The sequence below is a fragment of the Pongo pygmaeus genome, chromosome 14 (assembly GCF_028885625.2).
Source record: "Pongo pygmaeus isolate AG05252 chromosome 14, NHGRI_mPonPyg2-v2.0_pri, whole genome shotgun sequence".
Lineage (NCBI taxonomy): Eukaryota > Metazoa > Chordata > Mammalia > Primates > Hominidae > Pongo > Pongo pygmaeus.
The window spans coordinates 33835934-34989366 of record NC_072387.2 but is presented as its reverse complement, the minus strand read 5'-3'; the positions used below and the strand labels follow the sequence as shown (position 1 = coordinate 34989366).

Sequence of the window (1153433 nt, the reverse complement as noted above, 5' to 3'; positions counted from 1 at the left end):
GTGCCTTTCTGCTATGGGTATTTTTCAGAAACTGGAACTATCAAAACTTTCCTCTTCTGATGAATTGGTATACTTACTTTCATAATATAAAGAACCCTATCCTTTTCCCTCTTTGCTTTGGTGGCCAGAGAGCTTAGAATTACTGTTTCTACTCAGGTGCATGGGCCTGTCCGGATCGGTGTAAGTCTAAGTTGCCTATCCAGGCCCTGCGGTTTACAGACATCAGTCAAGTGGGGGTGGGAGGGCGGGGGTAGGCGCCACAGTGCCTGGAGGCTGCACATCTCTGTCTTCCCTCCAGAGGGCAGCAGGCCCTCAGCTCCCACTATGGGGCCTTTGTAGAATCTTTGGATTGTTCAAGAAACACAGGAAGTCCAGATTTCTATGTAAAACCTCCCAAGTTTATATATTGGCAATAAATTCAAATGTTCAAATGTGTGTAAGACAAGTACCAGGCCAAATCAAATTGTCTTGGGGCTATTTTCTGCTTGAGGGCCAGTTTGTGACCTCTTTTTTTTTTCTTTTTTCTTTTCTCTCTTTTTTTTTTTCTTTTTTTGTGAGACAGAGTCACTCTGTCACCCGGGCTGGCATGATCTCGGCTCACTGCAACCTCTGTCTCCCAGGTTCAAGTGATTCTCGTGCCTCAGCCTCTCAAGTAGCTAGAACTACAGACACCCGCCACCACACCCAGCTAATATCTGTATTTTTAGTACAGATGGGGTTTCACCACGTTGGTCAGGCTGGTCTCGAACTCCTGACCTCAGGTGATCCGCCCATCTCGGCCCCCAAAGTGCTGGGATTACAGGAGTGAGCCACCGTGCCCGGCCTCCAGTTTGTGACCTCTTGATGGGTGTTTTTTGTTTTGATTTTTTAAAAAACATATGTTTTTTATATATATATACACATATATAATTTCATTTATTTTATTGCTTTGCTTTTTCCATTTGCTTTTGTTTTCATCGTTTTAATTTCATTTTGGGGGAGGAGTAGGGGATTGTGCTAGGGTATCTTCTCTTCACTCTCCCAGATCCATCTTGCAGCTTCCTCCACTTTGCTCTGTGTCCTGGGAACGATCAGGCTCTCTTGCTCTGTGACTTATGTGGAGAGGCCCTGCCAGCATCTGCAGGTGGGAAGGAAGTGAGGCTGGAATACAGATTCCCCAGCCCACTCCCTGCTGGGTAGGCTCAGGTCCTGGCTCAGGGCAGACAGCCTTGCCTCCAGCTGTCCTCTCCAAGCTCTGGAGTCTGCTCCTGGTCCTGGTCCTTCTAGGGCGGGTGAGCTGCGGAGCTGTGGCATCTTCATCCTCACCCTGTTGGTTTTCCTCAACCCTGCCTGGATCTTTGTGCATAGTCCCTTCATTAAGCTTCCCTCAATTATCTAACTTGAGGGTTTTGTTAGCTTCCTACCAGGGCCCATGGCTACTAAAAAATAAGTAATTTAGTGCAGAACATAGGAAAGTTGGAGGGTTGTTTATATGAACAAAACATAAATAATAGACTGGTCTCAGAGGATGTGTATTGGCCGTAAGGACGGGAAATCATAACTACATTAACAGGGAACATGCCTAGATTCCCATTCATTAGATCAAATCTGCTTCACATGACATGATTTTGAAACTTGACTTAAAGTAGCTCATGCCATTTTCATGTAAAACTGTGTTTATCCTGCAGGAAAAAACATGGGAAGTGTGCCCTAGAGGTGAAATGTGTGAGGAATGTCTCAGGAGCCTCACTTGCCTGTTCTCATGATTGCTTATTTTCTGTCTCCTTTGCTGGCTTCTCTTTGGCCTCTCGCTCATGGAATGCAGTCTGGATGTTTCTAGGCAGCACAGAGTAGAGGTTAAGATCAATTGCCTTTAAATTAAGTTAACATTCGTGCTGCTGTCTTGCCTCTTATCATGTCACATGTATAGCTGTGGAGAAGGAGGCGATTCCTTCTCTCTAAGTTTCAATGCCCTCAAAATGCAACCTCCCAGGGTGGCAGAAAGGATGAAAGAAGCAAATGTAAGGAAAACACTTATTGCTCCTGGCACATGGGGTGCCCAGTAACTGGCAGAGATTATTAACAAATCAAGCCCTGTTGCCCAGAAAGCTGTTAACCGTTAACAGTTTGTGCGTTAATGTGAACATCTGCCCATTTACAGTATGCAGTAAGCTTCATTTGGTGCAATGACCTTGAAGCAATGCATAATTCTAATTGTTCTCTGAATCATCAGAGAAAGATTGAGTTAAATTCAATCTAGTGTTCAATATATTCTTATTGCTTCCATGCTTAGAAAATTCCTCTCATATTATCCATCTCCAGTCCTTTGGCACTCCTCCCACATCACGTTTCTTGAAGATTGCAGATAGTGGTTCTGAGACGACATTTGCAAATCCCATTAGCAGTCTGCAATTACAATCCCTCTACGTCTGGAGACCAAAACTCATTTAAAGCAGCGTGTTGCTTCCTTCTATCTTTTCATTGATTTGGGGCTACAGTTCTCATTTTATGTGCCAGTTTCAGTGAGAAGCACATGCTCCCAATGTACTCTTAATTTGCCAGGATAACAAATTTCATCTTAAAATCAGTATGTCACTTGCTGGGACCAGAGGGCCAAACATGCTAAGTTGGAAAAAAGGAAGACCCAATAAAGCCAACACAGAGTAAAGGGAAAAAATAACGAAACCTCTCTTGGTAGCCGTTGCTAACTCTGTATCCAGTGTGAGACTTGATTCTCTCTTAAAACCTGGATCACACACCCTTCCTGCAAATATAAATAACTCTATCCCTTAGCCTCTTATTCAGTGGCAAGTTGGTACAATCACAAACTTGGATTATAGGCTGCCACTCTCTCATTACATGGTGCTTAGTTCCTTAACTGTGTGACTAATAAGGTCAGCAATATCTTAGCTGGCATTTGTTGAATATTTACTACATACCAGCACTTTGCAAAGATTATCATGCAATCCTCAAACAAACCTATGAGATGGAAGCTCTTGTTACTGTCACTTTACTGATGAGAGAGTTTGAGTGTGGCCTGGATGGAGCCCAGCGGTCCCAGCAGTATGTGATGAGCAAAGTCACCTCTGCATTGTCTCCCTGGAGAGACAGAGCATGGCCTGGAGAAGGGCTTCCACAGTCAAATCAGCACACTGCTGACCTGCAAGAAGCAATGTGTAGGCTCAAGGGAGGTGGTCCCTGATGGAAGGCGCCAAGATGCCAAGCCAGGTACAGCAGGACAGGAAGGGAGGGAACGAACGTAAGATGGTGGGGAGAGGGTGCTCCCACCTCCCTATAAGCACCATGTAACGAGAGAGTGGCAGCCTATAATCCAGGTTTGTGATTGTACCAACTTGCCACTGAATAAGAGGCTAAGGGATAGAGTTATTTATATTTGCAGGAAGGGTGTGTGATCCAGGTTTTAAGAGAGAATCAAGTCTCACACTGGATACAGAGTTAGCAATGTCTACCAAGAGAGGGTTCGATATTTTTTCCCTTTACTCCCTCGCCCTCTGGTGACCATGAGTCTACTCTCCATGAAGCATGAGTTCAATTGTTTCCATGTTTAGTTCCCACGTATGAGTGATGGTTAATGGGTGCAAAAATACAGTTAGAATGAATAAGATCTATATTTTATATCACAACAGCATGTCTATAGTTAACAATAATTTATTACATATCTAAAAATAACTAAAAGGCCCAGCACAGTGGCTCACGCCTATAATACAAACATTTTGGGAGGCCACGACGTGCAGATTGCTTGAGTCCAGGAGTTTGAGACCAGCCTGGGCAACATGATGAAACCCCATCGCTATAAAAATGCAAAAATTAGCCAGGCATGGTGGCGCATGTCTGTGGTTCCAGCTACTCAGGAGGCTAAGGTAGGAGGATCGTTTGAGCTCTGGAGGCAGAGGTTGCAGTGACTTGAGATTGTACCACTGCACTCCAGCCTAGGTGACAGAGTGAGATCTCATCTCAAAAAAAAAAAACCAAAAAGCAAAAACCCAATAAAAATAACTGAAAGAGTGGAATTGGATTGTCCTTACACAAAGAAATGATAAATGCATGAGGTGATGGACACCCCAAATGCCCTGTTGTGGTTATTATGCATCATATGCCTGTATCAGAACATCACATGGACCCTGTCAGTGTATACCCCTATTATGTACCCATAATAACTAAAAATTTTTTAAAAAAGAGTGCTCCAAGTAAGTGAGCCACATGCACAAAGGCCTGGAGATGGGAATGACACATCCAAGGAACTTCAAGAAGGCTGGCATGGCTGGATCTGAGTGAGTGAGTTAGGCCATGAGATCAGAGAAATTGGCAAGGCAAGGGCTGGTCTTTGCATGCTGTGGGCCTTGGTCAAGATTTCTGATTTTATTCTGAGTGTGATAGCAAGCCGTTAAGATTTTGAGATAAAGAGTTACATGGTAAGGTTGGTGTTTTAAAAAGGTGATTCCAGCTGCTGTGTGGAGATGTGTCTGCAAATGGGGGGGAAAGTGGGGAGGCAGTTGGAAGCACTATCATAGATAGGCGAGAGAGGATGGCGGCTTGGACCATGTGCCATTGTCTGAGTCAGAATCTAAGCTGAGAGTAGCGCAGGCAGAACCTGCTGATGGATGGTGATTTAATGGTTAGTATTGAGTGTCAACTTGATTGGATTGAAGGATGCAAAGTATTGTTCCTGGGTGTGTCTGTGAGGTGTTGCCAAAGGAGATAAACATTTGAGTCAGTGGACTGGGAGAAGCAGACCCACCCTCAATCTGCATTGGGACTATCTAATCAGCTGCCAGTGCAGCTAGAATGAAAGCAGGCAGAAGAGTGTGGAAGGACTAGACTGGCTGAGTCTTCCTGACTTCATCTTTCTCCTGTGCTGAATGCTTCCTGCCCTCGAACGTCGGACTCCAAGTTCTTCCGCTTTTGGACTCTTGGACTTACACCAGTGGTTTGTCAGGGACTCCCAGGCCTTCAGCCACAGACTGAAGGCTGCACTGTCAGCTTCTCTACTTTTTAGGTTTTGGGACTCAGACTGGCTTCCTTGCTCCTCAGCTTGCAGATGGCCTATTGTGGGACCTCACTTCGTGATCATGTGAGTCAATACTCCTTAATAACCCCCCCTTCATATATACACCTATCCTATTAGTCCTGTCCCTCTAGAGAACCCTAATACAGACAGGATATGAGAGATGAGGGAAGAAAGTGGTCAGAGGGATCCCAGGGCTTCGACTGGGCAACTTGGTGAATGAGGGTATTATGCACCAAGGTGGGGAGGAGCCGTTGTGGGGGCAACAGCAAGAGAGTTCTGTTTGGAACATGCGAAGTTTGCAGTGGCCATTAGTCACTCAAGTGGACCTGTGTGAATTTTACATGTCAACCTGGCTGGGTTATGGTGCCCAGATATTTGATCAAACACCAATCTGGATGTGGCTGTGAAGGTAATTGTTTAAAGATGAGATTAACATTTAAGTCAATAGATTTTGAGTAAATTAGATGGTCCTCTGTAAAGCGAATGGGCCTTATCCAATCAGATCAGTTGAAAGCCTTAAGAGAAAATGGCCGAGGTCTCCCATGGAAGAAGGAATTCTGCCACCAGTCTCCCTCCAGACTCCAGCAACATCACCTCTTTCCTGAGTCCGCAGGCTGCCGGTCTGCCCTTCAAATTTCAGATGTGCCAACCCCTATAATCACATGAACGAATTGCTTAGAATAAACCTCTACACACACACACACGGATGCGCACACACACATACACACACACAGACGCACACACACACATACATGCACACACACAATTAGTTCTGTTTCTCCGGAGAACCCTGATTAGTACAACATTCTAAAACCCAGAGACCAGAGGCTAGAGTTCGAAAATTTAGGAGTTATCACTGTATAGACTAGAGATAATTTAAAAATTTCCAGCATCCCTGTTTAAAAAAAGTAGAATCAAAAGACATCAATTTTAACATATTCTACTTAGCCTAAAATGTTATCACTTCAGCATGTAATTAATACAAAAACATTACTATTTTACATTATTTTCCCATATTAAGTTGTCACCGTTGGATGTGTTTTCACAGTGACAGCACATCTCAGTTGGACCAGCCTCATTTCAAGTGCTCAGTAGCCATGTGCGGCTGGCAGCTGCCATACTGGATAGCTCAGAGCTAGACGGTATTGAACCTCTGGGGCTGGGCAGGAGCACTTCTAATGCATGTGCAGGTAGAGCAGAGCAGAGAACAGAGCCAAGACTGAGCCTAAGGCTTTCAAATGTTTAGAGGTTAAGAAGAGAAGGAAGATCCAGCAAAAGAGCCTGAGACCAGTATCCAATGAAAAAAATGAGAGATGAGAGTGTGGAACCTGAAAGCCAAGAGAATAAACAGCACCAGTGGTCTATGAGATGCAGGTGAGAAGTGACCGTTGGATGTGGCTAGATAGAGGTCACTGGTGACCGTGACAAGAGCAATTCAATGGAATACTGAGTTGAAAAGCTGACGAAGAGAAGGGCAGATGAGAATGTGGAGAGCGAGAGTGCAGCCAGCTTCCTGGAAGAGAGGAGACTGGCGTGGAAGGGAGCGTAGAGTGGGGGCATGGCTGGAGGAAGGTGGGGACTAGGACATAGTGGGGTTTTTTTGTTTTTGTTTTTGTTTGAGACAGAGTCTCGTTCTCTCACCCAGGCTGGAGTGCAATGGCGCGATCTTGGCTCGCTCCAACCTCCACCTCCTGGGTTCAAGGGATTCTTCTGCCTCAGCCTCCTGAGTAGCTGGGACTACAGGCATGTGCCACCACACCCAGCTAGCTAATTTTTGTATTTTTAGTACAGACGGCGTTTCGCCATGTTGGCCAGGCTGGTCTCAAATTCCTGACCTCAAGTGATCCACCTGCCTTGGCCTCCAAAGTGCTGGGATTACAGGTGTGAGCTGTAATCCACAGCGCTCAGCAGGATGTAGTGTTTTAAACAAGAGGTCCTATTGCACTGTTGGAGAGGGATTCAGTACAGAAGGAGAAATGAATGGTGCAGGCAAGAGACAGTGATCAGGAGTGGGAAAAGAAGCCCCACTTAGGCTTAAGCTGGCATTGAGGCGGGATCCAGGACAGAGCGCTTGGGTACAAGTGCTGGTGTGTCCACGTGGTGCTGGGAGGATGGGGCAATGCTTTCTTGGGGAGTGAGCATTTGGAAAGGGAAGGGAGGGAAGAAAGATGTGATCCAATCTTCCAGAGAGTGGCAGAGAGAAGTGATTAGGTGAAATGGTTCTTGAACCTGGACACCTGTTAGAACTTCCTGGGGAGCTCTTACAATACACCAAAGCCTGGGCCCTACCACAGACCAATTGAAGCAGGATCTCTTAGGTTAGGTCTCAGGAACGAGTATTTTATAAAATCTCCCCATGTGATTCCAATGGCATCCAAGTTTAGCGAACTGTAGGGTGGCCAGCTGAGTCATATGAAATTGAACCTGATGCCGATGAAGCGTTTTCTATTGAAATTAACATAACAATCTCCAGGAGACAGAGCTTTGGACAAAAAGCCCTCCGGTCCAGATCAATTGAAAGAGAGGCCATCGTGGTCCATGGTGTTCAGATTTACAGAGACAATTATTTCCATCATGGGATGTATAGAATAGAGGCAAACACAGTGTCGTCATTGTAGCCATCTAAGGGTTACCATTCGCCCTGCTGGGAGGAACCCAAATCAGGAGAGGAAGGAATAAATTCAGAAGTAACATTCACACACTGTGCTTAAGAAACTCTACTAAAGGCTGTTCCTGGGAAGAGTGGGCTGTATATTAGCAAGAGCCTGAAAACCAAAGGGAAAGAGCTTGAGGAGTAGTTACCTGGTAGACTAGGTATTCCTCTATTCATTTGTTCACTCAACATTCGATGTATGTTTATTGAGCACTTACCTATTATGTGCCAGGGGGAAGTTTTTACGAAAAGCAAGAGTTGACAGCATGGAGCAGTCCCTGTGTGTGTCGGCTGCTCAGCAGTCACCACCAGAAGAAAATTGTCAGGGACCCTCCAAAGAAAAATGAGAAGGTATCGTGGGCGAAAACAGCAGAGATAGATAGAAGCTGCATCATCTTCATCCCGATCTGAAATGGAATCAAATCATCCTCAGAGATCTCAATCTGCCTACCCTTAAGGAAATGAGTGAGAATGGCCAGGAACCTATTCTCAGGGAGGCTCTGGCCTCTTCATTCCCCCACAGCGCCATGTCTACTGTGTGCCAGGCATGTGCTGGGATTGGAAACATGAAGCAGACATGGCCCACCTTTCAAGGAGCTTGCAGCTTAGTAGGAAGAGAGCCAGAGTGGAGTTGCATCTCAGACAGCAGTTAGGTGGATTCTCAAGTCAACATTAAGGAGAAAATCAAGTCTAACCAAAATTACCTTGGGAAAAAAGAATTCTCCAGGGAGATGGGAGGCTGGCATCTGAAATACAGCCTCTTGTAAACACAACGCAGCCAGTTTTCCTGCAGCATTGGGACAGATGGCCGTCTCTGTGGCTGAGCACCAGAGGAAGCAATCAGCTTGGCTTGCATTTCGAGGTCATGTTGTATGAAAAAGATGTATTGTCACTCTAAACACTGGTGTGCGAGATGCTCGCACCTCGGAGAGGCTCAGAACTGGATGCAAACGTTGGCAGATCCGCTCTTTGGGGCATATGCTTATTGTGGGGAAGGGCTGGCAGAACCACACACTTTATTTACATTGTTTTTCATTTAAAGTTTTCTTTGAGCACCTACAGTTGAATTCGCTTAAGCTAAATGTGGATGTAATAGGACCAATTGAGAAAAGGCAACTGGGAGGCCACTGGAAGTGTGACACCCTTGCCAGAGGAGGTGAGACTTAGGACGGGAAGATGCCACAGGCGCCCCTTTCTCCAAGGCTCTGAGCATTCCAGAGGGGCCAGCCACGGGGTCCAGTATTTGTGTGAATGCTGAAGCAAGAGGGAGAGCCCCACCTGACTTCTCTCCCATCCTCTGCAGAAGACCCCACCCCATGAGGACCCTCTAGTGGCCTTGCAAGGAGGGAGAGGCGGCAGGGTCCCTTCAGAAAAGGTCTCAGGGCCCTGCCTCTGCATCCTCTATATGGCCTCCTTCCCTGGAGACCTCACGGAAGACTTAGCCCTCGTTCTCTTCCTAAAGTCAAACCAGAGGCACTGCACGGAGGTCCGGGTGGACCCTCATCAGTTCTGTCCTGCGCCCTGGAAGGGGCTGGGCTGCCTGTGCGATTCACGGGGGCCTGTCATCACTGCTCCCTGCTTGTCTTCTGACCTTCCCCCTCTGACAAGCCTGTTCCCTCCCAGCCCATGCATGGAGTCGCCTGCTGGCCTGGCCAGCTTTGTCTGACTTTTTTGCTGAAGAAGGGGATCAAGCTAGATTCCAGCAGCCGGCTGGCTTCCCAGGTTGTGGCAGGCCTTGTCCACTTGGAGGACATCTTGCCTTGTTTGCCCACTGAGGCCCTTGTGTAGACGGACCCTTGCTTGGCTTTGTAGCTCCAAACAAGGATCTGAAGGTGGACTTCCGGGAACACATTCCTGCCCAGCTAAGGCGCCAGAGGTCCTGCAGGTGGAGGGAGACTCCTGGGATGGCCAAGGATGCTCACTGGTCCGTGAAGCTTGCTGAATAGTTATGACACTCTTGGGGCTTACTTCTCTATGCTAACCACCCTACAACACGTGCTCACAAAGAGAGAGAGGTTTTCTGCTTTATGGCTGCTCCAACCTCGTGTGGTCTCATGTCCCTTCCTGTTCTTGCAGGATCGCTGCACTGACCTCCGCATGAGAGGAGAGGGCAGAACGTGGCCCACCTCTCGTCCTAAGAAAGCAGGGGCCGTCCACGGCCTGCCCACTGTCCGATGACTCCAGGTGGCATAGACCCTTTCTTATGCTTGTTTGTATGTGATTTTCATGTTTTCGTGCCTGACAAGGGGAAGTGGTTAGTATACAAGTGGCACATCAACACCATTCTGGTAATTCTTTCTAAATGGAATTTTCCAACAATTTTTATTTCCAGAAGTCCCATGGATCCAAACAGACAAACAACAGAAGAGCAAAGGGAAATAAATGGTTATGAGTGTTCATCATAGAAGCACAAAGAGCAAAGCTCCTTGCAAAGTCCTTGAGGCCTCCTGCCTCAGACCTTCCCTGGCTCTCTGTCCCCAGGCATCATCAGCTGATGCAGAAGGGACTCTGCCTGTCTTGAGAGAGAGAGAAATCAGGATCAGGGCTCTGCCACCTTCTCTGCTAAGTCCACTAACCTCCTGCTACTCACTTCTTCTCTCTTTGGCCTGTGTCTCATGTTTCATTAAATTTTATTAAATGTCCTTTCTGGTTCCCATCACTTCTGGAAGCTTGCTTTTGTCTGGCCACCACCAGAACAAGCCAGGGAGGGAGGCACCTTGTTCCCACAGTGGCACCAGTTATCTGTTAAATGAATGAATTCAAGTGTGCTGCCTGCCCGGGTTAATAGTCATTGCCCTGGGGAGGAGCACCAGCACCTCGGTCCTCATAGATTGAGATTGTGGCCAAGAGGATGGAAGCTGTGTAAAGCGGAGCCAGAGCACAGTTGGCTGCAGCTAGAGATCCTTGTCCCTGGCCCTCACTCCCAGCCTGCACTCCCTCCCCATCCTTTCGCCCGGGACACACACATCTTGCCTGTCTCTTACAAGCCAGAGCTAAAACAGAAAGCAGATATTAACCCAGCTAAGAAACTAAAAGGAACAACAAGAAGTAAAGAGATTAAGACAAACAAAATGTAAGAAGGAGATATTAAAGGGTAGTAATTTGTTTTTATGAATAAATGTATTCAGGTAAGTAAAAATTAAGAAGTGGATGATAAAAGGGTGTCAGCTAAAAGGAATGAGGAAAATTTTAAAGATAGAAGACAAAACGTTAAGGGAAAAATTCTAGACAACAACAGGAAGGAAACTAAGGTGGTTAAAAATGGATCAAGTTGGAAACTAGAGGCCTCAGATCTTAAAGAATTAGAAAGCTAAGTAAAGTAAGCAACTTTCTACGTAAACTAATAAAATATTTTTGAACAGTGCAGAAAACGAAGGCTCTTAAAGCTATTAACCTGGGCAGGCAACACACGTGGAAGGTCACTGCAAATAAGATGCCGATACTTTACAAGGCAGCAGTGGGGGTTCCTGGAGTCTCCTCAGGCAGAGGTCACTGTGGTGAAGGGTCCCTAGCAGGCCTCATCAGGGCCCAGGTCGCCGACTGTCCACCTTGCCTCGTGCAGCCGGTCCCTGTTCTCTCTGTTCCTTCTGAAATGCTGGTGAGGTCTGAGGGCCCTGGTCTTTGAAAAGTGCTGCCTTTCCTGAGTCTGGCTCAAGCCTCAGAGCTCGTGAGACTCATGCTGGGAGTGAGAGCCCCTCCCCTCCCGTGGCACCCCCTGCTCCCTCCCACTGGGGCACAGGATGCGTGATCACACATGGGTTTCCGCACACTCCTCGTTTTGGGGCACACGCAAGGTAAAAGGCCCTTTTGGGCTCCAGAAAAGAGTAAGAGTGAAAAGACAGATGACAGAGGACAGAAATAACGTTTAGGTATGAATATTTCAAGCTACTTACAAAAGCTATCTCACTCAGTTGGCAATAGCAGTGTGTCCATTGTACAGGGGGAAACCCTGAGGCCTGTGACCCGTTTCCCAACCCCTTTAGCCGCCACAGTACCGTGCACTGTGCTGGTTTCAGCGCTTTCGCATCTGATTCTCAGTTCTTTCTGTTTTTCATTGAAGCCATATTTGTTTTCTCTTCAGCCTGCTGATTTCTGGCCCACCGTCAATTCTGACTGGTGCCCAGCTTCCCTCTTGATATGTGTGTGTTACACAGACTCTCTGTATCCCAAACAATAGAGCAATGAAATCTCCAGCATGAGATTTGAAGTGCTGCTTTCATTTTGTCCACTAAACAGTAAGAAAGCCACACAGGTTCCTCACAAAGACTTCCATGGCTTTCCCAGGAGAAGGGTCATCTCCGTAGATGTGACTGCATGATTGTGACATTAATAACAGCCCTTTCTATGAACAGGCACAAAGACACTAAGTCCCTAGTTCCCTGATGATTTTTCTTTTTCTTTTTTTTTTCACTTTGAACTTTTTAATATCTAAGAACTTTCTTTCTTTTTTATTTATTTATTTATTATTATTATACTTTAGGTTTTAGGGTACATGTGCGCAATGTGCAGGTTAGTTTTTTTTTTTTTTTTTTGAGCCAGAGTCTCGCTCTGTTGCCCAGGCTGGAGTGCAGTGGCGCCATCTCGGCTCACTGCAAGCTCCGCCTGCCAGGTTCACGCCATTCTCCTGCCTCAGCCTCCTGAGTAGCTGGGACTACAGGCGCCTGCAACCACGCCCGGCTAATTTTTTGTATTTTTGGTAGAGACGGGGTTTCACCGTGTTAGCCAAGACGGTCTCGATCTCCTGACCTCGTGATCTGCCCGCCTTGGCCTCCCAAAGTGCTGGGATTACAGGTGTGAGCCACCGCGCCCTGCCCCCTGATGATTTTTCAAGAGGCAAAGTACATACCTTACCAGCAGAGACGAGAGAAACCTCTAAGTCAATCCACGGGGCTACGTACATCTTCAGTGCCTTGGCAGATACTCGCAGCCTTCTAGACCTCGGCTCCTGCCCTGTGGAACCTGTCATTGGATCAGGTAGATCACACGAGGTGGCTGACCAGGCAGATGTCATTAACTGCCCAGTGGGTGCAGAGATGCCGAAGCAATGAGTCCAGAGGCAGATCAGGACTCACCTGTGACCACGGGCACAGGTGCCTGAACGCCTGCTCCTCACTCATAAACCAGAATTCATCATGACACCCACCTCTGAGGGGACGCGCACGTGTTCACGGGGCTCATCTATGTCAAGCATGACTGGTACATGGTATTCACCCAGTGAAGGAGGAGCGTGCAGAAACCCACGTGTGATCATCCATCCTGTGCCCCAGTGGGAGGGAGCAGAGGGTGTCAGGGGAGGGGAGAGGCTCTCACTCCCAGCATGGGTTTCACAAGCTTGGAGGCTTGAGCCAGACTCAGGAAAGGCAGCACTTTTCGAAGGCCCGGACCCTCAGACCTCACCAGCACGCCAGAAGGAGCAGAGAGAACATGGACCAGCTGCCCGAGGCAAGGTGGACAGCCAGGGACCTGGGCCCTGCCGAGGCCTGCTAGGGACCCTTCACCACAGTGACCTCAGCCTGAGGAGGCTCCAGGAACTCTTACTGCTGGCTTCTAAAGTATTGGCATCTTATTTGCAATGACCTCAGCCTTAAGAGTCTTCGTTTTCTGCACTATTTGAAAATATTTTATTAGTTTACATAGAAAGTTGCTGATTTTAGTTTTTCTAAGTAAAGCTAAGTGGGTTTCTAATGGGTTAAAAATGAGGGTGCAGACAGTGTAGACCAGTCAGGAGGGCTGGACTGAGGGTGCTGGACCCAGGAGAGGGGACAGGGCTGGAATTGTGGCTCTGCTTGATGGCAACAATGTGACCAATCTAATCTATGTAGCTCAGTAGTCCTCAAGCTGGGAGTGATTTTGTCCCCCAAGAGATATTTGACAATGTCTGGAGACATGTTTGTTCTCGCAAAGTGGGGAGGTGCGCGGCCGGCATCTACTGGGTGGGAGCTAGGGATGCCTGTCAGCACCCTGCAATGCCCAGGGTGGCCCTACAACCAAGAACTGTCAAGCCCCAATATCAGCAGTGTTGCGGTGAGGAGTGCTGCCCTGGATGAAGCTGTGGTTCTCTGGTGAACATATTAGCAGGTGGATGTTCCTGGACACTACTCCAGAGATGCTCAATTAGAATATTTGAGATAAGTTACCTCCTGCTCCCACCCTCCCCACCTGTATACATAGTACAGAGGTTCAGAAGCAGGCGGGCCCTGGACATGGCACTTAACAAACTGCTCTCCAAAGTGGAGGTTAACCACGGCACATATGTAACGATGGACAGGCTTTGCACGCTGAAGTTTTCCAAACCTTTCCAAGCACCTGACCACATCAAGTCCTAAAACAGTCCTTTAAGTTCAGCTTTATTCCCCTTTTATAAACAACGAGGCAGAAATACAGGGAGTTTCATGTGCTCATGGTAGCGATATCCACCAAGTGGCAGAATGAGGACTTGAATCCAGCACCCAGCTCAGTCCCTGGTTGGCAATAACAAATGTTTGTTGATTGGATGAATGATTGAATAAATAAATTCAAGCCCTCTGACTTCAAAATTCATTTTCTCTCCACTATTGCATGATACCTCTTTAACTATCTCATAAGGTGCTTAGAAGATGTAATGAAACTAAACTTGTATGAGTTATGATAAAAAAAAAAAATGAGCAAAGACTTGCTTTTTCCGTACAACTGACTTCGAAGTTGCTGAGACATTCAAATCCAGTAATGGAAAACTATTAGTCTATGAGCCTGAACTTTCAAAGAAAGGGAAGAATGACCTGTTGAGACTTGAGCTGATAATAGATGTTACTGAACAGCACAGTGTTCTCTATTTCCAACAATTGTTTATTTAGTGAAACTGCTTAGGCCATAAAGGGTTAAAAATCAAGGCTCATTAAAACAGTCCCAGGAACCAAGAATTTTCAAATACGCACTTTAGAAGTTTGCCCCCTGGTGGACAGAGGGGAAACTGCAAACAATGTCAGGGAAATGTGATGGTCTAAGTCAGGCAGCATTTCCCCTTCCTGTTTGTCTGAGGTTCTTCTCAGCAAACAAGGAAGCCACTCTGATGGTCTGGACTGTGTCCCCCAAAGCTTCATGTGTTGAAGCCCTAACCCCTAGTTCCTCAGAATGTGACTGTGTTTGCAGGTAAGGCCTTTGAAGTGGTGACTAAATTAAAATGAGGCTGTGAGGGTGGTTTGGCCCTGGTCCAATCTGACGGGTGTCTTTTTTTCTTTTTTTTTTTTTGAGATGGATTTCTGCTCTTTGTTGCCCAGGCTGGAGTGCAGGGGCACGATCTTGGCTCACTGCAACCTCCGCTTCCCGGGTTCAAGCAATTCTCCTGCCTCAGGCTGGAGGCAGTAGCTGGGACTACAGGCGCACGCCACCATGCCCAGCTAATTTTTGTATTTTTAGTATAGTTGGGGTTTCACTGTGTTGGCCAGGCTGGTCTCCAACTCCTCACCTCAAGTGATCCACCCGCCTAGGCCTCCCAAAGTGCTGGGATTACAGGCGTGAGCCACTGCACCTGGCCTGACTGATGTCTTTATAAGAAGAGATTAGGGCCGGGCACAGTGGCTCACACCTGTAATCCCAGAACTTTGGGAGGCCCAGATGGGTGGATCACTTGAGATCAGGAGTTGGAGACCAGCCTGGCCAACACAGTGAAACCCCGACTCTACTAAAAATACAAAAATTAGCGAGGCACGGTGGCATGCGCCTGTAATCCCAGCTACTTGGGAGCCTGAGGCAGGAGAATCACTGGAACCCAGGAGGCAGAGGTTGCAGTGAGCCAAGATCACACCACTGCACTCCAGCCTGAGCAATGGAGTTAGACTGTCTCAAAAAAAAAAAAAAAAAAATGATTACACGGAGACCCCAGGGGACTGTGCACAGGGAAAAGCCACGTGAGGACACTGCCAGAAGGCGGCCATCTGTGAGCCAAGGAGTGAGGCCTCAGAAGAGACCCACCCTGCAGTCTCCTTGATCTTGGACTTCCAGCCTCCAGCACTGGGAGACAATCGGTATCTGTTACTGAAGCCTCCCAGGCTGTGGCACTGTGTTATGGCAGCCCTAGTGGACTAATGTAGCCATCATTCAGGAACAAGTTTTCCCAGTGACAAGGAAGTTAAGCATTCAGTCCATTACCGAGCTTTAACTTTGTAAAAGTGAAAGCTTTAAACTTGTTAACTTTAAACTTGGGTCTAATTTATGAAGGGGCCTCTTTGTGGTTAATTGCAGTCTAATTCACATGAAACCCAAACTATGCATCCATGTGAAAAGGTCGGGGCCTCACCATGGAGCTTATTGGTAGCACATTGTTGATTCAAAATGAGCATTTTCTCACCTGTCTGTGCCCCTTTGGGTCCCTAGTAGGACTATGTCTCCATTTGCTGAAAATTTTAATTTGAAAAATTTGAGAACCATCATTTGTTTCTTATTGCAAAACTTATACACAAATATTGTAGAAAATGTAGACCAGGAAAAATAAGAAAATAAAATCGAATGAGTCCCTTGCAATCAGAGCTGATCCTGTTAACATTTGTTATTTCTCATCCACAGTGGGGTATTTTTTTTCTTTCTGTGAATATAGGTGAATAGTTTTGGTTCATTTACAAAAATGGGACCACCTTATACATATTGGTTTTAACTTTTTCTCACCAATAATCTGTCGTAAACAACTCTCCACATCATCAAATATTGTTCTACAGTATCATTTGTATGGCTTTTAATCTTTTATTGCAATAATATATCTTAATTTAATCTATAGATGGATATTTCATTCTTTTCTAATTATTATTATTATCATTGCTATTGTAAGAGACAATGTTATGATGAACAACTTGGTAGCCTTTGCTTATATCCATGATTATTTTCTTGGAATACTAAATTTTGATTTTTAAAATTTAACTTTTACCACTGGTAAATGAGGGAAAATCCCTATATTCCCAACCAATAAATGATCTAAACCAGACAGCAGGAACACAGTGATCATTGCTGACATCCGAAAATATTCACCTTTAGACCGAATTGTGAGGATGATGGCAATTCATGGAGGATGGCTGGGAAGTTAATCAGCAGGGAGGAATAAGGAAGAAAGCAGGGAGAACGTCCATGCCTTTCCATAGCTCGGCTGAAAATGAAGCTGCCAGAAAACAAGTAAGGAAATAAAAAGACAAGTAAAGAGAGCTAAGGAGTGGAGAATACGGTTGTTAAAAGGAGTGGAGTGAGAAGGCCGTGGTTTGAAGACCTGATATGACTGGCATGCAGAACGCTCCTGCTCCCCATAAGGCTGGCTGGCATGTCTATTGTCCACCGTGTGCTTTCGGGGGACTTGGAATATTTAGCTGGTTTGCCACCATTGCCCAGAGCCCCTGCCACTGATATGTGCGCAGGAAACAAGAAGTACAGCATTAGATTTGGCAAAGCATGAAAAGGAGGCAGAGCTGCTGAAGGAAGAAAATTCATCTAACACTTTACAAAGTAAAACAAATAAATTTGAGTGTTCTGTTTCACATCTCTGATCGCTTCATTCATATGGAAAATTCAAAATTATCTGCAATGGACATATATTCAGGGTGCCCAGTCTAGGCCATTTCTTTATGTACCACTTTGGCCAGAGAGGAGTGTGTGTGTGTGGATGTGCGTGTGTGGATGTGGGTCTGCGGGTGTGTGTGTGCGGGTGTGTGTGTGCATGTGCACTCCTGTGCTTTAATTAACTGTATTAGCTCTTAGAAGAGTGATGCTTATTGTGTCAGAACTGGGCCAAGACTTCTATAGTCACACAACTGACTAGAAAAAGTTTCTTAGGTATGCAAAGCAAGCACATTCTAGGAGAATGTTTCAAGCTACATGTCCCGGTACCTGCCTTGTTGGCCTGGTCCCAAGCCTCTTCTATGATGATGCCCCTCAGCACTTCCTTGCTATCCTCTGTGTCTATCTATGAACTCTTCTGGCTACTTGTGGTCAACTTTTGGCCCCTGACACTTCCCTCCCCGACTCTGAACACAAGCCTACAGCACCACTTGCTCATGGGAGCCTGTGTGGGTCCTGTTGTCCCTGGGGCCTGGCCCTACACTACTCTGGCATGGTAGACCGGCAGGCAGGTTTACAGTGTGGGAAACACAATCCTCGGAATGAGATTGGCCCTGAATCCAATTTTTTTTTTGAGACAGAGTCTCACTCTGTCACCAGGCTGGAATGCAGTGGCGCCATCTTGGCTCACTGCAACGTCTGACTCCCTGGTTCAAGTGATTCTCCTGCCTCAGCCTCCCAAGCAGCTGGGATTACAGGCACCCACCACCATGCCCAGCTAATTTTTGTATTTTTGGCAGAGATGGGGTTTCACCATGTTATCCAGGATGGTCTCGATCTCCTGACCTCGTGATCCGCCTGCCTCAGCCTCCCAAAGTATTGGGATTACAGGCGTGAGCCACCGCGCCAGGCCCTGAATCCAATTTTAAGAGATTGACATTGCTTTATAATCCAGCCATGGCATTCGGGATTTTGGACATCCAGGTGAGGAATGTAATGATGAGCACAGAGATGTTTCCTTGAAAGGAGGGACCCTTGCCTGAGAAGGAAAGCCTGTGGCTGCCTCTGACCCAGTTGGTCATCTCGGGACAGGTGCTATGGTCCCAGGGGGCTTTGTGGAGCAGGTCACCACCATCATCATCATCACAGAGGACTTTTGTGACATGAAGCTGAAGTCCACAGCTCAACGGGGACCTGTGATGAGATCTGGAGACCCATGAAGAGGGAAAAGCAAATTAAAGCCATGATGAGATACTAGTACACACTCACCAGGATGTCTAAATAAAAATCATGGACAACAAGTGCTGGCAAAGATGTGGAGCAATAGGAAGCCTCATAAATTGCTGATGGGAATGTATTAAAATGAATGGCAAAAAGAGCAATTACTTTTGCACCAACCTAGTAAGTTGATACAACCACTTTGGAAAACTTGTTGGCAGTGTTTATCTACAGCCGATTGTATGCATATTCTACAGCTTAGCAATTCCACTCCTAGGGGTACACCCATCTTAAGTGCATGCACTGTGCACCAAAAGACGTGCAAAATTGTTTGGAGATGCACAATTTGTAATTGTCCTATTTGCCCATCAAGATTTGAATAAGCCAATAAAAGGTGGGATATTCTCACAATGGAATACTATTCATCTATGGTTCTCAAAACTGTGGCATCAGCCAGCCTAGGCAACATGGTGAAACCTTGTCTCTACAAAGAATACAAAAATTAGCCTGGAGTGGTGGGTATGCACCAATAATCCCAGCTCCTCAGGAGGCTGAGGTGGGAGGATTGTTTGCATCTAGGAGGTCAAGACTGCAATGAATCATGATTGCGCCACTACACTCCAACCTGAGTGACAGAGCGAGATCCCGTCTTAAAAAATAAAGTGCAGGTCAGGCACAGTGGCTCATGCCTGTTATCCCAGACCTTTGGGAGGCTGAGGCGGGAGGATCACGAGGTCAGGAGATCAAGACCATTCTGGCTAACGCAGTGAAACCCCGTCTCTACTAAAAATACAAAAAAATTAGCCGGGAGTGGTGGCGGGTGCCTGTAGTCCCAGCTACTCGGGAGGCTGAGGCAGGAGAATGGCGTGAACCCAGGAGGCAGAGCTTGCAGTGAGCTGAGATTGCACCCCTGCCCTCCAGCCTGGTCGACAGAGCGAGACTCCGTCTCAAAATAAATAAATAAATAAATAAATAAATAAATAATAAAGTGTGGCATCAGTATCACAGGACAATCTGTTAGCATACTCTGGAATTTTATCTCAGACCTCCTGGGTCAGAAACTCTGGGGGTGGGGCCAGCAATCTTGTGTTTTAGCCAGCCCTCCAGGTGACTTTGGTGAGGGCTAAAGTTTGAGAACCTGCTATATAGCAACAAGACTGAAGAAACTACAACTCCAAGCAAAAATATGAATCTCAGCCATAATGTTGAGCAAAAGATGTCAGACGGAAAAGAGTGCATGTTGGAAGATTCCATTTATACAGAGCTCAAAAACAGGCAGAACTGTTTTGTGCTGCTGGAAGTCATTTATGGGTGAGGCCTGTGAAGCACCTAGAACAAAATATAAGGGGCTAGATGTGCTTGACCTTGAGAGGGGAGGCCTCCTTACACTGTGCACCCCAGGCTACTCATCCTTTCCTCACACTTGGTCAGAGTGGTGATTATTCTGGATGGTGTGGGCTAAAGACTTCACACCTTCTTGAAGGTGAGTGGTCCAGGGTAATCCGTGAGGGCATCCAGGCATTACTATTGTTCTGTGTCTCCATCTGGGTGCTGTGTGCACCAGGGTGTTCAGTTCCTAAATATTCTTCAACCTGTACACTTACGGCTGGTGCACTTTTCTATATATAAATATGGAATAATCTTTCAATAAAAGATTAACTACATATCCAATGGGAATGATGCCCTCATTTCAGGATGAATGGCCTTGGAGTCATTGCTTTCATGCCATCATGGGTCGTGCGTGTGTGTGTGTGTGTGTGTGTGTGTGTGTGTGTGTGAGTGAGAGTGTGTGAGAGTGTGTGAGTGTGTGTGAGAGTGTGTGAGTGTGTGAGAGTGTGTGTGAGTATGTGAGTGTGAGTGTGAGTGTGTGTGAGTGTGTGTGTGAGTGTGTGTGTGTGAGAGTGTGTCTGTGTGTTTTAATGGGCTTAGAAAATATAAAAAAAATTCAGGGTCAAATCCGGTAGATTATACATAAAAATTTTTTTTTTCTAAAAAAATGACATGAGGTTTCCGATGTAGCTTAAATGGACTCTAAAGGCCTTTGCCAAGAGAAGGGAGTTCCAAGTGTGCTCTGAGTGTGGGAAAAGCTTTGGAATGAGAGTATAACTTCCCAAGGGGCTTCTCTGAGGGGCCCCTCCCTGAAGCCTGTGATTTCTGGCACAGGCACTAACAGATCAGCCAGTGAAGTGTCCCCATCCCGTACCACCTGCATTCTCAGAAAGTGGTGGTTTCTGCTTGACTCCTTACCTCTATTTAACTTCATGCCTTGGTGAGCGCTATGGATGGCTTGTTTTACCTGGTCTTTGAATGCAAAGGGGAATTGTCTCCCCAGGCCGTGCTGCGAGCAGCTGGGCTGGAGTCAGTGACAACACACAGAGGAAGCCAGATCTCGGGAATCCAAAGCATTCTGTGCAGACTCTGAAGGAAACAGGAACAGCTAATTCTAGCAACTCCCGCCTGGATGTGGGGATGACTCTGATGGAGGAGAGGGCTGTTGGCCAGAACAAACCCCCGCTGACTCCTGACACTGACCCTGGAGCCAGGCAGTGGTCGATTTCTGAATAAAGTTGCCTCCGGAAGCAGAGTGACAAATGGCTCCCTAGCTCTGACTTTGGATAAAAAAGCATGAATGCCGCAGCAAAGCCCTGCAGCGTCCTGTGTGACCGAAGAGGGCTCAGCCCAGACTGCCCGCTGCCCTCCCTAGGTTCTAACCTACCCTGAGGACAGTCCCCGCTCCTGACCCCCCCCTGCAGACCCCGCTTCTGACCCTGCCAAGGTCAGCAGGGACGCGGTGACCAAGTGCTCCTGCACAGGAAATATAATGACCTAACCAGGCCTGGCAGAAGGACGGGTCAATGTGGTGAGCAGCCAATGGAGAATAGCTCTGTCTCTTTCAGCATTACTTCACTGTCTAAACTCCCCTGGAATTCTATTGGATACCTAAGTATTTCAGCAAATGTGCTATCCCACTCTTCCTCTAAAGTAAGCGCCTGCTGTCATTCAGTTCAGCATCCAGGTGCTTATGTGAGGAATCAGCCGTGGTTGCTTTGTCTGCCAGTCTGCCCAGCAGGGGCCACCTCCTTCCACCCCCGGAGGCTCAGCCTCACCCAAGCCCTGCCCCCTCCCTGGGGTGCGGCCACAGCCTCCCTTATTCCCATCCTTGCCCCCTTCTCATCCCATCTCTCCTCCAGGAGAAGCCAGAGCCTGGCAGACACAGCAGCGGGATCACGGCCTTCCTGAGCCCAGCCCTCCTGAGCCCAGCCCTCCTAAGCCCAGCCGTGCAGCTCCTGAGCCCTCTCCATTAACCATGGGTTTCTGATGCTTTGGCCTCTTGAGGCTCTGCTGACCCTAGAGAGGCTGCCTCTCCCCATTTAGCCAGGTCCTAGAGAGAGCAAATGACTGAATGCAAGCACCTTTCATATGCAAAGCAATTAAGCCAGAGCTCACACCCCACTACCCCACTATGCTCCTGGCCACTGTCCCCTCACCCTAATCACCCCAGGGCCAGGTACCAGACAAGTAGGGACTGTCCCATTCCCAGGGCCTGCGGAAATTACTCAGACCAGCCAATCCTAAATCTACTTACCCTGCTTTGCCTGTTCTTTCCCATGAAAATCACAATCAACGTTCCCGCCCATGTTTCCCTTCACTCCCTCGCCCCTGCTCCCCCGCCCCCACCCCTTGCTTCCCCAGGGCGCCCCTGCGGTGTGGAGCACTCCCAGATCACTTTTAAATGGCAGTCCGCTCCTGATCTGTTGGCCTTGCCATACCTGAATAATAATAAAACCTACATTCTAAAACATCCTCAGAGGGAAAGCCAAGGTCTTCATGTGGTCTGGGCTCTGCTGCCCACTCCCAGAGCCACTGGTCACATATGGTTATTGAGCATTTGAAATGTGGCTGGTCAAAACCGAGATGTGCTGTGAGTGTCAAATACACCCTGGGTTTTGAAGACTTAACACAAAAGAAAAAAGAATGCAAAAAAGCTCATCCATTAGTTTTTATTATCAACTACATGTTGAAATAATAATATTGTAGATATATTGAGCTAAGTAAAACACATTGTTTCCTTGTTTGGGTTTTTTTTAGTACCGCTACTAGAAAATTGAAAATGACTCATGTGGCTCCCATTCTATTTTTTTTTTTTTTTTTTCCCACAGAGTCTTGCTCTGTTGCCCAGGCTGGAGTACAATGGTGTGATTTTGGCTCACTGCAACCTCTGCCTCCTGGGTTAAAGCCATTCTTCTGCCTCAGCCTCCTGAGTAGCTTGGACTACAGGTGCCCACCACCCCACCCAGCTAATTTTTTGTATTTTAGTAAGGATGGAGTTTCACCATGTTGCCCAGGCTGATCTCGAACTCCTGAGCTCAAGCAGTCTGCCCACCTCAGCCTCCCAAAGTGCTGGGATTACCGGCGTGAGCCACCGCGCCCGACCTCCCATTCTTTTTCCATTGGACACTGCTGGTCTAAGCATCCTTCTCGATACACCGTGCTGCCTTTTTGTCTTCCTCTTCCCTTTGTCTCTCTCACTCCATCTGCCACACGCTGCCTCCTTACTGTGCCTTGCATGCCCAGGCAGCCCTCTGTCTCAGGACCTCTGCCTGTGCCGTTCTCTCCAGCTGGAGTGAGCCTCCGGATTCCTGCAAGGCTGGCTGCCTCCCTTCCCTCTTGTCTTCGCCCCACCGTCACCTCCTCAGCGAAGCCGGCCCTGGATTACCACTGTAAAGTGTCAACATCACCCAAATTCCTTGCTGTCTCCCTGCTTTATTCTTCGTGCTTAAGTGCATCTCTAGCTAATATTTGCTCATTTATCATATGACCACCAGCACGAAAGCTCACAAAGGCAGGGATTTTTGCCTCTTTTGTTCTCTGCTGTATCCCCTATGCCTAGAAAGAACAGTGCTTCACACAGCCACACTCAATAAATATTTGTTGAATGAATGAATGCAGAATACAGGCTTTTAGCCTCAGGGTGCTCATTTCGAGTGAGAGAAGTCGAATATATGTGACAGATAGAAACAGTGCCAGAGGCATGGGGAAGCAGGTGAGCAGCCTTCAGGGAGTCGAGAACTGGGCCAGTGGGGCAGGCCGGCTGTGCCAGAGAGGCCCTCAGACCCACTCTGACCTGCTGCAGTCAGCAGAGGTAGGAGGAGGGTATAGCAGCTGCAAAGGGGAGAAGAGAGCATTTTCATTTTCTTAAAGCTTCCCAGAAAGTTTGTGGGACTTGCTTACTGAAATCAACCCTTGGTACTGTGGCTTATTTTTATGAGTGGAATTTGACACAATGATGAAGAATTGGCCTGACTTGCAGGACAAGTGGCCCAGAGGTTTCCTGTAGTGTCTCAGACCCCGTCTCAGAATGATTGATTAAAATTTGCATTTTAACCAGATTCCTGACAAATCGTGTGCACATTTCATGCCAAATTGTAGTGTGTGCCATGAACAGATGAACAGAAAGACAAAATGTGCTATATGCATACAATGGAATATTATAGGAAATAATTCCTCTCCTCCTCCTCCTCCTCCTCATTTTCTTGTTCTTCTTCTTCCCCTTCTCCTTCTTTTTCTTCTTCTTCTTCCTTTTTTGTGTGTATGTGTGTGAGACAGGGCCTTACTTTGTCACCCAGGCTGGAGTGCAGTGGTGAGATCACGGCTCACTGCAATCTCAACCTCCCAGACTCAGGCGATCCTCCACCTTAGCCTCCTGAGTAGCTGGGAAGGAAATTCTGACACACACTAACCTTGAAGATACTGTGCTAAGTGAAATAACCAGATGCAAAAGGCAACTTTTGTTCAATTCCTCTTAGATGATGGAATTAAGTAGGCAAATCCATAGCAACAGAAAGTAGAATGACGGTTGTCAGGAGCTGGAGGGGTTAGGGAGAGTGGAGGATTGCTGTTTAATGGATTCAGAATTTTAGTCTGGGAGGATGAAAATAATTCTGTGGATGGATGGTGGTGAATGGTTGCACAATAGTGTGAATGTACTTAATGCCACTGAACTGAACACTTAAAAATGGGTAAGATAGGAAGATATATATGTGTGTGTATATACGTATATATATATATATATTTTTTTTTTTTTTGAGATGGAGTTTCAATCTTATTACTCAGGCTGGTGCAATCTCAGCTCACTGCAACCTCCACCTCCTAAGTTGAAGCGATTCTCGTGCCTCAGGCCCCCAAGTAGCTGAGTACAGGAATGTGCCATCATGCCCGGCTAATTTTGTATTTTTAGTAGAAACAGGGTTTCACCATGTTGGCCAGGCTGATCTTGAACTCCTGACCTCAGGTTATCGGCCCGCCTTGGCCTCCCAAAGTGCTGGGATTACAGGCATGAGCCACCGTGCCTAGCCATATTATGTATATTTTACCATGATAATGAAAAAAAGTGTGCTCACAAGTTTCCTGTGCTGCGGCCTGAGAATCTGCATTGCTGAACAGGTTTCTGAGTGGTGCTGATGCTACTGGTCCCAGGGCCACTGCGTAGCCGACTCAGGTCAGTACTTCCCACTTCACATCATCGGGACCCAGCATCAGGCCGTGTCTTCTGTCCCTCCAAGCTCAATCCTCTTGGTTAATACCAGCTTGGACAATAAACACCAGGAGCTCCTGTGCCCCACCCTCCACTGGGTGAGTGAGCTCTCTTCCTTAAAGGCCCCGTTGAGTTAACCTGACTTCAGCAGCACCTCCACCGGAGCATCCACACAGTGATTTCTCACCCGTATGCAAGGGACTATTCCCTGGGTGGAGGTTTGCAGAGCTTACGATATAGAATGCTCATACAGATCAATGAAGAATGAGAAATACCCTAATGGGAAAACGGCTAAGCATAGTAATAAAGAAGCGTTTAATAAAATAAGAAATACAGGCTGGACACAGTGACTTATGCCTGGAATCCCAGCACTTTGGGAGGCCAAGGTGGGAGAATCACTTGAAGCCAAGAGTTTGAGACCAGCCAGGCAACAAAAAGTAAAAAAAGAAAAGTTAAATAATTTTTTTACTCTACAAATGTAAAAAATTAGCCAGGCATGATGGCACATGCCTATAGTCCCAGCTACTCGGGAGGCTGAGGCAGGAGGATCACTTGATCCCAGGAGGTCAAGGCTGCAGTAAGCCGTGATTGTGCCAATGTACTTCAGCCTGGGCAACAGAGTGAGACCTTGTCTCAAGAAAATGAAAAAGAAAAAAGAAAAAGAAAAGAAAAGAAAGATGGCCAAGAAATGCCAAAAATGAAAACTCTAATTAGTAATCAAACATGGAAGAAAATAATAAGAATGTATTTTTTTTCATATAGTGGGTTGGAAAACAAAATAAAAAGAATTGCAACCAGTGCCAAATTCGGTGTGAAGGAAATGATGCCGATTCTCAGATTAGAGGGACCCTAGATCAGTACATTTGTGGAACAATTTGGTAATATGTATCAAGAGCCTTCAAAAGGTACATAGTCTTCATATAATTCCACTTCCAGCAGTTTGCTCCTAGGAAACAAGGGGCATGCGCACAAACATACATGCATGAGATTATTCACCGCAACGTTGCTTATGGTCGCAAAAATAATCCTAGCTTCCTAGCTAGTTGGTAAAATGTATTATATCTATGTCAAAAAATATTAAACAGCCATTTTAAATGATTCTGTGGATGATCATTCTGTCTTTACTTATTTGGAATAATGTTTAGCATGTTTGAGCTGAAAAAGCAGTTTAAAGAGCCATTTGTTGCCATCTTTATGTCCAGGAGTACCCAGTGTTTAGCCCCCACTTAAAAGTAAAAACATACAATATTTGGTGTTCTGTTCCTGGGTTAATTCTCTGAGGGTAATGTCCTCCAACTGCTTCCATGTTGCTGCATAGGACATGATTTGTTTCTTTTTTATGGCTGGGTAGTATTCCATGGTGTATGTGTACCACATTTTCTTTATCCAATCCACCGTTGATGGGCATCTATGTTGATTCCATGTCTTTGCTGTTGTACCGTGATGAACATGCACATACACGTGTCTTTTTGGTAGAACTATGTGTTTTCTTTTGGATATATACCTACTTTTAGGGGAGGGAAGGAGGGGAGCAAGGTTTCAAAAACTAACCGTTGGGTACTAAGCTGAGTACCTGGGTGATGGAACATTTATATCCCAAACCTCAGCCTCACATAATATACCCAGGTAACAAACTGGCACATGTACCCCCTGAATCTAAAATAAAAGTTCAAAAAAAATAGATAAAAATAAAATAAAATAAATAGAACCATTCATATATATATGAATTAAATTTGTTTGAAAAGGATAGATGACATACATTTTTACATAGGGAAAAGTCTAGAATCTACGTTACAGTGATTGTCTCTGGGTAGAAAGATTGGGAATTATTTTTATTCTATTTCTGTTTGTTGCCTATCCATATTACCTAATTTTTCTACAATGATTATGTATTACTAGAGTTTGGTTTCTTTAAAAAAATATCTCCCACACTGGCTCATGAAAAGAGCATGCAAAAGAAACCATAGTTACAAAGAGGAAAGGTGTTAACCAGGCTGAGCTCTTGTGTAACATGGGATCACTGCAGGTAAACCAAAAAGGCAATAATTGGACTGAATGTCAAGGGAAGAGCCATTCAGGGAAGCAGCAATCCCTTTGAAAGAAGTAGAGTCCCCGTGTTTACCAAGCTCCAGGCACCAAATGTGAGCAAGGACTCAGTAAATTTACAAACAGTGTAATGCTGTTGGCAGAAAGCTGGCTTCCCTTCTGCCATTCGCTGCTACCACTTCATGGATACTGGCCAGGCGGCAGCTGCGGGGCTCAGCACTGGACTGTGTTCTCTCATCCAACCCCAGTGATAACCCTGAGAGATGAAAATGCTGCCCTGTGGCATGGGCTGGCTAGTGGGTGCCCGAGCCTCTATTTGTTGTTGCTGTTTTAATCTTTTTAATTGACAAATAAAAAATTGTATATATTTATTGGGTACAACATGTTTTGAAATATGTATACATCGTGAAATGACTGAATAGAGCTAATGAACCTATGCATTATCTCATATGCATTTTAATTTTTTATTGTGAGAACACAAAATCTACTCTCAGCGATTCAATATATTGTTATTAGCTCTAGTCACCGTGCTGTACGAGAGGTCTCTTGAACTTATTCCTCCAAAGTTGAACTGAAACGTTGTATCCTTTGACCAACTTCTCTCCAGCCCTTGACCCACCGCCTCTGGTAACCACTGCTCTACTCTCTCATTTTATGAATTCCACTTTTTAAAATTCCACATATGAGTGAGATTATGTGGTATTTGTTTCTGTTCCTGGCTTATTTCTCTTAGCATGATGTCCTCCGGGTTCATCTATGTTGTCACAAGTGGCAGAATTTCCTTTTTTTTATAGACTATATAGCTGAGCGTCGTGGCTCACACCTGTAATCCCAGCACTTTGGGAGGCTGAGGCAGGTGGATCACTTGAGGTCAGGAGTTCGAGACCAGCCTGACCAACATGGTGAAACACCATCTCTACTAAAAATGCAAAATTAGCCGGGTGTGGTGGTGCACACCTGTAATCCCAGCTACTCAGGAGGCTGAGGCAGGAGAATTACTTGAACCCAGGAAGCAGAGGCTGCAGTGAGCTGGGATTGTGTCATTGCACTCCAGCCTGGGCAACAAGAGCAAAACTCTGTCTTAAAAAAAAAAAACAAAAAACCAAATAGTATTCCATTGTGTATATACACGACCCTTGTATTCCATTTGTATATACACAACCCTTTATTTATCCATGCATCTACAGATGGACACTTAGGTTGATTTCCTGTCACGGCTGTGGTGAATGCCGCTGCAATGAGCATGGAAGTGCATACAGCTTTCTGACAAACTGATTTTCGTTTGCTTTGGGTCTACTGTACACCCAGTAGAGGGACTGCTGGATCAGAAGCCTGGATTTGAATCTTGTCTTCCTGATTCCAAAGCGCTCCTCTCCCCAAGACCCTTCACTCCCTCTCCTACCTCCCTGTGTGAGCAGAGCCTCCTTGAATGAGGGAGGGGCACGTTCTCCTGGCAATAGGCCCACAACAGGACACCGTCTCTTCCAGACCCTTTGTCCCTTTGTCTTAGGGGCCATCCAAACAGGGACTTGTCCCTGTAAATCTTGTTTATTTTTGCAGCAATCCAAGGGATTTGGTTTTGACAGTACAGCCCCTGAATGTTCCCACAGCAACCTGGATGCATCCCAGCAATGTTGTGAGAGACTCACATTCCAGCTCGGGGTGAAGTTACGGTCACAAGGTGGACATCCATGGGTGGGAAGCCTAGCAGGCATGGGTCTCCTGCAGGGATCTGTGTGATCACCGTCTGCCCTGCCAGCCACATCGCCCTTCAGCCAGAAATAATGGGAACACCAGGAAGTAATCAAGAGCAGTATTGGTGTGTACTTTTTTAGTGGTGAGTTCAGAACATCCCAGGCCTCTGTGCAGGGCTGTGCAGGGGATACCCCTGATCTCCTGGGGGTGGTTTCATAGGCTGCAATGCGAAGGCCACTTCTGCAGTCTGCACTGATGTGGCCCTGACTCCCTCCAATCACTCTCTGCAGGAAAACTAGAATAATCTATTTGGGGCCCAAACAACACCCCATGGTATCCAGAACTCACTTTTTTTCAGTAACCTCAACAATGTAGAATACAAGTAAGAGCTAGATGGGAAGCAGAGAGACAGATTTTCTGTGTATGTGTGTGTGTGCTTTTTTTTTTTTTTGAAGTAACTTTGTGAGGTGATGAATGTGTTAATTAATTTGATTGTGGTAATTATTTGTCTATTTATTTTTATTTTTTTTGAGATGGAGTCTCACTCTGCTGCCCAAGCTGGCATACAGTGGCTCGATCTCGGCTCACTGCAACCTCCACCTCCCAGATTCAAGCAATTCTCCTGCCTTAGCCTCCCTTGTAGCTGAGATTACAGGGACCTGCCACCATGCCTGGCTAATTTTTTGTATTTTCTAGTGGAGACAGGGTTTCATCATGTTGGTCAGGCTGTTCTCAAACTCCTGACATCAAGTAATTTGCATGCCTTGGCCTCCCAAAGTGCTGGGATTACAGGCATTAACCATCATATTGGTTTTCCTGCATCATTCTAGTTTTCCTGCAGAGAGTGATTGGAGGGAGTCAGGGCCACATCAGTGCAGACTGCAGAAGTGGCCTTCGCATTGCAGCCTATGAAACCACCCCCAGGAGATCAGGGGTATCCCCTGCACAGCCCTGCACAGAGGCCTGGGATGTTCTGAACTCACTACTAAAAAATAATGCCAGCCGGTAATTATTTCTTGCTGTAGACACATATGAAATCATCATATTGTACACCTTAAAAACATACGGTTTTTATTTGCCAATTATATGTCAATGGAGCTGGAAAAAATAAAATACATTTTAAAGTTAAAATGAAAAAATTACTCACTGACAAGTGAATCAGGCTCTCAGAACAATTTGCTCTTCTCTAGTACACCCTCCAAGTCAGTTTGGTTACCTGGTGTGATAGTTAATTTTATGTGTCAACTTGACTGGGCCAGGGATGCACAGATATCTTGTGAAACATTATTTCTGTGTGTCTGTGAAAGAGTGTGTTTCTGGATGGGATTGGCAGTTGACTTGGTGGACTCAGTAGAGCAGATTGTCCTCTCCAATGTGGGTGGGTGTGTTAGCCTGTTCTCATGTTGCAAAAAAGACATACCCAAGACGGGGTAATTTATAAAGAAAAGAGATTTAATGGACTCACAGTTCCACATGGTTAAGGAGGCCTCACAATCATGGTGGAAGGCAAAGGAAGAGCAAAGGGACGTCTTACATGGCAGCAGGCAAGAGAGCATGTGCAGAGGAACTCCCATTTATAAAACCATCAGATCTCGTGAGACTTATTCACTGTCATGAGAATAGCACAGGAAAAACACACCCCCATGATTCAATCACCTCCCACCGGGTTCCTCCCACACCACATGGGAATTATGGAAGCTGCAATTCAAGATGAGATTTGGGTGAGGACACAGCCAAACCATATCAGTGGGCATCACCCAATCCATTGAGCGCCTGAGTCAAAGACAAGGTGAAGGAAGGAGGAAGTCACTCCTGCTTTTCTGCCTGACTGCCCGAGCTGGGACATCTCATCTCATCTTCTTTGCCCTCAAACTGGGGTTCACACCATTGGCTCCCCTGGTTCTCAGGCCTTTAGCTCAGACTGGATGACACCATAGCTTTCCTGGGTCTCCGGCTTGCAGATGGCAGATTGTGATCACATGAGCCAATCTCTCATAATAAATCTCTCTCTCACACATGTATCTCCTATTTGTTCTATTTCTCCAAAGAACCCTCACTAATGCATCTGCTTTCCCGGCCAATAGAAGGTGAGAAGATCCTGTGAGCAAAGTGGATGCCTCTCCAAGCCCCCTTCTATGGGGGCCTGTGCACTTGTCCCTTGTCCCCTTGCACCTTGGAATATTGGCTGTTAAACACTCAGAAGTGCCCCCTTCTCAGGAGAATTGACCTCAGCAGAACAAAATCCAATTTGCCCAAAGGATATAAGCAGCCCCATCCCCACCCCAGGGAAGTCCGCAGCCAGGGACTGACTGACACAGGCCACGAAAGCTCGGCTGCCTGGCCTCAAAGGGAGCCAACTCTGGATGCAATTCATGCTCCCCAGCTCCAGGTGCTGCCCGCCCCCCAGCTGAGATGCACCCTTGCTGAGGTTTCCTCTGCTTGGCCTTTCTCCGGAGAACATGACCTCAATCACTCATGGGCATCCAAATCCTCATCTCAGGCTCTGCTTCTAGGAAGCCTGAGCTGGAGCAGAGGGCTTGGAGGAGACATGTCCATGCATCATCATCAGAGTGCACCACCACCCACTGTTTCCATGTCAGCTGCTGAGTGATCCGGCCTGTCCTCACACTAGACAGCACATCCACCCAGAGGCCACCAGCCAGCTCCTCGTCTTGAGTTGGCCCACTGGTCTCCATCCCACGGACAGCAGCTGCGGTCAGCCACCCCACTTTCCCGTGGCTCCTGCTGCTTCCTGCTGTGCTCTCTCCAATGTGTTCTCTTCAAGTCCCCAGAGAAAGCACTTGGGACCACGTCACTGCCTGGCTCAAACTGCCCAGTGACCTCCACCCAATTTAGAATGCAGTCCTGCATGACTCACGGACGAGACCCAGCATGCCGGGCCCCTGCCGACCTCACCCCTCTCACCTCCCTGCTATCCTTCCCCTGCATCCCTCCTGGCAACCCCATACCCTCCCCACTGTGGGCATCCAGAACCATCCCAGAAGTGTCTTGAATATGTGCAGATCTCGGATACCCTGGGCATGCTGCCTGGAAAGCTCCCTGTCCATTCTTCAGGGTGTGCTTGGGCATCATTTCCCACTAAAAGCACCCTGGGTCTCTCTGTGTGCCTCCTGGTGGCTCATGTCCTCAGTCAAAACAAGTGCTTGTGTTCGTGGCATCCCCAAGCCCAAGAAGGCAAGAGTGTAAATGCTTCGTTCATGGCTGTATAATGGGTGCTCAGTAATAATGTGTATAATACATGAACTAACTGACAGCTCATGGCCTCATACCAAGTACTCAGAAAGCGTAGCCATCTGGGGCCACCTAGGGTAGGACAAAGAGCCCTGGCCATTTATTCCCATGACTCCTAAAAGGCGTGCTGCAGCAGTGTCCAGAACTGTCTATTCTCACACAGAAAAAGAGATACTAGCAGGTTCTCTGGGGAATCCAGATTTTAACTGGACATGTTCCAATTCCCTGTTGTGGTTGCTCTGGCCTTTTTAAACAAGCAGGTAGGCTGTACCTCAAGCTGATGGTTCCCTCTGTCTGGGACACACCTCCCAGGTACCTCCATGGCCTGGCCCCTCACTTCCCTGGCCTTTGAGATGACTCAGATGCCTCTCAGTGGGACCTTCCCAGACCATGTAATTTAACATCTCCACTCCCCTGTCCCTCACTCTCCAGCACCTGATCCCCTTCTCCGCTCTGTTCCCCTGCACAGCAGTTCTCCCCCTCCAACGCAGAAGTTATTTGACTTATTTATCTTGCTTGCTCTCTGTTTCCTGGTAGGGTATCCACTCCAGGGGCCAGGGTTTGTGTTTTCCATATTGTTCAGTGCTGTACCCCCAGTCAGCCCAGTGTCTGGTACACAGCAGGTACTCAATAACTATGTGTTGAATGAATGCATACAATGAAAGCAGTGACATCTAGCTGAGGACATATGGTCAGAGTCACGCAAATTTTCAGGCTAGATTCAGGAAGCATGCAGCCCGGAAGCAGAAGCAGGGAAGCTGTGTTGGGTAGGTGGCCTGATGATGGAGAGAGCTTCGTGAAAACAGAACCACCCAGTCCTGGTCTGCTCCGTTTGTCTTCTCTCTCAGTGAAAATGACCCTAAAACCAGAAGTGGAGCAAGACCTCAGTAATGGTATGAATTAGTTCTGACACGCTCATGGGGGAAAACAAGCCACGTTCTTCGGTCTTTCACAATCCCATCAAGCCCCCTTTTGCCCTTTCTTTGAGGGTTAGCAGGAAATCCAATCTCCATGATTTGGGAAAGGCCTCTTCCCCACAGCCGTCATTCTAGAGTCCCTGGAGGGTCGTGAATAGCAGTGCCCTGCAGGCCACTTTCGGTGTCTCCTTGTCTTGACCCAGGCCAGCCATGAGGCAGCCTGGGGCTCCCAAGGCAAACCTCTCACCCTCTTCCAGCCTTGGCCAGAGAGGCCGATCTTGAGTCCTGGATAACTGGAAGGTGTGGTTCAAGAAGGAGAAGGAAACAGGGAGCGGCCAGGGAGCTCTCCATCAGTTCAGACAGGCGGGTCCACGCAGGACCTCCTGTGCGGCCGAGAGGCTTGCTGGAGGCACAGGGGCATGGCAAGGGGGTCCATGAGAAATCCCAGGGAATGGTTTGAGGCAAAAGTACTGTGGATATTCAAAGGGAGAAGGAGCAGAGAAGAAGGATACCAAAAACCACAGAGCAAAAACCACAGAGCAATGAAAGTGACCTTGAGTCCTTACAAAAGTCCAGGTTAGATTAACCAAACCATGGTATATTATCAAATATTAATATGATGGTTCATGCATAAGGAAAGGAATGAGTGATTCCAGGAAGTTAACTTGTATTCAACTGACCTCACACCTCATTACATTTCTTGATAGACTAAAATGCAGCATAAAAGAGAGTACCTTAATTTTGGCAAGAAGATTTCAGTCTTCTAGATATTTGCCACTGTAGCCAAGTTGCGGAAATGTATCACATACGTCACAAACTTGCTGCACGCTGACTGTGTTTGGCTAGATGTTGGAATCACAAATATGAATAAAACATGGCTCTTGCCTTAGAGAACCTCAGCCTGGTGAGTGAGACAGCTATATAAAAAAGTTATGATACACTTTGATAATTGCTGCAATTGAGTCATTTAGAAAGTTCTATGTGGTGAGACAACCAGGTGACTTTGTAGCTTGTTGAAGAACATTAATTATTCAACATCAAGGTGGAAGAAAGTCTCTACTCACTCACCATGAAGTTTTATATCAGTTTCATGTTGTGCAAACCCTTTTCAAGACTTAGATGAAGGTATCAAAGTCATGTTGATCAAATTTGCCGATGATGTCAACTTGTGAGGATAGCTAATACATTGGCCATGCATCAATCAGGATGCAGGAAAAACTCTGAAACCTAGAAAAGCTATGTCAACATTAAAAGATAACATTTGTTAAGGAAAAGTGTAAAGTCATCACTTACATTCTGATATGATTTTTGGAGAAGTTCTGGAAAGGGTTCTAGAGGATTTAGATGTCTGCAAGTTCAACATAACCCAATCTTATGAAAGGACTGCTAAAACGTGAAGGAGCCACCTTAGGGCTGCTATAATAGTGTGATGGCCAGAACAAAGAAGGTATTTGTCCTGTGTTAGTCCCACTCTATTCTGCACTGATTAGACTATTTCTGGAGTCTTTACTAACTGAAAGCACTCCACCTGGGTGGCAAAAAGTCCAGAGACCACGAAAATGGTGAAGCAATTGAAGCCCCAACTATCGGGGGCTGTCTGGCTCCATCTGGCAGCACAGGAGAAGCATCAAATGAGATCTGTCCCTCTGCCAGTCCCTTGCTCCTCCCCAGAACTGAGAAGCCTGTGCTGATGACAGCCTTTGCCCCACAAATTTGTGGGTTTTGCCTGCTGAGGAGCCTGTGCTGATGACAGCCTTTGCCTCATAAACTAGATCTAGAAAGTTTTCATAACTCTGTGGTAATGGTCTCATGCCATACTCTGGCACTGTGTTCAGCAGCTCCCTTTCTTCCCTCTATAAGAAGGACTGGTTGGCTTCCTTTTGCTCAAGTCTCTTGGGTATTTCAAAATTTCCCTGATATCAACTGGTGCCTGATGCTGGCTTCTTGCCCCTCCCTTCCAGTCCCCCATCTCTGAGGATGCGGCTCTGTGCCTCCTTCATCAGTCACAACTGATGGAGTCCCTTGGACAAGTTGGCCATGCATCAGGAGTGCTCTGTTTCTGCACATCTGCCCTTTTCCATCTGCCCCAATCTCTGCTTCCCTTGGTTCTTGATGGCTACTGGACGAGATATGTCAGCTTTCATTTGATCTCTAAATGTCCATTTCCCTTCTGCCTCGTACTTGCTCCAGCCAGTGCCTCAACACATGTGAGCGTGCGTGAAATGTACATGCACACACATGCATGCACAAACACACTGATTCCCCTGCTCTGGGCTGTCCTCCTAACCTCTCAAATCCAGAGGGCTTGGATCTATTGTGCCAGTGCGTAAACCACGGCAGATGGGTAAACATTGCTTTGTGGCAATTTTCAGTGCAATAAGAGAAACAATTAATGTTAAGACTCCGTGGCTCAGGAACATTGTGGAAGGGCTTTCTATGCTTGTAGCGAGTTGGACCAGGACAGTGTCCCCAAATCTGGATGTTACATCAGCTTGTTTAAATGTAGATCCCAGGGCCCACTCCAGACCTTGTGATATGGTTTGGCTCAGTGTCCGCACCTTAATCTCATCTTGTAACTCTCTCATAATTTGTGGGAGGTACCTGGTGGGAGATGATTGAATCACGGGGGCAGGTCTTTTCCATGCTGTTCTCGTGATAGTGAATAAGTCTCATGAGATCTGATAGTTTTAAAAACAGGAGTTTCCTTGCACAAGCTCTCTCTCTTTGCCTCCCGCCATCCATGTAAGAAATGACTTGCTCCTCCTTGCCTTCCATTATGATTGTGAGGCCTCCCCAACCACGTGGAACTGTAAGTCCATTAAACCTCTTTCTTTCTTTTCTTTTCATTTTTTTTTTTTTTGAGATGGAATCTTGCTCTGTCACCCAGGCTGGAGTGCAGTGGTGGGATCTCAGCTCACTGCAAGCTCTGCCTACTGCGGGTTCATGCCATTCTCCCACCTCAGCCTCCCGAGTAGCTGGGACTACAGGCACCCACCACCACACCCAGCTAATTTTTTGTATTTTTAGTAGAGATGGGGTTTCACTGTGTTAGCCAGGATGGTCTCGATCTCCGTCTGACCTCGTGATCCACCCGCCTCGGCCTCCCAAAGTACTGGGATAAACCTCCTTCTTTTATAAATTGCCCAGTCTCAGATATATCTTTATCAGCAGCATGAAAACAGACTAATACACCTATTTATGTGAGAATTCAGAATGGAGGGTAGGAATTTATACGCTTAGCAAGGTTACCAGATTATCTGATTCAGTTGGTCCTGAGACTGGCATCTCAGATCCACTGTGAAGATCACATTTGTGCTTTTCATTATGATGAGTCTAAGAGGTCAAGAAACTGTTCGAAATATTACAGAGTTTAAAAGGCTAAGTTTCAAAGCTCCTCATTCCTCAACACCAAGTCAGGATCGCACTGTTCCTCAGATTCTGGGATGCAGTTGCTGCTAGGGACTACTTCCTGCTCCAGCTGGAAGGTCAATTGCACAAGCCAGTTCTTTCTAAAGCTGAGTTCCCAGAGCATTTCAGGGTGAATTCCCTGGGGGCACTGGCATGGTCTTGCCTTGTGACGCACCCTGGGCCATTGCCTGCCTCTGCAGATGCCTGGGAACAGCTGTGAGCATCTGTCTTCCTTTGTGACCTGGTGAGGTCCGAGGTGAACCCATGGTGTTAGGCTAGGAGCCAGCACATGACTAAAGGACTGTGACTGTGCAGGAGACTAGACTTAATTTCCTTTGGGAACTCAGCCTGTTCTGCTCTCTCTCAGTGTTTGGCCTCGGTTTTCTTCTCAGAAAAGGTTTTGAATTCCCATTATTGGGTACTTGAGATTAGCATCTCTCCATATTTATAGATGTAATATGTAAATATCTTACGTATTTAAAATTATAAATGTGTACATATATAATGTACATAAGTGTGTGTATACATATATTATCTGTCTACCCACCTGTCTGTCTATCTGCAATGCCTGACATTTATCTGGCAATTCCTAACCCTTCTATCATGAGTGTGCACTCTCTCTTTCAATATATCACGTTGACGCAAATGAAATGTTTCTCACATCCAAAAAGTGGCTAATAATAATTAGCATTAGCCATAGTCATAGTAGCGCAATTTTAGTTTCAAATGTTACATTTCATCTCATGCTACACTGATGAGATACAAATAAACGTACGCAAATAAACCAGAACACATTTTATTAGTGCTGGATTAAAAGGGACAGCCTTTTACTGAACGAGCCTAGAGCAGTTGCAGCAATAGCTGCAATAACCTACAAGTTGGGACACAAAGAGGACAGACAGAGGAGGAAGCATCCAAGAGCTTAGATGTCCCTGGAGCACTTTGCGGGAATGAATGTGCATTCAGAGGTCCGAAATACCACAGCAGCTGCTCAGAACCATTGATGTCCATGAAATCCCTCCACCATAAATCCAGGGCCTTGGGAGGATTTGTGCATGAGTTTGGAGGCCAAACAAGGATTTTCTAATATCAAAGGAACACACCAAGTGAGTCAGAGACTCTCTGGCATTTGTGAGAAAGCAAAAACACATGCAGGGTCCTGCCGGTCCACCATCTGCAGGACAGTGAACACCCTGCCAAGAGCTCTGTGGTCCCAGGGGCCTCCTTGTCAGCAGACAAGATTACATTCTCTTCTCTCCCTGCTTCCACCAAAGGTGTGGTGTGTCATGGGATGGATCAGTATGACGTTATGTCAAAGGCATCACTAATAGATGAGGGGTCAGAAGAGTAGAATCCCTGGCCCAGCTTGTCTTTGAGGCTCCTTGGCTGGCTTTGACAACCACTCCCTCAGCCCAGGGCAGTGCCTAGCCCCACACAGGGTATATCACCCTTACTCTTCAGGGAAATCAGGTTTATATTTGTCACCAGTTTTATCAGTCCTGCCTGTGAGTCACATTTCATATCAGATGGTTAACAGGATGAGCAATGAGAGTGTGGCACTTCTTATGGCACATTAAGTGGGGAGTGTCAGGGATGTGGGGAGATGGGTGTGGACTGGGCCAGCCATCCTGTTGCTGCCTTCGGCCACCCACACGGTGCAACAGGAAGATCCTCAGAAAAGTCCCTGCCCCTAAAATATCTTTCCCAACAGGGGACCGTGGTGCCTGAGTTCCCACTACTACTTACTTTTTTTTTCAATTAAATTACTCTGTAAAGCTGTGGATCAACTGGAAGGACTAAGGAATTCCATGAACAGTTGTCTAGTCCCAGTTCGTTTATAAGATTAGTTAAGCAGATCTAGCAGAGGCAGAGGACAATTCAACTTTGGGAGGAGGGAGTCCGGACCAGAGTGTGGCTTGCAGGGAAGGCTGGTGTCCACACAGAACAAGGGTACTGGCAACTAGCTGGGGGGCAGGGGAGTGTGGAATTGGTCAAAATAGTCTGCGGGTCTCCACAATAAATAATTTTCATAATGGGTGATGCCAAAGTCAACGCTACTTGAAGTTTCTATCTGTTAAAATGAGGTGAAGAAAATGCAAGCAGAATTGGTCCAAAAAGCAGCACAAAATCATCCTGAAAAACAACTTGTTCTCATCACCAGAAATCATTTGCTGATTGTTAGGCTCAGGATCTGGACAAAAGCATACCACAGATTTAATCTCTGCCTCCCCAGAGCTTGTCAATCTAAGAGAAACACAGAAGTAGGACACAGAGAGCAGGAAAAAACATCAAAATATGAATGGGCAGTGAGATATTTACAGCCAGTGTAACTCTGGAATGCACAGCTGCAATCCTCGGCGCAGCTGGGAAATGGAATCAGGAGCAGGTCCATCCATCAATCCATCCTTCATTCAGTCCACAGTGCTCACTGAGTGCCAGCCATGTGCCAAGCCCTGCACTGAGAATTTGAGGTGTGGGAAGATGAAAAACAAGATTCTTACTCTCAAGGAGGCTACCATCCAGAGGGAAGCTAAGGCGCGCACGTGCGCGCGCACACACACACACACACACTCACACATTGGAGAGGTAAGAGCACAGCTGTGGAGTCAGACAGGCTACCATCAGAATCCAATCTCAAGGTGCCACTCTGAGCCAACATTTCCTCTTCTGTTACAAGGGGTAATATTATGCACCTCGTTGGGTCATATAAACACTGAAGTTGCTAATAAAAAGTCCTAGTGCAATAATGGACCTAATAAATGTTCATTCCCCTCCTTTCTTGCACAGATGACTGTGATGCAAGGAAGCTGATGTGTCACAATACACATCAGCCTTCTGAGAGTTTAAAGAATGGAGGTGCAATTACTTACAGCGGAGCAGGGGCGGGGACTCAGGAAAGAGTTCACAGAAGAGGTGGCATTTGAACTTGGCTTTGAATATGAGCAAATCTGGATATGCAGAAACAGAAGACGTGGAGTGACAGGTAATGCTGGGAGGTGATGAGAGATCATGCCAGGCTAATGTGGAACTTCAAGTGTAAGCCAAGTGGTTTCAGCAGGAAGATGAGAACAGTCAAGCGATACTTTATAAATACACATCTTATAGCTGGTTTCTTGTCTATTGAAGAAGAATTCTGAGCAATTCTAGAGTCCAGAAAGTGTGACAATAGGTAATGATGGTATACACTATGGTGATGAAGATGGAACAAAAGGTAGCTGGGAGAGGCACCAAGCAGGATGTGTGGGTGAGAGTATAGAGAGTTCTTTGCTACGTGTAGCCTTAGTAACGGGAAGGATGGTGGCCCCCATAGACAGAAACAGGGAAAATACAGATGACAAAGATGATAATGAAGGTCATGCTGGCAGATTCTATTCTGGGTTACTCAGACTTCTGAGAAGAAATTGCCTGCAGGCAACTGAGAATCTAACTGGAGCTTAGAGGAGAGATCCCAGGCAGAAAGGCTCGTGAGTCATCAAGGTCAATGGAGAGATGAAGAAGAGAAGAGAGAGGGCTGAGGACAGAGCTCTGGGACATGGACATCATGGGGGTGGAGGAGGAAGTGGGAGAGGAGGGGACAAGGGAGCTGTAATGAGAGAACCAGGAAGGCTGGAGAATTCAGTGTTGTGAAAACAAAGAAGGAGGAGCTCCTGGCAGAAGGAAGAGGTGGCTTAGGGACCAACAGTGCAGACAGGTTAGAGAAAAGGAGAGGCAAGGGTGTAGTTTTGCAATTCAAGACTTACATTCTTATTCATTTTTGTCCATGAAAGATTTGTTTTTGCTTTGGGGTTTTGCATGGATTCTTTTTATAATAACAATGACAAGATGACTAATGACCTTAAAGAGGTAAAAACCAGATTGTAAATGTCTCAGGGGAGATTGCAAGGTTAGGAAGTATAAGCAATGATTGTAGATTGCTCTTAAAGAAGTTGCACAACAAAGAAGGGAAAGATAACTCAAGTAAGTGCTAAGCCAAGGGAAGGTTTCAGTCAGTGATGTGCTAGAAGCTTCCTACCTTTGGGAAAACTGATTATGAAATTTCCAGGAATTCTGTGAGCTACTTGTTAAACTAGCTTGAAATATTCCCATGATTGGAGTGTTTACACTACAGAAATTGGCAAATGCTACAAATCAGCCACCCCCCACCCCAACCTATGCCCAGCCAGTTGTTACACACTTACCAGCACACCACTGCTTCTAGGCTGGGTGAATGAATACCATGGACAGAGAGGGATTGAAAGGTGGATTAAGATAGAGGGATATGAGGTTGGGAGAGGGGAAGGGAAACAGTTCCAAGGTTTAGAAAGCCCCAGGTGTCACTGTGCCAGGTGGGGATACTCAGGTTGGGGAGCACCAGTGATTGTGAGGGCAGGATGTGGAAAGCATCATAGCATGTACTCGGGTGATGGAGTTATTAAACCTCCTAACCCACCTGAATCAATTGAACAATAACTCCACATCTTAGCAATAGAAAGAAATCAGGCCAGAACTAATGAAAGTTATGCTTGAAGAGAAATAAATTTTTAACCACTTTATTGATATATGATTGGCATACAAAAAGCTGTAGATATTCAATGTATACAACTTGCTGTGTTTGGAGATAATTATACACCATGAAACCATCAAACCTTCCTCACTATGGATACCATAAACATATCCCTCAACTCCAAAAGTTTCCTGCCATCCTCTTTGTTTTTCTTTTTTCAACTTTTTTGGTAAGAGCACCTAATATGAGATCTACCCTCTTAGAAAAATGTGAAGTATACAACACAGTATTGCTAATCATAGACCCTATAAAGTAGATCTCCATGTCTTATTTATTTTGCATAACTGAAACTTTTTATCCTTTGACCAACACCTCCCATTCCTCTCTCCTCCCAGTCCCTGACAACCACCATTTTACTCTCTGCTCCTATGTGTTTGTCGATTTAGATTCCACATATAAATGAGATCATGCAGTATTTGTCTTTCTATATCTGGCTTATTTCACTTAGCATCATGTCTTCCAGGCTCACCCATGTTGTCCTGAACAGCAGGCCTTTCTTTTTAAAGGCTAAATAATATGCCATTGTGTTTGTGAGTGTCTGTGTGTATATATATATACACCACATTTTCTTTATCCATGCATCTGTCAATGGACATTTACATTAATTCCATGTCTTGGCTATTGTGAATAGTGCTGCAATGAACATGGGAATGCAGATGGCTCTTCGACATTCTGATTTTATATCCTTTAGATATATACCCAGAAGTGGGACTACTAGATTGAATGGTAATCCTATTTTAAATTTTTTAAATTTTTAATTCTTGTGGGTGCATAGTAGATGTATATATTTATGGGGTATATGGGATATTTTGATACAGGCATGCAATACATAATAATCACATCAAGTTAATTGGGGAATCCATCACTTCAAGCATTTTTCCTTTCTTTGTTTTACAAATAATCCAATTATACTCTTTTGGTTATTTTAAAATGTAAACTAAATTATTGTTGACTCTAGTCATGCTGTTGTGCTATCAAAATACTAGATCTTATTCAAACTATGTGTTGTATCCATTAACCATCTCACTCCCCACCCCTTCCCTCCTCTACCCTTCCCACCCTCTGGTAACTATCATTCTACTCTCTATCTCCATGAGCTCAATTGTTTTAATTTTTGGCTCCCACAAATAAATGAGAACCTGCGAAGTTTGTCTTTCTGTGCCTGACTTCTTTCGTTTAATATCATGTCCTCCAGTTCCACCCATGTTGTTACAAATAACAGGATCTCATTCTTTTTATAGCTAAATAGTATTCCACTGTGTATATACCACATTTTCTTTATCCATTCGTCTGTTGATGGACACTTCAGTTGCTTCCAAATCTTGGCTATTGTGAATAGTGCAGCAATAAACATGGGAGCACAGATATCTCTTTGATACAGTGATTTCCTTTTTTGGGGGTATGCTCTTTCCTTTCTTTGGGGCATGTACTTAGCATATACTTCGAGATTGTTGGATCATATGGTAGTTCTATTTTTAGTTTTTGAGGAACCTCCAAACTGTTCTTCATAGTGGTTGTACCAATTTACATTCTCACTACAGTGTACAAGGGTTCTCTTTTTTCCACATCCTCACCAGCGTTTGTTGTTGCCTGGCTTTTGGATATAAGCCATTTCAAGTGGGGTAAGATGGTAACTCATTGTAGTTTTGATTTGCATTTCTCTCATGATCAATGATGTTGAGCACCTTTTCATGCCATTTGTATGTCTTCTTTTGGAAATGTTTATTCAAATCTTTTGCCCATTTTTTGATTGGATTATTAGACTTTTTCCTATAGAGTTGTTTGAGCTCCTTATATATTCTGATTATTAATCTCTTGTCAGATGGATAGTTTGCAAATATTTTCTCCCATTCTGTGGGTTGTTTCCTTTGCTGTTCAGAAGCTTTTTAACTTTATGCGATCTCATTTGTCCATTTTTGCTTTGGTTGCCTGTGCTTCCAGGGTATTATTCAAGAAATCTTTGCCTAGTCCAATGTCCTGGAAAGTTTTGCCAATGTTTCCTTGTAGTAGTTTCACAGTTTGAGATCTTAGATTTAAGTCTTTAATCCATTTTGGTTTAATTTTTGTTATGGTGAGAGATAGGGGTCTAGTTTCGTTCTTCTGCATATGGATATTCAGTTCTCACAGCACCATTTATTGAAGAGATTATTCCTTCTCTAATGCATGGTCTTAGCACCTTTGTCAAAAATGAGTACATTGTAGATCTATGGATTTATTTCTGGGTTCTCTATTTTGTTCCATTGGTCTACGTGTCTGTTTTTATGCCAGTACCATGCAGTTTTGGTTACAATACCTCTGAAGTATAATTTGAAGTAAAGTAATGTGATTTCTCCAGTTTTCTTCTTTTTTTTTTTTTTTTTTTCAGGATGGTCTTGGGTATTCTGGGTCTCTTGTGGTTCCATATACATTTTAGGATTATTTTTTCTATTTCTGTGAATCATGCCATTGGTATTTCAACAGAGACTGCATTGAACCTGTAGATTGCTTTCAGTAATACAGACATTTAAACAATATTGTTTCTTCCAATCCATCAACATGGAATATCTTTTGTGTCTTCTTTTGTGTCTTCTTCAATTTCTTGCATCAGTGTTTTATAGTTTTCACTTTAGAGACCTTTCATTCCTTTGGTTAAGTTAATTCTTATGTATTTTATTTTATTTTATTTGTGGCAATTTAAATGGGATTACTTTCTCGATTTCTTTTTCAGATTGTTCACTGTTGACATGTGAAAACGCTACTGATTTTTGTATGTTGATTTTGTATCCTGCAACTTTACTGAATGTGCTTATCAGTTCTAGTAGTTTTTTGGTGGAGTCTTTAGGTTTTCCCAAAGAGAAGATCATATAATCTGCAAACAAGGATAATTTGATTTCTTCCTTTTCAGTTTGGATGCCCTTTATATCTCTCTCTTGTTTGATTGTTCTAGCTAGGACTTCCAGTACTATGTTAAATAACAGGAGTGAAAGTGGGCATCCTTGTCTTTTTCCAGATGTTAGAGGAAAGGCATTCAGTTTTTCCCCATTTAGTTTGATGCTAGCTGTGTGTCTTTCATATATGACTTTTATTGTGTTGAGGTATGTTCCTTCTATACTTAGTTTTTCAAGAGTTTTTTTTTATCACGAAGGGATGTCGAATTTTATCAAATGCTTTTTCAGCATCAATTGAAATGATCTTATGGTTTTTGTCCTTCATTCTGTTAATATAATGTCTCACATTAATTGATTCGCATATGTTGAATCATCTATGTATCCCTGGGATAAATCCCATTTGGTCATGATGAATGATCTTTTTAATGTGTTGTTGAATTTGGTTTGCTAATATTTTGTTGAGGGTTTTTGCATAACTGTTCATCAGGAATAATGGCCTGTGGTTTTCTTTTTTTGATGTGTCTTGTCTGGTTTTGGTATCAGGGTAATATTGGCCTTGTAGAATGAATTTGGAAGTATTCCCTCCTCCTCTATTTCTCAGAATAGTTTGAGTAGGATTGGTATTAGTTCTTCTTTAAGTGTTTGGAAAAATTCATCAGTGAAGCCATCAAGTCCTGAGCTTTTCTTCACTGGGAGACTTTTTATTATGTCTTCAAATCTCATTACTTGTTATTGGTCTGTTTAGGTTTTGGATTCTTCATTGTTCAATCTTGGTAGGTTGTACATATCTAGAAATTTATCCATTTCTTCTAGGTTTTCCAATTCATTGACATAGTTGCTCATAGTAGCCTCTAATGCGCCTTTGAATTTCTGCAGTATTGGCTGTAATGTCTCCTTTTTTCATTTCTGATTATTTATCTCTTCTCCCTTTTCTTCATAGTTTGGCTAAAGGTTTGTCAATTTTGTTTATCTTTTAAAAAAACTAACTTTCATTTTGTTGATCTTGTGTATTGTTTTTCATTTCAATTTTATTAATTTCTGCTGAGATCTTTTAAAAAATGTTTTGTTTTGTTTTGTTTTTCAGATGGGGTCTCCCTATTTCACCCAGGTTGGAGTGCAGTGGCGCAATCTCAGCTCACTGCAACCTCCACCTCCCAGGTTCAAAGGATTCTCCTGCCTCAGCCTCCCGAGTAGCTGGGACTACAGGTGCATGTCACCACACCTGGCTAATTTTTTGTATTTTTAGTAGAGATGGGGTTTCACTGTGTTAGCCAGGATGGTCTTGATCTCCTGACCTCATGATCTGCCCACCTTGGCCTCCCAGAGTGCTGGGATTACAGGCATGAGCCACCGCGACCAGCCAAAAATGTGTTTTTTTCAACTTTTAATTTAGTTACAGGGGGTACAAATGCAGTTTTATTACATGGGTACATTGCACTCAGGCAGTATGCATAGTGCCCAATAGCTAGTTTTTTGACCCATGTCCCTCTCACCCTCTAGTAGTCCACCATGTCCATTGTTCCCATGTTTATGTTTGTGAGACTCAATGTTAAGCTGTCACTTATAAGTGAGAATATGCAGTATTTGGTTTTCTGCTCCTGCATTAATTTGCTTAGGATTATGCCCTCCAGCTCCATTCATATTGCTGGAAAACATAATTTAATTCATTTTTATGGCTGCATAGTATTCCATGGTATATATGTACCACATTTTCTTTATCCAGTCCACCACTGATGGGCACCTAGGCTTATTCTATGTCTTAGCTATTGTGAACAGCATAGGGACGAACATATGAGTGCATGTGTCATTTTGGTATAATGACCTATTTTCCTTTGTGCTCTGGTCTTTATTGTTTTTTTCTTCTACTAATTTTGCTTTTGTAGTCCTTTAAGATGTATCATTAGGTTGCTTATTTATTTTGTTTTACTTTTTTAGGTAGGCATTTATTACTGTAAACTTTTCTCTTTGTACTGCTTTCACTGTATCCCATAGATTTTGGTATGTTGTGTTTCCATTTTCCTTTGCTTCAAGAAATTTTTACTTTACTTTATTTTACTTTAAGTTCAAGGATACATGTGCAGAACGTGCAGGTTTGCTATGTAGGTATGCGTGTGCCATGGTGCTTCAGTGAATTTTTAACTTTTCTTCTTAATTTCTTCATTGACTCACTGGTCATTCAGGAGCATATTGTTTAATTTCCATGTTTGTATACTTTCCAAAATTCCTCCTCTTATTGATTTCTAGGTCTACCCATTGTTTTCAGAGAAGATACTTGATATAATTTCAAATTTTTAAGATTGTTGTATGGTCTATCCTTTAGAATAATCTATGTGCTGAGGAGAAGAATGTGTATTCTGCAGCTGCTGGATGAAATGTTCTGTAAATATCTATTAGGTCCATTTGGTATAGCAGATTTTTTTTTGATTTGTTGATTTTCTGTCTGGATAATTTCTCCAATGCTGAAAGTAGGCTGTTGAAGTCTCCAGTGATTATTGTATTTGGGTCTAGGTCTCTCTTTAGCTCTAAAACTATTTGCTTTATATATCTGAGTGCTTCAGTGTTGGGTGCATATATATTTACAATTGTTATATCCTCCTGCTTCAGTGTTGGGTGCATATATATTTACAATTGTTATATCCTCCTGCTGAATTTACCTATTTATCATCATATAGAAGGAATAAGTCCTTCTTTGTCTCTTTTTATTATTTTCATCTTGAAATCTATTTTGTCTGATGCAAGTATAGCTACTTCTACTTTTTTATTTTCCATTTGCATGAAATATCTTTTTCTGTCCCTTTATTTTCAGTCTATGTGTGTCTTTGTAGGGGAAGTTGTTTCTTGTAGGCAATAGATCAATGGGTCTTTTTAAAAAATCCATTCAGCCACTCACTCTCTGTCTTTTGTTTAGAGAATTTAGTCCATTTACATTCAATGTCATTATTGATAAGTAAGGACTTATTCCTGCTATTTTGTTATTTGTTTTCTGGTTGTTTTGTGGTCTTCTCTTCCTTTTTTCCTTCCTTCTTGTCTTCCTTTTAGTGAAGGTTATTTCCTCTGGTAGTGTGTTCTAATTTCTTGCTTTTTATTTTTTGTGTATCTGTTGTATGCTTTTAAATTTGAGGTTGCCATGAAGATTGCAAATAATAAAACCTGTTACTTTAAGTTAAGGAAGACTTAATGCTGGCTGCATAAACAAACAAATAAGCAAAGATAGAACTAATAAAAATGACACTTTAACTCACCCCTCTACTTTTTAACTTTTTGTTATTTCTATTTATATTTTATCATGCTACTTATGTCTTGAAAAGTTTTTGCAGTTATTATTTTTGAAAGGTTCATCTTTTCAACTATCTACTCAGGATATGAGTAGTTTACACACCACCATTACAGTGTTATAATATTTTGTATTTTTTTCTGTGTATTTACTATTATCATTGAGTTTTGAACCTTCAGACGATTTCTTATTGCTCATAAATGTTCTTTTCTTTTACATCGAAGAACTCCATTTAGCATTTCTTGTAGGACAAGCCTGGTGTTGATGAAATCGGTCAGCTTTAGTTTGTCTGGAAAAGTATTTATTTCTCCTTCATGTTTGAAGGATATTTTTGCTGGATATACTATTCTAGGATAAAAAAGTTTTATTCCTTCAGCACTTTAAATATGTCATGCTGCTCTGAGGCACTCCTGAGAAGTCTGCTTCAAGATGTATTGGAGCTCCTTTATATGTTTTTTGTTTAATCTTTATCTTTAATCTTCGGGATTTTGATTATTAAATGTCTTGAAGTAATATTATTTGAGTTAAATCTGCTTGGTGTTCTGTAACCCTTTTCTATTTGAATATCGATATCTTTCTCTAGGTTTGGGAAGTTCTCTGTTATTATCCCTTTGAATAAACTTGCTATCCCTATTTCTCTCTCTGCCTCCTCTTTAAGGCCAATAACTCTTAAATTTGCCCTTTTGAGGCTATTTTCTAGATCTTGTAGGCATGCTTCATTCTTTTTTATTCTTCATTCTTTTGTTGCCTCTGACCGTGTATTTTCAAATAGCCTGTCTTCAAGCTCTTCTGTTTGATCAATTCTGCTATTAAGAGACTCTGATGCATTCCTCAATATGTCATTTGCATTTATCAGCTCTAGAATTTCTGCTTGATTGTTTTAAATTATTTTAATCTCTTTGTTAACTTTATCTGATAGGATTCTGAATTCTTTCTCCATATTATCTTGGATTTTATTGACTTTTCTCAAAACAGCTATTTTGAAATTTCTGTCTGAAAGGTCCTGCATTGCACTCTCTTTGAGACTGATCACTGTGCCTCATTTAGTTCATTTGGTGACATCATGTGTTCCTGGATGGCCCTGATGCTTGTGGATGTTTGTCAGTGTCTGGGCTTTGAAGAGTTAGGTATTTATTGTAGTCTTTACAGTCTGGTCTTGTTTGAACCTGTCTTTCTTGGGAAGACTTTCCAAGTATTTGAAGGGACTTGGGTGTTTTGATATGTCTTTGGTCAATGCAGCTATGTCTGCATCAGGGGGCAACCTGAGCCCAATAATTCTGTGGCTCTTGCAGACTCACAGAGGCACCACATTGGTGGTCTTTGGTGAGATGTGTGAGAATTGTCTAGATTACCAGGCAGAGACTCTTGTTCTCTTCCCTTACTTTCTCTCAATTGGGTTCTCTGTCCCTGTACTGAGCTGCCTGGATCTGGGGGAGGGGTGACACAAGCATCTCTGTGGCCATCAGCAATGGGACTGCACTGAGTTAGACCTGAAGCCAGCACATTACTGGGTCTTGCCCAAGGCCCACAGTGATCACTTCCTGGCTACCACCTATGCTCACTCAAGGCCAAAGGGCTCTACAGTCAGTAGGTGGCAAGCTCAGCCAGGCTTGTGTCCTTTCCTTCAGGATGGCAAGCTCCTCCCAGCCCCAGATGGGTCTACAGATGATATTCAAGATCCAGGGCCTGCCTGGAGTCAGGAAACTTAGGAATCTACCTGCTGCTGTATTCTACTGTGGCTGAGCTAGCACCCAAGCTCCAAGATAAAGTTCTTCCTACTCTTTCTTCCCCTTTCCTCAAGCAGAGGATTCTCTCTCTATGGCCACCACTGCCCCAGGCCCACAGCAAGAACTGCCTGGCTACCACTGATGTTCACTCAAGGCCCAAGGGCCCTTCAGTCACTTTGTGGTGAATGTTGTCGTGCCTCGATCTCTCCTTTCAGGTCAGTGAGCTCCCCTCTAGCCTAGGGCAGATCCAGAATGGCCATCCGGGAGCCAAGGCCTAGAACTGGGGACCCTAGGAGCCTGCTTGGTGCTGTACCCCACTGTGGCCAAACTGGTACCCAAGCTGCAAGATAAAGTCCCCCTTATGCTTTCCTTTCCTTTCGTCAAACAGAAGGAGTGTCTCCCCATAGCCACCACAGCTAGGAATGTGCTGGGTCACACCTGAAGCCAACATGGCTCTGAATCTCACCCAAGGTCCATGGTGAATACTGCTTGGCTACCACTGCTGATTATTCAGGGCCTAAGGACCCTTTGGTCAGCAGATAATGAATCCTGACATGACTGGGTCCTTCCCTTCAAGCCAGCAGGTTCTCTTCTGACCCAGGGTGAGTCTAGAAATGTCCTGTAGGTATTACCTAGAATAGGGGCCTCGGGACTCTGCCCAGTGCCCTATTCTACTGTGGCTAAGTTGGCATCCAAGTTGCAAGACAAATCCTCCTTTACTCTCCCTTCTCCTCTCCTCAAGCAGAGGGAAAGAGTCTCTCCTGCAGCTGTGAGCTGCACTGCCTGGAACTGGGGGAGGGGTGATGTAAGCACTCTCTTGGCCAGCAGAGCTGGCGCCTCTCTAGGTCATATGAATCTCAAGTCCACTGGCTCTGAGCCCAGCACAGTACAAGGACTTGTCCAGGAGTTGCAGTCTTTGTGGCCTATTCTGCCTTTCAAGTTTATTTAGGACCACAGAGCACTTTAGTGCATGGTGATGGGGCTTGCTGAACTCATTTTCTGACTGCTGGGATGGACAATTCCTCTCTGGCTAGGACTGGTCTAAATGCTCCCTCCATGGACATCAGCTGGGTTCTGCCCAGTGTTGCTTTGCCCTGTGACTGGGCAGCACTGATTTCCAATGCAAAGCCCCGTAATAACTGTGCTGTCTGTCTCTCTCTCTCAAGAACACAAACTCTCTCTCTGCACCATCCAGCTGCTGCCAGGAAATAGAAGAAGGTTGGTGTAGGCAATTCAAGATTGTCTTTCCTACCCTCTTCAGTGTTGAAACCAGGTACTGTGATCACTCACCTGATTTCTGGTTCTCATGAAGGTGCTTTTTTGCATGGATAGTTGTTTAATTTGGTGTTCCTGTGCAGAGGGGATGATCACTGGAGGCTCCTAGTCCACCATCTTGGTCTGCCTTCACCTACAGACCTCTATTTTTAAGCTTTTGCGGAAGCTCCAAGTTAATTTCTATAGTGGCTGTACCAATTTACATTTCCACCAACAGTGTACAAGGATTCCCTTTTCTCTACATCCTCGCTACCTCTTGTTGTCCTTTGTTTTTTACATCATAGCCATCCTAATGTTTGTGGGTTGTTACCTTGTTGTGGTTTTAATTTGCATTTCCCTTATGATTAGTAATATCAAGCACCTTTTCATATACATATTGGCCATTCGTATGTCATCTTTGGACTTTTCTCCATTTTAAAATCAGGTTTCTTCCTGCTACTGAGTTTTAGGAGTTCCTTATATATTTGTGATATTAATTCCTTATCAGATATATGGTCTGTGAATATTTTCTGCCATTCTCTAGGTTGCCCTCTCATCTTGTTAACTGCTTCCTTTGTTGTGGAGATGCTTTTTAGTTTTAAGCCATCCCAGTTGTCTATTTTGGCTTATGTTGCCTTTATTTTTGACGTCATATCCAAGAAATCATTGTTCAGTTCAAAGTCTGCAAGAAGCTTTTTGCCCAAGTTTTCTTCTAAGAGGAGGAAAAGTGATTTTCAGTGTAGCTAGAAAACCAAACCTTCATTACAGTATGATATTTCTTTGGATTGTCATGCTTAATGCCTTAGAAATTTCATCACAGCCAATGTCAAGGCTTGGGGTGGTGACTCACGATATTACTAAACCCAGAAGAAAAGCTCAATCATCCAAAATGAAGACTGGACAAGAGGGCACATTAAGAGTGTGAGCAAATGAGACCCCTAAATGTAACACACTCTGTTTCCTAATGTGGGAGAAAATGAACAGTCCGGCTAGACATAGACACAAGCAACTGAATGGGAGGCTAAGATGTGAAGCTTGATTCTGGGGAGACTATAACTCTAAAACCATATTTAGAGCTTACTTTATCAAATAAGATATTTGAGATTTGCTCTTTCCTGATACTCCTATATTAGCCTTTCAGGCTTTTTATATAATTTTAAAAGGAGTTATAATAAAAGCTCATTTAATTCCAAATTAAACGCTTTATCCAAATTGTTGCTTTAATTAGAGTATCTGTGGAGGTACACACACACACAAGAAAAGAAAACACAAGGAAGGGTAGGAGAAAAAGAAAAAAGGAAAAGAGAGGAATGGACAGAGAGAAGGACAGCAGAGAATATGTTTGACTAACTCTGGGACCAGGATCCAGGTTTGATTTAGGAGCATTCTGTGATTACCCACTCAGGTCTTGCCATTGGACACAAAGGAATTTCACATATTTTCAGGGCTGCTCTAGGAGGGGGCTCCCAGCTGGTTCCTATACTTAAGATAGCAGTCCCTCAGCCTCCTTTGTAAATGTCAGAAATGTAAGACCTACTCCCAGATAAACATCTCAGGAAAGACATCTAAGGGCAGCTGAGGACACTTGCTGCCATTCCCTTTCCATCAATAGGGTCTTTGACTAACACACTTGACCCTCTGCTGCTGAGATTTCCAGCAGGAAATTCTTTGGAACTCTATATAATACCTAATCTTCCCCCAAAATAAAAACCTGCCTTTCTTTCCTTTAAGGATAAACAGTATCATCAATGAACAGGGGGAGAGATTACAGTCCCCAAAGCAAGACAGAGCCCAGGATCTTGGACTGAAGGTCAGAGAAGGGTTATCTTTTTTGATTGAAGGTTTCAATTAAGGAGATTTTCACTGCTATAGCTCCAAGAAAATTAACTTGGAAATGTGATATACCATGAAAAGAAACTCAAATGACATTAGAAAGAGAGAAGTAATCATCTCATCAGAAGCTATAATAATGAGAGGTAGGTAATGAGAATTTCTCAGTGTGTCCCAGGCACTGTCCCAAGGCAAGAGGTATGGAGAGTAACATAGTATCTGGTTGGCTTGGCACATTTACTGTGAACTAATAATTTGGTATTCTGGCTTATAAAGTGGTATGAATCGGATCACCAGAATTTGAAGAGATTGAGATTATAAGAGAATTTCTGAACCTTTTTAAAAAACAGCACAGCAATAAAAGTGATTGTTAAGCTATACTGAGACTTTACTGTGTGCTGGGCACTGTGGGAAGAGCTTTGTATACATGATCTCATTTCAACTTCAGAACAGCACTATTTACACCACCACCACCACCACCCCTATCTCCATTTTATAAATGAGGAACTTGAGGCTTAAAGAAGTTAAGCATCTTTAGCAATAGTAAGTGGCAGAGCAGGGATTTGAGTCCAGGGTTCATCTGGCTGCAAAACACACTCGTTTAATCACTGACTGAGACAGTGGAAGTGGCTGAGGCTTAAAAGAGCTGGATGCAGAGACATACAGTAGAAGAAAGAGAACTTCACAGACCAGGGTTTGAGCCCCCTTCAGCAAATGAGGTTCCATGTAGCTTGGGACAAGCCCTTATTTTTTCTGAGCCTTGGTTTCCTTGTATGTAAGGTAAGCATAACTAATAGTATCTAACTCAAAGGTTATTAAGAGGATTAAGCAAAACAGCACATGTAGGGTGCCTGCTCCTATGACGCTGGGTCCTCCCAGAAGTCCCCAGAGATTTGAAGTGAGGGCACTACTGCAAATACTCGGGATCGATCTGAAGGAAGGAGGATCTCTTCCTAAGTCCTTTCAAGAGAGTCTAATTTTTTTCCACAATCTTTTACTTCTCTTTTGCAGGTAAATCATCCCATTTAAGTATTTCTCCAATTTAATCTATAAATATGAATACGATGATCATCTTAGTTTCCTGTGGTATGTATAACAAAGTACCACAAACTTGGTGACTTTAAACAACACAAATTTACTGACTGTTGGTTCCGGAGGCCAGAAGTATTAACTCAGCTTCACTGGGCTGAGATCAATGTGTCAGCTGGGCCAAGCTCCCTCCAAGATTCTAGAGGAAAGTTGTGCCTTAAGTAGAAAGAGTATGCCTTGGCTTTTGGCCCCATTACTCCAACCTTGGCCTCTGTGATAACATTGTCTTCTCTTATTGTGTGTGTGTATCTAAGCTCCTTCCACCTCTCTCTTATAAGGACACTAGTAATGGCATTTAGGGACCACCCAGATAATTCAGGATAATCTCCTCATCCCAACAGCCTAAACTGTATCGCATCTGCAAAGACCTTTTTTTCCATGCAAAGTAACGTTTACAGGCTCTGGGGGTTAGGGCCTGACAGCTTTGGGGGCCATCATTCAGTCTGCTGCAGGGATATTATATACGCCCTGCTTCTCCTGGGATAAGAAGGTCGAGAATCTGAAATAGGCATCCACTTAAGTACTTATACAAAGCCCAGCAGTGTGCCAGGTGTTTGGGGTTACACAACAGAAACAAGGGATACAGCCCTTGTATTTGAAAGTTTGAATATGAGATGAAGACATAAAATAGCTCCAGAAAAATTCTGTAGCAATCTACAAATAAGGTGGTAGAAATTAAGTCCAGACTTAATTCAAAAGTGTAGAAGGGAATCAGTGCAAGAAAGAAAGACCATGATGTACAGTGGGAACAGTCAAAGAATGTTTAAAGGAGAAGACCAGTTTTTAGCTAAACTTAGAAGGATCAGATGTCAACTACTTAAGAAGAGTGGAAAGAATATTCCAATGAGAGAGATTAGCAATGACAGAAGTTGAGAAAGAAACAGAATTATCAGTTGTAGGACAATGAGCAGTGAAAGGGGAAACTGACCAGCTACTGTGGAGCTCATTCATAGAAAGCTTTGACCATGAAGGTAAATAATTTAGATTTTAATCAAAAGGCAACAGGGGCCGGGCGTGGTGGCTCACGCCTGTAATCGCAGCATTTTGGGAGGCTGAGGTGGATGGATCACTTGAGGCCAGGAGTTTGAGACCAGCTGACCAGCATGGTGAAACCCTCTCTCTACTAACAATACAAAAATTAGCCAGGTGTGGTGGTGCCCGCCTGTAATCCCAGCTACTCGGGAGGCTGAGGCAGGAGAATTGCCTGAACCCAGGAGGCAGAGACTGTAGTGAGCTGAGATTGTGCCATTGCACTACAGCTTGGGTGACAGAGCGAGACCATGTCTAAAAAGAAAAAAAAAAAGGCAACAGGGATCCATGGCAAGTGGTTGAGCAGAGGGCTGTTATATACCGCGCAGTAGAGAGATCAGAGTCAAGAAAGCCATTGGGAGACTTTTTGACACAATCCAAACCCAAATAAGGGTAGTAAAGACAGAAATAATGGAAAAGGTAGAATCTGAGAGACAATTTACAGGCAGTGACCGAATAAAAGATTAACAGAGCCAGAAGGATGATGGTGCAGCCAGGGAGGAAACGTAAGGAATGAGGCGATTCTCTCCAGGAAGAGCTAGTATTTTCCCCCTCCAGACACTCCTTTCACATTACCAGACTCTGGGAACTTTGGAAGTAACACAATGGCTACAATGCGTCCTGTGCCATCTCTGGGGCAGGCAGTTTATAGATTTTTTTTTCCAACTAAGAAATGTATCATTATGATCTTTGTGTAGATAACAAATTTGCTCTAAGTCATAAAACAACGAATTATAGAATAAAGATAGGAGTCCTAGGCTCTGTTTGACCCCAAAGTGTCTCTCCACTACTCATTCCCTTGTTTGTTCATTTGCTTGTTCCTTTATTTATTTATATATTCATTCATTCATGGTTCAACTAGTAATTGAGAACCTATAACTTTCTTGTCACTGTTCTAGGAGCTAGGCTATAATGCGAACAGGCTCAGTTCTTAACTTCAAGAGTTTACAGTCTAGTGAAGAGACAGGCAGGCAGTTCTACTGGGATAAGATCATTGCTTTAAAGAAAGTATGAGACAGCATAGTAGGAATGTAGCAGAAGGAGTCCCTAAGTAGGCCTGGGAGAGCCAAAAAGAGCTTAAGGAGGAAGAAACATTTGGCTTTGCCCGACACTTGAAAAATGAGTAGGAGTTAGCCAGACAGAAGTGGGGAAGATTCCTTCCAAAAAAAGAGATCGCATGTGCAGAAAGGTACAAAAGAGCCAGACATGTCTAGGGAAGTACGTTCATAGGAGATTGCTGAAGGGCAACCCTTGCGACAGTGGCAGGAGGGGGCCAGAGACAAGGGCCTGAGCATGGAGATCACTAAATGCGTATGAGGAGTGGACTCCTTCCCATAGGTCCTTTTGCTCTGAAGTTCTATTATCCTACAAGTAACTGATGTGCTCAACTCTTTATCTCAATTCAGTTGAATAAATGTCTATTCAGAGACCTATTGGAATAATGTTTGCTCTTTAAAGAAAGTCCGCAGGCAAAATCTTTGTCCTCCAACTAATCATAAGCAACTGCTAATTCCACCAAGTGGTAAATGTCCTAAGAAATTGCTCTTCAGCCTCCCAGGCAGGAGTCTTTTCCAGGCATGATCTGTGTATAGAGTCTCTGGTTCTTCCTCCTCCAAGGCATCAGCAAAACTCATCGCACTCTATTTGCATCTAAGACACCTAGGCCTCCACATTTAGTTGCCTGAGGCCAACAAACTCCACTTGTACCTCAGCCTTGCCATCGTAAGTTACCAGCCAAGATGTGGGCCTCACGGTATCCTCATGTCCCCAGACCATGCCATGCTTCCTTCTCCCATTTCCAAGAAGCAGCACCCTCCCTCCCTCCCAATCTGTACCTTGTTATAATCCAGATCAATTGTGCCATCATCTTTAAACTCTTTCACCTCCTACTCTTGCTGGAAACCTGGCCAAGCCCCAAGAACATCTCCCACCCTGTTTTTCAAGTGAGCACCCCATTTTCATTTATGCCTCAAACATCTTTGAACCCTCTGCTGCTGGCAGCTTACTTGCTCCCTGTTGCTTTTTTCAGACCATTACTCTGCTACTCCTTTGCACAAGCCTTTCCTTTGAAGTCCAGGCCACGCTCGTCATCCATATGACTGATGTCTTGTGACCTTCCTGTCTTCCCTTCCCCATTTACTGAGGACTTTGATACCTTGCTCACAATACTCCTTTTTTTTTTTTTGAATGGAGTCTCACTCTGTCGCCAGGCTGGAGTCCAGTGGTGCAATCTCGGCTCACTGCAACCTCCGCCTCCAGAGTTCAAGCGATTTTCCTGCCTCAGCCTCCCGAGTAGCTGGAACTACAGGCACGTGCCACCATGCCCAGCTAATTTTTGTATTTTTAGTAGAGATGGGGTTTCATCATGTTGGCCAGGATGGTCTCGATCTCTTGACCTCGTGATCCACCCACTTTGGCCTCCCAAAGTGCTGGGATTACAGGCATGAGCCACTGCACCCGGCCAATACTCCTCTTTACCCACATCATCTTGGGGACTTTAACATTTATGGGAAGACTCATGCACTATCCTGTCCTAGATACCATGACTTTCACTCTCCTTCACTTCACTCTCCCAGTCCCATGGCCATAGTTTAGATCTTGGCATTGCCTAGAACCTCTTCCCTTTTAAATCTTATACTTGAGCATCCTTCTCTTGACCACAACCTTATAGCAGCCTGCTCTGTCAATACATCAGCTCATCATGCACTCAGAGACCCCTCTGCCTCTGACCTCTGTCTCTCTCCCATCAGTTCTGTCACCATGGTTGTACCTTCTCTTCATCCAGCCCAGTTCCTCCTGGAGTTCCTCATTTTTCTCCATTGTGTTAATAAACCTGCAAGTGTCCTCATCACCTTACTGTTGTACCACATCCTCCTATTTCATCCAAACATTGGATCAATCCAGTGATCTATTTTCCTGGATGCCATACATAGGCAGCTCAATCCTGATCCAGAAAAGTCACAAAACCCTTCTAAACAGAGGACAGATAGATGGAGTCCAACCTTCAGTGCCCTTGTCAATTCACAAATTAGCTTCCTTTCCAATGCCTTGCAACAGTCATGCCAACTTTCACTTATTTCCTCATTGAGAAATTAGTCTTCAGCTGTGAACTCCCTCAGCTTCTACCTCCAAACCTTCAAAATTATCCACATCTGTACCTGCCCTCTGCTTCCTTCTGCCTTCCCAGAGGAAAAGGAGTCCTCTTCCTATTTCTACCCTTCCTGTCTCCTTCATGATGAAGACTTATTCACTGGGCTACTCTTGTAGAGTTTAAACTTATTCCACTCCACTGGCTTTTCCTCAACAACATATAAAATTTGTCAAGTCTCTTCAATATTTTAAAAACAAATACTTTGATCCCACATCTCTCCCTACCCACTCACTCCCTTTCTCTCTTTTTCACTTCACAGCCAAACTGCCTGCCCACTATCTCCACTCCCCACCAGCTCACTCATTCCTTGGCCTTCTGTCATCAGACTGCTGCTGCAACCTCATAGCAACCACTCTGGGACATAACACCAATGATCTTCCACTGGGCAATGCCAATGGACTCTTTCTTGTCATGTTTGACCTTCAGGTGGTATTTGACAGTGGTGACCATACCTTTCTCTAAAAGCTCCCTTGTTCCTTGGCTTCTCTGATAACACTGCACTCCCCTGGTTCATCTCTGCCTCTTTGACCAGGACTGTCACCTCAAAAATTTTTTAACTGATTTTTAATTGACACATAATAATTGTACATATTTATGGAGTACATAGTGATGTTTCAATACATACAATGTGTAGTGATCAATCAGGGTAATTAGGATATTCATCATCTCAAATATCTATCATGTATTTGTGTTGGGAACATTCAACATCCTCTCTTCTAGGTATTTGAAAATATATACTATATTATTGTGAACTATAGTCACCCTACAGACACTAGAACTTATTCCTCCTATCTAGCTATAATTTTGTATCCTCTAACAAATCTTTCCCATCCTTTCTTCCCTCAACCCATCCCAGACTCTAGATACTCTGCCTTACTCTACTTCCATGAGATCAACTTTTCTAGCTTCTACATATGAATGAGAACATGCAGTGTTTAACTTTCTGTTCCTGACATTTCACGTAACATAATGTCCTTCAGGCTCATCCATGTTACTGCAAATGACAAGATTTCAGTCTTTTTTATGGCTGAATAGTATCCCATTGTGTATACATGCCACAATTTCTTTATCTGTTCATCAGTTATCGAACACTTGGGTTGATTCTGTATCATGGCTAATGTGAATAGTGCTGTAATAAACATGGAGTGAAGATATCTCCTTGACATATTGACTTCCTTTTATGGATAAATGCCAAGTAGTAGGATTGCTGGATCACATGGCAGTTCTATTTGTAGTTTTTGGAGGAGCCTCCATTCTGTTCTACATAATGACTGTACTAGTTTACACTCTCACCAACAATTCCTCAGAATTCCCTTTTCTATGCATCCTCACCAACATTTGTTCTGTTACAGTCTTGCTCTGTCACCCAGGCTGGAGGGCAGTGGCAGGATCTTGTCACTGCAACCTCTGCCTCCCAGGTTCAAGTGATTCTAGTGCCTCAGCCTCCTGAGTAGCTGGGATTACAGGCGTGTGCCACCACACCAGGCTAATTTTTGTATTTTTAATAGAGACAAGGTTTCACAATGTTGGCCACTCAAACTCCTGGCCTAATGTGATTCATCCACCTCGGCCTCCCAAAATGTTGGGATTACAGGCATGAGCCACTGCACCTGGCCAGTGATAGCCATTCTAACTGGAGTGAGATGATATCCCATTGTGGTTTTGATTTGCATTTCCCTCATAATTAGTGATGTTGAGCATTTTTTTTCATCTATTTATTGGACATTTGTATGTCTTTTAAGAAATATCTGTTCACATCATTTGCCCATTTTTAAATTGATTTTTTTTTCTTCTTTGCTGTTGAAATGTTTGAATTCTTTGTGTATTCTGGATATTAATTCCCTGTTAATTGAATAGTTTCCAAATATTCTCCCCTATTATATAGGTTGTCTTTTTACTCTATTGTTTCCTTTGCTCCATAGAAGCTTTTTAGTTTGATATAATCCCATTTATTTATTTTTGCTTTGGTTGCCCGTGCTTTTGAGGTTGTATTCATAAAATCTTTTCCCAGACCAATGCCCTGAAGAATTTTCTGTATGTTTTCTTCTAGTAGTTTTATAGTTCTGGGTCTTAAATTTATGTCTTTAATCCTTTTTGAGTTAATTTTTTTATAGGATGAGAGATGGGGATCTAGTTTTATTTTTTTACATATGGATATCCAGTTTTACCAGCACCACTTATTGAAGAAACTGCCCTTTCCCTTTCCCTAGTGTGTGTTCTTGGCACCTTTGTCAAAAATCAATTGGCTGTAAAAGTGTGGATTTGTTTCTGAGCTTTCTATTTTGTTCCATAGGTCTATGTGTCTGTTTTTATGCCAGTACCATGCTGTTTTGGTTACTATAGCTTTGTAGTATATTTTGAAATTGGGTAGTGTGATGCCTCCAGCTTTGTTCTTTTTGCTCAGGATTGCTTTTGCTATTTGGGGTCTTTTGTGTTTCCATACAAATTTTAGGATAGTTTTCCTTTTTCTGTGAAGAATATCATTGGTATTTTGGTCAGGATTGCATTGTATCTGTAGATTACTTTGAGCAGTATGGTCATTTAAAAAATACTAATTTTTCTAGTCCATTAACATGGGATGTCTTTCCATTTTGTGTGTGTGACTTCTTTAATTTCTTTCATCAGTATTTTATAGTTTTCCTTGTAGAGATCTTTCATCTCCTTGGTTAAATTTATTCCTAAGTATTTGATTTTTTTGGTGACTATTGTAAATGAAAATGCTTTCTTGATTTCCTTTTCAGACTGATTGCTGTTGCATATAGAAATGCTGCTTGCTGTGCCTTGATTTTGTATCCTGCAACTTTATCAGTTCTAAGAGGTTTTTTTTTGTGTAGACTTTAGGTTTTTCTATGTATAATATCATAGCCTCTGCATACAGAGACAATTTGATTTCCTCCTTTCCAATTTGAATGTCCTTTATTGCTATTATTATTTTTTACTTGCCTAATTGCTCTGGCTAGGACTTCCAGTGCTATGCTGAATAAGAGTGGTGAGAATGAGCATCCTTGTCTTCTTCCAGTTTTTAGAGGAAAAGCCTTCAGCTTTTTCCCATTCAGTATGATGTTAGCTGTGGCTTTGGCATACATGGCCTTTATTGTGTTGAGGTACTTTTCTTCTATACTTAATTTATTGAGAATTTTTGTCATGAAGAGATGTTGACAGAGATGTCAGGACAGATTTTGAATTTTATCAAATGCATTCTCTGCATATATTGAAATGGTCATACAGTTTTTGTCCTTTATTCTGTTGTGTACCAATGAGTTTCATAATTTCACCTGTTTTCATTATGATAGTTATTACCTTTTTTGCTTCCAGATGTAGGTCTCCCTTAGGAATTTCTTGTAAGGCTGAACTCGGGTTCATAAATTCCTTCAGTTTTTGCTTGTCTGATAGAGCTTATTTCTTCTTCATTTAAGAAATAGCTTTGCTGAGTATAGTATTCTTGGTTGGCAGGTTTTTTTTGTTCAGTGGTTTGAATGTATCATTCCACTCTCTCCTGGCCTGGAAGGTTTCTGTTAAGAAATCTGCTGTTAGTCTAATGCAGATTCTCTTGTATGTGACTTGATGTTTTTCTTTTGCTGCTTTTAGAATTCTTTCTTTGTCTTCAGCTTTTGACAATTTGGTTATAATGTGCCTTGGAAAGGACCTGTTTGGGGTGAATATATTTGGGAGACCTTTGAGCTTCCTGAATCAGGATATTTCATCTCTTTTCAAAGATTTTAGAAGTGTTCAGCTATTATGGTATAAATTGATTTTTCTACACTGTTTCCCTACTCTCCTCCTTCTGGAACTCCCACAATGCAAATATTTATTCATGTAATGGTGTCCCATGAATCCCATGGGCTTTATTCTTTTTTTCCTTTCTTTCTCTATCCCTTTTTTCTCTCCCTGAGTTATTTCACAACACTTCTCTTCAAGTTTAGAAATGCTTTTTTTCTGTTTGGTCTACTCTTGTTGAAGCTCTCAATTGTATTTTTATTTTAGTCATTAAAGTCTTTAGCTCTAAGGGTTCCATTTTGTTTTGTTTTTAATATGTACCTCTTCATTAAATTTCTCATTTAAATTATAAATTGTTTCTCTGATTCACTGAATTGCCTATCAGTACTCCCTTGTATCTCACTGACTTTCCTTAAGATTATTATTTTGAAATGTTTTATGACATTTTGCCTATTTCCTTATGATTGTTGTCAATTATTGGAGAATCACTGTGTTCCTTTGGAAGTGTCATTTTGCCTTTATTTTTCATGTTTCATGTGTTCTTCTGCTGATTTCTATGCATTTGATGGAACAGTTGCCTCTTCAAATTTTATGGAGTAGGTTTCATAGGGAAAGACTTATTCCTATATATGGATCTTAGGGTGTTGTTTGGGTAGAGTGCATTGACTTTGGTTCTAGGTGGATGCAATAGTGTAATTTCCATGTAGTTTCTTCAGCTGTAATCCATGCTAGTGATGTTTGTGAGTATCTCAGTGGCCTAGACTACAAGAGTTTGGGGGCAGAGGTGGCAAAGCTTTACCAGGAGCGGGGTGGGCTCACTGGTCTGTTTCTTAGGCTGTGGTTCTGTGCATGCACATTGTGGGTTGAACAACTTGGGGTTTGGCTTGCTGGTTTGGGGGCTATGGTGATGTTACTCTGGCTAGGCGCACAAGTGTGCAGATGCTTAGCAGGCTCAGGGGCACGTCTGCCAGGGTGGCAGACATCACTGGGCTGTTTCTCTGACCAGGGGCAGAGCACAAGGCTGCTCAGTTGGCCTGGAGCCTATCTGCCAAGGATATGTTCACCAGGTGGTTTCTCAGGCCCCAGGCATGGGAACAGAGATGCTCAGCCAGTCTAGGGGCACATCCACCATGGGTGGGCCCACTAGGCTGTTTCTCAGGCTCTGGACACAGACATGCAACCACTTAGCCAACCTGTGAGCATATCAGCTCCTCAGTGACATGAAGGCCTCTCCTACTTGGCCAAAGGCATGTGGCAGTTTGGCTGGCTAAAGGGTGGAACTGTCCTGGATATGTCCACTAGACTGTTCCTCTGATTAGTAGTGTTGGTGATGGGAGTTGGTTTCCCTGCTGTACAGGACTAGAGTCACAGATAATCCTTGGCCTATGTTTCATGCAGCTTGGGTAGAAGCATTGCAGTCAGCCATGTGGTGGGCTTGGTGGGATGAAAAAGGAGCCCTAGGGCTCAGGAGGTACAGCAGCTACTGGCCTTAGAGTAGGCGCACTCCAGAAGTAGCTCTGGTATCAAGATAGTGCTGTGCTGTAGCAGCTTGGCTCTCAGTGGATGGGTGAGAGTTGGGAGTACACACCCTGTGCTCCTAATCTGGAGAAGTGCAGCTGCATGAATTCCTAGCAATTCCCCAAGCTGGGCTTAGGGCTTACAAGGGCTATAGGATTCTTCTGTAGTGAGGACTATAGGTGTTTGCGGTGACAATGGAGGCTGGTCGGGTTCTTCTGCTTACCTTTTCCCTGCAAGGCGAAATGCCTCCTGATTTTGGGCCAATCCAGGCAAAGGAGAAGAAGCAGTAGAGTCAGGGTGCCTCACTCCCTTTTCTACACTGCCCTTCGGGGCTTCCAAATGCCCATAGGCACCTCTCCACTCCCCTGCAGCACTCCACCACTCTCCCTTTGACACTCCAGTTGAATCTTAGTTGTTATTACCTTTGTCCTTTCTTGTTAGGGGTGAGCCCAAGGAACCTCTAGCTAGCCCTCTTGCTGACATCACTCCTCTTATTTCTCAGCTTCTTTTAAGGTTTCCCACTCTCTGCTTATCCCTTTCATAATACATGCCCTCCTTGCTACTCTGTGTGATTGCCTTGGGAAATCTCATGCATTCCTTGGCTTTGATGCTATCTATGCGTGGGTCACTTTGAACTACACATATAGTCTAGATCTCTCTTCTGAATTTTATTATTGAGTATTTTATCTCCTTTTAGATATTCCACTAGAATGGACCACAGAAAACTCAACATGCCTCCAACTGAACTCATGTTTCCCTCCCAAATGTGCTCTCCCTTTGCATTCTCGATCTTGACAAATGTCACCTCCAGCCACCCAGTCACCCATGCCAGAATCCAAGGAGTCATCTTAGACTCTTCATCATTCTCATGCAGCACCCTCAAGCCCTTCTGTCCAGATCTATTGTTTTAAAAGCTCTCAAAAGTCTCCCCTCTATATCACTCTACTCCAAATAACAAAATCATGGTTTATCTTATCTGAATGACTGCAATAGTCTTCTAACTGGTCTCCCAGCTTTCAGTCTAGCTAGCGCCACTCTTTAATCTGCCTTCCTTTTTGCTTCCAGGGTAATATTCATAAGATCCCCAATTGAATATATATATTACCACTTAATTTTTTAGTTTCTCTTTATCTACAAGATAACACCTTAACATCTTAGTACGTGGTACGCAATCCTTCAAACTCTGCCACCGTCCACATGTTCATCTCTTGACACACTCTTCCTGGAATCTTATGCTTCAACCAACCATTTGCATTTCCTGGAATATATTAAGCTATTTCGAGCTTGCAAGGCTTTGTTCTGCTCTTGCTGCCTAGAATCGCTTTTCTCTCCTTTGTTGATTAGCAAATAGCTACCTATCTTTTAAGACTTGGCACAAATACCACCTAGCCTGCTGTGCTGCCCCTAGTTAGAATCAACTTCTCTAACCTGTATACAGATCTCTGTCACAGCACTTGCAATGCTTTATTGCACTTTTTTGTTTTTGCAAGCACTTATGGGCAGAAGCCATGTCCGATTTCTCTTGATATTCCCGGCCCAGTGGCTGGCACACAAAAGCCTTCAATAACTTTTGTGTTTTCTTGAATTTTAATAATTTATACACATAATTCACCATTCTTGATTAAACAATTCAGTGAGTTTTGACAAATGCATATAGTTCTGTGCTATCACTACAGTCATGACAGAATATTTTCATCACCCCAAAGATTTCCCCCAGTTCCCTCTGCATTCAATCCCCTTCTCCCACCCCCTGGCCCTTGACAACTGCTGATCTGCTTTCTATTAGTGTAGTTTTGCCTTTTGCGAATTTCATGTAAATGAAATCAAATAGTATGCAGTCTTTGTGTCTGACTTCTTTCCTTTAGTATATTGTTTTGGCAGTACATTCATGCTGATGCACATATTGCTAGCCCATTACTTTTTCTTTGAGTTTTCTTTGAATATTCCATTGTATGGATATACCATACTATGTTTATAGGTTCACCAGTTGATTAACATTTAAGTTATTTCTACTTTTTGGCTGTTATGAAGAGAGCTAATAAGGAAGTTTTCAAGTGAGTCATAGTGGACATATGGTAAGAGTGGACTTTCTGGATCATATGGTATGTGTATGCTGAACTTTAGGAAAGTGGCCAAACTGCCCTACCAAGTTATCATAATACTTTTCATTCTGATCATCAATGCACGGGAGTTCCAGTCATTTCATATCCTTGCTACAGTCTTTTTAATCTTAGCTGTTCTAGTAGGTGTGCAGTGGTATCTAACATTAATGATGGCGAGCATCTTTTCATGTATTCATTTGCTATACATATATCTTTGTTGGTAAAGTATATGCTTAAATCTTTTGCCCATTTTTTTAAGTTGGAGCTTTTGTCTTCTTTTTATTTAGTTGTGTGCATTCTTCATATATTGTGGATACAAGTCCTTTGTCAGATACACGTTTTGGAAATAATTTCTCCCAGCCTATGTCTTGCTTTTTAATTTTTTTAGCACTGTTTTTGGAAGAACAGAAGTTTTAAATTTTGTTGAACTCTAATTTATCAATTCTTGCTTTTTGTGTCTTATTCAATAAATAATTGCTTAGGCCAAGGTCACTAGGATTTTTCTCCTATGTTTTCTTCTAGTAGTTTATGTATAAAACTACTGGAGTTCTTTCATTTATGTTTATGTTCCATTTCTGAAAAGACCGTCCTTTCTGCATTAAATTGCCTTGACAACCTTGTCAAAGATCAAATGGTCATATATATGTGAGTCTATTTTGGGATTCACTATTCTATTTCATTGAACTATATACCTATATTTACACTGATACTACACTGTCTTGAGCACTGTTGCTTCATAATCAGGTAATGTGAGTTTTTCAAGTTTGTGCAGCTTTTTCAGAACTGTTTTTACTATTTAAGGGTCTTTGCATTTTCATGCAAATTTTAGAATCAACTTGTCACTTTCTATAAAAAAAAAAGCTTGCTGGGATTTTGATTGGTATTAGTTTTGCTTGAAACTATACATTAATTTGGGTATAATAGACCTTACATTTGTTGAATTTGTGAACGTCTACATACAAGGTGTTTAAGCTCATTTATTTAAAGTTTATAGAGTAAATTCACAAACATTATCCTATTTGATCCACCTAACAACCCTGTAAGGTCAAAGGGAAATGCCAGCTTAATGTTGCAAATAAGAAAATGGAATCTTAAGAGACTTGACCTAGGTCAACAAGGCGTATGTGGTGGTGCCACTTGTCCTGGCTTTTTCATTTTACTTACATATATGTGATGCTTGCTCCTGAAAGTATTGATCTGGTGTATCTAAAATGCTGGCATGTAGGACTAAGCAGAGAAGACCTGGTGATGCAGCAAATCCAACCCTACACTCTCACTGTCTTTACTTGGGGAAAGAGGCATCTAGAGACTCAGTCACCCCTGCTGAATTCAGACCAGCTCTGGGATATCCTAGCTCGGTGGCTTGAATCTTCTTGGGCATCACCAGCAAGCAGCAAGCTTTAAAAATGCAGATGCTTAAGCCTTGCCCCCAAGATTTTGATTCAATTGTCTGGGGTATTAGTACGTATAAAAGCTCCCTGGAGACTGTATTATACAGCCAGGTTTGAAAACTGTGATTCTGAGGCTTCCAGTGGCAGGAAGAGCAGAGAGTAAGAAGAGAGATTTCTTAGAATTGGGCAAGGAGAGATCAGCCCCTGGGTCAGAGATCACTGACCTAACGGAGGGAAGGAAGATGAGAGAGCTGGATGCCAATTCCTTAACAGAATCAGAAGGAGATGCTAAAAATATCACAACTCGTCTCTGGGGACTGATCCCAATTCCTTTATAAATATGCTTACCCTGTAATAAGAAATTCAACTCTCAAAGAGTCAGATAAATTCATAATGGAAAGGATTAGAGATTATTTTGCCCAGTTCTCTTACTTCAAAGGTAAGAAAACTGAGGTCACAGGAGTTAACAACTGGGTCAGTATTATCAGTATGGGCAGAACCAATAGTGGAACATAGTGATCTTGGGTCCCCACAGGGGTTCTTTCCACCTTTCTGTCCCAGAGGCCATCCACAGACTTTCTTACTTTATGTGAACCCAACTGGGATGCAGGCTTGTGGGCCATTCAGGCCACAGGCTCCCAAGCCTTGCTGCATCAGAACCACCTGGGAGTTAAAAATATAGACTCGCGGGCCCACCAGAGACTCTAGATCTTTGAGGGGGAGACTAGGAATGATTCCAACCAATCATGTCTCTTCTCTCACTCCTGCTACCTGATCTCTGGTCTGTTTTGTTTAGTGTTTGCGAGCTGCAGCTCCAGAGAGGCCTGGCACCCGGGGCCTTGTCAGCTCCTAAGCTGGTGATTATCTACAAATTTTTGCTTATGAATATATCCAGGCCCCTATGCAGAATTGGAAGTAAACAATACTAGATTTATGCAAGCTAGATTTTTTCTTATTTCCACCAGATAAGATACAAACTTAAAAGAACAATCATTTTAAGGCCACAGAAAAGCAGATACCACCACAGAAAGAGCAGAACTGGCCACAGCTCCAGGGTATCTGCCCCAGTACTACGGTGAACAGGAGTGGTAAGAGTGGCCATCTTTGTCTTGTTCCGGTTCTCAAGATGAATGCTTCCAGCTTTTGCCCATTCAGTATGATGTTGGCTGTGGGTTTGTCAAAGCCAGCAACTTATTATTTTGAGGCTGTTATTATTTTGAGGTATGTTTCTTTCATGCCTACTTTGTTGAGGGCTTCTAACATAAAGGGATGTTGAATTTTATCAAAAGCCTTTTCTGCAACTATTGAGATAATAATTTGGGTTTTATTGTTAATTTTGTGTATGTGGTGAATCACATTTATTGATTTGCATATGTTAAACCAAACTGGCATCCCAGGAATAAAGCTTACTTTATCATAGTGAATTAACTTTTTGATTCACCGCTGGATTCATTTTGCTAGTATTTTGTTGAGAATTTCTGCATCTATATTCATCAGAGATATTGGTCTGAAGTTTTCTTTCTTGTGTCCCTACCAGGCTTTGGTATCAGAATGATGTTGGCTTCATAGAATGAGTTGAGGAGGACTCCCTCCTCCTTGATTTTTTGGAATCATTTCAGTAGGATTGGTACTAGCTTTTCTTTGTACATCTGGTAGAATTCAGCTGTGAATCCATCTGGTCCGGTGCTTTTTTTGGTTGGTATGCTTTTTATTGCTGAATTCAATTTCAGAACTCATTATTGGTCTGTTTAGAATTTTAATTTCTTCCTGGTTCAATCTTGGGAGACTGCTTGTTTCCAGGAATGTATCCATTTCTTCTAGGTTTTCTAGCTTGTGTGCATAGAGGTATTCATAATAATCCCTGAGGATTTATTTGTATTTCTGTGGGGTCTGTTTATTACTTTGAACCGTTTTTTGATAGAGTATTTAGGGCTTTCTAAATATAAGACAATGTTGCCTACAAACAGAGACTATTTAATATCTTAATTTCTGATTTGGGTACCTTTTGTTTCTTTCTCTTGCCTAATTGCTCTGGCTAGGACTTCCAGTACTATGTTACTAATGGTGAACAATTCTTTTAATGTGCTATTGAATTCAGTTTACCAGTATTTTGTTGAGGATTTTTGCATCTATATTCATCAGGGATATTGGCCTGTAATTTTCTTTTCTTGTCGTGTCCTTGTCTGGCTTTGGTATCAGGGTAATGCTGGCCTTGTAAAATAAGTTTGTCAGTTTTCTCTCCTCTTCAATTTCTTTGGAAGAGTTTGAAACAGATTGGTATTAGTTCCTCTTTAAATGTTTGGTAGAATTCAGCAGTGAAGCCATCAGGTCCTGGGCTTTTATTTTTTGGGAGACTTCTTACATTTGATTCAATCTTCTTGTTCATTATTGGCCTGTTCAGATTTTCTATTTCTTCATGGTTTAGTCTTGGTAGGTTGGATGTGTCTAGGAATTTATTCATTTCTTCTAGGTTATGCAATTTGTTGGCATGTAATTGTTCATAATAGTCTCTTATGGTCCTTTGTATTTCTGTGGTATCACATATAATGTCTCCTCTTCTATTTTTATTTTGAGACTTCTCTCTTTGTTTTTTAGTCTAGCTAAAGGTTTGTCAATATTTTTACCTTGTCAAAAAACAACTCTTACTTCCATTGATCTTTTCTACTGTTTTTCTAGTCTCTATTTCATTTATTTCTGCTGTTATCTTTATTTCCTTCCTTCTACTAACTCAAGGCTTAGTTTTTCTTTCCTTTTTTTTTTTTTTTTGGTTCCTTGAGGTATAACATTAGCTTGTTTATTTAGGACTTTTAGTCTCTTTTGATATAGGCATTTATTGCCGTAAACTTTCCTTTTACAACCACCTTTGCTGCATCCCATACGTTTTGGCATGTTGAGTTTACATTCTTGTTTGTCTCAAGATACTTTCAAATTTCAATTTTAATTTCTTATTTGACCCATTGATGGTTTAGGACCATGTTGTTTAATTTCCACATATTTGCAAATTTTCTAAAATTCCTCCTATTATTGATTTCTAGGTTAATACCATTGTGGCTGAAACAAAATATTTGATATGATTTTATTCTTCTTAAATTTGTTAAGGTTTGTTTTGTGGCCTAACATATTATCTATTCTGCAGAATGCTCCACGTGCTCTGGAGAGGAATATGTATTCTTCTTCTGTTGGATACAATGGTCTGTATATGTCTGTTAAGTCCATTCGGTCTAAAGTGTAGTTCGAGTCCAATGTTTCCTTATTGTTTTTCTGTCCAAATGATCTGTCCATTGTTGAAAGTGGGATATTAAATCACCTACTATATATTGCTGTCTATCTCCCTCTTCATATCTCTTAACATTTGCTTGATATATTTAGGTGCTCTGATATTTGATGCATATATATTTACAATTGTTATTATCTTTTTATTGAATTGATTCCTTTATCATTATATAATGACTTTCTTGGTCTTGTTTTACAGCTTTTGACTTCAAGTCTATTTTATCTGATACAAATATAGCTACCCCTGCTCTCTTTTGGTTTCCATTTGGATGGAATACATTTTTCCATTTTTTAATATTCAATCTATGTATGTCCTTAAAGGTTAAGTGAGTCTTTTATAGGAAGCACATAGTTGGATCTTTTTTAAAAATCCATTTGGCCACTCTATATCTTTTTATTAGAGAACTTAATCAATTTACATTCAAGATAATTATTGATAGGTAATGACTTACTACAGATAATTTGCCCTTTTTTCTAATTGTTTTGTAGATCTTTTGTTCCTTTCTTCCTCTCTTGCTGTCTTCTTTTGTGATTAGATGATTTTTTTTTCTAGTAGTATTCTTTGATACCTTACTCTTTATATTTTGGGTATCTACTATAGCTTTTTTGCTTTGTGGTTACCATAAGATTTACATAAAACATTTCATAGTTATTACAGGCTATTTTAAGCTGATAACAACTTTACTTTCATTGCATAAAATAATTCTACACTTTTACTCCACCTCCTTTACATTTTGTGTTTTTAATGTCACAATTTACATCTTTTTATATTGTGTATCCCTTAACAAATTATTGTAGCTATTTTATTTTTAATAGTTTTGTCTTTTAACCTAGATGCTAAAAAATATAAATGATTTATATACTACCATTACAGTACTAAGGTATTCTGAATGTGACTATGTGCCTCTTTTTCTTTTTCTTTTTCTTCCTTTTCTTTCTTCCTTAAAGATGGTGTCTCACTACGTTGTCCAGTCTGGTCTTGACCCCCTGGCTTGAAGCAATCCTTAGCCTCCTGAGTAGGTAGGACTACAGGTACATGCCACCATGCTCTGTGCTTAATTTTATCCATGAGTTTTATACTTTCATAGGTTTTTGTGTAACTAATTAGTGTCTTTTTTTCTCAGTTTGATTAGAGATTATTTTACCCAATTTTCTTACTTCAAAGGTAAGAAAACTGAAGTCACAGGTGTTGACAACTGGGTCGATATTATCAGTATGGGTAGAGCCAGGACTGGAACTCAGTGATCCTGGGGCCCCAGAGAAACTCTTTCTACCTTTCTGTCCCAGTGGCCATCCACATACTTTCTTACTTTACGTAAAAGCAACTGGGATTCAGGGGCTAATTTTCCGGCTTGTGGGACATTCAGGCCTGAGGATCCCAAGACTTGCTGCATCAGAATCACCCGGGAGTTAAAAATACAGACTCTTGGGCCCACCAGAGAGTCCAGATCTTTGGAGTGGAGACTAGGAATGATTCCAGCCATTCATGTCACTTCCTTCACTCCCTCTGCTACCTGATCTCTGGTCTATTTTGTTTCGTGTTTGCAAGCTGCAGCTCTGGAGAGGCCTGGTACTCTAATTCCTCCAGGAATCCCCACCCTCTTTCATCCACAGAGAAGTGGGTGGACCCTGTGGCCGCAAATGGACATTGCAGGACATGTCACAGTGAGTGGCAGAGATTAACATGGAACAAATCGGGAAGTGGTGTTGGAGCTAGGGAAGTGGAGGATGCTTGTGGCTGCCCTGTCACTCAGGGGATGGTGTGGGCCCTGGTCCTGCATCTGTAGAATCCCATTCAGGGAGTCTCAAAAGCTGAATCCAGCTACTCTGAGGCTTCCCAAACCCTCAGGTCAGCCTATTTCTTGAACCCTCCAGTGTTTAAGTATTAAATAGAGGGATAGCTTTAAATCAGAACATTTTCATTTTAGGAAAGGAATTATAACATGCCTTTGAATAAGGAGCTAGGTTATCATGCTTAAATTGTCATTAGGCTTGCAACACACACACTCTCCCCAACTTGCCCAACTCTCTCTCTCTCATTGCATCCCTGGAACCTAACATGATGTCTGGTGCATAGCAGGCCTCAGTGAACGAATGAAGTTTTAAGAGCTGTCCTATTAAATTGTAATCTTGCATCTGTGCCTGGAATTCTTTTTAGAGCTCTGGCCAACTCTTAGGGAAAGCGCCCCCTTAATCCACATAGCTGGGGTGCTGGCATCTCAGGACCTGATGGGCCAGGGTGGTCATCTCTCCTATGGAGACTCAATCAAGATATCTGTCTTCCTTGAGATATCTGGTGCTTCCATCTTGTTCACTGGCTGTACTTGTCCCTTAAATGAATCATCTAAGCCACTCATTAGGGAAACCAGTTCTTTATGAATCCAGGAGGAGCCTCAGGCTCTCTACCCTTGAGGGCTGGATTGCTGTGAACACCTGCACTCTCCTGGGTCTCTCTTCTCCAGGTCACATGTGCTGTGGGCACTGTCCCCTTGTGACTGTCTCCCGTGGCCAGGACAATGACAGCTGCCTGAGTCCCCCTTTGGAAGCGGTCTGAATACTTACTTGCCTGCCCATCTAATTTCCCAGGCAGGACTAAGCAAGTTCTTTAGCGAGCAGGCTGGCATGACACCAAACCCGTTCAGCACTTAAAACCATTTTCTCCCGAGCCACAGCTCAGTGGCAGCTCACCTGGCTGTGTGATTACCCTTTGGACGGCTGCTTCCTCCCTTCCCTGGGGCTGGTAAATAAATCAAGTGCTTCCTGGTGGACTAAGAAAGTGGGTTCTGTTTAAGGATAAGAGCATCATTTAGACATAATCAAGGATGCAGAAGAGACTTTGGCTTGGACTAAGACAAATCATTTCTAAACCAGTCATTGCTATCTCAATGTGGTAGAATCTCTTTCCACTACAGGACAAGGCTGGGATTGTGCAGCTCTTAAATAAATAAATGAGCTCAGAAATGAGCGTAAGAGGGCTTTGCAAACACAGAGTATTCTTGGAATGCACCACTGAGAAATAAATGTTACCTCTGTCTTGATGTAGAGTGGGAGACTTTCATAAACTCTTAGGAGCATGAAATAAACACAGAAGTTAAAAGATGAAAAAATATCACAAAAACAAAAAGGCATGTGAGTGCCTTTTTAATCATCTACTGATGATTAAAGTAATCTACTGATATGGTTTGATTTCCAAGTAGCATAAGATAAATATCAATTAAAATTTCATTAAAGAATATTTTTCTCCAGAAAAGAAGCACATTTGTAAATAATCTGTAAGCAGAGGAGGCAGTGGTGGATGAGGAATCTCATATCCAGCTTGCTGGTGCTTTTGTTGCAAACAGTCAAAAGTCAGTCAAAAATGGCTTAAAGGATAAAGACATTTACCTGCTTGTGTAACTTGAAAGTCCAGAGGTGAATCAGGCTTCCAGGGCATAGGTCCCTGTCAGGCCCCTGGCTTCTTGTGGTTTCTCTGCTCCTCCATCCTCCCTCCATCACCTTAATGGAACAAGGCAGCTTCATTCCCTCACTGTGGGGGTGAAGATGCACACTCTAGAGGCTGATGGGCCTGATTTGCATCCTGGCTCTGCTCAAAAGCTGTGCATCTTAGGCACAATGTGAACCTCTTAAGCACCGGGCTTCTCATCTGGAAAGTGGGAACAATCATAGAGTTGATGTCCTAGGATTGTTGTATTAAATGAGATGGTGAGATGGTGGCTGGTATGCAGTAGGCACTTCATAAGTGTAGGAGCTCATTCTTGGTCTTTGTGGAACTTACTGAATGGCACCCAGAGCTAGGCACCATGCTAGCTTCTGGAGATGAGAGTAATTGGAAAGACAGATGAGCAACCAGGCTGCTAGGACAGTGTGGTAGGTATCCTACCCCTGATATCCTTACTCCTACAACAGGGATTAGACTTTGGATATGTTAGATAGACACCTTATAGACAACAGAGATGTTCCTGGTGCTGTTGGGGGTGGGGGGAGATATAAGGCTGTTCCTGCCCCCAGGAGCTCCCAGAGTGTGGGTGGATATCAGCAGGAGAACGGGGATGTTGTGGCTCATGTGAGTCCCATCGCAGACCCCCTCAGAGGCTCAGGTTACCCACGCGGGTGGGGCCTGGGGCCCTAGGCGGACGCCAGCCTCAGCTCCAGAAGTTATCTGCCTGCTTCCATCTAGTGCTCCCCACTCCTCCTACTTCGTGAGGGAAAATCTGAGACCCAGAGAAGTGAAGCCATTTGCCAACTCTGTCCCAAGAGCCCAGCTCAGGCCAGAAAGCGGTTCCACGCTCCCTCCGCCAGGACACGACATTTCCCCAGACAAGGAGCTGATGGCCCAGTTTCAGTCTGACTCTAATCCACACATCATCATTTTTTCATTCAGTATCAAAAACCCTGAAAGAAACCATGGTACACAGGGAAGGCTGTCTGGCATCTTTTCAGGTTGGTTTGGGAGTTACTGGATGAGAGAGAGTGCCATGAACATCATGGTTCCGGGTGCACCTGCCCTTAAGAATTGTGGGCGGCGGGGGGAACAAGTGCAAAGGAAATAGCATTTGTGACATGAATCTTTCAAACTCCTTTTTCTTTTTAAAAATGCTTGACTTAGCACACATGAGCTTTTCTTTCCTGTAAAAATGAGTACTGAATGTGAGAGAGGAGCGGGACTGCAGGGCGGACTCAGCTCTGGTTAATGTCAGTGCAGGGCTATGGGCCCTGGCAGAGAACCGTCTGGCTGGCTTGGAGAGAAAGAAATGCCCTGGAAAGGAAAGCTGGGATGTTCTTTAAGGATAGGAATGTGTTGGGAGAAAGTCCTTTTAAGCCAGGGTATAAAGAAGTTGCTAGACCTCCCCATTGCATCAGCCTCAAAGGCAGCGAGCATTCTGATTTCCTTGGAACCAGTGCTATCATCTGCCAGCAAGAGCAGCAGCTGCCTTTGTGTCAAAAAAAAAAGAAAAGAAAAGAAAAAGAAAAAAAAAGAAACAAAGAAAAAGAAAAATGTCACTGAATTAAAGAAGGGAGTGAATATTTTTACTGTGTGGAAAGGATATTTTCAGCACATCTGGGCAAGATCTTAAACTCACCAACTGCTTCCTCTAAGATTCTCAAGCTTCCTAGGGATGTTTTATGGCATTTCTTCCAAGTTTTATCACTTTATTTCCAATTTGTATCCTTAGGGTCAGAACAAAAATGCTTTTCTGAATCATGGGAAATGATTCAAGCTGGGGACAATTTGATATTAACTGAGGACATGCAGGAGCCACAAAGAAACTTAGCACTTTCTCATAGATTCTAGAATGCAATAAAAAGTGGCAAATGGTTATTTTTTTCCCTAATTTAATAAAATGACAGAATAAGTTAAGATATTGAAGATCTGACACTCCATCAGGATTCTGAAGTACTGGGGAAATTGAATTACTCTTTCTAAATAATACAGAAGGGGAAAATGAAAGTATTAGAGTCACTATGCCTAAGAATAAATGGAGACAAGTTTAGTTTTATGAAGAAATTCAGTCCTTGAGATTTCTGGGTTTTTTCCCCCCACTTAACAGTCAATTCAACCAAAGGGAAAGGAACATTTCTTCCTAGATACTACAATGTGCCATTTAAATGGCTTTCCTGGTACGTGTGGCCTAGGAAACCCGCAATCTGTGTAGGCAAGGTGGTTGTGATAAAGATGACATTTGCCTTTGAAACATGCTGGTATGCCAAAAGAATCGGAGGCATAAATCTGAAAATGTGGAAAGAGAAATGAACATACTTACCTAGTTCAAACTTGTGTTAATGAATACCATGTTTTAATTCGTAATGTGTGTTTTCATAGCATAGAGAACTGGTAAATCCAATCTTCTAATATTTCATTCCCTGAATTAATTGCTACCTCTCAGGAAAAATACTTCCAAATATATTCAAGAGTGCTTATGGTATTACATCCTTTGCAAGAAAGTGACAGTAAAAATTACTATATATCCCTAAATACAAAGTAAATTTTTTTCTCTCATTATTATTATTCAAAATAGGGGAAATCACTGACAAGCAATATCTTATAAATGGACTGGTTATGAATAGATTACAAATTGGTTAGTTGAGGAAGACACAGTGATTTTAAAAAATAACGGTTATCAGTTTTAGCAAATAAAAACACAGGTTGCTTAGTTATTAAATTTCGGATAAACCACCTTTTTTTTTTAGTATAGGTATGTTCTGTGCAATATTTGGGACATACTTATACCAAAACATTTTTGTTGTTTATCTAAAATTCAAATTTAACCAGGCTCCCTGGATATTATCATGCAACCCTAGTCTAAACTAACCTTGAAATGCTAGTTTTGGATGAATATAGTGGTCACCTGATGGAACAGATGGTTTGAAAAAGAGAACAAGACATCGAACAGGTTTAGTATTTAGGAATTATTCTTGGGGGTGGAATACACTCAATTACAATTTGTTGGATGTATTGTGTTGGAAACAAGCCTTATTAAAATCACTTACAAGGCCGGGCGCGGTGGCTCATGCCTGTAATCCCAGCACTTTGGGAGGCCAAGGCGGGTGGATCACGAGGTCAGGAGTTCAAGATCAGCCTGGCCAAGATGGTGAAACCCCATCTCTACTAAAAATACAAAAAAAAATTAGCCAGGCATGGTGGCGGGCGCCTGTAATCCCAGCTACTCAGGAGGCTGAGGCAGAAAATTGCTCGAACCTGGGAGGCAGAGGTTGCAGTGAACCAAGATCGCGCCACTGCACTCCAGCCTGGGTGACAGAGCAAGACTCCATCTCAAAAAAAAAAAAAAAAAATTATTTACAAAGCCACACAGTAAATGTTTTGCATATGGTGACTGCCAAATGGAAAAAAAAAATGACACAACTAGCTGTTTCCTGAAACGTGAATGCACACTTGCTGCCTGGGTAAAATGTCCAGCAACATACATAGAAAGTCAAATAGTGCTGAAGCTCAAGCAACTTCGATGGCACAAAGATAATGTTTTAGATAACTCAGATTATAGCAATGACAAAATAAATTATTAAAGTTAAAGATGCATATGAGAATTTAAATAGAATCATTTCAGTGATTCAGCAAGAGTCGGAAAAGGCAATACTTTAAAATAATGTATTAGTTGATCTAGTGTGTAATTTTATATATTTGTAACTTACTTGAACACTGTAATGTAGATATTTAAGCATTCTGTCTCCAGCCCTTAAAGGAGATATATCTTTTTCTTCTTTCTTTTATCAATCTCCTCACTGGGAAAGCAAAGACTTACGTTATATACCAGACTGCTTAATGGTTTGAGCGTGTGTCCAAAAATATTCGGACAAAACATTGGGCAATTATGGACATCACGTTCATAAATTTCAGGACAATGCATTGATTGTCTTATCAGGATCAAACTCAGGTGTACCTCAATGCTAAGAAATCTGTGAGCCAGCTTCAAGTTTGCACCCATTTAACAAATTGTCACCAGCTGTAACTCCTACTGCCAGCCAAGAGGGAGTAATGGGACCTGATTTACCCTACCTCCTTAAACAATTAGAAAATTGGATAAAATATATTTAAAAATGGTTTTTCGGACACCAAACAAAAGGCAGCACAGTATTGTGATTCCTGAGAAGCAATGTGTGTTTTATTATTGCATGAGCTTACAACTTAAAAGCAGTTGGCAGGCTGCAGTGCAGAGAGGAAAATTCAAATAAAACCCAGCGGTCTTTGTGTGTTGAACAGATCAAAGCTAAGGTGGCTGGAATTTAAGAAAAGGTGTGTTGGGGAAGAGGGAGCTATGGCGGGGAAGTGGACATGGCTCTGGAAACACACAGCAGGTTCCGTCCAGCCTTTGAGTACTGATCTGTGTATGCGTGACAAGAAATTATCTGAGGTCAGAGAAAGAACCCTGAAAAAGAGTAGGCAGAACAATTCCTAGAGTTCAAACAAGGCTGAGAATAGTCCATGTTTCTACCTGTGAAGAGTTGTAGCTGGGGCATCTGCCAGAATTCTCAGAGGAATGTTTCTGTAGTAGTGGGGCTTCATTAGCCCTGGACTAAAAGTTATTCTGGACCTGACACATTATGCTTAAGAGCAAGCATCAAAAGGATACAGCTGACTCCAAGTGATTTAACAGCGTGCCATAACAAAATCCAGCACTAAACAAACATAACAAGATACAGCAACCAACACAGCAAAATTAATGATGCTCAGCATCCAATAAAAAATTACCAAGCTTACAAAGAAGAAAAATATGACTCCTAAATGGAAGAAAAATCAATCAATAAACCTGGATCCAAAAATAACAGAGATTATAGAAGTTGGAGATAAGGATGTTTGAAAAGCCATTGCTCCATATTCAGATACACCTTGGAGATATTGTGGGTTTAGTTCCAGACAACTGCAATAAAGCAAATAACACAATAAAGCCAGTCACATGAATTGCTTGGTTTCCCAATGCATATACAAGTTAGGCTTACAGGCCGAGGCAGGAGGATTGTTGGAGGCCAGGAGTCCTAGACCAGCCCAGGCAACATAGTGAGACCCCATCTCTAAGAAAAAAAAATTACCTGGGCATGGTGGCACATACCTGTAGTCCTAGATACTTAGGAGGCTGAGGTGAGAGGATTGCTTGAGCCCAGGAGTTCCAGGTTGCAGTGGGCTATGATCGCACCACTGCACTCCAGCCTGGGTAACACAGTGAGACCCCATCTCTAAAAAAAAGAAATTATGCTTACACTATACTGTAGTCTATTAAGTGTTTAATAGCATTATGCCTAAAAAAGCAATGTACCTACCTTAATTTAAAAAGACTTTATTGTTTAAAAAATGCTAACATTCATCTGAGTCTTCAGCAAGTCATAATCTTTTTGTTGGTGGAGAATCTTGCCTTGATGTTAATGGCTGCTGACTGATTGGGATGGTGGTTGCTGAAGATTGGGGTAGCTGAGGAAATTTCTTAAAATAAGACAGCAATGAAGTTCAACTCTTCCTGTCATGAAATATTTCTCTGTAGCATTCAATACTGTTTGATAATATTTTAACAAGATATCTGGGTGCGGTGGCTCACACCTGTAATTCCAGCACTTTGGGAGGCCAAGGTGGGTGGATCACTTGAGGTCAGGAGTTCGAGACCAGCCTGGCCAGCATGGTGAAACCCCATCTCTACTAAAAATACAAAAATTAGCTGGGCGTGGTGGCGGGTGCCTGTAATCCCAGCTACTTGGGAAGCTGAAGCAGAAGAATTGCTTGAACCCGGGAGGCGGAGGTTGCAGTGAGCCGAGATCACGCCACTGAACTCCAGCCTGGGTGACAGGGCGAGACTCCATCTCAAAAAAAAAAAAAATTAAAAATATTTTACCCATAGTAGAACTTCTTTCAAAATTAGACACAATCCTCTCAAACCCTGCTGCTGCATTATCAACTAAGTTTATATAATATTCTAAATACTTTGTCGTTATTTCAATAATGTTCACAGCATCTTTTTCAGGAGTAGGTTCCATGTCAAGAAACTGCTTCCTTTGCTCATTCATAAGAAGCAACTCCTCATCCATTAAAGTTTTATCATGAGATTGAAGCAATTCAGTCACATCTGCAGGGTCTACTTCTAATTCTAGTTCTCCTGCTGTTTCCACCACATCCACAGTGATTTCCTCCACTGAAGTCTTGAACCCCTCAAACTCCTTCATGAATGTTGGAATCAACTTCTTCCAAACTCCTGTTAATATTGATATTTTGACCTTCTCCTATGAATGACTAATGCTAATGACATCTTGAATGGTAAATCCTTTCCAGAAGGCTTTCAATTTATCTTTTCCAGATCCATCAAAGTAATCACTACCTATGGCACCTGCGGCCTTATGAAGTATGTTTCTTAAATAATAAGACTTGAAAGTCAAAGTTACTCCTTGATCTATGGGCCGCAGAATAAACGTTAAGTTAGCAGGCAGGGAAACAATATTCGTCTCCTGTATACCCCTATCAGGGTTGCTAGGTGACCAGGTGCATTGTCAATGAGCAGTAATATTTTGAAAGAAATCTTTTTTTTTCTGAGCAATAGGTCTCAATGGTAGGCTTAAAATATTCAGTGAGCCATGCTGAAAACACATGTGCTGTCATTGAGGCTTTGTTGTTCTATTTCCAGAGCACAGGCAGAGGAGATTTAGCAAAATTCTTAAGGACTATAGGATCTTAGGAATGGTCAATGAGCATTGGAGTCAACTTAAAGTCACCAGTGCATTAGCTCCCAGTGATAGCCTGTCTTTTGAAGCTTTCAGGCATTTGACTTCTCCATCAATGATCTTATCTAGACCTTCTGGATAACTCGCTGCAGCTTCTCAATCAGAACTTGCTGCTTGCACTGTTATGTTCTGAGGATGGCTTCTTTCCTTAAATTTCATAAACCCACCTCTGCTAGCTTCAAACTTTTCTTCTGTAGCTTCCTCACCTCTCTCAGCCTTCATAGAATTAAAGAGAGTTAGAGTCTTGCTCTGGATTAGACTTTGGCTTAGGGAATGCTGTGGCTGGTTTTATCTTCTATCCAGACCACTCAAACTTTCTCCGTATCAGCAATAAGGCAGCTGTTTTACTTTCTTATCATTTGTGTGTTCACTGGAGTGACAATTTTAATTTCCTTCAAGAGCTCTCCTTTGCATTCACAACTTGGCTAACTGTTTGGTGCAAGAGACCAAGTTGTCAGCCTATCGTGCCTTTTGATGTGCCTTCCTCAGTAAGCTTAATCATTTCTAGCTGTTGATTTAAAGTAAGAGATATGCAACTCTTCCTTTCACTCAGACACTTAGAGGCCATTGTAAAGTTATTAATTGGCCCAATTTCAAAATTGTCATATCAGAGAACAGGGAGAATAGGGAGGATAGGGAGAGAGACAAGGAAATGGCCAGCTGATGAAGCAGTCAGAACACACACAAAATTTATAGATTAAATTCATTTTTTGTTTGTTTGTTTGTTTGTTTGTTTTGAGACAGAGTCTTGCTCTGTCGCCCAGGCTGGGCCCCAAAACAATTACAATAGTAGCATCAAAGATCACTGATCACAAAGAACCATAACAGATATAATAATAATGAAGAGTGTGATGTATTATGAGAATTATCAATATGTGACACAAACTGAGCACATGCTGTTGGGAAAATGGCACTGATAGACTTGCTCCACACATGGTTGCCACAAACCTTCAATTTGTACAAAACGCAACACTGGCAAGGTGCAATAAAGCAAAGGGCAATAAACCAAAGTGTGCCTGTATTCAAGAAGGTGGAGGTAAGCACGAGCATGGGGAGAAGAGACAAGAGAGATAAAAAGAGGGAGAGGGAGATCCACAGGTAATTTGATGGCGTACAGTAGAAACTATCCGAAGTAAAACACACTGAAAAGAAATATTAAATAGAACAACAGTGAGTTGTGGGATAATATCAAGGGGTCTAAGGTACATGCAAGTGGAGTCCCACAAGAAGGAGGGGACAGAAGAACATTAGAAAAAATAACGGCCAGGTGCAGTGGCTCACGCCTGTAATCCCAGCACTTTGGGAGGCTGAGGCGGGTGGATCACCTGAGGTCGGGAATTCAAGACCAGCCTGGCCAACATGGCGAAACCCTGTCTCTACTAAAAATAGAAAAATTAGCCAGGCATGGTGGCGCACACCTGTAATCCCAGCTACTCAGGAGGCTGAGGCACAAGAATTGCTTGAACTCAGGAGGCAGAGGTTGCAATGAGTAGAAATTGTGGCCAGGAGGAGTGGCTCACGCCTGTAATCCCAGCACTTTGGGAGGCCGAGGCAGGCAGATCACGAGGTCAGGAGACGGAGACCATCCTGGCTAACACGGTGAAACACCATCTCTACTAAAAATACAAAAAAATTAGCTGGGCATGGTGGCGGGCGCCTGTAGTCCCAGCTACTTGGGAGGCTGAGGCAGGAGAATGGTGTGAACCTGGCCTGGGCGACAGAGCGAGACTCCGTCTCAAAAAAAAAAAAAAAAAAAAAGAAATCGTGCCACTGCACTCCAGCATGGGTGTTAAGAGTGAAACTCCATCTCCAAAACAACAACAACAACAACAAAAACAATAATAATAGTAATAATGATAATGGTCAAGGAGGAAGGATTGCTTGAGGCCAGGAGTTCGAGACCAGCCTGAGCAACATAGTGAGATCATGTCTCTATAAAATTAAAAAAGTTAGCCATGTGTGATAGCATGCACCTGTAGTCCCAGCTGTTTGGGAGAGTGAGGTGGGGGAATTGCTTGAGCCCAGGAGACTGAGGATGCAGTGAGCCATGATCCTGCCACTGTGCTCCAGCCTGGGTGATGGAGTCAGACCCTATTTTGAAAAAGACTTAAAAAAGAGAAATGTTAAAGGAAGTTCTTTGGACAAAAGAAAAATGAATATTAATCCTTTAGACCCCTTCATATTATCCCACAACTCACTGGTGTTCTGTTTATTTATTTTTAATGTTTATTTTCAGTGTGTTTTATAATTTCTTTCAACAATGTTTTATAGTTTTCTGTGTATAAGCCTTTCAATTCCTTGGTTAGATTTATTCTTAAGTATTTAATTCTTTTTTTTTTTGAGACAAAATCTCACTGTGTCGCCCAGGCTGGAGTGCAGTGGCACGATATCTACGCATTGCAATCTCCACCTCCTGAGTTCAAGCAATTCTCATGCCTCAGCCACCCAAGTAGCTGGGACTACAGGCACGCACCACCATACCCAGCTACCTTTTATATTTTTAGTAGAGATGGGGTTTCACCATGTTGGCCAGGCTAGTCTCCAACTCCTGGCCTCAGGTGATCCACCTGCCTCAGCCTCCCAAAGTGTTGGGATTATAGGCATGAGCCACCGCACCTGGCCCTATTTAATTCTTTTAGATGCTGATGAGATTCAACTTACTTTCCTAATTTTTTTTGGATTTTTCACTGCTGGTGTACAGAAATACAACTGATTTTTGTGTGTTGACTTTGTGAGGGCACGAGACTTTGCTGCATTTGTTTATTAGCCCTAATAGATTTCTTGCGGATTCTTTAGAATTTTCTATATACAACATCATGTCATTTGTGATTAGAGGTAGTTTCCTCTCTTCCTTTTCAATTTTTAAAATTTCTTTTTCTTGTCTATTAACTCTGACTAGAACTTCTAGCACAATGTTGAGTAGAAGTGGTGAAAGCAGGCACCCTTGTCTTGTTCTGATTTTAAGGGAAAGCTTTCAGTCTTTCACCCTTGAGTACAATATTGGATGTGTTTTTATCATGTTCAGGAATTTTATCACGTTGAGGAATTTTCCCTATAATACTAGTTTTCTGCGAGTTTTTTTTTTTAATTATGGAAAGGTATAGGATTTTGTCAAATGCCTTTTCTGCATCAATTGACTTGATCATGTGGTTTTTTCCCTTTTGTTATATTAATCTGATGTATTACATTGATAGTTTTATTTTGAGCCACCCTTAGGGTAAGGAGGCATGAATAGATGGAGCACACAGGATGTTTTGAAGGTCTGTTATTAGATGCGTAAATGTTTATAACTGCTATGTATCTTGTGGTATCAACGTTTATTAATATGTAATGTATGTATTTTTCTCTTATAATTTGTTAAAATGTGAAGTCTATTTTATCAGATATTAGTATAGCTACTCCAGCTCTCTTTTGATGGCTATTTGCATTACTGTCCTTTTCCATCCTTTTAACCTATTTGTGTCACTGGGTCTAAAGTTAGTGTCATAGACAACATATAGTTGGATTATATTTTAAAAATCCAGTCTGCCAATCCTTGTTTTTTGATTGGAGAATTTAATCCATTTGTGTTTAAAGTAATATAAGGAGGACTTCCTTCTGACATTTTGCTATTTGTTTTCTACATACCTTATGACTTTTAGCTACCTCATTTCCTGTAATACTGCCTTCTTAGGTGTTTAGTAAAAAATGATTTCTTGGACTGAAACTTTTATTCCCTTCTAATTTCCTTTTGTGTATACTCTATAGCTATTTTCTTTGTGGTCATCATGGGAATTGAATTTAACATCTTAGAGTTGTAACAATCTAATTAAGTTTATAAAAATTTAACTTTTAAGTTCACTGATTCTTCTGCTTGCTCAAATCTGTTTTTGAAACTTTCTAGTGCATATTTTATTTCAATTATCATACTTTTCAGCTTCAAGATTTCTTTTTGGTTCCCTTTTAAAATTTCTCTCTATTGATACTCTTATTTTGTTCATACATCATTTCTGCATATCTTTGTCTATGTCTTCCTTGAGTTCTTTGAATCCTTAAGACAGTTTCTGTTTTGTTTTGTTTTGGTTTGAGACGGAATCTCTCTCTGTGCCAGGCTGAAGTGCAGTGGTGTGATCTCAACTCACTGCAACCTCCTTCTCCTGGGTTCTAGTGATTCTCCTACCTCAGCCTCCCAAGTAGCTGGGACTACAGGTGTGCACCACCACGCCCAGCTAAAAGACAGTTGTTTTAAAGTCTTTGTCTAGTAAGTCTAATGTCTGAGCTTCATGTATATTTTGTGTCAACTTATTTTGTTCCTTTGAATGGGCCATAGTTTTCTATTTCTTTGTATGCTTCTTGTTTGTTTGTTCATTCTGAAAACTGGATGTTCGAATCTTATGACGTGGAAACTCTGGAAAACAGATTGTCCCTCTTACCCAGGGTTTGCTGTCTTTTGATTGTTGCATGGTGTATTTGTGCCAGGGATCAGCTTGAGGTGAAAGCTTAATGTCTTCTTATGTCTTTTCTGAGCCTGTGTCTTTCCCTAGGCATGCATACTGGCTTTCTAAATTTCCCCATATACATGCTTGTTTTCGAATGTCCAAAGACAGACAGACAAACAAACAAACAGGTATAGTCCCTTTAAATCTCCTGGAAGCTGCTTCAGCTGGGAGGAATTCATACAAAGACATCCAAACTCTTTACTTACTAATCAGTGATCAAACAGCAATCCCGTGAGAACACAGAACCCCACTATTTGAAGGACAAGGTCATTATTACCTGTCATGGCTCCAGCAAGATGTGCCAGAGATATGGGCTGCCATTCCCCAGCTGCCTGCCACCACACTGATAGCTGATATCAACTGAAATTTACCAGCTAAGCTGATCCCTGGAAGTTTCAAGTATTCAAATAAACTGAGTTCCAAAATGGTTACTTGAGACTGTTTCTGCCAGTACAATTGTTGTCCAGGTGGACAGATAGATTCCTGATAGCTTTCAATTCTGCCATCTTTCCGGCAGCACTACCCTGCAGACTGTATTATAACAAAGAGCAGGAGAGTTAATATAGCCTTGGGGTAAAAGAGAGGCTGTACTATTGTCCTTCCTATGTAAACATGTTTTTGATTTTCCTTATAGAAGGGAATAATGTGTTTGCCACATCAAAAGCCACATACAAAGTGCTAGGGGCTGTGTTGATCTGTTTTAGTAAAGATAACACATCTGGCACAGCAGCTGTAATTGGAGCTATTACTTGGTTCAGTTTACACTGTTTGCATTGGTCTACCATCCATTCTGGCCCTCTGACTTTCAAGCATGCCTCAGGTTGATAATTGGCTTACCTAGGCTTGTCATATTTTTTTTCAAGTCTTTTGAAGAAGTTAACAAAAGCCAGGCAACTCCATAGTCTTTTAAATATCATTGTTTTCATACTGCTCAAGCTTCCAGCATCTGTATCATGTTTCCCCTTCCACCTGTACCTCAACCCAAATGAACACAGGGAAAACTCTGTAACTGTGATCTCGCTTCCCACCAGCAACAAGTTCTTTATTGCTATTTTTGAGGACTCACTTCAATACAAATTTTCTTAGCCTGGATTCCACCCTCTAAGCAGAACATGAAATAAAGGATTGTATGCAGGTGGTTTACTTGCAAATGTGATCTTAGGGAGCGGTAGTATGAGATAAGGAAGAGAACAAGGAAGAAAGGAAACCAGCACAAGGATGCTTTATTCAGTTGGCCAGCCCAATGAACAATGGGTGCTCCATTCTGCCGGGACCTTCTGAAAACCCTTATGAAATGCATCTCTAAACAGTTCTGCTCCGGGAATCAAAGGAGGAAGCATCTGCCCACTGACTCCTTTAATCCATTGGTCAAGGGTAACCATATGGGCTTTATAGCTCCCTGTCATATCCTGATTGTGCATTCCTGGGTTCAAAGTTGATTCCTATGGACATTCCACACTGAATCATCAGAGAAGCTCTATGGCAGGAAGGGACATACTTGATGTGGGCCCAAAGCAAAGCACCTGCACAAACCTAGTGGAAGCCTGTGTAGGACTAGTCACTGTAGCAGTAGCTGAAGGAAAAGGGGCACTTGGAGGGGTACATGAGAGGAATCCAGTAGAACTTGGCACAGTGAAAACCTCTGATTAATGCTAAATCAGAGAAAATTGCTAGTTGTCTATTTTAGCATATTTTCTGCCAATTAAGAAACTCAACTGGCAAAACAATTACTGCATATTCGTCAAGCTGATTTTGGGGCCTACTGAATTAGCATCCATTTTAAAATCCATTAGAACTGTTGAAGTGTGCTTTTAACAGATATAGTCCGTAACAAGTAAAACACAAATTTATAAACTTTGTAGTATAAATGGAAAAACACATTTAAGAAATCACCTTACTTACTTGTCATATATAAGACAGCTCTTGTCATAAATGTCATAAATAAGACAGCTCTCTCTGGCAGCCTCCAAGCTTACTAATTTCATCTCTGACTGTTGCTGTCCAGGATACATTTTGCAATCTGGAAACTGTGGCCACTTTACCCAGTATGACCATCACAGCTTGTTACTTTCTCTGGGGCCTGGAAGCTGAGGACCTGGGTTCAAATCTGGATTTACCAGCAGCTGAGTTTGAGCAGGGAAAAGCCTCTCTGAACTTTATTTTCCTCATCTGAAAAATGGGGAAAATAATAACTGACTCAAAAAGTTTTTGTGGATAATAATATATGTAAAATGCTTGGCACAGTTACTTTGGGTTTATCTGAGATAAAGAAGTTAATTATGAAACTTTGAATAGTGATTTATAGTTTATTTTACAAAGTACCTTTCAGCATTTCTGTGACTCAGTGTGAAAGTCAGTTATGATCCTTATTATTGACAGATACTTGGAAAAGTTGAATGACTTGACTAAGGTCTTACAGTAAGTAACAGACAGGGCCAAGCCCTAGGATTCTGATTCCAAACCCAGTGTTCTTTCTGATGCTTCACACCAATCCCCACCTCCCCCAAGAAAACTTTCCCATCATGCTGTTCTCTTCCCAGAGACAGACAGTAAACAAATACCCAAACAAAAAAATACACAAGCATAAAAATGCTAGGTCGCGCATTGCTCCGAGGAAAAGTGAAGTAGGAAAAGCAGACACACTGGCTGAGGGAAGGGTGGGAAGGGAGGGTTCTCTGAGGAGGTGCCATTTGAGCAGAGCTAAATGAACTGAGCAAGCCAGACAGAATCCAGGGCGAGGGAATTCCGGGCAGAAGGCACAGCAAGCAAAAGCCTGGAGACAGGCATGCGCCTGACGTTTTGGAGGAAGAGCCAGGATGCGGTGGTAACTGGAGTGCAGTCATCGGGCAGGGGAGTGGTGGGAAACGCGAATGGGGAGAGCTGCCAAACTGGAATGTTTTAGGCAGTGCTGAGAAATTCCGACTTTATTCTAAGTGCGATGGAGACACTCTTAAGACATTTCTATGTTTTAAAAAAATTTTATCTCCTGAAATTCCTTTTTACTAGCTTTTTTTTTTTTTATGAAGACATTCTTCTAAAGGTTCATTAGTGTGTGTGGAAGACAGACTACAGAATGGCATGTGTAGGGAGGCAGGGAGGCCAGCTAGGAAGCTAGATCGTACTGAGGAAGGGTGCAGGCCAGGGAGCAGAGATTAGAAAATCTCTCCCACTTGGAAGTGGCTGGGCCAGCTGGTGAATTTGGTTCCATAGCTGAAGAAGGTGTGCAGGCTGTGGCTTCAAGCATCATGCCATCTTCAATGGCATGAGTCAAGCACCTGGAGCGTCCACAGGTTCTGGTGCCGCTGGTGAGTGGCCACCTCCCCCACATGCCGATAGACCCACAACGCAGGATACTCTCCTGCCTATTTATCTAACTCCTCTCTCACCCACGCCCTTGGAGCCACTCTCTTCTGGCACAGAGCTCCCCTTTGTTTCCACCAATACTCCACACCCATCACTGCAGCAGGTCTTTACATTGGTTGCTCTTGCGTGCAAAGCTCCTATGTGCAAATTTCATGTATTTCAAATATTTCATATTTCTGTTCGTATTTCTCATCTATGAGGTTGGTGCAAAAGTAACTGCGGTTTTGCCATTACTTTCAATGACAAAAACTGCAATTACTTTTGCACCAACTTAATATCACTTCTTTGGAAACTTCTGATTATGCTACTTAAAACGGGCCCTCAAAGACGTTGTCATTCAACTCACCTCATTTTTTACAAGGATTTTAATCAAAATGTGACATTATTGTTATTCTTATCTACTGCTTAACTGTGTATCATCTATCACTAAAATACACTCTGCATGTGTACAGGAAACGAGCCCTCGCTGTCCTCTGTTGCGGCCACAGCGCCCAGGGCAGTGCTCAGCATATTGTAGGTATGCAATAAATGGAATGAAAGAATGAATAACTTCAGTCCTTTCTAAGGCTAGGGAGTGTCCTGAAAACCTCCTATATCAATCATGGATAATGTCTGATCCCTGAAACCTCAACCTCTGGTGAATATAATGACCCAAATAATATACACAGAGCTCTCTCACCCTCATTTGATTTCCAGGTACCATTTGGATTCTCATGGCACGCCCACCCATTAGACAGGCCCTCTCTGTACTGATGATGGCATACATTAACTCACATACGGAATTCAATAAAGTGACCAAGCCAGAGCACGACACATCTTTCGGAAATTATGCCTCGATGCATGAAGTGGCCATCACTTTGTTCAGCCTCAGTAGGTATTTGTTACACAAATCTCTTGTCAATTAGAGGTTATAAGCTTGACCATAGCGTTTTTTACTCATCCTTTCACGTAGCCAAGGTATTACTAGCATGTCTTGCTGGGTGGGGTGGCTCATGCTTGTAATCCCAGCCCTTTGGAAGGCTGTGGCAGGTGTACTGCTTGATTCCAAGAGTTCGAGACCAGCCTGGGCAACACAGTGAGACCCCCATCTCTACAAAAAATAATTTTAAAAAAATCAGCTAGGCATGGTGGTTTGCACCTGTAGTCCTTGCTACTCAGGAACCTGAGGCAAGAGGATCACTCGAACCCAGAAGTTCGAGGTTACAGTAAACTACGATTGCACCATTGCAGTCCAGCCTGGGTGACGGAGCAAGACCCTGTCTCTTAATACTACTACTACTACTAACAATAATAAGCATGTCTTGTATTTTGATTGCCCTAAATTTTTATCAATGAGTCCTATTTTTGTACAATGTTAACTGTAATTATTTTATTCATAGTCTTTCAAAAAAAGTATATATTCTAACCCACTGCATGCATTTAGTTCTTTACAGCAAGTTAAAAAAGAGGGAGGCCTATGTGTTGTCATTTTCAAAGGGGGATGTATCTGGGTTTGAGAAACAAAATAGACCTCAAATATCTCTTTTTCTGCTGCAAAGACCAACTAATATTGAAATGCTCATTATTTAAGTCTGAGTAATTTTTGTGTTTCCCAAAGCTAATGAGAATCAGGAATTTGTTAAGCAATAAATCTGGATTATGGTTGGCATCATAATTTTCAAGATTTTTTGCTTTTTAGGGAAGGACACTGAAAATGGCCTCTGTGCTTGGAGGTGTGTGTGTGTGTGTGTGTGCGCGTGCGCGCATGCGTGCGTGCGTGCGTGTGTGTGACAGGGCCTCACTCTGTTGCCCAGGCTGGTGTGTGTGTGTGTGTGTGTGTGTGTGTGTGTGTGTGTGTGTGTGTTTGAGACAGGGCCTCACTCTGTTGCCCAGGCTGGTCTTGAACTCCTGGGCTCAAGTGATCCTCCCACCTCAGCTTCCCAAGGTGCTGGGATTACAGGCATGAGCCATGGTGCCTGGCCATTGGGAATTTTTTTTAAAGCTGAAAGACAAAAAAAGGTAGAAGAACATATATGTAGACAGAAATACAAACAATAGCACTGATAAATGCGGAGGAGGTCAGTATAAAGTAGGGGCTATTATCAGATTGCAAGTATTTTGGAAAATGTCAACATAACTAATTTCCATATTTAAAAAGTATTCTACCATCAATTGCTCCTGTTCTTGAACTTAGATGTGGAGATAAAACACTTTCTAGGCCAGGCATGGTGGCTTACGCCTGTAATCCCAGCACTTTGGGAGGCAGAGGCAGGTGGATCGTTTGAGGTCAGGAGTTTGAGACCAGCCTGGCCAACATGGTGAAACCCAGTCTCTACTAAAAATACAAAAATTAGCAGGGCATGGTGGTGTGCACCTGTAATACCAGCTACTCAGGAGGCTGAGGCAGGAGAACCGCTTGAGCCTGGGAGGTGGAGGTTGCAGTGAGCCGAGATCGTGCCCCTGCACTCCAGTCTGGGCAACAGAGTGAGACCCTGTCTCAACAAATAACAAAAAACAACAACAACAAAAACAAAAAACCCAACATTTAAAAAAAAATAAAGAGTTCTCTTTTGGTTGTATTCAGTTGGAGATACTATTTGACATCCAATAGAAAGTCATCCATTCATTCAGCACATACTGATGAGTGCTGCTGTAAGGCACTCTTCTTCTGGTCGCTGGGACTATTGCAAATAAATAATTCCATCCTGCAGTTTCTTTTCTAGTGGGAAAGAAAAACCAGTAAACAAGCAGACACCTCACCGATGCCCAGTGCTGTGCTGGAAAACCAAGCAGGTACAAGGGAGGGAGAATGCTGGGGTGGGAAGGCAGGCGGGCTGTGATTTTTTTATTTTTTGAGGCGGAGTCTCCCTCTGTCGCCAGGGCTGGAGTACAGTGGCACAATCTTGGCTCACTGCAACCTCCACCTCCCGGGTTCAAGCGATTCTCCTGTCTCAGCCTCCCGAGTAGCTGGGATTACAGGCATGTGCCACCATGCCTAGCTAATTTTTATATTTTTAGTAGAGACGGGGTTTCACCATGTCAGCCAGGCTGGTCTTGAACTCCTGACCTCAAGTGATCCACCCGCCTCAGCCTCCCAAATTGCTGGGATTACAGGCATGAACCACCATGCCTGGCATCAGGCTGTGATTTTTAAAGCGGAGAGGGAGAGCGTCTCTGAAGATGAGATTTGAGCAGATCCCAAAATGTCACCAAGAAGCTTGCTGGGGAGAGCACTGGAGGCAGATGCAGACAGCAGCAAGCATAAAGGCCTTAAGACCAAACGTGCTTGGCATGCTTGAGGGTCAGCAAGGAGAGTGGTGGAGTGGGAGTGCAGCCACTGGGAGGAGAGGGACAGAGGCTGGGACCAACCAGGGAAGGGAGGCCAGGACACTAAGGACTTCTGGGTACAGCAGGGGAGTGACGTGACTGAGGAGTGATGTGACCTCCATGCCCAAGGCTCACTCAGGATGCTGTGTGAAGACTAGAAGGGTGGAGGTTACTGGAACAGTCTTGGAAAGAAGGCTGTGCCTTGGTAGAGGGTGGTACAGTGCGGGTGGTGAGGACAGAGCGACTCAGGATATGTTTTCAAGGGACAGTTGGCAGGATTTGCATATGGAACAGATGTCCTGTGTGAGAGATGGTGCCAGGGCTGCTGCCTGGCCTGGACAGCCAGAAGGGGGGAGGGTGCCAACCCTCTGGGCTCAAGCGCTCCTTCTGCCTCCTCTAGCTGGTTGAGTCTGTAGGAGGCGGTGGCTGGAGGCTGGAGTCACCTTTCTGGACATGGAAAGATTCAGTCTAGATAATATGTAGGAATGAGTCAGACAGGACAGAGAGGTCTGGATTAGAAGTCTGGGAATTATCAGCCTATTAAAGTCACAAGCCTGGATGGCAGCACCCAGGGCACAAGTGTAGATCAAGAAGCCAGGTCTAAGATGGAACAGGACCCATGCTCTCAGGGAGCTTCCATTCCACTGGGAAGAAACAGAAAATCGGCAAACAGATGTCATCAGTCAGGTCTAAGTGTTATGTAGAAAAATAAAGCCAGGGGAGGGAATAGAAAATGCTGGCAGGCACGTGGATGTGGATGGTACTTATCACAGATGCAAGTAAACGCAGGAACCTGGCGCTCAGGGAGAAAGCTAGCTGGATGTACACTCAATGGTCACCTCCATGTTTAATGACAGGAGAGGAGATGGGGCAGGATCACTCAGGGAATGGGGATAGACAGAGAAACAAAAATCTGAGAACTGAGCCTTCAGGCTCTTGTACCGTTAGAGTGGAACAGTCCACTCTAGAATGGGTTTCGCTTTTGGAAATTCACATAGGAAACTCATGTCAGTAGAGTAGCCCTCCCTGAAGGGCAGAAAAATACTCCAGAGGATTCTCATATCCACTAAGCTTGAAAAACCTCAGCTTTAACGGCAGGGAGAAATATTAGAAAACAATGAGAATGGACGGGAAATAAGAAGGCACGGTAAGAGGTAAAATTTACAGAAATCAGCTCGGCGCTGTGGCTCATGCCTGTAATCCTAGCACTTTGGGAGGCCAAGGCAGGCAGATCACTTGAGGTCAGGCGTTCGAGACCAGTCTGGCCAACATGGTGAAACCCTGTCTCTACTAAAAATACAAAAATTAGCCAGGCATGCTGGCGGGCACCTGTAATCCCAGCTACTTGGGAGGCTGAGGCAGGAGAATCTCTCGAACCCGGGAGGCCGAGAATGCAGTGAGTGGATATCGCACCACTGCACTCCAGCCTGGTGACAGAGTGAGACCATCTCAAAAAAGAAAGAAAGAAAAAAAAAAAAACCCAGACCAAACTATGGAAGGCAGGGAGCTCCTGAGGGCTCAGGAGGGGAACTCATAACTAGATCCACACATCCTGAGAATGCGTTGGGGCAGGAGTACTTAAAATGGAAACATGAATTCAGCTCCTAGAAATTACCATTACTGTACTGTCACGCCTATAAGGACAGAGATTCCTCAGTTATTTTGTTTTAGAATGTTTTTATATCATTGAGTTGGGTTTTTAAGAAAAAAAGTATTTTTTCCTAATCTTCTGTATTTTCTGGAGGAGGAAAACGAATTATTAGGGATACAACAGTCAAATCCTTCTCAGTACAACACAGAATAAATTAGGAATTATTCCAGCGATTGAAGGCTCACCAATATCTTCCAATTAGATAGGTGTCTGTGTTTCATATCTTACATTATGGTACCGAGTGTAACAGGAAAAAGGATCCATATCTAAGACTCAAGTCAGTACTCCATTATGGAGACAGACACATAGATATTATTAATGAAAAGTGAAGAGATTTCTTCAGAGGCTACTTGTTAAGGCACATTTTAAAATTAAAACAAAAACCCTTTGTACATATAAAAAATTCAGCTGACTCCATGTTTTGATTTATGAAAAATAAATTTATTACATAACACCTTGTTTTTAACAATGTTCAATTATTTTTTATTCAGAATACTTGTGTCATTCATGTAAAATAGTTTGATACAGTACATTGTATGTTATAGGTTTTTTTTTCCTCAAAAATTCTAAGGCTCTCCTACTCCTTCTCCTTTGCTGAAGTAAGGGCACCCTAAACAACGTGCGAACAAGTTTTCAAAAGGAAAATTAACTGAACAAAATTTTAATAGCACTACACCAACCAGCTTTAAAATCAGGACGAAAATATTTGAATTGGATGCCGCACCTTTTTAAGGAAGTTATCATTCATGCTTTTTTCATCTTAAAGCATGCTCACAAATCAGCAACACCAACAGGAAAAATAAAACACTGTCTATGACAATCATTTTAGTTTGTTTGCTGAACCAAACAGGTTTATATCAATGACAACATATTTAATTACTATCAAATAGCAGCTTTAATACCAGTCAAGTCATAGATTGAAAATAAAAACAAACTTATAAGTTGGAAGTTAATCTTTGGGAGTTTTGAAACCTTTCTGGAAAAACTATGTGGCTTTTTGTACTTTCAAAAAAATCCAAGCAATATTCTTGGTCAGAAAACACTGATTAATGTAGAAAATCAATCAGCCCACTGATAAGACACTAAAAAGAAAGGTGTACCAAAATAATCTCATTTTGAGTCTTGGTTATTTCGTTAACATATACTGTATGTTTCAAGTACCAGTTAAACTTTGTGTCTGTGTGTGTACTATTGGTCAGATAATGTTGTTACACTGAAAAAATTCACCACATACAAAGACAAATGCTTGCCCCTAGCACATTCACAGCTTCAACTGCTACAGACTGTCACTGAAAAAAATGCATTGGTCAGTCTGAACCATGTCAAGTAAACTATGGAAGTAGCAAATCCACAACACAAACTGTGCTAGCACTATCTTTTCAAGTCTAACTCCAAAATAGGTACAACTTGGAAGCCACTACCCCAATCTGTGAAAAGTGGTGGAACTTGGCTACTGGACATTTTGAATATGTGGTTGTACAGTACATTCTCATGGCCCATACCAGGTTCCCGCGGAGAGCTGCACAGTCAGCCCTGCAGCATTCGCAACAGTGCATGGACAAGATTCCAATGCAGCTCAGTACCGATGTGTCTGATGTGAGTACTGTGGAGGCTGCTGGGAGGTAGCTGAGTATCCCATGCTGCTCTGCGGCTGTGATGTGCTTGGTCCAGGGTTGGGATAGGCAGCATGTGGATTGGAACGCTGGAAAGGAGATGAGGGAGAAGTGTGATTCAGGTGCTTCTAGGGGAAGCTCAATCCCAATATGTGACTGAAGTGTCATTATGTTTCAAGGAAGAAAGGATGTATAGGTTTTGTGCTATGTACTAACTTTCAAAGACAAAAACCCCAAATATTTTAACATCCTCTTCTCTTGAGGAAGGTCAGAAATATTGCTAGTAAATAATATTAAGCCTAGGCTTATTACCATGCTGTGCAAATACATTTTTTTCTACAGGAGTAACCCCTTTTTATGCTGTTTTGTATCTACTTGGTAAATTTGCTTGAGATGTTTACACAGAAACTTAATGATGTATACATAAAAAATTCAAAGCTTATTTACATGCTTTCTTCAGTAGAAAACTCGCCCCCACACACATGACTGAAGAATAAAAATGAGTATGATAGGAGAAGGTATCACAGAATCCATTTCTTTGGCATTAATACATTTTTATGCCCTTTAAACTATTTTTTTTTTTCTTTTGAGACAGGGTGTCACTCTATCACCCAGGCTGGAGTGTAATGGTATAATCATTGCTAGGATTATAGGCACGCACCTCCATGCTCAGCTAATTTTTAAAAATTTTTTTGAAGGAACAGAGTCTTGCTATGTTGCCCAGGTTGATTTCAAACTCCAGGCCTCAAGTGATCCTCCCCCTCAGCCTTCTAAACCACTGGGATTATGGGCATGAGCCACGGTGCCTGGCCCCTTTAAACTATTGAATCTTATTTTCTGCTACAAGTTTATATACAAAAGTAAAAATATAACCACAGACATATAAGAAGGATGGTATTCTCAATTCTAAAATGGCACAAAGAGAAAGAATGTGATGGTTTGGGGTTCTCTAATTTTGATCTGTTAGATTATTATTCCCATTCTCACACCTCTCTCTCATACTATTTGCTCCCAAGACAAACACTATAAAAGATTAACCAGAACTTATTACTTCTCTCTTTCAAAGCATATTTAATAAGACATATCATTCCAAATTCTGCCAATCCTAGCAAAGGTAACATTTTTAAAAAGAGTGGACACATGAAATGATAGTCACAAATACTATTTTAAAATTCATCTACAAAAAACCAACCACAACAATCACACCAACAAAGCAGCATGGCATCATTTTCTCAGTTCCAGAAGCGAAGGTCAGAGCACTGCTCTGCTTCCTTCTAAGGATGCCATCACCTTAGTGTGCAAACACATTCGTGGGCCAAGAGAGATGCACTCTACCCATCCGGAAAGGAAGAAAAAGATACTGGAACCAACAACTCCCAGAGCTGTCTGCCCTTGGTGTCCTTGTTTAGCTAACTGGAAGAGAATTACGACTCACACAACAGTGATTTCCATGGTGTGATGGGCTGGACTTCTCCCCTAACCAAAGGAAAGAGTTAATACCTAATTCTGAAAGTACAGTAATGAGCACTTGGGACCTTATCAGTTTAATAACATCTCTTTCTCTCTCTCTTTCTTTTTTTGTGTGTTAATAATTCTAATTGGTCAAATTTTCAGTATCCTTCCCACACTGAACTCTAGTGTAGTTGGGAATATGGTTAGAATAAGCAGAAGAGAAAAGGAGGTGGTATACAATTTTCAAAGAGGGTCTTTCCACAACATAACTGACAATGCCATGATAGGATCCCTAAGTAGGCAACATAACAGCCTTTGTGGTCAGATCAAAGTATGAGTCCTGCATCTACAGCTTGCTGGGGATCCATGTGAAAGTTATTTAACCTCTACAAGCCTCAGTTTCCTGAAATGGCTACAACACTTAACCTCCCAGAGTTATCTCATTTAATCCTTACTACAGCTTCACACTGATCATTATCCATAGTCTACAAATGGAAACTGAGAACATCTGAATCACTTACTCAAGGATACAGAGAAGTAAGTGACCAGACTGGGATCTGAAAGCCTATGTTCTTAATCACTGTGGAATATTGTTCCAAAACAATAGCTATCAAGCTCCTACCATAAGCTAGGTGTCAAGACACTTCATGTCTAATCTGACAACAGCTGCAAGTTAGGTTTTACTAGTTTCATTTCACAGATAAAAAAACACCAGGAGATATTATCCTACTTGTCCAAGGTCACACAGTTAATAAATGGCATAATTTGTATTTGATCATTCCAAGTCTGGTTCAAAAGTCTAAACCCTTGCTACCATACCACTGTAAGTACTTTTCCATGCCAGTAACATTTCATGTTAATGTATTTCCCTGGGTATACAGATGTCAGTATTTCTCAATTAAATCACATTTTCCCACGATCATAAACCCGTATGTAAACACTGACATGCAGTCAATACAAAATAAACTCGGAATACCTGATAGTCTGAGGTCATGATAAGTCCACCTGAGGTAGTGGTAGGAGGAACAACTCTCACTTTCTTCAACGGGGGTCCCTGTGTGTGACTGCTGTCTTGATTCCCTGGGTGGCCAGTTCCATTAGTGTGGTTATTGCCCTGCTGCTGCTGCTGGTTCTTCTCAATTGGTTAAACAGAAAAAGTTCAGCTCAGAGGGAGAACAAAATATACCCACAACGGAAAATGTTATGGAGGCATTCACGAAACAAGAAGCTGCTAACAGTACTTTAACACTTACTTTGTCTCCTTTGTCATCAGGTTCTTCTTCCGTTAAAAATTCTCGTTTTGGGTAAGGGATTTGACAACCGGCAAAAACGCTGATCATAAGAAAAAGAAAAACTATTTCTAGTATACTAATCAATATTCTAAATGCTTCATTTAGGAGATTCTCATCTTAATCTTTTAAGATGAACTTTGTCTCCATATTTGCAAATGTAAGCACCTTTCATGTAACTGTGACAAAATCAATCTTTTCGTTGTAACTAGTAACATTACAGCAGGCTACTTGAGGGCTTGAGCTGTATACAAATGATCAATAATCATCGAGTATGATTCAGCTTTCTTCTTTTATCCCAGCATTACTCTTCTATTAATACAGCCAAAATATAGATTCTAGCTGAAATATGTGTCACCATTCAAAGACAATTTTTGTTTTACCCTTCCTACTACATTTATTAACAAAACAAAAGATGGTATAGGGAACACATTTGGGAATATTTGTAATTTTGGAACATGAAATTGTAACTGCAGACAGTAAGGAGCTACAGCATGCATAACCAACCTGTCACTGAATAGCTGGATCACTGCTGAAACTAATGTGATCAGCATTTCATAAAGCAAGAGATGAACAGGAATGCCTCTTAACTGGAAAGCCCCTAAATGACACTTTAATCAGCAAAGCTCATTTTTGCTTGTCATAAAGGATTTCCTTGGGTTCCCATATAAGAGGAGGAGCAACTTAAGAGTTGACAACCAGAAGAAAGCATACTCCAAAAACTCCCTCATGCTGATGACTTAACTAGGCCACTTACTCTGATGTAGGAAGTGGGTCTTCTAAGAAATAGGGATCCTGCATAGCCTGTTCTGAGGTAATTCGCTTTATTGGGTCCATGGTAAGCAACTTCTGAAGCTGAAATCACAAATCATAAAAACATGACTGTATTGCTTCTCACAGTTATCTTTCAGCACATATGTGAAGAGGATATATATTTTTTGGTGAATAACATCACAATTTGGAAAATATTTATTCCCCCAAATTAACAACAAAACTCCTAGTTGTTAAATTTAATGTAGTAATTCACACTTTAGTCATTCCAGTTTCATAATCTCACTTGTTTTACTCTTGTTTATGTTCTCTGACTAAACAAATGATCCCCACCCCCATTATCTAAATTGCTTTATCCAATTTAGAACAGGACCAAAATTCGTGTATTTTCTATTCTTTTTCTATTAAGATAAAAAAGCTGTTGTTACACACATAATACACTAACACATGTAGCAATTCATATATAGATCCAAGTTAATCAAAACTGAATTTAAAAAAAAAGTCAATCTCCCCATTACACCAGGCACATTTCAAGAGCCAAATGTGGCTAGTGGCTATGCTACTGAACTGTGCAGATCATCACAGAAAGTGGTACTGTGCAGTGCTGTTCTAGTCTAAATAAAAATGGTGACACACAACTTATAAAGTACAGAGCTGTGTGATGAGTAGAGACTCTGAAAGTTGGCTGCTCCATTCAAATCCTGACTCAACATTTATCAGCTGCGTGACATTGGATAAGTTACCTTAATGTTTTTGTTACCTCATTTGTCAAATGGAGATTAAAAATGGTGACTATTATCACAGGTTGTTTTCAGGATTAAATGAGTTAATATATGAAGAGCAATTATAATGGTGCCTAGCATAAAGAAAGTACTATGTAAGTGCTTGCTATTATTGTTATTATTGCTATAAATGCCATGCTAATGTGAAGATTCAGTATTTTTTAGTTAAAACATAGTTCATTCAACTGGATTCTAACATGTGGTCTCTTAGTTTATACTCTGATCTAATGCAGTGGCTTTCAGACTTTAGGATGCATGAGAATCATCTGGAGAACTTCTTAAAACAGACTGCTGGGCCCTCCTCACAGAGTTTCTCATTGGTAGATGTGAGTAAGAGCCAAAAGCCTACATTTCCAACATGGCCCTACATGATACCATGCTGCTGGACTGAGACTGCACTTTGAAAACCAATGAACTAACAGACACATTAAGACTTAAAAGAGAGGCCAGGTGTGGTGGCTCACACCTGTAATCTCAGCACTTTGGGAGGCCAAGGTGGGTGGATCACCTGAGGTCAGGAGTTCGAGACCAGCCTGGTCAACATGGTGAAACCCCATCTCTACTAATAATACAAAAATTAGCTGGGTGTGGTGGCAGGCACCTGTAATCCCAGCTACTTGGGAGGCTGAGGCATGAGAATGGCTTGAACCTGGGAGGCAGAGGTTGCAGTGAGGCAAGATCACACCACTGCACTCTAGCCTGGTGACACAATGAAACTGTGTCTCCAACAAAAAAGACTTAAAGAGAGATGACAAATTTTACAGGATAAAAGGACACTTTTTTTTTTTTTTTTTTTGAGATAGAGTCTTGCTTTGTTGCCAGGCTAGAGTGCAGTGGCACGGTCTAGGCTCACTGCAACCTCCGCCTCCTGGGTTCAAGCGATTCTCCTGCCCCAACCTCCCGAGTAGCTGGGACTACAGGCATGCACCACCACACCCAGCTACTTTTTGTATTTTTAGGAGTTTCACCACATTGCCCAGGATGGTCTCAATCTCCTGACCTTGTGATCCACCCGCCTCCGCCTCCCAAAGTGCTGGGATTACAGGCGTGAGCTACCACACCAGGCCGACACAACATATTTTAAGATGCAAATAAAACGCTAGAATGGTGAGATTAAAATTTAATTTTAATGATTTGATATTTCAGAGAAAGCACAATTTTATTTTTAGGGTTGAAAGGAAAGGCCTGAATTTGCTATTGAAAATACCCAATAGTTTTAATGGAATTATAATAGGGCTTTCCTAAGGGACTACTCAAGATTACCTCCAATTAAGATGGGTCACCCTGGTAAAAACAAGCACATAAGCTACAAGGAAGGTATATCTCTAGAGTTTTAGTGGTGATGGTAGGCAGAGTCATCTTAGACTATAATGAATAGCAGGGAATCAAGGAGAAGAATAATTCCCCTAAGTCATGATTTCTAATCTTCTGCCACTATCATTATTTTATTAGAATCAGTAAGTCCATAATTTTGAAGGATCTAACTTAAACCTCTAATTTGGGTCCTACTATAAGTACATTATAATAAACCATTATCTAATACATTGTGTGGTAATATGACAGGTTAAGGATGACTTTTTAAATTGCTGTTAAGATATGAAATATATGATATAAAATGTGAACTGATACAATAGTAAGTAGAAAATACAGAAGGAGAAGCAGTAGAAAGAGAAGAAAAAGGAGAAACAAAAGAAGAACAGAAGAAATGTTTGCCAAATGGCCTGGTTGAAATAAAGGAAAGGTTAACCTCTTCAAGGTGAAAGAATTCCATTTAAGAACATAGGAATAAGGATTAAAAGAATTTTAAGCCAAGCAAAGTACAACCTGCTTCCCCAAACTCCCCTTCTATGTGTTATAAACCTTTTTCTAAAACAAAAAACATTTTTAATTATTATGCTGTAACAATGGAAATTTTATTGTAAACAAAGTTGGTAATGGCTCAATATAATTTCATCACAAATTACCTTGTTAGTGCATGGATTAAATTAGATTCTAGGTTAAATCATTTTTCCATTACACACTGATAAATATGGCATCTATCACATTCTTCAAGGAAAATCAAATAGCATATATAATTGCTGAAGGACTGTTAACATTTAAGGTTATAAGAGGTATTTTGGAAATTAAGAACTTTGTAAACAGTCTTTCAAAGAGCTGAAATACAAAACAATCTATTTATCAATGGTGAGAAGTATTTTCTTCTTGATACTTCTCTGACACTTTTAAAATCTTAAAGTAACAGACAAAAAACAATACATGTAATTTTATAAATGTTTTGACAGATTTGTTACCATCGCTATCTTTAGAAAATCTAATGTGACCAAACATTAGTCTGTCAAACCATGATATGAGTCTGGAAAAGCAAATATTTTATTGTCTTTATTGGTATGCACTAACAAGATCTCTGCATTTACCATGAAAGCACTCTGAGTGCTAGCTAAGTAACCATATAAATTGATCCAAAAAAGCCTCATTTGGGCTAGTCAATTAAGGAAAAAATGCATTTCATTAATACTGTTATCCAATGCTTACCAAGTGGAATGCTTTACTATCTGGTTTAACTTTATGTTTTTCCATATACTTGATAAGGCTGCAGTTGGTATACCTGAAAGAGAAATACTATGAAATAGCTATATTATACTTGAGGTTAATTGTACATTGGCTAAAGTCCTTCTGATGAGAATTATTTTGATCATAACTGATATAAAATATATATTGAATACACTATGAGCATAAAACGAGTAGAATTAAATCAGTTTTCTGTTTCATTCAATATCCATAATGGTTACTTTTGAAAGGATACCGACGATTAAATGTAAGACAATTTCATGAATAACAGACACTAAACAGCTTTTTTTTTTCACATGAATTATATTTTAACAATTATTTTAAATAACATCCAGGTCAAAAGTTTAATTCAGCCTTACCAATCAGTGTAAAATACTTTTGTCATAGGTATATAAACTAAACTCTCCCAATCCCTGGCTTTGCACTGTAAACAGGTGAAATATCCATTCTTCTCTGTTAAAACCTGCTTAAAATTACTGTAACCTAGATTGGTAAGCAAGTGGCTATTACCAAAGTTTATTTATTTAGATTCTTATTTATTCAGCTGTGATACTTCTCACTAATGTCTAGCTTCCAAAAAGTAGTCAATATGGAAAGACATGAATTTGTTTTATATCCAAATCAGCTGCTGATATTAGTCACTTTTGTATATAATCATTTAAGCATCTTAAGAAACAAAGACTGTCATCATGAAAAATATTTATTAGAGTAAATAAGTAAAATTATTTATTAGAGTAATCTTATATTGAGTATTTTATTATGTTGAATATTCAGTCTTACACTGAGTATTCTGGTAAAGCAAAAATCAACAAGGAGTCTCTTTTTTTCCAACTTACGTATTTCTTCTGAAATCTTTCATTAATGTTGAATGTTCAGGCATCTTTTTTATGTCTTCCCAATCTTTATCTGTGAAATACATTGATAAATTTTTATGTTGCCTAAGTTCCTATTCTCCAGAATTTTTAAAAAGGTTATTACCACGTTCATTACATTTCCTATCCGTTCAACCTCCACACAAAAAAGCTGTCTTCAAATAAATGTTCAGCAATAGCAAACATCTTGAAGTGTAAACATAATTCCTTATCCCTTATATAACTTTATATATCTGTTTATATTTTAAATTTTAAACTGCAAACTTTCTGTTTTACTATAAGCTGCCTCAATTTCTGTCACTAGAGAAGAATAAGTTATAAATATTTCTATTTCTCTTATTAAATGTCCTATTTCTATTAGTAAAACTGCTTATTTTCCCTTTTCTACCAAATTTCTTGGTTAAATCAGCAATCAATTTCTTCAATGAGAAATCTAAGATCTTCCCCTCAGTGGCTTTAAACTATACTTCTTTTTATGATACAGCCCCTCCTTTCACCTTGTTAAATATATTTCTTTACATAAGCAATCAATGGAAGAAGGAGTAATAACTATTTGCACAATAGGGTAGGATATAATTAGTATATTAATAAGTGGGCTGGTACCTTGGCTAGTCTGGTTAACATTACCCAAAACAACCCCAGCTCCTAAATACGTTAAGTACAAAACGTTTCAGCTACTTTTGCTGGCATCCGAGTTGCTCAAACAATACATGCTACATAATGTGTTCTCTCCATCACTGCCAATGGGTTTTCCTGAGAGTCTACTAGGTGCAAAGGACTGTCACAGGCAGCTTAACAGCACCTTTAGCTTTTTTTTTTTTTTGAGATGGAGTTTCGCTCTTGTTAACAGCCCAGGCCAGAGTGCAATGGTGCGATCTCAGCTCACCCCAACCTCTGCCTCCCAGGTTCAAGCGATTCCCCTGCTTCAGCCTCCAGAGTAGCTGGGATTACAGGCATGCGCCACCATGCCCAGCTAATTTTGTATTTTTAGTAGAGACGGGGTTTCTCCATGTTGTTCAGGCTGGTCTCAAACTTCCAACCTCAGGTGATCCGCCTACTGCGGCCTCGCAAAACCTTTAGCTTTTAAATGGCCTTCAGAGGCTTGCTTTTCTTTGAACTTACTTGTAAAAATATTTGGTAACTATCCTCCAAAGACATCACATATTGTAAACTAAACATACACTACACTCCTAAATGGAATTTTCTCCTTAACTATTTCCTTGCTCCAATTTCTCTGTTTTATCAATTTCTCAAGCTAGAAATTTTAAGATAATCTTTAGTTTTCCCTTGCTTATACACTTCCTATAAAACATTTCCATCTGCCCTTTTTTCTCTATCCTTATCATCACTCTTACTTTCTGTTTGCAGCACTGCTACAGCTGGTTTCTGACTTCAATTAGCTCTTTTTAACTGATTTTTACCTACCACCACCTTACTAAATCTTTCTAAAATGTAACATAAATCATGTCTCTAGTACTCAAGAACTTATGGATTCTCATTCTTTAGCTGTCAAATTTAACCTCTGCTGCCTGCTTTCCAAGCTTCCTTATAAACCACCCTAACCTCTGAACCACACATTTAGAGTCGCTGATAGATATCTTCACCACATCTACTTCCTCACAGAAGCTATGCCTTTCCCGTGGGCTCAGAAATGGTGGACACATTCAGAAGCAGAAAGAAAACAGAATTCTTTTGTCTCTACTCAAACCATACCTACTTTTTAAACATTCTACATATAGCAGTACAATGCAAACTCCAAGAGGGCAATAATCATGTCTGTTACATCATCAATAACTTTTTACTTAAGACAGTGCCTGGCACATGGCAGGTGCTCAATAAATATTTACTGAATAAATAAAATTCTCATCACAACAGAAGTCTTCTCCAAACTGGTGACCAATTTTGGAGAAAGGCAGTATCTGTGTAGTTATTCTGCATTTACTGATAATTAACACTCTTACAAGGGAATGTAGAATTAAAAGTCTCAGGTATTATCTCTATTAGTCTTGAGTTTATAGTGACCTGAGAAATACTCCTAATAAGAAACACTTGCTACTAAGTACTTGACTAGCCAAAATTTAGGTGTTTTAAACAAATTCTCATTATTCTGGACCTCTGAGCAGTTTTTGGTGATTACCGTTCTGTAGTATAACTAGGGATTGAGACACAGTTGGAGCGATCTAATACCAGGGATAGGATACATGTAAACCATCTCTCTGTTGCAAAACAGCAGGCTAACTCACCGTAGGGTACTATGACTCTCACCCACATTGTGACTGTTTTAAGAGAAGACTTAAATGCTATTATTCAATATAACGTGATTCTGTATAGTGCCCTAAATAAAATAAGGTTCAAAATTTATATTTGAATACCAAGTAGTGGCAGTATTATACGTGCTGCCAGAAAAAAATTCCTACTACTGAATTCATTTATAGTTTCTACTAGTAAGAGCTAAAGGTACCTTTTTAATACAGATATTGAAAATATTTTATCATTTCAAATACTAAACAACAAAACAAAAAAGTAAAATAAGATGAAACAAAAATACAGTCTTGAAATTCAGGAAACCCATAAATATTTTCATGCCAATAAGTAAACTCTACAAATTTTGCTGTTTCTACGGATCTTCGATAAATGCAAGTCAAAAAACAAAGACTCAAGTAAAAGTAGCTTCCATCAGCTAAAAATATATACCTCTCCAACAAAGACATCTAAGTTCAAACAACAGTTATTTAAAAACAAAAACAAAAATGAATAATGTGTACCTGCAGGAAATCCCATTACATTGAATATTCTGTCCAGCTGGTCATGGTGATAAGGATTACTAGTTTTGATGTCCTCTTGTCGACAGTGAAATATTGGTTCTGACGTTAGTAGTTCTGCAAATATACACCCTATAGCCCAAATATCTTTAAAACAAAAAGAAAAAAAAAAAAGAAAGAAAAATAGGCAAGGAAAAAAGAAAAAGAAAGGTGCAAAATAAAGTGGTTCTTTCCAAAAGAAAATGCAATTTTATTTTCTTGGGGAGTGTTTTTTTCTTTCTTGACCTAATAACTCATATTAATTCCTAAGCAATTATAACTACTAAATACCATGAAACATTATTATAAGTATATATTCCCATACCCTCCACCCCGATTTTTCATTCTGTATACCTCCATACCACCCAAATGGTTTCACTCTAAGCCCAGTTAAATGTACTGGCTGGATTTTGGTGAGTTTTCAATGTCCAGGTGATACCTTTTCTGTGAACTACAGTAAAGCTGCATATGGAGCATGGGAACTACAACCAAAGAAAACTAAACAAAAACAAACAGAAAACCCAAAGAGTATTTGAAATTGGGCACTCGCCTAACACAATCAGCGTAAATTTTTGTGATAAAATATTTTTTATTTTATTTACTTGCTAATTTGCAAGGTCTAATAATTACCCTCTCATGTTAGCACTAATCAGTAAGGTGGTATTCCACCAAGAGACAATGCCTGACCTCAAAACGCCTAAGAATTAACAGCATTTCTACTTTAACAAAGTTTTTCTTTCAAAGTGGTTCTTGATGCCATAAGCAGTATCAGATTTTGCAAATTTAAGTATTTAATACAAAGGACAGGAAACAAAAGCAAAATATTACTGTTAACACGGATTATAAATTCGGCCGGGTGTGGTGGCTCATGCCTGTAATCCCAGCACGTTGAGAGGCTGAGGCGGACGGATCACGAGGTCAGGAAATCAAGACCAGCCTGGCCAACATGGTTAAACCCCGTCTCTACTAAAAATACAAAAATTAGCTGGGCATGGCGGCACGTGGCTATAGTCCCAGCTACTTGGGAGGCTGAGGCAGGAGAATTGCTTGAACCCGGGAGGCAGAGGCTGCAGTGAGCCGAGATCACACCACTGCACTCTAGCCTGGGCGACAGAGCAAGACTCCGTCACAAAAAAAAAAAAAAGGGGTTATAAATTCAAATGAATTATTGACAAAAGCCAGGCAAATGGGTTTCTCTGTACACAACAAAGTAAATTCCTTTCATTCACAAGATACAGATTTACTCTCATTCATATTAAATTTGTATTCGAACTATTAGTAGAGGTAAGATCTATCTGCCAATTTAGAATTTAAAGCTGAAAATATTTCATTTCTACTCTTAACAAATCCTACACTAAGTACAATGGTGTGCATATAGCAGACCCTCAACACATGGTTTTTGACTGACCTAACCAATACCTGTGACAAATATAAATAACCAAAGGGAACAAATCAAAATTACTATTTTATCAAAGCTGATTGTTCAGATATGTTAATAACTGTCACTTAAACAGGAAATAAGAAAAAAACCTAAAATGAGAATTACTAAATTCTAAAACCGGAATAGAGATATTTAATTTAATTTAATCTAAAATTTCACACATTTACATTTCAAAGTAACAAGTTAATCATCTATTTACTTAAAGATTCACACTGACTGCAGCAAGTGATTTTAAAAAATGACACCGTATTTATGTATCAGAGAACCAAGCCTAGCCAATACCATCATGTGGAAAAGTCTCATCAAGAAACATAGGCCAACCTATTTTGTTTTTGTCATCAAAAGGTATACGGGAAAATTAATTATTTTGTGATTATTCTTTTTATATGGGTATACCCTATAAATCTAACCTTTGATAATCAATGGCCACTTAGGCAGCTAAGTAGGATCATAAAAAGGGATGATGGATGGCTTTGCATGTTTAAAATTCTACTTACAGCACACCCAATAAACACTGTAACAATTCATCTGGTTAGTTATTAAAAATTCCAAAGAAGAAAATAAAATACGTAAAGGAAAATGAAAGGTAAGTAGTTTAGCTATAATTAAAGCTATACTGCTCTTAGCTGAGCATACTGGCATATGCCTGTAGTCCCAGCTACTCAGGAGGCTGAGGCGGGAGGATCGCTTGAGCCCAGGAGTTTGAATCCAGCCTGGACAACATAGCAAGACCCCATTTCACAGAAAAAATGTATGCAAAGCTACACTGCTTTTTAAAGAAAAAGTCCAGTCAACAGGAAAAATAATTTATTGAACCTTGCTTAACTCCCTCCCATCTAGTAACTCTTCTGTCTTTATATCTGCTATTCTCTCTCACCTTTGTCAATTTTACCATTCTTCCTTTCTTCAAAATCCTGACCCATACATTAATCACTAACTCTGAGTCAGCTGATCAGGCTATTATTTCAGATAAATTTCTAATTCTTGTAAATAAGTTTCTTTTTCCTACCTTGTGTTTTTTTTTTTTTTTCAGATTGTGCCCAATTCATGGAAAGTCTCTTTAGTGTTCACCTGCCTGCCAAACTCCTTATAAAATGGCTTTCCAAATTAAAAACATATAAGTTTCATCTACTTCTCAAAATGTGTGATGCTCATAGGTAGCTACTGAGCTAACCAGGCAAAGGAAATAGTAGGAATTGGCATGCTATACAGACCAAATTGGGAGGAGAAAAGAATTTGCTCAATAATATTTGAATCAACAAGTGTAGTAATAGCAAGCTTCTTGTTTTGATAAAAGGGAAGAAATTCTCATTTTCTGTATTTTAATGTGTATTTCCCACTTAGCAGAACGTCTCATATTTAGTGGCCATTCAGCTATTTGAGGACAAACACCTGAGCTTAAAAGTCCATACTTTAGTAGGACTTTTAGGACTACTTTAGTGGCACTGAATTAGAGATTGATATCCCTTTTTTTAGCCTCTTCCCCAAAGTAAATCAGACAAACAAAAATAAAAAACAAAACACTCAAAAGTGAATGAAACTTTGTTCCTGGATTACAATGTTTACTAACCTATTATTTCCTCTCTTTGGTTTAGTGACTCAGCTTGCAGTTCTGCACAACAGAATAAACCACCACAGCACTACAATCTGTTTGTAGTAGAGGGGCACATGTGAGTTTGATGTGTTCTGATCAGATTTTTTTCCCTATGCTTTTGCTCCTTCTTAGTAGCTTCACTAACAGATGTAACCCCTTCACTAAATGGAATGTATTCAGCAAATTATTTGTATGTTCAACTAGAAAGGCTCTTCTATCACCTGCTCACAATTCAGCTATCAAACAGGGAAGTCAAAATGCTGAGGAAGTTCTTGGTAAGCAGCTTTAATGGTGGTGTGAGAAATCTGTTGAGCATTTTAATCTTTAGGCTACCTCTGTAGGAGACAGGAGGAATTGGGATTGTGTGGTAGAGGCTGGTATTAAGGAAAAGGTTCCATTTTGTAATTCCTTATTCTTATTTTTATTTTATTTTTACTTTTTATGAGACAGAGCCTAGCTCTGCCACCCAGGCTGAAGTGCAGTAGCGTGATCTCTGCTCACTGCAACCTCCGCCTCTCAGGTTCAAGCAATTCTCCTGCCTCAGCTTGCTGAGCAGCTGGGATTACAGGTGCCCGCCACCACGTCTGGCTAACTTTTGTATTTTTAGTAGAGACGGAGTTTCACCATGTTGGTGAGGGTGGTCTCGAACCCCTGACCTCAAGTGATCTGCCCACCTTGGCCTCCCAAAGTGCTAGGATTACAGGTGTGAGCCACCGTGCCTGACCTTATTTTTAGAAACTTAAATTGAAAGTGGTTTGTGTATATTATAAATTTTGAATCAATGTTTCAATAGAAGAAAGTGTTCCCCAACACTGATCTTGGGCAAGCAGGTATACACCAGATGAGGGTGTGGGCTGGAATCACCACTGCTGAGAAAATGGCATTGACCTTGGTTTCAATCCTTTGCACCCAAGTCAGTTCCCTCTGTAACTTCCCGGCCTCAGAGGGCAGCTGTTTTTATTTAAAAGCTTAAAACTTTTTGGCTGGGTGTCGTGGCTCACACCTGTAATCCCAGCACTTTGGGAGGCCAAGGCAGGCGGATCACTTGAGGTCAGGAGTTCGAGACTCACCTGGGCAACATGTCAAAACCCTGTCTCTACTAAAAATAAAAAAATTAGCTGGGTGTGGTGGCACAAGCCTGTAACCCCGGCTACTCGGGAGGCTGAAGCAGAATTGCCTGAATCTGGGAAGCGGAAGTTGCAGTGAGCCAAGATTGCACCACTGCACTCTAGCCTGGGTGACAGAGCGAGACTCTGTCTCTAAATAAATAAATAAAAGCACAGAACTTTTGAATTTAGGGAGATCGAAGAGACGACTCAGGCTAAATTCTCATTTTCAGAAACTGAGGCTAAAGCACTAAATGTGTAAACACACCCCAGAGTGATAGAACTAAGACTACAACTTGGGCTGGTAGTCTTTGTTATTTCTGTTGTTCAAAGATGACTAAATTATTGTATGCATATATTCATACTGTCTTCTCAACTGGACTGTAAATCTCTTCAGGGTAAGGCCCATCATTTGAATTCATATTTGGTCCTCCTAACATAGTAGTTACCCAATAAATGCTTATGTTGGTGAGGAGGAGGAGGGAGGAAAATATGAAGAACGGCCTCTCTCCCAAATCATACAGCCACTGGGACAAGAGAATCTAGCTTCCTAAGTGCTGGTAGTTTAGATTTGTGGCACACCCTCTGCATTAGAACTGCTAGACTGTAGAATATCCTAGTGAGTAAAAGGTTATATAAATCTTAATGCTTCCAATAAGACATAAGCTTCTCAGGAAAAATAATAAGATAATAAACAATGAGCCAGAGTCACAAGTTTCTGTGATAGTATATTTTTTACTCAATTTAAATAAATTCAAGTCGCAGGTGTTCAGTGAATAGGAAATAAGATTAGGCAATCACTTTCTTATTTGTATAGTTTGTTAATATGCTTTACCAAAAGTAACACTGCTTTTAAACGTTCATTTTCTGAGTGGAAGAAATCTCTGTGTATCATATTAGTTTATATATGTCCTTAAATGCATTTAGAGTACACTTGCAAAGAAGATACCCAAATATGTATTTAGGTAATAACATGTATTCCAAAATAGGACTAGAATAAATAATCCTTATTTTTCCTTTTAACTGACTTAAAAAACTAAATATTGTATTAATAATTTTATATTTATAGAAAAGTTACAAAGATAGTATAGAGAATTCCCATATCTAACTGACTTATTTTTCTGTGAAATAAAATGTGATCTTAGAGCATGTGTGAAGATTAATGAACATAAAGATTTTTGGAAATGACATATTGGATTCAAGATTAATATGGGGGAAAGATCACAAACATTGCTCCTTTTCCCTTCTTGAATCTACATTTAATTGACAGCAAAGTCATAAAAGTGTAAATGCACAGTAACAAGAACAGGAGGAGACTGTCAGAGACAAGATTCATGCAAGTATCCAACAAAGAAAACTGAGTTCTCACTACATACTATGTAGGCACTGGTTTACAATGGTGAACAGTGAGGTGAGGTCCACCTGTTTTAGTGGAGTTTAGATACCCTTTGAGTCAATGAAGACAATAAGGTAAAAGAAAGTGTGAAGGCAGAGGTAGGTAGGGTGCTATTTTAGACTATGTGATCCGAGAAGTTCTCTCTGAAGAGGTACTATTTTCACTAAGGTCTGAATGAAAAGAAGAAACCGGCCATGTGGAGACCTAGAAGATGGAAGGCAGACAAGACAGTTCAGAGAAGGTCTCAGGACACAGTGCTGTTGTTGAGTGGGAAGCAGACTTTTCCCCTACAATGCTGCAAAGATTTTTTTCTTGGGAATACCAGCTACAAAGTCTGTATTTGAACAGGAGGAGCTGATCCTCCTCCCTACTCGCTATCATCACCCTGGGGCTGCCAGGTACATACAGCATGGGCCAAAAGTTGGAGGACTCTTCCCTGAAGACTTTGGCTTCAGAGGAAAGACCTGCGCCTTCTGGCATTTAGAGGTTACCCCAGGCAATGGTGGCTCTCTGCTGGATCACCCTAAAGTTCTCACTCTATAAGTCCCATGATTTATACAAAGTTCTCAAGCAGTTTTAGTAACCTGATTTTTAAATACAAAGAGACACTCAAGGGTCACCAAACAGTTGAAGAATGCTTGATACATGGAAGGGAGAGATCAAAACATACAATGAAAAGAGTGACTATAAAGAAAACACAGATAATTATTCTGGGAATACTGCAAAATACAAACAAATCAGCAATGTTATCATTGTCTTCATAGATAGTAGGCTTTTCTTTCTATTAAAAAATACAAGATACTATGAAAAAGTAATCAGAGAACAAGAAGAGGTTTTTAGAAATGGATATGACAAAGGCAGAAAAACATGAGAAAAAAAGTAGTATAAAGGATTAATCCAAGAAATTTAACATCTGACGACACTGAGTTGAGGAAAGAGAGAAACAGAAAACATTGAGGAGGAAATCAAAGGACTACACAAGAGAATTTCCCACAGATACAAGATATGAACTTCAGATTGAGTGTGCCCACCAAGTGGTCAGCATATCACTGTGAAATACAAGGATCAGAAATCCTTTTTGTTTCCAGAAAGAAAAAACCCAGGTGATCTACCAATGACTGGGAACAAGACAGGCAGGAGACTTCATTAGCAATACGGACACTAGAAGGCAATGGAAGGGTGTCATCCAAGTTCTGAGAGAAAAATTCTTTTGTACCTAGAATTGTAAACCCTGGCAAGCTAGCAAGTATGATACCAACCAGCATTTTTCAGAAATACAAGAACTAGAAAATTTACCTCTAAGATACAGTTCCAAAGGAATTTACATGAGAACATACTGTAGCAAAATAAGAAATGAAATCATGAAATCCAGAAAGCAATAGATCTAACCCAGAGGAATAAAAAAGGGAAGAGGCAGGATGAAGTGGCAGAATATGCCTGGAGACCAACCAATCCAAAATAGAAAACCTCAGGATGCAGTTACCCAGTAAAGGAAAAGTGGGTTTAATACCATCCTGGAGGATACAGAACAAGTTAAGGAAACCATAAAGACACAAAATAAAGAAAAGAAGAAAGGTAAAGCACACAAAAAAACTACTTGATGATAATGCAATCAAAGAGAATGAAGCAGAATCAGGTTTGAGTAATGGACAAGCAGTGGTGAAAGGCCTAGCAGCTGAGCATTAAATTCACAACAATTCATAACTTAAGTATAAACAACTGTGGGAACCATGGTTTGCAAACAAAAAAATGTAAACACTGACAAAGTGATGATGATATTACTAATGCTGCTTATAGATTGAGAGGTTGGTAGGGGAAGAAGTGTAAGAGCACTAATTTCCTCATTCTTTATAATAGGGAGGTAACTGATATTATCAAAAACAGAAAAGTGGATTAAAATGTCCTAAAGTGCTAAATTGTTTTTCATAATGTCTTTCCTTTAATTTTAGGAGGCTCTTTTAGAAGTTAGTATTTCTTTTGGTAAAAGAAACATTTGTCTGAAGTTAAAGGACTTCAAAATTGTACTGTTTTATAAATTAAATATAAAATTTTAAATAGAATGCATAATACGATCCCATTTAATTACAAAGATTTTTGATATCTTTCTATGCAGAGAGAAGTATGTGGAATGATATACCCCTATTGCTACTGATAGTATTTCTAGGTAGTAGAATGTTGGGTTAGGCTTTGCTCTTACTTTTATTTTTTATTTATTTATATTTTTTGAGACAGGGTCTCCCCATCGCCTAGGCTGGAGTACAGTGGCGAGATCATGACTCATTGCAACCTTTGCCTACCAGGCTCAAGCGATCCTCCCAGCTCAGCCTCCTGAGTAGCTGGGACTACAGGTGCACACCACCATGCCTGGCTAATTTTTAAAAATTTTTGTAGACACAACGTCTCACTATTTTGCCCAGGCTGGTCTCAAACTACTGGACTCAAGTGATCCACCTGCCTCAGCCTCCCAAAGTGCTTGGTTTACAGGCATGAGCCATCACACCCAGTCTGCTCTTACTTTTATAATTTGCTATACTACTTAATTTAAAAATATATAGGAATATGTGTCTTTTAAAGAAACTTTTAAAAATTCATGGAATTTTAATTAGTTCTACTCACCAATAGCTTTGGTATAATGCCTTGCTCCAAGAAGTAGTTCAGGGGCTCGGTACCAGAATGTAACAACCACTGGATCCAAATCTGCTAAAGGCTTCAAAGGTGAATTAAATAATCGGGCAAAGCCCATGTCGGCTGTAAAATAAAAAATAAAAAAAAATCATGCTAAGTAAATGGTTTTTACAAATCTAACCAATTAGTCTAATTTAACATCTTATTCAGTAAGATGAAAAATGTGCTCAATTCTAGGGGAAGAAACCCACAAAACATCCATTTTAGAAGTCTACGTAAAGCAAGTTTGAAAGCTCCATTCTCTTCAAATTACTGTTACCCAGTTCTTCAATGGGGTTATAGTCAAGCTCTGCTGCCTGAGGTCAGGGGTGACCTTGCTTCTCTGGGCAGATTTTTCTTTCCATGTGTCACCCCACCGTTAGGGACAGGGTTGTTGAGCTGCATTTCCATTCTTAGTACTGGTCACAAGCACCAGGAAATGGGATCAGTTAGAGTAAGACTTTCCATTATTTCCATCAACAAGCCTGTTCACTGGTGTAATTAATCAGAAGCTGACTATGCAATATTTTAACACCATTATTTCCCCCATTACTTGGGTTGAATTTCACTAACTTAATTTTAAGGAATCACAGTATTTTTTTTAAAAGCTAGGTAAGACTTTAAAAGTCATCTAATTAAATCACCTCCTTCTCCAGATGAATATGGTTCAAGAAGTTAGGTGATTTGACAAAGGTACAAACTCATACCTCAGAGCTAGAACTGAGATTAGATACAGTTCGTCATGGCATTTAACACAGTTTAACATGTAGTGTAGTTATTCGGGCATGGCTGTTTATCCTGCTATACCATAATCTTTTAAAGGCAAAAATTGTGTCTCTTTCATATCTATGCCTAATAGTATCATGTACAGTTGTCATTACACACAGCTTTTGCCTAATACATGTTGAATGATCACTATTCATACCACCTATTCAAAAATTTCAAAATTCACCCACCATTTGATAAGTTTAATTCTATTTTCCTAATACACATTTTTTAATGAAGTAGGCCTTACTATAATCACCTTAATTACAAAGGTAAAAAAAAAAAAAACCCAAAAGTTGGCAAATAATTAAAACTATGAATAAGATTACTAAATACTGATTTACAGAACTAGTATTTCTTCTTAAATGTGAATGCTTTAAGACGTAGTGTTCCCCAAACCTGACATCACATATATTACATAGAAGTATAATTCCAAACTAGATTGTTTTAGTGTATTATATAAATTTTCCCTAAATTATACAGTAAAGAACACTTTTGTAATTACTGTTCAGCTGGCTCTTTTCTATTTTGCATGCTTTGAACTTACATTTGAATTTGATGCCGCGAAAATGGACTGGAGAGATTCCTTTAAAAGCACATGTAAAGACTGAACAGGCATTTTGGAGGGCACTAGGGTGAGTGCTGACAGGGTCTGCTTCTCAAGAAAAGCCAAACTTGGAGTACGTTAAGGCATATCAAATGTTCTCATAACTAAACATTTGCAAAGTTTTATCAAAAACAGAGTATTTTAAGAGTCTAATTAGAAGTGGAAAGTGAGATCTGGGGGGATTTATAAGGAAGAATATTAGAAGGATTAAGAACACACATGTGTTTCTTTGTTGGTGAAGTGATACAAATCAGCTGTTACTTCCAATTTATATTAAATCTTGTGATCAGAAGTTACTATTTGTTACAATCCTGATGTCTTTAAATTAATACAATTTAAACATTTCTTCTACAAATACACAAAACAAACTAAATATATGTGACAAACACAACTTGGAAATGACAATGAAAAAAAATCAGATTAAATAAATTTAGTTTTATCCTTACAGATTATCAGACCAGAAGTGGGTAAAATTTTGCTTTCTTTGATATGTAAGAAAATAGAGCTATCAGAAAATATGTACAGAATGCCCATTATTTTTTCCCATCAGGCAAAGGCCTACTACAAGACAGTCTTGTTAGAACTTAAGGTTCTGTACCTATCCAGCCTCATGGTTTTCCCTAGAGTTTGTATTAATAACTCCTAATCTAGACGAGGTCAACAGAAGCATATGTGCTCATCTAATCTGACTCAAGTGAACACGACTGATAGTAGAATTATTAGCATGCTGTATGTATGCCCTTGTGACTAAAGGTGAGGCTGGCCTCTAACAGAGATAGAAGCCCCTCACCTCTATAGGCTATTTTTAATGAAAGCAGAGGTTTCTGGGAAACTTGCACAGTTTCATAATTAGAATGCTTCAGTCTTTAGGAGTGTCTGACACCTTTCAAGAGTGTGAAACATTTTTCACTTTTATGCATACTCTTTAGAAATGGCTTCAATCACATGGAACTACATGAATATATGCATATTATAGCAAAAATTAGAAGTGATATAGCTGCCTGCAAAAGTTTTAAAAGAGTGCTACACTGTGACTTAGCAAAGATATAACATACCAATTTTTACTCTTCCTCGCTCAGGACCTTCACCCATAACTAAAATATTAGCAGGTTTCTGTGGAAACAAAATAGTGTTTTTTTCAGTAGACAGTAGTGGTTTCTTTTAAATAGACAATATGCCAATATAACACAAATCCACCTTTTAAAAAATCTCATTTATTCAAAAATTAAAACCAAATACAGGAAGTCACCAAAGAAACTGTGCATGTATATATGCAAAGCGGTATGCAAATTTCATGAAGGCCCAGATATGGCAGTGCTTTTCTCCACAGAAGGCTGAGGCTTTTCTTGGCCCTCTTATCAATCTGTTTTCACTACTGGCAAGCATCTCACAAAGTCATGTTGTGGTTCCTTCTCACTCTTTCAAGTATATAAAATGTCTTGCTCTGACTTTAAAGGAAAAATGAATTGAGAAAGATGATTTAATACCAAGTAGCAAATTAATTACAGGCAAGGAATCACCAGAAATCCTTTTTTGGAAATGACAAAGTATGCACCTACATTTAAATAAATGAATTATTGAGAAATTTAATAAAGTACTTTAGAAACAAGTTAGTAAAGTAATAGGAATTTTTCATGACAGGAACAGTTTTGAGGTTTTCAGTTTTAAGTGAAAAAGTAAGCTAAAATTTAAAGTAAGAGTTTACAAAGGTTTCAGTTTTTAAATCTTTAAAATATATACTGATTGTCATCTACAGTCTTTTATGGTGGTATCTACTACACTAATGAATAAAGGCTGCCCTTTCTTCAGGAAAGGGAAGGAGGAGCAGAAGGAGTAAGGAGGGGATGAGGGGAGAGAAATCAGAGAGGGGAAAAAGGCAATTGGTTTACTCCTTACTCACTCTACTATCCTGCTATCTACTTGATTTGACTTGAATTCTACCGGTCTGCTAAATAAAAGTGAAACTAGATTGAACACCTCTTCGGGTATTGACATAAATCACTTTAAAATCAAAGATTATAATGAAGTCTGTTTATAGTGGTAACCATTTCACAGGCTTTTCTAACCCTATATAGTGATGGTCCCTAAGCTATTACTGCCAACGTTTAATGTGTAGTATACTAGCCTATCACCTACCAAAGATAGTTATTCCCAGCCAAAAAAAAAGGTATTGCTGAAATGGCAGCACTGACATCTCAGAGGTTAAAAACTCCTACAATTTTTTAAGTTGAGTCCACTCGGCACCAGAGAGGTTAAATGACTTGCCCTAAATATAATCAGCAAGACTGGGTAGCAGCAGAGTCTACCCTGTCTTTGAATAGTCTGGGGCTCCCTTCCTAATTTATCATCCTGAAAGTAATTTTATGTAGCAATTTTTGGAATTAATATGTACTGCTGTAATAATAATAATACTGATGTTTTATTCACAAAAAACCCTCAGAACCTCTATCACTACCACACACACACACACACACACACACACACACACACACACACCACACACTTCTAACCACAACACTAACAGTATTCCCCGGGAGCTACACACAGGTGCTACCCAGGACAAATAAAATTGTTTTCATGCACCACGGTAATCAATCAAGACTGGTTAGTTTCTGTGGTCTCTTAGGGCCCGGCCTACTTCAGAGAGAAGCCAGATTTCTGAGATAGTGCAAAATGCTGAAGGCAGAGAAAGGCTTTCCAAATGGAATCAGGCAGCATTTCTATTTGCTAAAGGCTTACTCCCAATTCACAATGTGGGCTCAGGAAGAAACTTCCATGTTTATGCTAGAACTCTCCTCTCATGGTTCTTCAGAGCAGGACTCCCTAAACACCTGTTGAATATACTCCCTATTCTTTAACCCTATTTTGAATCTCTTCCCATCAAATTCATCTTCAGTTCTGCTGCCAGGGTCATTTTCATAAAAGACAAATCTGATTATGTTACTCTCTTATTAGAACCTTCCACATGGAAAATTATTACAAGAAGACTAGGTAAAAACAGCAGAACACAAAATGATATATAGACTGTGATTAGAACTAGGTTAAAAAAAAAGTTCCTGTGAATAAGGACTAGAAGAATAAAACTGTAGAGCAATAGAGGTATGAATGAACCTTTTCAAAAGGGTCTTTGCTTTCGCTATGTTTTATGACTGTTATCAAAATGTTATTTTGGTTGGGTGCAGTGGCTCATGCCTGTAATGCCAGTACTTTGGGAGGATGAGGCAGCAGGGCTGCCAGAGTCCAGGAGCTCAAGGCCAGCCTGGGCAACACAGTACGACCCCACCTCAACAAAAATTTTTTTTTTTTAATTAGCCAGGCGTGGTAACACACGCCTGTAGTTCCTGCTGAGGTGAGAGGATTGCTTGAGCCTGGGAGGTAGAGACTGCAGTGAGCCGTGATCATGCCACTGCACTCCAGCCTGGGCAACAGAGTGAGACCCTATCTCAAAAAAACAAAAACAAAAAAAAAGGCTGGGCACGGGGGCTCATGCCTGTAATCCTAGCACTTCAAGAAGCCAAGGTGGGCGGGTCACCTGAGGTCAGGGGTTCGAGACCAGCCTGGACAACATGACGAAACCCTATCTCTACTAAAAAATACAAAAATTAGCTGGGCGTGGTGGTGTGTGCCTGTAATCCCAGCTACTCGGGAGCCTGAGGCAGGAGAATCACTTGCACCTGGGAGGCGGAGATTGCAGTGACCTGAGATCAGGACATTGCACTCCAGCCTGTGTGACAGAGTGAGACTCAGTCTATAAAAAAAAAGAACACCTACTTCTACTTTAACTTTGATTGGTACTCCCCCACTCCTGCATAAGGTCCAGTCCTTGTGATGGAATGCAAAGCACCTGGCAGGCTGCTTCCCATCACCTGCAGCCCTGTCTTCCCCTGCTTCCCACTGCTCCTGCTGCATGCATGTTTTCATGTTTTTGCCATCCTTTGAATAGACTGCAACCTTTCACAACTATGTCATCACTATGCCATTTTCTGTCCCTAACCTTTCTTCTGCTCTAAAATTGGATTTTCCCCCTCTCCCTTAATGACAGAAGTAATACACAAACATTTTCTCAATTAAACAATTCGAACTATAAAGCTGCACACAGTTAAAAGTCCCTTTTACCACCCATCCCTCCTTTACCCTACCCCAAATCCCACTACCTTCTCCAGACGTACAAGTTGATTAGTTAGATTGCTGTGACTGATTTTTCTAACACCGGAGTGTTCAATCCTAAAAGATTCTCTCCATATCTGGCAAAAGCACAATGAATACATGCACATGTCTCTCCTCTGTCTATCAGAGATGGAGTGGAAAAGATCTCACTCTCACACCATCTTTTTTTCTCCTTCCCTCTTTTTAAACACATTTTCTTACTCATTCAGCAGCTAGGACACAGATCTGAAAAGCCCTGGAATGGATGGTATTGGCTTGGCACTTGATGAAGGGGAAAATCCCTCTCTTGCTTTTCATTTCAGGTTTCTTTTATTCTAGACTTACTGAACTGGTCAAGTTCTAAATCTAAGTTTGACCACTGGTGGGGGGATAAGTAGTATCTTTGTCAAGGTCCGACCTAGTATTAGAGTTTGGGGTCCAAGCTCCAGTTAATAATTAAAAAATTACTTTGCTAGGTAACTCACTACCTACTGCGCCATCTGAAGCAGATTCCACCTTACCAGAATCTCACTTGTATCCCAACACTCTCTCTTAAGTGAATTCAGATTCCGTTTGGGCATGCTATAGCCATAAACAAAAGAAAATGGTCTTAAGTGCTGTTGTAATAGCACTATTTAGAAATGACAGGTCCCTCCTCATGTTACTTTCCATTAACACTGCATATGCCCCAGGGAAAGATAGTATGATTTAGTAGACAAATCAAACTCTACATTTCTTCTTTTCTGAATGTAATCTAAGAGAATCTTAAGAGAAAAACACAGGAAAGGCCCTAATAATGACTACTCTTGTCACAGGTTCTGTTTTGTTGTTTAATCAGTATTAAGGAAGACTTCAAAAGACTTGATGAATAATTTTTCTTTTAGTACGTAATGCAATGTTGAAACAATATTCTACTTGCCCAAAAAACTAATTTCTTGATATATATTTCTTTCTTTTTCTTCCTCGTCTATCAGTAGCAGAATTTGGTAGCAGTTTTGAAGCTCTAGCGCCAAAACTTTACATGAAGTGATTAGAGGTAACTTTAGTAAATAATCTCTGATCTTTTATATGCTATCAAACACAATCACCTTAAAAGAACATACAGAACTTTGCTGGTGACATTCTGATGAGGCATATACTCCATTAAACTGTATTTGTTGCCATGGAGATCAGAAATCCTACATGATTTAAATTATAATATCATGGCAACATCTTCAAGTACAGCAAAGCCATAAACAGAAATGACAGATCATCCTTGATTGCCAGCTGAAAAAATGATATAAGTCAATGAGATACTACTGTTTGAAGCAATGGGTTCCCTTATCTAATTGTTGTTTTATTTCTCCCAGGCTTTTCTTCTTCTTTTTGCTGCTGCACTCCCAAAAAACTCATTGATATTTCCTAAAGCAGATGTTTGTATTGCAGGGACAACCATTCTGGCAGAAGCTTTCTGTTCTCCAGCATCTGTCATGCTGGAGAACAGTGCACCAATGATTTTGGCATACACCAAGGATAGCAAATTGGTTTCGTTTTAGGAGCCAACTCTGATGGAAAAATAAAGAATTCAAAAAGCTCTATCTTGAAAAAGACAAGAACTGGGTTGATGAAGAAAATGCAGCATTTATCAGAGCTATCTGACATATGAAGTGGAGGATGGTGTCACATCTGCCAGGTTAACGGCAATAACTTTATTCCAGGGGTGAAATGAAGTCTTCAGATATTTACTGATGTATCAAGGCAAATTGGAGATTTTGAGTCAACAGGAAAAGTTGATTCTTGATGGATCTCTCTATTAAAAGAAGACAATGATCCATAAGAAACTATATTGTCAGTGCTTTTCTCTGTCATTTGTCCAGAATTAAACTTCCACAAATGTGTAAATAACACAGCCTGGTGGTAAACTTTCTAGTTACTCTATGATTATTTTGTACAATACACACTGAAGGGACTGAGTGACACATATCTCACATTTCAAAAGTCCTATGAGATTCAAAAGCAGGCAGCAAAGTCTTAAATAGACACATACTCAGTAAGTTTCACAAACTGTTTTACTGAAATCTTCTAAAGAGTTAAGTGATAGAGATAAATCTGGAAATCCAGTGATGAAATCTTTATAATACAGTTTTTCATCTTTTTTTCAGGGGTATGAATTTTTTACCTCTAATACTAAAGTTTACTCCACTAGTACTGCTGAACACCTTTAAGCTCAAGGAGAAATTACCCACTTCTAGTAAAGTTGTTTCTTGCCTTCCTCTGTTTAAATTTGAAAAAAAGCATGGAATTCTTAACCAATTCTGTTTCCTGATAAAAACAACATGTATGTTACTTATAAACACCTAACTTCATTCTCTACAGTAAACAGTTCAAATACTATACATTCATTCTTATGTTCACTGAATTAAGAGGCACTGAGGATCAACAGAGACACAAACAAATAGTTCCTGCCCTCTAAGAGGTCATAGTCTAGACTAAATGGATGAGATAAATTCAGGAATGGGAGAGCTTCACAGATGTGGCTGCCTGGCATCTGAGGAACAGAGTGCCTCCAGGACTCACTGAGATCCTGCATGCAAAAGCCACAGAGCTGGGGCTGCACCCTCTGTTGGGGGATAAGGGGAGCACTCAGAATGTGCCACACACTGGCAGTACTCAAAAATCATAGGGATATTAACTAGTTTCTGACTTACCTAAGAAGTCCCCTTTCAGGGGGAATGAAAGTTATTTGACTGTCATCTTCAATGCAAATCAAAGTATTTTATAAAACAAGGACTAACTTCACAAGAGTAATAGTGCTAATAAAAGATGACATTTTCTTTTTATAATTCCCTCTTATTTTTCTCCAATCCATTCTACTAACCCTACCTTTTGCTTTCGTCTATTCCTATTAATACCAAGTTAAACTAAAATGGTCTTTCATCAATGGTCTATCATCAAACATATTTAAAATAATAAACATTGTTCAGATTAGCTTTAAATTAGTATCCTTAAAACCCGAGGGTTTTTTCTTTTTTTTCTGCAGATACTATGGGGTTTTCAGCTTTTAAATTACAAAATTCTTAAGCTGCCTATTTTAGGCAACTGAGGCATAGCACACTAGTTTAAGTGCTAAGAGATCAATATGGGATAGAACCTTCTATTTTCACTGACACAAAGATCATTTACTTCCTGTAGCAGAGCCTAGCACAGGCAATATTACTTCCTTAAAAATGCAACATGGATGTACAGTACAAAAACTGCATGGCAAGAGAAAACACTTTTCAATTGCTGGGCACAGATACAACTTACTTCTAATAAAGAATGTGTACACATATTAATATATGTGTATATATCTTTTAATAGATGGAAATGGATTTTTTCAAATCTGATTAATTGCATTTTTGCAAAGCTGTAAAATTTTATAACAGTTTAAACAAATTCTAATGAGTCAAGTAAGAAAGAAGAGATAACTAAGCTGAACACTAGAAGGCTGAATAACATCAAGGAGACCAAATGCATCTTAAAGGAGAAGTATCAAGGCACAGAGACAGTATCGAAACCTTTTAGCTTTCAAAATAGTTCCTTTCTTTCATTATTATTAATTTAACTCGATTTATTAAAAAGTGAACCTAGCTTATATTCAAATCTGAAAATCACCCTAATTCCAATTATTATTCTAAACGATGTTAATTTATAGATTTGGTGGTATAACAAAACTAACTTTGCTTTGTGTACTATCTTCCCAAGTATTACTTCCTTGACAAATCTAGATGTTTGTGTATTACTTTTACTAACTATACTGTATTCTTCTATTAATAGACACTTGGTTATGCCACTCCCACCCCCTACTTTTGGCAGTAACCCTAACGATGTTCCCATTGCCAGTGTAAAATTATGCTTCTCACCCATCCCCCAAAGCCCTGATACATGCACCATATAATTTCCTTGGGATAAAATCTCAAAAGTAGAATGATCAGATCAAATCATGCTAACAGATTTATTGTTCGAAAACTGGACTTTAAAAAACTTTTAAAATGTAATAATATCTCCTATAAATCATATTTTATCAGTTACAGACATCTTCATTCTGTTCTACAGCCATAAATGCTCCATTGTGTGCATATTTTATGCCATAGTTTACTCAGTGTCATATGCTTGCATGCTTAAGTGGTTTCCAGTATCTTGTAATTAAGAAACAATGCTGCAATGAACTAACTTTGTGCATATATGTTTACACTGTCATGGTATATTTTTAGGACAAATTCCTAAAAGCAGAATTTACTGTGTGGAAAGATATATGCATAGGTAGATTTGTTACGTATCATCAAATTTACTTCTCCAGGTGTTGAATCATTTTGCATTTCCATTTGCAATATAAAAGGGTGTCTGTATCTTAAGAGTGATAGGCCTATCTTTTGGTGAGCCTGGACAGTGAGCAGGCAGTGAAGCTGGGCAACATCCTCCTCTTCATCAACTCCAAAACACAGTACACCTTGGGTTTTCAAGAGATTTTCGTGTTTTGTTTTCTAAGCTTCAAAGGTAATACATGCTCAATGGATAAAATTCATAAAATGAAGAAAAGCACAATGAAAACAAAATCATCTATGATCTCTGAACTAACAATAATCACTTTAAATATTCTGGAGTAATCTTTTTGTTTTTTTTTCTCCTTATAAAATTTAAAAGGCATCAAACTAAATATATTGTTTGCATCCTTCCCATTTAGTATTATATCATTAAAATTTTTAATGTGGAAATTACTCTTCTAATAGAATCTTTACAAAATTACTTTTCTGATATGGATTTACCATAATTTATATAGCTCCTTTCCTATTAAACATTAAGGTTGTTCTTAGGTCCTTAAATTAAAAAAAATGCCTTGAAAAGATTTCTGCATGCACCTATCAAAAATTCCTAAAATTGCTGGGTAAAGAATATAAACATTTTTAAGGTTTTTTTATACGTATTAACAGATTTTGTGAATTCAACATTATCATTTATAGAAATAACACCAAGTATAATAAAATCAATCTGTAAAACCAAAAGCAATGTATATCTCATATCTACATCATATAATTTTATTAGCTTGATATATAATGTAACATATTTTAATTTGCACACCTTTCATTGGTAATCATATGTTATGACTTACTCTGTAGTTTTGTTTTATTGACAAGACTTTTATTAAGCTAACATATTCATGCTGATTCTCTATATTCTAGATAGTAAAGGTATATTAAATTATTTTTGCCATTTTCCTAATATATTGCTTTTCTCTTGCTATTAAATCTTATAATTACATTTCATATACTATAAGAGTGTTTCTACTAGAGCTTTTATATTCAGCCTATTTATCATATCTTTAGTGATATTTGTCAGTTCTTAAATAGGAATTTACCACCTGCTGTAGCTGGACTAAATATGCTAATTTTCTTATATACATTTAATATACTATGATCCACATGGGCTAGACAGTAGTTTAATATACAAGTAATAATAACAAAAATTTAATTAAAGCAAGAAAATTCTTCTCTCTACTTAATGACGATAATGAGCAAGGCCCTTTCTTTATTGTGAAATAGCTTCTGGATTCTTATAAGTTCTCATAACAGCATGAATCTATTCATGAATTTTTTTTTTGAGACGGAGTCTCGCTCTGTTGTCCAGGCTGGAGTGCAGTGGCGTGATCTCCAATCACTGCAAGCTCCGCCTCCTGGGTTCACACCATTCTCCTGCCTCAGCCTCTCGAGCATCTGGGACTACAGGTGCCCACCACCACGCCCAGCTAATTTTTTGTATTTTTTTTTTTTTTTTTTTTTAGTAGAGAAGGGGTTGTTTCACCGTGTTAGCCAGGATGGTCTCGATCTCCTGACCTCGTGATCCGCTCGCCTCAGCCTCCCAAAGTGCTGGGATTACAGGCGTGAGCCACCGTGCCTGTTCTATTCATAAAATTTTTTAACACTTCTGATACTTAATGAAACACACACTATCTCTTTTCCCCTCTAGAACATAACACATGCTTTTGTAGGAAAGTTAATTTTCAAATACAATTAAGAAAATACAATTAGCTACTCAAATTTAACTACTTTTTTGGATAAATATTTTTGTTGATATATTTACACTGTATTTTATTTCCACTATTTTATAGTCTGCTTTTGTCTGTAACACTGAAACATTATTTAAACTTACCAAAAAAAATTTTTTAATGACTACATAACAGTTCACCTTTACTATGTGTCATAATTCAATGAAACTATTCTCTAGTTGTTAGACATGTAAATATTTTATAATTTGTAATTAGTACCATTAATTCTGTGATGGCCCTTGCACCATTCTTTATAATATCTTTAAGAAGGTTTGTTAAAAGATTGTTATATCAAAAGGAATGAGTTTTTTTTTATTCTTGATAATTCTTGCTTTCTAGAAAGGCTGTAATTATGTCCAGCAGTTAGTGTTCCTTCATTCATACAACACAGCAAAGGCCAATTATCCATTAGGTACCATTCTTGGCATGTCATAGAGGGTAACAAAACAGACACTGTATCTATCACATAAGGAAGACGGACATTAGAAAATGCAAACAAATATATGTAAAAAAAACTACCAATTATGATTAGTACAATGAAAGAAAAAGAGAATTAGAATAATGGGGGCACTAGTGTGTACAGGATGGTGAGGGAAGGTCTCCCTGAGGTGACGTTTAAGGATTGAAGGATGAGAAGGAACTAGCCAGAGGAAAGGGTTACTTACATGTGTGGTACCTAAGCAGGTGTGGACAGAAGAACTTTTCAAACAGAAGTTAAAACAAGAAGGCTCTGAAGTGGTAAATACCTGGGTTTATTCAAGAAGGCATTTGTGGGTATGGCATAATTCACAGGGGTACACTGGCAGGAAATGTGGTTGCAAAGATAGGTGGGGGCCAGGCAGTGCAGGGTCTGTTGCAGAAAAAAATGCTCCTTTTATCTTTAAAAGGAAATTTCACTGAAGAGTTTTGAAGGAGGGAGTGATGGTTTGACAACAGCAACATGAATGTTAGTTATGTGCCAAGTCCTCTACACAGGTTAATTTTACAGATGAGATGACTAAGGCCCGAAAGGCCTCAGCTGAACTGAGACCTTACATTAGCAGTTCATACTGGCTCATCAGTAGCAGAGCTGGGGTTCAAATACAGGGAGTGTGGGTCCAGAATCCGCCCTCTTAACTACTGCATTATACTGTCAGTGCACTGTCAACAACTGAGCACTACCATTTAATAGGAGAAATGGCATCTCCTAAATTTCAATGTATAACTTTACTAATAAAATTGAACTTTTAAAAAATACATGTTTATACACACAAACTATGTACATGTACATTAAATTAACTATCTACATCATTTGTGGTCTGACTTTTGGTTAGTCTTGGTGTTTTTCTAAATGGCTTTTATGATCTATTATTATTTCTTTTTCTAATACATTCAAAAAGTTTTTCTGTTTTAATGTACCTTTCAAACAACTGGTTTAAAGCAATATGTTTCTGCCTATTTGTACAATTCCCCGTTATTTTAATATTGGGGTGTTTCAATTTGCAATGAATGTATACATTTCACTCAAGAGTCTCTACTTTCAAACTCTGTATTAAATAGCACAGTTTTCAACTTATGCTAACTAGAAAATAAAATTTTATTTTTAGTTTTCTATTATTGTGTTCTGAGAGATTAATGCAGACTTGTGTCTTTGTCAATACTTACCATGCATATCTTTATTTCTAGTACACACTGAACTTTCCTAGACACACACATTTTTGAGCGGTTATTTATTTGAAAAATATACTCTCTTACATATCCCTAAATGCCACGTAACCTATTAAATTACATTGCTGTAATCTATAATTTTTGCTCATTCTTTATTTTTAAAATTTTGTCATAATCTGATAGAAAATGTCAAGGTATGGCCAGGCACGGTAGCTCATGCTTGTAATCTCAGCACTTTGGGAGGCTGAGGCGGGCGGATCACTTGAGGTCAGGATTTCAAGACCAGCCTGACCAACATGGTGAAACCCCATCTCTACTAAAAATACAAAAAAATTAGCTGGGCATGGTGGTGCATGCCTGTAATCCCAGCTGCTCAAGAGGCTGAGGCAGGAGAATCACTTGAACCCGGGAGGCGGAGGTTGCGGTGAGCCAAGATCGCGCCATTGCACTCCAGCATGGGTGACAGGGGGAGACTCCGTCTCCAAAAAAAAAAAAAAAAAGTCAAGGTACACGTATTTCTATTTCCTTTTGTACAATTGGCAAACTGAATAGACCATTAGTTCTCTGCTGTATTTTCACTACTTTAATCCTTCTGCTATGTTTCAGTTTTTTGAAATAAACTATATCTGATACTATGACGATAACTTCTATATTCCAAGAGACACAGGAGACTTCAGACGGTAGTTCTCCAACCTTCTTCTCCCCCTAAATATTGAGGAATATGATGGACTTCTTCAGAATATGAGGAAATACAGTTAGGTGATTAAGAATAAAGCTGAAAAAATCAGGAATGCCATTAGCTATTAGTTATGTAATCTTAGCCTCCATTTCTTCATCTATAAAATGTTGTCAGACAGACTAAATGTGACTTATATGAAAGGCTTTAGCAAGATCCTTGATATATGAAAGTCCTAAATACATTATAATGATAATTAAGATGGAAGCTCACATTATAATCTGTTAACAATGATTCACTACCACAGTGACTCTTAAGTAAAAACTTCTGGGGCTGGGAGTTCAGGGGATGGGACTCATGCATGATTGGATAAGGCCCGCAAGAAGTTCATCTTGCAGAACTTTCGATACCACCCATGAGATGCCCCTAATTGCCTATGATCACTTTCTAGCTTCTAGTCTATGCCTAAAAAACTATCAGCAACATTTAAAAAAAAATTTAAACAAAAATAAACATTTCTTATAGAAAATCAAAACACAGAAAAGCATACAGAAAGTGAAATTTACCTGAAATCCTACCTCAAAAAGTTAGATCATTATAAACACTTTGTTGGACACAGTTCCAGATTTCTCTAAATCTGTATTTTTTACATGTAATATAAATATCTTATCAAGGCTCTTTTGATTTCCGTTTTTGGTTACTCAACAGTGAATAAATCTCTTGGCCTCTCTCTCTGTATACATATAGAAACTGGTTTAGCAGTTGGATAGCACTACTGCATTTGTCCTGTTTTAATCAATCCTGTATCGTGACTGTTTATTTCTGAGCCAGTGCTGTTTCAGAACACTGTTAAATAACAGTGATGCTAGAATATTGGAAGTATATAAAAGCTGCTGATTTGGGATATAAGATGAAACAGAGGATATATACTTTTGATGCTTGGAAGTTTCCTTTTCTTATTTTATTAAGAATTTCAACCAGAAATGAACACTAAGTTTCACCAGATATTGAATTTTGTGTTATATTTATGACTACTAAGATAATCATAGGGTTATCCACTCTGCACTATTAATAAGATGAATTTTGTTAAGAGGTTTCCAAATATGGAATTATCCGCACATTCTTAAAATGCACTTCACTGACTTAGACCTTAAGTTCACCCGTATCTTATTTGCTAATATTTTAAGACATATGCTTAAGTATTTACAGGTGATAATGGTTTAGGGTTGTAGGCATTATCTTTATCAGGTTCTAGGTCAGTGTTATGCTTTCTTCCTATAAAGTTATTAAGGAAATGTTCTTTCTTTTACACAACTCTAGAACAATTTATATAATGTAGGATTGTTTGAGGGTTTGAAGCAACAGTGAAACTATCTGCATTTTGTACATTTCTTAGAGGTAGTCCTGTGACAAATCTCTTTCTTCCATAGTTATTGATCTATTTATTGACCTTTTCTAGGGCCAGTTGTGGTAATTTGTACTTTATTTTAAAATGTTCACTTAATCCAGTGTTCTATAGAACATCTAAATGGCATAACAATTACTAAAGAAATTGAAATGATAGTCAAAAATCATCCAACCGGCCGAGCATGGTGGCTCATGCCTGTAATCCCAGCACTTTGGGAAGCCAAGCTGGGTGGATCAGGAGGTCAGGAGATCGAGACCATCCTTGCTAACATGGTGAAACCACCTATCTACTAAAAATACAAAAAAAAAAAAGAAAGAAAAATTAGCCGGGCGTGGTAGCAGGCACCTGTAGTCCCAGCTACTCGGGAGGCTGAGGTAGGAGAATGGTATGAACCCAGGAAGCAGAGCTTGCAGTGAGCGGAGATCGCGCTACTGCACTCCAGCCTGGGTGACAGAGCGAGACTCTGTCTCAAAAAAAAAAAAAAAAAAAAAAAATTCATCCAACCTCAGTTCAGTGCACCAGAATAAGAGCTTTACAGATGGACTTTTACTAACTTTTTTTTTTTGAGACAGGGTCTCACTCTGTCACCCAGGCTGGAGTGCAGTGGTGCAATCTTGGCTCACCACTTCAGCCTCCTGGGATCAACGATCCTCCAACTTCAGCCTCCTGAGTAGCTGAGACCACAGGCATGCATCACCATACCTGGCGAATTTTTGCATTTTTTTTGTAGAGATGGCATTTCACCATGTTGTCCAGGCTGGTCTTGAACTTCTGGGCTCAAGCAATCCTCCCAAGCAATCCTCCCACCTCAGCCTCCCAAAGTGCTGGGATTACAGGCATGAGCTGCCACCCCTGGCTGACTTTTACTAACTTTCAAGGAACAAATAATTCCTATATTATACAAACTATTCCAGAGACTAAAAGCGTCTTCTGAGGCTAATAAAATCATGATAACAAAACAGGATAAAGGTAATATACGAACAGAAGATTACTGACCAAACTTATTTGTGAAAATAGACAAAACAAAGTATTAGCAAGGGGAATCTACTAGTGAATGAAAAAAAAAAATCATGACAGTGTGTTGGTTCCACTGCAAGGAGGGTTCAACATTAAAAACAAAAGAAAACCATATAAATGTAATTTACCACATTAATGGATTAAAGGAAATAACCATATGATCATCCCAGAAGATGCAGAAAAAGCATTATTATTGATTTAGAAACAAACAACTTAACTAGGCATAGAAGGGAACATCTTTTACCTTTAACTAAAACCCCAAAGCAAATATCATATCTAATGGTGAAACTTAAGAATTCTCCTTAAAGACAGAAATAAGCCACTTCTATTATATTTGCCACTGTATTAGTGAATAAGTCCTAACCATTACTATATGACAAGAAGAAAATGCATTTCATGGATTCCAATTTTTACTTTTCTTTTTAAATCTTAGAATTTCTGAAAGCAAGATATGTCTCAACCTCCGTGGTGTGACAGTAAATTGGCAGCATGTTTTCTTTCTTAGTGGTATATAAAATAATGGTGCAGCTTTCATCACAGTAAAAAGACATTATACTGTATAATGTGTTTAGGAAAGATTTTGAATATATCAGTCTCCCAGGTGGGAAGCTATTGAGGAATTTTAAATAGGGGAATGACATGATGTGATTTAGTTTTTAGAGAGATCATTTTGTTTGTAGTTATTAGATCAAACAAACACAAGACAACAAGAGAGGAAGATCATTGGGGAGTTTCTGCAGTAATCCAAGTGGCCTGAACTAGAGTAGTGGTGACAGAAACGGTGAGAAGCAAGGCCATGAGGCTATTATTGGAGTCTGAGAAATTCGACTGTGTAAAATGTGGGGTTTAGCTAGGGGTAGGGTAAATAGCTATTAATGAAATGGACAAGGTGAACCTCTACAACTAGCAATCCCGATGACCATCTGGGCAATCCAAATCCATTTCCTGGCAGCAGAAAATTCTGAAATCTCCTTGTAAGATGGCAAATGATTTATTGGATTGATCCAGGGACACTGGGCTAATAAGTCCAGAATCCCTGCCAAATCTGCCCTTCCTTTCATGGATTCCTCTCTTTGAAAATAAGCACTACAGTTGACTCTTCTTTGAGAAAAAGATGTCAGGCAGATGATAAGGACCAATTGCCAATTGTGCTTTATTCAAATTTGAGTTCCAATAAGGTCTCACTACAGCTGGATCTGAGATGTTTTGAAGGAAGAGCTGACAAAAAAATCCACTTATTCATTCACTAAGTTATTTATGGGCATCCAATATGCACCGTGTAACATTCTGGATAGTGATGATATAGCAGTAAACAAAATGGATAAAGCTCTTAATCCTCATGTACTTACTTAATATTCACAGGGCAACTTGAAAAGTGAAATGTACTTAATGAACATTTATTATGTGCCAGTCTTCATATCAATCTCTACCCAAAGGAAAAAACATGGCCCCATTTTATAGCTGAGAAAAGTGACAGACAGGTTAATGCTTCCCATGGTAACATAATTAAGTGGTAGAACCAAGATTCAAACAAACCTCAGGTCCACTATAACAGGGGCTTAATTTTTCCTCTTTGGCCCATGATAAAAAACAAAAAAAAACAAAAAAAGACAAAAAAAACCACATTATTCAAGGATAGATAACCCAAGATTTTCTATCGCTCCCTACCATGTGCAACCCTTTCTTATTTTTCTTCTTAATTTCTCCTTTTGTTGTTCTTTATTTCGCTCTGCCTTTTATTTTTGGATCTCCCTTAGCCCCTCTTCAGCATCAAGGTTCAGACATTTGTTTTTGTTTTTTGTTTGTTTGTTTTTCAGATATTTGATTTTACCATCTAGTGTTAACCAGAAGGGGGAAAAAAAGAGAAGACCAATCAAGGAAGAGAGGGCCCAAACGATGAGTATTAGGAATTCCAAATTTCTGACTCTACCTTTTAAGGACTATAGCTGTGTAACAACAAGTTTACTCTAATAAGACAGAAAGCCATGATGGAAATGTTCGACCAGTGTCAGGAGGGCTGTCTGCCCCGGATATTACCAAGAATTACTATGGAAGCTAAGAGACTGGAATAGTCTGTTGCTGCTAAGATGCCTTCCAACTTTAAGGCCTATTAGTCTGTGAAATCAGGGAAAACAAAAAATGATCTTATTTCAAATGGTTCAAGATGTTTACATAAACAGATGTTTAATGAATTTTTAAAAATTAGCAGTCTATCTTCCCACCTTTTATGTTTTTATTAAATAGGTATCTTAAACTACACTGACCTGAATTACAAGCCTGTCTGTGATTTGAAAAGACTGGAAATTAGAATAGAAATTGATTTTAGAAATTCACACATCTATTTGAGAACAGAGAGGAATCTTCAGAATACATACCTACTTAGAGTATTATACTTTTAGTAAGATAAAAATCTGGAGGCAAGTTATAAAAATTAAATAATAAAAAATAGACATAGGTCACACAACAAAGTGATCACTATTAAAAGGGAAGGTAAAATCCAGTTGTATTGGGGGAGTAGGAGACTTTAATAAACGAACATTTCTTTCAATAGTTAATTCAATAATGGTCACTGATTTTACATCTAATTATATTGAGGAAACTTCTTATTTTATTACATCTTCAAAAAAAATCTTGTATTTTGATTCAAACAACATTTATAAAAATGTACACAAGATCTTGAACTTCTGGGTTGAACTGATTTTGAAATATGGCTCGCTGCTTGTGCTTGTTTCTGTAGGAAGACTTACTTTTGTTCTGTTATTTGACCATTTATCATTTACTTGTATCCAGTAAAGAGATATAGTCATCAAACTGAAAAAGATTTAATGAAAGCTTTATGTGGCCAATGGCACCAATAACTTAAAATAGGTTTAGATAATAGCTTTAGCTGAGATAAAAGAAAATCTTATCTAATATATTCCATCTTTAAAGATTCAGGTACTTTTGCAAATCTTCAGAAGTCTGGAAAATAACTCTAAAACCTGACTCTATTACTAGAAAGACTGCAATATTAATTTTTATGGTTTTTTCACAGTATAATTCAGAGTATTCTGAAACTCTCTTTGGAAAAAGAGTTTCTTGGTATTGTGATATGAGTATATCTGTTTTGCTAATGTGAAAGTCTAAAGGTCAAAAGAGAAAAACTGAGGGGTCACCATTAATATCGTATTAAATCAAGTAATAGCTTATATAAGATGCAGGCAGAGATATGAAAATTTCTTGTCTCCCTATCTGTCCCGGCTTTTGGAAACACATTGCTGTGGATGATAGTATATTTTGTTTATAAAAATGGGAGGAGTTATGTAAAATACATAATGATGTATTACATCAATTATGTTACGAATGGAGAAAAACTCAGATAACCCTCTACTTCAAGTCAACTTCCATGGTCACACAAAAACATCTTAAAGAAACTCCATTTAAAACAAAATCTTGATGAGATAATTTAGAATAACCATTCTTGATTGGTGAGATGTCTGACTAAGTAATATGCAAACCAAACGACACAATATTTTTATCAACTTGTAACCTACCCATATAAAAATATATGCTATTTGCAATTGTGACATTTAATAAAATGAAGTGGGCCACTTTTTTATTGATAAATAATAAAACAGTACATTGTGCATGCTCAGTATAAAAATTAAGCAAATGTGGCATGTACCCAAAAGCCAAATGGGTTGTTTATAATCAGTTTACAGAAGGAAAACTGCCCAGTTGGTCATTTAAGTAAGAATACTTTAGAATAATAAGCACAATAGTCATAATGTTAACTGAAATTAATGCAAATCTCATTTAAATTTACCTTAATCAGCTGTTACCAAACCCATGTTTTATCTGCAAGCCTAAATTTTATGGTTGCAATCTTATGCGTTTTATTAGCTACCCAATTAAACAAGTAAGTTACACTTAGAGCAAATCCTTGGAGTTCCCAACAAGCGAAGCAAATCTCAAGTCATGAGCAATAATTAAACCTGACAACTAAAAGCATTTTTCCTTCAAAAAGCTCTGTTTTAAACATGCTTAATAGGTTCCCAACTCTCATTTCAAGGAAGCTACTACAGCACAGATAAGGAAAAACAGTGAGAACAGAGGTCTAGAAATGCAGACTCCTCTCTTGCCCACTGTTTCATGACCACTGCTCTGCCCCTCTTTCAGCCTATGGGTAATTTCAGGGTCCTTTCCGCTTGCTTTTTCTTTTCTGAAGAATTTACTGATGCCTCTTTTTAGAAAGAAAGAAAGTGTATATATGGCTATTTTAAAAATAACAATCACCCTTTACCAACATAAAATATACTAAACCACAATGAATATTACATGTGAGCTTTAATAACACATTAAATGAGCATTTTCTTCAGTCTTATGATCCAGATTAAAACACTTTTTTCCCTCTGATTGTAACAATAAGGTATGTTAACTACAAACTATTCCAACAATTTGAAAGGCATAGAAGGAAGAAACTGAAACTTTCCTTAAATTCTACTCATTATATAATCCCTCCTAACCGCTATTCAAAATGATTTTATTACCAATGTCAAAAAGCTTGCATAAAACTTTAAGGTTCTATAATTTGGGCCTAAGCATTTTCTAGTGCAATGGCTTCCAAACCTTTTTCAACACAACCCACAGGAAAATTTAATATTACATGACATATTTAATATTACATGACAATAATGACAAATATACATAACTGAATCAAAAGTTTCATGAAACAGTAATCACCCTTAACATATATGATGCACTCTCATATTTATTCTAATTCATTAAAAACAACAACAAAAAAACTGATTGTGTTGTGTGATTTCCTGATTCGTTTATGGCTTATAATCTGCAATTTAAAAATCACTGAGCTAGAGGAAAAATCCTAAATTCGGTAGTCCAGCTTTGCTACAGTTCTCTGAATAACCATAATGAAGTCATTTAGCCTCTTTGCTTCTCAATTTTTCCACTTACTAGTAGTAGAGTTGAGCAGACAATAAGAAAATACACCTCAAACAAAAACAAAAATGTCATATAACCATGAGCAAACATTAGTATTGGTAAGTAAAACACATTAGGTGTTTTTTCACTTTGTCACTCAAATAAAAAGAATCAGACCCAAAATGCCTTAATAATTCATCATGCTATCAATACACAATAAGATGCCTTGATAAAGTGTGCCCTATGAAACTGAGTTTGAGTCAATGGCTCCCTCCAAGATTTTAATCTTATTTAACAGTTGCTAGGAAACCAACATATCCTTCACCAAGGACACATGAAGTCCCACTTAACGATTCCAAATTACCCAGTATAATTAAAATAAACTGCAGGACAGCACCACTATCAGATTTAAAAAGTAATAATAAATCAGGCTGGACAAGGTTGTTTGTGCCTGTAATCCCAGCACTTTGCGAGGCCAAGGCGGAAGAACTGCTTGAGCCCAAGATCCCAAGAGTTTGAGACCAGCCTGGGCAACACAGCAAGAGCTCGTCTCTACCAAAAACAAACAAACACACACAAAAAAGCTTATTTTTTTCAAAATAAGCTTTGAAGTGAGTAGCATACCTCTACTGAAACACTCCCCAAATCTAGAGATTTTCTAGAAAGTTTTACTATGACATTAAAAATCACTATTTTGAATTAGTTAAGAGCAGGAGTGGCCAACCGACAGATGGCTGCAATAGTTGAAATACTCCAAATTTCCTTTTTTTTTTTTTTTTTTTGAGATGGAGTCTTGCTCTGTCGCCCAGGCTGGAGTGCAGTGGTGCGATCTCGGCTCACTGCAAGCTCCACCTCCCAGGTTCACGCCATTCTCCTGCCTCAGCCTCCTGAGTAGCTGGGACTACAGGCTCCTATCACCGCACCTGGCTAATTTTTTGCATTTTTTTTTTAGCAGAGATGGGGTTTCACCATGTTAGCCAGGATGGTCTCGATCTCCTGACCTCGTGATCCACTCACCTCGGCCTCCCAAAGTGCTGGGATTACAGGCCTGAGAAATACTCCAAATTTCTATACAATCTTGTAATTGAACTTGAAAATTAAAAAATAAAAACTACAATGAAAAGTTATAGTATATCTCACTCAACATTATATGCCATTTAGTAAAACAGGACCACAATACACACTGTGTGCCTGCTAGTTCCAAGTTAACTACTACTATGACAGAACCACTAAGGTAACTATTAAAATGAAGTTTTGGATATCACATATTTTAAAACAAGGAAAACATTAATGACCACATGAAAATTTGATATAGACTGTGACGGTTGATTTCAGGTGTCAACTTGACTAAAGAATACCCAGATAGCTGGTAAAGCATTATTTCTGGGTATTTCGGTGAAGGTGTTTCCAGAAGAGACTGGCATTTGAAACAGCAGACTAAAGTGGAAAGATCCACCTTCAAGTAACGTACATAGATGGACACCATCTTATTAGGTGAGGGCCCAGATGGAACAAAAAGGCAGAGGAAAGGCAACTTCTCTTTCCTCTGGAGCTAGGATACCTTTCTTCTCCTCTCTTGGAAATCAGAACTCTCCATTCTCTGTCCTTTGGACTCCGGGACTTGTACAGCAGCTCCCCAGCTTCTGAAACCTTTGGCCTCTGACTGAGAGTTATGCCATCAGCTCCCTCGTTCTCAGGCCTCTGGATTTAGACTGAACCATGCTACCAGCTTCCCTGTTTCTTCAGCTGGCAGGTGGCATATCATGGGACTTCTCAGCCTCCATAATTGCATAAGCCAATTCCTCTAGCAAGTGCTCTGTCATCCATCTATCTATCTATCCATCCATCCATCCATCTATCATCTATCATCCACACATACATCTACCTATCTATCCTATTGACTCTGTTTCTCTGGAGAACTCTAATACATGTACTTTACAAAAATGAATGGCTACTAGGCCAGTCATATAACTACTACTCTACTTTCAATTAATTTTCTTAGAAAATACATCAAAACCAAGTCTTTAATACTTAGATGTTGATTTAAGTATAAATCATTCCTATGGTCTGATACAGCTTTATGAATACTTTCAACAAAAAGCATAAAACACAGATTCCTATGGTCTGATACAGCTTTATGAATACTTTCAACAAAAAGCATAAAACACAGCCAATAATAAGTGCATTAGAAAATTAATTTACAAAATGGCTGTGTGTGGTGGCTCAGGCCTGTAATCCCGGCACTTTGGAAGGCCAAGGCTGGACGATCTCTTGAGCCCAGGAATTCAAGACTAGCCTGGGCAACACACTGAGACCCTGTCTCAAAAAAAAAGAGAAGAAAAAAAAGACAGAAAGAAAATTACTTAAAAAATGAAAGCAGCCCCAAAATGAGCAACTATAAGCTAGAAATTAGAGATGATCTCCAACTTACAATGGCGTGACTTATAATTTTTTGGCTTTTAAGATGATGTGAGAGTAATATGCATTCAGTAAAAACTGTACTTCCAGTACGCATACAACCATTGTTTTTCATTTTGAGTGTAGTATTCAATAAATCATGAGATGCTCAACAAATTTATTATAAAATAGGCTTTGTGTTAGATAATTTTGCCCAACTGTAGGTTGACTGAAGTGTTCTGAGCATGTTTAAAACACACTAAACTAATCTCTGATGTTTGGTAGTTTAGGTGTATTAAATGCATTTTAGACTTACAATATTTTCAACTTATGAGGAGTTTATCAAGATGTAACCCCATTGTAAGTCAAGGAGCATTCATAAATATATTATGACAAGTAATAGACTGGTCAGTTAAATGCAATGTAAAAGTGAAATATAAGAGTTCCAAGTTCAGAACAGTTGGTATGTTTAGAAGAAGGTAGGCATTGCCATCTTATTTGCAATTAAAGAATTTACTCAGAAGGAACCTTAAGATGTTTTTGAATAAAGTGAGGGATGTATATCAACTATGATAGTAATGTTCCAACCTTAAGATTAAAGAAAAAATTTGAGAAAAATAAGTGACATAAAGAGAACATCAGAACACATAGGAAAAGGGTCAGCAAATAGGTTTCACTGAGTGAAACAAAAATATTGCGTATAAGAAGAGCAATAAAAGAGATCAGTAGGTCAATACCATTAGTTGAATGGTCTTTGAACTGACTAGTAAGAGCTGAGTTCTTCTAAGTAGTAAGAGGGAAGCAGCTGAAAGGATATAAAATGCAGACGGATGGGGGGAAACTTTTGTGCACCACTTCACTGCAGTAAATCATAGTAGAGATAAAAGGGTAGTAAAATGAAATGCAAAAGGATATGCATGTGTCTGTAGATATGCATAAGCATTAGGTAAAATCAGAAATAACCTTGGAAGCCACTTTGTTTCTGTTACAAGTAAGCTAGTTCATTCATTCAACAAACACGCAATATTGTATACACAAATTGTGTATTTTGGTAGGCATTGGGAGGCATACAAACACAGAGTAAGACACAGTCTTTGCCCTCAGGAGTTTATAATCAAATAGATTACCATATTACCAAAACTAGTAAGTGGCCCATGGGTGATTCAAAGTAGCTGTAATAGGATTTCAGATGTAAACATTCTCATTTTCAGCTAGGGTGACTAGAGAGAGTTTAATTTTGAGCTATGAAGATGAAGGGATGAGGGGATTCAAGCAGGCAGGGCAACCTCTGGGTCGGCTGGAAAATGAGCTTAAGGAGTAAGATAGGGAAAGAAAAGAAGATTGGAGCTGGACTACATATCAGTCTTCACTTAGATTCACAAATACCAGCATATTTGACAGTATGTTTCAATTTTCTTTTTGTAGAGACAGGGTCTCACTATATTGCCCAGGCTGGTCTCTAACTTCTGGCCTCAAACAATCCTCCTACCTTGGCCTCCTAAAGTGCTGGGATTACAGGCATAAGCCATCATGCTTTGCCTCAAATTTTTAATTTATCACAGAATTCTTCCCAGTAAAAGAAATATTAACTGACTTTGAAATTTATTTCACAAACGGAATGAGAAAAGCACTCCTTTTTTAAGTTTTATAAAAAATAGTTTGAAGTTCTACTGAAATCAGTTCTACTGAAAGAGGCCAGGCCGGGCGCAATGGCTTATGTCTGTAATCCCAGCACTTTGGGAGGTCGAGGTGGCCAGATCTCTTGAGGTCAGGAGTTCGAGACCAGCCTGGCCAACATGGCAAAACTCTGTCTCTACTAAAAATACAAAAATTGGCCGGATGTGGTGGTACACGCCTGTAATCCCAGCTACTTGGGAGGCTGAGGCAGGAGAATCACTTGAACCTAGGAGGCAGAGGTTCAAGTGAGCTGTGATCATGCCATTGCACTCAAGCCTGGGCAACAGAGTGAGACTCCATCTCAAAAAAAAGAAAAGAAAAAAAAAATGAGGACACATAGCTGCAGTTAGTGAAGTTGTCTAGATGCTCTCAAAACGGTCACAACACAGGCTTCAGTAGTGAAAAACCGCTCACGTCCTTGCCCATGTGTTTTAACTCTATCTAGAAAGGAGGACTACTTTTTCAGAAACAGTTCAGATACCATTGCCAAATCAAAACTGGGCTTCTACACAAACAGTATCAATACAACTTTGATGCATCATGTCTTGTTATTTGACTGGGCTAAGAAAAATCACCAAACTGAATCCAATCAGGCTAGCAGACTTCAAACTTTTCCTTATTATGAATCACTTAAACATATTTTCTCCCGATGTCTTTTATTGTGGTAAAATACACGTAACATAAAATTTATCAACCACTTTTAAGTGTACAGTTCAGTATTAAATGCACATTCATAATGCTGTGCAACTACCATACATCTCCAAACTCTTTTCATTCTGTAAAACTGAAACTCTGCATCCATTAAATTGTAACGTCCCGTAACTGCTCCTCCCCTCAGCCCTGGCAACCACCATTCTACTTTGTCTCTATGAATCTGACTACTCAGCTACCTCATGAAAGTGGAATCATATGGTACTTATCCTTTTCTGACCAGCTTATTTCACTTAGTATAATGTCCTCAAGGTTCATCCTTGTACATATGTCAGGATTTTCTTACCCAAAAGAAATTTTGTAATTTTTATTTTACAGACAGAGTCTTACTCTGTTGCCCAGGCTGGAGTGCAGTGGCAGAATCACAGCTCACTGCAGCCTCAAACTCCTGGACTCAAGTGAACCTCTCACCTCAGACTCCCAAGTAGCTGGGACCACAGGTGCATGCTACCACACCCAGCTAATTTTTGCTTTTGTGGATATGAGGTTTCACTATGTTGCCCAGGCTGAGAAGTTCCTTCCTTTTTAAGATTGAATAATTTTCCATTGTATGTACATACCCCATTTTGTTTACCCATTTATCCACTGATGGACACTTGGGTTGCTTCTACCTTTTGGCAAGCTACTGTGAATAATGCTGCTATGAACATGCATATACAAATACCTCTTTGAGACTCTGCTTTGAATTATTTTGGGTATATACCCAGAAGTGGAACTGCTAGATCATATGGTAATCTTATTTTTAATTTTTTTTAAAAACTGCCACAGTGTTTTCCACAGCAGCTGTATTATTTTACATTCCTGACAACGGTGTTAAAAAGTTAAATGTATCTTTACTTGTTTTCACAGTATTTCCCACTTAGTCCCCTCTTTATAATACGACATAAAAATTCTTAGAATGCCTTAACTCAATACTCCTATTTTGGTAACAGCAGGGAGAGAGGGGGAAGAGACAGGGCAAATAACTTACCTCACATTATTTTAACTTGTGCTTCTTGTTTATTCACTTGTATAGGATGACTTATTTATTTATTTATTTATTTTTTGAGACGGAGTCTTGCTCTGTCGCCCAGGCTGGAGTGCAGTGACGCGATCCCAGCTCACTGCAAGCTCCGCCTCCCAGGTTCACGCCATTCTCCTGCCTCAACCTCCCAACTAGCTGGGACTACAGGCGCCCGCCACCACGCCCAGCTAATTTTTTTGTATTTTTTTTAGTAGAGATAGGGTTTCACCATGTTAACCAGGATGGTCTCAATCTCCTGACCTCGTGATCTGCCCGCCTCCCAAAGTGCTGGGATTATAGGCGTGAGCCACCATCCCTAGCCGAGGATGAATAATTTGATGTGTAAACGTGGCTGGACCATAGTGCCCAGATGTTTGGTCAAACATTATTCTGAATGTTTCTGTGAATGTTTTGTTAGATGAGATTAACATTTAAATCAGTGGACTTTGAGTAAAACACATAAGGACTACCCTTCTTAACATGGATATGCCTCATCAAATCAGTTGAATGCCTTCATAGAACAAGACTGACCTCCCCTGAGCAAGAAGGAATTCTGCCAGCAGACTGTCTTTGGACTAGAGCTAAAACTTTTTCCTGGGTCTCCAGCCTGTAGCCTGCTCTGCAGATTTTGGATTTACCAAGCCTCCACAACTGCATATGCCAATTCCTTAAATAAATCACTCTCCATCTATGTATAAACACCTTGTTGGTTCTGCATCTCTGGAGAACCCTAAGCAGTATAGATGGTAATACCAGAACCAGGACTATAGTAGACTGGTAGTCAAACTATTTCCCCTTCCCAAGGAGAGAAGGAGAATAAACAAAGAAAGGGGAAGAGAGTCATCAAGGGAAGGGGCAAAGCTAACTTAACAGACATAACTTTGTTCTTATTTATCTCTAGTGGACACAGACAAATTAAGTGTATAAGCAACAACTTACATATACATATTTTAATGTTCTAAAACTAAAAAGTTTGATTTGGATCAATGAATTACTTCACAAAATAAATACTGCTTGTTTCTTTTCTGGTCCATATTTCTTAAAACACCCATACATTTACATTGATTACAACTCTCAGCCCAAAAAGATTTCCAGAATTAATAAATCTCTATTTTCCCACCAAGGATGACAGATTTCAGCTACTGATCTGCTTCTATGTGATGATTAATAGCAACCAAATAAATCGTTATTTATTAAATAGGACTGTTAATTTTAAAAGCTCAACTATACATATCAAAGAAATTCATAACTCTACCATCTCAAACCAGTATTTCTATTAATTAATAAAGCCAATTTTATTAAACAAAAACATCAATAACATTCCAGAGTATTATTAAAATGGTGTTTTTAGGGTGTCTGTGCCAATTATCTACCTTAATATGAAGTTTCTTGTGGCATGTCAGCCAACTGGTCCAATTCATAGCATTAGAAATCTATGAAGGGAGTTAAGGTCAGCATTATCTCATTTGATCTAAATCTGACTAAACAGGGGTAAAGAATATAATGAACTATTAATTTTTATTTGTTTTGATAGAGTAAATATTTCATATGCAAGTAACAACAAGTATTTGAGAAGAAAACGTTAAAAAAGTTATGCGATACAGCTTCTGAACAATGTTCTTGAGAGTTAATATCATATTACTACATACATTAGAATCACATGTAGCTATCGTTCAAACACTATAAACATTAAAACTTTAAAACTTTTTCAGTTGGCAGGAAGGTGTTCACATTTTAAAATGTACATATATGGTAAATGAGATTTTTCTTCAGAAATTGAAGAATTTGAAAGGTGGGCATCTGAACCAGTAGGATCTAGATTAGAGGCAAAGGCTATCATTTTCATGAAACAATGGTTCAGTGGACTTCTGTGTGCCTGAGATACACAGAAGGGTCAGACGTTTATAAAGAACACTAAGTCATGCACAGAAAATACAGGAAATCTCACTCAAATATGGAAATCAAAGAAGATAGCAGCAGACACTGCAGAACTTTTTGGATTAATAAACTTTAAATAATGGCAAGAGGGATGGAGGAGTAAGAGTGATTTGCCTCACTGTAGAGAAATATTTTATTACTGAAATTGTTCAGAATTGCCAGCATATAGTGACAATAAAAAGCAACTAACTTTTATTATGCTTTATTATTATTTTTAAATCATCTACAGACAATGCATCCCTTGTTGCCTATATTAGGGGGCACCAATCCTTCCACTCTCCACCACTTAGTATACCACTAACAGACAGAGCCTTCTGAAATGATCTGTTCTATACTACCCCTATGTCAAAGAGAATCTACTTAAGGCGCATTAGCAGGAAGAGCTTTACCATAAGAGAGAGAAAAGAAACTCGGTATCATGATTTTCACTACTATACTTAATACTACTCTAAGTGGCTTAAGTATATTTATATTATCACATGAAATTTAAATATTGGTTTTAAAAACCAGTCTGTATTTACCTAATATACATACGTATTTCAAGTGAAAAAAAAATTTACAAGAAAAAGAAAATGTAGAGCTATCTTAGCATAACTGACTCTATGGGGAAAAAAATGTCCTTTAGCCACAGTTTTTTCTTTTAGAGATCATAAAAAGGTCTGGTAGCTCAAAAGTAAAAATGTTTTTCCCTAACTTGACTCTACCCCAATGGCCAAAATTTATTTTCAGCTTCACAAAATGCCAAAGGATTTGTCTTATTTCTGTTATGTAAATCTATTTTTTGTTTTGTTTTATTTTTTAGAGATGGAGTTTCGCTCTGTTGCCCAGGCTGGAGTGAAGTGGCGCGATCTTGGCTCACTGCAACCTCCGCCTCCTGCGTTCAAGTAATTCTCTGCCTCAGCCTCCCAAGTAGCTGGGATTACAGGTGCCCACCAGCACACCCAGCTAATTTTTTGTATTTTTAGTAGAGACGGGGTTTCACCATCTTGGCCAGCCTGATCTTGAACTCCTGACCTCGTGATCCACCCGCCTTGGCCTCCCAAAGTGCTGGGATTATAGGCATGAGCCACTGTGCCCGGCCTGTAAGTCTATTTTTATAAGTGAAATATTCTAACTGTATTAAAAATAAAAGTTTGCATAAAGAAACAAGTTCAACCAAATTTCTGCTGTTACTGGTCCTAGTCTAAATGCTTTGTAGGTATGAGAACTGGAGATAAAGTAACTAACATTAAATGTACTACAAGGCAATTTCCTAAAGCTAGAAGCAAGAAGTATAAACTGTGCCACTGGAACAGCACATTGAAGGCCAGAGACTAAATCCACTAAACTTGTGAAGAACAACTTTGCGAGAGACCAGATGGGCTCCGCCTCATAGCCTACAGGATATTTCCTTTGTGTACAGGTGATTAGAGACAAAATAATCACTTTTAGCATTGTGTTTATATTTGTTTGAAATGAAGGTGCCTTTATAAACCTTATTATAGTTACTATCTTTACAAAGAAAAGAACTATAAAAGCAATGTAATTATGTAGTAAGAAAGGGCAATTTGAAGTTTAGGTAACTTAAATCCATGAAAATTTAATGAATAATAACATGCTACACCAGCAGTCCCCAACCTTTTTGGCATCAGGGACCAATTTCATGGAAGACAGTTTTTCCACGCAGCGGGGTGGGAGGGGACAGTTTCAGTATGAAGCTGTACCACCTCAGATCATAAGGCATTAGTTAGATTCTCGTAAGAAGCGTGCAGTCTAGATCCCCCGCATGTGCAGTTCACAATAGGGTTCTGGCTCCTATGAGAATCTAATGCTGCCACTGATCTGACAGGAGGCGGAGCTCAGGTGGTAATGCTCACCCACCGCTCACCTCCTGCTGTGTGGCCTGGTCCCTAGTGGGCCATGGACTGGTCTGTGGCCTGGGGGTTGGGGACCCCTGTGCAAGATGGGTGAAAAAAGGCATAAATTGACTTTGCAACGTAAAATAAAAAAGTCAGTTTCTTAAGTTTTTAAATTCTCAAAAGTTCAATGCACCTGAACACAGCAAGGCTTCTAATAATATACTTCAATTACGATTAATAAAGGCGATTGGCCAACAGACTGCTAATATAGAGGGGCTTAAAATATAAGCATATTGAATTAACATTTTCCTTTTCTAATATGTAAATTAGTATGCAGTAGGCTCCCAAAATTTTATTTTCAAGTTATTATAAATATATAAATTTCTACAGTTGGTCTTGTATCTAATAATCAATTTAAAGCAAGCCAATGCTTTATTTATGAACTTAAAAGGAAACAGAAGCTTAGGAAAACAAATGTGTCTTCTTTCACTTCGAAATAAATACCATCTAGTGTATGTCAGAGAAGCAGGATGCATTATATAAAAACACTACTAGGCCATGTTTTGAGAAGGTAGCATTCTCATTACCTCTATAAGGTTTGCAGGCCTACATATAGCACTGGTATCTACAGACAACTAGAAAAGTATCCAACTGTAATGCATCTTTCTAGTTTAAACCAATTACAGGTCAACTTACCAAATCTCTGTGCAACACCCAGTTAGCATGCAGGTAGTGAATACCATCTAGGATCTGATATAATAGTGACTTCACCATTCCCCGAGGTAACTGAACTGGCTTCTTGTTTGCTTTAGAAGCTCTGTGAAACTTGATTATATGCTGAAAGAAAGAAAAAAATATCACCAGAAGCTTAAAAAAAAGGAAAAGATAATTTGATGTATAATATTTTCCTAACAGAACAAGAAACACTCAGGGATTCCCACAGATATTGAAAATATAATTTCATACTCTGCTGAATAACATAAACAACTTTAAAATTCCCTAATAACTGGGGCTAACATTCCATTTCCTACGCATATGACGGCATTTCAGGAAATAAATTATCACAATAGGGAATTAGGAAATATTGTGCTTTTATTTTTAAAGCATAATTAAAAATCAATTACTTTCAGAGTATACTTGATTCCTGTTTATCTGGTAGATAAAATGAAAAAAAAAAAAGAACAAAATTCAAGAGATACTTCTGGCTGGTTGACATAGCATGGAATTAGAACCTATTTATGACAGGTTATAAAGAAAGCAAGTGGGGAGATGCTTCAATAAAATACACACAAGCACAAAGAAATGATATACCAGTTCACAATGGAAAAATGTAAAAATGGGAAAGATTCTAAGGAAAATAAAAACTGCCTTGTACCATCCGTCAAAGCTTTCTATGTATAATGTTGTTGAACATCCAGTAAAACAAAGCACAACTTTATACATAGAAAAATTACTTTATGAATAAATGTGCCTTACAAGTTTTTTCTTGAAAAGTTTCAAATGCTCTTGATAAGACTCACTTTCTTAATTAGATCACTCTTAAATTGCAGGAAAATCTATAACTCAGCTGCAGTCAACTATGCCTTGCACACCATTGTACATATCCCTGAACCTAATATTGCACAGAGCAGACCCTTGGCCAATATATGTAAGTAAATATTAAGCATGTTCTTGAAATCAGTAAACTTAATAAAGAGATATTTAACATTATAAGTTAACATTTTCACTTGCTATTTTCTTATGATATACAGAATATGACACAAGTAACGAATAACTAATGATTAATGAATAAACGAGCTTTACTCTCCAAGGTAAAAATATATAGCAAATATCTACAAGAAGGTAAAGTGTAGCCATTTGCACATATGTAGTATGACTAATCTAAATTAGCAGCATTAATCTACTTTAATTTTCTTCTCAGTCTTTTTTTCAAAGTATTTAATAGCAGGCAAACAAAACAGAGCTACAACAATTTAATAATATAGACTGTTTTGTCACCTGTCCTAAAATATGATGTGACAATCAAGTCTGTTCTCCTTAAGAAGAATATTCTTGGGCTGGGCATGGTGGCTCACGCCTGTAATCCCAGAACTTTGGGAGGCTGAGGCAGGTGGATCACGAGGTCAGGAGATCAAGACCATCCTGGCTAACACGGTGAAACCCCGTCTCTACTAAAAAATACAAAAAATTAGCCGAGAGTGGTGGCAGGCGCCTATAGTCCCAACTACTCGGGAGGCTGAGGCAGGAGAATGGAGTGAACCCGGGAGGCGGAGCTTGCAGTGAGTGGAGATCCTGCCACCGTACTCCAGCCTGGGCAACAGAGAGAGACTCCGTCTCAAAAACAAACAAACAAAAAAAAACAAGAAGAAGATTCTTTGGCTCTCTCCAAGCTTAATAAAAATAGGTAAAATAAATATAAATAAAAATAAAATAGGTTAATATTTTGAAAAAAAAAAAATTAAAACTCTGCCACAGTAAGAATCAAAGGAACAAATATGTAGAAGACGTAAGGTAATTAATTTTCTTTACATTCCAGGGCTACATAACAAATGCAAAGTATACATACCATGAAACCTCACCAACGCCTAAGTGATTTTTAAAAATAACTATTTTTATTGCGACTGCCTTGTTACCCTCTGCTGCCTAACCCCTACCAATTCACTTCAACATTCCAATTAAAATAGATAAAGGAGTGGGTTTTAGTAGGCTAAATTATCATTTGTTTTTTATGAAAATGAACATTAAAAATACTTATTTGGCTTAAATATTATTAAGATGATGATAAAGCTAATGAACTATTTATATACATTGTACAATATTACCCACAATAAAACTTGCTGAAGTATAATCATTGTACCTACATGTAAAATTAAATATTACAAACTAGCAGCTAGAAATCACATTGAGTGAAATATTATACTATCTTCTATGCTCTACTGTGGTTTGTCACAAATCTTGTTTATAAACCAGCCTGGAAAATGCCTTAAGTTTAAATTATATGACTTTATTTCTTATGAGGCTCAGCATAGTGAGTGTTCAATTTAATACTGGCCATGCTGATTTAACAGGGTTGATCTGATTAGATTTCTTTTAAAATAGAAGAACAGAAGAACCAAAGATTTAAAAAAAAAAAGAAGAAGAAGAAATTAATAACCAGCATGAACTTTGGAAAGAGTTTCATAAAAGAGAGAAAATTTCATGTATACATAATAAAAAGCATAGCCATGCTAATTTAGTAAATATAGATTAGTATGCAAATCAATACAATGTTTAAAGACATTACTAAATATCATTTAAAAAGCAGTTCACAGGAGTATAGTAATTCTTAATGAATTAACACAAGGTAATGTTAGAGGTTTGGTTTACTTGTTTCTTAAACTATAATCTGTATTAACAGATGTTCTTTACACAGATTGATAAGAATGTCAATTTTGTGAATATGTTTCAAAATTACTTTGGCTATCCTATTATAGATTTTATATCTATCTATCTATCTATCTATCTATCTATCTATCTATCTCAGAAAGTTTTATCTGCAAGGTAACGTTTCAGATTTTTAAAAAATATATAAATGTTATATTTAATAAAAGAGCAAATTTTATAGTTACCTTAGAGTTCCTCAAATACCAATTTAAAAAATAATCTGCTTAGTAAACTGCAAAATACTGAGGCTGGTGTTTGTATTTCAGCTACTTAGACAAGATAAACTTAAGTTCTTATTTTACAGTTATTTTTTTCAATATAGCATCATTTTCTGCAATGCATTAGATAAACTAATAAACTGGCTGGGCTCAGTGGCTCAGGCCTGTAATCTCAGCACTCTGGGAGGCCGAGGTGGGCAGATAACCTGACATCAGGAGTTAAGAGACCAGCCTGGCCAACATGGTGAAACCCTGTCTCTACTAAAAATACAAAAATTCGCCAGGCTGGAGTGCAACAGTGTGAACAGGACCCACTGCAGCCTCGACTTCCTGGCCTTCAGCCCCATGAACAGCTGGGACCACAGCATGTGCCACTGAGCCCAGCTAATTTTATTTTTTGCAGAGACAGGGTTTTGCCATGTGACCCAGGCTTGTCTCAAACCCTTTGGCTCAAGTGATCTTCCTGCCTTGGCCTCCCAAAGTGTTGGGACTACAGGTGTGACCCACTACACTTGGCCTAAAACTATTCTTATCATAGGTCAGAAAACAAAGAACTAAAAGTCACAAGAGATATTAAAATTTATTTTCACACCAATCTCATTTTGTAATAGAGCTCTCACCCACAAAAAATTCCTCCAATGCAAGATTATGCCCAATTCAAGTAAGTACAATACAGTCATGCATCACTTAATGAAGGGATACATTCTGAAAAATGTGTCGTTAGGCAATTTTGCAGTTGTGTAAACATCACAGAGTGTACTTACACAAACCTAGATGATAGACTCTACTACAAACCTAGGCTATATGTTATAGCCTCCTGCTCCTAGGCTACAAACCTGTACATGTTACTGTACTGAATAAGGAAGGCAATTGTGACACAATAGTAAATAAGTGTGTTATCTAAACATATGTAAACATAGAAAAGGTACAGTAACAATATGGTACTATAATCTTAGGAGACCACTATCATATATGCAGTCCCTAGTTGACAATAACATTATATAGCGCATGACTATACTGTATTGAACTACTGCCAATGAAAATAAGAATTAGGATATTAAATTCAATTGTGAATAGTTAATAATTAATAATAGCTTCCTACATTTGTATATTTATAGAACTTTTCAAATACAAGATTGTTCCTCAGAAAAACGTTGTTAAAAAAGGCAAGAAAGTATTACATTTTACAGATGGGGTAAACTACAGCTTCAAAGCCATTAAAAGACTTGCTTAATGCTATACGACAAATAATGGTAGAACTATTAGATCTCTCCAAAGATAGCATATTCATCCTCCTACATGAGGATACCACCTTCTCATTTTATATTCCCTTTATACAACGAAATAAAAGGAAATATGCTACTTTTCTATTTTAGAGCAAAATTTTATATATTAGTTACTTTTTATTTTATCAAAAAACTATATGAAGCAATATTGAATAGTTGTTGAGCACTCTTTAGATTCTATTGTTTTCTTTAGTATCTGTTAAAAGATCAAAGTGACAATATTGAAAAGTAATAATACAAAGTCAAATACTCTAGCCTTCGTAATGCCACCAACCACACTCTATGAGGTTACTTTTATTTTAAAAACGTAAGTCTCATAATAAGCAGAACACCTAACTGTTTTTAGTTATTCTTAACAATCCCTGACTGTTTGTTCATGTCTGCCAGTAATTCACCTTACCCAGAGGTCATGTTCAGCATAGTCAAACAGAAGCCACACCTTCCTATCAGCATGAGACAGAAACACCTTTTGAAGAGAAATGACGTTTGGATGCTTAAGCTCTCGAAGTAACTGCAAAACAAAGGAGATGCATTAACAATTTCTGTCACAAAAATAATGCTAAAAAACCCTACACCATTTGTAATTCAAAGGCAATACAAACCCACAGGTAATCAATCTTAAATATCTAATAAGCACCCACACAATTTTGAGACGGATACTTCAGTAACAAATGAGAAGATATCTGTGAGGAAAAGACATTGAACAGGTATATCTGAGTAAATCTATTTTGTTGTTGTTTGGTTGGTTACTTTAATTTTTTGATTGTGGTAAAATATATCTAACATAAAAATGACCATTTTAATCATTTTTAAGTGTACAATCATTCAGTGTACAATCATTCAGTGGCATCCTGTAAGTATATTCCCAATGTTCTGTGATCATCACCACTATCCATTTTAGAATTTTTTTTGTCATCCCAAACAGAAACTCTGAATCCATTAAACCAGTGGTTCCCAACCTTTTTGGCATCAGAAACCAGTTTTGAGGAAGACAAATTTTCCACAGATAATGGGGTGGAGGTGCAGGGCAGGGGCTGGGGGGAGGGACAGATGGTGGATGGTTTCAAGATGAAACCGTTTCACCTCAGATCATTCATTAGGCATTAGATTCTCATGAGGAGCACGCAACCTAGATCTTTCACATGCACAGTTCACAACAGTGTTCAAGCTCCTATGAGAATCTAATGCCGCTGCTTATCTGACAGGAGGCAGAGCTCAGGTGGTAATGCTCGCTTGTCTGTGACTCACTTCCTGCTGTACGGCCCAATTCCTAACGTACCGGTGCTGACGCAGGGACCCCTGCGTTACACAATAATCCCACCGCCTTTTTCCCCAAGGCCCTGATAACCTCTGCTCTACTATCTGTCCCTAAGAATCTTCCTAATCTAGATATTTTATGTAAGTGGAACCATACAATATGTATCCTTTCATGCCAGGCTTATTTCACTTAGCCTATTTCATTCTTTATGGATAAATACACTCCACTCTATGCATATTTATATATATATATAGATAGATAGATAGATAGATAGATAGATAGATATCACATTTTGTTTATCCATTCATCTGTTGATGTTCATGGGTTGTTTTCACCTCTGGTTATTGTGATTAATGCTGCTATGAACATTGGTATACACTATCTGATGAAACTCCCTGCTTTCAATGCTTTGAGCATAAACCTAAGAGTGGAAATCCTGGATCAAATGATTGCTCTGTGTTTAACTTTTTGAGAAACCACCAAACTTGCAGCTGTACCATTTTACATTCCCATCTGCAATGCATGAGGGTTCCAATTTCTTCATATCCTCACCAACACTGGTTATTTCCCCCTTTTTTCCATTAAAAATTAACATATATCCTAATGAGTATGAAGTGGTATCTCACTGTGGTTTTAGTTTGCATTTCCCTAGTCAATAATGGTGTTGAACATCTTTTCATGTGCTTACTGACCACTTGTAGATCGTCTTTGGAGAAATGTCTATTTAGTATGTCTTTTGACCATTTTTGAATCAGGTTGTTTTGCTGTTGCTGCTGAGTTGCAGGAGTTCTTCACATAGTCTAGATACTAATCCCTTATCAAATATATGATTTATAAAACTTTCCCCCATTCTGCAAGTTGTCTAGGCTTTGACATCACATAACAACTGAACTTGAAACAAATCTGTAGTTTGTAATCCTTTTTAGAAAATATCAAAGAATATTTGCAACATTAGAAGATGCAACATTCATTAACACCAATTATCATATGAAAATTAAGTTCTGCAACCCTGTGAGATACAGTACCTAATTTCAGGCATTTAAATTACATAATAAAGTTGATTAAAATTTTGTAACTTTTCATAAAATAACAAAGAACTTAGAGGGAAGCATCCAGGAGAGCATATTTTCATGAGTTTGTGCTTTCTCATCTCATAAAAGGATGTTATTTTATTTAAAATATTTTGTCTCCTTATCTTATGATAACCAAAGTGGCCTAACAATCCACCCAGTAAAAAAGCACCCCTAACCCTGCCAAGCAAAAACAAAAACTGCAACAACAAGAAAAAGCCTCTCACGAAGCCCGATACTAAGTCTTTATCAGTTAAAACAGGTTTCAACAGTGCCTTCCAAATGTGCTTCAAACACTGGACAGCCAGGTGAGAAAACCGAGATCTTAAAACTTGTAACTTCAGTGCCTTTTGTAAGAACACTGCCACAAAAATAAGAATCAATGTAAATGTAAAGTTAACACTATATTGGGGGCTTTGAAATAAACTTCAGCAAAGACTATAAATCAATTAAATATTCAGTCACATATTAAAGATTATTCTCTGGTGTGATAATTATTTTATTCAGAAGCAAGATTAAGTTCAGGTTATATTATTTCTGCTTTTAGAATATAATTTTCAAACTTATAAGACTTTAGCAATTATATACCAATCCTCAGAAACCTAAATGCTAATATCTAAAATTGACCATTCCCTAATTAATAAACAACACAAATAACCTGACAGGGTAAGTCTAGACTTTGTGGTAATCCTGGATCTCCCAGCTGGCTCAAAGAGCCAAAGCTTGTACTAAGGTAGTCTTAATTCTAGTTCAGTGTTTTTCTATTATCTCAAAATTGGAACACACTCCTAAGCTAGACAGCTATTTCAAATTCTTTCTAGTAATTGGCAGGGTGTAAATTATAAAAAACCAACAAATTCCAAAGCGTTGGCAAAAGAGCTCCACAATTATTAGAAACCTACATTTAAAGTTATTCTTAGTATCTCCTGAATTTTACCTCCAACGAAAGGTTTCATTTCACTCCTGTATTCAAAAAACTGCAGCAACAATTTGATTAAGCTCTTCTCCCAGATACCAAGTATGGTACTAGGCATGTGACATGTATTATCTAATTTAATCATGAATTAGCCCTATGAAATATTCATATAACCCCTATTTTACAAGCAAGAAAACAGGGGTTTAAGGGGGTTAAATAATTTGCTCAAGGTTACATTCCTAGGAAGTGGTAGAACCAGCAATTAATATATTAACTTTTAAAACACAAAGCCAGTACTTGTAACTACTATGGTCTAATACCAATACTTCCCAAGAGCTAACATCCTAGAGGAATGGATTATGTCTGGATTATGTGTCTTTACAATCCAGAGACATAAATGTCTTAAATATATACCAGGTGGCGAACTTGACAATGGCAGGCACTATGTATTCATTCTCATGGCTGCATGGCCAGCTCCTAGCATAATGCCTGGTACTGCAGAGGCCTTTATTAACTATTTGGTAAACACATGAATAAATGATTGTGTAAATTAACAAAATGCACAACTAAAGAAGGACACACAACCCACTCTGGCTTCTGATCTATGAACTAAGATCACTGCTTTCTTTATAAAACCAATCTACTGTGTTTTACTAAAATTTACTAAATTTTACTAAAAATATAAAAATTAGCAGCCAGGCACGGTGGCTCACGCCTGTAATCCCAACACTTTGGGAGGCCAAGGCAGGCGGATCATTGAGGTTCAGGAATTCAAGACCAGCCTGGCCAACATGGTGAAACCCCATCTCTACTAAAAATACAAAAAATTTGTTGGGCGTGGTGGCGCACACCTGTAATCCCAGCTACTTGGGAGGGTGAGGCAGGAGAATCGCTTGAGCCTGGGAGGTGGAGGTTGCAGTGAGCTGAGATCACACCAAGGCACTCTAGCCTGGGTGACAGAGTGAGGCTCCATCTCAATATAAAAAAACAAAAACCAATCTACTTCATTAAATACCAATTTAAAAAAATTCATCTAACTGATTAACCAGACAACAAATCTCTGAGAGTAAAGACTTCATTCTGAGTAAGTAACTACTGCCAGAGTAGTGAGTAACAGTGTTATGGACTGAACTGTGTTCCCCTAAAATTCCTATGCTGAAGCCCTAACCCCCAGTACCTTGGAATGTGACTGTACAGTCACATGCTACATGATGATGTCACAGTCTTAACATATATGATGTCACAGTCATAACAGACAGCATATATAAGATTATAATGGAGTTGAAAAACTCCTATCACCTAGTGACACACAACCTTCATAATATTGTAGCGCAACGTGCATTACTCCTGTATGTGGTGATGCTGGTATACATACATGTATCATGCTGCCAGTCTCGTACAAGTCTAGCAAATATCATTATATACAGCACACAATATTTGATGATAATAAATGCCTCTAATACTGGCTACGTTTTTATTACATTACGCTTTTTATCATTATTGTAGAGTGTACCCCTTCGACTTATTTTTTTTTTTTAAGTTAACTGTAAAACATCCTCAGGCAGGTCCTTCAGGAGGTAGTCTGAAAGGTACTGTTATCCTAGGAGAGGCAGCTCTATGTGAGTTATTGTCCCAAAGAATTTTTTTTTTTTGAGACAGTCTCATATTGCCCAGGCTGAAGTGCAGTGGCATGATCTTGGCTCACTGCAACCTCCATCTCCCAGATTCAAGCAATTCTCATGTCTTAGCCTCCACAGGCATGCACCACCACACCCAGCTAATTTTTGTATTTTTTTGGTAGAGACAAGGTTTCGCCATGTTGGCCAGGCTGGTCTCGAACTCCTGGCCTCCAGTGATCTATCTGTTCACCTTGGCCTCCCAAAAGTGTTGTGATTACAGGCATAAGCCACCATGCCTGGCCTCCCTGAAGATTTTCTAGTGGGATAAAATGTGGAGGTGGAAGACAGTGATATTCATGATCCTGACCCTGTGTAGGCCTAGGCTAATGTATATGTACCTTAGTTTACAAAAAGAAACATGCATTTGTATGTTCATTGCAGCACTATTCACAGTAGCATGGAATCAACCTAGATGCCCAGCAACAGTGGACTGGACAAAGAAAATGTGGTACACCATGGAATGCTATACAGCCATAAAAAATAATAAAATTATGTCTTTTGCAGCAACATAGATGCAGCTGGAGGCCATTACCCTAAATAAATTAACACAGGAACAGAAAACCAAATACCACATGTCCTCACTTAAAAGTAGGGGCTAAATACTGGATAAACATGGACATAAAGATAGCAACAATAGATACTGGGAACTACCAGAGGAGGGAGGGTGAGGTGGGGGGAAGGGGTGAAAAACTATTGGTAACTATGCTCTGTATCTGGGTTATGAGATCATTCACACACCAAACCTCAGTGACATGCAATTTACCCATGTAACAAACCTACACATGTGGCCCCTGAACCTAAAAGTTGAAAAAGTAAAAAAATAATTTTTAAAAATAGAAAAAAACTTATAGAATAAGAATACAAATATTTTTGTACAGGTGTACAATGTGTATTTTAGGTGTTATTACAATAGTAAAAAAAAGTTCATAATGTAAAAAAGTTACAGTAAACTAAGGTTAATTGAAGAAAGTAAAATACGTTTTATAAACTGAATGTAGCCTGAATGTAGCCTAAGTGTACAGTGCTTATAGTCTACAGTAGAGTACATTAATGTCCTAGGCCTTCACATTCACTCACTACTCACTGACACCCTGAGCAACGTTCAGACCTGCAAGCCCCATTCACGCTAACAGCCATATACATACAAGTGTACCATTTTTCATCTTTGTTTTGGGGGGACCTTGAACAAGAAAGAACTTGGGGTGAGTCCATAGACAAAAGGGAAAGCAAGTTTATTAAGAGAGTAAAGGAATAAAGAATGGCTACTCCATAGGCAGAACAGTCATTTTTTTAATCATTTATTCCGTATTTTTACTGTACCTTTTCTATGTTTATTCCACATATTTACCATACCTTTTCTATTTAATATGCTCACATATACAAATATTTAGCATTGTGTTACAGTTGTGTATAGTATCCAGTATAGCAACATGTTGTATAGGTTTGTAGCCTAGAAGGAATAGGCTACAAACAGCCTGGTGTGTTTAGGTTCTACCATCTGGGTTAGTGTAAGTACACTCTGCGATGGCAGAACAATGAAATCACCTAATAATGCATTTTTTCAGAGCATATCCCGCTAATTAAGTGATGCATGACTGTATTTGGAGATAAGGCCTTTTAAGAAGTAATTAGGTTAAAATGAGGTCTTTAGAGTGGGCCCTAATCTAATCTGACTGGCATCCTCCCAAGAAGAGATGATGAGGACATACAGAGACACACCAGGAGTGTCTCTGAAATTACCATCTGATGAGACAGGAAGAAGGAGGCTATCTGCAAGCCAAAGAAAGAGGCCTCAGAGGAAACTAACCCTGACAACATCTTGCTATTAGGCTTCTAGCCTCCACAACTATAAGAAAACAAACTTCTGCTGTTTAAGCCACCCAGCCTGTAGTATTTTGTTAGGGCAACTAAAGCAAATCAGTACAGTAAGTAACTATTACTACTAAATAAGTAAAACACCTTTGTTGGTGGTGGTGTTTTGTTGTTGTTGTTTTTAGGGAGACATATTAGGAGACAGACAGGTCACTTTGGGATTAAAAGAGAATGGCCACTGAGGATTGGTGATGGAACTGTCTCAGTGGACAATTACCTTGAAGTAAATATTTACATTGAAGAAACTCCAAAAGACCTGGGAGCTGTGCTGCACTTAGCAGGGCTAACATTTACTAAATGCCTACTACACGCCAGGCACTGTCCCATTTTACAAATGGGAAAACTGAAACACAAAGAAATCAAATAACTTGTTTTGGGTCCTACAAGCTAGTAAAGTGGCAGAGCCAGGGTAAGAGCCCAAGGAGTCTAGTGAGGTTGTTACCCCTCATGCATTCCTGTGTGTTTGACGCTATGATGCTGAGAGAGTATGCAGGCTTTCCTTGGTGACAAAAAGAACTTCAGCACTACATGACCCTATTCTGAGCCCAGAGCATGTAGATCCTAGTTTTTAATACTGTAGAAGTTATTTTTTGCCTTTTCGAAGATTTTCTGTTAAGATATTTTGAAAACGTCTGGGTGCGGTAGCTCCCACCTGTAATCCCAGCACTTTGGGAGGCTGAGGTGGGCGGATCACGAGGTCAAGAGACCATCCTGGCCAACATGGTGAAACTGTATCTCTACTAAAATTACAAAACTTAGCTGGGTATAGTGGCGTGTGCCTGTAGTCCCAGCTACTTGGGAGGGTGAGGCAGAAGAATCGCTTGAACCCAGGAGGCGGAGGTTGCAGTGAGCCGAGATTGCGCCACTGTACTCCAGCCTGGTGACAGAGCGAGACTTTGTCTCAAAAAAAAAAAAAAAATTGAAAAAAAAAAGTTTAAAGATACTCATATAATAGTTTCCATCACAGAAACCATCTATGTTTTCCCAATTCTGCTAAAAGAAAAAAAATCTTATTTTCTGAGTTCTAAGATTACTGTTCTGACTACATAATTCACTGTAAATTTAATTTATTCCAGCTGTTACATACAATATCACATTTAATTTGAACTTCTATAGTACAAACATATAAAAAATAAATTAATACTTCAAACTGTGTCTTCTCAATAAATATCATAATGGTGAGAAAATGGGCTTAAAAAGCCTAATATTCACAAAACTATAGTGCATTCTAACATTAAAATTTCATAATATAGCAAAGATAAAAAATAAATTCTAAATTTATAACATGAGTACGGTGATAGTTGACTTGAAATCACTGTAAAAAAAATAAGGAAAACAATTCCAAAATTATTTCAATATATTTAAACCTGTGAAACCTTTTTCAACCAAATTCTTGCAAATTGATAAAAACTGAGGTATGCTTTGGCTGGGCACGATGGCTCATACCTGTAATCCCAGAACTTTGGGAGGCCAAAGTGGGTGGATCACAAGGTTAGGAGTTTGAGACCAGCCTGACCAACATGGTGAAACCCCGTCTCTACTAAAAATATAAACATTAGCTGGGTGTGGTGGCGCGCACTTGTACTCCTAACTACTCAGAAGGCTGAGGCAGGAGAATCACTTGAACCAGGGAGGCAGAGATTGCAGTGAGCCGAGATCGTGCTATTGCACTCCAGCCTGGGCAACAGAGCAAGACTCTGTCACAAAAGAGAAAAAAACTGAGGTATGCTTAGGTTAAAGTAGAGGTGAGTAGAAAAGTAAAGTCCAGAGCTTTACCTCTGCTCCCCCATCACAACTATAAGGCAGCCTTGTGGAATACTGATGATTCACCCATGTGCAGTTTGAAAAATGTCTACACTAGGAATTACAGCTCACAGGAAATTTTGACAATGTATAAGACAAACCACTTACAAAAAAATGAAGATGAAGATATGCAACGCTCTTTGCTTTTAGAAGAAATTCTCAGAGTTCCTTCCTCCCTCCCTCCCTTCTACACGTACTTACAGAGCAAGGACTATACACCACACCTAGCACAAACTGGGGAAGAAACGCGTTACAGTCTAGAGGGTTGGCGGAACAGATAACAAAGTAAGTAACCAGGCACACAGATAAAAAGAACCCTCTCGTAATTACATTTGTAATGAGTGTTATATTAAAGAAACAAACTGGGTGTAATTATAGAGAGTTAATGGAGGTGAATGCTGGGGACACACAACTTCTTTGAGGAAGAATTAAGAAATGTAAAGGAGGAAGGCCTGATAAAACCTTGCCAGAAAACATGGGAATTATTTCATTCTTAACTTTTTGTTATACAAATTTCCAGACTAAATAAAAAAGAATATTAAAACAAACCCCTATGTATCATTAGCCACTCACAGCCAAACTTAATTTATTTATACTAATATCCACTCCTCCCAGCCAACCCTGGATTATGCTGAAGTAAATTCCAGTTATTGTATCATTTCACCTATAAATATTTCAGTATGTATCTCTAAAATACAAGGTCTCTTTTCTCTGATCCACAATGAAAATAAATTAGTAATCAGTAACAGTAAGTTATCTAGAAATACCTCACATGTTTAAAAATTAAGCAATATAATTCGAAATAACTCACAGATAAAAGGAAAAATTTCACAAAGAAAACTGAAAATATTTTGTACTAAATTAACAGAATAAGAAAAGAATTATATGGTTGCTTTTATCTATGCAGAAAAAAGCATTTGATAAAATTCAATATCATTTATGAAAAAAATTCTTAGAATCTAGGAATATAACTTCCTAAACTTGATTAATAGCACCTATGAAAAACACGCAGCTATCATTATACTGAACAGCGAAAGTGGAAACATTTTCCTCAAAGTTGGGAATAAATCAAAGATACCTGCTCTCACCACTATTCAACATTGTGTGAGATGGCCTAACCAGCTCGGTAAAGAAAAAAAAGAAACAAAAGCAGAAATATGGAAAAAAGTAACAGTATCCCTATTCATAAATGACATAATTATGTAGAAAAAATCCCAAGGAATCACCAAAAACGTACCAGTGAGTTCAGAAATGTCTCAGGATATATACTACACTATATATATATATATATTTTTTTAAGTAATTATATAAATAAATAAATAAATAAATAAATAAATAAAATGGAAAGTGTATCTTTCCGCTGGCTTGAAAGTCTCAATGCTATTATTCTTTGAATTGATCCAAATTATAATCTCAACAAGCTTTTAAAGAAAAAAACTAATTAGCTGATGTAAAAATTTGTATGATAATGCTAAAGAACCTAAAATACCCCAAACAATTCTGACAAAGAATAAAGCTGGTGGCCTTACACCATCTGGCTTCAAGTCTAGTAAGAAAGGTAGAGTAATCTATTGGTATACGGCTACACAGAGAGAACAATGGAATGAAATACAGTCCAAATGTATACTTTCTTTTTTTGCAAAGGTGCCAAAGGAATTCTGTGGCAAAGGATGTTTTCCAAAAATTATGCTACAACTGTACATTCACATGGGAGGGGGAATTCAAACTCTATATCATACCACAAACAAAAATTAATTGAGTATATCACAAACTAGAAATTAAAAAATTATAAAGCATTTAGAAGAAAATATTGGGAAATATTTTCACAATTAGTGGGTACAGATTTCTTCAGCCACATACAGAAAATAGCCATAAGAGGAAAAATTAGTAAGACTTCATAAAAATTAAACATTTCTGTTCATCTTAGATTGAAGAGCCATGATCAAGTACATTAAAAGTTGGCTTTCATACTTCTTTCTATATTTAAGCGCATTTATAGTTATCATGATATATGCAAAGATAATAGCTGTTTCTGAACTGAGTTTTGTTTTTTCTAATAAAAAACATTTTGTTAAAGACTAATAAACAAGAGAAAAGCATGTGAACAATAAGTACACAGCTCAATGAATTTTCACATATATAACCCGTGTAACTAGACCCAGAGCAAGATCAGAGAACATTACTAGCACCCTGAAGCTCTGTATCCCTCCAAGGGTAATCAGCATCCTGACTCCTAACACCACTGACCATAGTTCAATGGCTTTTAACTCTTTAAAACTGACAAGTATATACAGAATAGATGTTGAATAACTGACAGTTAACATACAGATACCTGGTCTCAAGATTGAAAAGTATTAAAAAAGTATCAATTAAATGAACTATATCTTTCAGCATGATCTACCTTTGGTTAACAATATCCTCCATCTCACCCCTATTCTTCCCTCATGAAGGTAATTCTTACATTCGTTCCCAAACCTGGAACTTTCCTTGATTTTCTACTTTAGTTTAGATGTACACCCTTCTCCATTCCCATATACTTCTATCACAGTGCTTGACATGCTAGTCTCAGATTTATGAGTCTTTTTTCTCAACATAGTGTAAATTATTTTTATCTACTTGAGTTGAGGACTCATTGGTATAGAATCTAGTAAACTTGCAAAATTGTTTAACATTTCCAGGTCATAATAGACTATTATGGGTAAATATAATAGAAGGGCTGAGAGGAACAAAAGCAAAGATTATAATATATATCCTAGAATATTCTGTGTAAAGCCAGAAAAGACACATTTGGACCCACAGTTTTATAATAGTAAAAACTGAAGAAAAATCTCAAAAAGTAATGCTCAGTTTAAATGTATGGATAACTATTAATGCATTAACCCAAAGACTACTTCCCTTTGGAATCAAAATGAGATTCTAATCACAATATGGAAAACTATGCTTCCAAAATAAAAGGGCATAAATGTTTACATATTCAGATGAACAGATACAAGCAATGAAAATCAAATAATACAACCTCATTTTAATTTGACATAACTAATGACATTAGTCTCATTCTATTAAAATAAAAATATTAATTTTCTATGGACTAGCATGCCACTTTTACTGCTCTCAATGAAATAACTGGACCCTCTACTATTAGTGACAGGTATTGGGAAAACACGTATTTATATAAATAACTGAAATTTACTTTACCCCAAATAAAGAGTTTATATAGACAGAACTACATGCCCCCTTTACTTCTCCTTAATAAATAATATTTTTCTACATATAGTTGATATAAAAAATATTCACTAACTTTCAGTTAATATGACAAATACAATACAGAGTCTTATATAGTTGGTACTCATAAGTCAGTTGATAATAATGATGATAAAAAGAACTTCACTTACTGCTATTTCTCTACATGCCGACATAGAGATCCCAGTTCCTTCTATTTGTTTTAAAGCATAGTCTTTATCATCCTTCCTGTAAAAACAAAGTTATTTTAATATATAGATAAATCTATATTTATGTGCATTTTTATAAAGTAAAATATAAATAAATATAAATCACATGTTTAATACACATTTGACATCATTCAATATAATCATACAATGTCGTACAAGGAAAAATTTTTTAGACAACCTAGTTCAGTCCCATTATTTGATGAGGGAAGTTAGCTTCAAAGGAATAAAAAGATTTTTCCATGGCTCCACAGTTACTTGTGGAAGACACAGATTGAGATATAGAGCTTCTGACTTCCAGTAACAGATTCCTTCTGCTCTAATATATGAACATAACACACACATATAAAATAAAACCTGCTTTCTAAAACCTATTCAGATATTAGTGGGTCAGAAAAGTTAAGAAATCAATGTGTCCCTAAGGCACAAAACGGTTATAATTTAAAACATGTTATAGTAATCATAATTTGATAATAAACAATTTAGGTCATCTCCAAAGACATTCACGAAACATGTGTTTACTGAACACTTACTACGTACCCAGAACTGTGCTAGGTACTGAGGATACAACAAGTTCCTTCTTTTAGAGAGTTTTCTCTGTCTATTGGCTTAAAAAGATAAGTAACGCACCATAATACAATATGATAAGTGCTATGACATGGCAAGTGCAACAGAAAAGGTTACTCAAAGGGGACTTGGCAGAGGACCCAAGCAAAGACTCCTCAGAGGCTGGGCGCGGTGGCTCAATCCTGTAATCCCAGCACTTTGGGAGGCCAAGGCAGGCGGATCACGAGGTCAGGAGATCGAGACCATCCTGGCTAACATGGCAAAACCCTGTCTCTACTAAAAATGCAAAAAAATTAGCCGGGTGTGGTGGCGGGTGCCTGTAGTCCCAGCTACTCGGGGGGCTGAGGCAGGAGAATGGCATGAACCAAGGAGGTGGAGCTTGCAGTGAGCCGAGATCATGCCACTGCACTCCAGCCTGGGTGACAGAGCGAGACTCTGCCTCAAAAAAAAAAAAAAGACTCCTCAGAGAAAATGCCATCTAGGCCTAAATGGCTGTTCTCAAACCTTTTGGTCCCAGAACCCCTTTATTCTCTTGAAAATTACTGTGGACCCTGACAAGCTTTGGTTTATTATATCTATCAATATTATACCCTATACAAATTTTAAAATGGGAACTTTTAAAACTGCAGAAGTTTATACCCACTAGCCACCAGAGCAACAGAATAGCATCATCACATGTTGGATCATCTCTGAAAGAAATCCACTAGGCACTCATTAGAATGAGAATGAAAAAGCAAATAATATCATAGTATTATTACAAAAATAGTGTTGACCTTACAGACCCTCTGAAAGGATCTCGTAGACACCCAGGGGTTCCAGGATCACACTCTGATCACTTGATTGTGTGTGTGTGTGTGTGTGTGTGTGTGTATGTGTATCAGTTAAGAGAGATGCAGTCACATTAGGCAAGAGAAAAAGCATTTGAGGGAGACTGGATACTGTATACAACTAGAGATGAGGCTGGGGATAAAATTAAGAACCACAACACAAAAGTCTTTTCATGCCAAGAACAACAAGAAGGGCTCCTTTAAAGGTTTGTTGTTGTTGTTGTTGTTATTAAGCAAGAGAATATCAATTATATTTTATCTGGAAAATGTATCTTTGGCTGCCTTGTGAATGCTTAGTGGGAGTAAATAAGGACAGGAGGCAGAGAGAACAGTTACAAGTAATTAGTATTAAAATTATTCAGTGAGAGATGATGATGGCTATTGCAGAATGGTGGTTACTATAGAGAACAGACAGATAAGAAGTAGGGTCCTTCATGATTGACTATTGTGGGTAAGGAAGAAGAAGTTAAAGACAATGATTTCTGGCACAGGCAACAAAGTAATGACAGCATTATTCACTGAAATTAAAAACCAGGTAGAGGAAAAGCTTTGAGGGAACAGGTAGGTGATAGCTCCTTTCTGTGTAGGCTGAGTTTTGGGGACCAGTGAGACATCTAAGTGGGCATAGCTGCTGGCAAGCAGAATAAACACTAAAGCTCAAGAGCAAGCTGAAGATACAGACTTACCAGAATCAGCATGACACAGTGATCGATGCCGCAAGAGTAGGTTCAATGAGAGCAAAGAGAAGGACTGTCAAGAAAAAGATTTTCAAAAAGGGCAGAATAGCAAATAGTATAAAAATCTGCAGAGAGGTCTAGTAAGGTAAGAGTTGAAAAGTATCTACTGAATTTAGCAATGATTAAGTCAACAATGGATAGTGGAGTAGGCAAAAATAGTTGCAGTGATGTGGTGGCAGGGTCTATATTGCAGAAGGCTGAGGGGTGAATGAGACATACGTAAACTAAGACAACATATGTAAGCAATTCTTTGAAGGCGAAAAATAAGGCAGGTGCTGGAGTAATATACAAGGTTAAAGAGTTATTATTTCTTAAGGTGGAAGAGACTTGAGTATGATAAGCACTGACAGAAAGGACCCAGAGAAAAAGAGCTAACAACATAGGAGAGGAGAAAAAAATCCAGAGAACAAGCTTTCAGGGTCTTTGCTCTCTGGCTTGAAGGAGAAACATCTATTCCATCGTAATAGGAAGAAACGACAGATAAAAGAACAAACACAGATGGAAAGAAGTTGGTGCAGAGGCAAAAAGCTGGGGGAGTTCCAATTTTGATATGTTCATTTTTTTTCTGAAAGTGGCAATGAGGTCATATACTAAAAGGAAGGGCAGAGGTGATAGCATTGGAGACTTCGGTGGCGAGATAGTTCAAGTGAGCAAATTAATAAGCCTTTATAAAATCAATTAATTTAAGTCAATTTAATACTTCATTATTTTAAATTATTACTAAAATGTAACGTTGATTTATCTTTGTTTTTACAACATATTTTATACCAAATCCTTACTTGGGAAAAGAAATCACAATTACAACATTATTTTTCTGGAAAAAAATTTGTTTTATAACAATCAGTTTTACAGCATATATCTAGTAAAGCACCATGGGTACTCATTATATGAAAAACACATTAAGAGGATCTGTACTTAATGTTCACTGTCTGAATGGTTTCTGAAAGAAAGAAGAAGTTAAGGACATAAAAATAAAACAAAATTGGAATCAGAATAGTCTATTAGACACTTTCATGGGCAGGGTTATTGATTTAACCAGATGGTCAACCCAAGGGTATAACACATTCTATTATATCTACTGTTTATGACAATTTCTTCTCTGTGAACTAAAAAAAATTCTAATATTCAATCAGTCTTCTCCCCTAGTCCAAGTAATTATATGTCTTTTATTTTATAAAAGTAGATTATTAGAAAGAAATGTGCAATGGAGAAAAATAATACCAAATAAATTATAAATGATATTTGATTATAAAAAAGGCAACCTCCTCTTGAAAATCACCTAATATAATTACAACATAATATAATAGTGCTATGTGGTTTACATGGCAAATTTATCTCTCCGTCCACACATTTTTTTAGTAAAAGATACGAAGGAGATGAAAAAGATTTGTTCACTAGTGTCAGTAATGATCCAAGGGAAGTAGTCAAATTAAATGAATGGTTACAATACAGACTGAGTATCCCTTATCTGAAATGCATGGGATGAGAGGTGTTTTGAAATTCTGATTTTTCAGGAGACTCTGGAATATTTGCCCACATATAATGAGATATCTTGGGGATGAGATCCAATTTAGACACAGGATTCATTTTATGTTTCATATACACCAAATACACATTGCCTGAAGGTAATTTTATATAATATTTAAAATAATTATGTGCATAAAACAAAGTCTGTGTACAACGAACCATCAAAAAGCAAAAGTGTCACTATCTCTGCCACTCCTGTGAACCATTTGTGGTTGTTTGGCATCACCATCATTCATGACTCTGAATTTATACGCTACTAATAACTAATTATTTTCTTACACTTAAGTACTTAATAGTAAAAAAATATGGCATATCGGCCGGGTGTGGTGGCTCACACCTGTAATCCCGGCACTTTGGGAGGCCAAGGCAGGCAGATCACCTGAGGTCTGGAGTTCAAGGCCAGCCTGGACAACACAGTGCAACCCCGTCTGTACTAAAAATACGAAAGTTAGCCAGGCATGGTAGCGGACACCTGCAATCCCAGCTACTCAGGAAGCTGAGGTAGAAGAATCGCTTGAACCCAGGAGGTAGAGGTTGCAGTGAGCCAGGATCGCACCACTGCACTCCAGCCTGGGGGATGAGAGCAAGACTCAGTCTCAAAAAAAAAAAAAAAGAAGGCATATAATGAATATTGTGAAAAAATGTGTTCAGGGTAGTCCTAAGCAGCACAGTAGCATCACCAGAATGCCTTTTCTCCCTTGAGGACGCAGAATCAACGGTGTGTTATGCACCTGAATTTGACTACGACCTGTCACATGAAATCAGATGTGGAATTTTCCACTTGTGGCATCAGGCCAGTGCTCAAAAAGTTTCAGACTGTGTAGCATTTTGGATTTCTGACTTTTGGATGAGAGGTGCTCAACCTGAATAGTGTTCTAAGCACTAGAGAAAGAGGAGACAACACAATGTATGTTCAAGGTTTGAAGCTGGATAAGAGAAGGCTTCAGAAAGTCTACTTAAACTAGATTCTGAAGACTTAAGAAATTTGATAAAAATACTTAACAAACTAGGCATAGAAGGAATATAGCTCAAAATAATACAGGTCATATATGACAAACCCACAGCTAACATATGAATGAGGAAAAGTTGAAAATCTTTCCTTCAAGAACTGGAAAAAGACAAGGATGCTCACTTTCACCACTCTTATTCAACACAGCACTGGAAGTCCTAGGTAGAGCGATCAGACAGGAGAAAGAAATAAGAGGCCTCAAAATTCAAAAGGAGTTAGTCAAACTGTCTCTCTTTGCTGATGATATGATTTTATATATATATTATATGGAGTCTTGCTCTGTTGCCCAGGCTGGAGTGCAGTGGCATGATCTCAGCTCACTGCAGCCTCCGCCTCCTGGGTTCAAGTGATTGACCTGCCTCAGCCTTCCGAGTAGCTGTGATTACAGGCATGCACCACCATGCCTGGCTAATTTTTGTATTTTTAGTAGAGACAGGGTTTCACTTGTTGGTCAGGCTGGTCTCAAACTCCTGACCTCAAGTGATCCGCCCACCTCAGCTTCCCAAATGATCTTGTATTAAAAAAAAACTAAAGACTCCACCAAAAACAACTCTTAGATTTGGCAAATAAATTCAGTAAAGTTGCAGGTTACAAAATCAACGTATAAAAGTCAGTATTGTTTCTATATATCAAAAATGATGCAACCAAGAAAGAAATCAAGAAGTCAATCTCACTTAAAAAGCTAGAACAAAATTAAAATACCCAGGAGTAAATCTAACTAGAGAGATGGAAATCTGTACGAGAAGGACTACAAAACACTGTTAAAAGAAATTAAAGATGACATAAACAAAAGGAAAAACATCCCAGGCCCATGGATCAGAAGAATCAATATTGTTAAAATGACCATACCACCCAAAGCAATCTACAGATTCAATACAATCCCAATCAAAATACCAATGTCATTCTTCAGGGAGTCAGAAAAAATAATCCTAAAATTTGTATGGAACCAAAAAACAGCCCCAATAGTCAAAAGCAATCCTGAACAAAAAGAACATAGCTGAAGGCATCACATTACCTGACTTCAAAACACATTACAAGGCTATAACCAAAACAGCATGGTATTGGTAGAAAAACAGATAAGTAACCCAACGGAGCAGAATGAAGAACTCAGCAATAAAGCTACGTATTTACAGCCAACTTATCTTTGACAGAGCTGACAAAAACTTGTATCAGGGAAAAGGACACCCTCTTTAATAAATGATGCTGGGAAAACTAGATAGCCACATGCAGAAGATCTAGGTAAAGAATTTATGACTAAGACCTCAAAAGCACAGGCAATAAAACCAAAAACAGACAATGAGACTTTATTACACAAAAAAGCTTCTGCACAGCAAAAGAAATAACATAGTGAAGAGACAACCTGTTGAATGGAAGAAAATATTTGCAAACTATTCATCTGAGGGGACTAATATCCAGAATATAAAAGGAACTCAAACAACCCAACAGGAGAAAACCAAATAATCCCATTAAAAAGTGGGCAAAGGACATGAACAGATATGTTTCAAAAGAAGACATACAAAGAGCCAACAGGTATATGAAAAAAATGCTCAATATCACTAATCATCAGAGAAATGCAAATCAAAACCACAATGAGATACTATCTTACCCCAGTGAGGATGGCATTCATTAAAAAGACAAAAGATAATGGATGTTGGTGTGGACACAGAGAAAAGGGAACTCCTCTTACACATGGTGGCTGGGAATGTAAACAAGTACAGCCACTATAGAAAACAGCATGGCAATTCCTCAAAAAGCTAAAAATCGAAATACCATTCAATCCAGCAATCCCACTACTGGGTATCCACTAAAACAAAAAGAAACGAATATATCAAAATGATACCTGCACTCACATACTTATGGCAGCACTATTCACAATAGCAAAGATAGACATAAACCTAAGTGCCCATCAACAGATGAATGGATAAAGAAAATGTGGTATATATACACTATAGAATACTATTCAACCACACACACACAAAGAAGGAAATCATGTCATTTGCAGCAACATGGACGAAACTGGAGGTCAACATGGTGGAAATAGCTTAAGCGAAATAAGCCAGATGCGAAAAGACAAATATTGCACATTCTCACTTAACCTGTGGGAGCTAAAAAAAAAAAATTTTGAACACGTGAAGGAAGAGTGGAAAAAATAGATAACAGAGACTGGGAAGGTAAGTGGGAGGTAAAAGGGTGAATGAAAAGTAGTTAAAGGGTATAAACATACAGTAAGACAAAAGGACTAAATTCAGCTGGGCGTGGTAACTCACGCCTGTAATCCCAGCACTTGGGGAGGGAAAGGCGGGCAGATCACTTGAGGTCAGGAGTTTGAGGCCAGCCTGGCCAACATGGTGAAACCCCGCCTCCACTAAAAACACAAAATTAGTCAGGCATGGTGGTGCACAGCTGTAGTCCCAGCTACTAGGGAGGCCGAAGCAGGAGGATCACTTGAACCCAGGAGACGGAGGTTGCAGTAAGCTGAGATTGTGCCACTGCACTCCAGCCTAGGCGACAGAGACTCTGTCTCGTATAAAAAATAAATAAATGGAATACATTCAACATTTGACAGCAGAGTGGGATGACTACAGTTAACAAAAAAGTACTGTAGGTGGATGATAGACATACAGAATTCCCTGATTTGATCACTATGTATTATATACATGTAACAAATGTTCTCATGTAACTCATAAATTTGGGCCGTACACACACAAAAAGCCTTAAGAAGTTTGTCAGGAAGAGAGGGAGGCCCTGGGGAAATAAATCAGTAGTTACATGAGACACCCCAGGAAGTGGAAACAGTATATACAAAACTACAGAAGCATGGAAAGGGTCTGCCATGCTCAGAGAATCGTAAAGACTAGCAGCATGTAGTTTAATATCACTAAACATGCCACAAAATAAACGGCTACCAGTGACAGCCCTGAGGACAGACGAGATTTTAGAAATAGGCAGCCAGGTGCAGTGACTCAGGCTTCTAATCCCAGCACTTCGGGAGGCCGAGGCGGGCAGATCACCTGAGGTCAGGAGTTTGAGACCAGCCTGCCCAACGTGGCAAAACCCCATCTGTACTAAAAATACAAAAAATTAGCCAGGCATGGTGGTGGGCGCCTGTAATCCCAGCTACTTGGGAGGCTGAGGCAGGAGAATTGCTTGAACCCAGGAGGCGGAAGTTGCAGTGAGCCAAGATCCTGCCACTGCACTCCAGCCTGGGCGACAAGTGCAAAATTCTGTCTCAAAAAACAAAACAAAACAAAACAACCCAGAAATAGGCAAGTTAAGATGGGGAATATTTTATACCACCTGTCTCAAAAGAGGTATGTACAGTGTCCAAAACAAGTTAAGAAGATAATATTATATTAAAAAAATAAAGCTGAGGGAAAATGTGTTGTGTGAGAAAACCAAAAATAAGAGGATGGGACCATGATGAAAATTCACCTTTAAGAGATGGGAGGAGTAAGATGAAAATATAAAATGGCCGCAAAGGGTTGGTTAAAAAACTGAGCAGTGTTTTGGTAAAAGAGAATATGGAGCACACAAATCAAACTACACTGCTTACTAAAACTCTACTTAAACTATGGTAAAGGGAATTTTTAAAAGACATAAGGACAATAAGGATAAAAATTGAGACTGAAGATAGCATAAAAATGTGGAAACTAGAAAGCAAATGGACAAAAAGTAGCTGATTAAGAGGATCCAAGAAAACAAAATCAGAAGTTGACAGTGAAGAAAGCCAAGAACCAATTAGACTTACATAGCAAAATCAGGCAATGGCAGAGAATTGAGACTATAAGATACTGCTAGAAGTAGAAATGGCTGAATGGAAGACAAAGTGGAGGAGATATCCTAGAACAGAATAGTAAGAGACAAAGTGAGAGAGGGGCAAAAGAAAAACAGGAAAATTGGAGGAGCAGTTCAAGTAATTCAAGCAAACTTCCAAATTGAAAGACATCATTTCCAAAACTGGAAGGGTCTACCAAATTCTCATCACAAATAAATGAAAATGGGCCTATCCCAAGATACAATATCTACATATTTCAGAAAAGTGGAGACAAACAGTACATTTTACATTTTACAAGCTTCCAGTGGGGATGGGTAACAAATCACTTAGAAAGGGATCAGTAATCAGGAAACCTTTGGTCCTCTCAAAGTGAGTTTTGCAAGCTAGAAGTTCTAGACTAGCCTGCATTGTATAAAATCATTATATACGGATTACATTATCAACAGATGTGGTTTAGGGTTTAAGCTCTGTATAGTAGTCTGTTATGGAGAATTAAATTTTCAGTTGCAAAGATAGGAAAATATTCTGGAATAGTCAACCAGATCAAGGAGCTTGCACCAGATTGTAAAGCAGTACACTACTCTTTTCATGGAAAAAGACATGCTTTAAGGAAAACAAAACAGCTGAAATAATCATAATCACTGTGTTTAGTTATATAGTAAGAACTGTGAATTACCTAAAGGCTAATGTGTAGGTCTAAGATTTAATTATTTTAAATATGTGATAATGTGTAAGATCATAAACAACTGCCATTGCATGCTGAGGTATGATGATTATTAACGGGGAAAAGTCAGTGAGAACGCTGGACTATGACATAAAATCTTAGGGGCTGTGCAAGATAATAACCAGTTTGGCCCGAATGCTTTAGAGATGTTAAATGAACAGCCTAAGTTGCTTTGGTGTGGTATCTTTGGTATTTTTAATGACCACAGTATTTCCAACTAGGGAAAGAAAGCAAAAGTTAAAAAAAAAAAAGATGGCTCTTAAATATATTTTCTTGGGCCTTAGCCATATTTTAAATCATTTTTAATAAAATTTCATTATTTAAAACAATTAAAGGTCCTAACAATTATTGTTCTTGCATTATTTTCTTTCTTTTTATTTTTGTTTGAGACAAAGTCTGGCTCTGTCACCCAGGCTGGAGTGCAGTGGCACAATCTCAGCTCACTGTAACCTCCACCTCCCGGGTTCAAGCGATTCTCCTGCCTCCGCCTCCCGAGTAGGTGGGACTACAGGCACCCACCACCACACCCAGCTAATTTTTGTATTTGTAGTAGAGACAGGGTTTAACCATGTTGTCCAGGCTGGTCTCGAACTCCTGACCTCAGGTGATCCACCTGCCTCGGCCTCCCAAAGTTCCAGGATTACAGGCATGAGCCACCGCACCTGGCTGTTCTTGCTTTATTTTCAAAAACTGCCTAGAACTATTTCTTACCTTGGATATCATGACTCAGGTTAACAACTGTATCATTTAAAACTCTTCTAGACTTAGGTCCCAAATTCAGAATAACAAAGCTAATAAAACGTATTTTACGCTTAAAACATCTTTAAATTTTCTGGAATGGCCAGGAGGTAACACAAAGATTTGCTCCTTTACCTTAAAAAAGGAAGGATAATAGAAATACTTAGATTTGGTCAACATTCCTACAATGTTATTTAATTCAAAATTATAAAAATTCTTATTGCTAAATTAATTTATTTGGTAAATCACAACAGAAATTTGGCCTCCCTAAATCAATTATATGCAAATAAAATATTAATGAATATATCTTCAATGGTTATGTACTTTAAATTGAAAAAAGGCAAACTCATGCTCATATACAAAAACTGGTACAATAACTACTTCAAATTGATTTTTGTTTCTAGATTTCAATATCCTTATTAATCATGGACAATCAAGGTACACTTGATGACAGAAACTAAAGGGCCATGTAGATTTGTCAAATTCCTCACTATTCATAATTACTATTCATAATTACACCTGCATAATTACTGACTGAATCTGTGTATTGTATGCCAATAGATGATCCAGTCTTTTCCATTCTATTAATTCTAGTTAAGATAATAACTTTCCAGGGCTGCTGAATCTTATCATTGATGGAAACAACTATCAGCTGTACATGGTCGTAGATTAGGTGTCTGGCTATTTTTGAAGCATCATTAGGCAAAGACTGCACTTGAACACACTCCAATGACTTTGCCAGATTCTGCTAACAACTAATGCAGCAGTAAAACACCTTGGCTCTGAATTATAGCATTGCAACAGATCCTCAAATTACTGAAGGTCTGTCCCAGCCAGAGACCTCAAACTAAAGATTCTTAAGAATCTTCCAGAAGAAGATGATCTTAGAGACAGATATAGCTTCTACCCAAGACTTCCGGATCAAGAGGAACGAAAGAGACAGCTTCTACTCAGGACCCATGGAACAAAGATCTAGATGGCCAGAACCATAAATTATCATGCTTTAATTTGTATGCTCTTATTTTGTGTCCAAGCTATTGTCTTTCCTTTGGTTTAAATTTCTGAATTGTTAACAGGCACTTGTTAACTCCAACAACGATACCTATAAGACCTTACCCATAATATTGCTTTGTGCATCCCTAGTCACTGTGTGTATGAGTCTATTGTCAGGCTACAATTTGCTCATGATTTAACTAAAATATGCAATCAAACCAATGGTTGAGATTGTAGCCACTTTCTTTTGGGTGCAACTCAGCTTACTCTAGTTCCTGGGCAATTACATTTAACTACTAAGCAACTCTTTAAATAGTAAACTAAAAATAGTAAACAGGACAGATACCCCTATGATGTCATACTTAGGAAAATTTCTGTCAACACCAAAACCATATTTAGGGACCATGACTCTTGGGTTAGAAGTAGAATACAAACTCTGTTAATAATCTCTCAGCATTTGTCAGTGTTAAATTACTCAAATGTGACCTCCAGAACCTTAAATGTGTACAGCCATTTTTCATTCAGATGACTCAACAGCTAACCTTAAAACAATAACAAAAGGTATACATAAAGAACTGACTTCAGTCCAACAACAGATGAGGTTGTCTTAATAATCTCCTATCTCCTAACAATGGTAAAGATCTGTATTTCATTGAACAATCATCTGAATACCCTGAATCTGGCCAAAAGGAGGGAATGAGAAAGTGAAATGAACCCCACTGATAATCATATTATTATTTCCCTAACAGATTGGTAGCATGGCCAGTACCAAGAGAACCCAGCCCTGCTTCACTCCTCCCAAACGGAATAATGAAGCACCTAATTCCCAAACTGACCTCACTTCATGACAATATCCAATCCAGATCTGTTCTACTTCCCCTAGTCTTTCCTTAGAATCATTCAGCCCAAGCCAAATCCCTATAAAGAACTTGCTCTTTTCTTACCGAGATACCTCACACTTCATCTGGCGTGAGCTCTCCCTTGCTAGAGCAGGCTAATAAGTTTTGGCTACAGGTGCACTCCTGGTGGCATTTATCATTTATCATGCCCAATAGTCTTACACAAGATTACAATGCATCAGAGCAAATTAAACAACACTTTCTTTTAAATGAAGTAAAACCTGAAAGAGCACATTCTAGCTAGTCATGCTACATTTTAAGGTCCCTTGCCATATTAACACATACTGCTTTTTTGATCATTCTGACAAATGAAATATACTAGGTAACTTTTTAGTTAATGATGTAAGTTTATTCAAAAGATTATTAGAACTATTAATTCTAGATTTGTGGGAATTTCCTGGCAATTTGGGGGAAGTTCCTGTGCTTGGCACTGTTATAATCTCTGAGATACGGCACTGAACAAGACAGATTCAACAGGAATTACTTTCAAGTTTCCTGGCAGCTCCAGATGCCAAGCTCCAAGAAGTTGCAAGGCTTCTTGTAAACCTAGCAATGAATACCTCTCCTCTGCATTATCTCATGAAATTCAAGCCAGGTTTATACTTCAAATTCATCTTTACCTTGTTTGGAGAAACAGCAGAGCTTAAAAAAATATTTGTCTTGGAGGCTGAAAGAAACACTTGGTCTTTTCCTGTCTGTTTCAGTTACAAAATTACAGTACATTATCAGAACTAGAATGTAGAGGTTTTCCATTAAATTACTTACCAATCAGTCTTTCTTAAATTATCTTCCCAAAGTCATTTGCCTTAATAACAACTCTATTAAGAAAAAAAAAATTAAACTTATTGGATCTTCAAGAATCATATTTTGACATTGATCATTTATAATCATTCTTTTCTCCTTAACACTCAGGCTAGAAGATATGGGCAACCCTAAAAACAGAAATTAATGTACATGAATACTTTTGCACTCAAATGGTTAGTATTTCCTGCTATTTCATAGATCTGCCTAATTTATTTCTACTTGGCCTGAAACATATTTTTCTTAAAAGTACTATTACATTCAGGCATGTGAATGCACCTGAACATTTCTGAAGTGTTCATGTTATACTCCAAGTGTTACTATAAATAAGTACTCAAGAGTGATGTGCTAATAAGACATCCTAAAAATGTCTTTGTCTCCTTAATCGACTTTCTAACATTTCTATCTTTTTAGTAACATAGCCACCAAATGAAAGTTACTTTCTACCCCATCAACAATACTAATTGTAAATATTTTATGAATGCTAGTTGTTGAAAAAATAAGATGAGATCTAAAATCATTACAACTCTGCCTCTCACATGGAGAGTCTTTATTGCACCATTAGCAACACAATGTTTGAGGTTATAAACAAATGCCTGAGTTTATAAACAAAAATATCTGACCACAAACTTTTCTATTTAAAGAAATTAATATACCTTCTCACTCTTGCACTCTATCAATTATTTCCAGGATCCTTTAACACTAATATTTAACATTACTTAATGGTTCTCATTTACATTGGTAAGGATATGGAGGAATGGTTACCATTCCACAGGCCTTGCTACTAAGAGTACAAACTGGTACAAACATGTTAGGGACCAGTCTGCCATAGTGATTAAGCACAGCACGTGTATTTCCTATGACAGCCAATGCCTCTGCTGATTATACACCACAGGAAAGGTTTCATATAGCTGTAAAAAGTACCATCTTTGCAGAGACAAGCACGGGAAATAGGTAACCTGTGGTATATGCACTTAAAGACACATTTAAAGAGAATACATGGTCAAAAGTCACTAACTGAATGTGCACATATGTGAGTAGAAAAATTTTATTTAAAGGAATGAGATTTACACTACAGAATTCTTTATATAAAAATTTAAAGCCACACTCAAAACTATATTTTCATGGACACAAGCATGGAAATAAAGATATCTGGGTTGGAAAGTGGGCTGGAAGAACATACACTGAACAAATGAGAATGAGGGCCTAATATAATGGGAGAAGACGACAGTGCTCTGGACTGAACTGTCTCCCCCCAAATTTCATTATGATGAAGCACTAACCCACAATGTGATGGTATTTGGATATGGGCCTTGGGGAGGTAATTAAGTTTAGATGAGTTCATGAAGGTGGGGTCTTCAAGATGAGATCAATGCCATTATAAGAAGAGAAACCAGAGAGCTTGCTTGTTCTCCCTCTCTCTCTCTCTCTCCAACATGTGAGGACACAATGAGAAGACAGCCAGGAAGAAAGGAAGCCAGGAAGATAGCCCTCACCAGGAATCTTGATCTTGGATTTTACAACTTCCAGAACTGGGAGAAGTTAAATGTGTGCTGTTTAAGCCACCCACTCTATGTGGATGTAGCCCAAACAGACTAAGACAGAGATGAAGGAATGAAAAATGAAGAACAAAGTAGGGCCTTGTACAGACTGACAATGATAATATGCCATGTATCGAGCAGTATTTTCAACTCGATTCTGTGTACCTATTGCCCAAAAAACAAACAAGAATCAACCATCCAGTTAAACGGAACTACCACTATCTAAATACAAAATTAGGGATTCCTAAAATTCTGCAGAAAAAAAATTATAGTGAGAGAAGAGCCAAATTTGGCAAATACCAAAGATATATAAAATTGACAAAATTTCAGTTGAATTACATAGATATTTGACAGTGTTAAACACAATAAAATTAACAAGACCTGATCAGACTTTCAGAAAAATCATGCAACAAGCAGTACACATGGGAAGGGATCAAGATTGGAGGGAAGAAGACTACTAAAGAACTGACTGTCAGTAACTTGAGTCAGATAAATATCAAAACTATAAATTTTGCTATTTTCAATATACAAATTAGCACGAGTGTAAACAGGAAGTGATAAACTCACCTTGGCTGCCTAATAGTAGTCCCAGATACAGGTAGAGTGTTTCTCATGAATTAAAAACTGGCAAGAAGAAACCTGCCCCTTTCTCCCTGTCTCCTCCCACTCACCACCCCATCCCCAATTACACATAAGATAGAAGTGGATTAAGGTCTCACTGTAATTAGGTAAATATGTAACATCCTACCAAAAGTGAAATAACCACACAGAGTGAGAAAACATCAGTATATGTCACAGTGGATGGGGGTGAATGAATGGGAGCATCAGCAGCCAGCGAATCTCACAAGGCAGGGTCATTTAGGGTCATCAAACTTAAGTCTTGTAGCAATGTTAATATTAACCTTTCCTATTTGAGAATTTCACACCATTCTTTAAAAAAAATTACTCTAATAAATTTATAAGCCCTAAGTTCTCCTAATTCTTGAACCAAATTCAGTGTTATTTGAGGGGAGGAAACCATGTCATTTCCCAATAGTTGGAAAAACACCATTGCCTCTAACTTTCCAGAACACCAAAAGGCCCATTTCTCTGCAAGCAAATATTCAATCAGTGGGACTTCCTGGCAGGAAGACCAGGAATACGATTTCTATAAGATGATGATAACATTTATCCCGAATTTTCTGTATGTCAAGATACTAGGCATTTAAGATACATGTTGAAGTCAGCATCACATGTGCTCTGCAATTATTTACATAAAATATCTATTTCACATGTCTCTAAGTATGTATAATAGGGTATTTATATATGGTCTTTCTATACATATATGTATGCACATGTAAATATATAAAAATAAATAGCATAAATGTGAACACATATATAATATATACATTTACATATCTGCATATAGACAGATAAAAAGCTACATAAAGATATACATGTATATATAGAAGAGAAAGAGAAAAGAGGAAGATGAGATAATTTCTTATTATACTTAGCTCACTGACTGCCCACAGTACTGTTTTTAACTTATAAGGCCATGAGAACAATTTTACAGGAGTTTCATAAAGAAAAAATATCATAGTTATATAGTTTACATAGCTTATTACACACATTGTCACTTTTTTTCCATTTTTTAATTGTGGTAAAATATGATTAACATAAAATTTACCTTCTTAACCATTTTTAAGTGTACAGTTCAAAGGTATTAAATACCTTTATCATGTGTACAACCATCACCACCATCCATCTCCAGAACACTTTTCACCTTGTGTAAAGAAACCATAACCACTACACACTAACTCCCCCTTCCCCATGCCCCTAGGTCCTAGCAACTATCATTCCACTTTCTGTCTCTATGATCTTAATTACTCTAAGTACTTCATGTAAGTGGAAATATACAGTATTTTTCTTTTTGTGACTGGCTTATTTCATTTAGGCAAAATGTCCTGATTCATCCAGCTTGTATCATACGTCAGAATTTCCTGCCTTTTTAAGGCTTACTAATGTTCCTTACACATTTGCTCATCAATTCATCCTTCAATGGGCACTTAGGATGCTTCCATGTTTTAGCTATTGTGAATAATACTACTATTATCATGCAGTATTTATATGTTTGCAATGATATATGCAAACAGGGATTTATATCCCTCTTTGAAGGCCTCCTTTGAATTCTTTTGGGTATATACCTGGAAGTGGAATCGCTGAATAATACAGTAATTTTATTTTTAAGACACTGCTGTGCTGTTTCCACAGTGGCTGTATTATTTAACATCGCCACCAACAGTGCACAAGAGTTCCAATTTCTCCACATTCTTGCCAACAACTGTCATTTTGCTTTTGTTTTTTATAGTAGCCATTCTAATGAGTGTGAGGTGTACCTCACTGTAGTTTCGATTTGTATTTTCCTAACAGGTAGTGGTGTTGAGTACCTTTGTATGTACTTCTTAGCCATTTGTATATCTTCTTTGGAGGAATGTTTATTCAAGTCCTTTGCCAATTTTTGAATCAAGTTGTTTTCTAGTTGTTGAGTTCCAGGAGCTCTCTATTTATTCTGGTTATTAATCCCTTATCAGATATGTGATTTGGAAATATTTTCTCCCATTCTGTTAGTTGCCTTTTTACTGTGTTGATACTGTCTTTTGATCCAAGAAAACTTAAAATTTTCATGAAGTTGAATTTGTCTATGTTTTTCTTTTATTGCCTGTGCCATATCCAAGAAATCAAAACTTTTGCCCTATGTTATCTTCTAAGAGTTTCATTTTTTTTTTTAATTTTTATTTTTAAGAGATGGGGTCTTGCTTTGTTGCCCAGGCTGGAAGGCAATGGCACAATCATAGCTCACTGCTGCACTGAATTCCTGTGCTCAAGTGATCCTCCCGACCCAGCCTCCTGAGTAGCTGGGACTACAGGTGTATACTACCACACAGAGCCTTTTTTTTTTTAATTTTTTTTGTAGAGACAAGGTCTCACCACCTTGCCCAGGCTGGTTTCAAACACCTGGGCTCAAGCAATCCTCCCTCCTCAGCCTCCCAAAGTGCTGGGATTACAAGCATGAGCCACTACACCTGGCTAGAGTTTTATTGTCTTAGGTTTCACATCTACATCTTTAACCCATTTTAAGGTAATTTTTGTATATGGTGTTAGGTAGGGCCCAACTTCACTCTTTTTATCAGTACCATTTGTTGAAAGGGCTGTCCTTTCCCCATTAAATGGCCTTAGCATCCTTATAAAAAAATCATTTGACCATATATCCAAGAGTTCATTTCTAGGCTCTCTATTCTACTCCATTGGTCTACATTTCCGACTTTATGCCAGTACCATATTATTTTGATTACTGTAGCTTTGTAATAAATTTTGAAATTGGGAAGTGTGAGTCCTATAGTTTTGTTCTCCTTTTTCAAGACTGTTGTGAATATGTGGAGTCCCCAGACATTCTATATGAATTTCAGGATGCGTTTTTTCTTTTTATGCAAAAAAAAAAAAAAAAAGCCATTTGGATTTTGATAGTTGTTGCACTGAATCTGCAATCACTTTGGGTCCTGTTGACATTTTAACCAAATTAAATCTTCCAATTCATGAACATAGGATATGTTTCCATCGATTTATGTCTTCAGTTTCTTTCAGTAATGTGTTACAGTTTTCACTGAACAAGACTTTTACCTCTTGGTTAATTCCTAAGTATTTTATTTTATTTATTTATTTATTTATTTTTATTTTTATTTTTTTTAAGTGGAGTTTCGCTTTTGTTGCCCAGGCTGGAGTGCAATGGCATGATCTCGGCTCACTGCAATCTCTGCCTCCCAAGTTCAAGCAATTCTCCTGCCTCAGCCTCCTGAGTAGCTGGAATTACAGGCGCCTGCCACCACGCCCAGCTGATTTTTTGTATTTTTAGTAGAGACAGGGTTTCACTATGTTGGCCAGGCTGGTCTCGAATTCCAGATCTCAGGTGATCCACCCACCTCGGCCTTCCAAAGTGCTGGGATTACAGGCATTAGCCACCACACCCAGCCTGTTTTATTCTTTTTGATGCTATTATAAATAGAATTTCTTCATAATCTTTTCACACTGTTTTCTGTTAGTGTACGGAAATGCAACTGATTTTTGTATACTCACTTTTATCCTGCTACTTTGCTCAATTCATTTATTACTTGTTTGTGTGTGTGTAATCTTTAAGGTTTTCTATATATAAGATTATATAATCTGCTTTTTAAATATTTTACTTGCTTAATTGCTCTGACTAGACCTTCCAGTACTATAATGCACAGAAGTGGTAAAAGCTGGCATCCTTGCCTTGCTCCTGGTACTAGAGGAAAAGTGCTCAGTCTTTCACCATTGAGTATAATGTTGACTGTGAGTTTTTCAGGTATAGCTCATATCATGTTGAGGTAGTTTCCTCTCATTTATAATTTGTTTCCATCTTTGTTTTTATGATGAAAAGGTGATGAATTTTGTCAGGATTTTTTCTGCGTCAATTGAGATGAACATGTCTTTTTCTCTTCATTCTGTTAATGTGGTATATTACAACAATTTATTTTCACATGTTGAATCACGCTTGCATTTCAGGAATAAAAGGTAATAATAAACATGGTAAATAAATAAAATAACTTGGTCATGGAATATAATCCCATTAATACGCTATTGAATTTGGGGTGCTAGTATTTTCTGAATAATTTTTGCACAAAGATCACAAGAGATATTGGTCTGTAGTTTTTCTTATAGTGTTTGTCTGGCTTTGGTACCGGGGTAACGCTGGCCTCATACAGAATGAGTTAGGAAGTGTTTCCTCCACTTCAATTTTTTTGAAAAGTTTTAGAGGGAGTGGTATCAGTTCTTAAATTGTTTGGTAGAATTAACCAGCAAAGCCATCAGGTCCTGGTCTTTTTTTTTTAAATCAAGAGCTTTTTGATTACTGATTCAATCTCCTCAGTTGTATGTCTAGTCAGATTTTCTATTTCTTCATGATTTAATCTTTGTAGGTTTTGTTTGTAGGAATTGGTCCAGTTCATCTAGGTTATCTGATTTATTGGCATACAACTATGTTCATAGTACTCTTATAAATAAAAGTACTACTTTTTGTTTCTGTAGAATCAGTAGTAATATCCCTACTTTCTTTTCTAATGTTATCAACTTAAGTCTGCTTTTTTTTTCTTAGTCCACCTAGCTAAAGGTTTGCCAATTTTATTATCTTTTCAAAGAACCAAACTCTTGGGTTTATTATTTTCGCTATATATTTTATTCTATTTTGTGTATCTCTGCCCCCTACTCTTTTATTTCCTTCCTTTTGCCAGCTTTGGGTTTAGTTTGTTCTTCTTTTTCTAGCTCCTTAGGTTGTTGGTTTAAGATCTTTCTTGTTTTTTAAGGTAGGTGTTTATAGCTATAAACTTCCCCCTTACTACTGCTTTTGCTGTGTCCCATAAGTTTTGGTATGTTATGTTTTCATTTTCATTTGTCTCTAGGTATTTTCTAATTTATCCTGTAATTTCTTCTTTGAACCAATAGAAGTTTAAAGAGTGTGTTGTTTAATTTCCACAATTTTGTGAATTGTCCAGTTTTACTTTTGTCTTTCATTTCTAACTTTACCCTATTGTGGCTGGAGAATACACTTTGTATGATATCTATCTTTAAAAATCTATTGAGACTCAATCTGTGGTCTAACATATTGCCTATCCTGGAAAATGTCCCATGTGTACTTGAGAAGAATGTGTACACTTTTGTTGGGTAGAATATTCTTAAATGTATCTGTTAGATCTAGTTAGTTTATTAAGTCCTCTGTTTCCTTACTTATCTTCTATCCATCAGTGAGAGGGGGTATAAGTCTCCAACTTCATTATCACAGAACTGTCTGTCTCTCCCTATCAGTTTTTTCCTTTCATGCATTTTGATGGTCTGTCATTAGGTACATAAATGTTTATCATTGTTTTATCTTCTTGTTGTTGTGAATTTTGTACTAATATATAATCTCCTTCTTTGTCTCTTGATTTAATTTGGGAAGATTTCAGGCATCAGTTCTTCAAATATGCTCTCTCTGCTTCTTCTCCTTCTGGAACTCCCACAATGCATATGTTGGTCCTCTTGATGGAGTCACACAGGCCGCTTAAACCTTGTTCACTTTTCTTCAACCCTTTCTCTTTCTGTTCCTCATACTTGATACCATTTCCATTGTCCTTTAGGGTTTTAGGTTTTCTATCTCTTAATTGACATTTCCATTTTGTTTCTAGATCTTTTTTGTTGTTTTTGGCTTGTTTTTACTTTCTCCACATCTTCCTTTAATTTTTTAAGCATGTTTAAGATAGCTATTGTTTAAAAGTCTTTATCTAGTTGACGTGCCATCAGGTCTTTTTCAAGGAATATGTGTTAATTTATTTATTTTTTGAATGGGCCACATTTTCCTGTTTCTTTGTATGTCTTGTGATTTTTGCTGAAAACTGGACATTTGGATCTAATAATGTAGTAACTCTAGAAATCAGATTCTTCTTCTTCCCTGGGGTTTGCCACTTTTTGTTATTGCATGTCTGTGTGTAGGTTTTTGCTAGAGACTGTCTTTGTACCAAGGATGAGCCTGAGGTGTAAACTTAGTCTTTTCAGGTCTTTTCTGAGCCTTTACCTTCCCCTGGGCAGGAGCAGTCACTAATACTTCCCATATATGCAGTTGTTTTTGAATATCCTAGACTTGAATGCCCTTTTCTAAAAAAGGATAGAGGTGGCAGCTTTTAAAATCTGCCAGAAGTGACTCTAGATGGAGGGAAAGGGGTTTGCAACAATGGGAGGAGGAACAATGATAACTACCCATCTCCTTGCCTATATCTCTCTTTCTACTGTTGTTGTTGAGACAGGGTCTCACTCTGTCACTCAGGGTGGAGTGCAGCGGTGCAATCACGGCTCACTGCAGCCTTGACCTCCTGGGCTCAGGTGATCCTCCCACCTCAGTCTCCCAAGTAGCTGGGACTACAGGTATGTGCAACCATGCCCAGCTAAGTTTCCACATTTTCTGTAGAGACAGGCTTTCGCCGTGTTGCCCAGGCTGATCTAGAACTCCTGAACTCAACTGACCCTCTAGCCCTGGCCTCCCAAAGTGCTGGGATTGCAGGCATGAGCCAACGTGCCTGGCTGCCTATACCTCTTTGATCAGAAGTAACAATCAGTGATCAGAGCACAGATTCCCAATATCTGGAGGAACTAATGTGCTAAGAGTGAAATTGACTGAAACTAACTGCAACTTACTTCCAAATCCTCCCCTGGAACTTACAAGCCTTCAACAGACTCCAGCGTTCCAAAATATATGTTACACAGGACAGATTCTGCCAGTGTAACTGGTTTTAGAGAGAAAGTTCCTGGTGCTTCCTACTCTGCCATCTTCCCAGAATCCTGATTGTCCTTAAAATGGCAATTTTTTTAGTAATAATGACCTCACAACAATATATTATTATTCCCATTTTATATGAGAAAACAGAGACTTAAAGAATTCAAAGTAACATGGCTAGAAAGCAAGCCTCAACTTCAAACCCAGGCAGTCAGATTCCAGAAAACATCCTCAACCACAATGCTAAATTGGTTCCACAGAGAGGAAAGAAATGTGACTATCAACTCTTTTACAAATTGCTATCATTTACAATTGTCTTAGGTAGCTTCATTATAGCCATAAATGGATAATGTAATGAAGGAACATCCCCTCCCCTAGCTACATGAGCTAATAGACTATTTTTGCTTATCATTAATACATGTGTATACACACACACACCACACACTCACACACACACTGATTCATCCTCCTCCCTGCTCTTGTCAGTGCTCATCTAACTGATCTGGCAATGAACAGAGACATAAGCTGTCAGAAGCCTTTCACTTAAAGCTGTTGTTATATATTCTACGAACAATACAAAGGATGACAGACCTTACAAAAGACTATCTAAAGTTTCAAGTTTTATTTGTATCATTCACTTATCTATGATCTTTATATAAAACTAAAAAAGTAGAGGTGAAAAATTTAAATTGTGTATAAAAACTATGATTTAACACATTATACACTTTGAGTGCTTTCAAGCCAAAAGAAAAAGCACAACGGACTATAGAAAAGCAGAGAAATATCAGTGATTATAAGACTTAGACTAATCCCAGAATGTAAAGGTAGTGGGAAAAATTAATTTCCAACTAGCTCATAAAAACACGCATAAATCAATTTAGATTCTCTACTGAAAAAAAAACAGACATTAATATCTCCTACATGTTTGATGAGCTTTGCTAGCAATATTAAATTGATTTTTTATACCTTTAAAGAGCTAAATACTTCTAAATGACAATTATTGTATAAAAGACCATACAGAAATAATCTGTATCACGTATTACTAATACAATATTTGTAATTAAGCACCTACAAAATTTGTCCTGTATAAACATCTGGAGAAAAGATCAATTGCCAGAAGACAGTTATCCGAATATATGAGTATATTTTTAAGACTACAAAGCAGGTAAAGCATGGACTACTACAATGCCAAATTTTCCCATATTACACACCTCTGGACTTGCAAGTCTAGCATGGTGACTCCATGGATAACTTTTGTCTTCATTCCTATTATTACAATCTCAAGATGAAAACATACATATACACCTAATTCTAAGAATGAAAGCACCTGCATGTCAACTCGGCCATTACATATCTGTTTGAATTTAAGTGATTCAGATATGAAACAGACCTATAAAGAACTACAAACATCAAAACTATTTAATCCCAGTAACCTAATTTTCCAAAATGTATTAGCCATAGCTACAGTTAACTCGTATTTTAATGTTTGATTTCTTTCTTCAAATTGAGCTAAAAGCAAAGAATTTAGATTGATGATGTTAACAGAAACTTAGCAATGTTCTTAGTAATTGTTATTTCTCAGAAGAGACCTGTTCTGAAAGTTATATGTAGGACAATTTAGACAAAATTATTTCGTAAGACTTATCACCAAAATGAAATCTGGGAAAAGAAAAAAAATTAAATAAAGTCAAAAATATCTTGTGAATAAGAGGTTAAAATGATGGCCATCCATTGCATGATAGAAAATTAACACCTGCAACAGCTCTCAGAGATCTTTTCCTCAGCCTTAAAACTCTGGATTAGCAAAGCAGTTGGAGTGAAAGTAACAGAAGAGTCCACAGGGATCTGCTTCCATGCTTAGAAATTCTAAACCTTTGTCCTATCTCCTGTCAATCCAGTCACCTGGTTGTTAGATCCTCAAAACTTGCCGAACTCTGTGGTTCACCATTTACCCAACCTGGACATCATTTTCTTTTTCTCCTTTATTCCATCTATCTATTCAGTTATCAAATCCCTGTTCTCCGACCTGTTGTCACCTCTTGTCCACATCATCTCCTTTCTGAGTTAAAGGAGTAGATATTTAACAGGCCTCCTTATCCCCAATTCCACCTTACTTCAATTCACTCACAACAATTACATCAAGCCACTCGCCTCAAATCAACAGCTTCATGACATCACTCAATCTCTCTGAAGTTCATTTACTCATCTGAAAAGTGATACTATTAACATACACTTTGGAGATTAAATATGGTAACACATGTAAATCTCCCAAGCATAGCTTGCTACTTACCAAATTCCCTGAAATGTGTAAAGGAGAATGGATTTTAGTCCTGTATCCCAATTAAACTACTAGACACTATTTACTGTCCCACCTGCACCTCAAACTTATGTCTAAAACCCAAACACATCTTCCCTACTACTCTATTTATGTTAATGATAGCCCCTATTTCACATTCAACTCCACATGAAAGTTAATAAACTTTTTATCCATTTCTTAAGAATTGGTCTGAGTCAAAAAAATTATCAATTCTTCATCTCTTTTCCATCTCGTTTTTGCCACCCTTCTTGAGATTATCACGTGTAGTAGGCCTCTTTTTCATTCTTAGTACTTAGCACATAGTACTAAGTACATATACACATCTATAATGTGCTAAGTACTATGACTAGTGATGGAGATACCAAGAAAAAAACTCTACCAAGCCCTTGCCTTTAAGGCAGTCACAATCTAAGTGAAGAGAATGAAATAAAAATAATAGAAGGTACAAATTCACGTTCCGGGTGAAACAATAACCAATCTGACCTGGAGTTAACTGGATGGAAGGTGAAAATAATGTGTCAAAAACAGCCAAGTAATTGATTTCAGGAGAAAATGAGCTTGATATAACAGTATTTACATAGAAATATCCAGTGAAGAAGTAGAGAAATGAAGACTAGAGACCAAGATGCAAATTGCAGACACAGGAATCCACTGTACATAAGTGACATCTGAAGCTATTAAACAAGGGAAATTTCTAAGGAAATTTATTAAATGTACACAGTGCTGAGTATCAATACAGTACTATGCTCACATTCTGATGTACAGTGCTGAGTATCAATACAGTACTATGCTCACATTCCAGAAACATAAAGAATCAAAACGAGATGAGCACAGAAGCAAGAGGGCACACAAGGAGGAGCAGACCTTAGAAAGGAGACACCCCTCTGTGCCCAGAATTGGTTCCTTCTGGTGGGTTCTTGATCTCGCTGACTTCAAGAACGAAGCCGCGGACCCTCGAGGTGAGTGTTACAGTTCTTAAAGATGGTGTGTCTAGAGTTTGTTCCTTCAGATGTTCAGATGTGTCTGGAGTTTCTTCCTTCCGGAGGGTTCGTGGTCTTGCTGACTTCAGGAGTGAAGCCGCAGACCTTTGCAGTGAGTGTTACAGCTCTTAAAGGTGGTGTGTCTGGAGTTGTTTGTTCCTCCTGGTGGGTTCATGGTCTCACTGACTTCAGGAATGAAGCCACAGACCCTCACAGTGAGTGTTACAGCTCATAAAGGTAATACAGACCCAAAGAGTGAGCAGCAGCAAGATTTATTGTGAAGAACGAAAGAACAAAGCTTCCACAGTGTGGAGAGGGACCCAAGGGGGTTGCCGCTGCTGGCTGGGGTGGGCAGCTTTTATTATTTGTCCCCACCCACATCCTACTGATTGGTCCATTTTACAGGGTGCTGATTGGTGCGTTTACAATCCTTTAGCTAGACACAGAGCGCTGATTGGTGCGTTTTCACAGAGTGCTGATTGGTGCATTTACAATCCCGTAGCTAGACACAGAGGGCTGATTGGTGCATTTTCACAGAGTGCTGATTGGTGCATTTACAATCCCGTAGCTAGACACAGACTGCTGATTGGTGCATTTACAATCCTTTAGCTAAACAGAAAAGTTCTCCAAGTCCCCCCTCCACCTAGGAAGTCCAGCTGGCTTCACCTCTCACCTTCACGAGGCAGTGACAAGTTATTTGTTGTTAAAGAGCTTAGCATCAGATGCTACTGGGTGGGTTAACCACCCAATATCCATTCTTCCTGATTCTTTACAGAATGCTGATTTTTGTCCAGGTTTATCTACTTTTACCTAATGTAACTATGTGCCACAAAAGACAATGGGTCAGACTGATCCAAAGATAATCTTACTTCTTTTGCCTGTGATTGGTTCAGAAACAGGCTATGAACCAATTCTGGCCAATGATAATGAGATAAAGACTACTGGGGAAGCTTTTATTACCATAAAAGAGAATGAGAGGGAGAGGAGGAGGGTGAGGAGGAGAGGGAGATGAAGTGGGAGGCTTACTTTCTCAGGAATCACATGGCCCTGCTGCCTGTGGTAACTATTTTGTATCCATGAGAAAGACTTGTTCACAGGATGAAGTTGATGCTAAGGATAACAGATACAGAGAGGAAAATAATCTGGAATCTTAGTGACATCAATGAGGTACTGCGGCTAAAGTAATGTAACTAGAAGTTGCCTGAAATCATGACTTAATGGTTTTGTGAGATATTAAAATCTCCTTATGGTTTAAATCACTCTGAGTCAGAATTTCCTATCATTTGCAGCCAAATGCATCCTAACAGACAAACAAGAATTTAATAAATATTTTTTATTTATTTGGGGAAGAGAAGGAAGAAAGAAAAGAGAAAGAAGTAGGGGAAGAGTAAGTGGAGAAGAACAAAAATATACGGTAAAGGAAAGAAAATGTGAGATCTTTCACAAGGTATGTTACAAAGAATTAAGGTGAAAAAAGGCAGGATGAGAAAAATCACTGCTAGGTAGCCCCATTTTTTTTTCAGTAAAATATACAGTGAGTCCATTTATTCAAACATTTTTAATGCACAGCTACCATTTTCAAGATTTTGTTATAGATGTTAAAAATCCACAGTCTATAAGACACCAGCTTCCTAAGGCAAAAAAAAAAAGAGATTGGTGCTTGCTTAAGTGGAACTGAAAATCAAGCTGAAAATGAAGCATACTGAACAGGACAAAATGATGAGAAGTGATGCTGTCGGTGGGTAGGGAGGAGGGCAAAGCACAAGTCATCCAGGATTTATGGGCATGTCAAAGATTTTTGAGTAATCATAAAATGCAATGCAAAGCCAATGGAGAGATTTGAACAAAGTAACTTTGAGACGACCACAACTAGCTGCTATGTGAAGAAAAAATTGAAACTGAGGGAAATACGATGTAGAGCAGAGGTCCATAACCCCCAGGGCCTCAGACCAATAAAGGTCCATGGCCTGTTAGGAACTGGGCTGCACAGCACGAGGTGAGCAGCAGGCAAGAGAAGCTTCACCTGTATTTATAGCCACTCCCTATAGCTCACATTACCACCTAAGCTCTGCCTCCTGTCAGATCAGCAGCGACATTAGATTCTCATAGGAGAACGAACCCTACTGTGAACTGCACGCGAGGGATCTAGGTTGCACACTCCTTATGAAACTCTAATGCCTAATGATCTGTCACCATCCCCCATCACTCCCAGATGGGACCATCTAGCTGCAGGAAAACAAGCTCAGGGCTAAGTCCACAATAACTGTAATGCACTTGAATCATCCAAAACCACCCCTCGCCCCCATCGGTCCATGGAAAAATTGTCTTCCACAAAACCAGTCCCTGGTGCCAAAATGGTTGGGGACCACAGACATAGAGGGAACAAGTTAAAAACTTACGGCTCACAAACACGGTACAATTTCATTCACATGAGGTAGTTATAGTAGTCAAATGCATACACAGAGAGCAGATGGTGGTGGCCAGAGGCCAAGGAGAGAAGAGAAAGGTGAGTTAGTAGTTACTGGGTAGATAGTTTCAGTTTTGCAGGATGAAGAAAGCTGGGGATAGACGGTGGTGATAGTTGCACAATGATGTGAATGTACTTAATGCCTCTAAACTATATATTAAAAAAGATGGTAAGGCTGGGCACAGTGGCTCATGCCTGTAATTCTAGCACTTTCGGAGGCCGAGGCAGGTGGAACACCTGAGGTCAGAAGTTCGAGACCAGCCTGGCCAACATGGTGAAACCCCATCTCTACTAAAAATACAAAAAATTAGCCAGACATGGTGGCGTGTGCCTGTAATCCCAGTTACCTGGGAGGCTGAGGGTACAGTGAGCCAAGATCACACCACCACACTCCAGCCTGGGCGACAGAGCGAGACTCCGTCTCAAAAATAAATCAATCAATAAATAAAATAAAAAATAAAAAGATGGTAAGATGGTAAATTTTACATTATGGTCTTGAACACAGAACAGATACCTGGGCTGGGATGTAAATGTGACAGTACTCAGCACATTAAGTGTATCTCGAGCCTAGAATTGGGGGATAACACCTAGGGAGAGAATGTAGGGAGAGAAAAAGAGGGTCTGGAATCCAGGCATCTTGTGATCCAGCTATGAGGAACTTTGGGGTAGAAGAAGGAATTCTCATAGAAGAATGAGAAGAAAAAGCCATACATATGAAATGAAAATCACTAAAGTATAATAATTCAAAAGCTAAAAGAAGAAAATATTTCAGGAGAAAATTGGTAAAATATAAAATGATGGCCAGGTGCAGTGGCTCATGCCTGTAAACCCAGCACTTTGGGAGGCCGAGGCAGGTGGATCACGAGGTCATGAGATCGAGACCATCCTGGCCAACACGGTGAAACCCCGTCTCTACTAAAAACATAAAAAATTAGCCGGACATGGTGGTGGGCGCCTGTAGTCCTAGCTACTCGGGAGGCTGAGGCAGGAGAATGGCGTGAACCCGGGAGGCGGAGCTTGCGGTGAGCTGAGATTGCGCCACTGCACTCCAGCCTGGGTGAAAGAGCGAGACTCCATCTCAAAAAAAAAAAAAAAAAAAAAATCTATATATATATATATATCTCTATATATATATAGATATAATGATGATGATAATGACAGGAGATGTTTATTAAATACTATGTTCCTAGCACTGTCATAAGTACAGGAAACTGCTGATTCATTTATTTCTCATAAGAATCCTATAAGAAAGCTTCTTTATTTGTCCCCACTTTATAGTTGAACAAGTTAAGGTCTAGAGAAGGTAAGTAACTTGTTCAAAGTCACACAGCTAGCAAACCAGGCAGCTTCCAGAACCTGAATTTGTAGCCATTATGTGATACTGTCTCTGTAAATGTTCAATGGGTTTATGGTGACATTAGCAAGTGCAGTTAAGTGGAATGAGGGAGGCAGAAGCCAAACTGGAGTGGGCTGAAGAGGAAATGGAAAGTGAGGAACTAGAAGCAGTATGAACAAACAACTCTTCTAAAAGATATGCCTGTAAGAAAAGGTGAAAGGGTGTTGACTTGAGAAGATTCAGTGCCCAGAAAAACTTCAGTTGTTAAACTTGTTACTAAAGGTAGAATAGCAAACTCAAATATCTACCAAGATCAGGAAGGTAATTTATATAATACTAACAGGGACCAAAACTTATGTACATTTGTAATATGCCAGTTACTTTTGAAAGCATATCTTATCTATTAACGTATGTAATGCTGATAACAGCCAAGTGGCCCATTTCGCAGATGAGAAAACTGATGTAAAGAGAGGTCTGGTATTTGGCCAAGGTCACAGAGCTAGATGGGATTTAAACCCGTCCCAAGTTCCCTCTATTAGAGAAAGGGTCAAAGATGCACATGTGATAAGAGGACTTTGGTGTCTACCTATACCTCCAACTATGGTTGGTACTGTCCAACACAGCATTCTGAGAAATGGAAATGTCCTATGTCTGCTCTGTCCAATATAGTAGTCACCAGCCTCATGGCAGTATGGAGCACCGGATATAAGGCTCGTGTGACTGAGGGACTGAACTTTACATCTTATTTCATTTTATTTAAACAGACATATGTAGTTAGTGGCTATTGCACTGCACAGCACAACTCTAGAAAATTGTTTACGAATGTACCAACTGTTTAAGGATAAGCCAGAAATAAAGATTTTAATGGGAAATCTAATTTTAAAATGCTGGTTTCTTTAAAAACAACAACAACAACTGCATATCTGCTTATCAAACAATCCAAACATCCATCAAGAGGAAAATAAGCTTACAAGTTACAATGGAATTGATAGCAATAAAATGAGTAAGGTACAGCTACATGTATCAACATGTATTTCACAAAAAACAATGCTATTAGTTAGCAAGCACTAACACTTTTTTTAAAGTTGCAGAATAAGCATTAGGTACCATTCTTATAAAGTTTAAACATGCACAGCAATACATGTCTTTTAGGGATACATACATCTATACATGGTATAGAAGTATAAAGGCATTCATACAAAATATAACACAAGCATGTTGGTTATTTCTAGGGTGAGAGATCTACACTGATCAGGGAAGGTGTATTAGTTTTCTACTGCTGCTATAACAAATGACCACAAACTTGTCTTAAAGAAACAGATTTATGTTCTTACGGATTTATGGGTAGGAAGCGCAGCATAGGTCTCACTGAGCTAAAATTATGGTACCAGCAGGACTGCATTCTTCTCTGGAGTCCCTAGGGGATAATCAATTGTCCTGCCTTTTCCAACTGTAAGGGTGGCCACCACACTTCTTTTGCTCATGAACCTCTTCTTCCATCTTCAAAGCAAGAAACAGTGGGTCAAGTTCTCACATAATATCACACTGACCTTGCTTCTGTTGTCATACCTCCTTCTCTGACTTTTCTATCTCCCTCTTCTACTTTTAGGCACTCTGGTGATTATGTAGAGCCAACCTACATAATCCAGAATAATCTTCCTCTTCTGAGATCAGCTGATTAGAAACCATAATTCCATCTGGAACTTTAATGTCCCCTTGCCACATTCAAAAACTTCAGGGATTAGAACATGGTTGGGGGTGGTGGGGTGTCTTATCTCCTCTACCACAGAAATGTATTTAAGGAGCTATAACTTTTCTAATGTTTTATTCTTCAAGTAGAGGATAAAGGTGCTCATTATGTTCTTAGTATGTCTTTCTATATGCCCCAAATGTTTAAAAGCTTTTAATATGAGTTTCTCTCCTAAGACAACTTTTCAAAACTTTCATAGAGTCCTAAAATTTCAGTAAGATCACTCAAGAATAATAAGGGAGGCTGAAGGCTGGACATTGTGGCTCAGCCTGTAATCCCAGCACTTTGGGAGGCCGAGGCAGGCAGATCACTTGAGGTCAGAAGTTCAAGACCAGCCTGGCCAACATGGTGAAACCCTGTCTCTACTAAAAATACAAAAATTAGCCAGGCGTGGTGGTGGGTGCCTGTAGTCCCAGCTACTCAGGAGGCTGAGGCAGGAGAATTGCTTGAACCCAGGAGGCGGAGGCTGCAGTGAGCCGAGATAATGCCACTGCACTCCAGCCTGGGTGACAGAATGAGACTCCATCTCAAGGAAGAAAAAAAAAAAAAAAAAAAAGAGCAATAAGGGGCAAAGGGAGGGAAGTAGGGAAGAATCAAAGCCTTGGCCTTGCTTCAATCTGAACAGATTCTCTTTTCATTGCCTTTTACAAAACATTTCTTTTAAAAAGAAAGAAAAAGGATTCATATTATTTTAAATAAATGAAAAAATAGAATATCACTAGCATTAGACTATAAGCAAAACTATAATTAAATAAAATTAATCTATATGCAACAAGAAGTAAATAACAAGCTAACTCAGAATTTAATGATCGTCAAAGAAATATGTTCATTCCCACAAAAGAGACTATTAAGAAGCTGAATGATGCTTCTGATAGCCTTGTAGGGCTCAGGAGATAAAAATTTACAGTCCAGAAACCACTAATGCCAGGGAAGATACAGGAAAGGATGCAAGGAAATGCCCATGGACTTTTGGTTGAGACCCTGAAGAGCAGTCCTCTAACAGTAATATGAACAAGAAGTATACTGACTCTGGTAAGGACTGCAGCTCAGCTTCAAATATCAAAGACTGAAAATAGACTAATGTAGTCCTAGACTGCTAACTCTTTCAGGCACCAAATAAAATTGCTCATTGTTAGAAGATACTATCTCCTAAGTATCAAGTTATTTTTCAAGAAAAATTCCAAATACAATATAAAAAAAAATAACCAGGCACATGAAGAGAGAAGACAACTAGCAAAACCCACAAGCAATAAAGAGACTCATAAGGGCTCCAAATAGAGGAGCAGTCTTTATTGCATATTATATATTTATTGCACAATATTCAATGTGATAAAGACTGAGAATTCTAACAGAGTACCTCAAGATAGAACACAGATTTTTGAGGAGAAAAAAAATTCCAAAACTGTAAAATATAGCAACTGTATTTAATAACACAACTGACAGGTTTAAAAGCAAATGCTGTACAGCAGAAGAAATGATTAATCAACTGGAAGAGATACTAGAGGAAAATATTTAAAATACTGGAATGACAAAATGATGAAAACCATGAAGCAGAGGATAAGAAACAATAAACAATACAGATAAGAAGGGCTAATATACATTTTGAATCCCATAAAGAGAGGAGAGGGAGACAAGAAAGAGGAAGGGGATATAAGCAATATTTAAAGAGACAGTGACTAAGAATTTTCTAAAACTAATGAAGTTGAATTACAGATTCAGAAGCATTATGAATGACAGCAGCATAAGAAAACCACACTTAGGTACTTCTTAGAAAAATTATTTTAAAAAACAAAGAGAAAATGTTAAAAGCAGCCAGGAGAAAAAGTACATTACCTGAAAAGAAAGTTTCAACTGATTGACAGTTGATTTATTAATAAAAACAACAGAAATCAGAAGGATAAGAAGAATATCTTTAAAATTCTGAAAGAAAACAATTGCTAACCTAGAATTCTACACCAAGAGAAATATCCTTCAAGATTAAAGGTGAAATAAAGACATTTTCAGACAAACTAAAATAGAATTTGTTGACAGTACCACACTAAACAAAACACTAAAGAACTAAAAAAACACTATTTTTTATTTAGAACACTATTTTTTATTTAGAACACTAAAAAAACTATTTTTTCTTCAGTCAGAAAAAATAATTCCAAAAAGGAAGCATGATAATGCAGGAAGAAATAAGAAACTGTAAAAGTGAAAGTAATTCTAAATGAAAACTGACTGTATACAACAATGATAATTATCTTGTAAGCTATAAGCATACAGAATTAAAATATAACCGTCAGGCCAAGCACAGTGGCTCACACCTGTAATCCTAGCAGTTTGGGAGGCTGAGGCAGGGGGATCATTGAGGCCAGAAGTTCAAGATTGGCCTGGGCTACATAGTGAGACCCTCATCTCTACAAAATAATAATAATTTAAAATTTTAAAATAAAAAATATTTTAAATTAGCTGGGTATGGTAGTGTGCACCTGTAGTCCCAGCTACTTGGGAGGCTGAGGCAGGAGAACCCCTTGAGCCCAGGATTTCGAGTTTACAGTGAACTCTGATCACACCACTGCATTCCAGCCTGGGCAAAAGAGGGAGACACTGTCACTAAAAATAATAATAAAATAAAATAAAACATAATTGTCATATCAAGTCAGGGCTGGGGGAGTAAATGGAGTTAAAGTTTGGAAAAAGGGTATATGCACCAATTAACATTAGTCACAGGTAAGTTTAAAAAAAATGCATGTTTTAATCTCTAGAAAAACCACTAAAGGAGTAGCAAGAATATAAAGCATCCAAATTAATAGGAGGAGGAAGATAGAATAATACACAATAATATAAAAAGTAGAAGACAAAACATAAAGCTGGAGAGATAAATAGAAAGCATGAAAGATTTAAATGAAATACTAGGTAAAATAAATATGTTTGTTAGGCTTGATTTTTAAAATTTAACTTACATATTGCATGCAAGAGATGAAAATAAAAGGATTTCTTTTTTTTCGAGACAGAGTCTCGCTCTGTTGCTCAGGCTGGAGTGTAGTGACACAATCTCGGCTCACTGCAACCTCTGCCTCCTGGGTTCAAGCAATTCACTGCCTCAGCCTCCTGAGTAGCTGGAATTACAGGCGCCTGCCACCACACCCGGCTAATTTTTTGTATTTTTAGTAGAGATGGGGTTTCACCATCGTGGCCAGGCTGGTCTTGAACTCCCAACCTCATGATCCACCCACCTCGGCCTCCCCAAAGTGCTGGGATTACAAGTGTGAGCCACCGAGCCCGGCCAATAAAATGATTTCAAAAGAGTTAAAGTAAAAGGAGGGGAAATGGTACACCATGGCAAACATCAAACCAACAGAAATCGAATGTAGCTGGGTTAATAACAGACAAAGTAATATTTAAGGCAAAAGGCATTACCGAATTGTGAAGTTTATAATGACAACATTTTAACTAAATTTGCCCTGATACCTATAAAAAAATTACTCAATAACTGCAGAGTACACATGCTTTTTAAACACACAAGACATTTATAAAAATTGGCCATATCCTGGATTATAAAAGCAAGTTTTAACAAATTTCATGGAACTGAAATCATAAATGTTTTCTATGTAAGATCATAAGTGTTCATGTATGTTCTCTGGCTGGTGAAAGTGAAATTAAGTTAAAAATCAGTAATAAGAAGGGAAATTAAGAAATGTATTTCTAGGCCAGGTGTGGTGGCTCACGCCACCTGAGGTCAGGAGTTCATGAACAGCCTGCCAACTTGGTGAAACCCCGTCTTTACTAAAAAATACAAAAATTAGCCAGGCATAGTGGCAGGCACCTATAATCCCAGCTACTTGGGAGACTGAGGCAGAAGAATTGCTTGAACCCAGGAGGCAGAGGTTGCAACGAACCGAGATCATGCCACTGCACTCCAGCCTGGGTGACAGAGCAAGACCTGTCTCAAAAAAAAAAGAAATATATTTATAGATAATCCAAGCACCAATAATAAAAGATATCAGAATGGAAATTAGAAAAAAATGTGGAAAAATGATAATGAAATTACTGCAAATAAAAATGTATGGAAAGCAACTAAAGCTATAGTTAGTAAAGAGAAAAAAATTAAACTAAAAGGAGATAAAAAAGAAAAAATGTAACAGCCAAAGATATACACGCACACATAAAACAGAAAGGAAACACAATATGCCTGCATACATAAAATAGAAAAGAAATATAAAATAAAAAGGACCAACAATTCCAAACACTGACTCATTAAAAATCCAACAAACCAGCCAGGCACAGTGGCTCATGCCAGTAATTCTAGCTACTCAAGAGGATCGCTTGAGCCAAGGAGTTCAAAGCCAGCCTGGGCAACACAGTAAGCAAGATCCCAGCTCTAAACAAAACAAAACTATAAACCTGATAAACTTCTGGATTAATCAAGGACTATGCAATTTAAAGTACCCATAAAACACCCCAATAGAATTTTAAGTTAACAGTTACAATATGTGCAGATGGACTTCAAACTTGTAACCTGGATTAGGGATGTCTCTTGGGGATACTCTCCCCCATCAATATCTCTCTCCTAAACTATAACAATGATCTGTCTTATTTCTTATCTCCAGACTTGTCCATCCAATCTACTCTCCATTCGAGCCAGAGAGACCTTTCTAAAAGACAAAGATAAGACAATCACACATGATGAAAGACAAAGCTGCAAAAAAGCAGCTACAGGAAAGGGTTAGAGTGACTGTAAAATACCAAGAACAGAAACTTAGTCCTCTGGGTCCCAATTTCCTTAGCTGCCCTATCTGTCCCATGAAAAGACTCTTCCAAAGGAATTGTGAATACTTTTAGAAACATATAACCCCAGGCTCCCAGATCCATATCAATTGGTTCATATATAGGAAACTCAAATGCAAAAAAAATGGAAAGACCCTATGGGTGAAACCTTGAATTTTATAAGAAACCAACGAGTTTTAGAAATACTATAGATGTTATAAGTTTTGGAAGAATTCACAATTTCTCTTTGGAAATCGACTGAAGTCCTTAATTCAGTTCATAAGCAAATAAAGAAGGCATCCATTGCAGAATTCTATTGGGGTGTTTTATGGGTACTTTAAATAGCATAGTCCTTGATTAATCCAGAAGTTTATCAGGTTTATTGTTTTGTTTTGTTTTTTTTAGAGCTGGGATCTTGCTTGCTGTGTTGGCCAGGCTCATTAACACCTGCAGACAGCATTCAGGAGATTCTGACACAGATGGGTCCACATTCCCGCCTCACTTTCTGTGAACCATTTTAAGTCAGAAATAGAGAATGTAACATGCAAGCAAAAACCAGAGTGGGAAATAGCCCCACAGACTGACTACCAACTTCTCACTGAACAAAAGCAGGATAAGACTCAGAATACAATGATGGAGTTACACATTTTAAAAACTAGGTGCCCACATTCCAGTCATTAATTACCAGAGCAAGGAGTCTCTTGATGAAGACACTCTTAAATACCATCATCAAGGAAGGGAATTGGAATAAAATTAGTTCTACTGTTACATAAGAAGGTAATCAAAGGTGACATTATGGGGAATGTCCCATCCTATCCTTAAACTCACAGGGAGAAATTTCTTTAAATATTAAAGGACAACCTTGCAGAATCTACATTGATACTAATGTTCTAACGTCAACTTTAAACTCTACCAATGTTACAGAACCTCTCCAATGGAGCCAACAAACTACTCAGATGATGGCATCTCTCATAATGCTCAGACATCCCCCACATACCACTCTTAAGTCTCGCCCTCAGGCCTCCAACAGAGGAACATTCTTTCTTCTTCTGTGATACCATACCAGGTAATTGGAACATTCTTTCTTTCTCTGTGATACCATACCAGGTAATTTAATAGGGAGGAATTAATTATTGTACAAAAGAAATTAGTTACCAGATTAAATTTTGCCTAACGGCCCTTTCCTTGAAATCCCCAAGTTCTCCCCTATTCAACAATGAGGCCATAGCTAATTTGGACATTGATTACTGGTGTTTCTTAATTTACATCAAGCCCACATTGAACATCTCTAGGAAGTTTGACTTTTTGTAGGCAAAAAAAAAAAAAAAAAGTCTACTGATAATGGCAGATTTATTGAAGCTGAACCCCATTCAAGGCTCAGATTGACTAACCCGAAGCAAACATCTACCCAAATTTGAACAATACTCTCTGGCTGCAGAAGTGAAAAGGACTAAAACCAACAGCTGAAGACCTAATACAGAAAGGACTCATTACCTCATATTTATCTTTGCAATACTCCTGTCTTCCTGATCAAAAACAAAAAACAAAATCACCACAATGGAAAGGATACAGCTTTGTTCAGGATCCCAGGGCTATAAATAGACTATTCATCTCTCTCCCCACCCCCACTTTCCTACAGTATCAAACTGAAATATTATTTTATCTTTACCATTTCTTGAAGCTACATATTTCACACTTGTAAACCTGTGTCTTAATTTAATGTCTTTTTAGAGCGGGATAATCAATACCTGTTTGCTTTGGAAAAATCAATAATACATCTGGACAGTTATGCCCTAGAGTTTACTGAGACACTTCTCCAATTTTTCAACAAGTCCTCAACTAGTACCTCAAGGATCTTAAATTTCCCTGTGTTTCTACTCTAATCTAATATCTGGATGACCTTTTGTTGGTCTGAAAAATAAGTAAGTTCCAAGACTGATTATATTTTTCTACTTTAACTCAGACAGGACATAGGCAAAGAGAAGTTATAGTCTTATTCAAGTATACAGTAATCCCCTGCCCAATCCATGGCTGGCTTTCTGCAGTATCAGTTACCTATCAGTCTGAAATATTAAATGGAAACTTCCAGAAATAAACAATTCATAAGTTTTAAATGGTGTGCCAGTCTGAGTTAGCATAAAATCTCATGCTCCCCACCTCCATCACCCCCCAGAATGTGACTCATCCCTTCGTCCAGCCCACCCATGCTGCATACTCTACTCACCCATTAGTCACTTAGTAGCTATCTTGGTTATCAGATTAAAAAAATATATTAATAGTTTATACGAAGTTCATGGTTTCAGGCATCCACTGGGGGTCTTGAAAGGTATCTCTCCTGGGGAGAGAGAGGTACTACCGCATTACCTAGTGCATGATTTATCCTAAGGAGGTATGGCTCTTACTCTGGGCAGATTACCCACCGTTCAAACCTTTCTGAGGTATGTAACAAAGAAAATCATGAAGATTCCTTTATCTCATTGACTCCTGAAGGTAGAAGGTCCCCATTTTTCTGTAATTATACAATTATTAAAGGATTTAACCAAGTTCAGCCCATGGCTCATTTTTGCACTGACCATGAGCTAAGAATAGTTTTTATATTTTTAAAGAATTGTTTTAAAAAATTAGTAACAGAGACTATACATGGCCCACCAAGCCTAAAACATTTACTATCTGGCCCTTTACAGAAAAGGGTTTGTTGACCCTTGCTACTCCTCTATTCCTTAAAAAGCAGGAAACTACTGTCAGTAAACTATGTCCTAAATAGACTTACCAGAAACTCCTCTAGAAAATTCAGATTCAATCTTGGTTGTTGATGGGTCATGTCTTCAGAAGAATAAGAAAATATGAGGCCAACTTTGATGGAACAGATCTCAACTCACACCTGGAATGAAACCCTATGCTAGAGGCAAGATATGCCAAGATGACTGAAATCACTGCATTCAGTAGAGCTTGCCAGTGAACTGTGTAGCTAGTGATGAAAGGTTAATACAGTCACATACTGCATATTAATGTTTCTGTCAACAAAGAACCACATATACAACAGTGGCATCACAACTGCCTACAAGATTCAGGACAGCACCATGTACACAGTACAGGTTCGTAGCCTAGGAGCACTAGGCTATACAATATAGCCCAGGTGTGTAGTAGGCTATCCCATCTAGGTTTATTTAAGTACACTACTCTATAATGTTTGCACAATGACAAAATCACCTAACAATGCATTTCTCAGGCTGTATCTCCATGGTTAACTCACAAGTAACTGTATATATAAAACTGAGAATGGATCAGTTTTAAGAGTAGTTATGATTTGGGGATGCTTTGAAAATAACGATGGTTCCTGACTTTAGCATTACTCCTTCCTAAGGAGGTAACAATTCTAAAGACATGCCCACAAAAAAAGAGAAATAACATAAACAATTAAGAATACGCCCTGACTGATCATTATGTCAGACAAGAAGCACCTTTACTAAGATCTTAGCCTTTACGGTAGTTCAAAAGGCCAAATCTTTTAAGAGGTTCAAAGAGAACGCCAACAACTGGCTCTAGCATTAGAAAAGCATATTGGATGAAATCCAGGGGCAAATTACCACAGTTAACCACTGGTGCTCTTAAGACAGGGTTTCTTGGTGGCATCAGAGATCCTGAATGGAACCTCGGAAATTTTTTGCATAAAACTGTATACCCTGGCAAGGACAAATTGGTCAGTCAAGGCTATTAACACTACTGGAAAAGCATCACTAAAATTGCCAAGGGTGCCATGGTCTATGTCTCCTTTCTCACCAGCATAATTTTTGACAGTAAAGGTGGAACACAGACAGGAGTAGAGACCTCAAGGTCTCTCTGAGTGCCACAAATGGTTTTCACACAACTAATCCCCTGCTGTGGGTTTTGACTATGTCCTGGTCATCATTTGCTTGTTCTTGCGTTAGACTTAAGCCTTTCCTTGTTGGAAATCTACAGCTCAAACATTAGGAAAAAACTGAATTTTGAGTGCTCAACCTGAGGAATTTCAACCTTTCTTTGAGGGGCATCCACTTTGCTAGAGGTGTTATTAAAGAGCTTTGCAAAGTCTTTCCACTTACTTGGAAGTTTCATGGTCCACATCACCTCAAGAAAGGTAGAAAGAACAAAGGGAATTCTGAGACTAACATGAACAAAGGTAGCGTCTCTTGAACTTCTGTGGCCTAAGATATTGCCACTGGCTTTAATAACAATGAGATCAATTTTTTCTGGGGCTCAACCATTCCCCAATAATTAGTTAGTACAGGCTTGCCCACATACCTAGAAATATTACCTCTGATTATAGACTCCACACTACTGTACGCAGACATGGCCATATGTGTACTGCCTGCCAAGAACTCATAATGTTATGGACCAAATATTTGTATCCCTGCAAAATTAATGTGCTGAAATCCTAAACTCCAATGTGATGGCACGAGGAGGAGATGGGGCTTTGGGGAAGTATTAGGTTGGTACCAATATAAAATCGCAGTTTTAATAATTAGTCATGAGGGTGGAGGAGGCTTTGATAGGGGCAATATCCCATTGCCCCTATAAAAGAGACTCCAGAGAGCTCTCCTGCCTCTTTCCACCAAGTGAGGATATAGCGAGAGGACAGCACCCTATAACCCTGAGGGAGACTCTCACCAGAACCCAATCATGCTGGCACCCTGATCTCTTTCAGCTTTCAAAAGTGTGAGAAATAATTTGTGTTGTTTATAAGCCACTCTATGATATTTTGTTTTAGCAGCCCAAACTAAGTAAGACACATGCAATATATCCAGTATTACTACCAACAGGTATAAGCAGTGTTTCCTTAACATCCTCCTAAATGACCCCTGTATGATCTGAAACCTGGAGACATGGCCTTTTGGAAAACATAAAGAAAGACAGTCCTTGAACTTGAGAGAAAGGAACTTATCAGGTACTGTTAATAACTAGTATGGCAGTAAAACTCCTTATACTCACGTCTCTCAATTTAAAAAAGCCTAAGTCAGCCTTGAATCACTGGAAGACTATCCCATTTAGAAATCTGAAGTTGACGATTCTCAGCAATCTTCTAAAAGCAGAAGGTCTTTGGAAGGAGGGAGCTTCAATCAAAGATCTCCAGACCAAGATCCACAGAACAAGGTTAGTGACTGTCATGCTTTAATCTGTATTATTCTGTTCTTTATTTTCCTAGCTATCTTCTTTCCTCTTTTGCTATTAAGGTTACCTTTTTAGTTATATTACTTTAAAGGCCCCTATTCTTAATATTGGCTTTTCCATTCCTTTTGTATGAGCCCAATGCCTGATTAAAATTTATTCATGATTTGACCAAAGCATACAATCAGAGTGACTGTTGGGTTTATAAATATTTTCCTTTGGGAGCCACCCTGCTTCCCTTGGTAATTGTTCCTTGTAACTAATCAATTTGCTTCCTGGGTAAATGACTTAACTGTTTAATAACTTTTTAAATGGCAACCCTAACTATAGGCCATCTATTGTGTCATTCAGAGGAAAGGAGGTTCTTATCTCCACTGAAACATTACTAATAGATGTTAGAAGAGGACTAGAGGTCCTAGTCCTTGGTTAGTCCTTTATTACTACAGGTTAGTCCTTTATTACTACAAGGACCTCTAGTCTTCCAGTCCTTAGAAGAGGACTTAATGTTGGGTCCTTTTAGTAATAAGAGGTCCTTTTAGTAATAAAAGGTGTGTATTTGGAGGCGGTCTCACTTTCATAGACCTAACAGTAAAGACAGACAAATTAAACCCCATGCTCTTGTGCTTTAGAGCTACCTAATGATACTGGCGCTACAAATTTGATTACCTGGCACTGGATCATTCTTGATAACCTTTTGATCCTCTCTGATATCCTTACCATTACTAAAAAGATTAGAGAAGCAAGCAAAATAATCATAAAATTAGGTGATATTGACAATAATGCTACATTTGTTTTTGTGAGCTCTTCAGATGGGATAGAATCAATTTTCATGGCTTAATTTTGGCATTCTTGGCTCCTGGCTAAAAAGTAGAGTGCAGACTCTAATCATAATTCTTTTTTTAGTATCCGTCTATGGTGCAGTGCTCAGGGGTGTAGCCGGAGTACTGAATGCTGCTGTACAGCCACTGCCCAGTCAAATGATACAACAAACGACCATGATACAAAAGGAGAACAATCTCTAATGCTTACAAAGATTGAAATGATCATCTCCACCTTCTCCCCACCCCCAGCCTGTTACCTGACCATTGAGACCTCATACAGTCATAAATAACTGGATTGATCACATTCTCAGATGTTAATGCTTGGGGAAAGGAGGCTGAGAACCAAAACCATTAACAATCACATACTATCTATATATACATGGTTTTACTCTTCGACTTAAAATGACTTTACTATTCCAGGAACTCCTGCCCAGGAAGATGAAGTTTTAAATAGTCTAGTTGGATTCAGGAACGTCTCCCAAATATATTTATCTGAAAAACAGACTACTCATTACCCCTGCCCAGGACAATAACTCATTCAACAAAGTTCTTCAAAGACTCTTCACTCTGCAAGACTCATTTAAAACCCTTGCTGATTGTCATTATCCAGCCATATTCCAATCAGGCCTTTGCAGTGAAAAGATCTGCATTAAACCAAACCCAAAAGCCTCATAAATATCCCTCTTTCGCCTTCCTCTCTGAGACACTACTAAGATTCTGTAAAGGCAGGAGACTCCCTTATTATAATAGGAAATAAACCAGGCTTTCTTTTATTAATAAGGTATTTTGGTCACAGGGAAGCCCAAGAGAAAAAATCTACACATACCAAAGTCTAAGGGATCCCAAAAAAAGAGCCTGTTCCCTACCTGATCTCCCTATAAGCAAAGATCTGCCAATACAGACAGACCATATGGCCAATGTTTTGGTACTTTACTCTTAAGTATTAATACATTTCCCAGAGTCACCATATTTAAGAAAAACCTTTAATAAGAAAAGACCAAAATAGCTTGGAAGAAACAGAGACAATGCACAAAGAAGAACATTAAAACACTATCATGGGCTGGGCGCGGTAGTTCACATCTGTAACCCCAGCACTTTGGGAGGCCGAGGGGCAGATCACGAGGTCAAGGGATCGAGATCATACTGGCCAACACGGTGAAACCCCATCTCTACTGAAAATACAAAAACTAGCTGGGCATGGTGGTGCACACATGTAGTCCCAGCTACTGAGAAGGCTGAGGCGGGGTAATCGCTTGAACCCGGGAGGTGGAGGTTGCAGTGAGCCAAGATCGTACCACAGCACTCCAGCCTGGTGACAGAGCAAGACTTCTCTCAAAAAACAAAACAAAACAAAAAAGAAACTATCATGAACAAAAAACCTCAATATACATTTTCTGAAAGACTTTCAAATGGCCAACAGACATACGAAAAAATGCTGAGCATCACTAATCATCAGGGAAACGCAAATTAATGCCACAATGAAATATCACTTCACATCTGTTAGAATGGCTAATACCAAAAAGACAAGTGTTCGTGCGGATGTGCAGCAAAGGGAACCCTTGCACACTGCTGAGAATAGAAATTAGCACAGCCATTTAAAAAACAGTATGGAGGTTTCTCAAAAAATTGAAAATAGAACTACCATATGATCCAACCATCCTACTACTGGCTATATAGGATATGAATTCAGTATGTTGAAGAGATACCTGCACTCCCATGTTCACTGCAGCATTATTCACAATAGCCAAGATACAGAATCACCTAAGTGTCCATCGACAGATGAATGGATAAAGAAAATATGGTGTGTAGAGCAGGGCACGGTGGCTCATGCCTATAATCCCAACTACTCAGGAGGCTGAGGTGGGAGACTGCTTGAGCGCAGGAGTCTGAGGCTGCAGTGAGCTATGATCCTGCCGCTGTATTCCAGCCTGGGCAACCAAGCAAGATCCTCACCTCTGAAGAAAAAAAAAAAAAGGTACAGAATATTATTTAGCCTTTAAAAAGAAGGAAATCTGGTCATTTGCAACAACATGGATGAAACCAGAGGGCATTATGTTGTTATGTGAAATAAGCCAGAAAGATAAATACCACATGATCTCACTTACATGTAGAATTTTAAAATGTGGAACTTATAAAAGTAGAGAGTAGAATGGTGGTTACCAGGGGCTGGAGGAGGAGGGGAGTGATTGGGGAGAGGTTTGCAAAAGTATACCAAATTTCAATTAAGCAGGAAAAATAAGGTCAAGATATCTATTATAGAACAAATGGACTACAGTAAACAATGTATACTTGAAAATGGCAGAGTAGATAAGTGTGAGTTAATGCTTATGGTTAATTAGCTCAACTTAGCTAGTCCATAATGTATACATATTTCAAAACATGTTGATACCATAAATATATACAATTTTTATCAATTAAAACTGTATATCACAAAAATTTGCTCCACATATTTCAAAACCATGTTGATACCATAAATATATACAATTTTTTTTTTTTGAGACAGAGTCTCACTCTGTTGCCCAGGCTGGAGTCAGTGATGCGATCTCGGCTCACTGCAACCTCTGCCTCCCAGGTTCAAGCAATTCTCCTGCCTCAGCCTCCCGAGTAGCTGAGACTACAGGTGCACACCGCCATGGCCGGCTAATTTTTTTCGTATTTTAGTAGAGATGGGGTTTCACTGTGTTGCCCAGGCTGGTCGTGAACTCCTGAGCTCAGGCAATCCGCCCGTCTTGGCCTCCCAAAGTGCTGGGATTACAGGCGTGAGCCACCATGCCCAGCCAATATACACAATTTTTATTTGTCAATTAAAACTATTATCACGAAGAGGTAAGCTATTGCATCCATGAAATATAAGTAAGGTTATGAAAAAGAATATTCAGATGACAAATTATATATACATATGAAAGCAGAAATAAAAATTAAATACAAGGGTTGAAAGACAAAATTGAAAACTAAGAATCTAGAGAAACAAAGAAAATACAAAAAGAGAAATTATCAAATAATAGCATTTCCTAAAATTGAAGGACAAGTACTTTCTAACTGAAAGCACCCAGTCCTACATCTCAGGACTGAGAATAATAAATGAAATAAAATCCACAAATGCACATAATCATAAAAGTTCAGAAAAATGGAAATTTAAAGTGAAAAAAATAAGAGTTCTTAAGCTTTCTAGAAGACAAACAAGTTATACACAGGGATCAGAAATCTGAATCACACTGGAGTTTTCAACAACACTGAAGTTATAAGAGAATATAACAATATATTCAAAATTCTGGGATTTTAAAAAGGATTTCCAACCTAGAATTCCATATCCAGCCAAAGTATCACTGCTAGTTTGCCCCAATATCCATTCTTCTCTTCTTCCTTTTAGTAACAAATCCCGCCTAGCTAGAGCTGAGCACATAACAACCTAACTAAATATTACATTTTCCTGCTTCCTGTGTGACTTTTAATGGGCTTAGCTATATGGCAAACTTGACCAATCAGATATGAGCAAAAGTGATGTAAGCAGGTTTTAGTTCATGCCCTTAAAACAAATCTGCAGACCCTCCACTCTCTCTCCCTTCTTATTAGTTGGAATAAGAATACTGGGTGATGGTAAGCCATCTTACAGCACAAAAATAAAGGTAAACCCTAAGGCAGTTCTTAACAAACAAATCAATCACTTCGATCCAGTAGGTCTGGGCTGGTCCTGAGATTCTGCATTTCTAATAAGCCCCCAAGTGATGCTGCTGCTCTTTCTGGGAATCGCACTCTGAGTAGTGAGTCCTGAGAGTAGAAAACAGTGTAAGAATAAGGTAGAAGGCACCTGCACCCCTGGATGACTGGAAAAAAATGTCTTCATTGTTTAAGCCACTGATATATACACACACACTTTATTTCCCAAGTTGACTTTTTAAATTTAAATACATGAAATAACTGTCTTTCCCTAAAACTTTTGAAATACTCCAATTTTCTCTCTGCTTTGTTTATATACATTCTATGAACATAATGTATGAATCTGATGTGTGAAATATAAAGTTAAGAATTAATATAAAATTGAATAGACATTTTTTTAAACACGCAAGGACTCAAAAAATGTGCCTTCCATTCACTCCCTTTCAAAAAACTACTCAGGGAAGTACGCCAGCAAAATAAGGGAGTAAAACCCAGAAAGATGATGGAGACCTAGGAATCAAACTCCAACACAAGACAGAGGTAATGGGAATATCCAGGATGAAGGTATACGGAAGTTCTAAGAGTTCCTATGAAGATGGGGAAAGAAAGTTTGCATATATGTGAGGATGGGGAAAACTACGTAACAGAACCAAATTATTCATATTCCATGATAGCAAATTGCAACAGATTACTCTAAATTTAAAAATAGGAGAAATTATACCATTATGCCGAAATTAGAGAGAAAAAATATCCAAGATATGAAAGTCCTTGCTTCTTGTAATCAAAAATCATGAGGTAGGGAGAATTGGGCCCAGAGTTGCTGTTTTTTGTTGTAAACTTTACAGTGCAATTCTACTTTTAAAAATCTGAACATATATTATTTTGATTTTTAAAAATTCTGAACAGTTGGCATTTTATTGTTCCTATTCAAATTCTCATTCATATGGCTCCCAATTTCAGAATTCTACCAAAAGACCGGCGTAACAACTCTTTCTATATGTACATACATACATCTGTGTATAGTCATGCATTGCTTAGCAATGGGGATATGTTCTGAGAAATGTATTACTAGACAATTTCACTGTTGTGCAAACATCACAGAGTGTACTTACACAAATCTAGACGGTATAGCCTACTATACACCTAGACTATATGATATAGCTCATTCCTAGGCTACAAACCTGTACAGCATGTTACTGAACACTATACACAACTGTAACACAGTATTTGTGTACCTAAACATGCACAATTTTTTTTTTTTTTTTGAGACGGAGGCTCACTCTGTCACCTAGGCTGGAGTGCAGTGGCACAGTCCTGGCTCACTGCAACCTCTGCCTCCTGGGTTCAACCAATCCTCCTGCCTCAACCTCCCGAATAGCTGGAACTACAAGCAGGCGCCACCATGCCCAGCTGATTTTTATATATATTTTTAGTAGAGACAGGGTTTCACCATGTTGGCCAGGCTGGTCTCGAACTCTTGACCTCGTGATCCACCTGCCTCGGCCCCCCAAAGTGCTGGGATTACAGGTGTGAGCCGCCGCATCTGGCCCAGAATTTGTTTTTGTTTGTTTGTTTTTTGCACACCCATGCTTTTGATTGCTAAATTTTGATTGCCTGATCATGACACTGAATAAATGTCTTCTTTAAAAAATGTTTTTTCTTTAGAAACCCAAATACCAATATAATGATGAAGTATCTCAACTCACTTCAGTGTCAACTAATCAGTGAAAAGAAAGCAAAAAGAGATTTAAAGTAACCTTCAAAAAATCTATTCATAGGAACCCAGGAGAAAAGGGGTGTGGGGTGTGGGGTTTGGCAGTGGTGTGTGTGTGAAGTATTCAGCAACCACACTCCAATTGCTCTTTTAATATATATCATAAGGTCTTCCTCCAGTCTGGGTGTGATGACCCTTTTCTTAGCTCCTATAGCATACAGAGCATACTATAATCAGGTGAGTTTTACTCTATTACAACCACATATCTGTTTTCCAATCCCCACTCTTTCGCTTGTTGAAAACTAAAATCTTTGAGTACTTAAATTCCTGGCATGACAGGCACTTTATAAATGCTTGATAAATTAATAATAAATGAAAGAAAATTAAGTGTATTTCTGAAAAGTGAATTAGCATGATTTTCGCAAATCAGAATTATAGCTTTTAAAACAACTTCAACACTTTTTAATACAGTTATACTCTATATTTCTTCTAGAAATAAATATACTCTATAGTTATTTCTAGAAGAATGCTCATGCTAAGAATTAGCAACTTCCTGGATCTAGTTTAATTTTGCTGTAAGAAATCACATTTAATACAACATTTGGACATTACCCATACATGATAAAGTCAAAGTTTATAATGTTATTTTTACATCAAATATTTGTGACTTCTGATCTAAATGCAAAAGAGTACTCAACAAAATCTAATCAGTTTTACAAAAAATGTTTGGTGCATTAAATCACGGTAGAAAGATCTTAGGTCAGAAATAAAACCAAAAAGAATTAGATGAATCCTTAAAAAATAATTAAAATTAAGAAGCAAATTTCAGCCGGGCATGGTGGCTCATGCCTGTAATCCCAGCACTTTGGGAGGCTGAGGCGGGCAGATCATGAGCTCAGGAGATCGAGACTATCCTGGCTAACACAGTGAAACCCCATCTCTACTAAAAATACAAAAAATTAGCTGGGCATGGTGGCAGATGCCTTTGGTCCCAGCTACTCAGGAGGCTGAGGCAGGAGAATGGCGTGAACCCGGAAGGCGGAGCTTGCAGTGAGCCGAGATCCCGCCACTGCACTCCAGCCTGGGCCACAGAGCGAGACTCAGTCTCAAAAAAACAAAAAAAGCAAATTTCAAGATTGCTAGATATAAGGTCTATGTACAAAAACCAACTGTATCCTTCAAATACTAGCAACAAACACATAGAAAATTAAAGTAACAATATAAATTTATAGTAGGATATAAAAACAAACATCAAATACCTACGTATAAATGTAATAAAAGATGTATAAGAACTCTACACTTAAAAACTACAGAAGCTGGCCAGGCGCAGTGGCTCATGCCTGTAATCCCAGCACTTTGGGAGGCCAAGGCAGGCAGTTCACGAGGTCAGGAGATTGAGACCATCCTGGCCAACATGGTGAAACTCCGTCTCTACTGAAAATACAAAAATTAGCTGGGCATGGTGGCATGCGCCTGTAGTCCCAGCTACTTGGAAGGCTGAGGCAGAAGAACTGCTTGAACCCGGGAGGCAGAGGTTGCAGTGAGCTGAGATCGCACCACTGCATTCCAGCCTGGCGACAGAGCAAGACTGTCTCAAAAAAAAAAAAAAAAAAAAAACTACAGAAGCTTAGTCTGGATGCAGCAGCTCACGCCTGTAAACCCAGCACTTTGGGAAGCTGAGATGGGAGGATCATCTGAGGTCAGGAATTCAAGACCATAGTGAAACCCCATCTCTACCTTAAGTACAAAATTAGCCAGGCACGTGCCTGTAGTCCCAGGAGGCTGAGGCAGAAGAATCAGATGAACCCAGGAGGCAGAGGTTGCAGTGAGCCGAGATGGCGCCACCGCACTCCAGCCTGGGTGAAAGAGTGAGACTGTCTAAAATCAACAAAAAAAACTTACAGAAGCTTGGAGAAATGAAAGTCCTAAATAAATGGGGTGTATACCATGTTCATGGGTTGGCAGGTTTCAGTATTGTAAAGATGTTAATTCTCCCCAAATTATCAATAGATTCAAAGCAACCCCAAACAAAATCCTAGTAGTGTGTTTCTGTGTGTGTTTGTGGGGGGGTGGGGTGGGGTAGAAATTCATAAGCAAATTCTAAAAAAAGAAAATAAGAAATAAATGACTAGGGTAATTTTAAATAACAAATTGGAAGATTTATATTTATTATGAATTAGAATTATTACAAGGCTATAGTAATTAAGACAAAATGTAAAATAAATCTTGACCCCTATCTAAAACAACATGCAAAAATCAATACCAAATGTACAGTAACTCTAAATGTAAAAAATTGTAGGTAACAATTGCCTAAATAATACAAAAAAACTCACTGCTCATAAAGTGATAAATTAAGTTGCACTAGGCCAGGCGCAGTGGCTCATGCCTGTAATCCCAGCACCTTAGGAGGCCGAGGCAGGCAGATCACGAGGTCAGGAATTCAAGATCAGCCTGGCCAGCATGGTGAAACCCTGTCTCTACTAAAAATACAAAAAATTAGCCGGGCCCCTGGTGGCATGTGCCTACAATGCCAGCTACTTGGGAGGCTGAGGCAGGAGAACTGCTTGAGCCGGAGAGGCGGAGGTTGCAGTGAGCCAAGATCGCGCCCCTGCACTCCAGCCTGGGCGATAGAGTGAGACTCCATCTAAAAAAAAAAAAAAGAAAAAATTAAGTTGCACTAAAATTAAGAACTTCTGCTCATTAAAAGACAACACTACAGGGGTAAAAACACAAGTCACAGGATAGTAGAAAATATCTGATACATATATGTGTGTAGATTTTTTCCAGAATATAGCACTTTATAGTCCTAAAATTGGGATTTCCTATCATTTTACATGTCATACAGTATTATTACTTTTGACTTCTTTCAATCATTTACTTTTTTTAGAATTCTTTGATCTATTTATTTATATTTTTACTTCAATAGCTTTGAGGGAACAGGTGGTGTTTGGTTGCATGGAAAAGTTCTTTAATGGCGATTTCTGAGATTCTGATGCACCCATCACCTGAGCAGTGTACACTGTACCCAATATGTAGTCTTTTATCCCTCGCCCCTCTCCCACCTTTCTCCTCCAAGTCCCCAAAAATCCATTATATCATTCTTATGCCTTCGCATCCTCATAGCTTAGCTCCCACTTATAAGTGAAAATATATGATGTTTGGTTTTCCATTCCTGAGCTACTGAACTTAGAAAAATGGTCTCCAACTCCATCCAGGTTGCTGCAAATGCCATTATTTCATTCCTTTTTATGGTTGAACAGTATTCCATGGTGTGTATATGTGTTGGAGGTTGCAGTGAGACGAGATCGCACAACTGCACTCCAGCCTGGGCGACAGAGCTGTATATATATATAGACACTACATTTTCTTTACCAACTTGTTTGTTGATGGGCATTTAGGCAGGCTCCATTTTTTTGCACCTGTGAAGTGTGCTGCTATAAATGTGTGTGCAAGTGTCTTTTTCAAATAATGACTTCTTTTCCTCTGAGTAGATACCCAGTACTGGGATTGCTGGATCAAATGGTAGTTCTATTTTAGTTCTTTAAGGAATCTCCATACTGTTTTCCATAGTGGTCTACTTTCCCACCAGCAGTGTAAAAGTGTTCCCTTTTTACCACATCTACACCAACATCTGTTGTTTTATGATTTTTTAAATTATGGCCATTCTTCCAGGAGCAAGGTGGTATCTCCTTATGGTTTTGATTTGCATTTCCCTGATAATTCGTGATATTGAGCATTTTTTCATGTCTGTTGGCCATTTGTATATTTTCTTTTGAGAATTGTCTATTCATGTCCCTTGCCCACTTTTTGATGGGATTGTTTTTTATCTTGCTGATTTGAGTTCCTTGTAGATTCTGGATATTAGTCCTTTGTCAGATGCACAGTTGAGAATATTGTTTTTCCCACTCTGTGGGTTGTCTGTTTACTCTGCTGATTATTTCTTTTACTGTGCAGAAGCTTTTTAGTTTAATAATCTACTTATCTTTGTTTTTGCTGCATTTGTTTTTGGATTCTTGGTCATGAAGTCCTCACCTGAGCCAATGTCCAGAAGGGTTTTTCCGATGTTATCTTCTAGAATTTTTATAATTTCAGGTCTTAGATTTAAGTCTTCACTCCATCTTGAGTTGATTTTTGTATAAGGTGAGAGATGAGGATCCAGTTTCATTCTTCTACATGTGGCTTGCCAATTATCCCAGCACCATTTGTTGAATGGGATGCCCTTTCCCCACTTAATGTTTTTGTTTGCTTTGTCAAAGATCAATTGGCTGTAGGTATTTGGCTTTATTTCTGGGTTCTCTCCTGTGTTCCATTGGTCTACATGCCTATTTTTATACCAGTACCATACTGTTTTGGTAACTATAGCCTTGTAGCATATAGTTTGAAGTAAGATAATGTGATGCCTCCAGATTTGTTCTTTTTGCTTAGTCTTGCTTTGGCTATGTGGGTTCTTTCTTGGTTCCATATGAACTTCAGGATTGTTTTTTCTAGTTCTGTGAGGAATAACAATGGTATTTTGATGGGAATTGCATTGAATCTGTAGATTGCTTTTGGCAGTATGGTCATTTTCACAATATTGATTCTACCCATCCAAGAGCTTGGCATGTGTTTCCATTTGTTTGAGTCATCTATGATTTCTTCCAGCAATGTTTTGCAGTTTTCCTTGTAGAGATCTTTCACCTCCTTGATTAGGTATATTCCTAAGTATTTTATTTATTTATTTATTTGTTTGTTTGTTTATTTATTCCAGCTGTTATAAAGGGGTTTTAGTGCTTGATTTGATTCTCAGCTTCGTTATTGCTGGTGTTTAGCAATGCTTCTGATTTGTGTACGCTGATTTTGTATCCTGAAACTTTACTAAATTCATTTATGAGATCAAGGAGCTTTCTGGGTCTTCAGGGTTTTCTAGGTGTATGATCATATCATTGGTGAACAGTGACAGTTTGACTTTGTCTTTACCAATGTGGATCCGCTTTATTTCCTTCTCTTGTCTGACTGCTCTGGCTGGGACTTCTAGTACAATGTTGAATGGAAGTGGTGAAAGTGAGCATCCTTGTCTTGTTCCAGTTCTCAGGGGAAATGTTTTCAACTTTTCCTCATTCAGTATAATGTTGGCTGTGGGTTTGTCATAGACGGCTTTTATTACTTTGAGGTATCTCCCTTCTATACCGATTTTGCTAAGGGTTTTAATCATATTGTTAAATGCTTTTTCTGCAACTATTGATACAATCATATGATTTTTGTTTTTAATTCTGTTTATGTGATGGATCACATTTATTGACTTACATGTGTTAAATCATCACTACATCCCTGTTATGAAACCCACTTGATCATGGTGGATTATCTTTTTGATAAGCTATTGAATTTGGTTAGCTAGTTTTTGTTTTGTTTTGTTTTTTGTTTTTTTTTTTTTGAGACGGAGTTTCGCTCTTGTTGTCCAGACTGGGGTGCAGTGGCATGATCTCAGCCCACTCGACCTCTCGGGTTCAAGCAATTCTCCTGCCTCAGCCACTTGAGTAGCTGGAATTACAGGCGTGTGCCTCCACGCCCGGCTAACTTTTGTATTTTTAGTAGAGACAGGGTTTCACCATGTTGGCCAGGCTGGTCTCAAACTCCTGATCTCAGGTGATCCACCCACGTCAGCCTTTCAAATTGCTGGGATTACAGGCATGAGCCACTGCACCTGGACTTTTTTTTTTTTTTTTGAGGATTTTTTCATTTATGTTCATCAGGGATATTGGTACATGGTTTTCTCTTCCTCCCTCCCCAATCTCCCTCCCCCACTCGCTGCCTCCTTCCTTCTTTCTTTCCTTCTTTTTGTTTTTGTTGTTGTTATTATATCCTTTCCTGATTTTGGTATTAGGGTGATACTGGCTTCAAAGACTTATTTGGGGAGGGTACCCTCCTTCTCTATTTAGTGGAATAGTTTTAGTAAGACTGATACCAGTTCTTCTCTGAATGTCTGATAGAATCCAGCTGTGAATCCATCTAGTCCTGGAATTTTTTTTGTTGGCAGTTTTTTCATTACTGTTTCAATCTTGCTACTTGTTACTGGTCTGTTCAGAGTTTCTATTTCTTCCAATTTAATCTAGTAGGGTAGTATATTTCCAGGAATTTATCCATCTCTAGATTTTCTAGTTTGTGCACATAAAGGTGTTCATAGTAAACTTGAATAATCTTTTATATTTCTGTGGTATCAGTTGTAGTATTTCCCATTTCATTTCTAATTGAGCTTATTTACATCTCTCTTCTTGGTTAATCTTACTAATGGTCTTTCAATGTTGTTTATCTTTTCAAATAAACAGCTTTTTCTTGCATTTATCTTTTGTTTTTGTTTATCTGTTTCAATTTCATTTAGTTCTGCTCTAATCTTTGTTATTTATTTTCTTCTGCTGGGTTTGGGTCTGGATTGTTCTTGTTTCTTTAGTTCCTTGAGGTGTAACCTTAGATTTTGTGCTCTTTCAGACTTTTTGATGAAGGCATTTAATGCTATGACCTTCCTTCTCAGCACCACATTTGCTATATTCCAGAGGTTTTGGTAAGCTGTGTCACATTACTGTTCAGTTGCAAGAATTTTTTAATTTCCACCTTGATTTCATTGTTAAGCCAAATATCATTCAGAAGCAGATTATTTAATTTCCATGTATTTGTATAGTTTTGATGGTTCCTTTTGGAGTTGATTTCCAATTTTATTCCACTGTGGTCTGAGAAGGTACTTGATATAATTTTGATTTTGTTACTTTTTTTTTTTTTTTTTTGAAATGGAGTCTTGCTCTGTCGCCAGGCTGCAGTGCAATGGCGCGATCTTGGCTTACTGCAACCTCCACCTCCAGGGTTCAAGTGATTCCCCTGCCTCAGCCTCCCGAGTAGCTGGGACTACAGGTGCACGCCACCACGCCCGGCTAATTTTTTGTATTTTAGTAGAGAAGCGGTTTCACCATATTGGCCAGGCTGGTCTCAAACTCCTGACCTTGTGATCTGCCCGCCTCAGCCTCCCAAAGTGCTGGGATTATAGGCATGAGCCACCGTGCCCGGCCTACTTTTTTTTTTTTTTTTTTGAGATGGAGCCTCATTCTGTCGCCCAGGCTGGGGTGCAGTGGCACGATCTTGGCTCACTGCAATCTCCACCTCCCAGGTTCAAGCAATTCTCCTCCCTCAGTCTCCAGAGTAGCTGGGACTACAGGCACGTGCCACCACACCCAGCTAATTTTTTTATTTTTAGTAGAGACGGAGTTTCACCGTGTTAGCCAGGAAGGTCTCAATCTCCTGACCTTGTGATCCGCCCGCCTCGGCCTCCCAAAGTGGTGGAATTACAGGCATGAGCCACCGTGCCCAGCCAATTTTGTTGCATTTATTGAGACCTGTTTCGTGACCTATCATATGGTCTATCTTAGAGAATGTTCCATGTGCTGACAAGAATGTATATTCTGCAGTTGTTGGGTAGAATATTCTGTAAATATCTGTTAAGTCCATTTGTTCTATAGTATAGATTAGTCCATTCTTTGTTGACTTTCTGTCTTGATGACCTGTGCTGTCAATGGAGTATTAGAATCCCCCACTATTATTGTGTTGCCATCTATCTCATTTCTTAAGTCTAGTAGTAATTGTTTTATAAATTTGGAACTCCAATGTTAGGTCCATATATATTTAGGACTGTGATATTTTCCTGCTGGATTCTTTTATTATTATATAATGTCTTTCTTTGTCTTTTTTAACTGTTGTTGCTTTAAAGTTTGTCTGATATAAGAATAGCCATTCCTGCTTGTTTTTGGCCTCCATTTGCATGAAATATCTTTTTCCACCCTTTTACCTTAAGTTTATGTGAGTCCTTACGTGTTAGGTGAGTCTCCTGAAGACAGCAGATACTTAGTTGGTGGATTTGTATCCATTCTGCCATTACATATATTTTAAGAGGAACATTTAGGCCATTTACATTCAATGTTGGTATTGAGATGTGAGGTACTGTTTTATTCATCATGCTAGTTGTTGCCTGAATACCTTTTTGCTTCCATTGTGTTATTGTTGTATAGGTCCTGCCAGATTTACGCTTTGAGAAGGTTCTATTTTGGTGTATTTCAAGGTTTTGCTTCAACATTTAGAACTCTTTTTAGCATTTCTTGTAGTGCTGGTGTGGTGATGGTGAATCCTCTCAGCATTTGTTTGTCTGAGAAAGATTTTATCTTTCCATTTATAAAGGTTAGTTTTGCTCAATACAAAATTCTTGGCTGGCAATTATTTTGTTTGAAGAGGCTAAAGATAGGATCCGAATCCCTTCTGGCTTGTAGGGGTTCTGCTGAGAAATCTGCTGTTAATCTGATAGGTTTTCCTTTATAGGTTACCTGATGCTTTTGCCTGATAGCTCTTAAGATTCTTTCCTTTGTTTTGCCTTTAGATAACCTGATAACTATGTGTGTGGGTGATGATCTTTTTGTGATGAATTTCCCAGGTGTTCCTTTAGCTTCTTGTATTTGGATACCTAGATCTCTTGTGAAGCCAGGGAAGTTTTCCTCAATTATTCCCTGAAATATGTTTTCCAAACTTTTATATTTCTCGTCTTCCTCAGGACCACCAATTACAGTTAGGTTTGGCCATTTAACATAATCCCAAACTTTGTGGAGGCTTTGTTCATTTTTTTAATTCTTTTTGCTCTGCCTTTGTCTGATTGGGTTAATTTGTAAGCCTTGTCTTTGAGCTCTGAAGTTCTTTCTTCTATTTGTTCTAGTGTATTCTGGGAATTCCAGTGCATTCTGCATTTCTCTAAGTGTGTTTTTCATTTCCAGAAGTTGTGATTCTTTTTTTCTTTATGATATTTATTTCTCTGGAATACAATATTTATTTATTCTCTGGAATAAATATTATCTCTATGATACTTACTTCTCTGGAGTAAATATCTTTTGGAGCATTTTTCATCCACATCTTGTATTTTTTTTTTTTAATTTCTTTAAGTTGGTTTTCACCTTTCCCTGGTATCTCCCTGAGTAGCTTAATAATCAACCTTCTGAGTTATTTATTTCACAATTCAGAGACTTCTTCTTGATTTGGACCCATTGCTGGAGAGCTAGGGTGGTCTTTTGGGGATGTTATAGAACCTTGTTTTATTACCCATTGCTGGGGAGCTAGTGTCTTTTGGGGATGTTATAGAACTTTGTTTTATTACCTTGTCATATTACCAGAATTACTTTTCTGATTCCTTCTCATTTGGGTAGACTATTTCAATGGAAAAATCTGGAACTCAAGGAATGTTGTTCAGATTCTTTTGTACCACGTTGGTGGTCCCTTGATGTGATGCACTCCCCCTTAGGGATGGGGCTTCCTGCAAGCCACACTGCAGTGACTGTTATTGCTCTACTGGGCGTAACCACCCAGTGGGGCTACCAGACTCTGAACTGGTACTTGCAAATGTCTGCATAGAGTCCTGTGATACAATCTGTCTTCAGGTCTCCCAGCTGTGGATACCAGCACCTGTTCTGGTGGAGACGGTAAGGGAGTGAAGTAGACTCTGTGAGAGTCCTTGGATGTAGATATGTTTAGTGTGCTGGCTTTCTCGGATGCTGGTTATGCTAGCAGTGTTGTCACATGGAGAGACTCAGGACCACTGGTTGGCCAGGATGTTGCAGGCAGTGGAATTAGCTATTGTTTTCTCCTACCTTGAAGCAGGGCTATTCTGTCATGAGTTGCTGTAATATCGTGAGTTGGTTGGCCTCCAGCCAGAAGATGGCAGTTTTGAGAGAGCACCAGAGTTTTCTGCCAGTCTCACAGAATTTGCAGCAGCCTGCTGCTTCTTTCAAAGGATCTGTGAATTCTTTCAGTTTTTCTAGTACACTCCCTGTGGTGGTTCCTGGAGCAAGAAGTCCACGGTGTGAGTCTCCACATGCTGTTCTGTCCATCCAAGTTAAGAGCTGCAGGTCAGCCCTGTCTCCTATCCACCATCTTGAACAATCATGCCAGAAGGAAAGAGGAATCAGGCATGACTACGTGGACAGAGAAGGAGGAAGAAAGCTGTGTATACATTTTATATTCAACAAGACAGGAAATCTCGCATATCAATAAGGAAAAGGTAGACAACACAGTAGAAAAACAGGCAAAACACTTGAACAGGTATTTCACAAAAGAAGACACTCAGTGTCCATTAATCATATGAAAAGATGCTGACATTCATTATTTTTCAGTGAAACAAAACTAAAACTACTTTGTGGTACCACTATATCACTGCAGTATCACTGGAATGGCTTTAATCATAGACAAGTTATACCAAGTTCCCAAGTTGAGTCACTATGAGCTATTTAGTGTTATGCAGCCCTGGGACCTGTCCAGTTGCCAGTGCCTCCATCTATGTATACCAAATCCTTATCCACTCAGTCTTCTGAATGAGACTAAGATCTTGACTCCAGAGGCAAATGGGTAAAATGTTTAATAAGGTTATAAAGTCACGCAAGGTTACTTTTCGTGCTATTTCAGTTACAGTATAGGTTTAAATGAATATTTGAAAGTTTATTTAAGTTTCTTAGCCACCATTTATAAAATAGCCCCTAAGTATTCTTGCTGAAAATTTTACACGTAATTATTTAACAAATTGTCATATACAGCCATGTGGAATTACAACATAGTCATTAAAAATCATGTTTTGAAAAATGTAATATTTTAAAATGTTTAAACCTAATAAGAAATTGGAGGATGTAAAATAAACATCTATATATCCTTCATCTATATTGTTAACATTTTACCACATCTTTACACACATTTTCTTCTGAACCACTTGAAAGTAATTTTTAGCACACGATCAATGTGGTGATGTCAGAAGAAAACAAAAGTAATTTCTAGACATCATGCCACTTCATTCTGAAATACCTCTTCTGAGAATAAGGACATTTTCCTATATAATCAAAATATCACTTATATAACACCCCCCAAAATAACATTTTCATAAACTCATCTGTTGTATAATTCACACTCAAATGTTACAAATTGTTCCAAAAATGTCTTTTGTATGAGTTTTTATTAAATCCAAATTTACTGAACTTAATTTTTATTAATCCACTGAATTTGGTTGGTAAGTCTCCTTAGTCTTTTTTTAATTGAATCCCTCCGCCACTACCACAAAGCTTTTCATGATACTTTCTTGAAGAGACTAGGCCAGTGGTCATTTAAAACAGCACAAATTCTAGATCTGTCTGATTATTCCATCATGATTAGGTTTAAATTAAATATTTTTGGTGGCACAACTACACTGGTGATTTTTTTTTTTCTTACTGCACCCCATGAAAGGCAAAAATAATGGGCTGTCCCACTGTTCATGATGCTAAGATTGATCATTTTGCTAAGCTGATGATTGCCAGACTCTGAATTACAAAGGTACATTTTCTCTTTTGCAATTAGTAAATAATTTGTGAGGTGATACTTTTAAACCAATGAATATTTAATTTCCCAACCAACAAATTTTCACCATCAATGATTTTTGCCTGAATCAATTTTTACACTGAGAGTTACAAAATGGTTTTTCTGATGCCATCATTCCTTCTACATTTTATCAACTGGCATTCTTCTGTAAAGAACCACCCCTGCCCTACCTTTTTTACTATCAAGATGGATTCATGGGTTCTTTATAGGACAAATTATAATACACAGCCCTCTTCAATATCTATGGGACACACTGGTTCCAGGACCTCCCAGCAGATACCAAAATGCACAGATGCTCAAGTCCCTTACATAAAATGACGTGGTATCTGCATGAAACCTACATACACCATCTCATATACTTTAAATCATCTTTCGATTACTTATGATACCCAATACAATGTAAATACTATGTAAATAATTGTTACATTGTTTAGGGGAAAATGAAAAGAAAAAAGTCTGTACCTGTTCAGTACAGACACAACTACAGAACACTTTCAATCTGTGGTTGGCTTAATCTGCATATATGGAACCCACAGATACACAGGGTCAACTGTATATTCTGTCTCATCTCCAAATTATCCCAAATCTGGCCAATAAAAACCTCTCCAAGTCAGTGTCTATTACTTTTGGAATAATTTAACATCTTTGAAGACAAAATGCCACTAGAGCACAAACAGAATTCAAGGCCTAAATAATTCAATCAGACAAACAATTTAAGACAATTCAGGAAGCTTGCTCCGCATAGCTTCCTGCTCTTGCAAGTTTTATCCCATCTCTCAGTTAATGGCACTGCCACTGTGGAGTCAATTATTCAAGCCAAAAAACAAAGACTAATTCTCAACACTGCCCTTTCCCTCACTACTAGATGGAAAGGGAAACGGTGGTCGGACGATTAGAGCACTATTACTTTCTAGCTCACGCCCTTCTATACTGTCTACATTTCTTCCATGACCATTTCATTTTTAAAGAGCATTACTTAAAAAATGTAAAATGAGTCTATGATTCATCAACTTTTAAAGGCAAAACAGCCATCTCCACATTTTAGCAAAATTTCTTGTACTTTTTCTGGATTTATAGCCCATTCAGGCCGATGTTCTCTAAGAAATAGCGGTTCCTGACACTTTATCATAAAATCTCAGAACTGGTAGGACCATACAAGTCACCCAATTCAAACATCAATCCACTACTGGAATTTCTTCCACGACAACTCCACCGAATTGTCATTTAGGACATGCTGAAACCATTTGTAGAAAGAACAAATTCCCCTTTTTCCATTCCATAATCTGGACTACTTTGTTACAAAGTTCCTCCCTATGTTTAGTGCCAAAGTCATTGGTCACAGTTCTGCACTTGGGGTCATAAAACAGTTGTGTCCCTATTCTACATAACAGTAAAGCAAATATTTGAACTAGTACCCATATGGGAGAATATGCTTACGCTGCCCCTTGATTTATACCTCAGAAGGCTTAAAATAGCTTAATTCCATTTAGTAACTAATTATGAATCTATCATTCGTAAATATACCTAAACTTTTAGAGAATTAATTACATTTTCAGTTTCAAAATAAAGTGCTTCTATCCAACTGTCTTATTTCAACACTGGGGGTAAAAATAAACAACAGTTCATCAGGCTGAGATTTAAAAACAAGTTCAACTTACCTATATGATCACAGTCTTCTATACTTCAAATTCATCCCTTTAACTTCCAAGTTGAAACACCCAAACCCTTTTAGTTTATATACTATGGTACCTTTCTCCTTGTCACTTTGTTTGCCTTTCTCCAAACCTGCTCTAGTTCTTATCTTCCTATAATGTAACAATTATCAAAAGTAAAAAGGTTCTATGACTTTGCACAATAGTAGGATTACATTTTTTACTTTGTTTTGAACCAGTATCCAATAAGTACAGTTTACTGAGCCAGGCTTGAATACCTAGCCAGAGCAATAACAGTGAGCCTCAATGAGCCTCAATATTTGAAATAAGTCATCTGGTCATTTGCAATCAACAAGTATTTATTAATACAATACTTACTATTTACCCTGTACTAGCAAATACAGGCAAGTCTCTTACAGCATGAGTTTTTATAACATCATCAATTGGGGGAAAACTCAGTACACTAAAGCATTATTACTACAACACCAACTGGAATTAGCACAACATAAATAGGAAAAATAATAGTTGCATCAAAGAATAGGTACACAGAGCTGCATTGTTTGTGTGTTCTTCTGAAGTAGAATTGTTTTGTTTACTCAAGCATTCTTTTACTCTTTTGTTTACCACTGGCAGTTGTGAACAGTTCTGCAAGTAAAACTGCATGGTCAAGGACAAATGTGATAGGAGAAGCTAAGAACCTTCTGAGAATGTGGATGGACTCAAGGATGAAGGATGGACTCAAGGATTTAGTCAGCATATTTATTATTTTTAGAGTAAAGCTACATAAATACTTATATTATGTCAGTCCTACAGAAACTCTCCAGTCCTCTTTCTCCAATGAAACTTCTGTTTTCGTAAGAGATTTTTCATAATAAGAGATTTGGCAGAAAAACAACCATGACACTACAGCAGAAACAACCATAAGTTGCTATCCGTAAACAGACATATTTAGGATAATCATCTACCACTAAGCATCTTAAATTCTTCTTAAAAAATATAAATCAGGATAATTGGGCACTGGAGAAATAGGTAATCACAAATGACTGAACAAGAGAGATTGATTAAATAAATATATTAAAGTACATGTAACTTATATGCCCTTATGATAGCTTGAAAACTTGTTTTGCATGCATTGTCTTATGTTACAAAAAGATCTCTGTGGGATGAATTCATTTTACAGATGAAAAATCAGAAGTGCTCAGAGACTGAATGAACTGCTCAAGCTCAAGAGCTCATAAATCACATATAAGATGTCAATCCCAAATCTAATAATATTAGGAAAACAAAAACAGAGCTTGTAAATCATGTATGTCAATCCCAAATCTAATAATATTAGGAAAACAAAATTTAGTAAGAACTCTTACTTACCTAACAGAGAAACACTAGAAATATTTCCATTTAAAAATCAAAAGACAAAAATATCTCCAACACTGCCAGTAAAAATGTAAAGTTATTAAAAAGTTATTTAAAAGTTACAGCCGGTTACTCACGCCTGTAATCCCAGCACTTTGGGAGGCCGAGGCGGGCAGATCACGAGGTCAAGAGATCGAGACCATCCTAGCCAACATGGTGAAACCCCATCTATACTAAAAATACAAAAATTAGCTGGCCGTAGTGGCGCGCACCTGTAGTCCCAGCTACTCGGGAGGCTGAGGCAGGAGAATTGCTTGAACCTGGGAGGCAGAGGTTGCAGTGAGCCAAGATTGTGCCACTGCACTCCAGCCTGGCGACAGAGTGAGACTGTCTCAAAAAAAAAAAGTTAGAGCCAATGCAATAACACTAAATTTTCCTCAAGTGGAAGTACTAGAAAAGAATAAAACTCTTAATATATAACATGAATATCTACCTGGAAAATCTAAGACAACAAGCTAAAAAATCAGCAATAAAAAATTTAAACTACCTTTATAAGAAATGCAGAAAGTTTATGATTATTTGAGATACATGGTGGGTTAATGAGGATTTATTGAACCGTCTCTACTTTGGAGTACATTTTTTAAATTCTGTAATAGTTAAAAAATATGCACAGGGTTACCAGATTTAGCAAATGAAATACAAGATGTCCAGATAAATCTGCATTTCAGATAAACAATGAAAAAATTTTAATATGTCACAAATATTACATGAGACGTACAGGTGCACAAACTTGTGCACAACACTACTTAAATGAAATAAAATACCTTGTAGTAGGCAATATGTAGGACCCATATGAAAAACACTACAAGGCTTTATTAAGGTTCTTAAGATAAAATCTGAATAAAAAACATAACCATATTGCTGAGTATGGACAGTAATTCATCTATCTATACATATAATACAATTCAACCCAAATCTCAAAATACTTTTTAGACCTTGAGTTGTTGATTTTAGAGCTTACCTGGAATAAATGGATAAGAAAAACTGTAATTTATTTTTCAAAGACTAACATCAAGGTTCCAGTCTTACCCCAGATATTGTAGATCTTTATTATAAAAGACGTAAAACAACAAGGGGAGTAACACAGGAATAGACAGATCAATGGACTAACACAGAAAGTCCAGAAATAAATTCCAAGTTGGGAACGTACGGCATTTCAAATCAATTGAGAAAGAATTATTCAACAGCATTAAAAGGAGTAGAAAAACTGAAGTTAGAACCCTACCTAACAAGTTTTAACAAATCATTTTAAGATTAAATAAAATTTTAACTGTAATTTTAAAACCTATAAAAACATTAGGTGAAAATGTAAGTAAAAGGCATATAATGGAGAAAACTCAGAAGCAATAAAAGACTGACACATTTGATTACACATTTAAGAAGTCATAGATATAAAAACAAAGAATTGGAAGTTCTTACAACATGAATAAAAAAATGAATATCCTAATAAACAAAGCACTTAACAAAAAGAAATTTTTAAGAAAACATAGGCCAGACGCGGTGGCTCACACCTGTAATCCCAGCATTTTGGGAGGCTGAGGCGGGCGGATCACAAGGTCAGGAGAATGAGATCATCCTGGCTAACATGGTGAAATCCCGTCTTTACTAAAAATAAAAAAAATTAGCCAGGCATGGTGGCGGGCGCCTGTAGTCCCAGCTACTCGGGAGGCTGAGGCAGGAGAATGGCGTGAACCCAAGAGGCAGAGCTTGCAGTGAGTGGAGATCGTGCCACTGCACTCCAGCCTGGGCGACAGAGCAAGACTCCATCTCAAAAAAAAAAAGAAAGAAAGAAAACGTAACAGAAAACACGCAAAATATGATTGGGTAATTCCCAAAAGAAATTAAATGATGAATAAATATGAAACTAAAAATTTAAATGTTAAACAAATGTAAATAAAACCAAAATTCCATAGGTTGCCTATCAAATTTGCAAAGATCAAAGAAAACAATAATAAAACTATTGATCAAGGAGGAGGCAAACATTACTCTTGTTCATTATGAAAGACATTACAAATTAGTTCAAACCTTCTAGGAGAAAATATGGCTTCATATATCAAAAACCTTAAAAATGGATCCAGCAAACCCACTTCTAAAAATCTTTCCTAAGGATAAAATAATGAGTGTCTACAAAGATGCAGCAACAAAATTTTAAATGTAATGAAAAAGTGAAACTATGCTAAATGTTTTTTAAAGTACAATCATATAACACAATAAATACAGACATTAAAACTTAACAGAAAGATTGAGAAAGATGATTAGTGACATGGAATATACACAGTCTATGCAGGTTTCAAAACTATGTGCACAATATAATCTAATTTTAAAACATGCCTTAAAAAAGTCTGTGTGGCCAAATTAGCGTACATTTTATTTTCTTCTTAGACTTTATTTGTATTTTCTACAATTGATAGTTATTCTGTAATTTAAAAGTATAAAACATTGTGTTTTTTTTTAAGTAACAGCTGACAATAAGGAGAAGAATAAAGGAAAACACCATACGTAGATGAACTCCGAAGACCTAGCTATTTAGTACAAAAGCCAATAGCACAATATATATATTTTTTAAAGCACCTGGAAATAACATATGATGGCTAATGTTTTACAATAATAAGTCTGAACTGCATAGAAAAAGCTAAACTGTGTTCCAAGTATATCATATATGTGTATGTATAATTTTTATTATATAATACCAAATAAATGACTTTCATCCACAGTGATTAAAATAAAGATTTAATGAATAAAAAGTGAATCAGCTACCCAGAAAACTTTAATTACCTGGAACTAGACATACATTTCTAACATATCCAACATTATAATCTATTAGAAAAGTGAAAAATAATACCAGATGTAGTGTTTAAACTTCATGAACTACAAAAAAGTCAAAACAATCTTGGAAAAGAAGAAAGTATACTTCCAAGTTTCAAAACTAACTACAAAGCTACAGCAATGAAGACAATGTAGTATCAGCTTAAGGACAGACATACTGAGAGACCAGAAAAATATCCTATATTTATGGCCAACTGATTTTTAACAAAGTATGCCCAAACAATTCAGAGGCTGAGATAACTGTATATCCATCACCAAAAGAAAGAAGTTCAACCCCTTAGAGACCTAAATCTAGGAGTTACAACTATAAAACTCTTAGGAAAAAACATAGAAGTTTTTGTGGCCTTGGGTTAAGCAATGTTTCTTTAATATATAATACCAAAATCACAGCCACAAAAGCAAAAATAGATACACTGGACTATACCAAAATTAAAAACTTTTGTGCTACAAACAATACCAACAAGAAAGTAAAAAGACAAGCCAAATACAGTCATGCACCATGTAATGATGTTTCACTTGAAGACGACAGCACATAGGTAGGTTGTCCCATAAGATTAAAATAGAGCTGAAAAATTCCTCTCACCTAGTGACATTGTAGCCATTGTAACTTCATAGTGCAATGCATTACAGGCATGTTTGTGGTGATGCTGGTGTAAAGAAACCTACTGCACTGCCCGTCATGTATAGCACATACAGTTATGTACAGTACATAATACTTGATAATAAATGACCATGTTACTGGTTTATGTATATGCTATACTATGGTTTTTATCATTAAGAGTGTACTTCTTTCTTCATCCCCAAAAGGTCAATAAAAAGTAAAGAGTGTACTCCCCTTTGACTTATTCTTTTTAAAATTAACTGTAAAACAGCCTCAGGCAGGTCCTTCAGGAGGTATTCCACATCAAGGCATTATCATCATAGGAGAGGACAGCTCCATGTGTGCACTACCCCTGCAGACCTTCCAGTGGGACAAGATGTGGAAGTGGAAGACAGTGATACTGATGATCCTGACCCTGTGTAGGCCTAGGCTAACATAACAAACTCGTTTAAAAAGCAAAAAATAGAAACTTTTTTTTCTTTTTCTTTAAAAAAAAAAAAAAAGAGTTTGGTCTTGAACTCCTGCCTCAAGCAATCCTCCCATCTCAGCCTCCTGAAGTGCTGGGATTACAGGTGTGAGCCACTACGCCCAGCCAAAAACTTTTAAAAATAGAAAAAAGCTTACAGAATAAAGATATAAAGAAAATGTTTTTATATACCTATACAATGTTTGTGTTTCAAGCTAAGTTATTATACAAGAATCAGAAAGTTTTAAAAAACTGAAAAGTTTAAAGTACTCAATTACAGGAGGCTAAGGTTAATTTATTATTGAAGAAAAAAATTTAAATAAATTTAGGGTAGCCTAACTGTACAGTGTTTATAAAGTCTACAGTGGTGTAATGTCCTAGGCCTTCACATGCACTTACCACTGACTCACCCAGAGCAACTTCTAGATGTGTAAGTTCCATTCATGGTAAGTACCCTATACAGGTATACCATTTTTTATGTCTCTCTCTTAAAAAAAAAAAAAAAAAAAAAGACAAGGTCTCACTCTGTCCCCCAGGCCCTCTACAGTGGCACAATTAGAGCTTACCACCGCCTCAAGCTCCTGGACTCAAGCAATCCTACTGTCTCGGTCTCCTGAGTAGCTGGGACTACAGGCAAATACCACCAAGCCCAGTTAATGTTTTAATTTTTTTGTAAAGATGGGGTATCAATTATACTGCCCAGGCTGGTCTCAAACTCCTGTGTCCTCAAGCAGTCCTCCCACCTCAGACTCCCAAAATGCTGGAATTGCAACCATGAGTCACTGTGCCCAGCTCATTTTTTACCTTTTATGCCATATTTTTACTATACCTTTTCTATATTAAAATGTGTTTAGATACACAAATACTAACCACTGTGTTACAAGTGCCTATAATAGTCAATACAATAACATACTGTACAGGTTTGTAGACTAAGCAATAGGCTACACCTTATAGCCTAGGTGTGTTGTAGGCTATACCATCTAGGTGTCTGAGTATGCTCTATGATGTTCACACAATCATAACGTTGCCTAATGCTGCATTTCTCAGAAAGTATCCCTGTCATTAAGCAACACACAACTATATTTGCAAATCATATATCTGATAAGGGTTCAGTATCCAGAATATACAAAGAACTCCTACAACTCACTACTAAAAAGACAACCTAATTTTAAACAGCAAAGCATTTGAATATATTTTCCCACAAAGATACATAAATGGTCAATAAGCACATAAAAAGATACTCAACATCATTAGTTATTAGGGAAATACAAATCAAAACCACAATAAGATACCATTTAATACCCTTAAGGATGCCTATTATCAAAAAGGCAGAAAACAAGTGTTGGCAAGAACGTGGAGAAATTGCAACCCTGGTGCACTGCTGGTGGGAACGCAAAATGGTGTAGCAGCTGTGGAAAACAGTTTGGAGGCTACTCAAAAAGTTAAACATGAGCCCGTAATTCCACTCTTGGTTATAATGAATACCTAGGAATTGAAAGCAGAGACTCAGACAGTTGTATACCCATGTTCATAACAGCATTATTCGTAACAACCAAAAAGTAGAAAGAACCCCAATATTCACCAGCCCATGAATGAACATAATGTGATACATGCTACAACATGGATGAACCTTGAAAACGTTTCATTAAGTGAAGGAAGTCAGTCACAAAAGAGCACATATTGTATGATTTCATCATTTATATGAAATGTCCAAAATAGGCAAATGCAGATACAGAAAGGAGATTCCTGGTTGCCTAGGACTGAGGATTAGAGGAAACAAGGAGTGATTGCTAATGGGTACAGCGTTTCTTTTAGAGGGACCAAAAATATTCTAAATTCAGATTGTGGTAATAGCTGCACAACCCTGTGAATATATTAAAAAGCACTAAACTGTATATGTGTGTGTGTGTGTGCGTGCGTGTGTGTATGTGTATATATATATGTGTGTGTGTATATATATATATATATATATATATATTTTTTTTTTTTTGAGACAAAGTTTCACTCTTGTTGCCCAGGCTGGAGTGTGATGGCGTGATCTTGGCTCACTGCAACCTCCACCTCCTGGGTTCAAATGATTCTCCTGCCTCAGCCTCTTGAGTAGCTGGGATTACAGGCACACGCCACCACACCCAGCTAATTTTTGTATTTTTAGTAGAGATAGGGTTTCACATGTTGGTCAGGATGGTCTCAAACTCCTGACCTCAGGTGATCTACCTGCCTCGGCCTCCCAAAGTGCTGGGATTACAAGAGTGAGCCAACACACCTAGCTAAACTGTATATTTTAAATAGGTGAATTGTATGGTATATGAATTATATCTCAATAAAGCCATATTAAAAAAACTTTATGAACTACAAATGTATATAACTTTTTGGAAGGTATTACTAATATTTTTCCATGAAGACAATTGAGATTTAATATCCCTACTTTGTAAACTGCAACTAAATCAAAATTACTTCTTAAACACTTAAACAACTATCAAGTTCTTCAGCTCTAAAAAATAAATAAATAAATAATAAGTAACTAGTAGCAAATGCTATCTTCCATTCCAAAACTTTTCAAGAATATAGTACAGAATTTTACTAAGAAAAAAACCTAATTGCTCTACATTCTGATTTGAAAACCATCAAGCACATTTTAAATTCAGTGAGTCCAGTTACTCAAAGTGCAACAGAAATACAGAAAAGACACTACATGATCAAAGTCAAAGCAAAATTTTTTTAAAGTGACATGTACTTAGTATTTTTTGCTTGCACTGAAATTTTCATGTACTTAGGAACATCAGACTGAATCACCTTTTAGAATAGAATGATCCCATAAAAAAAAAAAATCTAAAGAGAAATAGATCAAGTAAGAGAGGTATGTGCTACTTTGATCGATTTCCTTAAGTTTTTCACTTACTTCCGAATTTAGCTTATGCCACAAACTTAAAAGGGGATCTGCAGAGGTCAGCTAGTCTTGGCTAAAACACTGACAATACCGACTTTCAGCTCCAGGATATCTGGTTTAAATTCTCAAGCACAGCTGGACTCATTTGTACTAAAGTAGGTTTTTAGATAAAAAGATTAAAATATATGTGTATTTCAGCTTCCTATCTATAAGGAGTACTTTCCAAAGTCTATTAAGCAGTCATTGTATCCATACTATCAAGAATTATGTTTAGCAGTACTTAAAAGTTTCTTCAGAATTAACAAAATACATCAGAGCTGTCTTACAATCACCTGGCTGCTTACCTAATATGAATGAGTACTTCTGTTACACATGAAGTCAAGCAATTCTACTGGCAACAGAAAGGGCTCCAGCCTCTCATTCTATGGAGACAAGTCCATAAGTGAACGCAACTGAGAAAGGCAACAATAAACAATGTCAAAGCCAACATCAGTATGAAACAGAAAAAGCAAGCCAAAAAGTGGGGAGAAAGCAAAAAAATCAGGAGTAGGAATGTCAGTGCTGGGCAAGAAATGAGAGGATGACCAAGGCCAACCAACAAGAAATGCAAAGAGAGATGATCTAAGAAAGAGTAAGAGAACTACAGGTCAGTGCTAAACGAACTGTAGAATACTCAGGAGGAGGTAGAATGGAGGTAGAATACCAAGGGCATCAATCATTTGTCACAAATTGTAGCAACATTATCAAGTTGGAATAGAGAAATCTGATGAAAGTAAACATAAAATAAGATATAAAAATAATGAAATAACTGTAATTTTAAATACCTATATGGCTCTCAAGTTTTTTTTAGTCCCCACCAGTAATCTAAAATACACAGGATTAGCTAAGTGTGGTGGCATAGTCCTATAGCCTGTGCCTGTAGTCCTAGCTACTCAGGAGGCTGAGGCAGGAGGAACGCTTGAGCTCAGGAGTTCTAGACCAGCCTGGGCAACATGGCAAAACTACGTCTCTACAAAAAGTACAATAATTAGCCAGATGTGGTGACACATGCCTGTAATCCCAGCCATTCAGGAGGCTGAGGTGGGAGGATGGGTTAAGCCCAAGAGTTCAAGGCTGCAGTGAGCCATGACTGCACTACTGCACTCCAGCCTGGGTGACAGAACAAGACCTTGTCTCAAAATAAAATAACATACACAGGACGTGTGTGTGTGTGTGTGTGTGTGTGTGTGTGTGTGTGTGTGTGTGTGTGTGTGTGTGTGTGTGTTGGGGGTGTGTGTGTGTGTGTGTGTGTGTGTGTGTGTGTGTGTGTGTGTTGGGGGTGTGTGTGTGTGTGTGTGTGTGTGTGTGTGTGTGTGTGTGTGTGTGTGTGTGTGTGTTGGGGGATGGGGGAGCGAAACTTTCAAAAAAATAATGTCAACAATTCTGACTTTACAATGTATTTAACCCCATGATTCAAACCTGTCATTACTATATTTACTCACATTTCTTCTTTCCAAAAAGTTTTGTTTTTGGAGTTTTGATGTGACTGTAATTGGTGCAACATTTTTAGAGGACAAAGATTAGACCTCAAAAGAGTCTGGCCCAGGCCTGGGAAGAGATATTCCTAGGAAAGTGACCTGCTTGCAGTGATGTGCTAGGGTTGTTAGCAGTTACCTGTACTTGAGCATGGTGATCAGTTTCTAGAACCATTGAAAGAAGCCAGGAGGGATAAAACTCCCTGTGGATTTAGCAAAGGGAGCTTCTCTTGCTCGATGGAAACCTCACTTCCTGCCAGTGTATCATCCATGGCAAATGTCTCCATGGAGAACTTTGGGAGCCTGGGAAGTTCTACCTCCATCTGACAGCATGTTGTATACAAAGACAGATGAAAAGACATTCATTGCAGTTCTGTTTCAATGAAAACAACCTAAATGTCCTTGCATTGGACCAGTATATTATACACATAAAACAAAACGATGAACTGATAAAATGAATTGAGTTACAGGTGCTGATATAGATCTCCAAAACATATGAACTAAAAAAAGCAAACCACAGAATAACAAATATTTACATTTTTTTCCACAGGCATGCATTATCTGCTCAAAAAGAATAAAGTACTAAAGTAAATTTTAAAGTCTACCCATACATACATTTGCTTCTATATGCAGATACACAAGGAGCCACTGGTAATAATTATCCCTAAAAAGTGGGAGCTCAATCTGAGGCAAAAGGCGGACTTAGATTTTCCTGGGTACCCTCATGTACAATTTAAATGTTTTATCATGAGACTATATTAATTTCATAGTCCCATCTTATTTCATAATGAAATATAGCTGTTGAAAGTATATGACCTTTGACCTGAAATTCTACTTCAAGGACTTCATATGACATTGGAGAACTGCACGCATATTTACTGACATCCCTTGCAAACTGCAATGGCTGTAATTTGGAAATTACTTCAACATCTATCCCTAAAAAACTGGCTGACTATATATTTATTAATATATGCATACATACCATGTGATACTCAGCAATAATTAAAAATGGTGATTTAGAGCTACATTTACCAACATGGAAAGATGCATAATATTTTTGAATGAAAAAATGTAAGATCATAGATGTTATTAATGTATACATATACTCAGAGTCATCTGGAAAGACAAGGAAAATATTAATTGTCTCCTAATTGTAGAGTTAGGGTTTTAAGAATACATTTCTGGACTATTTGAATTCATCACAATGAAAAGTCATTATTTTTATAATCAGAAAAAGAAAAAGCTATTTTCTTTTTTAAAAAAAAATGAGAAATATCCTGAATAGCATGGAGTAAAAAATAAATAAATGGCATCTACAGGTTTCGCTTCGGTAACACAGCCAGCAGAGAACCAGGAATGGCAGTGAAGCTTTTCATTGCTTTGCTCTGAATAAGGCTAACCATCAAAGTACCAAAAACGCTGAATAAAACCTACAAAGTGTGTTATGACTTAAGCTTTGGTGTCCAAAAATCTTTAGCTGAAGTTTTATTTATTTTATTTAACCCAGACACTTCTTTATCTCCCTTGCCCTCTGAGCCACATGTGACACTTCCTATCTCTGACTCCTGGAAAGACTCTCTTCCTGGCGTTATTCTACCTACAAGGTCCTAGTATTCTCCAAGCTGCCCTGTACAGCCAGTAAGCTGTACACTCCACGGTTCCTGTTATACAATATGGCAGCCTTGGGTTTTCTCCTTTCTAGACTCAATTTTTGGCCTCCTAGGTAGACATCTCTTTCTTCGCACTTTATACAAGGCCACTGTCATGCTCTATACACTCTCCCTAGGCAATTTCATCACCACTCAAAGCTACTACTTTAAGTACTTTAAGTACATAGTCTAACTCTAGCCAGACTCCTCTCTTGAACATTAGATTTACATATCTGCCTAATGCACATTTCTTCTCAGATGTTTAACAGGTACCTGAAATTCAACATAATCAAAGCTCAATCATCATCTTCCACCTCAAGCTTGCTCCTGTTTCTGTTTTGGCTATGTGAATGGCAATATCCAGCTGCCCAAGCCAGAAACCTGGGCATCATCCTTGGTTCTCACTTGTTCATCTATCACATCCAATAAATCAACAAGTCCTATCAATTCTCTCTCCTCATCCCCTCTCTCACTTCCCTAATTCAAGTCACTAGCATCTCTCACCTGGATTACTACTACATTCTCCTAACCACAGCTTCCTATGGCCATTCTGATCGTGTTACCAAGCAATCTTTTTAAATGAGAAATCAGAACTTATTACTATCTGCTTAAAACCCTATGCATGGTTCCCACTGACTTCGGAAGAAAGTACAAAGTCCATGACTTGATTTACAACAATCTGCTTACTTCCTCAATTTGATTATTTATACCTCTCCCTCCACCCCTCCAAGATCTGGCACGGAAATTCTTTCAATTGTCTCACCGTACATACCATCTTTCCTTCATGTCTTTGCGCATGCTACTCAGTGGCAGCTGCAAAGGATAGCTTCCCCCCATAACACACAAGCTCCCAAAATTACCTCAAATAAACAATTTCAGTTGCAACTTGCTTACTACACATTATTGCACTGCCTCTTCATCTAGACAGCACCTTCTTCCTTATAAAGTAATTCTGGAGCCACGAGTGATATTACCTCTCTCACCTGCACTGTAACTCCTCAAGCCCCCACTCACTCTTATTTATTGCCCATTCACAATTTCTAATTATCTTTCAAGTCACAAGTGAAATATACTTGAGCTCCCCAAGGGCATATTAGGTACTTCCATGGCAACCTACAATTTTCCCTACTGCAGCCCTTATCCTACTATATTACAATTGTTTACCCGCCTGTGCCCCTCAAAAGTCTGTAAGTTCCCTAAAGAGTTATTAGACCATAGGCTGTTCACTGCTGAATCACCTACATCTGGCACAGAACCTAGCATAGTTGGTGGGAATGTAAACTAGTACAGCCACTATAGAAAACAGTATGAAGATTTCTCAAAAAACTAAAAATAGAATTACCATTCAATCCAGCAATCAAAGAGATACTGGGTATCTCTACCCAAAGGAAAAGAAATCAGTATATCAAAGGGATACCTACACTCACATGTTTATGGCAACACTATTTACAACAGCAAAGGTATGGCATCAATCTAAGTGTCCATCAGCAGATTAATGGATAAAGAAAATGTGGCATATATTCACAATGGAATATTATTCGGTCACAAAAAAGAAGGAAATCATATCATTTGCAGCAACGTGAATGGAACTTAAGGTCCTTATGTTAAGTGAAATAAGCCAGACACAAAAAGACAAATATCATATGTTCTCATTCATACATGGGAGCTACAAAAAAATGAATACATGGATGTAGACAGTGAAAAATAGATAAAGGGGACTAGAAAGGGTGAGTGGGGAGGGAGGAGAGGAGGAGAAGTGAGTTAAAGGGTGCAGATATAGATTAACATAATAGAAATAAATTCAGTGTTTGATAATAGAGTAGGAGTACTAAACAAAAATGCACTGCAGTCTGGCGATGAACTTCCTAAGTACCCTGACTTCACCACTATGCATATATACATCTAACAAAATTTCTCGTGTGCCCCATAAATTTGTACAAGTAAGAAACAATCATATAAGAGACATTCAGTAAATAGTTACCAAATAAATTATAAGCATACAAATTTACAAAAAGAACTGCAGCTACTGGGAGGGGTGATGTGCTAGTCCCACCTACTTGGGAGGCTAAGGTGGGAGGATCATTTGAGCCCAGGAATTCAAGGCTGAAGTGAGCCATGATCGCACCACAGCACTCCAGCCCAGGGAACATAGTGAGACCGTGTCTCAATAAAATTAATTAATTAATTAATTTTAAGAAAAAAAAGAACGACAGCTAAAGGGAAACCATAATGAAATGCCAAATATTTAAATAATTTTACACTTTAAAAAAATCAACATTAAGTCAGCATTAAAAAATAAATTACAAGTATGTCATGCTTTCTTTCTGTCTGACATTTTGTTGGAAATTAGGTATAAACTTAATTTTTGCAAAGAAAGTCACATAATAAAACATTAAGAGACTCATTTACTTAAAGGGAGTCTTGGCTGGGCGTGGTGGCTCACGCCTGTAATCCCAGCACTTTGGGAGGCCCAGTGGGCAGATCACGAGGTCAGGAGATCGAGACCATCCTGGCTAACACGGTGAAACCCTGTCTCTATTAAAAATACAAAAAAATTAGCCGAGTGTAGTGGCGGACACCTGTAGTCCCAGCTACTCGGGAGGCTGAGGCAGGAGAATGGCATGAACCCAGGAGACGGAGCTAGCAGTGAGCCGAGATCATGCCACTGCACTCCAGGCTGGGTGACAGAGCGAGATTCGTCTCAAAAAAAAAAAAAAAAAAAAAAAAAGGGAGTCTTTTAGCCAGGCGCGGTGGCTCACGCCTGTAATCCCAGCACTTTGGGAGGCCGAGGCAGGCGGATCACCTAAGGTCAGAAGTTTGTGGCCAGCCTGACCAACGTGGTGAAACCCCGTCTCTACTAAAAATACAAAATCTGCCGGGCTGGCGGCACATGCCTGTAATCTCAGCTACTCGGCAGGCTGAGGCAGGAGAATCTCTTGAACCAAGGAGGCGGAGGTTACAGTGAGCCAAGATCGTGCCATCGCACTCCAGCGTGGGCAACAAGAGCAAAACTCTGGCTCAAAAAAAAAAGGTAATACCTACTCCCGGCCGGGCGCAGTGGCTCATGCCTGTAATCCCAGCACTTTGGGAGGCCGAGGCAGGTGGATCACGAGGTCAGGAGATCGAGACCATCCTGACTAACACGGTGAAACCCCGTCTCTACTAAAAATATAAAAAATTAGCCGGGCGTGGTGGCGGGCGCCTGTAGTCCCAGCTACTCGGGAGGCTGAGGCAGGAGAATGGCATGAACCCGGGAGGCGGAGCTTGGAGTGGGCCAAGATCGTGCCACTGCACTCCAGCCTGGGCGACAGAGCGAGACTCCGTCTCAAAAAAAAAAAACAAAAAAACAAAAAAAACCTACTCCTTCTTTCCTCAAAAATATGACTTGTTTAATATAAATTACATTAGCACTACTTGACAAGTTTTCTTTTTATTCAATCCCGTTAGTTTTCTAAGCAACCTATAAATTCAAATGTCTAGAAACACCCAGAGTAGGCCCTTCATCATGATGTAAAAATTCCTCTCTGTAGGATGATTTGTTAGAATTCATGGACTTTAATAAAGTTACAGACTTTAAAGAACTTGTCTAGTGAGATGAGTAACTGAGTTACCTTGAATAGAAGTTAGTCTAAATAATTTTTTACTCATGTAACAAAAGGTAAATTTCAAATAAAACAATCATGCTATACAGACCAGTAATTTTAGGCAAAATTAAATGCCAACTGTGATTCAGAAACTAATTACGTTTTCCTTAATTTTAGAAATACAGATTTGATCCACATTTAAAAGGATTCATTTTCAAAGTATATTTCAAAAAAATATTATTTCTAGTGGCTCAATTTTCAAATACCTTGGCGTTCCATTTTAATTCAGCCAACTATCAAGCTTGCTCTTGCCTTTGGATTAATTTTGGTATTGTTCAGTGCCATTCTGGGTAAAAATATAGGAAAACCATCAAATTTTGCTTCTCCTGGTATTTTCACAGGTATTACTTTTCTACTCTTCCCGTAATATGCCTCAAGCTTTTAATGTTAGCAAGTTTAGAAAAAAGATTTTAAATATGATTTCAGATATACACACACACACATAAAAGTACAAAATACCTGTCAAAATTTGGCAATATGCCAAGAGCTGGGGAGAACACAATCATTGCCCTAGAGGAAATCTATAATTTTAACCCATAAACATTCACCTGAAAGACCCAAAGGACACATAAGCATTAACCACATATACACTGAAGTAGTTACGTAATATATCAGTGAATGACTATGTTTTGCAGGGTGATGGGTAAAGTGGGACTTATTGGAGTTGTATGTTAAGATACATAGTTAGGATTTTTTTTCTGAGGCTGTCAGTACATTTCAACTGAGAAAAAAAGATTTCCAGCACAAGGTGCTGCCTGAGGAAAAAAAAATTCCAGCACAAGGTGCTGCCTGAGAAAAAGGTCAGAGTGGTCTAAGTTGATGGAGGAGGAGCAGCTGTATGAATCTCTGTTTCAGAATTACTGCAGTAGATTATGGTGTGAGCACTGTCCTGGAATAAAATAGACTAGTCAGGTCTTGTACACAAAGGACAAAGAACTTGGTCCTAAACCAAAGTCAATGTAAAGTCACTCAAAATTGGTTCTCAGCTGCTTTGGATATGATCCGGAAATTCCACTCCCAGGTATATACTGAAAACATACGTCCACCTAACAAGTCACACATGAATGCTTATAGAAGCATTATTCATTTTAGCCAAAAAGTGGAAACAACCCAAATGCCCAACTGATGAACATATAAACAAAATGTGGTATATCTATACAATGCAATATGATCCAGCCATAGAAAGGTATGAAGTACTGATACATGTACTACATGGATGAACCTTGAAAACATTACATTAAATAAAGAAGCACAAACACAAAAGGCCACATGTTGAATTAGTCCATTTATATGAAATGTCCAGAACAGGCAAATCCACCGAGACAGAAAGTAGATTAGTGCTTGTCAATGGCTAGGGAGAGAGGGGAATGGGAGTGACTGCTTAATGGGTTTCTTTTTGGGGTCATGAAAATGTCCTAGGATTAGACAGTGATGGTGGTTGCACAGCCTTGTCCATCTACTAAAAACCACTATATTGATCACACACTTTTAAAAGGGTGAATTTTATGGTATGTGACTTATATCTCAATTTTTAAAAAGGAGTTCTCAGCATTTTTTCTGCTACAATACATCTGAAGAACATAACATAACTCCATCAGTAAAGGCAGCTTACTACAGCAAGGACTGGTTTTGGGACTTTGACAATAACTATATTAAAGAATATTCAGAATCATGACACCAAGAGTCTTTAAGTATTAAGGTCAAACAACAGGTAAAAGCCACCTTTTAGTGACAATATCAAGAGCTGCCTTGAGGTGACAAAAGATTGCTAAAGAGAAAAGATAATTTCTAAGTAACGTGACCAAGGCTATGTAATCTGGTGTGAAGGAAAAAATTCAAAGTGTTCTGAAGGAGGAAAGGATAGAAGGAGTTTTATTTTCTAGCAACAGCTAAGAACAGAAAAAGAGTCAAGAGACAATGAGGATTGGATTCAATAGTGAAAGGCACTACAAGAAAGATTAACACCAGTCACAGGAAATCAAATGTATTTATCAACACTGATTTGCCATACATAGTTCCCATCTAACAAATGAATCACACTTCAAATGTTTATAAATCAGAATTAGAACACATTTGCCCAGAGAATTAATTGTCCAAGTAGTTAAGTTTGCAAATGGCCTACAATAATTATAATTTTTCATTATTTCTGTTTTCCTAGCTGAAATTCAGCAAGCCAGAAGCCCTGTCCCTACCTTTCATCTTTCCACGCATCAGAGCCCCAACAAGAGACATTCCATTACTTCCTAAACTCTAAGTAGCAAAAGAACTTCTTTCCCCTTCCAATTTGTTACCATCCATCACCTCAGCAGCATACGAAATTCTGACTCCTTACTCCTCATGGAGGTGAAGCCAAAGCAGAATCATTTGCCAACCAGAGCCTCAGGCAAAACAGAGTTCTGCCATGGCAGTTTTACACATGAGAGAGTCTTAAATCAGACCCCTGGATTTCAGAGGCTGCTTTTCTTGAATGGCCAATGTTCTCATGATTGAAAACTGACACACACACAATTATGGTGTTCAGTGCAAATGCTGATAAATTTATCTCCACTGTTAAATAATGAGTACCTCACCATGTCCAATGGGCACAATGGAACATTTGTAGTACATATATATACTACTACACGTACAGCAAGAGCTCAAAAAATGCTGGCCAGGGGAAAAGAAAGGCATGGCAAGGAAAAATTAAAACACACAAAATTTGCTGGGGTCTGCAGAAAACATAATTTAAAAAAAAATCCCTTTGTCCTATTCCTGTTGTAATGTCTTTTCTGATGAGACCTTCCCTGTCTTCTATGATCCAAATCAAATACTGTAAACTTTGAAGCTTTTCCTAAAAACCTTAACCAGTTGGGGACTTCCTTCTCTGTGTTGCCATATACCTTGCATTAATTATTATAGTGCTTATCGAATTGCAACACTTACATGTTTGTTTCGCCAGTAGTTATCTCCTCAAATAATGGAATACTTCATTCGTCTTTGCATTCCCAATACCTTGGACAGTGCTTGGCACATAGAAGGGTCCAATAAATACTTGAATGAATGAGTAATTGACTTCTTCAAACGTTCAAAGACACAGTAAAAGTAATAACTCACATGAACAAATCCCAAATGAATTGATTTTCCAGTATTGCTACAAAAAAAATGAAATTTAAGCATGAAATCTCAACGTAGCCTAAACAGTGGATCTGAATGCACTGATATCTAAGGCAGGTACCTTCAACCACATGGAAATAAGTACACAGCAAATACAGTCATCCCTCAGTATCTACAAGGGGTGCAAATACAGTCATCCCTCAGTATCCACAAGGGGTGCGTTCCAGGACCGCCCCCCAAAATCCACAGATGCTCAAATTTCTAATATAAAATGGTATCCTATTTGCATATAACCTACGCATATCCTCCCACACACTTTAAGTCATCTCTAGATTACTTATAATACCTAATAAAATGTAAATGCTATGTAAACAGTTGTTATACTCTATTTTTTTAGGAAATAATGACAAGAAAAAAAATCTGTACATGCTCAGTAGAGATGCAACTATCCTTCCCCCCTACCCCCTCGAAAATTTTTGAACCACAGTTGCTTGAATCTACAGATGCAGGACCTGCAGATACAGGGGACTAATTGTCCCTTTCTGTCACATTTTTAGAAGGTTATAAGGAATACTCTTTATTGCATACATGACTATTCCAGTGATAGAAATTACATATTGTATTTGGCATTTCTGACATCTAAAGAAATATTTAAGTCAAAATGAACTTAGATATAGCATTCAGCCATATTCAGAAGGGGAAAAAGGTAATGGGATGCTCCAATGCAGGTTGAATCAGAAGAGTTCTTTTGTGCTGCCCACCAACTGAATGGTTCAAGGGAGTGGAAACAGGCACTAGCCCATAAATCCTCAATATCTTAAGAGATAAATGCAGAGGAATGGCAAGGTAGTGTAAGACATGTTGGGTTAAGTAACTGATAGGTCTTTGGGAGTTACCAAGCTTTTTGGCAGTTAACGAGAACCAACGTTAAAGCATGAGACTAAAAAATATGGAAATGCACCATCATCTAAAGTAAAATTTTTTAGTGGTTGTTTGCCTAATCTTGCAAAAAATATTACATTTTATGTTCATAATTTTTACTTCCTCAAATCATAATACTAGAAAAGACCCTAAAAATTATCTGCTGAAACCCCCCTACTAAGATCTATAAGGGCAAATGACTTGCCCAAGGTCATACTGCTATCAGAAGCATAGTCTGAATTCAAATTCAGGTTTCCAGGATCACTCATCTAGAGTTCTTTCCACTAGACGAAGTGCTTCCACATGGCTTTCATTAGAGTTTAGTCCTACACACACACACACACACACCCCTCTAGATACACAAGTATGTTTGTGTATATACGTACAGACACACCCATATAGCTACATAAACAGTTTTATAGCACTTGAAAAAACTAGGGTGCTTCAGTAATATACCCAGAAAGTACACCAGTTTATTGAAACAAATATTAATAGTTCTACAAGGTATTTATGTTTTTGAGTAACCCACTAGAAATCAAACTCCACAACTATTTTTTTACTTATTCAATATATTAATTATATGAAGCATAATGGTTAGATCTAAAGTTTACTCGTGGGTAAATTTGCTTAACCTTTCTAAGCCTCAGTTTCCTCAACTGGAAAACTGAAAAATAACAGAATTGACTTGATATACTTCTTGTGAGGATTAACTAGATGATGAATGTAAAGTGCTTTGCCCAGAACCTGAAACTTAATTACTCAGTAATTTAGCTATTATTGCCATTATCACTGCCTACTTACTAATCTCTGGGCTCTCAACAAATGTGCCCCAAAGAAAGTTGGCAGTATCTGTCTCTCTCTCTCTCACACACACACACACACACACACAAACACACACTCATTCCTCACTCATAATTCCTCACTCATAATTATCTATTCTTTGGAGCATAGATTATAACAGATTAAAAACCCTACTAAGAAAATTCCTTTTGTTTTTCTTTTTTGAAGAAAAACCTCTTATCTCAAATTGATATTTTAAATTATCCAAACATCCAGTGCAAATATTGAAGTCTAGAATTTAAAAACACAAATTGTTTTCTGTCTTCTAATGCTTTCTTACTCTTTAAAACAAAATTAGTTTGGTTGCCTAAATTCTGCAAAGAGGAGATACAATCAACTCAGAAAGAAAATGAACCCCCTGCTTCCCACTGAGTACCCTTTAAGTGTTCAGACACAAAGGACACTATCTCATTTATGGCGACACAAGTGAGAACAAATTAATCCCAAGATTTATTGTGCATTTCTCTAAACTCTATTATAATCTGAAATTAACACAGTTATAAAAGGTCCCTTTTCCCTACCATGCAATCATGCCTCAAGTAAGTCAAAGAAATGAATCTTTGAAGCTATTTTATTTCCTAAAACTTAATAATTTAAGCAGCTAACTTCTCTGGTCTAAATTATTTTACCAATTATTCATTCTCTATGCTCACTGGGCAACTGAAAGGATACAACGTTTACATACGTTCATTTCAATAGTCAAATATGTCTAAACCAAGCTTATTTGCGTTATTTCCTTTTATAGAAAATCTCAGGTTCTCCTTGAAGGTGTTACCGTCTGAGTTCCTAGAAAACAAATCTCAGCTGCAGAATATATAATGTAATTTGAAAGTAAATCAATACTAGAAACAAATTATTTGATCATCATCTTATTATGAAAGATTAAACAAGCACAAATTTTATTTCACCAGGACTAAAATGCATTAAATTACATTTCACTGACATAAGATCAAAAGAACCTCATAAATACTATGCGATATTTTACCAGAGTGAGGTTACAAAAAAGAAGTCAAACCGAAAAAATCCCTGTAATTTTAAAACTCTCTAAAACTATCTCTAAAAGATAGTAATTTAAAAACTCTCTTGACATTTGATCCATTAAAAATAGAAGTTCATCACATAAAGAGAATCATTAAAGACCGATGGAAAACAAACCCCAAGGATTACAAATAATAATTTCTTTTTTCCAAAATGCAATGTTACTTTTCAGCTGTCACAGATGACTAAGAATGCCCATACATTATACCTTCAACTATCTTTAAATTCAAAGATATTGAAATTATTCTTTCAAATTATTCTTAACGGCCTAAATTAAAACCTGACCATAGAGATATAAAATGTGCTTAAGTACCTCCTGCCAATAAACAGTATTAGTTTTCTAATAAAATGTACAACGTTAAAACAAATATGCATATTTTATTAGCTTAAATTGGTAATTTATGAAAACAGAACCGGCTTCTCTCACACAGATTAAAAATAATGCAAAGGCGCTAGAATTTTATATAACATGACAGTTTGGTCAAATGTACTGTAATGTCTAATCTCATGGGATTGGGGATTTTATGAATATGCCCAAAATTACATAATACTGGGGGAGGGGGAGATGGTTTAAAGCTTTTGAGAAATATTGTATGGTAAGTTAACAAACATAATTTTAAAAATATATGTCATTACAGAGTAAAACTTCAACAATAAGTCTAATTAGACAACAACAGAGTCAGCAGTATCTCCAGACGCTGATTTCTCCGTGTCACCAGACTATCCATTCCGCTAAAAAGTACTTTTAAATACGCGCGGCGGCCAGAATATCAAGTTTTCAAATCCAAATCCCTACCTTCTGCCGATCTGTTCCACTTTACTGCTGCATAAAAGCACTAAAATACACATTCCAAATTAATTAGAACTCCTATCTTCTTCGTAGAGTCCATTGTACATACTTTCAGAAAGATATTTCAGTAAATCTAAGAAAAATGTTCAATAAATATACACTTTCCAACATCCAGAATACTATTTATAAATATGCGCCCCCCTCCCCCACAGTAGGGAACTTCAGCTTTACGTATTTTTTTTTCGTGCTAATGTTGTCTGAACATACTCTCCTACCTAATTTGAAATTTTAAGTGATTAAACATCATACAGCAGGTGACTAAACTGGGATGTTCAAGTAAAGCTACTTCGTTTCTAATAAAATCCAAGGATTATATAATAAGCTTTGACTTTTCAATAATTTTCTATTCTGTCAAAGGCAACAGAGACAACACCCATTTTACAAGAAAACATGGAGTTAATAAAATATATTTCCCCCCTAACTAAGAATTGCCTTCTCTTTTGTCAATATTACAAGACATTCATCTACTGACAAAGAGAAAAAATGAACAATTCACTTGCCTGTTAAGAAACTAAATTGGAAGCATTACCAGTCATAGGTTTAATTAAGTTGTTACTAGGGAAGAATATTTAAAGCAAAGGGATTATTTAAAGTTCACTGCCAGCCGCTAAATTTGGGGGAAACCGCCTGAACAAGATAGTCCCTATGTCACTTGCCTTCTTCCCCACCACCCACCCTGCACCAAACCCCCATTGTTCTATGTAAAAATTCACAGCTAATAATATCTAAATAGCAATTGCAACATTTATGTTGCAGATGATCACTATGGGGAACTCTCTCCGGAACCACATTCACTCGCTGCCTTCCTTCCCTCAAATAAAATACAAATTTGATAAAAAATCGATCACAAACTGGTGGGGGAAAGGATCACAGCCTTCCTTCTAGACCGATGGATGACACTCCAGAGGCGGGTGAGGAAATCCCCAGAAGGTTACCATAATAAATCGACCAAGGAAAAAAAAAAATTTTAACCCGGCGTTTTAGAACGAATTTTTTCATAAATCAGCTTTGAAATCCTTGAAAAGTATACAGCCCACGGTGCAGAGGCTCATCTTGCCTCTTACCACCAGAGCAGAACACAGACGCGGCACGCAGGATTTCTTGTGGGTTTGGATCCTTCGTACACCACTTCCTCCCCAAACCTGGCTGGCGGAGCCAGAGGCCGGCGTCGAGGAAGTCAGAGCCCGGCACCCCGGCGGCCCGCTCTCCCTCCGGGCTACCTGCCTCGGCCTGCGGGAGCGCCGCCCAGCGCGGACACCGGCCCAGACACACACACTCACCCATCTTTCCTCTTGGCTTTGTAGACGTGACCATAAGTGCCTCGGCCAACTTTGCAGCCCTCGTATTCAAACAGGTCCTCGACCCGCTCCCGCTCGCTGCTCAGCTTCACTTTAAAGTCATAGTCCATTGTCACAGCCTCTGAGGCCGGAAAGCTGGGTCGGGGGGCCGGGGGGCAGGGGTGGGGACCAGGGAAGCACGGGCAGCCGCAGCCCCCGGGAACCCGCCCGCTCTACGCCCGCCGGCCGCAGCACCAGCCCGACTGATGCGGCAAGAGCAGGAGGAGGCCCCGCGAAAGCGCCGGGGACATCCAGGGGGACGGCGGGGCAGAGGCCGGCCGGGGGTGGAGGAACGGGGAGGATCCCCCGGCGAAGGAGAGCCGAGGGACGAGGGCTGGGGGTGGGGAGCGGTGTCTCTGCCCTTGTCCCCGCGGGCTCCCTGGGCGCCGGCTCCGCCGCTCTCTCCGGCCGCGCGTTCTGCTCCTGCGGCGGGAGCGGCGGGGCGGTCAGGCGGGCTCTCTTCCTCTCACACGCGCACTCACGCCTCACGCTCTCACACACACGCTCACACTCACTCACTCACTCACTCTCCCATACACTCAAACAGAAAGGCAGCGCCGCACAACAGCCGGTACCTCCTCAAAGAGAGGAGGAGGGAGGGCACTCGCGGAACACGGCCGCGGCTGTCGCAAAAACGTCGCGAAGCCTCGGGCTGCCTCCGGGCCACCCTTTAGCCCGCTCCCGCGGTGGCTGGCCGCCCCTGCTGGCGGTGGCACCCTGAGGACCGTGTGGAGGGAGCAGGGGAGCCACTGCCCAAAGCTGCCGCCAAATGCACCACGTGGAACCAGCCCCAGCGGTGGCCGGGCTCCAGACTACAATACCCAGAATGCACAGGCCGCCGCCGCTGCCGCCTCTTCTACGACTCCGCCCCACACGGTGGGAAAATGGGAGCGTTGCATGATGGGACTCGTAGTCTAGGGTGAAATTCGTTTCAATCACTTGGGGAAAATTTATTTTTATTTTTATTTTTATTTTTACAGCGATCTAACTAGAGTCTGATTTCAGCCACAAACTTGATCAAAGAGGTGCACGTGGGAAGGAGAGTAGTTTGCATTAGAAACACATTTTGTGCCACTCTGAATTCCAGATTTTAAAGGCCACTATCATCGATAAAAGCCGATATGATATTTGTAAACAGCTCGCGGGCCAGCAGTTGGGGTACTCTTGGTGTTCACAATCTGATAAGGGCTGCACAATGATGTCAACATACTGACATTACAAGCACCAATAAAAGTGAATCAATGACCAGTGTCCAAGCTACTCCTAAACATTGTTACTCTTGTGACAGATGACCATCCAAATCTTTCCTATCCAGTTACAGGAAGTATTGAGTACAGTACAGCCTTCTGCGATACTACCTATAAGAACGCCAGTTTCTAGCTATGATTACAGAAAGGATCTAAATCCATGGGAACTAGTTTGTTAATAATTTTAAGGTAGCAATATGTCCTGCTTCAGGAGTCCTGGTATCTTGATACTAATCTATCATTTTATCTTACCCCTCTTGTCTATTTTTAATTTTTGGTTTCCAATTGTTACCATTTCCACTAAAGCTCCCCACTTCCCAAAGGGAATATGAACTTTGCACTTTTAATGTGAACTTTTTAACACTTTTTTTCCACCTTTCCTGTGGTATTTATCAAATTCCGTTTCATCTTTTATTTCCTCTTCCTTGCTAGATCCTAAGTTGTTATAGGAAGTCATATTTGCATCTTCCGTAAAACCTAGTGTCATGCCTTGATAATGATGCACAGTAAACACTTGTTAAATTAATGAATGAATAAACATGTTTATCTCAAAAAGATCCATATACAAATGATGATGATGATGATATCATATTGTGAAAAAGCTTCCAAAGGGCTTTCTCTTATATAATTTTCCTTGGAGAAAATTAGTGACTTCACCACTGTGTAAAATTAAATTGTTTTTACCTAGCATACTATATAAGTATTTAGTATTTTAGTATACTGGGTTTGAATCCTGCATTATCATTTACTAATGTGTTCTTGGAGCCTAGAATTTTTTCTTTGCAAAGTGCAAAGCACAAAGCAAATGTAAGCTTTCATTAATGGCATATTATTGGTTTCCATTCAGTGATGAAAATTGGGTAACTCTCTAGCAGAACTGCTCATTTGCATCCTTAAAGAATTACATCATTTTCTGAATATGGATTTAAAAGATTCTTCCTTAGACAGTGTATTTTGTATTTTTTGAGGGATGTGTCTTTTGTGCATGTATTTACTCATGGATCTTGAGAAATCAAACTACCACACTGGAGGAAAAGTTGTGAAGAGGCATGGGACTCAACTTGCCCCTACACTGTATCGGGTCCCCCTTCCCCACCTCCTGTACAAATTATACACGCCATTCTGGAACACTGAAGGTCTCAGACCTTTTTTGTTTGTCTTTTTGTGTTTTTATTTTGAGACAGGGTCTGGCTATGTCACCCAGGCTGGAGTGCAGTGATGCGATGACGGCTTACTACAATCTTGAACTCCTGGGCTCAAGCAATTCTTCTCCCCAGCCTCCTGAGTAGCTGGGACTACAGGCGTGTGCCACTACACCCAGCTAATTTTTTTTTTTTTTTTTTTTTTTTTTTTGACAGACGGAGTCTCACTCTGTTGCCCAGGCTGATCTTTAACTCCTGGGTTCAAGTGATCCTCCCATCTCAACCTCCCAAAGTGTTGGGATTACAGGCATAAGCCACATACCTGGCCTCAGACTTTTAAAAATGTACTTTTGTACACTGTTTTGGCTGGCTTCACTCTGGGTGAAGGTGAACTCTCCCTGAAGGAACTGAGTGTCCTCGCTGTCAACTGAGTATCCTGAATGTCAATCCTGACTGTCAGTCTTTTCCTGGGGCAGGAAAAGAAGCTAACCTTGGACTAGCGAAGAGCAAGATCTGCTTTTCTCTCTGTAGCCAGGGTGAGAGTTAGAGGCCTAGACTCTAGGTTGGAGGAATATGGTGGTAGAAGGTAAGCTGACCCTGTAAAATGGTGTCACGATGGGGAGCTGAGAAAGAGATAGCCACTAACGGCCCCTTATAGGAGAGCATGGCTAATGCTAGGAACAGTAGCTTCTAATACTCAGTTTTAAGTGTCTCGTTTTGTATGTTCTTAAGGCTCTTAAGGGCTAAGATGCTTCCTCATACCATCTCTGACCTTTACAGTCCTACCCATCCCCCAAGTGCTTAATTTGGTCATGAAGACTTTCCTAATTCTTGAAACTAGATATGACCTTTCTTTATCATGAACCTCTACCCCAGCCCTGGCACCAATGCACTTTATTTGTAACTCATTATAGCTACCTTATATTTTAATCATTTATTTTATGTGATTAAAAAAATGCCCCTTAATAAATTTAATGACTGAGTTTCTGCCTTAATCATCTCTATATCCCCTACAGTGCCAAGCACATATTGTTTGCGTAATTATATTTCATTAGAATGTGTTTAATTGGATTGATTTCAATAAATGTTGAAATGGACGTTAATAATAATAAAGGTGGAGGACAGTCATTTTCAAACATTTAGTATCTTGCCTCAGTCTTGCCTCTAAAAAGGGCTTTTTATAGCTGCAAAAGTACTGAGTGCTTCATGATATATTAATGTAAAAGCCCAAGTGGGTCTTTTCATAGTTAATCACTGCAGTCTCTACAACTTTGAATTCCACTTTCTCACTCAGTATTAAGGCATGCTTTCAGTGGAAAGCATGTAACCTCTCATTCTACAGGTGGCACGTTCATCCCGCACATATTAACCATCTGCATGTGAGCACAGTGTTCGACACAAGGAAGAACAAGTTAGATTAATCAATCCAAGAGCCTTTTTGTAATATTTCATTTATTTCACTCTGTCTTTCTGGCCTGATTTTTTAAAAACTTTCAAATAAACTATAGATGCAAAAAGTTTCCTAACTCTGCAAGCATCCAGAATATAATTTAGACCTTAGAAATAACCAGAATATGAAAAATGCTTTCAAAAATATCTCACTCTTCTCCCCTTCACCATGTGGGTGTCATTTTGCCTTTGTGAACTCATTTCCTCCACACAACGGGAAACATGACCACCAATAGTTGCTGAATTTTACATCAGACAATGGCTTTCACTAGTGAAGAATTGACTGTTTCTCAATTCTGGTCCTAAAAATCCCAAGAAGAGCTCTGGTATGGCTGAGTCAGGCCCATCCTAGGCCAACTAAGTTTAGCCACAGGAACAGGACCATGCAAGAATATGAGAGCTCCTTAATTAGGGGGCATGAGGGAGATGGGGGTAGGGAGTTCACAGGAGGAAGAATGCCCTAAGTATTATAAAGGAAATAAAACAGGACAATGTGATAGAAAGTGAGACCAGGAGGAAATTCCTTTAGATTAGTAGATGGTCAAGGTTTCTCTAAGGAGACGATGCTTAAGCAGAGACCTGAAAGTTGAGAAACAAAATCTGCTGTGGATGAGGGAGCAGAGTAGTCCAGGCAGATTAAACAGACAGCAAGTGCAAAAGGCAAAGCTGGGAATGAAGGAACAGAAAGATGACAAGAATATAATGAGTAAGAGGGGAAATTGTGTGAGATGAAGACAGAGAGGTAGACAGGGACCAGATAATATATGGCCTTTTTGACCATAGTAAGGCGTTTGGGTTTTATTTTTAGGGCAACCTTTCAGAAGGTTATAAGGAGGGGAGTGACCAGATGTGATTTATGCTTTAAAAAGAATATCCTGGTGCTATGTGAAGGATTAATTGTAGGAGGCAAGATGGATGGATGGATGGATGGTGAGATAGATAGATAGATAGATAGATAGATAGATAGATAAATGGATGGATAGATGAGTGAATTGATGGATAGATAGAAGATAGAGGAATGGATGGATGGATGGATGGACAGATAGGTAGACTAGATAGATAGATAGATAGATAGATAGATAGATAGATAGATAGATAGATATAGATTAATAGTTAGATGAATGAATGGATAGATAGATGGGTGAATAGATGAATGAACAGATGGATAATGGATATATAGATGGGTGAATAGATGATGGATGAATGAATGGATGGATAGATAGATGGGTGGATGGATGGATGGATGAATGATAGATGGGTAAATGGATGGATGGATGAATGGATAGGGAGGGAGGGAGATAGATAGATTATAGATATATAGATAATAGATAGATAGATATGGAGACAGAGATTTATGGAACTTGCTGATCAGTTGGATGGGAAGTAAAGAAAAGGAAGTAATTAAGATGACTCCTGAGGATGTTGCCACTTACTGAGATGGGGAAGACTGAGAGTAACAAGTTTAGGTGAAAAAAGTAAGTTCCATTTTGGACATGCCAAACATGAGATGCCTCAGAAATCTAAGTGAACGTATCTGGTGGGCAGGTGGATGTGGGAGTCTGAAGCTCAAAGGAAAGAGCAGGGCTGGAGATAAGAATTTGGAAATCACCAACCGTAACAGTTGGTTAGATTGCCTACAAAGTAAATACGTTACAGTGAGAAAGAACAAGTCCCTGAGGACCTCCAACATTCAAGGGCTGAGTATAGGAGAGGAGGCCAGAGGGTTATGTGAAAATCAGGGAGTATGAAATCACAAAAGCCAAGGGAAGAACATGTTTTGAAAAGGAGGGATGGGCAATAGCACTGAATGCTGCCAAGAAGTCAAGCAAGATAAAGATCATGGTGTTAAACGTATCATAGTTTCTCAACCTGTTTTAAAATGGTTTCCCCGCTAAGGAGCATGTTTAGATTTTTTTTTCTGTCTACCCCCATGAAAAGTTAATTTTACAGATATAGTGTATCTGTTTGTGTACTATAGCACATTGGAGGACCACACACTATTTTAGTATCTTTTTTTTTTTTGAGCCCTTCAGAATCAGATTTTGCCCCTTAGTAAGTGATATTGTCCCACTGAGAATGCATGATTCATTGATACATAAATGATTTTGGACACTAACAACAGTAGTTGTGGCAGTGAAGCAGGGGTCGAAGCCAACCTGCATTGGATTGAAGAGTGAGTTTGAAGTAACGAAATGGAACCAGACATGTAGATCATTTATAGCAGAATGGTTGCAAGAAATGCCTCCGCAATCTGGCCTCTGCACTCAAACCTGCCCCTAACTAACAAGGCAAGCTGCTTTATTTGTGTCTCAGTTTCCTTCTTCATCTGTAAAAGTGGAATAATAGTAACTACCTCATAAGGTTGTTGGAAGAGTTAAGAGAGTTAATAGCAATATATGTAAAGTATTTAGAATTGTGCCTGGTATTAATACATGGTATATGTTCTAAGTTAGCAGTTATTCTTCAGAATGATGATATTAGCTGTACAATGGAAATGAAAGATAGTACCTGCTGTGTATAGTTCCTTATCAAAGAGGGGATTGTCACAGGAGGTGAACATGAAGTAGAAGGAAACATTAGTCAAGAGAGACTGGAGGTATTTCACTGCTGATTAAATGGAACCACTTGCAAGAAGATACTGAGAACAATAGTTCTGTATCTCTAAAATAGGGAGAGGGAATGGTCCCAGGGCATAGGTGAAAGCATTGCTCTTCATCAGGAAGAGACACATCTCTTCCATGGTTAACAAGCAGGAAGAAGAAAAGGATAGTAATCCTTATCACATATCCATTTCTGCCCTACAAACAACTCCCAAAGACAGTGACATAAAACAACAACAATTTGTTATTTCTCATGATTCAGTAGGTTGGCTGGACTCAGCCAAGTGTTTCTGCTGGTCTCATCTGACGTTACTCACGTGGCTGTAAGTAATTACTAGACTGGGGCTGGAGGGTCTAAGATGACCTCATATGCACGTCTGTGGCCTTGGTTCTGGCTCTCGGCTGGACCTCTCTCTGCACGTGGTTTTTCCTCATTCAGTAGTCAAGCTCAAACTTTCTTATCTGGTACTGACATGCTTTAAAATGGTAAAGATAAAAGCCATAAGGTCTCTTGAGTTCTGTGCTCTGGAACTCACATATCACTTCCACCACATCTTGGTTAAAGCAAGTCACAAGACCAGCCCAGATTCAAGGAATGGGCAAATAGACTTCACTTCTTGATAGTAAGAAGTGCAAAATATTGTGGCCATGTTTTTCTCTCTCTCCCAAACATGGATGCATATAAATCTGTAGATCTGGTAAATGTTGAAGCAGTTGCTTTTCAAATGGCTTTGGTTTTCCCTGTAAAGTAGAAGAAAAACTCACCTGCTGTGAAGCAGGGGAAGGAGTGGAAAGAGAGAAAGCAATGATTGCATATCTGAAAAGACCGCAGGTTTAAAATAGTGCTTGAGCAGAATGGGAGAGATAGCTGGCAGGATATCATCAGAGGACTTCTAGCCAATGTATGGGGCCCATTTGCAGGTGCAGCCATGCATTTATATCAATATCCATTTGACTTGTTGTGTGATTTTCATCACTAGTACTCAAACAGCTCAGGTGGAGGCTGGGCAAAGACAGATGTTGGATTCATCCAGGGTTGGGACCTTGCCAGCTGGATAAGATGAAAAGAAAATCGGGCGAGGGTTAGGATCATTGGCAGGAGAGTAGTTAAACTGACAGACAACCATGACATTGAAGTTGAGTAGGGAATGAAATGGGGACAGGATTTCCCCTTTTACCTTGTAATACTAGCTTGAAAATTTTTACCTTTTTGCAAGATAATTTAAAAAAAAACATAACCTCATTCCTTGCTTCCTTAAGATTGGTAGCAATACACTTTCATCAAATACATACTAAGACAGCTGAAGTAATAATGTGAGTGATAGGTTTAAAATGATTTCTCCTTTTCTTGACTAGTAGATTCCTATTACTTTGACTGTTAAGGGCATCCCTGACTGAAATCTCTCAAATTTGTTGTTGGTGAAGTCCATCCTCACATTCTGTAAGTATTAAGGAGAAGTTACCTCTTTAAAATGATATTTAGTACTGTAATTTTGTCCTTTTTTTCGCTAGTGGACACCTTTTTAAAAATAAGCATGTCACTTTATATTTTTCAGTTCAAAATAATATTTTGCTACACAAGAGTGTAGCAACTAATCTATAGGAACACAGTTTAGTTTTGTGTTCAGTTTTTCAAGGCTTAATATATTACTCTGACTTCTTGTTTCAGTATGTTTCACCCTCTATTTAGCTGGACTATGTTACTCAGGCCCAACTGCCAGGAAAGCCAAGTCTTTTCTGGCTGGTTCCGGCACAAACATGTATCTCTCCTGTGAGCCACATAGCTTTTTCGATCACACATAAACATGGCTAGGTCACCTCTGCAACCACCTGATATTTGATACCCAGGGCTATTTGTTTCCGCGCAACCCCATGCCCAGAACCTCTGGGACTCTTTCTCCCTTAGCAGCCTTTTCCCTGCCCCGCCTCCACCATCCAAGGTCAGGTTCCATCAGATATCATCCTTCTCGCCCTGAAAGCCTACATCCTGTTTAAATTTCTTAATGTTTTATTTACATCATTCCTCTGCTTAAAAATCTTTAAAGACCCTGCGTGATTTTCCATTGCCTGCAGCTTAATTTAAACTCCTTCAGCTAATATTTCAGTTCCCGTATTTACTTTAGCCTGGCTTATGAAAACACTTTAAGGCAGCTTACAATAGAAAGACTAGAATTAAATTAGTTAGCTCCACGTAGCTAAGTTCCCCACAATCTGAGCTCTTCTATATTTCCAGTATAGCTGCGGAACAGTTTCTCATAGGCTGCTTCCTATCCAATGAAACAGTGGTTCTCAACCTTTGGAGAACTCAGTGGTTGTCCATTGGAATTACTTAGGGAATCCCCCCAGCAATCTCTTTTCCCCCATTCTCAAAATTTTTTTTTTATTTTATTTATTTATTTATTTATTTTTTTGGAGACGGAGTCTCCCTCTGTCACCCAGGCTGGAGTGCAATGGCGCGATCTTGGTTCACTGCAAGCTCCGCCTCCCGGGTTCACGCCATTCTCCTGACTCAGCCTACCGAGTAGCTGGGGACTACAGGCGCCTGCCACCACGCCCGGCTAATTTTTTGTAATTTTTAGTAGAGACGGGGTTTCACCGCGTTAGCCAGAATGGTCTCGATTTCCTGACCTCGTGATCCACCCGCCTCAGCCTCCCAAAGTGCTGGGATTACAGGCGTGAGCCACCGTGCCCAGCCAGAACTTGTTCATCTTATAACTGAAAGTTTGTATCCTTTGACCAAGATCTCCCCATTTCCCTCACACCCCCAAACCCTGACAGCCACCATTGTACTCTGTTTCTATGAACTGGACTTTTTTAGATTATACATAAATATGAGATCATACTGTACTTGTCTTTTGATTCTTGGCTTATTTCCCTTAACATAATAGCCTCCAGTTCCATCCATGTTGTTGCAAATGGCAGAATTTCCTTCTTTTTCTTTCTTTTTTTTTTTTGAGACGGAGTTTCGCTCTTGTCGCCCAAGCTGGAGTGCAGTGGTGCGATCTTCTGCCTCCGGGGTTCAAGTGATTCTCCTGCCTCAGCCTCCCGAGTAGCTGGGATTACAGGTGCCCACCACCACACCCAGCTAATTTTTGCATTTTGGGTAGAGACAGAGTTTCACCATGTTGGCCAGGCTGGTCTCAAACTCCTGACCTCAGGTGATCTGCCTGCCTCAGCCTCCCAAAGTGCTGGGATTACAGGCATGAGCTACCACGCTCAGCCTTCCCTTCTTTTTCATAGCTGAATAATATTCCTCTGTGTGTGTGTGTGTGTATACGCACCACTTTTACATACACACATCACTTTTTCTTTATCTATTCATCCATTGATGGACATTTAGGTTATCTTCATTATCTTGGCTATTGTGAATAATCATGTAATAAACATGGAATACAGATATCTCTCTGAGATACCAATTTCATTTCCTTTGGGTATATGCCCAGAAATGGGATAGATGGATCATATGGTAGTTCTATTTTTAATTTTTTGAGGAACTGCCATAGTGTTTTCCATAATAGCTGTACCAAAATTTACATTCCCATCAACAGTGTTCAAGGATTCCTTTTTCTCTACACCCTTGACAACACTTGTCATCTCTTATCTTTTTGATAATAGCTATCCTAACAGGTGTGATGCAGTATCTGTTAGTGTGAGTTTGCCTTTCCCTGAGGATTAGTGATGTTGAGCATCTTTTCACATACCTGTTGGCCATTTGTATGTCTTCTTTAGGAAAATGTCTATTCAGGTCCTGTGCCCATCTTTTAATCCGATTGTTTTTGTTCTTTTGGGTTGTGTGAATTCCTCATATATTTTGGATATTAAGCACTTATCAGATATATGGTCTGCAAATATTTTCTTCCATTCTATAGGTTGCTTTTTCATTTTGTTGATTGTTTCCTTTGCTGGGCAAAAGCTTTTTGGTTTGATAAAATCCCATCTGTCTATTTTTGCCTTTGTTAACTGTGCTTTTGGGGCATAGCCAAAAAATTACTGACAAAACCAATGTCAAGGAGTTTTTTTTCCTAAATTTTCTTCTAGGAGTTTTATAATTTCAGTAGAAATGTTAGAATTAAATTAGTTAGCTCCATGTAGCTAAGGTTTCCACAATCTGAGCTCTTCTATATTTCCAATATAGCTGCTGAACAGTTTCTCATAGGCTGCTTCCTATCCAATGAAACAGTGGTTCTCAACCTTGGTTGTCCATTGGAATTACCTAGGGAATCCCCCCAGCAATTCCTTTTCCCCCATTCTTAAAATTTTAATATATTTAATTGACAAAGATTATAGATATTCAAGGTATGTAACATGATTATTTCATATATGTATACGTTGTATAACGATTATCATGGTCAAATTAATTAATGCATCCATCACCACCCATGGTGTACCTTAGATCCTCAGAACTTGATCATCTTTGTTTTGTTTTTTTGTTTTTTTTTGAGATGGAGTCTCGTTCTGTTGCCAAAACCAACATACAAAATCAACACACAAAAATTGGTTGTGTTTCTATACACTAACGATGAACTATCCAAAAAAGGCATCAAGAAAAACAATCCCAAATTACAATAACATCAAAAAGAATAAAATACTTAAGAATAAATTTAAGAAAGAAGATGAAAGAGCTATACACTAAAAACTATAAAGCACTGATGGAAGAAACTGAAGACACAAATAAATGGAAAGATATCCATGTCCATGGATTGGAAGAATTAATATCAGTAAAGGATCCCTACTACTCAAAGCAATCTATAGATTCAATGGAATCCCTATCAAAATTCCAATGGCATTTTTCACAGAAATATTTTTTATCCTAAAATTTATATGGAACCACAAAAAACGCCACATAGCCAAAGCAATCTTAGCAAAGAATAATAAAGCTAAAGGCATCAAAGTCTCTGATTTCTAACTATATTGCAAAGCTATGGTAATCAAAACAGTATGGTATTGGCATAAAACCATACACATAAGTCAATGAAACAGAATAGGAATCCCAGAAATAAGCTTACACATATATGGTCAACTAATCTTTGACAAGGGTGCCAAGAATACACAATGAAGAAAGAAAAATCTCTTTGATAAATGGTGTTGGGAAAACTGGATATCCACAGGCAAAAGAGTGAAGTTGGACTTGTGTTTTATACCACATACAAAAATTAACTTGAAATGGATTAGAGACTTATATATAAGATCTGAAAACAGCAATCCTGATGTAATTGAACTGGTTACAGGTGGGCACTGGGCATTGTAAAGGCTCTTGGTGACTTTAACATGAATTCAGAGCTGAGAAGCACTACTTTAGAAGTTTATTAATTCTCCCTATAGCATTCACTGCTTTCCCCATTAATACTACTCTTTTCTTCTTTGCTTGTCTAACCCCTACCCATTCTTTGAGATCCAACTCAAAGTGACCAAAAGGACAGGTCACAGATCTCAACTCAAAAGTGTCATATAGTGACCCAAACTCATAGATCCAACTCAAAGAGTACTATGGGATCTTTCTTTACCACCCAATGCCAATTCGTTCTCATAGCATATACCTTGTTCACATTTATTTGGCTCTTAGCATATACTTATTTTACTTTCCTGTGTTCTTCCTGACTCTTCAAAAGGATTTGAAGGTGTAGAAGGAAAGGGACTATATTTTACAACTTTTAAAAAATCTCTAGAACCTAACACAATGGCTTTCATACTATGTGCCATTTGTGTGTTTTGCGGGAGGTGATGATGGTAATGATGACGATGACGGTGATGATGATATAGCAGATGCCTGTTCAGTGCTGTGATCTAGCCTCTTAAATTTCCTTATTTCTCTCTCTCTTTTTTTTTTTTTTTTTTTTGAGACGGAGTCTCATTCTGTCTCCAGGCTGGAGTGCAGTGGCACAGTCTCTGCTCATTGCAACCTCCACCTCCGGGGTTCAAGCATTTCTCCTGCCTCAGCCTCCTAGGATTACAGGCATGTGCCACCAAGCCCAGCTAATTTTTGTGTTTTTAGTAGAGACAGGATTTCACCAAAGTTGGCCAGGATGGTCTTGATCTCTTGACCTCATGATCCACCCGCCTCAGCCTCCCAAAGTGCTGGGATTACAGGCATGAGCCACCACCCCTGGCCACATTTCCTTATTTCTTAACGGGGCTGCCCTGAGGCAACCGGAACAGACTCTACATTTTTTTTTGAGGCAGAGTCTCGCTCGGTGGCCCAGGCTGAAATGCAGTGGTGCCATCTCGGTTCACTGCAACCTCCGCTTCCTGGGTTCAATCGATTCTCATGACTCAGCCTCCTGAGTAGCTGGGACTACAGGCGTGCACCACCACACCTGGCTAATTTTTGTATTTTTGGTAGAGATGGGGTTTCACCATGTTTGCCAGGCTGGTTTCGAACTCCTGATCTCAAGTGATCCACCCACCTCGGCCTCCCAAAGTGCTGGGATTTCAGGCTTGAGCCACTGTGCCCAACCCGGACTCTACTTTTTACAGACAAAGTTGAAGTGTTTGGAAATTAAGCCACTCCCAGCTTAACTTAATAACTATGAGTACCCCAGCTCTCCTGGCCCCTGGTTGGGACACCACTGGGGTGACCTGCACTGTCTCCTGTGTCACCTCTGAGTTTGAGTCAGTTTAGATTATGCCTCATTTAGGCTCATTTCTTTCTCAGTTCCATTCCCCACTACCTTACTGGTTTTCCCGGGGAACACTTCCTAAATAAATCATTTTTACATAAATTATTGTTGAAGTTTCTGCCTATAGGGGGAGTGAGGGCAGGTAGCCAACCTAAGACAGATGATAGTAATATAATAAGAGTAATAGTAATAGTGGCTATTATTTATTGAATATTTTCTATGTGCAAGGCATTAACTAATTTAATCCTCAGAATTCAATAGGTACTACAGTTATCATTTTACACATGGGGAAACTGAGGCTTATAGAGGTTAAGTAATTTGCTGAAGGTCACGCAGATAATAAAAGAACAGCTGAAAAAAGGAAAAGGAAAAACAAGGACAGTAGAAGCTCAAATCAAATAAAAAATTAATAAATGTCAATCAAATGACCACTTCAATAAGCTTTATAAGTGGTTAGAAACTAAATCACCATGTGTACTTTTTTTTGACAAAATAATATTTGAGTTTCAATAAACAATTTACAAACTTTTGAAACACAACAGTTTGTAGTTTAGAAACTTCATTTCCAGTTTACCACCAGAAAATCTTCTTCTTCTTCTACTTTCCTCCTTCTTCCTCACTCCTCTCTTAATACTTTCTTAATAGTATGTACCCCTGATCCCAGGAAGTAAAACCTATATTTGGGCAATTAATAATTTAGATCTAGGCTGGGCATGGTGGCTCATGCCTGTAATCCCAGAACTTTGGGAGGCCGAGGCAGGCAGATCACTTGAGGTCAGGAGTTCGAGACCAGCCTGGCCAACATGGTGAAACCCTGTCTCTACTAAAAATACAAAAATTAGCCAGATGTGGTGGCACGTGCCTGTAATCCCAGCTACTCGGGAGGCTGAGGCAGGAGAATCACTTGAGCCCAGGAGGTGGAGGTTGCAGTGAGCCGAGATCGTGCCACTGCACTCCAGCCTGGGCAACAGAGCAAGACTCTGTCTCAAAACAAAATAAAACTTAGATCTAGTACATATTAAATGCGTATATTTAGGCTAGCCTGGAAACTACCATGCTTGCTTTGTCTCTAGAACAGGCATTCTAAATTACAAACAATGCATTTTGGAATGAATTTACAAAATGTACTATTTATAAACTGGGAATGTTTACATAATACCATTACTTTAATAACATTATAAACTCATACATCTTCTTAAATTTTATGTTTGAATTTTACAGTCGTCTGATCTACTCATATATATAGTGACCCAAAGGGAGGGGAAGAAAAGTAGATCAAAATATCTTTATCATTCAAATCATCTGTCTCCCTCTCAGAAACTTAGTAATGCAGCAGCTTTTCCATTTATAATTTGTGGGATCCTGTGCAAGATATATAACCTCACTTGACTTTAGTTTTCATATTTGTTAACTAGGAATAGTGCCAAGATTGTAGGATTGTTGTACAGGTTAGAGAGATTGTACTTAAAGGGTTCAGTGCAGGGCCTGGCATATAGTAGACATTCAGCAAATTGTATCTAATAATAATGATAATAATTCTTCCCTGGAAGAGTTTTGGCCAGTCTAGTCTAATGCCTTTGAAATCTGTGACTTCTCTTGAAATAAACAATAAGCATTAATAAAAAATGACACAGATGAATGCCAGTTACAAACTGAGCTTTCTGAACTATGCTTCATGCCTCGTTTTTTGTTCTTTTTCTCTTTATTCTCACACATGCCAAACTTGTGCCTCCAGCTTTATGTTCTTGCACCTATTCGCCCCATTCCCAGCCAGTTCGGTTGCGTCTCTTCCAGATATGTTATGTTTCATATTTAATTTTTTTTTTTAAGATAGGGTCTTGCTCTGTCACCAAGGCTGGAGTGTAGTGCCACAATCTCAGCTCACTGCAACCTCCACCTCCTGGGTTCAAGCGATTCTCCTGCCTCAGCCTCCCAAGTTGCTGGGACTACAGGCACACGCCACCATACCTGGCCAATTTTTGTATTTTTAGTAGAGACAGGGTTTCACCATGTTGGCCAGGGTGATCTCAAACTCCTGACATTATGTGATCCACTCGCCTTGGCCTTCCAAAGTGCTGGGATTACAGGCATGAGCCACCGCGCCCAGGGTTCTTTTTTTTTGTTTTTTGTTTTTTGTTTTTTTTTTGAGATGGAGACTCGCTGTGTCACCCAGGCTGGAGTGCAGTGGCACAGTCTTGGCTCACTGCAACTTCCACCTCTCGGGTTCAAGCGATTCTCCTGCCTCAGCCTCCCAAGTAGCTGGGATTACAGGCACGCGCCACCATACCTGGCTAATTTTTGTATTTTTAGTAGAGACAGGGTTTCACCATGTTGGCCAGGGTGGTCTCAAACTCCTGACCTCAAGTGATCCTCTGGCCTCGGCCTCCCAAAGTACTGGGATTACAGGTGTGAGCCACTGCGCCTGGCCTATCTTTCATATTTTAAAAGATGATTTAACAAGGCACATGTGCACTACTTGCACAGGAGGTATTCCTATTCCCACCTGCCCTCTGCTCCATGCCTACTTCATTAGATAGATGACTATCCCATGATACTTGCTGAGTTCCTTTTGTATACTGTGCCTCACTGGCTGTTATGCAATAGCTGGTATGCTGTCTGGAACATGATGGGCCCTTATAAATGTTTATTCTGTTTTCACTAACATTGACCTTCATACAAAATTGTACATCCCTGTTCTAATGTCTCTTTTAGTAAAATGGATATGCTTTAATCTTAAACTGTTTTGCCAGGGCTGTGTTTTATAAGTCTAAGCACAATTTGGTAACTTTTTTAAAGCGAAAATTTGTATTTTATTTACAGTGAAATAAACAACACAATATTGACTTTCTTCACTGAAAATAATAGCAATATTTTCTGCATTATTTCTAGGCAAACCACCAAATACTTATTTTTTGCAGATTTTTCAGGTTTTGCTTATAAATCAAGATGAGGGCTGGGCATGGTGGCTCATGACTATACTCCCAACACTTTGGGAGGCTGAGGCAGAAGGATTGCTTGGCCCCAGGAGTTTGAGATCATCCTGGGCAACATAATGAGAGCTCGTCTCTACAAAAAAAAAAAAATTATCCAGACATGGCAGCATATGCCTGTTATCTCAGCTACTTGGAAGGCTGTGGAGGGAGGGTCACTTGAGCCCACAAGGTCAAGGCTGCAGTAAGCCTTGATCATGCCACTGCGCTCCAGCCTGGGTAATAGACCAAGGCCCTATCTCTTAAAAAAAAAAAAAATCAAGACAAAGCTGTAGATATACTCATTGAAAAAGACAGAAGAAAACAGACACGTCAGTGAACATGCACCTGATAAAAAGCTTATGAAGATGTAGCCTCAACAAAGAAATGCAGACAGCCACAACCAAATGTGGAACAAAAATGGTGGGCTCTTCCATTCAAACTTTCACTGTAACTTGTTCCTTTAAGTTCATTTGGTAAAAACAAAATCTACACTGAAATTCTTGTTTGGCAAACTCACATGTTTCTCTGTCTGGTAGTTCCCTTTACTGTCCATTATGGATTTTTAGCTATACACTTAAAACTCCTACTAGTCACAGATCAATCATGAGCTTCATTGTAACATTTTATAAAATTTATTCCTTCCTCCCACACCTCTTCAACATTTATTTCTTGGAAGAATTGATAGCTCAATACTCGACAATTGGATCCATGGTGATAATAAATGTCACGTCTAAAATAACAATTAAAACAATTCAAGAATGTTACTAGCAGAGCTCATGTAGATTGAAACCTGGCAACTTCAGTGTCACTTTCTGGAAGAACAGATAGGTCCCCAAAACAGGAGAGTTCAAACAGGGCCCATTCAAATTGGTAGATTATCAACGGCTAAAGTATTCAATGGGAGGCCTATAGACAAAGATACTCAGTGATTAAGTGGCCTACATATACCTTACAGCTTTTCTTTCAAATATCAACTATAAGAGAAGCCCTATTTTTAAAGTCTCTTGGGTTTTTTAACTAGTTCCTGAATTATCTTTAGGAAGCTCTGACTTAGTTGTATAGAGTTGATATATGTGTTTACCATTAAATCCAGATCATGTTTTATATCAAAATTTATGTTATGCAAAGCCAAGTTACTCGATCTTTACTCAGTCAACGTGTTCATCAAATATACTTTGAAATGCTTTTGTCCATTTTTATAGCACTCATTCTCAACCTTTATCACAGGAAGAATACATGAGACCTTCATCGATGCATACACATCAATGCCTACACATCTGCCTGATGTCAGGCAGATTGAGGGCTTCATAAATGGTGATGGAAGCTTTATATCTTTTGCTCTGTGTTTCCATTGGACTCTGCAACAGTGAAGCTCAGCTGAGAGCATGTCGGGATCCAGTAAGTCACTTCTGTACATGGTGTTCCTCTGACATATTGAGTTTGAGTTATCCCATGACTGATGGTACCAGAGATATGCATTTAAGAGCTCTGAGGTGCTGTTCTGAGAATATATCTTTCAGCTCCTGAAGAACGTGTTGCACTGTTGGAGCACTTAGGGTTTCTTTACAGTAACTCTGAGGTTAGTTGAGATTCCAAGTTGCCTTGCTGAGCTCTGTGGAATTTCCCAGGGAGTTTCATTTGAATATCAAGTTTGGTTGCCAAATTTATGGCTTCCTCAAACCAAAACTCATGATGAACTTCAATATTTTCCATCACTTCATTGAGTGCATGCAGTACAGCTGTCAAGCTATTAGCTGCAAAGAAGAAATCAGAGGTTTGCCTCCAGAAATTTTCCCCAGATGCTCTTGCAAAAGATAGGACACTTTAAAGAACAACAATGATAACAGTGAAATCAAAATCTGCTGCTATACTACAGAGTACAAATGCTTGGCCAGCTATACAGTTATTCCGTCTAGTATTTGGGTCACTATTTACACCATCTAAAACAAGTGCTTACAGGAGGTCCACTACAATTCAAAAGCATCATGCCTGCCTGTCCACTGAGAATGGCAAATTTCCTTCAGTCCTATACCCTTTTCTTCACTGTTCTGAAAAAGAACAGAAATTACATTGCCAAATTCTAAAAGCAGTTGCAGCCAACAATGGAAAAAAGAACAAACTTCCTCAACTTTTCCTATAACAATTGTTATAGGAAAAGTTAGAGCATTTGTTCCTCAATTGCTCCCATAACAGGCACTGATTTTGCCAACCACATACTTAAGGCACAGGAAGAGCAGAGTATGTAGATAGCTTGAGGGGTTTTCTTCAAAAGTCTAGAAGCAAACAACTTCCATTTTAGAAGAAAATCCACCGGACAGAATGTAAATCTGGCCATAACAATATTTCATATTTAGTTCCCACTTCTAAGTTTCAGTGTGAAATTTTGCAGCCAAAATTTCTGCATCTGCCTCATAAGGTGGGAAGCTCACAGATTCCACTCCCAGGTGGAATTCATCAACAAACCTCACCAACACTGTAGGTGCTCTTCCCCAGCTATGTCAGTGATAATGGAAAAGAAGTGTGAGTCTCTCAAGTCCCTGAGGGTTTCTTCCCAAATGCAGCTCTCACAGATCTCTAGCAGCCTCTAGAATCTCAGACTCTAGCATCTGATTGGGTTGTATTTCAGAAAAAAAAAGTGCCCGTGGCTGTCGTCTCAAAACGGTTTCTCAAGACCTCTTCACCTTGGCCGGGCACGGTGGCTCACGCCTGTAATCCCAGCACTTTGGGAGGCTGAGGCGGGCGGATCATGAGGTCAGGAGATCGAGACCATCCTGGCTAACATGGTGAAACCCCGTCTCTACTAAAAATACAAAAACAAAATTAGCCGGGCGTGGTGGCGGGTGCCTGTAGTCCCAGCTACTCAGGAGGCTGAGGCAGGAGAATGGCGCAAACCCGGGAGGCGGAGCTTGCAGTGAGCCGAGATCGTGCCACTGCACTCCGGCCTGGGCAACAGAGCAAGACTCCGTCTCAAACAAAGAAACAAACAAACAAAATCCTCTTCACCAGAATTTATCTGTACTCCAGCAGTACTTCGATGTTACCGGGAGTAAAGAGACCTTCTGGCATTTCATCATCCTCACGTCTATCCAGAGGTATATTTTGTTTTTCCATCAAAATCAAAATTTCAAATAGAGATTTTAGGTGCTCTTTATTTTCTTTCTCTTTAGGGGTTAGAGGCAAAATGTCCACATCCTTCCCTTGGCTGGCTTCTTCTGCACTGGGGTTCTGAACACTGCTGTTGTTGGTTTCTTTATGTTTTCATTCCTGTTCAGAAGTTTCATCAACTTTTTTTCTGTTTCAGTGTTCTACTTTCATCTTTCCTCAATTCTTTTATTCATTTTCTGTGTCTACTATGTGGATTGTTCAAATGAGTGGTAAGATCAAATACTGGGCCAGGCACAGTGGCTCATGCCTGTAATCCCAGCACTTTGGGAGGCTGAGGCAGGCGGACCATGAGGTCAGGAGTTCCAGATCAGCCTGACCCTGTCTCTACTAAAAATACAAAAATTAGCTGGGCGTGGTGGCATGCTCCTGTAATCCAAGCTATTCAGGAGGCTGAGGCAGGAGAATCGCTTGAACCCGGGAGGTGGAGGTTGCAGTAAGCCAAGATCGTGCCACTGCATTCCAGCCTGAGTGACAGAGCAACACTCTGTCTCAAAAAAAAAGATCAAATATTGCTGGGATTGCATTATCTCAAAGATTTTCTATTAGGACTAGCTCTACAGATGGTAGAGGACTCAGAAGTGGTTGGCACGTAATTGAGAATGTGTATTTAATTAATTAGATGTTTTATCTAATAGGTCTGCTCTCCGACATTTCTCCACCTACTTTGTGCATCTGGATGGATCCTGTGGGAACCTGAAGAAGACCAAGTTGGACCATGTGCTTTTCCACATACAGGTGGGGACACCACAGAAGTTCTGCACTGTGGCCCCACACTGCCTTGGGAGGTAGCACGGCCAGCTCTGCAGGGCTTGTGCACCAACAAGAAGCTAAAACTAGTTTGGTAACTTTTTTTTTAAATAAATAGAGATGGGGTCTCACTATGTTGCCCAGGCTGGGCTTGAACTTCTGGGCTGAAGTAATCCTCTTGCCTCGGCCTCCCAAAGTACTGGGATTACAGCTGTGAGCCACTGCTCCTAGTCCTGGTTTGGTAACTTTTTTTTTTTTTTTTGAGACGGAGCTTCGTTCTTGTTGCCCAGGCTGGAGTGCAGTGGCGCAGTCTCGGCTCACTGCAACCTCTGCCTACTGAGTTCAAGCAGTTCTCCTGCCTCAGCTTCCCAAGTAGCTGGGATTACAGGCACCGACAACCACGCCTGGCTATGGCTATTTTTTTGTGTTTTTAGTAGAGACAGGGTTTCACCATGTTGGCCAGGCTGGTCTTGAACTCTTAGCCTCAGGTGATGCACCCACTTCGGCCTCCCAAAGTGCTGGGATTACAGGCGTGAGCCACCCTGCCCGGCTCCTAGTTTGGTAACTTTTGACCTCCATTTAATGTCCACAAGGCAGAGATAATTACTTTTGAAAGCTGAAAGCCAGGAAAGTTGAGGAGTGTCTGGGATCTTAACCTGAAGCTATTTGAGACCACAGGAGTGTTCTCTGTGGGTCATACTCCCAGGGATGTTTGTGATCACTAAAGTGAAAAATTAGCTCAGGTCAATTGTATTTATAAATATGACTTCATATTAAATGTCAGCTTACAACATCATGAGGGAAAAGTGCACTTATCTCTCTACCTTTTACAATAACTTACTCATTTATTCCGTATTTATTATCTGCCTACTAAAAATACTGAGGCAGGCCCTGGAAATATCTAGAGGAGTAAGACGAAAAATCTACCACCATGGACATCATTCATAGTCTTGTCCAGTGGTTCTCAATCTCAACTGCATATTAGAATAATCTGGGAGCTTTTTTTAGAAAAAATCACTGATGGCCGGGCACAGTGGCTTATGCCTGTAATCCCAGCACTTTGAGAGGCCGAGGTGGGTGGATCACCTGAGGTCAAGAGTTTGAGACCAGCCTGGGCAACATGATGAAACCCCATCTCTACTAAAAATACAAAAATTAACCGGGTATGGTGGCAGGCGCCTGTAATCCCAGCTACTTGGGAGGCTGAGGCAGGAGAAACACTTGAACCTGGGAGGTGGAGGTTGCAGTGAGCCAAGATCACACCACTGCACCCCAGCCTGGACAACAAGAGCAAAACCCCATTTCAAAAAATAAATAAAAATTTAAAAATCACTGATGCCCAGGCCCCATACCTGACCAATCAATTCTGCATGTTTTGGGAATCAGGCCCATGCATCAGTAGTTTTAACAGCTCCTTAGAGGATCCTAATATGTAGCCAACATTGAAAAACACTGGGCTAGTAAATATTAAAGAGTTTAGGGTAGGGCTGCAAATATAATATAATCACCTGGGAAGTTAAAAGTGTATATGTGTGTATGTATGTGTGGGTATATATGTATCCTTTCCTATCCCTCCCCTCACCCTAAGGCATACTGAGATCCTTAGAGAGGGGAGTACCGTATGTATTTTGGAAAATTCCTTTCCTTAAACAAGTAGAAAGTAGAAATGAAATTATAATACCATCTGATAAGTGAAAGACACAGGTTACTGCAGGTTACTGTAAGATCACATAGACAGAAAACCTAGCCAAGGCCAATGAGGTCAGTGAATCTTGTCCAAAAGGAGCTATAAGAGTGATGACTCCTAAAAGAGTTAGCCAGGCAAAGGGAAATAGGGTAGGTTTTTCCAAATAAAAGGCCTAAGCTCAGGCTAGTCTTTGGCAAATTCTTGTTCCGCTCTTTCCCCTTCCCTGTTCTTCCTCCCTCCCTACTGAAAGGTCTCTCCTGAAGAGTATTTCATCATAAATCACTGCCTCAGGCCCTGTTTCCAGATAGTCCCAACTAAGATAGTTGGTGCCAGAGGAGTTCCAGGAAGCAGGACGGACTTCTGGAGTTGGATCATCTACTAGACAATGGATCATTGGGACCTTGGTGGAGTATCATCAGTTCCCAGCCTACCTGCCCAGGCTGCCTTTCACCTGTGGTGGGCTGGAATATGATGCAGGTGAAAGGGAATGCAGTGGCTGGTGCTATGTCCCTGGCATTGTGGAGATATTGGAAAATAGTAATTGAAGGGACCGTAGAATTGGATGGCTGCTGCTGGTCACCGATTATGTGCTTACGAGAGGAAATGACAGGCTCAGGTCAGCTAATCATGAATGAAAAGTGCAGTGTGAGAGACAGAGGGCCTGCTAGACAGCATTGCAAGAGACTCTCGTCACCTGCAGCTGCAGGACAGCCCAATCTTTTTCTGTAACAAAGAACTACAGTGAAGGCTTAATGTTCAGTCAAAGCAGATCTCCTTCATTAAAGGCAGAGCCCTGCAAGGGTAGGGTGGGACTCTGAACTGTGGAATAAGGCTATATCTCATTGCTGGGTAGATAGATGCAGCATTTGACCCCCAGATTCCACCAAACCAATGTGCCTGCAGAAGTGATCCGCTCCCATTGCTAAAAGAGAATGCCCTCCTTTCCTTGCTATGCAGAAGTTTCAAATGAAACAGACCCTTATACGACAATGTTTTCCCTCCTTCCACCTTTCACTTTTGGACACCAGACCAAAACTGGGGTCACGCTTCATCATGACTCAATTGGGGTAACGCTTGCTGTGCTGAGTGGAAAGGGGCTACAAGCCAAAGTGTTACTGGACATGGATAATGTATACCAGCAAAACAGGGAGAATGTCTGGGAGGGGACTACGAGGTGCTGGACCAAGGGGCATTAGGGTATCAAGCAGGGGAAGGGAGAATTTGTACGGGATATGGGGCCCACAAGACAGGATTTAATTCCCTGGAAAGTTACCATCACAGAGAACATAAGGGTAAATAATAATGATAATAATAATAATAATTCCCTGGAAATTGCCTCAGGGATGGTTCTATTATGCTGCTGGATGACTCCTGGAAGCTTGGGGGAAAAGCGGCCTACATTAAATGAAGTGGAGAGGCCAGAACTGCCATGGCAGGCTGTGGAGGAAGAGGTCAAAAGGCTCAGGGAAGTGGGCATGCTGAAACAGATCTACCGTCTAACACCAGGAAGTCTACCAGTGATTACTTTCCTCGGGAGGTTCCGAGGAAACTAATGGAGGAAGAAACTCACTGGTGAAAGGGATACCGGCATCATTGCGAAGCTGCCCTCTGCAGCTGAGGCTGATGATAAGCGTTGCTGTTACAGAGCTAGACTTCCTGGTAGCAAAGGAGATTAGAGCGTTCCAGAATAGCAGAGGCCAGGTGACACCACTTAGCCATCAGAAGCACTTAACCATTAAAACCACTTAATTACTGTAATGGGCAGCCAGGTCAGGAGGTCAGGATGTCAGCCGGGGGACTGACCTTTGGGGACCTATGGAGAGGACTAATCGAATATAGTGTTCCTAGGAACAAGAAAGATGGGTAGGAGAATAGTGCAACAGAAAAAATAGTGCTAAAGGCATATAAATAGAAGATAACCTGCAATTAATAATAGGTTAGCAGAAGGCTGAGGTCAGGCACCCCAATGGAAAGTCATGATCTCTTGCCCAGTTTCCAGACCTGAGCCATTTCTCAGACTCAGAACCAATTGACTGAAAGAGAGGTTGCATTATTATGAGGAAAGACTGATTGAGAGTCAGGTGATAACTGAAGGTCTGGCCCAGGTCCATCTAAAACAGGTTTACTGAGTCTGTGGACTCCACCAGTGGTTATTTCTCTGGTTCCTTCATGGAGAATGGAAATACCTAGCACTCGGCAGGATCCTCACATTGGTTCCTTGAGCTGTGGAACTAGAGCTATTTTAGTAGGAACTTCAACAGTAGTCCTTGAAACAGACCCTCTCCCACCAAGAAGAGTATTGCAGGCCCAGAGAATGGCAGACATTAGTGTCATCCTCAAAGACTTCAAGAATGTAGAGATGGTGCTCTTTGTCATAAACCTATTTAATTAGCTAGTCTGACCTCAGAAACACTGGTTAGATCGCAGTGTACAACAGTGGACTACCAAGAACTTAGCCAAATATTGGCCCCATTGCAGCTGGTTTGTAAGATCTGGTATCTTTACTAGAACATATTACTACAGCCTTGGTTCATGTATGTATTAGGTTGGTGCAAAAGTAATTGCAGTTTTTGCCATTACTTGTAATTGCAGTTTTTGCCATTACTTGTAATTGCAGTTTTTGCCATTACTTTTACTTTTGCACTATCTCTAATCGCTATCCATCTGTAAATGTGTTCTTTTCTATATCCACCAGGAAGAAAGATCAGAAGCAGTTTTTATCCATGTGGTATGGACGTGATATTCATTTGCCAGGGCAATGTTAATTATCCTGCTTTCTGTCATATAATATAGTCCAAAGGGACTTGGACGACCTGGGCATCCTGCAGAACATCGCACTGGTCTCCAATATTTATGACACCGTGTTAATTAGATATTAGAAGCAAGAAATGGCAAGTACTCCATGTGCCTTGGTAAGAAATATGTTCTCCACATGCAGTCCCTGCTCCCCACTCTACTCACGCAGAACATGAACCTGGGCATCAGATCCCTGCACTTTCAGGGCAGCCTGAGTGGCGCCATCAGCACAAGCCTGCTGCCCTCCTCCCTCATGCAGGGCCAGATCTGAGCCACGTGTCCATGCAGCTGACGGCGCAGAGCAGGCTGCCCACAACCTCCATGAGCATCACAGGGCCCGGCTACAGCCACACAGGACCCACCTCGCAGGGCGTCCCCATGCAGGGGCAAGGCACCGTCGGCAACTATGTGTCTCGGACCAAAATCAACATGTAGTCCAACCCAGATAGCTCCTCTGCCTCCGCCCAACCCCAGGGAGCCTGGGCCTGCCTCCAAGACCCTTGAAACATGGGACTGCTGGACATGTGGCCCCCAGAGAGCTGCCCTCCTGCTAGGTGCTGATGGGGAGGGGAGGGTGAATCCCTGCTGGCCGCCTCCCTGAGAGCTTCCAGAGGGACGGACACCCATGGGTGCATAGCAACTCCTCCTGTCCCCCTGCTTTGAGGGGGGCTGGGCTGTTTCCCATGAGTCTCAGGGAAGGGCCCTAGGAGGGGGTCCTTGGCCCTGGGTCTGGACAGATAGCACTGGGCTCACAGAGGTGGGGTAGAGTCGTTCCCCAGGTAGGGTAAAACCTGGCCAGAGACACCACAGTGGAGAAGATGAGGGGCCACAAGCTCTGGGCCAGAGGCCTCAGCCTTTCCTCAGGGCAGCTGGACACTGAACCCAGCCGTGTACCGTGGTGGCCACGTGTGGTATTGGGCGCTTGAGAAGCAGCAGGTCCTTGTCACGTTTCATGAGTGTTGTAGACACGCGGACTTTAGAGGCTTAGTCCCAAAAAAGGGTGCAAAGTATCTCCTTAGTATTTCTTCATGATAATTGAATGTTAAAAATTTTTTTGGACATATTGACTCAAATAAAAAGAATGATTTAAAGGGGGGGAAAAAAGAAACATGTTCTCTACAAGGTAGAAGATAGAGGCTAACAAGATTCAGAGGCCTGCCTCATCAGTGAAGTTTTTAAAGATCCAGTGGTCTGGGGTACACTGGAACATCCCCTCCAAAGTACAAGACAAGTTCTTGTAGCCTGAATTCCTACCACCAAGAACAAAAGCAGAATACTTGGTAGGCCTCTGGGTTTTGGAGGCAGCATATTCACTGTACTTGGCAATATATTTATCAGGTGACTTGGAAAGCTGCTAGCTGTTAGTGAAGCCCAGGGTGATAAAGGGCTGTATAGTAGGTACATTCTTTGGTACAAGCAGACCTGACACTTGGACTCTGTGAGCCAGCAGATCCCATGGTACTAGAGGTGTCTGTTGTAAAGAAAGATGCCACGTGGTACTTCTGGCAAGCCCCAATAGGCGAGTCACAGCACAGACCCCAGGATCCTGGAGCAAGGCCATGCCATCTGCTGCAGAGAACTATACTCCATTTGAAAAACAGCTCTGTCATGATAACTGGGCCCTGGTAGAAACTGAGCATCTGACCATGGGACACTAAGTGACCATGAGACACAGAGTGATCATCAATTGGATTCTGTCAGACTCTGTGTTATAAGGTCAGCTGGGTGCAGCAGCAATCCCCTGTAAGGAATCCAGTAGGTCTGCAATTAGGTTCAAGCAAATCCAGAGAGCATGAGTGAGCTGCACAAATAGGTGGCTGAGATCCCCATGTCACCTGCTACTGTTGTACCAACGCCTCTCCCTAAACTCATAGCTATGGCCTCAGGGGACTTCCCCATGAACAGTTGACAACGAAAGAAAAAATTCAAGCTTGGATCTTGGATGGTCAGCTGGGTGTGGATGCAAGCTGGAAATACCTGCTGCAGGTATTTTGCTGCCCCACTCAGGGGTGGTTCTGAAAGAGATGAAAGGGAAAGCATCCCATTTGGCAGAGCTTCAAGCAGTGCATTTAGTCATCGACTTTGGACATAGAAGTATGTTGCCCATATACTAATGGACAATGACAAATGTTAGCTTCACTTGTTGGTCAACGGCCTGGAAGAAGGAAGATTGGGAAAGGCTGGAGAATAGGCAGGTAAATAGACTTATGGGAGGAGGCACATAGTGTAAGGACGCTTTAGTACATAATGCCCATTAGAAAGTTTCCACTGCAGAAGAGGCATCAACCAGCTGTGTAGACAGGATGTCTAGGCCAGCAGATATTAGGCAGCCTCTGTCTGTGCCCATCCCAGTTCTCGCACAAGGGGCCCATAGAGGGAGTAGCCATGGTAGCAGAGGCGGAGGCTATGCACGGGCCCAACAGCTTGGACTCTCTCCAAAGCTGATAAAACTACTTCTGCTATTGAATGTCTGACCTGTTTGCAGCAGAGACCAACACTGAGTGCTCAAGAATGCCAAACAGCTACCGGGTGGCAAGTTGATTACACTGGGTCCTTCCAGCCTGGAAAGAGTCCCATTTCATCATGACTGGGTTTGACATATATTCCCAGTACAGATTCGCTTTTCCTGCCTGCAGTGCTTCAGCCAGTACCACTACTGAAGGACTTACAGAATGTCAGACAGTCTGACACAGGATCTCACATAACACTGCCTCAGACCAAGGGTCTCCCTTTCCAGCAAGAAGATATAGTGTTGGGCACCTGACCAGAGGATCCACTGGTCATACCACATACCATACCACTTGGAAGCTATCAAATTGATAGAGTGGAGCAATGGCCTATTGAAGGCATAGCTGAAATTCCACCTTGGAAATAATCCCTTGTGAGGTTGGAGCGTTATCCTTCAGGATAATGCAAATATACTCCTTAAACCAGTGGCTGGTATATGGTGTTGTGGATAGAATACATGGTATTCTATCCACAGTAGATAGAATACATGGATCCAGTGATCAAGGGATAATCAGGTCCTATACTCAGAGGTGGGATGCTTTCATCATAGGACACAGTAAGAGTCCCACTAAACTGAAAGCTATGGCTGCTCTCTGATCACTGTGGGCTCTTAATGTTGGAAGACCTGCAAGCAAACCATCAGAATGAGGTGGAGGCTGCTGCTACATAATTAGACCAGAGAGGAATACATTGCATACTCAGGAGATTCAATGGGAGCATTTCTTGGTATTCCTGTGCCTAGTTGTAACTGTAAATGAATAAGTACGGCCACCATAGCCTGGTAAAAGCATGATAACCAGGGTCTGAAACCCCTCAGGGATGAGTGTCTGGTTCAAGCCATCAGTCAAACAACCTGCACCAGCAGAAGTGCTAGCTGAGGTGGAGGGGAATCTAGAAAGGGTAGTGCAGGAGGGAGATAATGAGTATCAGTTATGGCCTTGGAACCAGCTGCGGCAATAGGGGCTGTAGTTTGTCCCAATACCCTTGTCTTTTAAAAATTTCCCAGAAATTGGGATTAGAAACTGCTCAGATGGAGAAACTTAACATGAGAAGCAAAGGATCTCAGCAATACAAAGCATGGACCATAGTGAACGTTTTTTGTTTCCTGCCCAAATCCACTCTATAAGCTCATGCAGCTGTACTCCAGCTGCTGGGAGTGTTGGATAACAATTTCAGCTGCCTTATTCTCTAGAGAATTTCCCTTGGCTAAAACAGGAGCCACCTCACGCATGAGGTTCTGCTGCAATCCTCCCCCTGAAGATCTCACCCAATGAGGGACATGCATGTACGTACAAAGAGCTGGCCAACAAGGCCACTTGGTGGTGAATTTCATGGGATCAGTGGAGGCCCATTCTTGTTTCCTTGTCCTCCTGGCCAATCCTGCTTCCTCTATCCCCTTCTCCAGAGTGCACCATCCTAATAAAACACTTCAATAACAATCCTTGTCTCAGGCTTCATTTCTAGATAACCTGATCCAAGACCATCTCTGGCCTAATTAAGACCCTGGTTATCAGGGGTGTCCTTGAGGGTTGCTTTTATATGCAGAAAAGGACTATTGCGAAGTTTCTCTTGAGGAATGAAATACTGAGACATGCTACATGATGACCCTTGAAAACATTATGCTAAGTGAAAGAAACTAGACACAAAAAACCACATGACGTAGAATACCATTTGTTTGAAATGCTCAGAATAGGTAAATCCAGAGACAGAAAGTACATTAGTAATTGCCAGGGGCTGGGAATAGGGTGGAGTAGGAATGAGAGTAATTGTTAATAGGTATAGGGTTTCCTTTGGGGAGATGAACATGTTTTACAATTAGATTGTGGTGAATGCTGCGCAAGTCTGATTATACTAAAAACCACTGGATTATATACCTTAAATGGGCAAATTTTATGGTATATGAATTATATCTCAATAAGGCTGTTAAAAGAGCTATAAGGAAATAAAGAAAATATTCTTTAAAAAATCTTTGTCTTAAACAGTTAATATTCAACTTATTAGTTCCAAATTCAATGTCCTAGTTACAACTCAGGTTTTTACATTTGGTTTACAGCTCTTGTTATTCTAGTGGTAAGCATAGTAAATCTTTTTGTTTTTGTTTTTTTTTGAGACGGAGTCTCGCTCTGTTACCAGGCTGGAGTGCAGTGGCACGATATCAGCTCACTGCAACCTCCGCCTCCCAAGTTCAAGCGATTCTCCTGCCTCAGCCTCCCAAGTAGCTGGGACTACAGGTGTGCGCCACCACGCCCAGCTAGTTTTTGTATTTTTAGTAGAGATGGGGTTTCACCATGTTGGCCAGGATGGTCTCGATCTCTTGACCTCGTGATCTGCCTGCCTTGGCCTCCCAAAGTGCTGGGATTACAGGAGTGAGCCGCTGTGCCTGGTCAAGTATAGTAAATCTTAACAGTCATTTGGAATTAGCCCGTCACTAACTTTCAATCTCATTCATATACATATTTAATTATCTTCAAACCAACATTTTAAACTGTATTTATAAATCTAATATTTTATCTCATTCACAAGTACTTCAAATGTTAAATGTAATTCCTTCTTTAAATCTTATATAATAATTTTTAAACTAATAATAAAACAATATGGGGAGCCTATATTTCTCTTTGCTGCTCTGATGCCATCCATAAACTTAGTAAGATTTCAACTTAAACTTAAAACTTGAAATCGAGTGCTCCATTTTGTTTTAAATTGTAATTAAGGCTGTTGTTTTATGAAGCCAAAATCTTTTAAACATGACAAGTACATAATTTACCAGACATACAGAGAATCCTTTTAATGTTATGGTTTTAATTATTTTACACCTTTTTATTCCTAATTGTAAAAAGTCCAGGAGTTACATGAGGCATACACACTAAGAAGGCCAGGTACCAATCCAATAAACAGAAATTAATTAGACCAGAGACCTTGGCAGGTTCCGAAACCTGGAGTAAATATCCAGAATGATTCATCTGTCTGTTCCAGCTGCTGTATCTAAGCCCCTCTTTGTAGTCATTTTGTCTTGGACTACAAAAACTAAAGCAAGGTGTTGGATTCAAGTTACATACATTACCTGACTCTACTCACAAAAACCTGCAGCTTCCTACCTGGTAAATCACTTGATTGGATTTTTATTTAGACATTTTTATAATAGTTTTTTTTTTATTCTTAGGGTATATAATAGGAAATAGGAAAAATAGGAAGAGACACATATGTCTTTTCCACTCAACATGTAAAAAGTATTTGCACTTGGATTACTGCATTTGATTGCACTCTCCAAAATTCACAGATATTAAAAATGATTTCTACTTGTTATTTTCTATGATGTGTGTTCACAATAGCTGAAGTCGTTGTACTATGTGCATTAATCCCGTTTGCCAAAAGATTGCACTTTTCTCTGCTCATCTATGCAGTAGGCCGAGGAGAATGTTCTGCCAAGTGCTGTGCTAAGTTCTGGGATTACAAAAATGAATTAGACCATTTGATCACACTTAAGGAGTTCAGACTCTAGGTAGTAAAGACCTGAAAACAGAAAATCATTTTAAGTATTTGCTCAATGGCTCTTTTTCCATGGGAAAAGAGGGCAAGGACTTCATTCTATGAGGACATGACGGTCTGATTCACGGCTGTCATCACCAGCACCTAATACATAGTCACACTCAGTATTTGTTAAATACCTGAATACATGCTAAAATAGGGTTATATATAGAGGGAGTATGGGAGCCCCCAAAAGGGACATTTGCCTAGTTTTATGTGTAAATATGGGGCCGGAGGGTGAGGTAAGGGTGTTACTTCAGAGGTATCAGGAAAAATTCCTTAAAGATGAGAACTGAGCTGAGTTTTGGGAGACAGAGGAAATTAGGTAAAAGTGGAGTTGGGGGTTGCTTAGGAGTTCCCACATCTTGTGGCGGAACTTCAAGCAGTTTCGGAGTGCCAAGACATCAGCCTGTAAATGTAAGCAGCAGAAAGATCTGGAAGGGCTTTCTAGGCTGTTTTATATATTTCCATTTTAGTATCCACATCCATATGCTTATTTTAAACACTTGTCCATAGATCCTTACTACACTGGTAGCTCACTGATGCTAAGGACTGCATCTTGCTTGTTATCCAGGTGCCCAGCATAATAATGGGGATATGGTAGTTCCTCAAAAGTTAATGCAGAAATGAAAGAACAAACGGAAGAATGACAAGTAGCGGCATTGTGAGCACTCTCCAGTGATGAAGTCATCAGGATGGTAGGGATGTCAGGAAAGGGGACTATACCAGGTTAGACAGAGACCTACTCAGCATCTTAACTAATGGTGAGGTAAGTTTAGTAAGCCTCACATCTCAGAAATAAAATCAGAGAGGAATGTTGGGAGTTTCAAACTGCTTTCCTAGCGGGAAGGTGAAAAAACACAAAATAATAGTGGGGTGCGGTGCCTCATGCCTGTAATCCCGTTTTGCTGAGGTGAGAGGATTGCTTGAGGCCGAGTACGAAACCAGCCTGGGCAACATAGCGAGACCCCCGTCTCTATAAAAGAAAAAATGTGAAATTAGTGGCAAGCGCCTGTAGTTCCAGCTACTGGGATGAGGAGGGAGGATCGCTGGAGGCTGCAGTGAGCTACGATCGCTCCGCTGCACTCCAGCCTGGGCGACAGGATGAGACCTTGTCTCAGATAGATAGAGATAGACAGACTTCAGAATTCATTAGGGTTTGTAATTTCCAAGTTCCAACGCACAGCAAGGGAAAGTGCCTGGCTGGGTAGTATGTTACACCCGGAAGTAAAGAGACGCATACACCGTTGGGTGCACTTTATAGTCTGGCTGGCAAACAAGCGACACCGACGCGCAGAGTTAAGTGCTGGGACTTCCCAAGCCTGGAAAGCAGACTGTGTCTCTGCGACTAAGCGGCTGCCACGAGCGCTGAGCGGCCGGGCATTTGGCCTCGAGGAGGAGGCACTGTAAGGGCTGCGCAAGAGGGGCGGAACGCGGGACGCCAGACACCCTAGCTCCCGACGGACGCAGTTTTCAGTCGCACGGGCGAGCTCCGGGCCGGCTGCGGAGCGACTCCCCTCCCCCGAGTGGGCGGCGTGGCTGTCGGGAAAGAAGGACTGGGGCCTGCCGTTCCTCCTCCCGAGTATCCCTTCCAGCTGGACGACCCCACGCTGCAGCACGGGCTTCCGGCTTCTCTCCTCAGTGGCCAATTCGAGGGCACAGCGGGCTCCGGAGGCGCGGCGGCAAGCCTATCCCGCCTCCCAACCACAGCCTCCAGCACCCGAGAGAACGGCCGCCCACGGCACACGTTTTCCGGGCAGGAGGCGAAGGCCCAAGACCTAGAGAGGTGGGCTCGAGGGAAAGATCTGGGTCCCACCACTACTTCCTGGAGACGCCGGGGAAAGCAGGCCATCCTTCGAGCCACCCATCTCTTCTCCGATTGGTTAACTGCCCTCTTATTGCGCTTCTCTGGCTGGTGATTGGTTGGGATGCACCGTCTATCACCTGCTTCCTTGTGGATATCTAGGTCTCTAAGGGAAGCGTTACTTGAGGCTCGGTTGGGAAGAGGTTGGTTGGGCCGCTTGTGCCCACTTTGTTTATCGTAGTGGGGCTCGTCCCCCGGCGCGAGCTTCCGTCGCAACGGCCGGGAAAGAAACCAGTAGCGGGACGGAGGGCGGGGGTGGCAAGAAAGTCAAGGTTTAGAAGTAAGCCGGAGACGCCTAACCCTGATAACATCCGAATGGGAACGGGATAGGAAGGAAGGCCTTTGAGAGAGGAGGCGTAAACCCAGGAACAGTGACAGTGTAGGACGAAAGGCCTAAGTTTGTTGCGGAAGGTAGGGGCCTTGCGGGAGGTTTTCGTGACCTAATTGTATGGGGATCTAATTTTCTAGATGTGTCTAACAAAATCCACTGGAGAATTTGCTTTGGCTTTGCAGCAGAGTGGGGAGACTACCACCGGTTCCTGGCCTTTAAAGAGACAGTTTATTGAATTATTCAACTCTCTTTTATTGCTTCAGATGGGCAGCTCTCAAAAGAGGCACAAACAATTGAAGGATGGATACCATGACATATGTTAAAAGCGTGTTGAAAGGAAAATAAGGTATTCGCTTTGTTTTCATGGTGATTAATTGTATAAGAAAATTACCTTTAAGGAGAAGCTCTTAAGTTTTAAATAATATTAGGGTAACTTGATTTTATGATAGGCTTCAACTTGTAAAATTATTTATTACAAAAATCCTATTATTGCTGTACCTACGAAATATGCTCTTTGCTAATTATGGTCTTAATCTGAAGATAGAAATCTTGAGTTTTTAGTAGTGTTAATTCGTATTTGAGTGGATAATGTTACTAGGTCATTTGTTCAAAATGATAAAATAACCACAGTGAAAAAAATCCTTGAATTTGTAATTTAGTGTTACAGGTGAAATTGAATAGTTGCTTACTTCTACAGTGTTTTAGACTTGTAGGCTAATTTCACCTTATATTTAAAGCAGCTTGCTTATTAAACACCTAGTGTATTTCGAGAGGCAGAGTTGCACAGTTGCTTCACTGGTAGCCTAGCCATTTGAGCCTCCAGCCTCTACTGAGTCAGGTGCTGTATTACTCATACCCTTTAGTGACATGCCAGAAATTGTCGAGGAATAGTTTATTTCATGTGCAGAACACCCAGATTAGCTCTTAACAGCAAACCTGGTCCTACCCTGGAAAACTCTAATCAAGGATTGGGGATGAGATTTGGGCATCTGGATTTTTAAAAATATCCTTAAGTGAGTTTGAGAACCATTGCTTTAGTGTGACTTACTGAATAGATGTATTTAAGAAATTCTAAAATATTTATGAAACAAACATCTTTCTCTCTTGATTTCCTTGTAATTTAAAAGTGAGCTGCTCAGGAGTGACATTTAAATATAATCCAAAAATAGCGTTTTCTTAGGCAAAGTCAGGAAGTTTCACTGGCATTCTGAAACTCCTGGGACTAACCATTCCAGGCTTAAGGATGAGGCTTGTATGGGGAGATACAAAGTGCTCTGATGCACTTTCACAATCCTTGAGCCATACATGATGTCTTGTTTCCTGTTGGGTTTCAAAGTCTTCCTGGTAGGCTTTAATAAGAGACCACCTCCCAGTCTGTTCAGTAGATATTAATTAGGCTAAATGATTTTCACCTCAACAAAGTGCAGTGGGGGATAATATTACATTCATGAGCCTTATTTTGGAAAGAATACCTTGCTGAAAACAAATGTAAATTATATCATCCCAGTATCCCTTTGCTCATTAAGTGAAGAATGTGCATAATTCAAGCCTAAAATTTGTAATTAATGTGAAGTACCCAGATACTGAAACATAAATGAGGACTTCTGGATCAACTTTTCCAGATCGTCAACATGGTCAAAAATGAGATAATCACTATGGTATTCAGGCATGAGCATTGTGTGGTAAACCCAAATCCAGTCTGACTTAATGGCTTTAGGCAAAGAAGTAAGTGCTAATTGTGTTGTATTTCCTAGAAGCTGTTTTTCATTTTATATGTAAGGTTCTCATTGCAAGATTTGGCAAATACAGTATTTGGGTAGGGGACAACATTTAAAAATTAAGAAAAACTGCAAGTTAAAAATACAAAGCCAAATGTGGTCCATGACTTAACACCTTGAATGTTGTTTATATTGTTTGAACAGAAAGCCAGGAATCTCAGGATGAATCAGTCTAGATCGAGATCAGATGGTGGCAGTGAAGAAACCTTATCTCAAGACCATAATCATCATGAAAATGAGAGAAGATGGCAGCAAGAGCGTCTCCACAGAGAAGAGGCCTATTATCAGTTTATTAATGAACTCAATGATGAAGATTATCGGCTTATGAGAGACCATAATCTTTTAGGCACCCCTGGTAAGAGATGGGTAAAAAAGGAAACACCCTTTTTTCATAATTTGGAGGGAAGGATTTCAAGATAAGGAGAATTGGTATTTTTTTCCCTGCTTCTCTTTATGAAAATATAGTATATTGTTTTTGTGAGTTTAAGAACTTTTTAGTATAATAAAGTAGAAAATCACTGGCTTCTGTATTTTATAAGGTGAAAATAGGGGACATGGAGCATTATTATACAAATGCCAAACTAAGAAACAGGTTAATGTACATAATGGTGTTAAGTATTTACATATATGGTCCTATTTGTAATTTTTATACAAATAAAATATGACTTAAAACCCAATTTGAACTCATTTGGGGTATTATAATTTATTTATTCAGCTGAATTAATAGCTCCCCCCAAAGCCCAATGTGTTCCATAAAGTTTTTACAAATGAACTAATGGAAATTTGTATGTTTATATATTGTGTGTTTGTATATTGATGACCCATATAATGAAGTAATGGGGATAAAATTCAAGTAAATATTTGAAGTTTTCTCTATAAATGCTCCCTTAATTTCTTTTTAACTGACAAAAATCCACAGTTATAGCTTATAGATTCCTAAGTGTATCAACTGGCAGCACTTTACCAACTATTCAAATTAAATCTTATTTTAATACTTTTTAATAAAAGATTAATAAATGAAGCACAACCGAATTGATGCACATTTGTCCCAGTTGAGTATTTTTAACTGTCTTCAATTTACAGAACATATGAAAGTAATAAGACATTTGTCTTCTATAGGTTACTAAAGATTAGTCTTACCCTTCATGAGGTCTCATAAAACTTAATTCAGAATTCTTAAATGAGCAGTTTTTCATTGTTTTAGGAGAAATAACATCAGAAGAACTGCAACAGCGGTTAGATGGCGTCAAGGAACAACTAGCATCTCAGCCTGACTTCAGAGATGGAACGAATTACAGAGGTACTATGGAGTCCTTTCCATAAGGAACAGGCTTGATTGGAGCACTTGCAGAAATGAAATTCTTAGACCTTATATAGTATGTTTGTCTTCAATTTTTTCCAGTTTTAATGTGATACTCATTCAGATAATATGTATATGTGTGGTAAAGCAGTATGGTTAAGCAGTATAGGACAGAGGAATGAATGCAAAGATGTCTTAAACACACAGATTGCCTTCAGAGAGCTTTATGTAATAATATACAATTAAGTTAATTCCCAGCATGCTTCTTTTTAATCGTGGAATGTACACGTTACTTTTTCTAAAGTGACATTACTCAGCTTCTAAAAATTTATATACAGAACCGTGTAAGTTAGGAACCGTGTAAGTTAGGAAACCTGTTTTTGTTTCTTTGTTCTGTTTGATGGTTTACATATAAAAAGTTCTTATAAGGAAAGTACTGTAAAAGAACTTCAAACTAAATGAAGTACGTAGAGTTAAAAGGAAAAGCCACTTTTGTGTTCCTCTTAACCAGTTCTACTTCCCTCCTCAGAGGTATTTATTAATAGTTTCACATATTATATCAAAATCATTGTATTAGCTACCATGAAGTCTATAGAAAAACCCCAAAATGCAATGGCTCAATAAGCTAGAAGTTTCTTACATACATTAACAGTCCAGGGAAGGAAATCCTCTTGGAACCCACTCAGCTAACTGAATGGTTCTACAACTGTGCTGTTCAGTACAGTAGCTGCTAGCCACATGTGACTATTTAAATGGAAATTAATTAAAATTAAATAAAATTTAAAATTTAGCTCGTCATTCATACTAGCCACATTCAGGTGCTTAATAGTCACATTTGGCTAGTGGCTTCTGTATTGGACAGCACAAATACAGAACATACTCATTACTTCAGAAAGTTTTATGGGGCATCACTGCTCCAGGGTACCATTTGTATGGTCAAGGTAAGTCGCAACCATATCTAGGTTCTAGCTGGTAGGAAGGAGGTCCACGCACTAGCCTGAGAGTAGGATGTATCGCTTACTCTCCCATTCCATTCATGAGAACTTAGTCTCATGGCCATACCTAACTGCCAGGCTGTCCACGAGCCAATTTCCGATGCTTTTACAATGGAAGAAGAGTAGGGTAGCTTTGAGTAGGTACTTGGCAAACTCTTTCACATGCACCATCATCACTACACTTAATCAAATGTTAATCAAAGAAGGAAGTAGCGTTTAAAATAATTCATGTTCACCTGCCTTTTACTCATTCTTTTTCCAAACAAATGGGAAGTGGACATTAACACATTTTATTCTTTGTGTTTAGATATGTAAGTTGTACTATATAGATGCAATAATTAATACTGATCTTTTGAATATGTTTCAGTGGCAAATGTACTCATCAAATATAAAATAGCTCATCATCTCTGGAATATGGCTCAGTTGCTGTTTATTTTATTGGCATCAACAGCTGATTAATAGCTTCAACTTAAGCATTTAAAAAAGTCTTACGAGAGAGATTGCAGGAATGAAATGAAATCAGAATGATGTCATATAATAGCTATTTTATTTATTTATTTATTTATTTATTTATTGAGACGGAGTCCTGCTCTGTCACCTAGGCTGTGGTACAGTGGCACAATCTTGGCTCACTGCAACCTCTGCCTCCTGGGTTCAAGCAATTCTCCTGCCTCAGCCTCCTGAGTAGCTGGGATTACAGGCGCACGCCACCATGCCTGGCTAATTTCTTTATATTTTTAGTAGAAACGAGTTTTTACCATGTCGGTCAGGCTGGTCTCGAACTCCTGACTTCTTGATCCGCCTGCCTCAGCCTCCCAAAGTGCTGGGATTACAGATGTGAGCCACCGCGCCCGGCCTATAATAGCTATTTTTGAGTAGAACAAACTTTAAAGTTGAAGTTTGTGTAGTTAATGTGTTGATGCTTTTATTAAGTTTTGTACTTTATATAATCTCTACTGGTTATAAATGGAAAATTTAAGCTTGGCACAGTGGCAGTATCTTAGTCAAAGAAGTTTATGGGCAACACATTTATTTCTAAATTGATTAATTGAGCAATATTAATCGAAAGTCTGATTTATACTAGATACTGCTGTAGAGGCTGGAGATGTAGCAGTGACTAAAACTACAAAAATCTTTGTTTTCCTGGAGCTTACGTTCTAAATGAATAGAAAATGTATTTTATTATGTATAACAGCTAACATTTATGGGGTGGCTTTTTATGTGCCAGATATTATGCTAATTATGTTATATAGAGCATCTTATTTTATCCTCAGGATAACCCTGTGAGATTGATTTTATTATTATCTCCAGTTTATAGACAGGGATCAGCCATAGAGACCTTAAGTAACTTGCCTGGTTTCTCAGCTTCACACAAAGACAAGTACAGTAATGTGGTTTCAATGTTACATTCAGAAACTCGCATTTCTTGATGTGTGCATTTTTGGCAGCACCTGAGAAATAGGAAAAATTTCTAAGATCACAGAAAATACCTCGTTGCAAAAATGACTGAGTTGGCTTTTCCAGAAAGATTCCACAAATACAGGACAAATTTTACATAAAGTTTGTCTTTGTATTTTATTGATATTACATATTGATAAAGCAATTTAAATGTAAAATTTTGGTAGTGGATATGTTTCTCATTTGCCTTAGTATTTTGCTAGTAATGGGCAGATAGAAAGTAAGAATGAGGATTTCTCCATAGCGTTGCATAAATCGTATTTAAAGCTTTGTAACTATGTAAATAGTAATTTAATTTTTATAATATGCTTATAGTAGATATACTTTTTTTTTAGAAAGTTGTCTTTTTGCCATCTTTCATTAAAATCCAGATATTCTTTAATTTATTACAAACTTTGTTTTTCTTACAAGTTTTCAATAAAGCTGTAAGGTGTGTCTTAGGAATTGATCTTAAGTTGATTTGCTTTGCTTTCTAGACTCAGAAGTCCCTAGAGAAAGTTCACATGAAGATTCTCTTCTAGAATGGTTGAACACCTTTCGGCGCACAGGAAATGCAACTCGAAGTGGACAAAATGGGAACCAAACTTGGAGAGCTGTGAGTCGAACAAACCCGAACAGTGGAGAGTTTCGGTTTAGTTTGGAAATCCACGTAAATCATGAAAATAGAGGATTTGAAATTCATGGAGAAGATTATACAGACATTCCACTTTCAGATAGTAACAGAGATCATACTGCAAATAGGCAACAAAGGTCAACTAGTCCTGTGGCTAGGCGAACAAGAAGCCAAACCTCAGTGAATTTCAATGGTAGTAGTTCCAACATTCCAAGGACTAGGCTTGCTTCAAGGGGGCAAAATCCAGCTGAAGGATCTTTCTCAACATTGGGAAGGTTAAGAAATGGAATTGGGGGAGCAGCTGGCATTCCTCGAGCTAACGCTTCACGCACTAATTTCAGTAGTCACACAAACCAATCAGGTGGTAGTGAACTCAGGCAAAGGGAGGGGCAACGGTTTGGAGCAGCACATGTTTGGGAAAATGGGGCTAGAAGTAATGTTACAGTGAGGAATACAAACCAAAGATTAGAGCCAATAAGATTGCGATCTACTTTCAGTAGTCGAAGCCGTTCACCAATTCAGAGACAGAGTGGCACTGTTTATCATAATTCCCAAAGGGAAAGTAGACCAGTACAGCAAACCACTAGAAGATCTGTTAGGAGGAGAGGTAGAACTCGAGTCTTTTTAGAGCAAGATAGAGAACGAGAACGCAGAGGTACTGCATATACCCCATTCTCTAATTCAAGGCTTGTGTCAAGAATAACAGTAGAAGAAGGAGAAGAATCCAGCAGATCCTCAACTGCTGTACGACGACATCCAACAATCACACTGGACCTTCAAGTGAGAAGGATCCGTCCTGGAGAAAATAGAGATCGGGATAGTATTGCAAATAGAACTCGATCCAGAGTAGGGCTAGCAGAAAATACAGTCACTATTGAAAGCAATAGTGGGGGCTTTCGCCGAACCATTTCTCGTTTAGAGCGGTCAGGTATTCGAACCTATGTTAGTACCATAACAGTTCCTCTTCGTAGGATTTCTGAGAATGAGCTTGTTGAGCCATCATCAGTGGCTCTTCGGTCAATTTTAAGGCAGATCATGACTGGGTTTGGAGAACTGAGTTCTCTAATGGAGGCTGATTCTGAGTCAGAGCTTCAGAGAAATGGCCAGCATTTACCAGATATGCACTCAGAACTGAGTAACTTAGGTACAGTTAACAACAGGAGCCAGCACAGGGAAGGTTCCTCTCAAGACAGGCAGGCCCAAGGAGACAGCACTGAAATGCATGGTGAAAACGAGACCACCCAGCCTCATACTCGAAACAGTGACAATAGGGGTGGCAGGCAGTTGCGAGATTCAAACAATTTAGTTGAAACTGGAACACTACCTATTCTTCACCTTGCTCACTTTTTTTTGCTAAATGAAAGTGATGATGATGATCGAATACGTGGTTTAACCAAGGAGCAGATTGACAATCTTTCCACCCGGCACTATGAGCATAACAGTATTGATAGTGAACTAGGTAAAATCTGTAGTGTTTGTATCAGTGACTACGTAACTGGAAACAAGCTCAGGCAATTACCTTGCATGCATGAATTTCACATTCATTGTATTGACCGATGGCTCTCAGAGAATTGCACTTGTCCGATCTGTCGGCAGCCTGTTTTAGGGTCCAACATAGCAAACAATGGGTAAGGTGATGGGATCTACTCAAATACCGTTTTTTAGTAGAACTGAATGTTCAAGCATTGTTTTGCTGAGTTATTTGTGATTAGCTAACCAGGATGAAAAATAACAGATTATATATAGTTTGAACTATTTTTTGTGTGCTTTTTTAAACTTGTTAAAAAGAAATTTATATAAAATTTAAAATACAAATGTTAAATTATCCAGAAATACAGAATAGTTAATATTGCTAGAACCAAATAACCTCTAAAATGTTTTTATTTTGGTAATTTTGTCATGCTAAGCACTTTTGTATCTGCACAATTCAGTAGGTTAAGACTCAATCTTCTTTTTCTTAATAGTACAGCAGACTTTAGTTTCAAGTTTCATAGGCTTAGTACTTATATCTAGACATTTGTGTCTAAATAAGCTTTTCATTAACTTTTTTTTTTAAGGACAGTATCTTTTCATGAAAGAGTATTTGGCTGAATGTTTGCTATATATATGTTACTTGAAATGTTAAATTTAATATGCAGCATACCATAGGTGTATATATAGGTATATAATTTTAAGGTTAAAATATTCAGTCTACAAGTTTGGTTCTTATTTAAGCTTTTGGGCTAATACTGCATATGGCACAATGTTTAATATTGGCAAGATCATCTCAGAGAAAGGGGATTCAGATATAATTTTAAAGTAGAGATAATTTACTGAAGCGTCTCTGACAATCTAACTTATTAGACAGCAAGCAATATATAATACTGAAAAAGTATTCAGAAATGGAAAATTTAGATCATATAGGTTATTTAACTTGTGTTCAGCCTTTCTGTAACTTTTTTGAAAGTGCAAACAATTCTTTGGATTATTAAATAAGGTATACAGTATGCATGGTTTCTCAAATTTAGTTTTAAAATCTAAAAGTCTATAAAGAATCAGATGCATAGATAATATGTTAAGTTCACTTGGAGGCTAAAAATCTCCAATGAAAACAAAAGAAAAATCTTTAAGAGAATGTAGAGTTTATATAAACACAAAGTGCGCATTGAAGATCTGTTTCTACCAATAAACATTAAAACAAAGACTGTATGTGAACTATTTTTTTCTGTTGTTCCACTGTGGTTTATTCACCCCCCACTAATATTTCATACTAGATGCCAGGCAGTGTTATAGGATAGAGTATTTCCCAGACGACAGATAAAAGTCCCTGGCTTCATGGAAAAGACATATTTGCTCTTAGAAACTGAAAATCAATTGATTAAGTGAATTATTATTCTTACTTTCATATTTGTTTATTAATATATGACAGGGTTTTCTTGTGGTGATACTGCTTGGGCAAAATCACAAGAACAGTACTTAGGCCAGATTCTGTGAGATTTAGAAATATCTCCACATTTAATTTTCCTTTCTGACTGGTGACTGTGTTCAATTCATTAGGTTAGATGCATGCCCAGGAATGTTAAGGAGTGCATTTAACGCATGGAGTAAAAGGTTTTCATAAAAGTTGTGACTTTATTTGGAGTAAATTATTTATGTAGGTCAGTTTGAGGATCTAAGACTGGGAAGGTTGATTTCAATCAGATTTGAAGGCTTTTCATAGCAAACTAAGGACTTTTTATCTTACCTTATAGAGATGTTAGATGTCTCTTGATTGTAGTGGCATAGGGTAGGATCATTTTTCATGGCCCAGGAGGATGGGTCTACTACAGCATATAGAACACAATGGAATGGAGAGAGATGGGAAGCAAAGAAACCAATAAGAGAACTATTGTGATAAAAGACATCATTATTTTTATTACCAGTTGTCATCACTTATCTAACCTAGAATGGTGGCAATGAAACTGAAAGGAAAGAGAACGTTGTAAAAATATTGGTTTTTTAAAAAAGACGTTTGGTCTCTAGTTTAGTATGAAGAGGTGGAAGAGAGAATCACCTAGGTGGAGGAGGGAGAGCTAGCACAAATTAGTTACAAGGTATGCCAATTTAAACATCTTGAACATAGCTTAATTCACACATCTCACTTATTTTAGTGTTACAATTTGCCCCCAGTATGAGAGACTAAATCCAGCGTTTTTATTTTTATTTTTATTTTTATTTTTTTTTGAGACAGAGTCTCACTCTGTTGCCCAGGCTTGAGTGCAGTGGTGTGATCTCGGCTCATTGCAACCTCTGCCTCCCGGGTTCAAGCAATTCTCCTGCCTCAGCCTCTGGAGTAGCAGGGATTACAGACGTGCGCCACCATGCCCGGCGAATTTTTTGTATTTTTAGTAGAGACAGGGTTTCACCATGTTGGCCAGGCTGGTCTGGAACTCCTGACCTCCTGATCTGCCCACCTTGACCTCCCAAAGTGCTGGGATTATAGGCATGAGCCACCACGCCTGGTCCATTTATTTCTTATATGGGATATTCCTCAGGAAGTTCTACCTCCCTGGGCCTGATGCAAAAGGAAAATTAGGAGGAGGACAAAGGAAGGGGGGAATGAAAAAAGTAAGGATACAGAAAAAATAAAGGCATATTGATTGACTTAGTCCTTTGCAAGACATGATAATGTTACTAGCATGGAAAGAAATCCCATATAGGCATTTGAAAGAGAAGTAGATTGTGTTTTGTATGGAAAATTCCCTGAAGGCAGCAGTACAGCTTAATGAATTTTGTAAATTGATAACCCAGTTGGGAATAAAAAAGGATATTCTTTAATATTTTCATTCATTTCCCAATAAACAAGGCTGATGACAAATACAAAGGCCCACTAATCTATTTATAGCTTCTATTTCGCAATGATTATACCCTTTGTGATTCCAATATAGAGAAGAACAAATAGTTAGAAATTCTTCATTTGAATATTACGTTCCATGTCAGGTCCGTAGAGCTTGTTCTTTGTAGTGTGGCTGTCTGGCAAACTTCTATTTCTAGATTGCCAGCTTCCAGCCGCCCTCTCACATAGTTACATCCTTTTACCCTGTTTTCTCCTTTCCTAGGTTTTTTTAGTTTCAGCCAGCATTATGACCCTTACTTAATTATCACTCTTACGAGGTTATTTTCCTTTCAGTATTTAACATGAATTCATAATTTAAACCTCTGAAGCTCTCCTTTAAGTATTTTTGCTACCTAACTTAGTAATTGGCAGAGTTTGGGGAGTCAATCACATGGCTATTTGCCTCCAAACCTCCTGCTTTTCCTGCTATGCTGCATTCTGGAGAAGTAGAAATGCCTTGGGAAGTTTTCAGTCTAATTTAATTCCTCCTAAAGATATTTTTCTAATTTTACAACTTTGTTCTATCATATGTCTGATTACCCTAATTTCCATATGCAAATACATCCTTCTGTCTCATGAATGGAGGAGAAGGGTTGCCCCTAAAAGATATAATAGAATCTGTATTATAAAGATGAATTCAGGAAAGAGATGAATGAGGCATCTGAAGATGCTGCATTAAGGGACAGAGTTGACAAGCTCAGTCTGAGGCATTTTCATGTATATCACTCCCAGACAAGAACATCTAATGAACTTTTAATCTTCCTGAATCTCTCCATCGGAATAATCTGTGGCCAGGGGAGGAGAAACTAGAAACAGCACTTTACGTGAAAGCCAGGGTGTTAATTCCCTTTGCAGTAGTAGGTAGCTCACTTGGGGTCTCAGTCCTGTGCAACACTGGAAATCAGAGAGCTGGCGTATCTGTATTAGGAGATGATTTCCCAGGAAGCCAGATTCATTTATCGTTGAGAACATCATCCCACGTTTCAAAAGATGATGATGGCTGTCAGTGGTGATTTTTTCTTTAGTCTCTAGAGACAGATTGCGAGTTATTTTCAGTGAGTATGAGTGTGTTAGTCCCTGAATATATTTGCCCTTTTGATCATTGGAGATCCATAATTTCAGCAAGTTTTGTTTGAGTATTAAATCTCTGAAGACTCTGAGTTGGCCCCTATATATTTTTTATTCCTTTTTAAAAAGAACTTCACGTTTCTTCTGGAAAATAATGACTTTCAGACATATTTTTCCTCTATTGTGTTAATGTCTTATTTGAAGATGGAGTAATTGCTTGGCTGCCCAGTATATATATATATATATATATCAATCAATCACATCTTCTCACACATTTAATTGTAAAAATGCTCCTACTTAATCCTAATCCAGCCACCTTCTGTGCAATTCCAAATGTGCTCACCTTCTCCCCACTGGGTAACAATCCAAAATCACATACAGCTTCTGTACTGTGAAGTGACAGAATTTAGCCCTTCTGAGTTCAGGTTTTCTAGGTAGTGTCAATTCCTCCATTAGCTTGGATCTGATCAGGTTTGTGACTTCTCACCATTCTGCAGATTATGGCATAAATGATAAAAGTAGCTTCTCCTGCCTACCCGATACAGTGAAATGGAATAAAAATCAAACGAAAAACGGGGAAAGAAGTGCCATACATTGATTAGTGGTACAGATTATATAATAGCATATCTTGCTGAGCAAGCTTAGCAGGATGAATGATAGAAACAATGAGTCTCATGAGCATTCTCTTTGTTGCCTCACTTCTCTGGATGTAGAATAAATTGTTGGGGCCACCTTCAGAAAAGGCACCAAGGGAGGATTTCCTACTGGTGCTTGTGGTGGTGATGGCAGGCAGGTGTTTGAGGAGATGCTAGTGAATGGCTTTGATCTTAGCACTTCAATGTTGGGGCTTGGTTCAGGGTCTACCATAATGCTAGACAGTCACAGGTCTCTGTACAACAGGCTAGGGACTTTTTGACAATACACTTTCCTTAAACTGTAACTAGTTTCTTAACAATTTTATTTAGGATCTTGTATCCAATGCCAGAAATCTTGTACTGTTCTCAATTTGCTAAAGGAATAGACATGGTCCTCACAACCTTTAGGTCTTTGTTTGTTCTTTTTTAGCATTTTGTCAAGAGGATCTCTCTATGACTCTAACTCTTAGCCACATAGAGTTTGCCTCTGGAATAGTTAGGAGTCTTTCTTTAATCTTCCCTTGAATGTCACCCTTGTCCTTTCATTGCATTTCAGACCAGCGCATTTTACGATAGAAGGCATCTTCATTTTTATCTGTAGGATCGAGCAGCATGACCTTCTTTACTCCAACCAATTGGGATCAGATTATGTGGCCAGTCCATTGCAACCATGTAGCTTGGGAGGGGTCCACTTAGGTTTTATTCCCAGCACTGAATGACTAGGTGTTCCTGATAAATCTCTGTGTTGGGGGTCTCCAAGACCACCTCCAAATTTAGTGATTCACTAAAAGAACTCATAGGAATCTGCATATAGTTATGTTCACAGCCAAGATTTATTACAGGGAAAAGATATTAGCACAGTCAGCAGAGGAGAAAGGTGCATGGGACAAAGTCTAGAGAAATCCAGGTAAGCTTCCAAGAGTCCTGTTCCAGCAGTTACACAAGACACACTTACTTCCTCCAGCATCAAACTGTGGCTACGTGAGAGAAGTGTTGTCTACCAGAAAAGCTTGTGACAGACTCAGTGCCCAAAGTTTTACCGGGGGCTGGTCATGCAGGCACCCTCTGCCTAGCACATACCAAAATTCCAGACTCCCAGGAGGAAAGCAGGTGTTCAGTGTAAATCTATATTGTTTGCACAAACAGTTTAGGCACAGTGGTTCACCCTTCTCCGGGAATAGTGAGAATATTCCCCCAATCCAGTTCCTAGCTGCCAGCTAAGAGCCAACCTTGCAAACAGGCCTTTCTAGGGCCAGCCTGAGGCCTACCATATAAATTCTTTTCTGCACACACCTAAATCTTCCTCTCCATTCCAGCACATTCTCCTAAATTCTAGGACCACATTTGTGATTGCCTTAGTTAATGTCTGCTAGGTTGTCCCTTTGGAACCTCAAATTCAGCATATTTGGACTGGAAGTAATCATCTTCCCTACAATGGTTTCTCGTCATCTTTTTCCTAGCACAGCCAATGCGTCTACCATGCACCAGTTCAAGCCAGGCAGAAAAGTCTGCTCTGCATCCGTGTGGAGGCCAGGTGGGACTGCCTTAGCTGGCATGGGTCCAAGGGGCCAGAATGGGTAGCAGGAGTGCCCCATATTCATGGCACTGGTGTAGTCAAGGGTCAAGTATGAAACTGTGACCAAGACACTGATAAGCCTTATAGGTTGAGAACTCAGTTTAAATAGGATGTTGTCAGAACAGGAGGGCTTGGAGATGAAGCCAAAAGTTCAGACCAGCAGTTTCCCATATCTGAGCTGGCCGGCTGCTTTGATGTGGTGTGTGTTTGATGGCTAGTCAAGCGCTAAAGGGCTAAGAAGGGAACAAATAGGAACCCAGACTTCTTCCTCATTCCTCCTACCCAATGAATCAACCTGCATCCTTCGGAATACTTGTTATTTTCATTTTTATTGTCTTAGGGTTGTCACTATTTCTCACATAGATTCTTGCCATCATCTCTCAAGTAGTCTCATATTCTGTTTCCAATTATTCCAGTGTAATTTTTCTACAAGCCTCATTTCGACTTGTCACTCCTCAGCTGTCCCTGTTAATTTCCTACTGTTCTTAGAATAGCACACAAGATTCTTCATATTTTGGCCTCTGCCTATCTTTTCCAATCTCTTTTCCAGTCCCTCGCAGGGTGTCTCATCTTGCCTTTCATACTTTTTTTTTTTTTTTTGCCCATGCTGTTCTCTCTTCCTAAAGTGGCCTTTCCCCTCTTGCCTCTCTGGTTAATTCCTGCTTGTCCTTTAACTGTCACCTCGGGTGTCACTCCTGCAAGTCCTCATCTTGCCCTCCTCCTCTCCAGGGCCAACCTATCCATTAGGCTCTGTAGGCCCAATGCCTACTGAGGGTCTAGGATACTTTCAAGGTCCCATGAAAATGTTTTAATTTCTTTTAAAATCAGCCACATACCAAGAGAGAATATAATCCAACCTGGATTGTATTTATACCAACACAATTGTAAAATACAATTTTTATTTTTTATTTTTTTTTAAGGAGGAAGGGGCCCATGAAGGGAAAAATGTCGAGGGCCCATGAGAGTCATAGTGTGGACCTGCTCAGTTCCCCATCTATGTGCTGCTTCAAAGGACTGTGAACCCCTTGGTTATCCTCAGCACCTAGGATGATACCTGGTACATAGTAGTTCCCTCAATATATATTTAATAAGCAAATGCATGGAAGTTTCAGTATATAGTTAGATCCTGGCTTACAAATAGCTTCTACATTAAAACCTTTTTTGTAAGATTTTCTTTGAAACTCAGAACACATTTCCCATAGAAATAATATCAGATGTTTGTGGTTTGAGGCAAGAGAGGAAAGGCTCCCAGGCCAGTCCACGAAAATATATATAACCCATGTAACCCACAATGTTTCTGAAGTACTATTCAAGTGCAGCCAAAAGCAGAAAAATCCAATGGTCCTGAAAGTTAACAAACAGAACAAGAGTTCTTCAACAGTTCAAGTTTACCTTGAACCCAAGTGTTTGACACTCTGCGAAGCCTGCCTTTCTCAAATTTCAAATTCGACGGCCTGCTGCAGACACTGTCTGCTTAACCACAGTGGCTACACCAGGGTCCCAAACTCTGTCTCGTGCCACCCTGCCAGGCAGATGGTGGCTTGGGCTGTGTGCTCTTTGTCTTGTCTCTCACTGCATCCATCTACTTCCTCTGCTGGCTCCCCTCCCCCAGCCAGCAGGGATTGGGGGGTGGGGGGCGGCGGTGGGGAAGGGTCCCCCAGTCAAAGGGCTGGCTGGCAGGCTGTGGCTATTCTGACTGTGGGCAGAGCAAAGCAGGAGAGAAGCATGGTAGAGCAGGTTAACCCTTCACACTTTAATGCTGCATTAAGCTCAATGCTGAACTGTGTTCAGATTTTTAAAATATTTTTTGAGACAGGATTACTCCGTCTCTCAGGCTGGAGTGCAGTGGCACACGATCACAGCTCACTGCAGCCTCAACCTCCTGGGCTCAGGTGATCCTCTCACCTCACCTCCTGAGTAGCTGGGATTACAGGCATGTGCCACCACACTCAGCTAAATTTTGTATTTTTGTAGAGACAGGGTTTCAACATGTGACAGGCTGGTTTTGAACTCCTGGACTCAAGCGATCCTCCTGCCTTGGCCTCCGAAAGTGCTGGGATTACAGGCGTAAGCCACTGTGCCTGGCCTTTTTATTTTATTTCTTAACAAAGAGAAAGGATTTAGGTTTAATCTTAAAGAGGGTTTATCCTGTGTGGTTGATAGTAGAGTTGTTTGTGTCTTGGGAACTGATGTTAGTAAACGCCTTCCTATTCAATATATTACATGAAGCTCTTTAAACAGTTTGTTAGGTGAAAAGCAAGGTTTCACTATCTTGACCACAGAGTATGCTGAGAGAGGGACAATTACCACACCCACCTGAGGAAAATGGATATATATCCCATGGAAAGGCATTTTCTGAACTAGTCCAGTCCTATTGAGAAACAATGACCCCTTAACAGGATGAGGATTACAGCTTCAATGATTTTATAACATTGAGCCTCAACTCTCAGAATTTCTTAGGTAATCTGGAGAGCTTAAATAATTTATCCAAGGTCATGTGGCTGGTTAGAAACAAGGCAAAATAGTCTTGTATTTTTTAATGTCTTTATTAACCACAGACTTTTGTAAAGTTCTGACTCCATGTACTTACTGTCAGAAGATGTCTAGTTATTGGTGTTATAGGCTAATAACTGAAGCTCAATACAGAGAAATACCTCTTCTAACCTATTCAGGACAAAATGATGAGCCATGGTCTTATCTGGCTTGCTAGGACTTTGGGGAAGTTTGGGCCAATTTATCATGTTGCTCCAGGGACTCTGAGTGCACTTCCCAAGCCGCTTTGGAGGGCAGGCTTCAGCTCTGCAGCTTATGGTCTGCAGAGTATGGTCTCTGTTCACCTTGCAATAATTTTAATAGCATCTGTGAGAGTAGAGCAGGTTTCAGATCAGAGACAGTGGCAGAGTCAGTGAAGATGCCATGTCAGGCATTTCTCATTTTTAATTAGAATAAATACCTTCAATTAGAATTGAATACCTCTCAATTAGATGAATACCATGTCAGGGATTTCTCATTTTTAATTCGATGAATAGTCATATTTCTTAGGCCCTTCTTACATGGAAATAAACTAGGAACATTTAATGTGTTATATTTAGGTGATGAGTACAGACTCATAGAATCTCAGGCCTAGGAGAAGATGGACAATCTTCTAAATTTTTTTAGGGCTCTCGAGAACCTGCACTTAAAATTTCTCAGTTAATTGCCAAGCCTGCTTTTAAAGACCAAAGGAGTTATTGTTTCCCTTTTCTTTTTTCTTTTCCTTTCTTTTTTTTTTTTTTTTTTTTTGAGGTGGAGTCTCGCTGTGTTGCCCAGGCTAAATAAAGTGCAATGGTGCAATCTCAGCTCATTGCAATCTCCACCTCCCAGTTTCAAGAGATTCTCCTGTCTCAGCCTCTCGAGTAGCTGGGATTACAGGCGCCCGCCACCATGCCCGGCTAATTTTTTGTATTTTTAGTAAAGATGGGGTTTCACCATGTTGGTCAGTCTGGTCTCGAACTCCTGACCTCAGTTGATCCACCCGCCTCGGCCTTCCAAAGTGCCGGGATTACAGGCCTGAGCCATTGCGCCCGGCCTTATTTCTCTTTTCTACACACTCAATATTTTGTCAGTTTGGGTCTCCGAGAAGTGAACACCAAGACAGGATTATACATACAGGAAATTTATTGGGGAAACACTTGTTGACGATAAAGGCGGAGGGAGCGGGAGTAGGTGAGGAGAACCTCCAGGCTGCATTGTGGGTCTGACACCTTCCAGAGAAGAAAGGGAAGGAAGGAGGCTGGAGCAGGAAAAGCCTCAGACTGCATTGCAGTTTTTGTTTGTTTGTTTGTTTGAGACCAAGTCTCACTCTGTCGCCCAGGCTGGAGTGCAGTGGTGTGATCTGGGCTCACTGCAAGCTCCGCCTCCAGAGTTCACGCCATTCTCCTGCCTCAGTAGCTGGGACTACAGGCACTTGCCTCCATGCCCGGCTAATTTTTTTGTATTTTTAGTAGAGATGGGGTTTCACTATGTTAGCCAGGATGGTCTCGATCTCCTGACCTCGTGATCTGCCCGCCTGGGCCTCCCAAAGTGCTGGGATTACAGGCGTGAGCCACTGCGCCCAGCCTTCATTGTAGTTCTAAGAGAGCTCTCCAGGATCATAGAGGAGCCACCACTGGACAGAAATGGCCCAGTTCTAATACTGCTTTCATGCGTAGTCACTGCTAGGAGCAGCCTGGGGGAAGCATGGCCTGGGCCTGAGCATTGTGTCACAACCTAAAGGTGTGACAACTGGAGGCTCTCAGTCAGTCGTGCTTCTCACAGCAGGTTCTCTTAAGTGGTGCACCTCCATGACTACCACAAATATTTAACATCCTTAGCACATTTAGAAACAATCACAATTTGGTTCTGGCTTAGCCCGAATCCTCCTTTGCTCCCAAACCACCTGCAATCTATTATCTATTTCTTGACCCAATTGCCATCAGAGAAGCTAACACTGCTAGGGATCATATCTTAGTTTTCTCTTCTCCAGGTTAAATAACCCTTCTCCACTGCTCTCCTCTGAATCCTCTTAAGGTCTGCCAAGCCTCTTTGTCAAAGCAGAGAACCACAACCTGCACTCTGTATGAACAGGATGCTCTCAAGAGGTAATTTACAACAGTGATTAGGTACACAGACTCTGGTGACAGATGTCAGCTCATGGCCCAAATTGCCACATAATGGTTTGGAGGCCTTATGCAAGTACCTTAATTTTCTGGTCGTCTGTTTTTTCATTTGTAAAATATAAAAAACAATCACACTTACCTAGTGGGGTTAAGTAAGATAATACAGGTATACACTAAAAGTCCTTGGCATGTGGTAAGGGCTTCATAAACATCAGCATAAAATATTATTAACATTGTATCCAGTCTTGAGCTTAATTAATAAAAGGACCTTTGTTGCTGACTCATATCCAGTTTGTGGCCCATTTGCCTTTGCCTTGAGGTACTTTTGTTCATGGTTTGTTCACAGTAAGTAACTGCCCATGTGATATGGGTGTTTGTTTTTCCTTTCTAAATGTACCATACTATTTTTATTCTTGATCATTGACCCTCTGTCTGTCAGCTTTTCTGAATAGTCTGTTCTTCTGGGGATCAGTTAAAAGTTTTATTTTCATTTTGTTTTGTATTTTTTTAAATTTATTTTTAGTGATGCTGTGAAGCAAGAGATAAGAAGCTGCCTTGTGTCATTGCTAAAATATTTCCTCTCTGAGCTTTAACAGTTAATGCTTCTTCTGGATTCATAGTTGTTCTTAGGATTTCAGGAACCTGGCATAGCCACAAAACTTTTTGATCTTTGTTTAATGAATTCTTCAGTATTTTAAAGAGTAATGTGAATTTCTCAAATCATCTAATTATGATCTTAATTTGATCCTCTCCTATTGCCAATAATCTGAAAGGGAAGGGGAGGGTGTCAGCACCCCCTTGGAAATGCTAAGAATAATAACTGGCACATCATCTTAATTTTCTATCACATTTCATTTTATCTGAAGAGATTCCATGCTCATTGTCTCATCTGATATTCAAACCAACTCAAGAGTAGGTTGGTGAGAATTACTTGTGCTTATTTTGGAAGAAACAGAAATACAGAGAGATAGATCATTTGCCCAAGTCATCTGAGAGGCCACTGGCAGCACCTGAAACAGGCCTTGGTTCTCCAAGTTTACCACTGTTAGCTTCATTTTGGCCAGACTGCCAAGTATGGTAGGATAGGGCTCCGCTCTCAGAATAAGGGCCTAGTGGCACAAACCTCTCTTTCTTCCATTATCCTGGGGTCTAGAACCACATGCCTTCATAAGTAGCCTCTCTTTGTGGTCCCCGTAATGAATAAGGAGTTAGTCCTTGCAGCTTCCAAGCAGATCCACAGCTGGGACACTGAATATCGGTCAACTGGCTCTCAAAGGGTGAAACCAAACTTTTGGGTTGTAACATAATGGCATGTAATGGGCCTCGTTTAACCATAAGTTATTATTTTAGGAATCTGAGCCCATGTCTGCCTCTTAATTATGCTACTCCTAAGCAAAATCATTAATAATTTTATACTCCCAGGATCAGAGTCCCATATGCAGTTGTGTGCATTTAATCCATGCTCAGTTGTCTCAGGAATTGACAAGCAATTCTTTGCTTAAATAAGCCATTCCTCTAGATAGTGTCCTAATGTAGACTTGAATCAAACAAGTGCTTTATTGAGGCTGGCAGGAATCTTAAATTTGAGCTCTGCCATCTGCAAATGGAATATTCTCACCTTTCTTACCTCCTTCCTCCCCTCCCCCAACATCCCCCACCATTTATCTTCTGCCTCTGTTATTGTTGCTTGCTCAGCATCCTTTACTCCATTCATTTGAAAGAATTACCCCTCCTCCATTCCACCTGGTTTTTGTGGGGCTGCCAATCATCAAATCTGTTTCATAGTCTTCACTAGTGTACAAATGTAACCAAATTAGTTCAAACAGCTTCTGGCTCCCATGGGTCATGTGGTAAGTGTGTTGCTAACTTTACAAGAAATCACCAAACTGTTTTCCAAAATGGTTGGACCATTTTAGGTTCCTACTAGTGATGTATAAGACAGTTGGCTACATAATTTGCTGGACTCAGTGCAAAATAAAATGTGGGGCCCATTGTTAAAAAAATGGGAAATATAAAGCTTTTTTCTTCTGCAGTCTTGACTTGTCATGGTGTTTTTTATTTGCTATTCATGCTATTAATTATCAGCATGAATTTTACTGCTGTTTCATCTTTATGTTATGCAATGCCAGAGTCTCTGCTTTTAATTATTTGGGCATATACTCAGAAACAGAATTGCTGAATCATATGGTAATTCTATTTTTAATTTTTTGAAAAATAACATGATTACTTTTTACTTACTTTGAGTCTTGCCGAACTCCCATGCATTATGCCCATCAGAATTCATGCTCACAGGTCACTGCAAACACTATATCTGAATGGAGCAGCAAGAAACAGCACACATATTGTGAGTATCTCCTCTGCTCACACTATCCTCCATTGCCTTATTGGACTTTGCTTACAAAACACTAGTTCTAAGGTAAAATTATTAAGAATTTCAGGCCAGGCATGGTGGCTCACACCTGTAATCCCAGCACTTTGGGAGGCCAAGGCAGGTGGATCACTTGAGGTCAAGAGTTCAAGACCAGCCTGGCCAACATGGTGAAACCTGTCTCTACTAAAAATACAAAAAATTAGCCGGTGTGGTGGTGGGTACCTGTAATCCCAGCTACACGGGAGGCTGAGGCAGGAGAATTGCTTGAACCTGGGAGGTGAAGGTTGCAGTGAGCCTAGATTGCGCCATTGCACTCCAGACTGGACAACAAGAGCAAAACTCCGCCTCAAAAAAAAAAAAAAAAAGAAAAAAAAAGAATTTCAAACAGTGACAGCAGAGTATTAAACCAAGTGTGGGGCTCATCTGAGCATGGCACCTGTGAAGCCAAGCCTGGGATGAGAATTCCAATTGTTCTACATTCTCCCTAGCAATCAATATTGTCAGGCTTTTTGATTCTAGCTATTTGTATGGATATGAAATGGTATCTTGTTATGGTTTTAATTTGAATGTCCATAATGATTGATGATGTCAGGTATTGCCTTGGTCTGTTTAGGCTGCTATAACAGAATACCATAGACTGGATATCTTACAAACAACAAATATTTATTTCTCACAGTTCTGGAGGTCGGGAAGTGCAAGATTAAGGCACGGGCATATTTGGTGTCTGGTGAGGGCTTACTTTCTGGTTCATAGATGGTTGACTTCACAAGCTTCTGGCTTCTTCATAAGTGGCTTCTTCCACAGGGTGGAAGGGGTGAGAGCTCGCTGGGATCTCTTTTATAAGGGCACTAATCCCAAATTCATGGGGGCTCCACCTGCATGGCCTAATAAACCCCCAAAGGCCCCACTTCCTAATACTATCACATTATAGCTTAGGATTTCAACATATGAATTTTGGAGACACACAAACATTTAACCCATAAGAGTTATCTTTTTCTGTACTTATTTTTTAATGTATCTTCATCTGTCTCTCTCTCTATAGGTGTCCTTGCCCATTTTACCCCATTGGTTTATTGTATTACTATTGAGTTGCAAGAATTCTTTATGTATTAGTATTATTCATTTGCAATTTATATCTACAGACATATACAAATATATGTCTGTAGATATATGTTTTATCCTCTCAGTCTCTGAATTTTTATTTTCTTAATAGTATCTTTGAAGAAAAAATAGTTTTTAATCTTGATGAAGTCCAGATTATCAATGTTTTTCTTTTTTGGTCCATGCTTTTTGTGTGGTACCTAAGAATCTTTGGCTATCCCAAAAATCACAAAGACTTTCTTCAGTTTTTATTGTTGTTGTTGTTGTTGTTGTTGTTTTCATTTAGTTTTTTAGCTTTTACATTTATATCTATGATCCATTTTGAGATCATTTTTAGTGTGGCAAGAGGCAAGAATCCAGGTAAATTTTGTTTGTCTGCATATGGATATCCATTTGTACCAGCAGCATATGTTAAAAGACTATCCTCTTCACTGAATTTCTTCAGTGAAAATTAGTTGAACATATATGTGTGGGTCTATTTCTAGGCTCCCTAGTCTGTCCTATTGTCATTCTTATGTCATTCTACATAGAATTCTTATGTCATTCTACACTATTTTGACTGCCCTAGGTCCTTTGCATTTTCATATACATTTAAAACTCAGCTTGTTAATGTCTATGTAAAAGAACATTGGGATTTTGAGTGGGATTGCACTGAATCTATAGATCACTTTGGTGAACTGATATCTTAACAATATTGAATCTTCTAACCTATCAATATGGTATATATCTCCATTTATTTAGGTCTTTTTAAATTTCTCTAAGCAGTGATTTGTATTTTTAATTGTGTTTTGTACATCTTGTTAAATTTATGCCTAAGCATTTCAAGGTGTCTGAAGTTATTATAAATATTATTTTTTCACACTTTCAATTTCCAACCATTTATTATTCACATATACCTGTACAATTGATTTTTGTATTTTGAGCTTATATTCTCTGACCTTGCTGAATTTACTTATTTAATAGCTTTTAAAAGTATTTCTTATTATATTCTATGTACTGAATGTCATTTGCAAATCAAGATACTTTTGCTTTTTCCTTTTCAATATATATGCTTTTTTTTTTTTTTTTTTTTTTTTTACTTTTTAACACTATCTAGGACCTTCATTACAGGGTTAAGTAGAAGTGGTGAGAGTGCACATCATTGCCTTGTTTCTGCTGTTAGTGGAAAGCATTCAGTCTTTCACTATTAAGTATGTTAGTTCTAGGGTTTTCATAGATGCTGTGATGATTAGTTTATATGACAACTTGGCTGGGCCATAGTGCCCAGCTATTTGGTCAGATATTATTCTGGATGTTTCTGGGAAGGTGTTTTTTGGATGAGATTAGCATTTCAATCAGTGGATTTTGAGTAAAGCAGATTTCTTTCCATAATGTGGGCAGGCCTCATCCAAACAGTTGATGGTAGAACCAACACTGACCTCTTCTGAGCAAGAAGGAATTTTGCCAGCAGACTGCCCTTGAACTACAACTGTAATTCTTTCCTGGGTCTCTATCCTGCTGGCCTACACTGCAAATTTTGGCTATACCAAGCTTCACAATCATATGGGCCAATTCCTTAAAATGAATATTTCTCTCTCATATATATATATGTGTGTGTGTATATACACACACACATATACTTTCATACTACACACACACATATTCTCACATATATACATACATATTCTCACATATATACATATGTGTGTATGTATGTATATATACACACATCCACAAATTTTGATATTTTATATTTTTAGTTTTATTCAATTCAAAACATTTTCTAATTATCTTATGATTTCTTCTTTCACCTACAAATTATTTAGGATTTGTTTTACTTCCAAGATGTTACGGGGGCTTCCTGAAAACCTTATTGTTATTGATTTTGAATTCAATTCCCATATGATCAGAGAACAGACGGGGTTTCACCGTGTTAGCCAGGATGGTCTCAGTCTCCTGACCTTATGATCTGCCCACCTCAGCCTCCCAAAGTGCTGGGATTACAGGTGTGAGCCACTGCACCTGGCCTAATGTATTTTCAGAGATAAAGTTGGACATTAATTAAACAGGTGAAAACGGATCTTATTCAGTAACTATTGCAGTAGAGAAAAGAGCTGAGTGATTCCTACACAGATAACTGGGTGTTTTAAAAGACCCATGAGAGGAATAGGGAGGGAGAGCAAGTAGAGGGCTTGAGCAGTGTCAGGAAAGTGACAAAATTTCAAAAAGTGGGTACAAGGGTTGGCCAATGTAAATATGATTAGGCCATCTGTGTTTGTTTACTGCCATTTATAAAGTTAGACTTCTACCTTCCCACAGAGACTGAGAGATAGAGGTCCTATCCTTTCTAATGATTACATTTCAAAGGAATGGCTTTTAGGTCCTTGGGAAAGACAATCCTGAGTTGTAGGAGATACATGTATATCCCAAATGGGCAGAGAAAAGATTTGTAGTTCTAAGCTTTTTAAGGTAAATACTCTAGGAAAGGGAGGTCAGGGACCTTTCCCCAGGTGTTGGCTGGAACAAATGGTAAATTCTTTGGCAGCCTTGAGTTTTTCTAGGCAGGATCTCAAGAGGGTGCTGGATCATCCCAGGAGCATGGGGCCTTTGCCTGCCAGAAGTCATGTTAGAGTTTGGCCAAGTCTCTTAGTGCAGGGGTTTGGATGTAGTCATTCATGCTGAGAGTTTCTGCAGTTCTCAGCATCCTTATCACTCTTCCCCTGTCCCATTTCCCACTTCCCATATTTAACTTCCCATTTCAAACTTCTCACTTCATATATATAAAAACTTCAAAGCAATATAATTCTATTCTCCCATTCATCATTTGTGTTATCATATCTTTGATTTCTATACCTACATTATAGACTCACCTTATAATGCTAGTTTTTGTTTTCACAATCAGTTTTCATTTAAGGAAATTACAGGAAGAGGGATGCAGCCTTGTATATTAACCTACCTACTTAACATTTCTGGTGGCTTGCTTTCTTTTCTACAGATTTGCATCTCTATCTGGTATACTTTCCCTTCAGCTTCAAGGACAGTGTAGTGCAGAACTACTAGTGGCAGATTCTCCCAGCTTTTTGTTATCTGAAAATGTTTTATTTATTTATTTATTTATTTTTTGGAGACAGAGTCTCACTCTGTCACCCAGGCTAGAGGGCAGTGGCGCGGTCTCTGCTCACGGCAACCTCCGCCTCCCAGGTTCAAGTGATTCTCCTGCTTCAGCCTCCCAAGTAGTTGGGATTACTGGCTAATTTTTTGTATTTTTAGTAGAGACTGGGTTTCACCATGTTGGCCAGGCTGGTCAGAAACTCCCAACCTCAGATGATCCACCCACCTCGGCCTCCCAAAGTGCTGGGATTACAGGCATGAGCCACCACACCAGGCCTGAAAATGTTTTATTTCTTCCTCATTTTTGAAAGATTTTTTGTTGTTGTTGGATATAGCATTCTGGGTTGACAGTTTTTTTCCCTTTCAGTATTTTAATGATTTTATATTTTTGACTTCTGGCCTCCATTGTTTCTGATGAGAAGTAGTGTATGTGATAACTTTTTCCTCTTGTTGTTTATAAGAGATTTTATCTTCAGTTTTCTACAGCTTGACTGTGATGTCCCAAGCTATAGTTTCCTTTGAATGTATTTTGTTTGTGATTTAGAAAACTTTTGGGATCTGTAAGTTTTCATAGAATTTTAGGAAATTTTGGCCATTTTATCTTCAAGTGTTTTTTACACCTCAGTCTATTTGTTTTTCTTTTGGGTCTCCTACTATACGTATGTCAGTCTGTTTGAAATTTTTCCATTAGACCTTGGGTTTATCTCATTACGATGCTGATGAATAAATCATGTATAATGTCTGGTTGAAAATCAGGGTCAAATGAATAATAAGGTCATCTTGAGAGAAGTTACCAAAATATGCAGTCTTGTGTAAAATTGTATGTGTGTGTGTGTGTGTGTGGGTGTGTAAGAAGGGAGGTGTTGAGGCTTGTTTATCACCCCATGATGATATAGGGGTTAGGACCACTAGCTCTGGAGACAGATATACTTGTTTTGAATTATAACTGCCATTTACTAATTGTGTTATCTTAGGCAAGTTACTTAGCCTTTTGACTTCTTTCAGGATTTTTAATTTATCTTTGATTTTCTGTAGTTTGAAAATGATATGCCCAGGTGTAATTTGTTTGTGTTTGGCATTTATCCTGCTTGGTGTTCTCTGAGCTTCCAGGAGCTGTGGTTTGGTATCTGACATTAATTTGGGGATAATCCTAGTCTTTATTGTTTCAAATATTTCTTTTCTTTCCTTTCTCTTTTTCTTCTTCTGGAATTCCTATTATATGTGTGTTACACCTTCATAATTGTCTCATAGTCCTTGAATATTCTGGTTTTTTTTTGTCTTTGTCCTCTTTGCTTTTCAGCTTTGGTTTCTGTTAAGATACCCTAAAACTCAGAACTCTTTCCTTAGCTGTGTCCAGTCTACTAATAAGCCCACCAAAGGCAGCCTTGATTTGTGTTAGTATTTTTGATCTCTAGCATTTCATTTTGATTCTTAGGATTTCCATCCCTGCTTACATTGCCCATCTGTTCTTCCATGCTGTCTACTTTATCCATTAATCATAGTTGTTTTAAATCCCTAGACTGATGATATTTCTTCTAGTATTTCTGCTATATCTGGGTTTAAGCCAGCTCTGTCTTCAAATACTGTTTTTTGGCCATTGTGATGGTTAATACTGAGTGTCATTTTGATTGGATTGAAGGATGCAAAGTATTGATCCTAGGTGCGTCTGTGAGGGTATCGCCAAAGGAGATTAACATTTGAGTCCACGGGTTGGGAAAGGCAGACCCACCCTTAATCTGGGTGGGCACCTTCTAATCAGCTGCCAGCACAGCTAGACTGTAAAGCAGGGAGAAAAACGTGAAAAGACAAGACTGGCCTAGCTTCCCAGCCTACATCTTTCTCCGGTGCTGGACCCTTCCTGCCCTTGAACATCAGACTCCAGGTTCTTCAGTTTTGGGACTTGGACTGGCTCTCCTCGCTCCTCAGCTTGCAGATGGCCTATTATTGTGGGACCTTGTGATCATGTGAGTTAATACTTAATAAACTCATATATATATATATATATATATATATATATATATATATATAATATATATCTCCTGTTAGTTCTGTCCCTCTAGAGAACCCTAATACAGCCATTATATCTTCAAATATTTTAGTATGCCTTGCAATTTTTTCTTGATACCTGGACATGATGAACTTGGTAAAAAGGAACTGCTGTAAACAGGCCTTTAGTGATGTGATGATAAGGTATAGGGTGAGCTGAAGCATTACACTGTCCTATTATTAGGTATTAGTCTTTTAGTGAGCCTATGCCTCTGGACTGTAAACTTCACAAGTGTCCTTCAGTTTTTCTTCTCCTCCCCTTTAATGGGATAGAATGGCTACAGTGGACCTGAGTTGGATATTATCCTTGTATTTGTTAATCTTTCTTACCAGTCTCTTGCTTAAACCCTCAACTCTCTCGCCCCTCTCCTGCTTTTTCGTACTCACTTAGCTAAACCATAACCACTGGTAAAATTTAACTTGATGCTCACACTCTCTAGCACCTGAATATGGCTTGAGAAAAATACCCAGCTGTCTATATTGACTGTTCTCATCTATATCGACTAGTCTCATTTAAATTCATTATTACCAATCTCATGTGGAATCTTATTGCTTCCTAGCAGTAATATTGTATTTCCTTAGTGCACTTGTGCCCTGTCATTCTAGGTAACTATTTTATATCTTATTATTTAAAATTCCATTACTTTCTGTTCCATTCTTATTCTAGATAATAATCTACTCTCTATTTCACTTAGAAAATAGAAATAATTACACAAGAACATCTACAAGCTTGTGCTACTACATCTACCACTCACCCGCTTCTCTGCCCATGCATGCTCTTTTCTCACATATTGTCTGTGCTTCAAATTAAGATCAACCCTTCCATTTGTTCAATCAACCATTCTTCAACCATCCAGCAAAACTGCTTTGACAAATATCTACTGTCTCCTGCATCAACAGTTTTTATTCTTGTACTGGATCATTCCTTCAGTATGCAAGGGTATTTTAAAAACTCTCTCTTGATTTCACTTACCCTTCCAACTACCATACCCTCTCTCCACTTTCCTTCACTGCAAAATTCCTTGGAAGGAGTTGTTTACATTCCATATTTCCAACTTCTCTCTCCCCTAGGTCTTGCTAGAACACATTCCAGTCAGACTTTAGACCCCACCAGTCTACTTAAGTTTTTCTTATCAAAGTCACCAATGCCCACCAGGTTTCTAAATCCTTTGGCTAATTATCAGTCCTCATCTTAATTGACCTACCATCATGATTTCAGTTGATAACTCCCTCATCCTCTTTCTGTAGCTTCCAAGATACCAGTCTCCTGGCTTTCCTTCCATATTACTGACCTCTTCTCAATCTCCTGGCTCCTCATTTTTTTTTAACCTCTTAATGATGAATTTTTCCAGGCTCTGTTCTTGTACACTAACTGCCTTAATTATTTCATTAACTTTCATGGCTTTAGAAACCTTTTATAAGCTGATTCCTCCCAAAGTTATATCCACAGACATCTCCCCCAAATGTAAAACTTTTATATCCAACTGCTTACAGGTATCTTATCTTGGGTGTATAATAGGCACCCAAACTTAGTATGTCTGCCTGATCGCATAATCTTGACACAGCTCAAACTGGTTCCCCTAACCCAGTTTTCCCCATTTCAGTAAATGGTAAATCCATACCAGTCACTCAGGCCAAAAAGATGTCTTTTTATTAGTTATCTATTGCTGTGTAACAAATTACTGCAAACTTAGCAGCTTACAATATACCACGTTTATTATATTACAGTTTCTGTGGGTCAGGAGTCTGAGCATGTCTTAGCTGGGTTCTCTGTTTCAGGGTCTCTCTCATAAGGCTGAAAACAAGATATCAGCCAAGGCTGGGGTCTCATCTGAAGGCTCGACTGAGAAAGATCTACTTCAGAGCTCACCTGTTTTTGGCAAGATTCAGCTCCTTGAGGGCTGTTGGATTGAGGGCCTCTGTTCCTAGCTGGTTGTTGGCCAGCGGCCACCGTAAGTTCCTTGCCACATGGGCCTCTCCAAAATGGCAGCCTGTTTCATCAAAGCATGCAAACTAAGAAGGCAATAGAGTCTGCTAGTATGACAGATGTAACAATATCACATAATCTAATCATGAAAGTGACATCCCACCACCTTTGTAATATTCTTCTAATTAGAAGCAGGCCACTGGGTCCAGCCTACCCTCAAGGGAAGACTATTACACAAGGGCATGAATACCAGATGGCAGGGATAATTGGGGGACATCTTAGAGTCTCCAGCCACATCATCCTTGACTCCTCTTTTTCTTTTGCCTACACAACCAATCCATAAGCAAATTCTATTGGCTTTGCCTTCAATATATTCAGAAACAACTACTTCTAACCACCATCACTACTACCACTCTGTTCCTAGCCATTGTTCTCTTTCCACTGGATTATTGTGGTGGCCTCCTAACTGGTCTCCCTGCTTCTGCCTTTGCCCATTTTCAGTACAAAAATAAGAGCGATTCCATTAAAATGTAAATCATATAATGCAACTTCCTATCTTACTTGAAAAAGCCAAAATTCTTAAAATGATTATCAAGCTTCTACATGATCTCGTCCCTGGCTATCTCTCTGATCTTGTTCCCTATGATTGTTCCTCTGCTCACTTAACTTCAGCCATTTAGGCTAGATATTGCTCAAAAAACACACTCCCATTATAGGGCCCTTTATTACACATTACCTCTGCCTAGAAAATCCTCCCTCCATTACTGCATAGCCAACTTCTTCACCTCATTTAAGTCTTTACTCAAATGTCATCTTTATAGCAATGCTTTCCCTAAATAATCTGTATGAAATTGCAAACTCCTGTTCCCTACTTCTCTTCCCTGCTTTTATTCCTCCATAACACATATCACCAACTGTATTAGTCCATTTTTACACTTCTATAAATAACTACCTGAGACTGAGTGATTTATGAAGAGGTTTAATTGACTGAGTTCTGCATGGCTGGGGAGGCCTCAGGAAACTCACAATCATGGTGGAAGGTGACAGGCAGGCAAGCACCTTCTTCACAAGGCAGCAGGAGAAAGAGAGTGAGGAGAGAACTGCCAAGCACTTTTAAACCATCAGATCTTGTGAGAACTCATTCACTATCATGAAAACAGCATGAAGGAAACTGCCCCCATGATCCAATCATCTCCCACCAGGTCCCCTCCCTTGACATGTGGGGATTACAATTTGAGATGAGATTTGGGGACATAGAGCCAAACCATATCAAATAAATAAGCTAACTGCTTATTTATTAATTGACCGCCACTCTGCACTAGAATGTAGGCTCCACAGGAGAGGAGATTTTTCTGTGATTTTTCTATCCACAGTAACTTGAACAGGATAGTGACTTAATAACTATTTGTTGAATGAATGAATGCTTTTAGATATATTTAATCCACCTGGAATTAACTTTTATGAATGGTTGGAGATAAGAATGTGGCTTAGCCAATTTTTCCCTTCTAAACAGATGGCCAATTATCTCAACATTGTGTGTTGAACAATCTATTAAACCACTCCTGCCCCCCAACTTAAAATGTCTTTTTTTTTTTCTAAATGGAAAGGCTGTTCCATGGAATACCACCTATTTATTAGTGTTTAATGTTCTCATTTTATGGCATCCTTTAATGAGACTTGGCCTACTGAACACTGGAGCTGGATGATGATTCTGTATTCTCAGAACGAATTTATGGATCGTCACTCTGACATTTCATATGACTCAGCATCTTTGGATTTATAGATTTTTGTTTCATGCTAAATGACCAAAAGATCACAATGTTGATACTGATGATGATGAACCCATGAATCCATTGGCCATTGCATCCTTTGAGGAAGAGAGGTGGCAAACAATGATGAATTAAGTCACATTAACAGTAGTAAAACTTGTCTGGCTCATTAATCATTTTATTGCTGGAGCCTAGAATAGTACTCACATATCATAGGTGTTCAAATGTTCAATTGATGAATAGAACATCTGCTGTCTTGAAATATTTTAAAAATTTCATGTGGTGGGTGTGTTATGGGGATACAAGGTGAGGTTTTCTCCTGTGCTTAAGGTAAGAATTGTTATGTTTGTGAATTGTTGTAACTGAACAGAAGAATTTCCTCACATTTAGGATTGGCTAACATTCTCCTTGGCAGCTTCATGAATCAGCAACCTCCACATCAGTGGAAGTACTGAGTTAGGTAAGCATCTGTCAGAAGTCACATAGGAGAGATTCCAGCTTTGAGAAGTGAGTTGGAAGAGATAACTATGATAGGTAGAAAAACAATGCCCCCACCTCACCCTCTGAAGATGTTTACATCCTAATGTCTAGAATCTATAAATATGTTGCCCTATATGGAAAAAGATCTTGTAGATGTGATTAAATTAAAAACCTTAAAATAGGGAGATGATCCTGGATTATCAGGGCAGGCCCAATCTATTCACGTGTCCTCAGAGAAGCTTTCCCTGCTGAGTTGAGTCAGAGGAAAATGTGAAGAATGGTCAGAGATGCAACACTGCTGGCTTTGAAGATGGAGGAAGAGGGCCACAAACCACATTCGATCGGTTTCTAAAGGGTAGAAAGGGCAAGGAAAAGATTTACCTCTGCACCCTCCACTAAGGATCACAGTCCTGCCAACACCTTGATTTTAGCCCCATGAGACCTGTGTTGGATTTCTAATGCACAGAACTGTAAGAAAATTTATCTGTGTGTTTTAATCCATCAAATTTGTGGAAAATGAATACAGTGATCTTTAAGGCTATTTCCCATATTTTCCAGATCTAAGAATCCAAAATGCTAAACTGTCAGAGGAGTGATTGGATTAGAGTCAGGAACACAATTCCAACAGTAAGGGTTATTAAACACAGAAGTGGTTACAGCAAAATTGAGCAGACAGTGTAAATAAATAAACAAACATGGAAGTGGTTTATTAAGCGGACTGTGAAATCTCTATCTCCAAGGAGCTTAAAAATGAGAGTGGATGAATGCTACCTGCCTCAAACTCAGTCTCAAGTTTCATCACCCAATGTGCTGAGGATGAAGCTAAATCACTTTCTACCCCTCTGGATTCTGTAAAAGGAAGCCTGAAGCAAAAACAGGCAGAGTTTCCTTAAGATTGGGGCAAACTGCCTTTAAATGAGAATAGTTTCCCTTCTGAAAGTTTTAGGAGTTTTCCATTTCCTACTTGGCATGAAATATGAAATTTCGCATGCACACAGATATACATAAACAAAAAATGTAGCCATTGATAGGTTTATTCCAACTCACACTAAGCCTTTTATTTGATTTAGAGTAATTGACGCAAGGTGGCATATTTTCATCCAATGATCTGTTACAATAGGAAGCTTTTTTTTTTTTTGAGATGGAGTCTGGCTCTGTCGCCCAGGCTGCAGTGCAGTGGCATGACCTCGGCTCACTGCAACCTCCGCCTCCCAGGTTCAAGCGATTCTCCTGCCTTAGCCTCCCCAGTAGCTGGGACTACAGGTGCCCGCCACCACACCCAGCTAATTTTTGTATTTTAGTAGAGACATAGTTTCACCATGTCGGCCAGGCTGGTCTCGAACTCCTGACCTCAGGTGATCCACCTGCCTCGGCCTCCCAAAGTGCTGGGATTACAGGCGTGAGCCACTATACCTGGCTACTAGGAATATTTTGATTCTATCTTACATTTAAGAAAGCTCCCTCTTACTTCATGGGAGTGTAAGCCTTTGAGTCTACAATAATCAGTTTGCATACAACCTCTTCAGAAATCTGTTCTGGGCCGGGCACGGTGGCTCATGCTTGTAATCCCATCACTTTGGGAGGCCAAGGTGGGCAGATCACGAGGTCAAGAGATTGAGACCATCCTGGCCAACATGTTGAAACCTCATCTCTACTAAAAATACAAAGATTAACCTGGCGTGGTGGCAGGTGCCTGTAGTCCCAGCTACTTGGGAGGCTGAGGCAGGATAATTGCTTGAACTGAGGAGGCGGAGGTTGCAGTGAGCCAAGATCACGCTACTCCAGCCTGGCAACAGAGTGAGACTCCATCTCAAAAAAAAAAAAAAAAAAGAATTCTCTTTTGACTTGTCCAACTAAGTCCAGTCCCCCACTAAAAGGGAGAGAATAGCTGCAGCTTTCACCTAAACTCCCCTCAGTCTGCACTTCCATGTGTCACCTGCTTCTGGCTTACGCAGTGATTGGAATTTTTGGTTATATTTGTTTTGGAAAGTAAAATGTAAATTCAGCCAGACTGTTGATAATTCCAGTAGTTATTCAGCCAGCTGTGTTGGGAGGGCTCTCTCTGAAAGTGATCAGTAGCGTTTTGACTACAGCTTCACTGGTCTCAAGAGTCAGTTGCCCTTCCTCTGTGCCACAATTAAGTCCTTGTCTGTCTGTCACAAGTCGGGTGGAGGATGGGATAGAAGGGGAGGGATATTGTTATAATTGCCTCCCTTGCCACCATCAGCACTTCTCACCTGTCCTTGTGAACCACCAGTTTACACTTATAGAATCTAGTTTTGCATCGGCAATTGAGGTCACTTCGCCTTGGAGCCACTGCATCAATCTGAAAGTCTCCATGAGCCACAAGACAGTTGTGATGGTCTGGATGGCAGCCTGCAAATGAGCAGTTACACTCTCTAGAATTCCTAGACTATTAGGGCTGAAGGGACCTTGGATATTAACATAGGTTCAAGCCCATTTCATCCAGATGATGAAACTGATGCCCAGACACCTACAGAATCTTGTTTTAGATCACTTGCTGACTTCTAGTTCTATTTTTTGACACCTAGTGTCCAGTGTGCTTTACACTTCAGGCCACTGTGGTCTCAAATAGAGCTAGGAACCCGGTGTGGTGGCACACGCCTGTAGTCCCAGCTAGTTGGGAGGCTGAGGCAGCAGGACTGCTTGAGCCCAACAGTTCAAGGCTGCAGTGAGCTATGATTGCACCAATGCACTACATCCTGGGCAACAGATCGAGACTGTCTTAAAAAAAAAAAAAAAAAACCAAATCAAATAGAGCTGGGGCTAAACATTTAATAAACTCCAGCCTCTGGAGTCCAAGAGATCTGCGTTTGAATCCTGACTTTGCCACTGATTGGCAATAAGACCTTGGGTAAGTTACTTAGCCATTAACATACCCACCAAGTCACCGAATAGCTTCCAGAACTTGGCCTAATCCCTGGGGAGGGGACCGCAGGAAGAACTAGGGTAATTTTTCTTTTTAACCAGTTCACTAGATGGGGCCAGGGAAGGGTGGTCGTATGTAGCCCAGAGGAGTCAGAAATTCACCTGAAATCCAGAAAAGAGGCATTTTTCTTGCACACCAGAGCTCATGGGCTGACATTCTCACACTGGACATCCCTCTAAGCCTCCCGCTCCGCGATCCCCAAGGCCATCAGCCTTGCCTGACCTCCAAACCTTTCCCCCTTCTTGTGCCGGCTTAATTTTCCAGGGCTTTCCCCCTTTCTATTCGTCTCCTATCAGGTTCCCAGTCCGAAGGCTAGGATGCCCCACGTCGCAGCCAGGAGCAGAGGCGCCCAAGGTGGCGGTATAAGCCGTCTTCAGGCCTGTAGCCCCACTGATGGCAGAAAAAGGACGCGGGGACAGCCCCAGCCCCGGACCTCAGGCCAGGCAAGGCTCTAGAAAGGTCCCTGACGCTGGCCGGGCGCGGTGGCTCACCCCTGTAATCTCAGCACTTTGGGAGGCCGAGGCGGTGGATCACGAAGTCAGGAGATCGAGACCATCCTGGCTAACACGGTGAAACCCTGTCTCTAATAAAAATACACAAAATTATCCGGGCGTGGTGGCGGGCGCCTGTAGTCCCAGCTACTCGGGAGGCTGAGGCAGGAGAATGGCGTGAACCCGGGAGGCGGAGCTTTCAGTGAGCCGAGATCGCGCCACTGCAGTCCAGCCTGGGCGACAGACCGAGACTCCGTCTCAAAAAAAAAAAAAAAAAAAAAAGAAGAAAGAAAGGTCCCTGACGCTTCCCTGCCCTCCCCGGAGTCGGCGCTCTAGCGCCCCTGGGATCGACAGCATAGCGAACGAACGCGCTACCTGCGGCCGAAGGTATAGCGCCGCTGCGGGCCGGGTGAGAGCTGAGAAGACGACGGCGGTCGAGGAGGCCCAATCCCGAGGCTCGGCCCCGTCAGGGTCCGCGCTGGCGGTGTGCGCGTGTACGTGCGCTCGTGCACGTGCATGTGTGTGCGCGCGCCCTAACAGACCGGCTCCGAAGCGTCTCCGCTGACTGCCCGTCGGTGGCGCGCCTGGCTGCGGGGCCCACGTGCCACGCAGACGCCCCCCGGCGCGTTCCGCTCTTGCTCTGCGGCCCAACGAACGCGTTCCGGCCGCGGGACAGCCTTGCAGAGAAACGCGGTCTTACACACGCACTGGCCTCCCTGTCTGGGTTTTTACCTGCTCAAAGCTCCACGCGCCCTGGCGTCTCCAAACAGCACTCCAGATGTGTCAGATTTCCAGAAATGTTTTGATCGCTTGCTTTCACTTCTCTTTTTAGGATCTGTTTTTGAACTTTTCCTCTGCATTGTGTATATCATGACTCTGACACGTTTTAGGGCCGCGAGGCGGGTAATGAAGCTTTGACATGGGCGCCTTGGTGAATGACCTGAATTCTTACTCCCGAGTAAATCGTCTGACTGGCTTCCCTATCGCATTTTAGGGTTAAAACATGCATTTTGTGTTTGTTTAATATCTATGTTTATATGGACTGCAAGTTTCATAAGGGCACGGGGTGGGAGGGACTATGGCTCTTTTGCCTCTTACTGTATTTTCAGAACCTAGCAGAAGCTAGGACATAGTGTGTGTTCTCTAAATAGATATTGAATGTGAGGGAGGAAGGAACTTTCCAGAAGTGTGACCTTTGGTTTTGGAAAGGCACAAGGTTCGTAGTTAGGCGTAGAGAACACAAATTTAGAATCATGGCCTCTACACTTTTGTTGGCAATGCATTAATTTAAGTAACAACTTCTATTTGAGACAGAGTTTCGCTCTTTTTGCCTAGGCTGGAGTGCAATGGCGCGATCTCTGCTCACTGCAACCTCCGCCTCCCGGGTTCAACCGATTCTCCCGCCTCAGCCTCCCAAGTAGCTGTGATTACAGGCGCCTGCCACCACACCTGGCTAATTTTTTGTATTTTTAGTAGAGACAGGGTTTCACCATGTTGGCCAGGATGGTCTCGATCTCTTGACCTCGTGATCCTCCCACCTCAGCCTCCCAAAATGCTGGGATTACAGGCATGAGCCACTGTGCCCGGCCAAGTAACAACTTTTTTTTTAAAAAATGCACTTCAAATGTATATGTATATATATTTATTTATAAGTTATAAAAATGTAATGCATGCTCATATATATATTTCTGTATTATTACAAAGAACACACCAAATAGAAATTTTAAAAGCTAAAATAAAAGTAATACCTTGGTCGGGGATGATGGCTCATGCCTGTAACTCCAGCACTTTTGGAGGCCAAGGCGGTCAGGTAGCTTGAGCCCATTAGTTCGAGACCAGCGTGGGCAGCATAGTGAGATCCCATCTGTACAAAAAATAATTTAAAAAAATTAGCCGGGCATGGTGGTGTGTGCCTGTTGTTCCAGCTGCTTGGGAGGCTGAGGTGGGAGAATGGCTTGAGCCTGGGAAGTTGAGGCAGCAATGAACCGTGTTTGTGCCACTTCACTACAGCTTGGGTGGCAGAGTGAAATCCTGTCTCAATCAGTCAATCAATCAATCAATCAATAAAATGATAACAATACCTACAAGTTCTAAAATAATTTCCTGCAGCGCACTTTGGAGCCCACTAGGTAGACAGTTTGTAGGGAGAGGGCTGCCCTCTACTGGTGGAGGGCAGCTAAGGACATTTGCTTTGGATCGCCTGCCTTCTGCAGGAGTCCACAGATCTATCCTTTGTGGCCTACACAGTGTGTACGCTTAGCATTCAGTCTACGTTATTTTCACTCATAGAAAATGTAAGGTGAGGCATTGTTTAAAGCCAGAACAGCTTTAAAAGGCAGAGATACTTGTATTGTGCAGTCATTATGGACCAGGAAACGTTGAAACATCTGCAAGTAGAAGTGACTCAAAACTGAATGTTCGTCTCTGTAACATCACGGCCAATACTCAATAAAGGGGAAACGATTAGATAATCTGTTCTCATATGTCAAGTCTTACAAATCTTTTTACTTTGAAGACAACTAAATTATACTGTTGTAGTTCTGATAGCGGAATATGCCCTGCTGATTTTTAAACCTTAGAGCCTTTTAGAGCAAAAAGCATAAAACAGATTTTTATAAAACAACATGTCTTTTTCACTTGAGAGTTCAGTGCTCGAAAACTTTTAAAGTGCCTTTATGCAGAGGCTAAACTGAGGGAGACTGATTAAAATATAATTTGAGGAGGCCGGGTGCGGTGGCTCACGCCCGTAATCCCAGCCCTTTGGGAGGCCGAGACGGGTGGATCATGAGGTCAGGAGATTGAGACCATCCTGGCTAACAAGGTGAAACCCCGTCTCTGCTAAAAATACAAAACATTAGCCTGGCGTGGTGGCGGGCGCCTGTAGTCCCAGCCACTCGGGAGGCTGAGGCAGGAGAATGGCGTGAACACAGGAGACGGAGCTTGCAGTGAGCCGAGATCGCGTCACTGCACTCCAGCCTGGGTGACAGAGCGGGACTCTGTCTCAAAAAAAAAAAAAAAAAAATATATATATATATATACATTTTATTTATCTGCTGGTGGAGGGCAGCTCCACCAGTATGTATATACATAAATAATTATAAAAAATTATATATTATATAATATATAAATAATTATAAAAATATATATTTTATATATATAAAAAATATAAATAATTTGAGGAATATATTGTAGATTTTTTATGAATTTTCCAGCAAAGTAATCTATACTTTGTGTGAGAATATGAGTGAAAAGTATAGCACAGAATGCAGTCAACCATGAAATTGTTTGCTAAGCTGCGAATTGTATATATAAATAATTCAGTTGCTATTCTGTATTAGTCCAAAACTATTTTTTACTGCATGACTAACATTCCATTTTACCTTCTCAGTTTCACTTCTGCAAAAAGTAATATGTTTCAGAATCTGTTTAAGCTGCTCCTACCTTCAAGTTGCTCACGATCTACTATGGATATAAGTAGGGAGGCAAATGATCATAAGTGAATAAGAGTCCTGATCCCCCATCCTATCTCACAAATAAAACACCTACCAGCAAATACACACAGATGCCCAAAGTGTCTAGGCAGAGTGGGGAAAGGAAGGAAGGAAGAAAAAGTAGAACTGCTTTACATGTCTCATTGATTTCGAGCTCCTCACATTGGCGCTTCTAAATTGTGAGGCTTCCTTCACAATTTATTGTATTTCTCTGTAATGTCATGGTCAATACTCTATAAAGGGAAAACAATTAGTGAATCTGTTCTCGTGTGCCAAGTTTTACAAGTTTTTCCCATTTGAAAACAAACTGAATGATACTATTGTAGTTTTGCTGATTTTTAAGCCTTAAAGACTTTTAGAGCAAAAGCATATAACAGATTTCTATAGAACAGCATGTCTTTTTGACTTGAATAGTTCAGTGTTCAAACACATTTTAAAGTGCCTTTCAGTAGAGGCTAAACTGGGGGAGAGGCTATACTTGGCTCAAAAACAAATGTCAGGAAAGAAAATTATGCAGCAGCATAAAATCCAACCACAGTATCCAAAGGGTACAAATCTCCTAGAATTCTTACCTCAAAGCCCACCTGCTAACTCAATGTTCCCAGTCATTTGGCTACTCAAGGTCACCAAAGAAATTCTTTTTTCAAATCTGTTAATAGGTTCTGTGGGATACCAACTTGTGTATGGTAATCAGAATTTCTGAAAATAACAGATTTTTTTTTTTTTTTTCTTGAGACAGGGTCTTGCTCTGTTACCCAAACTGGCCTGCAGTGACACGATCATGGCTCATGGTGGCCTTGACCTCCCAGGCTCAAGCAATCCTCCTGCCTTAGCCTCCTGAGTAGCTGGGACTACTACTCATGTGGGACTACTACTACATGTGTGCCACCATGCCCAGCTAATTTTTTGTAGTGATGTGGTTTCTCTCTGTTGCTCAGGCTGGTCTCGAACTCCTGGGCTGAAGTGATCGGCCCACCTCTGTCTCCCAAAGTGCTGGGATTACAGGCGTAAGCCCGCGTGCCCAGCCACAGATTCTTTATTAATTACAAATGGAAAAATACCATTTACAATGAAGAAATTTGGAAAACACTTTTTTAATTAGATGATTAATTTATCATCAATAGAATGACACACTGATATTTTATATTTTATACCCCTGATGTGATTCATTGAGGAGGGCATTCTGTCCTATGTAACATTTTTGTCAAAAATGTTTAATCAAAATTTAATTTGAGGAAGCAAAGAGACAAACCTAAATAAGGGACATTCTTTAAATCAATGCGTCTGAACTCTTCAAAAATGTCTAGAAATAAGAATAAAAATAGACATGAGAATGATCGTGGAACACCACATTTCAATCCGTGCTATTTGCTTTATGTAATAATGTTTTATTGTAAGTGTGATAATTTGTTAATCATTAAAGTATTTTGTGTGTCCTCTCTCCACACCTGCTTAAAGCATTTTTGAAAACTTCTGGAGATACGTGTTTTCAATTAAATTATCAGAAGAGTTTTACAAAATAAGCCTTAAAAAAGGTCAATGTCATGAAGATTTTTTAAAAAATATGGAGGAACTATTTGTTCCAGATTAAAGAAGCCTAGCTCTTTGATCCTTGATTAGATCCTGGGTAAAGAAATAAAAACGACTCAAAAGATGTGATTGAGAATTGAAGAGAAATGACTTCAGCAAGATGGTGGATGAGGAGGCACCAGCTCTTGTCCTGCAAAAACAGCAATTTATCTACCAATGAAAATAGCTCTGAGAGTGCTCCAGAGTATAATTAAGAACCTGTAGCATCCCACTGGAGCACAAAAACTGAAGATGGTTGCATAGAAAAGCATTGGAGCATTTTATCTGCATCACTCTAACCCCCAGCATCACTCTAATCACTGCTTGATGCCAAGAGGAATCCCCTTGGTCTTGACCTTCTCCCCTCCTTCTGTGGACAGGGGTCCGAGATACAGAGACATACCTACCAATGGTATAGCTTGGTTTACTGACAGCTCTGTGAAACTGAATACAGACAGAGTCCACTGGGTTGACCATCTTTTGACTGAGACTGGGCATGGACATTTCCACCCAATGGGTTACACTATGTGCAGTGGTTATGGCTGTGCAGGCCACCCCTGACATCACATCTTGCTATATTTTCACAGTTTCACGGGCTGTTGCCAACGGCCTAGGCATTTGGTCAGGAGAATGGCAATTGAGTGACTAGATTCTTAAAGGACAAGGCAGACACCTGATTGGCCTGTGCCTGCCTATGGCATCCCAATCTTTGTGTTCCCAACCATTCTTTTTCCTTTCTCCCTTTAGAGTGCACATCCTGGGGGTGCTCTGCAGTTCAGGCCATTATAGTACCCCAGGCAGAGCCCCCTGACTCTAATCTGGAAGCCATGCTTTCCCTGGTGCTGCTTTTCCTGGGTGCACAGGGGTGGGGAATGGAACTAAGGAGTACCTGGATCTAGTCCGGTGCCTTGTCAAGTGCAGGATGTGACCCCCCTTCCTAGACTGGAAGGCTGATGTTGGAAGGTCTAGGTTAAGAAGCAGGGCAGCAGGAGCTGCAGAGGTAGTAGCCTCAGGACAAACAGACTGGGTTACAATACCTGGACAGCCAGCACCCCAAGTGATAGACAGGAACATCTCTGACTACAGGAAGTGCAGGAAGCAGGCAAGAGTTGGGGAAACTAGCCTCTCCCCTTCTGGTTCCTTTAGAATACCCAGTGGGCCCTGGACTGACAACACGTTGGTGAATATTGGCACGGCAGTGGCAGCAGGTGGTGATTGGAAGCTTTGCAGGATCTGCCACCCGGATATTTGGAGCATTTCCTCCCAAATGCCAATAGTCCATGTGTGGCCTATTGCCAATCTGATGGATGTCCCAATAGCCATCAATGGTTCTAATCGGGGAAAGACACCTTAAATGTGGGTTGTCTAGAATATGGACATAAAGTCAGAGACAGACTTTAAACATCAGCAATGGTATGGCAAGGTCCATAGATTCTGCAACTTTATCCTGCTACTTAACTCATGGCTAAACCAGTCACAGGCTGCGTACAATTGGATCAGAGACTTTTATATCAACTGCTCTCTTACCAGAGTGACATGTGGTTCCCTGGGTTGTATGTTCCTTTGAGGGGTCTACTGGGCTACAGAGTACCTGTCACCCTCAAATGGGGCCTGCTGTTTGGGAATTTTGGGTCCTCAACTGTTTGTGAAAGGTGATTCTCTAAACTGGAAAGGCCCCACACTCTTGACATGTTGCAGGGTTGCTTGAGATACCCTAGTAGGAAGACAGACAGCTGGTTCCACTCTGCTGACCATGTCCTGATACCCGGCATAGGTGTACATGCTCTGGAAAAAAAAAAATAGTACATGACTTGTCCTTGATTGTGGTAGAGATAGCTCACACTACAGCTGGAGCTATTTGGGGCCAACAGGGTCACTGAGCTCACTAGCCAAGATGGCGATGGATAACTGGATATAGCCCTTGATTATCTGGGGGCAGAACAGCATGGCATTTGGGTTACTGCCAATGGCTCCTGCTGTACCTGGATAAACACCTCAGGGTTATAGGGACACAAGCGGAAGAGGCCCAGAAGCAGGGTCGCTGGCTGCAGACAGTGGAGCCACCTGCGGATCCTTCTTTGATTCTTTAGCAACTTCTTGCCTGGACTGCTGGGATCCTGGGCTAGACTCTGCTTCAGGCCAACCTGGATGTCCTGCTTGTGGGAGTCGTCCTCCTGGGCCTAGTGAAGTGTATTCTGGTGAAAGTTCAATGATGTTGCACTGAGATCGTGTCAGTCAAGGTGCTACATCTATACTTCTATCTTAAGAGACAAACCTCTGCCTCCGGATCCAAGGAGGTCGCTGGGTGTGTGAGGTGGACTGGCTTTGCTAAGGGGGTACCTGGGTTGGGGGAATGCGTTGCAGGAGGACAGGACCCAGAATGGCCTTGGCAGACATAGCACTTCTCCTTCCCACTTACAGTTCTCATAAGAATAGAATGTGCTGCGAATGCAGAGCCGTGAGATAAGGAACTGTTCAGAATAGCCTGGGCTTTGTCCTTGACCCTCCCAGAACAGGAGGTCCTGCAATGCTTGTACTCAGTGATCCCAAATGCCCCTGGGATACAGAACCCAGAGCGGAGTGCTTTTGGGGTCTCTTAGCTACAGTGTGAAGTGAGGTACAGGCAGATGAGACTCCATTCACTCCATGCAGCTCTCCTGATCCTTGGGAGACTGGCTTGCCATGGATTCTAGGCTTCTGTTGATTCTTGCTGTCTATCTGTGGGTAATACATTTTCTTTGCCTGACTTGTTATGCAAATGTCTGTCTCGTTGACTAGATCTAAGAACGCAAATTGTAGAGGTACGACTGCTATGGCAGCTAGATCTGCTCTGAGCCCCTGCCAGAATCAAGAACGCTTACAAAACTCTGGCAACTGGGTTTGTGCAAAACCTCCTGCCAGACTAGGAACCTTAGCAGAAACTGGCAAGGTGTTTAGAGTCCCCCTCTGGGATTGGTAACTGGTGCACAGTGTTCTCCTCCTGGGAATTAACACCAGTGCACAGCATTTCTGCTTAACAACATACACAATGAAATATTATTTACTCTTAACAAAGAAAGTAAGCTTGTCCTTTGCGACAACATGGACGAACCTGGAGGACATTATACTAAGTGAAGTAAGTCAGACACAGAAAAACGAACACTGCATGATCTCACTTATATGTGGGATCTAAAATAGTCAAAACTCATAGAAGCAGAGAGGAGAATGCTGGCTACCAGGTGCTCAGGGGAGGGGAAAATGGGGAGATGTTGGTCAAGGGGTACAAAGTTTGTGTTATGCAAATGAATAAATTCTGGAGATCTAATATATGTCTGATGACTGTAGTTAACAATACTGTATTATATAGTTGAAATCTGCTGAGGATAGATCTTAAGCTTTCTCGCCACACACACACACACGCACACACGCACGGACCAGGCAGACACCTGTTCCGCCTAGGGGGAAGAAAAGAAAATGGTCTGAATGTTTTTGGGTGCCCACCCCGCCCCCCTGCCCACATTCACATGTTGAAATGCTAATCCCCCAGATGATGGTATTAGGAGGTGGGGCCTTTGGGAGGTGTTTAGGTCATGGGGATAGAGCCCTCATGAATGGGACTAAGTGCCCTTATAAAAGAGGCCCCAGAGAGACCCCTCTCCCATTTCACCACATGAGGACACAGTGAGAAGGCATCATCTCTGAACAAGAAAGTAAGCCCTCCCAAGACACTGACTCTGCTGGGATCTCAATGGGCTTCTTAGCCTTCAGAACTGTGAGAAACAAATTTCTGTTGCATATTAGCTACCCAATTAAGGGATCTTATTTAATTTTATTTTTTGAGGTGGAGTCTCTCTCTGTTGCCAGGCTAGTGCAGTGGTGTGATCTTGGCTCACTGCAACCTCTGCCTCCCAGGTTCAAGCGATTCTCCCACCTCAGCCTCCTGAGTAGCTGGGATTACAGGCACCCGCCACCACGCCTGGCTAATTTTTTTGTATTTTTAGTAGAGACAGGGTTTCACCATGTAGGCCAGGCTAGTCTCAAACTCCTGACCTCAAGCCATCTGTCTGCCTCTACTTCCCAAAGTGCTGGAATTACAGGTGTGAGCCATTGCACCCAGTCGACAGTAGTGTTTTCAAGCAGAGTGACACATCATATTTGTGTTTTGGAAAGAAATAACGTGGTGGAATAGGGCATAGCTACAGCTGGGAGGCTCTTGCAACAATGCAGCTAAGAAATGCAGGCTAGTGGCTTGCCATAGCCTTTTGGCAGGGGTGGTAGATAGGAAAATATTTAGGAGGAAATCATTTATCAATTGGATGTGGAGGGTAAGAGGGTAAGCTGAAGGGTGATACTTAGGTTTCTGGCTAGAGCAAGAGGCTAGGTTGCGAAGTCTTTTTTTGAGATACAGGAAATGTAAGGTGGAGGAGGTTTGGGTGAGTTGGGTTTTGGGCATATACTGTCAGGGCCACTCTCATGGTTATGGTTATCACCTGTGTGTTGAATTATAGATAGGCTCTCCCACTGAGTGCTTAACATTAGAAGAGAAAGGAACCAAGACAGAACTCTGACTGATGGGCAGTGACATGTTAGAGAAGGGCAGAGGAAGAGGATGCTGCCAGGAGGTAACGAGAGAGTCTATGAAGAATCCACTAGATCTGTTGACAACCAGGATATTGGTGACCTTGGCAAAGTGGTCTCCATGGAGTTGTGGCAGCCAGTTTCTACTGAGTTGAGGAGTGAATGGGAGTCGATGAAGTAGAGTCACTGATATAGACACTGCTTCCAGGAGGTTTGTCTTTCTCTCACTTTCCTAGGGCTGCCACAAACTGCTGGCTTAAACCATCAGCGATGTGTTCTTTCACAGGTCTAAAACTAGAAGTTCAAGATTAAGGTGTCAGAGGTTCATTCTCCCTCTGAGACTCTGGACAGAAACCTACCTTGCCTTTTCCTAGCTCTGGTGGTCCCTGCTGATCTTTCCTTCTTGGCTTGTAGACCCATCAGTCTAGTATCTGTTGCTGTCATCACTTGGCATTCTCCACTTTGTGTCTCTGTCTTCACGTGGCATGTTCTTTTGTTTGTTTGTTTGTTTGTTTTTTTGAGACCAAGTCTCACTCTGTCTCCCAGGCTGGAGTGCAATTGCGCCATCTCGGCTCACTGCAACCACTGCCTCCTGGGTTCAAGTGATTCTCGTGCCTCAGCCTCCCTAGTAGCTGGGATTACAGGCATGTGCCATCACACCTGGCTAATTTTTGTATTTTTAGTAGATTCAGGGGTTTCACCATGCTGCCCAGGCTGGTCTTGAACTCCTGACCTCAGGTGATCCACCTGCCTCGGCCTCCCAAAGTGCTGGGATGACAGGCGTGAGCCACCGTGCCCAGCCTGCATTTTCCTCTTCTTTTAAGGACACCATTCATATTAGATTAGGGCCAACCCTAAAGATCTCAAATTGAATACATTGGCAGAGACCCTATTTTCAAATAAAGTCACATTCACAGGTACTAGGGGTTAGGATGTCAACATATCTTTTTGAAGGACACAATTCAATCCCCCAAAAAGTCTTTAAAGGCGAGACTGGGGGCTGGGTGGACTGGCTCATGCCTGTAATCCAATGACTTTGGGATGCCAAGGTGGGAGGATTGCTTGAGCTCAGGAGTTCAAGGACACAGTGAGCTATGATTGTGCCATTGCCCTCCAGCCTGGGTGACAGAGCAAGACCCTGTCTCTGTCTCTAAAAAAAAAAGAGAAGAGACTGGTAAGAGTATGCTTAAAGCAAAAGGAAAAGTACAGTTAGAGAAGACTGAAGACAAATTCCCTGACATAACAATGGCCAGTTTTGACCAGGAAGGGCGAATTTCAGTTCAGAGAGTTTACCAGCCAACCCCTCTGTCCTCCTTCATTCCCCTTCATTAGTTCCCATCAGGCCTCACGCCTTAGACAACCACCATGGCCTATTTAGCAGATTTAACTCCTCTTAAGAGTTTTCTACAAGATTTACTTGTAAAGAGTTGATGTGGACAACTCGGTGTCCTGAGGTAGCACCAGAGCAAGTTCACTCCTGGCTTTCCCTGGAATGTGAGAGTGCTATGTTCCAATCTCCTCCACCCCCTGCTTGTTTTTTTGGTCAAATATACTAGACACTACATCTTAAGAACTATGAATTCCAAATAAATGTGAGTGTTCCAAATAAATTGCTTAGTGTTTGGGGAACTGCGATGGTAAGCAGGGCACCAAAGACAGGTAGGACAAGCTTTCCCTTAGGATGGGCAATCAGGTGAGCACTAAGGCTATCCTGCAGGTACCCACTAGGTCATCTGAGAGGAGACAAGGAGATGGTGAGTGTGCCTGGGGTCATGGGGGCTGGAGAGGAAAGCTTCCTACTCTTCGTGTCAGGTATCCTCTCAAAAATCACCTGAGGCTGGGTGCGGTGTCTCACACCTGTAATCCCAGCACTTTGGGAGCCTGAGGCAGGTGGATCACATGAGGCCAGGAGTTCGAGACCAGTCTGGCCAACATGGCCAAACCCCGTCTCTACTGAAAATACAAAAATTAGCCAGGCATGGTGGCATGCACCTGTAGTCCCAGCTACTCGGGGGGCTGAGGCAGGAGAATTGCTTGAACCTGGGAGGTGGAGGTTGCAGTGAGCTGAGATCACGCCATTGCACTCCAGCCTGGGTGACAGAGTGAGACTCTGTCTCAAGAAAATAAAAAGGCACCTGACGCCAATGGGGAGCATCTTGGTTAATAGTGAACTCCTCAAATGCTGAGGCATCAAGAGGCACCTGACTGTGTCCCCTTCCAAATTCATACAGTGAACCACTAACCCCCAGTGACTCTGGAAATAGGGCCTTTAAAGAGGTGATTAAGTTCAGCCGAGGCCGTTAGAGTGGGCCCCAATCCACTCTGACTGGTGAGTGAGTGAGTGTAGGGACGGCAAGCCTGGCAGCCTGTCCCAGAAGCACGGTGTGGAGGGGAGGGACAGCACGGAGCCCTCAACTGCCAGGATGTTACGAGGTGGGCTGGGGAGGTCCTCTCATTCCAGGGGCTGCAATCTGCGATTGGGACCGTTTGTGTTGAGTGGCAACATTCAGGATATTAGTCTTAAAAGACAGTTTTCTAGTCAAAAGTGGTCTCCTCAGCCTAAGGGGACGAGTAACTTTGTTTCAATATTTTGGGTTTTTTTTTTTTTTTTTGAGTCTCCGCCTCCCGGATTCAAGTGATTTTCCTGCCTCAGCCTCTGGGCCTCTGAGTAGCTGGGATTACAGGCACCTGCCACCACACCCAGCTAATTTTTTTTTTTTTTGTATTTTTAGTAGAGACGGGGTTGCACCATGTTGGCCAGGCTAGTCTCGAACTCCTGACCTCAAGTGATTCACCTGCTTTGGCCTCCCAAAGTGCTGGGATTACAGGTGTGAGCCACCGTGCCTGGCCCATTTCAGTTTGCTGTCCTTTTAAGTATTGCAGCTGCCCCACTACAGTTACAATAACTGAACTCCAGCATATTCTAAAAGTCCTGGCTTGCTTAGCCAGTCCTCCTCTTTCATTCCGGACTCTTGCCCTCGAAATCCTGTGAGACAGGCACTGAGAGGATGAAATCAGTGGCCTGAGCCCTAAATGGCCAGAGAAACAATAAATTGAGATAGAAAGTTCATATGTAATTTACCTGCTGCTTAAAAGTGTTCTAGCAGTTGGGACTGTCACTGTTTGGTGGATGCCAGTGAACCTATGTGATGTGTGTAAGTGTGTATATGAAATTCAACAAACACTCATATTTTCACCATTAAGAATAAACAACTTTTAACATTTTGTTATATTTGCTTTCAGGATTTTCTCTTTGCTTTTTCTTTTTTTTTTTTTTGAGACGGAGTCTCTCTCTGTCGCCAGGCTAGAGTACAGTGGCGCCATCCCAGCTCACTGCAACCTCTGACTCCCCGGTTCAAGTGATTGTCCTGCCTCAGCCTCCCGAGTAGCTAGGATTACAGGCATACGCCACCACATCCAGATAATTTTTGTGTTTTTAGTAGAGCCGGGGTTTCGCCATGTTGGCCAAGATGGTCTCGATCTCCTGACCTTGTTATCTGCCTGCCTCAGCCTCCCAAATGCTTTTTTTTTCCCCAAAGAAATAAATCACTGGAGATAAAGCAAAGCAAAAATCACCTTTATTATGTCCAGCTCCTTCCTTCTGCCCCCAGCCCCTGCAGCTACTAATATGAATGTGTTGTGCATGATTTTCATCCATTTTTTAGGCCTGAAATTGTATTTATATCTATATATCCATAAGCAAAATATGAAATTGTAGGATTTTTTAAACGTTTACAAAAATGACTCAATAGAGTACATATGTCTATCATTTTCACGTTACTCTTAGGTTTTTGAGATCTATTGATCTGTCTATCTATTTATTGATAGGCCCTCCTTTTAATGTCTCTACAATATTTCACTATATGATTTATGTGGGGTTTATTTAACTGTTTTTCTATTGATGAATATTTAGGTTTTCCCACTTCTTCACTGTTACAAGCACAGCTGAAATGCATATCTTTGTTCCTAACTTCTTGCATACATGTATGAGTTTTTTAAAGCCATAGCTTAAAGTGGACGTACTGAATTGTGGGGCATGTGCAGCCTAAACTTGCTCTCTCTACAATGGTTTTATCCGTTTATACTCTTATGTGTACTCTGCCAGTTTCTACCTCACCATGTTCTTGCCAATCTTTGGCATTGTCATTGTCTTTAATTTTTAGTTTGAGCTTCACTGAGTTTAATTTAATAAGAACTGCATGTTCTTGTATAATTATGACCCGCCTGGCTTTTTTCCTTCTCTAAATTAGCGATTCATATCTTTTGTTCATATATTTTGCTCATGTTTCTGGGTTTTTTTAGTAATTTCTAGGAGTTTTTTTACATAGTCTGGGTAGAAAACCTTTCTCCGTTTTCTACATTATATACAGTAAAGATACATTCTAGAAGTATGTGGCTTGCTTTTAGAATTTATCTTGCTGTTTTAATGCACAGAAGTTTTAATGAAGTCAGATTAATTAGTATTTTCCTTCATGGTTTGTGTTTTTTCACCATTTTTGAGGAAATCGTTCCTTTATCCTGATGTAAAGATGTCACCAATGTTTTCTTTTGAATTTTTAAAGTTTTGCTTTTCCTATTTAGACCTTTAGCCTATCTGGGATGTATTTTTGTGAGTAGTGGAAGATGGAGATCTGTATTTTTTCCATAGTGCTAACCAGCTATTCCAGCATCGGTTACAGAATGGTCCATTCTTTTCCCAATGACCTGCCATGGCACTCATCACTTACCAGGCTGTGTATGTAGATTATATATGTTCACTTTCCCTTGGTGTATTTTTCTGTCCCTAGTCACTGTTTAATTTTAATATTTTATAATATCAGTTATATATCTTATTGTGATAAAAGACATCATGTAAAATTTAACATTTTAATCATTTTTAAGTATACTATTTAGTGGCATTAAGTGTCATTCACAAAGTTATGCAACTATTACTTATCACCACTGTCTATTTCAAAAACCATTTCATCATCCCAAACAGAAACTTTGTACCCATTAAACAGTAACTCTTCTTTACCCCCTTCCCCTAGCCCCATAACTTCTATTATTCTACTTTTTCTGTCTCTATGAATTTGACTAGTCTAAGTACTTCACATAAGTGGAATCATATAAACATAAAATTTCTCCTTTTGTGTCTGGCTTATTTCACCAAGCATAACGTCTTGAAGTTTCATCCATGTTGTGGAATGTGTAGGAATTTCATTCCGTTTTAAGACTGAATCATATCTCGTTGTATTTTTGTACCACATTTCATCCATTCATCTGCTGATGGACATTCAGGTTGCTTCTAACTCTTGGCTATTGTGGATAATGCTGCTATGAACACTTGTGTGCAAGTACCTGTTTGAATCCCTGCTTTTAATTCTTTTGGCTATATACCTAGAAGTGAAATTGATGGATGACATGATAATTCTATGTTTAACTTTTTGAGGAATGACCATACTATTTTACACAGAAGCTGCACTATTTTACGTTCCCACCAATGCACAATGCTTTCAATTTCTCCATATCTTAATGAACACTTGCTATTTTCTGTTATTATTATTTTTATAATAGCCATCTTAATAGGTGTGAAGTATTATTTTACTGTGGTTTTGATTTGCACTTCCCTAATGACTACTGATGTTGAGGATCTTTTCATGTGCTCATTGACCATTTATTTGTATATATGCTTTTGAGAAATGTCTATTCAAGTCGTTTCCCCATTTTTGAATTGGATTGTTTGTTTAGCTGTAGGAGATTTTAATATATTATAGAAATTAAGCTCTTATCAGACACATAATTTGCAAATATTTTCTCCCATTCTGTTGTCTTTCCATTTTCTTGATAGAATCCTTGATGCACCAAAGTTTTTAATTTTGATGAAGTCCTGTGTATGTATTTTCTCTTTTGTTGCCTGTGCTTTTGGTGTCATATGCAAGAAATCATTGCCAAACCCAATGTCATGAAGATTTTCCCCTATGTCTTCAAATACTTTGATAGTCTTTGCTCTTAGGTTTAGGTCTTTGATTTGTTATGAGTTATTTTTTGTAGATGATGTAAGGCAAGAATCAAACTGCATTCTTTTGCATGTAAATATACAATTTTCCCACACTACTTACAAGTGTGGCTCCAATATTCCCTTTCTCCAGCCTTTGTAAGTGAATTCAGTTGGTTTGTGATTAAGAATCATACAATTTTTTATTATTTTAAAAATCTAATAACTTTACCAAGAAGTGTCTAGGGAGGTACTTAGTGTGTGAGCTAGGATATTAGCTTAGGTTTAGATCTTTCAACTGGGAACATTTGGTTACCAGCAACTTTCCCTCTGGGAGCAAGAGGTCAGCTGACTTCATGAGATAATTTTCAAGATCACACTAAGATGATCTGGGCTTTATTTATTTTCAGCAGCAGCTGCTTAGCTAACTGTTACCCATCTTTTGTTCCTCCACCCTCACACATGGATAGTTAGTAAAATGCATAAAGAGAAATAGCTGCACAAAACATAGAAATGATGGCAGGAAAATTCCTTCACCCAGGGATTTGAACATTTACGCTGATCTTGGACTATAGGACCATTAACGAGTCAGGGGAAATTCTTCGGTAACAAAGTGCTTTTGAATTCTTCACCTATTAAATCTGGATTTTGCTTTTGATTAAATTTTGGCTTGATAATAGTTAGTATCTTGACTCTTCAAAGCTTTTTTTTTTTTTTTTGGAAAATCCAGCATTTTAAGGTGTTTCAACAGGAAGTTTGATCCCAATCAGATGGCCCACCATTATCTAAAGCCTTATTTTTGTATTTAAGTAAATCACTTACTTAATGGACTCTGGTATAAACATACTCCCTTAGTGTTGAGGGCATACAGGGCAAATCCCTTCCCAGCCTGACCTCTATTTGTCATCAAAAACAAACAAAACTCACTTTAATCTTTTTGTAAAAAAAAAAAAAATCCCATTTGTTTTTAGGTTAGGGGATGTCAAAGTGTAAATTGCACTGGACGGAATGAAACAGGCAAGGAAGACTTTTTAAACAAAACTATTATAATAGGAGAGATTGTGAACTCAGCTTCACTGAAACAAAGGACTGGAGAGTTTTTAAGAGTCAGGTGGGCGTAGGGAGATTGTAGCCTATCTGTATTGGTTAATTGGCTTTACCAAAAGGAAAAGTAAACTCTCTCCTATCTTCATGACAGGAGGTAGTTTCAGAATTTGGAGTAAGGCATCCACTAAAGTCAGACTCCTACCCTCTCAAAGAAACTGAGATGGGGTGCTGTCTTCTTTGGTGATTACATTTATAAGAGATGCCCTAGTTCCTTCAGAAAGACATTTCCTGGGTCTTAAGGCTGGCAAGAGGCTCTTAAGAAGATTTATATATATTTCAAAGAAGATAGAGGAAAAATGTACGATTACAAGTTTTCTAAAGTAAATTTACTGTAGGACACAAAAAAAGGTAGGTCAGGGTTCTGTAGTCTGGAAAAAACCCATTTACAGTTTAGCCAAGCTGAGGGGACCTAAATGGCTGCCTTGGTCAGGGACCTCCTATCTGGTCAGGGAGCAAATGTTCTTCAGCCAAGACACTCTCAGGTGGATCTCCCCTTCCCCTGCTCCCCTTTTGTCTTTCCCTACTCCTTGCCCTTCTCCCTCCCATACACTCTCTCCTTTTTTTGAGCCCAGCCTGGCTCCTTTCTCATCCTAGTCCCCACGGCACCCTGAACCTGGATGCCCACCTAGAGTCTGTGGAGCAGGGAGGGGATGGGGTGCATGAGCTGGCAAGGAACCCTTTCTATGCAACCAGCCCTCATCACCTGGCCAGGGTGACAGATCCCTGAGGGAGCGGGTGGGCAGGAGAGGAGCTTGTGGCTGGGAGTGCAGCCTGTTCCCAGGGTACCCAACACAGCTGATATCTGTGAACGTGTCTTTCTGGGAGCTTTTTTGGTTTTGGTTTTGGTTTTCAGACAAGGACTCACTCTGTCACCCAGTCTGGAGTGCAGTGGCTTGATCATAGCTCATTGCAGCCTTGACTTCCCAGGCTCAAGCAATTCTCCCACCTCAGCCTTCCAAGTAGCTGGGACTACAGCTGTGCAGCCACCATGCTTGGCTAATTTTAAATTTTTTGTAGAGATGGGGTCTTGCTTTGTTGCCTAGGCCAGTCTCCAATCAAGCAATCCTCCTGCCTCAATTTCCTAAAGTGCTAGGATTATAGGCATGAGCCACCACGCCTGGCCAGAGTCTGCCTTTGTTTGCATTTCTGTGTAATGCTCTGTGCCTTCTTGCCGCAGGATCTACTCATTTGTCCTTGGGCATTCAGAAAGTGAAGGAGAGGATGAGCTGGCTATGAACTATGCAAGGCTTAAGAGAGCCAAAAGCCCACACCATTTACATAAACAACCCCTGTAAGAACATTTTCTGCAAAAACTTCATCAGATAAGAAAAGCATATGTAGTTGGGAGGAGAAAAGGAGGAAGAAGATGTGGTCCTACCCCTGCCCAAAAACGACACTTCATATGGACCAATTCTTGTGAATCAGGCTACAGTGGTTTTCTCAAGCCTTTGAGGAACTTTAAATTTTCATGTGCACCGTCAAGAATAGGATGTGTTTTTATCTCACGCAGAAGGGCCTGTCTGCCTAAGTGGCCTCTGCTCTCACTTATTCCTGTTCATAGCCATTACCATGCAGTCTGCTGAGATAGAGAACTCTCTTTAGCAACACCTATAAATATGAGGGAAAGTGCTTTCCTTCTCTTTTTCAAATGTTTATTTTAGGTTCATAGGTACATGAGCAGGTTTGTTGTATAGGGAAACTCTTGTCATGGGGATTCATTGTACAGATTATTTCATCACTTAAGTACGAAGTGTAGTACATATTATTTTTTTCTCTTCCTCTCCCTCCTCCCACCCTCCACCCTAAAGTAGGCCCCAGTGTCTCTTGTTTTCCTCTTTGTGTCCATGTGTTCTCATCATTTAGCTCCCACTTGTGGGTGAGAACATGTGGTATTTGTTTATCTGTTCCTGTGTTAGTTTGCTAAGGATAATGACCTTCAGTTCCATCCATGTTCCTGCAAAGGACATGATCTTATTCTTTTTTATGGCTGCACAGTATCCTGTGGTGTATATGTACATTTTCTTTATCCAGTCCACCAGTGATGGGCATTTAGGTGGATTCCATGTCTTCGCTATTATGAATAGTGCTGCAATGAGTGTATGTATGCATGTGTCTTTATGGTAGAACAATTTATATTCCTTTGGGTATATCCAGTAATGGGATTGCTGGGTCAAATAGTAGTTCTGGTTTTAGCTCTTTAAGGAATCAACATACTGCTTTCCACAATGGTTGAACCAATTTATACTCCAACCAACAATGTATAAGCATTCCTTTTTCTCTGCAACCTTGCCAACATCTGTTATTTTTTGACTTTTTAATAATAACCATTGTGACCGATTTAAGATGGTATCTCATTATGGTTTTGATTTGCATTTCTCTAATTATCAGTGATATTGAGTTTTTTCATATGCTTTTTAGCCACATGTATGCCCTCTTTCGAAAATTATCTATTCATGTCCTTTGACCACTTTTTAATGGGGTTGTTTGTTTTTTCTTGTAAATTTGTTTAAGTTCCTAATAGATGCTGGATATTAGACTTTTGTCAGATGCATAGCTTGCAAAAATTTCCTCCTATTCTGTAGGTTGTCTATTTACTCTTGATAGGTTCTTTTGCTGTGCAGAAACTCTCAAGTTTAATTAGATCCCATTCGTCAATTTTTGCTTTTGTTGCAATTGCTTTTGGCATCTTCGTCATGAAATCTTTGCCAGTTCCTATGTCCAGAATGGTATTGCCTAGTTTGTCTTCCAGGGTTTTTATAGTTTTGAGTTTTGCATGTAAGTCTTTAACCCATTGCATTAGTATGTTCTCACAATGCTAATAAAGACATACCTAAGACTGGGTAATTTATAAAGGAAAGAGGTTTAATTGACTTAAGTTCCACATGGCGTGGGAGGCCTTACAAGTGATAGTGATAGTGATGTTTTTGAGACACAGTCTCACTCACTCTGTCACCCAGGCTGGAGTGCAGTGGTGTGATCTCAGCTCACTGCAACCTCTGCCTCCTGGTTTCAAGTGGTTCTCATGCCTCAGCCTCCTGAGTAGCTGGGATTACAGGCACGCACCACCATGCCTGGCTACCTTTTGTATTTTTGGTAGAGATGGGGTTTCACCTTGGTGGCTAGGTTGGTCTCGAACTCCTGACCTCAAGAGATCCACCCACCTCAGCCTCCCAAAGTGTCATTGTAGAGATCTTTCACCTCCTGAGTCAGCTGTATTCCTAGGTATTTTATTCTTTTTGTGGCAATTGTGAATGAGACTGCATTCCTGATTTGCCTCTCGGCTTGGCTGTTGTTGGTGTATAGGAATGCTAGGGATTTTTGTATATTGATTTTGTATCCTGAAACTTTGCTGAAATTGTTCATCAGCTGAAGGAACTTTTGGGCTGAGACTATGGGGTTTTCAAGATATAGAATCACATTGTCTGCAAACAGGGATAGTATGACTTCCTCTCTTCCTCTGTGGATGCTCTTTATTTCTTTCTCTTGCCTGATTGCTCTAGCCAGGACTTCTGTATTAGTTCATTTTTACACTGCTGATAAAGACATACCAGAGACTGAGCAATTTACAAAAGAAAGAGGTTTATTGGACTTACAGTTCCATGTGGCTGGGGAGGCCCCACAATCATGGCAGAAGGTGAAAGGCACATCTCACATGGCAGCAGACAAGAGAAGAGAGCTTGTGCGGGGAAACTCCCCTTTATAAAACCATCAGATCTCATGAGACTTACTCACTATCACTAGAACAGCATAGGAAAGGCCTGCCCCTGTGATTCAATTACCTCTCACCAGGTCCCTCCCACAACATGTGGGAATTCAAGATGAGATTTTGGTGGGGACACAGCCAAACCATAACATTCCACTCCTGGTCCCTCCCAAATCTCATGTCCTCACATTTCAAAAACCCATCATGCCTTCCCAACAGTCCCCAAAAGTCCTAACTCATTTCAGCATTAACTCAAAAGTCCACAGTCCAAAGTCTCATCTGAGACAAGGCAAGTCCCTCCTGCCTATGAGCCAGTAAAATCAAAAGCAAGTAAGTTACTTCCTAGAAACAATGGGAGTATAGGCATTGGGTAAATACAGCCATTCCAAATGGGAGAAATAGGCCAAAACAAAGGGGCTACAGGCCCCATGCAAGTCCAAAATCCAGCAGGGCAGTCAAATCTCAAAGCTCCAAAATTGCTTCCTTTGACTCCATGTTTCACATACAGGTCAAGCTGATATAAGAGGCAGATTCCCATGGTCTTAGGCAGCTCTGCTCCAGTGGCTTTGCGGGGTGCAACCTCCCTCCCAGCTGCTTTCATGTGTTGGCATTGAGTGTCTGTGGCCTTTCCAGGTGCACAGTGCAAGCTGTCAGTGGATCTACTATTGTGGAGTCTGGAGGATGGCGGCCCCCTTCTCACAGCTCCACTAGGCAGTGCCCCAGTAGAGATTCTTTCCATGTGGTCTCCAACCCCACATTTCTCTTCTTTGCTGCCCTAGCAGAGGTTCTCCATGAGAGCCTCACCCCTGCAGCAAACTTCTGCCTAGACATCCAGGCATTTCCATACATTCTCTGAAATCTAGGTGGAGGTTCCCAAACCTCAATTCTTGACTTCTGTGCACTGGCAGGCTCAACACTATGTGGAAGCTGCCAAGGCTTGAAGTTTGCACCTTCTGAAGCCATGTCCCAAGTTCTATGTTGTCTCCTTTCAGCCATGGCTGGAGCAGCTGGGATGCCAGGCACCAAGTCCCTAGGCTGCACACAGCATGGGGACCCTGGACCTGGCTCACAAAACCACTTTTTCCTCCTAGGCCTCCAGGCTTATGATGGGAGGGGCAGCTGTGAAGACCTCTGACATGTCCTGGAGACATTTTCCCCATTGTCTTGGGGATTAACATTCGGCTCATTGTTACTTATGCAAATTTCTGCAGCTGGCTTGAATTTCTCCTCCGAAAATGGGATTTTCTTTTCTACTGCATCGTCAGGCTGCAATTTTTTTGAACTTTTACGCTCTGCTTCTGTTATAAAACTGAATGCCTTTAATAGCACCCAAAGTCATTCAGGAGCAGATTGTTTAAGCAAACATGAACTAAATAAACAGTAATACGTAGGAAAGCAAGATCTTATTCATGAGAGGCGGTAAAAGGAATGAAACAAATAGGTAAAGAAAAGCAAGCAGAACCAGATTCTTTAGAGACTTTAGATAGAGGAATTATCAGGTACACAAAATAAGAGTGGTTTCTATTGAACATGATAGTATAACATGTTTAAAGGAATAAAAGAGGATATTGAATATATGAATAAAGAAAAAAAGACTATTTTTAAAGACCTTAGTAGATTTGGAAAAGGAAAAAATAAGTCTTAGAAATCAAAATACAATACTATATTAAAAGGTCTCAGTGGATAGGGTTAAAAAAAGGGGACAATGGAGACACATGATCAAAGGCAGACTTAATATACTATAAAGTAGATATGAGAAAATACTCCTGACACAACATAGAAAGATGAAGAATTGGAAAATATAAAGAAGTGCTTCAGAAACACAAATTACAGGGTTGGTGGCTCTAGCCTACATCAAATCATATAGTTTCAAAGTGAGAGAATAAGACAGTTTTCAAAGAAATAATGGTCAAATTTTTTCCAGAACAAATGGAAAATGTGACTCTTAAAATTCAGGAACTGTAATAAGTCCCAGGGATGATAAATAAAAAGAAACCCATACTTAATTAGCTGATAGAACAAGTGAGGGCCCCACTGTCAACCTGTATATTCAATCTCCATTAGGCTTAATTTATCTTCTTTTTGATTAAAACACACAAATCGGATTTTTTATTTTTTCCAGTGAATTATTTAGGGTATCCTATTTTTGTGACAGCTACTATAGCTCTTTTCATACTACTTTTCCTAACCTGTAAAAGATATTTGAAACTCATTTTTCAGGAGATGAAACAGAGGCAGAAAAAAGCATATAATTTGCCCTTGGTTACCTGGCTGTTATGCGGCAGGGTCAGAATAAAACCTAAGCCTCTTTGATCTCAAAATCCATTTTCTTTCCATGTTAGTACCCAGAGCCTCTAGTTACAGATATTAGTAGATTCTTAAGTATAACAATAAATTTTAGGTACAATCAGTGAGATTTAGATGCAGGAGGGATCTCAGATAACCTAGAACAGAAGAAACATGAAGAAGCAGAGGTGTTGAGAGGTGAAGGAATGCAACCCAGGTTCCAGAGTTAGTGATGCGAATCCAGGTCCCTGGACAGAGTTAGTGTGTGCTCTTTCTTTTTAAAATTTATTTAAAGAATTTACCTATATCTTCATTCTTAGATGTAAATACTTACAGGTAGGGTATGTATAGCTTATACAGATATATATGAGAAGCTAGATTTAAAATTATCCATCCAATTTATTCTGAAGTATTGACAGATGAAATTACATGATGCATGAGATTTACTTCAAAATAATGCAGGAGTCTGGTGGGAAAGTGAGGAGTATGGACGAAACAAAACTGGCCACAAGTTGGTATTTGGTTTTTTTTTGTTGTTTTTTTTGTTTTTGTTTGAGACGGAGTCTCGCTCAGTTGTCCAGGCTGGAGCGCAGTGGTGCAATCTCGGCTCATTGCAAGCTCCACCTCCCAGGTTTGCGCCATTCTCCTGCCTCAACCTCTCGAGTAGCTGGGACTACAGGCACCCGCAACCGTGCCCGGCTAATTTTTTGTATTTTTAGTAGAGACGGGGTTTCACCGTGTTAGCCAGGATGGTCTTGATCTCCTGACCTCGTGATCCACCTGCCTCGGCCTCCCAAAGTGCTGGGATTACAGGCGTGAGCCACCGCGCCCGGCCACAAGTTGGTAATTGTTGAAACTCAGAGATAAGTGTGGGATTTCATTATCTAGTCTCTCCATCTTTGTATATATTTGAAAGTTTCCACAATAAAACAAATATTTAAGAATTAGTTGATCAATAAGTATTTCTTTCTGTTGGAATCAATGTGCTACAGAGATGTTATAAATAATACAGTCAGGTGTCAACCATAAACTGTCATGCTATCTTTGACAAGTCTTAAAATAGCTCTTCATTCTAAAAGTATATTAGCTAAATTGTATCATAACTTCAATGGTTTTTAATCCTATTTTGTTAATATCTCATACTAATGTTTGGTTTTGCCAAAATAGTAGAATTCTAAGACAAATTAAAAATAGTTGGGGCTTGCGGGCTTGGGAGAGAAGCAGATTTACTCATAGGAAATAGTATTCTTTTCCATTGAGGAAAAACATGCCTTAATGAATGTTTCATTTTGACAGTAGTTCTGCCCTGATACAGTGTTCTGTGTTCGGCCATGAGATGATCAGCCAGGTGCAGCAAAAGAGGAGACACAGGAGAGGCGCTGGGAGACAGAGTTTATTGTACTCACGGGTCTTACACAGAGGTCAGCACATGCCATACAGGCTCACAGGGGAAGTACCAGGTTTTCCTCAGAAGGCAGAAGACAGAAACAAAGGGAGAGTTTAGGCTATAGTCTTTGCTGCGATTTCCCCAGGAAAAGCAGGGCAAGGCACGGTGACCAGTTTAGGACTGGCTAGTTTGAATAATTCTGTGGGTTCTAAGCTATAGGGATGGTCTTTAGTGGCCTGGTACCTGGCTCTGGGATGATGAAGGCACCCCCTTCTGGGGTGCATAAGCCAGATAGAGGAGGTGTGACTCTTCATTGGTTAGATTTTGTATCAAAGGCATGCTCTGGCCTAGTCCTTAGCTGTCTCTAAGAATTGGCTAGCCCTAGAAAGGCAGTGTCTCCCCAGTCAGGAGAGTTTTTAAGATGTGCAAACATCATAATATACAGAAGATAAAAAATATAAATAATATATATAGCATAGACAGGTAATGTTTAGACAAAAGATTTAAATTGCTCAGTATATGAAAGTAATAGAAATCTGGGGGTTGACTTGGGTCAACTGACAACATGACATTGAATTCCCTGGAAGGTAATTGGAGGTGGTTTTGAGTGGAACAGAAAGGGAAAGAGAAGACAGAACGGGATTTTCTGCTAGGCAGGGCAAAGGGGGAAGAGTGCGTTGAGGTGAAACTGATAAAAACAGCTGAGGAATTCCAGGACACGCCTTTATAATTAAGTTCTAAAATTGCAGAGAAAACACAAACTGCTCAAACATAAAATGTGTTAGAACCAATAAGATAATTCAGTAAGTTAGTTAGGTATAAGGTCAACACAGAAAAATAGTTTTGTCGTATACTAACAACAACCAACAAGTAAACATAATAAAAATATTCTATTTGCAATAGCAACAAAAACCATGTAGTACCCTAGGGGAAAAAGCAATATGTGTAATATTTTCATAAATAAAACAAAAACATTTTACTGAAGGACACAAAGGGGACCTAAATAAATAAAGAGACTTCATATTCTTGAAAGGAAAAAGTCAACAACGTGAAGGTCAGCTTTACCCAAACCATTCATACAGTTCATAAAATTTTATTCAGAATCACAGTAGGACTTTTTATTATGCGAATTTTAACAGGTTGAAGGCAAAGTATATCTAGAAGATTAAATGAGCACATTTTTAAAAATATTATAAAAGAATACAGACTGGATTTGCTAATCCAGATATCAGAACACATCATAAAGATGCAGCAATTCAACTAGTATGGTATTGAGGCACAAATGGTCAAACAGGTCCGTAGGACAAAATGGAGAAAACACAAATAGATTCACTTTTATTATGAGATTTAAAATTAGTAAAACGACATTTCAAATCAGAGGGCTGAGGATAACTTTTTTTTCTTTTAATGGCCATCTGAATTTTTGTTTCCCCAAAATGCAAATGTTGAAGCCCTAACCCCCAGTACCTCACAATGTGGCTGTTTTTGGAGATAGGGTCTTCCAAGGGGTAATTAAGTTAAAGTGAGTCCATTAAAGTCAGCCCCAATCCATTCTGACTGGTGGCCTTATAAGAAGATCTGAGGACATCCAGAGAGACACCAGGAGCATGCATGCCCAGAAGGAAGGTCACATGAGGACAAAGCGAGAAGGAGGCCATTTTAAGTCCAGGAGAGAAGCCTCAGAAGGAATCGGCTCTGCCAACACCTTGATCTCAAATGTCCAGCCTCCACAAATGTAGGAAAACAGGTTTCAGTTGTTTAAGCCACCTACTCTGTAGTATTTTGTTAGGGCAACCCTAGCCATCTAATACATCATCCAACTGTCTCAGCACAATTTATAGAATAATATTAGGGTCCTACCTCACAGCATGTGCAAAATAGTGTTTACATGAATTGTCGACAAATGTTCAAAAAAAAAAAAAAAAAGAAGAAGATAGGCTGGATGCAGTGGCATAAGCCTGCAGTCCCAGCTACTTGGGAGGCTGAGGTGGGAGAATCTCTTGAGCCCAGGAGTTCAAGTCCAGCTGGGGCAACACAGTGAGACTCTATCTCTTAAATAAAAAAATAGGTAGTAGAAGAAAATAGAAAACTTTTAATAATCTTATAAAATTGTAAAATTATGATGATGCTATTATAAAAGCTAGTAGCCAAGTCAAAAGTAGTGAGGTTAAGTTAAAAAGTTTGACATTATAGTATGGAAAGTCCCTCAAAATCAACAGCTTCTAGGTTGGGTCTGTGTTTATCGAACTGCACATTTTTTATACTAAGTAGATTCTCTTTAATTGACATATTTAATATTATCACTTACTTTTTGTGCACAGCTCAATATATTTCAGGAAAAAAGAATTTAAGCCAATTTTTTTTTCTAGAGGGGCATTGTTTCTAAGATTCGTAGTTCAGACAAAAATTCTTAATTTTCAGTGAGTAGAAATGATCAATAGTTTATATCATAGAAATCATTTTGACAAGATTTTGTTTAAAATTTTAGCCTCTACAAATCTAAAAATATAAGAAATTGACTTCTTTAAGTATTCTTGTATGTTGAAGCATGGTTAGTAAAAACAATGTGTTTTGAGTCCTTAACTTTTCTTTAATGCTTTCTTCCTTTCATATACTCCTTATATTCGTTATTGTATTTGGATTTTCTGGATGTCATGAGTGTTGCTTTACCTAATTTTGGAGTTTGAGATGGAAAATTTGTTATTTCTGTTTTTAATTTATTCTCTTCAAATTTGAAGAATTCCCTAGGCAGGATATTTTTCAGATACTTAGCCTAAATGGAATGAATAATTTTAAAAACTCATAATGTTTATTATACTTAATACATTTTTTTTTTTTTTTGAGACAGAGTCTCTCACTGTCGCCCAGGCTGGAGTGCAGTGGCGTGATCTCTGCTCGCTGCAAGCTCCGCCTCCTGGGTTCACGCGATTCTCCTGCCTCAGCCTCCCGAGTAGCTGGGACTACAGGTGCCTGCCACCACGCCCGGTTAATTTTTTGTATTTTTTAGTAGAGACAGGGTTTCACCGTGTTATCCAGGATGGTCTCGATCTCCTGACCTTGTGACCCACCTCAGACTCCCAAAGTGCTGGGATTACAGGCATGAGCCACCGTACCCGGCAATAAATTTTTAATATTAACACTAAAAATACTGATACACCAAATAATCCTATAACTACTACAATTGATGAAATAATCTAATTTCTATCTTCTATGACATATTGCTATTTAAAATTTTGTGAACATTTTGGCTCAAAGGCAATATAATGTCCCTGAATTTTATGTAGCTAAAACTCGCAATGTTTATACTAAATACTAAACTGTTTTCATATTTACACATTTGAAAGTTCTTAGCAATTTTTTTGTTAAAATTTACAGCTTTCACAATAATTAATTATTGTAGTATTTATACTTCCATTAGCTTATCATGTTTTAGCATATAAAGAATACTAATATCTGAAAGCTAATATTCAAACATTAATAATAAATGTAAATAACAAACCCTGTTCATATTATTGACTTTGTTACATAAGGTTCCAGATCATAAATTATGCACAAGTTAGAGATGGTCGAAAAGAAGTTCAAATAGGAATTCAGCTATTGGGCCTTCAGAATAATGGGGAAAAAAACTTGAAACAAACAAAAAAGGCAAACACAAAAGTAATTATTGCCTAAAATTCTACTGTATAGAAATAACCACTTTAAGTATTTGTTAAAAATTCAATATACACACACACACCCACACACAGACATTCACCTACTGAGACATAGATATACAATTTTATGTAATGGGATTCTACTGCAAATATTGTTCTAAAACCTGTTTTTATCACTCAGCAATGTCATGTAAATCAATATAAATCTGCATAGTCATTTTCAGTGACTATATGATAGTCAATTGAATAATTATCATACTTTTCTTAACCATTTTTTACTAGTAGATATTTATAAATAGACCAACTTTCACAGATACCCTAACACTATGATAAATAGCTTTTTACATACATTTAAATTTACTTTATATTTATCTATCTTGTTATGGTAAATTCCTAGAAGTGTGAATGCTGACAATGATCTTCCAGGGGCTGGATGGGCAATTCAATCACCAAACATACACATATATACACACGTGCTGCTCATAGTTGATCATTCCTGAGGAATAGACATCTGACCCAAGGTGAGCCATCTGGATCCCCTCTCCTTGGAACTTGAAATTTGAACGCAGAGGCAGAGACCTCAAGTCATCAAAACTGCGTCATTATCTTATGGAGGTGTTGCAGAGAGAAAGTACTCTAATGTTTGCCGAGGTTACTGTAGCTTCCCTGGCTCCTCTCTCCTACCTTCCTGGAGTCCTGGAGTCTCTATCTATCCATCCATCCATTCATCTTTCATCTGTTCATCCATTTGTCTATCTATCCATCCATCTAGTCATCTATTTATCCATCCAACGACTTATTCTATCTATCTATCTATCTATCTTCTAGCTAGCTAGCCATCCATCTGTCCATCCATCCATCCATCCATCTCTTTCTCTCTTTATGCTATCTCTTATTCTGTGGGCAACTACAAGAAATTAACCAGAGTAAAGCTTCTAGACCAAGGGGCACACTCTGTTTATACTTTTACGCAAGTGTCAAATAATCTTCCAGAAAGATTATGCTGTCAGCTTGAGGATTCACATTTCTTCATGTCCTCACTGATGCTGGAATTGGTCAATCCTTTTAATCTTTGTCAACCTGCAAAGTGAAAAATCTCTGTTTGTTTTCACTTCTTTGATTATTACTGAGGTTGACTTGTTTCCTTTTTTTGCCCCTTTTAAAAATAATTACTTGTTTGTGCCTTAGTTCTATTTTCATACTGTGCTATATTTTATTAATAATTTTAAAAGACTTTTTGTATACTAGAGATAATAACACCTTTTTCACATGTGCTACAAATATTTTTTTCCCAGTTGTTATTCATGTTTCTTTCTTAACAGAAATTTTCTATTTTTTTAATGTAGTCAAATTACACTCATTGCCATTGTGTTCTCTGGTTTCTCTGCAAAGTTTAAAATGGAGTTCTCTAGTCCAAGATTATATAATAATTATCCACATTTTTTTGTAATATTTCTACAGTTTCATTAAAAAAATTTTTTTTAATTTATTGTTTATAACAGCTTTATTGGGATAAAATTTACATATCATTTAATTCGCCCATTTAAAGTGTACAGTTTGATGGTTTTTAGTATAGTCACAGTTGTGCAACCATCACCACAACCAATTTTAGAACATTTTTATTACCCCAACAAGAAACGCTATACCCATACCCATTAGCAGTCATTCTCCGTTTCCCCAGCACTGGAACTTCCCTCAACCCCCCAACCCTAGACAATCTTTTTTGTTTTAACTTTAAATCTTTCCTCTGGATGGAACTTATTTTGGTGTAAGGAATAAGGTAGAGAGCCAGCTTAATTTATTCTCTAATTGGTTGACTAGTCATTTCACCCCCAACTAATTTGTAATGCTTTCCCCATGTTATATAAACTCCCATCTGTTACTTTAGTGTAATTCAGTTTAGTTAATGAGGGTCTACTGATTTGTCTTTTCTTACACTGGAACTGTAGTACCTGGCAGTTCTGATTTCTTATTTTATCTAAGTTCCTAAAAAATGAGAGAATCCAATACTTTCTAAGTAGTTCTTATTCTATTTTTTTGTTTCAGTTTAGTTCCAGTTTTATTGCATTGTGGTCACAGAAACATAGATTGAGTTATTTCTGTTATTTGAAAATTTGTTTTTTAAAATTTGGTGGTTGTAAATTTTCCATGTTTGGAAGAATGTTTATTCTTCTCTATTAAGAGTACAGGTGGCCGGGCGCGGTGGCTCACGCCTGTAATCCCAGCACTTTGGGAGGTCGAGGCGGGCAGATCACGCGGTTAGGAGATCGAGACCATCCTGGCTAACACGGTGAAACCCCGTCTCTACTAAAAATACAAAAAAATTAGCCAGGCGTGATGGCGGACGCCTGTAGTCCCAGCTAGGCGGGAGGCTCAGGCAGGAGAATGGCGTGAACCCGGGAGGCGGAGCTTGCAGTGAGCCAAGATCATGCCACTGCACTCCAGCCTGGGCGACAGAGCGAGACTCCATCTCAAAAAAATAAAAATAAAAATAAAAAGAGTACAGGGTTTAATAACACACAATAATATGCACACACCTCTCTCAACAAATACATATGTGGTATTTTAACTGTAATACCCAAATTTTAAATATCCTTTTATTTGGGCAAAGACTGAGAGAATAATGTCAGTATTCTCCACCATTTTGTGTCTGTCAATTCCTTCTATTTCCTCCACTTTTAAACCTTATGTATCCAATGTATTAACTGATGCGTAACGGCTTATCGCACTTGTATCTTCATTTGTGGATAGTCCTTTTAATCTTCACAAGGTGATCCTCTTTTTCTCCCTAATATTTTTTAGTTTGAATTCAGTGTTGTCCAGTATTAATATTGAAAACTCTTACTACTTGATTTTATTTCTTTCTCTTTCTAATTTGCCTCCTCTACATTTGGATAGCCATTTATCTGGAACTATTCTGAGACATTTTGTAGGAATATTTCTTTTAAGTTAGGTTTTGTGTTTTGATCCATTCTATGTTTTCTGCCACTTTTATGCATTATATATAATGTATATTTGGCCACAGTTCTGTTATTATGTTTTCTCTCTCTTTTAAAAGTGGCTTTCATGCTGTTCTCTTTGTTTTCTGCAATCCAATGAGCAGAATTATCTAAGAGTAACCCAGGAAGCTCACTCTGGGTTGTCTAACCAGGACCTGTGGCTTGTTTAAGACTCCTTCTGCCCTGTCCGCCCCTTAAACTGAAAGAGCTGCACCCAAAGCCCACTCTTCAAGGTGCCTACGGCTGGGCAGCTGCCTTTTCCATACAACCCATGGAAACAGATGACGCCTGAGCCACGACTCTTGGGGCCTGGCTTTCTGTCTGTTCCCCTACTGACAAGGTTGTTCTCACCCTTTTCCTACCAGAATGGGAGCAACAGTTGGATGGGATCCCCTCAGACCCATTGCCCGTCCAGCAGCGGTGCAGGCTCTGGCTTGCCTTTCAGAGGCAGAATCAGGGACACAGGCCTTCCCTTGATGACTCTCATAATTTCCCCCAATAGAGCCTGTTTGCTCTCATACCTATACCTAACGCATGTGATGTTGTGGAATTCATCCTGAACCCTGTTCTATATTATTGCCCCATCCTCCACCCCACTTCACTGGGATAATTTGGGATGCATGCAGTTTTGATTTTAGTCTTTCTGATGTTTAAACCAGAAACTTGTTACACAAAGTAGAATTATTAGAAAAAAAGAAACATACCATGGGGGTTTTCTCTCTCTGTGACATGATCTAGTCATTTAGATGCAGACAGATTTAGGATTTTTTTGTTGTTTATTTTAGAGACAGAGCTTTGCTTTGCCACCCAGGCTGGGGTGCAGTGGCATGATCATAGCTTACTGCAGCCTTCAACTCCTGGCATCAAACAAACCTCCTGCCTCAGCCTCCCAGATTTAAAATATCTTTTAATAATAAAATAACTATACCTTAAATGCAAAAAAAAATAAAATAAAATAAAATAACTATGCAAGAGAGAGAAGGGAGAAGAATTGATGTCTCTTGTTACTTCTGAAACTATAAGACAGAGGTTGATTAGGAGTTTTTTTGTTTGTTTGTTTTTTTGTTTTTGTTTTTTTGTTTTTTTTTTAAGGCAGATTCTGGCTCTTTTGCCCAGGCTGGAGTGAAGTGGTGTGTTCTTGGCTCACTGCAACTTCTGCCTCCTGGGTTCAAGCGATTCTCCTGCCTCAGCCTCCTGAGTAGCTGGGATTACAGGTGTGCGCCACCACACCCGGCTAATTTTTTATTTTTAGTAGAGACGGGGTTTTGTCATGTTGGCCAGGCTGGTCTCAAGCTCCTGACCTCAAGTGATCCACCCACTTCAGCCTCCCAAAGTGCTAGGATTACAGGTGTGAGCCACCACGCCTGGCCGGGAGTTTTGTCATAAGTATTACAAGCTAATAGAAAATGTGGAATAAGCCTTGCTTATTGCCTTAACATATATGTACACCTAACTTATCATGTTTATTGATTATTATTTATATTGCTCTATCAGATAAGCAGGTATCTTTGTGTTTTCTCTGATGTATCTCAAGCACCTAGATAAATACCAGTATGTGGCAGCTACTCAATAAATATTTGCAGAGTGAATAAATGAACAAATGGTCTCAATCATTAGTGAAATAAAAGATGGTACTCTTTGTCATCTTCCCCTTTGGATGTGTTTAGATATCATGACTTTGATCTCTGGTTTTCCATGTTAACTCTACACATACTACTTAGTTCCTAAAATGGGGAAGACTATTCTTTTATTCTGAGATTGCTTTCAGAAAACAGTGAGTACTTTCAAAAAAAGACAAAACAGCTCTATAAAAGGACCAGTGTTTTATAACTATGTTTTATTTATAATCCACTTTTGATTTATAACTAACTTTTCTTGTTTTCTACTAGTTGTTTTAGAGTTCCGAATATCAATGGAAAATTGTACTTTTCACCTACAGCACAGCCAAGTACAGTGTGTGGTCATCTCTCCCTCGATTTTTGTACCTGCAGTTTACCAAAGCTGCCAATGCTTTCTTCTTGTTCATTACTATATTGCAGATAATGTTTTTGAACATTTTATTAGATTAGGATTCTTAAAGAGTTTAAGGAAACACTCGTAAGAATTTCATTTAGCTGAAATTAGAGTTTCAAATTAAATTCAATGTAGAGAATAAATTTAAATACTCTAAGAAGAGAATTCTTTTCTTACAATATTTAAGTCATTCAGTGAGACACTGAAATTCCATTTTGGGGCTGAAAAATACACGGATGCGCAATAGATGCTCTGGCCCGCAGTTCATCCTGATTGAGATCTTTAATGACATATTATTGGAGCAATTTCAGTCATTTATGGCACCTCCAAAATAGGATAATTTTACTATATTTTGAAATAAAAAATTTAAAGGAAGTCCAAACAGTAGTTTAAATAGCATCTTTTCAAAAAGAGTTAAATTCAAGGCTTTCCATAATCTGGTTTATTCCTGTTTGTTCAACCTTATTTCTGGTATGAACCCCGCAATTTAACCAGATACGTCTCCTCCCATTTATTCAATTTTCTTCCTATATCCTAAACCTAGAAGCCATTAATCTGTCTATATCCTGCCCATTCTTTTAAAATATCTGGACCGGGTGCGGTGGTTCATGCCTGAATCCCAGAACTTTGGGAGGCCGAGGTGGGTGGATCACGAGGTCAGGAGTTCAAGATCAGCCTCGCCAACACGGTGAAATCCCATCTCTACTAAAAATACAAAAATTAGCCAGATGTGGCGGTGCGTGCCTGTAATCTCAGCTACTCTGGAGGCTGAGGCAGGAAAATCACTTAAACCCAGAGAGGGGAGGTTATAGTGAGCCGAGATCACTCCATTGCACTCCAGCCTGGGCAACACAGCAAGACTCCATCTGGGAAAAAAATGCATAAAATAAAATAAAATAAAATATTTTACATCCTTAGTCTTTTCTTTTTTTTTTTTCTTGAGACGGAGTCTTGCCCTGTTTCCTGGGCTGGAGTGCAGTGGAGAGATCTTGGCTCACTGCAACCTCCGCCTCCTGGGTTCAAGCGATTCTCCTGCCTCAGCCTCCTAAGTAGCTGGGATTACAGGTATGTGCCACCACACCTGGCAAATTTTTGTATTTTTAGTAGAGACGGGGTTTTGCCATGTTAGTCAGGCTGGTCTCGAACTCCTGACCTCATGATCCCTCCGCCTCGGCCTCCCAAAGTGCTGGGATTACAGGCGTGTGCCACCGTGCCTGGCCACATCTTTAATCTTTTAAAAGCCCTAAACAATCCTCCTCCAAACTTCACCAAATGCTATAGTCCATGCTGACTTCTCCCTTCTCTAATGTCTATAACAATGATCTATGTTACATATTATAACTAGTTTTGTTTCTCCCAGAAAGCTTTAAAATCATTGAGAATAGAAACAATGTCTTAGAAGCTACTAAGCTTTGAGATAAGAGTTTGATAAACTTGTTGAACCGACCTTAAACGGGAGAATTCGATTCAGTAAACATGTGTAGAGGACACATAGCGTGTGTCAAAATCTGTTCATGGAATTAAACATTTAAGGATGAATGATTAGACATGCTGCCTGCCCCTGGAAAGCTCAGAATGTAACATACAAGATTTTATAAGACAGAGTATTTATAAAGTGCTGAAGGAACACAGCCTGCTTCCGGCTTGGGGGTGGGTGGTTTAGAAAGCTACTGAAAAGAGGTAACATTTAAGCCAAACATTACAGAAGGAGGAACGTAATCCCATGGACCAAGGAAGGCCTCTGGGCACAGCGCGCAGCGTGAGCAAACGCACGGAAACTGGAAACATTGGCCGCCTTTTTGGAAAGAACTAGGAACCAAGAGGACAGTGGGAAACGTAGAACTTTCACACTGAATCCTTTCATATATTTTGAATTGTGAAACGTGTTGAATGTGTTACATATTCAAAAATAAATAAGTTACAAATATAAAATATTAAATTTTTCTCTAGTATATGCAGTGTTCCAGAAACAGTAAAAATTTTGTTTGGGTAACATAGGATAGAGTGGAAAAGCAGCTCAAGGTGTTAGCCGAGGCCAGGTTATAAAGAGGTTGGTGTGTTACCCGCAGAAGGCTGGACTTCATCCTGGAGACAGTGAGAAGGCAGTGGCAGTCGTGAGCAGCTCACTGACATGAACAGCTCTGGTGCCTTGCGTGAGGAAAAGACAGGAAGGGGTCCACGGGTAGAGGGACCAGCTTGGAGCTGCACCACAGAGAAATGGAGAAGAGGGAGACATACAAGAGATGTTTCAAGGCAGTTCATTGAGTGCGTAAGCGATCCTAAAATTTCCCCCTTTTTTTATTCTAGTACTCAGATTTCCTTTAACATTGTTATAATAACTATTGGGAACTTTATTTCCCATTTTCTAAACAGTGGGTAGCCCTAGAACACTATCCACAACTAATTCGTACCTAGGACACATTATTCCCTTGGGCCTCCAAAAAATGTCTCCTCTGCCAAAAAAAAAAAAAAAAAAAAAAAAAAGAAAAAAGAAAAAAAGGAGAAAAGGTCCCGTTAAGATATCAGGATATCAGACCATCTGGGCCGGGCGCTGTGGCTCGTGCCTGTAATCCCAGCACTTTGGGAGGCTGAGGCAGGTGGATCACCTGAGGTCAGGAGTTCGAGACCAGCCTGGCCAACATGGAAAAACCCTGTCTCTACTAAAAATACAAAAATTAGCTGGGCGTGGTAGCGTGTGCCTGTAATCCCAGCTACTCAGGAAGCTGAGGCAGGAGAACCGCTTGAACCTGGGAGGTGGAGCTTCCAGTGAGCTGAGATAGCACCACTGCACTCCAGCCTGGGCAACAGAATGAAATTCTGTCTCAAAAAAAATAAAAAGATATCAGACCATCTGGATTTAACTGTTTTGAAAAGATGCTATTTCAGATTAAGATTTAGATTTTGAAATATCCTTTCAAGACGTAATAAAAGTATCCTACAAGGAAGACAACGTATGACTGAGGTGTTGTTAAGTGGTTGCACTGGTGATTTTTCTATCACGTGATAGTATCACACTCAAGGAATAGTTTTAATATGCTAAGACTTTCCTTCCCCTTTTTATTTAACATGTCTATTGTCTTCATGCCCTGAGCCATGTCACTAGTAGTGTGACTTTGAGTGTAATAATACTGTGATTTTGAGCAAAATATAACGAGAATTGATCATAAAATTAATAGTGTAACTCTGATTGTTTTGCAGTAAATTCCAGGTGTGTCCCCAACAGGAAAATGTACAACTCTCTTACCTTTGATGATTTTTCTTATGATTTCAGGCATCGAAGAGGTTATAGAAGATTAAGTAAGTTTACTGTTAAATAATGAAATGTTCTCAAAAGTACAGCCTTGTACATAAAGGTATTATTTGTTGATCTTTTTCTCAGGCAGTTTATTAAAGCTGGTGTAATTCCTTTAAGTCTATAGTTGTTGTGAAGAGTGAATTAAAGTTTTGAGGTTTTAAATTTTAAGTTATATACTCTGGCTTATATATCTGAGAGACTAACAGGACTTACTAGCTGTCATAAGAACTATGATAATATCTTTGGGGTTATAATCCAACTGTAGGTGAAAGTCTTAAGTGGCTGAAAGGGATGCGCACACAAATTGTGCTGCATCTTCATTTCACCTTTAGACTTGTCCCAGGTACAGGGAGATATTTAATCATGTTTTCTGTTTGCTCTGACCCTATCTGCTATGGCTTAGGTCACCCTGGTAGAGTCTCCTTCCTCCACACTCACAATCCTAATGATCATTTTGTAAAATCGCTAGCTATTGTTATTCGCAAGCTTCAACCCATCCTGTAAAGACATGACATCACTAAAATCAGTGTTGTCCTTTCGATTGGTTTATAATATGAAAGAATCATTAAAACTTGATCAGAAGCTTTAGGTTAAGTTGGGGCAAAATCCAGAATTACTCATTGTGCGTTTAACAAAATATGGTTAAACACAAGTAACATGTAATATGCTAACACTTCAAGTGTATAATACTTACTATGTACCAGACACACTATACTCTCTGTGTGTGTGTGTGTGTATATATATATATATATATACACACATATATATACACATATATATATTATATGTATATACATATATAGTATATGTATTTGCATATATACACTTATATATATATACTGATGTATCTATATAGTGATGTCGTATATAGATATGTATATATGTATATACATATATGTGTATATATGTATATACATATATATACAGACACACACTCTGTGTATACACATTATATATACACTGTGTATGTGTGTTTATGCTCATTTAAATTGAGGCACAGACAAGTTAATGGCTGATGAGGTTGCATTAGTGAGGATGTCAACCAAGGCCTGCTGGCTCCAGAGTCCACACGCTTCACCACTTTGCTCTACTCCCTCCCATAGGCCACATCTCAGTCAAGGGAGTCATGTAAGGGCAAAACGAAACGAAAATCAATTATAGCCAAAGAGGACTTTACAATTAGGTTGGCTGCCTCTATTCTTTTTTTCTTTCTTTTATTTTTTTAGACGGGGTCTCACCCTGTTGCCCAGGCTGGAGTGCAGTGGCACAATCTCGGCTCACTGCAAGCTCCGCCTCCCGGGTTCACGCCATTCTCCCGCCTCAGCCTCCCGAGTAGCTGGGACTACAGGAGCCCACCACCACGCCCAGCTAATTTTTTGTATTTTTAGTAGAGATGGGGTTTCACTGTGTTAGCCAGGATTGTCTCGATCTCCTGACCTCGTGATCTGCCTGCCTCGGCCTCCAAAAATGTTGGGATTACAGGTGTGAGCCACCGCACCTGGCCGGCTGCCTCTATTGCTTCTTAAACCTAGTACGTCTTGTATTACAAATTGAATTATTCAGATTGAACTTTTGATATAATGAATTTTTCCCCCATGACAGAAACCACATATGGCAGAAAAAATAGTTAAAAAACACAAAAGGTAAATGTGATGATTAATTTTGCATGTCAACTTGAGTGGGCCACAGGGTACTCAGATATTTGGTCATACATTATTCTAGGCATTTCTGTGAGGCTGTTTTTGGATGAGATTAACATTTAAATAGGTAGACTGAATAAAGAAGACTGTACTCCATAATGTGGGTGGGTTTCATCCAATCAATTACGGGCCTGAATAGATTAAAAAAAGCTGGCCATTCCCTGAGCAAGAGAGAATTCCTCCTGCATGCTGGCCTTCAAGTTGGGACACTGGCTTTTTCTTGCTTTTGAACTGTAACAGAAGCATTGGTTTTCCCTGGATCTGCTGGCCTTTGGACTGGAATTACATCATTAGCTTTCCTGAGTTTCCAGCTTGTCAACTCACCCTACAGATCTGGGGATTTGCCAGCTTCTGTAACCACATGGGCCAATTCCTTATAATATATATAAAATATATATTTATTATATATATTTTATATATTTACATACATGTCTCTCTCTCTCTCTCATATATATATATAAAGAGATTTATACTATTGTTTCTATTTCTCTGGAGAACACAGACTAGTACAGATTTTGGTACCAAGAGTGGTTCTACAGGAACAGAATTTTGAGAATGAGTTATTTTGACTGATTCTGGGGTTTCTGGAATGTGTTCCATAATATGATTATATTTTAAAATGCGAATGACTTTCTTCCCAGTAGGAAAGAGAGCACTGATAGTTCATGGTGTGATCTGGCAATAGAAATATGCAAATTACCACAATTAGATCATTGTAATCAATCACTTATAAGAAGCAAGGATCTGGGTACCTGTGTGGCATGGTTTGCCTCTGTGTCCCCACCCAAATCTCATCTCAAATTGTAATCCCCATGTGTCAAAGAAGGGACCTGGTAGGAGGTGATTGGATCATGGGGGCAGTTTCCCCCATGCTGTTCTCATGACAGTGAGTGAGTTCTCAGGAGAGCTAATGGTTTTAAAGTGTGGTGCTCTCTTGCTCATTCTCTTTCCTGCCCCCATGTGAAGAAGGTGCTTGCTTCCCCTTCGCCTTATGTCGTGGTTGTAAGTTTCCTGAGGCCTCCCCAGCCAAGTGGAACTGTGAGTCAATTAAACTTCCTTCCTTATAAATTGCCCAGTTTCAGGCGGTTCTTTACAGCAGTGTGAAAATGGGCTAATACACTGTATATCACTCTTAAACATTTTTGTGAAACTGATGAGTGTAATGAGGTTGACCTATTGTCCTAATGTCGCTGGACAAAGTGGAGAAAGAAGGGAAATAACTCAGGGATTTGAATGCCCAGCTAAAGTGCCACATAAATGACCTGAAATCTTTCTTGTGTGTCCTAAAGGAGACTCTTGTGTCCTGTAGCCACAGAGCTGAGATTGCTGAAAATAAGACCCAGAATCTTATCCTACAACTGGCTGAAGAATAACACAAATTGAACTCCCAGCTTCACAGGGAGTTCTACTCTAAAATGAGAACATGGATTGGGAAAGAATGAGATCCTAAAAGTTGGGATGAGGATGTGTGGGAAGACCCTGATGAAGCTGAGGACATTGACTCCTAAATTTTGATGGGTCTTCTTTGTCAGTGAAAGCAGCCTGTCTACCCTCCACCCCTACCTCGTAGAAGCAGCCTCTTCACACCCAGTGGTATAAGCCTGTCTTCTTCCATTAGTATCAGCTCCTCCACACACAGTGGTATCTGCCTTCCCACCTGAATCTGAAAATATTAACCTAACATTCCTGAAGGAACTTTAATAGCCTCCTCTGAGAGAGTTGCCTTGCAAGACAATGCTCATTCTCCTCATGAATCGTCCCCATCACCTGTCTTTGTTTTTAGACTTATAACCAGACTTAAGTCCCATCGGGACCCTAAAGGTAAAGTACAGTGTATACCAATGAGGGCATGCACTACACTTCAAAAGAAATACTTGAATTTTCTAATATGCACAGGCAGAAAGTTGGGGAACATGTGTGGGAATGGGTATTAAGAGTGTGGGGTAATGATGGGAGAAACATAAAGTTAGATCAGGCTGAATTGATTGATATGGGCCCTGTATTAGTCCATTCTCACATTGCTGTAAAGACATATCTGAGACTGGGTTATTTATGAAGAAAAGAGGTTTAATTAGCTCACAGTTTTGCAGGCTGTACAAGAAGCATGGCTGGTAAGACTTTAGGAAATTTACAATCATGGTGCATTTCAAACAACCAGATCTCATGAGAGCTCTATCATGAGAACAGCAAAGCGGATGTCTGCCCCCATGATTCAATCACCTACCATCAAATCTCTCCTCCAACACTGGGAATTACAATTTGAAATGAGATTTGGGTGGGGACACGGAGTCAAACCATATCAGGTCCATTAAGTAGACATTGTGGATTTAATTTTGCAGAATCTTGGGAGTTATAAAGCGTTCTAGCTACTGGGGTTGGTTGGCTGAAACATAGATGAAAAGGTGGTCCATAGAGAATGAGGTAGAAGCATCAGAGTTGCTTTGGTTTAATACAGAAGGAAGGATTCTAAGGCTTAGGGTGATTTGATGCTAGAGTGTATCTGTCATTTAAGATCTATTCACTCACCCTAGGATAGTCCAGAAAACATACCTTTCACCATGACCGTGAGAAATAAAATTGTGAGTAGCTCTGGCATCCTTAAAGAGTTCTGTGATCACTCTTCTCTGTAGGCCAGACCTTACAGTGGGAACTATGACCACTTAATTGGAAACCTAAATGCAATGGGAATAATTTGATCCCATGGCGGCCAGGGCCATGTGGCAGCACCCAACCACCAAAGGCAAGGTAGACATGGTTACCATAATGAACAGCAGTGTCAATGCAACAAATAGAATAGTCTGACTTCCAGAAACCTGTGTTGCTGAGTCCCCTTGAGAAAGGACCCAGTATACTGCCAAAAATTCATACTGTTAACTCTTCTCCCAGCCTTCCCCAAAGGAATGTATAGCCTTTTAATCAGAATAACTGTGCACTGGGGCAAAGGAAATAATGAGACATTCCTGGGGACTTTTGGACACTATCTCTGAATGGACCCTGATTCCAGAAGACCCAAAATGTCACTGTGGTCTACCAGTTAGAGTAGGGGTTTATAGAGGTCAGGTGATCAATGGAGTTTTTGTCTAGGTCTGTCTCACAGTTGGCCCACTGGGTCTCCAAACCCATCCTGTGGTTACTTCCCTAGTTCTGGAATACACAAGCAGCTGGAAAAATCCTCACATTGGTTCCCTGACCTGTAGAATGAGGTCCACTGTGGTGGGAAAGGCCAAGTGGAAGCCACTAGAACTGCTTCTACCTAGGAAAATAGTAAACCAAAAGCAATACTGCAATCCTGCAGTGATTTCAGAGATCAGTGCCCCATTTTATTAGTTTGTTCTCACACTGGTATAAAGACATACCTGAGGCTGGATAATCTATAAAGAAAAGAGTTTTAATTAGCTCATGGTTCTGCAAGCTGTGCAGGTTTCTGCTTCTGGCGAGACCTCAGGAAACTTACAATCATGGTGGAAGGTGAGGGGGAAGCCAGCATGTCTTACATGGCAGGAGTAGGAGGAAAAGAGAGAAGAAGGAAGGGGAGGTGCTATGCACTTTTAAACCAGCAGATCTCAGGAGAACTCTATCACAAGAACAGCAAGGGGGAAGTCCACCCCCATGATTCAGTCACCTCCCACCAGGCCCCTCCACCAACACTGGGAATTGCAATTCAACATGAGATTTGGGTGGGGACACAGAGCCAAACCAGATCACCCATCAAGGACTTGAAAGATGCAGAAATGGTGATTCCCACCACATTCCCATCACGTGAGTATAAGACAAATAGATCTTGGAGAATAACAGTGGCTTATCATAGCTTAACTAGGTGGCGACTCCAATTTCAGCTGTTGCACCAGATGTGATTTTATCACTTGAGCAAATTAACACTCCCTCGGTTTCCAGTATGCAGCTATTGATCTGGCAAATCCTTTTTTCTTCATTCCTGTTGATAAAAACCTGCAAAGCAGTTCACTTTTAACCGGCAAGGCCAGCAGTAACACTTTACTCTTCTACTTCAGGAGTATATCAACTCTATGTCACAATTTGGTTCACAGGAATCTTGATCAGCTTTTTCTGCCACTAAATATCACATTGATCAATGGTGTTGAAGACATTATGCTGACTGGACCCACCAAGCCATAAAATTGGGCATGCACAATAGCACTCCATTGCCAAATGGAAGTGGTATATACACAATTGGGCCAAGAAGGCCCTGAGGCACAAAGAAATTACATGAAGAAGTGGCCCAAATGCCCATGGTCCCCACTCTTGCTACACTGCCTTCTTGCTCTTTCTGTACTTGTGGCCTTATGGGAGATCCCTATGATCAGTTGACAGAGAAGAAGAGAAGACAGTTTACGGATAGTTCTGCACAATATGCAGACACTACCTGAATGTGGGCAGCTGCAGCACTACATCCCCTTTCTGGGGCATCCTTGAAGGACAATGATCATTGGAACTTATCCTAATAGGCAAAACTTTAAGGAGTGCACCTGGTTGTTTACATTACTTGGAAGGAGAAATGGTCACATGTGCAATTATATACTGACTCATGGACTATAGCCAATGTTTTGGCTGGATGGTTGGGGACTTGGAAGAAATATAATTGGAAAATTGGTGACAGAGAAATTTGGGGAAGAGGTATGTGGGTAGACCTCTCTGAAATAGTGAAAAAAAATGAAGATATTTCCATGTGAATGCTTACCAAGGGGTGACCTCAGCAAAGGAGAATTTTAATAATCAGGTAGATAGGATGACCCACTGTGTAGATATCAGTCTTCCTTTTTTTTTTCCCAGCCACCCCTATTGTTGCCCATTGAGCCCATAAACAAAGTGGCCATGGTGGCAGGGATGGAGGTTATGCATGGGTTCAGCAACAGGGACTTCCACTCTCCATGGTTGACATGGAGAGTGGAACATTGGCCCTCAGTGAGTGCCCAATCTGCCAGCAGCAGAGACCAGCACTGAGCCCCTGATATGATAGGATTCCTCACGGTGATCTGCAATCTACTTAGTGGCAGGTTGATTACATTAGACTGCTTCCATTATGGAAGGGGCAGCATTTTGTTCTTACTGGAATAGACATTCTGGACATGGCTTTGCCTTCTCTGTAAACAATGCTTCTGCCAAAACTACCATCTGTGGACTCACAGAATGCCTTATCCACTGTCGTAGTATTCCATACAACATTGATTCTAACCAAGGAACTTATTTCACGTGAATGAAGTGTGGCAATGGGCCCATGCTCATGGAATTCACTAGTCTTACCATGTTCACCACCACCCTGAAGGACCTGGCTTGATAGGATGGTAAAATAGGCTTTTGAAGACTCAGTTACAGCTCCAGATTGGTGGCAACACTTTACAGGGCTGGGACAAGGTCTTCAGGAAGCTGTACATTCTCTGAATCAGCGTCCAATATATGGTGCTGTTTCTCCCCTAGCCAGGATTCACAGGTCCATGAACCAAGTGGTGGAAATGAAAGTAGTACTAGTACCACTTGCTATTACCTGTAGTGAGTCACTAGCAAAAGTTTTGCTTCCTATTCCTACAACCTTATGCTCTGAGGTCTTAGTTTTGAAGAGAAGAATGCTTCCATCCGGAGGCATAACAATGATTCCACTACTGAATTGGGAGTTTAGGCTGCCATATGGCCACTTTGGGCTCCTCTTGCTTCTGAATCAACAGGTAAACAAGACAGTTACTTTGCTGGATGGGGTGATTGATCCTGACTACTAAGGGGAGGTTGGACTATTCCTTCACAGTGTAGGTAAGGAAAAGTCTAGAATACAGGCAATCCCTTAAGGCATCTCTTAGTATTACCATGACATACAATTAAGGTCAGTGTGAAAGTACTAAACCATAATTCAGGCAGAATTATTAATGTCCCAGATCCTTTAGGAATAAAGCTTTGGGTCAGTCTACCAGAAAGAGAACCACAACTAGTTGAAGGGCTTGCCGAAGGCAAAGCAAATACAGAATGGGTTATGGAAGAGGGTAGTTATAAATAGCAGCTATGACCACATGACAAGTTACAGAAATGAGGACTGTACCTGTCATGAGTATTTCCTCTTTACTTTGTTATGAATATGTTTGTGTGTGTGTGTGTGTGTGTGTGTGTATTGTTTTCTTCTTTCTTTTATTCCTTTATCATGTAACATAAGTTGTGTTGATTGTGATTTTAATTTTAATTTTAGATTCAGGGGCTACATATGCAGGTTTGTTATGAGTCTATATTGCATGATGCTGAGGCTTGGAGTTCTATTGATCCCATCACCCAGATAGTGAACACAGTACCCAGTTGGAATTTTTTCAGCACTTTCCCCCATCCTTCCCTCCCTCCTCTTGGAGTCCCCCATGTCCATCGTTCCCATCTTTATGTCTGTATGTATCCAAGATTTAGTTCTCACTTATAAGACAGAATATGTGATGTTAGGTTTTCTGTTTCTGCATTAATTTGCTTAGGATGATGGCCTCTAGCTGCATCCATGTTGCTGCAAAGGATATGATTTCATTCTTTTTATGGCTGCATAGTATTCCATGGTGTATATGTACCACATTTTCTTTATCCAGTCCACCATTGATGGACACCTAGGTTGACTCCATGTTTTTGCTATTGTGAATAGTGCTGTGACGAACATAAGAGTACATGTGTCTTTTTGGTAGAATGATTCATTTTTTGGGGGGTAGTAATGGAATTGCTGTGTTGAATGGTAGTTTTATTTTTAGTTCTTTGATAAATCTCCATAAATATTTCCACAGTGACTGAACAAGTTTGCATTCCCACCAACAGTGTATAAGTGTGTTTCCTTTTCTTTGCAGGCTCACCAACATCGGCTGTTTTTTGACTTTTTAATAATAGCCATTCTGACTGTTGTGAGATAATATCTTATTGTTGTTTTGATTTGTATTTCTCTGATCGTTAGTGATGTTGAGTATTTTTTATATGTTTGGTGGCTGCTTCTGTGTCTTCTTTTGAGAAGTGTCTGTTCATGTTCTTAGCCCACGTTTTAATGGGGTTATTTGGGTTACTTTCTTGTTGATTTATTTAAGTTCCTTATAGATTCTGGATATTGGTCCTTTGTCAGAAACATAATTTGTGAATATTTTATCCCATCATGAAGGTTGTCTGTTTACTCTTTTGATAGTTTCTTTTGCTGTGCAGAAGCTCTTTAGTTTAATTAGGTGCCATTTGTCAATTTTTGTTTTTGACCAAAGAATAAATTATTTGGTCATAAATTCTTTTCCAAGGCCAATGTCCAGAAAGGTATGTCCTAGGTTTTCTTTTAGAATTTTTATAGTTTCAGGTTTTTCATTTAAGTCTTTAATCTACCTTCAGTTAATTTTTGTATATGGTGAGAGATAGGAGTCCAATTTTATTCTTCTGCATATGGTTAGCCAGTTTTCCCAAAACCGCTTACCGAATAGAGAGTTCTTTCCCCATTGTTTGTTTTTGTTGACTTTGTCAACTATCAGTTGGTTGTCAATATGCTGCTTTATTTCTGGGTTCTCTATTATGTTCCATTGGTCTATGTGTCTCTTTTTGTACAAGTACCACACTGTTTTGGTTACTGTAGCCTTGTAGTACAGTTTGCAATTGGGTAATCTGTTGCCTCTGGCTTCATTTTTTTTTTTTTTTTTAGACTGAGTCTTGCTCTGTCACCCAGGCTGGAGTGCAGTGGCACAATCTCTGCTCACTGCAAACTCTGCCTCCCAGGTTCAAGTGATTCTCCTGCCTCAGCCTCCTGAGCAGCTGGGATTAAAGACACACACCACTATGCCCAGCTAATTTTTGTATTTTTAGTAGAGACGGGGTTTCACCATGTTGGCCAGGCTGGTCTTGAACTCCTGACCTTGTGATCCGCCCTCCTTGACTTTGTTCTTTTTGCTTAGGATTGCTTCGGCTATTGAGGCTCTTCTTTGGTTCCATATGAATTTTAGAATAGTTTTTTCTAATTCCGTGAAAAATGATGTTGGTATTTTGATAGAAATAGCATTGAATCTGTAGATCAATTTGGGTAGCATGGACATTTCAATGATGTTGATTCTTCCAATCCATGAGCATGAAATACTTTCCCATTTGTTTGTGTCAACTATGATTTCTTTCAGTAGTGTTTTCTAGTTCTGCTTGTAGAGATCTTTCACCTCCTTAGATGTATTTCTAGGTATTTTTGTGTGTGTGCAGCTATTGTAAATCAGATTGCATTCTTGATTTAGCTCTCAGTTTGAACATTATTGTTCTGTACAAATGCTGTTGATTTTCATACACTGATTCTGTATCCTGAAACTTTATCAAATTCATTTATCAGGTCTAGGAGCTTTTTGTTAGAGTCTTTAGGGTTTTCTAGGTATAGAATCATATCATCAATGATGAGAGATAATTTGACTTCCTTTTTTCCTATTTGTATGCCTTTTATTTCTTTGTCTTGCCTGATTGGTCTGGCTATGACTTCCAGTACTATGTTGAATAGGAGTGGTAAGACTAGGTATCCTTGTTTGTTCCAATTCCTAAAAGGAATGCCCATTCAGTAAGATGTTGGTTGTGGGTTTGTCATAGATGGTTCATATTATTTTGAGGTATGTTCCTTTGATTTCTAGTTTGTTGATGCTTTTATCATGAAGGGATGTTGGATTTTACTGAACACTTTTTCTGTGTCTATTGAGATGATCATATGATTTTTGTACCTAATTCTATTAACGTAGTGAATCACTACAAATTTGTGTATGTTGAACCAACCTGCATCTCCGGAATAAAACCCACTTGGTCATGGTAAATTAACTTTTTGATATGCTACTGGATTTGGTTAGTATTTGTTGAGGATGTTTGTGTCTATGATCAGAGATACTGGCTTGTAGTTTTCTTGTATTTTTGTGTCATTGCCAGATTTTGGTATTAGGATGATACTGGTTTCACAGACTGAGTTATGGAGGCATCACACCTCCTCAAAATTTTGAGATAGTTTCAATAAGATTGGTACCCACTCTTCTTTGTATGTTTGGTAGAATTCAGCTATGAATCCATCTGGTCCAGGGTTTTTTCGTTTGTTTGTTTGTCTGTTTTTGGTTGGTAGCTTTTTTTTTTTAAATCACTGATTCAATTTCAGACCTTGTTATTCGTCTGTTCAGGTCTTCAATTTCTTCCTGATTCAAATTGGGAGGTTGTGTGTTTCCAAGAATTTATTCATTTCCTCTATATTTTCTAGTTTGTGTGCATAGAGATGTTCATTGTAATCTCTGAGGATCTTTTGTATTTCTGTGGGATTGGTTGTAACATCATCTTTGTCATTGTGATTGTGTTTATTTGGATCTTCTCTCTTTCTTTGTTAATGTAGCTAGCAGTCTATTGATCTTGTTTATCCTTTCAAAAAAACAAGTTTTTATTTCATTGATTCTTTGTATGGTTTTTTTTTTTTGGGTCTCAATTTCATTCAGTCCTGCACTGATTTTGGTTATTTATTTTCTTCTGCTAGCATCAGGATTAGTTTGTTCTTTTTTTTTTTCTAGTTCCTTTAGGTGAGATGTTAGATAGCTAATATGAGATTTTTCCAACCTCTTGATAGAAGCATTGTGAAAGGAAAATAAATCTTCAGACGCCAAATCACTAACCTAAAGGGAAAAGTCAAGCTGGAAACTGCTTAGGGCAAACCTGCTGCCCATTCTACTCAGAGTAATCCTTCTGCTCACTGAGATACATGCATATCTGATTGCTTCTTTTGAAAAGGCTATTCAGAAACTCAAAAGAATTGTTGTGTCTTATCTACCTATGACTTGGAAACCCCGCCCCTCTTCTAGTTGTCCTGCCTTTCCAGATTGAACCAATGTACATTTTATATATTTTGATCATTGTCTCATGTCTCCCTAAAATGTATAAAACCAAGCTGTGCCCTGACCACCTTGGGCACATGTTTTCAGGACCTCCTCAGACTATGTCACAGGCGTGTCCTTAACTTTGGCAATATAAACTTTCTGAACTGACTGAGACCTGTCTCAGATATTTGGGGTTCACAGCATTTAGCACTACAAACTCCTCTTCATACTGCTTTTGCCACACCCCAGGAATTTTGGTATGTTGTGTCTCAGTTTTTATTTGTTTCAAAGAATGTTTTGATTTCTGTCTTAATTCTATTGTTTACCCAAAAGTTATTCAGGCACAAGTTTTTTAGTTACTATGCAGTTTTGTGGTTCTGAGAGTTCCTCTTGGTATTAATTGTTATTTTTCTCCCACTGTGGCCCAAGGATATTTCAATTTTTAAAATTTGTTGAGAATTTGCTCTATGGCTGAGAATGTGGTCAGCCTTAGAGTAGTATCTTGTGCAGATAAGAAGGATGTATAGTCTGTGGTTGTTGGGTGGAGTATTCTGCAGATGTCAATTAGGTCAAATTGGTCAAGTGTCAAATTTAAATCCAGAGTTTCTTTGTTAGTTTTCTGCCTCAATGATCTGTCTATCACTGTCAGTGAGGTATTGAAGTACCCACTATTTATGATGTGGCTATCTAAGTCTTTGCGTACATCTAGGAGTACTTATTTAATAAATATGGGTCCTCCAATGTTGGATGCATATATAGGTAGGAGAGTTAAGTCTTCTTGTTTAATTGAACCCTTTATTATTATGTAATGATGTTTTTTGTCTGTTTTTGTTTGTTTGTTTGTTTTTGAGACAGAGTCTTGCTGTGTCACCCAGGCTGGAGTCCAGTGGCACGATCTTGGCTCACTATCCCCTCTGCTTCCCAGGTTCAAGTGATTCTCCTGCCTCAGCCTCTCAAGTAGCTGGGACTACAGGCTCCCGCCACCACCCCGGGCTAATTTTGTACTTTTAGTAGAGACAGGGTTTCACTGTGTTGGCCATGCTGGGCTTGAACTCCTGACCTCATGATCCACCTGCCTCAGCCTCCCAAAGTGCTGGGATTAAAGGTATAAGCCACTGCGCCTGGGCTTGTCTTTTTTTTTTTTTTAACTGTTGTTAGTTTAAAGTCTGTTTAATCTACTACCAGAAGAGTAACTCCCAGCTGGGGTGATGGCTCACGCCTGTAATCCCAGCACTTTGGGAGGCCAAGGTGGGTGGATCACTTGAGCCTAGGAATTCAATACCAATCTGGGCAACATGGTGAAACCCCATCTCTAAAAAAGAAAAAAAAAAATTAGCTGGGCATGGTGGTGTGTGGCCTGTAGCCACAGCTACTCAGGAGCCTGAGGTGGGAGGATGGCTTGAGCCCAGGAGGCAGAGGTTGCAATGAGCTGAGATCATGACACTGGATTCCAGCCTGGGTGACAGAGCCAGACTCTGTCTCAAAAAACAAACAAAAAAACCCAAAAAAGAATAGTAACCCCTGCTACTCTTTTTTGTTTTCTGTTTGCATAATAAATCTTTCTCTATCCCTTTACTTTGAGCCTGTGGGTATTATTGCATGTGAGATTGGTCTCTTGAAGACAGCAGAAGGTTGGGGTTTGTTTTTTAATCCAACTTGCCACTCTCTGGTCTTTTATATAGGATGTTTAGACAATTTACATTCAATTTGTTCCATGACAGGAACAAAACATGTGAGGTTTTGTTCTTGTCATGATTTTGTTAGTCGGTTGACTCATAGTCTTGATTGTGTAGTTGCTTTGTAGGGTCTGTCAGTTGTGTACTTATGTGTGTTTCTATAGTAGCAGGTATCTTACTTTAATTTCCAAGTTTAGAACTCCCTTAAGCATTTCTTGTAAGGCTGGTCTGGTGGCAACAAATTCCCTTCTCTTAGCAATTGCTTATCTGGGGAGGATTTTATTTCCCTTTGTTTATGAAGGTTAGTTTGGCAGGATATAAAATTCTTGGTTGGAATTTCTTTTCTTTTTCTTTCTTTCTTTCTTTTTTTTTTTTTTGAGGCAGAGTTTCGCTCTGTTGCCCAGGCTGCAGTGCAGTGGTGCACTCTCAGCTCACTGCAAGCTCTGCCTCTTGGGTTCACACCATTCTCTTGCCTCAGCCTCCTGAGTAGCTGAGACTACAGGTGCCCACCACCACGTCCAGCTAATTCTTTGTATTTTAGTAGAGACAGGGTTTCACCATGTTAGCCAGGATGGTCTCGATCTCCTGACCTCGTGATCCACCCACCTCGGCCTCCCAAAGTGCTGGGATTACAAGCATGAGCTACCACGCCCAGTCAAGTTTTCTGGCAATTTTGAAGATTATATTTTCTAAGTGATTTTTTCTGCCCCCATTAAAACAACAAAGACATGCACACATGTGCACACACACACTTATCTAAATGCTTATTTGAGCTGGCATAAAAGTAAGAAAACCAGAGAGCCCCAGAAGGAACTGAAATCCTAGAAACCATGGAAGTTAATTCCATGCCAATGTAAGCCTTTTCCTGAGAGTTTCTGCCAAACCCTGAAGACCTTGAGCTTCCATTTTATTGAGCACAGGGGGTGCAGGAGACAGGGAATAAACCTCTGGGGACACTCCCATGAGATCTGGTAGGTGATCTTGAATAAAGCTGAGAACTACACCCTTAGTTCAGACGCAATAAAAAGTAAAGCCTGAGAAATGTGCTCGTCTTGACCACGGCACAGCATGGAGTGAAAACACAATCCCTGTGAGAATTTGGGCAGGCCTCACGCAGACTTGATCTCTGGATCCAACTTACCTGTGAGGTGAAAAAAATTTTAGCGGGTAATTTAATGTGATCATGGAGAATAAGGAGTAAACATTTAACCAATCAGAAGGAGATAAAACAAAAAAGGGAAAAAAAGAATTGTTCAATAGATAATGGATGACAATTTTTCAGGGTTGTTGAAAGAACATTCCTTGGATTCACTGGGTTTCCTGGACATGAGGCTTGGAGTAAAACATGGTCAGCCTCCGGGTCTGTGGGTTGCACTTCTGTGGATTCAACCAATTGTGGATGGAAAATATTCAGAACAATGATTTGAATCTCTGCTGTACATGTACAGACTGTTTTTCCTTGTCATTAACCAACACAGTATAGACAACTATTTATATAGCACTTATATTTTATTAGGTACTATAAGTAATTAAGAGATGATTAAAAAGTATACAAGAGGATGTGCATAGGTTATATGCAAATATTATGCCATTTAATATCAGGGGCTTGAACATCCATGGATTTTGATATCCCCAGGGAAGTCCTGGAACCCTAAGGATACCAAGAGATGGCTCTATTGGGAAACAGCACCATAGAAGTTGTGAGGGTGATCATCAGAACTGGACTTAAAGTATTTGAATTGTTTGGGATGAGGGTTAAAATACATACAGCTATAAACCTTAAATTTAGGATTGGTCTAAAACATTATTTTTAACACTGAAAAGATTAGACACAAAGCATCTAATTTTCAACCACTTCAAGTGAAGAAATGGAGAAACAGAAAAAAAAAAAAACCAAAGTATCCAAAAGAATTGTTAAAAAGAAGAGGAAAAAGACAAAACGAGGGAGAAGTAGAATGCACATAATCGGTAGAATAAATAAAAATATATCAATAATTACAATTAATAAAATGGATTTAAGAAGTCACAAAAAGATTTTAAGATTTTTTTTAATGCTGTTTACAAGAGATTTACCTAAAACATAAGGGCCCACAATGATTGAAATCAAAGGATGAAAAAGCATACACAGAAAATACTACAGAAAAGAAATACAGAAGAGTTGGTATCATTATGAGACAAAATAGACTTTGAGCCAAAAAGCATTAGTGGAGATAAAGAGTCATTACATAATGATAAAAGGTTTTTTTTTTTTTTTTTTTTTTTTTTTTGAGAAAAACATCAATTTTATGAAAAAACCCTCAAGGGAATAAAAAGAAAGATTACCCCTAAATTAATTTTGTGAGGCTTGTATAAATACACTTGACATAAAAAATCAACAGAGACAGAATAAGAAAGGAAATTTATAAGCCCATTTCCCTTTTCATATAGATAATAAAAATCTTAAACTAAATCTGACAATATAAAAAATGGTCATATATTGTGATCAAATGGGGTTCATTCCAGAAATGCAAGTTTGTCTTTGTAATAAAGAGTTCTGACTCTATTTGTTGATGACTGGCTGGTGACAGTTTCTAAGCCTTACCTACCCATCCTGTTCCCCTTCTGCCCTACCTCTGGGCAAGCTGAAAAGAAAGTCCAGGTGTCTTCTCCTTTGGCACCCGCAGGGGTTTGAAATCACGTAAACTCCTGCTTGAGTATGAGAACCCTCACCCTGGCCTCACTGCCTAACCAGCAAAAAAACCTAAACCAGTCTCCTTTCCTTGCTCTCCCAAGACATTTTTGGATCAGCTTCCCTTCTCTCCCAGAAAGCCTCATGACATAAATAATAAATCTTTCTACATCCTTTTGGCATGTTTGTGGCACCATCAGTCTTAATAGCTGAGCCAAATTTTGACCGGGAGGTCAACCCTGCTTCTGAAGGGTGACCACGACAGCTCTATTAGAAAGTCAAACAGTGCAATTTTTCACCTTTAATAGATTAAAGGTAAAAAAATATGATTATGTCAGTAGAGGCATTTCATAATATGCGACATCTATTTATAACAACAACAACAGAAAACTCTTAGGAAATTGTCAATCAAAGAAAACTGCTTTAACCTGTGTTAAATCAAGTTTAGCCGAAAACTGTCTCCTTACATATTTTCAGTTTGGCCTAAAGGTTTTTCTGTACATTGTGAACTGTAACAAGTGGAGGTGTAAACCGACCGCAGTCCACACCTGTGCCAATTACTGAGTTTTGGCCAGTCAAATGTAGCTAATTGTTGGAACTGTGTTCAAATAAAGCAAAAGCTGAGCTGACCCAGTCCAGCTGTTTCTATACCTCACTTCCATTTTCTGTACCTCACTTTCCTTTCTTTGGTTGTTCATAAATCTTCTACCACGTGGCTGCGCTGGAGTCTCTCTGAGTCTGCTGTGATTCTGGAGGCCATCCAATTCACGAATCGTTCATTGCTCAATTAAACTCCTTTCAATTAAATTCGGCTGAAGTTTTTGTTTTAACACCTGATTAAAGGAAAAAATAGCATATAAGCAATAGAAAATGAAATGAAATTCTCATTTGTGTAAAGTTAATATTCATTAATTATAGATTGTCTATATTAATCCCCATCCCCAAAATATTTATAAGTAATTGAAAAGTATTAACAAAAGAGATTAGCAAGTTTGTAGACATATTTTGCAAAGTCAGTTACATTTTATATGCCAACAGTTATGTATCAGTCAAAAAGTGAAATAAGGCCAGGTTCAGTGGCTCATGCCTGTAATCCCAGGTACTCAGGAGGCTGAGGTGGAAGGATTGCTTCAGCCCAAGAGTTCAAGATTACAGTGAGCTATGATCACCCTGGGGGACACAGTGAGACCCAGTCTCTAAAAAAATAAAAAGAAAAGAAAAGAAAAAAGTAAGATACATCTTAAAATAGCAACAAAAATTATAAAGGACTTAAGAGTAAACATATGCAAGGAAATATTTGCAAGTCCTTCATAAAGAATATAATAAAACTTTATTAAAAGACATCAAGGAAGGACTAAATATATGCAGAAATATACCATTTTCTTGGACAGGAAGAGTCAATATTATAAAGATGTCAATTTCCTTCAAATTGATCTTGAGGTTTATTGCAATTCCAACCGAAGTGTTAAACAGGTTTTGGTGGATATTGACAAGCTGATTGTAAAGTATTGTCCCATTTGTATCCGTGGGATTTTAATTTATGGAGGTGACTGAGTGGTGACACAGGGTGGTCAATGCTACTGAAAAAAGAATTTATAACAGTATTCTGAGAGAGAGGGCATGCCACACAGGGCCACAGGGAAAGCATCAGGTTTGGTCAGGAGGTAGAAGCAAGAAGGAGGGAAAAGCCTAGGCCAGAGCATTTATTGGGGTTTCCATAAAAAAAGCAAGGCAGGGCAGAGGAAACGGCTTAGGAATGGTCAGTTGGAATAATTCCGGTGAGCTCTGGGCTATGGCGGTGGTCTCTAGTTGCCTGGTCTCTGACTCTGGGATGATTTAGGGTAGGGAAATATTGGCTTGGTGTGTGAGAGTTGGAGAAATGGAGTGGTTGGCGGTTCAGTTTGCATATGAAGGGTGAGCCCCCATCAGAGCCCTTTGCTATCTTTAAGCATTGGCTAGCCCTGGGAAAGACAAGCTGTCTCTGGACAGCAAAGAATTTTAAGACGTCAAAACATATAAGATACAGAAAGTTAAAAAACATGGTTAATATAATCGTATTTGGAAGAACAAATAGCTAAGAATAATCAAGACACTTATGAAAAAGAATAATTTGAGGGTACCCATCTGACCAGACATGAAGTGATACTATTTAATTTACGGTGTTTTAAAAAGCACAATTTGGCACAAGATTAGAAAAGTGAGGCCAGTAGAAGACAGTGGAGAATCCAGAAACAGACCTGCCTTCTTTTACGCTAAATACGTATATTCTAGTATCATTTTCATTCCTTGTTATTTCTTTTACTACATATTTTTTAGTTATTTTCTTAGTGGTTGGCTTGGGGATTACTATTAATATCTTAATCTTAATTTATAATAATCTCATTTGAATTAATACCCATTTAATTTCTATAGTATATAAAAACTGCTCCAAAATAGCTTCACCCCCTTTTTCCCTCTTTTTGCTATTATTATCACAAATTACATCTTTATTCATCATCTGCCCATCAACACAGATTTATAATCATTGCCTTATGCATTTGGCTTCCAAATTAGAGAGGAGAAAACAAGGAGTTATAAAGAAAAAATACACATAACTGTCTTTTCCATTTACCTATAGAGTTGTCTTAATGAATATTCTTATTTTCTTCATGTGGATTCATATACAGTTTAGTAACCTTTCATTTCAGGCTGAAGAACCCTCTTTAGTATATATTGTAGGGCAAGTATATTAGTGACACTGTCTCTCAGTTTTTGTTTATTTGGGAATGTCATAACTACTCCCTCATTTTTGAAGGAGAGTTTTACAATTTTTTCCTTCCAGTACTTTGGATATGTCATCTCAGTGTCTTCTCTATGCCAAGGTTTCTGCTGAGAAATTAGCTGTTAATATTTTTTAGTGTACCTTAGATGTGATTAGTAGCTTCTTTCCTGCTTTCAAGATTCTCTTGGCTTTGCCTTTCAATAGTTTGATTACAATTTGTCTAGGTGTGCATTTCTTTGAGTATACACCACTTGGAGTCCTATTTTGTTGAGCTTCTTGGATGTGCAGATTAATGCTTTCCATCACGTTGGGGGAGCTTTTGGCCATTATTTCTTTTCTTTTTTTTTTTTTTTTTTTGAGACGGAGTCTCCCTCTGTCACCCAGGCTAGAGTGCAGTGGTGCAGTCTCAGCTCACTGCAAGCTCTGCCTCCCGGGTTCACGCCATTCTCCTGCTTCACCCTCCAGAGTAGCTGGGACTACAGGTGCCTGCCATCACGCCCCAAGTGTGCAGAGAAGCCCCAAGTGTAAAAATACAAAATACATTTTTTGTATTTTTAGTAGAGACAGGGTTTCACTGTGTTAGCCAGGATGGTCTCGATCTCCTGACCTCGTGATTCACCTGCCTCACTCGTGAATCACCTCGTGCCTCCCAAAGTGCTGGGATTACAGGCATGAGCCACCGCACCCAGCCTTGGCCATTATTTCTTTAAATGTTCTTCCTCATGTATCTTCTTCCTTTCCTCTAGGATTTTCATTATGCTTATGTTGGCATGCTTGATTGTGTCTCATAGGTCTCTAAGACTCTTCGTTTTCTTCATTTTTTATGCATGCTGTTTCACAGACTGGATCATTTCAATAGATCTGTCTCCAAGTTTGCTGAGTCTTTCTCCTGCCTGCTAAAATCTTCTCTTGAGCCTCTCTGGTGAACTTCTCATTTCAGTTTTTGGGCTTTTCAACCCCAGAGTTCCTATTTGGTTTCTTTTTTTTTTTTTTTTTAATAATTTCTATCTTTATTGATATTCTCAATTTAGTGAGACATATTCTTATGTATTATTTCCTTCAACATAATTCCTTCTAGCTCTTTGAAGACACTCAACACAACTGATAAAAAGTTCTGTCTAATAAGCCCAAAGTCTAGACTTTGAGACAATTTCTATTGATTGCTTTTTTCTCAGTGAATGGGAAAGATGCAAGATACTTACTTGTACCTTTTCATGTCTCATAATTTTTTTTTGTAGAAAAGTGAACATTTTAAGTAATATAATGGGCAATTCTGTAAATCACCTTTCTTCTCTTCAGGATTGGTTTTTGTTGCTGCTCATTCTAATTTTCTTTAAAAAAAGTTTTTCAGTTAGTCTATTGTTTACCCCAATTGCTATCCATCACCTCAGGCAGCTGCAATATTAATGCACTTTTCTGTAGACATTTTCAATAAATTTCACCCTCCTGCACCAGGAAAATGCTTTGAGCACTGGGTAAGATTTAGTGAGGTTAAATAAAAACAAGCTTTCAAGGGGAAGTCTTCTAGAGAACCATCAAATAGATCTAGTAATGATCTTTGGGAATGAAGATCTTTGAAGGAGCTCTAGCTCTGTTTAGCTCTCTCAGTACGGAGAATGTGAGTTGTTATTTTTCAAAGACAATGCTTTCTGAGCTAGAAAGCAGTGGATGGAAATAGAGCAAGTTAAAACATCACAAAGCTCACAGCTCTTACCAAGATTCAGCCATTTTTCTTGAATAAAAGCTCCCTGGGTTGCTTTAAGCGTTTGGTTCATTTTCAGAGTTTTGAAAAAGTTGATTCTGATGACTTTTGCCAGTTTTCTCATTGTGTTTTTTATAGAGGAAAGGGATTTTGGAGATCCTTTATCATATCACTGGCCTCCCCAGTGAGGCCATATTTTTGGTATTAGATTACATATTAGTCATTATTTGGGGGTATATGTCTCAACCAGTTGAATTAATACAGATTGTTTTACTTTAAACCTGATATTTCAGTGAATAAGATACAGCCAAAAGAGAGAAGTCAGACTTTAAGACCCAATAAACTTTAGTGAACGATTTGTGTTATTCTTTGTGACTTTTCCTCCAAAATTACTCATTTTCATAAATGTGTTATCATTTGACATGGAATAAAATCTGGCAAGGTAAATGTTAGTTAATTCAGTGCCTTGATCCCCTAACTGTTGAGGTTAAATGGAAGCAGAGAAGCCTCAAGTGTAGTTTTGTCTGCTCTATTCACACTTGTTCTGGAAGATGTACTCTCATTCTAAAGGCCATAGAGCTTGGGCCTTTGGAAATTATAATGGAACCATTTTAGAAAATAACATAATTTTAGATTTGACTATTCTGATCTATATGACATCTGTTCATCCTCAGCAGTTTCTCTTCTTGGGGTTAAAGAGTAATCACACAGAACTATAAGGGTAGATGCTTTTCTATTGAGCTGTTCTGCAAGATGAATTTTAGGCTGGTACGATCAGACTGTGAACATCTCCTGGTGAAGTGGTTGTTTGTAGTCCTTTTAATTTTGAGGAACAATTATTGATGTAGGTCACTGTATTAGTCTGTTTGCATTGCTGTAAAGAAATACCTGAGGCCAGGTAATTTATAAAGAAAAGAGGTTTATTTGGCTCATGATTCTCCAGACTGTACATAAAACATAGTGCCAGCAGCTGCTTCCGGTGAAGGCCTCTGGAAACATGATCACAGTGGAAGGCCAAGGGGAGCCAGCATATCACATGGTAAGAGAGGGAGCAAGAGAGCGAGGGAGGAGGTGCCAGGCTCTTTTAAACAACCAGATCTTGCTTGAAATTATAGAGTGAAAACTCACTTATCACTATGAGGACAGCACCACTATGAGGACATTCTTGAGGAATACATCCCAATGATGCAAACACTGCCTCCTAGGCCTACCACCAACACTGGTGGTCACAATCCTACGTGAGATTTGGAGGGGACAAAACATCCAAACCTTATGAGTCACATTTCATACTTACCATTATTGGGAAAATAATTTGATGAAGAGATAGTAATTCAATATCATTTGTTTTATTTTTCTAGTGAACCTCAGTTGATGTGTTATATAGCAACAGCTAATCTGGATAGAGAGACGGATCTAAAGATATGGCAGATAAAGACACCTTTTCTAATCCTAATTTTACATCTGGGCCCACAATGTCAAGTTTTGTCAGATGCCAGCTGTGTTTTCACAAAAAAATTATCTCAGCACTATTGAGTGGATGTAATTTATCCTCATCAGATATTAAAATGGTGCATTATTATTATTATTATAAAGGGAAGCTAGGTGACTGCTATTATTGGTATAAAAAGTATGTGCTATAAAATTCAGGTCATAAAGGATAACGAACGCTTATACATATTGTTTTGAAGCTGTTAGTTCTGATGTTAAAATTACTGCCATGGCTCAAGATCATGGCTAGATTGCAAGGGGTGGTTGCAAATGAATTCTAAGAGATCTTATATACTACTGCTTTTAAAACTACCATTTGAATTTCAGAAAAACTTATGATCATGAATGCAAGGAGATGGTTTTCCAATTAACTTTTTGTTAATGGGAAAAACATATTGCTCTTTAAGATAATTCATCCCCTGCCTTATTAGTTTTCTTAGTAAAAAAGCCTCTGATTTTACATTTGTCTATTCACATGTTTGTTTACCAATCTTTTTTTGTAAACTTTAACTTAATTAGAAATGGAAAAATGAGAACTTGTTAAAGTAATACATCATCTTTCTAAAAATAATATAAATAATACAGAAACATATGTAGTCTATTTAACCCTCTCCACTTCCAAATTTCACTTTTATTCCCAATGGTAATCATTTTAATAGTTTGGTGGTAACTTCAAGATTTTTTAAAATGCAATTACAGAGTTTGATTTCTGGGAAGATGGAGTAGATATAGTTTTCCCCATTTTTCCTGCTAAGAACAATGAACAACTTTGGGCATTATATAAAGAAAAAACCTGCGAAGACTCTGAAAGATTGGGAGAAGAAAGCAGACTGGGCTAGGGTTCTTGGAATCCATAGAACAACATGGTGGTGAGTTCCCTGAGTTTTCCATTTGTCTCATACATCTGGGGCTTCGACGGAAGAAGCCGGAAACCCAGAAAGATCAATGGACACTGAGAAAAAAACAAAAAATCAAAAAAACAAAAAACAAAAAACAACCCAACCAAAGCCTGTTCTCTCCAGTCAAAAGACCAGGAAAGGAGCAACTTAACAAGACAAAATCTTGACACCATAGTAAAAATGTGGCCTCACGCTCACCCATGCCAGCAAAGGTCGAGTAGGGAGCCTCGATTTCCAGACTGTAGTGAAGTACCCCAAATCCCCTATAAGGGTAGTGTCAGAGGAGGCCAGGTAGGAAGCCAGGACTTTCATTTCTGCCAGGCAATAATGAAGTCCTTCCCTCTTTTCATAGTGTCAGTGGAGACGATGTGGATGGCAGAAGGCATTCCAATTCCTTCATGCCAGGGCAGTATCAGCAAAGGTCTACGGGAGGGTCAGAACTCTTACCCTTGCCCAGCTGCAACAAGGAGCTCCTCCTTGGCTGTCAACAGAGGTCAAGTGTGCAACTTGTACTTTATCCCCCAACTTGCAGTAATGACTCAATACCTCCTTTCTCCTGTTGGAGATGTGTCAGAGAAAACCAGATAAAACAGAAAGTTTAAATGATATCCAGAGTCTCATAACCTAATAACCAAAATGTCTAGGTTTCAACTGAAAATCTTCATCATATATATCAGAAGCCAGGGAGATCTTAAACTGAATGAAAAAATACAATCAATTGATGCCAACATCAAGAAAACAGAAATCTTAGAATTATCTGAGAGATTTTAAAGCATCCATCATATGATTTCTTCAGGGAGTAATTACAAACATGCCTGAAACAAATGGAAAAATAAAATCTCAGCAAAGTAAACAGAAAATCCCAGCAAAGAAATAGAAAGTACAAGAAACATCCAGCTAGAAATTTTAGAAATTAAATATACAAAACTGAAATGTAAAAACCTCTAGGGATAGGCTTAACAGCAGAAAGGAAGGGACAGAAGAAAGAATAGTGGACTGAAAGACAAAACAATAGAAATTACCCAATTTGAACAGTAGAGAGGAAACAGACTGACAAACGTGATCAGGTTTCAAGGACCTTTGGGAACATAACCAAACAGCTAACCTTCATGTCACCAGAGTCCTGGAAGGAGAAGAGAGAGAATAGGCCAGAAAAATTTGGCTGAAAACTTCCCCAATTTGCCAAAAAACACAAACCGTAGATTCAACAAGCCGAGCCAACCAAAAAAGATAAATCCAAACAAATCCATACCAGCACATATAATAGTCAAACTTATGAAAATAAATTTCAGAAAATGTTGACAGCAGTGAGAGAAAAATGACACTTTACCTATAGGGGAAAGGTAATTTGAATAACAAAAATTTTCATAAAAACCCATCGATCTAGAGGTCTTTTATTTCAATACTTAAAAATCCACTGTCTTCCTGTATCTTGTATTCTGTGAAAAAGACTTTGGACAATTTTATTCTTATTCTCTTGAACATAATCTGCCTCTTCTCTGTCTGTAAAGCTGACATCATCTTATTTTATTGGAATAAGGCATTCTCTAGATCAGTGGTTTTCAAAGTCTGATCTCTGGCTCAGCAACAGCATCATCTTGTGGGAAATGTTAGAAATGCAAATTCTGGCACCCCCACCACAGAAACACCAAAGAAAAAAACCGTGTGTGTGGATCCCAGGAATCTATATTTTAACAAGACCTTTTGGTGAATCTGATGCCTGCAAAAAGTTTGGAACCACTGTTCTAAATCCTTGCTACTCAAAGTGTGATTGATAATTCAACATCATCAGCTACATACATAAATGTATCAAATATTATACGGTCATGGTGATTACACTTTCAAAAACAATACTTTCAGTACAGGTGATGAAAACTTAATATTTCTACCTCTTTTCTTTTTATTAAAGTTATTTGCAAAATGCTGGGATGGCAACATCTTCTAACAAGGTTTATGTTAAAGTGTGATGTGCACTATTTTATTATCTAGTGAGTGCAATACATTTTTAGATACTATCATAATCTTTTATTAATTACTAAAGACATGGAACTTTAAACATAGTACATTAAACTTCTATTTTTAGTTTTCTCTCTTTGGTTTTATTTTATAGGCTTTGCCGGAAACAGCCGAAGTGCTGCCAGAAAACCAGTTGTTAAGCCTATCTGGAAAAATAGACTGTGAAGCAAAAATGACGGTGAAGTTATTTCAATAGCTCTGCTGGAACCTTGAGCCTAAGAGGTAAAAGGTATTATCTTTCTCTTCACAAACAATTTTTTTTCTTTTATGGAACATAGAATATGACAGCATTTGTTTTGTCAACTGATTACATTTTAAAACATTGTACTTGTTCGTATGGTACTTGGCTTTGAAATACCCGGAAGCATCTATGGAATTGTAATTTATTGTAATGTAATAAGCATTTGTGTAATTAAAAAAAGGATTCTTAAATATGGCTGGAAAGTGTATGGCAGTTTCTTAATCAGTATACCTACCTGTAAATATCTGCGATCCTTGGAGTAAATCAGTGGGAAGAACAAGGTGTTGAAAGGTTTGATGACGATAGAGGAGTTTTTCTTGCTCCACACTTCCATGTTTTCCACTACAAGTTTCTTAGGAGCATCTTTTTTTTTTTTTTTTTTTTAGATGGAGTCTCTCTCTGTCCCCCAGGCTGGAGTGCAGTGGCACCATCTTGGCTCACTGCAATCTCCACCTCCCAGGTTCAACCAATTCTCCTTCCTCACCCTCCCTAGTAGCTGGGATTACAGGCTTCCACCAGCACGCCTGGCTAATTTTTGTATTTTTAGTAGAGACAGGGTTTCACCATGTTGGCCAGGCTGGTCTCGAACTCCTGACCTCAGATGATCTGCCCTCCTCGGCCTCCCAAAGTGCTAGGATTACAGGCATAAGCCACCACTCCCAGCCCATCTTTCACATAGCAAGTCAATCCAGTGCTGGAGGGGAGGAGGCCAAGAAAACATGGCCAACTGAGCTTGCTCTGAATTAACACATGTAATCCTTTCTATAGATTGCTAAATTGGCACACAGGTTTCTATTTGTCCACGTCATCTTCTCTGACAAATAAATTTTATAGTTACCCTAGGTATAAGAGATGTTTTTTTTCTCTAAAATTTTTGATTGACATTTGTTTGGAATGGTGAGAAATGGATACTAAAACAAAAAATTTTTCCATACTCTTTTAGGAATAGGTGCTTTTTATGAAAAAACATTTGTTGCTTTGTCATTTTCTCAAAAAATTGAACTTGACAATAGGAAATATATGTAAGGTAAAACCTGGGCTTTTTTACATTGTGAAAAGAGAAAATTTCTTTGGTACTTTATAAATGCTATTTTTATGTTTTTAGTCCTGTTCCAATTGGGCCTGATCAGGTCTTGTTTAGAGGTACACAGCTTAGAAATACTCAGTGGATCATTGGCATAGTTGTTTACACTGGATTTGAAACCAAACTCATGAAGGTAAAATTATCTGTGATGATAAATAGTACTGCTACTCGACTTTTCCTTCTGCTTTTATGAAGTGAGGGAGTTTAGTATATATCTCTTAAATTTAGAAGGCTAATTTCTGTTTATTACCCTGAAATTTTCAGAGAGGTTCGTATCTCATCTCTAGTTTTAGATATTTCTTCTGACTTTTAAAATGATTTCTTACCAGACATTTATTGCCTAAAACACAATTATCCTGTGTCTTCAGGGGCTAGGGGAAATTTTGTTTTCACTTAGGTTTTCCTTGTTTACATAAGTTGAGTACATTTTACATAGTCTGAAATGAATGATTTTTTGTCAACAATGTGTGTTGCTTTGCTTTCATTTATCAAAAAAGTTTTCATATGAATAATGCTTGTTTTACATTACATCTGCATTGATTGATTTTACTCTATATATGGCCACTAGTTATGGTTAAGACTTTTTTTTTTTTTTTTTGCCAAAATGACATTAGAAGTTCTACCCAACTTCGGCCGGTTGCAGTGGCTCACGCCTGTAATCCCAGCATTTTGGGAGGCCGAGGTGGGTGGATCACCTGAGGTCAGGAGATCAGACCACCCTGGCTAACACGGTGAAACCCCGTCTCTACTACAAATGCAAAAAAAAAAAAAAAAAAAAAAAATTAGCAGGGCATGGTGGCGGGCACCTGTAGTCCCAGCTACTCGGGAGGCTGAGGCAGGAGAGTGGTGTGGACCCGGGAAGTGGAGCTTGCTGTGAGTCGAGATTGCGCCACTGCACTCCAGCCTGGGCGACAGAGCGAGACTCCGTCTCAAAAAAAAAAGTTCTACCCAACTTCTCACTCACTCACATGTACCATTTCTCTCTGTTGCTATCTTTCTTTTGATCACCCCTCAGGACATCTTTTTTTGTGTGTGTTGTTTTTTGTTGTTGTTTTTTGTTTTTTCAGCTGAAGAGAATCTCAACTAAATCTTGTTTTGGACTAGGAATTTCCTGAATGTTTATTATTAATGAAAAGTAAATTGACAGCAAATCTACCCATTTTTCCATTTTCTAAATCGCATTTGGCTTTTGCTGTTCCTTCCACAGTTAGCACATAATGCAAGATGCTGTGCTGAGACCTTGGGGTACAGTGAGAAACAGGATGTTTCCTGCCCCCGAGGTATTTATAATGTATGGAGGAAGACAGTCAAAGTAATAGAATACTGACAGTAAATGAAGAGGGGAAAGTATAGGATGCCACGTGTCCACATTGGAGCCCCTTCCAACCTAACGCTGAGGCTTCCATGAGGAGGTAACACACAAACTGAAACCTTAAGGATGAGAACAGATGGAAATTAAAAGGAGTACGGAGGGAAGAATGAAGGGGAGCCTCATAGGAGAGCTCTAGGCCAAGAATATTGCCCATGTCCAAAGGCCATTTGGCAAGTGCAGCTCAGTGTGACTGCTGTGCAGAGGGCAGAAAGAGGCATGGAGTGGTGAGAGACTCGTCAAGGAAAGCTGGGCCCCGTGTGACTGAGGAACTGGGTGCATGCTCTTGCGGAACTATGGCCAGCTCAGGACCACACCACTTTGTATTTGCTTTGTATTTGTTTTGTCATCCCAAAGAGTTAGAATCCTCAGAGCTTCAAGAAATATACTGTGTTTTAGGCCAGACGTGGTGGCTGATGCCTGTAATTCCAACGCTCTGGGAGGCCGAGACCGGTGGATCACCTGAGGTCAGGAGTTCAAGACCAGCCTGGCCAACATGGCGAAACCCTGTCTCTACTCAAAATACAAAAAATTAGCCAGGCGTGGTGGCGGGCACCTGTAGTCCCAGCTACTCAGGAGGCTGAGGCAGGAGAATTGCTTGAACCCCAGAGGCGGAGGCTGCATTGAACTGAGATTGCACCACTGCACTCCAGCCTGGGTGACAGAGCAAGACTCTGTCTCAAAAAAAAAAAAAAAAAAATCATTATATGTATACATACATATACATGCTTCATTTCCCCAACGCTGCTTCAGGTCTCTTTGACTTCACACCTACTGTTATTTCCAGCTAGAATTAGAATACCCTCCTCATTCACTTCCCCTCATCTGCATGTAACAAACTTCTTCTTTCAACTTGGTTCATCTCCTTTTCTGAGGTCCCCTCTAGGCCCCTATTTTGTGCTGTCATCCCTGTGCTCAGTGCTCAGTGCCACTCTGGAATTCGTCATACTGTATTTCCGGATCCAGCTGACTTTCCCAAGCTTCATGCTAAGCTCCCTGAGGGCAAAGTTGGTATCTTCTTTGATCTTGAATCTCAAAGCTTCCCATACTCCCTGTTACATGGCTGGTGTGGAACTAATATACATTTAAAAATATTTCATACTTGTGTCCACTTCTAATCATAATTTTCATAGAGAAAATTCCAAAATTTTAAAATGCAATAGTGCAAACAAAGATGAATAAAGGCATTGCCTGAAGCTGTGAGGTGGTGTCTCTGATGTTTTTCCAGAGGTTCCAGCAGCTCTCATGTCATTTTGTTTGACATATTGGTGTTCATCATCTTTTTTTTTTTTTTTTTTTTTTGAGACAGAATCTCACTCTGTCACCCAGGCTGGAGTGCAGTGGCATGATCTTGGCTGGCTGCAACCTCCGCCTCCCGGGTTCAAGCAGTTCTCCTGCCTCAGCCTTCCCAGTAGCTGGGATTACAGGTGCTCGTTACCATCCCTGGCTAATTTTTGTATTTTTAGTAGAGACGGGGTTTCACCATGTTGGCCAGGCTGGTCTCTATCTCCTGACTGCAGGTGATTCACCCATCTCGGCCTCCTAAAGTGCTGGGATTACAGGTGTGAGCCACCATGCCTGGTCTATCATTTTGTACCAGAACCTCATCCCTATGCCGGTCACTATGGAAATTGTAAAATATATTCAGGCCCAGTTTATAAACTGAGTGAGTATTAAAATCAGAAAATTAAAAAAATTATCTCTTAAGGCATAGCTTTTGTGTTCCTTTTAAGAGTCAATGTAACCGTCCTCATGATGGAACTATTCTAAGCCAAGCATTGCTATCAGCATGGCTCAGCTCTGCTTGTCCTCTTTGTGTTCATCTTGAGGACACCATTTTTTAATATATTTGTTTTAACCGATAAGAAAGATTTAAGAGAGAGTGGTTTAGTGGTAAGTGTAGAGAGATAGTTAATCCATTAAAATTGAAAACAGTCAATAAAGAAGGGGAGGAGAGTCCAGAAGACTTACAAATCTTGGCAAGAATGACAGACACATAATCATTCCCGAATTACTTCACATTCAAGAAAAGATTTCTTAGGGGACAACTGGGTATTGACTGTCATAAATACTTAATAAGTTGGGACTGAACTCATTTTCTAGTGTGAACATGGGGTTGCAAAATCTAGTTATATTAAAAAATTATTTTTGGGCCAGGTGCGGTGGTTCATGGCTATAATCCCAGCACTTTGGGTGGCTGAGGCAGGTGGATTGCTTGAGCCCAGGAGTTGGAGACCAGCTTGGGCAACATGGTGAAACCTGGTCTCTAGTAAAAATACAAAAATTAGTCGGGTGTGGTGGCGCACTCCTGTAATCCCAGCTACTTGGGAGGCTGAGGCACAAGGATCACTTGAACCTGAGAGGCAGAGGTTTCAGTGAGCAAAGATGGCACCACTGCACTCCAACCAGGGCAACACAGTGAGACTCAGTCTCAAAAAAAATTTTTTTAAAAACTAAATTATTGGTAAATGTCACATATTAAAAATGTCCTCTCGATACATCATTGGATTGCCAACATTTGAAGAGGAATATTATTTTAACAGCCACAACATGAAGCAAGTGCTTTCAAATGCATTCTCTTTCCCAAGAGTGCTGTGAGATCTGTATTGTTGCTTCCATTTTATAGATGGAGTAGCTGAGGCACAGAGATATTAATTAACTTTCTTAAGGGCCACAGCTTGTCTGAGGCAGACCCAGGGCTTTGCAAGCCAAGTTTTTGAACTTCAGATCACGAACACATCAAAATTTATTTCTACGTGGCACTGCCTCTCCTGATTTGATTCTCCTAATATGTGAGAAACTAAAGATACATTCTATCTTTAATCCAAATATTCTACATTCTCCTTTGTGAAGTCTTTCTAAATGTCAGTCACATAGAGAGCTCAGTGGCAGCGTGAAAGACTTTTTCATTTCTTGCAGGATGAAGATATGCATTATAAAATCAATAATGTCTATGTCATGGCCAGAACATTCAATCTCAATGAAGAACTCGGGCAGGTGAGGCCTCCTTTAGGGACTGGACAATGTGATAGGAGCTTTAAAGAAGCCTCTAGGGAGAACTTGTGCAAATTAAAATGCCAAAGTCAGCCACAGAGTATAGCTTTAATGGACATACATGGAGCCAGGGGGGAATTTAAATCATACTTTGTTCAAAATATTGATAATGCTGCATCATGAGTAATACTGCATCATGGGCAATTGACAATACTGTATCATGGGTAATAATATTGCCTCATGGGGTAGCTGATAATACAGTGTTAGGTTCAAGCAGAACAGATCTAATATAGGTTATTATGTACTTATGAAAGAGTGGAAGAGCTGGAGGGGAAGATAGCGAAGGTTGTTTTCAGCTCTCAGGTCACAACGAGCTTTCAGAGTCAGGAACCTGCTGGCAGGAGCCCCCTTGCCCTGCCTCCCTGGGGCAGATGACCCACAGCAAGCATCCCAAGACTGCTAGAAATTTCAGAGGCTGCTACAAAGTTTTACATCTGCCAAACTCAACAGTCTGCTCACCACTGCCAGAAGAACAATAATAAAGCTTCTACTTTTTTACTGAACATTCTCTGAAAGGCAGAACCTGACTTGGAATCAGGCTGATGACAGATCAGGAGAAATGCACACCACCCCGGCCAGTCCCCGCAGGACAACAGACAGAGATGGGAGCAAAGTCAGGTTACCAATGGACAGTCAGCACAATAGCTTTGTTTAATTTCCCTTTTAAATTACAATCACAACTTTATAGGTGTAAATTACATTTTTTAAAACTCCCACACTTGTACAGTACCTAGAAAAAGAAAGACATTTAATTATTTTTTTCTAGCCACTTTTTGTTCTTAATATGTTTCATTGGATTGCAATTTTCTATTTTTCAATGAATTGGGGACAATATATAAATTGCGGTAAAAGGCAGAGTTTTGAGTTAAATTTCCTGGGTATGAATCCTGGCTTTACCATTCATCAGCAGTGTCATCTTGGGCCTCTCATGTAACTTCCCTGGTCTTGATCTCTAATCTCTAAAATGGGCATGACAATAGAATCTATGTCATGAGGTTGCTATGAGGATTGAATAAAATACTGTATATGCAAGGCATTCAACACAGTGTCTAGTGCATAGTACCAACTTAATTAATGCTAGTCATTATAACCAGTAATTGGTAGATATACTTTCTAATTTCTGGTTACCTTGTATAGCATCATTTGAATAATGAATTTTCAGTAAGTATTTATTTAAAAAGGATTTTGACTCCTGGAAATGTCTGTTCAGAGAATTACAACAGCAGCCTTTTGAACTTGGAGAACTAAAGATGAAGGAGGGTGGAATAATCAAATCTCCAGTACGCTTTTTTTTTTTGAAACAGGGGCTTACCCTGTCACCCAGGCTGGAGTGCAGCGGCACAATTTCAGCTCACTGCAACCTCAGCCTCCCAAGTTCAAATGATTCTCCTCTCTCAGCTTTCCAAGTAGCTGGGATTACAGGTGTGCACCACCACTCCCGGCTAATTTTTGTATTTTTAGTAGAGACAGGGTTTTGCCATGTTGGCAAGGCTGGTCTCGAACTCCTGACCTCAAATGATCCGCCCACCTTGGTCTCCCAAAGTGCTGGGATTACAGGCATGAGCTGCTGTGCCTGGCCCAAATCTCCAGTACTTTTTCTGCTCATAAAAATCTGATTATTTGCTAATCCTTTAGAAGTATGGTTTCTATTGACAGCTGGAAAAGGATCACTTCATTCATGCTGCCTAGTCAAGTGACCCTAGCCTCTTTAGGTAAGTGATTAAATATAATATTAATAAAAGTTACCTTTGAGATTCAAGCTTTGAAAATAAATTATATTGTTTATGTAGGTAAAACACAAAGATCAGAAATCAATGACATTTGAAACAGCAAGACGAAAGGAAGTTTAACATCCAGCATATATGAATAACTACAACCCTACAGAAAAAAAACCCAGTTCAAAAATCGGCAAAGGATTTGAGCAGACATTTTTTCAAAGAAGATATACAAATGTCCAAGGAGCACATGAAAAGCTTCTCAGCATCACTAATCATTAGGAAAATGCAAATCAGAATCACAATGAGCCATTACCTCATACCCATTAGGATGGCTATCTTTTTAAAGCAAAAAAAAAAAAAAAAAAAAATGGCGTAGCTGCTATGGAAAATAATATGGTGGTTCCTCAACAAATTAAATATAGAATTACCATATGATCCAGTAATTCCACATTTAGGCATATACACAAAAAAGCTAAAAGCAGAACCTCAAAGAGATCTTGTATATCAATGTTCATAAAATCATTATTTACAGTAGCAAAAAGGTAGAAAAATCTCTAATGACTATCAGTGGATGAATGGATAAATAAAGTGTGGTCTACCTACACAATGAAACATACCCAGTTTTAAAAAGGAGTGAAATTCTGATGGATGTTACAACAGAGATGAACCTTGAGGCCTTATGCTAGGTAAAATACGCCAGACACAAAAGGACAATTATTGTATGATTCCACCTATCTGAAATACCTGGAATTCTAATATTCGTAGAGACAGACAGTAGAATAGTGGTTTCCAGGATGGGGAAAAGAGGAGAACAGGAAGTGATTGTTCAATAGATATGGAGTTTCGCTTGGGATGATGAAAAGGTTCTGGAGATGATGGTGGTGATGACTGCACAACAATGTGAATGTACTTAATGACAAGTAAAAACGGTTAAAATGGTAAATATTATCTTATGTATATTTTACCAATAATAAAAATACTTTAACACTGTTTGTCTCTTGCAGTTATACGCTACTTTTGTCTAGTATTTTGATTTTAAAATCTTTTAACCCTGCCAATAAGACTACTATTGTCATCATTATTTTATGCAGCAGTGCTTATTTAGATTTATCCACATACTTATCAATGTCCTTGCTCACCTTTAATTCTCATAACTCAGAACTTTCATCTGAGTTTGCACATATGTCACCTAAATGAACTCCTGACCTCAATGATGACCTAAATGATGTGTTTAAAGTTTCCTTTAGGGAGGGGTTGGTGGACAAATCTCTCAAATTTCACATGTCTGAAAATGTCCTTACTTCTCCCTACTTGAAATATTGTTACTTTTTCCCAGAATCTTGAAACTATTCCATCATCTCATACCTTTGATGGTTTTGAGAAGCTACTCATCAGTCTAGCATTGATAGCTGGGCATGTGGTTGGTCTTTGCTTTCTGCTTTGAAATTTTTCTCTTTAGACCACTAGGGTTTCACTACTGCATAATTTTTTATTTATCCTATCCTGATTCACTGGGCTCCCAGAATATGAGGATCAATGACTTTCAGTAACTTTGGAAAACTCCGATCTATGTTTAAATATTGACTCATCTCCAGCCTCCATTTTCTTTCCCTTTGGATTTCCAGCTAGATGTATGTTGGCCCTTTTATCTCTGCCTTCTGGCCTCTTACCCTCCAGTCATATTTTCTATCTCATTATCTCTCTGCACTGAATAATTTCTTCCCATTTATCTTTCTGTTTTTTTTTTTTTTTGGAGACAGAGTCTCACTCTGTTGGCCAGGGTCAAGTGCGGTGTGGCATGATCTCGGCTCACTGCAACCTCCGCCTTCTGGGTTCAAGCAATTCTCCTGCCTCAGACTCCTAAAAAGCTGGGATTACAGGTGTGTGCTACCATGCCCAGCTAATGTTTGTATTTTTAGTACAGACAGGGTTTCACCATGTTGGCCAGCCTGGTCTCGAACTCCTGACCTCAAGTAATCCGCCCTCCTCAGCCATCCAAAGTGCTGGGATTACAGGCGTGAGCCACTGCGCCTGGCCTCTTTCTGCTTTCTAATTGTGTCTTCATTTGACTCTGTGGTTTAATCTTTCAGTGAAGTTTTAAGTTATACATATATATATAGTTTTGCTCTGTCACCCAGGCTGTAGTGCAGTCATGTGATCTCAGCTCACAGCAACCTCTGCCTCCTGAGTTCAAGTGATTCTCCTGGCTCAGCCTCCTGAGTAGCTAGGTGTGCACCACCAAACCCGGCTAATTTTTGTATTCTTTAGTAGAGATGGGGTTTCCCCATGTTGGCCGGGCTGGTCTCGAACTCCTGACCTCAAGTGATCCACCCACCCTAGGCCTCCCAAAGTGCTGGGATTACAGGAGTGAGCCACCATGCCAAGCAAGTTTTATGTTTTTCAACCATTATAATTTTAACTTTCTAGAAGTTTTATTTATTTTAAAAATATACAGTTTATTTTTATTTTCTTTTTCCTCATTCATGTTTTTAAACTGTTTTTAAAAACCACACAAAACCTATTTATTTCATATTCTCAGTCTATCCAAATTATTTGTGGATCTGATTCTTTTTCTCTTGTATCTGCTGGTTTTCACTTAGGGTGCCTTGTTTTAACTATGACCCCATGATCCTTGGAACTTTTTTTTGGTAGGAATTCTTGGAGGTCTGGGTTGAAGTTGCATCTCTGCAGAAAGATTTGCATTTACTTCTGCCAATCACTTGAGACTACATTAATTTAAATCCTCTACTTGAGATGGTTTGAATCCACGGGTCATGTGAATTTGGCCACAAGCTCCTGGAGAGGCCAGCTTGCATTGACATTCTCTAGAAAAATATATTTTTCTTCCATCCAGTCTCAGGGTTCAATCAGGCAAATGTGTGTGCCATCCCATTCTGCTGAGCAGTTTACTTCTCTTTAATGCTTGTTTTTAGGTGGTATCCGTCTTGTTCAGATTTATGGAGGGGTGTTCCATGACACTCTACCTGGGGCAGGCAGCCATGTACTTCTAGCCCCTGTGCAACCTTCAAGGGGCTGCACATCCTGTGCAACCTTCAAGATAAAAACCTTAGGATTCCAGGGCACTTTTTCTTAGAGCACTCTTAGAGCTCACCTTGATACTCACCTACTTTTCATGGTTTGAATTTGAATTTCCACCTACCTTCTACAGGTCTGAGTTTGACCTCGGAGGATTGCTTACTTCTGGAACAACTTTGGGATGTATTTTAAAATATGAGCTTTTTTTCTTTATCCTGCATTATGCTTGTTTTTGTCATAAGGGTGGTTCACATTGTTAGTTCATCATATTCCACAATATAGAAGACTCATTTGCCTTTTTCAATAGTAGATATTTTTTCACTTTCCCAGTATCAACTGTTTTTTTTTTCTTTTTTTTAAAGACAGGGTCTCATTCTGTCAGGCAAGCTCACTGCAGCCTCAACCTCCCCAGGCTCAAGCGATCCTCCCACTTCAGCCTCCCAAGCAGCTGGGACTACAGGCATACACCACCACACCTGTTTAATTTTTTTTTATTTCTAGTAGAGATGAGGTCTCCCTATGTTGCCCAGCCGGGTCTTGAACTCCTGAATTCTAGCAATCCTTCTGCCTTGGCGTGTATAAAGTCCCAGCTACTCAGGAGGCTGAGGCGTGAAGATCACGTGAGCCCGGGGGTCAAGGCTGCAGTGAGCTATGATTGTACCACTGCACTCCAACCTGGGTGACAGGGTGAGACTCTGTCAAAAAAAAAAAAAAAAGAAAAAAAGAAAAAGAGAAGAGTATGGCCTCCTAAAAAAAAGCGTAAATAATCAGGTGTTTGAGACCAGCTTGGCCAACATGGTGAAACTCTATCTCTATTAAAAATACAAAAGTTAGCTGGGTGTTGTGGCAGGCACTTGTAATCCCAGCTACTTGGGAGACTGAGGCAGGAGAATTGCTTGAACCAGGGAGGCGGGGCTTGCAGTGAGCCGAGATCAAGCCACTGAACTCCAGCCTGAAAGACAGAGGGAAAAAGAAAGAAAAAGGAGAAAGAACTTCATTTTGTTGTCCTGCCCTCTAAATTTGTTTTAAATTCATGTGGTTTATTGTCTTCATTTTTATTTTGTGTAGGTATAGTATCAATTTTCTAATAAAATGGGAACCCTCACTTGCAATATTATGACTTATAAGAAGTATACCATTGCAGGTGTAATTTACAGGAAAGTGTTTTTATTGCCATACTCTGTTAGAAATTCTCTTTTTGGGGCGGGGGGTGGAGTCTTGCTCTGTCACCCAGGCTGGAGTGCAGTGGCACAATCTTGGCTCACTGCAACATCTGCCTCCTGAGTTCAAGTGATTCTCCTGCCTCAGCCTCCTGAGTAGCTGGGACTACAGGCGCGTATCACCATGCCTGGCTAATTTTTTCTATTTTTAGTAGAGACAGGGCTTCACTGTGTTAGCCATGATGGTCTCGATCTCCGGACCTCATGATCTGCCTGCCTTGGCCTCCCAAAATGTTGGGATTACAGGCGTGAGCCACCGTGCCTGGCCAGAAACTCTCATTTTTTTCTTAAAATTAATTAGTTTTTACTTACTCTAAGACTTAACTAAATTTCTAAAGCTATAGCTGTATCTGAATGAGACTGAAATGTAAAGCTTAAAATGCAAACATAGTTATTTTAAAAATATGATTTACATCTGCTTTGATACACGTTAGAATTCCCAAGGAGTTTTATATGTAGAGTCTTGAAACAATTACATTTCCTCCCTCATTTCCCCTTAGAAGTTATTGAGGCAGAAGTCCTGTTCTTTTCTACTTTTCCCTTGCTCCCTTTTCCTGCAACCAACTTTTATCTGTACCAGAGTATTGACATATAATACCAGAGCTCTCTCTTGTTCAGATCTCAAATGGCAGTTTCCAGAAGCTCCTCTGGACAGACCTTCCCTGTGCGGTAGTCAGAAGCCTAGAATCTAACCATGAATTTATTGCTTTTGTAGTCACTCTGGCTCAAATTCCCTATAACTGTACAGTTCTCAACACAGGTTTAGGCATCTTCGGATGCCATTTTGCAGCTTTGAGGGCTGGGAGGATGTATCATTGGACAGAACTGTAGGTATTATTATAGTTCTGTAGACTCTTTGTGATCCTCCTAAGAACAGAAGATGGGCTGTGTGTGTATTTCAGATCCTTTTGAATATTGACTGGCACCACCGGGAACTTTTTGTTAATCTTTTCTATTTTTCCTCATAGTTAGACACCTTTTTCCATCCCAGCATCCTGTGAATTTAATGACCCCAAGTTATTGGAGAACTTTGAGAATGGCCATGTAAGCCTGTTTTTTCATTCTAAGTTGACACAGTGGTGCTATATAACTTTAAAATATCTATAAGGCTTCCTAAAAGGTATCATGTTCTGAACCCAGGAAGAGGGAGAGGGTTTTGAAATTTTTTGATGTTCATATAATAAGCAAGGGATTTTGTACTGATATTATGAGCTAAGCACTGAACTTATGGGTGTGAGTGAATGTAAACATTATACAATAACTTTTACTATGTAGCAGTCTCTGTTAAGATGTTTATATGCTTTTAAACTATTTGGTTCTATTGCATGCTACTAATATCTTCACTTATCTATTTTAAGACATTGATCTGCTTGATCTGAAATCTTGATCTTCTCAAAAACTGAAGTGACCTTTTAAAGCAAACATTTATATGTGTCCGTCCTTTGCTTAGAAACCTCCTGAGGACTGGCACCACACTTAACATAAAATCTGAACTCATCACCATGGGCTACTCACTAACCTCATTCTGTCATTGTTCCCCTTGCTCAAGATGCTAAAGTCACACTTGTCTGGAAGCTCCACAAACACAACAAGCTGTTTCCTGACTCGGGCCTTTGGACGTACTATTCCCTTTGTCAGCTATGTGCTGCTGTCACCGTCAGCTATACAGCTAACTAAACTTTTTGTTTCGATATTAATTTTAGATGTCATCTCCTCCAGCATTATTCCCTGACTATCTGTCTAAAATATGTCCTCTAGCCCCTGAGTTCCTTGACTAGGGTGATGGCAAACTTTGGGCTTCACCGTGGAGGACTACCTGCAGTGCTGTCGAGCTACCCTGCACAAGTCCCGACCTCTACATGTTGTGCTGGGAAATGAAGCCTGTGATTTGGACTCCATGGTGTCTGCTCTTGTCCTGCTTTTTACATGGCAAAGACAACTGAGGCAGAAAGAAGTCTGTGCCAGTTTTAAATATAGAACATTCTGAGCTACCTCTGCAAGATGGCATCATCTTCCTTCTTCAGAAGGTTCATATTCCAGAGACTATCTTGGATTTTTGGGATGAGATTTACCTCCACACATTGCACCAGGCTGGCTAACTCACCCTTATCCTTATCGACCATCATATCTTACCTAAGAACGTCATCATGGACTGTGTCAGCATGGACCTTAAAATTGAAAAGGCAACCCTTAAAGACAGCAAATATGTGGAGAAGCTAGAGGTCCTCTTCTCAGATCTACCCAAGAGAAATGATATCTTTGATTCCCTACAAAAGGCAAAGTTCAGTGTATCAGGACTGACCACTGAGCAGATGCTGAGAAAGGACTGGAAGACCATTTATAGACAAGGCATCAAGGTGGCCATTCGTGCAATCTATATGGATTTGGAGGCCTTACTGCCGAGGTCTGACCTCCTTGCAGATCCCCATGCTTTCTGCCAGGCTCGCAGCTGTGATGTCCTGATTGCCATGACTATCTTTTTCAACACTCACAACGAGCCAGTGTGGTGGTTGGCTATTTTGTCTCCACGTGGTGCTCCGAACAACAGTCTGTGGAGTCCTGGAATGGTCCCACTCTCCATCCCTGAAGCTGACTCCTGACCTAAGTACCTCTCTAACCTCCAAGCCCATCTTCAAGGCAACACCCAGGTCTCTTGAAAGAAACTTCTGCATCTGCTCCAGGAAGCCCTGTCAGCATATTTTGACTCCATGAAGATCCCTTTAGGACAGCCTGAGACAGTGGGTGTGTCCAGGGAGCAGGTGGACAAGGAATTGGACAGTGCAAGTAACTCCCTGATTCCTAGACTGAGTCAAGATGAGGAGGACCCTCTGCTGCCCCCCATGTCCATGAAAGGCCTGGTGGATGAGTGGTCTCTGGAACAGGGCTGCCTAAACTCTCCGCTGAGGCCGTCCTTGAGAAGTGCAGTGAGATCTCGCTGTCACAGTCTACCACTGCCTCCCTGTCCAAGAAATGACTGTTGGGAGGGGAAGGGGTAGTGGATGAGACTACCTGATCCACCTCAAATGCATGTTTTGAGATGTTTGGAGATTCAGCAATTCTGTCTTCATTGCTCCAGGATCTGGTATACTGTTCTTATAAAACTGAGAGGAGAAAAAAAAGCAGCTGGTTTAAGAATGGCTTTCCGGCCGGGCATGGTGGCTCATGCCTGTAATCCCAGCACTTAGGGAGGCCAAGGCTGGTGGATCACGAGGTCAGGAGATCAAAACCATCCTGGCTAACACGGTGAAACCCCGTCTCTACTAAAAATACAACAAAATTAGCTAGGTGTGGTGGCAGGTGCCTGTAGTCCCAGCTACTCGGGATGCTGAGGCAGGAGAATGGCATGAACCCAGGAGGCAGAGCTTGCAGTGAGCCAAGAACGCGCCACTGCACTCCAGCCTGGGCGACAGAGCGAGACTCCGTCTCAAAAAAAAAAAATGCCTTTCCACTTTTTTCCCTTAATCTCTACCAATCAGACACATTTTATTATTTAAATCTGCACTCACTTCTTTCAGTTTGTTTGCCAGGGGCACAATGTGATACACCCACAATCCCAGCAGAGTGGACAAAAAGAATGTAGACCCCAAAAGTGCCCTCAGCACAGATTGTGAACAGAACCAGTATCCGTCACGGAACCAAACATGCATTGGTCGTCTCCATGTATTCATTCATTCACTTATTCATTCAAGTATTGCAGATTTCCAGCTCTGCGACTCTTCCTGCAGCCCCCATTTAGGTGATGGTGTTTGACTGAGGGGTGGCTGAATTTCTATTCTGACCTTGTTGTCACTGTTTCAGGTCTTGTTTGGGAGCAGATTAGGGGCCATTATCTTCTGTCCTGATTAGGTGGCCTGGGTCTCTGTTTCTTTAGATCCCTGTGTCCAGAGCCACAGGAACCTTGAAGAAACCTTGATGACTACTGATTCTCGAGAATCAAGGAAGCACCCAGAAAGGCCTTAAGACCTCACAGGCACTCTTCCAAAAAGACAGCAGAAGTGGAATGAGATGCCTGGGTCCACCCCTGCCTTAGCAAGTCTACCCATTTCTTGTCCATTTTTTTTTCTCCTTGCTCATATTAAAAGGCAGCGTGGAATTCTAATACTGAAATAAACTGTGTCTTTTGGCAAGACCTTCTACTCTAGGTCTTATTTTTCCCATCTGTAAAACAGGGTTTGGACTAGATGTTCCCTGGTATTCTGTGATCTGCCTCTTGCTGCCATTCTTTCTCTCCTCTGCTTCTCTGTATTTTTCTTCTGTTTTCCCTGGGGGTGCTCAGGTTCACTTGATTGTCTGTATTTATGTGCGATTGCACCAAGAACTCAGCCTCACGTAGCATGGAAGGGGTATGGTTCATGGCGTGGTGACCCAGCAGAGATCTCCCTCCCGCTGACTTGCTCTGTGTGTGGAGAGTCTCCGCCTTTTTTTCAGAGCAACCCTTTCTCCCTTTTCCTACCTCACAGCTCTATTCCATGTAAGTTGCCAACAATTTCACTGAATGGTGGGGTATGTGATGGCTTTGGTATGACATATTTCAGTACGAAGGCGGACAGTCTGACTTCACTTTGAGAGTGTGATGTCTATAGCTATGTGGAAGGTAAAAATAGTGATGTGATGACTGAACCAAAGGACCTTATATTTTGTAACTTGGATATTTTACTTTGCATTTTGTTAAAGTATTAAATACTTTTTTCCTGTAAAAAAAAATAAGGCTGGGCACAGTGGCTCATGCCAGTAATCCCAGCACTTTGAGAGGCCGAGACAGGCAGATTACTTGAGGTCAGGAGTTCAAGACCACCCTGGCCAACATGGTAAAACCTAGTCTCTACTAAAAATGCAAAAATTAGCTGGACATGGTGGTGGGCACTTGCAATCTTAGCTACTTGGGAGGCTAAGGCAGGAGAATTGATTGAACATGGGAGGTGGAGGTTGTAGTGAGCCGAGATCACACTATTGCACTCCAGGCTGGGCAACAGAGCTAGACTCCATCTCAAAAATACAATACAATGCAATGCAATACAATACAATACAATACAATACAATACAATACAATACAATACAATACAATACAATATGCCCTTCTTTTCTCTATCACAGTCCCTATTTGTTTTCTCCAGTTTGGGGAGATTCTCTCTCTCCAGTGAGAATAAAGCTCCAAGAAGGCAGAGTCAGCTTGTTCCCTGAGGTCTCTCCAGCCTCCTATACCATCCTGGCCTCGGTAGCCACCCCACAAATACATTTTGAATGAATGATATGGTTTTTCGCTGGTGCCTGACTTTGTGTGTACCTGAGGTCAAAACACAGTTGGTACAAATTTTAGACCATTTATACCTCTTGTGTTATTGATGTTGAAAGACACTCACTAATTTTGTGCCTTTCTTTTTTTTATAGCCCACGAAAGACTATATAACAGAATTTCTTATCCTGTTATCTGTGTGCCACTCTGTTATTCCCAAGAGAGATGGAAATAATATAATTCACCAGGCTTCCTCCCCCAGGTAGATGTTAAGTGCGCATAGCTCTTTGTGCCTGGCTGGTGATGAGGCTTCAGAAGAGGTAGGTGCTATCACCGATCACCTTAATTGCTTCTGCCTTTCTCCTTCCCTGGAGTTCTTATAGCACTCATGGTTCACCCCCAAAGACTGCCATAAAGAGGCTGTGAGGGTGCTCAGAATTTGGGGCTCAGCAGTGTGTTTGGTTATCATCAGTAACAAAACAGAGGTAAAGTTAAGGCCTTGCAACATTTTATGGAGTTACTATGAATGGCTTTGAGAAGAAACAAGAGCATTATGAACAGTGAGGAAGTATTTCAGCCTCAGCCTGGTAAATTCATCTCAGCCCCACTGAAAGAGGCCCTCTTTAACCAAATTTCCTCTTTTGTGAACACAAGCTGGTCCCTAGATGGACAGATAAGTGCATTTGGATCAAAAAAAGCCAAGTTTAAAAAATGGACACAGTATTAGTGCTGGAGACTGGAAATCTGTTTTAAATTCAATTCAGTGTGATTATATTTGCTCAATTTTTACTAATACAAACTTTTTACTGACAATGAAGCAGCTTTAGTGAAAGGAGCAAAAAAACTTGGCTGTGTTTTCACTACCAGAACACCATACTCTGTCACCATAGATGCTGTGAGCAACGTCTGAATGCTTTTCAATGCATTACATTTACCTGCCTTTCCAGAGAGTTGCAAGGGTACAGTGGTTCAGAACAGGAGCCCTGGAGTCACAGTGTCTGGGGTTTTAACCTGGCTCCACACCTGCCCAGCCATCATTCTTGGGAACATTCCTTAACTTCTCTATATTTGCCCCAGTTTTATCATCAAGCACGTCATAGGGTCCTTGTGAGGATAAGACAAGTTAATCTATGTAAAAGTAATTGAAATTAGTGCCTGACACATAGAAGGTGCACAATTAAAGTAAGCTATTCCAAAGAGTTAGAATCCTCAGAGCTTCAAGAAATATACTGTGTTTTAGGCCGGGCGCGGTGGCTCATGCCTGTAATCACAACACTTCGGGAGGCAGAGGCGGGCAAATCAACTTAGGTCGGGAGTTCGAGACCAGCCTGGCCAACGCGGTGAAACCCTATCTCTGGTAAAAATACAAAAATTAGCTGGGTGTGGTGGCGGGTGCCTGTAGTCCCAGCTACTCGGGAGGCTGAGGCAGGAGAATCACTTAAATCTGGGAGGTGGAGGTTGCAGTGAGCTGAGATTGCACCACTGCACTCCAGCCTGGGCAACAAGAAAAAAGAAAGAAAGAAAGAAAGAAATATATATTCTATTTTTCCAGTGAAGAATTAATACGGTTCAAACTATTTTAGGTGAGTTCAGTTATTATGCTGACTATTTCCTTGTTCTGTCTTGATAACTTTTCACCACAAGCCTTTGATACTATGAGGAAAAAAGTTGAAGCAATGCAAACATGGTAGCCAACACATGGATTCTTTTCCTAGTAATAATGCAATGGTTAAGGATGTTACTAGACATTGAGTCTTTGGTAGAAGTGACTGATTAATTCATCTTTATATCCATAGTATCTGGCGTATGGATGACTCTCAAATTATTTAAAATCCTACAGTGCCCAGTGCCATATTAGAGTTGCTGGGAGCTGGCAGATTCAGATATAAATTGATCTTGCCTACAGGAAATTAAGAGGTTGGAAACGGAAAAAATTAGAAAAGAATGCATTGTTGCTGTAAAATTTTATATATAGCACGCCACCTCTTTCCATAGTTACCTCTTCATACTAAGCAGTAAGGATTTCATTTGATCTGTGCAATGTAACACAAAGATTGGTTTGTTCTCCCATTGCTGTGTGCTGATTGTCTCACTTACTGCATGTACCCCTGATACCTGAGAATATCTTTAAAATGTTTCTAATAGTGCTGATTTTAGGTTGGAAAGGGAGGTACTTCTGTCCTAAATCGGCACTGTCCAAATTAGCGCTGTCAGAATCATTTGTGCTCTCAATATTGCCCAGGTTGCAAACACTGCTCTTACCAGGGGAGGGAGCCATCATCCCATCAGACTTGCAAGAAAATTTATATTTTGAAAACGTGTATTTGGAGGACCATGTTGCAAGATGAATACTTTTTTCCTTAGGTAAGAATATGTTGTCTTATCTTCCTGTAGATGGGAGAAAAATACACTTTCGAAAACCTTTTTTTTTTTTTTCTTTTGAGACGGAGTCTCACTCTGTCGCCCATGTTGGAGTGTAGTGGTGTGGTTTTGGCTCACTGCAACCTCCGCCTCCTGGGATCAAGCGATTTTCCTGGCTCAGCCTCCCAAGTAGCTGGGATTACAGGCATGAGCCACCATGCCTGACTAATTTTTGTATTTTTAGTAGAGACAGGGTTTCTCCATGTTGCCCAGGCTTGTCTTGAACCCCTGACCTTGGGTGATCCACCCACCTCAGCCTCCCAAAGTGCTAGGATTACAGGTGTGAGCCACTGTGCCTGGCCCACTTTTGAAAATCATAATGTCCTGGACTTCTCTAGGTAGGCTACCTTTTTATAAAGTTCATGTATTCCTCAGGGCTGTTTCTGTGACGGTACAGATTGAGATTTGGGAACATAAATGAAAAGTGCAATGCAGAATCATGAAATTCTAGTTAGCCTCTACCTTGACATCTCAGCTTAGTTCTCACTTCTTCAGGCCTCCTGGGCCAAACTCCCTTTGATAAGTTCAGATGGGTCTCTCCTTTACAGTACTTGTCAAAGTCAGGGTGGTGATTCTGAATCTGTTATTACTTAATGACTGTCCCACAAACTAGACTGTAAGCTCCCGAGGGCATCCGTCACCTCCCACAAGGGCTGGTTTCCAGTAAGTGCTCAATAAATATTTGACAAAAGGATGGATGTTGGAAACTATTTTCACAGATAACCCAAAAACCATCTCTTTAAAACAGTGAATCAATTCATTTTATTCTTTGTAAAGGAAAGAGTGTCCACCTACATCCTCCTCTCTTCTCATACTTTAGTAGGCCTGTGCCTCTAGCAGCTGTGGCCTGACTCTCCCCAGAGCACGCCGGGAGGCTATTGATGGTGGTGTTATTTTTATCGGCCTTTCCTCAAGACTCATGCAGTCCTATCTCTGGAACCATCGGAACATTTCTAATGTTGAATCTGAAACTTTTGGAAAGGAAATGACAAACTAGATCATTCTTCCCAAAGCTAGATGGTTTTTTAAAAAATCATCTTTTCAAAGCCTTATTTCTTAATGACTTAAAAAAAAAAAAAAGCTTTTAAGGCCTGGGAAAATTTGTTACCAACATCCCCCATATCTAGGAAATCTTTTTCTAAAACCTTCGTTACAAGAAAATATACTTTAATGTTCATGTAGCTTTCCCCTTCCTTGGTTTTTGACTGTTACTACTAAATCAATCATTCTCCGTTATTAAAATGTGTGCTCATAACTAGGTGCCACTGAAAGAGCTACATTGCCTTGAGTAGTGTTCTAACAGCTTTGCAAGCACTTAAAGCAACTGCTGACCCTTTATCCCCCATTGGGAAGCACTCTCTAGCTTTGGTGTTCTTCAGTATGAAGACTGTACGCACTTGGACCATCCTTGGAGGAGAGGAGCTTTGGCTTGGACTCTCCTGAATGAGATGGGAGCAGATGAAGACTGTGCTTTAAGTAGGCATGGCTGAGGGGGCTCCCAGGGAGGCTGAAGATGCCTAGATATTTCTCCCATCTCTTTTGGCCAGTCTTGCTGGCACACTGCTTATGGACAGCCTGGCAGAGCTGCCATCTTGGTGACAGAATATGCTACGTTGTGGCTATTAATTGGGGCCAGTGGGCTAGATAAGGAAGGAGGAAGAAGGAGAGGACACATAAGCACAGATCCACTTGGAGAGGAAGGGTGCCAAGGGTAGAAAGAGAATGGGAGATTGAGTGAGGGACAAGCATTGTCTGTGGTCACCGTTGTGTTTCTGTTACTGACTAGCCTATGACTTTCCTAGTTGCTGAACCTCTCTGTGCATTGGTTTCTTGATGGGAACAATGCTCACACCTTTAATTCCAGCACTTTGGGAGGCCGAGGTGGGAGGATCACTTGAGCCCAGGAGTTCTAGACCAGCCTGGGAAACATAGCACTCTACAAAAAAATTAAAAATTAGCCAGGCACAGTGATGCATGCCTGTAGTCACAGCTACTCAGGAGGCTTAGGCAGGATGATCACTTGAGCCCAGGAGGTCGGGGCTGCAGTGAGCTATGGTATCACCACACTCCAGCCTGGGCAACAGAGTGAGACCCTATCTCTAAAAAAAGAAAAATAAAAAAGTAATACTAGAATAACAATGGTATTGACCTCAAGGATTATTGTGGAGATAAACAACAATACCTGGCACATTGTAAACACGTACATAGTACTCACTGTATTTATTATTACCATTATTTTAATTGGAGCACTGTTTTCTGATGCTTAAGTGTTTGAATTTTCCTCTTCCTACTAATGAAAGGAGCTGTTTTTTCTCTTCTTCAGGAATTATTTCTGTGAATCTCTTACTTCTTGAATGTTAAGCTTGAACATTCTTTTCTTAAGCAACCTTATTCCTGAGGAGAAATAAAATTCTTTTTGTTGAAAGAGCGTGCGGCCAGGAAAGAGCTCGTGGCTGAGAGCCAAATCAGTGCACTTACATGTGCAAAGCAGTCCTCTAAGGCAGACAGACCTTAGAGTTGGTTCATCCATTTGGTTTTCAATCACATTGAAAAATTTGTAGCTAGAGCACCATTTAAACGACCCTGTCAACATCACCGGGAAAATAAGTGGCAGAATCGGGATTTAGATCCAAGTCTATATGATTCCTAATTCCCTGATGCTTTCAACTAATCTGTGCTTCTAGAGGTGAAAGATAAGCCAGAGAATGCCAAAAATATATCTTCGTCCTCGTGGGGTAAAATGTAGTTTATGCCACTATAAATAGTTACGAGCACCTTCCACATGTCAGCCACTTTTCTAGAACTACAGTGGCCATGACCACTGCCTGTGTGCGGGGCTTATGGTCTAGTGGAGGGAGGCAGATACTAAACAGACAAGTAAACAGATAATTTCATGTCTTCTGGGAGCGGTGGCTCACACCTGTAATCCCAGTACTTTGGGAGGCTGAGGCGTGTGGATCACTTGAGGTCAGGAGTTCAAGATCAGCCTGACCAACATGATGAAACCCCATCGCTACAAAAAATACAAAAAATTAGCCAGGCATTGTGGTGTGTGCCTGTAATCCCAGCTACTCGGGAGGCTGAGGCAGGAGAATTGCCTGAACTCGGGAGGCAGAGGTTGCAGTGAACCAAGATCGCGCCGTTGCACTCCAGCCTGGGCGACAAGGGTGAAACTCCAACTCAAAAAACAAACAAATAACAACAACAAAAAACCAGATAATTTCAGGTCATGATGAGTTCTATAAAGAAAATTAAACAGTATAATCCAGCAGAGACAGGCTGTGGTGCTGTTGGTGGTGGAGATTTGCCTTTAGTTGGGTGGTCATAGAAGCCTTTCTGAGGAGGTGGGATTTGAGCAAGTAATTGAAGGATGGAAGGAGGCAGCCATGAGAAGATATGGAGGAAGATCATTCCAGCCAGAGGCAACAGCAAGAGCCAAGACCCTACGAGAGAATGGTCTTGGCACCAGTGCAGTAGAACCAGAACGAAGGGGCAGGGGCAGGCAGAGCAGGAGCTGGGCATGGTAGTGCTCATAGCAGGATATGCAGGGTCTTTGTAGTCTAGGGTAAGGAATTTGATATTTCCCCAAGCATGTCAAAAAAATCAATAGAGAGTTTTAAGCAGGGCAGTGTTCTCTGATTTGTGTTTTAAAGAGATCACCATTTTCTCAAACTCCGTCCTCAAGTGATGCTCTCCCCTCATCCTCCCAAAGTGCTGGGATTATTTATAGGTGTGAGCCACTGCTCTTGGCTTATATCACCACTTTGCGGGTGTATTTATTCCATTTTTACTTGCTGTACTGCTACCACATATTAAAGTAAAGAACATATTACCACATATTAAAGTAAAGAACAGAAGATCTTTTCATTCTTAAATTTGTAATATTTGTATTCATTTGCCAACTGGCCATTTAGGTGTAATCACGTAATTATCTACACTTTTTACTTCTAGTTTTCACTCCTTTAAGTCTTTGCTGATGCTTTTTCTAAAGAATGTTAGGAAAAAGGAGAAGGCATGGTATCTATTTAAGTCACTTTGTAGATTTACTTTCAAAGGAGAATGTTAAATTACTAAATTTAAGATTAGCAATTCTAATGCAGTTTAGAATTTAGTATATGTTTTATTTACCTGGGTACCTCTGTGTTCCACCATATTTGAAAGTTGTGTATAAAACTTTTCACTGGGAGAAGTTCTTGCTATTAAGGGAGACGTTCTTGCTATTGAAGAAGTTGTTCTTTTTACTAATCATTTCATAGCACATGTAAGTATTTACTTTGTATTAAGAACTGGCTAAGGAATGGAGGTTTGTATGAAGATGAATGCATTGCCCTGGCCCGGAGGAGCTCACAGTCTATTTGAAGTCATAGTTATCTGCAAAAGAAAAAAAAAAGTACTAGACAGATCTAAGCAGATGAGCATATTATGTTCTCGGTGAACATAGAAGAGGTTATTTCTGATTGAAGAGTTTTGGGAAGGCTTTGTGGAGAAGGTTGCATCTTTGTGGAAGGACAGGTAGGATTTTAAAAGGTAGACATGGGAGTTGGGAGCAGCACACATACCTTAGAAGAGGATAAGGAGGCAGTGATCACACAGAGGAGAACATAAGCTATTTGGGGAGTAGAGGATGTTCTGGTGTGATCAAATCTCTGATTGTGCAAGACATAGGGGTGTGGGATTTGAGGAGGAGCTAAGAAGTCGTGGGGATTTGAAGTTTATTTATAGGTGTCTCTTGAAATATCTCTATAGGACATACAGAGCCATCCGTGGTTGAGAGTAGGGAAGTCAAATGATGAGAAAGAAGTACTGTCTCGGGCAGTTTGCGTTGACAGAGTGTGGGATTAAGGTAGAGAGGAGAGATCTTCAAGCCTATTTGGACTGCTAAATCAGGAATAATAGGAATGAGCTTAAATTCCATCTATAGTAGTAACCAGAAGAAAAAAATCCAGAGGACTTTGAGGCAGAACTATACATTAAAAACTCTCTGGGATTTATCAAGCAAGCAGTTTATTTAACATCTTGGTACGGCAAAATAGAGACAGGAAGGCCTACTTGATAGAAATGTTGTGAGGACTTAAAAATACACAGAGGTCAGGGCAGCTTTCTTCTTTCCTCACTAGTTTTTTAAAGTGATTCTATTATGATATATGATGTATGATATATATTACATATATACATATATATGATAATCATATGTGTATAATGTGTATATGTGTATAATATATAATAATGTTGTTTATCTGCTGTTGCCATATGATTATTTATAATAATCATGTATTATATATACAATACTATAATATATATTATATATAGTTGTGCTAGTAAATTTCCATGGAAGAAAAGGATAGTAACTGAGAAATAGTAGTAATAGAAAGATGTGGAGATTTATAATAGAAGCCAAGTTAGGGGATGTGGTGAAGAAAAATAAGTGAAGAACAGCAATTAAAGAAACATGCTGGCTGGGCATGGTGGCTCATGCTGGTAATTCCAGCACTTTGGGAGGCTGAGGCGGGCAGATCACCTGAGGTAAGGAGTTTGAGACCAGCCTGGCCAACATGGTTTTGAGTGAGTTTCTTAATCCCGAGTTCTAATTTGATTGCACTGTGGTCTGAGAGACTGTTTGTTATGATTTCCATTCTTTTGCATTTGCTAAGGAGTGTTTTACTTCCAATTATGTGGTCAACTTTAGAATAAGTGCAATGTGGTGCTGAGAAGAATGTATATTCTGTTGACTTCGGGTGGAGAGTTCTGTAGATGTCTATTAGGTCCACTTGGTCCAGAGCTGAGCTCAAGTCCTAAATATCCTTATTAATTGTCTGTCTCATTGATCTGTCTAATATTGACAGTGGGGTGTTAAAGTCTCCAACTATTACTGTGTAGGAGTCTAAGTCTCTTTGTAGGTCTCTAAGAACTTGCTTTATGAATCTGGGTGCTCCTGTATTGGGTGCATATATGTTTAGGATAGTTAGCTCTTCTTGTTGAATTGATCCCTTTACCATTACGTAATGCTCTTCTTTGTCTCTTCTGATCTTTGTTGGTTTAAAGTCTGTTTTATCAGAGACTAGGATTGCAACCCCTGCTTTTTTTTTTGCTTTCCAGTTGCTTGGTAAATATTCCTCAATCCCTTTATTTTGAGCCTACTTGTGTCTTTGCATGTGAGATGGGTCTCCTGAATACAGCACACCGATGGGTCTTGACTCTATTCAATTTGCCAGTCTGTGTCTTTGTATTGGGACATTTAGCCCATTTACATTTAAGGTTAATATTACTATGTGTGAATTTGATCCTGTCGTTATGATCCTAGCTGGTTATTTTGCCCATTAGTTAATGCATTTCTTCGTAGTGTCGATGGTCGTTACAATTTGGTATGTTTTTGCAGTGGCTGGTACCGGTTTTTCCTTTCCATATTTAGTGCTTCCTTCAGGAGCTCTTGTAAGGCAGGCCTGGTGGTGACAAAATCTCTCAGCATTTGCTTGTCTGTAAAGGATTTTATTTCTCCTTCACTTATGAAGCTTAGTTTGGCTGGATAAGAAATTCTGGGTTAAAAATTCTTTTCTTTAAGAATGTTGAATATTGGCCCCTACGCTCTTCTGGCTTGTAGGGTTTCTGCAGAGAGATCCACTGTTAGTCTGATGGGCTTCCCTTTGTGGGTAACCTGACTTTTCTGGCTGCCCTTAACATTTTTTCCTTCATTTCAACCTTGGTGAATCTGATGATTATGTGTCTTGGGGTTGCTCTTCTCGAGGAGTATCTTTGTGGTGTTCTCTGTATTTCCTGAATTTGAATGTTGTCCTGTCTTGCTAGGTTGGGGAAGTTTTCCTGGATAATATCCTGAAGAATGTTTCCCAACTTGTTTCCCTTTTCCCCGTCACTCATCAGGTACACCAATCAAACATCGGTTTGGTCTTTTCACATAGTCCCATATTTATTGAAGGCTTTGTTCATTCCTTTTCACTCTTTTTTCTCTAATCTTGTCTTCATGCTTTATTTCATTAAGTTGATCTTTAGTCTCTGATATCCTTTCTTCCGCTTGATTGATGCGGCTATTGATACTTCTGTATGCTTCACGAAGTTCTTGTGCTGTGTTTTTCAGCTCCATCGGGTCATTTATGTTCTTCTGTAAATTGGTTATTCTAGTTATCAATTCCTCTAATCTTTTATCAAGGTTCTTAGCTTCCTTGCACTGGGTTAGAAGATGCTCCTTTAGCTCAGAAGAGTTTCTTATTACCCACCTTCTGAAGCCTACTTCTGTCAATTTGTCAAACTCATTCTCCAGCCAGTTTTGTTCCCTTGTTGGCGAGGAGTTGTGATCCTTTGGAGGAGAAGAGGCGTTCCGGTTTTTGGCATTTTCAGCCTTTTTTCACGGTTTTTCCTTATCTTCGTGGATTTATCTACCTTTGATCTTCTGTTGGTGACCTCCAGATGGAGTTTTTGCTTGGTCATCCTTTTTTTTGATATTGATAGTATTGCTTTCGGTGTGTTAGTTTTCCTTCTAACAGTCAGGCCACTCTTCTGCAGGTCTGTTGGAGTTTGCTGGGGGTCCACTCCAGACCTTGTTTGCCTGGGTGTCACCAGCAGAACAGCAAGGATTGCTGCCTCTTCCTTCCTCTGGAAGCTTTGTCCCAGAGGGATACCTGCCAGATGCCATCTGGAGCTCTCCTGTATGATTCCTGTCAATTCCTGCTGGGAGGTGTCTCTCCGTCAGGAGGCTTGTGGGTCAGGGACCCACTTGAGGAGTAGTCTGTCCCTTAGCAGAGCTTGAGCACTGTGCTGGGAGATCCACTGCTCTCTTCAGAGCCAGCAGGCAGGAATGTTTAAGTCTGCTGAAGCTGTGCCCATAGCTGCCCCTTCCCCAGGTGCTCTGTCCCAGGAAGATGGGAGTTTACCTATAAGCCCCTGACTGGGGCTACTGCCTTTCTTTCAGAGATGCCATGCCCAAAGAGGAGGAATCTAAAGAGGCAGTCTGGCTACTGTGGCTTTGTGGCACTGAGGTGGGCTCTGCCCAGTTTGAACTTCTGGAGGGCTTCATGTACACTCAAGCCTCAAGTAATGGTGGATGCCCCCCCACAACCAAGTTCAAATATTCCAGGTCAGTTTCAGACTGCTGTGCTGGCAGCAAGAATTTCAAGCCAGTGAATCTTAGCTTGCTGGGCTCCGTGGGGGTGGGATCCGCTGAGCTAGACCACTTGGCTCCCTGGCTTCAGCCCCCTTTCCAGGAGAGTGAACAGTTCCGTCTCGCTGGCATTCCAGGTGCCACTGGGGTATGAAAAAAAAATCCTGCAGCTAGCTCGGTGTCTACCCAAACAGCTGCCCAGTTTTGTGCTTGAAACCCAGGGCCCTGCTGGCATAGGCACCCAAGGGAATCTCTTGGTCTGTGGGTTGCAAAGACCATGGGAAAAGCATAGTATCTGGGCTGGAATGCACTGTTCCTCATGGCACGGTCCTTCAAGGCTTCCCTTGGCTACGGGAGGGAGTTCCCTGACCCCTTGCACTTCCCGGGTGAGACAATGCCCCATCCTGCTTCTGCTTGCCCTCTGTGGACTGCACCCACTGTCTATCCAGTCCCAGTGAGATGAGCCAGGTATCTCAGTTGGAAATGCAGAAATCAGCCACCGTCTGCATTGGTCTCCCTGGGAGCTGCAGACCAGAGTTGTTCCTGTTCGACCATCTTGCCCAGGAATATTTTTGTTTTGTTTTGAGATGGAGTCTTGTTCTGTCACCTATGCTGGAGTGCAGTGGTGCAATCTGGGCTCACTGCAACCTCTGCCCCCTAGATTCAAGTGATTCTCATGTCTCAGCCTCCCTAGTAGCTGGGATTACAGGCTTGTGCCACCACACCCAGCTAATTTTTGTATTTTTAGTAGAGACGGGGTTTCATCACGTTTGCCAGTCTGGTCTCGAACTCTTGACTTCAAGTGATCCACCTGCCACAGACTCCCAAAGTATTGGGATTACAGGTGTGAGCCACCACACCCAGCCTATCTTATTTTAAATATATGAACATTTTCCAAAATGTGAATACAGTTTTTCACTTTCACTTTGCAACTTGATTTTTTCCAATAAACTCCTTTGAGATGTGTTCCAATGAACTAAAGCCAGGCTGTGTTTGATTTATTCCCAGGGTGAAGAGAATAACTCCCCAATCAACTAAGTCACCCTCCAACAATGTCCTCATGAACAGCTCTCTTGGTCTAAATGTCCCACGTAAGTAATGCACTGTAAAGTGGCCCATGACATTGAAACCCTATCTATTCATGAGAAGAATCAGTAATTAAAAGGTCATTCTACTGGAGGATATCACACTACATGAAATAAGCAAGACACGAAAGGACAAATATGCATGATTCCATGTATGGGAGAAAGCTACGGTAGTCAAATTCACAGAGACAGAAAGTAGATGGGCAGTTGCCAGGGGTTGGGAGGAGAGAGGAATGGAGAGATTTGTCTGCAAGATGAAAAAATGAAAAGCACTCCAGAGATGGATGGTGGAGATGGTTTCACACAATGTGAATGTAGTTAATGCCACTGAACTGTACACTTAAAATAGTTAAGATGGAAAATGTTGTTATGTGTATCTTACACAAATATCAAAAATAAATGAAAACTACCTGAATTATTTTTTTTTATTTAAGTAAGGTAGTTCTCATAGAGAAGGAGAGCTCAATTAGATTTGAGAAATTTATGTACTTGTCCTAAAGTAAGTACAATTTGGAAGAAGGTCATTCCTGGTCTCTCATCCCTAAATCATAAAATTTTTAAATGTAAAATCCTGATGTTTTCAAGATTCTTTAACAGATTCCCAATACGCCATTTTAAAGGTAAAAGTGGTGTTTGACTCCAAATAATTTTTACCAAAAAAATTTACATGCACTTTTTTGGTATAGAGTTAATATAGCCCAGTTAGGCATGAAAACTTTTTAAGGTTATTTCATTTTCCCCATTCCCCCTCCTTTAATAAGCAATACATCCAAGAAGTGCCTCAATGGAAGGCACAGAGGCCCTGTGTGAGCTGAGTTAGGCAATATGAATGCTGAATGCTGTACTGGGAAAGAGAAAAGTCAAACAAAAAGGTAGTAACAATAAAGAAACACCTGGTATTTTTTGGAAATGAGACCTCCTTGCTCCCCTTCTTTTTTGTGACCAAGGTGTTCATTGAAAGCTGTAGAATTTTAAAATTCTAAGTTATCTTATTGTTGCTTTTTTTTTTTGTATTACTGATATTTAGGCCTCTTTGGATGGACCACTATGTCTCTCCTGCACACAAGCGGAAACACATACACACACTGCTCCTGCAGCCTGCCCTATGCCCACTACTTCACTTTTCCCAAATCCCTAGAGACATTTAGGAAGAAACAGCTGCATGGTAACAAAAGGTGAAAAATGAACCAGGACAGGAACACATCAGGTAGAGCACGAATCTTAGGGATTTAGGTTACATCTCTCCCATCCTCATTCCCAACTGTGACCTCGATTTCTACTTCCCTGAGAAAGTGGAACAAGAAATGACCTCCCCTGTGCTCTGACCACACCTCTCCTTCCAGCAATACGCACCCACACGCTCTGCCTTCCCACAGCTTTGCTGTTCACACCTGTGTAAAGCCCATCTTATTTGCACCATTGAATCCATCCACTCTTGCTTACTCAAGAACACCACTCCAGCAATTCTCTCCTATTACCTACATCATCCATTTTCCACTCTCTGCAGGATCATTCACATCAGCACACACAACAGGCTGTCCTAAAAAGTGGAACTTCCTCTTGACCACACATTACCCATTAGATTTCACTTCATGTCATTACACTCCCTTGCAGTAGGAGTTCTTGATAAAAGCATCTGTACCCATTGCCTCCAGTTCCTCTTCTCCCATCCTCTCTTAAATCCACTACATTCAGGCTTTCACTCTCACCATTCAACTGATGTCAGTCACCCATGACCTTCATGTTGCTAAAATCTACTGGTCCCTTCTTGCTCCTCATCCCAGTTGATCTACCAGCAGCAGGTGGCATTGTAGGTGGCTTCCTCCCCTTTGGGACATTTCTTTACCTGATTTCCAGGGTACCACATTCTGAGTATCCTTCTATCTCACAGGTCACTCTTCTAAAATTTTGGCTGACTTCCTCTTTTCTCCCCAATCTCTTAATATTTGAATGTCCCATGGGTCTGTTCAAATTTTTTTTCTTTTCTCTGTCTATACTTACTCCACTGATAATCTCATCTAGTCTCATGGTTTTAAATATCAACTCTATGTTGATAACTCCCAAATTTATATGTGCAGTCTGCCCACACTTCCCTCTTAAATCCCAAATTCAAACATCTAACTACCCATTCAGCATCCACATTTGGTTGTCTACTAGATATTTTAGACTTCACATATCCAAAACCAAACTCTAGGTTTCCCCTTCCACCAAGCCTGCACCATCCACAGTCTTGTCTGTCTCAGTTGATGACAACTTCATATTTCCAGTTCAGTTTGGCTCAGGCCAAAATCCTTGAGTCACACATTAGGCTACTGCATTGGTTCTGCCATTACATTGTATTCAGACCCTGACTGCTTCTTACTCACTTCACTGTGGTCTGAACCACCATCATCTCTGTCTGCACTACCACAACAGCCTCCTAACAAGTCTTCTTGCTTCCACCCGAGCTCCATGCAGCAGCCAAAGTAATCCATTTATAATACATCAGAGCAAGCAGATCAGTTTTTGGCTCAAAACTCTGCTATCCAGTGGCTATCCATCACATTCAAAGTAAAGCCAAAGTCCTTACAATGGCCAGCAAGGACTTGCTTGATCTGGGCTCCATCACCTCCCTGGTGTCATTTCCCACTCTTCTTGCTCTTCCCTCATTCCACTCCAGCCTCTGTGCTTTCCTCGTAACGTACCAGGAATGCTAGAGCCTTTGCACTGGATCTACCCTCTGCCTAGATTGCTCATCTCTCATATCTTGGTTTGGCTCACCTCTTCACTTCCTGGACATCTTTGCCCAAATATCACCTTCTCAGTGTAGCCCACCCTCACTGCTCTACACAACTCCCACCCTCTATCTCCAGTTTATGTTTTCTTTCCTTTGTAGCTCTTTATTATGCTGTTGGGTACTACATGATTAGCTTTTTATTATGCCCTTGCTTATTATCTGTCTTTATTGCTAGACTGTAAGCTCCATGACAGCATTTTTTGTTTTCTTCATTGATTTATTTCAAGCATATAGAAGAATGCCCAGTACATATTATGCGCTCAACAAAAAGTTTGTTGGATGAGTGAACTAATAATTAGTTAACACTCCATGCTGAATTATACATATGAAAAGATACCCATTCCTCCTTCCATCTCGCCAATGTAAACTATAAATATGGGCAAAATGGAATCGATACTTATTGAGGACATACTGTGAGCTTGGCCCACTGTTAAACCTTTGAGCTCCTTTATTGCACCAAATCTTTAGAGACACCATGTGGAGATAGTGAATAGATACTTGTTGAATGTAAGAATAACTGAATGGATCCCCATTTACAGAGAAGGAAATGGTGGCCTAGCAAGGTTAAGTCACTTGCCTTCGATTATATAGCTACTAACTGGTGGAGCCCAGACCGGAACTTCACTCTGCCTCGCTCCAAAGTGTTACATTGTTCAGTTCCAGAGCAGAGACATGGAAATCAGATAGATGGGCATCTCAGTTCTGCCGATTAACCAGCTGTGGGGCATTAGGCAAGTTAGTTATTATCTCTAAGCTCCAATGTCTCTACTCTTTCGGAATTTCCTGCTGTTGGCATCATTATAGGCAGTGTGAAGTGTAAAAGGCCATATGTATCTGGATTCAAATAGTGGAATAAGTGCTTTCTGCAAGAACCATACCATCCTAAAACCAATGTAATATGGAGAGTGTGAATGACCTCAGAATAGCATTGAATGGATATGAGAAATAGAAAAAATATATTTCAATTACTTTTTAAAAGTTACTCATTATGTAGGAAGAAATTATTTTCATGACTTACTATTTTTTAATATTATAATAGGAAACACTATTGGATGGTTAGACATTTTATTGAATCAAAGAGGTTCTAAGGTGTTTTTTCTCCTCACATTCTTCCTCATTTCTGGAGGGGAAGACCCTCAGCCAGTTTGTAGCTTTTTAGATCCTGTATGTGTTTCTGTTGTATACCACAATATTGACTTTAATTTGTAAAGCACTCGAAGCAATTCAGATAAGAAACAAAAGGGGAAAATTCTCTGTTAATTTCAGGATGCCGGTTCTTTCTCATATTCTTGGCTGTGGCTGAGTATTGAGGAAGCAGATTCGTTAGGAAGCCAGCCAGGGAAAAGTTCACAGTTGTTGGGTCCATGAGGGCTTCTTCCAGGCCCGCATCAGGACTCTATGTCTGTTAGGACTTCCTGAAAGATGAATGAAAGTGGGGAATGCAAAGAGCTGGAGGCTTCCTCTGAGCTCCCTGTTTGGATGCAAATGGCGGTTTAAGGTTCAGTAGGCAGAGCTGGGAGCAGGTCTGCATCCTCATCAGGTGCCATGGAGGTTGGTGGCCTGGATTTCTGTTCTCCCACTTAACTTCAACTCTCACTCTTCTTCCCTGGGAGACTGTGAAAACGAAAAACAGCTCAGGTTTCCAGATGATATATATTGCCTCTGAATAAACGTCAGAACCAGGTTTTGTGAGGCCAACACTTTATACAGTTGGGGGACCCTCTTTAGGAAAACAATACAAAACTATAAATGCAAAATTAGGTTCAAAAGCAAATATTTGTTTAGAATGAGAAAGAAATCATCATATTTCACTAATGTACAAAAGCTGATAAATTCCAAAACATCGCCCAGAGCCTTGGATGGGGTTATGCAGCGGAAACAATGAGCTCCGGAAAGCCCGCTGTGCGCATGTGTCTTGGTGCACAAGGAGAAGAAACATTCCCTCTAGGCCAAATCCGGCCATCCTGCTCCCTGCAGGTATTAGGTCAAGAATGAAAAGCAGGGAAATGGGCCTGGTAAAAAGAGAACTTTGTTTCTCCTTTGGGGAAGAGACTATGTAAAATGTGAACACATCTTCCATTAAGAGGGAGTGGGAATATTTTTTATCTGCTCATTTTTATAGTCCTAAATGTTTTTATGATTAGAACATTAAAAATAAAATAGAAAGGGGCTTGGCGGGTGGCTCATGCCTGTAGTCCCACCACTTTGAGAGGCCGAGGTGGGTGGATCACTTTAGGTCAGGAGTTCGAGACCAGCTTGACCAACATAGTGAAACCCCTTCTGTACTAAAAATATAAAAATTAGCCAGGTGTGGTGGTGGGTGCCTGTAATCCCAGCTACTTGGGAGGCTCAGGCAGAAGAATCACTTGAACCCAGGAGGCGGAGGTTGCAGTGAGCCCAGATTGCACCACTGCACTCCAGCCTGGGCAACAGAGCAACACTCTGTCTTAAAATAAAAAAGTAATTAATTAATTAATTAGTTAAATTAAATATAGAGACAGGCCTTTTCCCACTGTAATTGTTTGCATAGCTGACTTAGTGTGGGCCCCTCCTCACATGGGGAGCTCAGGGCACCTTCCTCATGGATTTCCCGCCACACCCAGGAACTGTGCTGTCACCTTTCCTCCAGGCAATCCCCTCTCCCCAAGGGCATTCCCTCCTTCTTCCTGCTGCCTCCGAACCACTGGTCATTCATCAATGGCTATTCCAAGAAACACCTGCGTGCTTTTATAAAACTCTAAAGTTCCACCTTGAGGTTCTAAATGAAATGTTCCTGAAGTGGGAAGGAAGGAGGAAAAGAAGGAAGAGAGAAGGGAGGAAATCCCAAAGAGTTGGGAAACACTGATACCAGCATCCATCCAGAGACTGTGACAACCGTGACCTAAAACAGTGGCTCTCCATGCACAGTCCTAGGCAGCAGCAAATGTGTTACCTGAAAGGGGTTCCAATCCATGCCCCAAGAGAGGGTTCTTGGCTCTCATGCAAGAAGGAATTAGAGGCGAATTCATAAAGTGAAAGCAAGTAAGGAATAAAGAATGACTACTCCATAGGCAGAGCAGCAGCTTGGGCTATCTTCTAGGATATCAACTAAGGATATCTTGCAGTTGTTTCTTGATTATATGCTAAACAAGGGGTGGATTATTCATGAGTTTTCTTGGAAAGGTGTGGGAAATTCCTGGAACTGAGGATTCCTCCCCTTTTAGACCATATAGGGCAACTTCCTGATGTTGCCATGGCATCTGTAAACTGTCCTGGTGCTGGTGGGAGTGTGTTGTAGCATGCTAGTGCATTATGATTTGTGTATAATGAGCAGTGAGGACAATCAGAGGCCACTTTCGTCACCATCTTGGTTTTAGTGGGTTTAGCAGCTTCTTTACTGCAACCTGTTTTATCAGCAAGGTCTTTATGACCTGTGTCCTGTGCCAACCTCCTATCTCATCCTGTGATTTAGAATGCCTAACCTCCTGGGAATGCAGCCCAGTAGGTCTCAGCCCTATTTTCCCAGCCCCTATTCAAGATATAGTCGCTCTGGTTAGAACACCTCTGACAGATGCATCACCTGGGAAGTTGTTAAAAATGCCAGTTGTTGTGCCCCCCTCCTCCTCACTAACTCAGAAACTCGAGCTGGGGCCCGGCCATCACCAGGTGAATTCCTGGTGCTCACTGAGAGGTGGGGAGTTGCTTGGGCAGGTTACTCCGAGTTTTTCTAAATCCTCAGGGGATTCTAATGTACAGAGAAGGTTGTAGACCACTCGGCCTTCGTTCCACACAAAAGCATTTCATTTAATTAATAATTTGGTAGATAACATGTGGATACAAGTTCCATGTATAATTTATTTTTCTTATTTCGAAGAGCGTAACTACTTACTAGTAAATCCATTGTCATTAATGAGCCAAGCTATAAACCTTAGATACATGTGGGTGGAAATAGTGTTTGTCTAGCTTGATGTGCTGTGTTTTAATCGGAATGTATTATTCGAGGGTGGCCACTCTATTGTTCAACCTATCAAGATCAAGAGTTAGAGAAGGACAGGAACACTTGCTAGCTCTCTGTAGTGAGTTACACTGAGTGCCTGAACTGCTTTCAGAAATAATTATAAGATTGCTCCTCCAGAGGACACCATGCTTATCAATGAATTGACACCTCTGGGAATGTCTTACTATCATTTAAACGTGTGTAAACCACTTTTTTTTTCTTTTTATTATACTTTAAGTTCTAGGGTACATGTGCACAACGTGCAGGTTTGTTACATATGTATACATGTGCCGTGTTGGTGTGCTGCACCTATTAACTCGTCATTTACATTGGGTATATCTCCTAACGCTTTCCCTCCACCCTCCTCCCACCCCACAACAGGCCCCAGTGTGTGATGTTCCCCTTCCTGTGTCCAAGTGTTCTCATTGTTCAATTCCTACCTATGAGTGAGAACATGCGGTGTTTGGTTTTTTGTCCTTGTGATAGTTTGCTGAGAATGATGGTTTCCAGCTTCATCCATGTCCCTACAAAAGACATGAACTCATCCTTTTTTATGGCTGCACAGTATCCATGGGGTATATGTGCCACATTTTCTTAATCCAGTCTATCATTGATGGACATTTGGGTTGGTTCCAAGTCTTTGCTATTGTGAATAGTGTCGCAATAAACATACGTGTGCATGTGCCTTTATAGCAGCATGATTTATAATCCTTTGGGTATATACCCAGTAATGGGATGGCTGGGTCAAGTGGTATTTCTAGTTCTAGATCCTTGAGGAATCGCCACACTGTCTTCCACAATGGTTGAACTAGTTTACAGACCCACCAACAGTGTAAAAGTGCTCCTATTTCTCCACATCCTCTCCAGCACCTGTTGTTTCCTGACTTTTTAATGATCGCCATTCTAACTGGTGTGAGATAGTATCTCATTGTGGTTTTGATTTGCATTTCTCTGATGGCCAGTGATGATGAACATTTTTTCATGTGTCTGTTGGCTGCATAAATGTCTTCTTTTGAGAAGTGTGTTCATATCCTTCACCCACTTTTTGATGGGGTTGTTTTTCTTGTAAATTTGTTTGAGTTCTTTGTAGATTCTGGATATTAGCCCTTTGTCAGATGAGTAGATTGCAAAAATTTTCTCCCAATTTGTAGGTTGCCTGTTCACTCTGATGGTAGTTTCTTTTGCTGTGCAGAAGCTCTTTAGTTTAATTAGATCCCATTTGTCAATTTTGGCTTTTGTTGCCATTGCTTTTGGTGTTTTAGACATGAAGTCCTTGCCCATGCCTATGTCCTGAATGGTATTGCCTAGGTGTTCTTCTAGGGTTTTTATGGTTTTAGATCTAACATGTAAGTCTTTAATCCATCTTGAATTAATTTTTGTATAAGGGTAAGGAAGAGATCCAGTTTCAGCTTTCTACATATGGCTAGCCAGTTTTCCCAGCACCAATTATTAAATAGGGAATCCTTTCCCCATTGCTTGTTATTGTCAGGTTTGTCAAAGATCAGATGGTTGTAGATGTGTGGTATTATTTCTGAGGGCTCTGTTCTGTTCCATTGGTCTATATCTCTGTTTTGACACCAGTACCATGCTGTTTTGGTTACTGTAGCCTTGTAGTATAGTTTGAAGTCAGGTAGCGTGCTGCCTCCAGCTTTGTTCTTTTGGCTTAGGATTGTCTTGGCAATGTGGGCTCTTTTTTGGTTCCATATGAACTTTAAAGTAGTTTTTTCCAATTCTGTGAAGAAAGTCATTGGTAGCTTGATGGGGATGGCATTGAATCTGTAAATTACCTTGGGCAGTATGGTCATTTTCATGATATGGATTCTTCCTATCCATGAGCATGGAATGTTCTTCCATTTGTTTGTGCCCTCTTTTATTTTGTTGAGCAGTGGTCTGCAGTTCTCCTTGAAGAGGTCCTTCACATCCCTTGTAAGTTGGATTCCTAGGTATTTTATTCTCTTTGAAGCAATTGTGAATGGGAGTTCACTCATGATTTGGCTCTCTGTTTGTCTGTTATTGGTGTATAAGAATGCTTGTGATTTTTGCACATTGATTTTATATCCTGAGACTTTGCTGAAGTTGCTTATCAGCTTAAGGAGATTTTGGGCTGAGACAATGGGGTTTTCTAAATATACAATCATGTCATCTGCAAACAGAGACAATTTGACTTCCCCTTTTCCTAATTGAATACCCTTTCTTTCTTTCTTCTGCCTAATTGCCCTGGCCAGAACTTCCAACACTATGTTGAATAGGAGTGGTGAGAGAGGGCATCCCTGTCTTGTGCCAGTTTTCAAAGGGAATGCTTCCAGTTTTTGCCCATTCAATATGATATTGGCTGTGGGTTTATCATAAATAGCTCCTATTATTTTGAGATATGTCCCATCAATACCTAATTTATTGAGCGTTTTTAGCATGAAGGGCTGTTGAATTTTGTCAAAGGCCTTTTCTGCATCTATTGAGATGATTATGTGGTTTTTGTCTTTGGTTCTGTTTATATGCTAGTTTATGTTTATTGATTTGCATATGTTGAACCAGCCTTGCATCCCAGGGATGAAGCCCACTTGATCATGGTGGATAAGCTTTCTGATGTGCTGCTGGATTCTGTTTGCCAGTATTTTATTGAGGATTTTTGCATCAATGTTCATCAAGGATATTGGTCTAAAATTCCCTTTTTTTTTGTTGTGTCTCTGCCCGGCTTTGGTATCAGGATGATGCCGGCCTCATAAAATGAATTAGGGAGAATTCCCTCTTTTTCTGTTGATTGGAATAGTTTCAGAAGGAATGGTACCAGCTCCTCCTTGTACCTCTGGTAGAATTTGGCTGTGAATCTGTCTGGTCCTGGACCTTTTTTGGTTGGTAGGCTATTAATTATTGCCTCAAATTCAGAGCCTGTTATTGGCCTATTCAGGGATTCAACTACTTCCTGGTTTAGTCTTGGGAGGGTGTCTGTGTCGAGGAATTTATCCGTTTCTTCTAGATTTTCTAGTTTATTTTTGCAGAGGTGTTTATAGTATTCTCTGATGGTAGTTTGTATTTCTGTGGGATCGGTGGTGTTATCCCCTTTATCATTTTTTATTATGTCAATTTGATTCTTCTCTCTTTTCTTCTTTATTAGTCTTGCTAGCATTCTATCAATTTTGTTGATCTTTTCAAAAAACCAGCTCCTGGATTCATTGGTTTTTTGAAGGGTTTTTTGCATCTCTATCTCCTTCAGTTCTTCTCTGATCTTAGTTATTTGTTGCCTTCTGCTAGCTTTTGAATGTGTTTGCTCTTGCTTCTCTAGTTCTTTTAATTGTGATGTTAGGGTGTCAATTTTAGATCTTTCCTGCTTTCTCTTGTGGGCATTTAGTGCTATAAATTTCCCTCTACACACTGCTTTAAATGTGTCCCAGAAATTCTGGTATGTTGTGTCTTTGTTCTCATTGGTTTCAAAGAACATCTTTATTTCTGCCTTCATTTCGTAATGTACCCAGTAGTCATTCAGGAGCAAGTTGTTCAGTTTCCATGTAGTTGAACGGTTTTGAGTGAGTTTTTAATCCTGAGTTCTAGTTTGATTGCACTGTGGTCTGAGAGAGAGTTTGTTATAATTTCTGTTTTTTACATTTGCTGAGGAGTGCTTTACTTCCAACTATGTGTTCAATTTTGGAGTAAGTGTGATGTGGTGCTGAGAAGAATGTATATTCTGTTGATTTGGGGTGGAGAGTTCTGCAGATGTCTATTAGGTTAGCTTGGTCCAGAGCTCAGTTCAATTCCTGGATATCCTTGTTGACTTTTTGTCTCGTTGATCTGTCTAATGTTGACAGTGGGGTGTTACAGTCTCCCATTATTATTGTGTGGGAGTCTAAGTCTCTTTGTAGGTCTCTAAAGACTTGCTTTATGAATCTGGGTGCTCCTGTATTGGGCGCATATATATTTAGGATAGTTAGCTCTTCTTGTTGAATTGATCCCTTTACCATTATGTAATGGCCTTCTTTGTCTCTTTTGATCTTTGTTGGTTTAAAGTCTGTTTTATCAGGGACTAGGATTGCAACCCCTGCCTTTTCTTGTTTTCCATTTGCTTGGTAGTTCTTCCATCCCTTTATTTTGAGCCTATGTGTGTCTCTGCATGTGAGATGGGTTTCCTGAATACAGCACACTGATGGGTCTTGACTCTTTATCCAATTTGCCAGTCCGTGTCTTTTAATTGGAGCATTTAGCCCATTTACATTTAAAGTTAATATTGTTATGTGTGAATTTGATCCTGTTATTATGATGTTAGCTGGTTATTTTGCTCGTTAGTTGATGCAGTTTCTTCCTAGCCTTGATGGTCTTTACAATTTGGCATGTTTTTGCATTGGTTGGTACCAGTTGTTCCTTTCCATGTGTAGTGCTTCCTTCAGGAGCTCTTTTAGGGCAGGCCTGGTGGTGACAAAATCTCTCAGCATTTGCTTGTCTGTAAAGGATTTTATTTCTCCTTCACTTATGAAGCTTAGTTTGGCTGGATATGAAATTCTGGGTTGAAAATTCTTTTCTTTAAGAATGCTAAATATTGGCCCCCACTGTCTGGCTTGTAGAGTTTCTGCAGAGAGATCAGCTATTAGTCTGATGGGCTTCCCTTTGTGGGAAACCCGACCTTTCTCTCTGGCTGCCCTTAACGTTTTTTCCTTCATTTCAACTTTGGTGAATCTGACAATTATGTGTCATGGAGTTGCTCTTCTCGAGGAGTATCTTTGTGGCATTCTCTGTATTTCCTGAATTTGAATGTTGGCCTGCCTTGCTAGGTTGGGGAAGTTCTGGATAATATCCCGCAGAGTGTTTTCCAACTTGGTTCCATTCTCCCCGTCACTTTCAGGTACACCAATCAGACGTAGATTTGGTCTTTTCACATAGTCCCATATTTCTTGGAGGCTTTGTTCATTTCTTTTTATTCTTTTTTCTCTAAACTTCTCTTCTCACTTCATTTCATTCATTTGCTCTTCAATCACTGAAACCCTTTCTTCCAGTTGATTGAATTGGTTATTGAAGATTGTGCATTCATCACGTAGTTCTCGTGCCATGGTTTTCAGCTCCATCAGGTCATTTAAGGACTTCTCTGCATTGGTTATTCTAGTTAGCCATTCTTTTAATCTTTTTTCAAGGTTTTTAGCTTCTTTGTGTTGGGTTCAAACTTCCTCCTTTAGCTCAGAGAAGTTTGATCATCTGAAGCCTTCTTCTCTCAACTCGTCAAAATCATTCTCCGTCCAGCTTTGTTCCGTTGCTGGTGAGGAGCTGTGTTCCTTTGTAGGGGGATAGGTGCTCTGATTTTTAGAATTTTCAGCTTTTCTGCTCTGTTTTTTCCCCATCTTTGTGGTTTTATCTACCTTTGGTCTTTGATGATGGTGACGTACAGATGGGGTTTTGGTGTGGATGTCCTTTCTGTTTGTTAGTTTTCCTTCTAACAGTCAAGACCTTCAGCTGCAGGTCTGTTGGAGTTTGCTGGAGGTCCATTCCAGATGCTGTTTGCTCAGGTATCAGCAGCGGAGGCTGCAGAACAGCGGATATTGCTGAACAGCAAATGTTCCTGCCTGATCGTTCCTCTGGAAGCTTTGTCTCAGAGGGGTACCCGGCCATGTGAGGTGTCAGTCTGCCCCTACTGGGAGGTGCCTCCAAGTTAGGCTACTCGGGGGTCAGGGACCCACTTGAGGAGGCAGTCCGCCTGTTCTCAGATCTCAAACTCTGTGCTGGGAGAACTACTACTATCTTCAAAGCTGTCAGACAGGGACATTTAAGTCTGCAGTGGTTTCTGCTGCCTTTTGTTCAGCTATGCCCTGTCCCCAGAGGTGGAGTCTACAGAGGCAGGCAAGCCTCCTTGAGCAGCAGTGGGCTCCACCCAGTTCGAGCTTCCTGGCCGCTTTGTTTACCTACTCAAGCCTCAGCAATGGCGGGCGCCCCTCCCCCAGCCTCGCTGCTGCCTTGCAGCTCGATCTCAGACTGCTGTGCTAGCAATGAGCAAGGCTCTGTGGGCATGGGACCCTCCGAGCCAGGTGTGGGACATAATCTCCTGGTGTGCCATTTACTAAGACCACTGGAAAAGTGCAGTATTAGGGTGGGAGTGACCCCATTTTTAGGTGCCATCTGTCAACCCTTCCCTTTGCTAGGAAAGGGAATTCCCTGACCCCTTGCGCTTCCTGGGTGAGGTGATGCCTCGCCCTGCTTTGGCTCACACTAGGTGGGCTGCACCCACTGTCCTGCCCCCACTGACTGATGAGCCCCAGTGAGATGAACCCGGTACCTCAGTTGGAAATGCATAAATCACTTGTCTTCTGCATCGCTCACGCTGGGAGCTGTAGACTGGAGCTGTTCCTACTTGGCCATCTTGGAACCACCTCTCCTTGTGTGTAAACCACTTTGAAAACCTATTTAAATCATCCAGGTTTTAAGACAGGAATGTTTCTAGCATGATGTATTCTTTACCAAATTTAATATTAATGTTATGTGTCATCCCCCATCAAATTTTCAGCTTCATAAATTACTTTTCTAGGTTCCAATTACAAGTGTTAGTTTCAAGATTCAGACATCTCCAGAGCTGCTCCTCTCCAATGGTGGTGAGGAAGGGAAGCCAGGGGCCCATGAGGCCACTGCTTGGCCACATAGACAGGAGCAGTTGCCTACTCGGTCTCAGCAAGAGTCCAAGATGGTCAACACAGCAAGACTGACCTAGCCCTGGCCAGGCTGCATCCTGTAGGACAGAAGTTTTCTGTGTAGGACATGATGTACCTTAGGATCCTTGGGAGAGCTTTTAAAAGTACACACCTCTTTGCAAGGCCGAGGTGGGCAGATCATGAGGTCAGGAGACCGAGACCATCCTGGCTAACACGGTGAAACCCCGTCTCTACTAAAAATACAAAAAAATTAGCCAGGCACTTGTAGTCCCACCTACTCGGGAAGCTGAGGCAGGAGAATGGCGTGAACCCGGGAGGCAGAGCTTATGGTGAGCCGAGATTGCACCACTGCACTCCAGCCTGGGCGACAGAGCAAGACTCCATCTCAAAAAAAAAAAAAAAAAAAAAAAAGCACACACCGACATCCAGCTCCCCACAAAGCAACTGTGGACCCAGAAATGGATATGCTTAAACGTATCCCTAAGTAATTCTAATATGGCCGGGTTTGCAGACCACTCCATCACCACTCCCTCATCATATCTGCCATTTTCCCTGCCCAAGTTGCTTGCCTGACTGATGTATCCAACATATTCTGTCCAGCTGGAGTCTCCATCTCTATCACCAGAATGTTCACTGGATTTTAGTGCTCCTAACGGATTTTCCTGTACTTTGCTCTTCCAGGTGGGTATGCATTTTCTCAAACAGAAGCATCTGTGGCCCCGCAGGAAGAACTAGGTCGTTCTTATGACACTAATAAAAATAAATGCAAGAAGAGTTGCTTTTCTTGATTTCACCTACAACTAAGATTCCGCTTACTGTAGTGTGTACTCATGTCCTTCACTGAGACTGGTAGAATGCTCTGGCACTCCCAAACACTCAAGATTCTTGGGTATAAATAATGGGGGACTCCGATTTGCTTTTTCTTTATTTTTCTTCGATGTTTTACCAAATGTGTTTCTTTTTCTTTGTCTGTAAAATGATTTGTTCATCAGCTCAGCCTGAAGTATAAAATTAAAAGTTTATGTTTTACCAAAATTTAAACTTTGGTACAAGTTGTTTTGGGAAAAATGATAAAAGATGTCATGTTGCATAATAAAGCTATCTTGCCTAATAGAAAAGAGGTCATGAAGAAAACTCACAAATTAAAGGCAAGAGGCGACATAGAAAACATTTTTCTAAGCAGGATGTTCTGTCACTTTGAATCACCTTTTGTTTGTATGAAATTCGTACCATATTCTTGATTTCAATGAACTCACGTAGTGAGTATCATCTCACGCCTCAAAGTCAGGTGTACAAGAATGAATATATCTCATTATTTTCTATAAATCAGTTTAATTTCCATTCTGATTTTCCCAACCAACAGGACTAGTAAGAAATTTGACCTCAATCATTCTTGCGGCTCTGCCTCAAGAAGTACCAACTTTCCAGGGTCTTACACAGTGCAAAGCATTGGAACACTTCATTCTTCTGTCATCTGCCCACACAGTCACCAGCAAGACACATGGTCCTTTTTGGTCTGGCAGCTCGATGAGGCTTCTGTGACAGGTGCGGGGAGCTGGAACCTTTGGGGAGGTTGGAAACCCCCATACCCATGTCTCCCATCCCCAGGAAAACCCCCATATGCCACTCCTGGAGCACATTGTCTTCTGGGGGCTTTCCCCAGGAACAAAGAGATGCCTTTCAACTCTCTCCTCTAGTCCAGGGACAAATCCCGTTTTTCAGACCCTATTCTATTTAGTGGGTTATTAGAAACAAAGACCAGAAATTCTTGAAGGCTACTTCTATTTTATGTCTTGGCAAAAATGACACCTCTGAGGAAATGAACCAAAAATCCTGATACCAGTTTGAAAGAAGATAAGGCAAAAAGGAAAATATTGGAAGTAAAATCCAATTAAATTTTCAAAAAGTTATCCATGAATGGATTATCAATATGTTGTATATCCACACAATGGAATATTAGTCAGCCATAAAAAGGATGGAAGTACTGATACATGCTCCAACATGATTAACCTTGAAAACATTATACTAATTTTTTTTTTGAGACATAGTCTCACTCTGTCACCCAGGCGGAGTGCAGTGGTGCGATCTCAACTCTCTGCAACTTCCACTTCCCAGGTTCAAGCGATTCTCCTGCCTCAGACTCCTGAGTAGCTGGGATTACAAGCACATGCCACCACACCCAGCTAATTTTTGCATTTTTAGTAGAGACAGGGTTTCACCATGTTGGCCAGGCTCATCTCGAACTCCTAGCACTAAAGCAAGAACTATTCCAGACTTTTAATCTTGTTTTAACAAAGCTTACCTTAAATCTTAAAAAACAGGCCTCTAAAGCATCAAGAGGCTACATAACTAATATAACTGCCTGCAAAAAAACAAAGAAAACAAAAAGTAATGGAAAACAAAATCGAGACACTTAAGAATTTAATAATCACAATGTCCAACATCCAGTCCAAAATGCTGTTCAGAACAGGAAAATATGATCTATAACCAGGATAAAAGTAAGTCAATGGAAACAGACCAAGAAATGACAGGGATGATGGAATTAGCATGTGAGAACTTTAAAACAGCTATTATAAACATGTTTAAGGTCTTAAGGGTAGTATGATAGGGAGAGAAATAGAAACAATAGTAAAAGAACCAAATAAAACTTCTGGAGCTTAATCATACAATACATAAGTGGAACACTTCACTGAATAAGCTTAGCAGTAGATTAAATTAGACACTGCAGAATGAAAAATAAAAAGAAGACATAGTAATGGAAACTATCCAAACTGAAGCACAAAGAGAAAGAAGGTTGAACAAAAAAATGAAGACAGCCTCAGTTACCTATGAGACAATATCAAGCAGTCTTACATGCATTATAAGTTGCTTTGGAGTTGTAAATAGAGAAAGGAACAGAAAAAGTGGCTGAATAAAAAAAGACAGAACATTTTCCAAACATCAAGATCCAAGAAGCACAACCAACTGAAAGCAGGCTAAACACACACACACACATACACAGGTGTGCACGCACACTCACACAAAGCACACACACCCTCAAAATACATCATAATCAATTGGCTGAATTTCAAGAATAAAAACAAAAATTCTGAAATCAGCTAAAAGTGAAAAACATGTTATAAAGTTATCAAAGGGAAACCAAATAGAGGACGACCTTGACTTCTCAGAAAAGCCAAAAGACAATTTGCTGAAAGAAAAATAATGGTCATCCTAAATTGTATAGCTAGTAAAAATGTTCTCCAGAGTGAAGGGGAAAGAAAAGGTATTTTCAGATGAACATAGAGATTTTATCATTAATGAATCTGAACTAAAAGAAATGGTGAAGGAAATTATTGAGGCAGAAGGAGCATAAGAGATGGATAATCTGATCTACACAAAGGAATAAAGAGCTCCAGAAATAGTAATTCTAGTACAAATATAAAATAATCTTATGTTCTCATTTGAATAAATATCTTATTTATATTTAAAGCAAAACAAAAATGTGTTGTGAAGTTTATAACATCTGGAAGTGAAAATATATATTAACAACAGCATGAAGGAAGGGAGGGAGAAAATGAAAGTATACCATCATACAGTCTTTACACTTTACATTATATGGTATATTATTTAAAAGTAAGCTTTTATAAATTAAAGATATACACTGTAAATCTTAGATCAACCACTAAAACCTTTCTGCCTAATAAACCTGTAGATGAGACAAAATGGAATACCACAAAATAATTAAAAAGAAGGCAGAAAAAGAGAAAAAGACAGAAAATGAACAAATTAAAAATAAATAGAAAGTTGGCCAAGGCACAGTGGCTCATGCCTGTAATCCCAGCACTTTGGGAGGCTGAGGCTGGCTAATCACTTGATGCCAGGAGTTCAAGACCAGCCTGGCCAATATGGTGAAACACTGTGCCTACTAAAAGTACAAAAAGTAGCTGAGCATGGTGAAGCACACCTATAATCTCAGCTACTGGGGAGGCTGAGGCAAGAGAATCACTTGAACCTGGGAGGCAGAGGTTGCAGGGAGCGAAAATCTCACCACTGTACTGCAGCATGAGTGACACAGAGAGAGGCTCTGTCTCAAAATATAAACACATAAATAGAAACCTGGTAGATTTAAACCCAGCTATACTGATAAGTACACTAAACGTAAATGGCTTAAATACTCAAAAGTCAGAGACAGACTGAAAAAAAGCAAGATACAAGTATGTGGTAGTGACAAGAAATAAACTTTAAATATAAATACATAAGATTTAAAAGTTTTAGTGAACTATTGCACAACCAAGTAAATATACTTAACACTACTGAAATGTACACTTAAATATGGCTAAATGGTAAATTTAATGCCATGTGATTTTTACCACATTAAAAATATTCAAATATGTAGATAATTTTTAAAGGATGGAAAAGCAGATAATTCACGAAAACACTAAAAGTGGGTTGCTTATATTAATATCAGAAAAAGTAGAGTTCAGGTCAACTAATATTACTGGAGATAGCAATATCAGAAAAAGTAGAGTTCAGGTTAACTAATATTACTAGAGATAACAAGGTACATTTCATAATGATAAAAGGACCATTTTAATCAATAATATATAACAATCCTAAGAGTATATGCACACAATTACAAGCCTTCAAAACACATAAAGTAAAAAATTATAGAACTTAAAGGGGAAACAGACAAATTCACAACTATAGTTGGAAGCTTCAAAATTCCTCTCTTAGTAATTGATAGAACAAGTAGAAAATCAGTAAGTGCATAGAGGATTTGAACAACAATAGTATTGACTAAGTTAATTGAATTAATATTTATTTATTTATTTTTTCCTGGTAAGTTTTGTAATTGTTTTTTTGAATTAGTATTTATAATGCATTACTTACACCAACAACAGGATACACATTTTTTTCAAGTGCATATGGAGTATTCATCAATGTAAAATATAGGTTTGATAAATTTAAAAGCTTGAAATCATATAGACTATATTCTCTGACCATAATAAAATTAAATTAACTACTACAATTTAAAGGCAACAAGCTGGCTCCAAAACCCCTAGATATTTGGAACTTAAAAAACACAAATATAATGAACTTATGACTTAAATAAAAAATAAAGAGAAAAAATACTTAATATTCTTAACTGAATGATAGTAAAAAGATAACATATCAAAATTTCATAGGATGCTGCAAGGTAGTGCTTAGAAGGAAATGTATAGCTTTAAATGTTATATTAGAAAAGAAGAAAAACTCAAAACAATGAACTAAGTTTTCTAGAAGAAGAAGAAGAGCAAATTAAATTTAAATTTAAAGTTAAATAAAAAATGGAACATTTAATTTAATTAAATAAAAATGGGAAACCAATTAAAAAAATAAATGAAACTAAAAAAATGATCCTTGAAAGCATCAATTAAATTGATAAGCCTCAACTAGATTGATTAATCAAGAAAAGAGATAAGACACTAATGATCAATATCAGGAATACAAAGGGGGACATCCACAGAGATATTACAAACTTTACAATGATAATAAAGGAATATTATGAGCAATATTATTCTGGTAAATTTGAAACATGGATGAAAAAGACAAATTCTGTGAGTGAAACATTACCAAAACTCACACATGAAAAAATTAAAAATCCAAATAGTCTTTTATCTATTAAAGAAAATGAATTTTTAGTTTGAAAACTTCCCTTAAAGAAAACTCCAGATCCAAATAGTTTTATTGATGAAATAGTTCAAATATTTTAGAGAGAAACAATATCAGTTTTATACAAACCCTTCCAAAAAATAGAAAGGAACACGTCCCAACTTATTTTATGAGGATAGTGTTTACCTGATACCAAAACCACACAAAGACATTGCAAGAAAATAAAACTATATACTAATATTCTTCATGATCATAAATACAAACATTCTTAATAAAATATTTACATGTTGAATTCAAAAATATATAAAAGGGATAACACATAATAACCAATTGTAATTCAATCCAGGAAGGAAAATTGGTTTAGCATTTGAAAATTTATCAATGTAATTGACCATTTTAAAAGAGTGAAGGAGAGAAACTATATAATCATCTCCAAAAATGCAGAAAAGGCATTTGACAAAATTCAACAACTATCAATGGCAAAAACTCTCAGCAAACAGGCAAAAGAAAGAAACTTCTGAAACTAATTAAGGGCATTGGCTGGGAGCAGTGGCTCACGCCTGTAATCCCAGCACTTTGGGAGGCCAAGGCAGGCAGATCACAAGGTCAGGAGGTGGAGACCATCCTGGCTAACATGGTGAAACCCCGTCTCTACTAAAAATACAAAAAATTAGCCAGGTGTGGTGGCATGCACCTGTAGCCCCAGCTACTCAGGAGGCTGTGGCAGGAGAATCACTTGAACCCGGGAGGTGGAGCTTGCACCACTGCACTCTAGCCTGACTCTAGTCTGGCTCGAAAGAGCGAGGTTCTGTCTCAAAAAAATAAAAAACTAATTAAGGGCATCTATAAAAATCCCACAGCTAACATTAAATACAGAAAAACAGAATTTTTTTCCCTTAAGATCAGCAACAAAACAAAAATGTCTGCTCTCACAACTTCTAACCAACATTGTTTTGAATGTTCTAGCAAGTACTGTAAGAGGAAAAAAAATACAGATTGAAGAGGAAATAAAACTTTTTATTTTCAGATAATTTTAGTTTATTGATAAACTCCTGAAGTGTCTTACAAAAAGCTACTAGACCAAAAAAAGAATGCAATATTGATATATGCCACAACATGGATTAACTTTGAAAATGTCAAGGTAAGTGAAAGAAGCCAGACAGAAAAACCCACATCTTTTATGATTCCACTTACATGAAATATCTGGAATAGGCAAATCCACAGAGACATAAGGTAGATTTGCGGTTGCTGGAGTCAGGAGGGGGAAGGGTTGGGGAATGATGAGGCGACACTGCTAACAGATTTAGGGTTTCTTTTAAAGATGATGAAAATGTCCTAAATTTAGAGAGTGCTGGTATTTACACAGTTCTAACCAATTAAAATGCATTGAAATGTATATTTTAGAAGTGTAAATTTTGTGACATGTGAATTACTTCTCATTAAAGCTGTTACATTTTTTAAAACCTACTAGAATTATTAAGTGAATTCAGAAAATCTGAAGCTATGAGATCCATATAAAAAATCAAATGCAAAAACGTTTGCATTTCTATGTCCTAGCAATTATTGGAAAATGAAATTTAATATAACATTTACAATAGTACAAAAAGATAGGAAGTAAAAATAAGTCTAAAATATATATGTATCTGCAAGATATGTGAACTAAAAAATAATAAACATTGTTCAAAAGAATTAGGAAGACTTAATAAATGGAGAGATATACCATGGATTGGAAGACTCATTATTGTTAAGATGTCAGTTCTCCACAATCCTAATCAACACAGTCTTAATTAAAATAATAAATAACAATACCATTTATAATACGATTTATACTTAGTGATAAATTTAACAGAATATTACCAAACACTGAACATTACAAAATATCGCTGAGAGAAATTAAGGATGATCTAAATAAATGAAGAGACATACCATGTTCATGAATTGGGTAATTCTGACTAAAAATTGATAAGATACTAGTTCTTTCCAAATTTATCTTCAGATTCAAAGTAATTCTAAATAATACCTTAGCAGGCTTTTTTGTTGGTAGAAGTTGATGGCTGGATCTAAAACTTATTGAGATATCAAAGACCAAGAATAGCCAAAATAATTCGGGGGGAAAAAAGGTTAAATTTGGAGAACATGTATTTTCTAATTCTAAGATTTATTATCAGGCCAGGTATAGTACTCAAGATAGTGTGTATGGTAAGACATGTATATTAATGGAATGGACTAGAGAGCATACATGTATACGGTCAATTGATATTTTACAAAAGATCTAAGGTAACTTAATTCAAGAAATGATCATCTTTTTTCAACAAACCATGCTGGAATAACTGAATAACCATGCTGGAATAATACATATATGTTTTTTAAATTGAACTTCAACGTCTACCTCACACCATATGAAAAATCAATTTGAAAGGGATGATAGGCCTAAAGGTAACAGCTGATGCTATAAAATTTCTAGGAGAAATTTTTAAGGAGGAAAGAAGGACCCATGATTATAATAATATTTGTACTTACCAAAGAAAATAAATTTTAGCTCATCAGAGATATTGGATTTGAAAAGAGACTAAAGGAAAGTAAAGAAATGAAACTGATGAGTAAGACTAAAGAAATTTTACCTCCTTTTCGCCCTATTCTAGAAAAGAGAGAGTTTGTTCCTTTGGTTGGTTTTAATGCTAAAATTTCAGTGCCAGTTAGGTTCAGCAAAGTGCTGATCGTTTAGGAAAATCTGCAGTAGTCTCACAGCAAAATTACAATAAATGTATTTATAGTCAACCACAAATCAAGGTGTATGTTTGTATCCATATTCTGGACCCATATATGAGGATATTTGCAGGAGAAAGCAAATTGTAACAAAGATCTTAAAAGCCAACATTTAAAATAACTTTAACATTGTGAATATTTTATTTCACTTGTGAATCTAACTCATTTGAAGAATGAGCCAAAATTCAATTCTTTTTGAAATGCTAAGCTATTTCCTGAACTTGATTCTGATCAAGATAAATCCATAAATCAGAATTTTTATACTCCTTATCACATTTCCTTTTTTCCTTTCTTATTTTCAGGGATTTATAGCCACCTGTTAGGGTGAGATCCAGTTCTCACTGTGATGGAATTCCACGAAGTCATTTGACTCAAAGATAATCTAGAAGCTGATTTTGTGCAGGTTTTTCCTCCACAGTATTTGACTGATTTAGTTTTCTTTTTTGACAGGGTTCTGTTTCCTATTTATTCAAAATAAAAACAAATTTCTGGGAGACCACAGATTAAGTTAAAATACAAGTTAAAAGTTAGGTAAAGGATTTATGACAGCTATGATGAACAATTAGAGAAAGCAATACCTCAGTAGATTTTTTTTAAAAGAAGGCAAAGAGAATAAACAATTTACAGATACAGGGGAATACAAGTGACCTTTAAAAATTAGAAAATTAACTTCACTTGTAATCAGTAGTAAAATTAGTGAAAAACACAGTGAGCCACTACATTTTGCCTTACTGGAAATGCTTGACAAATAAAGCCAGCATTTATGAGAGTATGGTAAACTAAACCCTCTCATTCTCTGTTGGGCAAAATGTCAAAGTGTGCCAAAAGTTTCATAAATATGCCTCCCTTTTACCTGAACACAGTTTGATTTTAGAAGTTTACTTTAAGCATATAATCAAAATTGAAGGTAAAGATCTAAGTACAAGAAGGTTCAGTTAAAAATACTTAAAGAAGCAAAAATTGGAGAAAGATCTGAATGTCCTATAGTAGGTCACTGGTTAAATATGTTATGTTATATACATCTTTTTAAATATCCAAAAGCCATTTAAAATCATGCTATAAAAGGATGTATCAGTGTGAGAAAATGTTCAGATTTTATAAAATGGGAGAAGAAAACAGGCTTCAAAATAGCATGTGTTGTATGATTCTGTGTATGTGGTACCCATGCACATCAGACAAGACCAGAATCCTGTGTCCTGAGATGTTAACAATGATTATCTTGGGATGATGAAAATTCAAGCAATTTTTTCTACTGTTCATATTTCCTACATGTTAAATATGATTTACCACATTGCTAAGTTGCTTGAGAATGGGCATTTCAATATTAGGTGTTTGTTCTGACCTGCAATTCCCTTTTGAAGTCCAATTTGAAACTTTTGCCAGCCACCAAAACATCTGTAGACTGTAGTATTTTTTGCTATTGAAAACTTTCTGCTATTGAAATATTCTGAGAGGCATAAATGATGCTTCCATTCTAGGACCTCAATGTAAATTGTCACAAGTTGATCTGAAGAATAGCCAAGAAAGAGTGCAGTGTACCCAGATGGGTTATTTTTAATTGAAAAAAAATTGTTTTTGGGAGTGGAGTATTTGCTGTCCACCCACCGTACATTGCATGACATCGTGTCAAATGGTATTTTAAGTAGTGGTCATTCTAAGAAACCCTCAACTATCATGTTCACCATCTTGACTTGTGTTATTTTTATATTAATAGCAGCTTTGTTTAATTGTCAGTCCAGGCTGGGCGCGGTGGCTCACGCTTGTAATCCCAGGACTTTGGGAGGCCGAGGTAGGTGGATCACGAGTTCAGGAGATCGAGACCATCCTGGCCAACATGGTGAAACCCTGTCTCTACTAAAAATACAAAAAATTAGCCAGGCATGGTGGTGGGCACCTGTAGTCCCAGCTACTCGGGAGGCTGAGGCAGGAGAATGGCGTGAACCCAGGAGGCGGAGATTGCAGTGAGCTGAGATCATGCCACTGCACTCCAGCCTGGGCGGCAGAGCGAGACTCTGTCTCAAAATAAATAAACAAACAAACAAACAAACAAATAAATAAATAAATAAAATAATTGTCAGTCCATTTTCTATTTCTGCAAATCACTTTTGAAAAATAGCTGATGATTTTAGTCAAAACATATTGAATAAAAGATCAGCAGTAAGCAGTTTCCAGTTATTTGAGTGTTTATAATTTGTCCATCACGGACAGCACACTTTACTGGATTTTCAAATTGAAAATAAGACGAATCACACCCCAACCAGTTTATGTCTCTAGAATAGAATCAGAAACTTACACCCAGAAAGGACCTTGAAAAGTCAACTCAATCCCTATTTTTGTTTGTTTGTTTGTTTGCCTTTAAGTAAAACAATACCCAAATCTTCTTAGAAAAATGAGTCCTTCCCCTTTTGTACATGTCGTTTATATTTAAAGAGTTGTAATATTTCTCATTAAAGACAAACAACTGGAATATAACCCCCACATGAAACCAGACAGAGAAGCCACCCCAGATGCCAGTTTTCCTGGTCCAGCCCTTCTGAACCTGTCCTGGACACAAGCAGCAGGGTCTGTGTGATGCCCAGCATCTGCGATTCCTCCCAAGGGGAAAGCCCCTCATACAGCAACTTCTGCTCACTGGAGGCCTGCACATCTGTGGCCTTGGCCATGAGTGTATTTTACTCTTGGACCTGAGAGTGTTGCAGGAACAAGGGGCTCTGCTGCATTTCCTTATCCTCGCTGCTCCCAGCTGTGATCCTCGGTGTTCCTATCTCCTCCAGCTGCTCAGATTCATTTCCTCCTCTGATATTCTATAAAAAGTGTTAGAACCCACAGCCAAAATACCATGGGAAATCCAGCCTTCTTCTGCACTTATTTTCAGGATTCTTAGATATTCTATTTCTCCTATTCATCTTGGCTCCAATTTCCTACCTTAATCAAATCATTGATTTCTTTTTCATTTCATCTTTCGCAGCTATTTTCTTTTCTCTATTCTCCCTCAACCTAAACTGGGAACACCACCTTTTTTTCTTTTTCTGAGACAAGGTCTTGATCTGTTGCCCAGCCTGGAGTGCAATGGTGTGATCACAGCTCACTGTAGCCTCCCAGGCTCAAGTGATCAATCCTCCCACCTCAGCCTCCTGAGTAGCTGGCACTACAAATGTGTGCCACTACACCCAGCTAATTTTTGTATTTTTTTTGTAGAGATAGGGTCTTGCTATGTTGCCCAGGCTGGTCTTGAACCCCTGGTCTCAATCGATCCTCCCACCTCAGCCTCCCAAATTGCTGGAATCACAGGCCAGAGTCACTGTGCCTGGCCCTTTTTGTCTTAGATTTCCTTAAACACCACTAACACAAAACCACTGTATTAATAGTAGTAGACTTCTACTGAATATTTGAAAGTAATGGGGAAGTAAGATGAAGGGGAATTATATTTGCACTAACAGTAGGATGACCACTTGTCCCAGTTTGCCTAGAACTGAGGGTATTCTTGAGATGCGGGACTTTCAGTGCTAAAACCAGGAAGGTTGTGGACAAACTGGGATGAGTTGGCCATCTTCACTAAAGGCGGCAGTTAGGGTTCAATTGCCCAAGACACAGGACTCAAAATGACAATGACCACAAATTTAGTTTATTGCAGGAAAGGAATACACTATAGCAACTGCATTAAAGTAAGGTTGTGCTTCATGGCCAAGGGCTGCCTCAAACTCCAGTGGTGCTCCCTCTGTAAGGGCTGCATAGACATACTTTCTCAGATCAGGAGCCACTGGCTGGTGCATGGAACACCTTAGAACCCAGGAGTCCAAAATGTAATCTCAGCTGTTTCCCACACCCCACTGGTCACATAGGCATCTTCTTGTTACTTAACCAAGCCCAATGGCAGAGCACTCTGGGGAGAGTCTCACTGAGACAAGGTTTGAACCATTTTTCTTGCTATTATCAATAAACAATCCTGACAGACTCATACAAAATTGTCAGACCCACTGTTACAAAGAAACACCAGGAGTTAGTATCTTTCATGCCTTGACCAGGGGTGAGGGCCCTGCAAGTACTTTAGTAAAACTACTCAAGTCAATTCCAGGTCAGCTGGACTCGACTTCACAGCCAATATTACATCCAGCAAACACAAGATATTTAAAATAGAGGCCAGGCACAGTGGCTCATGCCTGTAATCCTAGCACTTTTGGGAGGCTGAGGCAGAAGGATTGCTTGGGCTCAGGAGTTCAAGAAGAGCCTGGGCAACGTAGTGAAACCCCATCTCTACAAAAATTTAAAAAATTAGCCAGGAAGGGTGGTGTTCACCTGTAGTCCCAGCTACTGGGTAGGCTGAGGTAGGAGGATCTCTTGAGCCTGGGAGATCAAGGTTACAGTGAGCTGTGATTGCACCATTGCACTCCAGCCTGGACAACAAAGTGAGATCCTATCTCAAAATAAATAAGTAAATAAATAAAAATAAAATAGAATGGTACTTTTTTTTGTTATAAGTCCTTTGGCTTTTCCTGCCAACAGAAGCTTCCATTTAGCTCTCCGCCTGTGCTCCAGCCTTCTAACAGCAAACTCAGCCCACTTTCTCTCTCATGTCTTATTTCTAACCCAGCTTTCTATTTTCCTTAGGCCCCTTTCATGCTACTTCTCAGAATGCTGCACAAACTAAAAATTCTTCACATTTTATTTTGCAATTTCTTTTACTTCAAGTTTTTTAAAAACACCCCAATTTTTTCATCCTAGACATAGTTCTCAAGTTGGCTTCAGTTTTTTTCATCCTAGCCCTCATGACTCTCTTCTTCTTCTTTTTTTTTGCTTGACAGAGTTTCACTCCCGTAGCCCAGGCTGGAGTGCACTGGTGCGATCTCGGCTCGCTGCAACCTCCACCTTCTGAGTTCAAATGATTCTCCTGCCTCAGCCTCTTGAGTAGCTGGAATTGCAGGCATGCGCCACCACACCCAGCTAATTTTTTGTATTTTTAGTAGAGGTGGGGTTTCACCATGTTGGCCAGGTGGGTCTTGAACTCCTGACCTCAGGTGATCCACCCACTTCGGCCTCCCAAAGTGCTGGGCATGCCTCTCTTAATGACAGCTAATCTGAAGTTATCTGTTTAAGTGGGAAAACCACACTGTTAATCTGATCTTGGCCACAAGGCTCAATCATGCCATACAACCAAGACATCTCACCAAGCCATTACATCAAACCCTTTTAAATCCCATTTCTCACCACTTGAAGTTAGTATTTTCAGTCCTTTAAGACTTAGAATCTTTGGATTCTCTCTTCTCTTGTCTTTCTGCTTGCAAATCAGCCAATTCTCTCTGAGCTCTTCTTTTTCTTGCAATCACTTGCTAAATAGAGTCACTAACAATGGTATTCTAAATCCACTGGTCGTTGAGCAAGTGATGTTTGCAAAGTCATTGCGGGTGACACTTTCATCATATATGCGTAACATGGACCTTTATTTTTTTTATAGTCTGATATCAATTTTCTTGCTGCCCACCACTTGACCACTGAGCCAGTGCTACATGTGAGAGTTTGTGGTACTATGTGCAGCACTAATTTCTGAACTAATCAGAATTCGCTAACTGCTGAATCCAAAAACTTCCAAAAACCATAACATCGATTTTTACCCATACAGTCTAAAATACATGATCCTGGGTGGCTTTTCACCAAGTGGTTTCTCAAATATAGAGATGTCTTCTATACTGTGATGCCACCATCATCAACGCGATCATCTACACAGATGTTGATGTTGATCAACATCATCAGCCCAAGACTATTATGAAAGGGGTGATAGTGGAGATTGTGTATGGGAGATTTCTCATAGACTAGAGGTGAGAGTGCTGGGCATTGCATTTGACTGCATTCCACTGGCCAAAATTAATCACATGACATCACCTAAATGATCCGGGAGAGACAATCTTCGTGTGTGCCAAGGAAAAACTTAAGCAGTTTGGTGAACATACAACTTTGGCTTTTCTACAGAAAAGATCCAGATTGAACAGAAGGTCCTAATGTTCTGAAAATAATGTCTTAAAGAATGAAGAAGATGACCTACAGTAGGGAAACTTGGGAATACATTAAAGATGTGAAAAAGGCATAAATTTCATTCAGTTAGAAATGACAGGAAAACCCCCAAAACTGGAGTAGAAAATTATGTTCTGAATTAGCAGAAAATAAAAAGTTTAATAATATTCACAGTATGGAGAGAGACGGGGAAAAAGAGAGAGAGATGATACATTTGTTCCCAAAGTCTACTGTAGTTTGACTAAGGAAGACAAAAGCTCGATAAAATTGAACATAGGAAACTATAGACAAGACAATGTAATTTTCAGATACTAGTTTGCTCTGCAGGGAACACATATGATAAAAATCATATAAATATTCATTGATTATCAATGTGTGGATTCAACTCATGAGAAAGCACATGAGACTCATGATAAAAACATTGACAGCCTTGGAAACATAAAGATAAAGTTAATAGGAGAGGAGATACAGAAGGAGGAAAGTAAGTAAGAATTCATTTTATATAGCGAGGGGCAAGAGTAAAGTTGATGAAACAAAAATAGAGGTTTAAAAATAATTTAAAGTTAGGAAGGTAACAGAGAAAAGTTAAAAACAATACAATTATCAATATTGAGACAAGAAAGTGTGCTATGTGTGTGTGTCTGTGTGTTTTCGAAAGAATTACATAACTCAAGCAGGCAGAAGGGAATGCATTAGGAAAGATAAGCCCAAACTGTCCTTACTCTTGGGCAACTCCCTCTGAACTCTGTAATAAGGTGGAACCACTCATCCTAGAAATAGCACAATTTGTGACTGACATTGTGGTAAGTAGCTTCTAAGATGGCACCCAATGACCCTGCTTCCTGGGATTCGTACCCCTGTGTAATCTCATTCCCTGGGTGCAGGCTGCATCTAGCAACTTGCTCCTAATGAACAGAACAGGACCAAAGGGTTGGGATGTCACTTGTGAGAGGAAGTTATAAAATGACCCGGGATTCCATCTTGCCATCTTTCTGGCTCTCTCACTTGCCTGCTGTGATTAAGGGCAGATGCTATGTCATGAGTTACTGCATGAAAAAGATCACATGGCAAGAAATGGAGGGAGTCCCCCAGCCACCTGCCAGCAAGGAACTAAGGCCCTTAGACCAAGGGCTTGTGAGAAACTGAGTCCTGATGGCAACCACTTGAGTGAGCTTGGAGCCAGACCCTGCTCCCGCTGAGCCTGTGGATGGGACTGCAGCCCTGGCCAACTCCCACCTTGATCCCAGTCTGTGAGACACCCTGATTCAGAGGGCCCAGCTAGCACCCAGTTGGATTCCTACCCCAGAGAATCTGTGAGATAAGAAATGTTTGGAGCTTTTAAGTCTAATATTTGGAATAAATTGTTACACAGCAAAAGATCCTAATAAAAATAACAATCACTTGTAGACCTAAATTTTGATTTACTTTTCTCACACTTGTGACCGATGTCACACTCTTCCTCAGATCTGGGTGTGGTAGAGACTGTCATTGGTCTACCCTACATGCATTCTCCTCATCTGCCCTGTTGACACAGTCTGATGTAGTTAAAAGATACGTTTACCTATACCACCTTTTGCTGCATTTCGACGATGGTAGTAAATGTATCATGTCCTCCTCTCTTTCTCAGAAATGCTAAGTAAGTCTCTTCCAGATGGTATTTAAGGTCTTTCACAAACTGACCCCACCTTACTTTTCTAGGTAGGCTCACAGCTATTGTTCCATTGATCCTAAGGTAAGTAGTTTAATGTGGCAATCTCTACGTGCTTTTCCTAATTATGTAAATGAAAACTATAAGCACTGGGTGTAATTCAGGAGAAAAGGCAGTGCATATTATTTCATAGTATGGATATATTACAATTTATTAACCCAACCCCATGTCTTGGGCACTCAGCTTGTTTACAGTGAAGATCTTTATCAAAGCAATACTACTTTGAATACCCTGTAAGTACAACCTTGTATAATCCCAAACTGAAGTATCTTAATGATAAGATTGTTTTCTGCTGGGCGCCGTGGCTCAGGCCTATAATTCCAGCATTTTGAAAGGCTGAGGCAGGTGGATCACCTGAGGTCAGAAGTTCCAGACCAGCCTGGCCAACTCTAGCCTGTTGCCCAGGCTGGAGTGCAGTGGCAGGATCTCAGCTCACTGCAACATCTGCCTCCCAGGTTCAAACGATTCTTCTGTCTCAGCCTCCCGAGTAGCTAGGATTATAGGTGCACACTACCATGCCAGGCTAATTTTTGTATTTTTAGTAGAGATGGGGATTCACCATGTTGTTCAAGCCGGTCACAAATTCCTGATCTCAAATGATCCGCCCACCTCGGCCTCCCACAGTGCTGGGATTCCAGGCATGAGCCACTGCACCCAGCCAACAATAAATTTTAAAGCACCTAAATTTGAAGCTCAGGAAATTATTAATCAAATAAAATGAGGAAAAACAAACATTATTTAAAACATTATTTAATATATTCCATCAGTGTTGCAATGCTTATTTCATGACATACATGGTTTTATATATATATATATAAAAAAAACTGTATTGTAACACATTACATTACAGCATATTTAATATATTACTGTTTTTAACATATTACATTACAGTAATATATTTTTAATATATTTAATATTTAATATATTACTGTACATTTAATATATTTCTGTAACTAGCAAGCATTGTTGGTTCACTACCAACAATTCTTCTCTACTTGCTTGTTAACAGAAGGACTTGGTTCAGGTAGCCATACTTCTTCGCATTAGTCAACTCAAAGTAGGTCCCTTTTTTGGTTTAAGCCACTTATGATGGTTCTCTTTCTGCATCTGTGATTAGCTTAGAAGTGGGCATGTGACTTCATTCTGGCCAATGAGATTAGAGGGGAGTCCTGCAGAAAAGCTTGTAGGAGAGATTGTTTTCCTATGAAGAAGGAGATCAGGAGCGGTGGCCTTTTTCTGCTTTTGGATGTTTCTGTACCTAGATGCAAGACCTGGAACCGCTGTAGCAATCACGTGAGCACAAGAGGAGCCAGACTGGATGGAGGCAAGGCCAATGCTCAGGACGGTGAACAGAGCAATGGGAAAAACTGGGTCCCTGCAGTGATACCTTTGAGTGGCTGTCTCAATCAGCAATCGGGCCACCCGTAATAATAAGTTGCCTTATCATTTAAGCCACCTTAAGTCAGGGGCTTCTGTTCATTGCAGCTGAAGTCATCCCACTTTACGTAACATAAACTACTTTAAAAAGTACCAGATTACCATATTTGAAATACTAGCATTTATCATTTTCAAACCTTTAAAACTTTTGCCCTCATAAACCTAAAACATTAGAGCATGCAAAAAGCAAACATACAAACAGAAAACCACCTAAACTTTGAGGGAGAAGTAATTTCACCATCAATGTTAGGCAGTTCTTTAAGTCAGTTCATATTTTGGAAGATTACAGTTTGATCTACACTGGCGCTATAAAAAACAGCAGTGCGTTTTTACAATTTCTTTCTGGTTTTTGCCCAAGACCTAATTCTAATATGAACGCATAAGCCATTGGTAATACGAACCGGATAATACATATTTGCTGTAGGTCACATCACATGTTTAAACACTTCTGGAGCACTCCAGATCACGTGATAAATGGCTGTCAGCAGCAGAGTAGTTGCCTCTCTCAGAGAAAGGGGCAGGAGCTGGTAACACTTTCAAAAGGTGCCTAAGATGCATTTGAAATGCGTCCAGAGCATCATAAAATTGCATGACAAAAATAGAGAAGAAAAGCCTGGAAGAGAATACAGAACCCTCATGGGCCCACCATGCCAGTGTACCCAGCACAAGAATTATCTGCAGCTTAAGGAGAAGGTGTCCCATGCACTAGTGGCCATGATCATTATTGGCAGCTCCTCCAGTATGTGAGTTGTGTTTTCATATTAACAAAGACAACAAGAAACCTAACCAACATTATCACCACTCTATAAGTTCAGAGAAGAATAGCTTGGCAGTAGAGAAATATGCTTGGGAAATGCTGTGAAACGACGTATATGAAGTGAACCAAGCAGAAGCCGAGAAATGGCAGAGTACATTGAAAAGAGAGTCGCCCCTCATCACTGCTTAGTAAAATCCTTGTCTTATCGCAACACCATGCAGTGCAGCAGCCTCCTGGGGTCTGAGCATGTTGCAGCAGGAGCTTCCTTTCTACTGTTTCAGGTTTTGTCAAGTAAGAAAGACTGAGAAGCCTGTGCAACATCCACATGGAGATGTAAGGGGAGCAGCTGTGCGCACAGATGGAGAGCACGGAGAAGGGGCTGCAGGCAGAGCTCTCAGTCATTGGTCTATGGGAGGCTGCATGAGCTGGCTCAGGAGACAGCTGAGGGTAAGAAGAGAAGGAAACCAAGGCCTGAATCTCCAGCGGTCTTAGGATACTTGCTATTTGTATGATAACACAACCCCAATATTAACCCCCAAGTCTTCAGTTAATGTCTAAAACACACCACCACCTTAGCAGTGTTTGGGAAATCTGGGGAAAATGCCTGGGTTCTATTCTGGGGTCAGCACACACAGAATGACTCTAAGTGAAAAGGGAACTTCTGCAGGGTCACCAAGAGCAACTCACTGAAATCTCTAAAAGGGGCTGAGCTCCCAACAGGATGTGTGGGGAGTGGGAGAATGAGAGAGGGTTGAATTAATATATATATATATATATATATTTTTTTTGAGACAGAGTTTTTCTCTGTGGCCCAGGGTGGGTGCAGTGGCAAGATCTTGGCTCACTGCAGCCTCTGCCTCCCAGGTTCAAGTGATTCTCCAGCCTTCCAAGTAGCTGGGACTACAGGCGCCGGCCACCACACTTGGCAATTTTTGGGGGGTGTTCATCATGCTGGCCAAGCTGATCTTGAACTCCTGAGCTCAAGTGATCTGCCCACCTCAGCCTCCCAAAGTGCTGGGATTACAGGTGTGAGGTGAGCCACTGTGCCTGGCCAGTTAATGTGAATTAAATGTCAGCACATAGAGTGCCTTCAGCTGACACGTGGCTCACTTGAGCAATTTTCAGTCATGTCAGGTGTATGATATGATTCGTCAATACTTTAATCTGCATGTGTATTGTAATAAATATTTCCTGTGCAGTCACTCTGCCACACATTTTGCTGGGCCCTGGGGTGACAGCAGGAAACAAAAACCTGTTGCCTGAGCTCATATAGGTTACAGTCAGGTCAGGGAATAGATACATAATTTGTTTTAACAGAGTCTTGTCAATTCCCAGAAAAATTCCCTGTCCCCAGCCAGGAGGCTCCTTGAGAAAAGATTTCCTAACACAAAAACTAACCCAACTATAGACCACCCTAGGTAAATCATTTGGGAAAACTTCCTGCTCCAAAACTCCCTGCCAAAGTGTCTTTTCTGCTCAGGAAGACTTTTATTTTTTAAGACTCCCTCTTGGGATGGAACTTTCTAAAGGTAACGTGTCTGCAGTCTCTTGCCTACCTGCATTTCTCAAAGCTGTTTGCTCAGACTTTCTGTTTGCTCTGTGTTTGGTTTTCCCAAGAAAACCAAGGACAGTAGATGGAACCCATGGTCCGTCATTTTCCTCTCAATACAGGCCAGCCACCGGCCACATGCGGCTTCGGGTGTTTCCTCCACTCTGCTAACTTCTGCATGTGGTCCACTGCTGATCCCCAGCTTAGGCAGAACAAAATGCAATCTTCACTAGGAAATAAGCGATTACACACCAACTACAAGATCAGGCTTTTCCTGAATATGGCTTTTTACCCCTCACATCAGTATTTTTTTTAATTAATTAATCTCAGATGAGGTGTCACTATGTTGCCTAGGCTGTTTCAAACCCCAGGCTTAAGAAATATTCTGCCTCAGCCTCCTGCCTACTGAGTAGCTGGGACTCTAGGTGTGTGCACCGCCCCTGCCCAAGTCAGGATTTGTCAAGTTACCCTAAAGACGACATTTATGGAACTATGCCCAGAAAGACCAGCCACATCTAATACTTAGAAAAATAAAAACAAAAATTAAGATACCCCTGGATAAGTCACTTCTCAAGGATTTTACTTCTGCAGAACCAAGAAAGCCACCTGCCCCTAAAGCCTCTTGGAGTTTTCAAACCAAGGAATCGTCTCTTCTGTGCGGGTGGGAGCCAGGACCACTCCAGGTCCCAGAAAAGAGAACTCGCTATCTGGTTTTTGTTTGTTTGTTTGTTTTAAGGTCCAGGGTGGTCCTGAAATTTGTGTGAGGAGTCAGCCTTGATTTTTGGGAAGTCACCCGGTTGCAGTTCACGGCCACCCACGCTGGTAACTCTGGGTTTTTTAGGGTGGAGTGAGGCCTCGGGAAGCTCTTCAGCTGACTCAAAGGGAAACCAGCTTCTGGACGTAGCCAGGAGGAGTGTGCTGCCCTCTCCCGATGACACACCGTGTTCCTGGGTTCATTCGGTGGGTATAGCCGAAGATTGTTTTACCAGGCATAGTTCACATTCTTTTAATTCTTGGAAAAAAGTAAGGCGTGACTGTCATGTTCATCTGCTGCATCTCAAAAGGGCAGAGATACTGTGTTTTGAAAATATTATCCCTGGACCATGAAAGCATGAAGCACGGCAAGCTGTGGACTTAAACCTGCTTCCATTCTTCCCACTGCTTTGGGTTCACTTAAGTCAAATCAGGGATGTTAGTCAATAAAAAGTGTTTCTATTTCCTTTGAATACAATTGAATTATCTTGCAATTTTATTAGTAAGATAAGTTTTGTTAGCTGTTATGCCTTACGATGTTTTTGAGCAGCCACACAAATTGTGCACTGAAAAGCACTGCCTTTGTGATGATAATAAATCAGTATAGGAGAGAATGAACAGGTGGCTTTCTGATGGAAATACTTTTTATTTATTTGTTCTTATTTTTTTTAGATGGAGTTTCACTCTTCACCCAGGCTGAAGTGCGGTGGTGCAATCTCAGCTCACTGCAACCTCTGTCTCCTGGGTTCAAGAGAGTCTCCTGCCTCAGCCTCCTGAGTAGCTGGGACTATAGGCGTGCACCACCATGCCCGGCTAATTTTTGTATTTTTAGTAGAGATGAGGCTTCACTACGTTGACCAGGCTCATCTTGAACTCTTGACTTCAGATGATCTACCCACTTCAGCCTCTCAAAGTGCTAGGATTACAATCGTGAGCAACTGCGCCTGGCCCAGGAATACTTTTTCATTGAGGGGAAGAGGGAGTCAGTGGAGACTGACAATAAGGTACTCTTGAGGAAATATAGAAGGATGGGTAAATATCAGCTCATGAGAAATTGCTTCACAAAAATATCCAACCTACTGACAAATGAGTTGTGGAGTATTTCGTGATACAATAGTGGTCATTGTTCTGTGTCTGTTAGACCTTCTTGTGTCATTTACCTTGGTCACTTCAAATCCTATAAACAAACATTTACTGAGATCTCATGTGCAGCGGGCACGGTGCTGGGGATTGGTCTCAAGGCTAAGGAGGTGGAGGAGACTGGGCTTCCAAAGAACAGGTGAATAAATAGATTCATTGAGTTGTGGTGGTTCTATTTCCTCTTCCCACCAAAACCACATGCGGGAAACATATTTCCTGAAAGTCTGTAGTGTGGGTTTTAATTTTCTTCACGTTCTTAGATTTAAAAGAATTTTAAACATCAAATTTTAGCAGCTTCTGGCACAACTGGAAGAGCAAATACAGGTAACCCATTTTCTTCACTAGTTTGACCACATTATTTGATTGCTTCTCTAAAATGGGATTTCTTTTCTTTTCTTAATGGCCTCTTGTTTATTTACTGAGAGATGCTTGTTCTACTGTGTGTCTTACATCTAAACTAGATTGGAGCAACACTGAATTCCGGGTCTAGTCAGGTTCTTCTTCCTCCCACGGTCCAGTGGACACGAGGGCTTCCCGCCAAGTGCTCACCTCTGGTTTTCCTCCTGTCCTCACGGTTTTCCTCTTTGGCCATGGTCTCTACTCAGCACTGGTCTTCTCTTTCCCAAACGCTACTGCAGTGTATGCACACGCAGCCTGGGTCCCTGTCCTCTCAGTAATTATTTCAGAAGATCTCCCACGTTTATTCACGGGTAGCAGGCACCTCATCATGTCCTCGAGCTCCTCTTGGCATCCTTAATTAGCCCCATATTGCAGCCAGAGTAAATTCCATGCACACAGCTATCAGCAAACACCAGGCCTCTGCCTACCGCGCTTAAATATTTAAATTATTTTTATAATAATAAAAAAGGAGGAGAAAGTTTCATAAATAAGGATGATGAGTTAAAATTCACTGTGATGTAAACTGTTCTGGGTAAAGGAAAAATCGACAGGATTTTCTCTAAAATGATTGAAAAATCTTTGGATGCTGCAGGTCAGGCCAGTAGACAGCAGGGGGCATGAGAGACATTTCTCCCGTTCTCAGCCCAGTCCCCGAGCTCGTGAAGGCAGCGCACACTTGCTTCCAGTGTGATCCTTGCAGCTTTTCCACCCATGACATGTGTTTGTTTTTTTCAATTTTATGTATTTTTCTATCACAAACCTTGATTTTTTCCCCCTGCACTGTGTAAGAATCTATGCATTAGCCGATAATAAAACATTTGGGCCAAAAGACTAGTAGTTTTCTGTTCCACATAACTTGCTCCCAAAACAGTGGCCGAGCATCCTTCTACTTCAGAATATTAGGGTGCGTTGAAAAGGTGCTTCAGTAGCATTCAACATTTTAAAAACACATATAACATATAACATTTTTAACCTTTTTGACATTTTTTAAACACACATAACAACTTAAAACATTATTTCTGTTTTTTAAATAATATTGGAAATTTCAAAAGAAGTCTTTTGTTGATTTGTTTGTTCCATTTTGCAAATAGTCACTGATCTTTTAACAGTGAATTTTATCCTGCAGGAATTCTGGCCTATTTTGATTGGGGAAGTGTCAGCTGTGGTTTGGGAGGATGAGAGTTTATGATGTAACTAATTGGAGACAAATGAAAATATTCAGTTTGCTTCTCCTGTAGTCTCTGTCTTGTCTGTCTGCCCTCCATCCAACCTATCCAGGCCATCTGCAAACTCCCAATGGAGTTATCTTCTAGAGTTTGACCTTGGCAGACGATGTTAGCAACAGCTGAATGCTCTTCCCAGCTCCATTCTGCAGCTGCTCTCCAGGTGTGGCCTGCCAGTCGGGAGGACTTCTCAGTCCTTTGGATTTTCAGACTGGTCTGTCTTTGCAGAGTCCCCTCCTCCTGCTTTAAACCCACTCTCCCTCTTCTTCACCTAGCTTGGGAGTCTCCTCTTCAGGGGGGGTTTCTTCACTGCCCCCTCCTCTATGCCCAGGTTGAACAAGATTCACCAAAGCACTCACTACGTCTTATTTAATTCATTATTTATCACGTTTGTTTCCTTCCTATAGGTTAAGTATCTTCTTACTTTTATATTCTGTGTTAGTTTACCACCTAGTAAGTGCTCAATAAATGTTTGCAGAGTAAATAAAATTACGGCTAATTTGATCCAGCAATCCTACTTCTAAGCATATATACCCCGCAAAAAGCAATAAGTTTATCAGGATATCTGCACTCCCATGTTTATCGCAGTCCTATTCACCACAGCCAACATGTGGAACCAATGTAAGTATCCATCAATGAATGAATAGATAAAGAAAATGTGAGATATATACATAGTGGAATACTAGTCAGCCATAAAAAGAAGGAAATCATGTCATTTGCAGCAACATGAATGGAGCTGGAGGTCATTATGTGAAGTGAAATAAGCCAGGCACAGACAAATATTGCATGTTCTCACTCATATTGGGGAGCTAAAAACATTGATCTCATAGAGCTATGAAGTTAGAGTGATGGTTACCAGGGGCTGGGAAGGGTAGGGGGAGAGGAGGGATGAAGCGAAGTTGGTTAATGGGTTCAAATATACAGTTAGAGGAAATAAGGTCTAGTGTTTGTTAGTACAGTAGGATGACTATGTTTTAGTTAGTACAGTAGGATGACTATATATTAGTACAGTAGGATGCGTATTTCAAAATAGCTAGAAGAGAAGATTTGGAATGTTCTCAACACAAATAAATGATGAATAGGTTGGGTGTGGTGGCTCATGCCTGTAAATCCCAGCACTTTGGGAGGCTGAAGCGGGCAGATCATGAGGTCAGGAGTTCGAGACCAGCCCGGCCAACATGGTGAAACCCCATCTCTACTAAAAATACAAAAATTAGCTAGGCATGGTGGCAAGTGCCTGTAATCTCAGCTACTCGGGAGGCTGAAGTAGGAGAATTGCTTGAACCCGGGAGGCAGAGGTTGCAGTGAGCCCAGATCGCGCCACTGCACTCCAGCCTGGGCGACAGAGCATGACTCTGTCTCAAAAAACAAACAAAAAACAAAGAAATGATCAATGTTTGAGGTGATGGATACCCCAATTGCCCTGATTTGCTCTACACATTGTATGTATCAAAACATCACATGTACCCCATAACTATGTATATCAGGTATCAATAAAAAATACAAGTTATGGCAACATTAATGGGATGATCCATGGACAAACTTTTCTGCAGGTTTAGTGTCCTCAGGCAGTCAATGATTGGCAGGTTTTAACTGGATGTTTGAAACTCATTTTTATGGAGAACAATGAACTTGGAGGGCAAAAAAATCCAGATCTGAGGAATAATTTGAATCTGTCGTGTCTATTGTAAAAGGCACTTTTGATTTCCATGCCGTATTGCATAGAGTGTTCCCGAATGTAACCAGACAGTTCACCCAGGCAAGCGGTCAACAAGGAACGCACCTTCCCCAGAGTCTGCAGGGGCTGAATTTCATCTTCTTTTTCATCTAATTCCACAATCCCTTAAATCCCCAAAAGCTAAATTTCTTGATTCCAATTTCAGAAGGAGTTTTATTACAATTAATTAAATTTTAGGCTATTGGACCAAAAAATTCTAATATAGGAAGTAAAATAATATTGCATTTCCTCATACATTTCTTCGCCTGTGTGTGCCATTTCCCAATTTGGAGGAAAAGAATATTTTAAAACTGTTTTTTTTTTCCTGTACATAATACACAATCCCTTCCCCTCTCACACACTCTTTTTTGTCCAGGTTTAAAATAGCAACTCCAGCTGATGGTAGACACTCTTTGGGGATTTTAAGCAACTAATCCATTTCGCAGCTGGAGGCAAAGCACTTTGCTTGGAAATATTTTTCACATGACATACAAGGTACTTCAACCTCTTCAGAGCAGCCAGAGGATTCCACTGAAGGAGAGGGGAGGCTGCTGACCCGCCCCGGAAACCAGAGGAAAGTGAGGTGGTGGCAGGAGGCCACGGCCACGGGCAGGCCAAGGGCAATCACTAGCTACCCTCTCCTGACCTTTTTCTCCCACACACTTTCATTTTTAACAAACTGAGCTACAGAACAAGGAAATTCCAACTTCTGCAGGAACCTCTGGGAGCAGAGAACTAGGAAGGTAAGAGCTACCTGGTTCCACTTTTCTGGACTGAGAGTAAGACCCAAACTTAAAGCGTAGGAAGAAGGAAACCCTCCTTTGGAATGACACTGTTCTCTCGCCTGGTGATGCTCAGGCTTCAGCAGGATCAGAATCAGAGAGGGTGTGTTAGAGGCCGTGCATGGTGGCTCATGCCTATAATCCCAGCACTTTGAAAGGCAAAAGTGGGCAGATCACTTGAGCTCAGGGGTTCAAGACCAGCCTGGGAAACACGGCGATACCTCATCTCTACAAGAAATTCAAAAATTAGCTGGGCGTGGAGGTGTGCCCCTGTAGTCCTAGCTACTCAGGAGGCTGAGGCAGGAAGATCACCTGAGCCCAGGAGGTGGAGGCTGCAGTGAGCCGAGATCACATCACTGCACTCCATCTTGGGCAACAGAGAAAGACTGTGTCTCAAAAAAACAAAAAACAAAAATCTGTATGTTAGAGCCCAGATTGCTGAGCCTGACTCAGGTTCTGATTCCGCAGGCCAGAGTGAGGCTCGAGAATCTGCCTTTAACAAGTTCCCAGGTGATGCTGATGTTGCTGGTCCTAAAATGACCTTGGGTACCACTGATCTTATCTACCTGGTCCGTTTGCTTTCTATCACTGGCATGCTCACTCACAGGCTAGTTGGCTTCCTTTGTGCCAATCTTACAAACACACTGCTTGATTCCCCAACAACTTCCCCTCAAATGGCAGTTTAGTTCAATCTGAGGAGGGTGCACACTTAGACCCATGTGGTCACATTATTGCTCTAATTTTAGAGTAACTACGTCAGGAGAGTAACGGAAAGGACTGTATTGTAAAATCATAATTTTAAGACGCTGGGCATAGTGGCTCACGCCTGTAATCCCAGCACTTCGGAAGGCCAAGGGAGAATCGCTTGAGCCCAGGAGTTCCAGACCAACCTGGGCAACATAACAAGATTCTGTCTCTACAAAATAAATAAATAAACAAATAAATAAATAAATAAATATCAGCTGGGTGTGGTAGCTCACACCTGTAGTCCCAGCTACTTGGGAGGCTGAGGTGGGAAAAATCACTTGAATTTAGGAGTTCAAGGTTGCAGTGAGCCATGATTGTGCCACTGCACTCCACTCAGGGTGACAGAGCAAGTCTCTTGTCTCAAAAAAAAGAAAAAAGTAAGAGATTTTTCTTTAAGCTGCAAAATATATTTCACTGAAATGTGTTTCATCAATTCAATAAGCCTTTATTGAGTATCTGTGTGCCAGTATGTGATGGGATTATAATACTTCCTGCTATCAGACCCTTTTCCCAGAAAATCATCAAATTAATACTATTTTTTTGAGATGGAGTCTCACTCTGTTGCCCAGGCTGGAGTACAGTGGCATGATCTTGGCTCACTCCAACCTCTGCTTCCCAGGTTCAAGTGATTCTCCTGCCTCAGCCTCCTGGGTAGCTGGGCTTACAGGTGTAAGCCACCTCACCCAGCTGATTTTTGTATTTTTAGTAGAGTTGGGGTTTTATCATGTTGGCCACGCTGGTCTCAAACTCCTCACATCAGTGATCCACCCACTTTGGCCTCCCAAAGTGCTGGGATTACAGGCATGAGCCGCTGCGCCTGGCCCAAGTTATTTTTGATAGTGTACACAGGTATCAGTTTTCAAATGGAAGCAGCTTTCTTCATTTTCTACCCAGAATAAATCATCTATCGTGCCATAGAATGACTTCTCCATTCTTGCTGGAACTCATTCCTCATGTAGCTGGGGTTGTTTTGTTTGTTTGTTTAAAGATGCTCTGTCATCCAGGCTGAAGTGCATAGTGTGATCACAGCTTACTGCAACCTCAAACTCCTGGGCTCAAGTGATCCTCCCACCTTAGCCTCCTGAGTAGCTGGGACTACAAGTATGCAACACCCTGCCTGGCTAATTTTTAAATTTTCTGTAGAGACCAGGCCTCACTATGTTGCCCAGACTGATCTTGAACTCCTGGGTTCAAGTGATCCTCCCTTTTCAGCCTCTTAAAGTGCTGGGATTACAGGTGTGAGCTGCCTCAGAAGGATGTACCTTAGTGGTTAAGAACACAGCTCTGGAATGAGATAGACTAGAACTTGGGTCTGAGAAACCCTCATGAGCCTTGGTTGTACGTGTGCTTTTTAAAAATTATTTTTAAGTTGAAAATAACAATTATTACCTCTTAGAGATGCACCAAATCCATACTTTGGCTGAATTCTAAATGGCTAAGTGTAAAAGTTACTGAGGACAAAGCCAAATATTACCATCATAACATGGATTTCTGAAATAAAAGGATAAACCTGATATTCTTATTAAAATGTAATAATTGGCTGGGCATGGTGGCTCACACCTGTAATCCCAGCACTCTGAGAGGCCAAGACTGGTGGGCCACCTAAGGTCAGGAGTTCGAGACTAGCCTGACCAACACAGTAAAACCCAGTATCTACTAAAAATACAAAAATTAGCTGGGTGTGGTGTCGGGCACCTGTAATCCCAGCTACTTGGGAGGCTGAGGCAGAAGAATCACTTGAACCTGGAAGGCAGAGGTTGCAGTGAGCCAAGACCACGCCGTTGCACTCCAGCCTGGGCAACAAGAGTGAAATTCCATCTCAAAAAAAAAGTATTCATTAACTATATCATTATTTTTGTCATAACAATGCTATGTAACCAGTAACCATAAAACTTCAGTTGTATTTAACAATAAACATCTATTCTTCACCATTCTGTTGGTTAGTTAGGTGGTTCTACTGACCTGGGCCAGACCTGTAGGGTCTCAGCTGGGCTGACTCAGCTCCTGTGGCTGCAGCCACTTGCCAGGTGGGTGGAGGGCTGCCTACCACATGTCTCTGCTCCATGCGGTCTCTCATCTTCCAGTAGAGAACTGAGCTTGCTCTCATGGCATGAGAGGGTTCTAAGGGTGGGAATGGAAGCTTGAAAGGCCTCCTGAGAACTGAGTTCAGGATGGTCACTTCTGCTGCATTCTGTTAGGTAAAGTAAATCACAAAGCTGCCCAGATTCTAAGTGTGGGGAAATAGACTCCACTTCTCGGTGGGAGGGGCTCCAAAGTCACATTTCAAGAGTCTGAATATGTGCAGGGGTAGAGAATTCGAGCCATTCTTGCATTCAACCTGCCACATTAACATGTTTTTATTATTAAAGTTGTATCAGTTAAATGTTATAAGTTTGACATGATGGGGAAGATACAATAATTTCTCCACCGTCAGTAAGATTTCTTCTCTGTCAGCTGCCTACCAAACATATAAATAAAGCCCACTTTTACCTGTGATTGTTAGAGAAGCAAGATGTTTGAGTGGCTCATTTTAATATATTCAATGTTTCTCCCTTTAGTCTTTATTATATTTGAATCAAAGATGATGTATATCATACCTTGTTGTAGAATGACTGGGGAGTTTTTCCTCCTTGTGATTTTTTCTTTTTTGAGACAGAATCTCACGTTGTCACAGATGCTGGAGTGTGGTGGGGCAATCACAGCTCACTGAAGCCTCAACCTCCTGAACTCAAGTGATCCTCCTTCTTCAGCTCCCCTAGTAGCTACGACTACAGGCTCATACTACCACACCTAGCTACATTTTTTTTTTTGTAGAGACAGTGGACTTACTATGTTGCCCAGGCTGGTCTCGAACTCCTGGCTTCAAGTGATCCTCCTGTCTTGGCCTCCCAAAGTGCTGGGATTACAGGTGTGAGCCACCATGCCTAGCCTATTAATCTTTTTTATTCTGCCATGTATTATCATCTAAATTTCCATGTATGTTTGTGGACTCAAAAAAGAATATGTATCCTAAAACATGCATTCTTTTACATAAGATTAATGACTTTTGCACTCACCACAGTCTTGCAATAAGAAGTATGAATTCGGCTGGGCACGGTAGCTCACACCTGTAATCCCAGCACCTTGGGAAGCTCAGGTGGGTGGATCACGAAGTCAGGAGATGGAGACCATCCTGGCTAACACGGTGAAACCTCGTCTCCACTAAAAATACAAAAAAATTAGCTGGGCATGGTGGTGGGTGCCTGTGGTCCCAGCTACTCGGAAGGCTGAGGCAGGAGAATGGCATGAACCCAGGAAGTGGAGCTTGCAGTGAGCTGAGATCGCGCCACTGTACTCCAGCCTCGGCAACAGAGTGAGACTCCATCTCAAAAAAAAAAAAAAAAGTATGAATTCATACTTGGACTGATAGAATTCCAATCTCTAAACACTTAAAGGAGGTTTTTCACTCCAAGTTTCATGTAGAATGTTCACCTATAGTTAAAAGTGAACACTGTATTGTCCAGGTGCGGTGGCTCAAGCCTGTAATCACAGAACTTTGGGAGGCCGAGGCAGGTGGATCACCTGAGGTTGGGAGCTCAAGATCAGCCTGGCCAACATGGCGAAATCCCACCTCTGCTAAAAATACAAAAAAATCAGCCGGGCGTGGTGGTGGGCACCTGTAATTCCAGCTGCTTGGGAGGCTGAGGCAGGAGAATGGCTTGAACCCAGCAGGTGGAGGTTGCAGTGAGCTGAGATCATGCCAACGCACTCCAGCCTGGGTGACAGGGTGAAAATCTGTATCAAAATAATAATAATAATGAGAAGAAGAAGAAGTATGAATTCATACTTTGACTGACTGATAGAATTCTAGTCTCTAAACACTTACAGGAGGTTTTTCACTCCAGGTTTCATGTTGAATATTTATCTATATTTAAAAGTGAAAACTATTATAATATTAACAACAAATTAAAATATCACACCACCTTTGTATCACTGATGCTCTTATAATGATTAGATACAATGGTAACCTATGCAAGTAGATGACCATTTATCTGATGCAAGTTCAGGAGTGACATAAAGCAGGTTTCCAGAGAGGAAGCAAAGGCAGACAGCAAGATTTCAGCTGAACATGAGGCCAAAGCGGAGCTCTGCACGTCTCTGTGATCCCAAATGGCACTTAGAAGATGAAATGAGGCAATGTATGTAGAGAATATTGGGCACACAGTAGGTCTTTGATAAATGGCAGGTCTTCTTTTTCACTATTTTTCACTTTGGTCAGAATTAGTTATAATACTGCACTGTATTTTTTTTTCTTTTTTTGAGATGGAATCTCGCTCTGTTGCCCAGGCTGGAGTCCAGTGGCGCGATCTCCACTCACAGCAATCTCCACCTCCCACGTTCAAGTGACTCTCCTGCCTCAGCATCCCAAGTAGCTAGGATTACAGGCATAAGCCACTATACCCAGCTAATTTTTGTATTTTTAGTATAGATGGGGTTTCACCATGTTGGCCAGGCTGGTCTCAAACTCCTAAGCTCAAGAGCCCGCCTCCCAAAGCGCTGGGATTACAGGTGTGAGCCCCATGTCTGGCCCTGCATTGTATTTTAACCGTCAGTGAAACTTATCAGCAAAGCTTCTTGAGTCAAAGTATGGATGAAGTTAAGGACAGGAAATATCTATGCAAAAAGGATCCTAGTCCCTGGGAGATTTAAACTTGATGTTGTGTAGAAACCTGTCTCCATGCCTTGTTGCTTCAGTTATCCAAAACCTTCATGTTTCTCACTGTTGAGACAGTCACTACCATGGCATCATGACAATTATTTCACCTCTTTTAAGAGTATGTTGCAAATATTGTTAAACCCAGAAGAGGCCAAAGTATATGGAATCTATAGATAGGATCTGTAGAATCGTTTATGATGATTTTTAAAAACCAAAAAGATAACTGTTAATTTTGGATGTAAACTATATACTCATTCTAGCCCACTCCAGGTCTAGAATAATTAGAACTCTAAATAGATCATTTGTTTCCACAAATAGGTTCCATCTCAGGAGCAAATCAAAGAATGTGACTACATAGACGTATTTCTAGATACATTTCTAAATTTAATATTTGTGTGTCAGATTAGTTTAAATAGCATGGCTGCACATTTTTTTTTAAAAAGTGAATACATTAGTGGCTCGTTCTTAATTCACTCATTCAACAAGAAACTGTGTGGTCTGTGGATGATATGAAGATGAACTGAACTCAGTTCTTGCCTTCAAGGAACGTAGATCTCAGAGCTGGTGTCTTGGAGAAAAGTTACCTAAGATGTAAAGTAAAATCGCAATAATCAGACCACGGCTCCCTGTGCCTAACCCCGCCCCCACCTGCCCCCCAGTGTTCCCCCCACCCGCCCCCCAGTGTTCCCCCCACCTCTTTTTCCTCTGCCTGTGTCACCTGGCCATAAAACCCTGGCCTGCATACTCCTGATGTGGGCATCACAGATTGGCATTCCAGGTAAGCACAGGACATCATTTTCGCTTTGTAGTCATCTTCCTTCTGATCCCGTAAATTGCTTTTTTCTATGGAGGCAGTACATTTTCGTGGGTATAACATTCATGCATTTCTTTTGCTGAAATCTGTCTAATGCTCTGAAGGTTCTATGTTATGTAACTGATTGTAATGATTGGTGTATTCAATTTAAACATCTCAAGACCAACTTTTGGCCAGAAGATGGAGTGCAAGAGCCAAAGCCAGGAAATCTTAGGCCCGTTAAGGTGTTCATATATTTTTCTCTGAATGGAAAGACGTAGAATTGTATTCAGTTTAGCACTTAGGCCCAAAGTTCAGCCTCACAGTATGTGTGAAGTTAGCCAAGCTGCTAGCAGTGGGCTACCCAAATAGTATTTCACTAAGCATAGGATTTAGATTTAATAATTTGTTGAAAACAGGGAAAAATCAATGACCCATTCCAGAGAATGGTTTGGGTTCTGTCATACCAAACAATATAAAACTAGTAATGATGGTGCTTTTGTCTACAAGTCTATATGACAGATAGCCCCAAATCAGAAGGAGTCGGGTTAATTCAATTTTACGAGTCACCGTGTGGACATAAAATGGATCGCCCAGAATCTTAACAATCAGTGGTTCTTTCGTACTATTCTTAATTTTTGCAACTTTTTCTCTGTTTTGAAATTACTTGCAAATAAAAAGTAAAAACAAACAAAAAACAGAGTTTCTAATTCATTTTAGTCAATTAGACATAGCATGCTTTTATCAATCAGTAAAAACTAGAGCACTTAAACTGCCCTTAACCTACTTCTTAGTGGGGGGAAAAAACAATCAATGTTGAAGTTTGCCGAAATCAATAGCTCATGGTGAAATTAATTAAGGGAGTGTGAAAATTTGATACACATCAATGATCAGAATCCCAAGTTTTCTTTATTCTTGGAATCTTGGAATCTCCAGCGAGTTGGAGACAAAGCAACAATGTCAGAATATTTCCATAGGGAGGTAGTGTTTTCTTACCGTGACACACAAACGGGTGGAGAGGATCTGCTCTTGGATTTCTCTAGTCATCTTTTAGAAAGACTTCTAGCTTAGTGAGCTTGCTCCCTGCTCATGACTCAGACACCACAATGCTAGCTCACACTGGAGTTCAACAACTGGAGGACTGTGCTTCCTATATTTGGAAGGCTAAATCTATTCCAACACCCAGAACGTAAAGTAAACCAAGCTCCAATCTTCAGCTTCGCTTCTAAGACTACCAAACAGGACCCACCGTAATGAATAAAACAGTAGTGAGTGCTGTGCCGTGGGACTGGTTACCCATTTTTTATTACTTGGAGTTGGCTTAATCTTTCTCTTCCTATCAAATGACATATGGAGTATATTTTCTCAAAAATTAGGCTGAGTTTGGCAGTCAGGTACAGATTTTGTAGATTTATGAATGAGTTCAAAAGGAAGCGGTTTGCTTTTTGGTTTGGGGTGTTTTGTTTCTTTGTTTGTGTTTTGTTGTTTTTGACGTTTCTTAGCACCTATTATCCATTCTCTACCATGGGATAGTGAATATTCAAGTGCATCTGAAATAGTACAACAGACGTTGGAAGTCCAATATCAAGAGCAGAGTTTGCCTCTCCTGTGGTTTCAGCACTCGGTATCATGACCACTGCTTTCAATCCAGTTGGCAAGATTTCTCCAAGTGGGGAGAGATACGGATTTTACTGCGCTCCATAAATATGACCATTTATAGGCCCCAACATATTTATGTTCTCACTCATTCAGTGCTCACTTAAACTGTCCAATTTGCTTGACCTGGTCTATAAATGTAAATTGCCTACATCTGAAACTGAGTCCTGCTTTCCAGAGTGCAGAAGTCAGAACTGTTACTCCCACAGATCACTGGGTCTCCAGGCAGCAGCCCTGCGGCAAGTCACTCTCCACTCTTCCTTTCTTCACACTCTCAAAAGCACTAAAAATGCTTATTGTTCCAAAGCACTAATTGAAATACTATTGGAATCAGTTACCAGATACATTTAATAGAAATAACAATTTTGTCTTGTTTAAAAATATTTTTAGGCCGGGCACAGTGGCTCACGCCTGTAATCTCAGCACTTTGGGAGGCGGAGGCAAGTGGATCACCTGAGGTCAGGAGCTCGAGACTAGCCTGGCCAACACGGTGAAACCCCATCTCTACTAAAAATACAAAAATTAGCCAGGTGTGGTGGCACATGCCTGTAATCCCAGCTACTCAGGAGGCTGAGGCAGAATTGCTTGAATTTGGGAGGCAGAGGTTGCAGTGAGCCGAGACCTCACCACTGCACTCCAGCCTGGGTGACAGAGTGAGACTCTGTCTCAAATCATCATCATCATCATCATCTTTTTATTTGTTTGAGGAAGTCAGGAAGCTTGACCCATGTCAAAAGAACAAATATCAACCATGTTTGCTGTTTTCTTTATGACAAGCCTATAAATGTTTCACTGTATAGTAAGGTAGAAAGAAATCCCAGTAAGAAGTCTCCAGGATTTTAACTAGTGCTGACCCTGTCCACTGGCATAGAAATATCCTAGGACTCCCCCTCTCCTTCTAAAGCTAGAGGTGATTTCACGAGTCTTTAAGAAACAGAGGGGTTGGGAAATCTCCTGACCTCTCGAGTCATCTGCATGACTGCTTCTGCATCTACGCTGGTTGGAGAGTGTTCTTTAAATATCACTTTTCTGTAATTCAACTCCACTTCCTCTGGTCTGTCTTCTCTGTACCCAGGGCCCTCCTAAAATATTCCTTCAAGTTGTTGAAGATAGTTTTGGAGCAACTTCCCCCTTTACTTTCTTTGTGCATAATAATAATCATCTTAAACTTTTTTATACTTTCTGCTTTGCATTTTTCTGATATTTTCTTCTGGGCCTCATGTCTCCAAAATAAATTGTTCCACTTCCAGGAATAAAGTAACTAAAAATATGTACACCTAATAAAACCAAACCGCTGTGCACCAAAAAGGAAATTAGTAATAGAAGTTAAGAATGCCAGTGCTTTGTGGATTTTTTTCTGATAAGACATCGTATCTCATTTGTGTAACATTAGAAAACAGTTCATTGAAAACAAAAACTGGAAAAGGCTTTGTGTTAAAATACTTGGATAACTGTGCATAGGCTGGAAATTTCTTTTTAGGAAATTTTAGAAAAGCGGATGAAGTGAAACCTTTTTTTTTTTTTTACCTTACTTAATAATGTATTTATTAGATAAGACACTATAATGATGTCAAAAAATTTAGCACAATGCCTGGCACATACCAGATGCTCAACAAATAGTGGCTATTAGCTGATTGAACTTCACCTGTTCAAGTATATTTTCTAACGTAAAAACATTAAAAAACAAAAAAAAACCCTTCCTTCTAATTGAGTAATGAAGGTTAGTTAGTTGGAGACTCTCCAGATAACTATTATATTATATAAGAATTAACAATATGAAGCCAGAAGTGTACTGAATGCTGTAAAGCTGCAAAATGGTCTGAAATACTTAACAAGTCTTAAGGTGTAATTGGGACGATAACATTTTCAGAATATGGAATTTGTTAAACATTTTCCTGCCCTTTTGGATACTACACAATGCAGAACATTCTCTGTTTATTCTTTCATCGGAGACATTTTGAGGAAAGGCAGAGGTGGGGTACTATCCAAGGACTCTTTAAACAAACATGAAGTTTAATTCAATTGTTTCCTGAGAGGTTGACTTCTTCCAAAAGCCAAAGAAAATCTCTTACTAATCCAAAAGGTACAAAAATGAGGTTGAAGCCATAGAACGAGAGACGGCTTGGTTTGAAAAAGTTAACGTATTTGGACAGGGATAATTACGACCACTGTGAGGCTGTGCTGTGAAGGCCGTAATTCTGCTTCTGTTAAAATAAGCAGCACAATGATTCTTTTATCTTTTTATGTTTTTACCAGAAGGCTGCTAAGGCTGCTTTGATAAAGGGAGTTCCTATTTATACCAAATCTAAACACCCAGGATCAATGGGACTTTTTTCCCTATGACCTGATCATACAAAAACAATGATTTTAATAATGAGAAATCTCAAGGAAACTATAATCCAAAAATGCCTTCTGAATTATTTTAATTAAAAATGTGAAATTATATTCAAGCAATCTAGTTTTTCAGCCTGAATGTAAAACAATATAATTTCATACAAAACATTTCTCTACCTCCTTTTGCTCCATCCCACTCAGAAATGTTTCTCCACTGTGGGAATCCCTGAAAAGTGTCTCCAGGTGCTTCTCGAACTCATATTCCTGGTAAGCAGGAAGTGGGCACAGTTTCGTCGTCCCTCCTCTAGCTCTCAGCCATGCCTTCTATTCTGAGAGCAGAAGTCCGGGAGATACAGCTAGTGCCTGCTGAAGCCACTGGTACTGCCACTGTCCACCAATACTGAACATGAGGCAGCTACAACCAAAGGGAAGACCGCTAATGACAGCACATAGCTGCCACGTCCTACCGTCCATCTGTGGATAGCTTGCATTTTTCTTTCACATGGTAATGGAGAGGAAGCAGCTTGTTCCTTTTTTGCATCTTCTTTCATTGCAAAACTCTTATTTTAAGCCTCAAATCTGTGGGGGCAGGACCATGGGAGGCTATGTCCTAGTAATCACCTTCCCCTCTGAAACCACTGTCCAAGGATTTATTCCCAAGCATCAGTTATTTTTATTTATTTATTTTCGAGATGGAATCTAGCTCTGTCGCCCAGGCTGGAGTGCAGTGGCACAATTTCAGCTCACTGCAACATCTACCTCCTGGGTTCAGGTGATTCTCATCCCTCAGCCTCTCTAGTAGCTGGGATTACAGGTGTGCACCACACCTGGCTAGTTTTTGTATTTTTAGTAGAGACAGGGTTTCACCATATTGGCCAGGCTGGTTCCTGAGCTTAAGTGATCCCCCCACCTTGGCCTCCCAAAATGCTGGGATTACAGGCATGAGCCACTGGGTGTGACCAAGCATCAGTTATTTTTTTTTCCCCTAGTCTTATCAGATAGCCTATATCCGAGCTGCTGTACAGTACTTGGAATGTTTTTCACATTTAGGTAATTTCATTGATTTCAAATTCCTTGAAACTAATAAGTCAATACTGAGGATTTTTGTGCCTGGCATATAGTACATTCTTAATAAATATTTATTGAATGGATAAACTGAGCCTACTGTCTGTCCAGCACTCAGAGGACTCAGAGATAAGCAAGGGCTGGGTGTAGTGACTCACATCTGTGATCCCAGCACTTTGGGAGGTCAAGATGGGAGGACTGCTTGAGCCTAGGAGTTCAAGAGCAGCCTGGGCAACATAGCAAGACCCCATCCCCACAAAAATAAAAAATTAGCCAGGCATGGTAGCACACACCTGTAGACCCAGCTGAGGCTGAGGCAGGAGGATCTTTTGAGCCCAGAAGGTCGAGACTGCAGTGAACCGTAATTGCACCACTGCACTCCAGCCTGTGTGACAGTGAGATCTTGTCTCAAAACAAACAAACAAACAAACAACAACAGCAAAAAATAATGAGCAAGGTTTAGTTTCCGCCTTCAAGGAGTTGATCGTCTAGAAGAAGAGTCAAGGGAATAAAAGAAATCATAATTCCATAGAGACCAGAATAAAATGTTCAGGAGGAAATTGAACCTGGATATGTACAATATTCAAATCTTAGCAGCCAGTTGGCCTCACTCCATTCTCCAACCGCTGACAGTAAATCAGTGCAAATTTACTGTCTCCTATTCTAGACTGAGATCTAGTTTTCTCAAACTGTTTCTAGGGCATACGTAGCTCCTGTCACTTCAAGTCATCCCTGCATGATCCATAGATAGAGCTAAGGCCCAAGCTGCCTTACATTTGAGGACCATGGTGAAGGAACACCTCATGCTTGCATCTCATGGCATTCCTGATGTTAGCGGAGAGGAGAAAGGGGAGGGAGGGTCTATTGGTCAACTCGGGCTGCCATAATAAATGCCACAGACTGGCGCTTAAACAGCCGACGTTTATTTCTCACAGTTCTGGAGGCTGGAAGTTTAAGATCAAGTTGCCTGCAAGTTTAGGTTTCTCCTGAGACCTCTCTCATCGGCTTTCAGACAGCTGCCTTCTCACTGTGTGAGGCCACCACCTTTGCTCTGTGCCAGCACATGGCTGGTGTCTCTTCTTCTCATAAGGACACCAGTCCTTTTGGATTAGGACCCCACTGATTTAACGTTAATTACCTCTTTAGAGGCACTATTTCCTAGTAAAGTCACGTTGGGGATTAGGGGCTTTAACATGTGAATTTTGGGGAGATACAATTCAGTCCGTAACAAGGTTTGCAACATTTAGCTTAGGGAATTGGAATTATGCTCAGAAGTATCTGGCTGTGTTTCAGACTTCCTAAATGATTCTCTTTCTGGGCCATTCACTATTAAAAGAATAGATCCTCTCAAAATTGGTGCACCTGCTTCAGAACCTCCAAGTGACATCATGGGCAGATAACTACTTTCACAGCTGCAGACTTTTATTTATTTATTTGTTCTAGATTCTTTTTTATTATGGTAAAATACACACAACATGAAAATACCATTAGTGACATTTATTATACTTGTAATGTGTGCAACCATCACCACTGTCTGGTTCCAGAACATTTTCACCCCAAAAGGAAACCCTGTACCCATTAAGTAGTCACTTCCCCTTCTTCCTTCCTCCCAGCCCCCGACAGGCTCTGATCTACTTTGAAAGAAAAAATTTGTAGAGACAGGGTCTCACTATGTTACCCAGGCTAGTCTTAAATTCCTGGGCTGAAGCCATCCACCTGCCTCAACTCCTACAAAGTGTTAGGATGACAGGTGTGAGCCACCAGGCCCAACTCTGATCTACTTTCTGTCTCTCTGGATTTGCCTATTCTGGACATTTTATAAAAATGAGCTCATACAATATGTGCCTTCTGTGTCTGGTTTCTTTTACTTGCCCAGTGTTTTCAAAGTTCATCTGTGTTGTAGCATGTATTCATACTTCATTTCTTTTTATGTCCAAATAATATTCCAATTGTATGAATATAACACATGTTGTATATCCATTCATTAGTTAGCAGATATTTTAGTTGTTTCCACTCTTTGGCTGTTGTAAGCAGCGCTATGAACATTTACATGGAAGTTTTTGTATCTACATATGTTTTCATCTCTTTGGGGTTACCTAGGAGTGGACCTGCAGGATCATATGGTTATTCTATGTCTGACTTTTTGAGGAACTGCCAAGCTGTTTTGCACAGTGGCTGAACCATTCTACATTCCCATCAACGACAGCATTCAAGGGATCTGATTTCCCCACAACCTTACCAACATTATTTCCCATTATCATCATTACTATTATTGTCATCTTAGTGAAAGTCAAGTGGTATTTTGTGGTTTTGATTTGCATGTCTCTAACGTCTAATGATGTTGAAGGTGTTTTCATGTGCTTATTGGCCTTTTGTAGATCTTATTTGGAGAGATATTTATTCAAGCCAGTTTTTTGGTTGGGTTGTCTTTTTGTTCTGGGTTGTAAGAGTTCTCTTATATTCTGGATACTAGACTCTTTTCATATATACGATTTGCAAATCTTCGCACATTTTGCTTTTGTTTATGCCATTCTTTTAGATATGAAGGCATTAGTGAAATAAGCCCTCCATGAAACTCCATATCTCCAAAATGAAAATATATCCATAGTAAACATCAAAATCAAAATTAAAGAGGGTTCAGTAAAACAATGGAGTAAGGAGGGGGGATGAGAGAGAACTATGTCAAGAGCTTATAATGACAAACGAGAAGAAATATAATTGAAAATATGGAAATTACTTTTCTGGAAGTCAGTATGTCAATTACAAGAAAAATAAGGAGGGTGAAAAATTAAAAATTTTAAAGCAAGAACAATTTTTTTCATAAATTTATGAACATTTTTGAACATAAGTTTAGGTCATCAGATGACAAAATTAAAATAAATATAAATTAACATATTTGTTTGGGTTTTAACAAAAACACTCTAACTTAAAAGAACTTTTGGTAAACCAAATGCCAATTTTCAGTACTATTTCTATTTACGAGAGAAGAGGAGAAAAAAAAATGAATGAACCCAGTGAAAGCCATTCTCCCTAAACAGACTGCTGACGGGTGTGCGGATGGTAAGAACCTTCTGCTCTTGCTGAAACTTGCAGAAAAACACTGTAGATCTTGCAGCTTTTAGAACTGCCAGCCAAATGAAATATGATTACCTCCATTTGATTTGTATCAACTCCAGTTAGTAAAGTTGTAAGTAATCATTTCTTTAGTTATATGACTTGCTATTTGTACTAGTGAAGATATGTCAGAAGTTTGCTTTTAAATCAATTGGATTTTATTCATATATATATTTATACATATATGCACAGGCACATACTGAAAGGCAAAATAACTTGAAAATATACTTTTTCAGTTAGTGACTATAGAATTCAACTTTTTTAAAAAGGGGGCGGCACTCTTTCATATGTTTTTCAATATATTTTGGCAGACTGCCTAACATTTCGTTTTGATTATCATAAATTATGATTACTACTACTTATGTGTTGTAATTACTAGTTATAGCTTCTCAGAAGAAATGAGTGAAATAGTTTTGGTTGTCTGTTAAGACCAATGAGGGAATTTCTTTTTATTTCCTATGGAAGGAACAAGACTATTTTAATATCTCCCAGTGGCACCTCCCATGCAGAACCTCACTAAATACTTGGCAAGTTATTTTATAAAATTTCAGTTCAACATTCCAGATACACAAAGAAACGATAATACAAGAGAGACAAAGTGACATAGAGGATCTTTCAGCATTGAAGACAATCAACCACTACGTAAAGTAACTATGAAAGGGCCTCTCCTTAACTTTCAAGGAAGAAAAGAAACACAGTAATTTTTTTTAAAAAAAAGAAGACGAATTTTCTCAGAGCACCACACTTCTAAGTTCACCAATTATAGATTAAATTGTAGACTATTTGGCAAAAACATTGTGTTTTAAAGGTGGCACTATCCAGTCACCAAGTCAATTCCAATATGAAATGTTAAACAATTTTTTTTCTTCATAAATAAACTCTGACAAATTGTGGATGTTTTGGTGAGTAGGATAAGTGGATCCTGGAAGGAGGTTATGGCATAGGTACTGTCTGAAATAATACAATTCTAAATAGTACAATAAGTACAATTCTCTTGCATTAATTGTTTTTCCAAATGGCAAAATTGAAAGTATTCACCCTCTGAACACCACCCAAATCAACTTGTGCTGCCATAGGAGCATCTCATGATCTGTACAGGACTCCCGGTTAATTAATCCTGGGCTTTCTGTAGTGGAGGCTGTAGTGACCAGCAGTGTGGTGGAGGCTGTAGTGACCAGCAGTATGGTGGGTGGGCTTTGGAGTCAGGAAGAATTGGGTACAGTCCAGGCAAACCGACATTCTCTATCTTTAGGGATTGAGCAAGTATCCTCACCAGTAAAATGAGGATAGTAATACTGTCTTATTTATAGGGCTGATGTAAGGATTAAATGAAACCTTGCACATGAAATTCTTAGCATGGTGCTTGACACATAGTAAGCTCTCAATAAATGTTGGCTAATGGTATCTTCTAAGAAAATGACTCATTCTGAAAAACTCAGTCTTCCCTTGGCTTCTTCTGGTCTCTTTTTAAGTGTTATTCCTTTGATGATTTTTCTGACCTCCTTCCCCACCCTAACCTAGATTATGTGCTTAAATTGATGCTGCTCATTGTGGGTTAGAGCTTTGCTCATACTTGCATTCCCTTTGCTTATTCAGTTCTTTGTCTTTTTGTCTGATTTCTTTGTTTTACCCTGGAGACTTTAGGCCCTATTTGAAGGAAATGGCCATGCTGTCTGGCTTCTTGATGAGTCCCAGTACCCAGCACAGAACACAGTACACTGTAAGTGCATGGCGTGTATTTCTTGAATGAATGATTTCTTGGCATTGAAATTTTTTTTAGCTTACTAGCTTAAGAAATTTGGTGAATAGTGCATTTAAAATATATAATTTTGTGTAGCTAAAAACGATACACAACCAAAAACCTGCAAGAAAACAAAGTGCAATGCTTGGAGAGAGGTTTAGTGAAAAGAATAAGGTGTGTGTTGGGGAGCGGGGACATAGGGTAGGTTTTTTTTCTTGGATTTGACATTGTTGGGGCAAGTGGAAGAATAATCAACAATGTCTGAATCTTCACATTAACCAGGCATACACAAGCATCCAATGGCTGCTTGAACCTGAGTGTCTTTGCTGTAAATACTGCCTGTGTTCTGAAGTCATGAACTTGGAAGGGACCTTAGTGATCGTCACATCCTATGCTCCACTTTATAGATGAAGAAACTGAGACCAGAAAAACGCAGTGATTCTCTACTAGTAGGGCTGGGTCTAGAATTCAGGTCTGCTAACTCCCAGACGGTGTGGGAAGCGGCATTCGTTCCTTTAAAAATAAGCACTGCTGCTTTAATAACATCAGCACCTGTTGTTCCAGCTTCCGCAAGAGAGAAGCTATTAATTTCTCCTTCATCAAAGCTGAATTTCTGGTCTGTCTGAACCTTGTTTTCTTCCTGACTGCAGCTGTCTAAACCACTAAGGCCACATGTTGGACGGAGGCACTTTCCTACTGGAATCCGATAAATCACCACACCCAAACATAGAAAGAAAAAGGGACACAGATCATCCAGACCGTGGCCGAATGTGTGACATCTTTGCTGAACTCTCTCCGTTCCACCTTGTGGTGGAGGCCTCCAGTCCACCAGACACAGCCCTAGGCGTGTGAACCCTGCTACAAACATCGGTGCTCTTCCTGCACAGGGCCTGGGACCAACCGTGGCCAGGACATCAGCTGCTGGAAGCCGAGAGAGTTCATCTGAGTGGCGATTTTATGATCTGCAGAGTGGAAAGTAATCATAATTCCTTGAGAAGTTTGCAGAATCGAACCGAATGTTGAATGCCAAAGATCTTCACAAAGCAAGTTGAGTTTCTTCCATTATTATTGTTATTTGTGTTAGCGAGGCCTGGATTGCTTAGGTTGGGTTTCCTCCCGCGCCTATTCCAGCAGGCAGATCCCGCCCTTGGCCACACCTTTCTCCTTGCCCGGGGTAGGAAAGTGAGGGGCTGCCCGGGGCCCGCGGGCGTCCCTGGGGTGGGGGGGAGGGGGGAGGGAAAGTCGCGCAGCGCGCATGCGCGCCGGGGAGCCGCCGGCCTCTATAAGACCGCGGCTCAGCGCGGCAGCGAGTGGAGTCGGAGCTGGCCTGGCGCCGGGCGAAGCGAGTTTGCGGGCGGCTGCAGCGCTTGGCTTCTCCCGTAACCCGGAGGAACGAAGCTTCCGTGGGAGGCTTCCATCGGTGCGCACCTCCCGAGGGCGAAGCAGCGACCGGGAGAGGGAGAGCCGGCCGGAGGCTGCCGGGCTCCTGTAGGACTGCGCTGCAGCCGGGGAGGCGGAGAAGGGGAACCGGGGCGAGCCGCCCGCCTGGATCCGCGCCCAGCAGCAGCCGCGGCCGCCGCCCGCCGGGCAGGCTCCCGGGACAGCGGCTGGGGGCGCGCAGGACCCTCGCCTGCGTCCTGGGCGTTCCCGGGGTCAGGAGCGCTCCCTCCGCGACGTGCTGGGAGGATTGAGCGTCGGGGCTGCACCCCCGTGGGCTGTCCAGGCAGCCCGGCCGGAGCCATGCGGACCAAGTTCGGGGCAGAGGAGGCTGAGCGCGGCCGGCTGCGTCACTTGCTGCCCAGAGCCTTGAGTGCACTGCCCGCCTTCGCCCCTTCTACCCGCCCGAGAAGGGAATAAAGGAGGGGAGACGGGCCCCGATTCGCGCGCGGGACCCTGAGGCTTAAACCCTGCGGCAGAGCCCTGGCTCCAGGTCCGCGGCGGCGCGCCCAGCGGTCATCCGGCTCGAGTGAGCGTCCCTTCGGGGATGCTCAGGGAGGGTCCGGTTGCCGGTGAAGCCTCCAGGGGCTTCCGGACGACAGCCCCGGGGGCCTTCTGACTGTATCCCGAGATTTCCATCAGCGAGTGCAACTCGTAAGGCGGTCCCTAAGGGGACTGGGCCACCGGCTGAGGACGGGGATGGCTTAGGAGCTCCTGGACCTAGGGCCCGGCGTCGTCGCCTCCTGGGCGTCGCGGTACAGGGGAGTGGCCCGCGCGGAAAGCGCCGCGGGACAGTCAGTGACGAGGCCCGGGGGTCGCCGGGGCCACGACTTCTCGGAGACCGCCCTGCGCTCTCTGGAGACGCGCCGCCCGCGCCCAGGGTGGTGCCATGTGGGGCGGTCGCCGCTCGTCCGTCTCCTCCTCCCGGAACGCCGCTTCTTTCCTGCAGCTGCTGCTGGCCGCGCTGCTGGCGGCGGGGGCGAGGGCCAGCGGCGAGTACTGCCACGGCTGGCTGGACGCGCAGGGCGTCTGGCGCATCGGCTTCCAGTGTCCCGAGCGCTTCGACGGCGGCGACGCCACCATCTGCTGCGGCAGCTGCGCGTTGCGCTACTGCTGCTCCAGCGCCGAGGCGCGCCTGGACCAGGGTGGCTGCGATAACGACCGCCAGCAGGGCGCCGGCGAGCCTGGCCGGGCGGACAAAGACGGTCCCGACGGCTCGGCAGGTAGGGCGGCCTGTGCCCAGCGCGAAAGGGAGGACGGTTGGCGTTGCCTGGACTTCAGGGACCTGGGAGCTTGGACCGGGGAGATTCAGGAAAGGGCCTAGGACTAGGAGGCGGAGTCTGCCTTCTGGCTTATTATTTGGTCGATGTGGGTCCCTAATTCACCCCCACGGGCCTCAGTTTCTCCATCTGTCAGCCAAAGGGTGGCTTAGAGTTAATTTTCCGAACAAAATCACACTCCTAAGGCAGTGTGGGCCACAGGCAGCCCCCATATTTCTTCTGACCAGGGTCCTCCGGGCCCCTCTGGCGTCTCCTGTCTCCATAGGGCTTCATGTCTTAGGGGTACCCGAGGAGACGGCGAGGGTGCGCCCCCGCCCGTGAGGGCCTGGCAGGGGTGCTTCCCTGAAGACTCCCCGAAAGGAAGGCAGCTCCTCAGGGCTTTCCCGGGGCTGCTGCCCTGTGCCAGACGCGGATTCCCATCTTCTCCACGCGGCGGCCCCTCTCCCCTGCAGCGGCCCGCCTGTGGGGCTTCTGGACTGTTTTCCTTACCACGTCAGACTTAGTAGGTGTAACATCGGAGCAGTGCCCAGCCTTGCTCTTTGTGGCTTTGATTTTTTTTTTTCTTTCAAATTGCCAAAGCCAGAGTTGGAAAGTAAACCCGTGAAAGAATTTGGTAGGTTGCATTTCACTCTTCAGAAACCTTCCGGAATGCCTCCCTGGGGTGTCTACACCAGTCACTGCGTGTGTGTGTGTGTGTGTGTGTGTGTGTGTGTGTGTGTGTGTGTGTGTTATTTAGTTCGGGGGAGGGGAGGTGTAGAGGTAAAATGGCAAACGTGTCCCCGAAGGGGCGGCTCCTCCTTTTTGTGGGCCCGTTGTGTTTACCTGGGAGACTTTTCGCTAGCACCCTGAGCCTGGGTTCGGGCTGCCTGAGCTTTGGCACAGCGTGGTTTGTGTTTATAGAGCTGCCTCCCAGGACCTCGTGAGAGACAGCTCTTTTCAGTGCCGTTCCCTTTCGCAGTCAAGCATTTTATTAGCATGCTACTCCTATTGTTCTGCTGTCTTGAATTTGAAGAGAGCGTAATTCCAGAACCAGCGCAGTCTTAAAACGCAAGCTCAGTCTCGCAGACTGTGTGGCCATGGAAGAAAGCCCAGAGAAGCGAGCCAGACCCCGAACTGCTACAGTGAGATGTCTGCTAAATTGGGCTCATTAATGGTCTCCAAAAAGTTGGGATGGCTTTGGATTAGTCGGGACTTCTCAGGACGAGACTTCTCATGACGCCCTGTGTTGTGCGTGGATGTCTTCTTCATGCTACTTTTAAACGTTTTTTTCCTAAAAATTGTATTTCTTTCACTTCTCTTCTGCAGTGAAGGGCAACATGCCTAATTAAGCCTGCCGGCGGGCTTATAGTAACGTTACATTCCTTACCCCTGTGTAGTTATTTACATTTCCAATTAAAAATCCTGGAAAGAGAACAGTTATTTCTCCCCAAAACTCATTATGTGGACTGAGGCTGGTTTCAGCTAGTTTCTGCTATGATTGGGGTACATTTTTTTCCTGTTTTACTACTATTAATGTATTTTTTGATAACATATTTAGGGCTGGTGTCTTAATTTAGAGAATGAAATATTTATAACACGCCAAGGAAAAAGCCCTGCATCCACTTCTCCAGTGATCCATAGTTAGCCTGAAGTGATAGTGTAATTAGAACAGTTCTACTGCAGGGCACCAGCTGTGCTGCAGACACTGTAGCAAGTGTTTCTACCTGCTAAAGGGGCGCTATATATAGAACTTGCTCTGTTCAGCATTGAAACTCCAGGAAATCTTCCACAGTCAGCCTTTGGTTAAATACCTACAAAGTATTGTTTTACTTACACGGCATTATTTCTCCGTAAATCCACCTGGTATTATACTTTAAAAACACTGACTCCAGCAATACCAGAACAGTGAAAAGGAGCATAATTAGAAAGCCCGGCTGCTCTAATGGATGATGAAAGGGTATTCATAGAGCTGACCTCAAAGGCCTGGGCTCCTTCCTAAAATGCTGCCCCATCCGACTCTGGGCTGGCATTATGCTTTGCCAAGACCAGTAAGACCCAATCCGCCCCTGTGCTCGTGTATTTCCCAAAAATATAGTCAGGGGGATGGGGCAAGAACACATCAGAAAATGCAGGCTCTTGGTAACATAGGATAGAATTCCACAAAAGTGGCTCAGAGGCATTCTGCAGGCACCTCCCATCTGATTCTGTCCCTGTCAACCTGCGTCTAGTTTCTAAAGCCTTGTAGTGCCATCTCTATGGGTCCTAAAAGTTTTTTTAAGAAACTAATTTATTTATTTATTTATTTATTTGAGATGGAATCTCAGTCTGTTGCCCAGGCTGGAGTTCAGTGGCACAATCTCGGCTTACTGCAACTTCTGCCTCCTGGGTTCAAGCGATTCTCCTGCCTCAGCCTCCAGAGTAGCTGGGATTACAGGTGCGCGTCACCACACCCAGCTAAATTTTGTGGTTTTAGTAGAGAGGGCGTTTCACCATGTTGGCCAGGCTGGTCTTGAACTCCTGACCTCAGGTGATCCACCCACCTCGGCCTCCCAAAGTGCTGGGATTACAGGCGTGAGCCACCGTGCCCCGCCAGAAACTGATTTTAAAATGGAGTTTGCTAGTGGTTTTATCAAAAGGTTTTTATTTTTACTTTTTATGGTTTTCTATTTTAAAATCAGCTTCCCGGGTGAAGTGTGATGGCCGTTGCTTTATGCTCTGAGGGCTTTCCCTGTGCATTCTTGCCTTCTTGGCTTGCTGTGGGTGACTCGTCTTCCTGGAACACATGTCTTGTTGCTCCTGATGTTTGCTCTTGGACATTGTTTCAGGATGGCCCAATGCCTGGAATAACTTCCCTCCACCTCCACACAGACCCCGTCACCTGGACCCAATGCCACCGAAGGACCGTGGCTTTTGCTAGGGAAGAGTGAAGAAGGTCTTTTTTAAACCTCTCCTTAACCCTCTTGTGCCTTACAGATGCCTTTTGGAAATGGTAGTGACTTAGAGTCTGGCCTAAATTTTTGACTTAACTGCTTATGAAAAAAGAACTTGCTAAAGAATGGTAAAAAGAAATTTGCAAGGAACTTAAATCACTTTCTGGGGGAAAAAAGACTTTTAAATAAGTTAAAGTCATTATTACTATGAAGATCCTACAACAATATGATAGGGCAGACTTAAGTTTGGACCGTTTGATTATGGTAGGAAGTTTAGAACCATAACCGTCTTAACCTATTAAACCCATACTTCTGCTAAATCGGATATCTGGCTCAATCAGTCTTGCAGTTGATTAGTTGAACTAAATATTAACAGTTTGCTTCTAGGGGCTGACCTGCCATGCCTGTAGGGTCTTAGGACCTTTCTAAGCATGTGATACAGAATGGTGCATCTTATGGACTTCTAATATGTGAACAAATTAGCCCAGTGTAGGTCCTTCACCTGTGGGTATCAATGTTGCTCATTCATTCATTACCATTGCCAGTCGGCGATTGGTACTGTGTTCGTAGAGTAAATCATAACATTGTGTTTCTGTCCTTTGCTTCAGTGCCCATCTACGTGCCGTTCCTCATTGTTGGCTCAGTGTTTGTCGCCTTTATCATCTTGGGGTCCCTGGTGGCAGCCTGTTGCTGCAGATGTCTCCGGCCTAAGCAGGATCCCCAGCAGAGCCGAGCCCCAGGGGGTAACCGCTTGATGGAGACCATCCCGATGATCCCCAGTGCCAGCACCTCCCGGGGGTCGTCCTCACGCCAGTCCAGCACAGCTGCCAGTTCCAGCTCCAGCGCCAACTCAGGAGCCCGGGCGCCCCCAACAAGGTCACAGACCAACTGTTGCTTGCCGGAAGGGACCATGAACAACGTGTATGTCAACATGCCCACGAATTTCTCTGTGCTGAACTGTCAGCAGGCCACCCAGATTGTGCCACATCAAGGGCAGTATCTGCATCCCCCATACGTGGGGTACACGGTGCAGCATGACTCTGTGCCCATGACAGCTGTGCCACCTTTCATGGACGGCCTGCAGCCTGGCTACAGGCAGATTCAGTCCCCCTTCCCTCACACCAACAGTGAACAGAAGATGTACCCAGCGGTGACTGTATAACCGAGAGTCACTGGTGGGCTCCTTTACTGAAGGGAGACGAAGGCAGGGGTGGATTCTCGAGGTGGAAGTCCACACATGTCGGTGGTATTTGTGGCACGATTCCTTTGGATGGCTTCATTTGCCCCCAGACTGTATGAAAACATCTCCGAATTAGTGTTTCTGGATATGTTTCATCCAGGGTATCATTGATTTATGATGGAAAACCAGCCTCAGCTGGAGATGACTGTGATGTTGCTGATGGGTGTGTAACAAAATGCTTGAGTCCCAAGTGCCCTTGAGATATGGTTGGCGAAAGAATTTTATAAACTGATAAATTAAGGGTTTTTATTATGTTGTTATTATTATTTCTTTTTTGTTGTTGACTGCACAAGATCAAAATGCCTGTTATCTCCCTTTTACCTGGGCCTTTTTTTTTTTTTTAATCAGACGGAGTCTTGCTCTCTTGCCCAGGCTGGAGTGCAGTGGTGCGATCTCGGCTCACTGCAACTTCAGCCTCCTGGATTCAAGCAACACTCTTGCCTCAGCTTCCCAAGTGGCTGGGATTACAGGTGCCTGCCCCCACGGCTAATTTTTTGTAGTTTTTGTAGAGATGGGGTTTCACCATGTTGGCTAGGCTGGTCTCACACTCCTGACCTCAAGCAATCTGCCTGCCTCAGCCTCCCAAAGTGCTGGGATTACAGGTGTAAGCCACCGCGCCCAGCCTGAGCCTTTTTTTTTTTTTTTTTTTTTTTAATGTATCCAAGGTTAAGGGGAAGACACAAATAACAGGACTACTCTAAAAGGAAACCCGTTTGAACTCTGTGAGATCAGTCATCAGTCTCAGTATTCCACAGGCACACCTTAATTTCATTGTAAAAAGATATATATATTTTGTCTATTTTTGTGCTTTTGGGGGCCTATTTTGTGCTTTTTTACCTTATGTAGAGATCTTATTACAAAGTGATTTTCTACATTAAAAAGAGACTGAAATAAATTGTATAGTTACTTAACTAATGAAGACATTTCAGAACTCTCAGATGATTTTAATCTTGAAGTAGTAGGTGGTGTAGTCATAAAACCATTCATCCCCTTCTTGATTATATCTTAATTTTCTGGCTTTAAGGTGACATCTGAGAGGTAATGCATTCTTTTTTATATTGAAATCATAAACTATCACCCACTGCTTCTCTGAGTTACTTTTAATTTTGCCTTGTGGTTATGGTTTGGCATTTCCTTCTGTTTGGTTTTCAGATCCCCATGTCTATATAGTCCTGAGTGCAAGTAATTAATATTTCTGCCTAGATCTGATAAAACATTTTCTTGTTTTAGTTATAAAAAGAAATGTGTTACAAAGATACTTAGTATAGCTCCTCAGCCATAACCTGAGACTTGGGATGAAATTTAAACCAGATATGATTTACTTTGCAGATCATAAGGCTTTTTATACTCTTGTTATCAAAATGGTTTATTTTTCAGGCACTAGGGACTGTTAAGAGAAAAGCTTTTCAACGAAGTATTGCCTTTCTTCTCCCACACTGTTCTTGATTTCCTCTCTCTTCCAGGCCTCAACAGGCACTGTATTCGTTGCCAATGTTCCAGATTATCAAATTCAAGTGAATTTATTTGTGTGTTGTTTACTTATTAAAAAAAAAGATAACTTTAAGGATGTGCAAGATTTTGTAATTAAACAAATCATTGTATGGTATGGTCTTCTACACATTTATATCTATAGATACCTGTCGATCATCTTTCTACTCTGTTTCATGACTGAATAATGTAAAACCATTGTTGGCAACTGGTATCATCAAAGATACTCATTTTTTAATAACCAAAGGCAGGGGAAAATCATTTTACTTATTAAGAAATATTTTATGATGTGAATTCCTGGGGGAGTTGGGTTTCTTTTTTCATTTTCATCGTACTTGGTAATTTTTCAGATGGTCTAGTCAACCTGTTAATAAAATAAAATTTCTAAAAATTATGAATATTGCTTTCTAGAACCAAGCGCCTACTTTTCAAAGTAATCAATATCTGGGAAACTTACGTGAATGTTCTGTGAGTCAGTGAGTATTATTTTACAGGTTTCATGGGAAATGTTGACCACACAAAAGAAACAGTTCGTTTGGAATCATTATATTATGAGGCTAATGGGTGTTCCCTGTATTGTGTTTGATGGCGGATTCCTGCTTACCTCTGGAAGTGAAATTCCTAGAACTTTGGAATTGAAAGGGATCTCAGATGTCACCCAGCCTAAAGATTGGCAAGCTTTTTTTTCAGTAAAAATCCAGAGACTGGCTGGGCTCAGTGGCTCACCCCTGTAATGCCAGCACTAGGGAGGGCAAGGCGGGAGGATCGCTGGAGACCAGGAGTTCCAGACAAGCCTGGGCAACATAGTGAGACCCCATCTCTACACAAAAAGAAAAAATAAATAAAAATTGGCTGGGAGTGGTGGCGTACTTGGTAGTATCAGTGATTTGGGAGGCTGAGGCAGGAGGTTCACTTGCAAGCTCAGGAGTTTGAGGCTGCAGTGAGCTATGATTTCACTACTACATTCCAGCCTGGGTGACAGAGTGAAAACCTGTCTCAAAAAAATAAGAAAAAAAGATCCTAAGAGTAAATATTTTAGGTTTTGCCAGCCATATGGTATCTAGCAGCCATTCAGCTCTGCAGTAGCAGCACAAAAGCAGCCATAGATATACATAAACAAATGAGCAAGTCTATATGCTCATAAAACCTTTTTTTTTTTTGACGGAGTCTCGCTGTGTCACCCAGGCTGGAGTGCAGTGGTGCGATCTCGGCTCACTGCAAGCTCCACCTCCTGGGTTCACGCCGTTCTCCTGCCTCAGCCTCCCGAGTAGCTGGGACTACAGGCGCCCGCCACCACCACACCCGGCTAATTTTCTGTATTTTTAGTAGAGACGGGGTTTCACCATGTTAGCCAGGATGGTCTCGATCTCCTGACCTCGTGATCTGCCCGCCCGGCCTCCCAAAGTGCTGGGATTAGAGGCATGAGCCACCGCGCCCGGCCAAAACCTTCTTTACATGCACTGAAATTCAAATTTCACACGATTTTGACATGTCATTAAATAATCTTCAATTTTTTCCCCAAAACATTTCAAAATGTAAAAGCCATTGTAAGCTGTAGTGCTGTACAAAAGCAGGCAGTGAGCAGGATTTCCCCGGCAGGCTGTAGTTTGTCAGTCCCTCATCTAATCCTCCCTTCCCCTATGCAAGAGTCACCTCTGTGACATTTTTGGCACTCTTTTTTAAACAGAGGGATGGAAAATGCTTGCTCTTCTTAGCATCAGATTGTATAGTCCTTCTTTTTCTATGTGGTAATTAAATACCATGATTGAAGCAAAAAAAAATACACCTTAATGAATGAATTTTTCATTTAGTGAATGCTACTTGGTTTTCCAAAAGTATAACATTATTAGAAGCAACCTCAGATCTTTTCAGTTTTGGTAAGAGCTGGAAGAATTTAGCTGACAAAGCAAAAATGTTCCACTACCTGGTTTAAGGATACCTTCCTTGTCATGAAATACAAATCAGAACCTATAAAGGGTAATTTGCACCCTGTAGAAATATTCTAAATTCTGTCTTTTACAGTTAGAAAAATAGTTTGCTGCTATACATTTTCTGCTGTATCTAAACCTCTAGTGTTGGTTTATGATAGTTCTAGGGGATTCTATATCCCTGCTTATAGGACAGAGAATCAGACTCTGACTGGAAGGAAGAAGAAATTAGCTCGTTGTGTCTATGAAGAGCGTGAAAACTATGCGTCTGTCATTTCTGCTCCCACTGGAGAAGTTAAGATTTAGCAATAAGATCAACATCCAAAGTGGCAAAAATACCATTAAGACAAGTGTGTTTTGGTTTCTTGTATTTCCTTTGCAACACGCGCTTTTATGTAGCCTTCCATTTTTGATTACGTTCTCATAACCTTGACTAATGAAATATTTCATCTATTAAATTTACCCTGAGCTCATTCTTTTAAGATTGCGCAGTTTTATTTCCCGAGCTCTGTAACCCATATTTTCTCTTTGTTTTGTTATAAATGCTGATTTTTTTTTATTATACTTTAAGTTTTAGGATACATGTGCACAACGTGCAGGTTAGTTACACATGTATACATGTGACATGTTGGTGTGCTGCACCCATTAACTCGTCATTTAACATTGGGTATATCTCCTAATGCTATCCGTCCCTCCTCCCTCCACCCCACAACAGGCCCCGGTGTGTGATGTTCCTCTTCCTGTGTCCATGTGTTCTCATTGTTCAATTCCCACCTATGAGTAAGAACATGCGGTGTTTGGTTTTTTGTCCTTGCGACAGTTTGCTGAGAATGATGGTTTCCAGCTTCATCCATGTCCCTACGAAGGACATGAACTCATCCTTTTTTATGGCTCACTGTTCACCCAGGCTGGAGTGCAGTGGTACCACTACGGCTCACCACAGTCTTGAACTCCTGGGCTCTAGGGATCCTCCTGCCTTGGCCTCCCAAAATGACAAATGAGGATTTAAGTTCCTTTCAGAAGCCTTGCCTGAAGAAACCATGAAGGTTAGAACAAAGTTGGTGATGAAAGTCAGGGCAAATGTTTAGAAATGGACTGAATCCCAGAGAGAAAGTTTGAATGGTGCTAAAAGTTGAGATCGTAAAGAGTTTAGAATAACACATTCTCTTCTGTTTGGCCCTTACCTTGTAGTAGCAGTCAAGACTAGTCCTTTTTTCTCTCAGGGGCTTTGTCTCTGTTTCCTGCAAACTCACAGTGGTCTTTTGCTAAAAGTGCAAGTTCCCTACCATACATATTCTGAATGATTTTTTCAAGTGGGTCAGCAGTTGAAATTAATAAACGGCAAGCTTGCTTTTGGTTGCTTGAGCTTCCTAAATGCTTAAAGGGAGTAAGTTTGTTTCTTTTTAGTGGATTTCAGAATGGAGACTTCTCATTCACTTAGCCTGGCCTTCCCCCAGTCAACCAGAATGGTCTCATGAAAATACGCACTGTGCACTTCACCCATGTCTCGGGCTGACTTCCACTCATAGAAGTTGGGGGGAGCTCGTGGGAATCTGGGGAGAGAGGTGATGCTGGGCAGACAGAGAGACCAGACTGACCCTGTCAGTCGTCAGGATAGAAAATAAGCATCCCAGGCACTTGCCAGCCCTACTGGACTGAGGTACTGCTGAGTAAATAATGCATCAGCAGTAATGGCTCAATGAAATTTCTAGGATTTTAAAAAATGTGGTTACTTCCCATTTTGCTTATTTCTCTTGCCTCTTAAGAGAACAACCAAACCCTCTGAGGAAGCTGCATGATCTTACAGTGGCACTGCTCTCAAACAGCAATCTCAAGGCACGGGATGGGGAGTACCAAGGCTTTAAACTCACCAGAAAGTATGTCGACTCCCTGCGGCCCGCCAGAGAAGGGACGGGGAAGACCTGGGTCTGGGTCTGGGTCTGGGCCTGGCCACTAAGGAAGCCACACCTTTTGTGCTCAAGTTTTGTGCACCTTTTATGTTTAAAAGGTGGCAGCTGAAATATTGCAGTGAGGAATGAAGCATGCATACAAAAGAGAACACGCTTCCTCATCACTCAACCTTAATCCTCCTTTTATTCTACTTGCTTAGATGGTAGAGCTTTGAGGACATGTTTCTCTCTCTCTCTCTCTCTCACTCTCTCTGTCTGTCTGTCTCAGAGCTGGAGATCAGCTATTTTCATTCAGCCCATTCATTCAAAAATACCTATATCAAATATTTCTTTGCCTTCCGAAATGTTTTCTTAATTGAAAACACTAATGTTATTGTGATTCAAGTGCCTATCAGAGATTAAGGGAGAGATGACAAAGAATTAGAAATTACTAATTCTGGCTGGGTGTGGTGGCTCATGCCTGTACTCCCAGCACTTTGGGAGACCGAGGTGGGTGGATTACCTGAGGTCAGGAGTTCAAGACCAGCCTGGCCAACATGGTGAAACCCCAACTCTACTAAAAATACAAAAATTAGCTGGGCATGGTGGTGGGTACCTGTAATCCCAGCTACTCAGAAGGCTGAGGCAAGAGAATCGCTTGGACCTGGGCAGTGGAGGTTGCAGTGAGCCAAGATTCTGCCAGTGCACTCCAGCCTGGGCAACAGAACGAGACTCCGTCTCAAAAAAAAAAAAAAAAAGGAAATTACTCACTCTTCTCCTTGAAAATCACTGTAGTGTACTGGGCACTAATTTGCATTTTCTCTCCATTGCTCTCTCTTTTTTTTTCTGTATAGAATCATTTATCAGTGAAAAATGGAAAAATAAAACCCTAGGAAAACACTCAGTTACTCTTGTCAAAGATGTTATGTATTTTTGGATATCAACTATAACCCCGCGTCGCCATGACAGAATAACTTGGAGATAAAATTACAGCTTTGAATGGAGATTTGGCTGTGAGGGTCATTTTGCTTTTCTCAGTTAAATCTTCATAATATCTTCACCATTTATACTGAGAATTGAAGGACCTAGATGCAAATCAAGAACAGGAAGTTTAATGCTTTTTAAAAGCATTAAAAGAGTAAAAAAAAGTTGATAATGGCAGCCTTAAGACAAATTTTAAGCATGACAACTTGCATCTTAATTTTAACTATCTTGAAATGTGGGTCTTTCCATTTAGAAAAATCATAGGTTACACAATACATTATTTACTCAGCAAACTTCACAGCTGGAGAAGACTGATTGCCATCCATAACATGTGTATAAAATTGCCACGTGTGTATATACATGTGTACAGAAGGATCATAGGAAAATTTGAAACAGAAAGAACTTGTTATATGAGGCTATCTTATCCAAGACTCGGTTCTCAATTCTTGGCTGATTTTTAAAAGAGGAGTTTACAGTGCTCAGCTCTGCTTGTCTCAGCTGTAGTTGATTCTATCAAACCTCCTCTGGAATGGGATGGACCTGAATTAGAACCTAGTTCTACCACTTGTGCTGTGGCCTTTGGTGTGCACTTTATGTCTCTGAACCTTGGCGCATTCTCTGTAAAAGGGGATTGGTGTGGGGACAGAAGCATATAATATTGCGCCTTGCTAGTGGTATCCAATAGATTTTTGTAATAAGCATATAATTTAACTTCTTTCCAGACATTTTAAATCTTTCCAATATAGAAAAATATATACATTTATATTGACAAAATATGTCAAATAGATATAGATCCTTAGAACCAGTTTAAGATATTTTTCTTATTTTGGTTCCAGTAACAAATCAATAGTGTTTTGCCGAGGAAGGCCTAAATTTATTGTATTTTTAGATTGACTAAGCAACTTGTACAGAGTTGACTTTCTCTGTCCCTTGAGTCAATACTGTGCTTTGGAATGCCCTAAGTGATCTTGCCTTACTTCTCTGCACTGTTGCTTTATAGTCACAGGACATCTCATTCTTCTATCTCTGCTGGGCTTGGCTCCTCCCCGTGAGCCTTTCTAGCCTGTCTCTTGGCATCTCTCTGAACTGATCAAGGTTCAGTCAGGAATACAGACCAAATCATTTTATTTTACAATTATTTATTACTTATTTATTTATTTTGAGATAGGGTCTCACTGTCCCCCAGGCTGGAGTGTAGTGGCGCGATCATGGCTCACTGCAGCCTCGACCTCCTAGGCTCAAGCAATCCTCCTGCCTCAGTCTCCCAAGTAGCTACAGGGTCACCACCACACCAGGCTAATTTTTTTATTTTTTGTAGAGACAGAGTCTTTCTATGTTGCCCAGGCTGCTCTTGAACTCCTGGGCTCAAGCGATCAGCTGGCCTTGGCCTCTCAGAGTGCTGGGATTAGAGGCATGAACCACTGAGCCGGGCCTATTTTATTTTATTTTTTCTTCTTCTTATTTTTTTTGAGACTGAGTCTCGCTCTGCACTCTGGCTAGAGTGCAATGGCACAATCTCGGTTCACTGCAACCTCGGCCTCTGGAGTAGCTGGGATTACAGGCGCCCACCTCCACACCTGACTAATTTTTCTATTTTTAGTAGAGACGGGGTTTTGCCATGTTGGCCAGGCTGGTCTTGAACTCCTGACCTGAGGTGATCTGCCCACATTGACCTATTTTAATTTTCTACTGAATTCTTTATAACCTACACACGGTAAAGTACACAAATCTTAAATGTATAGATCAGTAAGCCATCACCCAGATCAGGAGACAGAAAAAATCCGGTTAATAGCCCCCTTCAAAGACAAATGCTCCTCTGATCTCCGTCTCCACGGATGAGCTCCGCCTGGCTTTGAACATCATATAAATGGAATCACACCGTAAGTACTCTTTGGTGTCTGGCTTGTTGTTGTTCCTTTCCATTGCTGTCTAGTATTCCATTCTGTGACTGGACCATAATTTTTACATCCACTCTACTATTGATTAACATTTAGGTTCTTTTCAGTTTTGTGCTGTTAGGAAGAATGCTGGCAGGAACAGTTAAAAACATTTAAACATCAGCCTGGGCGCAGTGGCTCACACCTCTAATCCCAGCACTTTGGGAGACCAAGGTGGATGGATCACCTGAGGTCAGAAGTTCAAGACCAGCCTGGCCAACATGGTGAAACCCCGTCTCTACTGAAAATACAAAAATTAGCTGGGCGTGGTGGCATGCACCTGTAATCCCAGCAACCTGGGAGGCTGAGACAGGAGAATTGCTTGAACCTGGGAGGCAGAGGTTGCAGTGAGCCAAGATCACACCACTGCACTCCAGCCTGGGCAAAAAGAGTGAAATTCCATCTCAAATAATAATAATATTAATAATAAAATAAAATAAAATCATAACATCAGCACTCAGTTCTCTCCGTGGACTCCCAGGGGTGGAGTTGGCTGTGTCACAGGATATATGTGTATTTGCTTGTGTAGATATGGCCACAGTCATACCAATTATTTTAACAGAGAAAATTTGTATGAGGAATTGGTTAAACAGATGTTGGAGAACTGAAATAGAAAGAGGCAATGCTGAGATGAACAGAAATAGTGAATGGCAGACGCTGTTACCACTCCTAGGGCTGAGGGCACAAAGGAAGAGGTTGAGGGTATTGGAATCTAAAAGCTTGAAGGAGAGGCCCTGCCATGCTTAGGGAGGGGCCTCTGGCAGCTGGTCCTGGTGCCCCACGGGGACAGAGTGAGGCTGGTTCTGACACTGCAGAGAAAACCCTGGAGACAGGTACCAGCTGCTGCCAGGGTGAAGGCCGAGACTACAGAAGACACTAGCAGGACAGAGGGAAAGCCAGCCCCTCTCTCTCCTTCAGGCTTGCAGTCTACCTCTACTGCCCCCTATTGACAGAGCCCAGCACACCAGCTTTGCGGAGTCTAGGCTCCTGCATGGCAGAGCCTTGTATGTAGCGAAGGATCCGGTTGGAAGTCAGTAACTGGCACACCTCAAGGAGAGACTATGCCTTGCGACATGAATAGTTCTTATGACATTCCTCATCTTTCTGATGTGTGTGTTGCAATTGTATTAATCTACTTATTATAAGCATTTATAAAGTCAGTGATACTTAAAATATTCATACATCTCACTTTAATGCAAAAATAAAAATTGGATACTCCATTAAAACTGAGTTTCATAGCATTCCCTTGGCAGTTGTATTGCTGAGGATTTTGCAGGCATCTTTTTCAGGGCCTGTTTGTAGATGGACATTCTTTTTTGTTTTTTGAGACAGGATCTCAACTTTGTTGCCTGGGCTTGAATGCAGTGGAATGAGCATGGCTCACTGAAGCTTTGAACTCCCGGGCTCAAGCGATCCTCCCACCTAAACCTCCTGAGTAGCTGGGACTGCAGGCTACTCAGTGGACTGCCACCACATCTAGCTAATTAATTTTTTTTTATTATTTTTGTAGAGACAGAGCTTCCCTATACTGCTCAGGCTGGTCTCAAATTCCTGGGCTTAAGTAATCCTTTGGCCTCAGCCTCCCAAAGTGCTGGGATTACAGGTGTGAGCTGCTGTGCCTAGTCTAGAAGTCACTCTGTTGAGCTGAAGCACAGGTGCTGGAGGACATGAGAGTTAGATTTAGGTCCCTATTTCACCTCTGACAAGTGTGTGACAATCAGGAGACCTCTCTGAGCTTCGGCTGGTTGAAATGGAACTCACAGTCACACATACTCACAGGGAAGCTGTATGGATTAAGTGAGACAACACAACAGTGCCTACCACCACAGCTTTCTCCTAACATGGTATTGCTTTTGTAGGCAAGAGCTCTGGTTTTAGGTAAGTGGTGGGGTTTCCTTGGTTAAATTTTAAACCATCTTTAAAACCTCACCTAGCCACATTCTAATTGGATCCTTTTTTTTTTTTTTTTTTTTTTTCAGATGGAGCATCGCTTTTGTTGCCTAGGCTGGAGTTCAATGGTATGATCTCAGCTCACTGCAACCTCCACCTCCTGGGTCCAAGTGATTCTCCTGCCTCAGCCTCCCAAGTAGCTGGGATTACAAGCATGCACCACCACATCCGGCTAATTTTGTATTTTTAGTAGAGACAGAGTTTTGCCATGTTGGCCAGGCTGGTCTTGAACTCCTGACCTCAAGCGATCCACCCACCTCGGCCTCCCAAAGTGCTGGGATTACAGGCATGAGCTACCACACCCAGCCTGGGTCCTTTTATAGTTCCTTTGTTTTCATGTTATCCCACAATCCTTAGAAATCAGGCGACAGGAACGAAAAGCAGTAGCAATGGGTAGAAGATAGTCCTGCTGTCTGCTCCTCTCACATACACTTGGTATAGTTAGTTCCTCTTTATTCCTCATTTCTGTAGCACTTGCTGTATTCCGATTTCATTCTGCCTGGCACCACACCTAAATGTGTACATGTCCCCTTAGATGGTGAGTTCCTGAATGTAGAAACCAATATTTCTTCATCTACAGAGGGCTCCTCAGCACCTAGTACAATGCCTGCACACAGTAAAACAGTCCTTGCTAGTACAATGCCTGCACACAGTAAGAGAGTCCTTGACTTATGATGATTTGACTTATTTTTCAACTTTGCAATGGTGTCAAAGTGATACATACTTAGTGGAAACTGCATTTCAAGAACCCATACGACCATTCTGTTTTTCATTTTCATATAGTAATCAATAAATTACATGAGATGTTTGACACTTTATTATAAAATAGGTTCTGTGCTAAATGGTTTTTCCAAATTTCAGGCTAATGTAAATGCTCTGAGCACATTTAAGGTGTTCCATAGGTTAGGTGTATTAAATGCATTTTCAATTTCCAACATTTTCAACTTGCTGTGGGTTTATCAGGATGTAGCCGCATCGTAACTTGAAAAGCATCTGCACATTCTAAATTAATATTTGTAGAGGTAAAAAAAATGTGTACATAAAGATTTTAAGTATTTCAAAAGGAAGTTAAGAGATAGCCTTAGGCTGAGACAATACCATATTTATTTAAACTAAGCATTATATGGACTATATAACTAGGGTTATATGGACTAGCTATGGGCTTTTCTTTGATTACAAAAATTTTAAAGTAGCCAGTGAGTTCACAATGCCTGAGATAGAATAGGAACATTAGTCTCTTTTCCTTTGTTCCAGGATCTTTTGTTTGGTGACTTTTGTGCAGATGATACTTGCTGCTTCTTTCTAGATTTTAGTTGCTGTTTAGCAACAAACATTTGGTCTAACAGAACCAAGTGAGGATGGCAAAGGTTCAAAATCACCAGAGCTATCCTAAAACAATTTCTTTCACTAGTAAATTGTAAAGCTAAGCATGACCCAGAGTGGATTTTTTCTAGCTTTTATTCTTAATGAATTTTCAATTTTTTGACCAGGGTAATATTTCTATATTAGTTTTAGTTTTAAGGAACTTTGTATCTAATGAAAGGCGCATTGGAACAGAAAGACTTCTTTTTGTCTAAGGATCAGTATTCATCCAGCAACCATTTATTGAAACATAAAAGAGGCCGGGTGCAGTGGCTCACGCCTGTAATCCCAACACTTTGGGAGGCCGAGGTGGATGGATCACCTGAGGTCAGGAGTTTGAGACCAGCCTGACCAATGTGGGGAAACCCTGTCTCTACTGAAAATACAAAAATTAGCTGGGTTGGTGGTGTGCACCTGTAATCCCAGCTGCAGGTGCTGAGCTGAGCAGCAAGTGGGAGGCTGAGACAGGAGAATTGCTTGAACCTGGGAGGCAGAGGTTGCAGTGAGCCGAGATCACTCCACCACACTCCAGCCTGGGCAAAAAGAGTGAAACTCCATCTCAAAAAAAAAAAAGAAAAAGAAAAAAGAAAGAAACATTAAAGAGCCTGAGTTGATTCAGTGACATTTTCACAATGTGGTTATTAAGAAGAACTGTGCTTGACAGATGGCCTTTGAGCCCGTATGCATCTTTATGATTAATAGAAAATGAATTGGCTATGTTGGTATGACCACAGTTCACCTTGCAGTACATGGCATATAGTGTTCAATGCCTGCTTGTGGCCTTGATTTGCCAGAGAGAGGAATTCAGAGTGAGAGGCTCTAGTTGGACATCACCCACAGGCTGCTCGGTTCCTGAAGTACACACATATTTCTGTTTGGCGGGCCTGCTGCAGGCACTGCCAGATCAGTAGCACAGAGTGTCTTTCATGAATTTAATGGGAGTGCAGGTCAGGTCTATGTTTTATTACATCTTACAGCTTATTGATTGGGAAACAGCTGTAAAACCTTGTCTTAATTCAATATTTACTGTAGCCATCATTGATAATGCATCAGTGGAACATTTGGTGGTTTAACTTTACAAGATCTTTTCACATGAATGAACTCATCCTAGAGGCAATCTTCTCCTTTTCCCTATTAGTCTCTCTGAATCCCCAGAGTTATCCTGTCTCCACACTGTCTTGGTGCCTTGAATGCACTTCACTTATCACATTTTGGTACAACAGAAATGACCACAGATTCTTTCAAACTCCTTCCATGGAGAAGTGGGAGTGCAAGCCCCTCCCCTTGAACCTGGGTGGGTACTGTGGCTCTGTACTAAAATAATTTCAAGAAAGGATGCTGAGCCTGTCTCCTGGTCCAGGCCTTGGAGCCTGGCAGCTTCTATTTCCTGGCTCCTGGGACACTCAGTCTTGGAGCCCTGAGCTGCTGCGTAAGAAGTCTGACTATTCTGAGGCTATCATAGTGGAGAAGCCACATGGGGAAGCCACAGGGAGAGGCCCTGAGATGCCAGAAAGAGATAGAGATGCCCAGACAGCCTACTTTGGTCTGCTCCAGCTGCTGTAACAGAGTTCTACAGACTGGGGACCTTAAATAGCAAGCATTTGTTTCTCACAGTTTTAAAGGCTGGAAGTCTGAGATCGGGGTGCCAGCGTGGTTGGGGTTTGGTGAGAACCCTCTTCCTGGTTTGTAGATGGCTGACTACTCTCTTCTTCTCGGGGCACTAATCCCATCACAACGGCATCACCCTCATGCCCTAATCACCTCCCAAAGGCCCCACCTCCTAATATCATCATCTTGAGGGTTAGGGTTTTAATATATGAATCTGGGTGGAGGGACAGAACATTCAGTTCACAGCACAGACCCAGCCATTTCAGTCATCCCAATTGAGCTCCCAAACCTCATGGATCAGAGATAGGTCATTCCTGATGCGCACTCTCCAAATTGTAGATTAGAAAAAAAAAAAAGATTTTGTAAAAATTGTGGTAACATATGCATAACAACATTTTAACCATTTTGAAGTGGACAGACAGTTCAGTACACTGAAGCACCTTCACAGCGCTGGGCAACCACCGCTGCCACCACCTCCAGCACTCTTTCAGCTTCCCAAACTGAAACTGTACCAGTTACACACAAACTTCCAATTCTCCCTTCCCCAAGCCCCATTCTACTTTCTGTCTCTATGAATTTGACTACTCTAGGCCTCTCATATAGGTGGAATCATATAATATTTCTTTTTGTGTCTTGTTTATTTCACTTAGCATAATGTCTTCAAGGTTCATCCAAGGTTTCTTCACACACTTGTTGTAGCAAGTGTCAGAATTTCATTCCTTTGAGAGGCTAATATTCCATTGTCTCTATAGACCACACTTTGTTTACCCATTCATGCATCGATGTGCATTTGGGTTGTTTTCATCTGGCTATTGTGAAGACTGCTGCTGTGTGTGGGCGTACAAATATCTCTTTAAGATCCTGGTTTTAATTCTTTTGGGTATATACCCAGAAGTGTGATTGCTGGATCATGTGATAATTTTATGTTTAATTTTGTTGGTTGGTTTTTTTTTTTTTTTTGAGATGGGGTCTCACCATGTTGTCCAGGCTGGTCTTGAACTCCCAGACTCGAGTGACCTTCCTGTCTCAGCCTCCTGAGTAGCTAGGACTACAGGTGCCTGCCATTATACTCAGCTATTCAATTTTTAAAAGAACCTGTTATTATTTTAAGCCACTAAGTGCTGAGGTGGTTTGTTGCCTAATAATAGATAACTTTTTGGCTGAATCCTGTATATTTATATGTCTGTCTCCCCTCCTGGGCTGAGGTCTTTGGGCACCTTATTTCTCTGTATCATTAGCATAGAGCAGAGTGCCTGGAATAGTTATGAAATGGCATAGTTATGGGAGGAGTGAATGGAGAGTCTCACTGAGAGGTGAAGCTAGCTGGACTTCCTGGGTCAAGTGGGGACTTGGAGAACTTTTCTGTCTTACAAGAGGATTGTAAAATGCACCAATCAGCACTCTGTAGCTAGCAAGAGAATTACAAAATGCACCAATCAGTGCTCTGTAAAATGCACCAATTAGCAGGATCCTACAAGTAGCCAATCACAGAGAGGATTGAAAAAAGGGCACTCTGATAGGACAGAAATGGAACATGGAAGGGGCCAATAAGGGAATAAAAGCTGGCTGCCCCAGCCAGCAGCAGCAACCCGCTCAGGTACCCTTCTACTCTGTGGAAGCTTTGTTCTTTTGTGCTTCACAATAAACCTTGCTACTGCACTCTCTTTTGGTCCATGCCATCTTTAAGGGCTGTAACACTCACCATGAAGGTCCGCAGCTTCATTCTTGAAGTCAGCGAGACCACGAACCCACTGGAAGGAACAAACTCCGGACACGTTACAACCTGGGGTGTTATTATAAAAACACTTTTCAGGCTGGTGCAGTGGCTCGAGCCTGTAATCCCAGCACTTTGGGAGGCCAAGGTGGGTGGATCACCTGAGGTCAGGAGTTCGAGACCAGCCTGGCCAATATGGCAAAACCCCGTTTCTAATAAAAATTAGCCAGGCGTAGTGGTCGGTGCCTGTAATCCCAGCTACTTGGGAGAATGAGGTAGGAAAATCACTTGAACCAGGGAGGTGGAGGTTGTAGTGAGCTGAGAGGGCATCATTGCACTCCAGCCAGGGCAACAACAGCAAAACTCCATCTCAAAAAAAAAACACTTTTCAATCTGAAGGGCAGTAAGCACTGACCAGTCATAATGACCAAGGATATCATGTTAGAAGTGGCCTAATTTCCCCACAGAACGAAGTTTATGGTTCCTTTGAACAAACATAGAAATTGATCCCCCAAGTCTTAACACCTGAGAAACTTATATTTGTCATATCTGAGTTCCTTTCTCAGGAAACTGACCATCAGTTCTCCCAGACAGGAGCAAGGAACTGAAATTTATCGGATCGCTGCATCTGGACAATGAGATGCCAGACCCCTCACTGTCGTGATTGCCTAAGACCACCTGTTAACCAGCTCCCCATCCTTACCGCTCCCTAATTCCTGTTTTCCCACACGTAGTTACATTTCCTCGTTGCTAATAAACCCCACATTTCAGTTATAGAGGAGATGGATTTGAGACTCATCTCCCATTCTCCTCGCTGCAGCCCTCCGTGGCAGTACTTGTCTCAGCGACTAGCTTCCTGTGTGGACAGCAACAGGACCTAGAGAAAGAGTATTGTATGGTAAGGAGGCCCCCATGGCCAGCATTACCTCTTGGTTGCTGGACTGTGGGAAGGTCTGGAGCTAGTGGTGGGTGCCCCAACTACTTAACTGACAAGAGAAATGGCTATTGATCAAACAGTAATAGTACCACTGCAGTGTGGATGCAGCAGGTCAGCCCTGTTTATATCACCTTGTGAGGAGGTAGGAAGGTAGCATCCCAGTCCTATAGGTGAGGAAAATGAAGTGCAGAGAAGTGAAATGATTTCTTCAATGTCATGAGGCTAATAACTGGGCAAATAAATACTTGAACACAAGCATTCCGATTCCAAGTCCTATGTTCATCTTGCTACACAAACCACACCATGTACTTGTGGTAAGAGGTCCTTGTGGGAAAGTTTATAATCTTCTTGGAGATATAAGGCTGACACATGTAAGATGCATAATAGAAAAAACTACAAGAGTGGGTGCCCAGATACTGCAGGTAAAGCTATCTGTCGGGAGAGAAGGGAGCACTGTTGTTTGAGAAGGGTTCATGGAGGAGGTTGATGAGAACAAAGCCTCCAAGGGTAGGAAAGATTTAAGCCATGAGGAGGAGAAGGAAGAGTCAGCAGCAGAGTTTAGGTGGGGAAGATAAGCTTGAGACATTAATAGACCCTGGGGTCTGGCTGAGGCAGAGGTTCTTTTTGGTGAGCAGAGAGATTGCCATTAGGTGGGAAAGAACAGAGGATGTACTATACTGCTCTCCCTCCCAGGCACTTATGTGTGTGGCCAACAGGTACAAGTCAAGTCAGAGTTTTAAGAGGTTCTTTTGAAAAGAAAAAGATGATGGCATTTGTTAAGACTAAACTATCCACTGGGAGCCACAGGATCTAGCCCTGTGCTTACATTACCACCTACACTGTAGGACATGATATCACATTACATTTTCCTTTACTGTCTGTCTCTCCCACTAGAATGTAAGCTCCATGAGGGCAGGGACTTTGGTGGTTGGCCACTACCTCTCCAGTGTCTGCAAGTCAGCTTGTATTCACAAGAGCAGCACGTAAGAGCAGGCAGAGGCCCCAAAGCTGAAGCTCCCTCAGATGGTGAGATTCCAGATCGCTAGCAAGTCTGGCCTCCCATGCTCTAACTGCAAGGCCCCGTGCTCCCCTGCCTCTGCCCACCAGTTGAGGCCTCTCCTTGGGAGCAGGAGCCTCAGCAATTTTAGAAGAAAGCCCCCTGGTTCTCAGACAAACATCCAGCTGGCTGTTCAGCTGGGACTGAAAGGGCCCAAAGCATTTTCCCTTTAGCACACACAGTTTCCAGAGAATGGGTTATCTCTTGTCTCCTAAAACAAGACTTGGGTTAAGCCCTCACATACCTTCTGTGGCACTGTCAGAGCTGCTTTGCCAAATTCTCAAAGTTAAAAGTGAATTTTTTTCTTTTGCATTTCTGTTGTTTACTTCATTTTTTCCCATAGAACTATTAGGTACGTATGCATGTGTGTACTCATGCACACAAATGCAAAAGCATCCTGTCTGTCTGAATAGTTTTCCCTCACTCACAAGGACAGGTGCTTCTGTGGAGCACCCCTTAGCTCTCCGCTCTGCATTACAGAGGGGTTTTTCATCATATAAATTGGGAAGTGGGATTGAATGAATACATTTTCCAGGTAAAGTATTAAATACATTGCTTGGAGGCAGTTTCTTGAATAAGGGCCTCCCAGTCTCATTCTCTGCAACCACATGCAATTTATATGTAATACTGAAACAAATTTAAGGGCTTTTCCTGCAGCCATCTTTGTAAGTAATTTGCAGGCAGCTCCTCTTAAGGACAGCTTTGTTTGTGGCTAGTGGGCTGTTCTCTTTCAGCTCCTAACAGCTAGTCATACCCTCCATTCAAAGCCACTTGGGAAGCAACAACGACAAGTAACAACCATCTGGCCTCCCAGCTACAGGGCAAGATGTGTTAGGTTGGCATAAGAGCCCCCCAACTTTTTTTTTTTGAGATGGAGTCTTGCTCTGTCACCCAGGCTGCAGTGCAGTGGTGAGATCTCAGCTCACTGCAACCTCCACCTCCCGGGTTCAAGCGATTCTTCTGCCTCAGCCTCCTGAGTAGCTAGGACTACAGGCATGTACCACCACACCAGGCTAATTTTTGTATTTTTAGTAGAGACAGGGTTTCACCATATTGGCCAGGCTGGTCTCGAACTCCTGACCTTGTGATCCACCTGCCTTGGCCTCCCAAAGTGCTGGGATTACAGGCATGAGCCACTGTGCCCTGCCAGGCGTAAGAGCTTTTAATCATACACCACAGTTTTAAAAGTTGGGGGAAGGTCGGGTGTGGTGGCTCATGCCTATAATCCCAGCAGTTTGGGAGGCTGAGGTGGGCGGATCATGAGGTCAGGAGTTCAAGACCAGCCTGGCCAACATGGTGAAACCCCGTCTCTACTAAATATGCAAAAATTAGCTGGGCACAGTGGTGGTGCCTGTAGTCCCAGCTACTCAGGAGGCTGAGGCAGGAGAATCGCTTGAACTCAAGAGGCAGAGGCTGCAGTGAGCAGAGATGGCGCCACTGCACTCCAGCCTGGGTGACAGAGTGAGACTCCTTCTCAACAACAACAACAACAAAAATTGGGGGGAAAATTAGGAAGGGTTTCTCAGCAATTTAGAATATTTCAAATCAAAACCCTTTTTTTTAGAGTAGAGGAGAGAGTACCAGTAGCATTAAATTTTGTCAACTATCTAGTAACAGTGATGTAGAAACTCCTGGGCAGACCATTCAAATCCAAGGTTCAGGCCAATGCTGTTGCTTTAGAGATCACCTGCGCACCCTTTCTTCAAATATCCATTGCTCTGGAATCTTAAGTCAACACAGTTCATTGTAGAGAGGGACAAACAGCTGAAGATGGAACTTTGAGACCAACCCTCAAGAATTTTAAATCATCTTATTTACGTGCATGGCCTACTTTTAATAAATGAAAGCTTAATGCTTTTGAGCTGGACTGGATGTGTTTGGTGCTTGTAGCTTTAGTAGGTGGAAGGGTTTTATTTTTGTCCCCCTCTGGTAATCAAGTCCCAGAGCCTCATCTATAGCCCCAGTTAACATTAACTGCTTGGCATTCCAACCAGCGCTGGAGAGTTCCCCCAAAAGACTCACGTGTGGGACAGAATGAGGTGGAAGATATCAGAGGCAGAGGAGCCCCACATCACCTGCCCTGTTGCTCTGCCATACACCCAGGGGTGTCTGATCTTCTGGCTTCCCTGGGCCACACTGGAAGAATTGTCGTGGGCTACACATCAAATACAGTAACACTGGCCAGGTGTGGTGGCTCGCGCCTGTAATCCCAGCATTTTGGGAGGCTGAGGTGGTTGGATTACTTGAGGCCAGGAGTTCAAGACCAGCCTGGCCAACATGGTGAAATCCTGTCTCTACTAAAATACAAAAAATTAGCCAGGTGTGGTGGCGGGCGCCTGTAATCCCAGCTACTCGGGAGGCTGAGGCAGGAGAATCACTTGAACCCGAGAGGCAGAGGTTGCAGTGAGCCAAGATCGTGCCACTGCACTCCAGCCTGGGCAACAAGGGTGAAACTCCGTGTCAAAAAAAAATTCATAATATTTTAACAAAGTTTATGAATTTGTGTTGGACTGCATTCAAAGCTGTCCTGGGCTGCAGGTTGGACAAGTTTGCTATACACTTTAACCCCTCACATTACATATGTCTCTTCCATAATAAACATTTTGAAAATAGTAGCAGAAGCTGAATGATTTTTCAAAGTATCCTGAGACTTTTCCGGAGGACATCATTATAAAGAACACTGCTTTAGGCAGAGAGGTTAGGTTCTGCACACTGTTTTCAGCTAATAAGTGCCTCTCAATGGTTCGAGTTTATTCTGCCGAGCATCAGTGAAGAATGACATTTCAAGAACACCATTGCAGCGGCAAAGGCAGATTTTGTAAATATATGAACAAGAAATGGCAAAGGTTGGAATTTAACACTTCGCTGTCGATTGTATTATATCATTTTTATTTTCTCACCATTGGGGAAGAAAAGACCTGGCCAAAATAGAGCAGGAGATGAAAGCCCTTCCCTGGTGAGCTCTAAACTGTAGAAGTGTCTGCCTGCAAGTGAGGCCTCCTGTGTCCTTGCCATGCCTGGGACACAGTCACTGAGGTCAGGACTGCCCTGGGCTGGTCAAATCCAGGTCTGATAGGAACTGGACCATCTGGGAGGAATCAAAGTCCACTATGGAAAATTGCAATAAATTCAGAGTGCAATTAAGAAGTCTTTTGGGATCCAGGCTCAAGCCTCTAGAGAGAACTGTGATCTAACAGGCTGTCTTTCATCCCCAGGTCACACCCTGCTGGGGAAGTAGAGAGCCACCCAAACAAAGCCAGGCAAGGGACCAACATCTGGGCCCCCCAGCTTCCTCCCACCTTACCCCAGATGTGAGGAAGCTGCCTTGGTTGAGGCATCACAGAGAACCTGGAGGCAATGGATGCTTACCTGAATGCAACTCCTTGTACCTAAAGAGAAAGGGCAGGAGTGTCTTTCCTCTTTTTAAAGTGACAATGTCATGATTTCCTGCTTCCCAATTGAATTTGAGCTGTCTCCTTCTCAGTTTGTAGCCAACTGAGACGAACTAGAGGGAGGGAAGTAATGGAGGAAGGAGGTCTTGTAAGCACCATTCTTTCCTTTGAATGACTGAATCCAAACTCAGTGTGGCCCCCGGACTCTCTTCTAGAAAAGGGGGCCTTGCCTCAGAGCAAGGAGCATGTGTTCATCTTCAACTCAGACTCTCCTGCACTCCTGCCAGTGAACACTGTTGCCTGGGCCTCGGCTCTCCAGGCAGTGTATGTGTCCTTGAGCCTGCACCTGCTGACAAACCCCTGTGTTGCAGGCCGCAGTCCCTGTGGCAGTAAATGCTTATTAGTGGAAAAGAAAATTCCAAAATAAAACACTCCAATCACTTACTTTAACAAAAGATTTATTTGAAACAGGTTTGCGCAGACATACACCAGTCAACAGGATTGATCAAAGCCACAAATCACTAAATTCTCCCAAAACTTCTAAAAATACAAGTAGATGCCCTTCATTTGTATTCACTCCAGGATGGAACCCAGTGCACTATAATGTGCTGCTGTAATTTAACAACCAGAGGACATTAATAGGACGTGAAAACGGTAACACTTCTGGAGGGAGGCAACAAAAAACCCCACACACCATAGAAGTGCTCACCACTCTGCTGGGAGCCAATTAAAGGTGCCCCCACAGCCCTGCTTCCCTCTGCATCACCAGATTAAAACCTCCTCATCGCAAACAATATTTAAGCAATCCAGGCACAGCTGTGACAGCAGACAGGAGAGCACATGGCTTTGCTCGCATGAGAAAGACACCACAAAGATGATGCATTTGAACGACAATTCAGTGACCGGCAGCCCCATCCTGCAGCTGGCCCTGCTGCAGCTGCCTGCATGGCCCTTGAGAGGGAGGCTCAGAGGGAAGCGGCATTGCACAGGCCTGAACTTGGCCATCTTGGGCAACAGGGGAGAGTGGGGCGGGAGGGGAGAGTAGGAGTTTCAATACTGACGTTGATTTTATCCATGAAAACCCAAAAGTATTTACTGTGCAGGGAAGGAGAGAAACTCCATGACAGGGCTGGTTTCCTTTTTCTTTTCTTTTTTTTTTTTTGTTGTTGTTGGTGTTTATTGATTCACCTATAAACCACATATCAGGCTATCTCTTAAGAATACAACAGACTCCAATCCCATTGGAAGTGAGTTCACAGCCTGCTCTCTGGGCTCTCTCCCTCTTTCCGGCCTTTTCTCTTTCACACGGAAGAGCTTACCTATAAAAGGCTCTTGATAAGCTCTCTTGACCCCCAAGTTTCCTGGGCAGGGTTATTTGGATAGTGCTATTACTCCAACTTTCTTCTTCCTCTTTCTGTCATAAATCAAAGCCACCTGACACTTTGCGCCTGACTTTTAAAACAAACAGGTCTCCTTTCTTTCTTCAGCCAGGTCACAAGAACTGCCTATGGGCTAATCTTGAGAGCATGTTTTTCTTGGTCTGAGGCCTAGGACAAAGAGCAGAGTGGATATCTCAAAGGCAACTAGAGCCCGAGATTGTCACTTGAAAATGCACCAGCCTGGGTGTAAAAAGAATCCCTCTTTTGTCTCTCCTCAGTCGGGAGAGCCGAGGTGTTCCTCAGAGGTTAACACTGGATTATACACGGGGTGCGGCGCAGGGGAGCTCGCCCTTCTTTTCTGCTCCCATTTGTTTGTAGCTTCTGCCCATTAAGATTTATGCAGGCTCAATGCCCTTTTCTCCTCACTCAGGGTTACATCCCAGATTCACAAATCACTCATAGCCAACAAATTAAGAGAGCTTTAAACAGAACATTAGTTACAGACTGGGCATTAAATGAAGATCAGGTAAGGTGAAGGGGAATGTACTGATGGACAACTTGGGATGCTGAGAAAAAAATAAATGAAGGGTACAACACATCGAGTGTGCTGGGCTGTTAACAACTTTCAAGAATACGTAATGATGTCATTATGGGGTCTTGGGCCCTCACCTCCGAAACCCCTCAAAAACCCTTCTAATAGTCCTTGTTGGCCTTCAGGATGGAAAAATGGCTAGAATGAGGTTAAATCTCCCCCAAGGCTATACTGAGACGGTTAACTGCCTTGAGCCAATGAAGAACCAACAACAAACCCAACTGATGTAGATTTTCTTTTTTTGAAGGGAGGGGGTTTTAACTGTCCCCATCGTTATTATATATGCCTGTATAAACATTTACATGAAGAAAGCATTTCTTGAGTGTAACAGGGGACGCCATGTTTTGACTCGACCTGATAAACTCATTTCTTTGCCAAGTTATTATTTCAGGCTCTGCTTAGCCACCATTTCCCTGTTCATATTTTTTTATGGATCCCAGGAGATGAAGACTACATTTCAAATGCTGAAGCTAAATCACTCCTTGAATTACTTTGAGACGATGACCCTGGGCAGTAACTCAAACCCTGGTTGAAAAGTGTGCAGTCCTTTCACACGTTCAAAACTAAAGACCACCTTATCCTATAGCAGCGTTTTGCAAACATTCAATTCAGCTATGGTCTAAGACATAAATCCCTTGGAACAGTAGTACCTGATAAAAATGCTTTGTGGTTCCAAATGACAAGATTAAAGGTCATTATTATAACAAATGGAAATTATAGACTATAACTTTCTTTTTAAAAAATTCAACCTTAAAGCCTGTAATATTTACATACATATGCATTATAAAGACATTAGTTACCTAGACTCACTTTCCCCCCCATTTTTCACTGCTTCTTGACAAGTTATTACTGATTTTCACAGCCAGCTCTCTATAGTGAGACAAACCTGAAGCCTTGTCAAGGGGAAGAAAATGTCAACAGAATTCTCAGCTGAGCATTCCCAAAGCCCAGGTTCACTTCTCAGGATATTCCTCTGCAAGTGTTAAAAGAAACAGCACTCCTTGCTCCAAAGCACGTTTTGTATGGTGTGCTGAACCGAAAGAGTTACCATGTTTTTGTTTTGTTGCATGTGTGTGTTGGGAGACGAGCGAACATAACCCTGGTCAAGAAGCCTGGAATATTCTGCATTGAGGCAGGACAGACACACCAGCTCCACGCCTAAATTATGACCGAGCCCGTTCTGATCAGCACAGAGTATTAATCCAGACTACTCTGCTCTCCTGATACATGTTTTCCACAGCTACCCTTGCTGGCATGTGTCAGTGTGCAGTGGAAACCCAGAACTAAGCCCAGAATATAACTGGTCTCTTCCTTTTGCACGGTCATCCAGGAGAAGAGAGACTCAACACAGGACTGGGCTGTCTGTATACAGCAGTAGACCAAGCGTTGGCCTGAGTGGATTCTGCCAGTTTAGCTCAATCCAGAGTCAGGCCCTGGAGTGCTAACCGAGCGTGACCTGCCAGCCCGTGAGTCAGTGAGTGTCTGGCGGAGTGACAAGCCCCATGTGGCATTTTTGCTGAGCTGACAGCCACAGTATGCAACCTAGTCCAGTCCACCCTGCCCCAGGGGAGGGGTTGTGTGTGACACTCTGACCTCAATTTAAAGATAGGACAAATGACACAGCCCCTGAGTTGGCCCTGGCTAAATATTATACATCACACGTAGTGACAGCTGCTCCGCCTAGAAACCCAATTTAGTCATTTGGCTGTAAGAATGCTCAACCACATGAGAGGATAGAAAGGCATCTCTTCTAATGTTTTCTTCTGTGTGCATCTGTCATCATTGCAAAGATTGTTTAGTCTACTTCTCAAGAGAATAGGAAAATACACCTGTATACTTAAATCCTAGAAAATATGAACTGTAATGTAAGAAATAAAAACAAAAACCCGAAACAAACACAAACACACACTTGAATTCATAATTCTGATTTGGAAGGCTTCAAGTTCAAGACAGAGCTAACTGTTTGACAAAGAATTGAATTTCTAATCCACTCTTTCCAAATAGGCTTAGTTCCCAAATGAAACAAAATATGAATAGTTAAGATGCCTAATGCACATTCAATTCCAGTTTTCGTTTCTCCTCTGTATTTTGGCCATCACCTTTCTGGGTGTGCAAAAAAACCATACACCTTGGTTTGTCGTATTACTCATAGGCACATTTTGTGTTATAGTTCCTGCATGACAGTCCTTCCGTCTTGCTGGGTACTCTAGTATTTAAAAATGTTCTATGCACCTTAGGGAGAAAGAAATGGCCCTTTTTGGAGCCTCACCTGTGAACTGCATTGTTCTGCTGCCCCTCAGGCCCTCTCTGCATCCTGGTCACCTCATAAGTGAGGATTAGTTTTCTTAGTCAACGCAAATCATATTTCAGATTATTTCCATGCCCAGTAAGTTGTAGATTTCTGACAAAAAAGGGTTAGGAAGCAAAATGCACTAATGTGTTATTTCCTAATTTAGCACAATCATCCCCATAGAGTTTACTCATCCTCTCACTCTAGAGCTAAGAGTGACAGGTGTGCTCCTTCGCTGTGCAGGCATGTTATAAATTCATTCATTTCCCCACAGTGAAAATCCAAAACATGCTCTGAACTCCCATTTTTCACCAGTAACAGTTGCCCAGAAGTATTTAGGCCATCCAAAAATCTGGTTTGGCAACAAGAGCAGAGAACAGGGCTCCAGGCAGTGTTAGTAAGGGCTCCAGGTGCTCACATTCATGCCTAAAGACATCTAGGTTCTGTTGAGATTTAGAGTGTGGGACTCTGCAGTTGGGAAAGTCAGTGATTCTGCTCTTCGCTTCCTTGTCTTAGATAATTCAGGATATGCCGTATTCTGATAGGTACCTGTGTCTAACACTGATGGGATACAGAAAGGAAACCATATCCGTATATTTTTTCAAAAGGTGTTTCCCTGAAATGTTTGGAATTCTTTTCAATTAAAACTCTGTGTGAAGGTCTTGTTTGAGCTCTCATACACACTGGGCTCATCATGACAATTGTCTGGGTCTCAGGGCTTATTTCAGAGTTTCTACTGCAGAGAACTGGTGGCGATTCCTCTGTGTCCTCCTCTCAGTGTCTCCGTGTCCTTCCTTCTCCTTCTGAGGACTTCTGTGGTCGTCTTGTTCTCCCCACTCAATGTCCTATACTCTTGCATCTGGGTTTACTCATCCTCTCACTCTAGAGCTAAGAGCGACAGGTGTGTTCCTTCGCTGTGCAGGCATGTTATAAATTCATTCATTTCCCCACAGTGAAAATCCAAAATGTGCTCTGAAACAAGCGTGGGTTCTAATGTAAGTGGATGCCAAAGGCCCAGCAGTCTGGATGTTGGGAAGGGAGTATTCAGAGCCTGACCACGGCTGGGAGTCCTGAAGGGGTTCTACCATCACTCTGACCTGTGGGGTGGCCCCATGTCAGACAGAGGCAGAGAGACGTGTAGAATATATGCAGAAAGGCTATGTTTCTTTTCTTTCTTTACAGAACGAAAAGGGCGGTGGAAGAAGGAATTTTTCGCATCTGTATCTGAGTCTGCAGTGGAACAAGGAAAGGCGCGGGTTTGGGTTGGCTGCCCACCAGCCACCGTGCACTGAGTGCTGTGGCCAGCCATGCAGCAGGTGTGGGGGTGAGGGGCGCCTGGACACGGCGGCGGGACTGGGCCAAGTGCACCTGGAGAGGGTGCGGAAGACTCTGCCAGGGCATCAGTTGGTTTGCCCTGCTGGAAATGTGGCTAAGAGGTTCAAATAAATGTTCTCAGGTTGACCACCCCGATATAGAAGTTTGTGATTTCACTGCAATCAAGAAGTTTATGCCAATTTTACAAACAAAACAGGAATCAAAGCAGGAGAGCAACCTGCCTACAGTGAAGTCTGCATGTGGCCCGTTGGACTTAATCTGTGAGTTAACCAAACAGGAAGCAAGTGTGTCCTGCTCCAATTACTCAGGATGGGCCTCTCACGCAACATAAAACTCCTTTCCCTTTCTCCCAGGACAACTAGTACTGATGTTTAAATATTGGTGAAACATAATGTTTTTAATTTCACACCTCACAGAGCACAGTTGAATGCTTCATAATGACGTAAACAAAAGTTAGGCTAAGCACTGCAGACGAGTTGGGAGGGCAAAGATAGCTTCCCCTGCGGTCTGCACTCCAGGTTTGCGAGGGAATATGTAACTAACAAACTGCTTGGCTAAGGCCACAGAAATGTGTTTCCTGGTGTTTTGGCTGCTGATGCCAGTCTTTTCTGACAAAGAGGTGTTAACACTGGGTGCAACAAACTGAATATCTTTCCTAAGATCAGTCAGGAAAATTCATGTCTTATTTCTTCCTGGATTTCTTTTTGGTGGTGTCATAAGCACGGATGACTTCTTCCTGACTAACAGCTCCGTGTTCTTCTTGAGAAAAAGCATACCCATCTGAAAGTGAAGCACACAAGAGAAACTGGTTAACAGGAGAATTGGGGGAGCACACTAGGTTTAAAATAAGCTGCTTTTTTTGGCAGCGTGCGGGTGAGTGCGACACCTGGCCTCCTTAGCCTTGGAGAGGTGGAGGCTTGAGATGAAGAAACCTGTGGTCACAGAGGGGCCGTGGCAGCCACGTGCAGGCTAACCGAGGTCCCATGGTTCTAGCTGCTGATGCTGGGATGGGAATGGCTCTGAGGGTAGGTTTCCTAAATCTAGGGGGCAGCGGCTGAGCTCAGTGTGGGAATCACACACAGTGGGGTCACTGGTCCCCGTCTCCACTTTCCCACTGCCAATTAAGAAAAACCACTCCTGTCTGCCTGATGCTGTAGGACAGCCAGCTAATTTATGAAGCTGTAAACATGCCAGGGAAAACACACACACAACACTAATAGTGCAAGCTGGCAAAATGCACGTGATGCCTGGAGCCTTCCTGTTTATTTATTTGAGACAGTCTTGCTCTGTCGCCTAGGCTGGAGTGCAGTGGCACGATCCTGGCTCACTGCAACTTCCGCCTCCAGGGTTCAAGCAATTCTCCTGCTTCAGCCTCTTGAGTAGCTAGGGCTACAGGCATGCGCCGCCACGCCCAGCTATTTTTTTTGGTATTTTTAGTAGAGACGGGGTTTCACCATGTTGGCCAGGCTGGTCTCGAACTCCTGACCTCAAGCAATCTGTCCACCTTGGCCTCCCAAAGTGCTGGGATTACAGGCATGAGCCACCACACCCAGCCCTGTTTTTAAATCAGACTGATCTGGACTGGTAATAAGCAATCAAAGTAGGGTTGTTTCCATGTAAATAAAGAAAAAGTTTACACAATAAAGTCAAAAGGAATTTAGTGATTGATTGGACCTGTGGCCACACGAAGACTGGTTCTTACACAATCAGTTCATATACTATTAATAAAATAACTAATAGCCAAGACTCATTAAATGCCATGTGTCTAAGACACTGTTTTATAAAATATAGCTCATTTAATCCTCCCAGAAACCCTATGAGATAGGGGATTATATTCCTCCCACTTCACAGACAGGAAAACTGAGGCACAGAGATTTTTGTGATCTGCCCAAGGTCACAGACCTCGTGAGTGGCAGAGCTGGGAAGCAAACCCAGGGTCCACACTCTAGAGCTGAGAAATAGCTTTAGTGTTCACAAGCCCAGAGTAGGGCTTTTCTTCCAACTGGCCCTTCCCACAGAAAGACATTTATAAGGCCCGCTCTCCATTGGCTAACCCTTCTGTGTCAGGGGTCTGGAAAAGTCCCACAGCTCAATTACACATTCTGGCCAAAAGACAACACAATAAAAAAACTTGACAATCTTGACTTCCATCCATGCATGCTTACAACTTATCAGGGGAGCTGTGAGTTCACTGTCATACTCTTTAAAAGGAGAAAAGAAGTCAAAAAGTGTGCCCATGAATCAGTTCCTGGACTGCCTGTTAATTTCCTGAGGCATCTGGCTTAAAAAGGAAATTTCTAGAGTATCGAGACATACAGTAATAAGATAGAAGAGTCCTCGTGGGATGGAGAAGAGGAGGAGACTTTAAAAGAAGACACTCAGGCTGTTTTCTTACTCTGTGCGTTCCCATAACTAAGAGTCCCGGTCCTGGGCTGGCTTCCCGGTTCTTCCAAACAGCATGCCTTCCGGCCACTGCCTGAGAATCCCAAAGGCTTAGGGGGGTTATCGGGGGAGGCAAGGGCTTGTCTGCAGAGGTGGCCTGAGAGTTAACTGAGGACATGGGCTGAGCAGCAGGGAGGAGGGCCCAGACCAGTGAGGCCACGGGAGGAAGAGACAGTGGGCGGGAGAGGTGATGCAAGCTGAGCCAGAATGGACAGGACAGGACAGGACAGGACAGGACAGGACAGAACAGAACAGACCAGAACAGAACAGAACAGACAGAACAGAACAGAACAGAAGAACAGAACAGAACAACAGAACAGAACAGAACAACAGAACAGAACAGAACAGAACAGAACAGAACAGAACAGAGAGGAGTCTTCCACAGGGGGCTTTTGTCTACTTGCTCACCTCCATTTCTAGCAAAACAAAACCTACAAACCAAAAATTCCCACCACGTGGTAGCCACAGTGAAGCAGCTCCCAGACCATTGTGAGCCCCAGATAGCTGGGTACAGGAGCAGGTGGGTGTCTGAGGCTGAAGGCAGCATCAGCCTGGAGGGGAGCTCCCTGGGGGGCAGACATGCTTATTCCAGCCTTGGGCCCACACCTAGTGCACTTGAACTTCCTGACCAGGTAGGTGGCTGTGCTCTGATTCTCAGGGCTTTAGAGTCTTCACATGATCTGCTTCCAAGCACTGAAGAGCAAATGCCACCACTCCTGTTCTCCTAAGAGCTTTTGGATTTTCACCAAGTTGCTTAATCAGAGATTAGCAGCAGGGACAAGGAAACCTCCGTTACCCAGCTTTGGAGGAGCTGCCCCAGCCTCCTGCCTCCCTCTGGCACCGTGTGGCACACACACTCTCATCCCAAATCCTGTACAAGCTGCTCTTTATGAAGCTTTTTTACTGCAGTCCAAGAGAACACGTCTTTCCTTGGGATGTTTCAAAGCAAAATCTAGCAAATAACACTGCCTCGTCTGCTCCAGTAACAAGGCTATGTACTGTGGTCAACTTGGACAATTTCCATTCTCCAGTTCTTTAACAAGGAACGTTTCTAGTACACATCTGAAGTCTTCCTGAGGGGACCTGGCAGAACAGCAGCTGCAATGGCAGGGTCGCCACTGGCTCCACAGCTGCTGCACCACCCCCGGGGGCTGCTCCTCAGTCCTACAGAAGTGGTTCTGAGTAAAGAACAGTCACCCCAAAGAATTGGACATACTCTTTATAAACTCTTCCGGTGGCAAGCTGAGGACTACTGAGCTCTCCACTCTGAAGATGTCTTTCTCCACTCGCTTGTTTTTATCTTAGATTCTGGTGGCCCCAAGTGGTTGCAGCATGGGGTCGGGGTGGTGGCCAGGAAACAAAGGGTGGTTCTAGTCCTTGCTTGCTGCTACTTGTCCATGTGACTTTGGGCTCTTTAAGCTCCCTGGATCTTGATGTACTTTTCTGTAAATTAAGTGGCCTGGACCAGGCAAGGCCTAAGTTCTCTCAACCTCCAGTCCTCTCTATGGGCTCCAGAACATGTTCATGGCCCGTCATACCCAGGCTGCAGGATCCTCTCCCTCTGTCAGTGCTAGTTCACACTGCACCAACACGGAGGCCTCTGCATCCACGCCAGAAAAGAAAGGGTTGGTGTCAACAGTCCATCCAAAAAGAACAATTAACTACCTATTATATCTCTTTTGGCCTGCTTTTTTCTCCTGGTTGGGGGGAACTCATGGAGACATAAAAATAAATTTGGGAGTGTCCTTTCGGGAAAGATATCTTAGCTTTTGGAATAGTCTACTCCCTGTTCAGATGGAAGGTGCAAAAGCTTTTTCTTTTATTTGTCTTGTTTTCCATAACACGCCTGTGTCTACTGGAAACCCAACTCCGGGGGTTTCTTCAGCTGATAACTCTGTCACTTCTTCTGTGTGCATTAGTGCTATGACCACAAGGACCTCCCATGGGATTGCAGCGGGATGATTCGGCCCCTCTGGGATGCGAAGGGTTTCGAGGTTTCCCTTTGAAGAGACAGGCAGAGAAGAGTTCCCTCTCCTGTTGTAAACCTCCCAGGGTAAGTAGAGCATCCCGAGGTCTGTGCTAAATGTCTCCCACCATCCTCCCTAGTTCCCATTGGCTGCACCTACCACCACATTTCCAGCATGTTGTATGCTAAGACTTTCTTAACCTTAACCGAGAATGAAAGTGGACTCTGCAACTCAAGAGTGAAAGAAGAACGGCCTGATAGGTTTATCTTGGGAGAGGGAGTCCTCCCAGATTCAGATAAAATTTCAGATTAAACATTTTCCTCTTAGAAACCAGGCCTGGAAGGAGTTAGAGCTGTCATGGGAGGAGTTTTACTGGAAAACCAGACACCATCACCCCTCAACCAGTTCTGCCTGCCCAGCCTCTGTCCCACCTGATGAAGATACAGACCTGCTCCCCAGCTCTGCCTAGTGAACCTTTAACTGTCATTTGCATCCAAACGGGGAGCTCAGAGGAAGCCTCCAGCTCTTTGCATCCCCTACTTTCACTCATGTTTCAGGAAGTCCTAACAGCCAGGAAAGTCCTGATGGGAGCCTGGAGGGAGCTCTCATGGACCCAACTAACTGCGAACTTTCCCTGGCTGGCTTTCTAAAGCATCTGCTTTCTAAATAGCCACTACCAGAATGGAGGACAGAATTGTGTGGGTGAAAGGAGGTGGGAGGATAGATGGATTTCTTAGTTGTTTTGTCTTCTCCGGGTAGAACATTTGGTGAAATCCATAAAATTATGTCATTTTTTTTCATTATTTTGGAATAAAACTCCCCTTAAGTAGCATTCCTTTGAATCTGCGCTCTGATAGCATCTTAATGAAAATAGCAGTTTCCTGTCTGGAAAGATTCCTAATAGCCATAGAAATGAGAAGACCATGGGGACAAAGAGGAAATCAGACTGTGTAGGAAATGCTGATTACAAATATTGTATGTTGGTGGCTCACAGGAACTAAAATACTACCAAGATTAGAGTTTTTCCTGCCAGTTTCCTGGACAGACCCAGGGGGAACATCAAAGGCTGAGACCTGCTATATGCCTGTCCTGCACCCCAGGACCAGCTCTGACCACCCGATGATCTTCTCTGGCTGTTAGTGACAGAAACGTCTTAAGTTATCCATCAGGTTCTGGTACTAATCACTGAGTGTTTAAAAAATGTGGTGTGATTTTAGAAGCCTTCTTATTTCTTATATTTATTCAGTAGATTTTTTTTTGGCCTTCAAAATATTGACTTAAGAAAAGCATTTAGTAGTTGTCTTAAGACATTTATGACTCTCCCATAAAAATTCTCATTCGGTCTTTGATCACAACATATATATCGTGTATATTCTGTCTATGGTTATTTTGAAACATTCATCAGAGAGGCAACACGGCTCAACAGAACAGACCCTGTAGAGTTCTGGGAACCTGTATGTGTTTCCTCTGTGTTTGGCATACAGAAGGTGCTTTACACATACTGTCATGAAGACTCACAGGACTGCGTAAGATGTATATCATTAAAATTCTTTTTTCTCCATAGGAGAAAATAAAAATTTAGAGAAATTAAGTTTCCCAAAATTATTCAGCTAATGGCAGAATAATAATACCCAACATTTATTGGACCCTATATTGCCTATACCGTTCTAGGCACTTTATCTTTATGATCTCATTTAATCCTCCTAATTGAAACCAACCCAATAGTCCCATAGACAGTTTTGTTTTTTTTTGTTTTTTTTAACACAGAAATGACCCTTCTGGTCTTAAAGCTTGACATTTATATTTGTTTTATCTGAGTTCCTTCCTTAGGTAGGGACCCACAGGCCTCTCAAAAAGTAGCAAATATCTGAAACTCACCCAATGATCTCATCCAGACAATGAGATGCTAAGCCTCTCATTCATCTTGATTGCTTCCTTACCCCTACTGATTCCTGTTTTTCTTACACATTGTTAACATTTCTTCCTTGCTATATAAACCCCTAATTTTAGTCAGTCAGGGATATGGATTTGAGACTAATCTGCCACCTCCTTGGCTATAGCACCAGATAAAGCCTTCTTCCTTGGCAATAATTGTTGTCTCAGTGATTGGCTTTCTGTGCAGCTGTGGGTGGCAGGACTTACACTGAATCTCTGGCATCCAGTAAGTTCTCATATTACCCAACTTTACAGATGCAGAAGCAGACATGAAGTAACATGCCCAAGGTCACAAAAAGCAGGGGAGCAGGGACAGGAACCCAGGCAGCCCATCTCCAGAGGGCTGCCCTACAGTTAGCACTCCTGTCCCATCAAACCTCTTGACTTGACCTCTCTTTTGGGCCAGAGTCTGAGGCTGCAATCCAGACCTCGTGGCATGCCACTGAGCAATGCTGGGCCAGCCACTTTCTGACTTGAGCCTCTGCTTTGTGTCCTTGGGGTGGCATTACCCACCTCCCGGGGCAGTGGAGCATTAAAGGACAGAAGCATGTCAGTCCCCTTCTTCCCATACGATATTCCACAAGGGAAAGTGAGGACGGGGGTAGATTACTGAAAAGCAATGATATTCTGTCTCCCTCCTTCTCTCTCCATTGAGAAAGTCTGCAAATAACTGTTGACAGGCAGAGCTCAACTGAACACAGATCCTTCACTGCCTGTACTGTGGGAACAATGATTCTTCACGTTCATAAATCTGTCTCTTTCTTTCTTTCTTTTTTTTTTTTTTGAGACCAAGTTTTGCTCTTGTTGCCCAGGCTGGAGTGCAATGGCATGATCTCAGCTCGCTGCAACCTCCGTTTCCTGGGTTCAAGTGATTCTCCTGCCTCAGCCTCCCAAGTAGCTGGGATTACAGGCATGCGCCACCACGCCCGGCTAATTTTGTATTTTTAGTAGAGACGGGGTTTCACCATGTTGGTCAGGCTGGTCTCCAACCCCTGACCTCAAGTGATCCACCCACCTCAGCCTCCGAAAGTGCTAGGATTACAGGTGTGAGCCACCGCATCCAGCCCAACTCATCTCTTTCTACCAGTCGTTTCCCTCTAAACTCCTCCGGAAGGGAAAGGGAGGCAGGGAGTAGGTATGGGAGGAAAAGCTGGCGTGGGCACGTGATGGGGGTGGAGAGGGAGCTGGGGAAGGCCGCAGGACCCAGAGAGGCAGGGCTGGGTTGGCCTTGGCCCTGGCCCTGGGGAAGGTGGCCTGGATCTGCCTCAGCTGGGATCTGATGACTGGATTGCTAAAAACAAGCCCATGAGCTCCCCCCTGAGCTCCAAAGTCGGGGGCAGGAAAGGGGATGTTTCACAGCCTCCCACTCTCCTCTGAAATCTGGAGGTGGGGGCGGGGGTGGCAGGGGGACGCCAGCCTTAGACGTGGGGCAGCCTTCCTGGTAGAAGCATGATGTTTTTCCCCAATGATGGTCATTGTTTCAATCAATATGGCAATACTACACAAAACACTTCATATTGCTATCTTTAGGGGCAACAGTTTAAAGGTCATACTGCTTCAACCTTAAAAAAGTCCTCTTGGGAGGCTGACGGAAGGATCATAACCACATCAGCATTTTAAGTTTACAGATTTTGTGGTCCCAGGGAATTACCTACACTCAAGCTGCACGTTCCTGGGGCCAAATACACATTTTGCAGTTCCACTTCCAAACGCACGCCCCGCCCCCACCCCCCGTCAGTACTCACCAGGCCCCCCATCAGCACCCGCTCCTCCAACTCCTCATCAACCCCCGCCCCCCACCGACACCCACTCCTCCATCAGCCCCCGCCCGCGGTACTCACGCGGGACGCCCTGCTGCAGGGAGCTGCCCCGGAACAGCGTCGGGGGCGTCTTCCGGCCCAGCCTCTTGATCAGGCGGTCGCGCTCGTTCAGCCTGCGGATAAAGCAAGCGTGTCAGTCTCGAGTCACCTGAACACTCGGGTTGCACAAGGAGACAGACAGAAGGGGGTGGGGTGAGGTGGGGGATCACCTCCCCACGTCGGGTAAGGCATGGTGCTTCACCAGCTGCCCGTGATTTCCAGCAGATGCCATCTGGGCGCCTCAATGCTGGCTCCCTGTTGTGGAAAACGCCGTTTCCAGTCCCTCCCTCAGCCAGCGCCTCCTCCTCGCTGAAGTGTGCATGTGCCTGGTCCATACCCGCGGGACCCTGGGCTTTTCAGGACACTTCTGCAAGAAGAGGACTGTTTCCGGGTAAACGTCTTGGCGCCTCACTCCTGCCTGCAGCCCCCTGCCTGAACAGGGTGAGAGCCCCGCGGAGGCCTCAGGACCCCAGCCACAGCCCAGCTTCGTTCTGCAGAACTTGATTATTTTGAACCCCAATGAAGATCAAGGCGAGTTTTCTTCTAAAACAGACGGCTAAGGAGCAGTCCCTGCCTTTCCTGAACTATTCCCTTCAAGGTTGCCACTGCTGTGAAGACGTGCGGAACTGTTCTGGAGCTTGGCTATTTCTATACCATTTTATTTTTTAAAAAAGATGGGGTCTCACTGTCGTCCAGACTGGAGTGCAGCGGCACAATCATAGCTCACTGCAGCCTCGAACTCCTGGGCTCAAGCAATTCTCCCACCTCAGCCTCATGAGTAGCTGGCACTCCAGGTGTGCGTCACCACACCTGGCTAATTTTAAACATTTTTTGTAGAGACAGGGCTTTGCTTTGCTGCCCAAGCTGGTCTCAAACTCCTGGTTTCAAGTGATCTTCCCGCCTCGGCCTCCCAAAGTGCTAGGATTACAGGCGTGAGCCACCATGCCCAGTCTGTTTATTTCTATAAACCCAAAGGGAGTGCTTGAAAACTGCCCAGGCAGGTCAAAGTGCTTTGATTTTTACTATCAGGCTCTCATTTCACTTGTCATTACGGGAGTTTGCCAGTGACCTAGAGGCATAATAGATTATGGGCTGAATGGTGTCCCCTCTAAATTCACATGTTGAAGTCCTTACCCCTAGTACCTCAGAATGGGACTGTATTTGGAAACAGGGCCTTTAAAGTGGTAATTAAGGTGAAATGAGGTCATCAGGGCGGGCCCTAATCCAGCATGGGTGCTATCCTAATAAGAAGAGGAGATGAGGACCCAGGCATGCACGGAGGGAAGACCACAGAGCACACAGCCACCTGTAAGCCACGGAGAGTGCTCACATGAGAAACCAATCTGTAGACAGCTCGAGTATGGACTTCCAGCCTCCAGACTGTGACAAACTCAATTTCTGCTGTTTAAGCCACACAGCCTATGGCATTTTATTGTGGCAGCCCAGGCAGACAAATACAGCCCCCATTGCGTTTGTGGGAACGTGAGGGGATACGGAGTTGTAGAAGAAGCTGCAGGTGCTTGAATCCCATGTACCCCGCCCCCGATCGATCAGTGAGCCTGGAGCCTGAGGAGGCCCCTCCCATGACTGCAGACCTGCCTAGCTCCCTCAGGGCCATCGAAAGAGGAGTGGGGCCCTGGCTCTTCTTCACAGTTCTTTGAGCTGAAGTTCATTTTGAATTTCCAGGAGAGGGCATTTCTGAGTGCTTTGGTTGAAATAACAATGTTTAATTCATTACCAATTAAGGGTGAGCCTCAGCTAGCTAAGCTTGGCAAAGCGTCTCATGGCTGAGGAAGACAAATACTTTCTCCATCCTTTCACACTGGTCCTCCCTCCCGTCTCCTCTTTCTTCCATGGGCCAAATTAATCTCACTGAGTCTGGCTGAGCAATTGCCCTGGAAGGCATGGATGTGCAGACACAGGAAGAGTGAGCCCGTGGCACCTGTCCCTCTGTGTAGCTGCCATCACCGACTGTCCGCAGCTCCCTGTGCTGCCTGGTTTCAGAATGTGGCAGGTATAAAGAAGGGCCTGTCCTCCCTGTCCAACACGTGCCCAGCACTGGCCACAACTCCTGCACAAAATAAAGGGCACTGTGTGCAGAGGGGGGCCCTCACCCTACCTGGCCCCAGGGTAGCCTCACCAGCCAGGCCCCACATGGGGGCATAATGGGCAACTGATACATTATTTTCTCAGAAGCTGGGGACCATGCAGGACTAGGCTCTGCCCCCATGCCCCTGGACCACAGGGACATGCCTCCTGAACCACCCTGGCCATCCCAGAAGCGCCTCCTCATGATGGGGCTTATGAGAATGTCACAGATCCTCAGAAATGGGAGGGATCATTGAAATTATACATGTTGGTCTCTCACCAGGCAGGTGAGAAAACAAACTCAGCTGTGTCAAATAACTTGACAAAGGTCAGATGGGGCTTCGCTGGCAGGGCTTCTGTGCTGGCAGATGCTGCCTAGATGCTGCCTAGAGTGGTGAATGCTTTTCTCTCTCTTCTTTTTCTATAATGAATTTTTTTTCTTTTTGTTTTTGAGACAGAGTCTTGTTCTGTTGCCCAGGCTGGAGTGCAGTGGCGCAATCTTGGTTCACTGCAGCCTCCGCCTACCAGGTTCAAGCGATTCTCCTGCCCCAGCCTCCTCAGTAGCTGGGATTATAGGCACTTGTCACCATGCCTGGCTAATTTTTGTATGTTTAGTAGAGATGGGGTTTTGCCATGTTGGCCAGACTGGTCTTGAACTCCTGACCTCAGGTGATCCGCCCACCTCAGCCTCCGAAAGTGCTGGGATTACAGGCATGAGCCACTGTGCTCAGCCTATAATGAAATATTATTTAAAAATGTGACTTCTTGCTTCAGAGGGACCCACTCTGTGCCACAGCCCTTCCTCCACACACTGTGAGGGGTCCACAGCCAAGGAGGTACACCCTCCCATGGCCCAGGCCTGCCATCCACCACCTCAGTTATTTGGGACCCTAGAAGTCCCTGCTCAATGACCACCCAGGCCTGCATCCAAGGCTAACTTGACTCCACCCTGAGCTCTATCCCCCTAAAAGTAGACCATATAGCCAATGTGCACACCCCAGGCCTGTGGAGGTGGCCAAGGGGTGCTTTTTGCATGGGGATGTGAACAGAACCTGGATGTATGGGCTGGGATGTTCACCACATCACACGTGCGCAGATGCCCTCAGTGCAGGGCAGAGCTGGGGTTCTGAAGCATAGAGAGGGTGTCCAGGGAGTGAGTTCTTTCCCACGCTGCCTTGCTCAGTCTAAGGCCTTCAAATAAGCCAGGAATCAGGAAGTGCACCAGGCTTTATGAAGGTGTCATCATGAAGGGACGGAATTCTTTGCTAGCTTGATTTATAACTTTCACATATTTATGCGTGGTTCAACGTCTCCATTAGTACTCTTATACCAAGTCCTGCAAATGTCAGGACCAGGCCTAACTATGATTACTTCAGATTTTAATAAAATAATAAAGTCTTAAATATAAATTCCTTATACTCCCCATTCTTCTCCCTTCCATAAAAAAGAAACAGCTTTCCAGTCTATATTTCATACTGTTGCTTCACAGATATGTATGGGTAATTAATATCCAATTATATTTAAAAATACGTATAAATGGTGTCATTTATTTTATGCTTCCTGTTTATCATGTTTTTTGCTTTTATTTTTTGGTTTAGAGGAATACTTTATTATTTATTTCAGTGGTCACCCTTACATTTCTAGCCTTCGTATTTGACAAGGTCAAAAGTTAGAAAATAATTTAACCCCCTTCTTGAATAATGCAAACACTTCAGAACACACAACTCTGATTTTCCCATCTCTTCTTGTCTTCAGCACTGAAGCCCACTCAGTTTGCCATTTGTTGCAGGGAATCTGTCTTTTCCTTCTGGTTGCTTTTACAATAATTCCCTTTGTCTTTGATGGGCTGTAGTTTCATGACAATATTTAGTATGACTGGTTATAGGTTTGTTTTTATGTCCTGTTCAGCTGCTCAGGTCTGCAAAGCTACAACAGCTTGAACGTTTGTGGATCTTCACTTACAGAAAACATTGAGATTCCTGCCTCCCCTCCATTCTCTATTTTACCTTCTCCTGGAGCTTCTATCTACAGTATCTCCATATTGATCTCATTCCATCTTCCACATCCCTCAATCTCTCCCATGTTTTTCATTCCCGTTCTCCTTTCAGCTTTATCTAAACTACTTTAAAATTTTCTAATATGTTTTAATTTAAATCACTGGACTTTTCATGTCTATATGTTTTATTTTTCTTCCAAATCCACCTGTTCTTACATACTACACTTCTCTTGCTTTTTGATATCTGTATCTTCTTTCATCACTATTTTATAGACTCTTTCAGACTTTCCTTGCAATTCCAGCTATTGGGAAGCTAATTTTCCTATCCTTAGTACAGAAGGACTCTCTCCTTCATTGTGGTTCATTTCCTGTGTGTGCTCTAGTTCTTCAGAATGAGTTTTCTTTTGCCTCTGCTAGGGCCCTATGGGTTACCTCAATTTGTATATTAATATATTAGTATGTAGCATTGGCAAGCCTGAATTGGACCTCTTATATAAGCATGGGCTTCCAGTTTCTAGTGGGTAATTCTTTCTTTCATCTATTTCCCTGGACACATAGTATGACTCATTGCTTCTCTGTCAATCTAAGGAGAAAAATTTTTCTAGTTTCTGTTTCACTAAAATGGCATCCGTACAAAATTTGCAACTTTATGCATAGGGTTCTGTTATATCTCACATGGGACTAAGCTGTTCTCTCCCTGCATTAACCCCTGAAACCTCTGCCTCTGAGCCCTTTGCATGGTCTGATACTCCCATGCAGCCTCCTTGGCTTCACCTCCTCTAACCCTGCTGGCTTTGATGCCTCTGTTTTTGGTATCTGGATTTACTTCTTGTTCTTTTGAGCTTAGTTACGTTTTGAGAGCCTGCCTTTGTTTATATTTCACCTAACATGTATGTGTGTTTGGAAGGATCTTTTCTGAGTTAGCTCAGTCCATCATATTGACTCCACCTGGTTTCTATAAATAATCTGTTATTTCACTGAACCAACTACTGGAAAACACCATGTCTACAGAACAAGATCACAGAACTATTCTTTGCAGAGTCTTGCTATCCTTAGGAACAACCTTTTCTGAAACTTTTAAAACAGCAAAGGATGTGACAAAGCTTTAGAGGTCATAAAACAGGAACCAGAGCTTATAAAAACACTCTACTGGAGGTCTAGGAAGCACTGATTTCTCCATGCACTCCAATGTTGAAATGTCAAGGAACATTGTTTTTCCAATTTACCCTTCTCTTCTTTGGAGGAAAGGAGACCATTGTGAATAGTTACAACTAAAATTTCTCATGAACAATAATGTTGGAAAAGCTCAAGATTGAAATGGGTAAGAAAGGATAACATTTACCATTTACAATATTATGTCATCTATATATGGTTTGGAAGCTATCTGTTCACAAAAACAAAGTAAAAAAGGTGAACAAAACACAACAAAATATTTACTTTGGTTAATTCTGAAATAATGAGAAGAAAAGAGGAGTACAGATTGGCACAGAAAAAACAATTTAGATCTATGTTTTCTTTTTTTTTTAAGAGAGAATCTCTTTAAAATACTAAATTCTAGCAAACTAAATTCAGTATATGAATACTAAATTAACAAAATACTAGCAAACTAAGTTTAGTATATTTAAAAAATTATATACTATGACCAAATGAGATTTATCCCTGGAATGCAAGGGTGGTTCAACATATAAAAATCAAGCAATGTAATATACCACATTAATAGAATGAAGGAAAAAATATCACATGATCATTTCAATTGATGCAGAAAAAGCACCTGACAAAATTCAGTACTCTTTCACGATATTTTTATTGTGGAAAATGCTAAAGATATAAGGGAAATTCCTTATCATGAAAAGAGCATTAATTTAAAAAAACCCAAAGCAAACATCATACTTAATGGTAAAAGACTGAAAGCCATCTTTCCATGTTCAGGAACAAGACAAGGATGCCAACTTTCAGCACTTCTATTCAACAAACTTACTGAAGTTCTAACCAAAGCAGTTTGGCAAGAAAAAGAAATAAAATACATCCAAATATGAAAGAAAGAAGTAAAACTATCTCTATTTGTACATGACATGATCTTATATGATGAAGAATATACACAAACACATACATTCAAATTATGGGAGTTAATTTACTGAGTTTATTAACTCAGTAAAGTTGCAGGATACCAGGTGAACCAATAAAAATCAGTAGTATACAAATATAATAGCAATGTACAATCCGATAAGAAAATTAAGAAAACAATCTAATTTATAATCAAAAGGAATAAAATACTCGGGAATAATTTTAACCAAAGAGGTGCCACACTTATACATAAAAAACTATGAAACACTGCTGAAAACATTAAAGATATCCCAAATAAATTGAAAAATACCCTGTGTTCACAGATTGAAAGATGTTACTGTTAAGATAGCAATACTAGTCAGTGTACTGTTAAGATAGCAATACTAGTCAGTGTTTTACAGATTCAGTGTAACTCCTATCAAAATCCCAATGGTTTTTTTTGTTTGTTTGTTTGCAAAGATAGAAAAGCTGATCTTAAGATTCACATGGAATTATAAGGGACCCAAAATAACCAAAATAATCTTGAAAAAAGAACAAAGTCATAGAACTCACACATACCTATTTCAAAACCTATTACTAAACTACAGTAATAAAAATAGCATGGTACTGACATAGACTTACAAATCAAGAGAATATAATTGAGAGTCCAGAAATAAACCCATACATCAATGGTTACTTAATTTTTGACAAGGATGTGAAGACCATTCAATAATGAAAGAATAATCTCTCCAGCAAATGGTGCTGGGACAACTGGATTTCTACATGCCAAACAATGGAATTGGGCCCTTCCCACCACATACAAAAATTAACTTAAAATGGATCAAAGATATAAATATATTTGAAACAAATGAAAATGGAAACACAGCATATCTAAACTTATGGGTTGCAGCAAAAGCAATCCTAAGAAGGGAACTTATAGAAATAAATGTCTATATCAAAAGAGAAGAAATAAACAGCCTAATGTTACACTTTGAGGAACTACAAAAGGAAGAACAAACTAAGCCTAAAGTTGGCAGAAGGAAGGAAACAAAAAAGATCAGAGCGGAAATAAATGAAACAGAGACTACAAAAACAATGGAAAAATATCAGTGAAACTAAAAGTTGTTTTTTTCCAAAGATAAAATCTACAAACTCCTAGCCAGACTGACTAGGAAAAAAAGGAGAGACTCAAATAAAGTGAGAATTGAAAGTTGAGACACTATAACAGATACCACAGAAATGTAAAGGGTCATTAGACATTACTACAAACAATCATATGGCAACAAATTGGATAATCTAGAAGAAATGATAAGTTCCTAGACACTTACAACCTATCACAACTGACCAATAACAAGGAAGGAGATTGGATCTCTAGTAAAAAATCTCCCATCAAAGAAAAGGCCAAGACCTGATGGCTGCTCTTCTGAATTCTACCAAACACTTAAAGAACTTAATACCAATTCTCAAACTTTTCCAAAATACTGAAGTGGAAGGGATACTTCCAAACCCATTTTACAAAGTCAGCATTACCCTGATACCAAAGCCAGACAAGGAATCACAAGAAAAAAAATTACAGGCTAATATCCCTGATGACTATATATACAAAAATCCTCAACAAAATATTAGCAAACTGAACTCAACAACACATTGAAAGAATCATTCACCATGGTCATATGAGATTTGTGCCTGGGATACAAGGATGGTTCAATATACACAAATATATAAACACACTACATTAACAAAATGAAATATAGAAAGCATATGATCATCTCAATAGATGCAGAAAAGCCATTCAACACCTCTTCATGATAAAACTCAACAGATTAGTTATAGAGGGAATATATCTCAACACAATAAAGGATATATGACAAACCCATAGCTAACATCATACTCAATGGTGAGAAGTTTAAAGCTTTTCCTCTAAAGTTAGAAACAAGACAAGGATGCCCACTCTTGCCAATTCTTTTCAACATAGAACTGAAAGTCCCAGCCAGAGCCATTAGGCAAGAGGGTAATAAAAGGTATCCTGATAGGAAAGAAAAAAGCAAAATTATCTCTGTTTGTTGGTACACATAATGTTATGTATAGAAAATCCTAAAGACTCCACCAAAAAACTGTTTAGAACTAATAAATTTAGTAAGGTTGCAGGATACAAGATCAACATACAGAAATGAGTAGTGTTTTTATATATTAATAATGAACTATCCAAAAATGAAATTAAGAAAGCAATTCCATTTACAAGCACAACAACAACACAAAATACTTAAGTGTAAATTTAATCAAGGGGTAAAAGACCTATATAGAGAAAACCACAAAACACTGATGAAATAATTGAAGAAAAATACAAGTAAATGGGATGCTATGCTCATGAACTGTAAAACAACACTATTGTTAAAATAGTCATACTACACAAAGTGATCTACAGATTCAATGCAATCCCTATCAAAATGGCAATGTCATTTTTCACAGAAAGAGAAAAAAAATTCTTAAGATTATATGGAACCACAAAAGATCCTCAATAGCCAAAACAATCTTGAGCACTAAGAAAAAGGCTGAAGGCATCACACTCTCTGTATTCAAAATATGTTATAAAGCTATTGCAAATAAAATGGCATGGTACTGGCATAAAAGCAGATGCATTGATCAATGGAGCAGGATAGAATGCCAGAAATAAACCCATGCATTTATGGTCAGCTGATTTTCAACAAAGGTGCTAATAACACACAATGAAGAAAAAGCAGCATCTTTAATAAATGGTGTTGGCAATGGTTCACATGCAGAAGAATGAAACTTGACCCTTATCTCACACCATATACAAAAACAACTCAAAATGAATTAAAGACTTATATATACGAGTTGAAACTAAAACTACTGGAGGAAGATAGGGGAAAGGTCTATGACGCTGGTCTGGACAGTAATTTTTTGAATATAACTCTGAAAGCACAGGCAGCAAAGGCAAAAATAGACAAATGGGGTGATATCAAACAATAGAGCTTCTGCACAGCAAAGGAAACAATCAACAGAGTGAAGAGACAACCTACAGAGTGAGAGAAAATATTTGCAAGCTGTACATCTGATAAGAGGTTAATATCCAAAATACACAAGGAACTCAAACAATATCAAGAAAGCATAACTCAATTAAAAAAAAAGAACAAAGGACCTGAACAGACATTTCCTAAAAGAAGATATACAAATGACCAACAGGTATATGAGGAATGCTCAAACAACTAACCATCAGAGAAAGGCCAATTAAAATCACAATGAGGTATTACCTCACATCTGTTAGAATGGCTATTATTAAAAAAAAAAAAGAAAGCTAACAAGTACTGGTGAGAATGGAGAGAAAAAGGAACCCCTGTACACTGTTGATGGGAATATAAATTAGTATAGCTACTATGGAAAACAGTGGAAGTTCCTCCAAAAAATTAAAAATAGAATTATCATATGATCCAGCAATCTCACTTCTGGGTATATAATCCAAAGGAGTGGAAATCAGTATGCTGAAGGGATATCTGCACTCCTCTGTTCACTCCAGCATTATTCATAATAGCTATGATAGGAAATCAACCTAGGTGTCCATCAATGAATGAGTGGATGAAGAAACTGTGGTATACATATACACACATATATATATACGTATATATGTGTATATATATACACACATATATATACATATATATACACACACACACACACACACACACAAACACAATGGAATACTATTCAGCCTTAAAAAGGACATCCTGTCATTTGCTATAACATGGATAAACCAAGAGGACACTATGCTAAATGAAATAAGCCGGGCACAGTAAGACAAGTGCTGCGTGATCTCATTTATATATGGAATCTTAAAAAGTTGAACTCATAGAAGTAGAAAGTACAATGATGGTTACCAGAGGCTGGGGTTGAGAGTGGAGGAGTGAGGGAATGGGGAGCTGTTGGTCAAAGGGTACAAAATTTCAATTAGACAAAAGGAGTAAGTTTTTTTTTTTTTTTTATACTTTAAGTTCTAGGGTACATATGCGCAGCCTGCATGTTTGTTACATATGTATACATGTGCCGTGTTGGTTTGCTGCACCCATTAACTTGTCATTTACATTAGGTATTTTTCCTAATGCTATCCCTCCCCCATCCCCCCACCCCACGACAGGCCCTGGTGTGTGATGTTCCCCGCCCTGTGTCCAAGTGTTCTCACTGTTCAGTTCCCACCTACGAGTGAGAACATGTGGTGTTTGGTTTTCTGTCCTTGCGATAGTTTGCTCAGAATGATGGTTTCCAGCTTCATCCATGTTGCTACAAAGGACATGAACTCATCAAAAGGAGTAAGTTTTAAGATCTATTGCACAACAGGGTAACTATAGTCAGTAATAATGTGTTATATACTTCAGAATAACTAAGAGTAAATTTCAAATGTCTCATCACAAAAAATGATAAGTTGGTGAGGTGATGACTATGTTAATTAGCTTGATTTAATCATTTCACACTGTATAGCTGTATCAAAACATAACTTTGTACCCCAGAGGCTTATAAATTACAATTTGTTAATTAATATTAATAAAAAGCATAAATAGAAGAGCTAGAACAATATAAATCTTAGAGGAAAATACAGGGGCAAATCTTTATGACCTTAGCTTTGGCAATGGCCAAATGCAAGTAACAAAATGCAAGTAACAAAATAAAAGACACATAAATGGGACTTCATGGAAATTAAAAACTTTTTTGCATCAAAGGTAATTATCACGGAAATGAAAAGATAACTACAAAATGGGAGAAAATATTTGCAAATCATATCTGATAAAGGTCTAGTATCCAGAATATATAAAGAACACCTACAACTCAAAAGCCAAAAAACAAACAACTTGATTAAAAAATGGGCAAAGGACTTCAATAGACCCTTATTCAAAGAAAATACACAATAGCCAAAAAGCACATGAAGATAATCAGTATCATTAATCATTAGGGAAATGCAAATCAAAACCACCATGAGACAGCACTTCACACATACTAGGATGGCTATTAAAAAAAACCCCAAAACCAAAATAACTCAGAAAATAAGTGTTGGAGAGGATATGGAGAAACCGGAACTCTTGCACATTACTTGGTGAGATGTAAAATGGTGCAGCCACTGTTCCTTGGTAAGTTAGACACAGAATTATCTCATCACCCACCAATTCCACTCCTAAGAATATACCCAAATGAATGGAAAATGGACTCAGACAGATACCAGTACAATATCCACAGCTGCGTTATTCACAAAAGCCAAAAGTAGAAACGACCCAAATGTCCACCAACTGACAAATGTGTAAGCAAATGTGGTCTACGCATACAATGGAGAATTATTCAGCCATATAAAGGAATATGGTACAGATACATACTTCAGGGATACATACTTCAGGGATACATACTTCAGGGATACATACTTCAGGGATAAAGACTGAAAATATTATGCTAAGTGAAAGAAGCCCAACCTCAAAGGCTGTGTATTACCTGATTATATGAAATGCCCAAAATAGGCAAATATGTAAAGACTGAAAACAGGCTCGTGTTTGCCAGGGGCTGTAGGGCAGGGAGGTGGGGGAAAGGAAGCGGGAAGGACTGCTTCACACATATGGGGTTCCCTTTTGGGGAGATGAAAATATTCTGGAACTAGATAGTGGTAATGGTTATACAACACTGTGAATCTACCAACTGCCATGTATGGCAAACTATAAAATAGTAAATGTTATGCTATGTGCATTTTATCACATTTTTTTGAGAAAGAAAATTGAATAAAAAAAAGGTGGATTGGGTCCCAAATCAAGGTCAATTCCCTCCTATCACATGAGCTGTTGGTAATGATGCCATTTTTACGGTTTATTTTTCCCATGGTGGGGGGATATTGGCATTAAAGTACTTAATTTTTTTTTTTTTTTTTTTTTTTGGCTCTGTACTGGCAGAAGCAGGTATGCTAGCTGGGAACTATTGCTATGAAAGGTGTTGTGTAGACATTACTTCACCCAGAGATATGTGCAGTCTTGGTGCCTCCCCAGTAATGATGGTGAAACCCAAGCTCATACAAGTCCTTACAAAAGGCTCTTTTTAGAAGCTGACAAATCCTAGAGAAGGTGTTATGCTCCTGCCTCGAAAAATGATCAGTCTCAGGAAGAAGTGGAGAGCTGAGTTATGATGGAGAAAAATAAACTCTTGTGTCCACATTTCTGTTAGAAAGCTATTCCTGCAAAAATCACACATGCATAACTGCCAAAGAGCGGGAGCGTGGAGTACACAGCAAATAACTCCAAATCTGAATTTTAGATCTTGTCAATAATTACAGCTGATCGGAATCACAGCTGACACTACAACAAAGCCAAAAACAAGTAGGTAATTTTAGAAACTTATTTTTAAATTAGCTGCTGGGCAGTCTGCAAAACACAGATGTGACAGGCCCTCAAGAAAAAAAGCTGGTCCCCAGTTCCCTGTCCTTCAGGGAAGGCCAAACATCTACCAATCCACCAGGCTGTTAACATTCTAACCTGTTTTACTAGAAAATGATATTTCATAGCCTCAATTGGCAACTTATTTTACTCATTATCATTAGGAAATGAAAACCTTTGGGGCTCAAGTGTATTCCAGACCTACCTAGGCCTTTGTTTTATCTAAAACTTTACCTTAGTTAAAGACACTTATGTAATGAAGGAAAATCACAACAATAAAACAAAAACAAAGTCAGTTTTCCAGACTAAAACTTCAATAAAAGTTATATTTATTTTATATACCACAGAACTAGGAGCCCTCCAGAAATTCCATTCTATTAGATGGTGGTAGATGATTCTCCTTCCCCCTTTCTGCCAATCCATATGCATCTTCTTTTTAAAAACATGACTTCTTGACCTCTCATTAATTCAGCATTTGTACCGCACCTACTGTGTGTGAGACCCAATGCTGGAAACAAAGTTATCCAAGACACAGCCTCTGCCCTCATGAACTCAAGAGTCCTCAAGGTGACCTCGCCGTGTGCAGACACTTATCATGCTATAAGGTGATGATGCCCTTACAGAGATTGTGCTAGGCTCAGGAGAGGTGACGTGGAGGAGTGAAGTACCTGGAGCAGGGCGGGGAGAGAATCAGCACTGAAGCTGGGTCCTGAACAATGGATGGCTCTTTGCTGACCATCCAGATGCAAACACAGGAGGAGGAAAAGGTTCAGCAGGAACAACAATGAATCCAGTTTCAGATGTGGGGCCTGTGAGCGCCTCTGAGGTGTTCAGAAGACAAGGGACCAGAGAGAGGTCAAAGCTGAGATGCAACTTTGGACTCAGCTTGTAGAAACCCATGGAGAGCTGGTAGACTGAGAAGCAGCACTGTGCCTAGTGATTCTTGGAAAACACCAGCACACCATCTGTGTGTTCAACTAGAGGGTTCATTCAGCCAGAACCAAGTCTTACACTTTTTGTACGTTTTTCACAGTACCTATCCTCGGCTGAAAACAGAGGACACGGTTCAATATGTAAAATTGCATTTGTGCTTTGTATTAACTGATTTGTGGTGCGACTCTCCTCTTATGTTGTGTCTCCACAACTCAATCCTTCACCATTTGTCTCTGTGTCTATCCATAATGCCCAGCATTGAGCTCAGGACACAGTAGGTTTTCCAATAGTGGCCAAGATAAATTCCTCTGTATTATTCTTTTAAAATGCCAGAATATGGACATTGTCCCTATTCTCTTCTAGAGAGAAAAGCTCACTCCAAACTCCAGAAGATAATGTGAGCAGTGTTTGTGGATTTATGGAGATGAAACATTGTAATTTTTTAAGAATTCAGGTTACATGGAACAGTTTGGGGGGACATTCTGGCTGAAGACACCATAGGGTTCAAGGTTAACTAACCCTAATACAAATTCCGTTCCAAAAATAAACAACAGATTCCTCCAGTCCTCCCTGGACCCAACTTTCCTCTAATAATAAAAATTGGGCACTGGAGAGAAGAGAGGCTTGCAGCAGCACAGTGCTTGATTTCCTCTGTCCCAGACAAGGTTTTCCTAGTGGAGGCAGGGGACGATTCTGGATGTCCACAGGCATGAATAAAGAAGCCTACCTAGCAAATGCCTTTTCTCTCTAGACAAAGGAACAGGAAAGGGGCAGCCTAGCAAGACAGAAAACTTTCAGGCCTGAATTACTCATCTGCAGCCAGATACCCCAGAGAAAAGGGTGGCCCCCTCCTACCCATGCCAGCAAAGACCTAGTGGTGCTCTTAGACTTCTTCCCTTAGGAGACTGTTACGAGGCTCTCCAACACCCTTATGGGGAGGTGACAAAGAAGACCAAGCCGGGAGCCTGGACTTTCATCCCTGCCAGCCAATAAGGCCCCCTCCCTCCTGGGGTGTCAGCAGAGATCACTTCGGATGACTAGACTTCCATCCCCAACCCAGTGAAATGTGAAGGCATCCTTTTCTCTTCTCACTGGGTGATGTCAGAAAAGGTCTTATGGAGGATCAGGACCCCTGCACCTGGAGAGCAGGAGCTCCCATCCCTACCCTGAAGACATAAACAGAGGCCATTAGTGAATCTGCATTACCTCTACCTGGCAGAAGCCAGGCTGCCTTGAAATCCAGAGTCCATAGCATAATAGCCAAAATGTCCAGGTTTCATTTGAAAATCACTTATTTTACCATAAACCAGGAAGATCTCAAACAGGGAGAAAAATAATGATCAATAGATGCTAACACCAAGATGTCAGAAACAGTGGAATTATCTGACAAAGATTTTAAAGTAGCCATGGTAAAAATGCTTCAATAAGTAATTATGAACACACTTAAAAGAAAAAAAGTAGAAAGCCACAGCAAAGAAATATAAGACTTAAAGAACAAATATGAAATTTCAGAACGGAAAAATATAACAACTGAAATAAAAACCTCAGTGGATGGGCTCAACAGCAGAATGCAGGGGACAGAGGAAATAGTTAGTGAACTGAAAAATAGAACAGTAGAAATTACCCAGTCTGAGTAATAGAGACAAAATAGACTATGAAAATTAACAGAGCCTCGGGAGCCTGTAAGAATATAATAGAAGATCTAACATTCATGTCTTCAGAGTCTCAGAAAAAAAGAAGAAATACGGCAGGGCTAAAAGAGCACTCAGAAATAATGGCTGAAAATGTCTCAATTTTGATGAACAATATAAACTTACAGAGCAATTCTAAAGAGGATAAACTCAAAGAAATCCACACCAAGACAGATTTTAATTACACTGCCAAAAACTAATGATAAAGGTTCCAAAGGCAGCCAAAGAGAAAATGACACCAATAGAGGAAAACCACGTAGGTTGACAGTGGATTTCTCATCAGAAACCACTGAGGCCAGAGCAACCAGCACAGCATTTTTCAGTGCTGAAAGAACAGAACTGTCAACCCAGTGAAAATATCTTTCAGGAATGAAAAAGAAATCTCTTGAATGGAAGGAAAACTAAGAAAATTTGTCACCACCAGAACTATCTTACAAGAATAGCTAAAGAAAGTTCTATAAGGTGGGGCACGGTGGCTCACGCCTGTAATCCCAGCACTTTGGGAGGCCAAGGCAGGATGATCACTTGAGGTCAGGAGTTCAAGAACAGTCTGGCCAACATGGTGAAACCCTGTCTCTACTAAAAATACAAAGATGGGCTGGGCATGGTGGCTCATGCCTGTAATCCAGCACTTTGGGAGGCCGAGGTGGGAGGATCATCTGAGGTCAGGAGTTCGAGACCAGCCTGGCTAATGTGGTGAAACCTTGTCTCTACTAAAAATACAAAAATTAGCCAGGTGTGTTGGCAGGTGCCTGTAATCCCAGCTACTCGAGAGGCTGAGGTGGAAGAAATGCTTGAACCCGGGAGGTAGAGGTTGCGGTGAGCCGAGATTGTGCCACTGCACTCCAGCCTGGGCAACAGAGTGAGACTCCGTCTCAAAAAAAAAATTAGCCGGGCATGGTGGTGCACACCTGTAATACCAGCTACTTAGGAGGCTGAGGCAGGAGAATCGCTTGAACGCCAGAGTGCAGAGGTTGCAGTGAGCCGAGATCACACCACCACACTCTAGCCTGGGCAACAGAGTAAGACTCCATCTCAAAAAATAAAAAATAATAATAAAGAAAGTTCTATAAACAAAAAGGAAATGACAAAAGAAGAAATCTTGGAACATAAAAAAGAAAGAATATAGTAAGGAAAAATATGAGTAAATACAAGAAGCTTTTCTTTTGCTCTTGATTTCTCCAAATTATGTTTGATGAGTTAAAGCAAAAATTATACATTGTTTGATATGGTTTTAAATGTATGTAGAGCTGCGTATGATGGCTCAAAAAGGTAAAATGGCAGACTTATGCTCCAACATATCAGCAATAAATTAAATATAAATGGTATAAATATGCCAATTAAAAGATACACAATGACATAGTGAATTTAAAAACATGAGCCAATTACATACTGCCTTTTAGAAACTAGCTTCAAATATAATGATATAGGCAGATAGAAAATGATGGAAAAGATACATCATGCAAACATTAATCAAAATAAAGCCTAAGTAACTATATTAAGTAGTCTTTAGAGCAAAGTAACTTACTGGAGAAAATGAAGGACATTATGTAATGACAAAAGGATCAATCCATTCAGAATACATAGCAATCCTGAACGTCTATGCACCAAGTAACAGAGCTGCAAAATATGTGAAGCTAAAACTGATAGAACTGAAAGAAGAAATAGACAAATTCATAATTATAGTTGAATTTTTCAGTATCCCTCATACAACAATGGATAGTACCAATAGAAAATCATCAATAAAATTTAAAGAACTGCCAAACACCATCAACCAACAGGTTATATTCATGCCACACTCTACGTAATAGCAACAGAATGCACATTCTTTCCATGTGCACATGGAATATATAACAAGAAATAGAATATTCTGGGCCATAAAACAAACTTCAACACACTTAAAAGTTATACACAATACATGCTACAAACACAATGGAATCAAACTAGAAATAAATAAAAAAGATAACAGAAAAATATTCAAACACTTGGAAATTAATAACACACTTCCAAATAATAAAGGATAAAGAAAAAGCCATAAGACAAATAAAAAATTACTGAATTAAATGAAAAAGAAAATACATTACAATTTGTGGTACACAGTTAAAACAGTGCTGAGAGGGAAATTCACAGCAGTTAATCTATATATTAAAAAAAATTTAAAAATTCCAAGTTCTCACATGAAGAAACTAGAAAAGAAGAGCAAAATAAACCCAAAGCAAGCAGAAGAAAGGAAATCATAAAGAATAAAAACAGATAGGTTAAAAACAGAGAAACAATAAAAAAGTCAATAAAGAGCTTCTTATTTGAAAAGAACAATAAAATTAACAAACTTCTAGCAATACTTACAAAGAAAAAAAAGAATAGACACACATTAGCAATATTAGGAATTAAGTGAGATATTACTCAAACCTTGCAAATATCAAAAAGATAATTGTGGGACACCAGAAACAATTCTACACATGTATTTGACAAACCAGATGAAATGGACCAATTCCTTGAAGAACAGAGACTACCAAAATTCACACAATTTGAAATAATTTTAATAGCTCTCTAAATATTAAGGAAATTGAATTTATATGGCCTCACTGGAGAATTTTACCAAAAGTTTAAAGAAGACTTACCACCAGTTCTACATAATCTCTTCCAGAAAACAGAAAAGGAAGACACTTCCCAATTTATTTATGAAGCTACTATTATACTATACCAGTCCATACAAAGACATTACAAAAAAAGAAAGCCCCAGTCCAATGTACCTTACAAACATAGATGCAAAAAACCTGACATTAGTAAGTGCAATTCATCAACATATAACAAGAATTACACAACACAATCAAGTGGAGATTACAGAGACACAAGGATGGTTCAATATTCAGAAATCAATATAAACTACCATGTTAACAGGCTAAAGAGAAAAAAAAACACAATCATATCAGTTCATGCAGATAAAGCATTTTATAAAATTCAACACCCATTCCTGAGTTAAAAACAAACAACAAATCTCTTAGCAAATTAAGAAAAGAACTCCTCCAACTTGACAAAGAGCATCTACAAAAACACCTGCAGCTAGCGCCACAGTTTATGATAAAAAGTTGAATGCTTTCTCCCAAATATTGGGAACAAGGCCATGATGACCATTTTCACCACTTTTATTCAACACTGTGCTAGAAGTTCTAGCTAGTGCAATAACACAAGAAAAGGAAATAAAAAATACAGGGACCAGAAAGGAAGTAATAAAATTGTAGCTATTTGCAGATGACATAATTGTCTGGAAAATCCCAAGAAATACATATATATGAGCACATAAATATGTATATATATATTTATGTATAGATATAAAACTCCTAGTACTAATAAGTCAGTTCATCAAAGTACATGATGTAAGATCAACATACAAAAATCAGTTGTATTTCTATGTATTATCAATGAACACACAGATGCTAAAATTTAAAATACAATGCAATTTGTGATTGTTCAAAAATATATGAAATACTGAGGTGTAAACAGAGCAAAACATTTAAAAAACTTGTGTGCTAAAAGCTACACAATGCTGATGAAAGAAATCAAAGAAAATCTAAACAAATGGAGAGACTTACCATTTTCATGGACTGGAAAACACAGCATAGTAAAGATGTTAATTCTCCCCAAATTGATATACGGATTTAAAGCAATTCCTGTCAAAATCTCAACCATTTTTTGTAGTTACAGATGAGACCATTCCAAAAAGTATATATGGAAAGGTAAAAGAACAATTGTTAAAATTTTGGAAAAGAAGAATGAAATGGAAGAAATCAGTGTATCTGATTTCAAGACTTATGATATAATTACAATAATCAAGACAGTGTGGCATTCATAAAGGAATAAACAGATGAATAGACTAGAAGAGAGAACCCAGAAACAGGCCCACATAAACATACCCATCTGATTTTTGACAAAGGTGCAAAAGCAATTCAGTGGAAGAAAGCCTTTTTGACAAATGGTGCTGGAGCAACTATATATACACAGAAAAAAAAGAACTTTGATCTAAATCTCATACCTTACACAAAAATTAACTCAACATACATACTTGAAAGTAAAATATAAAACTATACAACTTTTAGGAAAAATATAGGAAAGTATATTTGAAATCTAGGACTAAGCAGAGTTCTCTTAGACTTGACACCAAAAGCATAATTCACAAAGAAAAATTGATATTTGGACTTAACTAAAATTTACTTTTCTTCTATGAAAGACCCTATTAGGAGGCTGAAAGAACAAGGTACAGAATGGGAGAAAATATTTGTAAGCCATATGTCTCACAAAGAACTAACATCTTGAACATATAAATAAGTCTCAAAGCTCAATATAAAACAAAACAAAACAAAGAATCCCATTAGAAAATGGTCAAAGGCCATGAAAAGACGTTTCACAAGAGAGACTATAGTTGGCAAATAAACACATGAAAAGATGTTTAACATCATTAACCATTAGGAAAACACAGTCTAAAACCACAAAGAGATCTTGATCACTAAACAGCAATCCCAATGGCTAAAATAAAAAAAAAAATAGGACAGCACTGAATGCTGGCAAGGATATAGAAAAACTAGATTACTCATGCATCATGATGAAAATGTAAAATGGTATGCCCACTCTGAAAAACAGCTTGGCAGTTTGTTTAAAAACCAAACATACTACAACCTTGTGAAAATACTAAAAACCACTGAATTATACACTTTAAAATGGTGAAGTTTATGTGTTTGAATTATGTCTCACACACACACAAATCAGGTGACCCTCCACTAATGTGCAGTCCAAACTGTCAACCCACAGAATCACAAGCTAAATACATGGTTGTTATTGAAAAAAAAAAACAAAAACCTAAAACTAAAACTAAATATGCATCTACTATAAACCCAGCTATTGTACTCCTGGACATTTATCGCAGAAAAATTAAGACCTAATATTGACATAAAAGCCAGTAAACAAATGTTTGTAAGAGTTTTATGTATAAGAGCAAAAACTGGAAATCCAGATATCCTTCAATGGACGAATGGTTAAGCAACGCGTGGTACATGCGTTGAGTGGAATATTACTCAGCAGTAAACAGGAAGAAACTATGGACACATGCAACAACCTGGATGAAGCTCCAGAGAATTATGCTGAGAAAAAATGTCACTAACAAAAGGTTACACGTTATATGATTCCATGTATATGCCATTCTTGAAATGACAAAATCATAGAAATGGAGAACAGATTAATGGTTGCCAGGAGTTAAGGAAAGAGTAGAAAGTAGGGGTAGCTGTAAAAGCACAATGGTGGGTGGAAAGGGTAGGAGGGAAGCGGTCCTTGTGGTGATGGGTACGTTTTGTGTTGACTGTGTCAATGTCAGTTTCTTGGTTGTGATACTGTACTACAGTTTTGTAAGATGTTACCATTTAAGGAAACTGAGTAAAGGGTATATGCGAGCTTTCTATTATTTTTTACAACTGCCTATGAAGCCACAATTATCTCCAAATAAAAAGCTTAAATAAAAAAGTCAGTCTGTCTCTTCCCTTCTATTCCCTTTCATTTCATGTTTTTCTGCAGTTATCCTTTTGTGAGCAGTGCTAAGCAATGCTATCTCACCAAGCTTCCTTTAAAGCGGGTGGGGAGACTTCCTCCTGTATCTCCTGCAGGCGCACTACCCGAGGGAGAGGCTGTCCACCTCAGGCAGGGCGGTTCTGACCTCATTAGCTGAGCAGGCAAAGAATTTGAATGACAGCCCCGGCACATATGGAAACCATTACCTCATTCCACGACTTGCAAGGCTGAGCTCTGTGGTCCTGTCGGCAAGCCTATGAAAAGGTCAGGTTGGAGTCACGGGGCTGCTAGGAACAGATAAATTAGCAGGGCACCTGGCTGACCTGGAGAGGCCCCAAGCGAAATGCCGTGCCACGGGTTGAAAAGGCCTGGGTGTCACCAAGCAAGTGAAGAATAGTCTAGGCTCTATGCATTTACAAATAGGGACATTTGGGAAATGGAGAAAACATACTATAGCAGTGAAGCACTAAGTTAATCACGAAGATGCAGCTTTATAAGCAGAAAGTTCTGTTAAAATTCTACATCCACAAACAGGACCATGCTGCTTACCTACTCAGAATCATACAATAAACGCAAGGACCCTGGCTTCCTCTCAACGCTATTTCCTACTGTGCTTCCCTCCATCCCTCTGCCCCAGCCACATGGCCGTCCTTGCAAGTTCCTGGATCACTCCGGTTTCCCGCCTCAGGGCCTTTGCATATGCTTTCCCTTGGCCTGGGATGTTCTTCCCGTGGACAGGTCTCTCTCCCTCAGTTCACTCAGACCAGACTCCCCAGACCAGCTCCCCAGAAGCCCTCCCCTCATCACTGTCTGCACCCACACCTAGCTTGGTTTTCCATGCCACACTTTTCACGACATAGTTTGTGTGTACTGTCTGTGTTCCTCATTAGAATGTAAGTTCTATGAAGGCAGGAATTTTGCTTTTTTTTTTTTTTTTTTTTTTTTACAGTTACATGCTTGGCACCCAAAACAGTGCTTGGTACACAGTGGATGCTCAAAAACTATTTGTTGAAGGACTGAAGAAGTGAAGAGATGAAAGAGTCAATGTAGGCTGGGCCAACGTACAAACGCAAAGACAAAGATGGAAATGGCAAGGCCACAAGGCCTTTCTCCTGCCAGAGGCTCCTGGGAGCACCTCCCTGAAACCATGTCTGAGATTCTGCTTCTTCCTGGAAGGGGAAGGGAGGCGCTGGCCTGCTGACCTTCTAAAACCCGCTCTAAGGGAGGTGCTTTGTTAAAAACACAATCCCCAGGGCCAAAGGATTACCAAGACTACATCCTAACTTTGCCAAAGAACAGTGGATACTTTGCAGACAGAGGCACAATGTGGCTGAGAGTTACTGTCCTGTTGAGTGGAAATCATGACTTCAGCCAAAGTTTACCCTTCCGGGAAGCATGAGAACAATGGCAGCGTTGAAGGAACAAGTAGGTGGAAGTGAGGAGGAAGGAAAGAAATGGAGGGTGGGAAGGATCCTTATAAAAAGGTAAATATAGATCATCTTTAAAGTGTCTGGTGGTCACTGAAAATAAATAGAGGAGAGAATGAGCATAAGGTGCTAGAAAAAAAGAAAAGGAAATGTCCGCCAGGCATGAAGGAGAGTTTCTGAAGAAAGGCTTTGGGCTGGAATATAATTTCCCAAGGTTGGTAGCTTTATCATGTACAACATTGAAAATTAAATGTGACTGGACAAAGCACCTAAGATGTCAAGACATGGAGTAGAGACCTAATAATATGTTTTAATCAACTAATTATTTGAATGTGAACTTATCCTTGTATGAAAAATCAAATAAATGTGCTAATTGGAGCTTAGGAAGATTTGGATCCAGTTTGAATCATTGATATCTCTGATATGACTGTGATGCACTTTTAAAACTGCAAACTTTCTGGGCTCCTTCAGCTGCAAATTAATTGCAATAAAAATAACCTTCCCCATACTTGTCTCTCCTCTTTTCCTAACACTTTCTTCAATGCACACAGGGTCTAGGTCTGGACAATAAACATACAACTTTACAAATTCAAATAAGCATCCAAACAAACAGAATAATTCAAAGCTGGCTGCAGGGACCCCCTGACTGAATTGTTGAAGTAATTAAAGAAAGATGAGCTTCACCACCGATTAACCTCCTAAACACTAATTAAAGATAATGAGGGTTCAAGGTGCTTGGCACAGGCTGACCTCCATGTCCTGCCAGAGTTCACAAACAGGCTGACGGCCTGTGCAAGACTCACAAAGAGGAAAAGAATAAAGTGGATGCAGGTGCCTGCTTCATGCTGTCTCTCTGGGAAAACACACTGCCCAATCAGTGGAGAATACAATAACTCCCTCCATAAGAACTGCAAATAGAACAATCTCCAGATCTCAGCCTAGGATATTTGTTTCTTGGACTTCAGACCATGGGTGAGTCACTCAAAGTTCAGCCCAGCCCATGGAGACAGCCAGAGGACTTTGAGAAATTATTTTTTAACTATAGCTCTTTATTCCTTTCTTGAGCTACTTGGAGTCCTTTTGGAAATAAGGTGGGGTGTGGGTAAATAAGCTGTCACGAAGGGGTGAATGAATTAGCAGTCCTGGGCACTTTGGAGTCTAGCCCTGCCACAGCAAACGGGTGAGGTATTTTCCTATCATCCTTCTCCCACCTCATCCCACATGGAGGGAGGCAGTATTAGCAATTAAGTCCTGGGTAGATGCAGAAAAGGCCATAGAAAAAAAGCAATGTGTGTGCAGCTGAGTTCCCCTCCCTTTTCCAGTGCGTGTATTTTAACGGATATGGCATGGGACCTAGACTTTCCCACATATCATCATTATGGTATTGTAGCTTGGAGGCTGAGCTGGATGCATGAGAAAGCATATGGCTGCCATCCTCATTACCAGAGAGCTGGGGCCTTTCACCATCTGCCTGTGCAGGTGCTGGTGCCCAGCGTCTTCACACTCACAGCGAAGATGCCATCTGAGCCACGTGATGCTGCAGCACCAGGCAGGGACCTCAGCGGCTGAGGCTGACATGCATGCTCAGCTGGACCTGGACATGCAAATGGTTCAGGTGGACCCTTCTCAGTCACCAACCTGTGACAAGTCTCCATGAGCTGGCTGAGCCGCTTTGTAGCTGGAGCTAAAATTTCATTTTCTGTAATCCTGTATAGACACTTACGACTTTGTTTCTTATGGCCGAGCAGTTGGGCTAAATATATGAAAACTTCTCTTGAAAAATCCTGCATCATCCAAAGTAAATCAACTATCCCATAGTCTTTAGCCGAAGGTGAATGTAACTAATGGATTTGCAAATCAGCCACACGAAGAAATCCAAGGGTGCAGCCATTTTTCAAGGGAGGCCACACCCAGGAAAAAGTTCTTTGTGGAACGAGCAGGACACATCCCATGGTGCCTTTTTTATTGTTAGTTGTGTTACTGTTAAGATTTAAGGTAAATGGAAAGGAAAATTAGCATTCAGTTATCTGGTGCTGTGCGAAGGCTGTCCAGATCAAGAACCAGGCCTATCACCTGTGTTGCTGTGGGTTAAGAAACATGACCCCACCCCTGTGTGGCTGGTGGCTACAGGTGGTCTTGGCAACATCTTGGATCCTCTCTGGGCCTTAAGTTAAAAGAGGAGGCTTCACAGTGGTGATGGGGAGTGAGGCAATAGCATGCTGACTTTGCCACTGTCTTTCTTCATTGCTTCAGTGCAGGGTTTACTTAAAACTGATCAGCACATGGACAGACAATGCTAAATGGTCCTTCACAGGTCAAGAACCTTGCTATCTTCCAGGTGGAACAGCTGCTAAGCCTGCCCAGTATTTCTGGCAAACCCTCTCTTTTAAAACTTCAAAATAAGATGACTGGCTGCATTGTTGCTTGTTGGCATTTTCCAGTTGGAAGAACAGCTCTTATTGAAAAGCCTCACTTGGGCTCCACAAAGTGAGGCTGTCCTGACTAATTTGGCTAAATTACCTTACTCTTGGTACCTCACAGTCAGTGAAAAGATTTACGGCAACCAATGATGGGAGGCTGCTATGAAAGACATGGTAAAATATAACAACATACAGGGCGCAGGAGTGGGAAACTACATTTCCCTGTCCTTTCCCAGTGGAAAAAAACAACCAACAAACATTTGGGCTATGAGTTTTTTAAAGAATGAGCTGAATGTTTAAAATCAATTATTTACATATTATTACTTGGTCTATCTCTAGATCATCTGTAAAAATTACGAAATAAAAGCTTAAAACCACTATTTATCTCCAGTGTTTGATCACTGTAGTTCCTCCTGAATGGATAAACAGTACAGGAGAGTGCTGAAATCTAGGAGTAAGGTGCACTTCTGGCTCTGGGAAGCAATGTTATTTTTCTAAGGTAAAGAATGGTCCTTATTCTTTACAGTATTGGTGGAAATGTAAAATGGTGTAGCCATTATGGAAAACAGTATGGAGGTTCCTCAAAAAATTCAAAAATAGAGAATGATCATATGACTCAGCAATCCCAATCCTGGGTATATACATCCAGAGGGGACAACATCAGTATGTTGAAGAGACATCTGCATTGCCATGTTCACGGCAGCATTATTTACAATAACCAAGACATGGAATCAACCTATGTGTCCATCAGCGGAGGAATGGATAAAGAAAATGTGGTACATATACACAATGGAATACTATTCAGCCATAAAACAGGAAACCTTGCCATTGGTGACAACATGGACGAACGTGGAAGACTTCACATTAGGTGAAATAAGCCAGGCACAGAAAGACAAACACTGCATGATCTGACTTGTATGTGAAATCCATAAAAAGTCAAACTCAGAAACAAAGAGAAGAAGGGTGGTTACCAGGGGTCAAGAAGTGAGAAAAATAGTAAGAAGTTAGCCAAAGGTATAACCTTTCAGTTTTAAGATGAGTAAGTTCTGGAGAGCTAATGTACAGCATGATGATTATAGTTAATAATAATGTATTGTATACTTGAAATGTGCTGAGAGTAGATCTTAAGTGTTCTCACCACACACACAAGGGTAACTGTGAAGTGATGGATATGTTATTTAGCTCGATTGTGGCAATCATCTCCCAATCTATACATATATCAAACCATCTGTTGTACACCTCAAATACATACAATTTTTATTTGTCAATTATACCTCAATGAAGCTGAAGAGAAAAAAAAAAGAATGACAGTCCTCAGTGGGTTAGTGAATCCTCCAAAAATCAAATGCAAAATTAACACACAGGGAGATAGCACGTGACTTTCATGAAATCCTCAGAGGCCTGAAGGAGACATGTGAATATTCTCTCCAACATCGATTTCTTCTCTCACTGTTGAAGAGCATGTATAGTCACAGTGATACCCCCACCCCAATCTTCCTACACAGACAGGTTTTGGTAATCCAAGTCTAAACCAACCCACCATGGTATTTCCCAGACTGTAGGGATTGGCTCAGGGTGGTCCCGGCATGGCGAACAGTAACTTCGGTCAATTGGTTGTCAGGGGCAAACACCCCCTCTCCACTGGTGAACAAGGATGCCCATAGTCCCCATTACTTTGGGTCACCTCCCTGTTATTTCCACAGGGGCCATGGGCCCGACTCAGTATAAAGCACTGGGGGCAAAGTGAAAAGATGGAAAGAGACTGGTGGGTCTCTGATGACATTCTGGCTGGGGACTGATCGACCATGACTGCCCCCCAGCGGGACGTTCAAATTAAACAAGCTAGGTGCTTCTCTAATCCTGAAGATCAGTTTGAAGTGAGGTCTCTGGTATTGAAGAACCACTACCCCAAGGAAAAACTTGAAGGAACCATGAGTATATGTGTGAGGTGACAGCAGAGAGAATGAACTGAAAGGATATGAAGAAGAAAGAAAGAACTTGGCTATTTATTTTTGGCCTTCCGACCTTGAGATATACACCTAGTGGTTATTTTTTTGTGTGCTTTTTGGGTGTAATTGATAATAGTAATTTTAGTTCTATTCTCTTTTCCATTCTTGTAACCAGCATACACTATTTCTACTAAATAAACAGCTACCCAGTAGGTCTTATATGACAAACCATGTTCTCCGCATTAGCAGTGCCCTGGGGATGGAGGGTACTTTATGGTCAGCCCAATGCAACGTCATTCTAAATTTGCACATTTGGTTCCTTCGTTCTTACGTGTAAGGCGGTTGTTAAACTACAGCTTTTCATTTCTCCTCAAAAGGGTGTGTGTGAGGCCACTGTAAGAAAACGTTTCTCTAATGTAAGTTGTTCTAGAGTGGGGGTGAGAGGTGACTTTCCAAACAATCTCAAATGAAATATGTGTGTCCTAACACAGCCCTGCATGAGAGAGGAATCCTAGTGACACATCCCTTTGTTTCTGTTTGTTTCTGCGTGGTCATGCTGCCGAGATCTTGATAAAGCAAAGGCCAAGTGGCAAATGTTCTCTACTCACAGGATCTCATTCAATAACTAGTTCTCACAAGTGAGGCTTTTGATGACTCTTCGTGGCTTACAGAATACAGCCCCAACTTCATCACAGGTCTTATGATTTGGCCTTCACTTACTTATCCAACCTAACCTCTTTGTTTTTTTTTTTTGTTTTGTTTTGTTTGTTTTTTTTGTTTTTTTTTTTTGAGATGAAGTCTCACTCTGTCGGCAAGGCTGGAGTACAGTGGCACAATCTTGGCTTACTGCAACCTCCACCTCCCGGGATCAAGCGATTCTCGTGCCTTAGCCTCCCAAGTAGCTGGGATTACACATGTGCACCACCATACTCGGCTAATTTTTGTATTTTTAGTAGAGGTGGGGTTTCACCATGTTGGCTAGGCTGGTCTCGAACTCCTGACCTCAAGTGATCCGCCTGCCTTCATCTCCCAAAGTGCTGGGATTGCAGGCTTGAGCCACTGGGCCCAGCCCCAACCTACTCTCTTAGCACCTTTCTGGACTCTCAGCCCCCATCACACCAAACTTTTCATTATTCCTGGATAACTTTCTTTTTTTTTTTTTTGAGATGGTTTCTTGCTTTGTCACCCAGGCTGGAGTGCAGTGGTGTGATCACAGCTCACTGCAGCCTGGAACTCCTGGGCTCAAACGATCCCCATGCCTCAGCCTCTTAAGTAGCTGGGACCACATGCACGCACCACCACACCTGGCTAATTTTTTTTAAAACTTTTGTAGTGATGGGGGTCTCATTATGTTTCCTAGGCTGGTCTTGAACTCCTGGCCTCAAGTCTTTCTCCTGCCTCGGCCTCCCAAAGTGCTTGGATGACAGGTGTGAGCCACTGCACCCAGGCTCCAGATAACTTTTTATATCAGCTGTGTCATTCTCATCCCCTGCTTCACTACCTGCTTGGGAATTCTAATTTTCCCTGGGCACTCTGGAATGTCACTCATCACTTTATTAAAACGCTTTTCACATTGTGTTCCCATTCTCTGTCTACTATTTGTCATCATTACCTTACCGTTTCCCTGTTTCTTCACTGCTCAGCTTGACCTCCGGCAAATCGCAAGGGTTTGATACATGCTTTTGCCTGGATTCACATCTCCATAAAGGACGACAATACTTACACCTTTAATTTCACAACTACAAGAGAGGAACCATGCCTGGAAAATTCTCAGAAGCCCTAGTTTTATCCAAGTTGACCGCTGAAGATTAGGGAGAAAACTCAGCAAGGTTCTATAAAGGAAATCTACTTTTAGAACATGATTCTCTACAACAGGATATGCCTACTCACAGGCATTTTAAAAAACTTATAATGCTACTTGCTCAGCAGGTATTATGTGCGATTTTTTTTTAAGGATTAGAATGTCAATGGTTAATGGTTTGTAGAAGACAAAACCAGATGCATTATGTTCTGTGCCGCTCTCAGTTGGGTGAACAAAGTTTTGGGAGAATAAATTACAGACTTTACTGCTAGCTCTATTATCTGATTTTTCACTTGCTGTTATTACTTCATTTTCTTTTGTTGTTGTTCTTCATGGTGTAAGTAAATGAAAAATGTTGCTGAATATATATCAGTTTCTAGGAATGTAAAATTATTTTCTGTGGACACTATCATGAAGGCAGCACAGAAAATCAAAGCAGACACACAGAAGGTGCATCCCAGAACCTACACAACATTGCTAATGATGTCATAAGTTGGACTCACTTCAACAGAGCTATGAAACAACAAAAGTCAGAAAACATGAAACCTACACATAGTGTAAACTGCTGTGTTCCAGAAAGAAGCAAATGAAAGAATAATGCATTGACACAAACCATGAAGTAAACTTGATGGAATGATGTGGTTATATCCTTTGAGAATATTACATAAAAAAGAAGACGAAAAAGATATCCTATATGGAACAAAAAGAACAGAGAATCTGAGGCACATAGATGCGGATGTCTGCTATGCCTAATGGAAGAATTGCCTGAAGATCCATATAAAGAAATTTATTTATCTGGAATCAAATGGTGCACTTTGTAGACATTCTTTGCAAAACAGTACATTTACAAAGATTAATAAATTGTTTTTGAGGGCATAGGTGTATTTTCATTTCCAAATATCAAAGAAACTAAAGTGAAAAACCTTGACGCCACAGCAGAAATGTTATCTCCAGCTGGCTGCATTGCAATCACACAGCTTATGGGTCCAAGAAGCAGAGGCCAAAATGGAGCAGAAATGTGTGGCCACTGCATTTCTCTGGGTTATCAAATAAAAAAGCTCACTTGGATTTCACTTTGAAATGCCATTGTGTCTCAAATGCTCCAGTGTACAGAATATCTTTAGATGTTTGATCACAGAATACAACCAATTTGTCCGGCAACATGGCAGCAAGCTTGTGCCCCACCCAGCCCCGGTGTCTCTTTGCTTTTGAGTGCTTTTGTGTCTGCAATCTTCTGCGTCATGTGAAAGGCACTGTGCATAAATTGGGAACATGCAAAAGGAATTTGTCTCCAGTCTGTGACAACTTGGACGAGTCTTCAGTTTTCAACAGATTTGTGAAGATGGTGAAAAGATGATAGCTTAGACAATAAGCCCAACATTCCATATGACAAAAGTGTATTCAGCCAGTTCCTGTCCTCAGTTCTTTTTTAAAAAGCAAGTGCTTTCTGAATAGGTGAGACAGAGCAAGAAGGGCAAAAGGTCTGGGTGACAGATCAATGCTTTGAGAAACAAAACCACCATCATTCTAGAAATAGCTTAAGAATCTAAAACTTCTCTCATCTAAAATCTTTGAGTATTTCTGATGAACTGGCCAAAAAAATAGATATGGGAGGACTAAAAATTTTTGATTCCACTAGTAATGAAAAGTTGTATTTATCAGTAAATTCAGTGAGCACATGTAAAACTCTTAAATTATACCTTTAAAATCATTAAAAATGATTTTAATGAGAAATGAGAAAGTCTGAGGTCACAAGGCAAACTATGAACACAAACTTGGCAACTAATCTTTATCCCTCAAGGCTTTTCTCAACACAACCCAAAACAAAACAAAAGTAAACTAGATATAGAGATGATATAAGGCAAACTGTCTTCCATAACACTCACTTCTAATTTTTGTCATTTTGAAAAATTACCTCATTGCTAATGCTAATTGACTTTAGAACAATAAATGTCTTAATTTGAACACATATCATAAATTCATACTAATAAATATTTTGTGTATGTTTTATATACAGTATTGAGGTTTTACTTAACTTTTTCTTTATTTTTAGAAACCAGGTCTTGCTATGTTGCCCAGGCTGGAGTGCAGTGGCTGTTCACAGGCTGTAATCACGGCTCACTGCAGCCTCAAACTCCTGGACTCAAGTGATCCTCCTGCCTGAGCCTCTTGAGTAGCTGGGAATACAGGTGCATGCCACCGTGCCTGGCTAGAGACTTTACTCAATTTTTAACTTTGAGAATGGGATTCTATGGCTTTTAAGTAGTATGGTAATCACACATTCTAAAAATTTGTGTCATGTATGTCCCTTGCTTAAACTCCTCCCACGGAAATGTTTCCTGGTGGCTACAATCCAATGCCCTAGGACCTTGCTCACAAAGGCCTGTGTGATCTGGCTCCTGCTGCCTCTTAGATGACTTTGTCATGCATTTCCCAGGCACTGGTCACACCAAGCATCCCTCCCACTCCCCCTGCAGGCCTTCCTATCAAATTCTGGTGCCTGGAACGTTCCTTCCCCAGATCTCCTCTTGGTTGACTGCCTGTTTAGGTCTCAGTTTAAATGTTGTCATGGCTCAGAAAATATGACCCTGAGCACTGTGAACCGAAGGAGATTGAGAAGGCCTCAGAAGCAAGAGGGTTGCTTTGATCCTCCCTACCTTTCAGTGGGAAGCACAGTCGTGAAGGCGCTCACTGACCTTCCTTCCCTGAGAGGAGGCCGTAAGACCTGCGTTCCAGAGCGGTCCTGCCCCACACCCAGCGGGAAGGAAGGCTGCACAGAGAGGCCCAGAGTCACAACAGACAGGTCTTGCTGAATTCCCCATGCTTGATAAATTACCCCCTTTTCTTCCAATCACGTTTTTGCTTGACTGTCCGTTCTTCATTGGCATAAAAATACATACGGTTTTCCCTGCGTCTTTGGATCTTCATTTCTGAGGCCTCCCATGTCACATAAAACTTTGACAAATAAGTCTGTTACGCTTTTCTCTGATTACTCTGACTGTTGTTACAGGAGTGTCAGCCATGAGCCTTGTAATGGATGAGGAAAAGACATGACTTTTTTCTTTCCCGACACTGTCATCTTAGGAGGCTTCCCTGACTGCTCCAGCCCAGCCATTCACTCCCCATTATGTCCTCTGCTTCATTTTCCTCCTAAGAGCCACCACTCACTGTCTCCCACTACCAGGCGAGCTCTAACGCAGTAAGAATTCCCTCTCTTATTCTAGGCCAGAGTCTGGCCTGGCACTTCCTCCGTTTTTAATAAATGTCTGTTGCATGGTTACATAAATGACTTGCCCCACATTAGGCCAATCACTGGTTCTATTTGCTGTGAGGCCAACATGTTTACTCATTAGTAACTGTGAAGTCCCAATTACCACCACCTAAGGGGCCTTGAGCCAATCCTAATTGCCAGAGAAAGAGAATAAACACTGAATAATCATATTATCATTGCCCTATTAGAAAAGGAAGACTTAACTGGGACTCACTGAATCACTAACAATCCAGGCTCTGTGACAGTCATTCACGTGTCCTGGTCTACAGAAGAATTCACTCTTAGATATACCAGCATGAGACCCATGCCAGGTTTTTTTAAACCCAAGAATAATTTTTTTTTCTGCTCCTGTTAATAGAGAAATGTCTCCAAAAATCCAATAAATCTATTGCTAAATGCAGTGATTCCTGCTACAATGACCATCTCTTGGTGATAACTTTTACATATTCTCCAAGTTCCTCTCAACCACAAGGCCAATGATGTCATTCACCCGTGACCTGACTGGACCTTGACTGGCTTTCCAAGTGCTGGCTATAGATACAGAACTAGTGTACCTTACGACACAGACCACGTCAGAGGCCTGGGAGGACATGCTCTGTGCTGTAGTGTGCAAAAGCAGCCATCAAATATGAATAAAAAACATCCAGCATTCCTCCTGAGGCCTCTTTTTTTTTTTTTTTTTTGAGACGGAGTCTCGCTCTGTCGCCTAGGCTGGAGTGCAGTGGTGCGATCTCAGCTCACTGCAACCTCCGCCTCCTGGGTTCAAGTGATTCTCCTGCCTCAGCCTCCCAAGTAGCTGGGACTACAGGCGTCCGCCACCAAGCCCGGCTAATTTTTTGTATTTTTAGTAGAGACGGGGTTTCATCATGTTAGCCAGGATGGTCTCGAATTCCTGACCTCGTGATCTGCCTGCCTCAGCCTCCCAAAGTGCTGGGCTTACAGGCGTGAGCCACCGTGCCCGGCCTCCCCTGAGGCTTCTTTTCGCCTCTAACAGTCCAGGACGTCCCGGGGATCCAGCAGTTCTCTCAGATGCACTACAAAGTCACTTTAACCCTGAATGCTGGGGGGCCTGGGAGTCTACACTTCTTCTCTACGCCTTTGTAAGAACTTAGGGAGAGGCTCATTGAGAAATGAACAGTAGAATCCGGTTATTCCCAGATAACATCTAAATTGTAACTCAAATTTCAGGATGGGTGTACCTGCCTGTTTGTTTTCAGGATGGAATGTCTTACTCTCAGAGATCAGTCACAGTTGGAGGTAGGCAAAACGGGAAGCCGAAGGGAAAAGCAAACAACTCACTGATAACACAGGAGAAAAGTGATTAGCAAAGAGATCCCAGAACCTCCTGAAGAACTAATCCCTGCCTGGAATGTATAATATCAGTATTCAAATTATGTGACCTATACAATGGCAATTTTTTTTTGGCAAATCTACCTTTAAATGTTTCTATTGCTGCTCAAGTGGGTTAAATAAACTATCCTCCCCAAAAAAGGATTAAAATATTTCACTGCTACTTAAAAAGGGATACAGTGAGCTAGCTTTCCACACTAGTTTTGTTTGGAACTGACAATAAATTCATCAGTAAAAATGGTTCTTGAAAAAAAGTCTTGTTGGCAAATAGAGAAAGTTGACATGGAACTAATTTAAGTCATAATTCAAAAAAGGAAATGTACTCAAGTCATCCTGGAAATACAGCCTGAGGCCGTGTTAACTAGCAAACCACTAACACTGATGCTTTCTCCACACTTACCTCCCTCCATCATGAGGAGGCTTCTTCCCATTTTCTCTCCAGGCATTTTCTAAAGATGCTGCACTTCTTCATCACAGCACTGGGCAAGTAGCTAAGTTCCTGATTAGATTTCTGATACAGCTACAGCACCGTTTTAAAGGTTAACAAGATGCTTAATAATAAATGACATCTGGTATTTAATTTAAAAAATTCCTAATTATTAAACATCGGTCCATAAGAACAATAACAACAACAACAACAGGCTCTTGGAATTTAACATTCCTAAAATAACAGAGAATCAATTATTTTTAGTTGACACAGACAGCTTAGGCATTAACTAAATGCTAATGAGGTATTTTACTTCCTGAAGAGTTTATTTTCCTCCTCCTCTCCTTCCTGTGCCCAGGATGCAAACAGTCCCCAGAAGCCCGGCTGGGTCATGCGGGCAGCCTTTCGGTAATTTCCTGCCACATTCACTCCCTTTGTTCCACTAATGCATTTCCTCATCTGTCGCGAGTATTTGTCAGCAAGGCGAGAGCTTTAACTGGCCTTGCCTGGGAGTGTCGTTGGCTCTCCAGCTGTTCTCCTAAGAACTCTCCCCGTGGTCTCAACTAAAATGTTTGCCGGCATTAGGCTTTGCCCAAGGTTCTTTGCTCTACAAGATTAAATGCATTCAATTAATTTTTTCATAGACCATACTAGGCTCCATGAAGGTGACTGCCGGTGGAAATTGGCTTCTTTAGCAAGGTTTCTCTTTCCTGAACCATACCAAAACGTGAGCCGTGGCCGGGTGCGGTGGTTCATGCCTGTAATCCTAGCACTTTGGGAGGCCGGGGAGGGGTGGGGGTGGGGGGTGGGGGGTGGATCACAAGGTCAGGAGTTCAAGACCAGCCTGGGCAAGATGGTGAAACCCCGTCTCTACTAAAAATACAAAAATTAGCCGGGCATGGTGGTGGGCACCTGTAATCCCAGCTACTCAGGAGGCTGAGGCAGAGAATTGCTTGAACCTGGGAGGCAGAGGTTGCAGCGAGCTGAGATCACACCACTGCACTCCAGCCTGGGCGATAGAGCGAGATTCTGTCTCAAAAAACAAACAAACAAACAAACAAACAAAATGAGCCGCTTTCACACACTCTTTTCCCTTTATTTGCTCTGAATTTGTCCTCTGGTTTGGCTTCAGCATTTCTTGCGGGGAGGGTATGATTTCTCTGCTTGGTCCAAGTTCTTCCTACATGTAGGGATCTAAAAGACAACAACATGCAACTACAATTCTCTAGCTTCCTTGGATTCTGCACGCAGCTTCACCAGACAGCAGACTGTGACTCTTTTCATCAGACCATGCTAGAAGGTAAGCACCCCTCCTGGTCTCTCTGGGGGCTCCGTGGCTTTCCAGTCTCTCTAATAAAGATGTAATTGCAAATGCAAGCATTTGGGTGGCTCTCCACATCTTGGCTTGGTGGAAAGAGGCCTGAAGTAAGAAGATGCAGGTTTGCCTCTCTTTAGTTGGGTGACACTGAGCAGATGTGACTCCATCTCTCTGAGGCCTCATCGCCTTTTCTACACATGAGGAAACTTTCATTTGCTGCATGTGGGGATCAGTGTTATGATAAAAAAAATAAAGTGGAGTATAATGAATAAGTCCATGGCATTAAAAATCAGGAAGACAGGACTCGGCATGGTGGCACATCCCTGTAATCCCAGCTACTTGGGAGGCTGAGGCAGGAAGATGGAGTGAGCCCAGGAATTTAAGCCCAGCCTGGGCAACATAATGAGACTCTGTATCTTAAAAACAAAACAAAACAAAACACAAAACAAAATAAAACAAAAAAACAGAGAAAGTTCTCCAGATTCAGAGGAGCTTGAGGAACACAGAAACCAAATGCTATGTGTGAACCTTGCCCAGATCCTAACACAAATCAATCAATCCTAAAAGGCAGGGCTGAGGCATCCAGAGAGTCTTTTTATGGACTGGGTGTTTGACTGATACCAAGGAATTATTATTAACTTGTTAGATGTGATCATGGCGACTGGAGTTCTACATTTAATAACATAAACAAGCATGCTGTGTATCACAGATGTTATAAGGTCTCGTGGAATATTTAGAGATGCCTTCTAAAATGTAGGTGGACTGTTGTGATGCCTGGGATTTGCTTTATGTTTCAGGAAAGAAAGACTCTGAGCAGAAGGGGTGAGATGAAGCAGTTCTGGCCGAATCTTGATAATGATTGGACCTGGGCAGTGATTTCATAAGAGCTTATTGTGCTCATCTCCCTACTATTGTGTATGCTTGAATATTTGAATAATGAAAATAAAACTTTTTTTTTTTTTTTTTTTTTTTTGAGATGGAGTCTCACTCTGTCCCCCAGGCTGGAGTGCAGTGGCGAAATCTCGGCTCACTGCAAGCTCTGCTTCCCGGGTTCATGCCATTCTCCTGCCTCAGCCTCCTGAGTAGCTGGGACTACAGGCACCCACCACCACGCCCGGCTAATTTCTTTTTGTATTTTTAGGAGAGACAGGGTTTCACTGTGTTAGCCAGGATGGTCTCGAACTCCTGACCTCGTGACCCACCCACCTTGGCCTCCCAAAGTGCTGGGATTACAGGCGTGAGCTACCGCACCCGGCCGAGAATAAAACTTTTAAAATGAGTGTTTTAAGGGAAGCCCAGGCTGCCATCAGCACAGCAGGGAAGTTGGTGACATCAGAGAGTGTGTCCTGAGGTGGGCGGCATTTGTTCCCAGATCAAGGCCTGTCCTGCTGTCCCTGAGTAGCCCACGCGTGGCCCAGTGCTCGGGACACAGTGCAACACCGTCGTATAAAACCAGTCAATCAAGAAGGGCCAAGGGTAGCGTCAACCATAGAAGGGCACAGTGTGGGGGGGACAGGGGAGGTGGAGGCTGAGATTCGTACACTTGAGAAGAGAAGCAGAGGCGGAAATCGCTGTAGCTCTGGTCTGCACTGGCTCAGCAGGTGGTGGGCTGCGGGCAGAAGGTGGCATGATGAGGCTGCGCTTCACAAAGGATGTCTTCAGCTGTGGGACGGTGGGTGAAGTGGGACAGGCACCACCCCAAGAGACCGGGGAGATGACTGTGCAGATGCTGGGACGACTCCAAGACCAGGCACCCAGGGATGCGCAGGACACGAGGGGACAGTGTGGACACTGAGAGGGAGTCCGCAGTGTGGGAAAAATTCATCCCGATGGAGCAGGAGACTCCGAAGGAAGGGCTGGTTCTGGGGAGGAGTGGTAAGGACCGGCATAGACGTTACAGACAGACTGCAGCTCAGATGGACAGGGGCAAGCTGGCGAGAGACCCGGGGCAGAAGGGACAGCCTGGACTGGGTACACTGTCCTCTTCACAAAGAGGAGCTCCTTGAAGCCGTAATCCAAACGCTGTCTTGAGGAGACCCACCAAGATTCAGAACTCACTACAGTCCCCACCACACCCCCATCCAACATTCACTACGGCCATTCGTCCACACCACTCCCATGTCCCTGGGATTCTGTTAGATTTCTCCCTTCTACCTCAGACTAGGGGGCACACCCCAACGATGCAACTCAGAGAGCCTGCTGCATTCACATCTTCCCCAGACTTACATGTTAGATGGTAAACATAGCCAGTGAAATGTACTTGTTATGCAGCTTTTCAGTTAGGGGACGCTTCCTGAACATCTACATATGCTATAGATTTAATCTGCATTATTTATTTAAACCTCAAAGCGAATGTATGATGAGAAAACTGAAGTTCAGAGAAGTTAATAACCCAGCCAAGGCCACACAGCTAAGCTAGAGCCCAGCTCAGGTCATCTGCCTCTGCCGTCTGCACTCATTTCTCTGCTTCATGACAGAGCCGTGGAAAAAAATGCAGCTGGAAGGAAAATAAATCTCAACCAGGTGCTGGAAGCAGACATTTGCCACCTGGCCCGGAGAGGTTTGCTGAAAGGATGCCCTAATTTCCTATCCTTTTGGCTGGAAAAAAGCCAATAATAGGTATTTTAGGAGGAAAGTGTGGGAGAGGTGGGACGAAAGCAAAAGGGAGACGCACCACACGTGCACTGCCAACGGCCAGTACTGTGAAAAAACCGATTTCCTGAAGAGACGCAGTCATTGTTGGAGTCCGGTGCAAAAGGCCTGCATCCCTCCTGCCTCAGGCTGGCTCAGCGTCAGGCTCAGCCTGGCAGTGGGACTGATTTTGACTTAGACCTGTGATGATACCAAACAGCTTTTTCAACACTGTTTTAAAGATCAAAGGATTTCCGTTGAAGATCAAAGCATGACAAGTATTTTTGAGTTGAGTACTCACTCACAATGCATTGGGGAGTTTGTGTTGTTTCATTTTTTAAATACAACTGGTTTTCAAAGGAGCACTCGAGAGCACTGCCTGGAGTGGAGGAACAATCTTTGGTTTGTTTGAAATCTTGCTGCTGTGGTTCAGGCTCTGTTCCTATTTTTCGGCAGAGAGAGCTCCGTTAGGATCCCAGGCCACCTGTCCAAGGCTGTGACCAGGGCCCTGCCTGTTTAGAGGCAGCCTGGATGAAATGGAAGCCGCAGAGCAAGAGAGAGTCAGGTTTCCCTCCCGAATTCCCTGGCGGTGATGGGCCGTCCAGATTACCCTGGGTCACAGGGCCACGCACAGATGTTCACAGAACACAAAACCGAAGGGAGACGAGGTGACGGCTCGCCAGAAGGTCTAAGACCAGCCACACAGCTACCTTCACCAAAGTCACAGCGTAAGCTACACCCAGGGAAAGCACTTAAGGGGAAGATAATCCACCGCCTTCCTGGTGAAGGCAGGAGCAGCAACCGGGTCTGTTTGCCCTTGACAATGGAGAAAATCAGCCCTGGGGCCACCCCACCCCACCCCACCCCACCCCACTCCCACCAACTGGGATGAACAGAGTGAAAGGTGTTCTAGAAATAGAACAAGCTCTCCTTGTTTATTCAGGCTACGCATAACTCAAAAACTAGATGTTTTCAACAAATATATTCCCCCTTTTTTTCTTGCTTGCCATTGTACCTAAAATATTACAGGGCAACCGTTTATCTCATTCCAAAAAAAATTAAGGAACAAAAGTCTGTCATCTTACACGCTGTCATCGGTTTATATTGTATCTGTAAAGGTGAGTGGCCACAGATAGATTTTCTTTCACTAGGAAAGAAATTAGCATGGCTTACACTTCAGGAATAAAGAAGGGAAAGATTACCAAGACATTAAAAAACAAAGAATTTTCTTCCATTTAGCTTCTCATTGTTTAGACACTCAAAATAACGACCTGCAGGGTAGACTATTTCATGTGCGATGCGGGGGGCTTCCCAGGGTAGGGATTACTGGGAAGACAGTTTGGGAAAAGGTATTCTGATCAACCCAAACAGTCACATGTGTCCAGTGTCTATAAGGCGCACAAACACTACATTGTGAAAAACACTCCTTCAAGAAGAACAAACTAAAATCAAGACAAACATTTTTATTCACTCCTTAAAGCACTTTCTTCACTTTGCTTTCTGGATATCTAATTCCCTGATCTCACCGTTTCTCATTATCTGCTTCTTCATGAGAACAGGCTTATTAAAGTATCAGTTCCACAGGTTGATTTTGGAAGACAAGATCTACTAATGAGAAAGTGCAGAAGCATGTTCATGAAAATTTAACTTTATCGAAATAGTATAAAAGTATGGGGCTTAGACAAGTTCGATAAAATGTTAGATGAAAATATTTTATTGAATGAATAAAAGGCACAGAGAGAAACTTAGAATCCCTGGCTACCATTTCAAAATTGTAACTGTAAATTTGGTACAAGAGGGTTTTCTAAAAAGATTAATGCATACAGATTTTTTTGTTCTACTTCCTGTGATTACATTCCTAAGAAAAACTGCTAGAATATTTGCCAGTGACTCGGATCTGGGTTTTATGACCCGGCGGAATGTCCTTTAAGGGGCCCTAAGCAATGCTGTCAGGACTGAGCTGAGTAAGCCCCTGGGGTTAGGGATGCTGAATACCCCTGGGGGTGCCCTGGCTTGGCTGGCACAGGAAGGCAGGAGAGGGAGTGGGCTTCAGGGAGGATGGGCTCCTGGCCTGTGCATCTTTGCAAGGGTAAGATTTGCTAATCTTACATCACAAATGCCTCTCCATGTGTGAGTCTATGTTAGCTGTACTCTCAAGCAATGAGATAAACCGCCCCCTCCCTGGAGGCCCGGTGACTGTCAGCATCTCTCTGTGGCCACTTTGTGCACATCCGACACACGAGCTGACACACAGGCACCAGTGTGTCAGCTCATCTGGCGCTCAAGTCACCATCCTTTCCTCACTACCACCTCACTAGACTTTGGTATTGCCAGCCAGTCAGTCAGCAAATATTGACAGAGTTTCCTGTGCAGTTAACAGCTAGAGAGATACACAAATCAGCTGAAAGATCAGATGAGGGTAGGAAAGAAGGAACAGGGAGGGGTGAGAAGAGACAAAAACACTCAGGACCCCTCAGAGAGGTGGGGGTCTATAAGATCTTTAGAAGGGAGGACAGAGCTGAAGACAGACTTCTTAGTCTCTACCCTCCACCCCTCAGGAATCTAAGCAGGTGTGAAAGAAGAAAACAAAGGTTGTAAAAGAACAATTGTGAGGCAGCTCAGGAGGCCAAGCAAGACAGCATAGTCTCTGTGCAGAGAGCAGCACGCCACCATTATCCAGTTTGCAGATGGACCACCCAGAAAATCTGTGAGCAATTAGGAGTGAGAAAAACAAATGGGAGGGGGTCGCTGAGGAGGATGAGCGGCAGAGCCCCCAAACTGTGTTCTGGCTAGGAATTCAAAAGTGAAGCAAGATGCTGGGACTAGAAGAAAAGGAAAATGGTGCAACCAAATGGGAGTATGCAGATCCACCCATGCATGTGTGCACGCACACATGCACAGAAACACACACACACACCATCATATGAACTACAAAGTGAAATTTACAAGGAACCAGAAAATAAGACTTTCAAATGTAGAAGGTAGGAAACCGCATTTAAGCTCTTATTTTCTGATATCCATTTGAACATTTAAAAGTGAATTTTGAACAGGATAAGTGAATTTTAAAAATAACATTCATTTATCAACAACAAGCAAAAATGGGCTCACACACTCTTTCAAGGCTGACAGCCCACGACTCCCTCCAATACAATTCAAGGCCGACAGATCATGACTCTCCTGCCAAAGTGAAGATGAGCAGCTGACCTTTTACGCACCCGAGACGGGTCAGGCAATATGCTGCGCTGTACATGTTTCACGAACCCTCATCCCCCAAAGAAAATATTAGCCTTCTTCTATGACAGATGAAGAGACAATCTGATCATATGAAATATCCTGCACAAGGCCTCACCGGTAGGTTGCAAAGCTAGAATTCAAACGCAGGTTCCGTACCTCTGCAAAATGCATGTGGCCCTCCAAACTGGGTGGCTGGTCCCTGCACACAGTGTTGGACCTGAGCCTTGGCGTGTGCTACTCCCTCTGCCCAAATCAGACTCTCAGCAGTTCTGTCCATTCAAGACCCTCCCATCCTCAAAAGCCTGTTGTTCATCCATCTCCAACGTGAAGCCTTCCTTGATGGCTCAAGCCGGATGACCCCTCCCCACATCAGAACAACCACCCTAAAGCACATTCTCATACCACATTATATGTGATGTTTTCCTGTAAAATGTTTGAAAGGAGTTTGAGAATTTTGCTCTGAAATTCTCATTTTACTTAGAAATTACTTATGCCCCCTCAGCAATCATTGTGTATACTTGAGATATAAGAGAGCCTGTAAGTTGTTTCTGAGTATAATAAACTTATTGTCCTTACTAAACTTAACGGTTAAGAGTGATATGCATTTTATAGGGTTTTAAACATTTATTAATTCATTATGCAGAGGTTGCCTGCTCCCTAATTTTTGGAGCTTATGAATATGTTTTTTTCAGGTCTCAAAGAGCATGGTAGGTCCCTGAAACTCTAACAGGTCCTGAGCCCTGTGCCTCAGCTGTCTGATGGATAGAACAGCCCTGAACAAGCCTCAACCACGTGTAGTGGTTATATGTATATCTGCTGTAAAATCAGCCCCCATCCCCATGTATTCACAAACTTAAGCTTGTGGAAGACAATGCTTTTTGTCTTGTTGACTGATGATTTTTTACAGTGACTAGCATAGCTGCTATAAAATGAATGCTTAATAAACTTACTAAAAAAAACTCATAAATAAATACAAAACCACAACTTCAACTCTATGCCATCATCCCTTTTCTAAAATCTGTTTGAAATTGTATTTTGAAAGCCTCTCAAAATGTTTGCATTCTCTTTCTTTAACAAAAAAATTACTTTTGTCTTCATTGCTTTAAAAGATAGTACAAATAAACACAATATAAAGCAAGACACAAAGTGGGTATCTCTATAAGTATTTGATTTCTTGATGTTTGTTTCATTAGCAGTTAGTTACTGATTTCCTTCTAAGCATTTATAGCAGAGTTGTACTCAGAATATTATAGATATTCCATGTCCTTAATAGAGCAATGGCTTTTTAGTACCCTGCAAATTGTTCTTAGGCCCAAAGAAATTTCCCTTGATGGTACATAGATTTTAACAGAATGCACTCTAACAACATTTTAACATCTTGTGTGATGAAACAAAAACTGCACACAGGCCCAGCTGTTCCTTGTGAGGAAGGGCAGGCTCATGTTCAGGAGGAATTAGGAGAGCAAGCAGCAGTGTCTGCTCCAAGAGTTCACACCATTCTTTTCACTCCCAGCAGAAAATATTAACATTAAAAACTACTCCCCCATTTAGATATGCTGAAGTGGAATGCAACAAAGTTTACATGAATAACAACATGCATTATTTCACATGCAAAACTTCACCGTAGATACTCATCCTTGGGTACAGTACTTGGGTTTGAAATCCAAAGGCCTAGCTTTAACTCCTCTGTGGTAATACTGCTAACCCTGGACTCGTCCACCTTAAGATAATACTGCCATAACGTCGATTTTCTGTACATGAGTTGTTTTGCTCACCTCTAAACCCAATAAAACCCCCAGTCTTACCTGGAGACTTCAGGAAATTTAGGTTTCATGTGGTCACTGAGAGAGTGCGATTTAAATCTGAGAATAACCAAAATTCTTAAGCCTGAGCATACTGTGCTCCCATCGAAAACCAAGATGAGAAAAAGAAATACAGGAAGAAAGAAGGGAAAAGGGCCAGGAGAACCTGTGTTCTGTGCGGACTGGGACGGAGTTCCCCACCTCTTTCCATTGCTATCTCGCAGCACCGCTTTTCCCAGGACTCGAGACTTGGTTTCCAGCTCTTGCACCTCCTCCAGCAATGTCTTTTTGCAGGTGTGCTTGGCTCTGTATTATGAGGAAAAGACAAAAAGAACATGGCATAGAGACTTGACACAGCTGGGAAAGACAGGCCGCTCCCCTCTCAGGCCACAGCCAAATGCCCTTTGGTGGAGGCCGAGGCTTGGGAAGTGGTGGAGCATTCACAGTCTCCATGCATGACCGGGGTTCCATCTCCACAGCCTGGAAGCATCCTGAGTGCCGCAGACCAGACCCGGATCATGCATGTCAAGAGTCACCCCCACCCCGCAAAGAACCGGAAGTCTGCTGAGGAGCCCAGTCACTCAAAGACTGGGTGGAGTTCGCGAAGACCCAGGGTCTGCTTCTAAAGCATTTCTTGGCAGGAACTGAAAACCAAGAAGACACTTTAAACCCTCACCTTAGTGAACAGGCACTGGTTCCCTGGTCCAAGGACCCCAACTGCAGTCAGAGAGCCCAGGGGTTAGCAAGTTTCCTCCCTCCCTCTTTAGCGTGAAAAGAGCCACTGCCACAGCAGCCATGGGGCTTAGGATGCTCGAGTGAATGGTCTGGATGCAAAACCATCGGCTTGAAACATGGAGTCAACACAAATCTCGAGTGCAGGTTTCCCATCTTCCTCTGGCAACAACTCACCATTGGAGTCCACACAGGTAGGCCTCAGTGGCATTAATACAGCTTATGAAATAACCCGCAGCCTGGACAGCTCACTCTTCTTGAATGGTAGGAAGAGTTCCCATACCCTTTTACTGAGGAAACTAAGATGAATACCTCACAATGCTCAAATAATTGGCCGATCTCAGAGTCTTTATAAAATGGAAACTAAACAAAGCTAAAAGTGAGCTACTAGTTAGAAACAATCTAGCTACTAGTTGGAAACAGTCTAGGTGAAAAGACATTTAACCAGATATAGGTTATATAAGAGAAAAGAACTGTAAAGGGAAAAGGCTCATAAATTAGCAACACACCAGATTGAAAAGCTTTGCATCAATTTCAATATAAATACATGTGAGGATCCTGCTAGGTACCAGGACCAAAAGATAGAATGAGAACAAAAACTGAGCACCTTTGCCCAGAAATGAAAACAGTGTCATGGGAACATTCTGAAGATGTGGGCTCTTCCTGAAGAATCCTGTACCACCTCACCTACCCTCCACCTTCAAGGAAAGAAAGCCTGTTAAGATAATGTGAGCCATCTCCCAACACTCCGAGTTAATCTATAATGGAGTATTAGCACTGAGACACTGTATATGCCCCTGTCATCCTTTCCCCCAAAGTAAACAAGGGAAAGCCACACAGGCTTTAACACATAATACCTTACTTAATTCCATCAAACAGTGTCCTGAGACTCAGGATTGATAAAATACTGCAGTTCAAAGCAGAGCCTGTGGAATTTTAATTTAAACAATAAATGAGCAAATATCTAACAGTTGGCTGGAAAGGAGAGTCAAAAACGATGTTAAAATGTACCCTGTTAATTATTATGTAATATGTGGGGCCCCAAAAGTGGTCTTTTATCTCCTGGGCTTCTGGGGTTAGACTGACAACAAGGCCACCGAGTGCCTGCCCGGCCTGCCCTGAGCCACGGGCTTGCACAGGTCCTAGAACAGCCTGGTTACTCCTAAAGGATGAGCAGCATCGCTGGTTCTTCCAGGATCGCTCTCTCCACCATCACCCTCCCTCCCTCTCCCTCTCCCTTTTCCCCTGCACAGGGGTAGAACAGACCCCATTGTTATTTCCCGGGCTGGGAGGAAAGGGGGTTCCTAAGTGGGAGACTGGAATAGGAAGGTGGGGCACTGGGAACCTACAGCTTAGGTCAGAATCCAACCCACTGTGGAAGCTGCCATTTTCACTCAATCACAACACGGCCTCAGAGGGCAATGGTCTGAGCATGTCAGTGCTCCCAGGCGCATTGTGCGTGCTCTCAGGGGATGAAACTGCGCTCATATTCAAGAGTTACTCAGCAATTTGATACTATTTCCACTAGTTTAGACCCTGTGAACTAGCCTGGGAACTTTGTTGCTATTGGAAAACACTGAATTGCAATGCTGGGGATGATTCAACTTCTCTTTCTGCATGTATTTAACAGCACCTGAGTTAAGGGAGGCTGGCAATTTAAAACCCTGTTCTCAAGCACCTTTATCTAATAACGCCTGAATTAGAAAAACTGATCAGAAAATCTCCCCTGTCTAAAGGTTACATGTGAGTGGTCTAAAATTAATATTTATAGGTTATAAAGTCAGTTGTTAAGCATTAACCACTGGCATGTCACTTAGGTCTTACCAGGAGCTGGGGTTTGGCATGTTCTGAGTCACAGCTTTGACAGAGTAAGCCCCTTATCTGTAAATGGCTTATTACCCAGTGGTCCAGGGCTTGCTTCATCTAACCCCACATCAAGAGGCTGGATGACCACAGAAGGGACAGAGTTGGGGTGCTGGCTACTGACTCATGAGTGTGAGAGTTGTCTGTGAGTCTTCAGATATACCTAAGGGTGTCTCCAGGTTCTCAGAGACTTTTAAAAGAAATAGACTGTTTAAGGATCTTGAACGTTCCATCCTTTTTTTTTTTTTCTGAAACTCTTTCCCTGGACTCTTCTTTTGTATGCAAGAACAGCAAGTCAAAAGGAAACGTTTAATTCTAAACGTGAATGGAAGTGTAAATATAACGTGCTGCAAAAGAAATTAGTTTAGTTAGAAAGTTAAAAGAAATCAAGGTCCATTTGTGTATAGAAATTGCTCATTACCTCTTCTTTCCATTTAACTGCCTATCTGGGATTATAATAAGGAAATGAAGTCATTCTGGAATCGGGGACTGTATTGTTAATGTACAGTAAAATACAGGAGATACAGCTAGATAAAAGCAAACGGGTTCCTCTGTGTTCAGTGGCCTTGAGCTTGTATTATTTTTATAAAGCAATACTAACAAATTTCACCTAGATGAAAGTGGGTACGTGGCAGCTTACCTAAGCATGCTGTCATCAGTAAACATTTTGGATGAATATAAGCGCAAGGATATCAAAATAGTTCTGGGCAATTTAAACTTCATGCATCTAATAAAATTACTCATTAGCCAGGTATCACATATAATCAATCAATTATTTTAATAAAAGGTAGGTTAGTTTTGTCCCATATGAAAATTTTGGTTAGCAGGATAATAGCGTAGGCATTTTATGGCGTGCCAAATCTGACTTAAGATAGTCTAATAATGGATCTTCATCCAGAAAGCTGACAGACTTCATGGAAAAAGTGATTGAATTACCTCATTCTGGTTCTCTTTTCTTACTCTTAACAGCTCAGGTCCTGAAATGGAAGCGAGAAACTGGGCAAAGAAATGGGGAAAATGTAGAAAGATGGAGCAACTCACTTTCTTCAGTGCTCACAGAAATATACTTGAAAAGGCAGGCCTGCCTTGAGCTGGAATTTAAAAGCCTTTTTTTTCTTTGAGATGGAGTCTCACTCTGTCACCCAGGCTGGAGTGCAATTGGCGCCATCTCGGCTCACTGCAACCTCCGCCTCCCGGGTTCAAGCCATTCCCCCTCCTCAGCCTCCTGAGTAGCTGGGATTACAGGCACTCACCATCATGCCCAGTTAATTTTTGTATTTTTGTAGAGACAGGGTTTCACCATGTTGGCCGGGCTGGTCTTGAACTCTTGACCCCAGGTGATCCTCCCACCTCGGCCTCCCAAAGTGCTGGGATTACAGGTGTGAGCCACCATGCCTGGCCTAAAAGCCTTTTCAAAAGAGAGTGATAACCACCAAAGTTCAGAACAAAACAAAGCATCCTTAAGATGGGCCCAAGGCAAGATGAGAGGCCCGCAGCACCCCTGTGGAAGCTCTCCCGGCATCACCACATGCTGCCGTCACAGGGCAGGGTCTTCATCTGCCCCTGTGCCCACTCTCAAATGCACACCCCTTCTGGGAACCCGAAGGTGCATCACAGATATCGTGCCTCAGTAGATACTTGACAACTCAAATCCAATGATGGGTGGTTGGGGACAAGCAGGATTAATATTTTTGTTCAGTGCATGGGAAGAAGAAGCCAACAGCGTTTTCTAAAGCTGCAATTCAGAAAGAGAAATCTCAGCGAAGCACCGTAGCCTTCTCAGAGGTGACTGATTCACAATAGGCCTTCTCTTTTTGCGAGAAGCCTCCAAATTTACTTGCCTCAAAAACAAATACTTCGGGTTTGGAGTATAATATGAGACATAATATGGGCCTCACGATCAAAGGGATAATGTTCCAATAAACCAAAAAACGTCTTGTTTTTGAGGAGAGGGGTGAGGGTAGTTTAGATATTAAATAGATATTACAAATTGAGCATATATGTGCTTTGGGCAAATATTCCAGCTGACAGCCAATATACGCTATTTTCCCTTCTCCCCTAAATAAAACAAGACAAAAATCCATTTTAGAAAGCACCACTGGAATTCAGCAGGGGCCTTCTGGCTCAGCCCAGAGCTGAGATGCTGTTGGCTCTCGGGAAAAGCTGAGTTCTGGGCCCGTGGTGCCAGGTGCTGGGTGGCTGAGTGCTCCTGCTGCAGAGTGACGACCCTCAGTCTTCCTTGCTTGCCCTGCGGGCACCTCCACTGCAGAGCCCGGGTTTATGCTCTGACCCAGTTGGCAAGCTCCTTGGAAAGGAAGTGACTTTTACTCTTTCCATGTGGTGAAGCTGGGAGTAGTGTCATTTGATTTATCCTTTTTAAAATGCAAATGGTGCTAATTTTATAGTGCCAGGGGAAACCAAAAACAAGTCCTGTTTGAGGGAATAGATAATTTGCTTTGTGGTGACAGGGAATGATTACTCAGAACGCACTGGAAAAGAGCCAGAAAATGGACAAAGAGGCACAGACACTTCGTAATCTATAAACATTCTCTTTCAGATGGAAGAAAGAGACTATTGCTAAAGTCTTCTGCAAATATACAGTCTCAATAGAATTTTTTTAATGACACTAATTTGAGATAGCTGAATTAAAATAAACTAATTTATAATCATGTTACTAGTTTTCAATCACTATAAATAGAAAAGGCCAGCTGATGCGGCCAAGACTATTCTCTGTTTATCTAAAACTGACTTATCTTTGCAAAACAAAGATTTTGAACAAATTCAGCAAGGGACTAGATTGTGTCACAATTGGGCCTATTGGCTGAAAGAGCAAATAACAGAACTAATATTTTCTTTCTTTTCTTTTTATTTTTATTTATTTATTTTTTTGAGACGGAGTCTCACTCTGTCGCCCAGGCTGGAGTGCAGTGGCATGATCTCAGCTCACTGCAACCTCCGCCTCCCAGGTTCAGGCGATTCTCCTGCCTCAGCCTCCCAAGTAGCTGGGACTACAGGTGCCTGCCACCAGGCCCAGCTAATTTTTGTATTTTTAGTAGAGACGGAGTTTCTCAATGTTGGCCAGGATGGTCTCGACCGCTTAACCTTGTGATCCACTGCACCCGGCCAGAACTAGTATGTTCTTACAGTACATCTATTAGATTAAGAAAATATTTTTTTCTGGCTGTAATCTTTTCATTTCTGAGGATTCTGATTCTGTTATTTGCAGAACATGGTTTTACCAAATAAAATGGAAGTAATGGTAAATCAAAGAATTTAAGAAATGAGAATTATTTAATTTTTTAACAGTTAAAAAACTTAGTGAACAGGAAAAAAAAAGAAAATCCACGTTATAATATTCTTTGCCCCTCTATCTAGATTTGCATGAGGTATCATCGGTTGTCAAGATAATGCCAAAATGAGGACTTTTTCAAAAGACATCCGTAACTGTCAGGCAAGAAAAATTCTCACTGAGTGTGGGAGGAACGGAGGGCTAAAAATGAAATCTGAGGTCTTTTCCTGGAAGGTTTGGATTAAAGTCTCACTTCTCTATCTCAGAGCCCCAAAATAATTGTGTTTTGCCCAAAGTAAAGCCGAGCTCGGAGTCTCAATTTTCAGAGAAGTTGGCACCTATTTGTAGGAGAAATTGGGTCGACCCAAAACAAAAATCAGTCATATTTTATTTGGAGCAGCCCCTCCTTTTGCTCATGGATAAAATTAAAATTTACATGACCTTGGAACTTAGTCGCTTCTTTTATATTGTAACAAGTTATCTTGAAAATGATATATGTTAAAACATAAAAGCAAAATTGAATATGAATGATTTCCTATTTAACCTATATGATAATACCATGTTTGTGACTGGTTTCCTCACAGACCTGTGAACTAACTCTCTAGAAGAATTTTATTGAAAGTATTCCTGCTCTGAGTTGTTTGGAAAAATGAAGAGTACTTCATTCTTGTAATTTTAAATGACTTACCTATACATAGCTTCCCTCTAAGCATGGGAAGTGAAGCCAGGCCATACTTGTGACCACTTAGCACTGAGTTTATGATATAAAGAGAGATGAGTTTTGAGTAATACTTTCTCAATTCGATGGAATGGGTGTGTACTTAGAAACTCTGCCTTATAAGGCAACATTCCTATTGATCTTCATAGTTTCTCTCAGGGCTCCTTTGTGTCTGTATTTTTTCTTTTCTTTTTGTTTCTTTTTATTTAAAGACAGGGTCTTGCTCTGTTGCCCAGGCTGGAGTGTAGTGGCACGACTATAGCTCATTGCAGCCTCAAACACCTGGGCTCAAGTGATCTTCCCACCTTGGCCTCCTAAGTAGCTGAGACTAGACGTATGTGCCGCCATGCCCAGCTGATTTTTCTATTGTTACGGTTGTCTATATTTTCATATCAAGATGAAGCACAAGTTAAACTAAAAAAATTGTTTTTTCATTTCTGGCAGGTGGCAGGAGACCCATTTCTTCCGAATTCCTGTCATTCTCATACCCTGTATCAGGGCTCATGAGAAAGACAATTCCAGGGACAGATGAGCCAGACTTGGGGTCCCCACTTCACTGTTAAACTTACGCTCTCCATGCCACATCTTCAATCAAACAGGCAGTAGGAACCAGAAATAATCCCAACCAGAAGTGTGCGGAGCTCAGGACCATAGTTGCCTGCAAGAAATAGAAGTGACACTTGCTTGAATACTTTCTCTTTCAAAAACAGAGCAACATGATGTAATCAAGGATAATATTTCACAATACAAAAACAACAGATCGCATTAAATGCAATGAGAGGTAACCCATGCACTGGCAGGACCATCAGGGGGACGGATGGGGCTTGCTCCTCTCTGCAGCCTTCTCTCTTCTCACTTTCATTCTTCTAGTTTGACGTGTGTCCTTGCCTCTCTTTTATAAAGTGCTTCAAGCCCCTTCTGAACAGGATGTTGTCTTAAATCCTTCCTAAAGAGAGCTGTTGGAGTCACCAACACTGCTTCACTGAGGAGTAAACGTTGCCTCACTAGGCTCCTCCATTCACTCATCATCAGCAACTTTTCTCTCAATGCCCGTTCATTCATGGAGCCAGGACCCATGTCATTGCTACTTGGTACAAGGCATGGTGGTTCTCCCCACCCAGGAAAGGAAGATGAATAGGTTATAGTCCTTGCCTTCAGGGGATTAAATACCCTCTGGTGCAATCTACATTACACAGTGGAATATGGTATATATCATGAAAATACCCGATGGGGTTTCTGGGAAGACTTCTTAAAGATGACAGAGTATGAGATGTGCCTGGAAACAGAAAAAGGATTTCAGTAGCTAGAGATGGGTAGAAGGACAGAGATTCCAAGTGGAAGGATGAAGGACAGGGGAGAGCAGCAAGGAGTGCAGCTTTCAAGACTTCCTTGTTCCTGGCATGCTGGTCAGGGATAGCTTGGGAGGGAACAGGTAGAGAGGGTTTTGGGGATCAGAGCTACAGGGCCAAGTTAGATGTTAGGTGAGTTGAAAAGAGAACTTAGGGCAAAAGCAGAGGGAGGAAGGAGTTTACTCTGAACAGAGATGGGGGCCTGAGTAGGGCAGATGCCTTCAATTTTGGTTTTGAACGAGCAAAAGCCTGGAGCCTGGAGCTGGCTAGGAATGGGGAGGCTGGCCTACAAGGGTGGGCCACCTGAGAAAGGGACTCAAGTTAGTGTGACAAAACCTTCGTGTTCACCGGATTTCTTTTCTGGAGGCCTCAAACATTTGGTCCTACTGGAATAGAAGTTTTGCTAGGGCTCACTGCAAAGGAGAGTGAGACTTACAGAGGGAGGGAGAGCAGAGGGCCTGAGTCACAATTAACCACCTCTGGGACCCCCACAGGGACTGGGAGGGTCTAAGAATCCTGGAGGCCTGGAGTAGCTCCCTTTATACAGTAAAATGAGGGCAGGATTCACCTGACTCAAGCCTGGCATCCAAGAGTCAACCCACTCTTCGGTTTCCATCCTCTGCTCCAGCTGGATGGCCACATGCATTGCAGCCCTGCTGCTCCCTCTGCCCTGCAGGGCTTCCCTGCCAGCGTCTATACTCACAGCATCCCCACCCACTTACCCTGATCCCAAGCACCCAGCTTCCCCATCTGGCCAAGGCCATGCCTAACCACAGCCCTCCTGCCTCTGGGCCCCTTCACATAGCCCTGTTGGTGGTGCTTGGCATTTTATGACAATTAAACCAAAAAGCAGTGAGGTTTACAGGAAAAGAGTCGAAATCCAACCCTGGAATGGGACGACTTGCTTTCCTTTTCAAACAACCAAGAGTACCAGCTTTTACAACCTTAAAAATGTGTGAGTACATTTTGCCCCATCAATTACATCTCTCAGAATTCATCCTAAGGAAGGAAGAAAACATGCAAAGAAGCAAGTACAATGATATTCACAAGAGTGCTATTCTATCAAAGAAACCAGAAGTAGATGTCCCAGGAGAAGATCTATTAAATATACCATGGCACTTACATACAATGTATTTCCATGCAAGCAATTAAAGTAATGTAGAATTATATTTGTTGACAGAGATGTCGTATTCTACTGCCACTGAGAAACATGGGCTCTGTGATAACATCTCATAGAGGACCTATCATGGCGGTTGTGGGAAAGGAAGCACCACTGGCCCAAGCTTCAAAATTAAACTTGAAGGTGTCACGCCTAGATGAGGTATGCCCACACGTACACATCTTTATTACATCTTTATTACACATTTGTCAATACATATTAATAGATACCATCATTTTTGTAGTCCCGTTTTGGTATTTCCTTACCTTTACAAAAACATTCCAGGACTTCAAAAACAGTGGAGTGTCCCAGGCCCCGATGGACTTGAGAGTGCCTCCTTCAAGTGTGGGCATGCTTACACGCTCAGGAACAATGCACGGAATGGTATATGGAAACCAGGATCTGGGTGGCACAACTGGTGATTTGTATTGTCATATCTCTTTGTGTATCTCCATTTCCTGTTTCTTCTACAGAACACATGTATTTTGGCAAAACTCAACTGTCTCTCCCCAACCAAGAAAACCACAAGAAAGGGATTGGATCAGCCTGCTCCTTCCAGCTCCTATTGTCCTGCCTCCAGGGTAAACAGGGTCTCCAGAGGGGACCTTGGGTTTTGCTCATGCTACAGATGCCCGAGGTGGTGCTTGGCCCCTGGAAGATGGACTTGTTCAAGCTGTACTTGTGGGGATACATGTAGGATCATTCACTATGTGTATTTATTTAAGAAAACAGTGACTTTACAATAATGTATCATTTAAAATAGATTGTAACTCAAATGTACCCTGTAAATATATAAAATATTATGTATCAATAAGAAATAGATTATGAAACTCAGAACTTTAGTTGCTGAGGGAAAAAAGGAAAATGAACTTTGAATTCTCTTGTTGAAAACATGAAGCCCGTCCTAAACTAATAAAGGTTATATGGAGACTTGAAAGTATTGTTCTGTTGCTGGCCTTCAAAACTAGGAGCTGTGAATGTGACACATGTAACTAATTTTAAAGGTGTGTCTCAGAAAGGTTCCTACCATCCTAATTTTCACAGATGGACTGAGACCCAGAGTCCTGAAATCCTTCTAAGGTGATCTACTGACCACTTAGGTGCCATATGCCTAGGAACTCACTGCAGTAAATTACAGGCAAGTGAGGCTCAGGTGGATAGAATTATTGATTCATTAGGACACAAGCTGGTGAGAGCCAGACGCAGGATTGGAGGCTTGTCTGATTGTAAAGCCAATAAGCTGTGCAGGACTGCCCGGGGTCAGACTAGGAGCATTAACAAGGGACACCCATGCACCTGCAGATCAGGATTCGTGAATGCATTAGCTTCAGCCACGCCACTAATCATATGCGCCCCAGTGCCCCAGGACCAGCTGTCCACGAATGTGGTGACAAACTAGAAAAGGTTATTTTTATTTTTTTATTTTTATTATACTTTAAGTTCTGGGATATATGTGCAGAACACGTGCAGATTTGTTACACAGGTATACACGTGCCATGGTGGTTTGCTGCACCCATCAACCCGTCACCTACATTAGGTATTTCTCCTAATGCTATCCCTCCCCTAGTCCCTCACCCTTTAATAGGCCCTGGTGTGTGATGTTCCCCACCCTGTGTCCATGTGTTCTCATTGTTCAACTCTCACTTATGAGTGAGAACATGCGGTGTTTGGTTTTCTGTTCCTGTATTAGTTTGCTAACTAACCATCATTCCTGAGAATGATGGCTTCCAGCTTCATCCATGTCCCTGCAAAGGACATGAACTCATCCTTTTTTATGGCTGTATAGTATTCCATGGTTTATATGTGCCACATTTTCTTTATCCAGTCTATCATTGATGGGCATTTGGGTTGGTTCCAAGTCTTTGCTATTGTGAATAGTGCTGCAATAAACATATGTGTACATGTGTCTTTATAGTAGAATGATTTATAATCCTTTGGGTATATACCCAGGAATGGGATTGCTGGGTCATATGGTATTTCTGGTTCTAGATCCTTGAGGAATCACCACACTGTCTTTCACAATGGCTGAACTCATTTATACTCCCACCTACAGTGTAAAAGCATTCCTATTTCTCCACATCCTCTCCAGCATCTTTTGTTTCCTGACTTTTTAATAATCACGATTCTAACTGGCATCAAATGGTATCTCATTGTGGTTTTGACTTGCATTTCTCTAATGACCAGTGATGATGAGAAACTTTGTTTCACACATTTGTTGGCCGCATAAATGTCTTCTTTTGAGAAATGTTTGTTCATATCCTTCAGCCACTTTTTGATGGGGTTGTTTTTTCCTTGTAAATTTGTTTAAGTTCCTTGTAGATACTGGATATTAGTCCTTTGTCAGATGGATAGATTGCAAAAATTTTCTCCCATTCTGTAGGTCGCCTGTTCACTCTGATGATAGTTTCTTTTGCTGACGCTCTTTAGTTTAATTAGATCCATTTGTCAATTTTGGCTTTTGTTGCCATTGCTTTTGGCGTTTTAGTCATAAAGTCTTTACCCATGTCTATGTCTTGAATGGCATTGCCTAGGTTTTCTTCTAGGGTTTTTATGATTTTAGGTCTTATGTTTAAGTCTTTAATCCATCTTAAGTTAATTTTTTGTATAAGATGTGAGGAAGGGGTCCAGTTTCAGTTTTCTGCATATAGCTAGCCAGTTTTCCTAACACCATTTATTAAATAGGGAATCCTTTCCACATTACTTGCTTTTGTCAAGTTTGTCAAAGATCAGACAGTTGTAGATGTGTGGCATTATTTCTGAGGCCTCTGTTCTGTTCCATTGGTCTATACATCTGTTTTGGTACCAGTACCATGCTGTTTTGGTTACTGTAGCCCTGTAGTATAGTTTGAATTCAGGTAGTGTGATGCCTCCAGCTTTGTTCTTTTTGCTTAGGATTGTCTTGGCTATATGGGCTCTTTTTTGATTCCATATGAAATTTAGAGTAGTTTTTTCTAATTCTGTGAAGAAAGTCAATGGTAGCTTGATGGGGATAGCATTGAATCTACAAATTACTTTGGGCAGTATGGCCATTTTCACGACATTGATTCTTCCTATCCATGAGCATGGAATGTTTTTCCATTTATTTGTGTCCTCTCTTTTCTCCTTGAGCAGTGGTTTGTAGTTCTCCTTGAAGAGGTCCTTCACGTCCCTTGTAAGTTGTATTCCTAGGTATTTTATTCTCTTTGTAGCAATTGTGAATGGAAGTTCACTTATGATTTGGCTCTCTGTTATTGGTGTATAGGAATGCTTGTGATTTTTGCACATTGATTTTGTATCCTGAGACTTTGCTGAAGTTGCTTATCAGCTTAAGGAGATTTTGGGCTGAGATGATGGGGTTTTCTAAATATACAATCATGTCATGTGCAAACAGAGATGATTTGACTTCTTCTCTTCCTATTTGAATACTCTTTATTTCTTTCTCTTGCCTGATTTCCCTGGCCAGAACTTCCAATACTATGTTGAATAGGAGTGGTGAGAGAGGGCATCCTTTTCTTGTGCCAGTTTTCAAAGGGAATGCTTCCAGCTTTTGCCCATTCAGTATGATATTGGCTGTGAGATTGTCATAAATAGCTCTTATTGAGATACGTTCCATCAATACCTAGTTTACTGAGAGTTTTTAGCAAGAAGGGGTGTTGAATTTTATTGAAGGCCTTTTCTGCATCTAGTGAGATAATCATGTGGTTTTTGTCATTGATTCTAGTTATGTGATGGATTACGTTCATTGATTTGCATATGTTGAACCTGTCTTGCATCCAGGGATGAAGATGACTTGATGGTAATAGATAAGTTTTTTGATGTGCTGCTGGATTCAGTTTGCCAGTATTTTACTGAGGTTTTTCGCACTGATGTTCTTCAGGGATATTGGCCTGAAATGTTTTGTTTTGTTGTGTCTCTGCCAGGTTTTGGTATCAGGATGATGCTGGCCTCAAAAAATGATTTAGGGAGGCATCCCTCTTTTTCTATTGTTTGGAATAGTTCCAGAAGGAATGGCACCAGCTCCTCTGTGTACCTCTGATAGAATTCGGCTGTGAATCCGTCTGGTCCTGGGCTTTTTTTGGGTGGTAGGCTATTAATTATTGCCTCAATTTCAGAACTTGTTATTGGCCTATTCAGGGATTTGACTTCTTCCTGGTTTAGTCTTGGGAGGGTGTATGTGTCCAGGAATTTATCCTTTCTTCTAGATTTTCTAGTTTAATTGCATAGAGGTGTTTATAGTATTCTCTGATGGTAGTTTGTATTTCTGTGGGATCAGTGGTGATATTCCCTTGATCATTTTTCATTGTGTCTATTTGATTCTTCTCTCTTTTCTTCTTTAATAGTCTGGCTAGCAGTCTATCTATTTTGTTAATCTTTTCAAAAAACCAGCTCCTGGATTAATTGATTTTTTGAAGGGTTTTTCATGTCTCTATTTCCTTCAGTTCTGCTCTGATCTTAGTTATTTCTTGTCTTCTCCTAGTATTTGAATTTGTTTGCTCTTGCTTCTCTAGATCTTTTAATGTGATTTTTTATTGTGATGTTTGGGTGTCGATTTTGGATCTTTCCTGCTTTATGTTGTTCTCCACACTGGTTATTCTAGTTAGCAATTCCTCTAACCTTTTTTCAAGGTTCTTAGCTTCCTTGCATTGGGTTAGAACATGCTCCTTTAGCTCGGAAGAGTTTGTTATTACCCACCTTCTGAAACCTACTTCTGTCCATTTGTCAAACTCATTCTCTATCCAATTTTGTTCCCTTGCTGGTGAGGAGTTGTGATCCTTTGGAGGAGAAGAGGTGTTCTGGTTTTTGGAATTTTCAGCCTTTTTGTGCTGGTTTTTCCTCATCTTTGTGGATTTATCTACCTTTGGTCTTTGATGTTGGTGACCTTCGGATGGGGTTTTTGAGTGGACATCCTTTTTGTTGATGTTGATGAAATTTCTTTCTGTTTGTTAGTTTTCCTTCTAACAGTCAGGTCCCTCTGCTGCAGGTCTGCTGGAGTTTGCTGGAGGTGTTTGCCTGGGTATCAACAGCAGAGGCTGCAAAACAGCAAGAATTGTTGCCTGTTCCTTCCTCTGGAAGCTTCATCCCAGAGGGGCACCCGCCAGATGCCAGTCAGAGCTCTCTTGTATGAGGTGTCTGTCGACTCCTGTTGAGAGGTGGTGTCTCCCAGTCAGGAGGCATAGGGGTCAGGAACCCACTTGAGGAGGCAGTCTGTCCCTTAGCAGAGCTCTAGTGCTCTGCTGGGAGGTCCGCGGCTCTGTTCAGAGCCGGCAGGCAGGAACATTTAAGTCTGCTGAAGCTGTGCTCACAGCTGCCCCTTCCCCCAGGTGCTCTGTCGCAGGGAGATGGGAGTTTTATCTATAAGCCCCTGATTGGGGCTGCTGCCTTTCTTTCAGAGATGCCCTGTCCAGAGAGGAGGAATCTAGAGAGGCAGTCTGGCTACAGCGGCTTTGCCGAGCTGTGGTGGGCTCCACCCAGTTCAAACTCCCCGGTTGCTTTGTTTACACTGTGAGGGGAAAACTGCCTACTCAAGCCTTAGTAATGGTAGACGCCCCTCCCCTCACCAAGCTTGAGTGTCCCAGGTCAACTTCAGACAGCTGTGCTGGCAGCAAGACTTTCAAGCCAGTGGATCTTAGCTTGTTGGGCTCTGTGGGGGTGGGATCCACTGAGCTAGACCACTTGGCTCCCTGGCTTCAGCCCCCTTTCCAGGGAAGTGAACGGTTCTGTCTTGCTGGCGTTCCAGCTGCCACTGGGGTATGAAAAAAAAAAAACTCCTGCAGTTAGCTCGGTGTCTGCTGAAACAGCCATGCAGTTTTGTGCTTGAAACCCAGGGCCCTGGTGATGTAGGCACCGGAGGGAATCTCCTGATCTGTGGTTTGCGAAGACCATGGGAAAAGCATAGTATCTGGGATGGAATGCATGGTTCCTTACAGCACAGTCCCTCATGGCTTCCCTTGGCTAGGGGAGGGAGTTCCTCAATCCCTTGTGCTTCCCAGGTGAGGCAACGCCCCACCCTGCTTCTGCTCGCCCTCCATGGGCTGCACCCACTATCTAACCAGTCCCAATGAGATGAACCAGGTACCTCAGCTGGAAACGCAGAAATCACTCGCTGTCTGCCTTGATCTTCCTGGGAGCTACAGACTGGAGCTGTTCCCATGTTGGCCGTCTTGCCTATTTCCCTTGTTTTTTTTTTTTTTAAAGGCTGGAGTAACCAGGGCTACATAAGGTCAGTTTGTGTTCCCCAATGTGGCATGGATTTGAAAAGATGTAATAAAGGTGGAGCAGCAACAGTTCACCTGTGAGGAGAAGGAAGTTCAAATTTCTTCGTGCATCACTCTGTGCCAGGACTTCCCATAAAGCATCTTATTTAATCCCCCCCATCCCCATTTTACAGATGAAAATTTAAGTCTGCCCCTTCCCCACAGCACCTGCAGCCAGAGAATTGAGTCCTCAAGATGCTGGTCGGCCCCTGCATGCTGCCCCCTCCCTAAGAGGAGGATAAGCTGCGCTCTCTGCACCTGCACCTCCCTGGACAGACAGAGCTTCTACCTGCACAATACTCATGGCAGAAGCTTCACTTCTATTTCACACCAGAAACACCAGTGCCAACTTCAAATTGTAAGTAAAGAAAATGAGGAGCACTTGCAAAGTTACAAGACAAAAAGAAACACAGGAGAGGACAATTTTTCCAATCCATCCCCACCCAGCATCAACAACACAACAACAAAATAAAACATAACCTGTCAGGACAATCAGATTTGGAAGAATCCTTGCAGTTGCCATTGCCACCTTCTCTTCTCAGCCCTCCTTGCCCCTCAATGTTGCCTCCTAAAATTTCATTCCATTCAAACGTCAAGGGAGCTTCTTTGTATTGTTTTTGAGGTTTGGCTTTCTGAAAACCTTGGTTTTCATGAGCGTGCATGTGAAAAGTTAAATCTCCTTCTCTTTTTACTATGAACCTTTTTAGGAAGGATGGCAATGTACATTCCAAACCTATTTGCTCAGGGTGGCTGTGTGGCGCTGACACAATAAAGAGCTGTGCTCCCCTCTAAAGGCTTGGCTGAGATGCAGGTGTGTTGAGCTCACCCATCATCTGCTTGGAAGGCAAATCTCAGTGCAGGATGAATGAAATTGGCCCTAACTCTGCAATGCAACAGAAAAGAAAACTGGCTAGGCGTGGTGGCTCATGCGTGTCATTCCAGCGCTTTGGGATGCTGAGGTGAAGGACGGTTTGAGGTCAGGAGTTTGAGATCAGCCAGGACAACATCATGAGACCCTGTTTCTACAAAAAATAAAAATAGCTGAGTGTGGTAGTGTGCTTGTAGTCCCAGAAATTTGGGAGGCTAAGGTGGGGGGATCGCTTGGGCTCAAGACTTCAAGGCTGAAGTGAGCTATGATTGTGCCACTGCACTCCAGTTTAGGTGACAGAGTGAGACCCCGTCTGGGAGCAAAAAAAAAAGAAGAAAAAGAAAATACCATGGCCAGATGAAGTGCTTAGTGAGCCCACGCTAATTTGGCACAGGAGAGAAGGAAGCAAATTCCAGGTTGAAATATAGTTCTTCATTTCCCAAAATCATTCATGCCCACTCTTTCCCTGTATGAAATGCCTAGAGCTTGGTGTCAATTTTAAGCTTAATTTTACAGCAAACAGGAAGGTATCTCAGTTCAATATACTGGGACATCCTCTGAAGATGATTCTACCAGCACTCATTTCAGAAGCCCTGTGTGAATGCAAAGGAATTCTTAGGTAAACAATGAAGCGATCCCACAGCACCTGCATCCCTACTATAGCTTAAAAACCACCCACACACCCGATCCCGATGTTTAAATAACAAGCCACCAGTATGTCTAGGACACCTGCACAAAGGAGATGTAAACCCACAGCTTCTAGCACAAAAATCTGCCAACTTAACATCCCTGTCACCTGCAACTGATGGCGGGTGAGATTGAGCAACCATCTAAAAATATCATTCCTACAAATTTAGTGTCATTAAAAACAAAAATAACAAACACACTTACTTTGACAGTGGGCTGTATCAGTGTTTTTTGTCACCAAGGCACAAGGGAGTTTTATCAATGAACCTTGCTATTTTGAAACCACAAAAATCAATGGTGGTTCATTAGCATAATAACATGGTAAGGGGTTCTCAAAAGCACCCCCAGTATGCTCTTAACAAGCATATACGCCCCCCAGGAAGATGAGACAATGCTTCCTGGGGGTTATAATTTAAATATGCTAAAATGCACAGATCTTCAGCAATTAACTCAACTGTCTACACCTGCCTAACTACCACCCAAAACAAAATATAGAACATTTCCATTATCCCAGAAAGTCCTCCTGTGCCTTTTTCAGTCAATCTCCACCCTCAATAGGCAGTTCCTGCCCTGCCTGCTGTCACTATAGCTAAGTTTTGCCTGTTCTCAAACTTCATATGAATGAAATGACAGAGTACAGTTCTGTTGAATCTGGCTTCTTTCACTCAACATGATGTCTCTGAGATGGATCCATGCTGTTGCACGTATCTGTAATTCATTCTTTTTCGTTTTGGAATTGTATTCCATTGCACGAATAGATCACAATTTGTTTATCCGGTCTCTTGTTGATGGATGTTTGGGTTATTTCCAGTTTGGGCCTATTATTAAGAATAAGGCTGCTATTTACAAGCTTCTACAAGTCTTTTTTTGTGTGTGGACATGTGTTTCCAATTCTTTTTGGTCAACACCTGGGAGTGGGGTTGCTCTATCATACGGGAAGAGTGTGATTAGCTTTATCAGACACAGCCAAAGAGTTCTCCAAAGTGGCTGTCTGAATAAAGCAAGTGCAGGCACATTCCGGTTGCTCCACATCCTCAGCAGCACTTGGTATAGTGTCTGTTTCCACTCCAGTGGCTCATGGTGGAAAGGGAGTGTGCATGAGGTGGGACAACTCTGGCAAACATTTCCACCACCCTGTGAGCTATTCAGGACCGAAGCAACTGCTCTCCACTGATTTGCAGGACGGCCCAAGGTTACAAGCTCTAGAGAGGAGGCTGGTCTGGAGGCAGCAAGTTACCTCCATCGTTTATTCACAGTCGGGTACAGATCCAACTCCCCCTTCTTCTCTTTCCCCACTTCTTACTACTGCCCTTGCCCTTGACTAGTTAAACAAAATAAAAAATAAACAAATAAAGCTCCAGAAAGGAAACCCTGAAGCAAACAAGAACTCTAGACTCCCTCTCCATTCAGGACATAGAGAATGGGGTGTGTTTGGTTTGAACTGGTGGTAACATTTAAACTCTTGTTCATTGTTAAATAAACAGGCAGGCAGTGAGGAGAAGACATTTCCCAATTTTCCCAAACAGGGTGTGAGGAGGAGGAGTGCTGTTACTGTTCTTTGCCTCCTCATTTGAGAGAAAGGTGAGGCCCTTGACTCCCTCAAATTATTAGCTGATTTTTCTTTTTCAGGTAGTGATCATTTTAATTTCCTATTTTTCTTCTTAGGACCCAATTTTAGAGACCAAAATGTTGGTCTAACCACGTAGCTACTTTACATCACCAAGAACAACCCCTGCCCTACTCTGCTGTGTCTTCCTGAAGCTGTTATCTGGATGTAAAGACAGGTGGTTCCTAGGCCATTCTCCACAGGGCGTGACGTGGGAAACTAGGCAGAGAAACAGCATATCGCCCCTGAGATACGCGACTTTTATTTCCAAGGTAAAAATGGGACAGGTTTAAAATGAGTACTGTGTGGTTTAAAAATAAGCAGTCTGGGCTGGGAGCGGTGGCTCACACCTGTAATCCCTGCACTTTGGGAGGCAGAGGCAGGTGGATCACCTGAGGTCAAGAGTTTGAGATCGGCCTGGCCAATATGGTGAAACCCTGTCCCTACTAAAATTACAAAAATTAGCCAGGCTTGGTGGTGTGTGCCTATAGTCTCAGCTATTTGGGGGGCTGAGGCAGGAGAATTGGTTGATTCTGGGAGGCAGAGGCGGCAGTGAGCTACGATCTTGCCACTGCACTCCAGCCTGGGTGACAGAGCGAGACCCCGTTTCAGAAAAAAAAGGCAGTCTGTACTCTCTTTTACTTTTAAGAACAACATAAATAAAGCAACGTTCACTGAAGACACACGTGCAGTCTCTATCTTCCGTGTCTCAGGGGCAATTGTCCAGCTGGAGCTACGGGAAGGGCTGCAGAGGCACCTGGATGCCCAGGCTCAATCCTTGCTGGGGCTCTTCTCTGGCAGAGGTGAGGCTGCAGCTTCCAGGAATTATGCTGGGGGCCTGTGTGTCTCTGGCATATTGTTTATATTGTGTGCTTACAGGCAATTTTAACAATCACTATTTCCAGATTGCAATTTTCCTGTGGTTATATAGAAAGCCAAGAGAGGCACTGTGCTGACACAGCAAAGTTATCCCCGTCCAGAAGAGAGAAATTGGATGCCTAACGATCGCCAAATCCCTGATAATTCAGACTATTAGGGTCAATGTCAAAGCGCAGTATTTAGGACAGATACTGATAAAGATAGGGTGGACAGCCACCTCACCTTGTCACCATCTGAATGAGGAGCCCTGAGATGGGTCCCCTCCCACCTGCAATGGCCCACTGGCATCTGCAGGTGGAAGGTGCAGGGATGCAGAGACTAAAGCTGTTCTCCTGCCCCTGCAGAGCCCAGCCTTGGAACAGATGGACACCATTTCATTTCATTCACTCACTGCTGGCTGCACTACCTGAACACATGCCCTCTGACACCATCTGTGAGTTACTCAAGCTTCCCACAGCAGAAGGAGAAGGTACTTTGCTCTCCCCTCCTCCCACAGAGGGGGATGAAGTCAGGAGCCTGGCGGAGGCACCGCTGAGGAAGGGCTTCTGAAAGGACCAAAGACAGTAACCAGCAAGTGTTTCTTGCAAGGCCAAGGAGCTGAAGCTTCCAGGAGGGGCTGCACAGTCTTGAAAAGCATCATCTGTGTCCCCTCGGGCTGCCATAACAAAACACCACAGACCGGGTGACTTAAAACACAGATATGTATCTGCTTGCAGTCCCAGAGGTTGGAAGTCTGAGATCAGGGAGCCAGCATGGTTGGGTTCTGGCAAGCACCTCTTCCTGGCTTGCAGAGACCTCCCATCTCACTGTGTGCTCCTTTTTGTGCATGAATAGAGAGTGTGATCGAGCTCTCTGCTGTCCCTTAGAAGGGCACTAATCCCAACACAAGGGCCCCACCCTCCTGACCACAGCTAACCCTAGTTATCTGCTCAAGGCCCCATGATGCAACCTTCACATTGGAGGTTAGAGCTGCAACTCTGGGATTTGAAGTAAGACACATTCAGTCCATAGCAAGCATGAGCAGGCTGCCGGGGCTCCAATCCCAGCTCTGCCATTGACTTGTTACTTAACTACTGTAGCTCAGTTTTGTTCTCTGTAAAATGAGGAAAATATACCTTGTAGGGCTACTGTGAGGCTTAAGTGAATTACTAAGTGTAAAGTACTATAAAAGGTGCTTGGCACACGGTAAGTGCCATACATGTTACCTATAACTAATGATTTTTTACACTATTGATTATAACCACAATTCTCATTCAGACATCCTAGATGTGGCCAACGATGATGTGTGCTGATTCCTGAATGAGTTTTGAGGGGGAACTGGGTCCCAGGGAGTACCATCTGCTCCTGCTGTTAGGAGAAGGGCTACCCCACAACTCCTCTCAGAGAGGTGGAAGGGATGAACTGTGCTATAGAAGTCCCAGATTATACTGGGAATAGGTTGCTGATTGGTGATAGACAGTTAGTGTTAATAGTGATGCTGGTGCCAAGAGAAAGCTAAGTCTCTTTTTTATACTCCAATACAAACATCAGCCCCTGGTGCCTAATGCCCACTGGGTGTCTTCTATTTTAATTAATAGGTGCAGGTGAACGTCCCCTCATCAGGCAGTGGCAAGCATGATGTTCTCTTATCTGCTCTTATCTCCAGAGAACACCACTGAAGACGCACTCAGATGTCGCTCTTTGATGATGAAGGATGTTCACCAATAATTCTCTGCCCAAACAGATGAGAAAAGAGGGGATGATTGCTCATGAAAAGTGTTGTCCACGTAGCTGCACATCAAAAGGCTGACCAGGGTGTCTGCCTGAGTCATGGCCCCAGGAAGAAGAGGGTGATTCTCAGCCCAAGTTGTGCTCCAGAGCCTCAGCTGCTTCCACAGGGATGGGGAAGGAGTGAAGCTGCCTCCATCACACAGAGTGGAACTGCCCAGGCCACATGTTTATTTTTATCTTATCCTTGTCACTGAATGAAAAGGGACTTCCGAGCTGGAAGTCCTGAAGACCCTCTTGGCCTTGAGGCTTTTACAGAGACTCCCAGATGGCAGGAACCATACACTGAAGACTCTAGTCATTGTCACTGATGACGGTAAAGACTTCTCCCACCCCACAGCAGCCTCACTGGTGCTAAAGGCAAGCAGTCACCCACAAGGCCTGACAAGAGTGACGCCAGGAAGGACATGGTCCCAGCCTCTATTTTCCTACTTAGAATTAATGAAGATGTAGAGAATGGAAATCACATAACAGAAAGTGTATATGCATGAACACACCCTGAATATGAGATATTTCATCTTACCGAAAAGTCCCTGTCAATCACTCCTTTGGGCATTCAGAATACCCCTGAAAATGCTAATTTGACCTGGAAGACGCCTGGATCCTAAATCAGAGTACTGTGTGGGTAGTTACGTCAAGCCACATGATCAACAAGATATATCCTCCTGGATCTTCAATCTCACCCAAAGATTTGGGAAACAGATCCTTTCATATTAAAACCAATAACATGGCCGGGCACGGTGGCTCACACCTGTAATCCCAGCACTCTAGGAGGCCGAGGTGAGTGGATCACCTGAGGTCAGAAGTTCAAGACCAGCCTGGCCAACATGGCGAAACCCTGTCTCTACTAAAAATACAAAAACTGGCCGGGCGTGGTGGCGCATGGCTGTAATCCCAGCTACTGGGGAGGCTGAGGCAGGAGAATAGCTCCAACTCAGGAGGCAGAGATTGCAGTGAGCCAAGATCGTGCCACTGCACTCCAGCCTGGGCAACAGAGTGAGACTCTGTCTCAAAAAAACAAAACAAACAAACAAAAAACCAATAACATTTTCGCAATACATTTGAATAATTTATTTTTACCTAAAACTAGCGTCTTTGAGTAAATATCATTTTTGAGATGTAATGCCACAGGATACATACTCGGGCCTCCCAGGGTGTGTCCTTGCTCTCCTCTGTTAGAGGCATTCCATGGGCGAGTTTGAGGAGAGTGGAATTAAGTCAGGAATGTATATGTGGGTTTGAAAATAATTTATATCAGCTTGCAGAGGACATCCACTGGCGATGTGAAGAGGAGCTGAAGACGTTGGGATGGACATGGAGGCCCTGAATTCCCCAACCTTGAACTACATCATGACTGTGCTCATAGCCAGGCTTCTCTTGCTTGTGGTCACTGCTGTGGCTCAAGGTTGTTTTGCCTTCCATGCAGTGGATTTCCTGGGGTGCTTCTCGATCTGTATCTCAGATTTGAGATGTATGAGAGAGACTCTCAGGAGGAGAGAGATGTCCCCTTGGGGACATGGCCACTGGCCTCCTTGACCTCACTGAGTGGCCGGACTCACAGAGATGGTCTCAGCAGTGGAGTAAGGTGGTGAATCGGGAGTGAGGACTCAGGATTCAGACGGACCTGGGATGGAACTGTGCCTCTGAGCCTTAGACTGTGACACTCAAAAGGTTAATTAACCTCTCCGTGCCTCATTTTCCTCCTCTGTAAAATCAAGAACGCCTCACAGGGCTGTCCTGCCTAGCCTGGTCAGCTGTGCTCCCACTGTCACACGATCCATTTCACCAGAACCCTGAGAGGTCCTAGAATGAAACCTTTAAAACTAAGCGTATACTTCTTCCTTCCACAAATTCTAGTCCTCCCCGACCCCCAACATCTGTGCAGTGCCTTGTGCTGATCTTGAAACAGCTCTGACTGTAAAATGACTTAGGTGGAGCCAATGAGCTCAGTGGCTGGAGCACGGTACCAGGCGTCTGAGCCCCTGCCAGCTGGCCGCGATCCATCCCTCAGGCAGCCTTCCCGGAGCAGAAACACCCAGGGAACCCTTGACGAGACACTTTCTCCAATGTTTTCTTTAACTCTGACAACTGCAACTGAAATTTAGCAGCAGCTTGTCGCACCCCCACAAGGGATTCTTCTTTCTCTCTCTCTCCCTCTCACTATTACTCTTTTTACTGCCCCTCCACACCAAAGTTCATGGTGGTTGTTGTTATTTTTTAATAGAAAAATGTTCTTGGGGGAGAAAAGACTTGAATTAATAAAGATTTTATGATAACCCAGTGAAAACTGTGAAAAATGTCCATTCCAAGTACCCAATTCAGAAATTAAAATAATGCTTTCTAATTTTAATGTTGATTTCTTTCTTTCATGAAATGAATAATGTTACATCCACCATTAACGTGCCTTCCTTCTGCCAGCAGTTTTTGATAACTTATTTGGTTACTTCTGAGAGACACAAAGATGAAGAAATCACACTCCCCCAGACCTCATCAATAAGGAGCCACGCATTTGACAGAATGAGGTGCACATTGCAGGCTAACGATTCACACACATACATACACACTGCTGGGGGCACAGGCAGATTCACCAGCACACCCTGCAATCATTCCAACTTCCAACAAGGGTATCCCAAATCATAAACATGTATATTTTTTGCCTAAAACCAACCCTCACTTCCTCCCCCCGTCCCTAGTATTTTCTATTTTCATCAATGACACACTGGCCTCCGGCATAAGTGAGAGGCAGGTCTTGGTTTTAGGCTCCCCTCTCTTCTATCAAACCCTTCTTTCCTGGGTATGCCGACATACGTTATTTCAAAAACCCTTGTAGGGGAGATACTAATTATTCCCATTTTACAGATAAAGGAAATAAAGCTCAGGAGTTGAATGGACAGTCGAAGTTCATACAGTAAGAGACCACCTCAGGATTTGAATCCAGGTCTCTCCGATTCAAGAGTCAGTGCCTGTCCCATGGTGTCAGAGATACATATTTTTAAAATAATTTTTTATTAGCGATAGATACACTCTCGTTATGCTGCCCAGGCTGGAGGGCAGTGGCTATTCACAGTTGTGAGCTCACTACTGATCAGCACAGTAGTTTTGACCCGCTCTGTTTCTGACCTGGGCTTGTTCATCACTCCTTAGGCAACCTGGTGGTCCCCTGCTCCCAGGAGGTCACCATATTGATGCCAAATTAGTGCAGATACCCTATTGGTATGACACACTACGGAACTCCTGGGCTCAAGCAATCCTTCCACAGGCCTATATTCTTTTCTTTTTTTTTGAGACGAAGGTCACCCAGGCTGGAGTGCAGTGGCGCAATCTCGGCTCACTGCAATTTCTGCCTCCCGGCTTCAAGCGATTCTCCTGCCTCGGCTTCCCAAGTAGCTGGGATTACAGTTATATGCTACCACATCTGGCTGTGTTTTGTATTTTTAGTAGATACGGGGTTTCATCATGTTGGCCAGGCTGGTCTCAAACTCCTGACCTCAGGTGATCCTCTTACCTCAGCCTCCCAAAGTGCTGGGATTATGGGCGTGAGCCACCCGCCCAGCCCTCACAGGCCTATATGCTTAACAGACAATGGCTTTACTGAATACTTCATCATTTACTAATATTTTCTATTTCATGATTTGCCAGCATTTAAATAACTTCCATTTTAATCGACTGCAAGCCTTTAAATTTGTATAGTCCAGCTTCAATTTTTAGCCCAGTAATCCTAGTCTGACTTTACCATACATAAATTAATTCTTTTACTATATTTCTGACCCTTGTCTTTTTCTATTTTGCTTAAAATGTAATGGTTTAAAATGATAAACGTAATAACTGGACTGTTTCCACAGGATTTCTCTATTCCTCCAGCACACTGCAGTTGTGCTAACTGAGCAAGCAGTCATGCATCATTACACAATAAAGCAAAGCTGCTGTGTCTTGGTGCTCAGTTAATAAGCAACATGCAGCTTATCCATGAATAGAAGGCTGGGAGTCTACACAGGCAGCCAGGTTTGATTGGATTTCATGGTTCCTCACTATTCCTTAGTAGTACAAGTCCGATTAAAGTTGGGATCTATGAAGCGAAAATAACATTAGTCTTCAAATCATACCAGCGGAGATCGACAGGTTACAAAATACAGATGCATATTGCTTAACAATAAAGATACATTTTGGGAAATGCATAGTTAGGTGAGTGCGTCGTTGTGGGAGCATCCTGGAGTTTACTGACACAAACCTGGATGGGATTGCACACTAGACACCTAGGCTATCTTTTACAGCCCGTTGCTTGTAGACTACAAGCTGTACAGCATGTTCCTATACTGAATTATGTAGGCAACTGTAACACAATGCTAAGTATCTGTGCATCTGAACATACAAAAGGTACAGTATAAATATGGCATTATCATCTTAGGGGACCATCCTGGTCATATGTGTGGTCTGCTGTTGACTGAAACGTTGTTACATGGTGCATGACTAGAATCATTTTTAGAAGAGGGAAGTAATTTGAGTGAAGAGAGGAAGCCTCCAGTTGACAGCATAGCAGTTCTCCAGGGATTTCAAGCTTGCAACAGCTGAACTATCCTGGAGGTATTATTATTGTTCTGAGAATCTCTGGAGAGAGGATGCCTCACCAGATGGCCCACTCTGGACCATCTCAGATGCTCCCTAGGTTCAAACCCTGGAGGCTCATGCTCTCGTTCCTCTAATGGAGCACACAGAGCAGCACAAGGGCTCCAGCTCAGACCCCTCCCTTCTGTGCAATGCCCAAGACTCTCCGCGGGGACATGAAAAACCTCACTGGACAACGCTTGAAATCTAGCAAATGCCCTGTCCATGGACAGGGGAGGGAGTTCTGGCAAAAAGGCAATACTACTCGTCCAGATGGAAAACATCAGGACCTACTTTGTACCACAGGTAGATGTTACTTCCAGGTAGAGCACAGAGCTCACAGTGACAAGCATTCAACATTTTTAGAAGAAAACATAGGAGAATATCTTTATGACCTTGATTAGTTTTTAGAGAACATAGAAACAGCAGAAACCATGAAAGAAAATCAATAAGTTGGCCGGGTGCGGTGGCTCACGCCTGTAATCCCGGCACTTCGGGAGGCCGAGGTGCACGGATCACCTGAGGTCAGGAATTCGAGACCAGCCTGGCCAACATGGTGAAACCCCGTCTCTACTTAAAACACAAAAAATTAGCTGGGTTTGGTGGTACGCACCTGTAATCCCAGCTACTTGAGAGGCTGAGGCAGGAGACTCGCTTGAGCCCGGGAGGCGGATGTTGCAGTGAGCCGAGATCGTGCCACTGCACTCCAGCCTGGGGGACAAGAGCAAGACTTCATCTCAAAAAAAAAAAAAAAAAGAAAAAAAAAAAAGAAAATGGATAAGCTTGCCTACATTAACAATGGAAAACTTTTGTACTAAAAGACACCATAAACAAAGTTAAAGAAAAGCCACAGACTGAGAAATTTGCAATGTGCATTCCATTCCAGATTATGCCCTCTTGGGAAATTCATTCATGTCCACAAATAGATATGTTCAGGAGTGTTCACTATAGCATTTCTGGCAGTTGCAGGGAAAAAAAGGAAACTCAAATGTTTATCAATGGGAGAATAAAAAAAAATTTGGCAAATTTATATAATGGAAAACAGCATTAAAAGGAATGTTCTACAATTATATCACTATGATAAACTTCAAAAACAGTTGTTTTTTTTTTAAAACCCAGTGTTGAGGAAGAGTACATATAATACAATCTATTTAAAGTTTCAAAACCCTGCATGATCAGCACTGTGTATTGTTAATATTTTCTATAGGTTTATGCACGCAGAATACATGCATGAAAACAGTCAACAGTAAAGTAATGAGAATATTTCTATCTCAAGGAGAGTGAGACTGGGAGGACAACGAAGGAGACTCATATAATGTGGTCAGCATTTTATTTATTTTCAAAAAGATATGAAGCAAATGGCATGTTAATATTTGAATAGGCCACTTATTTAACTCCTGGGCTTTTGTCTCTTGGTGCAAAATTTGCCACAATTTTGATACATTCCACTCTTTGCCCTGGTGCTTGGTGTGAGGCCTGAGATGCTGGCTTAAAGAATGGACACAGGCATGAAGTCACCACGGTTGGATTCAGTGTGTGCTGCTGTCAGGACTGTATGGGGAACAAGAGGGACAGTGGTTGTCCTCAAGCAGCAATTGGTCAGGATGGGACGGGCGAGGAGATACTTCTAGGGCAAAGCAGAGTCACACGGGTTCTGGAAGAGACACCTGTGTTGGGTTCATTGAGGATCCATTTCGCTGCAGGTAAGAAGAGCACTACAGCCAGAAGATGGCCAGACACCCTGCCTCCTACAGAGGTGCTTCCTGCAGGAGAACAGTGTGCTTGGGTTTAGGGCAAGCACGGGGGGAGGGAAGCCTGTGAGGAAGGAGGGCTGCTGAACTGAGGAGCTCAGATTTCCTTCAGGACACAACAGAAAGCCACGGGATCATTTCAAACAGGGAACAGTTACCAAGGCACCAGCTATGAGAGCAACTGAAGTGCAGACAGGATCTGGGAGGCATAGGAGGAGGCCCCTGAAGTAGTAGAGGGGACAAGTCAAGCAAGAGCCAGATGGGAGGGGGAAGTGTCCCCCAGGGAAGCAGGAGCAGTACTCGGGGGAGGTGGAACTAGCAGCTCTGAGGCTCCGTGGATCTCCCTTCCTGAAGGAGTCAGAAAGTTCTTGATCTGGAGAGAGGCTGAGGAATTGTGGGTGTGGAGTGCTCCACAAAGATGGATCCATGTGGCCGGATGAGGGCGGCTGTGACAGTGAGGAAAGAGCCACGTGGACTCTGCTACCACACACCATGGCACATTCTCAGCCCTCTCTGTGAATCAGCTCAGCTCACCCTCCTGACAATCCATGCTGCTGTTGATTCTCCTCTCACAGGTGAGGTCACTCAGGCACGATGGGTCACGGAGCTTGGCCAGGGTCGTGGCAGAGCCAGCATCCAACAAGACCCTAACAGCCCAAGCTCTCAGCCTCTCTCAGAGGCCAGGCTGGTCCTCTGTGGGGCGGGGCCGCCTGCACCTGCTGATGGGTGAACCCATGGAGATTCATGTGATCACAGAGGAAAGGAGCACACGGTGGGCAAAGGCTTGTGACCAGAACCTGGGTGACAGCTATGCTAGGAGGTGGAGGAAGAAGAACAGCCAGCCCTCCATGAAGTCCTTGTCAGTGGGAGCTGTGCTGTGAAGGTGAAGGAAATTCTGGGAGGACAGTGAGGGAGGGGAAGCAGGGGCGGTAATATACATGAGTCAGTGTGGAGGAAAGGCCGGTGGGGCCTGGCCAGAGGACGGGAAGGCAGCAGGAAGCGGGCAGGCGGGAGAAAGTCTTGAAATGTAAAACCTCAAGAGGGAAAGTGGTGCAGGGAGGCCCTGGGGCGAGGAGAGGAACGGCTTCAGGAGTGGAGTTGAAAGCGGCAGCTCTGAAGGCCAAGGCCAGGTCTTAACTCGGAGATGGGAGGCATCAGCATCAGCAGAGGACTCTGGAAAGAGGCTTCCAGGGTGGCGAGGAGGACGCTGAAGAGCTGCCGGGAAGGGGCCTCACTCTCTGTGGTGAGCAGAAGGCGGAGTCAAGTTCGGCGTGAAGAGCAGAGGAGTCCAGCTCTTGGAAGCTGCTGTGACAGGCATGGGAAGTCAGCAAAGGAGAGCCCACCTGCCAGTGCCACTTGAGGACTGAGGGCAGGATCCACAGCCCTTCACGCTCCCGAGGACTGAGGGCAGGATCCACATCCTTTCACGTTTCGCCAAACGTGGAGCAGCCTGAGCGCATGGAGTCAAGCAGATGGTGGAGACGACAGGGCAGAAACCCAGAACCAAGAAGGGCAGGGGAGTTAAGGACAAGAAGAAATGTCCCACCTACATAAGTGGTTTTGGAGCCCCACTGGAAGAAGAAAGGCGAAGGCTGGGAGAACTGGTAGGAGTGGACGTCAACTGCAAGGCAAGAGGTTGGCAATGGCAGTGAAGGTTCAGAGCAGTTTCAGTGGGGACTGAGGCAGGAGGCAGCCGAACCAGGGATGGCTGTGAGTCGGGGAATCAGATGCTAAGATCTTGAGGGTGACAAAGATTCCAGGTTGTGGAGGGGCAGCCCTGCCAAGGGATGGGAACGAATTGTGGACAGGGACCTCCCAGGAGCCAGGGAAGTCAAAAGAGTATGAAGACATGGTAACAGAGGAGTCTCCACATTGGCACAAACATCCCCAATGTGGCGAAGGTCAGAAAGAAGAGTGGCAAACCACCGCGTTGCCGTGATGAGAAAAGGTGGAAGACGCTAGAAGCAGACACATGAACCAGAAGAGAGGCCTGAGCAATGATTCAGGGAGGCTGTGATCCTGTGCCTGAAGTGAGAGATGTGTTGGAAAGCACACCATGTAAGTTGACTAAAAAATGTTTACAAAAATCAACCAAAACGGGCAAACAAATAACCAGATCCATAGACTGGAAGCTTTAAAAGGAAAGCACTGCCTCTTAGCACCTGGAGCGAGCCCTCCAAGACAAAGAGGTATGTAAGGGACAAACAGTGTGGTATGGAGGCAAAAAATGGGGGTAAAAAGAGCACGCTGGTGAAAGAGAGAGTAGTTCCCATGAGGCAATCAAAGGAAAGGAGAAGGCCCGGCGTGGTGCCTCACGCCTATAATCCCAGCACTTTGGGAGGCCAAGGCAGATGGATCACCTGAGGTCAGGAGTTCAAGACCAGCTTGGCCAACATGGCAAAACCCCGTCTCTACTAAAAATACAAAAATTAGGCGGGCGTGGTGGTGCGTGCCTGCAATCCCAGCTACTAGGGAGGCTGAGGCAAGAGAATCACTTGAACCAGGCAGGCAGAGGTTGCAGTGAGCCAAGATCAAGCTTTTGCACTCCAGCCTGGGGGATAGAGTGAGACTTCATTTCAAAAAAAAAGGAAAGGAGAAGCGATGATAGAAATCAAATGCATTGTCTCTGGAACGTGTTGCAGACATCCTTCCATGTACCCACAGCACTCATGACTTCCTTAATAATTGTCAAGAAACAGGTGTCTCTTCCTAGCCCCTCTGGAGAACACTCTTTGAATCAAAGTGTGTCTCCCCGCTTGCTCTATTCCACGGTGGACGAGCAGCTTGGGCCTGGAGGCTCCTGGGTGACCCATGAAAGGAGCTGGCAATCCATTCCGCGTCCTATTAGCACCTTTGTTCCCTTTACAACCATAATTCAGGTGAAACAAACACACACATGCATGTTTAGGCGTGAAAGTTAACACCACAGACAGTAACGTGAAATACTACATATGTGAAGGGGGTTAATTTACAGTTACTGTGGGATCCATAACTTTGTAATTTCCTGGCTTTGGTCTGTACAGTTTTTCAGACTTCAATGTTTTATTAACTTTTTCTTTAAACTAGCTATCTGACTTTTGGCTGGTATTCCCCGTCGTATTCTCCTGCATATTTCCAAGCTGAATATCATGCTGTAAAAGTCTGTCCGTTTCCTCTCATCTCTTTCAGTCCATCTGTATTTTCTGTGTTTAACCTCCTGGGTCTTCACCTTTTCTGGCTCTGTAAATTTAATTAATGTACTTCAACTTTTTTTTTTTTTTTTTTTTTACCAGGTCACTGTTGAAAATTTACATAAAACAGATCCAGTTTTTCTCATTGTACCCTAATGGAAACACTTCAGCTACATTTCCCATTCCAATATATTTCAATTTATCTTTTCAATGCAGTTTCCTTAGTTTCAGAATTCTTAGACATAAGCAAACAGGAATACTTTTGACTGATTCTTCTTTGGATAACTTCCTACGTTTATGGCATTTTCCCATCTTAAAGCTGGATTAATATATAAATAATATTTGATATCATATACTCTTCATAAAAATCATCTAGACCTCCTTTCCTATGTCTTTGTTCTTTTTTTTTTTTTTGAGACAGAGTCTTGCTCTGTGCCCCAAGCTGGAGCGCAGTGGTGCCATCTCGGCTCACTACAAGCTCCGCCTCCTGGGTTCACACCATTCTCCTGCCTCAGCCTCCCAAGTAGCTAGGACTACAGGCACCCGCCACCATGCTGGCTAATTTTTTGTATTTTTAGTAGAGACAGGGTTTCACCGTGTTAGCCAGGATGGTCTTGATTTCCTGACCTCGTGATCCGCCAGCCTCAGCCTCCCAAAGTGCTGGGATTACAGGTGTGAGCCACTGCTCCCGGCTGTCTTTGTTCCTTTTAATTGTTAAAGGCCCCGAGGTATTTCTTTTGCTTATATAGAACTGTCTTCTTATATTTCTCCATTAATTGTGGAGAATGGAAGCTGTTTTCAGAGCAAGAAAAGCAAAGGACAATAATTAGCCTTTTCTTTCATTTTTCCAAAAACACAACCAATGAAGTTACTTTGGGCTGCTGTTCAAAAAAAAAAAAAAAAAAGAAAGAAATAAAGAAAGAAAGAAAAGAGAGACAAAGCAAAAAAAATAAAATGCCACATAAGTTGAGTGAATGACTTCTATGACTGCACTTGAGATTTTGGTTCACAGAATATTTACTGCAAGGGTATATTTTGTTTTCCCTTATAGTTTTACTTGTGTTTTTGTATGGCATTTAATGTCAAGTTTATGTGTCCTTTATCCCCTTTTCTTTAAAAAATATTAATCAACTATTGTCAGTTGCTTTGTTTTCCTTATTACCAACTTGCTTTCTCCTCAGATGAAACATTTCTATGCTTATCGCAGAAAAAGACTCATACACAGCTATGAGGAGTGCAAAGCCTAGGTTCACTAAGTCTACAGCGTAACTTGGAAACACTGAAGGAAACAAGAAGCCACCTCTGGTGAGCTTTCTGCTGCTTCAATAAGCGGAGGGCTGTAGGTGGGTAGTTCAGCAAAAAGTAAAACCCTGTCATAGCCTACAGAGTTCCACGCCTCAGACCTCTGAGAGTGTCTTGGACAGTGAGCTGAGGTGTAGACAATACCATCAGTGGAGCAGCTTGACAAAGAAACTCCAGGACAACCAGAACAGACCAAGAAGAAAGAGTCCTGTGCCGTATTGGGGAAAATCGGGCCCAGCCTTAAAAGAGTTTTCCCACGGGGGCAGTCAGCCTCCCTCTGCTCTGCAAACTGTCTTCCGATGATTCCTCGTGGAATTAATCAGAGGATTCTACTCGGATGCTTACATGCCATGATCCCACTAATGAATTCCTAGATTAGAAGTCAGATGAAAACTTGTGGGATGGGGATTATTTCCCTTCCTTATTCAGCCTGACTTGAAGATGATAATTTATTATTTTTCTTTCAATTAAGGGATACCTGGAAAACATTTGTTTTGCGTCCTGATACGCAGGCCCATTGAGGCTTATTTAATTGAACTTCTCACTGAAGACTCTGCAGGGCCTGTCTGCGTCTCCACAATGAATGACTTCCGCAGACACTGAGGCCCACGGCCTCCCGAATCCTTCCCTATAATCCCCAACATCTGTTCTGTGTCCATTGCTGACCAACGTGGGAATCAGCAAGGACTGGCTGTCAGATGAGCAAACACGCTCAAGAGCATCAGCTGGGTCTGGATGAACACGCCAGAGGTATACGAGGCTCCAGTTCAAACCATTTGCAACACAGAGGAAACACCTGTTTAGAACTCATCCCAAATCAATGTGAGTTGGGTACTTTGAGGGGTGGGAGTGATAGCAGGAATTCAGATTATAGGACTCTGGGTACTTGATGTATGACATCCCCCATTTCTAAGGCTGATGCTAACACCTACTTTCCCATCTTTTGACTGAGAATGATTCATCTAAAGTTAGTTTGAATCTTGTTTATGGTGACATTCAAAATTTTATGAAATCCTTAGGCTTAACCTCCACCAAACGTCTCATACTACCTGCAACTCAAGCCTAATATCTATCATGAAAAATTAAAATATACTGTGCAGTTTTTAATATAATGCTTGATTTATTTGGGGAGTGATATAGTTTGGATGTTTGCCTCCGCCATATCTCATGTTGAGATGTGATCCCCCATGTTGAAGGTGGGGCCTCATGGGAGGTGTTTGGACCATGGGGGCAGATCCCTCACTAATGGCTTGATGCCCTCTCCATGGTAAGGAGTTTGCATGAGATCTCGTTGCTTAAAAGAGTGTGACACTTCCCCTACCCCTTGTTCTCTCTCTTGTATGTGATATACGAGCTCCCCCTTTGCCTTCAACCATTACTGGAAGCTTTCTGAGGCCCTCACCAGGAGCAGATGCTGGTACCATGCTTCTTGTTCAGAGTGCACAACTGTGAGCCAAAATACCTCTTTTCTTTATAAACTACCCAGCCTCAGGTATTCCTTTACAGCAATGCAAATGGACTGACACAAAGTAAAAATGAATCTTTGTATCAGTAAATTACACTATAATAATGAGCTACTTCTCCTTCTAACTAATCAACTGCCCAGCAGGGGAAGTTGACTAAACTCATTCAAGTCTGACAATGGTGGAGAGAGTTTATTTGCTTGCTGTACCAAGGTAGAATAACAATGAGTGATTATGAATCCGAAAAACAAGACAACAGAATTTACATGAAATATCAACTGAGACAACATGTCCTTCAGGGAGGCAGCTGCCCTAATCTACCATAATTTAATAGGGTGAGTTTAATGATTAAGTAACTTAATTTCCATAAGCCTGAGTTTACTCATTTGTAAAACAGAGTGTCATCCTTGTAGGGTGTTTGCTGGACATCCAATGTTTTACATATATATATAGCTTAGCTTAGTAGCATCCTTAGCACTTAGTAGCTGGGATTTTTGGCACATTCTTGCTAAAGTTGGCCAATTGAACTCTCCAGAATGGTATCTGAGTCCACTCCTGGTCTTGCCCCTTCATTCAGGACCCAGCTCCTGGCCCTTAGTCACCAGCAGCCTGCATTTCAGCCACACCGAACTGTATGAATTTCCTCAAATCCTCAACGTTCTTTTTTTTCTTTGTCTTTTCCCATCTTCACTCAGCTGGCAGTGCCCCTCCACCACTGTTCTGGCCTTTAGAATTCCTCTTCCTCCTTCAAGACACAGCTGAAAGAACACTGCCTGAGCTTCTCCAGGTAGAATGGTCTGCTCCCTCCTGCGTTCCTCTATGATGGTAACAGTTCTATAGCCACCATTTGTTGTATGATGACTATTTGTCAGGCACTGTGCTGGTCACTGGCCTTCCCTTCATTTAACACATACGGTGACCTTACCACAAGAGCGTTATCCTTCATTTGGTAGATGAGGATGGTTTGTTCAGAAATGTCAAATAATCTTCCTAAGGTCACACTGCTGACCGGAGGCAAAAGCCACCATTGGAATCAAGGCTGCAGACCCTGCAGAGCATGTTCCTGCCACTGTGCCTTGTGATCTGTATCAGCTCAATGCCATGCCTATGTGTACTCACTTCGTCACTAGACTGACAGCCTCCTAGTGTGAGGTACACGTTCTCTACATCCCTGTATTCTCAGTGGCTGCTCTGTCACAGGCAGACACTTACCTAATGGATTCACTAGAGACAATGAAAGGGAAGCTGTTTTCTACACAGCCTACCTGTACATACTAGAAATCCTATACAGGCTGCTTTGTTGGGGTAGAAACATCTGGAAAAGAAGTTAAGGCCCAGCACAGGTAACACCACTTCATAAACTGTTAGCAACTGACACTAAGTATTTTCGTTTGGATTCTTAAGTTAGCATCAGGTAAACCTTTTCTCTTGGGTAGTTTTCCTCATAGGCCTTTGCATATGAGTTTATTTTGAGCTGGTTAGCTACAAGTATACATTCTAGGAGGGGCCTGCATGGTACTCACCATCAGCCCAGACTGACTCAGCCCCAAGAGACAGAGCTGCCTGCCTCCAGGTCTTGCTGTGGCTGTGATCTTGGCAATAAATTCCTCTGTGGATTGGACTCTGAGTTCCATTTTCAGAGGGAGAGTTTCATGATGTAATGACAAACTAGCTGCAGCCAAGCTCACTGCAAGAGTCCTTGTCACTTGAAATGTACTCTGGGTAAGCCAGTCCCATGGACAGACACTCCACCAACTTTAGCTTGTGTGAGTATCTGTCACGTGGCCTTTGAGGCTGCCTTAGACTGGGCTTCAGTGGAGCATTGAAGCTGGGTCTACCCCCATGCCCTTGGCAAGGCCTAGGTGTGCACTCTCCCAGTCTTCCCATATCCACTGGCTACACCTGACTGATAGGCACCTACCTACATCCCAGTGTAATCACAATCACTGCTGTCATTTACTCAACACTCATCCTGAGCCAGGCATTGTGCTAAGCACTTTAACACGAATTTAAAAAGAAAAAAAAAAAAACTGAATTAACAGAGGAAACCCTGTGATCTTGAGTTTCATTTTGCAGATGGTGTTAAGAGGCATAAAGAGATTAGGTGATATGTCTGGGGCCAAGCAGACAGAAGCGGTCTAGCTTAGAGATCCTGTGCTCAGAACTGCCAGGCTATCCTGCATAGCCAAAACCATCAGGGAAAATAGGAAGGGAATCCAAGAACATCCCTGCCAAGCGAGGCAGAACATTAAGATGGGAAACTGGGCTGGCCCTGCCATGTTATCTGGCATCCGTGGAAGAAGCAGCTGAGGAAACAGAAGTTGGAGTAAAACTCCACATACAGGGCAGGTGCAGTGGCTCATGCCTGTAATCCCTTTGGGGATTACTTTGGGAGGCCAAGGTGGATGGATCACCTGAGATCAGGAGTTTGAGACCAGCCTGGCCAACATGGCAAAGCCCTGTCCCTACCAAAATATACAAAAATTAGCGAGGTGTGGTGGCATGCACCTGTACTCCCAGCTGCTGGGGAGGCTGAGGTGGGAGAATCACTTGAACCTGGGAGGCGGAGGTTGCAGTGAGCCGAGATCATGCCACTGCACTCCAGCCTGGGTGACAGAGTGAGACTCTGTCTCAAAAAAAAAAAAAAAAGTTCATGCACAGCTCACAACAATGCACTGGTAACAGGAAGCCTAACTAAGAAGATGAAAAGTGAAATTTGGAGGGCATTAACTATGGTTCCTTTCAGGTTTAAACCTCATAACTGACTTCCCCAGCAGGCTTTGAGCAATCAAAACATCCAGGACAAATCCCATAAGCATACCTAATTGAATAATCCAGATTCTGTTTGCTTGGGTTTTTGAAGCATCAAAACAGTTCCTTTGTGTGCTTACTTTGGCTCCCCTGCAGTTTTAATTAAGCCTCCCAAGGCTCACAAGCATATTAAAATTAGGTGGAAAGAAAACCTGCAGCCTTTGATGCCAATGACCACAAGGTGCAAGTATTTGGGTTTGATCTTTTGCTACAGCAGCTACAGCTGATGCTCGACAGCCACCCCAGAGGGAAATTTTCCTGTTTATTTTCCTTTGTGGGGAGGGGGCAATGGTTACTCAAGTGATGAAAAGGGTTCTTTCTTGCGGGAAGCTGCGACAAAACAGACACCAGGGAATCCCCAAGCAAAATGCTCCCTGGCGTTTCTTCTCTGGCCAATCCCAAGAGACTGGAGGTAGGCGCTGTTTTCTGAGGACCACACCAGAGGCCTTTTTCCTTTCTGTTCCCCTCTGAGATCCACATTCAGCACAACATCTGCTCAGCCAGCTAAGCTGACGTGCTTCCGTGCTACGTTTTTTCTACTTTACGGGGAGCATCCATCACTGTGTGGGTAAGTTTATAATAGGTCCCCAAACCTCAACTCTCCAGCTTTCCCCTTTCTTTCTTTTTTTCTTTTTTTGAGATGGAGTTCACTCTTGTCACCCAGGCTGGAGTCCAATGGCATGATCTTGGCTCACTGCAACCTACACCTCCCTGGTTCAGGTGATTCTCCTGCCTCAGCCTCCCAAGTAGCTGAGATTACAGGCATCTGCCACCACACCCAGCTAATTTTTGTATTTTTAGTAGAGACGGGGTTTCTCCATGTTGGCCAGGCGGTCTCGAACTCCTGACCTCAGGTGAAACGTCCGCCTCGGCCTCCCAAAGTGCTGGGATTACAGGTCTGAGCCACCGCACCCGGCCCTGGCTTTTCCCTGTCTTGGATGCCACTTCACACTCTGATGAAGGCTCTTTTCAAGGTTGGCCACGGGCTTCAAGATTCTTCCCCCAACTCAAGCTGCTTCTAATTTACTCCCATTTGGTTCAGGTATTGCAGACTGCTCAGTGCTCTCAGCCTCACAACGGGCAGAGCAGCCACCACCACAGCCCACTGCTTATCCAACGTGCCTGTCAAACAAGGTTCTGCACTCATCAGTCGAGGGGAGTGGGGGAGGACACCAGGGCCCATGGGGCACAGTCACTTCTATGGCATCTTACATTCGAACTGCTTAGCATAGGACAGGAGCCATAATGAAGATAAAGCAATATACAGGTTGAGTATCACTTAATCAAAAAGCTTGGGGCCAGAAGTATTTTGGAGCTCAGATTTTCTTGAATTTTGGAATAATTGCATATACATCATGAGGTATCCTGGAGATAGGACCCCGGTCTAAACACGAAAATCATTTACATTCCGTATATACCTCACAGACATAACCTGAAGGTGATTTTCTTTTTCCCTTAGGGACGTTAAATGAACCGTGTTCTATGCATCTGTGTTTTGGCTGCGACTCAGCACATCAGCTCAGGTGTGGAATTGTCCACCCGTGGTGTCCCATCAGGTCTCAGAAAGTTTCTGATCTGGGGGCACTTCAGATTTTGGATTTTCACATTAGGGAGGCTCACCCTGTACTGTGGAAGAACAAGGGAGGCAGAGGTCACTTCTGGTTGGGGACAAATCCAGAATGCGTCATGAACTGGTCTTGTCAAAATGGGTGCAGTTTTCATATTAAAATGGCAACAGGAGGGAGCTGGAGATGCAGGACCAGCAGGACAAAAGGAACGCCGGCGGCAAGGCTGAGTAGTTCCTCCCATGTGGGGGATGTGGAGGAGGCGTGACAGGTCAGCTGCAGCCAGACCCTAAGGCCCATGCACGGCAGCTGGGTGGCTGAGATTCTATCTGACAGACAGTGAGATGGCACTGAGCCTTCATTTGTTATCCAACCAAAAAATACTTTTGAGCCCATGTTATGTGTGACACACTGAGCCAGTTTCTGGGCACACAATGACGAAAAAAAAAACACATAAGGTTCCTCATCTCAAGATGCTTACATTCTGGGGAAGGGGAAACATGTTAACATGAAACAAATAACACAATTAACATTCTTGTCATAAATGGCAATGAAAGAAAGCATTTTGGTGCCATTGCAGAGACGGCTTAGGGATTCCCTCAAGAGGTAGTATTTGAGCTGAGTTCCCCAAAAGGTGCAGAAATTGGCAAGAGAGTTTGGAGAGCTGCACACAGGGGCAATAGCCCACGCAAAGGCCCTGAGTGCAAGGCCTAATGCACAGGAGGAACTGGGCGGGGTGGGGCACGGGGGCGGAGGTGGGCAGACAACAGTGCTTTACAGGGAAGCTAACAGGACAGGACCAGGCCAGGCTGGGACTTGTTAGCAGGTAAAGGATCTGGGTTCTAAGTATAATTCTACATCATTAAAGGGTTTGAAAGAGAGAAGGAACATAGCTTGATTCACGTTGTTAAAAGATCATTCCAGGTGCAGTGCAGAAGTGAGGGGAGAGTGTCAGCGTGGAGGGAGAGGAGAACAGCATTAAATGCTGCAGGCAGGCTAAGGGGCAGACTGGCAGAGACCTATGGGTCTCAGAGACTAGAAAGACCCTCATGACCCATGAGAGAAAAGCCCCGTGTTGTGCAAGGAGCAAAGGCACGTGGGGCGGCACAGGAGCACGTGGGGCTGCCCTACCTACAAGCTGGAGAGAACCGTGGAGCAACAGAGCACAGTCATTTAAAGCATTTTGGGAGTTCACGTTAGGGAAGTTCAGTGATATTAGGGAAAAGCCCATAGGGATAGGGGAATTAAAAATGTACAAGTAGTCACAGGATTAAGCAAGGTTTGGATTTTGGGTTTTTTTTTAGAGACAGGGTCTGGCTCTGTTGCCCAGGTTTGAGTGCACTGGCATGATCACGGCTCACTGCAACCTCAAACTCATGGGCTCCAGCCATTGTCCAGGTGCAGCGCCACCACATCTAATTTTTTATTTTTTGTAGAGACAAGGTCTCACTATGTTGCCAGGCTGGTCTCAAACTCCTGGGCTCAAGGGATCCTCCCATCTCAGCCTCCCAAAGCACTGGGATTACTGGCATGAGCCACTGAGCCCAGCCCCTGGCAAGGTTTTTTTAAAATCTTCATTTTGTTCAGGGGTAGCATGAGGGGAGTATCAGGTTGTGTTTGTATGTAACTAAAAATTCGGCAAACAGTGGCTCAAACAAATAGTGGTTGATTTGTGACCCAGTGTAATTCTGAAGGATGTATCTGCCTTCTTGGTGCTCTCAAGTGCCTAGGCCTTTCAGTCCTTTAGCACCTCCACCCTCATGTGGGCCACCTTTCCTCTTGCTTGCAGCCTTATCGTTCCAGGATGGTCACTATGGCAACAGGCATCCCATCTGCCTTCAGGGAAGGGAGAGAAGGCAGCCCCCACCAGCTCTGCCTGCGTGCTGGACGCCCGGTGACTTCCCTGGTGCTCTCCGGCCCACGCTGGCTCACATGGCCACGCCCATTTACGATGGAGGCTGGGGATGCCCATATTTGTCTCTTCAGCATCCTCAGTGGGGAGTGGTAGGCATGAAAGAGGTTGTTAGCGACTTGTGAGTCAGCCACAGAGATGCAGAACATAACCTCAGGAAGAGATTGTTAGCCTTAAGCACATAGAAAAATTGCAGGGATTCCCAAAAAAGACAGAGAAGATAGATGATACAGAGAAGTTTTGAAAAAGAGAGGCATCTGTGTTTTGACTGCGACTCAGCATATGAGCTCAGGTGTTGAATTGTCCACCCGTGGCATCCTGTCAGGTCTCAGAACGTTTCCGATTTGGGGGCACTTCAGATTTGCGATTTTCACATTAGGGAGGCTCACCTTATACTGTGGAAGAATAAGGGAGAACTTTCGTTGCCATTTATGAAACAGTGCAGCCATCAGCCTGAGGCATGGGACCACCCTCTGAACGCAAGGGAGGGAAGAAGAGAGCTGGTGAGTCTGGGAATGTCACCTTGGACAATAGTGATGGAAAGTCAACAAGATGGGTAATCCACGGAGTTACCACGGCACAGGAATCCTAGAACTGTTCTATTATTGAAACACCACTTCTGAGTGTCAGTTTTCTTTTAATTATTTAGAGTAATCATTTTCTTTCTCTTTAAAGGTCGGCTTTCAAATTTGCGTGGAGTTCTTGCTCTCCATTCCCTGCTCTGATATTCCATAGGAGTTCTTCTCTATATAGAAGGGACTGGCTGAGCTAATTTTAGAGAGGATGAAAATCAATACAGGCTCAATGTAAATGAAGGAGAGAGGACTAAGAAAAAATTTCAATGATGTTCATTTGAACACAGAGAAGTCAACAGAATAAATGATTCCTCTATATTCTTCGTGACAGAAATAATATAATTCCGAATAAACTGAAAAGATTCTAGTATCTATGATTCCAAAGGGAGTCTTTAAATATGCATGTCTGCTGACTCTCTCCTCTTCCCTAACACAGGCCCCCTGGCCATCTGCTCTGGAAAGCCCCAGAGTGTCAAGGGGGCTGTGACTTCTGCCAAGCTGGGGCCACTTTCCAACTGACGGGGAGAAGATGTGGGTTTGTAGAACTTACCAGTTGTTTTCTCTGGGGTTTGAAACCATAACATTTCCATTCAGAGGAAATAGTCTAGGGTGTTTATTTTTTCAACCTTCATGAATATTAAAAGCACTGAATTGAAGCCAAAACGTAAGAGAAATGAATGCAGTGATACCAAATGTGGGTGTTCTGCTTTCAAAGCCATCTTCGTCAACGTAAAATGTTTGAAGCAAAAGAAGATAAATCGTATCAACATAAAGCTAAATCAAATACAGTTTGGAGACAAAGCGATCGCAATTTCATCTGGGCTTTTGCCATACTTTATGCAGGACGGCAGCCTGAGAAAGAAACACCTTGTTATATGAGTGAACGGCAGAGATGGATGAACATCTATGAAAAATTCAATGCGCCAATTCTTTTTTAAGGTTCAGATTTATTCAGCCTGGATATACCATGAACCTCTGAGGATTTACATATCTTTCACTTGCTATGAAGAACTAATAACCAGTGAGTGGCTTTGATAAGACCGTATGAATATTCAGGCCTTTTAAATCTCTGCCTGTGGAGACACGTATTTCTCAGCATGAACTCATCTAACTACAACATACATCCTATTATTTCTTTTTGGACTCTGCTGGCCCAAAAGCAGCGCCATGGTTTGAGAAATGCTAACTGGCATTATGACCCAAAAAAGCTCAGAATTCTGACACAGGCAGCCACCAGCCTATTTTGAGATTGGGAATCATTTGGGGGCCCCCAAAAGTCAAACCTGATTTATTTTCAAAGAAAAAAACCAAACACTGAACTCACTCCTGAAATGAAGAAGCCATGGACTTCTGTTCAACAAAGGTGATAAAATGCAGATGTTTAATCTTTCTGTCAGACGCAGTTTCCAGTGTGTGGAGCAGCCGAGGAGGAGTGGGGCTCCGGGGCCTAGGGACCCGCCGTGCAGCACGGAGGGCAATATCCAGCTAGTGTTTGTGTGCTCGTATCAGGACAAACCATGCATGCGCGCCACAGGAAAGGGAAGAAGGTGAATGAATGAAGACTGGGTAGGAGGCAAATCAAACACAAAACAATCACATGGGAGAGAGTGGCAAGAAGGAGCAGGAGGCATGGCAGGATGCAGGGAAAGTGCCTTGCTTATCTACCTGTGGCCCTCCCGGGGATCTCTGGGCACCAACAGAAGTCACTACCAAGTCATTTTCAATCCATTTGTTCATGCTTTCAAACATTTCCGAGAGCTCTGCAATAATTTAAAATTTTAAAAAATTGTAAAATTTCTGTAGAGATGGGCTCTTGCTATATTGCCCAGGCTGGTCTCAAACTCCTGGCCTCACGCGATCCTCCAGCCTTGGCCTCCCAAAGTGCTGAGATTACAGGCATGAATCACTATGCCTAGCCTATGATAATTTAAAATTTAAGTTTTTTGTGACTGGTAATAAATCATTTATTTTTATTTTCAAATTTTAAGCTTATTTTGGGGACATAATCCCCAAATCCCCATGATCTGTTGCATGTTTCATTCATTCATTTAGCAAAACAGCCATTGAACACCTATTACATGCCAGACACAGTATTCCATGCAGCAGATACCATAGACTATAAGGGAGACCCAGTTCCTGCTCCCCAGAGTCCCTGTCCATGTATTGGAAAACAAAGATATTAAATGAATGATAAATGGCATAAAAGTTACAGTCAGTGCTCTGGGAGTTGACGGTAGGTAGGGGAGAAGTGGAGAGTGATCAGGAAAGACCTTGGATGCCTGAAAGATGTGCAGGAGTTGATTTGGTGACAGGGGAGGGGCCATAGAATGAGAAAAATAGACAACCCTGCTCTAGGTATAGGCAAGGCCCCAGATGCTGGAGAGGGCCTGGAACATTCCAGGAGCTACCATGGTGGAGCACAGAGTACAAGGGAAGGTTGCCATGGAAACGAGTTAGATTGTGGAGAGTCTTTAAGTCTTGTTAGGAATCATGGACTATTTCATAATGTCAAGTTGAAGCTTATTGAAGAGTTTTAAACAGCATAAAAATACACTCAGATCCACATTTAAGACAATTTAATTATGGAAATTTACTATGAAAATTGAGAACTGACTGGGTGCGGTGGCTCATGCCTGTAATCCTGGCACTTTGGGAGGCCGAGGCAGGTGAATCACCTGGGGTCAGGAATTCAAGACCAGCCTTGCCAATATGGAGAAACCCCATCTCTACTAAAAATACAAAAATTAGCCAGGCGTGGTGGCGCACCTGTAGTCCCAGCTACTTGGGAGGCTGAGACAGGAGAATTGCTTGAACCTGAGAGGTGGAGGTTGCAGTGAGCCAAGATCATGCCATTGCACTCCTGCCTGGGCAACAAGAGCAAAACTCCATCTCAAAAAAAAAAAAAAGATTGACAACTTTAGCCAAGTTAATTTTTTTGTTCTGTGTATATATTTCAATCATTACATAAGACATATTGTACATGTTTGTTCCCTTTACTAGTTCTTTGAGGACAATGGCCAAGCATTTCATTACATTCTCAGCAACTAGTTCAATGCCTGTCAAGAAGGAGACCCATCTACAATTTTATTTTTATTTATTTTATTTTTTGAGACAGAGACTCGCTCTGTCGCCCAGGCTGGAGTGTAGTGGTGCAATCTCAGCTCACTGCAAGCTCTGCCTTCCAGAGCTCTTGTCATTCTCCTGCCTCAGCCTCCTGAGTAGCTGGGACTACAGGCGCCTGCCACCACACCCGGCTACTTTTTTGTATTTTTAGTAGAGACGGGGTTTCACCATGTTAGCCAGGATGGTCTCGATCTCCTGACCTGGTGATCTGCCTGCCTCGGCCTCCCAAAGCGCTGGGATTATAGACGTGAGCCACAGCGCCCAGCCCCCACCTAATAATTTTTTTAGTCTGAATAAAAACAGTAAGCACCTGAAAGTCATTGTGACTTCACAAACCCAGCTGAGAGAGGATTTTTTTCAGGGAATAAAAGTACCACATCACTTATTAAAAAGAAGAAAAAGTCAATTCAGTCTTTTATCTGGTTAGTTATTACTGAGAATTTTATACAGAAGGAACCTAGAACACCTAGCATTAGTCTGTTCTCATGCTGCTAATAAAGACATATCTGAGACTGGTTAATTTATAAAGAAAAAGAGGTTTAATGGACTCACAGTTACGCATGGCTGGGGAGCCTCACAATCATGGCAGAAGGCAAAGGAGGAGCAAAGGCATGTCTTACATGGCAGGAGGCAAGAGAGTGTGTGCAGGGGAGCTACCCTTTTTAAAACCATCAGATATTGTGAGACTTATTCACTATTATGAGAACAGCACGGGAAAAACCTGCCCCCATGATTCAATTATCTCCCACGGGGTCCTCCCATGACACACGGGGATTATGGGAGCTACAATTCAAGATGAGATTTGGGTGGGGACACAGCCAAACTATACCATACCTCAATGAAAAAAATATCATTATACATTAAGTATTCCCCCCTCAAATCAAATGTTGAAGCCCTAGACCTTAGTATCTCTGAATATGACCTTATTTGGAAATAGGGTCATTGCAGATACAATTAGGTTGAAATGAGGTAAATAGGGTGAGCCCTAATCCAGTATGACTCATGTCCTTATAAAAAGGGCAAATTTGGACACAGACACACACACAGGAAGGCCTGCATGTGAAGAGGAAAGGAAAAATCAGGGTGATGCTTCTATAAGCCAAGGAATGCAGAAGATTGCCAAAAAAACAGAAGTTCGGAGAGACCTGGAACAGATTTTCTCTCACTGCTCTGAGAGGGAACCAACCCTGTCCACACCTTGATCTTTGACTTCCAGCCTCCAGAAATGCAAGGCAATCATTTCTATGGTTAAAGCAGCCCGGTCTGTGACATTTTCTACCAGCAGCTCTAGGAAATGAATCCAGGTATCTACAGGAGGTCAGGTCTGTGTCCACTGCATTAATTGTTCCTGTTAAGCCTGTAGTGACTCTGTTCTGAGTGGGAGAGGCACAGCAGACAACGTGGAAGGAGGAGGGACTGTGCTGTGGGACTGTGCTGTAGGACATCATCCATCCATTTGGTTCTTTCACAGACGGGGGAAGCAGGCTGAAGGGTAGCTTCCTGGCTAGTACTGGTTTCCCCATCCATCTCAGCTACTTGGAAAAGAATTATCCTTTGATAATGATGAAAGTCCATCATTTAACAAACCGGACACTATAACTATACTATCATTTTCCTGTAATGTTTTATGCAGCCAGAGAACAACCACACAGAAAATGCTAGGATTACATAATCTACCTATGTGGCAATCTTAGAAAAATAAAGCCAGAAAGAATTTAAATTGTTCAACCGCATGTCCACAGAAAGATGAAGATCAAAGCCATCATAAAATACTCCTACCCTGGATCTAGGCAGCATCTTTTATGAGAATAATGGACATCTTTCATGTCCATTTTTTTATTATTCTGATGTCTTCTAGGGGACAGAGGGACTTAGATCATGCCTATTTTACAGAAAAAAAAATGGAGGCTAAGGGTTGAATTATCCCCAGGCTACACTGGATCTACATGGCAGGATGGGATCTGGACTTGTTCACTGTTAACTTCAGTCTTGACAATTTACAAAAAGAAATGTTGGCTAGCTGGACATCAATATTAATAGTGTCATTTTTCTTAAGTTGAAAAAGGTGGTAGGAAAAAGCAGATAAGGATTTCACAACTTGTGCGTTTCATGCTCTTAGCACTTAGCCTGGCCCTCTACGGCTGTGGACTGCAGCTTACCCTTTCTGTCCCGAATGTCTTGCGGTGTGCTGGCTTGTAGGAGGCAAATAATAAATGTTCGCTGAAAGTGAAATAAAAGACTTTAATAAAATACAATTTTAGAAAGACTTCATGAACTGGCAAGTAAATTGCTGCTGCTCTTGGCAGGGCTACACTGGTGGATCTGGGAATGGGAAACTTGACTGGTATTGTTAGGCTAAATATGATAATTGCAATCCTTCTCTGGTGTGAGGAGGGCCACTATTTCTTAATTTGTGTTCCTACTAAGACATGTGTTTCTAGGTTGTTCCTTTGCTTTCTAAAGTAAACAGGGTGGCCAGGTCTGGTTCTATTTAACCCCACTTGTCCCTTTCCCTTCACATTGAAAATCAGCGGAAAAGAGTTCACATCAGTTCTGGATCAACATGGCGCAGGGTCCAAGACTGGTTCCCTGTAAGAGAAGGCATCTCCTGGGCTTCCTAGCAGGCAAGGGTCTGGGTACAATTGCAGGAATGAGGCTACGAGGATTAGAATTTGTGTCTGTCACAGTCAGGAAGCCCGGCCAGCTCACAGTTAGTTGCCTGAGATGCAAACAGATGAGCAACAAATGTGTAGGGCCTACCGATCCCCCCTTCTTTGGGAACCCACACCCCTGTGCAGGATATCTGGACACGTGCGGATGTATTAGATGTGGCCTACTAATTCTAATGGCCAGCCAGAAAAAGAATGCGAGAATGTCACTGACCCTCCTGCCTTGTGCTCTCCGAAGAGCTCCAGGAATGCGTATGTATAACCTCTGAGCACTTGGTGGCCTTCCACGGAAGGTGCAAGCAGCTGCCTACGGGAAACCAACTCCCTGCCCACTGACTGGAAACAGATGTCCCTTTCTGTCATCTCTGCAAATTGTTGCAATTCCATAGTGTGATAGTTGTCAACTTCCTTCTATTTGTGGTTCACTGAAACATCAGGATCTGAAGATTTCATCATCTTGTCACCAGCTAACATAAATGCCTAAAATAAGGTTGCAATAATAAAACTGATTGTACTGATTTATGTAAAAGCATCCTTTTGTTCTAAACACCTATAAATCCACCTGGGGCCCTGCTCAGACTCACTCAGATCATCCAAATTCTGTATGTTACTTTAGAAGACAAACTCTTAACAAGCATAATAAACTGACCACAGAGATTTTTTGAAATTGCGTGTTACTGATTAGGATGATGGACCCACCTATAGAATTTTAGGGTAAGGAGAACTTTTATTGATGATGTGGAACAATTCCACCTCGTTATTCTTCTATATTGAGGTTATAGGCAGAATTTTCCTGCTCTATTCTAAAACTCCCAAAATGTAGTTAATTCTTATTCCCCAAACTTCACAAAACAAAAGTGCCAATGGTTTTACAAAATCTAACAAATGGTTTTACAAAATCTAACAATGGTTTTACAAAAATTTAACAAATAAACTATAGAAGGAAAAAGATTCACTACCTCAATACATTATTTACTTAATCTGGTTTAGAACTATATTAAAATTTCAATATACTTCTCACTTTAATACACATTTGATCAAATAAATACCATAAACTATACTTCAAACCATAAATATTATACAGTTCTACAACATATCACCTAATCAATCAAAATAGCATATGCGGCTTTAGACCTAAGTCTTTCATGCCAGTACAAGATTTCACAAGTAAATAAATTACACATAGAACAAAATATGAACTTCAACTCAGTTTTTCTTTTTCTTTTTTTTTTTTTTTTTTGAGACAGAGTCTAGCTCTGTTGCCAGGCTGGGGTGCAATGGTGCAGTCTTGGCTCACTGCAACCTCTGCCTCCCAGGTTCAAGCAATTCTGCCTCAGCCTCCCAAGTAGTTAGGACTACAGGTGCCCGCCACTGCACCTGGCTAATTTTTTTTTTGTATTTTTAGCAGAGACAGGGTTTCACCAACCTGGCCAGGCTGGTCTTGAACTTCTGACCTTGTGATCCACCCGCCTCAGCCTCCCAAATTGCTGGGATTACAGGTGTGAGCCACCACGCCTGGCTTCAACTCAGTTTTTCTGATGTCTGACAATTTTTCAGATAATTTGAGGAAAAAGAGTCCATGATATGTACTCTAATATTAGCATACTGTTTTGTAGGAAAAGTCTTTTAGCCTCAATGTTAAATTTTGTTAAGATCTCATTCCTGAGTCATTGCTTTTACAATGCAATGGGAATGAGGAAGAGAGGGCTGTACGGCTTCTCAGGCTACAAGGAAGGAAGATACAGTTTCTGCCCTCTGCTTTTGTTTTGTTTTGTTGTTTTTGTTTTGAGATAGAGTCTCACCCTGTTGCCCAAGCTGGAGTGCAGTGGCATGATCTTGGCTCACTGCAGCCTTGACCTCCCAGGCTCAGGAGATTCTCCCACCTCAGCCTCCCGAGTAGCCAGAACTATAGGCGAGCACCACCACACCCAGCTAGTTTTTTTGTATTTTTAGTAGAGACAGGTTTTCACCAGGCTGGTCTCGAACTCCTGGGCTCAAGTGATCCACCTGCCTCGGCCTCCCAAGTGCTGGGATTACAGGCATGAGCCACCATGCCCAGCCTTCCCTCTGGATGCGAACAGTTTTTCTCAGAGCATAAATAAGTAAAAGGAAAATAAAGAAATGTTGAGAGTATTTAGGAAAAGGAGTCCGTCAAAGGCAGAGGAAGGGCGTGGGAGCCTAAGAGCACCAGAAGCTGCAGGATGGGCTTCCATGGGCATCCTGGCCAGAGACCATGAGGTTCTTGCGAGGCTGGGCAGGGCAGCCTGCAAGGAGACTTGGCAAATTACCAGGCCTGGTGACTGATGAGTCTGGTAAGAGGGAAGAATTTGGCTTTTGGCTCTGTGAGCTGGTGGATGGTGGAGCCATTTACTAAGGAAGAGACGCAGACAGAGGAGGAAGTGGGCAGGGGAACACAAAGACATCTTTTTCACATGTGCCAAGCTTAGGATGTGTGTGTGTGTGTTAGTTATGTGTGTAGGTTGATACATATGGAGGGCACTGGGTCACTGAGTCCAGCACTAGGAAGGGTGACCTAACTTTTCAGAGATTTAGATTTGGAGGTCATACACATGCAGGTATGAATGGAAGCCAGAAGAGTACAAGGACCATTCAGGAAGAATGAGCCAGTATCTACGGGCTGAATGCTGGGGTGTAGAACCCAAACTTCTAAGTTACAGAAGAGGGAAAAGGCTGAGAAGGAGATGGGCTAGCTGGAGTACAAAAAGAATCTGAAGAAGGGTTTTAAAGAACCAAAGGAAGTGAGTTCAAGACAAAACAAGGCTGGTCGCAGTGGTTCACACCTGTAGTCCTGGCACTTTGGGAGGCTGAGGTGGGAGGATTGCTTGAGCCCAGAAGTTCGAGACCAGCCTGGGCGACATAGCGACACCCCTGTTTCCATAAACAGTTTAAAAATTAGCCAGGCATTGTAGTACGTGCCTGTGGTCCCAGCTACTTGGCAGGCTGAGGTGGCGGCACTGCCTGAGAGTGGGAGTTCAAGGTTATGGGAGCTATGATTGAGGTTATAGTGAGCTAGGACGGCACCACTGCACTCCAGCCTGAGCAACAGAGCAAGACTCTGTCTCAAGAAAATCCCCCAAAACAGACAAAAGTACAGAGAGGGCTGTAAGAAAGAGACAGAAAATCTTTGGAACTGGAATTAAAAGCCAGTTGCTGACTCAGGTGAGACTAGTTTCAGAGTAATGAGGGGCAGTGATGGGCTCTGACAGGTAAGGGCTGACCTGGAAGTAGGGAAGTGGGTTGAGGGAGGGTAAACGTCCCTTAAAAGTGAGACTGTAGTCTCTTAGGGCAGGAGCTGGAGGAGGGGTAGAGAATCCTGAGGCTCCCGCAGCCCACCTCGCAGCACCTTCTACAAACTCAGAGCTCAGACAGCCCTCCTCAGCAGAAAGATATACATTCTTTCACATCCCGAAACCAAAAATGCAAAACCCAAATCCCTCCAGTCTCTCAGATGTGGAGATCTGAATACAGTTATAAAGGAGAGGGTATGCTCAGATAAGAATTACACCAATCCTAAATGTTATAAGTGGCTATCCCTGGCTGACATCATCTGCCATATGCTGGATGCTTTAGCGGAGGCCTTGTCTATGTTTTCCCCAGATGAACTGATGTTATCTTCCCTCAGGTCTGAGTCTTAACTGTGGGCTTACCTGAACATTTTGAGTAAAAAGGACAATGTATACTTTTGGAAAAGAACATATTAAAGGATGGGTAGCTTCATATCTGGAAAAATATACATTCCTTTACATGTGAATTTCACTTACTTTCCAGGTATTACTTAGTTCAGGTTTAAAAAAGAGAATTCATTATCTATGGTTTTCATGCAACACAGTTGCTCATATCTACTTTTGGGGATCACATGTGTTAGTATCTCTGCCTATGAGGAATAGTATTTTAAACTACCTTTTCTTGTTGTTTAGCTCCCGTTTGAATACCAAACCCCAGGGTGCAATTTGCATTCTTTAATAATTTTTATGAGGAATACATAATAAGTTATTTAAAATAATCACAGTAACCAATATAGCAGTCCTCTAACATCATGTTACAAGTGGGGTCCAAAATGAAACAAAATAACCAGGATCGGCTGCTGGGAGGGATGGGAGACAAGTGCCAATCAAATACGAAATCATCTTATCCTTGGTTTCACTGCATCCAAATTTTCTATGTGTTGACTTGTGCAATACATAGAAAATTTATTGTTGGGGTGGGGGGGGCTTTCACAAACTAGGGCAAATTATCTTTAAAATAAGCAATTGTAATATAACATAAACTGCTGCTTATTCCCTTCCAAATTAAGAGCCCCTTTGGACTGAGGGGTTCCCTTTGGTGTCCTGGGTAACAGATATTGGTTTTTCACTGTTGGATGTTAATATACCACGTTGGTTTTTTTCTTGTTTAACCATGGATCTGGCTCTTTGGGCAACAACAGAGCCACCATCAAGCAACCTTGTAACTGGACTATCACATAGTTGAAAGCATATGCAGCCCAATCAACAACTATCACACTTTGGCCTCTTCATTTCTTGTTACAAATTTCCCTCCTTCCTATTTTAATAACTGATGCTCTTCCCAGGAAAAGCTCCTATCTATCACCCAGGAACCTTGAGCATCTTGAAGCATTTTATTTTTATCAGAATGCTTTTGGAAGCCTATCCTTCAAGCTGCACCATTGCCCTTTTATTTCTGAAATGCTCCTTATCTGGCAGTCAGCTCAAATCCATTTATGTGGTTTGGCCAGGATTTCCACTTTACAAGAGATGAATTCATTGAATCTAAAAACATATGTCCCTCTACAGATAATTATTCTCTTCAAACATCTGCCTTCCCATATTTCCCTCATCTTCTTCTTCATGGTCAACCACCTTTTGGGGCTTCCAATATTCAAAGAACGAAAATGTATTCTCTGATATTTAAGAAATTTTAGAATTAAATAAGGTTTTAAAAATTCTGCAGTCCATGGCTGTGATACATCTATTAACTTTTAAAATAATACATCAAATTTTGAAGAAATTATTTTTATACTTGCTGGGAAAAAACAAATACATCTTTCTTTAAATATTTATCAGCACAGTGAAAGCCATGCTATTTTAAAATTTCACCAAGATAGAATTTTCTAGTAAATTATTTATGTCAACATTAATGAGTGATTGATCTTGAAATTACACTTATTTGTATGAATTGTAATTGTTATAGCCACCAGCTGATGCTGTACTTCCTAACACAGTAGAGTGAGTTACACAGTACAATGGGCAGGTGTGAAATGCATGAGGCCCTGGGACTATAGCCTAGCTTTGCAGCTTAACATCTCTGTGACACTGGGTAGATTACCTCTTCTCTCTCTTTCTCAATTTCTTCATAAGATGCAGACTATAAAAACCCCTTCAGGGTTACTATGAGGAGCACATATAATCAATGCAACACAACTACTACTGTATCGTAATTGCCTTGACTTTGCGCCTGGTAATTTCAGCTGCGGAGTAAGTTAAAACTGGTTCTCTGCAGATTTAGAAAGTCTTTAAATGGGGGGAGAAAAAGAAGGCAGGGAAGGGAAAGACAAGGGAAGGAAGAAAACCAGGCTAATCTCATTATGCTTAACATTTGGCGTCAACTTTGCTAACTGTATCCATGAAGATATCTAGGACAGAAGAGACCCCTGCTGTGGCCAGGCGCTGAATTGGAGGATGACCTCAAAGACAAAGACTCTAAAATTCTACTGACATGAAGACAGGTTACTACCAGGCATGGGTGGCTAGAGTCAATCCTTCTGAGTTGTGTACAATCTGTTAATGCACTAAGAAGTCAAAATAAGTGCAAGATTTAAGGACTTTGTAGTGAGAGCAATTGGACTGATGATAAGGCTGTTGGTGCCAGAAAAAAACCCCAAGTTATATGGACCCCGGATATTATCTGGGACTCAGCAAGTGCCCAACATGTGATTTTTGAGTTCAAGTCTCAAGGTAATAAGAAGAGGTATATAGAAAAAAATAAATAGAGACAAGAGGAGGCAGAAAGAAGAGAAGCAAACTAATTCACAAATACAACAACCACAGTCCAACACTCTGTTCAGAGTTAAGGTTTAAAACAACTTCCAGAGCTTGCACAGCAAAACAAAAACGATGATGGGTTAGGAGTGACATGAGTTACAGGCCGAAAGCCACAAAAAGTCACCCTTTTCTGGGCTTTGATTTCCTCATTTGGAAACAAAGAACTTGGGGTGTTCTCTAAGATTTCCTCCAACCTCGCTGGAGCACGTGCATCAAACATTGGATCCCATGGCACAGCCGACGTGATAACTTTATGTCTGATCAGTGCAATCTACAGGATTCTGCAGCGGGCTGGTGACAGAAGGGTGAGGCTGAAGGTTGACTCGCCTGCAAGACAGCAGTCTGTGAAAATGCACGCAGCTGAACACCAGCACCACGTGCACCTGCTGCGGGGACTGTCTGTCTTCTTTGGAATGTCCCCACCAAGGGAATGCAAGACAATTTAAAAAGGAAGGCTGAGACCGGCGACACAGTTCTCTGGCTCAGATGCGGTGTGCTGCGCCCACAGCCTTGCAGGCTGTACTGCAGAAGGTTTGTGCTGAGTGGCGCATGGGGCCTGGCCACAGACCAGGAGGAGCCTGTTCAAAGGCATATTTTAGGATGAGTTATGTGAAAATTGTCCGCAACATAATTTTTTCCCTTTCTGTCACATTGTTAGTGTTTATTAAATCAATGTCTCCACTTCCCTTCCTGTATTTAATCTGACACACAGTTGGTGGAAAATGTTTTCAAAACCAACCAAGAGCTGATAAATAGCACTGGCTTCATGTTAATAAAGGAATAGGGTTGAGACTGAACTAACGCATGGGTTTAAGTAAATAATTACACAAACTCTATGATAGAAAAAAAGAAAAACTTCGTGGTAAATGTTTCATGTTTTTGTTTCAACATTATGATAAATGGACCAACGCACTGGTAGAGAACAACATAATTTTAGTCCTGGAAGGAAACCTTAGAGTTCATTGCAATTCACTAAATACTTATTAAACCTCACTTGGTGCTAGGCACTGCAGTTGCAAAAGCAAGTAAGATGAGGTTCTTGTGTTTAAGAAAACACATGAGGGAGACAGATACAGCCTGGGTCTGTGCTGGGTCTCTAGGACTGGAGTCACTTCTGCCTAACCCCTGCAGGGGCCAATTCATGCAGGCTGCATTTTCTAGCACCTTCCAACTGGGTCCTCCCAGTGGGAAGTGCTGGAAAGAGATTAGAAAAGAAGGGAGAAGCCAGGACTTCTCCCCCTGTGCCTGGAGGTTTCCAAAATTGGCCATGATTCACTTATTGCTTCCGCCCCTGCTGGACTGGCCCACTAGGGCTCCAGTTCCTGAGCTATTGAGCCCAGTGACCCAGCTACTGAGCTCTGGTATATTCATTGCTTCTTGTCTTGGTCCTTTCATCACAGGGTGGTGGCGATTTTCTGCTGTTGTCCATCCCCAGGTTCTCTCTCAGCCCCCTCTATGACATCTGCAACAAATTCCTTTAATTAAATGACAGTCTTTTAAATAATTAGCCTGGCTTCTCTGTCCCCAGTTAGACCCTGACTGATACACAACCCATTGATGGTAACACAGTATGACAGATGCTCCACTAGCGTGGGTTTAAGTAAATAATTACACAAAATCTATGATTTCTATAAAGAAGAATTTCACAGAAATGTTTCATGTTTTTGTTTCAACATTATGATAAATGGACCAGTGCACTGGTAGAGTGCAACACAATTTTAGAACAGAAGCACTTTAGAACAGAAATGCTTAAGAGCTGTGGGTCGGCACAGAAAGAGATGAATTCTGCCGGGAAGTCTGGAGAAGATTCCACACAGGCAGTAACACCTTTCATGGCGAAACCTTAACAAATGATGAGAGTTTGGTGCTTGAAAGGTGAGCCAAATCCTAAGAGGTCAGGAAGGGGAAGAAGGGCGTTCCACAGTGGGATGCACGGCACATGTAAGCCAGGGCTCGGTTCCAGCCTTGGAGTCAAAAGGTGGAGTTAAAGAAAGGGTGGCTGAGGTGGGCAGACAGAACCCCCATGGGGGAGCACTGCGAAGCCCCTCTAAGGAGACTGGTGTTTGCTCTGTAGGTAGCTGTGACCCTTAACAAGTGTCTGTGCAGTGACAGGGGTGTACCATAAGGTAAAGCATGGCGTGAAGGGGATTATGGTTTGGAGTAACTGCTGTAGTTGAGCAGAAGATGACAGGGCCACACCAGTACATCAGCATTGAGAATGTGGATTTGAAGACATATTGGTGAAGGAGAGGAGGGATGGAAACAGATGGATGTGTAGGTTAGGGAATAGTAAGAGCATAAAAAAACCTTCCACATTCCACATCTGAGCATCAAGATGGATAAGGGTGCTCATCAGTACACAGGCTGTAGACAGTAGGTTTTATTTTCAAGTATGTTGATGTTTAGGTGGCCAAGCAAACACACAGGTGTAAAGTGGGAGAGGTTCCTAGAAAAGCCAAGTCTGGCACTCAAGAAAGAGGTAAGGGCTGGATATTTATATTTGATATTTATATTAATATTTAATACACACATACACATTGCAGATTGTCATGGGAATGGAAGTGATACCATAGGAAAACACAAGAAATCCAGGAAGAGCTGAACTCTAAGGAAAAACACACTTAAATGGAAGCCAGGGAAAGAAGAACTGGCAAATGAGATGGAAAGAGATGGATAAGAGGGAACTAGACAAGAAATAATTTGGATGTCCACAAAGAAGAGTTTCAGGAAGCAGAGGTAGCCGTAAGTATCTAATGGCACAAACATCAAGTGAGATGATGACGAGAGTGTCTTTTGGTCTGATGCTGAGGAGTCATATGAGGTCACCTGGTTCTGTCTCTTCATTTTACTGCTCAGGGAACAAACATCCTGGAGTGATGGACAAAACCACCCAAGGGCTCAGAGCTGCTTAGTAATGAAGCTGGACTAGAACTTTGACTTCCGTGGTCAGCCAGAAGCCTTCCCGCTTTCCCGCTAAAGGATCCACTTTCTGGGATAAAAACCAGAGCTGCTCACAGACAAGCTCAGAAAGACTTTGTACTCTACATTAATTTCCTAACTCAAATCACTTCAAAAAGTGCTGCTTTTCACCATTTTTTAAATTTGATTCACATTAACCTAAGAGTACTTAATTTCTAAAGACTGAACTTATTCACCACATCAAGCATCTGAACAAACACAACATGATTTCTGATTGAGACACTTGAAGCCTAAAGGATGCTCTACACCAGCTTCAGGCAGTGGCATGCACCCCACGCTCTGGTGTATAAATCAGACCCTTTTCTTTGTGAGAAACCAATAAACTTGAGAACTAACAATCAATATCTTGCTTAAATGCTCTCCTTCCGTGGCAGACATTCACTAGAAAAAAAGTAAATCATAGTTTTATGAAAGGAAAATAATTTTCTGGCAAAGAAGGTCAGAATGATGTATCTGAATTTTGTTATATTTAATTGATATGTTTTTTTCTCACCTGCTCTTTTAAAAGATGGAAACAAGCATTTCTATTTTTTCACCGTTTTTGAGGTGTTTGGATATTTCCCCTTAAATTTTAGGAATGAACTGCCAACGCAGCATCCTGAAACAGTGTAGTCTTCAGAGTCAAACAGCGGTCAGTGTGAATTGCTTCTGTATTCCTTCCTGGCTGCGATCTTGGGGCAATAATGACAACAGATGGCCTATCCAGTACTACTCTATATCTGGCACTGTATGGAATAACATGAGATCAGCTCACTTCGCTCTGCGATTCTTTAGAAAATTGCTATTTTTAACTCTTTATCCCTTTTTGAAAGCACGAACCTACACTTAGGGATCATAGTAACTTGCTAAAAGTCACACAGGTGACAAGTTGGGAGGGAGACGCAGGGCTGTCTGACCTCAAAGCTACTCCGTTAACCAATGCACTGCTGCGTTTAGTGCTTTCACAAATACCTCCTTCTCAGATTGGGCTGTCATAACCACAAAATGAAGCTCCCACTAAGCAGCACGTAGTGCCAATTGTTACCGTAATGGAGGTCGGAGACAGCTAGTTTTAAACATTAACCTTGACTGGAATTACAACCCAAACCTCAAAGTAAGACTACTCTGTAGTGCATACTATACCATACTTACACAGTTAATTAAAAAAAAATTAGGTTGTAAATTCACAGATTCGAGTTACATGTATTTATGGGGTGCAAAGTGATGCCATGATTCACGAACACAATGTGAAATAATTAAATCAAGCAAATTAATATATCCCTCACATCAAATACTTATCTTTTTGTGGAGAGAACTTTTGAAATTTACTTTTAGTGATTTTTAAGTGTATGATACATTATTATTTACTATATTCACTACTCTGTATAATATATCTCAAAGAAAAAACATATTCCTCCTGTGTCACTGAGGCTCTGTACCCTCTGACCATCATCTCTCCATCCCCCATCCCCAGCCTCTAATAACCTCCATTCTACTCCCTGCATCTTTCAGTTTGATTGTTTTACATTTCACATGTAAGTGACAACATGCAGCACCTGTCTTTCTGTACTTGGCTTATTTCACTTAGTATAATGTTTTCCAATTCCACCCACATTTTTGCAAATGACAAAATCTCTTTTTTAAGGCTGAAGAGTATTCCAGTGTGTATGTGTGTGTGTGTGTATGTGTGTGTGTGTGTATCTCACATTTTCTTTTTCCATTCATCCATTGATTGAGACTTAGGTTGATTCCATAACTCTGCTATTGTGAATAGTGTTGCAATTAATTTGGGAGTGTAAACATCTTTTTAACATACTGATTTGAAATCTTTTGGGTAAATGCCCAGAAGTGGGATTGCTGGATCATATGACAATTCTAGTTATTTTTTTAAGGAACCGCCATATAGTTTTCCATAATGGTTGTATTAATTCACATTCCAAACTACAGTGTACAAGGGTTCCCTTTTCTTCACAGTTAATTTTTTAAAACAAATTCTCCTAGAGCCTCAGCACCATGCAAAATGATCTGTAAGATTTCTAGCGAGTTGGGATAGTAAAGAGTGAGATAAGAAAAGGTTTGGGGGCTCATTTAGCCTAACATCTGAACTGGAAATGCCTCTTCTATAAAACGAGCAGCGAAGGTATGTGCTGGAAATAAACCTTGTGTTTTCATGTGTGGAAGTCAACATTTTGCAATGTTTCTACCTGTCTAGAGTTGTTGGACCCATGTCCTATCCTTGACCATATGAGTTCTAAGCTGCCAAGCTACTAGCTCACTTCTTTCAAACTCCTAACTCATTCCTTTATGCAACTCCTTTATGATTCCGAGGATAAGTTTTAGTGGCTCTTAGCACATTTTCCCCCTGTTAAGCTCAAATTAGTCCCCTCTCTGGGACTCCCACTGGGCTGCCTTGGTACATCACAGAACGCTGGCTGAGAAAATCTCTTTTTAGTCCCCCACAAATCACCCTAGTACCTGCTACTCTGATAGGCCTGTGCCATGCTGTATTATGGAGTAAGAGCTAGCTGCTGAGGGTCAATTATCCCATTGACCAGGCATTACAATAATTCCCAGGAATTAAAAGAGGTACTTATGTGAATCTGGATGCATATTGAAAGAAACATTAGTTCTTTTGTCATCTTGGCAAGTCTATTGTTCCAAGCCAGGCCCAACCAATTAACATCTTTTGCCAATCCCTGTCAGCAGGGGCTTGAAAAGAGGACAGAAAGGGGGTCAGTCAGATGCTAATTTAGATACAATTGTGTCAGGGCTGTTTGGAGGGGCTGGCTCTAAAGAAGCCACCAGGGTTTAATGAAGCAAACAGCTTGGGTCCTGGTGACCCTGCAGGGGTAATTTTAAAAAGACCCCTCTGTGTTCCTGTGCCAAATAACAGAGGAGCATCACAAGAAGCCCTTCCTTTAAAAAAAAAAAAAATTAAGAGAGGGATAATCATCCATTTAATCTGCTCATTAAACAAATCTCTCAGGCGGACTTAACATGAATTAGCACTTCTCTAAAAAGGTAAAATGTGACATACAGCAGACAGTTCAGATAATTTGAAAGGGCACAATTCTTTATTATAAGCTCAATTGTTATTAATGTATTAATACGTGGATATTGAGCAAAGACCACCATCTTCATTCAGTCTTGTGAGCGAAACAGCGTGTTTTCCTAACTGGAAAACAAAAACACTTTCATCAGGTTCTAGTACACATCTAAGCACAAATTAAATATAGGAGACACCCGTTGTCCCATGTTTTTCCAATACAGAAATTAAGAAAAAAAATCCAATCTGTTGACTCTCTCTACTGCTGTCCACATAACACCTGCGGGGCTCACACGCAGGGCTGATAAGGTAACAGCTCAGCTTCAACCATACTGCAGTTCTGCACAGAACTTGCAAACACCTCTCTCACAAATCTCCTGGCCTTATCTAAAGAGGGATAATGAGTCTTCTCTTTACATTGACTTTAATTGACTACTGTGTGAAGATGGTATTTACAGTGAGGCATGAGGACTTACACAAATCTCTAACCAGCCAACCTACAACCCAGAGCTTCCAATAAGGGCCTATGCCCATTGAAGTATTATTCCATTATGAAAACAGCAAAAAAGCCAATCCTGCACCACTTTTGGAAAAATATTTAATATTTCTTGTCAAAAAGTATTACCTATTATAGGAAAAAGAGTGAGGCACATTTCAAAATGAATCAACGCAAAAACAGAAACTTGTGCATCCCTTTTCTCTGCGGTATTCTTCACAAAAGCCACAGGTGCGAACACCACCTCCATCCCGCAGCAGATGACGGGACAGGCAAAATAGGCCAATACAAGACGGAGCATTATTCAGCTTGAAAAAGGAATGGAAATCGCACACCTGCTACAACATAATGAACCTAGAAAACACAGTCAGCGAAATGAGCCAGACACAAAGGAAAATATCGTATGATTGCACCTGTATGGGGTTCCTAGAATAGGTAAATTCATGGAGACAGGAAGTAGAACAGTGGATATAACTGGCTGGGTTGCGGGAGGGCGGCAGGAATTCCTGTGAGGAATTACTGTTTAACAGGATCTGCTTGGGAAGATGAAAAGGTTCTGGAAATGGATGGTGGTGATGGTTGCAAAACATTATGAATGTTCTTAATGCCATTGAATTGTACACTTAAAAATGGTTAAAATGTATTATTTTACCAGCCACATTATTCTGGGAACTCATAATTTAAATGTGCATTAAGGATTTCCTTTTCAAGGAAGTAAATATTGTATTATGTATTTTAGGTTGGTATAAAAGTAATTGCGGTTGACTTTTGCACCAACCTAAAATGCATAATAATATGAAAAATTAATCAACAACTCCACTGTATTTGCAGAGCTTTCACACTCAGCTAAAATATATCAGCTTTTTAAAAAGTTATTTTTAATTGAAACATAATACATATTTATGGGGTACGATGTGATGTTTTGATACATGTTTACATTGTGTAGTTATCAAATAAATCTAATGAGCACATGCATCACTGCAAATATTTTATCATTTATTTGAGGTGGGAACGTACAAAATCCTTTCCTCTAGGTATTTTGAGATATATAATACCTTGTTGACTAGAGTAGCAGGTACTAAGATCATTTTGGGGGACTAGTATGTCGCTCTACTTTGCAATAGAACACCAGAATTTACTGTTCCTTTCTAATTGGAATTCTGTACCCATTGACCATCCTCTTCCCACCCTCCTCCTCCTGATATCAGGGTTAAATAAAGATTTAATATGTAGATATTACTGGTAAATAACAATCCTTGAAGTTCAAGGTACATGGTACCAAACCTAAAAATTTAATATTATGATTCAATTTAAATCCACACTTTAAAAATATTCCTTAAGGTTGTTTGCTCCTCTTATCATCCAAATAATATTTTCAGCTTTGTTGGCTTGTTTTGTAAAAGTTAAGCATTGCACACTAAAATTATTCACAATCACTAGATCAACTGTCCCCACCACAGAAGGGCTGGGAAATGAAAATGCTGTGGAAGTCATTGAACCAGGATCATGAGCACAGGGAAGAGCTTCTCCTCTGAAGGCAGTTTCTTTTGAAGAAAGCAGCAGTCAGTTGGTATTTGAAATGTTTTCTCTATTTGGAACTTGTTGCCTGAACAGTAAGTCATGCCAGCTTTGGCTCAGCCCCCTTGAGGCTTGAACCAAGTAAAGCCTGAAGTCACCATTCAGCAACTGTAGCAGCCATGGGGCGTCTGGAATTTGTGGAGTGTGCTGAGCCTTAAAACAGAACAGCTGTTGTGGAATGCTGTTACAAGACACCTCGGAAGGAGCTGAGACCTTGTGGACACCGTGGTCTATTCTAAATAGGAAGAACAATCATGGCTTCGTTACTTTCTTGCAAGACAAGACTTTGCAAAGATGAAAGTATCCAAGATCAGTCTAACTGACTAATTAGGAAATTCTAATTTCCTCTGTAATCCCAGCTAGACAAGACAACTTGAAGGGTGAAACTATGTTCAACACACCTAAGTCACTGTTACCACAGACCTAAAGTGCTCAGACTAGATGCACACAACGACTGCTGACTTAAAGTAACTACTGACACCACTGCATTAGAAAACTGCCCCACAGACATAGGAGCAAAGAAAGCATGCCTCGGTAGAAAACCATGGGGCGTTACATGACTATCTTTAAATGAGATTTCTAAGGTATTTATCTCAAATGATGAATGTTATATTAATTATTTCAATTTTGATAGTCTGCTAGGGTAGATGCCAGACTGTAGAGTTCATTTGTCATCACTGAACTTTTATCTGAAAAAAATATCTGAAATAAGTCAAAGTCTTAAAATGAACAAGCAATCCAACAGGACAGTTTAACTCTGAAAAGAACCTTCAAGGTCCTATTTCCTATTTCCTCATAGAGTTGGCTCTATCATTTCATGCTTTGGTCTATCACAGAACTCTAAGAAAATCTCTTTTTACTCAAATTCTACTGTGTTTATTTAAGAGTATACGGTGTTTGGCAGCTAAAAGCACAAGGGCCTAGCCTTGGTGTAGACATAAAGTTAGGACAAGAAAAAGCAGGGGTGGAGTGGAGGGAGTGTAAAGAAAGCCTGTGATGGCAAAGATGGGAAAAAGAAAATCTTCAGGCCTGTTAATAAGTAAGGCTTTTGAGTGTTTGTCTTCAGAAAATGTTTGTCTTCAGAAAATGTCATCAATGCTGTTTTACAGTTGAAAAGGCTCTTAAAGATCAACGTGTCCCCATCATAGATATTACGAAATGGTTGTTGAGTGGCTCAGTCAATAAACCTCTTTACTGTATGAATGAAAACAGGAAGAGATAGAGACAGGTCTAAGACTACTGTCATATAGAAACTCACCAGAGGCCAAGCTCCTATCAATTGTTAGTAAATGATTATCAGATTGAGCGTTCAACTTAACTTAGCTCCTTTTACTTTATTTTATTTTATTACTTATTTTTGAGATGGAGTCTCGCTCTCCTGCCCAGGCTGGAGTGCATTGGCGTGATCTCCACATGGACTCTTGCTTTGTTGCCCGAGCTGCAGTGCAGTGGCGTGATCTCCACATGGAGTCTCGCTCTGTCGCCCAGGCTGGAGTGCAGTGGCACGATCTCCACACAGGTAGCACAGTGGTTACTCACCGCAGCCTCTGCCTCCCAGGTTCAAGGGATTCTCCTGCTTCAGCCTCCGGAGTAGCTGGGACTACAGGTGTGCACTACCACGCCGGCTAGTTTTTTGCATTTTTGGTAGAGACGGGGTTTCACCATGTTGACCAGGCTGGTCTCAAACTCCTGACCTCAAGTGATCCGCCCGCCTCAGCCTGCCAAAGTGCTGGGATTACAGGCATGAGCTACTGTGCCTGGCCAGCTTAGCTCCTTTTCAAAGCTATCATTTGTTGGAATACAATAAACAGTTTTGTGAGTCTTTTCTATCTGTTTGAGTGTTCATTAACAAAACATATTTATTAAGGATCCATGCTCCAAGCACAGAGTTGATCACCAGGGAGAAAGAGACGAAGACATGGCTTACTCAGGGACTCTGCCACTGAGCTTTAGGCTTGCTTAATAAAGTGGTAAGACTTTAAGCAACATTAGAAACCAGGATTTCTCATCTGAAGGCTCTCATTCTGTCATCTCAATAGTTAAGTAGAAGCAGTGACAGAAAACCAAGGGCCTGTGACAGATGTACTCACAGAAGAACAAGAAGAGGAAGAAAGGGGATATACGGCAAGAGGGGGAGAGAGAAGGCGGGGGAGCGTTTCATACAGGAAGAACAAGAGCATTCATCAAAAGGCAGAGAGGAGAGGAGACAGGAGACCCCACCACTGCTCAGGCCTCGGGGTACTGGGAATTGCTAAGGTGGGGCATGCTGTGGAAACCCTTGAAGACTGGGTAGAGTTACGTAATCCTGGAAGAGAAATAAGGGCATCACTGCAGATTCTGAGCAGAGTGACACAATGAAAACAGGCTTTCAGAAAGGTCAAGTTTGTAGCTGTAATACAAAAGAAGAGATTGAAGACAGGAAATAATACAGGATATGAAAGTTTATGCTAGGATTGGGTGGGGGGCGGGTAGTGAAAGGATGCAAAGACTGGCTGGCCATGAAGGGCAAATAAAGGAGGAGGAATACAGAGATGACCAGAGACTTGGGGCACTAGAGTCAGAAGATGAATGACAAAAAGAGAGAAATCTGGAAGGACTTATTTTAAAAAGGATGAGGAAGAGAAAAGATGTGTTTTAGACATGTAAAGTTTAAGGTAAGGCCTCATCACGTAGGCAAATATAGACTGGTGCTAGAATAAAAACTGCAGAGAGAGTTGGGAGAAGTGTAATATTTCAAGAAAGAGGTTTGCTTGAGGAGTACAGACAAAGAACAAAGAGGAAATAACCAAGACTTGGGAAGGAAAACACAGTGTGTGGAATGTTTCTGTGGCCTCAGGCTTTCTGGCAAGTTTGATAGCCCTCAGGGCAGGGAAGGGCTGAGATGGGCATGGCCACTCTAGAGGCAGGAAGGGGCCCCAGGAGAGTGGAAAATCACAGGAACCAATGCCCTGTCCTTCCAGGAATCAGAGGGCAAGAGGTCAGCTAGCAGAGGAGCACCAGGGCAGAGACAAGCACCAAGGCTGGAGTGTAGATTGCAACCTGCGGCCTCTGCACTTCCAGAGAAACCCAGATGGCAGCAGCCTGCGGAGGGCATGGAGAGGTGCCGGAGGTGTGAACAGAAACTCAACACGCACCAACCGCTGATGGCGAAACTGTGGAGGAGGGAGCACAGGGATAGCACGGGATACCAGGCAGGGCGGCTACTGCTCTTGTTTTTATTTAATGCTAGGAGAAACCAGAAAATTGAAAGACCAACAGGGAAGTAAGAGAGAGAGAGAGAGAGAGAGCATATAAAAATAAGTGAATGAGGCTTAGAGCAGAATCAGCGTCCGTTAAGAAGTGATAGATCAGGATAAATAGGAAGCTAAATTCGGAAAGGAAGAGAAAAACTTATCGTTTTAGAAATGAGTGTATAAGAGATGTCACTTAGAAAGCCTCCCTTAAAAAAAAATTTTTTTTAAATAAAGTACCTAAGGAGGTTATCTGTGGAAAGAGAGAGTAGTAGAGGCTAAAGTTAGGTCTTCAGGAATGAGGAGAAGATGGGTGATGTCTCTGGGTAGAGAGAAGATACAATGTCACGTTAATGGATAATAACATGACAATGGGTGACGTGCTCTCCCTTCAGGACCAAGGGACCAGGCTGGGCACATGCTCTTCTCCTCGGGGCAGTGGGGGGAGGGGGTGCGTACACATGCTTACAGACATGCGCATGCAGGTATCTGACTACTGAATACTCGGGAAAACTTGACAAAGAGATACCTCACATCAATAACATAACTTTTGTTTTGGCACACTAAACAACGATATTTGGCAATTTGGCAGACACTGAGGGTAAAAGAACTATACGTGATGATTCGCTGAATGTTGAGAATAAACCAATGAAATGTTCTTATCCTTCAGGTGCTTAGAGTCTGATGAGAGAATGAGGACCTCTGATGGTGTAGGATACAGATATGACACACAATGTGTTATATAAGCAACCATTAATTATGGGGGGGAGGTGTGAGGAAAAAGAGACAGCATTAGGGAAAACTATAACACTGACATTTGAATCCAAACTTTATCCTTGAGCAACTCACCCATCAGAGAATGGAAAGAAAGTATTTTCAGCAGAGCAACAGCACAGGCAAAGGCAAGGGAGGGCACAAGGCAGCATCACACCCAAGGGAAGACACCAGCGCTTCCGGCAGGCAGGAAGAGGCGCATGGTGAGAGGCAGGACGCGAGGCCAAAAGGCCCCTGGGGCCCAACGGGTGCGGGTTTGTGACTGTCACTTTGAGTCTGGGCATGATTCTATGAGGAAACAGAGAATGTCGAAGGGCATGAAGGCGGGATGATGTCCACGGTTTAAGAAATCTGTCTGGCACCAATGGCGCTCAGCCTGAGCTGGCGCTCAGCCTGAGCTGATTACTGGGGAACCTTGAAAAAGTATCATCTCTTGGATCAAACTTCCCAAAGTTTCTGATTTGACAGGTCCAAGGTATAAGTTGAGCATCACGAATCCAAAAATGTGAAATCTGAAATGCTCCAAAATTCAAAACTTTTTGAGTGTCCTATGTCGCTCAGAGGAAACGCTCGCTAGAGCACTTTGGATCTCAGGTTTTCAGACCAGGGATGCTCAACTGGTAAGTCCAATGCAAATATTCAAAAATCTGAAAAAATCAAAATCCGAAACACCTCTGATTCCAAGTATTGTGGATAAGGGATCCTCAATCTGCACAGTTTGTACAACACTGTTTTTTTTTTTAAATGCTCCCCAGAAGATTCACATTCATTTACTTCAAAACTACTTATTTACTTCCTGTTAGAAGCTGAGAAATCAATAGCAGAACAGACAAAAACTGCAGCCTCATAGAGCTTATACATTGTGTGAATGTGTGTGGGAAAACAAGCCAAAGAAATAAGTAAATCCCATAGTGTGTCCAGAGGTGAAAAGTGACTCGGAAACAGGGTAAGGTGTCGATGTCGGTCCACTGAGGAGGGCAGTGCTGAGGATCTGAGTGACCCCTTGAGAGGGCTGAGGGCAAAGGGAACAGCAAGTTCAGAACCTAAAGACAAAATCTACCCAGGGACGTTGAATAATGAGACCACTGTGGCAGAGAGCAATGAGCGAGGACAGCAGTGGCCCGGATAATCACCAATGGTCTGGATCATTGCAAGGACTTAGACTTACTCTCTTAATGAGGCCAGAAGCCACTGCAAGTTTCTGAACAGAGGAATGAATGACATGAGTGATTCAGGTTCTGAAAGGATCATTCCAATGAAGAACAGACTTAGAGGGGACAGGATGGAGGATGGGAGACCAGGTGGGGTTAGTGGGAAGTGACGTGAGATTGAGGTGAAGGGAAGGAAGAGAGCCATGGCAGTCAGACCTAGCAGGGTCTGTGGTGGAGGGGCAGCAGGAAGGAAAGTAAAGATTCAAATGCAACGGCAAGGTTAAAGCAGCCATACCTGGGGGCTGTTTGCATATGGAGACTGTGGGAGAGAGAAAAGTCAAGAATAAGTCTCTGCGTTCCCGGTATGAGTAACCTGAAACCAAGAGAGGAGCTATGGCAGGAGACCGGAGTTTTTTTTGTTTTGTTTTGTTTTGTTTTGTTTTTGAGACGGAGTTTCGTTCTTCTTGCCCAGGCTGGAGTGCAATGGCACGGTCCCGGCTCACTGCAACCTCCCGGGTTCAAGCGATTCGAGACAGGAGTTTTTATCTACTTTGTGCCCCAACCCCTGCCATGTGCATTTATGTATGTGTGTGTGTGTGTGCATGCTGAGGATGTATAAAGTCAGTTAATATTTTGACAGTTGATTTTCAGGGACCGAAAGACCACAGACATTTAGGAGGAAATGTCCTACTGAAAACTCTGGAAATTCACTCAACCAGGGTGGGCCTGAGGTTCAGGAAGAGGTCTGGGCTGAACACATAGAACTGGGGGTCACTATAAGACAGGGGTTGAAAGCATAGGAATGTGCAGAGGAGAATGAAGACCTGAGTCTTGGGAGATCAACAGTCAAGGGCAAATGGAGGAAGAGGAGCTGTTTTGCAGCACGGTGCAAAATGCCTGTACATGCACACACACGTGCATACACACACACAGAGTGGACAGTCTTGGGGAATTCTTTTTTGTTTTTTTTTTTTTAAACTGATGTTGCTGCTATAATGTGACCAGAAATTTCACATGAATAGATATAACTGTTTCAAACACTCATGGCCCAAAATGTAAATATCAGATATATAATATTTATACTCTATTCTTTGCCCACCAGATATGGGGTTTCCTATGGATAGAAGCTAGATGTCCTAGTTCAAAAACACCCGTCATTTGGACAAATAACCCAATCTGCTTATATAGAAAAATGTCCAGTGTTTCCCAAGGCTTTGGGAAGGGGTTAAGAAGATATAATTGAAGCTTCACCATGAGAGTTAAAAAATACACACAGATAGATTATAAGCATATCACTCCGAAGTCAGATAATGTCTTCTGACCAGAATTGCATTCGCTTTTTGAAATGCAGAGGTGATGGCAGGGGAATGGTTTCCTGTAGATCTGTTGAGCAATCTTCCATTCCTTTCCTGCTCAGTGAACTTTTTCATTGTCCTTTTTAAACCCCATACCCCATTCCACTAGATTGCCAAAAAAATTTTTTTGTTATCCTTTTCTATAACTATGGGGCTACTTAATGGATCCCGAATATAGCTTAATATAACTAAATTATTGTGTATTATCTTTACTTAAGCATTTTCAGATTTGGTAGGTCAGCTAATATTGATACGCTGTACATACGATATTCTTACTTGAGTCATCTTTATATGCATGTTTAAAAGGGGATGTTCCCTTGGGCATGCAGTGAGGATCTATTGTCAGAATGAGTAATGATCATTCACAAATAATCACCATATCCTGTTTAGAGATAGTTTCCCAGCCAACAGGCTAGAACAAGCCTACATGGCTTTATTAGCTTAGCAAATACGATCTAGAGTGAAATCTAATCTAACTTTGAAACCTCAGCCATTCATAGTAGTTTCTTTGTTATCAGCGCCAATTTTAAGCATGTCTATTTACTCCTCTCAGAAACTGGCCTTTGAAACTACTCTGTTCCTGCTTCTAAGATTTGTGTATAAAAATAATGGAAAAACAAATAGATAATTAAAAATTTTATTTTGCCCTTACTAGTTGATTTGATTTCTTCTTAAAAATCACAATTTAAATTATGTATACATAATATAGTTATGAATTCATATAAAATTTAATTCCTAGACATGGGTGCATAAAACTTCCCAATTCTAAGTAACATGTTGTGTGTTTTTTTTTCTTTCACATAAACATAAATTCTACTGGACCTCCTAAATTATTTAAGAAAAGTTCTCCAATCCCATAACACTCCCAAGGCCCTTTCGGTTCAGTCCATTTTCCTTTTTTCGCCTCTTCAAACCAACTTTCTGCTTCCCTTACTCTCAATTCTACTTAAAAACCCTTGACCCAGCACTATTCATCGGCCCCTTCCAGTACAATGCAGTTTGCCTGTAGAAGCTTCCAGAACATTTCCTCTCCAATGTCCCGCATTTTGGGCCTCCCTTAGCCCTCATGGGCTTAGCCAGTTGCTTGGCCTCCTCCACCTGTCTCCCTTCAGCTCCCTGCTCCTCCTTCCTCACTAGAGCAATGCAGTCATCCCCCAGCCCACCTTTCAGCACTAATTACACCGCCTATTGGCTTCTGAGATGAGGCAGCCTTAGACAACGCATGGGCTTTTCTTCCATCTTGATCCAAACTCCATGAAGATGCTCAGGGGTGTTCTTGCTGCTTCCATGTGTCACCTGCATTTGCAATGGACGTGGCTAGAATGGAGGTGTGGTTTCCCCACAAGCCCCTCCTCTCCCAGTGTTTTCCATCTTAGTCAACAGCTCTAATACCTTCCAGCCCCCTTGCTTAGGTAAAACTCTAGCAGGTGCTTCTCTCTCCCAGGACTTTGAGAAATAAAAACAAAATCTTGAGCCCCCAAGCAACTGAACAGACCCCCTCTTGGCCAAGGAGACCCTGGAGAAACCTTAAAAACGGAGTTCTTGACCACCTCAGACATAAGGTTAAACACGCCTCAGTGTGCCCCTTCCTTATTAACCTTTAGCCAAAACTCCTTCCTAAGGAGTAAGCAGAAACCAGCTCTGGAAAACAAGAAATGGACAACTCATTCCTTTATCACCTTAGCCAATCATCTGAGGCTGCAACCAGATGCCCCTACCTCTTCACTTCTTCCACATGACAGCTCACCTGTCTCACAACGCATCCCTTCATAAACACTGACCACCACCTTGGGACACGTTTTGGCTGACTCTCGGAGGATGCAGTGAGATTCTGGTGTCCTCCACTGCACCTTTTCATGTCAGAGGGCTGAAAACTCCACCTCAGATCATGCTAACACCACCATTTTTTGAACATGTGATCCATGAAGAGGCATGGAACTCAATTGCGCCTGTACATGTTTCTCCTCTCATAAATATTCATGAATCCTCCTATAGCTCATTAAATATGTATTTCCAGCCACCCAGAAATTTCAGCATAAATTCCTGTCTTATCCTCCCTCCCTCTCAGCTCTGCCTCCCAGCAGGAGGAATGGCCAACCTGCAGGCTATAACCCTTTATGAGAAATAAAGCTCTTCCAAATGTATGATCCTGGTTATTCTTCAGTTGACAGCTTCTACTCCAGTCCCTGTGCAGGTCCCAGCATCCTCAAACACAGCTGTGTGCCTCATGTCCACCTGACTCCCAACTCCAAGTCCCCATCACCCAGCTGGACTCCCTGCCTCCACTCTTTCCCCTGTACCATCTATTTTTTCCCCATAGAGAGGCAGGGTCAGCTTTGGAAATAGACATCAGAGCATGTCATTTTCCTGTTAAAGCTCTCCAAAGACTCTCCATCCCATCTGCAGGAAAATCAAGTTTCTTGCTCTGTCCTTTACAAAGACTTCCATGGTCTGGCTACTGTGCACCCCTCTGCTCTTCTTTCTGCACCCTCCCTTGCACCGACCTCTTCCTTCCTGCCTGTCTAACTGTGGCCCTGTCCTTAGAACACACCATGCTCTGTGTCCTTGGCTCAGCTTGGCCTCCCCTGGTGCGGACACCACTGGCTCTGCTCCTCACTCAGATCTCAATCTCAGCCAAGATAGTGGCCCTCCTGGGAGGCCTCCATTATCCCTGCCATCTGCAGGAAGTACCCAGTCACTTGCTACTGTAATTCTCTGTATAACCATAGTATATTTTCAGGAGAGTATACCAGACACCTGTATGCATTATCTGGCAAAACTCTAGATAAATCAGGTTCTATATTCTCAATTTGTCAGACATACCCAGGCAGGGGGTTAAATGAGTTGTGGCATGTCACACTACAAGGAGCAGAAAGGACAGCACCTGTAACACAGAATTGCCAGGGCACACTTGCAGGCCATCCCAAGCTGCCCTGGCTCTACAGAGCTCCAGCACTCAGACAGGAACCCATGCATGCAAGTATCCACACTCTCCAGCAATAAGCTTCTCTGGACTTGCGGTAGAGCCAAGATGGCCAAATAGAAACAGATCCAGTCTACAGCTCCCAGAGTGAGCGACAAAGAAGACAGGTGATTTCTGCATTTCCAACTGAGGTACCGGGTTCATCTCACAGGGGAGTGCCGGACAGTGGGTGCAGGACAGTGGGTGCAGCGCACCGTGCGTGAGCTGAAGCAGGGCGCGGCATCGCCTCACCTGCGAAGCACAAGGGGTCAGGGAATTCCCTTTCCTAGTCAAAGAAAGGCGTGACAGCACATGGAAAATCAGGTCACTCATACCCTAATACTGCGCTTTTCCAATGGGCTTCACAAACGGCACACCAGGAGATTATATCCCGCACCTAGCTCGGAGGGTCCTATGCCCACGGAGCCTCGTTCATTGCTAGCACAGCAGTCTGAGATCAACTGCAAGACGGCAGTGAGGCTGGGGGAGGGGCGCCTGCCATTGCTGAGGCTTGAGTAGGTAAACAAAGCGGCCAGCTGGGAAGCTCGAACTGGGTGGAGCCCCCCACAGCTCAAGGAGTCCTGCCTGCCTCTGTAGGCTCCACCTCTGGGGGCAGGGCACAGACAAACAAACGACAGCAATAACCTCTGCAGACTTAAATGTCCCTGTCTGACAGCTTTGAAGAGAGGAGTGGTTATCCGAGCACACAGCTTGAGATCTGAGAACAGTCAGACTGCCTCCTCAAGTGGGTCCCTGGCCCCTGAGTAGCCTAACTGGGAGGCACCCCCAGTAGGGGTGGACTGACACCTCACACGGCCGGGTACTCCTCTGAGACAAAACTTCCAGAAGAACGGTCAGGCAGCAGCATTTGCAGTTCACCAATATCCGCTGTTCTGCAGCCACCGCTGCTGATACCCAGGCAAACAGGGTCTGGAGTGGACCTCCAGCAAATTCCAACAGGCCTGCAGCTGAGGGTCCTGACTGTTAGAAGGAAAACTAACAAACAGAAAGGACATCCACACCAAAAACCCATCTGTACGTCACCATCATCAAAGACCAAAGGTAGATAAAACCACAAAGATGGGGAAAAAACAGAGCAGAAAAACTGGAAACTCTAAAAATCAGAGCACCTCTCCTCCTCCAAAGAAATGCAGCTCCTCACCAGCAACAGAACAAAACTGTACAGAGAATGACTTTGACGAGTTGAGAGAGGAAGGCTACAGAAGATCAAACTTCTCCGAGCTAAAGGAGGAAGTTCGAACCAATGGCAAAGAAGTTAAAAACTTTGAAAAAAAATTAGACGAATGGATAACTAAAATAATAAATGCAGAGAAGTCCTTAAAGGACCTGATGGAGCTGAAAACCACGGCACGAGAACTACATGACGAATGCACAAGCCTCAGTAACCGATGCGATCAACTGGAGGAAAGGGTATCAGCGATGGAAGACGAAATGAATGAAATGAAGCGAGAAGAGAAGTTTAGAGAAAAAAGAATAAAAAGAAATGAACAAAGCCTCCAAGAAATATGGGACTATATGAAAAGACCAAATCTATGTCTAACTGGTATACCTGAAAGTGATGGGGAGAATGGAATCAAGCTGGAAAACACTCTGCAGGATATTATCCAGGAGAACTTCCCCAAATCTAGCAAGGCAGGCCAACATTCAAATTCAGGAAATATAGAGAACACCACAAAGATACTCCTTGAGAAGAGCAACTCCAAGACACATACTTGTCAGATTCACCAAAGTTGAAATGAAGAAAAAAATGTTAAGGGCAGCCAGAGAGAAAGGTCGGGTTACCCACAAAGGGAAGCCCATCAGACTAACAGCTGATCTCTTGGCAGAAACTCTACAAGCCAGAAGAGAGTGGGGGCCAATATTCAACATTCTTAAAGAAAAAAATTTTCAACACAGAATTTCACATCCAGCCAAACTAAGCTTCATAAGTGAAGGAGAAATAAAACACTTTACAGACAAGCAAATGCTGAGAGATTTTGTCACACCAGGCCTGCCCTAAAAGAGCTCCTGAAGGAAGCACTACACATGGAAAGGAACAACCGGTATCAGCCACTGCAAAAACATGCCAAATTGTAAAGACCATCAAGGCTAGGAAGAAACTGCATCAACTAATGAGCAAAATAACCAGCTAACATCATAATGACAGGATCAAATTCACACATAACAATACTAACCTTAAATGTAAATGGGCTAAATGCTCCAATTAAAAGGCACGGACTGGCAAATTGGATAAAGAGTCAAGACCCACCAGTGTGCTGTATTCAGGAAACCCATCTCACGTGCAGAGACACATATAGGCTCAAAATAAAGGGATGGAGGAAGATCTACCAAGCAAATGGAAAACAAAAAAAGGCAGGGGTTGCAATCCTAGTCTCGGATAAAACAGACTTAAAACCAACAAAGATCAAAAGAGACAAAGAAGGCCATTACATAATGGTAAAGGGATCAATTCAACAAGAAGAGCTAAGTATCCTAAATATATATGCACCCAATACAGGAGCACCCAGATTCATAAAGCAAGTCCTGAGTGACCTACAAAGAGACTTAGACTCCCACACAATAATAATGGGAGACTTTAACACCCCACTGTCAACATTAGACAGATCAATGAGACAGAAAGTTAACAAGGATATCCAGGAATTGAACTCAGCTCTGCACCAAGTGGACCTAATAGACATCTACAGAACTCTCCACCCCAAATCAACAGAATATACATTCTTCTCAGCACCATACCACACCTATTCCAAAATTGACCACATAGTTGGAAGTAAAGCACTCCTCAGCAAATGTAAAAGAACAGAAATTATAACAAACTGTCTCTCAGACCATAGTGCAATCAAACTAGAACTCAGGATTAAGAAACTCATTCAAAACTGCTCAACTACATGGAAACTGAACAACCTGCTTCTGAATGACTACTGGGTACATAACAAAATGAAGGCAGAAATAAAGATGTTCTTTGAAACCAACGAGAACAAAGACACAGCATACCAGAATCTCTGGGACACATTCAAAGTAGTGTGTAGAGGGAAATTTATAGCACTAAATGCCCACAAGAGAAAGCAGGAAAGATCTAAAATTGACACCCTAACATCACAATTAAAAGAACTAGAGAAGCAAGAGCAAACACATTCAAAAGCTAGCAGAAGGCAAGAAATAACTAAGATCAGAGCAGAACTGAAGGAAGTAGAGACACAAAAAACCCTTCAAAAAATCAATGAATCCAGGAGCTGGTTTTCTGAAAAGATCAACAAAATTGATAGACCGCTAGCAAGACTAATAAAGAAGAAGAGAGAGAAGAATGAAATAGATGCAATAAAAAATGACAAAGGGAATATCACCACCGATCCCACAGAAATACAAACTACCATCAGAGAATACTATAAACACCTCTATGCAAATAAACTAGAAAATCCAGAGGAAATGGATAAATTCTTCGACACATACACTCTCCCAAGACTAAACCAGGAAGAAGTTGAATCTCTGAATAGACCAATAACAGGCTCTGAAATTGAGGCAATAATTACCAACCAAAAAAAGTCCAGGACCAGATGGATTCACAGCCAAATTCTACCAGAGGTACAAGGAGGAGCTGGTACCATTCCTTCTGAAACTATTCCAATCAACAGAAAAAGAGGGAATCCTCCCTAATTCATTTTATGAGGCCAGCATCATCCTGATACCAAAGCCTGGCAGAGACACAACAAAAAAAGAGAATTTTAGACCAATATTCTTGATGAACATTGATGCAAAAATCCTCAATAAAATACTGGCAAACCGAATCCAGCAACACATCAAAAAGCTTATCCACCATGATCAAGTGGGCTTCATTCCTGGGATGCAAGGCTGGTTCAACCTACGCAAATCAATAAACGTAATCCAGCATATAAACAGAACCAAAAACAAAAACCACATGATTATCTCAATAGATGCAGAAAAGACCTTTGACAAAATTCAACAACCTTCATGCTAAAAACTCAATAAATTAGGTATTGATGGGACGTATCTCAAAATAATAAGAGCTATCTATGACAAACCCACAGCCAATATCATACTGAATGGACAAAAACGGGAAGCATTCTTTTTGAAAACTGGCACAAGACTGGGATGCCCTCTCTCACCACTCCTATTCAACATAGTGTTGGAAGTTCTGGCCAGGGCAATCAGGCAGGAGAAGGGAATAAAGGGCACTCAATTAGGAAAAAAGGAAGTCAAATTGTCCCTGTTTGCAGGTGACATGATTGCATATCTAGAAAACCCCATTGTCTCAGCCCAAAATCTCCTTAAGCTGATAAGCAACTTCAGCAAAGTCTCAGGATACAAAATCAATGTGCAAAAATCACAAGCATTCTTATAAACCAATAACAGACAAACAGAGAACCAAATCATGAGTGAACTCGCATTCATAATTGCTTCAAAGAGAATAAAATACCTAGGAATCCAACTTACAAGGGATATGAAGGACCTCTTCAAAGAGAACTACAAACCACTGCTCAATGAAATAAAAGAGGATACAAAGAAATGGAAGAACATTCCATGCTCATGGGTAGGAAGAATCAATATTGTGAAAATGGCCATACTGCCCAAGGTAATTTATAGATTCAATGCCATCCCCATCAAGCTACCAATGACTTTCTTCACAGAATTGGAAAAAACTACTTTAAAGTTCATATGGAACCAAAAAAGAGCCCACATTGCCAAGTCAATCCTAAGCCAAAAGAACAAAGCTGGAGGCATCATGCTACCTGACTTCAAACTATACTATGAGGCTACAGTAACCAAAACAGCAATGGTACTGGTACCAAAACAGAAATATAGACCAATGGAACAGAACAGAGCCCTCAGAAATAATGCCGCATATCTACAACTGTCTGATCTTTGACAAACCTGACAAAAAGAAGAAATGGGGAAAGGATTCCCTATTTAATAAATGGTGCTGGGAAAACTGGCTAGCCATATGTAGAAAGCTGAAACTGGATCCCTTCCTTACACCTCATACAAAAATTAATTCAAGATGGATTAAAGACTTACATGTTAGACTTAAAACCATAAAAACCCTAGAAGAAAACCTAGGCAATACCATTCAGGACATAGGTATGGGCAAGGACTTCATGTCTAAAACACCAAAAGCAATGGCAACAAAAGCCAAATTTGACAAATGGGATCTAATTAAACTAAAGAGCTTCTGCACAGCAAAAGAAACCACCATCAGAGTGGACAGGCAACCTACAGAATGGGAGAAACTTTTTGCAACCTACTCATCTGACAAAGGGCTAATATCCAGAATCTACAAAGAACTTAAACAAATTTACAAGAAAAACAACCCCATCAAAAAGTGGGTGAAGGATATGAACACACTTCTCAAAAGAAGACATTTATGCAGCCAACAGACACATGAAAAAATGTTCATCATCACTGGTCATCAGAGAAATGCAAATCAAAATCACAATGAGATACCATCTCACATCAGTTAGAATGGTGATCATTAAAAAGTCAGGAAACAACAGGTGGTGGAGAGGATATGGAGAAATAGGAACACTTTTACACTGTTGGTGGGACTGTAAACTAGTTCAGCCCTTGTGGAAGTCAGTGTGGCGATTCCTCAGGGATCTAGAACTAGAAATACCATTTGACCCAGCCATCCCATTACTGGGGATATACCCAAAGGATTATAAATCATGCTGCTATAAAGACACATGCACACGTATGTTTATGGCAGCACTATTCACAATAGCAAAGACTTGGAATCAATCCAAATGTCCCACAATGATAGACTGGATTAAGAAAATGTGGCACATATACACCATGGAATACTATGCAGCCATAAAAAATGATGAGTTCATGTCCTTTGTAGGGACATGGATGAAATTGGAAATCATCACTCTCAGTAAACTGTCGCAAGGACAAAAAACCAAACACCGCATGTTCTCACTCATAGGTGGGAATTGAACAATGAGAACACATGGACACAGGAAGGGGAACATCACACACCAGGGACTGTTGTGGGGTGGGGGGAGGGGGGAGGGATGGCATTAGGAGATATACCTAATGCTAAATGACGAGTTAATGGGTGCAGCACACCAACATGGCACATGTATACAAATGTAACAAACCTGCACGTTGTGCGCATGTACCCTAAAACTTAAAAGTATAATAATAATAAAAAAAAGAAAATTTTCTAAAAAAAAAAAAAAACCTTCTCTGGACTTAACGCTACAACAACATTTGATTGATATGTCCTATGTTTGATAGAAACAGTCCCAAACCTGAGCCTATCTAATACTAATATTACCAACCACTTAACACTTTGTGCTAACTTTTAATGTTTTCAGCCCTGGGTATTCTTTGAAGAATATTTTCTATCAGGAGTCATCAAATGGTCCTCATTTTGATGTGAAAAAAAAAAACACACTAAAAAAAAGTCTGTGCTTCACACAAAGTTGAGACCCAACCTGTGGCCCCATACAGTCACAGATGTCATCAAATAGGCCATGGCAGAGGAGGCGGATGAAGGGAGCATCTCCCAGGCACAAACGAGAGCATTGCACTCTATGCTGTGTCCCAGTACACCTGCATGACACAGGTGGAAGAAAGGGGAAGGAGAGAGGGAGGGAGGGGGGGAGAGCGAGAGAGAGAGAGGTGTTTCCATTTGTTGTTTCCATTGCCTTTTGACTTATTTTTCATTCCAAGTACATCTGCATAACACAGGTGGAAGGAGAGAGAGAGAGAGAGAGACAGAGAGAGAGAGAAATGTTTCCATTTGTTGTTTCCATTGCCTTTTAACGTATTTTTCATAGGCATCAAGTAAATTCCACCCATAAAGCCAAATTGAATGTCTCATAACTAAAGAGATGCCACCCTGTGCCAAGATAGGCTGTGCACAGTAAGAACCCAAGCTGACACTACCTACTAATAAAAATGAGAAAAAGGTGCCAGGCGCGGTGGCTCACGCCTGTAATCCCAGCACTTTGGAGGCTGAGGTGGGTGGATCATGAGGTCAGGCGATCGATACCATCCTGGCTAACACGGTGAAACCCCACCTCTACTAAAAAAGTACAAAAGATTAGCCAGGTGTGGTGGCAGGCACCTGTAGTCCCAGCTACTCGGGAGGCTGAGGCAGGAGAATGGGAGGTGGAGCTTGCAGTGAGCCAAGATCGCGCCCCTGCACTCCAGCCTGGGCAACAGAGCCAGACTCCATCTCCAGAAAAAAAAAAAAAAAAAAAAGAGAAAAAGGCTTTGAAGGTCATACATCTCCATCTTTTTAAAAGACCATGAAGCCTCAAAATCAAGCAAACCACACACACGCACACACACTGCCAACCCAGTACAATCATTCTGTTAAATATTTTACTTTGCAATCTTTTTTTTAAAATGTGTCAGACAAAAGAAAATCTTGTTTGGCCTGCTTTTTGTCCTTTACCCAAAGTGGGACAGTTTGGACATCCCTGGTGAAACACTCATACACTTAAATGCACAGGCAGGAATTATAGTGCATCCCCTCCAACATCAGTCAGAACCCACCTCACAGAGCCCCCTAATGAATAGATAAATTATCAATTAATAGGGATGAAGGCAGGGATCAAATGGCTCAGATCTGGCCAGGCACAGTGGCTCGCACCTGTAATCCCAGCACTTTGGGAGGCCAAGGTGGGCAGATCACCTGAGGTCAGGGAGTTCGAGACCAGCCTGGCCAACCTGGTGAAACCCGTCTCTACCAAAAATACAAAAATTAGGCGGGCATGATGGTGGGTGCCTGTAATCCCAGCTGCTTGGGAGGCTGAGGTGGGAGAATTGCTTGAACCTGGGAGGCGGAGGTTGCAGTGAGCCGAGATCGCATCATTGTACTCCAGCCTGGGCGACAGAGCGAGACTCTGTCTCAAACAAAACAAAGCAAAACAAAACAAAAGGCTTAAATCTAACAAGCAACCTGATTTCTATCCCATTCTGAATATGACACACTTTCAACACGATCGTTTTCGAGTGGCGTAACTTTGCCCTAAAGAAACATCAAATACACATTGAAGAAAACCCACAGATAACCCAAAACTGAGTGAGAGCAACACACAGCATCTATTAAAACAAAAGTAAATCTTAGGAACAATGTAGCTTGCATTTTCAACTTTACTTTGGCTTCACTCAGTCAACTCAGGAAGAGATGCTGGACTCTTCTAAGGTGATGTGAGGTTCATTTCCTCACCCACAGCTTGACAGAGCACTCGTGGTCCACTGCACAACATGAGTACCCTTTTATCATCACAGACCCTCAATTTCAGAGCACTGCTGAGTTGTAAAAACGTGTTCCAGGTTGTAACTTGGCAAACATGACTTAACCTGAGAGTAATGCTTTAAAACAAATTTCATAACATCTGCCGTGTCATTTTTAAGCAATACCTTCTGTTTCCACAGAACTTAAACACAGCTTTGTTTTTAAAAGCTAAATTTCATAGGTCTTGCTTTAGCTCTATGGGATATTCATTTCTAGCAATAAAAGGCTCCCACTAAAGAAAAAAGAATTCCCAAATATTTTCGTATTTCTACTACACAGACTTATGCTCAAAATCAGTCTGTCCCAGAAAAATGAAGAAAACAATTATTGTGTAAAATGTCATCTAAAACCCCAGTATGCACTTCTGTCTGATAGAGACTTTAGTTACAAATGGACCAATTGTGAGGCTGGTCTGCTGGTCATTAAGCCAGAATTATGAATACGTATCAGGGAAGGAAATATCTACATTCATGCTTCCAGTACATCTTCTAGTACAATATATTTCATTAGAATACAATCCTAAAATTGATATAGAAATTAAGAACTTTTAACTGATGTACATTTTTTCTTCTGTCTAATATTTGTGTACCAGGCATTCTGTTAGGTATTTAAAGAGATATAAAAGATGAAAAAGATCTGTCTCCACTTTCAAAGGAAACTGAGTTGTAAGCAACTATAAAGTGTTGTGCTAAAGATATATATTTGGAAGCTGTTAGTTTTCAGCTGGAATTGAAACCTTGGTATATATAACGTAACCTAGAGAGAAAGTAAAATTTTTTTTCTTTTCTTTTTTTTTTTTTTTTGAGACAGAGTCTCGCACTGTCACAAAGGCTGGAGTGCAGTGGAGTGATCTCGGCTCACTGCAACCTTCACCTCCTGGGTTCAAGTGATTCTCCTACCTCAGCCTCCCGAGTAGCTGGGATTACAGGCACGTGCTACCACACCTGGCTAATTTTTTGTGTTTTTATTAGAGACAGGGTTTCACCATGTCAGCCAGGATGGTCTCGATCTCCTGACCTCGTGATCTGCCGGCCTTGGCCTCCCAAAGTGCTGGGATTACAGGCGTGAGCCATCGCGCCCGGCCAAATTTGTTTTTAAAGTTTAAAAAGTGTTAAAAAATTTAAAAAAGTGTCTGAGGAAAAAAACCTTCAGACCAATTACATTTAAGGAATGCGCCATGGAGGAGAACGAAGCAATGAAATAGTGGCAAAGTCACAGTCAAGAGAGCTAGGAAGGAATTACGCTTCAGAAGCAAAAAACAGAAAAATTTCTAGAAGGAACAAATGGGCAGGAGGTAAGTGCTGCCGAAGACTGTCCACAGTGAGGGCCAAGGACAGGTCATGCACTGGGGAAGGAGGATGCAGCCATGATACTGACATCTAACAGGAAAAGAGCTAAGGTGCCTGAAAACCTATACCAAGCCTCAGATAATCATGCTTCTTAAGGAGAGCATTAATCCACCAATGGGCCTCAAGTAAGCGTGAATAGAGTTATGACCAAACCACATCTCTGAGTTTTTCTTAAGAACAGTGAAATTATTTCTTCAAGAGTTCTATAGCTCAGAAATAGATAAAAAAGAAGGTGATTTAAACAAAAAGTATTCATACCATCCTTCACCTAGGGGATTTTCAATCCTTTCAATACAAGGATTTTTGACCATATATTATTTTAAAAAAATCATTTAAATTATATATATATTATTATATATATTATATATATAATAACATATAAAAATAATATATATATAATAATCATATATATATATATATATATATGACAAAGGATGAGCAAACAAATGTAATAGCAATTAACAGACATTGGTTCCTATTAGGAAATGGGGAAAATGATCGGGCCTGAAGCAACAACAGCAAAAATAGTAAAACAAATAAATCACTGTCTGAAGATGGTATACGAAATAACATTGAAATCTTTTGTGGAGAACGTATAAAGGAAGTTTCTCTTATGTGGTAGAACTCACACTGTTTGTTTCTTGGCATAGTCGTTGACAGACTGTAGGAAAAAAATGCCATATTTAGGTGAAGAAGAGAAGAGAACTTCAGAAATACTATTTTCACATACATAAAAGAAAAATAATTAGTGATTTCAATAAAATTTCCTTCTATACAAATGACCCCATGAACTCTATAGTTTTGTTTTTTGAGACAGAGTTTCCGTCTTGTCGCCCAGGCTGGAGTGCAATGGTGCGATCTTGGCTTATCGCAACCTCCACCTCCCAGGTTCAAACGATTCTCCCGCCTCAGCCTCCCGAGTAGCTGGAATTACAGGCATGCGCCACCACGCTCAGCTAATTTTGAATTTTTAGTAGAGATGGGGTTTCTCCATGTTGGTCAGGCTGGTCTCTAACTCCTGACCTCAGGTGATAGCCCACCTTGGCCTCCCAAAATGCTGGGATTACAGGTGTTAGCCACCACACCCGGCTGAACTCTACAAACCTCTATATACTAACTGGGTGGAACCCAGCGGTAAAACATTTGAGCATATTGTATATTCCAAGCCACATCACTCTCTTCATTAGTTACTGCATACTGCCCATATTTGGTTGCCCTCTCTTTTGCTTTTAGCTTTTTCTGAATTTGACACAGAAGAAAAAGGAAAAGTCTCCTTATCAGCCAATTTCAGAAGTTTTATATAAAATATTTATAGGCATCTTTTAGATAAAGTTGTTTAAGGAGGAAAACTGCAGTGCTACTAAATTCACATCAGGGTATTGTTTGGGTCCTAACCTAAAATTTCAGACAGAGAATTTCACAACAGCCCAAAGCTATTTCACTTTTATAAAGTGAAAACAAGATTGAATTATTCAAGCATCCTTACAGAGCGATCATGAACCTCTGTCTAGGTGGCCTGTGCTGTGCTACCCTTGTTAAGCAGAAGGCTGTTTATTCGTCCTGCAAATGCCAGTGTTCTCTGGGGGTGGGGTGGGGGGGGGTGGTCTGGGTTCTTTCCTTTCTGCCTCCTTGCCTACTCTCCATGGGCAGTGCCATCAATTTCCACGGCCTCAAATGTCACTCAAATGGTGGTGATATCCATGTTAGTGTGTTGAAATGAATTTCTAGATTATTCATTGGATAAGCAGCCCACGGAAGCATTTATTCAAAAGTATTCCATTGAGATTCAAAAACATATTGATATGATTATTGGTCTGTTAAAAGAATCAAACTAAAAAAAAAACACAAACTGGGAATCCTCAATAGACAAATCAAAACTTAATAAGAAGTGATTAAAAGCTAAACGGCTCACAGGGTGGATGTAAAGAAAGCTCCTGGCTCAGGGCCTGCATGTAGAAGACACATAGTATTAACATTTGTTGTCTTCCTTTCCTCTCTTGTCTGAATTTATTAATAATAAAAGTTGGACTGAGGGGCCTGGCGCTGTGGCTCACGCCTGTAATCCCAGCACTTGGGGAGGCAGAGGCGGGTAGATTACGAGGTCAGGAGTTCAAGACCAGCCTGGCCAAGATGGTGAAACCTGTCTCTACCAAAAATACAAAAATTAGCCGGGCATGGTGGCCGATGCCTGTAATCTCAGCTACTTGAGAGGCTGAGGCAAGAGAATCTCTTGAACCCAGGAGGCAGAGGTTTCAGTGAGCCAAGATCGTGCCACTGCACTTCAGTCTGGGCAACAACAGCAAAACTCTGTCTTAAAAAAAAAAAAAAGAGTTGGACTGAGGAAAGAAGTTTTTCCTTATGATCTGATGTCATATCTTTAGTGTAAACTTTTTATAGAAGTAGAATATTCATACATAAAGTGCACAGATCACATGTGTGCATCTCAAGTGACTTTCCATTTTCACAAAATGAATACCCATGGACAGAACTCAGATTTGAAAAAAACCCCAGACACTTAGCAGAAGCCTCCTCATACCTCTTCCATTTCTTACTCATCCTCTGTTCCACCCAGGCATACCCACGCTCCTGACCTCCAACACCATAAATTAGTTTTGCAAGTTCTGGAACTTTACACAAATGAGTCACACAGCATGGATGTTTATAGAGCCTACTTAGACATTATGCATCGTTGGCTGGTATATGGAAAAGTGTTCTGGGTCGGCTAGCAGACCAGCTGTTGTCAATGTGCCTGAGCTGATTACCCCTTTCTTCATAAATTTGACCCTACAATGAGCAACCAGCAATACTATGTAAATAAAGCCTATGTAGTACTAAGGGCCTGCAGATTGGAAGCCCCCTCATGTTTTTCTCACCATTTCCCACTCTCCTGGCAGTAATCTCTGGTGCTCCCTCTGGAGAAGGCCCTGAGTCTCAGCTGTTTTTCCTATACGCTATGGAACAGCTATCAGATGGCACAAAGAGGCTCTGGGCTGCCACTTGGAAGAGATTTCCATGGAGTGGGCCTGGGAGACGCTCTGCCCCATGAAGCCGAGCTCTCAGAGGCTTCCCCTCGCGCCGTCGGCATCCAGCGCACATGGAGCGGGTGAAACCACGTGAGCAAGATTATAGCTGCCTTCCAGCCCCTAGCCTGGAATTAGTGACCTGTTTGTAAGATGCATACCACATTTGCAGATGCAACAAAAATAAGGAGGGCAGCATTTGCCAGGCATTGTCCATAAAGCAGAGGCACACCTCCCTTCTAATTACAAAACACACAACTCACACGGTCAAACCCAGCCAGGGCAAGTGCCACCGTTTCCACACTGAGACTCTTTCAGAACAAGAGCTAAGCTAGCTTTATGACCTCATCCCAGCAACAAATACGCTATTCCACCATCGCCACCCCGACATTCCAACTTTTCTTTTGGGAGGGACAGGTGCCCTATTAAGTAATTTGGAAAGCTTAATGTCATTATTGATTAGTTACAGATACATAAATATATATACTTTATCCAAGATGTGATATAACATTGCCTGTCAATTTCAGAACTAATTGTTCTGTGATATTCTTGGAGGAAAAGCTTCTTTCAAACAAAATGCAACTTGAATACAATGGAGCATCAGCAGAAGTACAACATCTGCCTCTTGAAGAGCACTCTCAGTTATTTTCCCACATCCTCTGCAGTGGGGGTGTATTCTCATCTCCACCGAAATTCTCTCTAGAATTTCAAACCTGCAATTCCCTTTGCTTTTCTTTGAAAAATCCCTTCCTTCACTAGGGATCCTGGTTATTAACAGTTAATAGTGGATTACCCAGGGCAAGAGAGAATCGTGTGAGTCTAGATAAATAAATACATTATTAAGGAGTAATGCATGAAAACAAGCCATGTGGCTTGTCAAAGAGGAGAAATGCCCTGGCTCCACAAATACCCGGCTCTGATTGAATTCCCCTCATATCAGTTTCTGATTGTTTAATTCTAAGAGAAACAAGACTATAGAATAAATAGAAAGAAAACAGCATAATGAGAAACAGCAGGACACTGCGATTTCTCTGGTTTGGGACTGATGTGCTGAGACTGCTGCAGTCTCCAACCCTGGGGGCTCTGCAGATGAGCTGGGCAGGACAGGCATTATTACCCCAGCAGGCTCCAGCCCTCCTCCCCAGCCTTTACGATGGCCTCTGTAAGGAGCATGCCAGCCACCCCAACAGAAGGAGAGAGGGCCAGGGTCAGAAAAAGAGACATCAGAGAAAAGAAGCAAGCGGGCTTGGCGCGGTGGCTCATGCCTGTAATCCCAGCACTTTGGGAGGCCGAGGCACGTGGATCACCTGAGGTCAAGAGTTCGAGACCAGCCTGGCCAATATGGTGAAACCCGATCTCTATTAATGATACAAAAATTAGCTGGGCATGCTGGCGGGCACCTGTAGTCCCAGCTACTTGGGGTGCTGAGGCAAGAGAATTGCTTGAACCCAGGAGGCGGAGGTTGCAGTGAGCTAAGATCGCATCACTGCCCTCCAGCCTGGGTGACAAGAGCAAGAATCCATCTCAAAAAAAAAAAAAAAAAAAAAAAAAGCGGAGAAAGGAGACTGACTCTCAGGCTGGAGAGAGGAAGCCCTGGGCAGACCAGGACATGGAGGCCAGCTCAGGATAGTGGGCCCTGCCACAAAGTAACAGGAAGGCCATGCAGGCGAGGGCACAGTGTCAAGCCCCTTACATCTCTGTAGAGTTCCTGTGTTCCCTGCAGAGTCAACAGTCAGCAGAGGCCAGGAGAGGGGACAAGAGTGGACTCGTCAGAGGTGATGCAGAAGGGCCCCAGGGATCTGGGATGGCTCGTGGGAGGAGGGCAAGAGCCTGAGTGGGGCAGGAGAAGCCACAGGGGCAATGAAATCAAATTCTGTTCACCCAGGTGCTCTCATGTTTGGACCCCATTCTCATGAATTTTACTTTTCAAAGCATGCTTAGGAGAGTCTCAGGCCAAGGTTAGAGTAACAGCTGAAGAGCTCAGAGCAGCGGGGACTGCCTGCATCTGACAGAGGATCAGGAGGGAGAAAGCTCATCACTGTCCCAGCCCAGGCGATCACAACATCCTCTATCTTCCCAAGGAAGCTGCTGGGAAGTGCCAGCCAAAGCACTTCTGATTTTGGAGTGATCTCTTGCCTCCTTCTGCAGCCTGCCTTCTAAGAGCCTGCTAATGAGCAAAGGAAGCTAGAAGGCACCCGTGAGAAGTGAGAGGAGAAGCGGGGTATCTGCTTTATCCACAAATAAATTGGCCCTTGAATATTTGGGAGTGGGGCATGTGGGTGGTGAGTGGCAGGGAATGAGATCCTGACATGATTTCCTTCCTCCAACACTGTGCAGTCACCATCCCCAATCCCCAAGGACTGACATAAACTTGTTGAATCCTTCCCAAAGCTGCTGTGATGGAGAAGGGAACAGAGACCCATGTAACTTCAACTTGTCCTGGTTTGCTAAGGGCCACTGACCCTCCCGAATGTGGAGGTTCAGGAGGCAGGAGTGAAAGGCCCCACTGTCCTTCCATTAACCATTCTCCCGCCATGTCGGTACAAGGGAGTAACACTGAGGGTGGCCTAGACAGATAAGTCTGAGGAAACCCATTTCTCATCTTTCTGGCCCCCTGAACTCCATTTCTCCTGAAGGGAAAAGGCCATGTGCACAAAAGGGATAAAATAACCAGAGACCCATACTTCTTGCTCTGCTTCCTGTCATTCTCAGCCAGATTTCAAATTGCCCTTCCTAAGGTAAAAGTAGTGTCTCCACCAAGAAGGTCGCTCAAGGTCTTAGGAACTTGCAAGGTTTTTCTGCATGACCCTGACTTGCACATGCAGGCCACATCAACATCCACACATGCTTCAGGCAGTGCAGCAGACTGGGAGGTGGTGAGGTTTTCTCTGGTTTTACCTGCAGTGGCTGATAGGGGAGGGCTTTCTCTGGCTGTGAGAAGAAGCTGGGAGAAGCCAGGGGACAAGCGTTCTCCACTCTTCCCCAGATGTCCACTACATGTTGGCAATGCCAGACTGTCTCTCTAGTCCTCCCACAGGACCAGTGCAAGGCACAGGAGTGAAGACACGGGCCTGTCTGCATGCAGGAGGAAGGAATTGCTGTGAATCTAGGGCTTATTCCATGCTAGTCCCGTCTCTAAAACTCCTGACAGTCCAGTGGGTGAGAGACTTGCACACACATCAGTTTGTAATCATAACACAAGTATTTTCTCTTTTTTTCTTTTTTTTTGAGATGGAGTTTCACTCTTGTTGCCCAGGCTGGAGTGCAATGGCACAATTTCGGTTTAACGCAACCTCCACCTCCCAGGTTCAAGCGATTCTCCTGCCTCAACCTCCTGAGTACTGGAATTATAGGTGCCCACCGCCACGCCCGGCTAATTTTTATTTTTTCATAAGAGTATGCAGCAAGCTCTGAGAGTGCAGAGAAGGCCACACACTGGAGAGGGAGAGCTAGAGAGTGAGACAGCGGGGGCGCTGACGGTGAATGGCTGCTGTTAGTAGCCCTGGAGACAGCCTAAGGTCAGAGCCCAGCCCCACTCCTGGCTGTGTGATCTTCAGCAGGGCTGTTAACTTCACTAGGACCTGGTTTCGGTTTCTTATTGAGAATAGGTACAGTGTGAATTAAATATATATAGCTTGAATAAAGTGCCCAGCATGTGGGTAGCTGCTGCCATCATCATCACCATCACCATCATCACCATCACCATCACCATCATCATCATCATCATCATCATCATCATCTCAGGCACAGGGGCTTTAAGGGCAACATGCCCAGTTTAAGAAGAACACGACTCTCTTCATTTATAGCGCCACTCCATCAGAGAGTAGACACTTGGGATTTGTGGCTAATTTTTAAGCTGCAAAACAGACATCTCTTTAGAATTCATAATATTCAATGAGCTTCTAAAAATGACAGTATAAACAAGAGCCATCTTCCAATGGTTAAGTGAGCAAGTGTCTTTGCCCAGCATGCTGCATGGGGTTTAATAAACATTAACTGGCTAACTGGCGATCACTGCCTAGCCCTCAAAACAATGAATGAACACACAGTGAGCCAAAAATTAAACAATAAACATATCACAGGTTTATGGTACAATGGAGTTGTTCTTAACCTACATAATTCAATTTTCTCTTTCCTGTTTCTCATGAACTTAGTCTTTTTTGTATGAGAAAAAGTGGATGTGAACAGGTTATTTACTTGGAAACACTGACAGGCTGCGTCTGACCATGGCGCTGTCCTACTCATTGTAACCCCCTGGAAATCTGATCTGTATTGACTTAAAAAAATAGAAGAGGGAGCAGTCAAGTAAGCTTAATCTTTTCAAATAATGAAGATTTTATCTATGCTAACACAGCCTCTCCAGTTCCACTTGGTTTGGCACTTAACTCTGCATTTAAGACTTTCCTAATACGATAATGATAATACCATCTTTTCCGTCATTATCTCGTGGTTGCAGAAATATCCACCCAATGCCGAGTCAGGTTTTTACGTCCAATGGCCCCTGCATTCCTGCCTGAGCCCTGCAGGAAACAGAGCTGTTGCAGCTGCCAGCGTTTATTTACACACATTCCTGCCTCAAATTGAATTAATGAGCATAATTTAACTCAGGCGATGTCCTTCCAGGCTCTTTTTTCTCTTTGCCCCAGTGGTCACCCTGCCTTCCCCTCACACCCTCCCGTGGCGTCCTTACTGAAATGGACTCAGGCACTCTGGTGGCATGGCGTGTCACCCAGGACCTCTCTGCCCTTTAGGTTCTATGAATTACCTGGGGCTTAGTTAAAATGTAGACTCTAGTCCAGTAGTTCTGGGCTGGGGCCTGAGACTCAGCATTTCTACAAGCCTTCTGATGAGGCCAATGTTGCTGCCTTGGGGACCACACTTTGAGGAGCAGGGGTTACTGAGGGAAACACCTGTAGTGAATAGAGCAAGCAATGTCCTTAAAGAGTACCCACAGGCAAATGGTGACTTCTGGCTTTCTGATCAGGCTGTAAGGTATATCAAGAGCATCTATTTTCTCTCTCTCTCTCTTTCTCTCTCTCTCTCTCTTTCTCTCTCTCTCTCTCCATGGAGGACGTGTTTACCTAGTCTATCCTTTTTGTATGCATAAAGAACATTAAAAATAAAACCACAAGTCCTATTAACCCTCAAGCACAGTCCTACACAAATTCCAAAGCCAAGGAGCTAAAGAAAATGTGGAATGGGAATGCTGGGACCCTTAACTTTTACAGAAAAAGCAAAAATAACCCCACATGAGAAACTTCAGCATGGATGTGGTTAGATGCAGGAGGTCTGTTTATTGCATTGGGCAGACCAATGAGGAATTTCCTGCATGTTATGCCAAAGTCAGAGTGCAAGCAGCTTTCTCTGAAGTCTGTGCAAGAAACCAGCAGATCTCCTGTGTATTAACACATTGTATAGCTTTGCTAGTTACTCCTGGCAAAAATCCTTCCACATTCTACCAAGTGTGGAAAAGGATTAAAAAGAGGGCAGGGAGGAAAAAAAAATGCCTCCCAAACAAAAGAAAGTAAATTAATATATTTGAAAACCAGTGTCAAGGTGTTGAATTTTGTTCTTCCTGGATATGAATACATGTAATACCTCCGGCAATAAATATCCTTAACCTTGGACCCGAAACTGTTTGCACAGGTCTACACAAACTCAGTCTTTGGCTGCTTCAACAGAGAAAGGCTTTCATGCTAAATTTTGCACAGAAAAGTAGATTTGGGGAATTTTTCTGAGGAAAGATTGAATTTATCATGAAACATATTTCATCAAGAAACTGGTAAAATGAGCCACCTTTTTACCCAAACCACAAAGACTGCAAATTCCTTTGCTAGAAAAGTTGGCTGCTTCTGTTGAAAAGATTAACTTATGCTGAATAGCTTTGGGGGCATGAAGGGATAGGTGAGGTTGCCTTTTTCATTTAGGGGAACATAACTTGTAACAATAAATAGTAGCTCCTGGGAATGGAAAAATGGTAGCTTATCAATACCATTTCCTTATTGTAAAGGTTCTTCCAGCAGATTTATATGAACTGACGTGTATTCTAGAAAGAAGTTCACAATGCCTAAATTCTGCTGCAAAAACAAAAGTCATCTGGAACCTTTCAATACCCCTGAGGCCTGTCAGGATTATGGCTGGAGAGCAATTTCCTTGCTTGTAATAACTGATTTACTTAAGTGTGAAACTACCAGTGCCTTCATTAATAAAATGACATAATACTAATCACATTTTTCCCCTCTTCCTTTTTTTTTTTTTTTTCCCGGTTGTTCCTGACTAGATAGCATCCTGTGAAAACAAAGAAATTACACTTTTTTATCTGATGGGACACGTGGCTACTTCACAAAAAGCAAAGTTTGCCAAGAGATAGCCATCTATGGATTAGCCACTGGATTTTCTTGGAAGCATGAGGGAAAGGAAAATTGTTATTCAAATTGCTTTAGACACTGACGAATTATGTATGATTACATGTAGTCAATTTCTGATTTTAGGATTATCTGATAACTGATTATTCCTTGCTGTCACTGTGCCCAAAACAGTACCTCATGGACAGGCCACTCCATGGACAGGCCTACGCCGCTGTGGCTTTGTCTAGGAAGCCACCTCTTCTTCACCACCTACCTTTTTAAAGAGTATCAAGCTCAGGTCTGCCTTATTTAAGTTTTCTCACGGGGAAAACTCTTGCTTTGTCTGTGTGCATTATTGAATTTTTTTAAAAGTTTAATTTCTTAAACTTACTCAATTATCTGTTGAGTTAGGCAAATGTGTCTTCTCACTGGGAGAAGATATTCAAGAAAAAGTCTAGGATTTTCCTTCTAACTCTTTCTCCTATGGAAACCAAATGAAAAAGACATTTTCCTCCTATTATTTGCAGGAGAATGTGGGTATCACCAGGACCGTCCTAAAACACATTTGGGGCTGTTTGCATAAATCCGCTCGAAGAACCACTGCAGAAAGGAAACAGCTGGTGCACAGTGGGAGACCTGGGCTTGTCCATCAGATGCGCCTGCCAGCACTGGGCACCTCAAAGATTACTTGGAGGGTGGAGTCCGGAATCCATCGCCAGCAGAGGTGCACATCCAGTGGTGGCAGTGCTAGGGGTTGGGTCTTGATCAGGTGGTCCGAAGTAGCCTCCTTGGCTTCTACCAGCTTTCTGAGCCTGGTTCTTCAGCTTTTTCATATATTCTATGGATTGCATGATAACCGTCTATGCACTCTTTTTCTGTTTATTAAGTAAAGTCCATTTTTTTCCTTCATTGTAACCAAAGATCCTGACTGGCATATTTAATAAAGTTTAGCATGTTTAGGTTACAGCCCTGAACTTATAAGGTCAAGGCCAGTGGCCAAGAGAGCCTTCTGCTCTCCCTCTCAGTAGCCATCTTCAATTAGTGACCCCACTGGAGATATTGTCCCAGGTGCTCGATAAAGCATTTCTCAAAAGGAGACACTAGCAGAGAATGAGAGTTTAAGATATGCGCTTTTGTTGGAATAAACCACAACAAAAGAAGATACCCAAAGTCCTGATTCTTTGAGTTGACTTAAATTCTTGTCCTCAGAGCCAAATGCCCTCTGCTCTCCCGCCCCATCCACATGCCCCATAGACCAAGTATGTGTGCACATGGCTTGTGCCCTCTGGGAGCAAATCGCATGGTGATCTGCAAGAAGACCGGTGGTAGAATGCTATAAATGCTGGGACACACAAACGACACAGCTGCAGGAGTGAACACTCATGACGCTGCTCTGGATGTGAGGGATGAGGGAGAAAGAGTGGGAAGGTGGCTGATGGTTTTAAGCTCCTGTGCCTGGGGAAGTGATGATGGACGTGAGTGGAGACAGAGTGAGCGGAAGGTGCTGGGGCGATGGGAAGGCAGGAACTGTGCTTCAGAGAGTTGAGAGCCTGAGGTACTGGTTGTCAGAGGCGTTTGAACCACAGCAACTCCATCTTGAATAGGGGCTGGGTAAAATGAAGCTGAGACCTACTGGGCTTGCATTCCCAGACAATTAAGGCATTCTAAGTCACAGGATGAGACACAAAGTTGGCACAAAATACAGGTCATAAAGACCTTGCTGATAAAACAGGTTGCAATAAAGAAGCCAGCCAAAACCCACCAAACCAAGATGGTGACAGGTGCGACATCTGGTCATTCTCACTGCTACACTCCCACCAGCACCATGATAGTTTACAAATGCCATGGCAACGTCAGGAAGTTACTCTATGTGGTCTAAAAAGGGGAGGCATGAATAATCCACCCCTTGTTTAGCATATACTCAAGAAATAACCATAAAAATGGGCAACCAGCAGCCCTTGGGGCTGCTTTGCCTATGGAATAGTCATTCTTTATTCCTCTACTTTCTTAATAAACTTGCTTTCACTTTACTCTATGGACTCGCCCTGAATTCTTTCTTGTGCAAGATCCAAGAACCCTCTCTTGGGTCTAGATCGGGACCTCTTTCCTGTAACACTGGGAGGCCATGCATGTGGATGACATGGAATTACTCAAAATGATTTAGGTTCATTTGTTTTGCTATACCTTAAACAGCAAGTCAGAGGGTTGTCTGAAGGAGCCTAACTGGCGGTGACTGAGGAGGGGGCTCCTGTGGTTTCTCTTCTGGCCCTCCCCTCCTTCTTGTCGTCCATTCCTTAAACATTTCCCGAGTTGTCTTCTTCACGCTACAGAATATGCTGTCCTCAAAAAGTTTCTCATCTAAAGGGCGTAAGTGAACCCCCATTCTTCTCCAGAGCTGAGTGGAAGTGAGTGGTTAAACTGATAACATTTTGTTTACAATCCATTTAGCAAACTAGTTATTTTCTTGGGCAATCTTCTGAGTCTGACATACACATATCAGGTCTTTGAGGGTTCTCTGTATACACAGGTGACGCTGTTAGGAAGTTGCTGGAAATGCAGCATTTTCCCTTTGTCAGCAATTGAAAGCACTAAGTATTGTCCTTAATGAACACAGCTACTTTCTTTGACATGTCTGAAGGACTTGGGGGCTTATACAATGGCTTTAGAATTCACTGCAATGGTGATTTCGGCAGTAAACAGCTTAAGAGGAGTCTCTAGGCAAAAACTGGGAACGATAAACTAAACAGACACTTATGCCACATGGCTAGTATGAAAGTTTAGAAGGCACTTGCTCTCAGGAACATGGGAGGAGACACCCTTAAGTAACTACTACTGAACTGGAAACAGAATTGCGGGATCGGGGGGAGGACCAGGTCGGTGCCAAGGACATCAAAAGGAAAGACAACTAAGAACTAACTTAAAGAAGGCAAGAGACATACAACACGAATGAATATAAACAACTCAATGAAACAAAATAAAACGACATGGAGAAGTCACAAAAAATACAGCTTCAAACATCGCTTTATGAGTCAGATGTTCCATGATTGGAGCTTTAAGTGTTGGAAGCTCATTTTACCCCATCGAATTTCTAAAAACAAAGAGGTGAGCTCTGTAGACCATCTGGACCCAACTGTAACTTTCTGGACAACTCCTAACTCTAGCATAGTGATACTGAAGAATAAAGAGAATTACTTTCCTTTTTAAAGAAAGTTTTTGGGGGAGAAAGTGGCCTAAAATGGCATCTGGTAGGTGGCAATCTGTCACTAAGATGACCTATGTCAGAAGAACTACATAAAAGCTTGAATCAAATTTACTTTCACATCATGTATGAGAATATTACTTCATTAGGTTTATTCCACTAAGTCTGAACCATTGAAAACATTGGGGGGAAAAAAGATTTTTTTTTTTAATAAAAATTAATCCCTAAGTAGACAACTTTGTTAATTACTTAAAGTTGCTTCTTGATTTTATATTTGCTGTTCAAAACAATTTCAGCAATAATGAGCTATTTTCCAAAATCATGCTCATCTTAGATTTTAAAATCTCACTTAGAATCAATTAGTTTATATTATAGAAAACTATTATAATGCCTTAATGCAATATTTAATTCTACTTGAATAGTGGAAAAATTCTTTCTTTCTTTACATTCCAAAGACTTTTTCTTTTTTCTTATTAAGGATTCATTTTAAACGATTTAGCATTCAGAAAAAGAGCACAAAATAAAATTCATATGTTGATATTCCCTCCATTTCCTTTTATTTCTAAGAATTACTTTTCCCACATTAATCATAAAAAGGCAAAATTCCGACTTACTATGTTAAAGGATCTTTTTTCACGGTCAGTCTTACTCTTGTTTTGATGCCATACGTAGGAAAGCTTCTCAACAGGCCTGTAATTTCCTGCGGTGAAATTTTTAAAGCCTCTCCTTCCAGGTTTCATGGCTCCACCTGGCCTTACCCATCACAGTCAGGCTCCTCGTCCTCCCGTTATCAATCACTGTTTCCTCCCTCCCTCTCCTTTCCCCGGTTCTGCTTCTTTACTGCACTCACAGCCACTTTACTCGCTGCTTTTCCTTACTCTTTCCTTTAATTAAGATGCTGTGCTGGGGATAGACTTTCCAAATCCTAACCTTTTTCTTCTCTTGTAATACAGCTTTACTTGACACTGAAATCCTATGCCCCAACTGAGCTGGCAGGGCCAGACCCACCCTTCACTTTCAGCCTCTTCCAAGGCAGCGGGCCTTGGAACACCCACCCCCTGATGTGCTGATTAACAACGCCCCAGAGAAGTTCCATTTCTTCCATGAAATCATCCCAGATTTATTGGAGGCTGGCTGCTGTCTATGCATCACATTTTTCTCAACCAAAACCTGTCTCCAACTACATGCTTATATTTATGACTTTGGAAATGGCAGTCCCCTGAACATCATAATGACAATGCTGCCCAACAATGTGTTGGTTTAGGGTACATAAACTTCTGCTAGTGCCATCTGTGGCCCACTGTCTTCCTCAGTTTTAATCTCTTATCATAAAACCATCGGAGAATGATTAGCGTAGTACTTCCTGGAATTAGGTGCTCAAAAATATCCATCTTAATTTCATTTTTGCCTCTCCTTTAATATCATCTCCAAAACAAACATTTTCCATGAAGTAATTAAGCGTGACTATTAACTGTTTCCAAACGCCAATATCAATGAATATCATGCCACAGACATCACCCATGTGGCTAAAACAGTTGGGCTGAAATTTTAAATGGAAGTGTCTATCATTCTTTGGGTGAAAAAAAAATACGGTTTGTGGTACTGACTTTTTGCACACACTTCTCTTAAGAAAAATGCTAAATTCATTAATCTATTAATCACTTCTTAGGTGCAGATCCTGTGTGTAATTTATACAATTATAATTGTATAAATGTTGAAAAATTTGGCATCTGTTTGTGTTAATGCAGCAGATACCAGGCACTAACTGCACAGAGCCAACTACAGACCCCCCCCAATTGTACATGAGAGATTGTTCAATGTTATTAATTCCTTTATTTAAATATTTACTGAATACCAAGAAAAGATGGGTACTAGGTACTAAGGATATATTTGAGAATATTCACTTCACTCACAGAGCTTCCAGTTTACAGAGAGAAGCTGACATGAATCAGTAAATCACACAAATGTACATTTTTTAAATTGTGATAAAAACATAAGATTTACTATCTTAGCCATTTTAAGGAAAGTTCAGTATGGTTAACTGAAGTCACACTGTTGTGCAACAGCTCTCTAAAACGTTTTCATCTGGCAAAACTGAAACTCTGTGTCTATTAAACAGCAGCTCTTCATTTCCCCTCCCCCAGTCCCGGCAACTGCCATGGCACTTCCTGCCTCTACGAGTACTCACTGTATAGAAGTGGAACTATAGAGTATTTGCCTTTTGTGACTGGCTTATTCACTTTGCATAATGTTCTCAATTCTTAATTAACCATGTTAGAATATTTCACTTTACATAATGTCCTCTACTTTAACCATGTTGTAGAATGGTGACAGGATTTCCTTCTTTTGTGAGGTTGAATAACATCCCATTGTGTGTATATATCGTATTTTGTTCATCCATTTATCTTCTAAAGGGCATTTGAGTTGTGTCTACCTCCTGTTTTGAATAATGCTGTTATAAATATGAGTGTGCAATTATCTTTTTGAGGCCCTGTTTTCAATCCTTTTGGGTATATACCCAGAAGTGGGGTAACCAAATTATATGGTAGTTCTATTTTTAATTTCTTGAGCCACCTCCATGCTGTTTTCCATATTAACTGCACCATTTTGCACTCCCATCAACAGGTCACAAGCGTTTCGATCTCTCCATATCCTCACCAACTACTTATTTTCTGTTTTCTGTTCTTGTGTTTCTGAGAGTGGCCATCCCAATGGGTGTGAGAAGACACCTCATACATTAATATGTAGAGTTTTAGTTGTGGTAAGTATTATACAACAAGCGAAAGGTAAACTGTGTTAAGAGAACATACAATAGGAGCACGTAGGTCCAGGATGTGAGGAAAGGCTTCCCTTGGGAAGTGATTAAGCATCTGAGATCTAAACATCGTGTAAGAATTAACTGGTAGGAGGCAGAGACCAGTGCAGTCAGGAAGTGAGAGGAGCAGGCACAAACACCCTGTAGGAGCTTGCTCCTCACACCAGGAAGTGGGAAGCCACCAGTGTGGATGAGGTGAGGGAGAGCATAAAGGGAGCAGTGGTAAGCCTCGCAGGGCCTCAGGGGCCAGGTAAATGTCCCCATGCTTTATCCTGAGGGCAACAGGAAGCCAGGGAACAATGATATCAGACTTACATTTGGCAAGATCACTCTGGCTCCGGTAGATGAATGGGTCCAGGCAGATCAGATGCTAAGAACTAGTCATGAGGCTACTGCAATCGTCCACGCAAGAAATGATGCTGCGCAAACTAACTGGATGGGATGAGACTGGGTGGAAACAGATATATTTAAGAGGTACTCATGGGGTAAAGCCCGGGCGCCGTGGCTCACGCCTGTAATCCCAGCACTTTGGGAGGCCGAGGGGGGTAGATCACGAGGTCAGGAGATCAAGACCATCTTGGCTAACAGGGTGAAACTAAATATACAAAAGATTAGCTGGGTGTGGTGGTGGGTGCCTGTAGTCCCAGCTACTCAGGAGGCTGAGGCAGGAGAATGGCGTGAACCTGGGAGGCGGAGCTTGCAGTGAGCTGAGATTGTGCCACTGCACTCCAGCCTGGGTGATAGAGCGAGACTCCATCTCAAAAAAAAAAAAAAAAAAAAAAAAGAGATACTTAGGGGGTAAAAATAACAGGGCCTGGATTCATCATAGTAAGAGGGGAGAAGACTGAAACTCAAAAAGGACACAAAGGTGAGAGGTTCCCACAATCTTAGACATTAAATAATAATCTTGCTTAGAAATTGTCACTTACATAATAAAGGAACCATTTAGAAGGAACAGACCTAACCTATTTTCAGTGGCACAGATTCTTTTTGCTCAGCTGGTTGCAGTGTGACACAAATATGACCCAAGTCCTAGGTCGTGACCTCTTCCTTCCAACATTCAGGAGAAAATGATTAGCCAACATTGTGGAAAAATGACGAGTCAGATCCACACTTTATAAATCTTGATTTATAAACTCCACTTAAAGCAATTAATAAGCCCATAGATTAAGAGCTCAGTTGTCCCCAGGTTTTATTTTTAGGGAAAGTCTTGTGTAAGAGCCAAAACCCTTTCAATGATGAGTGACTAAAATAGAAGTCAGGCAGTGCACACCCCAAGTGTGTGGGAAGAACCTGGAGGATCTGGGCTGAGGCTGAGTTTCCTACCTCTTGATCTTGTCTGCACTAAATTTAGCTTTGGGGAGTGGATCTGCATTTCCAGATCTCTATTGGTCAAGAGCTGTGCCGTCCAACACAGCAGCCACTGGCCAGATGCTACTGAGTACTTGAAATACGTCTAGCCTGGCTTAAGATGTGCAGTAGTTACAACACACACACTGGACTTCAGAGATTTAGTGCAAAAAAAAAAAAAAAAGGAACAAACTATTTCACTAACAACTTCTTTTTATGTTGGCTACATCTCAAAGTGATAATATTTTGGAAATGTTGAGCTAAATAAAATATATCAATAAAATGAATTTCTTTTTGGTCTTTTAATGGGGCCACTAGAAAATGTAAAATTATACACAAGTCTCCCATTATATTTCTATTGGACAGCACTGCTCAGGACTATTTGACTCTAAGCCAGTTAGAATTGTTGGCTGCCAAGAGAAAGAGGCCTCACTTAGAAAAGCTCCTATTTCCTTCCCTTTCTATTTCAAACAACTCGCTTCTACCCAACGCTGTCTTCTTTTCCTTGGGTAAAGAAGCTGGGGGAAGGACATACTGAAGTCTACAAAAAGTAGACAAAGTCCCTTCCTACTCCAACTTGCTTGATGCACGGCAGGAAAACGGAACCAACTGTGTTTCTGCTATAGAACGACAATATCTAACAGGTCAGAGACGGCTCTAGCTTCAGGCAGAGCTGGATCCAGGGGTGTGCTCAATGCTGATGGCTCTCAGTGCACCTTTCCTCTGTGCTCAATTCACCCTCAGCCAGCCACCTTCTGCAGGGGGTCCTAGCCGCTCCAGGCTGATACCATCCTCCTATAAGAGACCCAGCAGCAAAAGAGCTCCATCCCCCAATTAGTTTCTGTAAAAAATCCTTGAACTGCCTCTAAGTGATAGTCCAGCCTGGGGCACCATGTGCATTCCTGAATCAATTGCCATGGTCAGTAAGGCAGAGGACCCGGCTGACCAGTTTGGGTCACAGATCCAGACCCTAGAGGTGGCAAAGAGGCAGAAGCAGCACCATTTGAATGCGCATTCCAAAAGAGGGCAAGGGGTGAGGGGAATGGACGCAGGGCAGGCGGAAGATGACAAGATGTCACTGTACCCTGCATGAGAGATGTCTTTGCTCCTGCTGAGCAAAGTGGATAGGGTTTGTCATCAGAGCACAGGGGAAAGCATTCTGCACATTTAAATATGTCCGTCTTTCAGTTTCCATCCTGCATTGAAATCAGGTTTCAATCACTAAAAACGTATTGCGAATCGAAGTATACATACAAGCACAGACACAAGCAACCTAGATTTCTCTTTCCTGTCTTTAGCCAAAGGAATGCCAACACTTATGACAGCTGGCTAATCAAAGTTCAGAAAGCATCCAATTTACTTAGTGGATGCTTCGATATGTTATACTGACAATGTAAGCAATAGTCACTGAAAATCTCCCCTACTTTAAGTCTGTTCAGTATTTTGGGCCTCTCAGATGCTGTCCACAATAGCTTTTGCATCATCATTTATATGAAACAGAAACATCTTGGTGCACGCCTAATAGCATGCTATGCTTCTCTTTTCTCTCTTCTCTAACCTACCGTGGTCATGTTTTCTTGCATAACCGGACTTGGTGGCCTTTCTCTGGCACTTTTATACCTTTTAAATAGGATAAACCTGAAGATCCCTGCCATCTCTGGGTGGGGGAACTGTGATGATGATAATCCCCAGTCATCAGACAAGGCCACCTCCCTCTGCAGATGTTGGAGAAGAAAACCTCTGTGCAGACTCTTAACAAGAGTGGCCCACATACACATTTCCACATGTTTCAAGAAAGGAAAAGTTCAAAACCACATCAGACGTACACTGTGACCACTGAGCATAAATATTACAAACAAACAAAATCAGCATGTAATGTGTACTTTAATTTGCTGACAGATATTTTAAAAATTAACATCAGAATGAATGACAAATGCCAACACCACAACAAAACCTCTGAAGAAAAAAAAAAACCCACTCACAATCAAAGCTGCGGGGCCTCTAATTAACACACAGCATCCTTGAAATGAGAGGCCAAAAAGAAAATAAACTGCCAAAATGGAGGAAATTGTATACGGGGGAAGGGAGGACAAGGACTAAAAAAATGAGGGCTTTCTATAATGAACGTAAAAAATAAATCCTGTTGTTTGAAACCTGCTTTACTTTAAAAAAGATTGGGCTCGTGGACAGAAGATTGCAGCTCAAACAGTCTGCTTATTCCTTCTAACATTCATATTTTAAAAATTCTATTGCATTGCAGGGTAAGTCACTTCAGATAAAATTTATTAAAAGCAAAAGGTTAAGGAGAATTGAGCAACATTTCTCAAACACCTGGTTCATCATCACTGTAGCTGCTTTCCACAGTCACAAAGTGAGAAGACCCAGCCTGGAGTCCAACCAACTCCAGAAGAATCCCAGCCACTCCACTCCCTGCCTGGCCAAGAGACTGATCCTTTCTCTCTAAGCCTCAGTTTCCTCATGTGGTTGCAGATTACTGAATGAGCTGACGCTTACTTCATTACACATGTAATTGCATATATTAAACATATTTTCATGAATATGTTTTGTCTGATATGTAGTAATTGTGATATGGAAGGGAAGTGCTGGGAAGGGAAGGGAGTGGTCCCTTTAAATGATACAGAATGGGGGAAGGGCATGGTCTCTGGCTAGGGCTCCACCCCCAGGCCTGTGTCCAGGGACCTAGGTGAGGACAGGCATTTTTATTTTCCTGCCCAAATGTTGCATTTCCCAAGACCACCCTGACCTGCCACACCCCTATCCTGTGCCTATAAAAAAAACCGAGACCCTAGCCAGCAGACACAGAGGTGGCTGGACGTTGAGAGGAACACATCAGCAGAGGAATACTGGGCAGCCGGATGTCTAGAGGAATGCACGAACAGGCACCAGCGTGCCGTCAGGCCACCTATCACCAGAATGACACAGAGTTTGGCCAGAACAATTGGTGGACAGCCGGGCTGCCAAGTGGCTCAACTCCAGGGAAAAGCCATCTCCCTTCTGGCTCCCCCATCTGCTGAGTGCTACTTCCACTCAATAACACCTTGCACTCATTCTCCAAGCCCACGTGTGATCCGATTCTTCCGGTACACCAAGGCAAGAACCCGGGATACACAAAGCCCTCTATCCTTGTGACAAAGTAGAGGGTCTAATTGAGCTGGTTAACACAAGCTGCCTACGGACAGCTAAACTAAAAGAGTACCCTGTAACACATGCCCACTGGGGTTCAGGAGCTGTAAACATTCACCCCTAGACACTGCTGTGGTGTCGGAGCCCCACAGCCTGCCCATCTGTATGCTCCCCTACAGGTTTGAGCAGCAGGGCGCTGAAGAAGCAAGCCACACCCCTGTCACACGCCCTGCCAGGGGGACAAGAGAACTTTTCCCATTTCAATTGTTCAATAAACATTACCTACGGTTACTGACATGTCTTATTTTCCTTAATTTCCCTATTAAATCCTAAGATAGATATTATCTCCTTCATATACCTGAAAAACAAGCTCAGAAATAACGCAAGTATGGATATTACAGACAATAGAATTAGCTTCATAAATGTCTTAGGCATTAGCTTAATTTAGTTCAAATCCTACTTTCACAGTTACAATTTACACTAAATAGGAAAGAAATCATATTCGGGTCACTTTAATCCAGGAGGATTCCAGAGAATCCAGAGGCAATTAGGATAATGGGAGTTCTGTTCCCATCACCGCCTGTAGAAAGAATCTGAAACCACTTTAAGGAGCTTCCAACTTAAAAAAAAAAATACTTTCTCCTTCGTTTTTAACTAGGAGGAGAAAAACAAAAACAAGTTGGCATTATGTGTAACCATGACAAAAGCCAATTCTGACAGAACTGTTGTCTGATGGATGCCTGAGTTTTCTGATTTTAGAACCCAAATATTTACAGGCTGTAGGAACTCACCTAGCTAGCACTGCTCAACTGAATGTTTCTGATTTTTCTTTGTTACCAATGAAAAGGTTTTTTTTTTTTTTTTTTGAGGCGGAGTCTCGCTCTGTCGCCCAGGCTGGAGTGCAGTGGCGCAATCTCAGCTCACTGCAAGTTCCGCCTCCTGGGTTCACGCCATTCTCCTGCCTCAGCCTCCCGAATAGCTGGGACTACAGGCGCCCGCCACCATGCCCAGCTAATTTTTTCCATTTTTAGTAGAGATGGGGTTTCACTGTGTTAGCCAGGGTGGTCTCGATCTCCTGACCTTGTGATCCGCCCCCCTGGGCCTCCCAAAGTGCTTTTGTTGTTGTTTCTATAGTTTTGTTTTTGGTTCTAGGGATTGCCTCAGAAAGGGACTGGTGTTGGGAGCCTTCTAGGAAGGAAATGCACATGGACGGGGGACCCTGGGGTGCAGGCGACAACAGTCACAGGTGCAGCAGAAGCCAGGAAGTCGGTACTGTCTTAACTTCGCTCATTGTGCTTTGCATTCAGATAAGAATGTCATCCAGAAACACAGTGTGTTACTTCTTGCAAACGAGTCTCAGTATTCCACAAAATGTACGAGTTGAAAAGCCAGAATGTGAATTGGACTTCAATGAATAATTGGGCCAATTTCAACACTCAAGAAAACTGTACAAATAGATGTCACAATGTTATTCCAAACCGAAAGGCGAGTCTCTGCTGATAGGACTTCCTCCTTGACGAGGCTGACCGCTCCTTACCAGCCATGCCACGGGCTTCTAAAATACGATACTTGAGGAAAACTGGACTGAGTCTATTCAATATTGCATTAAAGATTAATTCCAGTAAGCTTAAGATATGCTCATTTGGTGTTTTCTGGCATGTTATCTAAAAAACTAATCATTGCAATGCTCAAGTAATTTTTACCAGCTCCTTAAACCAATCTGTAACTTTGAGTATAATAAAACAGTTTAAATATGCTAAAGTCCTAAGCTTGTTTTTAAAAAGCGTTTATTTCCTTGGCTGAGGAAGCTAAGGGAACATCCCAACACCTGCACTTGGGTGAAGAGACGATTCCTTGGCAGGGGCTACCCACAAGGCCGGGCAGCACACAGGATATTCTCACTGAGCGCCCCACCTGGGATGGGCTTCGAGGCTGGCTTCATACAGTGTCTCAACAATCGCATAGAGACTTTTGGAGTCCTTTACTTGTCAAATAAAAAATAATAAAACAATAAAAAAAGAGACTTCTGTTTTTGTTTTTTGTCTTCCTAGTCTATCTTTCGGGCTGTAGTAGGATTCTGAGGGTGGTTTTCCTCCTGTAGCTGAACCATTCCCAGCATCACAGCAGCAACCACGTGGTTCAGATGGGAAAGCCAGCTCTTTCATGGATTTGTTTTAGGAGCAAACTCGCTGCTGTCCTGGAAGCCCCCAGCAAGTGTCTCCCCGTGTCTCCTTCAGGCTTCCTGACCCCCTCACTGTGGCAGGGGGGATGGGATGAAGCTTTCCCCTGGACTTAGGGGTGGAAGTCACAGCACATCAGTGAATACACACCGGGCACCCTTAGGAAAGGGTGAAGGAGGATGGATGTGGGACAACCAAACATGCCCCACACCACAGACCTTAACCTGAAAACAGGTCCTCTCCTGACCCTCAGGTGGATTCCTACCGTTAAGCTCCCATCCTTCACAGACATCCTGGAATGGTAGCTGAGCAAAGATGGCCACCTACTTGACATCGCCCCAACTTCTCAGCTTACCTCCTAGAGCACATACAACTGGAAAACAAACATCAGTCTTTGCAAATTTCATGTGGAACATACCTAGGCCTGCTAAATCCAGGGGAGACAATTGGAGAAGATGAGGAATTAATCACGGATTCACTGATGACAGAACCATTCCTCCCTCCGTTTACTTATAGTCCACTGGGATTTGCATTGTGTGTACACAAGTGTGTACATAAAACTCAAGAGTAAACCCATCCCTGTATTTAGAATGGAAAAAAAAAAAAAAAAGCCTGTCCTATTCCAGAAGCTGGCTGGAGTCAGGAGCTTGGCACTGCAGGCAGAGTTGCAGATTGTATGCTTTGAAGTCAAAAGGTTTTCTCCCCTCTCTTACCAGCAATGAAAAGAACTTTAAAGGAAAAGCAGCAAAAGTTAGTAAGGAGAATTTTTCCATGGTTAACGATTTCATGTCTTGTGGTGTAATTCCCTATTTTGAAAGCTAGCTGCCCTTACGGCGGTCACCGTCACCAGCTGGCGTCCTACGTAACCACTTAACATGAGCAATCACTCAGCTGTATCTTCAGTGTACCATCTTCTCCTGTAACACCCAGCAAGAGCTAAAACATTCTAATAGTGTCATATTTTAGGTGTTTTAAAGCAGCGGTTCTCAAACTTTAAAGGGAAGAATCACTTGGAGATTTGCTGAAGCTCACATGCTGGGGCTCCACACCCAGAGTTTGCAATTCACTATGTGTGTCTGTGTATATGTGTGTCTGTGTGTGTGTCTCTGTGTGTGTGTGCATTGTGTGTCTCTGTGTGTGTATGTGATTGCCTGCGCATATTTTTGGGGGATGGGGGTTGTCATTTTGACAAGCAACCCAGATGATTTGGATGCAGGTGGTCAATAGACCTTACTGAAAAACATCCCATTTAGAACCTATAAAATGTTCAAATTCTTTGGCTAAAAGAATTTGGAGTTTAAATCACAGCAATATTCTTATTGATGAAGGTTCAAAAACAATTCATCACTCCAGGAAAAAGAAGAGCATCCATGTTTTAGATTTCCCACAGGTTAGCCTATTATATCTTCATGACAATCCTCTAAAGTAATTAGGGTGGGTGGCATTATTCTGACTTTGCTGATTAGGAGATTAATGCAAGTAAAATGATTTGCCAATGGTTACATAACTATCATAGCTGGGGCATGAATAGAGCCAGGTCTCTGGACTTTTGAACAGAGGTCAAGTAAGATGGCATTCCCTCCAGCACGACTAAAGTCAGAAGTGCTGGGAAATGCATGAAGAAAACAGAAACACATTTCCTGACCTGGTCTAGGATCAAGTTTCCCTCATCTTTCCAGTGCAAAGCTCTACTTCAGCAGGCAACTTTGGGGAAGGCAGTGAGCTAAGGGGTTTTTGTCATTTTCCACCTTCAAGTATTTGCTTTGGAGACCCATTCTATCTCATAGTTATGCTGCTGGGGAAAAGAAAAACACCTGGTCCCCTACGGAAAAAACATCATCACGTATTTTCCATAGCTGAGGACTGGCATTCCCCAGGATAGACACAGCCTAAGTTTTTATTACTATAAATCCAAGCTTCAAAAGAGAAAAATGGGAAAACAGGATGCCCCTTAAAATCCCACAAATGTGGCGTATTTTCAGGAGGGGAAGGATGGAGATGACTTCTTTGATTTCAGAAACTTCCACTGGGACTTCCTGACATGTTGTCTGGCTGCGTTTCACATACCATATCATGAGGTGATTTAGGGAAGATAAAGACTCTTTGATAGTGTAGAATAATTCAATTCTATAGCCCTTCCTTTCCTTTGCCCTCAAGGGAAAACCCGTATTCTCCCCCGTGAGAAAAACTCCAAATATAATGGACAAGACAAAGAAATATTTAATCAAATTAGTTTAGGAAACCCCCGGCAGAAACAATGCATCTTTTCAATGGCTGAAGATGTTATGAATAGACAGAATGTTTTGTGTGTCAAATCTCTTTCTGGCTTCTGAGTGAGAAATGCCATTTGCTATTAGGCACTAGTTTAATTCTAGAACTTCACATAACCAGGTTCAATGGCCAAAAACCTACTGTTTAGTGAACTATAAAAAGTGGTTTATAAAAATCACTAGAAGCATTCTTCAAACAGTTATTTTAAAAAGTGGCCTTTTCCTAGAATACCCTTTACTCCTAAGCAGTTACCAACCTAGACACCCAGGAATGAACAGGGCATGGGCATGTTTTTAGTAATTCCCCAAAAGAGCCAATTCCTTTTACTGACTACACCTGAACCCAGTTCCTCTTTTTTATGACAGCATATAAGTCCTTCTGAGCCAGCAGGAAGCCTTTCTGAGACTTCAGGCTAGTGTAAGCCACTATCCACCCAAGCAATCCTTCAAAAGTGTTTAAAAAAATGTTTTGTAATACTTCCCTGCCATTTTTCAAAGAATGAACAAAGCGCTGAGTCAAAATACAGAGTGGCAGACTGCAGGTGAAACAGTGTAAAATTGGCTGTGACACTAAAGTTACACACTTCCTGGCCGCCTTTACCCACTCAGGAGCCCCCTGCCCTGGAGGAAGACTAGAGATGATACACAGTTCTTTAGACTCAGACAGCAGAGTACCTACTCGGAAGTCCGGCCACTAGAGAACCACACTAATCCTCTCATGTACTGCTTAATGAAAACCTCAGTTTCACCCAGCTATCATCTGTTTCACATCATTATCATCTGCTTCATGGGAACCAACCAGTAAAGTGATTAAAATGACATGTTTCAAATAAAAATAAGCTTTTACAGAAAAGTGCAATGTGGTTGAATATGATCACTTCTTTGCTTTTGGATGGTAGAAACAGCTCACTAAATTTCTGATGGAAGAGTCCTTAAATATGTGAATGTCACCATTAATCTGAGCCTTATAACCATATAGACCATCATGCTTATGTGACTGGTACAGTGAAAATATCGGCACCTTCGTAGCTGCACGATCAGCCTGGTCCTTCTGCAGTTGGAAAGTCGGTATCTCGATGGGAGTAAGAGTTGGCAAGCAGCCTAATTCACGCACATTTGGAGTTACTGAAGTACATGTGGTTCCCTGGCACAGCTCTCTGTCTAGGACACAAGAGGGGCTTTCAAAGGAATGGGCTTTGTCTGTCAATCACACGCCAAGCGACCCCATCCTGTCTGTCAGCTGTCACTCTCTAATTTAGAACACTGTCTATGGCCATCGGCCGAAGCCCCATCTATTGTCCATCACCACAAAATTCCCCAAATGAAATATTCATCACAGCAGATCCATCCTGAACCAGAAGGAAGAGAACACAAAGTGGATATTCTAAGCACCAATGCCTTACCAAAGGATTGTTGTCTAGTAGCGGATACTTTCCTTGGTTTGCTTTTTGTGGGGATCAATCACATTGCTTTAAAATAGAACTGATTTATTTAAACACAAAATATCTTTGTTGGAAAATGCTCATTTTGCTACACAACAGTCTTCTGGGTTCACTGACCGCCCTCTTATTTCCTCTACCGTCTGGATTTGGAAAAAAACTGAAAAGCATGTTATATGTTTGTCCTCTTTCCTTACAGAAAGCAAAGATGCACTAGAGGATATGCAAGCCCACTCCTATAGGACATGTCCATCCCACTCAGCACCGACACTCAGTGGAGGTCTCGGACGACCTGGGCTATTAGCTGACAGAGCTACCAGGTGAAATGGCAAGTAATGCTACTCTGGGCTATCTCACGAGAAACAGCTGCTAGACATGGTCCAGACTTGGATGGACCCAGGAGGTTTTGTCCATTTCTACGGAGTAAGTAAGGCAGAGATAGCAGCCAGGTGTGCCATGAACAGGCCTGGGCCTAAAGTATGTATCCTGGGGCAGGAACACCAATGGAAGCCTGACCCACAGTTCTCTTCCTACCCTGTTCTGTGCCCCTGCACGAGCATCCTGCAAATGTGGGCGGGAACATCGGTGCAAACATCATCTACTCAGTGCACACCCTTGCAAATAGCTGCCCCTTTGGCCCAGTGTACACACTGGCCTGGATATGGAGAGAGGACCAGGCAGGCCTGGGCAGTAGGCCTTTGGCTGCTTGGGAAGGCAACAAGAGGTCCTGGGAGCCCAGAGAATAGATTACAAGTGGGAAGACAGACTCTGTGCATCGTAGCTTTTCACTCCCTACCAAGGAACACACCCAGCCACAGAAGGCCAGAGCAGAGGCCCCTAAAGTGCAGGGCCCAGCAGCTTCTTGGGGTCTAAGGGCAGTGCTGGACGTGGGCAACCCCAGAGTGGGGTCTGTGGGGTGGGCTTGAAGACCTGGGCCTGCACAGCTTCCTTGGTAAACTGAGGAGGTGTATACCAGAGGACTGTCAGCTCATTCCTCTTCACACCTGATACTGTGGGATTCTAGGATACAGTTTGTCACTGTTGACGGCTCAATCTTATGCACTGGACAAAGATAATACGAAGGAAAAAATAAAAAAATTCAAATGAGTATAAAGGTCTTTAATCTCAGCCTCTCTAGTTCAAAGAGATGAATAATGAGAGATTCTGGTTTATCAATGCTCTGGTTCATAGAGCTGTTAGATTCATCTGTCACAGGTGACCCAGCAGAGTATAACAACAAACCAGAGTACAACACCAAAACTGTAATCGACATAATCAATGGATTAGGAACCATTCAAAATAGCTCCAGTTTTCCATCTGTACATATTGGTACTGTGTGTAATTAACACATAATTTATTATGGAAATGTGGGCATGCCAATAAGCCGGAGGATTTAAGTTGACAGTTTTCATAATACTTGAAACTTCAAATGCCTTTTCTGTGGACTGGATGACCTCTTCCAGGTGCTTTGGTTTGGTTTATCTCCTGATAGATTCTGATGGAAGAGGGTAGGACAAGCCTCTCCTGAAGCTCATCGTGGTTGTAAGACATACAGTGCCTGCTCACCCACCCACGGAGAAACATTGCTGTCACAAGACACAGAAGACACACTCCCAATCAGGAGTACTTACCTGTCCTCTCATATCTGGAGCAATGGGAATGGTGGGCCAGATGGTCGAGTAGATGCCAAAAAACACCAGCCAGGTCAGCATGCTTCCCCAGACAGCCAGATGACTGAACTGCAAAGGGAAATGGACACTCAGACAGGCTTCTCGACCAGCCTGGCAGATTCACCCCAACTCCACTTGCAGCAGAATCCTTGCATCCAAGCTACCTTTCCTTATGGAAAGACTTTGATGACTCACCAGTTAATGGGAAGTTCAATCTTTCTAATTCCCATGTCTCAGAATTTTTAACAATGAATTCAAGTAATGAATGGCCCTAAAGTACCCTGAAGATGAAGGTGCTTTGCTGTCACAGGTGACCTTACTCTAAGATTTCTCCCATAGTAACAGCGGGCCCCTCTCAGTTCATAGCAAGTGTTTGCTCCAACCTGCGGCTGTATACAACAAGGACTCATTAATCTGGTAACAGAGTGGCTGAACAGACAAAATAAATAAGATGTTTTTATTTATCATTTCAAGACTTTGATTGTTCCATTCCTTTAGCCAAGAGTTTTTTATTTTTAAATCTGAAATGGATATTGCCTCTTAACAATGCCCCTTTAAGCATCTACTGAGTTGTTCATTTTTTCTTCTTTGTCCTCTTAATGTGATGATCCTTGACATCTTTCCCTCTTCACACCCCACAATCTAATCCATGTGCAAGCTCTGTTAGCTTTTAGAAAGATAAAATGAATCCAGACTCCGACCACTTCTCACTACCTCCTCCTCTAACATCCTAAGCGAAGTCATCATCACCTCTGACCTGGATTAATTGCCACTGTCTCTTAGGGGATTCCCTGATTCCTCGCTGACCTTCCACCCCATCCCCATTTTTCTTAGCAGAGCATTTAAACAGCAGCCAGGTCATGACACTGTGAGAGACACACATGAAGCTTTAGTTATAATCTTTAAATGCTGGAAATAACCAAAATGTCTAAAATAAGACAGTGATGAAGTAAATGGTGGGACATCTGTAAAACGTAATACTCTTTAATCAAGAACAATAACTTTGTTGAATTGTATTTTAAGTCACAGAAAATGTGCCTAATATATCTTTAAATTAAAAGGAATTACAAAGTCTTATGTTTTATAATGCATCATCTTATTAAAAAATACACACACATGCAGACATAGAACGAAATCTGGAAGGTTCCACAGGAAAGCATTAACAGTGACTGTCTCTTGGTGGTAAAATTATGGACATTAAATGTTTTTTGTCCTTCTATATTTTCCATATATGTGTGTGCATAATATGGTTTTTGTTTTTACAATGAGCAAATACATTTGAAGTGAGATGACTGTTAATAGCTTAGAGCTGTATTATGTGCCAAGCAAATGAATCACCAAGAGACTCTGGATTGCAAATTTACCCTGATCAAGATCAAACCACAATTTTTACATAGAAAATCTGAAAGAAGATAGCCAGATATTGCATGTTGTTTCCCCAAGGCTTAAAAAGAAATCCTAGCATGAAAAATATCTATACTGAACAGAGAAACAATTCTAGAGAAAACTTACTTTAGTCCAAGCTGTGGTCTCCAAACCAGCTTTCAGGCAAACAGTAACAACAACATACTGTGAAAATAAAAAACAGTTTGGAAACACATTATTCTCAATGAGTTATTTTCACTTGCCGTGAGAAATCCCATTTCTCCACTCCAGAGCTACCTTCTCCAAGACAGCTCCGGTTTGAAAGTATGAGCCATGTCGGTAGCTAATTCTCTAAGGGTTATTTTCAGGGGACATACAGGCAGATTCACTTCCAGAAGAGCTTTCATTCTAGTAACAGTCTTTCTCATAAATAATAGTTTTGCCCTTTTCTTTGCTTGGGAGATACCACCTTCCTGAGTGTTGTTTTCCTTTGCAGGTAGGTGTAAAATGGTCGTTTGAAGAATGGGGAAATCTGTTAACCACCTGTCCAGAAACCTTGACTCGGCATAAACTTCAGAAACGATGATGTAAGCATTTCACAACCATTCTGAACTTTGAAGGATATATAAAATACATTTTGAAGATTTGAAATAAATAATAATAATGAGGAAGGCCCTTTTTAAGGGTTTAGAGAAGTGCAAGCCACACATAAGCTGTTTAAGAATGGCTTAATAAACAGAGATAAACTTACTGTGTAAACAATATTTCCAACAAATAAATAGTCGGTAGCATGACCACTTGTCAACACAGTATCTGAAAAACAAAGAAGTTACTATTAACATCCAAGGAGCTGAGCATGGCCACCTATTTAACTCGGAGCATTAAACAGGGAACTTTAGGAACATCAATCAACTCACAGAGTATTCCAAAATCCCATCCTGTGACTCTAATGCTTACTTCTCTTTCTAATGATGAACTTTTTCATCTTATATTCTCTCTAAATGAAGCAAATAAAGTCAAGCTTCCAAAAAACCAACGAACCGAACGCTTGACCTGCATTGAAATTTACATTTTTGTAAACATTCAAATTTATCTCTGTCCAGTTTGTTTTAAAAAAAGGAATAAGAACATATTCATCTATCTTTATTAAGTGCCATCAATGTTGGGGCTTTTTCCAGGTGTTCCTTTATGATTCGTCTTTAATTTTTGCTAAATTGGAATTATGGACCAATAAAAAGATAACTACATGCATATTAAATCAATTCATAATGACTGAACTTGGAAAGAATTTTGGGGGTATTTACTACTCATGTTCTCATTTGCAACTGTATGAGCTTCTGGAGTCTATCACCTGGGGGAACGCAAGCACTCCAATGACAGAAGTTTAGAAAGTACAAGAATGATTTGAAGCCTCAGTTTTCCTATATTTTCCTTTTTTTTTTTTTTCTTTTCAAGGATGGCTATGACAATGTCTATAACAACCACTAAGGCAGAATGCTAATAGAGTTGTTTCATCATCTCCGCTACACCTGCACAGAGAAGTCTTTTTTATCCTGAGTGGTCAGAGCCTATTTTAACATCAGGCTTAGTTTCCTTGGATGACACTGCCAACCTTCCTTTATTCTTATTTCTTTCAACTTCTTTCAACTTTTGTTTTAGATTTGGGGGTACGTGTGCAGGTTTGTTACAAAGGTATACTGTGTGATGCTGAGGTCTGGAGTACAAATGACTCCGACACCCAGGTAGTGAGCATAGTACCCAACGGGTAGTGTTTTATTTTATTTTATTTTTTTTTGAGACAGAGTCTCAGTCTGTCGCCCAGCCTGGAGTGCAGTGGCACAATCTCGGGTCACTGCAACCTCTGCCTCCCGGATTCAAGCAATTCTCTGCCTCGGCCTCCCAAGTAGCTGGGATTACAGGTGCCCGCCACCATGCCTGGCTAATTTTTGTATTTTTAGTAGAGACAGGGTTTCACTATCTTAACCAGGCTGGTCTCGAACTCCTGACCTCATGATCCACCCCCCTCAGCCTCCCAAAGTGCTGGGATTACAGGCGTGAGCCACCGTGCCTGGCCTCCCAATGGGTAGTTTTTCAAGCCTTTCCTCTCTCCCTCTCTTGTCAAGTTCTCCAGCATCTATTGTTCTCTTCTTTATGTTCATGTGTACTTAATGTTGAGTTCTGACTTATAAGAGACAACATGTGGCATTTGGTTTTATTCTTTTTTTATACTCAGTCCTGGTCTCTTGCCCACAATGCTTGTTGAACAATCCCACTCTTATTAGAGAATCAATATCTATTTATTTTCCTAAAACAGCATAATGATGGAGTCATAAGTGGAACTGGGGAAGCATGGGTCCCTGAATCCAGCCCCTAGGCACACACAGTCTCCTGATTCCAGCCAGGTAAATCTGTGGATAAGGGAAGATGAACCAGGAAAGCAACATCACGGGCTGCACTAAACGGAGGCCCTGCTGCTGGGTAAAGTAAGAGTTATACCAGGAGAACGGGGCGAGACATGGCCACTGACTTAAAAAGGAATGGTCTCGAAGCTTAAGAGAGAGGGGACAAGGACAGACTGGAGCTTAGGCATGGCTTCATTAAAAGGGAAGGAAGGGAGCAAGTTAAAAAAGTAAAAGAAAGGCTGAATTAATCCCAAGAAGGCAACATGCTGATGTATTAGCAAATAGTTACTCAAAACTGTAGGAGTTCACTTTTCAGGAACTGGCCTCAAGACTGTTTTACTAACAGGTGCAACACTTTTAAATGCCTGCCTCAATGAAGAAATACTTCAGTTTAGTATGGAGACCATCTCTTTGATTCTAACATAGATTATAGCCTTGAAACGAATACGATTCTTCTTTTATGTACTCAACAAATATTTACTTACAGCCTATTTTATGCCAGGCACTATTATGAAAACTGGGAAGAGAAGGTCCCTGTTTTTATACAGCTTGCGGTCTAGTGAGGAGACAGGACATAAAACCTTAAACAGATACACAATAAAATGTCAGGTGTAATAAGTGCTATGAAGAAATACATTAGGTGCTGGGTGCGGTGGCTCACACCTGTAATCCCAGCACTTTGGAAGGCCGAGGCGGGTGGATCGCCTGAGGTCAGGAGTTCAAGACCAGCCTGGCCAACGTGGTGAAACCCTGTCTCTACTAAAAATACAAAAATTAACTGGGCGTGGTGGCACCTGCCTGAATTGCCAGCTACTCAGGAGGCTGAGGCAGGAGAATCACTTGAACCTGGGAGGTGAAGGTTGCAGTGAGTGATCATGCCACTGCACTCCAGCCTGGGCAACAGAGTGAGACTCTGCCTCAAGAAAAAAAAAAAGAAAAGAAAAGAAATATATTAGCTAAGTGTGGTGGTGCTCGCCTGTGGTCCCAGCTACTTGGGAGGCTTGAGGTGGGAGGATTGCCTGAGCTCTGGAGTTTGAGGCTGCAGTGAGCCATGACTGCAACAGTGCACTCCAGCCTGGGTGACAGTGTAAGACCCTGTCTTAATAAAAAACAAGAATAAAACACAGGAGCTATAAGGTAGAGTAATAGCATCGCTATTTTAGATAGGGAGCTCTGGAACAATCTTTCTGAAGAGGTGACATGTGAGCAGATCTGAATGGTACAAGGGAGAGAGTTAAATGGGGATCTACAGGGTGAGTGTTCTAGACAGAGAAGAGAAACTGTGCAGAGTCTGAATGCAGACAGCACTTGATGAGCTCAAGGATCATTATGAAGACCAGTGGGGCTTCAGGCACTGGGAGAAGGAAAAGGAGAATGCAGACAGTCAGAGGGGCAGACAAATGTGGACCACAGCAAAGAGCTTGGATTGCTTTGTTAATTGTAATAGGTAACCACTGGAAGATTCAGAGCTGGGAATGAAATGGAATAAGTTACATTCTTAAAGGAATAGTCCAGCTTTTATGGGAGAATGGACCATAGATAACCATAAATGGGGTAATAATAAATGCAAAGCCAGCTTAGAAATGATTGTAGCAGTCTATCTAAGAGGATGACACTAGTCGTGTTATAACTGTGCAGCCCAATATGGTAATCACCAGCTGCATTTAGTTGTTTACATTTAACTTAATTAAAATAAAATATAATAAGACCTTCATTCCTACCTGGGGCTGGGGAGGAAGGGGAGAAGGAGGAGTTATTGCTTAATAAGCACAGAGTTTCAGTTTGGGGTGATGAAAATTTTTGGGAAAAACATAGTGGTGATGGTTGCATAACATTCTGTAATTAATGTCTCTGAATTGTATGCTTAAAATGTTAAAATGGAAAAGATGTTGTTTTTAACACAATAAAAAATTTAAAAAATGGATCATAGAAACAAAACTATAAAATCATTTTTAATTGATGTAAATTTAAGAGGTGCAAGTGTGATTTTGTTACATGAATATATGGGAGTGAAGTCTAGGCTTTTCGTGTCTCCTTCACCTGAACGATGTGCATTGTATCTATTAAAGAATTTCTCATCACCCTTTCCCTTCCCACCCTCTCACCCTTCTGAGTCTCCAGTGTCTATCGTGCCACACTTCATGTCCATGTGTACACGTTACTTAGCTACCACTTACAAGTGAGACCATGCAGTATTTCACTTTTTGTTTTTGAGTTGTAAAACTATAAAACTCTTATGATAAAACATAGCGATGAATCTTTATGACCTTGGATCTGGCAATGGTTTCTTAGATATGGCACCAAAAGCACAGTGAGGAAAGAAAAATGTAGATGAACTGGACTTCTTCAAAATTAGAAACTCTTGTGCTTCAAAGGACAACACCAGGAAAGTAAAAAGACAACCTGAAAAATGGAAAAAAGTACTTGCAAATTATGTATCTGAAACCTGTATCCAAAATACACAAAGAGCTCTTACAACTCAACAGTAAAAAGGCCACCCAAAAAATTTAAAAATAGGCAAAGGATCTGAATAGACAGTTTTGCAAAGAAGATATCAAAATGGCCAGTAAGTGCATGAAGAACAGCACAATATCATTAGCCATCAAAGAAATATAAAATCAAAACTGCAATGAGATACCACTTAACACCCACGGGGGTGCCTACAAAAAAACAGACAATAACAAGATGTGGAGAAATTAGATCTTTCATACACTACTGGTGGGAAAGTAAAACGGTGCAAACCCTGGAAAACTGTGAGGCAGTTCCTCAAAGAGTTATGTATAGTTACCATGTGACCTAGCCATTGTACTCCTAGGTACATACCCAAGAGAAATGAAAACATATGAATGAAACCCACAAAGCCTTGTACTTAAAAGCTATAGCACCATTATTATAATTATTCATAATAGCTTAAAATAATGAATAGCATTATTCATTATTCACAATAGCCTATTTATAACCCAAATATCCATCAACTGTGAACTGGTAAGTAAAATGTGGTATATCAATATGATAGAACACCATTATTAGGCAATAAAAAGGAATGAAGTACTGATACATGCTACAACATGGATGAACCTTGAAAACCTTATGCTAAGTGAAGAAGCCAGACACCAAAGGCCACATAGTCCATCTCTATGGAATGTGCAGAAATGGGCACATCTACAGAGACAGAGAGTAGATCAGTGGTTTCCAGGTACTGGAGGTGCTTGGCAGAAATGGGGAGTGACTCTTTTTTTTTTTTTTGAGATGGAGTCTCACTCTGTCGCCCAGGCTGGAGTGCAATGGCTTAATCTCTGCTCACTGCAATCTCTGCCTCCTGGGTTCAAGCGATTCTCTTGCTTCAGCCTCCCAAGTAGCTGGGATTACAGGCATGCGCCACCACACCCAGCTGATTTTTGTATTTTTAGTAGAGACGGGGTTTCATCATGTTGGTCAGGCTGGTCTCGAACTCCTGACCTCAGGTGATCCACCTGCCTTAGCCTCCCAAAGTGCTGGGATTACAGGCGTGAGACACCGTGCCCGGCCAGGAGTGATTCTTAATGAATATAAGGTTCCTTTTGGGGGTGATACAAATGTTCTATAATGTATTGTGATGATGGCTGTACAACTCTGTGAATATGTTAAAAACCATAGAATTGCATACTTTCAATGAATTAGATGGTATATAAGTTATAGCTCAATAAAGCTGCTATAAAAACTTCAGTTCCTCAGTCATTTTAAATTCACAATAGCCACATGCAGCTAATGGCTACTGTATTGGGCAGTACAGATATAGAACATTTCCATCCTCACAGAAAGCTCTATTGAACAATGCAGGCCCAGAGTGGCTTGGACAGAAGCCACTTGGAAATATTTTGAAGGTGGAAATGACAGCATTTGGCCAGGCACAGTGGCCCACACCTGCAATCCCAGCACTTAGGAGGCTGAGGCAGGAGGACTGCTTGAGCCCAGGAGTTTGAGACCAGCCTGGGTAACCCTATCTCTATGAACAAATTTTTTTAAAACTAGCCAGGTATGCTGGTGCATGCCTGTAGTTCCAGCTATGTGGGAGGATTCCTTAAGCCCAGGAAGTTGAAGCTGCAGTGAGCTATGATCACACCACTGCACTCCAGCCTGGGTGACAGAGCAAGACCCTGTCTCTTATAAAAACAAACAAACAAACAAACAAAATTTTCTTATGATTTGGATGTAGGGTAGAAAAGAATGTGAGGAATCAAGAAAGTTTTTGGCTGGAGTATGTAGGTAAACAGCGGTGTTTGGGATGGAGAAGACTGGTTCTGGTCATATGAATACAGGAAGACATATGAAAACTTGGTACCAAATGATTCATATTTTAAGTTCACGAGAGGAAGAACAGACAACAATGAAACATGACCATATTACAAAACAAAGAAAACATGAGGTGGAGAGAAGGGAACTAGGGTTAGTGGAGACAGTCCCAGTAATGAGACTTACAAGACCATATTGCAGCCCTGCTCTCTGTTCCAGCTCTGCCATTATTTCGTTTTTTAAAATTTTAGGTTTTGAGTCTCAATTCCCCACCCATAAAATGGAGATTTTTATATCAGATGCAAATGATGACAACTGAGTTATCTCTAAGGCTCCTATCAGATAGGGAACTCTAAAAGGCTAAGGCCCATATTCTTAGCTGCTAAATCAGCCCCATGGATTTAACAACAGAAACTTGAGAGTCTCAGATCTTCTCCCTCCTCAACATAGCTTAGGATGTCTTTCCTCATCTCTATCTCAACCCATCTTCTCATGAATCCATCTGAATTGAGAAGAGCAATGATCTATATGCTTGAAGTCCCACCTACATTAGCCCTAAGGGGCCCTAGAGAAAACTCTGATCAGACAAAGGGTTAGCAGGCATGGGAGACTAAGCTGAAAATCAAAATTTGTAGCCATGGTTTGACAACTTTTTGAATTTTCTTCTAATACCAATATTTCCAATCTGGTTGAGTCAGGGACTAAAACATACAAAGCATTTGTTTAATAGGGAGGACATAGAATGTGTTTCATATTTTACGGATATACACACAATAAACAACATTTTTAGACATTATAAGAAATTCTATATATATATATATTTTTTTCAGATAGAGTCTTGCTCTGTCACCAGGCTGGAGTGCAGTGGCACAATCTCAGCTCACTGCAGCCTCCACTTTCTGGGTTCAAGCAATTCTCCTTCCTCAGCCTCCCGAGTAGCTGGGACTACAGGTGTGCATCACTATACCCGGTTAATTTTTGAGGTATTTTTAGTAGAGGCGGGGTTTCACCATATTGGCCAGACTGGTCTCGAACTCCTGACCTCAAGTGATCCACCTGTCTCGGCCTCCCAAAGTGCTGGAATTACAGCCACTGCACCTGACCAAGAAATTCTATGTTTAAAAAATATCTTATATAAGCACTTTACTATATGACAGGCAGTTCTAAGCACTTTACACATACTAGCTCCTTTAATACTTTAGCAACTACATGAAATAGTATAATTATGTGCATATTTCACATGAGGAACCTGGTGCAGCAAAGAGAAGTCAAATATGTTCAAGGGCACATGGTTAGTAAGAAACTGTAAATTTTTTTTTTTTTTTTTTTTTTTTTTCTGAGACAGAGTTTCTCTCTTGTTGCCCAGGCTGGAGTGCAATGGCATGATCTTGGCTCACTGCAACCTCCGCCTCCCAGGTACAAGCGATTCTCCTGTCTCAGCCTTTACCATGTTAGTCAGGCTGGCCGTGAACTCCTGACCTCAGGTGCTCCACCTGCCTCGGCCTCCCAGAGTGCTGGGATTACAGGCATGCACCACTGCACCCGGCCAAGAAACTGTAAATTTTGTAAATCAGAGTTTGTACTAATTAACTGAGTTAGAAAAATGGACTCCTAAGAATGACAGGAGATAATTTCAAAGAAAAAAATAATTAGACTAAACAGTACTCATTTGAAATACTGACACCTAATGGAAAGGAAATATCCAGGAGAGAATTGCGGTGGACAGAAAATTAGACTCATATGACAGAAATTTTATACCACGTAAGGAAGCACAGAAAGCGAACAACTCCGGGAGTGCCAGGAACGCCTGGAGATCTGACCTTTTATTCTGAGTTGGTGTGGACATTTCATTAGCCCAGAGTTTATTAAATTTGGCACTACGGACATTTTGGGCCAGATAATTCTTTGTCTGGGGGCTGACCTGTGCATCGCAGACTGCTTGGTAGCATCTCTGGCGTCCACCCGCTAGATGCCAGTAGCACCCATCCTAGTTGTGACAACCAAATATAACTGCAGACATTGCCAAATGTCCCCTGGGAGGCAAAAATCAACCCTGGTTGAGAACCACTGCCTCAGAGGGAAGAAAAAGGAGGAGATGGAGTAAATACAGAGAACATACACTGAAGAGAGAATGTCTAACAGAGAGAGTTCTCATCTCTCCCGTCAGACTGAGGAGGAGACAATGGGGTCGGATACTGTCCTCTACGCAATCAGGAAGGAGAATCAATGTGAAGAAGCCAGGCATGGTGGTTTGTGCCTGTTACCCCAGCTACTCAGGAAACTGAGGAAGGACGGTTGCTTGAGCCCAAGAGTTTGAGGTTATGATCGTGCCACTGCACTCCAGCCTGGGTGACAGAGTGAGACCTTGTCTCTAAAAAAGAAAAAAAAAATTTAAAGAAAATAAAACAAATAGCATGAGGCATTCGCATGGAGCAACGCAATTCATGAAGCTGGATGGCCTTTACATGAGACAAACTCTTGGATCATTCAGGACTGAATGTTAACCTATGAAGAGAACACCTGCATGGAGGGGGACACTTAAGACTATGTACGGGAGGCTGGCAATTTGGTAGAACAGCAGAAACAGAGAAATCTAAAGGATGTTTTCTAAATGTAGCTTCTAGAGTTTGACAATGCATTAATTTCTTTCCTTTTTTTTTTTTTTTTTTTGAGACAGAGTCATACTCTGTCACCCAGGCTGGAGTGCAGTGGCGCGATCTCAGTTTGCTGCAAACTCTGCCTCCCGGGTTCAAGCGATTCTCCTGCCTCAGCTTCCCAGGTAGCTGGGATTACAGGTGCCCACCACCATGCCTGGCTAACTTTTGTATTTTTAGCAGAGACGGGGTTTCACCACGTTGGCCAAGCTGGTCTCGAACTCCTGACCTCAGGTGGTCCACCCGCCTCGGCCTCCCAAAGTGCTGAGATTACAGGCATGAGCCATGGCGCCCGGCCGACAATGCGTTAATTTCTAACTTGTCATGATAGTGAATGCTACTGGCATTCAATAAAATGTTAACACATAAGGTAATTTGAGCATTAAACTTTAATGAAGATGGGCTAAGCCTAACATTTTAGTTCCTTGTTTTGGAAAGGTAACTCAGCATTGCACTTTAGTTTTCAGCCTAGGAAAGAGTATCTCCTTCCCTAGGCAAAGCTAACACCATCTGGAAATAGTTTATTCCCTTGGAGGAGAAACTCCCAAACCAAGGTGAGGTCCTGGGACTTGCCAAGAGCCTCTGAAAAGATAGCATCCTTCAGACAAGTCACAGTCATCACCCTGCACACCCTGTGGGGAAACCCCAGGGACTAGATGGTTCTGTTTCAACTGTTTTAGAGGCAAACACCTGTGGGTGTCGTTTCTTGTTAAAACCTGCCAATAAGCTACTCCTGGAGAAAAGAAGTCCTAAGAAAGTGTTTGTCATGCAGGTGTTCCCAAGCTACAGCTTGCTGTTAATGCAGGCTGGAAAAACCCCATTCGATTGTCCAGTGTATTCCTAAAGCAGGTTGCTGACAAAATATTCCTTCCCACTGAGTGAAATCTTAACAGCTCTGTTACAATTCTACCACGTTGAGAGTCTTTCCTGTCTTTATTTTAGTCAGATATTTAAAATCTCAAGTGAATTTTTTCAAAGGGGGACAAAACTCCAAACCTGGAATAGTTGGGTTCCCCAAGCCAGCCTTTGGAACAGTATTTATCCACCGTCTGTGCAAACCATGGTAAGAGCATAATTTCAGAGAAAGTAGTATGGGAGGCAGAGATGGATATTCAGGGTGGGGGTCAGTTGAGAGGGGAAAGAACACTTCAGGCAAAAAGAAAACCAGTTTGTATTGGGTGAGGAAGTGGAAAGGTGAGCTGATGAGGTGGGGGTGGGGCTACAGTGGTGAGGTCAGCAGGGGTCAAATGTATAGGCTCCAAAAAAGGTCTCTATAAAAGAAATTCATCCAAAGTGCATACAGAGAGATGTGATCTCACCAAATCTGTGTTCTCCAAGAGCCAAGCTCTTCCTCGCAGACACCCATCATTGGTACACAAAGGCCTAAAGAGCAAGGAGAAAGCTAAGAAGGCTTTGCCTCCCCATTGCATCAGAGGGGCTGGCATTTACTGGAACTACACTGAGATCAGTTAGCCTTTTGCAAATCCAGATCAGGTCCACCCTTGGTGAGGGCTGAGATGAGAGAGGAGGGCATTACCCATCTCAGAAATCCAGGGGACAATTTCTACAGGGTAAACAACAACAACAACAGAAAAGGTAACACAAGTTCCCCATGTGCTTGGTTTGATAAAATACTAAGTCACATTTAGATGATCTGTGATTGCATGTGATATAAACCTAATATAATGATGGTGCTTATGGCATGCATGAAAAGTGTCATAAAATGAGAGAGACAGAAACACAGTCCCAGATGCTCTCTTAGAGACAATTCAGTGTTATGTATGGCTCCAGGATCCCCTGATCCAGGGCAGCAGGTGAGCCTGTTCTTCCAGACCCCTATCAGTCATCAAATCTGTTTGGGGTTCAGGAACAGACATAATTAACATAGGATTAGCCAAATTAGGTCTGGAAACATAGTCACTAAACCAGCCTACTGTGAACATCTGGGACAAAACCACATGAGCTCTCCAACACTAGCAGTAACAGCCCGAAAATGTTGTCTGCAAAAATCTCTTTGAAAATATTTGTGGGAAAAGCCACAATTTATAAGAAAAGCATGTCTCATTTTCTAAACAGACAAAATGATCAAGGAACTTATTCAGAATATTCCAAAGAACTAGGTTGATGCCATTTTATAAAGATGCCATTTCAATTAAATGTTCATTAAAAACATTACATCATCATCCAGCTAAACCACAAAATGTATTCAGAAACAGCTCTGACAAAGGCAAAATTTCAAGACAATGTTATAACATAGTGGTCAGAAGAGACAGCGTTTAACAATCATGAAAACAGATGGGCTGAATTTACATGTATACTTTTGATGTAGTCAGAATCAGTGGAACACCTGAACTGAACAATGCAGGCATCACACTCACGCAGGGCTCAGGAGGGAGAATTGAGGTAGAGGTGGCACCATTCCCTCAACACCAAGACATCTGCCAAGACATTTTTGTCCAAGAGCAGATACCAAGTTTCTCCTGCTTTTCCTCTCTCCTCCTTTCCCTTCAGGAGCTTCCAGCAGCACTGTTTCAAAGCAGCCAGGATTCCAGAACATTAACTGAGCCAGCCCCCACCCCCACCTTACTCTCTGGGCCTCTCAAGACTCCAGTGGCTCAGAGGAAGCACACCCCACCCCAACTAGCAACTTCTAGATTTACATCAAGAGTGAAGATATATTCCAACTTTCAGGACGCTAAATTACAAACTTTTAGAAGTTAACCTGCTTATGCCTATAGTGCCTGAACTAGAATTAAAATTACGCTTTCTGCCTCCGACACTATGAATTCATGAAGAGAAAATTTATTTTTTCCTCCCCGTAAAGAGTAGTATAAAGTATCGGGGGTTGCTTTATAAAAAGCAGGGTTTATACAAGTGTTAGTGATCACAATTACATTCACAACCAGCGCTGCTGGGTGAAGCTCCTGGTTATATAAGCCTATTGCTGGATTTTCTCCTCTATTGCCATTTCTGCTGGATAAAGTTAAGGACACGAAACTCAAATTTCAATCTTTCTCTTTTTTCACATTTGTTTACTAAAAATAAATCTGAAAAAGGAAGTAAAAATGACACAAAGTAAACTTGATTGCCAATGCCCAGGCAGTTACCCAGTGAGGCCACTCGTGTTTCTTACTCCTGGGTACACAACTAAGTGATATCCCCCAGCATCCCATGCCGTGCTAGGCCCTGTGACTAGTTCTTGCCAATCAGATATGGGCAGAACTGATGGATCTCTTCCTGCCAGATGTGGGTAAGAGCAAATGATCCTTGCCCTGCAAACCATCTTGTCTCTCCCCTCCCAGTGTTGAGGCTGAGGGTATACTCCATGGAGCCTCACTGTGTTGAAATGAAGCGGGCTTAGTTTTAACAGATATGGTAAGACAAGCAGACATGGAATGATTGTCATGGAGGCAGAAGTTCATACTCACAGATGCTAGAAGCAGGAGCCACAGCATGCCTGGCAAGGCCATTCCAGGTAGCGCCACGGAGCTCAGGAGATTGGAGAGACGCTGAGCATGGCCCAGGCCTCTACTGGGGTTCTTACAGGGAGGAACAGGTGAGGCAGGGTAGGTATGCTGACTGAGGACACTTAGGATTGTATAATGGGAGTAATTCTGGCAGGCTCGGGGCTGTAAGGATGGTCCCTAGTTGTTGGGTACCTGGCCCTGGGGTGCTGTTGGGCAGAGGGAACACCAGCTCAGTGTGTGAGAGTTTGATAAAGGAGTTGGCTGGGGGCATGGGCTGGGGCTTGGTTGATTTGTATGTCAAAGGCATGCAGGCAGGGAGGCATTTGCTATCTTCAGGAATTAGCTAGCCCTGGGAGGACAGTCTCTCTGGAATCAAGGCCCCTAATGCCAGTGCATCGGGAATATGGAAAATAAGAAAAATATACTCAACACACCCATGAACAATGCACTCCTCCACTGGATAGGAACATGGGTGAGAAATAAATCTTTACTGGGTTAAGCCCCTGAGATTCCCTGGCTAATCCATTTTGATTCAACTTCCTGCTAAGGGTGAAATCTAGGAACTCTGGTTCACACTTCTTACAACATTACACCAAACCCAACTGCCTATAATACACGCAACACAGAGTTTATTAAAAGAGACATTGAAACATAAGAAATATTTAACTGAATGAAAACAATGGCCCTTCCAGCCCAATTCTGGGTTTCAGGATGCGTGAGGTACACTGTCACAATACAGAAACACAGCTAAAGTCAGAGCTTTACCGCAGTTCATAACTGCATTTAAAACAAAACAGAAACAAAAATCTTGCATTTGAATTTGGAAACTGTTTATATTTTCAATGTACTGTGATCAGGTTAGTAACCAGTTATGCAGATTTATGAGCTGTAGTTTCATTTGTACAAATCTGAAAGACTCCCAGAATGTTCTGTGTTTCTAGGTCTTAGGGAGCAAGTTCCACTAACTTCAGGATTTTATGAACTTCCGTCACACTCTGTCCTCCCTGCAGGTCTTCCCAGAAGGCAGAGGCCACATGGAGTTACTACCCTCTTTTCCTGTTGCATTTAGCATTTAATGTTTGTCTCTGAATCTTTTAAATTTATTTTAGATCTTTTCTATGCTGCACATAGCACTGTTGGTGACTTTTATGGGGGAACAAAATGTGAGTGTTTGTTTCACATACCTTACTGTAAAATATAGTATTTTGTTGCCCTTTATGACTGCGTTAGCACATTCTCCTGGCGGGTTTAGGACGTTGTGCAATCAGGTGGAGAAGGGGATTATTAATTAATGCAATACTGAGTCCTTCTAGCTTTGCCTCCAACCCATCCATTTTTCTCAAGTGCCATTATTGCTACATTAGATCAGCAACAGCCCAGGAACTGGACTCCAATCATTATCCTGGCCTGTGTGGTTATATTACAATAAATCAGACTGCACAGCTCCCTGCTTAAAACCTGCCAATGGCCTTATTACACTTTTACTCCAAAAGGCTCATTTATTCCAAAAGGCCTGGAAAGGTCTGACTTCTCTGTCTCCACTCTCACCATCCCAAGGCAATCTGTGTCTCAATCTGCCCTGCAACATCTCCCCACAACTGCTTCATGCCATCTTTCTCTTGGAACTATTCTATTCCTGCAACCTGAAACTCTTTCCCCTCTCCTCTTCTCCTACCTCATTCCTACTCATTCTTCAACTCTGCTGCCACATCCTCCAGGAAGCAGTCCTTAAAGCTCAGCCCAGGTTAGTTTTCCCTGGAAGACATTCCATCTGAACTTGCCCTTCTGCTTTGCTAACATTTCCTGTTCAAATCCTGCCTTCTCCAGGTGTCAGTTCCATGAGGGCGGGAACTCCTCTATTATACGCACTACTGTGTCCCCATAACCCAGGAGGAGCCTGGCATAGAGAATATATTCTTTTATCTTTTTTTTGTTGTTGTTTTGAGACGGAGTTTCGCTCTCATCACCCAGGCTGGAGTGCAATGGCACGATCTCGGCTCACTGCAACCTCTGCCTCCTGGTTCAAGCAATTCTCCTGCCTCAGCCTCCCAGGTAGCTGGGGTTACAGGCATGCGCCACCAAGCCCGGCCAATTTTTGTATTTTTAGTAGAGATGGGGTTTCACCATGTTGGTCAGGCTGGTCTTGATCTCCTGACCTCAGGTGATCTGCCTGCCTCGGCCTCCCAAAGTGCTGGGATTACAGGCATGAGCCACTGTGCCCAGCCACTCTTTTATCTTTTTACAAAAATGAATGAATAATTGAGTTTAAGAAGTTGCAGTCTCAGAGAACACTGGCAATCTTGCCTAAATTTAGCTTAATGTGAAACAACACAAGTCTCAGGATTTATATGGTATGAAACACTCAAGTTTTCAGTAATAAAGTAAGGGTCAGAAATAGTTTAAACTAATATGACCCAACAATGCCAGGGGCAAAGAGAGTCACACTAAGTTTTATTTTATACACGTGCACTACTATTTCAGTATACAAAACATGCCTGATCTTACAGGAGCAAATTTATTAAAAATTATAAAATTGCCTTCTCCAAAAATGTGGAAAGGCCCAGTTGCTTAATTAGTACCCATACATAAGAATCCGTATGGTATTCTCCTTAAACGCTGAGGGAGCAGTTTCTATGGTGTGGACTCTGGGGAATCAAGAACAAACGTTTTTAGGAGCTCTTTTCTTCTGTTAAGCATAGTCTCTTTCCCATCACCTCCCTCTTAAATTTCATCAAGAAAAATCTGAATACTTCCTTTTTTAAAATCAAGACCAATTTTGTATTATTTTGCCAATAACCACATTACACTTCAAGGAGGGTTGCTCAACTCTGCCAACTGGACATGCCAACAGGAAACCCGGGTGTGGGCTAACACCAGGGCTCCTGATGGACTTGGGTCCCTGTGAAGGTGACATCCTAGGTCTAACCCAGCATCGCTTTCCATATCAAAGGCGAGGAGCTGCAGGCAGACCATGGCAGTAAGTGTATGGCTGTGATGGTTGGAAGAAATCTGATTTACTGAATTGCTTGAGTGGAAAAATTTATTTTGAAATTTGAAATGAATCATCACAAACTCCATCAGCAAAGGAGTGCTTTGAAAAGTCTCTCCAAAACCACATGAAAATAAGCAAAGCAAAATTCTTGGAAGCATTCTAGGGAATGAACGATATACCTTCTCAAAAATATTTCTTCCCAATAAGAAGTGTGCTTCTGTTGCCTTGCCCAAAGTGAACACCGTTGATATATACCTGAGGTTCTCTCCATAGATGGTGGAGGCAGAATTTTCTAGTAAAACCTCCTGTCTTTGTGACATCATCCATACGGTATCAAGGGGGAAATGAAACTACTCTAGGGACTTCAGCCCCTGGTCAAACAAAACTCCTCTGGGGCTCTGGGTGTGGGTGGGCATCTGAGGGACGGCTTCAGGCAGCTCTTGGGGGAGGGGAGAGGCCTGAAGGTGCCCCTCTGTTAGACCAAGGGCTTTGACAGTGCCCTAGTTTGTCTCAAATTGGTGCCATGTTCCTATGCCTCTTTGGGGGTGGGGAGGATACACATTCTCCTAAATGACAATTAAGAGTGTAATAAGGCCAGGCGCAGTGGCTCACGGCCTGTAATCCCAGCACTTTGGGAAGCCGAGGTGGGCAGATCACGAGGTCAGGAGTTCGAGACCAGCCTGGCCAACAGGGTGAAACCCCATCTCTACTAAAAATACAAAAATTAGCCGGGGGTGATGGCGCGAGCCTGTAATTCCAGCTACTCAGGAGGCTGAGGCAGGAGAATCACTTGAACATGGGAGGCGGAGATTTCAGTGAGCCGAGATCACGCCCCTGCACTCCAGCCTGGGAGACAGAATGGGACTCTGCCTCAAAAACAAAAACAAAAAAAAAATGTGTAATAAGAATTCACTTGTACTCAGGACAGCAAATCACCACACATAAACAAGTCCTCCAGTCAGCTGACATATCCTGGTCCTCTGGTGCTTAGTCTTTATCCCTGCCACTCCCGTCCCTACCAAAAAAATCCCTGCCACCCCCAATCCCACTAAAATAATTCCCATGGCCTCAGCGGCTCAGGTCCTTTGCAACTGCATGGTCCTGGCATACTCTTGCCAGATCCTATGTGCTTCTCTACAGAGCAGTCTTAATCTTCTTTACAGGCAAATCTCATCACATAACTCTCCTACCTCCAACCCTGCCCTGAGAAAAAGTCCCCCCTGCCAGGTGTTAGCGATCAGACCCTCCCTCACATATTTGTTCCTTTTCCAGCCCCTACCTCCTCTCTATGCTGTAGTTGTCTTGACTAGGGGTGGTTGTCCACTACAAGGGGGATGCTAGAAATACGTAGAGATGTGTTTTGATTGATACTTCCAGAAGGATAGGGAAAGGTGGAGAGGGAGTGTCTTAGTTCTTTCGGCTGACTATAACAAAATACTAAAAACTGCAAGGATTATAACCCCTGGAAATTCATTTCTTATAGTTCTGGAGCTTGCGAAGTCCAAGATCAAGGAAGTGGCAGTTGTGGTGTCAGGTGAGGGCCCATTCCTCATAGGTGATGTCTTCTAGCTACATTCCCACATAGTGGAAGGGGCAAATGAGCTCTCTAGGGTCCCTTTTATAGGTACACTAATCCCATCCCTGAGAGATCCACCCTCATGACCTAATCACCTTCCAGAGGCCCTATGTTGTATACCATCACCTTACAGTTTGAGGTTTTGACATATGAAGGGGGGGGCGGGGGCATGAGCAGTCAGATTACAGTAGGAGGTTACTGCTTTTTCCAGTCCAGGTCAGGAATGCCCAGTGTCCCGAGCCTCTCACCAGAGGTTGACAGAGTTCAGAGCCAGGCACCCCCAGTCCCACTAAGATACTTCCCATGGCCTCAGCAGCTCAGGTCCTGTGCACCTGCATGGTCCTGGCCAGGAATGTTCCTTCTCCCAACCATGCCCCACATCTCCCTTGTTCCACGTGACCACCCCCTACTCCTCTTTCAAGAGGGAAGCCTCCAGAGGGCAGGAGAGGCAGTGCCTGGCTTGCTGATAGCTATATTCACTGTGCCCTCAGAGCGCCTCTTACCTCATAGATATGCCACAATCTCAGCAAACAAAGAAGCTCCTTTCAAAACACCCTCTCCAAACACAATACCATTGCTGGGTTTAACCCTCCCTAAGCTGTCCCCTGGAATCTCTGCCAGTAGTTTTCTTTCTATCGCTCACCTTACAAGACATGACAGGTTTATTTTCCCAAATTGCCCTGATCATAACATTCTAGATTTAAATTATACACCGACCCTTCAGTGCCTAAACAGTTAAGTCCCAGTTTCTTTCCTTCTTTCTTCTCCTTCCTTCCTTCCATTCTTCCTTCCTTCCTTCCTCCCTCCCTCCTTTCCCTCCCTTCCTTCCTTTCCTTTTCTTTTCTTTTTCTTGCTTTCTTTTTTTTTGACAGAGTTTTGCTTTTTTGCCCAGGCTGGAGTGCAGTGGCATGATCTTGGCTCACTGCAACCTCCACCTCCCGGGTTCAAGCAATTCTGCTGCCTCAGCCTCCCATAATCATATAATCCTATAATCGTAGCTGGGATTATAGGTGCCTGCCACCACACCCAGCTAATTTTAGTATTTTTGGTAGAGACGGGGTTTCACCATGTTGGCCAGGCTGGTCTTGAACTGATGTCTGGTGATCCACCCACCTCTGCCTCCCGAAGTTTTGGGATTATAAGCGTGAGACACCACGCCCGGCCATGTCCCAGTTTCTTAACCTCATACCCAAAGCCCTCTGTAATTCAGCTTTTATCTGCCTTCCTAAACTTCCCCATCTTCCACCCTTCAGCTGCTCAGTTTTCCACACCTGTCCTGATCTTCCCACTTTGCTTGATTCTTCCTTCTGCTGGATTTCATGGCTAAACTTAAATATGAAAGGCATCTCTCAGTCCTCTGATATCTAATAGCATTTTATCTATGGTTTACTTGAAACAGCTATTTTTTACCTTGTACTGTAGTTATTCATTTGCAAATCTGCTCTGGTTTGAATGCAGCCCGCAAAGCTCATGTGTTGAAAGTTTGATCTCCAATGCAGTGGTGCTGGGAGCTGTGGCCTGATAGGAGGTGTGTGGGTCATGGGGGCGCCACCCTCACGAATGCATTAATGTTGTTGTCACTGGCTTGGGTTCCTTCCTTCTCTCTCTACCCTGTATCCTTCCACCATGGGATGACACATCAAGGAGGTCCTAACAAGAAGCCAGCTCCCTGACCTGGGACTTCCCAGCCTCCAGAATCATAAGCCAAATACATTTCTGTTCACTATAAATTACCCAGTCTATGGTATTCTTATAGCAGCACAAAATGGACTAAGACAAAATCTAATCTCCCTTTCCATACTACAAACTCTTTGAAGGTAAGACCGACATTGATATACCTACTGTCACCCTTAGAATCTACCACAGTGTCTTGAACTAACAGGAATAAGGTTAATGAGCAATAATATAATGATTTTTTTTCTCTGTACTAACAGTGAGAATTTAGAAATTAATTCTAAAATATTCAATTTGTTAGGGGAAGTCAACTAATGACCAAGAACACTGTTGTTCTGATACACTTAATATTTTCAATTTACTCACTTTACACAGTTTCACTCAATAGATTATTGTTTGCAACACAACTCAAAGAAAACCCCTATGCTGAAGGCTCAATAAATACAATGAAATAATGACATTGATGATGATGGTGATAATAAAAAGAGGCAAAAAGCATCCTATTGGCTGGCTGCCAGGTAATTTGCCAAATTTGGAGGAATTAGATAAGGATAGCAAAACTAATTTAAAATTCATTTGGTGCTGTCTCTTAGGTAAGTTAGCAACTGCTGGGAGTCTACATCCTTTTAAACACTGACCATGTTAGGTGAATGAATGGACTTACATAATGGAATCTGGGTAAACTATAGCAATTTCACCACAAACCACAAGGCACCAACTGAAAGTATATGATCATAATTCCAGGATAAGAAAACCATCGTCTCCACTGCAGAACGGCCACATTAGTTCCTTTTGAAGCAGGTAAGTAAATGACCATCTTGTAAAGCTTCTGAGAGTCAAAAGGCAAGCAATTCTGAGTTAGGAACACAGTAGGATGTCTAGATAAGAAGTGGTAAGGGGTCTTCAGAGAGTACTTGTGGCTAGTTCATGTTATTTGCAGACTCTTCTTAAGTACCAAAGCCTGGGCTTAGGTACGGAGGATAATTGCTCAAATTTCTCTTATGCTCATCAGACATACCATTTCCCATCACTAATCCTTCCTGCTACAATGATGGCTGAGTCTGTCACCAAAATATCACAGCCTCTGAAACAAAATCACATCCCAAACTCTTATATGTACACACTCTTATTTACAAAACCATTTTAAAATAAATTAAATCCACTGAGTAAAGATGAATCACAAGAAGGGTTTCAAGTTAAAAGAAAACGATTTTACTAGAATGCTCTTTTTTGGGGTGAGGCTAGAAAGCATAAAATTGTATTCTCTGATTTAAAGACTTAGGAACCCTCGAAGGAAAAGAAGTTCTGATGAAATTGAAAGAATATGTCACGTGGCATAAGAAAATGGCAGTGCATGCATTTTCTCTGTCAGTATTTAATAGGTTAAAGAATATCGGTGAGGATGAATCATTTCTGTTTGAAGCATAAAACTCACTGACACAGAAACAAAGACGCTTGGAAACTTTATATTCTTTGGTTCTTTGAACAATAAAGGGTCTTGTCTAGTCAACATTTGGAGTAATTTTTCCCAGGGGGATTATTACTGTTTGAGAGGGATGAAAGAGTAGCATTCTCATGATACATTTTTATTTTCTGAAAATAAAAATATATCTCTTTAGGAGGCCACGTTCTGGATGTATTAAGAAGTGTGAAAAAACACGGGGTCTGCCACAGTTCTCAGACATCCTCTTCTAGCTGTAAAGACAAACACCAATCTGGAGAATTCATTCTCAAACTCTAATTTCAAAAGGCGTACATCAAGGACAGGACACTCTTTCAGAAAGCTAGGAATAAGATTCAACTCTTATAAGATTTGAGTTATTCTGCATATGGGTAGGAGAGGCTCAGAAATAAAAGTCAAAGTAATTAACAGAGAATTTCAAACCACGGACAAAAAGCATCAACATTTCATTACAGTACAGGACTTTCCTTGAAGATCTCTGACTCAAATAGTTTTTACAAACTGAGTTGAGAATTTCTAGTACTCAAACTATCCAGTCAGCTGGAAAGAAAGTGGGTTCTCAAGGCCAGAACTGATGAAACCTAACAGCTATAAACCTGGGACTAGCTCTCATTATGCTTTAGGTATGTTTTTCCTCTAAAATGTGTTCCTGTGATCTCTCGTTCTGCAGAACTGGAAAAAAAAATTGTGAACACACAGGCAGCAGAGCGACTGCAAAGCTCCTTGCTGACAGGTGAAATCACACAGCCCTTACCATGCTCCAGAGCTTTCATGGGAAACCAGAAGAGGATGAGGGAGTGGACCAAGGCGTTGATGCAGTGACCCCAGAAAACCTAAGGAAAAACAAACCAAGGGAGTCAGGAGCTGCCCAAAACGCTTGACCTCTGTGAAACTCTCAACAAACGCCACATTGTGAAGGATCCTGGCCGTGCGCTGCACGGTTCCAGGAGTAGCATATTATTCTTGAATTTGGAAAAAAAAAAAACCCACCCAAATCGATTATTTAATTTTTACATACAAATGACTGGATTATCTCCAGATCATATTACTTTAGTTACAAAGACCTAAATATCTACTCACACGTATGCAGAGCAACACAATCTATCCACATGTGAAAAATTCACTCTGATCAGTTTTCTTTAGCATTGTAAGAGAGACAACAACATTTTACAAACATCCAGAAAAAGGGTACTAGGTCAAAATTGTTAAGAACAGACTAAAACTGTGTCTCTTCTTAACAATTAAACTGTGTCGGGGCGGATGGGGTGTCTTAAAAGCACTGAAAACATTCCACTTGTAAATTTTTACATGGCATTCTCACTCTTTTGTTTTACTACTTCAAATCCCTCTCACTCAACTTTTTCTTTTATTTTTGGGATTTTAGATAATATGCATATTTGAAAATTCTCTTTATTTTAATGTTTAAAGGTCAGAAAAAAGAACACAAGGTTTAGTTTATTCTAAACTTTAGTTTCACTAATACATCGCAATCATTGTTTTAACCACTGTGGTGACAGTTATTAACTATTAAAGCCAGATTAAATTTATTTAAACATCTACAAGTTGTCCCTGGAAATTATCATATAGTTTGAGCCTAAGTAGTGGTAAGACAACAGAAAATAGTGAAAAATGTTATTATAAGACAATGGAATTTCCCCCTGCTTTAAATGTTCATTTTTGCACCATCTCTGACCTCTCTACCTAAAAAAAAAAAAAAAAAAAAAATTCTTCAAAGTGCCTGCAGATAAGTTTCCGTGCATTCTCAGCTCTTACTTACTTCCCACCTCAAATGGCCTTTGAATTCATATTCTGTAGAAAATGGATTTATGTAAATAATGCATTGAAAATGGGTCATATTTTCCCATTAACGGAATCACAGTCAACAAGGATTGGTAAAATGAGTCCCTCAGGTCTCTTTAGATATGGCAGACGGTAGAACCAATAAGGGGCCCTTCTGTTTCTTCCCTGCCTCGGATGTAACTAGTGAGCCTCCCCAGAAAAAAGCAGCTGTAAGGGATGTCAGGAACATCTGGCTCAGAAGAAAGGCCCTGGGAGACTGTTCTCTCCTTGAGGTCTGGAGAGGTGACTCCCTGTGTCCTTCTCACTGATGGCCCAGGAACCATGCATGCAAATCGTGACTGCCACCAGCACACAGTACTGGAGGTGAACTGTGCAACAGACCTCTGTCTAAACTTCTGAATCCCCCCTGTGCAAAGACCTGAGGCAGAAACAAGGCTGTGCAGCCATGCTCACATCTCGCCCCTCTGCACCCAAGCACACATCTCTCTTTTCTTTGGATGGGGTCACCCAAGCACTCTGCCACTTTCAGCCGCAAATGGCATCTGTGTGGCAGACCCCTCTGCTGTCTGAGACTGCATGACTCCTTTAACACCCCACCCAGCTTTGGCGTGGGTTTGTCAGGATCACCTATACCTTTTTTTTTTTTTGCGGTGGGGGGGGCTCCTTTCTGATGCTCTGGTCCAGAAAAACAAAACCAAACAAAACCCCCGCAACTCATGTGAACCCTGAGTTCATATCTAGCCAATTTTACGCACTAGCTAAAGACACATTTTATTTCAAATGACAAACACAGCAACAGCTAGGTAAGCTGCCATCGGGCCTCCACACGGGGCTGCAGGCCTGTGCAAGAGGGGTCTCTGACAGCAGATCCTGAACCTGGGCTGTGGGAGCTGCTGCCCACACTGATGTCAGGGGCTGATGGGGAGAAGTGGGAAGGAGTCAACACGCTGGGACCAGAGGTTGCAGCCCACACAGCATGGACCCGTCGCCTGAGAAGGCATCTTGAATTCACTGGGTTTGTGGCGTGTGTGCATGTGTGTGTGTGTGTGTGTGCGTGCGTGATGGGGCGAGTGGATCATATTCTCAGCACTTCTCAAATGTTCTTTCTCAAGCCTCAACTATCTCCTAGGCAGATGACTAGAATCAAACTGCCACGCCTTTCTGAGGTGACAGTTCTGAGATCACACCCTGTTTACCTTTGTGTTGAAGCCTTCGCCGTTCTGGGTGATTTTGTAGAGCTGGGGAAACCTGAGCATGCTCTCCTGAGTGCAAGACCTCTCGAAGATTCCCAGAGTGAAGGGCGGCAAAGCAGTGAAAATCTGCAGGGAGAACAATGAGCCATTAAGAGCAGCCCTGCCGATCCACACAGCTTCAGTGTTCCCTTCTACCAAATGATGACTTCATTTCCAGTCAAGTCCAAACCTGAGACTCCATGATTCACAGATCCCCAGACACCCTCCAAACAAAGGAAATAAATGAAAGACCATTTTTACGTTAATCACTATCAAATGAACCACTATCAAATTTTACGTTAATCACTATCAAATGAACACTAAAAACATCATACATTATCTGATTAGCCAAGATTTCTTGTTAAAGTAGCAACTACCTTCCTTTGTAAAACAAAGACTGATGTGGAATCATGCCACAGGTAGCTGTGTGAAGTGTTGCTTTGTTTTCTGCTCACGCTAGCTGATGTAAAATTTACAACTTTCCACCCTGACGTTATACTCAAATTTCAGGAAGCATAATGTACTTCATCCATTTATTCATTCAACAGACATTTACTATAAATGAATTATGGGCTAGATACTGTGATAAGCACCAGGAATGGAGAGACTTACAAACAGAAGAAAGAAGGAAAGGAATTAGGACCTCCAGGAACGCCAACTACTGCAAAAGTGGGGGAGGGGAGTGGGGCAACAGGCATAGAGATAAATATACAAAACGCAGGGCTCTGCAAAACTATTAATACCTGTTGGGGGAGGACGCAGAAGGAGAAGGGAGAGTCACCAAAGGATTCTTGCACCAAAGAGTATCTGCCCTGCAAGGTATTAGACCAACACGATTTGGCAAGATGACAGGGATGTGGGCGAGGAAGGAGTCCCATGAGAGATGCACCCCTTACAAAGCTCTGAGACATCAGCATGCCTGTTTGGAGGTGTTGAACAACGTTTATAGGAGGCCACTGTTTGGACGGAGCTCCTGCACTCTGCCCCAGCAGACCTGACCAAACCAAAATGGAGTTACTTGTGCTAAGAGCTGTGTCATCAAACTAAACTTTGAAACAGGCCAGTTTTCCAAAAACAAACAAACAAACAAACAAAAAACAGGAGATTCACAGCAACCAGTTTACCTGGGCACCAGAAAGGGCCCAGTTTACTTGAGGCAGCATGATACAGAAGTCCCCTGTTTGAACTCTGTAAAGAAAGTCACTTTGAAACAACCAGTCACTTTTTGTTCTACTTCTGTTTCCTTAGCCCCTTTCTGCCTATAAAGTTGGCCTCCTCTGCTCAGCTCATCGGAGCACTTATTCTGTTTCATGGAATGAGATGTTACCCAATTCCAGAATGGCTAATAAAAGCCAATTCGATATTTAAATTGTTGTAATTTTGTCTTTGGACGAGGAAACTTCTAAGATACACAGGATGGTGGCTGGCTGAGGGTGCGGTGTAAGGCAAGGATAGGAAGGAGACCAGACCAAACAATCTCCAGTGACAATGAGTTCTTGGGCAGATGGTGCCTTGCAAGACTTTTGACTTTTACCTGTACTCACATTTGTGTTTTAGAAAGATCAAGCAGGAGCTGAAGAAAGTGCTTGGAAGAAACATATCATTTTAACTCAGGACATGGTGGCCCTGAGGGTCCTTCTCCTGCTTGGTTCTGGGAATGGTTCACAGAGCCTGGGTCACTTGCTGCTGAGCATCCCTCAAATCCCCACCCACAAACCCAGCAAGCTCTCAGGCCTGTGGGAATTGGACGTGTGTCTGTAAAAGAATTCTGAACTCACACTAGCTATTTGGAGATGGAGTATGTGGCCAGAGGAAGCTGTTCCCAAGTCTATTGGGAGCAGGCAATCAGATGTGTGGTGAGTAGAGTCAGTAAAACTCTCACACTCTTCCTTCAGTCCACAGCAGAATGGAAAGCAGCCCTGGGATTTCAGTGTGCTACAAAGACTTCAAGGAGAAATCCACAGGAGACTTGTTGCACTCACTTTCCTCACAACAACAAAAATTGTCTGTTTTATAGGTGGACAGAGCTTCTACCAGAAGCCAGGAGCCATGTACACTTTCTTAGTACATACCCTCACCTCCATTGCTCTGCATCCATGTGTACATGTGATGTCATGCCTGCTGTTTATGTGGCACTCTTTGTCTTTTTTTTAAACTTGAGCTTCTCCTTCTACCCAACTTCAGATTCTCCACTGCCCTTCATCACCATGCTATAATGAAGCCCAGCATGCCTACATATTTTCCACTCTGCCTATAGCATACTACACACACACACACACACACACACACACACACACAGACACACGTTAGGGATCATAATTTGTTTCATAAAACGTTGACACTGGCCAGTCATGGTGGCTCCTGCCTGCAATCCTAGCACTTTGGGAGGCCAAGACAGGAGTTTGAGACCAGCTTGTGCAACACACCAAGACCCTGTCTCAATTTCACAGAACACACCAAGACAGTGTGCGTCTGTAGTCCCAGCTACTTGGAAAGTTGAGGTGAAAGAGCTGCTCCAGCCCAGGAGGTTGAGGCTGCAGTGAGCTATGATTGCACCATTGCATTCCAGCCTGGGCCACAGAGTGAGACCCTGTCTCCTGCCAACCAAAAAAGTAGACATTATACATTATACACATTTTTCTTCATCATGCTTTTTTTGCTAAACAATACATTACAGAAAGCCCCCCAAGTCCCTTGGGTTTGATGCTAATGCAGTCTTTTAATGGTCACATAATAATTCATAGTATGGATGTGCCATTTTTTTAGCCATTCACCCACTGACAGACATTCATTTTCTTTCCAGTTCTTTGTTACCACAAACACTATGTAATACATATCTATATTATATTATAACATACAGGTTTTTTCTTTTATCTTTATGGGAAGAAGGCCCAGCAGGAGAGTTAAAAGGATACATGCATTTTTAATTTTACTAGATTCTGCCTTTCAAAGGATTTTGAAAGCATTTTCCTCTCCCATTGCAAAAGACAATCATAGATTTTTCGCTATTTCCCTATCAGCAATGGTTGTTACATCGGTCTTTTAATGTTCTCCAGTCTTAAAAATTAAAGATGTTACTTCTTACTTTAAAAAGCTGCATTTCCTCAACTACCAGTGAGTTTGAGCATGTTTTCATACATTTGTTGGTCATCTGGATTTGCAGTTCTGTGAAATGTCTACTCATGTCTTTTGTCTACTTCTTACTTTAAAAAGCTGCATTTCCCCAACTACCAGTGAGTTTGAACATGTTTTCATACATTTGCTGGCTATCTGCATTTGCAGTTCTGTGAAATGTCTACTCATGTCTTTTGTCTGCTTTCTATCCATGGCTTATCCTCTTTTTAAAGAGTTCTTTGAGTAGAACAGATATCAACTGTCTTTATATTATTAAATTTCATGCAAATGCACTCTTTGTCTATTGGTTTTTTAAATGGGTTCTTTTGCCATATAAAAGCTTTTAATATTTAAATGGCCAAGAAATGCTTCTGCATGTCCAATTGTGGCTACAGAAGTTACTCTTTCATGAAAAGTACGTGTTTCCAGGAGTGTCTTGTAGGATTTTACGATTTTATTTTCCACATTTAAGTCTTTAATATATCTGGAATTAATTTTTCCATATAGGAGTCCATTTTTTTCCAGATAAAGAGCCAGTTGTGACAACATAATTAATGAGGCCAAACTTTCCCCACTACATTGAAAGATTACCTTTAAGGCTAATCAAATTCTCATGTATTACACATCTAGACTCTAGAACGGGAATGTAGTTCTAGAATCTCCAACTTATTTGTCAATAACAGTGATTTGGTTATGGTGGCTTCATAGTATAGTCTGATGTTTAGTAAAAATAAGTCTACTTTTATGATCTTTTTTTGAGCATGCTTTACATATTTATTGTGAGATATGTGTAAATTCCATTTATATTTTAATATAACTTTATGCAACTTCCTCCTTTCCTCCCAAAACATTCACCTATTGGGATTGAGTCTATGTGGAATCATATATATTTATATTAATTTTAGAAGAGTTGAATCTTTTATGATACTGTCTTCCCATACAAGAAAACAGTATGCTTTTCCATTTGTTCAATAAGACTTTTAAAAACGTAGGAACTGTAAACATTTTTCCTATGCAATGTATAATTTTAATTGCTTTTTTGAAAGAATTCTTACTTCCTTTGCATTTCTAGTGTCCATTGCTAGAGCAAAAAAAAAAAAAAAAAAAAAAAAGCTATTTATTGCTAGGCTAGAAAAAGGCTATTGATTTTTAAAATATATTTATCGTTTATCTGGTCACTTTATCAAATTCTCTTATAATTCGAGTATTTCTCTACTGGTATTTTTTTGTTTTCTAGATAAACAATCATATATGGACATATTTACATTACCATATTTCTGTGAGCATATGTGTGTAAGTACAGAAATTGTTCATTGTTTTCCCAATATTTGTAATCTTCTTTGCAGTTGCCGAAAATACGAAAACAATGAATTATATAGTGATGGCAGGCATCTTGATTAATTTCTTATTTTAAATGAAACTATTTCAGAATTTTACCATTTTGGGCAGCATGCTACTGGTTTTTGTAAATGGTCTGAATTTTGGTTAAATGGCTTTTTTTCTATTCCTATTTTATTTAGAGTTCGTATTTTGGGAATGGCAGCTGAATTGCTTCAAACATTTTTGTAGCATCTGCTGATGGGATCATGTTTTTCTTATTTTATTGATATAGTGATATTTAGAAAGATGTTTAATTTCAAGCCTCTTATATTCCTAAAATAAATCTTACTTTGTCACATACTTTTTCTTTTAATATATTATTGAACTCCATTTGCCAATATTTTATGTAGAATTTTTGTATTTATGTTTATAAGTGAGACTGGCCTACAGTTTTCTTCCTCAAATGATGCTGGCTTAACAACAGGATTCATTTTCTGCAAGAGGATAAATAATACTAGTGTGTTCTCTGCATTACAAAAGACATAAAATTTAGCTGAAATCCATTTGATCCTAGTAGCACTGGTCATTCGTGGTATTTTTAGTCTCATTCTACCCACAAAACAAAATGAGCTGGGTACGGTGGCTCACGCCTGTAATCCCAGCACTCTGGGAGGCCGAGGTGGGCAGATCACCTGAGATCAGGAGTTCAAGACCAGCCTGGCCATGGTGAAACCCCGTCTCTATTAAAAATACAAAAAATTAGCCGGGCGTGGTGGTGCATGCCTGTAATCCTGGCTACTCGGGAGGCTGAGGGAGGAGAATCACTTGAACCCGGGAAGTGGAGGTTGCAGTGAGCTAAGATTGCGCCATTGCACTCCAGCCTGGGCAACAAGAGTGAAACTCCATCTCAAAAAAAAAAAAAGGAAAAAAGAAAAAAAAAGAAATTTGACTATGGATATAATGAAAATCTTCTGGAACAGCATTCATTCATTACTTAGGAAGAAGCCTGTTTCTTGTTGTTATTGTTATTTTTGAGACAGAGCTTTGCTCTGTTGCCCATGCTAGAGTGCAGTGGTGTGATCTCAGCTCACTGTAACCTCCGCCTCCTGGGTTCAAGCAATTGTCCTGTCTCAGCCTCCCAAGTAGCTGGGATTACAGGTGAACACCGTCATGCCCAGCTAATGTTTGTACTTTTAGTAGGGATGAGGTTTCACCATGTTGGTCAGGCTGGTCTCAAACTCTTGACCTCAGGTGATCCACCTGCTTTGGCCTCCCAAAGTGCTGGGATTATAGGTGTGAGCCAATGCGCCCAGCCTCAAGTCTGTTTTAATGCTATTAACTTGTCATGAAAATTAGTTTGACAGGCCGAGTGTGGTGGCTCACGCCTGGAACACGAGGTCAGGAGATCGAGACCATCCTGGCTAACACAGTGAAACCTCATCTCTACTAAAAATACAAAAAATTAGCCGGGTGCGGTGGCGGGTGACTGTAGTCCCAGCTACTTGGGAGGCTGAGGCAGGAGAATGGCGTGAACCCGGGAGGTGGAGCTTGCAGTGAGCTGAGATTGTGCCACTGCACTCCAGTGTGGGTGACAGAGCTAGACTCCATCTCAAAAAAAAAAAAGAAAATTAGTTTGAGAAACAATGACTTGCTACTTTAGCTGACTTGCAGAATCAAACAAAGAGTACATTTAGAAGAAAAAGCAGGAGAGAAATACTGCATGAAGAAAATGACAGGGGAGAACCCAGCCCAGAGGAGGAGGACCACTAGCAAATGCCTTCCACATCACAAATGTTCTCTTGCAGGCAGTCTCTAGAATGATCCTGGACTGGAAAAATTGCTAAATAGGGCCTTATTGGAGCAAGAATGGCAAAACTGGAATATGGATTAAGATGAATTAGATAATAGTATTAAAATCCATGTTAAATGTTTCAGATTTGATCATTATACTTTGGTTGTATAAGAGGAAGCTCTTGCTACTATTGACTAAAGTGTTAAGCAGGAAAGGGACATGATGTTTGTAATACTTCACTGGGTCAGAAATAAATGCATTCACTAGTGTGTGCATGAGTGTAGGCATGTGTGCATGCATACAAGTATGGAGAAAGAGAATGCAATTGGGGGAAATGCTAATTACTGTTCAATCTGGGTGAAGGGTAAATAGTAGTACTTTGTACCTTTTTTGTAACTTTTCTCTAAATTTCTATTTATTTTATACAAATGTCACCAAAACAATTTTCATGGGGGCAAATCTCCATGTTCCCGAAAGGTTTGGCCCCTCCAGTATGAGCAAGTCCAGAGCCCAGTGGCGCATTTGAGTTCACTTGGCAGATCCTTGACCATTCCATCCCAACTGCCAGCACTCACTGGCAGCCCACTTCAACGCTTGCACTGTGGACTCTGTGGCAACCTAGGCCCTTTCACCTTGAAATACACTTTTCTATCACAGTGTACTCTCTCTATAGTTTAGGGGACAGAAAAACTGCATAAAATATAATCCCAACCCTAGGGTCGTGCATAACAATAACTAGAAAAGTTTGCGGCTCATGACTGTAATCCTACCACTTTGGGAGGCCGAGGTGGGAGGACTGCTTGAGCCCAGGAGTTTGAGACCAATCTGGGCAACATAGCGAGACCCCGTTTCCACAAATTTTTTTTTTTTTTAATTAGCTGGCTGTGGTGGCACTTGCCCATGGTCCCAGCTACTAAGGAGGCTGAGGTGGGAGGATTGCTTGAGCCAGGGAGGTCAAGGATACAGTGAGTAGTGATGGCGCCACTGCACTCCAGCCTGGGTGACAGAACAAGACCCAGTCTCAAAAAAAAAAAAAAAAAAAAGGCAAAAACTGCAATATGTCTGAGATACTCTTTGTTAATCTGGGGCAGGGCTCAGGAATCTGCATTTTTCAAATAAACCCTAGTTATTCTCCTGCAAATGGTCTTGGGCCTTATTTTGACCAACACTGCCCTCTAGCCTGTCAGCATCTTATGTGTATTAGGTACTCAATAAAATCTGTTGGATTAATTTGAATTGGCCAAGACTGCATGGAGCTAAGAAAAGAATCCAGCCCTCGTGCCCTGAGCATAGAAATCAGGCTAAAATCCGCTCATGCTGTAAGCAGGTGATATATATATATATACCTGTCCTTGGCTCTACAACAAAATCTCTCCTAGGTCTCAGCATTTTGTTTCTAAAATAGGGATGTGGCATGTGTTTGTGTGAAGTGTCAACTCCATTGATACCTGACCCTTTCAAGCACTGAACAATCATGGAACATTCTGCATATTTCCCTCAAATGGTTGCATAGCTTTAACCTACTCAAAATAGTTTCAGGAGGTACAGAGTTAACAATTTGTGCTCTCCCCTTAGTACACAAAGGGGAGGCCCTGGAGCCCCCATCCATGGGTAGGTAGTCAGAGTAGCTTTTTTAGCACAGGAGAGGAATGGACATCAATTCTGTCCTGTTCTTACCACTCCTAATCTTTGTCTTTTAGGGCATCAGTATCAGCAAGAAATGCGCTAGTGTACTCTGCAGCAAGTTAACACAGTTACTGACTCACCAACACAATTTCAACTCAAGATCTGGACCCAGTCCTCCCTGGAGGTGTCTGAATCCACACATTTGACCCTCTTAACCTGCAAGCTACACAGGGCCAGGGCAAACTACTGCATTCAGCATTTTACATCAGCACCCAGCACTGAGGTTATTCAATAAAGGGGGGTGAAAGCATGGAAGACTTAAATATCTAGCCACCAATGGAGTTATAGCACCATGGGTTTTATTATTGTATGTCTGGTAACTTCCATCTACAGTTATTTATGATGGCTGCTTCAGAATGTAGATTCCCACGGAGCAGAGTTAGGATTGAAGGCAAGTGAGAGAACAACTCAAAAAATGGGCCATCCTAGGGTCTCTAGAGTGCTCAGCTACAAGCCCCTTAGTTCTTCCTGCCAGTGAAACAAAAAGCAAGAAAGCTAAGCAGCTACTGAGACATTTTAGCTACAGTTTATATTTATTTCTAGCTTCTGAATTCATCATAGTTATAAAAAGTAATAAAAAAGGAACTTGAAAATCATAAAAAATACCAGATGAGCTGATTACCATCCTCCACAGTAGCTGGAAGTCAGAATTCATTATTTTAGCTCTAACTGCAGAAGAAAATGTTCTTCCACAAGGACAGATACCCTTTCAGGAAGGACAGAACGGACATCAGATCACACACTGTATATTTGTATCTATGTTTAAGAATTCAGAACAAAAATAATGAAGCAGAATGAGTTTAGATGTAGTTCAGAAATTTGTACTTGAGCTAAAAACACGAAAGTGTTGCACAGGCATTTAGTAAGGGGGTAACAAGGGTCTATTATCAAGATATATGGGTTAATAATTTCATGGGGTTATTCAAGAATGATCTGCTATGATTGAAACCATGTGTGGAGAGTTTGGGCTTCTGCAGGATGTTTCACAGCAACAAAGGGCCCAAAGATGTATTTGTGCTGCCTGCTAAGTATACAGATGATTGACTTAGATACACTTCCCAGACATAAACAGTGAAGGAATGTCACTGAAGTTCTAAGTTCTGCATGCTATCAGATAGAGATGAAGAATGCTTACCACGTTGTACAGGCCGATGCACCAACGTTCAAATAAAATCTGCCCAGAAAATCCATTAACAAAGGCGAACCAAAGCTGAAAGAGAAGAAAGTTCATGAAGTTTTATATCAATATTGACCTAAATGTTTCCATTCACTGAAGAAGTAGCGGGAATGTAGACCACCAGCTGGACACAGCTGCTAAGGAATCATGAGCCACAGGACGGCAGCAGTTGTTCCTTTATAAAACACAGATTCCCGATATCACAGAAATCCATATTGTAAGGAAAATTTATATTTAAGGCATACACCTACTTTCAGAGATAATATGCACATGTTCATAGGGAAATAGATTTAATTTGTATTTAATAGGTTTGGTATCAAAACTTTCTCATTGACTGGAGGAGTATCAGCTTCATATTCTTGTTTTTCTCTAAAGTTGATTTGAGAAATACGATGTGTCTTTGCCGGACTTTCAAAGAGATGTAAATCATCAATTAAAAACAACAACAAAAAGTCCTCTCTTCTGTGTGTTCTGAGTTCATAAATTCTTGACCCTCCTTAATCAGATGTCTATCACGTTGACCAAGGTCAAAACACAATCATATAAAAGAAACATGCTCAAATCATTTTTTGAAGTAACGAGAGATGTATAAATAAATAGATAAAATGTGGACTGTTATTCATGCCTTCAAGTAGTCTATGATTCTAACTGATTAGGCAAGACTGATATAAAAACAACTACAGAGCCAAGTGCCAGGATATAATTAGTGTACACGACAACGGATAAAACACTGTCAGAGGCCGGGCGCAGTGGCTCATTCCTGTAATCCCAGCACTCTGGGAAGCCGAGGTTGGCGGATCACCTGAGGACAGGAGTTTGAGACCAGCCTGGCCAACGTGGTGAAACCCCATCTCTACTGAAAATACAAAAATTAGTGGGGTGTGGTGGCACACACCTGTAATCCTAGCTACTCGGGGGGCTGAGGCAGGAGAATCGCTTGAACCTGGGAGGTGGAGGTTGCAGTGAGCCAAGATAGTGCCACTGCACTCCAGCCTGGGCGACAAGAGCAAGATTTCATACCAAAAAAAAAAAAAAAAAAACGAAAAACACTGTCAGAGAAGGAAAGATCATCCAGATGTAATCTGAATACATGGAGGCAGCAGGACTGGGGTAGAAGAGGGCCAAGCCACCGTCAGGACAGAAACCTGACTTAGAAGGAAGCAAACATGAAAATATGGAATTCGAAAAGTTGCTGCTGAATATTCAGCTACATTTATATGAGATATGATTCCAATGACTGAGGGCAGACTTTAGAGTGTCCCATACAAATCACAGAATCAACGTAAGTTGTGTCACATCATCACAGACAGAGACTGCTGCTGTGGTGGAACCTAACTGGCAACACAGAACAGACATCACGACAACCAGAGTTGAGGTCAGCTCTGGTACTGAAATTTTACTGAGGCAGATTTTTCAAAATCAGTTTCTTGACTCCACCAGACTACATTTCTTGAAGCATAAATTGTTCCCCATGCTGCTCTGTGCACTACTATATCCAGTATGATACTTGGTACAAACAGGTACTCACCAAGTCCCTGTGAGATCAAATTAAACGCCAAATCAAGTGCTAGATGAAGTTTTCCTTAAATACAGCTTTCACCTTGTCATTACCCTGTTCAAAAAACTACTAGGGCTCCCTCCTAAATCCAAGATAAACTTGCTGACTTTCAAAAATCCTTCCACACTTCTATTCACTCTTAATTTCTTTTTCCTTTAAAATTTTTTATTTTATTGTAAATTGACCCTTTATAACTGTATGTATTTATGGGGTACAAAGTGATATTAAAGTTTCCAAATTCAGTGTAGAATAATTAAGTCACGCTAACTAACATATCTATCACCTCAAATACTTATTTTGAGGGGGTGAGAATATTTGAAATTTACTCTTATCAACTTTGAAATGTACAATGCACTATTAATTATATTCACCACACTGCACAATAGATCTCAAAAAACCCCATACAATTTATTCCTCCTGTCCAAGACTTTGTACCCTTTGAACATCACCCCAATTCCCTCCATCCTCTGTCATCACCATTCTATGTAGGATCTGATGCTCTCTCTCCTAGTCACTCAATTTCAACTACCCTTCCAAGAGGTCTGGCTATTCTCGTGAAGAAATATTGGTAAATAACTAAGAACCAGAGATTCATGCTGTGTTCTGTGCTTGGAAAATTCCTACAACATTTATTCAAATATTAGCCATCCCTAAAACCACAATTTCAACCCCACTCTCTCCCTACCACTGGAGGTCTTGGCAATCAATACTTCAACCACACTGTTAGCGCAATGAGAGCCTGGATCCACATCAGATTCAAACACATTAGTAAACTGTTTCAAGGGTTTTAAGTTAATTTTTCCAAGACTGTGCCATAATTCTGAGTTCTCCTATTCAAACAATTGACCAAAAAGATATCTAGTGGGTATTTTCTTTTATTGCAAAATCCAGTTAACGTGTTGTCTTGTTATCAACTAAAAACAGCAAAAATAAATAAAAATAGAAAAGAGCCTGGGCATAGTGACTTATGCCTGTAATCCCAGCACTTTGGGAGGCCAGGGGGAGAGAGTTGCTTGAGCCCAGGAGTTCATGACCAGCCTGGGCAACATAGTGAGATCCCATCTCTACAAAAAATAAAAAGTTAGCTGGCTGTGGTGATGCACGCCTCTGTAGTCCCAGCTACTTGGGAGGCTAAGGCAGGAGAATCCCTTGAGCCTAAAAGGTGGGCAGCTGTAGTGAGCTCTGATCGTGCCACTGCACTCCAACCTGGGCTATGGAGTGAGACCCTGTCTCAAAAAAAAAAAAAAAAAAAAAGCAAACACATACACAATGAAACTATGAGCAGCTTTAATTAAAACTACAAATGATATACAATAGATGCAAACAAATACGATCAGATTAGACCAAATCAAGAGAGAATGCCCACAGCAGACCGAATCTACAGATTAAACCAAGTAAAAAAAGTTTTCAAAGAAATAGGTGAAACAATGCAAGAAATAGCCAAACCAACTCTAATTCAGAGGAAAAATAGATAAAATATAGAGGTCAGGGCAAGCAGTGGCAGAGGTTGAATCCAGGATGGATTCAACACAGTAGGCAAATTAAAGCTGAAGGGCAATATGCTTTTTCCCTCCTTTTTTTCAGGAATCAAGCAGGGAGGACAGCAGGGCAGCATAGAAAATATAAATGACAATCAACTTGGCAGACACTGATCAAGTTTCAAGGTGAACTGAAAAGAAAAAAAATGCAGAATCATCCAAGAGAATATATAACACACAGAAATTTTCTGTAGGGCATACAGGCCTCCTCTCTTAAGGGAAAGAAACAACAGCAAGGGAGGTGCTTATGACTGCAGAGTGACAGGAGACCAGAGCAGGAAGTGCTCCAAGACAACTTGGAATCCCCTTTCCCCTAGACATCTTCCAAAAATATTATAGAAAAAATAAGAGGACATGACAAACGCACATGAAATAATCTTTCCAGGAGAACAAGGCCACACGGCAGAAGAAAATCTCAAACATTCTTGGTGAGACTAAGAGAGCTAATGAAAAAGTGAATTTTCTTTGCAACGAAAGTTACAATAAGATGTCTAATATAGCAAAGAAAGAGACAAATAGGAAGAGGTCAATGTTACAGACCGAAGCTACCCTAAAGAGAAATGAAAGCCAGAATTGACACTGCTAGCAGGGCGCAGTGACTCACGTCTGTAATCCCAGCACTTTGGGAGGCCAAGGAAGGTGGATCACCTAAGGTCAGGAGTTTGAGACTGGCCTGGTCCAACATGGTGAAACCCCATCTCTACTAAAAATACAAACATTAGCCAGGCGTGGTGGTGCACACCTGTAATCCCAGCTCCTCAAAAGGCTGAGGCAGGAGAATCACTTGAACCTGGGAGGTGGAGGTTGCAGAGAGCTGAGATTGCACCACTGCACCCCAGCCTAGGTGACAGAGCAAGACTCTGCCTCAAAAAAAATGAACTGACACTGCTGAAACCACATGTAGAGACAGGTAGTAAAGCTTGAGAAAACAATTCTCAGCAAAGGTCAGAAGACTTTAAAGATAAGCAAAAAATTCCCAAAAAGATGTATTAAAAAAAAAGAGGAAAATAGAAGTTAAAAAAATGTTCAAAGATATAACAGAAGAAAATTTTCTGAAATATTCTAATCAGCCAGTAGAGAGGGGATCCTTCATCCTAGGAAACAAAACAAGCAACAGACACAGAAAGATCAATACCCACACATGTGCTGCTATAGAAATTAATGAGTTTTAAGATTTTATAGGATCAATTCTTCAGTATATTCAGACAGAAAAAGTAACAGAGAAAAAAATCAAGGAGTCTTCCTACTTCTCTCTAGCAGTACACAATACCAAAAGAGAGTGAAAGATGTTTACAAGTCCTTAGGGAAATAAAGTGTGATAGGAATTTTAGTAAAAGATAGAAACCAAGGAAACATCAAAAGCTGAAAACTAACATAAAATGTGATGACAGAAATAATATTAAACGTGTGTTTGTTATATTAACAATAAAAAGTAAAAGCTCAGGTGGGTAAAAAAATAAAATCCAAAATATATGCTACATATAAGAGAAACATGTCAAATGAACATGAAAAAGGCACTATTCAAAAAAGATCAATTTCTTAGCTTGGATTTACAAAGCCCAACACACAATAAAAGTTCACATGGATAAAAAAATGAAATCCAAAATATATGCTACATATAAGAGAAACATGCCAAATGAACATGAAAAAGACACTCTATTCAAAAAAGATCAAATTCTTAGCTTGGATTTACAAAGCCCAACACAATCAGGTCCCCACCTGTCTTTCTGACAACACTGCATCTCCTCCAGTCAGCTACAGTGGCCTTCTGTTGGTTCCTTGCAGGCACCAAGTACGGACCCAGCTTTATTATTTTGCACCTAAATATCAGCAATTATGTCAACAGCATTTGTTTAATAAGTCATCTTTATCCCACTTGTTTGAAATGTCCCTTATCACATGATAAGTTACCATAGTATTTGGAAAAGAATATGTGGTATTTCAGTCTCTATATACTCAGATGAATTTCAGATGCCTTGAATATTTAAGCACAAAAAACAAAACTCTGAAAGCATTGGAAGAAAACATGAAAACCATTATTTTGCTCTATGTGAAAAATGACTCCTGTAAGACATTAAACTTAGAAATGAGGGACAAATTTGAAACTAATTAATTTCTATAAATAAAAATATTAACAAAGTTGAAAGAAAACTGAAATTAAATAACTAGTACACACATATTTGGAATATCTATGAAAACAAAGGCCGAATTTCTTCAATACATGAAGAGTTCTTACAAATCAGAAAGAAAACACCCTACAAGCTGCTAGAAAAATGGGCAAAGAGTATACGGAGTGTTGTTATCACAGGGGGAAAAAAAGGCTTAGAAACATGGGGAATCTCATTTTTATTAAACATGTACACAAATGGATATAACTTTTTTTCTTATCAGATGGGTAAAAGTATAAAAGTTTGGTAAACTGGGGAAACAACACTGTAATACCCAGCTGGTGAGATAGGATTGTCTATAAATATGTTTAATTTAGTTTTCATTTGAACAAGTGATTCCACTTATAGGGACATACTCTAAATTATACCTTATAGCTGTAATCACACAATATTCAACACAAAAATATAATGGTATGGCATTATTTGGAAAACAATGCCACACCCTTATATATGGAAAACAAAGAATTAGAGCCTGCATGTATATTGACAGCTGGTTAAAGAAATTATGGCTCATCCTGTAATGAACTCTACGTAATTTTAAAAAGATTTAATTTTAAATATAAGTCCCCATACACTGCAATACAAGAATCTCACAGATACATTAAAAATGAAAAAATAAGGGTAGTATTGAATGGCCAAGACCGTGCAGAACAGATGTACATACTCATATATGCATGGCAACTTTCTGGGAAACATAAGAGATCATTAATATTCATCATCTTTAGGTGGTAGAAGTGTTCTCTGGGGGAAAGAGGGAGACTTGCTTAACACATTCATGTTTTATTTATATAGCTGTTTCTAGCAGTAGTTCTCAGCTAGGGGTGATTTTGCCTCTGAGGAGACATTTTACAGTATCTGGAAATTTTTTTTATTGTCACACCTTGGGGGAGGAGCCTACTGGCATTGAGTGGGCCAAAGATGCTGGCTGCTAAACATCCTACAAGGCCCAGAAAAGCTCTCTACAGCAAAAAAAATTATATAGTCCAAAATGTCAATAATGCCACTGTTGAGAAACCCTAGACTAAAGAAATAAGTTTATTTGGTCAATCTGATACAAAACTTAGAAATCTTGTTTCTAACAGATGTTTGTTACAAACAAAATAATAACACGTGGCTGGTTGCATGAAGCCATGATTCTGCTTGTTATGTATGGGGGCTTGGGTTTAGAAAGCTTTACTCTTTTTCGAATAAAAAGGAGTAACAGATTCATATCACTGGATATGAATCTGCTATCTTCACAAATTTGGATCCTGAAAACAAACACATAACTTTGTAAATTATTAATGAGAAATTATTTCAAAGACTGAGTGAATTCGGTATAATCAAGACACTCAAGCTGTTGAAAACATATGAGGGGGTAAAAATCTTAAGAAATCTAGCATCTCCTTCCATGAACTGACCTTGTTGACATTAACATTGTTCCAAGCAATACTGAGTCATGTAAAAAGTTTCATTATTCATTTCATTTAACACTGTTGATTAGCTGAATGTTGGGATATTTCCTCTAAGCAGCCAGTGTTCTGATTCTGTCCAAGTTGGCACTGGATTGGCCACATGTTTCTTCAAAGACTTTTGATACGTTTGTACTAATTTTTATCAGTTGCAGGTGCTGCAGCTTTTTGAGAAGCATAAACAAGCTCATTCTCAACATTTTCAATACAATTTCAATCTGCATCCAAATAATCCATCATCAGATGATTGGACCTGTTTATTTCATCAAAACTATTTACTTCGTAGAGACAAAAAAAAAACCCAAAGCCAACATAAACAAAACAAACAAAAAAAATCCACTTCTTAATTTTAAAATCCATGAGCTGGTTTTCTCTTATGTTGAAATGCTCAAACTTGATTTCATTTTGGCAAGATTTCCATAGGTAAAATGGGAACAGTATGAGAATGCAGTGTATTTTTAAATATTTATACAAACGTACTTAGTTTTTATTTTATTTATTCATGAGACAGGTAAACGATGGCTCTCTGACACATTATAAAATCAGACTTTCACACTAGTAAGTCATATACAAATGTTAATTCATACACAAAAAAGACAGCACCACCCAATTCCTAAACATAAATGTCATTTTTGGTGGGCCACAAGTTCCCAGCTGTGTACACCAAACACAGAGCCTTCAATACAAACAGACGGTCCATCCCCCATTTGATGTGCAGTTACTTGGATGGTGGCTTGCTTATAGCCACTAAACTTTACTCTTGGATTAATGGGGAAAAAGATTCCTCTGCCTTTAGTTTCTTGTTAACTGGGAATGCTGTTAAGTGAATACAGTCAAAGCCCAGAGAGCCAGATCCCTGCAGGATGGCCTCAGACTTGGTGAGCTGGTAGGAAGACTTGCCAAGCACTGCTGGCTTGCCAAGCTCCTGGGGTTTTTGGTCCTCAAATGTAGTGTTGTTATGAGCAAACTGACCCAAACTTATTAAATGGCTTTTCCTTCTTGGAAAAAAAGACCCTTCTTTGCTTTAACTGCTGCTTGACTGCCAAAAACGCAGTAACCGTCTTGGCTAATTGCACAGGCTCCTGTCTGGACGTCCCGCTGCCATCGCCCAACCTCGGCGGGTTGTACCTGCCGCCACTCTCAGGCTCTCAGCTAACAGCCGACACTTAACAGATGACTACTTAATGTGGAAAAGGGATGACCTGTTCCTCTATTTACTCTGCTCTTTCAGGATCCCTGGTAGAGGACTGAAGTGAAAAAGTACCCTATGGAGAATAATGAGGTAAATTAACATATGGTTTCTCACTGAAGTGGCAATAACATCACGATCTACTATTTTGCATATCAGGTCTGGGCTGATAAACTGGCACCAAAGATATCTGTTTAAATGTCAAAATGCGTCAGTATTTTTTTTTTTGAAATTTGATCTGGCCATATGTAGTAAGAGAAAATGTAAACATATACTTTGTCTAGAAATTCTATTTCTGGAAATCCACTTCTCATAAATGAAAGCACCAGTATATAAAAACCCATCTTGTTTTGCAGTATTGTTGGTAGCAGAAAACAAAATAGAAAGCACAGACAAAAAAAAAAAAAAACAAAACCCTGAAGTTCTTTAGTACGGGGTGATTGCAGCAAATCTATGAACTAGAAACACCTACCTTTTAAAATGTTAAATTTATAAGTATGGAAATGAAATAATGCCCAAGAAACAGCATGAGATTGACAAAGGAAAAGGCAAAATAAATAAACAGGCAAGTAGACAGGAAATCAAGGGAAAAAGATCAGAAATGCTATTATAGAGCAAAGGTTGTCAGGAATAATAATAACAGTAGTATTAGTAAGACACCCTAGAGAATCTTTTTCTGTTCAATAAATTATGGGATGGAGTGGCCAGAATTAAATGGAGACCAGAGAGGATACTGTGATAATGACAGGGCCTCATCTATAAAATCTTTGGAGAGTTTTCTATTGCTGACTGAGTCTTGGGCAGGTAAAATGCCAGCTGCAAACATCACATACTAATAACACTTCTAAGGACTTTTCAAGGCAAACCAACAAAGTTACAGAGCAATGCATAGATTCCATTTTTTTTATAAAAACCACAACAAAAATGCTATATGTTTACATACATTTGTATGAGTGCAAAGAAAAGTATGAACGGTTGACCAAACTGTTTCTAATGATTCCTGAGCAGACATGGAGCCAGAAGAGGGGAAGTTATTTTTTCCTTACACATTTTTATTATCAGTGTAACAAATAAGCATTACTTCAACTTCAAAGAATTATGTAGAAGAAGAGAACTTGCTTGTCTTTATCACCACACCACACTCATTTTTCTCTTCAAGCTTGCCACATTCTGCAATTTTTATTGTATTGTTATCTGGCTACCCCATGTGCTCAGAGATTATATTGATTCCACTCAATATCATACACCTAGGATCTAGCACACGGGTGGGCACACAGTAGGTGCTCAATAAATGGATATATACAGAATATTAATACTTGATGTTAAAGAGGAAAGCTCATCTAAAAGAGCATTTTAAATAAGAAAACTACACGCTGCAGAACTGTCGTTTCTGTTACTTTTGATGATGATACAGGCTACCGTGTATTTATTGCTTACTCTGTTCCAAGAACCTTGCAATACTCTAGATGAATTATCTAATTTAAATATCTTAACAATCCTAACAAAAGGTGTTACTCCATTTCACAAATGAGGAAATCGGGGCACAGAGAAGATGAAAGATATTATGGCTCATATCAAATAGGCGTTTAGTAGACTGCAGTGACTAGCAGTCAATCCTACTTATTTAAAAGTAATTTTTAAAACATTTAAGTTAAAGCAATTCAGAATCAAATCAGTATTTATGGCTACTAACTTATTATATTACTGATACTTTAAGACTGTCACTGGAACAAAACACTTAACAACTATAAGCACATAAGCACACCAAAAAATTTATGAATTATCCAGATCTTTTTCCTTGAGTGCCAAGGGATCCTTTTAAGATTAGGGTACAAGCTGTTTGAAAAGCAAGCTTTAAAAATCTTCCCCATTTTGTACAACAAAATGCAACCACTGCAGCTTGAAATATTATCTGGCAATATTTTGAGTGAAAATATTGCAATCTTTTGCTAATATGGTTGAGACTGACCTAGCAGACAATCAGAAGTAATCTTCTCATCTTTCATTATCCAAATTCCTCGAATAGAAAATAACACTAATTAAATACTAATGGGAAATCTGGGTTATGTTTAAAAGGACTTGAGGCTGGGTACAGTGGCTCCCGCCTATAATCCCAGCACTTTGGGAGGCTGAGGCAGCAGGACTGCTTGAACCCAGGAGTTTGAGATCAGCCTGGGCAACAGAGTGAGACCCTGTCTCTACAAAAATTTTTTCAAAAATTAGCTGGACATGGTGGCACATGCCTGTAGTCCCAGTTACCTAGGAGCCTGAGGTGGGAAGGTTGCTTGAGCCAGAGAGGCTGAGGCTGCAGTGAGCCAAGATCGTGCACAGACTCCATGACATCATATCTCAAAAACAAAAAACAAAACAAAAAAAAGAAAAAGAAAAAAGAATAAAAGGACTTGAATTTTAATCTTGAGAGTATAAAGTAGAAATTATTACATGGAAATAAATGTAGCAGATGATGTACACACATACATTTTTGACTTTAGTCTGGCATTTTCTTTTCCGTTAAAATCCCAACTAATACAAGAAAGTTGAATCTTATAGCTTAAAGTCACAAAAGTTAGTAAAAAGAAGTCTGGTAAACATTTAAAAATTTTCTTTAATTACTCATTTCTCAGCGTTATAAAATGTCTCTGTTTCTGCAAAACTACATGCTTACTCTATGGAACATCAGGTAAACACAAAATCGTGTTTCCCCCCCGTAAAAGACCATAATACCGACCAGATGGGGTATGTACAATTAAATTGATTTTTAATAAGAAATTCTTGGCACAATAGAACATAATCGCTCCAAATTGTGTCAAGGACTTCGTAAATTTTTTTTATAGTTCAAGGCTTAGACTCTTCAGTCCAAATCCTGAGCTGGCTTGCTAGGGGACTGAATAGCTCTCGAGACCAGTAAGGAAATAATGAGCCTTTCATCTGGAGGTCACTGGTTAGGATCTGCTATCGTTCATTAATGACACAGCTGTTTCCAACCTCCTGGTGTTGGAACAGTGGCAGGGGGTTTATTATGGAAGGGGTAGCAGAAATATGTATAAGATCACTTCATTTATGGACAGGATCTATGGCAAATATTTGAGAACATGTGTTTTATAACCAATAAAGTCACACTCTTAACTTATTGACAGTAAGATTTAGTGCCTGGCTGCACAGACTAGGATCATCAGAAGAGAATTCTGATGCTATCCTTCTATTCCCATCAGCCACAGTGAGCCTGTGGCCTGGGCAAGGTGTGAACTTGCTTTGTGTCTTATTTTCTGGTTCTGGAAAGTAGAGCGAAAGGTCTGTCTGCCCTCCCAGAGGAGGGTTGTAAGGAAAGAATCACATATATATTTTAAAAATTCAGTTACTGAACTGTTTACTAAGGTCCTGCTTCAAGTTTTGCTCTGTGCTATGGGTAGGAGTTGCAAAGGTGAGACACCATCTCTGTCCAACAATTCACTCTGTCTGGGGACAGGCGTGGGACGTATCTGAGGTGCAGAAAAGTTCTTTGGGAACACAGGAGAGGGAGACACAGGTTCTGTCTGGAGGAATGAGCACAACTTTTCCAAATGTGGTGGCCACTTGGGCTGGGTCTTGAAGTATCAGATTCCATTCATCAACTGTGTGCGGGGAGAAGGGGCAGTGAAAATAGAGAGAACAACTTGTACAAAAGCCTAGCAGGTGTGAGCTGCCAGGTGGCTGGAACAAGGAAAATGAAGTGAGAGAAGAGGGCTGGATTCAGACCGTGAAGGACACTAGACAGGAATTCTCCAAATATATGAGCAGCTGTGCACACATTCCCTAAGAGAAATCTAAAGATCCATGTATCTACAAATCTCAAAAACTATCTCAATATATTTTATGTCCTTTTTGGTATGGTAAAATATACAGAACATAAAATTTACCATTTTAACCATTTTCAAGTATGCAGTTCAGTGGTATTAAAAACATTTACCTTGATGTGTACCCATCACCATCATCCATATCCAGGACTTTTTCATCACTCCAAACTGAAATTCTGTATTAATGGTATTAATTAGACCATTAAACTCTATATTAATGGGTATTAAGCAACTCTCATCTTCCCACAGTCCCTGTTCTGCCTCTATGAAATCATACAATATTTGTCCTTGTCTGTGTAGCTTATATCTCTTAACATAAAGTTTTATTCATCCATGTTGTAGCATGTATCAGGACTTCATTCTTTTTAAGGCTAAATAACACGCCATTGTATGTATACAGCGCACTTTGTTTATTCATTCATCCATACATGGACATTTGGGTTGTTTCCACTCTTTGGCTACTGTGAATAATGCTGCTATGAACAGTGGTATAAAAACATGCGTTCAGTCCTTGCTTTCAATTCTTTGGGATATATACACAGAAGTAGAATTGTTGGAACATATAGTAATTCTATGTTCAACATCTTGGAGGTACAGCCATACTATCTTTCGAGTGGCTAAACCATTTTACTTTCCCACCAGCAATGCACAAGAGTTTCAACTTATCTACATCCTCAGTAACTCTTTTTTGTTTTCTATTGATAGTAGGCATCCTAACGGGTATGAAGTGGTATCTCAATGTGGCTTTGAGTTACATTTCCTTAATCATTAGTGATGTTGAGCACCTTTTCACATGCTTATTGGATATTTGTATATCTTCTTTGGAGAAATGTCTACTCAAGTCTTTCGTCCATTTTTGAATTGGTTTTTTGCTGTTGTGTTTAGGAGTTCTTTAGATATTTTGGATATTAATCTCTTATCCGATATATGATTTGCAAATATTTTCTCCCGTTCAATAGGTTGCCTTTTCACTCTGTTGATAGAACCTTTTGAAGGGCAAAAATGTTTAATTTTGATGAAGTCCAATTTATCTATTTCTCTTGTTGTTGCCTATATTTTTGGTGTTCAAATAAATGTTGCCAAATTCAATGTCATGAAACTGTCCCCTTATGTCTTCTTCTAAGAGTTTTATTGTTTTAGGTCTTACATTTAGGTCTTTGATTCATTTGGAGTTAATTTTTTTTTTTTTTTTTGAAACAAGGTCTCACTCTGCCACCCAGGCTGGAATGCAGTGGTGTAATCATTGCCTACTGCAGCCTCAACCTCCCCGGGATTCAGGTGATCCTCCCACCTCAGCACCCCCCTCATCCCCACGAGTAGCTAGGACTACAGGAATGCACCACTACAACTGGCTAATTTTTGTATTTTCATTTGGTAGAGATGGGATTTCACCATGTTGCCCAGGCTGGTTGCAAATTCCTTGGCTCAAGTGATCCACCTGCCCTGGCCTCCCAAAGTGCCGGAATTACAGGTGTGAGCCACTGTGTCCGTCCTGAATTATCTTTTTCATATGGTGTTAAGTAAGGGTCCAACTTCATTATTTTGCATCTAGATATCCAGTTTTCCTAGCCTCATTTGTTGAAAGGACTTTTTTTTTTTTTTTATTGAATGCTCTCGACACTCTTGTTGAAAATCATTTAATTACATATTCCAGGGTTTACTTCTGGGCTCTCTATTCTATTCCATTGGGTCTATGTATCTGTCTTTATGGTAACACACACTGTTTTGACTACTGTAGCTCTGTAGTAAGTTCTGAAATTAGGAAACGTTGATTCCTCCAAATAGATTGTTCTGGCTATTTGGGGATCCACTGGGATTCCATATGAAGTTTAGAATAGGTTTTCCTGTTTTTGCAAAAAATGTCACGGGAATTTTGAGTCTACAGACTCAATGCAATCTCTACATATTTGCATTTAGGTAAGATCTAAAATTTTTAATGATAAGGATAAATAGTTGTAAAAGATATAATTTCTGGCATATTATAAATATTAAAACTATAAAATAAATTTACATCACTTTTTAATGTGGCTAATGGATTCTAAATACCACAGATATTCATCACAATCCACTTTTAAAAAGACATTAACAAGCACTTAATGAGTGTGTGTGTGTGTGTGTATGTGTGAGCATATGAAGAGATTCATTATAAGGAACTGATTCACGCAATTAGAAAGGTGGGCAGGTCCCAAGAACTGCAGAGGGAGTCTGTAAGCTGGAGACCCAGGGAAAGCTGATGTTTCAGTTCCAGTCTGAAGGCAGGGAAAAAAAGCTGATGTACCAGTTTGAAGGCAGCCAGGCAGGGGGACTTTTATTCACAGGAGGGTCAGTCTCCTGCTCTCTTCAGGCCCTCAGCTGATGGGATGAGGCCCACCCACATTAGGGAGGGCAATCTGCTGTCCTCAGTCTCCCTATTTAGATGTTAAGCTCATCCAAAAGCATCCTCACAGAAACACCCAGAATAATGTTGACCAAATATCTGGGCATCCCATGGCTCAGTAAAGTTCATATAACATTAACCATCACAGGGTACTGGGGGACACATAGCTAGAACCTCAGTTCTGGAAATGCTTCCATGTCTCCCCACCTCCACAAGATTCCATTCAGTGTCCTTTCTCTGTTCCCACAGCCTAATCACAGGCCACATTATATCATATCATCATATCCTATCATGTACCATATCATCATATATCATGCCATATCATATATCATGCCATATCATATATCATACCATATCATCATATATCATACCATATCATATATCATGCCATATCATATATCATACCATATCATATATCATATCATGTCATATATCATACCATATCATCGTATATCATACCATATCATATATCATACCATATCATCATATATCATACCATATCATATATCATGCCATATCATATATCATACCATATCATCATATATCATACCATATCATATATCATACCATATCATATATCATACCATATCATATATCATGCCATATCATATATCATACCATATCATATATCATACCATATCATATATCATATATCATATCATCAGATCATATCACCATATCATACCATCATATATCATATCATATCATATATCATAATCCTGGCTGGCTTGCCTGTCTCTCCCACTGGACTGTGAACTCCTTGATGTCTTTGCAGTGCCCTTAAGACCTTACTCTGGAGTCAGACCAATTGGCTAACATCCTGGCTCTCCTACTCTTAGCTGTATACTTAGGCAACTTTCTTTTTCTTTTATTTTATTTTAAGTTCTGGGGTACACGTGCAGGATGTGCAGGTTTGTTACATAGGTAAACATGTGCTATGGTGGTTTGCTGCACCTGTCAACCCATTACCTAGGCATTAAGTCCAGTGCGCCTTAGTTATTTTTCCTGATGCTCTCCCTCCCCAACCCCCACAGGCCCCAGCGTGTGGTGTTCCCCTCCCTGTGTCTATGTGTTCACATTGTTCAGCTCCCCATGCGGTGTTTGGTCTTCTGTTTCTGCATTAGTTTGCTGAGGGTAATGGCTTCCAGCTCCATCCATGTCCCCACAAAGGACATGATCACATTCCTTTCTACGGCTGCACAGTATTCTGTGGTGTATATGTACCACATTTTCTTTAGCATTCTATCATTGACGGGCATTTGGGTTGATTCCATGTCTTTGCTAGTGTGGACAGAAGCAAGCATTTCTTCAACAGTCAAAAATTTTATATCATTCCTTCTATCTTGAACTGGTTTTCCATTCCACTTGACACATATAGTTTTACCATAATTTAATGTAGTTTTGTTTATTTTATTGATCACTTGTTATACTTCACAGAAATGGTAAATGGAAATCAAACTTAATTTTGTTTTAATTTCTATTCCTATTGCTCATTTCTATAGATCTCAGTCCTGAGAAATCTATTAATAGTTCACACATTAAAAAGAATGTAAAGCTTCATTACAGCAAGAGCCATCAATACTTTCGATTTCTTCTGAACCATACGCCAAAAATAATATGGTGCTGTATTGCAAAGTTATTTGAAATATTCTATCTGCTGACATCGTGATTAGGTCATTTTCTAAATTTTCTAAAAAGCAAAGAAACAGAAACCACTGACTTGTGAAAATAGTTGTTAATTAGTCACAAGAATCATTTACTTTCTTAACTTCTGAGAAGTATATCCAGAGGTATACCAAGAAGTTTCAAATGACCTTGAATTATCCCTCCTATGGTCTCATTTAGATTTATCTTTTTTCACTCAATATACTCAGCAAAGTTTGAGGAAAGTAAAATTGTTTCATTTTTAATAGCCTCTTGCTACTTCATTGCCATTTGATAAAATAGTTTTCTCTTATCACACCCGGCTAAGCTTGCTCACATTGTATTCTTTGTGAAAAAGGTTCTCTCCAACATATCACAGTCACTGTGTCACATGCCTTAAGTGCTCTTTCAAACCCTAAAGTTGCAGATTTAGCTCATTCAAGTTTTGGAAAATTTTTGCCACACTCTAACAACACCTCTGTCTTCACTTTCTAACCAATCAGTTAAATCAGAAAAAAAGACTCTGATTTCATATTTCAACTACAATGCACATGTTAATAAACAAGCCATGATGACTCTTTTGCTTCTGAGCTTCCACTCATAGACACAGATGGATCTGATGAACAGTCTGGCCATGACCTTGGTGTCTCCACAATATCAGAGGCAGCTGCCTCCCATGCTTCTCACTGGCAGTTTCTTTGGACTTTTGCTCAGGAGCAAGGCATCGCTGACCATTGTGTATGGTGAGAGGGTGGGTTGTACAGCTGAATAGATACTGTCTCAACTCCATGACAGAAGATAAATGTCCTATCAGGGTCCAGATATAATAAACATAGGCAGTCTTTTCTTTTTTTTTTCCACTAAATGTTGTCTCATTGGTTTGTATCCCTAAGATTTTTTGTATCATGGTGCATACACCACAGTAAGACTTGAAGAGGTGAGATGTATTCCTTCCTTTCATAAACTGGGAAATGTGGGCTCTGGAGAGGGAGGTGGGGAGGGAGGGCTCAGAGTACCACGGAAGTGGACCACTACGAATGGACTCTCGTGGAAAGTCTGTCTGTCCTTAGGAATGCTTTCTGCTCTCGAATCTGCTTTCTCAAAGCAACTGGGAACACAGGGCAACTACATCAACGTAGTGGGGTGGGGGGTAGCATGCATGATTCACTGACAGTTTTTGTAAGTCTAACCTAACCACTGACTTGTGAAAGTATTTGTTAATTACTTGTTAGGTAATTGTTAATTACCTAACAGAAATGTTTAGGAGCAGGCTGGAGCGTCAGGAGAGGCAGGAATCCCAGATGGGCCAGGAACAGTGGTACATGCCTTTAATCCCAGCTACTTGGGAGGCTGAGACAGGAGGATCACTTGAGGCCAGGAGTTTGAGACCAGTTGGGATTAGTCTTGAAGAAAGATCCTGAGAGGTCCCGGTTGATGGACCTGATATAGGGTGGCAGCAAAGAATGACTCCAGGCATTTTCAGATAGGAGACAGGAGAGATGGCAACAAACACAACCAAAGGTGAAGCTCGGGAGGGAGAGCGCCAAGTGGTAGATGAATGTATTTTGGGGGCATGTTTAAGGCGCAGTACCTGTGGGCTCTCCAGGAAAAAATCCAGAGCACAAGGCTGATGCTCAGTGGAGAGTTTCTGATAAGAAAAATGTTTGTAACACTGGCAAATATGCTATAACCACAGCAGTAGAAGTCTCCAGCAAGGGAACCTATGTAAGGAGGCAAGAGGAAATCCATGGTGGGCCTCTGGGAGACAGCAACACTTACAGGTCAAGGGCAAGGACAGAAGCAAAGAAAAGGCACTTTGCAATACATTTCATAAATGGTACCTAAAGTTTATGGCGCCTCTATTTTAACCCTAAGTAAGTGTTTATTCTGGGACAGAGACTTCATCAGACACGACTGGCCACATTCAGGAAGAATGACCTCCTCCAGAGCCACTGCTGAGAATGGCAGTGGGGAAGAGGTTACAGAAGAGGTCAAGCTGGCTCAATAGCCCTGTCTGTCCAACAGATCAAAAATGACATGAGACGAACAAAGCCCAACCTGTGCCACCCATGGTAAAAGCACTCTCCTCCTCGGCCCTTCGTCCAAGCTGTTAGACCCCACAACCCCGGCTATCAGTTTCTGGCACTTAGAAGTGGCAGCTTCCTCAAGGGCCCCACACTAGAAGCTGCTGCAAAAGGCTTAGCACTAAGACCCTTGCAAGGACAGAAATGGGAGACAGCACCAGGAGCCCCACCTCTCAGTCAGCACCACTTGTCCCTCCCAGGCCCCAGAAAGCTGTAGGTGGATGATGCTGGTGCGTTCAGCTCACAGTTTCACATGGAAAACCATTCTTGAATACTTGTTCCTTTCTCCTTCCCCTTTCTCTTTGCTCTCAGCTTTTATTTTCAGAAGGAACAAGCAATATTGCCTTTAAAAATTCCTAGCAATCAAGCTACTATCATGGTCATTTTATTGTTTATGGTTAATTATGGCATTATTAATATTCAGAAAATACCATAATTTATTGAAAATAATTTTAAGGCATTGATATAGCAAGTTGTCTATTGTAAGTGTACTTTTATGACTTCAGAACAGTAGCTGAACAATCAGCGGAAATATTTTTCAATCCTGCTGAAAAGCCTAAGAATACTAATATAGATAGGGAATCAGCAACTGCTGAAGGCAATAATTACAGCATGGAATGTATTTTACGAGGAGTAAAATCCTCAAAATATATTTTATTGCTGCAGATGCTTTTATACATTAGACTTTCACTAAATAGGCTAATGTCTGATTTAACCTGAATATATGACACAATCATGAACACCTGGAAAAGAAATCCACAGCTAATTCCATGGAAGGTCCTCTTAATTATCATCCAAGTATGAATAAATATATAGTTAAAATACAATATTCTTTGTATTTGCACAGTGTAAAATCCCTTTCCACAACAGAATTTAAAGGAGATGGATAGTGCTTTTCATTATCTACATTTGCTAACAAGTTTGTTTCTACTGTTTTCATAACCACAGAAATTCTATTGTTTTCTGGAAATTCTTCCAGCCAAGGAAAATAAAAGAGATAAGCCATGAAAAAAACTCTCACATTTTATTACAGGGTCAAATTACTGTGAACATATGTTAATTTTACTAGCATCTGAAATGTATTAGCCATTCAGTATTTCAATATTTGCATTATTAGATGGATGTTAAATGATGTAATTAAGAAATAAAAGAGCTAATTAAAGAAAGACTGAACACACCCATTGGGGCTTTTAAGAGAAGTTTTCACAAGAAAGAACACAGAGAAAACAGAGATGAATGAGAGAACAAAAGAAAACATTAAATAAATTTTATTTCATATCCTCAAAGAGATAGGAGAAGATATTACATCTGTAAACTAAGATCAGAATGCTTGTAGGGAAAAAAAGACATTAAAAAAGCACTTGAAAATTAAAAAGAGAGAAAAACGTGGCTTATAAAAACCCAATCCTCAATAGAGGACCTAGAAGATCAGTCACAGAAATATCCAAGACAGTAAAAGGATAAGATTAGAATGTAAACCCAGAAAGTTAAATATACGACTAAGTTGTAGAGAGACCGAATGTAGAAAATGCAAAGGAGGATATTACCAAAAAATAATAGAAGAAAATTTCCCAGACTAAAGGAAACCAGTCTTTAGATTGAAAGCACATTAAGAAAAGGATATCCACAAAACACATATCTTTGTAAATTTCAGAACACTAAACATAAAGAGAAAATAGAATCTAAATGCCAAAGATGGAGAATCAAAATTGCATTGAGTTTCCAATCAACCAGAAGTAAGCTAAACAACACATAGCATTCTGACAGAAAAAGAATTTCAGCCTAGAATTTTATACCCAGCTAACCTACCAATCAAATATAATCAAAGAATAAAGATATTCTGGCTATCCAATGTTTCAGAAATATACTGCTGATGTAACAGTAAGAATCTATTGATACATATACTTCAGGAATGTGAGTGAGGAAACTAAGAATAAGAAAAACAAGGAATCCAGGAAAATGGTGCCCTTCTGGAGAGCATCAGAGAGAAGTGAAGTCCAGCAGCAAGCAGAGCCTAGAGAGCAAGCAGTCCTGATGGGGACTGGAGGAGAGGGTGCTTCAGAAGGAAGGGGAAGGGGGACAAGAGACTCAGGCAAACATACTATAATGGAACATCTGGAGAGTATTAAACAAATGTGGGATGCAGTTAGGGTAAAAGACAAAAAGAAAGGCCATTAGAAACTACAGAGAAAACTGAAAACTGAACAAGAAAGAAAAAATAATCATACTTTTTAGCCCTACAATGAACATTATTTACATAATTTAAAGAGGTTATCATGGATCCCTGAATTAACTAAAATTAGAGATGTAACTATGTGGGAAGGGAGAAGGAGAGGAGGCAAGGCTGTAATGTAGAGAGGGAAATCCTCACCTCTTGAAACAGGAAGTCAAAAGATAATGTCTAAAATGAACCAAATTTAGCATATTGCAAAAGAGGCACACATATTCAGAGATATGAAGACAACTTCCAGAAGAAACAACTGGGTTTTCTTTGAGATAGGGTCTTGCTCTGTCACCCAGGCTGGAGTGCAGTGGCACAATCATTGCTTACTGCAACTTCAACTTCCTGGGCTCAAGTGATCCTCCTGCTTCAGCTATCTGAGTAGCTGGGACTATAGGAACATGCCACCACGCCTGGCTAATTTTTGTGTTTTTTTTTTTTTTGTAAAGATGGAATTGCATCATGTTCCTAGGCTGGTCTCAAATTCCTGGGCTCAGACAATCCACCCACTTCGGCCTCCCAAAGTGCTGTGATTAAAGGTGTGAGCCATTGAGCCTTGCCCTAGAAGAAAAATCTAAAGAGGTTTTCTTTAGGGTTTATGACTAGAAGAGAAGTACGACGGGGGCAAGGATATCATTCTTAATGATATTAAATATATTTCATACACTGTATATACATACACATAACACACAAGTATACTATGCCTCCAGCTTCTATAAATTTTAAATAAAGTACATTTTATTTTGATTTAAAATTTAATGCAATTGACTTCATTTTCCCAAGACATTATATAAATCATTGACTAGCTAGTACTGTTTTCATTTCTACATTGACATTTGGATTATATTTAGCATTTTTCTGCTGCCAAAATTATGTCACTGATATTTCTGTGTATTTCATTGCCAAGTGCCTTTCACACACTAATTATCAATTTTAAATCATGTGATTACATCCCACTCAGTATAGCTGATATAGTTAAGAGGGAAAAAACTCCAGGGAAACAGCTGCCTTTTAGTTAAGATGACAGGATTTTTTAGTACAGTCATGGACATTTTTTTTTCTTTTAAGGGAGGCAAATGACAAAAATTGTGTGTAATTCTGTATTAGGCTCATCCCTTGATACCATAACATCATGGACGAAATTCACAGGGTAAGTTGAGAACAAAATGAAACGAAATATAAACATAATCAGAATTGTATCCTTTAATATTTATTTTCCAAAAAAACCTGGCAAAGTTCATCAACAATTTGATGGGATAGACATAATCACACCAATAACCGTTCAAAAACTCAAATAGTCTACTCAGGAAACAAGTGACTGATTGCAACTGCAGTGTACATCCAGCTCCCTCTGCTCGCTCCCTCTCTCTCTTTCTCCACACCCTATTGCTCTCAGTGAGCCATTCATGTCCCAGTATTTGAGCTTTTTAGAAATTTATTTACTAAGATAGACACAGTCATATATTATTGTTGCTGGAAAATGGATCTATCAATCAGAAATATCTGTAAAGTTGCAAAGGATTAATTAATTCAATTTATTTTTATTAAATATTGAGTATACATCAGGTTTTGGAGATAGAGTAGTTTTTTTTTTTCCTTAAAAAAACAACAACAGATGTTCTCTGCCCTCAAGATTTTTAAATTGGGGCTGGGCCCAATAACAGACTGCATATTTGCTTTTTTCATCCCAAATGGAGTCAGTGCTATTTATTAAAGACAGTAAAATGCGCCAAGGACCTGAAGGAGGGTTCCCCGAGGAAAGGCCACTTCAGCTGAGCTTTGAGAGGTGGCCAGGAGGTGGCTGCATGGGCCTATAGCGAGATCAGCAGTCTCCATTGAAATTCTCATCTTTAACTTACTATCTAAAGAAACAGACTTCTGTACAAATTAGTTAGCAATAAGATTAGAAGTATGGGTAAATTCAGAAACAGTAAGAAGCCTCATTCAGAGAGAGTGCTTTTCCCACAGTAGTCAATATTGAATGGAGGTTAGAGACTACCAAAAGCTGAAGGAAAGCTGTTACGGCAACTGTTCTCCTGGGGTTCAAAATCCAATGGAAAAACAAAAACAAATGGAACTGATACAACTTTCTCCTTGACTGTATTTAGATGGTTGAAGCTGCCAGAAGCCAGCTCCCCAGGAAGTAAACAGTTGACATGGTCCTCTCTGGGGCAACACATTAATTATGGCTTGACACATATGCGTGTCTTCTCCGATGCCCCAGGGTTTTGACCTCTGGTTATAACTCACTCCTGCTTGATCATTTATTGAACACATATTTATGGAGACCCAACTATGGACTAGGCTCTACTCCAGGAGCTGGAGATTGAGGGGGAAAGACAGATAGGATCCTTGTCTCCAAGGCACCTATGGACCAGTGAGGACACAAGTAATACAGAAGGAAATGTACAAATAAGAACAGTAGAGCTCTGAAGAACACAGGGTGTTGTGAGCTAGAGGAGAGACCCACCAACATTTCAAAAGGGAACAGAACATTTGGGAGCAAAGCAGCTAGAGGAAGAAAAGTGTCACCTGTTCAGATCAGTAAAGAGGGCAATACAGCTGGAGCATAAGAAGGAATTATGAGCATGGTCCAAAAGGTGGGAAGCTCGGCAGGGGTGGATCACAAAGGGAGGGGAAAGGACAGGGCAGGGGAGGATCACAAAGGGAGGGGAAAGGACAGGGCAGGGGAAGACAGAGCAGGAAGAATGAGTGTTGAGATGAAAGAATCAACAGCTCTCTTTTGGACATGTTAAGTTTGAGAGGGCAAAGCAATATAGATTTTCATTTTAGATAAGACACTTCATTTTTATTCTTTGTTTTATTTTAGATCCAGGGGGTACATGTACAGGTTTGTTACCTGGCTATATTGCGAGATGCTGAGGTTTGGGCTTCCATTGATCATGTCACCCAAATAGTGAGCACAAGTACCTAATAGGTAGTTTTTCTAACCTGCAGCCTCTCCCTCTCCCATTTCGGAGGCCCCTGTGTCTGTTGTTCCCATCTTTGAAGACTCCTCATTTTTTAAAAGCAGTCTTTCACTGTTTAATAATTTTAAGCTAATATTATTTCATATACAAGCAGTGTCATTGTCCAAGTCAGACAACTGAAGATGTAGCATGTAAATTTCAACAGCACAGTTTGCAAAAAGTGCATGTGTTCTTCATGCCTACCTCTTAGGTAGGACACAATTCTTCCTTATGTGATTTGTATTCCTTAGTTCTCTTTCAGCTCTGTGGAAAACCTCTCAGCTCTCTGAAAATATGGATTGCCAGTTTGCTTCTCAAGTAATCTCTGTTTATAAAGTTACAGAGGTTCGTAAAAAGTTAAGACATGGGTATTAAAGTGTATCTGAAAGATTAAAAAAATTCTAAGTAGAAATAAACTTTAAATAGGTATTTCAGGTATAAAAAGTCTTTGTGGGGACCAGGCACAGTACCTCAAGCCTGTAATCCCAGCACTTTGGGAGGCTGAGGTAGCAGGTTGAGCCCAGGAGTTTGAGAACAGCTTGGGTGACATAGTGAGACCATATCTCTACAAAAAAAATTTTTTTTTTTTTTGAGATGGAGTCTCGCTCTGTCACCCAGGCTGGAGTGCAGTGGCATGATCTCGGTTCACTGCAACTTCTGCCTCCCCAGTTCAAGTGATTCTCCTGCCTCAGCCTCCCGAATAGCTGGGATTACAGGCATGCACCACCATGCCCAGCAAATTTTTGTATTTTTAGTAGAGATGGGATTTCACCACGTTGCCCAGGCTGGTCTCAGACTCCTGACCTCAAGTGATCTGCCTGCCTTGGCCTCCCAAAGTGCTGGGATTACAAGAGTGAGTCACCGTGCTTGGCCTCTACAAAAAATTAAAACATTTAGCTGGACATGGCAGTGCATGCCTGTAGTCCCAGCTACCTAGAAAGTTGAAGTGGGAGAATCACTTGAGCCCAAGAGGTCAAAGCTTCAGTGAGCTATGACTGTGGCACTGCACTCCAGCCTGGGTGACACAGCAAGACCCTGTCTCAAAAAAAAAAAAAAAAAAAAAAAAAAAAGTCTTGGGGAGCAAAAAAGCCAGTTTGAACTTGGGCTAAAAAATGTTTATATTTTGTTCAGAATGCTCTCTTTCTTGTCTTTAAATTAAGGCAACTTGTGATTTAAACCACTGATGAAAATATCTCCAAAAGTGTCCTAAGAGACAGACTAAAGTGCATGGCTGCTGTAGAGCCTCAGTATCAGATGCAGTAAATGAGTAGCTTACTGTAGAAAAAGAGAACAATAAAACATAAAATATTAAAAGGAAATTTACCCTTTATTCATTTCTTCCTGTGTGTGTGAGACAGACAAGTGATTTTAGGGGTTATCGTGCTTTGCAGTGTTACTTCTGGCTTCTCGAGTGCAAAGGAAAAGAAGTAACATGAGCAGAGTGAGTTAAAAAAAGAAACAGGTAGGAATAGCTGTTGTAAAGGAATTAAATGGTCTAAGTCTCACTCAAGGGAAATACAGCAAAACATTTACAGTAACAGGATTAAAGATACTTTTCCATTCTCTATTTTTCACAAAGATTTAGTAATGGATCCATGAATTACTCATACTGGATTAATGTGCTCACTATTTGTTTTTATTAAAATAATTTTGCAGATAGACATATAAATAAATGGGATAGAACTGAGAGTCCAGGAATAAATCCTCCCTGTTTTAGTCAACTGATTTTCAACAAGTTACCAAGACAATTCAATAGGAAAAATAATAGTCTTTTCAGTAAATGGTACTGGTACAACTATATATCAACATGCAAAAGAATGAAGTTGGACAACTATCTCACACCATTAACAAACAATAACTCAAAATAAATAATAGTCCTAAGTTTAAGAGCTGAATCTATAGAATTCCTACAAGAAAACAGAGTAAAGTCTTTTGACCTTGGGCTAGGCAGTAGTTTTTTAGATAAGACACCAAAAGCATAAGGGACAAAAGAAAAAACAGATAAATTAGACTTTACCAAAATTACAAACATTTGTGCTGCAAAAAAAAAAAAAAACACTATAAAGAAGGTGAAAAGACAACCTACAGAATGGGATAAAATATTTACAAATCATATATCTCATATAGGATTTGGGATTTGTATATAGATTACATAAAGAACACTTATAGCCCAACAATAAAAAGACAACCCAATCTAAAAATGGGCAAAGAATCTGAATAGACATTGCTCCAAAGATGATATATAAATGGCTAATAATCACATGAAAAGATGTTTAACATCCTTACTCATCATGGAAATGGAAACCAAAACCACAATGGCATACCACTTCAAACCCATCAGAATGGTTATAGTAAAAAAAGACAGACAATAACAAGTGCTGGTGAGGATATGGAGAAACTGGAACCTAGCACATTGCTGGTAAGAATGTAAAATGATGAAGCCACTTCAGAAAACAGTTCGACAGTTCCTCAAAATGTTAAAGATAGAGTTATCATTATGACTCACCAATTCCACTTCTAGGTATTGAAGAGAACTGAATATATATTTCTATACAAAAAACCTGCATACAGATGTTCATAGCAGTGAAACCAAGAGGTTAATCTGATCACAACTGCCTGCTCTGCTTGTTTTTGGCCACTTGCTTTATGTTATTTTTGTCCCTTTTCCATGAAATTGAAGGCTGTGCCACAGAACACTGAAACTTAACCATTACTGGCTGCATTACAGATGACATTCCTGGTAATGCTGGCTTCAGCTGTTTTTCAGGAACTTGGGCCAGCTGCTGTTCAGTTCAAACCAGCTGAGACCACCAACCCTTCAAGTGGGCCTGTGCAAATGCCTGAGAGGTGGCCTTTTGAAGCCAGAGGGCCAAAAAACTCCACCCACAGATCATGCTAAAGCCGCCATCTTCTGTATATACGTCATATGAAGTGCCATGAACCCCAACTACGCTTGCACAAATGAACCTGTTACTTCCTAACCCAAAAATATTCCTAAGCCTTATCTGCAGGGAGGTGGATCTGAGAGCTGTTCTCCCGCCTCCTCAACTTACCCCTGTGAACAAATCTTTTCTCTTTTGGAAACTTCAGGATACGTGCTGCCCTACGTATGTTTCTTTGTAAAGCAAGCATTTCCAGGGCATGAAATTAAGTTGATCTTCCAACAAATGAAGAATGATCTCCCATCTCATCACCAGGAGCCTGCTCTTATGACCTGCCTTTCAGAGTAGCAGATATTATATTAGAGCACTGCATACTGTTATTTGAGATTAAAGTGTTTGCATTCTTTTTACTTTCTTATACATACTGGATATACCTACCATGAATTAAACAGTCCAGAAAAAAAAAGCTATATTGGCAATCATTTAGCATCTTTGAATGCCTCCAAATCAATGTGAGAACTAGTAAGTTCTCACACTGATCTATAGCCTTCATCAAGTCAGTCATTTAAATATTTCCACGGTTTCAAAATTAAGTGCCATGTGCCATTTTATAAACACTCAGACTCAATCCCCGGAACACCAGCATGGTTTACAGTATGGAATACATATGGAGACTATATATGCAGTGCTTTAAATTTCAAGCATGTAGAGATTTCCAAAGCAAGCTCTGCTTTTGAGTAAATTATACATATTACAGCTTTTATTATAACCAGACAAAAGATATCTTACCTCGTTACTCTTTTTCTTTTTTTTGAGACAGTGTCTTACTCTGTTGCCCAGGCTGGAGTACAGTGGCATGATCTTGGCTCACAGTAGCCTCGACCACCCTGGGCTCAGGTGATCCTCTTATCTTAGCTTCCCAAGTAGCTGGGAATACAGGTGTGCACCACTATGCCTGGCTAATTTTGTATTTTTGCACTTTTTATAGAGATAGATTTTTGCCATGTTGCGCAGGCTAGTATCAAACTCCTAGGCTCAAGTGATATGTCCACCCCAGCCTCCCAAAGTGCTGGGATTACAGGTGTGAGCCACCACACTTGGCCTCTTCATTAATTAAAAGGTAGAAGGAAAAAAATAAGGGTAGAGGAAAAAATAAGCTAACTCCAAGTATCCATCTGTTGGATTCTTAAGTCTGAATTTGTAGGAAATGAGAATGCAAACAAGAACAGTTATTTTAACAAAATCCTTAGCAAAGCACCTAAAATAATACATAGACTGAAAATTAATGACCAAGAAAACAGAAGCTGGCAACTGAATGTTTAATGTCAGTAAGTTGGATAACTGTTACATTTTGGACCTAAGACCTCCATAATTTAAAACTATTAAACAATGCTAAAAATCTGCTGGCGGTGTTTAACCGTTCAACGCCTCATTTTTCTCCTACACAAACCTCTTAAACCTCAGCTAGCTTCTACCTTTTCTTGATGCTAGAAGTCCCCTTGGGCAGAGACTCTGATTTTAAGTTCACAGAATTCATTTTTCTGTGCACTAAGTTGAGAAGTCCCCAAACCAGCCTGCGGCAGCTCGGCACCAAGAGTGCACGGGGTTCACAGTGTCTCTCCTGGAGGAGCTCCTTCAGAGTAAACAAAATGCCAGCCCAAAGGAAGCTCTGTCTTAACAGAAAAAGAGGAAAAGCTCATCTTTAAAGACACTTCTATATTTAGAATGTCTTTACAGAAAGCTCCACTGTGTGGAGGTACCAATAAGAGAGAAACTAGCCACACATTCTAGTCCTATACATGTAGAAACAATTGTTTTTCTCTATTTAATTGTTAGATTAATATACTTATAAAGCTATAAAACTCATTATATAAAATTGGTTAAAATTATAGAAAATTAAACTGTAAAACACATGGAAGTTACATTTCGGAATTAAAATTAGCTTTACCATCCCTGTCAGAGTGGAGAGGTTTCTAAATCTTATAGCTTTTTAAACAGGCACCACTTATTCCTATCTTCACACTTTTAATACAAGCTGTAATATTTGGTAACACTCCTTCACAGCCAAGAATCCACTGTACATTAATATCATTAAAACGGCCATTCCTTACCCCACCCCCAGCAGAAAATGACTATAAATTAAGACAAGCATTTTATACATACTTGAAAAAACTAAAAGGCAAAGTTGAAACAAAATGCTTTGCCAATGTATACAATATATGATATGCATAGGTAGTGACTTCGCCAGTGGAATATTATTGCTAATGTGCTTTTTTCTCTAAAAACTCGTCTCTTTGTCCTTGCTGTGTATAATCATTTGTTATTTCTTCCGACACAGAAAACAGAAGTTCTTGTGCTGCTTGTCATACTACTTCAGTGTGCGCTCTTTAAAGTAAGTTAAGCAAATGTGCCAGGGATGGCATTTTAGAAAAGCTAGAGATTGAGTACTGTGTGCAAACACATACACAGTTCTCAGATGCCTCTTCCGTACTGTGATTCTGAAAACCATAGTACTAAGCACCACTTCTAGCTACAGGAAACAGCAGGTAACATTCCAATGTATTAACGACAAACAGGTTTGGCTAAGTGAACCACAGTTTGATGTGGAGAACCTAGGAAAGCCTTCAGGTAATGGTAACATCTGAGTCAGTTTTTGAAGGATTGGCAGAACTTCAATACTAACAGATGGGGAAGAGGGATGTGGCATTTTGGTCCAGAGGCTGATCTGTGCACATGCAAGAGAGTTGGATGCACAACTAATCTGTGTGTATTTACCTGTTATATGGCCGGAGGTAACTAAAGTTTATATCTGGGCCACATCTTTACAAATATACAATTTAATAATATACATACATATTTTTATATATCATGGGCTATTCCTTAAATTGACTCCACGAACCTCTACTAAATTACTATGTTGTAGATTTAACTGTTCCCCAAACACTGAGGTTCTCATTTTGATATTCAGTTTCAACAAATTGATGAGTTTATATTAAACTCGTTTTTTACATCTGGTACAATCCTGTCATCCGACTTAAGACCTGCAGTCAGTCACTTGAAAAAGCCATGAAACCTGACCACATACATATTGCATTTAACTACGAATACATAAATATAAAGTCATTCAACCAAAATGTGGTTCTGCATCCAAGAACTGCTCTCCCGGCTCCATGTTCTCCATCACACATAGATACTACAGTGTGCCAATGTGATTTCAGTTAGAAAATGTCCGGTTTCAGGGTTTTAAGTAAAGGAAAAATTACAAGGCAGTTTGATGTACATCCTTCATGCCTTTAAAAAAAAATTCTCCAGTTTTTCACAGTTGTCTTACCCATATCTAATTAGCTTAAAAAAAAACAAACTCACCTTTGAGTCTTTCCAAAGCATACAAATTAGTTTTCATTTTAAAAAGCTCCCTTATTTTCCATGTGCATATTTTATCATTTTATGTAACAGTTTATATTCTGTGGTTCTAGTAACTTGCACCTCCAGTGAGGCAGTAACCACTGAAGGGGCTCATGGAATGAAAGGGAAGTGGAACGTCATTTTTCTTCTTTCACAACCACAGGAGTTTCAACGTGTTAGGTGGGTGGTTGACTTTTATGATGAAATTGAAGGTAAGTCTATTTTCAGACTTATTTATTGCTAAATTAATATCCAGCACCTCAGGCTTCTATTTTACAGCTCAATCAGAACTGATACACATACTGATAACAGAATTCCAGCAGCTGCATTTCCTACTGCCTCACAGACTGCCTTTCTGCATTGAATTTGAGAAAAAGTTCTCAAGCACAGTGAACATGTATCATTTTCTTATATTTTGTGTAAGAAATGAAGCTCACTTAGGATTACTGTATTTCCTAATTAAAACATACCATTCATATCTCATAATACTAAAGTCAATTTTTTTTAAAAGTTGGCCAGCATTTATTTAGCAGGCATTAGTCATCCCATCTTTCAATACTTTTCCTACCCCCGGGTGATCAAGACAGGGAATGTAGCTGCTGGTCTTCAAGCTCTCCATGGAGTTGCCAGTATAGAAACTGAGCCTCAAACACTGAATCTTAACCACTTGTTTCCCTACCATTACTCATTGTTCATATTTGTAAAGACAAGTTCTAAGATGATGTATACTTATTTGTAGCAATAATAGGAACTGTTTTCTGCAAGGCAAAACTTTTTAAAGTTCTGCTATTCATACAACAAATCTCTAACGTAGGTTACCATGTGATATGGTTTGGCTGTGTCCTCACCCAAATCTCATCTTGAATTGTAGTTCCCATAATCCTCAAGTGTCATGGGAGGGACCCAGTGGGAGGTAATTGAATCATGGGGGCAGATACCTACATGCTATTCTTGTGATAATGAGGGAGTTCTCACGAGATCTGATGGTTTTATAAGTGGCTTTCTGCCCCCACTTTGCTCTGCACTTCTCCTTGATGCTGCCATGTGAAGAAGGACATGTTTGCTTCCCCTTCCACCATGACTGTAAGTTTCCTGAGGCCTCCCCAGCCATGCGGAACTACGAGTCAATTAAACCTCTTTCCTTTATAAGTTACCCAGTCTCAGGCAGTTCTTTATTAGCAGTGTGAGAATGGACTAATACACCATGTATATCATATTTTTAATATTTAAATAGTCAAGTAACATTTGTTCACACCCAACAACTTCATTATCTTCACGTTTCAAAGTGTATTGCCAAATCTCTCAATAGCAAATTCAAGGCCTCTGGCAAGAAGAAGAAGGAGAAGGAGGAGTACCCAGAAGCAGTTCCTCTCTGATCATTTGGAAACTTCTGGAAAAGTACCATCTTCAGGAGAGAGCCACCCACAGACAGAGATGTGGGAGGCAGGTTGTAAGAGCAGCACTGGCTCACGTTTCCCTGTATGAGCTCCAAAAAGAGTTATGTGTTTGGCCAGTGGGCCAGAACTATGGGGCAATACGGAAGCCCTAGAGATTTTGGCTTGACAGTGAGAAACATGGGGAATTTTCCTCAGGTCAGAGCACTAACTCATTCCAAGAGAGTGAGTCTAGACAGCCCATAAGACTTGTTGAAAGCCTTAGAGAGAGATGCCCTGGGTTCCGCAGCCATCCCAGAAGAGGGAGCGCAGACTGCACTCCCTAGTAGGGTACTTAGAGCCTGGAGGTGGAGCATCTAGGCAGGCATAAACTGTGCCCAGCAAATGTTCATTCTCTTTCCATAAGGCAGATTTCTTTTCCCGTTGTAACTTGGATGTATGTTATTCAGACAATAACCCGATGTTTTCCTACAAATAGACCTCAGCAGCTCTGAGCAAGATTAGGGCTCAGATTTCAGTTTCCATGGCTGCCTGGAAGCGTCGTTTTCCTGACGGTCAAGATCTCAGAAATTCTCAATCCTGAAAGATGCTTTCTGCTGCCTCTGCTCAGAATTAACACAGAACTGGGCAACAGAACACTTTTAAGGTGGATCTTAGGATCATAAGCCCTTTTTGGCTGCCAAAACCATCTCTCCCGTAACACCTTACAGTTATTCTCACTGTTGCTTACTGAGACTTTTATGAGAGTTAGGTTTTCCAGGCATGGGTGGAGACAAGGCGGCAGGCTGCAGCAGGGCTTGGAGATGGAAACGTTCAGCACGACAGCGATCGCCCAGGGAGTTACTTCTTAGCATGGAGACATATGTACTTCTTGTGAAATGTTCACTTTCTCAGTTCAGCAAATCTCTTTCCTATGGATGAATTTTTAGGCAGAAATTCATATAGTGCCTCCAGGTGTCCAGGAGCCTGCCAAACAACTCCTTTAAAGTCAAAATGAGTTGCCGCACCCTATATAATATGCAAGATTCTTGAGAAATCACTGGAAAGAGGCTTATTTTAGATATCTGGGCCTGATTCAAGATACTGTGCAATAATGTCTGGCATGAGCATCTTTTGGTTGACTTTTCAGGACTGACCTTATTATCCGATTTGTTGTTTTCTAATCATGTAACTGTGTTTATTTCCTTTCCTGCTCTGACCAGGTCTGCACAGGTTCCTGGTACTGGTTCCCACCATTCTCCATTGTACATTTTTACCTGTTATAGATTTTTACTCATTATAGATGCAGCATATGCAGTTAGTGTTCTAAAATCAGCATGTCTGGTTTAAATGCCGGCTTTGCTACTGTTTGAGTGTGGACAAGTTACACCGCACCTCTGGGTGCCTTGGCTTCCTCACGTAAAATGAAGATCATCTAACAGGGGCTTAGGAGTTGATGGACATTAAATAAGTGAATACAGTATGTGTAAAACACTTAAAGCAATGGACGGTACATTAAAAGGCCCAATAAATGTGAGCTGCTGTTGTTATTATGATTATGGTAGAATACATGGAGCCACCAGCAAAGGTTTCATTCATCTTTAACCTCCTTTAGGAAATATGTTACATTTTCCTGAAGATCTGAGTGCTCTATTGGAAATAGCCAATTTTGTTTTCATGAAGTACAGTAACTATTTTGCTCTCCTGGGTTGAAAGAGAAAAGATTTTTTGCTTAATCACATCCCCCTGCTTTATGGCAGCTTCATCTGCCATCAGCAAGAGCACTTGAAATGCTTTGAGGGCAGTTTCCAGAGAAGGGAGTCCTTAAAAATCCATGCAGATAAATGTTCAGGGGAAAGGTCCTTGTTCATCTAAATACACTCAGGGATGGAGGCAAGGCCACAGGGACTACGCTCTCCAGGCTCTTCTGCAGCCCACAGCTGCCCTCCAACGTGGCAGACTTGTGCGGAATTATTTTCAAGTGACAAACTTCTGTCAGATCCCACATAATCATCTATGGCAATGACTCTGTGTCTGGGAAGGGGCTGCATGTGTTTAGACTCAGGTAGGAGCTCCTATATTCATGCCACCAAAGGAGTTAAAAATATGATGTTCTGGCATATTGACTGTTTTGATTTAAGGGAACTTAAAAAACAGCAGGCTCAAGAAGATCACTGTGACCTTCGTTCTGTTTCTTAAAGGCAGGAGGTGAAACTCCCATGTGAAAGATGTCCTTCCTACCCCAAAAGGAAAGTAGCATTCTTATCACCAAGGATAGAAGGTTGAATCCAAGGGAAATCTGCACAAAGGTTGTTAACTAACCCTTATCATCCTAGTTCCTTCTCCAATAATTACCTACCCTAGGCCAAGCCTGCTGGCCTTATCACATGTTACAACTTATCATTGTTTGTCCAACTCTGTATATAAAAATAACTGACTCTGTGTTTTTTTTTTAAATCTTTATTTTCCTTTGAGGGCTCCCGTGCCACATAAAATTTATATTAAATAAATTGGTATGCTTTTCTCCTGTTAATTTGTTCTGTCAATTTTTTTTTCTTAGAGATGGGGGTCTCACTATGTTGCCCAGGCTGGTCTCAAACTCCTGGCCTCAAGCAATCCTCCTGCCTCAGCCTCCCTAGTAGCTGGGATTACTGTGCCTGGCTTAATTTGTCACGTCCATTTAATTCTGAGGCCCAGCCAGGACCCTAAGAGGATAGAGGTAAAGCTTTGCCTCCCCTGCATAATTTAACTGCCACTACTACCTGGAGAGGTCAACTAAATCTTATTTTATAATTACGACTCTGAAGCACAGAAAGATCATTCAACTGGAGCTTAAATCTAAAGCTCATGTTCTCTGCACTGCAAAATTCATGTCTCTCAGCTCTTTCTTTCTAAAAACCATCCCTTATAACACCCCCACCTCCTTCAAATACTGTCAATGCACAGCAATTTGAAATTCTTTTCTTATCAAGGATTTAAAATTGTTTGCAATAGTTTTTATCCATTGAGGATGGACTTTTTACTTTTTTTAAAAAGCCATCTATAAGACGATACATCTGTGCTTTGGATAGGCTAGTTGGACGACAGTTACATCAAAGTGCATGACCACAGACAGTTGTGTGCACCAAATCACCAAATGTAACACCATGCCACCATGTTCCTGTGCCCTCCCCTAAACAAACAAAAAAAGCTGAGGAAGTTCTTAGAGAACGAGATGACACTTTTCACAAATAACAAATGCTTCCCTGAGGGGTTTTCAGTTATATGCATCACTGATCATTCTATATATGTCTTCACAGAAGAATAACTACCATTTCTCATAGTGCAAATGAAACAAACTTGGTCTGATTTCAGTCTGGAAGCTCATTATGTGACACATGGTGGCCATTAGTAACTAGGAGATTCTCAAGGGTGAAGGAACCTTGCATTGAGGAAGTCATAGCCTCTGCAAAATTAAACAGGGAAAATAACATGGGAGTTAAGGAATTCTTGAAAAAAAATTAATCATGGAATACAAAAAGAGATTCATTCCCATTGGATATAGATCAAACTTTTGTAAATTAAGCATTTAAGATTCACTTAACTCTTACATAGGTCAGATTTAATCAGGGTACCCTTCCCATAGATAATTATTCACAGTCCAAACAGAATCAACTGCTAATTCTATACAATTTCTCCCTTCAGTTATAATGAAATATCAACACTTTTAATTTTATGAATTCAGATGAAATGTTTACCAAAACTTTAAACTTAAAAAAAGTGCCATTATGAGTAATAAACTTGTATTCAAACAGCTAATCGGCCTGGGGAGACTCCACCCATGAACAGTCATGCCATTAAATGAACAATTTGGGCCCTTTAAAATGTAAAAATACTATAGAAAGAAAACCTAAACCAAATAAAACCTATGGTAGTAAGACAACCTCTCCATCAAATTCCTAAAAAAGTGGGAACACATGCCTTAACAGTCTATATAGTTGCAGATGAAATCGTTTCCTTCAAGTCCGAATAGTTAATGCAAAGTTTTATTTGTTTGTCTTAAGAACGTACTATAACCAATTACCAAAATGTAAATTATTATTTTATTTTTTAATAAAATTTTAAATGTTTAGTTTTTGTGGATACATATTAGGTGTATATATTTATGGGGTACATGAGATATTTTGAAATAGGCATTTTACCTCAGGGTAAATAGCGTATCCATCACCTCAAGAATTTATCCTTTCTTCGTGTTATACACAATCCAAGTCTACTGTTTTAGTTATTTATTTATTTTTTGAGATGGAGTTTTGCTCTTGTCATCCAGGCTGGAGTGCAATGGTGCGATCTTGGCTCACTGCAACCTCTGTCTCCTGGGTTCAAGCGATTCTCCTGCCTCAGCCTCCCGAGCAGCTGGGATTACAGGTGTGTGCCACCACGCGCAGCTAATTTTTGTATTTTTAGTAGAGACGGGGTTTCACCATGTTGGCCAGGCTGGTCTCAAACTCCTGACCTCAGGGGATCTGCCCACCTCGGCCTCCCAAAGTTTTGGGATTACAGGCATGAGCCACGGCACCTGGCTGTTTTAGTTATTTTTAAATGTACAATAAATTACTGTTGACTATAGTCACCTGGTTGCACTATCAAATACTAGATATCATTCATTTGATCAAAGTATAAACTTTTAAATAGCCAAACACAGATTTAAAAAAAAACAAGTAATATAGAAGAACTAAATAAAATATAATACAGTCCACTACCATGGGAACTACACTGTTCTTGGCTACAATGTCCATATTTAATGAGTAATACACCTGGAATTAAAAAAAGTATAAACATCTCTCCTTTAAAATGTTTGCAGTTTAAAAGGAATCCAGATAAGGGCTGTATGTAGCACAGTGGCCATTTCAAGTGAGTGTGGAGAAATACTTCCCTTTGGGCCAGTGCTGAAGATCTGAGACAGTCCTTTAGGAAGCTAGGCCTGTTCTCTCCTGTTTGGAAATGGCTCTTCCCCACTAGGTCCCCATCTAATTTCATCCTCTGGGGAACCAGCTTGGCCATTCCTTCATTAAAATGGGTTTCATGTGTGTCCCACTCTCCTTTCGGAACTCCAGTCCTCACGGCGCCTATGCAGTGAAGAGAGAGTCCCAAATGTTTGGAGGTAGTAAACAACACACACCTGCCTTCTTATTGAATGATTTCCAGCACTTCCAGTAGTAACTAGGTCATAACTACACAATTAGCCCTTCATCCTGATAAAGTATTTTTCTGAAGAAACCAGGACTCTATGAAGTAATCCTAGTTTTAAAACTAGTTATGGGCCAGGCGTGGTGGCTCATGCCTGTAATCCAGCACTTTGGGAGGCCAAAGTAGGCAGATCACCTGAGGTCGGAGTTTGAGACCAGCCTGGCCAACATGGAGAAACCCTGTCTCTACTAAAAATACAAAAATTAGCTGGGTATGGTGGCAGGTGCTTGTAATCCCAGCTACTAGGGAGGCAGAGGCAGGAGAATTGCTTGAACCTGGGAGGTGGAGGTTGCAGTGAGCCGAGATCGCGCCACTGCACTCCAGCCTGGGTGACAGAGCAAGACTCTGTCTTTTAAAAAAAAAAAAAAGATATGTTAGGGAAATGCTGTCCTGTGAACTCCATATTCTAGTTCCATCTCACAGACAAATGTAAAAAAATGCTGTCACCGTCTACCAAGTTTTGATGGTTCCTCTCTCTAAGGACTAATTAAGTAATGAAGTGCAATAAAGCACCAGAAAAAAATTCTAGAGCATTCTTAATTAATTTTTCTCTATCTTGGGCAAGGGAGATTTGAGATAAATTTCTTTACTACTTATCAATAGCGCTATTCTAGTAGATGTTAGGATGCTTTCAGCAAATTCCAAATTTTCTTTTTATTTTGTAAGATACTTGTTAATAATTGCTAATTAGGTTGACTATAACACAAAGAGGGGGAAAAAAAGTCCTGTAAGCTTGACACATGAAATAGCAACTCTTCTCCTTATTATTATATTTCTGGGAAAAGCTCACTTAAATTTCATTCATTCCCACTAAAAATATACATCTAAAACAATCTATGTCAATGTGCTGACAATCTGTCATCCTGAAGAAATTTCTTCAGCTGTCATTGAGTGCCCTGGAAAAGAAATCAACCAAATATGCTAAACATGGGCATAGAAGGTCTTTGCATTTGTGAATTATGATTTATTATTTACTATAATATTCATATTTAAAAGTTAATGTATAGAAACATAAGCATTTTAAATGTCTTCTTAAAACTCAAAAATAACGAGGGATATGAAGCTCTGACAGCCCAGTGAAAATCCCTCCCTGCCCCAGCACATTTGAACCATCTAACCTCTCAGGAATGAGAAAATTGAATGCAAGAAAATTCCCTGCTACTATTCACATATGCATATACAAAGTACAACTTTTCCAGTCTTAAAGGAGACTAAGCTTTAGTTTTCTTCAACTGTTCCCTGGTTTATAAGGTATAGAATCAATATCTTGATCACAGTCCTGTTTCTTGAATCAAAACTCAGTCATGGATGGATGGATCACTCTCGGGAGGCTGAGCTACCAAGATTACAAACAAGAGGCTGACACTTGTGCATGAGCTGGACATCCTATAAATCCCATAAAAATGATTACAAGAAAATATGAGATGGCGGGGGCAGGCAGAGAGAGAGACGAGAGAGAGAGAGAGAGAAGGTGTGTGTGTGTGTGTGTGTGTGTGTGTGTGTGTGTAGGAGTGGGAATGCATTGGAGCAGAATTTCAGTATCAATAAAAGACCTTTCTGACAGATGTTATCCTTGGCCTGATTCAAATACCAAGAAGCAATCACTGGAATATATATATCTGTTTCTTATTTATTTTTAGATATAATTTGCATACAGTAATTATTCATCCTTTTTAATGTACAGTTGTGAGTTTTGATAACTGCGCACCCTTGTGTAACCACCATAATCAAGACACCGAGTATTTCTGTCACTCTCCCAAACCCTTTGTGCTCCTTTGTAGTCACCCTTTTCCTCCACCCAAAGACCCTGGAAACCACAGATCTAATTTTGGTCCCCACAGTTTTTTTCTTTTTCAGAATGTCAGATAAGTGGAATCATGCATTTATACAAAACCATACGAAAGGGTGTCGTTTTTGAGTCTGGGTTCTTTCACGTAGCACAATGCATTTGCACATCAAAGCACTGTATTCTGTGTATTGCTCCTTTTCGTTGCTGAGTAATATTCCACTGCATAGGTATACTGCACAGTTATCCACTTGTCAGTCAAGGGACATATAGGTTGTTTCTAGTATTTGGTAAGTAGAAATAAAGCCACCATAAGGTTTTACCAAGGCAGCTGCGCCATTCTGAATTCCCACCTCTCCTTTCTTCAAGATGGAAAACATGCTGCTTGTGGCCATCAGGCCAGCTCTAAACTCACAAACTCCTTGAAAGCCTCTGTCCTCCCTCTGTCTTCTCCCCATCTCAAAAACAAACCAACCAAGTATGAAATATACACAGCAGTTTGAAAGAGGTAGGGATGATGTATCGACGATGATTACTTCCTTCTCCCCTATGTCTGTGCTCTTCAAAATGGCTTAAACCATTCTCCAGGGCCTTCTGGTCATGTGCAACTGGATGAACAGGGCACACGTCTTCAAAAGACAATCTCAGCTAAAGAACTGGGGTGGGGAATTGTTTTTAAAAGTAAAACGATTCAAAATGTGGTCACTTGAGTACACTCATGACATCAGAAAAATCCTGAATTTCAACATAAGCTCATACCAGTGGCCTTCACCGTGACATATTAGATAGCAAAGGATTTTTCACAGCATTGCCTCATTAATGGCTAACACAAAATGTCTTTGCTATTACCAATGACAGTTTTTTTCCAGTAAAGATTAAAAAAACACTAAGTCTCCCCTGAGAAAGCCTGATAGTACATGTAGTATTTGTATGTATGTACTTGTGTACATACAATTATATACATATATGTGCACACATATGTACTTCTACATACATGTATGTATAATCCACATACACACATTTGCACAATATAAAGATAAAATACAGACAATCCATGGCATTAAACATAGCATATAGGAGAATTTTGCCTAATCTAGATAAATAAAATTTTCATCTCTATGCTTGTTACCATGTCATGTAGAAATGGCTGGGCAGGTTTTCATAAAATATTTGGGGTGACCCGACTTAATATAAAGTCTATGTAGTACTCTCGTAACTTACTCTGAAAACCTCTAGGGAATAACTCAGAGAATCAGGCATTCTCCAGAGCAATTAAAACAGGTATGTGAAAAAGTCTTTGTATTGATGGTCACTTGATCACTTTATGCAGGCAAGGAGGACAGTTTCAAATATTAACTCAAAATTGAAAGTCATAGGGCAGATGTTGGAATTGCAAGCACTGCTGTGAAAATCCCTTTGTTTCTCTGAACTTTTTACAGTCAGTGTGGGAAAAGGTACCACTCCTATGAAACAATTCCAAAGTTTTGCTCTTCTCTTCTCTTTTCTCTTCTCTTCTCTTCTCTTCTCCTCTCTTCTCCTCTCTTCCCTCCTCCCCTCCCCTCTCTTCTCCTCTCTTCTCCTCTCTTCCCTCCTCCCCTCCCCTCTCTTCTCCTCTCCTCTCTCTCCTCTCCTCTCCTTCCTTTCTCTTTCTCTCTCTCTCTTTTTTTTTTTTTTGAGACAGTATCTCATTGTTGTGGTGTGATCATAGCTCACTGCAGCCTCGACCTCACAAGCTTAATCAATCCTCCCTGCCTCAGCCTCCCAAAGAGCTAGCTAGGACTACAGGCCCATACCACCACCCCCAGCTATTTTTTTTCTTTCTTTTAGTTTTTGTAGAGATGAGGTCTCACTTTGTTGCCAACACTGCTCTTGAACTCCTAGGCTGAAGCAATCCTCCTGCCTCAGCCTCCCAAAGAGCTGGGATTACAGGTGTGAGCCACTGTGTCTGGGCCCAAAGTATTTCCTAATCCTTCTAACTAGATCACAAATTCCCTCAAGGACCATAATTACATTTTTTGTTCATTTCATTAGTTTCAAAGCAATCAGAAAAGTGGTAGTCAGTAAATAATACATACTTAGTGAGTCTCTATTAATTATCTAATCACTAACTGGCCAAGGCACTTGACCTAGGCCTTGAAGAGCAGAGCAGCCCACACAGAAGCACACATATAGGCTTGACGAGACATATTAAAGACAACTAACCACCTGTAGAAAGTGTTTTCTGTCTGTGGCTAAACAGTTAGGTCAGTTACATATGGATGACAAAACCTGCTGTCGAGAGGAAATAAGCAGGATTATTTTATTGTTCGCATCTGGGCTGCCAAAAAATGAAAGGCTTTATACTTGAATTTCATAACCAGAGTCTGATATTGGTACATTGGTTACATGAAGTTTTTGATTAGCAACTTTTACAGCTCAAGGGAGATGGTTAACTTATTTTATTTCCTTTTCTGGTTCTTAAAACGGAGTTATTAGCCATACTCATGGACACAAATAGAATTCTACACACTGCTCTAAAAAGTTTTTAATTTAAGCAGTTTAGGTCCTGGTACATCAAAATCAACACTAAAATGATTTTTGCTTTATTTCTGCAAATAGAAGGTGGCTAGGTTAGCTTTTAGGGTAGGTTTCTCTTGCACGTCTCCCACAAAAAAGGTGAGCATATATGAAATTTACCTAAGCTTTATAGATTTAAAATATACTCAGCAACAAGAAGAAAACAAGGGTCTAGTAAAATGTATTTTCCATCTTCAGATCAACAAATATTAACACTAATGGGCTGGAATATGTCATTGTCGCTTGTTCTTATGGTAAAGAGCTCCACAGAAGGCAAATTTTAAGAGTGTCCTGAAGGGAGGACGATGAATAGGCTTTGAAAGAAACCAGCAAAATCATGTGCTGGGAGGAGAGAAACCACTTTCACATGGAGTCCTTCCAGTAACTTCCAGGCAGAGTGGACTGCTTAGTAGGAGTAGCTGGAGTTTGTGTGTGTGTGTGTGTGTGTGTGTGTGTTTAACTTTTAAGTTCGGGGGTACATGTGAAGGTTTGTTACATAGGTAAACTTGTGTCATGGTGGTTTGTTGTACAGATTATGTCATCACCCAGGTATTAAGCCTAGTACCCATTAGTTACTTTTCCTGATCCTCTCTCTACTCCCATCCTCCACCCTCCAATAGGCCCAGTGTGTGTTATTCCCTTCTTTGTGTCTGTATGGTCTTATCATTTAGCTCCCACTAACTGAGAACATGTGGTATTTGGTTTTCTGTTCCTATGTTAGTTTGCCAACGATAATGGCCTCCAGCTCCATCTATGGTCTTGCAAAGGATATGATCTCATTCTTTTTATGGCTGCATAGTATCCCATGGTGTATATGTACCACATTTTTTTTATCCAGTCTATCATTGATGGGCATTTGGGTTGATTCCATGCCTTTGCTATTGTGAATTGTGCTGCAATGAACATATGCATGCATATGTCTTTATAACAGAATGATTTATATTCCTTTGGGTATATACCCAGTAATGGGATTGGTTGGCCAAATGGTGGTTCTGTTTTTAGGTCTTTGGGAAATCATCACACTGTTTTTCCACAATGGTTGAACTAATTTACACTCCCACCAACAGTGTACAAGCATTCTTTTTTCTTCACCACCTCGCCAACACCTGTTATTTTTTGACTTTTTAATAATAGCCATTCTGACTGGTGTTAGATGGTATTTCACTGTCATTTTGATTTTTCATTTCTCTAATGATCTGTGATGTTGAGCTTTATTTTATATGCTTGTTGGCCACTGTGTATGTCTTCTTTTGAAAAGTGTCTGTTTATGTTCTTTGCTTACTTTTTTTTTTGAGACAAGGTCTCACTTTGTTGCCCAGGCTGGAGTACAATGTTGCAATCACAGCTCACCACACCTCAACCTTTCAGGCTCAAGCCATCCTCCCACCTCAGCCTCCCAAGTAGCTGGGACTATGGGCATGCACCACCATGCCCAGCTAATTTTTGTACTTTTTTTTTTCTATAGAGACAGGGTTTTGCCATGTTTCCCAGGCCGGTCTCAAACTCCTGGGCTCAAGCAATCTGCCTGCCTCCCAAAGTTCTGGAATTATAAGCATGAGCCACTGCACTCAGCCTACTCACTTTTTAATGGGGTTGTTCTTTTTTTCCTGTAAATTTGTGTAAGTTCCTTATAGATGCTGGATATTAGACCTTTGGAGATATATAGTTTGCAAACATTTTCTCCTGTTCCATAGGTTGTCTATTTACTCTGTAGATAGGTTCTTTTGCTGTGCAGAGGTCTTTAGTTTAGTTAGATCCCATTTGTCAATTTTTGATTTTGTTGCAATTGCCTTTGCCATCTTCATCATGAAATCTTTACCCATTCCTATGTCCAGAATGGTATTGCCTGGGTTATCTTTCAGGGTTTTTATAGCTTTGGGTTTTACATTTAAATCTTTAATCCATCTTGAGTTGACTTTTGTATATGATGTATGGAATGGTACAGTTTTAATCTTCTGCATATGACTAAACAGTTATCCCAGCACCATTTATTGAATAGGGAGTCCTTTCCCCATTTCTTTTGTCAGCTTTGTTGAAGATCAGATGGTTGTAGGTATGTGGTCTTATTTCTGGGCTCTCTACTCTGTTCCCTTGGTCTTTGTGCCTGTTTTTGTACCAGTACCATGCTGTTTGGGTTACTGTAGCCCTGCAGTATAGTTTGAAGTCAGGTAACACTGATGCATCCAGCTTCGTTCTTTTTGCTTAGAATTGCCTTGGCTATTGGGGCTCATTTCTTTTTGTTTCATATGAATTTTAAAAGTTTTTTCTAGTTCTATGAAGAATGTCACTTGTCGTTTGACAGGAATATCATAGAATCTATAAATTGCTTTGGGCACTATGGCCGTTTTACTGGTTCTTCCTATCCATGAACATGGAATGTTTTTCCATTTGTTTGTGTCATCTCTGATTTTTTTGGGCAGCGTTTTGTATTTCTCACTGTAGAAGTCTTTCACCTCCCTAGTTACCTGAGTACTTAATTATTTTGTGGCATTTGTGAATGACATTGTTTTCCTGATTTGACTCTTGACTTGACTGTTGTTGGTGTATAGGAATGCTAGTGATTTTTGTACAATGAATTTATATCCTGAGACTTTGCTGAGGTTGTTTATCAGTAGTGGGTTTTTTTGGTTTTGTTTTGTTTAAACACTAGAGATTTATTTTTAACCAACTTTGCAATAAAATCATTTTACAAAATTCGAAACAAGTTAATTACATTATTGTGTTTTGTCTTCTGATCCTTAATATTTTACAAATTGTAGTGATTGCATATGCTATTATTTTATACTGAATTTTAACTTAATTCCAAGCATAATTCCATTATTTCCAAGCATTGACACAGTTAACATTACTGTCATTTAAAAGATCTATATATCTATGATTTTGAAATACCATGGAACACACATCCATTCTCAATTCAACCAGCGTTCACTATTTCTGTTTAGAATCTGAGTTTCTCAACACTTTGGGGCATGAGTTTTAAAGAAACAAGTACATCGGTTTTCATGTTTCATTTACCTGCTCTTCATGTAACTCAAGCAAAGTGTCTGAGCTTCTGGGATTCTAGGCTAACTAATGAAATCTATAAATACCAATTTGGGTCAGGGGAGAAGATGAGGCCACAGATGATGTGCGGAGAATGATTTCTCAGTTGTAAACTGGTGACCACACTGCTGAAATACAATTGATTCTTAGTGCACCAATTATTCTGAATGCACAAACAGGAAGCAAGCCCACTCAAGCGTTAATCTAACAGATGTAATCATGGTGATTTTGCTCTATGGTAATGATATATAGTTGCAATATATAAGAGCCAGGTTTAAGGTAGAGCTGTCTTTAAGGTAGAGCAAGGGAAGACTTAGCCCCTTCCCCAGAAGGTTTCCAGGAGAGCATCAGTGACTGCCATGATGTTGTGGGGAAGATTCTGGATTAGGAGGGTTGCAGCCAGGCCACCTGGAAGACAGGGCTCCTAGCTCAAGCCTTGCAAACGTGGGCACACCTTCTAACCCCTCTCGGCCTCAGTGTCCTCTTCTATAAAGTGAGGAAAACAGAAGGACATACATCAGAAGGTTTGTGGGGATGAAGTAAACTCATATAGGAAAACCCTATGGTTGGGGGACAACAGACTAGAAGAGCTTCCAGCTCTTAACAATGCCATAATTGTATGGTCTATCAGATGTTAAATACCTTAAAATACTGCAAATGGCAAAGATGAAGCCTCACTCTGTGGTCGGCACTTTGCTAAAGGTTGTCCTGTATGATTTTACTTCACCCTCATAAACTTTTTGATGTATGTACTTCTATTTTCCTCACTTTACAGAAAAGGATAATGAGGCTGAGATGGGTCAGGAGGTGCAGCCAAGTTTGCACAGCTTGAGCTGGAAACTCTGTCCCACAGCTGGCCTGGGTGCAGGGCCTCACCTGTAACCATGCTGCTCTCTGCTAGCGGCAGGCACCAGTGAGACCACCAACAGAGGAGTGGTTCCAGGGAAAGCCATGTCTGTGGGTCCTGGCGTTTCTTCTGCGCAGAAAGGGCTGGCAGGCCTTGGTCACCAGGCCAACTCCTCCATCTTCTACCATCATCTTGCTTGATTATTGTCAATGCTATTCTGGTCACATTTTACTCAAGCCCTTCCTTAAACTATGATATAGTCCCTGGAGTCCAGTGACTTCCTGACCCCTGGTTCCCTGGTTCCCAGACCCCGAAGCTGGGCTTCCAGGACTCCCCAACCATGGGAAACCTATGCCGGAGAGACCCTGAGGCAGAGAGGCCCGGCCAATGGTGTTATGGAACCAGAGGCCCCTGGGCCAAGTTCTTGCTTGACTTTTCCCACATGTAACCAAAGTGAGGAGGAGAGGCAAATAAGTCCATGCAGCAATGCTGAATAAGGAAATGAAACTGATCCCCATTTTTTAAGGTATTTGCCAAGTAAAATGGAAACTACCTTTACACTAAAACCTAAAATGAGTGTGTACAGAGGCATTATTCATAATCACCAAAATCAGGAAACGGCCCAAATGTCCTTCAACAGGTGAATGAATAAACTGTGAAACACCCACGCAATGGAATACCACTCAGCAATAAAAGCAATAAATTACTGATCCAACGACATGGATGAATCTCAGATGCATTATATTGAGTAAAAGAAATTGGAATCAGAGGGTCATAATACCGTACAACTCCATTCATACGGCATTCTGAGAAATGCAAAACTATAGGTCAGAAAACAGACCAGCTGTTGCCAGGAACTGAGTCCCCTGAGGGGGACAGGGGCTAACTACAGAGGAGACTGGGGAATTTTTGGAGCCAGTGTCATACTGTTCTTATCTGGGTGTAGTAGGAAGCAAGTCCACTTCCTGGTGATGGCACTGGTTTATGTGTTTGTCAAGAGTCATAGTACTATGGCTGGGCACGGTGGCTCATGCCTGTAATCCCAGCACTTTGGGAGGCCGAGGCAGGTGGATCACTTGAGGCCAAGAGTTCGAGACGAGCCTAGCCAAAATGGCAAAACCCCATTTCTACTAAAGATAATTTTTTTAAAAATTAGCCGGGTATGGTGGTGGATACCTGTAATCCCAGCTACCGGGGAGGCTGAGGCAGGAGACTCGCTTCAACCCAGGAGGCAGAGGTTGCAGTGAGCTGAGATCCACCACTGCACTCCAGCCTGGGCAACCAGAGTGAAACTCTGTCTCAAAAAAAAAAAAAAAAAATCATAGAATTGTGCATTAAAAAGGGATAATTTTACTCCATGTAAATTATACCTTATTTTTAAAAAATAAAATAATATACTATACTAATAAGCACTTTCAGTAGAATAAAGGAAACCTCTAAGGTGGAACTAACTGGGAAGTAAAAGCTTCTAATTAACAGTTTACGTTAAGAAAAAGTAACTTTCAAATGGGCAAGGGACTGACAAAAAAGATTATTAAAACAACATGCAATTTAATTAAAGGAATAAAAATAAACTTCATCCTATAATTCCTGGGTAAAAGAGGACAATATTTTGATCAATATTTCACTGACATGCTCTTGAGGCACATGTAGTATTTAATAGGATGAATCTACTTTGCCTTCTCTCTGTTTGAAAAACCAGGCAAGAAGGCATGTATATCACTCCTATTCTTGATCCATCTTTAAATAGTCCACTTGATGTGCCAGGACATTGGAACTAAGAAGTGAATGGCATTCTAAACTCTTAGGACATCTGCAGGAAAACCAATATCGCAGCTCAGATGTATCGTTAGAACGCAATGGAGATTATTTACCACTTAAAAGTACGGATATTTACTAGAAGAGAGATGAGTTTCCTGATGTGATACTTATAAATAGAAGCTATTTCAACTAAAGGTAAAAGGCAACAAACTCCCAAGTCCAAGAAAAAGAATGATGAATTCCATTCTCATAAATAATGACATTTTACTTGCATACATAAGGGTGTTTTAAAACCGAGGGTCAAAATCTACATCTCACACCTAAGGCTGACCAGCTTAGAGAAAAGGAGCAGAAGGGAACATATCCTGCTCTTGATCCTCTACAAGCAAATGTATGATTGTTAAACATGAGGATCATTTTCCATCATGGTAGTGATACGTCACGAATTCCCGTGGCCTCCTTCCTTTATCTTGTCCTCATTTGCTGCAGAAGGTGCTCTTTCTGTTGGCCCACTGACTTTTCTACAGCCTATACATGAAGTCTCCATTCTTGATCTTGGGCTTTCTACCACCCTAAAGCAGCTATTACTGAAATAATACCCATGATTTCAGTATACAATATTTGTATACCCAAATAGAATGGTGCTATTTGGGTACACAGAGAGAAAAATGAATAGAAAGGCATGATCAGTGGTTCTGTGCTCAGACATTGTCACAGAAGTAGTTCTAAAACTTAAACGAAATCTGATTTCAAAAGTTTTAGACAACTATGTCTCTACTGGCAAAAGATAGAACAGAAAGAAAAAAATGAGAGCAACACAAACTAAAATGGAAAGAAAACTTAGCAAGGAAAAACCTAATTGGTAAAGTCAACTACATAAGAATGAAAATCTCTTTGAGAATTTCAGCCAAAATAGAAGTTCTATTAAGGTAGAAATGTGTTTAAAGAATTCAATCAAAATTATTATTATTTTTTTTTTTTGAGAAGGAGTCTCACTCTCAGCTCATTGCAGCTTCTGCCTCATGGGTTCAAGCGATTCTCCTGCCTCAGCCTCCTGAGTAGCTGAGATTACAGGTGTGTGCCCCTATGTCCGGTTAACTTTTTGTATTTTTAGTACAGACACGGTTTCACCATGTTGGCCAGGCTGGTCTTGAACTCCTGACCTCAGGTGATCTGCCCACCTCAGCCTCCCAAAGTGCTGGGATTACAGGCATGAGCCACCATACCCAGCCAAAATTATTCTGTATTCTTTCAAAAGATAGGGTTAAACACAATATAATAGAAATGTAGGCCACGTGTGGCTCATGCCTGTAATCCCAACACTTTGGGAGGCTGAGGCAGGCAGATCATGAGGTTAGGAGTTTGAGACCAGCCTGACCAACATGGTGAAACCCCATCTCTACTAAAAAACAAAAATTAGCCGGGTGTGGTGGTGTGCACCTGTAATCCCAGCCACTCAGGAGGCTGAGGCAGGAGAATTGCTTGAACCCAGGAGGCAGAGGTTGCAGTGAGCTGAGATCACGCCATTGCACTCTAGCCTGGGAGACAGAGCGAGACTCCTTCTCAAACAAAAGGAAAAAAAAGAAATGTATCTTCTAGTACTTGAAGGGTATAGTTCTCTGCATGAAAATTACACCAGGAAAGATTTCAGTTGGATAAGAAAAGCATTTCCTAAAAGGACATTCAAATAATATGCTACTTAGGTAATCTTCTCTTATATTCTAAAAAAACAAACAAAACCCAAAAACAAAAATGTCCAAAAGATTCTTTCTTACATGTGTGCCTCTACTGAAATGTAGGCAATGGACTATTTGCCCTTAGGGAAGTCATAACCAATTTGGAAAAATAAAAGTAACATTCGCCCCTTGCAAGCAATCAGTACTAAACTATGTGGGTGCTGTCTCTGAATGCAAGAGGCCTTTAAGGAAGGGAAGCAAGTTGGACTTCGTGAGGTGAAGTGGGCTGGATTCTCATCACTTCTGCCACAGTAACAGGTAGCGTGGGAGAGTGCACCCGGGCTATGAAGCACAGCTCCAGCACAGGGCTGACCTCTAAGTTCATGTGAGCCCTGGTAGTTCTTTGCATGGGCTCTGTTTCTGGACTTGCGTTTTGTTTTTTATTCCAAGGAGATTAAAACATTTTATAGAGTTCCAAAGACTCCATTTTTAAACCATCAATGCCTAAAAACATTTTTTTAGTGCTTGATCTTTATAATGATCCTTTTAGGTAGGGCAGCTGCAAAAACATCATAAAAAAACATAGATTGTCACATGGAAAGGGCAGTAAGAGTCTATTTTTATAAAGTTCAAAGTGATTGTGTATCTTGTAGGGAATCCCTCCAGACTGCTAGTATTTCTCTGGCTTAATATCTACCTCCTCCCTGTCCTCTCACCCACTCTCCACCTTTTGCCAATAAACTCCCAGCTCTATCAACCAGCAGCAACCAGCTGGCCTTTCAGAGAACATTCCTAGGCACGTGTTTAACTAGTTCTCCAGCCATCTTCCGACTGAAATATAAAACCGCAGCATAATGCATTTCTTCTCTGTTAGGTACTAAGGGCTGGGCTAATTGCTGACATTTATCACAGAGCGGGAACAGACAGAGAACATGGATGGGAAAGGCAGGTGCTGGGCTCTCTTTGGCACATTCCCTGACCCTCTCCTCCCACCCCTTCACCTGATCAGCTGCTACTCATCCTTCAGGTCTTAACTCATTTCATCCTGGGATCCTGAGGCCCTTACCCCACCACGCCTGTAAAGCACCACTTCTAACAGTTCTCATTGCAAGCTGTGTTCCTCTAAGCCAGCCCCACCACGCCCTATTACGATTGTGGGAATTCTTATCTGCATTCTCTATTTGATTCCAAGAGGAGGGACTGTCTTGTTCCTCTTGTCCCCATGACCCAAGAGTTCTTGACTTGGAGAACAAGCATGCATGAGGCAAGGAAAGCAGAATTCAGAATGTTTACATTTCTCGTTAATTCCCATTTTTCAATTGTCCAATGGGAAATTTCTCTAAGTAGTTTTCCCACCAACATATTACAGTTGCAGTTATTATTCAACAATTATCAGCACAAGATAGGGACCACCCAGGTAATCACGGACTGTAAGCCCAGATGCTCTTGGGATGGGGTTGGCACCAGGCCTGTGCATGCAGAGGTCTTTGTGCACACAGCCATCAGAGCACTTACGCTGTAAAGCCAGGCTCTCTGTCTCCACAGATTCAACCAACCACAGAAAAAAAAAATATTCAGGAAAGAAAAACAGTAAAAGTATCAATACAAGAAGAAAAACTAGTACATATTTAAAAACTGGGCCAGGCGAGGTGGCTAATGCCTGTAATCCCAGCACTTTGGGAGGCTGAGGCATGTGGATCACCTGAGGTCAGGAGTTCGAGACCAGCCTGGCCAACATGGTGAAACCCCGTCTCTCCTAAAAATACAAAAAATTAGCCAGGCGTGGTGGCACGTGCCTGTAATCCCAGCTACTCAGGAGGCTGAGGCAAGAGAATCATATGAACCCGGGAGGCGGAGGTTGCAGGGAGTCGAGATCACGCCATTGCACTCCAGTCTGGGCAACAAGAGTGAAACTCCGTCTCAAAAAAATAAAATAAAACAAAACAAAACTGATACAGTGTAACAATTATTTACATAGTATTTACAATGCATTAGGTATTTAAGTAATTTATAGATGATGTAAAGTATACAAGAGGATGTGCATAGATTATATGCAAATACTACACTATTTTATATAAGGGACTTGAGTATCCACAAATTTTGGCATCTGAAGGTGGGGAGGGTGTATCCTGGAACCAGTACCCTGTGGATACTAAGGGATGACTGTACTCACCTCTTCCCCAACCCTTATTAGATGGGGAACTCTGTGCGGCATGTCCCAGTACCTCAGTCTCAGCATTCTGCCTGCCTTAGAGTAGGTGGTCAACACTTATTAAAGCTTTTAATAGAAAATGGATGGTTCCATACTTGATGAAGCCACAGCCTTTACAGAAAGGTCCATATGTCAATGATATTTTTAAATTTGCCTTTTACTTATTAACATTTTAACACCGCACTCATAGCTGCTCATCTATTCCTTCAAATAAAAACTGGAACAGGAAACATAAAGCTACCTCTGCCAAGGCAGATACACAGGACAGAAGAGGAAAGCTTAGCTATTAGGATTTTATCTTTTACCGTGTAATGAAATTTCTTGTGTCCCCCAAATGAAACACATTGTTTTGAGATATAGTTAAGTCATGCATTATATCCAAGAGGGGAAAAGTCACTGGATTAAATTTTGATCATGGTTTAAAACATCTACTCTGTTGATTCTAACATTTAAAATGAAATCCAGCCCAAAGCCAGTGACTTCTTTTATCATTTATAATGAAGCATGGGTTACTAACAGGACATAGATACCAATTTGTAATAGGGTTGACCAAGTGCATAGCATCTCCGTGCATTAACATATTTAATTAAGGCTCCCCAAACAAGAAGCTAATCACATAATAATGGAAAGAAGGGGCAATTTAGATATGATTTTTTTTCTAACAATGTTTGAAGGTCGGGCAAAGGGGTCACGCCTGTAATCTCCACAGCTCAGGAGGCCGAGGCAGGTGGATCATTTGAGGTCAGGAGTTTGAGACCAGCCTGTCCAACACGGTGAAACCTTGTCTCTACTAAAAATACAAAAATATTAGCTGAGTGTGGTGGTGCACTCCTGTAATCCCAGCTACTTGGGAGGCTGAGGTAGGAGAATCGCTTGAACCCGGAAGGTGGAGGTTGCAGTGAGCCGATACTGCACTACTGCATTCCAGCCTGGGCGACAGAGTGAGACTCCATCTCAAAAAACAAAACAAAAAAAGTTTGAAAAATAATGATTATTTTCAAACAATAATAAAAAATTGATGATAAAATCTCTCACAGGTCCAACAGGAAAAAATAAAGCTGTAAAATAGCAAAAGGAAATATATGTTTGCAAAACAATTTTAAAAAATCAAAGTATTCATCTCCTGAAAACGTTTTGGATTAGAATGGCAATTTATACACGAACCATAATTCATTTCACTTTTTTTTTTTTTTTTTTTAAGATGCAGTCTCGCTCTGTCACCCAGGCTGGAGTGCAGTGGCACGATCTCGGCTTCCTCTCACTGCAAGCTCCACCTCCCAGGTTCACGTCATTCTCCTGCCTCAGCCTCCCGAGTAGCTGGGACTACAGGTGCCCGCCACCACGCCCAGCTAATTTTTTGTATTTTTTTAGTAGAGACGGGGTTTCACCATGTTAGCCAGGATGGTCTCGATCTCCTGACCTTGTGATCCACCACCTCAGCCTCCCAGAGTGCTGGGATTACAGGCGTGAGAATTTGAAGACACAGAAAACAAACTGCCAGTAAAGCCTTTTCTCATATCCTGTAGTACAGGGGTCCCCAACCCGTGGGCCACAGACTGGACTGGTGCTGGTCAGTGGCTGTTGCAAGCCCGGCCACATAGGAGGAGGTGAGCGGAGGGCTAGCGGGCATTACTGCCTAAGCTCTGCCTCCTGTCAGATCAGTAGCAGCATTAGATTCTCATAGGAGCATGAACCCTATTGTAAACCGCTCATGCAAGGGATCTAGTTTGCACACTCCTTATGAGGATCTAATGATAAATGTATTGTGCTTGAATCATCCCAAAGCCATCCCCTCTGTGGAAAAATTATCTTCCCTGAAACCAGTGTCTGGTGCCAGAAAGGTTGGGAACCTCTGCTACAGTATAATAAAGGTTTGTTTGCTTGTTTTAGGCTTGTCAGACATTGACAAATTTTTAAATAGCTGTCAACTAAATTCTGCGGTTCAGTTTCATTTGGTCCCCAAATTGCTGTGGTCTTAGAATATCTATTTCTATTTCAGTGATAGTATTTCCAGACCTTCATGCTAAATATGCATCTCATTTCCTGGCCTTTATCCCGTATCAGTTTAATCACCCCCAAGAAAACACTAAAATTTCTTGCATGTGTTGCCAAAAACAAGTAGACTCCAAGCTGTATATAATATCCACTTTTTCACATCAATATACACATGTTATGGTTATTCTTTGTATTAGGAACCACCAACTAATCACCATTATGATTTCAGACTCATCTCTATTTCAAAAATAATTTGGCATATCTTCCTTATGTTATACCAAAGTTTACAAGAGATCCCTATGATAATTTTTTGAAATATAGGTTAAGTTCAAGTAATGTCCCTATTATTTTTCTATTTGAATTTTATGGCCACTAAAAATGTTATCTATTCCAAATAACCTTTTCCCAGAGGTTCAGAAAGTCCACAAACAAATGCATATGCCACCTAACAACATGCTTAAAATGCTGATGCTGCTGTGCTTTGAAACTGTACTCTATTAAGAAAACCCCGAACAACTAACTCACAGTTTGTTAAACAGTGTAGGAGCTTTAAAGAATTTACTCAATCCCTCTCCTTAGGAGATACCACACAGAGGTCAATCAAGACTTCAAAAATTTATAGGAATCCTTTCCTAACCTCTTTACCCCTAATCTTTACATTTAAGGCAAATTCCTCCCATTGTCAAAATCAAAGAGTTTTAAAAATCAGTCTTTGCTTTCTGCTTATAAATTACAGGGAGAGATAGTTACATAATGGCATGATTTATGCCCCAGGTTTAAAATTACAAAATTACACGTAAGTTCTCTGCTTGCCATCTGCCCTACATATTGATAGACAAATTTTCCTAAATCACATTTACTATGTAATTTGACTATTGCAAAAAGAGAAGAAAAAAAAAGGAATCCCAGCTTCTAATGGCAATACTACTCCGACTGAGCCATTCAGATGTCCTTCCCTGGTCACTCACATATCTTTACCCTGCTCTATTTTCTTGCTTTTGCTAATTTCATCCCATCCCCACTCCCAGTGCAGACACACAGGGAATACACACCGCCCCCCTGCCCCGCCCACCCCAACCCCACTCCCAGCTGGCTGGCCTGCAATGCTCTGAAGCTCTGAGCATTCTAGACAACAACAGGATTTTACCTTCTGAGAAATATGGTCCATCTGGCCACGACCATGAAACATACCATTTAATTAGTTTAATGCAAAACAAAACTACAGGTAAAATTTGTTTTTCAAACCTTTAACAAGCTCGCCAAAGCATACAATCTGTCCTTATACATTTTTGTCTCTCTCAAGGCGATGAAAGCAGCCAAGTGTTTGTGACATTTTTCTCTTTTTTTTTTTAGCATCTTAAAATGGTTGTAAAATATAGATAACAAAGTCTGCCACCGTAGCCATTTTTAAGTGTATGGTCCCATGTTCACACTTGCACTGCAGTTCCAGTGCCCAGCCTTGTGCAACCATCACCACCATCTGTCTGTCTCCAGAGCCCTCTGAGACATTCTTGTCACCGTCTATGGGAGACAGACAAAATCCTCAGTGTGTTTCTGATGATAAAAACCCAGTTTTAATTCATAGAACGGAACACTTAAAAAGTGTGTATCCTGCTGTACATCAATCATACTTGAGTAACACTGATTACAAATAAAATAAGGAGGATACAGTGGCAGAGGAGGCTGGTGACAGTTGGAACCCATACCGCAGAGGGGCAGGTGACGGGACTGAGATGGGCATTTCATCAGAAGGCACAGGGAGCCTGGGAAGGGGCTGCAGGAAGCAGCAGCATTCATCACTCTTTCATTGCCAGCATTTTCAAGCACCTCCATTCCAGACATTGTGCCAGACATTGGAATTGATCAGATGTATGTTTCAGAAATCGTATCCTAGCTACAGCGGAGATGGTCAAGGAAGTGAAACTAGCGGTTTTTGTAATCAACCAGGAAAACAGTACTAAATTAAGGTAGCTGCAGGGAGGATGGAGGCACAGGTTGTAGTATTTTCAGTTTTACCTATTAATAGGGCTAACATGAAACCATGTATTGCATAATTTTGTTCCTATTTTTTATATCCCTCAAACCAATAGTTATTTTGGCTTGAATTTTATGTGGCACACTCAACAAGCATTAAATAAGATTTGTCAGCAACAAATAACTTGTTGTATAAATAAAAATACATAAGCATGTGTTATGTTCAAGGAACTGTGGTAAAAATGGTCTAATTAGATCAGTATCATTTGGGTGGAATATTTATGGGCCAGGGAGAAAGCTGTTATTCCATAAGGCTTTTGGGGGTTGAAACTGGAGAGAAGTGGAATGTTTATCAGTGCAGGGAATGGCTGAATAGATTGCAGGAAACCCCCCTGTGAAATGGCATGCCCTGGGTCTATACATAGTAACTGGGAATGGTCTCCAGAATACACTATCAGGTGGAATGAGTTGCAGAAGGCTCTGCACAGCATGATGACATTTATCTAAAATCCTTGATTTGTTTGTATACATAAATATCTCCATACCTACAAAGAAAAAGGTCAGGACAGATAATATGAAAGGAGGTTTGGGGGCGAGAGTGGAGGGAACTTTCAGTTAGTGTTCCATATAGCAACGTGAATACATCCATGTGTTCCTTATACAGAAAAATCCACTTTTATAGGTTAGTATGCCAAGTGAGTAGACTGCATTACATCACAGGCTTACAGTTCTTCCCAACAATCTTTATTGGCAATTCAAGTCCTATAATGATCCTCATAATAATGGCTAAGGCCATAAAATGTCTGTGTGCATGCACACATGTGTATTTTTTTTTAATTTGCCAAATTGCCTTTAGACTACATTTTTAAGTGATTAGTAGTTATGTATCTCAGAGGGCATCTGAGATGACAACATATTGGCTATTGTAAAGAATCGCTCCTTGAGTTACAAGAAAACCATTTAAGATAAGTAAGTAATGGGTTTAATTTATTCTCACTTAAGTAATTAATTATAAGGGTTACCTTTAGAGCAAAAAAGTATTCTTTGCAAATAAGCAAATCAACTTACAATAATCTTTGATCTTACAGTTCACAACACACTAAAATGGCATGCAAGTAAGTAGTACTTTCCTATTTTTAAAACTATATTTGAAGTGCATGTTGATGCCAAAGAAGTAATTTGGCAGTGGTAGGTAGGCTCTGCCTGAGTCAATGCTCTAACCATATGGGCTCGGTCAAGGATTTTGCTTTCTTGGTTTTCAAATTAATATCCCCGAGAAATGCTAAATAGAAAATTGGGCATGGAGTGGTGGAGACTTTAACATTTTCTTTAACTTTATAAAGAATGTTTAAAAGGCTGTTTACAAAAGACCGTTTAACAACTGCTGCTCAGCTACAATTGAAATATATTAGAGGCACGCATGTGGCACTTTCAGGGCCTCCTTCTAAATAGAATTTTTCAGGCAGACTAAAATTGCACTCTTCTCAGACTCAGCCCACTTGAAGTCAAAAAAAAACAAAAAAAAACAAAAAACACCAGCAAGATAGTAGGTGTAAATGACTAAGAAGGGGCCCTAGGGGACGATCTGAAAAGTGAAAGAGTTGGGAGCTCCATGAAGAATGTCTTGATAAGAAGTCTAGACTATCTGTAATTTGCTGATTGTGAAGAAAACCAGATTATTAAGAAACCGTGAAAGCCAGCAGCTACAGGAGCACAAAATGCTGGGAAGCCTGGGATAGCATGAAGAAACGGAGATTCTAATACCCCTTTACGTGATGGTCCGTGACCTTCCGATACCTCTCTACACTATCGTCCATGACCTTGAGTGACGTTGAGGAGTGACTCCTACCACAGACACAGAAAAATGTAGGAGCACGAGGGGGACAAACACCTTTAAGTGCCAAAAGGGAATTGTAAAAATAAGAGAAGAGAGAAACCACTAAAGCTCTTACACCAACATCTACAAGTTCTCACCCAGAGTGAACTGAGTTGAATATTACAGCACAAGACCAGCAGACAAATTATGAATAATTTTTTAAATTATTGATTTTAACCTCACTATACTGAATAAAATGTCAATTATATCACCAAATCTCTCAAGCCTCTGCTGTGTATTTTCTTCCTAGGGAAATACACTTAAGCAGACAGGGCACCTCCCACAAAAGATTCAAATTAGGAAGAACAGGTCAGTTTCAGGACTTTAACCAGATCCCTTCTGATTGCTTGGAACATTCTTTAAGAATCAGGGCTGCTCCCCAGCCCACAAGGGGCTTTTGTGTGAACTAGTAAGAGGCATCCTCTCTGCAAATGCACACATCTTGGCAAATAGATTGGCCCTTGTGCAACTTAGAAAAATGCATTGCTGTTTCCAGTTGGGCTCTGGGCAGCTGAAGAGATGAATGAAGCAGCACAGGTTATGTTTCTGCTTCATTTACTCTTTTGGCCCGGTTGTCTTAGGCCGTGCACAACCTGCACAACTTGGGGAAATCACTCTTTAGTAGTTTGTTTACCAGATGTGTGACATGAACTTATATGTTTGACCTGAATGATTGAGTAGAAAAGATTAGACAACCCGGTAAAGAAGTAGTTAGTTACAGCTACCTTAGCAAGGAACTTGTTATTAATAGTTATTTGAATCAAGTATTGTCAGAGCTTGCATCAGAAAAAGTAGATTTCCTCCTTGGTTATTATTTTTACTAAGAGTCAAGAAATCAGACATAAAATAACCCATAGTAGAATGAAGCATTAAAACACCATAATTAACACTACCTTCCTCCACAGACAAACATATTTGGAAACAATTAGTCATGATGGCCTCAAAAGCCACCCCCTTTATAGCAGGGCTGTAATCCCACTAATAGCAAACATGAAGTGACTTTTCCATTTCTTCCTGGGCCCACCCCTCTAGCAAGCACGTTTGTTTTACTGGTAACTGAATCAGCATCTTGGAAAATTGTCTGACAACAGAATATGAACGCACTGCAATATTGTCAATGACCTTGCTGTTTTACTCCCCACTATCCCCTCACTCCCACACCCTTCTCACGTAAGTACCAGTGTCCAAGTATCCCAGAAGCAGTGAATGGATGCTAGGAAACTTGCAGAGTCTGTGAGAAATAAGGCAGAAATCAGGCCCCCCTGTTCATTCCAGCAACACCTCAGTGATCACCTGGCAAGGTGTAGGCCTCTGCCGCTAGGATCTGACTCCTCTGGAAGGGGTGTGAGTATTCGCAAGATTCTACCGAAGCCAAGGACACAGAGGAAGAGGCATGGCAAAGAGGAACACAGGAGGAGAGCTAGGAGGAAGGCATGTCTGGGTAGGGAAGAAAGGCTGCAGATGTCCGCTTTGGTCATCCAGCATGAGGATCTAGACCAGAATGGCGAGCCCAGCTTCACAGGAGCTTACATGTGACCCAGCCTGTAGAAAGTCACAGCAGCATCTTTTAATTTTACATGAACAAAATCCTGCCTTGAAATGACTTTAAATACCTCAAGATATCCTCTGAAAACAACTTTCTCTTCAAGGAAAAAATAATACCCCTTCTTACCTCAATAATATACAGGACCACGTTCTTATAGAAGCAGTACAAGATGCACTTGGTCACCCGGTTGTAGCTCCAGGCTCCATGAACCAACAGAAGCTTCTCTAAGTAGGAAAACTGAAAAAGGAAAATTACAAAGTTTAGAAGAGCCCATCATTGAGGAATAAAAGTCACAAACAGAATGTCCTTATGAACAGAAGTCAGATAATGTAGGTAGAGAAAACCAGATTTTGCAGGAATCTCAGAAAACCATTCTCTGAAGACAGAGCTTTCAGGTCCAGTGAGAACAACTAAAATCCTTCTGAAATCTACATTATTATTATTCTCCCTAAACATACTGCTGGACTTCTAATTGTTATTCTTATGAAATTCTATTTAAACAAATGCTTTTTTGTAATTTAATTTTAAGTTCCAGGATACATGTGCAGGATGTGCAGGTTTATTACATAGGTAAACATGCGCCGTGATGGTTTGCTGCAGTTATCAACCCGTCACCTAGGTTTCAAGGTCTGGATGCATTAGTATTTATTCTGATGCCCTCCCTCCCCCTGCCTCCCCAACAGGCCCCAGTGTGTGGTGTTCCCCTCCCTGTGTCCCTGTGTTCTCATTGTTCAGCTCCCACTTGTAAGTGAGGACATGTGGTATTTGGTTTTCTGTTCCTGTGTTAGTTTGCTGAGGATAATGGTTTCCAGCTCCATCCAAGTCTCTGCAAAGGACATGATCTCATTCCTTTTTATGGCTGAATAGTATTCCATAGTGTATGTGTACTGCATTTTCTTTATCCAATCTAGCACTGATGGACATTTGGGTTGATTCCATGTCTTTGCTATTGTGAATAGTGCTGCAATAGGGATTAATTATTAAACAAAGGTGAGCTACTAAACTGAAAGAAAAGTATAGTGGAAGTCAGACATCTCTAAGCAAACACAGATTTTTTCAGTGACAAAAAGAGCAAGGGACAGGGACACCCACACAATAGAGTCTTGTTTAAAAGAAAGGTACACACAGGTGCACATACACTACTTCCACTAACAACTGCGTAGGTTAAAAAGTTACACACACATATAGACACACACGGACATACACACATAGATACACAGAGACACATACAGGCACAGATAAACAGACACATACAGGCAGACACACACACCTAGACACAGAGATAGTGGCACACAGGACAGAGATACACAGAGACACACAGACACACAGAAACACACACATACTCATACAAATACACATGTACACACAGATATACTAAGACATACACACACTTTGCCTCCACTTCTCGACCCATTTTATCTTCTCCTTTTTTGCCTCCAACCAGTACAGAGTCCCTCTGGCCAGAGTGCTATGCAGTCAGGGGCTGCTGGTGGGTCCCGAGCTGGGAGTGATGTGAAGGCTCCTGTGGTTTGAGCTGGAGCCACAGATATTCCAGTAACACCCAGGAATCCTCATTGTGGGAGGGAGTCTCTGGACACCACTGGGATCGTATCTCCTCAGCCACTCCTTAGCCTGGCTTTGCCTTCTGTGTGCCATTTCATAAAGGTCCCAAAAAGTGTAAACCTTGCACTGGAGGGAGGGAAATGAGTTTCTCTGGTCTGGTGCATGGTGTCCTGCTCTGGCATAAATGCGCCTTTAGGGGCAATCCTGTTTACATCATGTTTCTACACATTTGATATGCCTTACCCTGGATTTGAGTTCCCTCTTGGTTCCCTTGCATGAAAACCTTAATGCCTCCTGTTCTAAGTCAGAGTGTCAGGAAGTCCACAAGCTTGAACCCTATTACACGACTAGGAGAGTCAAGCAGGCTGTATTGAGAATGCCCCAGAACATTAGAAATTCTTTTGCAGTTATACGCTTCTTATTAATTTCAGATGACTTTTGAAATTAAATGTAACTCTCGGCTGGGCGCAGTGGCTCACACCTGTAATCCCAGCACTTTGGGAGGCCAAGGCGGGCAGATCACCTGAGGCCAGGAGTTCAAGACCAGTCTGGCCAACGTGGTGAAACGCCGTCTCTGCTAAAAATCCAAAAAGTAGTCAGATGTGGTGGTGGGTGTCTGTAATCCCAGTTACTCGGGAGGCTGAGGCAGGAGAATCACTTGAACCCAGGAGGTGGAGGCTGCAGTGAGCCGAGATCCAGCCACTGCACTCCAACCTGGGCAACAAGAGTGAAACTCTGAAAAAATAAATAAATAAATAAATAAATTAATTAATTACATGTAACTCTCAATAGAAAAGAAATGACCAGACTGAAAATACAGTACTTAAACAAAAAATTTTCAGGAGGAAACTGCATAATAATCTCCATTAGCACTAAAGAAAGGACTCCATCCTAGGTGGAGTCCCAGCTCAGCGTGTCCTTCCAGGAGGTGAGGGGAAGGCGCGGGGCTCACCAAACACTCGGAATCTAAATCATCGCTTCGAAATGGCAGAAGTAGGTGCACATGGAAAAATAAAACTCCCCATAAAGGCTCATTAAGGATTCCAAAGGGGAATGGGAAATCATAAAATAACTAGCTAAACAAATAAAAAGGAAGTTTGTATTTGACCGGGACCCCCTGATGTTAAACTTCAATGGGCAGAGAAAACATCTGCTTGAGTCATCCTGAATGCCTCAACTTGAGTGCTACAGTGATTTGTTTTCAGGAAAAAAAAATGTATATTCTAAATCAAAATGCTGTCTTCATGAGGTCGTTCTGAAAACATTAGGAGGGCAGGGGCAGGAATGATTCTCCTGAGGAGAATGGAAAGCTGAGGGCTAGGGGAGCACCATGACACAGCGACGGCAGCAAGGTTGCTCAGGACAAGGCAGCTGAAAACGGACGGCGCTCGGTCTTGGGCTGCCCATGTGCATAAAAGCACGAGGCAGGCAGGGAAGAAATAGAACCAGAGCTTTGCCTGCTTCATAACTTTCCCAAGGTAAGTCTTTGAACTAAAATTTTTTTCTTTCTGAGTATAATAACCCTGAGGGTACTTCCTCCGAAGCATAATAAAAAAAAATGCATCCACATTAAAATGAACAGATAAAGCCCAAGGTGACAAACAACCAGAGATGTTTATTATTTCAAGAGTGGCAAAGAAATTCATCAATCTGTGGCTTTTCTGGCATGGTGATTAAGGTAGAGGCAGCATGTTGGTTGGTGGAAAGGGTGTGAGGTTAGCAGGAACCTGCCCTGAAGTAACATCATCCCCGCCTAATTGGCAATAGGACCACGGACAGGAGAAATGAGGGTGCACAGACACATGTGGGCTGTGTCAGTTCCTTTGGCAGAGGTGACTATGATGCTGGAGGGGCAAGAAAACCCCCAATGGCGTTTTAAAGCCTCGCTCCCTGCTCCACCCTTCTTTGACACTTTCAATTTGAAGAGAGCAATTGCTCTGGATAACACATCCTATTCATATGCAGTTTCAATAAAGCAGGGTCATGGGATATCCCTTCCCTAGACATTTTAAAGAAAAAGACAGACAAATATTTGCCTGGAACTCCTAGGAAACCTCTTAAGATCCCTTCCAGCCATATGATGTTATAACTCAAGTATTTAATAATGCTGGGGTGTATAACATCTATGGTTGCTGACAGACTACAGGAAGTGCGAGTCCCACAGGCCTCAAAGCATTTGACTCAGGAAAGTAAACAGGCAGGTGTGTGTGGGGCCGGCCTCCAAGTTCACACTCAGGTCCGTTGTTTTCTGACCCCAAGATGCTTGCTTGCTTGGACCTGATGTAAGTCACCTGATACGAAGGAACTCCAGTTTTCCCACCTATGAAGTCAAGATTCCTTCTCTTACCTACTTCAGAAATTATCTTGAGGATTTATCTGAAATCAGCAAACGAAGAAGATTGATTGCGTGCACTTTTCAGAGACAGGAGGATTTTGTAATTCCTCCCTGCATCTGCAGAACTGTGAGCTGAGAAGAAACCTGAGAGGTGATCTAACACAGAGCCCCCGCTTTGGGGAGGTGGAGCCCCAGAACTGCAAAGGACTGGCCTGAAGCCCTGGGGCTATAGGAAGCTCGTTCACATTTTATATGCAGCCCCTGATTTCAGCTTGAAGGGGTGTATAGCCATTTTTCCTTGTGTTCATGTGATTAAGGTGAACCCATTCTTCAAACACCTCAACACCGTAGAAACACAAGGGAATCCCTGCTTCCTAGCCGATGAGCAGGCATCTATTCATGATGTATCGCAATCTGGAGACAGAGGGAAATGCCCTGCATTCACTGTGATGTCTAGGTTTTCTGGGTGATCCAGCAGGCCAAATCATCTAGATATGTAACCGCCCAAGGGGTTCACCTTGCCCGCTGCCTAGACAGAGCCAATTCATCAAGACAGAAGAACTGCAATAGAGAAAGAGTAATTCATGCAGAGCCAGCTGTGATGGAGACTGGAGTTTTATTACTACTCAAATCAGTCTCCCCAGGCATTCGGGGAGCAGAGTTTTTAAGGATAACTTGGTGGGTGGGGGTAGCCAGTGAGCCAGGAATGCTGATTAGTCAGGGAAGAAATCATAGGGAGTCAAAGCTGTCTTCTTGAGCTCAGTCAGTTCCTGGGTGGTGGGGAGCCACAAGATTAGATGAGCCAGTTTATTGATCTGAGTGGTGCCAGCTGATCCATCAAGTGCAGGGTCTGCAAAATATCTCAAGCACTGATCTTAGGAGCAGTTTAAGAGGGTCAGAATCTTGTAGCCTCCAGCTGCATGACTCCTAAGCCATATTTCAAATCTTATGGCTAATGTTAGTCTAGTCCCCAGGCAAGGAGGTCTGCTTTAGGAAAGGGCTGTTACTGTCTTTGTTTAAACTATAAACTATAAACTGAGTTTTTTTCAAAGTTAATTCAGCTTATGCCCAGGAATGAACAAGGACAGCTCGGAGGTTAGAAGCAAGATGGAGTCAGTTAAGTTAGATCTCTACCACTGTCTCTGTCATAATTTTGCAAAGGTGGTCTCAGATATGCAGCCTACGGGTTAGGAAATTGGCTATCTTCCTTCACCTTTAGGCTATCATTACAGAGTGGACCTTTCTTTCACCCTCAGGTCACCAGTGCAGTACAGCACATCAGGAGCCCTGGCATGCAAGGCTCGGATCAGAGAGGAATGGACTGAACTTGGCCTAACTGCAGGAGGCTGTTTGCTACTGACCATGGGGTCATTACGGCCCAAACCCAGCTCATGCCCTCAGCAATTCACCTCACAGGGGTGGTCTGGGCAGCACCACTGTCATAACTACAGAGAAGGCGACAGCTATAAATCAGTGCTTCTCCCTGACCTTAAGCGCCTAGCCAGGGGGTGTCCCAGCACCTTTGGGAGGAGTGAGACCGGAACAGGATTACAGAGAAAGGCTGTCATGAGCACAGCTGTGCTTCAGCAGGCGATGCAGCAGGAAAAGCAATGCAGCAGATGCAGAAGCTGAGGGTGAGAGGTTATTACAAGATCAGAGACCTATCTGCCAGGAGCAGCACCTTGCCTGGATCACAGAGCAGCTTAGTCAACCCCATAGCTGGCCAAAGAAATCCAACCAGCAGGACAGGGCCTCCAAACTGCACAAGATCACAACTGCAGAGAAATCCAAATATCCCCAGGGTTTCATCTAGACAGCCACCTCAAGAGGGGTGGCAGAGGTTTGGGGCTGCACTGAAGGTTAAACGCTAGGTCCTCATGCCCAGCTATCATCTCTCAACAGGACGGGGCAGCTGGACACCCAAGCTGCTGACCTGTGCGATGGCGTAATCCGAGTTGTTGGTGGCCTGCATGCCTTCATTCCCACTGATTCCCACACCCACGTGGGCTGTCTGGATCATCCCGACATCGTTGGCGCCATCTCCGATGGCAAGGGTGATGGCCTTCACCCGCTTCTTCACCACATCCACTATCTCAGACTTCTGCAGAGGAGACACTCTGTGAGAAAAGAGAGGGAAATCAGAATTATGCATGTCTTTCCAGAGGAAACAGCTGTAATCTACATTCCGCTGCATTAAAAGGACAGTTACTGGACGATCTCCAAATTCAATACATACATTTTATGCTCATGTGCAAAGAAGCTTTCAGAAAACAGTAGCTTGTGGCTTTCAAGTATTTGCCAACTTCTAAGATGAAATATACAACAGAAAACTAACTTAAAACACAGCCTATTTGTAATCACTCTGCTCAGTGGGAGGCATCTGCACAACAAACTCCTCGGGGGTACGTGTGCCCTGCTGAATGATAAAGGAAGTCAGTCTAGTTACAGGGGTCTTTGGAAATGTCTTTCCAATAAATCAGAAAACCAGCACAGACCTTCTTTTGCTTTATGGTACATCACATACAACCTAGGGCTGGCAAGGGAATTTTCTGTAAAATCTGCTTTTACAGAAGGGAAAGGAAATTGGCAGGGCATGAGAAAGTGCAGAAAGAAGGCTGGGGTAAGAGGAAAGAAAAAAGACTTCTCTACATCCACCCCAGAAAAGGAAGCTGTGTTTGAAGGGCAGCCAAGGCAGAGGATCTAGGATGGGAGTCAGGGAGTGGAAGTCTCCCCTTGCTGAGCCCTGCAGAAGCACAGCCCTAAAGCGGGCGAGAAGATCAGCCCCTGCATAGGAAGGGTTCTTTCCACAAGGAATCCAAGATGGCGGCCAAGCTTTCCTAAGTCCTCAAGTTGTCTGGGAAGAGGAGCCAGTATAAATCTGTGGGGTCTAAAGCAGAGGGGTACTCATGATAATGAAGTGCTTATTCAGAGTGTAGACCAGAAAACACAGCAACATCAAGCAAAACTAGCATCTCAGGACTGAGTGACTCTACATTCCGAATTGGTAAGCTGATGCTTGATTTGGGGAATTTACAGGTAAGCTTTTGGATCACTTAAACAGCACTTGCCGCCCCCACCCCCCACCCCCCGCCGCCACACACACAGAATAAACACAAAGTAAAAGATTTTTCTGGATTTCACAGAGGTCTACTGGCCACGCCCACATATGGACTTCACACGTCAGCTAGAATGGACACTCAAAGATTTGCCCAGTAAGAACTTCAACGGCTCCTAGATGGTCTCTACCCACAAAGATACCTGTTCCAAACAGAAAACTGAAGTGCTACCTGACATCTCATTCTACCAACCTGAGAAAGAAAGGCATTTGGCGAGACAGCAAACTGAATGTAGAACCATGTAAAAAGCCTTTGCTCAGTGACAAAGATAAAAATTAGAAAGTTAGAAAAACATAATGAAAGGACTTTAGGAGCCGGGTTGCACAACCTGATATCCCTTTTAGCATTTTCACAAGGGTTTGCAACGGCAGCAATTCGATGCCTCCTGGAGTAGGTGCGACCACTGCAAATTATTATTACTTTTTTGTTGTTACTGAGCATACTTAAGAGTACTAACTCTGTCATTTGGGGCTAAATAGGAAAAGTCTAACTTCTCTTACAAATATTTGGAAGGCTGAAATATAAAAACAGCTATCACATCCTTCCTCCCAAAGCTCTGCTGCTGCTTGCTAAATATTCTCAGGTTCTTCAACCATTATTTAATAGGCATGCTTCAGAACTTAAAAAATAGCCTCCAAGTATAATCTTTTAGGCACTGAGAGCAGAATAGAATAGAATCACCATCTCCCTGGTAGCAGATGTGAGATTCACTTTAATGTGGCCTAAAAGAAAATTACTGGAGCTTTAACACTGCTTATCAATGAAGCCTCTAGTCAACTCCACATAAGCAATTTTAACATGAAGGGATATTAAGCTGTATCTATTCCCTCCTAGTTTGTACAACTGCTACTTAAAGCCAAGGGCTGATCTTTTTGGCAGAGGCAGTCCACAACTGTAATTGGCTACACAAAAGTGATTTCCCATTTTGTTTTGAAACTCCACAGAACCACAGATCAAATATAGTTGGAGAAAACAACCTGGGAGCCACAGTTAAAGGCCTGAGTATGACATTTTCCTGCGCACCACACATTAACCATTTAAGCAGAGAAAGGAAGTCCATGAGCCCCTGCTTTTCATGAGTGGGATCAGGAAAATGAGAACCAGCCACCTCATGGGATGGTTGTGATGTATTAATGTGAAACCACTGTGTTGACTAGCAAGTATAAAACAATTGCATCTCATACTCCACCTAGCACAGGATTATGTGAAACATCTTAACCGTTGGAAAAACAAAACAAGACTGGGCACCTCTGAGAAATGCATGCCATCAGACCTGTGGTTCCCAACTGGGTGTGCAGGTGCCCTGGGGATGCTGCAGCAGAAATTTTTTTAATTTTTGAGGGAAATACAGCAATGTCTCTCAGGTAACAGTGCAAAATACTAGCTGGAAGTAGCTCACAGTTTCAACAATAAATCACACTGCATCCCTTTTCATTATATGTCTTTGTGAAGCTGAGCTCTCGTGGTGGTGACAACAAAAAGCAAATGCCTTGTGAAAATCAATGTGGAATAGGAAATGAGCAAGGCAACAGCTATGCTTACCCTAAAGTTCGAGAAGTCGTGCAGCACTCAACAGGCAAACAGGCACATCACCACATGCCACTGTCAACAGTAATGATTATTTAACAATGGAGGAAATAAGGATTATTTCTTTCAATGTATGTCTTTCAATGACATCATTGTTTCAAATGTCTGCTAGGTTGTTGGGTCATAAATACTTCTTATATTATTTGACTTTACCTACTTAATAATTAGAAACTTAAGTTTTCCTTTTGGTCTAAGGGCTGTGCAAAGGAATTGCTGAGAAACTGAGGACATAGCGGATCCAGAGTCTGGATTCCTATGATTACATTAATCACTCTTTAATTAAAATCATTCACTCACTGAGGTGGAACCTCACTAAGGAGGCCATCACTTAACCTGCAACTCCTCTTATGCATCCATGAAAGTATCACAAGAGAGTGTAAAACAGGAACTTAAACAGGACTCAGCAGGCCTGAGGTTGCGACTCCTCCTTAAGTCCATATGTCACCCAAGTGATCAAGAAAGCTGGCCTCTTCATCAGCAAATTCAAGGTGATCTGGAGAGAAAGGAAGCCCACAGGCAGAAGGCTTGGCCACTTCACATTGCAGAGGTTGGAAAATCTCGGGAGTGGAACAGGAAAGGACCTAAACAGACCCGGGTTTTCTTTGAGGTTAAAGTTGTTGGTTTTCTATTAGGGAGGTTAGCGATAGGCCAACCAATGGGAAATGAGGAGCAAGTCAAATAGACTCACTGGGCTTGCCACTCTGGGATTTGGATCTCAAGTAAGTCAAGTCAGGATTCCAATGGCTTAAAGTACAATCTATGAACATCCAACAGCTGCCTTTCCCAAAAAGCAAAAATAAGGAGAAAACCTGATCAGGGTACATAAAACAAGTCATACGGCAATATTTTAGGAGCATGAAATTCTCATCAAGGATTTATTATGCCCTCAGCTGTAATGCCTTGAGAAAACATAATTCTAGCACACACTAGGGGTTCAAAACAGATGTCCAACAGCTAATTTCTACAGAAATGAAGAGGCACCACTCCGCTTTAGCCATATGCAGTATTTTAGTATACCAAGTTGCCAGGAAGCACAAGCCAGCTCTTTCTTAATCTTAACTTGTGACCTGGAATCACATGCCACACTTAATAAGTATTCCCAACATATAATAATTCAACCTATAAAATAAAAACTCCAGACCGCAGCTGAGCCATGCTTGGGGGCACTGCTTTAATCCTATTTTGGTGTATTATGAATAGAAATATAAACCAAAAGCATTCAGTTGACTGGAGAAGTATTCTATCTGCTTTTTTGGATAACATAATAGATTCTAAAATGAAAAATAAGTTTTTCTTTTGAGACTTACAAAAATCAGTTCCTGGAGTATCTCATTTTATGGGACACATGTCCCTGAAATTTAAAAACTAGCTCTCTAAAGTTATTTCAAATATAACACTTTAGTGAAACCTTGGCTAACTGCTTTTATAGAACTAATGATCATAAACTAATTTATCTGATATACATAAACCCTGCTCTCAGAGTTTCTGATTCTGATCTTGCAATATCATCTGAGCAAACCTAAGCAGATTCTTTACCTCCTCCGATCTTACCTGCCTGGTTGTCAAAGAGGGGCTGGATCTCGATTGTGGATTTGTACACTGAGCTCACTTGAGCCAGAGGGGTTACAAGGAACTCCACCCAGGAACCCCCTAGAGACCCAAAACACTTATTAATTAACCAGACTCACAAAATTCTTTCACTATCTGGATTTGAAAATATCTTTATTACATATAGCAGTCCTTATGACTAAAAGGAAGTTTGAAAACCACTGTCCTAGATCAATGAGTTTCCAACTTTAAGTGAGCATCAGAATCACCCAGAGGGATTGTCAAGGTACAGCCTCTGATCAGAAAGCCTGGGCTGGGCCTGTGAATGTGCATTTCTAAAAAGCTCCTGGCTGCTGCCGCTGCTGCTTATCTCCGGACCATACTCAAGTCACCAGCACTGGCCTAGACAATACCACAAGTTCTTTCTAGTAAAAATGTTTTCTAGCTAAGCTTGAATTTCCATAGCATAAGATACATACAAAATTTCCATAGTGACAGTTAACAATTACAAGAAACACTGAATCTTATCCCCTTTCTTAAAGTTTTGCATATGTAGGTTTTTCTTCTTTGCTTTTAAACAGAAACCCAGAAAGTATACATTTTGTTGGTATTTCATTAAAAATATTCTTTTAATCTGAGTGTCTCAAATAAGAAGGTGGTAGGGGCAAAAACTAACCGAAATACAACAGACAAGACTTCATAAGTTGTTTTTCGTAATGACACAGAAACCAACTTATCAATACCAAGCCTAAAATACATAATATTTAACTATAAAATAAAGTGTTCCAATATATCAGAAGATTTCACTTGAAAAAGTGTTCATTTTCCTGTTGAAAATACTATCCTATGAAAAGCATTTTCTTATTGAAATAGTTATTTAAATAAAATATAACATCTTCTTTTTCATGGCAGTCAGTCAAAAACTTCAGTACCTTTAAAAATCTCATAGCTTAATTAGACAGATATACAAACACGTGATATTTGAGTCTAAAACCTAAAATTAATTAACCAATCCTATTTATTAAATGCCTCCATGGCTGACCACATCCCTTCTGTCCACTGTGTTCTTTCTTCAGATGCATTTAGTACATTTGTGCAGGACACAACCCAGGTGTCCAGGCCTTCTGGACAGTCGTTCCCTTCTGGAACATCTGTGCTCGGACCCAAACTGTGCGGCTCCCTCAAAACTTAATCTCATGGCCCAGATTTTGGTGTATTTCATTGTAGCCCTAAATTCTAAAAGTAGATAATTTGGGCAGCTTGGAATGGCCCCTGGAGCACAGTAGCAGATATAGAATTTGGGGTTGGGAGGGCAGTAGTGGGAAAGGATAGTGGCAGGAATGGGGGTGCATTCAGGCGAGCCCAATAGGTACCTGTGGCTTAGCTTATCTAGAGGCACAAAGAAAGAAAATTTCAACTCAATCACTCAATAGTTCTAAGGTAGATGTAAGTACTCCTTCACTATAAAAGCTCCCTCACTATAAAAACTTACACATGGTGAGGAGCTTGTAACTAAGGAAGCTGCAAGAGAGTGTGCCTTAGAGAGATGCAACAACGAAGGAAAGGTGAGAGCAGTTCAGTTTTTATTTCAAAGAATGCAGTGTTTGACCAAGAGGCAGCCTCACAAGGGTTGGGTCTAAGGTGGGACGTATTTTGAAAAGTAAGGTGAGTGCTGACAGAGAAAAGAACAATCCATGAGTGAATGGGTTTCAGAGTGACTACGTGCACCCCATTGTTAAATGAGCCACAGGCACAGACTTTCAGAGATGAGCGTTTCTAGCTTTGGTTGCTTTTGCAGCAAAAAATTCTGGAAATCCTATGCCAGTATTTCCTCTAGAGATGAAGGTGTTATGGAGCCCCTCACATGGAAGCATTTCTCGGAATCCTTAAACATTTCAAAACCACATCTGAATATAAAAGAGGGGATTTCCTACAAAATGTCATGTGATTTGAGTTACCATTCTTTCCCTAACGCCATCAGCTGCATCATGAGAGAGCAGACAGGTGATATAAAAGTTTTAAGAATTGGCTTTTCAAAAAATTATTTAATCAGTACATTTCTTTCCATAAACTATTCAACATAATTGGTTATATCCATCCTGGGGGAATATGTTTTTCTCTCTAACCTTCACGAGGACAGAGATGACATCTTTCATTTCTTTTCTATCCCTCCCTTTCCTCACCCTTCTCCAAATGTCTAATTTAAGATTTGTACAGCAGACATTCAATAAATGGTGACTAACTACCAAAATCATGATTCCAAGACTAGTTCCATCTCCACCCATAATTAAGTGTAATAGAAAAAAATACAGTTCTATTTAAACAAAACTATCTTAACTTCCGTATAAACAACAGACCTAGGAGCAGGCTATTAGTGTGCAATTCTGAAAGCCTGCTCACAGATGGAGAGGATGAAAGGAATACATAAATGACTGGCCACCTCTGTGAGATCTAAATGCATCACTCATGGAAAGCAGATAAAAACAGCCCACTTGTCCTGTGATTCAAGAGACAGATATCGTTTGCAAACTTCCTGACCAACATGCTAGCAGTCTTGATTCTATTTTCTACAAATATCCTTAAAAACATTCTAGGCCTTCTGGGACAGCTTTTTTTTTTTTTTTTTTTTTGAGACAGTCTCACTCCATCACCCAGGCTGGAGTGCAATGGAACGATCTTGGCTCACTGCAACCTCTGCCTCCCAGGTTCAAGCAATTCTCTTGCCTCAGCCTCCCAAGTAGCTGGGATTACATGCATGCACCTCCACACCCAGCTAATTTTTTTCTTTTGTATTTTTCATAGAGACAGGGCTTTGCCATGTTGGCCAGCCTGGTCTTGAGCTTCTGACCTCAGGTGATCCGCCTGCCTCGACCTCCCAAAGTGCTGAGATTACAGGCATGAGCCACCACACCCAGCCTTGTGACAGCTTTTAATGACACATGGCTGACAACAATCTTTGTCCTTACAAAGGGCTCCCCTGGGAAAAGCTAACACCTAAGCTTAGTTTTTTTTCCTGGCCTCTTTAGATCATAATGCTTCAACTATTATAAACTCACCCCCAGCCCCTGCATAACACCTCACAAAAGCACTTTGAGGGCTTAATAAATACCAGCTTACCAAATGTTTACAAGTAGTCTTGGGGGTGCTGCATGATGCAAATCAACCAAACAAATTATTTATATTTAATAAATAATATATAAGGTGTATATATATACCTTATCATATGTGTGTGTATATATATACTGTACTAATATATATTATATTTTATATACATATACTTTTTTTGAGACAGGATCTGCTATGTTACCCATGCTGGTCTTGAACTCCTGGTCTCAAGCAATCCTCCTGCCTCAGCCTCCCAAGCAGCTGAGGCCACAGGTGTGCATCACTTTGCCCAGCTTAGCTCAACCACCTGTTTGCTCTTTGTGCAATGATTTAAGCCTAGAATCAGATTCCACCACAATAGAATGCCTCTGTAATATCTTTGCACTACAAATGACTAGTTAACACAGTGCCCAGTAGAATAAGGATTTAACTTGCTGACTGACTAATATGTCAAACGTATATCTCATTATTGGTAATAAAACATGCATGACATAATGACGAACCCGGATGCTATCCAGCCACTCTTGAGAAATACAGGTCAACACGCTCTAGGATTTGTTGAACAAGTAATGTAAGAGCCCAGATGTACTGACAGTATTATTTTGGTATGGCTGAAACATGTATGTTTTGATAACATCCACCATATTTTGGCAATACCAGCCATAGGTCCTTTCCTTTCAGTGACACTGCAATTGAACAGGTGCTAAGGTCACAACACCAGGAGTCTCTGTAAAGGAGAAGGGAGAGGCAGGCAGCTGTGCAAGCATCTTGCTTTTTATCTTAGTGCTGCAATTCCATGGTAATTTTAGGAATTTAACACATATATTTGAGCATATATTAAATTGTGGAAAGCTTGAAATTTCCACAGCATTGTATAAGTACAAAAATTATTTAACAGGGTATAAGTATCATTTTTCAAAAATACTAAGGTTAAATGTTTCCATATTCCAAAAGAGATTCTTTATAACTCAACTTTCAAAAACAGAATTTGAGCACTTCTTCACACTCCACAAATAAAGAGACAGCTTTTAAAAAATATGTATGTTAATATGCTACTGCAAAAATACATTAACATTTACTAATAATTTCCTTGTTGTGTAAGGGGTTCATTTAACTCATTTTCAATATTTAATAATGATAGGAAGTTTAATTTTAATTATTTCAGTGTTATATACACCTCCCAACATATACACACAAAATACAGTCTTGGTTCTTCTACAAATCCTTTTAAAAGACCTTGAAAAAAATCTTGCTAGTGTCTTAAAGTGTACTGCACCTCTTACGCTGGATGTAAGTCCTTAAATATGAAGAATTTTAAGACTAGCTATTCTATTTACCTGAAGATACCTTTATATGGCATCTAAATTCTGATTTCAGGCTCCAATAATGTCCTTGAAAACCAAAAATTTTTAAAGGGAAGAAGCCGTAACAATTGATTTAGACATGAGGCATATATATGGCCATCTCTCTCTATATATATTTTACTGACCTTAATTACTACATGATGACTTGTGACTGCTTCAACATCCTATGAGCATCGTCTTCTTTGAAACGGGAGTTTCAAAGTGGTCTTGATTCTATTTTCTACAAATATCCTTAAAAACATTCTAGGCCTTCTGGGACAGCTTTTTTTTTTTTTTTGAGACAGAGTCTCACCCAATCACCCAGGCTGGGGTGCAATGAAACGATCTTGGCTCACTGCAACCTCCACCTCCCAGGTTCAAGCAATTCTCTTGCCTCAGCATCCCAAGTAGCTGGGATTATATGCATGCACCTCCACACCCAGCTAATTTTTTTCTTTTGTATTTTTCATAGAGATCAGCCAGCCTACAGTTGTTAGTGGTGAGGGCAACTTGATATTCTTTATTAACTGAACAAAACCCTTAAAACTCGATCCTGTACTCGAGTCGTAAATGCTGCCTCTGCAGCTGAGACTTGCAGAGGGGCTCTCAGAAAAACAAGAGGACACCGTGTCTGCTCAAGATCGGTTTACTCCACAACTGAGAAAGGGCTCACTTTGAAATAAGGATACTTTGCTTGGGGGTTCAAAATTTATGCATCGGTACTTGCATCTGACAATTTTATCACATGTCCACAAAAACAGAACAATTAAAGTGGCATTCTGACGGGAGTCTAGCTTCTGAAAACCTGACATCTCTACTAAATGATGTGGATTGTATTAAGATCTGGGCAAGTGCATTTTATGTAAAAGTTGAATGGGTTGTATGTTGTGAATTATATACAGTTTTATAGTCACTGAAATCAACCGGTTATAGTCTGTCTCTTCCTGTACTAGACTGAAAAGAATGGAGCAGTCTAGGAAGGCTGGGATTTAAATAAAAGATATTAGATCCTTCTGTTCCCAGGCTGAAACAGGGATTAGAATAACACATCTAAATACCTTAATGTTTTTAGCACAAAAAGCATTAATTTGATACTCTGCTTCCTTGAAATGCTTTATTAAGGCCCCCAAGACCCTCTCAGGAGTGTCTGGCTTCCTCAAAGTTAACATACATGTATTGTTCCCCACTGCGCATTTTACTAGTATTTCAAAACAGTGTGCCTGACCTCTGCTGTGGGGAAGGTGGGAATAGGAATCAGAACTGTGAGGAAAGCTGAGAAGTATTTGAGTTTTGACATTTCAGAGCAAACTTGTGACTCCTGCAGGACCAGGCATCATGAGCTCATGTACGGCTGAAAATTAATGACAGCGGAGATGCTTAATATATTGGATGGTTTTAATTAGGTTCCTTCACCCATCACCTGTACACAGAACAAAAGGTCATCTGATTACCAGTCCCATATCTACACCAAACTGTAACTTCCTGCGCTCTGGAAATAGTGGGTAGGCTATCCAGTTCTGACCTTCACCTCAGTCCTAATCCAAGCAATTAAGAGACCCCAGAGACACCAGGACAGCAATGGCCAACATCATGTGTGCTTCACACTCAGGCAGGCAGTTTGCAGATTAATACCTCTCTCTCCCTCTTTCTCTTTCTCTCTCTCCCCCCTTCCTTCCTTCCTTTCTTTCTCTTTCTCTCTTAATTTGGAATTGGAATTTCTTGGGTGGAAAAGGAGGTAATTTACACAAAGCTCTTTCTTCCAAGTAGCATACGCACCTTCTAAAACCTAAAGACTGTTTAACAAGCCACTTATTCCAGATCTCAATAGCGGGAAATAATAATGCTTTACTTTTTCATGATTATATGTGTAAAACTGTTTTAAAAAAACAGGAGTGGCATTCTACCATTCCAAAAACGGAACAAGAAAATGACTTCCAGTGATTCTATATGTCTGCTAATGTCCTGGTGAATGGCAGAGAAAAGATGGACAAACGAATTTCAGATAGATGTGGTGGCGGTGGCAGGTGGATGAATATAGGTACAATGGTCAAACACATGGGGGCCTGCCTATAGAGAGGACATGAGCCCCAAGACATTGTGTATCCATAGTAAGAAACACACTTTTATAGCTAATTATAATAGTAGTTGACATAATCTAATGTAAAGGTTATTTTGCAACTTGCTTTTCTAATTGATTAATACCATCATAATAGCACTTCCTTGGACAAAGTCTGATCTGAAATGTGGTTGGCTATGTGCTTCTGTCTCCATAATTAGGCTAGGAACTATTTGGTGTTAGGGACTTGTTTTACTCCTCTTTAGACCTTTAGCATCATACACAATAGGTAACAAACAAATATTTGTTTAATTGCCCATGTTTTTGCAATGGTTTTTTGGACTTAAAACACAGCTCTTTTTTCTTTCTCCTCCTCAATTGTTTCCATTTCATGTTCAAGGACACACTTATCATATGAAATGAGTAATGATCATCTTGCAGTTTTTGATCAATAGGGGTGAAAGATTAAGGCTATGAGTTTATTACATCCCCTGTTCAGAGAAGCCAAATCCCAACTTTTGACTCCACCTGGTAGCTATTCAGTAAAGAGTAAATTAACATGAGGACAGTCATGTTTATCAGGTTACCTTGTTTTGGAGGTTAACAGCAGCAACCTAAACATCAAGTATGGCATTGTGGTGGCTTCATGGGTGGGGTCAATACCTCCAACACCTGCCTCACTCACCTGGGCTGGAAGCTGCAGCGTGGAGCCAGCAGGACCCTGCGCCTTCAAAGCAGAGCTAGTCACTGAGCTCAGAAAGGAGATAAAGGCCAGAGTGAGCCAGACACACAACCACCTGGATTAGGAGGGTACCAAAGTGGGAGTTGAGAATGAAGAAAGTTCCAGCCATGAAACTTGAGAAATGAGGGGTTTGGGAGTCAGGAACACATATAACAGGGGCTCTCAGCTGACTGAGAAAAGGATTTTACTTCTCATGCTGTAAAGGTCTTGAAATATCATGCCTGTGCCTTACAATTACACTCACTTCTCAGCCAAATATGGGAGTCATCAACCCAACTGCGACTGAGTGTGATAGAGAGACAGGTTAAGGCAGTGGAGTAGCAAGCAGCCTGGCAGAGAACACCCTCTCTTCTAAGCGCGCGCGCACGCGCACACACACACACACACACACACACACACACACACAGTATATCGTTACATTGAACTGGCACATGGATAGAATTTAAAGTAGTGACAACTTTGGTGTTGTAATCTTTTCCCCAAACCATGTAACAAAGTGACCTGCCATCCACTTAGATGAGAGTGACTCAGCTTCCAGGGCACAGTGGCAAGTTCATGCTAGGTCTTGGGGCTCTGGTGATAGAAAGGTGAGGAAAGCACGCGTGTGTCCACCGGAACCACAGGGAGCGATGCTTTTTCTTTTTCTCCTATGGCCAGCCTCCCACAGTGGCACAAGGTCCAGGCCAGATTCTGTGACCAATGGTCCGAGGTGATAAAAACCAACATGTGAGGAAAAGCCTTTATGATCGTGTGGGCTACTTGGAAAATTCCTCCCTCCTCCCACCACTCCATCCCCTGGAGAGTAGGTGTATCGTCTCCCCTAGAGGTTTAGTGTATGCTGTGGGGAAGGAGAAAAGAACTCAGGCGTTGGCAATGTGTGAACAAATTAACGAGGGGGAAGGGTGGGGAACGAATACGCTGAGCGAGCAGGATTCACTGGCTGGGCTGTACAGGGGCTCCCTGCCTCTTCTTAACCAGACGGACCCCCTCCCTGGTCCTCTTTTTCCTCCTCTGTGAAGAGACCAATGAGGAGGATTCCTAATGTTCCTTAAGCCAAAGCCTATGCTTTTAAGTTGAAAACAAAAACATGGGATTCAGTAATAATAATGATGGGGCAGCAGCAAGTGCTGATTTGGCACATACCATTTGATCATCAGTAACTGGGCTAAGTGCTTTCCATGCACTGGCTGCTTTAATCCTAAGCACAACTCTGCAAAATTGGTGCTGTTATTCTCTCCATTTTACAGGTGAGAAAACCCGGCTGAGAAAGATTGACACAGTGTGCCCGAGGTCACAACCTAACAAGTAGCCAAGACAAGACTAAACACAAGCAAGTGTCTTCTTGCTCCAGGCTCCACACCCTCACCCACTCTGTTACATTCTTTGATTTCTTCAAAACACACATTTGGAAGCTTTCACATAGTTCTGCTGAGCAACTGGGCCATGGGTGGGAGACAGAACACAGGTACTGCAGCTTCCACTCCCAACACTGTAAGAATCCAGCAGAGGAGCCACAACCACACTACTTCACTCCAGCCTGGATGACAGAGCAAGACCCTATCTCAAAAAAAAAAAAAAAGAATCCAACAGTTACCTAATCCTCCGATTCACAGTTTTTTGCTTATGATATGGGGACACCGCCATTGCCATCTGCTTCATAAGATAACCATGAAAACTGAATAAATGATAAAGATGGATGAAAGGTGAAAAAACCTATCCTGGCTGCTACCTGGAGTAGGTGCCGCTGCTGCATGCTATCCTGGAGCACCATACCCCCGCCTCTGTGAGGACACTATCCAGGCTGAGAGCTAGTCCTGGCTGGGAGTGCCCTTCCCCTCTCAGCTCCTGGCTTTAAGGCCTCTTGAGGTCTTCAGGATGGAGGTGGGAAGAGAAACAAGAAGAGAAGAAAGTCTTGGCTGACGTGTCCCTGTTTGAATTTATCTCCCTTCCCTTCAAGTCCACTGTGTGTGTGTCAAATTCTATATAGGTTATTTATTTATTTATTTATTTATTTTTTTGAGACGGAGTCTCACACTGTCATCTGGGGTTGGAGTGCAGTGGCATGATCTCGGCTGCCTGCAACCTCCGCCTCCCAGGTTCAACTGATTCTCCTACCTCAGCCTCCCAAGTAGCTGGGATTATACGCGCCCACCACCACGCCCAGCTAATTTTTTGTATTTTTAGTAGAGAGGGGGTTTCACTGTGTTGGCCAGGCTGGTCTCAAACTTCTGACCTCATGATTTGCCCACCTCAGCCTCTCAAAGTGCTGGGATTACAGGCATGAGCCCACCGTGCTCAGCCTGGGGTTTCTTTATATATCAACCTATTGTATGATATTACATATTCACACTAAAATTATCACTCACTGAATATGAATAACACAAATAAGATTGTAAGTTCCTACAGGGAAAAGATTATGTCTTCATTTTTAAATTGCCCCTACATCCAACAGAATGCTTTGCACACAATGGCGACTGCCAGTTTTGCCTGTGTGAATCAGATCGCAGCAATAATGGGAACAGTTCTGATAAGCAGTAGGAGGGCCACAGGACACAGGTGGGTTTGGAGATGGAATGAATCAGGAATGAAGAAGGAACTTTGGCAGGGTCAGTACGCCTCCCTTTCTGTAGCTTTGTCCCTTGGTGAAGCTGGGAGCTACAGTGGAGAGGGCCTGCCTCTGGAGGTGGAATTGTGATAGTACCATCATTTGTCTTGATTGATTAGAACTGTACATTTAGCTCAACCTGACCTGATGCCCTAAAACAGTTATCAGCTGTTCACAAGAATAAATTACAAACATACGAATATGTGCAACTGTCACAAACATTGTCTCCTCAAGCAATGTCAAACACAGCAAAGTGATTCTTTTCCATTCATGTGCTGGAAGTAGTTTTTCCTCTTACTCTTACCTCCAACAACAACAAAAAGCCCAAAAAACAAATCAGCAAATAATCCAATCAAGGTGCAATTAGTATAAGTGGAAGTCTAGAAACAGTTTTTCATTAAGGAAATTGACAGAAATTGATATAAAATAAATTTTGAAAAACACTAACTATGTAAAATAACACCAGACAATTAACAAGTGAAAAACAGAACCATCCACTCCAACAGAAGACCATTTTTCTTAGCCTAAAATCCTAATTTATATAATTATTCTCTACCATAATAATCTGTCTTTTGCTATATTAAAAAACAGAAGTACTTTATCTCTGAAATGATTCTTAAATATTATAAAAATTAAATTAAAAATGGGATTTTTTGCTTTATATTTGACTAGAACAATTTTTTAAAATGAGCTAACACCGCTCTGTTTTTTGACATCAGATAATTCTCCAAGATTCCCTTAGTTACATGGGGCTATATTTGCGCTATAAACTTCTAACTAGAGTTCTTCTAAATTGAAGGTATTAATTTCCAGTCAAAGGAAAATTTTTCAACATTATTGAAAAGAGAGTTTTGACTGGCTTCCAAGAAGCTATTTGTAGCTCATATCAGTAAAACCTCAAAAAAAAAAAAAATCACATACTTTTTTTTCCATTTAAAATGTTTAAAAGGTGAAGTTTTCCTAAAATACAAACAGAAAGCCATTCCTTCCTGTAACGACAACTGCTGAGTCTGGGCAGCCGGCATAGTGGCATGGCTGTTCAGGGCCAGGGCCAGTTCATTCTTTGTCAGTTTTCTTTGTACATTTTAGGATTCTTTATCAGCATGTAATGAAGCTCAGGTCATTAGCAGAACAAAGAAAAATATATTAAACAACCCAGCTATGCAGATGGCAACAAACTAGTCAACCCACATAAATACACCAGGCAATTAAGGGAGATGTGCAGAGATAGCCTATGGCCTCCAAGGCATTACGCAGTGATAAGGCAGGGCTATCCATCTTGACTGAGTAAACGGTATCTGCAGTGCCTAACGGCTCATTAACTAAGTCACACAGACACCATGCTAAGTGCAAGGGTTGCAATTTCTTTGAAAGTCCTTCAGTGAATGAAGGAGAGGAAAAGCATACATGGATGTTGGCTTAATACACTTTAACAGTAATTAGGAAATAGCCATTTTCTATTTCTTCCAGATGCTATGTTAGTGATAGAAACAGACTTTTCCTTAACTCTGGAGGCTGTGTTTTGACATAAGTGGTGTTTGTCTTTTGGGTGCACCCCAAGCACTCAGGATACTGAGACCCTTCCACAATCAGGGAGTGACACATGGCTGTCACGTGGCTGCCAGTTCCAAAGACAAAATATCTCCAAGAAAGAAGCTGGGAAAGGACACCATTGAGCTAAGAAGCCATCCCTACAGGTTGAGGATAATTTTCCCTCTGCAATCTCCCTGCAATACCAGCACCATGTTTGCTGTTTTCCCAGCATAGCCCTGGAGGGGGCATGGAGCTGGCACTCAGAGAGTATTTGTGGACTGACCTACCGCACTAGAATGAGATTCTCAAATTTGCAGCTATGCATTGCTGTCCTCTGTAGAAAGGCAAACAGAGGACTGTATGCAACAAAGGGAGAGGAAGCCAATAACCACACAAGCCAGAGCGTCTGGCCAACATTCACATGAGTCAGCACTGAGCTGGGGGCTGGAAATAAGCTAGAAATGGCTTTATAAAGGATTGTGGGTCAAGCCAAAGGGCAGCTGTGGAACCACACCCTGTAAGTGTTAGCACTTGGTTTGTGAGCTCCCACTTCCTGGATTTCCCTGCCACTTTTGCTCATACAGTGTTCTTGGACGTGCTGTTGGCCACCAGGCTACCCTTTCTCTGATCAGCAGCGCCCCATGCCCACTCCTCCACTCTGCCCTGTCTGTCCCTTCTCTTGGCACAAGAGCTTAAGGGCCCAGCTTGCTGAAGGAGACCGAGGGAGGGCACAAAGACCCCACAGCAGCCAGTGCTGGTGGTGCCCCCCAGTACTCCACACTCCAAGAGGGGAGAGATGACCTATTTATAAATCACCCCAGTAAAACCTGCTATCACACATAGCTCAAAGACATGCTAGAGGGTGGCAAGAAAAGGGAAGGAGGAGAGTTAGAAAGAAAAATCAGAGGAGCCTTGCCCTGAGCTAGTTCTGAGACCATGGATAGAGATGCTGAACTAAAACCAGCCAAAAAGAATCTGAGGTGGAAGAAACACTTGGAACAGAGTTTGGCAACAACAAACTAGACTAATATTACATAACGCTGATGTGTGGGCAAACAAGCACTGGCCAGGAGTTAGAGGCTGCATTGAGCTATGCTTGCGCCGCCACTGCACTCCAGCCTGGGCAACATAGTGAGACCCTGTCTCGAAACACTAAACAAAACAAAAAACCATGCAGTCAACATATGTCCATTCTTCCAGAACAATACATTTTACATCTACTGCACTCTCAAGGACCTGCTAATGAACAATAAGCTAGTGACTGTGCCTATGACCTTGTCTATTTATCCATTTACTTTCTTAAGATAAATTTCTTTCTTTTTTTTTTAGAGTCTCACTCTGTCGCCCCGGCTGGAGTGCAAGAGTATGATCTCGGCTCACTGCAACCTTTTCCCGGGTTCAAGCGATTCTCCTGCCTCAGTCCCCCAAGTAGCTAGGACTACATGGGCATGCCACCACTCCTGGCTAATTTTTGTATTTGTAGTAGAGATGGGGTTTCACCATGTTGGCCAGGCTGGTCTTGAACTCCTGACCCCAAGTGATCCACCTGCCTCAGCCTCCCAAAGTGTTGGGATTACAGGCGTGAGCCACTGTGCCTGGCCTCTTAGGATAAATTTCTTAGGATAAATAGCCAAGCTGCCTATTCAGAAGTTATGCATATGTAAAATTTGTATTCAGATTGCCTTTATGTAGGATTGCACCAATATATATGCCCATTGGTACTCTCTTGCCTTGGCCCCCCAAAGTGCTGGGATTATAGGCAGGAGCCTGAGCCACTGCGCCTGGCCCTCACTACCTATTGTTGAATGAAGAAAGCAAATTACAATAGTACATGTAACAGTAGCATCCAATTGTAGACACATACGAGATGTATACATACATATACATGCAGTGATAAAACTTCAGGAGAAAATTATTTAGAAAGTGGTTATTTCTGATTTGGGTGTATTATTCCTTCATTTTATTATTTCTGCTTATATTATTAGCACAGATTACTTTTGTAAAGAAAAAGCAAATAAGTTATTAAAAGCAGTGTAAATACAATTCAGGCCAGGCTTAATCCCAGCACTTTGGGAGGCCAAACTCCTGGGCTTAGGTGGGAGGACTGCTTGAGCCCAAAAGTTCAAGACCAGCCTGGGCAACATAGCGAGACCTTGTCTCTACAGAAAATTTTAAAATTAGCCAGTCATGGCAATCACGCCTGTAGTCCCAGCTACTCAGGAGGCTGAGGCAGGAAGATCGCTTGAATCCAGGAGTTGGAAGCTGTAGTGAGCCATGACTGTGCTCGGGTGATAGAGTGAGACCCTGTCTCTTAAAAGAAAAAAAAAAATCATAAAATAAAATAAATAAATAATAAAAACACTTCAAGGTTTCACTCAATTTTAAAGCTTTACAATCCTTGCCTAAAATGTAGCCATTTCAGTGATGCTACATTACAGAATATTTCCGTCATAACTTTCTGAGTACAAGGTATTTGAAGAAGTCCTAGAAAACAAGAAGTTGCCATTTCTTTGCACTGGGCCTTTACGCTTCTGGTAGGCACTGTAGCGGAGCTGCTTATTACAGTCTGGGGCCCTCAGGGCATCTGTTGACGAGGTTGAATTCAAAGTAAGCCAAGGTATGGGAGGTTGACTTAGTTACTTTCAAATAACCACAGAGAATCTCCTTGTAGGAGAATCAGGAAACCCACCAAATAAATCATGTTTGCACAGTAAGCTAAATTTTATCAGGAAAATGGAGCCTTTGTCCACCAAACACAGCAGTACTAGCTGTGAACCCACAGGCGCCTTTGTCGTTGAGGCTCCCAAGCTCTCTGTGAGTGCTCTGATACATTGTGGCGCTGAAAACCTCCAAGATTTCAGTTCCCTGTTGGACCCTGGGCAGAGAACAACACAATATCAGGCTTTAAACATGGCTATGTTGTCACTAGGAATACTTTAGTGAACTATACGTGTAATTCCAAAAAGATTTCTTTTTTTTTGCCCCAAGCAACTCTTTCAAAACAGAAGTTTTGTATACATCAAGCAGAAGAGGACTTTTCTTCGCAAGCTTTTTGATGCCTATGTGCTCGTATAAACTCGATGCCAAAACTACACATATGAGGTACCCGCCAACAGGGCCCCCAGGCTCCCCACACTTCCTCCCTATTGCTCAAACACACTCATTTCTAGAATCCCATCACGTGGTGGGGAGAAGGGCCCTGCTGAACTGAAAGTATCTACAGTGCTCCCAAAGCTGGGCTGAAACCACCGGCCTTCGGAATGGGAGCCAGGCAGAGCAACATGGAAGCAGGTGGGAGTCAGAGTCGGGGGGATAGCTGTGGGGAGGGAGGCTGCTTCATTGTGGGGGTGGGCACAGTGTATGGCCCAAAACTAGAGACAGATGAGAATAACCAAGGAAGAGGGAGCACTAGCAGAGGGAAACTGACCACAGTTAGGGCCCATGTTCCTGGCTTTGGTAACTCTACACACAGGTGTGTACTATTTTATTTGGTCTCCTGAAAAGTCTAGCGACTGCTCTGAGAAATGCAGCCTGCTCTGCCTGGGTCAGGAGCTGCTGTCTGGACACCGGCCTGTCTTCCACACGAACTGGACCAGTGACCCTTCAGGGAGGACTTCACCAAAGTTCTCCTTACTGTGGCTTTAGAGGGACACAAATAAGTAAATAAATATTGAGACAATCAGATGATTTCTAAAGATGAACTTGGTTGTTTCATATACAAACAGGAGCTCACATACATGCAAATAATTCTTCTTCTTCGTTTTTTTGTTTTGTTTTGTTTTATTTTTTAGAGATGTGGTCTTTCTATGTTGCCCAGGCTGGACTCAAACTCCTGGGCTGAAGCAATCCCCCATCTCAGCCTCCTAAGTAGCCAGGACTAGTGGTACGTGCCACCATGCCTGGCCAAATAATTATTTTAAAAACAAACTTAGATGTCAACAATTAGAAACTAAAGAGACAATGTGACAGTTATCATCAGTCATTCATTCTACTCTATAGTGACCAGAATGTCCCATTTTAACTTCCTTTCCAGTTTTAAAGAAAATCGGAAGGAATATGAGTTGGCTGCTGCCTGTCTACACCGCAGCCTTGGTCTGCTCCTAAGGCAAAGCTGCCCCACTCTTTCTTAAATTCTTCTCATCTCCCTTGCCCCAGGAACAGCCTAAGCTCTGTAGCTGCTCACTCAAAGGGCTTCCTGACTGCCCCCACCTAGCACAGCCTCCTGCTCTGACATCGATGTGACAATGCCTGCGTCATGATTCCCTGCTGCCTACACCCCCTCCTCACCCACATTCCCACTGCTCTGCTTTTCTCCAGACAAAATCTGCACCGCAAACTCCCTCACATCTGGACTCCCCTCAGCTAACTTCAGCTCTATCCTGAAGACCACCTCCAGTATCACCTCCTTCCTGGCGGAGTCCTCTGATGCTTCTCCCACCTCCATCAGGCCCTCCTTCCCCTCTGCCAGCTTCACTTCCCCCTCCTCCGCTCTCTTCCCATCAGAATACTCAGCCCATGCCCAGAAATCACCATTTCCAGGCCTGTCTTCCTGGAAGGACTAATTCCTGCAAGGCAAAGATCTGTTCTCTTCAGCATCTGCAGTGCCTCCCAAATGCCTGGCCCACCTGCTGCCAATAGTTAGAAATGTGTCAACTTTTATTTCACGGAAGACAGAAAAACAACCTAAGGATCCACAATTTCATGTTAGTCAAAACTATTCTGCTATCTGCTATCTCAATTGGCATTATAATTTCACTGTCCTCTCACTACAAGCCATGGTGAAGATACACATTTCACCTTTCAAACTTCATAGAAATGTCCACTGATTTTAATCTCCACATACTGTTATTGAAATGCCTATGTGTAAATACATGGTGGTGATGGGGGGCACTCTTTACAAATACTAAAAACACTAAAATAAAAAGGAGAAAAAACATTTTGAAAATGCTATAACCCAAACCAGAATAACTGCTAATACAAACAGGCCCCTTCCCAAATGTAAGCGGGTCACAAGTAATGGCTCACCTCAAAGTGGCCGCAGCAACACTGTTTACTCTCCATTTGGGGCTTAAAAGCATTTTAGTTGATGAACAGGCCCTGAAGCAGAAACATCTAAACCCATGCTAATGCCCAGCAGAGCAGTAACTTCTTTTGATTAATTTACCAGTACTGAAAGCACAAGAAAGAGATCAAACCGCGTTCTGCACTAAACAATTAAACAAGCAGCCGTGCCTCCAGTATGGTGTGCGTCAGGATGAAAGCTGGATGGGGTCGAATGAAAAAGCAACAAATATCTTACATTGATTAATGCTTATAAAATTTTTTCCCCTTAAATGTCATAACATTTCATTCAATGCTCGAACCGAAGAGCTTATGTAACATTTAAAACAAAAAACGAGTTCCAAAAGCCTAAGAAAATTCAGATGTGTCCTGAGGAGAAAAATCAGGTCATTCCAAACAGTTCTAAAGAACATTCAAAATACTTTGGCAGAACTTTGACCAATTTGCTGAAATATCTTCAACATGAAACAGCATGGGGGAAAAATCCTATCATCTCCTTTCATCGAAAAATAATTTTTCTGCTATGAGTGAAATTGTTCTTAATTTAAACTAGCCCATTCACAATGTCCAATACTATCTATATACACTGTTTTGGAAACCCAGAGCTTAAACAAATATGATGATACAAATATATCTCTACTTAGTAATTTTTTTCTCAAATTGGAATTTAAACCATACTGTGATTCCTAAATCAGAATGAACTACAAATGTCAGTAGTTAACCCTTACAGATTTTCTGAATGATTGGCTGAATGAATTTTTTAAAACCCAATAAATTTCTTTGCAATAAAACAAAACTTATATACTTGTAGAAAAATATCCGAACAAAGCCAGCTAAAAACGTCAGCTTAGGAAAGTCAAACTTGGTGCATTTCACATCCCTGAAGAACATTTCTTGGTAATTCAATGTTATTTTAGTGAATGTGCTGGCATGTCTTTGGGCTACTCACTGCAACTCTGTCCTAATCTGTAAAATGGAGCTGATCCATACTTTGGGGGATTTTAAAGATTAAATGAAATTGTATCTATAAAGCACACATCCTGACATCCTGAAATTCTTCCCTAAACAAACCCCTCCCCACGCATTGTATCCCCAGGCGATGCTAAACCCCTTGCAGAGCTTTTGGTCTACTTAGCACACCTCCATGTGTCTAACTCCTCCATGACTGAGCTTACCTCCTCCACTCCAGCACGTACTGTTCTGTAAGAGTTATCAGGTATGTGGAAGACATGAAACAAACATGAATAAGAGGACCCACAGGATACCTTTTGCTACATCTGCCAAACAGTTCGAATTGAAGCCCTTTATATTTTCAAACTCTTATGTGGAAAGACCACAAAAATTTGGAAATGCAACACTGAAAACTGACTTCTCTACTAACCTTCCCACAATACTGTCCTCCTTATGAAAACGATAGCCCAAGGAGCACGACAGATGATGCCTGTTTGCCTGCTCAAGTGCTATGGCTCTAACAGGCACGAATCCTCTATTATTGCTACTGAATAAATAAATGAATTGTAGCTGAGGTAGACCTAAGTTTCTACTGATCCCTACTTCCAGTTTTCTTATATGTATACAAGAAAACAAAAATTTGCTATTTTAGATCTTTCCAAAGACAGTGACACCCCCCTTAGAAAATAATTTAAAAACCCTTGGATGAGGTCAGGAAACACAAGGAAAAGGAGCTCTCACTTTGCAGAGGAAGCAGAGGCTCGCAGGACAGAGTGACCATAGGCTCCGTGTTTCCCACAACGGAGTGAAACATATCCTGTCTAAGAAGCTTTGATCGTGGGGGTATTTTGAAAGTATGGGCCAAAAAGATGGAGATAATCTACCACAATGTTTAACATAAAATTAAGAATGACCTATGAATTGTTCCACACTGATTTTGACTCTGGTTATAAAAATTGGCTTTCACTCTGACCTGTTTATATGGTTCAGTCTTCAACGCACTTTTCTCTAAACACTTCAGCTAGAATCAACAGATTTTTAGCTCTTGAGACAAGGCATTGTTGTTGCTGTTGGGGCACGAATAACATCCGTCCAGGGAAGAGAAGGTGCTGGTCCAGTTTCCTTTCAGTGTGGGATCACCAGCTTTCCCACAAATGAGCAGGAAACATAATAGACTCAACCTGGGTTAATTGTTTCCTAACTATAAGGCAATTTCACCAATATTTGAACCTACTATACAGAGTAACCTCAAGTATTTACCTACAAAAATACCATTACATACATAGAAAGGACCATAGAAGTCCTTCCATGTTCAAATTCAAATTGTTTAATCAGCTTCATTCTGCAGAACTTTATTTGCCTACGTGCTAGACTCACTGTTCTCATTTTCCAAGTTAAATATCCAATGAGATGCACAGCCCTTGCCATCCATCTGTCCTGCTTTAAGTTCACGTCAGTGTGCAAATTCCTACAGACATCCTGAGAGCCATGAACAAGACTTCCTTCTTTTCACGACAGTTTTGGGGGTTTGGGAGCTTTTTGGGGGTGGGAGGTCTTGAGTTGGCTTTATCATCAGTTCATTGAGGACATCATTGAGAATGCCAATTTCAGCTGGATAAACAACTCATATGAATGAATTGCCTTTACCTGAATTTTAAAGACTTTTCTGAAAAGTATTATTTGCAACAGGGTTATCTCTTGGGTATTAAAGAACATTTTTACAGAGGCTCACTGCAGATGAATGAGAAGTCAGCCCCAACAGGCATCTGGAGTGTGGCGAAAACAATATAAACTATCAACATGATAGGATGTAGTCAGCCTCTTGCCTAGCATGCTGTCACATTCAGAGTGATGTATCCTGACACAGTTTCTCTTTTACTAAAATACCCTTTTTGGCACCAAAAAAATACTGCATTCCTAAGAAACTGAACTAGAGGATGATTCAAAAAACTCAGGTGGTTTTTGTTTGCTTGCTTAAAAGTAATCTTACTTAAAGAATAAGCAATCAAAGTTCTATTGGCATTAGAAACCAATCCTGGCCTTTATTTCATTCATACAAGTATCATCTCATTCCTTAAATACTACCCTCTTTTTGTATCAGTTATATCTTGGCTGAATTCATATTTACTCCACTTGTAAACACTCCAGCCCATCCCCAGGCATCAGGAAAATTCCATGTTTGATCACAGAGCGGATACATAGTCCAGAGCCTAGATAGATGTAGACCAAGCAAATGAAATATTCCAAGAGTCCTCATGAGATAATACTGAAAATGATGCCAAATCAAATGTCCATGTCCAGTTGTTGGAACCAAAACAGGACATAAATAAAAATAAGTTCATTGTAAGTTGACTTTATAGTCTAGGCTGGCTCCTGTCACTGAGCACGCCGCTTTCCATTGACATCAAACGCTCGTGGCATAATGCATGGGGCTTGTCATGTCAGCTTCAGGAAAACCAGTAGCAAGCTGAGTTCTATGCCATGAGCACCCCAGCCACATCCTCCAAATTCCTAAGCCGAGTCAGAAAAGCCAGGCCCCATGCAGTGGCTCACACCCGTAATCCCAGCACTTTGGGAGGCCGAGGCAGGCGGATCACTTGAGGTCAGGAGTTTGAGACTAGCCTGGCCAACATGGCAAAACCCCGTCTCTACTAAAATACAAAAAAAATAGCTGGGCGTGGTGGCAGGCGCCTGTAGTCCCAGCTACTCGGGAGGCTGAGGCAGGAGAATGGCTTGAACCTGGGAGGCGGAGGTTGTAGTGAGCCAAGATCGCGCCACTGCACTCCAGCCTGGGCGACAGAGCAAGAGACTCCATCTCAAAAAAAAAAGAAAAGAAAAACTGGACCCCCTGCTCTAGTGCTCCCCTATGTACTCCCCAAGTCATGTTATGCAACTGTAAAAACATTCTCGGAAAATACATTTAAGATCCTTTCCTCTGAAAATACAACCTGTTTCTAATTACCAACGATAAGAAACTCCAGAATTTCTCTCTAGATGAATGCATTTTAATTTCACAACATGCCTTGTAGCGAGTTTTTATTACAAACACTGTCTGAGGCAGGTTCCTATCACCCCAGTGGCTATTGAGAATTCTAACCAACATCTCATAATAAGGACACAGCTGGGCTAGGATCAATAACACCATCTTGTTGCTCCCAATCTAATTATCAGCCCACTATTACTTCCTAATTATTTTTATCACTGATGTAACTGAAATGATCTCATTGTGAAAATACAGAACAATCTGTATAAAAATTAAGTTGTCCCCTCCCCCTGTTTTAGTTCTTTTGAAAGGACTAAGGGAAGTACAGTCTAAATGAAATGTGCAAACACATGCATAGTTTTCCACTTCTCAGTACCATCTTTGACCCACAGACTCGCATTTGTGGGCGGCTGAGCTACCGGCTCACAGAGAGGGGCGCACATACACACGGGGGGGTGGTGAGTGAACCAGATGCCATGTGCAGGCATGAGAGCTGATTTCAATAGCAGTGAAGCAGCCGCCAAAGAAGAAAAGATATGCTGCATACAGTTTCAGGATTAAGTAAGATCCACTGCACTCAAATTGGTTTATAAACAGAAAAACGAAAAAGAATCGGGCAATTGCCTAAGAAAATCCACGCTGAATTTCAATATCTTCCCTCCTACAAGATCAAGGCACACACTGGAAGATGTTAGTTTGTAAAAATTAAACCAGACCCACAATATAAGACAGTTAATGACTTTAAACATTTATACTGTTCCAAATGACAGTACATACTTCTTTCATAAGTAGTAGATGTAGTCATAGGATTAACTGACATCCTACAACATTTTGGAGGTTTTCTTATAATCTGAAATACTGTTTCACAGGGCAGTCCACTAACGAATGAATCAATGGCTAACGGAGAGTATGCATGTTCCTCACAGCCTTCATCTCATTCATCAATATAGGTTTTCATAACTAATTAGTGTTCTTGCTAAGGTTAAGAAAAACCCAGCAACAGGTGAAGTGGATGAAACTGATCAACTTGTTGAAAGCTCTAGAACAAATCACTGTGGTACTCTTTCAGTGGTGCTGCTGGACATCTCAGGACACATTTGTCTAAAATTTCTTCAGGCGTTTCCTGTCCCACACATGCCAGAACCTGATGCTACATCTACCATTACAAATGAAAAATGTGGCTGGCAAATCCACATGCAAAAGTGCAGCTCTGCTCCCATACTTTTGTAACCACCCACAAAGGGAACAATTCTCATGATTTCCTCGCTTTCCCTTGACTGGACCATCCACCACTCTGCTAGAATTCTGCTGGAATTCTCCATGCTAACATCTCCCCTTGTATTAGTTTCCTGGGGCTTCTGTAACCAAGTACCATAAACTGGATGGCTTCCACACCAGAAATTTATTGTCACAGCTCTGAAAGCTGGAGGTGTAGATCAAGGTGTTGGCAGAGTAGACTCCTTCTGAAGGCTGAGAAAAATAATCCGCTCCAGACATCTTTCAGCCTCTGGTGGTTGCCGCCATCTTCAGCATTCCATGGCGTTCCTTGGCAGAAGCACCACCCAACCTCTGCCTTCATCTTCACATGACGTTCTTCCTGTGTGCCTGTGTCCAAATTTCTCCTCTTTATAAGGATGCACCAGTTCTTATAAAGGTGTATTAAGATGAGGTCCACCCTAATGACCTCATCTCAATACATCTGAAATGACCCTAGTTTTAAACAAGCTCACATGCTGAGGTACTAGCAGGTTAGGACTTCGACATAAGAATTTTGAGTGGAGATAATAAAACTTATAACACCGATATACCTTTCATCTCTTCAATAAATCCCCTCCCTTCCAAATTGGCAGCTGGCTCCCCAGAAAGGGCTGTGCTATAAGAGCACCTCCACCAAAATTGTCTGTTCTATACCTCCTCCCACATCCCATTTGCTCCAGACTCGAAAAGGTGACAAACTTCTCTTACACTGCCAAAGGTCATTTCCCAAACCCGCTTCCTCCATCTTTTCTAGAATCTCTGGTCATGAGTTCCCAGCTCATATCCTTCAGAACAAGTGATCCAAAAGATTCACCACCCAAAAAAAAAAAAAGACAGAGAGAGAGAGAGAGGAAAGTGGAGCGGGGTGTGTGTGGGGGATTAATTAAGTCAAATATGTTTAGGAATGACTGAATACTATTTATCTCCCTTCTGAAAATTAAATATAAACAATGACAATAACTGAGACACTTTAATGATGAGGGGGAGGAAGTAGAAAACATTTTGAGAAGAACACAGCCTCAGTTTCTAGTTAGCCCCTAACTTGTAGTAAAACTTCGTTATGATGAAACACGTGTACTCCTCATTTGTTGTCTGAGACACATGGTCTTTGCCAACATTAACAATGTACTTTATATATGTATATTATCTCATATGCCTCATATGCACATGAAGGCATTTGACTTTTACAAATACAGTCATGTGCCCCATAATGATGTTTTTGCATATACGACAGTGGCCCTATAAGATTATAATGCTGTTATTTTTACTGTGCCTTTTCTATGTTTAGGATGTGTTTCGTACCCAAACACTTACCACTGTGTTGCAATCACCTACAGTATTCAGAACAGTAACGTGGTATAGGTTTGTAGCCTAGGAGCAACAGGCTATTCCATACAGCCCAGGTGTGTAGTAGGCTATCTCATCTAGGTTTGTATGTGTATACTCTATGATGTTCACACAATGATAAAGTTGCCTGATGACGAATATCTCAGAATGTATCCCCATCACTAAGTAATGCATGACTATACCTGTAAGGAAAGTTGATGGAATTTTCATCAAGGAACACTTACACCTCCTGAAACTCTACAACGAAGATGTGAAACGAAGGAGTGGCACCTGCCTTCAGGCATTATAGGCTCAGGCTCTAGTATCTCAAGAGCCTTGTAAAGCTCATGCATCTAAAAGGGGCAGATACTGCCCCAGAATCCAATTCTCTCACTTCTGGGTCCAGCACCCTCACCCCAAATTCTGTGATGTTGAGCCCTCATTTTGTGAAGGTTGTATTTTAGTTGAAGATCAATAATTCAATGTTCCTAAGTTTTCAATCAAGATCTAAAATGTTGGCCAGATATGGTGGCTCACGCCTGTAATCTCAGCACCTTGGGAGGCTGAGGTGGGAGGACTGCTTGTCCAGATCAGCCTGGACAACACAGTGAGACCCCGTCTCTACAAAAAAAAAAATTAAAAATTAGCTGGGTGTGGTGGTGTGCACCTATATACCTAGCTATTCAGGAGGCTGAGGTGGGAGGGTTACTTGAACACAGGGAGGTTGGGGCTGCAGTGAGCCATAATCATGCCATTGCACTCCAGCCTGGGCAGCAGAGCAAGACCCTGTCTAAACACAAACAAACAAACAGCTAAAATTTTGCTTGAGTGTATGTTTCAGCTATTTTCGGGACACTTCTAGTCTGAGTACTATGCTCATTAACAGCTAATTACTATCCAGGGAGATCATCAGTCCCGATGCCTTAAGAAACGAAGCAACAATCTGACTTCCAACTTAGCTTCCTTAGAATGCAGGACTTATATCCAGTGCTCATCAAAATTTCCATGATTTTTGAGAATTGGTGATGATTTTTTAATTAAGGTTTTGAAACAAAGATTTTTCTGATAAAACTAAATTTGAGAACTCATACACTTTCTGAAAAATACTTATTTTCTTATGTAGTTCTTAAAAACAATATGTGTTTTTAAATGTCTGGTTACTCACATAGCTTTATCTATAACACCATAGCCATATTTAAGAAAGTTGAATAGGCAGAGTCTTATGTAAAGACGCCTGTTTAAATGATTGGCTTCTGTTGGCTCACCAAGGTGTCTGAGGTTCTCACATTTTTCAGCCTTTTGGGATAACATGCTAAAGGTCTCTACAACATAATTATGTGAAATTTCCTGTCACTCATCAACACAAATTAGCTGACACACTAACCCAGTCAGACCTTAATATTCATTTACATGCTAGGAACTCCTACAGCTGAACATCCTTTAAGCTCCAACCAATTTAAGCAACTCAACCAATATGGAATTCATTATCTTTCATGCCAAATCTGCATTTCCAGCTATAATCCCTCTCGTGGGTAGTGGCAATGGCCATGCACTCCATAAAGCCATGAAGCTACATAGAATCATCTTCAACTTCTCCTTCCTCCTTGTTGGATCTTCATTCTGTTGATTTTCCCTTCTAAATTTCATTTCAGTCCACTATTTCCACTTACCCTGCTACACTGTCTCAGTTAGGACATTCATCATTCCTATTGTCACAGAGTCCCACACTCCCTATTGTTATGTCCCTTTCTGCCAATGACTGACTTACCATCTCCTTATCTCTTAAACAGTGAAATTATGGAAATGAAAAATAAACACTGCTGTTCATCCTTTTGCACCTTCTGCAGAAATAATAATTACCTCTTTCTCTTTCTTTTTTTTTTTTTTTTTTTTTTGAGACGGAGTCTCGCTCTGTCACCCAGGCTGGAGTGCAGTGGCGCGATCTCAGCTCACTGCAAGCTCCGCCTCTCAGGTTCACATCATTCTCCTGCCTCAGCCTCCCAAGTAGCTGGGACTACAGGCGCCCACCAACACGCCAGGCTAATTTTTTGTATTTTTAGTAGAGACGGGGTTTCACCGTGTTAGCCAGGATGGTCTTGATCTCCTGCCCTCATGATCTGCCCGTCTCGGCCTCCCAAAGTGCTGGGATTACAGGCGTGAGCCACCGCGCCCGGCCCTCTTCCTCTTTCTCTATTGAGGATGAGCAATGTAGGTGGCCCCTAATGGTCAGCCCACTGTGGTGGACTGTAGTCCAATGTATACGTCCAAATATTGCTTGCCTTTGGCATTTTGGTGCACATTTCTTCTGTTCACTTAGGTTCTGCATTTTACATTATTTTTTCCCAGCTGCATTAGTGTGCATTTTCCAAGCTGTATCTCATTTTGTTATTTCCTGCCTATATTTTTAATCTCCTGAAGGCATAATTATAATACATCTGTCCTTCCAGATTTTTGATATCTCCCCTGATTCAGGATCATCTGCCAACTTCATCAACATGAAGTTTAAGTTTATTCCTCTTTACATAAAATGGGATACATCACACTAATCCTCATAACATAAAGCTACAAGTGGTTACCTTGCCATTTATGTTAAGTTTTTTTTTAACTGTCTTTCCACTATTTTCCATCTGTGTGGCTCTTCTCCAAGACAAGTTGAATTTATTTTGCAATAGAACAGGCTAAAAAATTTCGGCTAAAAAAATAAAAAGAGAAAACCTCCCTCTAGGCTATATTAAGACTGCTCTCTTCTCTCAGTTGACTTAGTTATACATAAGCAAGTTAAAAATCCATAGGTTTCCTTCTTTAAACCTTTCTGCTCCACACTGTTTCTATTCCACATAGTTTAATGATAGAGAACAGAATTTCCCATTCAAAGAAGAGCATGAGGTGAACAAGCTCCACTTATGATATGTGAGATAGACTCAAAGCCCCTGATGAGCAGACAGCAGCTCCTCCTGGAACCTCCCTAAAAGCATCGCCAAGGTGCCCTGGGCCCCGCGTTAGCAAGTGCCACGGAAGGCTGACACTCCAGTTCAGGCTCTGGATGAGGTCGGGTTGTGCAGACACCTGAGAGAAACACCAGAAGATTTTCTTCCCCTGCTCAAATCCCATGATGTGACTCTCCTGCTCCAGAAGTTCAAGAGAAATGGAAGAGCTTTTACTCAACTTCACTGCCAATATATCTTTCAGTCATGCCTCCCACCCACACTCATCAACAAGATAGGATAAGTTGACTTCTGGTAAGTTCAGTTACCATCTCAATAATGTACACTATTTTTAGACCTTGAAATTTTTATGTTTTCATGTTTCTTTTAGAAAATAAATCAATATATCCTATGCCAAACAGCTGTAACAGACGCAGATTTACCTTGCCACCTCATTAGAAGAAACAAACAACTATAAGTCTTGTATTACATCCAAAGAGTTGTCAGCCTGAAATAAAAGCTGGCAAGGATCCAAGTGGCATGTGCCCTTGATTCCAGTCATTTTGCCTGCAGTTCTTACATATGTAAATTGAGAAACTGTGAGCAGAAGCAAGCCAGCTGAAAACAGAAGTGTTTAGGGTACACAGACACATTGGTGAGGCCCTCCAGGCCCAGGCCCCTTCCCACCCTTCACCACAAATCCCTCTCTGCTTCCTGTGTTCCCTGCTCGCTCTCCACCTCCTTCCAATCACAGCATATTTTTATCATTTACTACTGGCTGGGTTCACATGCCCAGCCATGGTGGTAGACCTCAGAATGAGAAGACAGGATGTAACAAAATTCCACACCCCTGCAACCTTCTTAAAGATTAAACTACAGCAACTACCAGAAGAAGTGTGTGTCGGGGGAGGGGGGCACAAAAAGAAAAAAAGCAGAGACAGTGTGATCAAAGCCAGAGACAAGAGGGAGTGTCATACCTGCGTTCCAGAATTTGCCATCAGTTTATGTTACAGTTACTCTACCTGTGAGAAGCCTCTGGGACATTGGAGTTTAAATCCCATCCCCCTACTTACTCTGGACAGCATCTTGCACTCTAAAAGGAGTTTCTCACTGATAAGACGAAAATAGCACTTCTGCAACCAGGAAGTGATGCAGAGATTAACCAAGCCAGTGTGCCTAATGTACGACACAGTCTTCAGACTCAGAAAGAGGCATCATATTTACACAAAATGTTGTCTGATCTCTGTAATTGAAAGTGATAGTTTGGCTGGGCACAGTGGCTCACGCCTGTAATCCCAGCACTTTGGGAGGCCGAGGGGGGTGGATCACGAGGTCAGGAGATCGAGACCATCCTGGCTAACGTGGTGAAACCCCGTCTCTACTAAAAATACAAAAAAAATTAGTCAGGCATGGTGGCCAGGCACCTGAAGCCCCACCTACTTGGGAGGCTGAGGCAGGAGAATGGCGTGAACCCGGAAGGTGGAGCTTGCAGTGAGCTGAGATCGGGCCACTGCACTCCAGCCTGGGTGACAGAGCGAGACTCCGTCTCAAAAAAATAAAAAAATACAATAAAATAAAATAAAAATAAAAAAGGTAGCCAGGTGTGGTAGCATTTGCCTGAGGTCCCAGCTACTCAGAAGGCTGAGGTAGGAGGACTGCTTGAGCCTGGAGGTCAAGGCTCCAGTGAGCCATGATGGTGCCACTGCACTCCAGCCTGGGTGATACAGTGTGACCCTGTCTCACACACACAGAAAAGAAAGCGATAATTTGCAAAAACAGAGTCTGTTTTGGATTCTTCTATAAGGGTGTCTTTTACCTGCTAACTCAACTTGGGGTCAGTAAACCAACAGGTGACTCTTCTCGGTCAAACCAGAAAGGGTTTGCTTAACTTGAAATTTTACAGAATCACCAAGAGAATTAACTGGGGTCCAGGTGGCTATAGTAAAAAATGAAATAAAATAAAATAACACAAACATAAGGTGTAAACACCTGAGTGTGAGTTTTGGCTCAGGCTTGAGCTATTCACTTTACTTCCTGAGGACCCGTTTCCTCATATTTAAAAGTGGAGTAAATATAGCTGCCTTCTTCCCTTGCAGAGTTATGATCTCTGAATGGGACAACACACAGGAAACACGGCCTAGAACTCCTGTCTTCACTTCTTGCCTCCTATTCACTCTGAAAATTCCTTCTGCCCCACCCTCCACTAAAACTCCCCTCCTAACACACAAATCCCACAAGCACTGTGGGTTATTATCTCTGCACTCAGGTTATCTCTGTGACAGTTGACTTCAACACATGCACCCTCCCTAACACTGAAAACTCTCCCACTTTAGTCTTTCCCCAGTCGATAGTTACCTCATTTTTCTTTGCTGGTTTGTTGTACTCTACAATCGCTGGTTATATTCCCTGGGGTGCCTGTCTGGGCATATTCACACAGGACACCCCCTCACACACTCCCATGATCAACTAGAGCCTACCTGTTGATAATCATCTAGACCAGCAATCAAAAAACTATTGCCCCGGGTCAAATCCAGCCCACTGTCCATTTCTGTACATAAAGATTTATTGGAACACAGCCACATTCATTCATTCATGTACTGTCCATGGGAACTTCTGTGCAGTAATAGCAGAATTCAGATGCAGAGACAACAAAATCTAAAATATTTACTAAATGATCCTTTACAGAAAAGTTACACTGACCCTTCATTCAGACTTGTGTACAAAGTCACACTTGTATTTATGTCTCCAATGAATCATGCCAACCTCTATACCTCACAGGCCCCTCTGAAACGTCTGACAGTCAACAGTTTACAAATAATCATTTCAACCTCATGTCGCGTTCAGTTAATACATGATTCCTATGCAGGAACACAGGGTTCATTGCAGCAGTGCCTTCTGTGACCACATAAATTTGTGACAAAGTAAGTTCAACCTTCCTCCTACTTTCTAAATTTTTCCTTATCTTAACCCACTGCCTCTCAGGCCTTTTCTCGAGCTGCCATCTTTTCACGCTTGGAACGTAGTCATGTGTCACATAACAAAGGGGATGCAATCTGAGAAATCTGTCATTGTGCAAACTTCATAGAATGCACTTACACAAACCCAGATGGTATAACCTACTACACACCTAGGCTATATGGTACAGCCTATTGCTCCTAGGCTACAAATGTGTACAACATGCTACTGTACTGAATATGGTAGGCAATTGTAACACAATGATAAGTATTTGTGTATCTAAACACATTTCAACATAGAAAACATATGGTAAAAATATGGCATAAAAGATAAAAATAGTAGTCCCGTATAGAGCACTTACCATAAACAGAGCTTACAAGGCTAGACGTTGCTCTGGGTGAGTCAGTGAGTAGTGAGTGAATCTGAAGGCTTAGGATATTACTGTACCTAATGTAGACTTTATAAATACTATACACTTAGGCTACCCTAAATTTATAAAAAAATAAAGTATCTGCACTATGACATTACAACAGCTATGGTGTCACCAAGTGAAAGGAATTTGCTAGCTCCATTATTATCGTATGGGACCACCATGGTTGATATGGTCTGTTATTGACCAAAATGTCACGTATGGTGCACGACTATACAAAAAGCCTCCTGTTTCCCTTATCCTCCTGACTTACCTTCCTCTCATTCATCCTCCTCCTGCTGTCAGTTTTTTTTTTTCCTAACATAAGAACTTCCAACCCTTGCCGGTGTGGAGGTTCACGCCTATAATCCCAGCAATTTGGGAGGCCAAGGTAGGAAGATCACTTGAGCCCATGAGTTCGAAACCAGTCTGGGCAACATGGTGAGACCCTGTCTCTACAAAAAGTTTAAAAAATTAGCCAGGCGTGGTGGTGCTCTCCTGTGGTCCCAGCTAATTGAGAGGCTGAAGTGGAACAATCACATGAGCCCAGGAGATCAAGACTGCACTCCAGCCTGGGCAACAAAGCAAGACCCTGTCTCAAAACAAAAACAAAAAACTTCCAACCCTTATTTCTCCTTCAGTGTCCTCAAAGATATGACCCCTAACTCTTCAGCTACATCTAAAATCATTTCTTCCTTGCCATCCAATACTTTAGCCAGCCAGCGACCTGCAATAAGATTTCCAAAACAGAAGACCAGTATCCACCTTCAAGACAGGGGAATGGAACCATATTAAATAAATTACATTTTAGGTACTGTGCTACAGACCAAGTCAACCACATTTTCTGGAGTCTCACCTGACCATCAGATAGAACTGATTACTTTTTCCTTTCTGCCACCATTGTGCCTTGATCTCACCTCTATTAGAACCTTATCATGGCTGGGCACGGTGGCTCACGCCTGTAATCCCAGCACTTTGGGAGGCCGAGGCAGGCGGATCACTCGAGGTCAGGAGTTCAAGACCAGCCTGACCAACATGGTGAAACCCCTTCTCTACTAAAAATATAAAAATTAGCTGGGTGTGGTGATGTGCACCTGTAATCTCAGCTACTTAGGAGGCTGAGGCAAGAGAATTGCTTGAATCTGGGGGGCGGGGGTTGCAGTGAGCTGAGATCACACCACTGCACTCCAGCCTAGGCAACAAGAGTGAAACTCCATCTCAAAAAAAAGGAAACCTTATCACAATGTGTCGTGATTTTTTGTTACATTCCAGGCCCTCTACTAGGCTGTTGCTCCCTAAAGGCAAGGGTTGCTTTAAGCAACCTTGAAGCTCTAGCACTTGCCCACTGGGTAGCACACAGTAGGCACTCAATAAATGCTTGCTAAGACACTAAATGCACTGTAAACTAGAAAGTACTGTATCAGTTGAAAAGAGATAAACCTATGCTACCTACTGTTCTATGTTCAGTTCACTACTCACTTCCTATCCTCCAGACATAAACTGAAGATGGGAAAAGTAAGGATGTGATCAAGTCCTTGCAAATGGCCTAGCTCCTACTCCCAGCTGGACACAGGGCCTTTCCCGGTGGCACTGACCAGTACAGGAATGCGGGTGGAATGGGAGAAGGTAATTAAGAAGGAGGGTGATGCTTTATTTACACAGCAATTAACAATGCATACTGAAGTTTATTCAGTCAAATAGGCATTTATTGAATGCTGACCATATGCTGGGCACTATGTGGTGTGCATAGCAAGCTTTTCATGGTAAAAGAGAAGGATGAAAAGAAGAAATGTAACATGAAGAGAAAGTTAAAGGGTAATTTGATCTTGTTTGTATATTGGGAAAAGGTCATTTTTACAAAAGAGATAACCAGCTGTTCCTCATCGCCAATGAACAAAAATCAAAAGGAAATGGGGTTAAGCTGTGCCATAAGGTACTGAAGTTAGGCAGAAGAAAAAAGTTGCTGACATCAAAGGGTGTTAAACACTATTTGTGGTTTATAATTTTGTGTTCAGGAGGTCCTTAGTTTCAGAGGATCTGAGCAGCTCTATTTGAGGAAAGGAGATGGAACTGATGAATTCTCAAGATACTTCTTGAGACCATGAATGACTTTTTTGCTTTTTAATATGGGCTCATGTATAAAATAGATTAAGTGATTCAATGTTTTCAACTTCTGTATACCATCTTCTTTGGAAAAACTATTAAAATCCAGTATGTGAGAGGGCCGACAAAGCGTGAAGAGCAGAATAAATTATAAATGACTAAAATTAAAAGGCAAATGTTCCTGGTGGAAAGAATACAACTTTAGAGTGCTAATGACAGAGGTGCCCAGTGTCTTTTTGTCATTTATGGCCTATTGGACCGTGCAAAAAATGTACACAGAGCACACCATGAAAAACGAAGCACGCATGCACACACAGGTATGGGCAGGCCTGCGTATGTATATGCAAACACAAAGTGCCTAAGAGGAAATAACAGTAGTCCCCTTGGGAGAGCGATACCATTAGTGGTTTCTATTTCCTTCATTGTTTTCCAATCCTACAATAAGCGTCTCTTATTCTTACAGTGGGCGGTCGGGGGTGGAAATATCCCTCTTTGCTCAAAAAAAATCTGGCTAGGTTTTTTTGACAATATAATTCTTCATGCCATTCTTTATTATGCTATGAAATAACTTCTCTGTTAATCAGAACACCTGCTGTCAGACAGATTATTTCCTTATTAGTCATTGAAGACTTCCATGACTTCACGACACACAGTTCCCATCTTCTGTAGTATTTCATCATAAAGGCATGTAAAATTGCTGTTTAATAGCTTCTTATTCTTAGATACTACCCATTCAGTTTTCTTACTTGTGGGAAAATTACACCACTGAGATATAAGAAAAACTGCAGCCAACTATAATAATTCTACATTTTGGGTGGAAACAAAGGAAGGGTGGGAGTTTTGTACTATATTTTCAATAAATTTCAATAACTTCCAAATGTTTATGCTTTCCAGGTTTATTCACACCTGTGGGACCAAAAAAAAAAGCAATAATACAGGGTACAACTTTTTTTCAGCAATAGGCTAGTTCTTTTACTGGGATAAATTATATGTTTTTTCATAATTGTTATCCCTTTGAGATCTGGCTAATTGATTCATAAAACACAGAATCCATTCTGTTATCACTTAGTGTGTTAGACCAGCTCAGCTCACAGACAAGCTGAAGTACATCACACAGGACTCAACGGAACTGAAGCACTTCTGGTGAAATATAATCCCGCAGAAAAATTACAAAGTCCTTCTTTAAATGATTCACTTCATCAGTTAATATTCTTGGCCATGAATTACATATTAAAAATAAATTCAGGAGATGTTTCATTTATTTATCTGAGGTATTATAATTTAAATAATACATAGAATTTCAGAACAACAACAAATCATAGCTTGGAGCTCACATGGCCCCTTCCTCGAATTTCACCAACAGGAAACGGAGGCCTGCAGTGTGAATGGTTTGCTCCAGGGATTGTAGCTGGTCAGTGACCTCATTGCTACATGGCCACAAGCCCCATATTCCAAATTCTGGTACAGATTCTTTCCCAACACGCGAGGCTGCTCATCTAGCAAGGATATTGGAGATAACAGCCCAGAAAGCATCATACGTGCCTCCAACTTCCAAACACTGCCTTTTAGGAAAAAGCTGCCTCCTTTTCCTAAACATAGTAGTGAAGTAGGGAAACGCTCAGCTCTCTGGCCTAGGGAGAGAAAAGCTTGATTTTTCACTAACACAGGGAAGACAGAGCAGTGGGTGGGAGGTGAACAGCACAAGAGAATGTGGAGAGGCTGTGAGGAAAAACTCGCAATTCAGGGACCCCGGAGTCCTGAAAAAGAGGACACGCTGCCCACCTATGGAAGCAGTCTAATTTCCCAGTTTCCATTTATCATCTTCAAATCAACCACTTCCACTTTCAGAGCTTAAGCTTTCGAAGACCTTCAATATGAATGAAATAAATGTGGATGTTCGCAAGACTCTTGCTTAAAAAGAACAAGTGCTGTGCCCTGTGACAATGGATTTTCCCAGTTCTAAGTGACCCTTTTGTATTCGTCACCTCATGTGCTTCATTTCTGCGTGGGTTAGTTGGATTCTGCCAGAAATCTCTCTGCTTATTCTTTTAACCAAGAGGGTGTTATATTCTAAATTCTGTGAATTTGATTACATCAACAGGCACATTCCACTCACCCATGGGGTGAGGTCTAAATATCGTATATCAGCACTCTAGGATTTAGTACCCTTACCCAGAAAAATGAAAATTTAAGGCTGGACAACATTTATCCCAAATAAAAAGCATTCTTTGGCCAAAAGTGTTTGGGAAGAGAACTGAAAAAACAGCAGGCATGAGAGTTCAATTGGTCAATATTTTAATTGTTATGGCTTTAATCCTTATCTTTATTCCCACCTCTCTTTCTTTCTCTTTCTTCCTTTTTCTTCCTCCATCTTCCTTCCTTCCTTCCTTTCTCGCTCTCCTTCTTTCTTCTTTCCCTTTCTTTCTTTCTCTCTCCTTCTGGTTCTTTCTTTCTTTCTTTTCTTTCTCTCTCTCTCTTTTCTTTTCCCTTTCCCTCTCTCTCTTTCTTTCTCCTTTCTTTTCTTTTTTTCCCTCCCTTTCTTTTTTGCAACCCGGCTGGAGTGTAGTGAGAGGAACATGGCTCACTAGAGCTTCAACAACCCAGGTTCAAGTGATCCTCCTGTCTCAGTCTCTCATGCGGCTGGGACCACAGGTATGTGCCACCAACCTGGCTAATTTTTTGAGTTTTTGTAGAGATAGGTCTCACTTTGTTTCCCAGGCTGGTCTCCAACTCCTGGTCTCAAGTAATCCTCCTGCCTTGGGCTCCCAAAGTGCTGGGATTACAAAGGTGTGAGCCACTCATGCCTGGCCTATTCCTTCCTTTAAAAAAATCAAACAATAATAAAAATTCAAGAACTCCTCAAATCCCAGCTTACATAGTAAGCTTTTCCAGAATAAGCAAACTTGGCATAGATTCTACATTTGGCCTTCTTTATGGCAATCACATTTGGTCTATTATACATGAAAAATTATAAAGTAAGAATATAGAATAAAATAAAGAAGCTCAACCACAAAGAGAAATCAGCAATGGATACTACTTGTGAGTGTGACAGATATCATGCCACTTGAAGCTATAAACTCTAAGCAGAGTTGAAGCTACCCTATGAGCCCTAGTTCACATATTTATTACATTTTAGACACCAGAGGTAAAAGCAGGACCAGTGTAATAGAAGGTAGTCCCCACACATAGCTGAAACTGCCAAGCCACGATTCCCTTTTGTTCTTCAAAACAAAAGCCAACTTGATAGAGATGAAGACACACCTGTCTTAAAGAGACTTTTTCTTTCTAATAATTTTGTTGTTGTTGAGACAGGGTCTCACTCTGTCACTCAGGAGGGAGTGCAGTGGCATGATCACGGCTCACTTGCAGCCTCAACCTCCTGAGTTCAGGCAATCCTCCCAACTCAGCCTCCAGAGTAGCTGGAACCACAGGCACACGGCACCACGTCTGGTTAATTTTTTGTATTTTTTGTAGAGATGGGGTTACACCATATTGTTCACGCTGGTCTCAAACTCCTGGGTTCAAGCAATCTGCCCACCTCTGCCTCCAAAGTCCTGGGATTACAGGCATGCACTACTGCGCCAGGCTGCTTTCTAATAAATTAAGTTAGATGTGAACAAAAACAAGCTGGGGAGGTGCAGTATATTATGTTCCCTTCTGGCAGAATGCACATTATCAGATTAAAGACTCAGAGGGAAAGCAATCACATTTAACAATTGTACAAATTTATTTGCACAGAGAGCTATTTTTTTCCCCCACATTACCTTTAGCATCCTGAACACTGTTTCTTTAACTACAGTTTAGGAAGTGCTAGAGTGATGAGTACCTAGGTCTCCTGCAAATCTGCTACCTGATCAACATTTCAGCTTTTTTTTTCAGTTTAAAAAAGTCATCTTAAAAAGGAGTGTAAACACAAGTCAAACAAAACAAGCCAACAGGTGTAGGGCAGGACCGATTTCATGCACACCTTGCCAGGGGAATAACACCACCAAACCAGGAAAAAGACACGCGTGTCACGACACAGTCCACATAAATGACATCATGGTTGGACTCAGACACAAATCCAGATCTTAAACCCTCCAAGTGTGACCCAGTTGACATTCAACTTCTTTAAAGTGCAGTTAAATGGGAATATCATGACCTGTCCTAAAAGGTATGAATCAGGGTTAAATGAGACAACATACGAAAGTACCTGCCACAGTACCTGGCCTGGCCATGCCTCAGGCATTCCATACCTTTAGTCACTTTCCATCCTTCCCTAGTTCTCTGTGAGACAGAGGACAGGAAGGCTGAAATACGGTCACAGAAACCAAGGCCAGGTCATCTTGATTAGGTATTACAAGGTAATAACTAAGCATGCTTAGCCTGTAGTCCTAAAATGAAAAAATGTGGAAGAGCACAGGGGAACTAACAGAAGCAATTCAAGGTCATAGCTATGTAAAGGCAATTCAATAAACTGACTGAAATCTTGCACAAGAAAGGAGAGAAGGGGAGGGTGGGAAATAAACAGTGCAGGAGGAAGGAGAGAAGGAGAAAGGGAGAGAGAGGTGGAGAGAAAGAGACACCACTCCAAGGTTAGCTCTGAGTTTTTAAGAATGCAAGAGGAAAATCTCCATTTAATAGGACCTGGAAAGAAGTTACGTTTGCAATCTGAAAAACAGGATTTTCAGAGTTAATGTTACTAACAGTCACTTTCCAAGGAGCACACGTATGAGAACTAAAAGCACAGCAGTTTCGGGCACACACTTCTATATGCAGATGCATTTGCTAATTACAAATTTTCCCATCACTCAGGATGCAATGAAGATGTCTAATCAAAAGTCCGCAGTGGTGAAACAGAATGAGATAGGGGATACAGGCGAATTCTGTTCACAGACAGCCCTGTGGCCTGGGAAGCAGTGCCCCACCCACCCTTCTCAAAACCGGGGGTGTTTCACTTGCACGGTTTTTTGAAGCCATCTAAAATGTCTGCTAACAATAGTGTGCTGCAATCCTGGCTACCTAAAAAGTCCATTTTTTCTCTAAGACAGAGACATTTTATCTGCCCATCACATGGATCAAATATCCCCAGTAATACTGAAAAGTAATATGAACTTTACTCACGGCATCAACTCAAGATGTGGATGGAGCTTGGTGTAGCTAAAACAGCAGACATGACATTGCAGCTGCTGTTACCCCCACTCTCTAAGCAGGTAATATTATTAGCCAGGTATTGTGTTGAGAACCTTACTCTTGCATGGACTTCTTCATGAGGTGTCCTCACTTCACCCATGAGAAAACTCCTGATTCCAGCCAATTCCTTCATCAAGGACTGCAGCTGGTAAGTGGCAGAGGCAGAATTCCAATCCAGGCAGGTTTCACTTCAAGACCTGTTCCCTTTGTCACTATAGCTGCTGTTCATTCACACCAGGAATTTAGATATTGTTACATTTATTCCAAGTTTTTACATTTTATAAAGACTAAAAAAACGGTTTTTGCTTTAACAAAATCTGAAACAGTATGTGGTTCCTTCACAGACGAGCTGCGTGCAAGCTGAGGGCAAGAAGGGAACTTGTGGGTGACCGGATCGTCAATGCCCCCTTGAGCTTGGGATCTGAGAGGCATGGGGGCATTCGCACAGGTGAGTAGGGTCACGTGACTACCTGGTGAGCCACAGTGCCAGGACCAGAGCACAGGGCTCGGACTCCAGAGTTAGGGTTCTGGCCAGTTTAAGATTTTCATCTGGGGTCGTTTTCCATATGTAGATTTCGCAGAGTTAATGTTCCATTCATAACTAGGGCAAATCGGTAGGAAATTACAAAGGGGAGTATATTCCCAGTGCTTTGTCATACTTGAGGAAATGAAAGGATTTAAACATATCTGGCTTGAAAAAATATTTTCTCTATAAAGTTAATCTACAATTACGTTTAATGTGAAATATTATATAGAAAAACATCCCATGTGTTTTTGTTGCTAGAGGACATTTTATAGTTTATGTTTTATTACTGGTCCCTGGTGTGTTTCTGAAAAACTCCCTCTGGGGAAGTTTATTCCGGATAATGGCGGACTTTAGCCATGAGCATTTCCCATCATCTCACACGCAGAGTCTCCAGGGCATGTGAGAGTTTATCATGTTGTCCAAAGGCCTGCGATATTTGCTTTTCAGTAATGCAAATACAGCTCTGGCATGGGGCGGCTCCTTTGGCGTTGATAAAAGAGAACACAAATAGTAACGTTGCCAAAATCACTTTCCTGGTTGGCCACAGCATTTTGTGGTACCTAATGTTTTGTGAAACCAAACACCCCCAAAAAACTCTCTAAACTTCTTTCCGTAATGTTCCAATATATTCAAAAATATTTCCAAGACTACCAAAGTTTGTCACATAAAGGTTAAGCTTGATTATTTATCGTTTCATGATTTCTCCATCACACCATAGTTAGGTTAATTTACATATAAATGCTATTTTCTGAGATCTGAGAAAAAAAAACACCCTGAGATGTGCCAGGTTTGCTCTGTGGCTTGCTTACCCCAGCTCTACATCACGTGCATGCATCTACCCCCGATGGAGAAGGACAGGGATACGACATTAAAGACACAAGGTACTACATGGAAAATCAAGACAACGAAAAATGAGGCTGAAATGTACACGTGTATGTATCTGCCCACTGCACCTCCTTCTCCTTGAGGTGGTTCTCTTTACCCCATGGAGCCTTTCTCCCAGCATTCGTGCCCTATTGCAGGGTATTTTTCCTCCAGACCCTCAAAAATCTAGCATTCTTGCTATGAAAAGGACTCCCTGGAATTGATAATTCCTATATCCTTTCAAGGCAACTGTAGTAGGCTGAATAACAGCCCCCAAAGATGTCCACACCCTAATCCCTGAAACCTATAAATGTCACTTTAGGTGGCAAAAAGGAAATGTGCAGGTATAGTAAAGGATCTTGAAGTGGGGAGATGATCTGAGATTGGGTGGGTGCTAAATGGAATTCTGAGTGTCCACAGAGAGAGAGAGAGATTTCACCACAGGATTGGAGAAAGCAATGTGACAACAGAAGCAGAGAATGAAGAGATACATTTTGAAAACGAGAGAAGGGGCCACAAGCCAAGGAATTTATCATTTTTAAAAAGCCATCAGAATCCAGCATCTACTAGGACCTGAAAAGGCAAGGACACATTCTCCCCAGAGCCCACAGAACCTAAGAGAATAACTTACTGTTGTTTTAAGCCACTACCTTTGTGGTAATCTGTTGCAGTGGCAACAGGAAACGAACATGCCCACCGTCCAGGTGCCCTTCACTTGCCATTCTCTTCACACTTTCACGCCTTTAGTTACAGGGACACCTGACACATTGAGTTATGTTTACATGTAGTTATAGCCACACTTTACTACCTCCTCAGCAAGGGCACCCTAGTTCAGGTACTTGTACAAAACATTACAACCTGCTTGACACAAGTTAGAAAATTATCCTCTTTACAAAATAATTCTCCTTAAAGAATTTTTTTAAATAATAAACACCACTGATGCATTTGAAACAAACGGGTCTAAAATATTTCACCTTCGTTTTCTTCTGAATGCGTGTCTATCTACATACTAAAGGTAAACATATTTAGCAATGGTATTTGAGTTACCTATCCTTTCTGAGCTTCAGTCATCTTACCAGGAAAATGGTGTTGCCATGTGAATGAAATAAATAACACAAATAAAACTCCTACTATAATTCCTAGTACAGAATGAGTGTATGCTGGTAGGAGTGTTTCTGCCACAGCATGTGACATCTAGCTATCAGACTGATCTTTTGTGGTCCTTATGGAGAGCTGCCTTAAAAGCTACAAGATTGATCTACAAGACAAAAAAGAAATCATCTGATTTCTCTCTCTGAGCAAAAATACAAAAAGCATTCAACAAGGCAGGGTCAGAATGTCCACAGCTAAGGCACGCCACTCGACAGCATCGGGTTAAAGGCACAGGAGAATCACGTGGCTGGTCTACCTGGAGTCATTCCCAGCAGCCTGGCTGCCTCCACTAGACAGACCATTTTATACCCACAGCCTGCAGTGACCAGCGCTCCAGAAGACCCAGCTCACTTACACCTGCACCCCAGCACCCCTGTCTGTTGTCCTTGATGCTGGTCTTCAGTCCCTCAGGTTTGGGTCATCTCAGAGGGTCAGAGACAGCACAGACTGAACCTAGGGCCTGAAAAGGACTCAGATCCCACTTTGGTCCACTTTAATGGAGCAATGGTCAATTTCTAGCCCTGTCACCATTCCTAGCCCTGACCTGCAAGACAAGCATGCAGCGCCTCACTCAGGCTTTGCCTGAAACCTCTGGGTCCATTTGTACTTAACAGTACAGACACATGCTCACAGAGGGAAGGAAGTAAAAGGCAAAACGATGAAGAGAAACTGGAAGAATGAAGGGAAGTTTTTCTTTTTGATCCTGTGCTTTCTCCTGATAGTGGGAGAATATTCCTCCAGGTTACCAATGGCCTTCAGAGATGACAATAATGGAGAAGCCAGCATTTATCACAGCTTCTTCAGAGTGCTTGTTTAAAGGCTACACTCCCTGATAGATGACAGACTCTGGGAGGACAGGAAATTTGCCTATCTAGGGTGACATTTACTCTACAGGTCCTAGCAGAAGGTCTGACACATAGTATTTCAATCACTTGTTTACTCTGAGAACTCTTTGTTATGGAAGACACCTAGAAACCAGAAGAGGCAATGGTTTCCTGAACTGGTAAAGGATAAAATTAATCTAGACTTTATACTGATTGTCCTCACTCAATTGTCGACACCCTTTGTGGGCCCAAGCTGTGGTCAATGGGCCTAGGACATCATAAAAACAGATACCTCATTTTCTTCTACTTTTCCATGTCTACCATAAGATATTCCTACTGGAAGGGATTTATTTCTCTTCCTTACTCCCAGGAAATAACCCAAGGACTAGACAGCAGCCTGTACATGCTGTGGAGCCCAAAGAAGTCAATGTGAATTTTTAAAATGGAGAAATAATAGCAGATGAGGCCACTGGGTATTTTTGAAAACAGTCAGTATATAATGGGCTCTCAGCTCATAAGGGAGTTATAACTCATCAAGGAGATAAAACTTACAGTTTTTATAACTCATAGTGCCTTGAGCTATCAATTTTCAGGCCCTCAGGCCATCATTCACAATTCAACATGGGGAAACGTTGCCCAAGCTTCCCTGTTCAGCCTCTCCCCGCCTGTTCACTCTGTCTCTGACTGACCTCACCCACACATCCCATTTCTACCGCTTGTTAGTGACAGCCATGGTGAATCCATCCCCAGGCTGAATCTTTCTCTGGAGTGCTGGGTATTTATGCCCAATTACCTTCCGGAAGTTCCTGATCATGGGCACAGAGCCCTCCCAGATGCAACATGAATGCATTAGTTTTCTATTGCTGCATGACAAATTATAACTAGTTTTCTTCTCAGGGTCTCCCAAGTGTAAAATCAAGGTATCAGCCAGGCTGTGTTCTCATCTGGAGCTCAAGATCCTCTTCCAAACTCACATGGCTGTGAGAGAATTCAGTCCCTTAGAGCTGTAGGTCTGAGGGCCCCATTTTCATGCTGGATGCCATTTGGGGGCCACTCCCAGCACCTAGAGGTCACCTACTCCCTGGCCACGCATTCTCCTCCATCTTCACACCAGCCACGGCCCATCAAATCCTACTCCTATTTGAAATCTCCCTGACTTCCCCTATCTCTGTTCTCTCCACCCAGATTTAAACGGCTCATGTGATAGGTCAGGCCTGCTCAGATAATCTCCCTTTCCTAAAGTCAGCTCATCATGGAAGTAAAACTCATTCCAGTTGCAGTCTCGGGGGTTATGTGGAGGGAGTGCCCCAGAGGGTGAGAAATCCTGGCGCCATCTTGGACTGGAATGCTGCCCAGAACAATGGCTGCAAGCAAACTCTTCTCTCCCATTTTTCACCTACCCCAAACAACAGCTAACAATCACTACAGCCTCTGTGCAAATAAACTGAATTATCCAGCTTCAATGCAGTTAAAAACAGAAAACAAACAAAATCCGGCTAGATGATGTTTAAAATCAATACAGAAAAGCCAAAAGTAAAAGGATATAAAAGATGTGCCAGGCAATGCTAACTACAAGAAACTCGCTGTAGCCAACTGAATATCAAGTAAGAGCCTCTAAGGCAAAAACACATTGCTAAAGATAAAGAATCTCATCTCTTTAACAAGAGGAAAAGTATAAAATTAGAGAAAGGAAATAGCATTTAATATTCACGAGGCTGGTAAAGATTAAAATAAATTGAAAATACAAGTCTTGGCAAGAATGTAGATCTAAGGAAACTTTTATAATCTCCTGGTAATTCACTTAAGAATATGAGTTTGCATTATTTAGTGAAGTTAAAAATGCACACTCCCCACTACTAAGCAATTCTACTCCCAAGTATTATGTCCTAAAAAAAATTTGCCCAAGACATTTACTATTTTTGTAGCCACATCATATGTAACAGTCGAAATCTGGCAAGAAGCCAAATGTCTATCACCAGGAGAATAATAAAGTAAGCTGAAGTAAAAGTCACACAATGGAACTTTATGTAGCAGTGAGAATGAATACACTCCAGCTACAGGAATTAACACGGAGTAAACTCAAGTAACCTTGAACAAAATAACCCATAATGCAGAAAATAATAGACAACAATTCCATTCAAATTTCATATATTTCATTATGGAGCAAATAAGCAATTTGATTCATTATAGAAACTATGAAGAAATGCAAGTGAATGATAAAATGAATAAAATTAGTTACCTTTGTGGGACAGAAAGGAGGATATGATCTTAGGTACACGGGGATCTTGAAAAGACTGAGTGTCTTAGCCAGGGAATTAGAAAAAAATACTTATTTTATTGTGGCTTTTATAAGTTACATGCATTTTTGGTACATACGGACAAAAGTCAAAATAGGCAATTAACTAACATAAAGCAATGAATTAGTGCCAAGTGTGTGTTACTAATAATAAATTCTGTAGCAGCACTGAAGTCCCTTCTGGATGATATGGGTAGAAAGGGGATCAAGAAAGAGAAATGTCAAAATACATAGCATGTACAGGATGCAAAACATATACCAGTATCATTGGTCAGAAAGTCTGCCTGAGAGAAAAGCAGAACGCAAGGCTGAGGCCAATAATGGGGTACCTGTAACCCCAGCAAAATGCAGGCAGCACCCTATAGGGAATGGGGAACCTTCTGATGGCCTTGTTCAGGGAAGTCTTGGGACCAAACAGTACTTTAGTGACCCTCTTAGGTAGCAATCTATTGACGAAGGCCCTGGAAACAAAAGGGATCAGCTACTGCCATCAAGGAAGAAGGGGAAACTGAACTGAGGAGGCTACTCAGGAGCAGAAGGTATTACTGCAAGGGGGTTCAGAGCCACGGCTCCCACACTGAGTTACCACTGCATGCCCACTAGGATGGCTATAAGCAAGAAGTCACACGACATCACATAATATCAAAAAGTCACATACCAGCATTGGCAAGGATGTAGAGGAATTAGAACCTTTCCACACTGCTGGTGAGAGTGTAAAATAAGGCAGCCACTGGGGAAAACAGTTTCATGGTTCCTCAAGAGGTTAAACATACAGCTACCATTCAGCCAGCGATTTCACTCCTGGGCATATACCCAGGAAAAAATGAAAACACATATCCTTGCAAAAACTTGTACATGCGTGTTCATAGCAGCATTATTTATCATAGCCAATAAAAGGTGGAAATAGCCTAAATGCTCACCAACTGATGAATGGATAAACAAAATGTGGTATATCCACACAATGGAATATTATTCAGCCATACAAAGGAATGAAGCACACATACATGGATGTGGATGAACCTTGAAAACACTGTCGTAAGTGGAAGAAGCCAGACACACGCAAGACTGCATGATGTATGATTCCATTTACATGAAATGGGAAGAATAAGCAAATCTATAGAAATGGGAAGTAGATAAGTGGCTGCTTAGGGCTGGGGGCTAGGGCTGTTCAAGTGTACCGGGTTTCCTGTCTTAAAAACCTGATACATAACAGCTGTACATATTTGGACTTATCTCTCAGCATTCAAGTCAAAATGGATTAAAGATGTAAATGTTAAACCTGAAACTGTGAAACTGCTGGAAGAAAACATTGGGGAAATGCTTTCAGGACACTGGTCTGGGCAAAGATTTTTGAGTAAGACCTCAGAGTCAGGCAACCAAAGCAAAAATAGACAAACACAAGCTTTCTCCTAGAGGTGATGAAAATGTTCCTTAATTTAGTGTGATGATGGCTGTACGTATCTGTAACTATATTAAAAACCATTGAACTGTACATCTAAGTGGCTGAATTATTTAGTATATGGACTATATCTCAACAAAACTGTTACTGAAAAAAAAAAAGCTCACTTGAAGTCAGGAGTTTGAGACCAACCTGAGAAACACAGCAAGACCCCTATCCCTACCAAATAATAATAATAATAATAATAATAATAATAATAATGAGCCATTTGTGGTGGCATGAGCCTATAGCCTCAGCTATTCGAGAGGCTGAGGTGGGAGGATCGCTTGAGCCTAGGAGTTCGAGGTACAAATTGCATCACTGCACTCCAGCCTGGATGACAGAGTAAGACTGTCTCAGGAAAAAAAAAAAAAAAAAGCTAAAGCTCCCACAGCTCGGACCAGTCAGAGCTGAGGCCTCTCTGCCCAGTCCAGCACTACGTTCAGCCTTGGGACGTGGCATCTAACCTGCCCCCACAGGGTTTTTATGAGGCTATAATAAGAGAAGTTGCATGAAGTTCTTAGCAGAGGCTGTCGTAGCACAGGGATTGCTGAAGGCTGAATGAAAAGTTAGACTCAAAAGAAGCAAGCATCAGGAAGTAAGAACTGGAGAATGGTTAAAGGGGATGAGGAGGAGGAGAAATGCACATGGTTCTGAGGTTTCACACCTGAGGGGTGGGCAAGATGAGCCATCATCAGCAAACGTCCCAGAGTTGCCTTCCTGTGTAAGGGAAGAGGCCATGTGTGAGATGAGTGGACGACCTGAGGGAAGGTGACAGTTTCACACGGAGATCCCAAGGTCCATAAAGATGAACCTATTTTCTTTGCCAGCTCTGAAAACTTGTCCCATAGAAGTATACATTTATTGGAAGTCGTGTGGCCAGGCGCGGTGGCTCACGCCTGTAATCCCAGCATTTTGGGAGGCCAAGGCAGGCGGATCACAAGGTCAGGAGATCGAGACCATCCTGGTGAACACGGTGAAACCCCGTCTCTACTAAAAATACAAAAAATTAGCCTGGCATGGTGGTGGGTGCCTATAGTCCCAGCTACAGGCTGAGGCAGAATGGCATGAACCTGGGAGGCGGAGCTTGCAGTGAACCAAGATTGCACCACTGCAGTCCAGCCTGGGCGACAGAGCGAGATTCCTTCTCAAAAAAAAAAAAAAAAAAGGTATACATTTATCGGAGGTCATGTGCAGATAACAGAAATCATGCTGGGTATTTTAACTAGAAGGTAACTTTATACAAGAATTCGGAGCTTATAAAATCAGGAGAGAGACTAGAAGAATAGCCTCTGAGCTGTGCTTCCAGGATGACCCCCAAGACCCAGACACCAGCACAGAGGGGATGCCACATGATGAAACCTGTCCTCATACCACTGTCTCCAAGCACAGGACACAGGAGCCACCAGAGGCCCCACCAGAGCCCCATCCTTACATTGCCTCCAAGCATGGGCTACAGGGGCCACCATGGGGGCCCCACAGCGGTGCCAGCTCTGGGCACAGCTCACCTGCCAGTCAGGCCAGCAAGCTGATGTCTGGACCACACCATCCCTCTACCCACTTAATTCTGCTCTGTGTTGAAGTCTTACAAAAGTGATTCTGACAGCCTAACTAGTCATTTTCAGAACCTTTGCTGCCAGGGGATGATTTTCAGCTTTCTAGTGTCTACAGGACAGGAAAAGATACAGACTGGAGATTGGAATGGATGTTAAGTGATTCAATCTACCTTATCTGCCACATCGTCTCAAAATAACAACGGCTTAATTTTAGTGAGGTGAGTAACAAATGTTCTGAGAATGCTTGCTTCAAGTGTCTATCTATCTTATCTGTCTCTATCATCCATCCATCCATCCATCCATCCATCCATCCACCCATCCACCCATCCACCCACCCAATCTTTCAATTTAAGAAGCAATGCTCATGTCAGCCTCAGAGCTGCTAAGCCAGCTTCTCTTACTAACTGCCGCATAGACCCAGCAAGGCTGCAGCATCCTTAGCAAAACCAATCTTGCCAAAGCAACAAATTGTCTATTTTTCTTTCTCCTCTGTGAATCAATCAATTAAAACAAGCAATCCCCAAAGGAGAATGAGTAGACAGCGCAGGACTGTAATGTTGTGGAACTGTTTTATTTTCAAAGAAATGAAATGGCAAGACATTCAAAATTAAAGCGTAGAGCTGGATCACGGAAGTTTCCAACACTGAGATGGATTCACAGGATCTAAGTGCTCACCTGGGAAAGTCCAGGGAGAAAAGCACTCCCAGAAACTGACCTGTAAGTTTTTCACAGTAGGTCTAATTTAGAGGGGTAGAACAAGGTAAGTCTTCTGAAACCCTGAAGCATGCAGAAAACGCCACTGGTGTCCCCACACGCACACGTATGTTCTTACACGTCAACGGGGGCCCATTCCCTTTCACTCCTGCCATTTTTGTACCAACTTGTCTATTTAGCTCTAATCAATGCAAAGAGCCAACCAATTACAACAGAAGAAACACTTCTAAGTTTCATCTGTCACTAAATAAACAGTACATGTTTGTAAGCCTTTACTTCTAACTAGCCTTAGTAAAATCAATGTAAAACAATTTACTGGTGTTTTAATCTTTCTTATTTGGGGCTAAAAAAAATCTAAATTCCTTTCTGTGATTCACACTCTGTCTCAGGGGGTGCTCTTGGCAGATGTTTCCTAGATTGGAGCTGGCTCTTTAGCATTCTGTTTTTCAGTACCGTCCCGACTTCTGCACCTCATCAAGTAAAAACAAACAAACCCCTCCCTGGATAGTTCTCTAGACACAATAGAATGGCAACAAAATAACAGCCTACTGGCTATCAGTGTTATATACCAGTATGCCAGTGAGCACTCATAACCCAAACCAAAATGATGCACACGTAAGAATGAACCAAGAAACTCAGAATACCAGGGCAATAAAAACGGAAAAAACTGAATAACAAATGAAAAACTCTACTAATTTATATGTCATTTCAATTTTTTCTGACCCCGAGTCTCTGTGATATTAAGATGTTCCTTAACAAAGTTTTAAATTTGAGGCTTCCTCCAATTCAAGGAACTTATGTAAATCTGTTTTGAAAGATGTACTCTATTTTATTATGACAAAATAAATGACAAATTGACCTCAACCCAATTTTCCCGGTGTTATTATCCTACTCTAAAAGGCCACCACGCCACATAAATTAAAATCTGATCACCTGCCCAGTGCCAACATCAAGGGAATAAATGCTGGGGTGCACGGGACATAATTTAGAAACAGGCAACACACACCATGCCCAGACCCCTCCTGCCATCTGCTCCACCGAAACCCTGGGGACTTGCATAGGAGATTGTTTCCTATTTCTTATAAGCCTGGACTTTAAAGCACTATCATAAAAAACGCATAATGTAGTAAGAGGAAGGAAATTAAAATGCCATCAATAAGCAAGTTTAACTTCAATCTTCAATCCAACCTGTGTGCATTAGGTACACGCCAGACCACAGGAACTGCACAGCCAAGCACATACGACAAGACCAGCAGCAGCTATACTGAAGGAGGCATTCAGATGAGGGTTGATCTCTCGAAAAGGAAACAAATCCACCAAAGGACAGCCATTCATTAAACACAGTTGGTGAGATTACAAGAAAGTGGTTTTGGTCTATTTTTTCCCTTCAAAATTTCTTCATTAAACATTTAGTTAGAATTGTATATTTCTTCATTCAATCTTTAGATACTTTTTAAAAAGAAGAGCTCAACAAAGTAAAAGTAGTTCATTAAAGTAGCACATGGCACCATCACTTATCCAGTTTCATAGTTTTGTGATCTAGGGTAAGTGACTTGACCTCCCCTAAGCTTTGGTTTTGTCTGCTGCTGCTGGTGGTGGTGGTGCCTACCTTGGTGGTTTGGTTTTTTCTAATTTTTTCAGGATCATATGGAATAATGCCTGGACAGAGCTCAATAGAGAGCCTAGCCCATTCTCAGCATTCAATGGCTATCATCACTATCAAAATCCCAAATCCCTCATCCCATTCTCGACAGCTCCCTCTTCTTCACTCTTACCTTTCATATGTGACTACAAATCCTCCCCATTTTACATCTAGACCACCCTCAAATCTCTTCATTTCTCTTTACCTCTGTAATCCATGCTACCATAATCTGACGAATGAATGAATGAATGAACAAGCGGCCATTCTTTCAGACTGCCACTCTCTGGCAATGCTGCCAGCAGGTGGATATGCATATTAAGTGAAGACTCACTGGTGATAGTGGCATGTATAGGCAGCAATGATTAAAGTCGCCTTTCTTTCCAGAAAGAGTATTTTCCTAACTCCACTGTAGCCAACCTGCCTCTGAGTCAGCATATTTGGCCCTTTGAAATTAAAGGAAAAAACTAAATAAGCAATTCATGCTTTATATATTCAATAGTCATATAACTTACACTGCACAACACTGTTTCTTCTCTCACAACTTGTCATCACTGCATTTGCTTTTTTTTTCTATTTCCTGTTAGGTTTGTATCCCTCATCCTCAGTGCCAGAATGTAAGCTCCATGAGGCCAGGGCTATGTCTGACTTGCTTATGATCATAGTTCCAGTGCCTGGAACAATGTTTAACACATAGTAAGAGCTACATAAATATGTTTCAAATTGATCTCCCCACTTCTATTCTCGTCGCTCCTCCTTTAAACCCTTCACACCCTGCTGACAGTGATCTTTTAAAAATATACAACTGGCCAAGACCACTCAAAAAGGAAAAGACTGTCTCTTCAACAAATGGTGCTGGAGAAACTGAATATCCATGTGCAAAAGCATGAAACTGGACCTTTATCTTGTAATATATACAAAAACTAACTAAAAGGAGATGAAAGACTTACAGGTAAGAGCCAAGCTATAAGACTTGCAAGGGAAAACACAGGAGTAAATCTTCATGACCTCAGATTAGACAATGGCTTCTTAGATATCATCCCATAAGCAACAAAAGAAAAAGTAGATAAACCAGGCTTCATCAAAATTTAAAACTTTTGTGCTACAAACAATACCATCAAGTGAAAAGGCAGCCCAATGAATTAGAAAAAAATTTGTGCAAATCATGTATCTGATAAGATGCTGACATTAAGACTATATAAAGAATTGCTACAACTCAGTGATAAAAGACAAGCAACCCAATTTAAAAATGGGCAAAGGATTTGAACAGATATTTCCCAAGGAAGATATTTTGGCTATTTGTAGCTAACAAACACATGAAAAGTTGTTGAACATCTTTAATCATTAGGGAAATGCAAATCAAAACCACAGTGAAATACCACTTTATACCCACTAGGATGGCTATGACTTAAAAAAGATAAGTTTTGGCAAGGATGTAGTGGAAATGGGACCCTCAAACATTGCTAATGGAAATGTATGAGGTGTAATGTATGAAATGTAAAGTGGTGTAGCCACTTTGAAAAACAGTCTGGCAGCTCTGTTTTAGAAGGTTAACCATAGAGTGACCATATACCCCAGCAATTCCACTCCTAGGTATATATCCAAGAGAAATGAAAACATATACCCACACAAAAACTTGTAGATGAATGTTTATAGAAGTGTAATTCATAGTAGCCAAGAAGTAAAAACAACCTAACTATCTGCCAAGTGATGAATAAACTACATGTGATATATCTATACAATGAAATATTTTTTGGCAATAAAAAGAATTGAAATGCTACGATATGAATGACCCTTTGAAGACTTTACAGTAAGTGGGAAAAGCCAGTTGCAAAGAAATGTCCAGAATAGGTAAATCTATACAGACAGAAAGTAAATAAGTGGTTGCCTTGGGCTGGGGAACTGGAGAGATATTGGGAATGTCTAATGAGTACAGGGTTTCTTTTTGGGGTTGATGAAATGTTCTAAAATGGAATGTAGTAGTGATAGTTATATTGCTGTATGAGTATACTAATTTGACTGAATTGTATATTTCAAATGTGTGAATTGTATATTTCAAATGTGTGAATTATATGGTATGCTAACATTTGAATAAAGCTGTTATTTTAAAAATACAAATCTGACCACATCATTCCTTTGCTAAAATTTTTCAAAGTTTTCACACCGCACTGAGGAGCAAGTCCAAGTTCCAATGAGATTTGCAGACCTGGGTGATTCGGCCCCAGTTTTCTCCTCCAGCCTCATCTTGCACTACTCCCAGCACAACACATACACATAGTAGTTGCTCAATAAACACTAACCTAATGAACTGATTTTACAATAGAATTCAACAGTATTAGCTGTCAATGAAGCCAACTTCACCCTTCATAAGTGGCATGAGAATGGGAAAGCAAATACTGAGGTATAAAACTTTCAAATGAAGCATTTATCCAAACTTCTTCATACTTTTTTTTTCTATTTCTAGTGTCCAAGCAGAGATCTTGAGCACCCTGGACTCAGAAGTACATGCTAACTTGGATACATAAGCCTCCTTGGTTCCTCCAAGAGACTTTTGCATTCTCTTACATGGGTGTCAATTTCCCACAAGTAGATAGCCAAGAACATGGAGATAAAAGTAGCTAAGCAGATGACCGGCATTGGAAAAACAACCAAAGGAGAAAAAAGTTGATCCTAACACTCTAAACATTTTCCATAGTTACAATCACTACTGTTCTCAGCATAAGTTCAGCAACTGTCATGAGAAGGGAGTAGGCTGCCTTCAAGAAAGTGAAGGTTTGGGTAGCCTATCACATCATTCATTCATTCACAAATATTTATTGAGTGTTCATTACGTGTCTCATGTCATTTCCAGTGCTGAGGATGGAAGAGAAGGCTAAGGAGACACAATCTTTGTTCTAATGAAACAAACATTCTGTTGGGTGGAGACAGATTATCAATAATTAGGCAAAAGTATAATAGTATGTCAGGTAGTGGTAAATGCTATCAAGCAAAATAAAGCCATGGAAAGTGGCACTAACAGAGCCAGAGTACTCAAGGTACCCTGCCTTGAGCTGAGAGGGTGACATTTGAGCAAAGACCTGAATCAGATGAATTTGCCATGTGTCACTGGGGCAAAATCCTGTTATAGTCCTGGGGCAAAGCCTGCTTGGAGAGCCAAAGGAACAGAAAGGAGTCCAATGTGGCCGGGACACAGAAAGAAAGGGAGAAGCAGCATCCCCCTAGGTTTTTAAATTTAATTCTGAGAAAGACAGGAAGTCACCAGAAGGTTTTTTCTTTTTCTTTCTTTCTTTCTTTCTTTTAGCAGACAGATACAGCTTCTTTTTTAACACCAAACTATGGGTTGATCAAAGCTGATAGTTAAGGATAGCCACAGAAATCTACATCAGCCTACAGCATTAGAGAAGCTATTAAATTTAAGAATTCAATGTACCTAAGATCAAAGGCATCCACTTGCTGAAATACAAGAGACCAAGCATCTAATTCATAATTGTACAGTCTACGTAATTTTTACTGGCCAGCTCTTCTCCCAGGCCCTGAGTCTCACAGAGGCAGGGGTTGTGCTGGGCTGTGCTGATCTTGTCCACTGTGGTAGCTGCTACATCCCCAGGACCCAGAACATGGCACGTTGTTTGTCAGAAAACATATTTGCAGCACATATGCTCAATATTTATTCAGCACACACACAGATGGATTTCAATGTCATCTCAAGAAACACAAATGACCTGCATTTGAAATAATCCTTAGGAGACTTGTGAATTGGCTGGAATCACCTCAGAAAAAAAGTACTAAGTTATAAACAACAAAAACTTATGAATCACTAACTACTAGATTCAAGACAGACTTTTCTAGAATCCTGACTGAGAATCTCAGCACATGGCAATGAGAGCTTTCTGGTTTTTTCCTGCAGAACGTCTACATGAAAGCTGTAGCACCAAAAATAATGCTGATTAGCTGCAGGGTTTTGAAAAGTGGGCTAATATAAATTTGTTCTAAATCAATATCCTTTCATGCACACATAAAAGTTTGAAGAGCATAATGCATACAAACTGGTGAAAAATTCTAAATCAATAAAACTTGCCTCTTAGCCCTATCAGAAAAAAACAGACATAGTGGGAATGATGACATTTGTTACACAGAGTTGTAAAAAATGCCTTTCAAGTTGGAAACAGAAGATGCGATTTCTGCTTTCTAAAACTTACAGCAAGACTGAAATATGGAGTGGGCTAACAAAGTTGAGAATTTAGTAAAAGAGAAGCGTACATCATTTTGGGAAAGGGGAGAATTCTATACAATGAGCACTATCTACATTTTTAGGGATTAAATTGCTAAACTTAAACTGAGACAAGATAAATCAAGTTAATCTCAGGATAGTTTTAATGGAAGACATGGTAAACTAAATATAACAGGGTTTTAGTTCCATGAGGATAATTCTTACTTTTGCTTTTATCAAATGAAATAACTTATCTTTGCTGGAATCACATAGTTTCAAACATGAAGAATTCCCAGGTATATTTTGCAAGGAAATACTCTTAAGGCTATTATCTCTTACTTAAGCAATTCTCCCCACCCATCATCCCCACCCGACTTTCCGACCCCTTTAACATACACAAATTCAGTTTAATAAAAAACTCCAGTTGATTAAAAATTCTACAGTAAGAATTTTTAATACATAGCCTGAGCAGTATGGAAATCTAAGCTTAGTATTAGGTTGGCTTTTATTATGTCTTTTGTCTCATGTTACACACTCGTGGAATCACTGATATCCTTTTTACGTATCATCTAGTCCCTTATGGTTTCAGCAAATCCACAGGATTACCCTGCTATCAGTAGCACATGGATTCCATACTGAACAGGCTTATTGTTCAGCAAGGATGCTCAAAGTCTGGCCCCGCCAGTCACCTGTCCAGGAGGACTGAGTTATGGGAGAATCCTTCACCTTCCTCAACATTTCTCCTAGTCCTGAGTGTGCACCTAGGAAGAGGGATTTCCTAAAAGGCTCATCTTCCGGGCTCCAGGGTTGCTAGCAGGCAGCAGCACTAACTGACATAAGCCACCTCCACACCTGGAAGATGAAGACCCTCATGGTCCTGTGCAGACTGAGAGATAGGTAGAAGAATTCCTTTCTAATGGGGAACTCTGTGGACACCCCTGACTCATTAAGCCAAAAGTCAAAGAGCAGTCTAATAAACACATCTGGTTGAAGCAAAGTAACTTGATACAGGAGTGAGACTGTATCCTTGACTCGTGGTTTCTCTCCCCTTTTCATCCTATAGCCCTGTACACTATGGTGACTAACCAGAAATGGGCATTCTGTAAATGCTAGATACAAAATAAATAAATAAGGAGGCATTTTTTTTTCCAGCTTCAGATAGATTGATAGCCTGTAACTGGGAGAATATGGGCTTGGCAGAATCCTACCTGCACCAGAACTGAACACCCAGCAGCTGGTGGCAATTCTAAACATCTCACAATGCTGGAAATGAACTCCTCCTCCAGGACCCCCTCTGACATGGGCTCTCTTACAGCAGTGCTTCACCTCTACCCCTATCTCACCATCCCCAAGTACATTCAGTCAGTCACTAACAATTACAGATTCTAACTCTTAAATGACTATAAATCTGGATCATAGTCCATTCCAGAGAATCTGGAAATTCAGTCCAACTTTTCTTTCTAACACCTACTATGTGCCAAAGACTTGTGACCCTAGTGGAAGTCTACCCTGTGCTAAATTGAAGTATTACAAGGGCCTCTACCTTGCAGATGAACTCTAACTTGACCTCCATAGTGTTGCCTTCTTCTAAGGCTCTGTTTGCTTAAAAAAAAATTTTTTTTTAAATATAGATATGTGGTCTCACCGTGTTGCCCAGGCTGGTTTAGAATTCCTGGCCTCACACAACCTTTTCGCCTCAGCCTCCCAAAATGCTGGGATTACAGAAATGAGCCACCATGCGCCCAGCCTGTGATCTAGCTCTGTTACTCTGATCAAAATACTTTAATTCTACACCATTATCTTTAGAATAGTCTCTCAGCATGGACTCCAGAGTTCAAACCATGAAACTGTTCATTAATACCTACAGGACTGGCCAGGCGTGGTGGCTCACGCCTGTAATCCCAGCAGTTTGGGAGGCCGAGGACGGCTGGTCTCTTGAGGTCAGGAGTTCGTGACCAGCCTCGTCAACATGGTGAAACCCTGTCTCTACTAAAAATAGAAAAATTAGCTGGGTGTGGTAGCACGCCCCTGTAATCCCAGCTACTAGGGAGGCTGAGGCAGGAGAATTACTTGACCTGGGAGGCGGAGGTTGCAGTCAGCTGAGTTCGCACCACAGCACTCCAGCCTGGGTGACAGTGTGAGACTCTGACTCAGAAAAAAAAAAAAAATACCTAGAGGACCTTAGATATCTTTGTTCGTCTATGCCTCAGTTCGCTAACCTATAAAATAAGAGCAACAACTTTCCTCTTCATTTTCAGGATTCTCAGGAGTAGTAGATGCTAGTGTTTGCAAAGGGCCCAGACATTGCGATAGCTTGAGTGCTATCATCGTGATGGCATTAGGATTTCCCACCACACACTCATCCCTTGGAGCTTACTAGGCTGTGTCATCTTCCAAGATTCAGCTTTCATAGCACCTCATGCTGTGACTGTGTTACATTTGTCATAACAAGACTGGCCTTCCCACCAGATTGAGTCCTCTAGGCAGGCAAAGGTTGTGTCATTTGTGTTCACCCAACAACCTTAAACAATAGGTACTCCCTCAGTTGGGTCACAGTGAACAGCCTGGCCAGTCCTGGGAGCTGGCCTGACAAGCAGTGTGGTTACCCCTTCAACCACACTAATAAAAGCCTGTTTCAAAAACAGATTAGGATCAAATACAAAACAGATCTTACGGAGACCTATAAAATGTTTAAAAGTCCTCTCTTAAGTAGAATGCTGGGTACCAGAGGCTGGGAACAGTGGTGAGGAGGAGAGATACAGAGGGGTTGGCTAATGGGTACAAACATACAGTAAAATAAAAGGAATAAGATCTAATGCTCAGTAGCACAACAGGGCACCTATAGTTAACAATAATTTATTGTATATTTCAAAATAATTAAAACAGTGGAGTTGGAATGTTCCTAACACACAAGAAAAGATAAATGCTTGAGGTGATAACACCCCGATTACCCTGATCTGATCATTACATATTGTATGCCTGTATCAAAACATCACATTATGTACAACAAAATTGTACATAAATACGTACAATTAGTACGTATCCATACTTTAAAATTAAAAATTAAAAAAAAAGTCTCCTCCTTCTCCGCAACATTATCTAAACACATGTGACACTAAACCAAAGAAATTTTGAGCTTGAGACATTCTGAAGTAGAAATGTAGAAATGCAAGACACCCAGTGATGAGTTATCCTGAAGACTCTTGGCAGCAGATTTCAAATAAAGGAAACATAAATATGACCAAAGAAAGATCCTACTTTATTTCTTTAACCTCTCTAATTATAATTATTTCAAAACTTCATGAAATGTTGGTATCAGCCCTTAATTGCATTCATTATTCATTATTTTTAAGTATTATAACTAGGTTTATATTGGCATAGGCTAATACTACAGTTACAGGTTCACAGGATTATAAATTCAGATCTAAGTGTCATTAAACTAATATCATTCAACATTTACTTTTTTCCCTTAAAAAAAGACTCAATCTGCTTCTATATTATTGTTAAACTTGTTCCCATATCTGATAATTCAGAATTCATTTCTCAATGTGAAGCATCATGGTTTGAAAACATTGAGCTTAAATGTATAGTCATGTGTTCATGTATCTACATAGAAACATATATTCCCTACTACTGTTATTCTGTTTCAGAAAAAAAACTCAGCATCTATTCATCATGATTTTATAAAGAGAAATTAAGAACTTAAGGTTCAATTATGTGTAAAGAGGCAAAATAATTGTGATAACACGGGACTCCTAATTTCTCAAGCTCTAATATCTTCATACAACACCCATCCACTAAAACAAACAAGAGTAAGGAAAAATGCACAAATGATTGACAGGCAGTTTTAACTTGGCACTTGTATATTTGTGAAAGGATTATCTTCAACTTGGTGTATTTACTTTGGTCTTTAATGATTGGTGTGTCCAAGTGGTGAAAGGACGCCACTATGAATACTTGCTTAGTAAGAGAAAAAAATGCATGCTCTGTTTTGCTCAGATGACCCAGGTGTCAAGAATTTGATGGGACGGTTGGGGAGGGGGTGTCTGTCTGTCTCTCTGTCTGTTTGCCTTTCTCACTTACAGGCCTGTCAGAAACTAAACCACTGGCGACAATTCAGCCCTGGGACTCTCACAGAGCTCAGTTAACTGGTTAACAAGAAACAACAGAAACCAAATCATTCAACAGACCCTCTCAGACTCTGCTGACCCAACAAAGCTCTGCAGATGACAATGGTCATAAGGCGCAGACATCACCAATCATAAAACTCAAACAAAGCACAGGCTCCCAAAATTTGGCAACTTTAGTTAGCTCTGTCAGTCTGACCTAGCTCCTGCTGACAAAATTTACTTGTGACCCTAAATAAGACTAAATACTAAAAAAGTATAAACATTCCTCTATGTCATTTGTTTCCTCTCTAAAGTTCAACGAGTAAGAAACAATGGGAGAGGCTTAAAATAGAGAAATTGTGGTCTAGATATGGCGTAGTAGTAGACGTGGCTACACCTTGCTGACTGTAATCTTGGTGCTTCCTATTCAAACTGGAGGACAGTAAAGCTCCCAGGATGGAGTTTTTTTATGACTTTTAAAGTCATAGGCAGAATACTGGCTGTCAAAATCAGGCAAGGCAAAGCACTGATAATTCAGGAGGTGATAGATGAGGGAAAGTGTCAGATGTATAGACAGGAAAATGGATAACATAATTTTCTTTGGGACCAATTAACGTAAGAGATATTTTGCATACTTTCAATCAGAAAGGTGTCAGTGTTGTCAGCAGTGAAATTTTTTCCTAATGAAAGTTAACATGACACGTTCTTGTATTAATGAAACACATTCTGAATGATTTCACAGGAAAGAGGAGAAAAAGCACTTTAAGTACAAATACCATCACAAGGCAAGACTCGGGGACATAAATATTCATGACATATTCCACATGTTTAATTAAGCTCTGTTCTTGATTTTTTTTTTTTTCTGGTTTGTTTTTCTAGTAGGAAAGATGCCAAATATTATGAGCTTCTACTTCAGAATTTTAGGCCACAGTGTGACTTCATATCACCCTGTTTCATTTGGCAAGCAGTATTGTCAAAAATGACATGCACTGATGAAGTAATCATTCATGAAAAAGGGGAAAGGAAAAAAAAACACGGAAAAGTCTTGAAAAGTCATGTGTCTGTGAGCTCTTCTGGTGTCTCACAAAGGTCCCCATGTGTTGAAAGCTGCAGAGCGGATGGATGGGAGATCACACAGACCCTATTACCATAATTCTTAGACTACTGCCAAAAGAGGAAAGGGCTTCATTACTCCCACTGTTCAGTTTGCATCTGAGCTTCTGCAAACAAACACTAGTGTGAAGGTAGTCAGTGGAGGGGAACTTGTGCCATGTAAATCAGGTTTCAGAACCATTAGAAGTAGGTCTACTATATAAGCAAAATGATATGGTAATAATTTTATAAGCCAAAAAAAATCTCCGAAGAGACGTGTTCCCAATTACACAGCATATTATTATAGATCAACCCTCATTATTAAATGCCCCTTGGCAAGTATTCCCAACATGTTATCCATGTCTATTCACTCAGTTGCTCATAGCTGACATACTGAAGAGCTTCCTGTATTTTCAATCTTGTACTAAATATTTGTCCACATTTTTATCACATGTACTATATTGCTCCCCACCAAATTGTTTTATTAGCCCAGGACATAAGAAACAAAGTTGACACGCTACTTTTTAAAAAATTTCTCACCTGAAATAGTAACACCCAGATAGTGATGATATATAACTTTTAGTTAGAGGGGAATCAAAACATCAGAAATCCTTAATAGTTAGAAGTTGATCTTATAGAGTAATTCATATAAATTATTTGCTGCAATAGGTAGTTAAGATGAGAATTGCCCTCCATTTCTAAATGTGCTATCATCAAAATTAGCTTTAATTTCAAAAAGTTTGTTTTTTTTTCCTAAGCTGTAAATAATTATTTAGAAATGGTTTCCTTTTCCTACTTTAGATTAATACTCAAGTCTCTACATATTCTGGCCTCTACAATGATTCAAGTGGGGCTATTTTTAATATACTACAAAATCTGCATCAGTCTAGTTTTATTCTAGAGAAATTATGGTAAGATCTGTGGATGGAAAAACAGTGTTTAAGCTTTGGGCTTTGAGAATTTTTTTTTCAAGATGGTGCTGAAGAACTATTACATCTGAGCACTCTCATCCTTAACAAAATAACAATGAAGCCATTTAGAACCAAATAAAATTGCTGTAATCATTCAAATAATAGCATTCATTTTAGAGCTAAATTTTAAAAGCCTATCTAAAAGTGAATTCTACCTTAATTGCATGCAATCAACAAATGGGCAAATATATACTAAGCCACAATCAAACAGCCCAAGGATAGACTTACAGCCTCGACAAGTTAATAATGCTCTCTGGAATAGGATGTCAAAGTAGGAAGCTGGCTTATAACTAAACGTTCATGATGCTGAGAAATCACATCATGAATGAAACTAAAGAAAAGTTTTATTTGTGCAAGTGTACAATTGGATCCCTACCAATATGGAGGCCAACTAAAACACAATTGGTGGTACAATTCTAATTACTGCATCTGAACTTTGTTTTGACATAATTCTGTGTGTAGTTCACAGGCTGAAGGATACCACACACAAAATGCATAACGTTCTGATTTCCTATTATCCATCATGCCTCATTAAGGTAAAAAAGCTAAGCTGGGAAAGGAACCAAATCAGAAGAGCCAGTTCTTTTCTACCTTAAGTAGTCTAAAGTTAAGACAGATGTCCACCAGGTTTTTTAATGCAGGCTAAGTGAGTGATAAGCTTAGGATAGGCTGGAAGACTGACCTGATGTTGGGAATGATACACTGCCAGTGTGTTAAAATGCTGGACAGTATATATACACATGTATACATATATACTCTTTCACAAAATAACCTCTAAACTGCTCTCCTTTCTTAGTGAGGCTAACAAACCCCAAACTGGGGCTTGGAATCCATACTATGCTTACTAAACAGAGGAGAATATGTTTGTCCCAGTAGGGACTAAGCTACTAGTCATCTCTCTCTGACTCTAAGCCAATTCATCTTACTTTCTGAGTCTAAGGCTACAAGCCCTTTTGCAAATTTCTATGTTGCTTATCCTTGAATCCATTATTGTTTTATGGAAATCATCAAGTGTCTTTGCAACTATTCATGTAAAAACCATTGTTAACCTGACTATCCATCAATTAGGAATAAATTAATTGCTGTGTTTTCATATAACAGAACACCATTATGCTTTTAAAAAACAAATTTGACATAGAAACTGTGTATAACCTTTAACTTTGCATATTGTAAAAGGTGTAACCCTTCATCCAATGAAAAGTGTTTTCACAGAAGGAGATCAAGACTTCACAACCAATTGTCAACAATGCTAATCTCTAGTTGGGGGTATTGTGAATGCCATTTTCTTTCTTCTTGTTTATCTGTATTTTCTAATTTTTTACAAAAAATATAAATCACTCTTACACTTAGAAAAATAAACCCAAGAAGTCTTTTTAAACATTCAGTGCGTCCACTCTGCCTTTTTCTCTCTCCTGTTTTCATATCTATGATATCACAGCAGGCTTATACATGTTTATCTTTGAGTCTATCCTGAAAGACAGAAGTCTAAACATATCAGAGAAAATAAATGATGCCTTTGGAAACCCTTAATTTGCACATCCCGTGGAAATCCCTGCCGCGGTGTTTTCCTTCCACTCCATCTCTTGCCCAGAGACGTGAAGCTGTAAATCATGTCTGCTAATGAAGCAGTGCCCAGCGGCCCCCGTGTCACCTGTATTTGCTGGGGACTCTGATGGGGCCATCACTAACGTCCTCACAGGGGGTCAGTGATGATTCTTTCATGATTCTTTTCCTGACGAGACAGTCACTTTTAAGATTTCTGAGTGTTCTCAAGAGGTCAAAGTCCTCTCCCCTGGTAGTCTGTGCTAGAGAATTTATCTCCATTTGGACAAAAATAAAGACCTTCAAAGAAAAAGGGAAAATGAGAAAGGGGGAAGAAAGAACAGAGAACTCTTTCTTGAACATATTGAAAATGGTTTACACATTTTCCACATAACTTTTACCCCTTCGGAGAATGACAAATCCTACAAGACTTTATGTTGATTTCTTGAATAAGTCTAAACATACAAGACAGTTGAAAAATATGTGAAAAGCAAAACTTTAGTGCAAAACTGTATTATCAGTAATAAACATGTGTGACAATGAATTAGCTGACACAGCGAACTGTGTGACTTCAGAGCATAGGCCCTGATATTATTCAGATAGAACATAAAATGCTATCTCTTCCACTCCTAGCTGAGACCACAGACAACATGATATAATTTTTCTGAGCACTTTATTTCCTTATTTATAAAACTAAATGCAATACTGAAAAAGATAAACAAATTAAGAGATTTTAATGTCTGACCTCAATTTAATAATGTGCTTATATGGTTTAATCTCTCTAAAGGTCCCCTAGATATAAAACCATGCTTGCTAATGCTGTCAAAAGGCCCTGGCACTGTGGCTCATGCCTGTAATCTCACTTGAGCCCAGGAGTTTGAGAGCAGCCTGGGCAACATAGCAAGCCTCCATCTCTATAAAAAATTTTTAAAAATTAGCCAGGCATAGTGGCATGCTAGTCCCAGCTATTTGGGAGACTGATGCAGGAAGATTGCTTGAACCCAGGAGGTCAAGGCTGCAGTGAGCTGTGTTTGTGTTCATGGCACTGCACTCCATACTGGGTGACAGAGCAAGACTGTCTCAAAAAAAAAAAAAAAAGTCCTAGATGTGGTTGGATGTACAGATCTGGAGCTGAAGTGAGGGGCCACGCTGGACAAGCAGATGGCAGAAGTTGTCTTCTCAACCCTGACTGCTGTTTAGAATCAACAGGTAACTAAGGAGAAGAGAGGTGCCACAGGGAGTTTGTAGAATTTCTAAAGTTCTGATTTTATTGCTCTGAGGAAGGGCCTGGGAATCAGACTCTTTGTTTTTCTTTCCACAAACATTTCATTTAAAATAACAAAACTTCTGCTCAAAGGATTCATTTTTTGTAATCAACAAACATTTCATTCAAATGAGTGAACTTTCATCAAACATACCAGTTTTTTAATTCAACAAACATTTCATTTAAATGGATGAATTCTTTTATTCATTTATTTATATTTTACTGAGGTAGAAATCACATAAGATAAAATTGACCATTTTCAATTGAGTGGAATTTAGTATGGTCACAATGTTGTGCAATTATCCCCTGTAGCCTGTTCCAAAACACTTCATCATCCTCAAAAGGAAATCCCATGCCCACTGAGCAGTCACTTGCCATTCTTCCTCCTCTCAACTCCTGGCAACCACTAGCCTGCTTCCTGGTTCTGTGGATTTGCCTATTCTGAGTATACCATAGGAATGGAATCATATAATATGTGGTCTTTTGTGACTGGCTTCTTTCACTCAGCCTGTTTTCAAGCTGCATCCACATTGTAGCACATGTCACTACTTTATTTTTTTTTTTATGGCTCAATAATATTCCACCGTATGGATTCATATGTGGGTTGTTTTCCAATTTGAGGCTACTGTGTGGGCAGTGCTGCTATGAACATTATGGACATGCACATACAAGTATTTGTCTAACTGCCTGTTTTTAATTCTTTTGGGTGTATACCTACCTAAGAGTGCAATTTCTGGGTCATTTGGTACTTTCCAGATTTAGCTTTTTGAGGAAAATATGTTTTTAAAAAGTTCTCAGCCGGGTGCAGTGGCCCATGCCTGTAATCCCAGCACTTTGGGAGGCCGAGGTCGGCAGATCACGAGGTCAAGAGATCGAGACCATCCTGGCCAACATGGGGAAACCCTGTCTCTACTAAAAATACAAAAATTAGTTGGGCGTAGTGGTGTGCGCCCGTAGTCCCAGCTATCCGGGAGGCCAAGGCGGGAGAATTGCTTGAACCTGGGAGGTAGAGGTTGCAGTGGGCCGAGATAGCGCCACTGCACTCCAGCCTGGCGACAGAGCGAGTCTCTGTCTCAAAACAAACAAACAAACAAAAAACAACAACAAAAAAGTTCTCCAGATGATTCCGTATGAAGCTGGTGTTGTGAGAAGCCACTAATGTATAAGATGAACGAGGCCATCCGACACATTACATGGAAGGCATGTGGGGAGATGTGGAATGGGAACACGATAGGACCAGAGGTAAAACCTTGGGAAAATAACATTTCACAGGCAGCCAGAAAGCCCATAAAAGAGACAGATAACTAAGGAGAAGAGAAAGGTGCTACAGAAGAAAAAGAGAACCCCTCAAGGGAAGAGCCCTCAACACCAGATGCTGAAAGGATCTGAAAATCAAGAACAAAAGGGAGTCTGCTGCATATGGCCAGATAGAGACCCAGCTATGCTTTCTTCACTAAGGGCCAGGTTTCAAGGAATTGGGATGTGTGTGAGATGCAAAAGAATAGAGGCAAATCCAATAACATAGTCTCTTATTCACTATTTGCACTTATACACCAAAGACCATGTCTCCTCTCTTTATTCATCCATGATACTAGGAATTGGCAATGTAAATGTCACAATACTTGCAAGCCCACAATAAAAACCTTGGACTGGACCAGTTTACACTTCCAACAAATTACATGGCAACACCCCTGCCAGATACAAAGTAAATCGTACTGGAGTACTGACTATATATGACCTCTCTAGGATTTTAACCATATGGAAAATGTTTGGGTACAGAAATGCATAATTAGCAAATTGTTTGATTCTAATTTCAGCAAAATATTTAATAAATTCTTGCATTTCCTTCTTTTTGCTCCCTAAAATACTGTTTTAGTTTAAAAGTATTTATTTCTATACAACATCACCAATCTCTGAATCAATATTGATAGGAACATGCTTCATGATTTCATAGACCAGTTATTTTCTAAAAAAAAAATTTACGTTTTTCATTATTAGAGAAATAGGTAACTCTCACAACTATTACATTTTGAAGATGAAAAGTGAAAATTAAGGTCAACTTTATGTTTGAAGCCACATATTAAATTTAGCTTAAGTTTAAATTTTCAATGAATAGTAAGTACATCTGAAGTGTACAAGTGCTTTTTTCTTTTTTTTAAGTACATGTTGATTTATTTAAAATTTTAAGTATGAGATCAGCCAAGAAATGCCTCCAAGAGCAGGAAAATGATGCACTATCCTAAATTCCCTTTTTCAATTAATGCTTCCATTTTGTAGACTGTAACAGTATTTAATTTGAAATTTCCTCTTTCTGTGCCAATTCCAGTTTGAACTCCCTTGCGAAGTCTTCAAGCATACAGCCTATGAGACACACAAAGCACTGTGGAGCAGTCACAGCAAGAAGGGGAAAAAGGTGTGTGTGTGTGTGTGTGTGTGTGTGTGTATGTGTGTGTGTTTTAGTATCAAGCACCTGGCAAGAAAAGAACATGTTCCTGTAAACCCTTACAGGCATTCCTGGATCTCTCCTGAGAATCCAACGGACTCATTTTGATTTCCCTCTTAAAAACTTATAAGGTTTTAGCATGTTTGCATTGGGTTACAGTTTACCAGACTTTTCCACATTGTTACTTGTTTTTGTCCACCAGAGAGTCAGGGGGATGACCCTTTGATCAACAGGGCAGTGGCAGGCAGAAGTGGCTGACTCCTATGACTCACGGCTCTGAGGTAGAGCAGTAACAACCTCCAGGGTGGAGAAATTCATAAAATCAGGTACCCACCTACTCAGCAGCTTTACAATGTAGAAACAAAGGGAAATTTATGAATAAAAGTATTTCCCCACCATTCTTTCCATCCTGCTTTCCATTTGCATAGCCCTAATCTAAACTGCTCAAATAGAACCCAGGAAAGAAAGCACAGGATCAGCTACTTTAAAAAGGAGCTCATTAGCTATGACACCAAAAGCACAAAGGAAAAAGATAGATAAACCGGACTTTGCCAAAATAATTTTGTGCAAGTAATACTATCAGGAAAGTGAAAAGGTAACCTAAAGGGGGAAAAACTGCAAATCATCCATCTGATGAGATACTTGTATCCAGAGTAGCTAAAGAACCCGTATACCTCTATAATAAAAAGATAATCCAACTTAAAAATGGGCAAAGGATTTGAATAGACATTTCTTCAAAGAAGATATACAGACGGCCAATAAACACATGAAAAAACGATCAACATCATTAATCAACAGAAAAATTCAAACCAAAACTACAATGCGATACCACTTCACATCCACTAGGCTAATTAATCAAAAAGATAGCTAGTGACAAGTGTTAGCATGGATATGGAGGAATTGAAACAATCACATATTGCCAGTGGGAACAGAAAGGGTGCAGCCACTTTGGAAAACCATCTCACAGTTCCTCAAAAGGTTAAACATGGAGTTACTGCATGACCCAGCAACTCCATTTCTAGGTACGTACCCAGGGGAATCGAAAACCTATGTCCAAACAGAAGCTTGTACATCAATCTTCACAGCAGCATTACACGTAAGAGTCAAAAAGTGTGAAAAACCCAAATTCTCATACACTGAGAAATGGATAAACATGCGGTACATCTGAACAATGGAATATTACTCAGCCATAAAAAGAAGGAAGTACTGACACATGCAACAACAGGGATGGAGAGAAGTCAGAAAAAGAACAGGCTAATTAGAGAGACAAGTGAGTAGATGATTGGTTGTTTTGGGTGGGGGTGAAGGCGTGCAGGAAGATGGGATTAACTGATAATGGATACAGGAGTTTCTTTACGGGGTAATGAAAATATTCCAAAATTGGTTGTGATGATGGTTACATAATTTTGTGAATATACTCAAAGGCAATGAATTGCTTTCAACAGGTGAACTGTATGGTATGTGAATTGTATCACAATCAAGCTATTCGAGGAAAAGAGAAGGAGGCCATCATAAAACCCAGAAGCAGTGTATTTCACTTTCAGGTGCTCTGGCCATTGCTCCCTGCACCAGGTCCCTCATAGCTGCACCAGGTTTCCTGACTTAAAGGTACCACAGACTTGTCATTCATTGTTTCAAACACATTTGAATTTGTCCTCATCCCCATGGTCCCTGAATATCCTGTGACCATAGGCATAAAACTGACATGCCTTTCCACTACCGATGCTTCACTAGCCAGCCCCTCCAGCTCTCTGTGACCTTTGGTGACCACTCATCTTTCTAGTGGTTTATTGTCTTTATAATTCTGTCTGACTTTCAAATTTCTATCAGAACTAGACCTCTACGTAGCCAGCAGCCAACGTAATGTAACAATCTCCTGCCACTGCCAATTGAAAAAAATAAAATAAAATAAAACCTTTCCAGACTCCATAAAGAACCTACAAAGATTTCTAGTTAGATCTTACCACAAAAATTGCTATCACATGAACCCGACCAAAGCTCTTCCTTAACTGAAAAGAAATACACCAGCAAATGCCAGAAAAGAAGCATCAAAGCCCCACACGTCTTGGAAGTTGAGCTCAGACATGTGCAGTAGGTTGGACCCCAGTAATTTCTCAAAGGGGCTTGAGGCAGTGTTTTTCCAATTTATCCCCCATGATGAATGTGACTGGAAGCCCTGGTTCTTACTCTTTTTATCTTCTCAGAAGACAATAAACAAAACGAAAATGTAAAAACCACTAACTGCCTCTGCAAAATCTGTGCACCAACAGTTAAAAATAAATTTGTATTTTTGTTTTGCCTTTTTTAGATACAAAACTTTAAACCTAGAATTCCCATGCATCCCTTTCTTTTGTATAAACACGGGATACAGACACAGCAGAGTGTGAACTGTGCACAGCCTGCACGTTCCTACCTGCAGCATATGACCGCTTTGCATGAGAGTGCCAAATCCAGGAAACTCCTCCGGACTTCGAAGGAGAGCGCGTACTTCAGGGTGTGGCCATCAATGATGAGGGCCACATCATTTTCCTTGCCCAGCAAATTCCCAAGGTCAGTGCAGTGCTGAGTAATGGCTGCCCTTGTGGCCTGAAACAAGCGTACAGGGGAAAATCACATTTTTTGTGTGTTTAATATCAAAAACAAAATAAAATTCAAAATTAAGTTTCTTGAAATGAGAACACACCCATTCTAATATAAATATACTAACAGTTCAGCTTTGCACATTTATACATTAAAATTTCAGTGGAATGCCCTCTGGGTCTGTTTTATGGGTGCAAATATCTTCATAGTGAGATCTGTTTGAAATTTACAATAATCCACTTCTTTACACTACATACACATTATTCTTGGTGCCCCTAGAATAGAAAACTCCATATAAACAAATGTGCTTTTTGGGGAAAGATAGCATTATTGGAACTTGAATGGCAAACACTAACATTTCTCAGTTTGCATAAGATAATCTTTAAAGCATCCAAAAGATATCAACGGATATAAAAATATGACAAAATATTAATTTTGAATCCTGCTGAGATCTTCAGATTAAACCATTCTCTCCAGGCATCGCCAGCATAAGAAATAAGCTGATCATTTTTCCCATTGTTATAGAAAGTATCTAATCAAGTTAAACTGCCAACACCTACCAAAACACTACTACCAGCCTTAAAAGCATCTTGGTGTAATGTCCATTATCACATGGAATTAAAGCACAATAACATTTTTTAGATTTAAAAAAAAAATGGGCTGGGCACGGTGGTTCATGCCTGTAATCCCAGCACTTTAGGAGGCCGAGACAGGAGGCACTCCTTGAGCCCAGGAGTTCAAGACCAGCCTCAGCAACATAGAGAAACCCCATCTCTACGAAAAAATTAAAAAATTATCCAGGCATGGTGGTGCATGTCTGCTGCATGTCTGTAGTCCCAGCTACTCTAGAGGCTGAGGTGGGAGGATCGCTTGATCCTGGAAAGTTGTGGCTGTAGTGAACACTGAACACACCACTCCAGACTGGAAAACACAGTGAGACCCTGTTTCTTAAAAAAAAAAAAAACAAAAAAAACCAGACATTCTTGTTTTCACAGTGAATTTTATGACTATGAACAGGATATCTCACTCAAATATAAGAATATAATTTTGGGCTCATAAAAATATCGTTTAAGTTAATCAGGAAGCACAGAATTCTGCTGAAATTATTCTGTCTGGAAGACGACTATTAAGTAACATTCATATGCAATTTATTATATGATAAGGTATAAATTACAATCTTAAAGAAATATGTTTAATGAACAAGAATCCTCCTACCTCTAGTAAAATTGAGGATCAGCTACTATTAAAAGTGAGAAACAGGTTCCAGAAAACTGTATTATTGTTCAGTGTTTATTCTCAACAAGTGACTTTTGACAATTTCATAAAGATTTATTTAAGAAAGATGTAGTCTAGAGCCCTGCACTGTGGTCAGATGACCTGGGTTCTAGTCCAAGTTCTCTACTTGTTACCTCTGTGACCTTCAGCAAGACACTTAGCCTCTTTAAATTGCCATTTTCTCATGTGTAAAAAGGAGCTAAAAACTGCATAGCACTTTTCTTATGAACAAAAACACTAATCAACGTAAATTATTTAGCATGGAGCTTGGCATACAGCAAACACTCAGTAAAGCCCATTCTTCTTCCTCTTACTATTTATTCATCAAGAATTTCCCCTATCTGGGCCAGGTGCAGTGGCTCACGCCTATAATCCCAGCACTCTGGGAGGCCGAGGCAGGTGGATCACTTGAGGTCAAGAATTCAAGACTAGCCTGGCCAACATGATGAAAACCAATCTGTACTAAAAATACAAAAATTAGGCGGGCTGTGGTGGCACACACCCGTAATCCCAGCACTCAGGAGGCTGAGGCAGGAGAATCAATTGAACCTGGGAGGTGGAGGTTGCAGTGAGTGGAGATTACACCACTGCATTCCAGTTTGGGTGACAGAGTGAGGCTCCGTCTCAAAAACAACAACAACAACAACAACAAAAGAATTTTCCCTATCAAGGAAAATACACATCTCTTCTACTTCAGGCAGTGAACACATGCCATCATTAGCAATGCCTTCTTTGTTGATGTAATACAGGCACACCTCATTTTATTGTGCTTCACCTTATTGTGCTTCAAAGACAATTGCATTTCTTACAAATTGAAGATCTGTAGCAACCCTGAGTCAAGCAAGTCGATCAGCACCATTTATCCAACAGCATAGGCTCACTTTGTGCCTCTGTGTCACATTTTGATAATTCTTGCAATACTTCAAACTTCTTTCTCATTATTATATCTGTTATGGTAATCTGTCATCAGTGACCTTTGATGTTACTATTGAAATTGTTTTGGTACACCAAGTCAAAAGCATGGTGCACCATGTCAAAAGAAGATAGGCCAAAAGCTAGGCCTCTTGCACCAGTTAGCCAAGTTGTGAATGCATAGGAAAAGTTCTTGAAGGAAATTAAAAGAGCTACTCCAGTGAACACACAAATGATAAGAAAGCAAAACAGCCTTATTGCTGATATGGAGAAAGTGGTCTGGAACCACAACATTCCCTTAAACCAAAGCCTAATCCAGAGCAAGACCCTAACTCTTTTCAATTCTGTGAAGGCTGAGAGAGGTGAGGAAGCTGTGTTAAGTCTGAGCCTTCACAGAGATTGGTTTATGAGGTTTAAAAAAGGAGCTGCCTCCATAACATAAAAGTGCAAGGTGAGGCAGTAAGCGCTGACGAGGAAGCTGCAGCAAGTTTGCCAGAAGATCTAGCTAAGATAATTGATGAAGGTGGCTTCACTGAATAACAGATTTTCAATGTAGATGAAACAGCCTTCTATTAGAAGAAGATGCCATCTAGGATTTTCATAGCTAGAGAGGAGAAGTCAATCCCAAGCTTTAAAGTGTCAAAGGATAGGCTGACTCTTGTTAGAGGCTAATGAAGTTGGTGACTTCAAGTTGAAGCCAATGCTCATTTACCATTCTGAAAATTTATGCTAAATCAATTCTTAGAAATGGAAAAACAAAGCCTGGCTAACACCACTCTGTTTATAGAATGGTTTACCGAACATTAAGCCCACTGTTAAGACCTACTGCTCAGAACAAAAGACTCCTTTCAAAATATTACTGCTTACTAACAATGCACTGGGACACCCAAAGCTCTGATGAAGACATCGTTGATGAATGAATGTCGTTTTCATGCATGCTTATCTAATATCCATTCTGCAGCCCATGGATCAAGGAGTCATTTAGAGTTTAAGTCTTATTATTTCAGAAATAGATTTCATACTACCATAGATAGTAATTCCTCTGATGGGTCTGGGCAAAGTAAATTGAAAACCTTTCAGCAAGGATTCACCATTTTAGATGTCACTAAGAACACCTATGATTCATGGGAGGAGGTCAAAAGATCAACATGAACAGGAGTTTGGAAGAAGTTGATTTCAAACCTCATGCATAACTTTGAAAAGTTTGAGACTTCAGTGGAGGAAGTAACTGAAGATGAGGTAGAAGCAACGGGAGAACTAGAATTAGAAGTGGAGCCTGAAGATGCAACAATGTGCTGAAACCTCATGATCAAACTTGAATAAACAAGGAGTTGCTTCTTATGGATGGGCAAAGAAAGTGGTTTCTTGAGGTGGAATCTACTCCTGGTGAACATGCTGTGAACATTCTTGAAATGACAACAAAGGATTTAGAATATTACGTAAACTTAGTTGATAAAGCAGCAGCAGTGTTTGGGAGAATTGATTCCAATTTTGAAGGAAGTTCTACTGTGGGTAAATGCTATCAAACAGCATCACATGCCATGGATAAATCTTTTGTGAAAGATAGAGTCAACAGATGAAGCAAACTTTATTGTTGTCTTATTTTGAGCAATTGCCAAAACCACCCCAACCTTCAGCAACCACCACCTTGATCAGCCAGCAGCCATCAATGTCATGGCAAGACCCTCCACCAACAAAAAGATTATGACTTGCTGAAGGCTTAGGCGATTGTTAGCATATTTTAGTAAAAAGTATTTTTAAATTAAGACACACACATTGGGTTTTTTAAAGACATAATGCTGTTGCACACTTAATTGACTACAGTACAGTGTAAACATAACTTTTATATGCACTAGAAAACCAAAAAAAAAAAAAAAAAGATAGTGTGACTTGCTTTATTGCAGTATTTGCTTTATTGCTATGGACTGGTCCCAAATCTGCAATATCTCTGAGGTATGTCTGCGATAGACAAAACATTAATAGAATAATGTTCTATGCATAAAAGTTAAATGGACTTTTATTAAAAACAAAGAAGCCAGGCATGGTGGCTCATGCCTGTAATCCCAGCACTTTTGCCAAAGAGGGAGGATCACCTGAGGCCAGGAGTTCAAGACCAGCCTGAGCAACAGAGTGAGACTCTGTCACTAGAATAAAAGGGACATATAGGCACAAAATTGGCCAGGCATGATGGTGCATGCCTGTAGTCCCAGCTACTCAGAAGGGTGAGGTGCAAAGATCGCTTGAGCCCAGGAATTGGAGGCTTTGGTGAGCTATAATCATGCCACTGCAGTCCAGCAACAGCCTGTCTCTAAAATAAATAAAGAAAACTTTATACTTTTTATTGTCAATTAGCTTTGTAATTCTGAATCTCAAACAAGCATCCTGAAAACATCTACGCCTTCCTTATCTAAAACAACAGAATGCCCTTTAGAATCTAGGCAGAGAGAAAAAAATTACCCTGACCTGGGGAAATGCCAGCTTGGCAGCCTGGGTGTGTTCACCAGGAAATTCAGGTAAGTCTGGGAAATTCTAGAGGGTGTGCCTGCCAGGGGTCAGTGTATGAAGGACAGAAAAACCTCCTGAGAAGCACGTCACCAAAGAGATGAGACAAAGTACACAGATTTGGCCCAGGGAGAGCATCCAGGTGCTACAGTAGAGGCCCAGTCTAACTCAGTGCCTTTTAGCCCCATGGGCCTCCCCACTGGACTTATGCATGGATCCAAGGAGGGAAAGAGTGAGGAATAAAAATCTCTGAAATGTGGAGCCCATTGCCTGTGGCTTTTTGTAAGAGGGCACAGCACAAATGGAGACATAGATGCTCATCTTAGGAAGGTAGCTTTCTCTAGTTAGGGTTATTTCTGCAGCACACATGAGGATAGACTGGATGCCAATACATGGTTCTGCTTCCATGGCAGGAGGAGGAGAGGGACTAGCCTGACCAATGTGGTAAAACCTAGTCTCTACTAAAAATACAAAAAATACAAAAAAACTAGATGTGCATGGTGGTGCGTGCCTATAATCCCAGCCACTTGGGAGGCTGAGGCAGGAGAATTACTTGAACCCAGGAGGTGGAGGTTGCAGTGAGTCAAGATCATGCCACTGCATTCCAACTGGGCAACAGAGCAAGACTCCATCTCTGAACAACAACAACAAAAACCCAAAAATTAGAAAAGTGTGGTGGCACACCCTTGTATTTCCAACTACTTGGGAGGCTGAGGTGGGAGAATCACTTGAACCTGAGAGGCAGAGGTTGCAGTGAGCTGAGATGGTGCCACTGCACTCCAACCTGGGTGACAGACAAAATAAATAAATAAAATAAAAATAAATAAATAAAAGAGAGACAGAGAGAGACACAGAGATCTGAGGAACGTCCCTCTCTGACCTCTTTGTGGGCTATTCAGCCTTCCTGGTACACTTTGAGTTACATTTTACTTGAAAATGACTAGTTCTCAATCTCAATCCTGCTTACTCTTCCATTCTCTTCTCCCTGCCCTTCATCTGCTCAGATACACTCCTTTGCCTCTGGGATTGAAATCCTTTTCCTACCACTAAGACCTCTCCAGGTCCATCCTTCTAACGCCACCCTTGACGTGTCTCCAGCCTCTACTTTGAGTTTAATTCCTGCACTTTCCATGCCCACTCGGCAATAATCTTTGATCAAACTCAGACGAGCTGGGTTCACCACACACGTGGTGGAATATAGGTCCCTTCTGTGCAGTTCTCAAGCGAGCCAATCGAAGGTATTACTATCACAAACAGTTCCTTATTCTCAAATGGACTATGATTCAAGAGTCTATTTGTGAGGTAGTTATTGGGCACTTAGAATCCATTTTCCCAGAGGAACGATGTTACAAATTATGGTTGGATCCCAGGGCCTGTTAATGCCTATTTAGTCCAGTTGCTAAAATTTACACTACAGTCTCTTATTTTAATAAAAAGCCAATTACTGAAAGTTACAATGGACTTAGCTGTTATAAGAGGCATAAAAAGTCAGGGCTGGAGGTTTCATACCCAGAAAGATAAAAAATATTCCAAAATCTTTAATTAGTATTTTGGTTTTAGGTGTTAATATTAAACTGTATATTTCTAGCTTTTGGTGCATGTTCTGCAATTGTATTTTCCTTCACAATTAAACAAATGCACAATTTAATGTCGAAAGTGAGTGACTGCTACTGACGACTGTCCCCTACCTTCCTTTTTCCCTAGTTTTGTTCTCCTCTGAACTTCACATTTCTTAGCAAGGTCAGCATGGCCTTTGCATTCCCAGTTTATAAATTAAAATTATGTAATCACCACAGACAGTGCCACCTTATAATCTCAGGAGACGTTGTGTATCTGCTGATTCATAGAGGATCCTCAGAGGTTCATCTGGTGAACCCTGAAAGACGGTGGAAGTGCAGCCCTGCTCAACCTAGGAGTACACAGGATCCGAAAGGTGGTTCCACTACTAATCACTTTGGAGCTAATAAACAAGCCAGGAGAGATGAAAATTTCTAGAACCTGGATGCATTTCTACCAATCTGCAGATGAATGGTTCCAGCACCACTGAAATCTGCACGGGCAGGAGCCCTCTTCCTCCATCAGCTCGGTGGGGCCACGAGGGATTTCCTAGACGCCATGGAGCAGCAGCTGCTGCAGCCCTCACTTTGATGTCCTGCAAATTCCAGTGGGCTCAGAGCTGACCATGCCCAAAGCAGATGGTTCAAGTTTCATTAGCAGCACTTCAACCACACCATGCTTAGCCTTTGAGTTCCAGAGCAGACTCCCTTCTCCTGAATTAATTGGGCTAGTGAGTATCTAATGATAATGCTCTTTCTTTATCCCACACATTCAATGCTTTTTCTTCCCCTCCGTGAATCTCTTTCTCCTGTCCCCTGTCGACCATCAGCTGTGTCTTTTCTCACCATTGCCCTCCCCCCATTCTTCAGATCATTCCCTGCCCAGCCTCCCACGCCCAGTGCAGCTGCAGTCACCATTTCCCTGCCACTCTCATATTCTTTTTACTATCATGTTCATTTCCAACATAATCACACCTCTTTCTTGAAAGCACTAATGCTCTCCATGCTTTTGTATTTATAGAACTTAATGAGTGTAAATGGTAAAATTCAAAGCACAAATATAGCAAATCCACTTTGGGCTAACAAAAGCTGCCAAGGCTGAAGCCGAAGTAATTACATAAGGCCTCCACTCTGGCAGTTGCTGGCGGCAGGTAAAGCTTGTACCATTTTGCTCTGAATATTGCTTTGTTCCAATCTAGGAATATCCCTAAATTTAAAGTCCATAAGTAGATAAGAGAAATTTCTGTTAAATGTGTAACATTTCAAGGACTACCTATAATGCTAATAATTCAAAGGAAGACAGGATGATATCTCCCAGGCATTAAGCAAACATTTTCAAGAGATGTTTGGCTTCTCACCTGCAAGCACCCAGGTGCCAGTTTGGTACCCTCAGGTTATCTTTTCCCACTTACCCCATGACATATTTCTCTACACTGGCCATCCCTACCTCCCACAAAATGTTTCTATTTCAAAAAAAAAAAAAAAACTTTTATCCTTCTCAGAATAAGCCAACCCAATTTATTGAATTCACACATTCACACTAGCATGTAAGCCTCTACAGAAATACTCTTTTGTTAATCAGCTTTATTAACTGACATACAATAAAGCTGACCCATTTAAGCGTACAATTCAACAAGTTTTGCCAAAGGTACAGAGTCAGGTAACCCCGGCCACAATCAAGATACAGAACACTTTCATCATCCCCAAAATTCCCTCCTTCCATGCCACAGGCAAGTCCCTTCCCTCACCCCAGGCCCTGCTGACCTTTTGTCTACCTCTTTTTACTACAGTTTGGCCTCTTCTAGAATGTTATATAAACAGAATCATAGTTTGCAGTCTTTTCTGTGTGACCTATTCACTTAGCCTGATGCTTTCAGATTCAACCAATATTAATGCACATGTCAATAGTTTATTATTTCTGTTGCCAAGCAGTATTCCAATGTATGAACACAGCACAATTTGTTTAGGTGTTCACCCATTATTGGACATTTGGATTGTTTCCACTTTGAGGATATTACGAATAATTCTTCTATGAATCTGTGTGACTGGTCTCTGTGTAGACTTATGTTTATATTTCTCTTGGGTAGAAACCCAAGATTGGAGTTACCCAGTCATACCACACATACAGACACACACAGAGCAAGTGCATGTTTAACCTCCCAGAAACTGCAAGACTGTTTTCCAAAGTGCCTGAGTCACTGTGGGTTCCCAGGTGAGCTCACAGGTGAGCTCTGCCACTGTTCTTCATGCTCACAAACACCTGCATGCTCAGTCTCCTTAATTTTAACCTTCCAGTGGGTGCGCAGTATTAGATTTAGTAGTTTTAATTTGCATTTCCCAAATAACCAATGGTGTGTTGAAGACCTTTTAATGCTTAATGAATGAACTGAATTTCTGTTTGCTGAGATTTCAAGACACACACCATGGGATCATTCAAGAACACCAGGGACATACTGTGTGCATGGGCTTGCCTTGTCTAAGAAGCTCTCTTGCAGGGTAGCTGAGATACTCTAATTTTAGTTTCTTCCTTTCAAAAAAAAAATAGTCACAAATTTCTTAAAAACCCACGTTTTCCTGAAAAAGCATCCCACGCAATGTTAGAGGGCAGATTTAGGAAGTAAGATGCATAAGAGAAAACTGGCCATGCTGTCAATGATCAAGTATCATTTATAAGAAAGAGACTATTTATGCACTCAGGCTCCAGAGCCTAGAAAGTTTGAACACTATTCATTACTACTATTTACTGAAAGAAAATTTGACTAACAGTTGTGACAGGGCTCAAATCATTGAGGTTAAAAAAAAAAACTCTGAAAATATTTACTGTTTTAATTTCTCAAAAGATATTAAATAGCAACCCTAATACACTTAATTTATTTTTCCCCCAAACTAGATTTTTATTTTAGTACTAGGAATCCTCTTATATACTAAACAAACAAATTCTTGAATACTGTTAAATCTCTCAAAAATAATGTATATGTTTTAAGAAGCATTTACTACTTGACTGTGGATCCTTTTTGTAATTTTTTAAAAGATGGAATTCTCCTCAAAATAGATGTTTTTTTCCTAAAAGAAAATTATTTCAAAGTGTGATCTTACTACAAGAAGAATGTGAAATCAGCATTTGCAAGCCACCACTCAGCTATGTATAAAATGACCTCCATAATCCCACGGAACAGTTGCTTGTCACACCATTTGCCCAGAGAAGATCTCTAGAAGTCACTGTGTACTTCAGGGACACAATGAATCACTGCCACATTTAATATCATCACTCTAACTAGGAATAGTTTTACTATGAACATAATAACCTTAGCTTAATTGCCTGACCTTTGGGGATTAACATTTTCAACTTTAACAAATAATGATATAGCTATTCTGCTTACTATTTCTAAAGTCTCCTTGATAATTGGAAAAATTATAAAGGGCCCAAACTGAGCACAATGGAGATTACATTTACAAATGAAAAATGAAACTACTGGATAAATTATTTTCTAGACAACTTAAGTTTACAAAGAGCATTTTTAATGAACTATGTGATTAAGTATATGAGGTAAATTTTACCAAAGGAAGATAAAGGGTTATTAATCTCATTAAGATCTTTATTTGGCTCACAGTGACAAATGTTAATATATATTCTGTCAGCATAAGCAGCACATAAGTGGTACAGTCATTACAATTCTTGAACTACTTATCTGCTTTAAGATAAAACCAGTTTCTTAAAAGACGTGCTAAAACTTTTAAAGCAAACCTCAAAGATGCTGTATAAGAAAATGAACATGGGAGGAGGAGCCAAGATGGCCAAATAGGAACAGCTCCGGTCTACAGCTCCCAGCGCGAGCGACCCAGAAGACGGGTGATTTCTGCATTTTCATCTGAGGTACCGTGTTCATCTCACTAGGGAGTGCCAGACAGTGGGCACAGGTCAGTGGGTGAGTGCACCGTGCGCCAGCCGAAGCAGGGGCGAGGCATTGCCTCACTCGGGAAGCGCAAGGGGTCAGGGAGTTTCCTTTCCAGGGGTGACAGACGGCACCTGGAAAATCGGGCCACTCCCACCCGAATACTGTGCTTTTCCGACGGGCTTAGGAAACGGTGCCCCAGGAGAGTATAGCCCGCACCTGGCTCAGAGGGTCCTACGCCCACGGAGTCTCGCTGATTGCTAGCACAGCAGTCTGAGATCAAACAGCAAGTCGGCAGCGAGGCTGGGGGAGGGGCACCCGCCATTGCCCAGGCTCGCTTAGGTAAACAAAGCAGCGTGGAAGCTTGAACTGGGTGGAGCCCACCACAGCTCAAGGAGGCCTGCCTGCCTCTGTAGACTCCACCTCTGGGGGCAGGGCACAGACAAACAAAAAGACAGCAGTAACCTCTGCAGACTTAAATGTCCCTGTCTGACAGCTTTGAGGCTAGAGCAGTGGTTCTCCCAGCACGCAGCTGGAGATCTGAGAACGGGCAGAATGCCTCCTCAAGTGGGTCCCTGACCCCTGAGCCCCAGAGCAGCCTAACCGGGAGGCACCCCCCAGCAGGGGCAGACTGACACCTCACACGGCCGGCCGGGTACTCCAACAGACCTGAAGCTGAGGGTCCTGTCTGTTAGAAGGAAAACTAACAGAAAGGACATCCACACCAAAAACCCACCTGTACATCACCATCATCAAAGACCAAAAGTAGATAAAACCACAAAGATGGGGAAAAAACAGAGCAGAAAAACTGGAAACTCTAAAAAGCAGAGTGCCTCTCCTCCTCCAAAGGAACGCAGCTCCTCACCAGCAACGGAACAAAGCTGGACGGAGAATGACTTTGATGAGCTGAGAGAAGAAGGCGTCAGACGATCAAATTACTCTAAGCTATGGGAGGATATTCAAACCAAAGGCAAAGAAGTTGAAAGCTTTGAAAAAAATTTAGAAGAATGTATAACTAGAATAACCAATACAGAGAAGTGCTTAAAGGAGCTGATGGAGCTGAAAATCGAGGCTCGAGAACTACGTGAAGAATGCAGAAGCTTCAGGAGCCGATGCGATCAAACGGAAGAAAGGGTATCAGCCATGGAAGATGAAATGAATGAAATGAAGTGAGAAGGGAAGTTTAGAGAAAAAAGAATAAAAAGAAACGAGCAAAGTCTCCAAGAAATGTGGGACTATTTCTTGTGGGTGAAAATGTGGGTGAAAAGACCAAATCTACGTCTGATTGGTGTACCTGAAAGTGACGGGGATAATGGAACCAAGTTGGAAAACACTCTGCAGGATATTATCCAGGAGAACTTCCCCAATCTAGCAAGGCAGGCCAACATTCAGATTCAGGAAATACAGAGGACACCACAAAGATACTCCTCAAGAAGAGCAACTCCAAGACACATAATTGTCAGATTTACCAAAGTTGAAATGAAGGAAAAAATGTTAAGGGCAGCCAGAGAGAACGGTCGGGTTACCCTCAAAGGGAAGCCCATCAGACTAACAGCGGATCTCTCGGCAGAAACCCTACAAGCCAGAAGAGAGTGGGGGCCAATATTCAACATTCTTAAAGAAAATAATTTTCAACCCAGAATTTCATATCCAGCCAAACTAAGCTTCATAAGTGAAGGAGAAATAAAATACTTTACAGACAAGCAAATGCTGAGAGATTTTGTCACCACCAGGCCTGCCCTAAAAGAGCTCCTGAAGGAAGCGCTAAACATGGAAAGGCACAACCGGTACCAGCCACTGCAAAATCATGCCAAAATGTAAAGACCATCGAGACTAGGAAGAGACTGCATCAACTAACGAGCAAAATAACCAGCTAACATCATAATGACAGGATCAAATTCACACTTAACAATATTAAGTTTAAATGTAAATGGACTAAATGCTCCAATTAAAAGACACAGACTGGCAAATTGGATAAAGACTCAAGACCCATCAGTGTGCTGTATTCAGGAAACCCATCTCACATGCAGAGACACACATAGGCTCAAAATAAAAGGATGGAGGAAGATCTACCAAGCAAATGGAAAAAAAAAAAGGCAGGGGTTGCAATCCTAGTCTCGGATAAAACAGACTTAAAACCAACAAAGATCAAAAGAGACAAAGAAGGCCATTACATAATGGTAAAGGGATTAATTCAACAAGAAGAGCTAACTATCCTAAATATATATGCACCCAATACAGGAGCACCCAGATTCATAAAGCAAGTCCTGAGTGACCTACAAAGAGACTTAGACTCCCACACATTAATCATGGGAGACTTTAACACCCCACTGTCAACATTAGACAGATCAACGAGACAGAAAGTCAACAAGGATACCCAGGAATTGAACTCAGCTCTGCACCAAGTGGACCTAATAGACATCTACAGAACTCTTCACCCCAAATCAACAGAATATACATTTTTTTCAGCACCACACCACACCTATTCCAAAATTGACCACATACTTGGAAGTAAAGCTCTCCTCAGTAAATGTAAAAGAACAGAAATTATAACAAACTATCTCTCAGATCACAGTGCAATCAAGCTAGAACTCAGGATTAAGAATCTCACTCAAAACCGCTCAACTACATGGAAACTGAACAACCTGCTCCTGAATGACTACTGGGTACATAACGAAATGAAGGCAGAAATAAAGATGTTCTTTGAAACCAACGAGAACCAAGACACAACATACCAGAATCTCTGGGATGCATTCAAAGCAGTGTGTAGAGGGAAATTTATAGCACTAAATGCCCATAAGAGAAAGCAGGAAAGATCCAAAATTGAACCCTAACATCACAATTAAAAGAACTAGAAAAGCAAGAGCAAACACATTCAAAAGCTAGCAGAAGGCAAGAAATAACTAAAATCAGAGCAGAACTGAAGGAAATAGAGACACAAAAAAACCCTTCAAAAAATCAATGAATCCAGGAGCTGGTTTTTTGAAAAGATCAACAAAATTGATAGACCGCTAGCAAGACTAATAAAGAAGAAGAGAGAGAAGAATCAAATAGATGCAATAAAAAATGATAAAGGGGATATCACCACCGATCCCACAGAAATACAAACTACCATCAGAGAATACTACAAACACCTCTATGCAAATAAACTAGAAAATCTAGAAGAAATGGATAAATTCCTCAACACATACACCCTCCCAAGACTAAACCAGGAAGAAGTTGAATCTCTGAATAGACCAATAACAGGAGCTGAAATTGTGGCAATAATCAATAGCTTACCAACCAAAAAAAGTCCAGGACCAGATGGGTTCACAGCCGAATTCTACCAGAGGTACAAGGAGGAACTGGTACCATTCCTTCTGAAACTATTCCAATCAATAGAAAAAGAGGGAATCCTCCCTAACTCATTTTATGAGGCCAGCATCATCCTGATACCAAAGCCAGGCAGAGACACAACAAAAAAAGAGAATTTTAGACCAATATCCTTGATGAACGTTGATGCAAAAATCCTCAATAAAATACTGGCAAACAGAATCCAGCAGCACATCAAAAAGCTTATCCACCATGATCAAGTGGGCTTCATCCCTGGGATGCAAGGCTGGTTCAATATACGCAAATCAATAAATGTAATCCAGCATATACACAGAACCAAAGACAAAAACCACATGATTATCTCAATAGATGCAGAAAAGGCCTTTGACAAAATTCAACAACCCTTCATGCTAAAAACTCTCAATAAATTAGGTATTGATGGGACGTATCTCAAAATAATAAGAGCTATCTATGACAAACCCACAGCCAATATCCTACTGAATGGGCAAAAACTGGAAGCATTCCCTTTGAAAACTGGCACAAGACAGGGATGCCCTCTCTCACCACTTCTATTCAACATAGTGTTGGAAGTTCTGGCCAGGGCAATCAGGCAGGAGAAGGAAATAAAGGGTATTCAATTAGGAAAAGAGGAAGTCAAATTGTCCCTGTTTGCAGATGACATGATTGTATATCTAGAAAACCCCATTGTCTCAGCCCAAAATCTCCTTAAGCTGATAAGCAACTTCAGCAAAGTCTCAGGATACAAAACCAATGTACAAAAATCACAAGCATTCTTATACACCAATAACAGACAAACAGAGAGCCAAATCATGAGTGAACTCCCATTCACAATTGCTTCAAAGAGAATAAAATACCTAGGAATCCAACTTACAAGGGATGCGAAGGACCTCTTCAAGGAGAACTAGAAACCACTGCTCAAGGAAATAAAAGAGGATACAAACAAATGGAAGAACATTCCATGCTCATGGATAGGAAGAATCAATATCGTGAAAATGGCCATACTGCCCAAGGTAATTTACAGATTCAATGCCATCCCCATCAAGCTACCAATGACTTTCTTCACAGAATTGGAAAAAATTACTTTAAAGTTCATATGGAACCAAAAAAGAGCCCGCATCGCCAAGTCAATCCTAAGCCAAAAGAACAAAGCTGGAGGCATCACACTACCTGACTTCAAACTATACTACAAGGCTACAGTAACCAAAACAGCATGGTACTGGTACCAAAACAGAGATATAGATCAATGGAACAGAACAGAGCCGTCAGAAATAATGCCACATATCTACAACTATCTGATCTTTGACAAACCTGAGAAAAACAAGAAATAGGGAAAGGATTCCCTATTTAATAAATGGTGCTGGGAAAACTGGCTAGCCATATGTAGAAAGCTGAAACTGGATCCTTTCCTTACACCTTATACAAAAATCAATTCAAGATGGATTAAAGACTTAAATGTTAGACCTAAAACCATAAAAACCCTAGAAGAAAACCTAGGCATTACCATTCAGGACATAGGCATGGGCAAGGACTTCATGTCTAAAACACCAAAAGCAATGGCAACAAAAGCCAAAATTGACAAATGGGATCTAATTAAACTAAAGAGCCTCTGCACAGCAAAGGAAACTACCATCAGAGTGAACAGGCAACCTACAAAATGGGAGAAAATTTTCGCAACCTACTCATCTGACAAAGGGCTAATATCCAGAATCTACAATGAACTCCAACAAATTTACAAGAAAAAAACAAACAACCCCATCAAAAAGTGGGCGAAGGACATGAACAGACACTTCTCAAAAGAAGACATTTATGCAGCCAAAAAACACATGAAAAAATGCTCACCATCACTGGCCATCAGAGAAATGCAAATCAAAACCACAATGAGATACCATCTCACACCAGTTAGAATGGCGATCATTAAAAAGTCAGGAAACAACAGGTGCTGGAGAGGATGTGGAGAAATAGGAACACTTTTACACTGTTGGTGGGACTATAAACTAGTTCAACCCTTGTGGAAGTCAGTGTGGCGATTCCTCAGGGATCTAGAACTAGAAATTCCATTTGACCCAGCCATCCCATTACTGGGTATATACCCAAAGGACTATAAATCATGCTGCTATAAAGACACATGCACACGTATGTTTATTGCAGCATTATTCACAATAGCAAAGACTTGGAACCAACCCAAATGTCCAAAAATGATAGACTGGATTAAGAAAATGTGGCACATATACACCATGGAATACTATGCAGCCATAAAAAATGATGAGTTCATGTCCTTTGTAGGGACATGGATGAAACTGGAAGTCATCATTCTCAGTAAACTATCGCAAGAACAAAAAACCAAACACCGCATATTCTCACTCATAGGTGGGAATTGAACAATGAGAACACATGGACACAGGAAGGGGAACATCACACTTCGGGGACTGTTGTGGGGTGGGGGGAGGGGGGAGGAATAGCATTGGGAGATATACCTAATGCTAGATGACGAGTTAGTGGGTGCAGCACACCAGCATGGCACATGTATACATATGTAACTAATCTGCACATTGCACACATATACCATAAAACCTAAAGTATAATAATAATAAAAATAAAGAAAGAAAGAAAGAAAGGGGGAAAAAAAAAAGAAAATGAACATGGTAATCTCAACTTAATTATTTAACTTCCTGACTCTTGGAGATTTAAACTTAAAACTTCAATATTTTGAAGACACAGCCACCGCACTTACTGTCTCTAAAGTCCCTTTGACTCTTAGAAAAATTATAATGTGCCCAGGCTGTATTTAGTCTTGTGCAAACAGCAAATGAAAACAGTGACAAATTTCTGAAAGAGAAATAGTCAAGGAAGATCATTTAAAAATATTCTAAATGCATGTGTGGCAGCTGCAGGCTGTGCAAACTGGCAGTGAAGATCATAGCCACAGGACGAAAATGGGAGCACAGGCTCACATTTGGAACCTGCGGAAGCAAAGGCGCCAGACAGAAAGGGCTGAAGCTGGGCTGTCCCCCACAGGCTCCCAGGCTGCAGGTTAGCCCACAGGGCGTGGTTCTGGAAAGCCCTGCCAGCAGGACCTCCTCAGTGCTCCCTGAATCAGCAGGCGCTGGGGAGTACAGAGAGAGTTATATGAGAGATAAGAACAGCTGTCTACAAATCCTCTGCTATATCAGGAAAATATCTCATGCTCACATAGGACACCGTTACCACATTTAAAATTGGAAATACTTTCTACATGAGAGTCTCCAGTTGGTAATGGCAGTGGCACACTCTATTATACATAAACTTTAAAAATCAGTAAATGAAAAAAATAAGCAAAAAATGTAGAAAACATCTCATTTCCACGGTGGCCTCAGCACTGCAGATACAGTAAGGTAGAAGTCTCATCTTCTCCCTGACACACACACCTGGCTGAAAGGCTTCCAGCTGTGTAGAACTCGTAACAAACTAGGGTGCATGAGGGTGGGCTTTGGGGCAGGCTGGGGCTCTCCTCACCATTGTTTATTCTACACAGACTGGCAAGGAGTGAAGGTCATGGAGATGGATGTTAACACTGAAATACAGAGCAAGAAACAAAATCCTGTAATTAACTCTTAGGCAGGAAGGGCCTATAATGTGCACAGGATCCTAGAGGCCCAAGAGTTTCAGAATGAAACAGCGACACAACAGCACAAAATAGCCAAAGATCACCACATGTCTGGCTGTTGGGGCAGTGAGTATCCCAGGCCTGTAAAGTATGGTGAGCCACAGGCTCGCTTCAGGAAGGTGCTGGAGGGTGGGGACTCTGGCAGGCTGGGAGGAAGCACTTGGACTTCATCCCAGAGTCTACAGGGAGCTTGTGAAGGTTCGTATGGATAGAAATAGCATACTTGAATTTTTATTTGTAGATCACCCACCAACAGTATGGAAGATGGATTGGAACAAGGACCCAGCCAGTTAAGGAGGCTTAGAATGCTGGGAGCCTAACCTCTGCCTGTGGTATCACCTCTGCCTGCGATAACAGACAAAACCAAGAAGTGTATTTACTAAAAAGAATAAACAGTGCTCGGTGAACGGTGAGAGGACCAGAGAGGAAATGGGGATAAGTAATAGGCATGTGGCCAGCAGAAAAAGGAGCCAATCTCTAAGAAAGCAACAAGCAAGGAACTGGGGAGGGGTGGGGACCAAGTGACCGCAGATCAGAAGTCGCTGAATATCAACGCCATGGAGAGAGAGCTGGCTCTTTGGTTTAAGAGCTGCCTACTGCTCCCCTTGATGGCAGTGGGAAGGCCTGCTGGGATGGTGGGGGATCAGGAAGCTTCTCTAGGCCCTGGAACACCCAGAGCTGCTCTCTAGGGACACTGCTGTGCCTGGACAGCCTGATGAGAGTCACTTCCACCACTACGCCCCCATCAGCGTCTGTAAATTTCAAATGAACATCCAGCAGCTGTCACTTGCTCTTTGTGGGTCATATAACCTTTCAATCAATGTTGGCTGAAGAATGGAAAAAGAGATCACCTGGGTCATTTCCTTACCACTCCCACTGGGTGAGAAAAGCAAACAAACAAATCACCTAGCAAACAGCAGGTGCTGAAGAAATGCTTGCCACCCCTTGTTTCGGGACTATCTGCTGCCTCCTGAACTCCTGACCCCAGCCAGAGCACTCTGCTCATGGCCGCTGTGGGCCATGTGCTCTTCTCTGCTCCACAACTCCCTTCTTCATTGGGGCCGTGACAAGGGCCTTCTGATGACATTTTGGAAAGTATTTGAGACGTTAGCTTGGTGGGCCATTCATACAGTCAATAAGCAGTCATGAAACATCGACTATAGGAACACAGCTGTGCACAAAACTCCAAAGGCCCAGCTCTCAATGGGCTTACACATTAGTGAGGGGACAGACACTACACAAATAAAAACAGAACACGGTGTCATGAGCTGTTAAGAGCCATGGATGAAAACCAAGCAGGGTTTAGGAAGCAGGATTCCATCAGAATCCTGGGCATTCAGAGCCGCAGCCAAGAAGACTGAGACTTACCTGCGGGCGGAAGTAGAACAGTTTGTACTTCAGGGCACACAAGGTCCTGATGGCGAATTTGAGTGGCCAGGAAATACAACAAGTAGGTTGACAAGAGGTTAATTGTTCATCCCATTAAAAGAAATATTTTTAAGCCAAAATTTAAAAGCCAAGAGATTCCACAAGAAAACTCTGTTATCTAGCTTCTCTTGAAACATTACAGTGTCTGGGAGTTCTGAGCCCATGTTCCCATTGAACTGTTACCCCTGAGAAATAAACACACATGCTCTTGGCCAGGTGCTTCCCAGTGTCTACTGCCTCCCTGATACTGGGATACTGAGTGTCACTGTCATTTAGCATGTACTGCTTGTTTTTTTCTCTGGACCCACCTCCCCATTAAAAGTCAGAATAAAGATGACCAAGGCAGCTGTAAGTTTCTGGTTTGGAGACAGAGGTCTCCTTGGAGTACTACATCATGTTCCTGCCCCTCAGGCTCGTGCCGCATCCGCTCCTCATGAGCCCTATTCTCTGTGATTTCCAACAGGACAAAACTCATCCCAAACAGTAGTCCAATCAGGCATCCCAAATATAGCGTGACCCAAACTGAGTTCGTGGTCCCCTCCCTCCCAAGCCTGCATGGCCCTGCATGGAATAGTTATGGAACACCACCCAGAGAAACACAGCAGTGAACGCTTCTGTCTCTTTCAGTCCAGGACAGCTCCATGCTTCCAGGTACTCACACCAAGAATATCAGAATCATTCTTCTTCCTTTCCGTCATACCCCATATATTCAATCAATCAGCAAACAATGCCACCTGTGCCTCTGAAATGCATCTAGACCCTGACCATATCTCACCAGGCCACTGCTAGGGTCACGCTCCCTCACCTGGACCATCAGAGCAGCCTCCTGAACTGTCCCTGGGCCTCCACCCAGCAGACAAACCCTGTTACCATGGAAGGCAGGTCCTGTCACTGCATTCAAAGTCCTCCAAAGCTTCTGGTCTCCATCTGAATAAGAACCAAGTGCCTTCTGATGGTCGGCGAGGCCAAGCACCCCTCTGACCTTGTCTCGTGCCAGACCCCCACTAACTTTCTGCTTTTCTTCTAATAGGCTGACCTGCTGCTCCCTTGCATCCATTCTCCCAGATTTCCACGCGACTCACCCCACCTCAGTGTGGCTTCTTAGGGAGGCCCTCCTGAATGCCCCCACTTAAAATTACACTTCTCCATGCAAACTCCTTATTTCCCTTTCCTCCTTTATTTCCCTTGGGGCATGTACCATGTCCATCTTCTACATCTTTTACTGACACATTTTGCTCACTGTCAGTAAAAGTGACAATGTCACTCCCCACTAGAGAATCAGCTGCAGGGGCCAGGATTTCCTGGCTGACTCTTTCACGATTGTACCTTCAGGGCCGAGGGCACAGCCTGGCCTGCAGAGTATATTCAAATCTTTACCGAATGAAAGAATGACATAAAAAAGGTAAAGATGGGAAACAGAGAGTCCAGTTCAGAGACTATGCCAACATCCATATATCTAATCGGCCTGGACGGAGGGAGCAGCGGGACTGAAGCCTTTACGGAAGCAAAGGGGACTGGGCTCAGTAACTGAGTGTGAGGCCTGGGCAGGGGCTGTGACTAAGGCTGTCACATCCAACTACAGCTTATCAGCCTTCATGGAGATGGAGGAGGCCAGAGGGTGACAGGATAGGAGGGGTTGGGGAGGAACCACAAACAGGAGGAGTCAATTTTTAAGCAGTTTAATTAAATGAGTTGATTAATCTATACATTAATACATTCTTCTCAGGTATAATTCAAAGCCTAATAAACTCTTCCAAGACAACTTTCAAAGTTTAAATTATTTCTAAAAGTAATAAGCCCAAGACTCAAAAGAGCGCAAATTTACTCAGTATATACACTACAGGTTACACTCCATCCTCCAGAACAAAAGGAAAGTTACAAACACCAGGAATACGTGGGAAATGATGATTTGCAGAAGATCAGAGTGTCCCCAGTGCTTGAAACTATGTGGAGAACAAAAAAAAGAGAAGTGTCTCTGTTTTCCAGACTTACATTTAATAGGTTCTAAATCCAGCACAGATTTGACCTTTGCTTTAAATAGATTTTCTTGGAGAGGAGGGAAGAAAACATTGATTCATCCAAGACTCCTGAACGACCTACTGTTCACATTACTTGGAATAAATTCTGCTTTAAATCAGAATTCTTGAGACACAGAAATAAATATACCAAGAGGTTTCTAATTTTGTGCTTTCACCAACTGATTATTTTCATTCACAACAGTGGACGAACTCGATATGGTCTTTCCATGGAGGCCGAGCAGAGCACACGGCAGAATCAATCAGATCAATGCAACCAGGCTCAGCCTTCAGCTTGTCTTGAGATCAACACTTCCAATTGAAAAAATAAGAGAAGTATGTGAAATGGAGATGACTATTCAGGGCTTTCCAAGGCCTGAGTTAATTTAGCAACATTTGAGGAATAAAGGAAACGCAGGAGCAAAAATATTTCCAGAAAGACTGAAAAAGGTTAAACCAGAATCATTCACTACTAGGACTGTTCACACAGTAAACTGAAACATACAAACTTCCCACTCTGCTAAGCGCAGTCAATAAGATCAATGTCACACACTCAAGGGCTAACTGGCTGGTTAATAATATTATCCTGGGTGGAAGCCTTTTTATTATATCCTATTCGTTAGCAATTTTGTTTCCTCTCAAACCTTTTAAGCATCTCATTGTTCATTTTATATCACAGTCATAAGACAGCTGGAGAAACAAATAAAAATAGAAATAAAATAGAAATCTGCTTTATTATTTGATTCTCTTTAAGGAAGAAATATGAAAATGTACTTTGTGTTTGTGTACCATGCAAATAAATGACCCAAGGGCACCAGGCAGTTAAAAAAGATATGCCAGGACATTAGGAGTAGTGAGGACTGTGGCCAATTGGAAAGTGCCTGCCCCCACCTAACGATATTCACAGTGCAGTCCGAACAAAACACCACTGCAGGCTAAACTTGGCCTTCTTGACCATCAATTTGCCACAAAATTAAGAATGACTAGAGACTCATAATAAAAAAAAAAAAAAAGGAAATGATGGTTTGGATAACATTTTGTTGTTGTTGTTGAAACTCTGAACAACACTTGAACAGGCTTTCACCGAAGCCTCCATTTGTAATTCCACATGGCTCCTACCTCCCCCTACTGGTTAAAGGAAAGCAAGGGCATCCCGGCACTTCAGTTGAGACGAGAATTCATTTCTGCCAACAATCATTTCAGAACTCTAATGACAAGAATAAAATACAAATGTGTAGACTGAAACCCACAGAAGTATTAGTCCACATGCATAAAACTACATACAAAATCTCGTAGAATTATATGACTCTACTATGAAATCACTCATGTTAAGAAACTTATGTGTCTAGAACACTAACAAGCAAGAGGACCAACTGCAGTCCACGGGGACAGTGGTGATGTAGGAACTGCATACAAATCGCTCACTACAGTCTCAACCACAACCTCACCTTGGATGTTGCAGCTGCTACAGGCTTAATGTCTAACGGCAATGTGCTAAGGTGAGGCCCCTCCTTCCAAGTTGTTTCCTGGTCTATTTCATCCCATACACCATTACTAAAATAACCTCAAATTGTAATATCAGCAAGTCATTTTTCTGTTTATGATCTTTCACTCTCTATGTATATCTTATCAAATGCAATACTTAGAGATCCAATTAATGCTTACTTTCTGGGGTTGTTTTATGTTTTACATTATTAAAGCTTTCAACCTTTTATGGTAAATGACCACAGAATCTCTCTCTAATTGCATGAAGAATTTTTTCCTGAAAACCCAAAGCAAGCCTATTAGGTGTAAAAGAAGGCCATAAATGTATGTGAAACCAGCCAGAAGGGAACTGGCTTATACTGCAGGCCAACCCTGAGCTCCAACCCCTGTGAGAGCACTACCTCATAGTCCTAAAAGTAATCTACCCACCTGGGGCAGGCGGGTTGGGGAGTTCAGGGGACGCTTTAATGTTGTTGTAAACCAATACACATATGTGAATCCTCAGGGTAGGCCTAGCAGTACAAGAACTTTGGGGAAAGACATCCTGCAGCTGAGAACCAGGTTCAACATTCTTCGGGCTGTAACTCAATCGGCCAGCCTGCAGAAACAGCAAATAACGGCTTTCTGGAGAAAGCGAGCAGAGAAGCCTTCCAGAGAATCAGTGGTGTGCCCTGTCAAGAGAAAATAACTTGCAATAAAGGAGGTGGGGAAAATTACTCTCGTATGAGCTTTAAGAGTCTTCATGACAGATGAGGAGAACTGTGGCCAATTAAAGCAGTGCACCAACTAAGAAAAACAACTGCCGGGGAGCGTGCCAGGCTGCTCCAGCCTCTCAGGCTGGAAAATGACTGAAGTCCCAGACTCAGACTCGGGAAGGATTTTATACCTGATTATCATCTCCCAAAACTATAAGTTGTTTGCAGAGGAGGGGGGAGGCACGATCCGATTAACAGGGAAACCCACAATAAGAGTGGAAGGTCGAGAAGATGGGCCATGGCAATGGAGTGTGGCTAACAGATAACAGCAAGTTCATGAAAGCTGCATGGCACTTCTTACTACAAAAAAAGAGTCTGAATCACAGAGAATGGTGATCGCGGGGTTTTTGGTGTTTTTTTTTTTTTTAATTTTGCTTTTCTTCCACTATAGTTATGCACAGAAATGGATACACAGTAATTTTGTTTCTATCTGACACATTTTTCTTCGGTGCATCAGCCAAGGACCACAGTGCTGTCTCAGCCTGGGTTCTACTCCAATGCCGTCACCCGACGGGAACCCATCACTCTGTCAGTTACAGGGCAAACCAGACCACATCCAAGGCAGTCAGTCCCAAGTCTTCCTTTGTTCTCAACTATTTTCAAGGACAGATAAGAATGGAACAAACCACTGAGGGTTGTTTCCCACCCCCAACAACATCTAAGATGATCATTTTCACACATCTTTGGCACATAAATCATTTGGAGGTGTTTTCAAAGAGTTGTCTGTTTTGTTTTGGTAGAGAGAGGGAGCTAAAAAGAGAAAAATTAAATACTCATATCTAAGAAGGAGGAAAGAAACCTGTCCACGAGTTCAGACTACCTCTATTTCTCTTTTTCCACCAGGAGCCATTTTTTGTTGTTGTGGGAGCAGCCATTCCCATAATCTGCCTGGAGACGTCTCAGACCAGCTCTCTGCCTGCACGTTTCCCTGCATGGACTGAACAAAAGGCACCAATGCCCTAACCCTGCAGCATCAGGACTGGAGAGTACACACAGCACGTGCCATCATCCAGAATTATATACCTGCCAACTCCTGAAGAGTGTGGAAAAATTAAAGTAAACACTATGGGGTACGCAAACATTTAATTTTACACTCAATATGGGAAAAATCTTCTAAAACGTTAGCATTAATCCCAAAATCACTTTCCAATGCAGGAGAAGCTCCAGGCTAACAAATTAAAAACATTTATTTTCATCAAATCCAAACTGGAGTCATGGGAGAGGGACAGACAGTCAAGCATGCTGGGTGTCTGGACACTCCCTACATCCTCAATATTGTCAAGTCTGTTTCCTTGAACCCAGATTTTTCTTTGCTTTCTTTTCTCTAAACAGTTTCCCAAACCCTTCAAAGACTTTTCTCCAGAAAGCCATTCTAGAATTTCTGGTTTTCCGAGAGGACCTTGCAAAAGGAATTAGTCACTTCAATTCCAATTGTTTCCCTCTCTTCAGAAAAATATACTGAGCTATATTGTTTGATTGAGTTGTCTGCAATTAGAATTCTTTTGGGTAGGGAGTGGGAAGCACCTTGACCCAATTCAACCTGAAGTCCTCCATGCTATTCAAATATACAGTGTCCCTTTTATAATATCTCTAAAAGAAACCAAGCACCCACACCAAGTAAACCTAAACCCAAATGCCAGGAACTGACAGGCCCGGGCCGCTGAGATAAATACAAACATGGCTGTAGAGGGCACCTTGATGGCAATGGCAAAAGCCTCTCACTTTGCTTTCAAAGAGATTGACATACAAGGAGCCTTAGGATGAGATGAGCAGTTAGCTATGAAGGCTACAGAACACTCCAGAACATTCCCCTTCTGTTTTCTTCACTCTATCTCTCCATGTTGTTCTCCAAATTTTCAGCATTGCATCTGTGATTCTACCACCCTGGTCTCCATGATCTTCGTTTCTGCTTCCCCTGAGCCATGGTGTCAGTTTCCCAGGGCTGTAACAACCAAGTACCACGAACTGGGTGGCTTCAAACAACAGAAAAGTACTCTCTCACAGCTCCTGGGGCAAGAAATCTGAATTCAAGGTAGCCACACTCCCTCTGAAACCTGTAGGGAGGATCTTTTCCTAGCCTCTTCCCCACTTCTGGTGACTGGCTGCCAATTCCTTAGTACACAACTACAGCTAACTTCCATCTCGGCCTCCATCATTGCATGGTGATCTCCCTATATGTGTGCATCTCTTCTCTCTTCTTAGAAGAACATCAATCATTGCATGAAAGCCTCAACTTATGAACTCATCTTAACTAATCTGCCATGATTCTATTTCCAAATCAGGTCACATTCTAAGATACTGTGCAGGGGGGTTTAGGGCTCAACAACTCAACGTATCTTTTCAAGGATGCAATCCAACCCACAAAAGCCACACAATTAGCACAGTCACACCCAAGAACGTAGAGCATGAAATTTCTCTCCTGTTCAATTTCTGCCCCCAGTTTAATTCCACCTGTCTTGTTTTGCAAAAGTGTTTTGTTCTAGAAGCTACTGTGAATCACTCTAGACTGGTATTCCTCAGCTTAACCCACCTCTCCAACCACCTTGAACTTCATGAAGACTGATGCTGTCTTAATCCCCTTGACCTCCTATTTTTCCTAATCCACAATCAACAATCTATGTTCTCAACTCAATCTATAGAGCATCAAAGGAGAAAGACACTGACAATATCAACTGGTCTCTTCATGTCACTAACCTGGAATGGGCCCAGGGTGGTATCCTTCACCCAGGCCTCTCCAGATCATCCTTAACAATGACTACCTTTGTTTCAGGGCACTGATTCATTATTTCAAAATTACATATTCAAATCTTTACTGTGTGCCAGTAGACATTTAGCTTATGTTCAGGTGTCTATGGTACACAAGATTAATACAATCCCTAAACTCCAAGAATTGAAAGTATGTGAAAAATATGAACACATAAACATGTAGTGCTGACAGTCATAAGTGTCATGGCCACCATACAAGCAGTAAGAAAACTACGTTTACCTTGAGGAAGACCTAACACCCAAGGAAGTCAAATCGCATTATCTGCCCCAAAGTTTATCCCTGGCCTTCTTCTAATGCTACATGGCTGCCTGGGTGATAACATTCTATTGCAAAACCTCAAACACTGCTTCTGGTGGCTGGCTTCCAAACCCAGTCTCAATTTTTTCTCTGTGCTTACAACCAGAATGTCCTGTTACCATTTTTTATCAGGATGTTCCGGTAGTACAGAGAATTTAATAAGTCCGAAACAAAGCCTATCATCTTGATTTCCAGTATTTCCCTCTTTCTGCCTCTAGGTTAATGTTTCCACCATTCTCTCAACCATTCAAATCCAGAATCCTACTATCTTTTACAAGCCTTCATTCTCCTTCATCCTATTGCCTTCCTCCCTTTGCTTACCTGGTTTCCAAGTGTAATTTTAAAATTCTTACTAGAAGCCTTTATTTCTGTTGTCTCCCTAATTTTTCCATTATCATATTCTTGATTCATGTTGTCATTAACTCACAGTGATTACTGGAAAGACATCTTCACTGAGTCGTCTTTCTTTGCCCCTGAAACCCAACTTATAAATAACTTGCATTTTTGTAGCATGTTACAGCTTACTGCATGCTTTCACATCCATCACTTTCCTCCACAAAGCAGCCTCCAGTGATAGGGAGATTAAGAATTATTCTCCTCATTTTATGAGGAAGCCAACAGCCTTAGAGGTGAACTGACTTGCCCAAGGTCACAGAGCAAGTGAGTGGCACAGCTACAATTCAACCCCAGGACTAATTTCCAAGGTAGGGCTTTCCAGCTATCCTGCTGCCAAAGTTGTCTTTCCAAACAACAAGGCTTTACCATGTCTCTGCTGCATAACACGTGTGCTGGAAGGCAAGCTGCCACCCAGGAGCTGTCTTGCAGAGCTGGCTCCCTCTGCTTGACTCCACCAGTCCTGCCCTCTTGCCTCAGAAGAACCCCACCTGCTGGCACACTCTCAGGGCCACAGGCAGCACTATTGAAAAGTGCCAGAGCTGCCCCAGAGGCATTTACCTTGGCATCTAGGGTCTAGGGAATTCAACCAATTCAGCAGCTCCCCAGTGGGGCCTTTTAATCCTATAAATTCAGCAGTACTCCCTGCCACATCCTCCACCTGCTGCCAGCCTGTCACTAAGTGCCTCTACCCTTCTCCCCAGCCTATTATCTGCCTTCTTCACTTGTTGCTGAAATTACCGCCTGAGACACAGAACTCTGTTTTCCCTCATACTCCACAACTACTAGCTTGGTGAGCCCAGCCTTCCCCACAGAGGCAACAAATGTTTAACAGAATCCATTAATCATCAAGTGCCTTGACAGGTGCTAGGAACACAGAGTTGAAGGCCAAGTTCTTGTCATCAAGAGCCACCTGCACCTCTATTACTTATCCACTCTATCTTCTGGGTCTCCTGAGCTATCATGAGTCACGTTCTGTTCATCTTAAAGTTCTTACATTTCTACATTCATTCCATCATTAAAATTTGACTTTCTGTAAAGGTATTACTTGCCTCATAACCCTCTGTAATATCGCCCACTCCCTCTCATTTGCACCAGATCACCACAGTGCTCCTTCCAGAATCTGTGGACCACTAACTCTCATCATCATTCCTTAAAGTCCGAAGTCCACACTATTCACTAACACCCCTGTTCCCATCTGCTTTGCCATGAGTGAATCCACTCCTTCATGTTCTATTTTTGAGGACAAAGGAGACTGAAATGTTTGAATTCAAACACAGGCTGAAGACCATGAGAAGACAGTCCCCTATAGAAAACTATAACAGAGAATACAGGCCACCTATCTCTCTCCCGCTGTCCTCTATTCACCTTACCCTTCACCAAGACCAAGATCTTCTATACTCTCAAATTGGTCTTCATGTTCACACATTATCCCAGAGCTACCTGGACTACCTCCTGTCTGTCCAAGTGCCATGCCTTCTTCAGAAGGGAATTAAATGTCTCTCCACCACCACCCGGGTCTCACATGAGTTATACCAACGTGGATTTTCTTGACTACCTTCTGCATTCTCCCTTCTGGTAAATTATATTCAATCTGTACAGATGGCAAAATTTGGGCAGATTTAGAGGCCAGGCTAAAGAGTTCACATTTAAAGTCTTAAAGAAATTGAAAACCATTATGGGTCTAGATCAGTGTTGTCCAATAAAACTTTCTATGATGCTTGAAATGTTCTGGACTGTCCACAGGTGGCTACTGAACACTTGAAATGTGGTGAGTGCATCTGAGGAACTAAAACCTTGATTTTATTTAACATTAATTAATTTGAATTTAAACAGCCCCATGTGGCTAGCAGAGACCATAGTGGGCAGCAGATTTCTAGACTAAGCTGATGCCACAATAGAAGAGTTTCTAAAAGGTGAGTCTGCTGCAGTAGGATGGAAGATGGTATGCAGGGCATTTAGCAAGAGAATCCTGTCCCAGGCAATGATCTAGCCCAGAGATTTCCCTTCCTCTAGAAAAAAAAATAAAAATTCCTCTTCCCAATAACAAAGGCACTAGGAAAAGAAAACCAAAAAGTTAGAGGTTTCCTAAATTCCTTCAAAAGAACAAGACTACAAAACATAAGACACCTTTTTGTTTAGGAGTTTTAACTTGTCAAATTGGGAGTTCCCTATTGAATAACTCTACCAACAAGAGATTTTAATCGACCACAGAGAATACTGGCCTGTATTCTCTGTTATAGTTTTCTACAACATGCATACAAGTATACATGTATACTTTCATCAAGTCAAACACAAAAACGGTTTCCAGAAGGAATATATAAAAATTTTTTTTAAAAATCACTTAATATGTTGTCTGTCTTTTCCTTTCCACTTGGCAAACTTCAACCTTTTTTACTCTGGCACAAGTAAAATAAGAGCTTTCTCATGAGGCAGAGTGAAGCTGGTTGAGCTGGTTGGGTAGTGTGGGGCACTCACATGCAATAAAGTGTGTGGCCAGGACAAGGACTGCAATGTCCTGAGGCAGAGTTCACGTGTGGTCTCAGAACTCAATTAGAATGCTACCCTTCTGCAGACCCCAGAGATGACCTGGTTATTTCCCTGCCATCCTCCACCTCTCATGAGGTCTGCACCTTTCCAGGACAACTCAAGCCGGGGGAAGAGCTACTGAGATATGATGTACTGAGGATAGCAAATGTAGAAATATCTAAGCTAGATGAAGGAAAAAAGAATCTAGCTCATTCTTCCCCAAATGCCTGTGAATATTAAAAGCATTTTAAAGAATCTATGCTTATGATGTCAAGTCAGAAACATATTCTCTAATTTGAAATTCCAATTTTCTGATCCAGACCACCAATCAGATCATTTGCAGTTAACCACTGCCTACCTATCAGAATATTTATCCTTCAAGGCACTACTGATTCTAAAAATATACATATACAATTTTTCTTTTATTAAGATACAATATTTTACACACTTATGGGTTACATGTAAGTATTTTTGACATGTATAGAATAATGATCAAGTCAGGATATTTGGGGTCTCCAACACCTTGAGTATTTTTCATTTCTATTAATATATGATTGTAAAAATATACATAATTTAATTATGTTAATTTGGTTTCTATAACATGAATCAAAGGGGGAAATGATTAATTATGGCATTTCAACTTAAAATGTTATTTTTTTCACATGCAAAGCCCTCTCTATAACTCAATCAGCAGCATCCAAGCCTGCCTGTCAAAGGTGAGCTTGTCCAACCCATGAACACCGGCACAACCCAGGAGAGTATTTTCAATACTCTTCCAAACATGTTCACTCTCTGAAATACACTAATCACAACAAAATTAAAGCCCAGATCTTCCAGAACATGTTTATATGATATTCTTTTCTTGCTACTTAGAGTGTAATGATTTCACATTCTATTGAAAGAACAAAAGATATTCACAAGAAAAGGTTGTGTTATCCCATTTCCTGAAACATTAAAATAAAAAGCTATCTGATAAAACTTATTACTTACACATATTTGCAAGTGTCTGAAAACAACTGGAGGTATTTCCCAAGGTACACCTCTACACCAGGCCTGATTTGATTCTGTCTGCCCTGTTCTACAACTCCTCTATCCACTAGGCTTGATTTTGACAGCGTAAATGTGTAAACACAGGATGCCCTCTGGAAAGGAAGAATGCTAGACTTTTTTAAGCACTTAAAGATTGACAACTGCTGAGCAGTGGCCCCCAGAGAAATTCAACATGGTTTCCTCCACCTGGTATTACGGGTCATGCAATGCAAATCCAAAGAACAAAGCTGACACTATAGAGGTAACATTGCTGCCATTCCAAAAATTCTGCACTACTAGGGCCCCAAGGCTCCACCATGTCTGCTTCATATGCTCACCTTTACAAAAGGCAAACAATCTAGCTGTACACTCAGACAAGCAACTGAAACTTAGGGGCAAAGGGAAAAAGATAAAACAGGATGACTCGCATTTGGTTCCAGAATGCACCCATTAAAACAGACAACAGAAAGAAGTAAAGGGTCCTTCTAGACTTACGTCCATTTGGTGACTGAAATTTGCTTTCAAACTACTCAGTAGCATGACCAGCAAATCTGGTATGTTCAGAAGCTCAAAATTATCTTTTGAAGGTGAGTGAGAAATATTTTGGACTTGGTTTAATCCTATAAGCAAATTCTTACTTCAATACCACTCCCATTCTGTCCTATTTACTATTGTGGTCATTCTAATTTTGAAAAAGTATTCAGGTTTTGCACTCCTAATAGTCACTACACGGGAGGAAATGCACTGTCGAGGATCTGCGGGTGGGGAAAATGTGCCAAGGAACACTCTTCCCCTCAATGTTTCAATTGCATTTAGCTCTCCAAGTCTGATGGGAATTTTATGCTCTTTAGAGAAAGGAGGAATTTGACACTCAAGTCTGTGGCAGGCACTGCAAAGCACTAAATACACCACTTCCCTGCAGCCCTTGCAGTGAATCCATTCTAATCCTCTCTTGGTGAAAAGGATGGGCCAAGAGGCATCAGAGACATAAAAGCCAGCTTGTCTCAGCCAATTCCAGAGACCTAATGATCTGGTTTGGGGGCCTAAAGCTAACTGGAATGGAAACAATATATTATTTAAGGATGCATAATTTATTAAAAAGCCTATTTTGCACACTCACTCTCATACATGGTTGAAAACAAAAAATAAAGCAGCTAAGAGAGCCAAAGGTCCTTATAGAATAGATTTAGTTTTCAGGGGGAACACATCTGGACTCTCATAGGAGTTCTAGGAAGACAACATGGCCAGGATGAATTTGTTCACACTAGCCTAAACAGGGACAGAGGTTGGGTGGCTTCTCTAAGTGTGGAAACGTTACTTTGGGCCAGACAACTTTGAATGGTTGGCTTTTAACTAAAGACACTAACACCACAATATTTCCTAGACCTTCCCGAAGTCTCCGTTTATGGCAGGATGTAGCCATGGTGGAACTAAAGCCAGGTAGGATTCCATGACTGCAATTACACTGCCGAGTTTCCTCTGCTGAACCACAAAAAACAGCTTGTTGAAAACATTAGCCTAATGATGACAAAGCGGCATATGGACTATGTAATTTTCACCAAATTTTTGTACCATCTTTCACTTTTTCCCCTAAAATTGTTTCTTTTTCCCCTCCTTTCCCTGTGCAGAGCCAAGTCTAACTAGGACCACACAGGCAAATAAAATTATAAATACATCTGAATTACTGGATTCATTTTATAAGTTACTTCAGTGGCTGGCTTTCTTTCCATTGCTGTGAATCATTCTTTATCAGCCTAAACCATTTTTCCTACTCACCAATAGCTGTTTGGGTGGGATATATGGAAGATTATGATCAGATCTGTGTCCGGGGTAGGAAAAAGCAAGCTTAGTAGAGAAACGAGTCAGGGTAGACAGGGAGCAATAACTGCCAATTTGTAAAACATCATGAAATTAAGGAAAATTAGCCAGTAGGGCTGTATGATTTTCCAGTACCACATTTGTTAAAATATGTTTGAGTTCTGTTTCTATAATTACATTGGTATCATACATGACAGGAGGAGAGTAGGGAGAATCAATTTCCTGTGCAGTATACAGAAGTCAGAGTCTCTGCTTTGTAGCTATCCCAACTGGTCTCATTTGCCACATAATGGGTAATCTTCTTGTATCTTATCCAAAATCTCTGTGGCGTTAAACAAGAATCATCAAATAGAATTCCACATACATTTATAGAAGATCATCAGTATTTGCTGTTATAGTGTCTGCAGAACTCTGCTAATAGTACAATCTGAAAATCACAGGAACAGTGAGAGGCGGAGGAGAAAGCATTCTGTCCCTCCTCTCCTTGCCTTGTCCATCATGGTAGGAAAGAGGCAGGGTTGAATGGAGAATCAGTGCTAGCCTGGGAGTCCTGTGATTTTTAATCTAATACACTATTCATGTTTTCGTTCCAAAGAAGCTGGAGAGATTATTGCCAGAGAATACTGACCCTAAAAAATACAAGCTGAGCAAAGGTTCTTGCCTCTACCCTGCTCCCTCCCTCTTTTCAACCAATCCCTTATATTATTCATGTCTCCCAAAGTCTCCAAACCACCGAAGCCTGCCCACTCCCACTCTGTAATTGCCTCCTTCTTCCTCTGTGACCGAGTCTCTTCCGGTCTTAAATAAGCATGTTCACTGTCTTAAAATGTTTTAATAGCTATCACATGCAAGGGAAATTAGATTGACTATATTAGCTCAAAAAGCCAGAAATGGGACCTACTGGTACAGATTTTGATCCTACCCTGGGGTCAGATTCATCTTTACTCCAAAAGGAGTAAAGCCACTGCCTGGCAACCAGCAGAGGCAGCTTCAGAAATGCTGACAGAATAAATTTAGAGAATGAAGAAAATAAATAGCAGCCAGAATGAGAAGTTTGCACTTGAGAAATATTAAATGTCCTTTTTTTAAAAAAAGAACAAAGGGGGCACAGATTTGAAAAACCAATTCCTTAGAGTTTTGAATTGAACTCCCCTTGCCAAATGTGCTAGAAAAGAATATCTTCTTGCCTCCATTCCCACCCCATAGAGAAATAGAAAGACACTGCCAGCATGACAACACACTGCAGTGATGTTGTGAGAGGCAGCCAGCACTTTGGAGAAAAACTGATGATACCACAGTCTGAAAAAACAAAAGACCTAAGATACCTTCTCTATGGTGCCTTACAAGGATAAGTTGAAAGGGAGTCAGAACATCCTTGGGCATCTTTTATTGCCTCTCTATGAAAAAAACTGGAATCTTCAAATAAGACAAAAGTATATATACAGATAGGCCCCCCAGACAAACATATGAGAGACAGGCAGGCAGGCAGACACTAACTTCAAGTTGATACCCATCCAAGATGGACTCTATGACCTACAGTGTCCCTCACTGAGCAAAATAGTACGTTGCTCTATCGGGGAACCTGCCCTGATATTCACGTAGGTTCTTTTCTATTTTCCTTAAGTGTCGGCCAGCTTGAGAAATAAAAGGACAGAGTATAAAAGAGAGAAACTTTAAAGCCGGGCGTCCGGGGGAGACATCACATGTCAGTAGGTTCTGTGATGTCCCACAAGCCGCAAAAACCAGCAAGTTTTCATTAGGGAGTTTCAAAAGGGGAAGGAGTGCGCAAATAGGTGTGGGTCACAGACATTAAGTACTTTACAAGGTAATAGAATATCACAAGGCAAGTGGAGGCAGGGCGAGATCACAGGACCACAGGACTGAGGCGAAATTAAAATTGCTAATGAAGTTTCGGGCACCATTGTCATTGATAACATCTTATCAGGAGACAGGGTTTTGAGATCAACCGGTCTGACCAAAATTTATTAGGCGGGAATTTCCTCTTCCTAATAAGCCTGGGAGTGCTATGGGAGACTGGAGTCTATCTCACCTCTGCAGTCTCGACCATAAGAGACGACCAAGCCCAGGGGGTCTAGTTTAGAGACCTACCCCCAGGTGCGCATTCTCTTTCTCAGGGATGTTCCATGCGGAGAAAAAGAATTCAGTGATATTTCTGCCATTTGCTTTTGAAAGAAGAGAAATATGGCTCTGTCCCGCCCAGCTCACTGGCGGTCAGTTTAAGGTTATCTCTCGTATTCCCTGAACAATTGCTGCTATCCTGTTCTTTTTTTTAAGGTGCCCACATTTCATATTGCTCAAACACACATGCTGTACAATTTGTGCAGTTAATGCAATTATTACAGGGTTCTGAGGCGATATACATCCTCCTCAGCTGACAGGATTGAGAGCTTAAAGTAAAGACAGGTATAGGAAATCACAAGGGTATTGATTGGGGAAGTGATAAGTGTCCATGAAATCTTTACAATTTATGTTTAAAGATTGCAGTAAAGACAGGCATAAGAAATTATAAAAGTATTAATTTGGGGAACTAATAAATGTTCATGAAATTTTCACAATCCACGTTCTTCTGCCATGGCTTCAGCCGGTCCCTCCGTTTGGGGTCCCTGACTTCCCGCAACACTGCTCCACTATACCTGTCCAGAGGCTGCAGACATAGCTGAAGCAAGACACTTAACAGAACTGCCAACAAGAAGAAATGAAGTAAACCAACTTTTCAGTCATGAAATTGGTGAGGAACCAGCACCATGATTTCACATATAGGTCAAGCTTGCAGTGTTAGTGACCCAGTGTGAGTTGGACAACAATCAAGTTGTGACTCTAGGTAAAGCCTTTAGACTAAACTATGCAAATGAGCACATAGCTGGACTGCAAGTAAATCTACAAGTTTCTAATTAAGGCATCGGGAGGAACATCCTCTAAGACATAAAGTGTTGCCACCTGTTTTTCTCCTGGGTAGTCAAAGAAGAGGCTCTTTCAGGCTCTGCAAATTCATTTAAATTTTAAATCACATTTGTGTTAGCTATACAGGTGTGCCAGCCAAAAGGTGGTAAACCATTCTTCTGAAAATGGGAAACCATTTTCACCTTATATAGCTAAACTGAAATAATCATTTTTTTTTTTTTAGCAAATATTAGTAAACATTTAAGACAGCAGGGCATTGTGCCAGGAAATTCAGAGAGGGAACCTGCAGCAAGAGGGAAGAGGATGAGAACAATCCACCTCAGACTCCATCCAGCTCCCAGGGCTCAACACCAGGGCAAGAGACTGCAGAACGTCTAATTCAATAATCTCAGGCAGAAAAGGCTGCCTGAACAACAGCATGTTTCATTGAAAATATTCATACTTAGATTTCTATGCAGTGGGACTGTCTTCCTTCAGAAGGAACTACCAAATCACATCATACAAAATGGTGGAGTAGGGCACTCAAACAAGTGGTGCCTGAACTAAAGTAATGAGTAAGCTAACAAATACTGACACAACCAGCTTTTTCAGAACTCTAGGAGTTAATTAAAAACCTTTGATAGTAAAGAATATGCTGAATGAAGAAAAAGGCAGCTGGATTTGAGTAAGAAAGCGCTGGGGTCTTTTCTCTCGCTTGCCCACCATGCTCTAACCCCAGCACCATGGGGCAGCCATGGGGATGGTGGCCTGCCCTCCTAGTGTGGCTTGCTGGTATCAGGGAGCTAAAGTAAACCTTATTCTTAAAATACTGCAGGTATGTATTTTGACCTGCCTGGCGGTTCCCTGAGGGGCTGCACAGAGGCTGATATTTGTTTCATTCCTGGTCCCTTGGGCTGCAGTGGTGTTTCAGGTAGCAGTGGCATGTATTGAAAGATTTAAAGACACACACTACCTATGCCTGGGACAATGGATAGGGAAGCAACAGACAGACCAAAAAGCAGGGAAGGCAGAGGCTAAGAAGGAAGTTTCTGGAGGGAATAAAAACTGGTAAGGGACAGGCCAAAAAGCAGGGAAGGCAGAGGCTAAGAAGGAAGTTTCTAGAGGGAATAAAAAATGTATATGCTGTGGAAGCTAGGGTGAAAAATCCATGCCTAAGACTGCCACATGCTCAGAGAAGACCTGAGAGGACCATAGGTTTGCCTCACAGGTGGATCTTTGGGTTCTGCATAGCAGGAGGTGAAGGCTAAGGCAGAGCCATGGGTGACCTGGTTTAGCATTGAGGGAATGACTTAGGTCAGAACTAAGCTGCAAAGACTAGAAAAAAGTTTGGTGTTTTGTTTTTTTTTTTTTCTTTTTGGCTCCAGACATTTAAGGAAATCCTCTGTCACATAACTGGCTGACCAGTGAGATAACAAAATGGAAATGTCGGTAACCATATGTCAACAGAACAGAGGCTTCAGTAATAATACACAGTAAAGAATGCAGTCTTTGGAAAAATCACTAAACAGATGGCAGCCCTCAGGAGTCAACAATAATAGACCCTGATTAGGGGAGAGAATCTGATTTCCAGGGATACCACATAACAATATTTAAAACAACTAGCTTTCAAAAAAAAAGTTACAAGGCCTACCAAAAAACAAGAAAGTATGTCCCATTCATAGGAAAAAAATAAATTGACAGAAACTATTCCCCAAGAAACTCAAACACTGGGCTTACTAGACAATGACTTTAAATTAACTGTCTTAAATGGAAATGGAAACACGGACAAAAAAAGTAGAGGAAATAAAGAAAGCAATGTATAAGCAAATAGCTAATATCAGTAAAGAGACAGAAATTATAAAAAGGAATCAAACAGAAATTCTTAAATTGAAAAGTGTAACTGAAGTAAAAAATTCACTAAAGGGGTTCAATAGCAGAAGTGAGCAGGCAGAAGAAAGACTCAGCAAATGTGAAGATACTCCTATGCATATTTTATATACTGTTAAATTATACTGAGAAGTAGAAAGAAAAAAGAAGAAAAATAAGCAGAGCCTTAGAGACCTGTGGTATACTATCAAGCATACCAACCCATGCAAATTGGAGTTCCAAAAGAAAAACAGAGAGATAAAGAGGCAGAAAGAATATATGAATAAATTATAACTGAAAACTCCCAAATTTGATGAAAGACATGAATCTACATATCCACAAAGCTCAACAAACTCCAAGTAGGATAAACTCAAAGAGATCTATGTTAAGACATACTATACTCAAAGTCAAAAGCCAATAACAAGAGAGAGAATCTTGAAAACAGCAAAAACGAGGCAACTTATTATATACAAGCAATCCCTAATAAAATCAACTGCCAATTTCTCATCAGAAACCATGGAGGCCAGAACACAATGGGGTAAAATATTTAAAAAGCAGAAAGAAAAAAAAACTTAACCAAAAATTCTATGCTTGGCAAAATTTGTAAATTTTGCCTTTATTTAAAGGCAAATTTACTCCTTTATTTAAAGGAGAAATGAAGACATTCCCAGATATATAGTAGCTAAAGGAGCTAGGCCCGCCCTACAAGACATGCTAAAGAGAAATACTTCAGGCTGAAAGGAAAGGACATTTCACAGGAACTCAAAGCTATATGAAGAAATAACAATCACAGGTAAAGGTAACCATAGGTAAACATGAAATTCATTATTTATGTATTTTGGGGTTGTACCACTTCTTTTTCCCAGGTGATTTAAAAGACTCGTGCATAAAACAATAACTATAAATCTATATTAATACAATATACAAAGATAAAATTAGTGAAAATAACATAAAGGGGGAACAGAGCTATATAGCAGCAGGGTTCTTATATGCTATTGAAGCTACACTGGCACCATTTCAAACTAGAATGCTATAAACTTACAATATTAATTGTAATACTCATGGTAAATCAGTAAGAAAATAACTAAAAAGTATACAGAAAAAGCAGTGAGAAGGGAATCAAAAAGGCACACTAGAAAAAAAATTCAAACACAAAAGAAAGCAGTATTAGATGTTAAGTGAAAGCAGCCAGGCATAAAAGGTTATACATATTGTCTTAGTCCATTTTGTATTGCTATTAAAGAATATCTAAGACTGGGTAATTTATAAAAAAAAAAAAAAGAGGCTTATTTAGGCCACAGTTCCACAGACTGAGGAGTTCAAGGACATGTCCCTGGCATCTGACAAGGGCTTTCATGCTGCATCACAACATGAGATGGAGAGTGGGAGAGAAGGTCAAAGTGGAAACAGATATGTGCAAAAAGAGGGCAATGCAAAGGATGTCTTAAGGGAGTTAACAACTGACTCCCGTGAGAACTAATCCTTTCTCATGAAAATTAATCCATTCTCCTAAAAATGAGAACTCACTCACTACTGAGAACAGTACCAAGACATTCATGAAGGATCCACTCCCGTAACCCAAACACCTTCCAGTAGGCTCCACTTTCCAATACTGCCATGCTGGGGATCAAATTTCAACATGTGTGTCGGTGGAGGCAAACAAACCATATCTAAACCATAGCACACACTGTATGATTCCATTTACATGAAATAATCAGAGTGGGTAAAACCATAGAGACAGAAAACAGACTGGTGATTTTGAGGGGAAAGAGTTGAGTTACTGTTTAATGGGTACAGGATTTTAATTTTGGGGTAATGAAAATGTTTTGGAACTACATGGAGGTGGTGGTTGCAAAACATGAATGTACTAAATATACTGAATTGTTCACTTTTAATGGTTAGTTTTATATTACGTAATTTTTACCTCAATAACAAAAAGTAAGCTGGAGAAAAAAAGTAATGACTTCTAATTTTGTTTTCATTCTACTTATGGTAAAAAAGAAAACAATCACACTTATTTCTTATAAGAACAGACTGAATAAAAGTACTTTTTCTAAAGAGATAGCAGAAGTAGTTTTGGCTATCTCAGCTTTACCTCTACTCAGAAAACCTTAATTCAGTTGCAAATCCATTTTGAGGTTTTACTGCCTTGAACTAGTCTCCCTGAAAGCAAAGTTAAATGTATATAAAGTTGTCATCATGCCTTTTGGTGTTGTCAAAAGACTCAGAGTTTAACATATGTAACAAAAAAATGAAAAACACCAAAAATACCCACATTTAGCCCCCACAACATCAAATGATAATTGTCATAATTAACTCCTGTATTTCCAATAGCAAAACTTAGCTTGGAATCATTCATTTAAAAACTAATATTGTGGCCGGGTGTGGTGGCTCACGCCTGTTATCCCAGCACTTTAGCAGGCTGAGGTGGGTGGATCACCTGAGGTCAGGAGTTTAAGACCAGCCTGGCCAACTTGGTGAAACATCATCTCTACTTATATATATATATACACACACACACACACACATACATACACACACACACACACACACACAAAATTAACCGGGCATGGTGGCAGGTGCCCATAGTCCCAGCTATTTGGGAGGCTGAGGCAGAAGAATCACTTGAACTGGGAAGTATAGGTTGCAGTGAGCCGAGATTGTGCCACTGCAATCCAGCCGGGGTGACAGAGCAAGACTAGGTCTCAAAAAAATAAAAAATAAAAATAAACAAATAAATGATGAATTAATAAAAACTAATATTCTTAAGATTCAATAATTAAAATGTTCCAAGAAACACCTTCCCAGGGAGTATAAATACCTAAATTATACAATGACAATACTTGAATACACGAAAGTAAACCAGCCTTTTCCTGGGTAAATATTTTATAAATTTGGCCTACAATCCCTTGATGTTCTTTCCATTGGCCAATAGAAACTAAAAAAGAGAAACAGCATTCTTAACGTTAAAATTTTAAGCCTTATATATATTTTATAAATATATATATATTCATTTTATAAAATATATTATGAATATATTTTATAAATATATATAGGGCTTAAAAACCAAGCTTTGAGACAGGAGTGGTGGTGTGCATCTAATAGTCCCAGCTACCCAGGAGGCTGAGACAGGAGGATTCCTTGAGCCCAGGAGTTCAAGTCCAGCCTGAGCAACATAGTAAGACTCCCATCTCTAAAATAATAATAATAATAAAAACAAATAAGCTCTGGGTTAGAGAACCTATCCAATATGCTTATTGTATGCATCCATGGTTTCTGGAATTTAAGACAGAAGTACAGACTTATTTGGATGAGGCTTTTATATGGCACAGGCACAACTGTACAAACACATATTAGTACTCTTCCACACAAGCCCCATATCCTTGGCCACATTTCACACATATTGCTAAGCAGACCAGAAAGAAAGTCATGTACCAGGAATTGAAAGCATGCCCCTACCATCTCTGCACCTGAGGAAAAAAAGTCATCCAAATTCTGATCTACATGTTCTTTTTTAACATTTATTTTTAGAGACAGGATCTCCCTGTGTTACCCAGGCTGACTTGAACTCCTGAGCTCAAGCACACCTCCCTCCTCAGCCTCCCAAGTAGCTGGGACTACAGGTGTGTGCCATCATGCCCACCTTTGACCTATGTATTCTAAAATACCACTCGAAAAAGTTGAATAATCTGTTCGGACTTAGAGACAGGTTGATATAATCCTATCAGCTGGTTACTAACCGGAGTGCCAGTGCTTATTAGGAAATAGTTCCCCTGCCCTGTGAAGGAAAATCTTGGGTTCACTGCTGCACCACATTCTGCATGGGGACCTCCGCCTACCGGGGACTCTGCCTTTGTTGCTGGCCACAGCCTTTGTTGCTTCTGCTGCCTTGTACATCTGGGCTCTGGAAGGATTCACAGCCACACTGCTCCTGGTCTCAACGGCTTTTTTTTTTTTAATCTCTGATGCCACAGAAAATTATTTTCTAATTCTATAACATTCTGGACCCAAGTGTAGATCTTCTTGACTATTTGCAATATTTCATTTTGTCTTAAGTGTCAATCTTCTTTTAGTTAAAGCTCTCTCGCATTCAAGAAAATCAGTTACGTCCCATGTTACCGCAAGGAGAAAGGTATATGGTCACTAGATTCACAGGAGAAAATGAAAACCAAGTCTCAGGAATCCAGGTAGCAATTGGGATGTGGAAAAATCTTTGACATCTCTTGGAAGATACCTCTGTTTCCCTCTGGGGATATTTCTATATCTGCTTGATCAACTGGCTCCTTCTGGTTACCTGGTTTTGGATGCACAAGACCCATCAGAGCCAAACCCATCAGACTTCATCTGGCATTCCAGCTCCAGTAACCACTGCCCGCTGGCAACTGCTCTCTCTGGCTTGAACAGTTTCTTAGGGCGTTCTTACTGGCACAGCTTGTCTCTGAGCCAGTCTATCTCAGACTTCTAGCAGCAGACCTACAAACGGGCATCTCCTGATAGTAACAGCCACAGTCCAATCGCTGAAGAGGGGCAAGATCATGTGACTGACTGCCCACTCCAGAAGAGGTGTGGGTGAGGAAGGAAATGATGAAATCAAATATTGCTACATTTTATCTAATTTCATATTCTCTCTTACAACCTAATCAATATTTAAGGCCATTTACGGGTAACTTATTTTATTGTAAGTAAAGATCTTTCTTGTAAAGTAGGTAAAGACCTTTACTTAGAAGAAAGTAAATTACCACAGCCATTATTCATCTTCTAATTTCTTCAGTTTTTTTTTGTTTGTTTTTGTGAGACAAGGTCTGGCTCTGTTGCCCTCCCAGACTCAGGCCATCCTCCCACCTCAGGCTCCCGAGGAGCTGGGATTACAGGCGCCCGCCACCACACTAGCCTAATTTTTGTATTTTTTGTGGAGACGGGGTTCCGTCATGTTGCCCAGGCTGGTCTCAAACTCCTGAGTTCAAGCAACCTACCCATCTCGGCCTCCCAAAGCGCTGGGATTACAGGCGTGAGACACCGTGCCTGGCCCTCTAATTTCTATAGTTTCTAATTAAACTTCAGAATATTTTCCCCTCATTCTGCCACAGTAACTCTTAAAAGTTACAGGTTTGACAATGGTTTTAAATCACTTATGGTTAATAAAAATTCCTATTGAGGAGACCGCCACAAATGTCTTTCTTCTCAGCAAATGGCTAGAATAGAGGCAAAACTCAAACCAGTCCTGTATACTATGGGATACAATAAAGTTCTATAGCCAGATAGTAGTCAGGTTGAAGATTTCTTCATCTCCATATATCACCCAAATAACAGGTCTAGAACAAAGAGAATTCTAGTTCAGAAAAAGTAGCTGGTCTGCGATCCTTGAAACAGATAATCTGGGATGCAACTCTACAGATCATGGGATAAAAGCCAGTGGCCCAGTGCACCTCAGTAGCACATAAAAGATGATGGATGATGAGGCCATGTGAATATTACGTCAGGTGTCAAGGTTAAATGGAGACATTTGTACTCTAGTTCATTTTAATTGCAAAGCTGACTTAAAGAATACCTCTCCCATCTGCAAACTCATAAATGAGATTTGCCCAGCAATCGAAGAAAAAGTTCAATTCAAACTGTAGGGAAACAGCAAACTTGAAATAACTTATAAGAAAGGAAATCAAATTAATATTGATGCTAAAGTCACTCCTGCATTGAATTAACTTTCAGAAGGATTAGGCTGAATTTTATTAAACCTACGCATTCAGGTGCTGCATTGGCTTTGGAATTATTCAAAATTGAATTTGAATCCTGGCTCTGCCATGTCCCACGTATGTGATCTTGGCCAAGATAGTTATCTTATCTCAGCCTTAATGTCCTCAAATCTGCCAAGCAGAGCCTCTACACTGCATTTCAGATGCCTGTGCAGGTGCCCTGAGATGATCACCTAGTGGCATTCGCACAATGCACAGGGAAGGGCAGCCATCAAATATCCATCTCCTGCTCCCTTTCTGCTATTTCAGTTCCAGATGAACCCCTTTCCTTTGCATTCGGGCTGATGCCACCCATCCATTTACTGACAGGGTGCTTGGAAATGAGATAATACATGCATATAAAGATCTCATTGATATTCTAAAAGGATGCTGCATGCAAATATGACAGTTTACCCAAAGACACCTTCAGCACAGACCCAGGCTTCCTTAAACCTTTCAGGTGCTCAGATCCACCAGCTAATAGTGTTTCAAGGACCATCTGTAGCCTAAAGACAATGTTGCCAAGGGCTCATTTCTCACCCCCAGATTGGATTACTCACTAATTCATTTTAGGCCCAGTGATTATGAATTTATGTTTCCCTGAATAATTGTTTCAGTCTGCAGTGGCTCACTGTTCATTTCCAGTCAGGTTTTTGACAGTCACAAGATGATTTCAAGAATATAATATTATACCAAATAATCCAAAAATCAAAAGACCTCTTCCCTGTTTGATAAAATAAAGAAAAAAAATATTCGCTAGGTAAAGTTAGAACATCAAAGTTAATCAGAGAACCAGAATCCCATATAGAATCAGTCAAAAGTTAGGCTTAAATCAACCACATGCTAAGCCTATGAATTTTTTTTTCTTAAAAATGGGGAAACTATCAGGGGCAACGATAAAACATCGCCAAGAATGTAGCCCCCAAAACAACTGGGGTGTGAGCTTCCTTTGTCTCCTGGTTAACCTCTGCACACTCATCACAGCAGGTAATGAGAGTAAATGTGTATAACAGCGCTTACAATATGCTATGTACTGTTCTAGAAATCTGCATATATTAACTCACTTTTATCCTCACAATAACGCTATGAGGTAGATGTTATTATTAACACCATTTTACAGATGGGAAGGTCCAGGCAGAGATAGCTTAGGTAATTTGCTCCTGGTCAGAGAGCTAGAAAGGACTAGAACCAGGATTCAAATCTAGGCAATCACACTTCAGAATTCTTAAGTTAATCACTACCTAATGCTGTCCCTAGTGTCCTGGGAAACAGACACTCAGTCCCTAAGATCCTCATTGTTCTTACTACCCATCTCCAAATGAATGATTTCATGTGTATAAATCACAGCTTCCCATAATCACTTAAATTAACATCTCATCCTTTCTTCTCATGTTTCAATCTGATGCTTATTTTTGAAAAATCTTTATATAACAACAAATTTACTCATCACTCTCCAAGAATGTGCTGAATCAGATTTCAACGCCCACTGGGAGGTTAAAAAGTAGGTACTGTGGGTATGTCACACTATCCATGAGTCAGATAATAGATCTCATCTCTTTTAATTTTTGCTTTACCCAAGTAATGCAAGGAAAGACAGTCTCTCCAGAGCTATGCAAATTGGTTTTAATCCTTCTTAAGTTCATAATCATTTTTTCACCCTTTACTTAAGTCAATTTTTACTTTATTAAGTATATATTTCAGATATTACAAGTTAATGAGCAAGAAAGAAAAAGACAATCTTAGGTTCCTCTCAAAAGTCTATGTAAGTAATGACAATCAAAAACAAAAATTGTGTGGCTCTACCACAATGAAAACACCAGTCAATAAGCAAATGGCTGAATATCAGTGGAATCAATAAAGGTACAAATAGAAAAATAATTTTGACCTTTAATACCATGAATTATTTTAAGCTAATGTACACCCCTAGACTTGGTAGGGGTAGCCTAGGCAGTGGCAGATTTTTTGAATGTGGAAGAGTAGTAGAACAGATGGTTCCTGTGGTCTGTATCTGATAGGCAGGCCAGGCTGTGTTCCTGGGTCAGAGCACCTGTGCATCACAATATCCTTGAACTTCAAGGAACCTGCATTCCAGTAGAGGAATCTAAATACCATAACCACATGTAGTGAACTCTGTCTCTGTCTTTCAGAGACCCACTTGTGAACACAGACACAAATGGGCCATCATTACAAGCTTGTTAAAATGAAGAATCCCCTATATCTGTAACTTCCCAGTTCTCAAGAGCTGAGATGTTGATATGCGAGCTACGCTCCCACTTCTCCATTGCATGACCATCGAATAAAGTCTGTACTGCTTGGCACTCACTTTTGGTTTTATGTGTTGTCTTCATGAAGCCAAACAGGAAAGAGTCCCTTTTGGGGTAACCGGGATCCCCAGTAGCAGCATTTCCATGTATAGTATTGTTGAATTTACCTTAGCAAATGTGCGGAATATTACCAAGTTGTTGTGACAGCCCCTGCTCTTAAAGAGGTCTTGTTTAATGAGGGAGTATTTCCAGCTTTGTGACTTGGTTTATTGCTTCATACCTGAACATACTCTCTTTTTTTTCCTTCTATGTTTTCCACAATTCAATAATTTGTCATCTTTAGTTAACCTGGAGCACCCTTTTATGTTTGTTTTAGGTTTACAGTGTGGGATTTAAATTTTGGCTCCAAACTGCCATCTCTCTCTGCCAACATCATTCGTAAAAAGTTCTTCTGTCTTATTTGAGAGTGTTATTTGATATTAAAATGGATCCAACTTGCTTGCTAGCTATTTCTCAATTGCCCTCTGGGTGTCTATTCATTTACATCAGCCCAGGTACCACCCTGCCTTAAGGACTGCTGTTTTAAATTGGGCTCTAGTGGTTGATGGGTTAAATACTCTGTAGGTGCATTGTTACAGAATATACCATTGGACTTTGGGGCCCATTTATATTCCACATGAATTTCAGAATCACACAAATGTTTAAATGAAGATGATCTTTCTCACTTTAAGGAAGAAAACTCACACATGAGGAGGCATTCAAATATAAAATTGGTGAAAGGAACCCACTGGCTTCTCCCACTCTACCCAAATTAAGAAAAAAGAAATAGACTTTGTAGAAGTCTTTCACAAATTCTGACATTTAGAAGAGTTAAACTTGTCCAACATAAAGGGCCTGATAGTAAAAGATTTTTTGTTCCTTTCTTACTGTGTACTATTACTAAAAGAAACAACTGGCTTCAACTTGTTCTAGTTCATTAAAAATAAAAGGGAAAAAATGGCTAACAGCAAATTCAAGAGGGTAGCTTGGCTCTTAGTAATTTAATTCTAAATGTAATAACACGCTTATTAGAAATGGAAGGTCATTCTCCCAAAAATTTCCCTAAAGGCACAGCTGCCAAATTGACTTCTGATCTAGCCTTTACAGTATTAATTGAATGACATCATAAAGCTGGCAAGGGAAAGCTTCACGCTTGCCCTACAAAGACAGATAGCAGTGCCTTAGAGAGGTCTTTACAAGTTTCTTAGGAAAGTGACTTGAAAAAATAAAAGTCAGCTTACTTTTTCTTTTTCCCCCACCATCCTGATAAAGGACTACAAATGCTTTTCTCTGGCTTTTGGGAAAAGCCTACCGAACTGGATTTCCCACTTATTTGCCTTTACTCTGCCTTCATGCATTAGCAGCAAAGCATTCTCTTTCCAGTGGTGTAGAGATAGCTTATCTCAGGGCAAGCCCCTGGGATTTGGTCTAAGGTTAATACTGGAGAAAGGGCAGAGCATCCTCCAAGGTTCCCCCAGCTCAGACAGACAACCTTTGAAAGGCACCTGGCATGCAGTTGGCCTCAAAACCTGACTTGGCAGCAAACTCTAATTAAATGAAACTCGATCGCAGAGTGCTTGTTGATCTTAACTTGTCTAAAGTTCCAGACTTGGACAGCAGGTTGAAACCTGCTATGATCATAATCAGCACAATCGATAGCTTTTAGAAAGAACTTTTTCTAAATAGGTTTCAAAGGGTCACCTCCTACTATCTGTAACTCGAATCAAACGACCGTCTGCAAGCCTGCCTGGAGTGACTCACTGGCTCTTCCAGGCAGTGAAGAGCTTGCACATATATAACCTTCTGAGAGAGACGATTTGTTAGGCAGCTTTCGCTGAAATACATCATTCCGTTTTTACCATCAACCTTCTTTTCCTCCTATGATAGGCCCTGCTACCTTTAATATTTCACAAATGCCAACAAGTAAATAATGGTGTAATAATATCATCAAATCTTACCTAGGTAGCAATACCCTTCATCCACAGCTCACCAGGAGCAGACTACAGTAGTACTAGGTTGAGTTTATTGGCTCTTTGTAATCAGGCAGCCAGCAGTCTGTGGGAAACTATGGGGTGGCTCTGAGCAAAAGAGCTGTAGGAGGGAATCTCTGGGCTCTTATTAGATGATTTTGGGGAAAGTTCAAGAGAAGTATGGTTTTGCTCTGGATTTGGCAGTGTCTGAAAGCAGAGGCAAATCTGTGACTGAATCTCTTGATAATTTTATCTGGAAGATAGGAAGAGCAAACAAAGTGAAGCTAACTCTTTTTTTATTTTTTAAGATGGAGTTTCACTCTTGTCATCCAGACTGGAGTGCAATTGTGCGATCTCAGCTCCCTGCAACCTCTGCCTCTCAGGTTCAAGTGATTCTCCTGCCTCAGCCTCCCAAGTAGCTGGGATTACAGGTGTGCACCACCACCCCCAGCTAATTTTTGTATTTTTAGTAGAGACAGGGGTTTCACCATATTGGCCAGGCTGGTCTCGAACTCCTGATCTCAGGTGATCTGCCTGCCTCGGCCTCCCAAAGTGCTGGGATTACTGGTGTGAGCCACTGTGGCTGGCCAAAGCTAACTCTTTAAAAAAGAAGCAGCAGTCACTCATATCGAAGCAAGGGGAATGTCTGATCATTTTTGGTGGTCTGGACACAGGTAATTCTAGACGCACATCTGCCTCTATGGTAACACTTTTAAATTCTAAGTTTTCAAGTAATACAACTTAGATAATTTTTAGTGACAGCCAAATAACTGTTAGCTGAGGCAATCAACCAGGAGTTCATCACCTCTAAGTTATTAAGAAGAGAGTGTGCACGTCCCTACCAGTGGCCTTGGTGCCAAGTTGCCCAATCTACTCAAATCTTTCTACTAGTTCTTAACGCTTCCCTGAGTTCACTACTCCAATCTGTAAAACTGAAATTCTTTAGAAGATGATACTGTCAATTAAATACAACGGAAGAACCAAAAGTAACGTTACCTCCATCAAACTAATAAAACCTAAAAGGCAAAAGACAGGTCTCCCAAATATTTTGCAAAATGACAATCTGCTACTTCTGGGCCAGGTTTCATTTGTAGCAACTGCTCATTTTAAAGAGAAAATATGTACTAAATTACGTGTTAACGCACATAGTAGGTATTTCCTGAATGACCAAAGTCAAGCATTACATAATATGTTTTAACAAGGTCATCAGACTTCATTTTACCCAAAGATTCTAGAGTAAAAGTATCTGTTTAACACCAACATTTGTGTGTTACATAGATCATAAATATTTTCTTCCCATTACAAAGATTGCAAACTGGTGTGGTTGCAGCCAGCATCTAATCTAAGATTTATTTGGGCTACGCAGTGCAGATTTCTGTCTCTTCTTGAAAAATCAGGAGTTCTGGAACACTGGACCTGAATTCCTACAGGAAACAACTGCTTGGCAATGAGTAGTGGCTGAACATGCTCTGTCGCTGGTGACAGTCCCCATCTGGCCTATGAAAGACATTTATGTTGCTGTCTCACCCCTCCAGGCATCTGAGCATGTAACTCCTGCTTCACGGAGAGGGACCCGGGGCACAGAGTCAGTATCTGAGACAGGAGGGAAGAGATCACTGATGTATAGCAATGTGCTCACTAAACCATTCTCAGCCTCCTACACACCTCTAGACAAGGCATAAGAGGATACAGACAGCTTCTCCTCTTGTTTCGCACTTTGGTTTCCTGACCTGAACACCAAACTCATTTCATGTGGCTTTCTGGAGTTATAAAGTCAGTGTGTTAGGTCTTAAGTCTAGGCTTTTTCCCAACTCCCCTGGACAATATATATCCCGAATTAATGAAGAAAACTATTTTTTTTTTTTTTTTTGAGACAGAGTCTCGCCCTGTCACCCAGGCTGGAGTGCAGTGGTGCAATCTTGGCTCACGGCAACCTTCATCTCCTGGGTTCAAGCGATTGTCCTTCCTCAGCCTCCGGAGTAGCTAGGATTACAGGCACGCACCACCATGCCCAGCTAATTTTTGTAATTTTAGTAGAGACAGGGTTTCACCATGTTGCCCAGGCTAGTCTTGAACTCCTGGCCTCAAGTGATCCACCCACCTCGGACTCCCAAAATGCTGGAATTACAGGTGTGAGCCACCACACCCAGCCGAGGAAAATATGTTTTTTTTTTTTTTGAGGCAGAGTCTCATTCTGTTGCTCACACTGGAGTGCAGTGGCACAATCTCAGCTCACTGCAACCTCTGCCTCCCATGCCCAGTCACAAAATATATCTTAATAGTAGGTTACAAATCTCAATGATCTGAATCCATTGGGACTTTTAAGTTTTAAAAAATCAAACTTTGGCTGGGTGTGGTGGCTCACGCCTGTAATCCCAGCACTTTGGGAGGCCGAGGTGGGCAGATCTGAGGTCAGGAGTTCGAGACCAGCCTGGCCAACATGGTCAAACTTTGTCTCTACTAAAAATACAAAAATTAGCTGGGCATGGTGGCATACGCCTGTAATCCCAGCTACTCAGGAGGCTGAGGCAGAAGAATCACTTGAACCCAGAAGGAGGAGGTTGCAGTGAGCTGAGATCATGCCACTGCACTCCAGCCTGGGCGACAGAGTAAGACTCCATTTCAAAACAAAACAAAACAAAACAAAACAAATCCAACTTTAAGTAATTGTGTGATTCACTAGGAATCACTTAATTTTGCTAATGTGAGCATTTGAGCACTGTCAGCTACTGTTCTCCATGCATTTACATGTGTAAACCTATTTGGTCCTCACAGTGTTCCTGAGTATTGATGGTGTCCATATTTTACAAAAAGGACACGAAGGCATAGGGTTTCAGCAATGGGTCCAAGGTTACACAGGGGGAGTCAGATTCAACCAGGCACTGGGACCCTGCCTGTGAATTCCTATTCCATTTGTTGAAAGACTCTTGGAAATAACAAGTGCAGTTGTATTTGGAAAGAAGAGCTTGTTTATTTACATACATTGAAATCTAGTGACATCTCACAAGCTGTCAAAGTGACCTGAACTCCAATTCATTCTGCCCATTTGCACATGAATATTTCTAAAACCACATAAGGTACATACCACATTCACTAAAGTTTTATAAATGGTTCATTTAAACTACAGAAAATACATTGTCAATAATTGTATTGCAAGATCTAATCATGCACTTTGGGGTTTTGTTTGTTTGTTTGTTTAAAGAGATTTGGTTTGGAACCATGAGCTTGGGAAGCAAACTACTGATGCTTAAGGTCAGTAAGGAATCTGTGAGACCCATTCCCAGTTAAAGGCATCTGACAGCTGCTTGATCATCAACTCCTCTGGAGTGTCTTACCTCTCTACTGTGGGGAACAGCACAGTTGAAGTAGCATCTTGTTTCAACAACTGCAGAACTCCACTATTTCCTACCATCTCCAGTTCAACTGCAACAATAATAATGTTCTAAATGACATTAAGAACTTCACTGATGGCTGGGTGTGGTGGGTCATGCCTGGATTCCCAACACTTTGGGAGGCGGAAGCAGGTGGATCACCTGAGGTCAGAGTTCAAGACCAGCCTGGCCAACATGGCAAAACCCTATCTCTACTAAAAATACAAAAATTAGCCAGGCATGGTGGTGGATGCCTGTAATCCCAGCTACTCAGGAAGCTGAGGCAGGAGGATTTCTTGAACCCAGGAGGCGGAGGTTGCAGTGAGCTGAGACTGTGCCACTGCACTCCAGCCTGGGTGACAGAGGGAGACTCTGTCTTGAAAAAAAAAAAGAAATAAAAAAGAACTCCACTGAAGAAACAAGGACATCAGACCGCCCACCATGGGTGAGCGCCTACTTCCTCAATGTAGAATGTAAAACTCTTCTAAGTCTTCTAACCGTCAGACAACCAACCACTTGTAAAAAACACTTGGGCTCATTAAGAGATTAACCCAGTCTTTTTCCACCTGTCCACATCACCCTTCGGTACACTGGGCAGTTAACATAATCCTGGATGAGTACCAATTTTGGAGACTTCTGTTGTAAACAGTTGAGAGCCAACAGATATCCCAAAAAGAGCACCTATAAGTGGGAAAATTCTCAGGATCACAGCAGTATCAAAACAAGTATCGCCATTGGGCATTTCTATGAACCACCTGCACAGTGTCACACACAGTAAGACTTGGGGGCACTGTCTTCCCAGTGACAATGAAGGCAGAAAGGCAAAATAAAGGGAGATGACCTTCTATGTCTATGTCTACAGTCCAAGGGCACAGACTAAGGACAGAACTCTCCCATTAGCAGGACTGTCCACCCAAGAGCAAACCCAGTACCACCCACTGTCTGGTGATGAAACTCCCATATTTTATGTCCTGTAAAGCCAAAGGATGGCCTAGTGACTCAGTGAAATGGCTTAACATCATAACAACTGTCTTCAAAACTCTACCAAGGGCAGGGCACAGTGGTTCATGTCTGTAATCCTAGCACTTTGGGAGGAGGCCAAGGCGGGCAGATAATTTGAGCCCAGGAGTTTAAGACTATATGGGCAACATGATGAAATCGCATCTCCATAAAAAATACAAATATTAGTCAGGCATATGGCACACATCTGTGGTCCCAGCCACTCGGGAGGCTGAGGTGGAAGGATCACCCGAGCCCAGAAAGTCTAGGCTGCACTGAGCCCTTACCGTGCCACTGCACTCCAGCCTGGGTAACAGAGTGAGAACCTGTCTAAAAAACAAAAACAAAACAAAACAACAACAACAACAACAACAAAAACTCTGCTACCATCCTTAGAAGCAACTCACTGAAAGGTATTCTATGAATGAGCAAAAAAGAACTGCTCTCTTTTCAAACCTAAAAAGAACTTTGTTGGATTTTGAGGCAAACAACAGTTTCTGAGGGGCATTCTCCCTCATGCCTTACCTTCACGGTGCACAGGGAGGAAAGCAAATGTCCCCACCTTTCCCTCACCTTTCTTCACAAGGCCAGCTCCTCCAGAGGTATCCCATTCACCCGGTTCTCTCTCTCGCCAGCATCCAGTCAGCACCTAATTGATGCCAATCACACCTCTTCACTCTGAAAGCTAACCCTTACCCTCTATCCTGAGTAAGTCTACCTTAGCTCATATGCTTATCCTCCTCTGCCTGAAAAGTTGGAACAGATTTCATTTGGCTTCTCTACTCTTCTCTCCTATTCCACCACGATCTCCACATTGCCAAAGTTATGTTGCTGAAGCAAGCATTCATGCATTCACTTAAGCAATTTATTAAATACCCATTGTGTGCGGTCTGCTCTCCTGATTAAGGAGACAACAGCAAAAACAAAACAAAAACAAAAATCTTGTTTCTCATTTAACTTTTATTTTAAAGTTCAGGATTACATGGGCAGGTTTGATATATAGGTAAACTTGAGTCATGAGGGTTTGTTATACATATTATTTAATCACCTAGGTATTAAGCCTAGTACCCATTAGTTATATTTTCTGATCCTGTCCTTCCCCTCACTCTCCACCCTCCAATAAGCCCCAGTGTCTGTTGTTCCCCTCTATGTGTCCATGTGTTCTCATCCTTTAGCTCCCCCTTATAAATGAGAACATGTGGTATTTGGTTTTCTGTTCCTACATTAGTTTGCTAAGGCTAATGACTCCAGCTCCACCCATGTTCCTGCAAAGGACATGCTCTCATTCTTTTTTATGACTGCATAGTATCCCATGGTGTATATGTACCACCTTTATCCAGTCTGGAAAGGACTCCCTATTCAATAAACGGTGCTGGGATAACTGGCTAGCCATATGCAAAAGATTGAAACTGGATCCCTTCCTTACACCATATACAAAAATTAACTCAGATGGTTTAAAGACTTAAACAAAACAAAAAATCTTCTGGACCTGAAGACGTTTACAGTCCAGCAGGGAAGAGTGACTGCACTGAAACAGAGCACTGTAACAGAAGATGTAGATTGTGATGAAGTACACAGCAGGAGGTCATGACCTAGTGAAAAGTCTGAAGGAACATCCTGGGGAAGGGATGATTCAGCAGAAATCTAAAGCTTAAGAAATCATTAGGTACAGGTGGGAGTGTGGGCAGTGATGGAGAACATTCCAAATAAAAGGAAGAATGGCACAGTCAGTGCAAGGACAAGAGACACAATCCAGGAACTGAAAGAAGCTCGGCAGAGCCAAAAGGCAGAGTGCGCTTTAAAAACTCTACTGAAAGAAAATCAGGAACTTTCCTATGCACCAATAATAGCCAGTTAGAAAATCAAGGAAATTACGTATTTCTCACAAACTCAAAGAAAATAATTATGTAACAACACAAGTTTACACACAGAAGAAATAATCTTAACAACAAAGCAGTCGAAATGACATGGAAAAGATGATCACATACAACCAAACTTGTTCTGAATAACATGTTTAAATGAAAAATATCCTAAATTTTTTGAGGAGAAAGATGAGATACATTTTAAAAAATAAGAATAAGGAAGAGGGAGGTCTAGCATTAATAAACATTAAAATATGTCATAAAGTTTGAATCACTAAGTCTGTGACGCTGGTACAAGACTGCTAATAGAACCAATGAGCCACAGAACAACCCCCAGCACACTCTGGAGTTTAACACATACGGTAAAGGAGGAATCCCAAACCAGTAATAAGGAAAAAGCTTGCTCAATGAATGGCGGTGGAACAATCAGGTAGCTATTTGGAAAATGAATGTATTTAAATCAGTGGTTTCCAAACCTGATTGTGCATCAAGAACTGTCTGTGATATATATTTTTTAAATATTCTGAGATTTTACCACCCCATCCCACCCCTACATTTAGTGAGCGTGGAAGGGAACTGGGCAAATATCTCTAAAAAGAACTTCAGGTGATCCTATCATAAAGCTGGAATTTTCAACCATAGATTTGAAGTCTTAACATCATAGGTCGGAAGAAAATTCCAGATCAGAGACATAGTTTGATTACAGTTAGAGATACAAATAAAACTAATGTTAAAAAAATTTTTTTAATCTTTCATTTCTAAATAAAGGATGATTCTGAGTATAAAAGTAATAAACAAAATTATAAACAAAAAATGGACTAAAATCAAAATTAAAGAAAAACAGAGATAATTATTTATAACCAAGACATCAGTTAAATAATGAATACCTTAAATATATAAAGACATACTTTAGAAGACACTGACAAGAAAAATACTAATACCACAATAGATAAGAGAGAAATTAACAGGTATAATTCACATACCTAAAATGTCTGTTGAACAAAGCCAAAAGGTTGTCCTTTGAAAAATCTAATAAACTCGCCTGATCACATTTCTCTAATAAATAAAATCTGAAATATATAACTTGAATAAAACTGAGAGATGCTATCGCCATAAATAAAAAAGGATGATAGGTGTGAACAACTTTAGGCCAATAAATTTGAAAATTTAATAAAATAAATCTGCAGAAAAAAAAAGCTTACTATAACAGCCTGACTTCTAAGAAATGAGAATGTATGAATAATCTTTTTTTTTTTTTGAGACAAAGTCTCACTCTGTTGCCAGGATGGAGTGCAGTGGTGTGATCTTGATTCACTGCAACCTCTGCCTCCTGAGTTCAAGTGATTCTCCTGCCTCAGCCTCCCGAGTAGCTGGGACTACAGGCATATGCCACCACGACCAGCTAATTTTTGTATTTTTAGTAGAGACAGGGTTTCACCATGTTGGCCAGGATGGTCTCGATCTCTTGACCTCATGATCCACCAATCTTGGCCTCCAAAAATGCTGGGATTACAGGTTTGAGCAACCATGCCTGGCCGAATAATCTTACAATGATTAAAGAAGTTGACTTAGTAGCTTAAATTTTCTCACAAAGAAAATTTCAGGTGAGTTCTATCAAGCACTCAGGGAAGAAATAATTTCAGCTTTACATAAACTAAATCAAAGGAGATAAAGAGGGAAAGCTTCCCTAACTCATTATTATGGATAATGTAACTGTGGTACCATAATCCAATAAGGACAATGCAGAAAAATGAACACTATAGGCAAATTACATTCAAATATGGGTAAAAAAATTTTAAACAAATACTTAAAATAAAATCAAATAACGTATTTTAAAAAGTAACACATCATGACTAAGTTGGCTATTTCTAGGAAAGCTAGATTGGTTTAACATTGGGAAATTATTGAATGTAGTTCACAAATCAAAAGATTAAAAAAGAAAAACCGTAAGATCATCTCAATAAATACAAGAAAATTAGCTGATACACTTGAAACTATGTTCATAATAACCTGATAAACAGTACTTACAGAAAATCTACAATAAGCATCATTCTTAAATGTAAAACATTAGTAGAATTCAAATTGGAAAAAAAGCTAAAGTATCCTTAACGCTACTTCTATTTGGCCCCAACACTACTTCTATTTTGCAGTGGAGGTTCTAGTAAGCTAGATAGGTCAAGAAAAAGAAATAGACCATAAAAACTGGAAGGGTATATCAAAACTGTTATTCAGAAGTGGTATTTTTGTTTACATTTAAAAATCCAGAATAATCTACATATTAGAATTAATAAGAGAGTTCAGAGTTCCTACATTACAAAACTAATGTACAAAGAGAATTCAGAGGACATCAGCAAGATGGTGGGATAGGAGGTCACAGGTTTCACTACCCCCCTACCCCACAAAAAGTTCAACTAGCAACTATCCACAGACAAGAACGCCTTGGTGAAAACCCCCCAAGTTAGGAACAAGTCAGAGTCACTTGTGTGGTCCACAGCATGGAATAAAAGCCGCATGGAAAGGGTGAGAGAAACTATCTCACTTTGAGAACATTGCCCCACCCCATCCCTCAAGTTGGCTCAGGGCCACACAGAGGGGATTTCCCAAAAACCGTGGTTTCTACAGAGGGAAAAGAGAACCTGAAAGCAAATATCCAGCTTCCCTAGCATTCCAAGATGCTTCTTAGGAAGTCCACTCTGGTCTCACTTCAAAGGGAACACAGCAGAATACAGCACAACTAGACCACCTGGGGTCAGGTGGAAACAAAGCAATGAGTGTACAGATCTTGGTGGTAGCTTTGTGTACCTGGCAGCAGAGGTACCTGATTAGAGGTACCAGCTAACAGTGTAGCTCACAGGCAAAGCTGAGCTGATCACTCCTGGAAGAGGTGGAAGGTGCTACCTGGCTTGAATTCCTAGACAGGCACAATCCAGGACCAGCCTTGGACTCTATCTGAGGGCCCTGCCCATGGAGGACAACAATCACCACAGGGAATTGCAGCAAAATGGAAAGCTAGTTGTGCCACACCTGGGAGTCTAACAACACCTGGTGTGACCTCAAAGCTTACCCCCAGACCCTACCCAGGCAGGGAGACAACCAATGCAGCAAACTTCATTGAAGAGCAGGGACAACAGAGGGAAAGTTTACACAGCACTTAACTTCAACACTTAACTCACCCTAAGGCCCCACATAGGCAGGAAGGAAAACTTCAACCGTGCATTTCTATTGTGCATAGCATCTGGTCTTGTCCATCTCAGTGTCTCCACTTAACTTTGAGGCCCCTCCCACAACCCTGGCCAACTGCAGAACTCAAATAGTGGTCCCACTTGAGCAGAGAACACACCCTGGCCTGATCTGAGGCTACTGTAGTGCCCATCCAGCAGCTCAGCCTGATTGTGAAGCTCAGTCCAGCCAGCTGCCCCATGTGAATTCAAGGTAAAGGCAGCACCCCAGACATTTAGAGAACTCCAAAATAAGCTCTGCCTGCCCAAGGCTGTTACCAGCTAGCCCAACCAGAATTGCAGGTTAGACTACATAATAAAGGTCTGTGCCAAAGAATGCCTGTGAAAGCTGGAAAAGGTTGTTATCTCAAATACACAAACACCAATGCAAGGACACAAGGATTACATGGACTCAGGAAGAAATCATGACATCTCCAAAAGAAACTGACAAAGCTCCAAAAATTGACCCTAATGAAAGGGAGATCAATAAAATGATGACAAAAAATTTAGAAAAATCCTCTTAAAGAAATTCCATGAACTGCAAGAATACAGTCATAATACAGTCAGCTCTCCATATCCATGGGTTCCACATCTGTGGATTCAACCAACAGCAGATCAAAAATATTCAGAAAGAAACAATACAAAACCTGCAACAATAAAAAATGATACAAACTTAAAAATACAATATAACAAGTATTTACATAGCATTTTCATTGCATTATGTATTACATGTAATCTAGAGATTATTTAAAGTCTATGGGAGGATGTGCATAGGCTTTATACAAAAACTATACCATTTTTGTTTTGTTTTGTTTTGTTTTTGAGACGGAATATCGCTCTGTTGCCAGGCTGGAGTACAGTGACGTGATCTAGGCTCACTGCAACCTCCGCCTCCCAGGTTCAAGCAATTCTCCTGGCTCAGCCTCCCAAGTAGTTGAGACTACAGGTGCACACCACCACACCCAGCTAATCTTTGTATTTTTAGTAGAGACAGGGTTTCACTATGCTGGCCAGGATAGTCTTGATCTCTTGACCTTGTGATCCACCTGCCTCGACCTCCCAAAGTTCTAGGATTACTGGCGTGAGCCACCACACCCAGCCTACTACACCATTTTATATAAGAGACTTAAGCATCTGCAGATTTTGGTATACATGGGGGAGAGGAGGGTCCTGGAACCAATCCAAATGGCAAGACTGACAAAGAAATGGAAACAATTTTTTGTAAAAGAAAGAAATCATAGAGATGAAGAAGCAATATCTGAACTGGAAAATGCAATAGAAAGTTTCAACACCAGGCTCAATTAATCTGAGAAAAGAAAAAACGAGCTCAAAGACAGAACTTTGAAATTATCCAATTAGAGAAATAAAAAGAAAAAAGAATAAAGAAAGACTATGAAAATTATGGGAAATTATCAAGAGACCTGGCCTATGCATAATAGCAAGTCAAAAGGAGAAGAAAGAGGAAAAGGGCCAGAAAGCATATTTAAAGAAATAATGGGTGGGGTGCAGTGGCTCATGTCTGTAATCCCAGCACTTTGGGAGGCCAAGGTGGGCAAACCACCTGAGGTCAGGAGTTCGAGACCAGCCTGGCCAACATGGTGAAACCCCATCTCTACTAAAAATACAAAAAAATGTAGCCGGGCATGGTGGCAGGCACCTGTAATCCCGGCTACTTGGGAGGCTGAGGCAGAAGAATCATTTGAACCCAGAAGGCAGAGGTTGCAGTGAGCCGAGACCATGCCATTGCACTCCAGCCTGGGCAACAAGAGTGAAACTCCATCTAAAAAAGAAACAAAGATAAAAGAAAGAATGGCTGAAAACTTTTCTTACTGGGGGGAAAGTGCCAATATCCAAGTACAGGAAACAGAGAGGTCTCTAATCAACTTCAACCCAAAGAGGCATTCATTAACACACATAATAATCAAACTATCTAAATCAAAGACAAAGAAGAAATTCTAAGAGCAGCAAGAGATAAGAAATACATTACATACAAAGAGGTCCCATATGACTATCTTGGCAAATTTATTAGCAGAAATCCAGCAGACTAAGAGTGGGATGATATATTCAAATTGGTGAAGGGGGAAAAAACCTTCCAACCAAAAATATTTTATGTAGCAAAGCTGTCTTTCCAAAATGAGGCAGAAACAGAAACTTTTCCAGACAAACAAAAGCTAAGGAAGTTTATCATCATTAGGTCTGCTTTACAGAAATTGCTAAAGGGAATTTTTTAAGCTGAAACAAAAGGCTGTGAATTAATAACATAATAGTTAATGGTATAAGTAATACAGAGCTATATTCAGAATACTCTAAGACTGTAATGGCAGTGCATAAGGCAACTTTATTCCTTGTACAAGCATTAAAAGACAAAACTATTAATAACAACTATAGCTAAAATAAATTATGAAGGAATACATATTACAAAATGACAAATTCTGACATCAAAAACATAAAATGGGGGAAAGAAAAGTGTAGTGTTGTTGCATGTAATCAAAATTAAGTTTTTATCAGCTTGAAATAGACTGCCGGAAGTATAATATGCTCCATGTGAACCTTATAGTAACTACAAAGCAAAAATCTATAGTAGACAAAGAAAAATAGAATGGATTCAAAGCACATCATTACAGAAAACGATCAAACCACAAAGGAAGGCTGCAAGAATAGAAAAAAGGAACAAAGTATCTTAAAACAACCAGAATAAAACTGACAAAATACTAAGTCCTTGCCTATCTATCAATAATTACCTTGAATGTAAATTGATTAAATTCACTAATAAAAAGACAGAGTGACTAAATGATTCTTTTGTGTGTGTTTTGTTTTTTTTTTTTTTGAGATGGAGTCTCGCTCTGTTGCCCAGGCTGGAGTACAGAGGCACGATCTTGGCTCACGGCAACCTCCACCTTCCGGGTTCAAGCAGTTCTCTGCCTCAGCCTCCCAAGTAGCTGGGATTACAGGTGCCCACCACCACACCTGGCTATTTTTTTTGTATTTTTAGTAGAGATGGGGTTTCACCATCTTGGCCTGGCTCATTTTGAACTCCTGACCTCACCTCGTGATCCACCTGCCTCGGCCTTCCAAAGTGCTGGGATTACAGGCATGAGCCACTGTGCCCGGTCCTAAATGCTTTTTTTAAAGGCTAAACTATATAATGCCTACAAAACATTCATCTCATTTTCAAGGGTGCATATAGACTGAAAGTGAAGAGATAGAAAAAGATATTTCACTCAAATGGAAAGCAAAGAAGAGCAGAGGTAGCTATACTTAAATCAGACAAAACAGACTTTATAAGTAAAAAACTAGAAAAAGAGACAAAGAAGGACATTATATAATAACAATGGGTTCAATTCATCTAGAGGATATAGCAATTGTAAATATACATGCACCCAGCATTGGAGCCCCTAAATATATAAAGCAAATATTAAAGAATCTGAAGAGAGAGATAGATTCCAATACAATAATAGCAGGGGACTTCAATACTCCACTTTCAATAATAGGTCATGAAGACAGAAAATTAATGAGGGAACATGGGACTTAAACAACACTTTAAACCTAATGGACTTAACAGACAGATACGGAACATTCCATCCAACAACAACAGAGTACACATTCTTCTCAAGCACATATGAAGCATTCACCAAGACAGATCATATGACAGGCCACAAGACAAGTCTTAGAAAATTTAATAAAACTGAAATCATACCAAGCACCTTTTCTGACTACAATGGTATGAAACTAGAATTCAGTAACAGGAGAAATTTCAAAACAAAAATTCACAAATACATAAAAATTAAACAACATCCTTCTGAACAACCAATGGATCAATAAATAAATTACAGGAAAATTTAAAAATATATTGAAACAAACAAAAAAGGAAACACAACATACCAAAGCTCATGGGATGCAGCAAAAACAGTTGCAAGAGGAAAGTTTACAGCAATAAATGCCTATGCTAAGAAAGAAGAATGATCTCAAAGAAACAACTTAATATTATGCCTCAAGGAAACAGAAAAAGAACAAGCTAAGCTCACTGTGAGTGAAAGGAAAGAAATAATAAAGATCAGAGCATGATATGGTTTGATTGTGTCCCCACCCAAATCTCATCTTGAATTGTATCTCCCAGAATTCCCACATGTTGTGGGAGGGACCCAGGGGGAGGTAATTGAATCATGGGGGCCAGTCTTTCCTGTGCTATTCTGGTGATACTGAATAGTCTCACAAGATCTGATGGGTTTACTGGGGGTTTCTGCTTTTGCTTCTTCCTCATTTTTTTCTTGCTGCAGCCATGTAAGAAGTGCCTTTCACATCCCATAATGATTCTTAGGCCTCCCCAGCCATGAGGAACTGTAAGTCCAAATAAGCCTCTTTTACTTCCCAATCTTGGGTGTGCTTTATCAACAGCATGAAAACGGACTAATACAGAGAAGAAATGAATAAAATAAAAACTAGAAAAATAGTACAAAAGATCAACAAAACTAAGAGTTGGATTTTTTAAAAGATAAACAAAATTGACAAACCTTTAGCTAGACTAGAGAGATAACCCAAAATAAGACTCAAAATAAATAAAATCAGCAATGAAAGAGGCAATATTACAACTGACAGCACAGAAATCCAAAGGACCATAAGAGAACACTATGAACAAATTATATTCCCCAAAAATGGATAACCTAGAATAAGTGGATAAATTACTACATATATACAACTTATTAGGACTGAATCATGAAAAATAGAAAATCTAAATAGACCACTAACAAGTGAGGAGATTGAATCAGCAATAAGAAGTCTTCTATTAAAGAAAATCCCAAGGCTAGATGGCTCCACTGTTTAATTGTACCAAACACTATAATGAAGAACTGACACAAATTTTTTAGACACTCCTTCAAAAAAAATAAAAGAGGAAGGGATCCTTTTATGAAGCCAGTATTACTCTGATGCAAAAACCAAACATGGACATCACAAGAAAAAAAAATACTGCAAGCCAATATCCTTGATGAACATAGATGCAAAAATCCTCAATAAAATAGCAAATTCAATTTGCCACCACATCAAAAGAATCATTCACCAAGATGAAGTGGCATTTATCCCTGGGATGCAAGGATGGTTCAACATATGGAAACCAATAAATGTGATACATTATATTAACAGAATGAAGGACAAAAACTATATGATCTCATTAGCTGCAGGAAAAGCATCTGACAAAAATCCAACATGTCTATTGAATACAGCATTGGAAGTCCTTGCCACAGCAATTCTGCAAGAGAAAGAAATAAAAGGCATCCAAATTGGAAAGTACAAAAGGAAACAATCACTGCTGACAACATGATCTTATATAGAGAAAACCCTAAAGATTCCACCAAAAAACTGTCAGAACTAATAAATACAATAAAATTGCAAAACCTAAAGTCAACTAACAAAAATCAGGAACATTTCTATACACTAACAATGAACATTCTGAAAAAGAAATCAAGAGAAAAATCCCATTTACAATAGCTACAAATAAAATAAAATAGGAATAAATTGAACTAAGGAGGTGAAAGACATGTACACTGAAAACTATAAAATGTTAAAGAAAGAAATGGAAAAAGATGCAAATAAATGAAAAGATAAACAATGTTCATAGACAGGAAGGATTAATATTATTAAATTGTCCATGCTACACAAGGCATGCTAAAGAGTCAGTATAACACCTATCAAGATTTCAATGTCATTTTTCATGAAAATAGAAAAAAAATCGTAAAACTCATCTGGAACTGAAAAAAAAAAAAAAAAAAAAAACCAAAGCAATCACGAAGAAAAAGAACAAAGTGGGAGGTATCACACTACCTAACTTCAAATGATACTATAAAGTGATAGTAATTAAAACAACATGATACTCACACAAAAAAAGACTCACCAATAGAAGGCCCAAAAATGAACTCACATATATGGTCAATTGATTTCAACACTGGTGCCAAGAATACAAAATGGGAAAAGGACAGTCTCTTTAATAAATAGTGCTGTGAAAACTGGATGTCCATACACAGAAGGATGAAATAGGACCCTATCTCTTACCATATATAAATGGTAGAAAAAGCTTCACACAGCAGGGGTTATATACAAGAATGTTCACAAAGACACTGTCATAACAACAAAAAACTGCAAGCAACCCAAATGTCCATCAACAGAAGAAAGGATGAAAACATGATGCTATGATGTAACAATACGCAGCAGTGAAGAGGAACTATACCTGTATTAAAACACGGATACATTTTTTCAGAAAAAACCGGAGGATCACAATTTTTTAAATTATTATTATACTTTAAGTTCTAGGGTACATGTGCACAACATGCAGGTTTGTTACATATGTATACATGTCCCATGTTGGTGTGCTGCGCCCATTAACTCGTCATTTACATTAGGTATATCTCCTAATGCTATCCCTCCCCCCTCCCCTCATCCCACAACAGGCCCCGGTGTGTGATGTTCCCCTTCCTGTGTCCAAGTGTTCTCATTATTCAATTCCCACCTATGAGTGACAACATGCGGTGTTTGGTTTTTTGTCCTTGCGATAGTTTGCTGAGAATAATGGTTTCCAGCTTCATCCATGTCCCTACAAAGGACATGAACTCACCCTTTTTTATGGCTGCATAGTATTCCATGGTGTGTATGTGCCACATTTTCTTAATCCAGTCTATCACTGATGGACATTTGGGTTGGTTCCAAGTATTTGCTATTGTGAATAGTGTTGCAATAAACATATGTGTGCATGTGTCTTTATAGCAGCAGGATTTATAATCCTTTGGGTATATACCCAGTAATGGGATGGCTGAGTCAAATAGTCAAATGGTCTTCCACAACGGTTGAACTAGTTTACAGTACCAACAACAGTGTAAAAGTGTTCCTATTTCTCCACATCCTCTCCAGCACCTGTTGTTTCCTGACTTTTTAACGATCGCCATTCTAACTGGTGTGAGATGGTATCTCATTGTGGTTTTGATTTGCATTTCTCTGATGGCCAGTGATTATAAGCATTTTTTTATATGTCTGTTGGCTGCATCAATGTCTTCTTTTGAGAAGTGTCTGTGCATATCCTTCGCCCACTTTGTAGATGGGGTTGTTTTTTTCTTGTAAATTTGTTTGAGTTCTTTGTAGATTCTGGATATTAGCCCTTTGTCAGATGAGTAGATTGCAAAAATTTTCTCCCATTCTGTAGGTTGCCTGTTCACTCTGATAGTAGTTTCTTTTGCTGGCAGAAGCTCTTTAGTTTAATTAGATCCCATTAGTCAATTTTGGCTTTTGTTGCCTTTGCTTTTGATGTTTTAGACATGAAATCCTTGCCCATGCCTATGTCCTGAATGGTACTGCCTAGGTTTTCTTCTAGGGTTTTTATGGTTTTAGGTCTAACATTTAAGTCTTTAATCCATCTTGAATTAATTTTTCTATAAGGTGTAAGCAAAGGATCCAGTTTCAGCTTTCTACATATGGCTAGCCAGTTTTCCCAGCACCATGTATTAAATAGGGAATCCTTTCACCATTTCTTGTTTTTGTCAGGTTTGTCAAAGATCAGATGGTTGTAGAGGTGTGGTATTATTTCTGAGGGCTCCGTTCTGTTCCATTGGTCTATATCTGTTTTGGTACCAGTACCATGCTGTTTTGGTTACTGTAGCCTTGTAGTAGAGTTTGAAGTCAGGTAGCATGATGCCTCCAGCTTTGTTCTTTTGGCTTAGGATTGACTTGGCAACGCAGGCTCTTTTTTGGTTCCATATGAACTTTAAAATGGTTTTTTCCAATTCTGTGAAGAAAGTCATCGGTAGCTTGATGGGGATGGCATTGAATCTAAAAATTACCTTGGGCAGTATGGCCATTTTCACGATATTGATTCTTCCCATCCATGAGCATGGAATGTTATTCCATTTGTTTGTATCCTCTTTTATTTCCTTGAGCAGTGGTTTGTAGTTCTCCTTGAAGAAGTCATTCACATCCCTTAACTTGGATTCCTAGCTATTTTATTCTCTTTGAAGCAATTGTGAATGGGAGTTCACACATGATTTGGCTCTCTGTTTGTCTATTATTGGTTTATAAGAATGCTTGTGATTTTTGCACATTGATTTTGTATCCTGAGACTTTGCTGAAGTTGTTTATCAGCTTAAGGAGATTTTGGGCTGAAACGATGGGGTTTTCTAAATATACAATCACGTCATCTGCAAACAGGGGCAATTTGACTTCCTCTTTTCCTAACTGAATATCCTTTATTTCTTTCTCCTGCCTGACTGCCCTGGCCAGAACTTCCAACACTATGTTGAATAGGAGTGGTGAGAGAGGGCATCCCTGTCTTGTGCCAGTTTTCAAAGGGAATGCTTCCAGTTTTTGCCCATTCAGTATGATATTGGCTGTGAGTTTGTCATAAACAGCTCTTACTATTTTGAGATACATCCCATCAATACCTAATTTATTGAAATTTGTTAGCATGAAGGGCTGCTGAATTTTGTCAAGGGCTTTTTCTGCATCTATTGAGATCATCAAGTGGTTTTTGTCATTGGTTCTGTTTATATGCTGGATTACATTGATTGATTTGCCTATGTTGAACCAGCCTTGCATCCCAGGGATGAAGCCCACTTGATCATGGTGGATAAGCTTTTTCATGTGCTGCTGAACTTGGTTTGCCAGTATTTTATTGAGGATTTTTGCATTGATATTCATCAGGGATATTGGTCTGAAATTCTCTTTTTTTGTTGTGTCTTTGCCCGGCTTTGGTATCAGGATGATGCTGGCCTCATAAAATGAATTAGGGAGGATTCCCTCTTTTTCTATTGATTGGAATCGTTTCAGAAGGAATGGTACCAGCTCCTCCTTGTACCTCTGGTAGAATTCGGCTGTGAATCTGTCTGGTCCTGGACTTTTTTTGGTTAGGAGGCTATTAATTATTGCCTCAATTTCAGAGCCTGTTATTGGTCTATTCAGGGATTCAACTTCTTCCTGGTTTAGTCTTGGGAGGGTGTATGTGTCGAGGAATTTATCCATTTCTTCTAGATTTTCTGGTTTATTTGCATAGAGGTGTTTATAGCATTCTCTGATGGTAGTTTGTGTTTCTGTGGGATCGGTGGTGATATCCCCTTTATCATTTTTTATTGTGTCTATTTGATTCTTCTCTCTTTTCTTCTTTATTAGTCTTGCTGGCAGTCTATCAATTTTGTTGATCTTTTCAAAAAACCAGCTCCTGGATTCATTGATTTTTTGAAGGGTTTTTTGTGTCTCTATTTCCTTCAGTTCTGCTCTGATCTTAGTTATTTCTTGCCTTCTGCTAGCTTTTGAATGTGTTTGCTCTTCTAGTTCTTTTAATTGTGATGTTAGGGTGTCAATTTTAGATCTTTCCTGCTTTCTCTTGTGGGCATTTAGTGCTATAAATTTCCCTCTACACACTGCTTTAAATGTGTCCCAGAGATTCTGGTATCTTTTGTCTTTGTTCTCACTGGTTTCAAAGAACATCTTTATTTCTGCCTTCATTTCGTTATGTACCCAGTAGTCATTCAGAAGCAGGTTGTTCAGTTTCCATGTAGTTTAGCAGTTTTGAATGAGTTTCTTAATCCTGAGTTCTAGTTTGATTGCACTGTGGTCTGAGAGACAGTTTGTTATAATTTCTGTTCTTTTACATTTGCTGAGGAGAGCTTTACTTCCAACTATGTGGTCAATTTTGGAATAAGTGTAATGTGGTGCTGAGAATAATGTATATTCTGTTGATTTGGGGTGGAGATTTCTGTAGATGTCTATTAGGTCCACTTGGTGCAGAGCTGAGTTCAATTCTTGGATATCCTTCTTAACTCTCTGTCTCATTGATCTGTCTAATGTTGACAGTGGGGTATTAAAGTCTCCCATTATTATTGTGTGGGAGTCTGAGTCTCTTTGTAGTTCTCTAAGGACTTGCTTTATGAATCTGGGTGCTCCTGTATTGGGTGCATATATATTTAGGATACTTAACTCTTCTTGTTGAATTGATTCCTTTACCATTATGTAATGGCCTTCTTTGTCTCTTTTGATCTTCGTTGATTTAAAGTCTGTTTTATCAGAGACTAGGATTGCAACCCCTGCCTTTTCTTGTTTTCCATTCGCTTGGTAGATCTTCCTCCATCCCTTTATTTTGAGCCTAGGTGTGTCTCTGCATGTAATGTGGGTTTCCTGAATACAGCACACTGATGGCTCTTGACTCTTTATCCAATTTGCCAGTCTGTGCCTTTTAATTGGAGCATTTAGCTCATTTACATTTAAGGTTAATATTGTTATGTGTGAATTTGATCCTGTCATTATAATGTTAGCTGGTTATTTTGCTTGCTAGTTGATGCAGTTTCTTGCTGGCATCGATGGTCTTTACAATTTGGCATGTTTTTGCAGTGGCTGGTACTGGTTGTTCGTTTCCAGGTTTAGTGCTTCCTTCAGGAGCTCTTGTAGGGCAGGCTTGGTGGTGACAAAATCTCTCAGCATTTGCTTGTCTGTAAAGGATTTTATTTCTCCTTCATTTATGAAGGTTGGTTTGGCTGGATATGAAATTCTGGGTTGAAAATTCTTTTCTTTAAGAATGTTGAATATTGGCCCCCACTCTCTTCTGGCTTGTAAAGTTTCTGCCGAGAGATCCGCTGTTAGTCTGATGGGCTTCGCTTTGTGGGTATCCTGACCATTGTCTCTGGCTGCCCTTAACATTTTTTCCTTCATTTCAATTTTGGTGATTCTGACAATTATGTGTCTTTGGGTTGCTCTTCTCGAGAAGTATCTTTGTGGCATTCTCTGTATTTCCTGAATTTGAATGTTGGCCTGCCTTGCTAGATTGGGGAAGTTCTCCTGGATAACATCCTGCAGAGTGTTTTCCAACTTGGTTCCATTCTCCCCATCACTTTCAGGTACACCAATCAATGTAGATTTGGTCTTTTCACATAGTCCCATATTTCTTGGAGGCTTTGATCGTTTCTTTTTACTCATTTTTCTCTGAACTTCTCTTCTCCCTTCATTTCATTCATTTGATCTTCAATCACTGATACCCTTTCTTCCAGTTGATCGAATTGGCTACTGAAGCTTGTGCATTCGTCACATAGTTCTCGTGCCATAGTTTTCAGCTCCATCAGGTCATTTAAGGACTTCTCTACACTGGTTATTCTACTTAGCCATTCATCTAATCTTTTTCAAGGTTTTTAGCTTCTTTGCGATGGGTTCAAACTTCCTCCTTTAGCTTTAAGAAGTATGATCGTCTGAAGTCTTCTTCTCTCAGCTCGTCAAAGTCATTCTCCATCCAGCTTTGTTCCATTGCTGGCGAGGAGCTGCGTTCCTTTGGAGTGGGAGAGGCACTCTGATTTTTAGAATTTTCAGCTTTTCTGCTCTGTTTTTTCCCCATCTTTGTGGTTTTATCCACCTTTGGTCTTTGATGATGGTGACATACAGATGGGGTTTTTGGTGTGGATGTCCTTTCTGTTTGTTAGTTTTCCTTCTAATAGTCAGGACCCTCAGCTGCAGGTCCGTCGGAGTTTGCTGGAGGTCCACTCCAGACCCTGTTTGCCTGGGTATCGGCAGCGGAGGATGTAGAACGGTGAATATTGCTGAACAGCAAATGTTGCTGTCTGATCATTCCTCTGGAAGCTTCATCTCAGAGGGGTACCCGGCCGTGTGAGGTGTCAGTCTGCCCCTACTGGGGGATGCCTCCCAGTTAGGCTACTCGGGTGTCAGGGACCCACTTGAGGAAGTAGTCTGTCCATTCTCAGATCTCAAACTCCGTGCCTGGAGAACCACTACTTTCTTCAAAGCTGTCAGACAGGGACATTTAAGTCTGCAGAGGTTTCTGCTGCCTTTTGTTCAGCTATGCCCTGCCCCCAGAGGTGGAGTCTACAGAGGCAGGCAGGCCTCCTTGAGCTGCGATGGGCTCCACCCAGTTCGAGCTTCCTGGCCGCTTTGTTTACCTACTCAAGCCTCAGCAATGGCAGGCGACCCACCCCAAGCTTGCTGCCGCCTTGCAATTTGATCTCAGACTGCTGTGCTAGCAATGAGGGAGGCTCCGTGGGCATGGGACCTCTGAGCCAGGCATGGGATATAATCTCCTGGTGTGCCGTTTGCTAAGACCACTGGAAAAGCGCAGTATTAGGATGGGAGTGACCCAATTTTCCAGGTGCCATCTGTTACAGCTTCCCTTGGCTAGGAAAGAGAATTCCCTGACCCCTTGCGCTTCCTGGGTGAGGCGATGCCTCGCCCTGCTTCAGCTCATGCTCATTGGGCTGCACCCACTGTCCTGCACCCACTGTCCAACTAGCCCCAGTGAGATGATCCCAGTACCTTAGTTGGAAATGCAGATATCACCCATCTTCTGCATCGCTCACGCTGGAAGCTATAGACTCAATCTGTGCTTTCAAGTGCAGCCATTTGTTTCTAATCTTTTTTTTTTTTTTTTTTTTGAGACATGGTCTTGCTCTGTCACCCAGGCCAGAGTGCAATAGTGGTGCAATCTCAGCTCATTGCAGTGTCAACCTCCCAATCTTAAGCAATCCTCCAGCCTCAACCTCTTGAGTAGCTGAGACTACAGTTATGCACCACCGTGTCTGGCTACGTTTCTTTTTCATAGAGCTGATGACTCACTATGTTGCCTAGGCTGGTCTCAAACTCCCGGGCTCCAGCAATCATCCTGCCTTGGTCTCCCAAAGTATTGGGATCACAGGCATGAGGTACCGCACCCGGCCACAATATTCTTTAAAGTTCAAAAACAAGCAAAACTAAACCAAAAGTTGTTTAGAAAAACATAACACATATGGGGAGAAACTGCTTCTGAAAACTAGGGAATAATAAACACAAAATTCAGAACAGGAGTGAAGGCGAGATTGTGGTAGGGGAAGATCAGGTGGAACCAAAAGGAATCTCCTAGTTGGATGTCACGTTCATGTTTGTTTATGCTTCATGGATTGTCATATCTGTTTTGTGTCCATTGATATTAGATTTAGAACATAACAATAATAAGATGATATTTTCAGGAATACTAAGAACGCTGGGCAGATTAAAGACAGCAATTCCTAAAGCAAGAATTTTCAAACCTATATGTGATTTGATGGAATCAATGACAATCCTCATGACAGGATTAGGATTCTATCTCGAGGATACCCCATGCATATAAAACACTTAACTAAAAGTAGTTGTTAAAACTTAGTAGCATAGGATTTTGTACATTATAAAATATAACAATCTGTCAATTCATATTTCTTAATGTCTACTCTGCTGAGCAAGAGTCTAGACAGAAACACGGCAGGGGGTTAGAAAAAAGGCCCTGCTACAGGGAATGTATTTGACACTAAGTTGTTTGAGACAAAAGCTTTCATAATTCTGAGATGTTCCTTCCTATCCTCAAAATCCACTCCCCAAATCCTGCCAGTTACACCTTCTACCTCTTTCTCACCAACTCCCAAGGCCTTCACTGTGGACTTCCATCAGTCCTTGATCCTGGCACCACTACGCCCCCGCCTCTTCCCCCCATACTCATCCATCTTTCCTCGTCCATCCTCCAGGCATGCAAATCTGGACTTGAAGCTTTAGTGAATCCCCGCAGAACAGGAGGGGGTGCACTGTCCTTGTAGAAAGCATTTTGCAAAAGCTCCATTTAAAATAATTATGTTATGTATCACAATAGTTTGCATTTCTGTCTTCTCATTAATCTCTGAGCCCCTTGAGGATAAAGGTCCAGCTTTTCCTTTTATGTCTCTCCAAAGCAGAGAGGCTCAGTATAATTATAGCAGTTCCATTTCTGATGGACAATGTGAGGACACTAAAATTTTTGCACAGAGGAAATCTTCAAAACTTGAGCATGGCCTATAGGGCCTCCTATGCCTGACCTCAGCCAGGCTTTCCAGTCTGTCTGATGCCTCCAACAGACAGCATTCCCTGAAACCATTTAACAGAAATCATTCCATGGAGTATTACAAGGACTCCATGCTCAACTGAGTTTGGAAAATCCTGCAATAAATGGATTTAAACAGGTTTCCTGGCAGGAGGATGTCTCAGAGATGTTAATATGGTTCTGTGATTTGAGAATCTCCAAAAGGGGAGTCTCGAGACGTCACATCCTCGATCTCAGCCACAATTACCTCTTCACATGGGACATTCATTTACACAGCCTGCAGTACAAATATTTAGTAGAACACTCCCCAAACTATGGCTATTTCTGTTAAGAAATGGCTTCACATACCTCAGTTTCCCCAAGTGCTTTCTCCCCAAGTCACTGTTCAAGTTTAACCTTCCCCAATCTTAGCACACTCCTTCTCACATTCTCCTTTATTTCTACAATGCTCTCTAAGTGTGTTTATGAATTGTCTCTTTTAACATGTTACATGGGTCATGCTTCATGAGACTGAAGCCATGAGCATGGTGACTTTGGTCTTACATCCCCAGCACAGGGCAAAGCTCTGACACACAATACGATCCTAACTCATGGTGGTGACACTGAAACAGCACACACCAGTGAATGCAAATTCATTTTTCCCCTTTACTTTTTAAAATTAGAGGGAGCATCCCTAAGAGCAATTCAGGAGATATTTTGCAGCTTCTCCCTCATCCAAAAAAAAAGTGCTTGCTAATGATCTAGTAATTGTTCTTATGGTTTCTAAACAATTGCTAAACACTATGGTAAGTGTCCATAAGTTTAAGCCTTCACAGTCCTTAACTCACTAATGTGGGAGGCCTATGCTTGGTCAGAAATCAAAGAGTTAAAATTATAATTCTGAATAAACTTCAACAGATTTAGAGAAGGCAAGTGAAAGAAATGCTTGGTACAGGTCTTTCAGTCATTTTTAATTTCAAAAACTAAAATAAACAAAACACTACTGCATGAGACAATGGCAGAGCCAAACCAAGATACATGGACTTATTTTCAATTCCAATCTTTGGTGAAGATCCATTTAAAAGAAAACTTCATCAGTTCAAACTTCCAAGGGGGCCTTAAGAGATCATGTAAGTCATAATTTAAAAAGCTTAAGACAAACTGTTACTCATTAAACTTAAAAAATTTTTATAGCTTAGTTTTGGGTTCAATTTTTGACGTTAGAATTTTATTTCTGAATGAGCACTTTATGGGACTAATAACAGCTCCCTAACAGGACTTACTGCAGTTAGAGCATAATGTCACCATTTTAAAGGCTAGTATTTAGAATTACTGAGTATTTACTTTTAAGAAATTATTAATATTCATGGGTCCAATTTATTTGATGCCTACTCCATCAGGAGCTCAATTCCCAATTGTAGCTTCGGTGCCTCGAGAAAATCAGGCAGATTTTCTGACAACTCATTTTGAGCTGCTGTCTCCTGAAACAGCTGTTAACCAGAAGTAGAGACTGCTAGTGTCTGTGTCAAGCTTGACTGAGTTTATCTGCTTTAAATTCATATATTTCCTGATGAAGTTTTCAGATTTTTAGATACAGCATTAAAGTTTGTCTCTATCACTCTTAATAGTCAATTGGTTTTTCCATCAACAACAAAAGAATGTTTGTGAAGCAGTCTGATTTCCTTATGATCTTTTTTTTTTTTTTTTTTTTTTTTTTTTTTTTTTTTTTTGAGACAGGGTCTCACTCTGTTGCTTAGGCTGGATTACAGTGTCACGATCTTGCCTCACTGCAGCCTCAACCTTCCGGGCTCAAGCCATTCTCCCACCTCAGCTTCCAGAGTATCTGAAACTACAGGCACATTCCACCATGCCTGGCTAATTTTTACAATGTTTGTAGAGACAAGCTTTCACCATGTTGCCCAGGCTGATCTTGAACTCCTGGGCTCAAGTGATCCACTCACCTCAGCCTCTCAAAGTGCTAGGATTACAAGCATGAGCGACCACGTCCAGCCTCCCTATGATCTTGATTTAAATAATGTTACTTTACATCCAACTTATCTCACACCTAAATTACTGGAATTCAAGACTTAGCCGAAGACAAAATGATACAAGGTGGCTACTTCATTGTTGTCATTATAATTATTTTGTTGCTATTATTGAAAGGACATAATAAGAAACTCTAAATTAATTTTAATGCTCACATACAGGATTTCTAAAAAGACAAAGAGGTGATCTTTGTATTCCCATGCACTCTCTTGCTCTCTCTCTCTCTCTCTCTCTGTAAAGGAAGGTAAGGCTGAAAAGTAAGCTGTTCTGAGGATCGTGATGGGTATTATCTGTCCTTGAAGTCTGAGAAATCATACTACACGATGACTCACCTTAAAAGCGGACTGCCGAGCACTGCGTGTAGAGTGTATAATGAAGCCTCCAGGAGGGAAGGGATTTCTTTACATGCCATTCTGAAAGGGAGGTTCCCCAGCTAGTGTGCACAATTGGAGTAACAATATCATGCCTCATTAGTAGAACGGATCTCTAAAGATTATTATAAAGGATATCACCAAGCTCAAGAGAAATCTAACTGCATCTTTCTTTGCTAACAGGGATCAAGTAGAGGCTGAACAAGTGAGCAGAATCTTCTTTTTCAATACTTTGAGAATCAAACATTCTTAGATACTAAACATGCTTCCGTGACTCAGGAGTTTTACTTAAAAGTAAAAACTTACAGTTTGTCACTTAGGCATAAAAGCATAACCAAACTGTCAGTGGCAAACAGACTGTGACTCTGAGAGTAACTTCTAGAGTCTCCTCGCTGGGAAAGTGAGGAAAAGCTCAGAGGGGTGAGCAGAGCACAACTTCTCCCACGGAAGAGGGCAGCTTCCCGGCTAAGCTGGAGGAGTAAAAGGCATCCTCATCACAGAAGATGCAGACTGTCAATCTTCCTCTGAATCTCTACCAAATTAAAAGTACTCCCAGGGGACTGGCCCACAGAGCAGCTCAGGATTCTGTCTTTACCTAAGGCCCACCCTACCCAGTGAGCTACACCTGCAGGGATTTAACGCAAGGCCAGCAGAAGCCAATCAGGTGAAAAGTAGCATTAGGTGAAGGATAGAAGCATTAGAGCAAAAGTCAGGGGGGTCTGTAATGTGTGTGATATCGTGAAATATGTATTTGCTCTTCATCCCTGTTACCTGGCACAGAGCCCCAAACACTTTTGGAATCTCAAGAGTGATGTCTTTCACATGTTAATGAGATGGCTACCAGTGACCCCTAGGTCACCCTACCCCCTTGGTTTCCCTAGGTAGCTTCAGGGTGAAACAGGAAAGACCGAGGCAGGATTAGAGACTTGGGAATTCCAGCCCCACCCCTCAACCTCCAGGGAGGGGAGGGGCTGAAGGCTGAGTGAATCACCAATGGCCAGTGAGTTAATCAGTCATGCCTACATGGTGAAGCCTCCATAAAAGCCCCAAAAATCGGGGTTCAGGAGCTTTCAGGTTGCTGAACACATGCAGGTACCTGAGGAGGGCAGGGAGGCTCTGAGCCTCTTCCCATACTTGACCTATGCATCTCTCTATCTGGCTGTTCATCCATAACATCCTTCATGATAAATATGAAAATGTAAGTAAAGTGTTTCCATGAGTTTTGTGAGCTATTCTAGTAAATTAATTGAACCATGAGGGGGTGTCAGGGGGTGGGGCTTGCGATTGGAATCTAAGGTGGGGGAGAGCCTTGTGGGGCTGAGCCCTTAATCTGTGGGATCCAACTCCAACTGAGTTAAATTGTAGGACACCCAGCTGGTGTTTGCTGCTAGAAAACTGCTTGGTTTGGTATGTTGGGAAAACTCCCCACATTTCTGGCGTCAGAAGTATTGTACTGAGTGAGAGTAGGCAAAATACTTTAGCTTTTCCTGTATCTCAGTCTATTTAAAGCTGCAAGAAGTGGAGGGCATCATGCCTATATGTTGGTGGTGGTGGCATTTTGAAAATACCCCTGAAAAACATTGTAATGATATTCCATGGGTCACTAAAGGTATATGAGCACCCACTGAGAAAGTACAGTGCCTAGTATAGGTATAGTATTTGTCTCCTCCAGCTTGTGAATGAAGTAGGAGCTCACCACATTACTCTCTTCACACATAAGCAGCAAACATTTTCTTTTAGAGTAAATATAATCATTATCCAGCACTTCACAAAATGATGTTTCATAAAGTTTACATGACTTCAAAAACTCCTCAAATCAACTTAGGACCAAAAATATCAAAAATACCTGGAGTAGACCTAAGTACATTAAATTTACTATAAATCATCAGGAAGAACTGTATTTGGTCTTCAAAGATATTCTCCATCTACACCATCCAATATGGTAGCTACCGGCTGCATGTGCCTAATTACATATAAATTAAAATGAAATAAAATTTAAAATTCAATTCCTCGGTTGCACTAGCCACACGTGAGTGGAGGTGCTGAACAGAGCACAGATGAGCCTCACCATCACTGCAGAAAGTCCTGTTGGACAGTGCTGCTGTCAATTTTGAAGATGAGTTTTTCTCCCTGCAAAAACCACAGGTATGTTTTTTCTTATTTAACGTTGCCTGGGAAACGATATTTGCTTGCTGGGTCAGAAACTGAAAAGCAAATCACACTTAGCACTCTCAAAGTCTTAGAAAACCCACAGTCAACAACTCAAGATGCAAATACTGTAATTAAGCTATGACAATACAGACACCCAGGCAGTTATTTCACACTGAAGCCTATGGCCTCCGGCACAGCCAAAGGCCTTTGAACCAGACTTAATCCCCAGAAAATACTCCAGTCAGTCCCAGAAGCAGTTACTGCTCTTGTAAATTAAAATGAAGGATGAGAAAGCGGACCCTAAGGATTTTTTTTTCAATAGATGATGCAGTTGCCTTTGGTATGTCCAGAGTAGTAACAGAAAATAAACATCCTGTTCATTAGCCAGGCACATTGCTCAGGTTCGCAGTCAACACTCCATTTATCTGATTATCACCAACATGCATTATTAAGAAGCATATTTTACATGTATCAACATAAGGGCTGTCTTAAGATTTCCTGTAGAACCATTCCCTCAAGGAAATATTCGGAAGATCTTTCTATTCATAGGAGTACATGAGCATCAGCTAGTTGTGTTTAGCAAACCACAGTTCCGCCACTTAATATTGTTAGCCTCAAGCCAAGTTTCAATGAGGGGAGAACAGTGATGCATGTGAAATGAGGATTAGGGCTGGGGCACACTGGCAGGGAAAATTGACATGGTGAAATTAGTGTCAAAACAAATAAATGCTGTCGCATGGAAAAGGGAAAGGGCTCAGTCTCAACTGATTAGTCATCTCTATGGAGATCAACGCTGCCACTTCTCCTGGACACACGCAACAGTATCTGGAGTGGGCTTTTCACGAACGGGTCTGTGTGAGTTATAAATTGTTCTATGAATGCATTATTTTCCACTAATTGAAAGCAAAACTAGAATCACTTCAAGGCCACAAACTTAAATCCCTGTACCACCTAGCTTTGGGTTTATGTGACCATATGGTCTCAATTCACTTAGAAATAAAACATTAGAAGCAAGCACACAAAATTTGAGGCCTGGTTTTCCCTCCCAGTTCCCTGTTTGGTGGTGGGTGGGGGGGACAAAAAGGTGTCTTAAACAGCAGGAGGGTGGTGTGCACGTCTATGATATAATAATAAGAATTGCTTTCTTTGAAAGAAATTGCCAACACAAAGCTTTCAGTACTATAAATACTTCAGCATCTCTAAAGTCGTTGACTTTGCCATAAAATTAAACTGTGGCTGCCATATGAACTGCAATATTATATTACTCTTTCCCTCTCAAATATAGAAATAATAAAAATATTACTATAAAGTTTATAGAAAGCAGAACAATTTACACCGTATATGTTAAACCAGTATTTCTTCACTTGAGGTCAGGGGTTTTATGCTGGAAAACAGAAGCAATGCTGATCTAACACAGTAAAAAAGCAGAGGGTGGAAGGGGGCGGGTGACCACAGAGCAAAGAGGAAGAATGAAAGATGACATTCTGATGGGCCTTGCCACATAGCTTAAGCTATTCCTTCAAATAGCCTCCCGAACGCTACAGCAAACTGCTACAGATCATATGCACCATCTCACCTAACGCAAATACTTGGCAGCTCTTTAAATAGCAAATAAAATATATTTATATTTTGAGCTATTATTTCAAAAAGGAAAGAGTATTACTAATGGTGATTGGAAGAAATTTATGAAGACTATCTACAAGATTAAACGGCTGATTAAAAGGAAAATCATTAGTTTCTTCATCTTTCATACCAAGAAAATAGACTTAATGTAACTGTGCCTTCATTATAGTGTATTAACTAGTCTTAATTTTAAAAATATTTTAAACCTCTATGCTTTTCAATGATATGATTTGCTATTCTATTGCTTCTTCTAAAAATTTTTTTTATTGAGCCAAATTATTCTTAGACTGAAGAGGTTACAACAATCAACAGCCAATATGTTTACTTGAGACTGCCCATGTGTTCTGTCTACGAACACTTTCTATGTGCCCAGGAGCAGGGTACAATGCTGGTTTGATCCCTGTCCTCAAGGAGACTATGGTCTAGTGAGGGTGACAGGCAAGTCAGAGAATAAACATGACAGAAGAGTTACAAGGACAGTGGCCAACAGACCTATTAGTCTCATAGGTGACCAATTATGCTCCCCTGGAAGAGTGATGATCACCAAGTTATCAAACAAGGGCTTAGGATGCTGGTGATGTGATGTTTCCCCTCATGGAGGAAAGAAGGGGCAATGTTATGGGTTAAATAATGTCCCACAATAAAACGTATGTTGGAGTCCTAACCCCCAGTACTCTCAGCCTGTGACCTTACCTGGAGACAGAGTCTTTGCACAGGTAATCAAGTTAAGATGAAATCATCAGGGTGGGCCCTAATCTATCATGACTGGTGACCTATAAAGTGACAATGTGTACACAGTCATATACAGAGGGAAGGTGACGCCTGAGCACTCAGAAGCTGGAGGAGAAGCCTGGAGTAGACTCCCCTCAACGGTCAGAGGAGGCTGATCCTGCAGAAACCTTGATTTTGGACTTTTAGCCTCCAGACTGTGAGATGACAAGTTTCTGTTATTTAAACCACCCAGTTTGTGGTATTTTGTCATAACAGCCTAGAAGACTAATACAGGCAGTATTGTCCTGAGTTAGGAAGAGAGGAAAGAGTACTCAGGCAAAGGGATGAGAATGAATAAAAGGCAAGGAAGCATGAAAACGGAAGTGCATTTACAGGTGTGGACTACAGAAAGAGAAGCTCAGAGTAATGGCTGTGGGCTTGGAGAGACATTCCACAATTGGGACATAAAGCAGGATTAATTAACATAAAGGGTAAAGCAAAGCTGTGTGATGTTATCTTAAAGAGAATGAATGGCTCCCAGACCCAATGGACCTCAACTGTAACTTGACTGAAGGAATTAACATTAAAGAAAAATATGTGGGTCAGAAAAAGGTCTAAAATGAAAGACTATAAAGATGGTTAGAGGCAGACAGCATGAGTTTCTAAGTCAGCAAGAGGGAGGGTGGCCTAGCAGTGTCCAGTCAGGCTTTGTGGAACCATAGCCACACATCTGACACCATTAAACAGTGAAGTAGGAGAATGAAGTGCCCTTCTATCCGGAGTCCCAGTTCACCATGCAATATGGATAACATGGCTTCTCAATGTGATCATGGCTTTTTTATGTCAGCCCAAGCCATAGACTCAGTTCACCTGACAGGTAAAATTTTCATTGTCAAGTAAAACCCTTGCATCTGGCTCATAGCACTTATGAGCCTTGATGGAGAGAGTTGGCATCATCAACTACATTCATGTCAGAATCCAACAGGGAAGAATGTGTTTCAGAACACTGAGGTCTAATATCCAGCCAGAGTGGCCTCACCAAATGATGCATTTCCTCCAGATAGCTCCATCTCAGTTAATGACAATACTTTCAGTTCCATCTCAGTCTGCTCGGGCTGCCATAACAAAATGCCACAGACTGGGTGGCTTAAACAACAGGCATTTATTTCTCAAAGTTATGGAGGCTAGAAGTCAAAGATCAAGGTGTCAGCCAATTCTGTTACTGATAAAAGCTCTCCTCCTGGCTCATAGACAGCCACCTTCTCACCGTGTTCTCACATGGTGTTGAGACGGTGGAGAGAGAGATCGGGTGTTTCTCTTCTAAGGACACTAATCTTATCAGATTAGGGCTCTATCCTTATGAATGCATTTAACCATAATTGCTTCCTTACTCCAAATACAGCCACACTGGGGGTTAGCATTTCAACATATAAATTTTGGGGGAACATAATTCAATCCACAGCCCTGTCAATGGGGTCACATTGCATCTAGAATAATCCTGCTTCCTTCCATGTTCTACAGGGCCCTGCATGGCATGGTCTTTCCTTGTCTGCTTCTTGACCTCACTGGGCTCATTTTGCTCCTGAGGCTCTGCCGCACCACGTCGTATGTATTCTGCCACTGTACCACCTTGGCAGATTTGCATTTGCTATTTCCTCTGTCTGGCATATCCACCCCTGGTCCCATCTCATTCTCCTGGAGTCTCAGGCCAGAAATAGCTCCTCACTGAGGACTCTCTTTACCACCCTATCTAAGTGATATGGTTCAGCTCTGTTCCTACCGAGATCTCATCTTGAACTGTGGCTCCCATAATTCCCACGTGTTGTGGGAGGGACTGGTGGGAGATAATTAAACCATAGGGGCAGTTTCCCCCATACTGCTCTTGTGGTAGTGAATAAGTATCACGAGAGCTGATGGTTTTCTAAGGGGAAACCCCTTTTGCTTGGCTCTCATTCTCCTTTTGCCTGCTGCCATGTAAGACATGCCTTTGTTCGCCTTTGTTCTTCCTTCACCCTCTGCCTTGACTGTGAAGCCTCCCCAGCCATATGGGACTGTGAGTCCATTAAACCTGTTTTTCTTTATAAGTTACCGAGTCTCAGGTATGTCTTTATCCGCAGTGTGAAAACAGACTAATACACTAAGGGTGACTTCTTTACTCCCCAAACCACTCCTTAACACACCATCCTCTTACTTATCTTTCAATGTACTTATGCTATCCTATTCATTCATTCATCTACCTTCCCACAGTTGAGCTCTGAGTTCTATTTAAGGAACTTCTATGATGTAAATATGTTCCCCAAATTTCATTCATTGAAAACTTAACCCCCAAATTCATATGCTGATTGGACATGGAGGCTTCAGGAGGTAATTAGGATTAGACAAGGCCATCAGGGTGGGACCCCTATGATGGGACTGGTGACTTTAAAAGAAGATGTACAGAAACCTGAGCTGACACACATGCTCTTGTGCTCTTGCAATATGGTGCCCTCTCCTGTGTTATGATGCAGCAAGAAGGCCCTCACTAGATGTCAGCACCATGCTCTTGGACTTCCCAGCCTCCAGAACCATTAGCTAAATAAACTTTTCTTTGTAAGTTACCCCAATCTGTGGCATTTTGTTATAGCAACAGAAAATGGACCAAGACAGGAAGGAATCTTCTAGATCCTTTCTAATCGTGTATTCCCAGCTGCCTAAAATTGTGGTTAGCACCCAAAAGGTGCGCAATAAATTTGCTGAACGAAAGAATAAACCACTTGTGTTCAGTGAGTATCCAGTATTCATTTTCTTTCTTTGGAAAGGCACATTACAATCACATTGATTCAATTTTGACTGTAAAACCTTTGAAACATCAGATGGCTAAGACACAGTTTAAAAAAAAAAAAAAAAACTTCAGAGCCAGTAGATGCAGTCTCAGCAATTCTATTTAGTTGTGTGACCTTTGACAGGTCACTTCTGAGCCTAACATATTCATCCGTAAAATGGAGACACAGCCATTCACATCATAGGCTGTTGTGAGGATTAAATAAAAATAATTGAGTTATATACCAATTATGCCTTTTGGTTCATAAGTAAATTTTTGAAATTTCTAGTTATTCAGAGATCAACACGAAACTTGCAGTAACAGTCATGTGATGCAAGAGAGCTCCACTTTTTTCAACATTCTATGGAATGAAGTGTTAGCAAAATCTTTTGTCTTGAGAAAAAGCAACAACCCTCAAGAGATCTGCAGTGGCAAACGCTGTAATGAGACACCCTCTGCCCCTGCCTCCCCAAAGACCTTCACTACTCACTACTCAAACACATTGATGTTGGTTCCCACAAGAAGGTGTAATTTAATAATCTTTGAATTGCCGAGGGCTGTGTATTTTTAAACCTGAAGGCTCAATTAGCAGCTAGAGTTCAATCACTATAGTAGCACTTGTAATTTCAGACAATTACTTCACGTTGTGTGGAAGCTTTGGACATAAAGAGGCTGTATGTTTTAAGGCACATTTTGTCCTACTACATTTCTGCACCCTTTTCTAAATGCTTAAAGTTTTCAAAAACTGCATCTGTTCTTCCTCGAAAAGGGATCTGACAAAATAAAAGGTTTTCTCTTATTAACATTTCTCCTGTCTCTTGATTATGGGGCTCAAACTTGAATGTCACTCCTCATGAAGAGTATCTCCAATTCTCCACTTGTTGAGGCAAGAATAATCCTCAGATCCACAACTAGTCTCTCATCCCTTCCAACACTAAATGCACATTTTCTTGTTGCCTATTCTTGCTTAAAGCTCCCCCAAAATCTGACTACATAAAATTGATCATGCACAATCCATTGTTGCTATTAGGTTTTCCTAATACCATTAAGGAAAAATAAGACCATTTTATATCTTTAGAGATAATTCCTGTGTAAAAAACTCTTAGATTTCAGCTGATTCAAATATATCAGAAGCAACACACATCTGCAGATGGAAGGAATTTCTTTTAAAATGATAATCTTGTTAAACTTACAGGAGCTGAAATAGAAATGAAAAACTTAAGAGGATTGGTCATCAGGAAAATTGTACTAATCACTTTCCTTGGGTGAACTATTTTTCTGAAAGCAGCTCAGAGACAAGACCACCCCTGTGCAAGTGTAATTCACACAACTTGTACTTACCCAATTAATAGCAAATCACTAACTTGATCAACACATAATTACATACATACCTCAATTGCCTTTAGAACATATAATTTGAGGAAATACTGTAATTTGTGCTTGGAAAGTACATTGTTCACCTACATACAATACTCTCTAATAGAGGCACCATTGAAAATATTCACAAAACCAGTTAACATTAAGTATCTTGTTAAGGTTAACTGGGCCACCTGACAACTTAGCAAAATATAAATTACACTGAAGTGAAATAAAAAAGGTAGAGTACTTGCCTAGAGTTATAAAAATTAGACAGTTAAGGTTATAACTCAATCAAGCTGAGGCCATTTCTGTAATTTCATTTGTCTCCTTTTCCTCTTCTGTATTTATAAACCACAAGTCCTTAGGTGATGAAGGAACCCTGGCCCCTTGATTTAACCCACAGTCTCTTCCAAAGTCATAAATGCCATATATCAGTAGCTTGTAAGACCAGCAAGGAAAGAAATGCCCATAGTCCTTGTCCTGAGGGTTATGTCAACTAGTTAAGTATAAATGAAAACAAATAAAGCAAGACAGTTTTCTATTAAGAAATACCCTTCTTGGAGAGTCCAATTCAGTAAGCCGTTTAAGCACCACCAAGGTGCAAAATATTTTAAAGATGAATACAGCAGTTTCTACCATGAAGTCTTAACTAACAAACAAGTTTACAGCCCAGGAAGGGGAAGGACGGCACTCCATTCTCTCACACACACACACACACACACACACACACACACACACAATATAGATATACGTATATATATATGCATGTATATATATACACACACATACATACATGCATTATAGATATATATGCATATATATATAGGTATATGCATATATATCTACGCATAATTTATGTGTTTATAATCTATGCATAATTTATGCATTTATGCACTCTAGATATGCATATATCTCTATATGCATGTGTATATATATACGTATACACACACACACATATTTCTATAACACAAGAAAAGTCCGTGCAGTTTTACTTCCATCAGGATAAAATTCTCCCATGTGCAAAAGTCCGTGAAGGTGATAAATCCAGAGCAAAGGCAGAGATATTGGTCATAAGGATAGAATTAGAAAATGAGACTGATAAATTAGAAAAACTACTATGTTGCAAAATCTGTATTTGGTGAATTTACAAGATTTTTCTATTTACCTTTCAAATCTTTTCTTCTTAATAAAAAACACACAAAGAAAGGTGGGGAAACTTTTATCACTTCTGAGCTGACACTGAGAAGAACTTTCGAAAAAAAAAAAAAAAATCATAGTCCTGGCTTTCTGTTGTTGCTGTTGTAGAGACTAAGTCTCACTCTGTTGCCCAGGCTGGAATGCAGCAGCATGACCATAGCTCACTACAACCTCAAACTCCTGGGCTCAAGTGATCCTTCCACCTCAGTCTCCCAAGTAGCTGGTACTACAGGCTCACATCACCATACCCAGCTAGTTTTTTAAAATTTTTATTTTATTTTTAGTAATGAGAAAGTCTCCCTATGTTGCCCAGGTGGTCTTGAACTCCTGGGCTCAAGCGATCCTCCCGCCTTGGCCTCCCAAAGTGCTGGGATTACAGGCATGAGCTACTGTGCCTGGCCAGTCCTGGCATTTTGTTGAAATTCAATTTCTTTTGAAGCGAGGGTGCCTCTAAGAATATATTCTTTAAAATTCAGTTGCTCATTACTTAATTTATAACAAAATATTAAATATATTTAACTATGAAGATTTCTACTGGACTTAAACACCAATTCTAAAATGATCAGAACTTTGCAAATCAATTTTTCACTTTAACTAATATGACAGCACATCTGAAATGACCCTACAATAAGTACTACATGTTGAGTATCCCTTATCTGAAATGCTTGGGAACAGAGGGTTGCAGATTTGGGATTTTTCTGAATTTTGGAATATTTGCATATACATTATGAGATATCTTGGGGATGGGACCCAAGTCTCAGCTAAAGAGAGCTAAGAGGGTCTTTTATTCCCCTGGAGATGCTGAAGAAACTATGTGTTGTGTGCCTGCATTTTGACTGTGACCTGTCACATGAGGTCAGATATGGAATTTTCTATTTGTGGCCTCCTGTCAGCACTTAAAAAGTTTCAGATTTGGGGGCATTTCGGATTTTGGATTTTTGGATTGGGGATGCTCACCCTGTATAAACATTTCTGTTTCAGATTATCTCACCATTTCCCAAAGTATGGGAGGGCAGAGAAGAGAGGACAGAATGAGATTCATTACTTTTCCAGGTTTCAAAATATTATAATTTCAGATCTCAACTTTCCCATTTTCATGTGGTAGCCTTCTCCTTCCTTCTGCTCCTCACCATTCCTCTCACTGTTGCTTATCTTATTGTTACTATTTCCATTTCTTTGTTTCCCCTCTTCATAAGAAACTAATTTGGCAGTTACCAAAAATCTGCTTAGCTCTACTGACTCATCTCCAACTTGGCATATACATTCCTTGAAGGCTTAATGTTTTGTTTTTTTTTTTGAGACAGAGTCTTGCTCTGTCGCCTAAGCTGGAGTGCAATGGTTCCATCTCGGCTCACTGCAACCTCCACCTCCCGGGTTCAAGCAATTCTCCTGCCTCAGCCTCCCAAGTAGCTGGGATTACAGGTGCACACCACCACGCCCGGGTAGTGTTTTATGTTTTTAGTAGAGACGTTTTTTAGTACTGTCTGTTTTTTAGTAGAGACGGGGTTTCGTCATGTTGGCCAGGCTGGTCTCAAACTCCTGACCTCAGGTGATCCACCCACCTCAGCTTCCCAAAGTGCTGGGACTACAGGTATGAGCCACCATGCCTGGCCTGAAGGCTTAATTTATGAAATAAACACATGGTCAAGGTATGACTGAATCTCAGTCACAGGACAAAACTGTGGGCTCACTGTGGATTTTGAAGGAATCCCATTTTCAGGTAAATTAGGTCTAAATTCAGTGCAAATTTGTTCCCTCTACAATTTCCAATTTTGTTAACCCTCAGATACTTCTAAAGAGGATAACAGAGCTACAAGCACTGGATGGGAATCTACTGTCTTATGAATCCTACCTTTTTTCCAGTTTTCTTGGTGATGGAAGCTTACTTAATCAGGACTGGATTTGGTAAATGTCAGCATTAGCTGGAGTGAAGAAAAATGAGCTCATTCTAAAAAGGCAGGATGGATTTCAGTCTGATAAAAAACAAATCTCTGCAGATAACACCTCTGGTTGGGAAGAACACAGATTATAGAATACGAGAATATTTGGCTCATAAAAATCTGAGACAGAGGCAAGAAAGCACTAAGTAGCAGAAAAGGTTGAGAAAAACAAAAAGAGAAGAACGAAAAGATTAAATCAGAAACAGAACATATCTCATAGTTAATTTATCCTCTAATGTTTCCACCAACACTCAGCCCAGAGATGATGAAATCTGACACTGAACACGCTTATGTAGATTTCATATGTATTAGTTCACAAAACAAGTTACATTAGGAGCATCTTTCCTAGTTATTAAGTAAACATTTTTTAACACATTTCAAGGTACCTTCTTCTGCACTGGTGAAGAGCCAGACACAAAGGTACCTAGGATAAGATGACTTCCCTGGGAACACAGAGTCTAGTGAGGAAGACACTTAGACCAAGAAATCCAACAGCATGGGAGTGATACCATTGAGGTCCAACGGCAACATCAATAATCCTTCCACTCCCACTCCTAGGCCCAACCACCCACTTCTCCACTTCTCTCAAAAGAGCTTCCCATCACAAGCATCACAGATCTGTTGAGGTTTTTCTCATTATTTAAGTCTCTCTTTCCCTTTCTCTATGGCTTCATACAACTTTACTAAAAAGCAGTGAAATGTCGCCATTGGTTCATTGATCTCCACCTCCCCCTTGATTACAGGAATCAAGCAACATGCTACATTGTGCCTATTTCCAACATTTTGTTCAATTATTCCACTTAAAATGTAGTAAAGAATTTTGTCTTAATTTCATATTTCTATCAACTATAAAACTGTGCTTGAAAATTATTCTCCAAGGTAACATGAGGATTTTTAAACATATCTATTTCACACTCAACTTACAGGCAATTGCATTATATTTCAAGTCAATATTTTTGACTTGAATATTTCTCAACTTACAGGCAATTGTATTATATTTCAAGTCAATATTTTTCAAACCCCTCAAGATGTTGTTCCATATATTCAATATTAATCTAAGTTTTATCGCTGATTTCCCACTTTCTTTACTTTTTATACTTTGAACAGTTTAGATCTTCCACCCAAGAATATTTTTTTCTGTACAACATGCAACCTTTAAAATTTCCTTTAGTATGGGTTGGCCGGTAGCAAACTCTCAGCTCTTTACTTTTGTGAGTGTTTTGATTTTAACCCCATTCTTCAAAGATTTTTCTGCCTATAAAGCTCTGGGTTGGCAGGTATTTTCTTTCAGCATTTAAAATGGCATTCTGCTGTGTTCTGGCCCCTCTGTTGCTGGTGAGAGATCACCTCTCTGTCTGCGGAAGCAGTGCTGTACCCATCCCCTACTCCCCACCTCTTAGTATCTGCTGTCCTGTAGTTTCACTATGATGAACCATGGAGAGAATGTATTTACTGATCCTTGTTAGGACTTACTGGACTTTCTGAATCTATAGATTAGTATCTTTTTACCACCTTCAGAAAATCCCTAGCTATTATTTCCTCAAATATTTACTCTGCCCTATTTTTTCTCTTGCCTTCAGGCTGATCAAGCATGGTAAACTTCCTCATTCTACTCTGCATGCCTCAACTGCCCTTCTGGGTTTTCTCGTGACTCCTCTCTTCTTTGTATATATAGATTGGGGTCAGTAAACTACGGCCTGTGGGCCAAATATATCCCATGGCCTGTAATCTAAGAACGGTTTTCACATTTTTAAAGGTCTGTAAAAACAAAATTAAAATAGGAAAGGCTATGCAATAGAGATCATATGTGGTCCACAAAACCAAAAATATTCACTAGCAGATCCTTTACAGAAAAAAGTTTGTTGACCTCTGTTCTAGATAATTTCTTATTTACCTACTACTTTCCTAATTCTTAGAGTATTACCTAATATACTATCCAAACTTTCCTTAGAATTTTTAATTTGTTGTGATATTTTTCATTTCCAGAAGTTCTATGTACTCATTTCTCACATCTGCTGTGCTACATTTTATAGTTTGCTGGTCTCCACAGATATCCCTAGGGTTACTGTCTGTTTTTTTAACATAGCATGGTTGTTTTATATTCTATATCTGGTTATTCGAGTATCTTCAATTTTTGTAGTTTATTTATAGTGTCTTTTTGTGCTAATAGCTGGAGCTGTCTTCTTTCTTGTGCTTTATGATTTTTTGAAAGTGAATTAACAGCATACAGAATAAAAGTGCCCTCCTATGAAGAGGAGCTGCATTGGCTTTTGAGAAATGTAGAGTCTGAGGGTCCTGAGACCATATGAGTAAGGAGAACCCAGACTTCAAATCCTCAGGAAACCTGCCTGTCTTCTGTCACCTTACCCTGCAGGTGTGGCCCTGCAAGGCCCCCAGCTTAATGGAAGGAAGCTCCCTAGACTGTAGATCCTGTCCTCTGCTCCCTGAAAATCCTCCACACAAGGTGTTTCTGCATCCAAGGCCCTTCTCGCCTCTCTGGGTTCCTGCTCTCCTTCAGTTTACCTGAGAATCCCTTACTCTCCTTTCTTCAATGCTTGAAAAATGTATTTTTAGCTATTTTATTCAACAATCTTACTTATTTTCAGCAGGAGAAGTGGTCAGGGTAACCTAGTCTACCATGACTGGAAAACAGAAACCCAAGTTCAAGTTTTTAATCACATCGTTGCCACTCTGAGAATTGGGAGTTCTTTCATTTCGATGCTAAGAAGCAGATTGAGCAAGCCCTTTTCCATCATCTAAGAACCGAATCAAATGCATGTTGGACTATGCTATTCTATGTGACCCTGCAAAGTCTTAAGGCATCAACTACTACTAAGCATCATCTTGCTCCCAGTAGCATGAAATCTCCCTACTCTACATAGGGATCTTGCTGGGGGAAAAAAAAAAAAAAGTCTAACTATTAGAACTTTAATGGAAGAACATAATTGGGTTTCCTTCTTAAAAAAAAAAAAAAAAAAAAAGTTTACTGCCATTAATAGAATTCTTCACTGCTCCAGAGCTTAAAACAGACAAAGTTGCTAATGAGATGTTTTCAAGCATCCTAAACGTGGGTCTTCACTGAGGTAAACCCAAGGCTAGCCAACATCCTACCCACAGGAGGGCTATTGTGTGCTGCCTCCCGGCCACTCCACACCTTCTTCCCGAAAATGACAAATCTTTCCTCATGGCAATGAGGCAGTCTCAGGGCAGTGACAACACCTGGCATGAACAACCAGCTGTATCAATATCATTTCCATGTCTTCCCTTTCCAGACTGCCCTACATATTCCTCAGGTCCTCCTACTCAGACCCTCCCTCGCGTTTATAAACACGTGCTCCTAACCAGTTCTGGTCCAGTTACCTCAGCAGGTCACTCTCAATCTTTACATTCTATTTCAAGATTAAAAAAATTACTGAAGGCCACTGTAGAACAGTATCAGGTATAACATGTACCAAAAGAAAGCAAAACCAGAAATCTAAGTAAAAGGAAACATAAGACTTATGTCAAATAGGTCAAATAACTTATGTTCTTGAGAATACTGGGAAATCTTTCCAATTGCCACCTAAACATCCATTCACATGGACGGTCTTTCAGCTCCTAAATACAATTTTACACTACGGGTACCTAGCCATGAATTCTAACACTGATTTAATATATGTAAAATGCTTCTATGTTGGGAACTTTCACATAATTTACAGATCAATAATCAATTTCTATATTGTCTCAACTCATAAGATTTTAGGTGTAAATATTAAGATTGATGAGAGGAAGCTCACATGAAAAAGGAAGGAGGAGAGGGTGTAAGTTAAAATAGTCTCCCCAGAACCGTGTGAATTTTTCAAATTCTACATTAATAAAGAAATACCATGGAAAACAATTTAAATCTACATAATTCAGTAAATTTCATGATGGAACTGTAATAAAAATTAATAAATTCAAGAAATTCTAACAAAAAAACACAATAAACAGCAAAGTCAAGGGAACACCAAGAATGGAGTTAGTGAGGCAAGTATCTAGTTCTTGTTTCTGTACCGAACTTAAAAGAGTTTTGTCAGATGAATCAGTTTTCAGTTTTATTCTGCCAAACTCTTCAAATCATTTTCTACTCACAAAACTATCCTCTCATTTCTCAGAGGGAACTGAAATAATGAATACTGATGATAACTCATGGATTCAATGAAATGACATAAACTAACATTTAAATAAATTGAGTTATAAAAATAATCACCTCCTAAAACTACAATCTAATATCTGACTTTCCTGTAAATTCCACATAAATAACAAGAAAAAGACCTTCAAATTAATCTCTTAGAAAATGATAAAGAAATTGTGTATGGCCATTAAATAATAACTGTATGATTATAGTCAAAACAATTAACTTTGAGGAAATGAACAAAGCTTGCATTCGGTTTGGCATTTTAGCTTTTGTTGTTTTCATGCAAGTGCAGTGAGATTTTCAGTCCTACTTGACTCTCCTTGTGGAGATTTATCAATTGAGTCTTGTCTGCTACTAAAACTGTAATTAAACTTCACACTAAGCTATTTACATGTCTGCAATAATTTCCTTTTCAAGATAAACCAGGCTTCAGTTTTATTCTATGAAATCATTTCCAATTACATATTTATTCTTTATGTTATTACTTAAATTATACATGTACCACCCTCTAGCCCAGATCCTGGCTGGAGGCTCTGGCAGCAGCTGCCACACGTGTCAAAGGGCTGTTATTATATTCAATGGGAGCCACATGCACCAGTCTGCACAACACTTTGTACCCTGTGACCTAATTCAGTCTATGAGATCTGGCTAATATTTCAGGGTGAACCCTGGTGCTCATGACTCAGAAAAAGAAAATGAATGTTCCTGAAATTGAAGCATCCTAGAAGTATCATCTCCTCTCCAGCTCCCAAATAGGAAATTATTAGGGACTTGGAAAATCTGATGAGCTAAGTGGTACCACATACTACTCTTGAAAATTAAGTGGTCATGGTTCACGCCTATAATCCCAGCACTTTGGGAGGCCAAGGCGGGTGGATCACCTGAGATCAGGAGTTCGAGACCCGCCTGGCCAACATGGTGAAACCCGATTTCTACTAAAAATAACAAAATTATCTGTACATGGTGGCGGGTGCCTGTAATCCCAGCTACTTGGGAGGCTGAGGCAGGAGAATCACTTGAACCCAGGAGGCAGAGGTGCAGTGAGCCGAGACGGTGCCACTGCACTCCAGACTGGGTGACAACAGCAACACTCTGTCTCAAAAAAAAAAAAAAGAAAGAAAGAAAGAAAAGAAAAGAAAATTAAGTGGTCACTAAAGGATAGAAATAAGGAAAAGATTCGTATTTATGCATCTAGGAAGAAGGACTGGAAGAATGTTGGGTGGCATGGGTTTGGTAGATGTACGTTATCAGTTTCAGAAAGTTCAATTCCAGCATTGAAAGTGTGTATTGTTGGGGGTGGTCAATGATAAATGAGTGCTAATTATTTGGGGGTTTTTTGGTCTGCATCTAATAAGATAACTGGGGTACAGGAGAAAATCGCAGACAGGAGGCAAGACTAACTTGCAGTTCCCACTTGGACAAACAAAGCAGCATGTGGAGACTCATATTGTGAACTTTTGCTCCGAGAACTACCACAGGAACATACCAGGAGAGTCAAGAGAATCCACAGACCCTTTGAAGGGAGTGGATTACTGCTGCGGGCTCCAGAAGACAGTTAAAAAACTGTGAGTGCCCAAAGTGTGAAAATGTGAAAGGGGAATTGCCTGCCCCTGAACCACAGGGGAACCTGAAGGTCCAGATTATGAGAAGAGGATTTGACCTTACCTGGAGCTGAGACAAATTTAGAGAGCTGAGTGAAATACACAGGTATAGGAAGAAGTGGGAAGAGTCCTGCGGGATCTCTCAGTCCCCAGAGAACACATTTCTGGTTTTGTCTCAGGAATCCTTGGGGAGGGCTGCCAGTGGAATCCGGGAAAGACCACAGGGAAAAGGCCTCCAGCTGAACTTTGTAATAATTTCAAGTGAACCTGAAGTTTCCTGGACAGAACCCGGAGGAAGGGTTGAATCAGGAGTGCAGACAGGAGCACAGAAGCCATGGCAGGAGGGGAGGTGTGAAACGTGAAAACCCTGCTTGTTTTCTCAGCGGGAGGCTGGTAGCCTGGGGCAAGTTCTCAGCCCTGCTCACCCACTGCCTGGAAATAAACTTAGTGCCATTTGGGGGACATATGGTAGGAATGAGACTAGCCTTTCGGGCTTCATGGGAGCTGAGCTAGGTGAAGCCTGTAACTGCCAGCATTCCCCAACTTCCCTGGTGACCTGCATGACACAGCAGAGGCAGCCATAATCCCCCTGGGAAGATAACTCCACTGGCCTGAAAACCACATCTCCATCAACCACAGCAGCCGAAGCAAGCCCTGCCCAAGGACAGTCTGAGCTCAGACACACCTAACCCTGCCCTCACCTGATTGATGGTCTTTCTCTACCCACCCTGGTAGCCGAAGACAAAGGACATAATCTCTTTGGAGCTCTATGGCCCGGCCCACTGCCTGAGAAATCCCCATACTTATCCAGGTGACCCTAGGGCAAGCTTGTATCCTCCTGTACTACCAAAGCCGATGCTCTCTTGAAAGTGCCACCTCCTGGCTGGAGGCCAACCAGTGTACTAAACAAAAATACAACCAAGTACCCTCACAGAGTCCACTTCACTCCCTTGCTACCTCCAACAAAGCAGGTGCTGGTATCCATGGCTGAGAGACCTGTAGATGGTCCACATCACAGGACTCTTTGTAGACACTCCCCAGTGGCAGCCTGGAGCCAGGCAGCTCTGCTGGGTGGCTAGATCCAGAAGGGAAATAACAATAACTGCAGTTCAGCTCTCAGGAAGCCCCATCCCTAGGAAAAAGGGGAGAACACCACAGCAAGAGAACACCCCATGGGACAAAAGAATCTGAACAGCAGCCCTTGAGCCCCAGATCTTCCCTCTGACATAATGTGCCCACATGAGAAGGAACCAGAAAAACAGTTCAGGTAATATGACAAAACGATGTCCTTTAACACCTCCAAAAGATCACACTAGCTCATAGCAATGGATCCAAACCAAGAAAAAAATCTCTCAACCTTCAGAAGGTTGCCTATTAAGCTACTCAAGGAGGCACCAGAGAAAGGTGAATACCAACTTGAAGAAATTTTGAAAATGTTACAGGATATGGACAGAAAAATCCCCAGAGAAATAGACAACATCAATAAAAAATATCACAACCTCTAAAAATGAAGGACACACTTAAAGAAATACAAAATACACTGGAACATCTCAGCAACAAAATTGAACAAGTAGACAAAAGAACTTCAGAGCTTGAAGACAAAGCTTTCAAATTAACACAATCCAACAATATAAAAAAATGAACAAAGCCTCCAAGAAGTTTGGTATTATGTTAAACGACCAAACCTAAGAATAATCGGTGTACCCAAAGAAGAAGAAAAATCTGAAACTTTAGAAAATGTATTTGAGGGAATAATTGCGGAAAACTTCTCCGGCCTTGCTAGAGATCTAGACTATAGGAAGCTCAAAGAACACCTGGGAAATTCATTGCAAAAAGATCATCGCCTAGGTACACAGTCATTAGGTTATCTAAAGTCAAGACAAAGAAAAGAATCTTAAGAGCTGTGAGGCAAAAGCATCAGCTAACCTATGAAGGAAACCCTATCAGATTAACAGCAGATTTCTCAGCAGAAACTCTACAATCACAACCTCTGGAAATGAAAGACACACTTAAAGAAATACAATACACTGGAACGTCTCAACAACAGAATTGAACAAGTAGACAAAAGAACTTCAATCTCTAAAAGAGATTGGGGTCCTATCTTTAGCTCCTTAAACAAGACAATTATCAGCCAATAATTTTGTATCCAGAGAAACTAAGCTTCATAAATGAAGGAAAGATAGTCTTTTTCAGACAAAAAAATGCTGAGAGAATTTGCCACTGCCAATCCAGCACTACAAGAACTTCTTTTTTTGTGTTTGTTTGTTTTTTTGTTTTGTTTTTTTTGAGATGGAGTCTTGTTCTGTCACCAGGCTGGAGTGCAGTGGCACAATCTCAGCTCATGGCAACCTCCGCCTCCCAGGTTCAAGCAGTTCTCCTGCCTCAGCCTCCCGAGTAGTTAGGACTACAGGTGGACACCACCACACCAAGCTAATTTTTGTATTTTTAGTAGAGACGAGGTTTCACCATGTTGGCCAGGATGGTCTTGAGCTCTTGACCTCATGATCTGCTCGCCTTGGCCTTCCAAAGTGCTGGGATTACAGGAGTAAGCCACCGTGCGCAGCCAAGAACTTCTAAAAGAAGCTCTAAATCTTAAAACAAATCCTCAAAATACAACAAAATAGAATCCCCTTAAAGCATGAATCTCATAGGACCTATCAAACAGTAACACAATAAAATAAGGTATTCAGCTAACAAATAGCATGATGAATAGAATAGTACCTTACATCTCAATGCTAACGTTGAATGTAAATGGCATATATGCTCCACCTAAAATATATAGAATGGCAGAATGGATAAGAATTCACCAACCAAGTATCTGCTGTCTTTAAGAGACTCCCCTAACATGCAAGGACTCACATGAACTTAAGGTAAAGGGGTGGAAAAAAATAGACACCAAAAGCATGCAGAAGTAGCTATTCTTACATCAGACCAAACAAACTTTAAAGCAATAGCAGTTTAAAAAGACAAAGAGAAACATTATATAATGATAAAAGGGATTGTCAAACAGGAAAATATCACAATCCTAAATATATATGCACCTGACACTGGAGCTCCCAAATTTATAAAACAATTACTACTAGACCTAAGAAATGAGATAGATGGCAACACCACAATAGTGGGGACGTCAATACTCCACTGACAGCATTAGACAGATCATCAAGACAGAAATTCAACAAAGAAACAATGTACTTAAACTATACCCCAGAACAAATGGACTTAACAGTCATTTACAAAACATTCTACCCAACAACTGCAGGATATAAATTCTATTCATCAGCACCTGGAACATTCTCCAAGCTAGACCATATGATAGGCCACAAAACAAGTATTAATAAATTTAAGAAAACTGAAACTACATCAAGTACTCTCTCAGACCACACTGGAATAAAATTGGCAATCAACTTCAAAAGGAACCCTCAAAACCAAACAAATACAAGGAAATTAAATAACCTGCTACTGAATGATCATTGGGTTAACAATGAAATCAAGAGAAAAATTTAAAAATTATTTGAACTGAATAATAACCGTGGTACAACCTATCAAAACCTCTGGGATATGACAAAGGTGGTGCTAAGAGGAAAGTTCATGGCATTAAATGCCTACATCAAAACGTCTGAAAAAGCACAAATAGACCATCTAAGTTCAGAACCCAAGGAACTAGAGAAACAGGAACAAACCAAACCCCAAACCTAGCAGAAGAAAAGAAATAACCAAGATCAGAGCATAACTAAATAAAATTGAAACAAAAAAATACAAAAGATAAATGAAATGAAAAGCTGGTTCTTTGAAAAGATAAATAAAATTGATAGACCATTGGCAAGACTAACCAAGAAAAGAAGAGAGAATTTCCAAATAAGTTCAATTAGAAATGAAACGGGAGTTATTACAACTGATACCACAGAAATACAAAAGACCATTCAAGGCTACTATGAACACCTTTACATGTACAAACTAGAAAACTTAGAGGAGATGGATAAATTACTGGAAAAATACAACCCTCCTAGACTAAACCAGGAATAAATAGAAACCGTGAAAAGACCAATAACAAATGGTGAGATTAAAATGGTAATTTTAAAAATTGCCAATAAAAAATAAGCCCAAGACCAGATATATTCACAGCTGAATTCTATTAGACATTCAAAGAATTGGTACCAATCCTATTGACACAAATCCACAAGATAAAGAGAGAATCCTCCCTAAATCATTCTATAAAGCCAGTATCACCCTAATACCAAAATGAGGAAAGGACATAACAAAAAGAGAAAACTACAGAACAATATCCCTGATGAACATAGATGCAAACATCCTTAACAAAATGCTAGCTAACCAAATCCAACAGCATATCAAAAAGTTAACACACCTTGATCAAGTGGGTTTCATACCAGGAATGCAGGTATGATTTTACATATGCAAGTTAATAAATGTGATACACCACATAAACAGAATTAAAAACAAAAATCATATGATCATCCAATAGATGCAGAAAAAGTCTTTGACAAAATCCACCATCCCTTTATGATTAAAACCCTCAGCAAAATCGGCATACAAGGGACATACCTCAATGTAATAAAAGTTGTCTACGACAAACCCACAGTCAAAAATATTATACCAAATGGAGAAAAGTTGAAAGCATTCCCCCTGAGAACTAGAACAAGACAAGAATGCCCACTTTCACCACTTCTACTCAACATAGTACTGGAAGTCCTAGCCAGAGCAATCAGACAACAGAAAGAAATAAAAGGGCATCCAAATCAGTAAAGAGGAAGTCAAATTGTCGCTGTTTGCTGATGGTATGATCATATACCTAGGAAATCCTAAAGACTCATCCAAAAAGGCTCTAGAACTGACAAATGATTTCAGCAAAGTTTCAGGATACAAAATTAATGTACAGAAATCAGTAGCTCTTCTATACACCAACAGCGACTAAGGTGAGAATCAAATCCAGGACTCAACCTCTTCTACAATAGCTGCCAAAAAAAAAAAAAAAAAAAAGGAATATACCTAACCAAGGAAGTGAAAGACCTCTACAAGGAAAAATACAAAACACTGCTAAAAGAAATCGTAAACAACACAAACAAATGGAAATACATCCCAAATACAAAACACTGCTGAAAGAAATCGTAAACGCCACAAACAAATGGAAATACAGCCCACAAATGGAAATGACCACCCTGCCAGAAGCAATCTACAAATTCAATGCAATTCCCATAAAAATGCACCATCATTCCTTACAGAACTAGAAAAAAAAAGTCCTAAAATTCACATGGAACCAAAAGCGAGCCCGCATAGCCAAAGCAAGACTAAGCAAAAAGAACAAATCTGGAGGCATCACATTACCTGACTTCAAACTATACTATATGGCCATAGTCACCAAAACAGCATGGTACTGGTATAAAAATAGGCACATAGACCAATGAAACAGAATAGAGAACCCAGAAATAAAGCCAAATACTTACAGCCAACTGATCCTCGACACAGCAAAGAAAAACATAAAGTGGGAAAAGGACGCCCTTTGCAACAAACGATGCTGGGATAATTGGCAAGCCACATGTAGAAGAATGAAACCAGATCCTTACCTCTCACCTTATACAAAAATTAACTCAAGATGGATCAAAGACTTAAATGTAAGACCTGAAACCATAAAAATTCCAGAAGATAACATTGGAAAAACCCCTGTAGACACTGCCTTAGGCAAAGACTTCATAACCAAGAACCCAAAAGCAAATGCAACAAAAACAAAGATAAATAGATGGAATTTAATTAAACAAAAAAGCTTCTGCACAGCAGAAGAAACAACTAGCAGAGTAAACGCACAACCCACAGAATGGGAGAAAATCTTTGCAATCTATACATCCAATAAAGGACTAATATCCAGAATCTGCAAGGAACTCAAACAAATCAGCAATAAAAAAACAAACAATCCTATCAAAAAGTGAGCTAAGGACATGGATAGACAATTCTCAAAAGAAGAAATACAAATGGCCAACAAACGTATGAAAAAATGCTCAACATCACTAATGATCAGGGAAATGCAAATCAAAACCACAATGGGATACCACCTTACTCCTGCAAGAATGGCAATAATAAAAAAAAAATAGGTGTTGGTGTGAATGCAGTGAAGAGAACACTTTTACACTGCTGGTGAGAATGTAAACTAGTACAACCACTATGGAAAACAGTGTGGAGATTCCTTAAAGAACTAAAAGGAGATCTACCATTTGATCCAGTAATCCCACTACTGGGTATTTACCCAGAGGAAAATAAGTCATTATTCAAATATATATATATATATATATATATATATATATTTCTTTCACTCATAGAAAGGAAAGAAATAATGGCCTTCACAGCAAACTGTATGGACGTGGAGACCACTGGTCTAAGTGAAGTAACTCAGGAATAGAAAACCATACATCGTATGTTGTTACTCATAAATGGGAGCTAAGTTATGAGGATACAAAGGCATAAGAATGATACAATGGACTTTGGGGACTAGGGGGAAAGGGTGGAGGGGGTGAGGGATAAAAGATTACACATTGGGTACAGTGTACACTGCTTGGGTAATGAGTCAACCAAAATCTCAGAAATCACCACTAAATAACTTATTCATGTAACCAAACACCACCTGTTCCCCAAAAACCTATTGAAATAAAAATAAATGAATATTGTGGTACAAACTTATCAGTGATGAAAATGTTCCAAATTGATTACTATAATGTTTGTACAACTCTCTGAATATATTGTACACCTCAAATGGGTAAATTTTATATATGTTAATTATACCTCAATAAATCTGCAAAACATAAAAAAAGTTTTTCTTTTATCTGTTAATGACGTGAAGTATAGGAAAAACAGATTTTTCTAAAGACAATGTATGCTACGTTCCTGGAATTAAATCCAATTTAATCATAAAGTATGCTTTTTTTTTTTTACATTATTGGATTTAGTTTGCAATCTTTTATTAAAATTTTTTGTCTGGTTCACAACTGACATTGGCCTGTAAATTTCCTTTAACATTCTGCCTCTACTGGTTTTAGTTTAAAGGTTTTACTAGCATCAAACTACACTGAAAAGTGTGGACTGTTTTCCCATTTTCTGAAAAACTCTATAAAATTGGAATCCTTTATTCTTTTAATGCTTGTCAAAACTACAGTCTAAGCATCACATGGGTATTTGGTGTTCTCTCTTTAAGAGAAATTGTACCTAATGAGGCTACTCCTTTAATAGCTGCAAATCTATTCACATTTTCTATTTATTCAAGCCTGATTTTGAGTGTTATGGATTTTTCCTAGGTAATTGGCCATTCCATCCAGGCTTCAAATTAGTCCTTCATTGTACTCTCATATTATTCTACTCACTGCTCTACCTGTGACTTCTCTTTTCTCATTCCTAAAATTGTTTATTTTTATCTTTTTGCTTTTTTCCTTGATCAACTTGCTTGTTGCCTATCTCATTAGTTTTTTTTGAAGAATCTTACTATTGGTTTTGTTGATCTTCTCTGGCTCTTTTATTAACATTTTAAATTGTATGTATAGCTTGTTCATTTTAAGTCTTTTTTATTTTGTAATCTAATCAGTAAGGCTACAAAAATTTCCCTCTTTGGGATATTCATATCCCATGAATTTGATGCAAAAGTATTTTTTAATCATTCAGTTCTAAGTATTTTCTAACTTCCAATGTGATTTCCTCTTTGACACCTAATTTGTAAGTATAGGTTTTTAATTTTCCAAGAATATAAGATTTGTATGATGACCTTTTTGAAGGTCTTGGGCAAGGGCATAGTACTTACAGAACACGAGCTGCATGAAAATCAGTTCTCCAAAATTCTGTTAATACTTTATGATTTGTATGGTCATTTTTGGAAAGTGCTTGAGAAGTGTGCAAATGCAGACAGATATAGATATATGTATGGCATAATCACACTGACATATTTGTCTGTGTGATGTGTGTTTATGTGTCATCTGCAGCTGCTTTCTAATTACAATGGGAGAATTGAGTAGGTGACACCTAGAGCATATGGCACACAAAGCCTAAAATATTTACTATCTAGTCCTTTACAGAAAAAGTTTGCAACCTTTTTCCTAACCATATATACTTAGAACCTTAGACGTTTCCTTTGCAACCGTCACAAACAGAACTTAAATGTATATCTGAGATTTAATGATGACTGCTCAAATTTATAACAGCACAAACAGAAACTTGAGAGTAGAGAACATACTGTCATGTAATCCTGTGTCTACAACCTGGGCAAACTGCCTGACCTATTAAAAGTGCTCAAATATCAGTTACTTTAATGGAAACCCAGAAATTAAATATGCATGCTATGGTTTGGATATGGTTTGTCACCCCAAATCTCATATGGAGATTTGCTCCCCATTGTGGGGCTCAGGCCCTCTTGGCATACCTGTTCCCTCTTTGACCTTATCCACAGGTTTTTACACAGCACAAAAGCCTTCACCAAAAGCCGAGTTGATGCTGGTGCCATGCTTCTTGTATAGTCCCAGAACCATAAGCCAAATAAGCCTCTTTGGCTTATAAATTACCCAAGCGCAGGTATTCCCTTTATAGCAACACAAAATAGACTAATTCAATCCGTTTCTCCTTTGTCCTACTCTGAGGATTCTCTTTCACATGCTTCTTATTTTACTACCATCTATTAAGAGGAAAACTCGCTATTTTTAAAAAGCAGCATTTCTAAGTCTGTGTCCCTTATAGCAAGACTTACCAAAAAAGAAAATCACTGGTCAAATAAATTTGGTTAACAAAATATCCTATATAATAAACCTCTGCATGATTTATAATGAAATAAGAGGATTAAACATTGTGTAAAAAGTGTAGTAGATGAATCTACTTCATTATTTACAACTCTGCATCTTCTCAAATTAGCCACAGATCCAATTCTCCCAAAAATGCTTGTTAACATTTTTAAAAACACTGTTTCAGAAATGTAGCTACAGCAGACAATGGAACTGGGATTGAGTCAGTTTCCATCTGATTACACAGGGCAGGGGGTCACTAAACTTTTGGTAAAGAACCAGATAGTAAATATGTTACGATTTGTGGGCCATGTGGTTTGTGTTGCAACTACAGATGGTCACTGACTTTGACGATTCAACTTACGATTTTTTGACTTAACAATCGGTTTATCAGAGTATTAAATGTTATTTTCGACTTATAATTTACAATGGGTTTATCCAGAAGTAAACCCAATATGAGTCGAGGGGCATCTGTACTCAACTTTGCCATTGTAGCATTGAAGTGATCATTGACAGTACATCAGTAAGTGTGCATGGCTGTGTTTCAATAAAAGTTTATTTATAAAAACAAGTGGTGAGCTGAATTTGTCACACTGGCCAGAGCTGGCCAGCCCTTGTCCTAGGGCAGCAGTCCCCAACCGTTTTGGCACCAGGGACTGGTTTTGTGGAAGATAATTTCAACACAGGTTGTGGGGGATGGTTTCAAGATGAAACTGTTCCACCTCAGATCATCGGGCATTAGTTAAATTTTCATAAGGAGAGTGTAACCTAGATCCCTCACATGCTCAGTTTACAATAGGGTTCCCATTCCTGTGAGAATCTAATGCCACCGCTGACCTGACAGGAGGTGGAGCTCAGATGGTAATGGGAGCTCGCCTGCCACTCACCTCCTGCTGTGTGGCCCAGTTCCTAACAGGCCGTGGACCAGTACTGGTTCGTGCCCTGGGGGTTAGGGACCCTTGAAAATTATCTACACTCTGCTGCCTTGTACAGTAGCCACTAGTCACACGTGGCTATTAAAATTTAAATTACTTAAAATTGATGGTTCCTCAACCAAACTAGTTATGTTTCAAGTGATTAATAACCACATGTGACTAGCAACTATTACAATGGATAGCACAGAAAAATATTTTCACTTCTCATTAACACTCTATAGAAAATGTGTGGGTGGATGGGTGTGTGGGGGTGTTTAAGTATACCAATCATTTTGTTTCACACTATTTTTACATTTAATTTCCTGGTAATTAGGGGCAAAGGTACCTGAATAAAGAAATGAATATGTTCAGTTGGACGAAAATACTTTCCAGTAGGCTTATAATTTAAATTTAAGTAGAAGAACTAGACCATCCAGCTGGATGAAGGAGACTGGCAATTTAATAAGTCAAGAACTTCCCTATTGAAAGCAGAGTAGAGAGCTAATCTCTAAGGAATAATAACCATGTTCCAACTTATACAGTAGGCTTTAGTTTTTATCTGCCAATGAATCATTCTTCTTCAACATGTTCTTAAATCGTACAATTAAAATTGGAAAATTTAAAAGAAAATAATCATTCAAACAGAAGCAGCATTAGCAACAGCTACTACCTTTCATGGTTCACCTCCTATGGCACATCAAATAGGAAAGGCAGGAGAGAGCTATGTAAATGGAAAGTTCATCAGTGTTTCAGGTTATGAGCTATGCAGCCATCTATTAAGATATCATTTTTGCTATGATAGCCTCAAATTTAGAACATATTAAATACAACCTCATTTCAGAGGATTTTAATTCCACAAACAACACTGAGAAAATACCCACATTTCCAACATTTATATTACCCGTACAGAACTGTGATAAGCTCTTTTCATTCCCTAATAAATAAATTACAATTAAACTGGCAGAATTTACTTGGAGGGCAAGAAGGAGTATATGGATTTATATGTACATACGTGCGTAAGTGTGTGTGAATACAGATCACCTCCATTCAAGAAGGTACATTTCTCTCGACCTAGGAGCCTTCTAGGAATTTATTCTAACAAAATAAACAGCAGAAAACAAAATGAGATCTTTTCCTAGACATTAAAGTTTAGAAACAACCTCAGTGTCCAAAAGTAAGAGAAGGGTTAAATAAATCACAGAAATATACAAAACGTTATCTACATAGTTCTCTAAAACTGGGCTGCAGCCACATATTAGTTGATCTAGAGATACAATCTCAGCTACAAGAGAAAAAACTAGGTTAATATGAATATCTATTGTGTGTAGTTGCATTTTTTTCAAAATGGCTACCAATATACACACAGGCATATATGTATATATACTACTTACACACAAGGTTATTGTATTATTAGTGAATTAAAAGAGCCAAAAATTTATATAAACTATATACTTCTACTTATTCCAGTTCTCTGGGTAATGGAAGTCTACCCAGAGAACATTTTTTATTTTTATTTTTCCTCATTAATATATATTTTTCAACATTAAATGAATTGGGTAATTTTAAATGGGGGCAAATGAGGTTTAAAACTATTAGATTGCCAGAAAACCTAAATTATCCTCAGAACAAAGCTTGATGGCTATAATCCCATTAATCAAGTGAACTACATCAAAGGTTCTGTCTTAGACACATCATGGAAGTCATTCCAAATAAAACATGTCCAGGTCTACATAAGTTACCTTATATAGGAAGAACAATGCTTAGAAATTTGACCACAGAATAAAGTTCACTGATGAAGGAAACTGACAGATGTTAGCCTTTCATATAATAATTTTTCTCTTACAATACCCTGAGACTCCACTGTCACAACAAAGTAGGTTGTTATCTCAGCCTAAGAACCATCATCGCTGTTGACATTAAACATTTTTCATGATATACCTTTATGATGCACCATGTAATTACTGATTTTCTTCACTTAGAAAGCCAACAGTGGTAAGTCAAGAGTTGTCAGGCTCCCTGACAGATGATACATACCTGTCTCTCACTGTGAGTTGGGGCTTTCAAGAGTACCATTAGCACAAAAGACGGACAAGGACTTTTGAGTTCCACCCCTTCCAAAAGCTAGATTTCACAAACATGGACTATCTATCAAAAACAAACCCACTGGATGGGAATGATTTGTTAGGTAGCTACAGTAGAATACAGGAATACTAATACTATCCACCTTTGTTTTGTGAAAAGCATAAACAAAAGTAAGATTCTTAGATTATAAAGAGCTTGGTACATTAAGTTTAAAGTTCTGACTGATTCAAATAATTATTTCAAGACCATTAATAACAAATATTTACCACTTTCAATTAAACAGAGAAAATGTTAAAAGAAAGAATATTCATTTTATTGGTTGAATTACTCTAAAAGTCATGGTTTGCTACACATTTTGGAAGAATACAGTTACCCATTAATTTGCTCATGATAGGGAAATCAATTACCATGCTAACCTAAGACCTACAAGAAGTTTCAGCAAAACTCACTGTAAACTTCTTTTGTTTTCTCCAGTTGTTCTTCACCCAATTCCTTGCACTCACTCCAATCAAACATTCATCTCCATAATGCCCCAGACAGCTCCTGACAAGGTCACCTATGACCTCCACACTGCTAAGTCCAATAATTATTTCCCAGACCTCATTTCACTGAACCCATTAGCAGCATGTAATACAGCAGTCCCTTCCCTTCTTCTTGAAAGACTTTGTTCTAGTTGGTTTCCAAAATGCCAAACCCTCTTGCTTCTCTACTTGCCTCAATGGCCATATTTTCTCAAACTCTCTTGCTTCTCTACTTACCTCAATGGCCATATTTTCTTGATCTCCTTTGCTGCCTCTCCTCTCTCAACTTTTAAACAATGAAGTACCCCCACCCCACCACCCACAAAGCTGAATTCTTGAGATTTGCTATCTCTTATCAATCCTGGTGACCTGATTCAGCCTCACAGAATTGAAAACACTACACAGACTACTCCTAAGTATTTTTTTCCATAATAGACCTTTCCCCTGATTTTCCAGACACACATATTCAACTGCCCTAAGGATATCTAAGAGTTATCTCAACCCTAAAATGCCCAAAAAAGATTCCTTATTCCCCCACCATACCTGCTCCTCCTATGGTCTTCCTCTTCTCAGAAATGGTAACCTGATCCTTCCAATTGCTCAGATCCAAACCCCTGGGGTCTTATCCTTCTTCTATCCCACATCCAATACATCAGCAAACCCCGTCAGCTTTACTATCAAAATACTATATGCCCAGAATCTCACCACCTCCCATCACCAATACCGCAACCTCCACTCCAACACCCCCATCATCTTCTGCCTGGATCAGCACCCCCAGCTACTAGGTGGGCTCCTGCCTCCATGCCTTTGCCTGCCTTCAGTTTTAGTCTCTGCTTACTCCAGCAGCCAGTACTCTTTTTTTAATTTTTTTATTTTTTTTTGAGACAGGGTCTCACTCTGTCACCCAGGCTGGACTCACTGCAGCCTCTGTCACCTGGGCTAAAGCCATCCTCCCACCTCAGCCTCCCAAGTAGCTAAGACTACAGGCAAGCACCACCACACCCGGCTAAATTTTTTTTGTATTTTTTGTAGATACAGGGTTTCACCATGTTGCCCAAGCTGGTCTTGAACTCCTGGGCTCAAGCGACCCACCCACTCTGGCCTCCCAAACTGCTGGGATTATAGGCGTGAGCCACCATCCCTGGCCAAGACTCCTTTTAATGGTAGAATATTCATTACTAAGTCAAAGAGCAATAAGACTGTTACATGAGGGACCTAAAGGAGTCAAATACACAGAGACACAAAGAAGAACAGATAACCCTTTTACTTATTTAGTTATTTAGAGATGGAGTCTCACTCTGTTGCCCAGGCTGGAGTGCAGTGGCATGATCTCGGCTCATGGCAACCTTCACCTCCCATGTTCAAGTGATTCTTTTGCCTCAGCCTCCCAAGTAGTTGGGACTACAGGCACACACCCCCATGCCTGGCTAATTTTTTTGTATTTTTAGTTGAGACAGGGTTTCACCATATTGGCCAGGCTGGTCTTGAACTCCTGACCTCGTGATCTGCCTGCCTCTGCCTCCCGAAGTGCTGGGATTACAGGCGTAAGCCACTGTGCCTGGCCCAGATATCCTTTTAAAAGGTAAATCAGATCATGTCACTCTTCTCAGATTCCACCAATGACACCCATTTCACTCAGAATCTCCTAACAGTGCTCTACACGGCTACAGGATGAGTTCGTGCTGTCTCGCTGGCTCCCTCTTCACTCTCCCCTCCAGCCACACACTGCTCAAATGCAGTGGGGAGCATCGGCCTTTGCCTCTGCATTTGCTGGACCATCTGCCTGAAGCACAATTCCTCCAGATACAGGGTGATCACACAATTTTACCCTCCAAACCAAGGCATTTTGGGGAGTAAAAAGGGGAATCTTAAATCTATGCCAGGAAAACAGGTGCAAATTGAGACTGCTCCAGGCAAAGTGGGAGGTGCCATCTCCTATCCAGACAGCCCCATGGCTCCCTCCCGGCAAGTCGGCTCCAAAGGCATCTCATTAGAGAGCATTTCCTTAACCACCTACACAACTCAGCAGCTTCTTCCCTCCCCGCCAGCCTTGTTTCCTCATCCTGCTGACATTCCTCAATAACACTGACTACAGAACCCTAAGAAAAAATGTTTTATAATTGTGTCTCTGACCTTAAAATGCAAGTGCCTTCAAAGGATTAAAAGAATTATTAATTGAACATGCCTAAAAATAAATCAGAAAAAAATTGTTCAAGCAACATTTCTAGTACATCACAATCTTACTGCCTTCACACACACAAAAAATGTTGATAAGTAAGTTTAATTACAAAGTGATCTTACCAAGTAGGCAATAGTATCAGGAATTTTTTAGCAGATGGTAGGAGAAAAAATAGAAAGTTTCTATCAAAAATTTTAGCAATAACCTTGAAAAAAGAATATTTCATGACCTTACAGAGTTGCTAAGAGGGTTAAGAGAGATAATTTATGTAAAATGCTAGGCACTCATGACAAAACACTCAACGGACCATGAGCTTTTGTTACTGGAGAGGCTGCTTAGTATTCTGGTTAAAATATGTGACCCACATTTTGTGTAATAAACATCACATTAACAATACAAGCATTTCTGGCCGGGCACAGTGGCTCACGCCTGTAATCCTAGCACTTTGGGAGGCCAGGGTGGGTGGATCACTTGAGTTCAGCTTGAGAGCAACTGGCCAACATGGTGAAACCCTGTCTCTACTAAAAACACAAAAATTAGCCGGGCCTGGTGGCACGTGCCTGTAATGCGCCTGTAGTCCCACCTACTTGAGACGCTGAGGCAGGAAAATCATGTGAACCCAGGAGGCGGAGGTTGTAGTGAGCTGAGATGGCACCAGCATGGGCGACAGAACGAGACTCCATCTCAAAAAAACAACACAAACAACAAAACAAAACAAAACAAAACAATTTAAGTATTTCTAAACATATCTTTTCAAAGTGGTCTCTCTCTAAACCCAAAAAAGCCTTCATCATATCCCATATGAAAACATCATATTCATCTTAAAGCAACAAATGATGACATTATGCCTGTGCATATTATACATGTGTAGATCGCTTACCACGAACCACCTGTCATCAGAGAAAAGATCAAATTGGAAAACTGGACTTTTGTAAAAGAAAAGTTGAAAATAGTTCACTATGACTTACTATGAGAATTTACCATGGGGCAAAGACTTTTCTAAGTACAGAGAGCAGGAGTTTCACCCTGTTAGCACCCCAGATGTTGTCTTGACCCTTACGCCATCCTTCATCACCTTTAACCTGGACAACTGTTCTTTGTCATGAGAATAACAACAGAAACAAAATAGTCAACTTCTGTGTGGTCCACGAGATGTTCATGGTCACTCTACCTGTCACTGCAAAGTACTATAAGGAATCGACTGAATGTTAAAGGTCTGACTTTTATGGAATCGACCACATCCGTGTGATCTTGTAGTATCCCGTGTCCTCCTGATGCCTACTTCCTGCCTACAGGTGAGCTGGTGCTAGATATTATTTGCTGGCTTCAGTATTTATTTCTGTCTTCTTCCATGTTCTTCCCTGTATTACAGGGACTGGAAGGCTTAAAGCCATATTTCTTAGACTCCTTTATTACCAAGATGCTGCATGAATTCTATCAACAAGATGCATTTGCTTAAGATTGGGAAGACAGAGAGGAGACAGAGCATGAAGAGACCACATTCTACCATCTCGACCTGTCTTCATAGGTGTAAGGATGCCGGGACGTCGGCAGTGGCTCCCTGAGGTCTCCTGGGTAGCAGCAATAGTGCTCTGACTCCGGGAACAAAGCTGCAGGGACATGGACCTGAAGCCTCTCTAGGGCTCACTGACTTCTGCTCCTTCCGCTTTCCCAATAATTTCACAAGCACCTAATTTCCTATTTTAAGTCTTCACACTGGAAATTTGTTTCTGTGCCAGCTGTTAACATCTCTCAGTGTCCAGGCTCCCTTCTGTGTTCAGCCTGTGCTACTGGAGTGGGAACTACCAACCATACTCCTCACTCACAGGTGGCCCTAGGCCCTGCCAGCAGGAGGGGCAGAGAGGAAACGAGAGACTCCAAGTCTGGAAGACAAAGAAAGAAATGTGCTCCTTCTTGTTTGCCTCTTGTCTGCTCGCAATTCCTTTGACAATCACTCCTTCAACCTAGCCTTGGGGATGTCTGTGTTCAAGGAAACTTTATTTGCAGGAAGAGACGTTGGGTCAGATTTCTCCTGAGGGTTGTACTTTGCCAATCCCTGCCCTAGAGTTTTCTTACTGTACTCTTAGTTACCTAGTTAGCAAACTCCATAACTTATAACAATTCTTAACATTGAAACTACTCTGTTCAGATACCAGATGTGGTTTTTATCTCCTGAGCAGAACTTGACAGTCACCATTTCCTGCATGGAACTCTGACTGTTCCTATACTTGGTATCAGAAGTGGTTCTAAGAAATATTCCAAAGGTGAAAAACTGGCATTAATTATTTCTTTTGCTTGAGTTTGAAGGCATTGACGACCTAATCATCAGTGGAAAAAAGATATTAGCTGTCCATGGCAAGTAGGACCAAAATAGCTACTGAAATGATCATTCAATGGCTTTCCTTGCCGTTGCGGTCATCATCCTGCCTCATCCCTGGAACCCAGAGGTGAAACAGATGCACTATTCTGGTATTCTTTTCTCCTGATCCAGCTAAGTTTCCCTGGAATTCTCAGAATCAGAGATAACTGGCCACACACTAGGGGCAACAAATTATTACAAAAGAAAAACCCAAGTGATACAGGTCTTTAAACTGGAAATTAATATTTATCAAAGACAGAGGCAGAGTGATTACTCACATTTTGCCTCTAGGCGTGATAAAGTAACTAGTATACAAGACTTATAAACAGCCAGAAAACTGGGAAAGTGTATGAAACAACAGTTTTCAGACACTGGATAACAGGCAACACAGGAAGACAATCCTCAGAAGAAGAGAAGTTCATGAGGTGAGCCGATGACAGCTGAAGCTTTCTAACCAGAGGTACTTCCCAAATTGTGATTCAGGGAAGAGGAACCCAGAGGATGATGTTCTCACTGCTATGAGGAGACAAAGAATGCTAGAGAATGCTGGGTGGCTAGCAGCTGCAAAGCAGCATATGGGAGAGAAGGAACTGCACAGAGAAAGAGCTCAAGCTTCTGTAAGGGTCCCCTTGGGTCTTTAAGCAAATGCTAATTTATGCACGTGTATGGGGACACGACATGAGATTTGGGGGAAAAAAACCCTAAAATAGATACATATATTTTTTCATATATATATGAAAAAAGAACAACTATCAGTGCTGTAAGATAAAAAAAATTCCCAGGGCTCATGCATGATTGGAAGATACTTAAGTTCCAACCATCCACAGTGGAAAAACCATGGGGAACACCTAGGGTCTTAGGCAGTGGCACCAACAGGTTGTAACTTGGTAGGAAAGCTGCAGTAGTTCTAGAGTAAACTATAAACTCACAAGTAACTGCCTGCCAAAACACAATATTCTTTAAAAGAAAACAACAGAATCTAGACACTCAATCACAAAATATTAACAATAACTATCATACAATAAAAAAATTACTAGACATGCAAAATAACAGAAAAATGTGACCTATAACAAACAGAAGAAGTAAGCAAATAGAAACAGACCCATAAATGACAAAGAAGTGGAATTAGCAGAGGAGGAATTTAAATGAGCTATCATAACAATATTGAAGGATTAAAAGGAATGCATAAATATAATGAAGAGAAATGAAAGAATCAAAAGGAGCCATTATAATCAGAAAAAGCAAATTTGACATGCACAAGTCCTGTACACTGAAAACTACAAAATACTGCTGAGAGTAATTTTAAAGACCTAAGAAAATGAGAGCTATCCCACGTCCATAGAATGCAAATATCAATCCCATTAAAGTGTCAAATTGCATTAAATCCATACATAAATTTTGGGGAAATCTCCATAAAAATCCCAATAGGCTTTCTGGAGGAATTTACAGCCTGATTCTAAAATGTATACAGAAATGCAAAGGTCCTGAAACGACCAAAACAGTCTTTAAAAAAAAATAAAGTTGGAGGATCTCAAGACTTGTTACAAAGTTATCATATTGAAGACAATGTGGAATTGGGCACAAAGAGGGATACACACACAAATGGAATAAATTAGAGGGTCGAGGAAGAGAGTCAGATATATGCTCAATCGGTTTCCAACAAAAGCACAGGTATTTCAATGATGAAATAATAGTATTTTTCACAAATGATGCTGTAAACACTAGATAACTATATGGGATGTAAACTGGACCTCAATTCTTACCTCATACCATGTACAATAATGGATCACAGACTTAAACTTACAAGCTAAAACTACAAAACTCCTGGAAGTAAACACAGGAGGCACTCTTCCCAGTCCTAGAGTAAGTACATATTTCTTAGAGAGCACCAAAGCTCTAATCATAGCAAAAGAAGAAGAAAATGAGAAAGAAATTTGCACTTCAACAAAATTAAAAAAAAAAAACAACCTCTGGCTCTATTAAAGGTGTTTATACTACTTTTCTATTGTTATGAAACATATTAACAGAAATTTAGCAACGTAGAATACCACACACATTTATCATCTCAATTTCTCATAAGAAATCCATGCACGGCTTAGCTAAATCTGCTTCTTAGGACCTCATGAGGCTGTAATCAAGGTGTTGGCTAAGCTGGAGTCTCACTTCAAGGCCTGACTGAAGAAATACCTGTTTCCAGCCTTCCTCAGGTTGTTGGCAGGATTCATCTCTTTGTGATTGTCAGACTGAGGTCTCCATTTTCTTGCTGGCTGTAGGCTTGGCCACTCTCAGCTACCAGAGGCTGTCTGCAATTTCTTGCCACATGGCCCTCTCCATAGGCCTTCTCACAACATAGCAACTTACTTATTAAAGCCATCAATGGAGAAAAGTCTCTCACTCCAATCTGCTAAGATGGACTCTTATATCATGCAAGGGAGTGACATTCCATTACCTTTGCCATATTCTACTGATTAAAATTCAGTCACAGGTTCCACACACACTCAAGGGGAGGGAATTAGGCAAAGGTGTGGACACCAGGAGGCAGGAATTATTGGAGGCCACCCTAGGGTCTATTTTCCCTAACACCGGTAAGAAAATGGATAGGCAAGACAAAGATTGGTAAAAAAAAAAATATTTGCAACAGACATCTATGAAACAGGGTTTATATCCAAATTATATATTCAGAAAACTCTTAGAATTCAGTAATTCAAAAAGCATAAAACACTTTTTTTAAATGGGCAAAAGTTTGAAAGAGACTTCAACAAAGGAAGATTTTTAAATGACCAATAAGCACAAGAAAATCAACATGATTAGTCATCAGGGAAATATAACTTAAAGTCACAATGAGATATTATCAATAATACACACCCACTAGAATGGCTAAAATTAAAATGAATGACAGTACCAAATATTGGTGAAGATATGCAAAAATGAGAACTCGCAGGTAATACTAGCGGGAGTGTAAAATGGAAATTGGCAATTTCTTATAAAGCTAAACATATATCTTCCCTCTAATCTAAGAATTTTACTCGTAGGTATTTACCCAGGAGAAACAAAAACAGATGTTCACCAAAACTTGCACAGAACAAAACCCTCATAGCAGCTTTATTCATAATAACCTCAAACTGAAAATAATGAAAATGTCCTGTAACAGGTGAATGAATAAACAAATTGTGGAATATCCATAAAATGAAATACCCAGCAAAAAAAGGAATGAACAGATGATACACACAGCAACATGGATGAATATCAAAATAATTGTGTTGAATGAAAGAAGCCAGACAAAAAGACAGTCTTCATATGAAATTCTAAGCAAGCACAATTAATCCATTGTGTTAGAAAGAAGGTCCGCGTGGTTGCCTGGGGATATGGAGGGCTGGAACTTTTTGAGATCATGTAAATGCTCAATATTTTAAATGGGGGTGGTGATTACATGCATATATACATTTGTCAAAATATATAACCATGTACACTTAAAATTGGTACATTTAATTGTAGGTATGTAAACTATATCTCAATAGAGCTGATTTAAAATCATTACCTGTGATCAATTTGTAAAACAACTGCCTATTAAAGCCAAGTCTGTGGCAGATCAAGCAGCTACTGAAATATACCATTAGGGCAGAAATAATACAAGATTAAGGATAGGTCAGCCACTTCTCACTGCACTGGGAAGCTTAAAGAATGAAAATTACAAAATCAGAGGTCAAGACAAAGTCAGAAGACAAGAGAGTCTCTATGACAGACTAAGAGAACCTCTCCTCTCATAGCAGCCCGACATATGCAGCCTAAAAAGTTAATTCTGTGGGTTGTAGAATTCAATGAATGTTGTAGTCATAGACTAACCAGGTCTCTTCCATGAAAGTTAGGGCACTGATGGGAAAGAGTGGGACCTTAAGAACCTGAATGAGGACACATGTATTGGTTTGAATGAATCCAAATCCCTTGATCTTCAAATCCCGTTAGCTCTCCTTGGCCAGCAGCATCAGACCCTCCTCCTTTCTCTCTGAGGACAGCCCTGCACTGTGTCATGCTGGGGGACCATGTATTGACCCTACTTTTAATATCAGGTTCTGTACGATTAGTAGGGTGAGGATAAACAAAGAGACCACCACCTATGCAACAGTTCAAACTATATAACCTTTTCTCAGAAAAACATTCCAGAGGGAATCTGCAGATTCTGTTTCCCAAAGTCATCCAGGGGTCCAACTCTGGTTGCCAACTCTGATGTTGCCAATAAATAGTCCCCAAAGTAGCTCCAGCCTTATACCATTTCCAGCCAGCAAAATGGGAAGAGCTGAGGAACCAGGGCAAGAGATTTCCTTCTCGATGGGTAATGCAAAAGGGTTGCACCTCACTTCTGCTCACATTCCACCAGTGAGAATTTAATCTCATGGCCACACCCATCCACAGACAGGCTGGAAAATGTAGTCTCTGCTGCAGGTGTCATTAATGAATTTTATCTGATTCCATTTTCATTCTCAGTAGCCATTCCATCAGTGACTGTACATACTTATTTCAGAAAACCTTTTGTGTTAAAGAATTAATGCTTTGCTCTGAGCAAACACATCTTTGCCAGTACCTCTTTCTTTTGATGGCCTCTCAAAAACAATAAGCTTTGGTTTACTCCATAAGTTGAAACACGTTAGAAACTATACTTTTATCCAAATATGTAGTAAATCTCTTATGTTTCACAATTTGTTCAATTACTTGTTTCTTAGAAACCCTGGCAAGTGCCATTAATTCATTCCTTTTTATGGCTGAGTAGTATTCCATTATATATATATATATGTATGTATATATACACACACATACACACACACACAGCACAGTTTCTTTATCTACTCGTTGTTTGATGGGCATTTGGATTGGTTCCAGGTTTTTGCAACTGTGAATTGTGCTGCTATAAACATGTGTGTGCAAGTATCTTTTTTGTATAATGACTTCTTTTCCTCTGGGTAGATACCCAGTACTGGGATTCCTGGATCAAATGGTAGTTCTACTTTTAGTTGTTTAAGGACATGCCACACTGTTTTCCACAGTGGTTGTACTAGTTTACATTCCCACAGTGACCTGGATGAGATTGGAGACTGTTATTCCAAGTGAAGTAACTCAGGAATGGAAAACCAAACATCGTATGTGCTCACTCATAAGTGAGAGCTAAGCTATGAGGATGCAAAGGCATAAGAATGACACGATGGACTTTGGGGACTTGGGGGAAAGGGTGGGAAGGGATAAAAGGCTACAAATCGGGTTCAGTGTATACTGCTCGGGTGATGGGTGCACCAAAATCTCACAAATCGCTGCTGAAGAACTGGCTTATGTAACCAAATACCACCTGTTTACCAATAACCTATAGAAATAAAAATTTTTTTAAATACACACACACACATACAAATCCTGGCAAGGTTTTGTATAGGTCTTCCACCCATATTCAACTTAATTATTGCTACACTGTGTTCTCTATATTATTGCAGCAGGAAAACCAAATGCTCTCCAAGTGACTCAGCACTTTTTGTCCTTTACTAACAAATATCAAAGACATTTACCATTCACGAATTTGCAGTAGATTTTGTGAAATTTTAGAGTAAATGATTAGATTATTACATTCTTTAATAAATAAATTGCTGGTAAAGTTGTAGATTTTTATTCTCTTACTCAAGATTCTTAGTTTTTAAAATCTCATTAATTCCTACAATTTCATGTTACCACAGCTAATATTTCAAGATACCATATACATTTAGGACAAAGTTTACGGTTAATTATAATAATCTTGTGAATAATTTTGAAATTTGCTTAATCTGTCAGGTCAGATCACTGTTTTAACTATTGAGTAGCTGAGAAGAGCTGGAACTAGCACACACATTGAGCAAAGCAAATCATTGCAGCTTCTGCTTACAATATTGTTATCCTCAATTCACTTTTTTTTTTAACAGGAATTCTATTAAGTCAGCATCTGTGAGAGTCATTTTAACAAAAACTAACTCTAGTTCTCAAGTTCATTTAACCAATACACATGAATGGCAATATTTCACAATTGGCTAAAAGCAAACCGAAGAGTGAGAGTCTCAGTAACAACCTTTCTCACTTGAAACGCCATGCCTGCCTCCTCCTATCCATTCCTCTCAGACTGATTTCTGGTCAGTGTGCCAGGAAAAAAAATTGAGGATGCCAGTGGGAATCCTTACATACTATCAATAAAGCTAATGTCTCAATACTTTTTTAACTGAAAAAATAGGAAATCACAACTTTTTTTACAGCATTTTAATATATCATCTAGTGTCCCCCTGGGGTGCACACCATCACTCCGCCTTGTTCAAAGACCACTGATCTCATCTATATTATGGAGCTTAGATGTTATTTTGGCAGCATATGAAAAACTCAAAACACAGAGATAAATCCTAATTGTTTACAGCATTTGGAGTCCGAACCTGGCCATACTTACTGGTCTGATGAAACTGATGGGGGCCAGGTGTGGATCCCCTCACACTTACATGAGAGATGAAATAAAGAGAAGCCAGGCCAAATGCTTCTGATTGTTGGGCCATTTTCTGTGTCCCTGTCATATCTGCATTATTATTGGAGCCCTGAGACTTAAAAACTCAACCTGGGAGCTCCACCAAAGCTCTACTGTATATCTAATTTATTGCGCTAGGATGCTGCTTTTATCCCCCTCACCACCACCAAATATGATTTTAATGAGAATAGGAATGGTTTTAACCCAACTAAAGCATGAGAGGGAGGAGAAGGCAAGGAAGGAGTAGAATCTTCCTCAGTAGACACTAGTCAGAAATATGGAGTGTCCTTTTGAATAATGAACAAAAACAGTACATAGAAAGTTCACCTCTGCTCAGTAGATACTGAATACATTACAGTCATTATACTAAAAGATGAAGTTCAAAATTAGTTAAGGAAGAATCATTCTTAGGAGGTTAAACCAAGGCAAGTCAGGTACACACCCATAAAACCCTTCTCAGTTTGGCATCACAAACCACTCGTTGGTCTAGGTAAACCAGAAGTCTCAATGTGTATGTAGAGTTGAAGTCCATCTCTTGGACTCCAGAGAACATCTGATATAAGGGGAAAACAGAGGCTCATTTCTGAGTTACCTCCAGAAAAAGGAGGCTTTTTTCAAGGTTAGAGATACCTTTGAACCAGAAAATCATCAGAAAAAAAGGAAGCCTCAAGTACAGACACTGTGGGTGTGTTCATAAGGTATGTGCACACATCCAAGGGTTCTGGGAGCCTTTCTGCAGGAGCACTCTGCTCTTCTGTCCACCAATGTGCTGTTTCGGCTTACTCATTTTCTATTTCTTAGTAACATCAACTTGTACTCAGCCCCTCATGGCTACTGTAGCCACTATCTCATCAGCATGACTTTTAAACAGAAATTCTTATTGATGACTAGAAAATTATCTTAAGCTTGTTCATTCATTCAAACATTTACTGAGTGCATAATATGTGCAAAGCAAGGTCTTGAAGGTGGAGATGCCCAGTTTTTTTTTTAAATCAGGTTTTCAACCATGGCCTTACAGTCTAAGGGACTAAAGGGAGGTAGAAACAATATAAGTTATTTCATAACGCCAAAAAAACCTGATTAAAAAATGTGCAAAGGATTGAAGAGACATTTCTCCATAGAAGATATACAAATGACCAAAAGGCACAAGTAAAGATGTCCATTGTCACTAATAATTAGGGAAATGCAAATCAAAACCCCAATGAGATACCACTCTCAAACCCATTAGAGTGAATACTATTAAAAAAAAAAAAAACAACAAGTGTTGGTAAGAATGTGGAAAAATCACAAACCATATAAAATGATGCAGCTGCTGTAAAAAACAGTATGGCAGTTCCTCAAAAAGTGAAACGTAAAATTACCATATGATCCAGCAACTCCACTTCTGGGTATATGTCCCCAGAAATTAGAAGCAGGATCTCAAAAAGACATTTGTATATCCACATTTATAGCAGCACTATTCACAATAGTCAAAAGTTGGATTGAGACCATCCTGGCCAACATGATGAAACTCCGTCTCTACTAAAAATACAAAAATTAGCCAGGCATGGTGGCACGTGCCTGTAATCCCAGCTACTCAGGAGGCTGAGGCAGGATAATCACTTGAACCAGGGAATCGGAGGTTGCAGTGAGCCTAGTTTGTGCCACAGCACTCCAGCCTGGCAACAGAGCGAGACTTTGTCTCAAAAAAAAAAAAAAAATGTTGAAAGCTACTCAACTGTCCACAGATAGATTAATGAATCAACAAAATGTAGTATAGGCATGCAATGGAATATTATTCAGCCTTAAAAAGGAGGGAAATTCTGACACATGGTATAATATGGATGAACCTCGAAGACATTATGTTACATGAAATGAGCTAGTCATAAAAATCACAAATACTATATGATTGAACTTATACGAGGTACTTATAGTTGTGAAATTCATAGAGACACAAAGTAGACTGCCAGGGGTTGAGGTAGGTGTGGGAATGGAGAGTAGTTGTTTAAAGGGGCACAGAAGTTTAGTTTGGGAAGATAAAAAGAGTTCTGTGGATGGATGGCGGTGATGGTTACACAACAATATGAATATACTTAATGTCACTAAACTGTGCACTTAAATGATGTATTTCACAACAATTTACACACGCACACACACACACATAGTATTTCCAATGATGAGAGGTTCCATGGAGAAAAATAAAGACGTGTGTGAGAGGGAGTGCTGGGAAGACTGAAACACTTGGGTAGAGGAGAGATTTCCTCAGAGCATGTGAGAATTAGACTCCAGGAGATGAGGTATGACTGGGACTCTGGGCTGCCTGCAGGCAGTGACATGAACAAGGATAGGAGGTGTACCGAGATGAATTCTGAAGCACTCACACCAGAGGGTGATCTCTTGCCAGTGGTGCCTTGGAAACACACAGAACTATGGACTCTCCCCCTGCCTCCTGCCCTTGGTCTCATGAAGGGGTAGAGAGTATCCTGGTGTTCACGGTAGGAGTTATGGCCCTCTCAATTTGCAAGTATAGAAACCTCTGTACTTTATTGCCTCCCTTTAAAAGCATAATTAACTGTGCCATCTGCCCCTGGCAGTGGCTAAATATAAATATTAAATATACTGCCTGGAAGGGTGCTATGGGTGCCTTCCAGTAACAAAGCCCTTGTTAAAAGTTCTGACAAATGGAATCTCATTGTTCAGCTCATATTTTCATATCAAACCACTTCACAGGTTGCTGGTGACCCTCAAATCAGCTCCCACTGCTGGTCTGTTCAGTGGCTTTATGCCATGATGGGGTGGGTTCATGTGGCAGCATTGGGACATCAGAGAATTAAGTGTACATGTATCCTATTACTATATGGATGTATTATTATTATTTCAAGACAGAGTCTTACTCTGTCACCCAGGTTGGAAAGCAGTGGCGCGATCACGGCTCACTAGAGCATCCACATCCCAGGCTCAATCAATTCGCCAGCCTCAGCCTCCCAAGTAGTTGGGACTACAGGCATATGCCACCACGCCTGGCCCATTTTTCCATTTTTTGTAGAGATGAGGTCCTGCTATGTTGCTTAGGCTGGTCTGGAACTCCTTGGTTAAAGCGATCCTTCTGCCTCCGCCTCCCAAAATGCTGGGATTACAGGCATGAGCCATTGCACCTGGCCTCACTATATAAATTTAAACAATGCTTAACACTTGAATATTAGTTTTATTCTAAAGTTTGTGCTAGAAAGAAAATCATACACGTCTCCTTAGTAACTTACAGTGAAATTAACCATCACCATTTAATGTAGGTCATAATAGGTTCCACTAATATTTCATATTTAATGATTAAAGCTAAATCAGATTAAAACTATCCCATTTTAAATGCACAATTCTAGATGAATAAAAGTATTATCATGAGGCAATATTCTAAGCTTACTGTTTTGACGTTTAAAGATAAGGCTTTCTGACATCCATTCTTAAATATTAATATAAACAGAAAATAAACAGTTTTTCATAATTGTTTTTTAGCAAAACATGATCCCCGATTATCAATGATAGTAGAAACAAAGAGTTTAATACTGTTATAGCAAAGCAAATACAACTTCGAAAAACTACTTACATCCAAAGAGTCCTCCTTCAATAGGATAAGGGCCATATTCTGCGATACCAATCGGCAGGAATACCCTGAAGTGGAGGAAGAGACAACATGTGAATTTCTGTTTCCTTCTGTGAGCTCCTTAAATTCAACCTCCTTGGTTATATCTGCCACTTTAAGCCGATTGGCTCACACAGAGGAATAGTGTAACAGTGAGGAGTAGGAAAAGTAAATTGATTTTGATTCTTGTAGACAGATTGAATAGAACTAGTTGGGAATGTCTTTATAACTAAAGGCTAAAATAAATACTTCCCAATTTTTAGTGGATTTTTCTTTATCTCTGTTATCCTTGTATAACATTAAGATAAGCCTTGGATTGTCTAAAGTAACAGTGAACATTTTAGGAAGGCAGTGGACCCCAATGGTGCCCCTAAATCAGCACACACACACACACTGGGATAGCCAGCTCCCTCCCTTCCTTTAAGACAGCAGCTGATTCTCACAACAGGTTTCAGAGGAATACACTGAGGGAGTCATTTTTCCTGTGAAAAATTTAAAGTAATCCACGTTTCAAAAAAATCTTTTTTTGGTTGTTATTTTAAAAAGGCTTTTTTTTAAAGGCTTATTTGGAACAAAAGTACTCCTAGGTCTTAACAATTTCCTTCTCATTTTTCAGCAAAGTTATCTCTATGGGTTAAGCGAGATAGTATTTTCTCTTTCCCTCCCAGCAGGAGAATTATTTTCTAGGAAGCCCTGGGATCTTTCCTACTCACACTTTGCCCTGGGTGAGCAGTCATGGACCAAGCCAAGCGCCTCTCAGGATGCCTCCCCTCCTATCCACACCCTCGGTGGCGAGGAGAGGGCTCTAGCAACTCCAAGACCAGAGGTGTCCGCCAGGGCACTGGCCTGTCTCTCAGATCACCTTGCCATCCTCTCAGTGCCTTGGGGGATTAGCGACGACTTGTGCTTTCCACCAACCCCCAACTCAATCTCTCTCATTGAGAAAAGGCAAGAAAAAAATACTTCTCCACAGAAAATCGGCCCCCACGACTAGTTTTGTCTCAGCACCTTAAGATAATGGATTAAGGATTACAGAAAAGGGAAATCAATCAACAGCCTTCAAGTAAGCAGGTGACAATCTCAAGGGAGGGCTTGGCCAGTACTGTTCCTACAGCCAGGGGGAGGAGCAAGGATTCTCCTCACAGGACAGGGAAGAAGACATCCTTCTCACAGACGCTACACGTGGCTAGCAAAGAAGACGGCATTTACCTAAGGGACAAGGAGCAGAACTGCTGCATTTATGTGCTCAGACCTACTAGCAGGTTCTCTTTTCATCCCTGAGAAATTCTCATAACAGGTACAAAATTAAATTCAAGATAGACAAAAATTAAGACCAAGAAAAACCATGTTGTGGGTTTTTGGGGGAATGAAGGGGTTGAAGGAAACAGTAAAAAAATTTCGTTTGTGTGTTTCAGAAAGTACATCCTTCCTAAGGACCTCCATGTAGAACATTTTGTAAAGCACCTCCAAGATCAAATTTTAAAGCGCAAAATTATGGCTTTTCATCCAAATGTTAATTTTTTAAGGCAATATGAAAAAGACATAGGCAAGGCTGTTAACAACAGTTATCTCAAGGGAATCAGATTATTTCTCTTGTTAACACGGACACATATTGTTTTTAAAGCCAAAACAAACTGAATAATTTTAAATCACAATACCACATGGGCAAATACCTGTTAAATCTCTAAAACAAGAAAAAAGGAGGGGGGAACAAGAAGCAATTTTCTATACATTTACAAACTAGTTCAAGTCTGTATTTTAACAACAGTGATGGATAAAAGTGAGACCCTCTCAAAATGCCATTAAAAGCTCTGCCTGGTAGGACTAGAATAATCAAACTCTTTGTTTCCCATTAAAATTTTACAAATGCATTCTTCCTTCCTATAAGTTATTAGATTAGGTCCAGAAGGGAGGTCTACATTTTCTTTTCACTTGCAAAGAGGGATATTGCAACTTTAATCGTTTCCCTCTATGTTAGATTTATTCTTTCTTCATCCCCAGAGACTTCCAGCAACTTCATGCAATATAGACTGTTACAAATTTAGTGTAACTAATGCAAAAGGATTTACTGGTAGTTTTTTATTTGAAAAACAGCTGCAGAAGCTGGCTGTAATTTTTAAGCCCTCGCTTGCTGCTTTATTTTATATTTTTCAATTTAAGCAAAATGCCATTTGACAACTGAAGCTACACAAAGATATTATGGAAAAACTCAGTCTTTTTTTTCTACCCATGGCAGGGGGAGAGAAAAAAAAACCAAAAAACTACTGACACTTTCATGAATTTAAATATACAAAACTAAAGGCTTCTGAGAAGAAACAGGTTAAGGGTTTTGTTGTTGCTATTTTTAGTTTGGATACGGAAGTGAGATTTTGTTTAGAGAATTATCAGTCGGAGCACTCGCGCTAGACAGACCAGGGAAGTTTAACCCAGTTAACTGTGGCTTAACTAATGTAGCAAATTAAATTGTGTCAATCCACATTTGGTGTGCTTGATTTCTAATGTTTTTGGATAAAATGAGATCAACTCTTGGAGAAGAGCCAGGTATAGAATGTCAATCCACACTTGTAAATTGAGGTCTGCTTCTTTAATCTCGCAATCTAACAAGACGGCCATAAAATGACTGAGAGGAGAACCTCTGGGATTTCATTTTTTACTATAGTTGAAATTAACAGTATACTACAAAAGGGTTTAATCTTTCTACTACCTGAGTATAATCAACATTCAAAGAAACCAAAATATTACATAGTCTATAGTACTTACAGCAGGACTTGACTTTAATACAACAAGATAATGCTTCACACTAGAAAATATTACTAAACCAAATCTCTCAGCTCTCTCAACCTGTTTTTTCCTTCAAAAAGGAGAACACTGGTTTTGATATCAAACCCAGATTTCTCTGGAGACATTTTTTAAAAAGTCAGGAACAATGTATCCTTCCACATCATATATCCTGAGATCACATCCACCAAGCTACCCATCACAGGATTCAACGTGGTACCAACCCGCAGTGAGCATGTTACTGGTTCTCAATAGCTTTACAGAGAATCTGGTCAGTCAGTGTTTGCCTGTATGAAAAACACTGGCAGACAACAAGAATGCATGACAAAAGATGGTCTTTTAGGCTATCCCAGGTGGGATCAAAGTGGGCCCGTCCAGAGCCCCTCATCATCCAGAGAAGCAGGGAGCTGAGGCCTCGTCCGTGGAGCACACGCCTGGGCACCTCTCCCTTGAGACCCTTCAGGCCCTTCTCAGGAACCCTCGCCACACAGAAGAACATGCTGCCTCAGCCTCACCTCACGGCTTCTCCCCAAGTTGGGACATCCTGACCCATTCTATTCTCAGTCATTTTTGTTCTAAAAAAATTCTGAAGGCTCAAGTTTTAAACCCCTCTCATCCAGTAAGACTTCCCTGGTCCTTTACAACTCATATTGTTCCGTCTGAGAAATGAACATTGTGTGTTGTGGTTAAGTGCTCAGATTTTCAGCTTTCTCACATCTGTGTGACCTAGGCTAAGTTACTTCATCTCTCTGTGCCTCAGTTTTATCTTTAAAGGGGGATAATGCCTTTTAAATTCTCCAAGGGAATTAAATATAAAACATATGTAAAGGACTTAGTGCAGTATCTGGCACATAATAGATAACATTTACTAGTAACTATTACAAAAGCCAGTCATGATTAACATCTACACTGCACAATTGGTACTTCCTAATCTGTTTCATTCTCTGATTTGTCTCATAATTAACTCGTGCCCCAAGTGTGGAATGTAAGTTGCCCAAGCTTATAGTGGAGCACCTGGCAATGTTAGCTGCAGGTAATCAAGAAATACAGGACTGAATCTTCCGTGAAAAACAACAGTAAGATTAACATTACCAGTGTTGTCACCCTCACAGCCCAGCTTCACCTGAGAATGGCAACTCGCCTTCCTTTTAATGAACAAGAAAATGTACAGGCAATTACAGGAGGGGCAAGTAACTTATTGAGTCACTTCCTAAAATTAAACTTCAAAGATAATCTATATGTATCTCATAACATCATATTGTTTAACTTATACACAATAAAATGCATTAAAATTTAAAAAATAAACCTCTAAGACCATAAGAAATGGTTTAAAAAGTATCAAATGATGGGTAACAAAATGCAGGGAGGGTGGGGGAAAGACTTGAAATTTCAATTCAGAAATGGTTTAAGAGGAAAGCTAATGCCGACTTAATTACTTTAAAATGGAATACACACTAGGATTTTGTTCTCACTCATCCTACATCCATTAAAAAAAATTACAGACTCTGAAAACTCCACATCTATTGCATAACTATTTAATAGATATTTTATCCAGTGGTAATAAGGAAATGACCACTACGAAATTCACAAGGGCTACATCTGAAATTTCACTTTAGACCAGCTAATGCCAAATTTTTAAGCTAAAAGAGAAAATCGCCAACTCCTCAAAACACAGCTAGTTAGCATAAACTCAAGCACAGTGTTGCAGGATTCTGGCAACATGCCAATTTCAAACTACTAAAACCTATACACAAGATGATGGTCTATCTACATAAAATTCACTGGCTCACAGGAGACATATGTCCTGGAACCTGATTTGACTAAGTGTGTTTTTTTTCCTAAGGTATGAACAAAAAGTTAAACTTTAAAAATAAATTCTCAAACTATGAGATAGATATATATATATTTTAAAAAAACAAACTCTAAAAAGAGCCAACACCCCCAAAAACCAAAGATAATTAATGTCACCAAATCTAAAGATGAACTCTTATGGTACATACCACTAAGATAATGCTGCCAATTAAAAGCTAAGAGTCAACAACCATAAGACATCCCCATTTCAGAGACATTAAAATGTAAAAACAATGTGCACCTTAGAATGGATGAAATATAGTACCATTCTCCGTGGTCTTCTAAATCAAATTTCAGAAAGCATTTTTTGCAAAAGCTATGTGAATCCCTCTAAATAAGCCCCACACCAGAAGTCAAGAGCCCTGAGACCTAGTACCAGTTTGGTCATTAAGTAGGGTATAGCCCTGGGAAATGTAGAATTTCCTCCTCGAGCTATAAGAATGTTCATATGTAAATATTTAAAAAAGAGTTTTCAGAAAAAACTCCTAGTATAGTGCCTGGCACTTGCCAGACACTCCATTAACTTGCTCTGTTTCCCTTTTTTCATCTAGAAGGAGAACTGCTAGATACTTGATCTTCCCAAATATCTTCTGGATACCTTAAAATCCACACAGGATGCATGAAAATGTAAAGTATTATGGGAGACAGGTCCATAATGGTTCATACTACCAGGGGTATGAGGGCTATATGACTAGAAAACAGGCTTAGAAATCCACTCTGTATCTAGAGCATGACCTCATGCTGCTGACAGCTGCCGCCTGTGGTCTGACACTGATAAGTCTAGTAAAATGTCCGGACGTATATGCTTTCCTGAGCCTTCTGCATCATTTGTAGGCTTGACAGATACCTTAATCATAAAACGACATTTAAATTCTCGGCGTCACCCAGAGCTACAAGCTTGAGTTCCAAAGGTGAAGTGAAGAAACAATTCAGACATAGCTCTCTCAAAGAAATCAATTCTCTAGCTGTTAGGAGCTTACTTAGTAACACCCAAGATATGTTTGAATCTGACTGATACACTAGATAAAATGTGAATAGAGAAAGCCTCCAGGATAAACATAAGACTTTGACAAAAAGTCCTCAGCTTATAAAGCATCATCTTCTAGCGGTCTTGGAGAATACTTGCTAAGAAAGATCAGTTAAGAGATAGCAAATGATGTGAGCGGTTCTGGCACGAGCACTACACGTTACTACACCCACTTAGAAAAAAAGTACAAAATAATACAATCGTTATTTTTAAAAAATTGTTTGGTCTGGTATCAATTATCTCATAAGGCTCTGAGCAGCCTCATCACATACAAGTAAAACTTTCAGTTTTGAGTAATAATCCATTTGTGTTTTCTGGGCTGATTTTCAGCTCTTTGCTTTCTCTTGTGTTTATCCCAAACTTAGCTAGATAGGCTCAGGTATAACAAAATGAACACGCAAAAAAAAGGGCTGCGTGTGCTCCCAGGGGCCGGGTGGTGTGGATGAGAGGCAGTGAGAGGGAGCTGTGGTGCTTTTCCAGCCAGGGCACATCCAAGAACACACTGAAGGTAGTTCAGTCTAGGGCCAGCGACACACATAGGTTATTAGGCCAGCGGGAATGCTCAAGATCTGGAAAACTAAGAAAGGTTACCACTTTACAGCTCAATTTTAACTTGAGGGGTTATCCACTTTTTTCACATTGCTCTAATAGGGTGGAAAGCATATCACCTAAATTTTAGGTAAGTATTTCAGGGTAACAGTCAACTTAGCATGCAAACAACAGGGGCCACAGATCCAGAGCAGGTGTTTTAGGCCAAACTTATATGAAAAATAACACATAAAGGGTCAATGTATATACTTATACAGAAATATGGTATATAAAAAGCAAATGTGTTATTCTTCATTTGTAAAAATGCTATTGACACATAATCAAAGGGCTGTAAGCTTGGGTTTGTATTTTCTAGTAGCAGTGATGATTCTGCACTAAAATACTATCATATTCTTCTCCAAAACCATGCATCTGAGTGACAACCAGCACAAATCCAGGGACAAAGTATATGGCTGATTCTTCAGGGACTGTTTAGGAATCCTATGTCACTCTCTTGTGAGCTTAACTTCAGTTGTTTGGGAGCCCAACTTCCATTTAATTAGCTATATCCCTGACAATAAATGATTACATGGCTTTTGTCTATTTTTTTAAATCAAATTTATCCAAGAAGGCAGGTATTATTTACAACTGAGGTTACATGAGAGACAAAGCTGATTCAAAGATAAGGTTTTCAGGAAAGGGACACCATTGGATTATGTTGAGAATATTCCAAGAAGACTACTCTGAAGAGGACCACAGTCACTTAAATACAGAGGCTCTAGTAGGTTTCTTCCTAAAACACAGAGCACAGACATAGAAACAGATATAGAAATAGAGTCTACTTCTAGCAAGCTATTCTAAGTTATGCAGTCCTTATGTGTTCATTTTACCACATATGCACCAGGTCTTGTTATACCATAATGCTGATCAAAGTACCAGATAATGTTTAAATATTTCAAACAATCAAGATTAGATTTTTTTAAATGAGTAGCTTATACTCCTTTTCAAACTTAAAACGTGCTCCTTTAACAACGGCAGAGTTATCCTGACTTAAATTCCTTTTCTTCAATTTTCATCTCTGTGACACTCTGTAAGCAAGGAAGTTGTCAACCAAGCTGGGAAGGGAAAGACTCAAGGCTCTTAGGAAAACCCATTAATGGGCAAAACCATTAAGATGGTTATAATTACATAAAATAATAACGCATATTTAAACCTAATGAAAACATGCTCTCTTAGTCTCAGACTAAAATTTTGTGAAGAAAGCAACAAGAAAATCAAAGCTGTCAAATCTTGAATTCTATGCCCTATGTAAGTGTGTCTAATTCTTTTCCAGGAACCATGATAGTTTTAATGTTTGTAACAGGCATGAGGGCATCTTCATCTGATTTGGGTCAATTTTCCTTAGGCTTGTGAATGAAGAGTCCTATAAAACATCATCTGTCAATGAATTTGAGAAACATTTAGACACATTTACAAGATACTTGAAAAACAAATACAAAAGCCAGCATCAGGAAATTATTTGTAAAAATAATTACCTATATTAATCGCAGTTTCTTGTTTGTCTCCTGTCAACACCCATATTTTAATTTCTGCCTTCAACAGAGTTGCGATGGTTTCTGGAACTCCTGCTTGAAGACGATCTTCTATGGCTGTGGCTCCAAGTAGCAGCAAATTCTAGATTGAAAAAATATCCTCTGTTAAAGACTGGCACATACTTAAGAACAGCACTAACAAATTCTGACAAAGAAAGGCAATCAAACTGTTATGAGACAGTTGTTCTATTTCCTCTATTTTATACTTGCTTCTGCAGATGGCATCTGGATGGATGGCATTTCCAAATGCCTTGCAATGGTAGACTCACTCTACACACACAGGCAGCCCAGTACTCATCACTGATTTCTTGATACAGGGGCTTGTTAGAATAGAAGCAATCTGACAGCAGAGCAGATGGGCAGGTTATCCCGAGGACACTAACAGTACCTGAGGCCTCCCTCTCAGTCCACTAATGAGTAGCACATTATGTCACATTTAACAAAGGAGGAGAACTAATTCTAGATGATACGCTTACCTGGCAAAATAAGAGTAAGAGACCTGTGGTGCTAAGGATTTAACAGTGAGAGAAAAAAAATCCAAGTATCTTAAGATTGAGGGTAGCTATAAAATCTTGCCCCTTTTGGTCCTCTTAAAGGCCCAGGGCAGCTCAGCTCACACTGAGGATGGGTGTGGATGTGTGGTTCCCTCCAGCTGCCCGTGCTGTGCCTGCTGGTCGGGCAAATTCCAGAGACTGTACAAACGGCCTGCTCCACATACTCACACCCCAAGTCTCTCCAGGACATAGCACCTCTACTTGGTCACAGACTGTGGGAAGATCCAACTCTTGAGCATCCACCACAGGCACATCACCTATTTAATCATCTTTTTCTAATTCTAAAAATAATTTCGGCTATTTCCAGAAAAACAGGGCAAATAAACACCTGAATTCAGTTTTATTCAGTTCATTTTAATTCAGTACATTAAAATGACTGAATATAAATAACTGACTATAAAACTTAAACAAAAGCTGAGTATAAAAAAGCAGAGGAGAATTTTTTTAAACCAACAAAGGAATGAAAAAAGTAAATAAGTGATGGTTTCAAAGTTATGGAAACTGGGCCAGACATGGTGGCTCACACCTGTAATCCCAGTACTTTGGGATTTGGGAGGCCAAGGCATGAGGACTGCTTGAGCCCAGGAGTTTGAGACCAGCCTGGGCAACATAGCAAGACCGCATCTCTACAAAAAATATGAAACTTAGCCAGTCACGGTAGCATGGGACTGTAGTCCCAGCTACTCGGAAGGCTGAAGTAGGAGGTTAGTTTGAACCCAGGAGTTTGAGGCTGCAGTGAGCTATGGCTGCACCATTACATTACATTCTAGCCTGGGTCCTGGGTAACAGAGGGAAACCCTGTCTCTATATTAAAAAAAAAAAAGTTATAGAAACTAGAAATTGGATGGCCCTATGGCTGCCAACATGAGACAGAAAAAGCTGAAACCCAGCTCCCACACTTGAAGGAAACCAATAAATTGAAAGTGAGCTAAAGCCTTAGGATAAACTGAAAAGAATAACAACAACAACAAAATCAAAGTAGGCAATGTGGAGTAGCAACAGCAAAGCTTAAATATCATTAGAATAAGTTAGTGCGAGAAAGCTTAGCATGTACAACATCTAACCAGCCTCCACAGCATTCTGATTGCTCCTGTAACTCAACAGCGTGAGTTAATCTCATTAAGCCTAATCTTAAGCAAACCCAGAAAATCGCTGATGCTGTTTTTGACCTGATATTTCTTAAGCTATCATTATGTTTAGCTGAGGTGGCTAGAGCTTTCAGAAAGACCATGAAAATTAAGTGCTTCTTAAAGCAAAGAAAATGATTCAGAGCTAATGGTTCATTAAGACACAAGAAAAGAGAACATCCCTACATAGTAAAATGATTCCTGTTCAAAGGAATTGTGAAATAGGTGGTTAAGTCCTTCATGGAGCTGTAAAGACTGTATTGTGTGTGGTTACCTTCTCAATGATCTCGTAACACTCTTCCAACCGTTGAGCTCTGTCCTTCAATATGGTGCTGGCTTCCTGATAGACTTTCAGCCACTCCTCATACTCATTCTCAGAGAGATCAGCATAAGCCACACAGAGAGTCCGCAAGCCTGCAAGACAGCCACTGGTGAATGGAGGCAGGCAGAACACGTGACCTCCTAGGGGACAGCCTGTGCTCCCTTTTCCATCAGCATGCCCCAAAAAATTGAAGAGACTCTGTGCTTTAGGTCACTGTAATTCAACACTCCCACACCTACCAAGGGACATTTAAAAACAGCTCTCCTGTATTCTAACATAAACTGCCTCTTCTGTAAGGCTGAGAGTGCATGAGAAGTCAGAAGAGTGAATTCTCCATGGCAGAGAGGTTCAGGAGCTGTGAATGATCCATGCACAGTAGGCAGGTTTCAGCAAGCAGAGGAGGTGGGAAGTGTGTTTCAAGACAGCAAGGAAAGGCCCCATGTGCTATCCCATGAAAGATCCAGGCTTTCAGGCAGTCACACCCATGCGTGTGTGTGAGCGTGTGCTCATATGTGCATACATGCAGAGCCAGAGGCCAGAAAGCAGCAGTCAGCACTTGAGTGTGGCTCCAGCTATCATGACATTCGCTAGCAGGAACACCTGACATCAGTGTTGTTTACAGCCTTCCAGAGAACTCCTTTCCTGCTCACTATGTGTTCCATGAATTATTATTTCCTTAAGTTATGGATAAGCCAGTGACATAAGGACACCAAGAGAGGGACAGGAAAATAACCATATGAGTTTTCTGAGAAAGGGACTAGTAACTAAAGGTGATTCTACACGTTGTGCGTTGGCCTGCCTCTCCCTCTGCATCACTGCTGATGAGTGACAGAGGCATCTACAGGTAACTGAGTTTGGATTTGGCTATGCATCTTGTCACTGCCATGGGCACAGGAGGGGATGGGGCAGGCAATGGAAGAATGTGCTCCTGGAAATCAAGACAACATGCTTGAAAGTACAGCTCCAATGGCCAAAAACAGCATTTCCAAATTCCACTTACCTTCCGTGGCAAAGTATTCCAGATGGCATAATGTTTCCTCCATATATTTTGAGTCTTTTGAAAGTCTCTCAAAAATCACATTATCCTATAAAATAGGGAAACATTGTGACTGGCAAAGCCTTCAGTAAACCTTCCAGCCAGCATGCTAAGCACGGCTTTGTTTCTGTTTATCTAACATGCATGAGAATACCCGAGTGGGTAAGTAGGAATTTAGCATTTGGCTGGGCTCAGGCATGAGCTTTGGAAAACAAATTGGGTATGAATGTGTCCAACAAAACCAAAATCTGTATCTTAAAAGCCAAACAAAAATATGCTGGGGAGAACCAGAAATACAGGAGAATCATCGGAACACATGGGGGCCTATATTCACCAAAATTTGCAAAACTCATATCCCAAAGTTTATCAGGCGTTTGCGCAGAAGGGGAAAGGGTAAAATGCACATCCCAAATTACTCAAGTACAACCCTGCCTCCCAACACGGGAGGAGCTCCTAAGCACAGAGCGCACAACCCACTGGGCACTGAACTCAGTTCTGCCGAGAAACACACAGATGCACAGCTCATCTGCCTACAACTATTTCCATGACTGACAAGAAGGGTTGGGGGACCAGATCCCACAGATAATCCATCAAATATGTTACAAATTGCATAGTTTTAGGCTGCTACAAAAATTTTTTTAAACTGAGTTTGGTTTTGGAGAGAATTAAATCCTATAAAAATACAATACACCTTTGCAGCATTTTCGTATGTACCTCTTCTATACTGACAGCCCTCCTCTCTCTACCACCTCACACTGACACCCATTGTACTCGATGTGGTACTTAGAACACAATAGCAAATGAATAAACAAAAAGTTTTAAAAATATATCATATGAAAACAAAACCTAGATGAGCTTAATTCAAGTCATTTTACCATAAACACAGAATTCTTTAGCGAGTCCAAATATAATGGCTTTAGAATTCCCATGCATTCCTTCATTTGTAAAAAGCTCTAGTCATCATGTACTCAAATAAAGCCACCCTTCTTGCCACAACTGGTAAAGATTAGTAATATTGTCAACCACTAATTAATCCTAGGAGAGCTCTGTATTCTTGACGTAGTCAAATAAAATAAGTTTAATAATTCTTTCCCTCAATACATAAGACTACGATTTAACAGGATCTAGTTTTATAAGTAAGACTCATAAGCAATAACATCTTTCCTTTGAGATAAACCATTTAGATTTGGTTACTAGAAGGTATACAGGACAAAAAGCCTGACCTAGGAAACTGACTAAAAGGGGCAGTAATAATGCAGCTACACATGGACATTGCCTTTGTACCTACAACACGTCTCTCTATAATGTATGAAAAAAAAACATAACAATTGAGAAGAAGAGGTGCTAGAGAACCAATATATATCAGAGTACTTAAGATTATCATAGGTCAACACAAATTACTTTATCTTCCCAAAGTCAAAACACAATGCTGGTAAAACTGGAATAAGAATTCACATTCAAGGATTTTGCATGACACATGGAGTCACTGTTTCTGAAACCAATGATTTCAGTAAGCTTTTCACTGACCATCTTTGCCACACTGCCCTGAACCACCATTATCTTCAGTGGGCTTTTACTACTAAGTCAACTTCACAGCCTACCTGAAAGAGTCTTTCAACTCTGGACAAACAATCAGGGAATGATGAGGAAAGCAGTTAGGAAAAGCAGCAGATTAACAAAGCTGCCAAGAACTCTGCTATGCACAACGTTTCTCCGGTACTTACAGCCCCTTTACAGTAGAGCCGAAGTCGTCCTGAAGGAGTTCGAACAATTACAGACATTCTTTTTCTGTCACTGGGAGAGTGAAAAAAAAAAAAAAAGTCATCATTGGTCTGTTTATAGGACGCACATCCCACAGCTGAACACCAATCAAAATAAAAGGGGGTCTGGGGTTCCTAAAAATGACTAAGGTCTATCTTTCGCTGCCTTTTTCTTCAAAGTAGGACCTAACTGTGTATCTCCTACTTTTTTTATTTACATCTAATGAACATAAGCCTGTTTCTTTCCCTGCCATGAAAATGGACTAGGACCGCTACTTGCAGTAGGAAAAACAGAAAAGGAGAATTCCAGCACCGACAGTCCACATCTGATTGACTTCTGACTCTACTCCCTAAAAATATTCTTTATTTTCCACCTCTAAGCTATCAAGTAACTTGCCCAGCAGGTAGGAAAGTGGGAGACTCAGTATAGATCCACTTAACTCGGAAGCTCCTCCCTGTGTCATCTTTTAACTGGAGTAGAAAGAAATCACAAATCCACAGAACATTCCCAATTCAGCACCAAGGAACTCTCTCTCCCCTCACCGCAGCATCTACACTTCCTCACACGTCTTTCCTCATGGCCCATCCTCACCCACCAAGCTCTCAGTGAGTCTCCACCGCCTATGAATTCTTCTTACTGCTCTCCGTCCACCTGTGCAGCCTCACCTCATCTCCCACCAACCCTCCCATGCACCACCACCAGGCTTCGAGCACACACGGGACTCACCATTCTCTTCTACACATTCTGATCCTCCTTTGCCAACATTTCATCCTCCTGAAGCACATTCCAACTACAGACGGCCCTAGACCACCCATCTCTGTGGCCTTTCAGTGTGGTGGTTCCCAATGGACTATAAGTCTCTAAGAGTGGGGGAGAGTCTCTCTTCAGCTCTGGGTAAATTCCCACATCCTAACCTACAGTGCTCTAGCTGACCTGGATTTGCATTCTCTCTCAACTATCTTAGAGGTAGGCACTCCTAGCAGTTCTTGAAACCCGTGTTTCAGTTTCTCAATGTGTAAAGCAACTACTTCGAGGGAGTATTATCAAGATTAAGTGGCACTGGGAACGAGATGAGTCCATGAAAAAGAAATAGATTCACCACTATAACCAGAAATTATCTTTCTGTTCCTTCTTATTCTCCCATATATACATTTTAATACATCCTTGTGTCTCTATCCATATTCACCTGTTTTTATCTAACTCCCTTTTTTCCTCCTCCTTGCCTGTCCAATAACTGCTGGTCCCAGTTAATGTAATCACAGGGCACTGCACAGTTTCCAATAAAAGATGAGGCACACAGTTTGAAGAGATGCCTAGCACATCGCTCACCTCCACAAGCATGGACACTGTCACCACTTCCTACATGAGCCACCAGCATCATCAGCCATCCCTCCCCCCCTCCCCATGGTTCCAAGTTGAAGCCTGCAATCCTAAAACTAAAGACTAGGGCTGGAGAGTATTTCCTACACAAAGATAAAAAATTAATCCTTATTAAAAATAGTTTATAAAGCAGACAGAGCAAACAATGTGTGAATTGTTTAACAAAGGTTATTCAAAAATCCACCTAATTTTAATAATAGGAAAAGATGCCTTTGAGATAGCAACAGAACTTTGCTTTAGTACTGACAATTCCATGTTAAAAAGAGGCAAAGAAACAAAAAAGATATGTTTCCTTATAACAAACTATGAATGTTCTACTTGAACAAAAAAGTCCAACAAATATTCCTGGGTCTAACTTTTTAAAATTGTACTGGGGAAGAATGCTTCTGAATAAGTCCGGGAAAACTTCCCTACATGGACCCAGCCTCTAATGGGATGAACTGATCTCATCTGTCATCATTTGTCAGTTTCTCAGATCTCCAGAGGAGTGCTCAGATGGAGCAAGAGGAATGACCTCATGGGACTTGGGAAACGCCAATGAAAATAATGCCCCCATCACATGCTCCAAACTATTCAGACATGTCTGCAGCTGCTGATGCAAGAACATCAGGCTCTGGAAATCTAAAGAAAAAGGAGGACATGGAAGTAGAGCATTTCTCTTGAATAAAACAAAGAAAAATAACCTACTTCACTTTCTTTAATGAAAGTCACAAATTCCAAGGAGAAAAGAGTTTATGGAAATACATTTATTATATTTAATACTTAAGTAATATATTGAATCATACCATACAATCATGTAAACACTCTGATGAAGTTGGTAAATAAATATAATTATTTTATTTCAAATGTATGAAAGAGAAACATACCTAGAAAATTCCAGGACATTAAGGATTCCAAATGTTTGTTCCTGTCCCATCTAAAGGAAGAAAAATAGGCTCTTACCCGAGGTGCAAAGTATTAAAATCTCAAAGCAATTGTCTCCCAAGCATAAACAGACGTATGCTCTCTCTCTCACTTCCCACCTTCTAGCCCTTTGCAACATGTACTGTTTTCTCACAAGTCTGGTGGGGTCAGAGCTCCCTCTTCTGGTGGAAGCTTCTCATGTTTCTTCAGTGCTAACAGTTGGCTGGTGTAGGCACTTCCAAGAGATGGAGCTAAAGGACACCAGCTGCACAGGTCCATCAGAAACCTTTGGCCCACTTATGCTTCTGAATTCAGGATTTTACAAATTATATACACATATTCTAGACCATCTACCATAATGTCCCCAGCAGGGTCTGGGGTAACATGCTGATACACAACCCATCCGCTTTCTACAGTAAAATGTATGCATATCAGGAAATGAGATTCATAAAGATCGTAAACAGCTTCATGTCAGTTCTGATTAGGTTTGGCTGCCAAATAACTATTCACCAAATTTAGGAAAAATCTTTTGGAATTCAAAGGCATTTGGGTTTCGAATTTGCAGATAAGAGATGGTGAATCTGTACCTGGTCTCACAGCAATCGATCAAACGCTCTTTTTCTTTGGGTTCTTTCAAGTTAGAATGTCAATAGTCACAATTTTTTCCAACTAAAAATTCCAGATGGTGCGCATGCTATTTTCAGATTTTTAATCTAATCTTTCCATTTCCCCAACACTTCACAGTGGAAAGAACGTGGCCTTTGGCACCCAATACATGTGAGTTTGAATCCAGTTTCTGCCTCTAAGTGTGTGACTTTCTTATGCATGGCAAAAGCACTCGTCTCTTAGGGCTCAGAGAAGTAATCAATGAAGTAACACATTCAAATTACCAAGTATATGACCGAATCATTATCTTCATTCACACCCACAACTCTCCACTCCTCTTTGCATCCTACAAAACAACTAATGATCCACTTCATCCAGCCTTCATCAATCTTTATTCACCTCTCTGGATCCATGAGTTCCGAGTTCCCTTTCTCCACAGCCTGTCCTAACTTTCCATCATATCCCCATTCAGAAGACACCCAGTCCTACTACCACCGCCCAGCAGCAGGGCTGCCACTCCCAGGAGCCACCCCCTCTCTCATAGTTATATCAGCCACGTCCACATGCAGCCCATGGATGTGGCTGTTCTGACTATTGGCGAGGACACTTCACGTAAATATGTAGGAATTTGAGAATTTGTTCCTGACTTGGTAGTACTGCAGTAAGTTTTTTCTTTTACTTATATGCAAAACCTATAATTTGAGAACTGGTGGTTTGATGAATGGTTGAATAGGATTCTTTTTATTATTGTTATTTACCAGTCCTAACTAATCAGGCAGTCTTTTGTGACCCCAGAAATATGACCTTAAAACTTTAATGAGGTAACAAAGAGGTGTCAATGCAGCATATAACACCAGGAGGACAACACCAATAGGCTCTCTAGGTTCCACATTTATCTGGCATTGTGAGTGAAGTGGAAGCGCCTGTTCTCTTCTGTCTCTCTCACTTACAATCCAAGCCCCCCAACCCCCAACCTCCATTTTTGCAATGCAGAGACATGCGGCAGCACCCACACGACTGAAAATCCTATAGTTCAGATTAAAATTCTCCTCCAACTGAAGTGGGGAAAAAGACCTCATTTTTAAAAAAGCTTCTGTACGGGAAATTCTATATTCAATCAGTACTTCATTCCACTTTTAATGATGGTACATTTCCCTAAGCTAAATTCCCTCTGTTGACTAAAATAAGCATAGTAAAAGTAAACATGACCACATGATCTCATCTCTGTACTCCATAAGAAACTGAAGATGCCAATAAATGGGTACTTTGTATAAGATAAGATATTTTATAGGTTTTGCATATAACTAAAAGAAAAATCTTACTGCAGCACTCCCAAGTCAGGAACAATATGAAGTTATTATATCATTTGGAAGTGAATTTCAAATGCATTAAAGGTCTATGGATTTAAGGATGCATCCATAAAGCTAAAAACTATAATCCCTGAGTCTTCCCCAAATGGAGGAGTAGGGAAAGGCAAGGGATGGCAGGGACTAGCCCCAGACCTTTATCATCAATCCAGACAACAATAAAACAGCCCTTCTAACTGGTCATCATGAAAAACACCACTGCCTCACCAGTCGTAAACATCATTTTCCCCTGTTGCCCATTCCAAGGGTCTGTATTTGATCTCCTATTTGATATAATTATTTTCCTATCACTAAATTTTTCCCTTCGGCCTGTAGGTAGGGAAACTCGGAAAAAATCAGAAAACATGTAAACCCCTTGACTCCAGTTGCAGGGGGGGATCCCTCATATAGATAAAAGAGATCAAAGCCGGGCACAGTGGCTCATGCCTCTAATCCCAGCACTTTGGGAGGCCAAGGCGGGTGGATCACTTGAGGTCAGGAATTTGAGACCAGCCTGACCAACATGGCAAAACCTCGTCTCTACTAAAAATACAAAAATTAGTCAGGTGTGGTGGCATGTGCCTGTAGCAGTCCCAGCTACTTGGGAGGCTGAGGCAGGAGAATTGCTTGAACCAGGAAGGCGAGGTTGCAGTGAGCCAAGATTGCACCACTGCACTCTAGCCTGGGCAACAGAGTGAGACCCTGTCTCAAAAAAAAAAAAAAAAAAAAAAAAGAGAGAGAGAGATCTTAACTCTGACTCCTCTCCCAGCTGAAGAGACTGAAGCCCAGTGAACTGTGAGGCTTCATTAAGTAAGAAGTCTTAGGCTCTAAGGCTGTAAAGAGATGTAGAACCTGCCCTCAAAGAAAAGTGGGCTGCTAAGTTATTTTCCCAATTATTATAGAACAAAGAGTAGATTTGTGAAGTTCTTTGCTACAAATAATTTCACATCAGTGTATGAAAGACATGTGGAAAAGCATCTTTAAGGGCAAAACAATACTGCAATGCAAAATAACTCGAACAAGCTAATATAATCATATTAACTCCAGTTTTTCACAGGTCTAATTTTTCACTGAAAGAGAAATTTAGCTATCATATTTACAATAGACATGCCATTTCACACGCACAATCTTCACAAAAGCAGGTGATCTGAAATGTGCACACGCATGTTACTCACCGCTTCTATGATGACTGAGAATGGTGTTCTGGCTGTGAAGACAAAGCCCAGCTTTTTAGCTCCCTTCACCAAAGCAGCTTCATCTGTCAAGTGGGAGTTGGTGAAACATTGACATATCACTGGTAATGACAGAATTCTGTTCAGCGTCACTTTTCAAGTTAACAAAATCCGCTCTACTGAAGGAGGCCTGGTGTTATCTGCACAGTAGTAAAGACTCGGGATAGAGAAGCACTTGCTTTTCCTACCACTAGGGTTCTGAAATGAGCACTCCTGTTAGATGGGAGGCTTGGATCTATGCTAATTCACCAGGACAAGAATGATTTCTATTCCTGCTATTCTCGCTTGGGATCAAGTTCTCTCCAATAAACCTAAGTAATAGTCCCATGACTCCCACCAAACATCTCCTCTGAGCAAGGCAGTATTTTAGTTGTGCTGTGGATTCCCAAGCCCCAGGAAGTGGGTAAAGAGTACCCCCATGCACAGCTTCCCCAGCAGGTGGAAAATCTATGAGGTGGGGAGGATGAGGAAGAAGCCAGCTCTGTTCTTTCTTCAGAACTCTTGTCAAGCCCAATCACCTCTGCTGGAAGATGCAACATAACCGGGGTCCTCCCTTTGCTGTTAAAAAAGGGTTATGAGAGTCAGGAGAGCCCATCCTGGGCTCTCTACGGCTTTGCACCTGTAGCCACAGCCTGGCCACAGGGTGAGGCCAACAGCAGACAGCCGAGTCTATGGGGCGGACTACACGGCAGCATCTCCAAGAATAACTGCAACACCCAGGTCTCCTGAGAAGGGGCCAGCAGGGCGCATCCGGCCAGAGCCCTCACCTGGGGAGGAGGCCTGGTAGATGATGTTATCTCCATCCTTCTCAGGAACAACCGTGTGGCACACGGCCAGAAGGGTGAGGAACTCCTGAATGCAAGGGGCTGTGGGCTGCAAACGTGAGGCGGGATTAGTGTCAGTTACAACACCTTCAGCAGGCACCAGGGCTCACACAAGCAGATCCCCGCCTAACATCCAGTCATCCTACTGCTCCCTGTAGGACAGGGTAGAGGTCCTTAATATGGACTTTAGATCCCCCTCCTACCGCTCTGATCTGGAATCCCTAAGCTGGTTCTCCCGACGCGCACTAATCCCTGGGGTTTCTCTTGGAATGCAGCTCTTGCGCTTTAGCTCAAGAGATGGGGAGAGAAAAGAGGAAAGAGCCTTCCTGTACCTCCGCACACCCTGCCTCCCCAGGAGCCTAGGCCTTGCCCACGTGCTTCCATTTGCCCACGTGCTTCCGCCTCCCTACGTGCTTGCACTTCACCACGTGCTTCCACTTGCCCCTCTGCTTCCGCCTCCCCTGTGCTTCCGCTTTACCCAGGTGCTGCTGCCTCACTCTGGCAAGATCCTCCAGAAGCGTGTGTTCTGCCTCCCTCACTGCTGTACCTCAGGCCCCATAAACAGAAGATGCTCCCATCTCCAGGCTCCCATTCCCCAACCGGACATCTGTTCTACACAGTGTCTATTCTTTAAGTTTATAATCTCTCAACACCTGTAAAGCAGTGCATCTCTCTCTCATTAATACTGAACAGCAACGAAAACCAGAATTGCCCTGGATATGTATTTAATAAAATTCTCTTATTCTCTCTGGGAAAAAAACATAATTTTTTACTGGGATTAGAGCACGTTTATAACTAGTGGGAAAATAATGCCGTCTTCCCATCTAAGAAAACAGTGTGTCTTCCTATGTATTAAAAGCTTCTAAATATTCTAAATATAAGACCTGGCATATGTCTATTAATTGTTTTATTTGCTCAAAAATTATTTCAGTGACCACTATACATGAAGTACTGTGTAAGGCATTTTATCTATTGCCTTTTATATTATGAATGGAATCTTATTTCCATTACATTTTACAGTAGTTTCTTGTTGGGATGTAAGTAGAAACATTGATTTTTGTAAGTTAACATCCAATTGTCACTGAGCTCCTACTAGTTCTCTGAATTGCAGTTGACTATCCTAGGTTTTCAATGTAGACAATTATATCACCCACAAATGAGAAGTTTTCCCTTTTCCTCCCAATATATAAACTTTCAATGTTCACCTGTCTGCATGAGCTAGCACTTCCAGAATTACATTCAAGGCAGGGGTGATAACCAAGCTTCCTTGTCTTGGGGTTATTTTAATGTCAGTGTTCTAATGCATCCCTTTTAAATAGGCAACTGGCTATAAAATTGAGATAGATTTATATCTTCATATGAAGGAAGCAGCGATGTGTTTCCTCTTTTTATGGAGTTTTCTGTTTTTTTAGTCATAAATGAATGACGACTTTCACAAGAATATTTTTAGTTTCTTCTCTGTCTTGTGAATGTGACTTAAGCAGAATTTTATGGAAGCAAATCACAACTATTCACATGGCTACTTCTTATCATGAAAAGAAAAGGCACCTTAAATTATAGCTCAGTAAAGTCATGAGCTTAAGGAATTTACACATTCCTCAAGGCCTGCATTGCAAAAATGGTAAGAAATTTTCCCCAAAAGTACTTTATGTGAGCATTTAGCTTCAATTCAAGATTGCCTTCCCCTGTACCTGAGAACTTTCCAATCCTGAACATAACCTTGTCCCATTATGAAACAACATAAAAAGTGTCTTAGATTTTACAAATAAGTAAACCTAGTAGTGAGATATTTTCTAAGAGTTATAAAGAATTGCACACACAAATAGAGCCTTCTACCTCAAATGGTAAGCCAGACAAAATCCATGAAGATTTGAAGATTTTTTTTTAATCCTAAAATAAAATTAACCTATCATTGGTTTTCTTCCTATTGCATTCTATAATAAATTAGGGAGAAGAGACAAAATTAATCTGAAACCTATGGATGCTTATATTCATGTGTGTATATGTGTGTGTGTGTGTGTGTGTGCGTGCGTGTGTGTATCTTCTTAGATGTTAAAAATTTGTATTGTGGTAAACTATACATGTAATATTTATCATTTAACCATTTGTAAGTATAAAATTCAGCGGCATTTTAAATACGTTCAACCATGCTACACAGCCGTCACCACTACCTATACACAAAACTTCATCTTCCCCAGCAGAAACTCTATACCCATTAAACAATTACTCTCCATTCTCTCTTCTATCCCCCCGTAACCTCTATTTTGTTTTCTGTATCTGTGAATTTGCCTATTGTATGTACCTCATAGAAACAGGATGATACAATATTTTTCCTTCAGTTAACAGCTTGTAATATGTACAAAATGCCATATATCTAGAAATGAATATTTTCTATTTATTCGGTGAATTTAAAATAGCAGAAAATGATACATGTCTAAAATTGTTTTGCAAGCAAAATTGCAGCTACAAATTATCCAAATCATATACATATATAAGTGATTTCTTCTTGAAGACTCAAGCTCAGAAATCTTAGGCATAATGATTCAAAAGAAGTTATATCTTCTTCCTTGGTGAACCTTTGAAAATTTATCCCACCCACTGGTTAGCAATGTAAGCAGGGGGTTGCATAAATTGTCCTCCGAAATTTCTCATAGGTTGATTCTCTAAGAGCCAAATTCCATCTTGGCTATCAGCCCACACAAAGCTTAACACAGTCCTAAAGGACCCAGAAAATTTGAAATGATGACATAGGAAAAAAGAAAATTCTGTAGCAAATGGAAGTATTCCCTTGGGAGGAAAGTAAGGGTTTTCTTGGACCAAATGCTTTAATTTTAGTCAATAGTCCTAAGACAATTTAGATGAGAATGTGGGGCATGTGCAGCCGCAAATCCTCAAATACTTCTTCCCTCTCCACAAACATATTTTGGCAAAATGAACAAGTAATCTAATAGGCCCTGTGTTTAAACTGCTTAAAAACCTCCAATGGGTACATTTAATTCAATCCCACATCTCCCCAAAGAAAAATATTGGAGCCTATTTTATGGTCTTCATTATTGTAGTGCAGCTAGATGTTAAATGTCAAAGAGTTTAGTTAACATAGTAGCTAAGATGAAGAGTACCTCAGAAGGCCTCAAGGATCCAAGAAAGCTTAAAAATGGTACACATAGGCTAGGAGGCTTTTACTAAAATTCAGAAAATAAATTCCCAAACCAATCGATCAATTCCTCATTATGCTTGTACTGAAACTATGAGTATCCAGATTATTAAAATGCCCTTGAAGTCTCTGTGTTTGGATGGTCATCACAATGTCCCCATGGCAGGGCTTCCTTTTCGCAGGGGTTGCACCTGTCCCTACTCTCAATGGCTTTCCCACTAAACTACAAAGAAATTTGGCTCAGGAGGGCAGACAATGAGGAGGAAAGGAAGGAAGAAGAAAGATCAGTAACTTATATAAACAGTGGGATTTCTTCCTAAAGTTCTTTCCACTCACCATGGCCACCAAGGAGGAGTCGGGAAAAAGCAGTGGGTAGGGGAAGGCAATGGGAGCGTTATTAGCTGTGCTCAGATTTCCATTCAAACATCAACAGAGGACAGGCTCAAGAAGAATGTAGGATGAACAGTCAAAACCCCAAAACCTCACAGGGACCCAAAACACCAGTCCCGGGCCAGCTTTGGAAAGAACACCTGTGAGAGTCAGAAATTAACTGAACCAAGCTTTGAAATCTTTCAAACACTAGGATCCCAGTAGCATGTAGGGGGTCCCCAGAGAAGCTCTTCTCCAAGTAACGATTTGCTCTGGGCCACTGGGTTTCTATGGCATCCCACCTTTATCTCAGTGCAAATACACTGCTCACATGTCAACAGTTATGGTAGCCATGACAGTCACCAAAGAGAATGGGATTCCTCTCTGTCTACACAAGCCAAAATCACCTCCTCAGGGAGTTGCACCTTACCTGTCCTGCAAAAGCATACAATGGCTTCTAAGAATTTCACATGTCTGCTTCCCCAGTGAACAGGAATCCCTTGAGTGTTTTTTATTCATCTCTTCCCCTAGTACCAAGAGCAAGGTATTTCACATAAATGAGGTCCTTAAACTGCTTGTGAAATGAGTGAATAAATAAATGAGTCTCTGACGTAAATGGGGATCCAATGGTTTGCTGCTATTCCTAGCCCATTACTGGAATTCTGTGACGTTCCATACACGGTGCTCATCTCATTTTCTTTGCTACTTTCTCCTTGTTGATCTAGGAAAGCAAACTCGTGAAACTGGACCAAGAGCAGTCTCTGGAGCTCCTATGTCACCCTGCCACTTTCTCCTTTTCCATTCACCATCCAAACTTGAACAGACATATTCAGTTGCCCACCTTTGTGGTTACCCTCAGCCTGAATACTATTTGAAAACACTTGTTTCCTCTCGAGTGCTCAAAGTACACTTGTTTCTCTGACATCTTTGATTAAAACCACCTTCCTGCAGAGACGATTCTTCAGAGGCGCCACTTTTCTGCTTGGAGAACCTTTAGCCTAGTAGCTGGATCTACCTCTAAGATCAGAATCCAAGAAAGGCTTCTGTAGCTGTCTGTGACTGAAACAGAACATAGACTCCAGCAGCATCCTCTGTGGGCTTGGACCACTTCACCAGCCTCACCAATAACTGAGTCGGAATAGCAGCATCACAGCCTGTGATCCTAGCAACAAATGGGCACTAACTGCAATAGAGAAAAGTAGGATTTCCTCATGAAAACTTAGAAAAAGTTTTAGATATATCCATCTCTTAAAATTTTGGAAATTTGGAAAGATAAAGTTTTAATTTTGCTCATGTTTGCCTAATCTTAAATCTAGAAATTTTTTCAGAAAAAAAAATTAATCATATTACATCTAATTTATACTGACTTAACTAGTTGTGAAATGCTTTGATCACTGAATAATTTTCTAAGTTGGCATTTTTCAGAGTAGCTTTTAAAATAACAGTGAATTACCCTTCTAGACATTGGCTTAGGCAAGGATTTCATGACCAAGAACCCAAAAGCAAATGCAATAAAACAAAGATAAACAGCTGGGACCTAATTAAACTAAAGAGCTTTTGCACAGCAAAAGGAACAGTCAGCAGAGTAAACAGACAACCCACAGAGTGGGAGAAAATCTTCACAATCTATACATCTGACAAAGGACTAATATCCAGAAACTACAACGAACTCAAACAAATCAGTAAGAAAAAAACAAACAATCTCATCAAAAAGTGGGCTAAGAAAATGAATAGACAATTCTTAGAAGATATACAAATAGCCAACAAACATATGACAAAATGCTCAGCATCACTGATGATCAGGGAAATGCGAATCAAAACCACAATGCAATACCACCTTACTCCTGCAAGAATGGCCATCACCAAAAAATCAAAAACAGTAGATGTTGGCATGGATGCGGTGATCAGGAAACACTTATACACTGCTGGTGGGAGTGTAAACTAGAACAGCCACTATGGAAAACGGTGCAGAGATTCTTTGCAGAACTAAAAGTAGAACTACCATTTGATCCAGCAATCCCACTACTAGGTATCTACCCAGAGGAAAAAATACTGGCACACACATGTTTATAGCAGTACAATTCACAACTGTGAATTGTGGAACCAACCCAAATGCCCATCAATCAATGAGTGGATAAAGAAACAGTAATATATACATATATAATATATACACATATACATACATATATAGAGAGAGATGATGGAATACCACGTAGCCATAAAAAGAATGAATTAACAGCATTTGTAGTGACCTGGATGAGATTGGAGACTATTATTCTAAGTGAAGTAACTCAGGAATGGAAAACCAAACATCATATGTTCTCACTGAAATGTGGGAGCTAAACTATGAGGACACAAAGGCATAAGAATGATACAATGGACTTTGGGGACTTTGGGGGAAGGGTGGGAGGGAGGCAAGGGATAAAATACTACAAGTATGGTGCAGTGTATACTGCTCAGTTGGTGGGTGCACCAAAATCTCACAAAATCTCACAAATCACCACTAAAGAACTTACTCATGTAACCAAATACCACCTGTTCCTCAATACAATTTTTCCCTTATAGAAAAATTAAAAATAAATAAATAACAAATAAAATAACAGTGAACTGATGTGATTCTACAGTTAATACTGATTTGAAGTGGTGTGATGTCATAGTTAAAAATCTAACAGACTGAGGTTTAAGGCTCATTTCTACATTTATGTGCTGGGTAACTACTCGCCAATTTAATCTTTTATCTAACTTCCTTGTCACCTCCCAGATGTGATTCAAATGTTGACTAAAGTGTTGAAAGAAATATATGTCAGTTGCCTGGCACACAGTAGAATGCAATAAATGCTACCTGTTATTATATATATCTTACTTTTGTTTCCTAAAGTATCCTAGTCAAAGGCTATGCAATTACACTTGGCCTCTTAGATTCACAACTGTGACAAAATAGTACTGCAGAAATCTTACAAAGCAACAGCAACTGGAACTGTTACAGAATTATGTGGTAAAACTCGTCTTGATCTTGGTGTGCTACTTTACAAAATCACCAAGTATTTAAATACATTAATTTACACACAGTGTTCACCACAAAGCATTTGTCTAAGATCACTTCTCAGAAGGACTCACATCATCAAGTCGAGACTTTTCCCGGGCTCTAAAACTGCAACTTGCAAAATACTACACGCATATGTAAAAGAAAGTTGCACCGTAAGCTGTTTGCTGTCTTCGAAGCAAAACAGAGCACTTACATGGCGATCCTCAATGTTCTTCAACAGCCTGGGATCATCAAAGTCACAAGAATCACTACAGGGAGGAGGCATCCGACTGTAAGAGAGAACAGAGAAAATTTATTCAATTCAAAGGTTTCTGTTAAGCTAACCCAAACCTGGAAAGAATCTGCCTTCAAGAAGAACCATACCTAAAGTCCTGCAGGGATTCACATTAAAGTTTTAAAGACTTGGAATTCTGTATTATTATTTCAAACCTCAAAACAATTAATCCTGAAGTTTACTATAAATAAAATACTTTATGAGTTATTGTAAAGAACAACAGTTACAAGGAACAATAGTTACAAGGAGAAGAAACAGAAGCCGGGGATCAAGACTATGACTGTCATTTCAGTTGGCCCCTGAGTCACTTCTACCAGAGAAAACTTCCAAGAGTGTCTGCTCACAGCAAATAAAACAAGAGCAAATATTGCACTGTACACATGCAATCATTTATGGCCAGAGCTCATATGTAGGAGAGGAAAGACAACAAATAATTACAAGAAAGGAAACAATATGATGGCTGTGAGCTATCACACTGAAGAAAATGTGAAGAATCAACTATATATTCATTTATCTCCACTCCCTCCTGAAATTTTTTTTTTTTTTTGAGATGAAATTTCACCCTTGTTGCCCAGGCTGAAGTGCAATGGTGTGATCTCGGCTCACTGCAACCTCCGCCTCGCACGTTCAAGCAATTCTCCTGCCTCAGCCTCCCAAGTAGCTGGGATTACAGATGGCCACCACCACACCTGGCTAATTTTGTATTTTTAGTAGAGACAGGGTTTTGCCATGTCGGTCAGGCTGGTCTCAAACTCCTGACCTCAGGTGATCCACCTGCCTCGGCCTCCCAAAGTGCTGGGATTACAGGCGTGAGCCACCGCACCTGGCCTCCTCCTGAAACTTCAACATTGTCAAGACAAAGACAATGAAAAAAGACATGACAGCAGAGTGTATGTCAGTCTTAACTTGAAATACATATCAGCACAGAAAACAGTAACCAACAGCTTGCAAGGGGGAGCACCTAAAATGCAAGCTGATGCTCTCAATAGAGTGCTGGGAAGGTGGAACAAATGGCAGCACAAGGTACCTGTGAGGTACAGGGAAGGAGGAAGACAGCACAGCTTCCACATCCACTTGAGGAACACTCAGCCTTCAAGAATCCTCACATCCCATGCAGCCAGACAACTGAATCTTCCACAGCCAGAAAAAAAAAATGCTTCTCTTTTACAGAAATTAAACCAGAGTAGTCCTGAGCCCAGGCACACTGGGCACACAGGCACACATGTGGATAGGCTACGGCATCCTCCCAAAACAGGGTTTTAAGTGACATTCTGTATATGCTGAAAGGTACAATCACTGGCCCACTGCCTCCACACAGCTTCCAAAAGAGTTGGACCAAATTTATAGCCCTTGGCAGGAAACTAGAAAGTTCTTTTTATGAAAAGAAAGCTGAACAGCTGACAACGACCCACGGACACTGACATCTAGGGATCCCTTAATACAATAGTGGGTACTGGCTGACCATTCTCCAGGCAGGCAATCAGTCATCAACCACAGTGGCCCCACTCCACACACAGCCCTAGCAGTCAGGTTTCTTGTGTATAAGCTTTAAAACACGTGCAGACAGACAGCATCACCATTTATAAGGGAAACAGAAATCAAAACTACGATAAGGTAACACTTCATACCCGTTAGGATGGCTATTATAAAACAAACAAAACCTGAAAAATCGCAAGTGTTGGCAAGGACATGGAGAAAGTGAAACCCTTGTGCATTGCTGGCAGGACTGTCAAATGGTGGCTCTGCTATGGAAAATAGCAGGGTTTTTCCTCAAAAAGTCAAACACAGAATTACCATACGACCCAGTAATTCCATATTTAGGAATATACCCCCAAGAATGGAAAGCGGGGAACTGAAACAGATACCTGTATGTCGATGCTCACAGTAGCCAAAAGGTGGAAGCAACACAAATGCCCATGAACGGATGATGGGATAAACAAAATGTGGCAAATACATGCAATCGCATATTACTCAGCCTTCCAAAGGGAGAAGATTCTGACACATTCTACAACACGGATGAACCCTGAAGACATGCTAAGGGAAATACGCCAAACACAAAAACAGAAATACTGTACAATTTCACTTGCATGAGGTACCTAGAACAGGCAAAATCATAGAGACAGAAAACAGAATGGTGGTTACTAGGGTCTGGAGGCAGGCAGCAATGAAGAATTTTTGTTTAATAGATAGGGTTTCAGATGAAAAAGTTCTAGAAATGAATGGTGCGGATGGCTGCAAAACATTATGAATCTATTTAGTGCAACTGAATTGTACATTTAAAAGAGTCAAATGATAAATATTATGTTACACGTATTTTACACAAAAGGAAATGAAAATATACGAGCACACAGCTAATGATCACCAGGTTTTTGAAGAAAGCCTATAGAAAATAAATCAAAACACCAGGGGTGGGCGGTAGGGAGGGTGGGAGAGGACAGCAGAGAAAACACAGAATGCAAAAGCAAAGTTAGGGGAATGCTTTCAAAAACTGAAAGTGAGATCATACAGAAAACTCATGACAAAGGATAGAAGATCAAGGTGAAAAAAAATACCAGGAAGTAAAACAAAAAAATCTATGGAAAATGAGACAGAACGATAACAAAATTGGAGGATCAACCCAAGAGATTCAATATCTGACTATCAAGAGATGCAGAGGGAACAGGGAAGCTGGAGAGGAGGAAAACTATCACAGAAATAATACAAAGACACTTCTGAGAATCAAGAAGAGGAAATTCAGAGACAGAAATGGCCCACTGGTGGTCCACTGAATGTCCAAAATAATGGAAAAAATTCACTTTGGGAGGCTAAGACAGGCAGATCATGAGGTCAGGAGATCAAGACCACTCTGGCTAAAACGGTGAAACCCCGCTCTACTAAAAATACAAAAAATTAGCTGGGCATGGTGGCGGGCGCCTGTAGTCCCAGCTACTCGGGAGGCTGAGGCAGGAGAGTGGCATGAACCCGGGAGGCAGAGCTTGCAGTGAGCCAAGATGACGCCACTGCACTCCAGCCTGGGCAACAGAGCGAGACTCCGTCTCAAAACAAAAAAAAGAAAAAATTTAAAAACCTGCCCGAAGTTTCATGGTTGAAATGGCATGTGCTTAAGGAGGTACAGAAAATCTGAAATGCTTCCAAAGGGGGTGGAGCAAGAGTACGAGATAAACTCTCACCTTCCATGGTAAAAAGTCAAACAATGTCTAAATGTTTTTCATTTCTTTGTCTTTTTTTTTTACTTTTTTTGAGACAGAGTCTCACTCTGTCACTCAGGCTGGAATGCAGTGGCGCCATCTCGGCTCACTGCAACCTCTGCCCCCTGGGTTCAACTGATTCTCCTGCCTCAGCCTCCCGAGTAGCTGAGGTTACAGGTGCCCGCCACCACACCCAGCTAATTTTTGTATTTTTAGTAGAGACAGGGTTTCACCATGTTGGCCAGGCTGGTCTCGAACTCCTGACCTCCAGTGATCTGCCTGCCTTGGCCTCCCAAAGTGCTGGGATTTCAAGTGTGAGCCACCACACCTGGCCTAAATGTTTTTAATTTAAAAACTAATATAAACATTATTTTGAAATATAAAAATAAAATTTTTTAAAAAAGCAAAAGCGCTGAGGTTGGCTGCCTCCAGGGAATAGGGAGTGAGTGGGAAACACTGAACCAAGGGCAGTCAATTTTTTTGTTAAAAGTCCTATAGTATCTCTGGACTTTTAAAGCCATGTTCATCCTTGTTTTATCTGGTTTTCTTTCAAAACAACATATATGCAACTTTTATTTACATACAAAAATAGGCAGGTGAGAAATGCTAATAAAATTACTCCAGGGCGAGCCTGGTTTCTCACACCTGTAATCCCAGCACATTGGGAAGACACAGCGGGAGGATAGCTTGAGGCCAGGAGTTTGAGACCAGCCTGGGCAACATAGTGAGACCTCATCTCTACAAAAAATTACAAAATTAGTCAGGCATGGTGGTGCATGCCTGTAGTTTTAGTTACTCAGAAGGCTGAGGCAGGAGGATCACTTGAATCCAGGAGTTCATGACTACAGTGAGCTATGACTGTATCACTGCACTCCATCCTGTGCAATAGAGTGAGGCTGTCTCTAAAAATGTAAATAAATAATAATAAATAATTATTCCAAAAGCTTTTCCACTAAAGTGTCAAGAAGTGCTAGAATCTACTTACCAAAAGTCATCTGAAGATGGCTCTCTTGCCAATTCTGGGAAGTGACTGCCAGAGAAACGGAAAACAGAGTGGTCACAAAACTGCGATCAAAGACAGACATTCTGATCAAAACGATCTAATTCTTAGATTAGATATACAAACTTACAGATTCTCAGAGACTTCTTACCAAGTTAATATTTGCAGAAATAAACCACTTTTTTTGTTGCTGTTTTTTTTTTTTTTTTTGAGACAGAGTCTCACTCTGTCACCCAGGCTGGAGTGCAGTGGCGCAATTCCGGCTCACTGCAACCTCTGCCTCCCAAGTTCAAGCGATTCTCCTGCCTCAGCCTCCTGAGTAGCTGGGATTACAGGCACATGCCACAATGCCCAGCTAATTTTGTATTTTTAGTAGTGACAGGGTTTCATCATGTTAGCCAGGCTGATCTCGAACTCCCAACCTCAGGCAATCCATCTGCCTTGGCCTCCCAAAGTGCTGGGATTACAGGTGTGAGCCACTGCGCCCGGTCAGAAATAAACCATGTTTTAACTGTTCACAGTTTAATTTGGGATCCATTCAGTTATAAACACATTCCATAGTAACTACTTTATCCTTTCAAAACATCAGAAAGTCAAGATATTTGACTAAGTAGCTAAAAATAAACTTATTTTCTTGAAAGAATACAAGTAAATTTTCAGTAAATGATAAACACACTGACCCATAGGTTACTCCGGCAATGCTGCACTTCTTAAAGTTCATGATATTGCATGTAAGCGTTCCAGTCTTGTCAGAAAAGAGATATTTCACCTAAATCAAAGAATAAAAGAAATATACATCAGGAAGTATTGAGATGCAAAGATCAACAAATGAAGTCTTTCCTTCTGTATTTTTCAAAACCTGTATGAAACGGGTAGATTTCCCTAAAGCAAGCAAATTAGTAACAAAAAATATATGAATACTTTAATGTTTAGACCACTTACAAACCTTCTTCCGTAACTAATTATATAATCAAAGTGTACCGAAATATGCAGAGGGAGCTGCAATAAGAGCTCTGACTGAATGATGTGCTACTGAATGATATGCACCATCATTCTACACTTAACATTTGAGAAATTATGTCATGGATTAGTGAGGGAGAGTAATTAACAGAATTGCCTCCAAAGGAAACTCCAGTTTTTCAGTGGTCTTCCAAAAAGGCGTCAGGACTTGCTGAGTGCTAGATACCTTCCAGAGATCCCAGAGAACTGGTCTAGGGAAGCAGTATTTTACTGTTGTATAGAAGAGGGACTGATTACGTGAATTGCTTACTCAGTAATTTTTCATTATGATGCAATATAAACAAATACACTGGGAAGCTTTTTGAAAACAATCAAAGGGACTTCAAGTTATTAAAGCTCCTAAAGAAGTCAAATACTACATCTAAATATAATATTAGTACCCTAGGGGTAATTTATACTTTAAACAATTTTTTACATGCAGTAAGTCTAGGGGTATGGAAAATTTAGTAGAATCTGCCTTTAAGTAAGCAGGGATTCTTTCTGCATTTTTAAGAAAAGTAAAATATCATATAAAAAAAAACTAAAGGCCAGGGTCAGTGGCTCACACCTGTAATCCCAGCACTTTGGAAGGCCAAAGCGGGTGGATCACCTGAGGTCGGGAGTTTGAGACCAGCCTGGCCAACGTGGCAAAACATCATCTCTACTAAAAATACAAAAGAAATTAGCCAGGCATGGTGGCAGGTGCCTGCAATCCCAGCTACTCAGGAGGCTGAGGCAGAAGAATCACTTGAACCCGGGAGGCAGAGGTTGCAGTGAGCCGAGATCGTGCCATTGCAATCCAGCCTGGGTGACAAGAGCAAAATTTCGTCTCAAAAAAAATTTTTTTAATGAACATTTTATAATAAGGGCTTATTAAGATTTGCTATCACTTTGCCTACTAAATTTTAACTTATCCTTAAAGTTCCAACTCAAAATTTCTTCCCCATGCAAACTTTCCCCATATCCTCAATTAGGATGAACTATTGAAGCATCCATGGGTACTTCTTGAACACTTTCAATCCTTTAATTATTCAGGTCCAGTTCAATGACACCTGCAAACAATTATATACTGCACACTGTGCTAAACTAACAAAGGCAACCAAAGACCTGTATAGGGCACACCCACACCCTCACAAAGTCTCCAGAGAGAAATGGACACTACATCACTCATACCCCTTATTTTACTGTATTTATGTTTGGAAGACTGTTGTGGGAACATAGAAGACAGACTAACCAAGCCCGGAAAACTGGAGAAGAGTTCAAAGAGGAGGCAAATTTAGCCTGATATGCACCAAGAACTCACTGATTCTTACAGGAGAAGGATTTTACCAACAGATAAAGGAAATGACAAAGCCATTCTAGAATGAGAGAACATAAGCAAAAAAAAAAAAAAAATGAGGATTGACAGCACAAGGTCCAAGGCCTGCTCTGGGTGCTGTATCCAGCCCTTCGTGACCAGAGCTCCAAAGGCAGCGGGAGGATTTGTGCTCTGTGCCAAGGACATTCTCTGTAATAACAATCCATCCTGTTATACTAAGAATTTACAGCACTTACATGAATATACACAATTTAAGGAAAGATAAAGACAAAAATTAACTCTAAGTAGGTTTGGAAAATTATATCAAAGAAACACAATCACTTGCTTTTTTTTGTCTACAAAGGTCTATTTTAGTCTGCAAATTTGAGCTTCAGTTTTCTGGCAATAAACTCAAAAATGATACACAAACCATCACAGAATTCACTCTATCCTCAAGGAAAGATAAACAAAGAAAGCAAGCCTACCTCCATAAGGGAGTTTTTCTAACCCACAGATCAATGAGCCATGTCGCCTGCATTTTCACAGAGGGACAATGAGGAGCAGGGGAGATGCAACATGGTAACGTGCCTTCACCAGGCAGGGAAGCTTGGGAAGACCAGATCTCGACAGACAACCCGAAGTCCCCAGTCTGACACTGAATAACCAGGTGTCATTCGGTAAGTTACTCCTTTCCTTCTCTATAAAATGAAGGTACAGCACCCTCCCCTTAGGGTTCCTGGTGGGTTTGAATAGGGTGTATGAAATGAAATCAAAATCTTTAATGGCAAAAGGCATTCAAAAGAGGTTAGCCCTCAAAAATCAACAAGTAGGACCTGATTAAACTAAAGAGCTTCTGGACAACAAAAGAAACTACCAACAGAGTAAACAGATAACCTACAGAATGGGAGAAAATATTTGCAAATTATACATCCGACAAAGGTCTAATATCCAGAATCTATAAGCAACTTAAACAATTGAACAAGCAAAAACCAAACAACCCCATTAAAAAAATGAGCAAAGGACATGAACAGACATTCTCCAAAGAAACATGCAAGCAGCCAAAAAACATATGAAACAACGCTCCACATCACTGATCATCACAGGAGTGCAAATCAAAACCACAATGAGGCACCATCTCACACCAGTCAGAACGGTTATCATGAAAAAGTCAAAAAGCAACAGATGCTGGCAATGCTGCACAGAACAGGGAACACTTATCCACTATTGGTGGGAGTATAAATTAGTTCAGCCACTGTGGAAAGCAGTATAAAGATTTCTCAAAGAACTTAATACAGAACTACCATTTGACCTAGCAATCCCATTACTGGGTATACATCCAAAAGAACACAAATGGTTCTAACAAAAAGACACATGCAGCATGTTTATCACAGCTCTATTCACAATAGCAAAGACATGGACTCAACCTAGATGCCCATCAACAGTGGATTGGATAAAGAAAATGTGGTACATATACACCATGGAATACACAACCAGAAAAAAAATGAAATCATGTTCTTTGCAGCAACATGCATGGAGCTGGAGGCCATTATCTTAAGAGAATTAATGCAAGAACAGGAAGCCAAATACCGCATGTTCTCACTTATTAAGTGGGAGCTAAACATTGCATACTCAAGGACATAAATATGGGAACAAGAGACACTGGGGACTATTAGATGGGGTTGGGGAAAAGCGTTGAAAAACTGTTGGGTACTATGCTCAGGTACATGAGTGATGGGATCATTCATACTCCAAACCTCAGCATCACATAATATACCCACATAACAGACCTGCACATGTACCCCCTGAATCTCAAATAAAAGTTGAAAAAATAATTAAATTAAACAAAACATTTAAAAAGAGGTTATTCCTTATAGGAATGTCAATATCAGACACAGACATAATGCAAAGCCCAACTTAGTAAAGGCCAAGAGGAGTTCAGGGGTAAAGGTGGAAAAGATACTGTTCCCTAGAGTATTCTATAGACAAAATTCGGAACATGCGAGAAACGCATGTCCTTTAAATTGGCCCCCACACGTTTTGTAGGGTTACTCAATATCTAAGTATCTTAGCCATCGTTTTCCCTGTCATTTGCTTCTGATAATACTTTTTTAAGGTCCCAAATGATGTTGCACTGTATTTTTTATATTACTTCTTTTTTTTTTTTCAGGTTACTTCTGGGTGATACGACATAGCTGTGTCTCAAAAAGCAAGACAAAACTGAGCAACGCTTATATTTACTGGCACATTCAAAAGTATTATATAGCTCTTCAGATGTTCTAGCCATGTTCATGGAGAAGTATTTTTGCAAAATCTTTCCATGGTTCTTCTGCTAACACTCATGTTCCCTCATGCTCATGTCACCATTCCCAAAGTTCCCAAAGAGGCTTTTTCACCTGCCCAAGCTCTTCATTAAGGTTTGATGTCCTGGCCATGGCAGGAGTGTCATTTCCTATGTAATACATATCTGTGTCCTGAGAGAGAGAAAACAAGAGACAGGATTTCAGAAAATATATACCATTAATCCTTCATTCAGATTAACACAGAAAAGAAGCTAAGAATGGGTAATTTAAAACCCTTTTATTTTAATAGAAATGCTAATTTTGGCTGGGTGCAGTGGCTCACACCTGTAATCCCACCACTTTGGGAGGCCGAGGAGGGCGGATCACGAGGTCGGGAGATCGAGACCATATTGGCTAACATGGTGAAACCCGTCTCTACTAAAAAAATACAAAAAAATCAGCCAGGCATGGTGGTGGGTGCCCGTAGTCCCAGCTACTTGGGAGGCTGAGACAGGAGAATGGCGTGAACCTGGGGGGCGGAGCTTGCAGTGAGCTGAGATAGCACCACTGCACTCCAGCCTGGGCGACAGAGCGAGACTGTCTCAAAAAGAAAAGAAAAGAAAAGAAATGCTAATTTTAAATTTTGGGTGAAAAACAGTGGCAACTAGGATAGAGAAGCCCAGTGATTTGAGGGGAAGCATAGAATTAACATACAGAAAATTGGCTGGGCACAGTGGCTCACGCCTGTAATCCCAGCATTTTGGGAGGCCGAGGTGGGCAGATCACTTGAAGTCAGGAGTTCGAGACCAGCTTGGCCAACATGGTGAAACCCTGTTTTTACTCAAAATACAGAAATTAGCCAGCCATGGTGGTGCATATCTGTAATCCCAGCTACTCAGGGAGGCTGACACATGAGAATCGCTTGAACCCAAGAGACGGAGGTTGCAGTGAGCTGAGATCACACCACTTCACTCCAGCCTGGGTGACAGCACAAGACTTCATCTCAAAAAAGAAATATATATATACACACACATATGCACACACATATATATATACATACACACACATGATTTATATTCATATATATATGATTTGATTTCAAGATAATCATTTCACAACCTAGACTAACTCACGATTCTGACCTTGCTGACGGGATTGCTGTGAAGATCAAATAAAAACGCACATCAAAGTGCCTGGTCTACAAATACTGGCTGCTGAAGTCCACCGCTTAAGAGCCATGGCAGTCCTTCAAAAATCTTATCTCCACCCTTACAATCAAATCCAAGTTGACTATCACAATGAATTTTCATATGCGAGTGACCACTATAGTAAACACACCCAAGAGGCCTTTTCTTCAGCCCTAATTAGATGTTAAAAGCGTGAATAGAAGGTGCAGCCAGATGACAGGCACTGGCTCAGCATTCTACCCCATTCTCTGACCAATCCTCACAACAACCCCTTGAATAGGTACCACTGCCCTTCCATTCCCCAAAAACACCCTCACTGGTGATCCCTGGCCAGTTCTTTGTATGGCCAGTTTAAGCCCCTGGACCTAACGGTAAATGAATATAGTTCTTCTTTTTTTTTTTTCTTTTTCTTTTTTTTTTATTTTTATTATTATTTTTTATTATTATACTTTAGGTTTTATGGTACATGTGCGCAATGTGCAGGTAAGTTACATATGTATACATGTGCCATGCTGGTGTGCTGCACCCACTAACTCGTCATCTAGCATTAGGTATATCTCCCAATGCTATCCCTCCCCCCTCCCCCCACCCCATAACAGTCCCCGAAGTGTGATGTTCCCCTTCCTGTGTCCATGTGTTCTCATTGTTCAATTCCCACCTATGAGTGAGAATATGTGGTGTTTGGTTTTTTGTTCTTGCGATAGTTTACTGAGAATGATGCTTTCCAATTTCATCCATGTCCCTACAAAGGACATGAACTCATCATTTTTGATGGCTGCATAGTATTCCATGGTGTATATGTGCCACATTTTCTTAATCCAGTCTATCATTGTTGGACATTTGGGTTGGTTCCAAGTCTTTGCTATTGTGAATAATGCCGCAATAAACATACGTGTGCATGCGTCTTTATAGCAGCATGATTTATAGTCCTTTGGGTATATACCCAGCAATGGGATGGCTGGGTCGAATGGAATTTCTAGTTCCAGATCCCTGAGGAATCGCCACACTGACTTCCACAAGGGTTGAACTAGTTTACAGTCCCACCAACAGTGTAAAAGTGTTCCTATTTCTCCACATCCTCTCCAGCACCTGTTGTTTCCTGACTTTTTAATGATTGCCATTCTAACTGGTGTGAGATGGTATCTCATTGTGGTTTTGGTCTGCATTTCTCTGATGGCCAGTGATGGTGAGCATTTTTTCATGTGTTTTTTGGCTGCATAAATGTCTTCTTTTGAGAAGTGGCTGTTCATGTCCTTCACCCACTTTTTGATGGGGTTGTTTGTTTTTTTCTTGTAAATTTGTTGGAGTTCATTGTAGATTCTGGATATTAGCCCTTTGTCAGATGAGTAGGTTGCGAAAATTTTCTCCCATTTTGTAGGTTGCCTGTTCACTCTGATGGTAGTTTCCTTTGCTGTGCAGAGGCTCTTTAATTAGATCCCATTTGTCAATTTTGGCTTTTGTTGCCATTGCTTTTGGTGTTTTAGACATGAAGTCCTTGCCCATGCCTATGTCCTGAATGGTAATGCCTAGGTTTTCTTCTAGGGTTTTTATGGTTTTAGGTCTAACATTTAAGTCTTTAATCCATCTTGAATTGATTTTTGTATGAGGTGTAAGGAAGGGATCCAGTTTCAGCTTTCTCCATATGGCTAGCCAGTTTTCCCAGCACCATTTATTAAATAGGGAATCCTTTCCCTATTTCTTGTTTTTCTCAGGTTTGTCAAAGATCAGATAGTTGTAGACATGTGGCATTATTTCTGATGGCTCTGTTCTGTTCCATTGATCTATATCTCTGTTTTGGTACCAGTACCATGCTGTTTTGGTTACTGTAGCCTTGCAGTATAGTTTGAAGTCAGGTAGTGTGATGCCTCCAGCTTTGTTCTTTTCGCTTAGGATTGACTTGGCGATGCGGGCTCTTTTTTGGTTCCATATGAACTTTAAAGTAGTTTTTTCCAATTCTGTGAAGAAAGTCATTGGTAGCTTGATGGGGATGGCATTGAATCTGTAAATTACCTTGGGAAGGATGGCCATTTTCACGATATTGATTCTTCCTACCCATGAGCATGGAATGTTCTTCCATTTGTTTGTATCCTCTTTTATTGTATTGAGCAGTGGTTTGTAGTTCTCCTTGAAGAGGTCCTTCACATCCCTTGTAAGTTGGATTCCTAGGTATTTTATTCTCTTTGAAGCAATTGTGAATGGGAGTTCACTCACGATTTGGCTCTCTGTTTGTCTGTTATTGATGTATAAGAATGCTTGTGATTTTTGTACATTGGTTTTGTATCCTGAGACTTTGCTGAAGTTGCTTATCAGCTTAAGGAGATTTTGGGCTGAGACAATGGGGTTTTCTAGATATACAATCATGTCATCTGCAAACAGGGACAATTTGACTTCCTTTTTTCCTAATTGAATACCCTTGATTTCCTTCTCCTGCCTGATTGCCCTGGCCAGAACTTCCAACACTATGTTGAATAGGAGTGGTGAGAGAGGGCATCCCTGTCTTGTGCCAGTTTTCAAAGGGAATGCTTCCAGTTTTTGCCCATTCAGTATGATATTGGCTGTGGGTTTGTCATAGATAGCTCTTATTATTTTGAGATACGTCCCATCAATACCTAATTTATTGAGAGTTTTTAGCATGAAGCGTTGTTGAATTTTGTCAAAGGCCTTTTCTGTATCTATTGAGATAATCATGTGGTTTTTCTCTTTGGTTCTGTTTATATGCTGGATTACATTGATTGATTTGCGTATATTGAACCAGCCTTGCATCCCAGGGATGAAGCCCACTTGATCATGGTGGATAAGCTTTTTCATGTGCTCCTGGATTCTGTTTGCCAGTATTTTATTGAGGATTTTTGCATCAATGTTCATCAAGGATATTGGTCTAAAATTCTCTTTTTTTGTTGTGTCTCTGCCAGGCTTTGGTATCAGGATGATGCTGGCCTCATAAAATGAGTTAGGGAGGATTCCCTCTTTTTCTATTGATTGGAATAGTCTCAGAAGGAAAGGTACCAGTTCCTCCTTGCACCCCTGGTAGAATTCGGCTGTGAACCCATCTGGTCCTGGACTTTTTTTGGTTGGTAAGCTACTGATTATTGCCACAATTTCAGCTCCTGTTATTGGTCTATTCAGAGATTCAACTTCTTCCTGGTTTAGTCTTGGGAGGGTGTATGTGTTGAGGAATTTATCCATTTCTTCTAGATTTTCTAGTTTATTTGCATAGAGGTGTTTGTAATATTCTCTGATGGTAGTTTGTATTTCTGTGGGATCAGTGGTGATATCCCCTTTATCATTCTTTATTGCATCTATTTGATTCTTCTCTCTTTTTTTCTTTATTAATCTTGCTAGCGGTCTATCAATTTTGTTGATCCTTTCAAAAAGCCAGCGCCTGGATTCATTAATTTTTTGAAGGGTTTTTTGTGTCTCTATTTCCTTCAGTTCTGCTCTGATTTTAGTTATTTCTTGCCTTCTGCTAGCTTTTGAATGTGTTTGCTCTTGCTTTTCTAGTTATTTTAATTGTGATGTTAGGGTGTCAATTTTGGATCTTTCCTGCTTTCTCTTGTGGGCATTTAGTGCTATAAATTTCCCTCTACACACTGCTTTGAATGCATCCCAGAGATTCTGGTATGTTGTGTCTTGGTTCTCGTTGGTTTCAAAGAACATCTTTATTTCTGCCTTCATTTCGTTATGTACCCAGTAGTCATTCAGGAGCAGGTTGTTCAGTTTCCATGTAATTGAGCGGTTTTGAGTGAGATTCTTAATCCTGAGTTCTAGCTTGATTGCACTGTGATCTGAGAGATAGTTTCTTATAATTTCTGTTCTTTTACATTTACTGAGGAGAGCTTTACTTCCAAGTATGTGGTCAATTTTGGAATAGGTGTGGTGTGGTGCTGAAAAAAATGTATATTCTGTTGATTTGGGGTGGAGAGTTCTGTAGATGTCTATTAGGTCCGCTTGGTGCAGAGCTGAGTTCAATTCCTGGGTATCCTTGTTGACTTTCTGTCTCGTTGATCTGTCTAATGTTGACAGTGGGGTGTTAAAGTCTCCCATTATTAATGTGTGGGAGTCTAAGTCTCTTTGTAGGTCACTCAGGACTTGCTTTATGAATCTGGGTGCTCCTGTATTGGGTGCATATATATTTAGGATAGTTAGCTCTTCTTGTTGAATTAATACCTTTACCATTATGTAATGGCCTTCTTTGTCTCTTTTGATCTTTGTTGGTTTAAAGTCTGTTTTATCAGAGACTAGGATTGCAACCCCTGCCTTTTTTTGTTTTCCATTTTCTTGGTAGATCTTCCTCCATCCTTTTATTTTGAGCCTATGTGTGTCTCTGCACGTGCGATGGGTTTCCTGAATACAGCACACTGATGGGTCTTGAGTCTTTATCCAATTTGCCAGTCTGTGTCTTTTAATTGGAGCATTTAGTCCATTTACATTTAAAGTTAATATTGTTATGTGTGAATTTGATCCTGTCATTATGATGTTAGCTGGTTATTTTGCTCGTTAGTTGATGCAGTCTCTTCCTAGTCTCGATGGGCTTTACATTTTGGCATGATTTTGCAGTGGCTGGTACCGGTTGTGCCTTTCCATGTTTAGCGCTTCCTTCAGGAGCTCTTTTAGGGCAGGTCTGGTGGTGACAAAATCTCTCAGCATTTGCTTGTCTGTAAAGTATTTTATTTCTCCTTCACTTATGAAGCTTAGTTTGGCTGGATATGAAATTCTGGATTGAAAATTCTTTTCTTTAAGAATGTTGAATATTGGCCCCCACTCTCTTCTGGCTTGTAGGGTTTCTGCTGAGAGATCCGCTGTTAGTCTGATGGGCTTCCCTTTGATGGTAACCCGACCTTTCTCTCTGGCTGCCCTTAACATTTTTTCCTTCATTTCAACTTTGGTGAATCTGACAATTATGTGTCTTGGAGTTGCTCTTCTCGAGGAGTATCTCTGTGGCGTTCTCTGTATTTCCTGAATCTGAATGTTGGCCTGCCTTGCTAGATTGGGGAAGTTCTCCTGGATAATATCCTGCAGAGTGTTTTCCAACTTGTTTCCATTCTCCCCTTCACTTTCAGGTACACCAATCAGACGTAGATTTGGTCTTTTCACATAGTCCCACATTTCTTGGAGGCTTTGCTCGTTTCTTTCTATTCTTTTTTCTCTAAACTTCCCTTCTTGCTTCATTTCATTCATTTCATCTTCCAGGGGTGACACCCTTTCTTCCCTTTGATCACATGGGCTCCTGAGGCTTCTGCATTCTTCACGTAGTTCTCGAGCCTTGGTTTTCAGCTCCATCAGCTCCTTTAAGCACTTCTCTGTATTGGTTATTCTAGTTATACAATCTTCTAAATTTTTTTCAAGGTTTTCAACTTCTTTGCCTTTGGTTTGAATATCCTCCCGTAGCTCGGAGTAATTTGATCGTCTGAAGCCTTCTTCTCTCAGCTCGTCAAAGTCATTCTTCGTCCAGCTTTGTTCTGTTGCTGGTGAGGAACTGCGTTCCTTTGGAGGAGGAGAGGTACTCTGCTTTTTAGAGTTTCCAGTTTTTCTGCTCTGTTTTTTCCCCATCTTTGTGGTTTTATCTACTTTTGGTCTTTGATGATGGTGATGTACAGATGGGTTTTTGGTGTGGATGTCCTTTCTGTTAGTTTTCCTTCTAACAGACAGGATCTTCAGCTGCAGGTCTGTTGGAGTACCTGGCCGGCCGTGTGAGGTGTCAGTCTGCCCCTGCTGGGGGGTGCCTCCCAGTTAGGCTGCTCGGGGGTCAGGGGTCAGGGACCCACTTGAAGAGGCAGTCTGCCCGTTCTCAGATCTCCAGCTGCGTGCTGGGAGAACCACTGCTCTCCTCAAAGCTGTCAGACAGGGACATTTAAGTCTGCAGAGGTTACTGCTGTCTTTTTGTTTGTCTGTGCCCTGCCCCCAGAGGTGGAGTCTACAGAGGCAGGCAGGCCTCCTTGAGCTGTGGTGGGCTCCACCCAGTTCAAACTTCCAGGCTGCTTTGTTTACCTAAGCGAGCCTGGGCAATGGCGGGCGCCCCTCCCCCAGCCTCGCTGCCGACTTGCTGTTTGATCTCAGACTGCTGTGCTAGCAAACAGGGAGACCCCGTGGGCGTAGGACCGTCTGAGCCAGGTGTGGGCTATAATCTCCTGGGGCACCGTTTCCTAAGCCCGTCGGAAAAGCACAGTATTCGGGTGGGAGTGGCCTGATTTTCCAGGTGCCGTCTGTCACCCCTGGAAAGGGAACTCCCTGACCCCTTGTGCTTCCCGAGTGAGGCAATGCCTCGCCCCTGCTTTGGCTGGCGCACGGTGCACTCACCCACTGACCTGCGCCCACTGTCTGGTACTCCCTAGTGAGATGAACACGGTACCTCAGATGGAAATGCAGAAATCACCCGTCTTCTGCGTCGCTCACGCGCGGAGCTGTAGACTGGAGCTGTTCCTATTCGGCCATCTTGGCTCCTCCCCCCGAATATAGTTCTTTTTTGAGCACTCAATTAAATGCCAAAGGCTCTGAAATAGCATTGGAAAATAGTGATTCAACTCGCTTTAATACTCACCCAGTTTATGAAAAGGGCTTGGGTATACTTCACAACCTCAAGAGTCACCAGCAGACTGATGGGAATAAGATTGTTGTATAAGATGATGAACGTCAGCAGGTTGTATCCAAAATTATCTGAGGTGGTGTCTGTGGAAGGAAACCAGAGTATCTGAAAGGTGTTCACAACCAAAGTCTATTGGCTCATTTAGAGATTCATGTTAAAATAGTTATTGAGCACCTCCTGTATGTCAGGAACTGTGAGTTCAAAGGCTGCTTTCTGTAGGAGGCACACAGGCCCCACAATGCAACTGCACAGCAGGATGCATCTACTTAAGAGAGGCTCACAAGACGTAGCGGGAACCAACACAGAAGGCTTTCTAATGGGAAAGTATGGTCATTGAAGGCCATCCAGAAGAAGAAATGCTGGTTTCAAGTTTTGAAGAACAGAGAAAAGAAGCAAACTTTAAAGAATGTAGAAAAGAAGACAGGCCTTTGAAATGGTTGTAAGGAACACTTACAAGCTCACTAAGGTAACATGTATATTGGGGATACTCCAAAGAGCTGGAAAGATGGACAAAAGTGTGAACAAGAGAAGCAGACCAAGAGAGAGAAGGCTTGAGCCCAACTAAAGATAAGAGAAGGGTTATCTGGAGGGAACAAGATCCCTAAGGATGGAACAGGACCCTAGGGGATGAAATCCACAGCAGAGGAAGCATCAGCTCCAGGAGGAACAGAGAATGGGGGAGGGAGAGGGGGACAAGGTCTGGGGGTATCAAAGGGAAAGTTCTTTCCTTGACAGCCATGATCTTCTGCTTGAAGGGTAAAGTAGTGAGATCTTCTTAACTCAGCAAGAGGCTTAAGGAGAAGGTTGCAACAGGGTTTAACTGATATTAAAGCTGTCTGTGAAGGGAACTAGAATGAGAATAAAGATAGAAGGCTAGGATTGGAGGGAGATTGAGAATTTGTAATGGCTCCAAACCATAGTTATTAGGTTTTTTCCCAGGAAATTACATCAAATGGTGGTAGTCTGATTCCGATTTAGAGTTCTGAAGCGTGGCTGTGATGGAAAGACAAGAAGCTGGGAAGGTACAGGGGTAGCAGGCATATGCTGGCCAGTAATTTTACCTTTCCACAATCCCTTCACTTCCTACTCACTACCAACCCTTCCACTTTTCCTGTTGGTTGCTTTTCTTCCTGACATATTACTTTGCTCTCCTGTTCTCCTGTAGAATTAAGGAGTTTCTACATAGGATCTCTAAGTTCCAATAGTTACAAATATCTCTAAGGTACAAACAAATATCTACCTGACAATTACAAATACAAGAAATACTAAAGAAGTTCTCCAGGATGAAAGAGATACCAGACAGTAATTAAAATCCACATAAACAAAGGACACTAGTAATGATAATTCTGTAGGATTTATAAAAGATAGTATAATTATATATTCTCAATTTTAAAAAAGCAATTGCTAAAAGCATCATAAAATTGCATTGTTGAACTTATATACATGTAATATATATGACAGTGCAAAGGAGTGAGGAGAGAATGAAGATACATGAAGCAAAGAAATGACACCGCTGTTAAATCCAAAGGAAGAAATGAAGAGCAAGACCTGGAAATGGTAAGTAAATATGTTAATATAAAACAACCCTGGCCAGGCGTGGTGACTCACGCCTGTAATCCTAGCACTTCGGGAGGCCAAGGCGGGTGGATTGCCTGAGGTCAGGAGTTCGAGGCTAGCCTGTCCAGCATGGTGAAACCCCGTCTCTACTAAATATACAAAAATTAGCCAGGCATGTTAGCACATACCTGTAGTCCCAGCTACTCAGGAGGATGAGGCAGGAGAATTGCTTGAACCCAGAAGGTGGAGGGTGCAGTGAGCCGAGATCACGCCACTGCACTCCAGCCTGGGCGACAGAGCAAGACTCCATCTCAAAACAACAACGACAACAACAAAAAACACTATCAATATACTTTTTTTCTTTTTTCCTTTAGCTTCTTTAAGAGACACAGATTATTATAACATTGTATTTTGGAGCTGACAACACAGATAAATGGAATGTAACAATGACAGCACCAAGCAGGAGACGAAATGGAGGTACACTGGAGTGACATTTCTGTGTTTGACTAGAATTGTTAGTATTAATCAAAAGTAGATTTGGATAAATTGGGAAATACATTGTAATTCCTAGGGCAACCACTAAGAAAATACTTTAACAAAGAGTTTAAAAATAACTATTTGAGTATAAAACAATTCCCAAATGTTCCCATCTTCGCTTGATCACACGATCCTAATCTCAATTCTCCTTGAGAAGCTGGCATTATGTACAGTAACCAAAGGGAACAGAAGGACGGCAGGGACACCACACATCAACCATGCCTGCAAGAACGTATCAAGAATGGTTTTCTTCCACTGGAACAAGCAACTCACCCCGACACTTACCCATCTTCTTGATGTACCAGTTCTTTTCGCCGTGAGACCTGTTCCAGTACAGGGCCCCCGCCGAGCTCACCAAGGCCATGACCAAGAGGATGCCAAACAACACCAGGATCTGCACGTTAGTCACCTTCTCAACGTTTGATCTCTTGAGAGGCGCTTTGGTTGAATTCTACACAACAGCATTGAAAGTCAGTAAGGGTCACAGAACAGATCTGGGGCAAGGGGTTGGGGGAAAGGAAGTAAAACAACCATATTTAACAACCAACAAGTAAAAGACTATTTTTTTGGCCAAATAATCAATGCAATTCAAAAGTGTACCATGCTCCTGAATCAATAGCTAGTTTTAAGTAATGAAGAAAGACGACACACTCTACCAGTTTAAAGAACACATTCCAACATTACATGATTCATTCTGTCCTTCTTATGATTATATCTTAGCATAAAATTGTCACTCTCCTTATCTTAGAACACAACAGGTTCTAAATATAGTCCAGTTTCAAAGAAATCAGAACACTCGTAATCCAAGAGAAACTTAGACATTCCACACCATAAAAATCTAGAGAAGACCTTCACGGTAATAGCACAGCTCTACAATAAATATACAGAGATATTTCTGAAGCACATATTTTTCCTCCTGGAGCTCAGAATTTGAGGAATAAAAAAGACATACACAAACACATACATATCAATAATGCAAAACAGAACATTAATGGGTTTCAAAATAAGTGGATGGACAAAAAGTTCATTTGGAGAACTGTGAACAAGAAGCAGGACCAGGAAGAGTCAGGAAGGGCCTGGGCAGGAGAAAGCTGAATGGCATCCTGAATGATGGAGACAGCAAAGGAGAAATGGAAGGAGAACGGCAACCTTATCACAGGCTTAGCACCTGCCTTCTCACTGCTGGGGGGAAACCAGCCCAGCTGGAGCCGAGGCCAGTGTTAGCAGGAGAGTATAGAAAGATTCATTAAAGCTGGATTCAAGAATCACTCCAGTTCAGGTGGAACATTTGGGACTAGATCCTCTCAGCCATGGGAAAGTCAACAGAACTGTCTGAGCAAGGCAGTTATGCACCTGAAGTCATTTTATTAAAAAATATCTGAAGGTACTTATGGTGGGCAAACTAATGACTACCCCTCCGCCCAACCAGTAATGCCCACATCCTACTTGTGGGGCACTGCAAGTATGTTATTTTATTTTTTGAGATGGAGTCTCACTCTCTCGCCCAGGCTGGAGTCCAGTGGCGTGATCTCAGCTCACTGCAACCTCCGCCCGGGTTCAAGCAATTCTCGTGCCTCGCCTCCCAAGTAGCTGGGACTACAGGCGCCCACCATCACGCCCGGCTAATTTTTTGTATTTTTAGTAGAGATGGGGTTTCACCATGTTGGCCAGGCTGGTCTCAAACTCCTGACCTCAGGTGATCCACCCTCCTCGGCCTCCCAAAGTGCTGGGATTACAGGCGTGAGCCACCATGCCTGGCCTGAGTGTGCTATTTTATACAGCAAAAGGGACTTTGCGGATGGGATTAAATTAAATTAACAACTGTGAGACAGGGAGAGATTATTCTGGATTACCCAAATGGACCCAATCTAACCACAAGGGTCATCAAAAGGGAGAACCTTTCCGAATTGTGCTCAGAGGGAGAGGTGGAGACAGAGAAATGATCAGAGTCCCCTCTGAAGCCTGCAGAAAAGAGCAGCCAACATCTCGAGTTTTAGCGTAGGGAGTCTACCACTCATAGTAGACTTCTCACCTATAGAACTGCAGCATAATAACTCATGTTTTTTTAAGTCACTAAAACTGTGGAAATCTGTCCCAGCAGCCAGAGGAAACCAGTACAGTAATAACAGCAGGTGGGGGAAGGAGACACTGAAGAGGGGAAAGCCACAGGGGAATTATTTGTAATCCATTCCTGGAGGTGAAATAATTCCTGACTTAAATCAGAAGTCAGGAATTGGACAGGGAGAGGCTCACACAGGAGTGTCAGCCTGCAGGTCTCCTTCCATGAGTCATGGGCCCAGGCTTTTTTTTTTCAGACAGAGTCTCACTGTGTTGCCCAGGCTGGAGTGCAGTGGCATGATCTCAGCTCACTGCAACCTCTGCCTCCTGGATTCAAGTGATTCTCCTGCCTCAGCCTCCCGAGTAGCTGGGATTACAAGTGTGTGCCACCATGCCTGACTAATTTTTTTGTATTTTTAGTAGAGATGGGGTTTCACCATGTTAGCCAGGATGGTCTCAATCTCCTGACCTCGTGATCTGCCCGTCTTGGCCTCCCAAAGTGGGAGGATTACAGGCGTGAGCCACCATGCCCGGCTGGGCCCGGACTTTTAAGAGACAACACCGATTTGCCAAGTTTGGATAATCTGAGAGTTTGTAAGGCACTAACCATAAAAATGGTACCTTGTGCCAAACTTAAGTCAGCATTCTCCTTCACTAGTCTCCATTGATCTGATCATTAAAAGAGCTAGGATGAAAATGTCTCCAAAGATAAGAATACAAATAAAGTCACAATGTGAAAATAAAACTGAGATGAAAACATAAGGCAATTCACTCCTAAGCTCCAAGAAAAATTTATACCACATCACTGAAATTGTTATTTGAATTCTATTGGCAAACCAAAAATACTATTTCCCCACAGTTTTCTTTGGGGGCAGAGGAGTTGGGGGATTGTACTGGTGATTTTGAAAAGCTAAGTCCTTTAAATATCTAAACAACACAGCAGCTTTTTCCTTTATTTCCATTTTTTTCCCTTTTACTTTATTTCTCTAAATTATTCATCCTTTATGGACTTAAAAATCCTCAGGAGTCTAAATGGAAATCCATTAGTAAAGGCCAGCTTATCATCAATCAAATACTGTATCAAGGACAACTGAGATGACACATCCAGGTCTGGCCTCATCGTAAGGGCCAGCAGGCCAGGTCCAGGACTGGTCATCCTAACTCTTAAAAACTAAGCATGATCTCATCATTCTTAATAAATATTCACTAAATGTACAGGCAGGAAAAAAATTATCATAAACCTCATTTCTATACCCCATTTGTTACTGACTTCTGATCTTTTTCAGTGGCTGAATTCTGGCCAATTAGGAGGATTAGAAAACTTTATCTTTCATCTAACAGAGGAGGAACAATCCCAAAACTTCAAACTTCAACATGTGCACTTTGTGGAAAGCCAACCTTGGCCTACTGACTCCCACCCCCTGAACATTTTTACTTGCAATGATCAATGATGAGTTTTCTTTTGTTTTGTTTGTTTGTTTGTTTGTTTTTTGGAGACAGAGTCTCACTCTGTCACCTGGGCTGGAGTGCAGTGGCATGATCTTGGTTTACTGCAACCTCCGACTCCCAGGTTCAAGTGATTCTTGTGCCTCAGCCTCCATAGTAGCTAGAACCACAGGTGCACACCATCACGCCCAGCTAATTTTTTGTATTTTTAGTAGAGACAGGGGTCTCACCATGTTGCCCAGGGTGGTCCTGAACTCCTGAGGTCAGGCAATCTGCCCACCTCGGCCTCCCAATGTGCTAGGATTACAGGTGTGAGCCACCACACCAGGCCCAATGATGAGCTTTTAATGTTAAATTCCTACAGGCATTATAAATTCTTCCATTAAATTCTTAAAGAACCCAGCTACTTCAGTGTAATTGACTTATAAATAGAAACAGGTCAAAATGTCAGATTTTGAAAAAGCTGAAATCAGACCTGTATCTTAGATATTTTATTCCCTCCTGAGAAAACAGGCCATGGAATTCTAGTTAGAGCAGCTGTGCCTAACCTTTTTGGCACCAGGTAATGGTTTCGTGGAAGACAATTTTTCCACAGACTTGGGTGGGGATGGTTTTGGGGTGACTCAAGTGCATTACATTTATTGTGTACTTTAATTCTATTACTCTTACATTGTAGTGTGTAATGAAATAATTATACAACTCACCATAATGTAGAATCAGTGGGAGACCTGACCTTGTTTTCCTGCAACTAGACAGTCCCATCTGCGGGTGATGGGAGACAGTGGCAGATCACTGGGCATTAGATTCTCATAAGGAATGAGCAACCTACATCCGTTGTATGCGCAGTTCACAACTGAGTTCACGCTCCTATGAGAATCTAATGCCACCGCTGATTGACAGGAGGCGGAGCTCAGGCAGTAATGTGAGGGATGAGGAGCTGTTGTAAATACAGATGAAGCTTCACTAGCTTGCTTGGCTCTCTCCTCCTGCTGTAGGGCCTGGTTCTTCACAGCCACAGACTGGTACTAGTCTGTGGCTTGGGGCTTGGGGACCCCTGGGTTACATTGACTCTGGAGTTTGACTGCCTGTGTTTTGTTTATTTGTTCTTTTTTTTTATTTTTAATTAATTAATTTATTTATTTTGAGATGGAGTCTGGCTCTGTCACCCAGGCTGGAGGGCAGCAGCACAATCTTGGCTCACTGCAACTTCTGCCTCCTGGGTTCAGGCAATTCTCCTGCCTCAGCCTCCTGAGTAGCTGGGATTACAGGCGTGCATCACCATGCTCAGCTAATTTTTGTATTTTTAGTAGAGATGGGATTTCACCATGTTGGCCAGGCTGGTCTCAAACTCCTGACCTCAAGTGATCCACCCGCCTCGGCCTCCCAGAGTGCTGGGATTACAGGCGTGAGCCACTGCCCCTGGCCGGACTGGCTGTGTTTTGAATCCTACTGGTTTTGTAAGCTTGGGTTACTAGGACACTCTATGCCGCAAGCCTCCTCATCTGTAAAATGAGCACACACTACCCAGCCGTTGTGAGGAATCATGAGTTGATACATGTGCATCACTCAGAATAGTGCATGATTTCTTGTAATTATGTTTGCTGTAATTAGTGTGATAATCTCTCTTTTTCCCATTAAATCAACCAATAGAAATAATAGACATAAATATTTCTACAAGCAAGTAAACTAAACATGAACTGAAGGAACCTTGAAGGGCAAAAGGCATTGAGGTGAGAGACTTTAAGAAAAAAAAAAAAAAAGGTAGAAGAACCCGACAGCAATTGAGTCTCCTCTCTGTGGTCAAGCAGCACAAGCACAGACAAACAATGTTATTTCACAAACAGGATGGCTTCCAGCTATGTGTGTTATATTCCTTTTGAAAGCTCATTATTTTTACCTGTTGTTTCAGCCCTAAAGGCACAGCAGGTCTAGCACAGATGTTTCTGGGGTTTTCCATCATTTTACACGTGAGCAGTCAACAAGCAAGAAGCCTTGCAAAGAGGTTTCTCACACCTAGGGGCAAGGAAAAGTGCCTCTCACACTCACATAATGCAAACTCAGTGCATGCCTTACTCACTGAAGAGAAGACTGGAGCGTTTTAAAGGATAGTTTAATTAACTCATGTAATATTGGTTTTCTAGAGCAAAAGCTATATTACCAATGTATGCTCTAGAAAACCAATATTACAATCTGTAAAAAAAAAAAAAAAAAAACCAGTGTATAAGAAACATTGGAAAGTGCTTAAATTTATAATATGCACAATCTTAAAACTAGTTTTGGGGCCTTGACCAAATGTGAGCTAGCTACCCATGATCTGTTTGCCACTTCATCATAAAAAACAGAAGTAGGCTGGGAACTGTGGCTCATGCCTGTAATCCCAACACTTTGGGAAGCCGAGGTGGGTGGATCGCTTGAGTTCAGAAGTTCAAGACCAGCCTGGGCAACATGGTGAAACCCCGTCTCTACAAAAAATACAAAAATTAGCCAGGCATGGTGGCGTGTGACTACAGTCCCAGCTACTCAGGAGGCTGAGGTGGGAGGATGGCTTGAGCCTGGGAGGCTGAGGTTGCAGTGAGCCAAGAGTTCACCACCACACTCCAGCCTGGGCAACAAAGCCAGACCCTGTCTCAAAAAAAAAAAACCAAACAAACAAAAGCCAGAAGTAGTGATTTGTGGTTAGTGGAGCTCCCAAAGCGTTCAACAAGGGTTACTGACACTGCACTATGGGAGTTAAAGGATACTTTCTAGGTGGCAGGGTACTAAACTATTTTTTTTTTTTTTTGAAATGGGGTCTCACTATGTCACCCAGGCTGGTCTCAAACTCCTGGTCCCAAGTGATCCACCATCTCAGCCTCCTGAGTTCTTGCATGGCTAGAGCACTAAACTATTCATCAAGATAAAGTCTTCATATGCAGGCTGCTCAGAAACAATAAACTTACAGCATTCCAGTCAGCCCTTGTGAATGGAAAAGGACCTAGCAGGGGGGATGGATAAGGCACACCTCAGATACACTAAATAATCCTGATCCACCCAAGAGCTGCCTCTCAGCATTCACCAACTCTTCATTTTTCTAGCTGCCATGGAGCCCTCCCACCTTGCTTCAACACACAAGCTCTGCAACAGGCCACTGCACCTGGGCCCCTACCTTTCCAGCTCCTGAACTTCCCTCTGTACTCCCACTCCCTCAAGAGCTCTCTCCTCCTTGCCTCACACAGTCAAGGACACAACTCCCTTGAGTACCCCCAAGCAGAGGGTGCGCCAGTAGACATCTGCATCCTTTGGCCTCTGAAGGTAGCATTACTGGATGTATATTCAAGACCTGGTAATACTTCTGGACCTTTATTCCTTGGATGCCATGTTAAAAAAAAAAAAAACTCACTCAAAATTCACGCCTTTTGGCTACACTACCTTCTGCCCCTCCCCTGTAGCCAGGCCACCGACCTCTCGGTTGCTCCCTGTCACTCACTGAAGACTTGACAACTGGCTCATGGCATTCCTCTCTGGCCCAGCCTCACCATTATGGCATCTTCAAAATCACAGCGCTGGCCCATCAAATGCCTTAATCTCTCAGTTCCTTACTTGTCAACGTCGAAAGGCCTTCAACAGCTCTGCCTTTGTCTTCCTACTCGCACGGGTCACTCCCAGGTCTCCCATGCTAGAAACTCTCTACCCCAGAAATACAAAGACGAGACTCCACCCACTGATCAGCCTGTCACTCAGCAACTCCAACAATCCTCTTCAACTTCAGGGAGTCTCTCAACCCTTCTAATCCCATCTCTCCTCTCTGTCTCCAATGTGTTTACTAGCTGGGATGGCCACCAAGGTCTACTGCTTCAACTCCTCTAATACTTACCTCTTTCATCTGACTATCATTTGACCTCAAAGAGGAGACCAACACAACAGTCTCCTTTCCCTAGCTCAATATCTAAAATGTGCTTCTGCCAGGGGAATCATTCTTAGCATGTAGTCGACTGGCTTCCAGCCTAGGTTGAATGACCCTCCTATAGACACTGACAGCACTTAGTAATGACACACATTCCAGTATCTCTCTCTCTCTCTATTTTGTCATTCTATATTACTCCTTAGCCTGACTGGCTCCCCGAGGATAAGCCTGGGCCTTTCACTATTGCACCCATGTGGTCTAGCACTAGACTTGGTACGTGGTCACTAAATATTTTTAAATCAAGAAATACAGCCAAATGTGCATTTTAGAAGTTATACAAAAGAACAGACAAGCTGAAAATCCAATTCTCATTAATAGCCACCATTAGCAAAAATAAGATGCCAAGTGATACCAAACAAATGTAAGAAATGACATACAGGCACACTGATTTCTGTAGAATTTCAAAAGCTGTCTGGCAAAATATGTCATAATAGCAATGTGACTTATAAATTCACAAACAATTATTTAAAAAACATTAACAGGAAAAAGAGCAAAATCATTTTAACTTCACTTTTTTCTTCGGTCTATGAAAACTAAACAGTTCAAAAATAACTGATTTTAAAGTGTCTAAAGTTCAGTTAAATAAGATAATTTGTTATAAAATCCTAATGAATGGGATAAAGAGGAGAAGTAGAAAGAGAAATTTAAAAGTTAGAACTAATTCCCGCTTAAGTCCAGAAGATAAAATAAGTTAGAATTGATTGTTCCCCTAATCCAGAAAACAAAGGCCATTTGTAGTTCAGGCATACGGTAACAAATATCAGATAAGAGAACAGAAATCTAGAAAAAACTACCTAAGGAACTAAAATAAAGGCAGTTCTTTCCAAATTTAGGTTCATAGACAAACCTGAACTTCCTAAATGCAACATCTGCATTTTCCACCTTCTAGTCAATAAAAGCAGAAAGAAAAAAAAGACTGAAATCAGCATAGAAATGTTTTACCTGCATGAGTTTGGTGTCATGTCCAGTATAAACAACTATGCCAAAGACCCACTGAGTATTTCTAAGCTGTGTACCTCTTAATAAGATCTGGTCAGGCCCAAGGGCAACAAGGCTAAAAATAAAAAACAACAATGATATTTAATGATAGTCTGGAAAATAAGCATGAGTTTTTCCCTTAAACACGAACCCACAATAAATCAAATGTTCCCTTTCCTCCAATTTGAACTACTTCACTGAGAAACACAGACAACAAAGGTTACCATTGGCTTAATCTACCCCAAAAGAACCCACAGAAAGCTTTATTTTACACTCATCACTACAGAAAAAAATGCTTTTTCTATAAAATGTTACAGGGAATTATATCTCTCATGATCCTGTTATGAAAATACCCAGAAAGGAAGTTGCTAAAATAACAACCGAAGCTTACTCATTTGTAGTAAGTATTATTATTGGAAGTATTATTATTATTGTTATTTGTAAAATAAATCTAGTGTATTTTACAGACTATTAGAAAGGAGTAAAATTTTAAAAAGCAGCAACCTATTATATGAATTTTTTTAAGGATGACTTAATGAGTAAATAAAGACCTGAGTGACAATTTAGAAATTCAAAATGGGGAGCCTGTAGTATAGCTATGTATGCTAAATGAAACCAAGAAGCAGTCACACTTAGTTGTCATATTTATAATAATTTGGGTTGATTCCTATGATCAGGTCCTTCCAAGCCTTGGGTCGTCAAAATATAAAGGACATTGCAAGAGGCTGGGTTACAGGGTTGGAGGGGGCATTGGCAAGAGGCTCAAGACAAACATGGCCAGAAGGTAGAAACTGCTCTCCAACATCAGAACAAAAGACAACTCCAGAACAACATAATAAATGCCAGAAGAACAAAGATAACAGAATATAGACAGGAGGGTACTGAATATTCTAAAGGAAGAATAAGTGTTCATTTCATTCAACTTTCTAAAAACAAACAAATGCTTCTTAGAAGTAGGTTAGCAAAAAAAAAAAAAAAAAAACATACACACGCACACATTTCTGTAACAAGTGTATTAGCTTGTATACACCTCAGATAACTCTCCTCTGCTTTTCTGGACAATTTTATGCAGCTAAAACCATTTCTCCTGCCTGGCAGAGAGTAGGCACAGAAAGAATATGCCACATGCTTTGAGCCTCATCTGAGGCCCTTGGGCTCAGGGTTTTTTTCTTAAATCTAAGGAAGGCTTTAAATTAATTGAAAGGGTATGAAATTTCACTGTTTTAAAATATTACAAAACTAGGAAACAAACATATTTTCCAAAGCTCCAGTAATTCTTAGTCACATAGTTTAAAAGACAGTGAAGAAAAGGCATATAATACCTTTTCCCATCTAAGTTCAAGTTTCCAGTGAAGTCATAGAGGTGGCGGTTGGGCCCTTCACACTCTATAGTTCCAGATAACTTCATCAGAACTTCACGTGTTTGCATGTCAGCAGTGTGACTCAAACCCTGAAAGATTAAACCAAAAGAGGAAGTCAAACACAATCTTCTGTGCTTAGGGACACCATTCAGCATCCCTATGGTTAATCAAAAGGAAAAATAAGGCATCTCCAGTACAATAATTTGGGGGGCTAACAAGTCAAACTGTCAGCCCCTCAAGGCAGACTTTTCCAGTAGCTTTTGCCACAACGATCTAATGCAAAAGTGGCAAAAGAATGTAATGAAGCTAAAAGTTAAGATTCCACCACTGTACTGGAAACATCCGTGCATAAGTAATAATTAACATACCCCAGCACCTTACAGCAAGCATAATCCACTAGCTGTACTCTAACACTGGTCATAAAGATAGAATAGAGTAGCCCTTCAATATTTTACATTATCTAGCGCTCTTCACTTTTTCTTTAAGAGACAGGGTCTTACTCCGTCCTCCAGGCTGGAGTGCAGTGGTGCAATCATGGTTCACTGAAGCCTCAAAATCCTGAGCTCAAGTGATCCTCCCACCTCAGCCTCCTAAGTAGCTGGGACTACAGGTATGTGCCATCATGCCCAGCTATTCTTTAAGTTTTTTGTAGAGATAGGGTCTTGCTATGTTGCCCAGGCTGTAACTGTTCTTTTAATGGAAAAAAAGTCTAAAGCAAATATCTACAGTAGAAAAGAAAGAATACGGACAGAATTGCTGAATTCAACTTTAAGCAGCAAAAATTTTTTTAAGTGTCAAAATGCTTAAAATGTTTATATGTTAAAGACCATTCTCCATTCTTGGCCGGGTGCAGTGACTCATGCCTGTAATCCCAGCACTTTGGGAGGCCAAAGCAAGCAGATAACTTGAGTTTAGGAGTTCGAGACCAGCCTGGCCAACATGGTGAAACCCCATCTCTACTTTAAAAATATAAAAATTAAGCCAGGTGTAGTAGCATGCACCTGTAGTCCCAGCTACTCGGGAGGCTAAGGTGGGAGAATCGCTTGAACCCGGGAGGCAGAGGTTGTAGTGAGCCGAGATCGCATCACTGCACTCCAGCCTGGGCAACAGAGCAAGGCTCCATCTCAAAAAAAAAAAAAAAAAAAAACCAAAAAAACAAAAAAGACTATTCTTCATCCTAGAATTAAATATATGGTAAGAATAGTTTTCTTTAAGGCATGGAAGTTTTGTGTCTAATTATATCACCCTCTAGGATTAGAATCTTTATTACAACAATGATGTAAACTGGGGTACCTGGAGCTTTTCTGCTCCATTTGTCCGCTAAGCTGTGTCCTTCCCAGCCACTCAGCTTCATCAAGATGTCCCCTCTCTCCAGCATCACAGCAGAGAGCACAATAAGATGCTATATGAAGGCCTGGCACCCTGCATCACCTAGAGTTTGATGCAGCCTGCTTTTTCCGGATACATTCTCCCTCATCATAAATGGCATATTCTTCCCATAGATTCCATTAGGGCTAAGGCATAACCCTTTGTGGCTGAATATTTTATTTCTCTAGAAAAAGATATGTGGGGACCACATTTGCAGTTGTGTCTACCGTAACAACACAAGTCATCAGAGGTGACTTTACCTGACGTATTTTAAGGTTCGTCTCCCCATCCAGATTAGCTGTTTCAACATAACACATTGCCTGAGGTTCACTAAGGAGAGAGAAAAAAAGAGCCAAGTTTCATAAGGTCCTTTCCACAAGTTCACAGCTTAGAAAATCTCTATTATGGAATCTGTGTCTGCTGATTGGCCCTTCAAAATAAATTGTTATAAATAACCACGATAGTAGGAGTAATGGATGAAAAAGGAAACACACACTCATCTTTGGGACTCAGCACCAGTAGAGAGTGATTTGCCCAGATGATCTGCCTTTGTAAGCCCCACATAATGACTGCTGAACCTCAAGAAGACAGGAATGAACTGAAGATGAAAGAGAAGGGGAAACATGTGATGTCCCCACTCAGACCCAACTACTGGGTTCAGGCAGTCCTTCAAGTCTGGGGCTGGGCCTGACCAAAAAGGCTGCCCAAGGCATGGCCAGTAGAAACACACATTTTTTGAAGAAAACAACAGCCAGAGGAGTTGAAGGATCGAGGCACAGGCTTGGCAAGGCTTTAATTCTCTGCCATTTTTACAATCTCAAGGCCAACTTTTTAATCAAAACACCTAGCATTAAGGACAGAAAACTCGAAGAATTAATAAAAATAAGCATAACAGACATTATAATCCTATTTCTAATCTTTGAGTTTAGCTAAGTTCACACAGTTAGTGATTAACCGCCCCCTGACTCTTCCAACTAAAAAACCACTAGTTTAGGTAAAAATCCCCTAGCACTACCTTTATGGGCTATATGGCCTTGGCAAATTGTTTAGTCTCTCCATATCTCAATCTTGTCATGTACAAAGGAAGGCTATCCAGGGTTATTGGGAAGATTAAGTGGGACAACCTCCTCAACACGTTGTTCGGCACACAGCACACACTCAGACACTAATAATGAGCACGCTGGAAACATGATGTCAGCTAAAGCAATCTGGTATTAAGACCAAGTTAAAAAAAAAAAACTGGCTGGGCACTGTGGCTCACGCTTGTAACCCCAGCACTTCGAGACGCCGAGGCGGGAGGATTGCTTGAGGCCAGGAGTTCCAGAACCAGCTTGGGCAACATCTACAAAAAAATTTTAAAAATTAGCCTCTACAAAAAAATTTAAAAAATTAGCCAGGCATGGTGGCATGCACCTGTAGTCCCAGCTACTCAGGAGGCTGAGATGGGAGGATCACTTGAGCCCAGGAGTTTGAACTTACAGTGAGCTATGATTGAGCCACTGCACTCCAGCCTGGGTGACAGAGTAAGACCTTGTCTCCAAAACAAAACACACACACACACACTCACACACACACACACACACATTCAATTTTCTAGGGTCACAGCCAAGACTTAAAGCCTGAACTATCAAGTGATCAATATTTTAATATTTCTAAGAGTTTCTTTGTTGTCAATCAATATGGACAAACATAAATCTTGCCCTGTGTTACTGGTTCTTTTTCCCCCTCCATAGGCCTGGAGTCCTATTTTTAAATCTATTATCTCAAGCAGAAAATTAATGCTTAGGCTTAAAATCCAATGAGTGATTAACTTCAATACAAGAAACGCTGTCTGCAATCAAAGAAAATGCAAACAGCATGCATATCTATGATTCCCAACAGTGTATAAATATAGGAAGTTATAGTCCTAACGTCATACAATTTAATCTTGAATTCAAGAATAGATGTCAATTCTTGCCCTAATTTTGGCTTTCTTTCCTAGCTATGTACTTTCGTGTATCAAGCCCAAAAAAAGTCAAGAACTGCACTGAGTGATGATTCCTTCCTAGAATAAAACTACCTAGAGAATGTGAAAATGATACTTGGACAGAAAAGGGGCAAAACATGGGTGGATGAAGAGCAAACACCATCTGCTGGTCACGATTACGCTGAGAAAACACCCGTGGTTCTTGAACAGCTATCAACGTGTAGCACTGGGTTCTGCAGGACAGACTGCTGGCAGGGCCCATCAGGATACAGATTCTGAAATCTCAGATATTCTGCAACCTGACATTAATGAATGGACCACTCCACTGCTCTTGACTCAGTATCCCTATAAATAAGAAAAACCCCCCAAATAGCCAGGAGAGTAAGTGGAGTCAATACACATAAAAGAGTTCAGAAAAAGCACAAAGGAATGAATGTGAGAAAGAAACCAAGGGTCACGGCAGGAGAAGGCAAATGACAAGAAATGGAAGAATGGGACAGAGAGAAGATGGTAGAAGGGAAGAGGCTGCTCAAGATTGCCCCAGGCGCTGCTTAATATTTTATTGTTCTTAACATTGATTGCAAAAAAGGTGCCCACTAGCACAGCTAACCTGGAGGACAGCAGGACCACATCTGCTGGAAGATACTGCCCATTGACGACCTTCACAATGTCTCCCACTGCCACCTAGAGAGACAGGGACGAGGACAGAGGGGCACGAAAGAAAAGAAACAAAACACACATGGTGAAAAAGGTGCTTAAATATTTGGAGAAAAAATTACTATATAACTAAGCCATGAAGTTTAAGATGGAGAAGCCCAAATTATTTTCTTTGACAAGAACAAAAGGAAAGTGCTTCCATGCAGACACTGGTAATGTTGCCTTTTTTTGCAATGATGTTTAATAAAAAAGGAAAGGGAGAGGGAGAAAAGGGCTAAGTCAGAACAGCTACAGAGATCTCGTTTTCTTACAGTTATCCATCCATTTACAAATACTTGAGCATTTCCATAGCTGCACACAGTAGGGTAGAAGGGTCACGCACACACCACCAGAGCCAGCCTAATGCCTGGGCTCAATCCCCACTGCACCCCTGACGAGCTGTGTAACGATGAACAAGTTATGTAAACTCTGTGTGCCTCAGTTTCCTCATCTATATAATGAGGATAAAGGCACATATTTCATAGAGTGACTACAAGGATCAACTGAGTTAACACACATAAATTTTTCTCTGTTTTATAAATTTTTCTCTGTTTCACAAATTGAGGTGCAGAAAACAAAATAACTTGATCACAGTAATACAGCCACTGAGTGTTAGAACCAGGATTCAAAACTGGGCAAGCTGCACAGAAGGCCAATCCTCTGATTAAAAGGCAACAGTAAATTCACACATGAAAAGTGCACCTAAAAGTCCCCCTGGAAATATACCACATAAAATGGAGAAGATTTGTACAGCCTCAAGAAATTCCCAGAAAAAGGATCATGGCCAAAGTCAGAGAGCACCTTGGGGAACAGACTCCACTAGACAGAAGATCTCAAGCCAAGGAAAAGGGCTGTAGTCTCCAAAATGGCACCATGGCCAAGTGTCCACAGATCCTTTCAGTAACATCGCAGAAAGCACTAGGGTGGAGAGAACGGGGGCTTTCAAATCAGGCAAGCCTAACTCCAATCCTAGCTTTATAGCCGTGTACTAGCTTTGTGATCTCGGCAAGCTGCTTCGCCTCTCAGCGCCCCAGCGTCTCACGTCTGAAACAGGAAAACAGTGCCACCGGCCTTGTAAGGTGAACGCAGTGACTAAGGAAGTATACACGGCACCTGGCATAAAACAGGGCCATATAAATGTCAGTCTCCATCAGTGGGAGTATAATTGAAAGGACATCGTGAGTGTGAAGGTCAAGGACATTAGAATTCTCTGATGATACCAGAAGACCATTCCTAGTACAGTAATAATTGCAAAGTTCAAAGTGGGCATTTATGCTTTCTATTTCCTATTCTAACCATGTTACTGTTCTCTTAGAAACCAGGAATTTCAAGTGATACGATACTTGTGAAAAACTGCCGGATCTTATAAGCTAGCAGGTGCCCATGTTTAATTTTCTGTTGGGAAAAAGGTAAGTCTACTGAAAAGTATCCTATTGGTGCTTTACGTTGTTTATTAAAGTGTCTGGGGAAAATGCCACAAAGCTGTTTTAACAACCACCAGTACAAAAGCAATGGATGTTATGTGAATTGAAAGTGTTTTTTAAAAGTAAAAAATATTTTGGCCAGGTGCAGTGGCTCATGCCTATAATCCCAACACTTTGGGAGGCCAAAGCAGGCAGATCACTTGAGGTCAGGAGTTCAAGACCAGCCTGGCCAACATGGTGAAATTCCCATCTCACTAAAAAAAAAAAAAAAAATTAACTGGGCGTGGTGGTGGGTACCTGTAGTCCCAGCTACTTGGGAGGCTGAGGCAGGAGAATCGCTTGAACCCAGGAGGCAGAGGTTGCAGTGAGCCAAGATGGCACCACTGCACTCCAGCCTGGGCAACAGAGCGAGACTCCATCTAAAAAGAATAAAATTAAATTAAAACTATTTCATATGAATAGTTTCATTACATATAAAAATCAGAAGAAGTAATTAGTAAAGAAAAAACACTAGACAAGAAAATTTGTCATGTTTTCAAATTAAAAAAGGCAGTGGATTTTTTTAAATTCAAAGTGGGAGGAGAAGAGAAATTATGGCTTTCTCTCATCTTTACTCTCTAAATAAAGAAACATTCCTATCCCAGTAACCAAGTACTGAGAAGTTTTGTGTACATAAGAAACGACTTACTTGGATTTTGCTTGAAAAAAAAAATTTTTTTTTTGGTTGTTTGTTTTCTGTTTTTGAGACAGGGTCTTGCTCTGTCACCCAGGCTGGAGTGCAGTGGCGCGATCAAGGCTCACTGCAACCTCCACCTCCCACGCTCAAGTGATCCTCCCACCTCATCCTCCTGAGTAGCTGGGATTACAGACATGCACCACCACGCCCGGCTGATTTTTGTATTTTTTTGTAGAGATGGGGTTTGGCCATGTTGCCCAGGCTGATCTTGAGCTACTTGAGCTAAAGTGATCCAGCCGCCTCAGCCTCCCAAAGTGCTAGGATTGCAGGCATGAGCATGCCCGGCCTGGAAATGGTTTTAATGTTCTTACATGATTGTTCCTTGTGTGTGCAATACTCCCTCAAAGAATTAGTACAGTGGGAACAGAAATTCTCCAGATCCCTGAATCCACTCTATCCTCAGAGAGTTCCTCAAGTCTCTTAATTTTGAAGAAGTAGCTGAAAGATCTTCTCGAAGTCAATCAAAGCCACCGAGATCCACCTGAGAGCTGCCTCTTGGCGCTCACCAGTGACTCAGCTACAGCCCAGGGGACAGCAGATCTGAGCTTCAGCACTTCAGATTAGATTATTATCATTTTGGGGACCTTAAGGACAGCCAGCTTCCCCTTGCCTGACATCTCCGCCCTCTCCTGTATTCTCATCCTCACACTGAACTACTCACAGTTCCGCAGCTAGTTACCCCCGATTCACCCTTCAAGAGAGCAATAGAGCATCTCTGGAGGGCAGACTTTCCTGATCTGAACCACTGGGTCTAGGTAGGTGGCCCCTCCCAGTTCTTCCCAAAGTGGAAGCTTTCTCCTACACAAAGCTCAGCAACTGCACTGTATTAGGTTAGTTGCCTCTCTCTCCCAGGACAACTGTGGTTCTTGAGAGTGCTCCCTACACCATCGGCATCAGCCTCAACTAATAATTTGCTTAAACGTGCAAATTCTAGGGCCCCCACCTGAGACCCAGTGAATCAGATAGCCTGGGAGTGGGCCCAGCCATCTGGGTTCTAGCCCCCCTGTGGACGGTGACTGGGATGCCCACTGAAGTTTGAAACTCCTTCAGGGAAGCACTGCGCTTCATTCTTCCCATGCCTAGTACAATCCCTGGCACATGCCAGGAGCTCCACTGAAATAAACCAAGTAAATACATTTTAAATGGAAATAAAAATGCGTGTGGTACAGTATATAACCGGTGTTTCTTTGTTATTGTTGTTTTTCTCCCAAATGAACAATGGAAACAGTCATGAGTTTTAGGAGTCTGCAAAGCCGTCAGCTCCTGGACCACAGAAGACCATCAATCAGAGACCATCACTCCATTTTCTGCTGTTTCAAGTAACGTCAGGCCCTCTGAATCCAAATCATTCTTCACTCTAGCTGATACTGATACCTTTCTGGGGAGTGAGTAACAAGAGGAACCCTAGAGAAATAGAGGGGCAATTTCCCCCTGGGAGAACCCCTGAATTCCTTCAGCATTGGGACCATTTCTCCCACTGTGAGTCAAGAATTCCCAACCTCCTGACCAAGAACCATGACCTTTCCAAATGTGCAGTTGATGAACGTTTGCAGCATAGGACTTCAAGATTGCGGTAAAGGTTAAGGCGTTACTGTAAAACACTGTAAAGGAGAAATTTCTTTAAAGGGTGGCGGATTCTCCTAAAACAAAGTAAAGTAAAACGAAAACTAAAGCAAATGCTGCAGTTACCATATCACGGGCATTTTTCAGATATAAAAGACTGTAAGAGGCATTTAAAAACATTGTTTACTAAATGTTTAGCAAGAAAAGCTATTTCAAGTTACCCTTCTAAAAAGCCATTTTCTTTTAAAATCATATTAATCAGCTTTGAATGCTGGACTAATGAGAGTCATCCCCCAACACATCTTGTGTCCATTAAGAAGGTCCAGCTAAAACACTCATTTAAAAAGCTAATTTTATCAGATATAAAATACCTAGATGGTACGGCAGATCTCTTCTAAATTTTCTACTCATCACCATAAACAACCAAAAAACCACACCATTCTTCAAACTTCTAAACCTCATAATTCCAGGGACGTGGAAGCAAAGCTTTCCTTGCTACTATTAAGAGCAGCTAACTGCTGTGCTAGAACAGAAAGAATCGGGGTGGTTTCTTACCCCCTTTCCACCACTCTGTAGTTAATGACCTTTCCACCCAAAAATGTTAAAAGTGAGAATCACAAATGCTAAAAACAAAAATAAACTTTAACTTAGGTTAAGACAACAGAGGACCAGGGAAAATGTTTCTCAGATTGGATTTAGAAACTAGAAAATACTTTGAGATTTCAGAAATGTCAATCAGGAGCGATGAAGTTCATAGCTTGAAGTGACACATTGGGCCCTTACTAGAAGGGGCAAGGGACAGAATAAACATGCATCAGGTCTCAGCAGACCTCATAGAAAACTCTACTATGACTAACACAAACTTTATACTGCAATCAAGACCAGCAATTCATTACACGTCTTCAAACCAATAGTACTGGTACATCTTTAAAATTAGTTTTTACCTCTTTCCACATAATGGTATGCCACATACCATTTCGTAACACTGAAAAAGAGAAAAATAAAATATTCGTTAATACTGGTAATAAATTGAATCAGCTTCCTAAAATCCAAAAGCTTTCTTTTAGAATTCCATTTATTAATTCTAACATACCCTATCTTTAGCCACGATGGCATAACATCAGCACCCCTACCTCAAAATGGAACACCAATGTATGGTATGTACCTCTGTAACATATATACATTAATGCATACACATAAATGTTTATGTATGTATGTAAGTGAAATCTACTTATTTTCAGTCCAGAAGAAAAAAAAAGCCTGCTGTTCCACAATTTAAAAAAAACTAAACAGCTGGGCGCAGTGGCTCATACCTGTAATCCTAACACTTTGGGAAGCCAAGGCAGGCAGATTGCTTGAGCCCAGAAGTTTGAGACTAGCCTGGGCAACAAGGTGAAACCTATCTTTACCAAAAATACAAAAATTAGTCGGGGGTGGTGGTGCGTGTCTGTAGCCCCAGCTACTCAAGAGCCTGAGGTGGGAGGATCACCCGAGCCTGGGAGGTCAAAGCTACAGTGAGCCATGATCATGCCACTGCACTCCAGCCTGGGCAACAGGAGTGAGACCCTGTCTCAAAAAATTAAACAAACAAACAAAAAATTGATGTTGTAGAAATAAAACAATGAAAAGTAAAAGAGGGAAGGAGAGATTATAAATGAAGGACGTGAATGCTTAGACTTTTTATGGACATAAAAACTGTCTAGTTCCTGAAAATTACAACCTTTTCTAACATTCTAAAATGCACAAATGCTGTTCAAACTTAATTATCAGGACTAAAATTACGTTCAATTTGTTTGTTATTTTACTATTTCTTTAAAGTATTTTATAGATCATCTTGCCAATTTATCTCAATACCATTCACTACTTATTTAAAATTCCTTAAATGCAGACCTTATTCTTAAGTTTTCCACTGGAAAAAGTGATCAACCTGGGATCTTACCTATTGTTTTCTTTTTGTTAACTGCATTGTCTGCCTTGTGTCGCTTCTGTTACAGAAAGAAAAAAAAGTTCTAACATTCAAAAGTTCCACATGAATAATTGAAATAGCAAACAAAACAATCAGGAAATTACAGGGGACAAGGAAACTAACTGCCAATAATGCTCATGCTGTAAAATTCAGTTAGATAATTTTGTGATCTATCAGCACTCCCTAAGTTTAGAAGTGGTCTCCTCCAGTTTCAATTATTTTATTTTGGTTCTAGTACTTGGAAGTACAAAACTTTTTACTCCTTGCTTTAGATCAGACTGAAATGATTATTCAGTGTGATAAACCCAGCAAAAAACAGCCAACTTCATTTTACTGATAAAGTAAATTTGCTTTGACGTGTACAGGTTGAAGATCCCTTATCTGACATGCTCAGGACCAGAAGTGTTTCATATTTCAGATTGTTTCAGATCTTGGAGTATTTGCGTATACCCAATGAGGTATCTCCAGGATGGGACCGAAGTCTAAACATGAAATTTATTTATGTTTCATATTCACTTTATGCACATAACCTGAAGGTAACTTCATACAGTGTTTATAATAATTTTGTGCAGCCATCACATGAGGTCAGGTGTGGGGTTTTCCACTTGTGGCATCATGTTGGCATGTAAAAAGTTTTGGATTTTGAAGCATTTCAGATTTGGGGTTTTTGGATTTAGGGATGCTTAACTTGTATTATATTTATTTACATACCTATTCCCAGAAAGATGCATATATGTTTGTGAAATCAAGGTGTGTGTGTATGTAAGGGAGGAGAGGAAGATCCAGAGACAGAGAGACAGCACATGCAAACATATATATATATACACACACACACATACACACAAATATATATGGGGAGACAGAGCAAGAAAGAGAGGGAAAAGGAATATAGTTGTTGAAGCCAGTGAACATGGAGATACACTAGGATGATTGTGAGGGGAGAAGATTCTTGTAAAGTTGCCTCAGGCAGAGCGAGACAATGCTGCCAACCTAGACAACATAGCAATCCTTCATTTGCTGCCTAAATTGGCAAGCTCTAAAGCAGGCTATAAGGAACATCAGTGATAAAAATCAATGGGCCTCCAGAGACCTAATATTTGAAAACAAAGTTTGAACTGTTTAGTGTCACTGTACAGGTATTTAGGACACTCTGAGTATACATTCCCTCCCCGTAAAAATACCATCAGGCGTCTAAAGAGGCTGGTTAAACTATAGCCCAATTTCCTGCCTTGAGTATATCACCCGAGGCAACACATAAGTTATTATCTACTGCATACAATGATTTTATTATCCAAAAGCAAAAACTTACAAAATCTTCTACAATCTCTTTGATGCCTGCAATTGTTAAAATAATGATCAATGGCACCAGGGTGGTATATCTTCCTGTTGGAGATACATCTGGAATTTGCTGGAAGATAAGAGACCACAAGTAGGAAGTTGGCACATTAAAAATCCTCTCCATGAACAGAAAATTATGGCAGTCACGCACGGTTCACACTTTTGCAGTTCTGTTCCATTTCTGTTACTCAAAAATAATTACCTTACTTTAAAAACTAGCTACATATTTTACATATTTTTAAAAATTTTATCCAATATTGGTTATGTGTTTGGAACAGAAAAAGGCTTAAAAGTATGGCCCTAAGGCCACTTTTCAATGCCTCTTTCAGTCACTGCAATCATCCTTAAGGCCATACCAAAAGAAATCTCCCTGTATACAAAGTCAGGCTTGTTCACTCTATCAAACAATGACTGGAGGAGGGAAACAAACTATATTCCAAGATTATAACACTTTAGCAGTTAAGGAACCTTTAGCAAAATCTCATTTTACATGTAATTAAGTGAATTCCAAGGAACTGTTAAAAAACCATTACCTGTAATAAGGCAATGAAGAGAAAGAAGGCATTAGCAGCTCTTCTAATCTGCTCATACAAGAATCGAGGTAGAAATGTCAACACGCTGTACTTGGCCGTACTGTAAGTGCAAAGAAAAATAATACTATCAGTTATAGATGTAAACTCTAAAACACAAAAACAAGACAAGAAGTTTCGAAAGTTTTACAAATGGTTTAAAAAAAAAGGTTTCAAAACTCGAGACAAGGAAATTGCTGTGTCTCTTCTCCTAAAGAGCTTTAGTTTGTAAAATGGCGCCCCGATGAGAAAATCTTCCAATGTGGTCTTTGTTTTCCACATTGGAAGATATACATGTGCTTCTTTAATTTTCACACAACATAAGCAGAGACATCTACCCACCTTCTAGGAGCTATATGCTATGAACAGCAGGCATGTGAATAACAATTCGATGTTCCCTCTGGGTACCCACCAGAGACGTTTCATGCTTCAACCACACCCAAATAAATTCCATTCCTTCCACACACCCTTTATTTGATCATGTTTGCTCACACTTTTTCTTCCACCTAGGACATCCTCTCCCTTACACCCTACCTGTCTCTCCATGACTAAAGTGTCCTTCTTTCCACCCAATCTTACATCTTTCAGTAAGTCTGGTCAAATTTATAATGACATTCCTCATGCAAGCCTACAGTACAGTGTTTACACCTATATCATATAGGTGTAATGCTTTGCTTAGTATTTTATCTATCCCCAGAACAGATTATGGGAACGACAAGAATGTTTACTTCAATTCCATATGTTCCTAGCACATAGCAGATAGTGAGTGAACAGTGAAATAACCCAAAGGCAAAATGAACCAAACCAGCTGTGGCTGCTCACACGTTTCATTCAAGTTTGTACCATAAAAGTACCTATATGATTCCTAGCTCACCCTCTGAAGACATCACTCTGAGCCTATTCTTAATTATAATATATTGTAGCAAGATTATCCAGCAGGTTTTCGTCATTCTGAGCAAACTATAGCAAGGACAGAAAACCAAACACCACATGTTCTCACTCATAGGTGGGAATTGAACAATGAGAACACATGGACACAGGAAGGGGAACATCACACACTGGGGCCTATTGTGGGGTGGGGGAAGGGGGGAGGGATAGCATTAGGAGATACACCTAATATAAATGATGAGTTAATGGGTGCAGCACACTACATATGTATACATATGTATACACCTTCTACCTAAGGTGCTAAAAATGTATGTGATATTATACAAAGACCACTTTTTAAAGACTCAAAACTTAAACAATATATAACTTGAAAGACTATCCCTGAATTAGCTAGAAATTTGCTGACATGGATTTCCTCCTTGTTTACATGGACCTGTGGCATAACAGGATGTCACTGTGAAATTTGGCCAGAATCAACAGCTGACATTAAGCTCATTAAAAAGTAGGGAAAATACACAAAACTCATGTATGTGATAGCTCACAATACAAAGTCTTCTTAACTATGGCTTAGAGGACAAAATCAAATGGAATATCATGCATACCTCTACAGCAATCCTGACCACTGAAATAAAGCAATCAACATTTGTCAGCAAAAAACAAAAAGAAAGTTCACATACTGTAAAATAAGAGTGTAGAAACTATCTTGCAAGATAGCTTGATTATAAAATTTGAACCTGAGATTCCATCTGTATAAACCAGATACACATGCACACAGTTGGCACATTACCCCAGCTATATATGAACATTTTCCACTTGAGCAAAATGCTGACTGTGCTTAAGGACCTACATATCCCTGAGAACCATGAAGATGGAGAGTTGAGGAGGAAAGGAATCTTGCTTGTGGCAAGAAATGAAATATAAGAGGGTAGAAGTGTAGAGGGAAATGCATGCTAACTTTTACTCTACTAGAACTAGAAAAATGAGCCCAAATGCTTGCATCCTGAGATAGAGTAACCATGATCAATAATTCAGAGAAATTAACATTCATCCAGGAAAAGGTTATTGTGTGGCATTAAAATAATTGCCAAAATATACAGCCATTAGCTGTCATGTTACAGAATTAAAGATATAATACTACAAACAGCTAAAGGCAGCACCTATCAAAATGAGTCTACCAGAATATTGCAGGACAGTACTTCTCGAACACACCAGTCTCCTGGAGAGCTTATTAAAATGCAGATTCTGATTCAGTAGGTCTGGGGTGGGCCTGAGATTCCACATTTCTAACAAGTTCCTAGGTGAGTTCAATGCTACTGGTACAATGACCACACTTTGAGTAGCAGGGATTTAGGATAATTGCTGAGGAGGTAAATTTGTTCAAACTTCCTATTTGAATTTAATTCAGCAGAGCACTATAAGGTGTAATACAATGAGGTTTCTGGTTCCAAAATGGTGGCATGGAAGCAAGCTGGCTTCATTCCCCACACAGAAAACAAAAACCAAATTTACAGCACTAAGGTTATCACCACAAATATCCCAAAACTAAAATATGAGGATGAGACAGTTCTCAGTGCCACAGAGAAGTAAAAAAGCTCCAAGTAGATGGTAAGAGAAGGGGACATCCACAGCCAAGACACCCCTCTCCCCAATCTGCTGGCACCAAACGTGGAAAATCTCCCCTGACTCTTAGTTTAACACTGGAAAAAGGGAAATCAAGGTGACAGGCAGCTTCCCCATCATCTTGAGTTCCCTGGCAGGATACCTGTTCCTACCTCAACTCACAAGAAGCATGGGGAGTGCCTGAAGGAAGAAATATCCCTGGGGACAGCCAGAGCCAAAGTGAGGAGGCAGGACTACTATCCCCAACTCTGGAAACTTTGCTCTATAAGTTGGCCAAAAGAGATACCAAATTGGAGTGTCTGCTTAGCAGCACCATGCTATAGGAGGTTCATCCCACAGGTCCCCTGAGCACAAACCCCTAATTCACCTTCCCACACTGCTAGGCTATGCCCTTTGGCACCATTTCCATTTGGGATGGGCAGTGCTCCAATTGTTTATTAGAGTGGAGACAAACCTGGGCTTAAGGCACCATCTAATGCTGAAAAGGAGGCAGTGACCTAATGGGAAAAGAAAGAAATTCAACAGGTAAATTACAATCAATCTCTAAGCAAACATATCCAATAAAAAACAAAAGAATCCAGACAGAGAAGACTGAAATAACTAATTCTCCAATGCAAACATATATACATACATTCATAAGTGACAGCAGCAAACAGGGAACCATGACTTCCCTGAACAAATGAAGCAAGGATCCAGTGACTAACCCTAACAAGATGGTGATATGTGAGCTCTCTGAACAAGAATTCAAAATAGCAGTTTTAAGGGAACTCAGTGATTTTCAAGATAACACAGAAAAGCAACTCAAAAATGTATCAGAGAAATTTCATGAAGAGATTGAAATAATAATAAAAACAAACAGAAATCTTCAAACTGAGAAATGTATTTGAGGAACTGAAAAACTCATTAGAGGCTGTCAGTAGGAGAATGAATCAAGCAGAAGTAAGAATAAATGAGCTCAAAGACAGGCAATTTGAAAATACACAGAGAAGAAAAAAGAATAAAAAGGAACAAAGATTGTCAACAAGATAAAGGAAATTACCTCAAAAGACAAAGTCTAAGAATCACTGGTGTTCAAGAGGGAGTTAAACAAGAGCAAGGAGTAGAAAGCTTACTCAAAAAAATAACAGAAAACTTTCCAAAACTTGAGAAAGAGATAAACATCCAGGTACAGGAATGTCAGAGAACAACAAACAGATCTGACCCAAATAAGACTTCCCCAAGGCATGTAATAATCACATTCTCAAAGATCAAAGACAAAGAGGATCCTAAAAGCAGCAAAAGAAAAGAAGCAAATAACGTATAAAGAACCTCCAATTCATCTGGCAACAGACTTATCAATGGAAACCAAACAGGCCAGAAGGGAGTGGAACAAAATTTTCAAAGTGCTAAAAGAAAAAAATTTTCATCCAAGAATACTGTATCCAGCAAAGCTGTCCTTCAACTATGAAGGAGAAATAAAGGCTTTCCCAGAAAAACAAAAGCTGAGAGAATTTACCATCACCAGATCCATCTTACAAGAAATACTAAAAGAGGTTCTTCAATTTGAAAGAAAAAAAAAACACTAACATGCAAATAGAAAACATTTGAAGGTATAAAACCCACGAGTAAAATTAAGCATATAGACATACCCAGAATACTCTAATACTGTAATTGTGGTGTGCAATCCACTCATAACTCTAGTATGAAGCCCAAAAGACAAATCTATCAAAAACAAAAACACATACAGCAACCTGCTAAGAAATAGGCAGTATAAATATATCCAAATTGAGGTAACAAAAAAATCAATATGTAGGGGAGATGGAGTTAAAACACAGAGGTTTTTTTAGTTTATTGTTTCTATTCCTTTCTGTGATCTAAGATAAGTTGTCATCTCTTTAAAAATAACTTGTTATATCTACAAGATGTTTTTGCAAGCCTTGTGATGACCACAATGCAAAAACATATAATAGATACACTAAAAATAAAAAACAACAAATTAAAACCTATTACCTGAGAAAATCACTTAACCACAAAGGAAGATGGAAAAAAGAAAAGAAGGACTGAAAGAAGGAAGGCAAGAAGGAAGGAAGTTACCAAACAATGAGAAAACAAGCAGAAAAATGGCAGTAGTAAGTCCTTACTTATCAATGATAATGCTGCATGTAAATGAACTTAATTCTCTAATTAAAAAAAATATATAGCTGAATGGATAAAGAAACACGACTCAGCTATATGCTGCCTACAAGAAACTGATATCACCTATACAGACACACATAGAATGAAAGAGATGGAAGAAGATATTCCATGCAAGTGAAAACCAAAAAATAGTAGGATTGTCTATTCTTATACTACACAAAACAGACTACAAGTCAAAGACAAAGAAGGTCATTTTATAATGATAAAGGCAATTATAAATATCTATGCACTCAACACCAGAGCACCCAAAAATATAAAGCAAATATTAATATATCTAAAGCAAGAGATAGACTGCAATACAATAGTAGTAGGGGACCTCAGCTTCCCACTGTCAGTAATGGACAGATCATCTAGACAGAAAATCAGCAAAGGAACACCGGAGTTAAATTGTATACTAGACAAAACAAGACTAACTCACATTTACAGAATATTTCACCCAACTGCTACAGAATGCATGTTCTTTTCATTGGTATACAGAACATTCTTTAGAATAGACCATATCTTAGGCTATAAATCAAGTCCCAGCACATTCAAAAAGGTAGAAATCATATCAACTATTTTTTTCTGATCACAATGAAATAAACTAGAAATCAATAACAATAAGAACCCTGGAAACTACACAAACCCATGGAAATTAAATAATATGTTCCTCAACAACTGATAGGTCAATGAAGAAATTAAGAAGGAAAATTTTAAATTTCTTGAAACAAAAGGATATGGAAATATAACATACCAAAATCTATGGGATACAGCAAAAGCAATGGTAAGAGGGAAAGTTTGTAGTAATAAACACCTACATCAAAAAAGTAGAAAGACTTCAAATAAACAACTTAATAAAGCACCTTAAGAGATTAGAAAAACAAGAACAAATGAAACCCAAAATTAGTAGAAGAAAAGAAATAATAAAGGTAAGAGCAGAAATAAAATTGAGACTAAAAAAAGTACAAAAGATCAATGAAACAAAAACTTGAATTTTTGAAAAGATAAGCAAAATTGGCAAACCCTTAGCTACACTAGGAAGAAAAGAGAAGACTCAAATAAAACCAGAAATGAAAATGCAACATAAAAACTAAGACCACAGAAATACAAAAAAAAAAATCATTAGAGACTACTATGAACAATTATGCACCAACAAATTGGAAACCAAGAAGAAATGAAAAAATTCTCGGGCACACAAAACCTACCAAGACTGAACCGTAAAGAGACAGAAAACCTCAACCAATCAATAACAAGTAACTAAATCAAAGCCATAATAAGAAGCCTCCCATTAAAGAAAAGTCCAGGACCAGATGGTTTCACTGCTGATTTCTATGAGACATTTAAAGAAGAACTAATACCTAGCCAGGCAAGGTGGTGTGTACCTGAAGTCTTAGCTACTCAGGACATTGCTGAGGTGGGAGAATCTAAGCCCCAGAAGTCAAGGTTGCAGTGAGCCAAGATTGCGGCACTGCACTCCAGCCTGGGCAATGAGAGTGAAACTCTGACTCAAAAAAAAAAAAAAAAAAAAAAAAGTTCCCCTAAAGCCTTGAGAAAAAATTGAAGATCACGGAATACTTCCAAACTCATTCTATGAGGCCAGCATTATCCTGATAATAAAACCAGGCAAGAAAATTATAGGCCAATATCACTGATGAACATAGATAAAAAAATTCTTTTTTTTTTTTTTTTTGAGACAGAGTCTAGCCCTGTTGCCCAGGCTGGAGGGCAGTACTGTGATCTCAGCTCACCACAACTTGCGCCTCTTGGGTTCAAGGTAGTCTCAGCCTCCAGAGTAACTGGGATTACAGGCATGTGCCACTACGCCTGGCTATCTTTTTGTATTTTTAGTAGAGATGGGGTTTCACCATCTTGGCCAAGCTGGTCTTGAATTCCTGACCTCAAGTGATTCATCCACCTTGGCCTCCCAAAGTGCTGGGATTACAGGCATGAGCCACCATGCCCAGCTAGTAGATGCAAAAATTCTTAACCAAATACTAGCAAAATGAATTCACCAACATATTAAAAAGATCATTCACCATGATCAAGTGGAATTCTTCTCAGGGATGTAAGGATGGTTCAACATATACAAATCTATAAATGTGATATATGACATTAACAGAACCAAGAACAAAAACCATGTGATCATTTTAGTAGATGCTGAAAAAAGTATTTGAGAAAATTCAATATCTCTTTATGATAAAGATCCTCAACAAACTAGATATAGATGGAACACACTTCAAAATAATAATGCATACATGACAAACCCACAACCAATATCATACTCAATTGGGAAAAACTGAAAGCCTTTCCTCTAAGATCTGGAACATGATAAGGATGCCCACTTTCACCACTGTTATTAAACATAGTATTGGAAGTCCTGGATAGTGAAATTAGGCAAGAGAAATAAATAAAGGGCATCCAAACTGGAAAGGAAAAAGTCAAATTAGCCTTGTTCACAAAGGACATGATTGTAAGTTGCAGGATACAAAATCAACATATAAAAATCAGTAGCATTTCTATATGCCAACAGCAAACAATCTGAAAAAAGAAATCAAGAAAACAATCTCATTTACAATAGCTACAAAGAACGTAAAATACCTAGGAATCAATTTTACCAGAGAAGTGAAAGATCTATATAAGAAAAACTATTAATACACTGATGAAAAAAGTTGAAGAGGACACCAAAGAATGGAAAGATATTCCATGCTCATGAATTAGAATTAATATTATTCAAGTGACAACACTACCCAAAGCAAATTACAGATTCAATATAATCCCTATAAAAATACCAATGATATTCTTCACAGAAACAGAAAAACACAATTCTAAAGTTTATATGGAACCACAAATCTTGAATAGCCAAAGCAATCCTGAGCAAAAAGAACAAAGCTGGAGGCATTACACTACCTGACTTCAAAACACACTACAAAGCTGTAGTAATCAAATCAGCATGGTACTGGCATAAAAATAGACACACAGACCAATGGAACAGAATAGAGAAGCCATTGGGAGGCCAAGGTGGGAGAACCACTTGAAGCCTGGAGTTTGAGATCAGCAACGTTGTGAGACCCCCATCTCTTAAAAAAAAAGAAATAGAGAGAACCCAGATATAAAGCCATGCATTTATAGTCAATTCATTTTAACAAAGGCGCTAAGAACATACAGTGGGGAAAGGACAGTTTCTTCAATAAATGATGCTGGGAAAACTGGTAATTACATATCAAAGAATAAATGTAGACCCCTATCTCTCATTATACAAAAATCAAATAAAAATAGATTAAAGGCTCAAATCTAAGACCTGAAACTGGGAATTACTAAAATAAGACATTGGGGAAATACTCCAGGACATTGGTCTAGACAAAGATTTTTTTGTATAAGACCTCAAAAGCATAGGCAACCAAAGCAAGAATAGACAAATAAGGTTACATCAAGCTAAAAACCTTCTGCAGAATGAAGAAAACATCAACAAAGAGACAACCCAGAGAATGAGAGAAAATACCTACAAGCTATCCATCTGACAAGGGATATATAAGGAGAATATAACCAGAATATAATAAGGATCTCAAACAACTTAACAGCAAAAATAAATAAATAAATAAAATAATATGTTTTAAAAACGCATAAAATATCTGAATAGACATTTCTCAAAAGAGACATACAAATGGCCAACAGGAAAATGCGCAACATAACTAATTATCAGAAAAATGCAAATCAAAACCATAATGAGATATCATCTCACTGCAGTGTAAATGGTTATTATAAAAAAGACAGGTAAGATTTAATGTTGGCAAGGATATGCAAAAAGCAGAACCCTTGTACACTGATGGTGGGAAAGTAAATTAGTACAGCCAGTATAGAAAACAGCATGGAGGTTCCTCAAAAAATTAAAAATAGGGCCAGCATGGTGGCTCATGCCTGTGATCCCAACACTTTGGGAGGCCGAGGTGGGTGAATCACGAGGTCAGGAGATCGAGACCATCCTGGCTAACATGGTGAAACCTCGTCTCTACTAAAAAAAAAATATATATATACATATATATATATATACACAAAAAATTAGCCAGGCGTGGTGGCGGGCACCTGTAGTCCCAGCTACTTGGGAGATTGAGGCAGGAGAATGGTGTGGAACTTGAGAGGTGGAGCTTGCAGTGAGCCGAGATCATGCCACTGCACTCCAGCCTGGGAGACAGAGCAAGACTCCATCTCAAAAAAAAAAAAAAAAAACTAAAAATAGGAATGCCATATAATCCAGCAATTTCACTGCTGGCTATAGATCCAAAAGAAAGAAAATCAATACGTCAAAGAGATATCTGTCTGCACTGTCATATTTATTGCAGCACTATTCAGAATATTTACAATAGCCAAAATATAGAATCAACCTAAGTGGCCATCAGTGAATGAATGGATAAAGAAAATGTGTCATATATACACAATGGAGTACTTATTCAGCCACAAAAAATGAATGAGATCCTGTCATTTGCAGCAACATAAATGGAACTGGAGGTCATTATATTAAGTGAGATAAGCCAGGCATAAAAAGACTAATATCACATGTTCTCACTCATATGTGAGAGCCAGAAAAGTGGATCTCATGAAGAGAGAGGGCAGACTGGTGGTTACCAGAGGCTAGGAGTGGTAGCATACAGTTTGGTAGAGAAAATAAGAGCCGGTATTTGAACGATCAGCAGGGTGACTATAGTTTACAATAATCTGTTGTACACTTCAAAATATCTAGAAGAGATTTAAGGCATTGGATATCCCAATTACCTTGATTTGACCTTTACACACTATATGAATGTATCAAATTATCACATGTACCTTTAAAATATGTGTTAATACAACTATTATGCAGCAACTCTTTAAAAATGTAATAAGATGGGAGATGTTTTACCATTCACTCTGCCAGGGGAAAAACATCTCCAGGGGTAAATGGGTGAATGACAGAACTGTCCAACAGGAGAGTTTATTCACCCAAGTAAATAAGCCATCCCTCCCCTAAACACATTCCCACTCGTGGGATGAAATGCATGTGCCAGCATCACTGTCCTCCTGGCTAGTCACAGCAAGGAGGGGCTTTAGCTGCATGGAAACCCAAGACCTTAGAGCTTGGGTGCTGGAGATAAGTGACCAGGAACAAACAGGAACATTTCTCTATGATTCACTCAGTCTCCCTCTAAACATGAGGCCAGTGTTTTCTGAAACTGGGTGACAGGAAGATGACTGGGATTTATCAAAAATCCATCCATCCATCCATCCATCCATCCATCCATCCATCCATCCATCCATCATGTGCAATAGATACTTCCTCAGCCCTAATTATGCACTAGGGCAGTGTGCCAGGCCCTGGAGATACTGAAGGGAACCAGGTGGTCAAAAACGCACACCCTCAAGGAAATTGCACTCTAGAGGAGAAACGAGATTAAAAAAAAAAAAAATAGAACACATACCAGCATAGATGGTGATGAACACTGCAGAGGAAAACAGATCAGGGAAGGAGGATACAGAAGGGTACACTGGCTGGGGCTGGGAGAAGGATTATTTTCAACAGAGTGGCGAGGGAAAGTTTCACTGAGAAGGTGACCTGTGAACTAAGCCCTAAAGGAGGTGAAGGAGCAGGAGCAAGTCTCAGGGATACACAGGGGAAGAGCTTTGCAGAGGGAGGGGACAGCAAGTGCAGAAACGCCCAGGTGGGAGAGCTCCTGTTGCTCCACCTGTAGGAGGGACAGTAAAGAGCCCAATTTGGGCAAACGGAGGTGGAGAAGTATGAAGAGAACTGAAATGAACATGGCAAAGGGCCAACGCATTGGCCTTGTCACTCATGTTGACACACTGGCCTTTTTCCTTTCGAGAGATGGGAAGATCTGGAGGCTTCCCAGGAGAGGACAAAACCTGACAATAATATCTATTCACAAACCCTCCTCTGAGGAGCCCGACTCACGGGGTGGATCTTGTTACATGTATGTTGGCACTCCACTCCATAACTCATAATTAGGCGCATACGGGAAACAATCCATTAGAAAATAGGGTCTGGCAAAATATGGATCTGGGTCTACCTGATCCTCACAAATCACAAGGCACCACAGGAGTCTGACCTCCAGAAATGTGGCAGAAAGCAAGAACCCACAGACAATGCCAGAGTCTGATTTTCCAGCTATGAGAAAAATTGAAGTTGACAGCTCTTCTCCAGAGACCGATCTAAAAGAGGCAAAGTTCAGTAGCTGCTCAAAGTGTAACTTCCCCTTCAAGCAAGCCTCCAGAAACACAGAAATTAAGCTAAAGCTTAACACTCATCACCAAAATGGAAACAGTAAATCCATGTTAAGGTGTAAAGACAGTTAAAAACAATTGCCTTATTCTACTGCTTTCCATGGAAAAACAAATTTCTTACATCTTCTCAACATACAGTAAGCGTTCAATATTTACTGAAAGAATAAAGGAGGCTTTAAGCCTCCCCACCGGAAGCTGACTTTGTGAACAGGGCCAGCATTCCATGACCATGTTCTGGAAGCCTTCCATCCTAGCAGGCTCCCAATAGGATATCATTCACCTTCCTCCTCCCAAATAGTCACTCAGCAAGGAGTTCTAGATGATTGGAAGTTGAGGACAAGATGATAACACTAAACATTAAGCAGTTTAATTCACTGATTCCTTAGCAGTGCATTCAACCAATCAAGGGAAAGAACAAGAGCAACACCACCAAATGCAAAAGCCCTCCCCAGTGGCCCTCTGCCATTTCTCTTGATGGACATCATTGCATACCTGGGAGCCACCCCAGAGGACATTCCAATGGATGGCAAAGCCCATGGCCTTCCACATCTGGCATCAATTCCTGAGGCTTTGCCAACCATCCCTCCCAAATTGTATTCTGGAAATAACCTTAAATACAAGAATTCCCACTGATAAATACAGCCTGTCAGTGGTAACATATGAGCACCTTACAAGAAATTTTCACTTCATTTTATTAATGCTAAACTACTGAAATCTCACCAGTTACAAATAAAAGGTCAATAAGTTCATTTTAAAACACTGCCATTTATATTTTAAACATGTTCCTAATTCTTAGTCTACAGCAGGAAAAATGGGTGTCAGATACTGCTTTATCTCATAGCCTGTTCCCAGAATGTAGTAATTGGACCAGGAGAGGTATTAGTGCTGTAACTCTATACAGTCCTTTATTATGGCTCACATAGGCTCTTTTAGACTATCTGTCACAAAACACATCCAAGGAGTGAAATAGAAGTTGACCGCTGACCAATCAACTTACAATACACCTTTGAAGGTAAGTTCGTAAATTAGAGTCTACCTATAATTCCTATTAAATAGTGCAACTGTCCTGCTCCTATCAGATTTCCAAATCTGTTCTATTACTCAATGCATTATTCAATAAATAACTATGGACATGAAACACTTTATCTCAACACCTGCGTGGAAACATGAGCTGAGGAGAAGATAACATTTTGACCACTGAGCATGCTGCCAGGAAGATCTTCTAGTGAGAACAACTCTTAGATAACCAATTCCAAATGCAAGACGTCAGATATTTGTGGCTAATATCATTAAATGTGACATTATTGAAAAGCAGGTTTTACCCAAGTGATTTATTCTTTCTTTTTTTTTTAACTTTAAAAACATAGAACACTTCATGAATGTGTGTGTCATCCTTGCGGAGGGATCATCCTAACTTTCTCTGTATCATTCCAATTGTAGTCTGTGTGCTGCCAAAGTGAGCATGCCCAGGTGCTTTATGAAAAAAAAAAATGTGGCCAGGCACGGTGGCTCATGCCTGTAATCCCAGAACTTTGGGAGGGCGAGGTGGGTGGATTGCTTGAGGTCAGCAGCTCGAGGCCAGCCTGACCAACATGGTGAAACCCTGTCTCTATTAAAAATACAAAAATTGGCCAGGCATGGTGGCTCACGCCTGTAATCCCAGTACTTTCGGAGGCCAAGGCGGGCGGATCACGAGGTCAGGAGATCGAGACCACGGTGAAACCCCGTCTCTACTAAAAATACAAAAAATTAGCCGGGTGTGGTGGCGGGCGCCTGTAGTCGCAGCTACTCGGGAGGCTGAGGCAGGAGAATGGCGTGAACCCAGGAGGCGGAGCTTTCAGTGAGCCGAGGTCATGCCACTGCACTCCAGCCTGGGTGACAGAGCAAGACTCCGTCTCAAAATAAATAAATAAATAAATAAATAAATAAATAAATAAAATACAAAAATTAGCCGAGCGTGGTAGCAAGCACCTGTAATCTGAGCTACCTGGAAGGCTGAGGCAGGAGAATCTCTTGAACCCAGAAAGCGGAGGTTGCAGTGAGCTGAGATTGCTCCACTGCACTTCAGCCTGGGCGAGAGAGTGAAACTCCATCTCAAAAAAAAAAAAAAAAAGAAAGAAAGAAAAAATGATGTGAACTTTATGGTACAAAAACAAAAAAAAATGAGTTATGAGATTTGTTTAATTTTGCACTGCAAGGGAAGGATCATTTTTAATGAGATTCTTCCCAATTTTCAATTAAAAGAAACAACAACTATTTGTTATAAAAATATCTGGCCTCAACAAGTACAGGAATCATTACAATTCAGGCCCCATGCAGCCATTGCCCCAAAAGAAATGCAACAGGTCAGTGTGTGAAACTCTAATACTAAAACGTATTGCATTTAAGTATACCACATTTGGCCTTTCATTCAGAATTCAGTATATTCTTTCCAAACAGAGGGAAATAATCCCTACTACAAGGAAAGGTTTAAGGCTGTCCTAAGTGTTGGCATGCTGCAAACCAAGTAAGGAGCAGCAGCCACCCTGAGATCGAGTTATCCAAATGCAAGGGCCTAAACCCATCCTTTTCAGGTCCCAAACGCCTCTGCCCTCAGTCAAGGGTGCACTGGCTCTTGGGGAGGACATACCTTGTCAGAAAAGACACTTCCCAAGGAGACAGGTTCAGGAACTACAACATCAAACATCTGGATGGAAAGCTAAACCAAAGTAGTCAAGCTGGGAGAACATTGGGAGCTGAGATGATTGGTACACAGAGATTTCTAGTATGGAAAACACAAATGTTTGATTTAGGTCTGGGTAGAAAGCCATATCTATCCGTCCCTCATGTTGTAGAGTTAAAAATCTGGGGCGAGCTATATTATTCTATCTTTCTGGATTTCTCACATAATTGTCAAACTTTATTCAGGTGTTTAATTCTAACTGACGTTTTTATGTTTATCATGCATATATAGCAAAGTGCACAAAACCAAAGTGTACAGCTCACATTTTCATAAAGTGGACCCATTCCTGTAGGTGTCTAACTGAAATCCAACATAGAGACATGAGTTAAATAGGTCTGTTATGTGCAGGATTCTAACAGCAGTAAAGACCCGATCTAAAGGCTGCCTAGCTTCAGATGACAATTGTAAAATGTAAACACATTTACCGCTTCTGCCTACAGGGACACCACTACCATACTAGAAAGGAATGTAAAAATATGCAGTCAGTTTAAAACACACACACACACACAACTAGGAACTGAATCATTAGCTAAGATGTGGGGTTGTCTTTTTTCTAAAATAGACTTCTTTCTGCTTTCGCCAGACAAGTTGAACGTGCCTCCAAGACGCCTTCCGAGTATAAGCTGCAGAGAGAGAGAAGCCCACAAGAGGGGCTGCCGCCTAAGCAAGGGCCCTGGCCTGCGAGGCAGGAAGAACGGGCTCTACCTTCACAAATGGTATCTCAGAAGATATGTCAATCCATTCTTAAAATAATAATGCAGTTGTAATAAGTGTCATTGTGTCAAAGAAACAGAGCCACTAGGTGACATATTTATGATAAGGAATTGGCTCACACAACTATGGAGTCTGGCAAACCCCAACACCAGCAGTGGGAATGGGCAAGAGGGCCAATGGTATGGTTCCAGTCCAAAGGCCGGCGGGTTGGAAACTCAGGAAGAGACATTGCTTCAGTAGCTCTGAAGGCGGGAAAAGCTAATGTGCCAGTTTGAAGCTTGTCGGGCAGGAGGAGCTCCCTCTTACTCGGCAGAGGGTTGTTCTGGTCAGGACTTCAACTGTTTGATGGGGCCGCCCACACTAGGAAGGCCACCTGCTTTCCTCACTCTACTGATACAGATGCTAATCTCATCCAGAAATGCCCTCGCGGACACTCAGAATAATGTTCAACCGGATGCTTGGGCACCCCATAGCCCTGTCGAGTTGACACATTAACTTGACTATCACAATCATATATTAGGCAGGGCAGAGGCAGGCACAAGCCCAGTGCGTTGGAGACAGGGGAGCCTGTGGACAGGAGGGGAACAGTTTCAGCCTGCAGAGTTCAGGAGACTCATGAGACACCAATGATGGAAAAGGGTCTGCGGCAAGCATAGAAAGTAAAAGGAGGTATTTGAAGTCCATATACAGAGGAGCTCACACAGGAAATCAGGGCTAGGAGTCTGGAGGAACCGCACAAGATAAACTATAAAGAGTTCAAAGCAAAAGGCTTCATAAAAGAAACATGGTTCCTCTCTCACAAGCCCCCTTCTTCTGGTTACACCAAAATCTTACACAGCCAGGCTGCTACACCCACAGCCAAGGAGTATTCCCAGGGCACCCATACAAACCTCATACACTCATGTCTAAAAGTCCTTCACCGAGAAGTGAGTCTTGCTATCTGGCCTGCACTCACAGAGCACCCCATCATCCTGCTACACTTCCTCTTTGAAAAATTACCAAATATGTGTAGAAAGCCTCCACCATGAAAAAGAGACTTTAAATGAATACAGAAGAAAGGGGAGACCTGAGGAAACAGTACAGCAAACTTTAAAAGAATATTTTAGAGTTTGGAGTAATGCTAATGCTAATATCCTCAGAGTCATAAGATGATAACACATTCACATGAAACAAGAATAAGATGGTATTTCAAAAAGGAAATGGAATAAAATAGCTATTGGCAATTGAAAGTATGCTAGCCTAACTAAAATATTGCAAAAAAAAAGGAAGTGAAGAATAAAGCTAAGCAAATTTCCCAAAAAGTAAAACCAAAAACACAAGATGCAAAATAAAAGAGACTTAATAGTACAAATACAAGACTATTAAGAGTTCCACAGAAACCAGAGAAAGATAATATTAACAAGTTATACAGAAAAAGTTGCTAGAACTCTAAGAACAAAGATTTCTGATTGAAAGGGTACACCAAGGTACCCAAAACAATGAGACACATACCAAAATTTTTCATTATAGAATACTAAATGTTTTTCATTATAGAATGCTATTTCTAAACCATAAAGATATTAAAAAGAGCCTATTTATAAAGAGAAAAAAATCAAGACGAAATTGAGCCTCTTAATAGCAACACAGACCACTAAAGTGACACTTTAGATTTCTATACCCAGCCAAGCTATCAGACACTGAAATCTACTTTTCACATAAGCTTTTCTAGGAAGCCTCTTACTGCAAGACGTTCTTCAACAATACAAAACAGTAATCAAGAAAGCAACCCCCCACCCCACTCCCCGACAGTGTCTAAATATCAGGGAATACAACTCAAGAAAGCAGTGAGAAAGTTCTGGGATGACCACTTTACAGCAACACATCTACAAGGCAGCCAGTTTATCTGGCAAGAAGATGGCGGGGTGTGGAGGGGAAGGGGTAAAACCAAGAGATTATTCTGGGATATTTATTTTAAAATATATAGAGAGGTTATATAATATAAATGTGTATTGATCTAATGGAAACGATAAAAATTAATATGCAAAAAAATTATTTAAGGAGAAGAACAAGGAAGGAAAAGCAAGTTATACTAGAAAAGAGGCAAACATGATATACTGCCTCACTACTTGGACCTGAAGTAAATAACTGAAATCTGCATCTATAAGAGAGTTCAGAGAGATCATTTCTAAACTGTATTTCACAATGTAGAGAAAACCACATTTCTAAACTTAATTTTGAAATATGGTAGAAACCTCCAAAGAATGAAAAACACACAGAGTTGAAAGTAGTTGCCTTTGGTGGGACAGGACTGGGGTGGGAGAGACGGGCAGAAGAGTATTGATTTTCATGATAAGCAACTTCTAAACTATTTGAACTTTTAACTACCTACATGTGTTGTTGTAATAATACTTTAATATAAAAAAGTAGTATCCAGATATAACTGTCAAGGGACAGCTGATTATTTTAGCTAAGTTTAGGACTGGTCATACGTAAGGAGCTTTTTTTTAGAACATGAAATCAGACTAAACACCCAGTTTGTTTCTATACTGCTTCCACCACAAAAGAGCTAGTAACTGCTCATATCTGATATCACTCCCCACGATCACTTCCTTTTGCCAGCGGCAATTGACACCTAGATCATGGATAAAAGAAGGGGAAACTGTCATCTGCCCCGTAAGAGTCTAACAAGAAACAAACATGAGTACAGCACTCAGAGTGCAACATTTGTATGTATTCCTTTGAGATGAGCAGGCTGGCTTTCAGCACAGGAGTCTTTACCCTAAAACTCACCCCACAGGGAAATCGAACAGTCCAGTTCTCCCCCTTTAAATGGAAATCACTTTATTCTAAAAAGTATTTGCTCTTATTAAGTTCTCTTGCTTCCTTTCATCCTCTGCCAAATTCCTAGAACATCTTTCTTTCTTCTTTTCATCAAACCACATCCTTCTCCTTTTCTGAGCCAATAGCCCAAGGGGTCATCTTCTTTAACAAGCTTTTCTCTATTCATGTCTACCCAAAGTGTACAATCTGTAATCCATCCATTTATTTCAACATTCTGTGTGTGTGTGTGTGTGTGTGTGTGTGTGTTTGTGAGAGAGACAGAGAGTGTGTTAGAGACAGAGAGACGGGGACAGACAAAGGCAGGGAGTCAGAGAGAGAAAGAAATTTCTTGTCTTGTACTGTGAGCTCTAGGCTGGTCACATAAAATATTTATTATCTTAACCACCTCTCCACGCCTTGCAGGTTGAACGCTCGTTGTACAACTCAGACCAACAACACAGTGCCCTCTACTGGCCAGCCAGCATAGCAGTGTTTTCTGCAAAGTAAACAACATTTGGGGTGTGTGCCAGATGAAGTTCAAGTTCTTCATCAATTATCTAATAAGAATCCTCAGAGAACCGATGTCTAAGGAAGAACTGTAATAGCCGTATTGCATTTGGTTCTTGCATATTCACTTATATCCATTTAATATAAAAACACAAAGTACTAGTATTCATTCCTAAGCAATTCTAAAATGTTTAGTCATCTTTTCATTTAATTTACTCATTAGTTTACCCAGAAATCAGAGAAGGAGAATATTAAATTTTGTGGGGACTGGATGCAATTTGTATACAACATGTATACAATTTGGGAATCTTGCTTTAAGAAAAATACAGTATTACGAAAACAATTGGGCACAGAAGTGAAGTTTACTTATAATGAAGAAAACACAACATATTACAAATTCATGAAGGCTGAAAAATACATCATGTTATTCAGAAAACATACTATTTTTATTAAATACTATAATATTAATATTAACAGTCTATAATACTTTCCCCTCCATATTTTTAATTTTATTTGTGTGGATAGTTTCTTAGAAAATTTTGTAAATAGTGTGTATAGAAAGAACAGATAATTTATTTTTCCTCTAGCTATAATTGATCAATTATTTTTAATTGATCTTTTGGTAAAGCTTCTTTCAGCTCCACAACTTATCAATACATGTCATGTAAATTTTTATGATGGTTGTCAAATTTAGAGGAATTGCCATGAAATTTCCTTCATAAGTGAAACTTAAAATCTAGCTTCTGGCTCCACACATTTCAAACACTGTCTCTCCAATATGACTCACAAACTTCAAGCATAATATACCACACTGATATTTTGATACTTCTAGAAATGCTACACCATATCATAACCTCAGGTGCAGAGGTGGCCAGGAAGAATATTTCTGGTCCTTATTTCTATGCTGGGAGAGCTAAAAATTTACCTGTTCACAAAAGTGACTGCACACCATGTAAATACATCTCTATTATTTCCAACTCAACTTTCCCTTACCCAGGTCCCCAAAACATGCCTCCTAACAGAAGAAGGGCGAGAGGGTGGAAGTTTGGGTGAAAAGACACTGTGTTCTTACCCCAAGCAAGGCTCAAGTCTATTAAATTATGCAAAAATAATTGGCCATGTCTACATTGGTAGGGTCCTCCCTGGGGCCCTGGGGCAGACGTTCTGAAGTGTAAATACCATTAGCTCCCAGAAAATCTGCTTCTGTGGATATATGCATCATCTAATACAAATATGTAAGTGATTTACACATGGTTGTTTTAATAACAACCTATATACGTTTCCAAACTTTTCTCCAAGTTTATACAATCTTACATAGATGTCTCAACACACATATTCACAATCAGAGGGTTGCCAAAGTTCCACAAGTATTAGACATTATGCCATTTTCTGAATTTTTTTTCTTTCTCAATAATATTGCAAAATCCTTGCAAGCCAATTGTATAATTCTAATTCATCCTTTTTAATGGTGATATAATATTCCATAATTTATTCAGCCATTCTTCTATGATAAGCATTTACTTTATTTCCAGGCTTTGTATGCTATGAGACATGTCACAATAAAGACCCATGTTCACATGTCCATGAATACTGGTGAGTTTAATTCTAGGAGATCGATTGCCTGAAGTGGAATTAATGAGTCTAAGGGTCACGTGGTTGTTAAAAATTAAACTAAAGTCCACACTGCATTCAGATTTCCTAAGTTCCTACCTAATGTCTTGTTTCTGTTCCTAGAGGAGCATAAATTTTAATATATAGTAGACAACATGCTAAAAGGATTTTCAAACTTCACATTCCAACCAGCAATGTGTTGGTGTATTATTTGCATGCATATTCCTGCCAGCAACAGATATTAACAGTTTTTTTTTTTACAGTACTCAGTCTTATGTCAAGTAAGACATCACTGTCACATTAATTTGCATTTCCTTGACTGCTAATCAAGTTAAATATATTTTCATACATTTGTGAGCCATATCATCTCCTCGTATACTTTGCCCATTTTCCTACTGGTTTGTTGATCTTTCCAGTGTCCCTTTGCAAAGCCTCTTGGAATTGTCTGTTAACTCTATTTTATATTACGTAGTTTACATTTAGTAGTTTTCTAGACTATTCATTTGTATAGCAAGTTTTTAATGGCACCTTTGACATACAAAGAGGTCCTGGACATTGGAAATGTTCCAAAATATTTATAGCACCTTGGTTTAGTATTAAGAAGTTCTTCACCAACCTCATTATATATGTAATGGCTAAGATTGTCTTTACTGACTTTTTTATGTCAGTCTTTAATTTCTGCAATCAGAATTTATTTTCACATGTGATAAAGGATAGAGTTCAGTTCTGTGTTCATCCTGATACATAGCCACTTATTTAAAAATGGTACCAGCATAGCCGGGCACAGTGGCTGACACCTGTAATCCTAGCACTTTGGGAGGCCAAGGAGGGAGGATCACCTCAGGTCAGGAGTTCGTGACCAGCCTGGCCAACATGGTGAAACTCTGTCTCTACTAAAAATACAAAAATTAGCCGGGCATGGTGGCACATGCCTGTAATCCCAGCTACCCAGGAGGCTGGAGCAGGAGAGTCACTGGAACCTGGGAGGCAGAGGCTGCAGTGAGCCAAGATCACACCACTACACTCCAGCCTGGGTAACAGAACAAAACTCCTTCTCAAAAAAACAACAACAGCAAAACACACACACACACACACACAAAGAATGGTACCAGCACAATTATCCACTCCACTTAACTGAGATATCACTCTTCAATATATTGGCATATATTTAGTTCTATGTCAATTCCCAACCAATTGATTTACAGTAGTTTTATACCTGTTCTGACTCTTGGTAAGGTAATATCTCCCTCTACACAGTATTATTCCTTACCAAAATTTATATAGAGGTATATAGATATACAGATATACACACTCACATTTAGTTTCCTATTTATAAGTTTTATATGTAAAATAAGATATATATATATATATATATATATATATATATATATATATACTGTACTGTATATATACACACACAGGTTAAATATCCCTAATCCAAAAATCTGAAATTTGAAATGCTCTAAAATCCAAACCTTTTTGAGCACTGACATGACACCTCTGCTTTCTGATGGTTCAATGTACACAAACTTTGTTTTATGTACAAAATTATTGAAAATATTGTATAAAATAACCTTCAGGCCAGGCATGGTGGCTCACACCTATAATCCCAGCATTTTGGGATTATAGCGTCACAGTGTCACAGATGCTGCTCCCCTTCAGATCCACAGCCGTGTTCCACACGAGGAGAAACAGAGAACTGGGCACCTCAATACGGGAAGTGGGGCTTCCTCAGATGCCCTCAGCTCCCATCTCATTGGCCAGAACTCTATCTCATGAATGTTTCCAGTTTCAAGGGTTTCCAACTGGGCACATCTGGAACAAAATTGGTGGGCAATATCTGCCTTGATGGCTTTTTCTGAAATAAGCAAATGTCCAAGACATGGCCTCCTGGTTCCCATATGGGAGGTCGGCCAGATGGTACATTTGGCCCTAATCCACCCCCATAAGGGAGTCAAACTGGGACTATTCTATACCTTGCATAAATAGGAAAGAGCAGAAATATTAATGGTTTGTGTCTGAGGCATGACAAAAAAAGCATGTACCCATTATAGCATCCATAGAAATGAATGACCTAGAATCAGGAGCTAAAAATCTGTCAGCTCCCCTCAAATGAGCCCCACTCAACTAGAAAATCAACAACTTTCAGCAGGGAGAGTGGAAGAGCTCTCTCATCATTCGGTATTATCTAGGAAAAATATAAAATTGGATTTTCAACAAAGCTAAACATAACTGTCTTTATAGGAAGCTGTAACCAAACACTTGTTAGATCCAATTTCCTCAGAATAACCAAAGCCTGGTCGGGGACACAGAAAGCTGGTTTGTAATCCCAGTGTCAGCTTGGAGAAGCTGCTTGACCTTTCCACACCTCTAGCTCTACACTCTGCAGTGGAGGCCATCATTTTCCTTTCTCTATCGCAGATCTTGCGAAGTTGCAGTTAATTTATAATTCTAGAGCAAGAAAGAATGCCTGTATAGGAGAATATAAAGGAAGGCAAGAATATGTCGGATATTAATAATACCTCGTTAATATTTAATATTATCATAGAATATGATATAGCATATATTGTATATAATAATAATGTTAAGTCATGTAGAGCCATCAACATGGTAGCCAGCTGGCAACAGTTTTGAAAGGGAAATAAGTGAGCAGGCTCTCCTGGTAATGTCCACCAGACCTGCAGAGCGAAACAGGGATGTGTACGTCTTTCTGGATACAGATTCAGAACTATAATATCTCTAGAGAGATAGAGTCTCTAGGTCAGATACACTGAGAACAAAAAATATAAAGGGTTGAGGATGTGATAAAAAGTGAAGGCACTTACATCAGGTCATGTTTTAAGAAGTCTATGAAGTTAAATTATACATGTGAAGGTGACTTTAACACGTATAACAGTTATAAAACACAAAATGATTTTACTAATCAGACTTTAAAACTAATATCAGACATTAAGGTTATATGAAAAGCAAGAAAGAAAATAATGGTCTTATAAAAGGAAAAATAAATCAAGGGGGTTTATGTGGTTTTGAGAAAAGAAACTGGAAGAATAAAGGGTATATGTCAATAGATCTCTTGAGAGAGAGAGAGAGAGAGAGAGACTGATTAACAGGTATTTCCAATGAGTTGTGACCACCACCCCCTCCCCGAAAAAACAAATCCTACTTAACAAGTCTAATAGAAGTTTTATCATCAGCAAACTTGAGACTGGAGTCAAAGCAATTTCAGACCCATTCAATCCAATAATTCTAAAACCAACACATACACTATTTTTGGTAAAGTGAGTACTATCAAGATATCTCACATAAGAAAGGGGAAGACGGGTAAGAGCAGTAATTTCCCCAACAACTAAACAATAACTGTAAATTCTCACTAAAAAAATACAATTCTGAGAATACAAACCAAAGTTAATAGCATCCGATGGCCTCAAGCCCGCTGACCCAAGCAAAGATTTAGAAGTAATGAGAACAATAGCCTGGTTTAGGGGCATGCACTTACTAGCAAGGGGACCATAGATCATTATATGTGACCTTTCCAATCACACTATAAAGTGACTCTGTCTGAGCACTGTATACTTTTTTTTTAAAAAAAAAAAAAAGGAAAGGAAAGATTTTTAAAAATTGTTCTCAATAAACAATCTAACTGCAACTTCTGAAAAAAACATACGAAATAGATGTTAGATGAAAAACGATTTTAAAATAATAGGGTACCAATCAGTTCTATCTCTTCAAAATCCTATACCAATTACCAATCCACAAATAATTCTATCAACATAATACCTAATCCTCATACCATTTATATAGACAATACTGAATACTAACGGTATTCAATGCAAAACTGGACTGGGGTAGCAGGGTAGTGGGGCACAAAAATACCAATGTGCAACTTTCCACTGGAATGAGGCAGAGGGAAGTGGACTGCAAACCCCCACTGGATTCCTTCCAACGTGCTCTCCAGCGCACTGCATACCCGTGTACATGACAGAATCATCTCTTGCAGCTCGAGGAGTTCAGACATAGAATGTTACTTCACAGTGCTTGTAAAAATTTGGATAACCATTAGCAAAGGACAATCTCCAAATCCTACTGGAGAAGTTTTTTTTAAAGATCTACATACCTTGTTTGGCTCTGAGCTGCTATCTTGCACCCAGTGTGTGTGCACACACATCTTTATGCCTCCACCTACCGAATGCCGGCAACAGGCTCAGAGTCACATGCCACACCAAACTTGCCATTAAGGATTCAGGCTTTATCCTGTGGCTTGTTTTTTTAACCCGAGGACCTTAATTTTCTTCACAAATGACTGTATGACTATCCTTTTCAGCATCAGAGTGTATGGCACCTAATCAAACTGAAAGATCCACAAGAGAAAATATACAGAGTGTTTAATTATTTTTCCAACATCTTACTCCTTCCAAGAAGGAGTTATTTCTTTCTACTGAGCACATGAGGTCTTGTCCTGGTCCCATGTGCAAATGGAGGCTGAGTTCTTGTGGATTTGGATCCTCCAAATGCCCAAGGGTAGCACCAGTGCCAAGCGTCTCACCCACAACGCAAATTCCCACCTCAGTACAACTCCTGCAGCTGGAAAGTTCTGTATGAACGCCGCTTCATGGCTTTGTTCCTTGTCAGCATGCCAACCACCCTTTCCAACCTCACGAATAGTAGGGCTATTTCCCTTTTCATTCAGCTCTCTAATAGGCTTCTCTGCTTGGGTATGTCATTGATTTCTTCTCAATCAGTACCCATTTCCACAGAAGGAGACTCGGACTAGGTCTCGATGCTGCACAGGGCAACCAGCAGTCACCACTCATCACACAACTTTGCGTAAGTCCCTGTTTCAACTATACAGTGAGGGGTGAGGAATGAAGCCAGGTGGCAGCTCATGTCTCTTCTAGACCCAATATCAGAGAGGCGCTTCCACCCAAGCAGCACACTGATCCTACCCGCCTAGTCCTGGACATTCTGCCCCCGCTTGGACACCTCCATGACAGCACTCTCCCCTGGACAGCTCTCAATGCCCAAAAGCTCGGTCAAGTCTTCCCCAAGTGGTCTCTTCTCAAGCTAATAAACAAAACCACCACTCGGGTTTGACAATGCCTCTTAAAATACATAGCAAAACAACATCCATGAAACACCCACTATACCTACAGACTAGAAACCAGAACCCACACAATGCCAGCCTCCAGGTGTGTCAGTCTAGAGCATGGCACACAGACCATGACACCGTGCAGTGCCAAGCACGACAGCCATAACAAGCAGGTGATACAACACGCACACACAGTCACATCTGAGTCCAAAGGACAAGTAGGAGTGAATTCGTCGGTGTTCTAGGTAGAGGATCCACCTGCTACCACTGTTCTTCTGAATATTATCATAGCAGTTACTATTTGTAGCTTACTATTAGCAGCTTAAAAAGTTAACTTGCCCTGTATCACCCAAAAAGCAAGTGACAGAGGCATGCTTCACACTCCTGTTTGCCCTACCCCAGACTCTAAATCATTTTCGTTGGGTTCTAGTACCCTGTGGGAATCAGATGACAATAATGGACACCCTCCACAGAAGAAATGAACATATGCCCACTGGCAGCATTCTAAGCTTCAATACTTGACAGTAAATTCATTTTCCCAATGACATGATGATGAGGTTATAATGAGGCTCAATGAGGATTTTTCTGAATTAAACTACATAGCCAAATAGCTCCCGTTTATTTCTCCTTTTTCATTGCCAGTGCCATCATGGCTTATTGGAAATCCTCACCACATCACACCTCCTAATTGCCTGAATCCATCCACAATGACACATGACTGCTGTCTGACATGCCACACAGCATGTTTAAAAACACCCAGTGATCCAAATCATAGCCAGCATTTGAGAATTTATTTTTGAGGCACTTGACATTACTTCAGAGGGTTGCTTTCTAACTAAGAGTTAGGAAGCGAAGACAGGGTATGGGATCTGAACTTGCATTGTTAATAAATTCACAATGCCTCTCTTGAGCTCCCCAGCCTGTAATTAAAGGGTTCGACATTTGCTTCCACGCATGTCTTTCCAATGGTTGCTCCCCCTCCAGTGCAAACCTCTGCTTCAGACACGCATGTCTTTCTGTGTCCTGAACTCACCCTCCTTTCTTCTAGTCCTACTCCTTTCTGGAAAACCTGGGCTGTTCTACCATCCACTAAGACATCTCCTCAGAGCTCCAGGGGACAAACCCTCCCTTCCCTGAAGTCTGGGAAAATTACCTCGCCCTTCAGCATTGAGCTTTATGCTACCTTCCATTACAAGTTAACCATGGATGTGTGTCTTGTCTCCATTTGATTATAAATAACAGAAGACTTCCCATAACATATTATGGTGTAATAACTATGTTTTCTTATTTTCCATACCCTACACTCTGGCCCCTGGGGCTTCACTGACCCTGGGAGGGGACTGCCCCTCCTAGGGCTAATTCCTAGAAATAGCAAACAACTTGCCAGGGAATATGTCTTTCACATGCAAACCAAACAATCCAGTCTGTGCTGTGCCTCCCAGCTGCCTCCCTTAAGAAACTCTCACTCATCAAGCCTGCCCTGATCATTCCAGAGCCAGATGCCAGACAACCAGAGAAGCCCTTATGTCCAGAGCTCACTGAAATTATCCATACCAGCCAATTCTAAACCTGCTCATCCCGCCCTGCCCTTCTCATGGAAACCACAGGGAAGGCCACTGTCCACGCTTCCTAAGCCACCTGGAGCTTCCGTGTGTGGCCCTGGGTGGTGTGCCAGCCTCCTGTTTCTAGGGAACTGTGAGTACAAACTTCTTGATGATGCTCCTTTCTGTGTCTGCAGGTCTTACCATCCTCGATTAAAACCAATCCCAGGTACATTTTTAAACACATGACCTCTGTATCTCTTTCATGCCTCCCGCTTTCTGCCCAACCATACTTCTAAAATAGTATCACATCATCGAGTAGAAGTCAAGTATGTCAAAGAAATACAAACATGGGTTGAAGAAGACAGGCATTCAAGTTTAGTTTTTCAAAAGTGAAAAAATACATAAGGCGTACAAATAAAGAAAATGCACAGGGAATATATTTACATGCCTCAAAAATGTAAAAATACACAAAAAAGTTTTAACTTAAAATTATATATATTGGTGCCAGGTGGCTCATGCCTGTAATCCCAGCACTTTGAGAGGCTAGGGCAGGTGGATCACTTGAGTCCAGGAGTTTGAGGACAGCTGGTGCAATGTGGCAAAACCCCACCTCTACAAAAAGGACAAAAAAAATTAGTCGAGTGTGGTGATGCATGCCTGTGGTCCCAGCTACTCGGGAGGCTGAGGTGGGAGGATCACCTGAGCCATGGAGGTTGTGGTAAGCCAAGATCGCACCACTGCACTCCAGACTGGGCAACAAGTGAGACCCTGTCTCAAAAAAAAAATTATATATTCGGCCTCAAGTTACCACTGTTATTAATCTCATGGTCTTTATATTCTGCTTTAATTTCATTTCACTTTAGTTCATTTCTCTAACACTGTATGAGCACTCCACACAATATTATGGAGTTAATCCATGTCTGCAGTGTAACACTAATGCATTGTTTTAATTGACTAAGACATTTAAAACCTTCAGTAAGTTTAAAGGTGTTATTTTAATGAGACAAATTTTAACCTGCATATCCTATGATGTTACACCTGAATATTTCAATTACACCTTCAGAAAAGCTCTACAATAACATAATTGAGTTCACTTGAATTCTCTAGGGCAAACAAGAGCCCTCTCTCCCCAGCAGTTTCTAATAACTTGTGTGGCACCTCGCTCACCCTATTGTGCCTTCCTTCCAAGTCCAGGGAAACAGGAATCTTAGTGATCTATACCATACTTCAAGATAAGAAGGGAGCAGGCAATGCATTTATGGAGGGCACTTTGGTAACTATAAAATGAAGGATTTATGAGGAAATAATCTACTCTTCCCCCATGACACACACGCCTTGGTGAACTGTGGGGTTGTCATGTTTGGGGAGTTTCAGCTGTGCTACCCTAGGACTAGAGGGCAGCATAGCTGTCCTCTGCCCTTGCTGTCTTCTCTGCCTGGTATCTTCCTCCCACCCTGCTCCACCTCCTCTTTCTCACACCTTAACACATCATCACTTCCACAGTGAGTTGCCCGTTGGTCTTCCCCCACCCTATCCCAACTTTTCCTTATGTCTCCTGTTTATTTTAACAGCCCTTATTATAATCTGAAGTTATGTAGTTCTTGTGTTTACTGTCTGTTTTCCTAACTGAACCAGCTCAGGTAAGTACTCCACAAATATTAAATAAAAGAGTACACTGGAGAGGAGAACCAGTACGTGTCTTGGCAGAGTTTGGGGTAATAGCCACACCATTCCTGAAAGAATAGAATATGATGTCCCCAACGAGAAATTATTGGCATCCAACCTGGTAATTAATATATGTCAGGCAATTGACCTTTAAACAAATCGGCTAGATAAGCACCAACTTACAGAGGTGGAAACGCTCTCGAAGAAGGTGCTGACTGGCCCAGGCTCATGTAGCTAGGCAATAGCTAAACCAAGATTCAACCCCCCAAACATGACAACACATGGTTCACCAAGGTGTCTGTGTCATCAGGGCCAAGTGTGTCTGGCTCCAAATCTCATGTTCTGAAACATTCCACCGGATACAGATTCAGAACTAGGCATTATTTGTGAAGTAGGGTCTTATATATAGCTCTACCTGCAAGTCACACTCAAGACTCACCTCCCTCTAGGTTTGTTTCTGTGAGTAACACATTCACCTTTGCCAAGTCTTCCTTAAATGCTGCACTCAATTTAGTGAGGGTTACTATACACTAGGGTCTGGGCCCATAGTTGGCCTGAGGGAGTACTAACAGGTAATTAGGCCAGAATATAGGGCAACAATGGGCGCCGGACAGAGAATGGATCTTGGGGGCAGTTATCCCCTGCCACACGGAGATTCTATTTTATTGTCAAATATAAGGAATCTCGGTTTTACTTTCCTTAACCAAAGTGTCCATTTCCTCCTATGTACTGATTAGAAAAACACATTAGCACTATTCTGTATATAAACAGTCTCCGGGTACAGGACTCAGTATCCTGCCACCAAAGATGAAGCACAGTGGCTAAAAGCATGAGCTCTGCCACTGCACTCTTGGGTCTGCCATGAGCCCTAGGCTTGTTATTTAATCAGTCCATGCTTCACTTTCATCATCTGCAAAACGGAAGTCAAATATTGAGTTAATAGAAATAAAATGTTTATAATGGCATTGGGGACATAGTATGTTCTCAACAAATGTTAGCTCTTCCTAATATTATTTAAACCCCTACCTTCATTTTTACTTGAATACATCTGCAGGGTGTTAAAAAAAAACTTTTCAGACTAGATTCATTCTATCTAATATCATCCTATGAGCTTGGCGGAGGTAGGGTATTAACAGGATTATCCACATTGGCCAATTCCATGACCAAAAAGACGAGCTTACCTGTTAAGCACATCATCAGTAGCAAGAAAAAGGTAGACTCCACGTCTGACAGACTGAATCGTAGTATCATTGGAGAATTTGTGACAACCAGAAATAGATGTGCACATGTAAAACAAGCATTCTGTAGAATGGGTGATCATGGAAGGACTCGAGTCCCTTTATAAGGCAGAGCTTACTGATTTATTTCTATCATGAGAAATTTTAAAGGTGAAATATCAAATTCTATTAGTGAGAATCCACTATGTGAAAATCCAAGCAGGCACACAAATATTGCTGCTGTATTTACTGCCTTGATACTGAAGTTTTCCTCACAAATACGCATCATTCATAGTATGAGCACCTGTTTATGTCTCCAGCACTGCAAGTCTCACCCTATTGACCATTAAATCCTAACAACGAGCATGACACCTGCCCCGTATTGGGTGCCCAAAATTTTCAACTCATATCTGGAGCACGTGTGTCCACATGTATGGGTATACAGCATATGGATCAGGTGAAACAGGCAACAATTTTAATGAACAAGTACTAGACAATGAAAATCTTACTTTTATTATTATTATTATTATTATTATGATGATTATTATTATTATTTTGAGACGGAGTCTCTCTCTCTTTTGCCCAGGCTGGAGTGCAGTGGCGCGATCTCGGCTCACTGCAACCTCTGCCTCCCGGGTTCATGCCATTCTCCTGCCTCAGCCTCCCGAGTAGCTGGGACTACAGGCACCCGCCACCATGCCCGGCTAATATATTTTTTTTTTTTGTATTTTTAGTAGAGACGGGGTTTCACCGTGTTAGCCAGATGGTCTCGATCTCCTGACCTCGTGATCCGCCCGCCTTGGCCTCCCAAAGTGCTGCAATTACAGGCGTGAGCCACCGTGCCCGGCTGAAAATCCTATTTTTAAATAGTTATCTTCAAGAGGGAGATAGACTAGGAAAAAGCAGTGGTCTAAATGATAGATATTTGCTTAGGTTGGCTTAAAACACCTTCAAATTCTCCCATTAACAGAAAAATAAACTAACACTGCAGAATCAAATAAACATTCATGCACATTCTTACATTAAAACAGCCTTTATTTTCCCCTGAAATCTGAAAAAGTATTATCTAAACCAAATTAGATAGTGCAAACTCAATTTTCATTCAGCTATTAAACGTTTTATTTCCCTCAATAGTCAGGAATTTAACAGGCAATCAGTCCTAAAACTAACCATTCTTTTGAATGGTTAAATTAAACCTAAAAACTACTCTGTGTTTAACTCAGTCTAAAATGTGTTGGAGTAAAATATGAAGCCTACAAATTTCACAGAAATAATAGCTCCTTTCACGACTTTAATCACACATAATATTCCTTCTGTTTTTGATACTACTAATGGCCCACCTCAAACTTCAAAGAATTTCTCAAAACAGGTGATTAACCTGTGTTGATCATGATACATCACATATTGTGGACGCCCCACCACCTGTTCACATGAAGAACACGCACCTGCAGGAGGTGACTGGTCCTCTGAGGGCCCCGCAGCCTGCCGAGGGAGTCAGACCCTGCACCTTGGTCTCATTAGCACGATGGTCTCAACACTTCAGCACTGTGCCAGCCAAACATAAGCCGTGCCCAGAGCAGCTTTACATCCAAAGGGCTGAATTAACACATCAACCCATGCAAGCAGATTATAATACTGAGATTTCCCATTTCCTCCTGATATTTTAATAAGAATATTAAATACTCTAGTACAAAAGCACAGCAATGCATTAATCCAAAATGTGACCTGCATACAAAGGTCAACTCCACCTGTGCCTCTCTAAGAGAACAAAGTGTTCCTCTAGTAAACAGGACTTTTTTTTAAAATCCTGGGCTATTAGAGATCAGAGCACCTGATAATCATCAAGCCCTGTTACCTTTCAATTTACTGATAAGGAAGACAACATTTCCTGAAAACCCGAAGTGTTCTGGGCACTACGCTCACCATGTGTTTGTTCACATGTATTTTGTTTTTTTGCATCCTTTATTTAGCCTTCAAATATCCACTCCTTTTTGCCAGTGAGGAAATCGAGGCCCATTTAGATTAAGTCACTATTTATTTTTTTCAAATTTCCTAACTAAACTGTTTCTTTCAGCAATTAACTATAATGTGAAAAGAAAGAAAGTACTCTCTCCTCTTCAATGTAGATTTCATGCAGGGGTTCAAAATAAGCCAGGCGCAATAGGAAAATGATCAGGTGGTCTAACATCCAAGCTGGAGGTGGCACATGAGCCAGGGGTGTGAGACTCTCAGTTTCCCAAGAGCTGCTTCCATGTGCCAAGATGCTCCCAATCCTTTTTTTCCCACCCAGTCTCCTCTTCAACAATGATTCATTTTAATTACATAATTACATAAAGTCATCAATTGCAGGAATGGCTTCCTACAATTAAACTTGATAAAATAGTCAAGCAAAGAAAGCCCACACCCTCACTCCTTCCACAGGACAGCACCTTTCAAAGAAGTCAGACAATACAGCCAGGTTACCCTCGGGTGTTTCACGGGGAACATCTAGTGTTGGAGCATCCAGCCTGAATGTGCATGAGCCCCAGTGATGACAGTTCTGGTGGATAAACTGCTCAGTTAGTGCTGCCTGTATAAAGATGAACAAGAATCCTGTTCTCTTTGTTCAAAGGGTTTTAATCCAGAAAGATGAAATATATTCAAACCAAGCAGCTTGAGGTGTACAGCTCAGATCAAGGTATACACAGTATGAAACTGTCAGAACACAGCCATGGGAAGTACAAAAGTGACTTTAAGCTATAAAAATAGACAGGGGTCTAGAGCAGTGGCTCATGTCTATAATCCCAGCACTTTCAGAGGCCAAGGCAAGAGGATCTCCTGAAGTCAGGAGTTTGAGACCAGACTGGGCAACACAGTGAGACCCCATCTCTTAAAAAAAAAAAAAAAAAAAAAGGAAGGCATGCATGGTGGTGCATGCCTGTGGTCCCAGCTTCTTGGGAGGCTGAAGCAGGAGGAGGGCTTGAAGCCAGGAGTTGGAGCCTGCAATGAGCTATGATCATGCCACTGCACTCCAGCCTGGGTAACAGAGCAAGACTCTGTCTCTTAAAAAGCAAAAATAAAACCAAAAAACCAGATAGGTGGGAAGAGAGAGCAGAGAAAAGGTAAGAAAGGGTCCCTCCACCTCCATCTGTGCTTTCCAGCTCTTTCCACATGAGACTCACAACCCCACAACACCTCACCCAGTCCTCATCAACCCTTCCAGATCCAATCCTACTGCTTCTTGGACTCATTCAAACCCCTTCTCAGCCTCTTACACAGGCCATTTCCAAGGCAATGGCACACTCTGGCCTTTCCTGAACAAAGACAGGTGGTAAAGTGGGTTGGAAGAAGTCCAGCCCCACCCTGGAAGGACAGCAGCAGGAGGTTATAACTGGAACGTTGTCGACTTCCTGTTCTTGTTGCGTTTGCCCAAATGTCCTCAATGTGCTCAGGAACAACAACCAAGGTGGGCTTACATAGGTGTTTGGTTTGGGAGGTAGTTGGCCACAGGGAAATCTGCAGAGACACCTAATTCAGACAGTTTAAGAAGCAGAATCTTAAACAGATTTGAGAGGCAAGAGATGTGAAGAGAAAGCAAGCTGTCACCCAAGGGCTGCTAGCCAGCAGAGGGCCTCCAGGGAACTAGAAGGACATTGCAAAGCTCCGGGCTAGACCCCTAGGTCTGTGTGATTTTGCTGACATCACTGTGAAAAAATAAATCATTACAAAGTCGAATTCACTCACAGCTAGAAGGATTCGGACAGAAGGTGTCCAAAACAGTAAAAGGGAAGATGCTGTTAACTGCGTTTGAAAACAATTATAAAAATGTCAGAAGCTTCAAATCAGTTTTTATCCTTATGTTTTCAGTTTTTTAAACACAGATGAAGGCCCTGTGAATATCAGAACAACAGCAAAGCACTTCTAAAATATAGATGCAGATACCACAGAGCCTGCCCCTCATAAAAACAAACAAGCAGGCAAACAAACAGAAAAGCGGGCTGTGTCCCCACAGTCTCCTCTCTTTTCATATAATCCTTCCTACCTTCATCCCTGCCAAACAGGCTTTCATACCCTTTGCAGCATGGCTTTGTTCCCAGGAAACCTAATAAGATATTTATGAATGTTTCAATATTGGCAGCAGAGTTGGCAGCAGGAGTCTCTGCAGTGGCAGAAAGGTCAAAGCGATCCCTCCAACTACCCCCACCGCCCGCCTTGGAGATTACATCTACTATACACACAATTAAATGCAGCAGACCCAGACTGATCTTTTCCTTGTAATTTTTTTAATCACCAAAGGATTAAGAAACAGAAGTACATTATTCAACACAGCAATTCTAAGTGCGTCCCTTAACAGACATTGACCCACATGTGTTTTCTGATGTCACCTAGGTTCTCGTTGCCACAGACCTTGGACAGCTCCCTCTCCCATGTACCACCCTGGCTCTTCCAACCCTTCTCTCTCCTCAAACTCTCCACCCTACCCCAGCCCCTTCACTTTGAGCACTCTGCCTCCTCCCCATTTCATGGGGTACACTGAAGCTTTAGAGTGGACGTGATTCACCTTGACACCCACACACACAAACCGACTCCCAAAGCTCTTTCCACCCTATTGATAAAGAAGTCTCTCTTATTCTTGCCCAAATCAATAAACATTGCACCTGAGCTCACCTACTGGCAGCCCTCCTTTCCTGGTTAGCCCCTACACCTCCCAAGGCTCCTGTGCAACCTCCCCTCCACATTCCTTTTCCTGACCCTGAGACAGAGATCATCCCTGAGGTTTTCTGCCTTTGGTCTTTATTCAATGCACTGAACCATCTTTTCCATGTATGGCTGAAATTAGCACCAGTGTACTCATCAAATGGTTATCAAATTCACCTCCAGCTTGGATGTCTACCACAAGCTCTGTCTAGACCAACATATTTAACTTCTCTGGATACACCTACCTGAATGTCCACAGACTCTGCAAGATCAGCGTGATGACAACTGATGTCTTCACTTCCGGTTCCTGCGTATGTTTAGTAATCCCACAATGAGCTTTCTCAACCAAGCCAAAGAGTTGAGAAAACACCAAGGAAGCAAAAATAAGAAGCATAAAACAAAAAATACCCTACCAAAAAGTTACACCAACAAATGGTTTAAGCGCCCCCATCAAATGAAAAAGGATCTCTGTGGGGATTTTCTTATGTAACTTCAAAAAATTAAAAACTAAGTTATGAGTAATCATATAACACAAACATGAGCAAAAAGAAAGGAAAGGCTAAAATAGTAACATCACCACCAAGTTTAAGACAGAAATAATTAATGAGCATAAGGCCAGAGTAAAAATTACAGCCACATTACCACCAGTGTGGTACACTTTATTTCACATAAAATTAAATTTTACTCAAAATGTAAATTATGTTTTACATGAAAACATGTAAAACAACATTCACAAGCAAATGGACCAAGAAAGCTGTAACAGGAGATTGATGCTATTATCAAACTGACTAATTGGACAGGCTAAAAATACAGATTCAAAAAATGTAATTAAAATGTCTAAACAAATGAATTTTGGAGCCTATGGAGAATACATCTTCCTTCCAAGCACAAAGGGAAACCTGGAATAAGTCCCTCGCTCCTCGTGCAGGCACTGAAGCAACAGGGAATGGACCCCACATCCTTGGACCACCTCCATGTCTTGCCAGTTTCTTCTTTTGCCAAAGGAAACTGGGCCCCACCTGTCTCAGACACTTCAAACAGCAGGGGCTGCGGTCACTGTAATAACGAGCCAACAGGTAATGGAAACACTTTCCCCACCACGATCAGAGCACAGCTTAGGGTCCATTCAACCACAAGATTTCAGAATTGAGGGAAACCTTGAAAACTCTCATTAAAGCCCTTCCCTTCACACAGTAGGAAACTGAGGGCTTGTAAGACACAGTGCTACATCTACAGAAACACGACTACACGGGGTGGGAGGAGCTGCACTCAGAGGTTAGAAACAGTGGGAGGGTCCAGACGGGGTCAAGGCTGGGCATCTTGTGATGATGGCTGAGGGCAGTGATGTCCCCAGTGTGTTTCACACCAAGAGAATTTTTTTTGTAAGCAACCCCCTTCTCTATGTGGTAAAATTTCTTTCAGTGATAACTATAAAGAACATAAAATTGACCAAAAAAGAAACAAACAGCAAAAATAGTCTTTATTGAACTTGCATCTAGGCCACGCACAGTGGCTCATGCCTGTAATCCCAGCACTCTGGGAGGCTGAGGCGGGTGGATCACCTGAAGTCAGGAGTTCAAGACCAGCCTGGCCAACATGGTGAAACCCCATCTCTACAAAAATACAAAAATTAGCCAGGCATGGTGGCAGGTGCCTGTAAACCCAGTTACTTGGGAGGCTGAGGCAGGAGAATCGCTTGAACCCAGGAGGCAAAGGTTGCAGTGAGCCGAAATCACACTACGGCACTCCAGCCTGGAAAACAGAGTGAGACTCCGTCTCAAAAACAAAAAAATAAAACTGCATCTAATCATGCCAGTAAATAAAATAATAAAAATTTTTATAGTCCAAAAAAAAGAGAAAAAAGCACAAGTATTTATTCAATGGTTTTCATATCTATCTATGTAACAACTTGAATTTTGATCCTTTGGTTACAGACTGATACAATATTTATGTCATTAATTGGCAAGTAACTAATAAGTGAAATTTAACAAAACCAATGCTCTGTCAAAGGTATAAACATCTACTAAATCATACCACTAATGTCACATTTTCTTTTCTTGACTTGGTCTTCAATTTTAAAGCAATGAATAATTATGAATGAATTTCAATTTTAAGAATCTAGGAAAAATTTACCAAACTAAAATGTGAGCTTACCAAACAAAATATCATACCCTGCAGTTCATATTCTGTTTTGCTGTCTTAAATGTTAGATGTAAAAACCCCCACGTGGTCACATAAAATGACAGAATCGAAGTAACTCAAGTTCTACTTTCTTAGTGTTTATAAACGCTGTACTGTCACTATTTCATCGCTACTATTTAAACTCAAGCACTGGGCATGGTGACTCACACTTGTAATCCCGGCACTTTGAGAGTCTCTGCTGGAAGGATCACTTGAGGCCAGGAGTTCAAGACCAGCCTGGGCAACATAGCGAGACCCCATCTCTACGAAATAATCATAAATAAGTACATAAACTAACTAACTCCAGAATATGTAGCACCATGGGGCTCCTGGAGAGCACTGTGTCCAAAGGGAACTCCGGACCTGTCCTAACTCTTAGGACCTTGCTCTCAAAATGCACACATACAGTTCAGTTGGTTGTGGGCAATGGAGACAGAGGGTTAACTGGGAGTGCTCCTAATGAATTTCCATGTAGAATATAATGGTCACTTAAAAGAAATAAATCAAGTCCAACAGCACTTTAAAAAAAAAGAAAATGTAAATAAAATAAATATGTGCTACATTGAAGAATATGTGTATATTTTATATATATACACACTATATCTGCTATATACTGTGAAATCTTTAAAAGTAGCCAGGCTTGTGACTGTAATCCCAGCAACTTGGGAGGCTGAGGGGGGAGGATCACTTAGGGGCAGGAGTTTGAGACCAGCCTGGGCAACACAGCAACACAGCAAGACCCTGTCTCTAAATTTTTTTTTAATTAGTCACGCATGGTGACGTGTGCCTATATTCCCAGCTACTTGCGAGGCTGACGTGGGAGAATCTGAGGCTGTAATGAACTATGATTGTACTACTGCACTCCAGCCTGGCCCACAGAGTAAGACCTCCGCTCTAAAAAACAACAACAACAACAACAACAACAACTAAATAGTAGTCATGGCAATTATTTAGAATTTAGTCCAAATGAAGGCTTTTGCAGGGAAGAGAATGTTACTGCTGGTACATGGGGATGATTAAAAGCAGATGGACTTTTAGTGGGTTTAATTGTGTGGACCTTCTTATTGCCTGCACCTCAGGCAGATCACTCCCTAATGCATCCCACACAGCCTGTGATGCTCACCGACTGTACGAACTCAGGCAAGTTACGTAACTCTTTCTGGTGTGTGTCCTTATCTGTGCCATGGAGATGCCAGCTGGGACTGGCTCTGCCTCACATCTGAGGCTCCTGGAGGACTGCAGCCTCAGGTGTGGGAGCCCCGGCTCCTGGCCCGTCCGTGGTGTGCTCTGCGAGGAGAGCTTCTAAGGAAAGTGCTGTGGGAATTAAAGCTATACGGCGGCAGCCCTATGAAGAGTGAAGCACCCACCTTATGGCTCAGGAAAAACAGGTCAGGAGGCTGCTCAGAGTTTCTCTCCCGTAGCTCTTCTTTAAGAGGCTAAGGGCATGAGCCAGAGAGCAGGGAGGAAAAAGGGGCCACGAACTTAGCCATGGAAGTGGATCGTTCAACATATGTGTTCTACTACACTTCCCTTACTCAAATATACCCGAAAAGCTAAGGAGTAACCTTGCAGGCAGAGCCCTCGATTTTCTACCACTGTGCCGCAACACCAAGCACCAAGACAGTATACACTAGCTACTACAAATGAATTTGTTTGACACACAAGTTTTAAACCTTGACCAACATAAATGACTAAGGATGCCAGCTGTCACATTAAATCCCAAATGTACCTCCATTTGAGGGTAGACATCCATCTGCCAAGTCTGAAGAAATTGGCATTAAAAGCATTTACCTCGGCAGCCCCCTTTTAGAAGTAGTTTATATATGAAAGTACAATATCAACACTACGCAATACATCAATTTCCGAGGCATAAGTAACTGCACATCACCATGGAGGTTCTACTTTGTTCAATAAGCAATTAAGTGTGAAGGGATATCTGAGAACAACACATTAAGCCAATTCGCATTTTCTGTTCAATTCTGACCTTCGCTTGCAGAGCGCAGTCCTTCAGCAAAGGTTTTCCACTTCCCATTGGCAGGAATTGTGCGTCGTGCTGGGGAGGATGCGAGGGGAAACAGACAGACTTTGTCATCAAGGATGACACAGCAGAGCAGGAGAGTCAGAGATGGATAAAAATAGATGTGGTGCAGCATGCTAAGTTCCAGAGCAAAAGAGTCTTGAGAAATGCTGCGGCACAGAGGGGCTGCCTCCGCCTGCAAACGGTGGAGATGCAGGATGAGGAAGAAAATGCTTGCTTACAGAGATGCGACCTGAGCCTGAAAAACAGGGCCCTCCAGGAGGACAAACTTGAGTAGGTTAGAAGACAGTGTTCCAGGGAAAGTGCCATGATTAAAGGCTGCAGCCAGACACAGGAAGAGGAGCCTGGGGAGATGGTGCGGTAAGCCGGGAATAGAACGAGAGTGGCCTTGTGTATCTTACTGGAGACAAAAGAGAAGTAGCGATGGTCCCTCAACAGGGAGAATCACAGTGCCTTGGCTGTTTTAGAACGATAACCACCAGCAATCGGGAAGGTGAAAGGGAAACCCTGTTACAGGTGGAGACAAGAGAGACTGAACCAGCACCAGTGCCATGAAAATGATCCACTCAACAAAAAAGCAGATCTGGTTTAAAATCTATACCCACCCCACCAAGCATCCTCCTGGGCACTATGACTCTGTACCCTGGTCCTGGTGTATCCCAACCTAGCCAGGGTTGTCAGGGAAAGATGCAAATGGTAAAGTCAACCAGACAGCAAAAATGGGGGGTGGGGGGTGGGGGAGTTATCTGAATTTCCTTTAAACGTTTATACCTATTTTTTAAAAAGTGGTGCTTACTGTGGTACACAGCAAGACATGAGATAAAGCATAGAAAAAGGACAAAAACACCACCAAAAATGACCGTGTGATAGAGTACTAAGACTCTTTTTGGTTTTTTTCCTCTTGAGACGGGTATGGCTCTGATGCCCAGGCTGGAGTGCAGTGGCATGATTTTGGCTCACTGCAACCTCCACCTCCCAAGTAGCTGGGACTACAGGTGCATGCCACCACACCTGGCTAATTTTTGTATTTTTCATAAAGAAAGGGTTTTGCCATGTTGCCCTGGTCTCAAACTCCTGAGCTCAAGCAATCCTCCCACCTCAGCCTCCCAAAGTGCTGGGATTACAGGCATGAGCCACCATGCCCAGCCAAGACTCCTTGTAATGGTAAAGTTGTAATTACTATATCAACGAGCAATAAGACTATTACATGAGGGACCTGGAGAAGTCAAATACACAGGGACAGAAAGTAGAATGGTGATTCTCAGGGGCAGGGGCAGGAAGAACAGGGAGTTGTTTAACAGGGACAGAGTTTCAGTTTTGCAAGATGAAAAGCTTTCTGGAGACTGGTTGCACACCAGTGTGACTATCCTTAACACTACTGGATCGTATACTTAAATATAATAAAGAAGATAAATTTCATGTTGTGTATTTTACCACAAAAAAGAGAAAAAAGAAAGAAAAAAGAGCAACAAGCCTACCCAACCTGTCAAACAGGATGGAATATATGATGTCTACGGCCACTGTACTGTGTCCTAGGCATTTTTGCATCTGAAATCTCATTTAGCTTCCCGACATGCTTTCTAGGGAAGTGTGTTTCCATCAAACAAACAAGAAAAGTCAGGCTCAGCGAAATCATGTACTTGACCTAAGGTCATTCAGTTGGTCCCTGGTAGAGCCAAGACTCGTGTACTTGTTATGTTTTGTTCCTTATACTATAGCTAATTACCCTCCCACTCAGGCTATTACAAAAAAAATAAAAAAGAAAGAGAAAGATTACACTGCAAGTTTTTTCCATTACATGTTTAATAATTTAAAGTTCTCCATGATAACCTCAGGCAAACTAGAATTAATCTTCAAAATCAGGTTAGTGCAAAAAGAAAACATTTCTAGTTTGTTCCTAAAACACATTCATCCTATTCGATATGCACCTTACCTTTTAATCTCTACTAATGCAAGTCAAAACCTGTTGTTTTTTTTTTGTAAAACCCAAGTGGTACATTCCAAAATTGATGGGAGAGTTATTGTCAAACACACTATCTAAAATGCAACAACAGCAACAGCAAAATTTATAAATCACTCAGTGAGGTGCTGTTTAAAGTGCCTCATGCATATTAACTCATTTAATCTTCAAAAAATTCCTATGAACTATACATTGTTGCATGAGGGTGACAAATGAGGACCATCTTCAACAAAATCACCAGGAGTGCTGGCTGCAAACAGAAATCAGAGCCTGCCCCAGACGAAATGAACCTAGATTTTTCTTATGCAATATAAGGCTAAAAATAAAATACCTGATCTATATATCATGGATTCACCAACCAAGCTACCTTTATATGCACAAAACAGGAAATGAGAGGTACATGACAGCCTGTGGAATACAAACATGCCAAGAACGAGAACTGGAAAGCAAAAGTAAATATTACCACTGACATCATTCTGCAAAGACTCCGCAAAATTGTATTTGAGAATTTTACGGAGAACATAAACCTTGGCAAAAAGGTTTTACAAAACAATTCACCTTTTTAGTTAGAGACTGTCTTTCAAGTCTTACTAAGCAGATCATACATCTTAGCTCATGACTTCTGCAGAACTCAACCACAGCTCTATTCGTTATATTATTACTATTAATATTTTTAATTGAGACAGGGTTTTGCTCCATCACACAGGCTGGAGTGCGGTGGTGCAATCTCAGCTCACTTTAACCTCCACCTCCCAGGCTCAAGCGATCCTCCACCTCAGCTTCCCAAGTAGCTGGGACCACAGGCATGCATCACCATGCTCAGCTAATTTTTTGCACTTTTGATAGAGATGGGGTTTCACCATGCTGCCCCCCGCTGGTCTCAAACTCCTGAGCTCAGGCGAAGCACCTGCCTCAGCCTCCCAAAGTGCTGGAATTACAGGTGTGAGCTACCACACTCAGCCTCTATTTGTTGTAACAATTATTCCACGGGTATATGTGCAGCCATGTTGATGCTGTCCTAATTTTAAAATATTCAATGTATTTCAAACAGTAAGCAGCACATAAGTTTCTTTTAAAGGGCTACATATTCTGACGTCTTCATTTTTTTCTAATGGTAGTATCTCAAAATATCAAAATTCATCATGCCCCTTAACACAATAGTTCAAAAAAATGACGCATAATCAATTTATCTTCAGGGTATATAAGAAAACATACTTGGCTGTGAAGAATGCTAAATCAATATCTTTAAACTATTTATATAAAAAGTACTATGGTTTAAAATCCAAGTCAGTTAAATGTCTTATAATCTACTATTCTAAATCTTTAAAAATATCACAGGTTGATTTCTATAAAAAAAGTATTTAACTCTATAGCAAACACCAGCACTGAATTGAGAATAGCTTCTTGTCTGCTTAAGTGCATGACACATGATTAAAAAAAAAATGTTTGGAATACTGCATTGCACATTGCACCCATCAACCATCCATACAAAATACTAGCAAAGGGACCATAAAACTAGACATAGAAGGACCTCAGAAAGTGAACTAGACACAGGAAAAGACTGTCAGCAGGTAACAGATAGTCCCCAGCTTTCTCAGCATTTCCTCAGAGTTCGTACGTACTAATATGGAGTATTGGAGTTTGGGGGTACAATTTTAGAGGCAAAAAATTGAAAGCTTTTCCGACCCTCATTTAAATTTTTGTTGAGTATAGGAGCAATGTTGTCAATTGGTGAAATAAGAAAACTCACTCTTTCCCAGCGATGTGATAGAAGACCCAACAACATATGAAGAGGCCACATATGCTCCCTGGGACAGCCCTGAAGAGTCATCTCTATAAATGGGTCTGTGACTATCAAACTAAACATGAAGAGAACTACTAAATTCCTGACAGTCCAATACTAACTCAAATATAATGTGAGAATTAACGTTTTGTTATAGTGATTAAACGTGTTTGCAGTTGTTATGGGTCGACTGCCGCTTATGTGTTGGCCACAGTCTAGAATCATTGTCTGGGACTCACAGGAAGCCTCGATTCAGAGGAAGAACTTTCAACACCAGCTCACTGTGGACTAGAATGGTTTCCAGGTGAAATGGTGTGTCCCCCAGGAAGACAGATGTTCATGTGTAGGCCCAGTGAATTATAAGCGTTAAAATATATGGCATGCGCCTATGTGTGTACGCATTTAGACAAGCAGTGGAAGGAGGCTGGTAAAAGTACGAAAAGAAATCTTCCCTTATGTTATTTTCTGTCTTGGAGTTTTTTGACTTTCCAATGTCCACAATGTTTGGCTTACAAATATGACTAACCCATGTACAGAGAATAATGGTGGTACCTCCCCAACACACACACACACATGCACTATCCTGTACTTAAAATTATTTCCTCTGCTATGTCTAATCTTATACAGAGAACAAAACTTTGTTGGAATAGGTGTAGTGTTGAAACTGCATGACAGCTGACAGTCAAAACAGTGATACTGAGAGAAGTTCATGTTTCTGCCTTACCAAGGCATCGTCATTATGTGAAATTATTCAATTTACTCTGGTACATCGATGTTAGAACGGTTAATGCATTCTAATTTGTAAAGGTAACAGTAAAAAATGACTATGAGGCAGTTTTAACAAAGCTGAGTATTAGAGAAATAATTGTGATACTATTCAGCAAATGGCCTTACTGTTTTAAAATAAAGAGCTCTATTTTTAAACTATCAGAGCTTGGTAACATGTTTCATATACTAGACAGCAATACTTTCAAAACTTCCACCTTTCACTGGAATAAAAACAAAAGAGTCATATTTTTTATTCAATAATTTAAAGAATATTCCTGCCGGGTGCAGTGGCTCATGCCTGTAATCCCAACACTTTGGGAGGCTGAGGCAGGCGGATCACTTGAGGTCAGGAGTTCGAGACTAGCCTGGCCAACATAGCGAAATCCCATCTCTACTAAAAATACAAAAAAATTAGCCGGGCCTGCTGGTGGGCGCCTGTAGTCCCAGCTACACAGGAAGCTGAGGCAGGAGAATCACCTGAACCTGGGAGTGCGAGGTTGCAGTAAGCCAAGATCACGCCACTGCACTCCAGCCTGGGCAACGGCGAGACTCTGTCTCAAAAAAAGAAAAAAATTTTTAAAAATAAATAAATAAAAAATATTCCTTTATATCATTGAATCTACAGTTAAGTATTCAGTTTCCATATTATGCACAGTGCCAAGTTCCTCAGAGATATTCAAAGCAGAGCCCCACAGAGCCAAAAAGTTGATGGTCTCAAACAAGATGGAAGGGAAAAAAGGAGGGAGGGTAGAAAGATACAGATGCAGACTTTATAGTCACAATTCAATACAACTCTAGTCACACATGTAGACCAAGTTTAACGTTTTAACCATTCTATGGTAAAGAATCTTGGTGTTTGTTTGCAGGAGGAGGTGTCAGTGAATTTAATGTGAATTTATATGCAACTGTGTTCTTTCACGACACCAAAAGGAGAAGCCAGTTTCTTGATTTAACACCAATCCACACATGCACACTCTCAAACACGTTTTAGACTCGTCTTATGCTCGCAGTCCAGCCTGCTTGTCCCTAGCAGTTACAGGCTAGAAAACATATATGTACAAAAGACCCTAATGCCCAAAACGTACCTGGTGATTCTTCAGCCTGCACATTTCTCCCCTTGGCAATGTGTAACTCTTGGGCAGAGTAATACACAAGTCCACTTCCCTTTTCCCCAAGTTATAGCTTATAATTGATTGTTTTGGTTATCAAAGAATTAGAAAGCAAAATGAGTGGCAAAGAAGAACAACATCCGTAATAACCAGATAACTGGCGTCAATGAGCAACTCTGTGTGAGTCTGTGAGCTCTTATACAGTGCGGCCTTAAACAGGTACATTCTCATCTAATTATTTTTTTCTTGTAGAGATAGGGTCTCACTATGTTGCCCAGGCTGGTTTCAAACTCCTGGCCTCAAACAATCTTCCTGCCTTGGCCTCCCAAAGTGCTGGGATTACAGGCATGAGCCACTGTGCCCAGCTGTTCTCATCTAATTCTCATCATGCTATAAGCTATGACATTATTCTACTTCCAGTTTACTAACTGGAGTATCTTGAAACCAAACAGATCTAGAGGTAGGGAAAGATCTGTCAAAAGTTTGGTGTCTCTCCAAGAGAGCCAGTGCTGCCCCCACCTTGCTGGAGGAAGGAGCTCCATCATGATGCAACCAACAGAGATCACCCCCTACATGTGTATCTCTGCTCCTCTGGGGTGGTCTCATACTGGGGTGAAAGGGGCTTTCTGCTATTCTGAGGTCAATCACCTTGCCCCAATCCACAGTTCAAAATAGTTCAAAACAAAACTCAGAAACACAAGAAATAGCATCAACACCTTCTCCATCACTAACACTGGAACCTGGAAATCACACTTGCCTAGTGCTCTGTCCACTTACAGCTCCACTGCTAACCATCCCAAGTGCTTCTCTTCTCCTGCAGCAGTATAGCCCTGCACCTCTTCCTGGGCAATGACGGCAGCCTCATGTGCTTATTCTAAATGCAGAGCAGGTGGCTGTGCACATCAAACCCAAGTACTATGCCTTTGTCACTTGGCCCATAAAAGCTTTTCCTGACTACTGCAGCCCGTCTCCAGTAGCCTGGCCTTTCACAGCACTTTGTCCATCATCCCCCTTCTGTATTAGTCCATTTTCACGCTGCTGATAAAGACATACCCCAGACTGGGCAATTTACAAAAGAAAGAGATTTAATTGGAATTACAGTTCCACATGGCTGAGGAAGCCTCACAATCATGGTAGAAGGCAAGGAGGAGCAAGTCCCGTCTTACACGGACAGCAGCAGGCAAAGACAGAATGAGGAAGATGCAAAACTGGAACCCCTGATAAAACCATCAGCTCTCATAAGATTTATTCACTGCCACAAGAACAGTATGGGGGAAACCAATCATCTCCCACCAGGTCCCTCCCACAACACATGGGAATTATGGGAGCCACAATTCAAGATGAGATTTGGGTAGGGACCCAGAGCCAAACCACATCACTTTCTTCTTCCACATCTTTTCTGGAAAGACACACACCTGGCCATTACACTCTTCTGCATCTCTGCACATGGGGTTCCCCATGTCTGGCCTGCCCTCCCCACCAAGCCTCACCCAAGTTTCCAGGCTGACTCCTACTCATCTTTCAGGCCCAGCTTATTGGTCTCTACCAGCAGCTTTGCCCCATCCTTCTACTTTTCCTGCAGTGCTGCCACTAACCACGCACCCCCAATTCTTGACAGAGAGGGACTGCAATGCTTACCTCACATATACCAAATATACGATTATGAATAGTACTGATCACGATCAGTCTCAGAGTTCCTAGGGCCTAAAGTAAAAGTCAGACTGGGTCTGACCAGATGGCTTTCCTCTAAGGCGGGCCCTAATCAACTGAATTTAAAGGAGGTAGCTCCCAAGTGGGGTTTGGGAAGACACTATCAGAGCTTATATTTATATATACCTCCAAAAAATAAGCTTTCAGGAACATTTATTAAATGCACTGACACTGGTGTCCCAACATAATTCTACGTAATGTGGCTGGAGAGGAACCTCCTTAAATGGGAAGGGTGGGTGGTGCTGTGGACTGAACTGTGTCCTTCCTAAAATTCATATGTTGAAGCCCTAGCCCCCAATGTGATGGAATGCCACTGTTGGGCCCTTTTGGAGATAATTAGGATCAGATGAGGTCATGAGGGTGGGACCCTCAAGATGGGATTAGTGCCCTTATTAGAGACAAAGAGCTCTCACTCTGTCACCCCCTCACTCTCGCTCTTGCTCTTGCTCTTGCTCACTCTCTCTGTTCTGGGAGGACATAGCAAGAAGGCAGCTATCTGCAAGCCAGGGGAGAGCCCACACCAGAACCGGATCATGCTGGCACCCTGATCTTGGACTTCCAGCCTCTAGAACTATGAGAAGATGAACACCTGCTTATGCCCACTGGTCTACGTATTTTGCTATGGCAGCCTGAGCTAATACAGGGATAACAGTGGTACCCTCCCTGTCTGTCTCTCTCCTTACTACTACACATTTCAATTTCCAGGTCCCAGCTAGGTGGAGTCATGGATCACTTTATCTAATTTAAACTAAATTAACCCTCCCAAAAGAAAAAAATGGCTTAAGAATCATACAACAAAACCACAAATTGGAAATTATACTTATTAATAATGCAATTACAAGAGAATAAAAAGCAGCAGAATTGACACATTCCTAGTAAAAGCTCTTTAAAACCATTTTACTAGGTTAAACATTAGGGTAATTTAATCAAATCTGACAAATCGGCCAAAAGCATTCAAAATAATAGAGAAGACTGTGAACAATATGTACTTACATCCACAACTCTTAATGGAGAATCTTGGTAAATACATACTGGGTCTTCAGATAATAACTAACAATGATAGCACATGTATATGAATGTTTTAAATATACATATCAAAGGTTCACGCTAAAAAATTTTATGGGCTGAGTGTGGTGGCTCATGCCTGTAACCCCAGCACTTTGGGAGGCCGAGGAGGGCAGATCATGGGGTCAGGAGATCGAGACCATCCTGGCCAAAATGGTGAAACCCTGTCTCTACTAAAATACAAAAAATTAGCCGGGCATGGTGGCACGCGCCTGTAGTCCCAGCTACTTGGGAGGCTGAGGCAGGGGAATCACTTGAACCCAGGAGGCAGAGGTTGCAGTGAGCCGAGATCACGCCACTGCACTCCAGCCTGGCGACACAGCAAGACTCCAAAAAGAAAAAAAAAAAAAAGTGTTACAAATGGGACATCCAATGAAAAAGTTTTGGAGACCACTGATATAGACAGAGAACTTACATGAGAGTTAGGTCCACTCTCAAGCTGAAGTCTTTTCTAAGCTGAAACCTGCCAACACTCTCCAAAAGCCTTTCATATGGTATACGTTATACATAGACTGAAGATACATAGAATAATCCATCAGAGTGACTAACACCATCCCAAACTCAACTCCAAATCATTTTTAATGACATCTAATATAAAATAGTAAAGGCTTAAAACCTGTGATTTCAGTTTTGAAGAGCTGGCTTTCATTTAAGAGAAAAGAATGGGTCAGCATTTGAATGACCAAACCCAACCTCATGGATTTCAGGAAATTTCTTTGTTAAACATCCCTACATCGCCACAATGGTCAGACCTCTCCTTTTGTTCTCTCTAAGCATTGTCCCTCTTGAAAGGGTTGCTGATTAGCATTTCTGAGTAAGCTTTTGCTGTCTGTTGAGTGACTCAGCTATAAGTAGTAGAACAAACACTTAGATGCAACTTTCTGGATAAGGACACAGAAGTTCACATGACTAAACTGAGCAGAAACAGAGCAGTCTACTTTGCTACCTACTTTTTCAATTTAAGCAACTAGATCAGACATTATGCAAACAAACCCTTGGTGCTGTTTGTGAGCATAGGGAATGTTCTTTGATGCCCCGAGAGCAAGGGTTTTCCCATCTACTCATTACAACAAACATATGAAGATATTGATCCTTTTTTCCTCTGACCATCCTCCCTTCAAAATCATGTCTGTTTCCAATTAAAGACCCAAACATTTACTAAAGTACTCAACAGAAAAACAAGAGTTTAGCATTTCGTTCCTATTCTCAGATACTTCTAGTTGATTTTAAGATTTGTTTAATTTTGAGAAAATAGTATACTTTTTTCTTTTTTGAGATGGAGTTTCACTCTCTTCACCCAGGCTGGAGCGCAATGGTGCGATCTCTGCTGATTGCAACCTCCGCCTCCTGGGTTCAAGCGATTCTCCACCCTCAGCCTCCTGAGTAACTGGGATTACAGGCACCCGCTACCGCGCCTGGCTAACTTTTGTATTTTTAGTAGAGATGGGGTTTCACCATGTTCGCCAGGCTGGTCTTGAACTCCTGACCTCAGGTGATCTGCCTGCCTTGGCCTCCCAAAGTGCTGGGATTACAGGTGTGAGCCACCACACTTGGCCAAAAATTGTATACTTATAGAAGAGTTGCAAAAATAATAGAGTTGACATCTATCCTTCACCCAGTTTCCCCACAATATTAGCATCTTACATCACCATAGCACAATTCTCAAAACTAAGAAAGTAACACTGGCACAACACTAATCCAATTACAGACTTTATTCAAGATTCACCAGTTTTTCCACCAATGTATCTTTTCTGTTCCAGAATCCAATTCAGGGACCAACACAGTACTTACCTGTCACGTCTTGGGTCTCTTCCAATTCTGGTTGAATTTTAATTTGTCTCACAAATCCTGATGCTTAATTCTTTTTAATCAAAGAATCATCAATGCTTCCAAGTTCACATCAGACAATAAGAGTTAACAGAATTCGGGAAGAGGAGAGAGGGGAAATAAATTACTGACCAAAATTCTCAAACCAAATGCCTTTACCTATTTTAAACAGCGGGAATGGCACAGATGTTTTTTTGGTCAAATTCAAACTGGGCTCCATTATCCACCCACACAGGGGTCAACTTGATAAAGAAATCACCATGAAAATCTGTCCTCTTAGACATTTGCCGTTTCCTTAGAAACACCAAATATAAAACTGGCCGAATGCTGACAGGCTTTTCTGTTTCTAAAAATACTCTTCAAGAAAGCTCACACATTCAATGGTTACCTGGAATGTACTATGCCAAAGCTCCCCCAATTCCAATATTTTCGTCTGCAGGATTCCTCAAAAGACTTGTCCAGGGGTGTAAAGCTGATAACAGTTCCCATTACAAGACTCTTCTATGGCATTAATTGCTGCTGGTACATCGAAAATAAGAACTCAGGATTGTTGTGCCATTCACGTTCAGAAAATACAGTGCCTGGCTTGGAAATTAACCAAGTATATCTGCTTCTAAACAAAAAGCAGCACACCCAGAAGGAAAATCTTGAGATTGTTTTCAACATCAGCAATTACTCTTGATAAGGAATACTTTTACCTTTGCCAAACTTGATAAAGACAGCAGTCTCAAATCAGAGATTATGTAACCTTGGTTTTTAAGATAATGATCTTTACATAAACCAAAAAAAGTTATGATTCTGCCAGGCGTCATGGCTCATGCCTATAATCCCAGCACTTTGGGAGGCCAGGGCAGATGGATCACTTGAGGTCAGGAGTTCAAGACCACCTGGCCCACGTGGTGAAACCCCGTTCTCTACCAAAAATTCAAAAATTAGCTGGCCGTGGTGGCGGGTGCCTATAATCCCAGCTACTCGAGAGTCTGAGGGGCAGGAGAATCACTTGAACCCAGGAGGCAGAGGTTTGCAGTGAGTGGAGTTCACGCCACTGCACTCTAGCCTGGCCAATAGAGTGAGACTCCATCTCAAAAAAAAAAAAAAGTTATGATTCTAACTAGGATGCTGGTATTGCTTCTTTGCTAAATTGTAAGCAGCTTGTGCATTAAGACCAGATCCTACATAAATTCTGTAGCATTAAAACATTTAGAGGAGAATTCTTCATCCTCACAGTACTCAATGACATTGGATCTAGTACCACATATATAATCTCTCCCCACTATTCATGGACAAATTGGTTATTGAAGATTATTTTGTTCTTTTTATTCCTTAAGACAAAAATATTCTTTTAGAATTATGATCCCATCTAATTAAACTTAAGGGCTTCTGCACAGCAAAATAAACTATCAACAGAGTGAACAGACAACCTGCAGAATGGGAGAAAATACATGCAAACTATGCATCTGACAAAGGTCTAATATCCAGCACCTGTAAGGAACTGAAACAAATTTATAAGAACAAAATACTAACAACCGCATTAAAAAGTAGACAAAAGATATGAACAAACACTTTTCTAAAGAAGACACACATGCCGCCAACAAACATATGAAAAAAATGCTCACTATCACTGATCATTAGAGAAACGCAAATTAAAACCACAATGAGATACTATCTCACACCACCACCATGGCTATTTAAAAAGCCAAAATATAACATACGCTGGTGAGGTTGCAGAGAAAAGGGAACAATTAAACACTGTTGGTGAGAGCGTAAATTAGTTCAACTATGGTGAAAAGCAGTTTGGAAGTTTTTCAAAGAGCTAATAACCGAACTACCATTCAACTCAGCAATCCTATTACTGGGTATACACCAAGAGGAACATAAGTCCTACTACCATAAAGGCACATGGACTCGAATGCTCACTGAAGCACTATTCACAATAGCAATGACATGGAATCAACCTAAATGTCCATCAACAACAGACTGGATAAAGAAAATGTACATATACACTATGGAATACTATGCAGCCATAAAAAAGAATGAGATCATGTCTTTTGTGGGAACATGGAATGAGGGGGAGACCATTATCCTTAGCAAACTAACAGGAACAGAAAATCAAATACCACACATTCTCACTTACAAGAGGGAGCTAAATGATGAGAACTCATGAACACAAAGAAGGAAACAACAGACACTGAGGCCTACTTGAGGGTGGAGGGTGGGAGAAGGAAGAGGTGCAGAAAAAACAACTATTGAGGCCGGGCACAGTGGCTCACACCTGTAATCTCAGCACTTTGGGAGGCCAAGGCGGGTGGATCACCTGAGGTCAGGAGTTTGAGACCAGCCTGGCCAACATGGTGAAACCCCATCTCTACTAAAAATACAAAAATTAGCCAGGCATGGTGGCACATGCCTGCAATCCTAGCTACTCAGGAGGCTGAGGCTTGAACCCAGGAGGCAGAGGTTGCAGTGAGCCAAGATTGCACCACTGCACTCCAGCCTGGGTGACAGAGTGAGACTCCGTCTCAGATAATAATAATAATAATAATAACTATTGAGTACTAGGCTTAGTATCTGGGTGATGAAATAATCTGTACAACAAACCCCTATGACATGAGTTTACCTATATAACAAACCTGAACACACACCCCGAACCTAAAATATAAGTTAAAACAAAACAACCAAAAAACAAGGTTAAAAAAATTAGGATCTCAGCATTAATATTATAAACAATGATACTGTACCAACCTAGCATACAGTGCTCAATTCCTTTTTCTGTAAAGGTAATATTCTTTTTTTTTTTTTTTTTTTTTGAGACAGAGTCTTGCTCTGTCGCCCAGGCTGGAGTGCAGTGGCACGATCTCGGCTCACTGCAAGCTCCGCCTCCCGGGTTCACGCCATTCTCCTGCCTCAGCCTCCCGAGTAGCTGGGACTACAGGCGCCCACCACCACGCCCAGCTAATTTTTTGTATTTTTAGTAGAGACGGAGTTTCACCGTGTTAGCCAGGACGGTCTCCATCTCCTGACCTCGTGATCTGTCCACCTCGGCCTCCCAAAGTGCTGGGATTACAGGCGTGAGCCACCGCGCCCGGCCCTGTAAAGGTAATATTCTATTTAAAATTTACCTTGGCAAAGCCAACAAAAATTTATCAAAAATTTATATGAAGTAATTTTCCTTTAAGGCAAACCAACCTGAAGAAATGCAGTAACTTGACAAAGCTCAAGTTATCACTGTAATGAAGTTTTTGCTAGCTAAAACGCCCACCTGAAATGAATGAGTCATTCAAAACTGAGTAACTGTAAACATTCCTAACTAGCTTTGAAGACCTCATTTCAAATATTGAAGAAAACTGCCTTATGACTTTGAAATTCACTATTTCAAATGGTATGCTGATAATCACATAGAAAGATTACATATGTCTGATAGTGATGACATAAGTATTGCTCATTCCTTTGATCAGCACATTATTTCAAGATTTTTCTGGGGGAAAAAAACATTATAACTTTAAACATTTTTGAAAATTTAGATATATAAAATTAAAAATTCACCACCAGTTTCCTCTAAACAGTGAGCTTTTGTAAGTATTTAATATTTAACTTAAAAGGATATGAGGCTATTTATACAAAATGTCCAGGGAAATCTATGGAAATACAAAGTAAATTTGTGGTTCCTTAGGGGTGGGGGGAGGAAGGGATGGGAGATGATAGCTAGAGTATAATATTTCTTTTGGAGGTGATGAAAATGTTCCAAAATTGACTGTGATAATAGTTGCACAACTCTATGAATATATTAAAAATCACTGAATTGTATACTTTAGATGGCTGAATTATGCACTAAAACCTTCAAAACATTTGAAAGGAGATAAGATTGTACACTTCAGGAAAAGGAGATCTTGTTAGGTGGACACATACATAATCTTACATATGTATATAAACATTGAATCCCATTAATTACTATTCATTTCTAGAGGATGAAGGAAGTTATTATCCTCATTGTTAAGGTCCTAGAAAATCAGTCCCTGGTAGAAAAAGACCACTTCATAATTCTCCATCATGATGGTAATCTGAATTCATTGACTTCAATAATGAAAGACTTAATAAACCTACCACAGACTTCAGATCAAACACTGGTGGGATTTTCAGTGTCAAGAACAAGAACAAGGTTTGGTGAGACATCTATATACATAGCACAGTCCCTCCCAAAAATTCAACGAATTGGCCAGAATTTGGAGTTCTCATGTAGTGCATTCCCCTGGGGGTGCTAAGGCCACAGTGGACCCCAGAGGGGACCTCACTCCTGCTTTCTAGGCATTTCCCCAGACCCACCCTCTTTCTTCAGTCACGTCAATTCCATTCCAGTAACCTTGGCCCATAGAATTCCTGTCCTGAATGACAGCATGCCGCCCCTCACTGCCCTCCCTTCCTCTGCTTCAAACTCCCACTCCTAGTCAAACGCCAGCTGCCCAGAAAGGCAAGCGCAGAGCAACTGCTATAATCCAGAGGGTTTCAAACCAAAACCGGCTTAGGGTTGAGGAAAGTAGGGGAGAGAACTCTGTTCCAGAGAGGACAGGCCTGCCAAGGGGTACAACAAGGTAAGTCAGACAGCCCTGAGTCAGCAGACTAGTCTGAGCCTCATCTATCCCATGTGGTCCCTTCTTTTCCAAAAGCTCAATTTAGGGGCAAAGGAACTGGAATAAACTCTCCATGCCCCTGACTCTAACAAAACCATTAACCTTTTCTCCAGAAAAATTATATTAAAAAACAAATTATTTATCCTTTTATAAAAATATTCCTTTGAATAGCTTCACTAACTTTTAGCAAACATTCATGGCCAAGATAAAAGGCCTTATTTTTAAAAATCAATATTGTCATAAAACTTGAGTTCGGTAACATTAAAGTGCTAAAATAACATGGCTTGACGTTGTCTAAAATCCTTAAACCATAATGCTAAGAAGCTTTACAATCATTTTTTTTTTTTTTTTTTTTTTTTTTGAGACGGAGTCTTGCTCTGTCACCCAGGCTAGAGTGCAGTGGTGCGATTTGGGCTCATTGCAATCTCTGCCTCCTGGACTCAAGTGATTCTTGTGCCTCAGTCTCTCGAGTAGCTGGGACTACAGGCAAGCACCACCACGCCTGGCTAATTTTTGTATTTTTGGTAGAGATGGGGTTTTGCCATGTTGGCCAGGCTGGTCTCAAACTCCTGGCCTCAAGTGATCCACCCACCCTGGCCTCCCAAAGTGCTGGGATTACAGGTGTTAGCCACTGCATCTGGCCTATAATCAATTTTTTAATGAACTACAAGTCACTGATAACCATTAGTAATTCCTATTTAAACACAGAGTCAAGGTGAACCAAATACTCAAAGGCCATTTTAAAGAACGTCAAGGACCACATTTTAATTTCTTAGACCCTAACCAGTGCATGCGGAAACTTACACTCACAGTATAAGCCATGAACTCAGAAATTATATGAATTTTAATGTATTTCAACTAATTCAATTATATACTTATATAAAGCTTTAAATACAATAGTTGGTAACTGCCTACTTTATTCCTCACCAACCCACTGTACATCCTCAACTTACTCTGCCTCTCTCAAAACAGTACAGATGAAACTGCACAGCAGGCAGCTACTCGGAATCCCTCTGACTAATAATACAATCAGTCTGGGTCAGCTTTCAGTCTTGATTACAGAACAGGTAGTAAAGCTCCATTATCAGTGCTCTTAAAAATCTTTACCTTCCAGCTGGGCATGGTGGTTCATGCCTGTAATTCCAGCATTTTGGGAGGCTGAGGCAGGTGCATCGCCTGAGGTCAGTAGTTTGAGACCAGCCTGGCCAACATGGCGAAGCCCCGTCTCTATTAAAAATACAAAAATTAGCTGGGCAGGCGCCTGTAATCCCAGCTACCTGGAAGGCTGAAGCAGGAGAATCACTTGAACCCAGGAGGCGGAGGGTGCAGTTAGCCAAGATCATACCACTGCACTCCAGCCTGGGGGACAGAGCGACTCCGTCTCCAAAAAAAAAAAAAAAAAAAAAAAAAACTTTACCTTCCATTAAAACAAAAGAATTTAGAGAAAAACAAAGGCCTCTATTTTTTTTCTCCCAGTCTTAAGCATGCACAAATGGATAACAAAATTAAAGGAATTAATAGAAATTAAGCAAAAATACAACTTGAAAACACACTAAAGTTTAAAAAGAAAAGTAGCTCTTCAAATCCCATATCCTTATACAGTACATATCTTTTAGAAAATCATCTTTTTGAAAGCAATTCAATAGAAACACATATGAGAAGGTGTGAAGAAATGGAACTACATGAGCAGTGCAGGTTTCCAAATGGTTTAGGTAAATTCACAGAGTTGTGCAACCATCACCCCAAAATGAAACCCCATCCACATTCACAGTCATTCCCCATTTCCCCCCAACCTTTTCTCTCTTCCTCAGCCCCAGGAACCACTAATCTACCTCATAACTCTATAAATTTGCCTCTTCTGGATACTTCATATAAATGGAATCATGTACTGTGAGGCCTTTTGTGACTGGCTTCTTCCACTTAGCATAATGCTTTCAAGTCTCATCCATGTTGTAGAATGTGTCAATATTTCATTCCTTTTTATGGCCCAATAATATTTCACTGTATGGATATACTTCATCTTATTTATTCATTCATCAGCTGATGGACATTTAGATTATTTCTACTTTGGGGCTATTCATAATAATGCTGCTGTGAAATATATGTGTACAAGTTTTTGTGTGGACGTAGGTTTTCATTTCTCTTGGGGAGATATACCCAGGAGTAGAATGGCTAGGTCATATGGTAACTTTACATTGAACCTTTTGAAGAACTATCAAACTGTTTCCCAAGGCAGCTCCATCATTTTTACTGTTTTCCAAAGCAGCTCCATCGTTTTTCATCCCCATCAGCAATGCATGAGGGTACCAAGTTCTCTAAATCATTGCCAATACTTGTTATTTGTCTTTTTGATTGGAGCCACCCTAGTTTGTGAAGTGGTAACTCACTGTGGCTGATGCTCTGTATCTTAAACGAAGCCCAGACATTCTGAAATGGGGACTCAGCTACTCTTCCAAGTTACACTTTTAAGTATAAAATATGCCCAACTGTCATTCTTAAAACCCAAAATAAAGCTGCATAATCTAACACTCATTTAATAAGTGAAAATTCCACCTCCATATAATATGCACCATTATTATACCCCAATAATGTCCAACAGCCTGACCTTTCTAAATAAAGATGTCAGGCTAAGTCGTTTGTACAAGTGTTAGTGCAGTAGTGGAATACTTAAACATATAACAACAAAGTTTTTGTCTTCCAAAAAAGAACACTGGATTGGAACTCAGGTTTGTCAATAATCTATGTGTAACCTGATAAATCACTGAACTTCTCTACACCCAAGCATGGTGTTCTGAGCAGCTCACAGAACTACATCCTCTGAAGTCTCTCCCAGATACAAAGTTGTTTAAGCCTGAAAGTTTAATGAAATTTGAAAATGTACGAACACCCGTGCTAAAGAACTAGCTTTGCACAGCAGAAAAAAATTTTACCCTTAGTAGTCAGATGGGCTGGGTTCAATTTCCAGCCCTGCCATTTAGGAGCTGTATGACGATAGGTACATTATTTAGCATCTCTATATTCCAGTCTCCTGGCCTGCTTCAAGAAGTTATGAAGATTCACTAAGCTGCTATAGTTAAGGTGTGTGACATAGCGGCCAGCAAAAGTAGACATTTAAACGCTAGCTTCTGTCCATCTTTCTGCTAACTCTGGGCAAAGTTTCCCAGCAAATGAAGACCTCTTAACAATTGTCGTGGACCACTGAGAACTGAATGTGAGTCCTTGTGACTTGTGGGATTCCCTTATGAAGCACGTCCCCCATAGTATGGTCTAAAAATTGCTAAAGAGGGCTATCAACTGGCTTAAAACAAGGCTAGAAGGGGGTTCCGGGAAGGAAGCCCAGGGATGAAAAGAGCAGAGACCGCATTTTTGTCGGTGACATTAGAGTGAAAACTTCTCAGGGCTCAGAGGCAGGCTGGGCGCAGAACGGATGCGCAGGAGAGGACGGTGAGGGCTGCATTCGCATGACCCTACTGGAAGCGCGGGGCTGCACCGCGGGCTAGTGGGGTGGGGAGGGGGCAGGCGAAGGCTCTGGGGGAGATGGATGGGGGCCGGCCAGGTGCGCGGCCAAGCCCCGCGCACGAGGACGAGCCCCTTCCCAGCTGTGACTCCACCGCCTTCCGCGCGAGCCGGCCGCCTTCTCCTACCTGATCTGGTTGTCGCGGAATTTGTTGAGATGCGGTTGGTTGAGGTAAATGGTGCGGGCGGGTGCCTCCAGCTGGTCTCCAACAGACGTGGCCCGGGACATCTCATCCTCTGCCTTCTTATAGCCCAAAGAAGAACGAACAGGTCCTGCAGAGACAGGGCGCAGGCAGAGAATACGACACAAAGAAGTCAACCGCCAGGCGGGAGGCTGCGAGCGCGGGCCGCGGGCGGGCGGCCACCGGCGGGGAAGGATGCTCGGGTGAGGCGGGCGCCGCCTATGTACCTTGGCTCCCCCTGGAGACGCCGCCGCCGCCCCCGCCGCAGCCACGGCCGGCCCCGCCCCCGGCCCCGCCCACGCCCACGTCCACGCCCCGCGCCGCCCCCGGCGCTTGTGGAGCGAGCCCCGCCCCGGGAGAGCGGCCCCCAGCTCCTGCGCTCCCTCCCTGCAGGGACCGGGCCGGGCTGGACGCCCAAGCTGCTTGCCGGGCCGGGGAGGGCGACCGCGCGGGGACGGCGGGGTCGCCAAGGCCAGCGGCACCCCCAGCCATCTGGCCGAGCGTACCCTCTAGTCCCGGGAACTGAGCTCTGGAACTGGGTTTTCTGGGATCCTTTGATCTTCCTTAGGAACAGAGACAGCAGCAATGGGAATGCGCCCTGCAAGCAGCCACCGCAGAAGGAGATGGCGAAAGCACACCTCTGGGCGCTAAAAATGGGCTTCCCAGACCCCAGGGTGAAGAGCTCGCTCCCACCATTGTCTGCAAGGGATCCGCCGCTCTTCTCCCTACACGCACTTGGAGACCTGAGGGCAGTAGCTGTCCCAACCCCAGCTCTGGACCAGCGCGCGAGCTTTCGTTTTATTGCTTAAATTACCGTTTCTGTGGTTACGTGGCAAGCCAGCCTAGCTCAAGATTTGATTTCAGTCCTATGGGTCAAGACTTTTTGGGTGGACCCAAACCCCTGCCCCCCAATAACCTTCACTTGAGACGTTCCAGCCTAAACCTAGAGAAGGATCCAGTTATTACTGAAACTGGTACCCGCACGTAGATCTTCACCTCATCTCCAACTCCAAGGCAGCATCCCTTGTTAGAAGGGGCTGCCCAGCTTGAGAAGTGACCTTCAGAGGAGAGGCGTCTGAGGTAAAAGATCACAGAAAAATTAATACTCTACAGATGAAGCCTTATTTTGTTTTTCTTAAATATACATTCGTCCTCTAATACCTGCCACGCTTTCCAACTATCAAAGAAACGGACGTTGCACATCATTAAAAAACTGACATCTTGGCCGGGCACGGTGGCTCACGCCTGTAATCCCAGCACTTTGGGAGGCCAAGGCGGCCGGATCACGAGGTCAGGAGATCGAGACCATCCTGGCTAACACGGTGAAACCCCATCTCTACTAAAAATACAAAAAATTAGCCGGGCAAGGTGGAGGGCGCCTGTAGGCCCAGCTACGCGGGAAGCTGAGGTAGGAGAATGGCGAGAACCCCGGGGGTTGGAGGCTGCAGTGAGCTGAGATCGCGCCACTGCACTCCAGCCTGGGCGACAGCGAGACTCGTCTCAAAAAAAAAAACGAAAAAAAAACTAACATCTTACGCAAGTAAACCTTCACTTCCCTCTTACAAAGAATACTTTTCACTGTCATAGAGAAACACTTTTAAAGAGAAAGTTTTGGCTACATCATCTTTTTAAAGTGATTAGAAGGATGATAATCCTTATCCTAAGAAAGGGACAAGCGAAATGTAAACTGGTTTACTGAAAGCTGACATATTATTCTGAATATTAAGTAAGAGTTAAGTCTGAAGTGGGCTAAGGCTTCTCCCTTCACCTAGATGGGGACGCCTAGTGGGTGCAGGCTCCAGGGCTCAAGCCAGGTCCCTGGTCACAGGTCAGGCACACTCCAGTTTTCCTCTTGCTTTTTGCGTGTGCCCACAGCACCCTGGCTATTCCTCACTCAGACAGGATCCCTCATCTCCTTCCCTCCAACCTCCCACTCTCTGGGGTCTTTCTGGCTCCATGGGACACTGCTTGGTCGTCTACTCAACAACAAGCGGCAGCAGAGAGCCAGAATCCCTTCTTCCAGACTGTCTGGCCCACCAGCTGGGGCTCCCGGACTTCAATCAGGGAAGGCCAGGTGTTGGAGCATTTGCTGATGTAAGACAGATGGAGAATATTTTTGAAGCTAGCCTATATGGAAGTACTGCTTTTCTCTCTGCCCACTTACCCTGCCTTGTCGTCCTCCACAGTACCAGATATCATCATTACCTGATTTTATTTATGGAGGCTCTGTCTCACTGCACCCAGGAGCCCAAGCTCCAGGACAGTAGGGACAGGCTGGGTTCACTGAACAGTGCATGGTCAAAGTGGTCCATTGCTCACCTAGTGGCTCTCAGTTCCCCTGTGCATTAGTATTACCAGTGCAACTTTCACAATGTATTAGTTCCTGGGCCCTACCCTCTCAGATTCTGTGGTCACTGTGTTTTGTTTCTAAAGCTCACTAAGTGATGCTGATGAGCACCCAGTCAGGATCACTTGTTAGATGCCGCTGAGAACACAAAAACAAAAGATCAAGTTCCTGCCCTTGAAAATGTTCCCTCAATTAAGGCATGAAGGTGTAACCATGGTTACTTACCAGTGTGTGACTAAGAGTGGGCCCAAAGGTGCTAAGGAGGCTCAGAGGTCAGCAGCCTCTTTGTGCTGGGAGGGCAGGTGGTGGAATAGATTCTGAGTACAGACAGAAGAGCCTGGCAATGTGAGTGAGGTGTGGATTAGGAAAGGGAAGGGCATTGGAGGAAAGGGAAGGGCATTGTGGGCAAGGGCAAGAAGAGCTTAAGCAAAGGCCCAAGCAGACAAAATTGTATCGGGGCCAACTGAAAAAACAAATCAACCCTGAGGGTCCAAATTGGGAAAAAGCAGAAAAAAAGTTCACCAAAAAAATAGCCTGTGGCCAGACTGTGGATGACTCAATGCCAAGCAAAGAAGCTAGAATTTCATCCTGAAGGTCACAGGAGATCGCAGGAAGTTTCTGAGCAGGAGAGAAGAGCATCTGACAGTGACGGCAAAGGGGCAACAGCAGGAGAGAATTTTTAGATAAGGGGACCAGGTAGGAAATTAATTCTACAATCTAGAAGCAAGATGATAAAAGCGTGAATTACATGGAGGTTGGGATAAAAGGATGGACATGAGAAACATCTGAAGAGAAAACCCTGAGCTGGGCATGGTGGCTCATGCCTGTAGTCCCAACACTTTGGGAGGCCAAGTTGGGAGGATGCCTTGAGCCCAGGAGTTCGAGTCCAGCCTAGGCAACATAGGAAGACCTCATCCCTACCAAAAAAAAAAAAAAAAAAAAAGAAAGAAAGAAAACTCTGCAAGATTTCTGGGGATGTGAGGTTTAAATGTGTGCACCAGAAAAGGAAGAAACACGAGACCACTGAGGTTTGAAGAAGACTGGGACAGAAAAAAAAATCACTGATAGAAATAATAACCAGAACAATAACTTTTCCAAACAAGAATTTAGATGTTGGATAACAAATATTGGAGTGAAAAAAATTATTGACACGAGTAAATAGTGATGACAGAATGAAGTGGAATAATGTCTCCCACTTACCTACCTAGCATGTTTCAGGCCAACACAGCTTTCTATACCACAACAGGGAAAACCTTGGGATTTTTTTCCTGGGTAGAAATAGTTATACCACCCCGCACCTGTCCCTAAGATTCAGATAAATTTTTTCTACCTCAGTGGCCTCATCTCGACCTAACCCTGTATTAGAAAAAAGATATTTTCCAAAAAAATTTGTGGAAAACATATTGCCTAAGGAAACATTATACCTTCTACAGCAAAGCACATTATGACTAAGGTTTCATGAGATAATTGTGAGTTAATGCATTTTGCAAATACTACCACAGAAAATGAGTATATGCTTACACCTCCACCATTTAAACAGGCGCTGTGTCAGCAGAGAGTGGGAGTTCAATAAATATCTATTAGTTGAGAAAGAAACCAAAGGGAAGGGAAAGAACTGAGAGAACAAGAGTAAGCAAAGAGAAAAGCACTAAATTTGCCCCCACCCTGCAAAGTGGAAATGCAGACAAGACAGTGGAAGGTCAAGGCCGTGAGGGCAGAGACTTCCTCTTGTTCACAGCTCTATCCCTGGATAGAGTGCCCTGGATCATGCCTAGCACACAGTAGACAGTCTGAAAGAATATGTCAAATGAATACATAAGAGGCTAATGTAGACCCAGCCGCTGAACCAGCTGCTCCCTTGTCTGTCTCCCTTGAACCAGACCTCTTTCCTCATACAAGCCAGGGAGCCCATCAGCTGGGTCATACCGTGCAATCCCATCTACTTGTTACAGCTCTTTGGACCAGGGATGGTTACTTGGTCCAAATTGGGCCACCAAGGGTCTCTCTTCTGGGAACTTTGACATGGGAACTCGTAGGGACCATTTCTGCATGTGGCTGGCCTATTAACATATACACACCAGGTCTCTAGATGGCCGTCTTCTACCCTCTGAGTGGACCAGGAGACAGAGAAAGGATTTTTTTTTTTTTTTTTTTTGAGATAGAGATGAGGCAGCAGTTTTTTGGGTCCTAGGTCCAGTCCTCTCCGAGATCCCAGCTGCATTAGGGGGTTTGGGTTCCATGAGCCACCACTGGATCATTCTATAAACTTCTCATAACCACGTATCTTAACTAGTATGGTAAAGCAGTATGCAGAGAACCTGTTTTCCCTATAAGATGGAAAAGCAAGAAGGGTTAAAGAGGAGGGACAAATTCCTATTCATCTGTAGATCACCACCAGGTGCCCAGGATTTTAGATAATCTAGCACAGATGCTGTTAAATGCTACAACCCAGACCCAGGAGGCTGAATCTGGCAGAGGAAAGTCTTCACAGCAACACCTGGGCCAGTAGGTTTTGATGAAGCCCCAAAGTGGGTGGGAAGTGCAGGACTAATGAGATAAGCACCCCTGTCCTCCTCCTCCTGCCTTCAGAGTTTCTGCCCGGGGTTGGAGAAAGAACAGAATGTTAGGAAATGAAGAGAGATGGTAGAGAATGCCCACCAGAGACCAGCAATAAGAGGACAGGTGAAGAACAGGGAAGGGCAGAGCAGAGCAGATCAGTTACAGTAGATACACCAGTGACCCACAGAAGCATGAGGGGGTGGAAGGGGAGGGACACGCACTCAGCAGCTCACCTTCCGCCAGCTCTAGCTCTCTGGTTGATGTCTCCTCCATGCACTTTGTTCACTTCATTGTACAAAACGTATATTTTCATATTTTCAACCCTCTAACCACATGATTGGTCATGTTTTTCATTTTACTGAATGACTCAAATTCCTCATCGTTTCACTCACTTGGAATGTGTGTGTGGCAATAAGAATGTGGAAGTCACTGGTGAGGAAGCAAGGACAATGATGGACCTCACATTGTCAGGGGAGCAGGTAAAAGTGAGGACAACACCTAATTTCTATCCATTACATAAACAAATTCCATGGAGATGGTTTTGGGGAAGAAAATGAAAAATGCTGACAGGTTTTGGAAATTTGTTCCAATATATTAAATATTGTAATAATATGTATGTATTTATTTATTTATGATAACTTTTATGTAACATACACAAATAAAAGCATAAACTAAATAGGTCAGGGAGTTAAGAACTTCAAATAAGGGAGTAAACACGAAAGAAGAGTTAACATAAGGGCAAATTATTATTGTTTCATTGCCTTAAGTAACACAGAAACAAAATCCTTCACTCCAAACTGCAGTATTTTCACCCTAACTTAATTCAAAATGTTTAAAACTCCAAAAGATGCTTGAGACACATCTAGTCCATTTCCCTGGCAAAGTTTCACTATCTCAAAAAAAAAAAAAAAAAAAAACAACTTCGGAAAGAAATACCTTCATCTTCCTTCCTACACCAGCCACACAGGCCACCCTCATCATCCTCCCAACGCCAGTCACACAGGCCACCCTCATCTTCCTCTCGACACCAGTCACACAGGCCACCTTCATCTTCTTCCCAATGCCAGTCACACAGGCCACCCTCGTCTTCCTCCCAACGCCAGTCACACAGGCCGTCCCACGTCAGTCAGTCTGTAACTGTGCTCCATACGCACAGAATGAAAAGTCAAGGTGGAGTCAGACCCGGCTCGGACACTTGTGCAATAATATGTCTGGTCTTTGTCTTCAGTTTCTGTAAGGGAGCCTCTAAACCCCTGGAATTTCGCAGTGATAGGAGCATCTTTGCTATTCATGGTGGGTCCCTCTGTGCGCTCCTCAGTTCCTGCTAAGATGATGACTCATGGTGGGTTGCTAGATGGTTTAAGAATGGGGTCCAGCCATCCCAGAAAGGCCAATCATGTGGTTAGAGGGTTGGGGGTTTCAGCCGGGTGATTCAGCCTGACCTTCCAACCTCTGGGGAGGGGAAAGGGGGATGGAGGTTGAATTCATGTGACCAATGATCCAATTAATAACGCCTACATAATGAAACCCCAATAAAAACTTGTGGACACTGAAACTCAGGGGAGCCTCCCAGGTTGGTGATTCACATCAATATGCCAAGAAGTGACACATCTTGAAGACACAGAAGCTTCATGTTCAGGACCTTCCCAGATCTCAACCTCTGTGTCTCCAATTGGCTGGTCCTGACTTGTATCCTTTGTAATAAAACTGTAACCATAAGTGTAGCATTTTTTCTGAGTTCTTTGAGGAGTAGTAGGAACCTTTGAATGTGTAGCCAGTTGGTCAGATGTGCAGGTGGTCTGGGAACCCCACAGCCTGCAGCTGGTTGTTGAAGCATGGACAGTCTTCTAGAGGACTGCGCTCTTAACCTGTAAAGTCTGACCTCACTCCAGGTAGTTGGTGTTAGAACTGCATTGCACACATTTCTCTGTGAACTCTAGAATCATAGAGCCAAAAGGGAAATCTTATTATCAGTCACAAAACCATATTAGCTCAAATGAAAGATATGATTAGAAGCCAGATCTGCAGAAACTTGAATCCGATTCTCCTTTAATAGAACAGGCTGCTTCTTGTGAGCTTAGGTAAGCAGGCTACCATCTGAGCCTTGGTTTCTTCATCTGCAAAATAGAAATCGATTACATAAATCAAGGGTTGGCAAATTTTTCTGTAAAGTGTCAGTTGGTTAATATTTTAGGCTTTGTGGGCCACATATGGTCTCTGTCTCATAGTCTCCTTCTTTCCCCTCCTCCTCCTCCTCCTCCTCTTCGTCTTCTTCTTCTTCTTCCTCTTCCTCTTCCTCTTCTTCTTCTTCTTCTTCTCCTTCTTCTCCTTCCTCACACATCTTTAAAAATGTAAAAACCAGTCTTACTTTACAGGCCATGGTTTGCTGAGCCCTTATATAAACGAAGTTCTTTTGTAGTTCACAACCTGATTATATCCCAACTCCCATCTCAAGGAAATAATCACTTAAATTTCTATTAGCTGAAATTTCCTGGTAAACATAGGTATTCAAACTGTTACTACATGAGTTAAGAAGTTGGTTATGTCTTTTTTCCAATGTTTTAGGTACTTGAAAAGTATGTAAAGGTAGCTTTCTCTTTGCCCCCAGAAAAATCTCTAGGAAAACCGTGCAGTCATTGCAAAGCCTTCGTAACATGAAGCACGTGTGCATGCATATACCCATACGTTCCACTCCTCAAAAGAGTTTCAAGTTCAACTATGGCCTCTACCCCATATTTGCAAAGATGTTTTATAATCCTTCAGAACACAGGCACATCAAAAGCAGTTCAGCCACTGGGGAAGCACTGGGCTGATTATTTCTCCTAATCAAACAGACACAATGAAAATGCTGGTAAATGCAAAATGTGATTATTTTAGCCTTGGCAGACACATTTCGAAGGCCTTTTCAAGACCCTCCTTTGCACAAACCGCATCTCTCCAAATATAGCATCTGCAATCCACTTCTACCCAAGAATTCAAAAGAAATAAACACAAAGGGAAAGCGACACTGATGGGTCAGGATTTCTTATTACTGCAAATACTTGTTGGTTTCTTTCTTTTTTTCAGATCAGAGAAGATGAAAAGAGAAGTAACAGGCCATGGATTCTTTATGATTTAAAATATTGTTGGCTATGGAATGCATTCAGTTATTGAGCACCTCCTAGATAGAAGGCATTTTGTGAAGTAGTGGGTAGGGAGAGGGGCATAAGCTTCCATTTTTACAGCAACAGAGAGCAAGAAATGTGGAAATTCAAAGCACAAAAGATGGCTGCCAGTCTCAATGGGGGCCAAAGAAACAGAGCGATTTCATTCAGGAAGCCATTTGAAGTAGGCTTATAAGAATGATTATGATTTGGCTGTGCAGAGAAAGAGCAGAGCATTGCAGGTGTAATTGTGTGTGAGCAGGGACACGTGCTGGTGATACTTTATTTACAACCTAGTTGGCTCTAGCACAGTGGGTGAAAGTTGAGCCACTGTAATTTGAAGCCTTGTTTCCAATAAGTACAGCAATATACACTGGCTTCTGTTCCTCAAAACCCATTTTATACCTTAGATGTATTAAATTTATCCTGTAAATGAAATGAAGACAAATGTGCTTTTAAGGAAATGTATTTCATATCTAAAACCAAAAAAAAGAAAAGCTATGTTTCAAACACTCAACTCAGAGTAATTTTTCATGTGGATTGGATTGGTCGAGGTTTAAAAATACAAGTCCAGTTACTTCTCCTTAGCAACTTCCTCTGTTGCTAGGATAGACATTCTCCATTGCTCCTAGGACCCCAACACTGGCCCAAGTTAGGGACACCAACTTTAAAATCTCATTGCTGATTCAATATGCATGAACACCATCTTTGAACAGCTAATCTAGGAGAGGCGCAATTTCCTTTGAAGTTGTGGTTTGCCTGTCCTAAGCATATTTTGTTTGTTTGTTTTTGTTTGTTTGAGACGGAGTCTGGCCCCGTTGCCCAGGCTGGAGTGCAATGGCGCAATCTTGGCTTACTGCAACCTCTGCCTCCCAGATTCAAGCAATTCTCCCACCTCAGCCTCCCAAGTAGCTGGGATTATAGGCACCCACCATCATGCCCGGCTAATTTTTGTATTTTTGTAGAGATGGGGTTTCACCATATTGGCCAGGCTGGTCTTGAACTCCTGACCTCAGGTGATCCGCCCACCTCAGCCTCCCAAAGTGCTGGGATTACAGGCGTGAGCCACTGCATCCAGCCTTGTCCTAAGCATTTTGAAGACCCACACAGCTTGGCCAAAGGCACATGGCTTCACTGCAACCAACCCCATAGCCAGCCCACCTCCTCAGTGACATCAGTGACCCCTCTCCTGCTGCTCCTGAACCCCACCCATGATGACCTTCTTTCCTCAAGACGTCAGCTCTGTTCCTTCTCCAGAGACCTGGTACTTGCTTTTCCTTCACCTAGACTATCATTCCCTAGTCTTTGCTAACTCACTTCTTCCTGTCACTCAGGCATCAGCTTAAATGTCACTTCCCCACAGAAGCACTTTGTGACCACGCCCTAGCTACAGCATTCCCCTTCTCACTTATTCCCTAACACCACACATTATTTCTTCCATGGCACATACCACTCCATAAAATGTGTGTGTTCATTTTCTGTCTTCCAACATTCTCTAGGAGCTCCAGGAGGGCAGGACCCATGCTCGTCTTCATCACCTCTGTATCCCCAGGAAATGGGATGCAGAAGTCATTCAGTAAACATGTTTGACGAGTGAATCAAGCGAACACAAAATTTCACATTCTGTCATAAGTGGACAGAGAAAAATGCAATTCTTTAAATTTAGTCTGCAACTAATCTGACCCACCTCCTAAGGCATCATCCTGTATAAATAGCTGGGAAAAAATGGAAATGTCCAGTTTTGTTTGCAGCTCAGTCCAATGTGAAAAGTTTAAGTAAGGGGTATTCAGTCTTCCTTGAATAAGGACGCTTTAGCTCCTAAATCACTTCATCCTCCTCTGGCTTCTCTCTTGAAAATGGTGCTGGATCCATGGAGGGTAGAGATGGGGGCGTGGGGAATAGTTGGGATCCTTACACATAAATGCCTTCTGCCTCCTCTGGTCTGCAGAATGACATCCCTAGTCCCCTTGCTGGCATTTGGGTTATGTCTGTGACTGGTCTGGCTTGGCTTTGTCAAAGGGCATCTGTGTTCCCTAGATGGCTCTGCCTCACCTGGGCTCCCTCTGCAGAGACTACAGCATCTGCTGTGCTCTCTCTGCCACCTTCTGTCAGCCTCATTCCACAACCCTACCAAGCCAGGCCCCAGAGAGGCCCCAGGAGCTTTCAGATTAGCTCCCAGACCACATGGGAAGCACAAGTGGGCAGTTCAAGAAAACAGGACCTCCCTGTTGCTCCTCAGTATTATCATCACTTATCCCACACACCTCATCTCTCCGACTGGGAAAACTTTCCCCAGGGAGAGAAACATCAAGGCGTATCTCATTACATTGCTTTCTTTCCTCCTCCTGCCTTCCACTCTACCTTCTGGAAATCAAAAACAGGCAAGTGTTTTAATGCACTTCCCTCATGCCATTCTTCCAGATTCCAAACACTCCTTAAAATTACAGTGGCTGGAATTGCAGGTGCACCCCAACACATGCAGCTTCTGCAGGGCATGGTGAGTGCACCTATAAATTCCAGCTACTCAGGAGGCTGAGGTGGGAGGATTGCTTGAGCCCAAGAGTTTAAGGCCAGCATGGGCAACATAGCAAGACCCTCATCTCAAAATCAAAAAACCTGCTCAGGTATCTCTTCTTCAATGTGGAAAATGTTGAGAGTCAAGCCATCCAACTCTTGTAAGTGTGAGATATTTATAATATAACTATATAATGCAGATTAATATATACAATTAAGTATTGTATGTATTTCAAAGAAGAATTAGTCTACAAAGTCTCCTCGTAAACAAAAGGCTGGCTTGCCTAATCCTGCTATTTTTGAAAGACAAACAATGAAAACATCTTGATGTTTCTCTTGACATTCCTTCTAATCTTTCTTGGGGAGGTGGAGGCTCCAAGCAGATGGAAGTCAGCAGTCAGGTACAAGAGAAAAACACATTCATTTGCTTCAACTATTGCCCCAGTTTCTCATGCCAATCAGCCTGTCCTGTTTGCTTACAATCACTGGTCATATGAACCCAATGCTCTACTTCCAACAGCAGTCTTAACCCACTAAATACATGCAGTCAGATTTGAGCAAGTCACTACGGAGGCCAGCTCATTCACTTTTGTTCCCAACTCCACTGACACAAAATAGACTTCCCCAGCAGGATGGCTTTTCCTGACTCTCTTGTTGAGTTGACATTTTGTGTATCACGTTTTCTTCTCAGACACAGAAGTGAGAAAGTTTAAAATATGAGAAAATCTTTAAAAAGCAAGAGCACTGCCAAAGAGATGCATATGCAATCATCTGAATCCAAGGCCTCCACAACCGACTCAGGGTTGCCAGGTCGATTTGTTGTCTTTGCCATGTCACTAAGGTGCCATAGACAAGTGTGATAAAAAGCACAACTATTGTTGAGCCTACCACTGTTCTAAGCATTCTGTATGTGTAAATCCATCCAATCCTCATAACAATCATATGAGGAGCATGCTTATTTTTACAGATAATTTTTTAAAGATAATAAAAATGGGGCAAGGAGTAATTAAGCAACCAGCTCAATGCCCACAGGTGCATTTTTTTTTGTTTGTTACTATAAGAATCATTAATATAACCCTTATCTATATGATCATCCATATGACCTTTTACCTACATAAATCATCTATCTGACCTTTATATAAATGAGAGTGGCATTTCAAAGAGTTTCCTGAAATAGACAATAAAATATCTGTTGACTAACTGAATCTTTTATCTTTATTAGGTTTTGTGGGGTTGTTAAAAATAAAAGTATACTCCTAGAGTCTATGCATTAAAAAGAAATCCCAATAGCCATTCCAGACTCACAGGCTTTAGCGGTGGTAGCAGTGATGGTACCGGGTGCTTAAGCCAGGAAAAGCCAAGTCCCAAATACTAAAGATTAACATATTCTAGAGCAAGCTTGTCCAACTCGTGGCCCACAAGCCACATGCAGCCCAGGATGGCTTTGAACGTGGCCCTTCACAAATTTGTAAACTTTCTTAAAACATGATGAGTTTTTGGGGGATTGTTTTCTTTTTTCAGCTCATCAGCTACCGTTAGTGTTAGTGTATTTTATGGGTGGCCCAAGACGGTCCTTCTCCTTCCAATGTGGCCCAGGGAAGCCAAAAGATTGGACACCCCTGTTTAAGATAGGAACATGTGTAAGAATTCAGTAAGTCAAGGAGGCAGGCAAAAAGGCTAAAGCAGACAGGAAGTCATTCCATCACCAGAAATTTTGGGCATTCTGTGTGCATAATGCAGAAGTTAAAAAACCCTCTCCCTGCCTTCAAAGCACCTGTAGTCTGGAGAGGAAACAGACCAATGTGGAAATAACTAAGACAGCTTCGAATGTGGAGTGTTTCCTTTCACCTGGACTTGCTTCCTCTCCGCCAGTTCTCTGCCTGCCTACTACTCACCCCTTAAGACACAGCCCAGGCTTTCTCTCCTCTGAGATGTCTTCCCTCGTCGCACACTCTCGGGTTGAGTTAGATCCCCCTCCTCTATGCATAGGGCCCCCAGGCACAGGTGGGCAGACAGCAATTCCAGAAAGCACATTTCTTAGTCTCATACGACCAACGTAACCACGTGCAGTGGTCCAGTCTGTGCATTTTCCACATTAGAATTATTCTGCTTTTGTGTCTGCCTTCCCAGTTAACAAGGTGTCCACTTGTGTAAGTGTGGACTGTGCCCTACTGATATTACCATTCTCAGCACCTGTGAGAGTGGAAGAAGTGGAGACAGTGAGAGCTATGGATGTTCAGAGTCTAAGAGAAAGACGAGTACTTCCAGCTGGGGAAAAGGGTGATTGGTTGGAGAGATTTAAGATGCCTTCCTCTGTAAAGTCAGCAGCTGGGATTCATCTAAAAGCTTCCAAAACAGAGGGTAAAGATGGAGAAGAATATCCTGTGCAGTGAGACAAATCCGTGAGCACATATGCTGCAACATGAACAGCTATGGTCTGGACTTCCCAGAGTGCCCCCTCCTTTGAGTTTGTGCTCTCCTCCACCCCATAGCCAGATAGACACACAAGAAAGACAAACCCTCTTAGCTCTGCTTCCCTGCATGACACTTCTCTGAAGAGGAGGGCAAAGAGTAGAGAATGGAAAAACTATATTGATAGACCAACTATAACAAGCCAAAATGATCTAGTAGTGGAAACTTGTACAAAATTACAAGAAAGTAGAATAAGATGTGTTATAACAGATACAAATCAGGTAAGGTGTTCCCACAAAGGAAGAGTCTCTAATTATGAGTCAGAGGGTCTGGGATGCCAAGGGGGCAGCAATTGACCTCAGAAGCAGATCAAAGGAATGAACGAATGGAGTCTGGCAGGTGACTGCTTGGCAGGGATAGGAAAGACAAGAGGCCTGGCATTCTTGGCACTCTTCCTGAATTTATTGAATTTCTAGCTGTATAAATTATTAGCTCCCCCCTTGAACGAAAGGCTTTTAATATCAATGAGCTATGAAATGAAATGTATAAGTTAATACAACCAAATATACTACCTGTACAGTGTGATATCCTTATGACCCATAATTCCGTGAAGATAAGGTATTATAGGCCTAAGTAATAAAAGCATTGTGCTGCTCCTGGGCAGAGCTCACCATTCTGCCAAAGGCACTGCTTACAAATGAGCCAAGTATTACAGAACCCTCATGGAACTGTGCCAAGCTCTCAGTAATGTCTGACATACAATCTTGAATCATAGCTGAGTGTCTATGGCACACTCGACTGTACACATGCTGCGAACGCACTAGCAGCAAGGAGGGCCACAATCAAGGAGTCTCATACTAGGTCCAGAGCTCCCTTTTTCTGTGCTGACGGTCAGATGCTGGGCCACACCCCTGTATCAGGAGACATTGCTGTGGGGGACAGTGAGGGGGAGAAGCAGTAATCAAGGGATTATATCCCTCCAGAGTTTAGGAACACCCTCTGAAACTGAACTCCATGCAAACAACAGACAAAATGGATTTGCTTATAAAATGCGAAACACCAGCCACTCTAACAGAAGATCAGTAAATGTGATGCTCCTAAGACCAGAGTATCTCTTAAAATTCTACAAGTAGTTAAAGCCATTGTTTTGTTTGTTTTTGTTTTTTGAGATGGAGTCTCACTCTGTCGGCCAGGCTGGAGTACAGTGGCGTGATCTCGGCTCACTGCAACCTTCAAGCGATTCTCCTGCCTCAGCCTCCCGAGTAGCTGGGATTACAGGTATGTGCCACCACGCCTGGCTAATTTTTGTATTTTTAGTAGAGACGGGGTTTCACTATGTTGATCAGGCTGGTCTCGATCTCATGACCTCGTGATTCACCCACCTCGGCCTCCCAAAGTGCTGGGATTACAGGCGTGAGCCACCGCGCCCGGCCAAAGCCATTGTTAAGAAGGCAACTGGGCCACTGGCTCTACGCTGCCAACCCCAGTATGAGAGGGTCCCATCCGATGGGCAGTGCGGTCTGAGACCTGCCCTGCCCAGCTGTGCTTGCTTCTCTCGTTTCTGTCACAGCCGTCAGATCCACATCGCCACATGAAGGCTTTCTGGGCCCAATCCCACCCCCTCCCCGTCTTCGTCGTTCAGGGAGGTTGTCCCCAGTAAACCTCTCTTACTCCTAACTCCATCTCTGTCTGCTCGGCAGAGGACCTGAGTTGATGCTTCTCCTCTAGCTCCGGCTGACATGTTCACACTCATGAAAAGACAGTTTCTAGTTTGATTTGAATAATGACAACAGCACTTGAGCAACTGCTAGATGGTGGGTTGATGACAGCCATGCCGATGGCAAAGCAAGTAAAGTACACATCACTTCTGCCAAGAGAGAGCCCAGCCACAAACAACACAGGGAGCCAGACGCAAAGAGACCACGCAGTTCACCCCTGAGTGACACATTCCACAGTGCCAGTTTAGCAGTCGCAACCTCATTATGACTAACCATCCTACCGCTCATCTATTTCTTTGCTGCCAACTACCAAACCAGTTCCTTTCCTCCCGCCACAGCCCTCCCCACTCATCAGTGAAACCCATAGCTTGTACCTAAACAAGGAAACAGAATTTCAATACCAGCTTCAGGAAAATCTATCAAAAAACACAGATCCGTACCCAAATTCACTGTACCCTAAAGCTAAGTATTAACACCTCACCTGCCTATTTCTTAGCCCTCTGGCAAACTTTCCCCAACCTCCTGGGACTTAGGAATCAAAAACCCTGTAGAGAAATTTAGTTCATTTCAGAAAGTTCTTCACAAAATCAAAACACTTTCTTATAGAACGTTAGTCTTTCTTTAGAAGCAAAGCACATATTTAGTTTACACTTGTTTCTAATAAGATTAATAGGCTAGATACAACCCCACCTCAGATTAGGGATGAATAGAGGAAAATAAATGGCTGCAGGCAGGCACACTAGTCACTAGTCAGAAATGACAACTCAGGCAAGAACCAGCACAGAAGAACAAAAGCGCACAAGCAAATCCCGGGGCCATAAGCCCTAAAACCCCAGCCATGAAGGCAGCCCTGCTTAGACACAATGTAATCCCTGGCATTCACACTTACCATCTTGAGTCATTAAGAAAAGTTCTCCCAGTACTTTGGGAGGCCGAGGTGGATGGATCGCTTGAGGTCAGGAGTTTGAGACCAGTCTGGCCAACGTAAGGAAACCCCTCTCTACTAAAAATACAAAAATTAGCTGGGCGTGGTGGCAGGCGCCTGTAATCCCAGCTACTCGGGAGGCTGAGGCAGGAGAATCATTTGAACCCAGGAGGTGGAGGTTGCAGTGAGCCGAGATCACACCATTGCACTCCAGCCTGGGCAACAAGAGCGAAAACTCTGTCTCAGAAAGAAAAGAAAAGAAAAGTTCATATAACATCATTTTTTGTTTTTTAAAGACAGAGTCTCACTCTGTCACCCAGGCTGGAGTGCAGTGGCATGATCTCTGCTACTGCAACCTCCGCCTCCTGAGTTCAAGTGATTCTCCTGCCTCAGCCTCTTGAGTAGCTGGAATTACCGGCACCCACCACCATGCATGGCTAATTTTTGTATTTTTAGTACAGACAAGGTTTCCCCCTGTTGCCCAGGCTGGTCTCAAATACCTGGCCTCAAGTGATCCTCCTGCCTCAGCCTCCCAAAGTGCTGGGATTACAGATGTGAGTGATCCTCCCAGCCTACCCTAAGTTATTTTTAATTCACAAGTTTCCTCTTATGTTTTTAAAAATTAAACTTTTAATTTCAAAAGTTTAAAGTTGCATTTTCAAGCCTCAACCTTACCTACTTAATTCAGTACCTATTGATGAAGCTAAAAAATATATTTACTGTTTCAAATATTTGAGATCTTCCCAGAAATATAAAATGTCTGATATAACATACAATGATGTATCTTAAATACATCTGTGTCTATAAGTGCTTTTATAGCCAGTGAATTACTAATGTATACTTAATACAGCCTGAAACGGGGTATCAATCTTTAACAGCGCTTTTCTCAAGAAAACTATATTGATATTTGACTTACACAAAAATATCACAGCCAAGTGGAAATAAAAAACAGTCATAATGTTACAAGGAGGGGAAAGCATCTAAATAGAAAGAGAAGTATTTTGGTGAAGGAGAGATTGAGAATCCTTCAACCCTGTTGCACCTAAGGAACAGAACATGACTTCCTCTCGGTGTGCGCTCAGCCCATGGTGGTGGGACGATGCCGGAGGGGAATGTGGATGGTCACCCGCTTTTCCATTCCCTGCGTCCACCATCTGAGCTGGGTTGTGACCTTCCTGCTCTCCAAGTTCTCTCACTCAAACCTGTGGACTTTTTTAAACTCATGGAGGTTAGGCCGGACACTGGCTCACGCCTGTAATCCCAGCACTTTGGGAGGCTGAGGTGGGTGGATCACGAGGTCAGGAGATCGAGACCATCCTGGCTAACACGGTAAAACCCCGTCTCTACTAAAAATACAAAAAATAACCAGGTGTGGTGGTGGGTGCCTGTAATCCCAGCTACTTGGGAGGCTGAGGCAGGAGAATGGCGTGAACCCAGGAGGCGGAGGTTGCAGTGAGCCGAGATCGCGCCACTGCACTCCAGCCTGGGCAAAAGAGTGAGACTCCGTCTCAAAAAACAAAAAAAAAAAACAAAACAAAAAAACAAACCACGAAGGTATATGTGCTTTTAGGAAAGGATATCTTTTCCCCTTTTAAACTCTACATTGAGATTCTGAAAACTGAACTCAGTGGGACACCTGTGGTTTTGGTCTGGGGTGACTTTTCACTATTGTAAAACAAAACAAAACAAAACAAAACTCCATGTTAGGTGACATCCAAGCAACTGACTCCCTCAACCTATACTGTGGTGAACCTACGAAGTCTAAGCTAACTTAAAAGACAAAAAAAATTGCACATCAATTACCAAGGAAATAGAAATTAAAATGACATGATCTTACCACACAAATCGACAAAGTAAATACTGATTGGATTTCTGTTTCTGACCATGAGGGTGTAAGGAGGTATAGACTAGCCATTCCACTCTAACAACTAGAAAACACGAAAAGGGATAGGAAACAACTATTTTCTGATATCAAACAATAGGCAGGATAGAAAAGCAATCCCCGATAGGAGAAACAAACAAAATGACCACTAGGATTGCACTCTCTTTCTAGCTGAAAATGATTTCTGAGCCAAAGTACAGTGAGCAGGGAACTCAAACAAAAGCCTCGCAGTCTTGCTGAATTGAATTTGTAATGGAAACTAGAACACCTGAAATGAAAATGACACTAGGTGGGATTAATAGCAGATTAGGCACTGCAAAGGGAAGGATGCATGAATTTGAAGACAGCAATAGAAACTCTCCAAAAAGAAGCACAAGAAGAAAAATAGTAACAGAGCATCGGTGACCTATGAGACAACCTCATGGGGGTCTAATGCATTACATAATTGGAGTCCCAAGGGAAAAAGGGGTTAGAGAGGAAAAGGACATAAATATCTGAAGAAGCAATGTGGAAAAATATTTCCAAATTTGCTGAAACCCATAAACCCAAAGGTCCAGAAGCTCCAAGAGGAAAACGACATAAATATCTGAAGAAGAAATGTGGAAAAATACTTCCAAATTTGCTGAAAACCATAAACCCAAAGGTCCAGAAGCTCAATGATCACCAAACAAAATATTTTTTAAAAACACATCAAGGCCCAGCACAGTGGCTCAAACCTATAATCTCAGCACTTTGGGAGGCTGAGGCAGGAGGATCACTTGAGCCCAGGGGTTTAAGACCAGTCAGGGCCGGGCGCGGTGGCTCAAGCCTGTAATCCTAGCACTTTGGGAGGCCGAGGTGGGCAGATTACGAGGTCAGGAGACTGAGACCATCCTGGCTAACACGGTGAAACCCCGTCTCTACTAAAAATACAAAAAATTAGCTGGGCGTGGTGGCTGGCACCTGTAGTCCCAGCTACTTGGGAGGCTGAGGCAGGAGAATGGCGTGAACCTGGGAGGCGGAGCTTGCAGTGAGCCGAGATCATGCCACTGCACTCCAGCCTGGGCGACAGAGCAAGACTCCGTCTCAAAAAAAAAAAAAAAAAAAAAAAAAAAAAAAAAAAGGACCAGTCAGAATGGCTCTTGGTAAAAAGTAAAAAAATAACAGATCCTTGCAAAGTTGTGGAGAAGAAGGAACACTTATACACTTTTGGCTGAAGTGTAAATTAGTTCAGCCATTGTGGAAGCCAGTGTCATGATTCCTCAAAGATCTAAAGACAGAAATACCATTCAACCCAGAAATCCCATTACTGGGTATATAACCAAAGGAATTTATATCATTTTATTATGAAGACACATGCACGCATGTTCACGCATTAGAAAGACACATGCAGCACTGTTCACACTAGTAAAGATATGGAATCAACCTAAATGCTCATCAATAGTAGAATGGATAAAGAAAATGTGGTACATATATACCATGAAATACTATGCACCACCAAAAAATTAGATCATGTCTTTTGCAGGAACATGGATAGAGCTTGAGGCCATTATCCTTAGCTAACCAACACAAGAACAGAAAACCAAATACTGCATGTTCTCACTTATAAGTGGGAGCTAAATGATGAGAACACATGGACACAGAGAGGAACAGCACACACTGGGGCCTTTAGGAGGGTGGAGGGTGGGAGGAGAGACAGGATCAGGAAAAATAGCTAGTGGGTACTAGGCTTAATACCTGGGTGATAAAATAATCTGTACAACAAACTCCCATGACACAAGTTTACCTATGTAACAAACCTGCACTTGTACCCCTGAATTTAAAATAAAAGTTTAAAAAAACAGAAATATTACAAGGGTAAAAAAGCACATTTCATAATGATAAAGGGGTCAACTCACCAACAGGAATTGACAACCCTAAGCATTTATGCATTTAATAACAGATATATAATGGAAAACTAACAGATCTGCAAGTTGAAATAGAAAAATCTGCAATTATACTTGGAGACTTCAATACTTCTTTCTCAGTAATTGATACAACATGGAGAAAGAAAATAATGATATACAAGATGGGAGCAAGACTCTGAAGCCCCTGGACACAGCTGACACTTAGGGAACACTCCATCCCACAAGTGAAGATGCACATGGACCCCTCCACAAGATACACCACAATCTATAGCATACAACAAGTCTCAGCACATTTAAAGGAACTGAAATAACATATGGCCTCTAACCACAATCACAAATCAATAGTAGAAAGCTCTCTGGGGAATCTCCGTCCTTTGAAAATTAAACAACACGTTTCTAAACTGTAGGGTAAACAAAGAGGATTTTTAAAAATCAGGAAATATTTCGAACTGAGTAAAAATAAATATCAAAATTTTGTGTGATATAACTTAGAAATCTATAGCTTAAATGCTTACATTAGAGAAATAGAAAGGTCTAAAATAAAGATGCTTTCTTTAAAAACTAGAAAAAGAAGAACAAATTATAAACACAAAGGAGAGCAAAAAGAGAGAAAGATGAGAAGGGAAGCCAGTAAGAAAAGGAGCAAACAAGAAAATTAAAGTCAGAATTGGTTCTTTGAAAAGATCTTTCTAAATAGATTTATCTTAGGGAAATCATGAGGATTTTTTTTGGCAGTATTGTTTATAATAGCAAAAAGTCAGAAATTACTAAGAACTTTAAGAACTTTATTGGCTGGGCACGGTGGCTCACGCCTGTAGTCCCAGCACTTTGGGAGGCTGAAGCAGGTGGCTCACCTGAGGTCAGGAATTTGAGATCAGCCTGGCCAACATGGTGAAATCCCTTCTGTACTAAAAATAAAAATTAAAAAAATACAAAAATTAGCCAGGGGTGGTGGCAGGTGCCTGTATTCCCGGCTACTCAGGAGGCTGAGAAAGGACAATCACTTGAACCGGGGAGGCAGAGGTGGCAGTGAGCCAAGATCATGCCACTGCACTCCAGCCTGGGTAACAGAGTGAGACTCTGTCTGAAAAAATAAATAAAATAAACAGAACTTTATTAAATTATCCTCTGTCTTCATGAGACTACTATGCAGCTATTTAAAATGTAACAAAAGAATATGTAATAAACTTGGAAAATATTCATGAGACTGTAGACAAATAAAACAGGTTATAAAATATGACACCATTTCCCCCACTTTTACAAAAAGGTTATTTGGGCAGATTAAATATCAGAATGATCTAGGCTTATTCAGAGTGATTTATTTTCCTTATGTGTATCTCCCTCAGTTTTTTCTGTTGACTTTATGTGTATTTTTAAATTACAAAATTAACTTTACTCTAAATATTAGTCAAAACTCTTCAAACAAAAACTAAGCTTTAAGTTTCCCTCTGAAGTGTTCCATTAAAATGAGCTCTAGTGTTTGACAGCACAGTAGGGTGACTATAGTTAACAATAACTTATTGTATATTTCAAAATAGCTAGAAGAGTAGATTTTGAAGGTTCCCAATAATACGGACAGGAAGCAGGGGAATACTAGGTAGAAAAGGACAGAGTCCCTGGCAAGGGTTCCACCCTCAAGCCTGGACCCGTGGCCCTAAATGAGGGCTTCACATACCTGTTTTCCAGCCCAAATGTCACCTTTTGGCACACCACACCCCATCCTGTGCCCATAAAGTCCCCAAGATCCACTGGTAGAGGAACAAAACAGCATGGCAGAGAAGGCAAGAAAAGAAGCATCTGAACATTGAGAGGCAGCTGGACATCAAAGACTACGGTTGGAGAGGAGTTTGGCTAGGGATAGTCTGAGAGGACTTCTTCCCTCTCCAGGGGAAAGTTATCTTCCCACTCCATCCCCTCTCTAGCTCCCCATACCACTGAGAGCCACTTCCACTGCTCAGTAAAATCTCCACATTCACCATCCTTCGAGTTCATGTGACCTGATTCTTCCTGGACACTGGACAAGAACCCATGTACTGAAATGGCAGGGTATAAAAGGCTGTCACCCTGATCCTCCACTGAGCTGATTTAACACTTAGCCATCTGTGGACAGCAAATGCTAAAAGAGCACTGATTGTAACACACACCCTCTGGTGCTCCAGAGGTTGCAGGTGACCCCTAGACACTGCCATGGCTGGTACTGGATTTGTTTCTACTGGTGCCCAAAGGCACTCACCCCAGCTCCTGCACCTGCTCCCTGTGTGCTTCCCATTCTGCAAGGGGCTTCAGCATGGCAGCCAAGTAAATGAGCCACCCCCATCACAAGTCCCATGAGGGGGTCAAGGGAGCTCTCCCATCTCACCAACACAGAGAAATGATAAATGTTAGAGGTGATAGATATGTTAATTACCATGATTTGTTCATTACCCATTGTGTGCATATATCAAAATAACATGTACCCCATAAATACGTACAATTATGTATCGATTAAAAAAAGAAAAAAAGTTTTAACCATTAAGGTGAGATGATCTAGCGTGCAAACTCCAGGTTAACCCCCCAAAAATTATTTATTTGTCAAAACCTAAATATCTCTGCCATTTTACTGAGAAGGAAAGATATTATTTAGAACAAAGATGAAAATTTTAGTTTGTTTGCTTAGTCTAAAAAGCAATTTGAAGTTAACATTTAACACAATTAGGAATGTTCTAATTGTTTTATTGTTCTTAAGAACTAGGTTTAAGGCCAGGTGTGGTGGTTCACGCCTGTAATCCCAACACTTTGGGTGGCTGAGGTGGGAAGACTGCTTGAGCATGGGAGGTCAAGGGTGCCATGAGCCATGATTGTGCCATTGCACTCCAGCCTGGGTGACAGAGCAAGACCTTGCCTCAACAAAACAAAACAAAACAAAACAAAATCCTAGGTTTATAAAAATCAAAGTTCTCTTATATAAACCTCTAAGACTTCTGTATGACATTTACGGGAAATTTTTATTATTCTTTTCCGCTTAGCAAAAAATGTTTTGCTCAGCTGTAGCCAGATTTATTTTAGATAAACTTTGGATTTGTAATGTTCTTCTCACAATAAATATTTCATTCAATGAGAAACTTCATAAAAATACCAAATGATTCAGTACTGCAGTCTCATTAGAAGAAGATCTGGGGTTGGCAAAGTGATTTAGTTCCAAAAAAGATAATGGAATGAACAAAAAACTCAATGTACTGCGGGCGTGGTTCCAGGCTTTGGAACCCTAGGCAGAAGCATTTGTCCTGATCAGTTACACAAGTTATAAATTAACTTACTCAGCATATCTGAATGCCTATGACAGTGAACTAATCCTCTCATTTGAGGGTGAGGGAGGGGGCAGGCAGCAGTCTGAGAAGCAGATACATAAAGATATTTAAAACAAATTCTGCGCTCATTTGGGGAAGAGGGGGCTAGGTGAAAGATAAGTGGTATACATAAATATACATTATTTGTGGCATTCCAAGCACCATTAGAGTTATGAGTCATGCATTCAGAAATAGCACAGCTGGTCTTTCTCTGAATTGGGGGTGGGCAGGAGACAATGACGGCAGGCCTGGACGGACAGCCAGGGGAGCAGAGACTGATAGGACAGCCCCAAAGGGTGAAACTGAAGTCTCAGGAAGACCATCACTGACATTCAGAGCACTTACGGCACTCTATGGATAATTCCACGTCCCATATCTCTCTCTGTCTCCCTGTTTCTCTCACGCACACTCCACACAAGCTATCATTTACAGCAATCCCATGGTGTACACATAAACTTCATTTCATAGATAGGAATCTGTAAGTTGATTAACCGGTCCAGGTTCTCAATAAGTAGTAGTGCTGTGAAGGAGGTCAGTCTTCAAGCTCCTCATCACTGCCTGTCTTGTACCCTCATTGGATGACCACCACTGGGTTCTCATCTGCAGGCATCAATCTCACCCCATCACACTTCTTGGTCTTTGCTAATCCACCAAGCCCGTGCATGCATTTACTCCTACTCTGCCCAAAGTCTCCTCCCCACACCCAGCCACCAACTATAGGAAACTTCATCATTATTTGACGCCAATGAGTTCTCCTCTGTAAGCTTCTCTGCAGTCCCTGTAAAATTCAAATGGTATTTTTCTCACATAGTCTCTATTTAAGAAGCATAGTAAGAGTGTACATCAGGACATAAAGAGGTATATTTTGGCTAAAATTTTTTTAAAAAATCAATATTTGAGTAAAGTCAGCATTCCTGAATTCAGTCAATAAAACCACTGGCTACTTTGTGCTAGGAATAGTGTAGCGCCTGAAGACAAAGATGAATGAGACGGCTGCTGTCCTTCACCGATCCTTCAGGGCAGGGATAAAGGAGACAAGGCTGCAAGTAATTTTCAAAGAGAACGCCAGGTGCTACCAGGAGCTTAGGTACCACAGGAGGGGTTTAGATTTCAAAGTTGTTTAGACTTAATGCTTTTATTCTTTCAAATAAAAGCATTTAATTCAACCTATTTTAATTGAGCTAACTGTATTGATGCCTTTAAAATCATTCCAAGGGAGGCAAAGTTTTCTTAAACACAACACAAAAGCAATAAAGAAAGAATATTTGATACATATGACTTCATTAAAATGAAAAACTTCTGTTTGTTGAAAGATATTAGGAAGAGGAGTAGGGAAATCACAGGCTGGAAAAAGATATTTGCAATATATGTATCTGATGCTTGCATCCACAATAAAGAACACATGTAAAACAATAAAGAATGTGAAAAGCAAATGTGCAAAAGGGTTCAACGTGTTCTTCACAAGAAGATAGCCAAATGACCAACAAACACATGAAATGATGCTCGGGGCCGGGTGTGGTGGCTCACACCTGTAATCCCAGCACTTTGGGAGGCCAAGGCAGGTGGATCATCTGAGTTCAGGAGTTCGAGACCAGCCTGACCAATATGGTGAAACCCCATCTTTACTAAAAATACAAAAATTAGCTAGTTGTGGTGGCAGGTGCCTGTAATCCAAGCTACTTGGGAGGCTGAGACAGGAGAATTGCTTGAACCCAGGAGACAGATGTTGCAGTGAGCTGAGATCACACCATTGCACTCCAGCCTGGGCAACAGAGTGAGACTCTGTCTCAAAAAAAAAAAAAAAAATGCAAGTTGAAGCTATAAAGAGATACCACTGCATACCCATAAGTATGGCTTAAAAAGAAGAGCAACTCCTCACGTTCTCCAGAATGTGCAACAGATGCTGGAGAGAATATAAATTAGTTCAGCCACTTTAGAACACTCTTTGGCAGTTTCTAAGAGTTAAGTATGCATCTACCTTATGATTGAGTTAATTCTACTTCTAGGTGTTTTATCCAAGGTAAACTAAAAGTTACGTCCACAAAAATTCATACAAGAACTTTATTCACATTAGCAAAGGAAAAAAAAAGGAAGCAACCTACATGTCCATCAGCAGGGGAATGGATAAACAGGTGGGGATCAATCACGCAGCAGAATACCACACGCCACTGATCTCACAGACTGAATCTGCTGACCAAAAGAAGTCAGACCAAAAAAGTGCATATTGTACAATTCCATTTATATGACATTCAAAGGAAAACTAATCTATGGATGAGAAAAATCGGAACAGTGATTGCACTTGGCAGGAAGGGGATTGTCTGGGAAGGAGCAAGAGAGATCTAGAAGATCTAACCTAGAAGGGGTAAATGGAACTAGGCTATATTTTTATTTGGGTGTTAGTCACAGGTATATAAAAATTCATTCAAGTATGTACCTTACATTTATATACTTTATGCTAATCTCAAAAATAAAAGACATTTAAAAATAAAAATAAAATATGTCAAATGCATTTGTCATTTAAGTGGCTTATTTTACTTACAATAGTCTATCACTCAATGGATATTTGCTGATCACCTACCGGGTGCCAGGCACCCTTCTAGGCATGAGAGCTACAGCAGGCAACAAAACAGATATAATTCCCTGCCCTCATATAGCTTATGTTTTAGGGAGGAAAGAGAGACAATAAACAAAATAAACAAATAATTTATGCAGTATTTTATAAAGAGAAAAGTAAAGAACAAAAAATCCCAAAAGGGAATGGGGATAGGGAATGTAGACTGCAATCTCAGCATTGCCCACGTAAATGGCTGTTTAACTTGAATCATGATAGGCACGTACAACACATTCCACGTGTAGTTTGCTTTTTAAAATTGCATTTCTATTTGACCATTGTGAAGTATGATCCACTCACATTACATACTTAGAACAGCAGTTGTCTCACCTTCCATATTACCTTTATCTAAAATTAACTTACTATCCTTCTTTCTTTTTTACTTTGTAAGACAGAGTTTCTATTATTTATGAAGCACTCAAGGGAGGAAAAATCCAATAAAGCTCATGTTTACCCTTCACCATATCTCAAGGAGATGGCAATACTTCTTCCTAGGAAACTTTTCATGTTAAAGTAAATATAAAATTCCATCTGAAGTTAAGATTAATCACCATAGATTGCTATCACTTCAAACTCAACTTTTATTCAGTAGGTTTCATTTGCTATACATAATGGCACGACAAGAAAAATAATCCATCTCATAGTTATAAGGATGAAATTAAACTGTAAAAAACAGTCTATTGAATTTGGCAATGATTTCTTAGATATGATACAAAAGGCACAGTCAACAAAAGAAAAATAGACAAATTGGACTTCATCAAAGTTCAAAAAATTGTGCATCGATTAATACTATAAACAGAAGAAAAAGGCAACCACAGAATGAGAGAAAATATTTGCAAATCCCACATCTGATAAAGGATTAGTATCTAGACTATACAGAGAACTCCTAAAAAGTAACAACAACAACAACAAATTGGCAGAGTCTTGCTCTGTCACAATACTTGAATGGTCAAATATTTCACAGTAGATTTTAAAAGGGGCAAAGGACTTGCATAGACATTTTTCCAAAGAAGATATGCAAGTAAATGGCCAAAAAGCACATGAAAAGATGCTCAACATGAACTAATAATCAGGGAAATGCAAGTCAAAACTACAATGAGATACCACCTCACACCCACAGCACTTTGGGACGCCGAGGCTGGAGGACCACTTGAGCCTAGGAGTTCAAGAACAGCTGGGACAACATAGCAAGACTCCTCCCATCTCTACAAAAAGATTATTTAATTAGGCAGGTATGGTGGTGTGCACCTGTAGTCCCAGCTACTCAGGAGGCTGAGGCAGGGAGATCACATGAGCCCAGGAGTTTGAGGCTGCAGCCAGTTATAATTGCACCACTGCACTTCAACGTGGGTGACAGAGCAAGACTCTGTCAAAAAGAAAAAACAAATAGAAAATAACAAGTGTTGTGTAGGATGTGGTGAGAGTGGAACCTTTGGGCACTGTTGGTGGGAATATAAAATGGTGCAGCTGCTACGGAAAACAGTATGGCATTTCCTTAAAAAAATAAAAGTCGAGTTATCATCTGATCCAGCAATTTCACTTCTGAGTATATATGTACCCAAAAGAATTGAAAGCAGGGTTCAAAGATACATTTGTACACCCATGTTTATAGCAGCACTATTCACAGCAGCTACGACGTGGAAGCAACCCAAGTTGGTTTGCTTATCCATGGATAAATGGATAAGCAAAATGTGGTCTATACATACAATGAAACATTATTCAGCCTTAAAGGAAAGGAAATTCTGACAAATGCTTCCACATGGATGAAGCTGGAGGACATTGTGCTAAGTGAAACAAGCAAAAAGTGATTCCACTTCTAAGAGGTACTTAGAGTAGTCAAAATCTTAGAGACAGAAAGTGGAATCCTGGTTGACAAAGGCTGGGAGAAGACAGGAATGGAGAGCTGGTGTTAAATGGGCACAGAGTTTTAGTTTTACAGATGAAAAAAGTCCTGGAGGTGGACGGTGGTGAAAGTTACACAACAATGGGAAGGTACTTCAGTCCACTGAACTGTATACCTAAAAATGATGAGAGAGTAAATTCTATGTTATGTGTATTTTACTGCAATAAAAATTTGAGGAAAAAGCAAACAGTCTAATTGTTAAAGTATATATGCAAATCAAGATGTTGTAGGGTTGGGTGTTTGTTTACTATGGCAATTTTCTTGGAAATACAACAATGTTTATGAAAAGTATATCTAAAAGAATCATAATTTGTATCTAGATTGCAAAAACCTGAGCCTCAAGTTATAGGTAGGTTGATAAATGAATGAATTGAGAGGCCAGGAGAAGCCCAGAACGGTCAAGTATTTCACAGTCCACGCCGCACTGACTTCCTCAAGCCTTCCTCTCATGACATGGATTTGATATAAATCACTGTCAGTTCTTCTGTGCTCAAGTCTGTGACATTGTTTTTCCAACGGTAAGGTTGGGACAAAAGCATTCAATCGCCAAAAGCAATACCTCTTGACACACAGTGCTTTAGATTTTTCTCCTAACTAGAATTTTCATCAGTTATGACTTTCACCAAGTACAAGAAGTTGTCCAGAAATTCAGAATTCCATTTATGTTCTTTGGATTTCTATACTTTAGCAGCCATTTTATCACTGTTCTAAGCTGTAAGAGCAAATTAAATACCTAACAAAAATTAAGCATGGTATTTAAACTGAAATAAATAGCCTGAAAACAAACTGGGGGAGAGAAAAATAATTTTAAAGTAACAGAAACATCCTGATCGCCAATCAGGAGCTTATAGTTTTCCTTTTGATGACTCCTGAGGCAGAGAACCTTTTCCAAGACCATAGAATACTATTAGACCATTTTCACATATAATTGCTGGATTTCCTGCTGTCTACATATCATTTAATCCTTTTAAGTATTCTTCTAAATAATTTTAATGCAAAAAGCTACATCAAGGGTCTCAACATATTGAAAATATATCTGGCTAACATTTACAAACTGAAAAAGAACTCCATAAATAATCATCTAGGTTGTTTTTGCTTTTTTCTAAGCTATATGACCTATAATCCATATCTAGAAGGCATCGGATTGAAAAATTGTTAGCTATAGGTAACCATCTGCTCAAAAAAATCACTGCTTGTCACATTGTCCTCTTTCACCCATGCCTTGTGTAGATTGCATCTATATATTTTTTAAAACTTTGTAGACGTGTCTATTACCTATGGTGCAATATCTTCTCCAGCCGCGGGTGAGAGGCATGGTGTTCGGTCCTTTACACCCTTTACATGAAGACAAAGCAGCAGTGACGTTTCTAAGTATTAAGAGATCTGAAGGCTGATCCTGTGATAATCGGGGGGAATTATATTACGCCCTGCGACTGTCCTGTTCTAGTTCACCTGGCATAGTTCTTGAGTACAAGTAACATAGGATGGATGGTAGAGAGTTATACAGGACGAGGGGGAGCAATGTCTAATGGCAGGGAGGGGCTTTCACCTACCAAATTAGCAAAGGAAAAAGGGGAAGGAAGAAACACTCAGTAGTATATCCTGACAGCACAATTTCTAAACTAATGGGACCTCTCCTTGGCTTGCTTTCTTTCCCAGTAACACCAGATGATTCATTCCTAGAGCCTGTGAGAAAAGTGCTGGAGAGGACCACCTCTGAGAGCCAGGCTTCCCCAGCATCTGTGTAGAGCTCTTTCTGCTGACCCGCATCTTCATGCAGAATTAAGTTACGCCAACACTAGCAACCCCCTCCAGATCATATAAGAAGAAGGACAGATGAATGGCACATGCACCCCACAGAACTTCTCCCTTGTTAACCTTCTCTCATAAAATGACCTTTGGATTTTAATACTCAAACTCCATAGACTGCAATGACCTCTCAATATGATAACTTTTGGTTAACTTTTAATTTTTTTTTTTTTTTTTTAGAGACAGGGTTTTGCTCTACTGCCCAGGCTGGAGTACAGTGGCACAATCATAGCTTACCATAACCACAAACTCCTGGGCCCAAGCAATCCTCCTGCCTCAGCTTCCCAAGTAGCTGAGGACTACAGGTGCACACCATCATGACCGGCTAATTTTTGAAAAAATTAGACAAAGTCTCACAATGTTTCCCAGGCTGATCTCAAACTTCTGGGCTCAAGCGACCCTTCTGCCCTTGGCCTCTCAGAGCACTGGGATTACAGGCATGAGCCGCTGTGCCTGGCCTTGGTTAACATTTACATAGAAAACATATATAAGTCCCCAAACTCAGTATGTTTAACAAAACCATATGTGGCAAATGTGTCTAGTTAAAACCAACAAAACAAGTGGTAGAAAGCTTTAAAAGTCTGACAAGCAGCAAAGAGGAGTGCAAAGCTGACGACATACATTATCCTTGAACGTGATGGCAAAATAACAGACTCTTTTTTTCCTTGAAAATGCCCTAATAGAGTCTGGAGCCCCCATACAAAAGACATTTATGGAGATCTACGGGAGGGTGAGCAAAGCTCCATGATGTCCTTTTTTTCATCCTGAAGCATTTCCTGCCTCCCGGGAAGATTTCAGGCGCCTCCCTATTAGGGAGACCCTGCAGGCACCAAGGCCACCAGCCTGGCTGACAGCCCCTGAGTTGAAACACTGGCAGGAATTGCCCGGAACTGCCCTTGCCAGGTCCTGTGGCACGCCCCAGGCAGGCTGTCGCTAGGTTTTCTTCAGGGATGTTGTGGGAGATGTGGTCCTGTATCACAGCACCTTTTTGGATTCCTAAGGGAGAAGTTCAATACTGGGCTCAGTATCAGAAATAGCTCGATGTCTCTGGAGCAGAATTTATCTCCTCTAATGGACACTAATTCTCGTGAGGGATCATGCCTCCTTTCCATTTTGAATTCTTAAAGGGTCTGAGCCAAATATATTCTCTCTGACCTCTGATTTTGTCTTCCTGTCCTTTACTCCTATTTTCTCCTATCCTTTGTTTTCTCATTTATTTTCATTTATGACATACTGTGTCACATAGGTATATGGGGTAAAAAATTCTTCCATAAAAAGGTCTAGAGTGAAATAAAATAAAACAAGTAACATAGAAATAAAAACCCAGCCAACTAGGCTGAATTTACTAACAAACTTGGTTCAAAGCTGGGAAATGGGGATTGTATGTTCTTTTCTTTCTCTTTTCTTTTCTTCTTTTCTTATCTCTCTTTTTTTTTTCCTTTTCTTTTGGAGACAGGATCTTGCTCTGTTGCCCAGGCTGGAGTGCACTGGTGCAACCATAGCTCGTTGTAGCCTCCAAATCCTGGGCTCAAGTGAACCGCCCACCTCAGCCTCCAGAGTAGCTAGGACTACAGGTGCACACCACCATGCCAAGCTAATTTTTGTATTTTTTTGTAGAGATGCAGGTCTCTGTTGCTCAGGCTCATCTAAACTCCTGGCCTCAAGCAATCCTCCCTCCTTGGCCTCTCAAAGTGCTGGGATTGCAAGAGTGAGCCACGGTGCCCAGCAGAGATTACATTTTCTAATTCATCTCTTACTGTCTTTGATCATTTGTAGAAAGTGAAAATCTTTCTATGGAAATCATCATGAATGGTTGATAATATATTTCAAAGCTTTTTTGAAAATAAGAGAAGGCGGTTTTTAGAGGTAGGCTCCTCTCTGACATTCACTGGACATCTCTGGCTTGTCAACCTCCTACCCAGACGCTTCCTCATTTCTCATCTGCCCTCATAGTTGAACAATCTCACAATTAAAAATCTACTAAAGGTCACAGAATGCCCTAAGGACATTGACTGATTTAAGACTTTAAAACAATACAAACACAATAAAAATAATTATGAACATAGTTTGTAATTAGAAAAAGACTAAAAGGGAAAGGGTTGTTTTCTAAAGCCTTAATAAATAAGGCTGCCTTATCTAATCATCAACATATAGTATTATATCTAAACTGGAGGTTGTCCAGTGGCAAAGCATACTTTTGGGTATTATAAAGATTCCAGGATATCAATTTGTTTAAAACTTGTCTGACTCCTTCTCCAAAGCAGCGTATACATGCTCTCACCCTTTCTTCCCACTTATTCTTTAGACTTCAGATAAAGCAGGAGCTTCCCTTAACATATTTTATTTAAAATCCATTTGTAATACTGACTCTAAAAGATACATGACTCTTTAAGTCTGTTTGATGGTAAGGTGTTACCATCAAGAATCTTTTAGAAATGCTAAATACAATCTCCAGCAATACAAGGGAAAGCTTTATTTTAAAATAGTCATATTGATTTTATTTACACTGATTTCCTGAACCTAACACAGCTTCAAAAGCTTTGAAAACTGACTTTATATAAGAGCTTTGATCTGTTGAAAAGTCATCAGATTTCCTAGCAAGAACATATCCCTGGAGGAGGAGGGAGCAAAATATGTAAACATTAGGGTTTCTGTTGAAGTAGCAATGTCAAGACCATGGAAACCTTGTTCCGAATCCATCAGTTGATTAATTCTGAATCTGATTGAGAAGGTTATGGGCACACCTTCCAAGTCATCTTGGAATTTGACTTAAGGCATCTTTGAAAGCTCTGGTGCTAAGATGAAGTATTCCAAATAACCTCATTAAAAAGTGGTCAAAGAACATGAACAGAAACTTCTCAAAAGAAGACATATAAGTAGCAAACGAGCATATGAAAAAATGCTCATTATCACTAATCATCAGAGAAATGCAAATCAAAACCACAATAAGATACCATCTCACACTAGTCAGAATGGCTATTACTAAAGAGGCAAAAAACAGCTGGGCATGGTGGCTCACTCCTATAATTCCAGCACTTTGGGAAGCTGAGGCTGGTGAGTCACTTGAACTTAGGAATTAAAGACCAGCCTGGGCAACACGGTGAAACCTCATCTCTACAAAAAATACAAAAATTAGCTGGGCGTGGTGGTGGGCACCTGTAATCCCAGCTACTCAGGAGGCTGAGGTGGGAGGATCACCTAACCCTCAGAGGCCAAGGCTGCAGTGGAGCTGTGATTGTGCCACTGGACTCCAGCCTAGGTGACAGAGTGAGACTCTGTTCCAAAAAAAAAAAAACAGTCAAAAAACAACAGATGTTGGCAAGGCTGCAGAAAAAGGGGAGTGCTTATACACTGCTGGAGGGAATGTAAATTAGTTCAGCCACTATGGAAAGCAGTTTGGAGATTTCTCAAAGAGCTTAAAACAGAACTACCATTCAACCCAACAATCCCATTAGTGAGTATATACCCCAAGGAAAATAAATCATTCTACCAAACAGACACATACACACTTATGTTCATCACAGTACTATTTACATGGAAATAGTTTTATAACATGGAATAATTTCCAGCAAAGACATGGAATCAACCTAAATGCCCATCAACGGTGGCCTGGATAAAGAAAATGTGATACATATATACCACGGAATACTACGTAGCCATAAAAAAGAATGAGATAATGTCCTTTGCAGCAACATGGATGCAGCTGGAGGCCCTTATCTGAAGTGAATTAACCAGGAACAGAAAACCAATTACCATACCTTCTCATTTATAAGGGAGAGCTAAACATTGAGTACATGTGGACATAAATATGGGAGCAATGGATACTGGGACTGCTGGATGGGGGATGGGGTAGGGGCTGAGGGACTGCCTAATGGGTGCTGTGCTCACTGTCTGGGTAACAGGATCATCCATACCCCAAACCTCAGCTTCACACAGTGTTCCCATGTGACAGACCTGCGCATATACCCCCTGAGTCTAAAATAAAAGTTGAAATTATTTTTTTAAATAAAAAATAAAAGTAAAATCTATTAACAAGCCAAAAAAAAAAAGATAAAGCTTTATGGCTATAACCCAATAAAAAGATTGCCAGTGGCTTAAATTTAGTCCGAAAGACACACACACACACACACACACACACACACACACACACACACACACACTGCTTTTTCTTAACTGTGCAACATTTTTCATAAGATCATTTTAGTCTACAGTTTAAAATAAAATTTAGGGGAAGCATAAATAAGATTCTTGTTCCATGATTGCTTCTAAAATTAATAGTCTACATTATATTTTCCTTATGCAGGCCTCTTGAAGAAGAGCAGGGACATAAATCAATATAATACAATAACTGTATATCTCGGTGGAGAAAAAAAACTACAAGATCCATTAACTGTGCAAATAAGGCAAAAAAAAAAAAAAAAAAGAAAGAAAATAAAAAGAACAACAAGTAAAACCCAACAAAAAACAAGAAGTAACTTATGCCATCAATTCCAGTGACATTTACACCCAAGAAGTACTACATTGCACTTGAGGCTAGATGATTCCAGAAGAAAGAACCTACGAAGATTATGTTGATAAAAACAAAACTTAAGCTTTACTGGCTTTCTCTCCCTGCAGATATAGCCCACATCATTTAATTGATTGTATAATCAAAGATTTCCAGCCGGGCACAGTGGCTCATGCCTGTAATCTCAGGACTTCGGGAGGCCGAGGCAGGCAGATCACGAAGTTAGGAGTTCGAGACCAGCCTGACCAACATGGTGAAACTCCGTCTCTACTGAAAATACAAAAATTAGCCAGGTATGGTGGCGGGTGCCTGTAATCCCAGCTACTTGGGAGGTTGAGGCAGAAGAATTGCTTGAAACCGGGAGGTGGAGGTTGCAGTGAGCCGAGATTGTGCCACTGCACTCCGGACTGGGCAAAAGAGCAAAACTACATCTCAAAAAAAAAAAAAAGGTTTCCTAAGCTCAGGAACTCCTAGAGTTCAGAAGGCTTCTGCTGTTTTCTATGAGGCTCCAGCAGATGAACACATAAGAACTCAAGGTGCCCCAGCACAGAATGGATGCATAGATCCCAAGAAAAGCAGAGGGCAAGAAGCACTTCTGTGGTTTCTTTCTGATTAACGCCATCATCACCCAGGGATGAGACAAGATGAGGTGTAAAATGCTACACAAGCCATACTTGCGTCAGTAATGCAGTGATATGTCCATACCAATAGAACACGTGCATGCTGGAGAAAATACCAAGTATGCAGCAAGCCCATTTGCACTTCATACCTCTTATTGCATGTGGTGCAAAAATGAAAAAGGAGTGAAAGACAAGTCATCAATAAAATGCACGGGGCTGGGTGCTGAGGAACATAGGGGAAAATAAAAAACAATTGTATTTTAATTCTGTGATGGGGCAGCTACTGTGCTTGAAAAGAAAGTGGGGCCAGGCACAGTGGCTCATGCCTGTAATCCCAGCACTTTGGAAGGCCGAAGCAGGTGGATCACTTGAGGCCAGGAGTTCGAGACCAGACTGGCCAACATGGCAAAACCCTACCTCTACTAAAAATACAAAAATTATCCAGGTGTGGTGACACTTGCCTGTAATCCCAACTACTTGGATGGCTGAGGCACGAGAAACACTTGAACCTGGGAGGCAGAGGTTGCAGTGAGCCAAGATAATGCCTTTGCATTCCAACCTGGGCAACACAGAGAGACACTGTCTCAAAAAAAAAAAAAAAAAGAGAAAAGAAAAAAGTGGTTAAGAAAAAGAGGCTCATGCTTCTCATCACACCTTAGGCAGGGAGCCCAGGTATGAGTCCTGAATAAATGACAAACTGTGGGTCATGTCCTGAATGCAACCTACAGGCACCAAGAGCCTCAGTGCTAACCATCTCTGAAGAATTCCTTGCACCACAGAGTGGATGACCAATATTCCCCTTCTGCTCCCAACAAGCACGAGATTTCTTCTTTTTTAGATTCGGGGGTACATGTGCTTGTCTGTTACATGGGTATATTGCATCCTGGTGGGGACTGGGTTCCTAGTATACCCATTACCCAAATAGTAAACATTGTACTTGACAGGAAATCTCTCAAGCCTTAGCACTCCCACTCTTTTGGAGCCCCCAGAATCTATTATTTCCATCTTTATGTCCATGCGTACCCACTGTTTAGCTCCCGCTTGTCAGTGAGAACATGCAATATTTTCTGTTTCTGAGTTAGTTTGCTTAGGATAATGGTTTCCAGCTCCATTCATGTTGCTGCAAAAGACATGATTTCATTGTGTTTTATGGCTGTGTAGTATTCCATGGTGTATAAATACCATATTTCCTTTTCCAGTCAACCGCTGATGGGCACTCAGGTTGGTTCTATGACTTTGCTACTGTGAACAAGAAGCATGTGATTTCTAATGCAGGATAGTCGTGTGTGGAACTAAGCATTTCATCTGAAACACAAGAATGAAGTATGTGCACTCACTTCCATGTATACAAACAACACTTGAAAAACAGACCTGAGGTCAGGATCCGTGGCTCACACCTGTAATCCCAACACTTTGGGAGGCTGAGGCAGGAGGATTGCTCGAGCCCGGAAGTTCAAGACCAGCCTCAGCAACAAAGCAAGACCCCTGTCTCTACAGAAAATACAAAAATTAGCCAGGAGTGGTGGCACACGCCTGTAGTCCCAGCTACTTGGGAAGCTGAGGTGAGAAGATCAGTTGAGCCCAGGAATTCAAGGTTGCAGTGAGCTATGATCACACCACTGCACTCCAGCCTGGGAGACAGAAAGAAAGCCTGTCTCAAAAACAAAACAAAACAAAAGGAAAAGAAAAACAGACCTGAAATGAATTTCAGGACACAACTGTGATTTTCAGAGATAGTCCGTAACACTTCCTTCTCTCTTTTCCCATCCCCTACTCATCCAGGAAGAAACCTGTGGGAAAATGCCTTTGACTTGTGATCGTGGAAAGACAGACTGCCAAGGCTTAGGAACACAGACAGACCTTGCAACAACTCAACTCCCACAGATCAGATTTAAAAGAAATAGAAGCCATTCTGCAGACTAACTCAGATTTCTCCAAACTGTGGAAAAGTACATAAGGAGCCTCACTGAAGCTAACTACTCCCCATTCCACACAGAACCAAGAAAACCCCATGTGTGGCTGTGTCTCTTTAGACAACACATGTGCATGGGTCACAGACTGACCCACTCATGAACTCTGTTCTAGTAGAAATAAAACGCATACATTGAAAAAAACAGCCAGGCTCCATGAAAGAACATCTACCACTTAAGAACATGTAAACATCCAGGAGTTCACCTAGTTATGCATCCTAAGGGAGTTTTTTCTGGGACTGCTTCCCTTTGAGAAGTGTAAACATGGTTGTATCATCTGCAGAAAAAAAATGACAGGAAGAAAATGAACAGGCTAGATGCTTGCAGCAATTCGTGGAACATCACAAAACTGGGGTGCCCTGCCTAGGAGCTCTGAGCCCTCTCACTAGCCCACAAGCACACCCCTAGGATTTTGGTAGAAACCATCAAAGCCCCCAAACTAAAGAAGTCAGGTTTTAGAAGAAGAAAACGCTCACTCCATGTTTATGCAAATCTAAAGATCCCCAAGGAAAGAACGTCACCTGACATGCAGTGGCTGGGGTTTCTGTTCTATGCTGGGGTCCCCAGAGACATCCTATTCCCTAGGGGAGCACTGTAGATGAGGCACAAAAGTTGTCTTCTGGCCATGAGCACCCAAACACGTGGACACACAAGGACCTCCGAGGTAAACTGGCAAACTCCCCAGTGCCGTCCCTGCCCTGGCTCCTGTGCTGAATGAGGTGGGCTCATACTGGCTACCATAGCGTTCTTCATGCACAAATCAAGCCCCAGATCTTTAAAATGAAAATGTTAAAAAGCAATTATGGTCATTAATTGATGCATGGATAAACAAAATGTGGGATATTTGTAAAATGGAATATTATTCAGAAGTAAATAAAAGAATAAGGTTCTAATGCAAGCTACTACACAGATGATCCCTGAAAAGATTGTGCTAGTAAAAGAAACCAAGCACAAAGGCCACACAGCATATGACTCAATTCAAAGGAAATGCCCAGAATAGGTAAATCCTTAGAAACAGACAGTTGATTAGTGATTTTCAGGAGCTGGGAGACAGGGAAAAGGAGAGTGACTGTTAACAGGTATGGGGTTATTTTGAGGGGTGAGGAAAATGTTCTGGAATTAGATAATTGTGATGGCTGCACAACTTTGTGAATATGCTAAAATGAATTTAATGTATATAATTTATAGCTCAGTAAACAAAAAAAATTAATTCCTGTAATTTTCTGTATGTAGCTTATATTTTAATCAAGAGGTAAGCTTTAAAAAATAATACAAGCCCACACTTTACAGAGAAGAATTCATATTAATTTTTTCACATTAAAAAAAAGTTTGCTTAGTTAGAAGAAATCAAGCTAGTACTAGAACTTTATAATCTCAAATTGTTTTCCAGAGCTCAGGGGAAAGAAAATCAATTCCCATTCCATCATAATTGTATGAGATTCCCCCCCACGCCAAAGTAAAAGTTACAATTAGAATTCATCAATTAAAATCTGTTAAGAGAAGCCGGGTGCGGTGGCTCACGCCTGTAATCCCAGCACTTTGGGAGGCCGAGGCGAGCAGATCACTTGAGGTCGGGAGTTCGAGACCAGCCTGACCAACATGGAGAAACCCCATCTCTACTAAAAAATACAAAATTAGCCAGGCATGGTGGCGCATGCCTCTAATCCCAGCTACTCGGGAGGCTGAGGCAGAAGAATCACTTGAATCTGGGAGGCAGAGGTTGCGGTGAGCCGAGATCACGCCATTGCACTCTAGCCTGGGCAACAAGAGTGAAACTCAGTCTCAAAAAAATAAAAAAATAAATAAATAAAATAAAATCTGTTTAGAGAAAGCATATGTACTTAACAATGCTGAGGTTTTCTAATCCATTCAAAGGCTATGTTATCAAAATAACCAGAAGACAGACCATATACACACACTCATTATGTGTGTGTGTATGTGTGTGTGTGTGTGTGTGTATGTGTGTGTTTTAGGAAGCAATAGCCAGTTAAACAAGGAGTGACAATATTAACCAGTTTCTTCCCTTGACTTATAATCATGCTTAAGAGACCATTATAAACTACCTTGGCAGGGTGTAGTGTCTCATGACTGTAATCCCAGCACTTTGGGAGGCTGAGGCGGATGGATCATCTAAGGTCAGGAGTTTGAGACCAGACTTACCAACATGGTGAAACCCTGTCTCTACTAAAAATACAAAAATTTACTGGGCATGGTGGTGGGCGCCTGTAATCCCAGCTACTCGGGAGGCTGAGGTAGGAGAATCGCTTGAACCCGGGAGGCGGAGGCTACAGTGAGCCGAGATTTTGCTGCTTCACTCCAGTCTGGGCAACAGTGAGACTATGTCTCAAAAAAACAAACAAAACAAAGAAACAACAACAACAAAAACCTATCCCCTCATTTGCCTCTCAAAACATCTCAAACTGTCCTCTAGTCTGATCATCATTCATTCCTCAGTCCATTACAGTGGCCTTCTGCTACCATCTTCTGAAATTGCTCTGCCGAGGTCAATGAAAAGTCTGCCAAATCCAGCCGTGCACAACCACTCCTGCTCCTACAAAACTCCTGCAGCATCTGGCATCCCCCATTCTTGCAGCAATCCCTATTTGGGCTTCTAGGAATTCACGCTATGGTTGTTTCCTTCCTGTCCCTCCACACAGGCTCCCCCATGTCTATCCCTTACCGGAGACCCCCCCACAGTTGCATTTCAGCCCCCTGCTCAGGCTGCACATTCGCCCAAGGTCACAGCCTCCTTTTCTGAGGTAGGCTGGGGCCTGGACCTCTCTCATGGACCCGAGCCCACATTTATAGCTGTTTACTAGACATCTCCACCTGGAGGTCCTGACTGCTTCTCCAGCTCTCTAAAACTGGAATGGAATTGTTTACCTTTCTGCAAATCTACTATTTATCTAAGGGCTCAAAACCCAAACATCAGAGCGATGACTAATTTTCTCCCTCTGTGATAACTGGCTCCTAAACCTTCCTTGTTTCACTGCCAAACTGTCTAAACACCCAACCCCTCCTCAAAATCCCCACAGCCATCCCTCTCCTCCAGAACCTCATCCTCCCAGCCTGGACCACTGCACCCTGCTGACTCCTGCCCAGGCCACCTCCCTGTCACCAATGCCTTACCCCTGGCTCCAAGCCCTGGAGAGTGCTCCCTGCCCAGTGCTGTGGCCTCCTCCTGGCCCACACGAGGAAGCCTAAATGCCTCAGCGCATCAGACAAGGCCTTTCCCAGCCGGGCTCAAAGGGGCATCTCCTGCCTCCTGAAATAACAATTTCACCCAAGCTTGTGAGGAATATGTATCTCCCCACTGGTACCCCGTGCCTGAGGAACCACCAGGTTTCCCACATGTTATGTGGCAGTCTATTAAGGTGACTCATTTCTTTAATAATTAATACACTTGAAAGGGAAACATTCAAGGGTACAAATGACTGCAGCATGAAGAACTATCCCACTCCACCCACCCAGCCATCCAGCTGACCATTTTCCTTCTTGGGGAGAATGGGGTGAATCCCCCAGAATTGGGAGAGTCCTTCCAAAGAGTGAACATGCAAGATTACTTCTTTTTTTTTTTTTCTTTTTTTTTTAAGATGGAGTCACACTGTTATGGGCTCAGGCTGGAGTGCAATGGCTCAATCTCGGCACACTGCAACTTCCGCCTCCCAGGTTCCAGCAATTCTCCTGCCTCAGCCTCCCGAATTGCTAAGATTACAGATACCCGCCACCACACCGGACTAATTTTTTTGTACTTTTAGTAGAGACGAGGTTTCACTATGTTGGCCAGCCTGGTCTCGAACACGTGACCTCAGGTGATCCAACCGCCTCGGCCTCCCAAAGTGCTGGGATTACAGGCATGAGCCACGGTGCCCGGCCACTAGATTATTTCTTTAGACTTAACTCTCTACTTCCCCTGGTATGGCAGGGAGCACTCACTATCTCTTAAGAACCTTCAGCCTCCCTTTCCATGGCCTGGAGCAGTGTCACCAGCTGCCTAGCTGGGGGGCATTTCCCAGACCTGTTCTGGTGTCATGCTATGAGCTCTTGCTAAGGGGACTTGAGCAGAAGTGGCACGTGTCCAGGCTGGACAGAGGCCATCAAGCCTCTGTGCTGCCTCCACTTCTCTCCCTTTTTCTCCAGCTGATGCAGAGAAATGAGGCAACATTGGAAGGACCCTGGGGTCCCAAATCCTTCCTGCAAGTGGGCTGCCTGCTGAGCCATTCAATGAGCAACATGTAAGGCTGCTGTGTTTGAGCCATTATATATTTGGGGGTTTGTTATACTTGCGAGCAGTGCCCCAACAAACACACACCTTGCCACCTCCTCACACTTAAAACACACCTGGGTCAGACATGCCCTCCTCTCAGAGGCTCCTCTTGACTCCTGCAGGGAGGGTGAGACAGTGTTCCCTGTGGTCCCACAGCACTTTGTTCATATCTTTAAATATCACACCCAGGGGTTTAAGTGCCATTCATCTGTTCATATGTCTCTTTCCCACAACAGACTAAGATCTCAAGGAGTAGACACTATGGCTCATCCTCGAACCCAGCACATCTAGCATTAGGTGCTCCATTCGCATTTACTGAAAGAACAAGTTAACACCAAGAAGTAGTGGTCGGTGTCGTAAATGGTGGCACCAAGTGTGCAGAACTCTGTAGGAAGTAAAGATTGGAAACTGAGGCATGCTTCATAAATATTTTTGTCACACGACCAGTTATATGTGCCCACTTCTTTTAAGTTTTAATTTTGTTAATTAACAGACTTTTTTTTTGAGACAGGGTCTTACTCTGTCACCCAGGCTGAAGTGCAGTGGTACCATCACAGCTGACTGCAGGCTCAACCTCCCAGGTTCAAGCGATCCTCCCACCTAAGCCTGCTGAGTAGCTGGGACTACAGGAGCCCATCACCATGCCTGGCTAATTTTTGTAATTTTTGTAGAGATGGGGTTTTGCCATGCTGCCAAGGACTAGGCTGAAGTGATTTGCTCTCCTCCGCCCCTCAAGTGCTGGAATTACAGGCATAAGCCACTGCACCCTGCCAACTTGCTTTTTCCTTTTTTTTTTTTTTTTTTTTGAGACAGAGCCTCACTCTGTCATCAGGCTGGAGTACAGTGGCTCGATCTCGGCTCACTGCAACCTCTGCCTCTCAGGTTCAAACAATTCACCTGCCTCAGTCTCCCAAGTAGCTGGGACTACAGGCGCCCACCACCACACTCAACTAATTTTCACATTTTTAGCAGAGATGGGGTTTCACCATGTTGGCCAGCATGGTCTCGATCTCTTGACCTCATGTTCCACCTGCCTTGGCCTCCCAAAGTGCTAGGATTACAGGCATGAGCCACTGAGCTCAGCTGTTTTTTTTTTAGAGAACTTTTAGGCTCCCAGGAAAATGAGCAGTTAGTGTAGAGTAGTAGTTGCCAACCTTTTTGGCACCAGGGACCAGTTTCATGGAAGACAATTTTCCCATGGCCCAGGGGCGGAGGGATAGTTTCAGGATGATTCAAGCACATTACATTTATTGTGCACCTTATTTCTATTATTATTACATTGTGATATATAATGAATTAATTATACAAATCACCATAATGTAGAATCAGTGGGAGCCTTGAGCTTGCTTTCCTGCAACTAGATGGTCCCATCTGGCAGTGATGGGAGACAGTGACAGATCATCAGGCATTAGATTTTCATAAGGTGCACACAACCTAGATCCCTCACATGCACAGTCTAATGCTGCCGCTGATCTGACAGGAGGCGGAGCTCAGGCAGTAATGGGGAGCTATGGGGAGTGGCTGTAAATACAGATAAAGCTTCACTTGCTAGCTCGCCCACTGCCACCTCCTGCTCTGCAGCCTGGTTCCTATGTTGGGGGAACCCCTGGTGTAGAGAGTTCCCACATACTCCCTCACACCCCCTCTGGCTTTCCCCCTTTATTAACATCTTGCGCTGGTGTTTTACATTTGTTACAAGTGATGAACTGATACTGATATATTATTATTGTTATTATTATTATTTTCCTAGAGGGAGTCTGGCTCTGTCGCCCAGGCTAGAGTGCAGTGGAGTGATCTCACCTCATTGCAACCTCTGCCTCCCAGATTCAATCGATTCTCCTCTCTCAGCCTCCCGAGTAGCTGGGATTACAGGCATGTGCCATTGTGCCCAGCTATTTTTTTTTATATTTTTGGTAGAGACAGGGCTTCACCATGTTGGCCAGGCTGGTCTCAAACTCTTGACCTCAGGTGATCCACCCACATCAGCCTCCCAAAGTACTGAGATTACAGGCATGAGCCACCATGCCTGGCCCTGATACATTATTATTAACTGAAGTCCACAGTTGGCATTAGGGTTCACTCTATGTTGTACAGGCTATGGTCTGAACAAGTGTATAATGACATGTAGCCACCATAATGGTATCACACAGAGTAGTTCTACTGCTCTCAAAATCCTCCATGCTTGATATAGTTTGGATATTTGTCCCCTCATATCTCATGTTGAAATACAATCCCCAGTGCTGGAGGTGGGGCCTGGTGGGAAGTCTTCGGGTCTGGGGGTGCGGATCTCTCATAGCTTGGTGCTGCCCTCATGCTAATGAGTGAGTTCATGTGAAACTAGTCGTTTAAACGTGTGTGGCACCTCCCCCACCACTCTGTCTCTTGCTCCTACTCTTGTCATGTGATGGGCAAGCTCCTGCTCCTCCTTCTGCCGTGAGTCACAGATCCCTGAGGCCTCACCAGAAGCAGATGCTGGCACCATGCTTCTAGTACTGTGTGCAGATCTGTGAGCCAGTTAAACCTCTTTTATCTATAAATTACCCAGTCTCAGGTGTTTCTTTATAGCAACACCAGAACAGCCTAACACAAGGCTCCACCCATTCGTCTCTCCCTCCCCCAAGCCCTGGCAACCACTGATCTTTCTACAGTCTACATGGTGTTGCTTCTTGCAAGATGTCCTTCAGTAGGTGAATGGATAAACAAACTGTCATCCATTCAGACAAAGAAGTACTAGTCCACAATAAAAAGACTGAGCTATCAAGCTATGAAAAGACATAGGGGAACCTTAAATGCATAGTGCTAAGTGAAAGAAGCCAATCTGAAAAGGCTGCATACTGTATGATTTCAAATTTATGACATCTTGCAAGTACTAGAGATCTAGTACTAGAAGCTGATGTTGTTTCCTAGTTAATTTTTTTCAGGCGTTGGGGGTTGCTGGGGGGAGCTTCTAGCATTAAAATAGGAGCAAATTGATCTTGAGCAGTAGTTGGAGCCACTGTAAAAAGCAAAATGTATATACAAAACACAGGAGTAATGGAACCCAAGTGCTCTAATGATAGTGGTAGCCCATGTGCTGAGACTTACACACAGAGTATATATTTCAGGGTGTGTACTTCAGTCAATTTCTTCATTTTTAAGTCAGGTGCCATGTCGTTACCTCTTTAAAAACCACTAGTAGCTAGAAAACAAAATGAATCTCCACTATCATCACTGAAATGCACATGATCTATCAGGAAAACTTGCAGGAAACATCTTTAATGACATAAATCAAGCCATCTTTATTTATTTATTTATTTGAGACCAAGTTTTGCTCTTGTCACCCAGGCTGGAGTGTAATGGTGTAATCTTGGCTCACTACAACCTCTGCCTCCCATGTTCAAGCAGTTCTCCTGCCTCAGCCTCCCAAGTAGCTGGGACTACAGGCGCCCACCACCACGCCTGGCTAATTTTTGTATTTTTAATAGAGACAGGGTTTCACCATGTTGGCCAGGATGGTCTTGAACTCCTGACCTCAGGTGATCTGCTCACCTGCGCTTCCCAAAATGCTGGGATTATAGGCATGAGCCACCACACCTGGCCAAGCCATCTTTATTGAATGGCTTAAGTGAACTTGTTTCCAAAAAGAAGTTTGGCTGAGTGTTTTATCACTATGTTTCAAAGGAACCCTGTGAATATTTTAATGTGTTTTACAAGCCACTTTCTATTAAGCGTAACGGCAGTTAGACTTAAATATATGCCTATGACTGAGACATCCTGCTCAGAGGTCCCTGCAGAGATCATGAGCAGTACTCAGAGAAGAGAAGAAGGGAATCACCAATTAACTTCCTCCTATATTGGAAGGTGGCTGGAACGCCAACCCACCTGTGTTGATGATGTGATTACAGAGAACCTAAGGCTGAAACAACATTGCCATGTGTTAGAATGATCTTCTACAGAAGAAAGGTTACAAGAATGGGAAGAAAGGATATTGGGCCAAGCAGGTGAGTGAAAACATGGAACCATTACCTTCAGTCAACACATATTTATAACAGATAATAATAAGCATTTTATGCAGTGAGAACAGGATTCCCGGACCCTCTGCTGGGCCCATGGAAGAGGTTTCTTCTGAGCATGTCACAGAAGGTCCACGATCCCCTTCCCAGCTCCATTTCCCACACCAAGCCCTGCAGGACCACTTGCCTTCCTAAGACACCGTGTGCCAACAATTTCACATTATTGATGGCCCTCCCCATCTGCCACCTGGGGAAATCTTCAAACCTGGCTCAAACCTGACCCTCTGAAATCCTCATCCTCACATCCCTCTTTAAACTTTGCCCACGCTGTCAACGGACACAACTCACATTGTTAGGATTATTTGTGCACACCTCACTGCTGTTCACTAGCTTGTTGATTCCTTAAAGGGAGACATTTAACCTCCTTAATCTCTAAATCCCAAGCACTGACTAGTCCTTAGTAGACCTTAAATTATATTGTTGTAAGGAAAGATCTGTGCCAAACATCTGATCTCCAACTAATAAAATTGACCAAGAACTTATAAAAAGATGCACAACTTAATAGTAGTCAGTAATACACAAATTATAAGAATTAAAAACACATTTGACATCCTTTAGATTGCACAACCTAAAGAGACTGATGATATTCATTGCTGCTTTGTCTAAGTGGAAATGCGTACTCTCATAGATTGTCATGTAAATATAGACTGGTACAGCTTTTAGAAAAAAATCACATGGAAGTGTACTACAAAATTCAAAACCCGATTCCACCCTTAGAATTATATCATACAAAAATATTCAAAAATGTACACAAAAATGCACATGGCCAAGGATCACTCAGCAAGCTTTGTAAAAGCCAGACATCCTAAAAGTTTATTAATGCAGATTCATTTCATTGCCTTGGTACACACTTACTATGAGATATATTACACTGCTTTAAGATAGGGTAGACATATACAAATAAGGAAAGCTATCGAAGATACATTAAGAGAAAAAGGAAGTTGCTAATAATGTTTAATCTGATCTAATTATTTTTTTTTAAAAAAGGAAGGAAGGCTATGTGTGGGTAAAAAGGCCTAGAAAGAGCACTGAAAGTGAAGCTCAAGTGATGCCAGTGCCCATCTATCCAAGAGTCAGAGGGTGGAAGTTGATGCCTTCTGTCACAATGCCATGGTGGGGGTAGAGGAGTGAAAGAAGATGAGTGAAAGTTGTTGGAACCAAAATGGAGTCACTAATGTTAAGATAACCCTGACAAATAGAGCCAAGGAAGGCCATGAAGAGAGGGCTGTCATTCATGCAGGCCTGATAACAAAAATGATTACCAAAAACTGCAAAAACCACAACCATGCACAAAGGCTATCAAAACCTGACACAACAAATACTTTTGTAAGGACATTTGCCCCAGCAACAGCCTGTGCAACCTCAGACTGGTAGCACTCTTGTTACTGATCTTTGTAGCCAAGGATAACTATTTCAAACAATTATGTAATTCTCCTCATTTTTTCCTTTAAAAACTTTGGTTTCCCTTTACCTCTCTGAATACACACACAGTTTTCACTATGGCATGTACATCCCCACTGCAATGCCTATTTCTAAATAAACATCCTTCCTTGTAGAGAGCCTCTCTGTGTGTGTTATGTAGGTTGACTCGTGTGAAAGTAAAGTTCATTGTTTTATTAAAAGCATGAATAGTAATGGGAGTTTCTTATGACAATATATGCAAGTATCTTTTGGTAATTTTTTAAAAAGGCTGTACTGAGAACAAAACAGGGAAGGCAAGGATGTTTATTGACAGAAGACTACAATGACAATGGGGATTTTAACTCATTGGTCTAATGGGGACCTTTTAAAAATCTCTAAATAGAGCCAGTGGAGCCTTCCAAGTGTGTGCTCTCAAACCTCACATTTGGCCTGACATGAAGCCTTACAAACAGGTCAATGATTTAAAAATAAACACTTCTTAGTCTATTAAGCAAATGCTTGTGCCAAAATATATTACTAAGATCAATCATACTTGCTTTCAAAAATGCCTCTGTATGTATTTACTAAGTCCTTAAGAAATTATTTATATTATTACTCTTGATTCATAAGTGTTTTTGTCTGTTTAAACAATACTATAGGAACAAGCCAGAAAAAAAAGAGGGGGCAATGATACTGCTTTGTCTTTTCTGAAAACCAGAGCTCAGGGTTTGAGCCCTACACCTCTTTTTATCACTTTCAAGCGTTGTTTCTTATCACCATTTCATAACTGGTGGAACTGAGGTAGAGAGGTTGTAACGAGCAGATCTGTTCTAGGTACTGCACGATATGGAAAAATGCTGATGAATTTAGGAGAAGCAAAAAAAGGAAAGAAATGGAAATATCCTCAAACAGAACTTTCATCAGATGTTGCCTTTATCAGTCCTGCCAAGCCGCGGAATTTGGCATCAAATACATACACACGGTTGCTTCATCTGCAGCAATTTGCATGGCACCACGTAGAGCCACTGCAGGCTATATAGATCAAACTCCATGTTTGTTTTCTTTTCTCTAGTGTCTACTTCCAGTCCTGTACAAGTAAAAACTAATAGTTGCTTGTGTAATTTTCAAGTTTCCATATAGTTTACTTCTCTTTTATAAGGAGAAAAGGGCCAGGCACGGTGGTTCATCCCTGTAATCCCAGTCCTTGGGAGGCTGAGGCAGGAGAATCACTTGAGCCCTGGAGTTCAAGACCAGCCTGGGCAACACATTGAGACCCTGTCTCTACAAAAAATTTTTTAAATACCCAGGTGCAGTGGCACGGGCATGTAGTCCTAGCTACTTGGGGGGCTGAGGTGGGAGGATGATTTGGGTCCAGAAGTTCGAGGCTACAGTGAGCTATGATCATGCCACCGCACTTGAGCCTGGGCAACAGAGAGAGACCCTGACTCTAAAAAAAATTTAAAAGAGGAGAGACTACAAGTTTTAGAGAAACATGTTTAAAAACGTGAAAAGGACAGTTTCTGTGTCTCACACATAGTAAAGAATGGAGCTCTGGAAGGACCTAGAAGACAAAATGTACTCTTAAGTAAGTATCTGTATATCCACTGCAATGCTAGAACCACTATGGGAATACTCTATGAGAAATGATTTTGAATCTGTGCTTTCTATGTCAAAGTGATTAGTAATATTTCTAAAGAATGTGAGCTCTCTGTTGATCTAGAGTTATGTCACACTTTACACAACAGACAAAATCCTAAATATTTCATGTGCAGTCTTAGAACCTCAATCAAAGCTTTAGAAATAAAGGGAAGGCATGGTTGAAGTAAAATAACCTCAGGAAGATATCCCATGGAAGTAATTTTTTAAAGTAGGTGGAGGTTTGTACAGAGCTGTTTATAGCCACACCAGTTAAATTTGTCATTTAATGCTTGAGCTTACGAAGAACAGAACAGAGTCTTCAAATCAAGCTGAGCTTCTTGTGTTCAAGTTGTCTGCTTGGATATCGATTCCTACCATCAATATTCCGGAAATATTTATAGGTAACTATCTGTGACCATGCAAATGAGAGCATTGAACTCTTTTCTTTTTTAAGTTCTGCGATACATGTGCAGGATGTGCAGGCTTGTTACACAGGTAAACATGTGCCATGATATTTTGCTGCACAGATCAACCCATCACCTAGGTATTAAGCCCTGCATGCATTAGCTATTGAAAGCATTGAATTTTACAAATCAAATATGAAGCTCATTTCAATTATCACCAAAAATTTTATTTTGTAGTCACCAAATTGCATCTAAAAGCCTATCTATTGTTCAATGTAATAAGCTCAAGGATGTCACATTTCCCAGAGAACAGTTTTTAAAATGCTAACCAGGGAGGCACAGCCTCTCCCAAAGCTTTGAGTCCGCTCTAGCCAAAACCACTCCTGGCCACCTGGTCCCACTTCATCTTTGTCTTTGATGGCAACAGAGCCCCGCTGTGCCACCTTCCTGTCTGTATTAACCTTCTTCTGGCCAATTCATTCTAAAATGGTTCTTTTCAAGTGGTTTTTTAAAAAAATACAAATGAAGAATTTGTAAATTACAGAAAGAAATAAGCCTGAAAGGACAAGGAGGATTCCCTTTGGGCCCTCTCCCTATCTTTCCAAATGAAATCAAAATCTGAGATGCTCCCAATCTTAAGTCTGAACGCTGAGTCTGTGACTGATTTTACACAGAAACCCTTCAATAAAAGCGCCTAGAGTTCTGGGAAGATAATGTACCCACCATCAGTATACACATTTTTCCATGAAGTACGTATCGTATTCCTTTCTAGAACTATTCATCCACCTGCCTCAATTCTCTGTTCCTTTCAATTGTCAGCAGAATCAGAGCCACAACTGCCTGCATGTGCATTGTCAGAAAATATAAATTAAGGGCCAGGGTTCTTTGCAGAGCACTGTTTCCTGATGACTTAGAGCAATGATCATCTATTCACATTGCACCACTTAATAGCCCTTGATTATATTTCACTCTCACGCTTGCTGTTTCCTAATCATTAATCTTATATTTCCAATTTGATATAAATTCCCTAAAGCAAGATATTATATCAATTCTTTAGGTGCCTGCACAGAATCAACACTTGTACTAAAACATTATGGTTGATGAAAACAAATAAAAACCTCACTGCTGGTTCTCAGGGGCTCTTCCCTGTTTGCATCATGGCACTTCTTGTGTTCCTGGAAACTCCAGCTGCCCAGTGAGTGAGTGCATTGGGCATTAGTCAAAATGGCCTAAAAATAGCATAAAAAATGCTAAAACAGCATAAAAATATATTTCCTCGTTTCTTTGGGTCTTCATTCCTGAAAGTTCCCAGGTTACAGAAAACTTACATGAAACATGTATGCTTTTCTCTTATTAATCTGCCTTTCGTTACAGATAGGGGCCTCAGCCATGAGCCTAGTGATGGGGGAGGAAAAGAAAGTAGATTCTACTCCCCTACAATAGCAACATCAGTATTTCTCCATGTTTTAGATGAGGGTATTTGGAGTTAAGTGATTAGACCAAAGCCCCAAGGGTGCAAGTCACTGACCAAGACTAGAACTAAAGTTTCCAGGGCCAAGTGCCTGGAGTCACTGCACTGAATGATGACGATGGGAACCTAAAACTTCAGAGCAGTCATATATCTCAGAAAGGGTATGTGGAGCTTTTCGTAAACACATGCGTGCACACAGATGCACGCAGACACACACACACACGCACACATATGGCCCTGGTTCTAAGATGATTCTGACACATCCTTCTTCCTCCTCCCTTCTCTTCCTTTTTCCCCCTCTTCCAGCCGACTACCTTAAGAATCCCTTCATTTGAGGATGTGGTTCTGTTTTTGATACAAAGACCCAGATGAGAAATCTCAGAGCAGCCGAACTTAGGATGAATTCCTTCTTACAAACTGACTGTTAAACACAAGTACATACAGTCAAGGCAAGGAAAATTGGTGCTTCAAAAGAAAATGATGAACTGTTGAACTCACACCCTTCTGAGATATTTGATTCTAGCATTTCATTGTCTGAGCTCTGCGAATTGTGGATCTCGGAAGGTGATACAAAATCATCCTTGTCTGTAGACATGGAAATGCTGTCAGGTGGCAGCTCAGCTCATTGCTCCCACCATACTGTGGAAGATGCCAGTTTGGCCTCTATTTGCACATTCATTTCATTCTTTTTGATCTACAAATGCATCTGCTCTTTGCATTCTGCCTGGAATCGATTGTAACATCTTCCCAGTTCTCTCTTTAACACTATGTCTATGAGAGTTATGATTTAACTTTTTGAAAAAAAAAAAATCCTTTAACATGGTACTAGATCTAGAGGAGGCAGAGTAGCCTTGTCCCCAAGGAGACCACAGTTTCTCAGTGAAGGTCTGGCACTGCAAGGCTTAAAACCCTATTTGTTACCTTCTATAGGGTACTGCAAGGCTTAAAACCCTATTTGTTACCTTCTATAGGGTACTGCCATTTATCCATAGACTTTAAAAGACTGCAAGAAAACGTCAGCTGATGCCGCTTTAACACAGAGCCTCTCCTAGTTCCGTGCAAATGTTAGGGGCATTATTACAGGACAGTGGGGATCTTTTGACACAGGGTCCCGATATTCCGCATCTGAGGGTATGTATTCATTGGGAGCTATGTCCTGGTCAGGGAGACACCTTGGCTCCCTAATTGCTAATGGGAGAATTAATGGGCTTCCTGAAGCAAGCCACTGAAGGAAAAGGTGGGTTGAGAGAGTCTGTTAACAGGGGGAAATGAGAGTTTATTGGACATATGGGTATGAGAAGTGTAAGAGGTAAAATCTGAAGCTTACGGCATTAACAAGGAGACCTGGGAGCATGGTACATAGAGCACCAGTTAATTTTACTTTCAGACACTTGAGTGCCAATCAACTGATTCCACAGTAAAACTGACTGCATATTGTGTCCATTGTATATCTGTTTATGCTTAAAGGTTTAAATACTGACTTGAGATTTGCTATGCATAAGTTAAGTCAATGAACAGTTGGTGAACATCCCTGCTGAGGCAGGCACTGTGTAAGCACAGAGGTGTAGACAGCAGCCTCCTGATCAGAATCGTGCTATTGCTTGTGAGAAATGCAGATTCCTGGGCTCCACCCCAAATATAGTGAGTCAGAAATCTCTACTGTAAACAAATTTCCAGTCCTATGCACCAAAGTTTCAGAATCAGTGAGCTAGAATAATTATCCTAACAAGTCTAAATTGAACAACTGGGCTACAGAATTATCAAATTTGGAGTGTTAAAGAGGCTTTAATCCCATCTGTACCATGAAGTTAATAATATCAGACTTTCACCTGTCTCACAGGACTATTAGGATAATCAAATGGTATAATACATGCTAAAGTGCTTTGTAAGCTAATGAAGTAAAAAATTATCCAGCTGTCTTAAATTCTTTCTGAAACAAATTAGAGTATGGGTCCACGAATCAAAGAAAACTTATCCAGCATCTGAGATGACAGTCCATAAGTATCAGCTCATAAATGAATAGACTTACAGGTTGTCCAATACAACTATCTCATCTATGGATGAAGAAGACGGAACCCAAAATGGTAAAGAAACTGGCCAGTGTCAAGCCCAGACCAAAAAGGCAGGACTTAGAAGCCAGGCATTTGGGGAAATGGGAGAAATGAAGTCAAATAAGAGCAAACGTTCCTGGGTAGTTAGGACCCAGCTTTGTAGAGGGTAGGGACTCAGTTACACCAACAGGCTGAAGATGAATGAAACACCTGGCTCAGCCTAAACTGGGGGAAACTAAACCACACCTGTCTCCATAAATGGCCAAGAATTAATGGGAAACTGGGGACAAAAGAAGGTCTCAGGATGCAAAGATGACAAGCAAGTGAAAGAAACTCAATACCTCAGTACTTCATAATTAAAGTTCTGATAAATGGCTTGACTTGATCTGGAATCCAGTGTTCTAAACCACCCCCAAGATAGCCCAAGTTTTCAACCACATGGCAATTTCAAGCAGCAAAAGTGCTCAAGACTGTACGTCACTCATGAAGAAACACAAGTCACAAGCACAAAATATGGTTTGGCTTATTGCTCCATTCAAATATCTTTACTTTGTATATGCCTTAGTATTTTCAACCTGAAAAGAAGTTGCTTTGTGTATCTCCCATGAATAAAAGAAAGTCAAAAAGCTGAATGATACCATTCAGAGGCTAATCATAAATATTAATAAAGTTAATCCTTCTGGAAGTAGTATTGACAATTTATGCTTCTCCTGGGCAATTTGTAAGTCATGTGATACAACAAATTACAGCTAATGTTTCCTGAGGGCTTTGGAATTTGTCCATTTTGAGAGGACTGGGTGGGAGAGTAACACGGGTTCTTGAATTTCTGTAAAGGAGATAAATATGCAGACATTAATGCTGTCCAGAATCTATGCACACTGTCTGCGCTTGCCCTGAAAACACATCATCTAGGGCTCTCATCTTCTAACCCTGGTGCCAGGACTAATCTGGAGTCTTCCAAGAGACTTTCAAGTGAAATCTATTGATAACATTTTATTTTAAATGGGGGTAGGGGTGAGAGCAGGGGAACAGCAGCACAAACAAGTCCAATGGCAATGACAGGACAAGCCCTAGTGTCTTACCATCTGCAGGCTGCCAATGCCCTTTCAGTTTTATGGGTTTTAACAGGAATTTTAATCACTGAAATACAGTTCTCAGACAATCCCAGTAATTCATACAACAAATGTTTATTTTCTATAGTTGAAACAGTGAAACCCAATGCCTGTCTCATGGAGGCTGCAGTCTAGGGGGTGGGTGGGGGTGGGCGCATGATAAATGAATGAATGTATAACGTATTCAACAAAGAAAAAGAGGCCAGGTGTAGTGGCTCATGCCTGCTATCCCAACACTTTGGGAGTCCAAGGAAGGAGGACTGCTTGAGGCTGGAAGTTTGAGACGAGCCCAGGCAACTCAACTTTGTGAGACCCCATCTCTACAAAAAGTTTTAAAAATAGCCAGAGTGGTGGTGAACTCCTGCGGTCTCAACTACTTGAGAGGCTGAAGCAGGAGGATCCCTTGAGCCCAGGAGTTTGAGGCTGCAGTGAGCTACAATTGGGCCTCTACACACCAGCCTGGGTGGCAGAGCGAGATCCTGTCTCAGAAAAAAAAACATAGGGGGATAGAGAGGGACCAAGTGATTAAGGAGATCACCTTCAGATGTGGAGGCCAAGTAGGCATTTCTGAAGAGGTGACATTTGATCAGATAATTGATTGAGATGAGGAAACAAACCCAATGAGAGTACTGAGACAGGGATGTGCTCACTGCTTTTGAAGAACAGCAGGAAGCCAGTGTGCGTGTGTGCAAGTCAAGAGGTAGAGATTCAGGATGTCAGTTAGGGCTCAAGAGCTGGACCACACAGAGCATTTACCCTGTTGAGCTCTGGTTTATGTCTACATAGAACTAAAAAAGCCACTTTGCAATTCCACTGGGAGTGTCATTTGATCTGATGAAATCTTCAAAGGCTCAATCTGCTGTAGGCTAGAGAATAAACGGTTGAGGAAGGGAGCAGGGTAGAGGATCAGTGCAGACTCCAGTTGAGTGATGACAGTGGCTTGGCCCAGGGCCTTAGTTGTGCAGATGGTGGGAAGTGGTTCTATTGGGGACCTGTTTCAAAGGCAGAGGCAGCAGGATTTGCTGAAGGACTAGGTGAGAGAAAGGGCAGTCAAGCATTGCCCCAAGATTTGGGGCCACATACTGGATGCATGGAGAGTACATGGGGAGGAGGATATGCTAACTGTAATATACCCACAAGACATCCAACAATGTTCATAGGCAAACGTGACAGTGAATAACATTCTGTGCTATTGGATCTGTAGTGGTGAAAATGTTATTCTAATGCAAAAGCTTAGAAACTCTCATAGCTGTCACAGTCTCAGTTGGCTTTCAGCGCCACTTTTCTCCAAAACCATCTCTCTATACCATCTCCCTGAGCAAAAGCACCATGCTCTTTTGCTTCTTCTCTGGCAAATGGGCAATGTGTGTGCTCCCCTGGTAAAGTATTTATCCAGCACCTGCTCTGCATGACCCTGTGCCACAAGCACGGGACAGGAACTAATGAAGAGATGAATGATAGCTGGGTTATGGGGCGAGCACAAAAGAAGGGAAAATAAGCAAATAGCAACGAAGGGCAATTCTCTCAGAATGAAGTATACATTAGGTAATTAACCACAACTTGGGCAATGAAATTCAGCATCATGTGTGCTTCTGAGACTTTGCAGCTTGGAATTAATACTATGAGTGGGATTATTAATATGTAAGAAGCCTCAGTTGAATAGATGAAGGCACTCAACTTGTGGGAAAGTGACACATACATAAAGTACATCCAGGGACTGGTTAGTATGACCTTCCAGACTAGGTCCTCTAGTTGAGAACAGCCAACTTAGTCTCCTAAAATTTATTACATTTACTTATATAGTTTATTATGATGGGTACTTCTGTTTAAGAAACACAGCCTGGCTGGGCACGGTGGCTCAGACCTGTAATCCCAGCACTTTGGGAGGCCAAGGAGTTCAAGACCAGCCTGGCCAACATGGTGAAACCCTATCTCTACTAAAAATACAAAAATTAGCCAAGTGTGGTGGCACATGCTTGTAATCCCAGCTGCTCGGGAGGCTGGGGCAGGAAAATCGCTTGAACCCAGGAGGCAGAGATTGCAGTGAGCTGAGATTGCATCATTGCACTCCAGCCTGGGTGACAGAGCGAGACTCCGACTCAAAAAAAAAAAAAAAACAAACAAACCAAAAAAAAACAAAACAAAACCACAGCCCTTGTAATAAGATAGTCACGGAGTCAAGAGCCAAGTTGTAATCACGGTTCTAGTTATTGACAAGTCATCTGATCTCTGTGGGTCCCAGTTTCCTAATCTGGGAATGAAAGTCAGGCTTAGGGATCACCAAGGTTCCTCCATGGTTCTACTCTCTGATCATCATCACCCCACATGGCAGATACTGACCACGCCTCATGCTCGCTCTGCTGCCCTCATGAAGGCAAGAAAAGAGCCACCAACTATTAAAGATTTTCAGTCAATCCATGGAAAAATGATAAACTTCATTAGTCATCAAAGAAATAAAAAAACAGGGGATTGTTAAAGAATAAAACAGAGCAGCTTTTAAGGGAATAAAGAGCCCTCCAGAAATGATGACAAGTTCTTTGGACAGCGATGGAAGACAGACTCCAGAGAAGAAGACCTTTGCCCTGCACCTGCTTGGCCTCTAAATCGCTGGTAACTTACCCTTCTAGCCTCTAGATTCCCATTAAAAAGGAAAAAACAGAATGGCTTGAACTCCACACTACACTTAAGCATAAATTAGAATTAGAAATAGCAACTAGGCTCACTTAGATTTTAACTTAGATTATCATATTATCAATTAAGGTTGTAAGCCTTTGGAAAAATAACACTTTGGGAGGCTGAGGCGGGCAGATCACCTGAGGTCAGGAGTTCGAGACCAGCCTGGCCAACATGGCAAAACCCCATCTCTACTAGAAATACAAAAATTAGCCAGGTGTGGGGGTGGGTGCCTGTAATCCCAGCTACCCGGGAGGCTGAGGCAGGAGAATCGCTTGAACCTGGGAGGTGGACATTGTAGTGAGTCAAGACCGTGCCAATGTACTCCAGCCAAGGCGACAAGAGACAAGAGTGAAACTCCATCTCAAAAAAAAAAAAAAAAAAAAGAGAAAGAAAAAGAAAAAGAAGTCTGACTACAAGTATAAAAGATGTTCTAACCAAAACTAATAGAAGAATTACTTCTATTGCAGTACTGCAACAAAAAATTAAGCACAAAATTAGATTTTTGTTTTGGTTTACTGAATTTACAAACTGATCCCTTTGGGGCCAGCACGGTGGCTCACGCCTGTAATCCCAGCACTTTGGGAGATCGAGGTGGGTGGATCACTTGAGGTAAGAAGTTCAAGACCAGCCTGGCCAACACGGTGAAACCCCATCTCCACTGAAAACACAAAAATTATTCAGGTGTGGTGGCACACACCTGTATTCCCAGCTACTCAGGAGGCTGAGGCAGAATTGCTTGAACCTGGGAGGTGGAGGTTGCAGTGAGCCAAGATCATGCCACTGTACTCCAGCCTGGGCAACAGAGCAAGACTCCATCTCAAAAAAAAAAAAAAAAAAAAAAAAAAACGGATCCATTTGGTATTACTGGGGCATGCTCATGTAGGTCCTACCTGGACACTGTGGGGTCAGAGAAGGAACAGGCTGGTGGGTGACCAGCTGGCTTTGCTGTTCTGTGATGAATCTATGATTCCCCTATTTCCTAGGCCCCTACCTCCTTCTTACCATTATAACTAGATGCACGAGGCCTAAGGGGAGATGTTCTCCACCTTTTGCTCCCAAAGAAGTCTTCAAAGAAGACTGAAGGCCCTTCTTATAAGTCCTTCGGCAGCCACCTGGCCAGTGGTTCTGTGGATAGTAGGTGTTTTGAGCTCTGCTTTCCTTAACTGGATTATTTTAGCATCTAATATAGTTTGAGCACAGCCTGTGGCTATAGGAGACAGATGATCTCCAAACAGTCAGATGCGTGCCCTCCATCAGAAACAAAGTTATTGCTTGGAAGATAAATCCCTTTAGCCTCCAGTCCCCAAATATGGTCGCTTAAGCTGTAGACCTTACAGAATAAGCAATTTCTCACTCTTGAACACTGCTTTGTGGCATCCTAGGTGTCCTGCAGGAATCATTAGATAAACTGCTGCCCATCATTAAATAACTCCCTGGTACTTCTGCCACTGAAGCATCCCTATATAGAGTTGTTCATTTACATGATCCAAGCAGCTCAACCCAGCCTATACCTGTCCCCCTCCTGGAGGATGCCTGCCTGTCTCTGAGAGGGGCACCCACCACCCCCTGCCAAAGGAACTTTCTGTTTACAAAGTAGTCTTGTTTTCATCCAGACTATTGTCAACATTCCCTACAAATCTTTACAGCTAAAAAGAAATCTGTACGGGTCTGATGCAGGAAGAGACAGAACTACAGGCAGACAAAAACTGCATTTTTATTTAGATAGTTTTAGGAGGAAAAGAGTTTGGACAGGAAGATTTAAAGTTCTTTTTATTAATTTGTTTTCAATACTGCAAAAGAAAAAGTAAAAGTCACCCAGAATCCCACCACTTAGAGAAATGTAGATATCAGAAATGAGATGAAATGATATTAACTCTCCAATTACATTGCACTCACAGTTATGTGTGCTGCCTTCCAGTATCAGCCACTTTTTAATGCATGTATGTATATATAAATATGTATGTGTATGTATATGTATACACAAATAAACATGCACTTTTCAACATAAAATGGAATTATGCAGTATTTTTTTTAAATATTACATTCTGAGCATCTTCCCAGAGCAGTGAACTACAGAGCTATGCCACCTCATTATATGGCTACACTTAATTTGTTAAGCCAGTCTTCTCAGTCTCCTGATAACAGTATAAAACATTTTTGCTGACAAGATAGACAACTCTCTGAGATTGGCAGGGACTATTATTCCTGCTTTATGTATCAGAAAATTAAGGCTCTGAGAAAGCTAAGTGATTTGTGAAAACTCGTGTAATCTGATAAGTGGGGAGCCATGAAGCAAACATTAGATTCTCCCTCTTCATCCAGGTCTCCTCTCACAGTACTAGCCACCTCTCAGGAACCAGCAACCATATGGAAACACACCTGATAGTCTCCTTCTGGCTGAGTAGGACAAAGCATGAGCTGCCGCAGGGGAAAAACCTTTAGTCTTTGCAAAAGAGATCACCCTCCTTAAAACTTCTGAATAGTATGGTATATCCCTAGTATAGAGCTAGTTTTAAAAGAAGATTGTAAAAATTGTATAAGTTTGACAACATTATAAATAAACCATCATCTTTTGCTAATATTGTCGTAATGAATTGCTTCCAGGAGAAAGGAAGAAGGAAGGATCTACCTGAGAGATTAAGAGCCCAGAACTCCTGGAGTACAGTCAGTAGGAGAACAGAGATGTTAAAAACAGAGCAGAAAAACTGGATGAACATAACAGGATTGGTTATATGAAGGTTTTGATAGCAAGAACAAAGGAAAATGGTTAAAGGAGTGGTTGTGAAAACTTGGAAGCAAGCTGCAGGCCTGGAAGGGAGTAGAACCAGTTCAGAGAAACTCTCAAAGTGAAATTCCAGGGATGATGTTGGCTCAGTCAACAGCCAACAGAGAAATTTCCAAGTGATAGCTATGGTTACTGTAGACTGAGCACCTATCCCACATTAGACACTGAACATACAAGTGACTTGATCTTCAGACCATCCCATTTATGGATGAGGAAGCTTTCTGTGCACGTTCTTCCAGCCCTTACTGCAAAGCTTAGCAGAACACCTGACCCTTATGCAGGGCCTTGCTCACAGGAGTGCTGAAAAACTGTGTTGATTTAAAGAGATCTGCTGTACAAGGTACTAATCCTTTTACTTTGTTTAGAATGAATTGACATGCACCATGCACAGTGTTGTGCACTGAGATTACAAATAAGAATAAGATATGGTCATTGAGTTCAAATAACTTAAAATTCAGTGAGAGAAGCGGGTATGTAATGACAGCAGAAGAAAGTGAATTAACTTCTGTGTAGCAATAGACACCACTGGGGCTTTGAGGAAATGTTAAATTCATTCTGACAGAACAAAAGGTGAAAACCTTCCCAGAACAAATAGCATTTGATGAAGGTCTTAAAGACAAACATGAATTCAATAATCAGAAACCGGAGGGAGAACATTTTACCATAAGGGGAAAAAAAACCACTAAGGACTGTCTACATAAATTCATTTACACTTGTAAGTGCCATGGCTGATGGGAGAAGCTAATGGGGTTTATGTGGTAAACCAAACCACTACAGCAAGAGCCGTGCAGAAGGCTGAGCACACGTTGTATGGGCTGACCCCATTAGGAGAATGATTTTCTGAATACATGACATAGAAAAATATGTATATTTGTGTATACAAATACATGCACATATATATTTATATATACATACACACATTAAAAAGCGACTGATACTGGAAGGCAGCACACACAACTGTGAGTGCAATGTCATCGGACACTTAATATCATTTCATCTCATTTCTGATATCTACATTTCTCTAATGGCTGATTGGAGTCAGACTATACCCTAACTACGACTACCTGCCATAAAAGTAATTATGGTGTCATTGCAATACAAAAATTCTATTACCTCTACTGGCAAAACTTGAAAGGCAGGTGATCCTTCCTGACTGCAAGGCTGTATCTCCTGTTTCATTGATGTACATCAACTTTTTAAAAATTCTCAATATTTTCCCTAGTTATCCTCTCTGGGGAGGTACCACACTTGACTAAGCTTCATGGTGCCTGATACAGTGTTTTTGCTCTGTCTGAAGCTCATGATGAATTCATAGAAGAATCTGAAAGAAGATATTATCATTCTCTTGAATCACTTTTTCCATGTACTCTTCCAAGTTACCTGTTTTGCCCTGTCTTTCGTATTTTGGCTTGGCTATTTGCTGTGATATTTGGAATATTACATCTTAGATCTTGAGCCCTGGATGTCCAGGATCTTGTCTTTTTGTTTTCTATTTTTCCTGCTTCAACACAATTATGCTCAGGGTGATATATAAATGTCCATAATTATTCCCTTTCTCTCTGAAAGGAAATGAGGTCCAGAAAATTCATTTTCCGTAAATAGACACAATAGACATTATTACTGAGCCTGCAGACTTTAAGTCAATACTTCAGTAGACAGCATGTACCAGGGCTGAGAAGAGATGAAAGCAGGCCTGCTGGTCTCGCCAATAGTGTTATTTTCAGAAATTGTTGTTTGCAGAAAAAGAGGGCTTTACAGAAAGATCAAAATAGAAAAGGGCATACACTAATACAGAAAAATAAAGAAGAAAGATGTTCAAATAACAATTCCATGAAATGACCTATGAATTTGCAAACTATAATTGAAGGTACTAAAATCAAGCATCACAACAATGCTTTATTTCTCTAAGTATTATTATAATTCTTTGCATGTTTGCAGAACGCTCATTATTTCCATATTTAAGCTGCTCCTTTTGCAGCATTCCAAGAGGAGCATAATATTGTTCTGCATCTACAACCAGAAATTAAAATTATTGGATGTAAAATTAGTTTCCTTAAACTAGCTGAGCAAGGAACCAGGAAAGTGGTCCCAAAGCATAAGAGATCTGAGGAGTCTCTAACTATAAACAGCCTTTTAAAATAAGGTCAAGATTATTTTGGGAAAGTAAAGAGTTGAAGGTAAGGGCTTAGTGTAGATCACCTATAAATAGAACTCATTAATAAGACATTACTACAATACTTTGCAAATTTTTACCTCATTATATTAAAACCTAGTTACCGAATAAACACCCACTGTCAGAAGACAGAAGAAAAGCATCTTTCAACAAGATTAACACAACAGTGTGCATGAGCCTGCCACAGTGAACTGTGTACGAGTCTTCACTGCTCACCATCCTGTCTGTGGGAACCCAGAAGGGCAGGGCCAACTCACCTGGGATCCTGCACAAGCTTTTTTTTTTTTTAGATGGAGTCTTGCTCTGTCACCAGGCTGGAGTGCAGTGGCACAATCTTGGCTCACTGCAACCTCCACCTCCTGGGTTCAAGCAAACCCCCTGCCTCAGCCTCCCAAGTAGCTAGGACTGCAGGAGCGAGCCACCATGCCCGGTTAATTTTTTGTATTTTAATAGAGACGGGGTTTCACCATGTTGGCCAGAATTGTCTTGGTCTCCTGACTTCGTCATCTGCCTGCCTTGGCCTCCCAAAGTGCTGGGATTACAGGCATGAGCCACTGCGCCCAGCCACATTTTTTTTTTAAATGTCAAATATACTTTTTTTTTTTTTACTTTAAGTTCCAGGACACATGTGCAGAATGTGCAGGCTTGTTACATAGGTATACATGTGCTGTGGTGGTTTGCTGCACTGACCAACCCATCATCTAGGTTTTAAGCCCCACATGCATTATGTATTTGTCCTAATGCTGTCCCTCCCCTTGCCTCCCGTAGGTGGGAGTTCATGTCTTATGCTCCCTGGCATCTCCCACAGAACTGATGTGATGCCATCCAAGGCATGTTTGCTGATTTATTCAACTTACAGGAGGACAGACTGCAATCACCTTTGGAAACCCATGTAGATCTCCCCAGCAAAACCCAGGGAGGAAGTCTTTCTTAACCCCTCAAATATCCTCTTCAGTTTTAATCCACTTTCTTCTAGGTCTTTCCATTGTTTCCTCATGTGCAGTCTCTTAATAGCTGCTCATCATTTTCCTCATAAAGCTCTTTTATAATCCTCCTAAAAATCAAATAATCCCTACTTGTCAAGCTCATAACCACTTCCCTAGGCCTCAATATGGAGGAAAATTCTAGGCAGTGAGATGATAGAACTTTTTTCTTACTCTTTACTGACTTCACTGAATATTTGGGATATGAGTTTCTCATTTAGATTATGTTTCAGTATTACCATAACTAATGCAAATTGCACTTTCCAAAATACATACAGTTGGAAGAGTTTGGCTTTTTAAAATTGCTTCCTTGTCTGCTGGGTTTTAACTCTTACTGGTGAGGAAGGGTCTTCATAGGGAGCAAAAATTCAATTAGCCTTTTTCTTCCTCAAGATTCTGGGTACAGGCTGGGAAAGAAGCCAAATGATGAAGCTTTAAGAATTCATCTGTCTTGCCTCCCCCAAACTGCACAGCTTTCCTCCTTGGCTTGCAGGCCTTGGTACTTACCAGTGCGACACATTCCCGGAGAGTCCTCTGAGTTACAACCAACTGATCTGTGCTGAAGTGGGACCGATTCTTTCAGAAGTACTTGCATTTCCATAAGAAACCCTGGATCTCAAAGAATGTCGAGAAGAAGCCCAGCCTGTCCTCTGGCCACACCAACGCTTGATCAGGACATTGGCCTGTCTGGACATCAGCGTCCCCCAAAGCTTCTTGTGAAACAGGGTGTTTCCTCTCTTCATGGGGACCAGTTCCTAAACTATCAGCATGCACACCAGGCAAATACAGCCTGAAAGAAAAAGTCAGAGTTGCATCTAAATGGACAGGAAGAGAGTCTAGATTTCTCACTGGGGGTTTCCTTCGGTTACTTGAGGATGTACGATTTCCAGATATTTCTGGGTAGTGAAAATAATCAATCCTGTCTACAAAGATTTCACTAAGTCCTAAGATGAGAAGAATAGTTAAAATTGAAGAAGAGGGGACATCAGCAGCTGCTGCTCAGTTTATTTATTGTACTTTTGTAAGTACTAATTGAGAGAGACAGTCCCCAGCCTTAACTCAAAAGCAGAAAACTGCAACTGCTACAGTAACCTTAAACTTTCACAGTAATGTGGTCATTGCAATCAGAGGGAAACTTCTGTTTATTCTTTCCTTCATTTATGCGTATAACGAATATTTATCGTGCACCTGTTATGTCCTGAAATCCTTACACGCATGGGCAATGCAACGGCTTACAAATTACCTTTTGTGAAAATCCATTTCTCTCCTCATTGAAACAAACACGCAAAATATAGTCTAGAAACAAGCCCCTATATCAGAATTCAAAGACATTCTTCCTTTTATCTGAAATATACCATCCAGAAAGAATGCCTAAGTTTTGTTTTCTCTTTAAATTACCCTGTAAGGAAAAATATATATTCAGGATGATAGGACATCCATTCTCTTCTCAAGCCAGCAGTTTTCCTAGTTTGATTACATTTAATGATAGAATCTTTTCTTTCATGAAACCTTGGGTGGACACTGAGACTCTCATCACAACATCTGAGATCTAGGCAGTCTCTTCTGTGGTTCTTAATTCAACCCAATCATGGTATCTTTAAGTGGCCCTTAAAATCACCACTGCCAGGTAAGTGTCCTTTCTCAGCAATGCTGTTGCTGTCTCCAGAATCTGGAAGCAGCGGTAACAGGCTGGAGCCAATGGAGAGGGGACGCTATCTTGGTGTCCTGACGATCTGAGAGACTTGGCCATCTGCCAGCCTAAGAACGTGGCCCACATGAAAGCCACCACTTGGGCTGAGGCATTAGCTATACAGTGGTTTGTGAAATAAAAATATCTGACCTGGAAGAGATAACATATTTTCTGGGAAGAGTAACAAAACTGGTTCAGCAATCCCTAACCAAGAGCTGGCCTTCTGGAAGTGAGGTGGGTCCCCAGGAGGGAGATGAGGCAGGAGATTCCAACCCCAAACATGGTCTCAATGCCAGCCACCTGGAGAGAGCCAACTCCAGGCTAGACTCAGATGTCACCTCCTCTGTGAGCCCTCCTTGTCCTTTCTGCATTCCCAGGCAGATATATGAGTGCCCTCTGTTGGGCTCTCACTGTAGTATATGCACAGTCCTGTGAGAGCATTGGCCATTTATGGAAGCAAAAGCAACTCCAACTCCACATTGGGAGCTAACCTACCATGTTGGCTTTTGATTAACTCCTGTTCAGGCAAGGCCTCTAAGATTTCCAGTTTACCTGTTGTTTCTTCTGTAAGAGCAGGTAGTTACCATAAATCTTGCCCTTAGGTCAAAGCAACCTTATGTTATCATACTTCAATTGTCTACACCTCCCTTCTGAACCACCACTCCCCTATAGTGTGTAAGCCCTGGATTTGAAGGGTAATAGCACCAGGATTCCACCATCTCTCTGCCAGCTGAGACAGAGGCATGGCTCCTGTTCGTAAGTCCCTGTGAAATGTTTCTTTCGGAGAAACTGTGTATGTCAGCCTCTTTCTTCAGCCTCTCTGCTTCCTCAGAATTTGGGGGTAGGTTTGCATAGACCTGACCACTGGAACAGGTCATATTGCCCTTATCAGGCAAAACTCTTGGTTTACCCATCTTTGAGTTCTTAGTGCCAATCACGTCCTGGAAGGTGAGTCCTCAAAATATGTTTGATGAATGAATAAATGAATGAGTGAATGGACGAATGACTCAACATGCCAGAAGCTAGGTTGAGAGAAGACAGGGGTAGGAGAATAAAAAAAGAGTTAAAGGTGAAGCAGAGAAGGCTGTGTGCCTGTGGATAAATCGCTTTTTCCATTTCCCCCAGAATGTTCCTGCCTAGGACGTGCACTTTGAAGTGCAAGGCACTGTCTAGCCTGAAAACACAGCACGATAGTGTATATAATGCTATATCTTAACGCTTCATTTCTATCTAATACATGATATCTAGGATTTTGTCCATTTTTTCAAAACTCATGATCTGGAAGGTGTGGTGCTGAATGAGCTTTATTTGTTGGTTTGTCAAACTCTCCTGGAGTGGCAGGTTACAAGTTTGGGCAGTACCTCACTGCCCAGGGAGCCGCTCCTGTATAAGCTCTTTAGGGTCTCAAGAGAGCACGCTGGGAGTGCCCCAAGGAGAGAGGTCCGAAGCAAAGGAGGATACACTTGCTGGGAAGCTGAGATATGTGGGCCATACTCAGAAAGAAGACCTGGGGGAGTCCTAGAAAAAAATGAATGAAGGGAGATGGGCTTTAATGCTAAATGTCTGTGTATTCTAATTTAACTGGATACGTAAGGGCATCCATGACTCATCATATACGGTAGATCACATTTCTCTTCAGGATTCCATTTGCTGGACTCAGATCAACTTTTCAGCAGCCTCTTCCCACCCCTCCCCTTGAAGCTGAGCTTTTGGAAAGTGCTGTCTACACTTTCGCGTCTGCGCCTTCCCTCCTCTTCTCCTTCTGCACTGCAATCAGGCCTCTGTCCTGAGCCTTCCATGGAGCTGCTCTCGTCAAGGTCTCCAACAGCCTCTTGCTGCTGAACCCAAACACCCTTTGCCAGACTTCATCTGACCAGCCCAGCAGCATTTGGCCCTGCTGAGCACAATCGACTTGAAATTCGGCCATCCCTGTGCTTCCGAGAGACCACCCTCTTCTGCTTTCCCCCAGCGCTCTGGCCACTTCTCAGTGGCATTTCTAGCTTTCTCCTCCTCTCTCTGCTTGTCCCCTAGATGTTGACGTTTCACCGAATTCTGGTCAGGGCACTTTTTCCTCGCCTCCCCTGTTCCCAGAACTACTCCTCCATCACTAGAACATCAGTTCCCACGAGTGCCCATTGATGACTCTCCAGTCTCTCACCTTCCAGCACCACACCCTCAGATCCAGCTGCCTGCTGGACACCTGCCCTCCCCCACACAGACACCTCAATCAACACAGCCAAAAAAGAAAAATGATTATCCCTACACAACCCTGCTCTTCCTCCCATGTTCTGCACCCACCCAGTTGCGCAAACCAGAAATCTGAGCAGCACACTCGCCTCCTCTTTCTCCCTCCTTTCTACATGGATCAAGTTTCTCAGATGCACATCCACTGCCCAACACCCTCACTGCCACTCCCCTGGGTGTTTCCCCGCTTATTCCTCTCCTCGAATGCTTTCCTCACTGTGACCACTCTCCTCTCCAAGCCACTCTCCACAGTGAACCAGGGCCAAAATCCTCAAGTGTGAATCTCACTGTGGCATAGTCACATCCTCCAAAGGATCTCCACCACCCTGCAGGTGAAGTTCAAATCCTTTAACCAGGCTGCGCTTTTCAGTCAATTCTGCCTCGCTCCACAAATGCCAGCCAGGTGGATGCTTCCAGCTCTCCTCCCCAGCTCTCACACATCTCCAGGCTTCTGGTCACCTTGGCTTTGGTCATGCTTGCCACCCCCAGCTTCCTTATCTGCATAACTGAGGCTTCAGTCTTAAGACCACTCCCCTCAAGAAGCCTGCTCTGGCCTCTGAGTCTGGGTGATTTTCCTATGTGCTTCTTCTACTTTCCCTACCGAAGCACTTACCAATCAGCCTATGTCTCCCACTGAGCCATAAGTTCCATGAGAGCAAGGATTATACCTAATGCACCAGGACATCCTCAGCACTTAACACGGTGCCTGGCATAGAACAGGTATTCAATAAACATTCAAATGGATGGATGAGTGAATGAATGCATGGATCCCTTCCTGCAGCCCCCTCCCTCCTTCATACTTCTAGGATTTATCTTACCTGGGATAAATAAAGCAAACTGATAATTTTTGTATTGATTATAGCAACTATCTGCATTGGATTTTCATGGACAGTCCCAACTTCAAGTCATCTACTCTTTTAAACCACTGATCTCCAAGTGCCATAGCTGCAATGAGGGACCAAGGAATTAAGTTGGCAGGCAACATTCCATTCAAAATAAATATACATTAGAAAAAATATTTCAAGACCATATGTTCCTATTGTGTTCTAGAAAAAGTATGGCTGCCACACAGATAGAGGCAACCACCTAATCTCCTGATCTGGAAAGCTGGCCTAGAATGAAAAGTCTGGATGCAGAGGAATTGAAAATGTATTCGAGGTCATTCACTGAGGTCCCAGTGAAGCTGGAGATAGGATCCACAACTCAACTTGGATTCTCTTTTTAAAGAATTTTCTGTACTTTTCTCTAGCACAGTACATTACTGTACTTTCCAAGCCTGATTTAACTCAATATTATAAACTAAGCTGGGCTGGCCTGGGAACAACCATTTTCCCAGGCAAACCCATCTGGGACCTTTGTCTTAGTCTCTTCCTCCTGCTCTAACAAAATACCACAGGCTGGGTAATTTATAAATAGAAACCTAGGTCTCACAGTAATGGAGGCAGGGAAGATCAAGATCAAGGCACCTGCAGATTCAGTGTCTGGTGAGGGCTGCTCTCTGCTTCCAAGACGGTGCCTTGTTTGCCACGTCCTCTCATGATGGAAAGGCAAAAAGAGGTGCTGTGGTTGGAATGTTTGTGTCCCCTCCACAATTCATATTGAAATGTAATCCCCAATGCAGCAGTATTAAAAGGTGGGGCCTGTAGGAGATAGTTAGGTCATGAGGTCTCTGTTCTCATGGAGAGGATTGGTGCCCTTATAAAAGGGATTCAGGGAATGAGTCCATCCTATTTTCCTTTCTATCTCTTTCATGTGATGACATGGGAATGAGGCACCATCTTTGAAGCAGACACAGGGACCTCATCGGAAACTGAATCTGGCTGTGCCTTGATCTGGGACTTCCTAGCCTCCACAACTGTGGGAAATTAATTTCTATTACTTATAAATTACTTAGTCTAAGGTATTTCATTATAGCAGCTCAACCAGACTAAGACAGGGCAAACTTGCTCCCTCAAGCCATTTAATAAGGGCACTAATCCCATTCTCAAAGGTGGAGCCCTCAGGGCCAAATCATCTCCTAAATACCCCACCTCTTAATACTGTTGCACTGGGGACACAAATATTCAAACTATAGCAACCATATTTCCATGAGGGTCTTTTTCACTGGAGCCCAGCCTGACTCAGCTATACCCTGCTGAACAGGCAAAGAAAGAATTAGACTGAACGAATAAATCATATGTTTGATTTGGTGCTGACCCAGGAGCCAGTGCCAGGGCCCACCAGCACAGAATAAAAGAAACGACGCTATTTTTAAAGGACCTTTAAAATCATCCTGTCCTTTCATCCATGCAGAAAGACACTCACCCCCTAACACACGCAGGGCCAGGTCTCCATGAAGCCTGTTTGTGTCTGACACCTTGCTCTTATATACAAGAGCCTCCTTGACCCACCGTTTTGCTTTCTGCAGTTTCAGTTCCTTGCAGTAAACCATGGTCTGAAACTATTAAATGAAAAATGCCAGAAATAAACAACTCATAAGTTTTAAACTGCATGCTGTTCTGAGTGGCATGATGAAACCTCGCACCATCCTGATCCTTCCCACCTAGGGTGTGAATCATCCCTTTATCCAGCGAATTCACGATAAGGATGCTCCCAGCCAGCCCATTTAGTCACTTAGGAGTCTTCTTGGCGGATTGAGTGTCGTGGTATCACAGTGCTCGGATTCAAGTAGCCCTTATTTGACTTACTAATGGCCCCAGGCTGGGTGCAGTGGCTCATGTTCGTATTCTGTATTTTGGGAGGCTGAGGAGGGAGGATTGTTTGAGCCCAGGAGTTCAAGGCTACAGAGAGCTATGATCATGCCACTGCACTCCAGCCTGGGCGACAGAGTGAAATAATAATAATAGCCCCAAAGCACAACAGTAGTGATGTTGGTTAATTATTATTAATCTCTTATTATTATTAATCTCTTAATTATTATTTCTTGTTATTAATCTCTTAATTATTATTACTCTCTTATTATTATTAATCTCTTAATTATTATTTCTCTAAATAATAATAATAGCCCCAAAGTACAACAGTAGTGATGCTGGTATATTATTATCATTGTTCTATTTTATTATTGTTGTTATTAATCTCTTAATGTGCCTAATTTATAAATTAAACTTTATCATAGGTATGTATGTACAGGAAAAAGCATAGTGTTTATAGATTTTGGTACCATCCGAGGTTTCCGGTACCTACTGGGTGTCTTGGAATGTGCACCCCATGAATACTGGACACATCTACTGCTTTTTCCCTCCTGAACCAACAAGCACTTATTTCTGTCACTCACAACCTAGCCTGATTGTATTCATTGCTAAAAAAAGAACAGCTTGAAGCAGGAGAATAATAATGAAAAATGGTTATTTTCAGAGAAAAAAAGTTTTGGCTGCCACTCAAAGGAAACAAGAGCCTTCTTACCACAGCCCGAGAACAAACATTTATTAGTAATCTTGCTGCTAGCTCTTTCTTCAGATTCAATTTATAACTCGATTGATATCAGCATTTGCTACAGTATACTATTTCAGGTTGAAAATATTTAAGAAATGCCACTTCTTTTTAACACCTTCAGCAAAAATCATAACAATCCTTTCCATTTGCCCAATACTCATTTTAAATGGCACATTTTAAAGGGCTTTTGCATCGTCTTTCACTTCTATCCGCACTATGCTGCAATATTGGAAGGACAAGAATGTATTCAAATTTTACTGAGAGTGCTGCGTCTCGGAGGAGTTAAGGACCGTGTCTCATTTCCGAGCTGTGCCGCACACTCACTGCACATCTGGTTCATTTTCCTCTAAACCCAGAGTGCCTGGCAGTTTATTCTATGAATGAAGAGAAGTTAGCTATAAGTGATTCCCCAGGACTTGGTAATAAAGAAACACTAGACAAAAACTTCCTGTTAAGTGGGCAGTCACAGAACTGATGTGTATTCAGGGTTGACATCCATAATACATCCTTCCTGTTGTTGAAATATCAAAATGCTTCCACTTAGTGATAAATAGCCACTGTCCCAAGGCCTTCTGTGGCCCCACAATGCCGGCCTTCTCAGACCCTTTCCCACAACCCTCAAGGCCTTCCTGTAAGCCAGTAACTGCCACAGCATAGGAGGCCCGAGAACCTTTCTGCACCATTACAGCAAGAGTCTGTGTTCACTGGTGTGACCTCATGCTGTCTGGTGTTAAATGGTTTAAATACCCACCCTATGTATTACTGTGCAGAACCATAATGGATGTGCATTAGAATAATCCAGAGTCATCGGGAAAGGATTCAATGGTGTTCAGAATCCTCTGGTTAAGAAAGCAAAGAAGTGTTAGCAACAATATTGTGTATATTTCAAAATAACTAGAGAGGACTTGAAATGATACTAACACATAGAAATGACAAACATTCAAGGTGTTGAAGAACCCAAATGCCCTGACTTGATCATTACACATTCTTTTTTTTTTTTTAATTATTATTATACTTTAAGTTTTAGGGCACATGTGCACAATGTGCAGGTTAGTTACATATGTATACATGTGCCATGCTGGTGTGCTGCACCCATTAACTCGTCATTTAGCATTAGATATATCTCCTAATGCTATCCCTCTCCCCTCCCCCGACCCCACAACAGTCCCCAGAGTGTGATGTTCCCCTTCCTGTGTCCATGTGTTCTCGTTGTTCAATTCCCACCTATGAGTGAGAATATGCGGTGTTTGGTTTTTTGTTCTTGCAATAGTTTACTGAGAATGATGATTTCCAATTTCATCCATGTCCCTACAAAGGACATGAACTCATCGTTTTTTATGGCTGCATAGTATTCCATGGTGTATATGTGCCACATTTTCTTAATCCAGTCTATCATTGTTGGACATTTGGGTTAGTTCCAAACAGAGATCATCACAAATTCTATGCAAGTAACAAACACTCGCATGTACCCCATAAATATGTAAAATATTATGTATCAATAAAAGAAAAAAAGAAAGCAAAGAAGTGGAAAATTTATTTCAGTAAATGTTCTTTTAATATGACCCGAAGAAACAAAGATTTGGCATTTGGAGAGATAACCTTTAGTTATCCAGATAAGTCATTTATGTGGAATGCTGTGTTCCTCAGAAGCACCAAGAAACCAGGTGTGGTGGCTCACACCTCTCATCCCAGCCACTTTGGGAGGCTGATGTGGGAGAATCTCTTGAGCCCAGGAGTTCACACACTATCCTGGGCAACATAGGAAGACCCTATCTCTACAGAAAAATTAAAATTAGCTGGGCGTGGCAGTGTGTGCCTGTAGACCCAGCTACTTGGGAGGCTGAGGTGGGAGGATGGCTTAAGCTCAAGAGTTCAATGCTGCAGTGAGCTGTGGTGGCACCACTGCACTCCAGCCTGGCTGAAAGAGCAAGATCCAGTCTCAAAAAAGGAAGAAGAAAGAAGAAAAGGAAAAAGGAGAAAGAGAAGAAGAAGGAGAAAAGGAAGAGGAAAAAGGAAGAGAAGAAGAAGGAGGAGAAGAATAAGAGGAGGAGGAAGAGGAAGAAGAAGAAGATGAAGGAGGAGGGGGAAGAAAGAGAAGAAGAGGAAGAGTAAGAAAGAGAAGAAGAAAGAAGAAGAAGAAGGAGAAAAGGAGAAGGAAGAGGAGGGAGAAGGAGGGGGGAGGAAGGGGAAGAAGAAGAAGAAGAAGGAGAAGGAGAAGGAGAAGAAGAAGAAGAAAAAGAGGAGGAGGAGGAAGAGAAGGAGGAAGAGGAGAAGGAGGAAGAGGAAGGACAAGAAAAAGAAGAACCACTAAGAAATCAGGATCTTACTATACACCAGTGATTCTCAAAGTGTGCCACAGACCAGCAACAGTAGCAGCAGCATCCCCTGAGAATTTGTGAGAAATGCGAATTCTTGGTCCCATCCCAGACTTCCTGAATCAGAACTTCTGAGAGTGGGAAACAGCCACCTGCATGTTAATAAGCCTCCAAGTGACTCCAGTGCATGCTTCAGTGTAAGAACCACTGCCATGCCCAGCAGTCCCCACACTGGGTGGTATATCACATCCTCCTGAGAGCTGGTTACACATGCAGATTAGATACCCAGGTTCTGCCTTCTGGGATCGTGCCTCTGCCAGTCCACAAATTGGCATTTGGTGATCACTGTTGTAAACTGCAGCAAATTTTCAAGTAGAGGAAAAGAGTAATAATAGTAAAAATATCTTATTATACGTATGTACAGAGCCTGAAATTTATAATGTCTGCCACCTGTCTTATTTTTTTTCATATGCATTACTTCAGTTATGGATGCACATTTTATGGCAGACAGCACCCTTCTCTCATGAAGTCTTTCTTGGTCACCCTCATACCTGGTGAGAAGGATGCTCTTCTCTTTCCTGCCACTTCTCAATCTCACTCATAGCTCTTAACAGAGCTTATCATGTTGTATTGGAAATAATTCTGCAGACACCTTCCTCCCCTCCTGAGTTCCTCAAGGACAGGGACTAAGTCTCATTCAAATTTGTGTTTCCAGAAGTTTTAGCACAGGGCATGTAGTCAACGATGTTTATTAGCATCTACTGTATGTCTAGCACTAGGGACACAGCAGTGAGCCAGAGGGGGCAAGGGCTGCCCCCATGTACCAGATGGCCCACAGTGATGACGACTGGGTAATTGTACATATGAAAGCTGTAACCCCAAAATAAAATTATAAGTTCCCGACCGACTGAATGGATCCCCTCCAAACCAAGGGGATTCCAAAGAAGTCCTGAAAAACTAGCTTACGCCACGATAGGAAGGAGAGGGGTCAGACATACCTCATTATACATTCTCTCTTTTGATGTTTAGGCGCAATTGACCATCATTAACATTAAAGTAGAGATCCGAAGACTGACAAAATAGACTCTTTGTAGCAATAAGACCCCAACTCCAGTCTGCTGTGGTGTAGCATCACATGACAGATAACAGGCTCTAAAGGAAATCAAAGTATTTACCCCAAAATACTTTTCTTTGACATATTTTGGAATGGCCCTGCAAAGCCATCTCATGTGGGGAAAATTTACATTCTGTAAGGAATCTCCTTCCATTTCCAGGTCTTTTCCTGATCCAAGAGATTAACTAAGAGTCTGACACCTTTTAAGTTCTGATAAGAGACATTTACCATCTATTCTCCCTGAAGGCTGCTACCTGGAGGCTTCATCTACATAACAGGACCTTGGCTTCCACGATCCCCCTTATCTTAACCCATGCATTTCTTCCTGCTGCCTTCAACAGTTCAGGCAAAGCTTAACTCTTTCAACCAATTGCCAATCAGGAAATCTTTGAATCCACCTATGACTTGGAAGCCCCCACTTTGAGATGTCCCAGCTTTCTTGGCCAAACCGATGTACACCTTCTATGTATTGGTTTATGCCTTTGCCTATATCTTCTAGCTCCCTAAAATGCATAAAATCAAGCTGTAACCCAGCCACCTTGGGCACATGTTCTCAGGACCTGATGAGGCTGTCACAGGTCATGATCCTCACATTTGGCTCAGAATAAACCTTTTCAAATATTTTAGAGTCTGGCTTTTTTCCTCAACAAAGTATAATGACTAATAGTAAAGGAAAATTCTCAGGGTTTCCCAATGAAGAGAAAAATGGTTCCCCAGAAATGGACCCATATTGCAAGCGGCCGGTCCTGGAGTGTGACTGTGCACTGAGTCAAGGTGGGTGAGGAGCAGAGAGGACCCCTCCACACCTTATTAGGAAGTTGCGGTCATGGGCCAGCGGCAGCAGAGTAGGCAGGCTGAAAGGGACCTGAGCATCACAGGATTTCAACCCCTTGTTCATAGAGGCTGGTGTTTTATGACTTGATAGAAAAATATCAGTATATTGATGGTTTTGATAATTCAAGTGGACTTTCACAAGGTCCTATAAGAAGGAGACAAGCCTTTTTCTAAGGTGCTATAGGACAACTGTCTGGAGGGCCTTGGAGACCCACCTCTTCCCCTCCTTCTCACTGGTAGTTCCTGAGGACAACTGGAGAATGTGCTGGGAATGCGACAACCTGAGATAAGGAGGCACTGACCATAACAGCCTAGGCTCTGTTCCCATCTTCCTGGAACAGGATGTCCAGCAAGGCTTTATTTAACCCAGCGAAATCAGCCACCCCCACCCCCACCAAGGAGCACACCTTTGGTGCCAAAGACAAGACTCCATCTGCCTTGGGCCACTTTCCTGAACCGTGAGGGACTGGCCCGCCATGGGCCCAGGCTTCTACCATCTCTTGCTGCCTATCTGTGAGTAATAAAGCTGCTTTGCTGAAAGCTTGCTGTGTGAGTGTTCTGTCTCACCACAGTCATGCCAGTGGATTGATAACATTGCATATATTGGCAAAGTTTTTAGAGTCCTCCCCACGATAGATGTGTCTGAGAAGCCTGAAAGTAGAAAGGAAAGGAAATGCATACTTGCTAGTGGCAGGCACTCATCCACAACTAAGAGTCAGTGTTAAAAACATGAAATTTCCAGCCCCAAAATAGAGTTCGTGAGAGCAAAGATTGGGAACATGAAGATAATAATGCGCCCAAGAGCATCCTCATGATTGCAGGCTACCCAGAGTCAAGGGCAAATTAGGCCATGTTCCTAGAGGCAAGAGGACAGAAGCTGGCTGGGACTGAGAAAACAATACCCTAAAATCAAGGCCTCAGAAGCAAAAGTTTCTCTCTGACCTTCTTTTGCCCTATTGTCTCTCAGTCCCATTATCCCCCAGGCTAGCCATAAAAACTAGAATCCCTCTTCTTCAAGGCAGGTCATAGAAATTAGAACCCCTTTTCCCCAAGGCCAGCCATAAAACCTAAAAAAAGCACTCTAATAACTTTTCCTCTTTCTGTGTAAAAACTGGCCATAAAAAAGTTATCTGACCTACCTTGTTTGACTGTAGGCCCTAAGTTCCTCATTACAGAGAGGATCCCACTCCACACCAAGAAGGAAGATAGGCTGCTCCAAGAGGCCGAGAAGAATCCAGAGAGACAGGCCTTGCTGGGTTTCCCCCACTCAGTCTATTAACATTGGATCAGGGCTTGGCACAGTGGCTCACGCCTGTAATCTCAGCACTTTGGGAGGCCAAGGCAGGCAGGCCACGAGGTCAGGAGATCAAGACCATCCTGGCCAACATGGTGAAACCCCCTCTCTACTAAAAATAAAAAAATTAGCTGGGCATGATGATGCACACCTGTAGTCCCAGCTACTCAGGAAGCTGAGGCAGGAAAATCTCTTGAACCCAGGAGATGGAGGTAGCAGTGAGCTGAGATTACGACACTGCACTCCAGCCTGGGGACTGAGTGAGACTCCGTCAAAAAAAAAGAAAGAAAAATTGGATCAGCCAGACACAGTGGCTCCTGCCTGTAATTCTAGCACTTTTGAAGACTGAGGCAGGGCAATCACTTGAGGCCAGGGGTTTGAGACACCCCTGAGCAACATAGCAAGACCTCATCTCTACAAAAAAATTCAAAAATCAGCCAAGCATGGTGGCACATGCCTGTAGTTCTAGCTACTCAGTAGACTGAGCTGGGAGGATCGTTTGAGCCCAGGAGTTCAAGGCTGCAGTGAGCTATGATTGCACCTTTTCTGTCCAATCATCTGTTCCTGGCTCTCCATACTTTGTTAAACCTAAGCATAAAAATGGACAATTTTCCTTTGTCTTTTGGTCTTTATTCTCAAGGCTCCCATGTATACGTTAATAAATGTGTATGCCTTTTCTCCAAGTAATCTGGCTTTTTTGAGTAGATTTTTTCAGCAAACTTTCAGAGGGCGAAGGGAAAGCTTTCCCTTGACACCTACAAGCCACAGAACTGAAGGTGAGAATGACAAACAGAGTCTCAAGGCCTTTTTTAAAAAGACAGAAGCCCTCTCAGGCCTAAGACAAGATCTCTGGCTTTGGTAACTAAGTGGACACATTGCAGATGGACCAGCAGCCTACTGAGGGATGACCAGAAGATGCCAATAGTGGGTGAAAAACCCTGCCCCTCTACTATCCTAGGTTCAGCAGCAAGGGCCCTGCTAATCAAACTGACAAAAGACAAATGAAGAGAAGAAAAGACATGCAAATTTTATTTGATGGTCATAGTTTTAGGAAGACATAGAATCTTTGTATGTATATATAGAGAGACCCAAAGAAGTACATAGGCTAGAGAGCTTACATACTACTTCAACAAAGAATGATAAATTGTGAAGCCATGACAAGACAAAGGAAAAGGGAAGGCTTCTAAGGGCAGTAAATTGTGGGAGGGTAAATATGTGGGGAAATTAATGGAAGATAAGGCTGCTTTTGTAAGGCTTGTCATGCAGGCTCCACTCAGTGCTCTGGGCTGATAAGACTCTAGTCATCTCAGGTGACGAAGAGTTATTTTGCTTTTTCTGGTATGGGAGAGGGAGACACTTTTACAAATGGAAATTTATGTTCTGTTTTTAGCCAGATAGGGGAAGGACAGTAAGCCTTTTTTTTTTCTTTCTGCATCTGATGTTTCTTAATTGCCTTCAGCTCAAAATAACCCTTAGTCCAAAAGGCATATTTCAGGGTGACATATTATGGTCCCCTTCACAGGCCTGGCAAGCCTAGATCTGACCTATGTCATCAACCTGGCCAGCAATTGGTCTCTGCCACCTCCTGCTTTGTCTTTATCTTCCTCTTCTGATTGGTTGCCCCTCAGGCTCAGGGGCACAGCCTGGATTCAGCCTGCCACATCCTAGTTAGACTTGGAGTTTTATTTTGTCTTGGTTTTCAGATTGCTTCTTTTATTTTGTTTTCTATTGTTAAGTAAAACACAGATACCAAAAATTACACAAAGCAACTTTATGTCTTAATGAATTATCCTGAGCAACATCTTTGTTGATGCCTGCCTGAATCCAACTTCCCTGCATCACCACTAGCCAGTAATGAGCTCTCCTTCCAATAGACTCTCAGTCTACCAATGGCCAGAACAGGCAGACATGTCTAATCACACTATAGAGAACAAGCCAAGCTCATCTACAGCCTGTAAACTCCACCTAAAATACTGAAACCATCCATCAGAATCTTTACAACCTGTTTTAAAGATGCACTTACAAGGTGATGACAGTTACAGTGATCATTCACTTCATTTTTTTAAAACAACCAGGACAATAAAAAAGTACTTATAGAATAACTATCAAAAGCTAGGCAGTTTGCAGTTCCTCTCATTGATCCTAAGATAATATTCCTGTTTTATAGGTCACTACACTGAGTCTTGGATAAGTTTCATAGTTTTCCCAAGATCCCATGATCAGTGTTCAAGATTCAACCTCAGTCTACCTGATGCAGAACTCTGGACCCTTCCCAGCTAACCCCACTGTCTTATGTCAGATAGTCAATAAATGTGTACTTAGCATGTGTTATAGTCAAGGCGTGCACAACATAAAATGAACCTCAGATTCTTAAGATGCTGAAAGTTATATAGAGGAGTCAAAAAGTATGTAAATAGGGGCTGGGCACAGTGGCTCATACCTGTAATCCCAGCCCTTTAGGAAGCTGAGGCGGGCAGATCACCTGAGGTCAGGAGTTCAAGACCAGCCTGGCCAACATGGTGAAACCCCATCTCTACTAAAAATACAAAAGTTAGCTGGGCATGGTGGTACATGCCTGTAATCCCAGCTACTCAGGAGGCTGAGGCAGGAGAATCACTTGAACCCAGGAGGCAGAGGTTGCAGTGAGCTGAGATTGCACCACTGCACTCCAGCCTGGGTGACAGAGTGAGACCCCGTCTCAAAAAACAACAACAAAAAAGGTATGTAAATAGGTTGGGTGAGGTGGCTCACACCTGTAATCCCAGTACTTAGCCAGGAGTTTGAAATTAGCCTGGGCAACACAGTGAGATCCCATCTCTACAAAAAATAAAAGATAATTAGCCAAGCATGGTGGCACGTGCCTGTAGCCCCAGATACTCAGGAGGCTGAAGCAAGAGGATTTTTTGAGCTTAGGAAGTTGAGGCTGCAGTGAGTTGTGATCATGCCACTGTACTCCAGCCTGGGTGACAGAGCAAGACTCTGTCTTAAAAAAAAAAAAAAGTATGTAAATAAATTTGAGGAGGTTAAAAAAAAGTATCCATGAACTAAAAAGTGGGACAGATAAAGTGTCGATATGGCTCAGGGAAAGAAAAGCTTTTCAATCTTTATCAACCATGAAGGGTCCCAGGGAAAAGGGGGCATTCGGGTTTGGAGGGACATGTCAACCTGAAATAATCAAAAGGATCAGAATCCAGTTCATTTTTGTTTTTTGTTTTTTTTGTAGAGATGAGGCTTCATTGTTTTGCCCAGTCTGGTCTCAAACTCCTGGCCTGAAACAATCCTCCTGCCTCAGCCTCCCAAGTCACTGGAACTACAGGTATGAGCCACCACACCCAGCTTAGAATCTAGTTTTTAAAAGTGTGTTCAAGCAAAAAGTTGTAAGTTAGCATCCTAGAAATACATGCTCCAGAGAAATGGGGTCACTGCTCTGAAGTTCAAAGTTAAGGTCTTGTTTTTGTAAGAAGAAAACGAAGAAATTTAACGGAATTACAACATTATTTTATAAAAGGCTAGCTTATGAGTTGCAATAATTTAATTAGTTACAGTTTGTTTTCTTTTCTGAAAGCCTTTTTATTTCTTTTCCAATTTAAAAGAATATATTTAACATTCCATCTTAGACTGTGTGATACTCATGAAGTCTGTGTGAAGGAGCAAAGAGGGAAGTTAATTTTACAATGAAGATCAACAGTGGAGAGGTAAGAGGTCTTCTATGGGACTGTTTAGTCATTTAGAACATTTTACAAAACAATGTAGGTAAGGAAGAAGGCCAATCTATAATCAGAGAAACTAAGGTTACAGCTCCTAGGTTACAACTGCCTGTCACATGATTCAAGTCCCATAATCACATTCCCTTAAGGCTCAAAATAATTTAAAGTTTCAACAGCTTAGATTTTAAATTACTTATTTTCACAGACATGTGCTGATGTGCAAAGGAAAGGTACAATATGCACCAAAGAAACAGAACGTTCTTCTGACTAGTGTATCAGGCACTTGAGGGGTGGTGCTCACTATCTATTGCTGCATGTGAGGTCAGCCCCGGAGAGCTTCTGTTGACCAGGGTGGGCTGAGCTCACTGCACTATCACATTGCACCAGCTCAGCACTAAACAAGCAGACCCAGCGACAAACTGGCTGCCTTTGCCCGTCCACCTGTGCGATGGAATCTGATAGTTTGACTTTTATATGCATGCATTTATATCAAAGTGTGATAGATGCCTGTTGGCATTTTCCAAATCACTTTTTTCAACCGCATATTCTTGATGAGGAAAATGTAACTGTTGCATGCTGCAATTTTCCCTGAGCCCTCCATCCACGCAAGACAGCCTGTTCAAGAGTCCCCACTCTGGCCTTCCTTCTGCACGGCCTCTGGACGGCCTCCTGTAAGGGCAAAAACGTCAGCATCCATACATGTAAGTTTCTTTCTTTTCCAAAGGCCAAAACTAAGCTACAGTGCTGCAGCTTTAGCTATTTTTTTGTACTTGTTGAACTCTTATGATATTCAAGGCACTGAAGTAGATGGCAAGGTGAGCTTCCTGCCCCCAAGGACACACATGGAGAGTAAAACAATGATGTAAAGCAGTATACAGTTACTGTTATTACCTTCACCTTTCTTGCTGTTTCCTCCAGTAGATTCCTAAGAACTTCTTGGGGAAAGGGATTATGATTTTTAACTTGTTTAACCTGTTCGTGAGTCAGTGCCTGGGATGTTGGAGACCTGAAACAAAGGTCGTTAAATGAAGGACAAATAAAATAAATAGATGATGAAAGAATGGGTGGATCAATGATGGATGGATGGACGGATGAATAGATGGGTGAAGAATGGACAGATGAATAGAAATTCAGAGTAGGGAGAAATTACTGCAGGTTGAAGTATGAAGGAGGAGATAAGGCTTGAGCTGGATTCATTTATAATAAAAATGCAGATGAAGCCTCATATCCAGGAGTCGTCTTCTCTGATTTACTGATTCTTCCCAGATGCAGGATACACCTCAGTGACTCATTCTATTCTGCCTTATGCCAGTTTACCTCCAATTATCCCATTTCCCCTCTCTCCTGACTATTTAAATCTACTGTCCTTTGAAACTTAGCTCAAAGAAGCAGGGGAACTAATGAACAAACTGCAGTCCATCCCTACAATAATAGAACACAACTCAGTAATCCTAAGGAATGAAACCACTGAGACATGTGGCAACATGGATGAATTTTTTTTTTTTTTTTTTGAGACGGAGTCTCGCTCTGTCACCCAGGCTGGAGTGCAGTGGCGTGATCTCAGCTCACTGCAACCTCTGCTTCCTGGGTTCAAGCAATTCTCCTGCCTCCCTGAGTAGCTGGGATTACAGGTGTGTACCACCATGCACAGCTAATTTTTGTATTTTTAGTAGAGACAGGATTTCACCATGATGGCCTGGCTGGTCTTGAACTCCTGACCTCAAATGATCCACCTGGCTTGGCCTCCCAAAATGCTGGGATTACAGGCGTGAGCCACCGCACCTGGCCGGATGAATCTTAAAAGCAGTATGTAAGTGAAAGAAGCCAGACAAAGAAGACTGCACACTGTTTAATTCCATTTGTATGACATTCTGGGAAAGACAAAACTACAGAGTCAGAAATCAGATCAGTGGTTAATAGGGGCTGGGAGAGGGGAAGGGAACTGAGTACAAAGGGACAGGGAGAACTTTAGGGGTGATGGAAAATCCCTATCTTGACTGTACACAGCTGTGTATTTGTCAAAGTCATCAAGCCACATTATACACCCATACACTGTGCATACTATACGCCTCAAAAGGGCACATTTCACTGTGTGTAAATTATATCTTAATAACCTTGACTTCTTTTTTTTTAATTTTTCACTTTATTAAGCAAAACATAGTTAAAGGTGAGGACAACAAACTTCCAAGCATACGAAGAGTGGCACTTGAATAACCTTGACTTTTAAAAAGCCAAAAAATAGGCTGGGCACGATGGCTCACGCCTGTAATCCCAGCACTTTGGGAGGCCGAGGTGGGTGGATCACTTGAGGTCAGGAGTTCAAGACCAGCCTGGCCAAGATGGTGAAACCTCATCTGTACTAAAAATACAAAAATTAGCTGGGCGTTATGGCACATGCCTGTAATCCCAGCTACTCAGAAGGCTGAGGCAGGAGAATCACTTGAACCTGGGAGGTGGAAGTTGCAGTCAGCTGAGATCGCACCACTGCACTCAGCCTGGGTGACAGAGCAGGACTCTGTCTCAAAACAAAGCAAAACAAAAGGCAAAAAATGGAAACCTAACTTGTGTCCTCTTCTTAAAAGTTGACTATGACCACTCTTTGCTTCAAGTGTTCATTTATCCTCACAACTCCTTTAGCAATTAATTATGCCTTGTAAGCATCTCTTCTAGTATTGCCTTGGACATCGCTTACTTTTTACTGTTTCCTTTTTACGTGTCCAGGTCTTCTCCCCCAGCCAGATGGTAAATGCCTTGGAAACGGGAACTATGCAGTATTATCCATCCTTCATCCACAACTATGAATCCAGGTCACTGACTGACACATTAAACACAAGAGATGTTCAACAAATCTTTGTTGATTTGAGTAAAAAGCAGCTAAGTGAAGCTACTCGGTGTACTTCTTCAATCCAAAGTTGAATTTGGTAAACAGGCTCACAAATGCATTTCTCCATTAATTACCAAACACAACTTTTCTCAACGCCTCTCAGGGTGTCTAAGTCAATCACTTGTATATTTCACCCTCGGTGCTCTAGTTCATTTGTCCCTGACTAAAAGAAGAGGCTGACGATTTCCAAGTAACCCTAGACCAGTTTAGCACACCTCCCAGAAAGTGCTTGGACTGTGCCAGTGCTGACGCCGCCTTTTTCAGCCTATTGTCTTATTTCCTTGGCTGACAATTACTGGCCTCATTAAGCCCAGAGTTTTAGTATTTTAGGGGGGAAAATATGACAGAAATAATTATTATACTCAACAAAGTCATGTTCTACTTTAATATTACAAAAACTGAATTTCTATTTGATTCTCCTTACATCTAAAATGCTAGGGTTTCCTATTTCCAAACTTGCCTATTTTCAATTCCTGGAAGTAAAACAGTGGCTACTTCCAGCCTTGGCGTCCCCCAAATTTCACTGAGTGCCACCATCTTGACCAAGTTCTTGTTTGTCTTATCACAACCTTATAACAGGTCATTTAATTGTGATGAGTCTCCTATTGGGTGCGGGCAATTGGTCCTGCGCTCACTGAATCCCCCTGCTGCAGAGCTGCATTTCTTCCACATCACAGAGCTTTGCCCAAGACCCTTTCATTGGATTCCCATTGGCTTTCTCTTCCCTGGTGAATCTATTTTCCATCAAACAGGTGGAGACATCATTTCCTTCAGCATGTGTTTTATGCACACCTGCCCTCACCCCTACTTCCCCTCCTACCCATTGCTGGCCATGTCACTGCTCCTGTGGTCAGCTCCCTCCTGATAAGGGAGGAGACCACCCCTCATATTGTCTTAGGCCCGATTTCTGCCTCCAAAGAAAGAAGTAAAAACTAAAAGGTAGAAATGAAATCCACAAGCAGACAGCCTGGCGCCACACCTGGGCCTGGTAGTTAAAGATCGACCCCTGACCTAATCGGTTATGTTATCTATAGATTACAGACATTGTATAGAAAAGCACTGTGAAAATCCCTGCCCTGTTCTGTTCCATTCTAATTACCGGTGCATGCAGTCCCCAGTCACGAACCCCCTGCTTGCTCAATCAATCACGATCCTTTCACATGGACCCCCTTACAGTTGTGAGCCCTTAAAAGGGACAGGAATTGCTCACTCAGGGAGCTCGGTTGTTGGAGACGTGAGTCTTGTGGAAGCTCCCAGCTGAATAAAGCCCTTCCTTCTTTAACTTGGTGTCTGAGGGGTTTTTTCTGCAGCTTGTCCTGCAACACTGAGACAAGCTCTCCTGACCACAGGAACTAGGAATTGTGCTGAAGTGTCCTTGACTTGCCCCCAGGAGCCAGCTTTCTTCTTTTCACTTCCTTTATCCCTTCCTTCCTTCTTTCCTTCCTCCTTGTTTCTCTCCTTCCCTCCCTTCCTTTCTTAATTCTGACACTAAATAAGGTAACACAACAATATCTCAACCAAAACAGCCCTCACCATAAACATAACTGAAAACACTAGTAAAGAGATTTTTTTTTTTTGAGATGGAGTCTCGCTCTCTTGCCCAGGCTGGAGTGCAGTGGCACAGTCTTGGCTCACCACAGCCTCTGCCTCCCAGGCTCAAGTGAATCTCCTGCCTCAGCTTCCTGAGTAGCTGGAATTACAGGCATGCGCCACCATGCCTGGCTAATTTTATATTTTTAGTAGAGACAGGGTTTCACCATGTTGTCCAGGCTGGTCTCAAACTCCTGACCTCAGGTGATCCACCCACCCTGCCCTCCCAAAGTGCTGGGATTACAGGCATGAGCCACCACGCCCAGCCTAGTAAAGAGATTTTAATCAATATATAGAAACATTTACAGATTAAAGAATGAAACCCCTATCTTAAAACTTTTAAGTTTAAAGACCTATCAAAAACTCTGAAAATTCTAAAATTATTCAAGTTTTAGAAAATTACAGCTCGAAATAATGTTTTAGTCACTCCAATTGTTCTCCTATTTCTCTAGGTGCACCTCGAAGTAAGTTGATAAATGGGTTTGTCGTTTATGCCCATTTTAGCAATTGGTGAGGTCACTAAGGCAGTGAAGCTGTGCACGTCCCAACAACCGAAGTGGACCACCATTAAACCCAGGCTCTAGCAGGTGAACCCCACCAAGAGCTCAGTCCAACACCCGAAATAGTTAGAATGTGCTACAATAACCTAGGACGTGACTAGGACTGAGCCCACCTCAAAGTGACCCACAAAAGCAGAAGCAAGTGCTTAGAGATGAATGTGTACAAACACGCAGAAAGAAACGTTCCAGGTCTGGAAAAGACAGGTCCATTTAGACCCTGCAGCGCAGACCCATTTGCACTATTTAAATTCCTACTAAAGCATCCAGCTTGAGGTTCATGGCTGCTCACCGCTGCCCTGGAAATCCTTGATGGCTTTGTAGGCAGAACCACCTCGGCAATGTTTCTCCAGTTATTCACTGTCTTAGTCCTAAGCACGGAATGAGCCAGTTCTCTATATTAACAAGGCTAAGGAAGTGGGAAAATTATCTTCAGAAAAGTCCAGAGAGAAGTGACTGAATCCTGTTGATTTTTTTTTCTTTTTGAGATGGAGTCTCGCTCTGTCGCCCAGGCTGGAGTGCAGTGGCGCGATCTCGGCTCACTGCAAGCTCCACCTCCCGGGTTCATGCCATTCTCCCACCTCAGCCTTCCGAGTAGCTGGGACTACAGGCGCCCACCACCACGCCTGGCTGATTTTTTGTATTTTTGGTAGAGACGGGTTTCACTGTGTTAGCCAGGTTGGTCTCGATCTCCTGACCTTGTGATCCACCCGCCTCAGCCTCCCAGAGGTGCTGGGATTACATGCGTGAGCCTCCGTGCCCGGCCTGTGTTTTTTTAATAAGTAGTTGAACACCAAGAACCCTGTATTGACAGGATCCACTGACAAGAGGTCCCCAGAAAATGTGTTCTGTAGGGAAATCAAGGCAGAGAAAAAAACGCCACCAATAAATTGTTTCAGAATCTGGAATTAATGTGGGGGTCATAGCTTTCATTCTTAGAGAGAAGAGGAAATGGCTATTTGGATTCCGAGGGAAGAACCATTCACCACTATTAATCTTCAGACTACCACAGGGCTTAGCATAGTTCGCTGAGGTTTGAATGGGTGCCACCTCAGCCTGCCTCGATATTCCCATCAGTGACCAGGGTAGGGGTGGGGAGGTTGGTTAATAGGACCCTACATAATGACTGAGTTCCTCTAAGTTTAACGAAGCACCATCATCGCAAAGAAAACTGGTTTTGTTTCTCAGGAACAGCTGAATTCTCCCATGCACTCACTGATGTGAGCAGACTGTTATAATGCTCTTTGAAAATTAAGCCCGGCCAGGAGAGGTGGCTCACACCTGTAATCCCAGCACTTTGGGAAGCCGAGGTGGGTGGATTACTTGAGCCAGGAGTTCGAGACCAGCCTGGCCAACATGGTGAAACCCTGTCTCTACTAAAAATACAAAAATTAGCCAGGAGTGGTGGCTCGTGTCTGTAATCCCAGCTACTTGGGAGCCTGAGGCAGGAGAATCACTAGAACCTGGGAGGCAGGGGTTTCAGTGTACCGCTGAGGTCGAACCACTGTACTCCAGCCTGGGCAACAGAGCAAAATTGTCTTAAAAAAAAAAAAATTAATCCCAAGCCTGGGCAACACAGGGAGACCTCATCTCTACCAAAAATTTTAAAAATTAGCTGGGCATAGCGGTGTGTACCTGTAGTCCCAGCTACTCAAGAGGCTAAGGTGAGAGGATTGCTTGAGCCTGGGATGTCAAGGCTGCAGTGAGCCATGATTGCACCACTGCACTCCAGCCTGGAAACAAAGCAAGACTTCGTCTCAAATAAAAACAAAAAAACTTAAGCCCACCAGGAGGATCAATAAACTTTCCAAAGGCATTGTATCCACATGAAATTCAAATCATATGAAGAGAAGTTACCAATCCAGTTATAGACAAAATAAAATGGAAGAGGTTCAGCTCTCTATGCCCCTGGTATATTATTCTAGAAATAATAACAATATCTTTTTTAATTATTAATTTTATATGAACAGGTAATCCTTATTAAGTTTCAGGTAGTGTGAAGTGCTTTATATATGTTATCTTGTTTAAGTCGCTCAGTAATTCAGTGAAGAAGGTATTACTACTGACATTTTATAGAGGAGGAAAGTGAGGCTGAGTGAATTAGGTAACTTCCCCAAAGATACCCAGCTAGGAAGTGCCAGGATCAAAACGTAAAAGCAGGTCTGACTGGAGTCATCTGGACTATATCCTTGCCTAAAGAAAGGGCTGAATTCAGCAGCACAAGTCACATGAAATAGCACAGCTCAGTTGGCTTCCCTCCTGCACCAGCATGCAGGCATTTTGGCAAAAGAAAGGAAAGAGCAATATAAACTCCTTGCATGGTTAATGTGGTCCCTAACGACACTGGGTTAAGGGTTAAACCACTAAAACACTGGCCCTCTGAAAATCAAAAGACTAACTAAAGCCCTTTGGAGAGGGCTTCCCCGCTGTTTATGGAACATGGAGCTGCTTATGTGGAAGAAACATGGAGCGATATAGCTCAGCAAAGCAGCCACTGGTGCAGCCCAACCCAGGGCATGTCCCACCCATCCCTGCACTTGCTCAAGGCAGTGTCACACAGCCCTGCAGCTTTTCACTGCCTCCTCCTGGGACTCCTGACTGCCAAAAAACTGGGATGGGGGTTCTGGAATCATAAGGCATTTAAGATTCATGAACACCAAGAAAAAGAGGAGGCAAACAGAACTTAAATAATAAAACAATCAGAAAAAGATTTTTAAATAAGTGTAATTCATAACCTCCAGGAAATGGGTGCATATTCAATCATGAAGCAATACTAGGCTGTTATGAAAAAAAAGTCAGTTAGAGATCTTTCCAAGAAAAAATATAATTGTTGAAATAAAAACTTGATAGACACTACGAACTGGAAAGGATAAAAACAAAACAATGCAAAACAAAGCCAAAGAGCAAATTACCGAACAAGAAGACAAAGACAAGAATTCTTCAAAAATGGGGCACAAAGAGATTTAAGGAAAATTAAGAAAGCTGGGAGCAAAGACAGAAGTGGCAAGAGCAGTCTAATTCTAGAGTTGCCACCAGAAAAGGGAGACTGCACAGGAGGCCACACTTGAAGACATGAGACATGAGGACTTCTCCCCAAAAAAGAAAGACCCAGTGTCAGATTGCAAGATCCTTCCAGTGTTGACCAGACAACTAATGGAATAAAAGAAATACTTAAACCATCGTATTGAAATTTCAGAACATCAAAGACAGATACATCATTAAAAACTAATCAAAACGAAAAATAGCTAAGCTGCAAAGGAACAAGAACCAGATTGATGTCTCTGCTCATTAGCAAATCTGGGTAGGAGTAAGATAATAAAAAAGTGTGCCAGAGAAGAAGAATTTTGAATCTAGAATTCCTTAGACAGCAAAACTGTCACTTACTTGTGAAGATGACATGAAAGCATTTTTAGGGACATGAAAAAAATCAGACATATGGCCACTCACAGATGCTCCCTAAAAGATCCCCGGGGATCTACTCCAACAACAGGAATAAAACCCAAGGAAGCACAGCTGAGTAAAGAAAGTCACACATACCTGTTACCCGGAGAAAAATAATTACTCTCTGGAACCAACTCAGGTGACTGTGACAAGAAAGAAAGTAGGGGAGAGTCAGGGGTAGGGAGTAAGACGGTGCGAAAGTTTTTGCCTTATTTTTGTTTGGAGAGGGTCACTATGGAAAGGAAAAAGATATATATACTAATTAACTCTAGCCATTGTTAGGGACAAAGTAAGTAAACACTATATTAATAATTTAAGTATACCCTCTAAAAGAATAAATTTAAATGTATAATTTCAAAAAGGTAAGCAAAAATATTAACAAAAAACCTTGAAACGCCAGAAGTATAATTCATGAAAGAACATATTGATAAGTTGGATTTCGCTAAAATTAAAACTTCACCCCTGCAAAAGACACTGTTAAGAGGATGAAAGACAAGCCATGGACTGGGAGAGGATATTTGGAGAACACGTTTCTGATTTTTTTATAAAGGACTGGTATCCAAAATATACAAAGAACTCTTCAAACTCAAAACTAGGAAAACAAGCAACCCAATTAAAAAATGGACAAAAGGCACACGCCTATAATCCCAGCACTTTGGGAGGCCGAGGCGGGTGGATCACAAGGTCAGGAGATTGAGACCATCCTGGCCAACATGGTGAAACCCCATCTCTACTAAAAATACAAATATTAGCTGGGCATGGTGGTGCACACCTGTAGTCCCAGCTACTTGGGAGGCTGAGGCAGGAGAATCTCTTGAACCCGGGAGGAGGAGGTTGTAGTGAGCTGAGATCGTGCCACTGAGCTCCAGCCTGGCAACAGAGCGAGACTCTGTCACAAAAAGAAAAGGCCAGGCATGGTGGCTGACACCTGTAATCCCAGCACTTTGGGAGGCCAAGGTGGGCAGATCACGAAGTCAGGAGATCGAGACCATCCTGGCTAACACGATGAAACCCCGTCTCTACTAAAAATACAAAAAATTAGCTGGGCGTGGTGGTGGGTGCCTGTAGTCCCAGCTACTCGGGAGGCTGAGGCAGGAAAATGGCGTGAACCCGGGAGGCGGAGCTTGCAGTGAGCTGAGATCGTGCCACTGAACTCCAGCCTGGGCGACAGAGCGAGACTCCATCTCAAAAAAAAAAAAAAAGGACAAAAGATCTAAACAGATGTTTCACCAAAGAAGATATACAGATGGCAATTAAATATGGAAAGATGCTCAACGTCATATGTCATGAGAAAATCACAAATTTAAATAAGGAGACACCACTACACATCTATCAAATGGCTAAAATTCAAAACACTGAAAGCACCAAATGCTGGTGAGATGTGGAGCAATAGGGACTCTCATTCATTGCTGGTGGGGATGCAAAATGGTACAGCCACTTTGGAGGACAATCTGGCAATTTCTTCCAAAACTAAACATACTCTTAGCATACGAACCAGCAATCACACACCCTGGAATTTTCCCAAACGATGTGAAAACTTATGTCCGCACAAAAACCTGCACAGGAGTATTTATAGCAGCTTTATTTATAATTTCAAAAAAGTGAAAGCACCCAAGATGTTCTTCAGTAGGTGAATTGATACACTGTGGTACACAGCTAGGCAATGGAGTATTATTCAAGGATAAAAAGAAATGAGCTATCAAGCCATGAAATGACATGGGGGAATGTTAAATGCATATTGCTAAGTAAAAGAAGCCAATCTGAAAAGGCTTCATGCTATATGATGCTAACTCCATGACATTGTGTAAAGAGCAAAACTGTAACTATGGAGACAGTAAAAAGATCAGTGGTTGCCGGAGGTTAGAGAGGAAGGATGGGATGAACAGCTGGAGCACAGGGGATTTTTAGGGCAGTGAAACTCTTCTGTATGATACCACAATGGGGGACACATGCCATTATACATTGTCACGGTGTGACGCAGTGTGACATCACGGTGTGATACTATGGTGCTGAATTCATAGTGTTAACACAGACATCATCACAGTGTTTACAAAGATGACATCCCCACTTCCTCTGCACAACACTGCCGACATTGCCCTGTAATATCTTGTCAACATACCATGCTGCATAGAAGAGCCTGGCGGGTGGTCTCAGAACTCTGGACTAGCTCTCCTACCCTGGGGTTCTTCAGCCACACTCTATACCCACGCTCAGAAAGCCAAGATCTCCACTGAAAAATATCACAGACTGCAGACAACACAGCTCTCATCATATGGACTCATAAATTATGAGTGAAATCAAAGTAACCACACACTGATACAAGTTATCAGACAACTAATCATCACACAGTGTTATCTTGGTTGCCATCACTGTGTTTATTATCACAGCCCATAGTTTCATCAATGTAGTTTAAAAGAAATGCCTAAAAACTCAAAGTCTTGAACAATTTTAAAAGTCCAGCAGCATCCCCTGGTAATAAAAACTACCTTTGTCTTCCTAGCAGGACTCAGAGCCACTCACAACCTAATGGTATTTGAACATTATCTATTCAGACTTTTTCTCTTTTGTATTTACTTCCTCCATTTTTCTGACATGCTTATTTGAGAAAGTAATATGTTATGGAGAAAATGTGTACTAGCAGGAACACATTTTTAAATGTACTGCTTTAAAAGGTGCTCAACTCCAATCAATGACTGGTCTCTGAGAAGAAAAACATTGTTGCTGGGATGCCCACTGGTCTTAAAGAAGGTTGTTGTGTAGGACACTAAGATTTGTCATGTAGTCAAAAGTGAGATTAATCATAAATTGTGAGTGTGTTGAAGATCCTCTCCATAAATACTGACTGATAATATCAGACCATACTAAAAGACGCAAGCAACCAGATTCTATTAAAGATTAGGTTCAAAGAAATAGAATAGTATTTCCTAGTGCCATGACCCAGTTCATTTTCAAAATTAACTTAAGGTGGATATCTTAGAGTGCGCCTGAGGGAGATATTGACTCAAGAGGAAGATAAATAACCCTGAAAAAAATGCTGGAGGGAGGGGGCAGGGAAGAAAAACAAATTTTTTTTAATACTTGGGGAATCCAAAGACGTGGCTTTAGTTCTTTCACACTGGTACTATCCTTGGAAGACCAGACAAATCCCTGGAACTTCACCCTTCATGACCTTGGTTTCCCTGTGTAGCAATGGGGGTGTTGACTGTCAGATCATTTTATTTCTGAAAGTCTGCAATTCCATAAATAATCAATTAAAATATTTGGACTAGATGATCTATAATTTGTTCACCAATAGAAATATAATGCAGACCACATATACAATTTTAAACTTTCTAGCAGCTGCACTAAAAAGATAAAAAGAAATACATAAAATAATCTTAATATATTTTATTTAATCTCATATATCCAAAATATTATTTCGATATATAATAAACAGAAAACATTATGAATGAACTGTTTTATTTTCCTTTTTCATACTAAGTCTCAGAAATCCAGTGCATATTTTGCCGTTACAGCCCAGCTCAATCATGACTCACCATGTCTTCAGCCACATGCCGCTAGTGGCCACTCTGCTGCGCGGCAAAGATCTGTAAAGTCACCTTCAACTTTAATAATCTGACTCTACAAAGTATTGCCTACTCTGTACAAAGTATCTTGGGCTCTCTAAAGGACAAATATTAGACAAGCAAGCTACAAGCTCAACGATTCTACTTGCCCAAGACCAGGGAGAGCTCCTCCCTCATCTCTCATCTCCCTGGTTTCCATTTGTATGGCTTGATTGCAACCCAGCTGTTTTCCATCCTCACTTGCATTTCTCTCTAACGCTGCATGGGTTCAGGCCTCATTATTTTACACCTGGAGTATTACAACAGGCCCTAACTGTGCATTTCATTTACAATCTTCACTCATCCCTGTGTTTGCATCTAGCCCAGTTTATTCTTACCCGAGAACCCTTCTCAGTTGCCTGCCCACACTGGTGTCTTCCCTTCCAGAAAATTTGCCCAAACTCTAACACCAGAAAATCAGACAGTAGAAGAGTTCAATCAAGTTGAATAAATGTATTTCCAAGCTTCAGGAAGGGGCAACAGGAAAATGAACTTAGAGTGGACCCAGAAAGACTGCTTATTTCTATTATTCTCTCCAGCACAAATGGACAGCAGAGTAACTTGGGGACACGGCACGCTGGGACAGGGGACGCAGCAGAAACGGTACACTATCTTATACGCTTAGCAGGGCCCGCTCCACCCAGTCCCAGAAGACCACTTAGTTTGCTACATATACAGTAACTACTGAAGGTTAAAAACAAAAATTCTGCAGTTTTAAAACCAATGTTATGTTTCCTCAATGCATTAGAATAAAGACAACAAAAAGAAAATGGAAGAGACTTAAACAAGGATAATCATTATGTGACTAAAAATAGCTGATAAGAGGCCTGATCCCATGGTGCAGTAACTGAATATATTATCAGCCAGGCCACTGTTCTCTCCTTTGAATATGAATGAACTGCTCCCCGATATTAACATATCATGACCGTGAGAAAAGCAACTGTCTTTGAACTAAATATCTGGAATGAGATTCCAAATGTCAGTATAGAGAAGTACTCACTCACTCCATGGAGTAGTTTGCTTACCCTAGTTTCCTATATAATCAGTCTCCATAATGTGCTTAAAATATTTACAGTAATCCTGGGATCCTCGGTGCTGCGTTTGGCTTACACAGTATCTCTAGAGATAGAAAAGGGAGGAGGAGCACCCAAATGCTTCCCTGCAATGTGTGAAATGTACATTGCTGATGATTTGGCAAAAGATTACACAAGACAGGAACACTTACTTCTGAATGCAAAACCTCTGAATCAAAATTAATGAGCCTGCCTTAACATTCTGTGCAAAAGAGGAGAAAAGAAAAAAATATTGCTCCTATCTGGAGTATTTCTTCTCTCCTGCCTTTATTCAAAAAGAAAAGTATACAAATATGTATATAGAATTTTTAAATGGGAGGCAATAATAATATATTTCTCAGAGGGATGGTGTGAGGATCAGTAAGAAAAATATGCAAAAAACACTAAAGGCATATTAGTAATTACCTTTATTATCTTTATTCTCACACCACCAGACTCACTTCCTTTGCTCTCTTCCCAACAGCACTGCCTGCCATCAGGGGCGCAGTATCAGGTGGGCAGAGCTACAGAGTAGCTAGGACAGCAGGGACGGAGCCAGGGCAGCAGGGACAGAGCCAGGGCAGCAGGGACAGAGCCAGGGCAGCAGGGACGGAAACAGCCAAGTGCTGTCAGTTATGCGGGCTAGTGAGGAATATGTAGAGGAGCTGCTTCACTCGCAATTTTGGAACCCTGTAGCTATTCACCCTGTATATGGAACAGATGCTAAAAAGAAAAAAACATGTCAGCTTGGAAAGCAGAAACTCATACTAACCAACTCTGAAGTGAGAACTCCAGTGAAAGCCAAAAATAACAAAGTTCTCTTCTCTGTGACAAGAAAGGGGTATTAAAAATTCAGGCAACCTGAAACAAACCAATCAAAATGGCATAAATCTTCCTGTAATATTTTACCATATTCCTGAATGCAGCTTTTTCTACACTCACCTGGGAATGATTGTGATGGAAAGCAAAATGGGCAGTATTTATAAACTAATGATTACAAAAAAAAATGCAAAACTCTGGGAAAAAAACAGAGTTAATGAGGATTAGATCACTTTTTAGCATGAAATATTTTATGATAAGCTTTACAGGGGCAGTAAGGGAGGGAAGAAATGAACCGTCAGAGCAAGAGACCTATTCACATAAACAAGCACACACGTGTCTATGGTAATATTAGGCCCATAACCCTCCCCCATCACAGCTGGGGAGTGACCAGCATCATTCATGTGCTCTTTTTTTTTTCTTTAGAGGAAGGGTCTCACTCTGTTGTCCAGGCTGGAATGCAGTGATACAGTAGCTCATCGCAGCCTCAAATTCCTGGGCTCAAGCAATCCTTCTGCCTCAGCCTCTCAAGTAGCTGGGACTACATGCTTGTGCCACAACGCCTGGCTATAATTTTTTTGTAGAGATGGGGTCTCACTATGTTGTACAGGCTGGTCTCGAACTCCTGGCCTCAAGTGAACCTCCCACCTGGGCCTCCCAAACTGCTGAGATTACACACGTGAGCCACCAGGCTTGGCCATTCAAGTACTGTTTTGTTTTGTTTTGCTTTGCTTTGTTTTCTTAGAGACAGAGTCTCACCCTGTCGCCCAGACTGGAGTGCAGTGGTGCAATCTTGGCTCACCACAACCTCCCCCTCACAGACTCCAGTGATTCTCCTGCCTCAGCCTGCTGAGTTACAGGGATTACAGGCGTGCACCACTACCACTTGGCTAATTTTTGTACTTTTAGGGTTTCACCATGTTAGCCAGGCTGGTCTTGAACTCCTGACCTCAAATGATCCACCCGTCTCGGCCTCCCAAAGTGCTGGGATTGCAGACATGAGCCACTGTGCCCAGCCCATCCAGGTACTTTTATGACAGATCTATGCAGGCAGACCCAGGCAGCCACTGGGGTGTGACAGGTCCCCCACTCCTTACTCTATTCCTGGAAGGACACTCTCCTGTCCTGGAGTAGGTCCTGTTTCTGTGTTTGCCCTTGGTGATGACGGGGAGAAACTCCCAAGGCATGGAGGTGAGATCACTTTTATTTTTAGCCCTTCTTAATGGTTGTTAACATTTGTGCTGAGCACTTTTCCCAGCCTAAGTGGATGTAAATAACATCTTGCATCCAGTGTGGTATTGACCAGAAGTTTTACTTAGTAAATGTAAAGGATCCAAGGAGGAAGAACAGAGACCCTTCTTTAGAGGCACTGTATACACTTCCTCTCATAAATGCTTAAAAACTTTTTCGAAAATAACTGTAAAATATTCCACTTGTCTAGCTGGCACCTCTGAGGAGGGTTTAAGATAACACATCCGTTATAAATGTAAAATCAATTATTGGACAACGGAAGGCGTCCACAGAGGTGCTTATTGGCCACCTGTGGGGTAGAAGACGGCCTTGTAGTCAGGACTCTTTTCAACAGAAGGTGACGACCTTCAGAGACACTACAGGATGAACACTCTGTCCAGATTCAGAGCTCCTGGTGAGTAAGCGCTTATTTCTGCAACCATTTACACCTGGATAATGACAGTAAAAGAACACTTAAGTTCTCCTGTGATGACTGTGCGGTCCTCTCCTAGTTAGGCCTCCATCATTAGATTTAGAAGGGAAAATAATAACAAAAGTTTTTGCCAATTCTTCTATTACATAGGATAAATACCTAGATGGAGGACTTTGCCTTAGATGACGATGGGCAGCATGGGAGAAATCTAACATGTTGTCGATATCATCTTGATAATGTGTCAGTTAATGCATGCACTTATATGCACATAACCACAGACCACTACCAACCACCCGTGAAGTGCAAACTCTTATTTTTATCTTTATCTGTAACAGAAGTAAATGAATCTTTTGAATGTCATATAGGTAGAAATGACAGTGTTAAAACCTGAATTCAATTATCTTTAACCCTAAATTCTGGGGTTTTAACCCCTAGATATACTGCCCTTAAGAAACTTCCAAACAGAATGTGGACCATTAGACCAAGTCCAAAAGCTGCCCATGACAGAGTTCAGTAAAATCGTAATTACTGAGCACACATAGGGTAGTATAGGAAATGGAAGCAGGAGAAATTAGATTATTATCTTTATTTCTTATCAAGGAGGAGAAAACAATATAGAATCAATGAGCATATTCTGTTTCATTTAGATCTGATACTAGGCAGGTGGGCAACGATAAGAACCACACTGGACTTGCTAATTAGCTTGTCCTGACAGAAATTACGCAGCAAGTAAGGAATCTCTCTGATTTTTTTTTTTTCATTTGTAAAGTGAAGGGATCAGACCATCTCTGAGATATCCTCCAGCTATTACATTCTCACATTAGCGCAGCTTGTATTTTCAGCTGCCCTGATTCTCCTCCTTGCAACTTGGGGCAGGTTGTTCTGGCAAAAACAGAAAACACACATTAAGAAACACCTTTGATGACCAGCAGAGGGCAGGGTGAGTTGGGTGTGGAATTTAGAGGAGGGCTCCAGGGGCAGTTTCTAGAAGGTTTGTAGTCCTGGTCCAAACGGTGGCTCACGCCTGTAATCCCAGCACTTTGGGAGGCCGAGGTGGGTGGATCACGAGGTCAAGAGATCGAGACCATCCTGGTCAACATGGTGAAACCCCGTCTCTACTAAAAATACAAAAATCAGCTGGGTGTGGTGGTGGGAGCCTGTAATCCCAGCTACTTGGGAGGCTGAGGCAGCAGAATTGCTTGAACCCAGGAGGCGGAGGTTGCAGTGAGCCGAGATCACACCACTGCACTCCAGCCTGGTGACGGGCTCAAAAAAAAAAAAAATTTGTAGTCCTCTGGGTTCTGCATTTGGTTTGTGCACTTCCGGCTTGCCTGTTCTTTCACTATGTCCAGAAATGCAGTAAGATAGGGAAGAGCTTCTGCCCTAGACAGCACTGATGCTGTCGTCTATAGAAAACAACTTCCTTCCTTTCTGTCCCCACTCCTCCCCTCCCACAACCCCCGACACCCATATTCACATGCACACCCTTAATTTCCTTACTCATCTGGGTCAAGGTGAGAGAAGAGAGTTGAGAGCTCTTCCCACATGCATTGTAGTCACTGCCCAGACCATAAGCTCCGTGAGACACACTGCTGTGTTCCCTGCTCTGTCTCTAGCACCTAGAACCATGCCTGGCACATAGAAGGCACTGATATATGTTTGTCACTGACTTTGTTTCCATTCCAAGGGGCTCCACCCTGAGCAGACTGTAAGCACTATATGGGAAAGAGGATCCCCATGGTCACAAATCTTTGGATTTTCATCATGTGGTAAAATGAGACACACTGGTGCTAAGTAGATATTTGGGGAAAGGTAAAACTGATCAAAGTGCAATTGAATATGCAGAATAAGATAAGAGTCAAAGATGGCTCAGACAATAAAATATTCCAGAATTATTTTTAAAAATAGTATACAGCTCAGCATATAATCTTGAAGCTGACTGTGATCTGCCATCCTTTCATCATTGGTTTATTTTTAAAAAATGAGAAGTAGCAGACTTCATTAAAAATCACACATCTTTGTTTAGTATTTTTATGGGAGTACACGATTGTCAGGCCTTTTGCCCCTGTTTCCATCAGTGTCCGCAGGAGCCCACACTATGCAGATCCTCTTTCTTCTCCATACATTATGCAAATACCCTAAACAGACCCCATCTCAGAGCCTCCACTCTGTCTCCTGGAACTTTCAGCCTATCATCAGCAAGATCCCTCACAACCCGACCCCTCTGACTATTCCTGAAACTTCTTGCCTTAACTGCTCTGCCAGGAGGATCCTGCTTCTCATGGTTACTCTCAGATCACTGCCCTTCCCCCTGCTCCCTAAAAGCTCCCTGCATTGATGTTCATGCCATCAGACTGTAGGACAGTCTCAAAACAAAGCGACCTCTCTTGAACTCGCATTTTCCTCCAGCTACCACTCGATCTGCTTCTCCCCCTCCCTTTTCTGCAATATTCACTCAAAAGAGTTTTCCGGACTTGCTGTTTCCAGTTCCTGTCTTGTTACTCTCTTACACCTGCTCTATTAGGCATTCTTCCCCACAATGATATGTTAACAGCTCTTTTCAAGATCACCAGTGACCTCCACTCACACGACAGTTCTCCAGCCTCATCTTTATTGAGCTCAGCAGCACTGGGCACAGGTACACCCCACCCCTTCCTGAACATCTCCACATTGAGTTTCAGAGCACTCCCTCCGGGTTTCCAGGGACCTCCCTGGCTATCCTCTCAGGCCCCTTCTGTTGTCCCTCATCTCCCCGACCTCAAAATGTTAGAGTGCCCAGGACTCTATCCAAGGACCCCTCTTTTCTAGGTCACATCTATACACATTGACAGCTGATCACATAATTCTTAGGGACCCGTGTAAAATGAAAATGTGGGCCCCTTGTTCAAAAATTAAGACTTTCAAGACAGCAACACTGGGCAGAACATCCAAGCAAGTGCTGACTCTTGTAGGAGCCAGACTCTGAGCAGCTGCAGGGCATACACTCTTGGAGCTGGTCCTGCCGAAGACTCTTGAATCTCTATGTCTGGCCTTGCACACTCCCCGGAACCACAGACTCATAAATCCAGCTCTCAACTAATCATCTCCACTTGGCTCTATGGTAGGCATTTCAGACCAAATTCTTCACACCCTCCCTTTCCGCAAAAGAGAACCCTGGTCCTCCGCAGTTTCCCCATCTCAGCAAGTGGCGCATTCTTCCGGTGTCTCAGACCAACACCCTTGGGGCCATCTTTGATTCTTTTCTTGTACTGAAGCCCCCACATCCAAATCATAAGCAAATGCCTTTGGCCCCACCTGCAAAGGTACAGAGGGTGTCCCCAGGTCTCCCCAGGCTGCCTCCACCTTGGGAAATTCTCACACCTGTATGACTGCGCCTTCCCACTGTCTCTGCCACAGCTCTTCCCGGCTATTTAGTCTTGACCCTGCACCCCGTGACCCCTTCAGGCTGGGATTCTCCTCAAAATGAATGTGAAAGTGTCCTGACTTTACCCAAGTTTAACAAACATTGGCTTAAATTACCTGATAAGCTTGCTTCCCTCTCACGTTACTCAACTACAGAAATACGAAAGTCGCTTATTTTTATGCGCCTGTTTTCTCAAAACAAATAAAAAAGCACGAAGACAAGTGACCCCAGCTTCAAACTGTACACCCTCTACCTTCCTCATGTCAAAGATCTACCTGCAAAACTTGCCGCAGTCCTGAAACGGTAAGAAATCATTTTTGGGGCTCCTCTTTACGTCTGCATTAACTAATGGTCTAGGTAACCTTATCAAGTGTCACAGCCACATAACATCCGGCTCCACGACATCATAGTTTCTAAATGTGTTCTATAATCATAGAACGCAGGCCTCTAACAGTGTGAGTGGTCGGGTATGGTACATGCGTTTTTGGCTTTAGGTTTCGAGTTCCAACACCCAGGCGCCTGCAGGCAGGGTGTGTGTGCACGCGTGCGTGTGTACGTGTGTGTGTACCTGTGTGTGCGCGCGGGCGTGTGCGTGTGTGTGTTCGTCTCCAGATGGTTGTATGCACGGATGGTTATGAGCCAGTACGTCGCCGCTGTGAGCGCGCGAGGACCCGGGGCTCCAAGTGGTGAGAATCACTGGAGGGACCCTTCGGATGCCTTTTTCCCCCTCTGCCTTTGAGCTCTGCAGCACCGCGGTGCCGGCCGCCGGCAGGGAAGGCTGCATCTTCTCTGCGCCGCCAAACCGTGCCCACAACCGCGGGGACTGCCGCCTAGGTCGCATCCCTGAGCCGCATCCGCGCGTAGGGGCGCACGGGCACGCGCACAGGGCGCGCGCACACATACACGCGCGCCCGCAGACACACACACACATCTGTACAGGGACGAGCCGGGGGGTCTCTGACGCCCGCTGCTCCCCTCGCCCCGGCCTGGGGCCTTTTGGCCCCGCAGGTGCAGCGACGCCCAGCCCCCGTGCGGCCAGCGCGCGGCGTCGGCGGATCCTGCAGCCCAGGGAGCCCAGGGAGCCCAGGGAGGGGAGCGGGGCGCGGGCGGGGCAGTGTCGCATAACCGCAGGCGCGCCCCGCGCCGCCCCCGCCCCGGGCCCACCCTCCCCCGCCGCGCCCCTCCCAGCTCACCCACGGACGAGCGGATCCTCGACCTCCGCGGCAGGGACATCTTAAGAGCTTTGTCCAGGCCTGCGCCGTTCAGCATCTCGCCCGTGTCGGGGGCTCGGCGGTCCCGGGCGAGAGACTGAGGCTACGCGCAGGGCTGGGCGCAGGGGCCGCGGCCCGAGGGCCATGGGTGGGCCAGCGCCTCGCCGGGCTGCTAGCTGGCGGGGACCGCCGGCGCCTGTGCCGGGACGCGCCCGAGGCTGCGCCGTCCGTGCCGCAGCGGCCAATGCGGCAGCGCCCGCGAACGCCACCGCGGCGGGCCCCGCTGGCCCGGGCTGCGGCGTGGGGGAGGGGGACCGGCCCTGAGCGGAGCCCCGCGGGAGGAGGAGCGGATGGGAGGCTGGGAGGGATCCGCAGTATTACGCAGGACCCGGGGCTTTTAGGTGTCAGGGAAGGCGATGGGGAGGGTTTGGTGGGGTGGGTGATTGGGCCTGTGCTTTCGGGGGCTCTTCCAGGAGAGGGGTGCACCTGGGGGACTCGGAGTCTCTGCCTGTCTGCTACCTATTTACCTGCCTGTCACTTGTCCTGTGCAAGTGGAGGCGCTGTGATCCCCCAGGACTCATCCTGTCCCTTTCTTTTCGCAGTTTCTGTTCTTCCGTGCCCAGCCTGGTGGGATCTGTGTAGGGTCTTCGTGGAAGGGTTGTTTCCAAAGTGTCTGATGTGTGGCTTGGCACTCAGAGAAGCCGGGGGTCTACAGCCCCGCACTCTCAACCTGCCTGACATTCTAACTAGGCATATTAAAGCTTCAGGTAGCCCTAGGGAACCTTAGCAGCAACCACTCCCCCGCACGCGCGCACACACACACACACACAGACCCATCGACACACACACACACACACACACACACACACACACCTTCTTTCATAAAACAAAACCATCAAGAGGTAAGGTGACTTGTCCAAGGTCACTTGATCTATTTTTTGTTTTTTCTTATCGCGTAATGTTTAGACTGTTCTTGGTCTTTCTGGGCGCAATCCCATGAAGATAAAAAGCGAAATGTTTATTGTGCCTGATGACATTCTGACCTCGGAGTAAAAACGGAACAAAACAAAAATAAAACCGTTCAGGTGAAAGTCTGACCTTGCTTTTACTGATGCGATCATTACATTTCTTTTAACCTAAATTAACATTAGGGACTGACAAGGAGTAGTACAGAGTTCAGCAAAAAGAATCTGTGCTAGCAAAGACAGCAGTGCGGCCTGAGCTCCTCCTGCCTGGCCTCTGCTTCTGATTTTATTTTCTTTTACTTTTTTACTTTTTTTTGACAGAGTTTTGCTCTTGTTGCCCAGGCTGGAGTGCAATGGCACTATCTCGGCCCACTGCAACCTCCGTCGCCCGGGTTCAAGGGATTCTTGTGTGTCAGCCTTCCGAGTAGCTGGGATTACAGGCGCCTGCCACCACGCCCAGCTAATTTTTGTATTTTTAGTAGAGACAGGGTTTCACTATGTTGGCCAAGCTGGTCTCGAACTCCTGACCTCAGGCGATCCACCTGCCTCAGCCTCCCAAAGTGCTGGGATTACAAGCGTGAGCCACCACCCGCGGCCTCTGCTTCTAATTTTCTTAAGAACAAACATCCAGGCCGCGCGCGGTGGCTCACGCCTGTAATCCCAGCACTTTGGGAGGCCAAGGCGGTCAGATCATGAGGTCAGGAGATGGAGACCATTCTGGCTAACGCGGTGAAACCCCGTCTCTACTAAAAATACAAAAAAAAATTCGCCGGGTGTGGTGGCAGGCACCTGTAGTCCCAGCTACTCGGGAGGCTAAGGCAGGAGAATCGCTTGAACCCGGGAGGTGGATGTTGCAGTGAGCGAAAATCGTGCCGCTGCACTCCAGCCTGGGTGCCAGAGTAAGACTCCACCAAAAACAAAACAAAACAAAAAACAACATCCAAAAGGGACAGGCAACTTACATTGAAAACTGCAGGCTGGCAAGAATCTACACTAAATGTAGCTTCAGGTAGGATTCTTTACCTGTCTCTTGTGGGCCCTCAAAAAATTTTTCTGATAAGAAATGAATCTTTATCAGGAAGATGAAGAAAAATAAAATTTTCTAAATTGTTGAGCTAAGCTTCAGAGTGGGAGAGGTTTTCTCAGTGGATCTTCATTGCTGCTGAGGATAAATCTTAAAGCTGGGGCTAATCCTAGGACTGGCTTTGTCAAAAACTTGTCACTATGCTTCAGTAAATCTTCTGTGTATGATAACACCTTGAGGACCTAACCAGAATTGAAAGGAACTTAAAAGGAAAATGTGTTTTTTTCCAATCCCCAAACTTCAAGATAAATAGAAAACATTTTGGGTTTTTTTGCTCTAACTTAGATGGGAATAAAAAGAGTAGATAAAGGTTATTTTTAATTTTTAAGAAGCAGAGTATGTTACATATAGAATATTTGCCTTGATCACTAAGAGTGACCAAATGTCCCACCCTGACTTTGTGCAGCCCCATCATGAAACGGAGTTGTTGCTTCTCTATGTATGTTTATCTTCCCATAACCAAACTGCCCCGACAACTTTGTAGGTGTGTGAAATATAGCTCGGTTGGCGCACCTTGAAGATCACGGCATAGACTGCAAGGAGTAGTAAGTGAATATTTCACAGCAACTTGTGCTGTCTCCTTCATGTCTTGGTTAATTCCCCTGATCTGACTGCCTCTTGGGGTGTTGGGGAGATTAGTAGATTGGCATTGGCCAGAGTCCAGATCTAAATCCCATCTTTGAGGTCTTCAAGGGAAATATATGCACAAAGGACAAAAGCTAGCAAATGGACGGTATTTATTATTATGCTTAGAATCCAGTGCCGATGTGGATCACCCTGTGACCCAGGCTTGGCTTGGAGACATCCTTTCACCCTTGCCAGAGGCAGCCTAGGTTAGAACCAAATGAGATAAAGAAGCCTGTGAGGAGAAACAGCAAATGCAAAAGGCACTGCAACCAGGACAGTCAGGGAAATGTGCTCTGTCTGTGAAAGCAAGAACTCAACAAAGAGAGTTTGCCTCAGTTCTTAGAGCCACGACCCTATGCGTTCATAAGACAGGTAGAACGGCAGCCTGCAGCCCCCAGTAGGAGTCACACCAAGTCCCTAGCATTGTGGGTCGATGAGTGTCATTGAACTTAACTAAGCCAGAGTAGCCCTTTCCTCCTGGAGGAGGAAGTGAAGGGAAAGGGAGAATTCTTTTTCTTTCCCTGAAAGGCAGTTGTCGTCATCCTCTCACTCTTCTGTGTGCCCTTCTCCTTATGCGATAAGTTGAGCCAAGACAGACCAATCTCCCAGGAGAGGATCCAACCCTCCAGTGCTGTGACAGCACAGACGCTGCTCCTGCCTTTCCTGGTGATTCCCAAGGAAGGCGGCCAGATCGCGTCTCTTGGCAGCCCACTCCAGTGTTCAAGAACTAGTGTTTTGAAGCAGTTTGTCCTCTGAACATCTTAAATTTTAACTTAAGCCTATCCTTCCTTTTTAGTCTTCATGGTCCTAGAAAACAGTCAGTTGGCATCCTTTTCAAGAAGTTCTTTTATACAAATGAAGACGTCAAGCCGTCTCTTAAGCCCTTCTTTTCCTCAAACTAAAAAAGCCCCATTTCCTTTTTAAAATGCTTATGTGTCTATATCTTTTATATCTGTACACATATGTATATATGTGAAACATTTTATCACTTCTTTTTTATTTGAGGCAGAGTCTCACCCTTTTGCCCAGGATGGAGTATAGTGGTGCGAACATGGCTCACTGAAGCCTCAACCTCCTAGGCTCAAGCAATTCTCCTCCATTAGCCTCCCAAATAGCTGGGACCACAGGCGTGTGCCACCACATCCAGCTACTTTTTGTATTTTTTCTAGAGACAGGATTTCACCATGTTGCCCAGGCTGGTCTCAAATTCCTGAACTCAAACCATCCTCCTGCCTCACCTTCCCCAAGTGCTGGGATTACAGACATGAGCTACCGCATCTGTCTACATAAACACTTTAAAAAGAAAATGGCATATAAGTAGCATGTGAAAAAATATACATAAGCATGTACCAATCATCCCTGTACCTGTTCTCCTGTTTAGGAAACAAAGCAATATAGGCCTGTTGAAAGCCCCTTGTGTACTCACCCCTAATCCCTTTCCTTTCCCTCTGTCCGCAGACCAGTATCTTCATAGGATCTCTTTCCTCTCTCTTGATTATTATTTAAAAACTAACAACTAAAAGAGACACCCCGAAGGCATTGGGCAAAGGATCCAGGACGGGAGATGATTTAATGGAAATCTTTCTTCTTTGTCTTCTTTTTTTTTTTGAGATGGAGTCTCGCTCTGTCACCCAGGCTGGAGTGCAGTGGTGCCATCTCGGCTCACTGCAGTCTCCGCCTCCTGGGTTCAAGCAATTCTCCTGCCTGAGCCCCCTGAGTAGCTGGGATTACAGGCACGCGCCACCATGCCCGGCTAATTTTTGTATTTTTAGTAGAGGCAGGGTTTCACCATGTTGGCCAGGATGGTCTCAATCTCTCGACCGCATGATCCTCCCACCTCAGCCTCCCAAAGTGCTGGGATAACAGGCATGAGCCACTGCGCCTGGCTGGAAATCTTTATTCTTTTATGAGGTTCTTATTAGGCATTCTGTAAATGCATTTTGATGACTCTTAACTCTTCTCATAATTCTTCTCATTTTACACATTGTTTTTAGAGAGCAATGTCCCAAACGAGACTTGGAAGAACTATTTAGAACTCTGAATCTCTGTCTTCCTAATAACAAAAGAGGCAGTTTCCCCAGACCCTCTCCCCCAAAATTATTTCACTGATTCATTAATATCACGTCTGGCATTTGATGCCGGCTGGCAGCTGGAACCTTAGCTGGGGCTGTCAGGTGGTCAGCTGGTATACCTACCTGTGGCCTTTCTGCCTGGGCTGCCTCACATCCCAAGAGACAGTGCCAGGTGGAAGCTGTATCACATAGTCTAACCTAGCCTTGGAAATCACGCAGCATCGCCCCCACCACCTGTTTGTTAAGGCCGTCACAAAGGCCTGGTCAGGACAAGGGGAAAGGAAATAGACTCCATCTCTTGATGGGACAATGACAAGATTCTGGAAGAATGTGAGAGCTGGAAACGTTGTAGCCATTTCTAGAAATACGATTTATCAAAGCTGGCAAGGAGCATTTCAATTTTAA

The 1153433-nt window shown here is 41.0% G+C and overlaps 4 protein-coding genes, 1 non-coding gene and 2 pseudogenes across 43 annotated transcripts; 3 read left to right on the top strand and 4 right to left on the bottom strand.

Annotated features, from left to right (window-relative positions):
- Positions 1-76604: 76604 nt before the first annotated feature.
- On the bottom strand, positions 76605-243513 carry CDK8 (cyclin dependent kinase 8). 10 transcript variants are annotated; one of them, XM_063650713.1, is made up of 15 exons: positions 242600-242729; positions 160101-160176; positions 148511-148621; positions 143880-144020; positions 114800-114857; positions 113685-113792; positions 112325-112456; positions 104136-104279; positions 101335-101404; positions 100463-100535; positions 97135-97232; positions 96342-96420; positions 96065-96223; positions 77575-77698; positions 76605-77385 (listed from the first exon to the last, which is right to left on the bottom strand). In XM_063650713.1, the coding sequence occupies exons 1-14, from the start codon at positions 242725-242727 to the stop codon at positions 77591-77593; spliced, it is 1485 nt and encodes a 494-aa protein (XP_063506783.1). In that variant the 5' UTR covers positions 242728-242729; the 3' UTR covers positions 76605-77385; positions 77575-77590. The 10 variants fall into 10 exon arrangements, with proteins under 10 accessions (XP_063506783.1, XP_063506784.1, XP_063506785.1 ...); XM_063650716.1 differs by lacking the exons at positions 76605-77385; positions 77575-77698 and adding exons at positions 92443-93725; positions 172716-172768 and having other exon boundaries at positions 242600-242711; XM_063650714.1 differs by lacking the exon at positions 113685-113792 and having other exon boundaries at positions 242600-243222.
- Positions 243514-260507: 16994 nt separating this feature from the next.
- On the bottom strand, positions 260508-263987 carry LOC129011953 (52 kDa repressor of the inhibitor of the protein kinase-like; annotated as a pseudogene).
- Positions 263988-273309: 9322 nt separating this feature from the next.
- RNF6 (ring finger protein 6) lies at positions 273310-455685 on the top strand. 22 transcript variants are annotated; one of them, XR_008493304.2, is made up of 8 exons: positions 273310-274897; positions 275570-275652; positions 277229-277439; positions 278289-278384; positions 281314-281432; positions 370781-370908; positions 399181-399263; positions 413308-413424. XR_008493304.2 is itself a non-coding variant. In XM_063650665.1 (7 exons), exons 3-6 carry the CDS (start codon positions 277247-277249, stop codon positions 370880-370882), a joined length of 510 nt encoding a protein of 169 aa, XP_063506735.1. In that variant the 5' UTR covers positions 273310-274897; positions 275570-275652; positions 277229-277246; the 3' UTR covers positions 370883-370908; positions 378091-378141. The 22 variants fall into 22 exon arrangements, 16 of the variants coding, with proteins under 16 accessions (XP_063506735.1, XP_054302060.2, XP_054302056.2 ...); XR_010123491.1 differs by lacking the exon at positions 413308-413424 and adding an exon at positions 455291-455685 and having other exon boundaries at positions 273787-273880; XR_008493300.2 differs by having other exon boundaries at positions 273787-273880; positions 413308-417706.
- On the top strand, positions 384571-399217 carry LOC129011269 (exopolyphosphatase PRUNE1-like; annotated as a pseudogene).
- A 1281-nt stretch (positions 455686-456966) lies between the features above and the next one.
- On the top strand, positions 456967-463385 carry SHISA2 (shisa family member 2). The gene is made up of 2 exons (XM_054446090.2): positions 456967-457300; positions 460875-463385. Exons 1-2 carry the CDS (start codon positions 456967-456969, stop codon positions 461426-461428), a joined length of 888 nt encoding a protein of 295 aa, XP_054302065.1. The 3' UTR covers positions 461429-463385.
- Positions 463386-487726: 24341 nt separating this feature from the next.
- On the bottom strand, positions 487727-1148543 carry ATP8A2 (ATPase phospholipid transporting 8A2). Of its 9 annotated transcripts, XM_063650660.1 has the most exons (38): positions 1050227-1050371; positions 1042346-1042473; positions 1041922-1042016; positions 994010-994109; positions 993448-993546; positions 992112-992157; positions 991117-991157; positions 986364-986437; positions 984048-984117; positions 982381-982508; positions 981023-981134; positions 972919-973084; positions 970495-970622; positions 962884-962961; positions 958875-958963; positions 958180-958224; positions 953926-954001; positions 947107-947212; positions 946283-946365; positions 943119-943168; positions 940836-940905; positions 939076-939160; positions 938028-938167; positions 936016-936154; positions 928261-928325; positions 811578-811750; positions 741682-741865; positions 735977-736087; positions 678620-678694; positions 669537-669659; positions 667295-667373; positions 646793-646854; positions 646189-646245; positions 644638-644745; positions 545073-545161; positions 538103-538207; positions 495534-495625; positions 487727-488128 (listed from the first exon to the last, which is right to left on the bottom strand). In XM_063650660.1, exons 7-38 carry the CDS (start codon positions 991141-991143, stop codon positions 488031-488033), a joined length of 3087 nt encoding a protein of 1028 aa, XP_063506730.1. In that variant the 5' UTR covers positions 991144-991157; positions 992112-992157; positions 993448-993546; positions 994010-994109; positions 1041922-1042016; positions 1042346-1042473; positions 1050227-1050371; the 3' UTR covers positions 487727-488030. The 9 variants fall into 9 exon arrangements, with proteins under 9 accessions (XP_063506730.1, XP_054302044.1, XP_054302046.1 ...); XM_054446069.2 differs by lacking the exons at positions 1041922-1042016; positions 1042346-1042473 and adding an exon at positions 1148263-1148543; XM_054446071.2 differs by lacking the exons at positions 1041922-1042016; positions 1042346-1042473 and adding an exon at positions 1128947-1130430.
- LOC129011970 (U6 spliceosomal RNA) lies at positions 1006332-1006438 on the bottom strand. The gene has a single exon (XR_008493486.1). It is a non-coding gene; the product is annotated as a U6 spliceosomal RNA (small nuclear RNA).
- Positions 1148544-1153433: the final 4890 nt, after the last annotated feature.

Excerpts from the sequence above, each read along its gene's own strand:
- CDK8 (XM_063650711.1), bottom strand. The coding sequence starts at position 242,727 with ATGGACTATGACTTTAAAGTGAAGCTGAGCAGCGAGCGGGAGCGGGTC. Across the intron at positions 160,177-242,599 it reads AAAGCCAAGAGGAAAGATGG|GAAGGATGATAAAGACTATG; the intron begins GTGAGTGTGTGT and ends TTGTTTTTACAG. Across the intron at positions 96,224-96,341 it reads CTGATGACAAAGGAGACAAA|AAGAACCAGCAGCAGCAGCA; the intron begins GTAAGTGTTAAA and ends TAACCAATTGAG.
- RNF6 (XM_054446076.2), top strand. The coding sequence starts at position 277,247 with ATGAATCAGTCTAGATCGAGATCAGATGGTGGCAGTGAAGAAACCTTA. Across the intron at positions 277,440-278,288 it reads TAATCTTTTAGGCACCCCTG|GAGAAATAACATCAGAAGAA; the intron begins GTAAGAGATGGG and ends TCATTGTTTTAG. Across the intron at positions 278,385-281,313 it reads AGATGGAACGAATTACAGAG|ACTCAGAAGTCCCTAGAGAA; the intron begins GTACTATGGAGT and ends TTTGCTTTCTAG.
- SHISA2 (XM_054446090.2), top strand. The coding sequence starts at position 456,967 with ATGTGGGGCGGTCGCCGCTCGTCCGTCTCCTCCTCCCGGAACGCCGCT. Across the intron at positions 457,301-460,874 it reads CGGTCCCGACGGCTCGGCAG|TGCCCATCTACGTGCCGTTC; the intron begins GTAGGGCGGCCT and ends CCTTTGCTTCAG.
- ATP8A2 (XM_054446070.2), bottom strand. The coding sequence starts at position 1,050,772 with ATGGCTGGGGGTGCCGCTGGCCTTGGCGACCCCGCCGTCCCCGCGCGG. Across the intron at positions 982,509-984,047 it reads CGAACCTTAAAATACGTCAG|GGTTTGAGTCACACTGCTGA; the intron begins GTAAAGTCACCT and ends TTAATCTTTCAG. Across the intron at positions 947,213-953,925 it reads AGAACATTGAGGATCGCCAT|CCCACAGCCCCTTGCATTCA; the intron begins GTAAGTGCTCTG and ends TCACGTTTGCAG.